At 35.8% G+C, this 1,153,433-nt stretch overlaps 2 protein-coding genes and 1 long non-coding RNA gene across 5 annotated transcripts; 2 read left to right on the top strand and 1 right to left on the bottom strand.

Moving 5' to 3' along the window:
* Positions 1-290,550: 290,550 nt before the first annotated feature.
* Positions 290,551-891,153, bottom strand: LOC128776544 (uncharacterized). The gene is made up of 6 exons (XR_008421686.1): positions 890,880-891,153; positions 878,865-878,953; positions 707,714-707,792; positions 390,504-390,643; positions 352,584-352,655; positions 290,551-290,679 (listed from the first exon to the last, which is right to left on the bottom strand). It is a non-coding gene; the product is annotated as an uncharacterized LOC128776544 (long non-coding RNA).
* A 124,397-nt stretch (positions 891,154-1,015,550) lies between these two features.
* INTU (inturned planar cell polarity protein) lies at positions 1,015,551-1,111,966 on the top strand. 3 transcript variants are annotated; one of them, XM_053901261.1, is made up of 16 exons: positions 1,015,551-1,016,140; positions 1,038,311-1,038,849; positions 1,048,501-1,048,586; positions 1,058,556-1,058,759; positions 1,062,826-1,062,944; positions 1,068,648-1,068,737; positions 1,076,314-1,076,391; positions 1,083,431-1,083,635; positions 1,085,345-1,085,398; positions 1,086,048-1,086,110; positions 1,086,918-1,087,139; positions 1,087,741-1,088,226; positions 1,090,075-1,090,172; positions 1,094,453-1,094,642; positions 1,101,086-1,101,243; positions 1,110,884-1,111,966. In XM_053901261.1, the coding sequence occupies exons 1-16, from the start codon at positions 1,016,052-1,016,054 to the stop codon at positions 1,110,993-1,110,995; spliced, it is 2,793 nt and encodes a 930-aa protein (XP_053757236.1). In that variant the 5' UTR covers positions 1,015,551-1,016,051; the 3' UTR covers positions 1,110,996-1,111,966. The 3 variants fall into 3 exon arrangements, with proteins under 3 accessions (XP_053757236.1, XP_053757235.1, XP_019274743.2); XM_053901260.1 differs by lacking the exon at positions 1,015,551-1,016,140 and adding an exon at positions 1,024,211-1,024,457; XM_019419198.2 differs by lacking the exon at positions 1,015,551-1,016,140 and adding an exon at positions 1,024,212-1,024,457 and having other exon boundaries at positions 1,083,446-1,083,635.
* A 4,978-nt stretch (positions 1,111,967-1,116,944) lies between these two features.
* Positions 1,116,945-1,145,089, top strand: SLC25A31 (solute carrier family 25 member 31). The gene is made up of 6 exons (XM_019419208.2): positions 1,116,945-1,117,335; positions 1,126,609-1,126,736; positions 1,135,553-1,135,670; positions 1,138,240-1,138,394; positions 1,139,890-1,140,015; positions 1,144,185-1,145,089. The coding sequence occupies exons 1-6, from the start codon at positions 1,117,092-1,117,094 to the stop codon at positions 1,144,383-1,144,385; spliced, it is 972 nt and encodes a 323-aa protein (XP_019274753.1). The 5' UTR covers positions 1,116,945-1,117,091; the 3' UTR covers positions 1,144,386-1,145,089.
* Positions 1,145,090-1,153,433: the final 8,344 nt, after the last annotated feature.

The following is a 1,153,433-nucleotide window of genomic DNA, read 5'->3' as shown; positions in this document are numbered from 1 at the left end:
TCTATCATATTTCAAACTAAAGTCTGAATGGAATTTTCAATTTATAAAAAAAATTCTGAAGTTTATAAAGGGGTGTAAATAAGCAAAAATATTACATTTGATTCTGAAGATGAGTAAAATTGTTGGAGAAAATGAGAAGAAGCAAGACTTAACTCATATCATGATCTACTTCAAATATTTAAAACCATGTTATACCATATCAATAGACAAATAAAGATCAATGGAAAAAGGTTGTGAGATTATAAACAGACCCAACTTTTTGATGTTTACCAAGGGATGTGTAAATTTTGAGAAAAAAAAGAATAAGTAAATTCAGAAAAGAGTCAAAATTAATAAATTCAATAAAAAATCATGGTAGTGATATGAGGGGTAAAATATACATATTGAACTATAAATACTTGTAAAAAGGGAAAAAATTTTATTTATTTATTTTTATTTATGTATTTCTTAAGAGGGGAAAAATTTTTTTTAAAGTTAAAAACTCAAATGACAAAACATAGAAGTTATAATATTTCTTACCTTGCAGAAGAAACAAAATTTGTCTTATTTTATGAATCCAAGTAAAACAGTAACAATAATTGATTGAAGAATATCCGATGTGTTTTTGAACTTCCTTAAAACAAAAAAGAATGTTAACTAGACCATAGCCTTGGGAGGATATATATGTATATGTGTGAGGCATATATACTAATATATGTTGTATTATATATTAGTAAACCATTCAGGAAGAAGAAAGTAATAAATGCCTTATCGCATGATTTTCAAAAACAAGTAATTATTAAATATTAAGATAAAAAGTTAAAATAATATTAAAATTAAAAAATAAATATTAAAATAAAAATAAAAGTACTCTTCTTTTAAATAATTATTAACCATTTTTGAAATTTTAAAAACTTTTTAACAGAAAAACAGCTATGGCAAAGTCTTCTTTGAGATACACTGCTGAGATAATAATGAAAAGATAGTTTGATAAAGCTAGCCAAAGCTAAGTCTAAGTTAAATTCTATGTGCAAGCGAACTTTTATGTAATGATTACATGAATTGTGAGAAGTCCACACTGGAAGGCAACAAGAATCAGGAACATAATAATATGAGAACAAGACTGGTATAAGACCAGTGAAATCAATATGTCTCAGTATTTCCACTATTCTTTATAAAGCATAATCATTGTGAAATTGTGAAGTATATAAAATGTTGATTATACAATATACATTTAACTATACAAATGTACATACACTGTATAAATAGCTCTCTGTTAAGATATGTATTAAGGACTTTTGATTCTACATTTTTCTAATGTAGATAAATTAATCTTACTACAGGAATTTTAACTTTGGAATTTCCTGACTCTTGCATGCTTAATTTCTCAATGTTAACATTACAGTAGCAGATATGAATGGCTACACATCATAGATACTTCTATCCACTCAAGATGTTTCTATAATATAACATTTAATCTTAAAAAAAAAGATTTGAGAAAGAAGAAGCAAAATAGCAGAAACAGTGAGAATCTGTTCTGTTGATAAGCCACAGATCTCTTTATTAATAGTTGGATGAGAAAGTGAAAAGGAATAAACACCCACAGTAGTGACAGAAAGTGGAGAAATGATAGAAAATTAATGATTATATATGCAAAATGTGTGAAAAACTTCAGATTGGGGAGGGGGGGATGTCCAAATGATCCAGCCTAAAAATCAGTATCTGAGATAAAAATATAAAACTTTTTATTAATAAACTAACAAACAAAATAAAGCAAAAGCACCATTTGGGATAATTGATATGCACATAAAGATAAATGCCAAGTGAGGTATGGTGCTGACTGGTACTCAGGGAAACTTTTGGAATACAGTGTGCCTACCTCATGAAGGATTTGGCATAAAAACATGTGGAGGTGCTCTCATATATATACATTCTTTGCTTGTTTTCTGCCTGTTTAAACCAGGAAAGTGGTAGAAAGACTAAATCATTATGGTTTGTCGTAAGAGAACCTCATGTTTGGAGACAGTGCTGATTAATTGGAAACATTAAATTTTTAAAAACTGCAGCTCATAAGAGTTTACCTCCACCCTAATCAGGACCTTGGAGGAATCCTAGAATAGATGGAGATGAGAATGACACCAATTATACAGTTTGATAATGTCAGTGGGGGCTCCCTGACTCTCACTTGGCCAACTCCTTTTTTACTGGACACTATTCCTTTTTCTTTCCAGTCCTGTATGTTCAATATATACATGTAATTTCCATCTCTCTCTCTCCCAATCATCATTCAAATGATGTGGGAAAGTTGAATATGCATCTCAAAGCAAGGAACATGTGCATTAGGATTCAGTAAACCAAAGTTGTTGATGTGATGGGAAATAGTCTTAAAATTTTTTCATAGTTTTTAATATTTAAAATACCCTTTTTTTTTTTTTTTTCCGGGCACCTGGGTGGCTCAGTCAGTTAAGCATCTGACTCTTGATTTTGTCTCAGGTCATGATGTCATATTAATGAGAGTGAGCCCTGCCTCAGGCTTTGTGCTGATAGTGTGGAGCCTGTTTGGGGTTTTCTCTATCTCTCTCTGCCCCTCCCTGACTCATCCCCCCCCATATAAGTAAACCTTAAAATAAATACACAAATACATAAATGAAATAAAACACTTTTGTTCTTTTACTTTTCCTCTAGCCTATTTCTTGAAATTAATATGGGTAGAATATGTATTGAATTTTTAATTAAACAAAAAGAAAGAGAGGCTCCTGGGTGGCTCAGTCAGTTAAGTGTCCGACTTTGGCTCAGGTCATGATCTCACAGTCTGTGAGCTCGAGCCCAGCATCAGACTCTGTGCTGACAGCTCAGAGCCTGGAGCCTGCTTCGGATTCTGTGTCTCCCTCTCTCTCTGCCCCTCCCCTGTTCACGCTCTGTCTCTCTCTGCCTCAAAATAAATAAAAACATTAAACTTTTTTTTAAAAAAGGAAAGAAAAAAGTGTGTGTTTGTGGGTTGTGTATGATGCATTCCAGTAAATTAAAGTGAGTTTTTAAATGCTGAAAAACTTTTAGCAGGATGGAAGTTTAGAGTCTAATTTGTTCAAGTGGAAGAGATAACTGCTGGGTTTTATCACCAAATCTGTCCTAATCAACAAAAGAGAAGTGTCTTGATCATAAATTATATATTTGCATAATTGCCACCGTATAAATATTTATTGAAGAGCCACTGGATTCACAAAATATAAACAGAAATACAGGCTGACATTATTTGCCACTATAGACCTAAATCATCTAGGGAAAACTATAGAATGCATTAACGCATATTGGTAATTGAATGTCTATTTATTTTCGTCTAAATAAAATTGTGAAGTAGGTAATTAATGCTTGTTATGTCCCTACCCCACTCTTTTTGGATGTCATGTCTCTCTCAGATATGATGGACTCCTTGTTGTCTAGGACTTGTTCTTTCCCTCAGATGCTAAGCCTTCCCTATTTGCCTCCATAGCACTGCAGCACATGCCATTGGACTTTGCATTGCTCTCTTCTCCTGTAATTATATTCCAATTATCAAATATTAGTAAAATATTCCACTCTTTATTGCAATTATGGAGAAATATTTATAAATTCTAAAAAATCATAATCATTGCTCCCCAAAATTTAATTCCAGTAGAAGAGAAAATATATGTATGCAAATAACTATAACAAATTAAAAATAAGATCAAAAACATTATTGGAAAGTAAAGGACAAGGAGGTACAGACAAACCAGAGATGAGGAAAGATATGCTAAAAGCAGAAAAAGCAAAATAAATAATATGTAGGCAGAAAGATTCAAGATACACATGGAGAGTAAAAAATATGTTGGTCTAGATAAGTGGTTGAGGGGAATAGTCAAGTTATGCCTGATATTCTGGTTTTAAATCATAGTGTGTCCTGAGGGTGCCTGGGTGGCTCAGTCAGTTAAATATATGACTCTTGATTTCAGCTCAGGTCATGATCTCATGGTTCGTGGGATGGAGCCCTGCGTTGAGTTGTGCTCTGACAATGCAGAGCCTGCTTGGGATTTTCCCTCTCTCTGCCCCTCCCCTGCTCACACTCTGTCTCTCTTAAATAAACTTAAAATCTTAAGGATAAATGCCATTAGTAAATATTAAAAAATACATCATAAGTTCCATAGGCAGTCGGGGGTATTTAAATCATGTACACACAACTAAGTGTGTATCCTCCCACCTTTCCTAGGACACATTTCCCTAACAGAGATCATGAATCAAGTGTCTTCCCAAAATAAAACCTAAGGATTCATACTTATGAAACTGTTTTCTTCTTTATCATTTTTATTAAAGCTTTTACTTAAAACCTTGAGTGGTATAAGAAATTTAAGAGACATAAAATTTCAAAGCAATTATGAAATTGTTGCAAAACTTAATCTCTTGGATTACTTTGGAGAGCAGAAAAAAAGGCAGTGTAGTAAAACCCAGCTTCCATATCCCCTCATGAAGATCAGTGACAGATAACCATGAAAAAAACAGCTCCAAGGGACATCTACAAACAAAAACACTTAACAACACTGTGGAACAAAACAAAAGTAAAAAAAAAAAAAAAAAGCAAATAAAAAACAAAAAAAATAAAAAATAAAAACACCTGAGAATAATTCTACAAGAAGAGAAGGAATACAACTTCATTTTGCCCGCATCATCCCATCCCCTAAACTGACACTGTTCAGCACCAATAAGGAACTTCCCAGTTAGAAAAAGGAAAGGAGGAGCAGGGTGAGTGGCTAGCTCCTCTACCCTCATGGGGCACTGCACAAATGTCCTGTTTTGGTTTTACCCTACACTGACCAACAAAGCTAAGACATATTGAGGCATCTTAGCACAAGGGAAAAAAAGCAGAGGCTATTATTAGCAGACATACAGTGGGTTTGATCACAGTTCACAGAGACTTGTTCTGCAGACAAACTCAGCAGATTTTTCTACTCATAATGCTTACAGCATTTCCACTATGAGCCCCTATAAGTCTTGCCACCTTTTCCCTCACAAATATAAGCCATCACTGACATTAGCTGCCTGAGTCTCCCCCAACCACACCAGAGCCAAAGAGCTACACTTGCAGCCAGGTCAGCTTTCTGCCCCTGTGGAAATGCAAGACACCAGTCTGGGCCACCCTGGCTGACCCTGACTGACCACTGTGCCCATGCTTGAGCTGGTCCCACCTGTCATGCAACTGTATGCGATTGGCTTGACATGTGTTATCAGCCTTTACTGCAGCACACAGGCACAGGGGTCGAGAGTGCAACTGTGGGTGAACACATTAATAGCAAGGGCCTCCACAACTGCCTGCAGGCCAGGTCAGACTCTGCCTTCTACCATTGGCCAGCACCTTTGCACCAAACTGCAGCTAGCCTATCCACCACCAGTGCACCTGCATGCCCCCAATCCAACCCATTGCATTCCAGCCATAGGGAGCACACTGATGGCCAAGGGCTCTGCAACTGCCAGGGAGTCCATAGTTGGCCCTGGCCCTTACTACATGTCTTAACTCCATCACTGTGAGTGTATCTAAAACTGGCTCCTGATATAATCAAAGAGAAAAAGCAAAAAAAAAATAATAATAATAATAATAATAATGAAAAAGAATAAAGAAAGCCTATAGGACTTATAGGACACCATCAAAAAATATAATATATGTATCAGTGGAGTCCCAAAGAGAAAGAGAAAGGGATAGAATGCTTATTAAGATAAATAACGGCTGAGAACTTCCCAAACCTGGGGTGAGATTTTGATATCCAAGTTCATGAAGCTAACAGATCACCTCAAAATTTCATTCAAAATGATCTTCTCCAATACACATAATAATAAACTGTCTAAAAACAAAGACAAAGAGATCATTTTAAAAGCGGCAAGAGAAAAAAAATCTCTCATACAAGGGAATCCCATTAGAAGGCTTTCAGTGGATTTCTCTGCAGAGACTTTGTACCCCAGAAAAGAATGGGATTATATATTCAAAGGGCTAGAAGAAACTCTCAACCAAGAATACTTTACACAGCAAAGTTGTCCTTCACAATTGAAGATGAAATAAAGACTTTCCCTAATAAACAAAAGCTGAGGGAATTTATCACCACTAAATCTGCCTTTCGAGAAATATTGAAAGGAATTCTTCAAGATGAAACAAAAAGATACTAATTAGTAATGAAAACATATGAAAATATGCAACACACTGGTAAGGAAAACATAAAGCCAGATTCTAAATGTCCTAACATCTTAATATGGTTATGTGTTAAATACTTCACTCTAGTATAAAGGTTAAAAAACAAAATTTTTTAAATAGACATAGTTTTAATAATTTGTTAATGGATACATATTATAGAAAGATGTAAAATGGTGACATCAGAAATATAAAAGTGGTGGATTAAAAGAATAGAGTTTTGGTAAGTGATCATCATTAAATTGTTATCAACATAAAACAGACATACATATATTTATATAATGTTTTATGTAAGCCTCATGAGAACCATAAAGCAAAAATCTACAAGATACACAAAAGATAAAGGAAGAGAATCAAAGCATAACACTAGAGAAAAAATTAATTTACAAAGGAAGCCATAAAAAGAGGAAGGAAAGAAAATGGAACTATAAAACAGCTAGAAAACAATTAAGATAACATTAGTAAATCTTTACCTACCAATAATTACTCTAAATGCTAATGGATTGAATTCTTTAATCAAAAGTTAGAGAGTGACTGGATGAATAAAAAAAATAAGACCCAACTGTATGTTGCCTATAATGGATCCAATTTAGCTTTAAGTTACACACTTAAGACTCGAAGTGAAGGGATGACGAAATATTTCAAGTATGCAAGTAGACACTAAAAAAGACAGAAGTAGCTATATTTATATTTGACCAAATAGACTTTAAGCCAAAAAAAGTAACATGAGTAAAATGTGGTCATTATATAATGATAAGGTGATCGTTTCATCAAGAAGACGTAATAATCATAAATATATATGCATCCAACATTGGAGCACTTAAATATGTTAAGCAAATACTAAAAGATATGACAAGAGAAATAGACAACAACTTCAATGCCTCACTTTCAACAATGGATAGATCGTTTAGATAGAAAATCAACAAAGAAATGTGGAATTTGAACCATAATTTAGACTAAATGGAATTAAAATACATATACAGAACATTCCATTCAACAGCAGCAGAATACACATTCTTCTCAAGTTCACATGGAACATTCTCCAGGATAGATTACATGACAGGTCACAAAATAAGTCTTGTCAAATTTAAGAAAACTGAAATCATACCAAGTATTTTTTTTTTCTGATCACAATGGTATGAAAACTAGAGATCAATAACAAAATGAAAGCTGGGAAATTGAAAAAGAATACTAGAGATTAAATGACATTCTCCTAAACAATGAATGGGTCAAAGAAGAAACCAAAGGAAATTAAAAAATATCTTGAAACAAATAAAAATGGAAGCACAATATATCAAAGCCTTTGGGAAGCTGCAAAAGCATTTCTAACAGGAAAGTTTATAATGATAAAAGCCTAAGAAACAAGAAAGATCTCAAATAGACAACTTCACCTTGTAACTCAAGAAACAGAAAAAGAAAAGTAAAATAAGCCCAAAGTTATTATAAGTAAGGACTTAATTAAGATCAGAGAGAAAGAAATAGAAATGACATAGAGAATAGAAATACAATTAAAAAAAACAAAAAAAAGAGCTGTTTTTTAAAGAAACAAACAAAAATAAATAAACAAAATTGACAAACAACTAGACTAAGGGAAAAAAAGAACAAAAAACAAAATCAGAAATTAAAGAGGAGACATTACAACTGACACCACAGAAATACGAAGGATCATGAGGAACTACTGTGAACAATTATCTGCCAATAAATTAGATAATTTAGAAAATTGAATAAATTCATAGAAATATAAAACCTACCAAGACTGAATCATAAGGGCGCCTGGGTGGTTCACTCAGCTAAATGTCTGACATCACCTCAGGTCATGATCTCACCCTTTATGGGTTCATGCCCTGCATTGGGCTCTGTGCTGACAGCTCAGAGCCTGGAGCCTGCTTCAGATTCTGTGTCTTCCTCTCTCTCTGCCTCTCCCCTGTTCACACTCTGTCTCTCTCTTTCAAAAATAAATAAACATTTAAAAAGGTTAAAAAAAAAAGACTGAGTCATAAATAAATAGAAAATCTGAACAGACCAATAAAAAGTAGGGAGATTGAGTCAGTAATCAAAACCCTTCCAACACAGAAAAGCCAAGGACCAGAAGATTTCACTAGTGAATGCTACAACACTTCTAAATCAGAATTAATGCCAATACTTCTCAAACTCTTCCACAAAATGGAAGAGGAGCAAATACTCCCAAACTCACTTATGAGGCCAGAATTACCATAATACCAAAACTCAGATAAGGATGCTACAAGAAAAGAAAATTGCAGAAAAATATCCCTGATAAATATATGTACAAAAATTCTCAATAAAAAATTGGCAAGCCAAATTCAATAGCAGATTACAAGGATAATTTACTATCATCAATTGGGATTTGTTCCTGGGATGCAAAGATGGCTTAACATACACAAATCAATAAATGTGATATACCACATTAACGGAATGACAAATACAAATCATATGTTCATCTCAATAATTTTTTTAAAAATTGAGAAAATCCAGTATCCTTTCATGATAAAAATACTCAACAAATTGGATATATAAAGTACATGCCTTAACACAATAAAGGCCACATAGGACAAACTCACAGCCAACATCCTACTCAATTCCAAAAGATCAGGAACAAGAGAAGAATGCTCTCACCATTCCTACACAACATTATATTGAAAGTCCCAGCAAGAGCAAACAGGCAAGAAAAAAATAAAAGGCACCCAAATAAGAAAAGAAGTAAAATTGTCCTTGCTTGTAAGTGATATATGGAAAATAATATATGGAAAATAATAATAATAATAATAATAATAATAATAATAATAATAAATAAATAATAATAAAAACACCAAAAACACGCTAGAACTAATAAAAAAATTTGGTAAATTTCAGGATACAAAATCAACATATATAACACAATTGCATTTCTATATACTAACAACAAAACATCTGAAAAAGAAATAAAGAAAACTATCCCATTCACAATAACATCAAAAACAATAAAATACTAATAAATAAATTTAACAAAGGAGTTGAAATATCTATACACTGAAAAACTATAAGACATTCATGAAAGAAATTGAAAAAGACACAAATGAAAAGGTATACCATGATCATGGATCCAAAAAATTAATATTGTTAAATGCTCCTATTACCTGAAACCATTTAGATACAATCCTTATCAAAATTCCAACGGCATTTTTCACAGAGATGGAAAAAAGAATCCTAAAATTTGTATGGAGTTATAAAAGACCCTAAGCAGCCAGAACAATCCTGAGAAAGAAGAACAAAGCTAGAGGCATCACACTTTCTGATTCCAAACTATATTACAAGACTATAAAAATCAAAACACTATGGTACAGTAGGCATTAAAAAGAGACACAAAGACCAGTGCAACAGAACTAAGAGTCCAGAAATAAATCCTGCTTATATTGTCATCTAATATTTGACAAGGGAGCCAAGAAAACTCAGTGGGAAAGAAAGTTTCTCCAATAAATGGTATGGGAAAACTGGGTAACCACAAACAGAAGAATAAAATTGAACCCCTATCTTATACCACTGACAAAATTAACTTGAGATAATTGAAAGACTTAAAGACCTGAAACCATAAAACTAGAATAAAATGTAAAGAGAAATATCTTCAACATTGGTCTTTGCAGGGATTTCCTGGATATAACACTAAAAGCACAAAAAACAAAAGCAAAAATAAATAAGTGGCAGGATTACATCAAACTAAAAAACAAACACAGCAAAGGAAACAATCAACAAAATGAAAGGAAACCTAGGGGATGAAAGTAAATATTTGTAAATCATATATCTGATAAGGGGTTAGTATCCAAAATATATAAAGAATTCATACTATCTATCAGGGAAAAAAATCCAATTAAAATGGACAGAGGAACTGATAAGACAGTTCTCCAAAGAAGACACACAAATGGACACCAGGTACATTAAAAGGTTTTCAACATCACTAATCATCAGGGAAATCAAATCACAACCACAAGGGGATATTATTTCACACATTAGAATGGCTATCATCAAAAGACAAGAGATTGTTGGCAAGTGTGGGGGGAAAAAAGGAACTCTTGTGCACTGTTGGTAAGAATGTAAGTTGGTACAGCCACTACAGAAAACAGTATGGAAATTCCTCAAAAAATTAAAAATCGAACTACCATATGATACAAGGGTCCTGCCCTGGGTATATATTCAAGGAATTGACATCAGGATCTCATAGACATAACCACCACTTATATTCATTGCAGCATTGTTCACAAGAGCCAAGATGAAAACAGCATATGTGTCCATCAGTGGATAAATGGATAAAGAAGATTTGACATATATATATAATTGTTACTTTATGTATACATGGTATATATAAAATTTTTAAAAATGATAGATAGATGATAGAAATATTATTCAGCCATGAGAAATAAGGAAATCCTGTCATTTGCAACAACTTGGATGAAAAATAAGAACATTTTCTAAGTGAAATTAGTCAGAAAAACAGAAATACTGTATGATATCACTTATATGTAGAACTAAAATCAAACAAACTTAGAAAAACAGAAAGCAGACTGGTGGTTACCAGGAGCTGGGGTTGGGAAAATGGGGAGATATTGGTCAGAGGGTACAACTTCCAGTTATAAGCTTAACAAGTTCTGGGGATCTAGTATAGAGCATAGTGACTATGGCTAATAAAATTGTATTATATATTTGAAAGTTGCTAAGAGAATAGATCTTAAATATTATCGCCACATAAAAGAAATGGTATTATGTGACAGGATGGAAGTATTGGCTAATGCTATGGTGGTAATCATCTTGCAATATATAAATGTATCATTAACCTGTTATATACCTTAAACTTATGACCATGCTGTTTATCAACATATATCTCAACAAAGCTGGGGAAAAACATCCAGCTAGGGATGTTAAGACATTTTAGCTTATTTTTTTCTGTTTTTATGGTCAATTTCCCTGAAATATTGTGAGTATGATATTAAGAATCAAACCTACTTTTATTTAAAAAAAAATACTTAATCTCGTTTGTTTGATCTTTAATTCTTTGGTAAGTCATCATAAAAAAATCATATCATATTTTACAGTCTGGTAGTCTTATCATCAAAACCTGATAGAAATAATTGCTACTCAAGAATGCCTTTATGGCATTTGGATTATTTCAATTCAACAGAATACAAAGACTAGCTCATAAAACTTCAGTAGATGTACACCTTCCCAAAAATAATGTCTCCACTTAGTTGTAGCTGTGATGTCACGGTCTGTTCCTCCCTACATCCATCCATCTAACCCAAACACTCATTCACCATGTTTCAGGCGTGATAGGTGCTAAGGATATAGCGTTGAATAAAGCAGGATCCCTGCTTTCCAAGGAATTAGAGTTCAGGTCAAGGTAGTTTCCCCCTTCAGGTCAAGGTAGTTTCCCCCAAAGATCTTTCTATGTAACTTTAAACCCTAGTAAACATATAGATGTTCATAGTCAATATGATTTCAGAATTTCTCACAGCCAGTTTTATTAACATAAAGTGCAATCTTTCAGACTAGTCCATACTAAATAGAATAGCTGATTCCATGATGCTAAAATAGTGGTCCAAGAAGTTCTGCTACCTTCTGGAACTAAGATATTAAAGGAACATCTTAAAATGATAATTTGAGCAAATTTAAAAAAAAGAACAAACAATACAATCATCTAAAATTCCTTTAGCATGATTCCAGAACTGGAGTAACATTAAGTCCTTTATGTAGAATTAAGTATGAAATTATATAATACAGGAGATAACTAGATTACCAGTAGGTTCAAACTTTCTAGATTTGATCCAAGTTATTTTAAATCGACAAAAATAAAATTCAAAATTTGTCTGTTATAAAATTATTAAATAGTTTCATAACCATCATTAAAAGGGATATAATACATGTTATTTATGTGCATGCATATGTACCCATATATATGTGCAAACATATATATGTATCTTGATAAAATATAGACTTTTAAGAGAGTATCATAGGCAACATAAGAAATGATATATATTAAATCTAGTGTGTATTTTCCATAAGTAAATCATGAGGAATTTTATTCCACTGACAATCTGCTTTGCAATGTTTCTGGACTTTCTCAAAAGAACCCTTAGAAAACCTTACAACAATAACATTACGCAGTGAAGCAATTGCACAGATTTTTGTTGTTTCCAAAATACAAATTGACAAGTGTCTTGCTTGAGAACTTACCTAGCATATCTCTAGGTAACTACCTTCAATGTGCATGAAGAGCTAAACTTTAGAAATAGTTCCAAGTTTTATGGCAACAACAACAAAAAAATTCAGAAATACAAACAGGCAAAGCTTATAATACGTTTTGAAATCCAGTGAAAGATAGAATTTGCATTGACTGTAACCACTATCCAATCATTTTAAACACACATCCTCACAACCTCATCTACAAATGGCAACCTGCACATTTTTGACTATTACATCATTCTACAGTTATGTTTTATGTCTGGGTTCACTAAAAAAAATGATGCCTGAATTTACCTTTGAAGTTAGGAAATGTCCTGGACCCAATAGATTATTTGTTGAAATCCGGCAAAGGCCTGGAATATTTATATTTTTCCAGTAATATCAGACACTTAAACACCCCAGGCCCCCCCCCCCCTTATTTTGTGGTCTCAAGTGCAATTTCTGGAATTTCACCATACACATCACTAGCTACTAAGAAGCTGGTTTCCTTTTTTTTTTTTCTTAAAATTTCTCCTACACTTCAGCACTTGGTTTGCTTGCTATCCACAGCCTGATCACCACATGTGAACTGATATAGTGACTCCCCTCTCAGAAGAAGAATTAAATTCAGGAAGTTAGGACTGACAAGGGGGTGGAACAAAGCATTTGTGATGGCTTATTTTCCTCCGGCTAGGAAAACCTATAGGCGTGTTTTAAATTGTGTGTGGAAAAGAATTGTTCTGTGCAATAAGTTTACATGGTACTAAGAGAAGAAATATGATTTCAAATAGTTTCAGAAATGTGCAAATATTTAGATTTTAATTTAACATTTCTAACATTCCACAGGCAAAATTTAGTTGAATTGACTCGCTTTACACACATTTCAAGTCATTAAAAAAAACAATTGAAAACTACTAGCTTCGTATTAAAACTATGAAAATAAAGCTACATTGATGAAATGCTTAACTAAGTTTGGATCAAGTTTGACGAAAGCTTTCCAAACATTTGTGAAACTTTTTACAGTCTTCCTTACATGTGGGATTGGTAGTAAAACCTGATACCAGGGCAGGTTTTCAAGTAGATTTCAAAAATAATAAGACCTGTCAGTGTTCCATTTGAATCATTAACTGTACATAGTCCCTTCCCATATTTACCAATGGCTTCCTTGCACACTTGTGGCTACTCCATCACCTCCGACTGCTAAATGCATTCCCACCCCAATATACCCATCTGCCTATTGTAAAATACTTTGAGTTCCCTGGAAATAAATTTAAAAGAATCAAAGTGGATTAAGAACATTTTTTTTGCCTGTTGCTAGTATCCAATATTTCATTCACACATGATCATTTTTTCCAGGTATTGGAATAGAAAGAATACTGAATTCAGAGCCAGAAAACCTGTAGACTATTAATAATAAGTAAATTAATTATAAATAATACATGACTCTAAAGTTTTTGTGACATGGAAAAAGTCAAATTAGAGTCTTAGGTTTTCAGTATTGCCTTTTGCAAACAGGAAGAGATCAACAGGAACTCTGGGATGAAAAACAGTTTTCATTTGGAGTAGCAACTTCAGTCAATGGCTGTGGATGTCTGGGTGCTGGTCTAACAAATGTATTGGGCCCAGGAGCAGAGTCTCAAGACTCTCTATGGATGGATGTCACGGGCATAGGCTTGTGAGAGCTGTGGCAATAGCAACATACAGTTGCCATCACTGCTCAAGATAATATGCAAGTTTGCTTCCAGCTCTAACAGCCTATGATTCACTTATTCCTCTCTCCTAAATTATTTCTATCACCCGAGGAAATAATTTTATTCTTATTTTTACAGCTGGGGAAATACCGTCAAAGTATATTTTGAAAGTTATAAAGTACCCCTTGTTCCCCTGCTTAAATGGACTTTTAGTGATAATGTTTATACTCAAATAGAAGAGTGAACTGATTATAGAAAAGTAAAATAAAATAACAGAGGAATAAAAGGCTTTGCCAGTATATGAGCTCAGATAATACTTCCAATTTCCATAATAAAAGGAAAATCAGTTTCTTCCACAACAATATGGAAACATGGCCCTGCTAACCAAAATTACTTTCATCTTGCTCTAGCAGGTAGCTTTGCCTAAACAGGAAACTGGGATAAATTCCTAAAAATAACTCATTGTAAAAACTGCTGTATCTCTTATGAAAGTTTTGATTTTGACTGTTTTGTGGATATTTATTAAAAGAAAATCATTTTGGCAGACTCCTACTAACATGGAATCCTCAGAACACACTTTGGAAAAGGTTGGTATAAGAAGCAAAAATTTATTCCGTGAAAATAACAGTAATCCTCACATTAATTCTGTTACTAAGTCTAATACTGTGAAAGTAACACCAGCAAGAGCTCATATTTGCCATTTACTCTGTGCTACTGTGCAAAAGGGTTTATACGTGAGAATTAATTTAATCTTCACAATAGCCTTAATATATTTTAGCATTATCATATTTTGAGATGAAGAATAAGTAAATAATTTGTCTCAGACTATTCAGCTTGTTGAGTTCATGATTAAAATACAGAAAACTGACCTCTGTGAGGTCTTTGATTGGAAAGACACAGCAAAGTCACAGCAAAAGAAAGGCATTGTACTTTTATCTGACAAGATATTTATTAAATTAGCATTGGAATAAAAATACAAAATTGTAGAACTTGTGGATCTTGGTTTATTCTTTCATTCAAGAAATATTTTTTGAGTGCCTACATTTGCTAAACACTAAAATAGGTGCCACAAATAAAATGATGGGAAAAGATAGACTATTCCTCATTGCACAGAATCTAGAGTCCAGTCTACTTCTAGATGTAGATATTAAACTAGGATGCAGATAAGGAATAGCGTATTACCTATAATATGGTAAAATATGGTGAAGCAAACTGATATATGGTAAATTATACACAGTCTTACTTACACCACACAAAAATGACAGTTTAGTGAGCTTATAAGGAAAAAAAAAAAAAGACAAAACTCATGAGAGCTTCACGTGCACATCTGGCTAACATTTTCTAACTGTGAGACAAATCATGATCCTAGAAAGAAGCAACTGGGATTCCATTCAACACAGCATAAATGAAAGGCAGCCCAGAGACACAGACAGCAGATGAACAATCTAGGCTGTTTGCTGACCTCAGTCAATGCCCGAACTACGCAATGTTCCTCTTGTAACACTAAGACTGTCACAGAGTTGTTGAGTTCTTAACCTTTCTCTCCATTAAATTCTGTTGTAAACAATAACAGTAAAGAGACCTCAATGTGGTATTGATTTATTTGGCTCTCCAAAACCATCTCTAAGTAAGGTATTCTCTGTATATAATAACTCATTTAGGGACCACAATTACTTAGGATAAGAACATGGAGTGTCTGGTCCTGCAGCTTAAGTAACATTGCTTGGGAAGCATTAAAAAGAAATTCCTGTACTGAGAGTTTTGCAATTTTAGTTGTAATATTGTAGTACTTCTAGCACTTTACAAATAATCACTTCATCAATGCCACTCACATTGAAGTAGAAATGTCCGTGCAATTTCCCAAACAATGTGAGTCCCCATAGTTTTCATTAATGATACAGTTGTCATCTTTATTCAAGGTTTCCCTGTCCATGGTTTCAATTACCCACGGTCAACTGGGATCGGAAACAGATAATCCTCCTTCTGACATGTCATCAGGAGGCCAATAGCAGCCTAACACTGTCACAATTCCTATGTCACTCACCTCACTTCATCTCATCACGCAGGCATTTTATCATATCAGATCATCACAAGATGGCTGAGTGCCGTGCAATAAGACAGGTTGAGATACCATATTCACATAACTTGTATTAAAGTATGCTGTTATAATTGTTCTCTTTTGTTATTGTCATTGTCATTGTCAATCCCTTACTGCGCCTGATTTATAAATTAAATTTTATCATAGGTATGTATGTATAGAAAAACATATGGTATATACTTACCTCAGAGATACTTAGGGTTTGGTTCCAGATCACCATAATAAAGTGAAAAATGCAATAAAGTGAGTCAAATGAAATTTTTGTTACCTCAGTTCATATAAAAGTTATGTTTACATTATCCTGTACTCAATTAAGTGTGCAATAGCATGTATAAAAAACAATGTATATACCTTAATTAAAAATTAGAAAACAGTGAGGTGAATGGGTGGTTTATGACATTTAAGCATTCAAATCTTGATTTCGGCTCAGGTCATGATCTCACAATTGTGACATTGAGCCCCACGTTGGGCTCTGAACTGAGTGTGGAGCCTGCGTAGGATTCCCTCTCTCCTTCTCTCTCTGCTCTTCCCCTGATCATACTTTTTTTCTCTCTCTCAAAATAAATTAACATTAATTTTTTTGAAATTTAAAAAATAGCTTAAAAATGCTAATCATTACCTGAGCTTTCAGCCAGTCATAACCAGTAATCAGAGATCACCACAACAAATAGAATAATAAAAAGTTTGAAATATTGTAAAAATTAAAATGTGACACAGAGACATCAACTAAGCAAATGCTATTGGAAGCATGGTGCCAATAACCTTAGTGGACTCAGGGCTGCCATAAACCTTAAATTTGTAAAAAATGCAATGTCTGCAAAGTACAATAAAGTGAAACACACTAAACCAAGATATGCCTGTATAGGGCTCCATACTAGCTACAGTTTCAGGCATTCACAGGGGTCTTGGAACATATCCTCCACAGATAAGAGGGAGCTACTGTACATTTTTAGTGTGGGCCCTAAAAAAGGTGGTAATACAAATATGCTTCAGTGTTTCTCTCTTTGAAATAGAATTTGAGTTATAAAAATATATATAGCAATTATTAGAAACATGATTTTTTGATACATATTGATTGGACCATAACTTAGTGTTATTTTTTAGCTCTTTCATCATCACTCATGATGTGTCATTCACTGGCACAGTGTTACTTTGCCATCGTCAGTAGTCCACAATTAACCTTTCCCAAAGAAGCTTAGAAATCTCTATTTTTTTTTCCTTTCAGAAAATCAGAGGTCAGCTGAGAATTTGCTTTGGTAGAAAGGGTTAAAATTCCTTCAGCTGAATCTCCAGAGGGATTACATAATTCAAAACAAAGGAAGTTAAATGTTCAGTTTACTGAAGTGTGCAGAAAACAGAGAAAGCATTTGTCCAGAATGAACCCCATCTCCATGATTATAACCCACTTTCTTGTTGTTGACTGGTACACTGAATGCCTTACTGTAGGCTCTGACTTGCCAAGCTAAGGAGCAGCCTTGCTAAGAACCCGGACTGTACAAATATAACTTGTAAAGCTGGCTGAGACAGAGAGTGTAAATCTCTGCTTCAGCCCACCAAGATGACACCGTACCTTCTGCCAAGTCTTCGAAACCCAAGCAGACCTAGGAGATGAGTAGAAATATAAATTGAAGCTCTTTCATGCGTAAGCTCTTTCCTTTATGGTTCTTATTCCCACAGATGGATGAAATTTTTACTACTGGGAAGAACATTCTTTCTTAGAAACATACTCATGTAACAAAGTTCAAGTATCATTTCTCCATCATTTACTCTTCAGGGTCTCTATTTAATATCCACTGCCCTCTCTAAATGTGAATCTAGCAAATTTGTTCATTTGGGTAGGTTTGGTTCCAAGAACACCAGGGGGCTCTTTGGCCTTATGTTTACCTTTAAGGTCAAAGCTATGGAAAGCCTGTCACACAGCTTCTTCCTGAACATGTTGCCTCATTTATTTCAAGGGTTCCATATTCCCTGGGAAGTTGTTCTTTCCAAAGTCAATTTTAAGGTTAAGTAAATATTAGTGCATCTAGCAGTATGCCCCATGTGCTTCCTTCTTTGATTTCTTTTACATGCAAAATTCTAAGACAGTGTCATGAGTCCTTTTGAGAAAAGTGGCTCTGTACTTCTAATGAGCCAATTTTCCTTTTAGATATATTTGTCCCCATGCCAAGGTGAATGGATCCTAAAGATGCATTCAGAAAACTGTTAATTGATGAGAGTATATTCCTAGATCTGCTCTATTCCTAAAAAATATTAATATAAGGACTGGAAGTCCTAAATCCCTCATTTTCTGTTACACACACACACACACACACACACACACACACACACATCATACACAGATACACACATATGTGCATAGAATGTATAGATGCACATGTGTATATAATTATATCCACATGCACGTATCTATGTACAATTAAAGCACACATCTCTATAACTTTAATTTGTACTTTAAATATGTTTATATTGAGAGCTCCATTCTACTTGCTAGATGAGATGCTGCCCAATTCATGAATCATTTAATGAAGCTAATTAGTTCTTCGCAAAAAATGTTTATACCGTTAGATGCATTTATGCTAAATATTATCTTAAATATAAAAATATTTTTTCATCCTATATTTCACCAACACAAGCCTCTGTTTGAAGTATTTTTATTTAATATTTAAAGTTAGATGGCCTAGATTCAGGTCCTCATGCTGCAAATTATCAACTTTCCCTTGGCACTCCTGAGCCTCATTTACTAGTGCTGCATTTTGAAATGTTGTCACTATTACTCTCTTTTAGATTAAAAATGTCCCTTCCCTACATGTTTGCTGAAGTTCCCAAATTAGATACTACTTTGGAAAGAAATTAGTAAACCATCACGCTCAAAATGACCTTAAGTAATTTCATTAGTCATATAGAATATTTAGCAAACATGTTTAACTTAAAAATGATACATACTTATATTTTTCATTATTCCTTGAATCGTTTTCCCATGATATCAATTTCTAAAGCATTGAAAATTTGTAAAGCAGCACTTTTATTCATATTTTTATAGCTAAAATGTTACCCAAACATATTTTATACAAAGAAATAAAATTCATCTCTTAATACCAGTAACTAAAATGTACATGTTTTGAAGCTCTTGAAGGAAAATGAAACAAAATGGTAGAGTTTATTGATCTATTTAACTCAAGTAAATTATTTTAACTGAACCCTGTGGAAGAGAATGCTTCAGGGTCCTCATGAGTTTTTGGTTTTTTTTGTTTTTTTTTTAATGTTTGTTTATTATTGAGAGAGACTTAGTGCAAGCAGGGGCGGGGCAGAGAGAGAGAGGCAGACACAGAATCCAAAGCAGGCTCTAGGCTCTGAGCTATAAGCACAGAGCCCACTGTGGGGCTCGAATTCACAAACTATGAGATCATGACCTGAGCCAAAGTCAAATGCTTAACTGACTGAGTCACGCAGGCAGGCACCCCTTCATGAGCTTTTTCACTGAACAGAGAGGTGTTTCTTAGACAAAACCTCTCTTCTGACTATTGGTCTCAGTTTCCCCAAAAGTCACATAGCAGAAGTCAGGCATGGCCAGTCTGGAAGGTAGAATTGTTGCATAATTCATTTATGTTAGTACAGGAGTTTGGGGTATAAAATCAAGCTATACTTTTGTTATGCTATGTGAACTAATAGGAATGAAACTCCTCTGCTGCTGGTAGCAGTAAACCAGGAGTCAGCTTTCTTTACATTTTTCTCCAATATTCTTCAGGCCAGTCCATGTTTTCATCATTTCCTCTTTCAGTAAGTACTGCTAAGTACTGCTATATTATGCCTGAACATAAAAATGAGAATCACACTGATTAATTTGTTTACCTTTCCTCAAGTTTTCCCCCAAGTCAATGACTCAATTTAGTTTCACAATATGCAATCAATCACATGTCTCTTTGATATCATTTCTTTCTGTTGCATAACAACATATTAAATGTTAAGATTCTTACATTATTGTGATATTATTTTGATTTTTCATGAGACCATAAGTGAGGAAATTCAAATTTATGATTCCTTCAGTAAGCACAAACTGGCTCTATTTGGACAATTCATATGTACCAAAACAGTTTCCGTATAAAGAGGCTTCACAGACACTGTTTTATACTTTGGAAAATACCAGAATAAACCCTTGTGCTGAAATGGTAGACACATTTTTTGTTTGTTTTAATCATCATCATCAACAAAATATTATTAACTCTCTAAAATATTTGGAGTGTGATCCATTTCAGATTCAAGGTCAAGGTCTATTATGATGAAAAAAAAAGCTATTTATTGGTATTAGGTCATTTCATCTGGGGTGGTGATTAGTATGCTAACCCAGATCTGTCATTGCCTGAACAAATCTCAAAAACAGAGAGCATGAGGGCCTTGCTTATAAAGAATTGTTAACTTATGTTCCGGTCTTGGATTTATAGCCTCACAAAGTGTCTGCCTCTTAACAATTTTTGATGAGATACACAGAATAAATGATTTCTCAGATTCCTTCCTTCCTCCTCAAGTCAGTTGATTATTTGGGGGTTTGTATCCTGTATGAGAGTCTATTTCAACACTTCCTATTTTCAGTGCTGTTTGTTATACATGATGCTAAACTGTCCTCCTCTCTGCCATTTTTTCCCAGACTGGCAGCAGTGAATGGCTCCTATCCTAGTTAGGCTCACCTCAGTGTCTCTGTCACTATGAACAGTGACCTTATCACTCAGAGTAAGCACGTGAAGCTGAGACTGTCAAGAATTTGTGAAGCCTTTTCTAAGCCTTCTGAGCTAATCCCTTCCCACTTTCTTTTCTTGTGCTCATGCTCCTATCTCTGTTTAGCTTTCTGCCCTATCAAAACACATATTCATGAAAAGATCTGGTTATCTCATCACCCTGTGATTTATAAATCTTGGTGTGTTGTCATTCCCAGGTGCATTTGAATTTTAACCCTAGACAAGGAGCTTTAAATCAAAGGCATGACTCTGTAATTAACTTTAATAATTTATGGTCTCTGTGAGCAGGTGAGAGATGAATGTAAGCAGTTCAGGGATTTCTTTTTACCCCTGAAACCATATATTAATAAATGCTTATTCCAACTCTGCAATAATTGTGATAATTGCCATTTATACATCAAATCGTTCACATATTTCCAATCTCTGTTATGAACATATAGAAATCTTTGCCTAGGATTTCATTGACTATTTTATATAATGGTCAAATCAGAGTGAATGGAAGAGCTAACTCTCAAATTTGAATATATGCTTAATGTCTTGGAGTTTTAAAGTTCACATACTTTATCCCAAAAAGAAACCCTAGATGTCTACGTCTTATTTGCCAATTTCGCCAATAACAAGAAATAGAAAGACATAATGCTAAAGGTGAATGTCTTGATATCCATTCCCAGGGAAGTCTCCTGCTGGATCTGTTTTCTGCTTGAATGACTAAGTAGAATAACACAGAAGGGGTTCTCTTTAAATTGGATGTTAGGAGAGTTACAGAGTCTAAGTATTAATTTGTTGGTCTTCCAATGTGTCAGTCTTTGAGATATCTGAATAAAGAGATCATGGGGGCTGTACCACTAGGTAAAGACTGCCACAACCCTCTTTAGAAATCTTCTGGGACTGATGGTGCTTCTATAGATTGGACATCCTAGACCATCTTAGAGTAGTCTGTGGCAAACAAAACAAACAACAACGAAACAGGGCCTCACATCCTAGGAAGAACCCTGGAGATCTGATACAAGCCCATTCTTGCCATTCCAAAGGTGGAAGAAGTTTCTATAGAAGAAACTGACTTGTCTAATTAGGATAAGCCAAGTATTCTCAATATAGAGATGATGTCCAGTTCAGGGACTTTTGAATCAATAACACCTTATTCCCAAGTGAGCTATGTTAAAATCTGTCATCACTATTTACTGGCTCTGTGACCATGAGTTAGTAATGTTATGGTGTAAGGACTTAGCTTTTCTCTACTATAAAATGGTGATAAATGTGATTTTACCCACCTTACAGGATGGTGGTAAAAATTAAATGGATTAACATTTGGAAACTTTCTGACACATTTTAAATGTTTGACATTATTATTATTGTTGTTGTCATTTTGAAATCCCTCTCTCCAAAGCTAACAAATTAGCAAAACATCTTTTAAAGGAGATGAAGAGAAAGTAAAACATTTTTTTTTTCTGTTATCACAAGGGTAAACGTAATGCTATGTCATTAGTTCAAGTTTAAGCTAAGACTGCTCCAAATTTCTACAATGTTGAAACCATACTTGACTTTGGCATAAGGCAATGTCATTTAATATGTTCATATGGTCCTGCATGCCGTTAAGCATGCACTGTGTATTATTTTATGATGTTTGAGTTGGACTCACACTTTCTGGGTGCACGTATTTGTGTTTTTTTTTCAGATTCTGTGAAAAGCTGGAGGAACCTGTTTCCAATTTCATGACCGTTTATCACTAATTCAAAATGACTGCAGCATTACCTACAGACAGGAAGCTCTAAGAATTGGATACATCATATATTTGCCCAGAAACTCTGCTAAACCAGTTTTATGCTTACACAGATGAAGGTGACAGTCTGGTGGGAAAGTGGACAAAGTATTATACTGAACTACAGAATGGGAAAAAATACATTAATTTATTTAATGCAGTGGAAGATAAAGGAACATGACGTTGGTGCTTTCATTAGTTTCTTGATTGCTTGAACACTTACTGTCTCTTTAAGTTCCTAATATTCTCTTTCTAATCATCTTCAGCTGTAGTTTTCATTCACGAACAGATTTAATACAAAGAAAGCCAAACCATGGTTTTCACTTGGGATAGTTCTCTTAATCAGACATAAAGTGCACTTTCCTTGGAAAATCTTCAAATACATTTGGAAATATTGTAGCTGTGAAGTAATTAAGGTATTTGGAGTTGCTCAAGCAATTTGTGTGAATATAATCACAAATGTCATCATGTTAATGCTCAAAAGCAGCTTGTGACATCCTGAAAGATTCTTCCTTAAAAACAAATATGGAGTTTCAATGATGGAACCCTTCTTATTTCAATATTATCCTTCTCTTGGGCATTCGCAAAGATATTTGACATAAAGCTATATAAATGATCCTTTCTTGAAAGAAACTCAGTTTAAAAATTTACCTTAATTGCTCTTTGTTTAAATGTATTCTCCATTAATGTCATCTTATAAGCAACTTTATCTTTAAATTCTCAAGGTCTATGATAAGACAGCTTTAACAGTGTAGCTTTCTAAATGTAAGAAAAGCTTTTGTACAAAGATATTTATAGTAGCATTATGTGAATTGGCTAATAAAAAAGAATCACGTAGTAGTTTAGTAAATAGTTGGAAAAGGCTACAGCGCATACATTCATTGGCATACTATGTATCTGATAAAATGTTTATACAAATTAATTAGACAGGAAAATACTGATTCTATAATAACAACTGAAAACAATTTACAAAGCACACTGTCTTATGATAAATTTTTGCATTAAAAATTTAGAAGTGATGCATTCAAATGTTTTTTTGTGGCAGAACTACAAGACCGGCAAACTAATTCCCCTACTTAAAATCCTTCAATTAACAATTGAAAAACCCTTTATCACTAGCTCTTCTTGCCTCATTCTCTAAACTGATCACATTGACATTCTTTCTAATATTCATTCTTGCTTTAAGAATTCTATCCCAATCTTCCCTCTGCATGGAATACTTTTTTCACTCTAGCTGACCCTGACTTACTTGGGCAGTTAACTTGTAATAACTCTCAAATATTAATCTGTTTTCCCTCTGGAAGCCTATTCTAACTAATTTAACTCAGGAGATAAGGTTTCCCTGGAATATAAAGTCTCATGTACCCTTGTAATTCACTTTCATATCTCTTTTGACAATTTCAACTAATATTTGGGTATTTCTTTAATGTCTCTCTCCCACAGTACATGTATCCTGTTAGATCAGTTTGTTTGAATACAAGTTGTGTTTCCTAATGGTGGGGTAGCTCCAAACAGACAAACCTTCCCACAGAAAACAATGATCAACAGTGAACAAAATATAAATTTATAGACACACACACACACACCCCTGGAGGCAAATGAGAAGTGGGCAGAAACTGGTGACTAGTAAGCACATTGGCAGAAGAGAACAGCACTCATCAAGTTTTCCATGTTTATAGTTTTTCCCTTGAGGGAAGTTTAGTCACCACAGTGAAGGCCAAATCTTTGATAAAGTCTTGATCTCTTACTGGCTTGAAGAATCAGAAGAAAGACTTCTGGGATCCCTCAGAAGCTTCAGGGTGAAGGGGAAAATCCCAGGAGAGAGCAACAGAAGCTGAGCCCACATTTCTGGCTGGTCTCTGAACCAAGCATGCTCTGGAGATTCGAAACAGCCTAGTTAAGGTGAAAGAAGGGAGCATATATTTCAGCTGCTGCCCACTGCGGGAGAGCACAACTTGGAATTTATGTTTAGCCAAGTTTAGCTGCCTGCTAAAACAAAAAATCAACGCTGTCTTGGCCTGGGATTTATATTCACTACAAAAGTGTCTCTGAAGAAGCAGCATTTATGTTGATACATGGGGGATTGTAGGAGTCAGGAGGAGAGTAAAATAAGAATGTTTCTTTCAAAGAGAAGAAAAGCATGTGTGACTGTCCAATACTGGGAAAGTTTGGCATATTTTGAGACACAAAGAACCCCAATATAGCTGAGGCACAATAGGGACAGAGAGGGAGTGAGTGGCATGTGAAAATGTTCTAGTGTTAAGCAGAGGACAAATAATTTGGAGTCTTGCTTGTCAGGTTACTTATTATTCTTACTGTATTCTAAACACTTTAAAAGATGTGCAATTTAAGCAATATAATGGCATGATAATATTTCATTTTTAAAAAAATAAAATTTCTGGCTATAATATGGAAGAAACACTGTCTGAGAGTAGAGGTGAATAAAGAAAAACCAAATTCTATAATTGGAAGTGAGGTGGCAGTTAGTAGAATATAAAGATTGACACCCAGGTTTCTGGCCTGAACACTAGTAGTACTGATTATCAAGACACAGAAAATTGGAGGTAAAGAAAACTTAGGGAAAAGACTAAGAATTGAATATTCAACAGGTCGATGATGTCACTTGAATATATTGGCCTGGAAGTAGTAAGGGAATTATGGCTTAGCAATATAAATTTAGAGGTCATTGATGTAGTATTGGTATTTAAAGCCACGAAAGTAGAAAAGTAGAAGAGAGTATAATTAGAAAAGGGAAAGTGAGACCTAAAGAGGACAAGAAACAAAGAATCAGGAGCTGCCAGGGAGGAAAGAAGACACCACAGAATGTGGTGCCACAAAAGCCAGGGGAATACAGGGTTTCACAAAAGAGAGAAGAATGATGGTGGAGTACCTGGCTGAAACTCACCTTCCTGTAAGATGACAAGTAGAAATTATTGACAATATATTTTTTAAATTTGAAGGCACCAGGGAGCAGCCATATACAGGCATTCATTGGAAGAGTCTATCCATTAAAGGCAGGAACTGAACTAGTTGAAGGTGGGCAAGGGCCTCAAGGCAGTCGACTATACTCTGACTGCTTTTAGATATTCTAAATTTCTAGTACCGTGTATATTTGTGTGTATTTATGTATTCATTTAAAACATGGGCTCTTCTCACCATGTTTAAAAGCTGATTGAACCAATACCTAGAACATTAAGAGTTGAAGGTGCAGGAGAAATGGTGAAGAACGGACAATGGATGTTCCCAGGTTAGTAGGGGTGTTAGCCAATTGGATTTGATCATGTGATGATTATATAATACTTATTACTCAACTACGTTCCTGTTTACAGTAAATTTCCAAACTTTAAATTCAAGTGTGTCAGCCTAGTATCCAAAAAGAGACCATAAAATGAGGTTAAAAACAATAATGATAGCAAGAACACGGGAGAGCTTGATGTACAACGCAAATGACAAAATTTAAGAGATTTTTCACAATTCCTTCACAATAAATGTTTATGGAAGATCATCACAGTGCAATAAAGCACAGACTTCAGATCCAGAGATTAACATCCCTACCCTCTTAGGCACGTCACTTGGGCAAATTACTTAACCTAAGTCTCGGTTTATTTCTAAAACTATAATAATACTAGTGTTTACCACCTCCCAAGGCTTTTTCAATCTGAAATAATCTATCTCAACTCCTGACAATAGTGCTTAATAAACATTTCAGTGATGATGGTGATTGATAATGATAGCTCTCAGATAAAACTCAGCAAATAGAAGGAATAGATTTCAAAATGCACATTCACACACCCCCATGTACACACATATCAGACGCACAAGATTGGGGGTAGCAGTAAAAGTGGTAAGTAGCAATAAAATAATCTGTTAAAGAAGCAATAATTTCTGGGGCCCCTGGGCGGCTCAGTCACTTAAGCATCTGACTTCAGCCCAGGTCATGATCTCTCAGTTTGTGAGCTCAAGCCCCGCGTTGCACTCTGTGCTGACACCTCAAAGCCTGGAGCCTGCTTTGGATTCTGTGTCTCCCTCTCTCTCTGTCCCTCCCTGCTCGCACTCTGACTCTCTCTCTCTCTCTCAAAAATAAATAAGCGTTAAAAAAAATTTTAATGAAAAGAAACAATAATTTCCCTCTTGGGTTTGAAAAGCATAGATAACAATGTCTAGTAAATAAAAGTATTTTATGATTTAAGTGACATTTAATTTGAACTTCATGTTCACAATAATTAGAAATTCAAATTCTGGAGACAATTTTTATGGCTTTAATTCTCAGCTATGTCATTTATTTGTGTAAAACTTAGGATATATATGTAATTCTTTGTGCCTCAGTTTTCTCATCTGTGAAATGGGGGAATAATAGTGCCTTATTGTGAGAATTAAACAAATAGTAAAGTGGCACAGACTAGCTAGATGTTCACCAATCATATGCTTAACTTCCTAGGCTCTGAAGAAAAATGTATCTCCCAGCCTCCCTTTCATTTAGGTTAGGGTAACACCACCGTGTTCCTGCCAGAGGAGTGTGATTCAGTGTGATGTACGCCTCTTCCAGGACTTGCCATAAAATGCTTGGCATGTTCTTTGTTCTCTTACTTTCCTTGTTGGCCATTTCAAGCAGAGCTGGAAAGAGCAGGCATCTTTGATCACAATGTGGAAAGCTGCCTCCTGAAACCCAATTAAACTGTGACATGAATGATAAATACACCTTTATTGTCTTAGCCACCGAGACTTGGCAGTTGCTTTTTACAGTGTTAGCCATAATTTCCCTAAGGAGTATCACAGCACTTAAAGCAGTAGCTAGCTAGCACATAGTAAGTGTTCAATAACTGCTAGCATTTAAAATATTGCTGGACTTCCAAGAAGCCAAATATCAGAAGATATGCTGAATAGGAAATGATGCTCTAAATAACCAAAATAAGATTTCTTAGTTCTGGAAACAAAATTGGACCTTGAAACCAAACATGGAAAATATGCTCTGTGTTAACCTCTGATATCAATAGCAAACTGTATTTATTAAAACAAGGTTCCAACATTTAGAAAGGCAAGCTTACAAGTTATTATTGTTAGATAAATAATTGTATTGCCTCTAGGCATTTGATTCTAAGCTGTGTGCCATATTAATTATTGTACGGATTATCTTAAATCAGTAGCACTCCAGGCTCCACATTTCTTCCAGACATTATTACCAATTCACTCACCTATTTTTCACTCTCTCCAGGTAGAAAAGAATGTGGTTTCCATATATTTTTAGAAGCACTAAAAATGTATGGCATGCAGGTATAAGTTAGATATATATGAAAATATATCAAAACAGTACAAAATGTGCTTGTTTGTGTCATATTTAAAGAATATATATCATGGTAGAGCACTAGATATTTAAAAATAAAAATAATTACTCACTTGAAATCATCCAACATCTTCCAAAGCACCATATAAATTTTAAATAAACAGCTTGAGCAGAAACTCTCAACTAGAACAGGGCTACAAAAATATATTTTTTCCATATGGGAAGAAAGTATCTACATCACAGCCATTTTATTGTTCATTGCAGAGGATTATGTGAAGCAGATTGCACTGAATTTGTTTTCCTTAAGAAAACTTAGCCTGAAGTTTTATTTGGTTTTATTTTTTTATTTTGTTTTTCCTGCAGAAACCTCATATAGATTTAGCACATTCACTGAACGCTGTTACAGGTATTTTTTTAACCAGAGCCATAACTATAGACTTCTCTTACTCACTCACTAACCACTTGGTGTATGTTAACATGAGACTCACAGAAGCTTTAATGGAAATTGTCCGCCCCCCCGCATCCACGATCCTGACATTCACATGTCCAAGTTTCTATATTCTTTCCAAAAGCAAGGGTGCATGAGAAAGCTTCCAGTCCTCCTGTGTTTTTATTCTTTTGCATGGAAGTATCCAAACCAGTAACAGAATTTTGCAGTGATGTTCAGGTAATCACTAACTTCCTCATTTAAATGGATCCTTCCTAGTGTTATAAGTATTTCCATTCCATTTAAGGTCTTTTTCTCGCAGCTGAACATGTTGGAACTATTCTAAGTACACAGGAAAAATAATCCTGGGTAATTCTACTTCAAAATCTCTGAGTAATGCAATTTTTAATGACATCCCATTACCTCAATATGTTTTTCCCCAAATTCTAAAACCAAGGTTAATAACAATTGAAAAAGCAAACCCCAGGACCAGAAGTGAATTTCCTTTATCTTGTTACTAAATATATATCTGTGCCCTGGATAAAATTCCAAATGTCATTTATTTAACTTATTCCATTATTGAGTATGCGTGTACCTCACTCACACTTGGGGGACTATGTGAGCTACAAAAAATGCCAACATGCAAGACAGAACCCTGACCTTCATGGAGCTCACAATTGAATTAGGAAAAAACAGATGAGGAAATCAGTGATTATTAACTATAATTATTAATAATAAGTGATAAATAATGTTTGATGAGAACTATAATAATCATATACACACATGCATATATTTTCCTGTCTGGTAAGAGGAAACAAGAGGTCAGAAAACAGGGATTCTTGAGATCTTGTGATTAAGCTCCCAGAACAGAAGGCATTACAGCTAAGGATAGAACAGCAGGTGCGAATGCATGGCAACAGCAACAAGAAAAATAGTCAGAATCTTGACATCAGGATAGTTGGGTTAGAGTAAACATGAGTATAGCATATTGGATGGGAGATATGAAGGAGAATCTTACCTGACATAAGCATTCAAATTTAAATACAAAATTTTTCATGAATGATTCATATCCATCCTGCTTTTACATGAAACAAAACAAAACAAAAATACACCATATTTCTCTAGATAGAGTCTACACTAGAAAAAAACTGGGACACAACAGAAACAACAACTCTCTTTGATGGCATGATCCAAGGAGGGAATTTCAAACCAGCCATAAGGGGAATAGCATCCATTCCTGAGAACAGTGAAAGAAGAAACCAGTATGTTTGAAAAGTTTCCATATTCCTTTATATCTCTGTGACTGTGATAGCGTAAAGAGATCATTTGTATACAGTGCCTTTAATTCATTACAAGTGGGTAACAGGGCTAATTTTCATGTGTAACTTGTATTCCTTAGATTGCCATTGATAGGCTCTACCTGCTTGACACTGCAAAGGAACTGAAGCATTCCAGGTCCTTGTCCAAATCCCCCTTTGAAGTCCAAGGCACACAGAGAAATATGGCCACTGGAGCCTCCTCCCACATATTCAATTTATGAACTTTAGTCTTTGTAACATAAAACAACCTGGGGTAAAAGTCCTATTCTCAAATTAATTTTACTACACTTTCTAGAGGCTTAGATTAGTTTGGGTTTATTTTATAATAAGAAAAATGAAATAAAAACTTATTATGATCATAGTTAAATGTGGTCTCTGGGAAAGACACTGAAGTGTCCTTTCACATGTTGGCTTAGTAAACCTTCCCTAGCTGAGTTCACTTACAGTCACTTGGCAAGTTTCTCCAAACAGTCACGTCAAAAATCATGACGCTCAGTTGCTGTGACAAGTCCGTGGAACTAGTATAGTAAGCAGTACAGCTGCAGAAACCACAAAGTATGCTGATAAAAGGAGTTATTTGCTCAGTAATCTTTCAGAAGATAAATCTGGAACAGAAGAAATAATACTTCATAAATATTATTTCTTTTATCCCATTATATAGGGTGTCAGTCCTTTGAGAATTTTAAAGAGTTTTACCAAAGATGACTTATGAAATAGGTATTGTTGTATCAGTTTTAGGGAAGGGAACAGAGCATGTTTCTCAAATATGTACAGAATTATAGTGCTGGAAGCGATGTGAAATGTGTCATGTATATAGTCAGTGTTCTCTTCTACACGTGAAAAAATTGGTTGTTAAGAGTTGAAATGGTTTGTTCCAAGTCACAGAGCAAACAAGCAGGGACAGTCTTAGAACTCAGGTGTCCAGCTTCCTAGTTTCATCTCTTCACTATACCAGGTAGCTGCATTGTATCACTAAATATTCAGAAGAAAATACACACACACACACACACACACACACACACACACACACACACTGCAATTTCAAGAATGGAATTTGATTCTCTCCTAATTTGATTGGTAAATTAATCTCCCTAAATAATAAGTAGAAGATCAAAAAAAAAAAAAAAAACCCTAGAGTAGGACAGTGACTTATATTAACTTTCCTAAAATGTATTTAAAGAAACAAGATCCATTTATAATATTGATTACTTAAAATGTTCCTCAAAAAAAATTTGTGAGCAAATATGCTTCATATTATATCAACTGTCTTGGAAATCCACAATGAATTAGAATATCTGGGAATTCCCACATGGTAATAATGATGAGAAAAAAACGCTGTTGATTTTTTTTTTTAACTAACAGTTTCATTGAACTTATTTTATTACAAAATGCATAGCCATTGACATTTGAAATGGGTGTTGAATGGTAAAGTTCCAAATAAATAGGAGCTTCAGGTAGAGAGCTATTAGAAACAAGTCAATGTATATGGAATACAATTCCAAGAAAAATGGAAATATAAGATCTGTAGGAAATTTAGGTAACAAAGTGTCTGTGTGTGGCCGAAGTAGGTGGAATACCAGTGAATAAGGCTGCAAACACAGGGTGGAGTCAGAGAAGAGAGAACCTTACATGCTATGCTAATGAGATCTATATAAAGAAGCTAAGGGACATATCATTTATAACCAGTCAATTGTCTTTTCCTCATCATTAATTCAATGTTTCAGCGATCTATAAAGTTCAGAGATAGGTTGATGCTAATTTCCCAGTATCTCCTCCGTTCTTTCCCTCCAGACATTATCCAAAATCTATTCTAGATTGGATGGGATAGCATCACACCCTTTCTGTGCTTTTTAGTCAGGAGAAATGTCTTAATATCACTCTAAAAATATCGCTCTGAAAATCATTACTCGGCTTCTGCCTTCTCTAAAACATCAAATAATTAGATCCTTTTTTTTAAAGAAGCATAACTGCCACTGACGTTTAATATTTCAATGTTAATAGTTAAAAGCATGTAGAAAAAATAGACAATTCTTTCTAGAGAAGTAAAATGTTCTAAAACTATTTTCTTTAGATTTTATAATTCAATTCTTGAGTTTTGGGGATGGAAATAAGGATCTTGGAAAAGCTACAAAAGTTTTTAATCCCTCCTGAAAGCTTCTTACTTAGCTGCAATGATACAGAATCTTGGATTTTTACATTTTAACTATTGCCAGATCCCTGATCAATTCATCCCTGCTACTTTAAATTTTTCCAAATCTTTTGGGGCTAAATCTGGCTAGAGTCTTGTAAAATGTCTTTACATGTATTGCATTACTCTTTCATAGCTTTATATTAAGTTTTTTTTCCCTTTATGTCTGGGAAGGGAGACTGAATTCTGAGAAACATGGGGGCAACTGTATGAATCTGGCATGATATTAATAAGAGTATTGAGCCAGTCCCAATTCCTTAAGTGGCAATATCTCTTTGGCTTCATGGCACAGGGCCTAGGTCCTTGGCCTCAGAATCCTTTCCAATATGTCAATAACTCAGACATTCATATGTGTACTTATTTCAATAAGATAGCTAGAGACAAAAAATTAACAGCTTTTTTATGAGAGATCTTATAAAGCACCCTAATTATGGCATGCAATTTTTGATATTGACATGTATATTTTGTTTCATATGGTATCTGGTCTTACATATATCATGAAGCTCACATGTTGTGTTTATTCTTTACAAATATAGTGTACAATTACCTAATGGGCTTTGCTTATTTTGAATTAACTAGAGTTTTACAATTAATATTTAAACAGAAACTGAAAAATTCAAGGCAAATAAAACTCAAAGTTTTTGTACTTTCCTTTTAGATGTTCACAGTGATGGATGACTTGTGACTTATGAGATATATTCAAACACAAAACACTATAAGCCACCCTTGTGAAATGTATAATTCTTTGATTGTTTCTCAGATTACTATTCCTCTTCTATTAGTATGATGATAACTTAGAGTAATCTTTTAGAGAAACCTTCAGATATTAAAATACAATTACTCCAGGCACCTGGGTGGCTCTGTCTGACTCTTGGTTTCAGCTCAGATCATGATCTCACAGTTGTGAGATCAAGCCCCATGTTGGGCTCCACTCTGAGTGTAGAACTTACTTCTCCCCCTCCCCTTCCCCACTCATGCTAACTCTCTCTCTCTCAAAAATAATTAAAATACAATTACTTGATTTTGATAACTAATGTTAACATGCTGTAGGAATTGTGGCCCCATCAGAGTTGAAGTGAGACTTCAATATTTGCATATATTAATACATATGTGTGTATTAATTAATACATATGTGTGTATTAATTAATACATATGTGTGTACATGTCATATATATATCACATACAGATAAACACATATCATATATATATACATATATATCATACTCATACATACATATATATGAGAGCAACTATGTATAGATATCACACAGAGATTTACAATACTTATAAATTCTTAAGTTTGTTTTTCTGAGACTCTACTTTTTTGTTTTACAAAATTTGTTCACCTCCTATCACTGAGGATTGATAATATCCAGTGCAGTATCCATGGATATAGAAATGTGAGAGGGTTGGGGGGCCTGGGTGGCTCAGTCGGTTGAGCTTCCGACTTCGGCTCAGGTCATGATCTCACAGTTTGTGAGTTTGAGCGCGGCATCCGGCTCCGTGCTGACAGCTGGGAGCCTGGAGCCTGCTTCAGATTCTGTGTCTTCCTCTCTCTCTGCCCCTCCCCTGCTCATGCTCTGTCTCTCTCTGTCTCAAAAATAAATAAAAACATTAAGAAATGTGAGAGGGCTAAGGAAGGGACATGGCTGCTGCTTTCCTGCTTTCTCAGAATTACTGCAGTAGTAAGAGTCTTTCTGTAAATTCGTGAAGGGGCTTGATTTAAAGACTATAGAGATGTTTTTAATAGAGCCTGCTAGTCACATATTATATTGGTTTGATTACTGAAGTTTGGTACTATTTTCTGAGACAATAATTTCAGAGACAGCAAACTATCTTATCTTATAATTTTTAGTGAATCACCAAAAGCTAGAAATTCACCAAAAGTCCATGTTCTAAAATTTTTCAGACTATGAATTATGTATACGTATACAACTTAAGTCAAGTATAATAGATGGAGTTCAGTTTTCTGCTACTTGGTAGGCAATGTAATTGTGATTCAAGGGTTCTGGGTGGCCTTGTCTTACTCTATAGACTATTGTGTTAAACTATCTGGGAAGTCCAGTTGATGGACATTTATTGAGGATTTAATATAAACAGAACACTGACTTGAATTTGTACAAGCTGTACTATCATTCACTAGAGAAATTTATAGTATTTTAATAGAAAAATCCATACAAAGCTAGAAAAGGTAGCCTTTCATGCATTCATTTATTCAATTGTGTGTTCATAAAATGTTTCTTGAGGATATTTCATATATCAGGCACTTAAAAAATAAAAATGAGAAAGGTCTGTCCTTTCCTTGAGAACATGCAGTGGCAAAGGTAAACCAGAAGGTAATGTAAGAAAAGAAGAGGCATTTTTAAGGGAGTAGTCATTTAGGTAAAAATTGGACCTTCAAGGGCTCTTCCAATTCCAATGTATTTTACCATCCCTATTTTAATCATAGTTTTACACTTTTCCAAATTTATTTATCTAATTTCTAGTTGAAGTTTATGTTAAGCTGCAGTACTCCTTCATACTCTGCCCATATATAGAAGTAGCAAGGGGGCACCTGGGTGGCCCAGTCAGTTAAGCATCCAACTTTGGCTCCAGTCATGATCTTGTGCTTTGTGAGTTCGAGCCCCATGTCGAGCTCTGTGCTGACAGCTCAGAGCCCCGAGCCTACTTCAGATTCTATGTCTCCTTCTCTCTCTCCCTCCCTACTCTTGTGCTCTGTCTCCATCTCTCTCTCTTTCTATCAAAAAATAAAAAACAAACATAAAAAAATTTTAAAAATAAAAGGTAGCAAGAAAAAAGATGTTACTCTTAATTACCCTATGTTTCTTATTCCATCAAGTAATTAATCTAATTTTAAATTATGTTATTTTTCTGATTACAAAAGTAATACACATTATAAATACATTGAATAATGAAAATGTGTATAAAAACAAAACTATTTGTCACCCATGTCTCCAGTGTCTTGAAATAGCCACTGTACATATTTTGACACATATCCTTTCAGAGACTTCTGGGAAGAAGGCAGAGGAGAATCCTAGCCTCACCTCATTGCACAGACACACATAGATAGCAGTCAACCCAGAAAATGGCCCAAACACATAGAACAGACTTTCTACAGTTAATCCTAGAGAGGAGGCCTCATTGGAAAGGGTAGGAAGGAGGAGATGCAGCAGGGGACCAAACTCCTGGAGAAACTAAGCACAAATGGAAAGGGCACCACAAGTACAGAGAAGAGATAGGAACAGACCCCACACCACATAATTCAGGCACAGGGACCTGGACTAGGAAGATGTGTCTCCATAATATTTGGCTTTGAATACCAGTGGAGCTTAACACCAAGTACTTTAAAAATCAGCAGACTCATCTCTGCAAGGGCTAGAGGGAGAAAGGAATCTGAGCTCCCACCCTTACAGATACAGTATAACAAACAACCCCACCGAGATACAGTATAGAAGTAGCAGTTTGAACAGTATCTGGGATATACCTGAAGGTGATTCATTTATTAATCTCAGAACTTGTGCTGAAGGGACAGGGTCTTTAGGAGACTTCTCCAAGAACAAGAGAGCTCATGGGTGCCATTTCTCTCTCCCTCATCTCCCCAGCCTAGATAGTCTGACACTTGCAGGAACCAGCAAAAACACTCTCTGCCTACCTTGCTAACATCACATATCCTGCCTGTGTGTTTTCCTGCAGATCTGTCCCATTGAAACTGCCCCACTCAGAAGGAGTCCCTCCAAGGGAGCTCTTGCCATACTTCATCCTTCATGCAGCCCCAGCAGGGACCAGCACCACTCCAAAGTGATTTCTGCCTAGTAAGAGGATAAGATAACCATATACACCAGTCTGACTGCAGCACCAATAACTGAACCTTATAACCGGCAGTACAGAGAGAGTGCCCTGTTGATCAATATATTTGCAGCCCCAGGAGATGTACTGGGATCAGGCATCTGATCTGAATGCTTGGCACCACCCACCAACAAAAAGCATCCAGGAGACTGCACAGGGAGAGAGCCCTGCAGTTCAGAGTCACCGAACCCCAACAGATGGATTGGGGGAGGGCCTCTAGTCTGACTGCTGGCCTGTCCGCCAATGAAAGCCTCTCAGAGAAGGCAGGGAGAGTACCCTGCAGATGGGCACTACATTCTGAACAAATGGACTAAAGGAAGGCATCTGGTCTGACTACTGACACTGCCTAGCTACAAGTCCAGTGTGGATCCAGATGGGTCCCAATCCTGCCAGTGTGCCCACAACAAATTGGATTGAACCGGAGTGAACAGGTCTGACTGGACTGATGGCAAATGTAGCTCAACCACAATAGTAGGCCACACACAAACTACGTAGGTGACACTTCTGAAGCACCTAGTTCTGGTGAACAGAGGACATTTTTCTACAGGGCACCACAGGACCTGTTCTTCATAAGGCCACTACTTTCAAGATCAGGAGATGTAGTTGACTTTCCTAATACATAGAAACAAATACAGTGAGTTAGACAAAATAAGGAGTCAAAGGAATATGTCCCAAATAAAGTTTCTGGCAAAACTACAGCTTAAGAGCTAAATGAAATGGAGATAAGCAATATTCCATATAAAGAATCCAAAGTAATAGTCATGAAGGTGCTTATTGGATTTGAATAAAAGAGTGAAGAATTTCAGTAAGACCTTCGATGAGGGGAAGAATATATTGTTTTTAAAAAGGATAAATAAGAGACAAAGAACCATAACTGAAATTAAAACATACTAGAGGAAATCAATTGTAGATTTGAGGATGCAGAAGAATGAATCAGCAAACTGGAAGACAATATAATAGCAACCAAGCTGAAAAGAAAAAAAAGAAAACAAGAATAGTAAAAAATGAGAATAGGTTAAAGGAATTCAGCAACATCATGAAGCATGATACATTATGCATTACAGGAATCAAAGAAGAAAAAGAGAGAAAGAAGGAGGCAGAAAATATATTTGAATAAATAATAGCTTAAAACTTCCCTTATCTGGGGAAAAAAAAACAATATCCAGATCCAGGATGCACAGAGAGCCTTGAACAAAATCAACCCAAGGAAGTTCACTCGAAGATACATAATAACTCAAATGGGAAAAATGTAATGATAAAATGATAATTTTAAAAGCAGCAAGAGGAAACAAAATCGTTACATACAAAGAAACACCATAAGGCTAGCAGCTGATTTTTTGGCAGAAACTTTGCAGGCTAGCAGGGAGTGGCATGATATATTCAAAGGGCCAAAAGGAAAAAAAAACCTGCAACCAAGAGGACTCTGTCCAGTGAGACTGTCATTCCGAATAGAAGGAGAGATAAAGAGTGTCCCAGAAAAACGAAAGTTAAAGGAGTTTGTCACCACTAACTAGCCTTACAGGAAATGTTAAAGTGAATTTTTTGAGGAAAGGAAAGGTCATAATAGGAGTGAGAAAATTGCAAAAGGAAAAAAAAAATTCACAGGTAAATACAAACATAATAGAAGAAGTAGATTAATCATAATAGAAGAAGTATAAAACCAGTATGGAAGTTAAAGCCCAAAAGCAATAGAATCAAACGCATCTATAAAAATCAGTCAAGGGATTCAAAAAATGAAAGGATGTAAAGTATGACATTATAAACATAAAATATGGTGGGGGTAGTAAAAACTTAGTGCTTTGAGAATGGGTTCAAGCTTAAGTGACCATAAACATATGGACTGCCAAATGCATAAAATGTTATATATGAGCCTATTGATAACAAATCAAAAACCTGTATTAAACATACAAAAACTAAAGAGAAAGCAATCAATCATACCACTAAAGAATGTCATTAAACCACACGGGAAGAGACCAAGAGAAGGAAAGAATGGAGAACAACAAAAACAACTGTACAACTAGTAACAAAATGGCAGTAAGTACATACCTATAAATAATTACTTTGAATGAAAACTGGCCCAAAATCTCCAATGAAAGACACAGGGTGACCGAATAGATTAAAAAAAAAAAAAAACAACTAGATCTATCAATACCCTGCCTACCCGAGACCCACATCAGACCTAAGAACACATGCAGATTAAAAGTAAAAGAATGAAAAAAATATTTACTGTGCAAATAGAAGTGAAAAGCAAACTAGGGTAGCAATATTCATATCAGAAAAAAAATAGACTTTAAAATAAGAGCTATAACAAAGGAAAAAGAAGGACATTTCATAATGATAAAGAGAATAATCCAACAAGAAGGTATAACAATTATAAGCATTTATGTTCCTCACATGGAAATACCCAAATACATAAAGCAACTAATAACAAACAAACAAAAAATTGATGGTAATACAATACTAGTAGAAGACTTTAACATCTATTACATCAATGGACAGATCATCCAGACAGAAAATCAACAAGGAAATAGTGGCTTTGAATGGCACATTGGACCTAATGTATTTAACAGATATACTCAGAATATTCCATCCAAAAACAACAAAATACATATTCTTTTCATGTGCACATGGAAGATGCTTCAGAAGAGATAAACTGTTAGGCCACAGAATAAGTATTAACATTTTCAAAAAAAACTGAAGTCATTCCATGCATCTTTCCCAATGGGTCCAAAATCTTTGGGATACAGCAAAAGCTATTCTAAGAGGAAAGATTATAGCAATCAAGGCCTACCTCGAGAAGAAAAATTTCAAATAAAAAATCTCTCCTCACAATAAAAGGAGTTGGAAAAAAGAACAATCAAGCCCAAAGCCAGCAGAGGAAAGGAAATAATAAAGATTAGACCAAAAATAAGTGAAATAGAGACTAAAATCAATAGAACAGGTCAATGAAACTAGAACTGGTTCTTTGAAAAGATAAACAAAATTGATCAAACTTTAGCCAGACTCATCAAAAAAAGAAGAGAGATGGCTTACAATATAAAATCAGAAATGACGGAAGAGAAACAACAACTAACACCACAGAAACACAAAGGATTGTAAGGGAATATTATGAAAAACTACACACCAACAAATTGGACAACCTAGAAGAAATGGATACATTCCTAGAAATATATAACCTCCCAAGACTGAATCAGGAATAAATAGAATATTTGACGAATTACCAGCAAAGAAATTAAATCAGTGAAAACAACAACAAAAAAACAAAAAACAAAAAACAAAAAACAAAACAAAAAACTCCCAATGAACAAAAATTTCAGGAGCACATGGCTTCACAGGTGAATTCTACCAAACATTTAAGAAGAGCTAATAGTGGGGCACCTGGGTGGCTCAGTTGGTTGAGTATCCAACTCTTTATCTCAGCTGAGGTCTTAATCTCAGGGTTTTGATTTAAAGCACATGCATGGAGCCTACTTTAAAAAAAAATGTAAAGAAGATCTAATACCTATTATTCTCAAACAATTCCAAAAAATATAAGGGGAAGGAAAACTTTCAAATTCATTCTACAAAGCCAGCATTATTACCCTGATACCAAAACCATAAAAAGATGCTATGAGAGAGAGAAAGAACAAACTATAGGGCAATGTCTCTAAAGAATATAGATACAAAAACCCTCAATGAAATATTATCAATCTGAATCCAATAATACATTAGGAAAATTATTCATTGCAATCAAATGGTATTTATTCCAGGTATTCAAGGGTGGTTCACTATTCACAAGTCAATCAATGTGATACATCACATTAACAAGAGAAAGGTTAAAAACCATGTGATCATGTCCATAGATACAAAAAAAAAAAAAAAAGAGTATCTGACAAAGTACAACATCCATTCATGATAAAAATTCTCAACAAAGTAGGGTTACAGGGAATATACCTCAACATAATAAAGGCCATATAGGAAAACCCACAGTTAACATCATCTTCAATGGGGAAAATGAGAGATTTTCCTCTAAGATCAGGACAAGATAGGATGTCCACCCTCACCACTTTTATTCAACAGAGTAATGGAGGTCCTAGCCACAGCAATCAGACAACAAAAGGAAATAAAAAGCATCCAAATTAGTAAGAAAGAAGTAAAACTCACTATTTGCAGGTGGCATAATTCTATATATAGAAAATCCTAAAGACTGAATCAAAAAACTAGTAGAACTGATAAATGAATTTAAATACAAATGGAAAGATATTCCATTCTCATGGAGGAAGAACAAATATTGTTAAGATGTCTATACTACGCAAAGCCATCTACAGATTTAACGTAATCCCTATGAAAATACCAAGAGCATTTTGCACAGAACTAGAACAAAAACAATACTAAGATTTGTATGGAACCACAAAAGAACCCAAATAGCCAAAGCAGTCTTGAAAAAGAATAACAAAGCTGGAGGTATCACAATCTCAGATTTCAAAATATACTGCAAACCTGTAGTAGTCAAAATAGTATGGTACTGATCCCAAAATAGATACATAGACCAGTAGAATGGAATAGAGATTCCAGAAATAAGCCCATGCTTGTTTTTTTTAATGTTTATTTGTTATTGAGAGACAGAGAGACACAGTGTGAGAAGGGGATGGGCAGAGAGAGGGGGGAGACAGAATCTGAAGGAGGCTCCAGGCTCCAATTTGTCAGCACAGAGCCTGATGTGGGGCTCAAACTCACAAACCATGAGATCATGACCTGAGCCGAAGTCGGTCGCCCAACCAACAGAGCCACCCAGGTGCCCCAAACCCATGCTTTTATGGTCAATTAATCTTTGACAAAGCAGGCAAGAATATACATGGGGAAACAGTCTCTTCAAAAAATGGTGGTGGGGAAACTGGACAGCTACATGCAAAAGAATGAAACTGGACCAATACCTTACATCACACATAAAAATAAATTCAAAATGCCTTAAAGACCTAAATGCAAGACCGGAAACCATAAAATTCCTAGAAAAAAAACATAAGCAGTAATTTCTTTGACATCCATCATAGAGATAATTTTTCTAGATTTTTCTCCTCTGGCAAGGAAAATAAAAGCAAAATTAAACTATCGGGACTTACATCAAAATAAAAATTTCTTCACAGCAAAGGAAACAATCAACAATACAAAAAAAATAATGTACTGAATGTGAGAAGATATTTGCAAATGATATACCCTATAAAAGATTAGTGTGCAAAATATATAAAGAACTTATACACTCAAAACCAACATCAAGCAAACACATAAACACACACACAAAAATAATAATAATAATAATAATAATAATTTGATTTAAAAATGGGCAGAAGACATGAATAGACATTTTTCCAAAGAAGACATATAGATACACACATTGCCAACAGACACATGAAAAGAGATTCAAAGTCACTAATCATCAGGTGATAAGTGAGATATCACCTTACTCCTGTCAAAATGGCTAAAATAAAAAACACAAGAAATAAAAAGTACTGGCAAAGATGTTGAGAAAAATGAACTCTTATGCATTGTTGGTGGGAATGCAAGCTGGTACAATCACTATGGAAAACCGTATAGAGCTTCCTCAAAAATAGAATTACCCTACGATCCTATAATTCCACTACTGGGTATTTTCCTACAGAAAATTAAAACATTAATTTGAAAACACATATGTACCCTGTGTTTATTGCAGCATTATTTACAATAGCCAAGATATGGAAGCAACCCAAGTGTCCATCAATAAAGCATCAATAAAGAAGATAAAGAAGATATGGTGTGTGTGTGTGTGTGTGTGTGTGTGTGTGTGTGTGTGTGTGTAACCAATATATATATATGCATATATATATATATATATATATATATATATATATATATATATATGCTATAAAAAGGAATGAAATCTGGTCATTTGCAACAACATGATGGACCTAAAGATATAATGCTAGTGTCATACAGACAAAAACCATATTATTTGAAACAAAACAAAACACATGAGCAAAGGAACAAAACAATCAAAAAAAGAAAAACAAAAAAGAGACAAAAAAAACAGACTCTTAAATATAGAGAACAAACTGAAGTTTGCCAGAGGAGATATAGGTGGGATGGTGAGTGAAATAGATGAAGGGGATTAAAAGTACACTTATCTTGATGAGCACTGAGAAATGTATATAATTGCTGAATTACATTATATACCTAATGTAAATAATTAACAAAAATTTAAAAAAATAAGAAATACATGTATCCTTTCAATCACACACACACTCATACACACACATTGCTAAATTGGAATGTTGGAGTTACTAGACATAAGGTACACGAGGGAGGGCAGAACTACATGTTTATAACTAAGAGATTATATAGTAAAATGTCTCTGTCTTCCCTCTTCAAACATGATGATTAAAATTATATTTTAAAAGCTTACACGGGAAAAAATACCAATTTTTCTCTCACTCCCAACATATATAAAAGAGAAGGAGGCTTTAACACTAATTACTAAAGAACCACCCTTCACATAACATGGCCCCAGGTACTGGGCAGTTTATCATAATTTTAAGGCCCCTTTCTTATTTCAAATGTAGCAGAAATTAAAGACATTTCTGTCAGATATCTCTGGTGGTCAAGTTTACACAAAACCACTTGTTTTAGGATATGAAATACCCATATTTGTCACATTTATTAAGATATATAACCCCTTGCCTCTTTTGGAGAGTGTGGATTTAAACAAAAAAGCTCCAAGTAATCAGTGAAAAACATATATCCCACTGGCCAACCTCAATGAATAAAAGAGAGTTTCCACTAATTCCCCAAAGCTTGCCTGATTAATGATTGCATCCACTTATTTTAAAGGTCTATATGGAAATAATAAGGTTACAAATGGATCTACTGTTATTATTTGCTACTGACTCACAAGTCTAAAGGAGAAAAACAAATTAATGTTTTATAAAAACTGAACATAAAAAAATTCGGCAACATGCATTTAACTTGAACATCCTGGAGGTAAGTCAAATAGGAAAGAGAAGAGAAAATAAAGTGCTATTACTATCCAGATGCTTTTTCCAACCTCAGATAGGCTTTAAGGCATGTAGGACCTGGATTTTAATCCCTATGGGCCCTAAATTCAATGCAGTAAAGTTTTTCAAGTAAAACACATGAGGCACATTAAAAAGTACCAATTATTTTTTTGCAAGGGAAATTTTAATATGTTTATGGGAAATATATATACATGTATGTATGTATGTATATATATATATATATATATATAATACACACACACACATATATATATGTAACACATAAAAACAAGATAAATTATAATCCTTTCAAAATGTTCTCAAATTCACTGTCATATCAAAATAGACGTGGGAATAGAACCAAGTAGAAAAGTATAATTAGAATAATCAGGATTGGCACATTAGTAGGTAGAAGACTACACTATTAATAGGTAGGAGACTATATTAACCAATTTGTTGCCAATGTTAGTCTAGCTGAATCAACAGCAAAACCAGATTTTCTAATGCAATCATTGATTCAAAGACAAACTTCAATGTGGTGTCTGGAAATATGAAATTTATTGTAGAGGAACCTGAACAAAAGGGAAGTATTGCACTGAGAATACATGTGAACATAGCTAAAAGTACTTTAATCCCAGCATTGAATATTGTAATGTACTAAAATCAAGAGGCCAAGGAAATACAGCAGAGTAAGGAGAAAATAAGGAACAAAACTACCTTTTTGGTATGAATAAATTAATCTCTACTCAATTACGGAACACTAAGAAAATTCAAAGTTGGTTTGAAAACACACATTCTACAGTCAGGAATGGAATCAATTCAGGTCTTTAAAAGAGCCATTTGGAAGATGAGCATGAAACAACATCTCAGAAAAAGAACACACAACCAAACACATACCCAATAAAGCTGTCAAGTGTTGAGCCTATTAATATTAAGGGATTAAGGATTAACAATTCTATATCTTATTTCCTTGTATGTGTGCCTAAACTAATTGCTAAATATGCACATGCATGCACCCAAAGTGGTGGGGATTTTTAATGCTTTTTTTTTTTTTTTTTTTTTTTTTTTTGAGAGAGAGAGCCAGAGCATGAGCAGAGGAGGGGTCAGAGAGAGAAGAAGACACAAAATCTGAAGCAGGCTCCAGGCTCTGAGCTGTCAGCACAGGACCTGACGTGGGGCTCAAACCCAAGAACCATGAGATCACGACCTGAGCCGAAGTCGGATGCTTAACCAACTGAGCCACCCAGGCGCTCCAATTCTTAATTCAGCTTTTAAATCAAGGATGTTTGTAAGAAGTCGATTGATATTGTTAATTATGTGTTAATTACATGTGTCTAAACTATGCTTATAAAATGCCTCTGTAATTTTTTAAATCCCTCTGTAAATTAAAACCAACATGAAATCATAGTAAGAAAACACTGAATGCATACATGTTTACATAAAAAAAAAATACCTTGTGTAAGTTTTGTGTATTTTTTTCCCCTGTGTTCCATCTGCAGACCTCATCTTGACAACTTCTTGTTGAAACCCGTCTAAGGGACTAATTTTCTCTCTTATCACCTTTAATTTTTGAATTCTTACCAGACTTCTTCAGATCCCTAAAATTTACCATCAGGCATCCAGAAACGGACACACTACAGTGAACTGACCTCAGCCTCATTCTTCAGATACCATCCTGGTGTATTTCTAATCTATTTTGCTAGGGGAAAGTAGTCACAACACATAAAACTTTCAATTCTAAACCAGTTAGTTAGTAACTAACTTAGTTTGTTTCAAAAAGTTTCTCAAAATGTCCACAATTGGTAATAGTTTCCCTAAATTACTCCTCCTAAACATGGATTTTAAATTGAAATGGAATCTTATACAATAAAATGTCACAAAAATAAACTAAAAAGGGGAAGAAATAGTGCACAGCTTTGGAGATGTTAATACACTTATGTTCCTTTATCTCTGATTATGACATTATCCAGAAGTATCAAGGATTATACAGATTGCCAAATTTTTAGATGTTATGCCCTAGTGCAAAGGAAATGTGTTTTCCATACAAAACCACTACATACACTGAGCCATATTTCCAGATACCCTTTACCAGCACTCTACTTTGGCTTTGCATTAAAACAAAATTTACTTAGAGGCCCCACAAATAATAGCTCTCCAGTGTCCAATTATTGCTTCACAATTCAAGGAAACATCTACTTATGGAAAGGCATTGAGCCAATCACAAGTTCAAGTAATAGTCTTTGAAAATTCAGTCCTATATTTCATTAGTTTTCCTATAAAAACATTCAGCAGGACACCAAATAAAGGTTAAATAGTCACACTGTTGTATGCAAAATAACATAAGCCAGGATAGTATGTTATACACATAAAATGAATGTCATATTTCTAATACATGTGCATACACACACACACACACACACACACACACACACACACACACACAGATATAATTATAACTAACTAATTATGAGTTCTTGTGAGATGTGTAAAACTAAACCCATGGACCTGACTTCTAGTCCCTGACAAGAACTAGCTTGAGTTGCTGCCTCCCTCCTCACAAATCTAACATAGAGAAATACCAGTAACTCAAATGCATGAAGAATTTTTTTTATTCTCAAGTTAGTTAACATACACTGTAGTCTTGGCTTCAGGAATAGAACCTAGTGATTCATCTCTTACATATGACACCAAGTGCTCATCCTGAAAAGTGCCCTCCCTAATGCCTATCCCCCTTTTAACTCACCCCCTAACTCCCACCCCCATTAACCCTGTTTGTTCTATTTAAGAGTCTCATATTTTTAATAATAAAAAATATCAAGTGCAATTTTAAAAGAGCATGAAGAAGCATGAATTTCAGGAATAAAAAAAAAAAAACCTGTGAGAATTCACCTTAAAACAAAAGTCTAATTTTGAACTTGAGTGGAATAAATGCATTGCCCCAAAATAGTGTCAAAGAAGAAATAAGTAAATATGTAATCATGGACATTTAATAAGCCACTTATTAAATGGCAGAATAAGCAGGCAACAATGCAGTAAGTTTACAGAATAAATAGCATGATAAATATACTCAACCTAGCTAACAATCACATGAATGAAAAGTATATGTTTCTTTCAAATGCATGTAATATATGCATAATTGAATATATGCTGACCCACAACGTAATTCTTAAAAAAATTTATTATACTTAAATAACAGAGAATATGATAACAACTCTGAAATGTAATTAGGAAACAAGAACAAAAAATTAGAAAATTCTCTTATTTTTACTGAATTCTAATTGAATTCAGTTTTCTGCTATAAACATACTTTGTATCCTTCACTTTTTTAAATTTAAGATTTGTTTTATGGACCAGAATACAATCTCTCTTGGTGAAAATTCAACATGCATTTGAGAATAATGTGTTTTCTGTTTTTTGGGGTGTGTGTAGTGTTCTATAAATGTTAATTAGATTAATTGATTAGTAGTGTACTTCAAGTCTTCTATACGCTTACTAATTTTCTACATGTTTGTCCTATCAGCTAATGATGTTGGAGTGCCAAAGTCTCTAATTAGAACTGTCCATATTTCAATTCTATCTTTTCTTTTGATTATTTTGAAGTTCTACTGTTAGGTGTAAATCACAATTATCATGTCCTCTTGGAAAAATTGATTCCTTTATTATTATACAGTGACCCTATTTATCCCTGATAATATTCCTTATTTTGAAGTCTATTTTATCTGATATCAATATAGGTATCCCAGTTTTATTTTGTCTGGGGTTTGTATGGTATATATATTTTTTGCCATCCTGTTAACTTTTATCCTACCTATATCTTCATATTTGAAGATAGTTTCATATGGACATCATATAGTCTGATATCTTCTTATTTTAATACAATCTGGCAATCTCTTCCTTTAATTAATATGTTTAGGCCATTAACATTTAATATCATTTTGATATACTCAGCTAAAATTGATCATTTAAAAAAAATTTTAAGTGTTTATTTGTTTTTGAGAGACAGAGTGAGCATGGGAAGAGCAGAGAGAGGGAGACATAGAATCCAAAGCAGGCTCCAGGCTCTGAGCTGTCAGCACTGAGCCCAAATCAGGGCTTGAACTCACAAACTGAGATCATGACCTGAGCCAAAATTGGACACTTAACTGAACCATCCAGGCGCCCTTAAAATTGATCATTTTGATAGTTGTTTCCTACTTGTTCCATCTGTTACTTATTCTATTTTATCACCTCTATGGACTTATCATCCTTTAAGAAAATTTAGTGGTTGTCTTGGGTTTTATAATATATATTTATTGTATTATTGCATTATTATATGTTATATATATATTGTATTATTATATGTTATATATATATAACCATTGAATATATACATGCATATATGTATATATTTAATTAAAGTCAACCTGCAAATAATATTTACACTGCTTTACAAATAGTGCAAGAAATTTTAAATCTTTCTTACACAGTTTGCCTCTTGCAGTAAATTCCCTCAACATCTGTCTGAAAATGTCTTTACTCCACACTTACCCATTTCTAAAAGGTGTTTTCTCTGGACATAGAATTCTATGTTGATGATATACATTTTTTTTCTTTCACCACTTAAGAAATGTCACTTCATTGTCTACTAGCTTTCATGTTTTCTAGAATAAAAAAATTCATGGGTGTTGAGTAAGACATGGATCAATGGTCTAATGGCTGGGTATTTAATTGATGATGTATGAAAACTGGCCCACCATATGAAGAAAATATAACTGGATTTCTATTCCATTGCATGCAAAAAAGTTACACTCTTCCAAAGTGAAATATATAATGGTGAGAAATAATAAAGTTAATAGAAGTTAACAAAAGGTAACAGAGGTGAAAAGGTCATGAATTCTACAGCATCTAACGAAGGCTCTGTGTCAACAAAAATATATGATGAACAAAGTTAATAAACCAATTATTTAGTATTCACAGAAGATATCTGCAATATCTAAAACCAACAAAGGTCTAATATTTATAATACACAAAGAACTTTTGCAAATCATAATAAAAAACAGCAAGTCAAAATTAAAAAAAAAATGGACAGGGCACCTGGGTGGCTCAGTCAGTTAGGGTTAAGTGACTGACTTGATTTCAGCTCAGGTCATGATCTCATGATTCATGGGATTAAGCCCCGGGTTGGGACACACTGACAGCATGGATCCTGCTTAGGGTTTTCTCTCTCCCTCTCTCTCTCTGTTCCTCCCCTGCTTGTGTTTTCTTTCTCTTTCTCTCTCAAAATAAATAAATAAAATTTTTAAAAAAGAGAGAAATTGGCAAAAGATATAAACCAGCATTTCACAGAAGACTGAAAAGAAGGCCACTAAAACAAAGACATAATAATTTATACTTATTATAGTGGGAAAATATTAAAAAACTAGATAATGCAAGTGCTGCTGAGGAAGTGGAGATATGAAAAATCTCATTAACTGCTTGTGGGAGTTTAAATTGGCCCAGCCATTTCTTAAGAGTAAGGTGACAATTTTAAGTTAAGTTCAATGTAGGGATATGCTATGACCTAGATAAGGTCATATTCTGAATATATGACCCAAAGAAATTCTTGCACGAATATGAGAAAATATATATAAATGTTTATTCCAGTATTGTTTTTAACACAAGTAACTTGAATGCAATCCAGGTGTTCATTATTGGGAGGACTGGGGCAATAAAATGTGCTGCATGAACACTCCATAACACTGCAGCAGTTAGGAAAAAAGACTAGATCCAAATACAGAGACATAAATAGATCTTTAAAACATGGTACTGAATGGAAAAGAAAAAGAATGTGTTTATAACATAATAGCATTTATGTAAATTAAATATATATGCACATAAACAAAAGCATATGCAAATAAATAATTCATATCAAATTGTAAGAATGATTACTATGGCAGGAGAGGAATGGAAATAGAGCATTAAAAGAGAAAGAAGGAAAGGAAGAAAAAAATGAGCTGAAAGAAGGGGAAAAACAAAGGAGGGGATTCGCATAAATTTCTAATGACAGTGTCCTAAGAACTTGGGACTGTGATTAATCAAACACTCTATCACAAGTCCAAAATAAATTAATAGATGGAATAATAGGTATTTGTTTAATCAGGTCTATAGATAAATGAGAGGTAGATTAATACATGTATTGGTAGGTAAGTAGGTAGGTAGATGAGGGAGGGGTGGATGGATAGAAGGGTAGATAGATGATATAGATGATAGATCAGATAGCTACATTATAGAGACAGGCATAAATACAGGTAGATAGAAAACAAGACTTTTTTTGAAATTAATTGTTCAAGTTAGAGGTAGAATAGTAAAACAATGAATTATAATACTTCTTAATGATAAAATGTAAAATTTATTTTAAATATATATATCCATTCAGGGCCCCCATGGATTAATTCCTCTTCCAAAGGCCCATGGATGTGTTTTTCCAATAAGAATGTGAATTCTTTTTTCCTTTTATAACATTCTTGTATTTCATCCTATATCCACCATAAACTAGCTCTTGAACAACTGGCTAAAGATTTTATCTACAAGTTGTTAGCATAAACTCCTCCTGGGACAAATATCAATATTTTCAAAAAATAGCCTGAAAATGTACCTTTTGTAAACATAAAAAATGACTACTCTCTTATACTGCTTTTATTATTTTCTTTAAAATTCTAGTATGGTTAACATACAATGTTATATTAGTTTCAGGTATAAAATACAGTGATTCCACACTTCCATACATCACACACAGTGCTCATCACAAGTGCACTTTTAATCCCCATCACCTATTTCACCCATCTCCCACCCACCTACCTTTTGGTAACTATCAGTATGCTCTCTATAGTTAAGAGTCTGTTTCTTGATTTTCTCTCTTTTTTTTCCCTTTGCTTGTTTGTTTTCTTAAATTCCACATGAGTGAAATCATATGGTATTTTACTTTCTCTGACTTATTTCACTTAGCTATATACTCTAGCTCCATTCATGTTGCTGTGAATGGGATATTTCATTCTTTTTATGGCTGAATAATATTCCAGTGTGTTTGTATAGGTGTGTGTACACATTATATATAACATCTTCTTTAGACATTTATCTACCAATGGAAATGGGCTGAATCCAAAATTTGGCTATTGTAAATAATACTGCTATAAACATAGGAATATATTTATCCTTTGAATTAGTGTTTTTGTATTTTGGGGAGGGGGTAAATACCCAGTGATTTAATTACTGGACCATATAGGGTAGTTCTATTTTTAACCTTTGTGGAACCCCATACTGTTTTCCACAGTGGCTGTACCACTTTGCATTCCCTCCAACAGCTATAGGCTTTCTTTTTTCTCCACACCCTCGCCAACAATTTTTGTTGTTGTTTCTTGTGTTTTTGATTTTAGCCATTATTACAGGTATGAGGTGACATCTCATTGTGTTTTTGATTTGCATTTTCCTGATGATAGGTGATGAGCATGTTTTCATATGTGTGTTGGCCATCTGGATTTCTTCTTTGGAGAAATGTCTATTAATGTCTTCTGCCCATTTTTAAATTGGATTATCTGGTTTTGGGGTGTGGAGTTGCATAAGTTCTTTATATATTTTGCATACTGACCTTTTATTGGATAACTAATTTATAAATATATTCTCCCATTATGAAGAATGCCTTTTAGTTTTGTTGATTGTTTCCTTTGCTGTGCAGAAGGTTTTTATTTTGATGTAGTCCCAATAGTTTATTTTTGCTTCTATTTCCTTTGCCTCAGGAGCCATATCTACAAAAGTGTTGCTACAGCCAATGTCAGAGACATTTCTGCCTGTGATCTCTTCTAGGATTTTATGGTTCCAGGCCTCACATTTAAGTCTTTAATCCATTCTGAGGTTATTTTTGTGTATGGGGTAAGAAAATGGTTCAGATTCATTCTTTTGCATGTAGCTGACCAGTTTTCCCAGCACCATTTGTTGAAGAGACTTTTTCCCATTGCATATCCTTGCCTACTTTGTCCAAGATTAATTGACCATATTATTCTTTCTCTTTGCCATGTTGTACAAATATGCAATTATCAAATATAAACATTATGAATACCTTATAAAGTTTCATATATGAATGTAATGTCATCCATAGAGATGATGTAGAAAGTTCAAATTCACAAATAAAATTCCTTTCTTCTTAAAACCAGTCCCAAATTTAACTAAAAATGTTGGATTATTCTGTTGAGATTGTTTTCACAATGACTGTTTCAATTAAAGCTACTTGTACTTTATTTCAGTGTGTTTTGTTCCTATCTCTTCCTGTGCTGAACAAACAGAATGATCCAATTTGAGCTGCATGCTTGTTTAGCTAAATGAGATTATTCAGTGGTCTAGTTAATCTTGAGTCATCAGAAGACCTCAAATAGAATGAATTAATATATTCTATCCTCACTAGCTCAGCCCCTTTTATTTGTTTCCAAAGAAGAAAGGTTTATGTTGTGGGAGAAGCAGAAGGTCTTAGATCATAACCATGAAGCACTAGGATAACAGGGGAGATCAGCCCTTCTGTACGTGTGAATGTAAAATCCTATCTGTACAGGTCACTGCCAGCATTGAAGGAGACAAGGGCACTGAATTTGTGCAGGAACTTCACTTTTTACTTCATCCAAGTGGGGAAAAAAGGAATAGCGATTATAACCAATGCTACACATGAATCTTTGGTATTTTACTAATCTTTCCACTGCGCAGAGGCATTTTCTATGACCAGCCAACAGGCTTTCAATGGTCATGTCATTTCCCTTCAAATCTCTTTTAAACTGTTAAAGAAATAGGCAGCATCCTGCCTCCTATCATCCTCTCAGCCTTCTTCCCTTACCTTTATTCTTGGTAAAAGCTACTTTACGGCTCTCCTTAGTCAAAGGATAGTGCTTTCAGGGAGAACACATTGGGCTGTATATACATTTGATCAAAAAGATTTGAAATGTGCACAAAAGCAACAAAAGTTAGAAAAAGAAAAGGACAGCTGCATAAAGATTTCATAGCTATAAAAGATCTAGTTGTAAAAGCTGTGGCTAACCAAATGGCTAAGTTAAACAAAGCACAATTATGGGTATCCTGTCCTCTTTCCCATTTCTTTCTATCTATGCATATAAAACTCACTAATTAGCATTGCATTGTTGTCCTAAATTCTAACCTCGCTTCGTTTTCCTGACAATCCTCCTTTCATGTCTGCCAACATAAAAAAAGAAAACACCTCAATTTTCTAGATCTTCTACTTTTCAGGATATCTTACTCTTCTTCCAATGGTGTGCATTTTTACTATGACTAAATATTAAAAAATACGCATTATGAAACATAACACACTATTCTTTCTTAAAAAATTCATTGACTTTTTTTCAAAAAATGGAAAATATCCAAAGATACTCAGGGACTGCTCTGAATAACTTAATGGCAGGCTTTATAAATTACAATTTAGAAATAGGCCTAGGCAGAATTATTCCACATGCTATAGGATTAAAAAAGGAAAAGAACAAAACAAAAATGGTTTAGCTAGTTTGTCCAAGAAATGCCTTAAGGTTATGTTATGTTGCCTACCAGTACGTTCTTATCATTGCCTACACACTCAACAGAGTAGCACTGGGCTACATAGTCCCAAGGCAACAATGAAGCATAGAAGTCTGGGCAGAATACTAATGATTAAAATATAAGAAGGCATTGGGGTGCCTGGGTGGTTCAGTCGGTTAAGTGTCCTACTCTTGGTTTTGGCTCAGGTCATGATCTCATGGTTCAAGCCCCACACTGGGCTCTGTGCTGACAGTGAAGAGTCTGCTTGGGATTCTCTTTTTCCCTCTCTGACACTCCCCTGCTCATTCTCTCTCTGTCTCAAAATAAATAAAATAAACGTAAAAAAATAAAAGAAGGCAAACACCAATGTGCAAGGCAAGATATGACATAATAAGGTAATGAAACTTTCATCAACAAGGAAAAACCACAGACTGCTTATGATAGGAAACCAAAGCACAAAAGCAGCCATATGGGAATAACCTTGAGATTTAGTCAGGTAGGTCTCTAAATCTCAATTGCTGTTGACTCCTCTTCCTCCTGGTGAAAAACAATCCTGAATGACTATTGTCTTAAGCATCTTTGAGAATAAAGGTAGATGGGTTTGAACAGGTTTCTAGAAGGATTTCTCTAAAAAGATAAATTAATATTCTAGTCTGATTTCTAATATTGTAATTGAAGAAACCTAAATGCATAGAAATTTTATAATACTCAGAAATGAAGGACAACTTTATATAAAGTCTGGGAATAAAACAATTCTATACCCAAGATTATCTATCTATTTATCTAATCTAGCTACCTACCTATCTACCTATTAATCTATTATCTGTCTCTAAAGTGATCACTAATGCAGCTGTTTTTGTGAGAAAATCAACAAATTCATGGGGAAAAAGCTCAAGAATGAAAAATTACTTTTTATTTTGGGATGTTATTCAAATCATTAGCTCATGTCATTTAACACTTGAAAGAGACAGACTGATATGAGTATACAAAATACAGTTTCTATTCTCCTGGTTTTATTCATGAAGATTTGATAATGTCTCCAGTAAATCATCATGTGACATTTAAAATGGCATATTGCTTACAAAACCGTTTAAGAGTAAAATTGACAATATACTACATTGCTCTACTGATTAGTTATCTATCTCCCCAACTACACAATAAGCCTTGAAAGTATGGATGATACTCTATTCATCTTTCAATCCCTGGCAAGCAGTAACAATAGGAACACAGGAGTCACATATTAGAGAACTATTAAAGGAGTGAAAAAGTTAACTAAATGATATCTAATTCTCTTAAATTTATGTAGGGGCTCTAGAATTATTTTATAATTTCCTATTAATGAACTTATGAGAAATTGACCTCAGTTTGACTAATTAAGGGCATATTAACAAATTATACTATAACAGCTATGAAAGCAATAATGTATCTGCAAATGAATGTATCCTTGTTTTCTAAAAAGAAAATCTATCTATTTCTCACAAAAGTAATCAGTGAGGGTTGTAGAAATTCTAACAAAAATGAGATGCTAAAGTAAATGTTAATAATACCCACTCCAATTATACTTTTCTAAGGAAACTATTGTTAATAGTTGAGTATGTATGATTCCATACATATATAATACCTTCTTCTTTATTTGGTTATTGTACAATAGGATATATACATATAGTATATTTCATTATACTGTAGTTATATTTTCCAGAGAATAATTCACGTAGAGAGTGGTTACTGAGCAAGTATCACAGCTCCTTCAACCATTCCTCTTTGTTGAATAATTAAGTAAGCTGTTTTAAGTTATTTTGTTTTTTATATTTTGTTATGACGACTACCAAAAAATATTACAATGGCTCACTTGCATTTTGCTTTTGTTTCTACTAAATAGATTTCTAGAAATGAGTCTGATGTACCAAAGAATATGTGCACATTAACAATTCAACAGTTACTGACAGATTGTGGAAATTAACATGACCACTAAACCTGTATGACTTTGATTCCCAGAACTTGATAATTCCTGAATGCATTAATATTTTATGTGAGGAAGATTTTTTTTTCTATTGAATAAGCTTTTTAAATTTTAGAATAGTTTTGTATTCACAGAATTACTGCAAAGAGAGTAAAGACATTTATCCAGTTGTTCCTAATATTAACATTTCATATTAATATGGTATATTTGTGGAGGAGGAGCCAAGATAGCAGAACAGCATGGAAGTTTTTTGTGTGTCTCACATCCATGAAATACAGCCAGACCAACACTAAACCATCCTATACACCTAGAAAACTGGGGATTAACACAACAATCTGCACAACTTGAACCACAGAATTCAGCAGGTACGTGGCATGGAGAGGTGAATTTGGGGAGCAAGAAGCTGTGGAACATAGGGAACTGCTTTTGTGGGCGAGAGAGGAGGTATACTGGGGAGGGGGGAGATACGGGAAAAGCACCCCTCCCCAAAAGCAGTTGGAGAGAAAGAGGAAAATTGGAAACAGCCGCAGGGACTGAACTAAAAAGGGAGAAAGGAGAAAGGAGAGGGTTTAAATTCCATTAAGACTGTAAACAAGGGGAGCGCAAAGGCTGCAACTCCGCAGCTACATACCTGGTCGTGCTCTGGTGGGAAGAGCGAATCCCCAGAAACAGAGTGGGGTCTGGGAGGTCCTCAGGCCACATGGGGAAAAGTGGTTCCACTGCTGGAAGGACATTTGGTAGAGACTGTTGAAGCCACCTAGTTCCAGCAGACCCCGGAAGGCAGCTACATTTGCTGCTGCTGGGGCAAGGTAGTTAAAGGTGAAGCCTGGTGCTGGATGTGTGTTGTGATTTTCCATAATCTCTAAAACGCTGCTGCTACACTATCTCGCGAACTTTTTCTGGGGCGTCTGGCACCTGGCCGCAGTCTCAGGGTACCTGCAACAGCAGGGTCCAGCAGGCATTCCTGGGTGCAGCCGACATTTGGCCATTGCTCATTTGGCCATTCCTCAGTGAGACCCTCCTGCAGAAGGGCGGAACGGGCCAAAGCCGCAGTCCTTCAGAAGTAAGAGGACTGGGAAAACAGCCGCATGTGAGACAAAACTCGGAGAGAGGTACTGCCTGGGGCCTGGGCACAGAGAGTGAAAAAGCAGGGAGTGGATGACAGCTGATGACAGAGGACCCGTGCGCGATTGCTGATCTGGGAGAACAGACTGGGTGACTGGGTGACGCCATTTCCACCGCCCCAGCGCAAGCGCATACACACCTATGAGCAACTCAACAATCCACCCCAGTAGGCTAGCAGCGCCATCTAGTGGAGAGCGGAGCTGTTACACCAAACCCCGCCCAACTGAGCCAACTTCACTCTTCAAGAACACAAGCCTCACCGCCGGCTTAGTTTATGGACTATAAAGTGCTACATAACTGATTCTAGGGGAAAACGAAGCAATTTTAGTCCTACTTCAGTCTGTTAGCATGTTCATCTATTCAATTTTCTTTCTATTTTTTTTCTTTTTCTCTTTTACACTTTCCTTTTTCTTGAATACAGAAAGACAAAAAATTCATTTTTATTTTCAATTTTTATTAAAAACATTTTCTTTAATTTTTCTTAATATTTTTTACTTTTGTGTAAATTTTTTAAAATTCTATTTTACTTCCAGCATTTTATTTTAGTATACTTCAGTGTATTCACCTTTTCAAATTTTCAATTTCTTTTTTTCTTTCTTTTTCTTTTTTACTGTTTTCCATTTCTTTTCTTTTTCTTGAAAGCAGAAAGAGAAAAACTTCATTTTTATTTTCAATTTTTATTTAAAAATTTTTCATTTATTTTTTTACTATATTTTTTGGTGTTATGTAAATTTTTTTTCAAAATCAATTATTTCCATCATTTTTTTTTTATTTTTTTTATTTTTTTATTTTTTTTTATTTTTTATTTTTTAATATATGAAATTTACTGTCAAATTGGTTTCCATACAACACCCAGTGCTCATCCCAAAAGGTGCCCTCCTCAATACCCATCACCCACCCTGCCCTCCCTCCCACCCCCCATCAACCCTCAGTTTGTTTTCAGTTTTTAACAGTCTCTTATGCTTTGGCTCTCTCCCACTCTAACCTCTTTTTTTTTTTTTTTTTTTTTTTCCTTCCCCTCCCCCATGGGTTTCTGTTATGTTTCTCAGGATCCACATAAGAGTGAAACCATATGGTATCTGTCTTTCTCTGTATGGCTTATTTCACTTAGCATCACACTCTCCAGTTCCATCCATGTTGCTACAAAAGGCCATATTTCATTTTTTCTCATTGCCACGTAGTATTCCATTGTGTATATAAACCACAATTTCTTTATCCATTCATCAGTTGATGGACATTTAGGCTCTTTCCATAATTTGGCTATTGTTGAGAGTGCCGCTATAAACATTGGGGTACAGGTGCCCCTATGCATCAGTACTCCTGTATCCCTTGGATAAATTCCTAGCAGTGCTATTGCTGGGTCATAGGGTAGGTCTATTTTTAATTTTCTGAGGAACCTCCACACTGCTTTCCAGAGCGGCTGCACCAATTTGCATTCCCACCAACAGTGCAAGAGGGTTCCTGTTTCTCCACATCCTCTCCAGCATCTATAGTCTCCTGATTTGTTCATTTTGGCCACTCTGACTGGCGTGAGGTGGTATCTGAGTGTGGTTTTGATTTGTATTTCCCTGATAAGGAGCGACGTTGAACATCTTTTCATGTGCCTGTTGGCCATCCGGATGTCTTCTTTAGAGAAGTGTCTATTCATGTTTTCTGCCCATTTCTTCACTGGGTTATTTGTTTTTCGGGTGTGGAGTTTGATGAGCTCTTTATAGATTTTGGATACTAGCCCTTTGTCCGATGTGTCATTTGCAAATATCTTTTCCCATTCCGTTGGTTGCCTTTTAGTTTTGTTGGTTGTTTCCTTTGCTGTGCAGAAGCTTTTTATCTTCATAAGGTCCCAGTAATTCACTTTTGCTTTTAATTCCCTTGCCTTTGGGGATGTGCCGAGTAAGAGATTGCTACGGCTGAGGTCAGAGAGGTCTTTTCCTGCTTTCTCCTCTAAGGTTTTGATGGTTTCCTGTCTCACATTCAGGTCCTTTATCCATTTTGAGTTTATTTTTGTGAATGGTGTCAGAAAGTGGTCTAGTTTCAACCTTCTGCATGTTGCTGTCCAGTTCTCCCAGCACCATTTGTTAAAGAGACTGTCTTTTTTCCATTGGATGTTCTTTCCTGCTTTGTCAAAGATGAGTTGGCCATACGTTTGTGGGTCTAGTTCTGGGGTTTCTATTCTATTCCATTGGTCTATGTGTCTGTTTTTATGCCAATACCATGCTGTCTTGATGATGACAGCTTTGTAGTAGAGGCTAAAGTCTGGGATTGTGATGCCTCCTGCTTTGGTCTTCTTCTTCAAAATTACTTTGGCTATTCGGGGCCTTTTGTGGTTCCATATGAATTTTAGGATTGCTTGTTCTAGTTTCGAGAAGAATGCTGGTGCAATTTTGATTGGGATTGCATTGAATGTGTAGATAGCTTTGGGTAGTATTGACATTTTGACAATATTTATTCTTCCAATCCATGAGCAGGGAATGTCTTTCCATTTCTTTATATCTTCTTCAATTACCTGCATAAGCTTTCTATAGTTTTCAGCATACAGATCTTTTACATCTTTGGTTAGATTTATTCCTAGGTATTTTATGCTTCTTGGTGCAATTGTGAATGGGATCAGTTTCTTCATTTGTCTTTCTGTTGCTTCATTGTTAGTGTATAAGAATGCAACTGATTTCTGCACATTGATTTTGTATCCTGCAACTTTGCTGAATTCATGTATCAGTTCTAGCAGACTTTTGGTGGAGTCTATCGGATTTTCCATGTATAATAACATGTCATCTGCAAAAAGCGAAAGCTTGACTTCATCTTTGCCAATTTTGATGCCTTTGATTTCCTTTTGTTGTCTGATTGCTGATGCTAGAACTTCCAGCACTATATTAAACAGCAGCGGTGACAGTGGGCATCCCTGTCGTGTTCCTGATCTCAGGGAAAAAGCTCTCAGTTTTTCCCCGTTGAGGATGATGTTAGCTGTGGGCTTTTCATAAATGGCCTTTATGATCTTTAAGTATGTTCCTTCTATCCCGACTTTCTCAAGGGTTTTTATTAAGAAAGGGTGCTGGATTTTGTCAAAGGCCTTTTCTGCATCGATTGACAGGATCATATGGTTCTTCTCTTTTTTTTTGTTAATGTGATGTATCACGTTGATCGATTTGCGAATGTTGAACCAGCCCTGCATCCCAGGAATGAATCCCACTTGATCATGGTGAATAATTCTTTTTATATGCTGTTGAATTCGATTTGCTAGTATCTTATTAAGAATTTTTGCATCCATATTCATCAGGGATATTGGCCTGTAGTTCTCTTTTTTTACTGGGTCTCTGTCTGGTTTAGGAATCAAAGTAATACTGGCTTCATAGAATGAGTCTGGAAGTTTTCCTTCCCTTTCTATTTCTTGGAATAGCTTGAGAAGGATAGGTATTATCTCTGCTTTAAATGTCTGGTAGAACTCCCCTGGGAAGCCATCTGGTCCTGGACTCTTATTTGTTGGGAGATTTTTGATAACCGATTCAATTTCTTCGCTGGTTATGGGTCTGTTCAAGCTTTCTATTTCCTCCTGATTGAGTTTTGGAAGAGTGTGGGTGTTTAGAAATTTGTCCATTTCTTCCAGGTTGTCCAATTTGTTGGCATATAATTTTTCATAGTATTCCCTGATAATTGTTTGTATCTCTGAGGGATTGGTTGTAATCATTCCATTTTCATTCATGATTTTATCTATTTGGGTCATCTCCCTTTTCTTTTTGAGAAGCCTGGCTAGAGGTTTGTCAATTTTGTTTATTTTTTCAAAAAACCAACTCTTGGTTTCGTTGATCTGCTCTGCAGTTTTTTTAGATTCTATATTGTTTATTTCTGCTCTGATCTTTATGATTTCTCTTCTTCTGCTGGGTTTAGGCTGCCTTTGCTGTTCTGCTTCTATTTCCTTTAGGTGTGCTGTCAGATTTTGTATTTGGGATTTTTCTTGTTTCTTGAGATAGGCCTGGATTGCAATGTATTTTCCTCTCAGGACTGCCTTCGCTGCATCCCAGAGCGTTTGGATTGTTGTATTTTCATTTTCGTTTGTTTCCATATATGTTTTAATTTCTTCTCTAATTGCCTGGTTGACCCACTCATTCGTTAGTAGGGTGTTCTTTAACCTCCATGCTTTTGGAGGTTTTCCAGACTTTTTCCTGTGGTTGATTTCAAGCTTCATAGCATTGTGGTCTGAAAGTATGCATGGTATAATTTCAATTCTTGTAAATTTATGAAGGGCTGGTTTGTGACCCAGTATATGATCTATCTTGGAGAATGTTCCATGTGCACTCGAGAAGAAAGTATATTCTGTTGCTTTGGGATGCAGAGTTCTAAATATATCTGTCAAGTCCATCTGATCCAATGTATCATTCAGGGCCCTTGTTTCTTTATTGACTGTGTGTCTAGATGATCTATCCATTTCTGTAAGTGGGGTGTTAAAGTCCCCTGCAATGACCACATTCTTATCAATAAGGTTGCTTATGTTTATGAGTAATTGTTTTATATATCTGGGGGCTCGGGTATTTGGCGCATAGACATTTATAATAGTTAGCTCTTCCTGGTGGATAGACCCTGTGATTATTATATAATGCCCTTCTTCATCTCTTGTTACAGCCTTTAATTTAAAGTCTAGTTTGTCTGATATAAGTATGGCTACTCCAGCTTTCTTTTGGCTTCCAGGAGCATGATAAATAGTTCTCCATCCCCTCACTCTCAATCTAAAGGTGTCCTCAGATCTAAAATGAGTCTCTTGTAGACAGCAAATAGATGGGTCTTGTTTTTTTATCCATTCTGATACCCTATGTCTTTTAGTTGGCGCATTTAATCCATTTACATTCAGTGTTATTATAGAAAGATATGGGTTTAGAGTCATTGTGATGTCTGTATGTTTTATGCTTGTAGTGATGTCTCTGGTACTTTGTCTCACAGGATCCCCCTTAGGATCTCTTGTAGGGCTGGTTTCGTGGTGACAAATTCCTTCAGTTTTTGTTTGTTTGGGAAGACCTTTATCTCTCCTTCTATTCTAAATGACAGACTTGCTGGATAAAGGATTCTCGGCTGCATATTTTTTCTGTTTAGCACACTGTAGATATCGTGCCAAGCCTTTCTGGCCTGCCAAGTTTCAAAGGAGAGAACAGTCACGAGTCTTATAGGTCTCCCTTTATATGTGAGGGCACGTTTATCCCTTGCTGCTTTCAGAATTTTCTCTTTATCCTTGTATTTTGCCAGTTTCACTATGATATGTCGTGCAGAAGATCAATTCAAGTTACGTCTGAAGGGAGTTCTCTGTGCCTCTTGGATTTCAATGTCTTTTTCCTTCCCCAGTTCAGGGAAGTTCTCAGCTATAATTTGTTCAAGTACCCCTTCAGCACCCTTCCCTCTCTCTTCCTCCTCTGGGATACCAATTATGCGTATATTATTTTTTTTTAGTGTATCACTTAGTTCTCTAATTTTCCCCTCATACTCCTGGATTTTTTTATCTCTCTTTCTTTCAGCTTCCTCTTTCTCCATAACTTTATCTTCTAGTTCACCTATTCTCTCCTCTGCCTCTTCAAGCCGAGCCATCGTGGATTCCATTTTGTTTTGCAATTCGTTTAAAGCGTTTTTCAACTCCTCGTGACTGTTCCTTAGTCCCTCGATCTTTGTGGCAAGAGATTCTCTGCTGTCCTGTATACTGTTTTCAAGCCCAGCGATTAATTTTATGACTATTATTCTAAATTCACTTTCTGTTATATTATTTAAATCCTTTTTGATCAGTTCATTAGCTGTTGTTATTTCCTGGAGATTCTTCTGAGGGGAATTCTTCCGTTTGGTCATTTTGGAGAGTCCCTGGCATGGTGAGGACCTGCCGTGCACTTCCCCTGTGCTGTGGTGTATAACTGGAGTTAGTGGGCGGGGCCGCAGTCTGACCCGATGTCTGCCCCCAGCCCACTGCTGGGGCCACAGTCAGACTGGTGTGTGCCTTCTCTTCCCCTCTCCTAGGGGCGGAATTCACTGTGGGGTGGCGTGTCCCGTCTGGGCTACTTGCACACTGCCAGGCTTGTGTTGCTGGGGATCTGGCGTATTAGCTGGGGTGGGTAGGCAAGGTGCACGGGGGCTGGAGGGGCAGGCTTAGCTCGCTTCTCCTTAGGTGATCCACTTCAGGAGGAGCCCTGTGGCAGCGGGAGGGAGTCAGATCCGCTGCCGGAGGTTTGGCTCCGCAGAAGCACAGAGTTGGGTGTTTGCGTGGAGCGAGCAAGTTCCCTGGCAGGAACTGGTTCCCTTTGGGATTTTGGCTGGGGGATGGGCGGGGGAGATGGCGCTGGTGAGCGCCTTTGTTCCCCGCCAAGCTGAGCTCTGCCGTCCGGGGGCTCAGCAGCTCTCCCTCCCTTTGTCCTCCAGCCTTCCCGCTTTCCGAGCAGAGCTGTTAACTTCTGACCTCCCAGACGCTAAGTCGCGCTTGCTGTCGGAACACAGTCCGTCCGGCCCCTCCGCTTTTGCCAGCCAGACTCGGGGGCTCTGCTTGGCCGGCGAGCCGCCCCTCCGCCCCGGCTCCCTCCCGCCGGTCCGTGGAGCGCGCACCGCCTCGCCGCCCTTCCTACCCTCTTCCGTGGGCCTCTGGTCTGCGCTTGACTCCGGAGACTCCCTTCTGCTAATCCTCTGGCGGTTTTCTGGGTTCTTTAGGCAGGTGTAGGTGGAATCTAAGTGATCGGCAGGACGCGCTGTGAGCCCCGCGTCCTCCTATGCCGCCATCTTCCGGAACCCCCCCACATCAGTGAAGATTCTCAATTATTTCCATCATTTTATTTTAGGGTACTACATTGTATTCACTTTTTCAAATTTTCAAATGATTTCTTTTTTTTCCTTTTTTTCTATATTTTTTCTCTTTTTCATTTCTTTTCTTTTTCTTAAATACAGAAAAAGAAAAAATTCATATTTATTTTTAATTTTTATTAAAAATATTTTTCATTAATAGTTTTCTACTATATTCTTTACTTTTGTGTATATTTTTCCAAATTCTATTTTACCTCCATCATCTCATTTTAGTTACTTCAGTGTATTCTTTTTTCAAATTCTCAAACGATATCCTTTCCCCAACCCTTTTTTTCTCTAATCTGTCAAACCACTTTCAACACCAACACCAAAACACACCTAGGATCTAGCATCATCTATTTGATTTGTGTGTGTGTGTGTGTGTGTGTGTGTGTTTAATTTTCAATTTTAATATTTTTTTAATTTTAGTTTTTTTAATTTCAATTTTTCTACCTCTTCATTCCTTTTCTTCCTTCAAAATGACAAAATTAAGGAATGCACCCAAAAAGAGAGTGCACAAAAAATGACAGCCAGGGATTTAACCAATGAAGATACAAGCAAGATGTCTAAACCAGAATTTTAAATCACAATAATAAGAATACTAGCTGGAGTCGAAAATAGATTAGAATCCCTTTCTGTAGAGATAAAAGAAGTAAAAAAAATAGCCAGAATGAAATTTAAAATGCTATAATTGAGCTGCAATCACGATGGATCACATGATGATAAGGATGGATGAGGCAGACCAGAGAATCAGCAATATAGAGGACAAACATATAGAGAATAATGAAGCAGAAAAAAAGAGGGAGATTAAAGCAAAAGAGCACGAATTAAGATATAGAGAAATCAGTAACTCATTAATAAAGGAACAACATCATAATCATAGGAGTCCCAGAAGAGGAAGAGAGAGAAATAGGGTTAGAAGGGTTATGTGAGCAAATCATAGCGAAAAGCTTTCCTAACCTGGGTAAAGACACAGACATCAATATCCAGGAAGCACAGAGGACCCCCATTAGATTCAACAAAAACCGGCAATCAACAAGGCCTATCATAGTCAAATTCACAAAATACTCAGGCAAGGAGAGAATCATGAAAGCAGCAAGGGAAAAAAAAGTCCCTAACCTACAAGGGAAGACAGATCAGGTTTACAACAGACTTATCCACAGAAACTTGGAGGGCAGAAAGGAATGGCAGGATATATTCAGTGTGCAGAATCAGAAAAATATGCAGCCAAGAATTCTTTATCCAGCGAGGCTGTCATTCAAAATAGAAGGAGAGATAAAATGTTTCCCAGAAAAACAAAAATTAAAGGAGTTTGTGACCACTAAACCAGCCTTGAAAGAAATTTTAAGGGGAACTCTCTGAGGGGAGAAAAGATGAATATATATATATATATATATGTGTGTGTGTGTGTGTGTGTGTGTATGTGTATATGTATATATATATACAAAAGCAACAAATAATAGAAAGGACCAGAAAACACCACCAGAAACTCCAACTCTACAAGCATCATAATGGCATAAATTCATATCTTTCAGTATTCACTCTAAAAGTCAATAGACTCAATGCTCCAATCAAAACACATAGGGTAACAGAATGGATAAGAAAGCAAGATCTATCTATATATTGTTTACAAGAGACCCACTTTAGACCTAAAGACACCTTCAGATTGAAAATAAGGGGATGGAGAACCATATATCATGCTAATGGTCAACAAAAGAAAGCCGGAGTAGCCATACTTATATCAGACAATCTAGACTTTAAAGTAAAGATTGTATCAAGAGATGAAGAAGGCATTATATCATGATCAAGGGGTCTATCCACCAAGAAGACCTAAAAATTGTAAACATTTATGCGCCAAATATGGAAGCACCCAAACATATACATCAATTAATCACAAACATAAAGAAAATCATCAATAGTAAAACCATAATAGTAGGAGACTTCAACATCCCACTCATAGCAATGGACAGATCATCTATTCAAAAAATCAACAAGGAAACAATGGCTTTGAATGATACACTGGACCAGATGGACTTAACAGATATATTCAGAACATTTCATCCTAAAGCAGCAGAATATACATTCTTCTCCAGTGCACATGGAACGTTCTTCAGAATAGACCATATACTGGGACACAAATCAGTCCTTAGTAAGTACCAAAAAATCAGGATCATACTGTGCATATTTTCAGGCCACAATGCTATGAAACTTGAAATCAACCACAAGAAAAAATTTGGACAGGTAACAAATACTGGGAGACTTAAGAACATCCTACTAAAGAATGAATGGGCTAACCAAGAAGTTAAAGAGGAAATTAAAAAGTATATGGAAGTTAATGAAAATGATAACACCACAACCCAAAACCTCTGGGAGGCAGCAAAGGCAGTCATAAGAGGAAAGTATATAGCAATCCAGGCCTCCTAAAGAAGGAAGAAACATCTCAGATACACAACGAAACCTTATGCCTTAAGGAGCTGGAAAACGAACAGCAAATAAAACACAAAACCAGAAGAAGACAGGAAATGATAAAGATTAGAGCAGAAATTAATGCTATCGAAACCAAAAAAAAAAACCAGTAGAACAGATCAATGAAACCAGAAGCTGGTTCTTTGAAAGAATTAACAAAATTGATAAACCACTAGCCAGTTGGATCAAAAAGAAAAAGGGAAGGACCCAAATAAATAAAATCAAGCAGGAAAGAGGAGAGATCACAACCAACACAGCAGAAATAAAAACAATAATAGGAGAATAATATGAGCAATTATATGCCAATAAAATGGGTAATCTGGAAGAAATGGACAAATTCCTAGAAACATATACACTATGAAAACTGAAAAAGAGAGTAAAATAGAGAGTAAAATTTGAACAGACCCATAACCAGTAAGAAAATCGAATTAGTAATCAAACATCTGCCAAAAAACAAGAGTTCAAGGCCAGTTAAGGAAGTTAACACCTATTCTCTTGAAGCTGTTCCGAAAAATAGAAACGGAAGGAAAACTTCTGAACTCTTTCTCTGAAACCAGCATGACCTTGATTCCAAAACCAGACAGAGACCCCACTAAAAAAGAGAACTATAGTCCAATTTCCCTAATGAAGATGGATGCAAAAATCCTCAAGAAGATATTAGCCAACCGGATCCAACAATACATTAAAAAAATTATTCACTATGACCAAGCAGGATTTATACCTGGGATGTAGGGCTGATTCAATATCCGCAAAACAATTAACATGATTCATCTCATCAATAAAAGAAAGGACAAGAACCATATGATTCTCTCAATAGATGCAGACAAAGCATTTGACAAAATACAGCATCCTTTCTTGGTAAAAACCTTCAAGAAAGTAGGGTTAGAAGGAGCATACCTTGAGATCATAAAAGCCATATATGAACGACCCAACGCTAATATCATCCTCAGTGGGGAAAAACTGAGAGCTTTCCCCTAAGGTCAGGAACAAGACAGGGATGTCCATTCTCACCACTGTTATTCAACATAGTATTGGAAGTGTTAGCCTCTGAAATCAGACAGCACAAAGAAATAAAAGGCATCCAAATCAGCCAGGAGGAGGTCAAACTTTCATTCTTCACAGATGACATGATACTCTATATGGAAAGGCCAAAAGATTCCACCAAAGAACTGCAAGAATTGATTCATGAATTCAGCAAAGTTGCAAGATATAAAATCAACACACAGAAATCAGTTGCATTCCTATACACCAACAATGAAGAGACAGAAAGAGAAATCAAGGAATCGATCCCATTTACAGTTGCACAAAAAACCATAAATACCAAGGAATAAATCTAACCAAAGAGGTGAAAAATCTATACACTGAAAACTATAGAAAGCTTATGAAAGAAATTGAAGAAGACACATAAAAATGGAAAAAGATTCCATGATCCCGGATAGGAAGAAGAAATATTGTTAAAATGTCAATACTACCCAAAGCAATCGACGTTTTCAATGCAATCCCTATCAAAATAGCACCAACATTCTTCACAGAGCTAGAACAAACAATCCTAAAATTTGTGTGGAACCAGAAAATACCCCAAATAGCCAAAGCAATCTTGAAAAAGAAAACCAAAGCCGGAGGCATCACAATCCCAGACTCCAAGCTATATTACAAAGCTGTAATCATCGGGACAGTACAGTAGGGACACAAGAACAGACAATCAGATCAATGCAACAGAATAGAGAACCCAGAAATGGACCCAAAAACTTATGGCCAACTAATCTTTGACAAAGCAGGGAAGAATATCCAATGGAATAAAGACAGTCTCTTTAGCAAGTGGTGCTGGGAAAACTGGACAGTGACATGCAGAAGAATGAACCTGGACCACTTTCTTACACCATACACAAAAATAAACTCAAAATGGATGAAAGACCTCAATGGAGGACAGAAAGCCATCAAAATCCTTGAGGAGAAAGCAGGCAAAATCCTCTTTGATCTTGGCTGCAGCAACTTCTTACTCAACACGTTTCCAGAGGCAAGGGAAAGTAAAGCAAAAATGAACTCCTAGGACCTCATCAAAATAAAAAGCTTCTGCACAGTGAAAGAAACAATCAGCAAAACTAAAAGGCAACCGACAGAAGGGGAGAAGATATTTGCAAATGACACATCAGAGAAAGGGTTAGTATCCAAAATCTATAAAGAACTTATCACAAAACAAATAATCCAGTGAAGAAATGGGCAAAAGACAAGAATAGACACTTCTCCAAAGAAGACATCCAGATGGCCAACCGACACATGAAAAAATGCTCAACTTCACTCATCATCAGGGAAATACAAATCAAAACCAAAATGAGATACCACCTTACACCTGTCAGAATGGCTAACATTAACAACTCAGGCAACAACAGATGTTGGCGAGGATGCGTACAAAGAGGATCTCTTTTGCATTGTTGCTGGGAATGCAAACTGGTGCAGCCACTCTGGGAAATAGTATGGAGGTTCTTCAAAACACTAAAAATAGAACTACCCTATGACCCAGCAATTGTACTGCTAGGCATTTATCCAAGGGATACAGGTGTTCTGTTTCAAAGGGACACCTGCACCCCCATGTTTATAGCAGCACTATCAACAATAGCCAGAGTATGGAGAGAGCCCAAATGTCCATCGATGGATGAATGAATAAAGAAGATGTGGTGTATATATACAATGGAGTATTACTCAGCAATCAAAAAGAATGAAATCTTACATGGATGGAACTGAAAGGTATTATGCTAAGTGAAATTAGTCACTCAGAGAAAGACAAAAATCATAGGACTTCACTCATTTGAGGACTTTAAGAGACAAAACAGATGAACATAAGGGAAGGGAAATAAAAATAATATACAAACAGGGAGGGGGACAAACAGAAGAGACTCACAAATGTGGAGAACAAACTGAGGGTTACTGGAGGGGTTGTGGGAGGGGGGATGGGCTAAATGAGCAAGGGGCACTAAGGAATCTACTCCTGAAATCATTGTTGCACTATATGCTAACTAATTTGGATGTAAAATTTAAAAAATAAAAAATAAAATTAAAAAAATAAAAATAAATGAATAAATAAATAAATATGGTATATTTGTTATAATTAATGAACCAGTACTGATACCTTATCAATAATTAAAATCCACCCAAACTCTCCACAGTTTTTCTGTAATGTGCTTTTTCTTTTCCAGGATCACATCCAGGATACCACATTACATTTAGTTGTCGTGTCTCCTTAGGGTTCTATACACAGAATTTCTCAGACTTTCCTTGTCATTAATCCATAATGATATAAATAAGTTATTTAATAAATAAGAGAGAATAAATGAATCTCTCTTAATAAATAAATAAATTTATTTATTTATTAGATAATAAATAAATAAATAAATTTATTAAATAATAAATAAATAAATTCCCTAATAATTTATGTAGATATTCTGCCTCAAGTAGGAGGAGCATAATTCCTGATCCCTCCTAAAAGTGCTTTTTCCAAAAAGGACTATGAAAAGAGGAGAGAAAAAGACCAACTTTATGATGCCAACTTGACAAACACTACCTCAAGGTAGGTGATCAAAGTTAACATAGACAATGGTAAATCATATTAAGTGTATATTCTTGATATGATGTGTTGAAAATGGCACTACACCTCTGTAGTACCCCCCAAGCCAATACCCCAGTCTAATCATGAGAAAAACATGAGACAAATCCCAGTTGAAGGACATCCTACCAAAGACCTAACCAGCATTCTTCAACCTATCAAATATTTTTAATGTTTCTTAATCTTACTGTTGAATAACAATGATATTTTACTAGCTCTATTTCTTGGAGCACATAAGATCCAAAAATTGAATTACTGATTTTCACAGTATTTTATACATTGTAGGAGTTGAAAACTGTTGAATGGATGAATGAATAAGCTGTTGTTTAGTACTTCTTAAGGAGTCCGTATCTAAAGTCAATTTTTTATCTTTCTTTCCTTGTGTCACACCTGAAAATTTCTAGGTCCTTTAACAAGCAAACAACCATTAGGGGAGGGGTTCCTGCTATTCATCCTAAAGGTTGTAAATTTGATTCTTTTTTAAAGGTAGCGATAATATTTGGGATTATTTTTTGTAAACTTCAAACATTTTATATCTATTTGGATATTTACAGGCTGTTCTAAGTACCAGAATACAAAATACTTGCTTAAAATCATGCACACACATTAAAAATCACGTAAACAATATTTTCTAGTTTTAAACATACTAAGACACAAACAATATCACATATGGGATAACAAATGGAGAAAGCTTTTGCCAATGCCTGGGGCCTTTGGAAATATTAATGTTTGGTACAATCTTTTGAAGAATTCTAAAGCATGTGGCAAACTGTTCCCATGCACATGTTACAGCCAGGGACACAGCTGTACTGTAATGATGGGTCACTTGGAATACATGTAACTCTCCTCACTCCTCTTCTGATTTATTAAGCAAGCTGAATTCTCACTTCATGTCTCCACTCAAATATCCTCTTATGAAAGGGATATTATAAAGAATGAAATCTTCTCTGCAAAGTACTTGAAGTTTCTGAGCAAAAATACTGGGCAAATACAGTTCATTACTATGACCAAAGTCACCAGAAGTTCACTTTCCAGATCCCATTGTAATATTCATCAATTATATTTGACTTGACTGTTATACCACACTTCCCACCAGCATAAACATGCACTAGTCATTTTTTTAATATTATAAAGTCAAACTTAAGTTCTCTCTTTGTTGACAGTTTTTAAGAGTTGTAGGTGGCTTTCACTAGAACTTAATTGAAAACCAATTCTTTAATTATGTATTATTTGTGAAAAATAACAAAAACACCAAACAAAAAACAAATATTGAAATGTGCCAAGAGGAATTTAAAGAAAGAAAGTTATTTCTAACATTTTCAAGAGTTAAGATAAAAATGATCCCTTTTAATTTGATAAAATTATCATCAATGACTTTGTAGTTTCAGTAAAAATACAGCCTACATAATTCCTTCTTCCTTTTTTTTCTCCTTTAGTTTGAAGAAAGGCCAAAGAAAATCTAGAGGCAGAGACCTATCTTTGTTTTTCTTTTTTCTTTAAAAAAAGTATGTCTTTTAGTTTAATGTTCTGGAAGTTCCTGTGTCAGAGAATAAATATACTGTCCAGGTGGATGCTAACAAAAAAAAAGATAAAAGTTGTGCTGAGGTTTTGTCTCCCTGAAAGGCCAGGACAGGAGAGTATCAAAAAGAGCGGTAGAAGAGAAAGAACATAATTCCATTTGATCAGATGACCAGTGAGGACTTGAATGAAGATTTCACAAAATCAAACTAGACAAGAAGTATCTATATTTGGCCTCACAAGCCAATTGAGAATTTATAAAGTTGAGTCTGGGAAAAGCTCTGACCCTCATATTATGAACTCAGGACTTTAAAAATAATGATATAGTAAGCATATATATATATATACACACATCTATATATACACATACATATATATATATATATATATATACAAGTGTATATATACATATATATGTAATATATACTTATTGTAATAATCACTTCACTATGTATATATATTATACATATATATGTATAATATAAACTTATTGTGGTAATCACTTCACTGTGGAGAGTTTGGATGAATTTTAGTTATTGATAATGCATCAGTATTTGTTCATTAATTATAATAATACAACATATTAATATGAGATGTTAATTTTAGGGACAACTGGATAACTCTCTTTACTATCTTTGCAGGAATTCTGTAAATCTAAAACTATTCTAAAATTTTAAAACTTATTTACTGGTACCTCCAGCCAACCTCATGAGCCAGGTGCCCCAGGTAAGCAAAGTTTGGTGTAGGTTTTGGATGCACAACTTTGAGGGCAGCAGGACCCACCATCTTTTCTTGTCATAGGATGGCAGGATACCATCAAATACCTTGAGGTGGTGCAACATAGCCTGGCCTCCCTTGGTCTCACGGGGCAGCATGTTCCTCTGTTGTCTGACAAATGTTCAGCTGGGCATTCTAAAGTGGTAGGGGGCTACAGAATGGATTGATGTTCATCTACTTGTGGAAGAAGGTCAAGTACTTCAACTTGTTTCTGTAGAAATTGCCAGAAATATTGATGCCCTCATAGCCCATGACTATGACCTCCTGGCCCAGCAGCACTTGTTTGGCCATGATGGCTGCTGGGTGACCCAGGAGATGGCCTTGGCCATAGGGATCAACACCTTCCCCTCTGCCATCCTCAGCAGCCTCTTGAGAAAAGCTCTTTTTGTAATTTGGATATTAACTCTTTATTGAGTATATAGTTTGAAAATATTTCTTCCATTCTCTAGGTTGTCTTGTCAGTGTTGTTTCCTCTGCTGTGCAGAAGCTTTTTCATTTGTTTATTTTTCTTTTGTTGCTTGAGCTTTGGTAATATATCCATGAAATCATTGCCAAGACCAATGTCATAAACCTTTCCCTCTATGTTTTCTTCTATTTACATTTCAGGTCTTAAATTTAAATCATTATCCATTTTGAGTCAATTTTTGTTTATGGTATGAGATAACGGTCCTATTTCATTTTTTACATGTGGATATCCAATTTTCCCAGCACCATTTGTTGAAGACTTCTTTCCTCATTGTATATTCTTGGTACCCTTGTTGAAGATCACTTGACCATATGTGCATAGGTTTATTTCTGAACTGTCAGTTCTGTTCCTTTTGGTCTTTATGTCCATGATACCATACTGTGGCTTTTTAACATATATTGAAATTAGGAAGTGTGATTCCACCATCTTTGTTCTTTTTCCTCCGCCCCCCCCTCCCCCCCCCCCCCCCGCCAAGATTGCTGTAGCCATCTAATTCTTCTGGTGAAAATCCCATTGGAATGTTGATGGGAATAGCATCAAATCTATAGATTGCTTTGGGGATTATGACTGTCTTAGCAATATTAAGCTTTCCAGTGCATGAACACAGAATGTCTTTCTATTTGTGTCTTTAATTTATTTCATCAAAGTAGTTTTCAGCATACAAGTCTTTTACTCCTTGCTTATATTCATTCTTAAGTATTCTATTCTTTTTGATGTTACTCTAGATAGTATTGTTTTCTTTCCTTTTTTAATAGTTCATTGTGTATAGAAACACAAGTGATTTTCATACATCAGTTTATGTTCTGCAACTTTATTGAATTTATTTGTTCTAACAGATTTTCCGTTGAGTATTTAGAATTCTCTATAAATATGATTACGTTACCTATAAACAGTTAATTTTACTTCTTCCTTTCCAGTTTGGATGCATTATATTTCTTTGTCTTACCTCATTATTTTATTTCAGACTTACATTTGTTCTTTTGAAATACTAAAAACATATTTATGTGTTATATAAAATTTTACTCTAGAAGATTTTTAAAAAGAAGCTATATTAAATGACAATGCACTTTGATTTGGGGGGAAGGAATTAAAAAAAACAATATGAAAATATAGGTTTACCATTTCCATCATGTAAATTGATGCATAATGTGTTATATAAAATTTTTGGTCAAATGAATATGGTTTGAAACGAGTATCTGGAAATGAATTTGCAAGATACTTTTTGTTGTCTTCATTAGTTAGCAATCAACTATTAATGTTTCTTATATTTTCCATTTATAAACGCTTAAACAATAGATTACAATGGAATGAAATTTTATGCTACATACATGAGAATTATACAAATGAATGATGATAACAACTAACAGGGTGGCTAGAAGTATTCAGACTGAGTAAATGATCATGAACAAAATTACCTGATCATAAAACTAACACATGTCTGTTCTGAATCTTTTCATGTGCCCTCAAGTGATTCTTACATGAATCGAAATAACATTGAAAAATTTTGTTTTTAATTGTTACAAAAAATGTACTGAAAATTGAGAGCTATTCTATGTTCATAGCCAGACTTTGAATTCCAAACACTCTAGAAGAAGTGAAAAAAAAAATCCAATCACTCTAAAGATTCTACAGGACATGATTTTCTTTTATCTGTCAATGATGCTGGGTAGTCTTCACATGCACAGCATTGTGATGAACTTATTAACATGGATTGTATTACTCAGCATCTCATCTGTAATTTATTGGCTAAACAATCTTAGGTATTATTTTAAACTTAATTGTGACCCATGAAAACCTTTGATATTTATTTAGACTCCACACATCCTGTGATATTGGGTTTCCTCTGGGATGGTCTATGACAGCTGCAGTGCTTCAGGTTTTATTCTGCCTCATGCTTAGCATATCCCAGATCATCCTCTTCCGCCTTTCCAGGGGGCTCTGCACTTATACACACCCCTGCCATACACCTGAAGTCCTATAGTTCACTCTGCAGACTCCAGTTGCACCCTATTTATTTTGTTGGAAAACTCCATACTCTGCCTACCTGGACCAGTCCCTTTCCAGGCCCTCTGGGCATCTCTCATGATGAAAGAAAGAAAGAAAGAAAGAAAGAAAGAAAGAAAGAAAGAAGAAAGAAAGGAGAAAGAAAGAAAGAAAGAGAGAAAGAGAGAAAGAGAGAGAGAGAAAGAAAGAAAGAAAGAGAGAAAAGAAAGAGAGAAAGAAGAAGAAAGAAAGAAAGAAAGAAAGAAAGAAAGGAGAGAAGAAAGAAAGAAAGAAAGAAAGGGAGAGAGAAAGAAAGGGAGAAAGAAAGAAAGAAAGAGGGAGAAAGAGGAAGGAAGGAAGGAAGAAAATCCAACATTTAGTCAGATATGTCAAACAAACAATGTGGTAATCACTTCACTATATACATATACATAACTTTAGGGACACCTGGTGGCTCAGGCAGTTGAGCGCCCAACTTCAACACAGGTCATGGTCTCACAGTGTGTGAGTTTGAGCCCTGCATCAGGCTCTGCACTGACAGTGTGAGCCTGCTTCAGATCCTCTGTCTCCCTCTCACTCTGCCCCTCCCCTCTCATGCTCTCACTCGCTCTCTCTCAAAACTAAATAAACATTTAAAAATATACATATTGCTTTAGATGACATTGTGGAGAATTTGGAACCCTTTCACACTGGTGGTGGGAATGTAAAATGGTGCACCTTTCTCTGTTTTATTTATTCTTTTTTTGGAACTGCTACTCTAATGTTGGACTTACTGGGGAAAGTCCTCCAAAAAACGTGACCACCGATTGACCTGTGAACTGGATCCAGGTGTTCAGAAGCTCTTCACTCCCTCTCTTGTCCTTAGGATGTGGTTTCTGCTTGCTTTTCCCACTCCCAGGGGAAGTCTGGGAGAGCCTTGAGATAGTGATGTGGTGTTAACACCTGATGGTAGAGGAGACTGAACCTAGTTAAGGCCTCTTTATAAGATTCTAAATTTAACTTTTAAGATTTGGTGGGTGATTACAGTAATCCATTTGTCTTGCTGTCGCCCAAGATACACCTCATATGTAGGTTCCCTTTGCTCATTAAAACTGCCACCTACCAACCTGGAGTGGCCTGCCATTTTCTTTGGTCTCTTCCTGCCCTCTAGAGAGGCCAATTTAAGATTCCATCAGGGAGATTCCTGGAGGCTTGTGAACCAACAGACCTCTTGAATTAATCATATCCATGTTTTATACTTTCTCTTGTATTTACTACATTTGTCTTTTGCCCTACGTTTTGTAGACTCACTTGATCAAATTATTATTTTTTTAAATTGTTGTGGTTTATTTTTGTTCATAATAAAACATTCATGCATTTAATTTCCAGGAAACTTTCCTTATTCTCTGATCTTTTTTATAGCGTTCTGTTATTTTTAAAGGAAGAATTTCTCAGATTAATGAGACTAATTAGAGAAGGTTTTGTTTGTAAGAATTTTTGTCTTTGTTGTTTTTACTGTTATCTTACTAGTCTCTTCTCTCCCTAAAATATTTACTTCCTCCATGTCATGTTTTTCTATTATTAATCTTTTATCATTCTCTCTTATGTTCCTGATTTCTTAAAATGAATGGTTATCCTAGATTGTTCATTCTCATTTAATAATAAAGCAATAAAAATAAATGTGTATATAGGTGTGCTTTGTTTGCTGGTGAGCATTATTACTCCTGTGAGTGTTAAAAATCTTGCCTCAATTTTGCCAACTCCTAAATAAGAGAACACTGAACTTTTACTTTGGCTATTAAACAGTCACCTAGATTTCACCAAAGTATTTATTAGATTTAAATTAAGAAGCATTTCTGTTTGGACTCACCTTTTTTGGAGGGGAATTTAAAAAAAATATGTATATATATATATATATATATATATGCTTTTTAGTGTTTATTTTTGAGACAGAACATGAGTGGGGTAGGGGCAAAGAGAGGGAGACACAGAATCCAAAGCAAGTTCCAGACTGAGCTGTCAGCACAGAGCCCAACCTTGGGCTCGAACTCACGAACCTTGAGATCATGACCTGACCCAAAGTCAGATGTTTTACCAACTGAGCCACCCAAGTGCCCCAAATTTTTAAGTGAAGTATAGTTGACATGTAATATTAAATTCATTTTGGGTGTACAATATAGGGACTCAACAATTATATACATTACAAAATGCTCACCACATAAGTGTATTGCAATATTATTGAATATATCCCCTATGCTGTATACATTTCTTCCCCTTGACTTATTTATTTTATAGCTGGAAGTTTGTACTTCTTATTCCCCTTCACTCATTTCATCCATTCCACTCTCTCCTCCCCTTGGCAATTACCAATTTGTTCTTTTTTTAATTTTTTTTAATGTTTTATTTATTTTTAAGACAGAGAGAGACAGAGCATGAGTGGGGATGGGGCAGAGAGAGAAGGAGACACAGAATCTGAAGCAGGCTCCAGGCTCTGAGCTGTGAGCACAGAGACCAACACGGGGCTCAAACTCATGAACTGTGAGATCATGACCTGAGCCGAAGTCGGATGCTTAACCAACTGAGCCACCCAGGCGCCCCCTAATTTGCTCCTTATATTTACAACTTAGCACCAAAAAACCACAAATAATCCAATTACAAAATGGGCAAAAGCCCTGAATAGACTTTTTTTCCAGAGAAGACCTACAGATGGCCAAGAAACACATGAAAAGAAGTTCAGTATCATTAATTAGGGAAATGCAAATCAAAACCACAATGAGATATTGCCTCACATCTGTCAGAATGGCTAAAATAAGAGCACAAGGTAAAAAAAAAAGAAAAGAAAAGAAATAACAACTGTTGGCAAGGAAGCGAAGAAAAGAGAAAGCTCATGCGCTGTTGGTGAGAATGTATACTGGTGTAGCCACTATGAAAAACAGTATGAGATTCCTCAAGAAACTAAAACTAGAGGTACTATGTAATCCAGTAATTACAATTCCGGGTATTTACCTGAAGAAAACAACAACACTAACTCAGAAATCTATATGTACGCCTATCATTTATAGCAGCATTATTTACAATGGCCAAGATATGGATGCATCTAAGTGTCAATAGATGAATGAATAAGAAAGATGTGGCATATATACACAATGGAATATTATCCATAAAAACAGTGAAATCTTGCCATTCACAACAGCATGGATGGACGTGGAGGATGTTATGTGAGGGGAAATAAAACAAAGACAAATATCATAATATCACTTACATGTGGAATCTAAAAAAATAAAACAAAAAACAAACAGAGACTCTAGTTTATTTTTTATTTAATTTTTTGTTTGAGAGGCAGACTGCAGAGATTTATGTCAACTGTTCTTCATATAGATTTTCCAAATACTTAATGCCTGTCTCTTCAGTGTCAGGCATCATTTCCATTCTTCATCCTGATTGTTCTGACACTTTAAAGGCTCCTGTGTTCTTCAGGACATGTTACCTTCCTCCAAGACTGCTGCATCATGGCTGAGCCATCCCTCAGCTGTGGACTCACCTGTTCTGCTCCACCAATCAACACTCATGTATCCAGGTTTCTTTTCATCAGACAGTATCTACAATCTCTCTGGTATTTTGATTGTTATGGGTTTTACAACTCTAGATATTTTCATAGCTGCCAAATTAAAAAAAAAAAAAAAAACTTTCCCAAAGCCTAAGACTTTCAATCCCCTTTCATATGGTTGGAATGTATCTGAGAGGTGACTCAATGAAGTGCATTGTATCATTGTATATGCATTTGCCATAATTTCAGCTCTCTGAATCCAGATAGAATAGTCTTGGATGTACAAAGGGAAATGATCTCTATTAGTATGCTGCCTGGGTTCAGACCATTTGGTATAAGAGACCACCACTTCCCATTGAACACTCTAAAAAAAAATCAGTGCATATGCATTATGAGCATGTGTTATTCTACTTCATTTCCCAATGGATCACTTAGTTAGGCCGTGCAGATTTTCTTAATACATCACATTCTATACTGCTATTCTCACATTCTATATTGACATCTCTGGTTATTACTGCCCATTAAGGAAAATTGAGCCCATTTTGCTCAAGTATTTTTTCCCTTGCCTAAGATTTAAAAATCCCAGCTGCAATTGCTCTCAGAGCCCATTTTTAGTCATTAGCTATTTAATATTTTATTCTAACTCATGAATTAGAGCTAGTTTCTTTCATTCTTGTAGTAAACTCTTATGCTTTGGAAGAAAGCTTCATCTTCACTTTCATCAAGAATGTTTTTGTTCTCTCTCTCATAGTAGAATTAGATTCAGATACTCTGGGCTATCAGATACTTTTCCACTGTACCTTGTTGAGCAAAGATAAATACAGGGTTATATAATTCTTGGCTGCTATGGGTACAGCTTTGGAGATAGCTTCAATCTCTCAGTCCTATTATCTCCTTTCTTCCAGACAGTATGTGTGTATATATTTTATCCAACATGTCTAACACCAGCTCACTAGAAATGCCCGCATCTGGGAAGCTGGAATTTCCAAGAGACCATTTTAGATTCTTAACTGTAATTAATACTAAAACTTTAGTGACTAAAGAGACTTGTAAGTCTTCCCTTTGGTTTCTGTAGAGATATAGTGAGGAGGTTTATCATTTTATGCATTCCCCTTGAACTTCATTAATACCTCCTCAAATATGTACTGAGCTTCTACATGTAAGCAATTTTTTTTTAGTTTCTAGGGATCCAGTTGAAAATCAGATAGATCCCTGCACTTTCAGGCTTAGAGGCTTCTCATACAAACGGAAAATTGAAAACAATACCAAAAAAAAGTATCTAGTCATGTTATATGTAATAAAAAAACGAAAAGTGCAGCACAGGATAGAGAATGATGGGAGAAGTTATCACAATGGTTGATCAGTAAAAAAGGAACACTTAAGCAAAATCCTGGGTGAAATGGAATATGAACAGTGTTAAGATATGATGATAAAGCATGATAAACAAGAACAGGAAGAACAAAATCCTGAAGTGAGAACAAATGTGTAAGATGAGTAGAAAGGTAATTGTAACTACAATATAGTGATTGAGTTGAAAAGTCATGAGATAATTGTAGTGAGAAGGGCATGAATATCTCATTGGTCAGTCTGCATATTATTCTGAGATGCTAAGCTAATTGGAAGTGTGCAAACCAAGGTAGTGTGATATTTAGTGTATGATTTTAAAAATCAGTTTTTATTGCTTTGAGAAAAATTGTCTGTGGAGGGCAGGATTGGAGGCAGAAAAGTCATACATTTTCTTAGAAATTCAATAGAGAAATGATAATGACTTGGACTAGTGCCATCAGACATTGAAGACTTGAAGATAATCAATGTGGTCATCCTTTGAAGATCAACATATTTTGAAGATAGTTATAGAACTTGCATTTTATATGGTTACAATAAAATGAGAGGAAAAAAAGGATGGCTCCCAGGATTTTTTTCCAGAGCAACAGGTGGTACCACAATTTGCTAAAATATAGAAAAGGAGTAATAGGCCTGTCGATAGGTCATGCAGGACTCTGTTTTGGACGTACTAAATATTTATTAGACATCTAAATGGAGATGCACAATAAGGAAAATGTAAGTATGTAGCCCAGTGTAGTGGTCAAGACTATAAGATGAATTTGAGAATCATTAACATATAGATCTGATGTAAAGCCTTAACCACATTAAAATCACATGTGTAGAGAATAAAAGGCCAGTATCAAAACCCTGAAACACTTTAACATTTAGAGGTGAAGAAGGAAAAATACCAGAGATGACGACAGGGAAGGTACAACCAATAAACTTACCTATCAAAAGCCTACTTTCAAGAGACAATTCAGTTTTTCTTTTAGAAGGTGTCTATGGCTTATTTCTCAGATTTCTGATAACAAAGGCTATATTTCCAAGAGTTCTAGCAGAATGACATGGATCTAAAGTTTCCCTATTGGTGTCCATGAATAATTTAAAAGTTCATACAAATTTGCAAAGATTACCACAAGGGTAATCACCAGCTGGGCTCTAAGCTTCTAAAAAAATGTTTAGCTTGGGGCACCTGGGTGGCTTTGTCAGTTAGGCATCTGACTTCAGCTCAAGTCATGATCTAGTGGTTCATGAGTTCAAGCCCCGCATGGGGTTCTGAGCTGACAGCTCAGAGCGTGGAGCCTGCTTCGGATTCTATGTCTCTCTCTCTCTCTCTCTGCCCCTTGCCCACTCATACTCTGTCTCTCTCTCTCTCTCAAAAATAAACAAATATTTAAAAAAAATTAAAAAAAATTAGCTGAAGTATAATATACACACATTAAATACACAAAGTACATTGATTTTAAATGTACATCTCAATAATTTATTATTTATTGTATTTATACATATACATATGTCTCTTTTTTTTCCTGACACCACTTCTAACAGCAAATTGTGTGATTTTCTGACATCAACTTGGTATCCAACAATTCATTTCAATTCTGACATAAACTCCCAGAGTGAGCACAGACCTCACAGGTTAAAGGATCCATCCTGTAAGATTGCCCCTATGTCAGGCACTGGTCAAAAGTGATAAGGGAAAGGGGAGAGGCACCTGTACTTCTGACCAACTAGCTATAAACCAGGAGTTTCCACAATCTCTTCAAGTTCCATATTTCACTAGAGTGACTTACTGAACTCAGAACACTTCACTTACACGTACTCATTGATTATAAAGGATACAACACAGGAACAACCAGATTTGTTGGGCAAGGTGTGTACAGGGAGCAGTGCATAACTTTTATGTCTTATCAGAGCATGTCACCCTTGATATGTTCACCAACTCAGAAACTCCTTTAGTGCTTTTCTGGAGGTTTCATTTTATATGGACATGACCGATTAAATCAGTGTCCATTGGTTGTTAAGTTCAATTCCAGTCCCTCAAGGCAAATTGTTAACAAAATGAGACATTTTTTGTGTTTTTTTCCAAGTTCTGTAGACTATTTTCTAAATATACCAATATACCAAGATTTCAAAATACATCAGATTTCCAAACCACTGTCTCCATTAGTCCTTAGAAGAAAGTGGAGATCCAATAATGCCCTAAGGCACTCTTTTTCTCCAACAGGTCAAACCTGGAGAGAAAAATATTATTTTCTAGTCAGCTGTATTTGGTAATACTTTTCCCATAGACTCCACTGTGACTCTTAATGTTAGGAAATAGGAAACATTTGAGGATCCTAGAATTTGGAGCAATGTTTCTGCCAATCTTGATTTCTTTTGTTCTATCTTACTATAATACTTGTTCTTCATTTTCTCCTCTGATTCATTCTCCACCTCCACTCCTGTTTTTTTTTGTTTTGTTTTGTTTTGTTTTAACAAGGAGGGGAATTGCTGCTCTGTGACTTAAGAAGATGAGGAGGTGTGAACTCAAAGAATACTTCTTCCCAATTTCACTGCCTTCTGACTTCAAGTTGGGTTTAGCCAATGAAAGTTTTGGCAGAAGATAATAGAACAAGAGGTCAGAGATATCATAAGGGTTCCTTTCAATGGCTTGAAGTTTCATAGGCTATAGTAACCCTGTTTCTTTGTATTATTATTTTAATCTTAGTTGTAGTAATGGCTTTCCACTGTTATTATTTCCTTGATGTCTCAACATTCCTTATTGGTTTCCTTAGCCCTTCCCAAACCTCTTTAAATAAGACTAAATGTGCCTTCTCTTTCCTGTCAGGATCCTGACTAATAAAGTCCTCTAGCCTACATTTATTTTTTTTTAAATTTTATTTATTTGAGAGGAGAGAGAGAAAGAGAGAGAGAGAGGGAGGGAGGGAGGGAGGGAGGAGCAGAGAGAGAAGGAGAGAGAGAATCCCAAACAAGCTCTGCTCTGTCAGTGTGGAGCCTGAGGCAGGACTTGATCTCATGAACCATGACATCATGACCTGAGCCAAAAACAAGAGTCAGATGTTTCACAAACTGAGATTCCCAGGCACCCCAACATTTAATTTTTTTTCAAATTTCTTATATACCAACATAAGTAGAAATGTTAATGGATCCTAATATCAAGATAAAATGTCATTAACAGTTCCTTAATATGTCTCCTTTTATTATTGGCTATAGAGTATAGAGAATTATGCTCTATAGAATTATATCCAACGATTCATGGGCTTCATTAACTCAATCTACTCATTCTCAAAATCCACATCCCACTCAATCTTTTCTCCTTGCCTGTCACTTCTCTTTTAATTTATCTTACCTTAGTGTGCTGTATCCTCCCCTTTATGTCCCTAATTAGTGAGCAAAGTCTGTGACTGACTTCCTGGGCTTGTTGGATTCCATCCCACGGGAAGCATAAATACAGACAAAACTGATTTCAATTAGTGAAACAACTCTGGAAAAAATATCTTAGATCTAGCACACTCTTTCAACAACAACTATTACCTTTCTGATCCTGACAATTATCTTTAAAAACTTGTTTCCTGTGTTTAATTTACTGTTTGAAATTTTTTCTTCTCTCTCACAGGTTCCATGTGCTTGAATAAGATTTGAGTCCTTGGTATTGATAGGGTTCAGGGCAGGCTTCCCTAAAACATGCCAATTTGGTATATTGATTATTTTGAGTTACTTAAGAAACAGTCAGTGCAGGAAGAACACTATGACCCACTCCTTTGCCCCCTGAAAGCAAGAAATAAATTCCCCATGTGAAGAGGACCCTTCCTGTGCCTGGATGGTAGAAGGCATCTTTATCACCAGAGATAGGAAATTCAGGGCCAAGAAGATGGTATAAACAAACATTGTTACTTCTTCAAACTTATTTTGCCAATTTTTCACAAACTGTCTGAAAGCTATTAAAAGCTACCTGCTTCAATCATTTCTTTGAGTCTCATATTTTTATGAACTCTTGTACATACAAAATTAAATTTTTAATTTTCTCTTGTTAATCTCTTATGTCAATTTAATTATGTGTTCTTCAAAAAAAAAAAAAACCTGAAAGAAAAGAAAGGATAAGTTTTCCTTCCCTATAGTATGTTAACAACCAGCACAGGTTGACATCTTGTCCAATTAAATCATCACAACTTGTTATGGTACATTTGATTTTCATGTTGGCAAAGACTGTCCCATCAATTTGCAATATTACTCATAGACTTTCCAAAAACTGAAGCAAACCAACTTTATGTTAAAATTCCAGGTTATTCAGTGCAGAAAAACCTTTCTTCATAGGACTAGTCCCAGGATAAATTGAGCTAGATATTTACTGTGGGGTTTATCATAAATTCAAATAGTGAAGCATAGTCCAAACTCTCTGACTGAAACATGCATTTTTAAATTTAGCTCATATTCCCTTATCCTACCACTTCAAGGGCTCCAGTCTTTTTAGCATATCCATCTCCATGGTATTTTTCTCCTTATGAGCGGTTATTACTATTACCATACCTGTTTATCTTGGACTTACTCCTAGTCTTAGAAATCATTCCAATGACAGTTTGGTGATATGATGTAGGGTATCTAGCTTGTTTCTACAGTGTATGTTGATTTAGGCATGCCAGACAATCATACTAATGTCAAAATCCTGAAAGGTAACCCTCAAATACATTATGTGGTGTAAATTCTGAAAGGATATACAGGTACAGTTCCTACCCAGGAGGGGAAAAAAATAAGCAATCTTAACATGAGTGCATCACAACTACACATAGAGTCAGAAGAGGGTCCAACCTTTTCTGTATACAGTGGCTTGTCATTCATACATAAATGGAAGCCTCATGTTGATACACAGAAATATCTTCTCCCTTTGGTCTGTATTCTTCTTCTTGTGCAGAGTTCAAGTCCAGACAGACTTGAAACAGGGTTCATTCTGGGAAGGCCGTAGTAGAAAATTACAATGGATTAAGGAACACATATTTAGATATTCAGAAGGGAGGGCAAAGGACAAATACTTCTCTATACTATATTAAAAGTCCTTGTTCATTCAAAAAAGCAGAAAGTCTAAGGAGATTAAGAATAGAAAATAGAGCCCTGCCACATAGTGATGGGGCAGGAATAATCTGGCAAAGTAATTATATGATGGCTAGCTATTGTCCCACTGATGTTAATTGTTATTCTAAAACTGAATGTTTAGGATGTTGTTTATAGATCAAATAACTACTTTTATTTAAACTTAACAAATGAGGGGCTCCTGGGTGGCTCAGTCGGTTAAGCGTCTGACTTCGGCTCAGGTCACGATCTCACGGTCTGTGAGTTCGAGCCCCACGTCAGGCTCTGTGCTGACAGCTCGGAGCGTGGACCCTGTTTCAGATTCTGTGTCTCCCTCTCTCTGACCCTCCCCCGTTCATGCTCTGTCTCTCTCTGTCCCAAAAATAAATAAAAAACGTTGAAAAAAAAATGAACCATCAGTTATTATTAATTTTTAATTAATTTTTAATATTGCACCATATTTACATTTTAACATCAGTTTTGAAATTGATTAAGGGAATCTACATGAATTTATAGTCACATTACCTATGAATATATCATTATGTATAGCACTGAGAAAGGAAAATGTGAAGAATCAAAAAAGTTTACTAATACTGTTCTGTACTTAACATATATCTGTACTTTCATTTTGACTTTTGGAAAAGATGAACTAGCTATTCTTGGATGAACAGTTATTCTAAATAAAACCAGTAAAGCCAGAACAGTAGAGTTGTTTTAAAGGCATAGCACATGTATTTAGGCAGTAACATTTTTCAAGAGAAAGATCCAGAAAGAGAGGATGCACAAAGGGCTAAGTCCCACAACTGAAGCCACTTTCTCACTTGAAAAATTTGTTCTTTCTGAAAAAGAGTCTAATAATGTAAAAATAGCTTCTAGCAGACTCACAGAGCTGGAAAGATAAACATTAGAAGATCTGCCAAGGAAAGGCCCTGAAAAATACTTTAAGTTTTAGTTGAGATGCCAGAAAGCTCTATCAAAAGTAGCAGACAACTCTGATATCCCTTGTCACATCCTCTCAGACCACGTGATTTAGGGTCAGCTGTGGTGGTTGCTTCTGCACATGCAGACGACATCCCACATCAAGCTCTCCTTACTGATTCACGAGGTGGAAGTCAGTACAGCACATTGGCTTATACACAAGCACAGTCCACATATGGGGCAAATCAGTGTTTCAAGAGGGCTACCTCAGCTAAAGGGATATTGAAGCCACTAGATAAATGCTCATGTTTTCTGCAATTTAGCGAGTTTCTGGGAGATATTTGGACACTTTTCAGGAAGTCGCAGTGAAATTGAGGTCCCTTGCCACCAGAACAGAATTGATAATAAATTCTTACATTATCTTTTCTTCCTTCCTTTTCTTAATCTCCTGTTTCTCTTACTTCTGCTTTCTGGGATACCCTTCCAGATATACTACTTGCATCCAAATTATTTTTTGGGCTCTGCTTTGAGTACTGAAGTAGACATAGAAAATAGTTTCTTATAATGGAATGCTAGAAATACATTATTCAATGGGTAAAGAGGAACAAAGAACCCCCTGCTGGTAATAAATGGGATGGTGATAACTCCTGTCTGGTTGAAGCATTACAATAATTAGGACTAATTTTACCTTGTGGTAGATTGAGATGAAATACAGCTTAAAGTAAAAGCACTGGTTTATATAATAATTTTAGTATTTGAAAGGATAGGTACACATTTATTATAAGGATTTTGTAGAGTTGGCTGGCTTTGCTAACTGCCAGAGGCATTGAAGAAGGATAATGACCAGCTGAAGTTAGCCAACTACCAACTCAGAAAATGGATGGTTGACAATGCTGAAAATCTGGCCAAGGACTCAAGGGGAAAAAACTACGAAGGGAACTGAATGCACAACCTTGAATAATCTTCTATGTTAAAATCAGGGCCCTGAGACCCATAAAAAAGGCACATGTATGTGTGGACACGTGAAAACTCTGAGCCCTTATATTTACTCTTATTAATCCACCACAGGCAATCCCTCCTCCCTTGCTGGAGGACAATAGCCTGGTCTTGTCTAGAGACAATTCAATGACTTCATCTAAGCCAAACACATCACGAGGTGACTTTCTCCTTAAGATTCATACCTCATTGCCTCCAGACTAATTATGGGTAACATTGTCAGCATAGACAAAAGGGGAAATACAGTCTCTATTCTGGGAGTACATAGTTTTCTCACTGATAATAATTATAGGAACTCAATAATATATATACCTGTAGAGCTAAAAAAAAAATGACTAGAAATGAGTTTGTGGATATTTCACTAAAGAAGATGAAATATAAGGTGGATAGAAAAGAGTTTTGCCCAGGGTGCCTGGCTGACTAGTCAGTAGAGCATGTGACTCTTGATCTCGGGTTGTGAGTTTGAGCCCCATGTTGGGTGGAGAGATTACTTAAAAATAAAATCTTAAAAAAAAAAAAAAAGAGTTTATCCCATGATTCAATCCTCATATGCTGCTGGGACAGTCCTAGAATCTTGGACATGATAAAAGCCTTCAGAAAGTCAAATGACATAATTTGCCTTGGCAGAGGATTGAGCTCAAGTAAACAGGAATGTTAAAATAAATCTATTATATAAAATTGAAATACTTTGAAGACTATGCTCCTCCTCACTTTGCTATAGCTATAATGAATTCATTTTAATAAAGGCACTTTGGTCTTTGGTCACAATGGTTGCTGTCATTTCTAGATTAGGGTTGACACTAGGGAATATTTTCATAGAATTGGACTCATGGTGTTAATGGGATTATAGGATTCAGGAACAGTAGAAATCAGGCCATGGTATGTAACTGCCAGAAGAAAGGTAAAGTATTGGGAAGCAAAAGTGAAGTTACAACCAGAGTGCCTATAGACACAGGAATCTGTGACATTGGAAACTAGATAGTGAGAGCAAGATAGGCAGTTGACAAAAAAAAAAAAAGAAAAAGATGTTCAAGATCTGATGAGTTAAAGCTGAGATGAGCTGCAATGATGGAAAAACGAAATAGCTCATCCAGTCTCTAGATCTGGGACCCTTCTGAGACCCTAAGCCCTTCAAATGAAAAAGATCCCAGTTCTTTTTGAGAAAGAAGACTAAAATGCCATAATCCTTTTCCAAATGGAAGTAAAGCTGTTTGACTCAGGCAAAGGAGAATAGAAAGTTGATATAAAGTCCAAACTGAGTATCCAAAATACCTACATAGTACACTAGCTACAGCGGAGGCTTTTGGAGGCCAGCCTTGATTCAAGTCTATTTCATGAGTCCAGTTAGGCCATGGACTCGTCCCAGAATTATTTCTATAGTCCACAAGTACATAACTGTGTTATATATACTTACCAATGAGAAGGCACTAGATTGTTCCCCTGACCTATGGATTAAGAGACGCTGTGGTAAGAAGAGCAAAATGGAAGACCTGGAAACTGCCACCGCATTCACACAAGACAGTACATAGGAAGCAACAGCTCATGCTGTAATGGACTTACAGAATTTAGCAACATCTGAATCGATTCATGAAAAGTGGTTCCTATCATTTGCAGAAAGATTCTGAATTGACAATTGATATAAAACTAAAAATCCCTAGAAAACTGACATAAGAAGAAAAATAAATGTGAATGATCTAACATCTGTTTATTATGAAAGTATATGTCATCTCACAGGGCATGTAACAGGTCCATGTAACTTCACAGTAAATTATTGCACCCAAGAAAGGAACACTAGTCTTACACGACTTTTGCAGACTTATTTTTATGTGAAAGTTATCAAGATTTATTCATATTTTATTTTTGTGATTCAACTATAAGTGGTATTGATTTTAATTTTAAACTGTTGCTTACATATAAAAATTCAGTATTTCTGCACATTGGATTTATATCATTCACTTATTAATTCACTTATTAATTCTAATATATTATATGTAGATATCTATAGATTTTATAAATATACAATATTATTATATGTCAATATGTTTTATTTCTTCACATTCTTAAACCTTTATTTTTCTTATCTTATTGTACCAACTAGAAACTACGTAAGATGTCAAACAAATGCAGTAAAAATTGATGTCTTACATCTCTACTCTATCAAGGGAAATATTTAAAATATTTTACCAGTAAGAAAGAAATTTTATGGATTTTATTAATATTCTTCAACAGATTAATAAAGTTCTATTCCATGTCCACTTTAAGCTATGACTTTTTTTGTAAATAAGCTATGTATGGTGTTGAATTTGTCCAATGCTTCTCTGCATCAATTGAAATAGTTATATTATATTCTATATATTCTGTTAATTTGGTGATTGATATTGATTTCATATGTTAAACTAACGTATTCTGTAATTCACTTGTTACATATTAACATTTTAATATATTGCTAGATTTGCATTTACAAATTATTTAGAACTTTTAGATTTAACTTTATGAGAGTAATTTATTTTCAAACTAATTTCTATGTACGATCCTTGTCAAATTTTTGTACCAAGGTTACGCTGGCCACCTAAAATAAATTGACATCTATTCCCTCTGATTCTAGTCTTTTCAGTAGCTGAATAATTGGTGGTTGCCCCCTTTATTTCTGATACAATAGTAACATCTTTTACATAGGATTAGCACAATTTATTTTATAATTCCCTATGGATCTTTTTTAATTGTTTTATTGGGAGTTTGAGTTTTATTTTTCTTTTTTAATCTCCTGGCATACATAGTAATTATTTGTTTGCTAGCATTGTATCCAAAAAATAAAAATAAAAAACTACATAGATAATTTAAAGTTCAGTGTAATGGAATTTTCCTCTAAAAATGATTCATTTTGTACCTGGATGTCAGTTAAACTCAGGAAATATCACTTTCATCCAAGTAGAAATTGAGCTCATTCCAATGTTGGCTTCAGATTTTGTGAATTATTTTCTATTTCCATTTCACTCCTACTCTTAGGGTATGGCCTCTCAAGGAGGAAAAAAATATCAACATACGTCTTTTTCTTCCATGATACCCAAACTTCAATTTTTGTTCCTGAAGTCCAATAAGCTAACTAGAAGTTCTCCTTAGATTATCAGTCACTCACCTGCAACTTTCTGCTGATCATTTCAATCTCACCTATCAGCAAATGCTTGAAGTAGGATACCTTTGTCAAAGGTAGGGCTTACTTTTTATTCAGGATCATAGTACTTCAATCCTATTTTGGTAGCTTCTCAATAACTTCAAATAGGCCAATAGACAGATGAATGATAGATAATAAGACTTCAACCAGATCATGTGTGTGTGTGCGCACACACACATATTCAATGTTCTGAGTTTTAACCATGAACTCATTTTAAAAAATTTTTTTAAACATTTATTTATTTTTGAGAGAGACAGAGTGTGAACAAGGACAGGGACAGAGAGAGAAAGAGGGAGACACAGTATATGAAACAGGCGTCAGGCTCTGAGCTGTCAGCACTGAGCGTGACACAGGGCTTGAACCCGAGAACAGAGAGATCAAGACCTAGACCAAGTCAGACACTAAACCGACTGAGCCACCCAGGTGCCGCAAACGTGAACTCATTTTAATATACCAATTTAATGGTATACATTTTTCTTTGTGTATTAACTATATCAGCTGTATTCTCACAAGTTTTGACCTTTTATATTTTTATAATCACTAAGTTCAAACAAATTAACTTTTCTAATATTTCTGAGAATATTGACCTATATAACAAATCTACCAGCTATTATACATCATAATCCTAAGTTTCCAGTGCTTTTCATTCTAATTTTCCCTGAATCTAGACCTTTGGGTCTAGATAAATAAACATGGCTGGTAAAGGTAATATACGCTTTAAAATATTTCAATTTATTACCCGTATACCATCATCCACCACACACTTTCTACCTTACCTTCAAACTTAGTACATATCAAACATCATAATTATGTATAATAAGGGAATTCATATATGGTTAATATTTTTCAACAAATTCTCAAAAATAGTTCTTTTCAAATCTTCAGCTAATAATGTAACCTACCTACCATATTCAATATTTTATTTGTAATAATTTAGTAAGGGTTAAATTTTTAATGCCGGAATATATACCGAGGCTTTGAATAGAAAGTAATTATTATTTGTAAACACAGAAGAGAGATGCTATTTTCTATAATATGTGTCTAAGACTAAATTAAAAATAATATTCTTTATTATATTAATGTAATTTTAAAAACACATGATGAGAAAGTGGTCCCAGATATTTAGATATTTCTAGGTTAATTTCATATTTACATATAAACATTTTCAAGGCTATAAAAATATTTTTTGACTTTCAAATGGAATTTACACTTAATTTTTAACTTTATTTTTTAAAGTATACTATCATTCCTTTGATAACTTACATCTTCCTTTTTCTTAGATTAGTCCACCAACATCAAAGTATTTGTTTCTATTTATGTTGTAGTAGATTTAAAATTTTCAAATGGATAAGTACAAATTCTCATTTTGTCATCTTGTGACCAGTACGTCAAATTTGCTCTATGGCTATCTAGGTATAAAGATCAAGCACATTGTCCTACATGGAGATTTTTTCATTCTTACATAAAATCAACTAGTCCATTAAAAGTTTACTTTCCATGACTTTGGTCTCATTGGTACAATTTTCTAACCTTTCTAGTTTCATAATTTTAAAACTACCACTGTATTACAAAATCATATAGATGTGTTTGGTACAACAGAACATATTTTGTGTATTAGTTGTATATGTTAATTGGAGTAGGTTAAATGATGCTGTGATAACAAAAAAATCTCAAAATGTCAATAACAAAAATGTAAAAAGTTTATTTTTTGCTCACATCACTGGATACCCGTTGCTCTCTTTTTTATTATCCTAACTCAGGGACCCTAGAATGCAGACCAGCTTCTTCTGAAACAGCCAGTGCTTATGTTATAGGGGAAAAGAGTCATGATGAACTATGTGAACTATATGCTGACTCTTAAAGCTTCTACTCAGAATACACACATCTCTTCCATTCCCCATTTTTGACCATAGTGTCAATGGCTGAGACTTACTGCAATGTGGTGTGGAAAAGATTCCTCCTGCTGGAAGTATCATAGCATATACAATAAACTATAATACAACCTACAACAGGTAACCACCTTTAAGATATTTTTAATGAGTATCCCTTAAAAATATTATATTTGCTTATAATAGAAGTAATAAATTACCTATTTTTCTGTAAAATCAATGTATTAAGTTAGAAATTATTATTTTGTTAGCCTTAGAATGAGTGCATATTATATAAACTGTGGAGTTCTAAGTAGTTTTATCTCAGAATTTTTCATGATAAGTAAGAGAGATCAAAAGTTCTTTTGCTGTGCAAAATAAACTCAAAGTGTTTGTAAGATGTGGTGTGCCTGAACTGCCATATTATTTAGATAGTGATTTAATAGACACACTTGAAAGCTGAAGTTGCTTGGAATTGTGACGGACATAAAGGGATAGTGGGATAAGAATTGGGGCTGCTCTAATCTCTGCAGAAGCTAAGAATGACTCAATTTTTTTTCTGCATATTATTTCTAGACTTCATTTGAATGGTAAATATAAATGAGTGAAAAAATATATTTTCATTATAACCCCTAGGCTTTTTCCTCTCCCCATTAAAATTCAATTAGATGATTAGTAATGTACAAAAAACTCATGATGACATTTTCTTTCCTATTGTTTTTTACATTCTAAAACTAATTCCTGCTGAGTTAAAAAAAATGTGTTTCTTATAACTGAAACAGATATTTCTTCAGTATCCAAAAATGATAAGCCAGACCCAAAAGGGGATGGGGGGGTGGAGGGGAGCAGAGTTACAGTGTAACTGTAACTAACAAATGAGTAAAGCACTCACCAAAAACAAGGTCCATTAGATTTCTGTGTCAAAACTTTTCAAAATGTGTGTGCGCACAAGTTGAATCTTAATTTCCAGTTCGAAAGAGGTAGTACAGAAAGACTCTAACCCAGGCATCTGTGACCCAGATAAGTCAAAGATGGTGTTAGGCCAACACTGGGCTTAATTTCAATGATTCCATGAGTCAAGATTTTATCATTTCCAATATTCTTTTGATTATCTTTTTCCAGAGAAATCTCAAAGACAGCTGACTATGTTTATGAGATGGGTATGGATTGGCTCTTGCTAATCAGTGTAGCATTGCAACAGTATTCTATGTACACAGTACCCATCAGAGAGTGATATTAAAAAAACTTTTCATGAGAGCAAGAATTTTGCCTCAGAAACTGTACTTATAATTAATAAATCTCAACGGGGGTGATACACTTTTGTTTAAATAACATTTTTGTTTTTATACAAAGAATCAATGTCTTATGAGGTTGACAGATTTTAAGGACATAAATTGCCTTATATAGCTTAGAAAGATGTTATTATCACCACAGCAATCATGTTGAAACAAACCATTAATTTTTATTCACTCATTATTTCTCATTAGTTGTTTTCTCTTTTGGAATATTATTTCAGTGTTCTCCACATAATTCTACAGATTGTCTGAGAGCAAGGAGACCGTGAGGTAGTAAAGGACATCATGAAATTAAAACTCCATTCCCAAGTAGTCAGCCAACAATGCCATGGAGGGAGTCTTGGAATTATTTTAAGAAGTTGTATTTTAGAGCTCCTTTGGGAACCCTTTAAGCAACTTGACACTGAATTAGCTTTTATTTATTCATTCTTCAAGATCTTGTGGGTCTCGTTTTAACACAATACTTGCTGTAGTTAGAACAGGTAGCAGAACCAGAATTCTGGGTCTGTTCCAGGGCCTTTTGATCTCTGAATATGTGAAGAGATTATCTAACCAAGATTTTCCAGGGGTAAGCTTAGGTTTCATAATGTTAGCTAACATTCGTTGAGCACTCACTATGTGTCAGGCTCTGCTATAAATGCTTAATCCTCAAAACAACTTGAGATTACCACTATTACTATACATGTTGTATAGGTGAGAAAATTGAACATACAGAAAGAGTGCTAGCTAGTAAGTGTATAGCCAGGACTCACCATTAGGTAATTTGTTCAGGACTGGTAACCACTACCATGATTAATTACAGAAGATTATATACAAATAAAACCATTATAATACCTAAAATTTTCTGAGATATTCAAATAAAAATAATAAATATGAAGATAAGTTTTATCATTTATTTGTTATTTCTGACAAAGCATGAGTCATTTCATCTAGCCATCTCTTTGTGTTGCATAATCCCTGAAGGAAAAGTGTGTGTCACACTGTACCAACACATTCAGAAATACAGTAAGTACAATTATTTAACCATATTGTATTTAGAAAAGACTAAAGCACTTATGGGCCAAGAATTTCCCTTCATACAGCTTGGTCCATACTAGCTTTTGCAAACTGTCTAATCCATTGAAAACATATCTGTGAATAGTATATAATGAACAGAAAATATTTTTGCAGATGTTCAGTGGTATTCATAAGTTCCTGCAAACACCCGCAAACACCCACAAATTTTCCCCTGAGTCTTGGCTAATTTTCACTTCATAGATCTGTGAAATATTTTAAAATAAAAGAAACATGTCAGGAACTCTTTGATTGTCTGGTTCCTTCCTTCTTGGCTCCTGGTATTTTATCTCTTATTCTGTTTGGCCATATTTTTCTGTGCGAGAAGTATGTGTATATTCAATCAGTTTATTTAACATCTCCTTATGAAAAAATTTCCAACACACAAGAAAGTTAAAAGAATTTTAGAGGGAACATCCTTAAATTCATCACTTATGTTCTGTCATTAATATTTTACTACATTTTTTATCATATGTCTTTTCATCTGTCTATCCTTCCATCAATCTTATTTTTTGATGCAAATTAAATTGCAGATATCTGTAACTTGCCACTAAATGTTTAGCATGCATATTATTAATTATAATTCAATACTGTTTATAGTGTTTTCACTTCTGGTAAAATTTATGTAACAATAAATGCAGAAATCTGAGTTGTGCATTTGCTGAGTTTTGACAGTACACACATCTATGTATTCCAAACTCGAATCGAGAGATTGTTACCATCACCACATATTTTTAAAAAATAATTTTAATGTATATTCTTTTTTGTCTGCCTTCTATAGCTTATAGCTAATAACTCTTAAATAATCCATGGTCCTCTTTTGAATATTATACCTAACCAAATTGAGAATTACTTAAAGAATTCTATTGTTTCGCACGCAAAAAAACTATCCAAAGTAACAGTAAGCCTAAGTTTATTGCTTGGAGGAAGTTACTGGGTTACAAGACAGGAAAGGAGAATCCAAATGTGGCTCACTGGTTCCACTGATCAGAAGAAAGAGAGATCAGAGGTATGAAGGAAAAGGTGACTAGGATTTGTGTGGCAGGAGAGAGAGCCACAGAGACAGTGAGAGTTCCCTGCAGAGGAATCCAATTAAGCCTTTGGCAGAGTACTAATCTGCACATACATAAGAGAAAACTACCCAAGGTTAGGAAAAGAACCCCTGGAAAATAAGCTAAATAATGCTAGGATTTCAACAGAGTGGAGAATGACTTATTTTGACACGAAGCAGTATAGAAAGATCTTGGGGTGCCTGGCTGGCTCAGTCAGTGGAATATGTGACTCTTAACCTCATGGTTGTAAATTCAATCCCCACATTGGAAGTGGAGATTGCTTAAAAATAAAATCTTAAAAAAAAAGAATAGAAAGACCTCCAATTCATGGGGTATTAAGAAGGGTTCTCTTAAGGTTATATCTTAATAGCTTGGGTAAATTAGCCTCCAAGTAAGCGTGCTTTAGGTTCATTGTAATGAAGCTAAGAGACAAGTCATAATGGGGTCAAATTGATCTCAACTGCCTTTCAGGAAAAAATAATCTAAAATCATTTAAAGAAACAAATAAATCTAGTACCCAACATAACACATTTACAATGTTTTCCGTGCAATTAAAAATTACCATTCATGCATAGAAACGTAAGTCAGGAAAAAACTAATCAAAACAAAACCAGAAACGAGAAAGATAATAGAAATAGGAGAAAGTTATCTTAGAACAGCAATTATAAATACGTTCTATATGATGATGAACATTGAATAAATTATTAACATGACAAAAAAAGAAATATATTTTTAAAAGCCCATATGAAACTTATGGAAATGAAAAATAACTCATGTGAAAAATATACTGAATGTAATTAACATCAGATTAGATAATGCAGAAGGAAAGATCAGTGAACTTAAAGACATAGCCATAACAACAATTCAAAATAATGTTCATGAGGATAAAAAGGTTAAATTGAATATGAACAGTATTATCAGATACCTGTGAGCCAGTAACAACAGTAATGTAATTAATACCTATAACTAAACTTCTAGAATAAGAGTAGAACAGAAAAATATCTGAAGAAATGAAGACCAAAACTTTACTAATTAGAAGAAAAATTTAAAACTGCTGTTTCAAAAGCCACAACAAAATCCAAGCAAAATACACTTAAAGAAAACAACTCTAAGGCATGTCATAATCAACTTGCTGAGAGTCAATGATACAGACAAAAACCTGTAAAGCCACCACAGAATAAAGACGTATTATATAGAGAGGAAACATAAAAATTACAGTCTTCTTGGGTACCTAGGTGGCTCAGTCAGTTAGGCATCTGACTCCTGATTTTGGCTCAGGTCATGATCCCCAGTGTCATGGGATCAAGCCCCAGGTTGGACTCTGTGCTGAGGATGGAAACTGCCTGGGATTGTCTCTCTCTTTCCCTCTGCTCCTCTCCCCAGCTGATTCTCTCTCTCTCTCTTTAAAATAAAAAATAAGTAATAAATTAAAAAAATTACAGTCTTCCTGCCAGAAAAAAATAGTCACATCTTTAAATAATTGAAAGGATACATATCTCTGTATTCCTAATTTAGGTTTGGTATCAGTATTCAAGAAAGCTTTTATTGAATGAAAGAATAAAAGGATGAATCAATGAAAGGACAACACTATCAAATTAGAAATCTATAGTCAGCAAAAAGCTAAATTTAAGATTAAATACTTCAGACAAACAAAAGTTGAGAGAGCTCACTACAGTAGACTGCATTGTTTTAATTTTTTTCTAATGTTTATTTAGTTTTAAGAGAGAGACAGAGAGTGAGGTAGGGGGTTGGGAGCAGAGAGAGAGGGAGACACAGAATCTGAAGCAGGCTCCAGGCTCCAAGCTGTCAGCACAAAGCCCAACATGGGGCTTGAACTCAGTGAGATCATAACCTGAGCTGAAGTTGGAAGCTTAATGGACCGAGCCACCCAGGCGCCCCTACAGTAAACTATATTGAAAAGAGACATTAAGAAATCTATTTAGATATGTAATATCAGATGGAATGTAATACCACACAGAAATTTGGATTCATACAAAGGACTCTGAAGATTACTAGAAATGGTAAATATATGGGTATTTATAAAAGACACTCATATGTTTAAATCTCTATAATGTATAGTTTAGGGTAAAATTAAAAATCAATTGTGAATTTTTAACATATGAAGTGTAAAACGTCTGGCAACAATAATACAAAGGACAGAAAAGGATAAATGGAGGTGCATGGCTGCTTCTTACACCATATGTGAGGCAGTATATTATTTGAAAGTAAACTGTGATGAACTACAATGAATATTGTCTCTGACTAAAGGACATGTTCATTCCAATTATCTCTGAAACTATTATGAAATTTGAAATATTCAGACAGTAACAAGAAATTCACATAATATGTTTTGTTTGTATCCCTGTCTTTATGTTTAATAGAGGTAACAGCACCTAATAAATTATGACTTTGAATATGCATAAATAAGTTCATTGATGTCAGAAATAAGGTTTACAAAGTGATAAAAATGGAAGACTCAATATAGTTTAATATTTATCTCACATATTAAGTACAATAACTTCCATGAAGCATTTTTTTTAATTAAAGAAATTCTATAATTTATATGAAAATGGGGCACCTGGGTGGGTCAGTCGGTTCCGCGTCCAATTTAGGCTCAGGTCACAATCTCGCATTTCTAACTTCAAGCCCCTCATCGACTGTCTGCTGTCAGCACAGAGCCCGATTTGGATACTCTGCCTGTCTGTCTCTCTCTCTCTCTCTCTCTCTGCCCCTCCCCCATGTGCATGCACACACTCTCCCTCAAAAATTAACATATAAAAATTAAAAAAAAAAAGGAAATAGAAATAGCCAAGTCTAGCCAAAACAATTTTTTTTAAAGTAGAAAACTAGTGAACTTATACTACCTGGTTTTAATGCTTACTGTAGAGCTAGATAAAAAAGAAAAATATAGTACTGGCAAAAAGACAAAGACATACAGAACAGAATGTAGAGTCCAAAGCTATGAACACACTAATACAATTTTTAACAAAGCATCAAAGCAATTCAAAATGGGAAAGTCCCTTACCTCACACTTTACAAAAAATTAACTTGTAATGGATTAAAGAGCTGAATGTAAAAGCTGAAACCATAAAATTAGAAGAAAACACAGGGGAATATCTTTAAATCTGGACTAGACAAATATTTCTTAAATGAAGCAGCAGTCATGAAAAAGAAAAATCATAAATGAGACTCCATCAGTATTAAAACATCTGCTCTGCAAAAGTTTCCATTTAAGAAAATTAAGAGACACACTACACAGTGAGAAAAAATACTTGTAAAACATATCTGACAATAGAACTGAATATAAAATATAAAAACTGAGGCACTTAGGTGGCTCAGTCAGTTAAGTATCCGACTCGATCTGGGCCCAGGTTCTGATCTCCCGGTTTGTGAGTTTGAGCTCTGCATCTGATTCTGCACTGGTGTCACAGAACCTGATTGGAATTCTCTCTCTACCTCTCTCTGCCCCCTATCCAACTCATGCTCTTTCAAAATTAATTAATTAATTAATTAAAAAAAAAAGAACTGTATATAAAATATAAAGGAATCCCATAATTCAATAAGAAGACAACCTAATAAAATGAACAAAAGACTTCAAGTACACTTCACAAAGGAAGATCTATGAATGTGAATAAGTATATCAAAAATACTCAAAACTGGTGCAGGGCCAAGATGGCAGAACAGCAGGGAAGGTTTTGTTTTTTTTTTGTTTTTGTTTTTTTTTTTTTGCATCTCTCATCTCTGAAATGCAGCCAGATCAACACTAAACCATCTTGCACACCTAAAAAACTGATTTGAGTATTAACACAACAATTTGCACAACCTAAACCATAGAACTCGGCAGGTATGCAGCACAGAGAGGTGAAGTGGGGGAGACAGAAGCTGCCGAGGGAAGGGAGCTGTTTTTGCTTGCAGAGAGAGGATGGAGATAGGTGGAGAGTATGGGAAAAGCACCCCCACCCCCCAAAAAAAAGCAACTGGACAGAGTGGAAAAGTGGAAATAGCCACATGGACTGAACAAAAAAGGGAGAAAGGAGAAAGGAAAGGGTTTAAATTTCATTAAGACTCTATAACAGGGGGAGTTTAGAGGCTCAAACTCAACTGCTTGATACCTGGTGGTGCTCTGGTGGGAAGGGTGAATCCCCAGGAGCAGAGGGCAGGTCTGAGGGGTCCTCAGGCCACACAGGGAGAGGTGGCTCCACTGCTGGGATGACATTTGGTAGAGGCTGTGTGGTCATCCCACAGGCAAAGGTCCCAGTGGACCTGGGAGAACAACCACATTCACTGATGCAGGAAGAAGGATGTTGAGGGAAGCCTGGCGCCAGATGTGTGTTGTGATTCTCCATAAACCCTGAAACACTGCTGCTACAAGATCACATGAAGTTTTTCTGGGGCAGGCTGGAACCCAGCCGCAGTCTCTGCATCAACAGCAGCGCAGTCTCCCAAACGTTCCTGGGGGTGGGCTGGCACCCATCCATTGCTCAGCAAGACCCTCCCCCAGAGGATCTGAGCTGGTAAAAGCTTCAGTCCCTTAGAAGTGAGGGGTTGGGAAACAGCTTCATTTTAGATAACACTCAAAAGGGAGGTGCCGCCTGGCAGCCTGACGATTTGGTCAGAGACAGTGTAGAAGCGGGGAGTGGATGGAAGCTGGAGACAAAAGAGGGGTGCTTGATTGCCAGTCATGGAGAGCACAGAGACCTGATACTAGAGACTGAGTGGCTGGGTGAGGCCATTTTCACCCTTTCCACGCTTGTGCATACATGCCTCCCAGAAGATGGAGAGACAGAAAAAGGGGTAGAAAATTTATGTGAGCAAATCATAGCAGAAAACTTTCCTAACCTGGGGAAAGACACAAAAATCAAAATCCAGAAAGCACAGAGGACTCCCATTTTATTCAATAAAAACCAACCATCAACAAGGCATATCATAGTCAAATTCACAAAATACTCAGGCAAGGAAAGAATCATGAAAGCAGCAAAGGAAAAAAAGTGCTTAACATACAAGGGAAGGCAGCATAGGTTCTCAGCAGACCTATCCACAGAAACTTGGCAGGCCAGAAAGGAGTGGCAGGATACATTCAATGTGCTGAATCAGAAATATATGCAGCCAAGAATTCTTTATCTAGCAAGGCTGTCATTCAAAATAAGAGAGATAAAAAGTTACCCAAATAAAAACTAAAGAAGTTTGTGACCACTAAACCAGCCCTGCAAGAAATTTTAAGGGGGACTCTCTGAGGGGACAAAAGACAAAAAACAAAAACAAAAACAAAAATATCAAAAGCAACAAAGACTAGAAAGGACCAGAGAACATTACCAGAAACTCCAACTTTACAAGCGACATAATGGCAATAAATTCATATCTTTCAGTACTCACTCTAAACGTCAATGGACTCAATGCTCCAATCAAAAGACATAGGGTAACAGAATGGATAAGAAAATAAGATCCATCTGTATGCTTTGTTCAAGAAACCCATTTTAGACATAAAGACACTTTCAGATTGAAAATAAGGGGATAGAGAACCATCTATCATGCTAATAGTGGCCAAAAGAAAGATGGAGTAGCCATACTTATATCAGACACCTAGATTTTAAAATAAAGACTGTAACAAGAGATACAGAAGGGCATTATATCATAATTAATGGGCCTATCCACCAAGAAGACCTAACAATTATAAACATTTATGCTCCAAATGTGGCAACACCAAAATATATATAAATCAATTAATCAAACATAAATAAACTCATTAATAATAGTACCATAATAGTAAGGGACTTCAAAACCCCACTTACAGAAATGGACAGATCATCTAATCAGAAAATCAACAGGAAACAATGGCTTTGAATGACACACTGGACTGGATGGACTTAACAGATATATTCAAAACATTTCATCTTAAAGCAACAGAATACACATTCTTCTCGAATGCACATGGAACACTGTCCAGAATAGGTCACATACTGGGACACAAATCAGCCCCAAGTAAGTACAAAATGATCGAGATCATACCATATTGTGAGACCACAACACTTTGAAACTCAAAATCAGCCATAAGAAAAATTTTGGAAAGGTAACAAATACTTGTAGACTAAAGAACATCCAACTAAAGAACAATGGGCTAACTAAGAAATTAAGGAGGAAATTAAAAAGTATATGGAAACCAATGAAAATGATAACACCACAGGTCAAAACCTCTGGGATGTTGAAAAGGCAGCCCTAAAAGGGAAGTATATAGCAACCCAGGCCTTCCTAAATAAGAGAGAAAGGTCTCAGATACACAACCTAACCTTACAACTTAAAGAGCTGGAAAAAGAACAGCAAATAAAACCCCAAACCAGCAGAAGACAGGAAATAATAAAGATTAGAACAGAAATCAATGCTACAGAAACCAAAAAACAAACAAAACAAACAAACAAAAAAAAACAAAAAAACAGTAGAACAGATCAATGAAACCAGGAACTGGTTCTTCGAAAGAATTAACAAAATTGATAAACTCCTAGCCAGTCTGATCAAAAATAAAAAAGGACCCAAATAAATAAATAAAATCAAGAATGAAAGAGGAGAGATCACAACCAACACTGCAGAAGTACAAACAATAATAAGAGAATATTGTGAGCAATTATACACCAATAAAATGGGCAACTTGGAAGAAATGGACAAATTCCTAGAAACATATAAACAACCAAAACTGAAACAGGAAGAAATAGAAAATTTGAACAGACCCATAACCAGAAGAGAAATTGTATTAGTAATCAAAAATCTCCCAAAAAACAAGACAGGACCAGATGGGATTCCAGGGCGAATTCTGCTAAACATTTAAAGAAGAGTTAACACCTATTCTCTTGAAGCTATTTCAAAAAATAGAAATGGAAGGGAAACGTCCAAACTCTTTCTATGAAGCCAGCATTACCTTGATTCCAAAACCAGACAGAGACCCCACTTTCACTCTTCACAGATGACATGATACTCAATATGAAAAACCCAAAAGATTCCACCAAAAAGCTGCTAGAACTGATACATGAATTCAGCAAAGTCGTAGGATGTAAAATCAATGCACAGAAATCAGTTGCATTCCTGTACACCAACAATGAAGCAACAGAAAGAGAAATCAAGATCAATCCCATTTACAATTGTCCCCAAAACCATAAAATACCTAGAGATAAATATAACCAGAGGTGAAAAATCTATACATTGAAAACTATAGAAAGCTTATGAAAGAAATTGGAGAAGACACAAAAAATGGAAAATAATCCATCCTCCTGGATTAGAAGAACAAATATTGTTAAAATGTCGATACTACCCAAAGCAATGGACATATTCAATGCAATCCCTATCAAAATAACACCAGCATTCTTCACAGAGCCAGAACAAACAATCCTAAAATTTGTATGGAACCAGAAAAGACCCCGAATAGCCAAAGCAATCTTGAGAAAGAAAACCAAAGCAGGAGGCATCACAATCCCAGACTTCAAACTGTATTACAAAGCTGTAAGCATCAAGACAGTATGGTAGTGGCATAAGAACAGACACTCAGATGAATGGAACAGAATAGAGAACCCAGAAATGGACCCAAAAATGTATGGCCAAATAATCTTTGACAAAGCAGCAAAGAATATCCAATGGAATAAAGACAGTCTCCTCAGCAAATGGTGCTGGAAAAAGTGGACACCGACATGCAGAAAAATGAACCTGGGCCACTTTCTTATACAATACACAAAAATAAACTCAAAGTGGATGAAAGACCTAAATGTATGACAGGAAGCCATCAAAATCCTTGAGGAGAAAGCAGGAAAAAACCTCTTTGACCTCAGCTGCAACAATTTCTTACTCAACATGTCTCCAGAAGCAAGGGAAACAAAAGCAAAAATGAACTATTGGGACCTCATCAAAATTAGAAGCTTCTGCACAGCGAAGGAAACAATGAGCAAAAGTAGAAGACAACTGACGGAATAGGAGAAGATATTCACAAATAACATATCAGATAAAGGGTTAGTAAGCAAAATCTATAAAGAACTTATCAAACTCAATACCCAAAAAAACAAATAATCCAGTGAAGATACGAGCAAAAGACATGAATAGACACTTCTCCAAAGAAGACATCCAGATTGCTAACATGCCCATGAAAAAATGTTCAACATCAGTCATCATCAGGGAAATACAAATCAAAACCACAGTGAGATACCACCTCACACCTGTCAAAATGGCTAACATTAACAACTCAGGCAACAACAGATGTTGGTGAGGATGCAGAGAAAGAGGATCTCTTTTGCACTGCTGGCGGGAACGCAAACTGGTGCAGCCACTCTGGAAAACAGCATGAAGATTGCTCAAAAAATTAACAATAGAACTACCCTATGACCCAGCAATTGCACTACTAGGTATTTATCCAAGGGATAAAGGTATGTTGTTTCGAGGGGCACATATACCCCAATGTTTATAGCAGCACTATCAACAATAGCCAAAGTATGCAAAGAGCCCAAATGTCCATCGACGGATGAATGGATAAAGAAGATGTGGTGTATACATACAATGGAGTATTACTCGGCAATCAAAAAGAATGAAATCTTGCCATTTACAACTATGTGGATGGAACTATAGGGTATTATGCTAAGTGAAATTAGTCAGTCAGAGAAAGACAAATATCATGACTTCACTCAAATGAGGACTTTAAGATACAAAACATATGAACATAAGGGAAGGGAAGCAAAAATAATATAAAAACAGTGAGGAGGACAAAACATAAAATACTTAAATATGGAGAACAGAGGGGTTGTGGGAGGGAGGATGGGCTACATGGATAAGGGGCATTAAGGAATCTACTCCTGAAATCATTCTTGCACCATATGCTAACTAACTTGGATGTAAATTAAACAATGAATAAATTTTTAAAAAGTACTTCACATCCCCAGTAACCTGATATGTGAAAAATAAACTATAATGAGATAGTACTACACAGCCACTCAAATGGCCAAAATAAAATACAAAGAAAAACTGACAATACCAGTTGTTGATGAGGATGTAAGTGAAACTCTCATACATTACTAATGGGAATATAAAATAATACCACTTTTCATAAGTTTTGGCAGTTTCTTATAAAATTAAATATATGCCTAAATTTCATCTAAGAATTCAATGCCTAGCTATTTCCCCAAGAGATGTGAAAATATAAATCAACAGCAATAGCTTATATAATGTTCATACCAGATTTATTTATAGAAGTCAAAAACTAGAAACAATCTTGCTCTCAACAAGAAAATATATAAATAGTAAACTGTACTGTATTCACCTCATGGAATATTACTTAGCAAGATGTTATAGATGTTAACAGACTTTACTTAACTATACTGTATATATACTTGAAAATTACTAAGAGAGTAGATATTAAAAATTCTCATCACACACAGAAAAAGGCAGCTATGTGAGGTGATGGATGTGTTAACTAACCTTATTGTAGTAATCATTTTGAAAATCATCACATTGTGCATCTTCAGCTTATGTAAAGTTATATGTCAATTATGTCTCAAGAAATCTGGATATAATGGCACTAGAGAAGAAAAAAAAGATACTGGTAAAATTTGTAGACAATATGCCAGGAGAAAGAAATGAAAAACAAAAGAATACATTCTCTATGATCCCATTTATATGCAGTGTTACAGTGAGTACAGATATTCAAGGGAGAGAAATAATTACAAAAGCAGGGAAGAGAGAACACACTGGGAAAGGAGATGAAGAAAACTTCCAAGGTGAGGAAAATTTCTAGAGCTTGAAAAATTTGTGTGTAACAATGCAATGTATATACATATCACCTTAAAAACTATAAAAATAATAACCAAGTGGGTGGAGGATATAGATGAAACAAGAATGGTATAGTATCAATAGTTGTTGAAGTTGGGTAGATATATAGGGGTTCCTTACACCATTCTGATTTTTTTTGTTTAAAATTTCTGTTAGCCAAAGTGTTTTTTTTCTATTGTTTTCTTTGTATATATGTGTATCTTTCAAAGAAAGGCTGAAAATTTCCTTGAAGTTACAAATAAAATTTGTCCAATTTTGAGTAAGAATTTGAGTTTTTATGCATCTGAACTCCACTTAGATTATAATATTTTGTACATAAATTTTCCACTGCAATTAAATAGATAATATCATAATTCAAATTTATAAAGCATGACTGATGTTTAAGAATTTTTGACCCATTCACAAAACCATGAAAGAGCTCAAGTTTTTGAGTTAAGACTTGAATTTTTAATCCTAACTAGTGACCTTGGATAAAGCCACTTCATGACTCTGAGTATCAGTTTCCCTGTTTGTAAAATTGAGGTGGGACTATCATTAGTGCTCTCATTTAATATTCCCAATGTCTCTGCATAGAAAGTAAGTGAAATAAATATTCAACGTGTTGGGAACATTATAAATACTTAACAAATTTTGTTTTTTCAAAATTATCAGTGTTTCCATCATTAACTTATTTTCATTTTAACAATATACATTATGCTCAATTATATATATTGTATTATATATTTACAAAATATTATATTTTGAGATGGGAAGTTCTTGACATGACCCTGATTTTTATCAGTTATATTATATATTCCATTTCTCCAATTGGTAAAAGAAAATTTTCATGATTTACTTTTTCTGTACCTGATTAAAAATATATATCCATGTATCATTTACAGGTATTTTCCTTTTAATAAACAAGATCCTTGAATTTTAAATTATAAATATCTATTTTTATACTTTACTGTATTTACATATGCAGTTTATGAAAGATGTTGACCCGAAAATATAAACTCATTTTTCCAATTTAATAAGATAATTGATAAAGATAATTTGAGGAGATATATAAATGATAAAAGTAAGTGTTATTTGGGATATGTTAAAGAACTGCTTCTCTTTTAAACAAAATCTTATACTGTAGAATAAGAAATTTATTGTCTATAAAAATGTGGTCTATTTGAATATTAATAAAGTTAAATATTTAATTTAATTTGTAATAATTTAAAAAAATCTTTTAAATGGCATGAAAAAATTTCCCTAAGGTGTGGCAAATTTTGGAAAATATAAATCAGATCATGTTGATAGCTTAGAATTATTTTAATAATATATGTAAGTGATGAATATATTTCCAGTGTTTAATCTTCTGCAAAATCAACTATTTTCAAGTTTCTGTTACCATGAATATTTATCTTCATAAGTAAATGATGCACTGTCTATAATATCTGCTGAAATAATTTTATATGCACTTTTTCTTTTCCTTCTAATAATAACTTCATAAATCATTACCACCATATTATTTAACATTTCACTGTTTAATTTTTCTAACTTTATATTATTTTTATTTTTTATTTTTGAGTTCATCGCTATTACTGATCATTTTCTTCTTAAGGATATCTTTTTCAGAGGAAATGTACAGTTTATGATTTTGACAGCTGTGGCAAAATCAGTAAATAGTGGTAGAAAACTTCTGAAATGATGGCCAATGATCTCTGCCTTCTGGTAAGTAATGCTTTATGTAATATTTGTTATTTAAGTGTGGGCTAGACCTAGTGACTCTCTTCTAAGGAACACAATACAGCAAAAGTGATGTAATGCCACGTTTTAGATAGGGCTAAAAACAACCAGGACATCCATTTTGCTTGGTCATTTTGTATCAGTATATTTATGTCTTAGAATACAATCCATGGGGAAAGTTGCTATACTATAGATGGTCCTATAAAGATCATATAGATGTCTTTGGCCAATAACCAGTAAGGACCTGAGGACTGTCAATAGCCACATGAATGACTACAGCATCTGCAGACACCTGGATTACAGCCTCATGAAAGACTCTGAGACCGAGGCAGCCAGCTAAGTCACCACAGATATTTCGAGATAACAAAGTGTGATGTTTTCCTCAGCTGTGTCTTACAGTAATTTATTATGAGACTAAATAGATAACTGAGACAAAGGATAAGAAAGTTGTATTGACATGCAATGGTGATAAATCAAGTACTCTCAATCACTAGCTGGTGACTAACTTCTAACACTAGCCTCTAGTATCTCCCACTCAAAAGTAAGTGTGGAGAAACAAATTAAAGTTTGAGTAAATTTACAAACTACCTCAGTTATTAACTTTTAGAAAACATAAGAAAAACATTTAGTTAGGAGTACCTGGGTGGCTCAGGCGGTTAAATGTCCGACTTCTGCTCAGGTCATGATCTCATGGTTTGTGCTGACAACTCAGAGTCTGGAGCCTGCTTCAGATTCTGTGTCTCCCATTCTCTCTGCCCCTCCCCCACTTGCGATCTGTCCCTCTCTGTCTCAAAAAATGAATAAAAATTATTTTTTTTAATTTAAACCATTAAAATATTTAACTATCACATGTCTAGCTTATTCAAAAAAAGTATAAATCTTTTCTCATATTTGTTTTTAGAATACTAAATATAAATGATAAAAATGGAACTCAAATAACTTTCTCATATCCATAAATAGTTCCTCAACTTCAGCTATGATACATTTTAACTACAATGCCACATATTGGGATTAAAGTCTTTTTATCAAGATTTATTGGCTACTAAAAGTGAATTAGGATGTTCTGTTCAATCTCACTTGTCTGTGCTTCCTTCAGTCATGGATACTGGTTATCATTTACTGCAAGCATAATGCTCTGTGCTTCATGTGTTTCTGGTATGCTTGCCTTTAAAACAGAATAACCGCACTACAAGTAGTTGTATCATGGTGAACGAGGAAATTTCCTTCAGTGTTTGCTTTGCTCATGCATTCTCTATCCCTGGGAGTGTTACCACATGCAATAATTTCATGCAAATGACCTTAACCCAAAAGATATACTTTTTTTCCAGAAGGATTACAATATTATAATTGTCAAAACTAATTTAAAAATCAAAACAAAAACAAATTACAACAAATATTTGAAAGTAGAATGGTTTTGACATTAAAATACTTGAAGTTTTTTGTTATTGTAGAAAAACAACAGAACAGGTTTAGGCATTAATGCAATTTTTCCACCAAGCAAATTCCAAATTCTTCTCTGTGTGGTACTGCCATCTAGTGGGCATTTCGGTGGGGCTAGCTAATAAATCCTTAGTTTGGATTGGTATTGGTGAGCAGAACCAGTTCCTTCCACATTTATTGAGCATCTGCTATGGGCAAGACACTGTCTTATTAACTGTGGGAGTTTTCTTTAATGATTAAAATTAAAAACTTAGACCTTGAGTTCAAATATTCATTTACTATTTTATCTAGAATTTTATTTTTTTAATTTTTTTTAATGTTTATTTTTGAGAGACAGAGCACTAGCAGAGGAGGGACAGAGAGAGGAGATACAGAATTCAAAGCAGGCTCCAGGCTCTGAGCTGTCAGCACAGAGCCCAATGTGGGGCTCAAACTCACAAACCATGAGATCATGACCTGAGCTGAAGTCAAACGCTTAACCTACTGAGTCACCCAGATGTCCCATATGACTTTAAAACCACAAGTCAACACAGTTATGTTTTGTCTCAGGGAACTGATATTATTTTAAAGGGACTGTTATATTAAAAAAGCCTCTGTTGCCTTTCAAACCCTATTCCCTCCTTCTATCACCTAGTCTGTCATGAATTTAAAAGAAATGAGAGAAAACAAAGAGTTACTTTGAATCAAACCAGAGTTTTGGAGAATTAGTGTGTAATGTAAATGCTACTAACATTGTAATTTCTACTGATATCTTTCATCAATGATTAACAAATTTCCTCAAGCTAGTTTTTCCCTAAGCAAAAAATCAGACATGATATTTATTGTGTATGCTCAAGATTCATTTTTATCTACAGAGTTTAAATATATTAAAGAAAATTCAGACACCTGGGAAGATGGCACCATAGGAGGACTCTGGGCTCACCTCATCCTGCTGATCGCTTAGATTCCACCCACATTTGCCTAAATAACCAAGAAAAATGCCAGAAGACTAGCAGAACGGACTCTCCAGAGCCAGGCCCACAGAAGAGGGTAGGAAGGGCAGAGAGACGGTGCGTGCTACACGGACTGGTGGGAGGGAGTCAGGGCGGTGGATGGGCAGCCCGCTGGGCAAGGCAGAGCCCCCGAAGTCTGGCTTGCAAAAGCAGTGGGGCCGGACTCCATGAGTTCTGACAGCCAGCAGGACTTAACATCTGGAAAGTTAAAAGTCAACAGCTCTATGCTTGGAGAGCAGGGAGGGCAAGAGGACGCAGCGAGGGAGAGCTGTTGAGCCCCGGGAGACAGAGCTCAGCTCAGCAGCACTGGCAAGTACCGTCTCCCTCTCCCATTCCCCAGCCAAAATTCCAAAGGGAACCAGTTCCTGTCACCAAACTTGCACCATGAAAACACCCAATGCTTTGCTTCTGTGGATCCATCCCTCTAATGGGCCTGCCTCCCTCCTGGTGCTGCAGGAGCCCTCCTGCAGATGACCACCTATGGCAAAGCAAGTTAAGCCTGCCCATCTCACCACTGTGCACCTTGCGGATCCACCCTGGCTAATACGCCCTTGGCCAGATCCCAACAAAGCAGCACCACAAGCCTGGCAGTGTGTAAGCAGCCCAGACAGGGACCACACCACTCCACAATGAGTCCTGCTCCTGGGAGAGGGGAAGATAAGGTACACACCAGTCTGACTGTGGCCCCAGTGGTGGGCTGGGGGCAGACATCTGGTCTGACTGTGGCCCCGCCCACCAACACAAGTTACTCTGGACAGCACAGTGGAAGCGCCCTGCAGTTTGGAGCTACCACTAGGACTACCTAAAATGACAAAACGGAAGAATTCTCCTCAAAAGAAACTCAAGGACATAGCAACAGCTAATGAATTGATAAAAAACGATTTAAGCAATATAATGGAACAAGAATTTAGAATAATAGTCATAAAATTAATCGCTGGGCTTGAAAAAAGCATAGAGGAAAAGAGAGAATCTATTGCTACAGAGATGAGAGGACTAAAAAATAGTCATGAGGAGCTAAAAAATACTATAAATGAGGCAAAATAAATGGAGGCAGCCATAGCACGGATACAGAGGCAGAGGAAAGAATAGGTGAAATAGAAGATAACATTATGGAAAAAGAGGAAGCTGAGAAAAAGAGAGATAAAAAAAAAAATCCAGGAGTATGAGGGGAGAATTAGAGAACTAAGTGATGCAATCAAACGGAACAATATCCATATCATAGGAATTCCAGAAGAAGAAGAGGGAGAGAAAGGGGATGAAGGTGTACTTGAACAAATCATAGCTGAGAACTTGCCTGATCTAGAGAAGGAAAAAGGCATTGAAATCCAAGAGGAACAGAGAACTCCCATCAGACGTAACTTGAATGGATCTTCTGCAAAACATATCATAATGACACTGGCAAAATACAAGGATAAAGAGAAAATTCTGAAAGCAGCTAGGGATAAACACGCTCTAACATATAAAGGGAGACCAATAAGACTAGTGACGGATCTATCTACTGAAATTTGGCAGGCCGGAAAGGAATGGCAGGAAATCTTCAATGTGATGAAGAGGAAAAATATGCAGCCGAGAATCCTTTATCCAGCAAGTCTGTCATTCAGAATAGAAGGAGAGGTTAAGGTTTTCCCAAACAAACAAAAACTGAAGGAATTCATCACCACTAAACCAGCCTTACAAGAGGTCCTAAGGGGGACTCTGTGATTGAAATGTTGCAAGGACTACAAAGTACCAGAGACACCACTACAAGCATGAAACCCACAGATATCATAATGACTCTAAACCCATATCATTCAATGATAACACTGAATGTAAATGGACTAAATGTGCCAACCAAAAGACATAGGGTATCAGAATGGATACAAAAACAAGACCCATCTATTTGCTGTCTACAAGAGACTCATTTTAGACCTGACGACACCTTCACATTGAAAGTGAGGGGATGGAGAATGATTTATCATGCCACTGGAAGTCAAAAGAAAGCTGGAGTAGCCATACTTACATCAGACAAACTAGACTTTAAATTAAAGGCTGTAACAAGAGATGAAGAAGGGCATTATATAATAATTACAGGGTCTATCCATCAGGAAGAGCTAACAATTATAAATGTCTATGCGCCAAATACCGGAGCCCCCAAATATATAAAACAATTACTCATAAACATAAGCAACCTTATTGATAAGAATGTGGTCATTGCAGGGGACTTTAACACTCCACTTACAGAAATGGATAGATCATCTAGACACACGGTCAATAAAGAAACAAAGGCCCTTAATGATACATTGGATCAGATGGACTTGACAGATATATTTAGAACTCTGCTTCCCAAAGCAACAGAATATACTTTCTTCTCAAGTGCACATGGAACATTCTCCAAGATAGATCATATACTGTGTCACAAAACAGCCCTTCATAAGTATAAAAGAACTGAGATCATACCATGCACACTTTCAGACCACAATGTTATGAAACTTGAAATCAACCACAGAAAAAAGTTTGGAAAACCTTCAAAAGCATGGAGGTTAAAGAACACACTACTAAAGAATGAATGGGTCAACCAGGCAATTAGAGAAGAAATTAAAAAATATATGGAAACAAATGAAAATGAAAATACAACAATCCAAATGCTTTGCGATGCAGCAAAGGCAGTCTTGAGAGGAAAATGCATTGCAATCCAGGCCTATCTCCAGAAACAAGAAAATCCGAAATACAAAATCTGACAGCATACCTAAAGGAAATAGAAAGCAGAACAGCAAAGACACCCCAAACCCAGCAGAAGAAGAGAAATAATAAAGACCAGAGCAGAAATAAACAATATGGAATCAAAAACAAAACAAAACAAAACAAAACAAAACAAAACAAAACTGTAGAGCAGATCAATGAAGCCAAAAGTTGGTTTTTTGAAAAAATAAACAAAATTGACAAACCTCTAACCAGGCTTCTCAAAAAGAAAAGGGAGATGACTCAAATAGATAAAATCATGAATGAAAATGGAATTATTACAACAAATCCCTTGGAAATACAAGCAATTATCAGAGAATACTATAAAAAATTATATGCCAACAAACTGGACAACCTGGAAGAAATGAACAAATTCCTAAGCACCCACACACTTCCAAAACTCAAACAGGAAGAAATAGAAAACCTAAACAGACCCATAACCAGCAAAGAAATTGAATCAGTTATCAAAAATCTCCCAACAAATAAGAGTCCAGGACCAGATGGCTTCCCTGGGGAATTCTACCAGACATTTAAAGTAGAGATAATACCTATCCTTCTCAAGATGTTCCAAAAAATAAAAAGGGAAGGAAAACTTCCAGACTCATTCTATGAAGCCAGTATTACTTTGATTCCTAAACCAGATAGAGACCCGGCAAAAAAAGAGAACTACAGGCCAATATCCCTGATGAACATAGATGCGAAAATTCTCAACAAGATACTAGCAAATCAAATTCAACAGCATGTAAAAAGAATTATTCACCATGATCAAGTGGGATTCATACCTGGACTGCAGGACTGGTTCAACATTAGCAAATCAATCAATGTGATACATCACATTAATAAAAGAAAAGAACCATGTGATCCTGCCAATTGATGCATAAAAAGCATTTGACAAAATTCAGCATCCTTTCTTAAAAAACCCTCAAGAAAGTCGGGATAGAAGGAACATACTTAAAGATCATAAAAGCCATTTATGAACAGCCCACAGCTCATATCATCCTCAAAGGGGAAAAACTGAGGGCTTTCCCCCTGATATCAGGAACATGACAGGGATGTCCACTCATACCGCTGGTTTAACATAGTGTTGGAAGTGCTAGCATCAGCAATCAGACAACAAAAGGAAATCAAAGGCATCAAAATTGGCAAAGATGAAGTCAAGCTTTCACTTTTTGCAGATGACATGATACTATACATGGAAAACCAGACGGACTCCACCAAAAGTCTGCTAGAAGTGATACATGAATTTGGCAAGGTCGCAGGATACAAAATCAAAGTACAGAAATCAGTTGCATTCTTATACACTAGTAATGAAGCAACAGATAGACAAATAAAGAAACTGATTCCATTCACAATTGCACCAAGAATCATAAAATACCTATGAATAAACCTAAAGATGTAAAAGATCTGTATGCTGAAAACTGTAGAAAGCTTATGAAGGAAATTGAAGAAGATATAAAGAAATGGAAAAATATTCCATGCTCATGGATTGGAAGAATAAATATTGTTAAAATGTCAATGCTACCCAAAGCTATCTACACACTCAATGCAATCCCAATCAGAACTGCACCAGCATTCTTCTCGAAGCTAGAACAAGCAATCTTAATATCTGTATGGAACCACAAAAGATTCTGAATAGCCAAAGTAATATTGAAGAAGAAGACCAAAGCGAGAGTCATCACAATCCCAGACTTTAGCCTCTACTATAGCTGTAATTATCAAGACAGCATGGTATTGGCACAAATACAGACACATAGACCAAATACAATACAGACTCCAGAATACAATAGAGACTCCAGAATTGGACCCACAAATGTATGGCCAACTAATCTTTGACAAAGCAGGAAAGAATATCCAATGGAAAAAAGACAGTCTCTTTAACAAATGGTGCTGGGAGAACTGGACAGCCAACATGCAGAAAGATGAAACTAGACAATTTTCTTACACCATTCACAAAAATAAACTCAAAATGAATGAAGGACCTGAATGTGAGTCAGGAAACCATCAAAACCCTAGAGGAGAAACAGGAAAAAACCTCTCTGACCTCAGCCATAGCAATTTCTTACTTGACACATCTCCAAAGGCAAGGGAATTAAAAGTAAAAATGAACTTTTGGGACCTCATGAAGATAAAAAGTTTCTGCACTTCAAAGGAAACAATCAACAAAACTAAAAGGCAACCGATGGAATGGGAAAAGATATTTGCAAATGACATATCGGACAAAGGGCTAGTATCCAAAATCTATAAAGAACTCACCAAACTCCACACCCGAAAAACAAATAATCCAGTGAAGAAATGGGTAGAAAAACATGGATAGACACTTCTCTAAAGAAGACATCCGGATGGCCAACAGGCACATGAGAAGATGCTCAACATCACTCCTCATCAGGGAAATACAAATCAAAACCACACTCAGATATCACCTCACGCCAGTCAGAGTGGCCAAAATGAACAAATCAGGAGACTATAGATGCTGGCAAGGATGTGGAGAAACAGGAACCCTCTTGCACTGTTGGTGGGAATGCAAACTGGTGCAGCCACTCTGGAAAACAGTGTGGAGGTTCCTCAGAAAATTAAAACAGACCTACCTTATGACCCAGCAGTAGCACTGCTAGGAATTTACCCAAGGGGTACAGGAGTACTGATGCCTAGGGGCACTTGTACCCCAATGTTTATAGCAGCACTCTCAACAATAGCCAAATTATGGAAAGAGCCTAAATTCCATCAGCTGATGAATGGATAAAGAAATTGTGGTTTATATACCCAATGGAGTACTACATGGCAATGAGAAAGAATGAAATATGACCTTTTGTAGCAACATGGGTGGAACTGGAGAGTGTTATGCTAAGTGAAATAAGCCATACATATGTTTGTTGGCTTATACCATATGTTTTCACTCTTATGTGGATCCTGAGAAACTTAACAGAAGACCATGGGGGAGGGGAAGGAAAAAAAAAGTTAGGGAGGGGGCCAAATCATAAGAGACTCTTAAAAACTGAGAATAAACTGGGGGTGGGATTGGGGGTGGGAGGGAGGGGAAAATGTGTGATGAGCACTGAGGAGGGCACCTGTTGGGATGAGCACTGGGTGTTGTATGGAAACCAATTTGACAATAAATTTCATATTAAAAAAAAGGAAGAAAATTCTAACTAGACCACCTTATATGAAAACGTACATAAACCTTGCAAATGTAGTAAATGCTAAAAGATGAAATAAATGTATACGTGGGTTCAACATAGTGATAATGTTGAAGAACCATTAAAAAGCAGATATTTAAGCTAACATCTTAGGGAAAGCATTGTCCCTGGTGATTTTTGTAACAGCCTGCTAGATTACAAAAAATCATACATTTTTAAGACAGACATAGACACACATTTAAAATTAACATAATTATAAAAACAGTATGGCATACATTTCTTTAATTGTATTTGTTGCAGTTTTAAGACTGTCAGTGGCAGAAATAAAAACCTCCTAAAGACCAAAAATAAGAATACTTAATGGACTCAGAATGAATAACTAAAAATCATTGCATTTATTCATGAGATTATAATGATATATTTCTGAAGAGAACATTAGAAAAACTTAATTTCTAATATATCTCCATATCACAGCTAACTGAAAACAATAGCAATGGATATGTATAGTGCTTTGTGGGTCATAAAATGATTTTACAAACCTCATTTTATTGACGCATATGTGAACAGATATTTGTTTCTAATTTGACACAGGTGATATTTAGATTTTACAAAGCTGGCAGACCAGTACTTCTCTTTTGGTCAATCATAGGTTATTATCTGGAAAGCTGTTGCAAGATTTTCACTAAAAGATGTGATTAATCCTCTTTTTAGTATAATCAATGGCCTTATCCAAGAATCAGAGGGAAAATCTAAATCTAATTATAAGTACATCCTTCTTTATATTTGATAAAAAATCAAGCTTTACTGCCCGAAGCTGTATATATTGTATAGAAGAGAAAAGCTAGCTTTGGCAATTTACTTCTTATTGCAAATCCCTCTTTTCATCTATCCTTGTTTAGTTCATCGTGTGTGCTGGAAAATTTGTATAAATACATTTCACCTGAATTTCCTGAAATAGTTCTGTGATCTCAAACCCACCAAGTCTTGCCTTTGAAAGGCTTTATTTAGATTTTCATTCAAGTGCATGCACAGTTAAATTCAGCTCATCAATTAGTAGCAATTTGCTAACATAACTACATTGCGGTGTTTGCTTGTTTTGGTTTTGGTTCATTGGGCTTTTTGCTTCTTGGGTTTTAGTCCCATGCATGTTCCAACATGAATTTTAGGTGGCACATGACCTGGATTACTTTTCTACTGTACTATCAGCCAGTTTTTCTCCTCACTACCACTATCACTAGAAGCACTACAAGTTTTATGAAAACATCATAAAATATTGCAATCAAAGATCTTTCGAATACAAATATAGTAATAATAATGCAGCATTTTCTTTTTCATTGGCCCTGTTTATTTGTAAGTTTGGTGCCAGGAGACACACTCACTGTCTGTGTGGCCTCTTGTAAGTTATTTTCTCCTCTTCTACTCACAGGTTCCTCATTTACAAATAGAAGATGATAATAGAACATAGGACTTCTAGGAGAGAAAACTTAAATTATGTCTCAATGCTTAAAATGGTATACAAAACTTGGCCTAACAAAATAGTTGATATAAGGTGTATACCTTTCAGATTATTCATGTATAAGTTTTGGAAATATTTACCACACTTACATTGTGATTTGGGGGAAAATGGGGAGTTCCAAAGTATGCATAAGTACCTTTATTTTTCATTCTTTTGAATTATTCTTAAGGTATAATGTTTGCTTGTTAAGAGTCAAGCATTCCTTTCTTCTTGCTTAAAAATGATAGTCCACTTTGAAAGTAAAGATTTATACAACAGACTCTTCATTTAAACCTTATGTAAAGAAATAAAATCTTTATGTCCACACATTTTGAACTCCTACCTTCATGCATTTATAGTGTGTTACATTTCCCAGCTTTCTCATATTTAATGTTTTATGGCCTGTTCTCCAGATTCAGGTAGTAAAAGGTTAGAAGGTACATTTAAATAGACAGAAGGCCTACAGAAACATATTTTAATTAAAAATAGCTTGGAATAGAAATCTTTGCCTGGTTTCAAAATAGTTTGCACCAAAAGCTAATGAGCAAATAAGAAATCTGATCTGTTCTCCAATGAAACCCCAAGTGATATGCCTGTGCAGTCACATATTGACTTAAAAATGGCTGCCTGGAATTCAGCCAACTTCAACCAAGTTTGTCTAATCACTGATGAGCAGTTTTTCATTTGCACAGGTGGCAATAAGTTTGGGAAAATAAAGGCTGAACATTGGAAGAATAATATCTGAAAAATCTTTAGCAGAAGTTGTATACCAAACTAGGATATTTTCTCTCCTTTAATAAATCAAACTTCCTTTGTGCTCAGATATCTTGTGGCAAGTTTCAAAAGTGATTGTACAAATTAGAAGTATATCTCAGAGTGGGCATAGGGCTAGATAGTTTGCATGCCTTGGCCCACAGTGACCTGTATTAGATGCTTAAAGATCAAAATATTAGGTACTTAAATGTCCCAGCCCCATGCCCATATCCCTTTTCTCTACTTACAAAATAAGAAGGCTGCAACTTCCCAATAGCCAGTTAGAGCCAGCTAGCAAATGAAGAAAAGGCATTTCAATATGAAACTATATCACGCTTTGGGCAGTTAGTCCAAACTCTCCAAGACTATCTCCTGTCCTGAAAGATGGATTGGTGACTCACTCATGGGTGAGAGTAAGTTTAAGTTAGATAGCAAGTTTAAGCAGGATACTTACCAAGTTTATCTCCTGGATGGTGGCAATCTAAAAACTTAGGATTTGGGGGCAGCCATTTGCTGCCATGTAAACCAAGTAATAGAGAAAACTCATCTGCAGGGAGAAAATTAAGCAGCAATGAGAGAGAGAACATAGATGAGAATCAGGGGGTGTTCATTTTACATTCCACATGGTTTTTTCATTCCTGTTCCTAGTTCCACTTCCTGTCGGTAATGCCTACGTCTGTACTTGAGTTTCATGTAAGAACTTCACAAAAACTCAACATCCTTAAAGCAGATTTCTTTGTTGGTCTGTTGAAGCTGGCTTGAGTTGACCTCTGATATTTACAACTAGGAAACATTCATACAGCAAACCATGAGGTAGAATTGTAAAGGGCTGGGGAATGAAACAGCCTGTTCTACAATGTAAAGTTCCATTGTAAAAGTAAATCATCCATAACACAAGGTATTTAAAAAAACACAATATTTTCTCAGGAAATTGATATTTAAGAGATGCATCTTCCCACTATTGTATTTTTTAACCTATTTTGTGGAAGCTCTGCTTTCCTCTCATTCTCATTCCACCAAAACCCCATTGAACATTTCTACTTCATAAGTAGCACATTTTAAATTATTAAATAGTTGATGTAATATTAATTATTATTATAATATGTTAATTAGATTTGGGTTAAACAGAGAAAATCATTCACTTACATTACCAGTAATACTGGCAAAGTTTTTGGTATCTATGTGGCCTGTATAGTAACTAGATGTGATATAGGCTTTTTCAAACACAGGAACATGATTTGACAATACTGCATAATGCAATCTTTTGTAAAAGGACATTAAAAAGTAATGGGATTTGCTTGAACTTAATGCCCAAGGAGACCGAATACCCAGTGCTCCAAGGTTTGATATTTACATTTTGTTTTAATCTGAATATCAATTATGCATGTGTCTTATGCAGTGTCAAACTTAATTGAAGAATGTGCATAATTTATTAATATAACCTTTAGAATTTTCAAATGACCAATATTCTCAATAATATAATTCACTCTTTAAGAAATATAAAGCCTTCTTTTATTTAAAACATTACTACATCTACATCATCTGGCAAGGGAAGTTGAGTCCTGTTCTTTAAGTAGGACACTGGATTTTTTTTTTCAAATAATCAAGAATTCTAGAAACATTCTGAGAAATAATTATATTGCTTAAGTTTACTTTCTACTACATAACCATTTTTAATATTACCTTACTTATTTCAATTTTGTTTTCTATAATTGTCCCTTTTCAGATTTCAAAATATATGTTTAATAACACATTTTAGAATTTTTACAATGAGGTTTTCAGTAATGTGCTCCTACATACAGAAACACACACATAAATATTCTTTGTTATTGAAATAAATTTGAGGTAATATGAATATTTTGTTTTCACATTCATGAAAATATATTTCTGGAGAATTATTAATTCCAGAGTAATGTGTTCTATATTCAGTAATAAACGCATATTTCATATAAAAAATCAAATTTTTCATTCATGAAATGTCACTTGAAAATTGGTCTTATCCAGTGCTAAGAATTTTCTATTGTGATGGAAATTCTCCCTCTGTGCTGTCCAGTATATAGCCAGTAGCCACATTTAGCTATTAAGCATTTGAAATATACCTGGTGTGACTGACAAGCTGAATTTTAGTTTCATATAATTTTAAATAATTTAAATGTAAAGTTAGATAGCTACAATCTAATGAGAAGTGGGGACACAGAATGAATGCAGGACGTCTAATCAAGAATATTAGTTAATTTTGGGTGCCTGGGTGGCTCAGTCGGTTGAGCATCCCACTTTGGCTCAAATCATGATCTCATGGTTGGTGAGTTCAGCCCTGCATCGGGCTCTGTGCTGACAGCTCAGAGCCTGGAGCCTGCTTCAGATTCTGTGTCCCCCTCTCTCTCCGCCCCACCCCTGCTTGTGTTGTGTCTCTCTCTGTCTTTCAAAAATGAATAAAACATTTTAAAAAAAAGAATACTAGTTAATTCAAAAGAAAAAAGTTTGGAAAGAACTTTGGAAGGCAAAGCCCATGGTCTACAAAGAGTGTGTGTATGTGTGTGTGAGTGTGAAAGATGATCGTACTTGAAATATTCAGAGGAAGGAAGAATATGAAGACATTCATTGGAAAAAAATATTTTAGGTATAAAAATACACTCTTTTTTAAAAGATTGTTCTAACGTTTATTTATTTTTGAAAGCAAGAAAGTGCACAAGCAGGGGAGAGGCACAGAAAGAGGGGGACAGAAGATCTGAAGCGGGCTCTGTACTGACAGCTGAAAGGCAGATAGAGAGCTGGAACTCACAAACCATGAAATCATGACCTGAGCCAAAGGCAGACACTCACCCACATGCCCCAAAAAGACACTATTTCTGATGTGGCAAAAATCTAAAATCACTAGGGAGGAACAAAATCTATAGTAAAATAAATTATTTCCCTTGGAATTGTCTGAACTTTTCTTAATGCATCGAAGAGTTAGAATAATTAAGGCATGTGGTTTTGAAGATAGAGGGAAGGTCATGGAAGAGAACTAATGTTGGGTTCTTCTACCTTCTTATCTCCTAAAAGTAAGGAAACTAAGGCTAGCATTAAAGATTTAAGACTAGTATTCCATAGACATGTTGGTGCCTGTATTCTAGGAATTGCATATGAAGATGGATCATAAAGAAAACCTTTTTACTGCCCTTCAGGGACTTGTGGTCCAATGACGAGACAGATACCACACAGCAAAATACACTGGGAATCACAATAGGAAATCATATAGAGTGTGAGATGGGCAGAGAGGAAGATGAAATTTACTTTCTTTTGGGGAAGTAAGATTAGGTTAATAGTTAAAATTAAGAAGTTTAACAGAAGAGGAAACATAAACCTCCAGGAAAGACAAATCAAGAAAAGCAATTCTTACAGTATTAAATAATATGTACAAAGGCATGGTATAAAGGTTCTTAAATTTTGTATAATAATAAATATCTGTGAAGTTTGTAAAAACATGGGTATTCCCAAGCTTTGACGAGATTTAGTTTAGTATTTGTATAATTAAAACTGAATATAGCAATCACCATTGATATTTACTAAATAAGCCCTCACAATATTTTGACATGTACTGTTATTATATTCATTTTACAGATTCATAAATTTCTCCAATCCTGATTCAGTAGATCAAAGATGAGGCCTAGTCAGTGGTAGTTTTTTTAAAGCTCCCTGTGTAATTGTGCTATATATACCAATTGGGATTTTTTTTTTAATCAAAGGAAAAATTATAGCTGGCTGTTTCAGTAAAAAAATTAGGGAGCTGCTCTAAATTCAGGAAAATGAGTGGACCTCAGGAACCTCTAAATCATGCTATCATTGATTCATTCAATCATTCTTCCACTGACATACTATGTGCTTGTTCGGCTACAAAACTAGGCAAGACATTAGCAGAAAATCAAAAGAAATAAAATGCTATCTTTGGTTTCCATGCATGTATATTACACTTTAAAAGAAAACATTACAAAGTTTCCAAGAATTCGTCTGCCAATATGTGCCCAAGTGGGTACATGATACAACCCAGCATTTAAATTACAGAAAATAAGAGATGTCTGAATATTCATGATGGAGACAGTTGGACTTGGGGAAGACCTTAAAAAAAATCAATGGACTTTAAGCAAACTGATATATATGTGCAGGCCATTTCATTCATTGCAAGGAATGATAACAAGAGCCATGAAGAAACTGGTTTGGTAAAATAACGGATTACTTAAAATAAGAAATATATATACCTAAAAATGGGAGATAATTTTAGGTTGATAGATTGGGACCACATTGTGGGGTGCCTTGAGTGTGGGGCTGAAGAATTAGGATTTATCTTCTAGACGATCACACACAAACACATAGAACAGGATCACAGAACCATAGCTACAACACAATTTTTCAGAGTGTTGGTTTAGAGTTAACAAAATATTAAAAATATCATTGGAAGTATACACTTACTTTGGTACACTGCCCATATTCAACCTACAATCAGTCTACACTCTAAGTCTTCACCTTCCTAGGTGAAGAATTTGTGATTCTGAGGGTTTTTTTTCTAACAACCAATCTTTGCTAGCCTTTCACATGGAATAGGCCACAATGCCAAGGAGTCAATACCCAAGAGCAACTCTCAGCCAATTACAAAAAGTGGTAGATGAAAACCCCAGCTTCCACAATCCTCCAGAAGAACAATTTTGTGTCGCACTCAGTACAGTTTCAACAGAAGGCCCCAGAAAGACGGATGTTTTTAGTACTACTAGTAGTAACCCCCTCAATGATGTATCCTGTATTGGATTTCATCTCTAACCTGCTTCACTTCCCCCCCCACTACAGATGCCTTCTGGGACAAACTACAAAAAAAAAGCTATCTTTCACTCAAGCTCTTATCTCACGGGCAGTTTCTGGGACCAACGAGCCTACCATAATTATTACCAGAAGCATTTCCCAGAAGCAGATCGTGGAATGAGGGTGAGGAATTGAATTGCTTATCACTCATATGGCCACAAGTACCCGATTGCTGGTGATAAGTAGGGTAGAAAACACAGAGCCATTTTTTAACCATTTCTGTTAAGTCATAAAGTATTACATACCATAGATTTTTGTATGAAGTCTTATGTGTTAGGTTAGGCTAGATTTTGCTATGGTAACAATCTCAAATCACAGTGGCTTAAAAGAACAAAAGTTTGTTTTCCACTCATGCTACAGGTCTACAACTAGGTGTCTTCATTTTGGAAGTTAGATTAATAGTTAGAGCAATATAGGAAGTAGAGTAATAGAGCATTCAGCATCCCAAATGTTGCTGGTCACCATGACATAGGGAAAGGAAGAATGGAAAAATACTCAGTGGCTCTTAAAGCTTTCTCTCTAACAACAAATATTACTTGTATTCACATCTCATTGACCAAATTAATTCATCTGTCCATCACTAACTTCAAGAAGGTATGAAAATGCAATCGTACCTTGTGCCTTATGGAAAAGCCAAAACTATTTTTTTTCTATGACTCCAGTGACCATCACACCTCACTCCTGACTATATTATCTTTTCTTTTTGTTTAATCCCTCTCTGCCTCTATTTAATCATTCACTTATTTTTCCATCTTTAAAAGTTCTTTTTTTAATCTTTACTTTCAGACAGTTCCCAATTGAGATTTATTCCTTTCCAGAATGAGGCTTAGTAAAAAATATATATATTTAAAGAGAGACATCAAACGTATTACTTAGATATTCATCTAGTTTTTCCATCCATTAAAAATGATCAAAAATATTTAATTATTTTTTTTCCATATACATTTCAACATTCTTTTCCAAGTCCAGTCGTGAGCAGTAAATATAAGAGGTTCTTTTTCACTTAGGAATTGACCTTCTTTGTGAGCAAATGTCAAGCAGCAATGCCAGTACAGCGGTATTACCATTACAATAGGGTTTGCTCACATAATTTGACAATCTTTTGTCATAATATTGAGATCTATTAACTCGAGACTTTTTATTTCTTGACTTTGCTCAACCCCGGGAGAATAAGTTTAGATATAGGTTTCTGAAAGTAATAACACAATGGTTTGCATTTGTGTTACTAATAAATACATTGCTCAGAGGGGAAAAGAACAGGCACCCTCTTCATATTTATGCTTTGTTATGTTTTTTTGTTCACTTGGAATCCATTTTATTCATTTTTACTAAAGTAATTCAAATGAAAATTTCAAATTGCAGCTGGCTAGCTGTCTCTCTTAAAAGGTGGCTTTATTCCATGCCTAGGTGCATAAAGAACTTGAGGTGATAAAAATTTGGAGCACTTACTATGATGGGTATGAGTAGATGATCCCATTTTAGCCTTAAGACATATGAGGTGGACACTAATCAATGTTGGAATCACAACTCAAACCAATGTTATGACTCCTGCCTCTTCTCACATTCATATCACTTTCCTTCACCTGTTTCCAATGCATATGTTAATTCATTGGCTGCATACCAGTGGGGTATTATCATAATGCATTTTTGTATTTTTGGACAAAACATTTCTAAGAATAGGAAAGAAAAGGAAGCGATGGCTTGGTACAGGAAAGAACCATGCAAATTGCCATCACTATCCATAGCTTAAGATTTAAATGATAAAATAGAAATTGTCACTCTGCAGATGTTTGTAATGTCATTACTGCTATAAGCTAGAAGGATGATTGCAAAGACTGTAGTTATCATTCAAAGGATAAACACGCACAATAGGGTTGAATGTATATGGTGACAATTACAAAAAAATAAAAAGTGTGTGTTGAGTTGGGATGGAGCTGAGGAGCTAGAAATAAGCAATCAAGGAACGAATGCATTATGCTGACAGTAATGGCTACACTTTGAAGTTTAAAAAAAAACACATTTTTCCAGAACATAGAAATGCCCGTAAGGACTGCTGTTTACCGGTTGATTAAACAACAAGCACATGAAGACAAGTGATGGAGAAAGGCGAGCTCCCAAACTCTAAGAAGACTCTCACACATGAAAGGTAAAGCATTCCAGAAAATCATTTTGAAATCATATTTTAGTTTTTATCTGTAGTTCTGTTCTCTTGGGTACTTTTTGAAAATTGCATAGGGATTTTTAGGTCAACCATTACTTGATACAGTTACGTTCAGTTGGATCACAGTGAAACATAAATGAAAGTGGTTATTAGGATTTCACAGGCAAACTCAGGGTTCTAAGAGAGGCAGCTGTGTACCAGGAACTTTATATTCCTAAAAGAATGGAACTCCACCTGCTCCAATCAAGTGTCCAAGTAGTATGCACAAAAGAAATCCAAAAGAAAGCACATTAAGTTTAAATGTTTTGAATATTTTATTTTTGTTTGATGATCTCAAGTATCCATTCATGTCTTCAGAGTAATTCCGTATGCTGTTTCATCCCTGACTGAAATAAATCTTCAAAGGAACAAATTATTTGTAAAATCATACTTTTAGTTAATCTTATGGCTTTTACAGTATCCTACCTTTCCTGTGTGTGTGAACTAGACACATACAAGAAACTCCAATGCAAGTAATTATTTAAATAACAACACATAAACTATTTGCTATTGTCTTCTGGGTTAATATGCATAATATTCCTTTCTAAGCTGAGTATGCTTCTGCTTTTCTTTGAGATTCACACATACTTAATTTCTAGCAAAGATTTTTTTTTCACACATATGGCGATCTGTCCACTTTAGTTAGGGTCTTTCTAAGCCTCCAGAAAAAAATTTAATAATGGCATTTTAAAACTAAAATTTCTATCATAAAATTCTGCAATGTTTATAGAGAGACAGGATATCTGCTGAATTGATGAATACCCTTGTTAAGTATGATGAGGCAATTATATGAATTCTAACTAAGTCAAATGTCAAATACAAATATAGTTTTGTATCTGGTCAGTCAAGCCTGTGTGTGTGTGTGTGTGTGTGTGTGTGTGTGTGTGTGTATTCTTATGAAAGTTAATAGAGAACACTGAATGCATGCACTGAGGGCATTAACTCTGTTCTGACTTAGCTTGGGCTGGCTAACTACACCCCACGCTGTATTTCTTCAATAAATTCCCAGATGCTTACATTGTGTACTTTCAGACTTTTAAACACGGAGTGGTAACAAAGACTCTGCTATCCACTACGAAAACAGAAAAGATGTTCAGTTTGCTCCTCTCTGCCAAAAATAAATAAATAAATAAATAAATAAATAAATAAATAAATAAATAAAAATTTTTAAAAAAGAGTTCATGGACTAATAACTAAAAACCTCCTCTTATCTTTCAATTGCACACTGGTTTACATAGTTAAAAAATGTAAAGCACTTAAAAATGCTTGGTGCATAGTGAGCATTCAGTGTTTCTTAGCATTATTAAAGTAGCTGTACCTAGTTTATAGAAATAAATCCATCAGAAATTAAAATGGTGAATTCCTCCACAGTACACAACTATCTCTTCCGAGCCAAGGCTGTGTATTATCTATACTAGAGGTGTCTCTTCATCAGGGCCTGGCATAATTTCAACAAATCTTCAATGGATGGTAATGGAGATAATTCATAGTCATATTGTGTTTCTCTTTTTCCAACCTTCATCAGAGGGTGGTGAAAAGAAATTCCTGGTTGTGCTCCAGACTGTTCCAGGTATGCAAGGTGAAACTGGTGGGTATTTCCCTAGGCCTACCCCAAAGGGCATGGCAATGTCTACCAAAAGGACATCTTTATACTATTACATGATTCCACCTAGGAAATGTTCAAAACAGGCAAAGAAAAATAATACTTTAATGATGTATATGTAGATGTTAAAACTATTTTAAAAACAAAATGATTTTACAAGAGCCACTAGAAGGGTTGGGATCCTGGAGACTTTTGATATTCTTTATATATTTTTTTATTTAGTTTTTGTTGTTGTTTTGTTTTGTTTTTATCCTTGAGAGAGAGAGAGAGACATAGCGTGAGCCAGGGAGGGGCAGAGCGACAGAGGGACACAGAATCTTAAGCAGGATCCAGGCTCTGAGCTGTCAGCGCAGAGCCCGACTCAGGGCTCGAAGTCACAAGCTGTGAGATCATGACCTAAGCTGAAGTCAGATGTGTAACCAACTGAGCCACCCAGGCACCCCTTTTTAATGTAATATTTTTAATGTCAGTGGTAGTTAGATAGATATTTTCTCTATAATTATCTTTCAAGTATACATATATGTTTCATGCAATCTTCAATTTCTATGTTATATTTCACTGTAAAAAAAAAACAATGTGGAGATAAAAAACACATTACTTAAACATCAGTAATGTTTAAGTATTAAACATTTGCCTATTTGCCAGAAAGATTAGCCAGTTCTTCTAATGTGTAACCATAATCTTTGTCTATACCCCCACCACAAAGCCCTCACCTTGTAGTTTATTCTATGTCTTCTCCACTAGACTGTAAGCTTCTTCTAGGAAACAATTATATTTTGACACCTTTGTAACTCTGCAGGCTAAAGAATAGCATCTTGTAGCCATTAAATAAATGCTTCTTGTAAAGTGCATTAATCAATCAAGCAATCATTCAGTTTAAAGGAAAAACCGTGATAAAGGTTTAGTGGAAATATTATAGAGTCAATACTTCCACCACCCGTACTCCAATTTATAATAAATACCTTACAGCTTTTGGCAAGTTATTTATTGTCTATGAGTATTAATTTTCCCACAAGTAAAATATATGTAATATGTTTACCTCATTGCATCTAGCCATTTTAAATAAAAATATTTCCATATTTTATAAATATAAGATACTTTAAGAGTAAAATGAGACATTTTTAAAAAAATTAAATTATATACTTTTGAAATATTGATTTACAAGATATTTACTACATTGTTGGTGTTACACAATAGTCCCATTTTAAACTAATTCCAAATTAATGTTGCATGTAAATATGTACACTACAGTAAAAAATTTAAAAACCTATTTTAATTTTAACACAAAATAGAAGAAAAAGTTATCCCTTAAATGTATTTATGTATTTTAATAAGTTTCTTAGCCACCTGTCATTAATACTGTCACCAGTACTGTTTGGAAGAATGTATTACTTCCAGGCAACAATACACAATGGAGAAAAGATAGTCCCTTTAATAAATGGTGTTGGGAAAACTGGACAGCTATACACAAAAGTATGAAACTGAACCACTTTCTTACACTGTACACAAAAAATAAACTCAAAATGGATGAAAGACATAATATGAGACATGAAACCATAAAACTCCCAGAAGAAAACATAGGCAGTAACTTATTTGACAGGGGCCTTAGCAACATTTTTCTAGGTATGTCTCCTCAACCAAGGGAAATGAAAGCAAAAATAAACTATTGGGACTATACCAAATAAAAAGCTTTTGCCCAGAAAGAAGCCATCAACAAAACAAAAAGACAACCTACTGAATGGGAGAAGACATTTGCAAATGATATGTCCAATAGGGGGTTAATATACAACATATATATATATATATATATATATATATATATATATATACATATAACTTAACACCAAAACAACAACATTAAATCATGACCAAATATTCTGATTAAAAAATGGGCAGAGGACCTGAATAGACATTTTTCCAAAGACACACAGATAGCCAACAGACCCATGAAAAGATGCTCAACATCACTAGTCATAAGGAAAATACAAACCAAGACCACAATGAGCTATCACCTTACACCTGTCAGAATGGCTAGAATAAAGAAAAAAGGTATTAGCAAGGATGTGGAGAAAAATGAACACTCATGCACTATTGATGGGAGTGTAAGTTGGTACAACCACTGTGAACAACAGTATGGAGTTTCCTCAAAGAATTAAAAACAGAAATACCATTTGATTCAGTAATTCCACCACTGGGTATCTACCCAAGGAAAATGAAAACACATATTCAAAAAGATACTTGTACCCCTAAGTTTCTTGTAGCATTATTTAAAATAGCCAAAATATGAAAGCAACCCTAGTGTCCATTGATAGACGAATGGTAAAGAAGATGTGGTGTGCACACACACACACACACACACACACACACACACAAATATGGACTATTACTCACCCATAAAAAGGGATGAGCTCTTGCCATGTGCAACAACATGGGTGGACCTAGAGGGTATTATGCTAAGTGAAATACATCAGACTGAAAAAGACAAATACTATGTGATTTCACTTATATGCAGAATCTAAAAAATAAAACAACCAAATAAAAAAACAAAAGGCAGAAACAGACCCATAAATACACAGAATTAATGGTTGCCACAGAGGAAAAGGTTGGGCAAAGTAGGTGAAAGAGGTGGGGGAGATACAGGCTTCCAGTTATGGAGAAAAAAAGTCACAGGGAAAAACGTATGGCATACAAAATATATTTGATGATATTATGGCGGCGTCATATGGTAAAAGATGGTAGCTACACTTGTGTTAAGCTTCACATAATATACAGATTCGTTGAATCATTATGTATCAATTATAGTTCAATTTTTAAAAAGTGTATTACTTCCTTTTAGAAATGTCATTTTTTATCAAATGATGTGAATGTATTTTCATATAACACCTTTTTTTTTTTAATTTATGTTTATTTTATTTTTGAGAGAGAGACAGAGCGCAAGCAGGGGAGGGGCAGAGAGAGAGGGAGACACAGAATTTGAAGCAGGCTCCAGGCTCTGAACTGTCAGCACAGAGCCCAACGTGGGGCTCAAACTCACGAACTGTGAGATCATGACCTGAATCGAAGTTGGTGTTTAACCAACTGAGCCACTCAGGCATCCCTCATATAAACAGCATCTATTGAACATTTAATATTTTATTTTTATGTGCCAATATCAATTGTACATCCCAATACTGATACACACACACACACACACACACACACCATATGTAACCTCCTCCTCATCAAGATACAGAATATTCCCATCACCCACTTTGTCTGTTCCTACTCAACTGACCTTTCAACCCAGATGCAGATACTATTCTATTTATACCACCATAAATTAGTGCTATCTGATCTTGAGCTTCCTAACAAGGAAATCATACTCTTTTATGTCTGTCTGTATTGTTTTTATGTTTGGTTCCCTTCATTCAGAATTATGTGTGTGACATTCATTCATATTGTTACTTATACCATTCACTCATCTTTTTTTAATTGCAGGAAGGAATTTCTCTGTATGATGGATCACATTTTTCTTTTTACCCATTTTCTTGTTGACTGACATTTAAGTTGTTTGCAGTTTCAGCCTTTAAGAATAAAGCTGCTGTAAATGTTATTTTGAAAGTCTTTTAGGGAACATATTACATTCAATTATTTCTCTTAGATATACACTTAGAGTAGAATTACTGGGTCAGGGGGCAAGTGTTTAACATTATTAGAAACTGCAAACAAATTTTTACAATGTGATGGAATCATTTTATACTCCACACACAGTATATGGGAATGCCTGTTGTGCCACATTTTTAAAACAACTATGCTTAACAAAATCATATTTTGTCTAAATGTTTATATAATATTTATACAGTTTGAAAACTAGAGCCTTTTTCTGATTGGTAGAATATTACAACTTGTTTGACAATAATTACAAATTATGTATATACTGAAACTGATTCCAAGTCTTCCAGTTGAGTAAGAACATGATTATTTTACCACAACATCATGCTCTGCTATCAACGTACCTGCACTATCACTGCAAACACATGTCATTTGTCCTAATGTGAAATCTTTAACTAGATTTATGATAGCACATACAATAATGTGATATTTTACAAAAGTAAAGGCTTGATTCTATGATTTGGAATTGGAAAATTTTAATTATTGTTTTAATTAATGATCTGATTTCTACTGGAAGCATCTAACGATGCGGGTGTAAAACTTGGCAAGTTCTCCTGTTAATGAGTTCACAACTGTGGCATCAATTTATGTATATCCACACATAAAATCTTTAAATAGAAAATGAGTAAAATTAATTTAAAAAAGTTATTTTATCTACACCAAAAGTCATGCAGACAGAATGCTACTTAAATATACCTTCTGAAGCAGGCCATGTTAAATTGTTGCTATGATCTTCTCTAAATAATTACTAGCATTTAAAGGGCTGGCTCCTGCCTCTTAGGAAGCATCTAGATTTTTATGTTGTTCAGTATAGCCCCTCTATTGGTTGATTAGCATCAACAAATATTTTGTCAAGTTATACAAATAATTATCAACTTCCTTAAAAACCCGAATTTCATTATTGTGTTTTTCATTACATAGGCATTTAGATTTTGAGCATTTTATTGGGGAAAAGATTTATTGCAATATTAAAAAATGTTACTAAGTAATAAATACACACATATACATATATTACAAAGGGGGATGGGGAGTACTGGTCAGTTCACATATATTTATGTGTTAAAATAAGAAACCTGTTTATTGCCTATACATCTCACATTTTACCAGTTGAAATTATGACAGAAGCTCAAAGAACAATGTGGTAGTTACCAAGCCTATTCTTTTTAATGTTTATTTATTTTTGAGAGAGAGAGAGAGAATGAGCTAGAATGCACACATGTGGGGGAGGGGCAGAGAGGGAGACAGAGAATCTGAAGTGGGCTCTGCACTGACAGCAGAGAGCCCGACATGGGGCTTGAACTCACGAACCATGAGATCATGACCTGAGCTAAAGTCAGACACTTGACCAACTAAGCCACTCAGGCACCCCTACCAACCCCCACCAAGCCTACTTTAATACAAATTAATTCTTTGTTAAGACTGAAAAATCTAGGACAAATGATAAATACCAGGATAAAATAATTAGCAAAAATATGGAATACCAGAGCATACCCAGTTGTAAAGTTACTACGTGTGTGTACATATATGTGTGTGTGTGTGTGTATGTATGTATATATATATATATATATATATATATGTTTATGTATATATATGTACACACACTACTACAGGTTTACCTAATACAAAATATAAGCATATGACTACAGCAAGAATGTTCAAAATATTATTTGTGAGTTAGACAGCAGAACTGCTCAACCCCCATTTATCACACATATTCTTATATACTTAACCTGTAATTTCCCACACTTCCCTTCATTATGATTACTGGCAACTGATGCCTTCATGATTTCTCAGTCAATAGCACATGCTCATATTCTCAAGGGTTGCCTTTATATCATGTTCTTTAGAAATTAAATACTGAGTGTCTTGGCAGCCCAGGCCCTTTATCCTGGACCCTTCATTACTAGAGTGTCCTGGCTTTTCCTCCCCATACATCTGGATGGGACTATTTACCCCCCTGCTAGTGCTCTTCATCCCCACATACCCTCTCCATGTGATCCCAGCCTCAAGACTAGGGAGGCATTTTAATGACCACAACAGCCTCACCAGTGCTTTGACTCAGACACCATAACCCTGTGTTGGTGGGGGATTGAGGACTGTGACAGTATACAGGTGTCACTTTCTCACCTTGGGTTAGTTACCCTGGACTAAAAGGTGACCAGGACATCTAACAGTCTGGGTTCCAGTCTTCCTACAAGAGCACAAATCCCAAGTTACCTTGACCTGTCTTATTCCCTCTTCTCTTCAACCCACTTATGAGGGGCTGCCTACCTCCCTCCAACCCACCAACAGGTATACATATTTTTGTAGATATTAGAGAAGTTTTCCAGTCTCAATCACTGTGAAGGCGAAGGGACATTTGTTGTTTTCTCTTTATTTGTTTTTGTCTAACCAATGTCACATCTTGTTGACTGTAAATACTTTGTCTTTTTTTTTTTTTTTGGTAGCAAATGCTCCCTCCCCATACTTTATGGGTTCCTGCAGCAACAAGGAACTCCAGGTTCTCTGTATTTGGAGGTGTGTGGAAGGACTGTATATAAGAGCAAGTCCTGCTTAGCTGTCAATATAGGACACATTTTTGGTGATGTGCTAAAAATAAACAGTACAATAGGGTTTATTTTTGTGGTCTAAGGAGGAAGGAATCCACGTGGCAGTATTGGGTGTGATAAATGGATTTCTGGCATTTTTCCATCAGGAGTGCCTGTCAGGCAGCTGGGGTCCTCAGTTCTTTCCTTCCTAATAAAATAAAAACAGATCACCAACAAACAAAACACACCTCTCACAACCACCAGGAATCAGAAGGGTTAACTATCTCTAGCCACCTGCAGCTGAGCGCACTTAATTTTATCAGCAAATATTCAGCGTTTCCTTTGAAATAGGTCAGTTACTTTGTATCTACAAAGGGCTGGGGGAGGGGGAGTGAGACTGGTCAACTGCACAGTTAACTACACATTAAAACAAGAACTCTGTTTACTGCCAATGCATCTCAAAATTACCATTTGAAACTGTAACAGAAGCTCAAAGAATAATTTGGGAATTACTAAATCCATCCAAGCTAACCTTAATACAAATTAATACTTTGAGGTTGAAAAATATAGGAAAAATGATAAGCTAATAGGATACCAGGGTAAGGGACAAAAGTAGGGATCACCAGGGCAAACAAATACAGTTGTAAACTTACTCTATGCATATATCCTCTAGCTTCTGCCTGGTAAAAAGCTCATACTTTCTTTCCATTTTCTATAAAGACAAAAAATAGTCCTCATTAATGAAAGCCTATTTTGACTATCTCCTCTAATACCCCCAAGACAAATGTATGCTAAATAGCTTGTCTTAAAATACACAATTTGAGTTAAGGTAACTACTAAGTCAAAATAAGCCTAACTAGCCAGTTCAGTGTCTGACCACTACAATGGATTGCTTGGATGGACATTCTCAGAGACAGATTAAAAACTAATGATAAATAGATTGTTGCATGTTTTAAAATGACCTCGGTATAGAACATGAGGTCCATGAAGACTAGAGGTGGAATGATATCTGGCCATTTTCAACATTAGCTTGAATTGCGTAACCCTTTTTTGTTGAACAGAGCCACAAAGGAAAGTTTGCCATTTGCCAGAAGTTACACCAGTTAAGAAAATCATTTTGAATGTTCTAATGTTGCAAGGAATTTGTTACCCAGAAAAAAAAAGTTATTTTCGACTACTCCTTCCAACTAGCCAAGGAGCTCTGTGATGCATCAGCACTGCCCCATCATGTCTGGGATGTGCAGACAGCTCTCTGTAAGTCTTTGGCAGCAGGCTGCAAATCTGTGCTGAAGGGGGATTGTTTCAAAGTAGCTTTCTCTTTATTTTTGTTGTTGTTTCTCCAAATACTCAGTTTGCAGCAGCGTCTGCTATCTCAGCTTAGACAGTCCAAACAGATGTGCCATTACCTCATGTGATGAGCAAGCCCTCTGAACAAAAGCATTGCTCCTCCTTGGCAGGTAGTCCTGGATGCTCTGTTGAAACCCAGTTGTAAAAATAGCCTGAATCCACCAGGGAATGGGAACGAATGAGAGGCAATTTCTCTGCAAACTTGGTGAGGAGGATAATGGACTCCTTCTGAGTCCCTAGTTTTATTAGTATTTCCATTTCAACAAAATGTGCTTTCGACACAGCTTTCAAATTATCACTGAATTTATCAAGCCCGTTTTACTTGATGTGGATGCTCTTGGTGAAGCAGATCATGAGATGACTTCAATGGCTCTAAATACATAGTGAGTGTGAAGTGTGAGCCGTCAGACTGTGGTATCTTCAGTCTCTGTATCCTGTTGCATAAAGTAAGCAAGCAAGCAGGGCTCCAGACACATGCACTAGGTATAAGATGCAGCTCTACACCGAAGGTGCTGTATTGCCCATGGAATGTCACTTCTCCTGGAGAACAACGCTGTCAATGAGTGCAGTAAAAACCTTGGTTTGCGAGCAGGATTCATTCTGGAAACATGCTTGTAATCCAAAGCACTTGTATATCAAAGTGAATATCCCCATAAGAAATTATAGAAACTCAGATGATTAGCTCCATAACCCAAAAATATTCATATAAAAATGATTACAACACTGTAATAGAATACAAAGTAATAAAGAAAATACAAAATATAAATATGAAAAATACACAAATTAACCTGCACTTACCTTTGAAAAGGGAGACGAGAGGAGGGTTATTGTGTAGGACGACTTTCACTATCACTAACAGAATCACTGCTATCTATTGGCTTAACGGAAGCTTTTTCTGCATGGGGGCCATTGTATACGCTTGCACAGATGTTGACTACAGTACAGTATTGATAAACTCTTGTCATGTACTGTATTTAATGTAACTGGCAACAAGGCAGCAGAGGAAAGGGCCTATATCTGCAGGCAGCGTGACCTAGAATGAAGCAAAGCATTCTGAAGCTTACTCTTGTATGGAAAAACAAAGGGCTGTCCATAGGTGCTTTGCAGTGACAAAAACACACTAGCGCCAGTTGTGAGCACCTTCCAACATTCTGAAAAATACTGATTTCTGCAGAAAATTGTGGCCTGAGACCAAGTATCCAAGCATGGGAGAAAATTACCAACAATACCGCAGCAACAGAGAGAGAGAGAGAGAAGGAGAGAGAAAGAGAGAGAGAGGAAACACCAGTAGCTCGGTGGTGATCAGGTGACATTTGGGGCCATGTACTACTCATATTGCAAGACATCACTCATTTATCAAGTTAAAATTTATTAGAAATGTTTGCTCTTCTTGTGGGACACTCACAGACCACGTTACTCACAATCTAAGGTTTTACTGTACAATGATAACTTTCCACATAAACTAACTGTTGAGGAATTAATTTATTACCACCACTGTTCTATCCGGCTGTAAGCCTTTGCTACAAACGTCCTGAGTATACTGAGAAGATAAACTTATTTGCTCATCCTTTTGAAGGCAGAGTAGTTGGACTTGGGCAATGTGGGAAAAATGTTTACTCTCTGTAGGCAATGTACTATGTGATTTTATATAGATTTTGTCACTTAAATTTTATACAACCTAACCAAGTTATGTATTAAAAGTTTTACTAATGTGGAAACTGATATTAAGTGTCTTCTATAAGTTCATATTAGAAAATGGCAGAGAAATATTAAAATTCACTTATATCTAACTTCAAATTACATTTTTTTTCCTAACATGCCATCAGGTAGGCAAGGAAGTTCTGGCATAGTACTTACAAATTCTGTGTTCTATTTTTTTCCTCTATGAACTGGTTATTTATAGACAGAATGAAAATACAAACATTCACACAGACACATGTACACACAAATGCAAAAACACAGGCTCACACTCATGCATAAAACATATTGCTTAGCATAGAATCTGAGGCATAAGTGATCGATATATGGTAGCTAATTTCATGTTTATAGTATTTGTAAAGTGTTAATGACTACGAACCACCTAACATTTACCCATCCTAATGGTTATCTGAACTTAAAACAAGTGACCTAAAAAGAGAACTATTTATCTCCAAATAATAATACTACTTTAATGATGGTCTCTTTGGTCACTTGGTTATTGAGTACCCAAGATTTTTGGAATAAGGATGCTGACCTCTAGGGGGTCCACTGAATACTCACCACGACTGCCTTCACATTGGCACAGCACCAACAACGGACCTAAGCAGTGAGGCTCATTCCGGACAGATGAACTGAGGTTGCCTCCAGTTGATGGGATAGTGGAAAACTTTTTCGTTTTGTTTCTTTAGCATGGTGGTGTTGATCATGGACTCTAAAGCAATTTAGTTGCTGTATAATCTTGAAGAGGTTATTTAACAATGCTAAGCTAAAACTTCTCTTTTTTACATTGATAGCAGAAAACTACTTGTCCATATAAAATGTCTAACATAATAGTACCTCAAACATAACCAGTATTCAATAAATGTTACCTATTATTTTTGTTTACTAATACAATTATCACTATTACTAACAATGATGAAATGATTATTTTAATGATACTTGTTCCTGTTACAGCTGTGGAGATTTCAAAGTAGGTCAATATTTACAATAATTCAGTTTAAATTACCCACAAAAGACAGAAATAAGGATTTTTTTTTATGATAGCAGGCATAATTGAGACATAATTGTTTGTAATATTTTAAAAGTATATATCCTATGGCAAAAGGCCTAAACATTGCTGGAAGCAACAAAAATCATATAATAACACATATTCAATAATTGAGAGTTTTAAAAATTAAAGTTATTGAATGTGAAGATTTTTCCTTCACTTGGTCAATGAGAGTATGCTAGAATAAAAATAAGGAAGGAAGGAGGGAAGGAAGGAAGGAAGGAAGGAAAGAAGGAAGGAAGGAAATACAATTAACTTTTTTCTTCGGTTTCTTTGATGTCTTGACAATGTGTTTTGAATGATTTGAAGTTGTGTCTTCTAGAACTTCAGACACCTCTGGAAGGTATCTGAGTAATTATTCAGTTTAAGACCATCTTTTTATGAAATATGACATAACCGAAGCCCAAGGAATTAATTGATTTTCCCAAGATATTTGTTGAAGGGATGGGAAAGGCAAAGAGATTTAGCAGGGTGAAGAGATTTGGGCTAAATCTAATTTTTAAAATTATTTTCAAAATAATGTATTTTTTTTCTGTTTTCATTACCAAAGAATGACACACATACCCAGTTTAAATATACATTTATACCCACACTACTGAGATATTTTGAGTTAAATTGAGAAAATACAGTTTTTTTGATTGATATAATATGATACATATTTCACTATCAAGAATTTGATTTTGTGTAGAGAACAGTATGAAGCCAGTGTTTTAGGTTTTGTTTTATAACATGTCTGGGGCAAGTTTTCTTCCACATACAGTAAATAGAAGCATTGTCAAAATTTATCAGTAGCCAATAGACAATTTCACACTTCAAAAATATTTTTTAGCTAAAAAAGCCACCTACATTACATTTTCCTCCATTGAATATACCCATTTATTGTTTTGTTTCTTTGAGCCACAGTGTTGTGCTGAGTTATGGACATGGAATATAATCACAACTTTTTAAAAAAAAATTATTGTGTTTGGGCACTTGGGTGGCTCAGTGCATTAAGCATCCCACTTAGGTTCAGGACATGATCTCATGGTTCATGAGGTTGAGCCCTATGTGTGCTCTGTGCTGACAACTCAGAGCCTGGGGCTTGCTTCAGATTCTGCCCCTTTCCCGCTTGTGCTCTCTCTCAAAAATAAATAAGCATTAAAAAAATTATTGTGTGAAATGAATGAAATCTTACAAAGCACTTTTTTCCTTATTGTAATATGTGAAGAAAAAACTGCCACCCCCACCCCTCAGAAATAAGAGAAAAGTAGTCAATAAATAGTATGGTTTTTACAAAGAATCCTGACATAAACAGTTCCACCAATTATTATTTCATGATGAATTTTGTTTGACTTGATTTTTCCATTTTCCATTTAGTAGAGTTTTAAAGATGAAGAATTTGTCACCTTAGAAAATATGGCATTTTGTCCCTACATTTCAGTATGCAAGATTAACAGCCTCTATTTTGGCTCCTTATAAACTTTTTCCGTAATGCAATAACAAAAACATATTTAATATACGTATTCATATTTGTAAATGTAACACTTCTCTTCCTTTAAAGATCACACAGAATTCCAAAACCTGGTTTGGTCATGGGTCTCACTCATTATGAGCAAAAATAAAAAGGAAAAACTTGTACTCAATTCAGAACAAAAATAAAAACATTTAACATTAAATGATCTGTATCACTTTCTCCAAGAAATTTAAAAGGAAAATATGGGGTAAATAATTGTAATGGATAAACATGGTAGAAATGAAAAAAATAAATAAAAGAAGGAGAGATAAGGAAATTCAAGTCTTGGTCAAAGTTAAGAAAGGGAAAAGGCCTGGCCGAACTTGTAGCAGCAAATTCATGGATACAGGACAAGTTTTCTAAATAGTCTTTATTATGAGGAATAAAGCTTGAAAGAGATTTTTCCTTTCTGGTACTTGATGGTGGCAGAAAACTTTCCTTCTCCTTGAAGTTTGCTGGAATAGTCATGAAAATAATTTGTTTCCAGTCATCACACAGAGTATTTTCTTTCTAAAAAGAGCACAAGACTCTCTGCTCCATTTTGACCTGAATAGTTTGATTTTTTTCTTCTTTAACTGATCTTTCCTAGGGCTCTGCTTTGTCTTCCATAAATAAGTGCCCTCCTCCAACAAGCAAGGATCCCTTCCTGGCAATACACCATTTTCTATAACAGCTTCTAATAAGCTACCAAGATTTTCCTTTAGAGTAAATACAGGCTAGAACAAACTTATCATGATATAATGGGAAGTCAGCAAGACTTTTGTTGAAATTCCACTTCCAGACTTGTCATTTGTATGATTGTGGGCTAGCTATTTAAGCTGTTTCATTTTTCTCATCTGAAAGTTAAAAATTCTACATTAAAATATATATAAAGGCTAAGACCAGTGTACATCACACAGTGTGTATCATAATATAGCTCCCGAAAAGCAGTAATTGCTAGTAATAATGCATTACTACCACCATCACAAACATAGCAATTAAAAACAAAATTCTCTTGCCCATGCATTGAAAAAGAGAAATAATATTTTCCTGGTTAACTACAAGAATTAAGTGGTTTATACAACACACCTGAAATTATTCGTTGTCCCATAAGTTTTGTTTTTATTTTAAAGTATGTTATAGCTACTATTAGTATTACTTTCCAGTAATATTTCTCTAAAAAATTACTTTATTCTCCATGAAAACTTCTCCTAGGAGGGAGGAAAAAATGTAGGCAAAATCTTAGTCCTCCTCTTACTGAGCTCCCAACAGCAGATAGCCAGTGTTCCTTGCTTTCCTAGCTTCACTCATTAATAAAAATTAACCACATTCATACTTCACTTTAAGAACCAAAAATAATGTCTTTCTCATGCACCATGCTCTACGATTGTCTCAATAACTCAAAGGTAGTTATCTTAATTTTTTGAGACTGTTTTAACAACTTACCATAGACTTGGTAGTATAAAAACAAGAGAAATTTATTATCTTAAAGTTGTGAAGGCCAGAAATCTAAAGTCAAGGTGTTGGTAGGACCATGGTCCTTCTGGATACTCTAGGAGAGAATCTTTCCTTGCTTTCTTTCAGCTTCTAGTGATTCCAGGCATTCTTTGGTTTGTGACTACATAACTCTAATCTCTGTCCCCTTTTACACATGACCTTCTCCAGGTCTATATTTTCTCTTTTCTGTTTCTTATAAGGACACTCCTTATTGTATTTTAGACCCACTTGGGTAATCCAGGATGATCTTATCTCAAGATGCTTAACTCAATTATATCTGAAAAGATCCTATTTCCAAATAAGATCACATTCATAGATGCTGGGAGTATGGCATAGATACGTTAAAAAGCCACCATTCGACCCATTACTGCAGGTCAGGTAATATTGCAGAAGACAACTGATCACATAGAAGTTTCATAAATTTTCATAGTTTAAGGTAACATGGTTAGTAAAATGGTAGAAATTGAGTTATATACCTGTCAAAATGGCTAACATTAACAACTCAGGAAACAAAGATGTTGGTGAGGATGCAGAGAGAGGGGAACATTTTTTTCACTGTTGGTGGGAATGCAAACTGGTGCAGTCACTCTGGAGAAAGAACAGTATGGAGGTTCCTCAAAAAAATTAAAAATAAAGCTACTCTACAACCTAGCAATTGCACTACTAGATATTTGTCCTAAGGATAGAAAAAATGGTGATTCGAAGGGGCACATGCACCCCAATGTTTATAGCAGTGCTATCAACAATAGCCAAATTATGGAAAGAGCCCAAATGTCTATCAACTGATAAATGGATAAAGAGGGGATATATATATATATATATATATATATATATATATATATATAATGGAAGATTACTCGGCAAACAAAAAGAATGAAATCTTGCCATTTGCAACAACCTGGATGAAACAAAGTATATTATGCTAAGCAAAATAAGTCAGAGAAAGACAAATATCATATGAGTTCAGTTATATGTGGAATTTAAGCAACAGAACGATGAACATAGGGGAAGAGAAGGAAAAAGAAGATAAAAACAGAAAAGGAGACTTAAATACTGTGAACAGAATAGGTAATTAATAAATATTTGTTGCATTGTCTGTAGCGAGATCCTCTTCTCTCTTTTCTCACTGGGGACTTCTCTTTCCTACATGGCCTCAGTGAGGCCATAAGAGACTTAAATACTGAGAACAAATTGAGGATTGCTGGAGGGGTGTTGGGTAGGGGGATGGGCTAAATGGGTGATAGGCATTAAGGAGGGCATTTGTTGGGATGAGCACTGGGTGTCATATATATATGATGAATCACTAAACTCTACTCCTGAAAACATTATTACACTATATGTTAACTAACTTGGATTTAAATTAAAAAAAAAAAAAAAGAAATGGGATTAGTATCTAGATTGTGATTACTGGATACTTATGTGTGCTGATGGGAAAGATTCTGGATCCAAATAGGTAAATGATGTCGTTTAACTCAACCTTTCTCCAAAATGATGTTTTGTGACATAATTCTTCTGTAATATGTTACGAAGAACTCATGGAGAATGGGTTTTCAGTGTAATAAGCCTATAAAATGGTGGACTAAATGTTCAGTGGTTTTCTTTATTTCAGAATGTAGAGAGTTTGACAGCTTAAAGTACATTTTATATTAAAAAAAATTCTAGCTAATACGCAATGTTTTCCATACCTATTTAGCCCTGGAATTGTTTTTTCTTCCCAGAATATCTTTTAAGACTATTTTTGTAGTACATATTTTTTGGACAAGTTGGTCTAACCAAAACAAACAAACAAAACGAATTGTAGGATTGCAATGTCTGAAATTTTGGGCCACGTAGGAAACAGAAATCCTCAGTGAGAAAAGAGAGAAGAGCATCCCACTACAGACAATGCAACAAATGTTTATTGATCACCTACTCTGTTTGGTAAAGGGCCTTCTTGAGGCTTAAAATGTATAAAGAACAATCATCAAGCAATCAATTTAAAAGAAGTATGATGAACTTTATGCCAACAAAAATACATTGCAGTATGAGTATATATAACTGGGAACATTACCTACTTTGGGAATTAAAGAAGTGACATTTAGACTGATCACCTGAGTGGCTCAGTTGGTTAAGCATCCTACTTTTGCTCAGGTCATGATTTCACGGTTCGTGAGTTTGAGCCCCACATCAGGTTCTGTGCTGACAGTTCAGAGCTTGGAGCCTGGAGCCTGCTTTGGATTCTGTGTCTCCCTTTCTCTCTCTCTGCCCCTCCCCTGCTTGCGCTCTGACTCTCTCTCAAAAATAAATAAACATTAATTTTTTTTAATTAAATAAACAAATAAATTGATCCCCGGGGTGGGGGAAAGGACTTCTGGTCATGTCATGACCTTGGGGTTCATGAGTTCAAGCTCCACATTGGGCTCTGCTGACAGTGCAGAGCCTGCTTGGGATTCTCTCTCTCTCTCTCTCTCACTCACTCCCTCTTTCTCTCTGCCCCTCTTCTGCTTGCTCTCTCTTTCCTATGAGCAAATAAACTTTAAAAAATAAATAAACTGATCCCTGGAAAAGGATAGGATACAACAAAGTGAAAAGGAAAGAAAATCAAGTTCCTATTTGCCAAAATTCAAAGTTAAAATAGGCATTTATATTCTCAGCCAAACCCAGGAGAAAATAAAATTTAATTGTTACTCATTCGACTTGGGGGATGTTAATAAACCTTAAACTAAAACTTTAAATTCACTTTTACTGTAAGTAAGGAATGAAACACAATTTCACTCCAACTTTGGGCCATCACCCCTTCCTGACTGCCATGCCCTTGCTCCCCATTTCTGTGCTTCAGATTATCCTTCACCACATTCCTAAACCTTGTCCTTCCTTCCTCAACTCTCATTCCTCTATTACTATAGTGGAAGACGCCACTGTTTTGCTTAAGTAAAACAAAAGGTTTTTGTAAAAAATTACTAAGAATTTGCATTACAATTTACACTCAAAGTTGCCACTCCAATCTTTATGTCCACATAAATTGTTGTAAACAACAGAAATGGCTACATTTCTAAAAGAATGACATAGTTATAAGCATTTTGTTAGAATATTTTCCTTAGAGGTAGCCAGGGTGAAAAGATATAAGGCATAAAAGGTTTAGAACTCACAACTAAATAAGAATTTTAAATGACTTTTTTCTATGTCAGATTATAAATATGTAAGTCAACAATCAGATCTATATTAAATCTATCATAATTTCATGATTTTTTTTAAAAACTCTAAAATGGCCCAGTTTGCCTATTTCTCATTCTTTCACTGCACTCTGCTTACTCTATTCTCTATTATGCCATCATGGTTTACTGCCTACATATTTTTCTACCAGATTCATAAACAGTACTGCTGAGCAAATTAGACTTTCCTACCATTAGCATAAGCCAAGAATTAAAAACAATAAGAACAACTTTGGGCCAAAAGTATGATTCCCCGGTGAAAGTAATACCCAAATGATATTTTCCAAAAATTCTCAGCTTGGAAAACCAAGAAAAACGCAAAGTAATTTATGGAAAGAAGAATCTCTAGTACTTGACATTGAACATTTTAATTAGAAATGCACATGGGCCATATGTTAAAACTATATTTCAGTGTCTATCCAGAGAAACCACAGTATCTACTAGGATATAAGTTGAAAAGAGGGATAAATTGTCTTTGCATCTTTTAAAAATTCTTTAGGATCTCTAGAGAGGACATATACAATCCAAGCAGATTTGAGTTGATATAGTTAGACCCTTACATCTATATATTATCTCAAGCTTTCATGTTTCAAGTAAGGCTCTTCTATTCATATCTCCAAGAGGTTACTAAAGAATACATGCAGCAAGATTTTTTTCACATACAAAATTCTATGGAGACATGTAATGATATTTCTACCTATCAAAGTATCTCTTAGAAAATTAAGAATCTATGTTAATATGTTTATACCAACATAACCACACAGTAATTACAGATTTAAACCTTTTTAATGTTTATTTATTTTTGAGAGATAGAGTGCGCACGAGAGAGTGAGCAAGCAGGGGAGGGGCAGAGAGAGAGAGAGGGAGACACAGAATCCAAAGCAGGCTCCAGGCTCTGAGATGTCAGCATAACTCCTGACACTGGGCTCGAACACAGGAACTATGAGATCATGATCCAAGCTGAAGTTGGACATTTAACTGATGAAGCTACCCGGGCACCCCATAATCACACAATAATTAAGGTGAAAAGGATTCAAATTTTTCATCATCATCATAGTAAAACTTATGGAATTCAGCAAAGTTTTTGGATCTGAATTCTGTCAAACCAACCTTGCATCTATTTGATGACATGCTACTTACAAGGTGATTATGGAAAGAACGTTGGCTTGGGTCCTGGCAGTGACTTCAAGGGGAAGGACTTTGAGATTCTCATTTATCATCTTTGAGATTATGATGTTATACACAGTTGTTTGCCAAAATTCCTTTCTTCTAACAATATCAACCAACTTATGAACATAAAAGTTTTTTTGTCATAACTCTCTAAGTGATGACTGCTCACCACTTGCATCAAAATTATGTAGTGTGGTTTCTAAAAATACCAATTCTTGAACCCCACCCAATCCTACTGAATTGGAGTCTTGAGAAATAGGTTCAAAAAAATCTACATTATATAAACACTCCAGGGGATTCTTCCCTATAGTTCAATAACTACAAATATATGGCAGATTATTTTGATACTTATAGAGCATTCCATTAACAGTTTTATGTTTATTTTATAAATCTAAACAATAAGAAAAAAGAAACTTTCATTTATATAGAGATTTATAATTGTAACTTCATGGGTTTTTTTCGCCTCAATGCCAGGAACTCTTTTCTACTTCATACTAGAAGAGAAACTGAAAAGAAGAAACAGGCCACAGGACTCCTTGAAGTCCATCAGAAATATTTATATTAGGAAATTAGGAACAAATGTTTTTAGAATAATAGAAGCTCAGGTGAGAAAAATTCTGTTCTTGGCATCTAATGTTGAAGTAGTTATTGTCAGGGAAAATCAGTTTGTGTTGTTAGTATAAAATATTTGATCCATCAAATATTCATTGTGATGCAAACCAGCACAGTGTAAAAATGATAAGTGGACAGGAAAGAAGAGAGTGGATCACAACCAAGCACAGAACAGAGACTCTTCCATTCATCATGTTTGGTTAAAAGTTCTACCTGCATCATAGTGAAATGATAGATCTCCAAAATTTATTCTATATTAACAATAGGTTTTGCATTGTATCCATTTTATGGCTAGTGTATGGAAAGAGATGTAATATCCTAATCTTCAAAATCAGACAATAGTTCCCCCTAGTGTTTTTGTCATTGCTCTGGACAAAAAAAGCCTACTACATGTCAGAAAATCTTTAGGATTCATAACTGTCATGAAATATTGGAGAACACATAACTCAGGTATCTGGTCATGGTCTGTGATTTCAAACTGCCATAATAAAATTTAAAAAATAAACAAACACTAGGGGCACCTAGGTGGTTTAGTAGAGCATTCAACTCTTGATTTCAGTTCAAATCATGATCTCACAGTCATGAGATTGAGCCACACCTAGGGCTCCGTGAGGAGTGTGGAGCCTGCTTGGCATTCTCTTTCTCCCTCTGCCCTCTCCCCCAGACTCATGCTCGCTCACTACTCTCTCATAATAAATAAACATTTAAAACCACAAATAACAAACACTGAACCCACAAATGGAGGTTTAGTTCTCCTACAAACATGATAGAGTACATTGGTATATGTATATTTTGGAGAGATAGTAGGAGAGCAGTTTGCAAAACCAGACAACATATGAGCCAAATCTCCATCAGGGAGCCAGTGAGAGAAGCCAGACATATTTGGTTCAGCTGATAGAAGGGTTAAGCCAGGATGTCAAAATGAACTATGGTTGTTTGACACCTGCTTAACCTTCACACATAAGCGCACACACACACACACACACACACACACACACACAGGAACACATGCCCAACTACACAGGTGTATGCTAAAATGAAGCCTGTGTGCTCTGAGAATTAATGTGTTGAGAGGGCTATGGTACATGCTAAAAGCTCATGCCTAATGAAATCCAGTCATCTTCTTTATGTTCCTCCACTTTGAAAGTCCTGGGCTCTAGAGGGAAAGCTATTTCCTTTCTTGATAGAGAGAGAGGTTCAAGAATATTGAGGATTCAGTACAGAGATGAACATATTAAAAGATGTTGGTAGTGGTGTGAGCAATAGCTCAAGCCTCCAAAGTGCATACTTTATGAGAAAACAGAAACAAAACAAAAACAAACAAACTCCTAAGTAGAGAGTAGCGAGACCGCATGTCAGAAGATACCCATGGAATGATGAGGTGCATGAATCCATGGGATGTAGCCACTCGCCTCCCTTCATGCCTCTTCCTCAGGACAATTTCCACAGTTGAGTACCAGAGTGAACCCCAGACCAAAGAGGCCCTCTTCCTTGTATTGACTTCAGAAGGCCTAGCTTGTTGCAGCAAGAATTTCAGCAGCCACATAGCTGCAGCTACCTCAGTCAGTAGCCACACCAGCAGCGCTCACACTCTCATGGCTGCTCAGTTTTGGGAACCCTTGACAATGAATCCGTCTTGCCAGCCTCTTTGCCACATGGCTACCAAGCAGAGGCCTTCTCCCACCCACCTCACTACTGCCTTACTACTACTAGGAAGGTAAAGAAACACACAACTTGCTCTCCCAGCCTCCTGGACCCCAGGCCAAGTCGATCTGGGAGAGAACAGTATGGGGCTCTCACTGCAGAAGTCACATGGTAGAGCCTTCTGATCCTAGGAGGCCTCAAGTGAGGAGATGCCTAGTCTCTGGGTCTTGGACTTATTCTCAGAAATTTCCATGAGCATAAGAGACCACTCAGAGAACATCACATCACATCAGGATCAGAAGTGCTGGGTCATATGATCATGATCAAGGTGTGGTTACCCATGACTCAATACCTGTGCCAGTTGGGCACAGGTAAATCCTGAAGATTACAGAGTCATCCCTACTTTATGTTTTGTACTGATTGTTCATTAAAATGACCGATGTGAAGAGGGGGGGAAAAAACCTCTGGAATACTTATTGGTAACCTATGATAATGACAATAGTTTTGATGGACAAAAAGAAGGACTTTCAAAATCTCATTTCATGGACGAATTTGTTTCCCTGGCTGCAGGGACTGCTATCACAAGACATCCTTCATCTGTCAATCCTTTTAGGGATTGCCTCAGCTACAGAGAGCTGTCTTATCCAAGGTCACATCATTGTGAAGGTGAACTACATCCAGTGACTGCTGGAGCCAAGAGTAAAAATATCCAGCCATCTGAACTAATGAGTCATTAAAATGACTAATGTAAAGATCAAATAAATCTCTGCTTACCTAGGACGTATTCTGTGGTAGCCAATAGTAATCAATGATAGCTGCTTTGGTGGATACTCTAAATGGCCACTTGTATCTTCAGAGCTCCAGCTTGTCGGGCTGAGCTATCAGACTTTTGTTACTGCTCATCTTCTTCTGCCCAACACTGCTTCTTTTGCCTACCTTCCAAAAGTATTAATTTCTAGGACTGTTCCCTAGAAAATATCTGCACATTTCATTTCATCTCAGAGTCTAGTTCCTACAGTTCCAAACCCAGACCGTTGATAACAAGAGTGGTCCAAGTAAGCAGGCAGTCAGATGGGTTTCAGAGCTGGATCGTTTGTCACCAGTTGGCATCAAAGACCCATCACCTAAGATAGGTAAGCACAGGATATTCCTTGGCTCAAGGCATTGGTCCAAGTTGTTAAAAATTCACTGTGAATCAGAATTAAATGCCAAAAGAATGCACAATTTTTCAGTTGTTTGAAACATATGCAGAAAATAGTAAAATAAACAAAAATAGCACTGAGTTGGGCTAAACTCAATGTATCCTTTAAGGGAAAATAATAAAAAGCTGGAATCAACTAACAGTCACCTAAAAGCCAGTGACAGCATCAGAAACTGCCCAAATACACCCTCAGGCCATAGAGTATATCAAAAACAGTACTGCCTTAGAGGAGGAGGAGAGTGGTGGAAATTTGTGCTACCATTAAGGATTTTAAAAATTCAGGAGTGTAGGTTCCTACACATCTCTATTTCACCTATTTCCTACTTACATTAGGAAGATACTGTATAATAAAAATAGACCACTTCAAACTTAACCAGTAATAGCTACAATTACAGCCACCTAATCAAGTATATTTTCTAGACAGACAGAGTCTTCTGGAAATGGCATATAACCATTGATTTGGTGAATGTATTCTTTTCTATCTATAAATCTATCAGTAACAGAGCCTCACTAAAACTTCATAATACCAGGGAAGAGACAACAGACTACATTTAGAGTTCTGCCCCAGAGCAACATTAACTTCCCAGCAGTGTGCCGTAATCTAGTCCAAAGAGATCTGAACTACCTGGACAGTAGACTATTACATTGATCCACTAATAGGGGCTCTGTTGGGACACGTGTATTAACAGAGGTGAGACATATAAACATGATGACAATTCAGGGTCTGCCACATCAATAATATTTTTTTTAATATACATCCAAATTAGTTAGCATATGGTGCAACAATGATTTCAGGAGTAGATTCCTTAATGCCCCTTACCCATTTAGCCCATGTCCCCTCCCACAAACCCTCCAGTTACCCTCAGTTGGTTCTCCATATTTATGAGTCTCTTCTGTTTCATCCCCCTTCCTGTTTTTATATTGATTTTGTTTCCCTTCCCTTAAGTTCGTCTCTTTTATCTCTTAAAGTCCTCATATGAATGAAGTCATATGATTTTTGTCTTTCTCTGACTGACTGATTTCACATAGCATAATACCCACCAGTTCCATCCACATAGTTGCAAATGGCAAGATTTCATTCTTTATGATGGCCGAGTAATGCTCCATTGTATATTTATACCACATTTTCCTTATCTATTCATCCATCGATGGACATTTGGGCTCTTTCATACTTTGACTATTGTTGATAGTGCTGCTATAAACATGGGGGTGCACGTGTCCCTTCAAAACAACACACCTGTACATCGTGGATAAATGCCTAGTAGTGCAATAGCTGGGTCATAGGGTAGTTCTATTTTCAGTTTTTTGAGGAACCTCCATACTGTTCTCCAGAGTGGCGGCACCAGTTTGCATTCCCACCAACAATGCAAGAGATCTTCTTTCTCCACATCCTCACTAACATCTTCTGTTGCCTGAGTTGTTAATGTTAGCCATTCTGACAGGTGTAAACTGATATCTTATTGTGGTTTTGATTTTGTATTTCCCTGGTGTTGAGTGATGTTGAGCATATTTTCATGTGTCAGCTGGCCATCTGGATGTCTTCTTTGGAGAAGTGTCTATTCATGTCTTTTGCCCATTTCGTCACTGGATTATTTGTTTTTTGGGTGTTGACTTTGATAAGTTCTTTACAGACTTTGGATACTAACCCTTTATTTGATATGTCATTTGCAAATATCTTCTCCCCTTCTGTCAGTTGCCTTTTAGTTTTGCTGATTGTTTCCTTTGCTGTGCAGAAGCTTTTTATTTTGTTGAGGTCCCAATAGTTCATTTTTGCTTTTGTTTCCCTTGCCTCCGGAGACGTGTTGAGTAAGAAGTTGCTGCAGCCAAGATCAAAGAGGTTTTGGCTTGCTTTCTCCTTGAGGATTTTGATGTCTTCCTATTTTACATTTAGGTCTTTGATCCATTTTGAGTTTGTTTTTATGTATGGTGTAAGAAAGTGGTCCAGTTTTCCCAGCACCACTTGCTGAAGAGACTGTCTTTATTCCATTGGATATTCTTTCCTGCTTTGTCAAAGATTTTTTGGCCATACGTTTTTGGGTCCATTTCTGGGTTCTCTATTCTGTTCCATTCATCTGAGTGTCTGTTCTTATGCCACTACCATACTGTCTTGATGCTTACAGGTTTGTAATACAGCTTGAAGTCCAGGATTGTGATGCCTCCTGCTTTGGTTTTCTTTTTCAAGATTGCTTTGGCTATTCAGGGTCTTTTCTGTTTCCATACAAATTTTTGGATTATTTGTTCTAGCTCTGTGAAGAATGCTGGTGTTGTTTTGATAGGGATTGCATTGAATATGTAGATTGCTTTGGGTAGTATCGACACTTTAACAATATTTGTTCTTCCTATCCAGGAGCATGGAATCTTTTTTCCATTTTTTTGTGTCTTCTTCAATTTCTTTTATAAGCTTTCTATAGTTTTCAGTGTATAGATTTTTTACCTCTTTGGTTAGATTTATTCCTAGGTATTTTATAGTTATTGGTGCAACTATAAATGGGATTGATTCCTTGATTTCTCTGTCTCTTCATTGTTGATGTATAGGAATGCAACCGATTTCTGTGCATTGATTTTATATCCTGCAACTTTGCTGAATTCATGGATCAGTTCTAGAAGTTTTTTGGTGGAATCTTTTGGGTTTTCCATATAGAGTATCATGCCATCTGCGAAGAAAGTTTGACCTCCTCCTGGCCGATTTGGATGCCTTTTATTTCTTTGTGTTGTCTGATTGCAGAGGCTAAGACTTCCAATACTATGTTAAATAACAGTGGTGAGAATGGATATCCCTGTCTTGTTTCTGACCTTAGGGGGAAAGCTCTCAGTTTTTCCCCACTGAGGATGATATTAGCGTTGGGTCGTTCATATATGGCTTTTATGATCTTGAGGTATGCTCCTTCTATCCCTACTTCCTTGAGGGTTTTTATCAAGAAAGGATGCTGAATTTGGTCAAATGCTTTCTCTGCATCTGTTGAAAGGATCATATGGTCCTTGTCCTTTCTTTTATTGATGTGATGAATCACATTGTTGCGGATATTGAACCATTCTTGTATCCTTAGGTATAAATCCCACTTGGTCATAGTGAATAATTTTTTAATGTATAGTTGGATCCGGTTGGCTAATTTCTTTTTGAGGATTTTTGCCTCCATGTTCATCATGGAAATGGGTCTATAGTTCTCTTTTTTAGTGGGGTCTCTGTCTGGTTTTGGAATCAAGGTCATGCTGGCTTCAGAGAAAGAGTTTGGAAGTTTTCCTTCCATTTCTATTTTTTGGAACACCTTCAAGAGAATAGGTGTTAACTCTTCCTTAAATGTTTGGGAGAATTCCCCTGGACAACCATCTGGCCCTGGACTCTTGCTTTTTTGGCAGATTTTTGATTACTAATTCAATTTTCTTACTAGTTATGGGTCTGTTCAAATTGTCTTTTTCTTCCTGTTTCAGTTTTGGTAGTGTATATGTTTGTAGGAATTTGTCCATTTCTTCCAGATTGCCCATTTTATTAGCTTATAATTGCTCATAATATTCTCTTATTATTGTTTTTATTTCTGCTGTGCTGGTTGTGATCTCTCCTCCTTCATTCTTCATACTATTTATTTGGATGCTCTCCTTTTTCTTTTGATCCAACTGGCTAGTGGTTTATCAATGTTGTTAATTCTTTCAAAGAACCAGCTTCTGGTTTCATTGATCTGTTCTACTGTTTTGTTTTGTTTTTTTAACTTTTTTTTTTTTTTTTTTTTTTTTGAGACCGGGAGAGACAGAGCATGAACAGGGGAGGGTCAGAGAGAGGGAGACACAGAATCTGAAACAGGCTCCAGGCTCTGAACTGTCAGCACAGAGCCCAACACAGGGCTCGAACTCACGGACCGCGAGATCATGACCTGAGCCGAAGTGGGCCGCTTAACCGACTGAGCCACCCAGGCGCCCCAACAACTGGTTTTTGTTGTTGTTGTTGTTTTTGGTTTTGATAGCATTAATTTCTGCTCTAATCTTTATTATTTCCTGTCTTCTGCTGGTTTGGGGTTTTATTTGTTATTCGTTTTCCAGCTCCTTAAGGCATAAGGGTTGGTTGTATATCTGAAATATTTCTTCCTTCTTAAGGTAGGTCTGGATTGCTATATACTTTCTTCTTATGACTACCTTTGCTGTGTCCCAGAGGTTTTGGGTTGTGGTGTTATCATTTTCATTGACTTCCATATACTTTTTAATTTCCTCTTTAACTGCTTGGTTAGCCCATTCATTCTTTAGTAGGATGTTCCTCAGTCTCCAAGTATTTGTTACCTGTCCAAATTTTTTCTTGTGGTTGATTTCGAGTTTCATAGCGTTGTGGTCTGAAACTATGCATGGTATGATCTCAATCTTTTGGTACTTACTTAGGGCTGATTTGTGTCCCAGTATATAGTCTATTCTGGAGAACGTTCCATGTGCACTGGAGAAGAATGTATATTCTGCTTCTTTAGGATGAAATGTTCTGAATATATCTGTTAAGTCCATCTGGTCCAGTGTGTCATTCAAAGCCATTGTTTCCTTGTTGATTTTTTGAATAGATGATCTGTCCATTGCTGTGAGTGGGGTGTTGAAGTCTCCTACTATTATGTTTTTACTATTGATGAATTTCTTTATGTTTGTGATTAATTGATGTATATATTTGGGTGCTGCCACATTCGGCGCATAAATATTCACAATTGTTAGGTCTTCTTGATGGATAGACCCCTTGATTATGATATAATTCCCTTCTGCATCTCTTGATACAGTCTTTATTTTAAAGTCTAAATCGTCTAAGTATGGCTACTCCAGCTTTCTTTTGTTGACCATTAGCATGATAGATGGTTCTCCATCCCCTTATTTTCAACCTGAAGGTGTCTTTAGGTTCTAAAATGGGTCTCTTGTAAACAGCATATAGATGGATCTTCTTTTCTTATCCATTCTGTCTTTTGATTGGAGCATTGAGTCCTCTGATGTTTAGAGTGAGTACTGGAAGATATGAATTTATTGCCATTATGTTGCTTGGTTGCTTGTAGAGTTGGAGTTTCTGGTGGTGTTCTCTGGTCCTTTCTAATTTTTGTTGCTTTTGGTATATATATATATATATATATATACACACACACAAATATATGTATATATATATATATATATATATATATATATATATATTTCTATTTGGCATATAGATATATATACCACATATACCAAATATATATATTATATATATATTTATTACATATACAATATTTAAATATATTTAATTATATATAATGATATAAATTATATATAAATATATACAATAATTTTATATTTATATATATAAATTATATATTATTATATATTATTATATATAATAAATATTATAAATTATATATAAATATATAATAATTAATATATATTTAATATGTTTGTAATATAATACAATATACATATTTATATGTATATAAATATATTTAAATATATTTAATATATTTATATACATATATAATATTTAAATATATTATATTTATATACATTCATTATATATATATATATATATTCATTTTTTCTCCCCTCAGATATATATATATATATTCATCTTTTCTCCCCTCAGATAGTCCCCCTCAAAATTTCTTGCAGGGCTGGTCTAGTGGTCACAAACTCTTAATTTTTGTTTGTCTGGGAAACTTTTCATCTCTCCTTTCTATTTTGAATGACAGCCTTGCTGGATAAAGAATTCCTGGCTGCATATTTTTCTGATTCCGCACACTGAATATATCCTGCCGCTCCTTTCTGGCCTGCCAAGTTTCTGTGGATAGGTCTGTTGTAAACCTGATCTATCTTCCCTTGTAGATTAGGGACTTTTTTTTCCCTTGCTGCTTTCATGATTCTTTCCTTGCCTGAGTATTTTGTGAATTTGACTCTGATATGCCTTGTTGATAGTCGGTTTTTGTTGAATCTAATGGGGGTCCTCTGTGCTTCCTGGATTTTGATGTCTGTGTCTTTCCCCAGGTTAAGAAAGTTTTGTGCTATGATATGCTCACATAACCCTTCTATCCCTATTTCTCCCTCTTCCTCTTCTGGGACCCCTATGATTCTGATGTTCCTTCTTCATGTGTCACTGATTTCTCTAATTCTTAAATTGTGCTCTTTTCCCTTAATCTCCCTCTTTTTTTCTGCTTCATTATTCTCTATAGGTTTTCCTCTATATTGCTGATTCTCTATTCTGCCTCATCCATCCTTGTCACCACGTCATCCATTCAAGATTGCAGTTCAGTTATGGCATTTTTAATATCATTCTGACTACTTTTTACTTCTTTTATCTCTGCAGAAAGGGATTCTAATCTTTTTTGACTCCAGCTAGTATTCTTATTATGGTGATTCTAAATTCTGGTTCAGACATCTTGCTTGTATCTGTGTTGGTTAAATCCCTGGCTGTCGTTTCTTCATGCTCTTTCTTTTGGGGTGAATTCCTGCTGAATTCTGTGGCTCACTTTGTGCAGATTGTTGTGTTAATCCTCGAATTCTAGGTGTGTATGATGATTTAGTGCTGGTCTGGCTGTATTTCATGGACGGGAGACACACAAAAAACTTCCATGCTGTTCCGCCATCTTGGCCCCTCCCCCTCATCAGTAGTATTTTTAAGGATCCAGTGGTCATGGGCATACCAGCAAAAATATTTCATCTTGTACCTCTCAGTTTAAAATAATATTTTATCTTCTTCTAGCAATGAGAATAAAACCCAAACTCCTTCTTCTGATGTAAAAAACAAAACCAAAAACTACATGATCTAGAGCCTGCCTCTTCTCTGAATTTCTCTTAAAAACTTCTTGCTTCAGGAGACTATATTAGTGTAACAATTTACCACAAACTTAGGTGCTTAAAACAATACCCTTGTGTTACCTTACCATTTCAGTAGATCAGAAGTCTTGGCATGGCATAACTGGGCTCAAAGCTCAGGTCTTCACAAAGCTGAAATCATGGTGTCAGCTAGGGTTGTGTTCTCATCTGGAGCTTGAACCTTTTATCAAATTCATTCAAATTGTTGGCAGAATTTAGACTCTGGTTGTAGGACTCGGTTCCCCATTTGTTGCTGGTGTTGCTCTCAATTGCTAGAAGCCACTCTTAGCTCCTATCCATGGGACTCCTGCATAGGCAGTTCAAAACATGGCTGCTTGCTGGCTTTTGCTTGCTCACTCTCTTCCTTTCAATTTGGCAAGAAAACCTGTGTTGCTTGAAATCTTTCTAGATTCTTTTAAGAGGCCAATGAATTGGTTCAGGCTTTTCTAAGGTACTCCTCTTTAGAGTCAACTGATTAGGGAGTTCACAACATCACCTACTTTAGTGTTTGATTGAATAATTGACAGAAGGCGTGTGTACACCACGGGGTGTGAATCTTGGGAGATATCTTAGAATTCTGCCTATCACAGTGACCATGACCAAGGTTTGCCTGAGACTGTTCTCATTTTAAGGCCTGAAGAAAGTGCACGTTCCAAAAACCCTCTCACTCCTGAGCAAACCTTGTCCTACTAACTCCCATCATGTTGACCTTCTTGGATTCCTCAAAAACAGCTAGCCCATTTTCCTTAAGGATTTTACATTGGAATTTTTGCCTGTAATGCATTTTTTTCTTTTCATTCACGTTTCATATCAATGGTCATCTTCAGAGCTTATATTCTCTTCAGAGTGGGCAGCAAATAAATAATACTTGTAATCAATTAGTAAAGTGTATCATATGTTAGAAAATGAAAAGTCTTATGGGAAAAAGATGAAACAAGCTAATGCTGAGCATGTTGTTGCAATTCTAAATGGAGTGTCAGAATGTATCTTTATGAAAAGGTGACATTTGAACAAATATAGGAAGGGAATGAGGGGAGGATATTCCACATGGAGGGAACAGCTGGCGTTAATTCTTAAGGTAGATGCTTGACATAATCAGGAATATGCAAAGGAGAAAATGCAACAGAAGTAGCGTGAGGCAAGGCATACTAGGAGATTAGTTCAGAGGTGTAATGGGCCACCACATCATGGAAGTCCTTGCAGAGCATTGTAAGATTTTGGCTACTGAGATGGGAGACACTGGAGAACTTAGATCAGAAGAGTGCCATGATCTGACTCAAATTTTATAAGATTCCCTCTGTATTCTGTGTTGAGAATAGATTGAGGATGGTGGGAAGGAAGAAATAGGGAGAGCATTTAGGAGGCTTTGCAGCCATCTGAGTATTTATGGTGATTGAGTGTAGTCTGTTTACAATGTAAGCAATGAAAAGTGATGAATGCAGATATGGTAACAAATTGATGATGCAAGATAGATAAGATGCTGGAGTGCTATCTAAGGAGGAGAGAGGGGATAGAATCTAGACAAACTTAAGGATTGGCTTTACTTAGAAGCCCTTGGATGTTCCTATAGAGTAAAAAGTAGAAAGAGTATATGTATGCCATTGCTGATCATAGATATATAAAGGTTATGGGTAGGAACTTGGGAAAGCTCTTGATAAAACAGAAAGCAGGCAATAAGATGGGAATTTGGAACTGGCCCACTCGCCACTGAGCAGATAAGAGGATTCCATCCTGGTTGGCAGGTTAGGGCACAGATAGTCTCTAGCAAAATGGTGTCATCTCAGTGACTAAAGATTTTATGTAGAAAGGCAAATATAGCTGAGAAGGAGGCTAAATAATTATAACAGAATCCAAAGAGTTTTTGAATGTTCAGTGTGATGGTTAATTTTGTATGTTGACTAGATTGGCCACAGGGTGCCCAGATTATCCATTATTTCTAGGTGTCTCTGTGGGGATGTTTCTGAAAGAGGTTAGCATTTGAATTAGTAGATTGTCCTGCCAGTGTGGGTGGATATCATCCAATCTGTTGAGGTCCTGAATGGAACAAAAGGTCGAGGAAGGAGTATTTTGCCCTTTCCTGCCTGATTGCTTCAGCTGAGACATTGACTGCTTTCATCCAGCATCCTTGCTTGTCAGGCTTTCATACCTGTACTGGAACCTATATCATTGGCTCACCTGGTTCTCAGGACTCAAAACAAAGTAACTGGCTCTCCTATGTCTCCAGCCTGCAGACAGCAGATGCTGGGACTTCTCTTACTCCATAACTGCATGAATTGATTTGTCATAATAAATTTCTCTATTCATATAGATAGACATATATATCTAAACATATAGGTAGACATATTAGAACCCTTACTAATAGGCTCAAAGTGTTATGTAAAGGTCAAAATCTTGCTAGAAAAAAAATGTAGGATCCTGCAACATAAGATGGGAGGTCTGGATGTATGCACCTGGGGATGTTTGCAGACCCCTTCAAACCCCCTAGGTTTACAGAGGTGGCCCACCCTCATCCCATTAAGAGTTAGCATTTCTACCACACTGAATGATGTTTCAGGTCACCCTCCACCCCTTGCCATGTAACAGATGAACCCCTCAGGAGCTTCTCTTAATACCTTTTCTGGCTTCCTCCAGTGCCATAACCTTTCCTAACCTGTCTGGAGAGGTGCTGGGCCCATAAGTGATGAAACAGACTATGCAACCAAATAGTTTTAAGAATTTTTAGCTTGTACAAACAGGATCCAAGAAAACACTCAGGGTTGGAATTTGAGCATGGTTACTTAAGGGAGCTAGAATGTGAGACTGGACAAAAGAATTTATTCACTTGGGCTCATTGTCTTGGGGACAAAGAGTTTAACACCTGGAAAGAACCCTAGGGAATGGAGCAAACTCCCTACTAGGGTGATTTTCAGAGTCCTGGAAGAAATAATGCCTGTTCTCAGTGTCGTGAAAATGCCTGAGTTACCTAACAGATGACAGAGAAAGAAATAAAGGCGCCGAGGTCAGTGGATATGCTAGAATTGATGTATATGAAAGGCAAGGAGACCCACCTGAAGGCTAGGTTCCATAGGAGGGATGCAAAGACATACCATTCACCAAGGGCATTAGGCATGCTGTGCGGAGAGGTGAAATTCATCTCATTCTCATGAAGAAGCTCAGGATCTCAAAGAAGTTCACTGGCAGCTTTTCTCTCCAGGCTGGGGCTGAAGATAGTTGCACTGCCACAGAGCTGAGCTCATTAACTTCTATGGGGATGATACTCCCCACCAACAGAAGCCAGGTGGCACTATTTAATCACCAGAAGCCAGGAGGCTGCAATTATAATAATTGCAAGGCAAGGTCAGAAGAGAGGCCAAGGGGGTGTTATCTTCAGGGAGTTGTGGAGATGGTTAATAGAGCATAGCATCCCTAGGGACAAAACAGATAAGCTGTCAAGAAGGGTGCTGTTTAGCATCTATAACCAAAAAAGGCAAAAATGCAGGAGCAGAGGGATGAGGACAATTGTTTCAATAAAAAGTAACGAGCTCTTGGTTCATTTTCCTGAGGCAGTTTTCAAATCTGGAACCCATTGACTAACATAACAGCCTGGTCCCTAGAAAAAAGAACCTTGCAGCAATTACATACTGTAATGATTCCCTCAGTCCTTCTCTCAAAGGGAGCTCTGACCATTTACTCAGGTCACTGTACAGGGAGGTAGGAGGAATACGGAACATCTGGAGAACTGGAGTCTGAGTAGACATTAAGGCATCATCATGGCATAAGTGGGAGCTTACTGGAACCTTATAATAAATGGAGTCCTGGCTAAAGTCCAGATCACAGGGACAACTAGGACTAACCAAATGTTCCTTTCTCTGATACCTAAGTGTATAATTTGAATTCTTATATTTTGGAATTAGAATAATTCCCCACATCCTTAGCCTTTAGGGAAGAGTACTCACAGTAATTTAGGCCAAGGGGAAACCTAGCAAACTGCCCTCCTCCAACCAAGATAGTAAAGAAAATTTAATATTACATCTCAGGGATAGAGAAGGAGGTGGGATGGCAGAAGTTAACACCACTATTAATGAATTAAAGAAAGTAGAGAATTCAGAGGTGATGGTCCCAATCACACCTGCATTTAATTTGCCAGTCTGGCCCCTGGAAAAAATGGATATATCGTGGAGAATGATTTTGGACTACTGAAGGCTTAATCAAGGAACATCTCTGATTGCTGCTGTTGTACCAAATATAGCACATTTACAGTCTTCCTCAGAGCTGTGTTAATGCTCTGCCCTCCATCACAAAATAGTACAAAGAGATCTGAACCATCTGAATATTGCCAGAGTATTCACATTGATGACATCATACCAATTAAGCAGAACAAGCAAGAGATGGCTACTACATGTGAGACCTTGATAAGACATGTGTGCTTCATGAATTGAATGTTAAGACCTATAAATATTCAGAGGTAAGCCATTGTAGTTAAAATTATAAGTGCAATCGTCAGGGGCCTGCCCAGGTATCTCCTCCAAAATAAGAGGCAAATTATTGCATCTTACGCCTCCTAACACAAAGAAGAAAGCGGAGTGCCTAGTAGCCTTCTTTGGATCTTGAAGTTTCACACCTAGGAATACTGTTCCAGCTCATATACTAGGTAAAATGTGAGGTTGCCAAATTTAAGGCTGGTCCCAGAGTAGTAAAAAGCTCTGGAGCTGGTCCAGGATATAGAGCAAGGAGCCCTGCTTCTTAAGCCAAACAATTAAGCAGACCCTATTGTGTGGAGGAAACAGTGGTGGGAAAAGATGCAAGACAGTATAGAGCTTACAGCAAACAAGAGGATCACAAAGCAGGCCCTCGGGAAACTGGAGTGAGGCCATAGGAGAGAACTATAGACCTTGTGAGAAACAGCCCCAGGCACCCTATTGATCCTTAGTAGAGATGGGATACTTGACCATGGGAAAGCCTGCCCTGACAAACCTTATGTTCTGATGGGCCCAGCAATTCATCATAAAATGGAAATGGTACATCTGAGATTAAGCCCAAACTGTCAGATTTTGTTACAGTGTAAAAGCCTTAGTTGTTATTTTCTTCCACATGCAACAAATATTACAAATTCTTTATTGATAATGATCAGGTCATTATCTTTTAGAAGCAGTTGTTAAAACACAGCTATATTAATTAATCTAATGAAATTTTAATATTATCTCTAATATGTGGGACATTTTTGTAGTATTATTTGTCAAAATAAACTAGACACATTTTTCTAGGGTATTTGTCAATCAATACTTAAAAAATACACAATAGTTCTCAATGTATTGTTTTATATTGATAGATTATAAATCTGGTGCTTTGACCAATCTCATAATAGCTCTGTTAAGAGCTAAGTATTTGTGGGACACCTGGGTGGCTCAGTCGGTTAAGCGACCGACTTCTGCTTAGGTCATGATCTTGCGGTTTGTGGGTTCGAGCCCAGCATCAGGCTCTGTGCTGACAGCTCAGAGCCTGGACCCTCCTTCGGATTCTGTGTCTTCCTCTCTCTCTGCCCCTCCCCTACTCACACTCTGTCTCTCTCTCCTTCAAAAATAAATAAACATTAAAAAAAATTTAAAAAAAGAGCTAAGTTATTTGTTAAAAAAAAATCATTCTCCAAAATTCCAAGCTATTCGAGAGTAAAGAAATACTTTTACTTTAGTAGAGATTATATAATGAAATGTTATGTAACTATTTGAAAATATGTTTTTAAAGAAAATTAAATGGTATGAATAATTCTCATGGGATAATATCAAATTAAAATAATCTAGATATACAACTTACATAATTATACTTATTGTGTTTAAATATCTTTCTTTTTAATATATTCTAAAATGAATATTATTTTATAATATGAAAAACAAATATATATTATGTAAATATAAGATGAATGACTTTTTTCAAAGTTACTATGGAATTATTGAAGCTATATTATATCATCTCTTATATTCACATATCATAAGGTTTTATCTATCTAGAACCTGATAGCAAATGGCATCATAACTTTCTCCACAGTTTTATCAAGTATCCATTTTGCTCAAATTGTGTTCATTATAATAATGTATAATATATAATAATAACACTATGTATAGTTACTCAAACAGAAGCCCTGTGCTAAGAACACTCAAAACATTGTGATCAGACTGAGGACATCACCAAGAATCTATTGCTAAATGATATGTACTTCCTGCCCAAAAACAAAATGACAAAATGCCATAAATGAAGTCAATCTCCAGAGAATAAAATGTAAATATATTTTCATATATATATACTTTGCAACTCTCTGCTTAACATGTTCAATCTCCTAGGTTTTAGTACTTCTGTAATACAACTATAATGCCTATTTTAATATTCTTGTCTATTAATTCTAATATCTGTGGCAGTTCTGCATTGTTTCAAATGTTTAATTTTTCTCCTTGGTATGTTTCATATTTTCCTGCCCTTTTTTCATGCCTGGCAATTTTAACTGGATGCCAGACATTGTAAATTTAACCTTGTTTGGTGCTAGATGTTTTTTTATTTCCCTATAAATATTCTTGAGTTTTGTTCTGGGACACAGCTAAGTTACTGGAAACAGTTTGATTCTTTCTGACATTTCTTTTAAGATTTTTTTAAAGTAGAACTAGAGGTGCATTTCTTCTAAAGCTGATCATTCCCATTAACTGAGGTTTAATTGTGTCCCCTCTGGAAAAGAGATGTGGAAGTTCGTCAGAATGTGACATCATTTGGAAATATGGCCGTTGCAGCTGGAAACAAGTGAAAATGAAGTCACTTTTGTGGGCCCTAATATGACTGGTATCATTATAAAAAGGGGGACTTTGGAGGCAGACACACACAGGAATAAGATGGCCGTTTCAAAATATGGGCGGGGATGGGAACTATGCTGCTGACTCAACACCTGGGGCCAACAAAAGCTAGGAAAGTGATAAGGCACAGATTCTCTTTCAAACCTTCATAAGGAACCAACTCTGCCAACACCTTGATTTCAGACTTCTAACCTCCAGATCCAGGAGACAATGCATTTCTTTTGTTTAAACCATGCAATCTGTGGAAGTTTCTTGCTACTGTTCTAGGAAATTACTACAGGACACAAAACTTTCTGAGCACTCTACCCCATGTGAACAATGAGGTTTTCCAGTCTGACTGTGATAATAGGCACTGTTTTTTGTTTTTTTTTTTAACGTTTATTTATTTTTGAGACAGAGATAGACAGAGCATGAACGGGGGAGGGGCAGAGAGAGAGGGAGACACAGAATCCGAAGCAGCCTTCAGGCTCTGAGCCATCAGCCCAGAGCCTGACGTGGGGCTCGAACTCACGGACCGTGAGATCGTGACCTGAGCTGAAGTCCGACACTTAACCGACTGAGCCACCCAGGCGCCCCAGGCACTGTTTTTCTTTAACTATAGAGAACAAACACGGTTGCTGGAGGGGAGGTGGGTAAAATGTTAAATGTGTTAAATGGGTAATGGCCATTAAGGAGGGCACTTGCAATGAGCACTGCGTATTATATGTGATGAATCACTAAATTCTACTCCTGAAACTAATATTACAGTATATGTTAACTAACTAGAAGTTTAAATGAAAACTTGAAACAAACAAATAGGCATTATTTTTGGCTCTCCATGAGGGCTGGCTATTGTTATTTCAAATCCTTTGAGGTGATTCTTCCTATAGCCTTGAGTAGTTTCCTCTTTCTTATATACTGATTTGGGCTCTGCTGAATATTTGAGTGTACCCTCTGTAAACATCGAGAGTTTTCTCTCTGTCCACTTTTGTTTTCCTTTGCACTCTGTCCTGCTAGTTGTAATAAGCTTGTTCTTCCCATCTCAGCTCTCTCTCCTTAACCAGTGGAATCCACGGTGCCCCACCTGCTTTCTCTCTGCGCTGAAGCCTTCTCAAGACTGTAAACTTAGCATGAGCAATTATAGGGCTTACCCCGTTATCTCTCAGGGATGACTGCCCTTCATTACCTCATGTCCAATGTCTTGAAAACCATTGCTTCCTATATTTTGTCTGGTTTTTTCATTGTTCCAGTATGGATATGGTATGGGTAAATCCACTCTCTGTTACTCCGCCTTGAGCACAGAAGTATTCTCATATATGCATTATTTGTTTTTATTGTGGCATATTTTTATACAATTCTCCTCAATAATTTCTCCACAGTATCCAGAATGAAACTTTAAAGCTATACTTTAGGACATACCACCTCTCTACTTTTAGAGACTCTTAGAATAAAATCCAAAAACTATTCTATAGTATGTAAGCTCTCTTCCTTGGTCTGCTTCATGCCTATTGTTTTGACCTCATCTCCACGTCAGCTGCTATGCATCACCTATTGGCCTTCTTTGATTTCCTCACAGGCATAAGTTTATCCTGAGTGTTTACACTTGCCTGTAAACAACTTACACTTGCCTGTTCTCTGTGCCTGAAAATGCATTTTCCAGAGATTTTCTCAGAGTTGCCTATTATTCATCATTCAGAACTCAGCCCAAATATCTTTTTCTCAGAAAGTATTTCCCAATCCTATCTAAACTAATACACCTACCTACTGGCTCTATTGCCCAGTTTTATTTATACCATGTTTCTTTATCTGAAGTTAATTAGCTGCCCATATTCCCTTAGAAAATAAATTCCAAGAGATATATGAGTTCTACTTTCTTGTTCAAAGTTACATCTTCAGTGTTTAGATCAATGTCTATGGAATAGTAGTGCTCACTAAATGCTGTTGAGCACTGGATAAATTACTTTCATAAAAGAATGTAGACAGCTAAATATGTAGAAATAGCATTTTATATTGCATACCTCACACAAAAATAATATATTATTGTAAAATAATTATGTTTATGTTATCTGTTCATATTACAGTAAAAAGGAAATACAGTAACATGAATATTCTATAGGTATTTAAAATAGCATTTCCTTTTGCAGTGCCTAAAATACATTCCTGGCATTAAAGAGTGGAATATTCAGAAAGTTCATATTTGTATTAGAGTAAGTATTTATTATCCCCCATAATCTCTCATTCCCATAACTATAATATCTATAATTGCTCTGTGAACAAACTTATCTTCCAACATGACACCTAAGAAACGTAGCTATATTCTTTTGTTGATTTAAAAATGGTAATGATTGAAAAACTACAGGAAAATACTTAGAAAATGAAATCCTTAGTATTATATAAAAGACCTGTAAATACAGTATATCAGTCTTAGAAAAATATTATTGTTATCTCGTGGGAAATAAGGGAAATGTGAAACAAGAAAATAGAAAGAGCTATATATGTAAATATGTGCTTTTAGTCAGAGATTTGAGTTGAAAAGTCTCTCCTAATATAGAATAATGGTTTTTATATTGGGAGAGGGAAGCACTGTTCTATCCTTTTATGCAAATCAGGTTCTGTAATGCAGACAGGCGTCAATTGAATAAGCCTTCTTTCAACTCTTATTACAAAGCGACATTAGTGGGGTCATAAAAAAGTAACTTCAGACACTATAGGCTGGAAAAAGAATTCCATTACAACCAGCCCGGGTTATCTTTATCCTCCAGTTCTGTTAAGCATCAGCCTTGAATTTAATGTATGGTGCATAATTTTCTATATGTTGGATATTGCATGTTTCATGTTTAGTAAAAAGTATACATATGTTCACTGACAATTTCATTGTATATATTCACATTTGATTATTTTCTCAAAGGAACCATTTACTTTTCCAGAGGAGGAAAATGGTATAGATGGAAATATTTCTTGGTGTAGACAGATAATGATGTTCACACTTAACAAATGTTGCAACTGGAGTTTCAGAAAGGGGAAACCCACATACAAACATATTAAGTATATGGACAACCTAGTTATTTGAGGAAGAGGCTAATTGCTGTGGGCAAGTATTTCTAAATACTGAACTTCAGACTTATACATGCTTACATAAGCAAGGCTGAGAAACCACTGTCTTCCCTGGCTAACTGATTAGGACAAATTAGAATATTTTCTCTGTGGGTAAGCCCACTCCCAAGAAGGAAGAAGAGGAAGGAGCTATACTACTTAAAGATCTGAGATGGTGAACAGCTCAAGTAGAGAGGATAAAACCTTCTCCATTTAGGGACACAGGCATATTTCATCTGTGACTCCTAAATATCCTATGATATTTTCCTCATTGTCATAGTCAAAGATGGTTTACCAACACTGTGTCTTTATTCTAAACTATTGGAATGAGAAATGGTGGATAAGCAAGTTCCTTTTAATAGTATAATCCAGAATTTACATACATTATTTTGTTCACATTTCTTTTCATTACAGCTTAGTTGCATGGCCATAAATAGTCATAAAGGAGGCTTGGTGATTGTGATATTGTGAAACAGATATTTGGTCTTTGTCTCTTGTTCCTGGCACAGAGCACCTAAAACACTTGGAATTTCCTAAGTGTTGAGACAAACAAAGGTGTCTTTTGTTATGTTAATGAGGTGAATTTTGGACCCTGTATTAGGATAGGGGCTGGTTGCCAGGAGAACCAACAATGTGATTAGAGGGTTGGAACTTCCAATCCCATCCCCCTGACCTCTGCGGAGGGGAGGGGGCTAGAGGTTGAACCAGTTTCCTGTGGCCAATTATTTAAGCCTCCATAATAACCCAAAGGATGAGGTTTAGAGAGCTTTAGCACTGCTAAACATGTGGTGATTTGGGGAAAGTGGAGCACCGTGAGAGCACATGGATACCTCACACCATTTTCTCATACCTTGACCTGTGCATCTCTTCCATCTGGCTGTTCATGAGCTGTATCTTTTTATAATAAACTGGTACTCCAGTAGGTAAAATGTTTCTCTGAGTTCTGTGAACTGTTCTAGCAAATCAATGGAACCCAAAGAGGGGATCATTGGAATCTCCCTCCAGTCTATAGCCAGTTGGTCAGAAGCACAGGTGACAATCTGGACTTATAATTAACATTTGAAATTGGTGGGGGAAGGGGCAGATTCCTTTCCAGGTAGATAGTGTCAGAATTCTAGGACACCCTGCTGATGTCTGGAGAATTGCTTGTTTGGTGCAAGGAAATCTTTCCCTCACCTGCAAATGGAAATTAGGAGCAAAAACTTTTAGTGGGCTTTTAATTTTATTTTATGAAAATTTGAAAAATAAAATTTGGTTCCATGTGAATTTACAACTTATAATTTAGACTACCCACTATGGTATATTATACTTATTTATTTTGGGTATGTAATATGTATAATTTTGGGTATGTGACTAGTATAACCTACAAGTCTACAAAATCCCTATTTCAAGTTCAAATAGCAAATGATGTATGTTTACTTCCTCAGAATTAGTTGTCTTTCCTCAGAATGGGTTTTTGCATATCTCTATCATTTCTCTTACCAAACAATTTTAATTACATATAAATACTTTTTTTTCCTGCTTCTGTGATTGTGATCATCCCAAGTCAGAAATTATCTTTTTCTCTTCAGTTCAGCGCCTGGCATATAATAAGCACTCAATGAATGTTTAGTGACTTGGTAAAAACCAGAATGTCAATTTATTACTTGTTACTTAAAAATAATAATTAAAAGAGAAAGAGCCAAGTTTCCTGACAAGCTATATAGGAGGATATATTAGGATAAACTAGGCCTTTTTGCAGTGACCTGTAACTCAAATTTTATGGGTTAACACAGAAAAAGTTTATCATTCACACATCATTCACCATAGGTCTGGACTCCCCAGGGCAGCTTTCTGCTGTGAGTAACTCTAGGATCTAAGATGTTTTGATTCTATCCTAGTGGCTTTGCATCTCAATATGAAATCAACACTTTTGTTACAGTAGAGGAAGAAAGGAAACTACAAACTATATGGGGGGTTATATTGCCCTATTCAAGAAGTGCCTTATATCATGTTTGTTCATGTTTCATTGGCCTAAACTGGTCACACTGTCCACCTAACTATAAAGAGACCAGAAAGTATAGTCTTCATTTATATCCAAGAAGGAAAAGGAAACCAAATATTACTGTGTTTTGATTACTAGTAGTGTCTACAATAAAGAGTAAATGATAATAACTTAGACACACTGAAGCAAATTTTGAAATTAGGATTTTACAGTTTTCATAAAAAAAAGCCTTTACTCCACATTCATCAAAGAAATGAATGGCATTAAAAAGAGAGTATTTACTCACTACAGTTAACGTTCAGAGATTATAATTTCAACTGTTATGTTGATAAAAAATGATTATGGAGAACTGAAATTGAGACATTTTTCTAGAAATACAAACTTTCTACTTTTATGAGAATAAACTATCTGAGAAGAACATAAATGGACAAGATTGTTTCACATCTTTATACATTCATTCTCTTGTGTCTTACATCAACATTATTCTATGGACCTACATTGAGTCATGTCAGAAGAAAGCATCATATAAACTCACTCACCAGAATACGTACTTTAGGGATATTAAAAACCTGTAGTTTCCTCTTTATCATATTACATGAGGAAAATTGACTCCAGATCTTAGAAACAGAAAAACAAATAAAACAAAAACAGACTTCCAAACAACCAGTTTGCTTATTCTTTTGAGTGATATAAAATGATTGCACTTTGTTCTTTGTTTTGATCACATCCTCATGCCATGATGTTACATCCTCACTTCCGTCTGGTATATGGGCCATGTGGTTGCGTTTTTGTGCATTGATATATTTCTGGCTTTATCATTTGCCAGGCCATATTGTCTTTTCATGTGACTCTAAGAATTTTTTATCTTTTAGAATTTTACATTTTTATAATTCTCTGAAATAGTGAAAGATGGTAAATAGATAACCAAGTTACTCCTATATTCATTTTTAGGAACAAATAAAACTACTAAAAGAGTTGACCCTTATATCCTCTAGTTAACCATTTCTTTTCTTGTAGGCTTATGAGGAAAAACTTGTGTTTCTCCTCTATTACTCATTCAGAACACTTCTGTGACTAGATATGTTTTGTTTTGTTTTGCTTTTCCTATACTGACCAATTCTGATATTACCTGGGTGTCCTAAAATTCAATTAAGTTCTACACTATTATAGACGATACTATCTACTTGGAGTTAGTCACCAGATTCCATAGGTTAAGGGCTTAGCCCCATAAGACTGACCCCACTTCACACACCAGTTACAAATCCTAGGTGGTCACCTGTACTTCTGACCACCAGACTATCAGTTATGGTTCCCATGAGTCTTTCCTTGGGTTTGATAGTTTTCTAGAAAGGCTCAGAGAACTCAGGAAAATACATTCACTGGATTATTATATAGTAAAGAATATGATAAAGGATACAAATGAGTGGTCAGATAAAGAGCCACATAGGGCAAGGTCTGGAAGAGTCCCAAGCATAGGAGCTTATGGCCCCCTGGAGTTGGGATGCACCACCCTCCCAGTATGTGAATGTATTCAACAACCCAGAATCTCTCCAAATTCCATACCTTCAGGATTTTAAAGAGGCTTCATCATGTAGGCATGATTAACTCATTTTCCAACCCTTCTTCCTCTATGGAGGATGGCAGGGGACTAGGAGTGGGGTGGGTAGGACTGAAAGTTCCAAGCTTCTAATCTTGGTCTTTCTAGTGATCAGCCCTTATCCAGCAGCCTGCCAACAGTCACCTCATTACAACAAAACATGTTCCTATCACCCAGGAAATTGCAAGGGATTTAGGAGCTCTGTGTCAGACACTCCTATCACTCAGGAAATTACAGTGGTTTTGAAGCTCTGTGTCAGGAACCAGAGTCAAATACCAAATATTAATAGGAACTGGGGATATATATTTCTTATTATTTCAAAAAGGTACATAGGAAGCTAAATCAAAATCAAATGCTATTTGGTGATTGTAAAATGTGACTTGGAAAGATTGGTATATGATTTAAAATGTTAAAAGGCATCAGGTTAAAACAACCTAATGCCTAAGTCCTTCAGTTATGGACATAGACCATCAGGATGAACACATTTGGTTCTTGGGCTTCATCAGGCAAGCTTCTTCCTAGATAGGTTTAAGAAGGGATGGGGCACACCAATATTTATATCTGTAATAATTTTCCAAGGTTCTCTTCCTAAATAGATTTTAGATTTGTTTATTTGCTATATTCTTTCTTCAGTATGTTAGAATTCTTCACTCACATTATGATCTAGCATTCTGGTATGGAAACTACTTTTTCTCAAGTGGCTTAGAGATTATCTTTGTCTCTATTCTCTCCCAAGATGAATTGAATCTATGTTTTAACTCAGTGATGATAATCTTTTTGCTTATGTGAGCATTCCATTGATGTGTTTCCCTAAGAAAGTGGTCTTGATTCAAACATTGCTGGAAAATATTGTCAAATTCTTTCCCTATATAACCTTAAACTTTCTTTTTCATATTTCTTATGGAAAGCACAACTGAAAAAATTAATAATCATAACAGTTTCTTGAAAAATTGTAGTTTAATTTTCAGCTGACGTTTGGAAGGGGAATTTGATAAAGGCCTTTGTCATTTCCTAAGAAAACCACATATCATACATGTGTTAGCACATGATTTCAAAGGTATGCTCCCGTCATGATACTAAGTACTATATATCCAAAAGGCTTCTCAACTATATTTTCTCTAACAAAATCTCTTTTTTTGGCAATCTTTTATCTCTTACCTCTATGCAAATAGCTTCAAAATCTTAGTCTCAATTCTTCACCTTTTTGATTTGCTTGCAAACATCTCTTACATGATATCAGGTATCAATTCCTCTGTTTCCTCTGAATCCCTATAGTTTTATTCTTTACCTTCTTGTGGGGCACACCACATTCAACATTGTATTTGTGTCATCTCATCCAATAGACTTAGACTATCTGTGGGCAAATTTAAGGATGGGAATTTCCTGTTCAAGTTTACAAAGAAATTCCTAACTGGGGGTAAAAAAGGAAAAAAAAAGCCAGGGGGTGGGGGATGAAACCTCTTTTAAACTTATTTTTTTAGCCAGGAAAATGTATATTTCATAATCAAGCAAAACTTCCAACCAGGTTCCAGAACTGTAACTAAGACATCAGAAGGTAGCCCCACATTAGAATGTTAAATGCTTAAAACATTTCTTCCTGAGCATCAGTTAAGATGGTTTTGTATAGAGTAATGACCTTTCTTAGTACCAGCCACATCTGAGATGGACATTCCCACTTTTGACATTGGACATGCTTTTGAAAATGTCCACACATGACTCTAATAGTCTGTTGGTTGAATTTATTTATTTTATTTATTTTTAATTTTCTTAACATTTATTTATTACTGAGAGACAGAGAGACACAGAGCGTGAGCAGGGGAGGGGTAGAGAGAGGGGGAGACACAGAATCTGAAGTAGGCTCCAGGCTCTGAGCTGTCAGCACAGAGCCCAACGTGAGGCTCAAACTCAAAAACTGCAAGATCATGACCTGAGCCGAAGTCGGTCACTTAACCAATTTAGCCACCCAGGTGCCCTAGTCTATTGGCTGAATTTAGAATGTAACTCTAGAATTTATTCTTACACATAATTTTGTTAAATATATAGATAGATAGATAGATATAGATATAGATGATATAGATATAGATGATATATAGATATATAGATATATAGATATAGATACAGATAGATATAGATATAGATGTATTTGTGTGTGTGTGTGTGTGTGTGTGTGTGTATATATATATATAAATCACTTGGGAATAATAAATATTTTTCTCTATAGATATAGATATATTTGTGTGTGTGTGTATATATATATATATGTGTAAAATTTTGGTATTAAAAATAAAGAGGTATATCAGGGAAAAGGTTAAACAGGGAGAATTTCTGCTAACATTCTTTCAGTCACAGTTAATAGGAACTAACTTGAGGTAGTATAATTAAGAAAATTATTTAAAGAATATTGGGTAACCTCACAGAATCCAAGGATGAGCTGATCTACTAAGTCTCCAAAAGGGTAGGAATAAGAGTCATTTTAGAGATCTTGGCTGCAGAATGTCCCATATTTGCTTATCATAGAAGGATCATAGTCCTGTTTTAGCCACAAATCAGAACCCAGATATTGCTCTGCAGATCAAAACTCCAAACCTTTGGGATAAAGCATCTGATTGGCTCTTCTTGATTCAGGTGTGCTGCTGCTAGGCAAATCAACTTGGGCTGGGAAAAATCAGTAGATAAAGCTGGCTGCTTAGGGACCACCTATATGGGTCCATATGGGTAGTTCTTAGATTCAGGAGGTTTAGCATAACAATGCCAAAGCTTTTCTCTATTACCTGTATCTGATTCATTTATAAATGAATGGGTGTGGGGGATGGAATTTATTTTCCACTACTGAACCTAGCCTAAGTGCATGTACATAGTAGACATATGATGAATTCATATAATTTCCTTTGAGTCTACATTTTTTTCCCAAAGATCTGTGATATATCACACAATCACTACTCAAAGCACAGAACTTGAAAACATTTATTATGATGTTTTCATTTCAGAAAATCCCTAAATTCAATTTAAATTAAATTAATCCAATGCATTTTGATGCCAATGTTATTCAAAGAAAGTGTTGAGTTTATTTTTCAAGTTAAAGTAAGTTGAAGTCATTGGAGTAAGCTTCTTACAGAATTATTAAAATAATGCTATCGGACTGACAGGCAGTGAAATTTAGCTTAACTGCTATAAAAAGGTTTGTTCTTTGTTTTGTTTTGTTGTGTTTTGTGTATGAAAAGATTATAATTACACCCATTCAGTTCTCCTTGTCTGCTTCTTTACAGGAATTCCCTAAGTTGTATGAAATATGGATGAGGTCTATAACATCTGACTTAAAATACACAAATATTTTGAAAAATTCTCAAATATCTTTCTTTGGCTTTCATGGTTTTAAAATTCTAAATCTGTTGGGAAATATACTTTTTCTAAAAGCTGACGTGCTAATAAAGCATAGCTCAGATCAAATATAAAGTATAATCTGATTAGAAAACCTTTATTATAATATTTGCTAAAGAATATGCAAAATTATATAGCTTCATGAATAGCAACAGCAATATTATTACTAATGGCAAATTTGGAACTTTATTCCCGCCTTCCCTGTCTGTCTTCCCCAAACCACAACACTCTATATTTTCAAAGTGAAATGGTTTGATTTGAATTGCAAATCTTATCACATATATAGTTTTATTCTTTTCTATCTGGATGAGTGACAGTGGTATATAAGAGTTAACAAACCTTATCCAGTTTTAAATACATTTCTGGTATTGAAAACTAACAGAGCTGAAAGTTGAATGGGAGAAAGCTCAGCTCCTGTATTCATTCTTTTATTTGTGTTCTGAAAGGGCCTTATGGAGGAAACCTGATAGAAATGTCATGGCATTACTAAATAGATCGAAGTCCAAGGTGGGAAAATAAAAGGTTGGCTTTGCTGCTTCTTTTGTCATTGTATAAGGAGTGGATAGTGCTTTCAGAATGAGGGCCTGAGGCTATGCATGTCCTTTAATTTCTCAGACCCTGAGAAGAAGCGAATCCATCCCTCAATGGTCTACTGAAAGAAGCTTTTAAAGAAACTCCATGTCCCAAGAACACACATCGCTTGTAAAGATGACAACAAAATGGGGGGAAATCTAAATGAAGGAGGCATATATCCCTGCACACAGGGATAGACAACACCCACTTGAGTAGTGATCTGGGAGGATTATCAGCATGACTGCATTGGAACTTGTTTTCTGTGATTTGTTGTGCTCCGTTTCACTGGAATATGGGCTCATCTTTAAATTGTGTGTGAAGTAGAGTGATAATTTGGGCGTCACGCGTCACAGGAGCTTACAGCTAGCTACATTGTTAACATATGACAGCCAAACAAGTAAAAACACTACACTGAGAAATTCCTAGAAAACTTTGCAATTTGTTTCTCATCTGAAGCCACAAAGTATTGTGGAAAAGTAACGTCTTTGGAGTGATGCATTCTTGAGTTTATATACTCACTTTATTTCTTTCTGCCTTTTGGCAGATTACTTAAATTTTGGGCCTCTGTTTCTAGCATTCTTACATGAGGATAGTAATATAGACAATATTATGATCTCTGAAGGATTAGCTGAAATAACAATGGTAAAAACATCGGTACAAATTAAACTTATGGTAGGGGTTAATTTGCTTTCCCCCCACTGAAATTAATTTGGCTCTAAAGTGGATGGTTGTATTTACTCTTTTTTTAACTGATGACAAGAGTTACAGAAGAATATCAAGAATGATATAGAATCTCTGCCATTTAGAGTATAATTGTTAGTGATTATGTGAAAATAAAGATCTGGAACTCAACTCTTGGGCAGAATAAATGCATGCTACACCTCACCTTTCCTTAATCGGTGAAGCTTTAAACGGCAGAACATGCATAATACATATTTGTCCTGCAATATGATATCTGAAAATATAGCAAATTTTTGCCTAACAGTGTAGTACTGCCATTTATAAGAGAATTATCAAATATTTTAGTTGAGAAAGCAGAACAGCTATAGCTTTATCCTAAAGTTAAGTAAGAAAATAAAGTAAATGACATAGATGTTAGTTCTTTAGTTTAAACACGATAGTACCCATAAACAAGTAACTATATTTCCCTGTTTTCCTGGGACAGTCCTGAGTTACATTTGGAATGCCATCTGTATTATTAAAAGGGCCTATTCCACTTTCAAAGGAGCATTGTTAATATAAGTATTAGAAGAAAACACATTTTTTAAATAAACTGATTTTTGGAAAACCTTTCTAATTATGACTTAAAATCTAGATTCAATAAGAGAACATATTGGTAAATTCAACTACACTGAAAAGGAATAACAATCATATGGAAAAATACCATGAACAAAGTCAAAAGAAAACCAAAAAACTGGGAAAAAAATGTATGTAACATATATCACAGATAAAGGTCTAATATATAAGGGACTCTTAAAAACTGGAAAATAAAAAGACCAAATCCTCAATTTATTAAAAGGACAAAGTACTGATCAATAAAGCTGGTCAGACTCACCAAGAAAAAAAGAAGAGGATTCTAATAAATAACATCAGAAATGAAAAACTTACAACTGACACCACAGAAATATAAAGAATCAAAAGAGACTACTACACTATGCCAAAAAATTGGAAAACATAGAAGAAATGGATAAATTCCTAGAAAAATAAGACCTTCTAATACTGAATCACAAAGAAATACAAAATCTGAATAGATAGATTATAAGTAATGAAATTGAATCAGTAATTTAAAATTTCCCAAAACAACGATCCAGAACCCGGCAGCTTCACAGGTGTATTTTATGAAATATTTAAAGAAGGATTGGTACCTATCCTTTTCAAATTATTCCAAAATATTGAGGAGGTGATACTTCCAAACTCATTTTACAAGGCCAAACTTACCCTAATAACAAAACCATAAAGAAAGACACCATAAAGACACCATAAAGAAAAATTATAGGCCAATATCCCTGATGAACTTAGATGCAAAAATCCCCAATAAAACATTAGCAAATCAAATTAAACATTATGTTAAAAGAATTATACACCACAATTACGTGGGATTTATTCCAGGGATGCAAGAATGGTTCAACATCCATAAATCAATCAATGTGACATACCACATTAACAGAACAAAGGATAAAAAACATATAATTATCTCAATAGAGGCAGAAAGAGCGTTTGACTAAATTGAACCATGATTTATGATAAAAACTCAACAAAGTGGATATAGAAGAAATGTATCTCGACATAATGAAAGCTATATATAACAAACCCACAGCTTACATCATACTCAATGGTGAAGAACTGAAAGCTTTTCCTCTAAGATTAGAACAAGATAAAGATGAGCATCCTTGCCACTTTTATTCAACATAGTATTGGAAATCCTAGCCACAGCAATTAGAATAAGAAATAAAAGGCATCCAAATCAGAGAGAAATAAGTAAAACTGTCTCTATTTACAGATGACATGATAATATATATATAAAATTATAAAAACTCCTCTAAGTCTATTAAAACTAATAATTAAATTCAGTAAAGTTGCAGGACACAAAATAACATACAGAAATTCATTGTATTTCTATACACTAAAAGAGAGCTATCAGAAAGATAAATTAAGAAAATAATCTCATTTACATTTGCATCAAAAGAATAAAATAGCTAATATTATAACAAAAGAGGTGAAATACCCATACACTAAAAACTATGAGACATTAATGAAAGAAATTGAAGATAACACAAAAACTGTAAAGATATAGCATGCTCATGGATTAGAAGGATTAATACCATTAAAATGTCCATACCACCCAAAGTAATCTACAGATTAAATCCACCTTCCGTGAAAATACCAATGGCATTTTCCACAGAACTACAACAAAAAAATCATAAAATTTGTATGGAACCACAAAAAATTGTAAATAGCCAAAGCAATCTTGAGAAGGAATAAAGCAAGAGGTATTATCTCTCTGATTTCAAACTGTACTACAAAGCCATAGTAACCAAAACAATATGATACAAGCATTAAAACAGACTCAAAGAGAAGAGAGAGACCAGAAATAAACTCGAGCATATATGGTCAATTAAGCAATGACAAAGGAGGTAAGATTATATAGTGTGGAAAATACAGTCTCTTCAATAACTGGTGCTAGAAAAACTGCATGGCTACATGCAAAAGAATGAGACTAGATTACTATCTTACAACATATAGAAAAATAAATTCAAAATGGATTAAAGACTTGAATGTAAGACCTAAAGTCATAAAACTCCTAGAAATCATAGGCAGTAAATTCTCTGACGTGGGTCTTAATATTTTTTTTTCTGACCAGTCTCCTCAAGCAAGGGCAAAAAAAGCTAAAATTAAAAAAAAAAAAAAAAAAAAAAAAGGATTACATCAAATTGAACAGCTTTTTCACAGTGAAAGAAATCATTAACAAAACAAAAAGGCAACTTACTGAATGGGAGAAGATATTTGCAAATCTTTCATCTGATAAGAGTTTAATCTAAAATATATAAACCTGGGGCACCTAGGTGGCTCAGTTGGTTTAGCATCTGACTCTCGATTTGGCTCAGGTCATGATCCCAGGGTTGTGGGATTGAGCCCCAATCTGGGCTCTGCACTGAATATAGAACTTGCTTAAGATTCTCTCCCTCTCCCTATCTCTCTCCTCTCTCTCTCTCTCTCTCTCTCTCTCTCTCTCTCTCACCTACTGGTGCTCTCCCTCTCTAAAAAGAAAATAAATAATACATTAAAATATATATAGGAGGATCCAAGATGGCGGAACAGCATGGAAGTTTTTGTGTGTCTCACATCCATGAAATACAGCCAGACCAACACTAAACCATCCTGCACACCTAGAAAACTGATTTGAGGATTAACACAATCTGCACAACCTGAACCACAGAATTCAGCAGGTATGCGGCGCAGAGAGGTGAACTTGGGGAGAAAGAAGCCGCTGCGGGCAGAGGGCAGCTTTTGCAGGCGGAGAGAGGACAGAAACGGGGAGAATACAGGAAAAGCACTCCTCCCCATAAGCAGCTGGAGAGAAAGTGGAAAATTAAAAACAGCCGCAGGGACTAAACTAAAAAGGAAGAAAGGAGAAAGGAGAGGGCTTAAATTCCATTAAGACTGTAAACAAGGGGAGCGCAAAGGCTGCAACTCCACGGCTCAATACCTGGTGGTGCTCTGGTGGGAAGGGTGAATCCCCAGGAACAGAGTGGGGTCCGGGAGGTTCTCGAGCCATACGGAGAAAAGCGGTCCCACTGCTTTGGTAGAGACTGTTGAAGCCACCTGGTCCCAGCAGACCCCAGAGAATGGTCACATTTGCTGTGCTGGGGTAAGGTTGTTAAAGGTGAAGCCTGGTGCCAGATGTGTGTTGTGATTTTCCACAATCCCTGAAACACTGCTGCTATACTATCTTGCAGACTTTTTCTGGGGCAGGCTGGCACCTGGCCACAGTCTTGGGGCACCGACAGCAGCAGGGTCCAGAAAGGGTTCCTGGGTGCAGCCGACATTCGGCCACTGCTGGGTGAGACCCTCGCACAGAGGGACGGAATGGGTCAAAACCTCAGTTCTTCAGAAGTAAGGGGCTGGGGAAAACAGCCACATCAGAGACAAAACTCAGGAGAGAGGTACTGCCTGGGGCTTGGTCACGGGGAGTGACCAAGTGAAGGGGGGAGTGGACAAAAGCTGAAGACAGAGGACGGGTGCGCAATTGCTGATTGCTATTCAGAGAGAAAAGTTCCCATACTAGACACTGTGTAGGTGGGTGACACATTTTCACCCCTCCTGTGCATTCGCATACGCACCTATGAGCGCCACAACAACCCACTCAGGTAGGCTAGCAGCGTCATCTATCGGAGAACGGAGTCATTACACTGAGCCCCGCCCAGCTAGGCCATCCTCGCTCTTCAAGAACACAAGTCTCATTGCCTGCTTAGTTTATGGACCATAAAGTGCTTCACAGTCTGAATTCTGGGCCAAAACGAAGTAATTTCAGTCCTATTTCAATCTGTTAGCAAGTCCATCTATTGAATTTTCTTTCTTTCTTTTTTCTCTTTTTCACTTCTTGAATACAGAAAGAGGAAAAAAATTCATTTTTATTTTCAATTTTTATTAAAAATATTTTTCTTTAGTTTTTTAACTATATGTTTTTCTTTTGTGTAAATTTTCTCAAATTCTATTTTACTTCCATCATTTTACTTAAGTCTTCCTCAATGTATTCACTTTTTCAAATTTTCAAACAATTTCCTTTTTTTTCATTTTTCTCTTTTTCATTTCTTTACTTTTGTCTTGAATACAGAAATATATAAACCTCATTTTTATTTTCAACTTCTATTAAAAATATTTTTCTTTAATTTTTACTATATTTTTCCTTTTATGTAAATTTTTCCAAATTCTATTTTACTTCCATCATTTTATTTTAGTCTACTACAGTGTATTAACTTTTTCAAATTATCAAATGATTTTCTTTTTTTCTTTTTTCTCTTTTTCATTTCTTTTCTTTTTCTAGAATACAGAAAGAGAAAAAATTCATTTTTAGTTTCAATTTTTATTAAAAATATTTTTCATTACTTTTTTCTACTATATTCTTTACTTTTGTGTAAATTTTTTCAAATTTTATTTTACTCCTATCATTTCATTTTAGTCTACTTCAGTGTATTCATTTTTTCAAATTCTCAAACGATTTCATTTCCACCCCCCCCCTTGCTTTTTTTCTCTAATCTATCAAACCACTTTCAACACCCAGAACAAAACACACCTAGGATCTAGCATCCTGTATTCAATTTTTTTTTGTTTGTGTGTCCTTTTAATTTTTTAATTTTAACATTTTTTAAATTTTAATTTTAATTTTTCTACCTCATTAATTCCTTTTCTCCCTTCAAAATGATGAAACGAAAGAATTCACCACAAAAGAAAGAGCCGGAAGAAACAATAGCCAGGGAAGTAACCAACACAGAAACAAGCAAGATGTCTGAATCAGAATTTAGAATCACAATAATAAGAATACTAGCTAGAGTCAAAAATACATTAGAATCCCTTTCTGCGGAGATAAAAGAAGTAAAACTAGTCAGGATGAAATAAAAAAAATGCTGTAACTGAGCTGCAGTCTTGAATGGATGACACGGCGGCAAGGATAGAGAGGCAGAACAGAAAATCAGTGATATAGAGGACAAACTTATGGAGAAAAATGAAGCAGAAAATAAGAGGGAGATTAAGGGAAAAGAGCACGATCTAAGAATTAGAGAAATCAGTGACTCACTAAAAAGGAACAACATCAGAAGCATAGGGGTCCCAGAAGAGGAAGAGAGAGAAATAGAGATAGAAGGGTTATGTGAGCAAATCATAAAGAAAAACTTTCCTAACCCAGGTAAAGACACAGACATCAAAATCCAGGAAGCACAGAGGACCCCCATTAGATTCAACAAAAACCGACCATCAACAAGGCATATCATAGTCAAATTCACAAAGTACTCAGGCAAGGGGAGAATCGCGAAAGCAGCGAGGGACAAAAAAGTCCCTAATCTACAAGAGAAGACAGATCAGGTTCATAGTAGACCTATCCACAGAAACTTGGCAGGCCAGAAAGGAGTGGCAGGATATATTCAGTGTGCGGAATCAGAAAAATATGCAGCCAATAATTCTTTATCTAGCAAGGCTGTCATTCAAAATAGAAGGAGAGATAAAAAGTTTCCCAAACAAAAATTAAAGGAGTTTGTGACCACTAAAGAAGCCCTGCAAGAAATTTTAAGGGGGACTCTCTGAGGGGAGAAAAGATGAAAATATATATAAATAAATAAATAAATAAATAACAAAAGCAACAAAGATTAGAAAGGACCACCAGAAACTCCAACTCTACAAGCATCAAAATGGCAATACATTCATATCTTTCAGTACTCACTCTAAACGTCAATGGACTAGGGGCTCCTAGGTGGCTCAGTCGGTTGAGCGTCCGAATTCGGCTCAGGTCATGATCTCACAGTCTGTGAGTTCAAGCCCCATGGCATGCTCTGTGCTGACAGCTCAGAGCCTGGAGCTTCTTCAGATTATGTGTCTCCCTCTCTCTGCTCCTTCCCTGCTCATGCTCTGTCTCTCTCTGTCTCAAAAATAATAAAAACTTAAAAAAAAATTAAAAAAAATAAAAATAAACATCAATGGACTCAATGCTCCAATCAAAAGACATAGGGTAACAGAATGGATGAGAAAACAAGATCCATCTATATGCTGTTTACAAGATACCCACTTTAGAACCTAAGACACCTTCAGATTGAAAATAAGGGGATGGAGAAACCTCTGTCATGCTAATGGTCAACAAAAGAAAGCTGGAGTAGCCATACTTAGACGATTTAGACTTTAAAATAAAGACTGTATCAAGAGATGCAGAAGGGCATTATATCATAATCAAGGGGTCTATCCATCAAGAAGACCTAACAATTGTGAATATTTATGCGCCGAATGTGGCAGCACCCAAACATATACATCAATTAATCACAAACATAAAGAAATTCATCAATAGTAAAAACATAATAGTCGGAGACTTCAACACCCTACTCACAGCAATGGACAGATCATCTATTCAAAAAATCAACAAGGAAACAATGGCTTTGAATGACACACTGGACCAGATGGACTTAACAGATATATTCAGAACATTTCATCCTAAAGAAGCAGAATATACATTCTTCTCCAGTGTACATGGAACGTTCTCCAGAATAGACTATATACTGGGACACAAATCAGCCCTAAGTAAGTACAAAAAGACCAAGATCATACCGTGCATATTTTCAGACCACAACGCTATGAAACTCGAAATCAACCACAAGAAAAAATTTGGACAGGTAACAAATACTTGGAGACTGAGGAACATCCTACTAAAGAATGAATGGGCTAACCAAGCAGTTAAAGAGGAAATTAAAAAGTATATGGAAGTCAATGAAAATGATAACACCACAACCCAAAACCTCTGGGACACAGCAAAGGTAGTCATAAGAAGAAAGTATATAGCAATCCAGACCTACCTTAAGAAGGAAGAAATATTTCAGATATACAACCAACCCTTATGCCTTAAGGAGCTGGAAAACGAATAGCAAATAAAACCCCAAACCAGCAGAAGACAGGAAATAATAAAGATTAGAGCAGAAATTAATGCTATCAAAACCAAAAACAACAACAACAACAAAAACACAGTAGAACAGATCAATGAAACCAGAAGCTGGTTCTTTGAAAGAATTAACAACATTGATAAACCACTAGCCAGTCGGATCAAAAGAAAAAGGAAAGCATCCAAATAAATAGTATGAAGAATGAAGGAGGAGAGATCACAACCAGCACAGCAGAAATAAAAACAATAATAAGAGAATATTATGAGCAATTATAAGCTAATAAAATGGGCAATCTGGAAGAAATGGACAAATTCCTACAAACATATACACTACCAAAACTGAAACAGGAAGAAAAAGACAATTTGAACAGACCCATAACTAGTAAGAAAATTGAATTAGTAATCAAAAATCTGCCAAAAAAGCAAGAGTCCAGGGCCAGATGGTTGTCCAGGGGAATTCTCCCAAACATTTAAGGAAGAGTTAACACCTATTCTCTTGAAGGTGTTCCAAAAAATAGAAATGGAAGGAAAACTTCCAAACTCTTTCTCTGAAGCCAGCATGACCTTGATTCCAAAACCAGACAGAGACCCCACTAAAAAAGAGAACTATAGACCCATTTCCATGATGAACATGGAGGCAAAAATCCTCAAAAAGAAATTAGCCAACCGGATCCAACTATACATTAAAAAATTATTCACTATGACCAAGTGGGATTTATACCTAAGGATACAAGAATGGTTCAATATCCGCAACAATGTGATTCATCACATCAATAAAAGAAAGGACAAGGACCATATGATCCTTTCAACAGATGCAGAGAAAGCATTTGACCAAATTCAGCATCCTTTCTTGATAAAAACCCTCAAGGAAGTAGGGATAGAAGGAGCATACCTCAAGATCATAAAAGCCATATATGAACGACCCAACGCTAATATCATCCTCAGTGGGGAAAAACTGAGAGCTTTCCCCCTAAGGTCAGGAACAAGACAGGGATATCCATTCTCACCACTGTTATTTAACATAGTATTGGAAGTCTTAGCCTCTGCAATCAGACAACACAAAGAAATAAAAGGCATCCAAATCGGCCAGGAGGAGGTCAAACTTTCTTCACAGATGACATGATACTCTATATGGAAAACCCAAAAGATTCCACCAAAAAACTTCTAGAACTGATCCATGAATTCAGCAAAGTTGCAGGATATAAAATCAATGCACAGAAATCGGTTGCATTCCTATACATCAACAATGAAGAGACAGAGAAATCAAGGAATCAATCCCATTTATAGTTGCACCAAAAACTATAAAATACCTAGGAATAAATCTAACCAAAGAGGTAAAAAATCTATACACTGAAAACTATAGAAAGCTTATAAAAGAAATTGAAGAAGACACAAAAAAATGGAAAAAAGATTCCATGCTCCTGGATAGGAAGAACAAATATTGTTAAAGTGTCGATACTACCCAAAGCAATCTACATATTCAATGCAATCCCTATCAAAACAACACCAGCATTCTTCACAGAGCTAGAACAAATAATCCAAAAATTTGTATGGAAACAGAAAAGACCCTGAATAGCCAAAGCAACCTTGAAAAAGAAAACCAAAGCAGGAGGCATCACAATCCCGGAGTTCAAGCTATACTACAAAACTGTAAGTATCAAGACAGTATGGTAGTGGCACAAGAACACACTCAGATGAATGGAACCGAATAGAGAACCCATAAATGGACCCACAAACATATAGCCAAGCAATTGTTGACAAAGCAGGAAAGAATATCCAATGGAATAAAGACAGTCTCTTCAGCAAGTGGTGCTGGGAAAACTGGACAGCAACATGTAGAAGAATGATCCTGGACCACTTTCTTACACCACGCACAAAGACCTAAATGTAAAATAGGAAAACATCAAAATCCTCGAGGAGAAAGCAGGAAAAACCTCTTTGATCTTGGCCACAGCAACTTCTTACTCAACACATCTCCAGAGGCAAGGGAAACAAAAGCAAAAATGAACTACTAGGACCTCATCCAAATAAAAAGCTTCTGCACAGTGAAGGAAACAGTCAGCAAAACTAAAAGGCAACTGACAGAAGGGGAGAAGATATTTGCAAATGACATATCAGATAAAGGGTTAGTATCCAAAATCTATAAAGAACTTATCAAACTCAACACCCAAAAAACAAATAATCCAGTGACGAAATGGGCAAAAGACATGAATAGACACTTCTCCAAAGAAGACATCCAGATGGCCAACTGACACATGGAAAAATGCTCAACATCACTCATCATCAGGGAAATACAAATCAAAACCACCATGAGATAACACCTTACACTTGTCAGAATGGCTAACATTAACAACTCAGGCAACAACAGATGTTGGCGAGGATGGGGAGAAAGAGGATCTCTTTTGCATTGTTGGTGGCAATGCAGGCTGGTGCAGCCACCCTGGCAAACAGTATGGAGGTTCTTCAAAAAACTAAAAATAGAACTACCCTATGACCCAGAAATTGCACCACTTGGCATTTATCCAAGGGATACATGTGTGGTCTTTTGAAGGGACACATGCACCCCAATGTTTATAGCAGCACTATCAACAATAGCCAAAGTATGGATAGAGCCCAAAATGAATGGATAAAGAAGATGTAGTATACACACACACACACACACACACACACACAATGGAGTATTACTCGGCAATCAAAAAGAATGAAATCTTGCCATTTGCAATGACGTGGATGGAACTAGAGGTTATTGTGTTAAGTGAAATCAGTCAGTCAGAGAAAGACAAAAATCATATGACTTCACTCGTGTGAGGACTTTAAGATACAAAACAGATGAACATAAGGGAAGGGAAACAAAAATAATATAAAAACAGGGAGGGGACAAAGCAGAAGAGACTCATAAATATGGAGAAAAAACTGAGGGTTACTGGAGGGGCTGTGAGAGGGAGGATGGGCTAAATGGGAAGGGGCACTACGGAATCTGCTTTTGAAATCATTGTACTATATGCTAACTAATTTGTATGTAAATGTAAAAAAACTTTAAAAAATAAAAAATAAAATTAAAAAAATATATACATTAAACAAATTAATATTTTAAAAAAAGCAACCCAATTAAAAAAATTGGCAGAAGACTTCTTTTCTAAAGAAGACCTACGGATGGCAAACAGACACATGAAAAGATGCTCAACGTCACTCATCATCAGAGAAATGCAAATAAAAACCATAATTTCACACCTGTCAGAATGGCTATTACCAAAAACACAAGAAATAACAAGTGTTAGTAAGAATGTGGAGAAAAGGGAACCCTCATACAATGTCAGTGAGAATGTAAATTGGTGCAGCCCCTTGGGAAAACAGTACGGAAGGTCCTCAAAATATTAAAAATAGAACTACCATGGTGCATGTGTGTCTTTGGTGGTTGAGGTTCCAACTCTTGGTCTCGGCTCTGGTCATGACCTTACAGATAGTAGGATTGAGCCCCATGTCAGTACAGGGTCTGCTTGGAATTCTCTCTCTCCCTCTCCCTCTGTCCTTCCCCTATGCTCTCCCTCTTTCTTTCTCAAAATAAATAAATAAACATTTCTAAAAAAATAAAACTGCCATACAGTCCAGCAATTCCACTTATGGATATTTACCCAAAGGAAGTGAAACACCAATAGCACCCTATGTTTATTGAAGAATTGTTTACAATAGCCAAGATATGAAAGCACTACCTAAGTGTCTATTGCTAGATGAATGGGTAAAGAAGATGTGCTATTACTCAGTCCTAAAAAAAGAATGAAATCTTGTCATTTGTGACAACATGGAGAGATATGGATGGACTTAGAGGGCATTATGCTAAGTGAAATAAGCCAGAGAAAGTAAAAAACTGTATTATTTCATTTTTTGTGGAATCCGAAACCAATAAAACAAAACCAAATAGCAACGCACTCATAGATACAGGAAACAAACTTTTGGTTGGGGGACAGGCATAATAGGTGAAGAGGATTAAGAACTATAAACTTCCAGTTATAAAATACATAGGTCATAGGGATGTAGTATGCAGCATAGGTAATACAGTAATTATATTGTAATGACTTTGAATGGTGACAGAGGTAACTAGACTTACCATGGGGATCCTTTTGTAATGTACAAAAATGTCAAATCACTATGATGTACACCTGAAACTAATATGATATTGTATGTCAATTATACTTCAATATAAAAGTGCAAATTAATGAATGACACATAGAAAAAATGATCTGTAAAACATCTTAAACATTTTAAAATACGCTCATTTTCACTCTTATTAAGAGAAATGCAAGTTAAAACTACCACAAGATAGCACCTACAAAGTGTGTAAAAATTTAAAAGCCTGTTGCGACACTCTGTAGGTAAAACTGTGGGGAAACAGACCTCCTACACTGCTAGTGAGAGGGCCAAGTGGCACAATCCCATTTCTAGGGTTTAACTAAAGATACGATGACAAACATAAAATATCACATAAACAAATTTATTCACTGAGTTATTATTTGTGTGACAAAATATTGAAAGCAACCTAACATAATGTATTTGTATGGCAGCATAAACAAACAAGTGTATGGAATCTCTATAACCTGCTATGGAATGGTTTTTGAGACATAATAGGTGAAAAATATAAAGGGCAAATAATGCTTCATGCCCCATTGTTTTATAAGAAAGAAAAAGAAATCCTGAAGGCAATGTATGCACTTGTTATTTTTGTGGAAAGAAAGCTAGAAAAATAAGATAATAAAACTCATACTCAGAGAGAGTGGGAAGTAATGTCATTATTGGGATAGTGCTGGGAGTGAGAATTAACTGAGTTGAACTTTTTATATGGTTTGACTTTTGAACCATATTAATACTTCACATATTCAAAAATAAAATTATACAGGATAAAATAATCACTCCAATTGCATCTAAAGAAAAACAAACCAAACTTTATTTCAAATTAATACAATATATAAGAAATAGAATAAACTAAGGTAACTTTCAGACACAGTCCTCTGACAGAACACACTTAGTGGTAGATAGATATTCTAAGGACAAAAATAACCACAAAGGAATTATAGTTGACCCTTGAACAACATGAGAGGTTTGGGGAACTTACCCCCTGTACAGTTGAAAATCATAGGGGCGCCTGGGTGGCTCAGTCGGTTAAGCTTCAGACTCTTGGTTTCCTCTCAGGTCATGATTTGGAAGTTTTGTGAATTCAAGCCTCACATCGGGCTCTGTGCTGTGTGGAGTCTGCTTGGGATTCTCTCTCCTCTCTCTGCCCCTCCCACATGCACAGTCTCTGTCTCTCTCAAATAAAATTAAAAAAAAAAAAGAAAGAAAATCATATAACTATTGTGTCCCCCCAAAACTTAACTGCTATTGGCATACTGTTAACTGGAAGCCTTACCAATAACATAAACAATCAACACATATTTTGTATGATATATGCATTATATACTGTACTCTTACAATAAATAAGCTAGAGGAAAGAGATCATTATTAGGACAATCATAAGGAAGAGAAAATACATTTACAGTACTATAACTGTGTTGAGAAAAATCTTGTGTATGAGCGGACCTGCACACTTCAGACTGTGTTGTTCAAGGGTCATCTATATTTAGTTGGTTTATTGTTGTGGTATGAATGTAGTTAAATCTAAAACTTCTCTCTGTGTGGTATAGAATAGAGGACATATGTAAATATAGTGATATTCTCAGGAACTAGAAGGCTTAGTGTGGAATAAAGAAGACATGAATATCTAATGTGCAAAGTGAGGAACAACTCTGTGGAAGAGAATGTGTGTGTGTTCCATCTAGTTCTTTAGAAAGTACTGGAAGAGCCTGGAGAAGTCTAGAAGCAGGGAAACAACACTAGCAATGTGTACATCTTGAGCTCAGATCTTGATTTTTAAGTATCATTTCCCATTAAAGAGAACTAGGACTCTTTGAAGAAAGAGTCTTAAGTAAGGCTTTAAGTAATTAAGTATAGCCTATCAGCTTGAGTTTGTATTTAGGTACATACACATTTTCAGCATTATATAATATATCCCTGCCACATTTTCCTCCATTATAAAAATGAGAATCATTGCAATAGCTAATACTTAACTAGCCTTTACTACTTGCCAGGCACTAAGATCATTTCTGTTGTATTGGTTTCTTGTGAGAAAGTTGGTAACATGAAATGCAGGAACTATATATTTAAAATGATATATTTTACGTATATATTTAAGTATATTATAAAACTAATTTATGGAAAAATATAAAAATCATGACAGATAATATATTTACTTCCTCACACTTCAAAGAGATTTTTCAAATTAAGAAAATACTATTAATGTCACAGAAGGAAAATAGCAAAGAAGATGAAAAGACCTTTACATAAAATAAATAAAAATGACTGAAATAAGTAGGGGGAAAGTTTAAACTGACCAAAAATCAAAGGAATACAATGAAAAATGAGTTATAATGTATCATTTTCAATTTAACAAATATTAAAACAAAATAATTAAAATTAAAAGCTAGTCAGTGTTATTGAGGGTTCACGCTAACAGCATGTTAAATATTAGACAGAACTTTAAATTGGTACAGATTCTCAAGCAATTCATATAAGGACCACAAAAATATGCATAAGTTTTTGTTTCAGTAATTCCGTTTCTTAGAATTTATCCTAAGTAAATAATTGTGGTTTGTAGGAAGACATTGCCTTCCACAATGAAGGCAAATTAATTACTAAACATCCATATAGTGAAACACTATGCAAGCATCACCAACCACATTAAAGGAAATTACACTCATTGTACATTTTTACACTTTAAAATATTATATTGTTTTTAAAATATAATCCAATTTTTAAAATATGTGTTTTATAATAATACAAAAACACTAGAAATCTGTACATCACAAAGTCACAAGCACTTATCTCTAGCCTAGTTTTAGGATGACTTTTATTTTCTATCTAGGTGTGTGCATTTTTAAGGTTTTTATGGTATTCTTCTGTTATTATAATGGATATTAACATTTGACATAAAGAAAAGAAGATACAAAAATAGATTCAAATTATTACAAATTATTTTGGAAACAAGATCGTCTTCAGAAAAACACACGTGAGATTCTCACATTTCCTGTTCTTAATCATAATACAATTCATTTGCTCAATCAATTTTAAGTTGTATTAGCACATCCTTTCAGAGACCTGCCTTAATTAAAGAAAAGTAACCGGGTAATTTGAAACCAATTTTCAGGTATTCTAAGGAGAAATCTATTTGAGTGTTTTGAGCCAAACAAAACTGATCTTGAAGATTAGAGAAAGAATTTTGGGGTTGCTATTTTCTAAACCCTACAATCATGATATGCCATTAGTCTTGCATCCTTAGAAACTGCCTTTAATAAGAAATTTTATGAATAAGCAAATGATGAGTTTTAAGTGACAAATGAGCATAGAAAGTCAGACCACATTACTAGTTTTCTGAAAAACTGTGCTAATGACTGACGTATTTAGCTCAGCATAAAGAAAATTTATAATCCAGAATAAGAATTTGGGGTTTTTTTTTAGAAAAAATGAATTTGCATTGCTTAATTATGGAACTTATCAAAAGGATTGAATAACTGGAAAAACAAATATAAATAAAGATATGATAAATAGCAATGTAATAAACTGGGCTGGGCGAGATTATAGAGAGAGCCAGAAGTCTTATGGAAGATCTTAAGAGATTACTTAGTCTCTTCAGTAACTATATGAATCCAATAATAAATAGAGTATATCTGCAAGTTTCTAAGAATATTCAAGTGTTTTAAAATGTATCTATAGGGGCGCCTGGGTGGCTCAGTTGGTTGAGCAGCCGACTTCGGCTCAGGTCATGATCTCACGGTCCGTGAGTTCGAGCCCCGCGTCGGGCTCTGTGCTGACAGCTCAGAGCCTGGAGCCTGCTTCAGATTCTGTGTCTCCCTCTCTCTGACCCTCCCCCGTTCATGCTCTGTCTCTCTCTGTCTCAAAAATAAATAAACGTTAAAAAAAATTAAAAAAAATAAAATAAAATAAAATGTATCTATAAACATGTGTATATAAGGGTGTGTGTGTGTGTGTGTGTGTGTGTGTGTGCTGAGATATTAAGAAGAGGCTTTGAATTTTAAATGAAACAAAGTAGTTTTAAGGTATATGACTAAAGCCTCAATAAAAATGCCACATTGTAGGTGGGGAAGTTTGAACATTTAATCATCCTAATAAATGATATCTTATTATAACTTGAGGTTTGCTTTTAAATATCTTGTCTTAAGCTTTCTTTTGCTGCTTAAAGAGATAGCTGTCTTATTTGAGAAATTTTTCTCCTATTTTTTAAAAGTTTATTTATTTATTTTGAGATAGAAACAGAAAAAAAGTGAGTGAGCAGGGGAGGGGCAGAGAGAGAGGATGAGAGAGAGAATCCCAAGCAGGTCCCTCGGTGTCAGCACAGAACCCGATAAGGGACTGGAACTCACAAACTGTGAGATCAAGACGTGAGTCGAAACCAGGAGTTGGACACAACTGACTGAGCCACCCAGGCACCCCTTTCCTATTTTTATAAGGCAACATATCAGATGTCTTAGGTAACAGATTGTTTCACTGAGAAAATACCAAAGTTCATGGTCATCAATTCTAAATTCCTGATGTGATTCTTCCATTGAAATACTTAGGAATTCCAAGCAGGATTTTTTATATGTACCAGATTATTAGCTCCATGAGGGCAGAGTTTTTGGCTTTTGCTCACTGTTGTATACCTAGTGAAATTTAAAATCTACTTTATATATTATTTTATGGCATTAATTTTCTTCCAGATTGTTGTGTTATTCTCTTATCCTACAGCTTATATTTCTTTGTTGTTTTTGTTACAAAGTGAAAGAATCAAATATAAAAGAAGCAATTTAAATTTCAATGTTTTAATACCCTTTAGTCCTAAAATACTTCTAAACATGTAATAATTAAAGGCCACCTAATATTTTCACGGAGGATTTAATAGTTTTAATAATGCCTACAGGTTTCAAAATACCTGAATGATGAAAATAATGAGTAGCAGCATTTTGGGCAAGTTCAACAGATGATTACTGATGTTCCAAACTGTACCCCATTAGTGATACTTTTGATTAAAGAAATTACAGCTAGGGTGGACTTTTACATTATCTAGGGGGGGAAAAAGGCTATCACCTAGAAAACCAACATCTCTCAGTCTGTGAGAAAATGACAAACTTCATCATCAAGAATGATGATGTCAATAGGAATGCAAACCATAGCATCCATATATGGTGGTGCTTCTATGTTCTGGGCATTCCAAGACTCAGTGCTGGTACCATCCCTAGTCCCCCCAACAGTTCTGGAGCCTGGGGACAATTAATCGCATTTTTTAAAGATTTTATTTATTATTATCATTATTATTATTATTATTATTATTATTATTTAAAGATTTATTTTGTAAGACTCTCTACACCCAACATGGGGCTCGAACTCACAACCCCAAGACAAAGAAGCATGTTCTCCACCGATGGAGCCCACCAGGTGCCCTCAATTAATCCCATTTTGAATATGAGTAACCAAGTAGAGATTATGTAATTCACTCAGGTATGAAGTGGAGACAGGAATCAAATTTAGACACGTTTAATTCCAAATCCCATATCCTTCTCGCTCGTTTTCTCTTTAGCAAAATTAAGGACATTAGATGAGAAGTAGGGCGGTACTTCCAAGTTTGGCAAAATGTACAATAATAAAAATAATAGCTAAAAATAAATTAAGGGAAGCTTGTAGTTTTGTCGGATAAAGTTCTGCTGTATGCGTTCTGATTGTTTGGGTAGTGTTCTGTAATATTCTAGGAAGATAAACTAGACATTCAATATCGTGTAGAGAAATCACATATTTTTGATTTAGGAACTTCCTGACTTCAGAAACAATGATTACTCATATTTCAGTTTATTCACATAATCTTTATTTACTTTTAGTAATTAAATGAAAATTCCTTATAGAAAAACAAGTCTTAGTTTGAAATAATTCTTAAAGTTTCTCCATCTAGGCATATAGTCTCTAATCTTGACCTCATAATAGTTTATGTAGCTGCTGATCAATAATTATAATTAATATGGAGTAAATTATCTTTAAGACATCTGTATACTCTTTATTTTATACAAAGGACCTCTTCCACAATAAATAAAAATGTTTTATGACATTCATGATTAGTTTCTCTAACTATTGAATACTAGTTTTACAAAGCTGTAAAAAAAGATGTTAAGTGTATCTTGAAAAGTAGTTAAAATTTATGAAATATTTAAAAATATTGTTCTTTCAGGGTGCCTAGGTGGCTCAGTCAACTGAGTCTGACTTCGGCTCAGGTCATGATCTCATGGCTTGTGAGTTCGATCCCCGCATCCAGCTCTGTGCTGACAGCTCAGAGCCTGGAGCCTGCTTCCAATTCTGTGTCCCTCTCTCGCTCTGCCCCTCTCCCACTCATGCTCTCTCAATCTCTCAAGAATAAATAAAACATTTTAAAAAATTCACAATATTGTTCTTTCAAAATTCATTAAGTTTCTAATATCTTATACTTTCCCATAATATGAGCCTGAATTTATTATAATAAAAATATAATTTATTATTAATCAGATCAGAAAAACAAACCAAATAATCTGGTCTGAGTGTTTCTTTTTACTCTGTACTTTTGTGTCCATTTCAGTAAAATGCTGCTGGATAAAAACTCTAAAATCAGTCACACTATCATTTATACACACACACACACACACACACACACACACAGAGGAAATATAATAAATCTTTAAAGAACTAGCTGTTTGTAGAGGCACCTGGGTGGCTCAGTCAGTTAAGCGATCAGCTCATGTGGCTTGTGAGTTCGAGCCCCACGTCGGGCTCTGTGCTGACAGCTCAGTGCCTGGAACCTCTTCAGAATCTGTGACTTTCTCTCTCTCTCTCTCTGCCCCTCCCCCCCACTCACAGTCTGTCTCTCTCTGTCTCTCAAAAATAAATAAACATTAAAAAAAAGAACTAGCTGTTTGTTGAAAGTTTGATTTTAGGTTTTGGTGTACTCTCACCATTTGGCTCTAATTATAAACACTTATAATTTACTTTAGATTTCAAAATAACATTAAAAATTGATCACACACTATGATTAGTTGGTTTACAATGTCCCAGGCTTAGGAAATTTTGAGTAAAATCCCTTTCACAATAAATGAAGACCATCCAAGTGATGCTTCTGATACACCATAGGAAGAGTAGTCTTGTGGTTCTCTGTAAACACAGGTGTAGTGCATTGAGGAAGAGGACTCTCCAGAAAGTTCTGCCAACTTTTGATTAGCCTACAGTAACCAGATGTTGCCAGGATAAAATCTCCAGCTTCCTTTGCACATTTCTCTGGTGAATCACAAAGCGGCTCTAACTATACAGACATGAGATGTCACATCATAAGTATATAATTTTCCCTAGCTCCATTAGCTCTTAAGTGGCTCCATTACCTCTAGAGTAAATATAAACATTTACATCATTCTTAATGCAGTGAAAATTTGCAACCCCAGTAACTGATTAAACTTTAAAATGCACTTTACCTTGCTTTTATTGTTAATATTAATCAATTCCATAAAGAAAAAAATTGGCATCATTATAAACTGTTCCTGATTTATTATATGGTCATATTTTGGATTTCTGATTCTTCTGGTTTGGTCCTAGATATGAAAAATTACAATGACACAGGTTTCTATTTCTCTGCTTTCTGATGTCTTGGATGATAAGATTGGCTTGCTTTGTGCATTACATGTCTCACTTTAAAATGATGATGTGCCCAACCACATGCTCCAAGAAAATGATCTTATAAAGCAGACCACGTGCAATATTTTAAAAATAATGTTTGTTTCTTCTAACATAAAATGTAATGATATTTTGATCAATCTTTCAGATGAAAAGAAGTTGAAATACATTCCAACATTTCCTTTTCCAAGTTAAAATGTAAAATAATTTTTTACATTTTATATTTTACTTGTTTTAATAATGCTGTATAGTGGGTGAAAATAAGAATGGCTTCTTAGTAATATAGATCCACATTATGTGACAGGAAATAACCCTGGATGAGATTTTCCCAAGAGACACCAAAAAGCTCCCAAAAGTCTAAAGTAAGGTAAATCTAGTAGGAAGTATTTATAGCACAGAATCTACCACTTCCTAGCTTGTGATACTTTGGGAAAATTAATCTCTTGGTGCTTCAGCTTCTTTATTAACAAAATAGGAGTGCATACTCTATTAGTTTTGTATTGTTGTGAAGCAAATAACCACAAATTTAGCAGCTTAAAACAATACCCATTTTAGTATATTTAATCTGGCACATATTAAGTGATGCATAAATATAGATAGATACTATTTCTATTATTATTAAAGGTTTATATCAATTTACATAATGAATAAAGAAGAAAAATTATAATTAATCAGTCAGTGATTAAGTATGATTCATGTGATCAAAGATGTGGTGTGAGATTTATTTTCTAAAACAGGGGTTTGGAAACTTTTTCTCTAAAGCACCAGATAGTATAGTAAATATTTTTAAGCTTTGTAGGCCATATGGTCTTTATTGGGACTCCTTAACTCTGCTACAGTGGAAGCATGAAAACAGTCTTAGTAAATACATAAAAATGAATAGGGGTGGCTGTGCTCCAACAAAATTTTATTTACAAAAACAGGCAGCAGACCAGATTTGGCGCTATGACTGTAGTTTCCCCATCTCTCTTCTTGAATAAGAGATAACTGGGGAAAGTCTCCACTGCTTCCTAATTTTATCTGTACTAATTGATTTTTTCTTTTTTTTTTAAAGACTATCCTATTGGTACATCTTCACCACATAACCACTTAATTATATAAACAGTACAGGCTTTATAATTCATGTTTCTGTCATAATTAGTGTGGGGGAGGGGATAGTTTTTGACAAGAAAAAAAGAAAAGGGGAAGTTTAGAGATGTTGGTTTTTCTCCTTTTTCCGGACAGAAATAAATCCCTAAATTTCACTAAGGCATTTTTTTCCCACCTAGAAGCTGTATATAAAAAGTTACCTTTTATATTTCTTCCTGAGGTGTTCATTGTAACTGTTTGACATCTATACAAGAACAAAATTACACACACACACACACAGACCCAAAGCCATGCTTTCCTTAGAAATTAGAATCCTCTGTGGTTCCCAGGCCACTTCTTAAGTACTCTTGAATATTCTTGGTTATGAACTCTAATTGGATGATATTCAAAATCAAAATTAAAAATCCAAAATAGGATCACTCACTTATATTATTATCAGTTTATATTACTTTATTGACATATAGTATTTCTTGGTTTTATATATTTGACTAAAGCTATTTGATTAGTTTTTTTCCTGTTCCTTTCTTAGTATTTGGCGAACTCCAAGGCAGAGTGAGGATAATGAAAACTGAAGTGATCATTAAACTTAATTTAGTCAGATGTTTGCAACAGTTGTCTGTGTTTAGAATATGGAAAAAAAACCTGGGGCTAAAGTCCATCATGTTTAAAAATCACTAAATACAGTATACTGGTTTGTTCTGAAGGAATATGTAACTTTTAGTAGACAGGGTGTTAAAGTTAGCACTCTCTTACAATTCTTTATGTGTTTATTAATTGTAAAAAAAGGAACTTTTTCAGAAATCGATTTTTTCAAAACATGTTGATTGATACAAACTTGTTAGTATGTGTTTGCAGACATTTTAATCATAAACACAGTAGATTTTTATTTATGCGTTATATTTATTCTAAAGCTGTCCTTTTACTATAATTTGTGTAATTAAAATACTTATTTGTTAACCATATATAAAACGGTAGTGCCCTACATATCACAGGCTCTCAACATGGGAAACAGTTCTTTGGTACAAACACTGAAAAGTGCTAGAAAATGATAGTGAGGAGTGAAAAATAACCCTAGGAAGTGAGACCTGGAAGGCAAAGATCAAAGGGCTATTTTCATTTATTTTTCTAAGAAACACAAAGCAAGGATACACTGACAATGGCATTATATGGGACCAGGGATCAAGAGAACAAAGGGAAGACCCAGACCTGTTAGCAAAACAGCTAACAGCTACGTGCATTATTCTTAGGCACAATTCCTCTACTTTTTGCTTGTTTTGTTTTTATCTCTGACACTCAAATAAAATGCATCACATTCAATCCCTCTAACCCTTCAGCTACATACCCAAATGCTGTAGAGACACTTTGAAAAATGATATGAAGTGGCCTGTGCAACCCACCACTTGAAAGGACTGTTATTTCAAAATGTTTTCTTTTGTTCTAAGCTAAAAATAATAAAATAATGGGCTGAGCACAGTTTCAAACTGAACTGAAGTTCAGGAGACTGTTTCAAATTAAACATGAACCACTCCAAACGCAGCCGGCATGAAGAGATAAGAGTTCATGCATGTCTGTGAGAGCGTTCACACACAACAAACCCCTTCTTGTTTACATGCCTATTAAGAGTTCCCAGCAGCTGAAATTATTTCACTCAATTTGATTCCATCCTCATTCTCCATGGCTCATTTACCAATTCCCATACAGAGCTATTCATGTTCCTTGGGAGAGAGTGAAGGTGAATATTGTATTTACAAAGGCTAAAGCCAGACAAAAAAAGGATTTCAACAATTGCTGCTACAATTCAGATTCCACAGTTCCCCTTAAGACTATCTTCTCTATCTGGAGCTAAGCATTTGAGTTCCTTACTTCAAACTCCCAATGGCCAACGTCAACATAGGTTGAGGATAAAGTTTCAAACAGGGCACAGAGGCTAGATTCCCAGGCCTGAGGTTCTATTATCAAAAGTAAGGCCTATGAAGAATAGTATCAGTACTTTCAGTTACATGATAAGAATATTTAGCATTTTTAATATTTCTTCAAACTTTTATAATTTAGTTCTTACTTGCATCATTCATTGGCTTTAATTGATGAAGAAATTGCTTTATGACTAAAGAATAAGTCTATCTAAAACATAAATGTAGCTGCTTTTGGCAAAACAATAGATGGTATTAAAAGTCAAGGTAGTATGTAAACTTTGGGGTGAGAAGTACCTAGAAAGGAACACCAGGGAGACTTCTGAGGAGTTGGTTGTATTTTATTTCTTCTTTTTTAAATTTTTTTAAAAAATTTGACAGAGAGAGAGAGAGAGAGAATCCCAAACAGGTTTCATGCTCAGTGTGGAACCATAATGCAGGGTTCAATCCCGTGACCATGGGATCATGACTTGAGCCGAAAATCAAAAGTCAAACACTCAACTGACTGATCCACCCACGCGTCCAAGTAATATTTTCTTTCTTAAACAGAGTGCTGTCATCACAGGTATACTTTAAGAAAATCAGCATTCTGGACGCCCAGATTTGTGCATTTACTGCATTATATTTTACCTTGATAAAAATTTTACTTAAAAATTAATAACTCTTTTTGGCTTATGTCACAGCAGATTATGTGATATGCTGAGAAACTAAAACCATGACTGTATATTGTAACCCGCAGTCCACTGCTTAAGTTGTTATGGTGACAGCAGACATGCCTGTCTCTTCAGGGAAGTCCTTCTAATGCTTTGCCTTTAAGTAGGATGTAGACTTCTGCATTAAGACAGATTGTTTGACTGAAGAATTATTCTTTTATTATTATATTCAAAAAAGAGAGATAGGATGTTACAAATGAATCAAGATGGCTTATAGATGCCATGTATGTTATAGAAATTACATATTTTAAATTCGTATTTTTATATGTAACATATGTATATGTAACAATTTATATGTGACATATAAACATATGTATACAATGTATATGTATGCTATATATATATATATATATATATATATATAGTGTGTGTGTGTGTGTGTGTGTGTGTGTGTATATATATATATATATATAGAGAGAGAGAGAGAGAGAGAGATAAGTTCCTGTAATTCTGGTAAAATATTAACAGGTAGAAATGTAATATATTCTTGTCTGCTATACTTATTGACATCGCTATAACTACTGAGAAGAAACTATAAAGTAAAAACGTCAAAAGTTCACTGTTCTGATGTATGACATAAGTTGGCCCAGAGTTTAGCAAACCAGATAAAATATTCCCCAAATTATTCTCCTTGTTACTACTAGTACTGGAAAGTTCAGTCTTATGCAGAAACGAGAGACAAACAGAAAATTAACATTATTAATGCATGAATTAATCCTTGTTAAGTATAACATTCAAATTTTCTCCATGTTCTTATATATTTGATCTGATGAACACTGTCAAATGTTCAAATGATCAAGGTATGTAAAAATTTTCAACAATTGTTTTGTTTCTACCAATTTTGTGTATGTATTTTTGAAGCAGCATAGCACGCTATAAATGTTTATAATGGACATATCTTCATTAGGGATTATAACCTTCCTCAAAATAAAAATACCCATCTGTCCCAGTTAAAGCTAATTGCCTTCAATTTTGCTTAACTCTCACTCATTCTGGCATAGTTAGAAACTAAGATATTAAACAGAACAGAAGCAGAAATTAAGACTGAAGTCATTAGTGACCTGGGACAGCATTGAGAGACAGTTGATGTCTAGAAGCCCCTTGAAAGGGACTTCCCTGTAAACTTCAAGGGAATATGATAAAATATACAACTTTTCTCCCAGAAAAATAGTTATAGAAATATAATGATTTTCAAAGAATGTTTATCTCCTAAATAACAAAAAGTAGTCATACTGTTAATTGTGAATCCTTTGTATCCCTATGTTCTATTTAATTTCTCTAACATTTAAAATTTCTTTTAAAAATGGAATAAACTTGTTCGGATCTTATAAATCATTCTTTTCTGAAATTTAATTTCTCTAACATTTAAAATTTCTTTTAAAAATGTCATAAACTTGTTAAGATCTTATAACTCATTTTTTCTGAAATATAATAGAAGAAAATTTGTAAATCATGCCTTGCACAATGAAACAATTGCTTGAATTTAAATTTTTAAAAATGCCTTCTTTATTACTTGATTTATATTCCTTGAATGTAGAATATCCAGAATCACTGTGACAAAAATAATGCTGAAAATGTACTTGCTAATTGAATACATTTATTCATTTAATATGAGAATAAAACATAATGAAACCACCATGAAAGGAAATGTGAATGAAAAGTGAAATTATAGCTCTAAAATTGTATATATTTAATTTGGAAAAAAAGCTAATTCCTATTACTCCAACCTCTAACGAAGAGAGCTGTTGTACTGAATATTCTACAATAGAACTTTTTTCCCAAAATTCTCATTTGTATTGAAGGTTAATTTGGTATTTTCATGATGGTAAGGCTATGTATCCAATAAAGTCTAAAATGTACTGAGAAAGGTCCTTGGCTACTCAAAAGTAAAAAAAAAAAAAGTCCCAATGTGACCGACTTATGAATGGAAAAGCATCTCTAGGTTTTGCTTCTGTTAGGTAAAATAATGCACGCAGCAATGGGGGGGCAGAGGTAACAAATATTTAGAACCACTGAATTACTGAAACTCAATAAATGATGTCTTTTAAATCAATCTGTGAAGATGGTATGAATTTAATCACAACTTAAAGAAAACATCGAATAAATTTAAATATAAAAAACCCCAACATTTGCTGAGTGTTCACAAATTGTTAGATACCTTGTTGGTCATTTTGCATGGATCATGAATCTCCTCACAATGAACTGTGAGTTTGGCACTATTTCCTCCCATATTCTAAGTGAGGCCTCATTAACAGATAATCCTAAAAACTTGGTTAGTGTTTTACACATTTTATTCTGGCTTTTCATGATATATATAGCACAGGAAGAACTTTCTCAAATAATCAGCATGTTTCTTACCTATTTTCAAATTCATAAACTGATGAAAGTAAATTAAATATAGCTTGCGGCCTTTTTCAGAATTTCTAAATCTAGAGGAGGGCTTGAATTACATCAGAAAACTGAGGGTTACAAAGACTAGGAAATTTACTCATGTTTCCAGAGCCAGTAATTTTTAGTGTCTGGATTTGAACCTAGGTGGTCAGACCTTGCAACTTTTCCTTTCACCTCTATTTCAAGATGTATGTCGATTTCATTATGACAAGATCAGGTGTTCTTCAAAATAAGACAGTATTTACACACTTAGCGATAGAAATGCTCTAGAAAAATTTTGTCTGGTTTTATGATTTTGGTCCAATAAATATTTAATCGTGAGGAAACCTGGAGACATAGAATTCAGCACCTGTCCTATGTAAACTTTGTAAATTAATGCAACAAAATATTTATGTCCGTTTTATTTTTGAAAATGATGTAAGATTGTCCAGTCCTTTCTCTGTGGCATACACCGGGTCACCATTGCTTTATACATTTTCACTCAGCACAGTTATGCATGTAATAAAGCACAGTCTTATCCAAATAAAGTAAAATAAGAATAATGTACTGGAAAAGAAAAAAAATAATACTTGAAAGCACATATTTTCTAGCTTTTAATTCTGTGGAAAGAAAAATAAAGACAAATAAGCTAAACAGAAAAAAAAAGAGAGAGAGACAAACCAAGAAACAGACTCTTGACTATACAGAACAAATTGATGGTTACCAGAGGTGAGGTGGGGTGGGGGAATGGATGAAATAGGTGTTAGGGATGAAGCACTTGTGATGAGCGCCGGGTGATGTATGGAAGCGTTGAATCACTATATCATACACCTGAAACTAATACAACGCTGGCTGTTAACTGGAATTAAAATAAAAATTTTTTAAAAACACTGAAAAAATAAATAAAACTTCTTTCTTAGCATGAAAAAAAAGAGAAAATAAAGAATGAAGATATTTTAAAAACTCAAGTCATCCTATGATTCCATGAGAGCTGAATTAAGAATAACACATGGAAGAAATTGCTTCTTAGAAGAAAGAAGCTGATTCAAAAGGACTATTTATAAATGTTTCCAAATATCACCTAACATTTCAGTCAGTGAAAATCAATGTTTGCAGGGAAACACAATCAACAAAAAAACTCTGTGCATAATCTTTCAAGCTGTTTATCATTATTAATAAATAACGTAATGGAATATAATGAATAATAAAAATTTAATTAATATTTGAACTATTTCTTCTGATGTCTTATAAATGCAGCTTAAATGGAAACTGAATGAGAAAAAGAAAAATTGGAAGTATGAAAGAAAAATGATTTGAGACTTGAACCTATTAAGCAGCATTACATTCCTGCTTTACCTTATATGGTAAAATTCATGTATTTTTCTACGTCTATTTTTCTGTTCTGAAAAACATTTCTCAAATAAACCTGACCTCCATCACAGTCCACTCCCGTAAAATGAAGACTTAACTGTAATGAGCCAACCATATGATGGCAGAGTAATGCTAATCATGTAAGGGCAGGTGAATTGAATTTGATAAAGAATTAAGCATTCACATAATGATTTTTGTTCCTGTTAAACACTCCCTGACAGCTTTCAAAATTAAAACATTGTGAAGGGCAAAGCATGCTTTATTTCAAATCTAAGTATAGAAGCCAGACTCCAGCTCATCAGTAACACTTTCCAGATAATTTAATTGGTATTTTGTTTCGAGGGGTGGGGGTGGGGGACTGTACTGTGTACCTTTTTCACTTAGTATTAGCAGTACAATGGCTGAGGTATCAAATAGGGATTTTTTGGTCACATACTGGACACAGATGTGCCTGATTTAGTTTAATTAAAAAATAATGACTTACAAATGTAAACATCTTAGAAAAGAAGACTCCTTAACGAGGCCTCATTAACAGATAATCCTAAAAACTTGGTTAATGTTTTACACATTTTATTCTGGCTTTTCATGATATATATAGCACATTTAAGAACTTTCTCAAGTAATCAGCATGTTTCTTACCTATTTTCAAATTCATAAACTGATGAAAGTAAAATAAATATAGCTTGCTGCCTTTTTCAGAATTTCTAAATATAGAAGATGGCTTAAATTTATTTTCCAGTGAAGTAAAGAATAACCATATGGACTGACAGTTTTACAGGTTGATTAGGTACTTATTTTAATAAATTACATGGAAATTAATTTGGCACGGCTGATTTTTTTTATGAAATGAGTTCCTGAGAATTAACGGCTAAAAATATTAATATTTAGCAAAAGAGTACAACATAAGATAAATGATGTAAAACTTTTATATTTATCCAAATTGGCATGCACTGTTTAAACCCAAACCAAAACCTGTATAATTAACGAGAATCACAGAAAATGTTAAAATATGTCTCAAAATCATTTTTCATTTAGGAAAAGTTTATCTTCTTACACTAAAAAAAAGCGCGTATATGAAAGAGAATAAGAACATTTAAATGGTAGTTCTTCCTTTGTAAAACTCAAACACTGATTAAGAATTGGTAATTACCTAGTAAACTCAAACTGATAACTGAGCATCTCTGTTTTATATACATTTTTAGATTAAACGTTGTAAGTTGCAGCGGCTGTGAATAAATGTAAAACTGTTCATTTAAGTTTGCCTTTGGTGTAAATAAGTCTTAGCCTGTTATTCGAAGAGGACCTGAAGTGGGAATACAAAAGCAGGGTTCACTTGGTAAGAAGTGAGCTCTTTCAAGTAAATTTTCAATAAGGTAAAATTTTCAAATAATACTGCTCCTTAAAGAGTGGTACCAATCTAGTCTGCTCATTTAGGTACATGGCAGTAGCAACACTGAAATGTCACAGACTGCATTTGTCTTTGTATCCCTCAAAGAGAATGGAATGCCAGGGACCCATTCCTCAAGGAAAATATATTTTCAACTTACCCATATTAAAGATGCTCATTTAACTCAACATTTATAAAGATCATAAAATGGATTATTTTGAATATTCAACCTCCATAATATGAATTATGTGTGATTTGCTAGACTACTCCAAACACAGCAAACTGTAGTTTGTATACATTAGTACACAATGTAGATACGACACCAACTCCTAATTTGTTTTTAAGAAAAACATCGGTGTGGCCAAGGGAAATGTTTCTTCCTTCTTTCATTGTCTTCCTTTGTTCTCTCTTGTCTATACCATTCCCTTTCTACTCTATTAGCAGATTATTACTAGTTTGTTAGGGCTGCCAGAACAAAATACCACAGATGGGTGGCTGAAACGAAAGAAGCTAATGGTCTCACAGTTCTAGAGGTTAGAGGTCCAAAATCAAGATGTTTCCAGGGCTGTGAGAGAAGGATCTGTTCCAGGCCTCTACTTGGCTTGTAGGCAGTCTTCTTTCTGTGTCTCTTAACATACTCTTCCCTCTATGAGTATGTCTATGGCCAAATTCCTCCTTTTAAGAGGATGCCAGTCATATTGGATTAGAGCTCACCCTACTGAACTCATTTTCACTAGATTACTTCTTTACCTTCACTAGACTTTTTTTTTTTTTTTCCCCAAATAAGGTCACATTCTGAGTTATTGGGGATTAGGACTTCAACATATACATTTTGAGAACACACAATTCAACCCATGACACTAGCTGGCCATCTAATGCTTGAAAGAAACTTTTGTATGAGAAGGTTGTTCATGCTGATGCAAAAAAATTAAAAACTCTGTTCACAATTATTTTGTGTATAATAAATACAAAGTATGTACATATGTATGTATGTATTTTTATAGAGTTCCATCCCTGTTCTTCTCCCATGTTGAGCTCTCTCTGAAACCCAGGTCTCAGCTGCTTTCCAGAAATGGAAAAGTTCTAGCAGATCTTCCCACCTTTAGGTATAACTCTGTACTTCTTTCTTAGCTGTGCTGTGGGGAAGTACATGGTATTTCAGAGGCTGAAGTGTTTATATTGAGTATGACCTGCGTCAGACTCCATTACTGAAAATAAGTCATGGAACTTGTATATCCCATCACACTATTAAGAATTCTTCCTTGCTTAAATTGTTTGGTGATATATTGTTTTCATGCCAATGTTACAACATAAAATAAAAGTATTGTATCATCAAATCAACATTGGCCAGCTAAGAATTAATCGAATCTCATATACAATGTAGATCATGTACCATAAGTTTGGAAAATAGCCATTGATTTTGTAAATGTATATGTCAAGGGCTTAAAAATTTTCAAATAATTTCCAAATTTATATCAACCTTATTAACTTTAATAATAAAAATTGTGTTTTCTTTGAAATAAAGTGTGGTGGTTTTGTCCTTCCTCTCCGTTTCCTGCTTCACATTTTTATAATCAAATATTATAATCTCTATTGTTTTTGTATAATGAACAAAGTTTAAAATATATATTTTTTGTTTTTCTTAAGAATACTTTTTTGGTCTTCACCTGCTTGTAATCCCTCTTTTTCCTCAAATGACAACACTCTTGCTCTGTTAGAAGAACAACCTCTTCTATTCTCATTGCATATTGTTCTAGATAATCTCACCCATTCACATAGTTCTAAAGCTTTGGTCAAAGTATTCCATAGTACTTAAGTCAAGAATGAGCACACACCTCAAGGCAGTTCAATAATACCTAATTCTAGAATTTTTTTTAGAGTTTTTAGGGGAAAAACTTCTCTTTCTGATAAGGTTACTGCTTTAGGGATAAGACTTGAGGTAATGGTAGCCAATCATGTGGAGAAAGCCTGACTGAGAATCAAGCCAATATAACAGGAGCAGACTGGGGACATAATGATAGGGCAAATAAATTTTCAAAATATTTGTAGTGTACATAGATTCAGCCATGTCTGAAGTTTGTCTTATCGCTGGAATTTTCACTTGTATGAACCAATAAATTCATTTAACTATTTTTTTAATCTTTAATGGATTCAGTATTTAATGTTGTTCTTTGTGGTCCCATTATACTCATTTTTAAAAATTATTTATTTATTTTTTAATTTTCCAGAGACTTGGAATGTGTATTTAGATGACTTTTTCAGGAACACTACTGGATGTTATTGTTGTTGTTGATGTTGTTGTTCTGTTGTTGTTGTTTTGCCCTGACATTTCTTACCTGAGCTTGCTCTCTTTATTTGGAGATTTGCATGAGAAGTTTTGATGAGACTCTTAGATAAGAATTTATAACTACAATATGGCAATTCAGTAGTAAACAAAACAAACATAAAACTTACATTTGAATGAGTAAAACATAATAAATAAGCAAGTAGAGCAATTGACTTCTGGTAGTAAGAATTCACATGAAGAGAATAATATATGGCAGTACTCTGGAAAGTGACCGAGGGGCTGCTTTATATTTGAAAGTCTTAAGAATGCTCTCTGGAAAGGTGACAGACCTAAAGGAGAAAGTGGTCATGACAAAATCCAGGCAAGGAGTTTCTCAGGCCAAAGTAATAGCTAGTGCAAAGGGGCTAGGCAAGAAGTGTAAAGGGGAAGAAAGAGATCAACATATTTAAAGTTCAGAATGTACGTTAATGAGATAAAGTGTTCAAAGGTAGGAGCTAGGCTTTATTATTTAAACCATATTCTTTAAGTCATCTGAGTTTTTTTTTTGTAGTAAAATAACACAATCTCAACTTCACAAAGATCCTTCTTTGTGGAGAATATTAAAAGAGTAGCAAGAGGGGAAATAGGGAGACCAGATAGCAGGTTATTGACTCCATACTTTTTTCTTCATTCCTTCTGTCCTTCTTTTTTTCTTCTGTCCTGTGCATCTTTTTAGAGACAAAGTAAAAGGAAGGTCCCAAAGAAGAAAATCCTATCAAACAGTAATAAAAGCTTTTGAGAACAGGGACCTTACTTTTTCATTTCTCTATAGCTAAGACCTAGCACAGTACCTGGCATATAACTGATGTGGACGAGCTAATTTTAAATGATGAAACCAAGTTGAATGAGTGTCCAAGCATGAGTTAAGTCAAATATACAATTTTCTACAATTTCAGAGTTTATCATACTTTCTTTATATATTACTTATTAAAAATACAATGAGAAAAATTATGTAAAAGGGTTTCTACCCTGACTTGCCCTGGGTCACAGATAACAACTGAAAAGACCTTTTCTTTAGCCTCACCCCTAATCACTCTGCAGATACTCCAGCTCACATAATAACCCTTCAAAGCCTAAGGATGAGATCTGAGGACTATGCCTCAGCATCGTCTAATAGCATTGTTGAAGTCTGGGGATTTCCCCTTTCCGATGAGGGTAAGACCAATTGTGTCCCTAATATCTTTTGAGAAAGAGCTATTCTGTCGAGCTCCTAGCCCAGGACCAAGACTTGAATTCATGGAGACAGATTAGGTCACTACCACATCATACTGAGGACCACCTTTTTCTGCTTACCCTTGTGTAGTTTTCTGAACCTAATTTTTGTGCCTCAACCGTCTTTCCTGTTATATTTGCTAAATTCTTTCACAAGAGGCTATTTGGTTTTCTCCCAATTCTCTAGACATACCTGATTTGTAACATTCAAAATCTGTATGTCACGCTCCATTCTACTTTACATAAGCTACACCTCAGTTTCCTTCTACTGTTTGATGCATACTGAAAATAATTTATATCCAACTACTATGACTCGTTCACTCTTATTTTCCCTACTGTCTGGACAGCATTTTCTTCTCATCCAATGCTATATATACTTTTTATTGGATATAAAAATTTCAAGAATTTCACAGACAAATGAAAACATGGCCAATTAATTTGAGTAGTAAAAGAAAAAAAATCATCCTTAAGTATGCTATGAAGAATAGATTAACAATATTTTATGTTTATCCATTATAGTACCTTAAAACTTTAGAAATCCTTGAAACATCTTGAAAAATATTTTTCTCCTTTGTAACATTAAATAACAAAAATTTGATTGCTCCATTTTTAAATCAAGAAACATTCCATGGAAACAGATAAAAAGTATCACAGTTATCATTACTGTTCTTGTCTTAATTGGAAAATAAATGTGAGGTTGTGGTCAGATATTTTACAACCTCTTCTCCTCTTCTGTTCTGAAATATTCTTGGATACAGTTAAAAAGAAAATGGCAACATATGGTCCATTAGTTTAAATGAGGTGGGGGAAGAACAGGATGGATTATTAATGATAATAATTTATACTTCCCTTTGTATCTATATGCTATTGTCTTGATGAAAACTTGGCAGGCCTTGCAGTCAAATGACATAGAAGGTTAAAGGCTAAAATACGACAGAAGAATTTCAGGGGCAAAGGGAAAGCAACAACAACAAAAATCTACATTGGCTTTTTATGAATGTCCTATCTGTTCTTCTGCAATACAATTCATCTGCTTGCAAGTTAACATTTCTTGTATGACTGTGCAAATACTGAACTAAATTATTTTTTGGAATTTCTTCACTTTGCCTTATTTTAATTCAGTGGTTGCCCCAAGCTTTAGGAATTTAAGATGAAAATATGGTATTTTATTCTGGGTATTTGGAAGCAAATAGTCTTTCAGCTATAGGGAACACTTAAGTGCCATCTAGGTATTTGTACCTTTAGAACAACAATTCTTTTTTTTCTAATTTTTTTAAATGTTTTTATTTATTTATGAGACAGAGAGAGGCAGAGCATGAGCAGGGGAGGGGCAGAGAGAAAGAGGGAGACACAGAATCTGAAGTAGGCTCCAGGCTCTGCGCTGTCAGCACAGAGCCCCACGCGGGGCTCGAACTCACGGACTATGAGATCATGACCTGAGCCGAAGCCGGACGCTTAACCGACTGAGCCACCCAGGCGCCCCTAAACAACAATTCTTAAAAATAATGACCAACTGGGTGTTCATAGACTGCCCTGCAGAATAGAAATTCCAATGTACTTACACCCTCAAATTACATAAAATATATGAAATCATCTGTTCCTTTTATGAATTCTCGGCCTTATCATTTTCCTCAAAATTGTATTCCCTGTTAAAAATTCTTAAAGTCTATACTTAAGTCATTACACTTATTTTTAATATTGTTTCTGGACACGGTATACCCCAACAGCAATCCTTGAAAAACATTGTTGGACAAAATATCCTTGTAAAAACCTAGGGACCTTCAAATATGTTTTATTTTAGCAGAAGATTCCTTGTTTCCCTAATGATGAAGTAGAATATTATAAATAACCTCTACTCAGGTTCGGGGGTGGGGGGAGCAGAAAATGAATAATACCAAAACTTGTTACCTGCCCCCTCCAGTTCTATCCCTGCCCCCTGCAGTAGTCCGGAAGCATTTACCAACAACCCCAGAACCCTGGGAATTCATTTTAAATTTGCTGTTTTCATGAATGCAGCCATCCTTTAGAGAATCAATAACTATTTTCAACAATTAATTGAGAAAATAAAACATCACTAGATCTTATAGGGAGATTTTTTGTTGTTGTTTCTTTTAAAAAATTGCACTGTGAATGAAAATATGTGGAGGTGTTTTGTCAGTACAAAAACACAACAAAACAAAAACAAAAACAAACAAAAAACCTGGTCAATGACTTGGACTGTGTTCAGCAAGCCCTAACAATAGTTTAATTTGTCTGTTTACAAAGCTATGAAAAATTCCTAGTTGTGTACTGTAAAATAAAATGTATGTATTTCATACTGCCAGAAAATAGTGTTTATTATTCAGAAGGGCTGGTGACACAACCGAACATTTTCCTTGTTAGAACTATGAGTTCCTCCAAATATATTAAAGTGGATAAGAATGCTTAATCACTGAATTAATGCCATATTCAGAGGCAATTAATAATTTAAACAGTAGTAGAGAATACTGCTCTTAAACTATTTTTCTTAACTTTTTACTTATTTTGAGAGAGAGAGAATGCAGAGGGCAAGCAGAGAGAGAGGGAGAGAGAGAATCCCAAGCAGGTTCTGCACTGTCAGCACAGAGCCCAATGTGTGGGGCCCAATCCCTAAAACCATGAGATCTTGACTTGAGACATGATCAAGAACTCAACCCACTGAACCACCCAGGTGCCCCCAGAGTATACTGCTCCTAAAACATATAAAGCAGCTTAAGTTGTAAAAATAGACTTATTAACAAGTTTATAAAAATAAAATAAATGTTCCATAGCTCCTTCTGTAATTTAATAAATTCCTTATTCCATGCAATAATTACTTTCTTCATCAACTTCAAAATCTACCATAGCTGGATGCTAACTTGTAGAATGATGACAGTAGACACAGCAAAACATTTGGTAACAAAAGTAGACATAAAATGTAGAATATTATAAACTGTTGACAATAAAATGGTACTAGAAAATAAGAAGCAATTACCACGCACTACAGCTATGCATTAATTCTAATGTCATACTTGTAGAATCTTCAGTGATTCTATGTAGCGTTATAAATTTAAAATGAAGTGAGAATTGAGATAATCATATAGTAACTCAGTTTCCTTCAAAATATTCACCCTCATATCCCTTGGTATTATGAACATAAATGCTGATTAGAATTGCATTTTCTGTATAATACCATAATTTTATGAATGTTGATATCTTAAAGGTATATTACAATAAGAAAAACAAAAATATTATTAAAACATGGCTTTGCACAGAGCATGTTATATTCGCAGGTGAAAAGGAAAATAATTTTTAATTCTCATTTTTCTAAAAGAAAATGGGACACTGATTATACTACAACTTGAATTCATTAAAATCTGCTGAGATAGTACGTGATAGGTTACAATAACTATACTAAGAATCAGAAGGCATAAACTCAAGTTCTAGCACAGTTTAGTTACTGGTGATAATTTCACAATACAATGAAGTCCCTGTAAAACGAGAAAGGCAAAGTTTCCCCAATCTATCTTGGAGGATTGTGAAGATCAGAATAAAAAGTAGTGTTGGACATCAGTATAATGGCCTTATAGACCATTCTTGTAGAATATTGTTTGGAGAATTTACAAAGTCAGGGTATTATTCACTGATTATTCAAAGTGAAGATTTGAAATAAGGTAACTGATGGACACATATAATAAGTTATCTTCATTGTAGACAACTTATTTAATATTATACATTGAGCACTTAACTATGTTCCAGCCACTAATCAAAGAGTTTGCTGTTATTCAATTTATTAATGTGATAAAATCCTACTTTTATCTCCATACCACAAATGTGAGGACTAAGGCAGAGACTGGATAGGTGAGTTGCTCAAAGGCTTAGCCTCTAGTAAGTAAGGGAGTTAGCTTTCAAACACAGGCAGCTTGACTACAGAGTTTATGCCCAAAGCATCTCATATCTTCCCTGCATCACTAAAGAGGTAACTTCTAAGAGGACACCTAAAAATAAGAAGGGAATGGTGAAGAGAATTAGGGGAAAAGAGAAACCAGAAACAAATATCCTGAGATGAGAAGACATCTCTATACTATTCGTGAACTATAGGCACTTTAAAAACTTTCCTTAAACTTTTCTGATTGTTTTTTTTTAAAGGAGCAGGTTTTAGCTCTGATTTGTAAAGAGCTTGTGAATCATCACTCCTGTTTATACAACAACAACAACAACAACAACAACAAAGCTGGACAAACTAAAAATTAATGAGGACTGGACTCATTAAGAATGGACTCATCAAGAAATGAGGTTGTACAGCCAACTGTCACCCTGGAAAGTGGAGAGACAGGCTTACCCACAGAGACACAGCCAAGGATTAAGATTTTGAAATGTCCCAAACATTCTTCATCATAATTGCCTATTCTTCAAAGAAAAATACTTGGCTTCAGCCTTCTCCAAAGTGGAAAAAAAAAAGTCATCGTCCCACCCTTGCCCCCTCCAGCCTTTTTGTCTTACATAAGGGAAGAAGAAAAACAAAACATAGAGAGATGGAAACTCAAATAATTTATAATTGCTGGAAATCAAAAACACTGTAAAAGAAATGAAGAATTATTTTTTAAATTTACTTATTTTGAGAGAGAGAGAGAGCACCAGCAAGCGAGGGGCAAAAAGAGAAGGAAAGAGAGAATCCCTCGCAGTCTCTGTGCTGTCAGTGAGGAGACCAACATGGGGCTTGAACTCACGGATTATGAGATCATGACCTGAACAGAAACCAAAAGTTGGACGCTTAACTGACTGAGACACCCAGGTGCCCTGAACAATTCTTTTGATAGGCTCATCAGCAGACTTGACATGCCTGCAGAAGGAGTCAGTAGCTTGAAGATAGATCAGTAGAAATTTCCCAACTAAAATAAAAACAGAGGAAAATAATGGGGGAAAAAAACCAGAACAGAACATCTAAATTAGACAATTTCAAACAATGGAACATACACAAAATTGAATACTAACAAAAGAAGGGAACAAAATATATATATATATATAAAGTCATATAATGAAGAGTTTCAAATATTTTTTCAATTTAAAACTCAATTTTTTATGTTTGATTTTTGACATCTTTTCAGCTTCACCCCTCTGTCTGTCCCTTCTTTCCTGTATCTGAACAAGCCTAGGTTCTCCTTCTTTTGGAGCTGGTAGAAAGTTCAAACCATGCTCAGAAACTGTCATCCTGGACCTATTCCCTAACCACCATAAAAACTCCAAGGCAATCTCTTTCTCTACTCTTTCAAGGACATTTTAGCATTTACTTGGGAGATTCCTGCTCTTTGCAAAAAAAAAAAAAATTTAAACATTTATTTACTATTGAGAAACAGAGAGAGACAGAGCATGAGCATGGGACGGGCAGAGATAAGGGGAGACACAGAATCTGAAGCAGACTCCAGGCTCTGAGCTGTCAGCACCAAGCCCAACGCGGGGCTCAAACTCACAAACGTTGAGATCATGACCTGAGCCGAAGTTGGATGCTTAACTGACTGGAGCCACCAGGTGCCCCATTCCTGCTCTTTCTGGAAAGCCTCACTATGTGACTAATAAATTTTTCTTATTCTTTTGGTTGTGTGTATGTGACCATCAGGATCACATCCCATGTTTAATTTTCAGTTGGCTCCAATGCGGTCATTGAAAATTGATCACAACAAGTAATGATGGCTGAGAATTTTCTGCAATTAAGACAGACACTAAATAAAGTCCAGGAAGCCTTAAAGAATACCTAGTGGTACACATACCTAAAAAGCTACACCTAAGCATATCCTGCTCAAACTTATGAAAGACAAAGACAAAAAGAAAATCTTGAAAAAAGCCAAAGAGAGAAAAAAATATCTTACTCTATCAAGGAACAAGGATGAGAATCAGAGTAGTATTCTCATACCATAAAAGCAAGAGAGTAAAACAAAGTATTTAAAGTGTTGAAAGAAAATAAGCCATTAATCTAAAATGGCTCATAAGAGTTCTACATCCAGCAAAATTATCCTTCAAAGTGGAAGAATAAATAAAACTTCTCCCTACAAAAAAAAAAAAAAAAAAAAGGAATTCATGACCAGCATAATTGCCTTGCAATCTTGCAAGAAATGCTTTAAAAGAGAATGAAATGATACGGAAACTTAGACCTGTATAAAAAAATTAAAAGCATTAGAGAAGAATAAATGATGATAATCATACAAAATCGCTCATTTTTTATTCTTAATTGATCAAAAGTATAATTATTTATTTGAAGTAAAAATGGTAATGGTGTATTGGATGATTATACCATATGGATAAATGAGATGAGTAACAGTCTTATCACAAGGTATATGAAATGTGTAAACTCTTTCATAAGCAATCTGTAATACCTAGAAGTGGTAAAAGATTATCTGAAAATTGACTTAGATTAGTTTAAAATGTATATTTTAAAGTCTAGGGTCTCCCGCTGCCACAGGGCCCCTCCTGAAGTGGATCACCTAAGGAGAAGCGAGCTAAGCCTGCCCCTCCTGCCCCCGTGCACCTTGCCTACCCACCCCAGCTAATACGCCAGATCCCCAACACCACAAGCCTGGCAGTGTGCAAGTAGCCCAGATGGGCCAGACCACCCCACAGTAAATCCCGCCCCTAGGAGAGGGGAAGAGAAGGCACACACCAGTCTGACTGTGGCCCCAGCGGTGGGCTGGGGGCAGACATCAGGCCGGACTGCAGCCCCGCCCACCAACTCCAGTTATACACCACAGCACGGGGGAAGTGCCCTACAGGTCCCCACCACTCCAGGGACTATCCAAAATGACCAAAGGGAAGAATTCCCCTCAGAAGAATCTCCAGGAAATAACAACAGCTAATGAACTGATCAAAAAGGATTTAAATAATATAACAGAAAGTGAATTTAGAATAATAGTCATAAAATTAATCGCTGGGCTTGAAAACAGTATACAGGACAGCAGAGAATCTCTTGCTACAGAGATCAAGGGACTAAGGAACAGTCACGAGGAGCTGAAAAGCGCTTTAAACGAAATGCAAAGCAAAATGGAAACGACGACAGCTCAGATTGAAGAGGCAGAGTAGAGAATAGGTGAACTAGAAGATAAAGTTATGGAAAAAGAGGAAGCTGAGAAAAAGAGAGATAAAAAAATCCAGGAGTATGAGGGGAAAATTAGAGAACTAAGTGATACACTAAAAAGAAATAATATACCCATAATTGGTATCCCAGAGGAGGAAGAGAGAGGGAAAGGTGCTGAAGGGGTACTTGAAGAAGTAATAGCTGAGAACTTCCCTGAACTGGGGAAGGAAAAAGGCATTGAAATCCAAGAGGCACAGAGAACTCCCTTCAGACGTAACTTGAATCGATCTTCTGCACGACATATCATAGTGAAACTGGCAAAATACAAGGATAAAGAGAAAATTCTGAAAGCAGCAAAGCATAAACGTGCCCTCACATATAAAGGGAGACCTATAAGACTCGTGACTGATCTCTCTTTTGAAACTTGGCAGGACAGAAAGGATTGGCACGAGATCTTCAGTGTGCTAAACAGAAAAAATATGCAGCCAAGAATCCTTTATCCAGCAAGTCTGTCATTTAGAATAGAAGGAGAGATAAAGGTCTTCCCAAACAAACAAAAACTGAAGGAATTCGTCGCCACTAAACCAGCCCTACAAGAGATCCTAAGGGGGATCCTGTGAGACAAAGTATCAGAGACATCACTACAAGCATAATACATACAGACATCACAATGACTCTAAACCAGTATCTTTCTATAATAACACTGAATGTAAATGGATTAAATGCGGCAACCAAAAGACATAGGGTATCAGAATGGATAAAAAAACAAGACCCATCTATTTGCTGTCTACAAGAGACTCATTTTAGACCTGAGGACACCTTTAGATTGAGAGTGAGGGGATGGAGAACTATTTATCATGCTCCTGGAAGCCAAAAGAAAGCTGGAGTAGCCATACTTATATCAGACAAACTAGACTTTAAATTAAAGGCTGGAACAAGAGATGAAGAAGGGCATTATATAATAATTACAGGGTCTATCCATCAGGAAGAGCTAACAATTATAAATGTCTATGCGCCGAATACCAGAGCCCCCAAATATATAAAACAATTACTCATAAACATAAGCAACCTTATTGATAAGAATGTGGTCATTGCAGGGGACTTTAACACTCCACCTACAGAAATGGATAGATCATCTAGACACACGGTCAATAAAGAAACAAGGGCCCTGAATGATACATTGGATCAGATGGACTTGACAGATATAGTTAGAACTCTGCATCCCAAAGCAACAGAATATACTTTCTTCTCGAGTGCACATGGAACATTCTCCAAGATAGATCATATACTGGGTCACAAAACAGCCCTTCATAAGTATACAAGAATTGAAATTATACCATGCATACTTTCAGACCACAATGCTATCAAGCTTGAAATCAACCACAAGAAAAAGTCTGGAAAACCTCCAAAAGCATGGAGGTTAAAGAACACCCTACTAACGAATGAGTGGGTCAACCAGGCAATTAGAGAAGAAATTAAAAAATATATGAAAACAAACGAAAATGAAAATACAACAATCCGGATGCTTTGGGATGCAGCGAAGGCAGTCCTGAGAGGAAAATACATCGCAATCCAGGCCTATCTCAAGAAACAAGAAAAATCCCAAATACAAAATCTAACAGCACACCTAAAGGAAATAGAAGCAGAACAGCAAAGGCAGCCTAAACCCAGCAGAAGAAGAGAAATCATAAAGATCAGAGCAGAAATAAACAATATAGAATCTAAAAAAACGGTAGAGCAGATCAACGAAACCAAGAGTTGGTTTTTTGAAAAAATAAACAAAATTGACAAACCTCTAGCCAGGCTTCTCAAAAAGAAAAGGGAGATGACCCAAATAGATAAAATCATGAATGAAAATGGAATGATTACAACCAATCCCTCAGAGATACAAACAATTATCAGGGAATACTATGAAAAATTATATGCCAACAAATTGGACAACCTGGAAGAAATGGACAAATTCCTAAACACCCACACTCTTCCAAAACTCAATCAGGAGGAAATAGAAAGCTTGAACAGACCCATAACCAGCGAAGAAATTGAATCGGTTATCAAAAATCTCCCAATAAATAAGAGTCCAGGACCAGAGGGCTTCCCAGGGGAGTTCTACCAGATGTTTAAAGCAGAGATAATACCTATCTTTCTCAAGCTATTCCAAGAAATAGAAAGGGAAGGAAAACTTCCAGACTCATTCTATGAAGCCAGTATTACTTTGATTCCTAAACCAGACAGAGACCCAGTAAAAAAAGAGAACTACAGGCCAATATCCCTGATGAATATGGATGCAAAAATTCTCAATAAGATACTAGCAAATCGAATTCAACAGCATATAAAAAGAATTATCACCATGATCAAGTGGGATTCATTCCTGGGATGCAGGGCTGGTTCAACATTCGCAAATCAATTAACGTGATACATCACATTAATAAAAGAAAAGAGAAGAACCATATGATCCTGTCAATCGATGCAGAAAAGGCCTTTGACAAATTCAGCAACTTTTCTTAATAAAAACCCTTGAGAAAGTCGGGATAGAAGGAACATACTTAAACATCATAAAAGCCATTTATGAAAAGCCCACAGCTAACATCATCCTCAATGGGGAAAAACTGAGAGCTTTTTCCCTGAGATCAGGAACACGACAGGGACGCCCACTCTTACTGCTGTTGCTTAACATAGTGTTGGAAGTTTTAGCATCAGCAATCAGACAACAAAAGGAAATAAAAGGCATCAAAATTGGCAAAGATGAAGTCAAGCTTTCGCTTTTTGCAGATGACATGATATTATACATGGAAAATCCGATAGACTCCACCAAAAGTCTGCTAGAACTGATACATGAATTCAGCAAAGTTGCAGGATACAAAATCAATGTGCAGAAATCAGTTGCATTCTTATACTCTAACAATGAAGCAACAGAAAGACAAATAAAGAAACTGATCCCACTCACAATTGCACCAAGAAGCATAAAATACCTAGGAATAAATCTAACCAAAGACGTAAAAGATCTGTATGCTGAAAACTATAGAAAGCTTATGAAGGTAATTGAAGAAGATTTAAAGAAATGGAAAGACATTCCCTGCTCATGGATTGGAAGAATAAATATTGTCAAAATGTCAATACTACCCAAAGCTATCTACACATTCAATGCAATCCCAATCAAAATTGCACCAGCATTCTTCTCGAAACTAGAACAAGCAATCCTAAAATTCATATGGAACCACAAAAGGCCCCAAATAGCCAAAGTAATTTTGAAGAAGAAGACCAAAGCAGGAGGCATCACAATCCCAGACTTTAGCCTCTACTACAAAGCTGTCATCATCAAGACAGCATGGTATTGGCACAAAAACAGACACATAGACCAATGGAATAGAATAGAAACCCCAGAACTAGACCCACAAATGTACGGCCAACTCATCTTTGACAAAGCAGGAAAGAACATCCAATGGAAAAAAGACAGTCTCTTTAACAAATGGTGCTGGGAGAACTGGACAGCAACATGCAGAAGGTTGAAACTAGACCACTTTCTCACACCATTCACAAAAATAAACTCAAAATGGATAAAGGACCTGAATGTGAGACAGGAAACCATCAAAACCCTAGAGGAGAAAGCAGGAAATGACCTCTCTGACCTCAGCCGCAGCAATCTCTTACTTGACACATCCCCAAAGGCAAGGGAATTAAAAGCAAAAATGAATTACTGGGACCTTATGAAGATAAAAAGCTTCTGCACAGCAAAGGAAACAACCAACAAAACTAAAAGGCAACCAACGGAATGGGAAAAGATATTTGCAAATGACATATCAGACAAAGGGCTAGTATCCAAAATCTATAAAGAGCTCACCAAACTCCACACCCGAGAAACAAATAAACCCAGTGAAGAAATGGGCACAAAGCATGAATAGACACTTCTCTAAAGAAGACATCCGGATGGCCAACAGGCACATGAAAAGATGTTCAACGTCACTCCTTATCAGGGAAATACAAATCAAAACCACACTCAGATACCACCTCACGCCAGTCAGAGTGGCCAAAATGAACAAATCAGGAGACTATAGATGCTGGAGAGGATGTGGAGAAACGGGAACCCTCTTGCACTGTTGGTGGGAATGCAAATTGGTGCAGCCACTCTGGAAAACAGTGTGGAGGTTCCTCAAAAAATTAAAAATAGATCTACCCAATGACCCAGCAGTAGCACTGCTAGGAATTTACCCAAGGGATACAGGAGTACTGATGCATAGGGGCACTTGTACCCCAATGTTTATAGCAGCACTCTCAACAATAGCCAAATTATGGAAAGAGCCTAAATGTCCATCAACTGATGAATGGATAAAGAAATTGTGGTTTATATACACAATGGAGTACTACGCGGCAATGAGAAAGAATGAAATATGGCCCTTTGTAGCAACATGGATGGAACGGGAGAGTGTGATGCTAAGTGAAATAAGCCATACAGAGAAAGATAGATATCATATGGTTTCACTCTTATGTGGATCCTGAGAAACTAACAGAAACCCATGGGGGAGGGGAAGGAAAAAAAAAAAAAAGAGGTTAGAGTGGGAGAGAGCCAAAGCATGAGACTGTTAAAAACTGAGAACAAACTGAGGGTTGATGGGGGGTGGGACGGAGGGGAGGGTGGGTGATGGGTATTGAGGAGGACACATTTTGGGATGAGCACTGGGTGTTGTATGGAAACCAATTTGACAATAAACTTCATATATTGAAAAAAAAAAAAGTCTAGGGTCACCACCAAAAATTGTAGAAAGAGAAATATAATTTATATGTTCTGAGAAATCAAAAAATGAAATGGAATTATATAAAATGCTCAATTTAAAAAGCAAGAAAATAGTGAGGAGGGTAAAAATAAAGTACAAAGGTAATGAATAGAGAATGGCTACAAACAAGTTAGATATTAACCTAAATATTTCAAAAATCATTTTAAATGTGAAAAATCTTGCAAAAGCGACAAAATCAAAACTAGACATCTGGGACTCCATTGAACTAAAAAGCTTTCTCTGCACAGCAACAGAAGCCATCAACAAAAGACAACCTACAAAATGGGAAAAGAATTCTGCAAACCATATACCTGACAAGGGTTAATATTCAAAATATATGAAGAACTTATACAACCCAATAGAAAAGAAAAAAAACGGTAATTCAACTAAAAACTAGGCAAAGGATCTGAAAGACATTTTTCCAAAGAAGATACATAAATGGCCAAAGGTACATGAAAAGATGTTCAACATCACTAGGCATTAAAGAAATGTACATTAAGACTAAAATGAGATGTCACCTCACACCTGTTAGAATGGCCGTCATCAAAATGGTAAGTGCTAACAAAAGCCAGTGTGGATGTGGAGAAAAGGGAATCCTTGGACTCTGTTGGTAGCATCGTAAATTGGTCCAGCCACGTATGGAAAACAGTATGGATGATCTTCAAAAAGTTAAAAATAGAGCTACCATAGGGGCACCTGGGTGGCTCAGTCGGTTGAGCTTCCGACTTCGGCTCAGGTCATGATCTCATGGTCTGTGAGTTTGAGCCCCACGTAGGGCTCTGTGCTGACAGCTCAGAGCCAGGAGCCTGCTTCAGATTCTGTGTCTCCCTCTCTCTCGGATCCTCCCCCATTCATGCTCTGTCTCTCTCTGTCTAAACATTAAAAAAAATTAAAAAAAAATAGAGCTACCATATGATCCAGCAATTCCACTTTTGGAAATATATCCAAAGAAAACAAAAACATTCAGAAGATACCTGCACCTTCATGTTCACAGCAGCGTATTTTTTAATAGCCAAGACACGGAAACAATCTGTGTCCACAGATGGATGAATGGATAAAGAAGATGAGGTACATAATGGAATATCATTTAGCCACAAAAAATAAGGAAACCCTACCATTTTCAACAACACAAATGGACCTTCAAGGCATTATGCCAAGTGAAATAAGTCAGAGAATGACAAATACCATATGATCTCATTTATATGTGGAATATAAAACAAAACAAAAAGAAAATACACAGAACTCATAGAAAAAAAGATCAGATTTGTGATAACTGGAGGGGAGGGTGGGAGAAGGGGCAATTGAATGAAGGTCATCAAAAGATACAAACTTGCAGTTATAAAATAAGTAAGTACTAAGGATCTAATGTACTAGATGATGACTAGAGTTTAATACTGCTGTATAATGCACAGGAAAGCTATTAAGACAGTAGATCCTAAGAGTTCTCACTCACAAGGAGAATTTTCTTTTCTTTCCTTTTTATTGTATATGTATGAGATGATAGATGTTAACTAAACCTGCTGTGGTAATCGTTCTACAATATGTAAATCTAACCATCATGCTGTACATCTTAAAATTATACAGTGATGTATGTCAATTATTTCTCAATAAAATTGTAAAAAGGTGAATAATCTTTATATACCAATTAAACAATACAGATTGTCAGAGTGGATTAAAAGGCAAAACCCAATTATATGGGTTATTTTTGCATTTCTTTTTTTTTAAATTGGAGTATAATTGACATAATAACAATATATTAGTTTCAGGTATACAGCATAATGATTCAATATTTGTATATACTGGAAAATGGTCACCATAATAAGTCTAATTACTATGTCTCAACTATTTGTTACCTACAAGAAACTGACTTTATATAGGTTAAAAGTAGGGGCACCTGGATTTCTCAGTTAAGTGTCCAACTTTGGCTCAGGTCACGATCTTGCAGTTTATGGGTTCAAGCCCTGTGTCAGGCTCTGTGCTGACAGCTCAGAGCCTGGAGCCTGCTTCAGATTCTATGTCCCTCTCTCTCTCTGCCCCTCATCCCACTCACTCTCTCTCTCTCTCAAAATAAATAAACATTTAAATTTTTTAAATAGACTAAAAATGAACAGATGGAGAAAAATATACCATTGATAACATTAATCAAAAGAAAGTTGGAGTAACTATTTTAATTTCAGACAAAGCTGACTTCAACACAAGGAAGATAAAGTCAGGGATGATATAATGACAAAGTGGACAAAGACTTATCAACAAGCTGTAATAATTCTATACCTGCATGCATCTAATAAGTGAGCATCAAAGTACATGACTCAAAACCTTAAAGCACTAAAATGAGAACTACACTAATTCATGATTACAGTTGGGAGATTTCAACATCCCTCTGTCAGTAGTTGATAGATAAAGCAGTCAGGAAATCAGTTAAGAATGTAAATGATTTTAAACATCACTACCAATCAACCTGGTCTAATTGCCCAGGTCTAGCCAGTAACAGCAGAATATAAATTCTTCTCAAACTCACATGGGACTGTCACCAAGACAAACCACATTCTGGGCCAGAAAACATACCTTAACAAATTAAAAAAAAAAAAAAAAAGAAAGAAAAGAAAAGAAAAAAGAAAAGAAAAGAAAAGAAAAGAAAAGAAAAGAAAAGAAAAGAAAAGAAAGAAACCTTGCAAAATATGTTCTCATACCACAAAGGGAAATACCTCACAATCTCACAAAGTGTTTCTTCGAATTTTTGGATCATCCTAATTTTACACATATCATTTTTTAAATGAAAATCTGTTTCCCTGTGTATTTCCTTTATTCTTGGTTCCCTCAGCCTTTCAGAGCTGTAAACAGTAAGTCTAATCTTCACTTTAAATGGCAGCCCTCCATATATTTCAAGACATGTTTACTTCACAAGCAGTTTAATCAAAAGAAATGTGCCCATGTCCTTTGATCATTACATATAATCTAGTCTCTAAAGTCCTCAACCTCTTGGTTGTTCCTCATACATTTTCAAATTTGTTCATACTCTCTTAAAATATTATAAATGTTTAGCACACTTGATGGAGATTTCCTGTTAAGACGGCAACTGAAGCTGAGTCTACAACTCTGCTAACCAATAACAGAAATAGTTCAAAATAATAGTCCTATATTGTCCAAAGAGATTATTTTTGATAAATTTAAACTGAATACACCTATATGGCATCTCAGAAGGTGTATGATGATTTAATGCTAAAGCCAAAGGAAAGCATGTTCAGTACTTTATTCACCTAAGTACTCATCAAAAGTTTTCTTAATTATCACATGTAGTTTTCATAAAATTTCAAGATCCCATTTAAACATGAGGCACACAGTACGTTATCAGAACTTAATGCATAAAAAGGGAACCACAGTACTTGTTTATGGTATATCAATGTAGATTCATCAAGTGTAACAAATGTATCTTTTGGTAAGGAATATTGATAATGGGGGAGGCCATGCATGTGCGGGCAGGAGGTAGATGGGAAATCTCTGTACATTTTGCTCAATTTTGTTGTGAACCTAAAACCAATCTAAAATATAATAATAAATCTTAAAACATAGAAAAAAATCTGAACCACTCTAAGAACTCAGGTTTCATTTATACACACATGGTTTGAACATTTTGATAAAATTAGTAGACTATAATAAATAGCAAAAAAAAAAAAATCTGGAAAAAAACCCCTATTTTTCCTGATGAATATTCTCCCTTTTCATCTTGGGTTAATCCAGTGAATATGGCCTCATCAGCTATACATTTAGATACGTGCACACCTGATTCTTCTGTTCCAAATAAGAAAGGTAAAGCACAGAAAAGAAAAGTAAGGTGTCTAATGCAGATTTGATGACAAAGAAGATTTTGGCTGCTTTTCCAAATCATTTTTAAATTCCAAGCATGTAAGACTTTTCCTGGTAATTTAATCATAATATCTTCAGAGAAATTCCCAGTTACTTTGTAGTTACTGAAAATTTCATGCAGATGAAATTCTTAAGATAACTTTAAAAAATTAACTTGTGGATGGAAATGGAATGTGTTTTGCAGAACAGCAGATGAAAAAACAAAACCTAAGAATGTATGGGTGTTAAATTTTATTTTAAGACACACGTTTTCCCTTTCAAGGCCATATTTATCTGGAGCATAAAATAGAATTATAGAATTTAAGAAAGCCAAATTTAAATTAACAAAATAATCTGAATTTTTAGGCCCTCTAGTAATTGTCATTAATATCTGTGTGCAAAACTAAACATTTCTCTGAAATATATCTAGGTGCTAGAAAGACCCAAACAGAAGTTTTAGCTGTATAATTGAGCATTATGTGTTCTAGGAAATTTAACCAGAGTTTATATAAAATATCTGTGTGTGCATTTAAATTTCACACTGAGTGTAAAAATATTATTGTTTTGTTTATCCTAAGCAAAAGCGTTTTTAACCCTTTAGCCTGAAAACAAGTTTTTTAAAGGAAATCATCTCTGTGAGAGTGCTATAATAAAAAAGAAGACTAACCCAGAAAACTCACTGGCATAATTACTTTGAGCCCATTCATCCCTCATCACACTACATCCATCCACTTCTCTTTAAGGTTTGAGGATGTATTCAAACATGGCAAACCTACCCTCATTGTCTAAAGCTCAACCCCAAGGCACAGTGAGAATGTGTCTGAACCAGAATGTTATATCAGATTCCTGAAAAATTTAGTATTTCTACTCACTGTGAGGTAGTAATATGTTTCTCCACCTCACACAGAAGTTTCTCCCCTTTCCTTGCTTACCATGGACAGTGCAGATTTCACATTTTGCAGACTTCACATGACAGATCTAACACCTTTGACTGAATATTCTATAAACAATGATCATGGTGACTTGGACACTGGGTTAGGCAACAAATATTTAATGAGTTAATATTAGGTATTTAGAAGCAAATGAATACCTCATTTCTGACACATTTGAAATCAGTCATTGATAAGAACAATGTAAATGGAAATTAAACTGGAAATCATAAAAATAGTGATGTAGTCATAGCATAAACATTTATTTTTAACTTACAACATAGAAATGCTTGCTCATTCTTTACTAAGGGTATAAGGCCATTTCCTAAAGAATAGGTCTACAATTTTTAGGTTTTCATAATTTTTCTTGCATCAATTATATGCAAAATGTACCATCTACTATTGCCAGTTTGAGTTTAAGGAGAAATTAGAATTTATAAAAAGAGATGCAAAGCAATTTAAATGCAAAAGCCTCTCAGCACTTCATAATCCCCTCCCTCAACAATCTTATAAATATTCAGATCCACACTTAATTTTGCAACTAACCTGTATTTAATCTTCAAACCATGCCATTTAGTTTTCATAGAAATAATCATTTTTGTTTGATTTCATCTTTCACTGACTTATGAAATATTCAATAACATTACATTAATACAACAGATGTAACTGATACAAACAGTTTTGAAAAGACACTAATGATGCACACTCAGTATACAATTAAGGTAACAAGAGTAGAAATACAGAGGTTTCATGTGCTATGGGTCTAATCAATATGTTTACAGAGTAAATGGAGAGCTTCAGTTAATCTGGCAGTTGATTAAGATAAAGCCATGTAAGCCAATTTCTATTGCACTTATCAAAATCACCAGTTTATGTAAAGATGTGAAAAGGGCTTAAGTTGTTTGCAATATGATCAGATCTCCTAGGGTAGAATCTGATCTATTTTTCAACCTCTGGATTGAAGTAACTATTATTTTTTGAATTCTGAATTGAAGGAAAGGTAGTGAAGTGTAGCAGAAAGAAAACTAAAACAGAAAATAGGGAAAAAAAAGCCTATATCCATCCCTTACCAGCCTTGGGAATAATAAAATAAAAATAATGATCTAGCTCTCAATGTTGATGTGAAAATACAATATAATATATGCTAAAGTGCTTTTTAATCTACTAAATATTGTCCATACACATTTAAAAAATATTATTATCCTGCTAACTTGTGTGTTACTTAAGTTTGCTAGCAGAATATAGTAAATGGTCAATTTAAAAATACTTATTATAATATAGCTAACAAACAATTTGAAATATGGTATTCTCTACATATGAAAATTATTCCATAGTAGGGAAGAATTTGAAAACCAATTCTAAAAACATACTTAGTATAAACATTGTGAGAAATATTTTTAATGGATATTGTTATTACAGTCAAATATAAGAAATAAGCAAAACTTAGTAAGACATATTTCTGTCCAAGTGTCTGACTTTTGGTTATTTGGAATTTACAATTGTATTAACGATTATGTATTTCAGTCATAACATTTGCCTTACTTCTTTGCCAACAATGGATTTATACTCATTCACTATAAGGAGGAACATTCGCTTCCATTGCATTATACGTGTTGGTAAACTCTAAGGCACAAATATCAAGTTAACAGCACTTCCACTCTAAGTCTTTTATCACATATCTGTACATCAGATTTCAAAACCCAAAGACCCATGTTGAAATTGGCTAATAACCAAAACACTCACTGTCAAATTAACTGTTCCCATCTGAGGTGATAAATGGAGAATTCATAACTGTAAACCATGGCATATGAAAAATAATTCATTGACATCTGTTCTTAACATCTGGCTTTTTAATCAATGCACCAAAGCAAACAGGATGTAATTCTATTTTACTTCTCAAAAATTAGCCTTTGTGATCAGTAATGTCTGAATTAAATAGTCACATAGGTTTAGAAAATGAAAAGATTTAGTTTAGTGTTCTATTAATAAAGTCCAAGCATTCTGGACCAAGCACAATTTACCACTATCCTTTAGCTGGCAATTATATGTATGTATGTATGTATACTACCAGCAACATCGTAAGACAATGCTAATACAAGTCCTGTTTCCCAGGAAAAACAAAACAAACATCATAGTCTTTCTAGTCTCTCTACCCAGCACCTCAGGAGAAACACTACCTCAGTAATGAAAGAAGGTAAGAAAGAAAGAAAGAAAGAAAGAAAGAAAGAAAGAAAGAAAGAAAGAAAGAAAATGTACATGCGCATGCTTAGTTCCTCAAAGAGTTATTTATAGAGACAGCTTTAAACTAATTTGTATTTGTTTACAAAAACACTGAATGACTTTTCCATAAGGTTTTTCAAACTCACTTAATATAAAATAGGCATAAAATACAAATAAATGCATATTGGTTAGTTTTACCATAATACTTATTACAAATGCAACAACAAAGTGACATACAGACATATGAAAATAAAAGCAAATTAAAGAAAGTGCTGAAAATGATTATATTGGTGACTAACATGCATGAGCCAGGCAAACACTCAGAGTATGGGACAATGCTTAAAGAACCAAAAATAACACTTGGTTTATATGATTCACTAATAATGTAATTAATCCATCGAGAATAATTTATGTAAAATTTTGTAGAATGGTTTAATGAATCAAATTGTCTGAAGTTTGCAAAATTATGTATGTATCCCTGGGAAGCAGACTACAGAGGATTCAAACCATAACTTTTAGGTTTATAAGTATGAGTGAATGGTCAAAGTGGTTGATAGCTTGGGGTCTTTACTAGGCCTATTTAGACTAGTCTTATTTTACTAGTCTATTTCACTAGTGCCATTTTAGAGAGACTGATATAAGTTAAATGAAGTTATTCATTTAAGAAGTTGCATACACACAACTTGCCACAGTACACACAACTTGCCAGACCACCTGCACAAACATATGTAAAAATTCAGTAAGTGAATTTGCAGGGCACTCTATCTGATAGAGTTAAACAAACTAACAATCACTTACACTGTAATAACTGATAGTAAGAGGAAGTACTCTGTCCTAAATGAAGGAGGACCTAACTCAAACTAGGAGGTCATGGTAGGCTTCCCAAAGGAACTGATTTCTAAGCTGAAAATGGAAAAATACATAATAAATAGGCAAAAAATGGAGTGGTGTCTGTCCTGGGTGGAAGTGACAGTGTGCAGAAAGGCAAAGGGATCAGAAAGAGAGCACCTGGGAAGAAAGAAATGAAAGGACGTGTAGTATGGCGGAAGAATAGCATGCAGAAGAGGAAGAAGCAGGATAGAAAATAAAGCTGGGAAGTTAAGCTGGTTGTAGAAGATATGTGAGACCTTGTACACCATGTTAAGAATTGTAAACTGTATCCAAAGAGCAAATGAAATATTTTAGCAGGAAATTGACAAGATAAAATGAGTGGTTTAGAATGATTACTATGGCTCATGTATGGCTAGGGAATTGGAGAACGACAAGAAAAACTAGAAGCAATGATGATCTTTGAGAATTACAATACTGTCAACACTTGTATTACTGCATATATGTGGTACCAGTCATTTGCCTGGAATGAAACTAAATTTGGCAAACTTGGTGTTATATTGATTTGTTTTACATACATCACTAGTTTCTTTAGAGGAAAATAATGAGTTAGTATACAGAAAATTACTGTGTAAAGCTTATTTAACTGTAATCCTCATTTTGCCTTCTGAGATGGTCCTATGAGGAGTTTTCAAGACTTTTGTACCAATTAGCTATTGTTGATTAACAAACCACTCCAAAACTCAGGGACTGAATGCAATAATAATTTGCTAATTGCTCACATTTTTCCATTGGGATTATGGGCCTAACACGGGCATGTCTTCTCAATTCAACAGCAGGTATGCAAGCCCAATCAAAAAAGTATGTTTCAAGACTCTGCTTGTATCATATACATTAATATACAATTGGCCAAATAACATGGCTGAATCCAGAGGGGAGGAATAGCAAAGAATGTTAGCCCAGAATGAAAAGGCTCTATAAAGTTACTAGATAAAGAGCGTAGTTACAGGAACCATAAAGAATGAGGTGAAGAACTGGGGTTAAAGATGCAGTTCACTAATGATGCAATTTAACACCAGGAAACGTTTCTTGTCATGTGTGTATTATGAACATATTCACTATAATAACTATTTTATTTTCTTTGTTTTGGCCACTACAAGAAGCTGGCATGTATTTTTGTAGCCATCATTAGTAATTGTGTAAAATTTTATCACATTGTAATCATTGATTCCTAGCATAATATCTGGTATATAGATGATACTCAGCATATTTTTAATGTTGTTAAAGGTATTTGGGGGGATTTTTTGTACTTAATCAAGGTAAATGTAAGCTTAAAAATATATAAAAGTCCAGATCACTGCTGAAGTGTAAAGAAATAATTTCAATAAATGCAAAAGAAAAATATTAATTAAATTTACTGTCAAGCTTTAAAAAAAAAAAATACCCCCCACTGCACTGGATCATGATGAGGATGAAATGAGAAAGTCTCTAAAACATTTAGCATGGAGCCTGGCATGTGATCAAAAATAGGGGAATGTTACTCAACTTTATGATTTGGGTCCTTACTACCCTTCTCTTCTTTTAGAACAATGTTAGAGTTAGAAAGAAACTCAGAGGTAACAGAATGCTACCCAATGCAAAACAAATTATTTCTCCCTATGATTTTTACTGCTTGCAGCATAGAGCAACAGGCAACAAATATACAGTAGAGGATAGAGAAATTAGCTTTTTAATTTAATTTACAATTAGCTTATTTTTACTCTTCACACCCATATATGCCATTACCTTGGTTACAAAAATAGAAAAGCAGAATCTTATGAACATACTCTTTTTATTTGAAAACAATACTATAATAATTAAAGACAATTTTAGTATTTATTCATTTTATTATTAACTTTATTATTAGAAGAGGGAAATAAGGGAAGAGTATTGAAAACTGTAAGTAAAGAAAGAAAGAATGGCTATAGATTTGCTGTGAAGATTAATTATTTTGTACCTTTGCTACCATTTAATTGAATATGCAATGATAGTTATTTTATATTCTATTCTTTCTCAATATCTGTTCAGATGTGGATATAATGGAAAGAAAATTGGATTATGTTACAATTTTGAGAAACTATTTTTGAATTAGGTTTTCTAACATTAGTAACTGATATCCAAACCCATGAACAGACTTTGATAGGCATCTTCCCAAAATGAACTTTTGCCAGGAATTTTGTGCCTTCAGATATTGACAGAGACTTAATTTGGGTTGGAGACTAGTCAATAAGAAGTCTCTGTTGTGCACATTTTGGTGCAGTAGATTAGATCTACAATAAATAGTTTACCATTTACATTAATTTTTACTAAAATATAACTGTATAAATAATTTATAAACCACAAGCAGTGAAGAACCAAAAAAATAAATAAAAATAAAAAAGATATATTAAGGAGTAATTTCAAGGAGACAGAATCTTAAGCTCACTGGATGCTACTCTGACCACATTCTCACACACAAGCACTACTCTACATTATGCATGATGTGTTCTTGAGCTAGTCTGTTGAGAGTAGAAGAAAGCCAACCAATAGACTTACATGAAATAAGTGATTTTGCTATCAGAATAATAAATTTTGAACATAAATTAAAAAAAATTGTTTATTTATTTTTGAGTGAGAGACAGAGTACAAGCAGGGGAGGGGCAGAGAGAGAGGGAGACACAGAATCTAAAGCAGGCTACAGGTTCTCAGCTGGAGCAGAGCCTGATGAGAAGCTTGAATTCACAAACTGTGAGATCATGGCCTGAGCCGAAGTCAGACACTTAACCGACCAAGCCACCCAGGTGTCCCTATTTTGGACATAATTTTTAATAATATATTTATACTATCTCTTAATGCTCTAAATTTTGCTACTTTATTTTATATTCTTTTAGTTCAGTGTTCATCTCAACAAGGCTAACTATTCACCAAATAGGCTGAAACAGGGAATTGCTGTTTCTCAAAGTCAAAACCATTCCATAAGGTTTAGCCTACTTCATGTCCATTTTATCTTTAATCAGTATTTTATTCTTCTCCATACTTCACACTAAAACTCTTAATTAACCTTTAATGCTAATAGTTATCAGAACTTTAACCTCTATGACTTGCTCATTTGTATGTAAACTAGTAACAAAATTATATAATTAGTTATATAAATATGTGGGTTCTCTAGACAAAGATACTGAAACCATTACTTCTAAATAATTAGCTGGAAGGCATCACACAAGGCAATATTTTAAAACATTCCTTTATTAGCTGTTGTAAAAAGGGTGGGCCCAGTACAGGAAAAACGATTTAGGTGTAATACTTAATAATATGTAGGTACTATGGAAACGAACCATACATGACTCGATTATTTTTGAGAAATCACATTATTTCACACTCACACTGAAGTTCCCAGATTCTGGGACTCGGTCTCTGGCTTGGACCATACACAGCTGATCACGTAAGTATCGAGGAGTTTTGGCGTTAGAAGGCCTCAGGCTGCCTTGGATCTAGGTATTTGAAAGTGTCCAGGCTTTTATGCCAAAATGTCTCAGCCTTCTGTCTTTTTTTTAGCAGAATGTGTGAACATTAATGCCTAAGCCTGGTCCCTCATGCTTCAGGCATCAAACTTTTAACAAGGTGTTTCCTTGGGTGTCGTCCCACACGCACTTTCATATACTGCTTAGAAGAATGCAAGTGAAATCAACATTTTGGAAAGCAATTTGGCAATTTTTATTAACAACCTTAGGTATTTTCTTGAATTTTGACCTAAGTATATTCATTTGTAAGATTCTATTGGGGGTTGGGGGGGAAATATTTTATATTATGTAAGATATTATGGGTTCAGTTCCAGACTATCATAAAGTGGATATCACAACAAAGCAAGTCAAAGTAAAGTTTTGCTTTCCCTCTGCATATATAAGTTATGTTTACACTATACTCCAGTCTATTAAGTACACAATGGTATTATGTCTAAAAAAATGTATGTATCTTTTTTGTTTGTTTCAAGTTTTTATTTAAATTTTAGTTAAAATATGGTAATATGGTTTCAGTGTAATATTAGTTTCAGGAGTAGAATTTCATGATTCATCACTTACATATAACACCCAGTGTTCATCACAACACGTGCCCTCCTTAAAGCCCATCACCCATTTAGCCCATTACCCACCTACCTCCCTTCAAGCAACCTTCAGTTTTTTCTCTATAGTTAAGTGTCTCTTATGGTTTGCCTTCCTCCCTTTGTTTTTTCACTTCCTTCTCCTATGTTCATCTGTTTGTTTCTTAAATTCTACATATGAGTGAAATCAGGTGGTATTTGTCTTCTTATAACTGACTTATTTCACCTAGCATAAGACACTCTTGCTCCATCCATGTCATTGCAAATGGCAAGATTTAATTCTTTTTCATGGCTGAGTAATATTTCATTGTGTATGTGTTTGTGTGTTGGTTGTCTGCAGCAATTTTTAAAAATAAGACAACAATGAAGTTTGCTGAATCTGTTGCCTCTTCCATTCCTGAACAATTTCTCTGTAGCATTGATGCTGTTTGATAGTATTTTACCCACAGTAGAACTTCTTTCAAAATAGGGACCAATCCCCTCAAACTCTGCAGCTGTTTTATCAACTAAATTTATGTAATAATCTAAATCCTTGGTTGTAATTTCAATAATCTTCACAGCAACTTCATTAGGTACAGATTCATCTAAAGAAACCACTACCTTTGCTCATCTCTAAGAAGCAACTACTCATCCATTTAAGATTTACCATGAGATTTCAGCAATTCAGTCACATCTTAAAGCTCCACTTCTGATTCCAGTACTCTTGCTGTTTCTATCGTATCTGTGGTAACTTCCTCCACTGATGTCTTGCACCCCTCAAAGTCATCCATAAGGGTTGGAATCAACTTCTCCCAAACTCTTGTGAATCTTGATATTTTGACCTCTTCCCATGAATCAAAAATGTTTTTAATGGGATCTAGAATGATGAATCCTTTCCAGAAGGTTTTGATATACTTTGCCTAGATCCATCAGAGGAATCACTATCTATGGCAATGTATTTGAAATGTAATTTGTCAATAATAAGACTTGAAAGTCAAAATTCCTCCTTGAACCATGGGCTGCAGAAGGTATACTGTGTTAGCAGGCATGAAAACAACAATCTTATTTATTGACCACTAAATTATCTTCATAACGCAATAAAATGAAGTGTAATAAAATGGGGTATGCCTGTATATGCAAAGATTTCCTCACAACAATGCTTGTTAAAAGCATATTCATACTAAGAAAAAAGTAAAAAGTTAATCTAAATCCCTTAAAATAAAGAAAAGATTAAAATTAATCAAACATATATGTACTAGCGTATCATGCATGCAATCAAAATGAAAAATTATAAGGCTCATTAAAAAGTATATATTATAAACATAAAATAAAGAATAATTTCAACTACTTTAACCATATAAAGGAAAACATGCTGGAAGTAAATTACTTAAAAATATTATAAAAGATACATCCAGGCCATGGCAGTATGTTTGATGGCTTATTTATTTCTTTATGATTATTTATTTTACAAAGATATATAAAGAGTGACAAATGTGACCAGAGACCAGTCATATGTTATTAGATTTTCTCCCAATTCCTGTCATCAGAAGTAGGGGAAAAAAGGGTTGCCTTGTTATTCCCTGATCTATCTTGCCCACAGAGGATGCTTCTGAAGGTTGACAGTTGAACTCCATGTCTTATCTGCCCCTAAGGGTCACCTATTAGGTGACATGCAGAAGTGAATTAATATCAGCATATCTGATGTATCTTGCTCAGAGTAAAAAATTAGTGACACTCAGAACTGAATTACTCTTGTAATCAGCACTGATAGATCAGGGCAAAGTTGCTATTTATCCCCAGTACCACAACATTTGGGCTAAATCATCTTGATTTCTGTTCTCTTTCCAAGGAAATTTAGTTGCAGAAGTAATTTCAAGAAAACCTTCAGGTAATCATGTGTGAACATTATAAATACATAGATAATAGGACTTAAAAATTAAATAAATGCCTACTCAATCAGGACCTCATATGTCAGAGTTTCAGAAAGTTTCAAGAACATTTTCTGGAAAGTACAGGGCTGCTCTGCCTTCCACACCTTGGATTCTGTGAGTTGATTTTTCATGGTTGCTTCCAGTAGTAGAAAGTTTCTGCATACAGTACACTCATCTGGCCTCTTCCAGAGACTGAGGGCTCCTGCGGGCTCCAGCTCTGACTCCAACTTACACCCTCCAAAAGGACATTTCCCCTTGTATGGTTACTTCTTTACCTCAGGCATGTCATACATTTATATGTATATGAATTGTTTGTTTTTAAAGAAGCTGAATGTCTTTCTTTTAAAGAATATTTTAAAACTTCATTACACAACCTAACAAGCTGATTAATTTTCCTCCATGACAGATGTCATTAATAGAGTCAATTAAAAAGCACTTACAAACAGATAAAGGTAAAGCAGCCCTGACAGACATTTGTTATACCTTACTTCCCCTTTGTTCTGTGGTTATCATCTGCACTCTGTATCCTAGCCATCTTGCACATGTATGCTCCTCTTCACAATGAGAATTGGATGAAAGGGTGTGGATGAGTCAGTGTAAATCCATTACAATTATTGGAAAAACAACTAAAGACACATGGCTAACCGATGGTGGGTCAATAAAATCTTCTCCATATGTGCAGGGTATCCCACTTTTAACCTGATTTTTTTCTTTAGTAAAAACACATATTCATTTTAGGGCTCACATTTATTAATTACTAGGGAAACTTTAGTGGTAATACATTTAAACACCAATATCCAATGGTTAAAGATTGCAAAGGCAAAGTTTCACAATTACATTAAAGGTGTAAAAGGTAATATTATTATTCAGAAAGTCATGTGAGTAACTTTTTATATATAAAGTAAATTAAAACTGACATCTTTAACAAAGGAGGTTTTATTCCACATGAAAATTCACCATAGAATACATTAAAAATAGCCATTATAATTTTCATGTTCTGGTAAATCCATGTAACTAAAAATACCATTAAAGGGCATCATCATGGAAATGAATGACTGATGATCTTTTTTTGATGGCATAAAACTTTAGTAGTTTGAAGTATGTTTGATCTCATATACTAGTAAACTTAACAAGACCTTGAAACTTCAAAGATTAACTTTACAGGGAAAAAAACATGAAATAAAAGGAAAAATGAAATATATAAAGTATTTTATTTCAAGGCTGCAAAGAGTCATGGATTTTTGTTCTTGGGAAGGACAAACATAATACAACAGATGTTGTATTTCAAAATAAGATAAAATGATTTTGTTTCAGCATATGTCTAAAGTCACAAGGACTGATGAATATCTTGAATCCCCTAACTACCAAGAACATAAATAAAAGGAGCCCAGAGTAATTAACTTAAGTCCCTGCCTAATTTTCTTTTAAATTTAAATAATTGTAGTTCATGTACTTATTTGCATATTTATAATGAAGTTGAGGGTTAAAAACTCATGAGACCAATTTCTGTATTTTAGAAACAAACTTGTAATAACCAAGCTCTTATATACAAATAAATTATGTGCTATTAATCAATATTTTTATTCCACTATGTAGTATTACATATAGCATTTGCATATGACTTGTAGAATTGGAATTTTTAATTTTTTTTAATGTTTATTTTTTTTTTTTGAGAGAGACAGAGACAGAATGCGAGTGGGTTAGGGGCAGAGAGAGAGGGAGACACAGAATCCAAAGCAGGCTCCAGGCTCTGAGCTGTCAGCACAGAGCCCGCCGCGGGGCTCGAACTCACGAGCTGCAAGATCATGACCTGAGCCAAAGTCGGACACTCAACCAACTGAGCTACCCAGGAGCCCCTAAAATTGGAATGTTAATAATGCTGTTTTATGATGTCTTATGAAAAAACAGTGACAAACTTCATTTTATCAATGAAGGAATTAGTTATTCTAAAGAAAACAGATTAAATAGAAAAGTAAACAGGCATGATAAAAAATATTTGTAATTTATCTAGTCAATAAAAATTATTTCTATGTAGTGCTTATCAGTATCAAGTTTTATATTATTATGTACCTGTTTACTTTTTTTCTTTCTCCTTCCTTTATTCCTTCACACAAACATATATTCAGTGCAAGCTCCATGAGAGTATGCAAATACTCTGCTTACTGTGTTTTTGGTTTAATCTATAGTCTATGAACCTAAAAAGAGGGACAGGAATGTAACAGATATCAGTAGCTACCTCAAAAATTGCAAAAAAGGTTAAGATTTTTAAAAATACACATATAAAATACACATAAATGTTGACATAGAAGATATTTCTAGTCTTTATTTTATAATAATTGGCACTTTTGGGGCTTAATTTTGTAGATGAATCATTTTCCTCTTTAGATATAATGTGACATCAGTTGTAATCAAGAATATTATAGTGATTAAGAAAGAAGGTACCAATATAAAAAGGATAAATATTATCTAAATATTTAGACAAACAACATCTGTATATGTTTCAAACAATTTGAAGTATTTAAGATATTGATTCTTTTACTCCATGAATATATATATATTTATTTTTTAATAAAAATATATTTCTACTGTTAGCTAAATATACAAATGATGACAATCAAACTACCTTTACTGATAACTGTTAAGAAATCTCATAGTAGACTACTTTGGAATTATAGCATTAAATATAATCAAATTATAAATACGTAGAGAGTACGTAACATGCTCAAAGAAGGCAAATACCATAACACTGAAACATTTCACAGTCAACCCATTTAAAGATATATGTATTTAACTGTAATATCTTTGAAAATAAACATTTCAAATAAAATGAAATGATTTCAAGGCCAGTTATATCAGTATTGCCACCATCCTCCATCCACAGAAGTTATATTATTTAAAATGGAATTTAGGGGTTTCTGGGTGACTCAGTCAGTGGACCATCTGGCTCAGGTAATGATCTCATGGTTCATGGGTTCAGCCCCACGTCAGCTCAGAGCCTGAAGCCTCCTTCAGATTCTGTGTCTCCCTCTCTCTATGCCACTCCTCTACTCATACTCAGTCTCTCTTCCTCTCAAAAAGAAATAAACATTAAAAAAAATTAACTGTAATTTAATGTCATTCTTTAAAATGCCCTTGAAATTTAGAAGCTTCACTAGTTGCACATTTTAATGTTGCTGGTGAAATTTCACAAGAAAATCCCATAAATAAAAATTAGCAAATTGAAGGAAATTTGCAACACCAGGAGATGTACAGAATATTTGCATATCTTCCAGAGAAAATAAAATTAGCAAGATTTGGAAATACCAGCATTAACAATGAAGAAAACCTGGTCTTGAGCAAAATGAAAGTGTATTAAATGCTAAAATATAAAGTTGATTTTCTCTAAATTTCTCACTTCCTATACTTATTTAACATTTTAAACTAAAACAACAGTGTATCAACACAGCAAAGAAAAACTGCGAGATAAAAATTGCTTATAATCTAATCACCTTAATAATGCTTCAACTTCTTAAATATTCCAAATTGCCATTGTTAAATGCCATCTTATGTGTATTCTCTCTTCATTTCTCATATAAATATTACTTCCAAAAATAATATCTGTTTTCATAAAAGAAAACTGAGGGATTTTTACTTCTTTATGGATAATTTTTAAATTAAGTATTGTAATTTACACACATATACATATGTGTGTGTATACATATATCAGCACAACTAGTCTCCTCTGTAGCAATTTCCCTGAAGTCTTTCTTTTACCCCCAATTCTTGAAATTACTGTCCCATGTCTATTTGTCTTTGGACATTTTGACTCTCCTTCTTTCTTTGGAGTGAAGGAATTATCTGGTGTTTTATGTGGCCTAACACGTCTCACGTGTCTGTGATTTGGTAGGTCTGGGAAGTACTACTAATATTCACTTCACATTGTCTCATATCTCCGTTGGTTGTAATGGCTAGTGGTAAGGACAGCTAGGGCCTGACCAAGCATTAATTCTTCTTCACATCATGTCAGGGCTGCTTTGAATGTTCACTCGATAGGGTCTTTTCAACCTGGTGGCCTAAGGGTAGCCAAATGTCCTATGTCATCTAGAGTTCCAAGAGATAGTGTCCCTAAAGGCCTAGCAGAAAGCTGAAAATGTTCCAGTGACCTTGTTTATGAATTTCCAGAAAGTCATTTCTGCTTTAGCCTATTGATTATATGTCACTGATGTCATCCCAGGTTAAGGGGAGACACTAGCACAGTCCTCATCACAATTATAGACTCTGGTTTAATTTATTGAGCATTCCATCCAGAATATTCCAAAACTGACCAGTGCATCCATCTAGTATTTATTTATGTTTTTAAATTTTTTTAACGTTTATTTATTATTGAGAGACAGAGAAACAGAGCATGAGCGTGGGAGGGGCAGAGAGAGAGACACACACAGAAACTGAAGCAGGCTCCAGGCTCTGAGCTGTCAGCACAGAGCCTGATGTGGGGCTTGAAATCACAAACCGCGAGATCACGAACTGAGCTGAAGTCAGACGATAAACCGACTGAAGCCACCCAGGCGCCCCTCCATCTAGCATTTAAAACACATTATTTTATTTATTATATGATCTTCAGTGTTAGGGGCTTTTTCATTTTTCTTTATTGTCATAGTGTCTAGGAAAGAGTGGGCATTTCATAAATGTGTATTTATTGAATGAATGATATTAAAAGTAACTGCTTCAGACACAAAATTGATTTTGAAATTCTTCAGAATAAACAACACCATTAGGCTCATGTTGCACATAAAATGATTTTGAGACTCCATAACGCTCATGTTCCTTCATAATCAGGATCCTCATGTTTCCAGTATCAATATCCATAATCCCTTGACTTCTTCTCCTCCCTCATCACTTAGTGAGGCCAATCTACCCACAATTTTGCCCATACAATAATTGTCCCACCTCTGTTCCTTCATTTAACATATACTTGGGATTCCCTCTTTCTCTTTTCGTTAGGGAAATCTTTTAACCTCAAGCCCAAATATCACCTTTCTGGGAGGACTTTACCTAACTACTCAGATGATCACTCCTACTTTTGTTTCTACATGTCTTATTGATTATTATACCTCTGCATTTTAGTTGTTTACTTAATAACTGCCATAGAGTCATACTTCACTGCAGGTGTAATTCCAAGAAGTATTCACCAGAGGCCCAAAGGATGAACTGACTTGGCTGTGAAATCTGGCAGAAAAGCTAAGCTAATTGAGTTCCGTATCTAGCTCAGATTAGCTTTGGCTAAATTCCAAGCTACAATTCCTCTCTAATAAGGCCTGTGGATTGAAATGGGATGCTCCTGAAGTACAGTAGGTGCAAGTGGACTAAGACCTGACAGAAGGCTACATGGGTGCTGGTACATCAAGGATTATTTCCAGTTCACAGATCCCCAGTCACTTAAGCTGAAAACACATTATCATCAGAGATCCATTTGGAAGACTAATTCAGATAATCATTATCCTATATCACCCACTTCCTGGCTTTCCACTGTACTTTGGTCTTACTTGGTAGTAAATCCACACCCCTATTAATAGATCTTCTAGAAAACACTCCAATTCATTCATCTAATAATCTTATAGTAAGCTAGTTCTATATGCAGGAATTTCTCAGTGAATGATTTAAACAGATTTTCTGGTCAATAGCTTACACATCTCTTACATATTGAAATATAGGAGACAGAAAACAAGTAAACAAACATAGCATAAAAAAGTGCTAAGTGCTTTGAATAAAGCAAAATATAGAAAGTGATGGAATAGAAAGTATTTTAGAAAGGGTAAACAAGAGATCAAGATGAAGACATTCATGAAGAGATGAAGACATTACATTTGAAATGCATCCCAGCCAAGGGTAGGCCTGCCTGAGAAAAGAGCATTCTAGGCAGAGGTAATAGTGAGTAAAAAAAGACAAGAGATAGAAATGAGCTTAATATGTTCCATGAATACCAGTGTAATGGGATATTAGAAAGTATTAGAACATTAGAACATTAGAAACGTACAGTAGTAGATATTGTCAGTCCTTGTCAGTATGGCTGATTTTAGAAAATGTAATGGGCTAAACAAACAAAAAAATGACATGATCTAAATCATATTTTTAAAAGATCCCTTTGGCAACTATACACAAAATGGATCATAGGAAATGGATTATAGAGAAAGTATAAAAAATAAGTGTAGTATTTAAAGTCATGAACATGGGCAAATCCCTAGCAAAAGAACCTCCAGCCCACTTCTAATAAGTATAACTAAATTTTTGAGAAAATAATCAGCTAGGGTTTTGTTTGAAACCCAACTAAAAATCCATTCTATTTTGAGTTGTCAAATTTGAGTGACAACTGCTTTGTATCATTAAGATTTCCTATTACAGTGCACTCCAGGGTGGAAACAATGTCATAGAGTTATACTTACAGTGAACTCCACTTATTGCATACCACACTGTATAACTACACATAACTAGACATTCAAAGATCCTTAAATGATAAGTAATAATAATTAAGGAATATTTTCTTCTACAGAAGAATTCACTTCTACAGTGTTTTATGGGACAGAACTCTAGGGCCTTACACAAGTGCTTGTCTCTCATTTCAGTAAACACAGAGTCCACCTAATATTTTTGAGAAAAATATTTTTGCTCTTTCCACAGACATGGTACTTCCTTAGGCAGAAGTAGTATAAATCTTCTTCCAACATATAAAGTATCAGTCCAGATCCAGACACAAGCCCCTGATTAATGAACCAAACTTCCTGAATTAATTGTATATCATTTCTCTGCATCTCCAGCCATAAATCCAACTGACTACACTGTGGTTATGCCTCGGTATTATCTTTTGAGTTTTCTGTTTCTTACCACTAAAACCTAGAGTACTAAGCTATAATTATCATTGAGAGTTCTTGGCAGTTAGGAATAGATATTAATTCTGTTTATATCTCAAGCAAAAAAAAATAAATTTATTTGAAAAATATCAGGATTCACAGAAATAATAGAAACCTGGAATATCAGCTTTGGAAAACTGACAAAAACTAAGAACTTCTGAGAAGTTCATAGTTTGAGAACATAGTTCTGAGAACATAGCAAATGCTACACAGATGAAAGACGCTGGTCCAATACAGTTGCTGCTACTGAATAAAATATGACTTCCATCCATCTCCATGCCTTTCCCTGGTCATGAGGCCTGGAAGACCAAGCCTACACTAACTGTTTACCCTGGATTTATGGGAATGGAAAGAGAATCTGGCCCTTTTTGTTTCCAGGGGAATCACATATTACCTCTTACCAACGCGACACTCTAAATATAGTTTTCCTGATGTGAGAACAGAATACTAATGGAAAGAAAGGAAAAGTGGAGTGGTATACAGCCAAAATATGACAAATCCATCTATTCTTTCATATGTTAGTTCGTTTAACAGACATTTATTGAACCATGTACTGGGCAGTGTTCTAATCATAAGGAATAGCTCTGAAAAACACTGAGATATTAGTGCAAGACTAGGTAAGAATAGTAAATAAGAGGGTAAATATTGTTACAATATTTGTAAGTTCATTAGCCCTGGTATGGAGTTTGCATTTTATGCTCAGTGCAATTTTGAGTTTTTAATGAGAAGAATAATATCAATTAACCTTTTTAAAAGACTGCTCTGACTGCCAAGGGGAGGATAGAATGCAAATGGATCAAGGGTGTAAGCTGTTAAACTATTAACATTCTTGGCTGCAAGCATCAAAAGCAGACTTTAACTTGCACAAAAAAGGAACTATTTAGAAAAATATCAAGCAATCTACAGAATCATCCAGAAGACTGGAAGGAACAGATATTGAAGCCAAACAGAAAATAAGAATGGGTGGACAACAGAAAATATAGAGCAAAGAAGATAAAAACAAAATATGTGAATTGTCTTCACAAATGCCACTGTCATTGGTTACTCAACAATGTATGTGTTAAACTCTCAAAATCTCTTCTAGATTATTTCATGTTGTCATAAATATTTTCCTAATTCTTCCTCCTTCTGTACATCATTCTCTTCAAATTCAAACTCATGAGTAGTATCAATCAAAGATCTGAACTCTGTCATATGCCCACCTGGACCTTTTGGTTTCTGTAGTGAAAACCAAAGGAGTGACTCCAACCAATTCCCAATGGTAGAGAACTCTCTAAAACTAAGCAGGGATATTAAGGCAAAGCATATCCCTAGATAAGTGTTCAATACTAGGAAACTAGTATTGGTGCTTCAGTGAGACATGAAGGTGCCTTAGACCTGGACTTGGAAGAGATTATAATGGGATGTTTGAATGAGGTTATGGAAAGAGATAATCAAACCACTTCGCTGCCACTTACTCCTTGTGTGACATTGAGCAAGTTATTAGACCCTTCACTTCTCTAGATTCTTTACCATTTCAAAATTAGGGATAATAGGATGATTATAAGAACTAATTCATGAATGTGCTTAGTAATAAGCACAATATAAATTTTATCTATCATTTTTTAGAGTGGTAGCAGTGAGAATGGATAGACATAATGAATGGAATGATTAATATTGTAAAGAGAATCTATAGGATTTGCTTATTGTTTGATATGAGAGAAAGGGAAGGGGGTCATGGCTGACCTCTAAATTATGGCCTGACAAGTATGTAGGTTGTAGTACCATATACTAAGATGATGCAAATCTCTATTCCACCAGTTTTCTGAGTTTGATACACCCACTCCAGCATGTCCTTGAACTACTTTGTATAAAACCTTGCTTCTATCCAGTTCCAGGAATTCCCCAACTCATCATCCCAACCTTGAAGGCAGTTTCACACCTACCCTAAACACAGGACATAAAATTTTGATTTTATATTTGTTTGTCTAATATCCCTATCCATCTAGTATCAATAACAATGGCTACAAAATATTGGCATTTCAAGGACTTTCCAGAGCATTCTATGTTTAAATGGCTACCATCCAGCTCTTCCCAAAATATAAATAGGCTAAGTAGTACTTGATAGATATAATCTAATAGTCTATCTTAAGGTTTGAATTTGCCTGATTTTTGCCATGTAATGTCAAATAGTCACAGGTTCCATAAATTAGAATGTGGACATCTTTTGGAGACCATTCTACCTACCATGTCTTCTAAAGAGCACTGTAAGTAAAATATGATTAGAAAAGCCAAAAAATGCCCTAATAATATTTCAGAATGTTCTTTTAGTCTCTATAGTAATAACAAAGTGCCATATGCATGATCCATATAGCTTCAGTACTTCTGTAGTTTACCCATCACATTTCTTTATTCAAATGTTTACTTAGAGAAGGATAAAGTTCTCAAAAGTAAAAAGAATCTTTAAAAGTTAATCGAACAAAATCATAATGTGAGAAAAGATAAGAATCAAAATTCATCAGAAGAAATTTTCTTAGATTGTACCCTAGATAAATATGTCACAAATCTAGAAAAAAAAAAAGAACAACTTTCTTAAAAACTAGGTCACCCAGTAAAATTTAAAAAAAAATAATGTGGTCAACACAAATAGTTAATTGACAGAGAATTATTTTTTAATCACATGTGTAATCTAAACAAAGATAAAATAATTGCAAATTATTTAAAATTTAGGCTACAAAAATATGATTAAAATTTCAGGAAAGCCTCTCTTTCTCTTTCCTTTGGCTTTTAAAAGAAGACTTTTTTCTTCCCACAATGTGTATCTGCCAAATGAAAACAGGAAAAGCAATGGAAATAGCCCAAACTTTCCCAAGCTTCATGATAGTGAAGAGGGCTGATAAAAGTCACTGTAAAAACAAGTCCAACCTCGAAAACCAAGACTAAACAGGACTCTCTTTTATTTCTCCAAGTTACATTTTCTTTTCTGATTTAATATCTAATGAAGATTGCATGGAACAAAATTTTGGCATCTATTTATCACATGAGGACATTTTGTGAAAACCATATATTAAATGCTTAATTCTTCCACTGAAATAGTGAAGGAAACATTGGACCATCATTAATCATATCAAAGCAGTATATTATTCCAAAACAGAAAAGAATGTTCTTATAAAGGCAATATTAGAGTAGAAGCCAAACTAATTATAATATGCTTTGAAGTATAAAACCTGCAGCAGAGGACCTACATGACCTTGTTGGAGACAATTTCAAATACTAAGCTGCACTGTGAATAAATGAAAACTTTGTTTTGTGGATATGTGTGTGTATGTTTGATTGTGTGTGTATAAAGGTCATGAAGGAACAGAAAGTTCTAAACATAGTCAATTCAATTCATACTTTGTTGTTAAGGAGGGAGTTCTTCAAGTGACCCCACTATAAAATGTACTACTACTTTTGCTCCAGTAAGCAAGAACCAAAATAATAATATCTATTCACAAACTTGAATTCAAGAATGAGTGTGGCAATATTTGAATAGGATCCTTATAGCCGCAGTACCTAGTTCATCATCTTAAACCAATAGGTAGTCAGAAATACTTGTTGAAGAACAATGTAAGAAAAATTATTCATCAAAAATGACTCTGGGTGTTTCACAGTTAATTTATCACCTTTGTATTGCAATATAACTATCTGTATCATCACATTTGTATGTTTCACATAAATGTACTTGCTGTCATCTTAGTTTGGTATGCCCTTCCCCTGACGTTGCATGGCTAACACCTTGTCTTTCAGATAAATCGGCCAATGTCCCAGAAGGAGAGAGAGGCAAATTCAGAGCAAATGGGGAGACTTTAATGTGGGGATATTTGCAAAGATGGAGACTTTAATGAGAAGATTATTGACAAAGATTATTTGCAGGGCAAAGGGACACCAAAAACTGGAGCTAGCAACAATACGAGAGTCACAACCTCTAGGTTAGGTAGGGCAAGAGGGAAAGCAGCAGCTATTAGATCAAAGAGAGATTAGTTTAGCTACAGTTGTGAGAGAGGATCCCCATCAAAGCTGTGGCCACAGGTAGAGGAGCATATATCCAAACAACCAAATTCTCAATTTCCTCTTAGTATCACCTCTTGAAAGACACTTTCTTGAGCCACTAATCTGAAGTAGTAATCTAACATACTCATGATTTATCATGCCACACCAACAGAGTTTTCAATGTGCTCTACACATTACAAGAACCATCTTTCTTGTTTTAACTAAAATTTCTAGATTGTCCTGAAGAAGCATCTAAATATTATAATCATTACTATAGACAGTGTATTTTTCACACAAGGCGTTAAGACTAAAAACAGACATTCGGAAATCTAACAATGGGCTGTTATGTAAGCATCTGTTAGGGCTTTAGGGCTTCTAACACAATGAGGGTTAAGGTGGGCATCTACCCTGAAAAATAAAAAGGTTGTTCTTGGTGCTAGTTTTTTGGTAAGGATGTCATGAAGTTATTGCTGTAGTCTACTCTAAATGGCCATGGCATTCTCTATCACTGATGGAATTATTGCTGGTCTCCTCAACCCACAGAAATGAGTGAGATTTTGAGGAACTCCCTTCCTCAGCAAGATTCTAATTTTCTTCCCTGAGAACTACCATCCAGACCTCTGTAAATCATCTGACATCATATCAATGACTGCAGAGTCATTCATTGATAATCAGGGAGGGTTCTGAATGAATGTTCTTGCAGATGGAGACTCTGGATTTCAACACTGTTTCCAGGCCTCCTATTAAGCAATAGCAACAATGCAGGGCCTAAAATGACATTTATTAGGCAGGGCCCTTCTGGAAACTAGCAGCTGTCTATATAAGCATCAAAGAAAACATGGGAGTTCTTTCCCTACAGCAGGTAAACAAGACAATGGACTTCAGTTTTTAGTGTAACCCCCAAATCCTGAGGAAATTTGTCATGGGAGGTAGGGAAACAAACACACAGCTGGACTTCCTTCTCATGGGAATAGATGAGAGTTAGAATTGCAGAAATTTGCAGCTTAAAGTAGAATGAGGAGTCTGACTCCATTTCTTTGATGTTTGACTGCCAACAGCTTTGCAACCTTAAAGCCCCCTCTTCCCCTTCTGCTCTACATCTGGAAAGCTGATATGAAAGCCTGGCTTATCCCTCTTTTAGCACCTGATGCAAGTCCCCACCCATCATGGGAACTGTTAACTCTAGCCCCACCCCCAAACAACACCACAATTAAAACCCAAGCCAGGCTCCTCTCCTCATGTTCTCCCCAGGAACCTCAATTACGTAGGAAATAAATCTTTTCATACCTTGTTGGTATGTGTGCGTGTGGCATCATCAACATGAACCAAATTTGGGGTGGAGGTCTCCCCTGCTTTTGCAGCGAGACCATAACACAAATGAAACCTGCCCTCCTTTTCTATTTCCAACTAGTGAAGAAATCAGACTGGTTACCCACAATCCTCAATTTTCTTTTTCCTTAAATGGGTGTTACATTTTCTTCCCAATTCCTAATCTAGCCTACCTTCCATTCCTTGCCAGTTTATCAAACACCTTAAACTCTTTTCAATTATACCAGGTTTAAGGAGTCTTATGGTGGGCAGAGTGGTCATTACCAGAACCTAAACAAAACTGAAGTGAGGAAAATGAAGTCAGTGTGTCCAAAGTCAATGGATTTGACTCAATGTGTAGTTGCAGCATTAGTGAGATGTGAAGTTTTACTAGGTGAATTTGTACATGCAAATATCTTTCCAGGATTCTCTGCTCTAATTCCACCCATTTTAATTTCTCACCTCTTTCAAGATGTCTGTTATTAACTGGAAATTGCTTAAAACTTTATTCTATATGCTCAGTGATCTTATGTAACTCATTTGTTAATACTAGTTTGAATATATTAAGCTTGATGTTGAATTGAAAATTAAGAATGTTACATTTCATCAAATAGGATAGGGGTGCCTTGGTGGCTCAGTCAGGTAAGCATCTGACTTTGGCTCAGCTCATGATCTCATGGTTTGTGAGTTTGAGACCCACCTCGGGCTCTCTGCTGTCAGTGCAGAGCCTGCTTTGGATCCTCTATCCCCTTCTCTCTCTGCCCTTCTCCTACTCACTTGTGTGCACTCTTTCTCTTTCTCCCAAAAATAAATAATAGGATAATTTATTGTGGTGATTTATACTAGATAATTCTGTTCACTGAAAAACTTTCCAGATTAACTACAACTTATTTTAAATTTCTTGATGATTCTTCTACTTTCAAAGAAAATGGCAATTTAAAGAAATAATGGGCATTACAGCAACAAATTTTGCTTTTTATTTATTTTTCTTTAGAGGCTTTTATAAAAAATGGAGTAAAATTCTCCAATATTGGGTAAAGAAATTATTTTGGGCAAATTGATGTATTGGGACATATGTAAAATGAAGGAGAAAGAAAAAACCAGTGGTACGATGCAATTCATTTTTTTAAGCGAAAAGTTGGTTTTTATTTTCAGAGGCTACCTTTGTCAAACAGCAAATACAGTAAGCTACATACAAACCTCCTGGTTTCTCACTTCATCACTCCATAATAAGGCTTCATTGCAGATTCCTTTTAGGTACCAATGTTTTCAGTTCATTTGGCTCTAACCCATGGCCCTTATCTGACCCAAAAAGCCCTCAAGCACTTATGACTCAAAAAGAGGATCTATTTCTGCAGAGAGCCAGACCAGCCTAGAGCTAGTAACAGGTTGTTAACATTTAACAAGGAAAAATAAGGGACCCATTAGAAGGTTGAAATGGCTTGGCTGGAAGAGCATAGAGAGGAGACCTAATCCAAAGTCTGAACAGATTGAAAATATCCACGTTAAAAATCATTTTAACCATCGAGTTTAAAAATAGACCCTATTAAAACGTTTAATAAAGTGTAATGCAGAAGCAAAAATGAAAAATCCAAAATCATTCATTTAATACTGTGAAAGTGAAACATACAGAAGATAATTTTACACCACCCGGTTAATGCAGTCCCCTGTATTCAAGCATCTGTGTGCAAGTCTGTGTACATAGTCATGGAAAATAATTGCTTATTAATGTCACAGGAATAGAATATTTAAATAGCGTGTAAAATTTTTATGACAAAGATTTCCATTGTCATCTCATTTGCCTCTTTTTAAAAATGGAGGTGAAATACAGGTTTTTGGAGGAACACGAATAAAACTCAAGCAGTTACATCAAAACATTTCTATTTTGTGCTAAATTCATCTATTGTGTTATTTCATTTCAATTTAACTTTTTCCTATAGATGTTCTCGATCTCAGCATTAGCTGTAAGCATACTTCTTGTACTATTTAATTCAATAAATTATACAATTAATATGTTTTAGTAACAGTTAACTTCCGAGATGTTAAGAACAATCATCTCTCAGCAGTCTAAAATACGTAGAGCAATTTTCTTACCAAGGTTTAATTTACTAGAGTGAAATTCACCCATTTTAGAGTACAGTTTTGACAAATGCTATATAATGCTATGTAATCACAACCAAGATATAGAGCAATTCTATCACTCCCCAAATATTCCTATATGTGTAGCAATTTAATAGCAGCTACTTTTTAAAACCCTGATCCATGACAAAAATGCAGTATCTTCCTTTGTTTTCTTTGGCTCTGATTTATAGAGGGCATTAAACTATAGGATTATCAGACATAAAATCAAATATAATTAATTGAGCACCTCAACTTTTTTGTCCTTCAAAATACGTGACATGTATTATGCATCTGTCTCTCTACCTCTCTCTCTGTCTCTCCTTTTCCCTCCTTTTTAAACAGTTCCTCCAATATCCTTCTTTACTTCTTCCCAGTATTAATCAGGATGTTCTATTTTTATTTTTGTTTTTCTTTCCTTTATACATACAGCTAGCCTTCTGATTTGTATTAACAGGAAAGAAAATATCACCAAAATGACATTACCTCACAAGCAAGAATGTAGCACTACATTAGTTTTTCAAGATTGGATAAAGCACGTTTAGGTTAAATGTGGACATCAGCAGTTTTAAAACCCAAATCTGATGCATCTGGCACTCTTTATTGTCTTAGAGGTTTCATCAGTTGGATGCTTAAAATCTGTCTCCTGGCAGCAAAAGTCTCCAGTGAGGTTTTTATGTGATTTGCTAAGAAATGACTGCTTTCAGAAGTCATTCTTCCAATCCCCAGGGAAGCATGGCTGCTAGAGTAACTCTGCCCTTGAGCTACCTGCTAGATGGCTTTGGAAAATCTTATACAGAAGCAATATTTAAATTAAAAAAGACAGTTTGAAAACCTGTTTTTAATTTGTGTGTAAGAGTTCAAACTCCCTCAGTTTTGTTAGCTGATAACTGTTTCTTTTTTCTTTTCCTTTTTTTCTTTTTCTTTTACTTTGTTTTGTTTTAGTTATATTTTAAAATAAGAGTGGGGAAACAAAGGGACCCCTTTTGGGATGTAATAAAACACTCCCTTTACCATAATAGCTTTGGGGTGGTCACAAAACCTGTCACAACCCCATGCTCCTTCAGGGTAAGATGCTATTCATGAGTTGATAAAGGGTTAATGCAGGGAAACTAAGAATTGATCAAACACAACAGAAGCCACCCAAAGCTCTGCATTGTTGCTCAGGATGCATGAATTTTGAGGACTACCATGGAACTGGACTGACCATTTAGCTGGTTTGATCAGTGGCACACACTCATTCATTTTTACACAGCGTGTGTATAAAAATAACAATCATTTACACTGATTCCTTTTAATACATTTTTGTCATAAGTGCCAACTCATTTTGCAGTAACTCAGGCACAGACCTTCCCACTCTTACACTAATACTACGTCAAATACAAAATTCAGCTGCCTTGTTTACTTTTAATTTCTAGCCCTACCCAGATATTCTTGGACAGAATCTCAGTCATTTTAGCCTCTAATGAGAGTTTATAAAGCTTCAAGTATTCTTTTCAAGCTGCAAGCAGACTTTACCCTTCCTAGAATCAAAATAATACTCATGGGATATTCTTTTCAGAAACTCTACCAGTGGTTCTCAAAATTTAGTGTGTGCCAGAAATATCTGGTACACTTATTATTAAAACAAGGATTCCTAGGCCCCATCTCCAGACTTTCTGATTCAGTTTGTCTGGGGTAGCCCAAGATTTTGCATTTCTAAAAATTCTCAGGTGATGTTTCTGCTGAGCTGGGAACCATATTTTAAGAACCTTTGGTTTATATGATGCTTTCTGGTAACTGATTATCCCAAGTAGTGGGATAAGGAACACCATTGTTTCTTTGTAATTTTTTTGTCCTTTCTCTGAATACCATCCATTCACTACTCAATACAACTGCCTCTTTACAAAATTCTACTTGTTACCTGTACAATTCAGGTACACTAGACGTCTGTTGACACTCAGGTTTTATCTCTTCTAAGCTTGCTCTTAGATTTCAGACCCTTAAAGTCCACAGATATTTTACAGACTCACTTGCAGGTTTTTTTGGACTTGAGACACAGAATCCGAAACAGACTCCAGCTGTCAGCACAGAGCCCGACACGGGGCTCGAACTCACAAACCACGAGATCAGGACCTGAGCATAAGTTGGATGCTTAACCAACTGAGCCACACAGGTGCCCCTGATCCTGGAAGATTTTTAAGGAAGACAAGAAAACACCATTATCTTCTGGTAGCCAATGTGGAAAGGCATGCAAGCACTATAAGATGACGGATGTGGTGTTTTGCCCTCAGTTTGGGGAGTTTTCTCACATATACATTGGTGTCAGTAGTGGCTTCCTTGTGACCCTTACACTTCCAAAGGCCTTGAAGGCATCAGTCTTCCTAACATTTGCTCCCCCAGGATTCCTACCATGAATAAGCTGCTATTAATTTCATTCTAAATTTATCCCCCCTAGAATACCAGGGTGGCTGCTGCCTTACTGAGCAAAAAGAAAGTGACTCTGTAGAAGGTACCATACCTAGAGGAAAGATGCAAGTGTAAGAGAGACAGTTCCTGATTTGACTTCATTATGCCTTTCCATGATAGCAGGGATTCTAGAGTAATGAGACTTCATTATTTTTTCTCTCCACAAAACAAAGGGCAGACTTATCTGTGTAATGGAATTCCATTGTAAATACAATGGACCTTTGAAGAACTGTTTGGATTATTCCAGAATTGATGGTTGATATTGCCTGAGTATTTTGGAAGCTAGAAGGAAATACATTTACTATTCTTGTGTACATGAAATGTACCTTTTCAGGTTATTGAAGAAAAAAAGTGTTACCGGCATAACAATACTCTTCAGTTGAAAAATTTAAACACGAAAACAAAAAAGCAAAAAGACCTTCTGTAGTTAAATGGTCTGGGGAAATGCTCAATATTCTTTCTCATCTTAGAGTTTCCTCACATGTCAGTTTACCAAAATCTCTGAAGATTCTTTCAGTACCTATGCTGGAGCATTGACCCAACTTAGATCCCCAGAGAATCCTTCTTTTATATAATATTCACTAACATTGTCAGACATATTGTTCAACGAAGCCCCCTATGGAAAATTTTAGCCCTAAAAAAAAAGCGTTAGTGTTGCTAATGTCAGACAGGGAGACTAGCGCAATAAAGGAAGGTCCCTAATCTAATCAAAAGGAAGTCTGAAGACATATTGATTGAGATTCTTAATAACAAAGATGCGATCATTATGTGAAAACGATCAGAGCTCAGTTCTATTAATATATTCTAATAAGTAATAGCGAGAAACTTTATTAAAAATCTTTAACATTTTAGCATCTATATCTTCATGTTACTCTCAGGAAAAATTATTAGGTATCTGCAAAAGGCTCTGTACCAACTTTGTAATCACAAGTGTGTGAATGAAACTAGATTCTATCCCACAGGGAAATGGGGGGAGGGGCTTCAAAGGAAAATAATCAGCCTATTCCATGGAAACAAAGCAGGAATTCAATTCTCGAGACAAAATAAGGAAAGAGAAGATGTAGCCAAAAAAGCAGATTAAAAAAGAAATCCAAGGATTTTATAAGAAGGGGGATCTGGATATCCCAACAAATCCTCATTATGCCTCTACTTGCAGTGCCATGTGAATTCTCCATGGTTTTACCTTATCCCGTCTTCTCACCAGTACTGTCCCTGCTGGAATTTTACACCAACTATTATAGCTACCAGTAGTGACTTGGAGCAAAGAAAATATATAGGATTTCTATATACAAGTCAGAATGATCTTTTAACTTTTTATCCTAAATTAAGATATAGTTTCAACAAAATCTCTCTTAAAAATCAAAACTGATAAGTACTTAACTATTAATTAAATATCCTAAGCTTTAATTAATCTCATTTCTCATATTCCATCATTCTTTCTTTTTTGTCTAGATTTTCGAAATTGCCAATAAATTGCTTTTGAATTTTTAATTTATTTTTTATTTTATTTTTTAATATAATTTATTGTCAAATTGGCTAACATACAGTGTGTAAACTGTGTTCTTGGTTTTTGGGGTAGATTCCCATGGTTCATCGCTTACATACAACACCCAGTGCTCATCCCAACAAGTGCCCACCTCAATGCCCATCACCCATATTCCCCCTCCCCCACCCCCCAATTCACCCTCAGTTTGGTCTCTGTATTTAAGAGTCTCTTGCACCATAAGAGTGTCTTGCAGACACTTTGCCAACAGTTAAAGAAAAAGAAAATACCAAAACACTTTATGAAAGATCTGATTGACATTCCATGATAAAATGTATACTAAAAGAGAGCTTTTTTAATGTGGTGAATTTAGGGGCCCAAAACAAAGAGAATTAAGTTGTCCCCAAGTGGTTAGATGCTAGAAGCAATAGTCATATTACTATTCCTTAAAAACAAGAATCTTTCTGTTGAGATTTGTTCCTGCTTGAGGCTAATTAAATTTGGAGGCTATAATCAAAAGGAATGAAAACATGTTTCTTTAACAAATTGTTGGTCAGTTCATCTCTATTGAGACTCATCTAAGTACAAAATTAATATCATAAGTTAGAAAAGACAAAGTATGTGTTAGCGGTAATGAACGGTTTAGGCAGAAATGTCAAGATCAAGTGCATGTTTTTTCATATACTTATTCAATTAATTCGTCAGTGAGTACTCATTAGACACCTGCTAGGAACAGCCCTGTGCATTTGCTCAAGTCCATAAAGCAAGTGTTTAGAACTTGATGCTTCTTTGTTTACACTTTTGCATATTTTTCCCCAGTGCTAACCACTGAGGACCTAAATTACACAGCCTCTACCCCACCAAAAACTCCTGTACTGAAGAACTCTTTTTGTGTCACATGCCCCAGAATTGTCCTATCCCTAGCTCTAAAATACTCTGTCCATTGTTATTCTCTTCATTATTCACAGCCATCATTTAATAAACATTTACTGAGAAACTAAAATGTGCCAGATGCTGATTAAATAATTTTTAACAATAGGGGTGCCTGGGCAGCTTAGTAGATTAAGCATCTGACTTTGGTTCAGGTCATGATCTCACAGCTCATGAGTTCAAGCCTCACATCCAGCTGAATGCTGTCAGGGAGGAGCCCTCTTCAGATCCTCTGCCCCCCTCTCTCTTTGCCTCTCCCCTGTTTATGCTCTTTCTCTCTCTCTCAAAAATAAATAAACATTTAAAAATAATTAACATACAATTAGCAATAATAAAGACACTATTCCTGCCTTCATTGAGACAGAGAAGTTAAAAAGGAACTATAAAATATGTGGTAAGTACTTAGTACAGAATTATACATTGGTAGGAAAGTGAGTGTAGTCAGAGAATATTTCCTGAAGAGATGTTTCCTGGCCAAGCTCTTGAAACAGGTATTATTTACAGGAATAGGGTAAAAGACAACCAGACATTTCGATAATATTGTACAAACCCAATGCAAGTGTAAGCAAAGATCAGGTGGCTTCTGCTCTCCCACCAGTCCACTGCCACCACTGCCTCGTTTCCATAAAGGAGGTGGAGGTGACCAGACGTGAATGTGGAGCCCTGCCATCACACTCACCACCATATCCAACATTGCTTGTCAGTTGCCACTGCAGAAGAAAGATGGTCTCAGACTCACTCCTATGTTCAAAGTCTCGTGCTAGGATGTCTCTGGGTAATGAAAGTTTATTCCTTCAAATCTGAAATCCAGGAAATAAAGAACAGATTGGGGATCAACACCACATTCCTAGCAGGCTACACTGCCCAAAGTGGTATCTGTTAGCCACATGTGGCTACTGAACATTGGACTGTGGCTACTTTGAAATAAGAAATGTCTCAAGTGGAAATTATGTACCAGACTTTAAAGACTTAGTGTATAGAAGAGAATATGCAATATTTGACAAATTATTTTCATGCTGATCATATATTAAGTACTAAATATATAATCAATACACAATATAATCAGTCAATACATATTACATGGTAATATTTGCATATATTGCATTATATAAAATATCATTAACATTATTTTCACCTTTCTTTTAAACTTTTTTTAATGTAGCTACTAGGAAATCTTTAAGTGCATATGTGGTTTGCATTATATTTCTATTGGAGAGCTCTGCCATAGACCAATTTCAGCATAGTAGGAACTAAGCGTTAAATTAGAAGTAAAGAGGTACCGAATATTATGTGCGACTGATGTGGCAAAAAAAGTCGGAAGTCAAAGGCCTTACATTTTAGATACTGACTAATGAAAACAGGGATTAGGGACACATTAGATTTAGTCTTAACAGTGTTAGAGTAGGGTAAACTCTGGGCCTAGTGGCAGAGAACTTGATGCACTTGGTTTACTGATGAGAGTGATAGTTTTTCAAGCTGTACAAGCTGATCAGACCACAGGGATTGATTGATTCAGACCTTACCTGAAGGAGGGACACAGAATTGTTTTTTTCAAATCTAGGTTTCCTATACTATAAATGAAAACAAAAATATTGCATTCTGTTCAAGTAAACTTTGAATAATTTCCTTTGAAAAAGCACATTTTAATTTCTGTACATTTTTGAGTCTGAGTCTAAGCCCCATAGAAAGGCAAGATTTTAAAATGGCAAAACAGATGTCATGAGAAGATAAATGTACTTCATAATAGGAGGTGGAGTATCCAATCATAATACTAAAGATGAAATTAAGCCTGCCTCAGTTATTTGCATGGTGAATTTTTCTTCTGAGGAAAAAAAAATCCATAGTCAGAGCAAGCATATTTAAAAAAAATAAAATGTGTCACAAATTCATCTATTCTTAATCATAATCAGGAATCCAGAAATGTGTCAGTTATTCACATAGATATATTTCAATAATAACATTTCAATAATAATAAAATCAAATAATATCCATCTGATACCAGATTCACCCTGCTACATCATTCTACTGAAAAAAAGCAAAGTTGGGAATTATCAAAGTAGCTTTCATCAAGATTAACCATACAAGAAAAGATGGGTAAAAAAAAACTAAAATCTTGAGGGTGATTAAGATGAGATACATATTCCTTCTGGATTCTGAAAGAGCAATCAGTATGGCAACAAGGAATATGCCTAGAGATGAGTGGATTAATAGATTAGTGCTGACAAGATTGGAGGAGAGCTGAAGGTGATTCTGAGACTAATAGCCTAAGCAACAAGAAATTAGATTTTGAAAAATTCTCTATCTGTAATTAAGTCACTCTTAATCAATTGAATCCCCATACACTTTCTTGAATGATAGAAAAAACAGAATAGAGTTAAAAAGAAGGAATCACTTAGAATCTTGGGATTATACAAAGAAATTGTAATATTAGTTCTTTTTGATACAATAGTTATATGTGTGTAAAGAATCATAAGTGGGATTAATTAATTAGTTTAACTGAATTTCATCAGAAAACAGAACCCTAGTAATTTCTGTTTTATTGGTTGGAATTGATTTTGTCAATAAAGATCGCCAACTTGTAAATATTAAATAGGTACATAAATATAAAGCATATCATACATCTGCAAAATGTGCTATGTGATACATTTTATTCTACCTGTACTTTAATCAATTTCCTTATTGATTCTGTTGATGACTTGATCTGGCATACTAATAATAGTGTTCACGATATTCTAATTAAGTCTTTACTTATATAATTTCCTGTTGGTTGTTTAACAATACTTTTTCTGCTGTTTCTTTTTTTACCTAAAAGATGTAATAATAAATAGTAAACTTATATTTTAATATGTCATAATAAAATGGCTTTCTTTAATTTTAGACTTTACCCAACTTAAATTTTGTTTTAAAATTAATATGAAATCCACCTTTTTATTTGAGTTCAATTTATATGTGGTTTTTCTTTTTAGCACTTAAAGTAATTTGAATTTTTGCTGCCTCTTACAATTGGTAGATAAATATACTCTATTAAATACTATCATATTCTATTTAAAAGAGAATTACATTTTACATCATTGCCAAATTTACTAAACTTGATGAGTACATCTTTAGCTTATCCCCTCCACATCATATTTAATCTAGGTTTTATAATATTTTATGTTTTCAATGTTTTATCAATAATATTTATAAAAAGACTTATCTAATGATACCAATACAAAATTTAATAAAATATTTTTCCAAAAAAATATACATATATATTTTTCCACTATGATTAGTACAAAATAAATATTTAGCCTTTGCTTTCGACACTTTTCTGTCCCTCCCTTATGATTTTTGTTTCTTTAATCTTTTAAGCATCTTTTTTTTAAATTTGTTTATATTTTGTATTATTTTATTTTCATTCATCAATGCCATCCTCTTTCCTGCTAGGGGATAATATTTTTTTATTAACCAGTGATGGCAAACTTTTTCTAACATAACTTGCTACTTTGTACTTTAACTCTTGTTTGGAATAATGTTCTTTTTTTTAAGCAATGACTCCAGAAGTGTTACCTGAACAGTGCATTTTTTTTAAATGTTATAGATCTAAAAATTGTTTTTTAAATGTTTTTTCATATGTGTGTATCTTCATGGAACGACATATGAGTTTCTTTTCCTATTTTAAAGAATTATGTTGACCGATATGTTCCCACTGTCTTTAGTGATTTATTATTAAATATATTATTTTAAATTCTTTTATAAATAATATGCTTTCTTACTTTGAATTCTTGTATAATTAATTTCTTTTAGTAAAAGTTATTTTCTAGGACCTCTGTTAAAATCATCATCGTTCACTTTATTTGCTTGTAAATAATGACTCCTCTAAATCTTCCATCTCATGTTTATTTTTCAAGTTTGGTAAGTGTCTTTCTAGTACACTGTAATTTTTTTTCATTTTTTTAATTCATTTGAACTGTATTTTGGGCAAGTTATTACTATTTGTCAGTTGGAAACCTGTGGCTTGTCTTCAATGCCTGCTTTCTCTTTGTTTCTTTGATTTATATAAATTGAATTCTTGGAGCACTTCCCCACATCTATCCTATGTAAGTGATTCAGTTTTCTGTAGTGTCAAATCTGCTTTTGACCACTCTAGTAGAGCTTTAATTCTGTGCATTCATTTTTCAAATCACTGGTTTTCCTTTGTCAGCCATGTATGTTTTCATCTCAACTCAGACCATTCTTATTGTTGTACATAATATCTTTCTGTGGAGAAACAAATTTCCTTTAAAAACTTCTTGGTTTTTAGTAATAATAATAAACTAATCTATGAGGTTTTCTCTCTTTGCTCATATACTTTATTTTGCTCATAGACCAGATTATACTGTTTTTCTGTTTACTAATTTTTCACAATGATTTAACGTTCTTTTGCTGTCATCTTGATGTTTTGAGCCTCCCCCAGATTTTCCATATTCATTGTGAGAATGAAGACAAGAAAAGTGAAGATAATATTTTACTCTTAATTTTCCACTGTCTGCCTAAGTATTGGCAAATGGCTTCTTCCCAGACCTGAGGCAAAGTCATATTGTATTAAGCACCCCAGGCTCCAAATCATAGCTGGTATGCAACAAATGCCAAACCTACTTGTACATCCAGTTCTCATTCAAAAGCCCTTGGCATTTGATAAGAGACCCAAAACATGACAAGATCAAAGTTCAAAAAAAAAAAAGAAAGAAAGAAAGAAAGAAAGAAAGAAAAGTAGCTAGAGGAAATGTACATTGAAACCTGACTAGGATGCACCATCATTAAGCTAAATGGGCCAACAAGCATTTATTCATTGCATATCAGAAAGGTCAGTGTGACATTGACCCAGAGAGTGTTACAAAACCTTATCAATTACAAAAAAAAAGTACATTAAAAAAAAAGTAACATGGTTGGTTAATTATGGTACCTGAGACAGCAAAATAATAAGGTACTAAGCTTCTGAGATAAGTGGATAAGAAGACTGTATATATTTCTTTCAGAATCTGAACTATGTATGCCCTCTTTTCCTTTTCTGTTCAAGTAACACAAAGATCCTTTTCCTACAGACTTTTTTTCCCTCTTTTCCATGGTTTAACAAAGCTGAATGTCATACATGTAAAACCATATAAATTATGGTAGAGAAATGAGAAAGTAGAATTCAATTATCTATTTCTCAGAAATGAATTTTTTTAAATATATGACATGCAAGTGAGAAAAGAGAGAATTTAAAACGGAAACAAAAGATCCAAACCCTGTGCTTTAATTTCAACCTGAAAAAAAAGGGATATCACAGGCTACATTTTGGGCTGATAAGCAAAAGTATTGGAAAGGGAAAAGAAGTCTATATTTTTCATGTGTTCTTTGCTCAATTATTTGTGGAAATTCATGTTGATGTGTTATCTTTATCTTTAGGGTGGCCTAATCTTAAAACCCTCAGTTCTCTGTTTAATATTTCCTATTCATGGTTCACATGAAAAGCAGTCATGGGGAAAAAGAACATGTTTTCCATCATCTAGCTGTTGTCTGTGTCGACGTATAAAAACTGAAAACATCTTGAGTTTCATAAGGTAAGATAATCATGTAGGGCTGATGATAAAGTATTGTTTTAACTGCTAGTAATAAGTTACAAAATTAATAAACTATTATTAATCAATACCAAAAATAATTTTACTCCAAACATATACATTTTAACTGTACAATAAATAGATCTTGGACTACCTTATCTGTTTTAAAGTAAAATGTTTGCAGACGCGATGATTCAACTTGAAAGTATTTTAAGTATAGATGGCTAAAGACGTAAAGATTAGAAGATGGTCAGCTAATAGTATGCTATAATTGAGTTTCTATTGGCTATGCATAGAGCAGTTAATTCACTCCAGACTAAGTAGTGCTTAGATAAAGTGAAAGCAACTTTCATTTCAGTGTGGGCAACATAAATTCTTTTTGCCTTTTTGCCTCTAACTGAAGCTATTTTGGATTGCCTGCCACTTTGGAAATACCACTTTTACTCTATCACCCAAAATTATCAAACATAATACCTTAGATGTGTAATTTCTACATAGACAACTTTTTCTTAACATTTAAGCTTGCCAGCCCAAAGTAAAAGTAAGTGTTGAGAAAGAAGTTCTCCATACTATCACATCATTTGTCCACTAATAATATATAATTTTCTTCCACTCAACCAGTACCCCCCTAATGTACCATTGAGACCCCAGGCAAATCACTGTTGGTATAGTGAGATATCCAGTTAACCAGACATGCACGCAGGTTCAAAACTACAACCATAAAAATAATAAAGCTTTACCTCTTTAAGGTAAAGGTTAAAGGTAAACCTACCTCTGAGGTTAAAAATGTAAAATAATACAGAGATTTTTTTAATACATTAAAAATAATTTCCCTATTCACCTACCTAAAAATAAAATTCATTGCCAGTGAATTTCTGAAACTAATATAGTTTATAGGATGTTGATGAATTAGTATTTTAGAGACAGGAGGGTGGTGGGAACTCAAATTAAGATGTCAACTCTCTGACTCACCAACACAGCTCCAGAATGTATGCTTCCAGTATATAAATCTATATTAACCTAGTTTCCTTGGTGAGATCATGGTGGACTGCCTCAAGTCTGTAATCTATTATGGTAATTCATATAGACATCATAACGCTCTATTGTCATCTGACATCATCCCTTCTGTGACTAAAGGACACAAATAAACGCCAGTACAAAACATAAGTAAGTAAAAGACAGAAAGAGAGAAAAAAAATTATAGATTTAAAAAATGGTTTGGTGTAAAATTCATTTTTAAAATCTTAAACACTCTGCACCTCTAGATCTATAATGATGCCTTTAATTTCGCTTTCCTGCCACACATTCCAAATTTAGAGTCGACAATTACTAAAAAATATAGTGAAAGTTCAGATTAAAAGTCCACAAACAATAGCAACATTAACTTTCTTAATGAAATTTGGAAATAAGTACCAACCCAGATGCCAAGGATGATAAGGTAAATCTAATGAAGACCTGAGGAAAATCAGAGAGCAGCTCATGGGAAATGCAAAACTACCCTGCCTCTCTTCTATTACTCTTGTTTAATCTTCCTCAGAATTAAGTCCTTAGGGTAATATCAAGTATGTACTCTAAATTTAATTGCTCTTTATTTTTTTAGACTTCATGATTGGAGGGTAGTAAGAAAAATAGAAATTAAAAATGTGTAGAAAGTATTCAAATAATTCACATTTAAAGGTTGTTTTCATGCACACTTAATGGTTTTAGTAAAAGCACATTTGGATGATGAAGGTAATCTACTGAATTCAATTTTACTTCCAGAGCCATTATCCACTACCAAGATAACATCAGAGTTATAGTGTATGCTTCATTTTATGGAATGTTCTAAATTAATGCTTAATTTTATCCATGTTAATAATGCAAAGCTAGCGAAAGTCTTGGAGAATGTAATGTACACGGTAAAGACTAAAATTTCAATTCAATGAATAAATAATTTAATTGCACAATGACATACAATAATGTTATAGAGCAAGCTTAGTAGCTTGAAAGAATTTGCTGACCGAAAATTATAAGGACCAACTTCTATGTTTCTGAATATCTCCCCCACCAAAATAATTTAAATTAGAATTATCTCTAAATTATTTGAAAAAAGCTTAATTTAGAAACCATGCATGAAGCAATTTAGATAGATAAGGTCACTTATCGTAGTGAATTAGTAGAATGCAAACAAGTCTAGATCAGATTCAAATACTGGGTTCTAATGCTTTGGATAAATTTTGTAAGTGCCCTAAGACTCATCTTCCTCTTGAAAGTCAAGACTTGGGATAGATGGTTTTCAAGGTCCTTTCTAGCATTAGAAATGTTTAGATATTAAAGGAAAATTCCCATACCCCACTATCAGATTGAGGATAACAAAACTCCTGCCAAGTGTTTGGAGAAAATTTCATAAAATAGCTCTCATGCACTGCTTATAAAAATGTAAATTTGTAAGACCATGTTGGAGAGGAATTTCGTAATATCTACTATTCAAGTACTATATGTATATTATATATTAAATGAATAAATTTTATGTGTACATAATTATTATATATACACATAAATGTATTATATAATTATTAGACTAAATAGATGAATTTACTTATTAAAACTGATTCCTCTGGAAGAGCAGAATTTATTGTATTAACAATGAGAAAAAATTCATAATTTAAAACCATTTTCATAGTTATCTACCACTCAGTGACTCAGTTTCCTCATCTGTAAAACATGTATCTTTATACCTGATATAAAAGTTAGAACACATAAAGTGCCTAGCAAACTCGGCTCTATAAAGAGGGACAGCAACTTGGGGTGGGGGGAATAGACCTCCAAACTAACTCATTAAGGATGATCCATTCTTTATTTTTATTCTTACTTTTTGTCTTTATCTTTAAATATAGATGTTCCTCATTCTTGTCTTCAAAGTATGAATATCTTAGCTAATTTTCCACTAGCACACACCAATTCGGTTCAACCTGCCATTGAGCACTTGGCTACTGATCTCACAGGCCAGCCTACAGGACAGTAAGTGTCTGTTTTCATCAGCCAGTGCCTGAACCCTACTCCCTGTTGAGTACTTAGATATTCTTTATATCATCCATTCTTAATCAATATTGGTATAATTAACTTTTTATCATCTTGGGGTGGAAAAATAGTTTATGGATAAGTAAGGTTAAAAATAAAAAATAATAAACCATGCGAAGAAGTAAAAATTTCTATACGTCTGTGGAAACATTCACACATTTAAAGGAATTCACTTGGGGTGCCCATATAAATAAAGCATAGACATCACATATGGGGATGACTCTACCCTTGCCAAAGACCAGTGGACTAAAGGGACATCCTCCCCTCTCCCTCTGCAAACCACAAAACATCCCTCCCCCCTTCTTAGAAAAAGAGAAGAGGGGCTCATAAGACATGAAGCCCATTAGAGGAGGAAAAGGGAGAAGTCAGTTGCAGATGAAGTGGAAAAATACAGCTTGGAACAAACAAATATTTGTTGTTGTTATTAACTATTTTTCTCAGAAACAAAAACTTTTTACTCAAATTCAAATTTACATATAAGTTGCAAAAATTTTTAAAAATGACAAAATAAATAGTTACAAAAACTTTGCTTTAATTCACCTATAATTAGTACTTTCCCCCATTCACTTTTTCATTCTCTACCTAACTATACATGTTTATATTGTGCTATGTGTGTTTGTGTGAATCTGTACATACACACACAATTTTTTTCTGAACCACTTAAGAGTGATTTCCATATATCATTGTCCTTTACTCCTAAGAACTTCAATGTGTATTTCCTAAAATAAGGATATTCTATTTCATAGCCACAGTGCCAAAGTGAATTTATTTTCTCAATTTAAATTTTGTTTAACACCCATATAATACTTAGTCTGTATTAGGCACCACTTGAAATTTGGTTCCACTGAGTATTCACTATATAATCATGTACAGATGACAACTCTCTGTGCCTCAGTTTGCTCATATGTAAAATCAGGATAATTATAGTACCTACTTTGAGTGGTGCCTGAAGTATAGCATAATATAAATGTAGCTAAATACAATTTAAATTAAAAATATTTTAACATTTATTCATTTTTGAGAGACAGAGAAAGAGCACGAGTGGGGAAGGGGCTGAGAGAGAGAGAGAGAGAGAGAGAGAGAGAGACAGAATCTAAAGCAGGCTCTAGGCTCTGGGCTGTCAGTACAGAGCCTGATGCAGGGCCTGGACCCATGAACTGTGAGATCATGACCTGAGCCAAAGTTGGACCCTTAACTGACTGAGACCACTCAGGCGCCCTGATACAATTTAAACTTTAAGAATAGATACACTTTTTACTGTGCTTGGAATTAATAGTTATTTGGAGTTGTCCATGATCTCCTTCACCTGATTACCAAATTCCAAAGCTACTGTCTACTCTCAACCCCCAAGTCAGAAAGCATTACTGGAGAGGGGTGCCTGGGTGACTCAGTTGGTTAGGCACCTGACTCTTGATTTCAGCTCAGGTCATGATCTCAAGGTTTGTGAGTTTGAGCCCCATGTTGACCCCCACATTGGGCTCCAAGCTGACAGTGCAGAACCTGCTTGGGATTCTCTCTCTCTCTCTCTCTCTCTCTCTGCCCTTCCCCTGTTTATGCTCTCTCTAGCTCTCTCAAAATAAATAAGTAAAACTTTGAAAATAGAAAAAGAAAGCATTACTGGAGAAAATATCTAAAATCCAGTGTTCCAAGGCTCTTCCCACTCACTATGCTTCTGCCTGTAAATTGTGGGTTTATTTATACTCTTCTGGCATTCATCTCCATGTTTTTATAATGGCATGCAATGAATCACATGTCCCTTTTTAAGTAACTTTGGAACAAAACTAAATTTGTTAAATATGCATGTAATTATAGAGATTGAAATAGTAAAGGCAGCAAGATGTGAAGATTGAGGAAGTCATCTTACAACTTTGTTTTTGATCTTTAAAAACGTCTTTCGAGTGGTACCTGGTGGCTTAGTTAAGTGCCTGACTTTGGCTCAGGTCATGATCTCATGGTTCATGAGTTCATGCCCCATGTCAGTCTCTCTGCTGACAACTCAGAGCCTGGAGCCTGCTTCAGATTCTATGTCTCCCTCTCTCTCTGCCCCACCCCTGCTCACACTCTGTCTCTCTCTCTCAAAAATACATAGACCTTAAAAAAATATTTAAAAAGCTCTATCGAAATATCATTTGTCTCATTCAATAAATTAATCATTATTTGTTATTATTATTAGTTTATGTAATCTATAGACCCTATTAATTAGCAACTGTTCTGAAGAGAAGGAGGATGCCTTATTTATTGTTAAACCTAATAGAACCACCTTTGAACAATATCTGTCATACAAAGATAGAAAGGGATAGACATCCTGATGAACCCAAGCTAGGTGTCAATTCAAATAAAGGGACAGGCTTGAATTTGTGTAGAATTTGGTAAATCATAGGATAAGCTGGGAAGTAAGAGATGGAATGAAAAATTCTCATGTTATCTGGCAAGGGTTACTGATGATGCCATTGAAATCAAGAATACAAGCCAGATATGACCTTGATTAAATAGCTGCTGGCCCTTCCAAATGGGCAAGTACAACAAAGAGTTATATGTATGTACATGGAAAAGCCAAGGATAGGTATATAAGTTTAGGAACACTCAGCATGGAAGAATAATACAAACCCAGGAAAAAAAGAAATATATCAAACAAGTCTAAAAGAAAATGCCAGCTATATATGAACACAGGCTAATAAAGAAGAGAAATAGTTAGAAAAAGAAAACAAGAAAGAAAGGCAGATTGAAAAGGATAGTAAGTGCAAATGTAAGTGCAAATACCATTTAAGAAAAAAGTGAGCCAGGGAGACAATTTAGGGAGCTGTTAGGTCATGGGCCACAGTGTCAGGGCCATGGAGAAATAGGTCTACCCAGAGACTAATGCTCCATTGAAAAAGAAATGCCACACACGAAATGTGTTTGTGTTTTTATAGTTTAGGATGTTGTAAAACATTTCTCATTACATTAATTTCCAGTGGAAAAAGTAATATACCTTTCAAAACACTAGATTTGTAAGTGCTCAGGAAAGTCTAATTTTTGCCATCCTCATAATGTCCTGTAATAAAAGATGAAAAAGAGGTCTTTATAAGCTGTTTAGAAATAGAATAAGCAGTGAGGAGAAAATTTCCTTTTCCTTTTAGACAAATTTGAAAGTGGGCATGCTTCCAACTAATAAAAGGAATGTTTACTTCCAGCAGGCCTATCGAGAAGACCATGGTTGTTGCCCTTGGCAAGCCTGGCAAGCGATCCCTTGTCTCAGGAATACTTCTTGTCAATCCATGCCACTAGTAAGATACAGGAAAATATGCATGCAGATAAGCACACAACACTCAAAAATATGATCAAGTATTGGTATGTGCTCCACATCCATTATTATCCCAAGAAGAGCTACTTCTACTTACGAGAAGTGAATTCATCAAAAGCAGTCTCATTCGTATAGGTGATTTGTCCACAAATAAGAATTGAGGATATGGGGGAAAAAAGGGGACAGGGCTCATGCTTAATTCATAATAAATACACCTTAAGTCATCCACTATATCAGTTAGTATTAGCCATGAATTTTGGAAATTAAAAGAGATGGACTGAGTAAGCAAAAATGAGAAAGCATGCTTTCTATATTGCAGGCTAACACATTTTGTTAATTAAAAAAGCTGATACCCACATGCAATGATCATATGGTAGGAGTGCAGGGTGGAGTGTAAAGGATATGGGGTTAGAAAATAAGCCATCCAGGGTCACAGCCTGGTTTTACTTTAATCTGTGTAACCCTGAGCTAAGCCCTCTGTGGACACTGTGTTTTTAATGCTGAGAAAAACTAATTCATTCATTTTTCTTCTTCTTTAAAAAAAAGAATTTTTTCAACTAAATATTACATGCAGCCCTAATTACTAAGATAGAGATTCCCTCCTCTACCAAGCACACCATGTTGACCCCAAAAGCTCCTCCACAGAACATAAGAATTTCTGAAAAAGCAATTCTTTCATTTGCTCATTTATTCACGAAATCCTTATGAGGACATCACTTATTAATCACAAGGAACAAATGGCAGTGAGAAAACACACCTTGACCTTAGAAATCACTGGGTTATTCACTCTTATGTGGATCCTGAGAAACTTAACAGAAACCCATGGGGGAGGGGAAGGAAAAAAAAAAAAAAGAGGTTAGAGTGGAAGAGAGCCAAAGCATAAGAGACTCTTAAAAACTGAGAACAAACTGAGGGTTGATGGGGGGGGGGGGGGGGGTGGGAGGGAGTGGAGGGTGGGTGATGGGTATTGAGGAGGGCACCTTTTGGGATGAGCACTGGGTGTTGTATGGAAACAAATTTGACAATAAACTTCATATATTGAAAAAAAAGAAATAAAAAAAAAGAAATCACTGGGTTAAATGATTTCTGAGTTCTAACTGGCTGTTGACATTTTATTTATTTATTTATTTTTAATTTCATTTATTTATTTTTGAGAGACAGCACAAGCAGGGGAGGGGCAGAGAGAGAGAGAGGGAAACACAGAATCTCAAACAGGTTCCAGCTCTGAGCTGTCAGCACAGAGCCTGAGACTGGGCTTAAACCCACGAACTGTGAGATCATGACCTGAGCTGAAGTCAGATGCTTAACCAACTGAGCCACCCAGGTGCCCTGGCTATTGATTTCTGGATGTTACTCAGGTACCAAAGTAGTCAGAGGCTGGTGTAAGTTTAAGTGTGTGATAGGCCCAGAGCCTTGGTGCTTTCTTCTTCAAGGGGGCAAAATTGCTCTGCAGACAAGTAAGCAATGCTTCTGTAAACTTTTATTACAAAGCTCATCTCATCACAGCTAATTCTAAGGGATTGTCCAGATAGTTGTAATTGTGTTAACATTTTGTTGATTAAATTTGGACTTGAAACCAGTGTGCAATTAGCTGTTTCCAGATCAAAGTTTTTCCTTAATTGCTCTTTAATACACTTCTATTTTTTTTAATGTCTTTATTTATTTTTGAGAGGGGGAGAGAGAGAGAGAGAGAGAGAGAGAGAGAACTGGGGAGGGGCAGAGAGAGAGGGAGACAGAGGATCTTAAGCAGGCTCTGTGCTGACAGAGAGCCCCATGTGGGGCTCAAACTCATGAACCATGAGATCATGACCTGAAGCAAAGTTGGACACCTAACTGACTGAGTCACCTAGGCACCCCAATACACTTCTAAATTTTAAAAACCTGGTCCCCTCCTCCCATGCCCTGGTAGTGAGACTTCTATTATTGCTCTCAACTTCAGCCTGTCTTTTTGAAATCTCCAAGTTTCCTACACCTGCTTTTATCACATAGAATATATGTGTTCTGATTCTTGTTTCCTTTCAACCATGCTGTCTCTTAGACAACAGTCAAATAGGCTGACAGACTACTCCAGGCTAATGAAGTCATATGTTCGTATATAACTCTTTTAGGGAGATATGAGAGCATTTTAAAATGAGCTTCAAGAGTCATAAGTGACTAAAAAGTGAAAATTCCAGAAATCTTGGAAATCCAGTTGCACCGGTCTTTTGAGCCATCAACAACGTTGGAAACCTCCCTCAAATTTCATCACGTATGTAATCCTGGTTTCTTCTTAAGTACCCCGCTACCTTGGGGCTCGATGATGTTTATATGAAAATCTTTTTTCTTGGTATTTTTTGTAAGGGAATTCAAACAGTCCCACAGCTTTTCTGCTTTCTTGATATCCCAAAATACACAGGACTTGAACTTTCATCCTTAAATGGACTTTTGTATGTCTACATTCTCTCGTATCTTCTCTATGACAACTTACTATTAACTAGGTTTGCCTAATTGCTATTCATATTAAACTGAGAGAGGAATCAATTAAGAAGAGAAAACATATTGATACTGTCTATAGCAGTGATAAATCATCTATAGTGAAGTCAACCAGGAATTTTAAGTGATCTTCACTATCACATACTACATACATTTACAGGATAGAACAAGATCAGCCATACTTCTATCTAATTATTACAAACCTGTAGACTTCACCAAAAAAGATTCAGTACTGTTAGATATTAGTCACATGGTTTTAAATTTCTTGATGGCTATATTGTACTATGATTTCCATTCTCATCATTGTTGATCTCTTTGCCATATGCTCATATGTGACCATCACATTCTCCTACTTAAAACTCATTAACACAAGTTATGAGAGCCTTCATGATGTACACCTCACCTTTTTCTCCAGCTATATCACTTTCTACACCCTCCTTCTACTTCCTCTGGCCCTCAGATAAACGTCCTCTTCTGCTCTGCTTTGCTTTCTCAACTTCACCTTATCCCTCACTTCCTTTGTCTATCGAAGGACAATTCAGTTTTTCAGGTATCAGCGGATAGGCGCTTCCTCAAGGAAGTCTTCTGTACCTTCTCAAGTGATTTAGATTCCTCTTCTAATACTTTCTCCTTGCTCTATCAGTATTTTCACAGGCTATTGCAATGGCCTTTTTATTTGTCTGTAACTCCCCTATAGTGTAAATAACCTGAAAGGAAAGCCATATTTTAATAGGCCATTTTGTATCACAGCACTGAGTGCCATAACTACTGCGCATTAAGGAATTAAAAACAAATATTGCATAAGTTAATGAATGAGATGAATTACATCCTACTTAGTTTTCCCTGAATTTTAGACATTTCATGCATTATGTGTCTATATACAAATGTATATATTCACAAACACACACAAACATATATATACATACATACATATTGATATACAATATATATTCATAATTCATGGATACTTACATACTTATACATGCATATGCATTCAGTACACACATATAAATACTAATGAGTAATTTGTACATATACATATATGTATGTGTGGATATATATATATATGTGCGTGTGTGTGTGTGTGTGTGTAGATGTATGTGTGCATATATATATGTATATATATACACATACACATGCAAGAAATGTCACCTTCTTACCCTAGGTTTTACAAAAGTTTCTGTTTATTTTGCACATAGCTCTAGCCTTTGTGTTTTATAGCTTATATTATAACCAAAGCAAAATGAAACTATAAAACAGCCTTAGTTATATGTTTATAAGGGAAAAGTTTCAATTAAAAAACACAATTGGCCCCTGAAAGAATGGAAATACAATTTTGTTAAAGTTTGTCCCCTATGATGTCTTTTAAATTAAAACTCATCTGTATGCATTCATTTAAAAATGTTTAGATCATCCTAAAGAGATACCACAGAAACATCTAAAGGGCAGAGAAAATAATGAACCATGGCTTGCCCAGAGTGCCTTAGTTTGGAGCTCTTCATGAAGAAATCGAAGAAAGAGGCACTGCCTACAAAGCAGGCAGAGTGAAGTTTTCCACCATGTTACGTTGTTTCTGTGTGTAGGTCACTAGATCACAAGAAAGCCAGCTTCGGAAATTACTAATCAGTGCCAAAAGTACACTGTTCCAAAATTAATAATAAATTGCTTTAATATTTCTCCTTTGTATAAATTTATATTCATGCTGTAGATCTGAACCTATTTTTGAAACACTTCTGCAAAGGAAAGTTACCAACCCCACAAACTGTTTGTGAGAGTATTAGAAGTGCCAATTGAAACAGGAATGCAATAACTTTGTGAAATCGCATTATCTGTCAAGTTCTAAAGCTTATTCAGGTGCTTATTTAAACCCTTGGAACCCATAGGGAAATGAACATGGGATGACTTTTCATTCAGTTTGCCACAACATTTCAGTACTAAAACTCCATAGTGGTCTACCAGACACCAAAAATAAAGTTTCAGCAGTAAAACAAGTGTCAACAAACCTCATGCTTCTGTGCAGAAATAGCAGGTACTAATAAGGTAACATCAGTACATTATAAATAATCCCTGGGACAGTCTCAAAAGGGGTCTACAGTATCAAATGTGTGCAGCAGAAATAGAGTAAAGGCACCTTCGAGGCCCTCCAGAAATGGCAAAACAGAGTAGTTTATAGCACAGGTTGTCTGAAATATGCCCTTCAGCTCCAGGTGCCAACATCCACACTTTGGAGGAAATCACCAAGACCTTTCATTATTTGATGGAACAAGCAGACAACAGGAATGTCTCAGTGTCAGAGCTTTTAGTGAAAGAAATTAATATTCATCAACACATCTTAACTCAGTCGACAGTTTAAAAGTTGGAATGAAGCATGTCATTCAGGCTAGGAGGTCCTTGGTCCAAGTTAAACAAACTGAAGGAGAATGTCTGGTTTTAAGAATGCTTGTTCTATACCCTAATAGGACTATGCTTTCAACATTAGAAATACCCAGGTGTTAAATTAATCTTGTTATTTTATTTGAATGATTTAGTCAATGGGTAAATTTATTCAGATTAGAAAAATGTAATATCAATATTTAGTGGCAAAAATGTATAAATGATCATGCTATTTAGATACTTGCTTATCCCACTAGACTTTAGGTGACTTAACTGTATATCCTGTGTCTGGTAAGACATGTGCCTCACAGATAACATGCATTCAATTAATGTTTGGTGAATAAATAGAGGTTGGACAAACACATTTATAAATCTTATCAGAATAGCTAATTATACATGAGACTGTCAAAAAGAAAGTTTTCATCAGTTAACAAAAAAAATAAAAGAATATTATCAATTGTTAATCAAATACCCTTTATCAAAGGATAAAGACTCTTCTTTTAAAATTTTTAATGTTTATTTATTTTTGAAGGAGAGAGAGACAGAGTGTGAACAAGGGAGGGGCAGAAGAGAGGGAGACACAGAATCCGAAGCAGGTTCCAGGCTCTGGGCTGTCAGCCCAGAGCCCGATGTGGGGCTCGAACTCACAGACCATGAGATGATGACCTGAGCCAAAGTCAGATGCTCAACTGACTGAGCCACCCAGGCGTCCCAGGATAAAGACTCTTTTTAATAAGAATTAGTATATAGTGATGTCAGCACATCAACAGAAATGGCAGAGTAAGGAATTGAGAATTCTGCTTCTTCCTAAAGCAATTTTCAAAAATGGGCAGAAGCTGTCAGAATCAACTTTTGTTTGACACCTTGAAATTAACCAAAGTCTTGAAGTTCCCAGTACCAGAGAAAGCAAAATGGACCTCATTCACAAAGAATCATCATTATCTGTTCCAACCTGATGACTGCCTAGGACCAGCACAAATGTTTGTCGTTATTTCACTTATTGGAACTAACTAGCTTATTTCTAAAGCCTATTGGTACTTCTGAGGGAATTTGTCAAAAATATTTACAGCTGAGGTGATAAATAACACTTGAGGCAAACCATAGCCTAAACATAAAGCTCGGAGGAAAGACTGGGGAATGAGATGGCTGTAAGGGCTTTGAAAAGCTTCAACATTTTCCCGGAAATCTAGAAGTTCGTGCACAATCTCATGGCTGTGCATGTGCTCAGGAAAGACCTGAGAAGGACTTAGGTCGTCACATCATAATAACCTTAAAAAAAAAAAAAAAAAAGCAAAGAAGCAGGACGTGCAGGCTAAGGCACAATTTTAAATGGCCCAGATGAGCACTGATAGTGTGCCCAACACACACAGAGCCCCTGGTGAACTAATGGAAGATATTTTTGGTTCTAGATGTTTAAATAAATCTCAAAAATAAAATTAACCTAGGAAGAACAAGACTTGTACACTAAAACCACAAAACATTGAAAGAAATTAATTAGAAGTAATCTAGATAAGTGGAAAGAGCTTCCATGTTTATGAATTGGTAGAGTTTAATCTTGTTAAGATGGCAAGACTCCCCAAATAGCTGGCTTTGCAGATCCACAGTAATCCACATCAAAATTCCAAGTGATTCTTATTCAGAAATGCATGAGCTGATCCTAAATGCATAAGGAAAAGGACACAATATAGCCAAAACAATCTTTAAAAAGAAATCACTGTGAATGATGGTTATCCCTCACAGTGAGTGCTTTTTTATTTTTATTTTTTTAAATGTTCATCTTCTTTTAATTTGTTGAAACAGGTGATTCTTTTGCTATCGACTTAACTTTATTTTCATAAATTTGTATATTAGATAATTTTTTACATTACAGTTTTTCAATAAACACTTTAAAACAAAATATTCTTTGAATACATTTAACATTGGAAATGTTTCCTACAAACACTATAACTTCTACCCTGTTTTCATTTTCATTTGATTACATTAGAAATAAAAATCTCTTCTTTTTTTCCTTTGTTCTTTTGGTAAAATGTGTGATTTAAAACAATTTTCTGGAGGGGAGGAGCCAAGATGGCCAAATAGCATGGAAGTTTTTTTTGTGTCTCACATCCATGAAATACAGCCAGAACAAGACTAAACCATCCTGCACACCTAGAAAACTAATCTGAGGATTAACACAACAATCCGTACAACCGGAACCACAGAATTCAGCAGGTACGAGGCACAGAGAGGTGAACTGGGGGAGAGAGAAACCACGGAGGGCAGGGAGCTGCTTTTGCGTGTGGAAAGAGGACAGAGACAGGGGTGGGATGGGGTGGGGGGGTGGGGAGGGATAATATGGGAAAAGCACCCTCCCCCAAAAGCAGCTGGAGAGAAAGTGGAAAAGTGGAAACAGCTGCAGGGACTGAACTAAAAAGGGAGAAAGAAGAAATGAGAGGGTTTAAATTCCATTAAGACTCTATAAACAGAGGAAGTGGAGAGTCTGAAACTCTGCAGTTCGATACTTGGCAGTGCTCTGGTGAGAAGGGTGAATCTCCAGGAGCAGAGTGAAGTCGGAAGGTCTTTGAGCCACATGGGGAGGGCCAGTTCCCCTGCTGGGAGGACACCTGGTAGAGGCTGTGTGACTTCCCCAAGGGCAAAGGCCCCAGTGGACCCAGGAGATCAACCATATTCACTGGTGCTGGAGCAAGGTTGCTGGGGGTGAAGCCTGATGCCAGATGTGTGTTGTGATTTGCCATAATCTCTGATTTGCCATGAATCACTCTACATGATTGAGTGAACTTTTTCTGGGGCAGCCTGGCACCTGGCCACAGTCTCTGGGTGTCGGCAGCAGCACAGTCCCACAAGCGTTCCTGGGTGCAGCCAGCACCCAGCCATTGCTCAGTGAGACCCTCCCGCAGAGGGACAGAACAGGTCAAAGCCACAGTCCCTCAGAAATGATGGGTTGGGAAAAACAGCCATGTCTGAGATAAAACTCAGGTGGGAGGATCTGCCTGGTGCTTGGTCATGGACAATGTAAAAGTAGGGAGTGGACCGAAGCCAAAGACAAAGGAGGGGTGCATGATTGCTGACTGGGGAGAACAGTGTTCCATACTAGAGAATGGATAGCTGGGTGACGCCATTTTCCTGCTCCTGAGCATGCATATATGCACCTGTAAGCACCACAACAATCCACCCCCGTAAGCTAAGCAGTGCTATCTACTGAGTGGAGAACGGAGTCATTACACTAAGCCCTGCCCAACTAGGCCAACATTGCTCTTCAGGAACACAAGTCTCTCTGTCTGCTTAGTTTATGGACTATAAAGCACTTCATATTTTGCCTTCTAGGGGAAAAGGAAGTAATTTCAGTCGTATTTCAGTCTGTTTGCAGGTCCATCTATTCAAATTTCTTTCTTTTTTTTCCTTTTTTCTATTTTTCATTTCTTTTCTTTTTCTTGAATACAGAAAGAGAAAAAATTCATTTTTATTCTCAATTTTTAAAATATTTTTCTTAGTTTTTTCTACTATATTTTTTACTTTTGTGTAAATTTTTTCAAATTCTATTTTACTTCTATCATTTCATTTGAGTCTACTTCAGTGTATTCATTTTATCAAATTTTCAAACGATTTCCTTTTTTTTCTTTCCCCATTTTTTTAATCTATCAAGCCCCTTTCAACACCCAGACCAAAACACACCTAGGATCTAGCACCATTTATTCAATTTGTGTGTGTGTGTTTGTTTTTAATTTTTTTAATTTTATTTTTTTAACCTCATTAATTCCTTTTCTCCCTTCAAAATGATGAAATGAAGGAATTCACCCCAAAAGAAAGAGCATGAAGAAACGACAGCCAGGGACTTAACCAACACACATACAAGCAAGATGTCTGAACCAGAATTTAGAATCACGATAATAGGAGTACTAGCTAGAGTCAAAAATAGATTAGAATCCCTTTCTGCAGAGATAAAAGAAGTAAAAAATGGCCAGAATGAAATTAAAAATGCTATAACTGAGCTACAATCTCGAATGGATGACGCGGCGGCATGGATGGATGAGGCAGAACAGAGAATCAGTGACGTAGAGGACGAACTTATGGAGAATAATGAAGCAGAAAAAAAGATGGACATTATGGTAAAAGAGCATGATTTAAGAATTAGAGAAATCAGTGACTCATTAAAAAGGAACAACATCAGAATCATAGAGATCCCAGAAGAGGAAGAGAGAGAAATAGAGATAGAAGGGTTATGTGAGCAAATCATAGCAGAAAACTTTCCTAACCTGGGGAAATACACAGACAACAAAATCCAGGAAGCACAGAAGTCTCCCAGTAGATTCAACAAAAACCGACCATCAACAAGGCATATCACAGTCAAATTCACAAAATACTCAGGCAAGGAGAGAATCATGAAAGCAGCAAGGGAAAAAAAAGTCCCTAACCTACAAGGGAAGACAGATCAGGTTTGCAGCAGAACTATCCACAGAAATTTGGCAGGCCAGAAAGGAGTGGCAGGATGTATTCAGTGTGCAGAATCAGAAAAATATGCAGCCAAGAATTCTCTATCCAGCAGGGCTGTCATTCAAAATAGAAGGAGAGATAAAAAGTTTCCCAGACAAACCAAAATTAAAGGAGTTTGTGACTGCTAAACCAGACCTGCAAAAATTCTAAGGGGGCCTCTTCGAGGGGAGAAAAGACGGAAATAAATAAATAAATAAATAAATAAATAAATAAATATCAAAAGCAACAAAGATCAGAAAGGGCCAGAGAACACCACCAGAAATTCCAACTTTATAAGCAACATAATGACAATAAATTCACATCTTTCAGCACTCACCCTAAACGTCAATGGACTCAATGCTCCAATCAAAAGACATAGGGTAACAGGACGGATAAGAAAACAAGATTCATCTATATGCTATTTAAAAGATACCCACTTTAGACCTAAAGACACCTTCAGATTGAAAGTAAGGGGATGGAGAACTATCTATCATGCTAATGGTCAACAAAAGAAAGTCAGAGTAGCCATACTTATATAAGGCAATCTAGACTTTAAAATAAAGACTGTTATCAAGAGATGAAGCAGGGCATTATTTCATAATCAAGGGGTCTATCTACCTAAAGACCTAACAATTGTAAACATTTATGTGCCAAATGTGGAGGCACCCAAATATATACATCAATTAATCACAAACAGAAAGAAACTCATTGATAATAACACCATAATAGCAGGGGACTTCAACACCCAACTCACAGCAATGGACGGATCATCTAATCAAAAAATCAACAAGGAAACAATGTCTTTGAATGACACACTGGACCGGATGGACTTAACATATATATTCAGAACATTTCATCCTAAAGCAGTGGAATATACATCTTCTCCAGTGCACATGGAACATTCTCCAGAATAGACTACATACTGGGACACAAAGCCCTCAACAAGTACAAAAATATCGAGATAATATCGTGCATATTGTCAGACCACAATACTATGAAAATTGAAATCAACCACCAGAAAAAAATTTGGAAAGGTAACAAGTACTTGGAGACTAAAGAACATCCTATTAAAGAATGAAGGAGCTAACCAAGAAGTTAAAGAGGAAACTAAAAAGTTCATGGAAGCCAATGAAAATGGTAACACCACAACACAAAACCTCTGGGATGCAAGAATGGCAGTCATAAGAGGAAAGTATATAGCAATCCAGGCCTTCCTAAAGAAGGAATAAAGATCTCAGATACACAACCTAACCTTATGCCTTAAAGAGCTGGAAAAGAAGAGCAAATAAAACCTCAAACCAGCAGAAGACAGGAAATAATAAAGATTAGAGCAGAAATCAATGCTATCAAAACCAAAAGAAAAAAAAAAAACAACAGTAGAACAGATCAATGAAACCAGGAACTGGTTTTTGAAAGAATTAACAAAATTGATAAACTCCTAGCCAGTCTGATCAAAAGAAAAAAGGACCCAAATAAATAAATAAAATCAAGAATGAAAGAGGAGAGATCACAACCAACACAGCAGAAATAAAAACAATAAGAGAATATTATGAGCAATTATATGCCAATAAAATGGGGAATCTGGAAGAAATGGACAAATTCCTAGGAACATATATACTACTAAAACTGAAACACAAAGAAATAGCAAATTTGAACAGACCCATAGCCAGGAAGGAAATCAAATTAGTAATGAAAAATCTGCCAAAAAACAAAAGTACAGGGCCAGATGGCTTTCCACGAGAATTCTACCAAACGTTTAAGGAAGAGTTAACACCTATTCTCTTGAAGGTGTTCCAAAAAACAGAAATGGAAGGAAAACTTCCAAACTCTTTATCTGAAGGCAGCATTCCTTGATTCTAAAACCAGACAGAGACCCAACTAAAAAGGAGACCTCTAGACCAATTTCCCTGATGAACATGGATGCAAAAGTCCTCAACAAGATATTATCCAACGGGATCCAACATTGCATTAAAAAAAATTATTCACCACGACCAAGTGGGATTTATATCTGGGATGCAGGGCTGGTTCGATATCTGCAAAACAATTAACGTGATTCATCACATCATTAAAAGAAAGGACAAGAACCACATGATCCTCTCAATAGATGCAGAGAAAGCATTTGACAAAATACAGCATCCTTTCTTGATAAAAACACTCAAGAAAGTAGGGAGAGAAGGATCATATGTCAAGATCATAAAAGCCATATACGAAAGACCCAACGCTAATATCATCCTCAATGGGGAAAAACTGAGAGCTTTCCCCCTAAGGTCAGGAACAAGATAGGGATGTCCACTCTAGCCACTGCTATTCAACATAGTATTGGAAGTCTTAGCGTCTGCAATCAGATATAACACAATGGAATAAAAGGCATCCAAATCGGCCAGGAGGAGATCAAACTTCCACTCTTCACAGATGACATGATACTCTACATGGAAAACCCAAAAGATTCCACCAAAAAACTACTAGAACTGTTTCATAAATTCAGCAAAGTTACATGATATAAAAATCAATGCACAGAAATCAGTTGCATTCCTGTACATCAACAATGAAGCAACAGAAAGAGAAATCAAGGAATCAATCCCATTTACAATTGCACCAGAAACCATAAAATACCTAGGAATAAATCTAACCAAAGAGCTGAAAAATCTATACACTGAAAACTATAGAAAGCATATGAAAGAAATTGAAAAAGACACAAAAAAATGGAAAAAGATTCTATGCTCCCAGATAGGAAGAACAAATACTGTTAAAATGTCAATACTACCCAAAGCAATCTACATATTCAATGCAATCCCTATCAAAATAACACCAGCATTCTTCACAGAGCTAGAAGAAACAATCCTAAAATTTGTATGGAACCAGAAAAGTCCCCGAATAGCAAAGCGATCTTGAGAAAGAAAACCAAAGCAGGAGTTGCTGGAAGCCAAGCCACCCAGCCTGAGTGGCAGGGCCCGGGCTGTGGACGGATTGGTGACTGCAAGGCAGACCACTGACAGTGAAGCTTCTTGTACTGCCGCTTTTAGGTAATTTGGCCTTAAAAGTACCTGGGGTATTGTCTGTTGGGGAATTGTCCTCGGCAGACCCCCTGGGAAAAGAACAACTAGGGAAGAAAATAAGGTTCCGCAAGAAATTGTGCGGCCTTACGTTTAGCCCTTGCCATTCCCTATGGAGACTCCTCTACTTGCAGGAAGGATAGCCTCATGCATTTGCCAGCAAAAGCGGCCAACGAAGGAGAGACATATGGATCCGAAAGCCCCACTCCGGTAACTAAGGAGTGTATCTATGGACACAGGTCATTCTGACCCCTAGGCCCACCTGGCCCCGCGGAGGCATTCCAGATGATGATTGAACCTAGTCGGTTAAAGTACAGAATGGTTCATTGGTTCCTAGGTGCATTGTCTCTCTGAGAATGTATAAGGCGTGGATTTCTAAGGCCCTCTTGGTCCCCTTCCTGGCACCTTGGACCCAGGTGAACACTTTTGTTCTTCAAAGCCATGAATGGTTCAGGGAAACAACTAACAGGTCGTGTCCCTGTAACTGTTCCACTTAAGGTGTTGAGAGATAAATGACCTTTCGTGAGAACAGCAAATACTTTATAAATTATAGATAAACATAGATACATAATAAAAACAATAAAAGAAATTAATCAATAAGCAAAGGGCAGGAGGGAACGTTATGACAAAACAATCATGTCATTCCTAATTGGGTGATTATACAAAGAAACAATTTTAGAATTGGGTAATGTTAGAAAAACATAGATGATGTATGTTACAAGGAAATCACTAGCAAATATAATGCCACGCTTGCTACAATAAATCGGCCAGTTCAACACACTGCTGTTGTCTGCGTCCATTTTTATTTTAGCTTTAGTTTTATATTTTAGTTTTTTATTTTCCAGTTTTTTATTTTAGTTTTATTTTATTTTCACTGACACCGTTCTTCCTTCGGGAACCCCTGGACCTGCTGGAGCTGGACTCTGGCAAGGAGTCATCACAATCCCGGAATTCAAGCTGTACTACAAAGCTGTAATCATCAAGAGAATGTGGTAGTGGCACAAAAACAGACACTTAGATCAATGGAACAGAATACAGAACCCAGAAATGGACCCACAAACATATGGCCAACTAATCTTTGACAAAGCAGGAAAGAATATCCAATGGAATAAAGACAATCTCTTCAGCAAGTGGTACTGGGAAAACTGGACAGAGACATGCAAGAAAAGGAACCTGGACCACTTTCTTACACCATACACAAAAATAAACTCAAAATGGATCAAAGACCTAAATGTAAGACAGGAAGCCATCAAAATCCTCGAGGAGAAAGCAGGCAAAAAACCTTTGATCTCAGCTGCAGCAACTTTTTATTCAACAAGTCTCCGGAGGCAAGGGAAATAAAAGCAAAAATGAACTATTGGGGCCTCAACAAAATAAAAACCTTCTACACAGCAAAGGAAACAATCAGCAAAACTAAAAGGCAACCAATGGAATAAGCGAAGATATCTGCAAATGACATATCAGATAAAGGGTTAGTAACCAAAATCTATAAAGAACTTATCAAACCCAGAACTTATCCAACCCCAAAACCAAATAATCCAGTGAAGAAATGGGCAAAAGACATGAATAGACCCTTCTCCAAGGAAGACATTCAAATGGCCAACTGACACATGAAAAAATGTTCCACATCACTCATCACCAGGGAAATACAAATCAAAACCACAGTTAGATACCACCTCACACCTGTCAGAATAGCTAACATTAACAACTCAGGCAGCAACAGATGTTGGCAAGCATGTGGAGAAAGAGGATCTCTTTTGCATTATTGGTGGGAATGCAAGCTGGTGCAGCCGCTCTGGAAAACAGTATGGAGGTTCCTCAAAAAACTAAAAATAGAACTACCCTATGACCAAGTAATTGCACTACTAGGTATTTATCCAAGGGATACAGGTATGCTGTTTTGAAGGGGCACATGCACCCTAATGTTTATAGCAGCACTATCAACGATAGCCAAAGTATGGAAAGAGCCCAAATATCCATCGATGGATGAATCCATAAAGAAGATGTGGTGTATACATACAATGGAGTATTACTCGGCAATCAAAAAGAATGAAATCTTGCAATTTGTAACTACGTGGATGGAACTAGAGGGTATTATGCTAAGCGAAATTAGTCAGTCAGAGAAGGACAAATATATGACCTCACTCATATGAGGACTTTAAGACACAGAACAGATAAACATAAGGAAAGGGAAGCAAAAATAATATAAAAACAGGGAGGGGGAAAAATATAAGAGACTCTTAAATCTGGAGACAAACACAGGGTTACTGGAGGGGTTGTGGGAGGCTGGATGGGTAAATGGGTAAGGGTCATCAAGGAATCTACTCCTGAAATCGTTGTTGCACTATATGCTATCTAATTAGGATGCAAATTTTAAAAATAATAGTAATTTAAAAAAATTTTCTGTCCCAAGACTCTGGTCATTTTTTGTAATCTAATTGAATGTTTTTATTGATTATATGAATTTTCATTCTTACTTTCATTTCTTATTTGCATAGGTAATAAATTGAGGGTTGGTGGAGGGAGGTGGGTGGTGGATGAGTTAAACGGACAATGGGCATTAAGGAGGGCACTTTTCAGGATGAACATTGGGTGTAATATGTAAGAGATGAATCACTGGGTTCTACTCCTGAAGCCAAGACTACACTGTATGTTAACTAAAACTTGGATTTAAGTGAATGAAAGAAAGAAAGAAAGAAAGAAAGAAAGAAAGAAAGAAAGAAAGAGGAAGGAAGGAAGGAAGGAAGGAAGGAAGGAAGGAAGGAAGGAAGGGATAGAGAGAGAAAGAAAGGCAAAGAATAAAGATGGGAGAAGAGACTTTTCATTTCATTTATTTCTGTGCCATTTAATTCGACAAAGGGCACTTGTTACTGAGTAACGAAAAATATCAGCTATGCAAATAAGAAGTGAATGTAAACCTACAGTCAATGTTTAAAATATCTTACATAAGTCAGCAGGGAATAACAATAAGGTGCAATGGCTAAAACGATTACAGTACTGTCTTTTATATGTAGATTTTGCTTTCCGTTTTAAATGAAAAAGTGAAATTATAAACCAGTTCTATTATAGATATAAAGTTAATCTGTTCAAATACCCATTTATCCCCATTTTTCCTTCTGAAGATAGTACAGGTATTATTGCATATGGTACATATTCGTGCTCTGCATTTTGCTGATTGGTACTGATGTTTTCTTAATATTTCTTCATAAAAATACAAATAATCATAGATTCTCAAAATGAAAGTAGAGAGAATAGATAATTCCATTCAGTAGAATGGCAAAAATTAGTAGTGAGAACTTCATACATCTCTGTTTTCAGAATATGATTGTATAATTTTTTTTCCCCTGTGGGAACAAAGCAAAACGAAAATGTTGTATGGATGTTTACTATGGTAATAGGAAGGGCAGCTATGCCTATGAAATGTCTTCACTGTTTAAATATTGGTGTTTCACAATCAACTTAAAACAAAATTAGAGTTATTGTGAGGTTAATGTCTATTTATTATAATATTTAGGTCATATGAGCGATAACTTCTTATACTACAATGATGATGCCATAACATGTTTAAAGTGAAAGAAAGTTATAAATTAAATGCTTAAAAGTTGGGAACATCAATTATTAATTCAACGTACCTGTATATGTTTATTTTTCCCTTGGTCAGGGCCTTAAAGATCAGTTGCAAATGGATTTCAGTTTTCTACATCCCCACTTATCCAGGTTGATTTCTTATAAAACTGAGATTGCACCTTTCTTGGAACCATCCTGATCCCACTTTTGAGGGGTACATTTGGCAATATCTTTTGTACATTATATTCGTCTAAAGTAGCACACACTCTGTGAGCTGGTAACATTTCACTGGGTAGAGAGGGTATTTTTTATGCCTACCAACCTAAATTACCAAGAAATTATGGAATCAAGCAAAGGTGTGAGGTTGCGGAAATTTCCATTTTTAGTCACATCATCATCTAAAGGCTTTCAAAATTATCAACTTATATACCTCTATCTGAGTTCTACTTGTTCCCATACCCGCATCAGCATACGTCCTGTCAGGTAAGATGAAACACAAGTATGGAAAATTAAGTGATGAGAGTTGGAAAAATCTTATGAGAAATAAATCATGTTTTTCACAACTTTTTTTTTTTTTTTTTTCTGCTCTCCTTACCACTTCCCTGCATCCACTGTCCAGGGCCACTAGACTTTAATTTTATACAAACAGAAGTTTCTTCTGGAAGAGAAATCTGTTTTTTTGTTATGTTTGGTTCTGTGATAATATGAAGATTTTGTTGAAACCATGAAAAATAAGTAAAGGATAAATATTGTAATAAAAAAACCCAGAATGACTTTCAATAGTAGATTAAGAGAACAGAGGAAGTAAAGCTGTGTCATAACTTAAGAGAAAGAAAAATTAAGAAACATATTACATTTGCCATATTCAGAAGCTATTCTGACTTCTAGCAAACAAACAACTAGTTAAAAGGAAGAATATTTTCCAGCAAATTCTTAGTGCCTGGGCAAAAATTCTGAAAAAGAACTAAGAGTTATTTGCTTTAAGACTTGATTCTAATAGTCAGTAATAATAGCTACAATAATTGAGGAAAACTCAAAAACATATTGTGTTTATTTTTGAAATAAATTTTTCAGTCATTATTGAATCCTTTTAAATCATCTTTTGTTTTAAAACATCTGGTGAATACAGGCAAGTGTCCTGTAGATTTCAAATGAATTACCCATAGCAGATACATTTAAATGGGAAAGTCAATGTTCAATGTGCTGTTTTTCCTCTCAAAATGTGACTATAAGTTATGGTCATAGTGTAATGATTTAATTATTAGTTAACATACCAAAGCTTGCCAGCTTGTCTGTTCACAATTACTCATTGCCTGACTTGCTCTCCCCTGAGTCACAGGTCTGGACACCTTGGATACACATTTCCTAGGCAGCCTTGCTGGAAGAGAAATCGGATGTAGATTCAGCCAGTGACAAGAACGAAAGCCACCTCCTCACTTTCTGCCTGCAGTCCTTCTGGCATTCTCATGGTATTCAGCACACCTGGGGCTATGCAGTAGCCTCTGTTCTCCTAGAAATCATCTACCCACTGATTTGCTTCAGAAAGCTATGGGTAACAGCAGCTGTTACTTCTAGAGACAGACTGGGACAGCAACATTACAGTCCTGATTACCTGAAACCTGAGCAAACCTGAGAGCTACCTGTCGTGTTCATATACATTTGATTCTCTAGCCCTCCCATCAACTTTAGAAGTACCTAACTCTCTTTGTTAATTAATTACCTGTATTAAACATCTTCCTTCTTGAAAGTGTTTTTCTGTTAATATGACCAAACTTTGAGTAATAATAGTTACATGCAAATGAATACTCATCTTGAGAGATTTCTGCCCTTATTCTAATGAGATGGCATTGTTCAAAATAATTTTTAGAATGACAGTCTAAATAAGTATCTCAATCTTTGAATAACCTTGATTGGAGTTTTAAAATTCCATCATTTGAGGATAGATTTGATTTTTGGAAAAGCTATAAGCTGCTTGAATTTAAGTGTTAAGTAAGGTAAGTCCTTCTTCTGGATTGAATCATGTCCCCTCCAAATTCGTATGTTAAAGTCCTAACCCCTGGTATCTTGAAATGTAAGTGGATTTGGAGATAAAGTCTTTAAAGAGGTAATTAAAAATGGGATTATTTGGGTGGATCTAGTCCAATATGACTGGTGTCCTTGTAAGAAGAGATTTGGACACAGACAAATACAGAGGGAAGACCACATTAAGGTAGGAGACAGCCATCTGTAACCCAAAAGAGAGAAACCTCAGAACATACCTACCCTGCCATAACCCTGATCTCAGAGTTGTAGCCTCAGGAGCTGTGAGAAAATGAATTTCTGTTGTTAGTTACCCAATGTATGGTAGTTTGTTATGGCACCTCTAGCAAACTAATCCAGTTAGCAGCAGAATACTATTTTGGATGTGAAATATATGTGACTATAAGATGTTAAACCCCATTCTTAAGAGTCTCATAAGATGTCTCTAAGGATAATTCTAAGAGAAGGCTATAGGTATGCATTCAGGAAAGACCATAATATATATGTAAACCTCCCAAGGTGGAGTATTTTGGCAGGAATAACATTCATTTAAGTGCCATCACCCAAAATTTATTTTTAAAGTCCTATAAACTATACATTTAGGTGAAAAATATACATGTAAATAAGATTTACATACACATCTAGATAGATAGATAAATAGATAGATAGATAGATAGATAGATAGATATAATATAAATTATCATATCACCATTCATGGAATACAGGGATAAGGATTAAACCAACATGTTTAAATTAGTTAATCATATTAGGGAACTGGGAAAAAGATTAGACAGAATCCTGAGAGCTGCTCCATGATTGAAAAAATGTAATTCGAATGGTCATAGCTATCTTTGTTTTTCAACTGATGATGCAAAAAGTGTGTCATGCTGTCCTCCAGTATATCATTTGATACTACACTAAAGACAGAGCACTGAAAAATACAGTGTTCTGATCATGTATGTTCTTATGAAGAAAAAGCAGAGAACTTGATCTTTGTTAGGATTTGGTCAGCATTGCAATTTGTGAGATATGAATATATCTTGAAGACAAGATAGATAATCCATCAGATCCATCAAGTATGGAAGGGTGAAAAATAACTAATACTTTGGCACAACTCAAAATCAATCTAATCATTGTTGTTAGATTTCTTATAAATAAATTATAGTTGGTCTTTCCTCTGTGGCTGCAATTTAAATACTATTTTTGGAATAAGTACCATATTTGCATGATTAAAAAAGAAAGTATAAAAAAGTATGTAGAGCTTCTCTACCATCACTGTGCCACCATCACTCTTGTCCCCACCTTGGGAAGTCATTCTCCTGAATTTCTAATTCTCCATCAATAATTTCTCTATACATACAGATATGCATATGGAATTCTTAATATACATGAAGGAACATGTTATAAAGTTTAAGGATTACTTCTCAGTACATAATAATCACCCCTTTACAGATACGTCTTATATATATCATATTTAATCAATGAACTGTTGCTGGAAATTTGTACTTTATCTAGTAAATTTCTATCAATAAAGCTTCAGTGAATAACCTTTTACAATTGTCATTTTTAGAGTGGATAAGAATATCTGTAGGTTGTTTGAAAAAAATAAAATTGTTTAAAATATACATATGTGGGTGTATGCATGTATATGTATATTTTTTTAAATATAGTGAACTCCTATAATAATATATTAGGGTCCAAAAATTCAACTGTATAAAATATAGTGTTGTGTTTTTGTGAGTTAATGAAAACCAGTCGTTTTCATTCAGTCTTTCAGTTAGCATAAACAAAAACAAAAACAAAAAAGGTGTTTCTATGTAATTGTTTTGTATATGTGGAAAACAGAACAATTACCACAAAAAGCATGAAGTTATAAAGTAGTCCTCTTAGCCATGGTTTTAGTTACCCATGGTCATCTGTGGTCCAGAAGCAGATGATCCTCTTTCTGACACACTGTCAGAGGTCAATCAATAGTAGCCCCGTGCTACATCACAATGCCTAAGCATTCACCCTATTTCATCTAATCATGTAGGCATTTTATCATCTTACATTATCACAAGAAGGTGAGTACAATACAGTAAGATTTTTGGGGGGTGGGGAGGGAGAGAGGGACCACATTGACACAATTCTCATTACAGTATATTGTTATAACTGTTCTATTTTGTTATTAGTTATTGCTATTAATCTCTTACTATGCCTACCTTATAAATCAAACTTTATCATAGGTATTTATGTATAGGAAAAACCATACTATTTATAGGGTTTGGCATTATCTGCAGTTTCAGGCATCCACTGGGGGTCTTGGAACATATCCTCCCATGGATGTGAAGGGACTACTGATCTTCCCTGATAATCCCAAGTGACTATTAGACTTTTCATTCCTAATCTCACTCTATTTCTCATGCAGAAGATAACATTGTTCAGTCCACTCACATCTGAAAATAGAGCCAATGGTCAATAGGATTATGTTTCATTCCACATAACGTCCCAGATGTTATGGAGGGAGGTTACTTCATTGTCAAATTGCTATCTGTTGGGCTGTGCAACTTGATTCTTCAATCATCCAGGAAAGTTCCTATTTCCCCAGTTTTGCCAACTGAGTCACAACTGCATTTTGAAACACTCTTAGTATTGTACCAAAGAGAAGAATAGAGAATTTGATGAATTTATCTGTACCTAAGTTTTAATGTAATAGGTCTTCCTAGAGGTATATAGTGATTAGCCTTTATTTTAGATCATTGTTGGCCTACATGGCAACTCTCCTCCTCCTTCCCTTTGTAAAGCACTACTTGGTGAGGTAACTATGTGACCTTATACTTCACCAGACACAGGAATTTTCAATGAAGACAGCTATGTCTCTGCTCCAATGTAGTTAATCTAAAAGTCCCTCAAGTCGTAGGTGTTAGTGATGGCAAAACCCCATATTAGGTCATCCAGACCATCCCTTGGCAGGACTCATTTCAGCAGTATTTGATGTTTGCTTTTCTACTTGGTACAGTCCTATTGACTTCAACATTTTAAAATTTAAAAGGCACACTGGGGAATCTCAAAATTTTCTTCTCAAAGCAAATCAGCAGATTATAAAACCCTGAAAAATGTAAGAACCTTATTTTTCAAAATCTCAAGAGAAAAAATGTTCTGTTTCAAGGAAAGTAGAATGTTTATATTTCTCCTAGAGACTTCAATCTGATATGTCTAATTGCTGAATATTTGGGGTACTAATTATAATATCCATTACTTGTTATATGTATTATTTGACATCAATATTCTGGGAATTATTATGTTGACAAACCTATCTGAAATGGCCCTTTTGGTATCACCCGGAGAAAACAGTCAATACAGCTAGAATGCAACAATGAAACCAAGCTCTTGCATTTAAGGCAGAGCACTGAACTGCTGGAATAGCCAGCACGCAATAGCAGTCACACTCTCAGAGATCACAGACCCAACATCCCGTGGATGCTGTAAAACAATCAGACTGGATGGAAGTTGACTTGGAATCCCTGAGAAAGCCGAAAATCCTGACCACCCAGTTTTTATTAGTGCTGATATTATACAGAAGGCACATGTAAATTAAGTCAGAATTCAGAAACTCTGCATTTATATCTACAGACTTACAGCAGTGAAAGCTGCTTTATTTCTAACTACAACTTAATGATCCCAACTTGATGATTTAGGACTAGATATGTGAAACAACATACATAATATGACTTCAAGATTTTTGCTTCTGATAATGGCCGTGTGTTGCAGACTAATCCTCTGCCAAGAGTAACTAGAAAAACTGCAAAGTATCTAAATCTGTTTGGAAAGATTGGACCACTACTAATGCAGTAGCAATTTGAGGGACCATGATTATGGGGGGGGGGGGAAGGAAACCTCAGAGAAGTGAGGCTGACATTTTGGCCCATCCTAAACAGTTTTCATATGCCCTTTGGTAAAAATATATGTGTATTTCTCTCAAGTGTAGACCTAGGATTAGAATGATGTGCCACAGAGTATTTATATCTTTATTTTGGTAAAGTGTGCCAAAGTTTTCAAAAATGGTTGTATAAATTTATAGTCTCACCAGCAATGTGAGAGAGTTCTGTTTCCTCTATATTCAGCTAACATTTGGCATTCAGAATCTTGTATTTATCAAAAGAAACCATTAAGAGAGTAAAAACAAACAACAACAGAAGAACGGAAGAAGATAGTTGCAATGCATATATCTGATGAAAATCTCTCACACAGAATATATAAGGAATTCCTAAAACTCAAGAAAATAGTTGCAATGCATATATCTTATGAAAAACTTGCACACACAATATATAAGGAATTCCCTCAAATCAAAAAGGAAAAGTCAGATAACAATTTAAAAAGTACAAAAGGCGTGAATAGGCACGTCACAAAATAAAATACCCAAATGGGTATTTTTCATACTAAAAAGTGCTCAATTTCATTGTAAATTAAATGTAAATTAAATCCACAGTAAGAGATCTCGACACATGTATCAGAATCCTTAATATTACATAAATGCAAGAAATACCAAGTTTTTTTTTTTATCAAAATAGCAAGTATATCTTCAAAATGGGGATGTATAAACTCTAATCCATTATTTCACTAGCCATATATATGGGACATTTTTCAGCATTATAAAATACTGACGAAGTACATCACAACATTTTTTTAATTAAGTGACAGAGAAATGGTAAAAATGAATTGAATAAAGGATCATCAAACATGTGAATGCCATTCAATGAAAGTTTGTTGGGGAAGAGAGTATGTGGGGAACACAATTTCAATGTATCATTTTATAGATAACTTAATGAATTCCTTTTACAATTGAAAGAGCTGTCAAGCACTATTTTAACCAAGTAATCAAACTTAGCATCACCAAAAAGTGGAATAAAGGAATGTTCATGTAATGGAACAAGAAGTACACAGTATTACATATGCAAAATTCTTGACAAAACTCTTCAATCTGAATCTAATCATTAGGATACAATTCATCAAGTAAAAGTATAAGACTTTTTATAACACATCTAACTTTTTAAAATAACAAAGTCATGAAAGACATACAAAGGTAGATCACTGTTCCAAACTAAAGCAGGGACATGAAAAACAAATGCAATGTATCAACATTGGCTATATTCTAAAATGGAACGTTTTTGGGAAAAACCACAGATAATGTAGAATAGACCATATTTTAAACTATATTACTGAAACAATGATAAAATAATTAATATTCCTGGTTATATCAATGTTATAGTTACAAAGGAGAATGTTCTTGTTCTTCAGATATGCAAGATGAAATATTTAGAGTGAAATGTCATGATATCTGTAAATTACTTTCAAATGGTTCAGCAAGAAATGCAAAAGCATAGGTGGATAGAAAGACAAGCAGACAGGCAAACATCAGTACAGAAAGAAAGTAATTGCAGCGAAATGTTAAAAACAGGTCAACCTAGGTGAAAAATATATTTTGTTGGTACTATTTTTTTGAATTTTCTCTAGGTTTGAATATTTTCAAAATAAAGTTGGACAAGAAATGAAGAGGGAAAAGACATTTTATTTTACATAACAGCAACAGAAACTTGAGAGGATTCAGTACCACAAGATAAGCATTAAAGCAAATATTAAAAGGAGTTCTTCAATTAGAAGGAAAATGAATCACAATTGGAAGTACAGAGGTAAAGAAACAGATACAAAACAATAAAAAGGGTGAATATTTGGTAATTACAAATGAATACTGATAGTGAAAAACTATGACAGTAATAAGTTGTAGAATTCAAATTATTAGAGTTAAATACAAGAAAAAATAACACAAAAGGCAGGAGGTGAAAATGAACTTAAAGTGTTCTGAAGTCCTCACATTGTCCAAAAAATTTATATAAGTTGTGATGTGTTTTGTACACCCACTGGTAACCACAAAAAGAATACCTAGAGAATGTAAAATGTTCAGCCAAATAAAGAGAAAAAAATGGAATAACAACAACAACAACAACAATAATAAATAATCCAAACAGAAGGGGAAAAAAAAGAAAAAAAGAAAAAGATCAGATGGGACAAATAGAAAACAAATAGTTATATGGTAGCTTTAAACCTTTTAACTAAGAAAAGAAAAAATCTTTTCTTTTTCCTTCCCTTCCCTTCCCTTCCCTTCCCTTCCCTTCCCTTCCCTTCCCCTCCCCTCCCCTCCCCTCCCCTCCCCTCCCTTCCCTTCCCTTCCCTTCCCTTCCCTTCCCTTCCCTTCCCTTCCCTTCCCTTCTCTTCCCTTCCCTTTCAAAAGAACACATGTAATTAGGGGAGGGGCAGAAGGAGAGTGAGAGACTCTTAAGTAGGCTCCACATCCAGCATGGAGCCTGACACAGAGCTCTTGATCTCACAAGGCTGAGATGGTGACCTAAGTCAAATTAAAGAGTCAGATGTTTAACCTACTGAGCCATCCAGGTGCCCCTAAACCCTAATATTTAAAAATTTTAAAAATCTTTTTATTTATTTTTGAGAGAGACAGAGAGAGAGATGGAGAATGAGAGAGACAGCATGCTAGCAGGAGAGGGGCAGAGAGAGGGAAACACAGAATCTGAAGCAGGCTCTGGGCTCTGAGCTGTCAGCACAGAGCCCAATGTGGGGCTCAAACCCACGAACTGCGAGATCATGACTTGAGCCTAAGTCGGACGCTTAACCAACTGAGCCACCCAGGTGAACCCATAACTGAGCCAGCCCCATAAACCCAAATATTTTAAATGTAAACAGTTTAAGGACTCCAAATAAAAAGGCATGATTTTCAGTCTGGATAACATTAGTTTTAGGAAGTCCTATATAGAAAATCAAAGTCTAATTTACAGACCTTCCTTGTAGTACTCACAACAAGAATGAGAAAAAAGAGGTAGGATGGTCAGAAGAAAAAGAGATTGTGTTGTCTTTAATATTTCTTATAATAGATTTTCCAATGACATTTGTACAATTTTATAACTTTCTAGAATAATGAGTATGTCTGCTTAAAGGTCATCGGTTAAAATAAAAAACAGAAAGACAATTTATTTTAGTCTCTTGAATTTGGAAATCGCACATATTCTTCTGTAGAAAGTCTGAGGCCTTCAGATAGAAATCTTGGGAGACTTTTTAAAAATATGAAATAACAGGTTTCATATGAAATAACAGGTTTCGTATGAAATGCTCAACAGTTTTAATGTCTTTGAACTGATAACATTCCAGTTATATTTAAATAGTACAAAAGTGGTGACATTTAATAAAAAATACCCCTTAAAAATGCACTTTTTTTTAAAATAAATACCACAGCTAATTATGAAAGTTTTATAACTAATTAGTTAAGTCACAGATGATCATCTATACTTTATATTTATCACTAGAAAAAAATGAGATACTCTTAGCAATAACAAACTTTCCCCTATAAAAAATGTAGGGGCGCCTGGGTGGCTCAGTCAGTTAAGCATCTGACTTCGGCTCAGGTCATGATCTTGCGGTCCATGGGTTTGAGCCCCACATCGGGCTCTGTGCTGACAGCTCAGAACCTGGAGCCTGCTTCAGATTCTGTGTCTCCTCTCTCTCTGCCCCTCCCCTGCTCATGCTCTATCTCTCTCTGTCTCTCAAAAATAAATAAACGTTAAAAATTTTTTTCTTAATGTAATAATACTCCAGATGAACTGTTTTAAATTCCAACGTTACTATGTAGAGAAAATTTCAGTAATTTTCACTTAAACGTAGAAGCATAGAAAATTCTACCTTGTTAATCCAAAAAGACCAAACAAATTTAAAGAAATGCTTTCTTTTTAGTCAATAGTATCTTGAACCACATTTTCCATTTTCCTCCTATTTCCCTCAATTTCCTTGTTGCAACTTAGTATGTTTGGTGAGCACAACTCATCTAGAAAACTTCCCTCAAAATAGAATGGAAAATAATATAACCCAGAATTAAATTGCTATTGACCACAATTCCACATTTTCTGTTATTTACACATATATATCATATATATCATATTATATAATATATATGATATATCACATATATATCATATATATTACTATATAATATATATGATATATATATAGTGTAATGTGTGTATATGTATATATAAAGTGTTAAAACTATTTTTAGAAATGGTGACCTTTAAGATAAATAATGAAGAACTATTTTACCTCAAAGCTTCCAGACTTACTCTAAAATTCATGTTATAAAGTACATCTTTTATTTCAAATCATTTTTTTATAAAGTTTATTTTTAAGTTAACTCTACACCCAATGTGGGGCTTGTAGTCATGACCCCTAGAGCCAGCCAGACATCACCTACATTTTAAAACTTCACATTTAAGTCACTATAAAGTAAAAGGCATCAGGAGTTAAAATGTAATTTTTGGTCTTGTTTTCAAATTAAGCAGGCTATTACCCACTCAGTTACATATGGGCCTACAATGAGTAGAACTAAATTTCTTCCTTATAATTATGATAATGATAATAATTAGTTTCATATAATACTGGACACTTTTAAAAATATTTCTCACTATTGTATTTGATACTCACAAAAACCTTGTGACTAGGAAGTAACAAAAGACAATTGCCATAATTTTCTAGATTAAAAAACAAAGCTCTAAGAAATTTAAGTAAGCCCAAATTGGATGGTGATTGATGGATTAACTTGAAGTAAGACAGTAATTTATTTATTATCCAACATATATTAAGTATTTCCAGTGTTTAAGCTCTATTGATACATTGTTTGGAAATATTTCTTACAGCTTCATGTTTTGTTGTTGCTATTATTGATGGTGATAATGATGGTAGGGTATGGTATGTGCGTGCACATATGCCCACATAGGAAGACAAAGGAAGGAAATAGGAGTCAGATAAAGATGCTAAAACTAAATATTACAAAAAGGAATGAATTTCTAAGAAATCCAATTTTCATAGCCAAGAATAGATAGGTCTTCTTGAAGAAATAAAATCAGTTAACTGAAAATTCTAGAAACCAGAAAATTTATGTTTTTGCTAATAGAGTCCACTTTGCTAAACCATGAAAAAATAGTATTTGTAGAAACTGAGACAATTTTGTTACCAATAAAAATATTTTGTAGATAATCAGTTACTATTAATGGGAAATGCATAACCACGGATTTTAACCCTGGAATGTAAATGGAATGTTAGATGGAATTTTTGAAGTAGATGTAAGATATGAAAAGCAGTTATTAAAAAAAACACATGCTGAGACCAAGTTTGGAATATATTTCTACATTAACATACAATTTTTCATACAACCTATTTATTATCCAATGTAATGATAACATGAAGACTATTAAACAGGTTTACGTAAATAGATCTTAGCTATATAGATACATTTTTCAATCCAAATTCACTTACAGTCTTCCAGTCTCGTTAATATGTTTCAATTCCATGATAATCTCAAAACACAATTCAGGAAATTTTGACTAAATTTCTCTGTGAAATTATCCCTCATTTACCTTGCATATGGGCCAATGAAGTTGGGCCAAGAAAATATTACTGAGCCTACTGATGCTAATGCGTTTGGTCTCAGTTGCATAGGCTGTGACTGTTCAAGTGGATTGTCACCAGGAACTGAGTTCAATTTTGGAAGAGCTCGTTAATGGATTATATCATACAATAGAGGTTCAGAGAATCATTTTGCTGCAGTGGTAACATATAAAAGGACATGCTTCATTTGCAGAAAAATGCAAAGGGATGGATAAAAATAATGATGAGGATCATACTAAAAATAGCACCTAATTTCTTTCATTGATTTTAGGCCCTATCAGGTCATCCTAGCAACTCTGACAGTCTCTTAGCAAAAGGCTCAGGTAGCAAGCTACCCTCTCACATTTTACTTAATGTTCTTTATTTGGTTTCTCCATCTCATGGCCCTAGATATAACCAAGATTTTCACTGGTGGTAACTTCTTTTTCTATTATTACTAGACTCAAATAAACTATATTTTTCCAGACCACAAAGATCATATAATTATCAACACCGTTGAGCTAACTGTGCCTAAGCATTATGTCTATACTATATATCTTTCTAGATTTATATCTAAATTTAAAAAAAAATTAATGTTTATTTTTGAGAGAGAGAGACGGAGTGCAAGCAGGAGAGAGGCAAAGAGAGAGGGAGACACAGAAACTGAAGCATGCGTTAGGCTCTGAACTGTCAGCACAGAGTTGGACACGGGGCTCGAACCCATGTACTGTGAGATCATAACCTGAGCTGAAGTCGCACGCTTAACTGACTGAGCCACTCAGGCACCCCTATATCTAAATTTAGACTATAAGCAAATGTCAAGCTAATAAATGATTTCTAATCAGGTTAAGTTTTTCTCTTAAATGTGTGGTCTTTGTCCAAAAGAAAAAGCAAGAGTGTGGGGAGGGACACATACATTAAAGATGAGGGAAACACATTATATAGGGATTATCCAGATGAAAGAAAATAAGAAATAATGGAAACTTCATCTCTTAGAGTGTCAGATATAGGGTTTTACAATTTAATACCTTGAGCATCTGTTCTTTGTGTGTGAATATGTGTTAAATGAATATCAAATGGCATATCATATCAAGAAACAATAGTGACTACTATTGAAGAACCTGTGAGAAAGGGAAAATTGTATATTTATATATTCATATTATATACATATTCATTTATTTTACAGTATCATTAAGTTTATCTATGTCAATGATGAACACCTAACTTCAAAAATATCATAATTATATATATCATGACACATGTCAGATTAAAATACACATATTTCATCTGACTTACCACCAAAATATGCCCTTTATTGATATGCATGTAACATGATCTACAATTCATAAATTTTGTTATAGTTATGAACACTGCCAATGTCCGTATTTCATTTGTTGAACACTTGAGTTTTGGCTTTCTTTTTGTTTGGTGTTTTTGAGGATTTATTGATTATGTATCAGTTTTAAGCCACTGAAATTTAAGTAATTGTTTTGTTTTGTTTCCTTCTCAAGAATACTGTATAGTGGTGCCTGGGGTCAGTTAAGCATCTGACTTTACCTCAAGTCATGATGGTTCTTGAGTTCAAGCCCCACATCAGGCTCTGCACTAATAGTGCACAGCCTGCTTTGGATCCTCTGTCTCTACCTCTCTCTTCCCCTCCACTGCTCATGCCTGTGTTCTCTCTCTCTCAAAAATAAACATTAAAAAATATTCTATAAAATATGTGGTATAAAAATATAGCTGTTCCTTTTAATCATTGATTTCAAAAATTTTTAAATCATATTATCAATCCCTACTTTACAAGGGAGAAACATATTAATCACAGAATACAAGTAATAGTAGAGTTCTAACTAATCAATGTAGAAAGAATGAAAAAATAGATATTCATTATTTGGTAACCATCATAGTAGTAGCTGACCAACCTAATGGTTATCAATGGATGCTACAGCCAGTGGTTGAAAGTTTAATGAGGTATAGTATATTAGAAAATATTGGACAATCACCCCCCCAAAAATATTAGTCAAATATAAAAGGGAAAATTATGAATTTATACTGGAGTAAAAGATGGATTGTAACTAGTATAGTTAATAAAATTTAGTATCACAGGTTGTGGGACAAGCTGACATCATGTACCTCCATCATTTCTGTGATATTCCTGCCAAGAAAGTATGGCCTGAGAAAACATCTGGTCATGAGGAAACATTAGATGGACACAGGTTGAGGTCACCTGGTAGAATGAAATGACTGCATTCTTTAAGACTATGAAGGATATGAGAGGCAAGGAAAGACTAAGGAGCTATTCAAAAAAATTGATTAGACCAGACAGCTAATTGCAGCATGACTTTCTTTTTTTTTTTTTTTTTAACGTTTATTTATTTTTGAGACAGAGAGAGACAAAGCATGAACGGGGGAGGGTCAGAGAGAGGGAGACACAGAATCTGAAACAGGCTCCAGGCTCTGAGCTGTCAGCACAGAGCCCCACGCGGGGCTCGAACTCACGGACCGTGAGATCATGACCTGAGCCGAAGTCGGCCATTTAACAGACTGAGCCACCCAGGCGCCCCGCAGCATGACTTTCTGAGTAAGATCTTGGACAAGAAAGGAAAAAGAGACAGTGATGAAACATTTGGTGAAATCTGAATGACAATGTCACATCAATGTCAACTTCTTGATTGGGGGAATTGTATGATAAAAATGTAGGAAAATTTTATTTGTGGGGAAGAAAGAGTAAGAAGGAGAACAAGTGCAGTACTGTGTTAATCACAGACTCTAGAATGGGAGAGGTTGGAGCACTTTGTACTGTCTGGAAAACTGAATATAAATCTTAAACTATTTCAAAATATAAATAAAAATAAAGAAGCAAATTTAAAGTAATAAATGAGGGGTGCCTGGGTGGCTCACTTAGGTAAGCATCTGACTTTGGCTCAGATCATGATCTCGCAGTTCATGGGTTTGAGCCCTACGTCAGGCTCTGTGCTCAGAGCCTGGAGCCTGCTTCGGATTCTGTGTCTCCCTGTCTCTCTCTCTGCCCCTCCCCTATTCATGCTCTGTCTCTCTCTCTCAAAAATAAACAATAATTTTTTTTTTAAATATAATAAATGAATATAATAAAAAATTCAACCATATTTTTTGTCCTGTGAGACTCAGAGTATGATTACACCATTATTGATCAGGATATTTGGCAAACAGAATAATGTCTTTGAATTTTGTTTCATATTTTTACCTTCCCCACACAGATGAAAAGGACATAATTTCTGCCATATATGTAATGTTCTTCAGAATTTGGCTCCAGAATGGAGTGATTAGTTGGAAGGCCCTTTGGAACTTAAGGAAGAAGCAGGTCATCTCTCTCCTAAGATGGAACTCAGCAGAATGAGGCTGACTGAAGCTAGTAGCTGAGTTCATTTGTTTATCAAACATTGGCTGACTGATGGCTGACCTCTTGGAACTAGCTGAGTGCCCCTGGCTGACTGGTTGGCTGAACTCTTGGTCCCTCTTCCCTCAACCCTCCCCACCAACTCCTGTTTCTGCCTTTGCTCTTTTAACTGGTTGGCTGCCTTCCCTGAGGCTATGAGATGTTGCCAAAAGATTGAGAGTACTGGTAATGATAATAAAATTGACTCAATACAGGCAGAGACTTCAGATAAAAACAAGAAAAACTCAGAGTAAAAAAGCATTACTACACACTGAAATGTGTAGCAGTAAATCTTTTTGATTATTTGAACCAGTTGAACATGTGCCACTTACTATGAAGTAGGAGAGCAGTGGCATAATTTCATGTATAAATCTTTTTGGCCAATGGGATTATTACTTTCAATCTAGTAGTAAATTAACAAAATGGAGTAAGAGTAAAATATAGAGGTAAGAAAAGATTTAAATCTAATAAGTAGTTTCTAGGTCAAGGCACTATGCTATGCTTTTGAAATATTCTTAGCCTTAAATCTCATGTATGTAGTGAGGGAACAAAGGGCCAAAGGAGAAGAGCCCAAATTGTGCATAGGACATGTCACACTAAAAGCCTTCACCTAGCTTGGCAACTTGGCAAGTTTAACTCTCTTGAAAGAAGCAACTTATGATACCTTTCATCCAGGACAAAAATAATGCTACCACCAGTGAATCCTAGGCATGTTTACTTTCCAAGCTGAACAACCAATTAGTTATACTTTCCACTTCATTTCATGAGATTATCAATATTTTTTATACAACCTGTTAGTTTAGCCAATACCATATGACTACCCTTATTAATAGTACATATGTATGTGTGTTTGTAATGAGGAGAGAATCAGGGTCCTCCATAAAACTATTGACTTACTACCTCCCCTAAATAGATATTTCACATTTCCTTTTCCTTAAAACCTTATGTAGTTGTTTATCTGCTGAAGATAATAACTAGCAAAGTATTTGATCATCCTTTACTAATGGGACATTTGCATTTTAATAAGTCAATTGGAAAACTCAGATTGAAATCATTTTAAGCCTTTGGGTTAAAATGAAAAACAAAAATGTTCTTTTCAGATGGGGAGTCACATTTTTTTAAGTTTATTTATTTATTTTTAGAGAGAGAAGTGCATGAGTGGGAGAGGGACAGAGAGAGAGGAAGAGAGAACCCCAAGCAGGCCCTGAACTGTCAGCATTCAGCCCAACACACAGCTCAAACTCATGAACCCTGAGCTCATGACCTGAGCCGAAATCAAAGTTGGAGACTGAACTGACTGAGCCACCCAGGACCCCTTGATGTGGAGTCACTTTAAATCAAAATATGTCAGCCAGGGGTGCCTGGGTGGCTCAGTGAGTTGAGCATCTGGCTCTTGATTTCAGCTCAGGTCATGATCCCAGGGTCATGGGATAGAGCTCTGCATCAGATTCCATGTTGAGCACAGAGCCTGCTTAAGATTCTTTCTTTCTCTACTTCTGCCCCTCCCCCATTTATGCTCTCTCTCTCTCTCTCTCTCTCTCTCTCTTTCTGTCTCTCTGTATCTCTCTGTCTCTCTCTCTCTGTCAAAAATAAAAGCAAATGTCAACCATACCAGCTACTTTCAGTGGAGAATAATTCAGACATTTGCTTGGCAAACTGGTTCACTGAAGTGCCTGTAATGATAACAAAAGAGAGAAGTCTTCTGAGATGGACTGTGAAAGTCAGAAAATTTATTTGAAGTCATAAGTTTATATGTTAAGATTGCAATAAGTTTTGAATTATATCTATACACAAGTCAGTAGTTAAAACTAAACTTACTTTTTATAAAATTAACATTTTAGAAGACTGTCATGGTTACCTAGTGCTTCTCCTACCCTACCACACACTATACCATCAACCAAGTTTGTGATCTACTTTGAGGAGTTTTATACAACAACAGGAGAATTAAAATAATTAGTGAATATTTGAAAAGCTAATGTGATGTAGCACCTACCCAATGACATTATTTTGTTTCTGCATAAGGTTTTCCCTCTTATTATTTTCCCATGCAATTAAACTTTTAACAAGACTTGACTTTGTCAAACATAGAGAAATCTAGGCACTTTCTTGGGAAGATGGCAGCGTAGGAGGACGCTGGGCTCACCACATCCTGCTGATCACTTAGATTCCACCTACACCTGCCTAAATAACCCAGAAAACCGCCAGAGGATTAGCAGAACGGATTCTCTGGAGCCAAGTGCAGAGGAGAGGCCCACGGAAGAGGGTAGGAAGGGCAGACAGGGGGTGCGCACTGCACGGACTGGCGGGAGGGAGCCAGGGCGGAGGGGCAGGGGTGGCCCGCCAGCCAAGCAGAGGCCCCGAGTCTGGCTTGCAAAAGCGGAGGGGCCAGACGGAGTGTGTTCTGACAGCAAGTGGGACTTAACATCTGGAAGGTTATAAGTTAACAGCTCTGCTCAGAGAGCAGGAAGGCTGGAGGACAATGGGAGGGAGAGTTGTTGAGCCCCTGACACAGAGCTCAGCTTGGCAGGGAACAAAGGCACTCACCAGCACCATCTCACTCACCCATCCCACTCGCCCATCCCCCAGCTGAAATCCCAAAGGGAACCAGTTCCTGCCAGGGAACTTGCTTGCACCGCACAAACACCTAATGCTGTGCTTCTGGGATCCATCCCTCTGGCGGCGGGTCTGACTCCCCCTCCTGGTGCCGCAGGGCTCCTCCTGAAGCAGATCACCAAAGGATAAGCGAGCTGAGACTGCCCCTCACGCCCCTGTGCACCTTGCCGAACCACCCTGGCTAATACACCAGATCCCCAGCAACACAAGCCTGGCAGTGTGCAAGTAGCCAAGATGGGCCACGCCACCCCACACTGAATCCTGCCCCTAGGAGAGGGGAAGAGAAGGAACACACCAGTCGGACTGTGGCCCCAGTGGTGGGCTGGGGGCAGACATCAGGTCTGACTGCGGCCCCGCCCACCAATGCAAGTTATTCAAGACAGCACAGGGGAAGTGCCCTGCAGGTCCGCACCACTCCAGGGACTATCCAAAATGACCAAACAGAAGAATTCCCCTCAGAAAAACGTCCCGGAAATAACGACAACTAACGAACTGATCAAAAATGATTTAAACAATATAACAGAAAGTGAATTTAGAATAATAGTCATAAAATTGATCGCTGGGCTTGAAAACAGTATAAAGGACAGCAGAGAATCTATTGCTACAGAGATCAAGGGACTAAGGAACAGCCAGGAGGAGCTAAAAAATGCTATTAATGAGCTGCAAATTAAAATGGAGACAACCACGGCCCGGATTGAAGAGGCAGAGGACAGTTTGCTTTAACTAGAAGATAAAATTATGGAAAAAGAAGCTGAGAAAAAGAGAGATAAAAAAATCCAAGAGTATGAGGGGAAAATTAGAGAACTAAGTGATGCACTAAAGAGAAATAATCTACGCATAATTGGTATTCCAGAGGAGGAAGAGAGAGGGAAAGGTGCTGAAGGTGTACTTGAAGAAATAATAGCTAAGAACTTCCCTGAACTGGGGAAGGAAAAAAGGCATTGAAATCCAAGAGGCACAGAGAACTCCCTTCAGACGTAACTTGAATCGATCTTCTGCATGACATATCATAGTCAAACTGGCAAAACACAAGGAAAAAGAGAAAATTCTGAAAGCAGCTAGGGATAAACGTGCTCTAACATATAAAGGGAGACTGATAAGACTCATCATGGATCTCTCTACTGAAACTTGGCAGGCCAGAAAGGAATGGCAGGAAATCTTCAAAGTGATGAACAGAAAAAATATGCAGCCTAGAATCCTTTATCCAACAAGTCTGTCATTTAGAATAGAAGGAGAGATAAAGGTCTTCCCAAACAAACAAAAACTGAAGGAATTCATCAGCACTAAACCAGTCCTACAAGAGATCCTAAGGGGGATCCTGTGAGACAAAGTACCAGAGACATCGCTATAAGCATTAAACCTACAGACATCACAATGACTCTAAAACCATATCTTTCTATAATAACACTGAACATAAATGGACTAAATGTGCCAACCAAAAGACATAGGGTATCAGAATGGATAAAAAAACAAGACCCATCTATTTGCTGTCTACAAGAGACTCATTTTAGACCTGAGGACACCTTCAGATTGAAAGTGAGGGGATGGAAAGTTAGGGGGAACTATTTATCATGCTACTGGAAGTCAAAAGAAAGCTGGAGTAGCCATACTTTTATCAGACAAACTAGACTTTAAATTAAAGGCTGTAACAAGAGATGAAGAAGAGCATTATATAATAATTACAAGGTCTATCCATCAGGAAGAGCTAACAATTATAAATGTCTATGTGCTGAATACAGGTGCCCCCAAATATATAAAACAATTACTCACAAATATAGGCAACCTTATTGATAAGAATGTGGTAATTGCAGGGGACTTTAACACTCCACTTACAGAAATGGATAGATCATCTAGACACATGGTCAATAAAGAAACAAGGGCCCTGAATGATACATTGGATCAGATGGACTTGAGAGATATATTTAGAACTCTGCATCCCAAAGCAACAGAATATACTTTCTTCTCGAGTGCACATGGAACATTCTCCAAGATAGATCATATACTGGGTCACAAAACAGCCCTTCATAAGTATACAAGAATTGAAATTATACCATGCATACGTTCAGACCACAATGCTATGAAGCTTGAAATCAACCACAAGAAAAAGTCTGGAAAACCTCCAAAAGCATGGAGGTTAAAGAACACCCTACTAAAGAATGAATGGGTCAACCAGGCAATTAGAGAAGAAATTAAAAAATATATGAAAACAAATGAAAATGAAAATACAACAATCCAAACGCTTTGGGATGCAGCGAAGGCAGTCCTGGGGGGAAAATACATCGCAATCCAGGCCTATCTCAAGAAACAAGAAAAATCCCAAATACAAAATCTAACAGCACACCTAAAGGAAATAGAAGCAGAACAGCAAAGATGGCCTAAACCCAGAAGAAGAAGAGAAATAATAAAGATCAGAGCATAAATACACAATATAGAATCTAAAAAAACTGTAGAGCAGATCAATGAAACCAAGAGTTGGTTTTTTGAAAAAATAAACACAATTGATAAACCACTAGCCAGGCTTCTCAAAAGAAAAGGGAGATGACACAAATAGATAAAATCATGAATGAAAATGGAATGATTACAACCAATCCCTCAGAGATACAAGCAATTATCAGGGAATACTATGAAAAATTTTATGCCAACAAACTGGACAACCTGGAAGAAATGCACAAATTCCTAAACACCCACACACTTCCAAAACTCAATCAGGAGGAAATAGAAAGCTTGAACAGACCCATAACCAGCGAAGAAACTGAATCTGTTATCAAAAATCTCCCAACAAGTAAGAGTCCAGGACCAGATGGCTTCCCAGGGGAGTTCTACCAGACGTTTAAAGCAGAGATAATACCTATCTTTCTCAAGCTATTCCAAAAAATAGAAAGGGAAGGAAACCTTCCAGACTCATTCTATGAAGCCAGTATTACTTTGATTCCTAAACCAGACAGAGACCCAGTAAAAAAAGAGAACTACAGGCCAATATCCCTGATGAATATGGATGCAAAAATTCTCAATAAGATACTAGCAAATTGAATTCAACAGCATATAAAAAGAATTATTCACCATGATCAAGTGGGATTCATTCCTGGGATGCAGGGCTGGTTCAACATTCGCAAATCAATCAACGTGATACATCACATTAATAAAAGAAAAGATAAGAACCATATGATCCTGTCAATCGATGCAGAAAAGGTCTTTGACAAAATTCAGCGACTTTCTTAATAAAAACCCTTGAGAAAGTCGGGATAGAAGGAACATACTTAAACATCATAAAAGCCATTTATGAAAAGCCTACAGCTAACATCATCCTCAATGGGGAAAAACTGAGAGCTTTTTCCCTGAGATCAGGAAAACGACAGGGATGTCCACTCTCACTGCTGTAGTTTAAAATAGTGTTGGAAGTTCTAGCATCAGCAGACAACAAGAGGAAATCAAAGGCATCAAAATTGGCAAAGATGAAGTTAAGCTTAACTTTTTGCAGATGACATGATATTATACATGGAAAACCCGACAGACTCCACCAAAAGTCTGCTAGAACTGATACATGAATTCAGCAAAGTTGCAGGATACAAAATCAATGTACAGAAATCAGTTGCATTCTTATACACTAACAATGAAGCAACAGAAAGGCAAATAAAGAAACTGATCCCATTCACAATTGCACCAAGAAGCATAAAATACCTAGGAATAAATCTAACCAAAGATGTAAAAGATCTGTATGCTGAAAACTATAGAACGCTTATGAAGGTAATTGAAGAAGATATAAAGAAATGGAAAGACATTCCCTGCTCATGGATTGGAAGAATATTGTCAAAATGTCAATACTACCCAAAGCTATCTACACACTCAATGCAATCCCAATCAAAACTGCACCAGCATTCTTCTCGAAGCTAGAACAAGCAATCCTAAAATTAATATGGAACCACAAAAGGCCCCGAATAGCCAAAGTAATTTTGAAGAAGACCAAAGCAGGAGGCATCACAATCCCAGACTATAGCCTCTACTACAAAGCTGTAATCAACAAGACAGCATGGTATTGGCACAAAAACAGACACATAGACCCATGGAATAGAATAGAAACCCCAGAACTAGACCCACAAACGTATGGTCAACTAATCTTTGACAAAGCAGGAAAGAACATCTAACGGAAAAAAAACAGTCTCTTTAACAAATGGTGCTGGGAGAACTGGACAGTAACATGCAGAAGGTTGAAACTAGACCACTTTCTCACACCATTCACAAAAACAAACTCAAAATGGATAAAGGACCTGAATGTGAGACAGGAAACCATCAATACCCTAGATGAGAATGCAGAAAAGACCTTTCTTACCTCAGTCGTAGCAATTTCTTACTTGACACATCCCCAAAGGCAAGGGAATTAAAAGCAAAAATGAATTACTGGGACCTTATGAAGATAAAAAGCTTCTGCACAACAAAGGAAACAACCAACAAAACTAAAAGGCAACCAACAGAATGGGAAAAGATATTTGCAAATGACATATTGGACAAAGGGCTAGTATCCAAAATCTATAAAGAACTCACCAAACTCCACACCCGAAAAACAAATAACCCAGTGAAGAAATGGGCAGAAAGCATGAATAGACACTTCTCAAAAAAAGACATCCGGATGGCCAAGAGGCACATGAAAAGATGCTCAACGTCGCTCCTCATCAGGGAAATACAAATCAAAACCACACTCAGATATCACCTCACGCCAGTCAGAGTGGCTAAAATGAACAAATCAGGAGACTATAGATGCTGGAGAGGATGTGGAGAAACGGGAAGCCTCTTGCACTGTTGGTGGGAATGCAAATTGGTGCAGCCACTCTGGAAAACAGTGTGAAGTTCCTCAAAAATTAAAAATAGACCTACCCTATGACCCAGCAGTAGCACTGCTAGGAATTTACCCAAGGGATACAGGAGTACTGATGCATAGGGGCACTTGTACCCCAATGTTTATAGCAGCACTCTCAACAATAGCCAAATTATGGAAAGAGCCTAAATGTCCATCAACTGATGAATGGATAAAGAAATTGTGGTTTATATACACAATGGAGTACTACGTGGCAATGAGAAAGAATGAAATATGGCCCTTTGTAGCAACGTGGATGGAACTGGAGAGAGTTATGCTAAGTGAAATAAGCCATACAGAGAAAGACAGATACCATATGTTTTAACTCTTATGTGGATCCTGAGAAACTTAACAGGAACCCATGGGGGAGGGAAGTAAAAAAAAAGAGGTTAGAGTGGGAGACAGCCAAAGCATAAGAGACTCTTAAAAACTGAGAACAAACTGAGGGTTGATGAGTGGTGGGATGGAGGGGATGGTGGGTGATGGGTATTGAGGAGGGCACTTTTTGGGATGAGCACTGGGTGTTGTATGGAAACCAATCTGACAATAAATTTCATATATTGAAAAAACATAGAGAAATCTAAATAATTTAGTTTAGGCATGCATGGGTGGCTCAGTTGGTTAGCCATCCAACTCTTGATATCAGCTCAGGTCATTATCTCATGGTTTGTGAGACCAATATCTGCTTCGTGTTCCATGCTGACAATGTGGACCCTGTTTGGGATTCTCGCTCTACCTGTTTCTCTGCCCCTCCTGCTCTTGCTGCCTCTCTCAAAGTAAATAAACACATAAAAATAAAAATTCAGTTTAAATCATGAAACAGTAAAATAATCTATATATATATCAGTATTGAGAATAGTCTAACTACCTAATGCCCTTAGAATGAAGAATAGCTTACTTCTTCAACAATTTTGTAGAAATCTTGTCTTTTTCATATTATTATAAATAGTGGATAAAGGCATTGCTGAATTAAAAAAAAATCATTCAATAATCTCCGAATAGAAGTCTAAACCAAACATAGAAAATAGGTCAACCAAAATAACAAGTTCAGAATATTAAAGCAGTAGCATTCAGTGCTGCTTTTATATATGACTGAACTATACATATATAGCCATTTTCAACAACCAGTTGTAAAACTGTTAGCATAAGGAACTGAGCCAGGAGAAATAAATTAAAACTTTTATATAGTCCAAGAAGTTGAAAGATGCAAAATTCCACAAAAGCCATTTCCAGTGATGTCTTAATTGTTGGAAAACAAAGAAATGGCCTTCTTAAGTTAACTTGTGAGAAGGGTGGGAGACTCTCTTTATATCCTATTCAAGAAGGATGTACTACAGAATTCTTTAAATTAATCAAGACTATGAAAAGATAGTGGGGGGAAAGTCTCTGCTTCACAATGCTTTATAAAAATGTTATATAAGATGTATATTGGGTCATCACTCTAAAATGTCTCCAATAATTTATAGAGACATACTGGTGAGTGGAGTGTTTACAGAAAAGGTTGGCTCCAGATGAGGATGGAGAAGAGATGCTTGCTTGAATTGGAGAGATTTGGGAAGTTCCTGGCTGTACCCAAATCAGTTTGCAAATAGTCTCAGCAAGGATGAAAGAATGAACACAGTGGTAAGGGCAAGATGTTCACAGAAGAAGGGTTTTATTCCAGCCCAGGAAAAGAAATACAATGTCAGTGTTTGTCAGTAAATTAAATTGATTTTGCAAACTAAGCTCAAGTTTGATGTTTGATATATCCACTATATAGTATTTTGATTTCTTAATAGAATTCAATGTTGTCCCATATTTTAACTATTCCTAGGAATGCTATGAAAAGGAAATACATATTGGACACGACTTATGTTATTTCCTGCTTTCACACCTGGTTTGTTAGTATTGTTTTAAAAGGTACCATTCTTGAAGAGAATCAAAAGCCTACAACACTCTGAGTCTTATGTTTTTAAATTAGTGAAATGCTTACAAAGTCAAATGAATTTTCTTGTTATGTTGCCTACTTCAGCAAAGATATTCAGTAGTAGGAGAAGCCTGGATGTCCATGATCACAAAATATGAAGTGACACAAGGAAAAGAAAGAAAAGTACAATAGTATAAGTGTTCTGTCAGGTACAGAGTTCAATTTAAGCTAGTTTTCAGCAAAATGCAATGGACAGGATACATAATTTTAAAAAATATATTCCATAATTCATCTGGAATTTCTATGGCACTGGATCCAGGAGTTTGTAAGATGTCATTCACAGTTCAGTTTCTCTACCAATCAAGCCCATTTTCATCAGGCAATGGGCAAGTCATTGATTGAAACTCAAGATATATAAGACAGATATATACTTACAGCTTTGCAATATTTGTGATGAAAGTCAGTCTTATAAGCAAGACTTTCACAATGGCTAAAAAAAAAAAAAAAAAAAAAAAAAGGCCTCCCTGGATTCAGGAGCCCATACCTGAAACACTTTGTAGAAAATCAGCACCTTTATAAGAATGAGGAGTTTGTTTCTTAGCAGCAGGAAAATAAAAGAACTTAGACCCTGAGAATATTACCCTGGCCCACAAAAGGAATTTTTTCTGAACTTCATAAAGGAGGGGTCAGGTAGAACAGAGTTTTTTATCTGAGTGTAAAGAGGATTATAAGTGTTGTGGGATGGTAGGTGGTATTCCAAAAATGTAAATCAAGTGGCCAAGAATGTGTTTTAATATTTTTAATAGCCCTAGGCTTTATAATAAATTTTTGTAGGGTGAGAAGGGTTTTGTGTTGTTTTTTTTTTTAAATATATATGAGACTTTTCTCTTTAAAACCAGTCACTGTAATTTAATACTTAATGACTATGGGCTATAAGTAGTATGGTTTACAATTTAATTGATTATTTTTCATGTCCTTTGGGGAATGTATTTTCAATTATTAACAGTGTAAAATATTGCCTATTCTTCCTCTCATTAACACATTCCATCAAAAATGGAAAATGGAGACTCCTGTTAAAGTCCAATGTGATAAATTGACATTTTTCTTGCCAATTCTTTCCATAGTCGGGATACCAGAATTTTTAGAACCTGTTTAAAATGTAAATACTTAAATTAATAATTTTGAGATACAAAGAGTTAACATTTATATCTTCATGAAATCCAAATCATTCCAATGTTCTAAAAGAAATCTTTTGGAGAATTTCTATATTACCCATAATATTACACTTAGTAGATATACATGACTTTCAATAATCCACTAAAATTTTTACTCCTTATAATTCATATGAGAAATTAAAAGAGCATTACATAATCATCAAAGTGCTTTTCAAATATAAACCAATATGAAAATTAAATGTTTTTAAATTGTATTTTCAAGTCATTTTTCAGTTTTACAAATACATGTTGAGTCCAGCTAAGTTCAAAAGTCATAATCTTTGTTTAGTTCAAAGTTTTGCTAAATGTTCATGTTCTAACACATGAATTAATTCAAAATTCAAAATTAACACATACGTATTTAATGTTGATTTGTTTAAAGTTATGCATCTTTCCACAATTGCCTGATTTCAAATACCTAAGAAGTTAGATCGATTTATAAAATGAATGTTAAAATTAGATATTTTTTGATATGAGTTTACATGGTCCACCAGGGAAAAGAAGAATAAAGTATATTAATATTGTAGAGATTATGTCATCATGTCTCTACCAAGTCCTGTTGCTATGTAAAACTCTACAATAGTGTCCATAATTTCATTTGGCTCCCTTTTCAACTAAAATGGCAGTTCTTCCTCCTTGGTATATTTCCTTTGTCACAAATCTTTATATTTTTTCTTGAAAATAAAACTTCTTTTGGTTTGGCTTTGTGGAATTCAGGAAATCTAAAAGTCAGATTAAAAATGTTAACTAAAAACCAAAAAAATACCCTGTAACTTTAAGGGTACAGAATTTATTGTACCCATGATATTATTTGTCCATTAGAATTCATTTTCTCTGAAGCAATAAAAAGCTTTTCTGCTTTTTCTGAAGACACATGTCTAGAGATATATATGTTAACCAGAGAACTGTTTTCTCTAATTTTTTTTCTTTAAAATTAGTAGTCTAACTGATTATTTTTTCTAAATGAACTCAAAACTGTCTGACTTATGACTCCAATTGCAACCTGTTTTAAATAATTTCTTGACTACACAGGTTTATAGTTGAATCAGTGAAGGACATTGCATGTAAGATTCATGTTTGCTGGCGTGTTTCTCCTTAATGTTTTTGGATTTCACATTCAGCAAACTGAGAAGGACTACTAATACCATAATTTAGACTTGAGAACTGTGAAATATAATGCAGAGTTTTATTTTATTTTTTTGTTTTGATTTTGACCCCAGGTACTTAGCAGTCATAACCTTGAGTATAATGAAATATATAAAACAAAAATTCAAGTCTTGAGAGGGAAAAAGAAGAAGACAGAGCCTGAATAAAACGCTTGCTGTCATAGTTTAGATCAAATTTCAGAAAGCAATGTGAACACAGTCCTATGTACGTTTCATTCAAGGAACTTGAAAACAGAATCAGTCACTGCAGACTAAGTATAATTGATTCACTCATTCATCTATTCAATCATTCCTTTATTCAACAGGTAAATTATTCAGTGCTATGAAGTGCCTGGTTCTATGCTAGGCAATATATACAGCAGTGGGAAAGAGATGTGTCTGCTATCCAGGAGTTTAAAGTCTAATAAAAGAAATAGATATTAAACAAATAATGCTACAAATAAGTATACAATTACAATTGTGAGATATACTGTGAGGGGAAATGTTGACTGCTATTAAAGAACACAGACAGGAACATAAACAATTTGCTTATTCTTTGACTAACAGACCAAGGAAGGTCACCCCAAGGAAGCAGCATTTAAGCCAGGGCATGATAGGAAAGTAGAAGAGGAAAAATATAGTTGGTCACATATAGACCAACTCTTAAAAAAGCCCTACAGCATAAGAAGCTTAAAATCTTTAAACAACTTCAAAAAGTTAAGTGGAATACCAACATGCAGAGTACAGGGTATGGGAGGTTGAAGGTAATGCAAAAAACTAAACCTGGAGAGAAAGAGAAAAAGTGAAAGGGGGGGGCATCAAATTATGCACAACCTTACAGGACCTGTTAAAGATTTTGAGCATTATTCTAAGAGTCAAAAGTAACTATTGCCCTATTTTCACAGGGGATGAGGAGATTTGCATTTGAGCTAAATTATTCTGTTTGTTCTTCAGAGAATGGGTTATAGACAGGAATTGTGAAGAAGGAGAAGAAGGAGAAGAAGAAGAAGGAGAAGAAGAAGAAGAAGAAGAAGAAGAAGAAGAAGAAGAAGAAGAAGAGGAAGAAGAAGAAAGAAGAACAGAAGGAGAAGGATAAAGACTAATTAGAAAACTTCTGGGGGTGCCTCACTGGCTCAGAAGAGCATGTGACTCTTGATCTCAGCGTCATGAGTTTGAACCCCACATTGGGCGCAGATTACTTAAAAAGAAGGAAAGAAAGAAAGAAAGAAAGAAAGAAAGAAAGAAAGAAAGAAAGAAAGAAAGAAAGAAAAGAAAGAAATCTTCTGTAGTACTCAGGCAATAAATAACAATAGCCAAGACTAATAATATCAGCAGAAAGAAGAAATGTGAGACACATTATGGATGTAGACTTTTCAGGACTTGCTAACTTAGTAGACATGAGGAAAAAAGAAAATAAGTCCAAGATTGAAGCCATCCCAGTACAAACGAAGGCACAGAAAAACCTTGGATTGTGAGTTACTTGTTTTGCGAGTGTTCCCCAAAATGAGCAAACATTTCTAATAAATTTTAACTTGATAAACAAGCGATTTCTCAAGCCACCCAGGCTATGGTACTTTGCTACAGCAGTCTGAATTGTCCAAGGCAGAGATGCTTATGAGACAACCAATAAGAGAATTTGGGTAGGGGGTCAGTAGAATAAGGTGTATGGTAATCAAAAACAAGTTTGTGCTGCTGTTGTAAACATACAAGTTGTAAAAGCCACACCTGTGGATGTAATCATCTAGGATTCTCCAGGACCAGCAAAGGGAACAAATGTACTGTACCTGCTGTCACCTTGATTTGGGCCCAGTGAAACCCATTTTGGATTTCTGACTTCAAGATCTATAAGATAATACATTTGTGTTTTTGAGGCCACTATATTTGTAGTAATTTGTTACAGCAGCAGTAGGAAACTAATGCAATCCCAGTTACCATAAATACAACAGAAGTTTATCCCTCTCTTCACCCTATAAGCAGAGGGAGGATATAGGTGTGAGAAGATAGATAGTGTTGTGAATAACATAAACAACAACAAAAGATACGGTTTACTGACTATAAAACATAAAACAGTTTTGTATCTCACTATCTAACAGCAATTTTATAATGTTTATTACATCAACTATACACGCAAAAACATATATACACACATTTCTACCTTTCTAAAAAACATTCTGAACCAACTGTAACATCTTATTTGTTCTCTCATTAATTCATAAGTTGAATATTTGATGAGTATTCATTTTATATTTGTATTAGAGTTATATATATATTTTAACCATTTTGAAAGTATACTTTAACAGAAGAAAAGTCATTAAAGCAGTCTCAGGAAAAAAAGCTATAGAAATAATAGCAGAGAGAGAATGGTGTCATGCAAGCCAGAGGATAATAACTATAAGAAGTATAAGAAGTATGTGCAAAAACAGCAAGCAGGTTGAGGATTGGGATGACTGATTGGGATATAACTAGCAGGAAGAGGGAAGTATTAGTCAATAAGGCTTAAAATAATTAAATGAATTAAAAAATCAGTGGGAGATAAGAAAAGGAGACAGAAGAACCACAGATTCTTTTCTTTTCTTTTGTTTTAATGTTTATTTATTTTTGAGGGGGGGTGGGGACAGAGAGACAGGGAGACAGAGATCCCAAGAAGGCTCCACACTGTGAGCACAGCCCAATGTGGGGCTCAAACCTACTAACCATGAGATCATGACCTGAGTAGAATTAAAGAGTTGGTTGCTAAACTGACTGAGCCACCCAGGCGCCCCATACCAGTAATTCTTATACGGATTAGGGTAATGATGGGTAGCTAGTGAAGAAAACAGCACTGTGAGAAATAGTCTCTTCAGGGTAATAAGGAAGGAGCTAGCAAAGAGGAAAAAGATGACAGTTCAAATTACAGGAACTAGGAGAGGGAGGAAAATTGCTGAAGAAAAGTCCTAAGAACATGCTTAAAGCACAGCTGAAGAAACTTCCTTGTGAAAGAAAAAGAAACTGTCTTCCACGTCACTAGAAAGGAAAGAGAGAGATAAACTGGAGGTTTTAGAGTGATTTTACACTCAATAAAACTTGTTTCCTTATTGGCTTCTGAAACAAGATTTGACCTAGGACTGTGGTAATAAAAAGACTCAAGCTAGGAATGGGTGAGGATTTTAATAGAAAATATAAAAAATACAAAGAAAGGTCAGTAAAATAACCATTAACCATCACTGGGGAAGAAAACTGGGGTTGAAAATCTGTATTAAAATCAGACTAATCTGGTTCTCTCTCATATTCTCACATCTTCTCTTCAACATCTCATAAACATACAATGGTCTTCAGCATCTACTTATTTCTAATGTTTATTCAAGGTCAGATGTTCAATCTTTTAGTTTTTTGTTTGTTTTTAGAATTTATCTTTTAGAGAAGTTTTGGCTCATAGTATATTGAGCAGAAGGAGAGATTTCTCATACACTCCCTACCCTGACACATGCATAGCCTCCCTCATTATAACATGTATATACTCTGGTAGATATATGGCATTATAAATTTGTCCAAACGAATTGAATATAAACCAAGGGTGAAATTTAATGGAAACCATAGACTTTGGGAGATAATGATGTGTTAATGTGTAGGCTCATTAATTTTAACAAAGGCTTTAGCTTTTTAAAGGCAAATTATTTCTAAAATTCACCAACAGACCATGGGAATCTGTCACTGCTTCCTCACTCCAGACCTACTGAACCAGAAGCATCAAACCAGAGGGCCTGAGAAGTACCAGATAGGTCTTTGATAAGACAATTAAGAGAAACACATTCTGCCCCACCAGGATTTTGTAAGAGTCCCAAACTTCCTTGCAACATATCTTGAAATGTCTAAGAAGGTCAGAATTCTAAAACTGAAAATATTTCCCGCAGTTATAAATTCTCATATACCACAAAAGCCTAAAAGGAAAATTTGGTCATCTATAACAATGTCACTCCTAGAGGCAGTGCCTAAGGTTCTTTAGCAGTTAGTAAACAGAACAGCAGTCCTGGAGAGTCCTCACTCTCCATTTCCTTTTTCTTTATCATGGGCTGTGGCACAAACTCACAGAGTCCACCCCTGTGATCAGGTAGGTACTGTAGTCATAGCAATTGTGTTATACTAAGTGAGGTAAGCCAGGAAAAGATAAGTACTGTATAATATCACTTACATGTGGAATTCAAAAAGCCCAACTTATAAAAACAGAGAGTAAAATGGTGGTTATTAGGGGCTCTGGGAGGGAGGATAGTACAAATACTGTTTAAGGGCATGAACTTACAAGGAGTAGTGAATAAGTCAAGAGATCTAATGAACGGTATAGCAAATATACACAATATTGTATTATAATCATCAAACTTGTTAAGAGACTAGAACTTAACTAGTCCAACCATTAAAAAACAATAATTTTCTGACAAGATAGAAGTGCTAACTATTGCCACAATGGCAATCACATTACAGTATATAAATGAATCAAATCAGCATGTTGTACACTTAAAATTTATACAATGTTAAATCTCAAATATAGTTCAATATTATTTTAAAAAAGAAAATGTTGAGAAACACTTATAATTACAAACAATGTGTATGGATTTAAATATAACAGAGGATTTAAAATACATTTATTATATATATATTTTTCCTTTTAGCTTCTGAAATGCCCTTCTTTTGTATATTTGGATTTTGAAAAATGTATAGTAAGGACAAATGCATATACTTTCTCATGTGGTAATGTGAAACTCTACTTCCAGTCTATGATGTTTTATGATATTTTTTCAGCTGTCATGTGATTCACCTATGAAAATCATTGGCATCTGAAACAACTTACTGTCTATATTATTTTTCAGTATGACTTTGGGATACTGAATTAGTGTATAAGATAAATAAACCTACCTATGGTATCCATGTATACAAAACCTATCACCTACTTTAAAATTTTAAAAAAATACAACTTTATATGAACAATAGAAAATATGGATGAAAAGTATCTAGAAAGTACAAATATGAAAATAAGCAGAGTGGAAAAATAAAAGCAGGGTCGCCTTGAAGATCTTCTTTCATTTGGTCTTCAAATTCTGACTTCTTACAAAAATACCTGTAGCTATAAAATATAAATTAATGTAAAAAATGTAAACAAAACTCCTATTTTTAATTCAGATTGTGTTACTTGAAATTATGTTAATTCATTTTAAGTTACAACTACAGAAAATTAAATAATGTCCACATGTTTAGATAATTATCAGTAATAAACACCATTTCTTCAAGGATAGGAAATCCAGGGTTCTGTAATCTAAATTCCTAGCCTGTTTCTGTAGCCATAGCTCTCTATGTGATAAAGAAGTCACACACACATTTTAGAGGATACATCAACCCAATTCACAAATGTAACCAACTGGGTCTTTGGTCCCAAGCTTCTTTGCTCTCTTCTCCCCTGCTGAACTAGTATTAGCATATTGACTTGAAGAGAAGTCTCCATGTTTTCATATGTAATAATAAGATAGTAATAGCTAAACATTATAAGTATTGTCTGTGAGCCTGACCCTACATTAGCCACTTTTCATGAATTAATCTAAATTTCACAACAACCTTAATATACTCATTTTTTCAGATGATAAAACTAAGGCACAGAGGAGTATAGTAACTTGCCTAAAGTGACCTAGTGGGTGTGACACAGCTAGGATTTGGATCCAGACAGTTGAATTTCAGAGATTACATTCTTAACCATTGTACTCCACTGTTTCTCTCAAGGTAGTAACAAAGACTACAAGAGGGGAAGACACAAAGCAATTCAAAGGAAGAAGGGTCAAGAGTGCATTTCATAGAGAAAAGGGTACTGGGTACTTATACTTCCTTTCTCTGAAAAAACCCTAACTATCGCATATTAGACCTTCTTCTCTTTGGGAATCTAGTCTCTGCTAGATTACTCATGAGCATCAGATAAAAATAACAAAATGTTGCTAATAATGCAGTGTCGCCTCACTATGCTCATGATGTTTATACAATTTGGCACTAGTCAAAGTCAATACTCGAGGAGCTATGGAAATCAAAGTCCACATGTTACTGCCTTATCACATATTCAACCAAGTAGAGATTTAGATTTTTTTTTTACAGAAAAAATGTTCACAAGATTTTTATTTACAGTGTATAAATAGGGACTTGCAAAGGTAGCTATGTGAAGGTCTTAAAAACTTTTGTGTTCTCAATATTTAATAAAAATCAGTTTGGTTTTTCCTTTACAAAAAAATCACTGCCTTCACTTAATATGCATATCTTGCTAATCTAGTAAACATTTTTGTTTGATTTTTGTTCACTTATAATTCTCATTTAGTGAATTTACACTTGCTCTTTGCTCATTTTTACATTATCATGTTCATACTTTTCTTATTAATTAATAAGATCTCTAATTACTAATGTCATTAGCTCTATGTTCATTGATTAGCTTTTTAATTTTAATTATGGTAATTAGCCATACTAAGTTTTAACGTTTTTATGTACTCAAATTTATGAATGTTTTTTCTTTAGGTACTGGGTCTTAGAAAATCTCTGAGTATATAAATATTCAGTTATATTTTGTTCTAGTAGATTTATAAGTTCAGTTTTTCCATATAAATATTTTACTCATCTGGAATTCAGTTTGGTATAAGGTGTGAGGTTGTTTCCAATTGGCTTCAACACCATTTATTTAATTATCCATTCTTTCTTCACTAGTTTGAAATGTCATCTCTATCATATGCTAAAATTCCATATATAGTTGTTCTGCTTCTGCATTTGTCTTCTGTTTCACAGATCTTTTTGTCTAGTCTGGCTCAAACCTACTGCATATTATTTTTATAGTTTAATAGTATATTTTACAATCTGGTGGGTACACTGTTCTTCTTTAAAAATAAAAGTTCTGGCTATTCATTAACTTTTTTCCAGATAAACTTTAGAATCACTTGACAAGTTCCAAGAAAGTCCCACTGGGAGTTTGATTAGAAATGTGTTAAGTTTATAGCTTAACTTGGAAAGAGTGGACTTCTTCCTCTCCAGAAACATCTCTCTCACCATTTAGTCAAAAATTTGTCTATTCCCCTCAGTAAAATTGGGCCATTTTCTTCAAAGAGGCATGCATATTTCTTACTAAATTTATCCATATATAGTTCTATTCTTAAGTAACTATTTTCCTAATATATTTCCTAACTATTTGTATTGTATATTTTGTAACAGATGTGTTAAAATGGAAAGAATACAGATTCTCAGTAGTGCTTGTCTCCATTGTCTCCATATCTTCTTGTCTCCATTCTTTAACGGCCTCATGAACTTCAGCAAATTCTAAGTATTTCTGGCCTTTCATTTACTAAGGGGAAAGAACCTACCTTGCCCTTATTCCAGGTTTATTACAAGGTTCAAGTAAAATAATGCAATTAATACCATATTATTATATAATACTAAGCTATGTAAATGTCATGATATATTATGTATAAAGAAACACTAACTGTACCTCCAAAAAATAAAATTAAGAATCAAGATTTAAAACATCTAAATAATTGAGCTAAATTATTTGTATTGAGGTTAACCAGATGAAAGTTTGTGCATTCCACTTTCCTTTATATATATGTTCAATTCTTTTAAAATGAATAAGAACTATAGAATAATGAAAAATAATCTGATTTATATTTTACTCTAATATATTATATTTTGTATCCATATTAGGCTAAAATCCCATCACAAAAACATAAAACCTATGAATTCTTCAACTCTTCCAAAAATGGGACCAAAAACGGTATCAACAATACAAATACTTTTGTTTTTATTTAATTTGAAAATTCAGTTTGTTTTTTTTATTTAATTTGCATTATATATAGAATATATACACATAAAAGAAAAATGTTTCATCATTAAAAATGACATTTTGTCAGGGCACCTGGGTGACTCAGTCAGTTAAGCATCCGACTTTGGCTCAGGTCATGATCTTACAGTTCATGAGTTTGAACCCCGCATCTGGCTCTGTGCTGACAGCTCAGAGCCTGGTGCCTGCTTCGGATTCTGTCTCCCTCTGTCTCTCTGCCCCTCCCTTGCTTGCACTCTGTCTCTCTCTCAAAAATAAACATTAAAAAAATTTTTTTAAATGACATTTTGTCAAATGCACAGTGCCATAAAAAATTGTGTAATCATTTTAAATGGATATGATGAACCACACTTTCATATATCTAGGACAGTTACTACAATCATGTAAGTGGTATAAGCATTTAACTGCAAATACACACATTACCTATACATAAATAAAAATATCTTATAAAAATGCTAAACAACCATATGGTTAATTTATAAAATACACCGAGTACTAGTACCTCGCAGATACATTACAATGCTGCAAAATATGCAGAGGCTCTGAATTAAAACTAGTTTATAACCAACATAGAATTTACTAGAAAGACTAAGGGCCAATCTACATAGAAAGGAATTGGTCCAATAATCTGGAAAAAATAGCCTTGCATTTTATTCTTGTGAGCTTTAGCAATTTGTAAAAATTTTAATTTTTTTCTATCTCCTTGAGACTAAAAGTACCTAATATCTCTCTCAGTACACATGCAAATATAACAAAATTGTTTGTTAAAAAAATTTTTAAAAAGCCACCAAGCACATTTGAAGGCCATCAAAATACTGTGCATTTTAATTGGCAACTTCTTGACTATACAATATAGGCTGTTGCCATACTTTTCAAATAGTCATGAAACCCTTAGTAAAGATCATTGTTAGTTTTTCAAGGACACAATGATAAAAAGTTCTTTCCTCTTTGCTGTTCAACACAAACACAAGCAACAAATGATTTATCTGAGGAAGTTGAACAACGCACCATAAACATGAACTACAAGGGGAAAAAAGTAGGCTTGCAGAACACAGGGGCATCTTCAAAAAACTCTACTACCCAGTGATCCCAACTCCAACACACTATATCCAACCATATTACTGCTCTGAAGACTTTTCCATATTAAAATTTCCGATCTACCAATTAGATTGAGAGTAAGATCTTCCCATTTTTCACTTAATTGAATCGATGCCAAAAATTGTTTATATGAGGGAGGAAATTATTTTCTTTAAATACCTAATAAAATTTGTTATTATTATTTTGATTTAAATGTTTGAAGTGATCAAACTTATAATTTTATTTGATTTGCATAAACAGAAACATTTCAAATATCCAGACTTTTCCTTTCATCTGGCTATAGAAAAGTCTACATGTTAGTCATTACTAATCAGTGCTCTCTAAAGGTATAAAGAATTACTGAGTCTAACAATTTTACATAATTGAATCAATTCTACAGTATATTCCATTTTTCAGATAAACATGAATTGTCCCTATGTCTTACCACATAACTAAAAGTGTTTCTGACCCATGTAAATTTTTACTATGATGCCTTCACAGGAGTCATTAAGCTTGGTCTGATAATCAAAATATGTATTATATTCATTGTGGGCATTTCAGTGTAATTGTTCTCTGGAGAATGATTTTACTTACTGAATTTTTACTCTGAAAAATTTGTCAAAATTTCAGTGTCTCATGAATCATTCTTGTAAGTTTTAAGTCACTGAGAAATTTTAAGTGAAAAAAAAATATTTTAAGTTAAAATAAAAGCCTTTGCAAGCAAGATGCAACAATACATCTAATTTAAAAGGGATTAATCATTACCAATTTAGCATCAAAAGAACTGTCAAACAAAAGCAGTTCCACATGGGCTATGTCATGGAAGGCTAAAAAAGATGGGCCACTTACCTCCCCCCTTCTACCCAACTACAGAGGAAAAGAAATAAGCAAATAAATTAGAGTCTCAAAAGAACATGTGGATTTCTTTTATAACCATGCCTCTATAAGTAGAATCCACACTATCAGAGTCCCTGAAAAACATGGGGATTCATCTATAATCCATGTTTTCACCATGGAACATTGAGGAAGTCACTTTCAACATGTCCATTCTGCTATCCACATGTGCTTACTCTTTAGAATTTATTGGATTGATTTGATCTATTCCAGCAGTGACTCTGGCCATAGAGAAACTCTATTCCTCCTTCCTTCTGTCCCACTTTCCTCTCTAGTTTGCTCACAAAAAGCATTCTAGGGAAGACTAAAATTCTTTTTACACGCACGTGGGCAAGCACTGAGAGAAAAAGACAGAGGATGGGAGAATTATGGAACCTGAAAATGCAATGAGTAAATTAAGTGACTCTAGAGTCATATAGGTCTAGGTTATAAACACTCCTGAAGCTACTTAGTAACTGTGTAATATTGGGTATGAGGCTAGGTCTATCTGAATCCCAATTGTCTAATCTACAAAATGGGTTGGTATACCTACCTATTAGCAGAATTAGAAGGATTGAAACTGTAAGAAAATCTATGGCACATAGTAAGTCTTTAATTAATAATATTTTACCATGAAGTATTTTGGAGGAAGAGAGTAAGGATTTATCTACTTATAAAACAGACCAAAACCAAATATTCAAGAATAACTTAATTGCAGTGTTGACATAATAATGTATAATGAAACTATACCCCTCTATATTTTTCACCTAAGAGTACATACAGAATATCTGAAGTTCTTAATTATTATATTAGATACAAGGTAGAAAATAGCTAGTCTTGCATTTGTATAATATTTTCATGTCCAGGAGATATAAAATAATTATAATAAAGATAAATCAGAAGAATTATAGAAGCATATCATGGTAAATATTTTATTTTATTTATATTTATCTCATTTTATGCCTGAGCTCTATGCTGTAGAGCCCTTGGAAAATTTTAATCCATTAAAATAATTTATTTCACATATTAAACACATTGTCTAGATGTGACAGATAAAAGTAACCTATAAAATATGTGATCAGGAAAAGTGGAAAAAGAGAAGAACTGACAATGCAGGATCAAAGTAGATATACTGGAATTAATTCAATGACTTTTAAACAGGCTAAATCTTCCTTATTCACAATTATATTAATCTGTTTGAGTACTTTGAATTGCTGATAATAGAAAATGCAATTCAAAGTAATTTAACCCAATAAGAGAATTAATGTAGCATATTACCGAAACGTCCTGAGGTAGGTTTCATGTGGGATGAGATAAAGATTCTAGGTGCATATCTCTGATATTTCTCACCTCTGCCTTCATACGTGAGCCTTGCTTTTAGATCAGCTTCTCTTGGGGTCACAATATGATGTCATGAATAACTGGTGTCATACTTCCTCATTTACATTAAGGAAAAGGAGCAGGATATCATCCCATAATAATCTAAAAAAAGCTCTGGGTGTTGCACTGATTAGACTACCACTGTGCTGATTTCTATGGCCAAGGGGTATCATTTGTTGGTTGGATGAAGTCTTTCTTACTTGAACTAACCACTTAGGGTAAGATAGTCAAAATTCACCACTAGGGTTTGGGATGGGATCAATTGCTACCAAATTACATGGCTGCTACTAAGAACAAGTATAGTAAAAAGGACGTTGGAGAGGCAGCCACGATACAGTATCCACTATGTATATATACCACAGCTGAAGCTTTTTATGAAAACCAAAATTTCACGACAGAATGAAGAGACTGTTTATCACATGGTACACATGGTATAGTTCAAGTTTTATTGAGTGTGCCAGTTCCATAGCTGGCTATAATAATTAAAATTAGGCACACATAAGTGAAAAGTCTTACTGTGATGCCATAGTTGATTTAATATAAACGGGTAATATGAAAAATTATTTGTATCTTAGTAGTGATTGTGCCAAGGTTGTTTTGGGCAGAAAAGAGGGTGTGTCCAGAAAAACAGTATAAAAGTAGAGAAAATAATTTTATGGACTCAGAAATGTCAAATCTCAGAACTATTTTTTTTTTAAAGAGTGTAAGGAAACTCATGATTGGTTAAATAATAAGAAATCAAAGAGAATAAAGAAAACAGCCAATAGTGCTCTGCAGGCTAGCATATTTAGTCATTGTTGTATAAATTTATATTTTTAAAATGCATTTTCAGGGATGAGAGTAAGAACAGAGGTTGAATAGGTAAAGTACAGATAATTTTTCAGTTGGTGAAACTATCATATATGATACTGTAATGATGGATACCTAACACGAGCAGGACAGAGTGAAACTCCATGTATGAAACTTAAAAAAAAAAAATCACTTAGGAGGTCAGGGGATCCCAGGATAGAATGCAGAATGTGACAGAATAACCTTTATTATGAATGCATTAATTAACCTTCCTAAAGGGAGTGAGGAAGAAAGTTGCTGACCTAAGCAACTTTGGAAATGTGTGGAGTTTAGAAGACTAAAGGCAAAAGGACTGCACATAGCACTATAAAGCTGTTTCCTGTCCAGGTTTGGGTTATCAATTCAGAAGCCACTATAATGTATATTGGAAGTGAATAATTAAATAAGTGGATAGTAGATGGTGAGGGCAAGTCTCTCTCTTGGTTTCTAATACTATTTTCTAGTAAAAGGAACCAAGAATCATTGGAGGAAAAATGGCTGATTCTAGGAATGAGGAAGAAAATATACAAGATGAATCTGGAGCACTGTACAGTGCCAGAAAATTAGGAAGTAGTCAAACAAAACCACAATAATGGTATATGTCAAAGGGACACAAGAATCAAATAAAACAGTTCTCAATGGCCAAAGCTGGAACAATTTGAGCGGCAAAATAAAGTAGTATTGGATTATGATGCACGTATAAAGTAAATATCCATCATTCTATACTGATACAAATAAATGATTGAATGAATAAATATATGAGAGATAATAGGCAAATATCCCATGTAGAATTCTAAATAGTTTATGTAGATATTTTACCCTTGGGGAGGTAGAACACAACTCCTCACTCCAAGAGTGTGGCCTGTACAGAGAACATAGTGAGAAAAAGAATAGCATTCCTTCTTTTCAAAGAGTGTAGTAAGAGAGAAAAAGAATATCACAGTTCAGAAACCTTACAAACCTTCACTACATTATCAAGATTAACACTGTGATAAGTCAGGTTGATCGTATGGACCCTTGATATACTTTTTCTCTGTGGTATTCCTCCTCAAAACTCATAACCCCAGTCTAATCATAAGGGAACACTAACATAAAAATACCAATAGAGAGAATCCACAAAATACTGACTAGTACTGTCCCTCTCCACCATACACACACACACACACACACACACACACACACACACATAAAACCTATCAAGGTCATAGAAAAGGTTTGGAAAACTGTCACAGCCAAGTGTAGCTGAAGGCAACATGATGATGAATATAACATGGGATCCTGGATGGGATCCTGACACAGAAAAAAATATGTGAGATGAAAGTTAAATCTGAAAAAAGTATGGATTTTACTTAATAATAATGTATCAGTACTTGTATAGTAATTTCATGTGACAAATGTACCATACTAATGAAAAATGTTAATAACAAGGGAGAATGGATGTGGGATATATGTATTATTTTAACTTTTTTCTGTATATCTAACTATATTCTAAAATTAAAAGTTCATTAATTTTTGAAAAATCCTAGTAAAGTAGGAAAATAAAGGAACTTCATTAAGTTTATGAAAGTTACCAATAAAAAGCCTCCATAGATGTTAAAAGTGAAATGTCAGATTCACTGTATTTAAAATTAGGAATGAAACAAACAAACAAACAGAATTCCCATCCCTGTTCCAAGATTGCTGTGGAGGGTCTAGTGAGTATATTAGAATGAGACCAAAAAATAAAATATATATGAATCACAAAGAAAGAATAAAATCATTCTTATTCTCTTTAAAAAAAATGTTATCAGGAGCCATGTTCGATATTGGAAGGTGTAATGACTTACATCATGAACAGTGGCCAAAAGAATAATTTTGATATACAACATAAGCAAATAATCAGTTGAATTACCTATGTTCAGTTGCTGGAAAAGAGAGAAAGTTTTCATATTTAATTGTTCAAAAATGAATCAAAGTAGTCAGTAGTTTCATTTGATTGATTGATTGATTGATTGATTGATTGACTGATTTTTAAATGTTTGTTTATTTTTGAGAGACAGAGGGAGACACAGAATCTGAATCAGGCTCCAGCCTCTGAGCTGTCAGCACAGAGCCCTACACGAGGCTCGAACCCACAAACCGTGAGATCATGACCTGAGCCGAAGTTTGATGCTTAAACCGATTGAACCACCCAGGTGCTCCACTTTCATTCTCTTCAAATGACAAAACCATATGATAATAAAACTATTAAAGTAAACCCTGGGGGAAAAAATTCTCAACTATACTGTGATTTTAATTACTTTTCACTATTGGATAAGTTGTTTTCAATGCAACAGTCAACTTCAAATTTGTCTGAATATTTAAGACAAAATAACACTGTAGTAGTTACTGTGAGTTTAAATTAAGATATAAAAATACAGTAACACTTGGTTTATTAACATTGTTGGAATATATTTAACAAAGGAAAGCTTTCCAAAAAGAGAAGTTTCTTGCTTTGTACACTGACTCTTTTTATTCTAGTCATTTTTTGAATTTTCTAAAAGGTAAAAATTCTCCACATTTTTTAAAGTTCTGTTCATTTATTTATTTATTTTTTTTATTTATTTAGAGAGTGCATTCGCAAGCAGGTGAGGGGCAGAGAGAGAGAGGGAGAAAAAAAATCCCAAGCAGGCTCCATGCTGTCCCTGCAGAGCCTGAGGTGGGGCTCAAACTCAAACTCACACACTGTGAGATCATGACCTGAGCCAAAACATGAGTCAGACACTTAACCAACTAGCCACCCAGGGACCCCAAAAATTCTCTACATTTTATTATTTGCTATGATTTAAACGTTTCTATTTAGGATCTTCATTCAGAACATTATAGGTTATATATTGTTTCTATACACATGGCTACAGAAGTTCATTTCTGCCACCAACAATTTTGTTCTAAATGATTACCAATGGGTATGTTTTTATGTTAGTTGTTTCTGTAAGTTTTCTTCACACCTGGTTGTTATATCACTCAAAAACATTCAACAAATATTTATTATGCCCCCACAACTTGCCGGGAATATTCTAGAACCACAGATGTAGCAGTGAACAAAACAGACAAAATTCCTGTCCTCATAAAGTTTAGATCCAATCATTTCATAGCATCGTCAGGGTTTCTGTTTCTGCTGATTTCCCTCCTCTCCAACTGCAGTATTTGCTATCCATTGCAAATTCATAAGATTTCTTTTAAATGTGATAAGAAATTAAGGTCATTTATTTCATCAGATGCATATCACCTTAATCTGATGCACAAGAAATTCTAAATCTATGGCCTCTGAACAGCAAATAATTATGTATATTTCTTTAGAGCTAAATGCTTTCTCCACTAATTTCTGGCAGTGCCACTGTTTTTAAATATAAAAAGGAACTAGAACTCTGTAAGGAGGCTGGTATTAAATCTCAGCAAGTAGATAGAAAAATATGAAGCAACTCAATTTCCTGGTCAAGTAAAATACTTTTCTGAAATTTACACCTGCAAGCCTTCCCACATTCTGTTTACTCATCTGCAGGGTTCTCCCAACAACTTTCCCCAAACATTTTCTACTGGTTCTTTAAGATACAGCACAGATATTACTTTCTCTGGGATGCCTTCTCTACTTTCACCAGGCAAATGCACTGCTCCCTCTTCTGGCCTCCTGTGGACATTGGTATGTACATCTACTGTGATACACATCACAACGTTTGAATTATTTAGTTGGATATCTGGTTACACTTGTGACTATGAACTCCAAAAGAATGGGGTGATGTGATCCCTGCTTCTACTCTCTGGACATTTACAGCTTAAGACATGGAATGGGTTTCCAAAACTTTGTTAGAGCAGTGTAGTGTAGTGGTGAGGAATATGATCTCTTAAGACCAGGCTCTTGTCCTGACTCCACCACTCTGTCCAAAGTAAGTGCTGCCTGCAGGAGGACCTTAATACTCCCCTACCCCAGTCTTAGTGTTTATAAAGCTTAGTGAATGACTCCTATCTCTTAGAGTTATTATATAATAAAAGAAATAACTTATCTAAAATATCTAATAGAGTGTTTTGGAAAGCTTCATTAACATTAATAGTATTATCCTTAATTTTAACTAAACTTACCATATTTGGTATGTAGTTGGTAAGACAACAATATTTACTGAACCACCATTGTAGATGGAGAAATAAATTCCATTGAGAAAAACTTAAAACACCGAATTCCTGTCCAAGATGAGTTCATAAACCTATAATTAACTATATGTAATTGTTGTAAATGCTGTGTACATATCTCTTGGTAGTTATACAGACATATTAACTTAGGTAACATTGTATAGAATCTTAAAAAATTTTATTAACAATCTATATTATGTGCAAACATTTTTTGGAATGGGTTTAAATTAGACAGATGTGTTTTGACAGGCAGAATTAGAAAAAATCATTGTCTCCCAAATTTTACCACTTAGTAGATGAAATTTATATGTACTCTCAGGTGAAGATAGTAAAATAAATAGAAAAATTCCTCACATTAAGATCATATATATTTGCTAGAATAAAGGGAATAGCTAAGGACATTTAGCCCCTAGATAAAATAAAAGCACAAAGGATTAATGTAAACATGATTGTATTTGAATTATCAGAAAACAAATACACCTCTGAACTTTATTTTGCTTATGAATGACCTAATGAAAAGATAAGTTTTTTAGTATAGGGTAAACATGTCAGTTAGGGGAACAAATTTTAAAACCAAATTTTGGTTATGTGGCTAACGCTTAAATATTTGGTACTGAAATTTTAATATTCTTGTGCCAAACCTTTCTTATATATATTGTGAAACTGTGCAGTGGTGCTGAGAGCTCTTCCTTTTAAAATAATAAAATATGAAAGCTTTTAATTTATTGTTGAATTCAGTGTGCCAGCTAAATTTATCATAAACTCTTGAAAAAATGAAATAATGGTTTGCAGTTTCACTTTCCCAGATGATTAAGCAGGTTTATGGCAAGAACCAGAAGTTGATCTCCCATCAGTCCTGATCAGGCTAAATCAGCCAGGGATGAGCAAAGGCTGCCTGGAGCTCAGCTTTTAAAACAATGTGACAATGTAATAATTCCTTCCATCACAATGTTTCCTATCAAGAAAAAAAAAAGATGATTCCCAAATAATAATTGATCCCAGCATCCTGAGGCATAAACCAGCCAAAACTTGTCTGATCTTTTTAATACAAAAATCACTATATATCAAGAATTCAAGTCCAGGTGTCTAGGGCTTTAAAATAATGTGCAAAACATACTGAAGCCTCTGTGTTATGGTCTCATCTTTTGATTGGCTGGCCGAAGATTTGGAAATCCTTGGTCATGTTTATCTATTTCTGGTATCCCACTAGGAGTTCAATAATCTAGACCTCTCTGCAACTTGCCAGCCAATCAGTACTCAAGGACAGTCATGCATTTGATGAAATGGGTATGGAGAAAATCCCAGCCCCACAATCACCCCCTAAAATCTGGGGAGAGTACATACTTTTCAACACTTTCCATTTTCCCTCAACAGAGAGTTTGGGCAAAAGCAACAGTGATGAAGAGTAAGACAAGTAATGTCCTCAGTGGGGCCTGTACACCCAGGGAAAGTTATGGGACTCCCACAGACAGACAGTGATGGCAATTTTACTGCTCACTTACAGGAAAGCTTGAAGGATAATGAAGACAAAAAAACATATATCATGAGCATGAGCAGCAAAGAAAGGATGAAAGAGCAACTATGTTATTTTTCCCAGATAAAAAAAAAATTCTGCCATTTATAATTTAAAATTTTGGTATTATTCAATTGCACTGGAAGAATTTGTATTTATTTTTATTTTTTATCTTTTAAGTTTTTTATTTAAATTCTGGTTAGTTAACACATAGCATAATATTCGTTTCAGTAGTAGAATTTAGTGATTCATCACATACAACACCCACTGCTCATCACAACCAACACCCTCCTTAATGCTCATCACTCATTTAGCCCATCCCCCCAACCACCTCCCCTCCAGCAACCCTCAGTTTGTTCTCTATAGTTGGTAGTATCTTATGATTTACCATCCTCTCTGTTTTCTATCTTATTTCATTTTTCCTTCCCTTTCCCTATATTCATCTTTTTTGTTTCTTAAATTCCATATATGTGTGAAATCATATGGTATTTGTCTTTTTCTGACTTGTTTTGCTTAGCATACTACACTCTAGTTCCATCCACATCATTGCAAATGGCAAGATTTCATTCTTTTTGATGGCTGAACATATACATATACATATATATACATATACAGCACATTTTCTTTATCTATTCATCATTCAATGGACATTTGGGCTCTTTCCATAATTTGGCTATTTGATAATGCTGCTATAAACATTGGTGTGCATGTGCCCCATTCAAATCAGTATTTTTGTATCCTTTGGATAAATACTTAGTAGTGCAATTGCTAGATTATAAGGTAGTTATATTTTTAACTTTTTGAATAACCTCCACACTGTTTTTCACAGTGGCTGCATCAGTTTGCATTCCCACCAACAGTGTGAGAGGGTTCCCTTTTGCACTAGAAGAAACTTTAAAAGCTAAACACAGATAAAAGTATAGAGTGTGAAGTCAAGGAGAAAATTATCTAAGAGTTCTAATGCCCTTAAAGCGTCATCATTTCCCCATGAACAATAGAACTATTACAGCATATAAACCCCACTTGAATCCCTTATTTCTTTGTTTTTTTTTCAATAACATTCCAGCAGCTGAAAAACTACCTTCACTTTCTACACTGTACCAGAGTATATAGTAACCATCACAAATTATCTTAAACTGACAATAAATTCTAAGCACTAATATAAAGCATGGCTTCAAATACTAATTTTCGTTCAAAATGTACATCATATGTTCTTTACGGATCAAGAATGTCTCTTTCCCATGTTGCAATCTGTATTTTAAATAGAACATTTTTTTAAAGTTTTTTCTATTGCTATAATATTCCTGATAAAAGAGACTGGATGGTTTTATTCATGGGACTTAGAATATTATAATAAACTGATCAAGAGAAAATGTTTTTGAAAACACACATAATAAAACACAGGGGCACATATACAAAGTAAGGCATCTGAATTACATTAAAAGACAAATATGGAAACTCAATAGTCTAGAAGCTATAATTTTAAAAGAAAGCATGAATGACTGGAAAACTCAAGAAGGTGCAGACAAGAGCTTTGATTGTTTGGACATTTTCTGTAAACTTTCTAAAATGTTCTTAGATAGCATCACCACAAAATTTTCTTTAAATATCATTATAAATCTTATCCCTACAATTGTTCAGAAAAAAATATGAAAGCATAGAATTCTAACTTTAAAAATAATTCAGTATGTGTGCATTCATACTGATCCATATACTATAGTAATAAAATCAGACTGACAAATATTAATAGAGTTTCTTGCCTGTATGTGCAAGAAACAATACAAGTCCTCAGCTTCTGTGGGGATCTATCTGGTATGCCCCATAGTCTAATGGCCCAATGGAACCATCCCAGGCATTCAGTCTGGCACTATAGTCAAATCTGATATCAAGGCTTATCAGTGAAACGATTTGCATCACAATGAGAAAATATTTTACATTTATGCTGAATTCAGTACATTATACTTTTCCTAAAGCAGCATTCAAGGCATATTATTAAGCCAAACTTGAACATAAATACTTACTAGATTCATATTTCACACTATTCCAATGTAGGTTCATATTGCAATAATAATACTTGTTGTTCATTTATTTCCTTCAAGGAGTGTGAAAATCCAACTGAATTGATGAAGTAAACATCAATTTGAGTTTAGAGGCTGGGGAAATTATGTGCCCCAGTTACTTTGGGGCTAAGGCAATGAATAGGAAACATGGGCATTTCTTAGAAGATCAGCATCATAGAACTATAATTTTAGATAAATATTGTTCAGCTAAATGTCTCACTTCTGGGGTATAGTTGAAAGCCATTTCAAATGCCTCCTTTTTTTAAAATTTTTTAACGTTTTTATTTATTATTGAGAGAGCGTGAGCAGGGAAGGGGCAGAGAAAGAGGGATACATGGAAACCAAAGCAGGTTCCAGGCTCTGAGCTGTCAGCACAGAGCCCTATATGGGGCTCAAACTCACAAACCACGAGATCATAACCTGAGCTGAAGTCGGATGCTTAATCAACTGAGTCACCCAGCCTCCGCTCAAATGCCTGCTTCTTACCAGATACTCCTTTTCCTGCTAAAAGAGTGCATATGTAAGACAAGTCACCATCAGATATTGATAGCTTTCATTAGAAACTTAAACTATTTCCAGGTAATAAGGTATTAAATGGCTTAAATAGAACAGATAAAGTCCGTGGAATCTTTCAAGTTTAGGGATCCTGGTTTGCTGCTTATAGCTTCCATTTTGCTTCCTTGCTTTTGCTCTTATTTTAATTTGATCTATCATTATTAGTAATAATACCCAATGTATAATATTTCACAATATTCTTTGAAACAGTGCTGTACCAGAAGAACAAGGACATAAATTTAGAAAGTTCAAATGTATTAATTTTATAAATGTATAAATTATTGTGAGCTGAGCTCTGTCTTTGCATCATTCCAGTTAAATAAATACTAACACTGGAGAGAGCATGAGAGAAATCTATTTAACTTCACATATTCTAATGTTGCTTATGTTTTACTTTTCTTATTTTATTCTTCCTGGTGATTCTAGTGAATGTATACAAGAATAGTAAGTAGTCTTAATCAGAAATATCAAAAACATAAATTAAAGATTACAACTTAGGAATTTATAAGTTTAAACCAGGATGTTTTTTCTTATATAATGTAGAGTTGACCCTGAACAACATGGGTTTGAACTGTGCAGTCTGCTTGCATGTGGGCGGTTTTTTTCCCCTGAAATACAGTAGAGTACTGTAAATGTTTTTTTCTCTTCATTATGACTTTCTTAATACTTTCTTTTCTCTAGTTTACCTTACTGTGAGAATACAGCATATAATACACATAACATACAAAATATGTGTTAATCAAATGTTTAATGCATAAGGCTTCTAGTCATGCAGGAAATTATTAAGTTATTCCTACCAGAGTCTCAGTACATTATTAATCTATCAACCCTAAAAAACATAATTTCTGAAGTTGATGTACACCATGAAAGAAAACTTTAAAAATTAGACAATAAAATACCTTTATGTTTTACCTTGTATTTCACAACAGCATACAAATATAAAATATATAAACTAAATTTGTGATATGTCACAAACATATAGTATCATTAATGTTCCATATACTCTCTTAAATACTAAAATAATAACAATAAAAACATCACAATATATAATAATTATCAAGGCTTATTATCTGCTAGGTACTATACAAAGCTATGTATGTAGATTATGTCAAACAATTTCCATTACAACCCTTCAAGTTAAACTCTTAATATTCTCTTTATAAATGAAGAAACTGTGGCATAGAGAAGACAAGCAATTTGTTGGAGATAACAAATTACAAGGGTTAGAATCAAATTAAAGCTGAATTTTATTTTAAGGCATTTTTTAGCCTATTCATCACTACTTTAGGGAAAAAATAAAAGGATGAATATCCTTACAATTCACTTATGAAGAAGAACTTAAAAAGAAACATAGTAAGATGTGGTAAATTCTGCTAGAGAAGTTTACAGAAGTTGCCACTGAATACCTGGCCAGGTAGGTCACAAGAAGTTGCAAAGTTAAGAAAGACTTCACAGAGAATCCAATTCTCAAAACTTTCAAAAGATAAATCATGTGTACCAAAGAAACACCAAGGAGAAATGGAAAGTAGACTCCGTGATGTGAAAATATAGTAAGTCAAGAAACACTATTTATCATAAATAGATATTTCATGTTATAAAATGTTAGTACAAGTTCAAGCAGATGTGTCATAATACTCAAGTAATCACTTATTTAAAAAGTTTATACCAAGAAATTTGCAACAATATAGTTTATCTAATGTATCTAGAACTCACTTTCTGAAAACCAAACCCTGAAATATAACACAACTATATGGTCCCCTTATACACGTTTTCTAGTTTTAATCTCATAACAACTCTTTGAAGTATATATTATTATTATCCTATTTTATAGATAACAAAACTAAAAATCTAAAAATGTGTCATTTTCCCAAGACCACAGAGTTTATAGTTTGACTGTCACCAAGCCCATGCTATTCACCACGTTGTTATGCAGCAAAAAAAAAAAAAAAAAAAAAAAAAAAAGAAAGAAAGAAAAAAGAAAAGACAAAAAAGAAAAAAAGAAAAGAAAAAAGTGTGTTTATGTGAATACAAAGTCTGTGTTAGTCCTCCAACACAGAGATGGAGTTCTCACTCCATCTGAGTTCAAATGTTCAGCAAACTACAGTCCAAGGTCAAATCCAGCCAGTCACCAATTTTTGTAAAGAAAGGGTTGTTGTTGTTGTTGGTGGTGGTGGTGGTGGTGGTGGTGGGGTGTGTGTGTGTGTGTGTTTTGGAACATAGCTATTCTCATTCTTTCACATATGCATGGCTGCCTTCACAGGACAACAGCAATTAAGTAGTTGCAACAGACACCCTCTGTCCTGCAAAACCTAAAATACTATACGACTCTTTACAGAAAATATTAGCTGACCTCTAAATTACTTGACTGCCAAATATAGGGAAGTGGTGATATAAAACTGTTTTGACAGGTGGAGTGTCTTTGCCATATATTAGCTTGCAGATAGGAAGCATGTCAAGAAGAACAGGACTTATGCATAAAGCAAGGGAATTAGGAAGGATGGAAATTAAGGCAAAGGTAAACAATTCATTCACAGAGCACTCAGAAGAGCACCTTGATCAGGCCAAGAGGCCTGATGACTTTCAATCTACTGAATGAAATAGACACCCTGATGTGATTTTTTTTTTACCAGCTTGCGTATGCATGAAATCCTTCTGTTAGCAGCCTGTAGTTGTTGCTCTGCAAAGGTATTCATACTTTTTATGTAAACTGAAATTGTACAGGGTATCAGGAAAGAAAAGGTCCCTATGTTACTAGAAAGCTAATTATTATTTTTTTATTATTCTTTACTTTCTTAATGTTTATTTCTTTTTGAGGGAGTAGAGAGAACATGCGTGGAGGTGGGACAGAGAGACTGGGAGACAGAAGATCCGAAGCGGGCTTGGTGGGCGCAGAGAGAGCCCCATGCGGGGCTTGGACCCACAAACCATGAGATCATGACGTGAGCGAAGTGGGCCGCTTAACCGACTGGGCCACCCAGGCGCCGCTATTTTCCAATTTTAAATAATAAGTGTTCTTGCCTGAAAATTTTTCAGGTAGGTTTAGAATTAAGTCACTCTCCATTATTAATTCGATCACATGATTTTGATCATTAGCTCTAATGACTGACTTGCACAGCAGTCAGCCCCTAGAAGTAACTCTAAAAGTGAAAGTCCAATGGAATATTTATTTGCCCTAATAAGGTATATGCATTCAATGGAATTTAAACATTTCCAGCTTTAAAGGGGACTTGAGCTTAGATAATATGATCGTGTGTATGCGGATACACATCCTCCCCACACATATACACACCATCATACATACCAAGAAGCTTTCTGAAATTTTTAGCATCCTACATTATTGGCACATATCCGATGAATTTTAAAAAGCAGCAAAATTCCTAGTTGATGATACAGTTTCCCAAATCACATCCAAGCTGTTCCCTCAGCCACTAGTTCTTAAAACATGAAAGAAGAGGGCACTTTTAATTTGAAAAATGGGCTATAAAGTTCATATGGGAGGGAGAGAGAATTTGCCAAAGTGATTAAGTCCATGTGTGAAGGACTAAGCAAAACCTTCAGGCATTCCGTCGCACGTTATTTTCACTTTTTTTTTTTTAATTTACACAACCATGTGGGTGGCCACATGTCTATTTGTTTTCCTTGTTTTTCAACAAGTGAAACTAGAGGTTGAGAAGGGGAGGTTAGAGGGGCATGTTTTTTAACTCATAGAAGTCATGGTTTTATTATTTTCAGATTGAGCCAATGTGCAATTGAACAAAGTTCTCTCATTAGCTGAGCCCAAAAACATATGGTAATTGTGCCTATGAGGTTACTTATGTGCAGCTTATATATTTCAGACATTTCTACCTTTCATTTTACTTATACAATATTACACTTACACAGCTTACATTCTAAACCAACCAGAATAAGAATACCAATCTTTACATGAGAATTTCAGAGAGAAAAAACAGAATCTTTATCATGTTGATGATAAAAACTGTTGCTTCTAAAAGAGCATTCATATAACTTTCTTAATTTACATTATTCAAGATAAAGTAAATATTAAGTTGGCTTTTTGAATGGTCTTGCATGTTAAGTGTGGTTAACAATAAACAATGTGTAGAAGAAATTTTTGAGAATTTTGAGAATCCTTCTGTAATATACCTTGTTAAGCTCCTATGATGCACTTAGTAGAAAAACCTGGCCTGAGAATTTAGCAATTGGAACAAAATGTATGATAGGTTATTAACAAACTAGTATTCAGTATCAGTGTGTTTCTTATTTTAAACATCATATTTCGGTATAAGTTTTACATGACTTCAATAATTCATTCTGGCAAGAAACTCCAACCAAAAATTTCTACTATTTTACTCAGCTCAATTTCACTTTTACAAATCTATATGAAGAAGAATAAAGTGGTGTAAACCATCAGAAGATAAAAGCCTTACATCTCACAATGTAAAAATAGTGGCATGTGATCTATCTCAATGCAATTTTCCCTTTTGCAGATACGTGGTTTTATTTTGTCCTAATGTGTTTATCATAACTTCTCTGTTCATGGAACAGCATCATGATCAGTCCTGCCAAAAGCCTTCCTTTGTTTTATATTACTTTTTTCCTTCATTTATCCTCACAAATTTCACATCTCTCTCCCATATATACCTTTTAATATGCTTCATCAATTTTCTTGCATATTCAGCTACCCTCACAAAAGATAGATTTCCTGTGTATATGCTATGCATTTTAATATACAGGAATGATACTTTGATATAATTATACTGCCTTTTAATTTTTTATTGTTTATTTGAGGTGGGGGAGGGGCAGAGAGACAGAGAGGGAGACACAGAATCTGAAGGAGGCTCCAGGCTCTGAGCTGTTAACACAGAGCCTGATGCGGGGCTCGAACTCACAAACCATGAGATCATGACCTGAGCCGAAGTCCGATGCTCAGCCAACTGAGCCACCCAGGGGCCACTAATTACACCGGTTTTTAAATTCTTACTCAAAAACCAATGTTGAGCACCAAGTCATGTTTCTTGAGGATACTTATATTTCAATTGTTTTTAATGGTTCAAAACATTTTGTGTATATGCCCACTATATTTAATCTATGTGCTCCCATAATGATAAACACCTGGATTATCACTACATACTCACTACCATACACACAGAAAACTGCATTGACATCCTTCATGATTTTGACTTTATGGACCTGTGCAGATAATTCTCTGGCATATATGCTTAGGATTTCCATAGAAATGTATAATTTCACTGTTCTCTCAATTGCTCTACAGAATGACTATACTGCTTTACTCCTATAAGCAGATCATGAGGTTTGTTGCTTCCACACATCTATACATTCACTTGGTGTTATTTGACATGTTCATAGTTTCCAATCTGATAGATTTAAACTGTCAAACAAAACCTTCTTTTTCCTCCCTCTGGTTACTAGTGAGATTGAAAATCACCCATTTTTTGGTGACTATTAGCCAATTTATGTATTCTTTCTTGTCAATTATCTATTCACATACTTTGTCTATTTTTATTCAAGGTTTCTCACCTTTTTGTTATCGTAGATTTGCAGAAGTTCCCTTGTGCTTTCTAGATTTTAAACCTATATTAATTTTAAATATTCTCTAAATCCATCATTCATGTCTTTCAACATAGTTACATCCATAAATTTTAATTCAGAGTTGGAATTTTCTCTCTTAAGAAGTCTTTATCCACCTCAAGGTACAATATTTTGTCTGTATGTGTGTGTGTATACACACATATGTATTTCACTGTATTACTTTTCATATTTAAGCCTTAGTTATTTGGATTCTATCTTTATAAACACTCTGATGTATAGATTCAATTTTATTTTTATTTTTTTTATTTTGTATTCTTTATTTAGTAGGCTGGTTTCCCAAGACAATCACACAGGTCATCTTTGCTCAACTTTGCTTAATGATTTATGATGCTATCTTTGCCACAGATCAGTTTCTCCTATACCTATGACTCTGCATATCAACTCTGTAATTTTTTCCTTTGGTCTATTTAAATGTTACTATTTTTATACATATACTTTTTTTATTTATCCATTTTGAGAGTGAGAGAGAGAGAGAAGAGGGAGGGAGAGATGAAGAGGAGAATACCAAGCAGGCTCTGCACTGTCAGCATGGAGCCTGATGCCACACTTGAACCCATGAACTGTGAGATCATGACCTGAAGCAAAACGAAGAGTCAGAGAGATGCTTAACCAATTGAGCCACCCAGGTGCCCCTTACTTATACACATACTTTTATTTTTCATTTGAAGTTTGAGAATAGAAACTCTATTGATAAAATAACAAAAACTCTCCTGATCTTTAACACTATGATTATTTTGAAATGTTTTGGTTAATTATCAAACATGTGGTAAGTTTTGGTAACTACTTATTTATAGCTTAATTCTACTGTGGTAGAGAACATACTCTGTATGATATCATTCTTTTGAAATATGTTGACACATCTATTGTTCCCTGGCTGAAGGTTAATTTTTACAAATGTTTCATGTACACTTTTATATACTACAAAGCTAAAGTAATCACAACAGTATGTAATTGGCACAGATCAATAAAACACAGATCAAATGGACAAATGGATCAAATGCACAAAATACACACAGATCAATGGAATGGGATAGAGATCCCAGAAACAAACCCATGCTCATATTATCAATTAATCTACAACAAATGAGGCAAGAATATACAACAGGGAAAAGACAGTCTCTTCAGTAAATGGCGCTGGAAAAACTTCATAGCTGAATGAAAAAGAATGAAACTGGATGACTTTCTTACACCATATACAAAAATAAACTCAAAATAGGTTAAAAACCTAAATGTAAGACCTGAAACCATAAAACTCCAAAAAGAAAACATAGGCAGTAAACTCTCAGACATCAGTCTTAGCAATATCTTCTTTCGGGGATCTGTCTTCTCAGGCAAAAGCAACAAAAACAAAAATAAGCAATTGAAACCCATCAACTAAAAAGCTTTTGCACAACAAAGGAATTCATCAACAAAACCAAAAGACAACCTACTAAATGGGAGTAGGTATTTGCAAATGATATATTCAATAAGGGGTTAATATCCAAAATACAGAAAGAACTCCTCCAACTCAAGACCAAAAAAACAAATAATACAATTTAAATATGGGCAGAGAACATGGTAGACTTTTTTCCAAAAAAAGACATATAGATAGCCAATAGACACATGAAAAGTTGTTCAACATTGATAATCATCAGAGAAATGCAGATCAAAACCACAATGAGATACACCAGTCAGAATTGCTAGTATCAAAAAGACAAGAAATAACAAGTGTCAGTGAGGATGTGGAGAAAAGGCAACCCTCATGTGCTGCTGCTGGGAATGTAAATTGGTGCAGCAATAAGGGAAAACTGTATGGAGCTTCTTCCAAAAATTAAAACAATAAAAACCCATAAAATCCACCAATTCCACTTCTGGGTATTTATCCAGAAAACAAAAAAATGTGAAAAAATATATGCATCCCTATGCTTATTTGTAGCAATATTTATAGTAGCCAAGATACAGAAGCAACCATGTCCAATGGTAGATGAATGAATAAAGAAGATGTAGTGTGTGTGTGTGTGTGTGTGTGTGTGTGTATATATATATATATATATATATATATATATATATATGAATATTATCCATAAAAAAGATTAAACTCTTGTCCTTTGTGACAACATGGATGGACCTAGCGGGTATTATACCAAGCGAAGTAAGTCAGAGAAAAAAAAAAAGATAACTTCTATATGATTTCACTCCTATGTATAATCTAAAAAAACAAAACAAATGAACCAACAAAACAGAAATAGACTCATAGATTCAGGAAACCAACAGGTGGTTGCCAGAGGGAAGTGGGGATGGGGAGATGGGTGAAATAAGGGAAAGAGATTAAGAGGTACAAGCTCCCAATGATAAAATAAATAAGTCATGGGATATAAAATACAGCATAGGAAATAGTCAATAATATTGTAATAAATTTGTATGGCTACAGATGGTACCTATACTTATCATGGTGAGCATGTCATAATGTATATAAATGTTGAATCACTATGCTGTACACCTGAAAATGTAATTATTGTATGTCAACTCTACTTCAATTAAAAATATATTAAAATTGGGGCGCCTGGGTGGCTCAGTCGGTTAAGCATCTGAATTCAGCTCAGGTCATGATCGCGTGGTCTGTGAGTTTGAGCCCCACATTGGGCTCTGTGATGACAGCTCAGAGCCTGGAGCCTACTTCAGATTCTGTGTCTCCCTCTCTCTCTGCCCCTCCCCTGCTCACACAAACACTCTCCCTCTCTCTCTCTCAAAAATAAAACATTAAAATAAATAAATTAAAATTTTAAAATATAAAAAGGTGTCTATCTGCTATTTGTCTCTCTGCTTGCTCAATCTTCTATATGATTTTTTTGCTTATTTTATCAGTTTCCAATTATTAAAATTTCTCACTAAATGTGTGACATTGTCTTTTTTAATTTCAAATCCCCTTATTTTTGCATATTTTAAGAATAAGCTATTACATACATATGCATTTTGAATTCATACATCTTCTTGGTAAATTAGTCTTTAATTGTTATGAAATACTCATCTTTACTGCTAAACATTGATTTTGGTCTTCCATTTTACCATTTGCTTTCTGTTTGTAATTGCTATCTTATGTTTGCTTGTCTCTCATTTCATAGTTTATTTTGAATTGGATGTTTATTTTTGATTCAGTTATTCTATTATTAATCTCATATTTCCTTTATAGTTATCCTAGAGATTATAACATGCACCCAGGCATGCATTTATAGATGAATATCCATGACTACATAAATTAGCCCCTTATTTCCTCCAGAAAAATGCAAGGATTTTAAAATGTTTTAACTCTATTACTATCTTCCTCCTTCTTACTTTTGTACCTTTGTCATAATGTACTTTACCTTTGAAAATATTTTAAATTCATAAGTCATTAATGTTTCTAGAGAAGTCAAAATTCATTTAAATTTATCCATATATTTGCCTTTACTATTTGTTATCATTACTTCTTGATATTTGAGATTCTATCTAGAATTATTTTCTTTCTATTTGAAGGAACACATTCTATTATCTTCTTTGCTTTAGGTCTAATAATGATGAATCCTTACATTTTCTGTTTATTTAAAAATATCTTTAGAGAGGACTGAAAGAGAATGAATCCCACTCTAAAAATCCAGATCAGCTATAAAATAAGGTTTTTTGACCTCGTGAGAGAGGTAATTACACAGAAGCAAAAAGCATGAATTCCACAGAGGTCAGGTCCCTTTGAGAAAAGACAGAAAGCACAGATTAGCTCTTCTGTGGCAAAGCATAGAAGAGCTATAGTCGCCATACAACTGAGTAAGGAAAAATAAGTTGAAATTGTAATTTATTTCTAGAGTCTAGGTGTAGGACAACATATAGAACCCCAGGGTACCCCAGACATGGACTGAGGTCACACACACTCACAGCTTTCCATGGATCTCTACCATGTATGCATATGAAAATGGGAGAAAGTCTTGCTCAGTGGTCAAGCATGCAGTTACAGCATGATCACTGCCGTGAGAGAGGCAAAAGACATCACTGCTTACGCTCATTGCTCATAGGGAGCACAAGACCCAAATTGTTGGGGGGAAAAGCAGGAATCCCTGCTGTTCCCACAGCTTAGGTAAGAACTCATTGCTGGGGGGACAGTAGAGCAAAAATGTCTATTTCACATTCATTTTTGAAGGATGTATCTCAATGACCAAGTTGACAATTATTATTTCTTTAATTGTTTTTAAAATATAATTTTGTGATTTTTCTGGCTTCTACTATTTCTGTCAGTCTTATTTTTGCTCCTTTGATAGTAGTTTCTCTTATAAATTTTATTAATTTTTAATGTTTATTTATTTTTGAGACAGAGAGAGAGCATGAGCAGGGGAGGGGCAAAGAGAGAGGGAGACACAGAATCTGAAGCAGGCTCCAGGTTCCCAGCTGTCAGCACAGAGCCCGACATGGGGCTTGAATCCATGAACCAAGGCTCCAACCCACCATGAGATCATGACCTGAGCCAAAGTCAGATGCTTGACCGAGTGAGCCACCCAGGTGCCTCTCTCATAAATTTTTAAAGTTGTATTGCTATCTTTGGTGTTCAAAAGGTTTACTACATTTTTAATCATTCTATTTTCTCCTATTTCTTAAAAAATGATTTTTAAAGCTAAGTTTTCCATTAAGTACAGCTTTAAATGTAGTTCACAAGTTTTTATATATAGTATTTTTATTGACATTCCATTCAAAGTATATCAAAATATTATTTGTGGTACTCATTGTTTGTTTGTTTCCTAATCAGAGAGAATATTTTAGCTATTCTCTATTGTTTCATTGTTATTGTGATAAAATCAGATTTCATAATGCAAATACAATGTCAACACATCATAATGTAAATATCCACACATCATAAATTTTTCTTTTGCATACACATACTTTCAATTTGCAGAAATTAAGTAAAGTCTAGTTCTAGTCATTTATTCTTTCAGTCACTGACATCACAGATTCATTAACAGAAATATTAAAATAAAAAATTGCTAAATTAACAGATTGATTGATTTTGGCTGGTTTCCTTTCACTCTTTTATGTATAAATAATCCTGAAGAAGGATGAAGGTTTTGTTTTGTTTTGTTTTTTAAAGTAGTCTTCATGTCGAGGGCAGAGCAATTGTGATCTCACTACTGTGAGATCAAGACCTGAACTGAGATAAAGAATTGGATGCTTAACCAACTGAGTCACCCAGGCACCCTGAAGGATGAAGTCTTATTACTGGTATCCCAGTCTTCAGTCTCATTCAGTTCTTCCCACCACAGCCAGTGTTATAATTATAACATATAAATTAGTTCAAGTTATTTACATGCTCAAAACCCTTCAATATCATTCCATCGAACACAACCTAGAATCCAGATTTCTACAAGGCCCTATTATCTTCTTGCCTGGCCATTCTTCACTCACTTGTCACATATCCTCATTGCACAGGTCAAGATCATTTCTGTTTCAGTGATTTTACTATTTGTTGTTCTCTCTAGACAACTCTGTAAGACTTGCTGTGGGAAGGTCTTGAGATCTTCCAAGGCTGGCCTCTTCTTACTACTCAGGTTTCAGCTAAGCTGTCACCATCTCACAGTATCCTATTGTGCTCATTCATTCTAAAATATATATCCGTACCACTCACTACTCATTTATCAACTTTTAATTTTGTAGGTAGCATTTTTGGAAATGCTTTGGAAATACTTTGTAAAATATTATATTTTCCACCTCAACAATATAATATACCAAAGAATAAGCGTCATTTCTGTCTCATTCCATAACATATATACTTAATCCATCACAGAAAATTGTGCTTGATATATAATAAATGCTCAGCTAATATTTAACACTTGTGAATACACACAAATTTATTTTCTGCTATGTATTGAATATATTCTGTCTATATTAGACAGAACATAATCAAGGAATTATTATAGGCATTTCTTGAAAGTCCATATGTTTCTAGTTATTTTTGTCCTGTCACTTTTCCCAATTACCATCTGGAAATACTCTCTCATAGAATTCTTCCCCAGGATAATAAAAATGCCTGTGATTCTTCAATGCCTACATGATAAACTCTGAATCCCATTTCTACATTAACATTCTTCATAGCACTGATTGGATGTTTTATATTATGAAGGAATTACTATTATTTTTAGGTGTGATAATATGTTATGGTTTTTAAAAAGGATGAAAGCTAGTTATCTCTTAGAGAAACATACTGAATTATTTATATATAAAGTTATATGATGGCTCATATTTGCCTCAAAATAATCCAGGGATTATAGGTGGGGGAACAAGATGGGCCCTATGCTGATAATTAATCTCTTCACCCTACTTTTGTAAATGTCTAAAATTTTTAATAATGAAAAAAAAAAAGTCTTCAAAGCCTAACTCCATTTAACCGAACCAACTTTATTTTTGAATATTAATATGTGCTTTACTCCAGCATGTTAGCCTTCTCTGTGTTTTCTGAAGATACACATTCATTTCCCTTTCAACTGCAATATGTTATTTCAAGACCTACGTGCAGCATGAACCCTCTATTTTGGCTTAGGTGATGTGCAACTCCACTTTCCTACAGGATGCACTTGCACATCCATTTTGACAGTTAGTTAGCTAGTGTTCTAACACTTATTTAATTCTATTTCTTTAACAAGTCTCTTTTTTGTATGCTTATATACAATTCAATACAAAATAAACTGAATTTGAAACATCCCATATATCATCATCTGCTTATCAGTTGACCCAAATAAAATTTTATGAACACAAATAACTTTAGATGAGAATAAAATGTCTGTTAAATAAACAATATTCAAATTATATTAATTCTAAAGTATTTTAGATATAGAGGGTACATATCTATGGGCCATGGATTTTTGATAGTTTTACTGATGTATCATTGACTTATAAAAATTATGTATTTTTAAGGTGTATTATTGTAAAAACCATGTATATTTAAGGTATACTGTTTGATGTTTTAGTATACATATCCTTGTGAAACGAGCACCACAGTCAGGTGATTAATGTGTCTATCATCTCCATATCATTACCATGTGACAGTATGTGGGTGTGTGTGTTAAGAAGATTTAAATATAGCCTCTTAGCAAATGTCAAGTATACATAACAATATTGCTAACTATCATCACCATGTTGTACATTAGATCCAAAATTTTTTAATCCCACATAACTGAACTTTTGTTTTTTCCCATCCCCCAGCCTCTGTTAGCCACCATTTTACTTTCTGCTTTTATGAGTTCAACTTTTTTAGATTCCATATTTAAATGATATCATGTAGTATTTGTTTTTCTGTGTCTGGCTTATTCACTTAGTATAATGTCCTCCCTGTTTATCCATGTTGTCACAAATGGCAGGATTTCCTTCTTTTGTAATGCTGAATAATATTTAATTGCATGTATATAGCAACTTTTGCTTCTCATCCATCAAAGGACATTTAGGTTGTTTCCACATCTGGCTATGATGAATAATATGGCAGTTAACATAAAATGCACATATCCCTTTGTAATTTGGTTATCAGCTCCTTTGGTTATATCCAGAATTGGGATTCCTAGATCACATAGTTCTACACTAAATTTTTTTGAGGATGCTCCATCTATTTTCCATAACAGCAGTACTAATTTACTTTTCAATTAACACTGTACAGGGCTTACCCTTTCTTCACATCCTCACCAACACTTGTTATTTTTTGTCTTTTTGATAATAGCCATTCTAACAGCTTTGAAGTGATATTTCATTTTGGTTTCATTTGCATTCCCTTAAAGATTAGAAAAGTTGCATGGCTTTTCATGTACCAGCTGGCCACTTGGATTTCTTCTTTGAAAGTGTCTATTTAGGTCTTTAACTCATTTTTCAACTGGGTTATTTGTATTTTTGGGTATTGAGTTGTATGAGTTATTTATATAATTTGGATGGTTTGGAAATATTTTTCCCATTCCACAGGTTACCTTTCCATTCTATTGATTATTTTCTTTGCTGTGGAAAAGCTTTTTTGGTTGATGTAATCCCAGTTGTCTATTTTTGCTTTTGTTGCCCATGCACTTGGTGTCATAACCAAAAAATCATTACCAAGATCAATGTCTAGAAGGTTTTGCTCTGTTTTCTTCAGGAGTTTTATAGTTTAAAGTTTTATACATAAGTCTGTAATGTGTTTTAAGTTGTTTTTTTTGTGTGTATGGTGTAATATAGGGATCCAATTTCATTCTTTTTGCATGTGTATATCCATCTTTTTGAAATATCATTTATTAAACAGACTATCTTTTATGTGTTATTATATGTTATAGATTAGTTGACCATAAATGTGTGGGTTTATTTCTGGGTTCTCTGTTCCATTAGTCTACATGTCTTCTTTTACGCTGTTATCATGTTTTGATTACAATAGCTTTGTAACATAGGCGTACTCTGGAGATACTGCAAATTTGGTTCCAGATTGAGGCAATAAAATGACTCAATAATCTTTTTTGGTTTCCCAATGCACACAAAAATTATGTTTACACAATACTGTAGTCTATTAAGCATGCAACAGCATTATGTCAAAACACAATGTACACACCTTAGTTAAAAATACTTCATTGGCGGAGCGCCTGGGTGGCTAGTTGGTTAAGCATCCAACTCTGGATTTCCACTCAGGGCATGATCTCATGGTTTGTGGGACTGAGCCCTGCATTGGGCTCTGTGCTTAAAGTGTGAACTGCTTGGGATTTGCTCTCTGCCTCTCTCTGCCCCTTCCTAGCTCACACTATCTCTCTCAAAATAAATAAGCTTAAAAAAATACTTTAGTGGCTAAAATCATACTAACCATAATTTGAGCTTTCAGTGAGTCACAATCTTCTTGCAGGTGGAGGGTCTTTTCTCATTGTTGATGGCTGCTGACTGATAGGGTGGTAGTTGCTAAGGTTGGGGAGGCTGTAACAATTTCATAAAATAACAACAATGAAGTTTGCTGCATCAATTGACTTCCTTTCATGAATGATTTCTCTGTAACATGGACTACCTACCGTTGATACTATTTTACCCACAAACATTTTTTTTTTCAGAATTGGAGTCAACTCTCTCAAACCTTGCTGCTGCTTTATCAACTATGTAACATTATAAATTCTTTTCTGTCATTTCAACAATTTTCACAGCATCTTCATCAGGAATAGATGCCATCTCAAGAAATTACTTTCTCTGTTCGTCCATAAGAAGCAAGTCCTTATCTGTTACTGTCATCATGAGATTTTAACACTTCAGTCACATCTTCAGGCTCTACTTCTGATTTCTGTTACTATTTCTACCACATCTGCACTTCCACTGATGTCTTAAAATACTCAAAGTCATTTATGAAGGCTGGATCAACTTCTTCCAAACTCTTGTTAAAGTTGATATTTTGACCTCATGATTCACAAATGTTCTTAATGGGATCTAGAATGGTGAGACTTTTCCAGAAGGTTTGCAATTTACTGCCCAGATCCATCAGTAGAATCCTTATCTGTGGGCAACTATAGCCTTACAAATATTTCTTAAATAATAAGACTTGAAAGTCAAAATTACTTTTTGACTCATGGGCTACAGACTGGATGTTGTATTAGGAAGCATGAAAACAACAATCTCATTGTCCATCTTCATCAGAGCTCTTAGGTAACCAGGTACATTGTCAAGGAGCAATAATATTTTGAAAGGATTCTTTTTTTTTATGATCATTAGATCTCAACAGTGAGCTCAAAATATTCAGTAAACGATATTGTAAAGAGATACACTGTCATCCAGGCTTTGTTGCTCCATTATAGAACACAGGCAGAATAGATTTATCATAATTCTTAAGGGCCCTGGGATTTCTAGAATAATGAGCATTGGCTCTAGGTTAAAGTCACCAGCTTCATAAGCCCCTAACAAGAATCAGCCTTTCCTTTGAAGCTTTGAAGCCAGCTATTGACTTCTCTCAAGCTATGAAAGTCCAAGAAGGCATCTTATTCCAATATAAAGCTATGTCATCTACATTGAAAATCTGTTGTTTATTGTAGTCACCTTCATTAATTACCTTAGCTAGATCTTCTGGAGAACTTGCTGCCCCTTCTACATCAGTGCTTCCTGCTTCACCTTGTACATTTCTGTTATGAACACAGTTTCTTTTCTTAAACCTAATAAACCAACCTCTGCTAGCTTCTTCACCTTCCTCGCATCTCTCAACCTTCATAGAACTGAAGAGAGTTAGGGCCTTGTTCTGGATTAGGCTTCAGCCAAATGAAATGTTGTGGCTGGTTTTATCTTCTAATCAGACCACTAGAACTTTTTCTGTATCAGCAAGAAGGCTGTTTTGCTTTCCTAGCAATAGTGTATTCAATGAAGTAGCACTTTTAATTTCCTTCAAGAACTTTTCATTTGCATTCATAACTTGGCTATTTGCTACAATAGGCTCAGTTTTCAGCCTGTCTTGGCTTTTGACCTGCTTTCCTCACTAAGCTTCCATCTTTTCTAGGTTTTGATTTCAAGTTAGAGATGGGCAATTCTTCCTTTCACTTGAATACTTTGTTTCACTTGAGCCCATTATAGGGCTATTAATTGATTTAAGTTCAAATTTGTTTTGTCTTAGGTAGCAAGTAGGCTTGAGGAGAGGGATAAAGACAGGCAAAAAGCTGGTTGGTGGGGCAGTCAGATACACACATTTAAATTCACTGTCCTATAAGGCATGGCTCATGGAGCCCCCAAACAATTAAAACAGTAACATCAAAGATCACTGATCACCACAATAAATAACAAAGGAAAAGTTTGGAATATTGGGAGAACTACCTAAATGTGAAACAGAGACATGAACTGAGTAAATACTGTTGGAAAAAAAGGCACTGATAGACTTACTTGATGCAGGGTTTTCACAAATCTTCAATTTGTAAGAAACACAAATATCTGTGCTGCTTTTAAACTAAAGTGCAATAAAATGAGGTATGTCTATATAGTATTAAGTCAAGAAGTGTAATGACTCCATATTTGTCATATTTAGGTTTGTCATATTTAGCCAAGACTGCTCTGGCTCTTCAGGATCTTTTGTTGTTCTATATGAATTTTAGGATTTTTTTTCTCTATTTCTGTAAAAAATGTCATTGAGATTTTGGTAGGGATCAGATAGAATGTATAGAAGCTTTAATTAGTATGGCCATTTTAACTATGTTAATTATCCAATCCAGAACATGGAATGTCTTTCCATTTAATTGTCTTTTAAAATTACTTTCATCAGTGTTTTATGATTTTCAGTGTACAATTCTTTCACTTCTTTGGTTAATTCTTAAGTATTTTATTTTTTGTTATTGTTGTAAATGCAAATATAGCATTTAATTTTTTTGATTTCCTGTTCAGATAGTTCATTGTCAGTGTATAAAAATGCCCCTGATATTTGCATTTAGATTTAATATCCTGCAACTTGGCTGACTTTATCAGTTCTAATAGTTTTTTGTTGTTGTTGTCATTGAGTCCTTAGGGTTTTCTATATATAGGATCATGCCATTAACAGACATAACATTACCTCCTCCCTTTCAATTTGGGTGTCTTTCATTTCTTTTTCTTGCCTGACTGTGTGGCTAGGACTTCCAATACTATGTTGAATAGCAGTATCAAGAATGGGCATCTTTGCCTTCTTTTGCATCTTAAAGGAAAACCTTTGTTTTACCCATTGATAATAATGTTACCTACAGATATTCCATATATGGCCTTTATTGTGTTGAGATAAGTTCTTTTCATACCTATTTTATTGAGGGTTTTGAATCATAAAAAGTATTTTTAATTTAGTCAAACAATTTTCTACATCTATTGACATGATCACGTGGTTTTTGTATTTTATTCTGTCAACGTGGTTTATTATCACATTAATGATTTTCATATATTGAACCATCCTTGCAACCCAGGATAAATCCCTCTGTCATTTGTATGATCCTTTTTGTGTATCATTGAATTTGGTTTGTTCCTATTTTATCAAGGATTTTTTAATCTTTGTGCATCAGACATATTGGCATGTTGTGGGGGGTGATTTTTTGTTTCTGTTTTTTTGTTTTTGTCTGGCTTGGAATCAGCATTCTGACTTTGTAAAATGCATGTGGAAGTGTTCCTTCTTATTCTATTTTTTTGAAGAGTTTAAGAGTTTGTATTAATTGTTTGAATGTTTGATAGTATTTAGCTGTGAAGCAATCTAGTCCTGGGCTTTTCTTTGTTAGACGATTTTTGATAACTGATTCAATCTCTTGTTTTTTATTGGTCTGTTCAGGCTTTCTATTACTTCTTGATTCAGTTCTTAGTAGGTTGTATGTTTCGAGGCATTTATCTATTTCATTTAGGTTATCCAATTTGTTGGCATAGAATTGTTCATAATAGTAATATGATTTATTATCAGTTATCAGTTATATTATTTCCTATTTCATTTCTTACTTTTATTTACTAAAGTCTTCCCTCTTTTCTTCTTGGTCTAGCTAAAAGTTTGTCCATTTTGTTTATCTTTTCATAAAAATCAATTCCATTTTACTGATTTTTCTATTTTTTCTCTAATCTCTCTTTTTAATAAATAAATTAAATAACTAATTAATTAATTAATCTTTATTATTTTCTTATGGGTTAGTTTTTACTTCTTTTTCTAGTTCTTTGAATTATAAAGTTAGGTTGTTTAATTGATGATATTTTATCTTTTCTAATGTAGGTATTTAATACTATATACTTACCTGTCAATAGTTTTTGCTGCATCTCATAAGTTTTGGTAAGTTGTATTTTCATTTTAATTTGTCTCAAAGTATTTTTTAAATTCCCTTTTGATTTCCTCTGTTACCCAATTGTTGTTTAAGAGTGTGTTGCTTAGTTTCCATGTGTTTGTAAATTTTCCTGTTTCATTCTGTTACTGATTTCTAGTTTCATTTCACTGTGTTCTAAGAAGACACATAATATGATTTCAATCTTCTTAAATCTGTTAAGACTTATTTTGTGACCTAACGTGATGTATTTTTGAGGATTTTTTGTGTGTACTTGAGAAGAATGTATGTTCTGCTACTCTTGGGTGGGAAGTTCTGCATATGTCCATTAGGTTCATTTAGTTTATAGTGTTGCTCAAATAAGTGGTTACCTCATTGACTTTCTGACTGGGTGTTCTATTATTAGAAGTAGGATTATGAAGTCTCCTACTATTTTTTGTATTCTTGGCAATTTCTTCCTTCAGCTCTGAAAATATTTGTCCACATATTTAGATGCTGTAAACTTGAGTATATATATTTTTAAGTTGTTATTTCTTCTTACATGAATTAACCATTTATCTCTACAAAATGACTTTTGACTCTTGGAACAGTTTTGACTTAAAGTCTATTTCATTTTATATAATTATATCTAACTCTGCTCTTTTTTAGTTACCATTTGAATGGAATACTTTTTTTTTTAATCCCTTAACTTTCAGTCTCTGTTTATCCTTACATCTAAAGTGAGTTTCTTGTGGACAGCATTTCACTGGATCTTACCCACTCAGCTACTCAATGCCTTTTGATTGGGAAGTTTAATCCATTTGAAGTGATTTCTGATAAATGAGGATTTACTATTGCCATTTTGTTAACTGTTTTTGTCTGTTTGCAATTCCTTTATTCCTCTCTTGCTGTCTTATTTTGTTATTTGATTATTTTTAAACAGTTTGATTCCTCTCTCTTTATCTATTTATCTTTATTTATTTATCTTTATTTATTTATGTATTGTGATAGATAGATAGGAAAGAACTATAGTTCTTTCCTCTATGTTATTTGAGATGTGTATAGGTCTTCTTGCAAAATTATAACCATCTATTTTAATTTGATAACAACTTAAGTTTAATTGAATACAAAACCTCTGTACTTTTACCCCCCTCACACACACACACACTTTCTTGTGTCAGAGTTTACTTATGTATGCATCTGTTACCAAATTTTTGTGATTTTAGTTATTCTTAAACTTTTGTCTTTTAACTTTTATATCAGAGATACAAGTAATTTGCATACCACATTACAATATTAAATTATTCTGTATTTGACTATATATATTTACCTTTGCCAGTGAGATTTATATTTTCATATGTATTATGTGTCTTCTATCCCATTTAAAGAAGTTCTTTAGCTATTTCTTATAAGTAAGATAAGTCTAATGGTGACAAAGTCCCTAAGTTTTTATTCTGGGAAAACACTTTATGTCCCTTCATTTTTAAAGGATAGCTTTGCAGAGTAGAGTACTCTTTAGTTGATAATGTTTTTCTTTCAGTACTTTGAATATACCATCCCACTCTTGACTGGCCTGCAAGGTTTATATTGATATAATCCATTGGCAGTGTTATGAGGAGGATTTCCTTATATGTAACAAGTTGCTTTTCTTTTGCTGCTTTCAAATTTCTCTATCTTTGACTTTTGATAGTGTAGTTATAGTGTGTCTTGGGGTCAATCTCCTGAGTCTGGATATCTATTTTTGAGGGATTCTTGAGTCTGGGTATCTATTTTTTCCCCACATTAGGAAAGTTTTTTGTTACTATTTTTTTTTATGCTCCTTTATCTTTTGAGGGGAGGGGGGCAGAGAGAGAAGGATAAAGAGAATCCCAAGCTCAATGGGGCTCAATCCCATCACCATGACATAATGACCTGAGCCGAAGTCAAAAGTCGGAAGTTTCACTGACTGAGCCACACAGGTACCCTGGTAATTGTCCCTTCCTCTCTCTCTTCTCTTTCTAGGACCCCCATAATGTGTATATTGGTTCCTTTGATGGTGTCCCATTAATCGTGTAGTCATTCTTCACTATTTTTTAATTCTTTTTTTTTCTTTTCCTCCTGTGACTAGATAATTTCAAATGACCTACATTTGAGTTTACAGATTCTTCTTCTTAAGTCTGCTGTTGAAGCTCTCTAGTGCATTATTTAGTTCAGGGTTTGTATCCTTCAGCTCCAGGTTTTCTGTTTGATTTTTTTTTTTTTTAATGTTTTCTCTCTGTTGAATTTCTCATTTTGTTTTTAGGTTGTTTCCTGATTTTATTAAATTATCTGTGTTCCCTTGTAGCTTGCTGAGCTTCTCTAGAACAATCATTTTGAAATATTTGTCAGGCCCCTCACAGATCTCCATTTCTTTGGTGTCAGTTACTGAAAGTTTATTGTATTCTTTTGGTGGTATCACATCTCCTTGATTTACTGTGTTCCTTACATACTTACATTGGTACTTGCACATTTGGAGAAGGAATCACCACTTCCAGACTCTCTATACTATCTTCATTAAGGAAAGACCTTCACCTGAGGGGAGGGACTACAGAGACACTGACTAGGAGACTATACCGGAGCATGCTGTGGCACCATGTCTGGTGGAATGCAGGTTTCTAAATGTGAGGAGTGGTAGCTCTGGGTCTTGGGGTCACAGTGACTTGGTGGCTCAGATTGTTATGGTCTGCACTGTAAACAACTCTGTGGATCCTTTGTGGTATACAATGACTGTGTGGGTCCTCAGAAATCCTTCCAGGCCCATTATTGAGCACACCTAAATAGGCAACAAGATTTCAAGACTAGTGGCATAAATGTGTGTGGCTACTAAGGATAGCTGTGAGCATGTGTGCGGTAGTGGGGACCAACAGTAAGGATTGGGGCTACATGTGTGTGCATACATGACCACACTGGTTAGACATGGGCTTACACATAGCAGTAGGAGCCAGAGCTGGTGGCAGAGGCTCAGGCAAACTGAGTGCACACATGCTGGCCACACTGTTTCCTGGGGCCAGGGCTCCTGCAGTAGCATTAGGTGGACTGGCTCCAGGGGAGGTGGCATCTCAGGCAGCTGTAGTCTGTAAAGGCAAAAAACGTAGGATTTTCACTGGCGAAACTGCAGAAGGTCCATGGTGGCTGCAATCACTGTTCACTGGCATTGGCAAAGGCTCACTGGCAAAAGCTACTGGCATTCTCTATAGAGCAGGTTGGTGTGGTCCACAATACTCAACACTGCAGGGTCCTCAGTGGTGAAAGTTACTGGATGTCCATGGCAGTCACAAGGGCTGTGAGGTCCTCAGTGGCAAAGGCCAGTAAGATTATCTGCAGAGCAGGCCATTATGGATCCTGTTACACCCAACACATGGCTAAAGTGATGGTCCCCACCCTTCTTTGTTCCTAGCAGTCTCCAGACATCTCAGCTATGCCAATTTCCCCAGCAGCCTGGGTGGGATAAAATCAAAGCAGATTCTTCAGGCAATATCCCATAAGACTAGGGAAGGTGATCATTCATCCTGCTCTCCTTTTTCCCTATCAGAGGAACTCATGGTGTTGGAACTGTACCAGCATAGGGGATGGGATGATGCAGGCAAGATGAAATTGTCCCACCTACACTTTCTGTGTATTCTTAGGGTTTGGGGTTTTTTTGTTTTGTTTCCTCCACTGTGTTGCTGCAGCTCATTAACTGGACTCCTGAGCTTTCCCAGAGCTATTTTCATTCATGAATAAGCTATCTAACTGCTTTCTGTGAGGAGATGAAGGCTGGGATATGTACTCTTCTATCTTGCTGATGCCCATTTTTCTCTCTGAAATAGGTGTTTTGTTTTTTTAAAAAAGCAAGGTACCTGGGTGGCTCAGTCGGTTAGGTGTCTGACTTCTACTCAGGTCCTGATCTCATAGTTCATGGTTTGAGCCCCGCATCAGTCTCTGTGCTGACAGTGCAGAGCCTTGGAGTTCTGTGTCTCCCTCTCTATTGGCCCCTCCCCCACTCTCTCTCTCTCTCTCTCTCTCTCTGTCAAAAATAAATAAACATTTAAAAAACAATTAATTCAAGTGAAAGTAAAGTTTAGTGGCTATTTCCCATTCTGCTTGTACCCTTCTAACAAGAAATTATTTTTCACCAACTTCAATCACATTGAAATCTGTTTTGTTTGATTGACAGAATAAAGTTCAAATCCATGTGGCATTCCTAACATATTCTATACATATTCTATTAATAGAACAAATTAAAATGTCTATATTAAAAAATTATGGAGTTGGCTTCTGTGTATTTCAGCAAGAAAGACACATTTTCTATCAAATTTTAATGATATAAACAAAAAGAACTTTAATAACTCTTTAATGAAGAAAACAAGTTTTTATATTCTGTGCCTAAGGCAACATGGAATAAATCTAGATTAAAAAATAAATTAAAAAATCAGTAATCTTCCTAGTATTTCTAAATATCTCTATATTTTGTATTCTTCAGATGTTTGACTTTTTAAATAATGTGTTTTGTTCATATAACAAAATGACTAGGGATTTATTTCCTTGGAATTCTTTAGGCTTAAAGATAATTTTCTGTTACTTCCAGGTGCATTTTTTACTTCCACTATAAGAGTTACTACTACATAATACAGAGCCTTGACACTTGCAAAAATATTTTTAAAAAATAAAAACATCTTCAGTACTTTTGAATCATTAAATGTAAAATCTAGTAAAGAGATGGGAAAATTAAATTATTGAATGTCAATTAATAATAGTGCTATTTCCTAATACTTTTAATACTCAATTTCTCAAATGATTACATAGGAATGATTCTCTTTGTTTCAGCAAGTTAAAGTGCTCTAGAAGTCATTTAATGCACTGTCTGCCTCTCTGAACACTTTCATACGCTTTCAATTTCTTTAATAAAAACATACGGAATCTAGTATTCCTCTAAATTGACAAGGGAGAAGCAAGGAAGACAGTGAAATAGAAAGGCAACATGAAAGGAACTGGAATGAGACAAACTCTGACAGGAAGATGAAAGGAATAACATAGTTGAGTATATTTAGATGTAGGATCTTAGTATTTTTAAGTACCTACTGAATTTCTTGAATATTATTTTGACTTCTTCCTCTTTAGTTTTCTTATCAAAAGGTAATGTAGTGCTGTGTAGTACCTTTTTGTTAAAACTTTGTATTTCGTTTGGAAATTTGAGCTACTTAGTTTCACATATGCTAGATAGTACAGTTGGATACTACTCATGAAGTCATAGCAGTTTATTGACTCTGATTCCATGCACTATGTCTCTTTGCATGCCTGAAGATATGCTACACAACAAAGTAAATAACACACGCATGACAGTCTCAAGGACAGATGCTCAGTGGGAAAAACTGTTCAACATCCAAGCCCTCCACTGTGCCCTAAAGCACCGCTATATAAAAGAGAGTGACAAGTGGATGGTAAAAGAAAAGGATCAGTAGGACTCCATCAGCTGTGACATGCAGCATAAGGAGATGACTGTTTACCAGTGTTGTGCTGAACTCCTGACACTATTTTATGCTTTGGCTTGATAAATTTGATCTCTATAGCTCAGATTTTTCCAACTAGCAAGGGGTTTTCAAACACTGCCAGATATTTTTGTTGTGAGAAAATGCTGTGATTTCAAATGAAATTGTCCTTAAGGGAAAACTGACCTGAAGAAACCTTTTGTAAGTTATGTCATGGAAAGAAAATAAACCATTAGGGAAAGATGTGTTTCTTCACTATTTCTTGCGCTATTGTGAGAGTGATAGATTTTTCATGGTGGCATTACCTGCAGGTTAGATTCATAATTATCTTTGGAGAAAAATTTGAATTATAATTATTTTTGGGCAAGGTGGAACTGTTTACATATTTGATTTATATCTTACTGGGATTTGTAATTTCTTATCACTACAATATAAATAGGAATGATACCTTAGTAAGTGTATGTTTATAGTAATAAGCTGGATCTCTTATAGTTGGTCTATATTTAATACATTATGTGCTTCTTACTGCAATATTCCATTACTGGATTAAATAAAAAATAATAAATATGAAACAATTGTTTACATATAAGTTTCTACTAATAAAAAAAACTGCTTAATTTATAATTAATTCTTATTTTTGTAGTCAAGAAGTTGGTGAAACTGAATCAGATTCAAATTCAATATTCTCCTAAATTAAATAAGATATTTTATGAAGTTTCTAGTTACCATTTTTTCCAATATATCTTACATAATTTAATAAACTCTATGGAATCAAAATAGTTTCAAAGACCTAATAAATAACTTTAGTGAAAGAAGATGGGGTCTCATAAATTAAGAAAAGACATGTCAGAACATGGGAGGAAAATTTAGAAGTAAAAGTCAAACAAAAATAAACAAAAAATTCCAGATCCAAGATGCTGCATAGTTTCTATGTAGACTATAGATATCTCATAAAGGTTACAGTTAATAACATAAATATACACTATTCTTAAAACGTTATATTGAAACATTTTTAAATACCCTGTTTTTCTAATTAACTTTTTATTTCACCATGCGAGATGATACTTGACTCATGAAATCAATTTAATACTTTCAGTATGCATCACATAATAATATAAATGCTAGAATTCATGAAGATCAATAACTGTAATGAAAAATTTCATATAAATGAACAGGCAAGCACATACTTTTTAGCCTAATACAGACACATTCTTTTCAAAGATAATGGCAGTTAGAAAACATGTAGATAACATTAAGAAAAATGTATATTTAAACAATATGCTAAATAAATTTATTCAATAATTTATGTTTTCTGATAAACATTTATAATTAAACTAAAATTTGTCATTTATATCCAAAGTACCATAATGTGAGCTCAGAGCCCCAGTGTGGAAAAAAACTCATAGATTAATATACAAATTCTCCATTCAAATTAATTTTTGACAAAATTATAGCAACATCTATAATATCTTTCTTAGACCATATATTATTTTAGAAGTTAGGAAAACCCAAAAGATAAATGTATTATATCTTTTTATACATATATACATTTTTAGACATATGTATATATGTATATACAGTAAAATCTTGGATTGCGAGTAACTTGTTTTGCAAAGTGTTCTGCAAGGTGAGCAAACGTTTCTAATAGATTTTAACTTGATAAATGAACGATGCCTTGCAATATGAGTATTACACGACACTGAATGTCACATGATCACAACTGAGTCAATGGTCTTCTCTCTCTCTCGCTGTGGGATTATGGGTGATTAACAATGCGATATCACATTTCTGTGAAATCCTCAAAAGAAGGCAAAAGTAAGTGTCACTGAATAGGCCCCTTGTTAAAATTGCACAAAAAGAAAAGATTCCGTTGAGCCAACAGATAGCAGTGATTCAGTTAGTGATAGTGAAAGTCGTCCTACACAATAACCCTCCTCTCTCTTGTCTCTCACACACCAGCCAGAAGGTTTTCTAAGGTAAGTGCAGGTTAACTTGTTTATTTTTCTTTATATTTTGTATTTTATTTATTATTTTGTATTATATTACAGTATTGTAATCATTTTTATATGAACAATTTTGGTTTGTGGAACAAATCATCTGAGTTTCGATTATTTTTTTATGGGGAAATTCGCTTTTATACACAAGTGCTTTGGATTACAAGTATGCTTCCAGGATAAATTATGCTCACAAACCAAGGTTTTAATGTACATGAAAAGGGTTGCAAGAAAAAAAGTACTATTAGTTATGACATTTAACTAAGGCTTAATTCATATGTCTTTTCTTAATAAAATCTCAGACACTCAAAACACCAATAACATTTGTCAAGAATTAGAACAAATAATAGTAAACTGTGCATAGAACAATATAAGACTTCAGAGCAAAAGCAGTCTTGAAAAAGAAAAGCAAAACTGAAGGTATCACAATCCCAGATTCTAAGATACACTACAATGCTGTAGTAATCAATAAGCAGTGTTGAGAAACTAACAGCTACATGCAAAAAGATCAAACTGAACCACCTTCTTACACTATACACAAAAAATAAATTCAAAATAGATTAATGACCTAAATGTAAGACCTGAAACCATAAAATTCCTATAAAACAAAATAGGCAGTAATTCCTTTGACTTTGGACTTAGCAATATTTATTTAGATATGTCTCCTGAGGCAAGGGAAATAAAAGCAAACATAAACTATATGTTTATAACAAAATATAAACTATATGTTTATATTAAACTATATGTTTATAGTTTATATATAAACATATATATGTTTTATATATATGTTTATATATATATATTTATATATGTTTACATATAAACTATATGTTTATAACAAAATAAAAAGCTTCTTCACAGCAAAGTAATCAATCAACTAAACAAAAAAAAAAATAAAAACCTGTGGATGGGAAAAGATATTTCCAAATGATATATCTGATAAGTTGTTAATATCCAAAATATATCAAGAACTTATACAACTCAACACCCAAAAAACAAATAATCCAATTAAAAATGCACAGAAGACACAAACAGACTTTTCTCCAAAGAAGGCATACAGATGGCCAACAGACACATGAAAAGATGATTAACATCACTAATCATCAAAGAAATGTGAATCAAAACTCTAATGACATATTGCCTTACACCTGTCACAATGGCTAGAATCAAAAGGACAAGAAGTAACAAGTGTTGGCAAGGATACGGAGAAAAAGGAACCCTTGTGCACTATTGTTAAGAATTTAAATTGGTGCAGTCACTGTGCAAAACAGTATAGAAGTTCCTCAAAAGAGTAAAAATAGGAATGCCATATGATCCAGTAATTCCACTACTGGGTATTTACCCAAAGAAAATAAAAACATTATAATAAAAAAAAAATACATGCACTCTGTATTTATTGCAACATTATTTGCAATAGCAAGATATGGAAACAACCTAAGTGTCCATTGATAGATGAATGAATAAAAGTGTGGCATATATACACAAATGGATTATTACTCAGCCAAACAAAAGGTGAGATTTTGCTATTTGTGACAACAGTAAGTCAAACGGAGAAAGACAAATACCATATGATTTCACTTACATGTGGAATCTAAAAACAAAACAAATGAATAAACAAATAAAAAGCAGAAACAGACCCATAAATACAGAAAACAAATTGATGGTTGCCAGAAGGGAAGGGATGGAGGGATGGCTTGAAGGGGAGTGGGAGATACAGGCTTCCAGTAATGGAATGAATAAGTCAAAGAGATAAAAAGTACATCATACAGAATATAGTCAATGGTATTGTAATAGTATTGTATGATAAAACATGGCAGCTACACTGTATTGTGACAAACGGTGCCTACACCTACAGAGGAGTAGAAACAGTATGTTGTACATCTAAAATTAATGTAACATTGTATATCAACTATACAATTTTAAAAAAAGGTCCCTATTTGGAAGACCTTAGAGTCAGGAATAAATGGATCAAGTTGCATAATTTTTAAAAATGCATATTTAAATATATCTTGTGTTCCAAAATTAATTAATTTATTAATTAATTAAAATTAAAAAATGAAGACGGTCTGTTCTCAGATTGACAAAAGAAATAGAATTTCTTATAAAGTGAGGTAAATCCATGGAATGATGATTATATATCTAAGGTATACACTAATAAATCTGTTTTAGCTTTTTGTTGTTTTCAACATAACCATATTTTCAAAAATATGGTTACATAGATATATAAATACTGGGTATTTATGGTCTCCAATACATTCCTTCAATTTAATAAAGGATGGGAAAAAAAATAAAATCTCAGTTGCTAATATTGTGCTATATTCAACTAGATACAAATATACCAAAATAGAAATCTTCTAGCTTCATCCAACAGTTGGTTATTATATTTAACAACAACCAAAAAATCTGCATTGTGACAAGGTTTGTTTAAGATCTTTTTACGTAATTTTTCTTTGTTGAATTAATTAATCAAAGGAACATTTTATTGTTTATTATATGATTAGTCTGGTGTTCAGAGATCAACAATTAAAACGCTAGGATCCTTAAAAACCTACAACTACAACTGTATAATTCATACACAGAAGAAAACAAACTTCAATGAAATTCTGGGTTACAACATTTCTGTTCCTTGAGAATTTTTTTTAATGTTTATTCATTTTTGAGAGAGAGACAGAACGCGAGCAGGGGAGGAGCAGAGATGAGGAGACACAGAATCCCAAGCAGGCTCCAGGTTCCATGCTGTCACCACAGAGCTGGATGTGGGGCTCGAACCCTCCTACTGGGAGATCATGACCTAGCCAAAGTCAGACGCTTAACCGACTGAGCCACCCAGGTGCTCCACCTTGAGATTTTTTTTTTTTTTAATTTCCACAAACTCTTAAACTTAATGAAAATAATTAGTAAAACTCAGTGTGAAAAAAAACCTTTTTTAAAAATGATTATTCCTTATATATCAAGCACAGACGTATAATTACAAAAGTAATGGATTTAGTGTTAGAAAACCTGGAGTCAAATCCCACTTCCAACTCTTACAGAGAAATTTACTCAATTAGGCTAAAGCTAAATTTACCTACTTGTAAAGTAAGTATAATGGTATCTGTCATACCTCTTTTAGAACTTCAAAACTTTTCTAAAGATCAAATGAACTGCTTCTACAGAAGCACTATGTGAACTGCCAAATAATAAATATAAATTATTTGATTACCACATTCACTAATAATATAAATGCGTATATTAATATAAACTCTGGCATTTATACACATCAAATGCTAGTTTATTTCTGTATGTTTTCAGTTCCTAGAAGCATAGATCATAGAAATAATTTTCTTAATTACTAAAACATATTAGGACAACCCCTCTCAAAATTATACAGCACAACTTTTAGTTAAATATCCTAATTCAGCACTGTAAAGGAGTATTTATAATACTTTCATCACGTATAACTCTTCCCATGTTATCACTCAGAATTCTCAGATAACCCATACACTTTTTTAAAAGAAATAATATGCAAATTTTACAGTTTATCAGTGCAGTGTTCTTCTGCTGGGCCAATTTACTCTATGTCATAGAGCAGAGGATAAAGAGAAGTTTAGTCACAGATCTACCATGAAATATGATACATTTAAAAATATTTGTTGTTTGGATAGGGATCAATGCAAACAGAAAAATTAACAATAAAATGAGTCCCTGGTAGAAGTAAATCAAATAAATCCTCCCTCAGGCTTCCCAGGATTGCCATAGTAAAAGGTATGCTAAAAAGAAGCATTCTAATTACAATTCCAAAATTATAAAACACCATAAGCAAAAGTCAGCAGACATAACACCAACAGACCACCAGAGCTTCAAATAGTAATCCTCTCAGATAAAACTATACAATAAGTATATTTAAAATAATTAACAACATAAGGAAAAGAAACAAAACATAAAAAGATTGGTGATTTGGGAGTAAAATATAAGCATAGTTTAGAATACAGGAAGACAAAAAATAGAAAATAGGAGAAAAAAAAAAGCATCAAGGACAGAATGAGGAAACCCAAATAAGATTTCAAAATGAAAGACTAAGGGCTGGGTGGCTCAGTTGCTTAGTGTTCAACTCTTGATCTTGGCTCAGGTTGTGATCTCGCGGCTCCTGAGATGGACATAAGGTTGGCACACAGCCTGATTGGAATCTCTCTCCTTCTCTCTCTGCCCCTCACCCACTCACACATTCTCTCTCTTTCCATTTCTCTCAAAATAAATAAATAAACTTAAAAAAAAAAGACTAGACAGAATACAGAGGCAAAATTTGAAAAGATAACACATTTAAGAGATTGCTTCATAAAACAACACAAACTGAATGAAATAAATGAAAAAAATCCAAAGCTAAATTTAGAGCAGCAAAAACTACAGAACCCAAGATACAAAAGGACTTCAAAGCAACTAAAGAAAAAACACAAATTATTAGGAAAGAATTATAACAAATAAAATGACTCTGATAGCAGGCTTCTCAAAAGGACAGAGAAGCCAGAAAAAAAAGGAATAATACATTTGAAGTGCTAAAAAAAATATATTTTGACAATTAATACATACCCAGAAACGTAATCAATCAAGATGATAATGAAATTAAGGTACTTTCAAGTAAACAAAAATTGAGACAATTTGCCATTAATGTATTGTTACTCAAAAAACCACTAAAAATGTACATAGGAATAAAAAACAGAAAAAAAAAACAATATTAAGAAAGGAAAATTAAGGGGTGCCTGGGTGGCTCAGTTGGTTAAACATCAGACTCTTAATTTCGGGTCAGGTCATGAACTCACAATTCATGAGCTCAAGCCCCATGTCGAGCTCCCTGCTGACAGTGTGGAGCCTGCTTTGGATTTTCTGTCTTCCTCTCTCTCTCTCTCTGCCCCTATCCTGTTCATTCTCTCTCTCTCTCTCTCTGTCTCTCTCTCTCTCTCTCTCTCAATGAATAAATAAATAAACATCTAAAAAGGAAGGAAAATTAAAATCCATATTGCTCATTAATATAAATCTAAAAATTCAAAAAGGCAATTTAAATTCCACACTATATCTAAAAACAATAATTAAAAAATGACTACCTTTTCTTTGTTCTAGGAATTTAAAGATTGATTTTAGTTAGAAATTCTAGAAATACCCTTTATAACACTGGGATATTAAAAAAGGGAAATATGTTTATCCCATTAAATATACTTAAGACTGATAAAATTAAACACTCATACATGACAATAACTCTTAGTAAACTAATGATATAAAAAATACTTTAACTTAATAAATTTGATAAACCTAGGGTACCTGGATGGCTCAGTCAGTTAAGCATCTGACTCTTGATTTTGGCCCAAGTCATGATCTCACAGTTCAAGAGTTCAAGCCCCACATCAGGCTCTGTGCTCACAGTGTGCAGCCTGCTTGGGAACCTATCTCTCCTTCTCTCTTTGCCCCTCACCTCAAAAATAAATAAATAAAAATAAAGTTAAAAAATGAAAATAAGGGATGCTTGGGTGGCTCAGTCAGTTAAGTGTCTGACTTGGACTCAGGTCATGATCTCATGGTTCAAGCCCCGCAAAAGGCTCTGTGCTGATAGCTCAGAGCCTATGCTGATAGCTCTGTGCTGATAGCTCAGAGCCTGGAGCTGGCTTCAGTTTCTGTGTCTCTCTCTCTTTCTCTGCCCCTCCCCAGCTTGCACGCTGTTTTTCTCTCAAAAATAAACATTAAAATTTGTTAAAATATATATAAATAAAATAATAAACTTGATAAACCTATAATCATATTATTTAAAGTAAGAAACATTAGAAACTACCTTTTAAAATTAGGAATAAGAAAAGTGAACACACTCACCATTTCTAGTCAACACTGTAATACACTGAAGGGGCAACGGAATAAAACTTCACACCAGATGGAAATTCAAATCTGTAACAAAAAATAAAGCAATAAAAAAATGACAATTATGTAGACAAATATGAGTTATATGTTTTCCCCTTCTCTCTTTTTAAATTTTTAAAAAGACAAATGACTGAAGCAAAATTATAAAGCTTTCCTATTTAATTTTTAACACAGATAAAAATATATATATATTCTCAAATATATATGAGAACATGTCACAAAGGAGGGAAGGCACTGTTAGATGGAATTAAACTGTTATAAGCTTCTCACACTTTACATAAGTCCATTATGAACACTGATTGGACTGTGGTAACTTATAGATGCATTGTATAATTTCCAGAGAAAATACTTTAAAATAATGTAGAGTTGTAGGGGCACCTGGGTGGCTCAGTCAGTTGGGCGTCCTACCTCGGCTCATGCCATGATCTCATGGCTCATGAATTTGAGCCCCATATTGGGCTCTGTGCTGACAGCTCAGAGCCTGGAGCCTGCTTCGGATTCTGTGTGTCCCTCTCTCTCTGCCCCTCCCCCACTTGCACTCTGTCTCTCTCTCTCTCCCTCAAAAATAAATAAACATTAAAAAAATAATAATTAAAAAATAATGCAGAGTTGTAGCTAAAATAAAGAGAAGAGGAATATTAAAAATATTTAATTAACATAAATGAAAATAAAAAATGATCAGAGGTACCAAAAACAGAGAAGACAGCATAAAGAACAAATGATAAGATTAGACCTATATCTAATCATATCAGCAATTACATTAAATATAAATGGACTACGTTTCCCAATTAACATGCAAATTATCATGCTGAATTAAAAAAGCAAGACCCATATGCTATGTGTCTTTTGATATAAAGACACAAAGGGGGTCCTGGGTGGTTCAGTTGTTTAAGCTTCCAGCTTCAGCTCAGGTCATGATCTCATGGTTGGTGAATTCAAGACTTACGTCAGGCTCTGCTCTGATAGTACAGAGCCTGCTTGGGATTCTCTCTCTCTTTCTCTCTGTTACCCCAATTGTGGTCTCTCAAAATAAATAAACAACAACAAAAAAGAAGCAGTTGATATAGATGCACAAAAATGTTAAAAATAAAAAGATAGAAAAAAGATAAACTATGCAAAAAGTAAAGCTAAGAAGTCTGGAGTGGCAATATAAATTCAGGCAAAAACAAACTATCATAAGAAGTACTGCCAAAATTGTAAAAGGATATCTCATAATGACAAAAAGGCAAAGTACACACAATTAAACATGCAAACACACAAAACAATGTAACATTATTTCTAGATACATATATATGAATTAAAGTGCAAATAGTGTCACTGGTCATAACATCACCAAGAAGAACAGAAAGGATGACATGTGGAGGATTAAAAAAATAAAAGGCTTCCACTTTATTTGTAATTGATCAAAGAAGATCTGAGGCTAACAGAACTCCTTTTTCATCTTGGCTAAACTTCAAAAGCAATATTGGACTAAAAGAAATAAGCAAGTTTTGGGGTGCCTGGGTGGCTCAGTAGGTTGGGCGTCTGACTTCAGCTCAGCGAGTTCGAGCCCCACATCAGGCTCTGTGCTGACAGCTCAGGGCCTGGAGCCTACTTTGTTCATGAGATTGACCTCACAGTTCATGAGATTGAGTTCTACATCAGGCTCTGTGCTGTCAGAACTCTGTCCTTGGGATTCTCTTTCTACCTCTCTCTATGCACCCCCCCCAACTTGTGCTCTCTCTCTCCCTCCCTCTCTTTCTAAAAGTAAATAAATAAACTTTTTAAAAAGTTTGAAATATTTGTCAGATGATAAATACAAAATTCAAAAGAGATTCCCTCTGGACAGGATAAATTTTAGAATAGGAAAAGGTACAAAGGTAATTTCAATCATAAAAACAATTGTTTATTACTGAAAAATAATCCTAAAAAATGCAAATACTATATACCATTCAGATGTCACCAGCCTAGAAAAGTATGCATTAGTACTCAATGTATTATTCTTTATACTTTTCAATTTGCTTGAAGTATGTGTGTTTATTTATATTACATTACAAAGAGTAAAAATTAGCCCACCTTTCAGCTCTGTCAGGTCTTCACCAGGAATAGCGTAAGCTACATTAATCTATTTTCTAGTTTCCAGAACATTTTGCATTTCTGTTTTACCAGCCTCATAATCAAACAAAACATCATTAAGATTGAGAATAAAATATAAAAACTACCCTCCCAAGGCCCATCAATGTTCCAGATAAAAGTTTTCATCATCTAAAAATGCAAAACATCTGTTTGTGGTTCTACTTCCTCTAAGCATCAAAACCATTACTATGTCTAATGCAGTTATGATCTTTAAAGTAATCACCTCCTACAGGAAAGTACAAGCATGACTTCTCCAGCAAATAAGTTAAACAATTCTGTCCAATTGTTTCCAAAGCAAAATAGTTTGTTGGTCAGTTCATACTGCTAATTATTATCCTCATGATAATGAAATAATCACATCACAGGAGAGAGGAAATCCCAAAATCACCATCATCCTTTTTAAATAACTGAATTAGACGAAAATCAAATGTGCTGGCAAACCAAGGAAGACTTTGACTATATTATTAAATCAGTCTTTTTCAAAACAATACATATATGATCCTAATTTTGATATTTTACTATCTAGAATTAATGCTAATGCTCCAATCTGTGGCCAGTCACTAAGATAGGTGTATTATTCATGCATTCTTTCAACTCCATTATTACTCTGTCTCCCTTTTTATGCTAAATAAAAGAGAGTAGAATCACATATACCTGTATTATAAATTAGCTATTTCATGCTCTGTATCTTTGTGGGTGGTGGGTTCATGGATTAATACATAGGTCAAAAATCACCAGGCTGGACAAGTTGAATTCATGAAACAAAAAAAGTTCTCCCTGATTACCAACTGTCAACCCAAATTTCTCTCCAAGAAGTAACTATGGTTATCAATTTACCATGTATATTTCTAGATCATTTTATACACACATGGATATTGTTTCCTTCCTCTCCCTTTCTCTCCCTCTCTCTCAGTGTCTCTTCCTGTCCCCCCTCTCCTTCCCTTCCTCTCTCTCTCTCTAATTACCTAAGTGGCATGATGTTGTAGATATTAGCCTACAGTTTACAATTTCCACTATAATTTGAGGATATTTAACTGTTAGTAGTATTCCACATTTTATCTACCCATTCCTTTATTGACTATTTTGTTTACTCTTATGTTATATCAGGGCAAATAATATTTCAATAGTTTTTTTGTACATGGCTCCTTGGGAATATACAAAATGTTTCTCTAGAGTAAATATAAAAAAAAATATTATTGATTCTTGAGGTATGTGAATATTAAATTTGAATAGAAACTGCCAAACTATCCTCTAAAGTAACTATAATGAGTTATACCTCTACTAATAGTGTATGGAATTACATGCTTTCCTATGCTCTCAGAAACATTTATTTGGTTATCAAACTGAAAGATTAAAAACATAAAACATGAATTTTACTTCCAGTAAAATTAAGAACTTTTAAAATTTATTACTGGTATTTTATACTTCTTTTTTTTATTATTATTTTAGAGAAAGAGCGAGAGAGAGAGAGAGAGCGAGCACAATTGGGTTAAGAAGGAATGAGAGAGAGAATTCTAAGCAGACTTCATGCTCAGCATGGAGCCCAAGGCAGAGCTCAATCCCATGACCCTGGGATCATGACCTGAGCTGAAACCAAGAGTCAGACATTCAACCAACTGAGCCACACAGGCACCCCTATATTTTGTATTTCTTATGTAAATATCCTGACCATAACTTTTGCTCATACCATATTACCTTGTTTTGCTTTTTTTTTTTTTTTAATATTGCTTGGAGGAAACTTGTATATATCCTGGATAGTAGCCGTTGCCAGTTATTAGGGTATTGCCATACCATATTTTCAATAATACCATAATTTTCCAGTATTAATAATATATTTAATTTCTCCAATTCTGTTATTTATAATTTACTTTGTATTAAAATTCAAAAATTATTATGTAATTACATTTATAAATGTTTTCTTTCTTTTCTAAGAAAAGAACTTGTCACCTGTTTAGAAGAACTGCCTTACCATAAGGTCAAAACATTTCTGCTTTATTTTATTCAAAAACATTTACAATATCACTTACTCATTGCCTTATTTATTTAAACACTTTTATCTTTAACTGACCTGGTGATTATCTTCTACATGTATGAATGACTTGAGTAGGTATTGGGAGACAATTCTCTAAAGGTTTCTAATAGATGCATGTTATGTGAGAAAAGCATAACTGCCTTTTTTCCCAGACTAGCATCAAGGATGCTAGTATAGTGAACAGTCTTGACATATAAAGATAATGCTTCTGTCAAGAGTAAATGACAAGCATGCTTACTCCCCATTATTAAAGAATAATTTCCTTAAGAAGAGGATCTCTCTCTGTAATGTAACCCACTTTATGGCACATGGCCTCTGGCCCCAAACCTGTGAACATCTAGAAAACATGAAGAACAGAACGATGTCAAAAAAATAAGTGAGAGAAGGCTTAATAGTTCTATATTCAAATAAGATGCATATCTAAATAATATAATTTATATTGACTTTAAATTCATTTCTAGAAAAAATGGAAAACAGAATAGGTAAATTTCATTCTCAAAATATAATCTGCTACTCTGGTCACATCTTTTTCCCAGTATCTGCTTCTAATAGGAAATTGGTGAAAGGCTTTGGAAAATTAGAATGACTACATATTTCAATTACATCCCATTGTGCTTTGAATATATAGATGCTGCCTAATTTATTTTTATTTAAAGGGCATTAAATCTTTGTCTCTACCACACTCCAATATTTGTTTTGATTCTGCCTTTAAGGATTTGAATATGCTGAGATGAACAGTAATTGGATAATATCTGAGACCAAGCATTCAAAATTGCAACCCAAGAAAGAAAGTTCTGAGTAAAGACAGCATACAGTAATGGAAAAAAGAGTAATATCCTTAATTCTAGTGTGTGCTACCACAAATGCAGGAGTTCATGTGACATACATAACTAATCTTGTTTTTAAATAGAGAGAGCCAAAAGCATTTTAAATCATCAAATACTGATGGCCAGCCATGAACTATGAATCCAAGCAGAAAACATGGTAAAAACTGACCTGATTTTCTTCAAAGAAGAAATAAGATTTCTAGAGGTTTCTATTTAATCCTTTGATCACTGTCTTCCCGCACATCTTACTTCTTGGGAGTTGAGAAAGTTGAAACTTATTTTAACTGGGCAATGGAGTCAAGAGGGAAATTTTATAGGAAGCTAATTAAAATTATAAACTTACAGTAGAGTGCAGGGTATGACTGATTCTACACATCATAGCCAAACACAACAAGGAAAGCTAAAATCTTTTTTCTTTAATTTAAGAGTAGGGAATTAAGGAAGTTGAGACAAAAGACCTCATGGAGGCAAAAACAAGCATATGGAAAAAGTTACTTAAAACATAAATGCTAAACTATACCAGAATGTTCCACAAGCAACTTAGTTTTGCAGTCAAAGACATGAGAAAGGAGAATGTAAATGAAACAAGAAAAAAAAATGAAGATGATAAAAACAAAATCAAGTCAAATAAGCTTTGTGAATTCTTGTCTAACTCTTACATTTATGTAAAAGAAGAATTTTTTGACTTAGAAAAAGTAAACTATTTTCAATAATTTTAAAAACACTCTATCCATTATAAAATCCAGTGCACTAACTGATTTCATTTTGAAGTGTGACTGCAAACATAGTGTCTTAAAGATTTGCATAGCTTACTAGATGAATTAAAAATAAACACAGCTTTGATCCTTAAATCTTTTTAAAAGCTGGTAAGTATTTTAGTGAGCAAATTCTGTTTTTTTAAAATTCTTTAAGTATTTAAGTGAGCTATGATTTTGATGACAGCACTCTGCTACAAACACCTAGATATAAAGTGACTTTAAAAAAAAAAGAAAGAGTTAATATAATGCATACTAAAAGTTTTCATTTTGACCTGAATACAATGTAGCAGTATTTTTCACATAGATTGTTTATGGTTTCCAATTTGGTGTGCACATCCTGACTGATTTTTAAAACCTAAATGAATAAAATGAACTCTTTATGGATCATTTTATATAGTTCCATGGCCTTTGACAGATACATGGATTTGACTAACCACTACCACAGTCACAATGCCGAACATTTCCATTACTCCAAAATTCCTTTATGACGTCCTTTTATAATCAACCTGGGAATGTTTTTGAAACTCAATACCAATCCAGTTGTGTAGCTGGCCCTAATTTTAGATATTTTGGTTGTGTAAGAAAATAAATTCCTTTTTGGTTTTGTTTTTAGTTTGGGTCATGTTTTTTGTCAGTTGGATATTAAAAATCCCTAACTGATGTAAAACACTGAGAAGAATAATCAATAAAGTTAAGATTATCTAGCCTACAAAAGTGAGGTTTTAGAAAGTTAAATTTATCTTTGAGTACTAAAAGAACAAACATTTGATAGCTTAATATTCAAGAAAAAGTAGAATATAAATCCAGGATTTTGTGAAAATAATTAAAACATTCTTCGGACTAAAGTCTGTGCCTTCTAAGATTAATGACCTAGGATTTTATAAGTCTATGAAGGGATGATAATAGAAGTTATAAATGGAGAATTTAAAATACTGACTAAGAAGCTACTATACAAAGATCAAGTATCAAGGTGACTGAAAACTATGGAAAATATGAACAATATTAAAAAACAAAGTTAAGAAAAAGAATCATTGAGGAAAGAATGTGAGCACGGCATGGTTGAAGTAGTTCTGATTTTTGCAGTTACAAGACCTGGACTTCAATACCATTTTTCCTACAACCTGTTACCATGTTTTTACATGACAATGAAAAATATTTAAATCCTATGGTATCCCAACCAAAAAATGAATAATAATAATTAAAATTATTCCTTAATTCACGTTTCAAAATCAAACAAGATAATCTATTTGATAGAATATTTCTGAATTATGAAGCGTTTTTGAACATATTATTTTTCCTTACACTGTTATTATAATAAGTGGAATTTAAAGAATTGCTTATATATACAATATTGGAAGTAGAAACGTGCATCAAAGCTTAGAATAATTGGGGCGCCTGGGTGGCTCAGCCGGTTAAGCATCCGACTTAGGCTCAGGTCATGATCTCACAGTTTGAGAGTTTGAGCCCCACATTGAGCTCTGTGTTGATGGCTCAGAGCCTGGAGCCTGCTTTGGATTCTGTGTCTCCTTCTCTCTCTGCCCCTCCCCAACTTGTGCTCTCTCTGTGTCTCTCAATAAATAAATAAATGTAAAAAAAGTTATAGAATAACTATCAAAATAGAAGACAAAGTTTCGGGAGTTGTGTGTAGGAATAAGAGCACTTTTTTTAAAGCTAAAGTTATCCCTATGTATACTGGTCTTTTTGTATAACCCAGTCTTGAGTGAAATTACATCCTAGTGTTTAGTTCATCTTTCCTCTATTTTCCCCAAATCCCCATTAGTCTTAGGAGTAGTGAAATGGTGTCAAACATCTCAGGAGTTTTATTTACATCCATCTTCCCTTAAAGCCGGGGTAGATTTTCACATAATAGCAGAAAACTCTCCAGTTGGATGAGAATGTCCTTAGTAGTGAGAAGACTGCATGGATGACTGACAATCCCAGAGCTGTGCTCCAATGGCAGCTGTCTTACTCTTCTTAAGAGGCAAGGAAAACAAGACATTTGGAAGAAGAATCTCCCTTCATAGCTAGGGAGCTTAATTGTCCAAAAATATGTAAATAAAAGTCTATTAGCAAACCGGAGAGGAGGTTGGGTATTCTATAGCCGGGATCATTTCCTATTCAGTGGCAAAATTAATAGTGTGTTTTGTTTGGATTGGAGATACATGAAACATGAATATCAGGAAAATTCATTAAAACTCTAGGTCTGAGAATATATATATAATACTATAGCTGAGCAGCTAAAAGTTTTATATATCCAGGAAATGGTAAATTGAGACAGGACATGTGATTCAAAATATATGTGTATCCTAAATAGTTGTACATAGAACCACTAGCAAACACACACACACACACACACACACACACACACACACACACACACACACACAATCCAGGCTCCCCTGAAATATATTTATAAGAATGAGGATGTTATCGGGGCGCCTGGGTGGCGCAGTCGGTTAAGCGTCCGACTTCAGCCAGGTCACGATCTCGCGGTCTGTGAGTTCGAGCCCCGCGTCAGGCTCTGGGCTGATGGCTCGGAGCCTGGAGCCTGTTTCAGATTCTGTGTCTCCCTCTCTCTCTGCCCGTCCCCCGTTCATGCTCTGTCTGTCTCTCTCTGTCCCAAAAATAAATAAAAAACGTTGAAAAAAAAATTAAAAAAAAAAAAAAAAAGAATGAGGATGTTATAAAAGGCAACTCTCCAAAAGGTCTAAAAAACGAATTTTATAACCCACCCATCTCTCTAACATTGTGACACTGGGGTAAAAGACACACAGGTTTTGATGAAGAAAATATACGAAAAAATCTATCACTGAGTGGAATAGAAAACTCAAATGATGATGGGACACTAACAAAATCTAATTAAACAAATTAAAAAGATAAGTCAAACACTTAAATGCAGTCACCTCACACCTTTCTATCCAATGTTCCCAGCACCCTTCCCATATAATACACATGTGCCTATACATGCAGCTAGAGGTACAGGGGTCATCGTTCTTATTTTGAATGAGTAAAATAACAATGTGGTGGTGACATGTTGCAGAACACATTCAAAACCAAGCTGTATTTTGTTTTGTTTAGCTATAGAGGTTGTGTTGTAATACTTGTTTGCAATCACAATACATTCTGGTGACTTTACTGATTTGCTCAGATTTTACTTAAAAGTGTATTACCAGTCACTGTTTATTAAAACTCTACTAAGTAGGACAACTTAGCCTTGAGACCACAGAAAAGCAGCCACATCTGACTTTTGTGGATGTATAGGAGGAATGGGAAGAAGAGACCCTTGTTTCCTGGTCTCTCCGGCACCAAATGAACATCATCAAAATGGTTTCAAAAAAATGGCTACAACTCACATTGTCTCAATGTCAACAACCTGTGTGTACTCCAAAGGTTACTCTGGTTTATGTGACAAATGTGCTTATTACCAAGTTCTTCCCATCACTGCTTTTGCTGGCCATCTTTGCTAATGTTCCATCAGGAAGAACAAAGGAAAAGTTCTGGCTGCTGCTGGCATCATCTGGGAGTGCTGAAGGATTCGGATGGAGCCAAAGCCACAAATTTCTGCAAGAATGGCTGGTGTGAAATCAGGGTTAGTGTACCCTTACGTTTTATTCAGAGTAGGGAAATGCATCTTTTAAGTATTACTTCAACTCTCTCTCTTACCAGTATCTAAGCATAGACCCCAGCCAAGAAGAAAGTCTATTCACTGCCATTCTTCCCACTCAGCATATAAAGCTCTCTGCAGAAACAGTTTGTCATCATCTTCATCATTGTCACTTTTATTGTGTTGTTTTGCTGATAGATTCCTCAAAAGTACCTTCCTGCCACTTTGTCAGTTTGCCAGATATGGCCAAAGCACGAAGTCTTTTCTAAGAGATTCCTTAACCCAGTGAAATGATCTAGCTCCCACAAGTTCACCAAATATGCCGAGATGTGCCTGTGCCTCAGGATAGGCTAAAGGCTTGGACATAGGCTGAGATCCTTACTATGCATATTTATGTCTTGAAGCAGATGACTGGACTCAACTCTTACCAAGGTTAATCTTTTCATGTCCATCCATACTAAAAACACCTCTCGGCAACCAACTGCTTCCATTAGTGTTTAATAAATTATATTTCTTGGAACTTATGTCAACCAAAAGTTCCATGAAAAAAAGTCAGATAAAATTGAGAAAAGCTATATTCTATATTTCCCTACTGGACTGTTCAAGTTAGCATATTAAAACCTTTGCTCAGCTAGATAATTTTAATTTTTTCCAAAACCAATTAACTTATACCTTCCTTAATGAATCTTTCTCTGACAATAATTTGAACAAATTATTCCCACATGCAGTTGTGTTAATTTTGAATATATATATATATATATATATATATATATATATATATATATACACCACAATGTAAGCTTTGTTTTTTTGGATATTCATTTTGAAATCCTGTCAGACTTACAAATGGTTGCAAAAATAAAGCAAATAATTTCCAATTACTCTTCACTAAACTTCTCTAAAAGGTAAGATACTACACAATAGGAAAGTATCAGAATCAGAAAAGTAACAGATTAAATAATAAATAGATTCTATAGATTAAATAATCTAGAGAAACTACTTTTTTATGATCTGGGATACAAATGAGGATCTTATATTACATTTAAATGCTATGTCTCCTTAATTTTCTATAATCTGCTACAGTATTTCTTTCTTTGTTGAGGTTTCATCAAGACTCTGTCACTTTTGAAAAGAACAGCCAGTTATAGAAGAGCCCTAATTGTTAAGTTTCACTGTTTCCCCAAAAGCTGATCAAACTCAAATTTTGCATTTTTGGGGGTAAGAATTCCACATAAGTAACGCTATGTTCATTTCAGTGCATCAAATCAGGAGACAGGGCATGGCAATACATCTGTTACTGGTAATAACTTAAATCACTTGATCGAGATGGTATCCAGCAGGTGACTCCATTGTAAAATTATTAATTTTACTGTATAGTTAATAAGTATCTTTCAGGTATATATTTGGAGCCTACACAATAATCCTGTATGCCACACTTCCCCTAATTATAGCATCAATTGATGCTACAATTATAACTATAGTGTAGTGATTTCAATTTCCATCCTCCCTTCTCCATTTATTATTTAGAATTTTACTCCAAGAAAGAGCCCTTATTTTACTTATTTATTAATTTATCTACATCACTGTGAATTCACAGATTTTTATTTGGTTCTATAAATTACATTTATCACTGTACATATTTATTTTGTTCTTCTAATTGTCCCAGATTTGGCCATTAGGAGCTCCTTCAAGCTGGCTCCTGTGTCATTTCAACATGAAGGCTTATCTGTAACCAAGACCTGGATCAAACACTTCACCATATTGGTTCTATTCCTTTAACTGGAGAATGAGATTTAGAAACCAAAATGTGAAAGCTAGATGATCTCACTGCTACTGGGGTTTTATTGCTTTTCAGTGAGCAAAGATAGGAAACATTATGTATGTCCATATACAGACACTCCCCAATTACAATGATTTGACTTATGATTTTTCTTAATTTTATGATAGTGAAAGTGATATGTATTCAGTAGCAACCACACTTCAGATTTTGAATTTTGGTCTTTTCCCAGGCTAGCGACATGAGGTGGTATGATACTCTCTCTTATGATGCTGGGCAGTGGCAGCCAGTTGCAGCTCCCAGCCAGCCATGTGATCACAAGGGTAAACAACCAATACACTTACAACCATTATACATTCATAAAACCCAGTCTCTTTCATTTTCAATATTCAATGAATTAAATATTCAACGCCTTAATATAAAATAGGTTTTGTGTTAGATGATTTTGCTCAACTGTAGGCTAACATAAACATGCTGAGCACCTTTAAGGTAGGCTAGCTATGATGTTTGGTAGGTTAAGTGTATTAAATGAATTTTGACTTAGGATAATTTCAACTTATGATGGTTTTATCAGGATGTAACATCATCATCAGTTGAGGAATATCTGTATACATATGTCTGTCAGTATTTCTACATACACATATGTGACTCTAATCCAACACCACAAAGTTGATTCTAGTATTTCCCCTTTCCATTTGTAACACTTTTCTCTGATAGCATGGAACCTAGTTTTCATTATCCACAATATCTTTACACATAAAGTAGCCTCAGAATTGCAAACCCATAACCTTATGAAGAAAAATTTACCAACTATAGCACAATATTTGTATACATTCAACCGTGTCTTTGGCTTTAAAATATCAAGTCAAAATGCTATTTTCCAAAGTTAATTAGGTTAATTATTTTTCTTTCCTAATCCCTTAGTGTAATTGTCTGTAATACAGTTACGCTTATTACTTACTATTTTTATTCTAGTTTGGATTTGCCCCCATGTCCTGCTTGATTTTAGTTATTTATTTATATTTTAATTATGCAAAATATAACCAATGTACTAAAAGTCAAACTAAGCAAAAATGTATGCTCGGAGTATCACTACTTCATCATTCCTTCTATACCATTCCCTTCTTCCCATTCTTTCCAACTCTTTCAGTCATCTCTTGTAGCCAGCCAATCTCATCATTTTTGGTTTAAACTTATTGTATTTATTTTTTGTTCAAATAAGCATATATCTATATTTTTTCAAAACCTAGGATTTTTATTTAATGATTAGATCTACTGTTTTTTAATCTCTGGCTCATTAACTTCTAATTTCATCTATATTATTTTTGTGTGTTTTATTTTGATTTACATTATCTTTTAAATGCTTATTGAGAGAGAGAGAGAGAGAGAGAGAGAGAGAGAGAGAATGCACATGCACAAGCAAGCTACGGTCAAAAACAGAGGGAGAGAGAGAATCCCAAGCAGGCTCTGCACTAGAGCACAGATTCTGATGTGGGGCTCAGTCCAAAGAACAGTGAGATCATGACCTGAATCAAAATTAAGAAATGGGTGCTCCAACCGACTGAGCCACCCAGGCACCCCAGATTTATGTTATTATTATTCTAGTTTTTAATTGAGTAATTAATTCATTTTAAATACTTAATTTTATTACTAAAGTGTTTAGTGATAGGAATTTTTTAATGCACCCTACATATTCTGTACTTTAAAAACAATAATATCATTTGTAACTTTCCTTTAACCTAAAAGTTTACTAAGTGTTTTTAAATTTCAAGGTTAAAGCTTTGTTGGTTTATGATTTTATTAAAAATTTCTAGTTTTGTTGTATAGTGATTAAGCAGCATTGCTTATAATAGTTCTATTTTATGGGACTTACTGAAGTTTCTGTGTGTATATATGAGTGTGACCTAATAAATGTATATTTAGGCAATGTTACATAGACATATATAGACAAACATCGATGTATTCTCTTATAAGGGTATAAAGTTTGATGTATATTTATAGAATTTACCTTACTAATTATGTTTCTTAGTAACTCTACCTTCTTACTTACTTTGTGTGCATTTAGTCTAAAAAAGAGGAAAGCAGACCCTGATGACCAGAAACTAGGCCTCAGTGTTGTAGCTCATCTAGCATTCTCATCTAGGCCTGTTGTTCTCTTCTTGAACAAAACAACCTGATACTGACAAGGTCACTTTGTGACTATGATAAAGACAAAAACAAGACAATTACACATTTTTTTTCTAAGCACAAACTTAAAAACAAGCTCACTATTTAAACCATAAAATGGTAAATATTTCCCTATCAAGTTAATATGAGTGGCATCTGCCCTTTGACCATTTACCAGTTACTGCTGTAGCCTCACTCCTATTGCCCTCCTTCTGGATAAGACTTATTACTACAACAAAATACAATAAACTACAAATATAATTACCCCCACTTTCCAATAGTACTCTTCTATAAACTCTTCCCATATCTCCTAAATAAGCCCAACATTTAAAATAAGTCTTTTCTAAGACCCTCTTATTGGCTCACTCTATGTTTCTCCTGGTGTGCAGTTTTCCTCCATGCAATGAGCACTAATGTGACTTGTTCAGCTACAGGTGTTATGGTGGTCTTTGATTGGAGGACTTCATATGTGTTATACTGAGAGTGGTATGTTAAAGTCTCATACTGTCTGTTTCTATCTATGTATTTTGTTTCATAGAAATGGTTGCTATGTTATTGGGTGAATATTGGGTGAATTTATAAGTATTAATACATCATTATGATTTGTGATTTTTAGTACAAGTGCCCTTGATAACCTTAAATGATTTTTGGCTTGTATTCCATATTGGCTAATAAGAGGATTGCTATCCTTCGATCTTACGGTTTCCATTGCCCTGGTAGACTTTTTCTTTATTTTGAGCATTCCTAAACCATTTTATGAGAGATGAATCTCTATATACAGCATATAGTTGAGTCTTGCTTCATGAGCCAGATTGAAATCCGTTTTTTTCTTTTAACGTGTCAAGTATATATATATATGTAACTGATATAACTGATATATTCACCTTAACCTTTTCATAATGTTTTATAAACTATATGTCTTATGCTTGCTATATTTCTTTCTCTACCAGATAAATATATTCATACACACACACAATAAGACTATATACACACAGTATTTAGAAAGGTTTGACTTTTTTCTCTGGTGGACATATTTGTTTTTATTTTTTTCTATTTTTGTATATTTTATTTATTTTACTTATTTATTTTTTAATATGAAATTTATTGTCAAATTGGTTTCCATACAACACCCAGTGCTCATCCCAACAGGTTCCCTCCTCAATACCCATCACCCACCCTCCGCTCCCTCCCTCCGCCCATCAACCCTCAGTTTGTTCTCAGTTTTTAAGAGTCTCTTATGTTTTTGCTCCCTCCCTCTCTAACCTTTTTTTTCCTTCCCCTCTTCCATGGTCTTCTGTTAGGTTTCTCAGGATCCACATAAGAGTGAAAACATATGGTATCTATCTTTCTCTGTATGACTTATTTCACTTAGCATAACACTTTCCAGTTCCATCCACATTGTTACAAAAGGCCATATTTCATTCTTTCTCATTGCCACATAGTATTCCATTGTGTATATAAACCACAATTTCTTTATCCATTCATCAGTTGATGGACATTTAGGCTCTTTCCATAATTTGGCTATTGTTGAAGGTGCTGCTGTAAACATGGGGTACAAGTGCCCCTATGCATCAGCACTCCTGTATCCGTTGGGTAAATTCCTAGCAGTGCTATTGCTGGGTCATAGGGTAGATCTATTTTTAATTTTTTGAGGAACCTTCACACTGTTTTTCAGAGCAGCTGCACCCGTTTGCATTCCCACCAACAGTGCAAGAGGGTTCCCATTTCTCCACATCCTCTCCAGCATCTATAGTCTCCTGATTTGTTCATTTTAGCCACCCTGACTGGCGTGAGGTGGTATCTGAGTGTGGTTTTGATTTGTATTTCCCTGATGAGGAGCGACGTTGAGCATCTTCTCATGTGCCTGTTGGCCATCTGGATGTCTTCTTTAGAGAAGTGTCTATTCATGTTTTCTACCCATTTCTTCACTGGATTATTTGTTTTTCAGGCGTGGAGTTTGGTGAGCTCTTTATAGATTTTGGATACTAGCCCTTTGTCCGATATGTCATTTGCAAATACCTTTTCCCATTCTGTTGGCTGCCTTTTAGTTTTGTTGATTGTTTCCTTTGCTGTGCAGAAGCTTTTTATCTTCATGAGGTCCCAGTAATTCATTTTTGCTTTTAATTCCCTTGCCTTTGGGGATGTGTCAAGTAAGAAATTGCTGCGGCTGAGGTCAGAGAGGTTTTTTCCTGCTTTCACCTCTAGGGTTTTGATGGTTTCCTGTCTCACATTCAGGTCCTTTATCCATTTTGAGTTTATTTTTGTGAATGGTGTGAGAAAGTGGTCTAGTTTCATCCATCTGCATGTTGGCTGTCCAGTTCTCCCAGCACCATTTGTTAAAGAGACTGTCTTTTTTCCATTGGATATTCTTTCCTGCTTTGTCAAAGATTAGTTGGCCATACTTTTGTGGGTCTAATTCTGGGGTTTCTATTCAATCAGACAACAAAAGGAAATCAAAGGCATCAAAATTGGCAAAGATGAAGTCAAGCTTTCAGTTTTTTCAGATGACATGATATTATACATGGAAAACCCAACAGACTCCACCAAAAGTCTGCTAGAACTGATACATGAATTCAGCAAAGTCGCAGGATACAAAATCAATGTACAGAAATCAGTTGAATTCTTATACACTAATAATGAAGCAACAGAAAGACAAATAAAGAAACTGATCCCATCCACAATTGCACCAAGAAGCATAAAATACCTAGGAATAAACCTAACCAAAGGTGTAAAAGATCTGTATTCTGAAAACTATAGAAAGCTTATGAAGGAAACTGAAGAAGATATAAAGAAATGGAAAAACACTCCGTGCTAATGGATTGGAAGAATAAATATTATTAAAATGTCAATAATACCCGAAGCTATCTACACATTCAGTGCAATCTCAATCAAAACTGCACCAGCATTCTCGAAGCTAGAACAAGCAATCCTAAAATTTGTATGGAACCACAAAAGACCTCGAATTGCCAAAGTAATTTTGAAGAAGAAGACCAAAGTGGGAGGCATCACAATCCCAGACTTTAGCCTCTACTACAAAGCTGTAATCATCAAGACAGCATGGTATTGGCACAAAAACAGACACATAGACCAATGTAATAGAATAGAAACCCCAGAATTAGACTCTGGTGGACATATTTGTACACATACATTTTTGATGTCTGTAATCCAATGTTTCCTCATTTCATCTTTTACTATCTAGTTTGTCTAGCTTTTAATGGGATCCTTAATTACCAACGATTGCTTATACAACAATAAATGAGCTTATTCTATTTTTATTTTACCTTTCCCTAACTCCCCATTTTAAGCTATACTTTTCTGCTTTATTACAAATAGTATTTGGTCATTATTATTTAATACTCATTTCTTTGTTTTAAACTTCGATGTGTATGTACATACGTGTCTGTGTGTATGTGTATGCCTCACCATTAGTCCTTTTACTGTAGTATTCCAAGTCATCTCTTAAAGAATGAAACTCATCTGCTAGTAAATTTTAAAAGAAAAGTTCATGTATGTAGAATTTTCTAAGTTTTGTATGTTAACAGCTTATTTTAAAGCCTTGATGCTTGAAGGATAGTTAAGCTTGATAGAAAATCCTTGGTTAACATTTTTTTGAGTTTTATTTTAAAAACTGCTTCTTTACTGCTGTCTTGCTTTGTATGAAGCTTTTGGAAACCATGATGCCAATCTAATTATTTTGCCCTTTTTTAATATTTGATTTTTACTTTGTCTTTGAAATCTAATAGTTTTATAAGGATGTGTTGGCATTGAACATTCCAATTTACTTTTCTCATATACTTCATAGAAACTTATAATTTGTAGATTCGGGCTTATATTTATTTCCTGAAATTTTTCTTAGATTATACCTTTAATTATGAGGCCTGCTAAATTATTTTATTCTTCTTTTCATCAGAGATATCAATTTTATAAATTTTATCCTTCCTTTCTGTATCTTCCATTTCCAACACTTTTTCTCTTTTTTAAAAGTATTTCCTTTATTACATTTATATTCCTTTGATTGTTTTCTTCACTAACTTCAAAGTTCCTCATGAAATTTTTATTTGAGTCTATTCTCTCATGCACACTTTGTACCTTAATCTTCATACCCAGGAGAATTTTCCTAAATTAACTGTTCTTTTCACTTTTTCCACTTTTGTTTTTATTTGGCCTATAGTTTTTGAAGTTCTGATTCAAAATATTTCTTTATATACCTAAATGTTTATTCCAATATATTTACTTCAGTTTGGAATGCTGTCTTACAGGTTTTTTCTGTTTCATAATTTTAGGGTGGGGATAAAATTTTATTCAATCAAATGTGTGGGATCACATTTTATGATTTTTTGGTAACAGCTCTGTAAGGATCTAGTTATCAATATCTTATGGCACTGGGGAAACATTCCTAGTTCAGTAAGTCCTCTTCTATCAGTCCAAATATTTAAGTGGATTTTGTCTGGTGAAGAGTAAAGTTGCGTGTATTTCAATTACTTGCTTGCCTTTTATTTTGCAAGACCTAAGTTTCCCCTTGTGCTGCTCGTTCTCTTTGACACCCAGTTTCTAAAGGGTGCTTCCTCCCTCCTATTTGCCTTTTCTCTTCATCAAAAGCTATGCATCTCAATCTCCTACTTCATATCATGAATATTTTAAAGTCCCTTCTCTCTGTAGTTTTTCCCTCACCAAGACATCTTAAAAATATTTTCATACTGAGCACGGACTAATTTTTTTTTTTTTAGAATACAAATTTTATTAGTGGAATTACATAGCTACTTTTTGGTTTTCTTTATTATTTTCAATTTTTTATTTAAATTCTAGTCAGTTAACATACAGTATTGTACTGGGTTCAGGAGTAGAATTCAGTGATTCATCACTTACCAGTGATTCATCAATACCCAGTGCTCATCACATGTGCCCTCCTTAATAACAATCACCCAACCACACCATCCTCCACCCACATCCCTCCATCAGCTTGTTCTCTACTGATAAGAGCATCTTATGGTTTCTTTCCCTCTCTCTCTCTTTTTTTTCTTCCCATATGTTCATCTGTTTTGTTTCTTAAGTATCACATATGGGTGAAATTATACAATATTTGTCTTTCTCTGGCTGACTTATTTTGCTTAGCATAATACACCCTAACTCCATCCACATCATTGCTAATGGCAAGAGTTCATTCTGTCCAATATTCCATTCCAATATTCTGTGTAATATTCCATTAAAAATATATGCCATTTTGGGGTGCCTGGGTGGCTCAGTAGGTTAAGCGGCTGACTTCAGTTCGGGTCATGATCTCCTGGTTTGTGAGTTTGAGCCCTGCGTCAGGCTTTGTGTTGACAGCTCAGAGCCTGGAGCCTGCTTCAGATTCTGTGTCTCCCTCTCTCTCTGCCCCTTGCCTGTTCATGCTCTGTCTCTGTCTCAAAAAATCAGTAAACATTAAAAAAATTTTTTTTAAATATATACCATTTCTTCTTTTTCCATTCATCAGTCAGTGGACATTTGGGCTCTTTCCATAGTTTGGCTATTGTTGATAAGGTCGCTATAAACATCAAGGTGCATGTACCACTTCAAATCTGTATTTTTGCATCCTTTGTGTAAATACCTAGTAGTGCAATTGCTGGATCATAGGGTAGTTTTATTTCTCCCTATTGACTGTTTGAGATCAATTACAAGCTGTCTCTGGTACCCTGCTTCCCATCCCTTACAATTAATCTCATTCATTCTCATTGCTTGACTCCCCACCACCACTTCCACATGAAATCGTTAACTGGGATTTGGTTTTCTTTTATTTACAGTTATATTAAAGTTTGGGCACTCTGTCTTCCACTTATGCTGAAAGTACTGTTTTTGTGTAATTTTACTTTTTCCTAATGCTATTCTATATTATTTTTGGAAGAAATATTGAGAGATGCATAACTTGGCTGCCTCTATTTTCTTCAACTATTTACCTGTGTAATATAATCTTTTGCCAGCCTATGATGACTTGCATTCATAGAGGAATCTTCGAGAAAGTATAAAACATATTTATGAATTAGAAGTTACTAGTATTTTATAGCCATACTTAACTGTTTACAAATTAGAATGAAATACATTTCAATGGATTTTCTTAACGATTTTGGTTTAATATATGGAGGGATTATTATTTCTTCTTGTACCTGTTCTTATTCTTGTTCTTCTTCTTCTATAGGCTAATTGGCACATAAGTTGGTTCCCACCAGTGGTAAAGGTGGTAAGCTTCCTATTCAGTAATATTTTTCCTTTTCCATGTCTGCTATGTACTGATTTTTGTTCTGGTCTTCACCTTTCTCCCATTTGAACTGTGGGAAAAATGATGGCCTTAAGCCAAACAGGATTATCCCACTCCTTTTGATGGCCTACTGAAACTTGAAAAGAATTCTTCCAGAGAGATCTAGTGAAAATTTTATTTATTTATTTATTTATTTATTTATTTATTTATTTATTTAAATTTTTTTTAGTTTATTTATTTATTTTGAGAGAGAGAGAGTGTGAGTGGAGTAGGGACAGAGAGAGAGAGGAAAAGAGAGAGAATCCCAAGCAGACTCCACATTGTCAGCGTAGAGCCCAACATGGGGCTTAAACTTCTGAACCATGAGATCATGACATGAGCTGAAATCAAGTCCAATACTTTACTGACTGAACCAGCCAGATGCCCCTGGTGAAAAAAAAATTTTTTAATATAAATATTGATACAACAAAAATGTAATCTTTTTTTTTTTTGCCTTTGCATTTTAGAGTGTGAATATGACACATTTAGACCATGTGAGATAATATTGTAACTACCAGTCTTAATATTGAATGAAAAGAACCTGGACTGTTGATTGGGTGATAAGAATATTAACTTGGAATTTTAACCAACCTTGAGTCTGCCTTACCTCCAGACTTTTTATTATGTCAAGTAATAAATCCCTTAATGTTTGGGATAAGTTGAGCTAGTGTTTAGTATTATTTGAAACTGATATTGCTAATAAATTTAATTCACATTATAATTGGATTTTATTTTTTCAGACTTCTTTTACCAATGTAAGAGTAGAAGATCATCTATTGAAGCTTCTTTGGAGAAACATTACAAAAATCAAATCAAACTAAGGCCTAGATAAATGTTGGTTTTAAAAAGGAATATAAAGCAAATAGAAAACTATTTCAAGCTTCACTTAAACTACCTGGAATGATTCCATTAATCTCTATCAAAATGAATATTCTGCAAATTTTTACAACTCAGTATATTTAAAAAGACACCAAAAAATAAGCAGGAAGTAAAATAAGACCACTCTTTCTTTTAAAGTTCATCAAATAGAAACTAAAATTTAATATCTGGATTTTCATTAAACTTGCGTTAGTCATGATAACTTAATTTTATTGCAAATGTTTACAATTGAAGTCCACTAAAAATAGCAGTCCTTCATTTATTCAAAAGATTAAAGATGTACTATATGCAAAATTCTAAAATTATTTTCTTTCCATTTTTCTGAAAGTTTGATTAAGAAGGGTTGATCAGTGGGGTGCCTGGGTGGCTCAGTATGTTAAGTGTCCCACTCTTGATTTTGACTCAGGTCATGATCTCATGGTTCCTGAGACTGAGTTCTATGTCGGGCTCTGCACACCCAGCACTGTTTGAGATTCTCTCGCCTTCTCTCTCTGCCCTTCCCTTGCTCACACATGTGCTCTCTCTCTCAAAAATAAATAAAGACTTAAAAAAAATTTTTTTAAAGTGTTGACCAGTGAGCTAGGAGGGAAAACGGAAGGCAAAGGAAAATAGACTTTCAAAAGAAAAAGGAGCTCGCCTGTGTCCAATGCTGTGTCCAAAGTCAAAGGAAAGAGGACCATTGGGGAGAGTTGAGGAAGATGGCAGTGGAGTAGGAGGATCCTAGGCTCACCTTGTCCCACAAATATAACTAGATAGCTATCAAATCATCCTAAATACCTTAGAAATTGATCTGAAGACTGGCAAAACAAACTCCACAACTAATGGTAGAGAAGTGGCCACATGGAAGAAGGTAGAAAGTGTGCAGGTGCAAAGAGAAGCAAATCATGGCTGCTGCAGTGTGGAGGGAGCCGTGGTCAGGAAGAAGGATGAAAGACAAACTAGTACACAGGGGAACACATGGGGAAAACAAATCCCCTGGAAACAGTGCTCTGAAGGTCACCAGGGGCACACAATAGAGAGATTAGTTGCTCATCTTGGACTATATCCAGTAGAGGCAGTGTTCACAGAGAGACCCCTCCAGGAACAAAGGAACTGTCAGACACATTTCCTCTCACACCCCTCACCATAAGCACAGGGCCACTTGTGGGAACCATTACAGCACTGACACTTGTTACCTAACTTGCTTACCCCAATCCTCACCCCACACTCCACTCTAGAAAAACTGCCCCTTCCAGTCACACTTCCCTCAGTATAAGCAGTGGGCCTCCTTCTCCAGAAGACTGGCCCAAACCACTGCCAAAACCATGTCTCCTAACTTGAGAGTTTTGCAAGGCCTTGGTTCCAGTGGTAGCAGTGCCAGTGTCGTTTTAGAGGCAGACCAGAGAATAACTAGTTAAAATTCGTCACAGACAAAACACTGCTCACAACAGCCAAAGAGAGCCTCTGGACACAACTGACCTAAAGGATAAAGCATCCAGGACACAACATCAGAGTGCATACTGTACACATTGGAAATGTTCCTGGAAGCGCAAGGCCTTGGGGAAAAGGGAAGACTACTACAGAACACAACAGGACCTCTTCTTCATAAAGCCATTACCCTCAAGATTCAGATATGTAGCTGACTCTCCTAATGCAGAGAAATAGGCACCGAGACTTAGACAAAATGAGAAGACAGAAGAATTTTCCCAAAATGAAAGAATAGGACAAGGTGATGGCCTGGAGATCTAAGTGAAACAGATACAAGTAATGTACCCAATGGAGAATCGAAAGCAATGATCATAAGGAAACTCACTGGACTTCAGAAAAGAGTTGAGGACATCAGTGAGACCATTAACACACAGATAAGGAATGACATAGCAGAGATAAGGGGCTCAATAAATAAAATGAGAAACATGGTTAATGCAATGAACAGCAAGCTAGAAGAAGCAGAGGAAGGAATTAATGACCTAGAAGACAAACTAAGGGAAGGTAATAAAGCTGAACAAAGGAGAGAAAAAAAAAGAACTTTGTAAAATGAGAATAGACTTAGGGAACTCAGTGACTTCATCAAACATAATAACATTCATATTATAGGAATCAGAGAAGAAGGAGAGAGAAAAGGGGAAAGATAATTTATTTGAAGAAATAATAGCTGAAAATTTCCCTAATCTGGTGAAGAAAAAATATATCCAGATGCAGGAGGCACAGAGAACTCCCTACAAAATCAACAGAAGTATATCCACACCAAAATATGTTTTCTTAATGTTTATTTATTTTTGAGAGAGACAGAGATAGAATGTGAGTGGGTTGGGGCAGAGAGAGAGGGAGGCACAGAATCCAAAGCAGGCTCCAGGCTCTGAGCTGTCACCACAGAGCCTGATGTGGGGCTCAAATTCACATGCTGTGAGATCATGACCTGAGCCAAAGTTGGATGCTCAACCGACTGAGCTACCCAGGCACCCCTACACTAAAATATGTTTTAATTAAAATGGCAAAATATAATGATAAAGAAAATATTAAAAGTGGCAAGATGAAAGAAGACAGGTACATACAAAGGAAATCCCATAAGGCTATCAGCGTATTTTTCAACAGGAAATTTCAAGCCAGAAAGGAATGTCATTATATATTCAAATTGCTGAATGGGAAGAACCGACAGCCAAAAATACTCTATCCTGCAAAGCTATCATTCAGAATATAAGGAGAGATAAAGGATTTCCCAGATAAATAATACTAAAGAAGTTCATGACCACTAAACCAGGTGTGTAAGAAATATTAAGAAAGGGGAAAGAGAGACCAAAAATGACAGCACAGAGGTAGGAAAACACAAAAAAAGAGAACTACAGGTCAATATGTCTGATGAACATAAATCAAAAATCTTCAACAAAATATTAGCAAACTAAATCGAAAAATACATTAAGAATATCATTCAACATGATCAAGTAGGATTTAACCCTGGGTTGCAACAGTGGTTCAATATTCACAAAATCAATCAATGTGATGCACTGCATTGATAAGAGAAAGGACAAGAAGCATGTAATCATTTCAATAGATGCAGAAAAAACATACGACAAAGTCCAACATCCATTCATGATAAAAAACCCTCAACAAAGTAGGTTTAGATGGAAGATACATCAACATAATAAAGGCCATATATGAAACCCACAGTTAACATCATCCTCAATGGGGAAACACTGAGAGCCTTTCCCCTAACATCAAGAACAAGACAAAGATTTCCACTCTCACCACTTTTAAATTTTTTTTTTTTTAACGTTTATTTATTTTTGAGACAGAGAGAGACAGAGCATGAACGGGGGAGGGGCAGAGAGAGAGGGACACACAGAATCGGAAACAGGCTCCAGGCTCCGAGCCATCAGCCCAGAGCCTGACGCGGGGCTCGAACTCACAGACCGCGAGATCGTGACCTGAGCCGAAGTCGGACGCTTAACCGACTGAGCCACCCAGGCGCCCCTCACCACTTTTATTCAACATAGTCCTGAAAGTCCTGGCCACAGCAGTCAGACAACAAAAAGAAATAAAAGGGATCCAAATTGTAAGGAAGAAGTTAAACTCTCCCTTTTTGCAGATGACATGATACTATATTTAGAAAATGTGGGGGCACCTGAGTGGCCCAGTCGGTTAAATGTCCAACTTCCACTCAGGTCATGATCTCATGGTTCATGAGTTTGAGCCCCATGTCAGGCTTTGCGCTGACAGCTCAGAGCCTAGAGCTTGCTTCAGATTCTGTGTCCCTCTCTTGCCCCTGCCCTGCTCATGTTCTGTCTTTGTCTCTTTGTCTGTCTGTCTGTCTGTCTGTCCCTCTCTCTCTCTCAAGGGTAAATAAACATTAAGAAATTTTTATAAAATGTGAAAAACTCCACCAAAAAACTTCTAGAACTTATAAACAAATTAAATAAAGTCTCAGGATACAAAAAGGTGTAAAGAAATCTGTGGCATTCCTATACACTACTAATGAAACAACAGAAAGTGAAATTAAGAAAACTTTCCCATTTACAATTGCATCAAAAATAATAAGATACTTGGGTATAAACCTAATCAAAGAGATGAAAGATCTATACTCTGAAAACTATAAAACACTGATGAAAGAAATTGAAGACACAAAGAAATGGAAAGACATTCCATGCTCATGGATTAGAAGAACAAATATTGTTGGGGCGCCTGGGTGGCGCAGTCGGTTAAGCGTCCGACTTCAGCCAGGTCACGATCTCGCGGCCCGTGAGTTCGAGCCCCGCGTCAGGCTCTGGGCTGATGGCTCGGAGCCTGGAGCCTGTTTCCGATTCTGTGTCTCCCTCTCTCTCTGCCCCTCCCCCGTTCATGCTCTGTCTCTCTCTGTCCCAAAAATAAATAAAAAACGTTGAAAAAAAAATTTAAAAAAAATAAATAAATAAAAGAAGAACAAATATTGTTAAAATGTTTATACTACCCAAAGCAGTCTACACATTCAAGCAATCCCTATCAAAATACCAATAGCATTTTTCACAAAACTAAAAAAAAAAAAAAAGTAATCCTAAAATCTGTATGCAACTACAGAAGACCTTGAATAGCCAAAGCATTCTTGAAAAAGAAAAGCAAAGCTGGAGGCATCATAATTTTGCACTTCAAGTTACATTAAAAAGCTGCAGTAATCAAAACAAGATAGTACAGGCACAAAAATAGATGCATCAATCAATGGAACAGAATAGAAAATTCAGAAATAAATCCACAATTATATGGTCAATTAATATTCAACAAAGCAGGAAAGACTATCCAATGGGAAAAAGACAATGTCTTCAAGAAATGGTGTTGGGAAAGCTGGACAGCAATATGCAAAAGAAGGAAACTGGACCACTTGCTTACACCACACATAAAAATAAATTTAAAATGGGTTAAAGACCTAATGTGAAACCTGAAACCATAAAAATCCTAGAAGAGAGCATAGGCAGTAACTTCCCTGATATTGGCCATAGCAACTTTTTTTTAGATGACTCCTGAGGCAAGGAAAACAAAAGCAAAAAGAAACTATTGGGACATCATCAAAATAAAAAGCTTCTGCACAGCAAAGGAAACAACCAACAAAACCAAAAGGCAACCTATGGAATGGTTGAAGATATTTGCAAATGATATATCCAATAAAGGGTTAGTACACAAAATATATAAAGAACTTAAAAAAGTCAATACCCCAAAAACAAATAATCCAATTTAAAAATGTACAGAAGGAATGAATGAACAAACATTTCTCCAAATAAGACACACAGATGGCCAACAAATGCATGAAAAGATGTTCCATATCACTTATCATCAGAGAAATGTGAATCAAAATTACAGTGTGATACCACTTCACACCTGTCAGAATGGCTAAAATCAATAACACAAGAAATAAAAAGTGTTGGCAAGGATGTTGAAAAAAAGGAATCCTGTTACACTACTGGTGGGAATGCAAACTGGTGCAGCCACTCTGGAAAATAGTACGGAGGTTCCTCAAAAAGTTAAAAACAGAAGTACGCTATGATCCACTAATCACACTACTGGGTATTTATCCAAAGAATACAAAAACAGTAATCCAAAGGGATATATTCACCCTTGTTTATAGCAGCATTATTTATAGTAGCCAAGATAGGGAAGCAGTCAAAGTGTCCATCGACTGACAAATGGATAAAGAAGACATGGTATGTATGTACACACACACACACACACACACACACACACACACACACTGAAATATTATTCAGCCATAAAACAAAATGAAATCTTGCCATTTGCAATACCATGGATGGACCTAGAGAATATAATGCTAAGTAAGTTAAGTCAGTCAGAGAAAGACAAGTGCCATATGATTTCACTCATATGTAGAATTTAAGAAACAAAGCAATAGAACAAAGAAAAAAAACAAAAAACAGATTCTTAACTATAGAGAACTGATGGTTACCAGAAAAAAAAAATAGGTGGGTGGGGCAGATGGATAAAATAGGTGAAGGGGAATAAGAATAGACTTGTCAAGATGAGCTGAGTAACGTGTAGAATTGATGAGTCACAGTATGTACACCTGAAATTTATATATAGCTCTATATATTAACTGTACTGAAATTAAAATGTTAAAAATAAAATAAAATAGAACATGGAAATAGGACAGTAGCTAAAGGGAAATGGGGAGACTAGATCAAAGAATGTTTTGGTTGTTTTGTAATTTTCAATTGGAAGACATTATAATTTTGGGGGACATTAGGGGGTGTTATTTTTTGTAGGCTGATACCAATAATCCAATAATGAGAAGGAAGTGATGAAGCAAAAGAGGGCAGAATTGGTCAAATGTGGCTTTTCAGTAAACGACAGGAAAATCATGTGATGCAAAAGTACAAATATTGGCTTGGCTATGGAAAATACATCCACAGTAACAGGCAAAGGGGCAGAGAACATGGTTACAGAGGATGGGACACTAATGTGTAGGAAATTATAAGAGCTCTTTGATTTCCTCTTTTATTTCTGTGAAACTGAAAATAAATCAGGAAGTATTGAAAGTTTGTTCAAGGGGAGAAGTTATGAAAAATCACTCAAGAAAGAAAAGGTCTAGGGTAATATATGATTGGTGTGGAGCAGTAAGGACTTGTTTTTAGCATTCATGACAGTTGAATACAAGATACCTGAAACACAGCAAAGGAGGCAAACAATGTTTCCATATAACCTACAGTGGGTATATGGTTAATAATGTATTTTCTTGTTCTGAAGGAATAGTAATATAATATTAAAATACATTTTCTTAAACTTCTCACAAAAAGTGAGGATTCACAGAACAGATTTATTCTCTGATGTGGACATGTCATTATATATCCCAGCACCTATTACCAATTTACCTATAAATATACCCATGTCTCTTTTACCTTTCCTTTGCCATCCAACCTCTATATTAAACTTTTCAGATGAATCTCTCATTTAAATCATTTTTTCTAATCCCATAGTTATTCAGTTACCACAATTTCAGGCCACAAACTTGTTTACAAAAGAAAAAAATCTTATTTAAAATAGTACCATAATTCAACCCAATTTCTTGAGCTTACATTCTCTCAGACTGCCAGAAATTAATATCATTAGCTTAAACAACCCTCTCCCAGTTCCCCTGGTTTGTATCTACATTCTCCAGAGATGACCCAGTGTCAAGATGTCATTTACCAACTAACCACACTGGCATGAGGTATACCGTCATGCCGTGAATTTCTTGCCCAACCGTCCTTGAGGATGATGTTTAGTCACCCTTTTAACCACACAGTCCTTGAGGACTGGAACCTTGAGTCATCCTGGAGCAGGAGGGGTTGGGAGAAGAGGGAGGAGGAGATAGAAAGGGAGAGGGCAGGTGGAAATAAATGCTCTGCATTTTGCTTTTCTTCTCATTCCCCATCTCCCTCCCCAATCCTAAAGAATTCATCCAAACTCAAAAATCAAAAGAATTTTCTGCCTCAACATCCATTTTTTCTGAATCCATTTTGTATTCCTCAGTTTCCCTCAGGGGCTAAAATTTTGATACTCAAACCCAGAAGATTTTTTAATCGTTTTTGTTTGTTTGTTTGTTTGTTTGTTTTGTTTTTATGTGACTAATTCCAAAGTATCTCTTTACTCAGGCCCAGGCCCAGAATTGTCAAGCTGCTAACCACACCACCATTATTGTGACCCAATTTTAAATAGCAGACTGCCCAGGTGTTACAGAAAATAGGAGGAGAGAGGGAGAACATTCAAAGTTTCAAAACTATTTTCCTGCCTTATTAATGTGATAATGATGGCACTACATTGCTGAGCTAAGAGGTGAGAGTCAGAATGCTGGAGTACAAACAGAAATAATAACACTGGAGATGACTTCCCTGTGAAAACATTACGTAAGGAAGCAGCACAAATGCAGGGCATATTTACATTTGCAGCACTGTACTGCTTTGAAAGTGTTTCAATTGTATTGACAGAATACCAATAAAAAGAAGTGTCCTCAAAATACTAGAAATATATACGTATATATTTAATGTATACATTTATATTTAATCTGGCCACTTAATGAGGGTATCCTTCACAATAAAATCAAGTCAGGAAAAAAACTATAGCTTTCAGAATTTCAATCCCTGCTTTTACTTCCAGCACATCTGCAGGAAAAATAAGTTTTGTGATTTCTTGGAGGCTTGTGGTTAACCTCACAGCATGGAATAAATTATCTACAATTCCGTCCTTCATTAAAACGCCCTTTCCATGAAACGTGTCAATGAAGTCAGAACCTGGCTGGCCACAGATCAACTAGAGCACTGACCATCCACTTATTTTTTTTCCATTATATCCCTTAATTATAGCAAAATACAGTCATTAATTCTCAAGAGTCTTAACTTGTTTATATCGTGCTCTAAGTTAAGAATACCTGTAATGTTTTAATTAGAACAAAGTGAATATATACATGTATCAGAAAGTAAAATGCTATACAACACATATAAACACAAATATCTTTAACCTCAAATGAGACTGAATGGTTGATTTAATCATTTCTCAAACTGCACAAATATATTCCTTGAAGCATATATAATAATATTTAGAAAAGTCTTTATTAACCCTGCCCACAAAATCTATAGTATCTAAAGAGTGCTTAAGTTTGCGAGAAAACAAAGGAGAATGTCATTTCAAAAGTTGTTTTGGCGACATTCATTCCATATTTTCACTTCTGGGTATATGAAAATTATTCGTCTGGCATTTCCAATTCCTCCCTTTACCTTTGTTCTTCCTCAGCTTAGTAAAAAGGGGAGAATTTATATAAAGAACATTCATTCTTCCCTGTTTTATTTTTAAAGTCCATCTCTTTACTATTAGGACATAATCAACCATAAAGATCCCAAAATTAAAAACAGCATCCCTCAATTGAATACTTGGGGATATTTGTCATAGGCCATTGTTTAGACTTTAGCTGAAGACTATTCATTAGGAGTCATTACCTTCCAATAGCTATTTGAAATAAACAGATATATATTCAGTAGATAATAAAAATAACACCAGAATTTGCACCTAAATTAAAATAGAAACCCAAAATTGAACTGAGTATTTTTTATAAGAATTCCATTTTGGGTCAGTGACTGTATTATCCTTCAAAACCTTTAAAATTGTCCATAAACTAATGTAAGGACAAAATAAAAACAGTTACAAAAGGTATTTATATAACCTTTGAGTATTTGAAATATTCAAATCTCATTTCAAGAGAAATCATATAACCTAGTTACCCTTCCTCAAAAATATGACAGACTTTTTCAAGTTCTTTAATTAAAGTGAACAGCTATTAATAGCTATTAATAAATAACCCTATCCGGGGCGCCTGGGTGGCTCAGTCAGTTGTTGAGCATTTGACTTCGGCTTAGGTCGTGGTCTCACGGTTCATGGTTTGAGCCCCACATCAGGCTCCGTGCTGACAGCTCAGCGGAGCTTGGAGCCTGCTTCAGATTCTGTGTCTCCCTCTCTCTCAGCTCCTCCCCCCTTGCACTGTTTCTCTCTCAAAAATAAATAAACATTAAAAATTTTTTAAAAAATAAAAATAAAATAAAATAAATAACCCTATCCATTCTACATAAATGACATTAATAGAAAATGTATTTTTCAAGTTTGAATAATTCATTACTTTGAATAATTGTGTTGATACATGTGCCAGAAATAATTATTAGGGTGCCAAACCATATATAAAAATCATGTTTTATTTTTAACTTAATATATACTAGTCATCTCTTTTACTCTGTATATTATTCTACAATTTATTAATATGGAGTTTTATAATATTTATGATAAAATTTCTAGTCATTAAATGCAAATTTTTCTTAACTTGTTATGGTTTCTACAGCTGTCCTTGGAGGTGTAGCTTGATGAAGAAAAATAGTGGCTTTGTTGTAATAGCAACTAAGAACACTACTTAATAAGATTTACTACTATACTGGAAGAAGGATTTCTAACAGAAGCAAACAATCAAATTGTGTCACAAACTATTTTCAAACAGCTTTTAAAACTTTCTGGAATTGATTCTAGGGATTTTTATTTATTTATTTATTTATTTTTTTTATTTTTTTACTGAGAGGAATCTTGGCTATAGAATACCATAATTTCACTCCCTTCTATTCCATAAGCATTCTTGTCACTGATATATGAAAGAATCTTTGGATACACTCCTGTTGTTCACATTCTCTTCAGAGTGGGGATTATAAGTCATCTGCATTGATAACAGATTTATGCATTACATACAACTTTCTTTATTAAGATTTCTTTTTTTTTCCACCTCTTTAAATGATGCAAAACTTACAATAGTGTTTTTGGTTAATCGTCCTTATGCTCAAGTAAATTCTTACTCATAACTGCAGTATTTGTTCAAATAATGCCTCCCTTATGATTGTGGAACTGAAATTTATAAATGAGTTTTACCTTTACTGCAAATGAATTATAACTAGGTTCAGGGAGAAGAAAAAGATAAATTTTAGGGATGATGGCTAAAATGATAGGATTTTCTTACCACCATTCTTTAATTCCCTAGGTTCACCAAGGGTTTAGTACAAAAGTAGTGAAGATGCAGATTAGGAAGTTCTTTTTTCTTCTGTAATTATGGAGTTGCCAATCAGATAAAGGTTTCAGAGGACCACATTTGAGATTAATGGAGGCATACTGATGGAACTAGGGCTCCAGACCTTCAAGAGTACATCTCTCCTCGGTAATTCTGAATCAAAGATGAATCTACCCTTGCTCAAGTATCTTAACTAAGTCTTTGTTTTATTCCTAAAAGCCGTCAAAGACCTGTACTTTCAAGAATTTACTCTGATACACTGAGATATCCTTGTATTTGATCCTAGAAATGGTCTTACCATTTTACCTGGGCTCTATTACCATCAGAATCCTACACTATTCTTGGTCAGAGCAATAATTGAAGGCAGGGTCTATAGAGATATTTGCACACTCATGTTCATAATAATACCAGTCACAACACCCAAGAGATGGAAGCAACCCAAATGTTTGTCAACAGATCAATGGATATATAAAATGTGGCACATTTACAAAACGGAGTATTATTTAGCCTTAAAAAGGAAGGAAATCCTGTCACATGCTACAACATGCATAAAACCTAACTACATTATGCTAAGTGAAATAAGCCAGTCACAAAAAGACAAATATTCTGTGATTCTGCTTTTATGAGATATCTAAAATTCATAGAAACATAAAATAGAATGGTGGTTATCAGGACACGGGAGGAAAGAGAAGAGGAAAGTTATCATTTAATGAATTACAGGGTTTCAGCTTTGCAAGATGAAAAAGCTTCAGAGATCTATTCCACAACAATGTAAATATACTTAAGACCCCTGAATTGTACAATTAACAGTTGAGGTGGTAATTTTTATGTTATGTTTTTTTTTTTAATTTTTTTTCAACGTTTTTTTATTTATTTTTGGGACAGAGAGAGACAGAGCATGAACGGGGGAGGGGCAGAGAGAGAGGGAGACACAGAATCGGAAACAGGCTCAGCCTGACGCGGGGCTCGAACTCATGGACCACGAGATTGTGACCTGGCTGAAGTCGGACGCTTAACCGACTGCGCCACCCAGGCGCCCCTATGTTATGTTTTTTTTACCGCAAAAAAAAAGCTGTTTAAAAATTAGTGGACTCTGCAACAAGATCTATAAGCTTTTCACACTCTGTGGTCTATCATGCCTTTCTTTTTCTTTTTTTTTTTTTAATATGAAATTTACTGTCAAATTGGTTTCCATACAACACCCAGTGCTCATCCCAACAGTTGCCCTCCTCAATGCCCATCACCCACTTTCCCCTCCCTCCCACCCCCCCATCAACCGTCAGTTTATTCTCAGTTTTTAAGAGCCTTTTATGGTTTGCCTCCTTCCCTCTCTGTAACTTCTTTTGTTTTTATCATGCCTTTCAATGGATCTTTTTTCTATGCATGATTTAGTAGCAGCATGTACTGATAAGATAGGTCAGGGGCACCTGGGTGGCTCAGTAGGTTAACATCTGACTCTTGATTTTGGCTCAACTCATGATCTCACAGTTCTTGACTTTGAGCCCCATGTTGGGCTCTGCACTGACAGTGAGGAGCCTTCTTGGGATTCTCTCTCTCTACCCCTCTCTCTGTTCCTCCCCTGCTTGTGTGCAAGTTCTCTCTCCCTTAAAATAAATAATAAATTAAACTCCTCAAATAAATCTCACAAATTCTTTTCCCCAAAGTAATCACTACACTTTTGTATGTAGCAAAGGTTCTTTGCGCATACTTTCAATTTCATCCCATAGAATATTATAAAAAGTGAGCCAATGGGTCAAACACTAATAAAATTAATAATTTCTACCTCTTTTAAGTTTTTCTTAATGTTTATTTATTTTTGAGAGAGAGAGAGAGCAAGAGAGAGAGAGAGAGAGCACAAACAGGGGAGGGGCAGAGAGAGGGAAAAACAGAATCAGAAGAGAGCTCCATACTCCAAGGTGTCAGCATAGAGCCTGACATGGGGCTTGAACTCACAGACCATGAGGTCTTGACCTGAGCCAAAGTCGGACGCTTAACCAACTGAGCTACCCAGGTGCCCCAATAATTTCTACTTCTTTATCAAGGACATTCCTAGATGAAACTGGTATTTAATTCTTTTTAATTATTTTTTAATTTACATCCAAGTTTTTAGCATATATTGCAATAATGATTTCAGGAGTAGATTCCAGTGATTCATCCCCTATGTATAACACCCAGTGTTCATCCCAACAAGTGTTCTCCTTAATACCCCTTACCCATTTAGTTCATCCTCCCACACACAACCCCTCCAGGAACCCTCAGTTTGTTCTCTGTATTTAAGAGTCTCTTATGTTTTTGTCCCACTCCTTGTTTTTATGTTATTTTATTCTTCCCTTCCCTTATGTTCATCGGTTTTGTATCTTAAATTCCAAATATGAGTGAAGTCATATGATATCTGTCTATCTCTGACTGACTAATTTCGCTTAGCATAATACACTCTAGTTCTATCCATGTAGCTGCAAATGGCAAGATTTCATTCTTTTTGATTGCCGAGTAATACTCCATTGTATATATGTATATATACACACCACATCTTCTTTATCCATTCATCTGTCAATGGACATTTGGGCTCTTTCCATACTTTGGCTATTGTGATAGTGCTGCTATAAACATTGGGGTGCATGTGCCTCTTCAAAACAGCACACCTGTACCCTGTGGATAAATACCTAGTAGTGCAATTGCTGGATCATAGGGTAGTTCCATTTTTAATTTTTTGAGGAACCTCCATGCTGCTTTCCAGAGAGGCTGCACCACTTCGCATTCCCACCAGCAGTGCAAAAGAAATCTTCTTTCTCTATATCCTTGTCAACATCTGTCATTGCCTGATTTGTTCATTTTAGCCATTCTGACTGGTACAAGGTGGTATCTCATTGTGGTTTTAATTTGTATTTCCCTGATGATGAGTGATGTTGAGACTTTTTCATGGGTCTGTTCGTGATCTTGATGTCTTCTTTGGAAAAGTGTCTATTCATGTCTTTTGCTCATTTCTTCACTAGATTATTTATTTTTTTGGTGTTGAGTTTGATAAGTTCTTAATAGATTTTGGATATTTGCAAATCTAATACATCATTTGCAAATATCTTCTCCCCTTACATCACTTGCCTTTTAGTTTTCCTGATTGTTTCCTTCACTGTGCAGAAGCTTTTTATCTTGATGAGGTCCCAATATTCATTTTTGCTTTTGTTTCCCTTGCTTGTGGAGACATGTTGAGTAAGAACTTGCTGTGGCCAAGGTCGAAGAGTTTTTTGCCTACTTTCTCCTTGAGGATCTTGATGACTTCCTGTCTTATGTTTAGGTCTTTGATCGATTTTGAGTTTATTTATTTATTTAAAAAAATTTTTTTTGTTTAATGTTTATTTATTTTTGAGACAATGCAAGAGACAGAGTGCAAGCAGCGGAGGGGCAGACACAGGGAGACACAGAATCTGAAGTGGGCTCCAGGCTTCAAGCTGTCAGCCCAGAGCCCAATGCGGGGCTCAAACTCATGAACCGTGAGATCATGACCTGAGCTGTAGTTGGACATTTAATCACCTGAGCCACTCAGGCGCCCCTAGGAAATTTTTTACCTCTTCTTCTATTTTGAATGAAAGCCTTGCTGGATAAAGAATTCTTGGCTGCATATTTTTCCAGTTCAGCACATTGAATATATCCTGCCACTCCTTTTTAATGTGCCAAGTTTCTGTGGATAGGTCTGCTGTGAACCTGATCTGTCTTTGTAGGTTAAGGACTTTTTTGTCCCTTGCTGCTTTCACGATTCTTTCTTTGTCTGTGTATTTCGTGAATCTGACCATGACATGCCTTGTTGATGGTCAGTTTTTGTTGAATCTAATGGGAGTTCTCTGTGCTTCCTGGATTTTGACGTCTGTGTCTTTCCCCAGGTTCGGAAAGTTTTTGCTATGATTTGCTCACATAAACCTCTATCCCTTTTTCTCTCTATTCATCTTCTGGGACCCCTATGATTCAGATGTTATTCCTTTTTAATGAGTCACTGAGTTCTCTAATTCTTATATCATGTTCTTTTGCCTTATTTCCCCCCATTTTTTTTCTGATTCTTTATTCTCCATAAGTTTTCCCTCTATATCACTGATTCACTGCTTTGCTTTATCCATCCTTGCTGCCATGGCATCCATTCAAGATTGCATCTAAGTTATAGCATTCTTTATTTCATCCTGACTAGATTTTACTTCTTTTATCTCTGCAGAAAGGGATTCTATGTTTTTTTTGACTCCAGCTATTATTCTTATTATCATGATTTTAAATTCTGGTTCAGGGGGCGCCTGGGTGGCTCAGTCAGTTAAGCAGCCAACTTCGGCTCAGGTCATGATCTCACGGTCCGTGAGTTCGAGCCCCGCGTCGGGCTCTGTGCTGACAGCTCGGAGCCTGGAGCCTGTTTCAGATTCTGTGTCACCCTCTCTCTGACCCTCCCCCGTTCATGATCTGTCTCTCTCTGTCTCAAAAATAAATAAACGTTAAAAATAATTTAAAAAAAAAATTCTTGTTCAGATATCTTGCTTGTATATGTAGCTTGATAGAATAAAAAGGAAAAGAAAGGAAAAGAAAAAAAAGGAAAAGAAAGGGACATTTGAAATTTTTTTAAAGTGAATATAATAAAATAGAATAAAATGAAATGATGAAAGTAAAATAAAATTTAAATACTTACAAAGAAGTAAAAAATATAGCAGAGAAAAATTAAACAATTTTTTTATAGAAATGGAAAATAAAAACAATTTTTTTCTTTCTGTATTCAAGAATAAGAAAAAAGAAAAAAAAATTGAATAGATACACCAGCAAAAAGAATGAAATATTATTGAAATTACATCCAGTTTCACCTATAAATCAAACTATGAAGCACTTTAAAGTCCATAAACTAAGTAGGCAAAGAAACTTATGGTGTTCCTCTAGAGCCTAGCTGGGGCAGTTGGACAGGGCTTGGTGTAATGGCTCCATTCTCCACCAGATAGCACTGCTTAGTTTACTGGGGTGGATCATTGTGGCGTGTGTATGCATGTATGCCTATGTGTAGGAGGGGTGAAAATGGCATCATCCAGCTACCCAGTTTCTAGTATCAGAACTCTGTGGTCTTCCAGACCAGCAATCAAGCACCCCTCCTTTGTCTCCTGCTTCCATCCACTCCCCACTTCTACACTGTCTGCAACCAATCCGTGAGCCTACCAGGTGGCACCTCCCTCCTGAGCTTTATCTCAGATGGGGCTGTGTTTCCAAACCCCTCACTTCTGAGGGCCCTGCAGCTTTAACCCACTCTGACCTGCTGGGGTGGGTCTAGCCAAGCAATGGACGAATGCCGGCCCACCCCCGGGAATGTTTGCATGAGCACACTGTGGCAGATGCCCAGAGACTGTGGCCAGGTGCTGGCCTGCCCCAAAAAAGTTCGCACTATCATGTAGCTGCAGTGTTTTAGGGATTATGGTAAATCACAACATACATCTGGTATTAGGTTTCACCTTTAACGTCCTTGTTCCAACTCCAGCAAACATGGCTGTTCTCTGGGGTGCCTTGGGACCTTTACCTATGGAAGGCCAGACAATCTGTACCAAATGTCCTCTCAGCAGGGAAATAACTTCTCCCTGTGTGGCCCAAGGACCCCTCAGACTTTGTTTCTGCTCCTGGGGATTCGACTTTCCCACCAGAGCTCTGCCAAGTATCAAGCTGAAGAGTTTCAGACTCTGCACCTCCCTGTTTATACAGTCTTAAAGGTATTTAAACACTTCTCCTTTCTCCTTTCTCCCCATCTTATGGGTGTTTCCATTTTTCTCTTTATCTCCAGCTGCTTTCAGGGGGAGTGGCTTTCCTGTACTCTCCCCACTGTCTCCATAAGCAAACACAGCTCCCTACCTTCCGTGGCTTCTCTCTCCCCCAGTTCTCCTCTCCACGCCATGTACCTGCTGAGTTCTGTGGTTCAAGTTGTGCAGACTGTTGTGTTAATCCCAAGATCAGTTTTCTAGGTGTGCAAGATGGTTTGGTATTGATCTAGCTGCATTTCAGGGTGAGAGAGGCAAGCAGCTCCACCATCTTGGCCCCTTCTCTGGCATTTAATTTTAATGTGAGTGTATGACAGTAAAGAATAAAATGACTAGTATAATTTGGTGTCACTGTCTTTGTTCATACCAAGGTATCATCAGTCTCCTTCACTAATAACTTATTACCATCAGTGTAAGTTGTCTAAGGAAAATCATGAGTTGAAAAAGTTATTCAACAATTTAAATGATGTGCCTCATAATAACAATTACATTTAAAAAAATCCACCCTCAACTTAACACTGTAATGGGAAAGTTTCTCACTACTACCATTTTTAAGAAAAACATGTATCCAAGAAGCCCAGATTCCCTTTCTCCTACCACTACTGTCTGCCCAATACCAAAGCCACAAGACCAGTTAATACAAAAGAAATATTTCCAAAGAAACGAAGAACCATTTGATTAATAAACATGGGAGGTAGCATAAAACAAAAAGTAAATTTCAAAAGATTCAATCTCAGATGAATATTTAACCATCAATCCACAGAGAATATTATGGAGCCACGTTTCTATTTCAAGCAATTTTTTAGATCACTTTGTCCATTTTCTTTAGTTTGCTCTTTAGAGAAAAATATATATATACGTATACATATATATATATATATATACGTGTATATATATATATATATATATATATATATATTACTTAGAGACATATATATAACATTATTTAAGATTTCCCAATTAGAAGGCTATACACAGGAAAATGAGAGATATTGTAATTCTTAAATTACATTTTGCTAAATCTTTAAAAAACTGAATCATGAAATGGGAAGAAGTCAAAACATATACCAAGTCTGTTTGCTTACTAGCATGTTTCAGCACTCCTGTAATGCACAGTGGGTGTTTATTTCAGTGTTAATCAATTTGATAAAAAAAGGATTGTTCTTACCCTCATCTTTCCATTCCTTGTTACTAGCCCATCTGCCAATCTGAACACATACGCATTCATTTTGTATTCTCTTTCCCCATGAATGTTGAATGAAATTCTTTCACTTCTTTCTCCATGTCCACAGTGAAATAATCAAAATCCTTTGGGATTAGAGGGAAAGTTGGAATAAACAATTATTAAATATAAAAAAACAGAATATTTAAGTACCACTAGTGTTTGTTGCTAAGCATTCCCATAAAATACCTCCTTCATGACGAATTGGGATTAAAATCAACAGATAAAAGCAAAACAGCAAGTCCAGTGATGTCTATAGATATTTCCTTATAGAAACAAAAGTATAATCCTGAAGACAGGATATTAATTCAGTTTTTATATTTGTATAAATCATTGATATAATGAGTTATTATATTATTAGACTGTGGCGGTGTCATCATTTCTTTTACTTTTGTTATTTATTCAGAAAACGTTTAGCAAAGTCAAATGTTCAAGGTTTATTATTTTCTCAGCATTTACGCCTGACTTCCCAACGAATATAGTATAATATCTTAACCTACAAGATGCGTAAATGGGTTTTACATCAATAGTTGAAAATGCTATAAAAAATGAAGTATTTTTTCAAGAGTTCACCATGTCTACATTTCAAATACTCCATTCCTTTTCTTTCACTCTGAATGACTTGCCTCAAAGTGATGGCATTAGAGTGACAAAATTATCACACGTCATATAGCCTCTGGAAAACTCCACTGTATAATTTTGAGCAAATTAGAATGACAAGTGACATCAGTGAAAATGATGGAATAGGTAGCTCCAAGGTCTGTCTTTTCACAAACACATAAGAAACAAAACTGTCAGAACCAACTCTTTTAGAATTCTAGAGAATAGTCAAAGGTTTATAGCAACCAAGAAAATGCTAAGAAAAAGCAATGTAAAAATGGTGGGTATATATACCCATATACGTAGCAGCATTATTCACAATAGTTAAAACGTAAAAGCAACTCAAGTGTCCATCTATGGAAAAATAGATAAGTAAAATGTGGTGCATATATGCAAAAGAATATTATTCAGGCTTAAAAAGGAAAGACATCTGACACATGATACAATCTTAACAAACCTTAAAGACATTACGCTAAGTGAAATAATACAGTCGTAAATTCAGAGAAATAAGTTCATAGAGACAGAAAATAGAATGATGGTTGCCAGAGGCTGGAAGAAGGGGAAAATGGGGAGTTATTGTTTAATGGGTAAAGGAGTTTAGTTTTGCAAGATAAAAAATGTTTTGGTGATGGATAGTAGTGATGGTTGCACAACAATGTGGACATGCTCACTTAAAATGCACACTGAAATGTACACTTAAAAATTATGAAAATGATAAATATTTTATCTGTTATATCATAATTTTAAAAATAAAAAGACAATATTTTGAGAGCCATGTTAAAAATAGACTCAAGCAAAAAGCAAGGTATGCCTCAAAATGATAAAAGAATAATCAAATTTTTCAGTCATGGAATCAAGTTGCTAAAGATAGTAATAAAAAACATTAAAAATTATTTCAACAAGGAGTATTTAATTATAGTATATGTGGGCTGTATGAAAGGATTGTAGAATTTGTATAAGAAATTAAAGAAATACTAAAATATTATAAGTTTCTTTTTTAACTTTAAAAAAAATGTTTTATATTTATTTTGAGAGAGAAAGAGCATGAGTGGGAGAGGGACAGGGAGAGGGAGAGAGAGAATTCCAAGCAGGCTCTCATGTCAATGCAGAAAACAACACAGGGCTTGATCTCACAAACCATGAGATCATGACCTGAACTGAAGTCAAGAGTCAGACACTTAACAGACTGAGCCACCCAGGCGCCCCAATATTATAAGTTTCATAAGTATATTTTTACAAAAATGATATTTGTAAAAATACTGTTTCAAGTATAGAATCATCACATACTAAAGGTTACTGTCAGAAAAAAAAAAACACTAGGAATTCTTTGTGGCATTTTTTAAAGGTTTATTTATTTTGAGAGAGAGAGAAAAAGGGAGAGAGAGTGAGTGGGGGGAAGGAGAGAGAGGAAGAGAGAGAATCCCAAGCAGGTTCCATGCTGACAGTGTAGAGCCTGATGTGGGGCTTGAACTCACAAACCTTGAGATCATGACCTGAGCCAAAATCAAGAGTTCAATGCCTAACTGACTGAGCCACCCAGGCGCCCGTGGCATTTTTATTTGGCCTGAACTACTCCTTTTTCTGGCTTGGCCGCAGTCTTGAATATGGCAGACAACATTCCCATTCCTGGTTCCTGGTTCCAGAGAGAGTAGAGAAGACCTTATTCTTGAAGAATTGTATTTGTCATTCACAACGTAATTAAGGAATAACTGAAGGAATGACCTAAGGTACTTTGTCTTACCTAACTCAAAATCATTCAGTTTGGAAAAATAGTAAGAATTCCTCAAAAACACTGTAAGGCATATAACAATACACAGTAAAAAATAAATAAATATATATATATATATATATATATATATATATATATATATATAATAAATTATATGTGTGTGTGTGTGTGTGTGTGTGTGTGTGTATGTGTGTAGTTGAAGGAAATAACAGAGGATGGAATGCCTTCAAAAGAAAACCTGGAGAGTGATTTTTTTTTTTTTTTAGAAATTAGGACATTCAAAATCCCCCACATATAATGGCGGAATTTAGAAAGTCACATACACGCCAAAAGCAGAATGCATGCTGTTATGGATTGAATGTTGTGTCCTCCCCAAATTCTTATTTTGAAATCTTAACTCCCAATGTCATGGTATTAAGAGGTGGGAGCACTGGGAAATCATTAGGTCATGACAATGGGGCCCTTAGGCATGGGGTTAATATTCTTATAAAAGAGACCCCAGAGAGCTTGCAAGTCCTCTTTCCACCATGTAAGGACACAGTAAAAACAGAGCCTTCTATGAAGTAGGAGGTGGGCCCTCACTACACACTGAATCTATAGTGGTTTGGTCTTGGACTTCCCAGCCTAAAGAACTATGAGAAATAAATGTTTGTTGTTTAAATCATCCAGTCTATGATATTTAGGTTATGGTAGCCCAGGTGAACTAAGACACAAACTCAGAAATGACCTGAGAAGACCCTAAGCTTTCAGCTCTGACAGTTCTTTAGGCTCAGTGCAAGCAAGAAGTGCTGGTAAGGCATTAAAGGAATGTCTCTCTCTCTCTCTCTCTCTCTCTCTCTCTCACACACACACACACACACAGTCTGCAAAGAATGGACAAAGTTCACACAAATAGACTGAAAGTGAAAGAACAGATAAATATATTCTATGTAAATAATGACCAAGAGAACTGAGGTAGCTACATCAATATCAGAAAAATTCTACTTTAATTCAAAACCGGTTGCAGGAGACGAAGAAGGGCACTGTATATTGATAAAAGAGACAATTCACCATCAAGATAAAACAATTATAAAGCTATATGCAGCAAACAGCAGAGACACAAAATAAATGAAGGAAACAGGCAGAAATTAAGAGAGAAGTAGATAGTTCTACAATAGCTAGAAATGCCAAACCCTGCTTTCATAATGGATAAAATATTTATATAGAAAATCAGTAAGTAGGGGCGCCTGGGTGGCTCAGTCGGTTAAGTGTCCGACTTCGGCTCAGGTCATGATCTCACAGTCTGTGGGTTCGAGCCCCGCATCGGCCTCTGTTCTGACAGCTCAGAGCCTGGAGCCTGCTTCCGATTCTGTGTCTCCCTCTCTCTCTGCCCCTCCCCTGCTCATGCTCTGTCTCTCTCTGTGGCAAAAATAAATAAAAACAAAAAATAAAATAAAAAAAAGAAAATCAATAAGACTTGAAAAACACTGTAAACCAAATGGACTCAACAGATGTATATTGAACATTCCAGCCAACAACAGCAGAATGAACAGTCTTTTCAAGTACATATGGACTATTCTCCATGATAAATCATATGTTGGACCACAAACAAATCAATAAACTTTAAAATATTAAAATAATGCAAAACATCTTCTCCAGATACAATGGAATGAAGAAATCAATGATAGAAAGAAAACTGGAAAATCCCCAAATATCTGAAAATGTAAACAACACACTCTTAAACAACCACTGTATCAAAGAAGAAATCTCATGAAAAATTTAAAAGTTCTTAGAGAAAATTTTTTTAAAAAATAGAAAAACTTATGTTATGCAGCAAATGCAATACTCATAATAAGTTTATAGTAGTAAACACATCAAATAAGAGGAAAGATCTGAAATCACTAACAATATATCTTAAGGGACTAGAAAAATAACAAAAAAACCCTCAAAGATAGCATAAGGAAGAAAATAATAAAGATTACAGCTTAAATAAAGAAATACAGAGAAGAAAAACAAAGATTGACAAAGCTGAGTTAGTTTATTCAAAAGCCCACAAAATTGGCAAACCATTAGCTAGACTCACAAAGGTTAAAAGGGAAGATACAAATAACTAAAATCAGAAATGAAATTGGAGATATCACTACCAAACTTAGAGACTCAAAACAAGAATCAAATCAGTAACCAAAATCATTCCCTTCCCACCCCACCCCCCACACAAAGCCAATGATCAGAGGCTCCATTGGTGAATTTTACCAAACATTTAAATAATTAATATCAATCCTTCTCAAATTATTCAAAAAATATAAGGAACGTTCCTAATTCATCCTGTGAGGCCAGTATTGTCCTGATATCAAAATCAGAAAAAAAGACACCACAAGAAAACTACAAATATTCCTTCTAAACATTGTTGTAAAAGTTATCAACAAAATAGTGGCAAACTGAGTCCAACCAAATATTAAAAGTATTACACACTGTGACCAAGTGAGATTTATCCCAGGAACACAAGAGTGGCCCAACATAAGAACGTAATATACCACATTAACAGAAGAAAGCGGGGGAGAAAACCAAATGTCTATTTCAATGGAGAATAAAAAAAAATCATTTGACAAAATCTAACACCTTCTCATGATAAAAAAAAAAAAAAAAACTCAAAATTAGAATAAAAGGGAACTTTGTCAACGTGATAAAAGGCATCTGTGAAGATGTCATAGTTAATATCATACTCAATGGTGAAAAACTGAAAGCTTTTCTCCTAAGAGCAGGAAGAAGACAAGGATGCCCACTGTTACTATTGCTATTTAACACTATGCTAAAAATTTTAACCTGGGCAACCAGGCAAGACAAAATAAATAAATAAAAAGCATCCAGATTAAAAAGGAAGAAATAAATCTATCTCTATTCACAAATGGCATGATCTTACATATAGACAGTCCCAAAGAGAACACACACACACACACACACACACACACACAACTATTTCTTCTTGCATGCCTTCTGTCACTGACCACCAGGTCTCTTTAGTTCTGCTGTCACCCACTACCAACTCCCTGAATACATAGTAACATCACTAACCTTTGTGCTCTTCCATGTGGCACCTTGAAAAATGCTAGAGTTCTCTTCTGAACCCTCTGAGACTATAGACAACTTGCTTATAGTAGAGATGGTTTCTTCTCAGGCATCCCCATGACACTGTTCTTTCACCCCTGCTAATGGCTAATGTGGGCAACTGCTATCCTGATCTATAGATTCTCTAGAGTTGTAGAAATCTCTAGGCCCGATTCAAGAACAAGTATCTCATTTTGAAGACACCCCAAAATTTCCAGGGACACATATTATGCTCCCTTCTCATCTTCCCCATAGCAGGGATGCCACATCTCTAGACACCCAGAATACTCTCCCAAAAGCATTCTTTCCAACTCCCTTTCAGTAACACACAGCACCATTTTGGCCCTGTGGGTTCTGTAGCTCAGCAACAGTGCCACTGGACGTTTGGGGAATAAAATGCTAATCTCTTCTTGAGAATCTCTTTAATCTTTCAGTGATCTTCTAAGAGGCCTCATCACAGGCCGATGAAAGAGCAGATCACTCCCTTCCTTCCTCCCCATAGGAAAATAAGGGAAACAGCTTTTACTATAAGCATTCTTCTGTAAAAAACTGAACACTTGAACTTACAGTCCTCTAGTTATACTGATAGTGATATATTGATGGTGACATTGGTGGGGAAGTGGTGGTAGAACTGAGCCTATACTGGCATTTTCAGGGAAACAGCTGGCCTCATCTGCTACTGCATTTCTTAAGAATAAGTTACATTTGGGTTCCTCAGTGGCTCTATCGGGTGAGTGTCTGACTTGAGCTCAGCTCATGATCTCACAGGTTGTGAGCTCCATGTCTGGCTTTCTACTGTCAGTGTGGAGCCCACTTCAGATCCTCTGTCCCTGTCTCCCTCTGCCCCTCCCCCCTTGTTCCCTCTCTCTCTCTCTCTCAAAAATAAAATAAGAAACATTAAAAATAAAAAGAATAAGTTACATTTACAATCTTTTATCCTTAGTCAGAGTTGCAAGTCATGTACATAAAACAATACCTCCTGACATGATGCTACAACTATTTTATAGGTATGTGGAAAAAAGTGATAGCAACCTTAATAATTCTGCAGTGTGAATTTCAAAATATTTCTCTGATATTCGTTATTTAGAACTGGAAATTCCAAATTATAAGTTATCTTTTCTGTAAAACTTAACATATTTAATCTAATCAATATTTTATCCTTCCAAGTAAATTTTATATAACTTTTTATTTTTAAATTAAAATTATGCATTATTTTAAAACCTAAAATATGAACAAAAATTTGAAATGAAGTTATATGGCCCTTTTCTAAAATAAAATTCACTTTAAAAAACTTAGTTTATCCACAATGGTTTTAACTTATTACAGTCACTAAAATATGTATAATCTTTGAATATATCTAGCTTTTATTAAAAATAAAAATAGATTCAGTGACTTATATGCATAACAATGATATGTGGCCATGATTTCTAGGAAATAAAATGAAGCCTTCACATCATCATTTCGTGTTTATTCTTTACAGTTATATTATCTATCAAAGTATTCCAACTCATGAAATTGCTAAATGATGTTCTAATTATGGAAAATACATGTTAGTTATTAAATAAAGTTACAAATGAGAGAAATTTTCCCTAAATTCCACTGTCAAATGGAGAGAGTGCAGCACTATTAGGAAAACTAATAACAATAATAGTCAGGCTACTTTGTTTTTGTAGCTTGCAGTGATACTTGATATCAGTGCCCAGAGGCCCAAGTCCATGGGATACCATTCAAGTTGTATTCTATGTGAATGGAATTGTGCAACAAAGACTGTAATTCTCATAGACTCTATGAAACAGAGTACAATATGAATGGTATCCCTGAGTGTTGTGCAACTTGGCCACTGTGCTCAGAAAATCTTTTTTTGAAAATTAATTTTATTAAAGCCAACAACGATTTACAAAGAGATGGGAATTGAGTTTGAAAATAATAAATGTGAAGCCAGTAACAAGATTACTTGTCAATAATAAAGTTAGAGGGGCGTGAATTATTCATTCATTTCAGTATGATCATATGCCATTAAGCATATAATATGTAAACAGAATCAGACTGGAGTACTACTACAAAGGACCACCTCTGAATTACATCAAATTAGGCCCATCACAATTTCCATGCCTTCAGTGAGACTCTTCCACCAAGACTAGAAATGAAAAATAAAGACAAATAAATAAAGGGAGAAATATAAGCTTGGAACAAGAGCTTGTCATCTCTAGGCTAGGGGATTTGGAGTACAGTAGCAGAGGGCAGAGGTAAGTCTCATGACCAAATGAAACTTCAAAAAAAAGTATTTTCTGCTCTTCTGCACACAATCAGTTCTCACCAAAGTATCAGTTCTTGTTAATATGATAACAATAGCACAGTGGAAATTTCCCATGTGCCAGGTACTGAAAAGGTATTTATGTACCTGACATTTATCTATACCTTCATAAAAACTATGAAGGAGATATTTTTCTTGCCTTAAAGATGAAAAAGGCTAAGTTCTGTAAAGGTTTAAATATATGTTCTCAGTCATAGTCCTGGCAAGTGAACTCAAGAATCTATCTAACTGCAAAAGCTATAGACTCGTAACCACTATTTAATTCCACCTTCTGATACTATCCTTTTTCTCTTATTCCACATATGTATTCCATTCATTCACTGAACTTTTTTTAGCAATTTCTCAGTGTTACTAACCTGATTACTATGTAAAAGGGACACAAAATTGAATAAGGCATAGTTAGCTTCCATTCTAAAAGAATTCAGTCTAGAAGGAGAAAAAGCAATACATACCAGGATATAAAAGTATGGTGTTACAGGCAGAAAGAAATAAATGGGTAGATGAGGAAGCAACAGGAAACCTCAAGATACAAGGGCAATAAATGCTTCTCAAGGGATGAGATTTAAGTAGTTTTTGTAATACTCCTCAAAGCCTATTTATTTGTCATACTGTAACCTCTGTGTATAAAAGTTTAACCTTGGGGTGCCTGGGTGGCTAAGTCGGTTGAGCGTCCGACTTCAGCTCAGGTCACGATCTCGCGGTCCGTGAGTTCGAGCCCCGCGTCAGGCTCTTGGCTGATGGCTCAGAGCCTGGAGCCTGCTTCCGATTCTGTGTCTCCCTCTCTCTCTGCCCCTCCCCCGTTCATGCTCTGTCTCTCTCTGTCTCAAAAATAAATAAATGTTAAAAAAAAAAATTAAAAGTTTAACCTTGGTCATGTAGAATATCCAGATTAGCAAATCTATCCTATGCTGCTAGCCTTTAGTAAATAGGCTTCTTCAATGAGGGAAATTGTCATTATTTCTAGCTCGAGAGATAATAAAAAACAAATCTCAGTAAAATATAAAAATAGAGATTTTTTGTTTGTCCCAACTTTTGTTCCTTATCTCTTTGATATCTTCTTCATTCCTTATCTGTTTGTGATAACAACCAAGACTGTGATAGTGACAGGCCATCCCAGATTTTCATAGATGTCTTTATTGCAGCAAATAACCGACTACATCATTCTTTCTTCCCTTAAGAGTGATTTAATTGGTGGGGTGAATTGTATAACATACTCAAACTAAACAACATTCATTTTGAATGGCAGCCAACAATTAGAAGCATAAATACACCATACACAGACACACACACACACACACACACACACACACACACACACAAAACTGAGGTCAGGAACTGTATCTATTTACTAACTCACAAGTGGAATCAATTTCCTTTTCTTATGTTTTATATAAGAATATTCTATATTCTAGTGGCTGATGCTTGGCCCACAATCACTGAGGACCATCACGGACCATGCCTACGTTAAATACGAGAATATTCCTGTTGCACAAGTTTTATTTATTTTCTAAAAAAAATTTTTTTAACGTTTATTTATTTTTGAGACAGAGAGAGACAGAGCATGAACAGGGGAGGGGCAGAGAGAGAGGGAAACACAGAATCTGAAACAGGCTCCAGGCTCTGAGCTGTCAGCACAGAGCCTGACGCCGGGCTGGAACTCACCGACCGTGAGATCATGGCCTGAGCTGAAGTCGGCAGCTTAACCGACTGAGCCACCCAGGCGCCCCAAGTTCTATTTTTATTAAAAGTAATAATTCTGCTCTTACTTAAGAAAATAAGATGGCTGCTTCTATTTTTATAAAAATTCTAAAGAGGAAAAGTCAATCAGACCTGTATACAGAATATGGAAGAAATTGTAAGATTTAGAACCTGAGCTATTAACTGCACAGTAAGAATTAAAAGAAAAGTAGTATGAATTTATATAGTGACAAGTATGGATCTCCAAATGAATATAATATTAAGGAAAGAATAAAAATTCACCAAAAAGAAGTGGATAAAATTTCATTCCATGCAGAAGAAGCAATATATAAAAGGCACCAGGGTAAGAAAAACAGTGGCTTGTTCAGGGAACTTGTCTATTTGGTTGTAACTAAAGATTGGAGACTGTATGGTGAAAATGTAAAAGACAAGATTATAACAGAAGTAAAAAGAAAATATCGTAAAGTATGTTCTTTGAAAAAGTCTGTATATTATTTTCTAGAATTGTAGGGGCGCCTGGGTGGCTCAGTCGGTTAAGCGTCCAACTTCGGCTCAGGTCATGATCTCACGGTCTGTGAGTTCGAGCCCCGCGTCAGGCTCTGTGCTGACAGCTCAGAGCCTGGAGCCTGTTTCAGATTCTGTGTCTCCCCCTCTCTCTGCCCCTCCCCTGTTCACACTCTGTCTCTCTCTGTCTCAAAAATAAATAAACGTAAAAAAAAAAAATTATTAGAATTGTAATTCCCAAATACTATTCTGTAGATAAAACTTTTAATCTACAACAGCTGAATGTAAATTTCTATGAAGCAAATATATAATGCAGAATTTCCTAAATGCATTATGCATAATACATCTGATATTAGGCAATATCTTAAAATTAGTACATTTTATGTGATAGCATTTCTTTTTAACATTCTCCTCAGCAAATAAGTAAGTTATTGGTTTGTTTTTTTAATATATCATGTGTCATAAAATCTATGGAGCTGTGAAAAAAAAAGAATGTAATATTTGGCTATGCAATTCTTCCCCTACTAAACTTCTATTTAAGTTACTGAACTAGTGTTGTAGTTTAGAACAAAGTACTGTAAGCATTCATCAGTGTCAAGCTTTGTTTATTTTCAGGGGAAGGAGGGTTCAACTTTTACCTCCAAGAGCTAACTTCAATATGAACCTAGAGAGAAAGAAATGATGAGGTTGAGCAGTAGAGCCCCTAAGAATTTCTCTAGGGTCCAATACTCTTTTTGGGAAGACTCAATTAAACATCATCAGCTGATGAAATGTTATCCCACAAATGCAACCATATATAGAAATAGTACAAATAAAAAAAAACAAATTCCTGGTTTTCATCATATTTATATCTTATTGGAAGGAAATAATTTCTCCCAGGTAACACTTTTCTACTCCATACCCCACAGAAACTTTGAAAATAATGTATGCATTTATGTTGATAAGGGGTTAAGGAAAAGAATAAGGACTATTTGAATTGTTATTTGTATTATATTACTTTTAAGTTGAAAATAATTAAACTCAAACTCTTAAAAACTGAGAACAAACTGAGGGCTGATGGGGGGTGGGAGGGAGGGGAGGGTGGGTGATGGGTATTGAGGAGGGCACCTGTTGGGATGAGCACTGGGTGTTGTACGAAAACCAATTTGACAATAAATTTCATATGTTTAAAAAAAAGAAAATAATTAAACTTGACAAAATTTATTGTATAACTTTATAAATTAATTTCATAGATTGCATCACAGGTTATGCAGGAAGACAATAACCTTGAAGCTAAAAATACCCTAAAAATTTTCACATCACATGCTCTAAATGAATCTATAATCCTTCCTGTACTGACATTAATTATATGAAACCCAGGCAATGTGAAGAGGAAGGCGCCATGATTAGATGGCGTCCTTAGAGACTTTACGGTCTCATGAAAATAATCAATCTGGAATTGATTTTGGATGGTTCATCCAGTATTTATCATGGAAGATGAGAGTTATTAAATATAAAAATTGGGTTGTAGACTTTGGGAAGTAAGTTAAATTCATTATAATATTTGTCAATAAGGCAACAAAGTATGTTATGCTTTTATTCTAAAGGTCCTTTCAGTTTGAAAGTAATTTTTTTTCCTCAGTATTGATCTATATCATACTACATCAGGGAGTCACATTCTCTTCCACAATCTGAACATTTTGAATTGAGTACACAGACAAACCATAAGCATAGATAATCACAGAGTTAATGATATGACACATTTTGCTACCAATAATTTTAAAGCTATGTCTGACTTCTTTGTCTATTGTCCATTTCACACAATCCATGACGATATATTCAACAAGTTCACTGTGTATTTCACAAAGGAATATTGACATGAATAGTGATATGCTTCTGGAAGACCCTGAAGTCAGTTTAGGACTGACTCCTCCTAGCATCTTTCCTTCTGCTTATACCTTCAAACCACAGATGTGGGTGAAGAGGGCAGATGGCTGGAAAGTTCAACAGAATCTGAAAAGGTCAACAGATGAGATGACAAACATCTAAAATGTTTCAGATTGTTCACTGAAAAGCCCTATTAAAATATCATTGGGCTATCAGGGGTCATATTATGATTGCTTTATTTGACATATAAACAAATATCATTATCATGGTCCCTAAGAATTGTTTTACATATTGAATCATATTCATTCCCATAGTGCCGCGGTGCTTGGTACTTTATTAATCACAAAAGATAATTACAAAGAGTAGTTGAGATCCAATTCCTGACCGCAACCAATGAAGCCTGCAGCTAAACATGGACCTGCTAAAGCAAATTGATTATCAAAGTAAAGCGGCATATGAACTCATGTATCTTAGAAGAATGAGTATGGAGCAACAGTCATGTTGATTTGCTGAATATGAAGCAGATATAATTTGATAATGTGAACAGCAAAGAAGAAATATGAAGATTCCCATTTGCAATTGAAAAGAAGAAAAATGCAAGATTGACAAGTGGAAATGATGATAACATTGATAATAAGGGAACTGGAACAATATGATAGTTTGAAATTTACAATCAATGGGAGGGGAAATAATGAATTTCCCTTTGAATATGAAAAGGTAAAGCTAGTAGTTCTACTGTGAAAAAAAGTGGCACTGTCTTCCATACAAACTGAGGCATGGAATTAGAAGAAAACCTGGAAGCTCTTCACATTCAACTGCTATAAATACCCTGAAAGAGTGGCTAGTTACAAAGGGAGAAGAAAGGAGAAGTAATGTGATACCTAGTGGGTTATCTTTCAATAGATTTGGAATCTATGGAGAGTCTTTAAACTATTTGAAAATAAAATATAAACACAAAAAGGTATATGTACAAATGAATTATTGGCACTTTTTTTCTGGCATTATCTTAGAACCAATTTTTATCAGTAACCTACACACAAAAATCAGGTGTATTGTTTTTAAGTGACAGTCTAGAATAAAAACTGTATATTATCCAGCTTATATATGCTCCCTACTGATGAAATATGTAACCAAAGGACCTTAGGCCATTTAAAAAAATATAACAATCCACAAAAGACTAGTAATTGCCATCAACTGGAGCTATCCTACAAAGTATCCAATGGAATCTAAAAAGCAATGTAAAGGATCAGACTGTGTGATTAAGCTTATAGCACCCTACAGCATCTACTTTGAAGGTGAAAATACATTTAAACAAATTAATTTTGGCATGGTGATTTAAAAAATACCTCATTTCATATTTCTACCTTTTATTTCTAAAACAGAAAAAAATAGTTATTTACTCTTTGACTCAAATCCTTTGAAATGAGATGGGATGATAACCAAGTTTAATTTTTAAATTGTATCCTTTTTGGCAATTTCTGCAAGTTGATTCCTGTGATAAAAGTCTGCCTTCAACTTTTTTACTTTATATTTCTTTTTCTCCTGCCTTTCCTTAGTTTTACATGGTCAAGATCTGGTTTTCCTTGCAAGTAGCCTGAGAGATTTAAGTTTTGTCATGGTTCAAAAAACCAGAAAGCTAACATCAAAATCTTCTTACCCTAAACAGATTGCATACAGGTTAGGAACTTTAAACATAATAATCAGCAATATGTTTTCAATTCTGGAGGGGCTGCAATGAAGTCTGCAGTCAATGACACAGTCTGGTCTAGTCTGTCACTGTGGGTAATGGTGCAGAAAAAAACAATATATGATGCATGACAGATGAAGAGTGAGGACTGAAAATCAAAACAGACAGAGAGCTTTGTTCACAGAGCAACTGAGCTACAGTAATCAATTTACCTATGACCAAGTGAGTGTTAGGATGGTGAAAATTCCAGGGACCGATTGCATTCCCAACTTGAGAATCATAGGATCCTGCAGACAAATAAAAGCACAAAAACAGGAGAATGCCTATCACTTCCAGAGAGGAGGATCTAGAACTCTTCATCAGCAGGAGCCTGGGTCCCCTTAAATAAAAGGGGCTTTCTTTAGGCAAGAAAACATTTACTCTAAAAAAAAATTTACTTCATCGAGTGTCAGATTGCAATTATGCTCAACATTTCCAGACATGGGGATTGAGTTTAAATACACCCTCTCAAAGTGGCACCTTAGATAAAACACAGGGCTATATGGCATATACTCTCCCTAATAGAGTCTAATATGCTATCCTCCACCCTCACACTCTCATGCTGTGGAGAGAAAACAGATTTTCATTTTTTTTTCATTCATATCAACTTTCCGTATCATTTTTAGAAGCTTACTAGGTTGAGAATGTGAATTTTAAAAAAGGGTGTGCAAATAATACTCCAATTTAAGAACATAAGCCTCCAAAGAGTGACAAAATTATCAGAGACCTTTCAGTGGATAAACATATGAAGGGCTGTCTTCCACATTCCAAGACTCTAAGGAAGAGACTTTTTTTAAGGAGAAGGGGAGTAATTATGAGGTTGTAGAGAAATCCATATTTTGTTTGCAAATCTTAATCATCAAAGTCTCCCATTTGTTAAATTATTAACAATATTAGAAAAGATCTTTGGACTATGAAAGTGATTTTTAAATTCAATGGTCCTCACACTGGTCTATAAATGACCTGTGAAGAGTATAACCACAACGTCACCAACAAAATTTAAATAAATTTTACAAAAGATGAAAGTAAGAATATTTATGCATTAGATAAAACATTAGTTATCACAATACAGACTATTAAAAGATAGGCCATAAAATGGAAAAATACCAGGAGAGGAGCCAAGATGGCAGAACAGCATGGAAGGTTTTTTTTGCGTCTCACATCCATGAAATACAGCCAGATCAACACTAAACCATCCTGCACACCTAGAAAACTGATTTGAGGATTAACACAACAATATGCACAACCTGAACCACAGATCACAGCAGATACATGGCACAGAACTGGGGAGAGAGAAGCCACAGAGGACAGGGAGCTGTTTTTGTTTGCAGAGAGAGGACAGAGACATGGTGGGGGTAGAGTATGAGAAAAGCACCCCCCTCCAAAAGCAACTGGAGAGAAAGTGGAAAAGTGGAAACAACCACAGGGACTGAATTAAAAAAGCAGAAAGGAGAAAGGAGAGGGTTTAAATTCCATTAAGACTCTGTAAACAGGGGGAGGGCACAGTCTGAAACTCCACAGCTTCATACCTGGTGGTGCTCTGGTGGGAAGGGCAAATCCCCAGGAGCAGAGTGAGGTTCAGGAGCCCAAGGGCCACAGTGGAGAGGTGGTTCCCCTGCTGGGAGGACATTTGGTAGAGGCTGTGCACCCTGCCCCCATAGGCAAAGGTGCCAACAGACCCCAGAGAACAACCACATTCGCTGGTGCTGGAACAAGGTTGTTAAGGGTGAAGCCTCGTGCCAGATGTGTGTTGGGATTCTCCACAATCCCTGATATGCTGTTGCTACATGATCGCGGTGAACATTTTCTGGGGTAGGCTGGCACCCAGCCACAGTCTCTGGGCATCAGCAGCAGCATGGTCCCACAAACGTTCCTGGGTGCGGCCAGCACCCAGCCACTGTTTGGTGAGACCCCCCTCCCCAAGAAGGTCTGAGTGGGCCAAAGCCATAGTCCCTCAGAAGTGAGGGGTTGGGAAACACAGCTGCATATGAGATAAAACTCATGAGGAAGATGCCTCCTGGCGACATGACAGCTTGTTCACAGACAGTGTAAAAGCGGGGAGTGGACGGAAGCTGGAGACAAAGGACAGGTGCGCAATTGCTGATTGGGGAGAATAAAGTTTCGATACTAGAGACTGGGTAGCTGGGTGACGCCATATTCACCCCCCCTGAGCATGTACATACACACCTACAAATGCCACAACAATCCACTCCAGTAAGCTAAGCAACGCCATCTAGTGGAGAAGGGAGCCATTACACTAAGACCCTGGGCCAACCTTGCTTCTCAGGAACACCACAAGTCTCTCCAACTGCTTAGTTTGCAGACTATAAATTGCTTCACAGTTTGACTTCTAGGGGAAACAGATGTATTTAATCGTATTTAAGTCTGTTCACTGGTCCATCTATTCAATTTTCTTTTTTTTCTCTTTCTCTTTCATTTCTTTTCTTTTTCTTGAATATAGGAAGAGAAAAAATTATTTTTATTTTCAATTTTTATTAAAAATATTTTTCTTTTTTCTACTCTAGTTTTTACTTTTTTGTAAATTTTTCAAATTCTGCTTTACTTCGATCATTTCATTTTATTTCATTGTATTCATTTTTTCAAATTTTTCATTTTTCCCCCCTTTTCTCTAATCTCAATGGCTTTGAATGACACTCTGGACCAAATGGACTTAACAGATATGTTCAGAACATTTCATCCTAAAGCAGCAGAATATACATTCTTCTCCAGTGCACATGGAATGTTCTCCAAAACAGATCACATACTGGGACACAAATCAGTCCTCAACAAGTACAAAAAGATCGAGATCATGCCATGCATATTTTCAGACCACAACACTGTGAAACTCGAAATCAACCACAAGAAACAATTAGGAAAGATAACAAATACTTGGAGACTAAAGAACATCCTACTAAATAATGAGTGGGCTAACCAAGAAGTTAAAGGAGATCTTAAAAAGTACATGGAAGCCAATGAAAATGATAACATCACGGCCCAAGACCTCTGGGACACAGCAAAGGTGGTCCTAAGAGGGAAGTAGATAGCAATCCAGGCCTTCCTAAAGAAGGAAGAAAGGTCTCAGATACACAACCTAACTTTAAACCTTAAAGACATGGAAAAAGAAGAGCAAATAAAACCAAAAAACAGCAGAAGACAGGAAATAATAAAGATTAGAGCAGAAATCAATGCTATCGAAACCAAAACAACAGTAGAACGGATCAGTGAAACCAGAAGCTGATTCTTTGAAAGAATTACCAAAATTGATAAACCAAACTCTTTCTATGAAGCCAGCACTACCTTGATTCCAAAACCAGACAAAGACCCCACTGAAAAGGAGAACTATAGACCAATTTCCCTGATGAACATGGATGCAAAAACTCTCAACAAGATATTAGCCAACCGGATCCGACAATACATTTAAAAAATTATTCACCACGATCAAGTGGGATTTATACCTGGGATGTAGGGCTGGTTCAATATCCGAAAACAATCATGTGATTCATCACATCAATAAAAGAAAGGACAAGAACCACATGGTCCTCTCAATAGATACAGAGAAAGCATTTGTCAAAATATGGCATCCTTTCTTGATAAAAGCCCTCAAGAAATTAGGGAGAGAAGGATCATACCTCAATATCATAAAAGCCATATATGAAAGATCCAATGCTAATATCCTCAATGAGGAAAAACTGGGAGCTTTCCCACTAAAATCAGGAACAAGACAGAGATGTCCACTCTCACCATTGTTATTCAACATAGTATTTGAAGTCTTAGCTTCAGCAATCAGACAACAGAAAGAAATAAAAGGCATCCAACTCAGCCAGGAGGAGGTCAAACTTTCACCCATTGCAGATGACATGACACTCTATATGGAAAACCCAAAAGATTCCACCAAAAAACTTCTAGAACTGATCCATGAATTCAGCAAAGTTGCAGGATATAAAATCAATGCACAGAAATCAGTTGTATTCCTATGCACCAATATTGAAGCAACAGAAAGAGAAATCCAGGAATCGATCCCATTTACAATTTCACCAAAAGCCATAAAACACCTAGGAATAAATCTAACCAAAGAGGTGAAAAGTCTGTACACTGAAAACTATAGAAAGCTTATGGAAGAAATAGAAGAAGACACAAAACATTGGAAAAATATCCCATGCTCCTGGATAGGAAGAACAAATATTGTTCAAATGCCAATACTACCCAAAGCAATCTATATATTTAATGCAATACCTATCAAAATAACACCAGCATTCTTCACAGAGCCAGAACAAACAATCATAAAATTTGTATGGAACCAGAAAAGACCCCAAATAGCCAAAGAAATCTTGAAAAAGAAAACCAAAGCAGGAGGCATCACAATCCCGGACTTCAAGCTGTATTACAAAGCTGTAATCATCAAGACAGTATGGTAGTGGCACAAAAACAGACACTCAGATCAATGGAACAGAACAGAGAACCCAGAAATGGACCCACAAATGTATGGCCAACTAATCTTTGATTAAGCAGGAAAGAATATCCAATGGAATAAAGACAGTCTCTTCAGCAAGTGGTGCTGGGAAAACTGGACAGCAACATGCAGAAAAATGAACCTGGACCACTTTCTTACACCATACACAAAAATAAACTCAAAATGGATCAAAGACCTACACATAGACAGGAAGCCATCAAAATCCTTGAGGAGAAAGCAGGCAAAAACCTCTTCAGCCTTGGCCATAGCAAGTTGTTACTCAACACATCTCTGCAAGCAAGGGAAACAAAAGCAAAAATAAATATTGGGACCTCATCATGATATAAAGCTTCTACACAGCAAAGGAAAAAATCAGGAACACTAAAAGGTAACCAACAGAAGGGGAGAAGATATTTGCAAATCACATTTTAGATAAAGGGTTAGTAACCAAAATCTATAAAGAACTTATCAAACTCAACACCCAAAAAACAAATAATCCAGTGAAGAAATGGGCAAAAGACATGAATAGACACTTCTCCAAAGAAGACATCCAGATGGCCAACCGACACATGGAAAAATGCTTAACATGACTCATCGTCAGGGAAATACAAATCAATATCACAATGAGATACCACCTCACACCAGTCAGAATGGCTAAAATTAACAAATCAGGTAACAACAGATGTTGGTGAGGATGCAGAGAAAGAGGATCAATTTTGCACTGCTGGTGGGAATGAAAACTGGTGGAGCCACTCTGGAAAACATTATGGGGGTTCCTCAATAAACTAAAAATAGAACTACCCTATGACTCAGCAATTGCACTACTAGGTATTTATCCAAGGGATACAGGTATGCCTATTTTGAAGGGACACATGCACCCCAACATTTTAGCAGCACTATCAACAACAGCCAAAGTATGGAAAGAGCCTAAATGTCCATCGATGGATGAATGCATAAAGAAGATGTGGTATATACATACACACACACACACACACACACACACACACACACACACACACTGGAGTATTACTCGGCAATCAAAAAGAATGAAATCTTGCCATTTGTGGCTACATGGATGGAACTAGAGGGCATTATACTAAGCGAAATTAGTCAGATAAAGACAAATATCATATGACTTCACTTATATGAGGACTTTAAGATACAAAGCATATGAACATAAGGGAAGGGAAGCAAAAATAGTATAAAAACAGAGAGGGGACAAAAAAATAAGAGACTCAAATATGGAGAACAAACAGAGGGTTACTGTAGGGATTGTGGGAGGGGGGATGGGCTCAATGGGTAACGGGCATTAAGGAATCTACTCCAGAAATCATTGTTGCACTATATGCTAACTAACTTGAATGTAAATTTTAAAAAATAAATTAGGGGCGCCTGGGTGGCGCAGTTGGTTGAGCGTCCGACTTCAGCCAGGTCACGATCTTGCGGTCCGTGAGTTTGAGCCCCGCGTCGGGCTCTGGGCTGATGGCTCGGAGCCTGGAGCCTGGAGCCTGTTTCCGATTCTGTGTCTCCCTCTCTCTCTCTGCCCCTCCCCCGTTCATGCTCTGTCTCTCTCTGTCCCAAAAATAAATAAAAAACGTTGAAAAAAAAAAAAATTAAAAAAAAAATAAATTAAAAAAATATATATATATAACAAAAAAATGGAGAAAGACCAGTTGGTGATCATGAAATAACCATCTCCCCTTACTGAAAACATATTTATAAAACACCTACACTCTCTTAGGTCCTAAAGAAAATAAAGTGATTAAGATATTAATTATATGGTGTCTGCTTTCTTTTTCATTCTCTCACCCCATAACCACTTCAAGAACTTACCATACTACATGGGAGAGACTTAGATACATAAGCAGGCACATTCAGTAAAATACATTAAGTTTTATAATACAGATATGCATATACCATAGGAATTAAGAAAGTCTTTTAGGAGGTATCATTTGACATAAGTCATAAAGGCTAGAAGAGAACAAGGGATAGAAGACCAGGTGGCCTAGGGAAAATGTGATTCACAAAATTAATGTCCATGAGGCTGTTTGACTGCATGGCAAGTAATCACTTAAAACTTTGGTATAATGTTAAGCATAAGAGAATTAGAGGTAATATTCAATTTTCAGTGGCTAGAGAGTACTAGAAAGAGAGGAGTTATATGATTTCCCCTTCTCCACCTTATCATTTTATTCAAAATATACTTTATGAAAAGAAAGTAAACATCAGGTCATTGAATACTATTCTTCAAATTGGTAAACTATGATTTTCATGTACTCCTTTAGTGATCCCTTTAATCGCTAAGAGTTCAGTTTTCAAACTCTAATAGCTTATAAACTTTTCAGTCACATTAGTTTGAATGGTTAGTAGTTAATAGCAGACTAATGGCGCAAAACTGCTGCTTTGTTTATTTTTAATATCATATCTACATACATATGTGAAAGGAAGGACTAATTATTGCATTTATTAACATTATTTTTGGAGATGTAACTGATAGAGAAATATAGTAACAAATGTATTTGGGTAGGAAAAAAGTAAAATAGTGTTAAATTTGAACTACATGAGCAGGTACAGAAAAATATCTTACAGAAAATGCTCCTAGGGTGCCTGGGTTGCTCAGTCAGTTAAGCGTCTGAATGCAGATTTGGGATCAGGTCATGATCTTGTGGTTCCTGAGTTGGAGCCTCTGTCATGCCTTAGAATTCTCTCTCTCCCTGCCCCTCCCCTGCTTGTGCTCTCTCTCTCTCAAAATAAGTAAGTAAACTTCAAAAAAATAAAAAATAAAAAAGAAAAGAAAGGAAAAGAAAATTCTCTCACTTGATTTTGAAAAATATGTATATAAAACAGGGCAATTCTCTGTTGAATCTGTCTCTCTTTATATATCGTCCTACTCCTCTTCAGCATCTCCCTTTGTTATTCCTTTCTCCTCAGATCTTAACAATATATCCTACATGTGTGTCTATTTATTGTAAAGCCTGTTCACTTATAAATTATACTTCTCAGTGATCTTTTGTAAATTAACTAATAGCTAGATGAATTATAGGGTAAATACTGCTTCACACTAGAAGTTGTGAAGCTTTGTAAGAAACTTCAGAAAAAGTGTTTTCACACTACAAGAACATAGAGAACATCTCCCATGCAAATACACTAACAAAAAAACAAAAGAATATTCATACCTGTAAAACAAATTTGTGCTATACTAGAGGACCTTAATCTTTAGGGATTTTTACTTTTGGTAAAAAAAAATTACATATTTGGAGTTTTAAGGAGTAAACTTTACATTAAAAATTCATTAAAAATGTCATAGAACTTACTCATTTCCGTGAAGTCATTCTTTGAAGATTCATTAATCTTTCTAGTCACATGGGTCCATTTTATAAGTTTTTTTTTCTAAATTCAAATACCATTTCTCAGTTACTAAATAGAACTTTATTGCAAAAAGCAAAGCCCTTCTAAAAGGTGAGAAATTTGTCTCTATAGAAAACAAATGGGAAGTTCAAAATAATATATAACTATATGAGTCATAAATATGTCACAATATGAATGTATTATTAATTTTAAAAATCTTAAGATCACTCGAACATTTTAAGATATTATGAGAAGCTGAATTAGAACTAATATTTTATATGTATACATTCTTCCTCTTATTTTCATCTTATTTCCCAAACAAAGCATTAAATGCCTATAAGTAGAACTATTGCCCTCAGGGACCACCATGATCTCCATTATGCAGAGCACTAGGAAAATATCAGGAACATACAAGGTTCTCATAAGTGTTGTTTATTTGGAACATAGCTTATATATCATTGTTAGCTGCCTTACATAGTATCCTGTATAAAACATTTAAAATAAATATACCTTTACTGAAAACTTATTTTGCATGCATTTTGACATATTATGAACCATATCATTTAGAAATAGCTTAAGCAAACAGATTGAATTTGAGTCATTTAGTTGGTTGGGGACAATGACGTTTATTTTTAGTTTGACTCAGCCTTTAATTATTCAGACTGTTGTTTTGGTTTTGAGTTGATACAGCCTAAAAGGTTAATTCTGAATAAACACTATTTCTGGAAATGAAGATCTTCACTATGGGGGCATCTAGGTGGCTCAGTCAGTTAAGCCTCCAACTCTTGATTTCAGTTCAGGTCATGATCTCATGGTTCATAAGATCCAGTCCACAATCAGGGTCCACGCTGACAGTGTGAACCCTGTTTGGGATTCTCTCTCTCTCTCTCTGTTTCTCTCTCTCTCTCTCTCTCTCTCTCTCTCTCTCTCAAGACTAATAAACTTAAAAAAAAGGCGGTGGGGGCACCTGGGTGGTTCAGTCAGTTAAGCATCAGACTTCAGCTCAGGTCATGATCTCACAGTTTGTGGGTTCGAGCCCCACATCAGGCTCTGTGCCTACAGCTCAGAGCCTGGAGCCTGCTTTGGATTCTGTGTCTCCCTCTCTCTCTGCTCCTCCCCAACTCATGCTCTGTCTCTCTCTATCTCTCAGAAATGAATAAATGTTAAAAAAAATTTAAAAAACAAAGATCTTGACTATGAAGCCAGCAGGAATATTTTCTGATGTTTTATATTTTGGAGGAATTACACAGCTATATTTTTACAAGAATTACAAATCAGGTTGAGAGATAGTTATCAGAGCTCTTTAGAGATACACTTGTAAATAGTTAAGGTACTTTACAACACTAATTAGTTTATAATGACTGAAATAATATTTGTAGTTGAAGGTATAGATTTACTTTTCTTGTGGTGAAAAGAAACAATAGACCCTCTCCAAGTAATACACTCTTACAAGGATTGTAAAACTAAACTATAAGTTCCCTCAAAGTCCACATCCAATCCAGCAAATGTATAAAAACAAATTCTGAGATCTTTCTGTTTGAACCTTTGGTACTAAAAAAAAAGAAAAAAAACCCTGAAATATTTTCACTTAAAATTGAAATGACAGTGGTGCCTGGATGGCTCATTCAGTTAAGCATCCGACTCTTGATCTTGGCTCAGGTCATGATCTCACAGTTCGTGAGTTCGAGCCCCACAGCGGGTTCTGCACTGATGGTATGGAGCCTGCTTGGGATTCTGCCTCTCCTTCTCTCTGTCCCTCCCCTGCTTGTGTTCTCTATCTCCCCCTGTCTCTCAAAACAAATTAACTTTAAAAAATTAAAAAAATAAAATAAACTTGAAATGACATTCCTTATGCTAGTTTTAAATCCAACCTAGTAATAGTAAATTGGCATGTTTAAAAATTAGTATTTTTGTCTGAGAATAAACTAGACCATATAGATACAGACATTCCTAACACCCAGTTTGTCCCACATTTCTTAGAAGTCAAGATATCTAACCATAGGCTCAACTCATAACATTTAAATGCCTTGTGACTGTTCCAAAGACTTTTAATCTATCTGTGCCCCAACTTCTTCATCTTGGTAAGCAAAGGGTCTTTTTTTTTTTTTGGTAAGCAAAGGGTCTTGAGGAATAATACCAGTACATGAGGTGACTGCATATCAAATGACTTTCTACTTGTGAATAACTGCTGCAAGGGAGCGAGGCTGGGGTTCACATGTGAGAATCTGAGAATGATGACACTGAGAGGTTACAGAGCTGCAGCCGTAACTCCCATAGGCCGCTCAGAGGCAGAGGAGGGAGAGCATGTGAAGTGTGTCATGGAGGCATGGGCCAGCAGGGGCAGTGAGAGCAGTGAGAACATCTGGAGGGACAGGCCTGTGGGAGTTAGGGAAAACGCAACCTGAACTGTGTTCCCCTTGCTTCTGCCAAGGGTCTGGTGAGTCTCAGCTATCATCTATAATCAGGACCATTGAGGGGAGGAATTACAGAATAAAGATAAAGTGGAGCATGATGATAGAAACGAGGCATGAAGGAAGGGAGCAAAGTAAGGTGAAAAAGGAAAGAAATCATGTCTGTGGGTCTGTCTCCTTAGTCATTTGCAAAACTATGGGATGAAACTCACAAAAGAAAGAAGAGTGAAAGTAAGAACATCTAAGAGACTCTGGGAAGGAAAAGAAGACCATGAAGAGCACCTTTTGTAAGTTGTGCTTCAAAGGGATGAAAGTAGCTGTATAACAAAGGCTACATGATGGAAGCCATTAATATCGTGTGAATCCAAAGTAAATACAAGATTAATAGCAGGTGATAATAACAGTTTGCCAAGGACTGATAATTTGTTATAATTCAAATATGATAACACATGAACTTAAAACTGAAAAAGAAGTTAATTACAAAATAAGGATTAAGTGTCTAAGTCATATTGTTATCATTATGATGAGTTTATTAATCAGATCTCAGATAAGGAGCTTGTTTTCTTTAGGAACAATCAGTGAAGATAAAGAAATTACAACTTGATTAAAGAAACTGTACTATGAAAGTTAAGCAGAAGTGCAGGCAAGATTGAGACTTTTATTAAAAGGAAGACAAACTGCAGCCAGGGACTGATAGATTGAATCCACTGAAAACTACTACCTAGCATGATGACTGCTTCATGGTAGAAACACAGTGTTTATGGACTCACCTTATCAACATATAAAATTTAATATTTTATTGCACATAATTTGATACAGCTCTCATTCTGTCTCATTTCTGGAATCACCAGAAGACATGGTCCAGACAGAGAGCCAGAGGCTAAATTAGATGTGTAGTGGCAGTGGTCAGGCTCCAGAAGGCAGAGATTGAGCTGCACATCCTGAAAAGTAGAGAAAAAATACATTTGCAAGGCAGTTGGCATACAGAGGCCAGGATCAAAGAGTGCCCTGAGAGGAAAAAGATGGGTGCTAGTGTCTGGACACTGTACCAACAATTTATAGATCCCCAGGCTATGTAGTCAAGAATAAGAAAAGAGTATGATATGAGCTAGGCAAGGCTCCCATCCCATTAAGGTCCATATCTAGACAGAGATATGAGTATTAGAGAATGTCTGGTTGGCTAGGACAAGGCAAAATGGCAATAATGACAACTGTGCAAGTGCCAGAGGGCGACATTCTAACAGAGTGCTTATTCTAACAGAGTTGAGCTAAAACTACTTCACCTCTTCCTTTTAAAACCAGAATTTCCCCCTTACTACAGATGTAGAACTGAGCTTGCACATTACAATCAATTGGTACTGGCCCTGAAAAATGGAGGTTTAAAATCCTAGGAATTGACAGGTCCTGACAAACGGGATATTAATGCTTTGTGTCTTTAAAAATGACCCTCGGCAAGGGGGCAGTTGGCCTAGGTGGCACAGTCAGTTAAGCATCTGACTCTTGGTCTCGGCTCAGGCCATGATCTCACAGTTCATGAGCTGAAGCCCTGCACTGGGCTCTGTGCTGATAGTATAGGGCCTACTCTGTCACCAACCCCCCCCAACCCACCCCTTGTGCTCTCTCTAAATTAATTAATTAATTTAAAAAAATAAAAACAAAAATGATTCCTTGGAAGTACAAAGGATAGAACTCACCTTTGGCAGTAGACAAACACAGTATTATGAATGCAAAGTATTTTATGATTTTATTGAGTTTTAGACATGAGGGAAGACACAGATGGCTAGGGAAAGTCAGGCCTAAAATTAGCTTGCTAACACAGTAAGAGTACAAACCAAAGAAATATGAGGAAAATTTTTTAAAAAGAATATTGCTGATGTTACTAGAGCAGACATGTGGATGACTTGTACACAGTATGATGCAAAATGAGCTTGCATTATGGGAAGTATACACATGTTTATAACTCAAAACAGTTAAAGGAAGGACTCTTCTAGGAATTTAGTGGACATAATTTCACAGCAGCAGAAGCTATAGAAGAGGGATGACTGTGGAAGGATCAGATGGGGAAAGAACTGGGAGGAAAATTAGAGGACCCTGATGGGTGACAGCAGAGCATGAGACCAAGTTCTTGGTCAACAGGGCTCACCTCCAAGTGTCAAATGGCCAGGAATAGCACACTAAATACACTAATTACACTAAGTTACAAAGGGGTGATTTTGTAGGTGACTCTAAATGATGGTGGCTTTTCTACTTTGAAGCGTTTAAGGGTCAGCACCATGCTAACTTTAAGCTACCATTATAAACATGGGGAAAAACTATTCTGTACCTTGGCAATTTTTCCATGTGGCAACTCCACACACCTCTTCTCTTAGACAACTGAAGCTCAGATCTAATGCGATAACCACCCAGCTCTAGCAGAAGCTAGAGATAATGGTGGAACAAAAGTAAGGGCAGGGCAGTGGAACAAGGGAGAAGTCCCAAAGCAGATGCAATGATATTGATATGTTCAAAACCTTAAGTTGAATGTTGGATTCATGGTTTTCAAATTTTTGTGCTTCATCACTTACATGTTACATATGCTTTTTTTCATGTTTCAAATATTAAGTAAAAATTTGAAAATAAAAGAGAATAAAAAGGAGTAGAAAATAAAAGTGTGGATTTTAGAGTTAATGAAAGACAAAAACAAAGGAGAGGCACCTGAGTGGCTCAGTTGGTTAAGCGTCCAACTTTGGCTCAGGCCATGATCTCATGGTTTGTGAGTTTGAGCCCCACATCAGGCTCTCTGTTCTCAGCACAGAACCTACTTCAGATCTTCTGTCTCTCTCTCTCTCTCTTTCTCTCTGTTCCTCCCCTGCTGGCTCTCCCCCTCTCTCTCTCTCTGTCTCAAAAATAAATAAATAAGCTTAAAAATAAACAAAGGAAATAATTAAATACAAATACAACCATATTTTTCCCAAGACATCCCCAGTTTCTACCTATTGTTTCAGTTTAATCATTAATAAAGTAATGGTGGCAGGTGCCTGGGTGGCTCAGTCGGTTAAGTGTCCTACTTTGGCTCAGGTCATAATCTCATTGTTTGTGAGTTCAAGCCCTGCATCGGGCTTTGCGCTGACAGCTCAGAGCCTGGAGCCTGCTTCAGATTCTGTGTCTCATTCTCTCTCGCCCCTCCCCCACTTGTGCTCTGTCCTTCAAAAAATAAATGTTAAAAATAAATAAATAAATAAATAAATAAATAAAGTAATGGTGCCCCTTCACTTCAAAAGTGTCCCATTTTGCACGCTTTAACTCAAGATTTCTGCCTACCAGGAACTATGACTTTGTTAGATTTCACTGTTGTGATTAGGTTATGTTAATGTTACATGGCATATTTGGCTTTATGAAAGAGAGACTATCTGGGATAGACCCAACTTAATCAAGTGAATCCTTAAAAGAGACAGAGCTCTTCCTGAAGAAAGAAATTTAAAGTGTGACAGGAATATGATGTAAGAGAGATTTTCCATTCCTTGTAAAACAGATGGGGATCGTGACAAGGAATACAGTCAGACTCTAGGAGCTGAAAGTGATCCCTGGCTGACAGACAAAAGGAAATTGAAAACTCAGTCCTACAACCACAAGGAACTGAATCCTACCACGACCATATTATCTTGGAAGAGACCCCTGAGCTCCAGATGGATTATAGGTGGCCAACATCTTGATTTCAGCTTTGTAAGACCTGGCGGACACTATCTCCAAACTTCCAATCTGCAAAAAGTATGAACTAATAAAGCATCTAGGTCGTGGTAATTTGTTACACAGCAATTAAATGCTAATGCAGTTAACCCTAGGAATATTTGAGTATTCAAATTTTAATTTCAAGCTATATGGTATAAGAAAAGTTAGCAAAAAAGAAATCTTACAGGTTTTTTAAGTTAAAAAAATTTTCAAGTTTAAAAGAAAGCACAGATTTCAAACTTACAATCAATCAGGTGCTAAGGGTATATTAATTAATCTGGCTAAATAGAAGGATATACAAGGAGCATGTGGTCTTTGTGAACACTGAAAACTCTTAGACCACAGCTGGTAATAAACAACCACATGCTTTACTTGCAAAACTTGACAATTCAGGTTTGGGATTTGTGGTTCATATATTGAATAAGAAATATTTCCATTTGATCACAGAAAAATTCCAGGTTGGCCATACATTCAACCTATGATAATTTGAAAAAATAGTAATAAAGTGAAGTTAGAGTAGTGTTGTATAAGTATAATATATTAGTAAAAGTTCATGTTATAAAATATGGTTATTTTTATACTCTTGTTTATATTCCTAACTACAAGTATATAACTAAACAAAAAAGGGGGGGTGGGTAATCGCTTATAAAACAAAACTGATAAAATAACCCTGTGATTTTAAACACTTCTGTAGGTTTGCTGTTACAGTTACATGAAGAAGACAGTTATTCAAAAGAAGAAATAAAATACTATATGATAAGAACTTCAAAACAGACAAAGTGTCAGAAGAACAAAGATGAAATCACAGTTGAATTTACCTTTAGAACTGCAAGGATGTTATAAAGAACACATGAACTATTAAATGCTATAACTATTAAATGCTATAAAACAAACAACCAAGATAGAATCCAAATTCTTTGGCCTGGTATGACCTACAGTGTCATCACAGTTGTTTCCCAAGCTATTTTTGTAGTCTCTCTTTAGAGACTCTTGTTTATGTCTATGTCTCCTCTTGAACCTGAGTGAGGGACTTTGTGATTGCTTCAGCCAACATGAAATCCGAGGCTGAGTTGAGGAAAAACAAAAACAAAAACAAAAAAAACCGATACATATCTTCACCTGTTTTTCTTGAAACCTTAGCTCTTAGAACCTAGGTACCATGCTGAGTAATCCCAAACAAAAACAAACAAACAAAAAAAACCCGATACATATCTTCACCTGTTTTTCTTGAAACCTTAGCTCTTAGAACCTAGGTACCATGCTGAGTAATCCCAAACAGCCTGTGGAGAGGCTCATTTGTAAAAGGCCCAAGCACCTCTCAGTCAATAACCAGCACCAACAAGCCAGGCAGTGAGGGAGTCACCTTGAAAGGAGGTCTTCTAGTCACTATTTAAACTGCCGCGATAGAGCAAACATGATTCGTTTCTACCAAGCACTGCACAAAGTACAGATTGAATAAAAAAAATGATTGTTGTTTAAGTCACTAAGTTTTAGTGTTATTTTATAGTAATAAATAATTGGAACATCATCCTTAAAGATGCAGCTCAAAATTCGCCTGTTCTTTATAGCAGTGTAAATTCAGTTGTTTCTCTTTGCTCCCCTTCCATTTGGTTTATATCTCTTCTGCAATATCTAAAATAGTTTTTTATTTCGCCTTTTGAGTAACTGCCCTCCTCTTTGGACTATGAGATCCTCAAAGTAGTAACTGTTTCATATGTCTGTTGCCTAAATCAATGACAGGAACATATAAAATAGAAGATTAGTAAGTGCTTATGGTTTTCTGCATTAATGAAGGAATTACAGAAAAGACGGCAATGATAATTTGCTGTGTTGAAATGGTCATTCCCTTTGTTTGCCCAGAGGCTTCCCTCATGGGTCCTCCCTTTTGTTTGTAACAGATTCCATTGCTTTAAACACACACAAAAAAGCTAGTCAGTCCAGTTATAAACTGATGCCCTATCTGTGATCACAGGTCAGAGGATGGAAACTTGATCCAAGTTTAGTTGAGTTTATCAGATGCTTAAAATGAGTGGAGACATTACCACTGACGGGTATTAGAGACTCGTTTTAAGTCTATTCTCTAGTTCAGGGGTCAGCAAAATTGTCCTGTAAAGGCCCAGATGGTAAATATTTTCAGCTTTGCAAACAACAAGGTCTCTATCACTACAATTCTGTCTTTGTAGACAAAAGCAGCCATAGATAATACATAAATGAATAGGTGGGCTTATGTTTCAATAATACTTTATTTATGGACACTGAAATTTAAATTTTATATAGTTTTTCTGTGTTACAAAATAGTATTCTTTTTATTTTTTTCAGCCATTCAAAATTTTAAAATAAAACAAATCTTTTTTAGCTTGCAGTTTGCACAAAACAGGCCATCGTGTTTGGTGGTTGGTAATTGCCATGTGGACTATAGTTTTCAGACTACAGACCAAGAGAGAAGCTCTGCTAGACCCCTACTGCTGAGTCCCCCAAGCAGCCTGACCCTCCTCCAAGAGTTTTGTCCACCAGTAATCCCTTTGATTATGTGAGCACTTGAGTTACCTTTCAACTAATCTTATTTGCTTATTTATTTGAGCTGACCAGTTTTTGCATGTATGTTCAAAAGACACCAATGCACATTTAACAACTACAAGATGTTATAATTAATTTTTATGACTCAGTGGCAGGAAAAGAACTATAAATATACAGCAAGAAAATAACTCTCCTAGTTTAAAAGAAAACCATGTCTCAAAATATAGTGTGTGAAAATAGCTTGAGGAGTAGTACAATTCACTATTTTACTATTTCACTAGACTGTAAGAATACTAGGAGTAGCAACTGTGTCTAATAGTTTTTACCCATAAGTTCTCAAAAAATGATGAATGGATAAAATTTAGAAATAGAAAGTTTAATAAAAAATGAAACAAAAAGTCTCCTGAGAGAGGCCTTCAAATGAGACTGTCAGAGTAAGCCCTCAGGTATGAATAAATTGACTAGGTTCCTATGCTACTGTATGCAACTTAGTTGAAAAATAATTCTAGACAATAAATTTAAATATAACCTGAACCTAATACTGCCTCTATTACCACACTAAGTAACTAAGTAACTACATGAAAAGTTTTTTTAGTCAACTTGGTTTTTGTGGTGCATTAATGAAAACACATGAACAATTCAGTCGGCATGTGACTACCCTATCCCGTGATTCCACTATTTATATAGACTAGGAATAAGCTGTCCAGCTGCACATAAACGCTAGCTACTAGACAAATGGCACGAGAATAAATTGTGTTAATATGTTGTCTCCCAAAACAACTGTGCATATCCATACATACATACATACATACATACATTTTCTGCGTAGTAGATTGTTTCTTCACAATACCGCTCAAAATAATAATAAAAATGTGTTGAATATCTTTGGTAACTATGAACTGGTTATAATTATTAAAATTAATTTTAATGGTTTAATTTTGTAAAAACTCTCTACTGGTAACTGCATACTATCTACATGACAAGTATCAGGTTGCTGTTTAGCACTGACAAATGTCTGTCCTGTTTGCTATTCACTGTGAGTCACATGTGGGTGATGTGGTATTTTATTTAAACCTTTTTTATTTGCTGTCACTGATTTGAAGTCAAAGCCAAACAACAAAAGTCTATGAGAAACATGAGGGATACTTGAGTACACCCAACTCTTTTAGGTCAATCTTCTGCCCCTTCTAGAGTCTGGAATGTTCATGACTCATCTATTCTTATACTTTTACATAAATAGATTTTGTATCCCAGAGGCTATGAATTATGCCCCCTGCTTACATATTCCCAGGGACCCCTGAGTTGGTTTATTCTTTCCTTCACAACTATAGGATGACTGAATCTAAGACAATATTCTGAAGTCTTAATTTTAATTACAAAATGTATGTATGCCTAGGTACACACACACAGAACTTCCTTTAAGAAAAAATGAGATTGCGAGGCCCCCTTTAAGCTTCTCTGGAAGATCATTTAAATGGCTGTCACTTCTACTTTTTCAGTGTGTTCATAAAATTAGGAAAATATTCAAGTGAGAAAATTAAATCCTTATTTATCTTCATACTTTCAAAACTGCCACAGGCAGTATTAAATGACTTTACATTTCTCTTGAAAATATGTACATGAATATTTTCAGCTGTAGTTTTCTGTAGTTGTTTAAAAAATTCAAAATTGGACTATGTATATTTATTTAGACAAATTCTGATTTTATTCACATTAAATCATGTTAAAGGGACTGAAATAAAAACAGGCATAGCTGTGCTTAGCAATGCCCATATTATGAGTAATGCACACGTGAAAATCCTAAACTTACAAAACAACAATTCTCAAAATTCCTCTTCTTTTGTCATTCTAAAGTCACTCTGCTTCTACTCTTGCTATATTGAGGGACTCTTAAAACACAGTAATGTCACTTTCTTGGCCTATTCTGCAAATTCTCTGACCATTTAATTATTTTCCCCCTCTTCATCAAAGAAACACAAGGTGTACACAGCTTAATGGGTTTCCCATTCTGTCTATCATTATTCACAACTTAGTGTATGCTACCTCAGATACATATACTTACAACATGGACAAACAATATGTATGAGTTAATGTGATTTTTGCAGTGTATTAGTGAAAACACCTGCATGTTCAGTCACTGGATTATTCTACCCAGTGGTTCTATTAAGTATAAACCTGGGATAAGTTCTCTAGTTAGATATATTCTACTTATGACTATGTCAGATATAGATATTTATTATTTATATAAAGTCTATATACCATGAGAAATAAGTGGGTGGGATTCCAAGCAAAACTTCCAAAGTTTAGAACCCAATTCCACAAATTTCTTAAATGTGTGAAATTGAGAAAGTTATTTGCTTTATGCCTCATTGTACTCCTTAGTAAAATGAGATAATAACAGCAGCTACCTTACTGTATGAATATTAGTGTATTTCATATGTGGGAAACTCCTAGAACAGGATCTGGCATATGGTTTGTATGCTAATGAAAGTTGAGCTATTACTGTCCTCTTTAACTCCTTTATTTTTCACCCTAGGTTTTCCAATTCTCCCAATTACTTCAAGAAAACCTCATTATTCTATTTTTCAGATACATATATAGAAAAACACATAGATCTAGATATAAATATGAAGGAAAAAATGGTCTGCACTTCCCTAGGAAAAGTTTAAGAAAACCTCAAAGAAACTGGGCCATTTCCACTGAAAAGCCTTATAATGTAATGTGCCTTTTTAGAAACTTTGTCCTAGGATCCATCTACCTCCTTATCTTTCTATATTTTTTTTCAATTCAAAGTAGCAATGTTTCTTATTCATTTATATTTGTTTATACACATTAAAACAGTCTATTTTTCTACTTTTTAAAAATTTTTTTTAAAAAAATTTAATGTTTATTTTTGAGAGAGAAAGAGAGAGACAGAGCATGAGCAGGGGAGAGGCAGAGAGAGAGGGAGACACAGAATCAGAAGTAGGCTCCAGGCTCTGAGCTGTCAGAACAGAATCCAACACGGAGCTCAAACCTATGAACCGTGAGATCATGACCTGAGCCAAAGTCGGTTGCTTAACTGACCGAGCCACCCATACACCCCTATTTTTCTACTTTTTATAAAGCATTTTATTCACATTATGTGTTTAGTTAGAGTTGCCCAGATAATTTTCAATCTTTGATAAAAAAATAATAAAATATTTGATAAAATAATAATAATAAATTATTCCAGCTTTCCACATAAAGGGCAACCCAATGGCAATGGAACTGACCTCCCCACACTTTTTTTTAATAAGCTTTTCTTTCTCTTTAGTGCTGACTCTTGGTTTAGCTGGGTTCAACATGTCTGCAGTGAACAAATCATCAGCAACTGCACTTTCTCTGCACACCTACCCTTATTCCAGATTTCACTCTAGACTCAGATGGCACAGCCTGAGTGAGGATCATCTTTAAATCCTTCCTTCTCATTTCTCATATCCTAAAAATAATTAAGCTCCATTGAGTTTGCCCTTTAATATCTATCAAATCCTTCCAGTTGGTTGGCTTCATCACCACTGCCAAGTTCCTAGACTAGGGCTCCCACATGAACTTGCTGAAGTTTCCCTAACTGACCTCCTTATATCCAGGCTCTTTCCCTCCAACTCATTCTTCATGATGTCAGCAGTTTGAGTTTTCTAAAGTGCTTCTTGTTTCTCCACAGATTACAAACTTTCAAAAGCTTGCTATTACTCTTAGAATGACAGAACCTTTAACAAAATGACTACATCAGCATGGCCCTTTGCCTTTCTAGTCTTATGCACTCAAGGTCCTGGCCAACTAATTTTTTTCTACTTCTTCCGAAATGCAGTAAACTATCTTCTGCTTGCTGTTGGCACACTATAGTTCACCTTCTTTGCCACTGAATCCTATTTTAGCCTATTGTCTCTCAGTCATACATCCTTTCTTAATTTAAATGGCTTATGCTCTACACAGAGTCCCTTGCCCATACTGGGTAACTGTGAAGGATTTTGTATTTCCTCTTTCAGACCACTTGTTATTCCTTCTAGTAGTTTTTTGTTTAAAACAAAAAACTGCTTGTTGACCTCACCACCCACCACCCACTCCACCCATTGTAAGTAAGCTTTGTGAGGCTAAGACATATTTTAGACATAAACACATAGTTTACTTCAGTCCTTTGTATATGGAATAATGTTTGGCACAAGAATGAAGAACAATAATTACCTGTTGCACTCAGCGTACTTGTCAGCCTCACAAGGCTCCATAGACTGACAGTATACAACTGCAAAAAGTCAGACAGGAAATTGTAAAGGAGATTCATCAAGTAAATATGAAATCTCAATACATGTCTGGAAGAAAGCAAATAAGTAAGTGTACCCTCTAATGACAGAAAGAGGAGGAAAACTGTCCCAGGATATGCTGTGAAGGGCTATATCTAAGATGAGACTACATATCCATTGGAACCTAGAAGAAGATCTCATCTCACAGTCAATGAATATGTCAGAGGGATACAGAGGGTGGGATTGGCAGAACACATAAGGAACTGCTGGTTCAGTCCCATTTCATTATTCCAGCAGCAAGCAAAGCAGGGTTTACACCCAGGCATAAAAGCAAATATGTTTTCTTTTTTTTTTAATCTTTTTCTTAAAAATTTTTTTAAAAAAAAGGGGGGGCACCTGGGTGGCTCAGTCGGCTGAGTGTCTGACTTCAGCTCAGGTCATAATCTCAGGGTCTATGAGTTCGAGCCCCGTGTCAGGCTCTGTGCTGACAGCTCAGAGCCTGGATGGAGCCTGCTTTGGATTCTGTGTCTCCCTCTCCCTCCGCCCCTTCCTTACTCACGCTCTGTCTCTCTCTGTCTCTCAATAAACTTAAAAAAAATAAAATGAAAAAATTTTTAATGTTTATTTTTGAGAGAAAGAGACACACACACACAGAGCGTGAGTGGAAAATGGGAAGAGAGAGAAACACGCAGAATTTGAAGCAGGCTCCAAGCCCTGAGCTGTCAGCAAGAGCCAGTTGCAAGGCTCAAAACCACAAACTGTGTGAGACCATGACCAAAGCTGAAGTTGGACACTTAACTAACTGACTGAGTCACCCAGGTGCCCCAGCAAATATATTTTCTATAAGTTAATTTTTTTTAACATGAGGGGGGCTCTGGCTTTTAGAATTGGCATTTTGTTGCAGATTTATATGTAGGGCCCACAACCTGAAAGTTGTCATCCCACCCTCTCATTCAAAGTAGAACCTGACAGTGGACTTAATTCACCCAGAAACAGAAGATTCCTCATCAATCATTCCTCCTCATCAGGTATCCTATCAGGAAACAGAGCAGAGGAATTCCAGAAGTACCTAGAAAAATCAGTCTGGTTCTTCAACTTTCAATTTAAATGGACAACTAGGATCTTCAAACATGGGAACAGTTGGAAATAGGAAGTCAAAATAAACAGATGATTGGTCTCAAGAGAATCAGAATAATCCAGGGGGAAAAAAGAAAACATTTAAAAATTTCTAATAGATTTCTTAAAGCAGTGTAAAAAAAATGCATTTGTCATGCAAGATCAGGAAGTTTTGAAAAGGGAACAAAAAGAAAACAAAGAAAATTTTGTGGAAATTAAAATACATAACTGCTAAACAATTCAATAGAAAGTTTATGATATAAAAGTCTATGATGAAGAAAATGTCTCAAAATTTATTACCAAAGAGAATATGACACATATGAAAGAAAATATACAATGCAGAGGACCAGTTTAAAAGGTTCAATACCTAACTAAAAATAAATACATGAAAAGGAATTGGGTAAAGAGATGTTATAAAAATTCATATAAAAATATGAAACAGTACCAAAAGGGCACACTCAACTGAGTACCACATATGCTAAATTAATAAAATATCTAGACCTAGATACAGCCTTGTGAAATTTTAGAATTCTAAGGAAAAAGAAAAAAACCCTAAAAGTTTCCAGAGAAAGAAAAAAATACCACATACAAAGGAACCAAAATAAAACTAGAGCAACCAAGTCAAAATTTGCATAGTACAACTCAAATATAGGGGGAAAAAAAGAGGAACTTTGGATTCCCACTGACGTAAATTGGATGGAGGGCTTGGTAATATGAAAAATTACACTTGCACATAAAGGTCAATTGCTTTAAGTGAGTCATTTTGTGGACAATATTCCATCATTTTAGTTACAAATATCCGGTCAGGCTCTTTCTCAGTTCCCATGTGTTCTTTCTACTCACCCATCTTCTTTCCAATATATTATCTGGGTAGTGGAATCAACTGTGGGTCTCATATAAATAACCCTTTTCCCACTGGGGAGCAGCGCTGAATGGATTAATCCAAGACAACATGAGAAGAAGCTCTATATCATTCCCTATCAGCTTATGGCAACCCATTGGTTCAAGGACAGTATCAAAGATGAGCATATAAAATTTAGACGCATAAAAGTTAGGGAGAAACAACCTCTCCAGAGGTTCCTTATGAAAAGTAGCCTTGTTATTAGGAAAGAAACAGGAAAACAGTGGCTGCTCTCTTTCTCTGGCCTTTAGCCAACATAGATAGGAGGCCTGGAGCATCTATAGTCATCTAGATACTATCCTGGGAATGAAGTCAATACACAGAGAACAGAACCAGGGGCATCATGGTAAAAGAGACCAGAAACCACCCTGAAGTCTACCCTACATGGAGATTTCAAGTTGTCTTGAAGTTCTTTCATTATTTTAAGCCAATTTGAGCACAGTGTGCTGTTACTATCAATGAGCAGCCCCAGGATTCTCAGGTGGAAGAAGGGGGAAAATCTCTGCTCCATACTCTGTATTTTGGATCTCTGGCCTCTACTAGATATTCCTTGCCCCAGGCCATGGGCCCTCCTGTTGGTCTTTGCTGAGATAAAGCTTGATTGGTCAGCCATTATAAGTCCCATACTGGTATTTCTATTCAAGTCCATGGTTTCTGCTGTACTCTCATTTTCTGCAGGCCCCTTGTTACTGCTTCAGCCTTCTTCAAAAAAATTGGATTCTCTCAACACTTCTTTACCTGTTCCTGCTAAGTACACCAAAACTTTGTTATGCCCAACCAACAATACACAGGCCCTAAACAACTTGGAGTGATAGCTCAGGTCCTTCTATTAGGACACCTTTATCACTGAGGCTGCTCTATTGTTTCCATGCTATGTTGCAGAAAATATTCATAAAATTCATTATACAAAAATTTGATGCACCAAGATGTGATCAGGGCTCTTTCTCTCCTTTTCTCTCCATTATTTTATTTTTACTCTTTACCCAGGCTTCTGAAACTCAAATTAATTTACACTTCCAACCAAAGAGTATACTACCTTAAAGCACATTATTTTTAACTATAGTTTATCCTTAAGTTCTAAGTTCTAAAATAACAAAACTGGGTCACCTGGATGGCTCAGTCAGTTAAGTGTCTGTTGATCTCAATGGTCATGGGTTCAAGCCCTACACTGGGTTCCTCACTAGGTTTGAAGCCTAATTAAAAAAAAAAAAAAAAGAATTAAAATAATACAATCTTGCTCTGGTTATATTTAAAAAAACATATAATTTAGAAAGCTTTTTTTTTCACCAAGGTCAGGCTTAAAAAATAACTGTATTATAATGCATTGAGAAAGTATAATTTGAGACAACAAACTAAGCAAAGATCACTATTTTCTAGACTGAACTGCTCTCCCATTGAAATGGATGTCATTGATTATGGAGCCATGGGACAAAAAGGAACAAGGATTACCCAGAGTAGAGATACATTAGTTTAATAAATAACTTACAATATTATTCTGTTGCATCAGCATCAGTTTTCTCACCAGAAAACTACTAAAGACAATCAAGCAACAATTTCATTTTTTAAAGGAAAATTAGTTGAACCTAAAATTTTATACCCAACAAACTGATAATCTGGAAGACAGAATAAAGAAATGTGCATAAATTAATGGTCAAAAGAAGCTTATCTTCCATTTTTCTTGAATGATACTTAAAAACATATTTATCAAATTTATTTTTAAAAAAAGAATAAAAATCTAGGAAAATATAAATTTAAAACAGAAAAGCAATGTGAAAAAATTCTTAGGTGTTATAAAAGTAAAAATATAGTCAAAGGAGGTAGGATATAGAAAGGGTAGAAAATATATAGGAAAAGTTTTCCTCATCCTACACATAAAAGGACTGAGTTTCAGATGAGAGCCAACAGAATGAGGTGTAGTATATTATTTAAAGTTGCAATGATAAAAAACCCATAATTATTAGATTATCAAATTAGTATATTATGAGTTGCAAAGATAAGGAATATATCATCCTTCTAGATGGAGTCCTGCCTCTTCTCTTTCCTTAGTAACAGCAACTCAAAGCCAAAACAAGAGGCAATGGATAGATTACATCATAAGGTGAGATCATTAACCACCTAAACTTTAATATTATATAACCTCAGCTGCTGAGAAATTAGGCACCTGTCTCTTCAACTTGGACCACCTTCTTATCTGTCTCTCCATATCCACACTGAACTCATTCTTTCTGCTGCAAATCAACCTAGCTTCTACTTCTCCAGCCAGGTTTATAAAGGTCCACATCTTTCTGACAAAACAGCTCCATACATGCCCATTTTTATACTAAGACAGTTTTTCCCTGAGAGAAAGTCTCCCACTATTAAATTTCTCCTTTCTTCTCCTCTTTATCTCCAGGTAATATATAGGTAGCCGTATGTGAAACACAGGTGTGTTGTTATATCATTAAGATGTCTTTCATCTTTAAATAGCTGTTATTTATGAAATAAAAACTACCCTGAGGTTAAGAAGTAAATCACTTCATATATTTGTCATTAAAAAGAAAAATTATTATCTTGTAGATTTTGAATTTCTTTGTAAGTATGTTCACCAAATAACAAGTGATGAAGGCATACACAGAACCCAAAGAATCTGAGAAACATAATCCAATGCCATCTGGGAAGTCAAGGAGATGCTTAAGACATCTCCTTTGGTGGGAAAAAGGCATTGATTATATACCAAGGGTGAAGAAATTTACAAAGTAAAAGTTTTGAGCTTATGTCAAGTACCTTTTCTGTAACTTCCTCTTCAAGCACTAAAGGTTTGAGCACAGGCTCCTCCTAAATTATCTACTCCTTTCCAAGTATGATTATATTTCTCTACAATGACTAAAAATCTTGGGACTCAAACTTCAGAAATGTTTCCACCACAATAAAATGAAATATTTCCTTCTTGACTTTTAAAGTTTATTTATTTTGAGAAGAGAGGGAGAGAGGGAGGGAAGGGCAGAGAAAAGAGAGACAGAGAATCCCAAGCAGGTTCCATAATGTCAGTGTGGAGCCCATCATGAAGCTCTATCTCACAAACCCTGAGATCATGACCTGAGCCAAAATCAAGAGTCAGTCGCTTAACATACTGAGCCAACCAGTTACCCCAATGTAATATTTCCTTCTATCATGAGTTAATATCCAAATAAATGTTAATGGGTTACAATAAACTTTTTTAAAAGACCTTGATGGTCAGCCCATTAAGCATAAATTATTATAACAGACAAAGATTTAAGAGAACATGGAAGAAACTGTGGAACTGTGAAACTGTTATGTAAATAATGTGTATGATTAAAGCCGATATATTCTATCCCTAAACATCTTTTTTTCCCCCAATCCACTTTCAGAATTGCTTTACTAAAAGTATACCACAAACTTATTAAGATTGTATCTCTGTTACAAAGTTGGACAATCTTTAGGGTATGAGTTGTACAATGAAAGTGGGAAGGTATTGATGAGATTGAACAGCACTATGGCAAACGATTTCAACGGGAACCAAAGGAGAGAGATCAATCATTACAGAATTAATGGATCCAGTTTATACATAGGCTCTATAAATCACATTATGTGCCTTCACTCCTTTTTTATGTACAATAGTTTGACGTTGCAAAGCACTTCTGATAAAATTGTTTTATTGAATAAATACAGCTTAATGTTTTTTGGGTTTTCCCCCTCCTTTTATGAGAGCCATGAGTTTGTGAGTTTTACTTGAACCTGAACTGAGCTAATAAATATCAATTTTTTTTGTAAATTAAATTATAATCAAATACACTAGGAAGGTAGGCTACTGAAATTGCTCATATATAAAACAAAATGTTATTATAATACTGATATTGACTCCTAATGCACTGTTTCCCAAACTTTCACACTTCACTTATCTTTATCATTTTGCCACACCATCACACAATCTGTACCATCTATGACTTAGCATGTCTCCTTCTAATGGTCTACTTTTTTACAGATATCCTTCTAACTCTCCTGCAATCAAGATTTGAATGTAGTTTCCTAATTCACATAAAAATAATTAGCAATTTGCGGTGCCTGGGTGGCTCAGTCGGTTGAGCATCTGACTCCAGCTCAGGTCATGATCTCACAGTTTGTGAGTTCACGCCCTGCGTCAGGCTCTGTGCTGACAGCTCAGAACCTGGATCCTGGTTCAGATTCTGTCTCCTTCTCTCTGCCCCTTCCCCACTTATGCTCTGTCTCTTTCTGTCTCTCAAAAACGAATAAACGCTATTTTTTTAAGTTAGCAATTAAAATTAAAAAGATTGTTCATCTGCTTACCCCTAGTATTACTTTCAGATTCTATCAGTAATATATTTACCTCACCTTGGGAAATTCTATTTAAATGATATCTTTTTTATGCTGTACATTATTTAATATTGTATTTTTCCTCAAACAAATATGTGTATATTGACCAGTTCATATTAAAGAGAAGTCATGAATTAATACAAAAATATAGGTAAAGAGTGTGGTCAACAATATGTTTTGTCTTTAGATACAATTACATGGAAATAAATATATGTTAAAATATGTATGATATCCAAGATGTCCAAGAAAATAAGAAAAATGAACAGTACTTTTCCTCTTTTCTTCTTTATTTATCTTTCAGAGTTAGGCTTTTGTTGAATTTGCTGATTCTGTACAACTTTTAGATATATAAAGAATCTGTCCTTTCCAGTACATATTTTAAATAAGTCTATTCACATTTTTTCAATAAAGATATGATTTCAAAGTTTGGCTTATTCTTAAAGAAAAATGGTATTATTCTTTTAAGCTCCATTAGTTTATTAGACTGATACTTCTCCTAAATTGATAAATGAAATGATAAAAAACCACAATAAAAACATTTATGACATAAGGAATTTTCCAGGCTCTATTTATTGACTGAAATATTTTGTTAACAAAATTTAGTAAATTCCATAAGTTCGTTGTGTTTCAAACCTACAAAGATGCCAGGAAGAAACATCATATGCATGGCTTACAGATGGTCCTAATGTTTACAGTAGCCAGATTATTTAATAGTTTAAGCAAAGAGTACTTATGAATGTTTCAAAAGATAACAAAAAAAATGCTGAACTCATCCAATATATTTCAGGGTTTTATTTTCCCTTGAGGGTAACAGTTGTTAGAAAATGAATTTAAAAGAATAGTGCCAATCATAGTATACAAACATACTGCAATGAGATTAATGTATTATGTATTATAAAATATCTTAAGTTATATTATTTCACAATTGGTTGAACTTTCTTTCCCCCAATGATTGAACTTCCTTTCCCCAATGAAATAATTCAGTGAAAGCTTTCAAAAGAAGAAACAAAAAAATTGATTGCTTAATCTGATTTTAAGATTATTTAAATTAAAATGTTTAATTTCATTGTGCCATGATTAGAGAAATATTCCTATTGTATTTCAAGAAGAAATGGAAATACAGAAGAATAGCATAGGCAAAATACCTAACACAAAGAAAGGAGAAATGAAAGATAAAAGATGTCAAAAAGTAGTTTTAGAAATAATAAAATGTTACACTAAAAAATGAGCCCAATCTCAAATATATACAGTCTAAAAATTAAAAATGTCTTGTCTAGAAATATAACTAACAGTGTTAAGTATCACTCTTTTTTTCAGCAGTAATATATTATTAATGTTTGTAGGCCATTGGATCTTAATTTTTTTTTTAATAAAAAAGATACTGCTACCTCAGGTTTCCAGTCCACTATGTAAGGAGCTTAGAAGTCACCATTCCAAGCTAACAAGTAAAGAAGTTGAACTGAAAAAATTCTTCTTAGATCCATCAGAGAGTTAGACCACAGGGTGAAATGATGCCTCCAAAAATGGAGAGGCAAATAGGTAAGATTCAGAGACTTAGAACTTACAGAAGCAGAAACTTACTAGCAGAAGCTCCATGGGAACCAGCCCAGGGAGGAAAACCTAAACTATAATTGACAAATTGCTAAAGGCTCAGTGTGGACAAGTCTGTAAGTCAAAACTCCAAGGAGATGCAATCTTAAGGGAACTTCCCCACTTTGTAAGTTTTATTTCCAGGAGTTCTACCAGGACCTCACAGTGAGTATCAGAGAAAAATCCTCTTATTCTTCTGGCAGAGGCAGGAAAAAATTAATCATTTGAAATACACAAGAGGTTTCTATTGTAACTATTTTACCAGAAACTAACCTGTTGGGTTTTATCAGAACCTAACCCACCTGGGGAAAGGAAATACCCAACTTTAGCCTACTCTAACCATCCTGTCCAAACCAGGCTGATAAAAAATAAACTGAAAGACACTAGTAAATTTCCCAGTCCAGGGACACTGACTCAACCAAAAGACTCAAACCTAATCATAAAACTACAGATGATTCCTCTTCCGCTGCCCCTTATTACTATATTAATTATTCCTGCAATTCCTTCAACTCAGTACATCATGTCCACCTGTCAACCAAAAATTACAAAACATTCTAAAAGGCAAAAAACATAGTCTGAAGAGACTAAACATACATCAGAATCATAGATATGGCAGAAATGTTGCAATGATCAAGAATTTTTTAAAACTATGATTCACATACTAAAGGCTTTAAATGGAACAGTAAAATAACAACAAGAAATAACAGGGAGATAATACAAGCAGAGAAATGGAAATTTTAAGAAAAAATTTAAAAGTGTTAAGAGATCAAAAATGCATCAGAAATGAAGAATGTCTTTAATAGGCACATAAACTGATTGGACATGGCTGAGGAAAGATCTCTGAGCTTGAGGATATGACAATAGAATTTTTCAGAAAAATTCAAAAAATAGTAAAACAATAACAACAAAACCAGAATATCTAATAACTGTGGTACAATTCTAAAAGGTGTGCTTAATGGGAATATAAGAAGGAGAAAAGAGACAGGAACAAGAAATATTCAAAGCATAATGACTAAGAATTTCTCCACAAATTAATATCAGACACCAAACAACATATCAAGGAAACTCAGATAATACCAAGCAGGATTAATACCAAAAGCCAAAACAAAGGAAAAACAAAACAAAACAGAAAGAAAGAAAGAAAGAAAGAAAGAAAGAAAGAAAGAAAGAAGAAAAAAAATTCTTACCTACAGAGGAACAAAGATAAAAATTACACCTGACTTGCTCTCAGACACTATGCAAGCAAAAGGAGTGAAATAAAAAATTTTAAGTGTTGAGGAAAAAAAAAACCCTAGAATTCTGTACCCTGTGAAACTGTCCTTCAAAGTAAAGGAGAAACAGACATTCTCAGACAAATGAATACTTATGAAATTTGTTAAGAGTAGATCTGCCTTGCAGAAATGTTAAAATAAGTTCTTCAATGAGAAGGAAAATTGCATAGGTAAGAAAATCAGTTTTACATAAAGAAAGAAAGAAAAGGAATGAGCAAAGAGTAATAGAATACACACAATAGAAATTGTGTTTTTTTGTATTCTCTTTTTTTTAGTTTTTATTTTCATTCCTGTTGCTTAATAGTGTTTTATTACTTTCAGGTCTACAATATAGTGATTCAACACTTCCATACAACACTCAGTGCTTCATCATGACAAGTGCACTCCATAATCTCCATCACCTATTTAACCCATTTCCCCATTTCCCTCCCCTCTGGCAACCATCAGTTTGTTCTCTATAGTTAAGAGTCTGTTTCTTGGTTTGCCTCTCTCTTTTTTCCTCTTTTACTTATTCTGTTTCTTAAATTGCAAATATGAGTGAAATCATAAGGTATTTGTCTTTCTCTGGATGATTTATTTTGCTTGGCATTACACTCTCTAGTTTGATCCATGTCATTGCAAATGGCAAGATTTCATTCCTTTTTATGGCTGAATAATATTCCATGGTGTGTGTGTGTGTGTGTGTGTGTGTGTGTGTGTGTACACACATCTTCTTTATTCATTCATCAATCAATTGACACTTGGACTACTTCCATATCTTGGGTATTATAAATAGTACTGCTATAAACATAGGGGTGCATTATCCCTTTTAATTAGTATTTTTGTATTCCTTGGGCAAATAAACATAGTCTTATTACTGGATCATATGGTAGTTATGTTTTTAACTTTTTGAGGAACCTCCATACTGGTTTCCAGAGTGGCTGCACCAGTTTGCATTTCCACCAATAGGGCAAGAGGGTTCCCCTTTCTCTGCATCCTTGCCAACACCTATGTTTCCTGTGTTGTTGATTTTAGCCATTCTGACAGGCGTGAGGTGCTATCTCATTGTAGTTTTAATTTGCATTTCCCTGATGGTGAGTGATGATGAACATCTTTTCATGTGTCTTTTGGACATATGGATGCCTTCTTTGGAGAAATGTCTGTGCGTGTGTTCTGCCCATTTTTAACTGGATTATTTGTCTTTTGTGTGTTGAGTTGTGTAAGTTATTTATATATTTTGGATACTAATCTTTTACCAGATACGATATTTGAAAATATCTTCTCCCATTCTATAGGTTGCCTTTCAGTTTTGTTGATTTTTCCTTTGCTGTACAGAAGCTTTTTATTTTGATATAGTCCCAGTAAGTTATTTTTACTTTTGTTTCCCTTGCTTCAGGAGACATATCCAGAAAAAAAGGTGCTACAGCTGATGTCAAAGAGGTAACTGCCTGGGTTCTCTTCTAGGATTTTTACGGTTTCAGGTCTCACATTTAGGTCTTTAATCCATTTTGAATTTATTTTTGTGTATGGTGTAAGAAAGTGGTTCAGTTTATTTTCCTTTTTTTTTTTTTTTGCATGTTGCTGTCTGTTTTTTCCAATAACATTTGCTGAAGACACTGTCCTTTTCCCATTGGATATTCTTTCCTGCTTTGATGAATATTATTGACCTTATAACTAGGTTTATTTCTGGGTTTTCTATTATGTTCTATTGACCTATGTGTCTATTTTGTGCCATCACCTTACTGTTTTGGTTATTACAACTTCACAATGTAACTTGAAGTCTGCAATTGTGATGACTCTAGCTCTGTTTTTCTTTATCAAGATTGTTTTGGCTATTCAGGGTCTATTTTGGTTCCATATAAATTTTATAATTGCTTGTTTTAGTTCTGTGAAAAATGCTGTTAGCATTTTGGTAGGGATTGCATTAAATGTGCAGACTTCTTTGGGTAGTACAGACATTTTAACAATATTTGTTCTTCAATCCATGAGCATGGAATGTCTTTCCATTTCTTTGTGTCCTTGTCAATTTCTTTTATAGTTTTCAGAGTCTTTCACCTCTTTGGGTAGGTTTATTCCTAAGTATCTTATTATTTTTGGTATAGTTATAAATAGGATTGTTTTCTTAATTTCTCTTTCTGCTGCTTCATTATCGGTGTAGAGAAATACAACAGATTTCTGTACATTGATTTTGCATCCTAAGATTTTACTGAATTTGTTTATTAGTTCTAGCAGTTTTTTGATGGAGTCTTTTGGGATATATATATATATATATAGTATCATATAATCTGCAAAGACTGAAAGTTTGGCTTCTTCCTTACCAATTTGGATGCCTTTTATTTCCCTTTTGTTGTCTGAGTGTTGTCGCTAGGACTTCTAGGACTATGTAGAATAAAAGTGGTGATAGTGAACTTCCTTGCCTTGTTCCTGATCTTAGGGGAAAAGCTCTCAGTTTTTAACCATTGAGGATGATATTAGCTGTGGGTTTCATATATGGCCTTTATTATGTTGAGATATGTACCTCTAAACCTATTTTGTTGAGGTGGTTTTTTTTTTTTTTTTTTTTTGGTATCATGAATGGATGTTGTACTTTGTCAAATGCTTTTTCTGCATCTATTGAAATAATTATATAGTTCTTTATCTTTTCTTTTATTGATGTATCACACTTACTGATTTTTGAAGATTGAAACACCTTGAAAACCAGGAATAATTCCGCTTGATTGTGGTGAAAGTTTTTTAAATATTGTTTCATGTTTATTTATTTTAGAGAGAGACAGTGTGAGTGGGGGAAGGGTAGAGAGACACACAGAATCCGAAGCAGCCTCCAGGCTCTGAGCTGTCAGCACAGAGACCAATGTGGGACTCAAACCCACCAACTATGAGATCATGACCTGAACTGAAGTTGGATGCTTAACTCACTGAGCCACCCAGACGCCCCAGCAGATGGGTTTTTTTTTTGTTGTTTTGGGGGGGTTTTGTTTGTTTTCCTTTAACGTATTGCCAAATTTGGTTTGCTAGTATTTCATTGAGGATTTCTGCATCTGTGTTAATCGGGATACTTGCCCTGTAGTTCTCTTTTTTGGTGATGTTTTTATCTGGTTTAGGTATCAGGGTAATGCTGTCCTCATAAAATGAATTTTGAAGTTTTTCTTCCTTTTCTATTTATTGGAATACTTTGAGAATGATACATATTAACTCTTCTTTAAATATTTGGTAGAATTTCCCGTTAGAGCCATCTGCTTTTGGACTTGTTTCTTTGCTGGTAATAGAATGAAAATTTTCATTTCTGCCTGTTTCAGTTTTGTTAGTTTATATGTTTCTATAAATTAATCCATTTCTTCCAGATTGTCTAATTTGTTGGCATATACTTTTTCATAATATTCTCTTATGACTGTATTTCTGTGGTGTTGGCTATTATTTCTCTTCTCTCATTTGTGATTCTATTTATTTGAGGCCTGTCTCCTTTTTTTGTTTATAAGTCTGAATATAGGTTTATCAGTTCACTGATTTTAGAATTGTTGAATATCTATACTGTACACCTGAAACTAGCATAATATTTCTTGTAAACTATACCAGAATTTTAAAAATTAATAAAAAAGAAACCACACATACATATAAACAAACACATTACCATTTATATGAGCACCCCAAAAAATGAAACACTTAAATTTAAATCAAACAAAATATGTACAAGATATATATGAGGAAAACTATAAAACTTTGATGAAAAGAACCAAATAAGAACTATATAAATGGAGAAATATTACACATTTATGGACAGAAAACTCAGTAATGATAGCCAAGATGTCAGTTCTTCCCAATTTGGTCTACAGAGTCAATGCAATTCAAATCAAAATTTCAGCAAGTTGTTTTGTGGATATCAACAAATGAATTATTAAGTTTTATAGAGAAGCAATAGACCCAGATTAGCCAGCCTAATACTAAAAGAAGACAAAGTTGGAGGAATGACATTACCCAACTGTAACACTATCAATCTGGAGCAATCAAGACTGTGTAGTATTGGCAAAAGAATACACAAATAGAAAATTGGGACAGAATAGAGAGCCTATAAATAGACCTACATAAACACAGCCAAATGATCTTTGACAAAGGAAAAAATTCAGTACAATGGAGCAAACATACTCTTTCTTACAAAAAAACAAAACAAAACAAAACAAAAAACAGTGACTCTAGATACAGACCATACACCTTTCACAGAAATGAACTCAAATGGAGTAAACATAAATACAAAATCACAAAACTCCTGGGAGATCACATAGAAGAAAAACGATGTGATCTTGGGTATATCAATGACTTTTTAGATACAATACCAAAGTCATAATCAATGAAATAAATAACTGATAAGCTGGAATTCATTAAAATTAACAACTTATGCTCTATAAACTACATTGCAAAGAGAATGAGAGGATAAGACACAGACTAGGAGAAAATCTTTGCAAAAGAAACATCTGATAAAGTGCTGTTATGTAAAATGTACAAAGAACTCTTAAAATTCAACAACAGGGGGGCACTCAGGTGGCTCAGTTGGGTGAGAGTCCGACTTCAGCTCAGATTATGATCATGCTGTTCATGGGTTCAAGCCCCAAGCTGGCCTTTATGCTGATAGCTCAGAGCCTGGAGCCTGTTTCAGATTCTGTGTCTTCCTCTCTTCTCTCCCTCCCTCACTCACACTCTGTCTTTCTCTCTCAAAAATAAATAATAAAAACATTAAAAAAATTTTTTTAATTCAACAATAAGAAAGTAAACGACCCAAATGAATAATTGGCCAAAGACTTGAATGGACAACTCACCAAAGAAGATATACAGATGGAAAATCAAAATGAAAAAGAAAAGACATTTAAGCATATGAAAAGATGTTTAACATCATATGTCATTAGGAACAACAAATTAAAACAACAATTAGATACTCCTTCATACTTATTAGAATAGGAAAATCCAAAACACTGACAATACCAAATGCTATAGAGGATATAGAGCAACAGGAACTCTCATTTATTGCTGGTAGGAATGCAAAATGGTACATCCATTTTGGAATACAGTTTGGCAAACCTAAACATAATCTCACCATATGATCCAGCAATCATGCTCCTTGGTATTTACTCAAATAAATTGAAAACTTATGCCATGTTAAAATAGATGCACATAGATGTTTATAGCAGTCTTATTCTTAATTGCCAAAACTTGGAAGTAATCAAGATTTCCTTTAGTACGCAAATGAATAAATAAACTACAGTACAATTAAAAAATGGGCAGAAAACCTGAACTGACATTTTTCCAAAGAAGACATACAGATGGCCAACAGACACAAGAAAAGATGTTCATCATCACTCACCACCAGGGAAATGTAAATCAAAACTACAATGAGATATCCCCTCACACCTGTCAGAATGGCTAAAATCAACAACACAAGAAACAACAGGTGTTGGCAAGGATGCAGAGAAAGGGGAACCCTCTTGCCCTATTGGTGGAAATACAAACTGGTGCAGCCACTCTGGAAACCAGTATGGAGTTTCCTCAAAAAGTTAAAACAGAACTACCCTGCAATCCAGCAATTGCAGTATGAGATATTGACCCAAAGAATACAAAAATACTAATTCAAAGGAATACATGCACCCCACTGTTTATAGCAGCATTATCTACAACAGCCAAATTATGGAAACAGCCCTTGTCCATCGACTGATGAATGGATAAAGAAGATGTGGTATACGTACACAATAGAATATTACTCAGCCATAAAAATGAATGAAATCTTGCCGTTTGCAAGGACATGGATTGAGCTAGATAGTATAATGCTAAGTGACATAATTCAGTCAGAGAAAGACAAATATCATATGATTTCACTCATATGTGCCATTTAATTATCAAAACAAATGAGCAAAGGGAAAAAAGAGAGAGAAAGGCAAATCAAGTACTGAGAACAAACTGATAGTTATGAGAGAGAAGGTGGGTGGGGGGATGGGTTAAACAGGTGATGGCGATTATAATACTAAGTGACATAATTCAGTCAGAGAAAGACAAATATCATACGATTTCACTCATATATGCTATTTAATTATCAAAACAAATGAGCAAAGGGAAAAAAGAGAGAGAAAGGCAAATCAAGTACTGAGAACAAACTGATGGTTATGAGAGGGGAGGTGGGTGGGGGGGATGGGTTAAACAGGTGATGGCAATTAAGGTGTACTTGTCATGATGAGCACTGGGTGTTGTATGGAAGTATTGAATCACTGTATTGTACATTATATGTTACCTAACTAGAATTCAGATAAAGACTTTAAAAAATAAAAATTAAGTATAGTTTATACAGAGAATCAAATAATATTCAGTGCTAAAAAGAAATGAGCTATCAAACCATGAAAAGAAATAGAGGAAAATTAAATACATATACTGTGTTGCCTATGTCAAAGAAGCCAATCTGAGAAAGCTACATACTGTATAATGCCAACCATGTGACATTGTAGAAAAGTCACAACTACGGAAACAGTAAAAAGTTCAATGGTTGCAGGACATAGTGGGGATGGAGAGATAAAAATGCAGAGGTCACAGATTTTTAGGGCAGTGAAACTTTTCTATATGATATTACTAGGGTGGGTTATATGTCATTATACATTGTCAAAAATCCACAGAATGTACAAAACCAAGAGTGAACCATCATGTGAACTATGGACATTGGATGATAATGACGTGTCCACATGGGTTCATCAATTATAACTTACGTACCTCTGTGGCATGTAATGCTGTATTTTCTGCTCAATTCTGCTGTGAATTAAAATTGCCCTGAAAAATAAAATTTTTAAAAAGTTTAAAAGATTATTTTCAATGGTATGAAAATTAAACAGGCCTTGCCAATATGCATATAATTCCCTAATAGGAATCTAGGCAGTGAGAAAAATGTCTTTATTAAGAAGAAATTAAATAATTATTGGTAAAGTGCAGCATTTTCCAAGGTACTTGTCAAAAGAAATTTTCCTTTAGGAAATAATTTTGAGAAACATATTATATTCTCTCTTAGAAAGCAACAGTGCATGTTCACTAATAAGTCCTGAAGTAACCTATTTAACTTTGTTTAACACAGTACTTATTTATTCAGCAAACCCTTATATTACATTTCCTTTGCAGGAGGCATTTCTTTTTTCAAATGTTAACTCCTGATTAAAATCATAAGAATTGATTCAATTGAAATTCCCATAAGAACCATTTGAGGGCGCCACTATTATTATTATTCCCATTTTACAAATGAGAAAACGGAGTCACAAAGAAATTAAGTAAATTGTCCAAGTCAGCAGCTAGTAGTAATCTGTGGCTAGTATTCATCAAAGATGTGTAAACACGGAGTCAGTTTCTAACATAAAACCATAAAAATAAAATGTAACTCGTACTCTGATACACTTTAGTAATTAATGGTAAATCATGTAGTTTTCCAAAATGTTGCCTTTGGATTTTCTCAAATGGAAGCACCATCACCCTGGAGACAGGTGCCACAGAGATACAGTACTTCATAAACAGTAATTTTCCAAGATTTCAGAGGTAAGTGCTGAAGTTGAAATTTCAGTTTTGGTTTACTGAACTCTGAAGTCCATTCTCTTTGTAATACACTCTGCTAAAAAAAAGTGAGATTTTTCCACTTTACAAATGAAGATTACCAAGGAAGAGGGGAGGGGGTGATGTGCTTTAAGACTAGCAGGAATTTGAAGGTCAGTTGTAAAATTGTGTGAGACTCACTTCCAGGCTAAGACACTTGGACATGATTGAATAAAAGAAAATGGTGATTCAGTGAGGGTGGTTTTTGTTTGTTTTGTTTTGTTTTGTTTGATCAGGGAACAATCAAAGGAGTTCTCTGTAAAGGTAAATCTATACAATATGAACCATGCTTGGAATAAAGAAAGAATAGAATCTGGGAGAACTACAAAATTATTAAATTAGCAGTGTGGTCTAAAATAAAAGGATGTCTGATTAAAATAACTTGTATTTCATGCCCCTCAATTATATACAAGGTTCATATATGTAACATTAGAGTTAAACATATCCACATGAAAATTGAGTACTTTTCTATTTACTCTTTACACATCTCTATTATCCCATTTCCTCTATAGTCAGAGTGATGTTCCTTCTTAGCATCATTTCATGGAGAGAATAGTAATTGCTCTTTTGGACCAGAGAGATTATTGTTACCCAATTGCACAAAATGGAGAAGCATGTGCTATAAATCTACAAGGAATCCTTTGCTAACTTCTATTTGTCCTTTATCTACATCTTACAGTAAGTCCTTCTTGCTCTTAAAGCCATCTGTGCTCTTTTCAGCTTAAAGCCAACAAATACAAAAGAACATATCTTAAGGCAATTATATAGTGCTGTTTTCACATGATTAGGTCAACTTGACAAATACTCAAAACTGAAACAGAACTCCAATCCATGCTGCTCACAAGGGCATGCACGCAGCGTTAATGGACTTTTCAAGGCTGTGACAAGAACATGAAGCAAGAATCCCATGGAAAAAAAAAGAAAGGCAAATCTGAGGAATGGAAAGTCAATTTTGACCATGAAACATATATGCATAAACTTCTTAATGTGATTTTTAATACTGGATAACCAACCAAAAACAGCTACATATGTTCCCATCTTTGGGTACGAGTTCATTCAGTCTTAGAGAAAATGATCTCATGGGCCTACATACTCAGCCATGGACTTGAAGAACCCCTAGGACTGTTTTCAGGCAAGCTATCGTGCAAACAAGGTCAAGGCATTACAAGATCCCCATCCTGGCTTGGGGATAGGGCACACATTTTGAGCCCATTTCTGCTGGCTCTGACAGCCTCTTAAACTGCAGGCTGCATGAAGTTTCTATTCTCGTTTCCATTCTGTTGCTTTCAATGTTTTTGGAATCAGTTGAAGTCGAAACATCTTGGAAGTAAAGTTTGGTTTTTTGAACCCCCTGGTTTCAATTATTTTTAAATCTGACGCACAAACACTGCTTTTAAAGATATGTGACTAAAGTGCCAAATAAGGATCTTTTGATTTTTTGAAATACATGTGGTTGAAATTTGAGACCTGGCTGCTGCCAAGCTGCAGTTCAGGGAATAGAATACTGGCGCGAGAAAACGAGCTGTTGTTCAGAGGATAATCTTAGAAGGAACTGTCCTACAGAGGGAAAATGTAAATTTTCATGATTTAGCTTATGCTTGTGGGACAATTCCATAATCCTTTGTTAAACATGTAAAAGCTGAAATGCTGATTGTTGTTTTTGCAGGTTTTCAGTTTTCAGTTTCTCATATTTATAAGCTGGACTTAGATTGAATCCTTATAATAATTTTTAAAAATACATTTACAAGATACCAAGACACATTCATGCTAATTCAAACAGTCCCATATCTTTAAGTGTAACCTAAAGGTAATAGGTATTGATTTCTCTAAGAGAAAAGTACAGTAATTTAATAGACTCTTTCAGTGCAACTGGGACGGTGGTAAGATCATTTAGGCTAAAATGTTATTCAGAGGGAAAGTATCAAAGTATAATTTACCTGTTTGTGGCAAATATTATAAGCGAGTGTCTCCAATAACTTATACTAGAGCATTCACTGCAGAAGTCACTGTAGTTCATCATCTAGTATTTTAGTTAATGTTACACATAAAAAAGAAAAATCATCAGCACTATCATTTTTGACCAGCTAATGGTAGATGCCACATGTGGCAAAATAGACCAGAAACTCTTGTATCAACTGGAAAGATACAAAAGTTGAAACTATATTGTGCTGCCAAAGAGGACCATGAAGAAATAGCAAAATCATACAAGAAAATAACATGCAATAAAACCAAATAGGGGCAAAATTTAAGAATCATAACAGGAATGGAAAAAGTACTATTTAAATATTTCCAGAGTGTATTACCCAATTCTTAGAATTGGTTACCTCAGACAAATAGAAGAGCAAAGCAATACTTTTATTATTTTTTGTAATTCTGTATTGTTTGAATTACTTTTATAATAAGTTACTTTACAGTAACAAAAGAATATATGAAGAAAAATAACAAGTCTCTTTGGTAACTTATGTTAACTATGCAGTTATAGGACATCAAATTTACAGATTAAAGGCAAAGATTTAAGTCACCTAACCAAAAGCATATAAAGCCTAAGATTACAGAGCTGAGTATCCAGATAAATTAATGCAATTTTTACTATTTATCCAGATGATTTAATAGTATAAGGCACAACCACAAAGTCATTATCTACAAGTACTAAAGGACAAAACAGACACATAACATGACTTAAATTCGTAAGTATTCACTTAGTAATCACATGGGAAACAATTGGAGAAAATAGCTGAGGGTAATAAGAGCATTTTATGAATACTGTATGTTTATGAGAGAGTTTAGAATAGAAATTGTTATTTTAAGAACATTTTAAATGTTCTTAAGAGTGTTCCAGAAAAAAAAATACTATCTCAGAAATGTTTATTTAGAATAGATGAAGTTTGGTAAACTTAAAAGGATGACAGATTCAAATCAGATGTTTGGAAAGAGACAGGAAAGCAGACACTGATAAATGGTAAAAAAAAAAAAAAAAAACAAAAACAAAAACAAAAAAACCTGATAAATGAGGACTGAAAAAAATAACACCATGATTGAAGTCTAGGGCATTCATGCTATGGGAAAGCCCACTCTCCTCCAGATGCCTTATTTGGCATTTTTTTGAATACCAGTAGATGTATGAATCATGTTGAAAGTCATTATGTCCCTCTTCTTTTGACCTATTTTTACTCTCTCCCTAAACATGCAACTGGGCCAGGAAGAATATAGGTTTAAAAAGTTTAAAATCCTCAAAGCAGACCATGATGAATGTCTTACTTGACCTTCTAAAGTTTAAGGATTTGATACAGTAGTATAATCTGTGGCGATCAATCTTGTTAAGTCGCTATCCTGTAAGAGGAGCTATTATTCCATTATAAGAAACAGAATGTCTTTGTTTTGTAAGTTGGCGAGTTTTATCATCTAATAATGCATGCATATTGTGTTGTTTACCACCAGACTGTGCTACATCTTAAGTAGATCCACATGCAGGTGACATTCTCCCATTGAGAATCACAGTCTATGAGTAAAGATTTCTAAGCCCTCCTGCCTAAAGGGGTTCATGGTCAGTCTTATACCACCTCTTTTCATGAACTATATTTAAGGTTATAACTATTGCTCCTATTTACTACACAGATATATACAAATCCTGAAGTTTAAGCAGGTTTGCTGTCCTTCATGCAGATATTACAAATCCATGTACTATAACTCCACTGGATGCCTAGAACAGTATTTGCCCTCTTTTGGGGCTGAAATAGGGGGATTTATAAATAATTCTGGACTTTACAGGCAAAAACATACATATATTTCTTTTTCCTAGCTGAAGATAGAGAGTAAAACATGAAAATTTTCTGTTCTCAAAATACAGAAATGATAATGGCTTTGTTTTTGTTTACAATATGGAGACAAATAAACTGAACAGGTATATATCCATGAAGCAGAAAAATATAACTTAGAAAAAGAAAAAGAAAGAAAGCAATTGAAAATCTAGTAATACAGCCCATGAATATAGAGCCAAATTACAGGCTATGAGGTCACAGGTTAGACCTGCATAATCTGGAAGCCACATCTGTGCCTTCTTCCTATGAGAGGGAGCAGAAATAAACTACCAGACTATAGCCCTGCACAGATGCAAAGTTAGTGGTATGTGGCATAGATATGTGCTACTACACAGGCTGAGAGTTTTAAGCCAAACAGTTACCATGTTCAAGCCATGCACTTTATAAGCCTAGGGCAGAAACAAACATAAAACAATTATATAGACCACCAAAAACTCACATAGGATAGGTTTACAAATAATTATTTACAAAGAACAAAAGTACATGTATAACTGATGCAACAAATATTTATTGAGTACCTACTGTATGCTGGTCATTCTGCCAGTGCTAAGGAAACAACCGTGAAAAGAATCATGCCCTCATAGAGCATACATTATGCACAGCAGGAGTAAAAGCAAACACACAAAGCAAATAAATATGTAAGAGGGTTTACTGCCTCCAACAGGAGAGAATTTGAACCCAGGAAATCAAGCTAGTGAAGGAATATGAAAAGCTGTTAAGAGAACTAGGCTTAAATATCTCAGAGAGATTAAAAGAAAAATATTTTAAGAAAGGAAAATAAGTGATTAAACAGCAGACAGAAAAAAGAATAATTAGAAATCTTAAAATTAAAAAGATAGAGTCATTAGGGAAATTTTTAAAAACCTATAACTGTAGGCTTAAGAAAATTAAAGACCAGATTAATGAGTTGCAAGACAGGAATAATGGAATCTTTCTGAAACTAATGGAACAGGGGAGAAGGAGGAAGATCAAGAGACATGAGAAACTCTTTGAGAAGTATACATATCTGCCTAATTCCACAAAGAAAAGAAACAACAGAAAGACCACAAAGATGTAATAATAGTTGAAGATCTAAGGGCTGACATTTTCCCAGAACTAATGATGTCAATCTTCAGGTTAAACAACAACAACAACAAAAATCCACCAAATTTGTAATCTAAATCTCTATATGTCATAATTAAATTTGCTACTCTTGTCAGCAAAGAAAAATTTTTAAATTTTCCAGAAAAGGACTAATTTTCTATAAGGAAACTTCACCAGTTAGATTGATGGTAGACTTCTTACTCACAGAAATATGTCACAGAGGTCAGAAAATATATTTAGATGGCTCTGGGAAAATTACCTTATACTTCATTAAATGCCTGGCCAGATTATCATTCAAGAGAGTGAATTAAGGACATTTTTAGAAACCAAGGACACAGAAATTTTTGTGAGTCCTTCACTGAAAAAAAAAACTATAGAAGGCATAGTTCAGCAAAAAAAAACTGACATAGTAAGCCACAAAAATAAAGCTTTCATAAATTTCAAATAACTGATATTCCAAGACTCTCTTCTTTCATCACAGTCCTATGAAATTAAAAGACAGAAATCAATAGAGCTAAAACAACAACAACAAAAAGAGAAAAATACCACATTCTTGAAAACCATAAAAATCCTATCCAAGTAATCCAGTAATCTATGAATTAAGAAAAAAAAAAACCGCATTACACTGGCCAGGGCCTCCAAAATGATTAACAGTTTGAGCAGTAGTGATGATAGTAGGTATCACTTTTTTAAATGTTCTAAAGTTAAAAATTAAGTACAATGGTTTGCATTGAATTTTTGATAGATACTCACAAGCAGGTTTGGTGAAGTTCCCTGCTATTCTTAATAGGCACAGACACAAATACACATAGGCTTATGTATGTGGGTAAAATATTGAATGTTATTGAATGTCTTTTCTGAATCTATTTTGATGATCAACAGTTCTAATAGAGTAAGGAAGTATCAGTGATGAGTGGTAAAGTACTGATGTCAAATCTTCCTTGCATAAACACTATTAGTTTTGATGCAATTTTAAAATAACTTCACAAATACAACAAAATTAGACTATAAGACCTTTCAATGAGATGCCCAACATTAGTATTTGTAAAATTCCATTTATTCCTTTTACTAGATTTTTAATTTATCAAAAATGTTAATGAAAACTCATGGTAAATACTCAAACAATATAGTTAATACAGTGAAAAGTCTCTAGTCCCCATTTTCCTGTCCAGGTGCACTCTCTTTAACAGTTACTCTGCATCATTATAGAATTGCCCATATAACCTGTATATTTTTAATTTTAATGTAAATTCACATAAATTTTAATACTATCTTGGGAACTGGTTTTTCTACTTGGAAATATATTTGAGATCTTTTGCTGTAAACACATGGACCTACTCTTTATTCTTTTTAGTGGCTGCATAATATTCCATGATATAGGTATACCATAGTTAAATAAAAAACATTAATTTATAGTTTTGCTATCATAAACATGGCTATAGAAAATATCTTTGTAGAAATGTCCTTGCATACATGTGCAAGATATACATGATAAATGCCTAGAAGTGAAATTACTAGGTCAAATTAATGTACATTTATATTTTTATAGCTATGACAAGCTATTATTAAAAGAGATTAAAATAGGGGTCCCTGGGTGGCTTAGTCAGTTAAGCATCCAACTTTTGATGTCAGCTTAGGTTATAATCTCATAGTTTGTGGGATCAAGCCCCATGGTGGGCTCTGTGCTGACAGCACAGAGCCTGCTTGAGATTCTCTCTCTCTCTCTCTCTCTCTCTCTCTCTCTGCCCCTGCCTGTGCTCTCTCTCTCTCCCTCAAAATAAATAAACTTAAAAAAAAAACGAGGTTAAAATAATTGTGACTTCACCACCTTTGAATAAGAACTATTATTTCTCCATTCTATATATTTACATACTATACATCAACAGATCCTAGTTTTTAAGATAATAAATCAAGCTCTTATTATCTTAATTTTTATTTCTTTAAATATGAGCAATATTATGCAATTTAATGTGAAAGTAGTCCATTTGCATTTCTTTTGGGTAGATTGGTTATCCAATATTAAAAATCACATCAAAAGCTATATACATGATATGTCATGATCACAATTGATTTTCTGTTCCTCAGATGTGTCCTTTATGGGGTGGGGGTGTGTGGAGGGATTCTTGCATCATGTTCTTGTCACAACTTTGAAAGGCTATCCAGGCTGTTCTGTATCAGCATGGTGTGGAGTTCGGTTTCAGGTTCGGGTATTTCTCAAGTTGATCTAATCATGTGAAAACACCACCATTTCATTGCCTTAAGAGTTATTCTTTTGTGTTTGCTGGCTTTAAAATATTAAGCTGAAAAGAGCCCAGGTACATTTAAGAAAAAGGAGGCCTTATTATAAGATGCAGATATAGTACATATAGCAGTTGGCTAAGGATTCCTCGTAGATTTATAGCACATACTTCCCCAAATATTTAGTCCAATAGTGTAGCAACAGTTCTCTCTTCCCAAAGAGAAGCCAAGAAGGAATTTCACTGCCTGTTCATGTCTTTTACAAAATTTCCCAATATGTTATTGGTCTTTTTCTTATTGATTTGTTATGTGCATAACTAATAAATAAGAATACATATTACAAAAGATATATATTAAAATTTAAAAAAAAAGAGGAATAAGCAAGAAGTGAAGAGGAAGAAGGAAAAAGAAAAGGAGGAAAAGAAGATGAGGAAGCAGTCACCTCTTATAGGAAGTGACGTTTTTCCACTGACTCTCCTAAATACTGGATCCCTGATTCTTGCTGCTCTCTTTACCTACTCTTGGTAAAGTAGTATGCCTACTACTTTAGAATGGGCATAACATTTTATCTCTACCATCTTAACGGCGGGGCGGGGGGGGACTCCTTTATCACTTCCAAATTACAAACGAACAAGTTAGTTATCTGGGCCTGATTCTTTCAAGGTAGTGAATTTCTTTAAATATTTTGAACATAAATATTACTGACTTACTTATAAGTAAGTATAAGTTACTGACATAAAATAAAACTCGTGGGGCACCTAGGTGACTCAGTCGGTTAAGCTTCTGACTCCTGATTTCCATTAAGGCCATGATCTCAAGGTTTGTGGGTTTCAGCCCCAAATCCAGCTCTGTGCTGACAGTGAGGAGCCTGCTTGGAATTTTGTCTCCCTTTCTCTCTGTTCCTCCCATTTGCACACTCTCTCTCTTTCTCTCTCAAAAATAAATAAATAAATAAGCATTTTGAAATTAATACATAAATTAATTAAAATTCATAATTAATTACTATATTTTATTAACCTATTGAGTTCTGTCAGTATTCAGGTCTTCTCAGAGTTAAATTTTCCACAGAAAATACATAAAATGGCTTTTAGACATAAAACGGCTTTTTGGTTATACTTGTATTTCAAAGGGGAACAATGTACTGAAGTTTATCAGCTTTAGAACATTTTTGGTCCTACAACTGAGAGTATATATAAGCCAGCACCTAGGCCTTCACTTTTCTAAATAACACAACTAGATGACATCATGTTTTGTTTTGTTTTTAATTTCTCAAAGCTTTGAAAAAGTACACTGAATATATAGTCATATCCCTTTATTAGTTACAGATGCAATTATATAGTTTGAAGGCTTAAAATTGGTATTTCCTTTTTGTATTTTATTTAGTATAATAAACAAAATGGATAAACATGACTACACTAAAAAATAAGTATAAATGAAATATCATAACCAAGTAGACAGACTATGCTGCAAAATTTGCAGTCACTGCAGCATAAATTTTAAAATATCTATTGATAATTACCACAGAAGGAAGCAAAGACTATTCCATTAGGACACACATCCTCAGGAAGAATGAGAATGTGATCATCTACATGGCTAAAGCAAACAGTAGTACAAAAGGGATTTTCCTTACAAGTTATATTTCTGGTCTACTAAAATATGAAAGAGTTAATTTTTTTTTAATGTACAGAAACATTTTCTGAAGCCCTATAAAGTAATGCACTTTAAAGAAAAAGTCAAGGAAATTTAATTATATAATTAACAGATGTTTATTTAAATAAGTTTGGACAAAAGGGGAGAAATTATTTCAAAGACACAGCTTGTAAATATTTACATAGAAACAGTTTTCTGGTCATTAAACTATTTTTAATGAAAATAAAAGAGATAGGAAAACTATATCAAGGTCAGGGCACCTGGGTGGCTCAGTTGGTTAAGCGCTGGACAGCTCTTGCCCTTTGAGGGTTTTGAGCCCTACATTGGGCTGACAGTACAGAGCCTGCTTTGGATTCTCCCTCTCCTTCTCTCTGACCCTCACCCCACTCACATGTGTGCACTCCCTCTTTCTCTCTCTCTCTCTCTTTTAAAATAAATAAATAAACTTAAAAAAACTATCAAGGTCAAGATAATTGTCTTATATGTGTGCACATGTGTGCACTCCCTCTCTCTCTCTCTCTCTCTCTTAAAATAAATAAATAAACTTAAAAGAAAGAACTATCAAGGTCAAGTTGTTTGAAGAAATATAATTCCTCAAAGGTTTTGATTTAAATCTGTAGCTTGGATGATTTCCTCAAAAAAAGTAACAGATATTAAGACACATGAGACACATTTTCTGAACCACACTCAAATTAACCACATTTACCACTAAGAAAGTCAACATCTAAGATACATAGCACCTGGGAAATAAAATGGGGTAGTCTGTGTTTACTTTAATACAGTGTGCTAAGAGCAACACTCACATACACAATAGAATTTAGTCCCATTGTGGATGTACATGTTTAGAAATGGCATTGAAGCCTTTTCCTATTCTCTCTTACTCTCCCCAAAAATGGCTCACCTGGGATCATAGGGCATTTGGCCCCATAGGCTTAAGTTCTCAAATCTCTGCTCTTATGTTCTACACATACCTGCTGTTACTGTTAAGTTTTAATAAAATATATGCATGGTCCAAATTAGCCTGTGTTTACTATTTACCTTTAGTGAAAATAATATTCTATAGGCAGATTAATTTAGAAAACTCTGAGTGACCAGGTCATCTCTGACACACTCAAACTCAGTTATCCTTGCTGCCTTCCTTCATTTCAAGAGTAAATTCAAAATGGTTTAAGTAATTTGAGCTTAGTTTGGGCACAGTTCACAACTCCAATGACTATGGCTCAATATATTACTACATCTGTAAATTCAAACTAAACAATAATAGGGGCCCCTGGGTGACTCAGTTTAAGCATCTGACTTGGTTTCAGCTCAGGTCACGATCTCACAGTTTCATGAGTTTGAGCACAGAGGCTGCGTGGAATTCTCTCTCTCCCTCTCTGCCCCTCCCCCACTCATGCTGTTTTTGTCTGTCTCAAAAATAAATAAACTTGAAAAATAAATAAACAATGATAGCACAGTGATTATAAAGATGAAGGAATAGTCCTTAAGTTCCTTACTTTACCTTATTACCAATATTACCTTAATATTGTAATTCCACACACAAATCACTCTGAATCTTGAATTTATTTTCTTAAAGGCATTCTTCATTTATTTATTTTTCAAAAAAAGTACTTTTATGAAATTAAAAAGTATTAATCCATTAATTGCATTTTTTATTTTTTACTGGCATGATTATATATATATATATATATATATATATATATATATATATATATATATAAAATTCAGTATGAGGAAATTTCTGTCTGCATTTATTTTTCTGTTATTAGTATGTATTGCATTTCATATTTTTACTAAAAATAATTTATATAAGAAATATTATAAAGTGATCCACTTTAAGGGTCATTTACATTAGACACAGCACTGTTCCATGGTTTTATTAAGCAAGTATATGCACTTTAAGCAACTATTTACTTGGTAAATGTTTAAATGTTTTAAGTATGAAAAAAACTTAATAAAGTTTAAATTAATCTGAGAAATAAACAAAGTGCTAATAATATATTAGTGAAAGTTCAGAGAAAGTAAAGACTGAAATTTGACAGGGCTAACTGGATAAAATCACAGATGTAAAAAATAAGCAAGCTGCAATCATGATAAGGGATATAATATCAGAAATGTATGTTATAATGGGAAGGACATGATAAACTCGAAAACTGGCCTCATCACTAATTAGATCTAACATAAAAGTGATTTTCCTCAAAAGAAACTAAATTTATAGATTCCATAAATCTAGCCTTTTACAAATATCATCAGAAAGCCAGAGGGGAAACTTGTGTCAAAATCTTATACCCTTATTATCAATTATATATCAATCTTCCAAGAGATGAATTACTATACTCATTAAGTATTATACTTAAGAATAGGGTTACTAATTTGTTTGAAATTAAACCAATAATGAATAATTTAAATGCCTTTAATAACACATTCTTTAGTATTTAAACCTGTTATATGACTTCAGAGATGTTAATAACAAATAGTTTAATTATTTTAACAAAACTTTACTGAAAATTTATTAGGCATTAGTAAGATATATCAACAGTCTTTTCTAGTCCATTTTTCAACCAAAGTAAAAAGAATGGCAGATAAAATGATAACATGAGAAGATTAGAGTACATTACCAGATCTCAACTGCAAAGTAGGTGGTATGCAAAACTTAAGTTCCATTGTTTTCTCATCAGAGCAAAATGTCTCAACTTTTTATTTATTTATTTTTTTAGAATACCCTGGGTTTGCAAGTGTGCTGTCCTTAATAAATATATTGTTTCTGATCTTCTCAATGTTTGCTCTTTAACAAGATTTATAAACCTCTTCCACCATTACAAAGCGGTTGCCTTAAATATACCATTCAATGGTTGAACACAAACCCAAAGAACTGTCATAGCAAGATGTTTGGGTATCCCCAGGACTGGGCTAAGATATTAGAATAATTCCAGAGTTCTTTCAACATTAAAAAAATAAATTCTTAATCTATGTATTTCTTAAAAACATTTTAAAATTATGGGTTTTGGGGGCACCTGGGTGGCTCAGTTGGTTAAGCATCCAACTTCCACTCAAGTCATGATCTCATGGTTTGTGAATTCAAGAACTAACTGCATTGGGCTCTGTGCTGACAGCCGGGAGCCTGGAGCCTGCTTCAGATTCTATGTCTCCCTCTCTCTCTGCCCTTCCCCTGTTTGCACTCTGTCTCCTTCTGAAAAATAATACAACATTAAAAAAATTATGGACTTTGAATGATTTCAAAAACTCTCTATTATCAGGAATTTCTGGTGCAATGACTTGCTGGGCTGAAATTCGAACAAGTCACTTAACCTCATTAAACCAAAGTTGCTTAAAATTACCCATGCGGAAGGGGAAGGAAAAAAAAAAAGAGGTTAGAGTGGGAGAGAGCCAAAGCATAAGAGACTCTTAAAAACTGAGAACAAACTGAGGGTTGATGGGGGGTGGGAGGGAGGGGAGGGTGGGTGATGGGTATTGAGGAGGGCACCTTTTGGGATGAGCACTGGGTGTTGTATGGAAACCAATTTGACAATAAATTTCATATGTTGAAAAAAATATATATAAAAAAAATAAAAAAATAAAAGCCATTCCTAGAAAAAAAAATTAGCAAATGATATCTCTGTTCCTAGATTGTTATGATTGAGAAAATGAATCTAAAGACAAAGATAGATTGGGCAAAAAATTTCTTTTTTAAAGATAAAATCTCAAGATAAATAAAGACATTAGGTTCGCAAATCTCTAAACATAATTTAAGACAACAAAAGAACCTTCCATCTATAGTTGCTAAATTAGCGCTTAAATGCTCACCAGAGTGACCAACCTTCTTTACTCAAAATCATTACAAATTAAATATTGCTGCAATGCCTTAGATGAATCTCTTTAGAAAGATATTCCCTATATGAACCATATTAAATATGGAAGATGAAAAAGTTCTGGAGATAGAAAATTCTGGTGTTGATTGTGGACAATAATGTGATATATGTAATGCCACTGAACTGTACACTTAAAAATGCTTAAAATGGTAATTTTTATGTTATTTGTATTTTACCACAATTTTTAAAAAGCAATACAAAATGTAAATGCCTGGGGAGGAGGTTAAGGAGATAACATAAATAAAAAGGCAGTTTGAGTATAATACGTAAGTGGGTGGTGGATTGGTAGGGGTCATATTGGTGAACTCATGCCCTGTTCTTCAACAACTATTTACTAAGAGATTAGAGGTTAATTTATGTGATAATTTATTAAACATTTATAGCCAGACACTCTTCCAGGTACTCAGATTACTTCAACCCACAAACCAGTTCTTCATGGAACTTCATGGAACAGTTAATTCTTCGTGAGTCTTCATGGAATTTACATTCTAGCAAATGTGTATAGTGGGCAATTTTTGCAGTTCTCATCAATTTTGGCCATGTGGGAAGGTCTTCTCGATATTGCCAGATCTTTCATACTTTTCAAGAGAAGACAAAAATCTGGTAATTTAAATAAAATCTTCCAATTTTGAATGTTGGAAACTAATTCAATTGTTAAACACACACACACACACACACACACACACACACACACACACACACACACAAAACCATTGTATGGGCCAAACATCCAAAGAACAAAACCAGGTTTGGGGCTATCATTTGCAACTTCAAAGAGGAATGCTGTCTAATGTTCAGTTATTTCATTTAGATCTAACATGGTATGATTAGTTCAGAGTGTCTGTCTAACCCTTTAAGAGGGTTTTTCAGGTTAGCTCTTTCACTAATTTTGTAGTAGTATTTTTCTTACTTATGTTAAAGTAAAATTATACCCAAGAGTAGGGAGAATAAGGCTGAAATATCACAAAAAAATCTATCCTCAGCATATAATGTATCACATCTATAATTCTGGAAGAACACAACATACTGCTTTCCGACAGCACAATGACCAAGACCACCCCAGATATGCATTACACAACCCTAAGCTGTGTTTGTTCAGAAGAGAAACAGAAGAAAATTTATGAGCCTTACTTTAGCTCATATCAATTTATTCCATGCACCAGAATACTTTTTCATTTTGCAGGTGGTGCTTTAAAGCTTGTATTGTAGATTTTAAAATATCATTCCTAAGAATCCTAAGCCCCAAAGACCCATCAATTAACCCTGCATTATCAAACATTTTATAACCAATCATTTAGCTCTTCTGTGCATGCTTAAGCAAATGGTAACAAGCTTTTCCATAATAAATTAAGAGTTGTTTCAAAAGTTAAGATAGGTGTATGTTCAAGCTTTATTATGTATGTTGACAGGGTGATCTGGGTTATAAGAAATTCTTTATTGTGCATTTTAAAGAATTACCTTTCTGTGGGGAATCCATTAATTTCTTTCTGTCATCCTCCTCCCCCTCTCTAAGCCACCCACTAATCTAAGCATTCTTGAACACGAACCTTGTAAGTGTTTCTTCATGCATGTGCAGTATATTGGGTAACTAAATGAAATGCAGCTGGGAAATATGAAGTAGACATTGAAATGACTCATTAGGCAGCTGCATAGAATAGACAGAAGAAAGTGGCAGAAAAATCTACCATGAAGATGCCTGGGGTCATACATACCATTTCCAGTGGATAACTAGAGGCAACATTAAATAAAGCTCTGAGGAAGAATATGGAGCTTTAAGGTCCCAATGCTAGACAATATAGAAATTAAATTTACTAAAATTATTTATTTGTTGATAAATTTCATACCATAAACCACTGAATCTGAGACTGTAATTAACAGAAACAAAACTGGGGTACGAATGATTAAAACAAATGAGCTACTGATATTTTAGAGGTCACCGATTAACAGGGACCTTGGAATCCCAAATTATTTGTTATTTTACTATGTTTCTTAGCCCTAAAACCTGGGAAAGTTGATACAACATGTAAATCATGAAATCTGATGCCTTGAAATCTTGTTTATTTTTTAAATTCATTTATTTATTTAGAGAGAGAGAGACAGAAACAGAAAGAGTGAGCATGCACGCAAGCACATGAACAAGGAAGGGACAGAGACACAGGGAGAAGAGGAGAGAGAATCCCAAGCAGGTTCTGCACTGTCAGGGTGGAGCCTGATTCGGTGCTTGAACCGATGAACCATGAGATCATGACCTGAGCCTAAGTCAGGAGTTAGAGGCTTAACAGACTGAGCCACCCAGGCACCCTGAAACCCTGTATTTAATTTGAGTTTAGCCTTTTTCTACCTAGATGAATGAGCCTGTCCCCTAATAAAAAATTAAATTGGAATAATATAGACTGCATAAAGCTATTTTTTCAAGGATTCAATTATATTAATTGATGAAAAAGTAGCATTTATTGAAACTAGACCAATTTCATTACTTAATCATTCATTAGCTGCCTGACATTAGAAAAATATTTAATGTCTTTAAACCTCAAGTTATTCTTCTAAGAAAGTAGTAAGATAATATATACACTTCAGCAATTATGAAGTGGAATAATATATGTAATGTGTTAGCACAATGACTGTTTATTATATACTACAAAAGTTAATTATCACTAGTAAATGAAAGTACCTGGAGAATAGTTCATGTTCCAAAAGTCTTAGTCAAATCTGACTATGAATAATAAAAGGATAATTTATCTTAAGGGCAGTCATACATACTTTTTCTTTTCCAATTATGGCCTACACATATTTGGAGTTTCTAATGATAACCAGGATGAACAGCTATAGCAGCCAATGCTACACACACACACACACACACACGTGCACACAATCTTAACTAAGGATTTTAATATTAAAATAGTATTTTAATAAGGTCACTATAGTTAAATATCCTAAGAAAAAGAGGAAAGGTATTATGATATGAACTTAAGAGAGCATTAGCTAAAATAGGCTAAGAGAAAAAGTCTTGTAGAGTTGCCAGTAAACACTGGAAAGCTAGCCTATAAGAATTGAGAAAATAAAAATACTAATTTGAGAAACATAGCACAGACTGCGGCCACATGGCCTGGTTTGTGTCTTGTCTGTAACACTTCTGGCAGCCTCTCTTTCAGGTCTACAGATCACTTGGTGAACACTGCTATCCAATCAGCTCTCTAATGCCATGTCACCTCTCCAATTAGAACATGTTCAAGATGCGCACATGTCCTAACCATTTAAGTACAAATGTTGTCTAGGTTAAAATCTCTCTAAAATTAGAAGTCGACCCACTCCTCCAGGTTTAGTTCTCATTCCACCCTACAGAGCACTAATGCATCCGCATTTCCTTCTCTTCCACATTCAGTTCTTTCTCCCCCAAATGCCTGCTTTTCTGTCTTTACTCATTTGAATCCCCAGCTAATTGAAAGAATCTTGAGAACAAGTAGTATTTACATACCTTTATACATAACTTGCTTTAGCTAACAAAATGCTTTCATCTGCTCCCTCATCCCCCCAAAATCTAGTGTCAACTGAGTTTTGCAATAGGCACTCTGAGAGATGCTGTAGGTAAACTTCTAAAATATGTTTGCTGAATTCAATTAACTCTTCCGCTCTAAAGATAACATGCTTTAGCTATCATGTACTTAAAACAGTAGAATTCTGGTTTTATTTGGGTGTGTGCACTTGTTTTAAATGTACAAATGTATTTTCAAAAAGACCTATGATGCAGTAACTTCCTTATAGCAACAACTACTATCTAAATAGGAAAAAAAGGAATATTTTAAAATTCATCTATAAGGTGACAATAAAATTTCTACATTATTGTTACACTGGACTGCATTTTATAAAACAAAAGAAAATCATTCATTATTAAAAATACACCAAAAAATAAAAACAGGAATATAAAATCAAGCTGGCACAAACGGTGCTGTGTATAGAGAATGGAGTCAGGATAAATTGGGTAAAACTTCACTTTGCAACAAGTAAAAAAATCTTTTTGACTTCATGTAATTTTTTATACATTTCAATATAAATCAAGTATATGAAATCATCTTGATTACTGCCATCATGCTTAATCAACATTCCTTTGCAATGTAATCCTTTCCATTTCTCCATTTAAATTTTTCCAGGTCTAACCTGGAACTCCTCTATTATTAATAAAACATGAAGTGACTTAGTATATTTTAATTTTTCCCTAAATTTTCCCCCACTGGCAACCATCTATCATTTGCTTGATATGGGGCTCATAAATGTTTACATGTAACAAAAAGCAAGAAAAACTATGTAAAAATACGACAAATATACTACAGAGCATCTACAAATCTAGAAAAATGGGAAGCTAGCATATTTTTGTACTTTTCTTAGTTTAACAGTTGAACCCATTTTCTTAAGCTTAAAGATATTTGACCTGAAAAAGTGTCTAGAGGTTCGAACAAAAAATATATTAAGCATGTTAATGGGATTTTAACAAATATACTTTAAAGTAAGTTTATGCAATGTTTACTAATCAACTGGACAGTCTTTAAGTATACTCCACAAAAAAAAAAAAAAAACCTACCCACGAGTAACTGGACATTGTTTTTAAATTCTTGAGATAGATTATTCTCCAAATCTCATTTATTTTAGCTCCAGGAAACACTGTCACCAAAAGTAGCCACAAGTAAGTGATTGGTTACATATTATATACTTCTTTTAAAAATGACCTATTTTTTCATGACATGCAAATGTCCAACATACTGGCCTATATGTAGATTTTTCAAATATTCAAATGTTTAGCACTGACAGTTTAAAAAATATATGTTTCCATTTTCCATTATTAAATTATTTTTGCTTTTTAAATATATTTTTATACATTTATTATTTTAAAATCTGTATTCCATTATGATGCACTAAGGAAATGAAGAACACCAAAAATTTCTATATTTATTTTACAAAAATTACATATTTTTACCTAGGAGACAATAAAGAGTTACTGAAGTTACATTTAACTTAAAAGTTTAATGTGGGCTTATTTAAATAAAATTCTATTGTGTACAACTGACTTCATTTCTTTGACTCATCATTAACATAAAGTATAAGTAGTATCTACTTGACATCAACAAGCTGATAAGAAGATTAAGGAATCTTGTTTCATTTCCAATTCTTTTGTCTATAAGCAATCAAATGTTTTTATCATCATTTTTTTCTTTTATGGAAGCTTTTGATTTTATCATGAAGTTGGAATCTACTTGGCTATACTGGTTACAGTAGAACACTGAGTCCATTCACATTTAAGACATTTTTAAAAATATTCATAATATTTTTTAGGTCACTAAGTCTTAAAAATCACAGTCTTCCAAGAGCAGGAGTCAAGGCAAGAAAAAACATATCGAAAACATTTCTTCCCTCCTGGCCCCAAGAGACACAGTAAAATATGAAATGACCCCCTTACAGCAATGGTCCCATACATCTGCCAAGCTAGTAATGGGCCTCTGTAATGGGGTTTGAAAAAAACAAAAACTCTAGAGATGCCCAGTGCCAAGACGCAGCCCACTAGAGTGCATTTCCTGGACATTAGTTCCTCAGGATCTCTGTAGAAAAAAGGAGTTCTATAGTTAAAGATCTCTGGAAAATAGTGCCTACAATATACCCCACCCTCTTAAAGTTATACAATGCATATAAAAGCCAAAATTCTGCTATAAAAATACGAATATTTAAAATCCTTCTCTGGGTAGCTCAACATTTTTAAGACTGATTGGACTGTGAGGATTGCTATGGACTAAATGTGTCCCCACAAAATTCCTAAGTTCCAATTCCTATTCCCCAATGTGATGGTATTAGGAAGTAGGGCCTTTGGAAGGTAATTAGGTTTAGATGAGGTCATGAGAGTGGGACCCCCCTGATAGGATGAGTACAACTATGAGAAAAGGTAGAGACACAATGGCTTCCACTCTCCACTATGTGAGGTGTGCAAGAAGGCAATAGTCTGCAAGCCAGGAAGAGGGCCCTCATCAGAATGAACCCAACCATATTGACATCCTGATCTCAGACTTCTCAGCCTCCAGAACTTTGAAAAATAAATATTTTGTTCAAGCCACACAATCCATGATATTTTATCGAAGCAGCCCATGTGGTCTAAGGTAGGGCTTTCATTTCTTTTTTATATTATGTCTATTATATAGTTACAGAGAACATACTTTGGCAACACTGATACAGGCTATCAGAAGGTTTTACATAGGAAAGGAGAATGAATATGTTCACTTTGGAAATGTATCACTTCAGCTATATTTGTAGAGAACAGATGGAAGGAAGGAAATCCTAGAAGCAATGGAGGTAGAAAACACTAATAGAAAAGATGAAGGAGAAGTGATGGTTCCAGGCTTTCTGGGTTGAGCACCTTAGTAGATGACAGCTGTCATTGACTGAGATGGAAAGGACTAAAGGAGGAAAGAGTCGTGGGGGAAGATCAAGTCATCGCACAAAATGTGTACGTATTTCTTAAGCAACAGTACCAAATCCATCTCATCATTTTATTTATCTTAGGGTATTTTTTTTTTTTTTTTTACCATAGGAGGGGCCTGGGTGGCTCAGTCAGCTAAGCGTTGACTTTGGCTCAGGTCATGATCTCATAGTTTGTGAGTTTGAGCCCCGCACCGGGCTCTGTGCTGACAGCTCAGAGCCTGGAGCCTGCTTCGGATTCTGTGTCTCCCTCTCTCTCTATGCTCCTCTCCCACTTGTGCTGTGTCTCTCAAAAATAATAAATGTTAAAAAAAATTAAATATAGTCCTGAGACCTACACACATAGATTTTGTTTCAGTAGGTATGAAGTGGAGCCAGAGAATTCATATCCCTACTCAACTTCTCAGGTACTTGATCAGACTGGCTTGAGGGTCACAGCGAGATCTTTGGCCTAGCCAGATCTCTTACACTTAGCAAGTGCTTAATGACATTAATTCTAAGAAGAACCTTATAACCCAGGGCAGAACAGAATTAGAATCTTGAGTTTTGGGAACTGGGAAGTAGTGAAACTCTAGAGAGAAGAGGAAAACGAATACAGGCAGTTAGGATGCCTGAGGCCTAGTACCTGCTCAAACAGTAATTGGACTGATCGTCATTTGCTTCATCTATAAAATGGAGACATAATGACTATTCTGTCTCCAAAATTCTGTGTTTTCAAGATATCACATGGTGAGTGTCTGTAATGGGAAATTAGGAGGGCAATGATGTCTTATTTTATTAATGCAGATAGGACATAAAAGGCTTAGTCTTCAGTATAGGACGAATATTGTTGAGGGGCCGAAACTACTAGGATGCATTCTATAGAACATTGATGCACAGAGGTCAAGAGATTTCTCATGCAAGAGTGTTTTACTTGTTCTTGTTACCATTCTATTCCAAATGATCCATCATCACTGAAAAAACTATTTTTATGGCAAGAGTTTGTACCTCTATGAGAGAAGTAATTTTCTTGAACAGTTTGCTGGATCTACACTGAAAGCCACTTACACTACTTGGAAACCACTTGAGTTAATTTAAGAGGCCAGCTCCTTTGATTTTCAAGTTACTGTGAAGAATATCACAGAAAATCAGAGAAAGAGATAATGATTTCAGGTTTAGAGCACTTTTTCTATAAGGAAGGCAAAGAAGGGCATATGGATGTTCAATCAGGCCATGATAGTATGTTCACTTTGTCACTATAACCCTGCCTCAAGCAGCAATTAATTTTCAAGTTTATTTATTGAGTCACTATTGTGTGAATTTACTATATCAACAAGACTATATTAGTGTCTCTTACATCTTCCTTCTTCAAATATACCAATACCCAACCCTCTAAAAATCTATAGACTTTGCAAACAGGACAACAAAACAAGCCACTGAGCCAGAAGAATATGGTGTAAGTATATCATTCACTACTCCATTTTTAATTCGGCTTTCAAAGCACTGATTCTTTTATCCTTCTTAATTTGCTTTCGATAAGCTATGCTTAAGCTTTTTATCCATCCTGCAGAATAGAAATATTTACAGCAATGTATCCAGTCACTACAAACAATTTAGTTGCCTCATGAAATCCATTATAATGGGATTTTTACCTGCTCTTGACTATTCCATGGCCCCTCCCCCTCCCCCACTTCCCACTTTTTTTTTTCTTTGCCAACAGTCTGATGAATCCAACATGAGATGCCTGATACACAGCTGTGTAATGATTTATGCATAACAATATATCTCATTTGGCTCTTTCTGGTGAAAGTTTTTTCTCTTACCTGTGATATCACAGTGGACCCTGTCCCAGGTCCCAGATCTTCTTTCTGTTCTTTCTACCAGTACATTCCTAACATTCAGAGAGTTAAAATTTTTCATACTTCCAAATTGGCTTACCCACGCATAATTATTTAAAAATAGTCTGTTCTTTGAAACATGGCATTTTACTGAATTATGAACCTTACAAAACAGATGCTAAGAAAGCATCTAATATTAAAATACAGATTTTCCAATACTGGATTATGATCTTCTGGGAAACAAATTTATAAGGATCATCTGGTTGCAAAATGTGATTTTAGGATTAGAACATCACAAGCACTTAGCGTATTTTTTGGTATGTGCACTATAAAAATTAACATCAAGAGAGTTCTCAGGACTTCAGGATGTAGTGAGTGTCAGAAAATCAATGAGGGCTATACAGTGTCTGAAAAGCTACATTAAAAATACCCAAATTTCTCCTGATAATAAAAGTGGCACTGGAAAAAAAAGTCATATTGAAATAGCACACATTATTACAAACCACTGCTAATCATTGGCACATTCACTACAGCTCTTCAATCCCTACAATCTTACAAATCACTCAAACTGTTACAACTTTACCAGTTTCTATTACCTCCTCTGTATAGTGTTGCAGTTTACAGGTGTCTTCCCTTTTGATTCCTTTATTAAATACACCTTTACACACCTTCCAAAGGATTATCCAATGAAGTTTGATAGCACAAAGTTAATTTAACATCCTAACCTTTAAAAAATGGAGTTCATTTGGGCATTTTAAAACAACAAAATAAATGGGGGGTGGAGAGTTTTTCAAGTCCCAGGGGTGAGAATGAGAGGCTGTCTGGCAAAGAGAAATACGACTAAAACCAGTTTATAATAAGTAGTAATCCTAAGAAAAATGCTCTTAGATCATACAGCCACAATAAACTTTACAAGACCAAGCCAAAAGGTCACTATTTATACCTATTTTCTGTTATTGCTTTCTTTAAATAAAATCACATTATTACCATTGGTGAAGAGCTAATTCAGTGAAACGATCTCTGAAAATCCAAAGTAAATTCCACTTATAATTTTGTAAATGAAAAGAAGCTGGTGCAGGTATTAAAAATTATGCACAGTATACCAGCTTTTCAAACAAAATTAATTGTTCACAGAAAAAAAGACAAAAGGAAGGAAAGAAGGAGACATCTAGCTATCAAATCTTTCTGTAACATACACATACAGACACATTTTGAGATTCATCCACAATGCCAGGTTCATACTTGATCTTCTGCAGTGGTAAACATCTCCAAACCTCAGCTTTCTTTGCTATAAAATAGCTAATGTGCCAAAAATAATACCTTCATCTTATTTATAAACATTGCAAACATCTGACCAATATTTTCATCTAGCAAACTAAGAAGCCTCTACGATGTGAAAAAAAAAAAAAATAAGAGACAATTTATTATCTTTTTTTCATTTTTTGGGAATAAAGATGTATCCACTCCTGCAGTGCATATATAATTTTCATATAGAAAACCTAGCAAAAGTATAAAAATAAACCAACCAAATACAGGATTATTGCTCTTTTTGTCTATTTTTTTTTAAGTTTTTTATTTTTGAGAGAGAGAGAGAGAGAGAGACAGAGTGCGAGTCGGGGAGGCACAGAATCTGAAGCAGGCTCCAGGTTGAGCTGTCAGCACAGAGCCCAACACGGGGCTTGAACTCACGAACCGGGAGATCATGGCCTGAGCCGAAGTCTGCACTTAACCGACTGAGCCACCCAGATGCCCCGGTCTATTTTTAATACTAAAAAAATGCAGTTTTATTTTCTAGTTGACATTGACTACACATGCAGTCCCTAAACCAACATGTAATGTGTCATTTGAAAATACTTTTGTTGACAAGTTAATGCCTTTTTAAATTATAGGCATACCTCATTTTATTGCACTTTGCTTTATTGCACTTCACAGATACTGTGCTTTTTACAAGTTGAAGGTTTGTGGCAATGCGGTGTTGAGCAAATCTATTGGTGTCATTTTTCCAACAGCAATTGCTTACTTCATATCATTGTGTCATATTTTGGTAATTCTCACAATATTTCAAACTTTTTCATTAGAATTGTGCCATGGAATCTATGATCAGTGATTATGACTTTCTGAGAGCTGAGATGTGGTTAGCATTTTTTAGCAATACGTTTTTTTTTTATTAAGGCATGTACATTGTCTTTTTAAGACAATGCCATTGTACACTTAATAGACTACAGTATAATATAAACAACTTTTATATGTACCAAGAAACAAAAAATTCATTTGACTCACTTTATTGCAATATTTGCTTTTTTGAAGTAATCTGGAACCAAACCTGCAATGTCTCTGAGGTATGCCTATAATTTAGAGGTAAACAGTATGTGACACTTAGTAAGTGGGAAAATGAGAAGTTTTGCCTATATACCATATAAACTTTATATTAATACATTTATAGTATATGATCTAAAATAATTTTTCCTTTTCACACACAATTACATGTTATTATTAACATTCCAAAGCAGAGTTTGCCAGACATTGGCTGCTGTGGAACTGTTTTCCAGCCTGCTTCCACAATCAGTCATAGATATTGCCTTAGATAGTGACTGTTTTTCATGAAGTACTTCAAAAATTTTGAAATAATCTCAAATAATCTATATTTGAACTCATAATCTATATTAACTATCCCCAATAAATGGAAAGTAAAAAGAGTTATCTTCAATTTGTTGCATCTATGAAAACCATCACTACTCAAATGATTCTCCAGCCAACTAAGGGCCACTTTCACACACTGTTCATATTCACATGTTTCTTAGAATCTAGATTTCTAGGATTTGGCCTTAAGATACTTATATTTTATCAAAGTTCATATTCAGAAAATAGCAACCAGACTGAATGTTTTTTTTTTTAATTTTTAAATTATTTTGAGAAGCAACTACATAAATTACATAAATAACAAGTAGAAAAGTTAGATTCCCAGGAATATTTTTTTTAATGTAATATGCTAAGGTTGGAAGAGTTACTGAGATCAAGAAAACCCAACCAAGAAAGCCCAGGTACTTTATTGTGATAGCAGAAGGCAATAATACCACCCTGACCAGAGACATTGTTAATGGAAATATTTAATAGCCAGCCCCATCTTTCCACACTGTAGACTATCACTGTAAAGCCCACCTCTCCACAAATATCAATATATTTCTGTTACTTCCATCTAGAACAATGTCAAGGATTTAGTAGAAACTCAATAATTATTTGCTGAATGAAAAAAAAAAAAGAATAAACACAAAGAACAAAATTCAGACATCCATACTGTTCCTTCAGGAGTTGAGAACAGCTAATATTTTAATTGCAAAGACCTAGATTTAAGGCAAGAATTTCATGGCCTTAGAAACCACTATCCACGACAAAACATTGTGCTAAATACTGACTAGCCTATCATTATGCCTCTAGTAAAGAATCACTATCTTAGGCATGGTGCAGCTTGCCATTTCCACCTTGAGGTACGAGACAATGTTATGGGAATTTTTCCTGACTTCTGAATCTTGTCAGCAGTCTAGGAGGGCCCAGCCCTGTCTATAGGCTACATCCTATCTCATTTAGTAATACCTATTATTCATTGAGCAGCTGCCCCCAACCAAGGATTGATAGAGTATGTTATATACAGATTTAGTCATTATTACCCTGTACAACACAAAAAACAAACAAACAAAAAACCTGGCCCTAAAGGGATTGAGTAACATTGTCCAAGGTCACAGAATTATTAGTAAACAGTATAACATGGTTTCAAACTAAAAAGTCTGTTTTACTTCAAAGCTAGGGTTTATCCTACTTACATCACGCTACATTTTATTTATTTCCTAATTTAATGTATAAATGCAAAGAAAAAAATGTTCTGGCTTCCAAAGTATATTACATATAGAAAAGTGTACAGTTATGCAGTGTCAAAAACAAATGGAAAACATTTTTGAGTTATATTAATAATCAAATATTAGAACTATATACATGTATATATAAATCTGTGATGCTTAATTTTTGTGTAAAAGTGGCTAGAGTATAGTCCCCAGTTATCCAATAAACATGGACCTAGGCAGATTGCTATAAAGGTATTTGGTAGATGTGATTAAAGTCCATAATCAGTTGATTATAAGTGAGGAGATTATTCTAGATAATCTGGGTGGGCTTGATTCAACCAGTTGAAAGGCCTTTAGAGCAGGGCTGAGGATTCCATGAAGAGAAAGATATTCCACCTATGGACTTCAGGTTTATCTGAACCAGAGAGTTCCAGTCTGCCCTTCCTGATGGCTCTCAGGATTTCAGACTTGCCTAGCCAGCTCTCACATATTAAACCAGTTCTCTTAATAGAGATCTCCTACTGGTTCTGTTTCTCTGGTTGATCCCTTCTGATTCATATAATGTTCCCAAATATCTATTTGTAGCCATGATTCTTAACCTTGCTTTTGTAATAATTTAGTTAAAAATCACAAATAGCACTCTGGCAAAGGCAAGGTAGGTGGTCACCAAACCTACTTCTTCCTCCTACACACACAGATAGACAAGACTACCCAGCATCCTTTGCAGTTACATGAGGCCATATGGCTGAGCTATGGCCAACAGAATGTGGGTAAAAGTTTTAACTACTATTTCCAGGCTTTGCCCACACAACCTAACACCTGCAATCTCCCATGCTCTTTGCCCTTCGGTGGTAATTTTAGAAGTAAGGTGTTGAAGCTTACAGAGCCAACAGATAGAGGGAAACTGAGTTACTGAATCAATGCTTTGGGAAATTGGTCTGCATTCAGGTATGCCTGTTTAATACTTTTCATTAGCAAGAATTAAACTTCCATTGCATTCAGTTACTGAAATTATTGTATTTATATTTTACATAAGTTCTAGTACCTTAACTAACACAAGCGCATTCCATTTTTTCCATAATATAAGTATTCAAGTTTATTAACCACCAAAAGCTTAAAATATCTACCTCTACTGTATACATCTCTTGGCTGAACAGCACAGAGGTAAATTCACTGACCTATCTCATTAGTTACTGAAAATGCCAATAATTCCCAAAACCAGAACACTCTGAAATGTAGCAGAGACCAGGAATATTCAAATCCTCTGGATCATAGAAAAATATATTATTTTATTCTACAGAATTATTCCTATGGCATTTTTAATTAAAGTTAAGCTTATGTCATAACAAGCTAAGAAAAATAATGCAAAACTCACACTTCAGGTAAATAATTTACAATGTTAAGTGTGTGTGCTTGCTGTCCTTACGAAATTTCAACTTAGAAACCAAGATCTCTTGTACTCTCTGAAGGGATTAGTTAGTGATTTACTATTGGTAAAGAAAATAATACAGTATGTGAAATTCGAATTTTAAAGATGCACTTCCCAGAGAATTTAAAGCTTTTCATATCTCTGACCTACCCTATAGGTGTATTCTCACAATATCAGTGCTATTTCTGCTGTGGCCCTGCCACCTTGTGTTCTCTTCCTAAGCACACAAGTAATTTTAGCTTTTTTTTTTTTTTTAATTTTTAAAAAAATTTTTTTTAGTACAGGAGACATGTTATAAGAGCCCATGCATCAAGGATTTCAGGTATTTTGCTTTAATAAAAAGAAAACTCAAAATCACCTCTTGCCTTTGGCTGCAACTCTGTATGCACAAAGAAGGGGAAATTTAATGCAAGTGTCAAGACCCACATAATCCTGTTATTGTGGGGGGGAAATTAGAGATGAAATGATCCAGATTTGCCGTGCATATTGGTCACATTTTTCAGATAATTCCTCAACTCTCTACTTTTACTGGCTCTCATTGTTTTACTATGTAGTCTTTTATAAAGTGCCTAGAAACTCAGGAGATAAGTTAACTCAGCACTCTTAAGATCTCTGACTCCAGACAATGTACTTTGGTGGAAAGCCAGGTTTTAAGTCCTTAGGGGAGACTTTAGGGATAAAATGATACAAGAGGAGACAGAAAAAAAAAAGTAGGTTATAATCACGCATACAAAGAGAGAGAGAAAAAAAGAGATGAGGAGAAATATTGGCTCTGATGAAAAAAAGGTGGATTCAGTCAAGGGTATTCAAAACAATGGTGAGGGAAAATGAGTTCAATTAGAGAGAATACAATTGGTCCTATAGATGACAAGTGTTGATGTGAAGAAAATTTTCCTAAAATATATCATTTCTTAAGAAATAGTATATTGAAAATAGATAACAAGAAGAGACTCCATTGGGCAGAGTTTTGTAACTACTTGGTAGAGACAAATTCCAAAAATACAAAAGTAGCTAAAAAAAAGATCAATTGATTTTTTAAATATATAATTGATGGTGGAAGATTCATCATTCACTGATCTAAAACATATCCAACATACATCTCTGTAACGTAACTATAAACCTAATAGCAAATACAAATACTTTAACTGTCATATACAATTTAATCTCAGTAAAATAACATATTATTAACTCTGAAGAACTTATCTCTCTACAGAAAAATCTGAAAACTAGCTAAATGCCAAACTTAGATTAAAAACATATTTTTGTACCTTGTTAGTAAACCAGAGTAAATACGTTTCTCACAATCCATCAGTATTTCATTAACATATGATAACTGTCCTATTAAACCTAAATTAAATCCTTATTGGAAAGATAGTTTAAAGTGCAACTGTAGCTTCTTTTTATGTAAATTATACTATTCGCAAAGACCAAAATAAATCTCAAATGCAAACTATCTGAAGTGATTATGTAGTTTGATTTAGGAGAATGGAAACTTGGAAACCAAAAGAAAGCAAAACTTGGAGGCAAGGGGTTAACACGCGTTGATAATTTCTTTTTTCCTTAATTTTTTTATTTTATTTTACTTTTGCCATGAATTCAACTGGATTCACTCAGATATCCAAATAGAATTTAGGATCTAAAATTGTTTATATGATTTCCTCCTGCCTAGCAACCCAACTGCTTTTGACTGCCTCCCAGAAAACGTGCCATTTTTCCTTCTGTTTATTTCCCCAGTATATCAGCATTCATCTGTTTGAGTCTGCTTTAATGGAAGTCTTTCAGTATGCCATGCAACATTTTGCTGGGGGAAGGAAGGTTTCTGATTGACAATCATGTGTAGCAGACCAAGGCTGAGAGTTTGCAGAGAAAACCAAACGTTAGGACAGTCTGGGAGCTCTGAGGATGTTTATAGTATTTTCTGTGTTAGGAAATGTCTGCAGGAAGGAAAGTCCCCAGTAAAGTTTGTTTGGAATTAGTTGTAACCTCCCGGTTTGAGGATATTGAACGATTTGAGGATGACATCAGGTGGGAATAAAAGACAGAAATAAGACCAAGAATGTGTTTTACTTTCTTTTTAGGCAGCCAAGAATAACTTGCTTTGCATGATCATGGAACAACTTCAGTAAAATGTTTAAATCTCAGGATTTTATGCATAATAAACCCACAGGAGCATTTAAGCCCTGAACAACCTCCTTTTCTTAATCAAACCACATAAATCACTATTCTACAAAGCACAGATTATATGTACCTGATTTATGTTCAAATAGGTATTAACAGGTATGATATATTACATATCATTTATTCTTTTGAATGAGCTTGATAAGAATAACTTGAGTATTGGAAACCCTCATGTAATGGGGCACCTGGGTGGCTCAGTCGATTAAGCGTCTGACTTTGGCTCGGGTCATGATCTTGCAGTTTGTGAGTTCGAGCCCCGTGTTGGGCTCTGTGCTGACAGCTTGGAGCCTGGGACCTGCTTCAGATTCTGTGTCTCCTTCTCTCTCTGCCCCTCCCCCACTTGTGCTCTGTCTATCTCTATCAAAAATAAATAAATGTAAAAAAAATTTTTTTTAAAAGAAACCCTCATGTAATATCAGAACCCTATATTATTGACTAGCTCTGAAACTTGCATCAAACAAAACTGAATGGCTTATACAATATATATTCTATGATATTATTGTTGAAAATAGCTTTAAAACAGTAAAGTAACAAAAACTAATAAGAATTAATAAGCTATTCTAAAACTAATTAATTCATTGTTCATAAGGCTACTGCTCAGTAGTGAATAGAACCAACTATTTGATCAGTATAATGTGACACAGATGGTTAAGATGGTCGTACAACAGTAAAATTTGTACTTCTACATACTCATTACTCAAAGGATCTCATCAATTTTATTGAAGAAATATATCAGGCCAACATGTACCTGAGAATTAGACAGAATTCAATACACACTTGAATTGAAGCCAATTCATACCTTCCAAATAAATTTTAAATAAGAATAAGCTGAAGTATGACTTGACTATATCAGGAGATTTCATCATATAGCCCAGGCCCATGACACACAGAATATATAAGAATATTAAACCTAAATGTCCCAGGACTGACACCTCCTGCATGAGAAGGCACTATTTGGAAGAATAGTTATACCTTATTCCTCCAGTCTAACGCTGAGTTCCAGAGAAATGGAATAAATGAGACCAGGAACAGGAGAGATTCTCAAACACAGTAAGTTAGCTCTTAAGGAACCACAATAGAATTCTTTGGCCATCTAAAAGACTGCAGGAGGCTCTCTCCCACTCTTAAAAACTGAGAACAAACTGAGGGCTGATGGGGGGTGGGAGGGAGGGGAGGGTGGGTGATGGGTATTGAGGAGGGCACCTTTTGGGATGAGCACTCGGTGTTGTATGGAAACCAACTTGACAATAAATTTCATATATTAAAAAAAATAATAATAATAAATAAATAAATAATTTAAAAAAATAAATAAAAGACTGCAGGAGGACTCCAATTGCCTTGGAGGAGAAAATATTGAAGGAACAAAGGAAACTATGGGAAGGGCAAAGGTGCCCAAAGATAGCTTCTTCCCTCCTAATCTGGAATAGCCCCATCCTTTTCCTACTACTAAGTTATTTTTTAGGTTATTTCCCACCTCTTACATTATTCTTTAAATTATTTTTTTTCCAAAATTGCCTCAACCTTGCCCTGTCTCCTTTATAATGCTGAAGGAAAAATAGGTGTCAAGGCATTTTCAGCTACTTAGAATGAAGACTCTCAATAAACAGCATTATTTTTGTTGTTGCTATTACAATTCTACTAATTCTTTATGATTATCTTGAATTTATTCATCTAATTATGAATCACAGAAAAAAATGTGGCACAGCTTGGATAGTTTCTTCCTGCTTAAGTCAATCTTTTCAACTTTCAAAATCACATCTTTAAGCCAATCATAATAATATCATGGCTGGAAAGTCACAGACTAAGCCTGATTTATTCTCTTTTCAATACTAGAAAGCAATTTATTAATAAAAATACAACTGTCAGATACTCTAGTTAGCCTACCTAGTACATTCTCCTTTCTCCCTATAGTTCTGAGACTAAGTCTGATTTCTGAAGCTCTATGCTTTGCCCCTGAAAGTGACACCCATAAATAATTCTTCTCTCTGATTACAGTTTAACACAAAGACTTCCAGCCCTACTCTATGTTTGGGAGCCATCATACTTCCCTTAACAAATATTTGTTTGTATCCCCATTGTTCCCATAACACTTGACGATAAGCACACAAATATTTAAGAAAGACAACAGCCTTGACAACCACACATGTGCCATACTGAACTCCAGGATAGTCAAGACTCCACGCATACAGTCCCAGTTGCTCACTGTGCCCATTCTCAGAGAGAATTTCCACATAGTTAGAAGCCACCCCTCACTTCATTTATACCAACCCAAACTAACAAACTTCACAAGGCAATACTGAAAAGACTCATTTCAGTCCTTAGACTACTCCACTGTCTAAAATGCCCCACTCCACAAAACAAGTAAGAAATAGGAAAAATAATCAGACTGCATTCATCCACTTCACTCTAATTTTATTCCTGAAAATAGCTTCCTGAAAAGACTAGAGCAGAACATTCATGTCATTTATTACTCATGCACATTCACCATTTTTCCTTTCCTCTTTCTGCAGTTTACATATTTGGAGTCTTAAAACTGGCATTAGAAGACCTTTACAACTAATGGAAGTTGGTTTTTTTTTTTTTTTTTTAATTTGGATGTCCCATCCATCAACGTTTACTACCTCCTTAAGAGCAGCCACCGTAACTCCCAACAGGACAAAGACCGACCCCATCTCTTGAGTGCAGTGTTTTTTTTTAATTTTCTTAATTACTTGTTATCAAGTTGAGATGTCTGTTGTTGTTTTTAGATGAGGAGTCTTTATTATGCCTGTAGACAAATATCCTGATTCTTTACCCATTAGATATGACTCAAACATATATAAAAACAAGTGGAGAGACTCTAAGCTAAAGAAACATTTAAGCTTCCTTAGTTTTTACTTTTTAAAAAAATGAACAATATTGATTGCAAAAAAGTGAAAATGTGACGGTAGAATGGAAAGGAAGACAGAGTTGGAGATATTTTGGAAAGAAGTGTTAACAGACTTCACACAAAAGTGGTAAAATAATTTAAAAAAGGAAAAAAGAGAAGCATTTTATACAATTCTCATCCATCTCATGCACTGTCTAGTTGAAAACTGTTGATCATTATAACCAAAATACAGCAGTCTGAAACATTCCATTAAATAATTCTACTCTCTATATACAATGTGGATTCTGCCATTTAGACATAGTACATACTCTACCACTAATCTTAAATCAGTTAGTTAACACTAGAAAAACACTTAATTGGAGAAAGTATCTTGAGGGAAACATTTATTTAAAATGAGCATTATATTGTCTTACTCTCCTTTGTGCTAGCTCTGAAACTTGCACTCGTTTATATTATAGGGCTTATTATATCAAATTCAAATTATTCGTTTATATGGCTGACTGTAACCATGAAGAAAGATGTATTCATTTAACCAATTTCAAGATACTGTATATCTGCACTTCTATCATGAAAAAGAAATTCTGAACTTTATGGTTCACTTTAAAATATGCAGTACATTTAGAAATAAGTCAGGAATATGGTTGTGTTTATACTAAAATAACGCTTTTATACATTTGTGATGTTTCACAATTGTCAAGACTTTTTCATACACATTATCTCTTTTATACCTCATAATCTGTAAGAAAGCAAAAAACATGAGGAATCTGGCATTCAAAGGACTAGAGGGGCACCTGGATGACTCATTTAGTTAAGCATCTGACTTCAGCTCAGGTCTGATCTCATGGTTCATGAGTTCAAGCCCTACACTGGACCCTCTGCTGTCAGAACAGAGCCTGCTTCAGATCCTCTGTCCCCCTCTCTCTGCTCCTCCTCTCTCTTTCTCTCTCTCAAAGATAAATAAAAATTAAAAAAATTCAAAGGACCTAGAGATTTGGGCAAGGTCTCATGTTTAATGTGTGGAAAAGCCAGAATGAAGTTTTCAGAATCATCATGTAACACCCTACCTATTATCCCATAGCCCGTCTGAATTGGTAGCCAAAAAAGACCAATCCTAGAATAGAGACATTATATCTTCAATAAAGGATTTCCACAGACTCCAAAAACAAACTCAATAATTTATGTTAAGTTTGATCACTCCTCTAGCATACAATATGACCTCAGGAAACAATTTCCCATGGGGTGGGGAAGGGGAAGGGGAAGGGACTATTTTATAAGATTACATCCAAGAATGTTATACTATGTTATTTGATTTTAAAAGAACTTTATTCTATTATTTAAACAATATATAAGAGGAAAAAATTCAACATCTTATTTTAACATCTTAAGGAATGAAATAGGTTGATGGCCTTGTTTTAAATTTTTATGTCTGACTTCCCTTTCTGTGTTCAAATACTTCCTTTTCTCCCCTAGTGAAATGGAGCCTTATCTCATAATGTTAAAACTTAACAATGTCAAGGGTTGTATCTGAGGGATATGTTGAAGATTATTCAATCAATGCTTAGTCCATTCAGGCAAAATGATTTCAGCCTTAATCTTCATCGTGTCACTAGCACCTACCCAATGCCTAGAATTGGTTAGTTGCTCAATAAATATGGAAGAAAGACGAAAGAAAGGAAGAGGGAAGAAGAAAGGAAGGAAGGGAAGGAGGATAGGATGGAGGGTAGGAAATAAATAATTTGACCTAATAAAGAATTCAGCAACTCACTTATTTCAAGCTGTTTGGAGCATAAAGTAGAATGTGAATAAGATAAAATAAATTGAATAGAATAAAAGTACTTGACAAAGTACTGTTATCTTGGTTTAATATTAAACTATTCATATTTTCTCAAATAAGATTGTACTCATTTGTTTACATCTTGGTCATTAGATATTGAGTGGACATTAACTGTACTAAAAAATAACACCTGTGTAATTATTTTGAATGTTGTCTGTGGCAGATCCTTCATGTGATAATTCCAGTCTGCATCTTCTCTTCTAAACTTTTTGTATACATTAATAAAGTCACAACACACTAGTTGAGTATGACTTCTATTCATTAGAATAATTCAAATTTGTATTTGTAAATATGACTTCTTCATGTGGCCAAACCAAGGAAGTAATGTTCATGCAGCAGTAGCACCTAGAAACTGAAAGTCTTAATAAAAAATTTGCATAGTAAGTTCAGTTTCTTGTGATTCTGCTCTCTATTATTTTTTGTGTGCTGTACTGAAGATAAATTCTGGTGTAGAAAATGCGTGTTCTTTCCTTTTTTAATAGATTTTGAATTTACTGACCTGAAAAAATGTGAATAACTATGAAAAAACAGTTTACATGATAACATACCAATCTTCTAAACCATTAAACTCCTTTGGAACCCCAGAGATAAATCCAAATTATATTTTCAGGAAATCAATCTGATTTGTTTTAGATTTCCTTCTATTTATTGCTCTAACTACCACCATTCAAAATTCCATCAGATTCTTTGATTTCCCATTCTCTACCTTTTCACAATAGACAATTCTCCTTTTGTGAGACTGACCAGCAATAGCAAATCACCAAGTCACTTTCCCACAGTCACTTAGAGCTCCTTGCTTTTCACTAACAAACTAATTAACATGAGCCAGTATGTTACGTGCATTGTATTTAATGATGATACTTTGGCCTATCCAATCTTCTTTCATGTTAACACTAAATACTATTCCATAATCACAATTTATCCTTTTACAGAGACCTTCATCCAGAGCAGTTTGAGCCAATGAGAAAAACTCATTCTCCCAATCCTAAAGGCATTAGTGAAATGTCAGATCAATATTTCTCTTCCTTCAATATACTCAGTCAATGCAAAAGACCAACTGTATACTGAATATATTTATTCAACTCTTATAGTTATCAACCTAAGCCCTTATTATCATCTAAATAACCAGAACCTTGAGTTTCCTGGTGTTTTTTTGGTACTATCAACTGTCGAATCAATGCCAATTTTCTCTGTTGTTTGTAACTTCAATACAGGCAAAGCAGCAACATTTGTTCTGCTTTATCATGGACGGTAGTCCAACCAAAAAATAATTGGATATATCTGTTTCCTGTTTCACAAAGCTGGCATTTTGCTTTCAGCACTCTTCACTGCATTAACGCCTCTCTCAATTAGGCAGTGAGAAAAGAGGGAAAATATGCACATACTGTGCTCTGGCATTTCAACAGCAGTGACTCCAGTTAATTCCAGCAGAGCATCTTGCCTCCTGATTTAATCCCTCTTGTCAGTTGTTCATCATAAACTGTACAAGCATGTTGCATGTATTTTACAATTCACAATTCTTCAATAAGAAAGAGAGTGTATCTACCGATGTATAATATAAGAGTAAAGGTTGACCCACAGGAAAATGATTTGCATGTCTTTACACTTTTATTTGAAATCAGATGATATATGTTCACTCTAATTGCCAAGATATACTAATTGATTGAGAAAAGAGAGAAGAGAAATCAGTTATCTCTAAGTTTACTTTATAACTAAGTTTGTCACAAAATGAAAATATGAGTAACAGATTTGTAAACCCCACACTTAGGATTCCCCACAGTATCTCAAGAAAAATTAGACCTTGCCTAAACAAATGTAATTCAGCACTATGGAGCTGTACATGAAAAACTGCATAATTATTTCCCTATATGAAGTAATTTCTCCATCAGAGTAGCAATGAGACTAAAGAGTTGAGATAATTGCCCCTTAACATGTTATCTATTTTGAGTCTGCTACTCATTTGTTACAAAAATTAAAAATGAACAGAAACCTCAGATTCCTTGCACAAACTCATATTGAGGGCATATGCTTCCTGCCATCTAGTCCCCATTCTCACTCACTTTCTGCACCCTCCCCCTGCCCCTTACATCTCAATTCTATCGAAAACTGTAGCCCGTTGTTCTTTCACTTCCAACTGAAACCTTGTTCTTTCCCCTCCCACTAAAACTTCAACCCTCATTTCATTTTTCTCTGCCTTCCACACAAATGCATACATATAATGCAAGAAAAAAAAAACCCACTAGTTCATAGTGCTTTGCATTAGGAGACAAAGACTAAACCCTAGCTGTTGTTGTCTTAATACACTTACAGCAACTACAGGCCTTTTCATGTGCCCTAGTGAAAATAAAGTACTTTGGATATAAAAACCAAAGACGTAGGGGCACCTGGGTGGCTCAGTTGCTTAAGCGTCTGACTTCAGCTCAGGTCATGATCTCACAGTTTGTGGGTTCGAGCCCCATGTCAGGCTCTGGGCTGTCTGCCCAGAGCCTGGAGCCTGCTTCAGATTCTGTCTCCTTCTCTCTCTGCCCCTCCCCCACTCTCACTCTGTCTCTTTGTCTCTCAAAAAAAAAAACATTAAAAAAAACTTTTTTTTTAATTGCATTAAAAAATCCCCAAAGAGGTGGCATAGTCTTTGTCATCCAGGAGCCAATAATACAGTGAAGAGATGAAACACACAATCAGTATAAATAAAGACAATAACTGTGAAAAGAGACTTAGAATAAGAAATTACAAGATGAAATAGAGGGGAAAAAAAAGCCTATGCTATAATTGTGCTGACAGGTGATAGAAATAAGAAGAAAACATGCTATATATTCCTTTATTGTCCCCCAAGAAAGAGGTGTCAGGCAGAACTGGAGCCCTACCAAACCCAGAAAATGGAAAACTTCGTAAGTGCTCTTGTTTGCAGTCTGGTTAAACACCATAGTAGGTATACTACCTTTTCATCAATTGCACAGATGTTTGTGCTATCATACAGCAGGCACTGTCCTAGAAACAGGGAGCTAGCACAGTGCTTGCCCTCTAGTTACTTTCAGCCTGTTAGGGAAGATGGACCCCTAAAAAGACAATTATAATATAAATAGTTAGAAAGACACAGAGACTGTGTGGGAGAATATAGAAAAGTCCTCTAAATCTCCATGAAGGCTAAGGAACATTTCTCTGAAGAAGATGGGGAAGAAGAGGAACAATCGTGCCCAAACCAAAGATCTTCCAAAAAATCTGGGGCACTAGAACAGTTAAAAATAGCATCCCTCGTGCATGCCTGTCCTCTCTTCCCTCTACCTCCTCCCCATTTCCCTCTCTCCCCACCCTCCATATCCCAATCCATCTCTCTCATCCCTTCTAGTCTCTGATTACAATATAGTCTAGTCTCTGCACCAAAATAAGTGCAGAGATCCCAGCTTTGGCCTTAACTCTGTGTGTCAAGGATAGTGGTTATCTCAACAAGTCTCACGGACTCCTATCTGAGAAGATGAAAGGCTATAAGCCAAAACACAAGAAGCATTTTCCATAAAACCTTTGACACTCAAAGGCACATGGGAAGTGGTCCTTTGTACTCAGGAAGTACTCTGGTGCCTAGCTAACAACTGGAAGGCACTTCAACTCCTCATGAACAAAGATATAACCAATAAATACTTTCCAAATTCTTCAAATAAAACAAACATTTTAAAGGGTTATTTAAAGTATCATATTCTATCAGAATTTTGCAAAAGAAAGGCCATTGTACTACTTGTCAGACTCTCTCCCTTGACATTTCTACAACGGGGTTTCTCAAGTTCAGCATTATTAAACCAGATAATTTTTTGTTGTGAGGGCTATGCTGTGTACTGTAGGATATTACTAAACATCCTACAAACACCGCCACTACTACATGTGAGAAGCATCTCTTCTCTAGTTGTGACAATCAAAAGTGTCTCCAGGGGCACCTGGGTGGTTCAGTAGACTTAGCAACTGACTTTGGCTCAGGTCATGGTCTCTCGATTCATGAGATCGAGGCCCGCATTAGGGTCTGTGCTACAGCTCAGAGCCTGGAACCTGTTTTGGAGTCTGTGTCTCCCTCTCTCTCTGCCCCTCCCCAGCTTGCACTCTATCTCTGTCTCTCTCTCAAAAATAAATAAACATTAAAAAAAAATTATTTAAAGTGTCTCCAGACACTGCCAAATGCCTTTGCGGGGGGGGGGGGGGGTGGCAATATCACCCCAGCTGAGAACTACTGTTCCACAGTAATGTGTAGTCACCTGGTACATTAATATATGCTGTCCCGTGTTACTGCCTAATTTTTCCACATGTTTGTGTCCCTAATATGCTCCTACTCATGATGACCACATAGTAGGCACTCAAGAAATACTCACCTATTGAAATAAACCTGCACAGCAAAGCATGTTTTTACTTTTTCTAAATTCTTTAGAGTTGAGGCAACAGCATGCTTTCCCATGTGGACCTCCCTCTGTGAACACACAGAACAGGCCAACAAACCAAAAGCAAAATTTGGCTCCAAGAGAGAAAATGTGTAGAGTGGAGTTATTTATTTATTAAGAACAATCCAATCTGAGAAACATCTTTAAAGATAATTTATCTTCCCTTCAGTCACATCCATTTCGCTCCAGGGAAGCTTTATAACTGTGTATAAATGTTTGTAAACTCTTGCTTTCTCCATGGTTACAAACTATGAGATCCTATTTATTTATACTGAGAGGGCAAGACTGAGGCTATTACTGACCAGAGACACACTAAGATAATGGCACTCTACTGATATTATTTTGGGCAAATATTTGTCAGAAATATAAATTGAAGCTCCTTAAATGAGTCAAAATTTGTATTTCCTTCCCACAACTCTAAATTCTTAAAAATGTCTTAAAGGAGGAGAAAAACCACAAGCAGAATAACTATGACGATATGAAGCTGGGCAGAATGCGAAGTGAATCATGGGCAAAAAGGAGTACAAACATCAGGGAATGAGACAGTCTGAATGGCATGCAGCATCTAAGAAGAAAAGTCAAGCTTTGAAACTTTGTACTCTACAAATCAGGGTCTGATAAATGGCACAACAAAGGAGGCTGGTATCATGTCCCTTGACTAAGTCTATTGCCCAAATGTTTTACATTTGAAAGTCTTGAGGCATTTATGAGAAGTTGAATGAACTTTCATGGTCAGTGTCTTGAGGCCAGAATGCTTTCAACCTCATCATTTCCTAACTTGAAGACAGGAAACTGGAAAAGCTTCATGAAGTGTAAGGGAGACAGATTTCATGTTTAAATGTAACAGTATGTTTCTCAAAATATTTAAAAGAGCTAGGGAATAAATCTCTTAACTAGAAAGTTAATAAACCAAATGCATGTGTTTTATCCATCTCAGAATCTAGTCAAGTGTTTTCCTTAAATACTTTATGGCTTTAAATGGGGGGAAATAAAATAATAATAATAATAATAATAATAATAATAATAATAAATAATTTTCTCCTTTATTTCTTTCACTCAGATATGGTGGAAGTTTCCAGAGAGAGAGAGAGAGGGGAAAGAAGACCTCACATTTACTGAGGATTTGCTACATGACACCTACTGGATCCTTCAAAAGTAGCATTTCATTTACCCAAAATAATCATATGATGTGAGTACTCAACCATATCATAAAGATGAAAAAACTGATGCCCAACTCATACAGTTAACAAGTACCAGAATTTGAAACCAAAAAGTCTATATTACTACCCTCTCAATTATGAAAAAAAAAATGTAAAAAGTATTTTCATGGTTTTTTTCTTTTATATCTTTTTCCTCAGAGAAGTCCAAAATAAAAAACAAATAAACAACACACTGTGTCAGAACTCTTCAAAGATGCTAGAGTTTATTTCTCTCTTTAAACTCAGTCTAAGAAAAACAACCTTGTCAATATATTTACAGTCCCTCTATTCAATTAAATTCTGGTTACATTAACAAAATATATAATTTTAGATTAGAATGATCATTAAAAGTCAAATAGAAAATAAAACACCTAACTGATCTCAGATGGAACTAAATATAATAATTACATCTGGGTAAAGTATGCATAACATTTACCATGGTTTTAGAGGGTTTATTTTTAGTTTAATAACCATCGTTTAGGGAATGTTTCTGATGTACAAATCAAGATATATATTCTTTTCCTTTTTTAACCTAATTATTTTTGACTTTGAGGCTATCATGATGATACTGGAAAAGGAAAAAGATTGTACAAACTCTTCTGCGTTGAAATTTAAAGTGGTTGTACACAATTTTCCTATTAGATATCCCATGACTATCCATATTGACAGGTTGATAGGTCTACATAGCTGATGTAAAGTATATCTGACATGTGGGGAGAAAAAATGGCAAGTGGTCCCATTCCAGTAGGAATAGGAGTCAGCCAATATCATTACTCCAAAAACATTGGCCTATGCCCAGAATCTCTTTCCATATTCCAAGGTCTAAAAGAAAATTTCAAAAATGCTGTTTCCCATTCACTGAGTGCCACTGCAGGAGGCTCCACTGGTTGGTGCTCTGCAGTGCTGAAACTTTCATTTGTTCTAGGAAAAAAAAGGAAAGATGTGAAACATTTGCTACTGAAAGATTTTACTTAAAGTAAAATCATATGTTTCCCCCCATTGCTCATATTAATGTATGGTGTATTAAAATTTAGTCCCATAAGTCTTCATTATTCAAGCATTTAATCATATGGAAAATGTGGTAATTTAATTAAAACAAGCAACATAGGTTAGATATCCCTTGGGATACAAACCTAGGAAAATGATCTAATCCATCGGGTTTCCATTGTGAAAATGTATTAATATTAGACCACAAGACCACAGCAGAAAAAAATCCTGCTCATTTGCAAAGCAGTAATCTGATACAGAAACAACTTAAGTTTAGGAAGCCAAAGCGTACATCATTCTTTCTGAAATGAGCAGAGGGTTTGTAAAAGACTCTGCTGCCTCTGCTCTCATGGTGACTAGGAAAATGCTACAAGAGATGAATTTTCAGAGATAAGAACTCTGAATGTTTAATATACTTTCTGATAGTTCCATTATGAGAGTCTATTGAATAAACTTCTAAGACTTGCAATCATATTTTCAGAGAATGATATTTCATCTTTTAGAACATATTATATTTATGAGAAACAAATATTTACCAGTGTTCTATGAAACAAAATTATCTCATTTACACCTGAGTATCTAATTGCCCTGACTATTGCTGTTACTATAGAGGTTTCTCTTTTCTAATTCTAAAGTCAAGTTTATTTCCATAGACTAGCCAAATGCCATAATCCCCTTGGTTCTGGGAACCTAAAATAACAACAACAACAATAATAAAAAAGATGAATCTTAGATTCACAAGGCTCTATAATAAATGTTTTTAAAAAACATTAATCCCTCTATCAGTCTTGTCACAGTAAATGAAATTCTCACATCATTCATTCCTTGCTGCTAGACTTCCTTGCTGCTAAGCCCTGGAAGGATATTATAAAATTTACTTGTCTTTAATGTTAATGTGTTTAACCATAATCCAGGCTACAATATCTTAGGTTGAACTTTATTTTACCAAACTGTACAGTCCTTGAAAGCTAGCATTCATGATGATACCTTTTATTGAGGAAGGAGGACAAGAGAATTTGCCTGGCACATGGGGCACTGCTCTGAATAATATCACAAAAGTCCTAAGGTACATTTCATTTCCTAGGCCATATTCTATCCATCATACATAGTTCTGGAACGGAAACTTAGTAGGTCACCCAAGATTCCTCATAATTTCTGGAGCTTACTTGATATTGCAGGATTTCTACCCTAACTAGCCAAACCAATATAAGTGGGAGATAGCATTTGCAATATTAAAATTTTAGCATCTCAGAATTTCATTTGCTTTTGTGCCTTTTCTCATCCAATCTAACTTTACTCTATAACAGTAATGCCTCCAGCACTAGGAAGGGGTCTATCTTGTCCCAGATGGACACCATTCCAACATCTTCTGCACTTGGCCCACTACAGGCATACTTAAGTGATCAGAAGGAATTTTAGAAGGATAGCCAAAATAATAGATGGAAACTAGAAGAAATGGCATCCCAGAGTCCAAAGAAAGAAAAATTTTCAAGAAGGCTGTGTTGAACAAGAGTATCAAAGTTCAAGAAGCACAAAAACCAAACCAAAATCATGACCTTACTATGTTTGAGGAGCAACAAGTATTTCAGAATGGTAGGAGACAAGGATTCAAGAGAATAGTAGGAACCTTATCTCTAAGATTATCTCTATAATCTTGGGATTATGTACTCTTACAAGCAAAGTAGGTGTTATGGGAGTCCATCTACATTTTTGAAAGCACATTCTGCCTTCTCTGTGAAGAAAAGACTGTAAAGGGCAAGAGTGAAAACAAGACAACTTTTTAGGAGGCTATTACATGGGTCTAGTTGAAAGGGGGTACTGGGTTGGTACTAGGGTGATAGCAGAGAACAAAATGAGAAATCATCAAATTAAGGGAAATGTTTTTAAAGTAAAGCTGGAAAGACTAGATGTAGAGAGTGAGGAGAAGAGAAAAACTAAAAATGATTTGGAAATTTTTGGTCTTAACAACTGGATAAAATAATAGTGTCCTTTAATTGTGGGGAGCGATTTGGGGAATATCAGGTTTAAGGAAGTTGATAAAGAGTTCTTGTTGGATGGTTATGTTCGAAATGTCTATTAGACAATGAAAGTGAAGTGTCAAGTATGAAACTATATACAAGACTGGAGTTTAGAGGAGAGGTTAGAGCTAATTACATAAATATGGGTGTCATCAGGATATATATGATATTTAAACAATGGGAATTAGTGAGCTCATCTGTAGAGAGAGAGTAGATAGAAAAGGTGAGGACTAAGCAGGCTCTAGGATGCTCTAACTATAGAAATCAGAAAGAAAAGAAAAATGGAAAGGTCTAGCTCATGAAGAAATATAGGAGACTGCATATCCCTGACAAAAGGCAAAGAATTATTTCAAAAGCTGCATCAAATGTAGCTGAAAGGTTAATTAACACAATGTTTGAGAAATTATTGAACTTCATGACATGAATTCACAGGTTAAATTTACAAGAACTGATCTAATGACATGATGAGAATAAAATCTTGATTTGAGTGAATTGAAGCAATAATGGAAAGCAGGAGAGTTGATAAAATAAGTGTTGCGGTGCTTTTGTGCTGTGATGATTTGAGTAAACTAGAACTAAGTTTTATAAAATCCATTCTCCGTATGTCTCTAGATTAGAGTTGGACAAAAGAGAAATGTGAATGCAGAATGAAGCAGTAGCCATCACTCTCTGAAGACTATCAAAGTTGGATGTAGTGAGAGACAGAATTTGTCACCTTATACCAGCTTACCTTCTTTCTCCTCTCATTCCACATGTAGCTCTTCTTCCTTACTACCAGCCCTGCTGGCCAACAACAACCCCAACCCCACCACCAGGTCCAGAGGCAGAAGCCTTCTACAGACTTCTCCTTTAGTTCTGCTTTCTGGCCCAACTCTTGGAGCTGGATATGTCTGGTTTTCCAGAAGTCTCTGACCTGTTCATCCACACCAATGTTTCAAAAGAATGATCAGTGACTTTTCTATGGTCCCCCAATTCACCTTTTTGTGGCCTTACTTCCCAGCTTCTCACCCATAATTTGTATAGTTAGCCCCTTATTCTATAATATTTACTCAGTTTCTCTGAGTACAAGTATATAATTGGTACAAGGATAAAACTTTTCAAGAAGTTTTGTTCTAAAGGGAAGGAGAGAAATATGAAACAGCTGGATGCAGATGCAGAGTCAAGAACAGGTTTCTTTAATATTTATGATCAGAAATATGGCATTTTGCCATGCCAGTGGAATTGATTCAAAAGGAGAAATTGCTGATGCTGGACAGAAAGGAGATAATTCAGAAGTGAAATCCTTGAGTAAGCAAATGGGGACTCAACAAAGACTTGGTCTTAAATAGATTCTGAGGCAGTTCATCCAACACAATGGAAGGCTGAAAATGGAAGGCTGAGCACAATATGCCTGAGCACAATCAGGCATATACAGGAGAGTTGACAAATTAGAAGATACTACATTTTAATAAGGTTTGTGTCCTGATTGCTTTATCAGCTATAAGCAAAGAATAAGAATGGCTATTGAAAGTTTGAGAAGGAGAAACTGAAAAATAGATGAAGCAAAAGAGAAAAAAATGACTACAAAAATATAGTAGAACAACTGGACAGAGCTCAGGGAAAGCTTGAAATCTGTGAAAACCAGGACCAGTCCACTGAGTCAGTTGGTTGTTGGTTGGTTGTTTTTTCAGTATGTCCATCTGGTATTACAGATGTGGAGAAGACTTGGATTTAACCAGGATAGAGGTTTGGTAAATTTAGATGATGGAGAAATGTAGATGCATTCAAGGGAGTGATTTCGGTAATAGGTTCTAAGCATGGTAAAAGGAAAATCTGCATATGAAGGAGAGCATTATGGAGAAAATAACATTAAATTTCTCAGTTAGGTATAAGAATTCATCCAGTGGGGAAACTAGAAAGAGTAATAAGAGTGGGATTATTGACATGTATGTATTAGAATTGGGACAGTCTTTGGTAATAACAAAGTCTATGGTTTAGCCATTAAAAACGGGAGGGGGTTAAAAGAAAGATTACTGGAAGACATGTCTGTCAAATCAAGGAACTGAGATGCATTGGTACAGGATAAACCATCCTTAAAGAAGTTGATCCCATGGAATAGTGTCGTAATAGACAGAAAGAAGATCTGGGACTAATGTGAGGCAAGCAAGGCGCTCAGGGTATAAAACTTAATGAGGCATGCACTCTCAAGTGCTGATCTTACACTTGAATTACATCACTAATGTTAACCTGGACATTAAGAAGCATGAAAAACAATAGAAAATAAGTATGATCCATTGAAATAATAGAATCACATAATTTTTCATAATTAAAATTTATATTCTTTTATGGACATAGTTTTATCAGATCACAAAAGGCTCTATCTATAATAATCAATATGGTATTAATATAATACTCAATAAATCAGAGTTACTCCAACATAACATACCTACATTGTTGACACATGGACCTGAAACATAGTCTCACTCCTGTTAACTATGTCTCATGATTTTAGGAAGGTTGAGTGGTTAGCAGCTAGTTTTAGGAAGTAAAGCCATTGTCTCTTTTACACCATACAGACTTCTCATTTTGCAGTTTCTTATACCCTGACAATAAATTTAGGAATTGACTTTAGATAACTACAGAACTAAAACTGACTTCATGAATTCTTTCTGATCAATGGTCATTCTTTCTTGAACCTAATGAATCTCTCTGGACTTTCCTCACCTTACATGCCCTCAAATACCCATTTACCCTCTTGCTTAGATTTGTCACAGTATTTCTGACACATATATTTATCTGGTAAGAAAGGAAAAATGAGAATATTCCACTGACAATGAGGGAAATATAAGTATCAATCATGAGAAAAAAATTAGAACAGAGGATTTGATCTTAAGCATGCTCAAAATTTTCCTGAGAACTACAGACTAATGAAATTGCTTGAATTTCCCAGTTAAAGAGAAACTATTTTTATTTGTAAATAAACCTACCTCATTCTGGCTTTTGTTTCTAACTAAATCCACACTGATGGCTTCTGATATCCCACCAGATAAAGTGCTAACCTGCACTGCTTTGAGAAAAACAACGACGTCCTATAGCCCAATCTTCCATTTCAAAGCAATCATCGTAAAAACCTCCTAATACCCACAATGCAACTTAAAACTATGTAAACTAGAGTGTATGTAATGAATGGAGATAATGGCTTTAGCAACCAAAAAAGACACTGCCCCCTACTTTTAGGGAAAAAAATACCCAAAAAACCAGAATCCACTATACTGAGCCAAAACACGTAATCATAAGTGAGACTGCCATCCCAGGGATGTAATTAGATTTCTTTAGAGAATAAACAAAGGCTTAAAATCACCACCTGAAATAATTACTTTACGAGTCAAAGAAATTAAAAATACTCAAAAAGACCTTTATGAGATGACTCTAATCTTCCATTTCATTGAAAGAAGAGGAAATTAGTTCAGGTCCTCCTAGAAGCAGATCCAAGATAGGATTAAACATGTAAAGATTTTATTAAGGAAAATATTTGTGTGAGGAAATGGGGAGGGAACCAGAGAGGCTAGGAGAGCCACCAAGACCTGATACAAGCCTGACTCCAAGTGATGGGGAGTCAAAAGAAAGGTTTGGTGGAAGCATCCTAGAATTCCATGCAGTTCAAGGAAGATTCAATAAGACTGTCAGGATGTCTGAGTCATCATCACCCATCAGAGGAGTCTTGTATCTGGTAGGAACAAGCCTGTCTTACTGCCTCTGCTGTGCTGTTTCAGACTAGAAGCAGCCCATGGGAAGCATGGTCTCGGTGAAAATGCCTTGATAGATGTCATGGCAGGGCAGCTGAGTGTAGTATCTTATTTATTTGTAAAATAAATAATAAAATAAAGAAGGGAATAACTTCTACTGAAATAGAAGTAAATGCCAAATTATTGCAAATGGAATGGATCCCATTTGTGAGGTTTTTGTACAATTACTTTCTTACAGGATGACATGTGTGGTAGGTAGAAATCTAAATTCAACAATGACTCACACCCCTGTGTAATCTCTTCCCTGTGGGTGTGAATGAAACCTACAACTTACTACTCACCAGTGACATAGAAGAAAGGTGACAGAGTATCATTTACATGAGATGTGACAAGACAAAAGGCATTTTGTATATGTAATCGAGGTCCCTCTTCAGTTGGATTTGAGTTCATCTTGGGTGGGCCTGACCTAATCAGGCGAGGCCTTTAAAACAAATAGAGGTCAGAGGTCTTGAAGAAGCAAGTCTCTGTGAGTTCTGTGATTTGCAAGGAAATGAATTGTGCTAAAAACCACATGATTTTTAAGGGTCCCACTCCTTACGTGATAGCTTAACTCTCACCAACACTGACTGTAGTCTTGTCAGACACTGAGCAGAGTACCCATCTAACTTGTGCCTGGATTCCTGACCCACAGAACCTGTGGGACAATAAACTTATGTTTATTTAAGCCTCTAAGATTATTATGCAACAATAAGAAGGTCAACACAGCATAAGATCGTGTAGTCATTAAGAATCACAGAAAACGGTTTTTCCACAATTTGGCTACTGTTGAGAGTGCTGCTATAAACATTGGGGTACAAATGCCCCTGTGCATCAGTACTTCTGTATCCCTTGGGTAAATTCCTAGCAGTGCTACTGCTGGGTCATAGGGTAGGTCTATTTTTAATTTTTTGAGGAACCTCTACACTGTTTTCCAGAGTGGCTGCACCAGTTTGCATTCCCACCAACAGTGCAAGAGGGTTCCCGTTTCTCCACATCCTCTCCAGCATCTATAGTCTCCTGATTTGTTCATTTTGGCCACTCTGACTGGCGTGAGGTGATATCTGAGTGTGGTTTTGATTTGTATTTCCCTGATGAGGAGCGATATTGAGCATCTTTTCATGTGCCTGTTGGCCATCTGGATGTCCATCAACTGATGAATGGAAAAAGAAATTGTGGTTTATATACACAATGGAGTACTACGTGGCAATGAGAAAGAATGAAATATGGCCTTTTGTAGCAACGTGGGTGGAACTGGAGAGTGTGATGCTAAGTGAAATAAGCCATACAGAGAAAGACAGATACCATATGGTTTCACTCTTATGTGGATCCTGAGAAACTTAACAGAAACCCATGGGGGAGGGAAATGAGAAAAAAAAAAAGAGGTTAGAGTGGGAGAGAGCCAAAGCATAAGAGACTCTTAAAAACTGAGAACAAACTGAGGGTTGATGGGGGGTGGGAGGGAGGGGAGGTGATGGGCATTGAAGAGGGTATCTTTTGGGATGAGCACTGGGTGTTGTATGGAAACCAATTTGACAATAAATTTCATATATTAAAAAAATAAAAAGAATCACAGAAAATAGGAGTCTGCTTGGGATTCTCTCCCTCTCTCTCTCTCTCTCTCTTTATACCCCTGTCCTGCACATGCATGCATATTCTTGCTTGCTCTCCCTCTCAAAATAAAAAAAATAAATAAATAAAATAAACATTAAAAAAAATAATCACAGAAAACAAATCCTTATCTTGACATTTAACACAAATTCAGCATCTAGCATGCACTTCAAAAGACCTTGGAAGAATGCATCCTTCAACAAGTGATGGAGGCATAAAGAACGGATTGGGAAAAGAACCAGTAATAAAAAAGTATACAGTAAACCTCTGAGGACAGTATCAGAATAAGATTAAAAAATAGCTGGTAAGCCATTTTTAAACAAATTATTCTTATACCTAATTTTCATAACATAAATTTATCATTGTGCTATAAAAATAAATATATAAACTTAAAATAATATGAAATACTCAAAAAAACCTGCATTAATCCAGTGCAATGAAATCCTGGTGTCTCTACTTACTTAATATTTTATTTCAATCCTATTTTTTAAAAGATTCAAATATCCTCTTACACATTTCTAGTCATTATTTGGTAGGGAGTGTAATAAACAAAACAGAAAAATATCCTTCATTCTGTGGAGCTTATATTTCAGGAAGTAGAGAGAGAGAAAGTAAATATAAACAGTAAATAATATATAGTATCTTGTAGGGCAATAAATACACAGAGAAAATAACTATAAAGGATGAAAGAGAAGAGATTGTTGTAATAAAATAGGGTGGTATGGATAGGACTTCTTAACCAAAGACCTGATGGAGATAAGGGAGTAAGTTGAAGCTTTTCATATTGGATTTTATGACACTTTCTACAATTGAACGGTTATTGAATGCTTAACCTTAAATACATTTTTTTCCTAATAAAGCATTGAAGCAGTCAGCATTAAGTGAAAGCTGTAGAAGAAAACATGTTGATAAAATGGGAAGATATGTAAGATATTTCATTTATCAGTGGGTTAAAGACAATTCTTGGAATGTTTAAGAAAATCTTCTAATCAGAAGGATGAACTGTGTTTCTTATGAAACAGCTCCAAGAATTACAAAATGCTTTAACTGATACAACATAAGGGGAAAAATAACCTTTTTACAAATGACTGAAATCCAAATACAATAACCTTGTCTATTTCATTTATGAGTGATGTTTGAATAATATTGTCAAGATGTTGAAAAATGTTGAAATTTTATGTATGTAATGAAACTGTAGTCAAGTGAACTTTCATCCTGATAATGAAGTTTTAACTTCTGGCATATAAAAGGTTCATAAGGAGTGAAATAGTTAGTGTAAATGTTATTTTCAAAATTACTGACGATGGCTATACAGGGTTGTTAATATATAAAATATTTAAAAGTTATTTCACAGACAAAAATTCTTTTACTCAATGACTTTGCTTACACCACAAACCCTGCTCCTGGTCCAGGAATGCATAACCAGAAGGGAACTCACAAATCAGACTTTCTCCCTGAGGAGAAAAGAGTTTGATCTTCACATTAAGCACCCCAACACTTAAGACCTGCACCTGAGATATGAGACCCCAAAACATCTCGCTCTGAAAAGCAACAGGACTCACATCCACAAAACCCAAAGGGCTGTTGTACACCTGAAACTAATATAATGGTATATGTTAATTTTATACCTCAATAAAAAATAAATAGATAAGTAAACAAAAATAATGGCTATTTCATGATAAACAAATGTATATGCAGAAGTGTTTGTTAATGAATTCAATACCATAAATTGTAATGTGACTTCTAATACGATGAATAAGTTTTGAAAAATTCTTCACACAGAATATTATGCATATTCCATACCCATTTTTTTCAAATTTGATTTTTAGATTTTCAATTTACAAGAGTCCTGTTTGCATATTAAAAATATTGATCATCAGACTGTCACGGATGTTTTTCCTCCCAGACAACAATTTGCCTTTTGACTTTGATATAGTCTTGTCATTCAAATTTTTCACTCTTCCTTCTCAAATCAAATATATTTACTTTTTCTGAGCTTCCTATCTTGTTTAGAAAGATTTCCTTTATATTAGGCTAATACACATTTATTATTATTACACATATATAGGCTATTACACATATATTAGGCTATTACACATTTTTTATTATTAGATTTTTACCTTTGATTCTTTGAAATCTCAGCGTTGTTAAAGTCTTTGCCAGGTGGATAACCAATGAGGTCAGCATCTTTAATTAAATAACTTGTTCTTTTTCCACTAAACTGTAATATCACCTTCACATTATTTGAAATCTTTTTATGCACTTGATTTTATATCTGGGCTCCTATTGTGTTAAACTAATCTGCTTATCTATTCTGGTACCAATGCATTGATTTTTAATTACAATGGTTTGGTAGTAAGTTTGGGCACCTGGGTGGCGCAGTCAGTTAAGCATCCAACTTCAACTCATGTCATGATCTTGTGGGTCATGAGTTTGAGCCTGGTGTTGGGCTCTCTGCTGACAGCGTAGAGCTTGGAGCCTGATTCAGATTCTGCATCTCCCTCTTTCTCTGCCCCTCACCCACTAGTGCTCTGTCTCTCTCTCTCTCTCAAAAATAAATAAATCTTAAAAAAAATTTTTTAAGAAGAGGTCATATGCTGTCCAGGAACTGGCACTTCAGGAAGCTACGTGTGTTTTGATGCTGTGTTTTGGCTGCTCTTTCCTTCAGGTCAGTTCTCTGCAGAGCTTCTCTTTGTCTGCAGTGGGAAGTGTTTGGACCTTAGCCAAGTGTGGCAAATGTTAACTGGGTGTACTCTGGTCTGCTTGTTAAAAGAGACCTGATGTGGAGATCCTGGGTGGCTCAGTTGGTTAAGCATCCAACTTTTCATTTCGTCGCAGGTCATGATCTCACAGTTCATGAGACTGAACCCAGATCAGGCTCGGTGCTGACAGAATGGAGCTTGCTTAGGATTCTCTCTCTTCCTTTCTCTCTGCCCCTCCTAGACTCACATTCTCTCTCTCTCTCAAAATAAACAAACTTTAGCAATGAATGAATGAATGAAGAAAGAGAAAGAAAGGAAGAAAAGAAAAGAAAAGAAAAGAAAGGAAAGGAAAGGAAAGGAAAGAAAAGAAAAGAAAAGAAAAGAAAAGAAAAGAAAAGAAAAGAAAAGAAAAGAAAAGAAAAGAAAAGACCTGATGCTTTTTTCACTAGAGCTGAAACTCTGCAGAACTCTACGGTCAGTAGACACGGTGCATGCAGGAGGGTTTCTGCTGGTCTTCTGGGGAAGAAGCCCAATGCTCTGGTTCTCAGGCACACTTGCCTGAGAAGAGCAGCACCTGCAGAGCTCAGGTGGTTGGGACTTGGTGTAAGCAGTTAGGCTGCTACTTTTGGCACTGTGCTGCTTACTGAAGATAGTTTATGCTGAGGAGCAGGGGACAGAAATGATGCGAATGTCCAGGAAGCCCTCCCAGAAGAGCAAATATCTCCCCTCATGTGTCCCAGGCATCCCTCAGGTCCCTGCTTTCACCCTGTGTCCAGGCTGTCTGCATGTCCGACAGCACAGTGCACCCGTGTTCTAGCACCCTGGCTGAGTTTTAAAACTTCAAACTTTAGGGACCTGGTGTGGCACAGACCTAAGTTGCTCCTCTGAGGGAGGGTCTCATTGCACTGGGACTGATACAGAAGGGCAGTCACACCAAAGCACAGAGGCATGGAGTTTGGAGTAAAGCACAGCAAAGAGCCCTTGTCCAGGTTGGCAGCCCTCAGCAGATGTCTCTGCACCTACATTGAGGGGCGGGAGAGAGTAATGACACCCACCAGCTCCTTTGTCCCTGGAGAGGTAATGCCACCTCTCCCAGATGCACCCCAAGAAGGGTGAACCATCTCTCCCAGTGCATCCCAGGGGATCTTCAGATCATGCTGTATGCTCCCAGGCTATCTGCTCTCCTCCACAGGAGCACTGCAGCACCCTCAGGGATCCATACCAGCCAAGATGAGGACCTCTAAAACTCCAGTTTTTGAACCCTGCTGTTTATAGATACTCATGAAAATCAGCCCCTCTCATTTTTCCCCAATGGCTTTGGGGAAGTGTTTTCCTTGTGCAATCCCTTGTGTACTCATCTCTCTCTCTCTCTCTCTCTCTCTCTCTCTCTCTCTCTCTCTCTCTCTCTCTCTATGTAACCAGGGCTCCCACCCCTCCACAGCACACATGATCCAATTCTCCCCTAAATCAAATTTCCACACCTCCTACCTTCCACGGTGTGGCTTTTCTCTCCCTCTAGTTATACAGTTTGTTCTGTCAGTCCTCAGATCAATTTCTTGGGTGTTCAGAACGATTTGATATTTATCTAGCTGTGTTCAGGGATGAGGCAAGCCTGGGGTCCTCCTACTACTCTGCCATCTTAGCTCCTTCCCAATTACTCAGTAATAATACTGCTTAACTGCAGTCCCACATGATGCAAAAAAGTATGTTGGCATGTTTATGAATATAGAACTTGATATTAAAACTGAAAATATAACCCAAATAATTAGGCCAAACAGGTAAAAGTATCAGAAAAAGAGACAACTATTGAAATATAGTTTTTCTGGAATAATTCCGGTAATTAGCTCAATTATCTACTTCAGTTAACATATACAGATCCCAGCTAAACAGTTTCTTGAAATACCTTAACAGTTCTTTTTTTTTTTAATTTTTTTAATGTTTACTTATTTATGAGACAGAGAGAGACAGAGCATGAGTGGGGAAGGAGCAGAGAGAGAGGGAGACACAGAATCTGAAGCAGGCTTCAGGCTCTGAGCTGTCAGCACAGAGCCTGACGTGGGGCTCGAACCCACAAACTGTGACCTGAGCTGTAGTCGGACGCTGAACCGACTGAGCCACCCAGGCGCCCCTACCTTAACAGTTCTTGAAGCAAATGACATAAAATTGTTTTTTTTTAATTGCCTGTATGCCAATATACAACAACTACAGAAATTTACATAAATCAAAATCTAACGATCCCATTAGAGACATGTGTATAATAATCATTCTGACAGACATAAGCACTATGTTTAGATTTTTAAAAAAGGCACAGAATTCAAGAATATACATAACACTGCCCCCAAATACTTACATATAATTTATAATGTAATTTAGTTAAATATTGTATAGTGTTTATTTTCTAGTCTTCCTATGACAGAAATCTGGCTTTGAGTCCCTATAGAGATTCAAAGGCAATTTATATATGAAACAGTATTATATTTTTGTCTCCATCTGAAAAATCAGCTTGTCAATGGTGTGTATGTATGTGTGTGTGTTAAAAAGAGAGAGAGAGAGAGACAGAGACAGAGATAGAGAGGGATGGAAGGAGAGAAAGTCAAAACTAATAGATTATGGTAATTAGGGAAGTTAGGGTAATGGAAGAACCAGAATTTGGGACTTCAGCCATCTCAAAATCGCAAGTGAAGGAAAAGTTAAATAGAAAGCAACATATAAGTGGGGCACGTGGGTGGCTCAGTCAGTTGAGCATCTGACTTAAGCTCCAGTCATGATCTCACAATTCATGAGTTCAAGCCCCACATCGGGCTCTGTGCTGACAACTCAGAGCCTGGAGACTGCTTCAGATTCTGTGTCTCCCCCTCCCTCTCCCTGCCTCTCCCCCACTCATGCTCTGTCTCTGTCTCTCAAAAATAAATAAGCGTTAAAAATTTTTTTTAAAAAGAAACATATAATAAGGGCAAATAACATTTAGGAATCTTCCACATGAAAATGTTCTGATAACATAATCTCAGAACTGTAAAATTCCATTTAAATTTAGATAGATTTTTCTCATGAAAAGGACTAAAAATAAAGAGATGTGAAAATGTAAACAAAAATGTCATTAGTTCTATGCAGTCCTTTCACTGTATTTTCCTAGTCTGATTGAATTGATTTTGCACTTTTCAGCTCCTCCTTTTAACTCTTCATGCTCTTTCCCATAGATACAAAAGGCACAAAAGAATCCAATCCAATCCCAGGATGTTCTCAATGAGTGGGCCAGAAGAGGCTGGATCTGAGAGGGACACCTGGTATAATCAGTCCCAGATGTATCTGCCCTGAAGTAAAGTGAAATATTTCTTTTTATTTACAGCATCAGTACCTGACACATGATAGGTGCTCTGTAAACATTACTAATAAATGAATCATTAACACTGAAAACCACTTGTATTTTAATTACAAGTGTCTGAAAATCAGCATCACCTTGTGGATGTGAGGTGTGAACACAATTGGCCAATGAATTGTTTAGTGGTCAAAGACAAGGGCAAGGCAGACTGAAATTGATCCTGGCTCTGCCACCCACAACTTATGTAACTTTCACGGTTTACATAAACTTTCCATTCCTCAGTTTTGTCATCGATAATAAAGGTAGTATTAACATCTGTACCATGACCATTTGGTTTCAATTAAAAACAGTATTAGGCAAGTTTTTTAATGCTTAATTCTAACAATTATAATGAATGGTAACATGAATTTGGATGATGATCAAAGGGTAAATTTGTCCCCAAAATAGTTCCAAGTCCAAGATATAGATATGATTTAGGGTATGATCAATAAGTGACTTACCTAACCTAGCAACACTATGTTTATCAGTGTCCTATTAGGATTACCAAGCCTAATTAGGATGACTTAGGCCAATTTTGTAGTGAATGGAAGCAGGCATTTTAATAACAAAAAAGAACACATAATTTTAGTTTAATCAAAAGACTAGATAATTCCTTTCCACATGCTTATTACTGAACTATATAAAATTCATTGAAATGAAAATTATTTTTTAAATGAAAGTGATTTTACAGCATGTTAATTCTGTACATTATGTATCAGGATAAAAAATAAACATCAAAATGCTAAACTGAAAGAGGGAAATTAACCCATTGATACAGACACACATAAATGGACATATATTTCTATGTATGAAAGTTCTAATTGGCTATAATGCAATGATGACACAAATTAACTGGAGTTAAGTCAAATTTCACAAATGAAGGGCACAATCATCTCTAACAAGAAATCCCTCACTTCAGATACCAGCTACAAGCTCTGGAGTTCCGAGGCTACCAGTACTTCTCTGACCATTTGGCTATAAATTCAGGAGTTTCCACTACCTCATCAGGTTCAATAATTAACTTAGATGATTCACAGAACTTAGGAAAACACTATATTTATAGTGTTATTATAATTGATACAAATAAGGATCATCAAAATGAAAAGGTGCATAGGATGAGATCTGGGAGGGTCCTAAATGTAAAACTTCTGTGTCCTTAGGACACATCATCCTCCCTAGCACATTAATGTATATCACCAACCACAAAGTTCATCCAAGTTTCAGATGTCCATAATTTTATTGGAATTTTATTACACAGACATAATTGATTAAGTCATTGAATTCAATCTCTCATACTCAAGAATCCAGCTTTATAAGGTTCAAAGCTTCAACCATCTAATCAGCTGCCATGCTGAAAGTCTCTTGGGCCCACAGTGAGTCACCTTGTTAACATAAACTCAGGTGTGATCCCAGGGGTCCACAATTAATAACAAAGACAATCCTAGAGTTTGGAAAATTCTGGGACCAAAGGTCAACCAAATGTTTTATTTTATAACACTATCATTAAATAAAATTGTTCAACATACCTTTGAAAGGCATCAAAATAAAGTAAGTTATTAACATGTTACGTAATAGAATTTCCTAGCCATTAACAAATTTATACATGTATTTTATAAATAATGTCATATGTCTATGCACCAACTCTTAATGGAATTTAATCTCTATCAATTGTAAATCTATCCATTAACATGAGAGTAATGACACTCTACAGTTTTTAAGGTTCCTATTCCTCATGTCAATACAAAAGGAAGGCAGGTGCTTGTTTTGACTAAAATTAAGGTTCGATTTTAAAAGTTGCACACCATGATACCTTAAAGACAAAAACCACAGTTGCAAAGTACCACCGGGTCCTTAATCCTTAGTCTAGTGACACCATTTGATATAACTCCTGCAAGAAAACTAATCAGCTAAAACTAATACTGTTTGTGATACTAACCTATTTTCCAGCAATGCCAGCTTACTAACCCTATTGCTTGAATCTGACTAAGATCCTTGTTTATCAGATACAAACTTTGGTAAAGTTCATATGACAATGTTCCCAGGATTCTTTCCAAGAAATCAAATCTGTCTGGTCTTAATAAAACTGCTTTCAGCATGACTGCTGAGAGGGACCTAGGAAACAAAAGATGGAAGCTATTATAGCCACAGTGGAATCAGGAGGTCACTACTACAGTCCTTCAGCTGTCATGAAAATAGCAGTGAACCCAAATAATCCCAAATAAAGCAAATTTAAGTGTGTGAACAAAAACAAAGAAAAAGAACACAATATAGTTTTTGAAAACCAGTTTGTCAATGAACAAGATCAAAGCATCAGGATTTTCTTATAGACTAGCCCTTTTTATTGTAAAAAATAAACATGCAAATGAATTTTTCTACCACATTAAGTCTTCAAAAAGAAAATCCCAACCTTATCTAGGATATGAGTAGCATTACTCCCATTCCACATATTAAAAAAAAAAAAAAAGAAAAAGAAATAATAAAGTTCCTAATGCGCAATCATGAGTGGAAACTTTTATGTTCATCTAACAAATCAAGCCACACCATTTCTAAAGAAAACTTTAAGATAACAGCTCAAATGTGTGCTATTTCTCAGTTGTGGATAAAAGTATGCCAGCTGTATGATGCTTACTAATCTGAAAGAAAAGAGAGAAAAAATGAACTGGTTTTTGAACCCCAAAGGAGAGAAAGCATCCATACATATCTTTTTTTATTCTTAACTTTCCTTTAACAAGATCCTTCATTGCTCATGTATGGAACTCATGCAATTCTATTTATAATTTAAAATGTTCTATCTCTGTTTCTAATGTGTATTAGTTTCCTATTACTTCTGTAACAAAGTGCCATAACTTAGTGGCCTAAAAGAACACAGATTTAGTATTTTACTTACACTTCTGGAGGTCAGAGTTCTGAAATAGGCCTCACTGAGCTAAAATCAAGTTGTCTGCAGGGCTGCATTCTTTCTGAGGCTCTGGGGAGCATCTGTTTTCTCTGGGCTTTTCACCTTTTTAGAGGCTGCCTGCATTCCTTAACTCATGGCCCTGTTGGTCCATATTCAGGGCCAGCAATGGCATTAAATCTTTCTCATGTCACATCATCCTGATCCCAACCCTGACTCCTCTACCACCCTCTTCCACATTTAAGGACCCTTGTAATTACATAGGGCATACCCAGATAATACAAGAGATACTCCCTATTTTAAATTCAACTGATAACAAATTTAATTCCATCTGCAACCTTAATTCTCCGTTGCTATGTAATGTAACATATTCCAAGTTTCCATGGATGAGCATAAAATCATCTTGTGAGGAGAGGGGGGTTGCCAAAAGTTTGTTTACATTAAAATAGTATGGTCTAATTGAGTGTGAGAGCACAATACTGGGAGTACCTGAACCTCATTCTGGTTCTGGCCCTACAACAAATAAATTTTATGATCTTGATCAAATAGATCATACAGCCTCTCTGGGCCTCAACTTCTCCATCTAGTAACTTTTTAAATAGTCATTAATTCCGAAACAATTAATTACATTGAATTCATTTATTTGCACTATTAAATAAGTACAATTTTGAATTGAATAGTACAATTGTACTATTGAATAAGTACAAATTCAGAATCCTAAGATTATTTTAAAAGTAATTTATAAAGTCAGATTATATCAGATGCAAAAATACATTTTTGGAACCATTCTAGGAAGTTTCCCCACAGAACTGCTTTAGCAAATAAGAGTGATAATTGTTTTTTCTTCTAAACAGACCAATCACTTTCATACCTTTTCATTTACATTTGCTTATTAAACTCTTTTAGAGGGGTGCTTGGGTGGCTCAATAAGTTAAGCTTTTGACTTCAGCTCAGGTCATGATCTCACAGTTCATGAGTTCGAGTCCCGCGTGAGGTTCTGTGCTAACAACTCAGAGCCTGGAGCATAATTTGGATTCTGTGTCTCCCTCTCTCTCTGTCCCTCCCTCCATTCTCTCTCTTTCTCTCTCTCAAAAATAAATATTAAAATTTTTTTAATTAAAAACAAACCTCTTTTAGAAAAATACAAAGAATGGTAGCCAATGACTCAATTTAAAATTTGACAAAATCAAAAAATAATAAAATAAATGAGTAAATAAATAAATAAAATTGGACAAAATCTCACATATCTACTTTACACTCAACCAACTAAGCATTTTGTTTCATAAGTCTGGACAATCAGGCTTGCAGGCCCATGGACTAAAGCAATGGTGACCAGCTTCTACAAGGCCTGGTTTCCTCAAGACAGGTTCTTTTTCTGCCAGAAGAAATATTTGCAGAGCAAAAGCATATGGTAAGTGTTCAGCAGACATTAGTTCCCTTCAGTTGCCATTTTTTATTTAATGGAAAAATAATAATCTAATTCCTATTTGTAGATTCCAGAGGCATAGCCAAGGTTATAGCTAATGAGATCTAGCTTATGCCTGAATAAGAGCCATGGAGATAACAATGTAATGTGGCCTATTACTCAATTTCATTTCTAGCTGAGGTTTGGTTAATGAAGCCTATCCGCCAAGAATTCAACCACTTCTAAATGACTGCTTTAGTAGTTGTTCAGATGTGCCTTATGAAATGCCACTGGAAACCTGCAATGACTTCCTTTGGTCCAGTTTTAATTTCCTGATCATCAAGAACAACATAAATGAATAAAGACCCCTTATCTCAAACCACTTGTATTAAGTCCTCAGTTTTCTTAGCTCTTAATCGTTATCAATCTTCATGATAACATTTCAGATTTCTTTAATTTTTGTAACCTTATACTTTCTAAATAACTATGGAAGCTTTTACACATAAGAAAGCTTTTTTAATTCTACTTCAAAACACTGAAGATTCAAAGTAAACTACATATATGTTTTTTTTCACACAGACTATTAAATTAAGAAAGAAAAAAAAGATAAAATTTGAGTATACAAGACCTAATATTGAAAAGATGTAAATAAGGGGGGGCGCCTGGGTGGCTCTGTGGGTTGAGCGTCTGACTGGCTCAGGTCATGATCTCACAGTTTGTGGGTTCGAGCCGCGTCGGGCTCTGTACTGACAGCTCAGAGTCTGGAGCCTGCTTCGGATTCTGTGTCTCCCCCTCTCTCTGCCCCGCCCCTGCTCATGCTCTGTCTCTCTCTGTCTCTCAATAATAAATACACGTTTAAAAAAAAAAGATGTAAATTAGGTTAGAGAGCAGAATGTCAGTTTTCCCAACTATTTTGTAATAGAATTGTATTATTATTCAAGAACTCACTCACTCATATTCACCATATTTTACGAGGAAATGGGAGATGGAGGACTATGAACATTTAGGTTTGGCTGATATTCCATAGAATAGCAGTTTTTACCCTGAACATGCAAGCAGAAATAAAAATAGGATTTGATGGATTTAATCAAGAATTTTAAGATGAGACAAGTAAGGAAGTATCCCAGACTTCAGTTCTGAGTTACATTTTTCAGACTTCAGTATGACATAGGAACACCTTGTGATGCAAAAATACTAATTTAAAAGGCATCTAGGAGCTCCTGGGTGGCTCAGTCGGTTAAGCATCTGACTTTGGCTCAGGTCATGATCTCACAGTCTGTGAGTTCGAGCCCCGCATCGGGCTCTGTGTGGACAGCTCAGAGCCTGGAGCCTGCTTCGGAGTCTGTGTTTCCCTCTCTCTCTGCCACTTCCCTGCTCACGCTCTGTGTCTCTCTCTCTCTCTCTCTCTCTCTCTCAAAAATAAATAAACATTAGAAATTTTTTTTAATTAAAAAATAAAAGGCACCTATGTTTCTAAGAAGAAAATTTCTGACCCTGCTTCCCAACATAATCTACTGAAAGTTAAATTCCAGCTGGATATCTTTCTCTTTTTTTTCCAACTGCCACTCACTAGTATCAGACTAAACAGATAGAAATGACTTAAAATAATTAAAAATAGACTTTCTTCAGCGAAAAAAAAAAAAAAAAAACAACTCCAGTATATTCAAATCTAATACTCTCATGCATACTCTATTAGGGAAAAATTTGTGTTACAGAAAAGTATGGTTTATTTCTATATAATAAGGAACACTGTACCATTCTGTAAACATCTATTTCTCCTGTATTATTGTGAGAAACTGAGAAAATAGCTTAAAAGAGAATCTTAAAAAGCATTTTGAATAAAAAATATTAATTCAGTTTTGAAACTGAAGAGACTTAACAAGTTAAAACTATTTTGAGGAGCTCATAGATGAATCCATAAACATTTGCTACACTTCAGATTTAAATATTTGGGTCTATTCCAATACTCCAAATAACCAACTTATGAGCTAAATAAAAGTCATATAATTGGGAAGTAATTAATTTATTTAAATCTTAATTTTTTCATTCACAAAAAACAATTATTATTCCAGAGCAAACTAAACATAAAAGGTATTTTAATTTGAGAGATGTTTTACCCATCAACAAATACCTAAAATCAAAGCATGACACATAGCAGGCACTCAAGATGTTTTCCTAAGTTAATGAATAAACCAGACAAATATTTATGTGTATATATGTTCATTAACCTAATTTTCATAAAACTTGGTATATGATTATTTCCTTCAAAAAAATTTTCAAATCAGCACTCAAAAATGTATTACATCCCTCATTCACTATGTTGATGGAATTTGGGGTTGAAAACACTCCTGTAAAATAGATTTGTGATTTGCTAAAACATACTGTTAAAAGCTCAGATTTTGCTTTTTGGTGCCAATGGGGGGGGGGGGGGGTGGAATGTCACTAGTAGTTTTGAACTGAGTTTTATCTTGCACATCTGAATTAAATTATATTTTCCTTGGTTTCAGATGAAGAAACACATTTCCCCCATGGCATCATGCCAGTAGAATAATGCACCTGGAATATGTTAATTTTTTTAATGACCTCACAGTCTGTCATAATAAGCTAATCATATCCAGGCAAGATTAGCATGATCTGTACATTTAGAAAAAAAGTACTTAAATGCCAGCTTAATTATTATTGAAATTCATCTTCTCGTTTATAAATTTAAGGCCGAATTTTGTGTTTTTCTCCCAAACTTCTTTGTTCTCTGATACTATTTAATCATCAGATTGGTTTGACATATACTCTTAAAACAATGTTTAGAATTGTATGCCCTTATTTAAAATGCAAGAAAAGGGCCTATGTGCATGGTCAGTAATTCAAGTCAAGCTAATGGCACCACATATGTTTTCTGTTATGATATGGTTACAATTTTACATGTAGAATATGTTGGAATATATGTATTTTTTCAACTCTTTTTATCCACATCCTCTAAGGTTTATGCCCCACTGATGCAATCTTATGCTTAGCACTACCCAAAGAGTTGAGTCAAAACAATCCATTCTCTTATTTTTGTCCCTTCATGACCACCAGATTTCACTCCACAGTTGAACCCATAAATAGGTTAGAATTTGTTATACCTACAGAAAGCAGTAAACAAAGTATTTACTCCTTGATTTCTTTTCACCTAATGTGCTTCATATTAACCATAAATATATAAATATATTCCCTTAGCCATAATTATTTGACCTCTATATTCAAAAAAAAAAAAAGAAATATAATTAAAATAGTTCAGGGTTATAATTCACTAGATTCAGCCATTGTGAAACCTAAGCTGTATATATATGCAGACTTAATTTCATTTCAAATAGTTATAAACAGTTTTTAATTGCTTCAGGGTTTAATTCAGTCAGCCAAGTTAAAGCCATATTACACAGGGAAAACATCGATGACAAAAGTGACAATCCACAGATATGTCATCCCTGAAAATTTTGCAATTCTTAGAAAAGTTTATTTCATTTTCAGCTTGTTAAAGAGAGTCAGTGATTTGTCACAAAAGAACTAAAGTATTACAAATATTTCTACAAGTCTGGAGTTCTTGTGTAGCTACTAATTTCTCTCCAAATGAAGTTAGTGTCTATGAGAATAGAACAGGAACGCTAGCAGAAGTTTGCCATGATATATCCCTTGTTATACCAGGGCCTATAATAAGCTCAAAAATTTGTTTGTTCTGCTGGCTTACTACCATTCTTTGTTTTAAAAATAGTAGCCTTTGGAAAAGAGTGGCCTAGACAGAGCAAATTAGAAGAGAAATTAACATTTTCCACAAGTGCCAAAGGGACACAATGTATCTAGTCACTATTGAGAGTGCTTTTAGCCCCAGGCCCCCTTTTTCCTCTAAAACTTTGTGGGTTTCTTGAAGTGGGAATGATTTTGTTATCTTCCTTTCCCCTTATACAGAAGATACTACATTAGACCTGCTCAATACCTTCTTACCTAGTGAGTTAATAAGGTGTTGCAGGTAGTTAATAACTTTTGAGAAAGATCTTAGTGCTATTTTAAAAGGAGGGGTGTGTGTGTGCTGGATGGCTCAGTCAGTTAAGCATCCAACTCTTGATTTCAACTCAGTTGATGACCTCACAGTGTGTGGATTTGAGTGTCTTCTCAGGTTCTGTGCTGATAGCACGGAGCCTGTTTGGGATTCTCTCTTGTTCATGCTCTCTCATTCTCTCTCTCTCTCTCTCTCTCTCTCTCTCTCTCACTCAAAATAAATAAAAATTAAAATAAATAAACATTAAAATAAATAAACACTAAAATAAATAAACATTAAAATAAAATAAGATAAAATAAAATAACATAGGTGACATAAATCAAGTAGATTTTTTTGAAGACACCACATGTCCTGATATACAATATATACTGGGTAATGTGGTTTATCATAAGAAGCATGGGCTTTGGAAGCCTGTAGACCTTATATTCAAATGTCAACTCTGCCACTTTCTAATTTCAGTCAAACTATTTAACCACACTGAATTTAATTTTCTCATTGGTAAATGAGAATTGGGCGAAAGAGGATATGAGAAGCAAAATGTCTCCCTTGGAACCCAGCATGCCTTTTTTCTTTGTGTTGCTGATATTGTACTTCCTTGATTTTAAATGCCACCTGGGGACAGAAATTTAGCATAGAGTCTAGATTATAGGAGGTACTCAGCTGATTTTATTTCCCTTTCCTGAGAAGTCATTAAAATTAATGACTTAATTATATCATTATATCATTACCTACACTAAGAGTATCAAAATACTAAATCACTCAAGAGTAGGCCATCTTGTGACTCTTAAATATCGAGAACAAACAGAGGGTTGCTGGAGGGGTTGTGGGAGGGAAGATGGGCTAAATGGGTAAGGGGCTTGAGGAATCTACTCCTGAAATCATTGTTGCACCATGTACTAACTAACTTGGATGTAAATTATAAAAAATAAATAAATCGTAGAAAGAAAAAAATGTAATAAAGGAAAAATGTATCACATGTAAAAAAAAAAAAAAGAGTTGGCCATCTTGTCACAAAAAGCTATAATGAGTTTGAAATATACTCATTTATGTGAAATCAGTGACTTTGTAAATTATATTAGGAGATTATCATATGTCCTAGTTTGCCCAAGACAATTAAGGGTTTGGATCCTGTAAGAAAAATGAACTCTGACTTCACCATTTGCACTGGGCAGTGCATAGTGATAAATAGAGCCATTCTCAAAACCAGGGATCATCAAACTTTCTCTGCAAAGACCAGATGATAATTATGTTAGCCTTTGCTTTCCGTACAGCCTTTGCTGTAACAACTAGACTCTGCCTTCATAGTACAAAATTAGCTATAGATAACAGATAAATGGTGTGGCTGCACTACAATAAAACTTTATTTACAAAAATTGGCATTGGACCAGATTTGACTCACAGCCTATGGTTTTCAAACCCTTGTTCAATACTAATGACCTGTTAATATTCAATTCTCACTTACATTATTTCCTATATTCCTGATTATTTCCCATTAGCCAGCAAGATAGCCATGACTATATGTAAAGGTTTAGAGAACATATTAAAGGAACAATTGCATATTGAAAAAGAAATGTAAATTCTAATCATATTCTTCTTAACAAAAAAGAAAAACATAGAAAAGTGGACCAAGAAAAGAAGACGACTAAACTTATAACCAGTAGTATGATTCCTAACTAGCATAAAAAAACAATTTAATACATCTTCCAACCCCAAAGGTCATAGTTTAAGGCTCCAGTCAATCAAGAGAAAATTCCAAGTAATAATCTGTCCTTAACTGGTAGGCCAGTTACCATATGCCAATAACCAGGCAAGAACAACAGAAGATTGTCACCAGGTAACTACAGTAGCTGGAGTCAACATGAAAAACCAAAGCAAAATATTTTTCATTTGTCCACCTACTTGCAATAGGAATAAGCCAAAGCATTATAAATCACTGGTTCTACAAATGCAAAAGAATTTTTAGATGTTCGAACAAATGGAGAAAACAACAAAAATACTGCAAAACATTTGGTAATCCTCCTCCACAAAGCATGTTTCAAACCATAGAACTTGAAAACAAAGTTAAAAGAAGTAAAAGATTGTTGTGTGAAGATGGCTGAATAATTTTCTTCCACTGCACTAAAGGTCTCTCTAAAGATCAACATCAAAACAATTAATTCATGTTTTCTAATTGGTCAATAAGTTCTCTTATTAGATTGTAAACTCACTGTCATAAACAATGCACTATTCATCATCACTGTAAGTATACACCATGAGTAATATAGGCATACCGTAATGGCCAAAAATAAAAAATAGTAGGTATTAAACAAATTATTGTTCAAGTACATTTAATAGTCTAATAGCCCTAATGGAGTATAAAAGTCACACAGTTGCTCATTATGTTATTATCTCAAAACCCTCTCATCTAAATAGCAGGATATTCCCTGAAAGTGTAAAGGTCTGTCTTCTTTTTCTCAATAATGTACTGCAAAGACCAGAGTTCTTACTAGAAGACTAGAAAATTTAGAGCTGCACCATTTAGCGATTCAAAGCAGGCTCCTGTCCCTCTTAATTAAACAAATCCCTCAGCACTGCACGAGCAGGCTGCTTTCCAGGATAAAAGAGATGTCACACAGATGTTTCCAACAAAATTTCCAAAAGCTTCACCTTGCTGGGAAAGAATGACTCCATTCAAAGTAAGAATTTTACCAATCCTATAAGAATGAACACAAGGAGAAGGACTGGAATTTGCTTCTTTTTAAAGGAAAAACACACATATACAACGCACAATCAGACACTTATTCAGAATGTCCCAGATGTCTTCACGGTGTAGGGGAATGATTTTTAAAACTCCACAGAAATAAGAAAAGGCACTAAGAGAACGACGAGAAGGTGTTGCAAATCTGAGAAGTGAGAATACACAGACCTCTCTTGGATTGCCAACTTGATTAGAGATGTTCTCTACAGAAAGATGCTTTAGCCATTGACGTGCCAAAAGAAAAACCCAAAACTTTCCTGATTTCAGGTCAAAGGTGAAAGAAAGAAATGCCAAGAAGACAAATGCTTACAGAAGAGACCTGTGAAACAAGGCAGTAAAGATAGGTTTTATAGATCTGTAGTACAGAAGATGAAATCCAGCGTGGAATAGATCATGTCGGCTTGTGAATTTTAATGCAGAGAATGGAACAAGAGGGCATACATAAAAATTAGGGAGAATCTGATTTGAAACAGATGTCATGTAGCCCCTCATTGCAAAGAGTCATAAATGAAAGTATGATTTTCAAGCAGAAAAAAAAACTATCCAGGTAAAGAATACTGACTGTTAAAAAAAATAAAAAGAAAAATATTGCATATCATTCCAGGTTAGAAGAGATTACAAAATATTACGAGCCTTCACTGGATGACTAAAGTTAATTTCTTCAAATACGAATGCCAATTGATTTTATTTTTATCACTTCAGAACAACATGGAACAACAAAGTCATTCACTAGTAATAAATGATGATAATAGAGCCCAGAATTAACATGTGGATGAAATTCTGGGTTTCTGATTTGGACTTTGTCACTCTACTGTCTTGGCAACATAGCCTCACATAGCAAATTTGCAGATTTCCAAATAATAAAATATTAGACTATTTGAAGACTAGAGTTCTATAACATATTGTATTTTATGTTTAAAAAAAAGGTAAGGCTAGAGGATGATTCTTTCATTGCTGCTGTATTATAATCTAAAATTCTCCTGAGGAATTTATGTTTTATTTAAAAGACACTTGAAATTGAATAAACATTTCTTATTGGCTATTACAAATTTTAGAGCCACATTTAGCTATCACTCAAAACAACTGAGTAACTTCTCGCGTATTTCTGTCCTGTGCCAACTCCCTCTTCATCTTAAGTCATTTCCTTACAGTGGTTTTACTCTCTTTTTCAAATATTTTCATCAGATTTGTTCATAGTTTTTTTTCTATTGTCCATGATTTTTAAGTCACTTTACATGATCTAAAATAAAAGGGAGTACAATTATTTGTATCCTTCCTATAGAATTTCACCATAAAACATCATAGCCCTGATCACTTCCTTAGTTTATCTCAATTCAGTTCATATGGCCTTACACAAGACATCCAGAAAATATAATTTATAGGATAGCCAACACTGTCCTCTTGTGTCAGATAAGTAAGACTGACTATACAAAGAGTTTCAAATGAGACTATGATCAACAAAGCAAACATTAAATCCAAAGAATGAATACAGAAACTGAGAATTCTCTGAAACATCCCATTTTATAAAACATCCATGCATATATCCATGCTTCATAGGGATTCAGAAAGTGTTTCTTGCCCCTGCAGTTACCAGCCCAATATCTCCATAATGAATCCTGCTTTCAACATCATAGTGCCAAATACCCAATCATTGTCAGAATCCATATTTCATGACACTTACCTGATCACCAAAATTGACATAGGTACATTGTATACAATTTGTCATGAAATGAACAGAAAGGAGAAACCTCTTGTCCATTTTCCCATAGTGATACCATTTTTTTCTTCTTTACTTTTTATTCTTCTAGTCACAGAAGCACTTTTCTACAACACAAAATCACAACCTTTGTCCACACAGCTGTGGTGGTACCCTGTGAATTATCTGATTATACACCACTTGCTTTTTGATTGCCAAGTGTTTGGGGATGGAAGGAAATAACTAAGTTACATGAATTTCACAAATTCTGAACCTGTCATATACAATATCCTGCCAAAATCCACATTTTGTATATCTCCTCCTTAATAGTCTTTTTTAATAGCCCAGCATTAGTATTTCTCATCTTTGACCTCATTGCAGAAAAATTAAAACTACTTCTATTAAGTTCACTTCTATTATTAGAAGGAATATATTTGCCCACTGTCTATCTTTGTACAAAACCAAGATTCCAACAAATTTCAGTTTCTTAAATGTTTATCAAATATCTCATTTGTTTCTCACTAGAGAGAATGTCTTTATCTATGATACAAACTTATTTTTTGTAAACCTTTGAAATAGAAATATAGCCACAGAATAGAGGAAGAATAAAAAGGAGGAGAAGGGAAAATGACTTAACAAGAGGATCACCAGGACATCACAGGAGCTTTTTCAAAATATTTACACCTTTCCTCTCTATGCTACCTCCCCAATTGTGAACTACACACTTTTCACATGGACTAGGCTAAGAAAGAAAAAAAAGTGTTTCTAGTTTTATCATCTCTTGTCAAGAACCTATAAAAGACTACTTAGTGTTTTAACCACTGTTTACAAGGTCTCTGAGTGCACTTTATCCTTGATATTTGCAAAGCTCTAATCTGGCTATTATTTCAACTTACCAGAGGAACAATCATTTTCTGGGAATGTGGCATGAGAGCAGAGAAATACTGTCATAATGATCAAATGAAATTGGCTTGGATTTTTCCATTGTTAGGACTTGGTCCATATGAAGAAAAGAATATTCTCAGCATAACCCATCTGATCATAAAGTATTTCACATTACCAGAGTATTCAGTATTCTATGGTAGTTAAAAAAAAGTGCAGAAATTATTTTCTAGAGAATAGAAAAAAAAAGCTTTTTGCTGAATTAAACTAATAAACCATTCACTCACCGGAAACCAGTCAATCTTCAGACTGAAATTTCCAATTCCAATTAGTCTAATTAATATGAATTCAACACCAAGAACAGTAACTCCATATATTGCATAGCACTTCACAGCTCACAATACACTGCAAAGCAGATTATCTTAATTGATACCACAAAAATCCATTTTTTAATCTCAAATTACAAACAGGAAAAATGAAGTTCAGAGAGATTAAATTGTTTGCCCTGGTCAGTCAGTGACACTGCCAGGTCTCTGGTTCTTGGTCTAATCTCTTTTGCTCTATCTCCAGTAGGTTAATATTAATTTCATTAAATTAATACAATTTTAACAAGGTAACTCTGACAATATTCAGATGTTTTTCTATAGGCTAGGTTTTCTTCATCTGAACGTTATCTTCCTCCTGATATATTTTTGACAATAAATTACTAGAACTTCAATGTCACAGGCTATACAGCAAAATTTACAGGAGGGATATGGGACTCACAAAGCAGGTTCTGAAGATGATGTATGTTGGTCTCCTGAAAGCATCAGAAAGAAATGCTAGGGCTCTTGTTAACAAAGAGGAATTGACAGTTCTTATGGTTTGAATCTAAATTAGCACACACTAGGGGTACGTGGGTGGCTCAGTCCGTTGAGCAGCTGACTCTTGATTTCAGCTCAACCATGCTGCCTCCAGCTCTGCCCTGGGTGTGGAGCCTGCTTGAGACTCTCTCTCCCTCTGCCCCTCCCCCACTCATACTTCCTCTCTCAATAAATAAATAAATAAATAAATAAGCACAAATTATGCCTGTACTGCCAAAATGAAATTACTCTGTCCTTTTAGAATGATGTACAATTAAATATTTCTAAATATTGTTAAGGAACTAATTGTGATAGTGCAGCAAACAGAGACCCCGTTTTCAGGTGGATCCGATATAAGTTATGGAACTTGCCATATGGAGCCATGAAAGAAGGCATTCTCTTCATGAGTGCAACAATTCATTTTTATGAGCACTTATTCACCAGAGGGTCAGGTGCCATTACAGTCAATATAAAGCTTCAGAAAGGGGTTTCTGGCACATGCTATATTCCTCCTCAAGAATATAATGGTGATTTAAACAAACCTATAAAAGTCAATTTCAAAAAAAGTTACTTTAAATTAGCATAATCTCTTATAGAAGATAGGAATGTTTGTACTTACCTGTTAGTACTTTAGTATAAGCAAATGTTTCTGTTATTACAATTGCCTATGTACCTTGAGCTACACAACAAGTATCATCTTACTTTTGATGAAAACAGAGAATCAGTCATGAACAAGCTAAAATATTTGTTCAAAATTATGTTGTCAATAATAGGATCAAAATCAGAGATAGAACTTCACTAGCCCATGCCATTACAAAATCTAAAAAAGCTGTTCCTTAAGTATATACATTTTAATGAAGAAAAGGTGAGAGAAGAGAAGAACAGAAGGGGAAGAGGAGGAGGGGAAAGGAAGAAATGAAGAAGGACATCTGAAACTATAATTTGGTGAGCTACATTTCCCCTAAATATGTACTACTAGATATTATTCACATAATTAAAGGGAGCTTTAAGGGAAATAACTATAGCTCTTCACCCACAAAAGTATGTATCTCCAGACTACTTGTTTCTTAATAATTCAGCTTTTATCACCAAATATGCTTCATCATTTCAAGTGTGGAACTCATGAAATACCATTTCCATTCATTCTTAAATGTCATCTTGGCAGTCAGTGGAAGGAATTACAGGATTAAGAGCCTTGGCTATATATAAAATGAGGCAGAAACATAAAAATCTCTCCTTCAAATGCTAGACTGATGTAATGATTTTAATGACTTGCGTACTATTGTTCTTCATTCCTAGGAATGGATTATATTTCTGGAAACTGACTTGACTGATTAGGTTTCATCCAGTCTCTCTGGATTTTGCTGGTGAATGTGATCATTTCTATCACATGAACAGCAGGATCCAAGCATCTGCTTCTTTAGAGTAGCTTCCATGGTATTAATGTTGAATGTGTGAGCCAGTAGGAACTTGGTGAATGAAGTGCACAATTCAAATCATAAAAATTTTCATACACCAGAGAACACTTTGGAGGCAACCCAAAGGTGAAATACAATTTCTATCCCAATGAGCTATTTGCTATAGACCCACGAGACACAAAAGAAGTAAGCTTTAGGAGCAATGTTTCTCAAAGTGCAGTTTGTGATCAACTGCCTCAGAATTATCTACAGTGATGAAAAAGGGATGAAGATTCCTGGGCACCTCTTCAGATTTACACTACCATAATTTATAGATGTAAATCCCAAGTGTCTGCACAAGCTCACCTGATGATCTTAAAATTTTAATTTTTTAATTTTTTAAGATTGTATTTTTTTTATTTTGAGAGAGAGAGAGAGCGATCAAGGGAGGGGCAGAGAGAGAGAGAGAGAGGGAGACAGAATCCCAAGCAGGCTTCATGCTCTCAGCGCAAAGCCGACATGAGGTTCAAGGTCACAACCATGAGACCATGACCTAGGCAGAGATCAAGAATCAGACGCTTAACCAACTGAGCCACCCAGGTTCCCTAATCATAAAATTTTAAAAGCCACTGTTCTTGAACCTAAAACTTCCCTTAAAAAAAAAGTCTTAATAATTTAAAAAAGCCACTTTCCTATTGTTTTTCTCCCTATTTTGAAATCTTGAATCTACATAACTCTCAGTCTCCAATAATGTTCCCTTGAATAAAACTTACGAAGCATGTTTTTGACCTGGACCAGTTTCTTATTATATGTTGTCGTGAAACCCAATGGGTAGGGTATAGGAATGCTGGAAAAATGTCCCACTAGGTTGCCAAATCATAGAATAGAATTTTTCAAAGACATGTTATAACATAAAATATGAATTTAGCTTAAGATTTCTTATTGACATTTCTTTCCCAAACTAGATTACCGCTGATGACACAGTAGTAAGATATACACATATAGCACATGGGCAGTTGTACACGGCCAAAAAATGGCTGCTTTCTTTGCCATATCCATACTTGCCACATATCCTATAACTTATTAAAATTCTGTTGAAGTGGTCAGATTGTTCTTAGCATGCTTGTTTTTTCTTGGAGAAATCCAGTGCCCTTTCAATGAGGAAGCATTCAGTTACCAAGCTATTCCTGATTTAAAAATAATTTGCAAACTCTGCCTTGTAAACACTTACAGATATACCACAGAAGTCCCTGGAGCCACCTTGGAAGTAGCCCAAATTTATCTCAAACATATCTTGCTCATGTAAAATAAATATTGAAACCATTATTCCAAAGAAACTATTTTTCTAAACCAGTTGCTTTTCAAACTGAAAGTCAAAGGAGTCACCAGGGAGGCTGGAAATGCAAAGTCATGTGTTTAGTGAAACTTCTAGTATAGAAGAAGGATTGGAGGTATAACTGTGTCCCTCCTCTTCCCACTGACAGAAGCTCTGCTCTTTGTCTTCTCCTGTCCTTTATAAAAGAAGAAAAATGACCACAAATAAAGAGCTAAGCTCTAATCTTTCCCATAAGCTTTCTACCTCCCTTCAATATTTTCTCTAGAGCTGGGGTTAAAAACTATGTTGCATAGGCTGATACATCCTTCAACTGGTTTATGTAAACAAATTTTTATTGGAACACAGCCACACACACTTATTTACATAGCACCTATAACTGCTTTGCCACTACCAAGTCAGAGGTGAGTAGTTGCAGAGACACCATAGGGCCCACAGAGCTAAAAATATTTACTATCTTGTCCTTTACAAATAAAGTTTGCTTACTACTGATCTAGAGAATATTTACAGTTGCTTCAGTAGTGATTCTTATCAAGTGGGGTAGGTAGAAGCAGAAGTGGTGAGTGAGTGCCCAGCATGATATAGGAGAATTTTTACCTGACTACTATTGCAGCATGATCACCAAAACAATGTCTATTCTTCTTACCAAAATAATTTCTTTCAAAAGTGAGGATTTCACTGCGTTGCTATTTTGAAAAGGAGGCCATAAATGACCAAGACAAAACAATGACTAGGGAAGCAATATATCCCAAACCTTTCTCCATATACTATACCTGCCATTCTTTGTGTATGCTTGATTTTGATAAACATGTAATAGCCCTCCTAATTTCCCCAGATAAATATCAATACTTTATTATTTCTTCTTGCTCCCCTACATTCTCTCATTCATTCATTCGCCTAACAATTATTTAATAAGCACCTATTATGTGCCAAGCCCTGTGCCAGGCACTTGGTATACAGTGGTGAACAAATGGACATGGGTCAGCTTTCACAGAAAGGCTTGTTAGGTATAAGTATTAAAGTAGATGGTCTTATAGTTAAACTTACAAAAAAAGAGAAAAATATTAAACTCATAAACATATTTTCCCCAGATTAAGTATATTAGTATGTTATGATATGCAATCAGGCAATGCAACTTAGTGCAAAATATCAGTAATATAATAATATAGATTACCATCATTAAGTTTTCCACATCATGACTTTTTTTTTTACAGTAGTCAAAACCACTTTCTTATTATTTTTGTTAAAACCTTTGGTAATCCTACTCACAGAGCTTAATGAAAAGGAGATTCAGAAAAGTAAACCTGTAGATACAACAGAGTATAATGAGATCTAGGAGAGGGAAATTTAGAACATTGGGGAAACAATGTGGTAAAAAGTTGGGGGAGAAGTGTCGACTGATAGAGGTGGTAGGAAATTTTTAAAAAGAGCAAATGGGGAGAGTAGAGGATATCAAAGTGTACATGTCCATGTTGACTGTATAAAGAATTTGGATTGCTGTTTGTCTTTTTATTTGTTTAATTGACAAAATGGGAAGCAATCAAAAGTCTTAAAAAGGAGTAGCGTGATCTGATTTTTCTTTATAAAGATCACTCTGACTACACTAAAGACAATGAAGACTGAGGGAAGCTGGGAATCACTTGGGAATCAGATACTGAAATTCAAGGAAAAGATAACAGGCTGTTCTATGGTGATGTTAGTGGGAATGAAATTAAGTAGAGAGATCCAAAATGTATTAAAATCAACAGGAAATAATTATCAGATTTGAGGGGTAAAGAAAAGAAGAGAAGCAATCAAGAATTACTTTAGTTTTTTTTGCCTGAGACAACTGCCTGAGTTGTGGTGGCATTTTCTGATTGGGACTGCAGAAAGATGGCAGGATAGGAGGAAAAAATGGTTAAGTTCGACTTGGGACATTGAGTGTTTAGTCCCTGGGGAACATCCAGATGACATATAGAATATTCAGTAAGGTAGGCACATCTGAGGCTCAGGAGAATGGAAATGAGGATGAGCTGTCAATATCTATCAATAATAATTGAGAGAACAGAAATGAGATTACCCAGCCTGCATATTTAGAGTGAATAAAAAAGACCCCAGAACAGAATCCACTGAGTAGAGCATGAAAATTCTGGGGGGGGGGGGGGGGGGGGGGGGGGGGCAGGTAAGAAATTGTGGCTTAAGTAGGTAGGAGAAAATATGTTCAGTTTTGAATCAGAGTGAAAAGAGAGAATTTCATTAAGAAAAGAATGGTCATTCATATCATATATTCCTGAGAAAAAAATTACGATAAAACCTAAAATATGTTCATTAGATTTACTGTCATTGCCAACTATGATGACAGCAGTTAGGAGAAGGGCAGAAGCCATGCTGCAGACGGTTGAGACAACAAAGAAATGAAGTGGAGCAACAAATTTAGATAACACTTTTCATATGTTTAACTATGAAGGAGGAAAAAGAGATAAAAGAGTAGTTAGAGTGAAACATTAGGATGAAGTTATGATCAGGAAAGCACATAAACAAGGTTTCTAGAGAGCTTCCAATATTCCATTGTTTAACTGCTGGATGGTTCGTAATTCAAATAATTAAGCTTAACTTTATGTTTTGTGCACTTTTTGTTTATAGTATTTGCCAATTTAAAATATATATAAATATATTTTTAAAACCACAAAAGAAACATAAAAGAGTAAACCTTAGAAAGTCTGTGTGAAGAAAATTTTAAATCTCCATTTAAAGTTATTTCTTTTTAAAATCCTCTCTATTGGGAAGGCATATCATGTTTTTGACAGGGATACCAAGAATTGTTGAGATGAAAATTCTCCCAAATTGATTTATAGATTAAATGCAATTCCAGTCAAAATCCAAATAGAGTTGTTAATGAGATATAACAAATTAATTCTAAAATACATATCATTAAAAAGGCCTAGAAACAAAAAAAAACATGCCTGAAAAATAATAACTTGTCATATATCAAGATTTATTATATCATGTCATAAATATAACAGATATAAAGCATCAAGATAAAGAATATGAGTTAATAGAGATAGAAAAGAAATAAATCCACACATATGTAAATAACTTCTAACTAAGCTGACATTGTAGATTGGTGGGGAAAGATGTGACTCTTCAATAAAGATTCTGGGAGAATTATTATTCACTTGGAAAAAAAAAAACAAGAAGAAAAATAGGATCTTTCCTTCACACTACAGCCAAATCTGAAATTCCAAATACAAGTACTACCTTTTTATAAAATAAATCAAAAAAACCTTTAAGTTGACAATTAACAAGCTTGGGGTAGGAAAAGAATCATTAACGATACAAAAGATACAATCATAAGGAAAATGATAAATGCACTCCATTAAAAAGAATTCTGTTCCTTAAAATACTTCATAAAGAGAATAAACAGACAAACTATAATTTGGAAGAAAATATATGCAGCATCTGTAAACAAGGATTAGTCTTTAGGATATGCAAAAGTTTCATTAATCAAAAAGAAAAAGACAGCCTAAAGTAAAAATCACAATAGGCATACACAGGCATTTTACAAAAGAGGAAACCCATGGATCATAAACATGTGAAAACGTGCCCATCCTCATTTGTAATCAGGAAATATAATTTAAAACCACAAGGAAGTAAAATTTCATATAAAAATTTAAAAAGTGAGTCAATGTCAATTTTCGCCAGAATGTAGGATGAGAGGACTTGTCCACTTAGCACTGCTGGTACATATGTAAATTAGTACAAACACTTTGGAAAATATTTGGTATTTAAAGCTGAACATACGCAAATGCTACAGCCCTGTAATTCTACTCCTAAGAGAAAAATCTCACATCTACAGATCTGGAGCCTTCTATAAGAACATGCATAGTGTCATTGTTCCTAACAACAGCCATAGATGTTTATCAAAACAAATGTTCAACAAAATGTGTTAAGCTATTGTTGCTATGTTGTTATATGTGCTATGTGGAGTAGAGAAATGAAATGTGGTATATTCATATATTGAGATTCTCTACAGCAATGAAAATGAGTAATATAGTACTATGCAAAGCAACAAAAGTGAATCTTGAATAATGTTGAGCAAAAGATGTAAGGCATAGAAAACATACATCATACATTATGATTCCACTTTCACAAAGTTTAATACCAGTAATCTAAACATACTGTTAGGTTATACACATGTAGCTGAACACAAAATACAGAAAGGGAAAAGAATGTGATCTGGGAGAAGTACATAGGCATGTTTTATTTCTTAAGCTGGATGATGGATACATGGCTATTTTTTTTTTTATTTTTATAATTGTTTACGGTAGATATGAATTTATATACTTCTTTGTATAATGTATTTTCTAAATATTTCTAAGGAAAATACCATATGCCTTAAAAGATACGGAATCTTTGATGAGAAAAACTTTTAATGAGTAGACTTTATTTGCCCCTTTGAACATTTTGAGATTGGTTTTTGTTTTTTAAACCCATTAACATAAGATAAGGAAGTAGTAAATAGCTAAAAAATATAATAGTCTAACAAAAATTATCACGAGGGAAAAAAATTACCAAAAAACAAAAAGACTCTAAATGGACTAAATGGAAGGACGATACAGGGAGATTAAAAAATACTGAGCAAAGTGTTACCAAAAATTGGCACAATGTTTTCTGCATGTCACCTTATTTATGTCACCCCCCAAAATATAATGAATTAAAAATTCAAAACCCACAGGAAAAAATAAAATGACTATTTTTCTAGAAAAAACTGAGGCAAATTACTGGCTTCACTTTGTAAGTATTCATGAGGGAAAAAGTTTACCTTCTGTTTTCATCAGTCACATTTCATTAGGGTGAAAAATATAGGCAAGAAGAAAAGAATACTTCAACACGAATATACTTAAAAATTAACTCATCTTTTTAACTAATGTCATGTAACAAATACATACAAAGAGACTTGCCATACTAAAAGAATATTTATTCATGTGGCTGTGTACAATTATTAAGCTGCAAAAGAGCCAAAATCCTAAAGGGTGTAAGATTATATTTAGGTGGTATTATGTATTTTCTTCACAGGAGGTAGTTGGGTACTTGAAGGAACTAGAAATGAGTTTCCCCACTTTGAACCTAGTCCAAGTGGTGAATGAGTCATGACCAAATATTTTCACAACCTACTAGACATTCAGTGATCTTTGAGACACGAGCTGATGGTCTTCCATCATTCTTTGGTGGGCAGGTGTTACCACCACTAATTAGGCTTTTGCTTAAAATCTGGCTGGGGCAGGGGAGGGCAGAAATCAAGGAGGTCTTTCAACTGAACAGCCCATTCATGGCCTGTGGTGGTCCTAGCCAGGTTGGCACAGAGGCTCCTGGCCAAGGCTAGCTGGTAAATGTAGTATGTCTGGTGTAATAAAGACACGGTATTACCTGGTAGAGCAGTCAGTCTGGCTCCTTTACCAGCATTCAGCTGTCACTGCGAAATTTCAAAAATGTAGGTGCTTGCTGAATAAGCCTTTATCTAAATCAGCCATTTTGAAAATCTTAGTCCCATAAACTGACATCCCATAAACTTTACATCTGACATCTCACACAATCCACCATGGTACATTTTAGTAAAAATCTATCAGCCACAGATCAGAATAATCTTAGGATAGTAGATAAGCAGGTAAATGTGCTTCATAAACAGCAGGGTTATGCTATAGATGTAGTCTTAAAAAATAAGTCAGAAATAACATTCTCAAAATAATGATACTTTCCAGTTATACAGAATTTTACAATTTATCAAATGATTTCACGTATCACATCAGGTGAAAGATTTTAATTTTAGGGGTGAAAATTTTGCACACACTCAAGATAATATAGGGCTGAATCGGGACATATTCTGAGCATAAGTTAAAGTCCAGTGTTAGATCCACTAAACCACAGACGCCTAAAACTAGTAACAAGAATAGTGATAGCAGCTGCCATTTTTTAGTGAGCACCTACTAAGTGTGAGGCTTTGTGCTATGCACTTTATACTTCTGTGTCTAAATTTAAAATATGGACTTATATTTAAGTGTATAGCAAGACCTGCCTATGCTGAATCCTTTTACTACAATAAAGATTTCTTATCAGTTTTATTGAATATATTTATTTAAATATCCATGTTTTGCTCTCTTTGACTGGAGCATAATTGTACTGATGTTATTTATATAAAGTATATAATTATATCATTAATATATATTTCTATACAATATGTATTAAATATTATACTAATATTTATATTATTTTATATTTCTATAATTTATATTATAATTGTTATATATACATTCATATATATGAAATTGGCCATAAGTGAATTGATCATTTTACTAAACTGTAAAGGAAATTCTTGAAAGATCAATATCTGAAACTAAAATTTTTCTTGGTCATTATTTTAATTTTATTCTTCTGCCCTTAGTATAAGAAAAAAAAATGACTATTTGGTGCAAAAGTGAAAGGCAAAGCCCCTTCTAAATTAAAAGTGTTCATTTCATGAAAACCATCACAACTACCCTAAAGGGTTCTATTTAACAGATATTTATTGAAAGTCTACTGTGTTACGAGAGTAGGAGATATACAAAAGTGAGATCGGACAGTATGTATCTTTAAGAACTTTAGTAAGAATAAGAAACACAAGTAGAAGGTAATGAGAATTGAGCAGAATCAAATATTTAATGTCCTTAAGTTCCTCTAATAGAAAATACAGTATATTTTAAATTAACATAAAATATATTAAAATTAACATTTCAAGCAATAGTAATCCTCTGCATCATCTAATCTTCCTTAAAGAGTCAATTAAAAATCAATTCAGAGTCAGTTGAAATGGTATTATTTAGTCACGAAATTGACCACTAGGAATAAAGAAACATGAAGAACAGGTGGTGTCTCTCCATTCTCATTGATTTATTTCAGTACAATTCATTGCATTTGTCTGTGTAACCAGCATAAAACTTTTCATTCTAGTATTTTTCATTCAATACACAAGACTTCAAATGTACACTGAAAGGCAGAGGTAGTAATCTAATACCTCTGCTCCAAGTACGGTATCTAAGAAAGAGAATCTCAAAATCATTAGCCCACTTAAATATTCTTCCTCATTTCCCACCCCAACCTCCCTCCCTCCTCCTGACAACACACACACATACACACACAAACAACCAGAATCAGTCATTCTGATATACAAAATCCTGATTGTACATCTAATACTTTTAGGTTCACTTTAACCTAAACCAGGACACCGTTACTGATAAATAGAATTCATGGCAATTTAGTATGAATCCTTTAACATGGCCCCATATGCTAGAGAAACAGAGAAAATAATATGATACAGACTGCTGAATCTCCTTTTAGCTCAGAAATCTTATCATGCAATAATTAAAGGCACACTAAAAATCCAAATAAAGAGACCATTTGCTGTATAGATCTATAAACTGGATATTGGTGTTACAGATGCCAAAACACAGTTAGAAAGATTAGCTCTCAGCTCCATTCCCGCTGAGGAAGTTCCCTGAAGGATGAAAGAGCCCTGGAACAAAGTGAGATGGTTTAGCTGATCAAGCCCTATTTGGTCACTTTCATCTTTGCGATGCATGGAAAAGGAGCCCCTTTCCTGCCAGCTCTTGGCACTGTGACCAGCGAGAGAAATAAAGGGAGGCAAGGCAAGGCCAGCACAAAAGGGGAAGTGGTTAAAGGCAGCAGCCCATTCCAAAGAAACAAAGGTGCTGGCAGGAGATGTTAACAAGGAAGATGCTTGTGCCTCCATGGTAAATAGAATGGCAATGGCCTAATAATAAACCTGAAAGACACAAGTGAGGATGGCTGCATGCAAAGTGGGGGAAAACCTCCCAATTACTGCTTTAGACAGCCCTATTAATCCTTAGGAGCACTACCGACAAAAAGTCTATTCAATTTTCCCTCAATGTGTTCTGTCTAATGGGAGCGGTATTATGTCTGACACTGAGGGTAATTACCTCATGAGAATTTCACATACAGAGAAGTAAAGTGTTTAATTTTCTGCAGGTGTCTTGGACACATTCTGCATAATTCTTTGCCCCAAAATGAGGTGCACATTCCTCTTCTGCAGAGTTGCTTTCAGATTGGGATGGTTTGCATTTGAGGACTGAGTAATAGTCATTTATCTCAGCTATTATGGAAAACAGCACATAGTATATTCTCCCTTCATTACATCACAAGTGTCATTAATATCTTCAACAAAGCTTAAAATATATATATCTTTACATATAGTCTTTGTGTATACACAATGCATATATATATACATATATATATATATATATATATATATATATATATATATATATGTATATACATATAAATCTTATTAAAATACTCCTCTGGGTCACAACCATTAGCAGCAGATAGTAGTTAGGAACCTTGCTATACACATCAGTTTGAGAGTTCCAACAAGACCATAGCTCTGCAGGGAGGCCCTTAACTGTTTACTCTTGCCAGTTCATGAAACTTGGAAACAACAAATTGTACAGGAAGGAAGGTAAATGGAAAGAACAGGATTTAAGGCCACTTTGTTTCCTGAAATAATTACATATGTAGCATGTCTTGTTGATTTATTCTAAACTAAAGACTCTTCAGTCAAACATAAATGGATTACATTTTGCTGAATTATACAGAGCAGTTTTATTATTTTAGCATCACCTGACAGCACAGATATGACAAAGGAAAGGTTCAATATAACAGCCTAGAAAAATATGCACCAGGGAGAAAAAGACCTTTAAAAAAATTATTTTTCACTGATGGAGCAGTCAAGGGTATAGAAATAGGTTGTAATGTGGCAATCTTTACTCAACAGAAAAATGATTAAATATCTCTTGGAGTGGGTGACTTTCTAATGAGTCATCCTTATATAGCATAAGAACAAAGTTATTTTATATTCTTCTACTAATGCATAAACTGCATGAACAAGACCATACCATTTGGCATAATATATGTTCTTTATAATCTACTGTTTTCTTGAAAATCCATATAATTAACCAGGAAAAAAATGGCACTTAAGTCATCACAGTATGGTTCATGGAAACTGACATGGCTGAACTCTTTTATTTCTAAATTGCTCCCACCTCTAAAATGCAAGGATTTTATATTTCAGAATCTATGCCTGCATGGGGCATTCAGATTGTTGCCTAAAGTACCCCTTCCACCGGCACTCTCTGCTTTGTTCAAGGGCTCACAAATAGCCCAAACTGCTCAGATGCCTTTCTTATCCAGGGTCTTAAACATTGTGGAACATTTTGACTGTGTTCAGTTCCCAGAAAACCTGACCCAGGCTAATGAGAACTTTTTTATGAATGTTAATTTAGACAAAAATTAACATCTCCTGGAGAGTAAGTTACCTCTAATTTTCATTGTGAAAGTAGGATATGAAACTTTAATAAATTATCCCTAGGAAGAGCTGTCTTCTTTTCAAAAGCCCAAAGCATTCTTTCAGAGAGAAGACTAAAGGTGTGCTCATGTTCTTCCTGTTCTTTCACCCTGAGAACCCCAGGACATGCAGCCATCAGTGCTTCTGTTAATTACAAGGACATGCTGTCCTTGGCTTCCATTATTTCCCAATCTACCCAGGCAGAGCATCCATCAAAGATGTCTTGTCTACCCAAGACATCCATCAAGGCATCAAGTCTTAAATCTACCAGCATCTCTGAAAACTTCCCCAAAAATCTCCCAAGGCTGAACAGACTGTGAAAACTGACCTGGAAACTTCCATAACTAAACATATGTACAATACATACTTTATAACTCAATAAGACGTTGCTAATGCCCAGTTACCCCACATGTTCAGGGTTAACCACTAAGGCTGTGTTCATTTTTTAATGCAAATGTTACAGGCAAAGATGAGGAAGCTTCCGGTTACCTACTTATCTCTCTGCTTAGAAGATACCACTGCTGTTTCTCTTATAGAAAGGCTGAAGGAAAATCTTGGTTATCAGCTTATTTATATATAGCATGATTGTTTATGAAACCTTTATGCACAAGTTCCAAATTTCTATGAACTTCTTATCATGGCCATCAAATATTTCACTGTCTCATAATTCTCCCAGGTATTTTTAAAAGATACTGACTTCTCAGATAAAGTTAGTAAACACTAAGACTAGTTGAACCTAAATCTCAAAAATAATTCTGCATAAAACATTCAAAGTAGGATAATTTTCACTAATACTCATAATGTTCACCGTTTTTACATAAGAGGTTTTTCAAATACCCAAACCTTTGGCAATTCAGAACAGACACAGGAAAGAACATTACTTTTTGCTCAAGAATTAGTCCCAAACTAATACAGATGATGGAACAAGAAGGCATACATGGGAAATACAATGTGAAACAGATGGCAGGAAGCCCTATGTGTGGAATTATACATGCACAGATGATCTGACCAAAGAAATTCTGGTATAAACACTAGGTCCATTCAAAAGATGGTCAAGAAGAAAGACGAAGTGAAATATTCTAACCAATAAGTGGTCATCACCAGGCAAAAAATATATTTAAAGTTTACTTTTTGTCATATAATTCACATTAAGGTATTCTGGTCTCTCACAAGAAATGAAAACAGAACGTGCATTATTCATCCTAATTTGCATGCAATAATTCCCATAAAAATGAACTAGTGGGACATGTGTTCAAAGACTGTGTGGACTCCTATATGTCACAAGAAAAGGCTTTCCAGCAGAGTTATACTATTCATGGGTTTATGACAGTGATGTGAAAGGATGAATGAAGATTCAGAATATGTGAGCCGAATATAAAGAAGAATGGATTTACTAACACCTGGATTATTTTTCTATCTTTGAACTGATTTATTTTAGGTGTCTTTGAGTTCTAATGCATCCTGAAAATTGTAGTTAATCTCCTTTATTTTTACTTCAATCTTCCTTGTGGCAATTCTTTACATTTCATAAGCACTTAAAACAATAACATGGGTTAGGGTCTCCAAATTGAAATTATAAAATTTTAATAACAGCTTACAAAAATCATATTTAAGGGCTCATCAAAATGGATTTATGCAACACATCTTTGACACTTGCATTTCTCATTCTGGGCAATGTAGCACAATGATGACTTTCACAAAGTATATGGGGACTTTCAGAAAGTATATGGGGACTTCAGTTTTAGTCACACCTAAAAGATAATAAGACAAAATAACTCCTTCCCAACCTTTTTAAAAATTTTGATTTTGTGTTAAAAGCTACATGAAGATGAAAATACTGGAGAATCATTATTTTATTGAGTACTTATTATGTGCTAGCCACTACTCTATTGGCTTCACATATAGTAGTTCCTTTAATCCTCAGAATTCTCTAAAATTATTTACCATTACTTATCCTTATTTTATAGATGAGGAGGTTAAGTGAGCTTTCAATAGACTCAATTAACAGAGCTGGAATCCAAATCTAGCTCCAAAATTCGTTCACAAAACTGTTACACTGTTTTATTTTTCTATACTTAACACATCTATAAATATTCTACTTTAATTCCTAACAAATGTGACATGTTGCCAATTATCAGTAAAGGATCTATGCCTGTAGTTTCCTATTGCAATATTCTTTGTCTTTGATTAGTTTATTCTCCTGTTCATCAGAATCATCTAAAACTAAAGAATATCTCTTTTGAAACCATTTCCCTTACTAGACCTAAATGAGTGAAGTATCCTGATTACCCACTGAACTATTCTCTGTACATTTATACACACAATTAAGTGAATGCATGAATGAAGAAAGAAGGAATGAAGGAATGGATGAATATGTGCATGCATGTGTGTGTATGCGTGTATAGGTGTGTCTATGTGTGGTGATGTTTATCCCTCCAACTGGAATCAACAAGAATTGCTTTGAGACTTACATAATCTAACACTTAATTCCTTACCACAGCTATACTACAAATTTATAACATTTTATTTTATTTATTCATTTATTTTTATTTTTAACTAATCTCTACATCCTATGAGAGGCTCGAACTCACAACCCCGAGATCAAGAGTTACATGCTCTACGGATTGAGCCAGCCAGGTGTCCCTGTAAACATTTCATAGTAATCTTGCATAGTCATCTTATTTCCAGATACTATATTTAACACTCTAACATCCAATTCATAGTCTTCTTTTATATACATTTATAAAATTTAAAACCTGTATATATTACTCAGTTATAATATCAAATTGAAAAGTAGAAATTTTAGAACAAATAAAAAGTTCCAGGTATTCAATGGCCAGTATTTTCCAAAGTTCTTCATAATCCTTCCCATATCTGTACACTCAACTGTATACAGTCTACTAATGTAAATATTAATCACATACAAAAAATATTTGCACAGCAACACCTTGACTGGTGTTTAACCAAACAACCAGATACTGTAGCCTGGTCAAGTTAAGATATAAAGTTAACCATCATAGCTTTTCACATGTAAATTTCAAATTCTGGAAACTTTGAACATCACAGAAGACCATTTTTAGTGAAACTGGTTTTACTATTCTAAATTTTAAGTGGCATATCTTAAAGTTGCAATGATTCTGTAAATCTGAGCATGTCAAATCTTGAGTAACTATACAAAAATTCTTTCCACATAATGAACACAATTCTATTGAATTGTGCAAAGAAAAGACATTCAGAGCTTAAATTTGAATTTGTAGACCACACAAAATACTGCAGTGTCCTATACAAAATGCCATTTCAGCAACTGGAAAGAGAGCCTTGGTCTGACATCATAGTGTTGTTATGGCTTCCTTCCAACAGACCAAGGGACAGGGAAAATTGAGAGTCACTACTGTACCCAGAAGCAACATATTAATGTCAAGTATAAATCTGATAGTACTGCATACATTACATCAGTCATCACATTCACACCTAATTTCATTACAAAATTAAGACTGGAAACTCCTAGCATTCTGGCATGTAGTTTCAGGGCACCGTCAAAACCTCATGTCACCTGAGGCACTCCGGGCAAAATTCCAGACTGCCAAAAGCACTACCTAATTTGCCTATGCAGATGCATATTTTTGCTGCAAAGATAAAGAGTGTAGCGCTGATATTTTCTTGCATTTGCATGTTACCAGATAAGTGTCTTCAAAGGGCTTGTTTTTCCATCCCTCACACAATCAAATTCTGAAATCATCAGTTCTGTATTTGCTTTGTGAGGGTGAAGTTGACCTTGGCTTGTATTTAATTTAAATGTTCTGCCCACAGCAATTAAGGCTGATTGGTAGCATATCCTTTTCTTAAAATACTTTCTCTAGCACATTCATTCAAAATATTACCATTAAAATATTTAAAACAAATGTAACATAATATTGATTGTTGTATCTCTGCTGTTTAGTGGATTAAATACAAAATACTTATGATCAAACCTTTCAACAGTTATAAATTAAACAATATCAGATTTAATAACTATCCTTTAAATATTCTATGTGTTCAGACTTTTTCATGTATGCATAATACATTCAGTCAGCCATGCCATCATCCAGCAGAAATTAATGAGCATTACTTTGTTGTAGACATGGGCACACAGGAAATTTGTGGAAAAACTGGACACAGCCCCTCAAGAAGCTTACAAACTTCTAAGGGAGAAAGAGAAGTAACAAAATACAGCATAATAAGAGCTAGTGTTGTACACCATGGGAGTCTGGGAACTGCAAATCTCTTAGTATGACCAGGCCTCAGACTTAAGATGAAGAGGAATACACCTACCTATGAAGCAGTATAAGGATTAAGAGACGTTATTGAAAGCCCAATTCTTAAGCATAATTTTACAATGATAGAAATCTATATAATAAATACAGACTGTTCTTGTTTAATCTTACCACATCACGTCATTCTGATCATAACCATTCTGATTGTAATAAATGATATAAGTGGGGATCAGAGGCATTTATGAAGCCAATTTTGTTGAGCAGTATGGTAGACAGAATAATTACTCCCCAAAGATATCCACATCCTAATCCCTAGAATTTGTGAATATGTCGCCTTACAGGGTAAAAGGGAATTTGCAGATGTGATTAAGTTAAAGATGTGACATGGGGAGATTATCCTGGATTATCCTGGTAAACCCAACAAAAGGAAGCAGGAAAGTCAGACTTAGAGGAGATATGACAACAGAAGAGTTGGGAGGAAGAGGTCCAGAGGTGAGGAACATGGGTAGCCTCTAGAAGCTGGAAGAGCAAGGAAATGGATTCTCCCCTGGAACTTCTAAAAGAAAAACGGCCCTCTGGAACCTTGATCTCCCAACTGTAAGATAATAAATGTGCATTATTTTAAATGACTAATGTCCCTGGCATTATTGTAAGAGTTTTGCATGAATAAAGTTATTTCAGACTCACCTACCATGAGTCAGGTACTGCTAAGGAATTTGTATTGTATTTAATCAACACAACAATCCTGATAATGTAGGCATTAACTTTATTCCCATTTTACAAGCGTGGAAACCAGGGCACAAAGAATTAAAGAAATTTGCCTAAGGTCCAACAACTAGTCACTAAGAGGCCTTGAGCCTGAAATCAAGCAATCTAGGCTACCTCTTGATTTGAAGTGAGTTTTTTTGTTCCATGTCCACACACTTAGTAAATATCAAAACAGTGTCTTAAACTGTATTTATTTCCCAAAAAAAGCAGAACCTGAGACGAAGGTTTGTGTGCAGGTAATTTATTTTATGTATAGCTCCTCCTAAGAGACAGGAATAGAAAACTTGTAATAGTAGTGAAAGAGAGAAAAAGGCAAAAGCAAGTTCAAGGATGCCTTATAAAGCTGGTCTCAATGATAACAACAGGGGTCTCATCCCACTGATAGCCTCTGAGGAGTACAAAGCATCTCAGAATTGACTACTCAAGGGACAGCAGAAGGAAATATTTATCCACTAGCTCACATTCCCCATTGATCACAGGTTCCCACTTAGTTTTAACATCTCACATTTTGAGGACTGCACACCCACCACATTAGTTGAATGGGTCCCCATATCTCCCAAGTGTAGGCATCTGAGAAGCTGCATGGTGACAGATACTCAATGCAATCAGGTGAGGTTCTGTCAGGTTACTCCTGCCCCAGCTGGTTGCTATAGCAATGAAGGGGGGAGGGGTGCAGAATGTAGGCTGAAAGAACTAACTTTGGGCAGAATAGGAATTTGACACAGCTAGTCTTTCTGACTCCTAAATCCAGATTCTTCCTATTGTATTATCATACATCTCCTCAAGCAATCACTTGCTTTTGCATTGATATGATCGGATGTTTTGAAAGATTAGGTTTCTGTGAGAAGATCTGCCCAATAAAATGTATTCTTTTTTTTTAATGTTTATTTATTTCCTGAAAGAGAGAGAGAGACAGAGAGAGAGACAGAGAGAGAGACAGAGTGTGAGCAGGGGAGGGGCAGAGAAAGAGAGGGAGACACAGAATCAGAAGCAGGCTCCAGGCTCTGAGCTGTCAGCACAGAGCCCGACGCGGGGCTCGAACTCATAGACCGGGAGATCATGACCTGAGCTGAAGTCAGATGCCCAACCGACTGAGCCACTCAGGTGCCCCTAAAATGTATTCTTTTAACATAGTCCATAAAAGGTGAGGTTATGCTGTTTTAAATGGATTACCTTTGCCTCACTCAATGGATGTTAAAATCCTACAAGGCAGATGTAATAACGTATACCACTCTTGTTTTTTCCACAATGTCCAGTTCAATAGTACACTCGAAACAGGAACTAAAAAAACATGTACTAATTAATATTTACTTAAATTTCAACCTCTCAGATGATAGTTTTATTAATAATTACTGGGGCACCTGAGTGGCTTAGTCAGTTGAGAGTACAACTTCGGCTCAGGTCATGATCTAGCGGTTTGTGAGTTTGAGCCTCTGTGCTCTCATTAGCCTCTGTGCTAACAACTCAGATCCTGGAGCCTGCTTCAGATTCTGTGTCTCCTTCTCTCTCTGTCCCTCCCCTGCTCACACTCTGTCTCTCTCTCTCTCTCAAAAAATAAACATTAAAAAACTTTTAAAAATAATTACTGATAGAATTTAAATAACCCCACTAAGATTTTTATAAAATACTTTCTTCATGTTCTCATGATCCCTTCAAACCTGCTGCCATCCTTTCTTCTTCTAATTTTAAAACCTTAATGTTTTCACCCAAACTTAAGCACATAATTTGTTTTCTATCACTGGACAGCAGAATCACTAAGGACCAAGCCTGAAAACTCTGAAAAATGTTTCTTTCCAGATGGATCACAATCAGAGTTTAACAAAATAAAGCTTCAAATAATTCCCAAGTATAATGCTATTTTTATAAATTTGTCATTTTTATAAAGAACATTTCTTCTCAATTACACAAAATATACACCACAGCAGACCATTTCCACAATGACAGCATTAGACTGTGACTATCCGTTATTAATTTGAGTCCATTTAAATAGCTATAAAGGAAACTAACTAGTTGTGATATATTATTATATATCTGGCTTGTAAGTGAAAGACAGCCAAATGTTTTCTACATTAGCATCACAGGAACATTTCTTAGGATGTAGCACTCTCTCTTTCTCTCTTTTTTTGAAGCACTCTATATTTACCTCACTTCGAAGACAAAAATACTCCCATGAAGAAATACCCATATTAATATAATTAGAGAAATACAGAAAGTAGACTTAGTTACAAATAAACAAATTTTCTTGAGATTTTTCAATCTCTTTTTGGTTATTACACCATCAGAACAGTGTTTTAGGATAAAATAAAACAAAAATCTCTCACTGAAAATCAATGCCCATTGTGACCACAAAAACTTAAATGAAATTTTATATCAAAAACTTTTACCATTAGGAATACACTAATCTGCATAACTGCCTAAAGTTACTTTGAAATTTCATTCTTAAGTACAATTTAATTTAATGGATAGTTCCCTACAAATAATTTTCTATACATATACATCAGACATGAGTTATTTCTATATATTCATCATTTTTAAATCATTTATTCAAATAAAAGAAATATATCTTTAATTTTATCTACATGAGAGAAATGTTTTCTAGAACAAACTATATAAGTTTTAAAAATTATGTTTCATTAAATTTTTTAAAGTAATTAACACTTGTTAAGGATAAGCAGCATACTTAGGATTTTGGAGACTCTAGGAGTTTGTGAGGCTCATTAATCATGATCAAGTACACCTTGAAAAAAAATCTCATGCCAATGAAAAGAACTATTCAACTGTGGTAATAAATCATCAATTCACAAGGAAATGTGGGACCGCAGTTTTTATGGGTTCATCGGAAAGACCTGCACACCATAAACACATACACTTGGTATTTGGTGTTACTGCTTTTAAAACATGGGGAAAGGGAAAAAAGTCCTATCTTCCAAATACAAAAATCAATCCACAATTCCAAGGTTTTAGAACCATAGACCCACAGTTTCTTAAGAACAGGCATGTATCTTTAAGGAAGCTCTTTAGAAGCCTGATGTAATTGTTCAAATGGCAGTGAACAGAAATCTTAGGCCAATTTTTCCAAGTTAAAAACACAGTCTTTGAAGAGCAATTTTTAAAAAGTATTTTTTTTAATATTCATTTATTTTTGAGAGAGAAAGACAGAGTGCAAGCAGGGGAGGGGCAGAGAGAGAGGGAGACACAGAATCCAGAGCAGGCTCCAGGCTCTGAGCTGTCAACACAGAGCCTGACGTGGGGCTCCAACTCGTAAACTACAATATCATGGCCTGAGCCGAAGTTGAAAGCTTAACAAACTGAGCCACCCAGGTGCCCCCGAGCAATATATTTTTTAATTAAACAAAAATTTTCTCATGTTTCATTAGAAAAAAAAGAGGCTTCTCACACTTGCAGTTGCAAGTTGCAATTTTATATGAAGCTTTTTATTTATAATGATGTTATGTTTCTCCAATTACCTGTTAAGAGTCCCACATTTTTCCTGTTCTTACAGTGAGATTTCAGAGAATGGCTTCCAATTTCTGAACATATCAGTGAGCAAGAACTAGAGAGTAAGCGTCAGCAGAGCTTCTAGAATGCTGGGAACACCAGAGAAAAAGTATGAAACATAACATTTAGCAACATACCCTATCCCAGTCCACCTCTAGCTGGTTAAAACTGTTTCTGCTATATGTGTGAAATAATTCAATTGTCTAACAGTTCTAAAAGGTTTGCAAGTATTATCAGAAATGATACTAGACGCTGAAGTACCTAAGGTCTGCCGTACTGGAAAAATAGACCAATGGAGAAGACCAAAACCCAATGAAATGTAAAACAAAGTTTCACATAACATAAAGACTTAGGCATCCAATGTCCCATCCAATAATTAAAATACATAAAGTACCCATTTGTCATGGTATAGTGTCTGGTATCTTAGTGGAATAGTTTCCTACAGTGTTCTGAGAAATTAACTCTGTTCACTCACACTAAATAATCTAAAACCAGATGTATGATAATCAGCCAGGTTCAGGTGGAAGACACTTTATTCTCACTAACATGTTAACAGATAATTATGTCAATAATGGCATGTAGTACATTTGGCCTAAGAGAATAGAGTTCCTCCAGTTTCAATAATTTCCTAATACCTATTATTTGTTGTTCTTTCTTCCTACAACTTCTTTTCATTACAATACAAATATACTTTAACACATACTTTTCTTCCAGAATCTACTTGAGTTTTCTTCGTTTTTCGAACTTTCTATTATGTGTGTCTGCAGCTGAGTGGTATGCTAAAATGCCGAAAGGAAAAACAGTAGGAAAAAAGGACAAAACTAAGAATAAGGCCAAGGATAGGAGGTAAACTCTACTTCAATGCAGACTTATAATTTCAATAAAGAGATATGAATCAAATGAAATACAGGAAAAATACATTTTTTGCTAATTTTATATAAAATACTGACATTCAGATAATATAAAACATTCCAATGTTGTCACCAGTGATAAATTAATTATGAAGATTATGAAAGCAGAGGATTTATAATTATACACTACACCAGAAAAAAAGTTGTCATATTCTGAGAAAGCTTATACATGAAACTTGATAGAGGTTTTTCTCTCTTTGATAGAAATCTTAAAAACTGACCAAAGATTACCAACAATGATTTGTAAAGATGAAAGTTTTCCTATCAATAATATATATATATAATAAACCATGCTAGAGGAAAGATAGAATTATCCTTCTATTTCCCTCTGTGAAAAGTATTACAAAATTGTTTTCATCTGAAAAAGTGATCAAAGTGTATGTAGGTATAAAATGTAAGAAAACAGTATTACAGAAGTATGACAGACAATAAAATACTATATTTTAGAATTTGGTGATGATTTCACTATTTGTAAGTTTTCTTAAGTTAGCAATTTTTATGATTTTTTAATTGTAAATAAATAATCACTTTATACCTAATTCTTTATTTGTAATTTGCTATTCTTTTTCTTAGAATTCCCCAACTTGTACGCACTTTAGGTTACACAGACCCTGGAGCCATTCCTATTTTGAAATTGAACATCAATCAGCAACTTGGAAGGAACAGAAAATGGCACAGACACCAAGAAGAAACTGTCAAGAAAAGGAGGCAAGAGTAAGCAGACTTAGCCAATGGCTGATGCTTAGAATTCTAGAAAGCTACAGGGGGCCCAGGAACTAGGATACCTTCCTGATTCTCAGATTAGCCTCTAACTTGAGAAGAAACTGCAGAATTCTGTTGTGTCAAAGTCACCCTAGGCAAAAGATATCCCATTTTAGGGTAGTAAGACTACTTCCAAACCCCACCAGATGTCTTGAGAGGAGACTCTTAGGCCTGTAGAAGCTCTCTTCTTATCAGCAGGGTTAGGAATAGCAGTTCCATTTTAATGTGAACTGTCTAAGGATACATCCTTGACCAGTTGTTTGATATATGGTCAATGGGTTTCCTCTGATTATGTCACTGATTGGTATACCACATCTCTTCAAGAAACTATGCCCATACCACTGAGTCTATAATTTTCAGTTTCACTTTGTGTTAAGTAAAATTAAAACTGTAAGGCTCTCACAAAATAACTTGCTTGTGGACTGCTTCCATATTTCTAATATTCCCCAACCATTTATACTGGTTTATATTTTCCATAAGGAATTACCTATTTTTAACTATTTATAAACTATAAAAATGGTCATTTCATAAGGTTCATTTGTAACCTACAAAAATAGCAATATTTATATGCCTTAATTTTTAACACCTTGATTTTTTTATTCTTTAAAACACGATCAATTTAGTTTCCATAGAAAAAAATATGTTTTTCTGAATGTATCCTATGTAGACTTAAATAATGTTTAAATAAATGTGCTGGCAATGACTACAATCTCCATAAACAGGTGTAGTGGAATCTTTAACGTGTTGCTCAGACTTCCCTTAAGGACATAAGGACTTATTCCTCCAGTTTCTGGGAGTATTGTACAAATAGCCCTCAGCTGCCAGCCCTGTTTGGGAACTGCCTCTGTTAAAAAGAAAGCCACTTTCCAGGGCAGCCCACAGTGAATGACTGGTCAGTGTGAGAGCACTAAGGTCTGGCTGGGCCTGCTGGCCTCCAACTTGAGAAACCTCTAAAAGTCCATTCCAGATTCACCTTTTTGTGGAGGTGCCTTTTTGAGATTGCGTAGTAGCCCAATTTCTCACTCTACTTGAAGCCTGCTTCCTTCCCTCACATCCTACAGGTGTTAATTCAAGAGCACTCCCTAACAAACTTCCAGTGGGCTAATCTCCATCTCAAAGTTTGCTTCCCAGACACCTTAACTGTGAATAAAATAACTGACTCTTTATTTTAAGTAAGTAACTTAAACTTTATAGGAACAAAGGTACACAAGACTATCACAGAGGAGCCAGCTTGTGGGAAGCTGGCACATGCTTTGGGCCATGTTCAGTATGTTTTATAGAGAACACTGGGGAATTGACAAGCCAGTGAAAAGATCAGTGAAGAGATCTACTGTCCTCTACTGAGCTTGGTCAGGATTGTCTCTAACACTGGAGGAGAGGGAGTCTGGATGGCAAATGTTTTCCACTTATAATTCACCCTATGAACACAAAGGCCAAAAAATGGAACCAATTAATTTGACTCCTTAAATGAGTGAGTCAGATCATCCACACAGTAATCTAATTTACCACTGAGGTATGTCCATTATGTGAGCAGGAAACTCCCAAGTGGCTCAAGGTCAGCCTATCTCATTTTGATGTGACTCTCACCATAAACTGTCTGAGCAAAGAATGTTTCAAATTTATTATATCTTTGAACTTTTCATTTTCCATAGTATTTTTTCTATAAACAAAGAATTGAAAAGTATAAGGCATATTTTATAGTGGAAAACCAGTATGATTCAAAAAAGCGAGGAAGTTCAAGATGTTGACATTCAAGGAAAATGCATGTAATTTTTATGAATCGTCCATTTAATTATGCATGTATTCATTCCCCTTAGTAAGAAGAAACCAGGGTTAAGGCAGAGTTTTGCTATTTCCATATAGTTCTAGGCCTATCAGTTTAGTATATATTTTACTATAGGATCAAAGTAGGAAGTCACTGCCAACCACATTCTCAAACCAGTCTTTTCTCTTGTTGGCAGCATGTATACACCTCTGGATTCTATCTCCTCAGGTGTAGGCACATCATAATGTAAAAATATATCTGAATTTCTATTCTTCTGTAAGTTAAAAATAAACCCCAGAAACCAAATAAACATCCCCATAGTGTTGCATCATATCTTTGACCTTTGTGCCTACTGCAGGCATGACCAGCATTCTCTATGTCTATTAAATTAAATTAGGAGTCCTAAAGAAACCAGATAATCACCATATATATTTATTTAGCTGAACAAGACAGCCTGCATAGGCAAAATAATAAGACGCATAAGGACTCGTATGCATTTTGGAAAGAAATTCCCAGAGGATTCAGCTAATCACTACTTTAAAACAACTGCCTATATTCAGATGCCAATTGAAAGATTAAAACAGCAGCTATGACCATATCATTTGCCTCTTAACACCATAGACAATGTGTCTACAGTGAGTGAGCTCACGGCAAGGCACCAAGCATCCTGTCCAGCATTCTACAGAGGATGATTTTAAGGGAATACAGTGGCTTTCAAGGGAGAAAACTGCAAAGTTAAATTTCAGAATTTTTTTTTGTACTTATGAATGAAAAACTCACTCTTTTATGCCCTCCCTCTACACACACACACACACACACACACACTTCATACTGATGAAATTATTACCAAACCATGATGATTGTGGTTTGTGAAAGTCAGATGTTGTCTTGACTCGTGACTAATTCAGAAGACTAAAATAAATTCAGACACTTTACACTATAAAATGAAAAAAAAAAAAGCTTTATATATGTTCCCCTACCATACACAATAAAAGTGCATGTGTGGAATATGCAGTCAGGAGAGAACATTTTCCACATAGTAGCCTTTAATTTTCACTTTATTTCAAAATAAGAGTGAGACTTTCTCATGTAGGAAAGAGAAGGACATTTGAAGCAGATGGAACAGGGAATGTATTGCACAGAAACACAAAAGAGCAATGGACATACAGAGCCACACATCGGCTCCCTCAAAGGCTATAGCTCTGATCCAACAATCACATGCATTCTCCTTCATCACCTCTAGTCCACAACATAGGCACCCCTGTGCTCAGCATGTGCCCATAGAAGCACCCAGGACAACCTTTCACCAAGAGCAACCTATCATGCATAGCAGCTGAAACCTGATGCTGAACTCCAAAGACACATTCTCAGAGGGAACTTTTAAAGATGGGTTAAGAAAAATATATCAAACATTCTACATTAATGAGAAGTATAGGCCATAACAAAATCAAAAAGCATTTCTATATTTTGTTTCCTTTTTTTAAGTTTATTTATTTTGAGAGAGAGAGAGAGAGAGAGAGAGAGAGAGAGAGAGAGAGAGAGCATGCATGTGCACACAGGAAAGAGGGAAGGAGAGAGAGAGATAGAGAGAGAGAGAGAGAGAGAGAGAGAGAGAGAGAGAGAGAGAGAATCCCAAGCAGGCTCTGTGCTGTCAGTACAGAGCCCAACATGGGACTATATCTCATGAACTGTGAGATCATGACCTGAACCAAAATCAAGAGTCAGATGCTTAACTAACTGAGCCACTCAGGCACTCCTGTATTTTGTTTTCTAATCGCAGAGTTCCCCAACATCACCATGCTTTGTCATACCTTGATGCCTTTCTGTACCATGTTCCCTTTGGGGAAGTGTTCCTCTCCATGCTTCTACCCAGACAAGTACAATTTTCTTTGTGTGCCTAGCTTAAACTGTTCTTTAATGTCTTAACAACCTAGATATCACTTTATATGTTTATTGTAATTCGAAATACTGGTTTTCAAATTTCCCTTCATCCTGCCGCCCCTTCCTTCCTCTGCCCCAGATTATGAGATCCTAAGAACAGAGTGTGATTTATTCTTTTTTTATCTCTTATACTTAGTACAGTATTTGACAAACAGAAGGTTCCCAATAGATATATGACAGATGAATAAATAACTTATTATTTACTCTAGGCCTGTACTTGTTGCTCACGGTTTCTTCTATTTAGAGTTAGAAAAACAGGTATTTCACTTGATGAGAATGATAATACTCCCTGACATATAACATCTTCACCTCCTGCTCCAACAAGTGTTGATTTATAAATGATTGGGCTTAATTCTCCAGTGCACGGCTGGCAGAAGTCTCTAAAATTCTACCACAAGGAGTGTCCTTAGAATCACATTTTTGTACTGCGGACATGGAGTCAAAGCTTGCTCCCACCTGTAATTCTTATCATCCCTCTGGATGACAAGAGAGAGAGGTGTAGCCTTAATTTCACCATATATTACTTCAGAAAATACATCTATAGTCTAAATGGTTTCTATAACCTCAAAATGACATACGAACACACACACACACACACACACACACACACACACACACTTAAAGAAAAAACACCTCTTTGTTCTTCAGGTTATTTAAAGAAGACCCTACTTAAATAGTAATTCAGTCCCAGAACATAAGTTTGGCTCCATAAATAAGTACCAGAATGAAGAAGAATCTTTTCCTTCTCAATTAAGAAATCTTTCCCTATAACATGAAGAGAAACAAGTCCAGGGATTGATTTCTTTACATTATATATTTTCCCAGAAGTTTTATATGTTCCTTCTTTTAGCTTTATAAAACATTTATATATATATATATATATATATATATATATATATATATATATATATAATCCCATCTTCATGCATCCATTGCATAATTTAACAAATAATTCATAGAAAGAAATGGTGGTTAAAAGGAATCCTAATCAAGCTGCCTGACCTATTGGCCTTCATTTATGTTTTAATTAGTACTGCATTCACACTAACTTTTAAAGTTTCCAGCCATCTTATGTTCAAATTTTGACTACAATATGATACCATATTTATTTAGAGTGAACCTCACTATCCAATTCAAATCCATTCCTGAGTTTGCTGTGATGAGTATTAAGATATCAAATAAAAGACTTGTCAGAAACATTCTCAGAAGCTCTGGTCCCTGAGTTTGGAGAGTGAGGAACACCATACAAAGGAAAGGGTGATAGTGCAGGGAAACCCAATGGCAGCAGAAGAAGCAGAATAGAATAGTGGTTAAAAGCACAGACTCCAGAGCCAGCCCGCTAAGGTCTAAATTCTATAACTGCAGGCAAGCTACTTAACGCTCAGTTTCCTTTTCTATAAAATAGTGATAACAATACTACTTACTTCATAGCATCATTGTGAGGATTTAACAAGATTATACATACTTAGCATGCTGATACTGAACACAAGTTAACTTCTAAGTATTTGCTATTATATTATTATTATCAATAATATACCCCCACACACACACGCACGCACACAAAACATGTGAGTAGGTATCAAATCTCTGAGTTAAAAATGATTTTAACTGAAATGCACAGATTGGCCATCCTGGGATTGATGGCATTACTGAGTAGCCGACTAATCAAAAGCAGGCCATGTTTTATCTTTAAGGCAAGGTGCCATGAATTTTCAAGTTAGAAGAAAAACAATCGTGGATAGATTTATCTCTCATATAAATATATTCTTCTTCGTTTCATGATTCTTAAATGGCAGCTAGTCCATCTAAGAATTGTATATTATGTATCTGCTATTATATCAAGATCTATGGATAAAGAGCAATGCAGCACAATATATGGTCATTCTCTTCCATAAACTTTGGTGGGAAAAAAGCTCATAGAAAAAACTGGTAAGTGATAGATACTAATTCAAAATTCTTTGGGAATTCCGAAAAAAGAATTATCAGCCTAGAGGAAAAGACTCTAAGGATGATAGACCAGGGCTTGAGTTAAGCTTTGAAAGGTACAGAAAGTTTAAGTAAGAATGGAAGAGGGGCAGGCCTCCCAGGCAGAGCAGATAATTTGGGCAAGAAGCAAGCACACACAGATATGTTCTTATTGGCTAGGAATGAGTGACAAAGTTATAAATGACATTGAGGGGACTGATGGTGTGAGTATAAACCCAGGCCCTATGATTGAGGTTAGATTTTATGTTCCTCCATGTTTCCCTTCCAAATGGAAATGTGTTTTCACTTTATATGAAAGGGAAAGAAATGCTTTGATAGATGACACTCTTAAAGAGATGTCAAGGCTTCACAGCACAACCTCGAATACCATCTAGTTCTCTTGATATCTTGTACCCTGGTTTCTTTTCTTCCTTCATGTTAAATTACTATGGACATTTGCATGAAAAGGGAATCTTTGTTTCTCAGAGTTCATCTGCTCCAGTAGCCATTTACTCCTCACTTCATTGTCACTCATCTTCTCAGCAAAAAGAGGGTGACAACTCAAAGTAGAGAACAGTGGCAAGGGCAGACATACTCCCAAGGACCAGAGACTCTGTTGTCATGTAAATCAGCTCATAAATAAAAGGGAAGAGAAGTACAGAGAATAGATTTTAGAAGCAACTAAATAAAATGGTTTCCATGGGGGCAAGAGTGGTTCTTTAATATTTATCAGTGTCACTGAGTCCTTTTTGCAACAGTAATTCATCATCACAAAGCCTATTTCCACATACTTTCCTGGGTATTGCATCACAGTGAGGGTACTCCCCTAAAAAAAAGTCACTACTAATGGCTCTCCTGGTTTCAAAATGCTAGATTTGTGCTAATGGAGAAGATGAGCAAAACAAAAGACAATAGATGCAAACAGAAACATTACATTTTTCACAAGTAAAACTTAACTTGAGCTGTGGAACTGAACAAGGACCTTAAATCTTTAAAATAGAAAATTACAATCACACTAACCCTATATGTCATGGATTTATAGGAAACCATACACATATGGTAAAGAATGATATTTGATCCATTTCACTGAAATTCTCTGTGCACAACATGAATTCCATTATCCTGAAATGTGCAGCAAGGAAACATGCACAACAGACTGTGAGAAAACGTTTGCTTATCTCTTTTCAAAGTGTTTAATGTGTTATGGATAAGAGAAAAGAGTCTTAAAAAGTTGCTGTCAGCAGCTACTCATTGACTGACAGATCCTTTAGCAAAAGCTAAAGGAGTGAGTAACCCTGGAAGCAGTTCATGCATGCATGCAGCATCAGTTTTAAGTGAGCCCTGGGTGAATTTCACCCAATGAACTCCTTCTAATAGTAAACAATTTCACCATTGTACAATAAAAGAACCACTAAGGGAACCTAAAAACCATTGAGGGGACAAAGAAAGCTGAGAAGACAAGAGTAAGCGCTTGAAAGTTATATAAGGCACCCTTTCCTTCAGAAACCCTTCTGTCGGAGTCAAAGAATCTAGACAAGATGGAAAATACAGACCATTATCCCACCTTTAGAGTCAGTGAGAAAGCAACAAGAGGAAATTAAAAACCAAGAGAAGGTTTTGTTCGCTGTTTTTTTTCAGTTCCTCCCCGCCCCTCACTCTCGCCCACCATTGTATGGACTTGCACAGTGTTATGATGGCATTCTCTAGGGAGATGTAGCTTGAAACGAGTATGCCCCAACCAACTGCTTCCCAGAATCACCTTGAAAGCAAAAAACTACAAAATTAGAAATCCTTTGAGAGACTCTCTCTCACTACTGTAAGTTTATGCTGAGAGAGCCCCATAATTAAAGAATGGTAATTAAGAAAATGTAGGGCAATGCCAGATTCATTTGGAAGCTAGAATAATTTGTTTCTGTATCATCTTGCTTGATATAGGTTCTTCCATCATTAGTTTAGACCTCATAATCAAAAGATGATAATGCATTTGTGTACCTCAAATCCAAAAGAACTAAAACTGGATTTATTATCTTCTTCCATAAAATTTGTTTCTATTCTATGTTCTCTTGATCAAGAAACCATTACTTTGATCTGCCCAATCACCCAGACCAGAAACCCTGGTTCCTTCTCCCCCAATCAGTTACCAATTTTTATTCATTCTACTGCTTTAGAATCTCTTTTATAATTACCCCCCCACACACACACACACACACAGAGTTTCTGCCCTATTCAAAGTCCTCATAGCTCATCTAGACCATTGAAACAGCCCACTAACTTACTTTTACCCCCCAGATTTATTCCTATCTACTAAATCTTCCACATTCTACCAAGGTGCTTGTTTGGAAATTCTCACATTCACTTCTCACTACCTACAGCATAAAATGCAATATTTGATCCTTATTTGACAGTCCATGCTCATATCCTACCCCCACAGCTCCTCAACACCAGCCATGCTAAATTACTACTTGTTCCTTGAACTTAACTTGTTCTCCTTTGCATCCCTGTACTTGCACAATTGGTCTCCCACCTTCCCCTTAGCCCTTCTATGTGCCCATCAAGTTTCATATGAAACACATTATCCTCTATGATGTCCTTCTTGATGCAGAGTCAGGACTCTCTCTTTGATCATCTCTTGGTACCTTTATATCCCGCATTTCACATTGCTAAAAACAGACTCACTCAGACTACAAATACATGGACACTTTTAAAGACAGGAATATAAATGAGAAAGAGAGGCCCCAAGGGAATGTTACAATACCCACCCAGCAGGCCTCAGGGAGACAGAACATTTGCTATTCAGGAAATAGAACAGCTCTGAGGACCCAGGGAAGCTCTATGACTTGTCATCTTATCATCCTCAGAAGCAAGAATATGTTAAGTCCTTTTTCTCATATCCTGTCTTTATTTATACCACGTGTATTCCAGCTTCTGTCCCCATTATCAACTGCCTCACTTCTATATACTGAGTTCAAACTATTTGAAAGAGAAGACCTTACCAATGCAATTAAGCACCATGATCTCTACTGAGGTCTTTCCTACTGTCCTGCCCCCACAGAACACTGTGCAGCTTGTAAATATGCTGTGTGAGGGGAGGTCAAGTCAGCTGAGGCCAGAGTGGTAAATCCAATGGGCAGCAGCATGTGGTCAAGGGTGAAGGAATCTCATAAAGGTGCTATGGGTGCCCAGTGTTCTGAGACTTGGCATATCCAATATGACCTTGTATATCACTTACAAGGAACTTATTACACCATGACTTATTACACTTACTATACTCGCTCATCTGACTGCATGACTATCTTCCTAAAAGACTGTGAGTTCTTTGTGAAAACTTTTATTCTCTATGCTCCAGACCTATTGTAAGAATATAGCAGGTACACAGTAAACGTTTGCCAAGTAAGTGAATAAGTTAAGATTAAATACACCTATGTTAAACAAGTTTATTTTGGCATATAAAAGTTTATATCATGTTTATATCATTAATAAAATTATTATAAGTATCTATTTTTATATCCCATTAGCTGAAGCATGTTATCCAAATCTGCGTTGTAAGTTTCCTGGAGAACTATGAAGTAGAAACTCCCTTAAATTATAGGCACAGAAACCCTACACCAAAAATAGCAGTTCCGGTGCACCTAAAAGATCATGAAATCATAGGCTATCAGGGCTGGAAGAGATCTGAGAACCATGGCCTCAACCTTCTATCCATAGGTATCCATATCCAACCTACCTCTCCATAGGTAGAGAGGACCACAAGTTCTCCTCAGTTCATTGAATGCACAATGCAAGTCCACTTCTCCCTTTCCCATGGATCCATTTCACTGTTGAGACACCTGATAACACCTGAGATCAGGAAACAGAAGCCTTTAGAAGATATACTGCTTAGTCAAGGTCACACAGCTCCCTAACAGCAAAGCCAGATTCCAGACGTCCTCATCAGCCCAATGTTCTTTTCTAGTTCTCTGTTTAGCATTCCTCAGTGCCAAAAGCCCAAACTAATGTTTTAGCCCAATATTTTAATGTAAATGTTCAATTTAGCCATTTGCCACCAGAGGCAAGAGCAAATATAAGCGCACATAGAGAATTCAGCAAATTGCATTTAGGGAAAACACCAATTTGCATATAATGTAGGGACAAGGGCAAGAGCAGGGACACAGGCAAAAGTACAAGTCTAAGAAATTCTTCTTATAATTCAGTGAATTGGTCTTTCAGTAAATTGATTTCTGGCAAACTGCTTCTGGCAAATTGACCTACAATCACTACCTAAATACACAGCTGTCAAACATAGTTGTGAGCTAACTCAGAAGTCTCATGTAAGCCATTATCTGTTCATATAAAATAACGCATGATATAAAGCACAATAATTGTTCTTTCCCAACCTAGTTAACATTCAGTTGTTTTATAATTTAAAAAATACCAGATACCCAATTAATGTAAGCCCATTGTTTTCCAGGCTTTTAAGTTACAAATTAGCAAGTTTCTGCTATACATACACTCAGCATATCTGTGGTAATTGAGAACAGAATTTGGAGGCTTACTAATAGCAAGCACATGAAGAGGAATATGAAATGCTGGTTACATTCATGAATTAAAACGAGAATCTGTGGTGTGTGAAGTATTTGGTATTTAAACTAAGAGCTGAAGAAGATCAACATCAAAAGGAAATTTAAATTAATTACTATGAATTATACGTTTGCAGAACTCAGAGTAAAAGAACAAGGAAATGCAACTAAGAAATAAAAAGGACCAAAATATTGGCCTACACTCAATTTAAAATGCATACTATAGGGGCCCCTGGGTGGCTCAGTCAGTTGAGCGTCTGACTTCGGCTCAGATCATGATCTCACAGTTCGTGAGTTCAAGCCCCACATCAGCCTCTGTGCTGACAGCTCAGAGCCTGGAGCCTGCTTCGGATTCTGTGTCTCCCTCTCACTCTGCCCCTCCCCTGATCATGCTCTGTGTCTGTCTCTCAAAAATAAATAAACATTAAATTAAAAAAAATGCATACTACATTTTTCACTAATCTTATAGTTATTACTTAAATCGCCAAGCTAAAAGCTGCATTTATGCTACTTTTCACTATGTGAATACACATGTGTATTAAGTATAAATAAACATCAATGCAAAGAAAATAATTGAGAAGAAAGAAACCCCAGACTCTCCCCCATTCACTTTCATTTTCAGAGTTTTGGGAAGTCCAGTCCCATCCAAATCTCCCCCTTTTTTCCTCCAGGAAAGCACATAGAAGAGAGAGCTAAGAGGGGGATTCAATAACAACCAAAGTAGGCATTTTCACTATTTTTGCTTCATTCTTCACATCAGGTTATCTATCACTCTCAAAACTCTTTACCTTTTGGTTGTTGTTGTTGTTGTTGTTGTTTCCATTCTAAAATGGTCATTTCTAAGAACCAGCCCCTACTGACTTATTTCTCTCTCAAGAGAATCCAGAGAAATTCCTCCAAACCAGCAAATACTAGGATAGTAGGCCTCACCCACCTCTCCAGGATGCAGGATTTTCTTGAATTTGTCCTAAGAGTATTACACTATTTCTGGATCCTGCATCTGACTTCTCAGAAAAAGCCACTTCTCCTCTACCCTCCAAGAGGAAATAATCCACAAACCATGCCTATTTTGTACTATAGTTTCCAGATAAAATACAGGTTTCCATCAAATCTGAATTTCAAATAAACAATTATTACTTTTTTATTATAGCCATGTTCAATGTAGTGTTTGGGACATACTTATATTTTTAAAATATATATTATTTATCTGTAACACAAATTTAGCTGTATCTTTTATTTGGTAAATCTAACAATACTAACTTGTAGCCTTCCCTCCTTTTGAAAGCTTCTACTTCATTTTTCCTTAGGTTTTTCTCACTCTTGAGTAATAGTTCAATCCTATGTTCCTTACTGTTTTATACTTCTTTGGGTGATTTCATATGACAGATACAAATGTATATTTGTACATTGAGTACATATGAGCAAACACATGTAGTCAGAACAATTTGATGTCAATAACCATAATAACATAGGGCCAAAGAGTAAGTCACTTTCAAGCATCCCTCAAAATTTTCAATAATATTCCAAGTTGTCCAACAGAATGGGGTACTTTACTGTCTAATTTATATCACCATAACTCTTGAGAAGGTGATGCTAGGGAGAAGGGCTCCTTTGTAAGGCTTACTGTGCAATCTGAATTGGTAGCCAGATTCAGGAATATATGGTCAACTGGCAAATAGAAATTGCCCAGATTTTGACTTGGCATGGAAAAGTCCTAAACTAAACACTCTGTTATAACATTTTGACCTATCTAAAACTGTATACATTTTGTCAGCACTCTAAGTGTAGAAAAGATCCCTGTCTCCCTCAATTCAATTTTTATTTTTCCCTTGTGCTTTCTCCATTTGCATTAAAGCTAAAAGAACAGAGAAGAGCCAGAAAGAAAATTCCATGCCATACACATACACATTTCAACTTTAGAGAAAAAAATATTGGAAAATATACATTGAAATGTCAGTGTTGACCAAAAGATAAGCTTCAGGAATACACAAGAATAGGATGTCTATATACTTTTCATAGGCTGAGGATATTGATCTGTAAAAGACTAGTATATAAAACTATAGTCTTTCATAATTAGCCAAAATTAAGGGTAGAATTGCCTGTTGTTATAGGTACTAATGAGCAGAAATGACATTTTCTTTTCTGTTAAGGATAGAAATGATGGCCAACATGAAAGCTGTACCTCATTCTTTACATTTTGGCAGATTTTCAAACCAATAAACATCACACTAATGTTCTCTTTAGTGCACATGAACTGGTAAGTTTTTATTCCAAGAGATATATCTCTTTTGAATATAATACAGAAGTTATCCAAGCAAATCAAGTTAGGAAGGATGAAGCTATAGATTTTTGAAGTGTATGGTGTTTTACACTTACCTAAAAATAGATAAATGGACCCTATTTTATAAATAGCTGTATTTTGGCTCCCCATGGCAGAACATCTTTCCAAAGAGTAGTTCCAGGGGATGCCTTTGCAGAGGGAAGAATGTGACTGAGGAGTCTTGCCGTGGGTGTGTGAGTGAACAGGAGGGACACAGAAGGCTTCTGAGTAGCTCAGAAGGACTACTTAGTAGAATATACTGTCCAATGGACAAGATTATATGACCACCTAGCAAATGGAACATTTCAAAGGCAAACCCCCTTGACATGCTTCGCTAAAAATTAGTGATAGCTTGTTTCTGCCTAAGCCTCAGACATGCCAAAATATTAAAGTATTAGATTAAGTTCTATGTAAGGAGTATGAAAAAGAAAACTGAAAAGGAAAAGGCACAAAAGAATAAAGAATGAAAAAAAAAGTTTCATAAACTTCATTTAGAATAAAGAGAGACTCTAAAAGAAGGGAAGAGCTATTTAACACAGGCTGTTTAAATCTCAACCAGGCCAGGAGGTTAAAGCTCTTTCCTCAGGATCACTGCAACCATGGCACAAAATGCTCAAAAATGACCTAATGGGCCTCTTGAATTACTCCATGATTCGAAAGTCATGTGTGTCTGCTGTGTGTCCACCAAGGCTGTGGCACACAAGATGGAACCATTCATCAGGGCACTGCATGGTACCACATGTGAGTATGACAAAGCATGTTTGAAGATAATGAGTCTCTAATTTTAAAATGTGAAATTTACTATGACTCGTAATCATACTTTGGAAGTCTGCTTCTTTATTCATACCAGCAGGTTTATTTTAATTTCTGTTATATTTTAGAAACATGACATTATTCCAAATAAATCTTTATTTCCTGAAGATTCTGAATATTGATTCAGAAGACTTTCTTATCATTTGGTAAAGCTTCTGGAGAGGGGAAAAGAGACACAATGATTGGTGTAAGCACATATTACCTAATTGGAATAAAAGTGTTTTTGCTTTTTCCAACGCTGTCAAGATGCCTTTTATACTGAACTATGCCATAGAAAATTGTGATATTTATTGCCTTAGTGGCCTGCCGGTTAATTCGTACTCTCTTTGGTCACAAAGGAAAGTGGGATCAAGTAGGTGTTGCACTCTGCCTTTCTGGGTAAGTTCCCTACATACCTCTAGTGGCATTCCAACCATTCTTCCTACATCCAGTTTTATCTCCCTCCCAACTTTTCTTCACATTGCAACCAGAATGCCTTTTCAAAATGCAAGCCTAATAAACACCAAAAACATGATCATGAAAGAAATAATTGATAAGCAGGACTTTCTTAAAATTAAAAACTGCTGCTCTGCAAAAGACACCATCAAAAACATGAGAAGACAAGACACAGACCAGGAGAAAATTGTTTGCAAGACACATTTTATAAAGGCCTGTTATCCAAAATGTACAAAAAAAAAACAAAAAAAACAAAAAAAAAAAAAAAAAAAAACTCTTAAAGCTCAACAATAAAAAACAAACAACATGATTCAAAAATGGGCCAAGGACCTGAACAAATACTCACCAAAGAAGATATACATATAACCAATAAACATATGGAAACATGTTCCACACAATTTGTCAGCAGGGAAACTCAAATTAAAACAAGAAGATCCACTACACACCTATCAGAAGAGCCAAAATCCAAACCACTAACACCACCAAATTCTGGGGGACGTAAGGAACAATAAGAACTCTCATTCACTGCTGGTGGGAATGAAAAATAGAATGAACGCTGGAAATCAGGTTAGTGATTTCTTACAAAATTAAACGTACTCTTCTTACCATACAATCCAGATCCTTGGTATATGCCCAAAGGAGCTGATAATGTATGTCCACACAAAAATCTGCACATGAATGTTCATAACAGCTTTTTTTATAATTGCCAAAATCTAGAAGCAATCAAGATGTCCTTCAGTAGGCAAATGAATAAACTGTGGCATATCCAGACAATGGAATGTTATTCAGCGATAAAATGAAATGAGTTATCAAGCCATGAAATGATATGGAGAAACTTTAAATGCATATCACTAAGTGAAGGAAGCCAATCTGAGAAGGCTACACACAGTATGATTCCAACTATGTGACATTCTGGAAAAAGGGAATTATGGAGACAGTAAAAATATCAGTGGTTGCCAGTGATTGGGGGTTGGGGGAAAGGGATGAATAGGAGAGCACATAGGATTTATAGAATAGTGAAAATATTCTGTATAATACTATAATGATGAAGATACACGTCATTATAAATTTGTCCAAACCCATAGAATATACAATGCCAAGAGCAAATTTTTAATGTGAACTATGAATTTGGGGTGATTATGATGTGGCAATGCAGGTCCTTCAATTGTTAACAGATGTCTCACTCTAGTTGGGGGGTGTTGATAATGGGGGAGGCTAGGCCTGTGTAGGGGCAGGAAGTATATGGGAAATCTCCATACCTTCTGCTCAATTTTGCTATGAACCTAAAACTTCTCTAATAAAAGAGTTTTAACAAAAATGACAAAATGCAAACCTAAACAGATTACCCATTGCTAGTGGAAGAAAATGTCTTTTCCATGACTCTTAGAATGAAAGCTGCTATTTGTAACACGATTCTGGCCCAAGGCCTACCTTTTCAGCCTCATGCTGCCCTTCTCAGCTCATTGTGCTTCAAACTCACCTTCTTTTTGTCCATCAGACTTTATCATAATTTTAAATATGTAATTATCTGAGAATGTATTCTTTTATTACATGTGTTTGCCACCAGTCTTGAGATCCACGACAATAAAGATCCTATATTCTTAATCATTAAACTACTTAAAGGCAAAACAAAAATTGAATCCTAGGTTTCCCGCCTTCAACATCATTGCAATTTCAGTCCATCTTCTCTCCTCTTTATGTATCTCTAAATCAATTCTGAAACCTTATGTGACTCTCAAGATATACTATCCAGATGAAGTTCCCTAGGTTCCCAGCCCTCTAGCTACTCTGATCTTCTCACTTTTTTACAAAGCAGGCTCTTCCCCACCTCCCTATCATTACCCATGATCTTCCCATAATTTGAAACATTTTGGATTGTTCAAGGCTAAATTGATACTCCATATCTCTTCCAAGTCTTCATTGTACTCTTCTGTGAAATTTTATAACACATTTGTTTAATCTGACACAGAATTACATCAGAGTTCTGCATAAGTATTTATTATTCTAACTTCTAGTATCTATCAAAAGCTACTTAATGATGGAGTCCGTGAAATCTCATGGTTCTGTACACCCCACAGTTCCCAGTACAGTGTTGAATAGGACATGATTGGTTGATTTCATGAAAAGTCTTTCCAGAGGTAACCCAGCTCTTATCACATCTTATGACAAAGGGGAAAGCTTCATAAATCTTGGGAAAATCTTCTGCCTTCCTAAAAAAAAAAGATATCTCTTCTCACATTGCATTATCCATGTGAATCTTCCCGAGTTCAAAGAAGATACATTCACCATGCTGGGCTGCTAAGGGTTCCTTTTGAGCAAAAACATTCTGGATTTTGAATTCAATAGTATATATTGCCTAGCGTTCAAATAATAGAAAAAAAAGAAGAAACAACATTGTTAAGGAATCTGACAAAATTTTACATATGCCAGCTGTGAAAACAGTACATGCTGCCTTCTGAAGGATATATATCTGAGTACACTCCTTGGAATGATGCTGGATAATTAAGATAATATAATTTCATGACTGATCCAAATATATCTGAATCTTTATATATATTAAATATATATTAAAAATCTATGGATTTTTAAAAATGAAGATGCAAGTTCCTATAGTTCTCATTAACAATGATAATGTAGTTTCCAAATTATCATCTCCATAAAATTATTTTTATTGAAAAGTATTTTAAATTTCTTTCATTTTAGGGGCACCTGGGTGGCTCAGTCGGTTGAGCGTCCGACTTCGGCTCAGATCGTGATCTCATGGTCCATGAGTTCGAGCCCCGCGTCGGGCTCTGTGCTGACAGCTCAGAGCCTGGAGCCTGCTTCTGCTTCTGTGTCTCCCTCTCTCTCTGCCCCTAACCCACTCACATTCTGTCTCTGTCTCTCTCAAAAATAAATAAACATTAAAAAATTTTTTTTTAATTTCTTTCATTTTACCAACAATAATAAATGGTTGACTGTTCAAAACTTCTGTTTCTGGTGTCCATTATTTGGGCTTTGGGTACTACTATACTAAAAAAGACTCATGTTACTGTCATATATTTGAATAGTACATATAGAATACATGTAGAGAATAACCAAGTATTAATCTGCAAAGGGCTGCTTAAGAAATTTTCTGTATAGGAACACCACCACCAAGAAAAGGAATAACATTAGCACTTATGATTTATTGAGCACCCCAGTCATCAGACATTTTAAAGTATGCCTTTTTAAATTCTCAGAGATATGCAAAGAAGTATAGATATTATTCTCCCCCATTTTACTGTTAAGAAAACAGATTCAAAGAGTTCAAACAACTTAGCAGGAAAAAAGCAGTCTGAATTTGAATACTTAAAAACCAGAATTCTTTCTATCATAAAAAGCAAGCAACTGATACATATTAAGAATTCAGAAAGAGTTTAAAGGCTAAATGGGCATACTGAGGGTTTTACTTTCAATCCCCAATATTCAACAAAATATGGAGTATGCCACAAAATATGCTGCAAGTACATATATTGAAGTTACTTCACTATAAAAAATGTTTTGTATTTTAATAACAATAATAAGCAATATTTTTATACCAACTGAATCTATGCAGAAGTAACACAGACTGCATTTAGCACAACAACAATATAGTCTTCTTTTCTTTTCTTTTTCTTTTTTTACTTGTTATTAACCTGTTATGGCTGATCTTTCCTATGAGAATATTATACATTTCTTCACTAGTGACTTTGAGAGGCCATGTGATTTCTTATAATAATGAAATATGAACAGAGTTGTCACTGGTTACTTTAGGCTGAAAGTTTTGAGAATTAGCATATACTCTGCCATACTCATTTTCCCCCTTAGCCATGAGACTACTGATGCTCTAGACTGAAGTTGACTTTATCAACACGGGTTCAAAAATGAAGCCACAGCCAACCTTCAATGGACAGGCAGCATGAGTAAAATATAAACCTTGGTGGCCATAAGCCACTGAGATACTGTTATTGTTTGTTGTCACAGCATAACTTGGCCCATCTCAACAGATACGTCTGTTAACTACTTGTTCTAACCAATCCCCATTGTATTTGATTTCTATTGCAATAATGTTGCACAATACTCAACCCCAAAACTTTCAACAACAAGCTCTTGTTTCTCATTCATGGTTCTGAAGGTTTGCTGTAGATCTCTGTTCTTGGCTGGGATATTCTCAACCCATAAGATTATGGTTTGGGCTCAAAGATCATTCTGCGTGTCTCATTCTAGGACCAGTACCTGCCTAAGGCACTTTCCTCTCATGGCAGATGGAAGAAATATAAGAAGCCATTAAAACAATACAAGTACATACAACACCCAGTGCTCATCCCAAAAGGTGCCCTCCTCAATACCCATCACCCACCCTTTTAAACCCTCTATTTTCACTACCCTACTAACAAAGCACTAAGTCTGTGACTGAGTCTGAAGTCAATGACTACTCCTCAGGGTGGTACTGCAAAGTGGCATGATACAGAGAAGGAGTGAAAATTGAGGGCAATTATCCAACGTACGACAGCCCACCCGGTTGGTTATAAATGTTCACTCTCTCACACAGAAAAACTTATCCCTCTAAGACATCCCAGCAAGTCTCAATAACAGCATTAGGCATAAAGTCCTTGATCTCATGATCTACACTGGATCCACATGTAGTTGCTCTTGATCTAAAAAACCTATGAAACTATAAAGACAATATATCTACTCCCCTACTCCACACACCCAACATAAATGGTGGGAATGGGACAAGATAACTGCAATAAGCATTACCATTTCAAAAGGGAAAGAATTGAGGGCAAATACCAGTCACTGGTCTATAGCTATTCTAAACCACTCTGGACAGATCTCCCTACTCTGGAACAGAAAATGTCTCTGAATTAGGCCTTACTGCTTATTAGGAGAAACTTCCAAATCCATTATTTTCCTTGGTGATGGGGTCCATTCTCTGGAAAGTCCTTCCTTTCCCTTGGACATATCTGAAGAAGGTATTGGGGAATATACCATCATCAGCTTGTAAGCAGTTTTCTCAGCCCGCTTCCTGGTTGTAGAAAGTTGGAGGATCAAGAGGTCCTTTTTAAAATCTTGAAGTGTCACTGTCTCTTTTAATCCATGTTGATGATACTTTGTAGGTCTCTCAAAAACTTTCTTGGTCTCTCTATCTATCTCTGTGTATTGGACTACACTCAATTCCATCCGGCAAAAGCCATAGTACAATTCTTTTTGAGACATCCCTTTTTTTCTGGACTCCACAAAGGCAGTAGTAGTGAGTTAGTACAGAGGTGAGTGGTGTATTCAGAGGGAAGGAAGCATCTGAGAAACTCTGAGGAAGAATACAAGGTTGGGTCAGGTATATCAAATAATCCAACCTCTTTTTTTTAGCCAAATACCTTTAAATGGGAGAATTTAATGTTTTAAAATGATGATAACTTTAATGTGATTATGACTATATATTTAATACATCTATACTCATTCCTTCCATCTTCTTTTTTGTTGTTGTTTTTAATAAATCATGCCTCTGATGCTTCTCGTGTACCTTTTTTGCCATTGCTGGATTGATTAAAGCTTCTCATTTTATTATTTTCCTTTGGTGATTTGGGAGATATACATATTAATGTGAGTAAACCAATATTCCTCCTTATATTTGTAACATGAATGTTTAAACATGCTATCAACTATTAGTTCTAAAACAGCACCTGAAAAATAGCATGTGCTAAATAAATCTTTAAGTAATTATGACTACAATTTTAACACTATTTAAATAGTTTATTATTGGGGCCCCTGGGTGCCTCAGTAGGTTAAGCATCCAACTTCGGCTCAGATCATGATCTCTCAGTTCATGAGTTCAAGCCCTACGTCAGGTTCTGTGCCGACAGCTCAGAGCCTGGAACCTGCTTCAGATTCTGTATGTCCCTCTCTCTCTCTCTCTCTCAAAAATAAATGTTTAAAAAAATAGTTTATTATTCATTATCATTATTTCTTATACCCTACCTATTTCTCTTGTATTTGTGTTTTTCTTTCACTTTGCTTAAACAATGTTTTAGTACTTCTTTTAGAATGTATCTGTGGTTAGTGAATATTCTGTGCCTTTGCAAATCTGAAAAATAAATAATAACTCCTTACCCCCATAAATTGTAAGGTAGCTTAGGAATGTATAGAATTCTGGATCTGTAATTATTTCCTCTATTAACTCTGAAGGTATTTCTTCATTTCCTGCTAGTTTCCAATGTTGCCAATGAGAAGACTATCATTATTCTTATTTCCATTTATCATAAGAAATATATTTTTTACTTTCTAAATCTGTATAATTTTATCTTTTTCCTTAATTTTGAGATTTCAACACATTATATTTATTTGCATGTGGGTCTTTTTTTCATACACTTAGATTAGCACTTACAAGCCTTCGGAAAATTCATAGTTATCTTCATCTGAAAATTTCTTTCTATCATTTCTTTGTTTCTCAATTTCAGAAACATCTATAATATATTTAAATGTATTCTTATCTCAACCTTTTTAAATAATTCCTCTTTGTCTCTTTATGCTATCTTCTGGAATTAGTTTGCTTAATAATCTCACAACTCATTAATTTATGCTTGAGTCATGTAGAACTGCTATTAAATCTATCTATTCAATTCTTTATCAATTATACTATTTTTAATCTCCAAGATTTCTTATTTCATGGATGAGATATAGTTTCTCATCTTATTTCCAAGCATGTCTCACTGGCTTTCTTTTTTCAGGTATTGTGTTTATTCAGTTCCCTGCCACTAATTCATGAAGATTCTTAGATGTATGCTTATTATTGTATTTGATGATCCCTGTTCACCTGTTTATAAATATTATTTCTATTTACTGTGATCTGTATCAGCCACCATAGTAAAGGAGTAGGACAATCTACCCAGTAAGGAAGTACCAGCAAACCATTTTATAGGAGTGAAGGTTTCTTATCCTATCTGGATATCATAAGCCGCCAATGAACAGATCTCATCTGTGACCCAAATCCTCATACTCACTATTACAGGAAAAAATACCAGTGGTTTAGAACCCTGGATTGGTTGTGGAATGATTCATCTGCTTGTCCCAGTATGATATCCCAATTAACTGCTTTGACTTTTCTTCAGGGATTCCTCTGTCCATTAAATCAAAAGTTCTTAAATGTAGGGTACCCCCAGGAATCCCCCCATATATTTTGCACTATCCTATTGTGTAGTTTGGGGGTTATACTTTCCTCAGTCAACTGATTTCATGTTTTATTATAGTCATTCTCTTTGTTTGATAGTGTTACAATGGACTTATTATTTTAAAATATCTAAATATTTTCTCTAATCTAGGAACTTGACACGGAGAAGAAAATAAAATCATGTGCTCATTTCTCCATCTTGATCCAATCTCTTCCACAGTCTCATTTAGTTTATGAAATTAGCATACTAATTTTATTAATTGTCTTTAACATATTATACTAACATAAACTTTAGATCCACCCAAGTCAAAATAACACAAATTGTGAATCAGTAGAGCTTAAATGGATGAGGTTTTACTGCTGATAAATGAGGCTTTGTCTATACAGCACCAAAACAAACTTGTCAACTCAAGGGAAAGACAGAATCACTCAAACTCATTTTAAGAGACAATCCTTTGATTTCAAATAGTTGCAATGGTGCCATGTAGACACAGATTGAGTTGTACTTGACCTATGAAGTAAGTGAAGCAATTAGAGATTATATGATGTTCTTCAGATAATATAGCCAAGGAGCCATTTGGTCAAGGATATAGCCCCCAGTAAGTACTTCTGAAAATTCTTTTGGATTTCTTTTTCAGCTCATTCAATCAATTTATGACTTTGTGGGGAGAGCCAAGAAAATGTATCATGCACCACCCTGTGAACTAAGGAACATTTAGTTCACATACCCTCCAGCTCTTGCTTTAACAAGCAGCAGTAACACCATAGCAGAAATTATCTCCAATCGCATTAATTCTCTTAATATGTAACATGTGGCCAGGCAATGTGACCCTTCCAAAGCTGTGTTTTCTAGAACACTGTGCTTATTAAACTCTTCTCTAAGAACATATTATGAATAATCAATGACAATCTGCTTCTCATATCCCCTAAAAATGCTCAAAATGTAGAATACCATCTTTGCCAGAAATGCCTCTCCATTTTCAAACCATTCTATGAAGAAGAGTTCTTATTATTTGTGATCACATCTTCAATTTTGATGCTAGAAAGTAAGAAACTATTTGAAAAATAATGATTCTGGTCTGGTGTAGTGGACATCTGTGGTTTCAACATCTGTGCTGGAGGCAGAATCTCAGCATGGACAGAAAGGGAATATCCTCAGAGTCAATTAGATACATCAGGATCTTTGATGAAAAGAAGCAATTCCTTCAATAACAAAGGCTGTTATTCTTCTTTCAAATAACAGCATGAAAGCAATTCTTTCACAGAGAATCTAGCCATATTGCTGAAATACCCACAAAATCTATTATTATCCAGTATCCAAAGAAGAGCGTTCCTTCCCCACCAAATAGTAAAACAATATATGGATTCCATGTACAAAGTTTTCTAAATTAGAAATGATTTCTTCAGAGGAAATATAGGAAGGACTTTGGAATGCAAGAGAATACATTTCAGAGAAATGAGACAGATCTATACCACATGGGAAGAGCCCTGTGGCACTAATAGCATCAAGCTTGTTTGTTATAGAGAGAACATGTTGCTACCCAAAAGGATAGCGAAGCCAGGGGAAAATGTCAGAATGTTGCTTCATGGGCACTGTTTTTTTTTTAATGCTCATATAATACAGTATATAATGAGACTTTAATCAAGACTTATAGCCTAATTTTCTCATTTGAATCCCTATGTGGCAATAAAAAATATGTAATATATACATATATATGTATATATACAAATTTTGCACAGACACATGCTCCTACTTCATTCCTTTTATGAATGAACAGCACCACACTGTGATTGGAAATCTAGTTATTTTTAGTGTTAAACCCACTGGGGAGGGACTGTATCCAATTGAGTGGTGAACCATACCCTCTATATTGATATACAATATAGGAACAAGAGGGGAAAATGTGAACCAGATTCTCTCAGCCCCTAAGTTACTTCCTCATGTAAGTTAAACAGTCTTGTAAGTTTAGTCCTTAAGAGATATTTTCCATTATCTACCAGACCTACTAGAAAAACCAAGTATTAGGAATATTTATATCTTTATAAGTGTTAAGGCTACATCTATAGGTATCTAAATTATCCACTGACTAGGACAGTACCAAAAGAATCCATGTCACCAAATAATATTCAACATTCAGATGTCCAGAAATTCTAACTCCAAATTTTTATTTTTTTAACATCTCTTAATGATCCCTTATGGAAAATGAAATGGTGGTGTATTATTGTTCCTTCTTAAATTCAGCCTTCTCCAGTCCACCATTTTTCTATTCACTCAAATTGCCTGTTCACATAAAAGCTTCCTTTGAAGTTCATTTTTCTTCCTATGAATAGGCAGTTGAAACCTAATAGCGTGACTTCTGAATCTAAAAGTGCATGCAGTTTATATCACTTAAAACTTTACAGAGTCTAAAAATATTCTCAACTAAAGTCAATGAACCAAAATAAGCTCCAGAAAAAAAGTGTTTTGTCACTCTCCACTGACAAATAAATACATATATTAGATCTATATTTTGATACAAAATTAATATGTCAGGTTCCATAACATTTTCTTCAATACTTAATATAGTAAATAGGTCATTTTTAGCTTTAAGCTATTTATTGATAAAAACTCTTATGACTACTATGACCACTCCTAGACAGGGGAAATTTGGTGCTAAGGAGTTTCAAGAAAAATACCCTAATTGATACCTTAATATCCTAAATTCACTCAGCCATAAAAATACTATTAAAATAAATACCTAAAATGGACAAATAAACATATCAAGTACTATTGACACCTACAGCTTATTTCTCAAAAGAATTCTATATGACAGGAGATAAAATCACTACTATTTTGTCAGAAAAGAGGGAATGAGAGTTAAATATTAGTCTAAATGAAAAAATATGTACAGAGGTACACTGAGAGACTAGAGATTAAGAATAACAACAGAAACAAAAGGAATAGAAAGAGGGAATTCATGATAAAACCTAGTCTACAGGTACAGGTGAGCTTTTCTGCCAACTGGCTAAGTCCACCATGGTGTCTGAATATCACTTGACACAGCAGGCACCTGAAGTCCTCTTTTCAATTATTAAAACATACTGTATTGACAACAGATTTTAATACACAGCTAAAGACACTATTTTCACTGTATACTTCTCTTTTTTTTTTTTTTTTTTTTTTTTTTAAGAGAGAGCATGTGTGAGCAGAGGAGAGGGGCAGAAGGAGAGAGAGAGAATCCCAAGCAGGTTTCATGCCCAGTGTGGAGCCTGATGTGGGGCTCAATCCCAAGACCCTGGGATCATGACCTGAACCAAAATCAAGTCAGACACTCAACTGATTCAGTCACCTAGGCACTATTATTATTCACTAAATTGTATGAGCAAATACAAGGGAGAGGACTGACTTTTGTTCTGATGGGAAATATCCTACTGATTATCTGAAACTACTAGCTCCTAGCTAGGGCACTTCCAATGTCATTCTTTGTACATTCTTTAGCAGTGAAGGGAAGCAATTAGATTTAGCTCCATGACTCCTTTAGATTCTGGTGTTCACATATTCCTATCTAACAGGTACATTTACATTATTGACTAACCACATTTTTCACTACCTGTTACATGCTACAGGACTTCATTCTAAAAATATAGAACAGAGACATGGTTTCCCCAAGCCAAATCTAAGCAACATACTGGTGGGAGTCAGATCAGTCCTCAGGGTATACAGTGCTGACAAAGCTGGCAACTGTAATGAAGGGTCTTTTAGAAGTGTGTGCTTTCCAGGCTAATTGAAAAATAATACAAGATACATGAAAAACTCCTTCATTGTGCGTGAATGTATCTCAAAGCACAGGGACTTATGAGGCAAAATGAATAAATTGCAGCAAGGCTCTGCTCTGGGGCATTACTAGAGTTCTGTAATTCCAAATTCTAGGCAGGAAATTCCATGCATCAGACAGCAAAGCTAATGCTCAGAAAACTGGCAGAGGGTCACAATCATTCTCACAGGCAATCCAACTTTAAGCTCTACAAAGTCTGAGTAGAACAGAGCAAGGAGGGAACACTTATACTGCTGAATATATGTTTGTCTCTCACATGAAGAAGCAAGGTTGGAAAAGCACCAAATTTAATTCTTCAGCAAAAATAAACACAGTTATGTCCACACTTTGTCTCTTATGTTTGCAAGTCAATGAAGACTTTGAAAACTCATCCTCTAGCTCTACTAGAGAAGTAAGAAAAATGAAACTCAGCCTCATAAGAGGTCCTAGATTCAAAGTTGGAAATACTCCAGGGACAGCCAGTTCATGACTGCTCACAGAGTACTTCAAATGACACATAAAAGCGCAGATCATACAAAACATCTTCACTGTTTTTATCTATCAAGTCAGGAAGTTATTTCTTATTGAGCCTTGGAATTTAGAATATCTCTCTAGCACTCTCCCTCCTCCCCCTCCTACCATCCCATGAGGAAAGTATAAACCCCATCTCACATTTCAGCAAAAAATGGAAATTCTAATAAGTGATTGTTACATGATAGGTCCCTCTATATTGATATAGTAATATGCATATTTTCCAAATTGTTCCCCTAAAAGAAAAGTCACCTATGATACTGCCACAGAAGGTCTTCCTTGAAAGGTTCTTTCTCTTCTGTTTACTACGTTCAATTATATATTAATACTTGTACCTTCTCTCTAGCAGTGACTCTTGTTTTTTCCTTTCCATTTGCTCTATTACAAATTTAGATGATTCTCCTCATCTCAACAAACTACTGGAATAGCTTTCTAAACATTCTGTCCATCATTAGTACTTCCTCCTTTTCAATCTACTCCTTCCTATCCTAGATTTGCCATTCTACAGGTCACTTCATTACCCTGTTCACAAATCTTCAGAAGTTCCTTCTGCTTTTCAAATAAAGCTCAAACCTTGTTGCTCAGCACTAAATGTCACCATAACCTTGATCATTACTTTTCTAGTCTTCCTCACATTTCTTGTACCCTACATTCCAGTCACCCAGGCATGTACATATATCATGAACATGCATCATTTTTCCTATAATATTTTCATAGTGGTGAAAAAGATGAAGGGGTAAATTACCCACTACCTCTTAGACTTCTGCTTAGAAATTCTCTGGTGGCCAAAGCAAGTCATACCTTCAAGGAGGCAGTGAAAGACAACCATGACATAAGCCTAATAAAAGGAGAACTGGAGTACCGGTGAACATACCTAATGACCACCACACTTTAAAATCATGAGGTATTTATTAAATGGGAATAGTTTATGAGAAATACTTAGAGATTAATCTAACAAAATAAGTATGAGGTTTATATGCTGAATACTATAAAAAAAATTCCAAGAGAAATTTTAAAAGGCCTAAATAAATGGAGAGACATACTGTGTTCATTCATTGGAAAACCCAATCTTGTTAAGAGATCAGTTTTCTCCAAATTTATCAACAGATATATCATATTCCCAAGAAAAACTGCAACAGGCTTTTTTTGTAAAAATTACAAGCTGATTCCAAACTTATACAACAGCAAAGGACACGGCATCAATAAAAAAAAATTTTTTTTTTGAAAAACAAAACCAAAGTTGGAGAATCCACATAACCTGATTTTAATAGTTACATAAGGCTACAGAAATCAAGGTAGTGTGATAGTGTCATAAAGAACAGACATACAGATCAACAAAATGGAATAGAGAACCTAAATATAGACTCACATAGCTATGGCCACTTTATTTTTGACAAATGGTGCCAAGATAATTCAATGAGGATAGGATACTCTTTGTAAAAACTGTCCCATAACAATTGGACATTTATATACCAAAGGGGGGGGGGAACTTCATGTTTATCTTGTACCTTATATAAAAATTGACTCCCATGAATTAAATACCTAAATTTAAAACCCTGAACATAAAAGAAAAAAATTGATAAATTAGACCTCACAATGAGTGTGGAGCCTATTTGGGATTCTCTCCCTCCTCTCTTCTCCCTCCCTCTCTTTCCATCTAAAATAAATAATTTTTTTAAAAAAAATTAAGACAATTAAAAAATTAAAACATAACCAACAGTCAGGAAGAAAATATTTCTAATACCCACATATGATAAAAGAACTAAATCTAGAATATATTTAAAAACTTTTGAATGATGCCACCAAGATGGTGACACAGGTTGTTCCTGACTTCAATCCCCCTCACAAGACCAACTAACAACTATTAAAGAATAGGACACTACTGAGATAATACTAGAATATAGGGATGATGCTAAAGTACCCCCCTGTACCACATAGACCAATACAGACTGGATTAGAGTAAGAGAAGCAGCTACATATTGACCATCTGCTCCTCCTCTAGGCCAGTGCAGCACCACACAGAGAGGTCTCCTCTGAGCTTCTGGTTCCTCCAGTGGAAAAAAATAACCCAGTGTATACAATAAGCCCACCTCCCACCACTGTGTATAACTTTTCCAGGGCCCCTATTCTGATCTTGCATTACAGGGATTATAAAGGAATTTGTAGTGCTCAATTGCTGGAAATCTATGATGGAGAAGGGGAGAGGCACCTGAGACAACCAACACATGGATCTTGTAAAACCAAATTTATGCTGCAGTACCCAAGTAGTAATCCCAATCAGCAACTTTGCTGATATGCAGAACCAGGTCAATGGCATACTCCAAATAGAGAATATGGCCAGGTACAGATCTGCCGGATTCAGATCTTCAAACAGCGAGTTTTGTAGCCCATACAGCCTTGTTTGCCCAAGAAGCTGAAACAAACAGTCTCATCCACTGTGGAGAGTGTCTTCTAGCCCCATATGACTAGAAGGGATGACAACAATTTCTGGAATCCGTGCTGGGCCAGCAATGCCTAAAATAAGAAGCAGGCAAGCAGAGATGATCACCCTCAGAGAAAATCCAGTACAAGGCATGGAGTGATACCATGCTACGTACAGACAAGGGGATAAATTCACAGCCAAGGTTGAGGCTACTCTCTGCTGCTCCTAAATGGAGAGCCTGTTTGGGAAATTAAGAGTAACCTAATGGAGGCTCTCCTCTGCCCACCCAGGCAAGGGAGCTGAGACTCATCCCCACTCACTGTGGAGAGTGTCTTCTGGCCCCATCTGACCAGAAAAGCAGGAGATAACTCCTAGAAACTGTGCAGTACAGTGGCACTGGAGCCAAGAGGCAGACAGAATCAAAAGTTTGCAAAGCAAAGCCAGTGGCCCTGTTTCATCAGGAAACTTGGGGTGCATGTTGGCTTGGGTTAAGACAACAAAGAGCTTTATTGACTTTAGAGCTATTCTTCCCACTGCATCCAGGCAAGGAATCTAATTCATAGTCCTTCTCATTGGTAAATACAACCTTCAGCCTGTCAAACCAGCGACCCTAACCAGAGAACATGGGAAGCTACATAGCTTATTCAACAGTCCTATTCAGGGGCACTTGGATAGACAGCATAGCTCGTGACTTCCCCAATCTGCAGAGAAAAATTGGTGACCTCACCTGACCAGGGAATCCAGTGACCACTGTGGACTGATTTAGGTCCCCAAACAATGAGCCATATGGGCCTTGGGTCCCATCTTGCTTCCCTTCCAGAGAAGGGAAACTAATTCATACCTCCATCTACTAGTTAATATAGTGCCCAGTCCCTAACAGCTAGTAAGCCTTACCAGAGAACTCAAGCAACTATGAAGCCCATCCTACAGTCTAACATGGGCAGAGAACCAAGCCAGCAGTCCTACCCAACTGTTCTCAGCTACTAACACAACCCCCATCCTTGTCCTCTGAGCTTGAACAATTACCTCACCCCAAAAAGAGACCATAATAGCAGACACATCCAGAAACCCAAACTGAGCTGACCGGTGAAAAACTGTCTCTGGCAAAGCAAATCTCTAAAGTCTGAAAGAGGATTCCAATTATTCAAATGCACAGATACCAATGTAAGGAATCAAGGATCATGAAAAATCAGGTAAATATGACACTACCAAAGGAAACTAATAAAACTCCAATATGACCTTAAAGAAATGGAGAGCTATGACGTGTGAGACAAAGAATTCAGAATATCCTCTTAAGGAAGTTTGGTGAGAGAGAGGAGCCAACATGGCAGAGAAGCAGGGGGATCCGAAGTTCCCTCCTCTCTCAAACAAAGCAGTGTTGAATCTAAAGGACTGTGAACTTCGAGAATCTGGGAGACAAAGAGACAGTCGCTTCAGGGACCCACCGGGACAACCTAACAGGCCAGGGGTGATTGATTTTGAATTGCCAGAGATAAAATGAATGAAGGGGAGGGACCCCCTTCCGAGGAGAGACAAAGGGAAGAGAAAGAGAGGCTGGGGAAGCATAGGACTGTAACTGGACAAGAGAAAAACCACAGACCAGGACGGAGAAAGATCCAATCTCTAACCGAGGGGCTTTCTCCAGACTGGGGCCAGCTGCCCTGATCACACACCTGGGGAGGAGGGGACCCAGCCCTGGGTTCAGTGGCTAGGTCAGAGGTACAGTCCACATTAGGAGAAAGTGATCCCCTTCCTGGAGTGTTGTGGGACAGGACAGAGCATGCCTGTGTCCATCAGCCAGGGGCCATATGTTGAGTGGCATGGAGTGGCACTCCCCCAATACCAGGGTGCACAGAGTGGGAGTCTGAATCCCAGCCAAGCGCTAGGGTACAGGAGTCAGCAGAGTGGGACAAACCACCTTGTTTGTACATGCAGCACAGTGAAGATGGCTGGAACAGAGTGGATTGGGACACCTGGTGCATGAAGGAGAGATTGGGGTATCCCCCACCACCACCAAGGTGGGACCTCAGGGACCAGATACAGAGCCATAGTGCAGGTGGGACTGCCTACACCAAACCACACCCCTTCTTGCCTGGTAACTGTATCTGTACCGGAGCAGGACTGATGCCGACAAACCAGACAGCCCCTCCTCCAGACGAGCAATGTGGCATTGCCTGGTTTAATTCTCAGATAATTCTTATTATATAGATATATTCTTCCTTCCTTTTCTCCTTATCTCTTCCTTCCTCTAGTCTGGTTACTCTAGTTGGTTTGTTTAAGCAGACATATTTAATCCATTCTCTTGATATATGTTACACACCTCTTTCTTTATTCTCCTTTCTCTCTCTCTGGATTAAGCCGTATGGTTTCTCTGTTCAGTCAATTTTTATTTTTTCTTTTTCCCTGCCCCTGTCATTTCTCTCTTTGTATGGGATAAGGCCTCTTCCATCAACACCACCTCCACCCTGTTGTTAACTTGTAGCTGGTGTTTCTGGTTTCTTGTTTTTGAGGTTTTTATTTGTTTATGTGTTTTATTTTCTGTTTGTTTTTTGTTTGTTTGTTTTCCTTTCCAAGGCTGCTTCAACAAACAAATCAAAGCACACTTGGTGGAGGGGCCAAAACATCACTGCAAGTAGGGAGATAAAGTAACCAAAGTCCACAACAACAGAGAGTAATAACACTCTCCAAAAAACACCTTCTGAAGGGCAAGGCCCTGGACAGTATATGACACCTCTTTAATATAGTAGTGCTCGCAGGTGCACGGCACATAGCAAGCTTTTAAAACACATAAGGGACAGAAAACTAGCCCAAATGAAAAAACAGAAGAATTCTCCTCAAAAGAAATTCCAGGAAGAAGTGACAGCTAAAAAATTGATCAAAACAGATATAAACAATATAACTGAACAAGAATTTAGAATAACAGTCATAAGATTAATCGCTGGACTTGAAAAAGCATAGAAGACAGCAAAGACTGAATTGCTGCACAGATTAAGGAACTAAAAAACAGTCATGATGAATTAAAAAATGCTGTAAATGAGGTGCAAAATAAACTAGAGATGGCGACAGAACTGAAGAGACAGAGGGGAGAATAGGGGAAATAGAAGATAAAATTATGGGAAAAGATGAAGCTGAGAAAAAGACAAAAAAAATTCTGGATCATGAGGGGAGAATTAGAGAACTAAGTGATTCAATGAAACAGAACAATATCCATATCATAGGCATTCCAGAAGAAGAGAGAGAGAAAGGGGCTGAAGGTGTGCTTGAACAAATCATAGCTGAGAACTTCCCCAATATGGAAAAGGAAACAGACATTGAAATCCAGGAGACACAGAGAACTCCCTTCAGACATAACTTGAATTGATCTTCTGCATGACATATCATAGTGAAACTGGCAAAATACAAACATAAAGAGAGAATTTGGAAAACAGCTAGGGATAAACAGGCTCTAACCTACAAGGATAGACACAAAAAGTTCGTAGCAGACCTACCAAAACATGGCAGGACAGAAAGAAATGACATTAAATTTTCAATGTGATGGATGAATAGGAAAAATATGCAGTCAAGAATCCTTTATCCAGCAAGCCTGTCATTCATAATAGAAGGAGAGATAAAAGTCTTCCCAAGCAAACAAAAATGGAAGGAATTCATCACCACTAAACCAGCCCTACAAGAGATCCTAAAGGGGACTCTGTGAGTGTTACAAAGACCAAAAAGGACAAGAGACACCACTACAAGCATGAAACATACAGATAACACAATGACTTTAAACCCATATCTTTCAATAATAACACTGAATGTGAATGGACTAAATGTTCCAATCAAAAGACATAGGGTATCAGAATGGATACAAAAACAAGACCCATCTATTTGCTGTGTACAAGAGACCCATTTTAGACCTGAGGACACTTCAGATTGAAAGTTAGGGGATGAAGAACAATCTATCATGCTACTAGAAGTCAAAAGAAAGCTGGAGTAGCCATACTTATATCAGACAAACTAGATTTTAAACTAAAGGCTGCAATAAGAGATGAAGAAGGGCATTATAATATAATTACGGAGTCTATCCATCAAGAAGAATGAACAATTATAAATGTTTATATACTGAATTTAGAGGCACCCAAATATATGAAACAATTAATCACAAACATAAGCAATCTTATCGGTAAGAATGTGGTAATTGCAGGGGACTTGAAAAGTCCACTTACAGCAAGGGGCAGATCATCTAGACAGAGAATCAATAAAGAAACAATGGCTCTGAATGATACACTGGACCAGATGAACTTGACAGACATATTCAGAACTTTCATCTTAAAGCAGCAGAATATACATTCTTCTGTAATGCACATGGAATATTCTCCAAGATAGATCACATACTGGGACACAACACAGCCCTCCATAAATATGAAAGAATTGAGATCATACCATGCACACTTTCAGATCACAATGCTATGAAACTTGAAATCAATCACAGGAAAAACTTTGAAAAACCTCCAAATGCATGGAAGTTAAAGAACATCCTACTAAGGAAGAGATAGGTCAACCAGGAAATTAAAGAAGAAATTTAAAAATATATGAAACAAATGAAAATAAAAACACAACAATCTAAACCATTTGGGATGCAGCAAAGGTAGTCCTAAGAGAAAAATACATTGCAATCCAGGCCTATCTCAAGAAACAAGAAAAATCCCAAATACAAAATCTAACAGTACACTTAAAGGAACTAGAAGCAGAACAGCAAAGAAACCCCAAACGTAGCAGAAGAAGAGAAATAATAAAGATCACAGCAGAAATATAGAATCCAAAAAAAAAAAACAAAAAAACAAAAAACAAAAAACACAGTAGGACAGATCAATGAAACTAAGAGTTGGTTTTTTGAAAAAGTAAACAAAATCGATAAACCCCTAGCCAGACTTCTCAACAAGAAAAGAGAGAGGACCGAAGTGAATGAAATCACAAATGAAAATGGATTTATCACAACCAATCCCTCAGAAATACAAACAATTATCAGAGAATAATATGAAAAATTATATGCCAACAAACAGGACAATCTGGAAGAAATGGACAAATTCCTAGACACCCACATACTACCAACACTCAACTGGGAAGAAAATTTGAACAGACCTATAACTAGTGAAGAAATTGAACCAGTTATCAAAAATCTCCCATCAAATAAGAGTCCCTGAGCAGAGGCTTCCATGGGGAATTCTACCAGACATTTAAAGCAGAGTTAATACCTATCCATCTCAAGCTGTTCCAAAAAATAGAAATGGAAGGAAAACTTCCACACTCATTCTATGAAGCCAGCATTACCTTGATTCCCAAATCAGACAGAGACCCCACAAAAAAGAAGAATTACAGGCCAATATCCCTGATGAACATGGATGCAAAAATTCTCAACAAGATACTAGCAAACTGAATTCAATGGCATAAAAGAGAATTACTCACAATGATCAAGTGGGATTCATCCCTGAGCTGCAGGGCTGGTTCAGTATTTGCAAATCAATCACTGTGATACATCACATTAAGAAAAGAAAGGATAGGAACCATATGATCCTGTCAATAGATATGGAAAAGCATTTGACAAAATACAGCATCCTTTCTTAACAAAAACCCTCAAAAAAATCGGGATAGAATGAGCATTCCTTAATATCATAAAAGCCATATATGAAAGGCCCACAGCTAATATCATCCTCAATGGGGAAAAACTGAAAGCTTTCCCCCTGAGATCAGGAACATGACAGGGATGTCCACTCTCACCCCTGTTGTTTAACATAGTGTTGGAAGTTCTAGCCTCAGCAGTCAGACAACAAAATGAAATAAAAAGCATCCAAATTGGCAAAGACGAAGTCAAACTTTCACTTTTCATAGACAACATAATACTTTACACGGAAAACTCTATAGATTCCATAAAAAGACTCTTAGAACTGATACATGAATTCAGCAAAGTCGCAGGATACAAAATTAATGTACATAAATCGGATGCATTTTTATATGTGAATAATGAACCAAGTGAAAGAGAAATAAACTGATTCCATTCACAATTGCACCAAGAACCATAAAATACCTAGGAATAAACCTAACCAAAGATGTAAAAGACCTGTATGCTGAAAACTATAGAAAGCTTATGAAGGACATTGAAGAAGACAAAGAAACGGAAAAACATTCCATGCTCATGGACTGGAAGAATAAATATTGTTAAAATGTCAATACTAAAAAAAATAAAAAAAATAAAGTAAAATGTCAATACTACCCAAAGCAATCTACACATTCAATGCAATCCCAATCAAAATTACACAAGCATTCTTCTCTTTTTTTTATTTAAATATATTAAATTTATTGTCAAATTGGGTTCCATACAACACCCAGTGCTCATCCCAAAAGATGCCCTCTTCAATACCCATCACCCACCCTTCCCTCCCTCCCACCCCCCATAAGCCCTCACTTTGTTCTCAGTTTCTCAGAGTCTCTTTTGCTTTGGCTCTCTCCTACTCTAACCTCTCTTTTTTCTTTTTTTTTTTTTTTTACTTCCCCTCCCCCATGGGTTCCTGTTAAGTTTCTCAGGATCCACATAAGAGTGAAAACATACAGTATCTGTCTTTCTCTGTATGGCTTATTTCACTTAGCATCACACTCTCCAGTTCCATCCACGTTGCTACAAAGGGCGCGGTATTTCATTCTTTCTCATACAAGCATTCTTCTCAAAGCTAGAACAAACAATTCTAAAATTTGTATGGAACCACAAAAGACCCTGAATAGCCAAAATAATATTGAAGAAGAAAACCAAAGCAGGAGGCATCACAACCCCAGACTTTAACCTCTACTACAAAGCTGTAATCATCAAGGCAATATGATATTAGCACAAAAACAGACATATAGACCAATGGAATAGAATAGAGTACCCAGAATTGGACCCACAAATGTATGGCTAACTAATCTTTGATAAAGCAGGAAAGAGCATCCAATGGAAAAAAGACAGTCTCTTTAACAAATGGTGCTGGGAGAACTGGACAGCAACATGCAGAAAAATGAAACTAGACCACCTTCTTACAACATACACAAAAATAAACTCAAAATGGATGAAATACCTAAATGTGAGACAGGAAACCATAAAAACCCTAAAGGAGAAAACAGGCAACAACCTCTTTGACCTCAATTGCAGCAATTTCTTACTCAACACATCTCCAAAGGCAAGGGAACTAAAAACAAAAATAAACTATTGGAACTTCATGAAGATAAAAAGCTTCTGCACTGCAAAGGAAACATTCAACAAAACTATAAGGCAACCAATGGAATGGGAAAAGATATTTGCAAATGACAAATCAGATAAAGGGCTAGTATCCAAAACCCATAAAGAATGTACCAAACTCAACTCCTGAAAACAAATAATCTAGTGAAAAAATGGACAGAAGACATGAATAGACACTTTTCCAAAGAAGACATCCAGCTGGCCAACAGACACATGAAAAGATGCTCAACGTCACTCATCATCAGGGAAATACAAATCAAAGCCACACTGAGATACCACCTCACACCAGTGAGAGTGGCTAAAATGAACAAATCAAGAAACTACAGATGCTGGCAAGGATGTGGATAAATGGGAACCCTCCTGCATTGTTGGTAGGAATGCAAACTGGTGTAGCCATTCTGGAAAACAGTGTGGAGGCTCCTCAAAAAATTAAAAATAGTACTACCTTATGATCCATCAATAGTACTACTAGGAATTTATCCAATGGATACAAGAGTGCTGATGCATAGGGGCACACATACCCCCATGTTTATAGCAGCTCTTTCAACAATAGCCAAATTATGGAAAGAACCTAAATGCCCATCAACTGATGAATGGATAAAGAAGATATGGTTTATATATATAATGGAATGCTACTGGGCAATGAGAAAGAATGAAATCATGCCATTTGCAGCAACGTGGATAGAACTAGAAGGTATTATGCTAGTGAAATAATTCAGTCAGAGGAGATATCAAATGTTTTCACTAATATGTGGATCTTGAGAAACTGAACAGAAGACCATGGGGGAAGAGAAGGGGAAAAAAAATAGTTACAGAGAGGGAGGGAGGCAAACCACAAGAGATCTTAAATACAGAGAACAAACTGAGGGTGGATGGGGGGATGAGGGAGAAGGGAAAATGGGTGATGGGCATTGAGGAGGGCACTTGTTGGGATGAGCACTAGGTGTTGTAGGTAAGCCAATTTGACAATAAATTATATTCATAAAAAAAGTAAATTTAGCAAACTATAAGAAAACGTAGACAGACAACCAAACAAAATTAGGAAAACAATACATGAACAAAATGCAAAGTTCAGCAAGGAAAGAGCAACCATAGAGAAAGAAAGAAATCCTAGAGGTGAAAAATACAGTAAATGAAGAATTCAACATAGTTTCAAAAATAGACTGAAGAAATAAGAGGCTGAAGAAATAATCAGTGACCTGGAGGATAGAATATCAAAAATTACCCAAAGGAGCAAAGAGGAAAACAGAATTAAAGAGAGTAAATAAAGGCTATGGAATTATATGACATGAAAAATAGCAAACAGAACTGAAAACTTCCCAAACCTAAAAATAAATGGATATCCAGATCCATGAGGCTAAAAAATGCCAGACAGAATAAACCTGAATAAGGGTACACCAAGATACATAATTTCATTGTCAAAAATAGACAATGAAAGAATTTAAAGGGTAGAAAGAGGAAAGACAGAAGTTACATACAAAAGAACACCCATAACTAAAGGTGGATTTATCAACAGAAACTTTTCAGGCCAGAAAAAGAAGGAATACCATATTTAAAATATTGAAAGAAAATAACTGCCAACTAAGAATTCTATACCTGGCAAAGCTGTCCTTTATAACTAAAACTAGGGATAAAGACTTTCCCAAACAAAAAAAGCTGAGGAATTCATTACTAGTATACCTGCCTTGCAAGAAATGTTAAAGGGTGTTCTTTAAGTGGAAGTAAAACTATGCTAATTAACATCAAAAAAACACAAAAATGTAGTGTATATCTCACTGGTAATGGTAAACATATAGTCATAGATTCTGCAATATGGTAATAGTGGTACAGAATTCATTTGAAACTCTAGTTTAAAATTTATAATTACTCTTTGACTCAATAGTTTGTTATATGAACTTTTCTGTAGAGTGGGACATAACTAATATTTCTGTAGGATGAAATCTGGCAATAGAAACTCTAAAGTCACTTCTAGATTTTGGATCATATTATTATGTTACTGAGAATATAAAGAATGGTACTGAAACAAACTCACAAAAATGTTCTCCAACTAAATGAAACCTACCATCAGTGGGTTTGCCAATAAAGATGTATTTGTAAAATAAATAAGCTATTTACCCCTACTCCCTCTTATCACAATAACCTATCATAATAACCTCCATTATATGCTTATACCTAGGTTTTTATGACACATTCATTAAAGGAAAATTATCTTCACTCCTATAAAAATGTGTTTTATTGATTCATAAAGCAAGAATAATAACTCCCATTTTTGAGTGTTTACTATGTGTTAGCCAAGCATTGTTCCAAGTACTTTAATTTATTCTTCACAAAAATCCATGAGGCAGATCATATTATCATCCTCATTTTACACAAATTTAGGAAATTGAAGCACAGAGAATTTAGATCATTTGCCCAAGATAACATAGCTGTTGAGTGAAGGAACCAGAATTTGAACCTGGATAGTAATGGCACCTGAACCATCATCCATAACTGTGATCCAATAGTACTTAATGAGAAAGCTGTTAATAAAACAAAAGCATTTGCTTAAAAGCAAATATTTAATGAACATATACCATGTATGGAATACCTTTCTAGGAACTGGGGAAAAGGTTATTATCATTTCTTCTAAATCATTAATTTCTAAATAATTTTTTTTTAATTTTTTTAATGTTTGTTTATTTTTGACAGAGAGAGACAGAGCATGAGGGGGGAGGGGCAGAGAGAGAGGGAGACACAGAATCCAAAGCAGGCTCCAGGTTCTGAGCTGCCAGCACAAAGCCCGACGCGGGACTTGAACTCACAGACCACAAGATCATGACCTGAGCTGAAGTCTGACGCTCAACTGACTGAGCCACCCAGGCGCCCCAATAAAATTTTTAAACAGTTGGGGGATAAGTGTGTATTCCCTGTAGATCTTCCAATAACTAGCTTCCTTATCCTTAAGTGGATTTATCAGAATTTTAGTTTTTTATATCTCTGAATGAGGCAGTTAGATAATTCTTAAGGGTTATATTTGTTTTATCCTATGATATTAAACATTAAACATTAGTTATGGATTTATTCCTCTATCAGTTTAAACTAGAAAACAAGCATCTTAAAAAGAAACCATGAATAGAGGGAGGGAAACATGAAGAGAGATAGGAAGAAAAAAATTAAAGAAGAAAGAAACTCAGAGCTACTTCTAATTTTTTATTTGTTTGTTTTGATTTTCACTGGGAAAGGAGGGTTTGGTCACAATGTGCAATCCTTCTCCCTAAAGCTTTACACAAAATTAAATAATCATTTCTTCTCTTTAAGTAGGAATGGCTCCTTCCCAGGAAGTGCCAACATCTGTTTAAAGACAACATCTGTTAGGCAAGTGGAAATATTGGGAGATAAGCTGCTTACTCAGACTGTTAGGACACAATGAAGAAATCAAAATACCTGGAAAATTAAGATTGGGATCTGGGCATAATTACAGTTCTCAAGGTGCCAATTGCTATATTTTTGAACACATAATGAGCTGGGATATTCCTAGTGATTGTCAGCAACCCCAGCTGATAGTAGCTCAACATTCTGTTCATAAATATTTACTAGATAGTGAGGAACAGGTTTACTTTAGGGTTAGTGCTTACAAGTGAGCACACACTAAAATTTCATCAGCATGTATAATTTCCAGGCACAATTTACCATAAGCCAGGTCACTGTGAGCAGAATATGAGGATTTTTATATTACTGACTCAAAGTATGAGATGACTACTTTAAATATACATAATCGTTTGTGTATCATAAACACAAAGACAATAATGATAACAAAAGGATTTTGTTATTTACATCTTTATCATTTTCTAAAGTTACACATGTATGATGTTCCCTCTTTCCAACAAACCGTGAGATAGATTAACCATTCAATCTGTCCATTTTAAAATGAGGAAACATCTCCCAAGTAAAATTATTTGAGTCAGCTATAGGGCTTAGAGTCATCCTAGAATTCAAATTTTAGTACTGGAAGGGAACTCAGAGACATTACCCAACATATTTCCCAATCATATTCCCACCAAGTATACACGTAGACACATACACACACTTACTTAAGGTTAAAGCTCTTTACTGTATTTTCTAGAAAACCTCAAGTTCTGTTATGTCAGCACTATAATTTCCTTCTTTCAGTCAACCTGAAAAGAGATCAATTTAATCTGTCATAAATTCTCCCTTTCAAATAATGTAGTTTTTAAGTTCCAAATTAGAAAAAAAGATACATTTTCTTAAAATACTAATAATTTAAGATTTTACATTGATAAAAGATATTAGTTTATAAAGAGAAATATGTAAATTCCAAGACAACAGATTATAAAGCTTATTAAGGCTAAAATTCTAGGTTTCAATAATTCCAAAACACTGCTCTTCTCATTCTTTCCAACGGAAAGCCTAAAGTACAGACAAGTTCAAACATCAGTTAGAAAATATTGGAGTTTCTGCCCTATAATGGGCCCAGTGTCAGTACAGGAGAATGGCCTAACTCCTACAGCTTCAGGCATTGCTTCTTGCATTATAATGATGTCACTGTGTAATTTAAATCCAGTGTTAACTGATTAGTCGTCCATCTAAAATGATAGTAAACATTTGCAAAAGGATTTTAATTAGTCAATAGGTTTATTAATAATTAATTACTTAAAAACTTAATTAGCAAGTTTATTCACCACTCAATTGCTATTCCAGGCTGTTAAAAATGTCAGGAAAACAAAAGAAGTATAAGATGTGGTAAGTGTTATATATGAAAGCTTCACTCTAGTTGAAAGAAAACTACCATATGTAAAACAAGACGTAGAGAATAATTAAATCCTAAACAGATTGGAAATAATCACAAATGCAATCTGAGTTCAAAGAAAGACATATCTGTGTAACAATCTTCACTGTCCCCAAACTATCAATCTGTTTATTGAACACCACATGTAAATTTTACATCAGTTTCTTCCTTAACATTGTTCCAGAGTATATCAGGGTTTAGAGACCAACATTTTATTTTATTTTTTTAAATTTTTTTTTAATGTTTATTTATTTTTGAGACAGAGAGAGACAGAACATGAACGGGGGAGGCGCAGAGAGAGAGGGAGACACAGAATCGGAAGCAGGCTCCAGGCTCTGAGCCATCAGCCCAGAACCTGACGCGGGGCTCGAACTCACGGATCGCGAGATCGTGACCTGAGCTGAAGTCGGACACTCAACTGACTGAACCACCCAGGCGCCCCAAGACCAACATTTTATAAGCAGTAGACTTCAAGCACAGCGGCTCCTCTCTTAACACTTATTATAATCTTATGTTTCTATTGGTAAGAAATTATATAGAGAATTTGAAAGCTTTATTGATTTCTCCTCAGCCTTGGATCATTTGTGGTATTTTCTGTATGACATAAGGATTTTTGGTTTATTGATGTTCATACAAACTTGCTCTTTCACACCACAAAGCAGAGCAGGTCAGGTCACAAATTCTGAAAAATCAGACACAATTTGGAAAATCACACATTTCTTAATAACTTTTGCGTAATTTAGATATTTGCCTTATACTACAGAAAATAAGATATTTTCCAAAATTCTGTCAATATTGTATAATTGTCATAAATCATAAATGATTTCAAAAGAAAACTGACTTTTTATAATGATAGTATTTTTTCTTTTTAGTGAAGGTGGGAAACTGCTTACAACTTCTTTGAAGTAACTTTGGAGATTTAAGCAAATCTTCATTAATTTTTGCAATACATTCATAAATATTTCTTAAGAAACATCCTTATTTAAATAAATAAATAAATAAACCGGGCATGATGCAGTGTATTTCTCTACCTCATGGACAAATGAATATATGCTGAGGCTTGTCTAGGGTGCTTAATTTTCACAAAGAAATGTCAACCTCATTGTATTTCCTGGATTCTGAAGTATTTGTAGACACGAATTCATTATGATTGTGTAAAGACAGATTTGACTCATAAAAACATATATCCTAAAAACATTAAAATGCAAATAAAAATAAATAAAATTTATAACACATATAACAAAAGATTAGCATATTGACTACATTAGGAATTTTTAAATACTGCATTAAGAATGTTTAATCTCCTCAGGCAAAGGCAACAAAACCAAAATAAACAAACTAAAACTACACCAAACTTGTTGTTTTACACAATGAAGGAAACAAAACAAAAAGGCACTTTACTGAATGAGAGAAGATATCTGCAAATGATATATCCAATAAAGAGTTAATATCCAACATATATAAAGAATGTATACAATTCAACGCCAAGGAAATAAACAGTACAGTTAAAAAATAGGCAAGAAGGCCTGAATAGACATTTTTCCAAAGAAGACATACACATGGCCAACAGACATATGAAAAGATGCTCCACATTACTAATCATCAGGAAGTGCAAATCAAAACCACAATGAGATATTACCTCATACCTGTAAGAATATCATCTCATACCTAATATCAAAAAATAAAAATGAGAGGGGTGCCTGGGTGGCTCAGGTTGGTTAAGTGTCTGACTCTGGACTTCAGCTCAGGTGATGATATCATGGTTTATGAGTGTGAGCCCCGTGTCAGGCTATGTGCTGACCACAGAGCCTGCTAGGGATTCTCGGCCTCCCTCTTTCTCTACCCTTCCCCTGCTCACACTCTACCTCTCTCTCTCAAAATAAATAAATAAACATTTAAAATATATATGTAAATATAAATTAAATAAGTAAATAAATATAAAAATAAGAAATAACAAGTGTTGGCAAGCATGTGGAGAAAAGGGAACTCATGAACTCTGGTGCAAATGAAAAGGAAACTCTTCTGTAATACTGGTGTAAATGTAAATTAGTGCAGCCTCTATAGAAAACAATACGAAATTTCCTTAAAAAATAAAAAAATAGAACTACCATATGATCCAGCAACTCTACCTGTTATTTTTCTGAAGAAAACAAAAACTATTAATTTGAAAAGATATAGGCACCCCTATGTTCACTGTAGCATTATTTATAATAGCCAAGATAAGGAAGCAACTTAAGTGTCTATCGATAGATGAATGGATAAGGAAGAAATGGCATATATATACATACATATATGTATATGTACGTATGTATATATATTCACAATGAAATATTACTCAGCCATAAAAAAGAATGAAATCTTGCTGTTTGCAATGGTATCAGTGGAGCTAGAGAGTATAATGCTAAGGGAAATAAGCCAGTCAGAGAAAGATGAATACTATTTGATTTCACTCACATGTGGAATTTAAGAAAGAAAACAAATTAGCAAAGGAAAAAAAAAAGGAGAAAGACAGACCAAGAAAGAGACTCTGAATTATAGAGGACAAAGTGATGGTTACCAGAGGGAAGGTGGATGGGGGATGGGTGAAATTGGTGATAGGAATTAAGGACTGCACTTGTGCTGAAATCGAGTGATATACAAAATTGCTGCATCACTATACTGTATACCTGAAACTAATACAACCTGTATATTAGCTGTATTGGAATTAAAATTAAAAACCTAATAAGAAGAGAAAATGATGGAATGGAATATCATTCAGCCAAAAAAGAATGAAATCTTGGCCATTCATGACAACATGGATGGACCTAGAGGGCACTGTGCTAAGTGAAACAAATCAGACAAATAGATAAATACCACGTGATTTCACTTATATGAGGAATCTAAAAAACAAAACAAATGAACAAACAAAACAGAAACAAACTCAAAAATACAGAGAACAAACTAGTGGTTGCCAGGGGGTAAGGCAGTGGTGGGTATTGGTAAAATAGGTGAAGGGGATTAAGAGGCACAAACTTCCGCTTATAAGATACATAAGTCATAGGGATGTTAAGTACAGCATAGGGAATACAGCCAATAATATTGTAATAACTATGTATGATGACAAATGGTAACTAGACATCATGGTGATGATTTTATAATGTATGTAAATGTCAAATCACTATGTTGTACACCTGAAACTAATGTAATATTGTATGTCAACTGTGTTTCAACAAAAAAAATTTTTTTAAATGTGTTCTACAAAATAAATGGTAAGAGTTTAAAGTGACACAACATTTCTAAAGGGCAATTTGGAAATATAGTAATTATAATAACCGCTAATATTCACTGAATGTCACAAATAGTTCTTAGTACTCTTATTTAATATCAAATGCAATCCTCACAGCAAACCTATAAGGAATGTGTCATTAGAATCTTTAATTTTCAGACCAAAAAAGTGAAGCACAAAAAACATTAAATAACTTATTTAAAGTCGCAGAGAGACATTAGATAGGAGAGCCTATTTTCAAATGCATGCAATTGGATCTCAGAGCCTTAAAATGAGCTGTGACCTGTAACCCAGTCAAAATTTCTACTGTCTTCCAGAAGTTTTTTCCAGTAAATTATTAAGGTTTGACATACAAGTATGTTGAGGGCCATTTATAATAGCAGAATCTCAGAGACAAAATTTATGTTTAGTACCAGCATACTGGTTGAGGAAATTATGGTTATCTTTGTAACAGTTATGTAGGCAAAAAAAAAGCATTTCTCAAGGAATTTTCAAGGGAATGGAAAATGTAAGATATAGTGCAGTGTGAAGAAAACAATATGTGAAATATGAGTCCAAATTTGTATATAAAAGATAGGTTTATATTGATAGAAAGCAAAATTGCTGAAATGATACATATCCTAATGTTAATAGTTACTTCTGGCTGAAAAAATTATAGGAGATTTTTATTTTTCATTTTATATTGTTTGCTTTCACATTTTCTATTAAGATACATGTATTACATTTACTTTATAACTTGGAAAACTGCCTAATAATTGTAGCATAACCAGGGGCACTTGGGTTGCTCAGTCAGTAAGCATCCAACTCTTGATTTCAGCTCAGGTCATGATCTCTCCATCTTGAGATGGAGCCCTGCATTGAGCTCCACATTGGGCGGGACATGGAGCCTGCTTAAGATTCTCTCTTTCCCTTTCCCTCTGCCCCTCCCCGCTTGCTCACACACACATGTGCACACAAGCATGTGCTCTCCTTCTCTCAAAAAAAAAAAAAAAAAAAGATAGATAGATGATAGAGAGATAGGTAGATAGGTAGATAGATATATAGATATAAATGATAGATGATAGATTAGATAGATGATAGATGATAGATTAGATAGATAGATGATAAAGATGATAGATAGATAGATAGATAGATAGATAGATAGATAGATAGACAGATAGACAGATACATAGATACATAGACACATAGATACATATGTAGATAGATGATAGGTAGGTAGGTAGGCAGGTAGGTAGATAGATAAATTGTGGCATAACCATAACAACTCTATAAGCCCTAACTATATTCATTCTATTTTCTCCTTAGATTTCTACTTTTTATTTAATTTTTTCTTGGACATGTTTTTCAACTTCTTATTTGTAGTTTACCATAAACTGGTTGTACTTTTATTGTAAAATGTCTGAAATTCTAATGGAATCCAGGATAAACATTCAAAATGTAAATAGTTTAGTAGCCTCTTCTGAAACTCCCTTTACATCCATTACCAGATCTAAAACACATGACTAAAATAACACACAATCTTGAATAAATGGTTCTTTTTAACCAAAAGCAAAACCACTATACTGTCCTTTCATGTTTAATCCTCCATCAGCTGAACATTTTACATAAATTTTCACAAAAACATCATTTGATCTAAGAACATCTGCCAGAGGCTGGAACACATTTTTTTAGTCCTTAACTTGAAGTTTAGTATAAATACTATATATATGCTCTCCCAGAGACTTATACACAACTTTCATTTGCGCTATTTATTTGCATAAAAATCTAATCATTCGAAAAGCACTTTCATATGCATTATTCCAATTAATCCTCACAACAAGCCTATAAAATAAGTATCACGGGATCAATTTAACAGATTAAAATGTCATGATATGCACGTATATCTATTCCTGAGGCTATTATATTTCTAACAATAGCTTGATGTTTTCCTTAGCAGCAGTAGCAGATTTGGAAATACTGACTCCACAACATATAGCACCCATCAGTGCTTTCAGAGAAGCATTTTGAGGACCACTAGAATTTTTGGTTCAGTCCAAGTCAATACTGTTTATTACAAACATGACCTAAGATTAAAAAAATTCCTGGGAGCACACATGACATTGTCTATTCATATGTATACATCTGTTATACCAGATAGAACACTGCCAAAACATGTGTGTTTAGTGTATACTAGGCATACAAAAGACACACAGAAAGAGGATTTTTCTGTGGAGAATAATTAGGTTGAAGATGTGTTCTTCCTTTAAGATGAAATGCAGACTTCTCATTAAAAGTAAAATCCTTCCTTTCAAAATACAGAATAAAATGTTCCTTTTTAAGAACCCCAGATGGCTAAATGTATGCTTTTCAAATCTTTCTGCTTGAGAGTATTCTGCCTAACAATTCCCCTGAGACTCCTCTATCTATGTTCTCATAACAGGCTCTTCTAAGACCTCAAACATTGCTGCCTTTAAGGAGGATGGCCATTTCCTTTTCTTTCAAAGTTCCTCTTCCACTGGTTCCTCAGTGACTTTCCCTTCTCTCTTACGACTCTCTTGATAGCTTGCATTCCAGAACATCAGCTGATTCAGCTCCTGTCTTCTCTCTGCATTTGCACTACCCACATATCTTTGAAGGCATTAGTGAGATAGATAGCTTCTAACAATATGTCTCAGTCATGACAATATTTTCCTGAGTCAGGTTTTAGCTTCTCTCTTAATTTTTCTACTCTTAGGTACAATCAGGAATTACAAACACAATGGTGAATCTTAACACCCTAGCCTTTGCCTACCACAAGAAAGTAGGTACCATTGCATTTTAACTGAGATAATTCATGAATAATGACAATAGAACCAGAGAGCTATTTTGGCAGCAGGATAATCAATATGTTAAAAAATGAAATGTTTGTGGAGAGGGAAAGATCCAGCCCTATGTAATACAACCAAGTTAAAAATCCTAAAACCTGCCACAAATGAGACTCCTCTACATACTGTCAGCCATTTTTCCTCCACAAATCATTTTATTATGGGATTTTTTGCTAAAGACATCAAGTGAACGATCCTTGAATATATAAGCACTAAGATGTTGGCATTATGGAAGTATTTAAGGCATCATATTTGAGCTCAGAGTTTCTGACACACATAAAAATGTCTAAGTATGCCTGTGTAAGTGTCTATCTTAAGAAAGTGGTCAGAAATGTTGATGCTCTCGACCATCACTTTGAATTTGTGCAAAGTATTAACCATTATATTGAAAGATCCATAGTTAAGCTTTCTTTGCTCTCACATGTGCTTAGCCTTGACTTTTGCCAAAAAAGTGGGCATTTTGCCTCCAAAAACAACAAGTGGTTGTATTCTGCATATTCTCATCTCCTCTTGATGACACCCCTGATTGCATCTAACCTGCCAGCAGAACAGGACTGAAAAACAAGAGCTTTCATTTGGCCACAAGAACAAAGAACAATTGTTTCTGTTAAGCAGTGAAGTTTCTAATGCAGCCAGAGGTTACAGAAAAGAATCCTCATAAGGGAAGGAGGAAAAAAATCCCCATCATGTCAGCACTGTCAGTGACCAAAGCCATACTCCAATGTATGACCTATGGCCCTCAAAGCAGAGGAATATTTCTTCCTCTATAAAGTGAGTGTTATTTGATTAAATGAATGTTTCTCTAATAAATAGCATACTAAAGGCCTTTTGAAAAGCTCTGAGCAATCCTCTCATCTGGAGCCAAATAAAAGATATATTGGCAAAAACAAAACTTTCATCCAAATTAATAATGTCTTTATATATCCCTGTCCAGATCTGCACTGGCTTAAGACTGGGAAGCATTTCTCCAGTAATCGTTCTCTAAACCATTGAGTTTTCAAGCAAAGCCAGCATCCTCTGTACTGAGGTTAATTTAACAGGTCCTATTTCTGAGGGTATCTTTGTCTTCCTGATCATTACCACTGTGTGATATTAATTAGTCACTCACAAAAGAACAGATTATTTCATATGTCAGTACAAAGGCATTTTGGGTCCCATTTAAAATTCAAAAATAAAATATGACCTAACTTCACTACAGGATATACATGGTCATTCCCCACTCCTTTTTTTTTATCTTTGTTATTGTTTCATATTTGAAATTGGATTTGTTAGCAGAGATAGAATATCTGCACATTTTGAAAATGGCATTAATAAGAAGAAAACCAGTGAGACTTTAGGAACTTGAATGAGTTTATCATTTTGGACCATCACCTTTTGGGCACCATTCCAGATATAAAGTCACTGCTCATCTGAGCACTAATTGGTATACTTCTTGGGGGATGGTGGAGCATTTAGTAAGCAGATCACTTTCTCAACTCCCTATGTAAGATTTACCCATATTTCAAGATTTCAGGCAAAGGACTAAATGAACACATGTACTCCTCCTCATAATACATACCACAACAAATTGAATGATGAATACAAAATAAAAAGCATAATCTTGGGGTGCTGGGTGGCTCAGTGGGTTAAATTTTCTGAGGTTTGGCCCCACATCAGGCTCCGCACTGTCATGGTTCAGGATTCTCTCTCTCCGTCTCTCTCTCTCTGTCCCTACCCCACTTGCACGCATGTGCTCACTCTCTCTCTCTCTCTCAAAATAAATAAATACACTTAAAAAAAAAAGTACAACCTTTTAGTCTTCAAAATTAACTAATTTCTCTCTGAGAGCAATATATAATGAGATGTGAATTCTAGTATCACATCTATAACTCCATAAATTTACTTCCTTACCAATTAGGACTCTGACTCAGATCAGGTTTCCCACATCTAGGATGATTTTAGAGTGGGGTACCCCTGGTCTATTGTTACTGGCATGGATAAAATGATTTACTGAGGAAAACACACAAACATCAACTTAGGAACCAAGGACCATGTTTGACTTGTCAATTACAAAAGGTATTCAGTAAAAATTAAAATAATAACAGCTATTATGTACTCATTTCTTACTCTATTCACCTGTTTTAATCTTACAGCAACTTCATGAGGGCTTATTCTTGGAGGTATATTAGCTAGGGTATAAGATAAGCAGCTATAACAAAGAGCCAAAGTACAATGATTCAAAGCAAAAGTCGATCTTTCTCTCATGTAAAATTCCAAGACAGGTGAAGTTTCTACTCTGGTACTGGGGCAGCTCTACCTATCTCAACTTCTGGGTTCGATCTCTGTGTCCAAAGTGACTCCTGAAGTTGTCACCATGATCGAGCAAGTGTAAAACAGGAAACAGAAAGTTTAGGGAAAATAGCAAGCCTCTGAAAAGTGTGCAGGAAGTTGCACACATCACTTCCTGCAAAGAAGCAAGATAGAAAGACTCACTGAGGTGTCTTTGATTGCAGAGAGTCCTTAGTAATAAGGCTACCCTGGATTTCTATGTATGGAAAATATATGGTTTTGATCATTGATGTTTGTGTGGGATCTTGGGTAAAACACCAACCCTCTCTGGACCTCCATTTCTTAATATGTAAAATTTTAAAGTTCAATAATATTTTCTTTTTTTTTTCTTTTTTTAAATTTATTAAAACTTGGGGCACCTGGGTGGCTCAGTCAGCTGAGCGTCCGACTTCAGCTCAGGTCATGAATGATCTCATGGCTTGTGACTTCTAGTCCCACATGGGGCTCTGTGCTGACAGCTCAGAGCCTGGAGCCTGCTTTGGATTCTGGGTCTCCCTCTCTCTCTGCCCCTCCCCTGATCTCATTCTGTCTCTCTCTCTCAAAAATAAACAAACATTAAAAAACTTATTATAACTTGAATTTAAAGAAATAAATTTTTTTTAAAAGAAAGAAGAAAATAAAAGTTCAGTAATATTTCCAAGGACCCTTGCAGCTCTGAAATTTTAGGACTATGTTTAAAAACATGGACATGTAAATATAAAACTGATAATGTGCTACAGATTAAGAATTTAGAGGAACCAGGGTTTTGTCCAATCTGTCACATGCTGCACCTTTTCTCTATAATTTTTATAATTTGATAGCTACATTATCCAAAGTGAGTTTTATGTAACATTAACCCTCTTATCATAAAACACTCTGGAAAAAAAAGAGCCCTCTGGCATTTTAACTGGAGTACAGTTGACCTTGAATAATGCAGGGGTTAGGGGCACCAACCCCCACACAGTTCAAAACCTGCATATAATTTTGGCTCCCCAAAAACATAACTCTTAAATAGCCTACTGTTGACTGGAAGCCTTACTGATAACATAAATAGTTGATTAACACATATTTTTTACTTTATATGTACTGTATTCTGACACTAAAATAAGCTAGAGGAAAGAAAATGTTATTAAGAAAATCCTAAGGAAGAGAAAATACATTTACATCATGGTACTGTAAAAAATCAGCAGATAAGGGTGCTTGGGTGGCTCAGTTGGTTAAGCATCCGACTTCAGCTCAGGTCATGATCTCATGGCTCTTGAGGTTGAGCCCCACTTGGGGCTCTGTGCTGACAGCTCAGAGCCTGGAGCCTGCTTCAGATTCTGTGTCTCCCTCTCTCTCTGCCCCTACCCCACTCATGCTCTCTCTCTCTCTCAAAAATAAATAAACATTAAAAAAATTTTTTTTAAGAAATCAGCAGATAAGTGAACCCAAGCAGTTCAAATCCCTGCTGTTGAAGGGTTAACTGTACTTTTGGTTGTAAGTAGGAAAAGAAAATGAACTAGATTAGGGAAAATAGATAATGTTTATAAGGAATATGAAATGCCACATGGAACCTAAGATCAGAAATGTGACTGGACTCATAAGCAGCTAGATCCAAGGACTCAAATGCTCTTAGAACACATTCTCTTTATCTCCTTCTTGCTTCATTCTTCTCTTCCTTAGTAAAGACCAGTTTCCTTTCACTTCTACATGGTGGGAAGGAAGGCTACCAACAGTTCCTGAGTATTATAATTTACCTGTAGTCCAAGAACCCAAGCAAGACTGGCTCCATTCTCTTTCAGTTCCAAATTCAGCAATCCTGGAACAAATACTCACTGGCCCTACAGAGTCAAGTCTTCCCTCAGGCAAAGCAACAGAAGGCAGAGTCACACTGTAACATAGCCACTTCTTTCTATGTAAGAATTCCTTGGGGGAGTTTTGGGCCAATAATCTCATAGGGGTGCACTACACAAATTTAGAAAATGCTGCCTTACTATAGACTCTTCTTAGAGAGTCACAAAGCATATTAGCAAAATTATATGTAAAAACCCTAAACTATTTAAATTCATGTTCTTCAACAAATTTTATGAAATTGAAAAAAAAATGTTTGTATCTGTGCATAATACATTTGAAAATTATTCCCTAGAAATTAATATGTCACTTATTCCAACTGATTTTACTTCATAATAGTTACTCGGTGGCTCATCAACATTATCAAATAGCCTGTATATCTCCATATTAACATTCTGGGTACCCTGGAAACCCAATAAGAGAGGAGTTAACCTTTTGAATATTTTGAAATCTGGAAGAAATAAGACAACACAAAGCACTTAGGTTTTTTAGAGTTTTTTTATAGTTTTTAGGTTTTTTATAGTTTTTAGGTTTTTTATAGTTATACGTGATAAATAACTAGTTCACAGAAGCAATAAAATTAGAGAAAGGTATGGTCTCTCCTCTGAATCTTGCTGAGAGAGGACAGTCTTTTTACACTGGCAATAGCATTAACTACCAAACCAAATCACAATAAAGCACTGCCTCCTCCCAAAATAACATGCAGTTTAGCACAGTGTGATAAATGATATATGAATGGTATTAACCAATTCTTTAGTAGTCTTGAAAGAGAAAGAAGTAATCATTCCTGGTTTTGGCAGGAAGGAAAGGCATTAGAAGATGAATAGGACTTTATTAGGCAAACATTGAAGGCACCTCTCTGGTAGAATTCTGAGATTAGGGAAAAGCATGTGCAAAGGTATATAAGTGAAAAACTCAGGACACATTCTGGCAGTGATAAATTATGTTTATAGGTCCATCAGAAGCTACAATATATGCCTGAAAGTAGTAGGAAGCAAGGAGTAAAAGGGATTGTGTCTGAATTTTGGAGGATTTTGAATGTTAACTTAAGGAATTTGGACTTCATTCAACAAGCAGCGAGGAGAATTTGATAGTTTTATGTTCCGTTTTGTTTTGTTTTTCAAGAAACTACTCTGTTCAAGATATTGTTTTAAGAAAATTAATATACCAAGGATGTGCTAAAAAAGGTAGAATGCACAGACCACAGAAGCAACTAGTCTTTTCCTTGACATGGCAGATTGTATTTTTCAAAGATGGCTACAACATCTCACATCCTCCATGGTCTTATTACAATATGTCACTGGTATTATTCCCATCAATTGGTGGGCTCCTTATCCTCTCTCTCTCTTGAAGCAGAGTGGACTTTTTTGACTTCCTTGACCACTAGAGTACAGCAGAATTGATGATATGTGACTTTTAAAACTAGATCACAAAATGTGAAGCACTTAAGCCTTATTTTCTTAGGATAGTAATTCTTGAAACCCATTTATCATGCTGTGAAGTTCAAACTAGAGAAATTTGACAGATTGATGGTGAGGCCACAGTGTAGATATTCCAGCTGACAGTATATCTAAGATATCAACCAACAACTAGCATCAACATCCATATAGGAGAGCAGATGCCGCCAAATGTCCCCAAATCCCAACCACAGAATCATCCCGAGAATTCACATCTTCCTAGCTGAGGCCCAAACAGTGTAAAGGAGAAACAAACCAAATCTTTTGTACAATAGCCTTGAACTAGGCAGTTCCCTGGGGTTCGGTAAATTTTCAGTGAGGGACAGAGCTGTGAATCATCAGCTTGGAAATCTGGGTGGAGAACTACAGAATCTACTACAGTCTACCACTTGCACTCCTCAGACTGATTTCCTTTCATTGTAAAGTCACTCCATCTGGAAAGAGTTTCCACCATGTTCTGACTGGTCTTGTTTTCTGAGAAAACTTACCAAAGAGGTGTTAGTGGGATTAACTACAGCCCCCACTGTTACATCTCTTAAAGCTGTAACTGTTAATCAGCATCCCTCTTTGCATCTCCTTTTCTAGATTCCCTTAATCAATGGCTACTAGCTCTAATTCATGCTAATTCTAGTGACATACAACTCTTTGCTTTCCAAAATGTGAATACACTAAATAAACAGTCTCTCCTCTTGCCTCTAAAATTTAGAATGAAATCAAATTTTTGCCTCCATAATCCCATAGCTATTTACATTGAGACACTAAGAGCATGGAATAGACAGACTGACTGCCTGGTAGAATGACTTTGCCTTTCATCTCTGTGCGTTTGAATTCCTAGTTACTGTGCTGTCCTCAGGCCATAACTCAGGGGCATGGAAACACCAAGAGATGACCAATTGGATCACCTAAATACCAAACATATTATTCCCTGCTCATGTTGTCTAGCAACCCTACCTCTTCCTGATGAATAGGGTCATTTACCACTGCCTATGTGATGACTCCATTCTTGCTTATTGCCTCCTTGCCACAGGAGCCAAAAGTGATCAAAGGATTAATGAAGCAATGTGCTTCATCCTTAGGGAAAAAGCAAGATGCAAATAATTTGTCCTCTACTTTGGAGGGAACGTTGCAACATGCCCCAGTCTGTTAGATTCCAAAAAACTTCACTAATGTTATGGGTTCTTGAATCTTCATAGGTTTCTTCCCCTTCCTTCTCCTATCAATCCTTCCAATGTACTTGCCTTTTCTGGCTCATTTGGTTCAATTTCTATGTTATCATCAGTATGGTAGACCAATAAAACATAGTTAGATGTTCTGTGTAATGCCCAGACACTCCAAATCCTTTGGACTATATCATGACAAAAGGCAGAAGAGTTAATACAGCCCTAGGGAAAAATTAGAAAAGTATGCTGTTGTCCATGAATACAAAATACCTCTGATCTTCCTTCTTAATAAGTATGACCTTAGAAAAGATTTCATGCTTCAGTTTTGTCCTCTATAAAAGAAGTACTAAATATAGTACCTAGGGGCGCCTGGGTGGCTCAGTCGGTTAGGTGTCCAACTTTGGCTCAGGCCATGATCTTGAGGTCCGTGAGCTCAAGCCCCACGTCAGGCTCTGTGCTGACAGCTCAGAGTCTGGAGCCTGTTTCAGATTCTGTGTCTCCCTCTCTCTGACCCTCCCCTGTTCATGCTCTGTCTCTCTCTGTCTCAAAAATAAATAAATGTTAAAAAAAAATTAAAAAAAAATAAATATAGTACCTACTTCCTAAGTTGTTAAAAGGATTTTTAAAAGTTAATAGAAAATGTCTTGCTAGCTTCTGATAAGGAGTAAGCACATAATAAAATTAACATTAACTTTTAAAATGAGCTAAAATCAGACATTGTCAATGTTCCTCATTGTCTTATACTCTTAAATATCCTTGCTTTTTTTTTTTTTTTTTAATTTTTTTTTTCAACGTTTATTTATTTTTGGGACAGAGAGAGACAGAGCATGAACGGGGGAGGGGCAGAGAGAGAGGGAGACACAGAATCGGAAACAGGCTCCAGGCTCCGAGCCATCAGCCCAGAGCCTGACGCGGGGCTCGAACTCACGGACCGCGAGATCGTGACCTGGCTGAAGTCGGACGTTTAACCGACTGCGCCACCCAGGCGCCCCTCCTTGCTTTTTTTAACTGCAGACAAATTCAAGAGGTTGATGTTAGTGTGAAGAGAGGTTTTCACTCTATTTTGAAGTAATCAAAACAACGAGCTCTGACCAGAGGGAAGCTATTCCTCTTAACAGCCCAAAAAGCCCAAAAGCATATCCTATGATCACTTCCACCTTAACTCTTGGACCTTTAGAAAAATAATTTTTAAAAGGCACTAATCATAACGTATTTCACATTCAGAGTCTATCAAGAGTTCTGTTGCTCAATAGGCAGAGTTATACAATCGGTCTCAATCCTGAAATGACTAGGATTAAGAGTTTACGGTAATCCTCCAACAACATTTACTAAATACATTTGATAAGTCAAGTTTCTACCTGATATATTACACATGCCATAGAAATTAAGTGACCAGCTTCTAGTACAAGAGCAGAGCATTCAGTCTTTTAGAGTCATCTGTTCTACATCTTCTGGAAAAACATAGAAAAAGTTCACAAAAATGTGTCCAGGTCAGAAAACAACACTATGTAAAAGGAAAGCAGTATTATGTGTGTTTGGTTAAGTCCCAAATCCACCAGTTAAGTATGAGATCTTGGAAGAGTCAATCACTATTACCTTCAGTTTCCTCAAATGTAAGTGAGAAGGACATTAATAGGCTTTCTTTGATTAAAAGAAATAACTCCTGTAAAATTACAAACAATAGCTAATCTATAGTAACTATAATCATAAATGTTAGCTATCATTATGGTAGTATATACTTTAAAGTTACTGTTTAATTTCATATCTATAGTTTTAAACTACCTGGATTTGGGGTCTTTAAATGTCTGCTTTGTTGAAGATCGGTTCTCCTTATTAGTTTACAGAATTTACCATAACCAACTTATGTATAAGGAGAAAAAACTTGTTTTTAAAAATCCCACTTTATAAACTTAGACACAATTATTATATTATATTCATTTAATGACTTATGTTTTAAAAAAACAGCAAATCAAAATTTAAAAAAAAAAAAAAAAAAGAAAAGGGGCGCCTGGGTGGCTCAGTCGGTTAAGCGGCCGACTTCGGCTCAGGTCATGATCTCGCGGTCCGTGAGTTCGAGCCCCGCGTCAGGCTCTGTGCTGACCGCTCAGAGCCTGGAGCCTGTTTCGGATTCTGTGTCTCCCTCTCTCTCAACCCTCCCCCATTCATGCTTGCTCTGTGTCTCAAAAATAAATAAACGTTAAAAAAAAAAAAAAAATTTAAAAAAAAAAAAATAAAAAAACAGCAAATCAATTCAATTTAAACAGAAAACCCGTCCAACTCTTATTATTTTCCCTCACTGTGTTTCCCACAGAGAATGTATCTCTGTGAATGCACATTGGCAGAGATGAAAAAAAGTCTCCCTCATTCTCATAGACTTTGCTGTTTCATCCCTGTTTACATTTTTCAAATGCTAGGTCTATAGCTCTTCTGAAATATTTACCCATTTTTCTTGGGACTCAGTTTGGCCCACCGTGCCTTTATATCATGAGGACTCCGATGGGAAGTAAGCAACATTAATTCATGTTAGTATTAATGACAAACAGACTATCCTCTGCTTTCCAAAGAGTGAACACATGGAACAAACATTCTCTCCTCCTGCTTCTAAAACTCAGAATGAAATCTCATTTCTCCTCCATATTCCCCTGGCCATTCTATTGAGATGCTGTTAGGTGAGCTGAACACATTTGTGGAAACTCTAAAACTGAGAAGCAATGTTTTTATCTTCCTTTATAGACTTCTTAATCTCACAAGGCTTATCTAAAATTGATACATACCCAGGAAAAAAAACAAGTATTTTCTCTGCATGCAAAGAAAGAAGAGGAGGAAGAGGAGGAGGAGGAAAGAAAGGAAAGGAAAGGAAAGGAAAGGAAAGGAAAGGAAAGGAAAGGAAAGGAAAGGAAAGAAAGCAAGCTAGCTCTTTAATCTCTTGCCTAGTTCCAATGAAACCTAGCCAAGAAAATACTTCAGTCAGTAAAAATTAGTATGTGAAAGTAGTGTACAGAAAAAAATAACCTTGTTTCCAATTATACTTTTCAAGGTCTGATCAACAATTAGTAGAAAAGTCAGGATTGCTTTTTGGAATTTCTAACTAAAAGGTAAGTTGATTTTTCTTTTCTTAATTGATCTAGAAAATTTTTTGGAATAAAAATCACTGTCAAGTGAGGAGTTCTATTAAAATAGTGGAATTTTTCAACTGTGGAAATATTGTGTTCAAAATAAAGTTTTACTGGATCTATTAAAAATAAAACCAAAGAAAATGTGGACGTAACACATGCATAATTCGCACACTAACGCATATTAAGGAAGTATTCATTATTCCATAAGTATCTTTTTAAGTTTATTCATAATTAATTAATTAATTCATAAATGCAGGTCCATTATAACAAAACAAGTACATAAATATACGTGAAGTTTGCATCATTCTAGGACCAATTCATATTTGACCAATATTTGAGTGTCTATCTAATGACAGATACCTTAACAGGTATTTCTCACATAAATTATCTTATTTAATCAGGAGAGTTGATGGAGGGCTGTGTTTAAGAGCATGGTCTCTAAAACCAGACTGCCTCAACTCAAAATCTCAGGCCTCTTACTTAATAACTGTGTAACCATGAAAACAAAAGCTACTTACCTCACTGTGCCTCAATGTTCTCATCCAAAAAAATGCCAATAATAATTTTAGCCATTTCATAGGTGATGTGAAGATTAAATGAAAATGTATGTACATAAATTCTCAGAGTAGTGTTTAGAAATATTAGCTATTATTACTCATGAAGTGAATATTATTTTTGACCTATTATACATGAAAATCACAGCTCAGCCATTGACTTATCAAAATTTTCTCAGGTATCCATGAAGGAATAAGTAATTTTACATCATCCCATTCAGAGGAATGAGTACAGATGGTTGCAAACTGACCTAATATGGTAATCCACACTTACTGCATTATTTTGGGTACATACTGGTGGCTTTAATAGGTATCCTCATTTGCAGACTTGATGTTGAATACAATAATGCCATAAACAAATAGTTTCAGGCCAAATCCTGCCACACACACAAAATTTTAACTGTAGGAAGCCACAAAAGCTACTGCAGCTAGTTCTCCAGCACTCTATAGTTTTAGGTATTCAACACTATCCTGCATAAAAGGGTAATACAAGGCAGAAAAGGCAATATCCTAGAGGCAGGATTCAGCTACACCAGTAGGAGTAGGCAAAAAAACAAACAAACAAAAACCCTTCAGATGAATGCACTTACACCAGATGGGTTTGGGATCCTAAACTGATCCCTAAACTACATCCCATTCTCAAGGGATGTAGCCCGTCAAGTACACTATATTCTGAAATCCTATCTATGCAGGAGTCCCAGCCCAGTATACCTAGTCAATTACAGATAAACATCTTGAACATAACTAATTTACCACTGAAAAAACATTTCTGCACCCAATGCACTAATCACCATACCATCTTGTATTGATCTAAGATGAAGAGAGCTTAAAGTTTGACTTAAACACCTCCAAAGTATGGGAATTTCAGTGAGGCCTTTCAAATGCTAGCTAGTACTACCCCCAAAGCATATACACTCCTCATTTGGTACTTTTTAAATTTTAACTAATCACATCCCACCCACCACCACTCACACATACCACACTGTTCTTAAGTGTTTTAAGTTATAGACAATAAACATATTATTAATTCTCTAGAAATTTATTTTCTAAACAGACATGTTGAGAGTTTACCAGCCTGTTTCATTTCAGTTTAGTAGTTCTACTACTACATAGACCTTCAAATTCCTGACTTCTGTTTTAGACAGTATCCATGTACCTGATACTAGTTTCAGTCAATAACCATTTGATCAGATATTAGTATTAGATATTATCAAAATGCATGGTCTTCTCTTCCTTCTGTCTCCTAATACCAGTATATTTATTATCTAACATCACTGAGACCTACAGTCTCTGACCCCATTTTCTACCTTCTGTAGGACAGTAGAATGTGATGGAGCATGTGGAAGCTACAAAAGGAATATTCCAACCTACACACATTCAAAATTAAAACTCTTGAAGAACACTATGCATATTTTGCCCCATAACCCACCCCCCCCACACACACACTCACTACTATGGATCTCTCATTCAAATTGCCCTAGCAAGCAGAAATGGTATCAGTTGAGTGGGCATCCTTCCCTTATATCCTTTGCTAACTTCTTCCTCCTTCTCAGTTCTCTGATTCTACTCTTTCATAGATATCTACTGTCTTCTATTACCATTCTTCTCAGTTTACTTTGGGGGTTCTGATTTCTCTACTGACCCTAAGGATTCATACTGCCCACGATTTGTCTTCAGTCTAAGTCTTGGTCTGCATTATTTTGATGAACTCATCCATTACTATCTACATCCTGAAAATTCCTATACTTACATCTCTAGACTGACTTCCTCCCTCATCTCTAAACTATGCCATCTATCAACTGATTGCATTATCCAGTCAGCTGTCCTACTGACAACTCGTGACCAAGGTTGACCTCAACATCTGTCTTCCTTCATACTCCTCCACCACTATAAATCTAGCATCTTCCCTTCTATTTCCCATTTTTGAAATTTAAATTACCATTCTCTAATCACCCAAATCAGAACCATAGCTGTCATTCTAAGTACAATATGTTTTCCTCTTTCCTCATTTATAGTTGATAAATAATCCTTCTCAAATTTATCTGCTAATGTAAATTAAATGAAGTCAAAGCTCAGCTTAGAGTGATTTAATGGATGAATTCCAAATTTCTCAAAATGTGTATGAATTATTTCATGAACTTACCACCTGACCCTTCAATCACATCTTTCACCTAAAACACTGATTTCCTTGAAGAAAGCAAAATACATCATATTCTCTACACCCTATTCACATGCTATTATACATACCTAATATCCATTCTTCCAACTTCCATCCTACATAATTCTATTCCACTTTCACTATTTAGCTCAGATTTCACCTTTTCCAAGAGGTTTTCTCTGATTTCATAATGGATTCAGAGACCCTCCAAAAAATGCAGTCCATGTTTCAGATCTTACTTAATTGTTGGTCTATATGTCTGTTTTTCCCACTAGACTCCTTAAGAAATGGCACTGATTTCTCACAGGGCTAAATGTAGAGCTTAAAATTAGAGTGCAATACACAGTTGCCCAGTGAGTGATTGCCATACATCCAAGAGAGATAAAGAGGACTTCTAAATTCCTTGCTGTTTAGCATCCTGTTGATGAACCCACAAAGAGATCTGATTAGTCGCTTTATTTAATTATGTCCTTTAAGGATTTGGTTCTATAAAAGTAACATTTACTATAATTTTGCCTCTACTGATTATTTAATACCATCTACATTTTGTAACTGATTTAAAGTATTATTGAATGGACTGACTCATATAGTTAACCCACAAGTATAAACCAGTAACTTTATGAAAATATCCTTATTGGGTTCCTATCTCAAACAAAGGTCCCAAATTAGATATCACTTAGGTAACTCTGGCAATTTCTGCCAAAGCTTATGATATTGCTCAGTAAAAATCAATTAATAGTTTTTATTACTTGAGTGTTTACTCAGTTTTATGCAAGGCGTATTACATACCATAGTTCTTAACGGGAGGGCAATTCTGCCTTCAAGGGGACATTTAGCAATGTCTAGAGACACTTTTGGTTGTCACAACTGTGGGAGAAGTGAAACTAGAATCTAGTGGGTAAATGCCAAGAATATTGCTGAACATCTTACAATGAATATAGGACAGTCCTTAGAATGAAGAATTATTCAACCCCAAATATTAATAGTGCTGAGGTGCTGAGGTTGAAAAATCCTGTTTAACACAGAGCAACCTTGTAGGATAAGATGGTATTAATCCCTTGTTACAAATGAGAAAATAAGACCTTGAGAATTAAGTATGCAAAATTACTTAGTTAATAAGTGGTTGAACCAGAATTTGAAACCATGTCTGCAGAACCCTAAACTCATACTTTCTTCAGTACACTATGATACCTCTACTAAAATATTTAGTAACTATCATTTTTTAAATACAATGAAACCTATCTCTCATGTGATTTATGATATACTGTACAATCATATCTTCTAAAATAAAATATAGATAAATTTAAAGCAGCTTCAGATCAATTCTTTACAGGTGACTATGAGAAATATGTGGTCTTATATCTTTTTTTAAATTATGATTGGAGATGATATGGTAGTTGTGTGTTTCTGATTAGTTTTGTTTATTTCTCAATTACCTAAGTCAGCAATAAAGTTGTTAATCTGTGAAGTCTAAGGTTATTTAAATCTATATACATTTACATGCATTACCACTAATCTTCAAAACAACCATTCAAGGTAGGTGTTATTTTCCCCATATTACAAATAAGAAAACAATCAACCAGTCTTTGGAAAGACTTGGGGAACAACATGTTAAAAACAGCTTCTATAGGTTTTAAGTTATCAATAACTGACAAAGAACTTTCTAAAAAACTCAAATAATCTCAATCTATTTTTAATGAGAATCTATTCACTCTTTGATACTCATATCAGCTTTCTCTATACAAGTATTTTTTTATTAAATTTTTTTTAACGTTTTATTTATTCTTGAGACAGAGACAGAGCATGAACGGGGGAGGGGCAGAGAGAGAGGGAGACACAGAATCGGAAGCAGGCTCCAGGCTCTGAGCTATCAGCCCAGAGCCCGACGCGGGGCTCAAACTCACGGACCGTGAGATCGTGACGTGAGCTGAAGTCGGCTGCTTAACCGACTGAGCCACCCAGGCGCCCCTACAAGTATTTTTTTTTTAGCATGACCAGCTATAAGCTTCCTTTTTATAGTTTTCCTCCACTAAATTTGAGAAATTGTTCGATGGCAAACCATTGATTATCTTATGGTTTTATATGGAAAATGTTCCCTATGAATCAGAATTTTTATAACTAAGGCTAAAAGTACTCTTGTAATCAGTACTAGCTTTGAATTCCAATACTGAGTATTTACTAAATACACTTTCCCATTCATCCTTATCATTTTCCACTAAAGGAAATGATATATTAACCTCATGTTTAATAAACACAATAATATGTATGGAACTTCCTGAGATACATGTATTTTCACTACAAACTGAGAAAAAAATAGAAATTATATAACGCTAATTTCTATGGTTAGATGTTTTTCTTAGAAAAGCATTTCTCATAATTTGACTCTATTTAGTCAGTCACATAATTAAAACAGTAAGTCGAATCACATGCATGTTTATACATACCATGGTGTGCATTATCTCTAAGTTTCCTGGAACAGCACATGTTTAATTCCTCATTAAGATAACATACACATATATAAACACACACATAAACAACCACATATATATTATTATACATATAGAATATATGTGTGTGCTTTCTATGATAAATTAAAGAAAAGAAATAAAAGCACTGCTCAACCAGTAATTTTTTTAAGTACTTTCTTTCAGGCTAGAAAGGAGAATTTACCTTACATCACCCAGTTCTGAAAATCCAAGGATAAAGCTCAAAACAACAATACAAAAGTTAATAGAAAAGAACATATAAGAAATCTTAAAATGTTGCTCTTTTTAACCCTAACAATTCTTTAAAAACACATAAAAGTTTGAGGGCTGGACTCTACTTGATCCATTTATATCTCTCCTGTGCCATCTAGCGTTTTTAGGCAATTACTATGAATCCAGAGTCTAGAATAACCTGTTAACACTTTAGCTGACCATTTAGCTTGTCTGTGCAGTCAGCCTCAGGCAAGCAAAAGGTAACTTAAATTTGGGCTGCAAAAGAGTGGTTTTATTGGGTTATGAAAAAATTGCAAATGAATAGGACTTTAATAGCAAAGGAGAAAGCTTTAAAGTTAAGTTCAGGAACTGTGGCTAACAGATGTTGAGAAACCATGCACAATGGAGCTATTGAGTCTCATTAGACTCATATACAGTATAATAGAAGCAGAATTTTGATCTGAGGCTGCACATCTGTATGTGAGAAAGTAATAGGAAAAGGATAGAACAAAACAGAACTATCCTTCCTTATTCATAGTCAAACATTTTTGCCTCTCTTGTGGTCTGGCTACTGTACCAGATTTGGTCATAATACCCACTATTAGAAGTGGCTGCCATGGATACTTCATCCTCTCAGAGTAAAATCCTACTTTACAACTTTTATCTAAACGTGCCATTAAAAACATAGGTTCTCTGCATGGAGCCAGGTAGGGATCTTTTCCTTCAAGTTCTTGGATTTTAATTCTTTTTCAGTGAGACAGTATAGCATCAGACATAAATTGCTTAATAAATCAATGTATAGAAATATTTCTCAATTTATGCCTAAAATTACTGATTTGAGAAACAACCCAAATTACTGAACCCTATTTAGATAATAGGCTGAATAATTAAAACCTAATGAGTTGACTGCATCTTGATCACTTTGGTAATATACACAAAAATAAACCCTGATCTGTATGTTCAACTCTAATTAAAACATACTTAACCAAAATTAATTGATTGGTTCCCCAAAAGGTGAATGTATACTGCTATTTCTCATCTGAATTATACTTCAGGTACTTTTTGAATTTTACAGAAATCTTTATTGTAGGAAAAGATGGGGAAAGTATACATATCTATTTTCTTCCCTGGCCTTCTGAGAATGTAGAGTGAAAGGTCATGACTAACCATTACTAGGAGGAAAGGGGGAGTTAGCTATTACAAGTCAGCAATGCAGTTTGTATAATAAAACTAGGCTTGATAGTGATTTTTAACCTTACCAACCTTGATGGTCAATCATTACATTGATAAATTATCAGTGTGATAACAGGTATTATTTGTAGAGCTTAAATGTGCCAAGTCCCATACGCACCTCTTTCTTTATATTTTCTCAGCCAATCCTCACGAGCACCAAGTTAGGAAACTAAAGCTTACCTAGATAAGTCCATGTAACTTGCCCAAGGTCACAATAGCCCATAAATGACAGAGCCAGATTCATTCCTTAGTTGTCTGGCACTAGGGTTCATACTCTAAACCACTCTCTCCCTAGTGACGGAGACTAGAACAAAGTCTGTCAGGGGGTCAAAACCTCTGATGTGCATTTCTTAGGCTGGTACCCTTCCAATATTACAAAAAATATCTCCATAAAAAAAATGTTACAATCACATCATCATTTAAAACCATTCTTTTGAGATGCAATGGAACATCTCACTTTGGATCATACCAGTGTGGTTTCTAGTCACCTACTACCTTGAGATCACTTTTTGTCAACAACTTCGTGATAATAAGTAACAAAGTTATCACAATGAGAGCATCCCAACTCAAACTCAGCTTTCTTTCTCAATAGCACGAACTCTCCCTGCTATCCATTTAGGTCCAAGATTCACACAAAGCAGTATAAGCAAACCCATTAAATAAGGCTAGAGGTAATTCTAAGGCACTAAGTATATCATGTTAGGACAAATTATAAGCAAATTTCATCTTGGTAGATAGATCTAAGTTTGAAATAGTAAACAAAACTTTTTAAGTATCACTTGTCTTTACTACTCTCTGTTAGTTAAGTAGCACTCTAGGCCAATGCTTGGAATTGCTCTCTTACCTTCACCCTAAATCCAAAACTGAGAAATTTACAAAAATAAAATACATCTTTCAGCTCCAGAGGAAAGGGGTCTTTCCCTGTTTAGGTCCCCAATCTGTCCACTTTGGATTTTTATAAAGATTATTCTTCAAACAGATATGAGTATCCAATAAAATTCTACCCCTAGAAATCCTGTTCTATTTCTTTGTTGTTTTCCTCTGATCTATGATTTTTATCTGCCCTCTTTTTCCCCACATTTGTAGGCTCAAGAGCCAAAGCTGGAGGACCAGTCTCCTTGAAGAGTTGGTCACTATATATATATATATATATATATATATATATATATATATATATATATGTCTTTCACTATATTCCTCTTTCAGAGATGCTGCTATGGACTGCATTGTGTCCCCCTAAAATTCATATGTTGGAACTCTAGCCCCCAAAGTGATGGTATTTGGAGAGGAGACCTTTGGGAGACAATTTGATTTAGATGAGGTGATGAGGGTGGGGTCCTCATGATGGGATTAGTTCCCTTAAAAGAAGAGACATCAAGAGCTTGCTGTCTCTTTCTGCCAAGTGAGGACACAGTAAGAAGGCAGGTGTGCAAGCCTATCTGAATCTTCACCAGAATTTGACCACACTGGCACTCTAATCTTGGAGTTCTAACCTCCAGAACTGTGGGAAATTAAGTTTATGTTGTTTAAGCCACCTAATCTGTGGTATTTTGTTATGACAGCCCATGTTGAGTAATACAGATGTATAATGGGAGTCACATTATCCACCAATGTACATTTTTAAATAATTAAAATCTAGTTTTATATATTATCAGATAAGCCACTGTTTCTATTTGGAGCCAACTGTTAGCCCACAGTAACTTTGGTGAGGAGGAAAGTTTTGCTGCAAACAGGAGTTACTGGAGAGATCAAAGATATCACATAAATACCAGTTCAGCAATGAAAACAGAACAGGTATGGGGAAAAGTCAAAATCTAAAACCAAAGATTCAAGAAAAAAAGGATGATCAAGTAAGTGATTATTGATATATTAGTACTGAAAATGAAGTTCACTGACTTTTGCTTCTTTTAAAAGTCAACTGACCTGTCATCCAACATTCTGAGTAAAGGATTACTGTTAACATCATAAACCTAGGCAAGCCATCAAGAAAGACTGAATTACAGGAAGGGAGCCAAGATGGCGGAACAGCATGGAAGCTTTTTGTGTGTCTCGCGTCCATGAAATACAGCCAAACCAACACTAAACCATCCTACACACCTAGAAAACTGATTGGAAGATTAACACAACAATCTGCACAACCTGAACCACAGAATTCATCAGGTACATGACACGAAGAGCTGAACGTGGGGAGCAAGAACCCCCAAAAGGTAGGGAACCCCTTTTGTGGGCAGAGAGAGGATGGAGACTGGGGAGGAGGGTAGCATACGAGAAAAGCACCCCTCCCTGAAAGCAGCTGGAGAGAAAGTGGAAAATTGGAAACATCCCCAGGGACTAAACTAAAAAGGGAGAAAGGAGAAGGGAGAGGGTTTAAATTCCTTAACACTGTAAACAAGGGGAGCACAAAGGCTACAACTCCACAGCTCAATACCTGGCGGTGCTCTGGTGGGAAAGGTGAATCCCCAGGAAGACAGTGGGGTCTGGGAGGTTCTCAGGCCACACGAGAAAAGTGGTTCCACTGCTGGGAGGACATTTGGTAGAGACTGTTGAAGCCACCTGGTCCCAGCAGACTCCAGAAGGCAGCCACATTCACTGGTGCTGGGGCAAGGTTGTTGAGGGTGAAGCCTGGTGCCAGATGTGTGTTGCAATTTTCCATGGTGCCTGAAACACTGATGCTACACTGTCTTGCAATCTTTTTGGGGGGAGGGCTGGCACCTGGCCGCAGTCTCAGGGCACTGACAACATCAGGGTCCAGCAGGCGTTCCTGGGTGCAGCTGACATTCGGCCATTGCTCACTCGGCCATTGCTCGGTGAGACCCTCCTGCAGAGGGGTGAAGTGGGTCAAAGCCACAATCCTTCAGAAATAAGGGGCTGAGAAAACAGCCGCATCTGAGACAAAATTTGGGAGAGAGGAACTGCCTGGGGCCTGGTCACAGAGAGTGGAAAAGCCGCGAGTGGACAAGAGCTGAAGACAGAGGACTGGTGCGCGATTGCTGATCCGGGAGAACAGACTGGGTGGCTGGGTGGCACCATTTTTCACCGCTCCCGCATATGCACATGCTCAGGTGCACTGATGAGCACCACAACAATACACCCCAGTAGGCTAGCAGCGCCATCTAGTGGAGAGCAGAGCTGTTACACCGAGCCCTGCCCAACTGGGCCAACTTCGCTCTCCAAGACCACAAACCTCACTGCCAGCTTAAATTATGGACTATAAAGAGCTACATAGACTGACGACTAGGGGAAAATGAAGCACTTTCAGTCCTACTGAATCTGTTAGCAGGCTCATCTATTTAATTATTTTTTCTCTTTTTCCTTTTTCACTTTTACAATTCTTTTCTTTTTCTTGAATACAGAAAGAGAAAAAACTCATTTTTATTTTCAATTGTTATTAAAAATATGTCTTTAATTTTTATTACTATATTTTTAATTTTGTATAAATTTTTTCAAATTCTACTTTACTTCCATCATTTTATTTTAGTCTACTTCAGTGTACTCACCTTTTCAAGTTTTCAAACAATTTCCTTTTCTTTCTTTCTTTTTCTTTTTTCTCTTTTTCATTTCTTTTTTCTTGAATGCAGAAAGAGAAAAACTTCATTTTTAGTTTAAATTTCTTTTAAAATATTTTTATTTAATTTTCATTAAATAAATTTTCATTTCTTTTTTGCTTTTATGTAAATTTTTTCAAATTCTATCTTACTCCCATCATTTTTCATCTTTCATTTTCATCATATTTCAGTCTACTACAGTGTATTCACTTTTTCAAATTTTCAAACAATTTATTTTTTCTCTTTTCTTTTGTTTTCTTTTTATCTTTTTTCTCTTTTTCATTTCTTTTTTCTTAAATACAGAAAATGAAAAAAATCATATATCTTTTTAATTTTTATTAAAAATATTTTTCTATAATTTTTTCTACTATATTCTCTACTTTTGTGTATTTTAGTCTACTTTAGTGTATTCATTTTTTCAAATTCTCAAACTATTTCCTTCCCCCCACCCCCCGTTTTTTATTTTTTGTTTCCTTTATCTTTCAAACCACTTTCCACACCCAGACCAAAACACACCTAGGATCTAGCATCATCTGTTTGAGTTGTGTGTGTGTGTGTTGTTAATTTTTACTTTTTAATTTTAATTTTTTTAATTTCAATTTTTCTACCTGATGAATTCCTTTTCTCCCTTCAAAATGACAAAACGAAGGAATTCACCCAAAAGAAAGAGCACGAAGAAACGACAGCCAGGGATTTAACCAACACAGATACAAGCAAGATGTCTGAACCAGAATTTAGAATCACAATAATAAGAATACTAGCTGCAGTTGAAAATAGATTAGAATCACTTTCGGCAGAGATAAAAGAAGCAAAAAATAGCCAGAATGAAATTAAAAACGCTATAACTGAGCTGCAATCACAGATGGATGCAGTGGCAGCAAGGATGGATGAGGCAGAACAGAGAATCAGCAATATAGAAGACAAACTTATAGAGAATAACGAAGCAGAAAAAAAAGAGGGAGATTAAGGCAAAAGAGCATGATTTAAGAATTAGAGAAATCAGTGACTCATTAAAAAGGAACAACATCAGAATCATAGGGGTCCCAGAAGAGGAAGACAGAAAAATAGGGGTAGAAGGGTTATGTAAGCAAATCATAGTGGAAAACTTGCCTAACCTGGGGAAAGACACAGACATCAAAATCCAGGAAGCACAGAGGACTCCCATTACATTCAACAAAAACCGACTATCAACAAGGCATATCATAGTCAAATTCACAAAATACTCAGGCAATGAGAGAATCATGAAAGCAACAAGGGAAAAAAAGTCCCTAACCTACAAGGGAAGACAGATCAGGTTTGCAGCAGACCTATCCACAGAAACTTGGCAGGCCAGGAAGGAGTGGCAGGATATGTTCAGTGTGCTGAATAAGAAAAATATGCAGCCAAGAATTCTTCATCCAGCAAGGCTGTCATTCAAATAGAAGGAAAAATAAAAAGTTTCCCAGACAAACAAAAATTAAAGGAGCTTGTGACCACTAAGCCAGCCCTGCAAGAAATTTTAAGGGGGACTCTCTGAGGGGAGAAAAGATGAAAAATATATATATAAATAAATAAATATCAAAAGCAACAAAAGGTTAGAAAGGACCAGAGAACACCACCAGAAACTCCAACTCTACAATCGTCATAATGGCAATAAATTCTTATCTTTCAGTACTCACTCTAAATGTCAATGGACTCAATGGTCCAATCAAAAGACATAGGGTAACAGAATGGATAAGAAAACAAGACCCATCTATATGCTGTTTACAAGAGACCCACTTTAGACCTAAAGACACCTTCAGATTGAAAATAAGGGGATGGAGAACTATCTATCATGCTAATGGTCAACAAAAGAAAGCCAGAGTAGCCATACTTATATCAGACGATCTAGACTTTAAAGACTGTATCAAGAGATGCAGAAGGGCATTGTGTCGTAATCAAGGGGTCTATCGACCAAGAAGACCTAACAATTGCAAACATTTATGCGCCAAATGTGGCAGCACCCAAATATATACATCAATTAATCACAAACATAAAGAAACTCATTGATAGTAGTACCATAATAGTAGGAGACTTCAACAGCAATGGACAGATCATCTATTCAAAAAATCAACAAGGAAACAATGGCTTTGAATGACACACTGGACTGGATGGACTTAACAGATATATTCAGAACATTTCATCCTAAAGCAGCAGAATATACATTCTTCTCCAGTGCACATGGAACGTTCTCCAGAATAGACCATATACTGGGACACAAATCAACCCTAAGTAAGTACCAAAAGATCGAGATCATACTGTGCATATTTTCAGACCACAACACTATGAAACTTGAAATCAACCACAAGAAAAAATTTGGACAGCTAACAAATACTTGGGAGACGGAGGAACATCCTACTAAAGAATGAATGGGCTAACCAAGAAGTTAAATTAAAAAGTGTACGGAAGTCAATGAAAATGACAGCAAAGGCAATCATAAGAAGAAAGTATATAGCAATCCAGGCCTACCTAAAGAAGGAAGAAAGATCTCAGATACACAACTTAACCCTACGCCTTAAGGAGCTGGAAAAAGAACAGCAAATAAAACCCAAAACCAGCAGAATACAGGAAATGATAAAGATTAGAACAGAAATTAATGCTATCAAAACCAAAAAAAACCAGTAGAAGAGATCAATGAAACCAGAAGCTGGTTCTTTGAAAGAATTAACAAAATTGATAAACCACTAGCCAGTTTGATCAAGAAGAAAAAGGAAAGTACACAAATAAGTAAAATCAAGAATGAAAGAGGAGAGATCACAACCAACACAACAGAAATAAAAACAATAATAAGAGAATATTATGAGCAATTATATGCCAATAAAATGGGCAATCTGGAAAAAAAGGACAAATTCCTGGAAACATATACACTACCAAAACTGAAACAGGAAGAAATAGAAAATTTAAACAGACCCATAACCAGTAAAGAAATTGAATTAGTAATAAAAAATCTCCCAAAAAACAAGAATCCAGGACCAGATGGCTTTCCAGGGGAATTCTACCAAACATTTAAGGAAGAGTTAACACCTATTCTCTTGAAACTGTTCCAAAAAATAGAAATGGAAGGAAAACTTCCAAACTCTTTCTATGAAGCCAGCATGACCTTGATTCCAAAACCAGACAGAGACCCCACTAAAAAGGAGAACTCTAGACTAATATCCTTGATGAACATGGATGCAAAAATCCTCAAGAAGATATTAGTCAACAGGATCCAACAATACATTAAAAAAATTATTCACCACGACCAAGTGGGATTTATACCTGGAATGCAGGGATGGTTCAATATCCACAAAACAATTAATGTGATTCATCACATCAATAAAAGAAAGGACAAGAACCATATGATCCTCTCAATAGATGCAGAGAAAGCATTTGACCAAATACAGCAGCCTTTCTTGATAAAAACCCTCAAGAAAGTAGGGATACAAGGATCATACCTTGAGATCATAAAAGCCATATATGAATGACCCAACGCTAATATCATCCTCAATGGGGAAAAACTGAGAGCTTTCCCCCTAAGGTCAGGAACAAGACAGGTATGTCCACTCTTGTCACTGTTATTCAACATAGTATTGGAAGTCTTAGCCTCTGCAATCAGACAACACAAAGAAATAAAAGGCATCCAAAACAGCCAGGAGAGGTCAAACTTTCACTCTTCGCAGATGACATGATATTTTATATGGACAACCCAAAAGATTCCACCAAAAAAACTGCTAGAATTGATTCACGAATTCAGCAAAGTTGCAGGATATAAAGTCAATGCACAGAAATCGGTTGCATTCCTATACACCAACAATGAAGCGACAGAAAGAGAAATCAAGGAATCGATCCCATTTACAGTTGCACAAAAAACTATAAAATACCTAGGAATAAATCTAACTAAAGAGGTAAAAAATCTATACACTGAAAACTATAGAATGCTTATTAAAGAAATTGAACAAGACACAAAGAAATGGAAAAAGATTCCATGTTCCTGGATAGGATGAACAAATATTGTTAAAATGCCAATACTACCCAAAGCAATCTACATATTCAACGCAATCCCTATCAAAGTCACACCAGTATTCTTCACAGAGCTAGAACAAATAATCCAAAAATTTGTATGGAACCAGAAAAGACCTTGAATAGCCAAAGCAATCTTGAAAAAGAAAACCAAAGCAGGAGGCATCACAATCCCAGACTTCAAGCTATACTACAAAGCTGTCATCATCAAGACAATATGGTACTGGCACAAGAACAGACACTCAGATCAATGGAATAGAATAGAGAACCCAGAAATGGACCCACAAACGTATGGCCAACTAATCTTTGACAAAGCAGGAAAGCATATCCAATGGAGTAAAGACAGTCTCTTCAGCAATTGGTGCTGGGAAAACTGGACGGCGACATGAAGAACAATGAACCTGGACCACTTTCTTACACCACACTCAAAAATAAACTCAAAATGGATGAAAGACCTCAATGTAAGACAGGAAGCCATCAAAATCCTCAAGGAGAAAGCAGGCACAAACCTCTTTGATCTTGGCTTCAGCAACTTCTTACTCAACATGTCTCTGGAGGCAAGGGAGACAAAAGCAAAAATGAACTACTGGGACCTCATCAAAATAAAAAGCTTCTGCACAGTGAAGGAAACAATCAGCAAAAATAACAGGCGACTGACAGAATGGGATAAGATATTTGCAAATGACATACCAGATAAAAGGTTAGTATCCAAAATCTATAAAAAACTTCTCAAACTCAACACCCAAAAAACAAATAATCCAGTTTAGAAATGGGCAAAAGACATGAATAGACACTTCTCCAAAGCAGACATCCAGATGGCCAACCGACACATGAAAAAATGCTCAACATCACTCATCATCAGGGAAATACAAATCAAAACCACAATGAGATTCCACCATACACCTGTCAGAATGGCTAACATTAACAACTCAGGCAACAACAGATGTTGGCAAGGATGCAGAGAAAGAGGATCTCTTTTGCATTACTGGTGGGAATGCAAGCTGGTGCAGCCACTCTGGGAAACAGTATGGAGTTTCCTTAAAAAACTAAAAATAGAACTACCCTATGATCCAGCAATTGCACTACTAGGCATTTATCCAAGGGATACAGGTGTGCTGTTTTGAAGGGACACATGCACCCCCATGCTTATAGCAGGACTATCAACAATAGCCAAAGTATGGAAAGAGCCCAAATTTCCATTGATGGATGAATGGATAAAGAAGAGGTGGTATATTATACAATGGAGTATTACCCGGCAATCAAAAAGAATGAAATCTTGCCATTTGCAACTATGTGGATGGAACTGGAGGATATTGTGCTATGTGAAATTAGTCAGTCAGAGAAAGACAAAAATTATATGACTTAACTCATATCAGGACTTTAAGAGACAAAACAGATGAACATAAGGGAAGGGAAACAAAAATAATATAAAAACAGGGAGGGGACAAAACAAAAGAGACTCATAAATATGGAGAACAAACAGAGGGTTGCTGGAGGGGTTGTGGGAGGGGAGATGGGCTAAATGGGAAAGGGGCATTGAGGAATCTACTCCTAAAATCTGCTTCACTATATATTAACTAATTTGGATGTAAATTTTAAAAAATAAAAAATAAAGTTAAATTACAAAAAAAAAAACGACTGAATTATAACCTCCTGAGAATCTAAATTTTTCACCTGAAGATTAATGTAATAAATTGAGGAATTACTGACTTGAGTTTCACAGACTGCTATGAGATCCATACATGGAATTCAAAGTGCTATTTTATTGAAATATTAATAAAAATGTTTTTTAATAAAAACTATATGTTTAGTAAAAACTGTATATGGATACATGTACTTTTCTACTGCACACAAAATTCCATATATATATATATATATGTGTGTGTGTGTGTGTGTGTGTGTGTGTATATATATATATATGATGAGTATATTCTTCTCTTACAAGAGAATTGGGGCTTTCATAAAATTCTCAAAAAAAAAAAATCTGTACACCTGAAACTAATATAACACTATGTTAACTAGACTGGAATTAAAATAAAAAACTTAGGGGTGCCTAGGTGGCTCAGTTGGTTGAGTATCTAACTCTTGATTTCAGCTCAGGTCATGATCCTAGGGTCCTGGGATGGAGTCCCAAGGTGGGCTCCATGCTGAGTATGGAGCCTGTTTAGAACTCTCTCTCTCCCTCCCTCCCTCCCTCCCTCCCTCTGCCCTGTTACCCTGCTCTCTCCAAAAAATATAATAAACAAAAAGACAAATAAATAAATAAATAATGAGGTAGAATTAACAACAGAAGTGAAACCTTAAAAGCCTGAACCTCAGGTTCTTGTGCTTCTGTTCTCCTAGCATTTTCTAAGGAAATAACATCCTACTTGGTGTATTTCAAGTTCATCCATCTTCCTAGACCTTTACCATTTAGATCCTGTAGTAAATTCCAGGCCTTGAAAGATAAACCTCAGTGCAGCTGATCAATAAGGAGATAAGTCTAAAAGTAGCTTAATTAGTAGTATGTCAGTCTTTTCCACCAATTAGTAAAAAGAACAGAATTTAATTATAACTAAACCATCATTCTTCTCCAAAGAAGAGGAATATCTTTAATTCCATCTTTAATTCCAAAAGGATAAAAAAAGGAAAAATATCCAGCATGCAGCTTTTATGATTGACCTCTCACAATTTTCTGCTATTAACAATTTCACTTAATAGATGGTCTTCATTACCCTAGACATAAAGGGTAGCAACAAAGAACACAAAGCTTTATTTTGAGTGTAGCCCAAAATCCATTAGTTTAAAAGTGTCAATGTTTTATGCTTTTGAGAAACTGTATAAATTGCACTTGTTTATGTAAGTTCATTTTCAAATGTGTGAACACAAATGTCTATTGTCTATGAGGAAAGTTCACGCTGAGCTTCAAGTGAATTGTACAATTGAGCTCTAAGCTAAGCAGCAGCCTCTGCCAAGCTAGCCATTTTGGTAAGTGGTCCTAAATTTCATACAGGGGCAAATAATATTTTATTGTTTTCCCAGGGGGAGAAAGCTCTGTTCAGAGGGCAGACCAGTAATGATTTTTTTTCTGCTGACTTTGCTTTTCTTCTTTTTTAAACAAAAGAATGAGGCTGTGATTTTTAACTTCTTTTGTTAAAACTGTGCAAAAGACCTAATAACCTGTGTCCTTAAAGCCCTGCCTTATTTTTGCTCCAGATACCATTAAGATCTCTCTCCACTCAGCAATTTCTCCTTGGTTTTGTTTGTTTGTTTGGGTTTTGAGTTTTTGTTTGTTTTTTCTTTTAAAGAGAGAAAGGGAACGAGTGGGGAAGAGGGGGTAGAGGGAGAGAATGAGAGAGGAGAAAAAAAAAAAAAGAGAGAGAATCTCAAGCAGGCTCCAAGCAGTACCACAGAGCCTGACGCAGGGCTCCATTCCACAACCCTGGGATCATGACCTAAGCTGAAATCAAGAGTCAGAGGCTCGATGGACTGAACCTACCCAGGTGCCCCAATTTCTCCTTTCTAATGCAGTAATGGTAATTCACTGTTTGTATTCCCAGAGAACTCTTTGGAATTAATGTGGCTAACTTCTTCTGTCTTTTTAGTAATTTAGTGTCTTTCAGAACTATATTAGATACAACATAGCCTCAGAGAAGTTATTCAAATTGGTGAATAAATCTTTTGAGTACATTCTCCATTAAAATTTAATAGCTAGCACTAGGGATTCTTATGATGGAACTATCCTGTATCTTGAGTGTGATGGTGGTCAGACAAATCTACACATGTAATAAAAGTGAATAAAACTAAATATAAACACATACACATACATACAAATGAATCCTTTTAAGACTTATTAATCTAAATAAGGCTTATGATCAATGTCAATTTTCTGGTTATGATATTATATTACAGTTATACAAGATGTTACCATTGGGGGAAACTGGGGGAAGGATATATGGATCTCTCTGTATTATTTCCTATAACTACATGCGAACATAATGTTATCTCAAAATAAAAAGTTTCAAAAAGTAATAAAAAAATTGTACATTTGGGGTATTTTTTATTTCATCACTTTAAAGAAAGGTTATTTCCAAAGTATTTTTAAAAACAATGAAAAAATCTGCAGTACAGCCAGTAACATTCACCTTTGTTCTGTCCCTTCCTAATGCATGATTGTGAACTGCCAGTACCAGTAAGAGGGGGCCAAAGTCCTCAGCAGAGCCAGTACATGTCAGTTTAATTTTCTGATTTAAAAAAAGATAACCTGGTTTTGGTTATGTGCCTGAGTTTGGCTGCAACAAGATCTCCAGTTAGCTTCTGAGTTTTCCAAGGTAGATTCATCAGTCATTCTAATTCTAGTTGTGTATTCAGACATGCCACATCACAGCCATGGTGGAAGGAGACCTTATGTTAGTGTCGCAGACTCTATTCACAAATACAAACTGTCAGAGTAAAACATCTTATAAGTGGGTATCTTCCTAAGATATTAAAAGACATATTTTCTTAAAGGTTTTCTCTTGTATTTTTCCAAAACTAATTCCTGCAACCTGTATCATATGAACAGGAGAAATGGAGGAGTTGAACTAGAAAAATAAAGTTGTCATTTAGATTTTCTAGCATTGCAGTTAGATTACAGTTTAATACTCTGAAATGACATTGCTTTAAGAAAATTTTTATATCCTACTTTCTGCTATCATTTCTCTACAGTATGCAAAGCTCTGCAATTTAACAGACACAATCTCACTTCATCTTCAAATTTGAAACATAAGGAAGCTTAGTTTCCTTAAAAGTAAAATCTCCCCTCCCACAGGTCTCAACACCTTTCAAAAGCAGGGTTGTGAAGGTTTGGTTTCAAACTTCTGAACTGATGTTAATCAGACCTACTCAATCAGAACTGTCTAGGACTTGAAAAAAAAATTGCAGGCTATGTCTAAATCTTTTACAAACTCATGCATGCCAGAAAACATCACAGAGTTACAAATCCAAGCAAAATAATCAGCACTTGCAGCTGCAAGAGAGCTAGCAATTTTTTCAAAAGCAGTTCCTAGATAATGTGATCCAAGCAGACACCTACACAGTTATCAATTCTGATATGAAAGAAAAAGATCAAACTGCAATATGGCTATTCATTTTCTTCAGTGGGGTCTATCTTCAAACACCATTTTCCTCCAATTGTTCAAAGTAGCCCTTATGATTCCAGAAATAATGATTAATAATACACTGAGTCTTCAGAACCAGAATCAGCCTTCTCTGGTGATAACCTGCAGGTAATGACCCTCTTACCCACCCACCTTGAAGCTGTGTGTAAAAGTAATAGCCACAACAGTACCTAAAACATTATAAATGTCTGGGATAAAAAGGATAAGCCTAATAAATCTTCTATAAAGTGAACTAATTAGAAGGAAAGTTACAAATTACTAGAAAGTCTAAAATACAGGCTACTTTGAATTATTATTACTTTTATTCATATAAAACTTACATTTTTGTGTACACTTGCATGTATCTGTACACATATGTTATAGGAAATTATATAATACAGACAATATGAAAACTCCTTAGCCAATTCCTAGCAACCTTTCTGTCATCATTCTAAATTGATTAGGCATTGTTATCAAATGCTTGGTTTAACACTGCAGAACATGCAAAAACTAAAAGCATAATCTGTTTATAACTGCATAGAGGTAATTTTACATTACCATAATTTTTTACTCTTTCCTGCACTGGAAAACTAGGGGACTATTTGCAAGAAAAACATGAAAACATGTTGTTCCTTTAAACAGCTTTAAAATTTCTCTCTGCAATTTTGTTTATACTAGTAGTTTGGGAAACTGTTTAACAGGACTTCCTCCCATACAGGAAGCCTATTTCCACTTCCAGTCCCTCCAAAATTTCCCATCATCATACAGTTTCAACAATGAGTTCTAATTATAGCCTAAACAAGACAATAATGCTGATTTTCCTTTAATTTTTATCACCTGGGGCATTAAAAGAAAGCACTCAGTTTCCTATCCCCATTTCCTGAAGAAGTTTAGTGGCTATGCATTCTAATACTAAGGCCCGAATCAGCAAAAACTGGCTCATCTCCAGGCTCTTCTACAAAGATGCGCAAGAAGGTGTGGTCAACATCTGCCTACAAGATGGCTCGTTTGGAAAGGGTTAAAGGCAGGCTATCAGTCTCCTGCCACTGTTCCCAGCATTTGTATCAGTCATGGGAAGTGATGTCACACACCTGCAATGCACATGCAAACTGTAAACACTTCACCAACATTGAATTTGAGTCTTCCATCCAAATTCATGCCCAGCTGCCTCACACTGAGCTCCTTGGCTGCCAAATTTGCTAGACTGCATAGCATTGAGAAAATGGATAGTCTTATTTTAACAACAGTTAAGTAGGTTCAAGTTTTATACTACCAAGCTGTGTAGAATGTTTTTTACTGACTACTTCATGCTGTTTCTACAATCACAGAGGTGGAATTGGAAGAAATATTAAAGATTATGCAACATAACACCATCATTTTAAAAATAATTAGGGGTGCCTAGGTGGCTCAGTTGAGCATTTGACTTCAGCTCAGACCATGATCTCACAGCTCTTGAGTTCGAGCCCTGCGTCAGACTCTGTGCTCTAGCTCAGAGCCTGGAGTCTGCTTCAGATTCTGTGTCTCTCTTTCTCTCTGCACAGCTCCCACTTGTGCTCTCTCTCTGTCTCTCAAAAATGAATAAATGTTAAAAAAGATTAAAAATAATTAAATCATACCATGACATAGCTTTTACTAATTGTCCCCATATCTTTCTTTCCCATCAGACTCAAGGGCAGGGACCAAGATTTTAAATGCTTTTCTATCCTTAGAGCTTAGTACCTAGCAAATATTGCTAGACCTTAATACCTAACAATCAGACGGACAGATAGATGGATGGGTGAATGGGTAGTTTCTTTCAAAACCATTTCACAGTGCTGTCTTAGTTGACTTGAAAACAGTAGATGGGTAATTCACTCAATTTTTGTAAAACTGGGTTAACTTATCCAGAAAATGGGACAATATATCTTCATAAAGGAATTGTTGCAAAGTTTCCCTGAGACAATGCTTTTCAAAAGTTCCATACAAAGACAGGCACATAATAAGGAGTTCATTAATAACAGCTTGCTGTTATTTTGATAGTGGTAATAGTATATCACCCCCCACATACACACTTATCATTGTTTTAATCATTAACCAACCTCTTGGTTCATCCTATATGGGTATCAAGGTGTCAAGAGCTTTACCCCCTGACCTGTGTTTCTCTCTTTCCTTAGATCTACCATCAGTCTGGGATGATATCAACATCCATGTGAACACATCAGCATGCCCTATCTTCACACTTCACTGGTCTTTTCATCTTTAATGACTTGAATATTTTTCTTTCAGTTATATATGTCCTATGACCATACACAAACATTTTCTCTGGAACCAGTATACTTGGATACAATGCTAGCCCCATCAGGAGTTACAGCTATGTAACAAGCTATACCCTTTTTTGGGCTCTCTAAAGACTTCAGTTACCTCATTTGCTAAATGGGATGATAAATGTACTTACCTCACAGAGCTTGGTATATAGCAATACTCAATTCTTGTTAGACATTGTCTTACCCAAACTTTACCATCTCTGAAATATTTAACCCCAACACTCATATAAAACGTCTGGACATTTAAGTTATTCCAACTCCTTTAATATTGTAGAAATCACAGCAGAAATCATAGACTGAAAATAAATTAGAAATAAGACCTTTAAAAAGTAGGAAAATAGATGGGGCACCTGGGTGGCTCAGTCGGTTGAGCATCCAACTTCAGCTGAGGTCATGATCTTGCAGTTTGTGAGTTTAAGCTCCGTGTCGGGCTCTGTACTGACAGCTCAGAGCCTGGAACCTGCTTTGGATTCTGTGTCTCCCCCTCTCTCTGTCCCTCCCCTGCTCATGCTCTGTCTCTCAATAAGAAATAAACGTTAAAAATTTTTTTAATAAAAAACGTAGAAAAATAGAAAAGTGCTTAAAGATTACAAGTTTCAAAATGTAATCATTGAGTATCCAAAAAAATAACTATGATGATAATAGTATATACTTATTGATAATATATATAATATACCTAGAGTAATATCTGGCTCAAAATATACCAAAATACATATATTATGTGAATTATGATTGCTTACAATGTATAGGCACAATTCTAAGTGCTTTCCATGATGTATTTTGCACATACAGATAAGACTTTACTCAGTAACTTGTAACAAGCTACAAGTTACAAGTCTAGTAATATTGCAGAGCTGGGATTCAAACCCACAGACTCAAGGCCATATTGACAGTTCATACATGGTAGAGCTGAGATTTAGTCAGTCAGTTCGATACCAGAGTCTGTGCTCTTAATTACTTTGTCTCTCCCTACCTTACTAATACCCCAGAATATAGCGATAATAGCTTAACATTAAAATATATATATACAAACATAAATTTGTTCAATAAAATTTTTATATCAAACTATTTCATTCCAACCAATTTGCTTTTTGGCTAAAGTTTATACCCTTTCCAGTCCCAGGATCCCTGTTCTTCAGGGCGAGGGTTAATCCTTCATATGTGGGGCCCTGCCAGGTTTTCCCTGGCTTGCACAGATGGAGACCTGGCCCACCATCTCAGCAGGTCTTTCCTGTCCTCCAGAACTCTTCGCTCTACTGATGGATGAAGACCTGTACCTAGATGTAATTGAGTGAATACAATGACAACAAGCATTTTTCTGGATGCCATTCTGCCTCGATTGAATCAGTTCATTTTCAATACAGAGGTTAGTCTGGTGATGACTATGGAAGAATAAATTTTCCTGCCACCATACAGTAGAGACCTGGGCTATACAAAGTCAAGCTTGTAGATGATCAACTTCAAAGGCATTCCTTCTGGAGTTTCTGGACAGCAGTGGACACCAGGTACATCTTTTCTATAGCCATCTGGCACTCATTTTTTAGGTTCGCCTCCTGAGTTCTCACCAGGGCCCCAAAGCAAAGGAAGTAATAATTCTTCTCTGGCCACCACATTTCTTAAAGTGGAGTCACCTGATAATTCTATACCCACTCTCAGAACAAAGTAACAGTTTCCTGCCCAGGGTTAAAAGTCTATTAGCTGAGGTGTATGTAAGGATCTGGAGTAAGAAGTCAGGCAATGTATGAAAGGGGAGGCAGAAATTCAGGAGTGCTATTTGTAGTCTTCTGATTTCCTGGAGTGGGAATTGGGGACATGGAATAAAGGTGAAAAATAACATTCTTAGCCTGTAATTCAGCAATAACCATCAATGACAATCTTATTGAACATATCATCACTTTATCAGCTTTTTCTTCTTATCTTATCACAGTTTCATTATAGAGGGGAAATGATTATTTAAACAAAACAGTTCTTTTTGTTTAAACTGCCTTCTTGAAGTTTTGACTGACAATTATCATTGTATATCATAAGAAAAATATACCTCTTTCTATAACAGAATACTATCACCTATGGATAAGTTAAAAGAAAAAAATGTTCTGTTTTAAATTTCTAAATGTGCTGCTGAACATGGCATCCAAGGGATGGAAGTTCTGGCATCAGCAATCAGACAATAAAAGGAAATCAAAGGCATCAAAATTGGCAAAGATGAAGTCAAGCTTTCACTTTTTGCAGATGACATGACACTATACATGGAAAACCCGACAGACTCCACCAAAAGTCTGCTAGAACTGATACATGAATTCAGCAAAGTCGCAGGATACAAAATCAATGTACAGAAATCAGTTGCATTCTTATACACTAATAATGAAGCAACAGAAAGACAAACAAAGAAACTGATCCCATTCACAACTGCACCAAGAAGCATAAAAGAAAACCTAACCAAAGATGTAAAAGATCTGGATGCTGAAAACTATGGAAAGCTTATGAAGGAAACTGAAGAAGATACAAAGAAATGGAAAAACATTCCGTGCTCATGGATTGGAAGAATAAATATTGTTAAAATGTCAATACTACCCAAAGCAATCTACACATCCAATGCAATCCCAATCAAAACTGCACCAGCATTCTTCTCGAAACTAGAACAAGCAATCCTAAAATTTGTATGGAACCACAAAAGATCCCGAATAGCCAAAGTAATATTGAAGAAGAACACCAAAGCGGGAGGCATCACAACTCAGACATTAGCCTCTACTACAAAGCTGTAATCATCAAGACAGCATGGTATTGGCACAAAAACAGACACATAGACCAATGGAACAGAAGAGAGACTCCAGAATTGGACCCACAAAAGTATGGCCAACTAATCTTTGACAAAGCAGGAAAGAGTATTCAATGGAAAAAGTCTCTTTAACAAACGGTGCTGGGAGAACTGGACAGCCAACATGCAGAAGGATGAAACTAGACCATTTTCTTACACCATTCACAAAAATAAACTCAAAATGGACGAAGGACCTGAATGTGAGACAGGAAACCATCAAAACCCTAGATGAGAAAGCAGGAAAAAAAACCTCTCTGACCTCAGCTGCAGCAATTTCTTACTTGACACATCTCCAAAGGCAAGGGAATCAAAAGCAAAATATGAACTATTGGGACTTCATGAAGATAAAAAGCTTCTGAACTGCAAAGGAAACAATCAACAAAACTAAAAGGCAACCGACAGAATGTGAAAAGATATTTGCAAATGACATATCAGACAAAGGGCTAGTATCCAAAATCTATAAAGAGCTCATCAAACTCCACACCCAAAAAACAAATAATCCAGTGAAGAAATGGGCAGAAGACATGAATAGACACTTTTCTGAAGAAGACATCCAGTGGGCCAACAGGCACATGAAAAGATGCTCAACGTCACTCCTCATCAGGGAAATACAAATCAAAACCACACTGAGATATCACTTCACACCAGTCAGAGTGGCTAAAATGAACGAATCAGGAGACTATAGATGCTGGAGAGGATGTGGAGAAGTGGGACCCTCTTGCACTGTTGGTGGGAATGCAAACTGGTGCAGTAACTCTGGAAAACAGTGTGGAGGTTCCTCAAAAAATTAAAAATAAATCTACCCTATGACCCAGCAATAGCACTGCTAGGAATTTACCCAAGGGATACAGGAGTGCTGATGCATAGGGGCACTTGTACCCCAATGTTTATAGCAGCACTCTCAACAATAGCCAAATTATGGAAAGAGACTAAATGTCCATCAACTGATGAATGGATAAAGAGGTTGTGGTTTATATATACAATGGAATACTACTTGGCAATGATAAAGAATGAAATATGACCTTTTGTAGCAATGTGGATGGAACTGGAGAGTGTTATGCTAAGTGAAATAGTCATACAGAGAAAGACAGATACCATATGTTTTCACTCATCTGTGGATCCTGAGAAACTGAACAGAAGACCATGGAAGAGGGGAAGGGGGAAAAAAAGTTACACAGAGGGAATGAGGCAAACCATAAGAGACTCTTAAAAACTGAGAATAAACTGAGGGTTGATGAGGGATGGGAGGGAGGGAAAAGTGGGTAACGGGCATTGAGGAGGGCACCTGTTGGGATGAGCACTGGGTGTTGTATGGAAACCAATTTGACAATAAATTTCATATTAAATAATAAATAAATAAATAAATAAATAAATAAATAAATAAATAAATAAATAAATAAATAAAAATATTTGCATGAATTACTAATGAATTTTGTCTTTATATATGTAAGGATGTGCCCTAGCCTCTTCACAAATGAAAAGAATTATCAACACAAATGTTTCATTAGCAACAAAATGTAATCAGAAACTAAATCACTTTATCAATGACACCCACATCTTCTACTTTCTTACCTCACCTCACTCTTGTTCTGTCTCCTATCACTCATATACATGTCTCTCTTTTGTGTTTCAGGCAGTTTGAGGTGCCAACCTGAAGTAGGACTCTAATGACAATGACAAGAGCAATAAAAGAGGAAAAGAAGACAGAAAGTAATAAAAGTATATATATATTACTATATATACTATATACTCCATGCTACCTTGAATATATTCAAGGTAGCATAGACCCAGCAAGTCTAGATATTTATTCCTTACCACAATAATGTATTGAACTATTGTTATAGTATATTTTTTCTTTATTAAAAGATGAGTTTTTGTCATTAACTAGCTCAGTATTTTAGAACAATTCTCCTAGCCTTTTGATTTTTGGTTCTTTCAGCTGCAAAACAAGACAACTGTTCCACCTGACCCTGAAAATCACCCAGATATCTGAGAGATCTTCAATAAATTTATCTTGATTTCACTTTAGTTTAACTTCATCCAAAACCTTTTTGGATTATTTAAAATCAAGTGGTAAATCAAACTGGTCAAAATTTTCATCACATTGCACAAAAGAGGAGACCAATAGGATATTAAAACATGAAATTCTTTTTTCAGAATAATTTTTGCTTCACGGAGAATGACTGCTAATAGTTAAAAAACAACAACAACAAAACTAGGATCCCATCCTTTCAATGTTTGAGGAAATACCCAGTCATCACTACTAAACCTGAAACTCAGCTACTCAGCTCCAATATTAAAGGCCTGCCCAGAGGCAGTTGAAAATATACACACACACACACACACACACACACACACACACACACACACACAGTCCTTCTGCCCTGTCCCTAAGCAAATAGAAATTTTTATTCTATTTTTACTTTTTTTATAACATCCTGCTTAACAGAGCATGGCACAAAACATCATGCATCAATGTCAACTCCTGACAATGCTTGTTATATGCCAACCCAAGGCACATATTCAGATAAAGAACATTTTACAAATTCCCTGAGTTAAATGTTCTCCTTTCGTCTCTTCTACCATAGTCACTATTCTTAATTCTTCTGGGTCTACAAATCTGCTAGAGTGCAATACAAAACCACAGAAATGTCAAAAACAAGTGTTGGAAATAAGGACTGTAAAGTCTCCAATGCACGTATGAAAGAAAAAACATGTGCATAAAATTGTTTCCAAGCATTTAAAATATATTTATCCTGAATTTATATTTGGATTCCAAAAGAATTAAAGGCTGTGAATTAAAATAATGCATCAACTAGAGACCAAAAATGCATCATTTTTGGTTCAGTCTGTCATCTGTAGTGAATCAGACTTTTATTTAGTTTAACCCAATTTAAGCATAAAAATAAAATAGCTCAAAAAGCAGAAGATAGTCTCCTGCTTAATCTCCTCCTGAATAATCTCCTGATTCCTTAACTACTATTAGGACACCCAGCCTCCTTTAAGTCTACACAATTGTCCTAAAATTTTTCAAAAAATTAACATTCTTACTCAACTTTTACATGTGAAAAGTTGTTTAAGTATCACAATTTCTAAAGCAGTATCTTCTAAACTACATTGACAAGAATTCAATTTATATAATATGCAACCAACAGCCAGATGCATGTAGTACTCTATATTTTTACTATATTATTAAGGAGTAAGAACTAACCTTCACCTGTTTAATATTTCATGATCTATGTACTTATTTACTCTCTCCACCTCACATCCTCTTTAATTTCATTTAATCTGCACAGCAAAAGAGCAAAGTAAGTATTGTTATTTTCAGTTTGTAACTGGAAAAAAAGCAACTGAGGATGAGGGAGGTTAAGCAACTCACCCAAAGTCTTACTTACTGCTATGTGACAGAATTAATAACCAAATATAGGCCAATACAACTACAACAGTAGATAACATTGACAATACAATAAGTCACCTAAGAATCCGCACTACCTAAAAATAAATAAGTATACAAAGCTGACCCAACTTCACCAGAACATATCCATTTAGATAGAACGCCCAGTCCCAACGCTTGTTATCATAGCATATGCTATTAAATGTCCCTTATGAAGTTTCAGACTGAAAACAAATCTAAGTAAAGAATAAAAGCCATCAACAACTTTGCCTTACAAAGGAATGTGTGGTGTACAGCAGATCTTAAAACTTTTATCCATAAGTATAACATTGGATGTCTCTCAAACTTTATTCTCACTATTTAAATATTTTTTCCAAAATCTTAAGTTTCACTCAATCTAAAGTTTGCAGATAGGATGACACACTTTTCTAAACATCCTACCCTTTGTTCCTTCCTCTTTTTTTCCCTATCTTTATAATACCTATTTTTACTTTGCTTTATATATACTAGCCATTTAATATTAAGATCTTACATAACAGAAAATATCCACCCTGAGTTTAAAGATTTCATTATATGACAAGGGTAGGGAAGCAAAGAAAAAAAAAAAAGAACTTCAGGAATAAATATATTTACATAATCCTTTGTAAGCAGCAGTATTAACTACTAATTATTGCCTATTATATGCCATGCACTATTATAAGTGCTTTAGGTTTCTGATCTCATTTTATTCCAGCTGCAAGCTTTGAAGCTATTATCATAAATAAATTTAAAGAAAAAATAACAGTGTCCAAAGAGTTAATAACTTGATCAACTGATGCAACTAGCTAGTGACAGGACAGGGTGTCTAACTCAAGTCTTTCTAACTTGTAGATTTTATTTATTTAGTCTACCAAAGTCAGACAAGCTTAGGTTCAAATCCCAGTTCTCTCACATAAACCACAGCTCAAACTGGAAAGGCAATAAATTAATTCAAAAAGGTTTGCTGTAGATGAGACTGAGTGTGGCCTGTTCAGAGACACCCTGAAAATATCTACCTGTTGAAGCAAAGGCTTCTTATTGGAAGGCACATATCCGTCCTAAGTTTGGGAGAAGATGGCACCAAATTGGATGAGTGCCAACTCTGGAAAACATATGTAGTAAATTACCCTTCAACATAGCAATTGTGTAATTTCCAGAAAGAGACAGTTAATGCACTCTGTGCAAACTCCACTAGTAAGAATTTCTGAAAGAATAGGCTACACATTTCATTCAGAGATTGGGCCTCTTCTTTTAATTCCCTGTAGTGTTTCTCCATCTAGCAGCTACAGCATCTTCCACAGAGTCACTGAATTGTCAAGAATCAATAAAACTATCATTATCAAGTAAAAATGATGAGTGCCTTGCCCTGAAACCCTGACTAATTAGAACTGTATGTGCAGAGGAACTATGTTTGTCCTAGTGGGTGACCACAGTGACCTTTCACGTCTGCATATTTGGTAATACATCTGGGGTTGGGCCATACTGGAAAGTATGTTCTATGTCCCCAGCCAAGAACTGATTTATTTGATTCATAATTTCAATACAGCCTCCTCTTCATAGAATTTTGCTACATTCTCATCCTAAGGTGTTATTAGTAAGTTACCAGCAATACATATGTGCCCATTTACCTTTTTCCAATGATCTGACCCAGCTCTTTGGAAGCATCTTCTCAATAGGGGTCTGGGAGTAGAATAACAGGGCACTGATGTCAGATTCCAAGTTCATAGGCAGTAACAGGTTGAAAAGTTTCCATAACACCTATACAGATGATGAGTCAAGCCAGTTATTATTCCTTTGCTTTCTAAAAATAAATGTATTCCATTTTTCACTTTGAATTTCATGGGTTTATTTAAAATTTTATGTATGAATGGTAGTTTCAGACAAAGAGATAAATCCTTGTTAGTATAAACCATTGCACTCTGTATTTCTCATTCTCAAACCCAGTCCTATTCATCTTATAATAGTCATTGCCTGTACTGAAGAAAGTGCCATTGGATCTACCTATACCTCCCTGCCCACATGGCAGCTTACTTCTAAGCTGAATTAAACAATTATTTTAAATAAGTTACCTTTATTTTTCAGGGATCCAAATGTTGCTCTCACCAAACAAACAAATGTAAGCATTATCACTGCATCAGGATAAATCCACAAATGGAAGAAAAAGGAAAAGGTGTCATTGGTGTCATTCTGAAAAAGGAAAAGGGACAAATAGACTTCCTCATCTAGCCTAGCCCAATACAGACATGTTTCAGAACCACCCTTTCAGGTTTATATGAGTAAAACTTTATTTATATGTCAAAACTTTATTTATATGTCAATTTTATGTGGCTACAAGAGATAAAGCCAAAGATGACTGTAAAGAATCAATTGGCTTAAGGTTGAAAAAGGGACCCAAAAAAGCTCCAGTCTATACGTGAGTGCCATAGGGCTTGTGTGTTCATTTTATTACTTAAAATGGAAGGGAAAATTAGATAGAAAGAGTTTAGTTGCATACTAATATTATGAGAATAAATGCTCAAGGAATATTCCACAGTGTGACTTTGAAAAGGTACCCAGACATTAATTCAAAGTAAAACTGGCAAAGAAGACTGGCTGATTACCTAAGTCTGTTTTAAGTTTTTAAGCTATGTCCTGTCCTGTCCCGTCAGTGGATTTTATAATTACACTAAAATCAAGGCCCAAAAGGTACCTGAACTATGAAAATGTCTATGGCACAACCTACTGTAATTTTGTGGCTTAATTAAGGAAGAAATATATCCCAGTCAAAACAAAACAAACAATAAACAGCTACCCCAACAGATTTCAAAAGATTTCTTGCCTGCCTCAGAATATCTCAATAGAATTTGGAAAAAGATTGTTTATACAAAACTGTGAACAAAAGTAGAATAACGAAGAGTGTGAGACCTCAGGTACTTGGGTGGTTCAGTTGGTTAGGCATCTGACTCTTGATTTTGGCTCAGGTCATGATCTCACAGTTCATGAAATCAAGCCTCCTGTCAGGCTCTGCGCTAAGAGCACAGAGCCTGGTTGGGATTCTCTCCTTCTCTCTCTGCCCCTTCCCTACTCTCTCCCTCAAAATAAATAAATAAACATTTTTTTATTAAAAAAAAGAACATGAGACTTACTCTGGTCTCTCATGAAAAACTTCAGATTCTGAAACATCAGCAGCTATTCTATTTACAAGTAAGTGTGCCTAATCAAGATACTAATACCACAGCTATTTGAGAGAATTTGGCAAAAGGTATTCACTAGGATTTAATCCTAACACTGGAATTCTCCCCAAGTCAGGAAGAGTTCTTCCAAATCAAAGATCTTACCCTGGGTCTATGAATAGGTTTCAGGGCACAGCCTAAAATTGTATGATACATTGTGTGAGAATATGGACTTTATTTATTTTCCTATGGAGAGAGTATATAGATTTTATTAGATCTGCAAAGGGGCTTTTGAATTTAAAAAAAAAAGGTAAGAACAACTATTCTTAGTCCTGAACAAATAAAACCATATTATTTGTTCTAGTTTTTCTGTTTTAAAGGTCTCCCTTTAATAAGCCTGACAAGGCCACATGAGATACATAAGACATTTGAATATTACCACTTAGGCACTAATGACCAATGACTTTCTCTTTAATTTATAAATGATCCTCAATATAGTACATTTCATAATATTCCATCCCATACTTGGTCAATGTTGGCTCTGACTACTTGTATCTATTACAACGATTGAATCTCAATATTTGATTAGGGTGGGTCATTCCACAATCCAGAATTCTCATTAATTTAGCATCCAACATACTGACTATAAAATATTTTTCTAAAAAAAAAAGTATGTTCTTCCCTATATTACTATCTCTATCTTCTTTTCAGATACAAGACAATCTCAAAAAACTCAAATAACATCTCATTGATATTTCTAGTAGAAAATGAGCATCAAGATGGAAAATCCAATTTTAATACCAATAGTTTTTCTTTACAGGAAAGCTTTCTTCCAAGTTGTTCCACATGCTCTCTCTTTTATTATTTCTTTTACATATCAACATATAATGTTTAAGATCTTAGGTTCTGGAGTTACTGGTTTTGAATCTCAAATTTCCCATTTACGACCTTGGAAATTTTTCTTAACCTCCGAGCCTTAGTTTTTTCATATGAAAACTGAGCCCAAGAATACTGTACCAATATCATAGGTTGTTGGGAAGACTAAATAAGAAAATGGGTATAAGCTCAGAGTCCGGTACATAGAAATGTTTAATGTTAGCTAAGTCTTGTTTTTTAAGATTAATACACCATGTGTGACATAACTAAAGAAATGTTTAATATGCAATACAACAAATCTCGTCAAGAAAGTCAGGCCCAAGAGACCAAATAGACAAGAAAAAACAAAAATAGGCCAGCATAACCAGAAGCTCAAATGAATAAGCAACGGTTAGCAACCCTGGAAGTGCAGTAGGTTAGATAACAAACAACAGACAGAGCTCCAAGACAGAAAAGATGCAGAGTTTCACCTCAGAGAGGGACAGCTTCAGGCAGTGGGGACCTAGCTTCATTAACCAGAGTTCAGGTTTAGCATCCATTCTGGCCACTCTTAAGTAAATTCATGAAATCTCAAGCAACTAATGTATTGTAGGGTTTTGTTTAAGAAAAGAAAGCAAAGCATCAGATTGAATCTGCCTTAAAAAAAGGACTTGATGCTACTTGACTTTAACAGACGCCTAAGAATCTCCTTGGCAAGGGCCATAATTGGCACAGAAATTGGAGATGCGGTTGGATCTGCAGGTGAGGTGTGAAGTAGTTACAGCTGCCAGAGGTAGAAGCCAAGTAGATCATTATTCCATAAACATTTACAATTGGATCCCCACTGCCAAAAAGTAACAATAATAAAATATCTACACCAGTGCCTTAGGGATTTTTACTAGTCTCCCCTCTCAAAATACTATCACTATCCTACCTGATCTCCACTATAGAACATACATTTCAGAGTTGATTCTTACTCTCTGTCTGCCCTTCTGGGCCTTATGTTTTGGGACTTTTTCTTGCTAACTTAGATCAACTGACTTAGAAGTTGGATCATGCTTCATCTTTGCACCAATCCCTCAGAGACTGCCCTCTTACTTTTTGGCTCTGACTCTCAAGACCTCAATTTGGCTAGAGGCCCAGATTCTAACTCATCTGGAAGGAAAGGTAAAAAGGTATCAAGGAAAGGGCATTGGATTTGGAGGCAGAAAAACTGGACTTGAGTCCAAGCTGTGCCATTAATGAGAGTGTAGCTCTGGGTAATAACAACTGATACCAACTGAGCTTTTAATAATTAAATAACAATTAATTCTGACAAAATTCTGAATTAAATGATATTATTATCTCCACTTTACAATTAAAGAGACTGAGGCACAGAGACATCAAATATGTTGCCCAAGGTAACAAGGCTAGGATGTTAGCAGAATTATTACTCAATCTCACGCAGTTCTGACTCCTAACCAATATGCTGCATTGTTTCACCATTACTTAACTTCTTTTAGAAGCCCACCTTTGTGAGGTGAACAATTGTAAGCCTAAAACACCATAAAGGATTAAAAGTGAAAATATGATATGGACTCTGTGTGTTATGCAAATATAAAGCATTCCTCCATATGACTGTGCTCTCTTTATCAGTTTTAACTTTTTCAGTATTTTTTGCTACCAGAAATCATTGCTCTCATTCTTCCTTTTCCTACCTTTAAAGAAATACATCCTTTGCAATTGAAATTTATCTATGTTCCTAAATCACTTGCTGTATCTGATTCTTCCTACACCTTCTGCTGCAGGAATATTCTTTCCTGACTCATAACTTTATGGTCATTTGAAACAGCAATTTGTTATAATAGAACAACCCATGCAACATCTCTGCTTTATCCTATTCTTTCATTTTTCTAGATAAAGCTTTCTTTTAATGTATTAAGCCTTATGTTAACAATTGTCCTTTTTGTGTAACCTTTCAATCTCCTTTGGCATTTCTCTGGCTGTACATTCCTGCTTTCCAGCATTAGGTCTTTACCTACTTCACTGCTTTATTTTCCTCATTCCATTCTTCCTACCGGTTGACTTTTTTTCTGTTTTTGAAACTCTTTTCTCTTCAGTGAATCATTCCCTTCCCATTTGTTTTTAAAAGTAGAACAGAATTGAAAATTACTACTGTAGACAGATTCCCTAAAGGCACTATCCCTGTTGAGATGAGTTCTATGCTATTTTATGGTTCTCAAAATTGCAAATTAGCCATTAGTGACTAATGGGTCCCAAAATGCAGTGACAATACTCCTGGGAAAAGAAATATCAGAGAACACAGGTCCAAACAGTTTACAAGGGAAAGGATTCCAGGGGAAAAGAGATGTTCAGAGGAATAAATTGGGCTAACAGTCATAAATTACACCACTGTCAGCAGAAGCCAAATAAAGAAAAAAAAAAGGCCCAAAGACAGAAACACTTACTCTGTGGTTAGGCTCCTACATAACCAAAGTAAATCAATAAGAACCGGCACTAGGTCAATCTTCTTAACCTTCTCCCTTGAAAGAGTATACCAAATACTCTTAACTACCCTAACTTCCACTTTGTGTTTTTAATATTGTTGCGTTCTTCTCTTTCTGATATATTTAGGAGCTTTTTGTTAACAACTGCTATAGTTTTATCTGACCCTTTTTTTGTATATGTCTTCTTTGTGAAGTCCTTATTCATTATTTTGCCCATTTTTCTACTCAATTGTCTGATTTTCTTTACGATTCATGAGAGTTCTTTATATTCCTTGCCAGCTATATGTATAACAAATATTTAACCCTTTGTCAGTTACATGTATAACAAACTTTGTCAAATGTATAGCAACTATCTTCTCCCACTCTGAACTTGCCTTTTAACTTCTTACTAGTATTTTTAATGAAATGACATTCTTAATTTAATGCAACCCAATTTACCAATCTTGTCCTTTATAATTAGAGTTTTTGTTTCCTGTTTAAGAAATGTTTGCCTAAAGTATGACCTATACTATTTTCTTGTGGCTTCATTATTTTACTTTTTTAGATAAACAATCAAACAGCAATTGATAGTACATATAGTTTGATGTAAGAGTCAAGTTTGTTTTATTTTCCATATAAGTATTCAACTGACCCAATCTCACTTAATGAAAAATTATCCTTTCCCTACTCCTCTGCAGTGACAGCTTTGTCATGAATGAGGTATGGTCTGTTTCTGGTCTCTCAATTCTACCACTGAATTATTAGTCTATCCTAGCACCAATATCACAAACTTTTGTGATATTATCTTATAGAGTAAATCCAAAACATTTTTTCTCTTCTTTGAAATTTCTTAATTCTTCATAGCTCTTTTTGGAGCCAAACTGTCAATGTTTACCCAATTGTGGTAAACTAATTACATTGATTTGTAAGGTTTTTGTTTTTCAGCAGGTAATCACGCACATAATTCCTTCATGGCATGTCTCAACAAAAGTTTTTTTATGATAAACAACCAAACATCCATCCAGGCCCTTTCTGTTGAGCACAGCTCACTGAGCAACCATTTGTAACTCTTTAGGTCACAGAGCACTTATTGGCACATCCCTTTCTGAGGGTTCCCATGTTGCTCTTTCTCTGGTTATCTCTAAAACCAGATCCCTAGAGAAATCAGGATTGGCATTTAATGATGCCATTGTCTTCTTATTCTCTCCTTTTTTCCTTTTTAAAAATATATTTGGTTGAAAATCTTGACTTCATTTTGTTGATTATTTCAACTTTCTCCCATATGTCAGCAAAAACAGCAGCCAAAAAATTGTTTACACAAGACTCGAAAGTCTTTCTGAACTCAGAAATGAGAACATCAGACCCAGAATCATTTCCCCTCTTCAACATGATTGTGCTACTAATTTCTTGAACTAAGATGCCTGCTGTTAAATCACTTTTATCTTTAGCCTTTGACTGAAAATTTAGCCTAAGTCCTTATTCTTTCTCTAAGAGAAGGGGAGAAAAAGATTAGCGTTGGAGTAAGAACAACTTGGGTTCAAATCCAGGTTTGACAGTTAGTAGTTGTGCTTAGGGCAAATAGTTTGATGAAAAGACCACATGAAATAATATATTTTAAGTTATTAAAACAATTCCCGATGCTTAGGAGTTTCTTGTCAACTGCTGCCTTTTCATTCTCCTGTTTCAGTACAATTCTCCTTTTCAAAACATGTTTTATAGAAATTATAATCTTTGTTTATGGGTGCTATAATTAATGTTCTGTCTTCATTCTTAATCCTGCCATCACTCTTGCTTCTTTTTTACTGACACACTATAAATCTCAATACATAATGTTTTTATTCTTGTATAACAATCTTGCTCTTCTCTAATACTCTTAGCTCTAATTATGCCTGCTTTTATCATTTGTTTATAAATCTTCCGTGTCTTTATTTTAACCTTTGTTATTTCAGTTCGTAACTTGTTACTTTTCTTGCAGCTGGATATCTTTGTTGATTCTTACGTTTGAGGCATTTTATGCAACTGGTAGGTATCCTAGGTCAGTCAACTCCCTCTGGCACTGCCACTTTATTTATCAGTCACCTCCATTACTGCCCCTTTTAGACTTCCGACTAGCCACCTCTGCATTTGCTTGTCACCTCTACAATGCTATGACATCTTCACCATCTGCCACCTCACCCACTGAAGCCACAGGTTAGCAGGAGTTACTTATTCTATTTGAAGCTAATTTAGGGAGAATGGGTCTCTTCATCTTTAGTGTAACATCTATCAGTGCAACCTACTTAATGCTTCATTAAACATTCATATCATAAACAGACTTTAGTGAAAACAGTTCTTTTCATTTTTATTCTGCACCTAGAAATATATCCCTGTAATAGGAACCAAAACACATAAAAGAACCACCACCACCCCACACTCCAATGACTGGGCTGTGGTTGGGTCAGCTCATCTGGTTGACTTCTTCCCTTAGGAGGGGTCCTTTCCAAAAAGAATCCTAAATTCCCCTTGAAAAGAAGCACCTGGCAGGCAAATTCCACCAGGTTCCCAGAGAGGCTCAGACATGTCTAAATTAGCTACCATCAAGAATGAACTCCAGCTAGGACCCCTACTGCACTGTCAAGTGTACCAAAAAAAACCCCGCCGTCCTACACTGTATTTATACACACTCAGTCTAAGAATGTGGCTTCTTGGTTTTTTCTACTAAAATACAGTTGGATTCCCCTCCCAATACTGCCCTTATTCTAATATATGGGGAAGGTGACTCGACCTTTAATAATTTTTTCCTTTCACATTTCATTTGGAGTCATACACATGTACTTATCTGATCTTCTCTCTTCACCAGAATATAAATCTTCCAAACATGATTGCATTTTTAAGACATCCATATTGTGGTTTGAATAAAGAAAATTCCTACCCTGTAAGAATTTCCTCCCTTACTGACCAGCAAAAATAGCCACAAATCCAGGTCTTTCATGCACAATATATTTCCCTTTTGGTACTCAGTCTTATTCCTTGTACCAAGTCACACCCTCATGTCTCTCGCCTCAGCTCCCCAAGGTCTCTTAAAGTGTTCTGTGTTCTTAAAGCACAGAATCACAGCATGCTCAGATCAGAGTACTACAGAGATGAGGAAGTTCAAAAGCTTCAGAATACACATAAAGAAATTGAGACAAAAAGTTTAAGAGATTTGCCCAAAATCATACAGGTGGAAACACCTTCACCAGAACCATTTTATTTATTTTATCTTTTGATGAGTAGGAACAATATCATATCCTTTAAAAAAAATTGGTGCTATCACATCAGAGTTAATTCTGGGGGGCAAAATTTTGCATTTCTCTTACTATCATTTGGTTTTTATTCAAGACATGGTTAAATTGAACACTTTAATATGGCAAACCTGATGTACCCAATATATGTAAGCCATTACAAAGCCAAAGATCAAGGAGCCTTAAGGAACCTTGGGGAACACACAAATTTTCTTCCACCTGGCCCCATCCTATATGGCTAGGATTCTAAGGCAGTGATAAAGGAAGTGGGTCTTCTTGTCCTTCTGTTAGTCTGGGACCAGAGATACAGGCTGATGGATGAAAGATACAAAATGCTTCTCATCCCTCCCTATCACTCAAGGAGGACCACTCAAATCCACAATCCCTTTTAATTATCTTAATTCTCTCACTTTATTGTTCCACTAAAAATTATTTAGAATTATCTCTATTACTATTTTCTCCCTTTATTCACATGGCCACAGATATAGTTATAATAAGACTTGGTTGTTTTAATTATACTATACATTTGTCAGATAATTTCTTAAATATATTTATTACAGTGAGAGTAACACTCATTCTTCTCCTTTAATTTATAGTTAGGAACTTGATCAAAGCAGGGTCATGGTGTCACCTTGATGGTTAGTGATTGAACTGAGACAAGGAAAAGGAACCCAAATGTATATCCTAGTACCTCATTTTATTAGAACCAACTATTTCAATTTATCCATTTACCTCAAGTATATCTATTGCCAATAAACCTATGTTGTCAAGGATTCCATGAAAATTCATGGGGCTGAAAGGGATTTTTCCATTCTTTTCAAACCAAGGCCTGTGTTGAGTTTCTGAATCAAGAATCACTGTATGGCATTTTTGACTTGTTAGAGTTATTAAGTCATTGTTACATATTCTGCCAAGTATCACCTACCTCACTCTTGGTTACAAAGGTATTAAAAACATAATAACACTAAAATATTTAGAGCAAGCCAAAATACAAAGATTGGATCATTCCTCTCTAACATTTAAGAAAAAGCACCGAGGGTAAAGGAAAGAGCAGTACCATGCACTCAAATACTAAATGAGCAGTTTGTTCAAGGCCAAACCTCAGATAGGGACTGAATAAGCTAAACTTTTTGGTTTATTCTAACAGTATGAGGAAGTAAATATTTTTATGTATTTAGTGCCACCAAGACTTTATTTTACATTGTACAGCTACAATCACTGCCATTGAATCATGAGTCTCCAGAATAAGATATGGATTCATTTTAAAGGCCATTTTAATCATATAAAGACTAAACACCTCAATTTCATGCAAGTGAACACAGTTCTCCAATTTTCTCTGAATTCGGTTTCTTTGGAAAATTGCTTACATAAGGTAATACACATACAGCTAGGCTCTCATAACAATGCATGGAGCAATTCTTAGTTCATAAAGTTTAGCTTTTAAAAAATTAAATACCTAAATATCCTCAAAATCTAGACATTATCAAATATAAGCAAAGAGGAACAAAGGCTTAACTCATATTAACTACCCCTTGGACCAGAAAGATGGCATTTTCTAGTGGAATAAACTAAAAGTCCAATGTTTAAAACCGATCTCCACTGTAATTGCTTTCTCATTATGAGCAATTTGCCTAACTTCAGAAATTGGTTGAGAACTCCAGAATTAGTCAATACTAAATAACTGGCAGTGACTTAATTGTACTCAACTGATAGATGTAATTAGTGAAAATACCTATAAAATAATTTGAGAAATAGTGACATAAATAGTAGCTCAGAGTCCAGGAGATTGAAGCACAGGAATACACAAGCAAAAATCTCTACTAACAGGTTGAGAGTAATAAAAGATGAGTGGTTCCCTAAATGCCCTTGAGCTTTTGCTATTTGCCATGTGGTTCATAACTAATGGATATCATATTCTCCAGGCCCAAATGGCTGCAGTAGTGAATTCTATCAAACTTCTAAGAAAGAAATAATAGCAATTCTGCACAGATTCTTCCAGAAAAAAAAAAAGATTTTTCAACTCATTTTAAACGTCAGTATCACCCTGACCAAAACCAGGTAAAGATATTATAATAAAAGTATTTACCATTATCCATCATGATCATAGATACAAAAAAAATCACAACAAAGTACTAGCAAATCAAATCCAGCAACATATAACACTGATTATATCATAACCAAATAGAGTTTATGCTGGTACTGCAAGGTTGGTTCAACATTAGAAATTCAATGTTATTCATCATACAAACAGATTAAATAATAAAAAATAAATAAAAGTCTCAATAGAGGAAGAAAAGGCATTTTTACAAAATACATCATCCACTTGTAATAAAATAACTCTAAGAAAACTAGGAATAAAGAGAAGTTTCTCAACTTGATAAAGGCATCTACATAAAACTTAGAGCTAATATCATACTTAATGGGAAAAACTGAATGTTTATCCTTAAGGTCAAAAAAAAAAAAATAGTGCTTGAAAAACGGAACAGACCTATACAAAAAAAAATTTATTTTCTTCGGCCCACCCCTTGCATCATGTACAAAGACCCGAAAACAAAACAAAACAAACAAACAAACAAAAACCCTAGAGTTAGCATTGGAGAAAATCTATACAACCTAGGATTATGTAAAACTTCTTAGAACACAAGAGGTTTAAATTACAAAAGAAAAACTCAATATATTGGACTTCATCAAAATTGAAAGCTTCTATTCATCAAAACATCGCCAAGGGAATGAAAAGACAAGCCACCGGCTATGAAGAAATATTTGAAAAATATATATCCCACCAGACCAGTATACAGAATTTTTTTCAAATCTCACAGCTCAGTAACAAGAAAGGACACAATACAATATACAATACAATAACAAGAAATCAGTAAATAATAGGCAAAAGATTTTAGCAGATACATCACCAAAGAATATATACAGATGGCAAAGAAACACATGAAAAGATATTTTATATCATTAGTCATTAGAGAACTGAAAACTAAAAGAATATGGTATCACTATCTATTAAAATGGCTACCTTTTTAAAATGACTGTATCAGATGCTGGCAAGGGTAAAGAGAAATGGATCTCTTATACTTTGCTGGTATAAATGCAAAATGATACCGTTACTTTACAAAAGTTTGCCAGTTTCTTATAAAATTAGTCACACACTTACTGTATAAACAGAAATCCTGGATATTTAGCCAAGAGCAGTACAAATACAGGTCCACAGAAAAATCTATATACAAATGTTTACAATTGCTTTATTTATAATTTCCAAAAACTGGAAACAACTCAAATGTCCATCATCTGGTACTGTGGTGTTTTTACATAATGAAATACCATACTACTCATCAATCAAAACAATGAAATATTGATACATGCAACAACATGGATAATTCAATATGTGGAGTGAAAGAAGATAAACTCAAAATGTTGTGTACTGTATCGTTCCATTATATGATATTCTGGAAAAGAAAAAAACATAGTGACAAAACAGATCAGTGGTGGCCAAGTTGCAGGGTGCAGTGAGGGTGGCTGACTACAAATGAACAAGAGACAACTTTCAAGAGTGACAGAAAAGCTCTATAACTTGATTGTGGTAGTGCTTACATGACTACAGTATTAAAATAAATAACAGAATCATAGTCCATTGATTAAAATACAAATGTAAAGTTCATATAGGTGAAAGAAAGAAAAGAGAAAAAGAGAGAGAGAAGGATGGAGAAGAGAGAGTATTCCAGCTAATAATTATAGAAGAACTAATAAAATTATTGTTGTTTTGGCAACCATCTTATAATTGATTCAGACAAAAATCAGCAAAAGATACTAAAACTAATAAAAGTTTAATAAATACTTACACAGATTCAAAATAACTCCCACAAAATGCTTATTAACTAATTGTTATTAAGTATAAAATGCTGACAAATGAAATGCAGAGTAACCAGGTAGACACTAAGCTAACATTACCAGTAATGGCACAAATTTATACTACGTGTTTCCTGATATAAAGCACACTGAAGAAAACGACATCGCTTCTGTAACATTCCTGCCAAAAATGTACGTATATTCTGATTCTAATATGGGGAGACATTAAACAAATCCAAACTGAGAGATACTCTACAAAATAATTGGCTTGTAAACTTCTAAATATCTAAGTCCAGAAACAAAGAGTCTGAAGAGCTACTCCAGACTGAAGGAAAATAAGAGACATGACAATTAAACAAAACTCTTAATCCTGAACTGGTTCCTCGATCAGTGTTTTGTTTTAACTGGGTTTCTTTTGGGGGGTTGTAAAGTATTCTGATATATATATATATATATATATATATATATATATATATATACACACACACACATATCACACACTGTTTTATGTAAGAACAAGAAATAGGTATTCCTGAGGAATCTAGGAATAACAGCATCATATCTGCAACATATTCTCAAATAGAAAGAAAAGAAATGATATAGATTATAGATGCATACATACATACATACATTTATAAATGGATACACTGAATTAATAGACAGATACATAGATAAAAGAGGCAAATGGGCTAAAATGTTAACAAATGGGGAATTAGGATGAGGGCTAAACAAGATTTCTGTGCACTATCTGTGCAACTTTTCCCAGAGTTTGAAAGTATTTCAAAATAAAAAGTTTAAAACCAAAAGCAGTATTCCTTGTCCTCTCTACTCTTTTTTGTTTTAAATTCCAAAAGGATATAAATGACCAGTTAGAAAAACTCATTATTGTATTTTTTTCCTTACATTTTCCTATAGTTATTCAAATTTTTAAAAAAGGGATAAAAGCAGCAATATTAGGAATAAACACTTTTATTAAGATCATGAAGATTGTACAATTGTGTTTTTTCATTTATATGATAGTTACAGGCTTTTTCCTTTAACTTGGTCACAGTTCAGAGTTGTAAATACATCCGGCTTTGTGACTTTCTCATAAAATCTATTTATTAAGGTTTCCCTTAAATAAAATGCACTCCTACAGAAAGTCTTTTGACCTGACACAATGCAGCATTGGAATAAAAAATACTTTTCTAGTGAAATATTTGAAAACCCACAGTCATTTAGTGATACATAAGTGCATGCTTGAACTAAAAGTATGAGCCTAGTTTGATGAGGTTTGTGGGTATATAATTACCAGTATTAAATTATGTATTCAACACTGACATACTGCCATATTTATTATTGCTATTAAAAATGCTGACTGCAACATGTGACATGTCCTTCTTATGATAATATGTAGCTCTTATCTAAAATAAAGCAGTCTATTTTCTCTTTGCATGACCCTTGTGAATGAGGTCTAATAAACTTCATAGACTTTTTAGTGGTGAAACATTCTGGAAAGAAAACTATAGTACTGATTACTTCTAAAATTAACATAAGAACATAAGGTTGAAATGTTGTTATTTAAAATCCACAGAAGCTAATTAAAGACAAAAAAATGGCTTTCACTATAAAACCCAGAGTATGTTTCATTCTAAATAACTGGATATTCCCATAACACAACACAATAACTCCAACCAAAAATAGAAGAAATTGGGAGTTGTTGTTTTAATTTTTTTGTTTCATTTTCCTATTGTTGTTTAGTTTACCTAACCTATTCAAACATGAAATATTTCACACACAGGCAACAAATACAATAAGTAAATAATAACAATTTCTTATGTTCACAATGTCAGAAAGAAATGAACTATGCTTGCTGAATGCCCTCCTTTAAATGCAGTCCCAGTCTCCCAGACAAATACTGGATAGATGTGAGGGCTGGAAAGAGTTGTAGATCATATGAAGCATTTCCTGATGCCAGTCAGGCCTGTATCAGGCCTTCTCCCACTGCAAGCACCACATTGCCATTGCTAAAAAGCCTTTGACATGCTGTTACAGAAAAAGCCTGGGTACTTACTTTTGCAGGGGTGGGGGGTACCTTTTAAAATACACTAATTTTGTTTTAGTTGCCTAACTATATATGTAAAGGAACAGGGCTGTGGCCTTCACCTCTTCTCTGCTCTTCATTAAAATATGTTAAAAGACAAAAGAGGCAACATGTATTTGAGAAGGAATCAACAACCAACAGGTAGAACAACCCCTGGCGGTTTTGTAGAATGAGGAATTGCACATTTTCACAATAAGATTAGAAGATTTGAGTCAATAGAATGTTCCTTAATGGCCAAAAAACATAATCTTTTTTTTTTTTATTTCCAGTCTAGCCTGAAGCAGGCCTCTATGAGTCCCCAGGCTATACTTCTCCATAAAGAAGGTTTTGCCATCTCACTGCAAACTGAGTTTTCATTCATTTGGAAAATATGTCTACATTCTAACTGCAAATCAAAAGAAAAGCACAGTCATAACAGACAGGAACAAAATGTGGCTTGCACACAATTTTTTAAAAATTAAAACTAATGCCCCATCTCTCAGGATCCCTGTCAGACCATCACTCAATCAATGTTACTGGGAAATAATTGGCCTCTTATGCACAAGGTTTTAAATCAAATCTTGCTTTAAAGGCTGAGGTTTAAGAGTCCTGCCTAATCTATAAACTTATCCTTTCAAAAATCGTGTGCTCTCTTCAAAAACACAATCCAAATCATTGTTTCCAGTTGAACTGTCTACAAAGATACGGTGTTGAGGAATAAGATGAAAATTATAGCTTTTAGCAAAGTAAGTAAAACAATAATTAATTTTTATAATCTGATTTTATTTGGTTTTCTGATAGCATAAGAACACTATATGAGGTGTTTTGTTTCTCCATGCTATGAGGAGCTAGCTATGTAGCCCCTGAAACCTAGATGACACTGTTGTGTATTGAACTAAGCCAACTGGGCCTATACATTCTTCTGTTCTTTTGAGTAGAAAATAACAGTTAGTGAAGAAGAGCGTTAGCTACTCCCCACAACTTCATTGGTTCTAACTGAAGCAAATTTTCAACTAGATTCTGCCTCACATACAGATATTCATTACATAAGCAGACATAAGAGTTCCTTCAAAATGTTGTGTAAACTTGATGAAGTCCCAGCTCTGTCCTTTCAGGTGTCCTTGCAGGAAAGGTAGATTCAGCCAGGACCAGCTAAATGATTTAGGGAGCCCCTTGCAAAATAAAAATGAGGAATCCTCTCTTTAAAAATTATAATAATTTCACAGTAGAAACAGAAGAGCATTAAACCCTCTTCTGTTGGAAGTGTGAATGCCTTCCAAGCACACAGCCTTACGTTAACTACACAAGTCGCATTACCCTGCAACCAATCATGCACTCAACATGGGCACAAGATTCCAGAGAAAAGATTCTGTTACTTCACAGTCAGATCAAGAAATCAGAGATTTTCCTAAATCAACGACTAGATATTCATTTGAAATCAAACCTGAGGTACACTTCCTATCAAATCTTCAAATCTCACTGGTTTATTATATCCTATTATATCCTATTAATATTAGGTATGGGAAGTATCTATAAGACATTTAAGCCAACCCACATATACTCAACACTTAAAGACATTAAACTTTATCTTTTCTGACAGGGCCAACTAGCCATGTCTTCTGTGTCTTTTTTTTTTTTTTAACATACAGTGTTATATTAGTTTCAGGTATACAATGTAGTGATTCAACAATTCCATACATCACCTGGTTCTCATCGTGACAAGTGCACTCCTTAATCCCTGTCATCTATTTAATCCATTCCCCCACCCTTCACCCTCTGGTAACTGTCAGTTTGTTCCCTATAATTAAGAGCTTATTTCTTGATTTTTCTTTCTTTTTTCCCATTGCTCATTTATTTTCTTTCCTAAATTCCACATACGAGTGAAATTGTATGGTGTTTATTGGACTTATTTCACTTAGCATTATACTCTCTAGTCCACCCATGTTATTGTAAATGGCGAGATTTCATTCTCTTTTATGGCTGAATAATATTCCATGGTGCATGCATATATGCGTGTGTATAATATATATACATATATATGTACATATGTGTGTGTGTGTGTGTGTGTGTGTGTGTGTGTGTGTGTGTGTGTGTGTATAAAACATCTTCTTATCCATTCGCCAATCAATGGACACTTGGGCTGCTTCTATATCTTGACTACTATAAATAACCCTGCTATAAACATAGGGGTGCATGTATCCTTTTGAATTAGTGCTTTGTATTCTTTGGGTAAAATACCCAGTAGTGCAATTGCTGAATCATAGGGTAGTTCTATTTTTAACTTCTTGAGAAACCTCCATGCTGTTTTCCAGAATGGCTGCATCAGTTTGCATTCCCACCAACAGTGCAGGAGGTTTCTTTTTCTCCACAGCCTTGCCAATACTTTTTGTTTCTCGTGTTGTTGATTTTAGCCATTCTGCCAGGTGTGAACTGACATCTCATGGTAGTTTTGATTTGCATTTACCTGATGGTAAGCAATGATGAGCATCTTCTCATGTGTCTGTTTTCCTTCTGTATATCTTCTTTGGAGAAATGTCTGTTCATGTCTCCTGCCCATTTTTTAATTGGGTTATATGTTTTTTGGGTGTTGAGTTGTATAAGTTCTTTATATATTTTGGATACTAACTCTTTATCAGATATGTTATTTGCAAATATATTATCACATTCCATAGGTTGTCTTTTAGTTTCCTTGATTGTTTCCTTCTCTGTGCATAAGCTTTTTATTTTTATCCCAATAGTTTATTTTTTCCTTTTCTTTCCCTTGCCTCAAGAAAAAAGTTGCTTTGGCTGATGTCAAAAAAGTTATTGCCTGTGTTCTCTTCTACAATTTTTAGAGTTTCAGGTCTCATATTTATGTCTTTAATCCTTCTTGAATTTATTTTCTGCATGATGTAAGAAAGTGGTTGAATTTCATTCTTTTGCATGTCACTATCCAGTGTTCCCAACATCATTTGTTGAAGAGACTATCCTTTTTCACACAGGAAATTCTTTCCTACTTCGTCAAAGATAAATTGAGCATATAGTGGAGGGTTTATTTCTGGATTTTCTATTCTGTTCATTTGATATATGTACCTATTTTTGTGCTAGTACCATACTATTTTGATTACTACAGCTTTCTAATATAACTTGAAGTCCTGAATTGTGACGCATTCAGCTTTGCTTTTCTTTTTCAAGGTTGCTTTGGCTATTTTGGGTCTTTTGCGGTTTCATACAAATTTTAAGATTGTTTGTTCTAGCTCTGTGAAAAATACTGTTGGTATTTTCATAGAGATTGAGTTAAATGCATAAATTTCTTTGGATAATATATACATTTTAGCAAGATTTTTTCTTCCAATCCATAAGCATGGAGTATTTTTCCAATTCTTTGTGTCATCTTAGTATCTGTCATCAGTATTTTACAGTTTTCAGAGTACAGGTCTTTCACCTCTTTGGTTAGGTTTATTCTTAGATCTCTTACTGTTTTTGGTGCAGTTGTAAATAGGATTGTTTTCTTAATTTCTCTTTCTGCTGCTTCATTATTGGTGTAAAGAAATGCAACAGATTTCTGTACATTGATTTCATATCCTGAGACTTTACTGAATTTGCTTATCAGTTCTAGCAATTTTTTGATGGATTCTTATATATATATATATATATATATATATATATATATATATATACACACATATATATATATACATATACAACATACACATATATATATGTTATATAATACGTTACACATGTTGTTATCTTTTACATCCTTTTATTTTGTGAATTCTTTGATTTTTTACAGAAATATTCTGCTTTTGTTTTTACCTTTCTACTGTCACTTTAAGTCTCTCCTTTACATTCAAAGAGTCCCCTTTAATATTTCTTGCAGGGATGGTTTAGGGGTTATGAATTCCTTTAGTTTTGGTCTGGGAAACTGTCTCTCTTTCTACTCTGAACAATAGCCTTACTGGATAGATATTCTTGGCTGCAGGTTCTTCCCATTCAGCACTTTGAATATTCATGCCAGTCGCTTCTGGCTTGCAAAGTTTCTGCTGAAAAAAAAAATCTCCTATTAGCCTTATGGGTTTTCCCTCATAAGTTACTGTGTTCTTTCATCTTGCTGCTATTAAATTTTTTTCTTTAGTGCTACATTTTTCCAACTTAATTAAAATATGTCTTTGTGTGTGCTTTTGTTGATTTTGATGGGAGTTCTTTGTATATCCTGGACCTGGATATATTTCCTTCCCCAGATTAGGAAAGTTTTCAGCTATTATTTCTTGAAATAAATTTTTCTCCCCTTTTTTCTCTCCCTTCTTCTTCTAGGAATCCTATAATATGAATGTTATTATGTTTGATGGAATCACTGAGTTAAGTCTATTCTCATTTTGCATAATTCTTTTTTTCTCTATTTTGTTCAACTTGATTACTTTCCATTTTTCTGTCTTCTAGGTCACTAATTTGTTCAAGTGTGTTTTTCATTTAATATACCCTTCATCTCTACTATATTATTCTTTATCTCTGTATTAAGGATCTCATTCATATCTTCCACTGTTTTCTCAAGTCCAGTGAGTATCATTATATCATTACTTTAAATTCTGTATTAGGGCACCTGAGTGGCTCAGTCAGTTAAGTGTCCGACTTTGGTTCAGGTCATGATCTCATGGTTTGTGGGTTCGAGCCCCACATCAGGCTCTGTGCTGACAGCTCAGATCCCGGAGTCTGCTTTGGATTCTGTGTCTCCTTCTTCTCCCTGCTCCTCCCCCACTCACACTCTTGTTCTCTTTCTCTCAAAAATAAATAAATAAACAAACAAAATTTAAATTCTCTATCAAGCGTGTTACTTATATACATTTTGCTTAGCTCTCTGGCTGTGTCCTTCCTTGTCTTGTTCTTTCATTTGGGATAAAAGTCTCTGTCTTCTTAGTCTTAGTCTCTGTGCCTATTTCTGTGCATTAGGTAAGTCATATATGTCTCCTATTTTTGACATTAATGGCTTTATGAATAAGAGGTCCTGTAGTGTCCTGCTGTGTGGTATTTCCTGTTCCCAGGGCCTGGCACTTGTGGGAGTTTCTCCAATGTGTGCTGCATGTGCCATGCTGTTGTATCCTGGCCACTTTATCCATCAGGCCAGTAATCTTCAGAGGCACTCTTTGCCTGTTGTGGCCAGTGTTTTCCTGTTGGTCTGAATGTGGCTAATTTAACTAGGTATGCTTTGGTCTGTTTGTGGAATGAGACCTGTCACCACTACCACCAGAACTGGGTTCTGCAAAAACTCCCACATCAGAAGCTGCATTGTTGGCAAGGGCCTGGAATAGTCATCTTCTGGGGGAGGGGACCCACAAATCTGGGACTGAGGCTAGCATGACTGGGAGGGGTAGTTCCACTGGAATGCAAGGGGGTGGCCTTTGATGTAAGCAAGTTAGGTAGTGAGTGTCAGAGATACATTGGTTCCCACAGCTGTTCCTCTTTTCTAAAATGAGAAGACTGAGAGATTAACTTATCTACCTATGATAACATAGAACATAAATGGCAGCCCTTAGTTAAAACTCTGGTTTAATTCCATAACCTCTACTCTTAACAATCTTCTATAATGCCTCATGTTGATTGGAAATGAAAGCAGTTACAGGAGACGGAACAGGAATGGGACACTGACTGCCACTATAAATAGAGACTGCAGGAATGGATTTTTAATATGTAGACAGATATAGATAGATAGATTGATAGATAGATAGTCAGTCACATATTACTGGCTTCTGATCTTAATTGAATTCTTGATCTTAAAGTAACATAAAGGTAACTGTGTCCCCTCAGTTGACAGCATGATAAAAAAGCCAACCTAATAGTTATGGATGCAGGAAATATGAATGTGTCAGCAAGTCAAGGTTGAGGTTTTTTCATGATACTTAGAACCAGGAACAATAGAAACTTAATTCTGTTGTCACAGCCTATTAAAATTTACAAAGTTCTTTATGTAAAATTCAATCATTCTTTCTGAAGAGCCCATAAAATACTTCACAATTCTTTGTCATATGGTTACGTCTTTCATAATTTGAGAGAAATAAACAGGAATATGTCACAGGACAAAGGAATTAGAGTATAATAAAATTCAGTCAGTATCTCCCAGTTGCCATTTTAAAGGAAACCATGATACAAAGAAACTGAAAACTGTAAGGACTCTTTCTATGCTTTAATCACCCTTTTTAAAATGTGCATTTGGTTAGAAATTCAAAATAGAACAATTTAAAATTAGTACTATTAAATACACAATAAGAATGGTGAAATATCATAAATGTCTTTTAGAGAAATAAACAATTTACAAATTAGCAGAAGAAGCATGTAAAGTGATTATACAGATGATGTTTTCATTCTGAGCAAATGGCTTAACTGAGGTAAAAAGTGGTTGTCTTGCAGATGAAAGAAAAACAGAAAAGGGAACTCTGTGTCTCTTGCTGTACATTGTGATCCAAAGTGCATATGACTCTACAGAGAGGAATTACTTGATGTTGTTGCTTAACCAAATAATCCTTGCAGAGATGTCCAGAGGCTACACCACAGCTTCCCGTTTTCCTGTTATGAGATTTTTTGATCTGTAAATTCTCCCCAAACTAATTTTGCCTGAGTTGACATTGCGTGAGCACTCCTGTTTTGTTTTATTTTTACATTCTAAACTGTACATCTGTCTTTGGATTTTTTAAGGTTTCTTCTTAACCTGCTGGTCTCACACTAAATGCCCCACTGTAGGACAGGAATAGAATGTTTCCACTGTGCAGTTTTTCCACTTACTCAATCAGAAGTCATATGAGGCATAAATCTTAGAAGAGTTCAGTGGATTCCACATAAACTCTAAAATTGTATCTCAAATAAAAATATATATATCTATCCTGTAGAATCCTTATTATCCATTGCATGACATAATAGCAGTTGACCTTAGAAATAAAAAGAGCCTGAAATGAAGTGGTATAGAATTTGTAATTGAGATGATGATAATAATAATAATAATAATAATGATAATAATAATAATAATATTTATTGTGTACTACTATGCTAAGTACTCTGCTAGGGACATATCATACATTATCTTTTAATCTTCAAAAGAATCCAGTTAGATACATGCTAAAAATATTACCATCCCCAATTTACAAATGAGGAAACTGAGGCACAGAGAACTTAAGAAAACTGCTCACATCACAGAGCTAGTTTGTGGAAAAGCCCTAATTTGAACTGAGTAGTCTGCATTTACAGACCATGCCCCAACAACTCTGCACATTGCCTCTCAATCTGGGTAGAAAGACCAAGAATCCTAATTAGACAAAATATACCCAATGGCAAGTACCTAGATAAAGGAAAATGGAGAAAGGCCATACGACTTGAAAATTAGTAACAACAGTGCTGTCATCAAAGAAAATAAAGAAAGTTTGGGGAATGTTGAGTTTAAGTGCCAGCAGAACTACCAGGTAGAGATGTTCAGTAAACATTTATAAATACAGGTCCAGAGCTCCAAGGGAGAGAACTTAAATAGATATTTGGAAGTCATCTTCACATAGATGAGGTTTAGAAAATTGGAAGCAGGTAATTCAAAGAAAAAAACAGAAAAAGAAGAGGGGTCAGAAGATGTACAACCTTAGTGAATGCTACCATCTAGGTGATAGAAATAACGTTAGAAAACTAGGAAAGGTAGACAAGCGGTGCTCAGGTAGAAAGAAAATTTTAGGAGACAGGAGTGCCTGGATGGCTCAGTCAGTTAAGCCTCTGACTTCAGCTCAGGCCATGATCTCATGGCTGGTGGGTTTAAGCCCTGTGTGAGGCTCTGTGGTGACAGTTCATAGCCTAGAGCCTGCTTCAAATTCTGTCTCCCTCTCTCTCTCTGCCCCTCCCACACTCACCCTCTATCTCTCTCTCTCAAAAATAATAAATAAATGTTAAATTTTTTTTTTAATTTTAGGAGACAGAGATCAATACTCCATAATATAGGAAAATGAGACCTGAGATTAATCTACTATATTTGATATTTAAAAGGTATATAAAGAACTTCAGGACAGTGGTTTCATTTTAATGTTTATTTATTTTTGAGAGAGAAAGACAGAGCATGAGTCGGGGAGTGTGGGGGGAGGCAGAGAGAGACTGAGACAGAATCCGAAACAGGCTGCAGGCTCCAGGCTCTGAGCTGTCAGCACAGATCCTGACACAGGGCTCGAACTCACAAGCTGTGAGATCATGACCTGAGCCAAAGTCGGATGCTTAACCAACTGAGCCACCTAGGCACCCTGACAGTGGTTTCATTCTAGTGGTAAGTATTTTTATAAACAACTTGGATAAAAAAAATAGAAAATGTGTTGATCAAATCTATAAATGTCATAAGGACAAAAGTTAGTATCATCAAGTGATTCACCATTGAAACGAATATTTAATATACTATAAGGATAGGCCAAAATTAGTATTATGCAATTTAGTTGAGGCAAGTAAAATATTATATATTATCCCAAAAATAAAGGTGAATTAATTATCAGTAATTCATATAAAAATTACATTAGTGGTGTATTTTTTAATTTAAAATTTCCTTTTATTAAAAAATGAATATAATCACATTATGAAAGATTTATTCAAATACATTTTTTTCAAAAATATGTAATCTTACTGTACTAACAAGATCAGTGTTAGCATTGAGTGTTTATTTATAATCCTTTTGTCTCCTCTATCTGTTTCATACAAGGAAGCAATACAGGGTGGATACAATTTTATACCCTGATGTTTTTCACTCAACCTTGTACAATTAGCAATTTATATACTGTATGGCTATATTAATATTTATATGTTTTAGTGACCATGTAACAATTTCCCAACTAATTAATGCAACATAGTTTATCTACCCAATCCTCTAATTTTAAAGATTAAGTTGTTTTCAATTTTTTATTTTGGACACAGGATTATACTCACTTTATTAAACAAACTGGGATAATTTTAATATTTTATATTTACCAGCATAATTCATATTTTATATTTATCTTTACATATGTTACATTTTTGTGTTTTATAGCAGGAAGGCTATCTGATTCATGAAATGTTAAATGGAGTCACCTGTAAAACAATATCAATCCAGAGTCTTATTTAGAAAACATGTCTTTTCTTTTTAAATGTTTTACTTATTTATTTGGAGAGAGAAAGAGAGCAAGAGCAGGGAAGGGGCAGGGGCAAGGAGAGAGAGAAAATCCCAAGCCTGATATGGGGCTCCATCCCACAAACTGTGAGATCATGACTTGAGCTGAAACCAAGAGTCAGACACTTAACTGAGTCAGACCCGGTGCCTCTAGACAATATTTCTTGACAATATTTCTCAATTTCTCCTATATTTTTGGTCTTATATTTGAAGTCTCAGATTTCTTATTTAATTTTTTATGTTTCATATTTTTCTAGAACTTTTTTCATATTCCATTTTGATTTCCCAGACTTATTAGAGTTGTGTATTGCAGAAGGTACCAAATTTTTTCTATACAAGGCCAAAAAATAAATATTGTGTGAGTATATCATCTCTTTCATCAACAATCAAGTCTTCTGTTTCCATATGGAAGCAGCCATAGAGATTACATAAACAAATGGATGTGGCTATGTTCCAATGAAACTACTTATGGAAACAAATTTGCATTTTATATAAGTTTCACATCATTAAATATTATTCTTTTTATTTTTTCAATCATTTAAAACTACAAAGATCAGTTCTTAGCTCATATTCCTTCCAATTGAAGATCAAATTGCTTTATCTGACACTCCTTTCACTCAGAAAGAAGCTCATGCCCAATGGGCATCTTTAGGTTATGGAGAAAACATATATCTTATTTGGGCATGCTTCTCTGATCCATTTCCCTATAAGCCAAGTTTTAAATGGCACCAAGAACAAGATAAGGTACTGCAACTTTTCCAAAATGATACAGTAGCTGTTCTGACTTGGTCAGATGGTCCAATGGTCCTTAGAGTGCTCCTTAGAGTGGTCCTCTGGCAGATAGGAATGCTCTGTGAAGCTTTAATCAGGCCCATATAGGTAAATCACAGTATAGAGCTATTGGATTTTAAGCAAATCTATATTGTCCTCTGGAGATAACTATTCTCCTTTTGGAGGGGGAAAAAAAACCACTTTGGGCATAGTATTGGACTTTAACAGAGACTTACTGTTTGGCCACAGCCTGCAAAGTTATCAGGTGATCTGACATTCCCATCATGAAATGGATATTCCTTCAATCATCACACCTTAAATTTGGCCTACACAGCAACATTCACCATCAAATGAAAGCAGAATATACAAAATTCAGTTTGAGCAAGTCTTAAATGTACAGTAAGTTGCATGAGCAATTGGCCGAGTCCACAGATCCTAGTCCTACTACATTATCACTTTTCCCCTTTCTCTAAAACTATACTGTTCTCATGGTGACTTCCCCATGACCAAGTGACTGAGGAAAATTGGGGCCAGATTTAGAGATAGTTCTACAGGATATGCTGGCCAATACCCAAAGTAGACAACTACATCTTACAGGTCCACTCTGGAGAGGTCATGAAGGAAAATTATAAAGTTATCTCTTCTCAGTAGGCATGACTTCAATCAGACATAATTATTTGCCTTGCCTGGAAGGAGAGATTGCCAGAATGATCTCTATAGTTTCATGGATGGAGGCTGATAGTTTTGCTAGATACTCAGAGTTTTTCTGTAACCCCAAAAATACAGAACACTGTTCCTCACTCTCTTCTTTTCTATGATGGATTATGCCTTTCAGATTACTGTACCCTGCTTCCTCTCATCTTCACCACTGCACATCTTTCATTAATAGAAAGTCATAGAATGGACATAGATAAGGATGCATATTATAGACATAGAAAAAAAGTTTGTAGGGATGAACAGAGAAGAACTGAACTTGTTCATCTTATAAAAGTTTTCATAGTATAGAGCATTTGCTACTATCTTTCCAATTAATGGAAGTTTATATCTCTGAATAGGTAAGTAGTGGAAAAAGTAGAAAGCTACCCTTTTTATGGCTGAACTTCCTATTTTATCTCAATTCTCATCTACTTTTTAGCTAGTCAAAACTTCTATAGTCTAAAACTGATAAATTTTTTATATCTATGAATTTTCAAAATTATTTTGATTTTAAATATGGGAAAAAACAAATCAAGTTATTCTAGCCAAACTGCATTTTAGCCCAGAAGTCAGGGTCAATTCTTCAATACCAGGGGCTTTGATTACATAATTTAGCTAACTAGCTCTTTTATAGATAATAATGTACTTAGTACATTACAGAAGCTGAAAGAAATGAAGGCCATGTGGATGAACAGCAGTCTAGGTAAAGGGACTTTATATCTAAGGAAGAGAAGACATAAGAGTATGAAACCATGGTGGAATGGCTGCCTTCAAATATTTAAAAATCATCATAAGAGGTATATCAAAGTATCAAAAGGTAGAAAATTTATTTATTAATAAGTTTGATAAAATTGGAATGTAGGTTGTGATTCAACATTAAAAAAATTGAGTTGCCAAAAGAAATATTCAAGCAGAAGCTGGATAATCAACTATCATAGGTTTTTTTGAAAGGGATCCTGCATCAAAGACAAGGTTGATCTATTCTTTATAATAACCTAAAATCTTACCAATGTTTTAATTTCAGGAGAAAGACAGTTCCTCTGAACTATAAAAGGGAGTTTCTTTTCCAATCTGTAACACCGTATTTTAAAATGACAGTTACTGAAAGAAAAGATTTTGTGAATAAAAATAATGTCAAATGAAAGTTAGAAGGTTTTTGTTGTTACTATAAGTGATGAATCACTGGCTTCTACTCCTGAAACCAATACTGCACTGTATGGTAACTAATGTGAATTTAAATAAATACGTTTTTTTTAAAAAAAAGGAAAAAAGAAGCAGTGTAAAAAAAGGCATTCCCAGAAATTCCTCTAGGTCAAATGATGTGTAGAGAATTTTTTCTGTAATACCCCCTAAGCCAACTAATATATAACAAAGCTCAGACTCATACGGTAGAAGTCAGTCTCACGTGGCAAAGAAAGTCAACACAAAAGGTTTAACCATATTTCATATTAAAGATTTCTCTTAAAACTTGTTAAACCTGCCCTCTCTCTTCCTCTAGTCTTCTAAACACTCAGGTTTTTTAACCCATTCCTTAATCCTCGTTGAAGTAGTTTTCATTTTCTGATTGGAATATTTGAGGCTCAGTTCTTTCCACTTCCTTTCAATGGGACTCAGAAGGCAAAAATTTGTTTCTCCTCTTTTGCAGTAGGTTTCACAAAAGCAGGTTTCCATTTGTGGTGGCCTACAGCTATTGAGTGCTGGCCATAACTGGGTAGGTCTGCTTAATTCTAAGCTTCAGTAATAGGAAGGCCACTATTGCTACACATCCATGTCACTTTCTCCTTTGTGAGTTTTATTACTAAGAAAGTAGATATTTGGTTCTACTGACCCCACTGCATCACTCAACTGATTTTTATAACTCAAGCTGGAAAAACAAGGTTGTCATTTACAGGCCCCCTCAAAGTCCAAGACACTTCATATCTCTTATTCTGTCCACTTCTTGGCATCATCCTGCCACTCTTTACAAGCATTCTATATAGTTGCCATGCAACTTGTAATTTCCCAGATGTACCTTCTTGTTTTCACCACGAGAATTGTCAATATGCCATCTCCCCCTGTTTGTGGAACCCTCCCAAACTCCTATCCTTTATTAAAAAGCTTAAAGACAATTTGAAATTCATTACCTCTTGAAAAATCATCCTTGATATATCCAGAAACAAATCTGATTTTGGTACAAGTGAGCCCTAATAAAGAGGCTGACCAAGTCTTAAAAAGTGTACATATCATATATTAATATGTCAAATCCTATAGGAATGACCCAAATTCCACTGAAAAGCTATCATCTAAAAACACTTTACATTGTCTAGTTTCAATTTTCCTATAATTACCCTCAAAAAGTATATCAATGACCAAGTCAAACAGTTAAAAGTTGAAATAAAATTTACTAGATTTAATAAGATGTTTTTAGTCAAAAAACCCAGAAATACCTGAATCTTGCTCCAGACCACAGTTGTCCCTTGCCATAAGGTTCCCAAGGAAACAGACCACAAGGAATATTGGCAAAGGAGAAAAAAAGAGAAAAAACAAAAAACTTTATTATTAGCTGGGCATTGGTTCCTAAACTCAAGTGAAGACTATACTAAGCTAGAATTTGCTGTGTATTATGCTAGAGACGTAAAGGGACTCTGAGCCTAAGCTGGAACCTGAAGCCTTTCTCTCTGGCCAGCCACAAAGAGAAAGAGAACAAAAAAAAAAAAAGTGTTAAGTCTGGAGAAGGACTTGAGTCTGGTAAAGACTAGGCTGGAGATACATATGAGGAGCCATTTGCCTAGAGATGGTATTGCAGGTTTTGAAACTAGAAGAAATGACCCAGTCAATGAGTGAAATAGGAAAGAAAAGATCAAGATTGAGCCCTAGGGGGATAAGAATGTACCACCTGTGACTGTAGCAGTGTCCAGAAGGAGGAAATTATATGCTATCTTTGAAGCTGAGACAGAAAAATTATACTTCAAGGGAGTATATATGCTATTTTTTAATGTTTATTTATTTATTTTGAGAAATAGAGTGTATGTGAGCACAAGCTGGGGAGGCATAGAGAGAGGGAAGGAGAGAGAGAATCCCAGGCAACTCCATGCTGTCAGTGCAGAGCCCTATGCAGTGCTTGAGCCCACCAACCATGGGATCATGTCCTGAGCTGAAATCAGGAGTCAGATGCCTAACCAACTGAGCTACCCAGACGTCCGAAGGAGTATGGATGCTATTATTCAAATTCTACTGTTGGGCAAAATAAGATATGGACTGAAAAAAGCCCACTGGGTTTAGTAACATGAGGATCATTGATGACTTTGAATACAAAATACAAATAGAAGTACCAGTCTCACCACTGACTAGCAATGTGACTGTGGGCAATCTGACTTTTGGTCCCTCAAACCTTCAGTCTGGAGGTGACAATGGTAACAATAATTCCTAATTCAAAGTGTCATAATGCAGGTTAAATGAAATAACATACATTAAATGTTCAACACAGGGCCTGCCACATTGCAAGCTTTCAAATATTAGCTGGCTGTTAGTTCTAGAAGAATAAAGACAGGTCAAAGGCAAACCAATATCCCTTGCTCTTTTTTCTCATACAGGCACTATGAGATTCCATAGTTGTTTCTCCGTATACATCTAGCTAGATCAGTTTCCCAATTCTTCTGTTCTCTTCTCTCTAAATCCTAAAAGTTATCTTCTCCAATATAGTTATTTATTTATAAAATTAAAGTTCATAATTTCCATGAGGCAAAGCAGCATAATGTTTTATAAGTAGCTCCAGTTGCTTTTTAAGCAAATACATTTTGGTAAAAGAAAGAAGCAGCCAAACATCTCTTTTTCATCTGAAACTCAAACCCCAAGGTACTACTGTCATCCTAAGCAGTTTTCAGTTAGTGCTGAATACATATGCACACAGTAAATATGCATATACAGTAACAGCAGAGTATGCAGCTTCCAAATTTATTGTACCTAATAAAATTATGTGCTGAAATGGTCCTATCTGCCCACAATATGTCTATGGCAGAATGCTGGTGACCTAATAAAAAACTTTAATTCCCATTTGACATTCTTCATAGTAGTAATCTCTGTGCTGACAGGTGGCTAGTAATTTCAAAAGTAATTATGGGGATACTATCTGCAGATGTTTGGGAATATACTACAAATTCTTATAAATGGGTGTCATAGGAATATGTGGAAAATGATGGCTAATATAACTTTTATTATAAAGAGACACATTCTCCTTAAGAACATCTGGAAGACCTTGTGTGTGAAAGAGTTAGAAGTGGGTAACAGGGATTGTGCATAGAACCCTGGCATTTCACGAGTATACACAACTTCATAATGTCAACAAGACATTGATTTGGTGCAAGGATTCTAAGTCTTCACCCTGCATCACCTCCCTCCTGGGCTCAACTTCAGGACAGGAGCCAGATGGATAATTCCCCCTTTTCTTTTTCCAACAAAAGGAACAAACCAGGACAGTATATCAAGTATATAACTGCTAACAAAAGTCAATGGGTGTGCATGGATGTATTTTCTTCCTGAAAGTGTTCTTTAAGTGAAACGTTCTGCATGTAGCTGGAATGTAACTGTTGGTTGTTTAGTTTCTCAAATGATGACAGTCTCAAAAATCAAAAAAAAAGTATTATTTGCCAGCAGATGCATTTTGCTAAAAAACTAAAATAATGCCTATTTACACAAGCGCAGGGTCTTGTCCAAAGGCAGCTCTCCACTAGATCTAATTCTATTTGACATTATTTCCTAAATTACGGAATATATCAGAATATACCCCTATTATGGTTAAATCTTTCATTAATAATAAAAACATGATCTACATAAGATGTATGAACCAATGCATTATACGCATAATTTGTCCTCCAGTGATCTCATGTTTCTTGAACCTCCCCCTCTTTAAAGTTCATACACTTTACTTTTGTAGAGTAAAAGGGCTTTATCTATAAAATTCACTGCAGTTTATTTCTAGGAATCATATATCTGAAATAAAATATTTAAATATGTATCCTCTGCAGTATACCACCAAATTTTATTTGAAATAGTCATGGTAAAAACATTCTTTACAATTTCAAGTTAAAAATTACTAACTCAAATAGTTTGATCACTCATAAACTGTCAGTTCTTTTCCAGATATCAAATATATAAGTTATATTTGTATAGAACTTTGTGAAGCAGTTTTACAAACCTTTTATTTACGTTTCACTACAATGTAGCGAAATATGCAGGACTGATTACTCTGGTTTTATCATTCATGAAACGGAAGCTCAGGAAAATAAAATAGTTTGGATTACATGCCTAATACACACACAACACAGGAAAGATAAACTGAGATCTTCTTGTTCCTAGCTGGTCACTTTTAATTACTCAAGAAGCTTCTGTAGCAAAAAAAAAAAAAAAAAAAAAAAAAAAAGCCACATTCTAAAGACAAATTTCACCTTCAAAATCTTCAATCTTCAGCTCTCATATTATTATTCATATTCATTCTGCATATTAAAGATTAACCTTACTTAAAGAGAAGTCTGCTTTTGCCCTCTTTGACTACAAGATAATCTCTAGGAAGAATGTCTTTGTTTACTTGGGGCTCTGGCTGCCTAACAGTTTCACAATGTGAATTATGATGGGTGCTTTGGGCCATATAGTAACTGCACTACCTCCAAGAGGGATGGAGACTAAAGATCAGCCATGTGGGCAGTCAACCATGGAGCCCCAATGGCTCATGACCATTCCCTGTGTGTATTATGATGTATTATCACACATCATTGTTGGGAAGATAATGCTGCTCATAACTCCAGGGGAAAGGACAACTGAAAGCTCTGTATTTGGAGCCCTCCTGGACTCTGTACGAGGCCCTTTTTTCTGTGGCTGATTTTCATCTGTCTCCTTTCGCTATAATAAATTACAACTGTTGAGTATAACAGTCTTCAGTGAATTCTGAGAATCCTAGCCAATCATCAAATCTGAGGGAGGTCTTGGGAATCCCCAAACTTGCGATTGATGTCAGAAGTGAGGACTACATTCTCTGACTTCACAGTTGGCTGACTTCTCACCTTCATATGAAAGTAATATTTCCTTGTAAGATCAATTGGTTAGTCCTTACTTTGAAAAGAAACCCATTTTAATTTCATCAGGACAATCTGGTTTCTTATAAAACAGTTTTGTGAGAATTACCAAGATTTTGACTCTACACATATGAAATAGAATCCTTCAGATATAGTATGTAGTATTTTCTCTCTCAATACTAATCTACTTTCTGTGCTATAGTAGGAGACACCGAAACTACAATATAATGCCTAATGTTATATGTATAACCATTCTTTTCTCTCCATTACAATAAATAAAGCCAACAAGGCCATGTGTCACTCCTACTTGCAAAGCATTAAATTGGGCATTAAATTCAGAAAACTTGGGGCAGTACAAGTCAACCAAATTAAGAAAAAAATATCCATCCTGTATTTAATCCCCTTAAACACTGAGAAAATGAAGAAACTGATACCCATATGTACAACAAATCCAACTTGGAAAGTGCATAAGCCAGTTCATAAAGTTTTACATATTTTAAGCACAAAACTCTGGGGTCAACATGGCAAATGCATCACTTGATTCTTCTTTTTCCAAAAAGAGGTGAAATAAGATTCTTAATCCCATATGAACCTGGGTGCTCTAAAAATCTTTGTAAATAGAGTTTCTTGTTACAGTGACCACTGAATATCCTTCTAAGCCTTAGAGTGTGCCAGAAATATAAGCTTTTCTACTGGAAGGAAATCTAAAATGAAAACGCTGGGAGATATTTAAATCTCCTAAAAGATACCACTGAGCTTCCTAAATTTTCCTCAATGAGATTTCAATTACAGGAAAAACCTTAAAAAAAAGAATCTCTTTTTCCAACATCCCAAAATAATAATGACAAAGGTAAAATAGCTCTATTTATTATTGGTCTCAAAAAAAGATTAATTTGAGGCCTAAAATACATCAAAGTTACTAGGGACAGTACACTCATCCAAACAGTATTATTTCATTTAAGTTTCCCTTGTCACCAGAGAACATGTATATTCCTACGGATGTTCTGATATCGAGTAAACAATTGTATTATATCCTAACTGCCTTTTTAAGTAATGTGATTTTTTCTTTAAGGTACATAGAGTTGATAATATTGTACAACAAATTATAAAGCAGTAGTACCTAAAAAGGAAATACCAAAGTTATATAATAATCTAAAAGAACCCAGAGGCATCAGAAAAAAATAAGCCAACATCTAAAAATTGCCCAACCTGATTAACTGTGTCTTCAGTATCACCTGAAGCAAATACAAAAGGACCAACAGGTGACACTCCTTGACTGAAAAAAGGAGGTCTACATGGGTAACATTTATACTCCCTTATTGCATAGAGGTTCAAGTCAACCTGCTATAATCATAGCAGAGGGTATGAGATTTTACATTCATGAGCACAAATGTTTCTCTTTATAGGCCTTTTGCTTTACAGGCTCATGAATCTGTGAGAAACAACAGACTTTATGAGGGCTTTCCATGGATAACATTCATGAATCTTAGTAATGGCCCAGTTATCATTTCATCAACATCACACTGAATTTCATTGTAAGGACAAGGTTAGTGACTTCCTATCAGAAATGCAGATAAAGAAATTGGCCCAAAAGTCCTTAATGTCTTTGATTAGAAAATCACTTCTCCCAAATTCTTTCCTCACAAGCTTTTCATCCTCTGCTCTCCTCTTTTCCCATTTATTTTTTTCACGTAGCAAATCCCAGCTCTTTGTACAAGCTCAGGTAAAATATTATATCCTCTTTGAAGCTTTCCCTGACAAAGTCCTGCCTCCCTCCATGAGGTCATCACACCATCGTTACCATCATTTAGTACCTGGTACCTAGCCCCATTAGCATTTACATCTGTATATTATAAGTTTTTGCTGTACCTTTTCAATTGTATCCTTAGCATTTAGTAGAGCCACTAGTAGGCACGCAGTCAATATTTGTGGAATCCACAGATTAACAGATGAAAGAAAGAAAAAAGTCTCCCTGATATTATGGTTTTATTTAATACCCAGAAAACACTGGTAGACATGAACATTAAAATGAATTACAAAATTTTTCATGAATCTAAATAAAAAGTAAATAGAGGGGCATCTGGGTGGCTCAGTTGGTTGAGCATCCAAGTTTGGTTCTCACCATGATCTCACAGTTTATGAATTTGGGCCCTACATCGGGCTCTGTGCTGACAGCTCAGAGCCTCCTTCAGATTCTCTCTCTCTCTCTCTCTCTCTCTCTCTCTCTCTCTCTCTCTCTGCCCCTCCCCTCTTTGTGCTCTCTCTCTCTCTCTCTCTCTCTCTGTCTCGCTCAAAAATAAATAAATAAACATTTTTTAAAAAGGTAAATAGAATTTCAAGTAGTTTCTGCCATGGCAAAAGTGAATAGAAGTATTGAATTCCTATTTATAAGAACAAAACTGACCACATAACAGAGATGTATTTCTTATATCCTCAAGTTGTTTAATATCCATCATCATTTTAGTAATCCTGATTGTAATCTAAATGGTACATCTAACTTAATCATCAAGAAACAACATGGCCTGCATGTGAGGAAGAAAAAGTAGGTAAAATATTCAGTGAGAATGATCACCTCACACAATAATTCTTACTGAACTCAAGTTTTTAGATCCTTAGATTATGTGAATATTGAAACCACATCAAAACCAGTCTGGTTTCACAGACTCATAGAATCACTCAACTGTTGGCTTTTATTGAGAGAGGAGACTAGAAAACAAGGATTAAAAATGCATACAAATACTTACAAAGAAATTTAAGCCTCCTTTATTTTATAGATAAAGAAACTGAAGCCTAGAAACATTAAATGGCCTATAGAAGAGCACCCTGTTCAATATAGTTCACATTAATGAAAGGCAACCAACATGGCTTGAAAGCTACACTTAATATTTTTATTTTGCCATCTCCCATCAAAGCTCTGAGCATGCGGCATTATGGCTACCACTTGTATATCCATACAAGAAGGGCTGAGATCCTTTACACTCGATATAGCAGCTCCCACATAACAGAAACCTAACAGGTTCTAATAGGAGTAGCTTTCCTCAGAAGGATTTGAAGAGTAATTGAGCTTCCAGGATAATAAGGCAAAGTTTGGGTGCTGGTAATTATTCTAGTTTTTTTTTCCTAAGCCAGTTCTACTCTTACACTCATATTCACATGTTTATTAAGCATGATTCTGAATCATAACTACAGACTACACTGTTTGCACTAACCAGTCATCTCACAAATATGGGCTCTATTATCATGTTTACTAAACAAGAGTTTTCACTTAGTCAAAACCCTCCTATTGAAAAAGCCATTTCAAAAACCAAGCCCTACTGAGAGTGGGTCAGATACAGTACTGAGTTCTTGGGCTGGCGGGGGGGGGGGGGGGGGGATATTTGTTAATGACTGCTTAATTTCCTAAAGATTACCCCTCAGTATCTAGCGTTGTGTTTCTTCTTTTTGAATATTAATGGAAATTATCTATGAAATTGTCAAAGAAAAATTGCACAAAACAAGTTAATCAACTAAAGAAGACTTTCCTCAAGACTACTGCAATAGGGGAGAGAGATGAAAGGCAACTCTGTTGAAACAAAAGACAAGACATTTAAGCCCTGTGATAAGCTAATGGATAAGCACTGAAGGACATTAGGAGAAGGCTGGTCAATGTGATTAGACAATTTTATGTTACTAATAAGTATTAAATAGAGTAACATTCCCACCCTCCCACACAGTCTGAGAAGTAGGGGGTCCTCTCTTTCTTGATGCTTACATTTAAAAGGATGGTTCTCAGTCCCTCTAAGAAAGACATTCCTGGACTGTAAAACTGACAAGAGGCTGATAGAAGATTTTCATCTTGAAAGGGTAGACAAAGAATATAATCACAAATTTTCTAAAGTAAATGTTCCAAGAAAAGGGAGATCAGGGGCCTTTATTTGAACGAAACAAGTCTGGAATTTAAGCAGGCTGAAAACCATTATAGTGGTCTTGGTCAATACCAGCTAAACTACAAATTCCTTACTCTAGCCATTCTTACTCAACAGGTCCTGGTGTGAGCACAGGAAATATCAATTTTTAAAACACTCCAATTCTCATGTAAGAGTTCCATGGAATGGCTAACAGGTTTCAACTCATATCAATTGGTTGGCTTCTTTAAACCCTGTGTCAATACAGAGAAAATATTCAAGCTCAGAAAGAGGGCCATGATCAATTGGAGACATTCTGGAATAAGCAAAAAATGGGAATGAATAGAGCCTATAGGCATGCTGTGCTATTGCTATCAGCAATAGGTGTTTCCCTGATGGCATAATTCCCATCAGTAGCCACATAACTATTCCGTCCAAAAACAAAAACAAAACAAAACAAAAAAGTGAAATCCTCTGAAGTCTCTTTCCTGAGTGAGTCACTATTTTAAGTTTCCCTTGAAACACTACAACTTTAAAGATGCTAAATGGCTTAAAATCATTTTCACGGCACAAAGAATATCCCATTTGTAAACAAAAATTCAAGAACCTATTACCTTATAGCCATTTCAGGAGGTACACTGGTCTAGAATATATTAGTACATTTCCTCCAAATGCAAGACAAATTATTGAACCCTGAACCCACCCAGGATTTAAAGAGGTATAATACTTGGTGGATCTCTTTGGCTTTTGGCTAATATATACCATATTTGAACACACTGCTCAGACCCATTTATCAAGTAACCCCAAAGGCTGTCAGTTCTAAGTGGAACCTAGAGCAATTAAAGGCTTTGCAGCAGGACCAAGTTATAATACAAATGTTCATTTGGTCTTTATGATCCAACAGATCCAATAAAGTATCTGTGGCAAATAGGGATACTGAATAGAGCCTCTAGCAAGATCCTAAATGAGAATTAGAGCACAGAACCCCCAGATTTTAGAGCAAAATCATGCCTTCTTCTATAGATAACTATTTTCCCTTAAAAAAAAAAAAACAAAACAAAACAGCTCCTGGCTTATTCCTGAGCTCAGATAGACTATATTCCTAACTACGGGATGTCAATGGACCATGTGACCTGAGATGCCCATTTTGAACTGGTGCTATGACACCCCCCCACACACCAAGCCACAATTTTAGGTGAGGTAACAAACCATCATCAAGTCTGTAAAGCAGAAATTAGTTGCATGAGCAGGTGACTCAGACTCAGACTCCTACATAATCTACTACTGCTTCACTGTATCTTCTCCCCTAACCCACACTCACCACTTAAAAGGGAATTACTTTTGATCACTTGAGTGAGGAAAAAAAAAACCTGGTTTACAGGAGCACTGGGTGGTTTAGTCAGTTAAGTGTCTGACTTTGGCTCAGGTCATGATCTTGCGGTTCGTGGGTTTGAGCCCCACGTCAGGCTCTGTGCTGACAGCTTGCTCAGAGCCTGGAGCCTGCTTTGGATTCTGTGTCTCCTCTCTCTGGCCCTACCCTGCTCATGCTCTGTCTCTCTCTGTCTCTCAAAAACAAATAAATGTAAAAAAAAAGAAATTAAAAAAAATTGTTTTACAAATAGCTCTGCATAATATGCTGTCACAACCTGCAAGTGGAATGCTGAAATTACATACCCATCCAGAAAGGCTCTAAAAGAAAGTGGTGAGATAATCCTCCCTAATGGATAACACTTTAATTCACCTGGTTGTCCACTTTGTATGGAATGAGAATGCAGAAAAACAGATCGAAAATGATCAGTAGCTAGCTGTTTAGTTGAATCGTCAGGGGATTTGAAAAATCATCACTGGAATATTAATGAAAAGAAAGTATAGAGAAAGAGCAGTTGGAAGGATCTCTCTGAATGGGCCAGAGTGAGGATATTTGTATCTCATGTGTGGGCTCACCAAAAAGCATCACAGGCAGAGGAGGCTCTAAAAATCAGGTAGATAGATAATTTGTTTTATGGATGTTATTCAGCCTCTTTATCCAACCATCTGTGTGCTTGCTCAAAAGACCCATGTAGACTGACACTCAGTGGCAAAAATGGAGGCTATAAATGGGCTCAACACCATGAAGTTTCACTCTCTAAGGTTCATCTATCTACTAACTTTGAGCATCTAAACTTGCCAATAGCAGAGATGAATGCTGAGTCCCTGAGACATCACTATTCCCTAAGGGACCCAGGAAGTCCATGGGGACAAGTTTAAATATTGGAGCCTTTGCATCAGTAGTAGTATGTGGTTTGTTCTAACTAGCACAGACACATATTCTAGACATGAATTTGACCCACTAGCACCAACATCGTTAGACATATTGAATACCTTATTCACTATCATGGTACTCTGCACAACACTGCTACTGACATGGACTCCTTCAACCACAAGGAAGTATGAATTCACTGGTCTTAATACCTCATTACCCAGAAGCATCTAGCATGGTAGAATGATGGAATAGTCCACTGAAGCCAGTATTAAGGCACCAACTGGCAAACAACCCTCTCATAGAAATGGGTTCTATCCCACAGGATTCATTATATTCTTTGAGTTAGCCATTTCTCCCACAGTAAGAATATATGGGTCTGAGAATCAAGGAGAAGTGAGAGTAACTCCTTTCTCTACTAACAAATAACTTATCAGGAGAATTTTTACTTCTGGACTCAGAAATTTTGAGTTCTACTAGTTTGTAAGTCTTCATTTCCAAAATAGAAATGATTCTACCAGGAGAAGCAACACTGGTTCTGTTGAATTAAAAGTTGAGACTTCTACCGGTTAACTTGGGCTCCTCATGACACTGAACCAAAAGGCAAATATAAGGATTACTTTACTGGCTGAGGTGATAGATTCTGATTATCGAGAAAAATTAGGTTTATAATGGGAACAGGGAAGACTAAACTCAGAAACTAGAGAATTCTCTGGAACACCTATTAGAAGTTCCATGTCCAACAGTAAAAGTTTGTGGAAAATCACAATAAAACAAAACAAAACTGGGTAACTGAGGATTCAGACACTTCATGGAATAAAAATTTAGGTCACTCTACAAGGTAAAGAACATTGACCAGTACATAGAGGCACTGGTTAAAAAGAGTTTTTTTACAAAGAAAGGATGTAAGAGTAGTGGAAGAAGGACAAAAAGAGAAATTTTAAAACACCTTGAGACAAATGAAAATGGAAATTTGTAAAACCAAAACTTCTGGGATACAGCAAAACAATTTTAAGAGGAAAGTTCATAGTGATAAATATCTACATGAAGAAAAAAATATCTCAGCCTCAATTTATACCTCTAGGAACTAGAAAACAAAATATGCCCAAAGATAGCAAAAGGAAGGAAATAACAAAGATCAAAGTGAAAATAAATGAAATAGAGTGCAAAATGAAGTAGAAAAAAATGAATAAAACTAAGAGGTTATTTTTCAAAAAGAGAAATATAATTGACAAACCTTTAACTAGACTGCCAATAAAAAAGAGAATATAAATAAAATTATAAAAGAAAGCAGAGACATTAAACTGATACCACAGAAATACAAAGGTTCATAATAGACTGCCATGAATAATTATACACTAACAAACTGGACAACCTACAAGAAATAGCTAAATTCCCAGAACATATAATGTTCTAAGACTGAATAAAGAAGAAATAAAAAATCTGAACAGACTGATTACTAGTATGCAGATTGAGTCAGTAATCAAAAACCTCTCAACAAAAGTCCAGGACCAGATAACTTCACTGGTGAATTCGACTAAACATTGAAAGAAAGAAACTAGTATAGCCCCTATGGAAAACAATATGGCAGTTCCTCAATAAATTAAAAATAGAACTACCATATGATCTAGCAATCCCACTTCTGAGTATATATCCAAAGAAAACAAAATGATTATAGCATCATTCCTCTCATTAGCCAAGGTATGGAAACAATCCAATTATCTGTCAACAGATGAATGGATAAAGACAATTTTATATAATGCCTTTTAAAAAAAGAAGGAAGTTCTATTATTTGCAATGACATGAATGAACCTGGAGGACATTATGCTTACTGAAATAAGCCAGACAGAGAAAGACTATACTGAATGGTATCATTTATATGCAAAATCTAAAAAAAAAAAAAAAACATCAAATTCACAGAAACAGAATAGAAAAGTGGTTGCCAGGGTCTGGGGGTGTGGAGAGTGGAGAATATGGAGAGATTGGTAAGAGAGTATAAAACTTCCATTTATAAGATAAATAAGGTCTGAGGATATGATACATAACATAGTGACTACAGTTGATAATACCATATTTTATAATTCAAATTTGCTAAAAGAATAAAACGTAAATGTTCTCTCTCTCACACACACACACAACAGAAAAGGTAAACATGTAAGGTGATGGATATGCAAAAAAAAAAAAAAAGCCAAAACAACAGAACAGACACTGAATAAATTCTTATTGTGACTAAATGAATGAATTCTGTTTCAATCTATCTGTTATTGACAGATAAATGAAGTATTCCAGTCAACATTCCTTTTAATCCTTCCATTGCATGAATTGTTTCTTTTTATTTTTTTAAATATATGTATTTAAGTTTATTTATTTATTTTCAGAGAGAGAGAACAAGAGAGCATGCAAGCAAGGAAGAAGCAGAGAGACAGAGAAAGAGAATCTCAAGCAGGCTCCACACTGTCAGCGCAGAGCCCAACGCGGGATTCAAACTCACCAGCCATGAGATTATGACCTGAGCTGAAACCAGGAGTCAGACGCTTAACCAACTGAGCCACCCAGGCTCCCCTGATTTGTTTCTTTTTAATAATTCAATTTAACAAATATATATATTCACACCATCTCAACTATTACCATCAGAAATGATTCTACAACAGTATGTTGGAGAATGTGTAAATAAGTCACATCCTGTAGAATATGTAAGTATGTCAGTGTTTAATATACATAAGCTAGAGGAAACAAAAAACATAACATATTAAATCTTAAAATCCAGCAGTGTGTATAAATTAATTTCCATAGGTGTTAAAAAAAACATCAATCTTACTTTTTTTGTTCTAGATTGAATCTAGCAATTTTTTGCATTTAATGAATATGTTGACCTGTTAATATGAGAGAGAATTAACTCCCCTGCTGAAGATCAATGAAATCCTTAAAAGCAACCTAATACTGTGAAAGAGCACTTGACTTTTTCTGTCCTAGCTCCACACTTCCTTATAATGTGACCTGGAACGAAACTCTAGCCCTTGTGTTCTCTCAATTTGCTTATTAACTGAGATAAGTAAATAAAATATTTCTAAGTATGTTCCTCATCCCCAAAAGCTTACAATTTTAAGATGAATTTAGTTTCCAGCATAATCCACAGTTCATGGTTTTGTTTATATTTTTTAAAAAGTTAAGTTCTGATTCTATATTTTTATCACTCTTTATTTTCATAGGTAGCTATTTATCTTTGAATACTTGCAAAGTATTTGCAAAATACTTGCAACAAGGAAAAACTGCAAAAAGACTTTAAACTTAAGGTCCAGGGATATATTGGAACTTTCTTGCACCAGCTCACAAAACGGATTATTACATTTTCAAAAACTGTATAAGCTTTATTAGAAATAACTAATAGCAAAATTATAGTAAATAGTAAATTATATACTTATAACTAAAAGGGTCATATATTTGTTAAAAGATATTACATTAGGGGCACCTGGGTGGCTCAGTCAGTTAAGCAGCCAACTTCAGCTCAGGTCATGATCTAGCGGTCCATGAGTTCGAGCCCCACATCGGGCTCTGCGCTGACATCTCAGAACCTGAACCCTGCTTCGGATTCTGTGTCTTCCTCTCTCTCTGCTCCTCCCCACTCATGCTCTGTCTCTCTCATTCTCAAAAATAAATAAACATAAAAAAAAGTTTTAAAGAAGATAAAATTCAAAACTCATAACTATATAATTACTTTACATATTTTATCAGTATGAGGAATGGTTAACTACTATACATCTCTTCCCAAATCCACATTCAGTGACAACATGTTAGTAGCTTGAAATCAGCCATGGTGGGAACAGTCACACTATAGAAACAGGCAAATGTCATAAATTGGGGTTTTTTTAGGAGAAAACCTGTTGTTAAACATTTGCCAGCACATGACCATTTATGTCATGGACTCACTCTTAGTCCACTGCTCTATAAGTTAGAAATTAAACCATATGAGACAATATTTTTAAAACTTAAAGACAAACATTCAATTTTTATTATTGGAAGCCATTCCTAACCTTGAGGAACCGATAGTCAATCTTTTCTTCTGAGGCAATGAAAGAAAATAGCACATCTGGCTGAGACTGACTGGTGGTTCAACCAATCAGCCTTTTCATTTCAAAAAGAAAATCATTCTCATACTATTTCACCCAAGTGATTGCTAAGAAGTAAATTCATTTTAGAATCTGGAATATTTGTACAATAACAATTGTATAACAACTGTTATATTCCAAGATTCTAGATCAGAAGTAGGTAATTTTTTTCTGTGAAGAGTCAGATAATAAATATTTTAGGCTTTTTAGGCCATACAATCTCTGTTTTAATTAATCAACTATACCACTGTAGCATGAAAGCAGCTATGGGCAATACATAAAGGAATGACATGGTTTTATTCTAATAAAACTTGAATTACAAAAATAGGCAGCTGGCCCAATTTGGCCCATGATTTTCAGTTTGCTGGCTACTGCCAAAGGCAGTTCCTATAACACTGTAAACACTCAATAATATTAAGAGAACTTGTATTAGTCTGCTTGGGCTACCATAACAAAATACCACAGACTAAGTGGCTTAAACAACAGAAATTTATTTTCTCATAGTCCTGGGGGCTACAAGTCCAAAATCAATGGTCTGGCCAATTGAATTGTGAGTAAAAGCTCTCTTTTTTGCTTACAGAGAGCTGCCTTCTCACATAGTTTTTCCTCAGAGAGCTCCACTCTTATGACCTTATTCAAACTTTATCGCTTCCTCATTGGCCCTATATCCAAATATGGTCACATTGGAGGTAAGAGTTTCAATATATGAATTTGAGAGAGAGACACAATTCAATAATAGCATTCTACCTCAGCCCCTCAAAATTCAAGTCTTCTCACATGTAACATACATTCATTCAATCCCAACAGCCCCAAAAGTCTTAACTCATTCCAACATCAACCCAAAGTCCAAAGTTTCATCTAAATACCATCTAAATCACCCATGGGTGAGACTCAAGGTATGATTCATCCCAAGGTAAAATACCACTCCATATGTGAGCCTGTGAAACCAGTTAAGTTATCCGCTTCCAAAATACAATGTTGCAAAAAGCAAAGGACAGATATTATCATTCCAAAAGGGAAAAATTGGAAAGAAGGAAGGAGTGATGGGTCCCAACCAAGTCCAAAACCCAGCAATGCAAATGCCATTAGATTTTAAGGCTTGAGAATAATCTTCTTTGGCTCAAAACTCTACCCTCCGGGCCCATGGGGGTGACAGCATCAAATTCAGGGCTCCAAAGGAAAGCTCCCTCCTTTAGCTCCCTGCAAGGCACTAGCTAGAACATCCCAGTCTGTCAAAACAGAAGAGGAAACAGAGGAGGATCCAGCCTTGTCCAACAGGCATGTAGTAGGAATGGCAGCCCTGATGATCTCCAAATCATCTTCTAGGTCATTCTTCCCTTTTCTTGATTGATAAAACACATTTGCATGTAGAATCTAAGAGTTCTCCAACCTTCATTTTGTCCTTCCTCTATCCCTTTTCAATTCAAACTAGCAGGTTTTCTGTTTGTATAATCTCCTAATCTCTTTATCAAATAATATTCCAGCTAAGCCCTTGGTGTTCTCTTCCAAACACACTGTCTCAATTTTTTGCAATACATGTAAGCTAAGAATTTTCCAAAAATTTACCAAATCTATGAGTTCTGGTTCCTTTTTACCAAACAATTCCTTCTTCAGTTCCTCTCTCTCTTCTCTCCTGTTTTACTGCATGCATTCAGAAGAAACAAGACCACACATTCAACATTCTGCTTTGATACACTTTCAGCTAAATAAATATCCAATTTCATGGCTTCAAAGTTCTGCTTTCCTTGAAATACTAGAACAGTTCATCCAACTTGTATGTCACTTTATTACAAGGACTGTCTTTCCTACAGTTTCCAAGAATCTGTTCATTTCTATCTAAGACCTCATCAGAATGACTTTCAATGGCTATATTTTTACCAACATTCTGCTCACAGAAATTTACGCTTTTTCTAGCATGCACCTCAAAACTCCTCTAGCCTCTACCCATTACCAAAGTCACTTCTACATATTTAGGTATTTGTTAACAGCAGCACCCCACTTCATAGTGCCAGATTCTTTATTAGACAGCTCAAGATGCCATAAATATATACCATAAATAAACACCAACTGGCTTAACCAACAGAAATTTATCTTTCATTGTTGTAGAAGCTACAAGTCTAAAATCAAGGTTCCAGTTTCTGGTGCAAGTTCTGTTCCTGGCTTGCAGATGGATGGCTTCTGTGTACTTATGCAGTCTGTCTTTGGTGTGCACAGAAAGAGCGCTGGTGTTTCCTCCTTTTCTTGTACAGGAAACACAGCTCTATTAGATTAGACAGTCTACCCTTATGACCTCTTTAAACCTTTATCACCTCCTCACAGCTAATTCCAAACACACACTGGAGGGTAGGGCTTCAAAATATGAATTTTACAAATTCACAATGCAGTCTATAGCAGAACTGAATATGGGACCCAGGAATCTGCTTTAATTATTACTTTTAACTTATACTTGCAGAACACTTTATAGTTTACATATCTTTTTCCTGGGCCTTACCACACTTAATACAATTTATACAAAGACTTGGATCATAAAAAAGAGAAAACTGTCTAGAACACTATAACAAAGAAATCTCTCCCTATTCCGTTCCCCTCATGGACTTAGCTTTCGAATATAAGCATGAATAGGATAAAAAAGTGATTTATCTGATGGATTACTTTATCTGTCTGTCCCATGCAACTGCTTCATTATGGTGTCTTAAACTTGTCAAAGAAAAGCCTAATACATTGCAGCAAGCACATTCTTTGTTGACAGTGAAGTAAAGTTTAGCTCCACAGGTCTTGCTATTAATAATTGTGGTATTGTTGATGTTAGATGCAGGTCCAAGTGATATCTAAACTTCTATTCATCAGCATAAAACTTGGCTGGGCTTTTTTTTTGCGTGTGTGTGAGAGACTTACAATTCCACTGCTTTATCAAACAGATCATTAGAAAGGTTTTTGAATTGGGATTTTCTTTTTTTGAACTATTTCAGTACAGATAGCCAGCTGGAATCTATTGATGGTTTCTGTGTAAGTTAGAGAGGGAAAGAAGCTTGAAAAGGGAGATGGAGCATCAGGGCCCCAACTTCCATATGTGTTCCACCAAATATAATTGTTTTATTCTGGAGTAACATTTGCAAATGAATGTAAAATTGCCTATAAGACAGATCAGGTCACAGAAAGCAATTTCATTGTTCTTATTTTCATTGGCATCTATAAATATAAAACCATTAGATTTTTTTTTATGTTTCCATCCCAAATTTGTTCGCATAAACAAGGTTTTTTCACTACTTTAGAAGATACACCTTAAGGCAATTAATGGTGCAGTATTCCATCCTTTGCAAAATTAGTACTATATATCAAGCAATACTTGCATCAACCTATACCAGATCTATCTACCTTAGATAAAACTAATTATATCTAAGAGTTTTGAAATGTATACTTTGAAGAAGAAAAAAATATATTGTGACCTCAATTATTACCCCCCCTCTAAAGGAAATTGATCCATGTTGGTTTTCTCCTTTTTTTAAACATCTCAATCATTTTCTATGCCATAGCCAGGGAGCATTACAAGACTTGTTGTGATCCTCCATACCAGATCAGCTGGAAAGAAGAGGAGATCTGGAGAGTGGGACCAGAGTTTTGAACCCACTAGGCTGTGGGGCTGACCTCAAGGAAGACAATCAAAAGTCCAAACAAAATGGCCAATGATATATCATAGCAAATTGGTCTCCATGAAAGCCAGTATCTTTATACACTGGGGTCCAGTGTAGCAATTGAGCTTTGAAAACAAGAATTTCCAGGCAGTGGCAATACTCTGGGTCAAGTCAATGGGTGGTAGCGTTTTAATTCCAGGTGATCCCTTTAGTTTCTAACAAGCCTTTACCATCACTTGGGAGTCATGGGAGTTGGGAATCAGGGCTAAGGCAGAGGACTTTCAAGACAGGGTTTTAGAATTTGATAATTAAGTTCTAGTAATTAAGATCCTTATTCTATTTGTCAAAAAATGTCCTAACTGGCCCAGCTCACAAAATGTAAAGTCACTTTTACATTTAAAACTTTGTTCCTTGGTTAAGCTTCCAACTTCGGCTCAGGTCATGATCTCAGGGTTCGTGGGTTTGAGTCCTGTGTCCGGCTCTGTGCTGACAGCTTAGAGCCTGGGAGCCTGCTTCAGATTCTGGGTCTCCCTCTGTCTCTGCCCCTCCCCCACTCATACTCTGTCTCTCTCTCAAAAATAAATCAACATTAAAACTTTTTTTTTAATTTGTTCCTTGATAATACTCAACACATATATAGTGCTTTGCAACTTTCAAAGAACTTGCACATATATAATTTATTCTTCACAGCACACCTGAAATAGGAGTGTAACATATTTTCACACCCACTTTATCAAAGAGGAGATGCAGAATTGTGTAGCAGCAGGGCCAGGACCCATATGAGCCTCTCTAGTGCTTTTCCAGTGTGTTGTACCATGATGCCTTTAAGGAAGCAGATGATGTAAAGCTCCTCCTTCCTGATCTTTTCCATATGTATGTAAGAGAATGTGGATGGAAGCAACCCACTGTCTTGGCTGTACACTGGCCCTTGTCATCACCCAGTTCCTCCTTGAAAACCTTAAATATCAGTATTTTTTTTTATTCAGAAGAAAATCTCTCATCTTTTTGTTGTTTCATTCCCACTAAACTTACTTGAAATTCACTGAGATCTCAGTCCCTTGAATCCTCTCTTTTGTCTTCCCAATTTAACTCCCTCCAAACCTTACACCCTTTATTATTCTCATCCTCATTTTATCTCTTTGTCCTCCTGCCACAACTATTCAAGATCCCTGTCATAGATCAATCCAATTCTCTATCTCTAAGCCAAGTTTTAGAGAGGCCCATAGTTGACAATACAAAAGTTTGGGCTTTTTCTCTGGCTACTTTCTCATTTATGTAGTAAGTGTCCTAAACTTTCACTGCCATCCTAATGCCCTTACCCCACTTCTACGCTGTTTATATTCTTAGTTGATGTTTTCTACTTCATCAAGCTGCTCAAATGCAAATTCCCCTTCTCCCAAACTTTGTCTTTATAGCACCATTTGTTCATCTTTGCTTTTCTCTCCCTTTTGTCTTGAATCTCATTCTCTGCTATATCCCCTTGGTTACCTATGCAATCTCCTTCATTTCCACTATCCTCAATCTAACCTTTAGTGTCAACTACTTCCCTATGTTTAAAAAAAGAGCAATACTTTTTTTTAAACAAAACAAACGTTTTTGGCTTAAAACAAACCCTAGATATTTCATCCAAAAAAAAAAAAAACTTCACAAATTTCTTGAGAAAGCACTCTACACTTTCCATCTCTGTTTCACCTCTTTCCATCCTATAGAGTCCATCCACTTCACATAAATTTCTCATCTATAATGTAACAGATCACAGAGTAGTCATAGAAGTAAAATGTGTCCACTCAAATACTGTCTACGTTTGCTTAACTCTGTCAAAAATCATCTGTAATATAAAACATGCGATTTTTCAAAGTTTTGTTATATATATGATCATGGTGGGGGGAGACTTTGAAAAAATATATTACTCCCATATTTAATTTGGTCATTTGTAAATATATTCTCCACTATTCCAATTATATATGAAGCTATTATATTTTCAAAGAATAGTCAATGAAATAGAACCATATGGATTAATCAGGCATTTTTATTGAAGATAGTTTGTGTTCTATTAAAATTTCACCAAAAAAATGTCTTTCATAACCTGAGTATCTTTCTCATGGTTCATTTTTTAACAAGAAAGTCAGCCTTTAATGGAAATATATAGTTGCTGGTTTTTTTTAATGTGTGTGAATGTGTTTTTCCTTATAAACCTTAAAAAAATTAGCCCTTTATTCAAGGGTTTGGTAATCCTTCCACTCAAGTCTCCAGAGTATTGATTTTACATTGAATGACTGTGAAGCAGTTTCAATATTCAGATTTTACTCTTCCATGTCATGAGTGTCTCTGTCTCTTACTTGCTTGGAGTCTGAGTTCATTTAGACATGGTCTAGCTTCTATCAGGCTGTAGGCCAAAGACCTGAGATAATTGCATGACTGCTTCAGGAATGTTTTTATAGTTCCTCATCCAGTTTAAGGCATAAAAAACAGGAGGGTATGTCAGAGGGTTCCATGGGGATATTACTGGTGTGTTCACCAATAATGGATATATTATGCGGGAATGGGGCATTTACATTTAATTACAGAGCAATTGTTTGAATGGGAAAAAATGTTTATTTGAATGTACATAGATTATGCAGTACTGCCCTTATCCTTAAATGCAAAACATGGCTTTCTCTCTGTGGTATTTTGGAATTTTACCCTGTTTTGAGGCAAAAAACAGTATTTAACTGCCTTTATACATGCATAGGAAAGGCTTTCAGGCGCCAGTTGTTTCCCAATAAAGAATCCCTTCACAGTAAATTGGATCACTTATTCTCATTGTGGTGACGGTGGGGTATCAAAACCAAACCAAACCAGCCATGATGTGGGCTGTTAACACAGGAAGGTGCAGAACTCAAGTGCAGCAAACTCCAAAGAGTAAGCTGTTATTCAAATTAACCATGATACTACATAAGATATATTTCTAGTTTCCAGCCCATTGGGATATAGAATACATGTTTCTATAATTAAAAGATTCTGAGGAGAGGGCAGATATTTTTTAACAATCAAGAATCACAAACGAACTGATCTCTCTCTTCCTAAGGGACACACAGTTAACTCTATATTATTCTGAAGCTGATTATCCAATTGTGGACTCTACTAGCCACTGATTTCTCTGCATGTTCTCTCTGGCTCCTGGTCTTTTGGACAACACATTGCTCATTGGCAACCCCACCCAAACTTGAGCAGAAGAAATAAAATCTTCAGAAACACAAATGGGTATATTCTGCCTCTTGTTAGTTCTTGTAGAAAAGGATATGGAAACTGTTCATTAAACCAAGGCTTTTGGATTATAAATAGATAATTATCTATGTACCTGCAGCTCTCCTTACTATGGATAATTAAGAGTTGATCACACTACAAGACACTTAGACCACAACATTCTATTTCTTGTTCAGTTTTATCTCTGCTCTCCCCACTTCCTTAGACTACAATACTATTTCCCAAATGTCAGGTTTTGCAATCATCAAGTCTGAAACCTTACTTAAAATTATTTCAAAGGTAGTAGTCATCTCCCTCAGCAACTGAAGTAGCGACAAAATACTAGACATCTCCCCATCATACTACATTTGTTCTGCAAGTAAGAAAATAAATAAAATCCTCAAGTTCTGCATTTAAAGTAGACTCCATTTGTCACTTATTTTCTTCACACAAAACACAGAGTGATAGAGTCTCAAAGAGAGGGAAAAAAAAAGTTAAGCCTGGCAGATCTTTAAATTTAATAGGTTTTAAGCACTCTGAATTTGATGTGGATGTTTTGAGACTATTAAATTGGATTATTTTCTTCTTTGTTACATATGAGATATATTGGGTTTTAATTTTAATTTTAAACATGAGTTATTCAAAGTAAGTGAACTAAAACTGAAATCTTATCTGTGGACCAGGCTGGAGTTTTATACACACACATATATTAGACCATTATGCTTCATCATGATGTTTTAATTAAGTAGAATAAAAGAGATTTGAGAGGAATCTAGAAATGGTATATAAAGAGAGCAAAAGTTCAATTGTGGAAAAAAATCAAAAGAAAAGATGTTTATATGGACATGAAAGGCATGAATCTAGAAATTTACTGTATTGCTAAAAGTCAATAGTAATGAACTGACATTATAAGATTAGCATGACTCAGACTCAGACACAACCTCTGTTGTCATCCTAGATAACACTGAAGGAAAAAGGACATAAGGATTAAAATGAATAAAGAGCAAAATGATTATTTGTTCATTCCTTCAACAACCATCAATTTAAAATCTAAACATTGCAAAAGCTCCAGAAAAATAATTTAAAAATGCAATGTAGATGATACTGAAATGCAAAATGTACACCAACAATCCCTAAGCTAGAAGGTGACAACTAGAGATCATCAAAACTACTTAATTTACCCCAGAGATTCAAGTATTCCTTTCAAGACCAATCATGGCAAATCTTTATGCAATAAAATTCACTTTTTATTTGTTTTATGCCCACTGTAACTTAATCACTAAAGACACAGTCATATTAGAAAATAGAACTTGTAGGGGTACCTGAGTGGCTCAGTTGGTTGAGCGCCTGGCTTCAGCTCAGGTCATGATCTCGTGGTTAATGAGTTCAAGCCCCACATCAGGCTCTGGGCTGACAGCTCAGAGTCTGGAGCCTACCTCAGATTCTGTATCTCTCTCTCTCACTGCCCCTCTCCATCTTGTGCATGCTTTCTCTCTCTCAAAAGTAAATAAACAGTTAAAAAAAATTGTTTTATAAGACAACAGAATTTGTTTAATGTCCAAGGCTTTACTGCAACAAGGATAGAGAGCTAAAACTCAGGATGATTAATCTTAAATCCATTTGATTCCTTTCAATAACATTTTATTGAGCACCAGTTTAATCCCTTAACTGAAGTATTCCTTCTCAAACTACAGTGCTTATGCTCCTAAAAACCTTGTTGGAGAATTCACAGAATAGGAACCTAAGACCTCACAGGAAAATTAAATCAGGAACACCTACTCACAAGAGAACCTATGGTGATACTGTTTGGCCTAAAACTATCATGGTTCTTCCACTCTTGGCAAGATTTGCAGCAGCAGCATCCCCTACCTAGCCACTTAATTATAGTCTTGAAAATAAAGTATTTGTTAATTTAAAATATATTTTCACTGAATGGCACCTTAGTAGTATTTGACATAAAATACCAAGTGGCCATGTGCTTAGTGCAAAATAATAAATTTTCATGATTTGGGGGGACAAATATGACTGACAATATAGAGAATTAACTGTGGGCTGATCAATATAGCAGCCACTAGCCACAACATTATCAAGCACTTGAAATGAGGCTAATCCAGGTGTGCCTGGGTGGCTTAGTTGCTTAAGCATTAGACTTGATTTTGGCCCAGGTCATGATCCCACGGTTCATGGGATCAAGCCCCACATTAGGCTCTATGCTGACAGTATGGAGCCTGATTGGGATTCTCTCTCTATCCCTCTCTCTCTCTCTCTCTGCCCTTCCTCCACTCACACGCTGTCTCTCAAAATAAATAATCATTTTTTTAAAAAGAAATGAGGCTAATCCAAATTGACATATGCTTTAAGTGTAAAATACAGAGCACATTTCTCATACTTAGTATGAAAAAAATGAAAAAATAACATTAGTCATTTTTTGTTTATTCATGCTAAAGTAATATTTTTTATATATTGGGTTAAATAAAACATTATTAAAATTAATTTCACTTATTTCCTTTTAGCATTTTTAATGTGTATTTAAAATATTCATGTGACTTGCATTATTTTTCTATTGAATAGCACTTATACAGAAAACAGGCAAAAAATGAAATTCATCCATTAAGAGACACCCAAGCATTATCCATCCAAGTGACTACAACAATTGTGATTTTGAAACTTAGAGTTACTGCCAGTCCCATATCCTTAATCCAAAATTCTTCCATTTTTGGAAAATACTATAAAATATAAATTTTTTTTGAATATTCCCTAATTCATAGTAGAAGACAAGAATCTGATAAACCCCAGGACCCCTACATGAAAAATTAAAATTGGAAAAACAGAATGAGGAACCTACTCTGATTCAATCCCTTGGATTTAGGCAGCTGGCCATTAATAACTATTTTCATACCTAATTTTATTCATATTATATAGTATAATAATAGCTCATATTGATAGGAGAGGTTTAAGTCAACTCTTTCTTAAACCATATACCAAGGAGATAGGTAGCAATGATTCAATCTTTTCTCTCAGATATACATTATATAGACTAAGAATGCACAGTCAACTCTTACATACATTTCTAAGAGGCAGTTTCTACTGTGTCTTCCTTGCTTTGACAATCAGAATTAAACAATGTAAGAAGATGATTGTCGTTTCTGCATTAAATTAGATTATAAATTCTAAATTAAGTTATAATTTCAAAATAAAACTACAGAAAAGCTGAATCCATCCAAAATATATTGTCAGAATACCCACCCAATATCTTAAGACTAAGTGAGATTAGAGGTTGCAAACACATAATTTCCTAGGCAAAGGCCCACAAAAGACCTGTACCGAGATTTTTACAACTTGGAAATAATTGCCAACATTTAAAAATCACAAGATTTTACCAAAAAAAAAAAAGGGAGGGGCGGGGAAAGCTTTTTCATTTCTCTAGGAAAACAACATCAGAAGGACTGCAAACAATTGACATGTGCTCTCCAGCTCATCAGAATCCCTACTACTTTCCCATTGACTCAAACTTCATTTTCCTTACCTGACTGTTTTGTGTGCATTTGAGTTTTCAACCTCTGAACTAGGCAGTAAAATTTTGATAAGTGCACAGCAACTATTTATTTCAGTTAATACAGGACACCCAGAATTATCCAGGACACATGAACACATGGACTCTCACCAGGTCTTGCACACAAATAATCACACATAGAAAAAACTGAAGGCACATTTTCTTAGGGTGGCTGTTTATATCTAAAATGGGATTTGAGTACAAGTAATTTATTTGGTAGGTGTTCATTTGGTAGGTGTCACCTGGTAGCAAACAACAGTAGTAAATAAGGCAATAACACAGAGAAAGCTGCTAATACAAAGTGTGTTCATGAGCAGCTTAATACAACGGGTGGCTCAGTTGTGCTGAAGACCTCTGCAGTTCTCCCACTTCAGAGTTGTTCCACTGAGGGGCACAGAAGTAGTACATTTATATACCAACTCTTTTCCATAATAAGTTAAGTGCTTGTCCTAGAGGTGTTAGGTCTCCCATACCTCTCATCCCATTCCCACTGGCATGACCCAATCACATACCCATGACCAAGGAAAGATTCAGGAGGTGTTTACTTCATCTGTATATATGAAAACAATGAGTAAATACGGGCAGGGCAAGGACCGTATCTGCCATAGGCCACCCCTAAGGCTATGCACCCCGTAGGGTGCAATTTCTAAAAATAAGAAATGTGTAAATATTCTATGTTCATCTTAGCTCAGCTAGAACTTAGGCTCATCTAATTGCCCCTCTCAATGGAGTTACCTAGATCTTCACTCCTGAGAAGTATGAAATCACCAGTTATTAGGCCCTAGTCAGACCATGACTGTGCCATTGCATGGAAGTCATGGAAGCCCCAAGAGTACCACAGTGAACCTTCTATATTCCAGGCATATTTCTCTCTTCTCCTATTACATAGCAGCAATCCTATCTTCTCATGATAATAAGTCATTACCGCTTCCAGTATAATATCTTCTTTTTTTTTGCTTGATGGTCTACCAGCCTGAGAAGCCCCAAATTGCCAGTCAGCATTGTAGCTTTAGGTTTATGGAATCCTTACTGTGTCCCCTTAGTTGAAGCATACCTAATCAGGTACCAGAACCTCTAATTCAGCAGAGGCTAAATTAAATAGGCTAAATTCCAGGCTGCTGCAGCAGCTGGAATAATCTTGGTGAGAGGGAGTGCAGTGCTATTTGACTCTTGCATATCTTTCATTACTGGTCCTATACTCCACTAATGAGTCCATTGCACATGCAGCACTGGGGTTACAGAACAATCTAGCTAACCTCCACTGGAAAAAGTCATTCTATATTGGTGAGCACTGATGTAAAACACAAGGACCCACACACTTTGTGCCCAGTCCTATAGGTCTATCTGAATGTCTGTACTCTATATTTTTTTTTTATTTACTCTCCCATCTTGCTCCAGCTAGGACTCTTAGCAATGAGACAAGCCATTGGCCACTGCCCAGGAATTAGTGTATATCCTTACTTTATGTTGTTTCTCCCTCCTTAAAAAGTTAATGACCAGGTGTACTGCTCAAAGATACACACTCTTAGAAGATTTCCCCTCTTACCCTCTTTCAGGACCATCCCTGAAGAGACTGTCAGGTAATGGCAGTTCATTTTCAGGTTGTATCAACATGTCAAGTAAGTCTAACCATGAGGTAAGCTCAGGGTTTTTTCCTTCTTTTGATAGCTAAGGGATAGGCATTGGTACAAGAGCCAAAACAAAATGTAGGCCACCTGCTTGTATAACCTACTTGTGCCCTCCAGATACTTGTGGGCCTGTCCAACCTTATAATTTTGTGGGTCTGATAATACCCAGTTCACAATGTGTATCTCACGATAGTAACTTGGTCTCCCAAATCCAAGCATTTCATTTCTTTTTAAAAAGTGATAATTATCTGCTACAGGCATCATAGCTTTTTCAAGAACCCTAGGAGTCTGCACTACAATTTTCAGAGAATCCACATACCATTTTAATTTATGTAACATTTTATCATTTAAACATGATAGCTCTAGGGGTCCCTGGGTGGCTCAGTCGGTTAAACTTCCGACTTCGGCTCAGGTCATGATCTCATGGTCCGTGAGTTCAAGCCCTGCCTGGAGCTCTGTGCTGACAGCGCAGAGCCTGGAGCCTGCTTCAAATTCTGTGTCTCCCTCTCCCTCTGCCAACCCCGACTCTTTCTCTCAAAAATAAACATTAAAATTTTTTTTTTAATTTTTAATGTTTATTCTTGAGAGAGAGGAAGAGGGAGAGGGAAACGGAGAGGGAGGGAGGGAGGGAGAGAGAATGAGCGGGGGAGGGGCACAGCTAGAGAGGGCCACAGAATCCAAGCAGGCTCCTGGCTTTGAGCACAGAGCCCAACACAGGGCTCTAACTCACAAGCTGTGAGATCATGACCTGAGCCAAAGTCAGACGCTTAACTGACTCAGCCACCCAGGCACCCACCCCCCAAAAAACTTTTTAATAAAATAAACATGATACCTCTAACACTACTAAATCTGCTGAGTCATATATTCCAAACAGCAAGACTGCTTATACCATACCCTGAAGTTGCCTTAGAGTCCTCTTTCTCTGAGTACCAATCAAACTGGTAGCCTTCCAAGACAGCCAGCAATTATTTTGAGGCAGTATTTCCTATTATGACATACCACGCACTGGGCTTCTTTTTTAGTGGCACAAGGTATAATAACCTTTTTAGGAGATACAAGGTGTAATAACTTGCCTTTAACTTGGAAGGAATGTCCTAGTTTGCACAAGAACAATAGATGCAAAAAAATTTCATTGATGGTTTGGAATATTTGTAGTGTTAATAATCCACCATCTAGCACACATAGGTCTTACCAGACCATTCAGAGTACCTGCCACTTTGGGCTCTCCAAACCCATGTCAGGGAGCTGATGGGAAGATTTTACCAGCTGATAAGTGGATCCATCCTGGTGATGTTCTCAGGGACTAGATAAATAACCACAAATTGTTCTTTGTACCCATGTGGACAATCAGATGAACTTGGGCCAGGATTCTATAACCTGTCCTCCATATGTCCCCATTCTAACAAGGGGTATAATAATATTTTGAGCCTTTGGGTATTAGTGTTAGCTTGGCCCTATCCAACAGTCAGAAAATCTGGAAAATTTCTGTGTATTAAGAAAATATACTTTCTGTGCCCAAAGAGAAATCTAGACTTTGCCCTCATTTTCTATGAAATAATCTCTAAGCCTTTGAAATATTATGCCTGATAGGTTATCTTTGTTTTCTGGGAGTCTTGGAGCATAAGACTCTAACAATGTGATTTATACTGGGAGATGTGAGTCATGCTGTATCAATTCAACCTCCAGAGGGGCTAGAGACCAAGATCGGCCGTGTGGACAGTTACTCATGAAACCCCAACAAAGACTCTATATATCGGGTTCTGGTAAGCTTCCCTGGTTGGCAATATTCCTGCCAAGTTGTATTGTTATATAACTTTCCCAGGAAGAGTTAACAATGTCCACAACTATGGACACAAAGACAGGACACCTGCAACCTCCATGTTTGCAATGCTCCTGGATTCTGCCCCATGCATGTCTTCCCTTGGCTGATTTTAATCTGTGTCTTTTCCTTATAATAAACCTAACTTTATATTAAAACTCTGTATTTATTTACCAGTAATAAAACCATAACTGTGAGTATAACAGCTTTCACTGAGCTCTGTGAGTTCTAGCAAATCACTGAAACTGAAGGTTTGCAGACCCCCTGAACTGAAAACTAGTGTCTAAAGTAAGGGCAATCTTATGGACTGTATTCTCTCTAATTCTGCACTCCCCTTTCCCTGGTATACAATTAATCTAGTTAATGGCCACATCTCTTTGAGGGAAAATGTGGGAATATCTACTTTATATTCTTACTCTGACATTGCAGGACATTTCCTCAATGGCATTTAGCATCTCCTTCAACCAAACCACTCTGGGACCAGAACGTGAGTAAGGAACTCTATTTTTTTCCCACTGAAGGAGTTAACATTATTCCTATGCTAACCTGCAGTTTGCTTGTCTGTTTGTTTTATTATGTAAGTCAAGCAATAAATCCATCCAGAAAAGATCTAAGGAAAAAATCATCCCACTTTCAGATATCATGTAGGTTTTATGTTTTGTAATTTGCTGGGTATTTTTAATTTTAAATAATGGGTATAGGAAGCACAAGTCTTTTCAGTGCTTTTCAATGCTAAGATCTAAAAACATCTTAAGAGCCACCCTCTGATGCCACCCTCTGATGACACACTCATTGAAAGCAGCATGTCAGATCCCCTGCTGAGCCCCTAAACAATCTTCTTCTTCTCAACAATTTTTACACCAACTCTGAATCAATTCTTCATCTAAACTTCAATAAGCTCTGCTGTAAACACCATGACAGTTCCTCTTAGTCTGCTCCTAAGTGACCAAATCTAGGTTTGGGTCCAGTATGTATGCCTTCCTCCTTCCAGAGAAACTTTTCTCTTCCCTGACTTTATTTATTCCCCTACAATGGAAATTCCTGCTCCTATCTTCCTTTTAATGAAAGAGATTTATTACTAGAAACAAAACAAGTGAAGATGCACATATTTCCCAGAGAAAACCGCAGTCAAAAGAATTATAACATAACTCATTACCTTTCTTCTCCCTGCTCCCAATTTAGAAATCACTTCTAGGGGAAACCATACTTAAGACCAATAATAATTTCAGTTAATTATGCAATGGATTGCTTATATCTATATAGCATCATTGAAAAAATAAATAGGTGACATACTTATTAAGCACTTTCTATTTACCAGCCACTATACTAAGTGCTTAACAGGGATTATACCATTCAATCCTGTCACCATTTCTACAAATACTGTTTTTATCCCATTTTAGTGATGAAGAAACGGACATTGGATCTTCCCAATGGAAATACCTGATCTTGACTACTATGCTGAGTTTCATAGATTATACAAATATTTGTTGAGTGAAGTATGGTAGAAAAAAGTTAAAATGAGAAGGAAAAAAAGCTGGAGGGGTTCTCTAGAGTGGCTTACATAGATTTCATTCTCCACTTTGGAAAACTCTGTGGCAGCTTCCAAAAGAACTGCTAAAGTATAACCTCTTGCCACCTCAACCTCAAGTACCACTTGTGAACCTAGGGCTAGACACAAATGTGTGTACAGAAAAACATACACACATTTCACACTTGTAACAAATTACACCTGCATAAGTAAAACTCTGATTGACTCTATGAAATAGACCTGAAGCCATCATTGCCTTGCTCCACCAGTTTCTTTGCTGTCTCTCAGTTTGGAGACAATGCACCTTCAGGCCTTACCTCTGAGCCCAAAGCCCTGCCCTCTTAGACTAAACATGCTGATTGCCAGCCAAAACAAACATCTTCACTGACTACCAATTTCTGCCTGGATATTTTTCATTAAAAAAAAAAGAAAGAAAAAAACTACAAAGCATGATCTGTCCCCAAAGGAATTCTTTCCTACTCTGCTGTTTCCTCATGTTGAGGAAAGAATCTGATGATATGTGAAAATAGTTGTACTCTGACTCAAGTATTTCACAGGGATATCTGCATGGCTAAATTTAGGAAGAATAAAAATACTGAAATAAGTATAAAAATCAAAAGTTAAAATCCTATTTCAACACTATACTGATCAGTCTTTCAGAAAAACTTCTGGAGAACAAGTATGCTGTTACTCTCTAGTCATGTGAATCTAAGGCTACTAACAGATACGTAATTCCAGGCTTGATCTCATTTCTTGCCTGACTTTGCTTTTAACTCTGTTCATACAAGCTGAGATTCAAGCTGCTTCCCCAGCTCATAACAAGCTCTTTCAGAGACAGATCTCCCATCTTCCTGCTGCCTCATGAGGAGCATGAGTTTCAAATCAAACTTCAAAAGAACAGTTTTGTTTTTTTTTTGGAATATTATCTGTAGTGGGTTTCTAACACAACCTTCCTCAGGGGTATAATATCTCTATAGAAAGTAGTTAATCTAGTGAAAGAAAATCTAGAGTCCTGGAAAAAGGAGGCCAATGGAGCCTAAATTGGGGCTAGATTTGCTATTTCCTTTGGGTTGGGTGGTGGGGGAAGGGAGAACTGAATCTTGGTCATGATAATACACATATGGGTCTGATTCCAAAGGCAGAAGTTTAACCTAACTCACCTTTGGAAAACTAAGCTAGCGTCTTCAGACTTAGGTTCCCTGATGTATGAGGATATGACCCTGTTCAGTATGATCCCACATAACTCATGCAACATGAACCCCATGTAAATACTCCAAAACCACAATTGATTGGAATTCTCAGAGAAGGAGATGTTCTAGGTCACTGGATTTTCTGGGCAAACCAGAATTGAATAGAAAAACCTTTCCTATTTCAACCCTAAGGATCAAAAATGTTTATAAATGCATTAGTCTATTTTCATGATTTATTAAATACAGAAGGGGAATGTAATTCAATCTCTATTTCATTATTCAGATACTTATGGTCCCTAAGGTCATACTTCTGGGAATCAGTTACTTTGGTATTCTATGAAATCACAGGTTAAGAAATGGAAGCAGAGCTACCTTGACATTAGGTTACATTCTCCAAAGTTTAGTATAGAGTCATCACTGATAAGCAGTTGTCACCCTTTTATGTATTTCTCAAAAAATTACAGGGTTAAAATTTTTTGATTAATGGGTGATTCTGAATATTTAACAATTTGAATGTTTACACTAGCTCTGTGTAGCTTTTCCTGGGGGGAAAATCGTCCATCTTGATCTGAGAAAGAGCCCATTTCTAACTGGCTGCATGGTTCACATAGACTCATGAAACTTATTAAAAAAATAAAGTGACACAATACATAGTAAATTGAAAGCAACTGAAACTTATACATCCAGACCTAAGTTGCTGTTGTTATTATTGGAGTGATTGTTTTGCTGTGTGTTAGTAAAACAAAGCAGCTTTTATACAATGAGAGTACCGTTTAAATTCAAAAGCCATCAAAATTTATTTCTGCTTTAATTCAAGAGGAACAGTCCTTTCAGTAATCTTGGGAGAAAGTTTTCTACTCAAATCCTCCTGAACTGTGCAGCCCTGGAGTGATGAAAGACAAATCAGGCCAAGGTCACACACACTAAGACCAAGAATGAGCAGTAAGACTAACCACAGCAATGGTTACCTCAAGTGCCAGCAGGCACAGAAAGGCCTTACACCAACAGTTTATTATGCCCCTGTTCTTCAAAGGTTGTGTTTTTCCTGGCAAGAGAAGAGGCGAAGAGGTGCACTTCCACTTGTCAACGGCCTTATGCTTTCTGAGTAAGAACACTGGTGGACACACAGGATCTCTCTCCATTCCATAAGCTCCCTATTTGCCAGCAAGTGGTGTTTATGGTTTCTCATGTTTGCTAACAAACATCCTCACCATCAGCAATTCTAACTTGACCTGTCCCTCACTGATCCAGAGTTCTGTGTGACACAGAGCAGGGAAAGGAGGGGGCATGAAAAATTGCAGGGGAAGAAAGGGAAGGAGAAAAAGGGCACGAAGCAAAGAAAAGCCTGTCACACACAATCAAACGATTGATTCATGTCAACAATACTAAAATTATTCTCATTTATCTGCCTTTCCTACCTATTTTCAGTAGAGTTTTGCCAAGTCTAAGACCAAAAAGAAACTGTGTTTTCATTTGATTCTTCCCATATGCTACCCACAACATCTTTAAAAGTAATACCTGCCTTATTGTCTGTATGATACAAACATATGCAAGTAACAACCTTTCACTTAGGAGTAAGATGAACAGTAAATAAATTTAATTTTTGACCTAAGGCTGTAATCTGTTTAATTCTGGACCCACCAGGACCTAAACTTTCAGCAGGTCAACAAAATGACCCTTCTGTCTAAAAGTTGAAAGTCTTTTCGATTTCCATATCTCAACCAATTAATCAACTACTGAAGACTTTATAGACAGAACGTTGGAAAGACAGGGAACAAGGAGATGAAGCCAGGAGAGAAACTCTACAGTTTCAGACATGCTGTGTATACTAAGAGTGATACTTGAACCACTAATATTTCCATTCCATTGATACTAATTTATTTCAGACTGTTCCATGGTACTACTAATCAAAGCCAGCAAATATACCCCAAGACAAGCCAAAGGGGGACATGACATCCACATCAGTTGTCAAGAGGGTGGTAAAATAGTCAGAATGAATAAATACACAGTTGCTGATGCTTTAATTTTATGAATAGAAAAATATTCAGTTAAATACCAGACACAAATTTGTAGAGTATTTGTTAAATACTATCCTAAAATAAGTTTCAGATATAAAGTCAGATCCCTGAGTTCAGTGTACCAATGCCTCTGATCGTTTCTAAACATTTGTTTAGTCAGAAAGGGTTAAATGAAGGGCCTTGAACAGATTTCTTAAGAATAACTATTCTTCAATGATAAGCTTGAAATTAATAATGAGCACAAAATCAGCACAATTGAAAAGAGAAAATGATTGACACTACTACAAGCTATTACAAACTTTAATGACATTTATAATTATACTATAAACTTAAACTGCATTTAAAGAATAGATCCACCCTTTTGTCCTTTGTGAAAAAAAAGAGCATAATGGTTGTGGCTAAGTGAAAAGAAACTTTTTTTGAATTACTTTAAAAATAAAGTTTGAAGCAATGAACTACATTTACTCACAACAACCTGGATGACTCTTAAAAACATAGTCCTAAATATAATTTTTAAATGTAAGAAAGAGAGTAAGATCTATAGCAGAATGATATATAATGACATATATCATTTATATAAATGTAAAATACATGTATACAAAGCAAAATAAACATTTAATAAGAGTATACATCAAAAAAAATACACAATGAACCCACTGGAATATCTATCTGTGGGAATGAGGGAGGCAAGTAACAGTGGAGAATGGAGACAATATATTTTTAAAAAATAAACCTTGCATGGGGGTGCCTGGGTGGCTCAGTTGGTTAAGCCTCTGACTTTGGCTCAGGTCATAATCTCGTGGTTGGTGAATTTGAGCCCCAGGTCAGGCTGTGTGCTAACAGCTCAGAGCCTGGAACCTGCTTCAGATTCTGTCTATCCCTTGCTCTCAGCCCCTCTTCAACTCATGTGCTCTCTCTCAAACATAATAAATAAACATTAAAAATTTTTAATGAAAAATAAATAAACCTTGCATGAACCACTAATGGCACTGTACTATGAGTTAAGAAATATGATTATATCAACCTTATGTATCATAGTACAAAAAATTACAGTTAAAATCAATAAAGCTCATATGTAAATGGGAAAAGGTAAAACAACTTCAGGGATAGCAAGATAGAAAATGGTTAATGAGTTCAATATAAAATGCAGTCATTCAGCCCAATGATTACTATGCCTGTGGTTTAGGACCTTTAGAAATTTGTTGGGAAAAATCAGTAAGAAATGCTACCTAAAATCTGCTCCATTTTTCTTCCTTTCTTTCATTGATTTTAGTCCCAAAATGAGAAACTAAACTAGACTTTAATCTCTATTGCAAGACCATTTCCAGGTATATGTGGAAAGAAGGATAAAGATTTGAAATAGTATGAACAAGAAAACTTGGTGAGTAAAGGGTGAGGTTGAGGATTCTTTCGCAAGTGGGTAGATAAGGACTGATAAGAGGAACACTGGTGGAAGAGGGGGTGATGAGGATTAAACATCTCTGTGTTCAGTGCAGTAGTTACCTTTATATGGCCATTTCTCACAGCCTCCTCCAAGGCATACTAGTGGTTTAAAATCAAAAGTCAAGGCAGGTAAAGTATTTCTATAAGGATTCAAAGATTCTTCTGATGATCTGGTTTAATCCAAGGACAAAAGAAGGATACTTTTTATATCCTCCCTAGATATTTTTTCTCACACTGAAGTTTTGATGAGCACAGAGCAGCAGACTGATTCTTAAAAGTCAGGCATCCATGTTAGACAATCATCTAAGTACCAGGAGGCTTCATAGTTGTGACATGTCATATTTTCCAAAAATACACCAATATGCATTCTACCCAACATTCTCTCTCACAGTGTCATGCTTACACTTCTCCACCAAGAACTGAGATCTATGCTCTCTCACTCTGAACCTGGCAGACATATAAACTGCTTCAACCAATTGACTATTTTATAAGGGATACTGAATTCCCAGGCTTGGTCATGAAAGATGATATGGTCTCATCTCTCCCTCTCCCTCCCTTCCTCCTTCCCCACCCATCCTCCCTCCCTCCTTTCTCTCCTCCTCCCCCACCAGGACATACACCTTTGGAGCTCAGAGCCAACATTTAAGAAGTATGGCCATCCTGAAGACAGAACAATCTAAAAATCACATTAAAAGACTACATAGAGATGTCTGAGAAGACCCCACTATTACAGCTTAAAGTTGTTAAGAGTCCTTAGTCCTCATAACCTGACATAAGTGAAGAAGCCTTCAAGAGATCCTCAGCCTTAATTACAATCTTACCACAGTGGCAGAGAGACCCAAGCCAAAATTACCTGGCTCTACCACTCCTGAATTACCACAGAAGCATCTGAGATTTTTTTTTAAAGTAATGACTTTGGTAGTTTTAAACTATCAAAGCTTGGGTGATGTGTTATGTAGAAATAGATGACTGATAGGGCAGTCTTTTATAAAAGTTGAAGAACTTAACCAGGATATGCCCTTGAATGGATGGGTGCCTCAGCTACCTGCAGTGACAAAATCTGTGATTAAGCCTCAGAGCTGGATGATTAAGATTCTCATTTATTTGTCTGTGTTGTTGTTATTTGCTAGCATTCACTTACTAGTTCCTCTGAACCAGACACTGTCATTCCCAACAACATGTTGAAAATTACCATTTTATTGCCATTTTACATTTAAGGAAACTAAAGTAAGCTGAGTAACTGCTAAGAATCAAAAAACTATCCATTGAGGGAACATCTTCCAATGATTCAGTCTGTTTTCAGGCTCATGCTTCTATCATGTTCTACTGCCTTTAGTACTTTTCATGATTGAGCTAAATTATAAACTTTTGGGAGTTATGACAAAGCTGAAGTAGAACTATAAAACACAAACTTGGCTACATAAGACTACTGAAAATTGCTACCCTAATAATGTTACTTTGTGCTGTGTGTACCCAAGGAAAGCTACCTATAGTGCTCTAATCTTAGAGACCTATTCTAATAATCTACTTAGTGAGTGTAAAATGTTATACAATGAATCTAAGCAGATTAATATGTAAATCAGAACTATTACCTGGCTCATAGCTAAGGTCATTAAGGCCATTAAAAGGCATATGTGCAAATCGGGATCAGGAGCATTATGACAACTGTATTAGATTTTATTCTAAAACGAGGTAACAAATACTGACTGCTCAAGAAATGCTAACATTAACATAAACAATACTATTCTACCTAAAACAAAGGGAATGGAAGAAGAATAAACAAAAAAAATTTTGATTTTTGTCTCAATCCACAGAAAGTGCTATATTTAAATCAATCACTTTAGAATGAAAGCACTGGCAGGAATTCAATATAGCTCACTCACTATGTCTCCTGAAACATCATCACCATGTGTATTCTTTAAAAAAAATCATAAACACTCTCCTACAAACTGTTAAGAAGTGTCATTGTATTACTATTTCATGTTGATGATTACTATTTCATGGTCTCAGCATATGTGTGACTACCTGTGGGTGGGACTGTAGTGAGAAACCCTCATCAAAATATATACCATACCATGATCATCCAAAGAATTTCTCATAGGAACTTGATCTATGGCAACATGGTGGGCACCATATTTTGGGCACTCACATAATTTGCCCAAAGTCCATAAAGCATTATTCTAGTTCAGAAATCCAAGAGACTTTTTTCTTCTATTTGGCATGTCATTTAAATATGAATTCTAAATGCAGTATGAAATGTCTGAAGCATGTTTTCTTTGAAGCTAAATTTTAAATTGCATTTCCCTAAGGCTCAGTAATATTGCATGCAACACTACTGGCTGAGTCCTGGAATCATCTTTTAAAGATACAACACTAGAATCAAATTCCTGACTATAACCCTAAGCAATGCCAATAGAGAAAAATGGAGAAGGTCATTCCAGCAATAATGGGATTTGAGAAAAACCAAGCAAGAAGAAAGAACTAGACTGAGATTGAGTATAGTACATGCCTACCACCTTGAAAAAATGATGAAAATCACAAACAGAACATAATTCCCAATAATGTTACCCTTGAAATGGCTCTCTGAAATACCACCCCATGGTCATGTATCTCTTCCAATTTGAACTAACACTTCTGTGGGTAAAGTTTCCCAAATATATACTTCACAGCTCCTTTGCAGATTTCCTGAAAGCCCCCACCCTCATTCTACATCTTACTTTTCTCCCCTGTCCCCACCTTACTGGAGTTTCTGCCTTTAACTTATTTCCAAAGTTCCTCTTCTATATGTTTATATAGTCACCTAAAATTCATGTGGAATTGAAGCATGATGTAAACATATAAAAATATGCCTGGAACATAGCTGAATGCACTTCAAATTCAACATATCTAAAATAAATCCCACTTATTCTCTTTCTCATTGCCTTTCCCCAAAATATGCCTCTTGACTTTTCTGTCACTATTAATGACACACTCTTCTCCCAGTGTCTCAAACTAGAAAAATGCAAGTAAACTTCTCTTTCCATTCCTATGAGTAATAAAAACAAAGTAAAACCTATGTCATTAATTGTTCCTTTAAACTTCCTCTTGCATCTGCCCTTTCCTTTCCATTTTCATCCCCATCCCACTGGTTCAGACATTTATCTTTTCAGGCCTGAACTATTTCAGTAGCTACCTAAATAGCCACCTAAGATGAATTCCCAACCATCAGCCTTTTCTCACCCTAATCAACCTTGCACATACTTTAGGAGACTTACATCCCTCAATTACCTCACACACCTTGTCCTTATCCTATTCTAAAACTTTTAATGGGTCTTTGTTACCTCCAAATTAAAATCCAAATTCCTTAACTTGGCATTTGAGTCTCCATCTACCTTCCACCAATCCTTTCATTCACCAAGTGTTGGTGAGTAATGGGGAGAATTATGCAAACTAGACTTCTCACCAACTGCTGGTAGGAATGTAAAATTATACAGCCACTAAGGAAAATAGTTCAGTAGTTTCTAAAAATTTTAACATTCTCATACCATAATGATCCAGCCATTCCATTCCTAATGATTTATCCCCCCCAAAATTGAAGCAAAGGTCCACACAAAGATTTGTAAGTCAACGTCCATAGTAGCTTTATTTGTAACAGCCAAAAATTGGAAACAATCCAAATGCCCAACAAAAGGTCAATGCATAAACAAATGGTGCTAAACCCATCCAATGAAATACTGTTCAGCAATTAAATGATGAATTACAGATACATACAACATAGAAAAACCCATAATAATTATCCTCAGTGATAAAAGCCAGACAAAAACACTTCTATGAAGTTCTTAAAAATGCATAGTAATATATAGTAACAGAAAGCATATCAGTGGTTGCCTGAGAATCCAGAGGTAGGAAGTTAAGAGGACTGGAAGGAAGGAAATACAAAGGTGCTCTAAGAAACTTCAATATGATGGGTATGTTCATTATCTTGATCGCAGTGATAGTTTCAGTTATGTGCATATGCTTAAAACTCATCAAATTGTACATGTTAAGTATTCACTGTGTATTAAGTGTCAATTTTACCTCAAAAAAGCTGTTTAAAAGAAATTTTATCTCTAATTACTCATCTTCCAAAAGATATTCGTTGAGTCAAACTGTTCAACTAATTGATAAGAGAATGCCTTGTGAAACTTCACACATCTGTATTTTTCCTGCTACCATCCTTCCACCTGAAATACCCTATTTCCCCTTCAGAACACAGCTGACATCGCATCTCGTCCACTGAGACTTCCCAGACCACTCTAGCTTGTAGATTTCTTCTTTCCTTGAGTTTCCAACTCTCTAATACACTCCAGCCATCATTTGCCAAGCCTAAATACAGCACAGACTCAAACCTAAGTTTGAATCCCAATTCTCTAGTTTATATCTCCCTGATCCTAGTAATTATTCTCTGTGAGCCTGTTTTCTCATCTCTTAAACATTTATAACTACTATTTAATTTATAATTTACCCATTTGATAAAGTCACAGAATGTAAACTGGTTGGCCTAATACTTAGCACATAGTAAGTATCCAATCTTTGTTGTCTTAGATTTACTATATATTTCTTTATAATGTTTCTTATATGAAATGTTTTTAGAAGGGATGATTTTTAGAAGGGAATCATCTGGTTTTCCTGACGGTGAGTTCCAGAAATAATTCCATCCAAGCCCTTTATACAACAGACAATAACTAATTGGTTTTATTTTCCTTTACCTAATAATACCCTTTTTCTCCAATATGATGGGGGAGGAGGGGAGAGGAAGAGAGACTAGGAAGTTTTGGATTTAAAATACTACTGTTACAACAAATATTCAGCATCCAGGAAGAGAAAAGGCACGTGCACTCAGGGAATCAGAAAAGACTTTATTGCACACCAGTGCTGGCCCAGCAAAGTCACCTCCAAAGACTGAGCCCCAAACCTTGTCATTGGCCTTCTTTTATGGCTGGAATGGTAGGGGGTTGAGAGACAAAAGAAAAAGGGGAGGAGGCCCTTATCAGTGATACTGCCCGGGTAGCTGGTAGAGAAAGGAGGCAAACAAGATTATAGAAGCCAAGAGTATTCAAGAGGAGTATCCAGCCTCAGGCATCTGGCTGACCCCTTTTATCATGTTTTTACTAGCTTTTCTTTTCACTACTACCTTGATTATCCCAAATATTATGGTTTTGCAGGTACAGTAAGCTTAAACTGAGTCCAAACGTTATCTTTAAAAAATAAAAGGTACTTAGTCTTAGAATTTGACTTAACTCCAAATAATAAAATAATCACCACCAAGCATTTAATATCTACAAAACAAGTTTGTACAAAGCTCAAGGTCACAACTCTAAAAAGCTAAGATTTTATTTGAAGCAATATCTGTCTGATTATGCCATAATACTTCTAACAATTTTATCATTGTTTTTACTTACATCATCCATGTTTTGAATAACAAAATTCAGATTATAGCCTTTTAATAGCCATTCATTCATTTATATTAATTGACTTAGATAATGCTACATCTTACTTAATAAAGGGTACTTCTGGGAAGTGGGTATCAAGATGCTTTGGATTCTTAATATATTCATTGTCCAGTAGATTTGGCAAAATTTTCCCTTCAATGGGAATTCTTTGAGAAAAGTGAGAGAATACTAAGAGTCAGCTACTATTTTATGATTTCCCTTTGAAATTTAGAGTAACTAGTTTAGTAGCACTGACAATGCCCCTCATTGTTTACCTAATTCAATATCAAAAGTAACTAACTTTTCTCGCAATGGAGCCATTCATATTTAATTAAGAGAGATGGCCACTTCCCTTTCAGCAATAGATAAAGTAGAAGATATCACCAATAGATACCTAATTGATGTTTTGGAAGGTTATGCTTCAGGCAAAACTTTATTTCATCCAGCACTGGGTGAAATCCAGTACACCAAGGCCACTGTGACTACAAAATATAGTTTCAAGTGGAAATGTCAACATGCATGAACTATATATTGGTAATCTTATCATGTAGTTAGACCAATCACAGATGATATTTTCTAAGCATTATATAAAAAACTAAGCATGTAATGCCCTGAAGAGCAATCACTGATTTTTTAGCTAAATTGCACTTTAGCAATTAATTCAGAGGCTTATCACATGCTTGACCAATGGCATTTATAACATTACTCCCATATTGTTATGATTTGCAATAATAATAGTACTACAGACTTGTGGGTGGCTCAGTCGGTGGAGCATCAGACTCTTGATTTCGGCTCAGGTCATGATCCCAGGGTCCATGGGATTGAGCCCTAGTCAGGTTCCATGCTGAGCGTGGAGTCTAGTTAAGATTCTCTCCCTCTCTCTCTCCCTCTCTCTCTCTCTCTCTCTCTCTCTCTCTCTGCCCCTCCCCCACTTACATTCTCTGTCTCTCTCTAAAATAAATAATAATAATAATAATAATAATAATAATAATAGCACTGATGAAGCATTAATTATGTAACAAGCACTATTCTAAACACTTTACATGGGTTAGCTCATTTTCTCTATGAGATTACTCTATGAGATAGGTACCAATCATGGGAGATAAGGCACAAAAGTTAAAATAAGTAGGGGTATCAATATCATTATGATAAGTATTGTTAATAATATGCTCAAATGTGGACTTAGATTTCACAATAAAATTTAAAAATTGAATTTCAAACAACTACCTCATTTGCTACTCTATCCAAGTAAATAAGGTCTCACCACGTCTTTACGACATAGATGCATGTTTTAGTCAAAACAGAAAAATACTTTCATGAATTCAGAACATAGCTTCCTTCTTAAGAGAGTGCATAATTCAAACTTTGCAACAGTCAAGATATATATATATCCTTTGCACTACATAAATATGAGTAAGGTTTTCATATTAGAAAATACAATAAGAAACCAGGGCACCTAACCCTAGAAAGCATTAGAACAACCCACAAAGAAGAATAAAGCTTGGATTACTATGACTTTTTATGTGTTCTAAAGAATATTTGCACTTCAAATGCTTTCAAAATCATATTAACTTTATAAAACTCTATTTTCTCCACCCCCAAATCTTCCTTTCCCCACTTTAAACCAATCAACTCAAGTCTTTGGGGACTGCCAATTTGGAACATCCTCTGGCCTTGACAATTGGCAGCTGGGATCAATCAGTTCATAAAATCCAACTTGTCAGCTAAAACCAGTCATATTTTTTAAGCAAGACAATCTGTTAAACAGCTTAGGTCGTAAATCCATGAAAAACATTTCCAAAACACATTTTGTGCTTGCTCTTCCTAAGTTCTGAGGCTACAGATGTTACAGAAACCGCCACTCTGGAAACTCTCCCAACCATCTATTATCCTTCTCTGAAAATTTGAAGGTATCTTCTGGGCTCCACAGCTAACAGCAGAACAGCTTCTGATAGCCATGGGTGGGAATAGATAGCCTCAATGTGAGAGGAATCCTTGTTTCACCTTGGGCAGTTACATAGTAGCCTCTATCTGATGTGCTCTTGATCCAGTTTATCATAAGCCAATGTCGTCACTGTGCAGTTAGGCTAACTTCCAGTACTGGCTCTGTCCTAAGAGGAAAAATTTATTGTATAGATTTCAAAGCAATTGCAGAGCTTATAAAGCTAAGTGATCTTAGGCAAGGCACATCTTCTCAAGCTTCAATATCCCTCTCAGTAAAATAGGAGGGCTGGAATAACCAAACTCCAAATTTCTTTCCAATTCTGTAATTCCATGACTCTACTTCTTCCCATCGCTTTTACTCAGCAGGAAGCAACAATACTCCCTCACCACTGCCAGCTCTTGTGGGTCCAAGACCATAGTGCGTCAGTCCCCACAGAGCATCATGCCACAAATAATGATGGCTTAAATGAACGTTTTTTCAGACTTCATTTTACTCAACAATGTGTAAGCAGGTTTCAAAAGAGATAAGGATTATCAGTACCTCTCAGTATCATAACATCTTGACATTTCCTACCACTACTATCCTAAGTAGTCAAATACACATCAGGCAAATTATCATTCTCCTTGGCCTTACTCCAGATAAATATATCAATCACTGATGATGCCTCTTCCCCTCATCAAGCCAAGACCACTCTCAGAATCCTCAGCTTAACGTTCCAGACAGCCACCATCAATTATTCAGAATTGGTATGAGTGAAGAGTACATTTAAAATTGTGACCTACACATACAAAGGGATACCTGGGGGGCTCAGTCTGTTGAGCATCTGATTCTTGATTTCAGCTCAGGTCATGATCTCATGGTTCATGAGCTGGAGCCCTGCATCAGGCTCTGTGCTGACAGTGCAGAACCTGCTTGGGATTCTCTCACTCTCCCTCTCTCTGCCCCTCCCACACATGCGCTCTCTCACTCTCTCTCTCTCAAAAATAAATAAACTTTAAGAAAAAACATTGTGACCTACACATTAACTAGTACCAATCCAAACCCAAATGCTGCCTATATATCTCTAACTGCATATATCCAAAGACATACATACGCTCATTCTCTTCCAACAAAGCATCTCCTTCTCTCTCTACATTCCTATTTTTATAAATGGAAGTAACCCAACCTTCCAGATGAGGTAATATCTGCCTATCCTTACATCTAATCAACCAAGTCTTACAAATTTTACTTCCTAGGTAGTTTTCACATTAATAATCTCCATTCCAAACAACACTTTCCTAGCCCAAAACCTTATCATTTTTCTTCAAACATACTGCAATTAGCTATTTAAACTAAATTGCCTTGTCAATGGTGTTGTGAATACCATATTTCCCTACTTTAAACATTTAATAAACTTAATGCATATGAGCATGACAGCCTCAGGTTATTCAATCATATTACATGATAGCTCAGAGTTTCATAAGCATGTAAAAGCTGTGTAGCCTTTTATGACCTAGCCTTGGAAGTCAGATAGTATCACTTCTACTATACACTACTGGACAAAGCAGTCACAAGCCAACCCCGATTCAAAACACACTTGATGGGAGGAATGTCAAGGAATGTGCAACCATGTTTTAAAACCATGGTACCCACCTCAAATTGAACTAGTAGTTCCCCAACTATGCCATTGCACATGCTGTTTTCCCAGCATGGGATACTGTGACAGTTAATTATATGTGTCAGCTTGGACCACAAGATGCAGCTGGTTAAACATCATTTTTGGATGTGTCTATGAAGGTGTTCCCAGAAAAGATTAGCATTTGAATCAGTATACTGAGTAAAGCAGATGGCCCTTCCCATTGTGGATGGGCATCATTCAATCTGTTAAGAGCCTGAATAGAACAAAAAGGTAAAGGAAGGTTGAATTAATTCTGCCTAACAACTGAGCTGAGACACTGATCTCCTGCCCTTGGCAGTCTTGATTCTCAGGTTTTCAGACCCAGAATGGAACCTTCACTATCAGGTCTCCAACTCTCAGGCCTTCTAACTACACCACTGGCTTTCCTGGGTCTCCAGTTTGCAGATGGCAGGCTGTGGGAATTCCTACCCTCCAAAATCATGTGGGCCAACATCTTATACTAAATCCCTTCATATGTATCTCCTATTGGTTCTGTCTATCTAGGGAACCATGACCAATCTAATTCTCTCCTTCTCCTCCCTGGAAAATCCCAACTCATTCTCCTGGGATCATTAAAATACTACTTCCCTGTGAGAGCTTCACTGACAGCACCAAGGTAACTTGGTGCCCCAGTAAGTAAGTAAGTAAGTAAGTAACACCTCAATGCTCAAGTAATATCTCACCTCCTAGATCAGTGCTTCTCAAGGAAAGAGATTACCTGGGATCTTAGTAAGATTCAGACTGATTCAGTAGGTCTAGGATGGAGCCAAAGATTCTGTATTTCTTACAAGCTCCCATGTTGCTATACCAACCACACTTTGTGCAGCTAGAGGCCACTCGAAGAGCCTACTCAAATTGATACCTAAAGGTAGAATGCTCCATCCAAGGAGAGGACTGTGGCATGGGAGCAGGCCACAAAGCATTCACCCAGGAGAGGGCCAGAGTAGAATGGGAAAACCTGCCACAGGCCCATAAGAGCAAGCAGATTGCTAAGAGACAGGCAAGAAGAAAATTGTGGGTACCAGCCAAAAGAGGGAAATCAGAGAAACCAAGCCAAAAGCTAGCAAAGTTTTTGTTTGTTTGTTTCTTTTTAGAAGTCTGTTTATTTTAAGAGAGACAGAGACAGTGCAAGTCAGGAGGGGCAGAGAGGAGAAAGGATCCCAAACAGGCTCTGCGCTGCCAACACAGAGCCCAACATGGAACTGGAACCCACGAAACTACAAGGTCATGACCTGAGCCAAAACCAAGAGTCGGACACTTAACTAAGCCACCCAGGTGCCCCAAAAGCTAGCAAAGTTTTTAAGTGAAGGATGGGGACCAGAGAATTGGGTAACCCCAGAGCTAATGAAAGGGTAATCTATAAAAATTTTTTGTAGGTGAGAAATAGGGGGAGAGCTATTAGGGTCCGAGGCTAAAATTAACATTGTCCAAAATATTTGCCTACCCCTCCATTGAGCAACTGTGTTTATTTGGCTTTTTGAAATTTGCATTATCTATATCTAAACCATACTTACCGTTAGCTTCCTGAAAACATGAACTGTTCCTATTTATTAGAGAATGGCAAAAACTAAAAACAGAAAAAAAAAGAATGGTATTCAAGAGCATACATGTGCTTTCTGGGTTCACATCTTAACTCTGCCACCTGGAGATTAGGAGGTTTTTGTGGGTTTTGTTTTGTTGCTTTAGTTTCCTTAAGCATAAAATAAGAGATAATGTCAAAATAATAAGAACCCATAGGAATGTTGAGAGGATTAAAAGGGAATATATGTAAAAGTGTTTAGCCTGGAACATAATAAGCCTTAAAACAGTATTTGATATTATTATAGAGAGGAAGCATTATGCTGAAGAATGTGCAATGAGAATCAAACCACCAAATTAAAAATCCCTACCTCTCCTATTTATTAGTTGTGTAACTATGGACATGGTTCTTAACTCCTCTAAGCCTTAGTTATTTCAGCTATACTGAGATGCTAACAGTGCCTACTTAACAGTATTATTAAGAGAACTGGGATTACCCATCCCTGATATAGGCAATAAACTTTCACTCAATACTAGTTCTTATTGTTAGCAGCAGCAGCAGCATGAGACATGCAATCTGGCACAAAGCGGGCTTTCCATAAATATTTGTTGAATAACTAAATAAATTAATGAATGTAGAGATGTTGATCTCAGCAGTCTCACTCTCCTTCAAGAGTTTAAAATATTCTCATGTACTTATAGAAAAAAGTATAGGACTTTTTATTAGGACTTACACAAAGAGAAAGTGAAGTAGAGACAGTGGGCCTCTTCTATATTCACTTTCATCTTTTGTTATATATTAAGCTTCCATGTTAAGTTTCACTTACAAAATTGATTTCACCACTAAAGAATAAAAATTTTATCATATTTTCCAAAACTATGTCTTTTCCTACAAACCACAAGAGAATATAGCACAGCACAGCATACAATGTCTAGTTGTGTGTATGTTAATCAGTGTGAATATCTAAACAATAAAAATTAAGTGAAAGGCAGCTGTATCATCACACCATTCTTCATTCATCTACTGCCTGAGAATCTAAGAATGCAATTGGCTGGGAAAAAATATGACACTGACCAGCTTGTCAGAATTAGCACAGTGCTACTGTAACAGCAAAAGAATTAATAAGATTAACAGGCCTAATTCCAACACACATGATGGAAAACTTCTTGCTGACAGATACAGGATAGGATTTATCTCAGCATTCCACTGAACATTTAAATTAAAAACTACAACTCAGCTGCACCCCAAAGTATCTGAGAATTTGGAAGACTTTTGATTACCTCATTTTACAGTAAATGTCCGGACTAGAACCCTAGAAGGGTCACATCTTCTCCAAACTAGGGTTCATTAAAGAAAAGCATTTTGGGTGGTGTGAGGATGTCTTCTTTTACTTCATATTTATGTTGTCAGACAGGGGATAAATTTAAACACATTCTGCTTCATAAGTTCATATGATCTTTCTTCTATCTTCTGTTGAATTGGGACTGTCACAAAATTTCAATTTCTAAGAGGGAAATTTTCTACAATTTCTTTCACATGCAATTCAATTCTCTTTCTTCAGAGAATTAGCACCAGGGAGACCCTCTAGACACCTCAAGACAGGTTATGTACATTCCCCAGGCTATGTCTGCAGACATTACCATCTTAACAAAAATCCTCTCCGCTTTTTTTTCCTTATAGGTTCTTTATATACATAATGAACCCTATGGTCTATGCAGATGGAGATAAAGAAATCAAATGATGGAACCAACCATATTCTGCAGATGACTGAGCAAGAGAAAATAATAATCACTAAATTTTAGTCTTATTTTCCCAAATAATGATCTTGAAAAAATAAAAACCATCCACCCCACTCAGTAGTAGTTAAGGTTCACTATTTACACACCAATAGATGAGGATATGCAGGTTACATTAAGAGTTGGTACTTGACTAGGGGCTGTGGGATATCCCAATTCCGCCTTTTACTAGCTACCCCTTACCAAAACTCCCTCAAAAACTTGGCCTCAAAGGCCAAGAAACCCTTTATTACTAACAGGCACTTTGGTCCCCAAATCCCATTATAGAATTGCAGGGAGATGTCCCACACCTCATTTCCAAAGAGGATCTAAGTAACCAACTTTCAACACAAAGCCCAAACCCAAATCTCAAATCTTTCCATTTAAGGAAAGTAAAGGCCTTCCTTTGTGAAGAATAAAAAACCAAGAGAAAGAAATGTCTGAGAATGTTTTCCTAATATCCAGGGTTGGCTTTTCTATACAGTACACCCTAGGCCTTTCTATAGACTGAAGAAAGGGAAACATATGCCAAGGAAGATGCTTCCAGGCCTATGTTATCTAGACTCAAGGGAAAAGAGAGAGCACCCTTTTCCTACATGGGCTGTCATTTTGGTCAATCCAGAGCCACACTCCTTGAGTGTACAAAGTGGTGTTATTTGCAACTAAAGAAGTAATCCTTAAGGTGAGGACAGAAAAGGGCTCCAAGCTCCCTTAGAGGTCAAAAGGGCTGACAAAATCTATCTAATCAATTATTCCCAACTTCATATGGAGAAGAAGGAACAAGTTATCTTTATATTCCAATAAAAACCTAATACCAGCTGCTAAAAATCACAGAATTTGAGTAAGAGGTGTTACTGATACAAGTACACTGTGCATTTGATATGGAAACAAGAAAAAAATAGAACCACTACTAAATAAATAAGAATATATGAGTAAAAAGTAGAAATTTATGTAGTACTCATATAATTATAAATGCTTATTCAGTGAATAACTAGATAAGATCAATTTTCTCTCTTTTAACTAAATTATTTTGGAGTTATGTAATCAAAACCATAATTATTCAATTTTTTTTTTCCTCTTGACATATAATGCTGAAATAGGATCTTATACCTGGGTTCAAAACAAACCAAAAGACAAGTAACAAGGGCATAAATGCTGTGGTGAACACCTCCTCCCTCCCCTAATCTCCCCACAGATACTACTAGTTCAACCACAGACTAGGTCTGAGGACAGATTGATTTTCCATGAATTACTCCAAAGCTAAGAGGGCTCTTCTCAGTCAGATGTGTATCCCTGCAGACATAAAATGGAGCTACAGAGGAAATGTTGGGAATAGAAAAGACTGTATACTAGGCCCTCACCCAGTGATGCCTGCCTCAAAATAAAATAAGTGTTTCACAGGACAAAATAAATAACCTACAAAATTTCTAACTTATTACTATATTCCCCACAGACCTCAAATTATCTTTTTATGAAACTCATTCCTAGTGTGAGCAATTAATAGAATACTTTTCCTTATATATAATGTCGCTCTCTTATTGGGTAAATGGGGATGATGCAAAATGGCTTATGAGGGTGATCAGTATTACCCATATTGTGTGGTCAAGAGATTTTTTGTTCATGTGTTGTCAACACCGCTGTCAACAATGTGTTAAAATCCTCATGACAACGAGCTCAGTGTATGATGGGACCATAATGCGTTTCTCCAGAAACTTTCATTAATATTCATCAACCAGGGAAGACATTTCAATCATGGAAGCACATTACTTCTATATTAATGTGACTTTTAGGGTCCAAAAACTGGTCATGTAAGCCTCCTCCAAGGCAGAGAACCCTGTAATTATAAATTCCAAGAAAAACTACAACAAGCATTTATGGAGCTCTTTCTATGTGACATTCCTATTAGAGACACGTTGTACACATCCTCTTCCTGAATCTACACAATAATCTGTGAATTAGGTACAATTATAACCACATTTTGCAGATGAAAAACCTTAGAAAGATCTAATTTAAGTCAAAGCAAGATAACTCCAGTTTGTACATTTAACCATTATTCTATCTTGTATTCATGATAGCTTGAAGTCTGAAAAAAAAAAAAAGAAAAAAAGCAGAAGACATTGACTATGTAGGCTGCTCATGGCATTTGTAATCCAGCTTTCCTGGCTGCTTAATATGTAAATGAAGTACCATAAAATTTATTTTTTGCCTTCCTAGCTCTTTTTCAGGGGGATAAGGGACACAAAACCTTAGCTGTGTAGGTCAAGTAGTACATCCTTGTTATAGATTCCATCCACCTGACCAGCAAGAGAAAGATATTTTATACAGACTCATTTCCTCTCTTGGTATAATAACAATTTAAATTTCTCCTTTAAAGCCCAGTTGCATGGTTCATCTGTTCCAACTGGCTCTTCTCCTGATTCATGGTGAAGAGGGAGGTGAGGAAATCCACTTGCAGGGGAAAAAACCAAGCAATGTTGTATTAATTAAATTTGCATCACTGTTGTAAATATGCCCAGGGGCCAGGGTGATGAGTGCATTTTATAAATCAAATAAATGAATATTAACTTCTTGAGGTTGCTAAATGTAAAATGTTTGAAGAACAGAAACCAAATAAATCCAAACTGTGGCTGAGAGAGCTACCCTTGATAATTAAAACATACACTGAAAATATTAACTTGATTCAAAATCTTAAATGAAACTCCATTTCTAAAGACGGATTTCCATTTTATGAATTTTTTTATTACAACAGAAGGTAACCACATGAAAGTCATCCTTAATGAACTCAACATTTTCAACTTTCTGAAATAAAAAGACAACAAAAGAAGAGAGAAACATGAAAACTGCCATATTTATAATGATTCCCCTGCATGTACCTCATCTCCAATGGTAGGCTTTAGCTCTTGTCTTTAGGGACTGGGTTTAAAATTCAGAAATTCTTCCTGTGAAAAAGAAAAGGAAAAAAAAAGGGAGGAAGGAAAGAAGATCAGAAGGGACTGAGGGAACTAATGGAGTAAAGAAAGAAAAGAAATGGGAAAAAAATGAAAAAGGAGGATTTCAAATATCTGTAAGAACCATCACATTGGAATTAATATATTAAAATGCAAAGTTAAAGGTCACCTATACAAGAGTAAATTTTTTATGTGTATGATTCTAAATACCAAGAAATACAGCATCAATTAAAATTGGGGCAGGGGTACCTGGATGGTTCAGTTAGTTAAGCATCTGACTCTTGATATTGGCTCAGGTCTCAAGTCATGATCTCATCCTGAGATCTCAAGCCCTGAGCCATTCTCCACACAAAGCCTGGGGAAAAACCAAGAAAGGTTGTATTATAAAATAAATTTTTAAAAAACTGGGGCAAGTGAAGCCTAAATTTACTGCAAACCTTTCAGCACATTATTTTCATGCCCAACCTTTAGTTCGACTTTTTTTTAATGTTTATTTATTTATTTATTTTGAGAGAGAGAGAGAGAGAGAGCAAGCAGGAGAGGGGCAGAGGGAGAGGGAGAGAGAGAATCCCAAGCAGGTTCCACACTCACTGTGGAGCCCGATGCAGGGCTCGATCCCACAACCATGAGATCATGACCGTGAGATCACAGCTTGACCCAAAATCAAGAGTAGGACGCTTAACTGACTAAGCCACACAAGTGCCCTTAGTTTGACTTGTTTTTAACATCAGTTTCTATGGTGTAAATATTAATCATTCCAATGGTATTCTGTTAGGCACTGTGGGAACACCAGAGCATAGTTAGAATTGTTTTTAAAGAAATAAGCTCTATTTGTTTTCAAACTAACAGAATGCCTTTTAATTGAAACAGAAGGTCTAAAATTGAGAATAATTTGCTCTGAATTTATACTCCTTGAAATCACTGGGAAATCCAAGAATAAAACATGTATCTTCTTTTTCCTACTGATCTTCTGAAATATATTACAATAAGGAAAAAGAAGGGAAAGGAAAGAAAGAAATGTACATACAATCTAAAGACACACACAGCTATCAGTCCCCTCACCTCCTAGGGCAAACGAACAGCATACCTCAGTTTTTGATCTTAGTAGTGGCATAGTGGCAATATCATTTTATGTGGGTGCCATAACATGAAAAATGTAAGGAAACATTGATGCAAGGACCTATAAGTTTTGTTGCATGTATTAGCGTCTCAAATTTAATCATTTTGTGAATCCCTCTAAGAGAGAATTTTAGCTTCCCTTAAAATTTACATAGATTTGTAAAATATTTACTCTCTATTATAACTAAATTTTGTATGCATCCTCCTTTTTAGCCACAGTGTGATTAAATCCTTACAGAACCATTTGTCACTCAGCCTGATTTCATATTAATAAAAATGCACTATTAAGCATTTGGGAAAATATAGTATTTTAATTGATGAATGTCAATCATTCTGAAGTCACTCTCCATATTAAAAAAGACCTTCTCTTGGTTAAAAGGGACCTTTCTTAAAAAGGCGAAAGATTTATACGATCTGAAGAGAAACCAGAGTATGGGACCTTTCTTAAATCACATGCATTGGGGTAGGAGGTGGGGAAGAAGGTCTCAGTCTCCTTTGCATAACATAATATGGCCAGCTGACACAAATGTGTCCCGTGAACAAAGGCTCATGACATCTGCTATTCTGGCAACAAACATGAAGGCACCACACCCACCTTCATCCACATAATTGTCAGTATGCCATTGAACTCTAACTACATTACTGTTAGAAAGTTTCCCACAATAAATGTAGTCTCCCTACAGCACAGAGCACTATTAGAGACAGGACTTCCATAGAGTATTACAGATTTACTGGAATTCTACAAGAACATTCCATAAAAAAATAAATACTAACTCCAAACATAGAAGATTTTTAGTTTTTATGATGAGAATTATTATATTCAGGAAAAAAATAATTGTTAGAAAAGTTAAAATGTTTTGTCACATCCTCATTATCTAATACAAGAATTTACAGTATGAAACAAAGAAAAAAGAATCACTGATCTTTACATAAATGCAAGACATATTTCAGTTTCTACTACTATAATAGATTATTTTTCTCTTAAGAAAATAGTAGAATGTTGTTTAGGAGTACATTTGTACATGAAAGAAGACTATCACTATATCCAGAGTAATCAATCATCAACAAACCTTTAAAACTCATTCTCTGAGCCAAGTGACCACTAGAGAATTTGGTGTTTGTTAACTGGTAACTAGCTTTTATTGAACATACCAAGGCCACAGTTTCACAAATGATGCCCTCTGAATGGGAGAAAATACAGAGACCAGAAAATCTTTCTCACTGAAAATTCACAAATTTGTTCAGACAGGTCTGGGAAATTATAATGTAAATAAACTAAATGTATGTGACTGATAATAGACTCTGGCTTATGTATATGAGATGTGTGGTTTTGCCATGCAGATGTCTACAATGAGATCTTTTCACTCTTTAATTTTTTTTATCTCATCTATGTAGTACTCAGGTTGCTCCCTTAAAACCTCTCAGTCTCAGCCTAAGGTTTGATTTTCAAATCTAGCAATAAGTTAGTATGAGCCTAGTCTTTTCCTTTGATGTTGCATTGCACTGTGCACGTCTTCTGGCAGAATGGATGAAGGCTATTGATATAAGGTATCCAGGCAAAGACATGTGTTTACAATTATGGCCTTCAAAATAAAGAGAGGATACATAACCGTATCCCTGGGGGTATGGAAATTACACCATTAGAGAAGCATGGCCAGAGGCCAATGGTTTGTACTGGTATACCTAATGAACAGTGTATTTCCATCTCCAAATGTGCATTCTATTTATAATAATATAAAGCTATTTTTTTAGATGAACAGAAAAATTAGACATACCTGGCACAGCCACATAACTAAAGGCTTGAGAATATTAAATTGATAGAGCATAATAGTGTCTGGCACAAGGAAAGGCATGCTTAAATGAGGGCATGCTGGGAAAAGGTGCTTGCATATATACCACAAGCAAAATTACACCCTGCTGTGTAGGAGGGAGAACACAACACAGGATTTGGAAGATGAGGTCTCTACACCACACTTTGAATTGTTACCAAATAGCAGCTTCAGAATCAATAAGCAAACTCCTCCAATGAACTGGATAATAGGCAATTTCCAAGTTTCAAGGGCAGAGTGGTAGTGTAAATTCTATGATGTCAAGGCCAGTGAGAGAAGGGTGGACTCCACATTAGACTCTGAGCTCATAAAATTTGGAAGAAACTTAAGGGCTGCCACATGTCCTGGCTCTTGCTCAAACTCCCTTGCCTGCACTGAATCAAGAGAGAGGGATGTGAAAACTGCTCACCACGGGGGTCACCAGCCCAACACCTGATCTATAGGTGCCAATGTTGGTATCCACTGGTGTGTCTTTTCTACTTGTGAAACAGGATGAAGAATGTAAAAGTGACCACGCAGGAGACAGACAAACATGAAAATCTGGCAAGTCACCTCGGCTACGCTGAAACTCTAAAGCCAGAGGGAGGCTGATATTTGCCATATGTTACTCATTATACCAGAAAGAGAATGAGAAAATGGTATGAGGAGCAATCCTATAGTCCAGGAAGAGAAGGGGAAGAAGTAATGGGCAATGTAGTGGAAATAGGTATTTCACAGTGAAAGCTGCCTGTTGTAGTTCAGTGCATGTTTACAACTTTTCAAGGTATCACCTAACAAGCACATCAAAAGTATATTGTCCTTAATTTCACGGTAAAATTGTTATTTATAATTCTTGCCAATGTAAAATAGGGCTCACATGAATAAACAGAAAAATGCCATAGGCCTTCAGTCATACATGCTAATAAATTCCTTCTCATCTTTATTAATCTACCCATTCCTAAAAGCTGCCTTGGTTCTGAACTGACATCTAATTTCATATTTTGTCAAGGCCACAGGAGTTCAAAAAGAAATCAAAACAGAAAACTAAAATTTTAAAAAACAAAATGGAAGGTAAATATAGCTTCTATTCACTTAATAAATTAGTATAAAATGTTAAGATTCGGAGGCTCAACACTATATTTTAATTCTATGAAGCAAACTGGTATCTTAATACAGCATGCACAAGAATAACAAAAAAAATGATTTTCTATACTTTCTCAAAAGGGCTTTGGGGCTTTCAAAAAGTATAGGTAATGGCACTATGTTCAAAGGCACTTAACCTTGGTAATAAAGATGAGTTCCTTACCTTAAGATTTATAAGGAAATGGGGTATATTGACAGGAAGAGCTATGAAGCCTCCACTGACATACAATTTTATCAATTTTATCAATAGATACACAATTTTATCAAATAGCTCATGAGTCCAAGACAGTCTAGATAGCAACATACCCTGGGCCAAAAAGGAGATATCAGGTATAAAAATTACTTCAAGCTCTAAAATTCTACAAGTGTAAAGTGATAATAGTGTAGTTTGCATCACAGTTGTTTTACTTCTCTTATTCCTTCAAAGGTTAGAATTATAGGATTATAGCATCTTAAGCCCAAATCTTTAAAGATCCTTCTAGTCTCTCTCATTTTAAAGATATGCAATGCTATCTTATGCAATATGTAACTGAAATAATAAAAAGCTGTGAGCAGAGAAATCTAAATTTACTCCCTATTCCTACATTCCAAGTTAAATTGATTTGCAGATCTTTAATCATCTTCCATTTACATTTAATTTGACCCTGTCCCCATACTTTCAGATTTGATCTGTTCAGATATTACAGCTGCACAAGACAAGGGCTCAGCATCGCACTGTTGTCCTCCTTACCTTAATAGATTTACTGATGTGCTTATTAATAGAATTCCATGCTTCCTACCAAAACGAAAATGCAGAAGTTAACTTTTTCTCTTACTTGAGCCATGACAGGCATCAAAATAGATTTGGAAAGTATTTTTCCTTGTGGTAATCACCCTAAAAATCCTCAATGTAAAAATATTTAAGGGAAAGAAGCAAAAAGAAAACAAAAAACAAAAAAACAAAAAAACAAAAAACCTTTTTGCTTATTTACCATTAAAAGAAACAAAGAAACATAGTGATTCAAATTGTTGACAAATGGAATGAAGCAGTTTCTTACTTTTGCTCAAAGTAGGTAGAAGCACCTGAAAACAGGGCCTTAGTATCTGACCAGCTGTCTGGAAGATAGATAGGGTAAGAATCGCCCTCTGGTGATTAGGAGTTGACCAATATGCGATAGTACACAGAAGATCTATGTTGCTCCCTTTGCAATCAGAAGTTATGTGTTTTATAATGGTCTGAAAAAAAAAGAGTGGGATCCAATGTAGCTATGGCCCTGCAAGGACTCTGAGAAAGCCTGGCTGTGAAGGAGCAAGACCTTCCTGGTCACTACTCAGTGTGAATCCATTTTATGTACTGCAAGCCCTCAGCAGCAGCAGATTGCTGCTCGAGCATGGACACAAATGAAATGAGTGCCTATTCTTGGATCTCAAAGAAGTAACCCCAACTCTTCCTGGACAGCATCAAGAATAGTCACATGTTCATCTTTGCATAATGAAGGTTTAGGAAATTATATTCCTAATCCCACGCTTTAATAAAAAAAAAAGCAAGAGTAAACTAAAGAAAACTAAAATATGTGAGGAATTTTATTAACGGATATCATGATACCCTAAGTTTTTGTTATGTTAAAGACTATTCCAAGATTTCTTTAATATCCTGGCCCTCGGCACTTTACAGATTCTCAGGATTTGGATGAAATGGTGAAAAATGAAACACAAAAGGGATGACAGTGAGATCTCCAAGTTAGTGGACAAGAATGGAGCTTCTTCACAATCATTTCAATCCATCAAATTTCAGGAAATTTAGGAACTTTAGACAAGTTAGAAACTTTAGCGAAACTTTGGAAAGTTTGATTCTAAAACAGAAAAGAAAATAGAGGAATATAGAGAAAACATGGGTCATAGATACCCACTTCCACCAAGCCACATACATGCACATTTCCCCATCCTACACTAACATGGCACTATATTATAAAACTCACAATGCTGCGCTGAACCATGCTTAAACAGGTGAGCTTCTCAGGCAAGATACATTTCTTTTTCTTTTTTCTTTGATCTATCCAGAGCGCACATTAGACTTCAGCATAATGCCTGACAAACCATCTCAGTAGACACTGGTTAAACAGAACAATCTCCCTCCATGTCTTTCATTTACCCACAAGACAATAGGTTTAGGATAAGAAACAACAGCACTGAAATAACCTGTCAACCAATAGATGAATGGGTAAGGAAGATGTGGTGCGTGCACACGCATGCACACACACACACACACACATATACACACACACTGAAATATTACACAGCCACAAAAAAGAATTAGATCATGACATTACAACAATATGGATGGGTCTAGAGGGTATTATGCTAAGTGAAAGACAAATACCATATGATCTCATTCATATGCAGAATCTAAAAAAAACAAAAGGAATGAATAAACAAAAAACAAAAAAGCAGAATCAGACCTATAAATACAGAGAACAAACCAACAGTTACCACAAGGGAGGAAGGTGGCAGATCAGCAAAATATGTGAAAGGGATTGGGAAATTCAGGCTTCCAGTTATGGAATGAATAAGTCACAAGGGAAAAAGGGACATCATAAGGAATATAATCAATGATATTGTAACAGTGTTGTACAGTGACAGATGGTAGCTACCCTTGTGGTGAGCATAGTATAACAAGCATAACTTACAAAGAAGTTGAATCACTATGTTGTACACTCAAAACTAATATAAAATTGTACATCAACTATACTCAAATTTAAAAAAAATAGCACTGAATGTCACAGTGCATGAGAGGAATTAAACCACATCATCAAATGCATGATTAATATGTATCTTCTAAGGGGAATTAATGGTAAAACTTTTACAGGAAATTCTATTGTTTTCTATTGTATCTCTAATTCAGTGTATAGATTTTGTTTGCCACAGAGGCATAAGTCAGTAAGAGAAGATGAACTAGAAATGTGGTCAGTTGCATTCACAGTTAACCTATGTCATACTTACTTTTCACAGGAAGAACAGTGACCTCTGGAAAGAGTGCTTAGCCCATGGCAGAAATTTGCCTACCTAAACTCTACAGAAATAATCAAATCTTGGTTCACAAAACCTATCCTGACTGAAACCTTCCATCTTTACTTTACAATTTTCCTGTATGTCTTTGGAGTAACCTGACACTAAGTGCTTACCATGTGGCCGGCATTGTTCTGAGCATTTTATAACACTCATATATTTAGTCCTCACAAGTGAGAAAACTGAGGCACAAAGAAATAAATAGTCTTGTGCAAAGTTACATCATTAGTAAGGGGCAGATCTGGGACTTGGGCCCAGTCGAGTTGGCTCCAGAATCAAGATCTTAATCATTACACCATATAAGGCAGCCCCTTCACTTTTGGTTTGGTGTCCAGTTAATCCAGGATGTAAACTCAGCCAAGTCAAAGTTCAAATTCCCCCTCAAGGTTATGCTTCTTTTTTGTGGGTTCTCTCCTCACTTCTCCTCTTCCCTGGGATGGCATTTGGGTACAAAGGGAACACTACACAGCATCCCAGCAGTAGAAGAATTGATTTTCATTTTCTATATCTGTGTTGACTTCACCCTGGTCTTTCAGTGTTGGCTCCTTATCTGTTTTCCTCCTGAGATAACCAGGTTACCCATTTCCTTAGGATGAGTGCTAGCATCATAATGTCATCTTGCCATGCCCTCTAACTGTGATATCTACCACACTCTGTGCCCTTCAAACTTGAATCCAGGTCTCTTCCAGTCCACCAGAACTCAACTTTTTTGACTTCCACTAGAACATATGTGAATTTCCCTAATTCCTATTTGCCATTTTGGCCACAGAAAATTGTATTTCAGTTCCTTCATCTGCCCAAGCCCATCTTACTGCCATTCCTGTTCTACTATGGCTGCTCCATATGGTGCGAGTCCCTCTAGACACTTCCTCCTCCCAGAGTTCCATGCAAGAAGTCTTCAACTATTCCCTCTGCTTTAGGATTCAAATATGTTTGCTGATCCCTTTCCAACCTCTCAGGTTGTAACACCAAGAGGGGCAGGGCAGACTATCAGGGTGAGGAAAGTGCTAGGGCCTGTAGGCCCTTGGCATCCCATTTCTCTTGTTCTCCTCCCCTTTCCAGAATTCTTTTCCCCAGATCAAGAAGGTCTCTCCTTATTCCCAGATAGTAGAAAATTGCCATTGCATCCTCTCCTGTGTCTTCTTCATCATGAGTTAATAGTATTCCAAACCTCATTTTCCAGCTTTGGCTTCTTTTCTCTCAACACATTTTGGTCTTTTCAAATGAAATATTTGGGTTTCTTAATGCTTTTTCAATGGAATTGGCCTCACAAACCTATTTCATATGCCAAAAGCTGAAAATTGACTCCTTTGTCTTTGTATGGGTGTTTCCTTCCCTCCAAAGCCCTGGATGACTCAGTCTCAATAGGCAGAAGATGCATTAAGAAATACCAGGAATGAGAAATACCTCACATAATCATTTTAGTCAGTGAAGGACACTTTTGTTGGGTAGAGATCTTCCAACACCAGGCCATTTAATATGCTTTGACTAACATAAAAAATGACTTTTTTTAATTAGAATGAACTGCTCTAAATGTTAACTTGTTAGACTTTTCCCAACTTCTTCATTTCCTAGAGTTGTCTGAAAAACATTAGGAATTACAGGAGGTCTTTTTTTTTTTAAGTTTTTTCTTTTAATTCCAGTATAGTTAACATACAGTGCTATATTAGTTTCAGGTGTACAATATAGTGATTCAACAATTGTATATAATTTCAGTGTTCATCATAATAAGTGTACTCTGTAATCCCCATCACCTATTTCACCCACCCCCTGACCCACTTCCCCTTTGGCAACCATCAGTTTGTTCTCTATAGTTAAAAGTCTAGGTCTTGGTTTGCCTCTCTACCTCTCTCTCTCTTTTCTTTTTGTTCATTTGTTTTGCTTCTTAAATTCCACATGTGAGTTAAATCATATGGTATTTGTCTTTCTTTAACTGGGGAAGTCTTTTTCTTGGTATAATATCACTGAATAGAGAGGATTTAGTGAATTCAGATTTAAATAGGAATCATCTGCTAAGATTTAGGAATCTAAATATTTAATATTAAATCCTTTATTTAACAGATATTTATCACACTGTTGCTGTGTAGCAAGGGCTGTGTTAATGCTAAATATATAGTTATAAATAAAATAGACAAGGACACTGCTGTCATGGAGGGTACAATATGTCAGAGGGAAGACACTGAATAAACAGCATCATTAGAATTCTTCCCTGAGGATGAAACTTTCCCTACTGGAAGCAAAGCAAAGAGCAGTGGGCAGTTACCTTTCCAAGGAGGAAATAACACAGGTAAAAACCCAACAATGGTAAGGTACTTTGTGAGTATAAACCCTCAAGGCACTGAAAGAAAACGTGGCTTTATCATAAAGAGGGAAGAAGAGCACTGTAGAAGACAGAAGAAGAAAGATAATCAGTAACTAATGATGTTATAAGGACTATGTTTGAAGATTTTTACCATAATTGCAGCGGGGAAAGTGAATATAAGTGGGGTTAAAAATGGGTACAACAAATGACCCCTGGCCGGCTTGGTCAGTAGAGCATGTGACTCTTGATCTTTACAACTGTGAGTTCAAGCCCCATGTTGGGCATAGAGCTTACTTAAAAAAAAAAGGAATGTGTACAACAAAAATAACTTTATGGGGATGATGTGGCGGTTACCAGATAATGTTCACTTAGACTTGAGTAGTGGTGGTGGAAATGAAGAGAAGTTGGATGATTTGAAGTATGTCTTCCAGTAGAAAGACAGGACTTGGTAACAGATTAGATGTGAGGGGTAATGACAAGGAAAAGACAAAAAAATCAGTGAGGACAGCAACCATGACCTTATTATTTATTATTGCATTCCTGACATCAACCACAGTTCCTGACATATTAAAGATACATAGTAGAGACTTACTGAATGAGTAGGTATGCAAATGGATTGAGATGCAGTACTTATACTGACGTGGGAAACACTGAAGAGGCAGAAACACAGGTTAATGCTATGATTTCAGTTTTTGACAGAGAGATTTTGAGATCCCTTTCTCATTCAGGAAAAAGAACTGTAGGCAGTTAATATATATGCCTGCAACTGAAAAGAGAGATCTGGCCTGGAGATACCCATGTAGGCATTGGTGGCATATGAAAGGCAACAGAAGTAGAGGAATAGAGAAGACCACTTAAGAAAACCATATTAGAATGAGAAGGGAAGAGGGCCTAGAAATCCAGCACTGAATGTTACTAACATTTACAACTCAGGCAGAAAAATCTGTCTCCCATTTCCAGCAAATTTTTCTGATAGTGAATTAGTGTATCATATTGACCACATCAAAAACTTAAAACTGAAGAATACTTTTGTATGAATAAACATTTATTGAAAATCTTCCTTTTATCAGATAATCTCCTAGGTGCTTGGAGACACAGACTTAAGGAATATTCACTGTCCTTAAAGAGCTTAGTGACCCAACCAACAATGTAAATGTGTTCTGAATTGCTTTACATTTTATGATACCTAAGAGGAAGTGGCCAAGATTAACTATTTTCTGCATTCATCATAAAGAGTGCTCTTGGCTCAGCTACAGAAAAATAAAGTTATATTTCTGTATATCTGAGTCATAGTTTATACATTTTAAATCTGTTGTGCAGGTAATGAATGACTAATTAAGCCATTATATGCCCTTTCAGAGATACAGAGGAGACACAGTAGAATGATACAGAAAGAGGATTGGACGAAAAATGAGAGACCAGATCTGCAAAAGCAATTTCCTGAATGAGTCGTTCAAACAATGAATTGCTTTGTGTGAAATGCCTCACAAACCTCTCCCCCTCAGAGAGAAGTTAGCATGAGCCAGACATGATGTGCTCAGAGCAGGTCTCTGGGAATCATACAACTACTCCCTTTTTGAGAAGAAACTAATTGAGGCTTCTGGGTCCACAAACCTGATTCCTAAAAATGTATAGTGTTTAGGGCTTAGGAAGAGAACCTTCCCCCAAATCTCTCAAGTAAATTGCCCTTCTAGGCTATGATTTCCCAAAAAGTAATAATAGAATATGTGTGTGTGTTTATGTATGTATGGGCATATATTTATATATCTATATATCTATTTATATAAAATATGCCAAAATAGATACACAGATATATGCTCTTTCTCATGTATATCTCACATGATCCTAGACACACCACTACGAGTTATACAAAATTCTGCATGCTGGGCTAGATCCTGATAGTGGCTGCGTCCAGAGGTCATTTAGGAGAGATTAGGCATCCTCCATAATCTCCATTAATCCATCCCAAACAAATATATAACCTAAGTAAAAATAAATGTGTTTGCTCTGTCAATGCAGTCCCAAGATAAGCCCCATATGCCTCTCTTCGAACCAAATTTTGATCCCTGGTCTTTTCCTGTTTAGAAATTCTAGGGCAACCATTAGGCACTAAGATAATAAGATGGATACTTGCAGAGATTTAAGTAATTTGCTCATATCAGAAAGACAGTACATGACATAGCTAGTCCTTAAACACAGATCTGCTGATTCCAAAGTCATTTCTCTTTGTAAATATTTCCTGTTGCCATCCAAACCACAAAGTTAAACAAGTTAGAATAGTAGATATGAAAATCTGGGAGAATAAAGGTAGAACATTTTTATCTGAAAGTCTTCTAACTGTAATCATTTTATGCTTTGTTTACCACTATGCACTTAGCTCCTAGCAAAGTACTAAGTGATCAATTCTCCGTATGTAGTTGATGAACAAAAATGAGTTAACTAAGTAACTAATTAATTAATGTATTGATAATCATTCTCAATGATAGGATCTACTCTGCTAGTGAGTACATTTTAATGTTGGTTCTACAGAGTGTCTGACATTTTAGGTTAAGTTTTAAAACCATACTACAACAAATGTTTTAAGTAACACAGATTTTGCCAGAATGTGTTTTACTCAAAACACCCTTAATTTTAGTGTTCCGTGGCTTTGAAGTGTTAATACATGTCACTTGCCTAGAGCAGTATAACATTTGTTCCAGCTGAACACATTTATAAATGTGGTACCTTCTTTAAAAAAAAAATAGATGAGGGGGAAACAATCCCCTTATAAAAGTAAAGAATTATCTACTTCTACAAAAAAAAAGTAGCACAAAACCACAAATAAACATCAAATAATGCCACGTGTTTTTGAAACTCCATAGTCATTAAAAGTTATATGTCTAGTCATGTGAAATTATCATGAACTTTATAAAAAAATAACATAAATATTTACTGTCTTATAACATCATTACCCTTAGAAGTTACTCAGAAGGAAATTTTGCTTGATGAGGTTCAATCTCCTAGAAAGCTCTAAATCTAAATCTAAATAAAGTTCTTTTTGGTATGGTGTATAAAAGAGTAACAGAAAAAAATATTTTTTATTGCCTTAAAAATGAAAAATATGTACTCTTTACACATTCACATAACTGAAAACCAAGTAAATATTTTTTTCAAACACTTCCTAAAAAAAACTGCTAAAGTAAGACTATGCATCAATCATGAGTCCAATTATTTTTCAATTAGAACTAATTAAATATCCAAATAACAGCTTCTATAACCTTATCTTTATAATGCAGTATTTTTCCAATGAATGCTAGATTTCCCAATATCATTCATTCATCAATTTATTTTCTCTAAATCATATCAAAGTCCACTATATAAAACTTAAAAATGGGGCACCTGGATGGCTCAGTCAGTTAAGCATCTGACTTCAGCTCAGGTCACGATCTCTCAGTTTGTGAGTTCGAGCCCTATGTCAGGCTCTGTGCTGACAGCTTGCTCAGAGCCTGGAGCCTGCTTCAGATTCTGTGTCTGCCCTTCTCTCTGTCCCTCCCATGCTCATGCTCTGACTCTCTCTGTCTCTCAATAATAAATAAACGTTTAAAAAAAAATTTTTTTTAAACAAAAATAACAAAAGCAAGTATCTATTTTAAAATAAATGTCCCAAACTCAGTTTCCATTTGTCAAATTTAAAGCAACAGTTGTTTAATATCTAAGCAATAAAAACCAGCTACACAGCATAACTAATCACTATTATAATACTATTTTTAAATCTAGATTCATGTCTCTTTTTTCCTACTGTTATGCAAACCAGAAAACAACCTTTTTTAGGTTTTCATTTTTCCTTCATTTCCTGGCCATAACCTTTCTTCAACCCTGATTTTTTTTTCCTTTTTGTATGTCTTACACCTCCTAATATGTCATTTAAACTATCCATTACATTATCTACTAAGCAATAACACCAACAATTAGAAAATTCTTCTAAGATAGTAATATATAATATTATATTTCAGATATTTTGATTCTCCATATAAGACAAATCCTTTCCTGATTTCTTTTAGGAAAAAAGAAAAAAGAAAAAAACTACTAGCTCATATGAATTAAAGATTTCTGTGTTTCCAGAGGAAATGGAAATATTGCATGTATAGTCTTAAGCTCTTCTCAACATACAGGATCTTTAATAATTATTTGCTATGCTATACCATCCATGATGTACTAGCATGTAGTACATAGTTGTTACTTTAGAGCAAGAGCTATAAAGTGGTTGCTCCTACAAAAAGAGAACAGATCTCTATTATAGACAGACAATATACTAAAGTTCCAAGAGCTTTGCAAGAAAGAGGGTAATCTGCCCCTAGGTATGACTCCCCACTCAAAACCTCCAACAGACAACCCATTCAATTCAACAATCAAAGACATAAAGACAATAAACTCAAAACTGCTTTGAAGTTTCCAATCTCAAAGCCTATATGCTATATAGGAATACCCTTGATATTTTGAGGTAGGGAACCATAAAGTAAAATAACAACTTACTCTTTTCTAGGCAATTGCTCATGTCCTCATGGTACCATAAAACAGTATAGTTTAGGCCCTGTAATTAACATTTTTAAGTTATAAGAAGGCAAAATGGGTAATGATTATTCTCTAACTCAAGAAAATATTCAAAACCTTTTCTTGGGTACTCATAACTCAAAACCACTAGAGCTATAAAGCACATTCTTGGAATTATCAACTTCTATCAAGCCCAACTTAAGTAATATTTTTTTTCAAGTAGACGTATTTTAAAATCATGTGTCTGTGTTAAAGTAGTAGGAAATGTTTCTATTATTTAATTTATTTTAAATTTGCTTGCAATTGTTGCCATGAATCTTTGGTAACAACCAAAGATTTTATCCTCCATGCTCTGATGCCCTTAACCACTTCTTTCCAAAATTTGTTCTAACTTCCTAACACAGAATGTTTTTATATTTCACTCAAAAGTCAAAAAAGTCAACATCAGTATAAAGAATGCACTCAGTAAATCTATTATTTTCATTATGGAGATGTTTCTTTTGGCCATGATTTTCTCTGCACTCCACCCTAATATTCTTCTGTTCAGTGTCTGTCAAATAAGAACCAACCCTAGGATTTTGTAAACTCTGGCTGCTCCATATGGCTTTATCTATTCCTCCAGGACTCACAAGAGAGTGAGTGGTGGTGGTGGTCTTCTGGCCAACCCACTAAATAATAATCTCACACTTACAAAATTTCAAGAAAAGTATGATATTTAGCACATAAATGGATAATGTGAGATGTTAAAAGTTTGGGTGTAATTAATCACAGCTCTTGCCCTAGGGTTTCTACACAATTTGTGAGATAGACATAGAGTATTAACAGGAAATAAAAGATCACTCACCCAAATACGTGACTTCTGGTTGCTTAGTTCTCCCATAATGTTCCCCCAAATTGTGACCTTGGAGTCATTTGTTTGCCACCTGGATAGAGAGAGAGGCAATGCATGCATCTTAAAGGCACTATAACCAACAGCCAATGGAGGGACCATGTACACTGGACTTTCCCCAGAAAAAAATGTAACAGTGTAAGCTGGAAGGTTTACACCAATGCTATTCCCTCCTTAGAATTGGAATCAAAGTCCTTGTAGAGGACTTTGAGAGAGATATGTTCCCTCTCCCTTACAGAAGAGTAGAATAAATAGTAAGAAAATATTTTCATTTTCTCCAGTAACCTGGTTGAAGAGTTTGATACTAACATCAATTTCAGACTTAATTTTCTTCAGTACATTTTGTTGCCCCAAGATCCAGTCTGTTATATGTATAAATGTTTACCCAATGTAGCTTTTACCCAGTGTGAAACATAACTAGACACTGACATCTATTATATATCTTAGTTTCTCTTTCTAATACAGTGAAAAAACACATTTTCTATCCAAAGGTATGCAGTTATTTTTCAAAATGGAAAAGTGACTTGGTTGCTGACATATCTAGGAAATAATAAACAAAATTAGAAGACTGGTTAGGAATCCAGTGAAAGGACCTGGTTACAGATATTAATTCTAGACCTTATTTCCAGATGACTAACCCTTAGAGATTGTCTCCCACATAACATGTACTTGAAAGATTGGAACATCATGTCTGCTTTCAAACTATTCTTTACTCTGTTACATCCATATCACATATAACTTCAAATGTTAAAATCTCTAATGGGATTAAAATCATAAAAGACGAAACCATTCTTTTGTGCAGTGTTCTATGCTGTGACCTTGAGAAATAAAGATTCATCTGGGTTTTGATTTCTTTAACTATAAAAGAATTATCTCTAAGATCACTCCAATTTAAAACTCTGTAATTCTAAAATTGCTTCCTATAGCTAAATTTTATAGGATAGTACCTGTCTTGAATATATATAATAGCAGATACATTAATCAATTTTTCAGAGGAAGCCAATGTGGACCATTGTGTTTCATTTTATGACATAGCATGTAATTGTTTAGTTGACAATGGTACACACACATACATACACATACACAGTTCTTAGACTTCTGACTCCTTAAGTGATCTTATCTACTCCTATGTCTTTAAATGTTATCTATATATGAACAATCTCCATTTCAGACCTCTCCCCTGACCTCAAGACTCATCCCATTTTCTATTTGACATCTCCTGCAATATATAAGAATCTAAAGTATAATATGCATGTCCAAAACCAAATTTTTACTTTCCTTCCCCAACACCACAAATATCCTAATATAAATGTTTTCTTCATCCTAATAAATCACAAGTCTATTCTTTGAACTAATTAATTAGCACCTTTCCTTAAATGGTGAAATTATTTATTCCTGACACTCCTCTTACTCTTACACACCACATCCAAACCAATTCTTTCAGCTCTGTCTTTGAAATATATACAAAATCTGACCACTTTTTACCACCTTCACAGCTAATACCCAGAATCAGGATAATATCTCTTCTCCTACACTATTAAATAGCCTCCTAATAGTTTACCTATTTCTATCTTTGATTCCCCTGAAAATTTCTCCACACAGCAGCCAGAAGGATCCTTTTATACTGCAAGATGGATCACATGACTCCTGCTCAGAATCTTCCTGTGGCTTCCACTCTCCATTAATAACCAATTCTTGTCTTAGGCTCTAATTCATTTAGTTTGGTCTCCTGCTCCTCTTTGACCTCATCATCTTCCATTCTCCTCTTACTCACTGTACTCCAGCCAGATGGCCCCATATTCAGATTCATTTTTCTTTATATCATAATGTAACATGTTATCTATTCACTTTTAGCTTTTGTTCTCCCTGTCAGCTGGAATGTAAACTCTTCAGAGTCAGAGATTTTGTTCATTTCATGTATGGCTATATCCTCACAGACAACAATATTGTCCAGAAATAGTAAATCATCAAAAAGTATTATAAAATAAATAAATAAAATTACTCATGTTATGCACATCAGCCTTTTGACAAATTTAAAAGGACAGAAAAAGGGAAAATTGTGCAGCAGCTAGGATATAAATGCTTAACATATTTGCTATATGAAAAGTTCCTATAAATCAACAAGATAAACACAAAGACCAGAATAATATCTAAGCTACTGTATTCACAAACACTTGTTACCCATGTTTTATACACTTGTATGTACTGAATTCTCTTTCAGGAATATCCTTTCTCCCTTCTTCATCTTACAAAATCTAGATTAAATAATGTTCTTGTGATACTCTCAACAAAAGAAACAATACAAGTGACAAGCATACATGAATATCCTTGAACTTCCTAGTAATAAAAATGCAGAATTAAAGTGACAAATAATTTTCATTCATTAAATTAAAACTCAATTAAAATATGCTGATAAGAGTTATATTAAAACTGATAGTGTCATGTGTTATTTGCTAGTAGGACTAAAAATTGTAAAACACTTTTGGTAAGCAACTAGTAATATGTTTAAATATACTCATCAGATTTTTGAAAAGAATAAAATGTTAGAAATAAGAAAATGATATGCATTTATTAAATATTATGGTATGTATATAAAATAGATTATTCTGATATTTAAAATATGCTCATGAAGATAATGTTGTCAAGTGAAAACAAAATGTTAATATTTTAAGCAGAAAAAAATCGCTTCCTGGACTCAGACTCTATCTGGAGTTTGTAAATTATGCCGTCACTATCTCTGAATCCATAGTCTTGTGAGCTCCACCGACTGTCACCCTACAAAGTCTAACTCTTGCTGCAATAGGCCCCCAGAGCATTACAGCCTAAAAGAGTTAGGACAGCACAGCTGTGTCCTTCTGTAAAGGTAGATGACCTCAGGAATGCCTGGGTGCCTCAATCTGTTAAGTGTCTGACTTGATTTTAGCTCTGGTCATGATCCCAAGGTCATGAGATCGAACCCCTAGGTCAGGCTGTGCGCTGGGCATGGAGCCTACTTAAGATTCTCTCTCTCCCTCTTGCCTCTCCGCTCTTGCTGGCTCTCTCTCAAAAAAAAAAAAAAAATGTAGATACATCATGATGATCATCAGTGTGTGATAGCAGACACCCATCTTGAAGAAAGATGTTCATCCATATTTAATACCCTGGAATCTCGAGTCATAAAACAACTACTATTAGAGGCAGCATAGCATTTAAGGGAAAACACGTCCCAAAAGATTACTGTAGAGGATACTGAAAGTTTGTTTAGAAGCCAGAAAATTTTAGACTCAGTACACCAATCAGAATTCCTACTGGTTTTAAGACCTGTCAGTGAAGAATGATGAAAAAGGACTAATGAAAACCAATTTGCAACTATTGACACTGAAACTCCCACATTCAAAAGATGATCAGGAAATTCTGAGTAAATATGAAATATCTTTTAGTTTCACATACTTTACACAATATTTCTGAATCATGTGGTAGAAGATGTAGGAAATCAAGCTGTTCTACAGTTCTGCTCTTTATTAAACCCCTCTGCCCTTTGCTTTGGAAAACACGCTTTGAGTTATAGTTCCTGGGATGCTGAGGGGCCAAGGGGCCAGAGGACACCACATTAATTACAGTGTATTATTATTAAACGCATTATTTCAGAACCACATCTGTAGACAGATCTGTTTACACTGCGAAGACATGCCCAAACCTGTTCTGCCTGATTCCTTTATAGCCTGTGGAGTCACTTTCTCTTAATGTAAGTGAGCTGAAAAAAATCAATCATACCCTTTCTAAAAAGGAAAGTGTTAGCAGTTCTCTACTGAGGAACAAAATCATGAAGCAATATATTTTTTCAAGATGTAGAAAGATCAGTTGGAAGAGTAAATGTGAAGTGATAGCCAAGAAATTTTTGAAAAAGAAGAATATTTTTTAAAAATTTGCTCTACCATAAATCAGAACTACAGTAATGTACATTAAAACAGCATGATATTGGGTACAGAAACAGAAAACTAGAGCAATAAAACAAAACTGATAGCCTAAAAACAGAAATCCATGTACTTAGTGTGTGTGTATATGATGTATGATAAATATATAGATATTGATATATAGATACAGATATAAATGTTTGGATAGGGTGATATTTAAAATCAGAGGCAAAATTAGTCAACAAGTGGCAGGTAGTAACTGCATATACATTTAGAAGAAATAAAGTTTTAGAGTCTCACATCACAATACAGACAACTATGATTTCCAGAAAGATTGAAGAGAAACATTTTTTAAAACCATGTAAGCAAAGACTTAATGAGACCTTTCTAATTTTCTTCCTATACTTGGACAGTTTAAAAATATATATTTATCTCATTTCAGTGGAGCAGAATAGGGAGTCCTGAAATGCACCCACATCTCTATCTTATGGTCGATTTATTTTTGACAAATGCCAAGACAATTCAAAGGAGAAATGAGTCTTTTCAACAAATGTTAGTGGCACACCTATCAATATACAAAAAAAATGCACTTGGGGCGCCTGGGTGGCTCAGTCAGTTAAGCATCTGACTTCAGCTCAGGTCATGATCTCACAGTTCATGGGTTCAAGCCTCACTTCGGGCTCTGTGCTGACAGCTCGAAGCCTGGAGCCGGCTCCTGATTCTGTATCTCCCTCTCTCTCTGCCCCTCCCCTACTCACACTCTGTCTCTCAAAAATAAATAAATGTAAAAACATTTTTTTAATAAAAATAAAAATTTTAAAAATGCACTCAATCACACTACACACCATTTACAAAAATTAACTTGAAGTAGAATAAAACGTAAGTGTAACTAAAATTATAAAACTTCCAGAAGAAGACAGAGGGACAATCCTGGTGACTCTGGGTTAAATCAAAGATTTCTTATGTAGGATCAAAAAAGTACAAATTGTGTAATATTGATAAATTGGCTACACTAAAATTAAATTTCACAGACACTATTAAGATACTGTTAAGAAAATGCAAAAGCAAGCCATAGTCTGGGATAAAGTATCTGGAAAGCATACATTTGACAAAAGACTTGTAAATTAAACTATAAAAACATCTTACAATGCAATAATATGATTACAAATAATACCATTTTTTTAAATGAGCAATAGATTTAAAATAGGTAACGTTCCAAAGAAAATATGCACGTGACAAATAAACCATGAAAAGATACTCAACATCATTAGTCATTAGGGAAATGCAAATGAAACCACAATGAGATACCACTACATAACCATTAGAATGAAAAATTCAAACTGACAGACCATATTTTGGCAAGAGTATGGAACACCTGGAACTCAAAATACTGGAGGAAACGCAAAATGTACAACCATTTTGGAAAACCATTTAGCAGTATCTTGTAAAGTTAAACATACACTTACCATTTGACCCAGCAATTCTACTTTTAGGTATTTACTCAAGAGACAGGAGAATATATGTCCACATAAAGATTCCAATTTGAATCCTCATTGATGATTTGTTCATAAACACCAACTGGGAACAATTCAAACATCAATCTTCTTTGGATAAACAAATTGTAGTATGTCCATATAATGGAATATTAATCAGCAATAAAAAGGAACGATCTACTGATATACTCAATAACATGGAAATCTCAAAACATTGTATTAGGTGAAATAAGCCAGACACAAACACCACACATTGTATGTTCATTCATATGAAACTTTAGAAAAGTTAAAACTATAGTGTTAAAAAGATCAGTGGTTGCCAAGAGCTAGGGGCACAGAGAGGCAAAGAGGGATGAAAGATGTTGTGGGGGTTATGGAAATGTCCTATATCATGGTTAGAATGCTGATTATATAATGTATACATGTCAAAACTCATTAAAACTTTAAAACTGATCAACTTTAATGTAAGTCATATCTTAAGAAAGGTGATTTTTAAAATAATAGCAAAATGGAAAATTTGAAATAGTCATTATGTGTTTATTACACGTTTTTTTACATAGAAACCCCAACATAATTTGTCAAGAAGACATTTTAAAAAAGTCAAAACTGTTGTTGACAATTCCACAAGATGATCTGAAAAAATATAAAAACTTTATTATACTGTTACCCATTTGAAAGTAAAATAAAACAAAGGAATCTATAAGAAAAGGCTTTCAAAAAACATAAATACCTTCGTAAATTTAAGGCTAGAATTTATCTGACAAAAAAATTATAAATTAAATACTGATTTATTTCATCACACCGAAACTTAAAATTCCTATGACAAAAAATACTAATTATCTATTGATGCTTAACAAATTATCCCCAAAACTTTGCAGGTTAAGCCATAACCATTTATTATCTCACATAATTTCTCAGAATTAGGAATCTAGGATGGCTTAGCTCTGCACTGCTGGCTCAGGATTTCTCATAAGTTTGCAGTCAAGGTGTCAGCCAGGCTGTGGTCTCTGAAGACTACTTGGACTACTTCCAAGTTCATTCACACGGATGTTTGGCTAAAGGCTTCAATTCCTCACAATACAGGTCCCTGCATAGGACTCCTCATAACATGATTTCCACCAGAACAAGTAAAACATGCATGCGTGAGATAGAGTGGAAGAACCCAAGATGGAAGTCACAGTTGTTTTCTGACCTACTCTCAGAAGTGATATCCCATCACATTTTCCATGGTCTATTTATTAAAAGTGAATTAGTAAATCCAGCCCACACTCAAAGAGAAGAGATTACCCAAGGTCTGGAATACCAGAAGGTAGTGATCATTGGGAGTCACCTCAGAGGCTGCCTATAAAAGACACCATTAAAAAAATTAAAAGAAAAGACATTGACAAGGAGTAAATATTTGCAATATATGTAGCAAACAAAGAAACTGTAGCCAGGACATATAAAGAATTCCAAGAAAGCAAAAAGAAAAGGCCAAAAAACCCAAAGGAAAAATAAGCAAATTTAACTAGAAGATCCCAAATATTTTTTTAATGTTTATTTTTGAGAGAGAGAGAGAAAAAGAGACAGAGACAGAGAGAGAGACAGAGAGAGAGAGAAAGAGACAGAGAGAGAGGGAGACACAGAATCTGAAGCAGGCTCCAGGCTCCAAGCTGTCAGCACAGAACCCGATGTGGGACTCAAACTCACGAACCGGGAGATCATGACCTGAGCCAAAGTCAGACGCTTAACCAACTGAGCCACCCAGGCACCCCGAAGATCCCAAATTTAAATGGTAAATATTTACCTGGAAAGGTGCTTGACCTTACAATAACTGGAAATAATGTGAAATAAACCATATTACTTCATACCCATTACATTAGCAAAAACTTAAAAGCCTATCAATACTTGGCAAGGATGTGGGGCCATAAAGTGTCTCATATATTCAGACAGGAGTGTAAAATTACCTGGGAGAGCAGTCCTGCAATTTCTAGTAAAGTTGACAACAGAAATACCCTATGGCCTTGGCAATTCTAATCAGATACATACCCTAGAGAAACTCCTACACGTATGTCCCAGACAAAAGTCTTTTCCAGACAAGTAAAGAATGTTCACTGCAGCCTTGTTTGTTTTTACAAAATTCTAGAAACATCCTAAATCTTCATCAAGAGGGGAAAAAATAAATAAATTAGTTACAGAAATGAATACTATGTAACAAATAAAATGAATGAATTAAATCTAAGTATGTTCACATATACAGAACACAAAAACAACACTGAATCAAAAAGCAAACTATGAGGCATATTCACATCCACATAAATATTTCTAATATACACGAAGCATTGGTTACATTATTTACAGATGCATAAAAATAGTAGAAGTATAAAAACATAAATTATAAGGATTAAGTCTAACTTCATGACAGTAGTTGACTCTGGGGAAAAAATAAGGCATTATTTTAAAAAGAAAATTGCAAGAATAAAAACAATGTTAATTCTAGATGGCATTATATTGTTCTTGTCATTTTCTGTATTTATTAAATTTATCACACAATATGCTACTTGAGCACATGGGCACCTGACAACCTAAACATGAGTAAAACATACTTCTTGTTCTAAAGGAACTTTCACCCTCATATCATTGAGCTCTTATTACCTAAGGAGCCACATAAAAGCTCAGTGACTTTAAATAATGATCATTTATTCTCCTTCACCTGAGCTCAGCAGAAAAGCTGCGGATTAAAGCTGTACTTCTGAGGACAATCTACAGTGCTCTACAGTCATCTAGCAAGCAGCCCAGGCATGTCCTGCTCATGGTGATGGCAGAGTTCATAAAAAACAGAAACCCATGAGGGCATCTTGAAGCCTAGGCTTGTAACTGTCATGTAGTAAGTCTATCAGATTTTGTTGGACAAAGCAAGTCTCATGACCAAGCCCAGCTTCAAAGAGTGGGAAACATGGACTAGCACCCTAATTACTGTATCAGTAGTTCACTGTACTTCCACTATGTCCACCTATTCCTTCTCTTTTTGGTCTTAAACTTATTAACATATTTCTTCCTAATGCAGAATTAAAAGATCCTTCAGTATTAAAGTTTAGGCTTCTAAAAGTTATAAAGACATTGTTCACATGGTAGTTAATAAAGAATGTGCTCAAAAATAGCCACTTTTTTCCTAAGTAGATATTTCCAGAGGAAAATATATGAAAATAGCCATATGTCCTTTCATCTTATTCAGCTTTAAATGAAACAAAATTAATTTATTTTAAATCCCATTGTTCCTTTTAAATTATCATGCCAACATAAAATAAACAGTAAGGAGCAAATAAACATCACTCCACTAATTCTTGTTCTTGCTATAAAAAGTTTAAGGCAACACAAGAAAAAAGTCTATAAACAAAGAGGGGCAACTGGGTGACTCATTTGGTTAAGCATCCATCTCTTGACTTCAGCTCAGGTCATAATCTCACAGTTCATGAGATTGAGCCCCACATCAGGCTGTATGCTGACAGCACAGAGCCTGCTTGGGATTCTCTCCCTCCCTCTCTCTCTCTCTGACTCCCCCACCCTTCCCCTTCGCATGCTCTCTATCTCAAAATAAAAAAATAAACATTAAAAACAATAAGAAAAGAACACTACTGTCTTACGTTTGAATGACTTGCAGATGGGCAGTTATTAATTTATTGCCATTTTATAGATGAGAATTTGAGGTACAAAGAAATTAAAGAAATTTTTAGTGGAATTAAATTTTTTAAAAATTTTATGTGGAAACACCAAGCCACAGATTAGGATGCTTTGGCTTCTCTCCTAGGACTCTTTCCACAATATCAAGCTATGGCAATAGATGAATATTCATTTCCCCCCTGAGTCCAAGACAGTAGCTAAAGATGATGGCTATCTGTCTGAAAAGGCATGACTGAAGACACCAGAGTTCATTCCTCACATCTTATTAGCCCCACCTCCCAGTTTCATAATTTTCCAAAAGCCTTCTGCTTAAGAAGAGTTATTTTACACTTTATATAATTTTTTTCTACTTCACATTTATTTTTACCAAAAATTGGCATTTCATCCATACCAGGCTCTAATTTTTATTTAATCATCTTACTTCCATAAATATTCATGTTATCAGCTGCTGTTTTTCTCCGGAGCTATATACTGTTTCTGTTTTCTGGGGATATCACAATGTTTTTTCTGTATAGTCTGCTATACTATGATTTCTAATAACTTGGAAAAAAAGAAAACCAAAAACACCAGTTGTAGTCAGCTAATGAAGTAGATCATTTTAAAGAAACTTCTAACTTTTCGTTATGGATGAAACTTCCAGTCCTGTGATCCTGTGATGGTTAATTTTATGTGTCAACTTGACAGGACCACAGGATGCCCAGATATCTGGTTACACATTATCCTGCATGTAGGTCTATAAGGGTATTTCTAGATGAGATTAACATTTGAACTGGTAGACTGAGAGAAGCAGACTGCCCTCCCCAATGTGGGAAGGCCTCATCCAATCCACTGAAGGCCTGACTCGAATTAAAGGAGTAGCAAAAAAGAATTCTCTCTGCCTTACTGTCTTTGAGCTGGGACATTGGTCTTCTCTCGTCTTGGAACTCAGACTCTGACTAGAACTTAAACCATCAGCTCTCCTGGTTCGCAGGCCTTCAGACTTGACTGGAACTTTATCATAGGCTTTCCTGGGTCTAAACTACTCAACTTCCATAATCATATGAGCCAACTCCTTATAAATATATACAATAAAGCTGGCTTACTATAATGTATATAAATACATATATAATGTATATAAATATATATTTACATAAATCATACATATATATACATACATACATATATAATGTATATAAATATATATTTACATATATGGATATACATATACATATACATTTCTCCTGTTGGTTCTGTTTATCTAGAGAACCCTGACTTAATACAAGTACCAAAACAGAACCCAAAACAATTCCATAGCTAATTTCTTGAGTAACCAATAAGCCAATATTCTGGGCTACTAATTTACTTATGTAAGAATCTTAGTATTTAATTAAGTGGATGACATGACACCAATTAAATAAGTTTGGTAGTTAACAATATAGAATGATAGAATGCCACAACTAGAAGGGAGTTTAGAAGTTATCTGAACTCAAACCCCTCGATGCACACATGAGGAAAAAAATTATAGAGGTTAAGTGACTTCCTTAGCCAAAGCTAGTTTAAGACAAAAGTAGAAATCAAACATAGGTCTCCAGATTGTCTTTATCCAATCTTCTTTCTATTGTAATACATTGTTTTTATAGTTGTGGTTATAGTTTGACTTGAGGTCTCTGCACTTTCTCTATGGTCTCTCATTATGAACATATGAACACTAGTTGGAATAAAGTTTAACCGTATATCCTACCAAACAGCAGTCAGCCAGTAGCACATACTTACTAATCACAGATATTGACTGAAGTACATTCACAAGGCAAAAACTTCCCAATATAAAATTATGGTGATTATAAGAATTGAATATATTTTCCTGCCTCTACACTTATCTAACCTCAAAACATTTTTCCAAATATCCAGTGGACAAAGTCCTTGTTGTTGAGACAATTTCACAGTGTATCACAAGAGAAAATATTAAGAAATTTGATCAACTCCACAATTCAAAGTAAGAAGCAAAGACCTAGAATGGGTGACTAAGAGCCATGTACGTAGGACAAACTCCCTAAGAGAAAAAACATGCAGAAACTGAAAAAATATCAAGGAAAATGTTCAGACACTGGCCACCAAAGGACATTTAATGCTACTCAGAGAGGGCATTTGGATCTGAGAATAGAACCCAGATTATCTAACACCAACTGGATGCTGTCCACCTTAAAATCTAGGTTCAAATATTATACAGTAGAAGATCATCTATCTAAAATTTCCAGGATTTAAGATATTCAAAATTACCTGATCTCCTGGGTTTAGATATCAACAATGTTGAAAATATAATCCCTCTCTACAACTTTTAGATGCATTGTCTGATTTCTATTTCACTAAATGACTTAAATAAATGCACACACACATACATATACACATATATTTACACAATTATATTTCATCAGTCACTGGAATTATATCATCAGCACACACCTTGAATTGTTATTTCAACTATTACCATTATGAGTTGCCATTTAAAAATTCTTTTAAAACAACTCCTTTGCTTGCATGCTTCTGAAGTCTAGTCTCAATCAAAAAAGAAAAGAATCCCCACATCACTTCTCCACTGTTTATAAAGTAGTATTTTTCTCCTCTAAATTTGTATTCATCATACAGTTTTTGTATAAAAGCAGTGGCAATAATCAGTGATCAAAGAGAAATGGAGCTTTTTTCTGGAGAAATAGAATTAGTATCTCTTTTTCTCTCCTAACTCTGTAATGTTCCAATTCCTCCTAGGAATGCCAGGAATGAAACAGACCTCGGTTAGGTTGCCATGGCTTTTTCTTTTAGTAACCAAACCTAAACCTTACCTGAATCATAGCAACCATAAATGAATTAAACTAAAAGAATTCGCTGAAGAAGTCAATTTTCTGACAGTTCTAAATATAAGTATTGCTGATCCCAGAAAAAGCCTTCACATTGCACAGTCTTCAACTTGCATGGCATAGAAAGGAACACAAGTATTAAGTACTGGTAGAAAACAGTTGATCCAATATGGTTTACAACTTATTCTGAGCAAGTGAGTGTGGCCAGGGAGCATATGAAGCTCTGAGATCAATTACAACCAGAAGTGAAAAATTGACACAAATAATATCTAAGTGGAGTAATCCACTGATGAGCAATAGAGTTAACTGTCCTGATAATAATGTAAAGAGAACTTATTTTTCCAGTTTAATAACCCTTGTATTTAAAACCCAGTAGCAAGGGAAACATACATGTTGGGTACAACAGGAACAGGAACCATTCCATAAAAATGATGCCAACATTTTTTAAATCTGTCTTTAGTGTCCTATACTTATGGTATTCAACATATTTTCTCCAACCTCAAATTATCATTCACCAATGCCCTTCAGGTCACATGTATCCATCCTATCCATCCTTTATGTGGAATAGGCAATTCCTTCCTATAAAATATACTGAGGTGGTTTTTTGTTGCCTCATATTAAAGTTCTTTCGGTTAGATTCCAGTTGGGAAATATCAGTTAAACTGATATATTTATTTATTTTGACACTCAAAAATGATTTTACTTGCTACAGAGCAGAAGTATAATTTAAACATCTGCTGCTGAAACACCCATCTTTGATAAAAGGCATGCCCACTGGCAAAGAAGTAAGTATTCCCAAAAATAAATACATAATGCATACTCTAAACACATTTGTACCACACATTGAAAAATGAAAGGAACAGATTTCCTTTTGGATCATAGATAAATGTATCATTTCCCTGGAAAACAAGGCTCAGCCAATTTGTCAAAACTACTGGGCTCAAAGAAGGAAGTCTTCTTTATTCAATCTACTGGATTTAAGATATTTGGACTTCATATAACAGAGGGGATTTAAAAAGCTTTTGTGTGCATGCTGTCATTCTCAAAACAAGAACGATAAGCACCTGCTTTTAAATTGCTCCCCATATGCTCCCAAACCAGAGAGATCTAAACCAGGAGAGCTCAATTCACGTCTTCTATCTCATTCATAAATTTCTAGAGCTTCAACCAAAACTGAATGCTATTTATATTTGTAGTATTTATAGAGTTAAATTTCATGTTCAACCCAGACCCCCAAAAATGTTAAAGTTATGAAGGCATTATGAAATTACAATATTAGGCAAAGTCTGGCAGCTCTGTAACCTCCTTCCAGGTGGAATTCTTAAGTTAACAAAAGTTAAGAGTACTTGTTCTTTACCATATTAAAGATAACCAGATCCAAGCCCTAGAGTCTACCACTTCATCTATAGCTCTGTTATTCATCTTTGAAAATCAGCAAGCAATAAAAATTCCTTTCTTAACACTTAATAAACAGCAAGCATACATTCTCTTGATTTCTCATTTTTAAAAACTGACATGAAAGCATACGTAGAATAAATTCTATATTCCATTTAAAAGGACTCTTTCTATACACTATCCTGGTAAGTCTTTCTATCAAGAGAAAAGTGATTCCACAGATGTGTCTGAATAAATAAAAAAAATTTTAAGTTGTCTGAAAAAAATTCCTCTCTAGTCAATGAACCAGAAACAGTGATTGCTTGAAGAAACTTATAGCTTTTTTAGTTTAGTTAACTACTCCACTGAGCTCTGGTCTAGAATCAAAATCTTAAGTGTAGTTTCTTCCTGTCATATATTGTAGAGACAAAAATACTCATAAAAGCATTCTATTTTTTTAGGAAAGGACTAGAGTCATATGGGGTCCATATTTGCATTTAAACACACCCTTTTTGTCTAAATATTTATTGTCATTTTAACTTTTATGTTAATACATACATTTATACATTTGCTTATTATTATTGGCTTATATGTTCAGATTTTGTATGGGTGTCACATGACATTTTTTATTTACTATAATCAGAAACATCCAGTACTCCCCACCACAATCAATGTGTTTTTTACATGAACTTGTACATCTCTTTTATCAAACAACCAAGTCAAGTCAACAGGTATCAGCTTGAGAATCAGCCTTGGTTGTCCCATACTCCACTCCCTTATTTGCTTGATGCTCATAGTTGTACTCCTCCTTAGTTTTTTCCCAATTGTACTGTGAAACCTGGTCTTTAATCCTGCTATGTGGGTCTTGGCCACTGCCAAATAACTTAAAGATATCTTTTTATCTACCTTCTCCTCACTCCTGATTTAAAATTGTCCCTTCACTCCTTTTGTTGGCCAACCTCATCTTTGTTCCTCCACTTCCAATTTGAAGAGGTCTTGTTATATTCTATAATTTTGGATAATCCTGATGAGTAATAGTTATTTTTGTTCTTATAGAGATAGGCTTATTTTTAGCAAGCAGCAAAAAGACAAAAATTAAATTTTATTAGGTTGAACAAGCTCTCTATATATACACATATGGTGTTTTCCAAGCCTAAATTAGTTGAGTTATAATTGCCTACATTTCATATATAAACACATGGAAATGGTAAATAAAAATTTTTAATTATTTTCCTAAAATAACCTTTCTTACATGAATCAGCCTACAAAGCATGGAAAAAAAAAACCTACATTTAATATTACTCAGGACTTCAGAAAAAAAATTTTAAGGGACAGATTTCTGGCTTCATGGCAGCTACTTGCAAATTTCCTCAACTCTTATTAATCATTTCCCAAAATGTGGCTCTCAGTCTGACATTTTATGAGACAATGCCCAGTATAAACCTTAAACCCAAGGTTTACGTCAATCTTACTGCTATTTTTAAACAGATGGACTTATTTAACTTCAATAATGTGGTAATTACTACCTAATGCATAAAATAGCTAACTTAAACTATTTATATGATTTTTAATCAATTTAAAATTTAAGGCCCAATGATACCAGTTTATTTAATGCTTTTCTTAAGGCTTTTATTTCCATATTTAATTTTTTTATTGCTATCTAAAAGTAAACATTTTATACCACCATGGTCTGTTTTGACTTTTAGTCATTCTTTATTCTAAACCATACTCATGAGATACATAGTTGCTTAAACATTTTACATAAATTTACCCCAGAGATCCAGTTTTTTCTATTCTCTATTCTGGCACATCCTGGTATATAGGCAATCTACTTTATTCCAGGGATCCAGCCATCCCTGAAAGCAGTAAGTAGCTTTGGCATACACAGCAACCAGAACAACCCACCACATTACGGTCTAACTACGATCTGTTCTGATGGCAGTTAGGACCATTTCAGGAAACCTGGACCCTTGTGAAAGCATATATCTGCCCCACCTACCCCCCTGACACACACACACCAGACTGTCTTAAAGATTCTTGCCAAAATAAGCAACATGGGAATTAACTACCCTAAGGTAAGAACAAACTTTCCAAGAAGAGTCCAGATAGGAGTGAACTACGGGTCTAACTGGGTCAGGATTGAAAGCCACATCAGGCTCCAGAAATGGCCTAGGGTTCTGGGTTTGCGGCTATAGGAACACTTTAATAATTGCATACCAGACCTATGGCTTCCCAACATGGCTGATCATTAGAATTGACCATGGAGTTATTTTAAGATGCAGAAGCCTGGGCCTTAACTTCAGAGGTCCCAATTCAGTTCTGAGGTCGGCCCAGAAATATCACCCAGTACCACTGTTTATTCTAATTAAAATAACTATCTGCATGCCAGAATTAACTGGGAATAAAAAAATATAATCCCTTAGAACTGTCCTACAATAGTAGCATATTGGCAAATCTTCCAGCAACAATAACAACAGCAAAAGAGATCCTATACCCATATCTTCCTGTTGATCAGCTGTTAAGCACTTGCATGCACTAGGTATAAACAAGAGTTTTTCTACATGGAGAACAGTATATCAGCTGCTGTTTAAATACTGACATACATTCACTTGTTACTTTACAGTTTATGCCATATTACTTTAACCGAAAGCAAGACACATGAAATTATTATTAAATTTATAGATTCTGAAGTTATTACTAAACTTTGAAACATTAAGTATGATGTAATTACAGTTTAGACCAACCTATGAACATTTGGCAAGAACAGAAAAGAACTAATCAATTATCTACATATGAAGTGAAAAATATTCTTACTGTTATTCTACTGCTAACAGAGAACAGAAAGATTCAAACAGATTCTTTGGCAACAGATAAATCTTTTTTTTTTTTTATGTTTATTTATTTTGAGAGAGAGCACAAGCAGGGGAGGGGCAGAGAGAGGGGGAGAGAGAGAATCCAAAGCAGGCTTCATGCTCAGCACAGGTGCTCCAGCAACAGATAAATCTTAAAAAGTAGAATCCTCTTTAAAATATCCAACAAAGGTTACATTTTTTTAAAATGCTGGAGGGGCGTCTCGGTGGCTCAGTCTGTTGAGCATCCGACTTTGGCTCTGGTCATGATCTCACAGTTCACAGTTTGTGAGTTTCAGCCCCGCGTCAGACTCTGTGCTGACAGCTCAGAACCTGGAGCCTGCTTCAGATACTGTCACTGTCTCTGTCTCTGTCTCTGTCTCTCTCTCTCCTCTACCTCTCCCATGCTTGCACTCTATCTCTGTCTCTCTCAAAAATAAATAAACATTAAAAATTTTTTTCTTAATAAAATACTGGAAATACTTCATTCACGTCAACCCATGCTATTCTGAAGTGTTAGGTGAGGATGTTCCCTTGGCAGAAGGGGGTTGGGAGAGGCTGCATAACCAGGGAGAGGACAGTGTCCTAATGCCCAGAGTGGACCAGCAGACTGCTCCCTACCAAGCTGACAGACCAGGCATGTCATCCAGTGGAGTTTTCTAGGTCGTCATCTCTACTAATGTCAGACCAAACATAATTGGGGTCTTCAGTTTTCTTAGAAAGGGGGAAAAAAAGCAAGGTCTAATTTTCATACGTATAATTCACAAATGGCTATTTCCTTACTATCCATATAGTTAAATATAGATCATAAAACTAAAAAAAATATGAGCTGTTCATTGAGCAACTATTCATTGTATGGACTTAAATTTGCCTATACTTGAGTGTCAGGGGTCCTCAGTATTTGAAAAAGATTAAATTTTTATGAACACATCAATGGTAAGGTTCAAAAAAAACATTTCTATCCCCTTTTTAGATCTTATTCAGTAGTCTTCTCAAAAAGCATAAACTTGTTTCAGTAAACAACTTATATGAGTTTTATAACTCATATGGAATGACTTTCAGTTTCAACAGGAATTTAAACATTATTACTTTGGAGTTACCCCTTAAAATCTCAGCCATAGAATTATAGAGGTAAAATATATTTTTTTAATATAAATTTTAGTTAACATACAGTGCAATATTGGTCTCAGGAGTAGAATTTAGTGGTTCATCACCTACACTGGTTCATCACTTCATCACCTACAACACCCAGTGCTCATCATAACAAGTGCCCTTCTTAATACCTATCACCCATCTAGTCCATCTCCCAACCACCTCCCGCCATTAACCCTCAAGTTTGTTCTCTATACTTAAGAGTCTCTTCTAGTTTGTTTTCCCTCTCCTCTCTCTTCCCCCACCCTTCTCACATATTCATCTGTTTTGTATCTTAAATTCCACATATGAGTGAAATCATATGGTATTTATCTTTCTCTGATTGACTTATTTTGCTTAGCATAAAACATTCTAACTCCAACCATGTATGGTAAGATTTCATTCTTTTTTTATGGCTGCGTAACATTTTATTGTCTATATATACCACATCTTCTTTATCCATTCATCAGTTGATGGACATTGGGCTCTTTCCATAGTTTGGCTATTATTGTTGAAACGTTGCTATAAACATCAAGGTGCATGTGCCCCTTCAAATCTGTATTTTTATATCCTTTGGGTAAATACATAATGGTGCAATTGCTGGATCACAGGGTATTTCTATTTTTAGTTTTTTGAGGACCCTCCGTACTATTCTCCAGAGTGGCTGCACCAGTTTGCATTCACACCGACAGTGCAAGAGGGTTCCCCTTTCTCCACATCCTTTCCAACACCTGTTGTTTCTTGTGTCATTAATTCCAGCCATTCTGACAGGTGTGACATGGTATCTCATTGTGGTTTTGACTTGTATTTCCCTAATGCTGAGTGATGTTGAGCATCTTTTCATGTGTCTATTAGCCATATAGATGTCTTATTTGGAAAAGTGTCTATTCATGTCTTCTGCCCATTTCTTAACTGGGTTGTCTGTTTTTGGGGTATTGAGGCTGACAAGTTCTTTATATATTTTGGATACTAACCTTTCATCAGATATGTCTTTTGCAAATATCTTCTCCCATTACATAGGCTACCTTTTAGTTTTGTTGATTGTTTCCTTCACTGTGCAGCAGCTTTTTATCCTGATGGAATCCCAATAGTTCATGTTTGCTTTTGTTTCCCTTGACTTCAGCAACATGTCTAGTAAGAAAATGCACCATCCAAGGTCAAAGAGGTTGCTACCTGTGCTCTCCTCTAAGATATGGTGGTTTCCTGTCTCACATTTAGGTCTTTCATCTATTTTAAATTTATTTTCGTATATGATATAAGAAAGTGGCCCAGTTTCATTCTTCTGCATGTCATCATCCAGTTTTCCAACACCATTTGTTGAAGAGACTGTCTTTTCTCCATTGGATATTCTTTCATGCTTCATCAAAGATTAGTTGACCATATAATTGCGGGTTTTTTATTTGTCCATTTCTGGGTTTTTTATTCTGTTCCACTGTTCTATGTATCTGTTTCTGTGCCAGTACCATACTGTCTTAATGAGTACAGCTTTGTAGTATAGCTTGAAATCTGGAATCGTGATGCCTCAAGTTTTGTTTTTCTCTTTTCAGGACTGCTTTGGATATATATTCTAGTCACATTCATCATATTAAAGATGAAAAGGGAAAGCCTAAAGAAGAAAAATAACTTCCTTAATATTGTAAACCTAGTTATACATGTAAAATGTGGACTATTACCTAGAACTACTTACTAGATCCAGAAATAAACTGCAACCTTGCCTAAAACTCTTTAAGATCTCATATCTCTGCATTAAAAATATTTATTAGAGGGGCGCCTGGGTGGCTCAGTCGGTTGAGCGTCTGACTTTGGCTCAGGTCGTCATCTCACGGTTCATGAGTTTGAGCCCCGTGTCAGGCTCTGTGCTGACAGCTCAGAGCCTGGTGCCTGCTTCAGAATCTGTGTCCTCCTCTTTCTCCATCCCACCCCTGTTTGTGCTTTCTCTCTGTCTTTCAAAAATGAACATACAAAAATTTAAAAAAATATATTTATTAGAGAAAACAATCACATATGAAGTGAAATTCAATTCAAATGAAAAAATGCCTATCTACAAAAAGAGTAAAAGGATATGAGTTTGAGCTCCTTAAGACTCATCAAGTTAAATTTCTAAAGACTTCAAGCTCTTTATGGAATTATTCTTATTCCTCCATGAAATGGAACATAAGTTTATTACTAACTCTGTGATTAATCCCCAAATGTAAACTCAGTGACTCAACAAAATATTGTCACAAATATCTAAGGCTAAATAGCAATTTATATAAACTCTTCATTAAAACCTACCAAAACAGTTCCTGGTGGAGGGCAGAAGTTTGAAAAGGACTGAATTTAAGTCCGTGTACAAAAACAACATTTTTATTCTGAGTATAATAAGAACGTACTCTGTATGGCCCATACAATCAAAAGTTTGTTGAAGCAATAGTTACATGTGATTTTGAAAAAATAAATAACAAGATAATCTCATCATTCCACTAATCTGCATCAAAATATTTAACAGCAAATTACATAAGACACAAAATGGTTATCCTAGTATTCAAAGTCTTTCCTAACTTCCATCCCTGGAAAATGATATACCCGAAAATAAATTTACAATTTATTTGTAATTAGCAAATCAATTGACATGGGTCTTGAAGTTTGAGCCTAAAATCTGGAGACCAAACTCTGACTCTGAAGTGATACAACCAGGATAATATAGCACTCAAAAAACCAATTATCCTGCCACATACTTTTATCCTAATTTTTCCTCATACTCTCCAGCACAGACATGCAAACACCACCACCACAACTACAGTCACCACCACCACCATCACAAGTGATAAAGATTGAATAAACCCTACCTTTTGATGGGAACACCTGACATTTTACCTCTGGAGTCAATGGGATATTTCTATAGCAAATGGAAAATGAACCTTAACAGGACCACCCTTCAGATCACATGGCTGTGTCGCTCTAGAAGGAAACTTTGCCATATATTTTACCATCCTACAGGCCTTTGTGAAGATTCTATAAAATTGAGCCATCAAATTAACAAAAGCCTATTGTTCTAAATCTTGACATAGACCAAAGCAAGCTATTCCTTTCTTTTACATTTCTGTACTTTTTGTCTTTTGTCTCTAACTTCTTATTGTCTTCCTCATCTCCACATTTCCTTTCACTCTCCCCTCTAGTCAGTCACATATCTTCTCTAGGAAGCTTTAAACATACATATGGAACCACATACTCCTGAGTGTCCCAAAATACCTTACGTATATGAAAATAGTCAGACTTATAAAAGGACACTATAAAATGAAAAAAGCATATAATGGCATTGAAGCCTTCTAATAATTTCTGAAATTAATAAAATAAAGAAAATACTATAATACTGTTTTAATTTGCAAGTTCTGTTACAATTGGCTGTTGGTTGGTAGATTATGTTGAGCAGCAGCTCATAAGAAATGAGGGAGAATAAAAAGTTTGATAACAGGGGCACCTGGGTGGCTCAGTCAGTTGATCAACCGGCTCTTGATTTCAGCTGAGGTCATGATCTCGTAGTCATGAGATCAAGCCTCACATCAGACTTGGCACTGACAGCACAGAGCCTACTTGGGATTCTCTTTTACCTTCTCTCTCTGCCCCTCTCCTGCTCTCTCATTTTCTCTTTCTCTCTCAAAATAAACATTTTTTTGAAAAGTTTGATAAGCACTAATCTTAAATAATTAATATTAAGCTGTATGAAATCCTGGATAAAATATACAATGTCAAATTGTTGCTTCTGCGTATTCTCTCTTCCACCTAGGCCTAAACTCTCCAGTCTGACATACCAATTATGTATATTGTTAAATTTCATCTTTGCTATATGAATTGTTAATAAAAAGTTATAGAGATTATGTCTAAAAAGTAAAATATTTTTTGCTACATATCTAGGCAAGGAAGAAAGAACATAAGAGCTAACAGAAACACCACAAGATCGTATTTCAGAACATGAAGTCCACAAACCACCTGTATAAGGTGTTCATTAAAAACAAATAACTAAGTGCCACCTGAGACATACTGCAAACAAATCTCTGTTTGGACCTGAGAATTATCATTTTTAAAGCTCACAATGGATTCTAGGCAGAATAAAGTTTGAGAAACACTGCTCTAAAAGATACCACTAAATAGCTTATCAAACTCAAAAGCAATTTATCTTCTATCTTCCTCTAAAAATCAATATGACTTTCCTATTTTTTCCTGTCAAGTGCTAGACAATTCAAAGTAAATTTTCCTATTACAGTCAGTTTATCTAAATCACTGTTCCCAGTAATTGTGTATTACATTTCATTTCCAAAATATATAATCCAAATTTGTTTTCTCAGACTCATTAATCCGTACAGGTAGTGTAATCTGCCTTATACCACACTATTTGCACACAAGTGTTCAGATACTAAGCTTTAAGTCTGAATACTTCCTGAACTGATAACTGAATGATATTTGCTAACTCCTGTGAATATCAATTGAAGAAAATATATGTAACAATAAAATAATTGCAAAGTGGGAAGTTCTAAAACTAGATTACCCATTACAGCCTCTGAGTTTTTAATCATTTAATTATAGGTTATGATTATTTTCTTTTCATAATGTCCCAGAAATATAATCAATAACTTCAGAAAACAACACTGTCTATATACAGGGAGAGAGAGCACCAAAAGTAAAAGTTAAGGTATAATGATTAAATGTTTAATGGCAGTGACATGGTGGAGGATATAACATGCATGGAATAGACCACTCTTTAACAAACATTCTTTACTTCATATTAACCTTGAGCAACTGAAAAGATTCCCCTTCCAAATACAATGTATCAAAGAAGTAAAATAAGATGAAGGCATTGTTTTTAAAATATCTTAAAATTGTCCTAAGCCACTATTAATAATCAACAGATCACACAAGGAATAATCTTAGGGATTTTATGTGTTTGTGCATGTGTGTGTGTGTGTGTGTGTGTGTGTGTGTGTGTGTGTGTGTGTATCCTTGTCTTGTTCCTGATCATAAAGGAAAATTCACTGCTGAGTATGATGTTAGCTGTGGGCTTGTCATATACGGCCTTTACCATGTTGAGGTACATTACCTCTATAAGCACTTGTTGAGAATTCTTATAAATAGATGTTGAATTTTGTCAAATGTTGTTCCTACATCTATTGAGATGATCACATGATTTCTATCCTTCATTTTGTTAATGTGGTGTATCATATTGCAGATATTGAACCAGACTTGCATCCCTGGAATAAATCCCATTTGATGGTGGATGATCCTTTTAACATATTGTTGAATTTGGTAAGAGAATACTCTGTTGAGGATTTCTGCATCTATGTTCATCAGGGATGTTAGCCTGTAATTTTCTTTTCTTGTGGCATCCTGGCTTGTGATATCTTGTGATATCTTGTGATATCTGGCTTGATATCAGGATAATGCTGGCCTTGAAAAGTGAGTTTGGAAGTGTTCCATCCTCTTCTATTTTTTTGGAAGAGTTTGAAAAGGATTGATATAATTCTTCTTTGAATGTTTGGTAGAACTTACCAGTAAAGCCATCTGGTCCTGGACTTTGTTGGAAGGTTTTTGATTACTGCTTCAATCACCTTACCAGTAATCACTCTATTCAGAACTCCTGTTTCAAATAGAAAGACTATACGTTTCTAGGAATTACCTATCCCTTCTACCTTGTCTAATTTGATGGTGTATCAAGGTTCACAGTAATCTCTAATGATCCTTTGTATTTCTGTGGTATCACTTTTAACATCTCTTTCATTTATTATTTTTTTTGTCTTCTCTTTTCTTGGTGAATCTACCTAAACATCTGTCCCTTTTGCTTATCTTTCCAGAGAGCCATCTCTTTGGTCTTTCAATAGGCAGAGTAAGACACATTTCTAAAGTTCTGAATTAAACCCTCTAGATATAATAATCTGTACCTGAAATTGCTAGAAATATTCTGGTGCCCAGAATATATATATTATATAATAATAATAGATATTTTTGGTCTAAGAAAGCTTATTATTTTATAGAAGCAGGAGTCATTTGTATTAGAAGGTTACAGTGCATAAAATTTTGACTAATGTAAATTCAAGCATAAACTAAACTCTATCATATAGCGCCTAATTATATTAGTCTACAAAAAACTAGTTTATGTCTCTATTATACATATCTTGTAGAGTAGCTGGTCATTAGCAGCACAACACTGTAACCATTCTAAGAAGTAATGCACTAATTATCTTCCTGTGTTTTTCCATTTGTAGATTCTAATAACTATTAGTTTTTACAAATTTTAAAAACTTTTTGACAAGAAGCAACCAAGTAAATAAAATCACACAATGTCACAAACAGTATTTCAGAAGTTGTATCAATCTTACTTCAGAATCTTGCAAACTCAGAAATTTACCTGATCTTGCACACACAGAAACAATTCTCCAATAACCTAAATGAAATCAGGAAAACACCTAACGTAATCCTAGGTAGTATTCCTTAAAAGAAGAAAATCACAAGATCAAAATAAAACTAAAGGGTTATTTTAAACATAGCCTAAATTTTCTTATAGGTCACAAGAATTACAGATTTGGAGGAAGATCACTAATTCTGAATAGAAACGATAAGGTATCTCCTTCACAAAAAAATATGGAGGCGCTGGCTGTCAGTGAAGACATTTCCAAATTGACTTATTAGGGAAAACATTTACTTCTCTTTATTTTCTTCTTTCACTCACAGCCACTTCCATTTTTAGTTATTAATAGAAAACAAAATGGAGGCAAGGCAGAATTCTGGTATTGTATCTAGAAAGAAAGCCAGCTGTCACATTCAAGCATAGAACTAGGCTAAGCTAAGAAGCTGAAGCTGAAGCAAAACACTCCCTCAACCCCACTGTACAATATTTAGCATGCAGAGATGGTTGGTTTACAACTAAGCTACCTCAGCAATATACAATTAGTATTCACAAATTCACAAATAGTATTCACTATACATTGATTTATTTTACAGAATGTTTAGCTATAACTTACACATAGAGTATCTATGAAACATTGCTTATTAAAACCATGCCCTCAGTGAAAACTATACCAAAGGATCAGATAAGTAACAGATAAAATCAGTAACTTATTTCTTTTATCAGCGTTCAGCATGAATAAAACATAATATTCTGCACTTTTTGTGTATTAATATAGACAACAGTAAGAAAATATTTCTTCTAATAGGTTTGAGAAAGGGAAGTAAGTGTATGGTTGTGAGAGGGAGGGAAAGGGGAATTTATATTTTTTTAAATAATAAGATCAAACAGAAATAATGAGTCTCCAATATGGTTCAAAGTTTCTTTGGTTAATGATCTTGATTTTTTTTAATGGAGTTTACTTTTCAGAGCATCTCCAGGTTCACAGCAAAATTCAGTGAAAAATAGAGTTCCCATTATATAACCCTTACCTCTATGTACACACAAATCCTGCCCCCACTATCAACATCCCACAGCAGAGTGTATATTTGTTACAAGTCATTATTCAATGTTCACAGTTTGCATTAAGGTTAACCTAGGTGTTGCACATTCTACAGGTTTTCACAAATGTATAATGACATCTATTCACCATTATAGTATCATACAAAATACTTTCACTGCCCTAAAAATCCTCAGTGCTTTGCCTGCTCATTTTTCCCTATTCCCTAACCTCTAGCAAGCTCTGATCCTTTGTTTCCAAAGTTTTGTCTTTTCCAGAATGCCATAAAGTTAGAATCATACAATGTAAAGTCTGTTCAGATTGGGTTCTTTCACTTAGTAATATGTATTTGAGGTTCTGTCATGTCTTTTTTGGCTTGATAGCTCATTTCCTTTTAGCATTAATTAATATTCCATTCTCTAGATGTACCACAGTCTATTTATCCATTCACCTGCAGAAGACATATTAATTGCCTTCAAGTTTTGGGCAATAATGAATCAAGCTGTGACAAACATCTGTGTGCAAGTTTTGGTGTATATACAAGTTTTCAAATGATTGGGTTAATACCAAGGAGTATGATTGCTAGGCTGTATGGTAAAAGTATATTCACTTTTTAAAGAAACTATCAAACTGTTTTCCAAAGTAGCTATACTATTTTGCACTCTCATCAGCAATGAATGAGAACTCCTATTGTTCCACATCCTGGCCAGCATTTGGTGTTATTGCTCCAGATTTTGCATTATCACTGGTATCTTATTGTTGTTTTAATTTGCATTTCCCTGATGACATATGATATGGAGCATCACTTCATATGCTTATTTGCCATCTTTATGTCTTCTTTCTAAGGTGTCCAAGACTCCTGACCATCTTTTAATAGGATTGCCTGCATATACATTCATGAGAAATGTTGGTCTTCTGTTTTCATGTAATTTTTTGCCTGGTTTTGGTATCAGGGTGATGCTGGCCTCATAGGATGAGTAAGAAAGCATTTTCTCTGCTTCTATATTCTAAACATTTTCTTCTGAGCATGTCTTCCAAATATCTATCTTCTGCAACATTTGGAAGACTTCTGTTTCCAGCCAATATAAAATAGCAAGGACCAGAATTACTCTACCACCTAAAACAACCAAAAAACTAGACAAAATATGTGAAACAACAGTTTTCAATACACTGGAAAATAGGCAACAAAGGACAGTTTTCCCCAGGAGACAGAAAAAAAAATGAGATGTGTGCTGCAACTGTTGAAACTGTCTTGAGAGTTTCTAGTCAGAACCACAAGAAGGGGAAGCCCAGGTACAATGGTCTGAATGTTTATGCCCCTCTAAAATTCATATGTTCAAAACCTAATACCCAAAGAAAGGTATTAGAAGGCAGGACCTTTGGGAGGTGATTAGGTCATGAAAGCAGAGCCTTCGTGAATGAAATTATCACCTTAATAAAAGAAGCCACAGGAAAGTAGTTCACCCTTCCACCATGGGAAGATACAATGGGAAATCTACAGCCCAAAAGAGGGCCGTCACCTGACCAAGCTGACACACTGGTTTCAGAATTCCAGCCTCCAGAACCTTGAGAAATAAATTTCTGTGGTATTTTGTTAAAGTAGCCTAAATGGACTAAGATACCAGGAAAACCCTGGAAGATTTCCTGAGTTGAAATGACAAAATTGAGAGACTAAGGAGACCAAGGTGGCTAGAGTTCACAAAATGGAGTAAGAGAAAAAAAGAGAAGGAAGAGTTACACGTAGAGTTCCAAATTTTTATAGAGGGTTCTCCTTAAATAATGACATGAATACTAATCAGCACATGCATATGAAAAACCACTCAAGGCCAAGGAAATACCTAACCAATAGGATTAAAAGAAACAGCCCCCAGCACTTACACCAAACACAGAATGCTGTATTATAATAATGGTGTGTAAATCACTCTTAATTTTGGTGTACAAGTTAAAAGACAAAACTAAAAATGTAACTGCAAACATTGATTAATGGATACATAATACAAAAATATGAAATTGTGACATCAATAACATAAAGTGTGGATGAAGGGGAGAGTTAAAATGTAGATGTGACTGAGGTTAAGATCCTAACTATTTTTTTTAATGTTTATTTATCCTTGAGAGAGAGAGACAGAGTGTGAGCAGGGGAGGGGAAGACTGAGAGGGAGACACAGAATCCGAAGCAGCCTCCAGGCTTCAGGCTCTGAGGTGTCAGCACATTGTCCAACACAGGCTTGAACTCATGGACCTGAGCCAAAGTTGGCTGCTTAACCAACTGAGCCACCCAGGCACCCCACGATGTTAACACTTTAAATAAACCATTACAACTATACGAGTTTGATATAGCCTCATGGTAACCACAAAATTAATACCTACAGAAGATACACAAGAGAAAAACAGAAAGGAATCAATGAATATCACTACAAAGAAGTCAATGAAACACAAAGGAAAATAGCAATAAAGGAAAAGAACAAAAGTATTATAAGAAAACAATTAACAAAATTGCAATAGCAAGTCCTTACCAATCAATAATTACCTTAAATGTAAGTGGATTAAACTCCCCAATCAAAAGATGGAAAGTGGTTGAAGGATATGTGTATGTGCGTGTGTGTGTGTGTCTGTGTGTGTGTGTGTGTCTGTGTGTGTGTGTGTAAAACAAGCCTCCACTATATTCAATTTACAAGAGATTCACTTCAGAGTTAAAGACACGCATAGACTGAGTGTAAAGGGATAGAAACAGTAAACAAGGGGTGCCTGGGTAGCTCAGTCAGTCAAGCGTCCAACCTCAGCTCAGGTCATGATCTCCCAGTTCATGGGTTTAAGCCCTGCATAGGTTCCGTGCTCATAGCTCAGAGCCTGGAGCCTGCTTCAGATTCTGTGTCTTCCTCTCTCTCTGCCACTCCCGAACTCATGCTCTGCCTCTCTCTCAAAAAAAAAAAAAATAAACCTTAAAAAAATTTTTTAAAAAAAGAAAGAAACAGTGAAGAAAAGAGAGCAGGGATTAAATTTGTATCAAACAGAACAGACTAAATCAAAATGGTCACAAGAGCCAAAAATGATATTATATAATGATAAGAGGATCAATTCATTAAGATGATAAAACAATTACAGATACATTTGCACCCAATATCAAAATACTTAAAACATTTAATATTACAAATAAAGCAAATATATAAATATTGTGACAATGGTATCATGGGTGTATGGATAAATTCAGCCTCATCAAATTGTACATATTAAATATGTGCAGTTTTTTGTGTATCAATGATACCTCAACAAAGCTGCTTAAAAAAGAACAAAAGAGGGGCGCCTGGGTGGCTCAGTCGGTTGAGCGTCCGCCTTCAGCTCAGGTCAGGATCTCGCGGTCCGTGAGTTCGAGCCCCGCGTCAGGCTCTGGGCTGATGGCTCAGAGCCTGGAGCCTGCTTCCGATTCTGTGTCTCCCTCTCTCTCTGCCCCTCCCCCGTTCATGCTGTGTCTCTCTCTGTCTCAAAAATAAATAAACTTAAAAAAAAAATTTTTTTTAAAAAGAACAAAAGAACCAAAGAGGAAAAAAAAGCAAAAAAACAGACACTTAACTGTAGAGCACAAACTGATGGTTACCAGAAGGGAGGTGTATGGGGGATGGGTGAAATAAGTGAAGGGGATTAAGAATACACTTACCATGATGAGCACTAAGCAACACATGGATTTGCTGAATCACTGTATTATACACCTGAAACTAATATAACATTGTATGTTAACTATACTGGAATTAAATTTTTTTAATTAAAAAATAAAAAAATAAATGTTAATAGAAAAAAAAGAAATATATCCAGCACTCAATAAAGTAAAAGTTCACAATGGTTGACATCCAATAAAAAATTAACAGGCATGCCAAAAATCAGGACAACCCATAAGAGGAGAAAAAACAATCAACTGAAACCAAACCACTATTAACAGAGACACTGGAATTAACAGACAATAACACTGAAGTAGTTATAACATCATTCCATATGTTCAAAAAGTTCAGTGGAGACACAGAAGTTATTTTTTAAGACAATGCAAACTGAACTTATAGAGATGCCAACCACAAAGTCTGAGATGAAAATGCACTTAATGAGGTTAATTAAATATTAGATTTTGCCAAAGAAAAAAATAGTGAACTTCAAGACATAGCAATAGAAACTATGCAAATAAAACACAGAAAAAAAGAATCAAGTAAATAAATAAAACACAGTATCAGTGAGCCATGGGAGAGCTTCACATGTCCTAATAGAAGTATACCCAGAGTCTCTGTAAAGGAAGAGGACAGAAAACATATTTAAAGAAATAATGGTTGAAATTTTTCTAAATTTGAAGGGAAAAAAACTTGGCCTTGCAGCTGCAAATACATAATCTTACTCCAAGAGATAACAGTCTGATAAGAGAAATGCACATTTAAAACAAACACAATAAAATTTGATATCTGCAATAAGAGAAGTGCGTGCAAGGAGTTAAGATTTCACAGAGAAGGCTATGCTAAGTAGAATTTTTAAGGATAAACTGAAATGTGGCAGGAAAATAAGTCATGGAGATAGGGGAATGGCCAAAGGAAGGACACTCTAATCAAAATAAGTGGCATCAGCAAAAGCACTGAAATGCAAAGCTGGAAACTGTCTTAGGGAAGGGCAAGTCCAGCACTGTTGGAACTTGAATAATAAATATGGATAGTGATAGGGAGAGGGGAAACAGATTGGGGTTAATGACACTAGAGTAAAGATGAAGACTATGATGACTTTGAATTCTCTGCTAAGGTGCTTATACTGAAAGCCACAGGAAGCTATACAAGGTTTTAGTAGGAAGGGTGGCATAGTTATAATATTTGCATTTTGAATAGTATAAAGCCAAGCATGGAGGTACAGGGACCAGATAGAGGCTGCTACAATGGTCAAAACTAAAGACAACAAAGGTTTGAACTAAGGCAGGACAATGGGTCAGGTGATGTTTGAGGACACATCCTGGTTGATATTCAAGTGCTAAAATCAGTAAGCATGGGTTATTTGTTGATTGTGGGAGATAAAAAAGGAGTCAAGGAAGACTTGCAGATGCCATGTATGTACTACTTAGAAATATAGGGATGAACTGCAGACCCTCTGTTTATCTTCTAGGCTGAGGTTTCCTCCATTCCTTTTCCCTAATTGTCCCTCCTCTATCTGCTTTCTGCTTTCTAGATACTTGTTAAAATATTTGTTCAAGAAACACCTTTCGATTCTTCTGATTATGTATTTATTTCCTTACCTTTACCCAATTCTCATTTTAACATTTCCATGGGAGGGAGCTGTGTTCAAATGAATGGACTTCATCTGCCATATTGAACTGACGGGCTTCATAGCAGATAGTCAGGGAAAATTAACATGTGCCTAATCCAGTACTGAGCCTTGGTAAAGCACATTCATTTAATGATCAAAAAATTATGTTCGTTTCTCAGCAGGTATAGTTAGTTTAAAATACTTCAGTGTGTATTTTGTTCTTGGATTTAAATTTCAGTAGTATAATTATTATAGATATTATTGGTCAGATTAAGTATGAACTTCTAGAAGTGGAATATTTCATCCACATTTATTTTCTACCATTTATTTTGGTTTTTCTTCTCTTCATTTAAGCAAGAACAGCAGCCTGCTCACTTCCACTTCAGTCCAACATCAATGTCCACTTCAGAGCACTTCTCCTTTCCTCAGAACAAAGCCTTTTCTGAGCCCAGGGATCATGGCTAGTCCATATGGAATGGAAAGGGCAAGAGAAGCAGCCAAGTGGGGCAAGAAACAGCTGGAAACCATTGAATAAAGCTATAGAAACAAAAGCATGAGGAATAAAAGTAAGAATATGACTAATGCTTAATATCCAGTGTCACAAAATATTCTGGAAGTTCTGAGTTGTCTTTTCCTGAGTAACAACCTTAAAAATCTATGTCCACTGTCTACTTTAAATCTTTTCTGGAATGAGGAGGTGTCATGTGTACATATGAACTAAATCAAAACAGAACAGCACTCATCAGCAAAGACTAAAATCTTACTGTGCAAAGGACAAATGAAGGTTTCTTTTGACAATAAAATGGCTCTGGCTTGATATTTTGTTGATTTAGTGTTTTGACTTTTGACATCCAGTTTGAGAACTCTAGTGCAGACCAGTTGGAAATCATAATACCTTCTCCCAGATCCATGAGTTCAGGGATTCTTGAAGGTCAATTGCTCCTCAAATTCCCCACTATTTTATGAAATTGCCTCTCCAATTTCTTGGTACCTCCAACAACAACAAAACTGTATTGGCCAAGAAGCAGTAACTTCCTGTCAGATACCACCAAATGAAAATAATGGCACCACTAATATTCACATAGGAAAATATGAATTTTGCCTTCACGGATAATATTACTGTTCCAAGCACATCAGAAACCACGTCCTGTTCCTAATACTTACTACCAACCACCCTGAGTATCCTGCTGGCATCACGAGGCTTCCATCAATATACTAATGGAACACAACATGTCAGGTTGGACAAGAAGATGATGTTTTTCCACCAGATTTTCAGAACCCCCACTTTAATGAGAAAAGAAAGGACACTTCAAAGTTCTAATATAATTTTGACTTGATTCAGCAACTTCTGAAGCAGAGAAAAGACTTCTGGGGATAGAATGGGAATTTTGTTCTGTGTTATTATTTTGATCAAAGGGAAAATTGCACCTGCTGAATTTGTTGCCACCCTCCAGTCACAAAACCAAAATGTCTTATATTCATCCATGAAAAAAAGTATATTCTTCTCACAACCAAAATAATAGTAGAGAAGACAAATCCATATGCATGTGTGTGGCCTCTATGAGAAGAATGTTGAGATTCTATGGCTGTTGACTAAGACTTGTCTGTTACCCAAGACACCACCATCCCAACAGATATAATTAGTGATGAGGAAGCCTTGTCCATAATTCTCTAACTAATCACATTAACTCATATTCATTATAAAAATTACAGTCTTTTTATAAAAGAAAAAAATAGCATTTCTCTATTTCTCGGGTGTTTTAGCATGAATGATGGATTTTAATACTTAAGAGTATCTACTATGTTCCCAAAAACTACACATGCTATTTTGTGTTATTTCATTCACATATTATGGCAATCCTATGAGGTATTATTCCCATTTAACAAAGGTGCAAAAGTATGCTCAGACAGATAACTTACCAAAGTCCAACAACCAACAAAAGGCAGAGCTAGGGTTTGAACTCAGGTTGATTAGTTATCTATACAACATCACATTGCCTCCTCTGGGTTGTAATACACACAGTTCTTTTATTTTCTGGTGTTTTCTCCTCTTTTCACTCACAGATCTTTGTATGTTTCCTAATAATTCTTACCTAATTTCTCATTATTTCATAAATTTGTTGGTTCCAATGTTTGTTGCCTATATCATCCACCAGATTGGAATCTATTTGATGGCTGAAATCATGTCTGTTTTCTTCTTCTTTGTATCCAAAGCACCTGACACAGAATAGTCAGAACTCAATAAATACTTGATGAAATTAAAGAATTAGTAGATATTCCCCTTAGTGAAACTACCAATCTAGCCACACTAATTTACTCACACTTCCCTGATTGTTCCAGGCTCATTTTTCCTCTGCAGTTTGGCTCCCATTACTCCACAAAACCTCAAGTCTTCTCTCCCTGTCCAACCCTCACATCCAACCCTTGTGCAACACACAGCACAAGGTCTCCTGCTCTAAGAATCATTCCTGTCCATGGTGAAATGCTGACTCTCCTCTGTCTCTGCATTCACATAACTTATTTTCTATCCACTCATCTAACACTGCTTAGTGAACGCATTTTTTGTTGTATAATTTGTCTTATGAGTGTGTGGGGGGGGTTCACCTCTGAGTTAAAAGATACATAAATAAAAGTACTCTGTTATAATTACTTGTCCCCTCCCTCCAAAAAACTAGCAATTTTTATACAGAAATTAGGTCCTTTAATGTATGTTGAATGAACGAATAAATAAATGAGCACTTAAAAAGCAGGAAAAGGCCGGGGATCTGGATGGTTCAGTTGGTTGAGTATCATACTCTTGATTTGGGCTCAGGTCACGATCCCAGGGTAGTGGGACTGAGCCCCATGTCAGGCTCTGCACCAAGTGTGGAGCCTGCTTAAGATTCTCCCTCCCTACCCCCTCTTTCTTTCCCTCTGTCCCTCTCCCCTGTTTGCACTTTCTCTCTCTCTAAATTAAAAAAATAATAATGATAAAATAGTAAAAATAACAAAAGCAGGAAAGGCCCTGATAGAAATATTTTAAATGAACTGTAAATAATATCTGTGGTAAAATAGGCTGTGTGTATGAAATAAAGTCAGAGCACTTTAATACCAGAGAGACTGATTATTTAACTTCAGCCTTTCTTTTTACCTAGAGAAGGTAGACATATGAGATGAAAGTATACTGAATGAGAACAAGTGGCACCTGTCTCTCATGCTGGAGTTTACACTCTTCCCACAGACCCATGCTACTTGAAAGAGGAGAGGAATGTTTGCCAATGAATAGAAGACACTCCATATGTTCTCTCTTCCTCTTTCCCCTCAGGCTTTCAATGGCTGGCTACAAGTATAGATATAGAACAGAAGCAAAAAGAAATTACCAATGGGATTTCCAGACCACTCTAGCTATTACTGCACAAAGGACACACAAGTAAATCATTATTTCAACATTCTCATATGCCTGCAGACAAAACTCAACGTCTCTAACCTGTCTTAATTTAGGTTGCCAATAAACAAAATATGAATGCACTGGAGCTAAAAAAAATTGGAACACAGAAAAAGACACATGTGTTGTTTCAAACCAAATAAAGCTTGAAACGTTTAGTTTGGTGAGTATCTATTCATACAACTATCTAATGCTGACTATTCCATAAAGTAATAAACAGCCATTGAAACAGTTCTGTATTCAGAGATGTCTGCCTCAGCAGTCTGTGATTTAGCCTCTTAGGTAAGTTCAGGTTTGACATGGTTTAGAAAGATCAGGTCCTTAGGCTCTTATAGCAGCTAAAGTCTTTCCATGGTCCCAGCAGCTAGAAAGGACCTGGTGGTCCTCCAGCAGCCAGGTCCATCCATGCAGCTGGGCTTGTGTTGCTAACTTCTACTAAGAAAACAGAGTGAGGGGCCTCGAGACTCACAGACATAATATAAATTCAAAAAAATAATAATAATATATTCATGAGTCCAACTGTCTACACATTCTCAGTTAGGTCGCACCTATGTTGTATTACTCAGCATGTGGTTTCAATTGTAACAACAATGCACATTTGTTCAATAGCATGCTGGCTGTTAACTTGACTTCTCACTGTGTTTAAACATGCCATGGCCTGTGACTCCTTTTTAGGGGTCAAGTGTCTCGCATGTGCCTGCATGTTATGGTCGGTATAATCTTATAGATTATCCAACCAGCAGAACCAGAATCTTTGATGTCAAAAGCCCTCCGTATATGTAATAGGTATATAATGTATATATACTGAACAAAATGAAAGGTGTAAAGTGGAAAAAAAGACAACCCACCGGCATGAAACAGCCATTCCCTCACTGCTTCTGGACTGACAAACATGCAACAGTCTTAAGGCTTTGCTCCCTCTTTAAAATATAGAAGTCTTTAGTTGTTGTTCACCTGAAGACCTCTTTCCTTAACACTGAAAGATTATATTACACTTTGGAATTTCACAGCAGAATTTGACACCACTTGGTATTTATCGAAACATTTATGTTCACAGCTTTCAGTATTTCAACATCCATGATTTATGGTTCCCTTACCTCCACACTTTTAGCTATAGCCCCTTTAAAGAGACATAAAAAGTTAAAAGGAATTCATTGAAGTAACCCCAAAGAGCATCCCTTTATTTCCAGCTATTAAAGATTTTTATGTTGTGACAGAACATTGTAATGTGATTTCCCTAAATAACAAAGCCCTAGAAATCATATGAGAATTTTTGTTCTTCTACTGAAAAAAAAAAAAAAACAACTAATGATAGTTTCTGGCATTTCAAGAATCATTTTCTGATCACTGAAAATCCCTCTGGAATAGTGTCTCCCTTCCAGTATATCTTGTTATTCTCCACCTTTACTTCCACTATGTATAAAGGTAAAAGCAGTCAAGCAAAGAGTGCTAACCTCAAATCAAAAAATCTGAATGCAGATTCCAGCTCTATAACTCACTAGTCATGAGAGCTAATTCAACTCATTAAAACTTTCTTTTGGCTTGGATTCCTCAAATGTTAAATAAGACTAATGGGGTGAGTTTGAAGGTGCAATTAGAGAATGGAATAGTAAAGACATAAATGTGTTTGTTAAATCATGGACCAAAGATTCAAAAAGACCAGTTTGAGAAAACTAGTTTATTGTGGCTACCAGATGAAAGAGGAGCAACAAGATAAAAAATGCAGAGAAAGAAGAATATTTGAGAACACTAACCACAATAACCACCACCATTTATATTTAGAGATGTCCCTACTTTGCACCATAACAAAAAGCATACCTTCCAGCCCTCTCTCACTCTAAGGCACAAGAGCCATGCTACAGGCACAAGGTTGCCACACTGTGTTGCCATCCTTTGAGCTTCAGTGCACCAGAATAGGCAGTTCATACCAGCTATCTAGTCTCCAACTGGCCAATGACCTCTTCCGAAATTTAATCTCAAATCAAAGTTTCAAATAATAAAGAATACATTAAGTTTTCATTCACCACTCTTGTTCACCCCTCCCAAATGTTCTCAGTCCCCAATGACATTCTCTCTTAGTGATACACTTCTTCAAGTTTGCATTTGAGCATTACAACCCAAAAGAACTAACCCAGAGGAATCTGAACCAAAGTCCTATTTAATTCTTTTTTTTAATCCCACCAAGCCAATTCACCAAGAAATCTAGATTTATTTAGGATAGATCTTCCTCTGAGTTTGTATCAGTCAAATCCTATTTACATTTTGTAATTTAAATAGTGCCTTGGATACTGAACAGATAACTATCAAAAGATAAAAGGACGATGGCATTTATCTTTGTGTTCTAAAGACCTATGATCCTGACACAGGTCATATTTTGCAAGAAAAATAAGCAGTTAGGACTTATGGGAAGATGGCAGAGCAAGAGGGTCCTAAACTTAGCTCAATCCATGGACACACTGAGATAACAGCCACATCAGTGCAACTAACTCAGAAAATGACCTGAAGATTGGCAGAACAGACTTCCCACAGTTAATATCTAGAGAGAGGACCACGGTAAAAAGGGTAGGAGGGGCACAGACACAGTTGGGAAACTTTAAACCACCAACAAGACTAACCACAAATGGAAGGGACACCACAAGCACAGAGAAGCAAGAGGATCAGACCATACACCAGGCACCCAGGCACAGGAGAACTGCACAGGAGATGAGTCCCCACAACATCTAACTTTGAAAAACAGTGGGGCTAAACTTCGCAAGTTTTTACAATCAGTGAGACTTAACTCTGGGTACTTTAAAAATCAGTGGGCTTAGCTCTCTGAGAGCCAGAAGGTGATAAGGAACTGAGTCCCCACTCTTAAAGAGCCATCATAACACATAACCCTGTGCAGATACAGCATGCAAGCAGCACTCTGAAAAGTGCCTGGGGAAGGAGATTTATTTACTAATTTCAAACTTGTGCTGGAGGGACAGGGATATTTAGGAGACTTCTCCAAGAACAAAAGAGTTGGTGGGCATCATCTCTCCCCCAACCCCCCCACCACCACCACCACCAAGCCTAGATAGCCAGACACTTGTAGGAATAAGCATGAACACTCTCCACTTATTTTATTAACTCTACTCATGCATGCCGCCCTCCTCTCTGTCGTGCAAACTCACCCCATTCAACCCACTCTACTCAGCAGGCATCCTTCCAAAGAGACTCCTACCATGCAAACAGTCACAGCAAAAACCAGTACCACTCCAAAGCAGCTCTTGCCCTGGGGAGAGGGGAGGATAACCACACACACCAGTTTTCCCACAGCCCCAGCAGCCAAACCACATAGCTGACAGCACAGAGAGAGTGCCATGCTGATCTGTGCAACTGCAGCCCCAGCAGATGGACTGGGGGCAGCCACCTGGTCTGACTGGAGGGTGGCCACCAATAAATGCTTCTTATGAAACAAGGCCTAAAGAGTACCCTGCAAGTCAGTGTGCTGCAGCCCCAAGAAGGACTGGGGGCTGGCATCTGGAATGACTGCAGGCCCCACCCACCTATAAAAGCCTCTCAGAGGACAAGGCAGGGAAAACAGGGAAAATGCCCCACCAGAGCCCTGTACAGATGGCTGAGGGCACAAATCTTGTCTGACTGCTGACACTACCCAACTACAAGCCACTTAACAGCACAGGGACCAAACCCTGCCCATTGCATGCACAACAGGCAAAGTGGGCCAATGAAACTGACTGAACTGAAGGCAAATATAGCTCAACCACAATAGTAGGGCCCATGAAACCCACATAGGAGACACTGCTGAAGCACCTGGGTCTGATGAATAGGGAACATTATGCTACAAAAGCGCCACACAACCTGTTTTTCAAGGTCAGAAGAATTAGCTAACTTTCCTAATACACAGAAACAAACACCGAGTTAGACAAAATGAAGAGACAAAGGAATATGACCCCAAATTAAAGAATAGGACAAAACCACAGCAAAAGAGCTAAATGAAACAAAAATAAACAATAAGCCTAATAAAGAATTCAAAGTAATGCTCATAAAGATACTCACTGGAATTGAGAAAAGAGTAGAGAAACTTAATGAGACCTTCAACAAAGAGATAGGAAAAATACATATAAAAAAAACAGGATGAAAAACTAATAATTAAAACTTAAAAATACACTAGAATCAATAGATTAGAGGAGGAAGAAGAACAAATAAGCAACCTGGAAGACAGGGTGATGAAAAGCAACCAAACTGAACAGTAAAAAGAAAAAAGAATAATAAAAGAGTAATAAAAAAATAACAAAATGAGAATAGGTTAAGTGAACTTAGTGACATTATCAAGCATAATAAAATTTCCATTATGGGGATCTCAGAAGGTAAAGAGAGACAGAGGTGGCAGATAATTTATTTAAAGAAATAATAGCTGAAAATTCCCTTATCCGGGAAACAGACATTCAGATCTAAGAAGCATAGAGAAGCCCAATAAAAATTAACCCAAGGAGGTCCACAGCAAGATACATAATAATTAAAATGGGATAAAGTAGTAATAGAGATTTTTAAAGCAGCAAGAAAAAAGTTACACAAAGGAAATTTATAAGGCTATTACCTGATTTTTTAGAAGAAATGTCACAGGCAAGAAAGGAGTGACATGATATATTCAAAGTACTGAAAGAAAAAAACCTACAACCAAAAATACCCACAAGTTATCATTCAAAATAGAAGTAGAGAGAAAGAGTTTCCCAGACAAACAAAAGTTAAAGGAGATCATCACCACTAAACCAACTTTACAAGAAACATTAAAGGGAATTCTTTGGGTATAAATAAATGACCATAAACAGGAGTAAGAAAATTATGAAAGGAAAAAATTTCACAGGTAAATGAAAACATAATAATGAAAGTAGCACATTAATCACTTATAAAACCAGTACAAAAAAAACAGTACAAAGGTTAAAGCATAAAGTAGTAAAATCAATTATATCTATAAGAATCACTCAAGGAATTCACAAAATAAAAGAATATAAATATGACATCATATACAAAAAATGTAGGCAAGGGGGGAGTAAAAATTTAGTGCTTTTATAATGGGTTAAAACTCAAGCAACCATCAACTTAATATATAGACTGTCATTGGCATAAATGTTATATATTAACCTAATGATAACCACAAATCAAAAACCTATAAAAGATATACAAAAAAATAAGGAGAAAGGAATGCAAGCATATCACACACACAAAAAAAGTCATCACACTACAAAGAAAGATCAAGAGAAGAAGACCAGAATAGAGAAGAATTACAAAAACAACTATAAACCAAGTAACAAATTCACAATAAGTACATACCTATCAATAATTTCTTTGAGGGGCACCTAGGTGGCTCATTTGGTTAAGTTCCTGGCTTCTGCTCAGGTCATGATCTCACAGTTTGTTGAGTTCAAGCCCCATGTCGGGCTCTGCTGACAGCTCAGAGCTTGGAGCCTGCTTCAGATTCTGTGTCTCCCTTTCTCTCTCTGCCCCTCCCCTGCTTGCTCTCTGTCTCTCTCAAAAATAAACATTAAAAAAATTAATAATAATTTCTTTGAATGTAAATGGACTAAATGCTTCAATCAAAAGATACAGAGTGACTGAATGGATTAAAAAAAAAAAAGCGAGATCCATCCTTCAAACCTAAGACCTATGCAAACTGAAAGTGAAGGTATGTAAAAACATTTACTGTACAAATGGAAGTGAAAAGAAAGTTATATAGCAATACATGTATCAGACAAAATAAACTTTAAAACAAAGACAGCAACAAGAGACAAAAAAAGGACACTTACTTAATGATAAAGGGAACAATCCAACAAGAGGATATAACAACTATAAATATTTATGCACCCAACATGGAACACCTAAAAACATAAGGCAACTATTAACAAACATAAAGGAAGAAATTGACAGTCATACAATAGTAGGGGACATTAATACCCGACTTATGTCAATGGATAGATCATCCAGATGAAAAAGCAACAAGTAGCTGTGAATGACACACTGGAGCAGATGGACCTAATGTATATTCAGAAAATTCCATCCAAAACCAGTGGAATAAGTGCATCAACAAGTCTCAATAAATACAAAATATTGGAATCATATCATGCATCTTTTCTGAGCAATGGTATAAAACTAGGAATTGATCACAAGAAAAAATCTGGAAAGAACACAAATACATGGAGGCTAAATAACATGCTACTAAACAATGAATGAGTTAACCAAGAATTCAAAGAGGAAATAAAAAAATACATGAAGACAAATGAAAATGAAAACACGGCCCCATATCTTTGCAACGCAGTACAGCTGTTCTAAGAGGAAAGGTTATAGCAATACAGGCTTACCTCAGCAACCAAGAAAAATCTCAAATTAACAACCTAACCTTACACCTAAAGGAGCTAGAAAAAGAAGAACAAAATGAGAAGCCAGTAGAAGGAAGGAAATACAAAAAATTATAGCAGAAGAAAATTAGAGACTAAACAAACAATAGAACAAATCAAGAAAACCAGAAGCTTATTCTTTGAAAAGATCAACAATGATAAATCTTTAGCCAGACTCATCAAAAAAAAAAAAAAAAGAGAGAGCGAGAGAGAGAGAGACTCAAATAAACAAAATCAGAAATGAAGGAATAAAAATAACTGTTGACACCACAGAAATATAAAGAGTCATAAGAGCATATTATAAAAAATTATATGCCATCAAATTGGACAATTTAGAAGAAATGGATACATTCCTAGAAACATATAACCTTCCAAAATGAAATCAGGAAGAAATAGAAAATTTAAACATATTACAAGCAATGAAACTGAATCAGTAATTTAAACTCCCAACAAACAAAAGTCCAGGACGAGAGAGCTTCACAGGTTTATTCTACCAAACATTTAAACAACAGTTAATACTATTTTTCTCAAACGATTTCAAAAAATTTTCAGAAAAGGAAGGAAAACTTGCAAATTCATTCTATGAGACCAGCACTACCCTGATACCAAAACCAGATAAAGACACTACAAAAAAGAAAACTACAGGCCAGTATCTCTAAACATAAATGCAAAAATCCTCAACAAAATATTAGAAACAAAATCCAAAGATGCATTTAAAAAATTATTCACCATGATGATCAAGTGGGATTTATTCCAGGGATATAGAGATGGTGCAATATTTGCAAATCAATCAACTTAATACATCACATAAAAAGAGAAAGGATAGGGGCGCCTGGGTGGCTCAGTCGGTTGAGCATCAGACTTCAGCTCAGGTCATGATCTTGTGGTCTGTGAGTTCAAGCCCCACATCCAGCTCTGTGATGACAGCTGGGAGCCTGGAGCCTGCTTCAGATTCTGTGTCTCCCTCTCTCTCTCTCTCTCTCCCCCTCCCCCACTCATGCTCGCTCTCTCTCTCTCTCTCTCTCTCTCTGTCAAAAATAAATAAACATTAAAAAAAAGAGAGAGAAAGGATAAAAATCATATGATCATCTCAGTAGATGCAGAAAAAGCATTTAACAAAGTACAACATCTACTTATGATAAAAACTCAACAAAGTAGGTTTAGAGGGAACAAACCTCAGCATAATAAAGGCCATAGATGAGAAGCCCACAGCTAATATCATACTCCGTGGTGAAAAACAGAGAGCTTTTTCTCTAAGATCATGAACAAGACAAGGACATCCACTCTCACCACTTTTACTCAACATAATACTGAAAGTCCTAGCCACAGCAATAAAACAACAAAAAGAAATAAAAGGCACCCAAATTGGTAATAAAGAAGTAGAATTTTCACTATGTACAGATGACATGATACCACATATATAAAATTCTAAATAATCCCGCCAAAAAAATACTAGAACAAATGAATTAAGTAGAGTCACAGGATACAAAATAAGTATAGAGAAATCTGTTGCATTTCTATATACTAGTAATGAAATAGCAGAAAGAAAAATTAAGAAAATAGTCTCATTTACAACTGCCCCAAAAAGAATACCTTGGAATAAACTTAATCAAGGAGGTGAAAGACCTATACTCCAAAAACTATAAAATGCTGGTGAAAGAAGTTGAAGATGACACCAAAAAAATGGAAAGATATTTCATCCTCATGGAATGGAAGAACAAATCTTGTTAAAATGCCCCTACTACTGAAAGCAATCTAGAGACTTCATGTAATCTCTATCAAATACCGTTAACAATTTTCACAGAACTAGAACAAATAATACTAAAATTTGTATGGAACCACAAAAGACCCTGAATTGCCAAAGAAATCTTGAGAAAGAGGAACCAAGCTGAAGGTATCACAATGTCACATTTCAAGATATACTACAAAGCTGTAGTATTCAGAACAGTATGGTAGAGGCACAAAAACAGGCACATATATTAATGTGTGAAACAGAACAGAAACCCTTGAAATAAACCCACACTTGTACAGCCAATTAATCTACAACAAAGGAGGCAAAAATATATAACAGGGAAAAGATAGTCTCTTCAATAAACAGTTCTGGGAAAACTAGATCATAATATGCAAAAGAATGAAACTGGACCACTTTTTTAAACCATACACATAAATACAGACCTGATATGAGACCTGAAATCACACAACTCCTAGGAAAAAAAAAAACATAGGCAACAACTTTTTTCACATTGACCACAGAAACATTTTCTAGATATGTCTCCTAAGGTAAGGGAAACAAAAGCAAAATTAAATTATTAGAACTACACCAAAATAAAAAGCTTTTATACAGCAGAGAAAATCATCAAAACAAAAGGGCAACCTACACAATGGGGAAAGATATTTGCAAATGATGTATCTGATCATGGATTAATACCCAAAATTTTAAAATCTTATACTACTCAACACTAACGATACAAATAAACCAATTTAAAAATGGGCAGAGAATATAAGAAGACATTTTTCCAAAGAAGACATAAAGATGTCCAACAGACACATGAAAAGATGCTCAACATCACTAAACATCAGGGAAATGCAAATTAAAAACACAATGAGATATCATCTTAAACCTGTCAGAATGGCTAAAATAAAAAACACAAGAAATTACCAGTTTTGGCGAAGATGTGGAGAAAAAGGAACCCTTGTGTACTATTAAGTAAGAATGCAAGCTGGTGCAGCCACTGTAGAAAATAGTATGGAAGTTCCTCAAAAAATTAAAAATAGAATTACCATATGATTCAGTAATTCTACTACTGGGTATTTACCCAAAGAAAATAGAAACGCTAAACCAAAAAGATATATTTTTTGGTTTATCAGCACTATTCACAATAGCCAAGATATGAAAATGTCCATTGATATATGAATGGATAAAGAAGAAGTGGAGTGTGCATATATATATACATATATATATAAATGTATATATATATATATATATGTGTGTGTGTGTGTGTGTGTGTATATATGTATATGTATATACACACACACAATGAAATTTTACTCGTCCATAAAAAAGAATGCAATGGTGTGATTTGTAACATGGATGGACCTGGCAGATACAATGTTAAGTGAAATAAGTCAGAGAAAGACAAATACCATATGATTTCACTCTTATGTGGAATTTAAGAAACTAAACAAATAAACCAAATAAAAAAGAGACAAGCTAAAAGACAACTCTTAAATATAGAGAACAAACTGGTAGTTTCCAGAGGGGAGGTATGTGGAGGGAAGAGTGCAATAGATAAACTGGATTAGGAGTACACTTATTTCGATGAGCACTGAGAAATGTATAAAATTATTAAATCGTTATATTGTATACCTGAAACAGTATGTTAATTATACTTCAATAAGTTCTTTAAAAAAATTAGCAGTTAGGCTGAGACCCTTGTTTCCACCATGGTTTGGCTTCTCACCATAAACAGACTTGAAAAGTCTCATAAGCATGCATAGCTGCAGCTATTAAGTCCAAAACCACACATCCAGTTCACACCTATTTCCTAGTCTCTAGAATAAGGTTTCCAACTAGATGTTCTCACTCAGATGTTCCACAGGTATTTCAAATTCAGTATGCTTAAAACCAAACTTGTCATTTCTAACAATCACCTCTTGACACTCAGACTTGCTTGGCTTCTTCTCCTGAATTTCCAATTTGAAGAGTAGACCTCAAATTCAGAATCCTTGGATCTTATATTGTGATTTATAATCAAAAATATATATTCGGTCTTTGTCTAATGTTACTGGCACAGAACTCCTAAAAGCCTTGGAACTTTCTAGTGATAAGAGCAACAAAAGTGTCTTTTTTTTATATTAGGGATGTAACTTTTGGACCATGCGTAAGGATGGCTGGCTGCCAGAAGAACCATCCATGTGATTAGAGGGTAACTTTCAGTCCCAACCCTCTGAACTTTGGAGAGGGTAGAGGGGCTAGAGGTTAAATTAATCACCAATAGCCAATGATTTAATCAATCATACCCATGTAATGAAGCCTCCATAAAACCAAAAGGATGTGGTTCAGAGAACTTCCAGGTTGGTGGACACACAGGTGGAGATTTGGGGAAAGTGGTTGCACTTGCAGTAGGCATGGAAGCTCTGCACACTTTTCCCATACCATGGTCTACGAATCTCTTTCATATGCCTATTGCTGATTATATCTTTTTATAATAAATCAGTAACCTTGTAAGTAAAATGTTTCTCTTAGTTTTGGGAGCTGCTCTAGCAAATTAATCAAGCCTAAAAAGAGTGTGTGGGATTCTGCAATCAAAAGTCCATCAGAAGCATAGGTGACAATCTAGACTTAACACTGGTGTCTAACGTGGGAAGAGGAACAGTCCTGTAGGACTGAACCCTTAACCTGTGGAATCAGATGCTATTTCTAGGTTGACAGTGTCAGAACTGAGTTGAATTGCGGGGAATCCAGCTGGTATAGGAGAATTGTTTGGTGGTGTGGAAAAAAAACCCTAAACACTGGAATTAGAATTAGAATTAGAATTACATTAATTTCTTATTCTTGTCTTTCTCTCATCTATATCTAACTATATCCTATCAAATCTACCTCTAAAATACTAACATTCTTTCTTCTCCAGCACTTTTGCCAATGCCTTGATGCAAGTCCTCAGCATCACTTATTTGAACTATTACAGTTTTCCTGCCAAGGCTATGACTTGCCACTGAAGCCAGAATACCATTCTAAAACACAAATCAGATCATTTGATCTTTTCAAGCCTAATTCTAGCCATAACTGTAACCTGATGCCATGTCAGAATCTGTGGGATGGAGTGTAAGCAGTTATCAGAGAAAAACTTACAGCATTATATACCTAACTCAATAAAAAGGGTAAAAATTAAATAGCCAACTCAAAATACTTGATTAAAAAGATAATAATAACAAAGTAAACTAAAATAAAGCAGAAGGAATGCATTAATAATAATAAAAGTAGAAACTAAGGAGTTAAAAACTGAGAATGACTATAACTAACAAATCTAAAATCTGGTTCTTCGAGAAGAATCAGTAAAATAGACAAAACACTACCTAACCTAATTAAGAAGGCATAAATACAACAAATTAGAAACAATTGGGGAGAAGGAAATAGCTACCAAAGGGAGGAAATTTTTAAATTATAAGGGATTGCTTTGCATGATTCTGTGCAAATAAATTAAAAAATCTAAATGAAATGAATGATTTTTAAGAAAAATATAAGCAAAAGTTACCCTAGTAGAGACAGATAATTTAATTATATCTAATGCCAGTAAAGAAATACACAAAGTAGTTCAGAAACTTCCCCACAAAAAAAGCATGAGACCCAAAAGGCTTCACAATAAAATTCTACTGAATCTTTAAAAAATTAGATAATTCTAATGCTACTTAATTGCTTCTAGAACATAAAAAAGACTGAAAACTTCAAATGTTTTGTGAAGCAATTATAATATTCCTCTCTAAACTTGATGATGTTTAGAGAAACACAAAAAAGAACACTATGAATACTTTCACTTATGAAAATAGATATAAAAATTTTACACAAAATTAACAAATATGAAAGATGACCAAGTGAGGCTTATTCTGGAAGGCAAAAATTGTTCAATATTAAGAAATCATTAATATAATTCATTAATATATATCCATTAATATAATCCATCTCATTAATAGAAAAGTCATGTGATTGTCTTCATAAATTTAGTAAAGACTTTGACAAAATCAAGTGCCCATTCATATTTTTTTTACAAAAAAAAATCAATAAATTAGGAATTAACAGACATTGTATGCCTTCATACAAAATTCACAATCTTACTTGGTGAGAAAATACTAGAGGCTATTCCACTAAGTTACAGACTAACACTTGCTAGTATCTCTACCAATGTTTAATGTTGTGATGGAGATACTACCCATGCTATCAGGCAAGAGAAAGCATTTAGAGGTATTTGATCTGTAAAGAAAGAAGTAATCCAAATAAAGGAATAAAAAAATTACTACAAAAAATAAGAGAACTGAATGAATTAGTTACCTGTAAAACCAACATCCTTCATATCAATAAACAAAAAAAATGATTACAAGATATAATGACAACAAAAAAGAAAAGGAAATACCTGGAAGCTCAAACTGTATCTAAGGAAAACCAAAAAACACTGCAGAAATACTCAAAAGTTCCCTTCAACAAATAGAAAGCCATACTTGGTTTTAGATAGGATGATTCAATATCATAAAGATGTCCTCTCTAAGCTAATTTATAAATTGAATACAATCCAAATTTTTATTTAAATGTCATCAGAGTATTATCCTGATTGATGAAAAATTCATTTTTAAAAATAAACAAGCAAAGAAAGTTTAAACATTGGAAAAGAAAAGCAATGAGGAAAAGCAAGCATTAACAGACTTTTAAAAAATGCTATTAAGATTTTATAATTAAAACAGTTTGATATTGTCCCAAAATTAGACAAGCTAGTGGAACAAAACAGAAAAATCCAGAAAATGATCAAATTCCATATGGATGTTTGGTTTATAATAAAGGCAGCATCTCCTATCATTCAGTGTTATAATCAAGGTTCAGTCAGGTGACAAACCACACTGTTATTTGAACAAGGAAATCTTAATACAAAGAATTATTAACTAAATAAAGAAATAATAAATAAGACAAAGGGATGAGAAGTACAGCATAGGGAATACAGTCAATAATAGCGTAATAATTTTGTATGGTGACAGACAGTAACTACATGTATCATGGTGAGGACGGTATAATGTACAGAACTGTTGAATCACTATGTTGTACACTTGAAACTAATATAACATTATATGTCAACTATACTTCAATTACAAAAATGTTTAGCATCATCACCATAACTTTTGAAGTAACCTCTAATTTAGCAGATTGAATTAATATCTTTCTTATTCATGAAGGCTTATATCATTTAAATATGATGCCCAAGAAATACTTTTATTTTTAAATTCTCTAAAGTTTTATATCTTAAAATATTAAGATACTTGAATTTTCTTAGAAAAAAATGAATAAAAGAATGAGAAAAGAAACATTTTTAAACATTTTTTAAAAGAATTATTAACTATAACAAGGAGTTGGTAGTACAAGATATCAGCTAGTAAGAAGTAGAGAACTCTGTAAAATACAACAGTAGCAGACATAAGAAGGAGTCACTACCTCTAGTGCTGAGATAAAAGTACCCAAGAAAGAGCCAACACACACACACACATACACACACGCACACACACACACACACACACACACACACCCCCCAGGACTGAGGTCCAGACCTTGATAGAGAGGGCATAGCTATGGAATACTGAATGAGAGACAAACTACTCTTCTGACACACCAGCAGGACTACTGCAACCCTCCCGCTGGGGTGCTGAAGGAAGTCATCCTCAGAAAGATTCCAGCACAACTGCTATAAAACCACAGAAGGGAGTTGCAGAGGAAGTTTCTAACCTCTAGACACTACTGACCTTTGTTCACAACAGGAGCTGGGTGCTAGAAAGCTTCCTGTTCTATAGGATCCAAGCCCTAGGGAAACGTTTCTCATCCAGTGTCCTTCCAGCACCTTCTTCTTTTTATTTTTTAAGTTTATTTGTTTATTTTGAAAGACAGTGTGTGCATGTGCGCATGCAATCAGGGGAGGGGCAGAGATTAGGAGAGACAAAATCCCAAGCAGGATCCACACTATCAGCGCAGAGACCGTTGAAGGGTTCAAACTCATGAAATGTGAGATCTTGAACTGAGCCGAGATCAAGAGTCAGAGGCTTAACCAACTGAACCACCCAAGTGCCCCTCTTCTAACAAAAGCACCCGCTTCTAACAAAACTTAACATCAAGCCAGCTAGCTAAGGAAAAAAATTTACAGCGTTCATCTCAATTATTACAGAGAAGCCACTGAAGGATGTGGATTGGGAGCTGAGCAGCAATAAATGGTTACAATGGTGGGGAACACGGATTAGTTATAAATGGTGTCAGGATAAAACTGGATCTTCTTCTTGAACCATATACACCAAGTAAATACCAAATGAACCAAAGACTTGAATTAAAAAAAAAAAATGAAGCCATATAAATACTATAAGGAAACAAAGGTGAATTCCTATAACTTGTGAGTAGGAAAACTTCCTATGATCTAAATCCAGAGGAAACAAAAGGAAGGATTAATAAACTTAATTCCATAAAAGATTTTAATTGCATACAAAAAAAAAAAAACAAAAGTAAACCAAAAAAAATAATAAATGAAAAGCAGAGAAATATATCTGCAATTTATATATCAAAGGCAAAGGACTGATACATTAAGAGCTGTTAAAATAAAGAAGAAAAAGGTCAACAACCAAAAACAAGCTAGAAATATGAAGAAACAGTTTACAGTAAAAGAAGTACAGAGTACTTTTAGCCATTTGAAAGAATGTTCAATCTAAGTCTTTGTAAGAGAAATGCAAATTAATTATACTAACTAAATTATCACATATGCTAATATGTACATAGGTACCATAGTATATATAGTATAGCATATATTTATTTATATGTATATATATGTATATATGTATATGTACATATATGTATATATGTATATATATTATTTATATGTATATATGTATATACTATATCCAGCATTTATATTTAAGTATTTAAGTACATTTATATTTATACAATAAATATATATACACACATATATATTTGCGTATATATGTATGTATATAAATACATGTATTTGCCTATATGGCCTCTAAACACCATATCCCGCTAAAAAGAATCAGGGCTCACTTGAGAAACTTAACAGAAGACCATGGGGGAAGAAAAGGAAAAAAATAGTTTCAAACAGAGAGGGAGGGAGGCAAACCCTAAGATATTCTTAAATACAGAGAACTAAAGGTTGATGGGGGTCAGAGGAAAGGGGAAAATGGGTGATTGGCACTCAGGAGAGCACTTACTGGGATGAGCACTGGGTGTTGTTGTATGTAATCGATGAATCATGGGAATCTACCCCCAAAATCAAGAGTATACTGTACACACTGTATGTTAGCTAACTTGACAATAAATTATATTTAAAAAATTAAAGAATCAGGGCTCTTTGAAGAAATGCCTGATTCCAGATCTGCCATGAGAAATGCACAAAATAAGCCTGGAACAACTTATCATTCCAGAAGAAAAGAAGCCATCAAAGAATACTGGAGTCATGTCAAAAGTCTTAGGAACTAACCTGCATAAGCTCCAATAGTGCACACTTGAAACAATATTTTGAAATGGACAAAATATATTTCAATTAATGTGTTCAAAATACGCCACCATGGAGCTGCCCCCCACCCCCACAAAAAATGTTCATCTTTGCAAAATTTTAGGGAGCCACAATTATTTTGAAAACTGGTATTTAAATGGAAAGAATCAAAGGGTTTTTGGTGCCCTTTTGCAATGGTCTCTACCTTAAGGTAATGATGGTTAATGAGGCAAAGTTCTTTACAGAAGTTTTCTGCAGCTAATAATGAAAAGAAGAAATGAGAGTATCACCATTTTGTAAATTGCAATGAAATAATAAACCTAGACAATGAACATCAATATTTATTGATTGAAAACAATGGTTGATAACTCACAGAAAGAAATGCCAAGACGTTGTGCACCTCCTGGAAAGAAGATAACAGCATGTAAGAAATAATATTAAAAATATATTAAAAATATATAAAAAAATATTTTTAAAAAATCAAACTTGAATCTGATCAGTTCTCTAAATCTATCAATTTACTGAAAACACAAAGGAGAGAGAATGTATAGAGCAGCCAATGGAGATGCAAAAAAAAAAAAGAAGAAAGAATCCTACAGACTAAAACAGACTTAAAAAACAAAATTAAACTATTACAATGTATGATGTTATGTAGATCCCCACTCAAACAAATAAACCTTTAAAAATACATGATAATTGAGAAAATGTGAATATTGACTGGGCATTTGATCATATAAGAAATTTTTTCTTAGGTGTAATAATTATGAAGAATCTCTACCTTTTTGAGATATTACTGAAATATTTACAGATATGCTATCTGAGATTTGCTTCAAATATTTCTGAGGTATAACAAGGGTGCTAGTGGGTGGACACAGATGACATAAGAATGGCCATGTGTTGAAGATAATGGAAACAAGGAGATGTACCCATCAGTTCATTTTTTTCATTTTTTCCTTTTCTTTCATAGATGTTCTTAAATGTCCATAATAAAGGTTTCATAAAATATAATGAATGGTAATAGTCATAATCAGATGTGATCCAATAGGCTAGGAGATAGGGGAATACATAGAGCAAGAGAGTCCAGATTAGAACAGGTATTAACTCCAAGCCAAATATTCTTACCACTAGATAGTACTGCAGCAGCCACTCATGCCCACCTCCAAAACCACTGATATGTAGAACAGAAGCCTATATAAATCTCATACATTAAAACAAAACAAAAACACACTATCTTATCTTTCACAAAATATCTAGCACGGTGCCTAAAGAAAAAAATTATATTCCCAAGAAAGATTTTCCTTGTTCAGAGGGACCTAACCCAAATCACCAAACAAATCTTGAACTATAAACTGCAACACTTGAAAAAAAATATGGTGTTAGGCAACATGAAGAAAAACAAACTCTGTTCTTAAATAAACCTCACAGACCGAATCTAGATGAGGCTTTGACTGTAGCCATATATTCAGAAACATTAAAGGACTTTCCACCCTACCATCCCATACTCCAAGAAACCAAACATAAAGCAATGTCATTCTTTAATGATAGAAATAAATCTAGTTACTGAATACAGTGCTTAGATGTATAAAATGTGCTACTGGCAATGAAAGAACTCTCTAAGTCACACGGTGATGCTTCAGAAGAAGCACTTGGTGGGTGAGTTAGAGCTGCAGACTCAGGTTTTGCTTTCCAGGAGATGCCCTTCATAGCTTCCATGCTGCACTTTCCACCCAGAATCTAGAACATGCTGTTCTGTCCCAGACTTTCAAAGGTCTACTTCATCCTGCAGGAAACTAAGTTCTGAAATTAAGTAACATTTCAAATCTATCAGTTATTTTGTTCTGCTATAAATCTTTTAGACTAGAGAAGTCACAAAAGAAATGTAGCTGGCCAGGCAGCCGCTCTCCAAGACTATGGATTCATATTTCAGTACAATGTCTTCAAGTACCTTGTAAATTTAGTTCTATTATTAATAATAGATACAATGTCCAATACTTACCCACCAAGACAGTAGCTCTCTGAAAATACTAACAAATTTAATTGTCTTAAATAAAGCCACCTGTTGAAATTTCCAGCTACACTAAAAACAAACCTACACCTTACTGTGCTGGATTATATTAGATCCAGGTTTAGGATTTTGATTCAGATTACATCAGATCACATGATTGGCTCAACTTCCTGTAACCTCTCCCATGCTCACTTTCCCTTATTTTTTTTTTAACTGTTTTTAACATTTATCTATTTTTGAGAGACTGAGAATGAGCACGGGAGGGACAGAGAGAGAGAGAGAAGGAGATACAGAATTTGAAGCAGGCTCCAGGCTCAGAGCTGTCAGCACAAAGCCTGAGGCGGGGCTCAAACCCAGGAACCATGAGATCATGACCTGAGCCAAAGTCGGATGCTTAACAGACTGAGACACCCAGGCACCCCTCACTTTCCCTTTTTTATTTAAAATATTTCTATCATGTCTACTGGTAAAGCAGAACATATGAGGCGGGGGGGACTATGGAAGAAACCTTTTCACATCGTGTACTTAATTTTGTTTATTATCATACAGAGCTCTTTATAACACTGTGGGTTTCTGATCTCCTAAAAGACAGAGAAGTCTCTGGGCATTTTATTGGCATAACTCTGAATGACTCACCTGAGCTCTTCTTCTCCCTTTCTTTCCTGTTTCTTCTGCCCCTAACATCACAATACCTGGAAGTGGTTCAGTAAACTATATAGTTAATAATAATACATCAACTGGATAGAATATTATATAATCTTAAAAGACTGTTCCCTGGGCGGCTCAGACGGTTAAGCATCTGACTTTGGCTCAGGTCATAATCTCAAGGTTCTTTAGTTTGAGCCCCACGTTGGGCTCTGTGCTGACAGCTCAGAGCTGGAACTTACTTCAGATTCTGTCTCCCTCATTTTCTGCCCCTCCCCTACGTGCTCCTGTGCTCGCACGTGCTCTCGCGCTCTCTCTCTCTCTCTCTCCCTAAGATAAACATTACCAAAAAAATTAATAAAAAAAATTTAAAACTATTGTTCCCCATGCTGTACTGGGGTAAAGACTGGATAAACTAAGTAAAAAAGGTAAAATACAAAACAATATGTAAGATTCATTTTTAAACATCCCTAGAAAATTACAGAAAGACAGTTTATCTAAATGCTAACTCTGCATAACAATGAATGAATTTTTCCCTGTCTTCTAAATGTAAAATGCACTGATTCATTAATAGAAAAAACATATATTGATAGTAAGTTTGATAAAAAAGAACACAGTCTTATTTAAGATTCATAACTACAGTCATTAACATAAAGCACAGATCACTTTAAAGGGGTGAAGGGTTCACATAATATAAACACAAATGCAGATGTGGAAGTACATCAGCAACTTCATAAGAGTATTGTCACAGGAATTAGGATACTATAATGAGGACCTTTCGGAATTCATAAATAATGCCCTCCTATAGGATGTCAACTCTATCGCCAGTTTGATTGATTGTTAAGGCATAAGGCTGAGCTAATCTAGAATATCTGAATTCCAAATATTTGACACTGGAATTAATCTCGAGCTCACTGTGGATCAATGCCTTTTAAACACTTGGCTAAAAGACATAATTTTTATGAAGGATCACATGAGAGTATGCAGACTATACACTCCTCTGATATAACCTTTCCTTGGATTAAGCCAGAAAAATCAGAAAACTTCATAACTGGAGAACATTATATGATCCACTCTTTCAACTCCATTTACCACTATAGTCAACCTCTCCCCTCTGTCCTGTGAGAATTGTGTTTACTGAATGGCTCTTGAATTAAATGTACTGAAGCCATCTGCCTAAAATAAAAGATAGAATGTGTTTCCAGTAAGTGTATAGGGCATCATGCATAAGGACCTACAAAAGAATTTTATCTCAGTCTCCATATCAGAAATTATGTTTTTCCTCAACAACTAGCCTTTTTTTGTGTGGGCCCTGAATCCTACCATTTCCCTTGTCCCTGGGGAAAAGTACACGGTGATTTGTGACCAGTAATTTGTTTCACAGACTCACTTAGCTCTATATACTTTTTTCACCTTCTTTTTCCATTACATCATACTCCTTGTTTATTTTTAATTATTTTCTTTTGCCATATTATTTGAATTCTTTCAAGCTGCCTTAGAATAAGGTAGCATATGATTAGCTCTTTGATTAATTAAAATGAAAAATTACATAAAAATTCACACTTCTAAAGAATCTAACATGCAGTCACCTTTCAGCAGACAAGAACCTCTGGACATAAAGAAAGTGTCCAATCAACGTCAGTTATTATCATTATCATTACATAATTCCACACTGTAATGTCACAGTCATGTTCACAAGCCAAACAAATGCATACACATGTGCAAACACAAGCAAACAAATAAATATTTAATGCAATAACCTTGACTACCCTCTTCATCATAGTATTTCTTCTTTTTTTTTTATAAACTTTTTTTTTAACATTTATTAATTTTTTGAGACAGAGAGAGACAGAGCATGAACGGGGGAGGGTCAGAGAGAGAGGGAGACACAGAATCGGAAACAGGCTCCAGGCTCTGAGCTGTCAGCACAGAGCCCGACGCGGGGCTCGAACTCACGGACCGCGAGATGGTGACCTGAGCCGAAGTCGGACACTTAACCGACAGAGCCACCCAGGCGCCCCTTCATCATAGTATTTCTAATGGCTGAAATATTGTCTGGACAATGTAGGCAATCCACAAATATTTTGTTAATAAATGTGTTACTGAATAGTGAATTCCTAGTATTATATTTAGTTAGTACATATTTTTTACTATACACAATGAGGAAAAGTTTGGTATAGTGAAATAACATGCACTTTTTAGACAGCTTGGGTACTACCCAATTGGTGATAATTAACAGAAACCAATACCAGATATATATATTTTTTTATTTTCTGCAGCATGCTTTCCTCACTAAAATTTCCTGGTCTTGTTAAGAAGATTCAATGAAACAGTCTAATAAGGCCTGACACTTAGAAGTAGTTCAACAAATGCTAATCCTCTTACTTTTCCTCTTCTCTCTAACAATGCATATTCCTTTAGCATCACAGATGTGTGTGTGTGTGTGTGTGTGTGTGTGTGTGTGTGTGTGTGTGTGTGAAAAGTCTAATCCATTCAAAAGACATTACTACCAAAGTACTGTCTGTATTTCTATCTACGACTCTCTTCACTATGGATGATCCTTCTCTTTTTCCCTTAGCTCACATACTGTCTGATTTTTAAAAGGGGTGTGGTGGGAAGAAAGGGATGGTGGATGAAAAGAAGGAAGGAACAAATGAAGAAAGAAAGGAAAGGAAGGAAGGAAGAGTGGGAAGACAGGGAAGGAGAACAGAGGAAGGAAGGAGAGTAAAGAATCTGGTTATCTCACTAGAAAAGATGAAAGTACACAATAACGATCAGCTATGAACAGAATATCCATTCATATTATTGTACATATTCAAATACATGTCACCCTTCTTTCTTAGAAATCATTGATTTCAAGATTGCTGAACCTGAGTAATTAGCAGCTTTTTAAATATACATTGTGCTTTTAGAAACATCCTATGTGGAAAATAAGGCAGATGAACTTCCTCAGAAAAAAACCCTTAATAAATCACTGGCTCCATAGCTAATAAAATAGATAACCTGATCACAGACATCTAGTGTGCAGGAAGCTAAATAATATGACTACCAATCATTCCCAGATGACTCCTAAACCCAGGCATTTATTCTTTTATGTATGGTGCACTTCATGATGAAGATTTCACTTTGGTGAGCTTTTCTCCATATCTGACACCAAGATTTTCAAAGTGTGATGAAGTCTGCTTTTTTCTCTTCATTCCAACTGCCCCCCCCCCAATTTATGGGGGAATAAAAAAGTAAGTATTGACCTCTAAGACTTTGTCCAAGGCAATCTGTCCTTGAACTTCTCTATTCATTTCATTCTTCATCTTATCAAATACCACCTCAGCCAGATTCCCGGGTCTCTGTCCCTGATAAAAGAAGCACGTTGTTGAGAAATGCTTTAGCATTTGCAGGCACTATGCTGGGATGAGGTATCAGATGACATACTTTCATCTGGATATAATTTATTTATTATATCAGTACTTTATATTAAAGAAAGTGCACCAGTGTGAAAATTGAAGGGAAAACATATTTTGGCTAAGGGATAACCTGGAAATTATTAAAGTTAAAGCTCATGGGTCAAAGGGTGGCAGCTTCATGTTATTAGAATAATATGTTAATGTTTAAGTCATGTAACCTCTATGGGTCTTTGAAACACCTGCAATGGAAATGGTTTTCACACTATGATAATGATAACAAATAGACTGAGGCTCACTGCTTTACTTTTGAATCTACTCATGTGACTGAATTTTATGAGCCAATAAAACATATCCTAACATAAATATAATAAAGACTCAGAAAAATACCACCCTAAGTCAATTTTCTTCACAACTCTGCTTTCTCTCTCTTTTCACTGCTACTCCCACCTCAAGCTCCACCCTCTCCAACTAGTCCCCTCTTTCTCTTCTCCTTTACTTAGGTTTCATTTGATACAGCTGCTGCTGGGGGACTAGTGAATGAGGCTGCCACTGGGATAAACTAGAAAGCATGTTAGTTGCCCTATGACATATTTTCTGTTATTAAATAAAGATGATACCATGGACTAGATTCTGCCCTTTGCCGAACAGTATTGCAAAAGGTGTATATTACCCATCAATAAACTAAGTATTTATGTCCACTTATTTCATTTTACTTGTATTTTTAGTATTAGTGTCTAAACACATGCACACATACACACACTATTCTCAAGATATGGATCTTTCCCAAGTATCCCAGAAGTCATATAATGCCAAGAAATCCTCTCAAGACAGGCCTAAGAGCCACTTTCATTTATGTAAGGTACATCAGGTTATAATAATTTGCGTTTATTATTTTAAATACAGATGTCAAATATCTGGAACTTTTTCATATGTAAAAAAGTAGAGCTTGTTGGAGGAAAAATGAAATGGTTCAGTTAGCTTCAAACTGGAAATTCCAAAACAGCAAAGAAATAAAATGAAATCTACATTAAATGTATGCCTTCCCTCAATAAGTCAGCCAATTGATTATCAAAGAACCATGGTATGGACTGAATAACATCTCCCAAAGTTCCAATGTTAAAGTGCTAACCCCCAATGTGAATGTATTTGAAGGGCCTTTAAGGAAATGATTAAGGTTAGTTAAATTTGGTCATAAGGGTGGAGACCTAAACTGGTAGGACAGGTGTCCTTATTAGAAGAGGAAAAAAGATCAGAGATCCCTCTCTTTCTCTACATCCACACAGAGGAAAGTCATGTGAAAAGGCAGCTGTCTGCAAGGCAGGAAGAAAGGCCTCACTAAAACCAACCCTGATGGTACCTTGATTATAGACTTCTAGCCTCCAGGACTGTGAGAAAATAAATTTCTGATGTTTAAGCCACCCAGTCTGTGATATTTTGTTATAAGCCCTAGTAGACTAATACAAACAAGAAGACTCTTTTCTTCCCAAAACATAAGTGATAATCATAGACATAGAAAGGATCTTAAGATCAATGAGACCCAATTGTAAAAAATAATATTCACTGAGGGCACCCTAGAGAACCTCCATTAAGAACATTCTTCTAGGGGCGCCTGGGTGGCTCAGTCGGTTGAGCATCCGACTTCGGCTCAGGTCATGATCTCACGATCCGTGAGTTCGAGCCCCACATCGGGCTCTGTGCTGACAGCTCAGAGCCTGGAGCCCGTTTCAGATTCTGTGTCTCCCTCTCTCTCTGCCCCTCCCCTGTTCATGCTCTGTCTCTCTCTGTCTCAAAAATAAATTTAAAAAAAAAAGTTAAAAAAAATTTTTTAAAGAACATTCTTCTAGAAAATAGTCTATACACTACCATTGAGACAAGTCAAATCAACAGCAGTGTATATTTAGGCATCATCGTTTTGGTCCCTATTTAGAGTTATGGCATCAATTTCCACTGAGGGATATGATAAGAAATCACTGTGAAAATTGTTTAACGTATCTACTGTACACTTTTGAAAATATGGTCTTCCACACATCATTATGATATCCAGAAGGATAACATTCTCTTAAGTCTCAGTAACAAAATAATTTGTTTCACCTGAACAACTATTTTCTTTTCCCAGTGGCTTGACTCCTATAATGATCATGTTTCCCTCACCAAACTTGAGGTCTATTTCTATAAGTTATATAGGTTCTCAAAGTTTTTTTTGTGAACCAGTTTTCCTTATCTATTCTCCCCACCTTGTATAGATTTCCTCAAATATTTATTTTGTGTTTTATTCATTTTGCATGCCACCTCAAATTCTTTGTGAAATGATGAGGGAAATAAGTGCATGAATAAGTACATTTCATCTCATACAACCATTTACTTTAAGGTGCAAAACAGACCCAGAATACTTCAGTGATTTGCTTCAGGTCATACAGAGTGCCATGCAGATAAGATTAGAATCCTCTCATTCACTCTAGTGTTCCTTCTCTTCCACCATAAAATTACTTCCTTGAACAGGGAAGGAAGAAGAAAATCCATTCAAAAGGAAAAATATCCCCTTGGTACATGTAGCTCAGTGTTTTCCCAGCAGGGGTAAGACAAGTTTTAACTGCTATGCCAAATGTCCCCACAATGAAGAATGGTCAGCATTTCTGAGCTCTGCCCACTAATGCCATTGGAGTCCCCAGTCATTACATTAACATAAAAAGTCCCCTTACATTTCCCAAAGCCCACTCCCACCACATTTTTCTTTTTTTTTTTAATTTTTAATTTAAATTCAGATTAGTTAACATACTGTATAGTTTCCAGAGTAGAACCCAGTGATTCATCTCTTACATATGATACCCAGTGAACATTTTTCTTTTTCTTTTTGTTTTTTTTATTGTTTCAGAAGAAAAACAAAAGAAGTAGAAAATACTTCCCTGACCTAACGAAAAGTTGAGTCATTAGGGGAAAGTAAGGATCAGAGTTTATAATATATGCATTTCAGACCTGAAGCTAATATAACATTGTATGTTAGCTATACTTCAATTAAAAAAAGATTTTAAAAAAGCTACTTTGTTCTGATTATATAATGTATAATATACATAATATATGTATATTCACTGTAAAAAGCTATAAAATGTTAAAAGTGATGAATGACAAAGTAAAAATAACTGTAACCTCTCAAAAAATGAAATGAAATTAAATGAAATACATGTATTTAGCAGCTGACATTAAAATTTCCCTTAGGAAGGCATGGTAAAGTATTCACAGTATTCACAAAATGACCATAGTATTTCCTTCATGCTCCTGGGCTGTCCCTTCTACATTCATTTGGTCTTGGCCATGTGAATAGTTTCGGCCAATGAGATATTTGCAAATGTAACATAAGCAGAGGCTTGAAAAGCCACCTATACATTGTGATTCTCTGGAACTCTGAAACCACCACATGAAGCACCCAGCTGCCTATAGGATAAGAGACTGAATAGAGCATATTCAAATTGTTCCAGCTGAACACCACTCAACCTACAAAACCAACCAGCCTACCTACTCTTGACATATGAATGAGGCCATCCCAGGTCATTTGGCACCATCCAACCTCCATTTGACCACAGGCACATAAGAGAGCCCAGCAGAAGTCAACCAAGCCAGATCTAACTTAGAACAACCCAGCTGACCCACTAAATAGTAAACTGAATAAAACATTTCTTCTTTTAAGCCACTCAATTGGGAGGTGATTTGTTACACAGCAAAAACTAACCAACACAGAATGGAACTGGCTTTATTTAGGAAAATAAGTTGAAAATCTCTAGGTTTGGGGACAATACATAAATTAAACTACTTTGGCACAAGCAAGAACTCAAAGTCAGAGGTTATCATGAGGTTACAAATGACTCTCTGTTCCCATAAAAAATTTTTCAGAAATCTTGGGAACTGGGAAATAAAAGGGAAAGAGAGGTTTAAGCCAATCTTATCTAGTTCTTATGAGGCAGTGAGTCTCTGAATGACATCTTGGAGGGATAAAGATAGATGTGGGAATGGGTAAAGACAGAGATATAGAGACAGAATTAGATATAGATGTATAAATACACAGAAAGAGACAGCTCCAAGTGATTTACTACAATCAGCAACATGAAATATTACTTAAAACCTCACAGACTATAATCAAAGCAACTTTTAGCAAATTCACACTCAGAATGAGATACTTTTTCTCTTATATAGATAATTTACTGAGGTTAGTCTTTATGCCAACTTGAGTGATGCTTGTGTCCAAAGCCATTCTGCTGCTTTAAAAACATATCTTCAAACTAACCCATAAGCTATGTTTATGACACTAGTTCCTGGTGTGACTGTTAACCCAATACTTATTTGGACACATCTTTGATGTCATCTTCACTTTTTTTGTTAGTATTTAGGACTTTCCTAATCAATTGTTCAGTCAGCATTCTTACCCCCGCTTCCTCATATCTCTAATTTTGACTAGCATCTTATCTCAGCCCTCCATGAGAGCCCCCTCTCCTATTATACTTCTGAACTGCTCTCCGGGGCAGCTCGACTGATAAGCCAGTTCCTGATCATCTATTCCCAAATCATCTTTAAAACATAAGAATAAATACTGGTCCCTACTACAAACTCCAACACCCAGTGCATAATTAATATACAGTAGTGAATTTTAAGTATATATCACCTCTTATTTAAAGGCAGTAATAGGGGCGCCTGGGTGGCTCAGTTGGTTCAGCGACCGACTTCAGCTCAGGTCATGATCTCACGGTGTGTGAGTTCGAGCCCCACATTAGACTCTGTGCTGACAGCTCAGAGCCTGGAGCCTGCTTTGGATTCTGTGTCTCCCTCTCTCTCTGCCCCTGCCCCCACTCATGCTCTTTCTCTCTGTCTCAGAAATAAACAGTAAAAAAAAATTTAAAAAAAAAATAAAATAAAATAAAAATAAATAAATAAATAAAGGCAGTAATAACCATCGCCATCAATCATATTTAAATATCTAAATTATTAGAACAGACAATACGTGAACATAATCTATAATGTTACACTACTATCCAAGCAAGAAGCCAAGTTTATTTTTTATCTGTGTTATGTTCTCAAATGCTGACTCTTAAGTATACATGTAGGCTATGGCAGACTGTATTTTCCAAAAATAGCTACAACAGTATCTCCTGTCTTACAAATTTTTCTAGAACTTTGCCACTTTCCACCAAAACACAGAATCTAACTCTCCTACCGTTGAATTAGGGAAGGTTTACGACTTACTTGCAACCAATAAAATGTTGTAGAAATGATGTTGCATAACCTCTGAGGTGAGGTCAATAAAGGCATTACAACTTACATCTTGCTAGAACAGTCACACTGGAGCACTAAGCCACCACATAAACAGTCCAACTACACTGAGACTATCATGCTGTGAGAAATGCCAAACCAGCCTAAGCAAAGACACTACATCTAGGAGACTCCTGAAGCTGTCAGAGAAAGTCATTGTCCACGAAATAATGACACTATTAACTCCAATAACGCATACTTTCAACTAGAATCTGCATTAACAAAGACAGGATCCAATCCCCAGGGAGGGAAACATCAAAATTATATAGATGCAAACACTAGAGTCTCTCCTAAGCTGAAGAACAAATATGGTACTGAGGCAAAAGAGCAGTCACTCAGACCAGGTAACTATGGTGCCTAAGAGCTCACCTTATTCAAATAAAATGCCAGACTCTGGGAAGCAGGAATAATTCTAGGTTCTACCTACAGAGATAAAAGATTTAATAACACAGTTTCTGTATTTTGGTCCAGGGTGCGTCAGACACTGAGTAATGTTGGGCTTTTAAGCTGAAGGTCTTCAGATATTGTGACTGAGCAGCAATAATAAAGGTGTGAGTGACAGCAAAAGACCATAGACTTTTTAAGTCAAGAGCAGCTGAGCCTCTCTGGATTTAGCAAAATCAAAAGGAGTTGTATGTAATTCAAGTGAAGAACATTCTAAGCAAGAAGAGCATGCAAAATAGAAAGATAGATGCTTTTCCCAAGTGGAAAAGCAGAGGCACACAAAAACAATGGGGGGTGAGGGCAACCAAGTGTTATACAGGAATAAGGAACAAAAATGATAGTAATAAGTGACCAAGTATTATAGGAATCAGACCATGGCATCAAGTACTTTGAATGTCAACTGAGGAGTTTACATTTGGTCCAATAATCAGGGAATTAGAGGAGCTTCCTAGATCCTAGATCCCCAGGATGGGAAGTAGGAAGGGGGTAAATCTGAGTAGGCAATATTCTAGGCCTCTTTCTTCCACTCCAACTTCAATGACTATAATTTCAACTGTTTTACAATTGCGTGTCTAAGTAATCTTTCATTTGAAAGATATATTTTAAAATGCTGGAAGAATTACTGTAATAGACAAAGATTTCCACTGTACACCACTGATTAGGAAACTAATGTGATAAAAATAGTGTTTAAGGATTGTTCCTCAGCTTTGTTCATTATATAAATAAGAAAGTAAATATAACAAAAAAAATTAAAGTGAAAGGATGAGAAAACAAGAGGGAAAGGAAAAGAGAAAGAGCTTTTTAAAGTTAAAAATAGCTGGACTAAAGACAGTGGCCCAGTCACTATTTCCTTTGTTATCCCCTGCAATCTTCAACCTTCACAGGCTTCTTTCAGTCTCTATTTGTTCATTGAATCCAGTCCATGATTTTCCTTTACCCTGTCTCTTTCATGCAACTTTTTAATTTTGCAGGTCCCAGGCACCCACCCATGATCACAGTGCTGCTTTTGACTGGCACTATAATTCTTTGTTACTCTCATTTGGCTTTACATTACACATTTAGTTCTCGTCTGTCCAAAGTAATAACTTCTTTTAAAAATATTTTATTTTTGGTGCTTAGCCTTCTCAAAATTCCTTACAGACATTATCTCATCTATTTCTCTTGAAAGTAGGTACTCTGATGACAGAGGGGCCCCAAAGGGTATTTGTGCAGATTTGGGGGTATATGTGTGCCTGCGACCTCAAAGTTGTCAATCCTGTCTATTTGGGATGAAAGATGGATGTTCTCAATTATCAATGAGTGCCAAAATCTCTTTCATTTAAAAGGAGGGAAAAAGTTCCATCACCCGCATGCAGGGAAAATGTCTTACCTTTAAGAAAAGCATTACTCTCCAGCAAAGAAAAGAAGCATAAGATAAGTTACCATGTTTCTTTTAAATTCCAAATTTTAACTTCTTCTAGAACTGAGAGAATTTTATCTCTGGGGACATCACTGTATTCTTATGTGTTCCTAAAAAATAAATAAAGAGTCAGCTTGCTCTTACTCAAAGTCTGTAAGATCCTTCTATTCACACACACACACACACACACACACACACACACACACATACACACACACACATTTCCCTATACCACACACCAATTTGTTATTCTATATAATGAGTAAAGCAGACATTCTGGAGAGGAGACTCTTAATTATGCAGCTGGAACTGCCTAGCCCAACCCAACGTGAGAAAGTGAGAATAGCAGAGATAAAAAGGAATCTTTGGGTGCCTCTCCTTCTTCCACACTCCTCACTCTGTTCATGTTGTTTCACTGAGTTTTAGTCACTGTGACTTTAGGACCACAGAAATGTCTGAATGCGTAACACTGGAAAACATTAACATTTTATTAACTTAGTAGAAAATTCCAGCCTAAATATATTTTTTTCTCTCTCCTGAACATATGTTTAAAAGATTATGGGGAAAAAAATTTCTAACTTGAGCCTTCAGTTCCAATAAAGAATGACTCACTTGTGTATTTTCCTAGGACTTAAAGATTATTTCACTTCAACTATGCTCAGCTTCTGAACTTTTACATGCTCCTAAGTAGGTACATGTAAGTAATCCTGCAACCCAAAATAAAAAGGAGATACTCACTAAAATGAGGCAGAAAATTATCATTTAAGAAGAAAGAAGACCGCTGAAAGTGCTGTCTTGCATTGACTAAATGACTGAAAGACCTTCCAAGGACATTTGATGGGAGTCGAACATCCCAAAGAACCGTGCCTCTTGTGAGCAGCAGGGTCCAGTTGTCACTTAGATATAGAAGTGCATGGTAACAACCAGTTGTTCCTGACCCTTTCTTTCAATACAAGTTTTGTTTTCTTTGTTAACAACAGTCATTCCCTGACAAAACAAAAACTGTCTACTGATTAACTGTAGCTTATGAAACACTTGCTTCTTTTTTCTTCTCTCTTTTTTTTTTAGAGTACATAATTTATTTATTTAAATTCAAGTTAGTTAACATACAGTGTAGTATTGGTTTCAGGAGTAAAACCCAGTGATTCATCACTTACATACAACACCCAGTGCTCATCCCAACAAGTACCCTCCTCAATGCCCATCACCCATTTTCCTCACTCCCATCAACCCTCAGTTTGTTCTCTGTATTTAAGAGTCTCTAATGATTTGCCTCCCTCTCTGCTTTTAACTTTATTTTTCCTTCCCTTCCCCTATGTTTATCTGTTTTGTTTCTTAAATTCCATGTATGAGTGAAATTATGTGGTATTTTTCTTTCTCTGACTGACTTATTTCACTTAGCATAATACCCTCTAGTTTGATCCATGTTGTTGCAAATGGCAAGATTTCACTTTTTTTGATTACTGAGTAATATTCCATTATATATATATACATCTTCTTTATCCATTCATCAGTCCATTGACATTTCAGCTGTTTCCATAATTTGGCTATTGCTGATAATGCTGCTATAAAGATTGCTAGAATGATACATGAATTCAGCAAAGTCAAAGGATATAAAATCAATGTACAGAAATTGGTTGATTTCTATACAACAATAATGAAGCAACAGAAAGAGAAATCAAGGAATCAGTCCCATTTACGACTGCACCAAAAACCATAAGTTACCTAGGAATAAACCCAAACAAAGAGGTAAAAGATTCATATGCTGAAAACTACAGAAAGTTTTTGAAGAACTTCAAAAGAAATGGAGAAACATTCCATGTTCATGGATTAGAAGAACAAATATTGTTAAAATGTCGATACGACCCAAAGCAATCTACATATTCAATGCAATCCCTATAAAAATAATACCAGCATTCTTCACAGAGCTAGAACAAGCAATTCTAAAATTTGTATGGAACCAGAAAAGACACTGAAAGCCAAAGTCATGTTGAAGAAAAAAACTAAAACTGGTGGCATCACAATTCCAGACTTCAAGCTGTATCAAAGCTATAATGATCAAGACAGTATGGTACTGGCACAAAAACAGACACATAGATCAATGGATTAGAATACAGAACTCAGAAAGGGACACACAAACATATGGCCAACTAATCTTCGATAAAGCAGGAAAGAATATCCAATGGAAAAAAGTCTCTTCAACAAATGGTGCTGGGAAAATGGACAGCAACATGCAGAAGAAGGAAACTGAACCACTATCCTATATCATACACAAAAATAAATTCAAAATGGATGAGACAAGAAACTATCAAAATCCTACAGGAGAAAACAGGCAGCAACCTCTTTGACATTGGCCACAGCAACTTCTTACTAGACAGGTCAATGGAGGCAAGGGAATTAAAAGCAAAAAATGAACTACTGGGACCTCCCCAAGATAAAAACCTTCTGCACAGTGAAGGAAACAATGAACAAAACTAAAAGGCAACCTATGGAATGGGTTTTATTGCAAATGACATATCAGGTAAAAGGTTAGTATCCAAAATCTATAAAGAACTTACCAAACACAACCCCTGAGAAACAAATAATCCAGTGAAGAAATGGGCAGAAGCCATGTATAGCCACTTTTCTAAAGAAGACATCCACATGGCTAACAGACACATGAAAAGATGCTCAACATCACTCATCATCACAGAGAAACACTTACTTCTTAATGCATAGAAAAAAAATTGCTCCTTTCTGAAGAGTAAATCTTATTGAAAATCCCCAAAGCACGGATTGGTTTAAACTGCTGATCAGTTTCCTAAAGTATTTCAAAAGAAACCACAGTGAATACCATGATAGTAACACAACAGCAACCTTGACAAGCTCTCCTTCTTTTCTTCCCTTCCCCAAGGAACACCTGCCACAGGTCCAACAAGGACATATACTGTAGACCCCAGAAACTGCTCTAACTATATAATTTATTTACTCTTAATTAAATACCTTGATATTTCATTGCTAAACATATGGACAGGAGATTTGCACAATAGGTGATCATTTTGACCAATATAATAATATTCACCTAAAATCTACTCACCTAACCATAGCAATAACCATGTTTTATTTAAATATTAATTCAAATGTTACAAATTAAGTTAGTGAAGAAAATTTCCTTTTTATTTTTAAATACATCTACTACTCTCCCTTTCCTACTACAACATTCTATTTTATACCCACCAATGGTTTACCTACATATTTATAAATGAAAGGGAAAAGGTAAATTGCAGTGCCCACAAAATGAGGAAAAAGTGCTGGCTAGGAAATATTAGCACTGAGAATGAGTTTCTCTCCTGAAATCACTTCTGGGATAGGTTAGGGGCATCAGACATGGTAGCTTTTACGTCTGTTGCATCTTTAACTGAAGTGGGACTCTCTGGACCCTTACTGCAGTTTTCAGTTTAACTAATTCATTCAGAGATCTTGAATCATATAATTAGCTACCTGTTCACCATAGTGTTTCCCCTATATTGAAAAGTAGGATGATAGCTATAGTTAATCCAGGTTGGTGGGATGTTCCAAACCAGATGTTTGCAGACATTATTCAAAGAGCCCAAATTCAAGCCATCAACAAAAATTAATGGAAGAAAGGCCCATTTCCATTAACCTTAAAAATATGTATAAATATGATTTTCATAGGACATGCTAACCTTTAGAGGCTCTCAAGGCCTCCTCTCTTCAATTCCAAAGTCAAGGGGGGAAATGGAGCCTTTCAGAACATGAAGTTGAAGATAGAACTTTCAGGTAAAGGAGTAAAGTGATTATAAATAGAATTGATATGGAAGAAAGGCTTTCTTCTCTTTGAACTCTTATCTCTGTTCTAAAGTTCTCTCTTGGCTCACTTTATTTCAGGCAGCTGGCATTGTGAAACAAGGCTAGGGAAGACTGCCGCTTACAGGGAGCCCCTTGGATGGCCAACCAGAAACACAGTAGGTCCTAGGAGAGGGAAAAGAATCTAACAGCCTAAGTACTGCTACCCCTAATCCAGGCTTTATGCTAATAGGTCAAAAGGCATCCTGAGACTCTCTCACAGCCCAGCCTACTTCACCAAAGACACCAGGCAGTGATTCAGGTACATATCCCTCTTTAGTAGTGGAATGATTATTGTTCTGGAATGTCCTTTAACAGATACAGCTATAATTACAGATGTAGTTGGAGATACAGCTATAGATATATCTGTAAAATCTCTCTTTTTATTTGATTAATTGACACTCTCTTTCCTCTCTACAAAAGATACTGACCAATGTTTACCACTAACTGAAGGCTTAGAATTAATACACCCCTCTCTAGGAAAACTGAATACTTCTGCTCTCACCTATTAAGTCATATACATATCAAAGACTATTTGTTCTCCAACCTATTTATACTTTGTGCAATGAATTTCACTAAACATAATCTAAACTAGATAAAAATGAGTGCAAAAAGAGTAGAAGTTGTTTCAAAAAAAATTAAGATTTGAAAAGTCTAAGTAAAGGTCTAAGTAAATCATTTTAAAACACCACTGAATTAAACTGGTACTATGAAATATGGTGAAAAAAATCATGAAAATTAAAGGAATCCTACACTCAGATTGTTGCACAGTATATAAAGTTGTGCTCTGCTTTGAAAACAAAATTGCAAATTCTAGACTATATTTTACTGGTATTCCCTATGCATGAAAGATAAAATGGATTCTAAACAGAAGACATGTACACAAAGAAAAGGCTTTGTCTCTACCAAAATACTGGAAGATAAAATAACATTAAGTTAACATGTTAAAAAATGTTTTGTTTATTTTTGAGAGAGAGAGAGAGCATGAGCAGGGCATCGGCAGAAAGAGAGGGAGACACAGATTCTGAAGCAGGCTCCAGAGTCTGAGCTGTCAGCACAGAGCCCATCGAGGGGCTCGAACCCACCAACTGCAAAATCACAAACTGAGCCAAAGTTGGACACTTAGCCAACTGAGCCACCTAGGTTCCCCCTTTCTTAAATTTTTTTTCTGTGTTTATTTATTTTGAGAGAGAGAGAGAGAGAGAGAGAGAGAGAGAGAGAGAGAGAGAGAGAACAAGCGCATGAGCAGGGCAGGAGCAGAGAGAGAGGGAGAAGTTAACATGTTTAAAATAGATACAAATTGGGAGTGCCTGGATGGCTCAGTCAGTTAAGCATCTGCCTCTTGATTTCAGCTCAGGTCATGATTTAACAGTTCCTGGAATTAAGCCCTGCATGGGGCTCTGCATTGACAGCATGGAAGCTGTTTTGGATTTTCTCTCCCCCTCTCTCTTTGACTCTCTCACCTGCACACGCTAAATAAATAAATAAATAAATAAACAAACAAACAAACAAACAAACTTTAAAAAACAGATACAAATTATTTTTAACATATTATTGTTTTCCACTTGACCTTTATTTTTATTAATAGACTACTGCAGAAAAGAAGGCTTTACTGTATCTCTAAATCTACTCATGTATGTATATATTTACATATATATATCTCTGGGGTACCACGTAGGTAAGGATGGCACAGTGAACAGCTGAAACAAGATTTGCCTTTAGCCACATGTAGCAGACATGGAGATGTGCTGCTCAAATCTCTCAGGAAAAAACTCAGTGCCAGGGGCAAAAAAATGAGGCTGGCTGACAGCCTTCAGCAGTTAGCTCTTCAGAGCTTGCCTCAGCTTTAGAACCAAGACCTCATTTTTCTCAAAGTGGTCCCTAGCTAATGACTGATCAAGGGTGTGGTCCAAGGGCCTAGACATTTCAGCCAGATGCAGAACTACTCCAGATGATGACTTTTGTGATAGAGCTCACCAAAGGGCTGGAAGACATTTTAGCAAGTCTATATCACAGTCTGATGACTTGTCCTGCCCATTCCCACTTCCTTTCCTTTCTTTTCACAGGTGTTAGACCCCAATAAACCTTTTGCACTCCTAACTCCATCTTGAAATGTACTTCCTGGAACACCAAACAGGCACATTATATAAGGGCACCACTAACACAGAACATTCCACACATACACATATTGGCTTATTTCATATTAGGTAATTTTCACCACTTACTAAACCCATCCCTGGAAAAAGGCACTAAGTGACAGTGAATACATGGCAATAAAGGAACAGTGTAACTGACTTTCCACAAAAGCAGAGTTTGGGGTCTAGCAAATATGCCTTGGATGCCTACCTTAATAGATTTCCAGGAGTCCATAGCTAATATTCAAACTTTATTAAATATTGTATACCATATCCTGCCAGACTTGTAGGAAACAAGCCAGATTTTCTATCCAAGTACAAAGGATCAATCTCATATATTCCATAAGAATGACCTTCAACAATTTCTTCCAAGTTGAGTTGAGAAATGCTGGTAGTCATAGCTGAACTGAGTGAGATCCTGATCAGTACTTAAAACCACAAATTTAGCCAAACTGTGCCAGCCAATTTGATACTAAGCTATTGTGTAACATAAATGGTATATGGTAGCTGCTCCATAGTACTTTTCTGTCAATTCTGGATATTAATGATTCAATAAAAGTTTAAATATATGCATCATGACCTCCAGAACAGAAAGAAGACTCAATCATGGGAAAGAGGGTACCGCAGCACTGCCAATGATAAAGTCAGACATGGATATTAAGAAGAAAAGACAGTATACACATTCTGATTTACTTTCCTCTCTCTCCTGGGCCTCTTCACACCTTGGCCAGGAAAGAGCCAAAAAGCAGAACTCAAAAATTTATGTAGCACTATGGAATTGATGGAAGGCAGGTATGATATATTAGTATAGGGCCTCCAGAATGAAGGAGAATCTGGCTTCTCTGGTACAAAGAATCATTTGGATTGCCAAAGAAATTAAATTTGAAGCTTAAAGAATGTACATGTAAACTACACACCAATGATACTAGACTCCTTAAGTGGTAAATCTCCTACTCTGTGAGAACTTGGGTGCATGGATTATGCCCAAGGGATGGCTTTTGGAAATGTCCTTTGGAACCAGATAATCAGTTATTTCCATCCAAACGTTTTACTTTAAAACCTCATACTGAGATTAAAATTTAAAACAAAAATTGAGACAAGGACTTCCTACTGTTACAGTAATCACTAAAGGGAAGATATTTACGAAATTGGATAAGGGTGTTTCATGATTTATGATTTTACTCAGTAACTGTATGACATTTTTAAAGTCCTAAAACAAATGGTCCTCTGTACATAATTTGAGTCAGCCATTGTAAAATCTATTTAAAAGAAACTAAAATGAGGTAGAGACTAATACTTACAACAAAGCTAAAACACAAGAGCAACAATTTGGGGGAGTACCCAAGACTCTGCCAGAATAATTAATAAAAAGTCCCTCCAACATCTGCTTATTTCCTGATTCCAAAGCCATATCCAGATTTTTATGTATTCAGTATAATAGCACCCCAAATTCATCACTAAAATAGTTATCTATTGCTGTGTAACAAATTACTCCATTACACAGTAGCTGAAACAACAAATATTTATGATCTCAGTCTCTGTGGAGAAGCAGCTTACCTGGGTGGATCCGGCTCAGGGTCTCTCATGAGGGTGCGCTCCAGGTACTGGCTGGGGATGCAGTAACCTGAATGTTTAACTGAGGCTGGAGGATCAACTTCTAAGATGGCTCATTCATGAGACAATGAGAGGCCTCAGTTCCATATTGGTTCTCAGAAATAGCCCTCAGCTCCTCCCTACAAGAAACCTCTCCATTGGGTTTCTTGAGTATCTTCACAACACAGGAGCTTACTGGTCCTCCCCAGAAGGAGTAATCTTAGAAAAAGGGAAGCAAGAAGGAAGCCGCATACTTTTTATTCTCCAAATTAATCAATTCCACTATATATATTAAAAGTAGGTCACTAAAGCCAGTAAATCTACTCTATGTGGGGGAAGGAGGAAATTAAGCTTTAACTCTTGAGGAGAGACATATCAAATAGTTTATGAAAATACTTTAAAACCACTCCAGGGGGGGTATAAGGTTTAAAACAGCAGCTTATAGATCATTGTTTAGTAATTTCATCCTTACCTTAACCAAGGGCCAATACCAGCTATAAAGATAAACCAGCAAATAAAGATAGAGCTCCTCCAGATCAGCTCCAAGTTCATCATTCCCTTACTCAAAACCACAATACACAATAAGATACTACTACATCCCAATTTACAATGACCAAATTATTTTAAAGGTTTAAATGAAATGTTGACAATACCAAGTGTTGGAAAGGATGCAGAGCAAAGGTTACTCTTATATATTGCTGCTGGGAATGTAAAATATTATAGCCATTTATGAAAACAGTCTATAAAATTTCTTACAAAGTTAAACATGCATTACCATATGACCCAGAATTGATACTCATAGGTACTTAGTCAAGTAAAAAGAAAAGTCATGTTCACACAAAAACCTGTATGTGGGTTATACTAGGGTTCTCCAGAGAAATAGAACCCCAATAGAATGTGTGTATATATAGGAAGAGATTTATTATAAGGAATTGGTTCACAGAATTATGGAAGCTAACAAGTCCAAAATCTACAGTATGGGCCAGCAGGTTGGAGACCCAGGAGAGATGATGTCCAGTCTGAGTCCAAAGGCCATTTAATGTAGAACCAGGACAAGCCAATGTTGCAGATGAAATCAAAAGGTACTCTATTGAAGAACTCTCTCTTGGTGGGGGTTGGGAGGAAGGGGGTTAGGGGGCCAGCCTTTTTGTCTCATTCTAGCCTTCAAGTGTTTGGATGAGGTCCACCTATATTATGGAGAGTTACCTGCTTTACTCAAAATCCACCAATTTTAAATGCTTATCTCATCCAAAATCACCCTCACAGAAACACCCAAAATGATGTCTGACCAAATATCTAAGCATTCTGTGGCCCACCCAAGTTGACACCTAAAATTAACCACAACATGGGTGTTTATAACAACCTATTCATAATCTCCAAAATCTAGAAATATCCTGTAACTGATGCAAATATCCTTTAACTGATGAATAAATAAACTGTGGTACATCTATATAATGAAATACTATTCAGGAATATAAATGGATTAGCCATGTGCAACATGAGTGAAGCTCAAAAGCATAATTCCAAGAAGCCAACTCAAAAATCTATATACTGTATGATTTAATCTATATGACATTCTGGAAAAGGCAAGACTATAGAAACAAACAAAAAAAAGAGACAAAGAGTTACCAAAAATAGAGAACAGAAGAATTTGCAGAGGCGATGGAACCATTCTGTAGTTGATTATGGTGGAGCTTAGCATGACTGTATTTGTCAAAACTCACAAAACTGCACACTCACTTTTAGGATGAATTTTACTATCTGAAAATTGTACCTAAAATAAATGAAAAATCTAATCATCTACTTTCCTCCTTACAAGGAACAGTGCCATGTACATTCTAAAACCCATATCCAAATCTATGGCAAGTCGCAGTTATGGACAAACAGTAAACATCAGCCAATTATTATCCATTCTTATCTCTGCATCTCACCCACATGGCCTCTTCCCAACCATTAATGTGAGAATCCCCATTGGTTAGGTGAAGTGTCAGCAAACGTCACTTAGGGCTCTGCTTAGCTTACACAAAATCCTAGCCTATCATGTCTAATCAGTTCTCAATTAAGAATACAGAAAAAAGCACACACCACAGCAACCAAAGAGTCAAAAACTTCATTCACCGCTCAAATAAAGGGAAAGATTCTCCTCCAAAATGGCTACTCATGGCTCCTGAAAATTAACCACAGCTGTTGATGAAAACTAGTCCAACTCCACAGCAAAGCCACAAAATTGGCAACCTAAGAGCAGCAATATGTCTTCCTGAACAACTTTTAATCATGATCCCTCAAGAACTCAAGGCCAAAGCTAACATACCATCCACCCTCAGCTAAAACCTCATCATGGTTTACATACACCACTCTGGCATCTTCCAGGGGCAATGGCCACACTTCTCTCTAATAAACCAGTAAACCACTAAGCAGTTCACATTGAGGGATAGAATCTAATAATCTAAAACTCAAAAATGCCAATGGAAAGGGGAAAATATATCCACACAAATAACTTGTAAGTAATTATACATCAGCAAAGAAAAATTAAGTTGCCAGCAATTGTTTTAGCCCAATAGAGTGTGGCTGGAAACTTGGATATAGCTGGTGGTGTGAAATAAAGAAAGATGACAGTTCTCTTTGTCATGACAGCTTTCTCTCCAGCTTCCTAAGATTTTTAAACTAAAGCTTGGTGTCAGATTTCCTTGTCAATCCATCTCAGGAATTTCCTCCAAAGACTAGGTGACCTACCCGTTTTGGGGTTTCATATCTTGTAGAGACTTGATGACCCTTGTCATGCTTGTCTCTTCTAGTATTTCATTGGGATTTGGCACAGATATTTTTAAAATGTCTCTGATTGTTGAAGCAAGAATTTTTTTCTAGTAGTCATATTTAAATATTAACCTATTGCCTCTCATTCGAGCTGATTCATAAAATGTCTTCATTTTGTCACTAGCCTCAAGTTTTCTCTGGCCTGGACCTCTGTGCTGCCAAAATAAAAGAATCTAGTTATTTAGATGTCACAGAGTCATGGTCATACAGACGTTATAGGAACCATATCACTGCCTTAACACAAATATACTTCTTAAAGTATAGTATAGTATAGTATAGTATAGTATAGTATAGTATAGTATAGTATAGTATAGTATAGTAAAGATTCCAACCTTTATACAGACAGGCATTTTACAACTCTTTAACATGTTTCCAAAACAGTGTCTCAAAGAAACATACTATGGAAATACCTTCTACTCATTATTTTTAATCAACTTTATCGAAGTTAATTTACCTACAGTAAAATTCACCAATTTTAAGAGCATAATTCAGTATTTTGACAAATGTGTAGTCATGTGATAGCCACCAAAATCAAGATACAGAACATTTTGATAAACTCAAAAATATTCCCTCATGCCTTTTTGCAGTCAGACCCCCTTCCCACAGGCTAGCAACCCCCAATTTTCTTTATGTCACCATAGCTTTACCTTTATAAAATGTCATATAAATAAAATTACACATTGCTTAGTCTTCTGTACCCGTCTTCTTTCACATAGCAGAATGTTTTTGACATTAACGTTGTTGTGTATCACTGAATTTGTTTCATTTTATTGTTGAGTGGTATTCCACTGTATGGATATACCACAATTTACATCTTCATTCACCAGCTGATAGATATTTAGATTATTTCCCGTTTAGAGCTATTATACATAAAGAAACTATAAATGTTCACAAAGGAGTTTTTGCACAGACATATTTCCATTTCTCTTGCATAAATATCTAGGAAAGAAATTAGCAGGTCCTATAATAACCATAGCTGCTTTAAATTTAGTCATCCTAGTGGGTAGGTAATGGCATTTAATTTTGTTCTCATATTTCTCTTCTACCAAATTATGTTGGGCATATTTCCATTGCTTTCTTATCACTAATATAGCTTTCTAGTAAAGTATCTGCCCAAATATCTGACCAGTCATTTATCAAAGTTTTTGTCTTCTTAAACTATAAAAGCTTTTACGTATTATATTTCAAGTCTTTTCTTAGATAGTATATCAAATATTTTTTCTCAATTCTATGACTTCCATTTTCATTTTCTTAACAGTGTCTTTTGAATAAGCAGCCTTTTGTTTTAATGAAGTACAATTTACCAAAGTTTTATTTCTTTGTATTTTTCACCTCATTAAAAAAATCCTTGCCTAACATTATGTCACACAGACTTTCTCTTATATTTTCTTCTAGAAAGTTTATGATTTCTTATATTTAGATATGTGACTCAGTTTGAGTACAATTTTTTATATTATTTGAGGTAAGGGTCATATAAAGTTCATACAGAGGTTTTGTGCAAATACATATCAAATCATTAATTAGCACCATTTGTTGGATAGAATATCCTTCTCCCTTTAAATTACCTTGGCATTTTTGTTGGAAACCAGTTGGCCATATATATAGTGGGTCTATTTCTGGACTCTCTATTCTGTTCCATTTATCCACAGATCTGTCCTTACACCAAGAAAACACTTTTAATTACCACAGTTTTAAATTAGGTAGTATAAGTTCTCTAACTTTGATCTTCTGTTCCATATTGTTTTGGTTACTCAAGATCCTTTGTATTTCCATATATATTCTAGAATTGTGTTGCCAGAGTCTATACACAAAAAATTATAAACCTTCTAGAATTTTTATTGGGATTGCACCAACTAATACATCAATTCGAGAAAAAATGACACATCATATTACCTTCTCATACATGAGCAGAGTATATACCATTTATGTGCTCTTCAATTGGCCCCAGTAATATTTTGCAATCTTCAATACACAGATATTACACATATTTTTATATACTTACTCTTATTTCATGCTTTTATTGTATCATGCTATTGTAAATGGCGCACTTGTTTAATTTCTAATTGTTCATTGCTAATACAGAAATACAACTGGGGGCACCTGGGCAGATCAGTCAGTTAAGTGTCTGACTTTGGCTCAGGTCATGATCTCATGGTTTGTGGGTTCAAGCCCCACGTCGGGCTCTGTGCTGACAGCTCAGAGCCTGGAGCCTGCTCGGGATTCTGTCTCCCTCTCTCCGCCCTCCCCTGCTCACTCTCAATCTCTCTCTCTCTCTCTCTCTCTCAAAATGAATAAACATTAAAAAAAAATTTTAAGAAATAGAACTGATTTTTTTATATTGACATTTTAACTTAAAATATTTTGGGGCACATTAGTTCTAGAAGCTTCTTTATAAATTCCATATGTTTTCTCCACAAACAACTGAATTTTCCCCAAAGAAAGATATTTTTATTTATTCCTTTTTACCCATTTGCCATTTATTTCCAATAATGTTTGGTAGCAATGGGGAGGGAATGGTAAGAAAAGATATACTTGCCTTGTTCCTAATCTTAAAGTGTGTTTGGTCTTTCAAAATCATACTAGCTATAATTTTTTGTAGATGACCTTTGTCAAGTTGATGAAATTTCCTTCTATTCTTACTTTGTTTGGAGTTCTTTTTATGAATAGGTATTTAGTTTTGCCAAATATTTTTTCAGCAGCTATTAAGATCATATTTTTTTACTCTGTTAATATGGTGAATTATATTTACTGATTCACCATGATAAACCACAATTGCTTTCTTGGAATAAAAGCCTCTTAGTCATGATTTTCTGTGTTTTTTATATTTTGTTGGATTCAATTTGCTAAAAATTAGTCATGGATTTTCACATCTGTCTTCATAAAGCATGTTCATCTATCATTTTATTTTCTTCTGATATCTTTGTCTGGTATTGTTACTAGAGTAATATTGCCCTCATAAAATAAACTGGGAAGTTCATTCATTTCTATTTGCTGGAAGATTTTCTGTAGATTAGGGCTTATATGTTCCTTGGAGGTTTTATAGAATTCACCAGAAAAGCCACCTGGGTCTGACATTTTCTTTGAAGGGAGGTTTTGACTACAAATTCAAATATATATATATATATATACAATGTATACATAATATATACATATTATAGATGTATAATATATACATATGTATATATACATACAATGTATACATAATATATGTATATTCATGTTAACTGTTTTATTCTTGAGTAAATTTGGCAGTTTGTAGGTTTCAAGAAATTTGTCTTTTTTATCTCTAAATTGTGGAATGGATGGCATAAAGTTGGTTGTTCATAGTATTACCTTATTATCCATTTAACACCTGTAATGTTGGTAAGGGTGTGTTCTCTTACATTCCTGATACTGGTAAGTTGTGTCCTCTTTCTTTTTTTTTAACTAATCATTCTGATTAGAGGATTATCAACTTTAATAATATTTCCCAAAAGCAGCATTTTGCTGTCTTAACATTCCCTAGTTTGTTTTATATTTGAGTTTTGCTCTTTTCACATTTTCACTCTTTATTTTGTGTTTGTTGTTTTTCTTTCTTTTTTTTTTTTTTTGATATGTAAGTTTAAATCTTTGATTTGAGTACTTCCTTTTTTTGTTAATAAAAGTAGTATAAAGTATAAGTTGCCCTCTGAGTAATGGTATAATGGCTTCCTGAAAATTGTGGTAAGCTATAATATTAACTACTTTCAAAACACTTGCTAATACATTTCCTTTCTTTCTTGAATAATAAATACTTAGAGATATTCCAGATACCTTTCTGATACTCACTTCTAGTTTAATTCTGTTATGATGAGAAAACATATTTAAAATTTATTGAGCCTCCCTTTATAGCACAGACTGTGATCAATCTTCATAAATATTCTGTGTATATTGAAGAGAATATGTATTCTGTTGTCATTTGGTTAGATTTTTATAATGTCAATTAAATCAAGTTGATTATTAGTATTTTTCATGTTTCCTATACACTTCCTGATTTTCTTCTTGTTCTATACAATAATGAGAGAGAATTAACAACTTATTTGACTATAATTGTGTATTTACTATTTTCTTTTTTAACCACTTATTTATTTCTTATTTCTTTCATGTATTTTCAGGCTTTATGATACGCTGTATAGACATTTATTCTGAAGTGTACCGTCTCTTGATCAGTTTATCTTTTTGCTACTATGGAATATTCTACATTATCTCTGGTAATACTCCTTACTCTGAGTCTATTTTAATATGACCACTCCACTATTTCCTCTTATTTTCAACATATCTGTGTCTTTATGTCTAAAGTGAGTTTCTTGTAGATAGCAGATAGTTGGGTATTGCTTTTTCATCCAATTTAATAATCTCTGACCTTTAATTGTAGTGTTTAGACCATTTACATTTAATGTAATTATCAATATAGTGGGATTAAAATCTACCATCTTCTTATTTGTTTTCCACATGTCTAATGTGCTAGATTTCTGCTTTTCCTGCTTTATTTTAAATAAAATTAGTGGTTCTTTAGGATCCCATTTTATTTTTTACTTATGGCTAATTAGCTGTATTTCTTTGATTTGTTATTGCTATTTTTAGTTGTTACTCTAGGGTTTAAAACATACTTGTTATCACAGTCTACCTTTAAATAATATCAGAATTATCTAAATAACAAATAACAAATTCCTTTCAAAGGTGGAAGAATCATACAATAGTATGCTTCCATATTCTTCCTCTTTTCTTTTTTGCTATTGTTGACACACATTTTATTTCTAGAGAATTTATAAATCGCATAATATATTGCTACCACTTTTGCTTTAAACAAATTATCTTTTAAAGAGATTTAAAAAGAAGAAAACAGATTTTTATACAAACTTACTTTTTACCAATTTTGGGGCTCTCCATTCCTTTATGTAGAGCTAAATTTCCATCTGACATAATTTGTTTTCTTCCTTAAAAACTTCTCTCAACATTTCTGTAGCTCAGGTCTATTAAAAAAATTATCGGGTGCCTGGGTGGCTCAATCAGTTAAGGGTCTGACTTCAGCTCAGGTCATGATCTCGTGGTTCATGAGTTCAATCCCCACATCAGGCTCTGTGCTGATAGCTTAGAGCCTGAAACCTGCTTCAGATTCTGTGTCTCCCTCTCTCTCTGCCCCTGTCCTGCTCACATTCTTTCTCTCTCTCAAAAATAAATATTTAAAAAAAGAAAAAAATTCTCTCAGCTTTCCTTTCTCCATAAACATCTTTATTTCAACTTTGTGTTTGAAAAGTATTTTTAATGGAGTATAGAATTTTAGGCTGATAGCTTCTTTATTTCAGGAGATGCAGCTGTTACTTTGTTTAAGTAACAACAACAAACTGAAGATATATAGATATGGCATATTAGCCAAGAATGAAGTCATTTTAGGGATGCCTACATGGCTCAGTTGGTTAAGCAACCAACAGTGGCTCAGGTCATGATCTCACAGTTTATGTTTGAGCCCGCATTGGCTCCCTCACTGGCAGTGCAGACTGGGATTCTCTCTCTCCCTCTTTTTCTCTGCCCTTCCCATACTTGCACTCTCTCTCTCTCAAAATAAAAAACTTTAAAACAAAAGTCATTTTATACAGGGGAGCATGGGCGACTCAGTCAGCTAGCTAAGCATTTGACTCTTGATTTTGGCTCAGGTCATGATCTCATGGTTTGTGAGTTTGAGCCCCACTGTCAGTGCAGAGCCTGCTTGGGATTCTCTGTCTCCCTCCCTCTCTCTGCCCCTCCCCTGCTCCCCCGCTCTCTGTCTCAAAATATAAATAAACATTTTTTAAAAAGATTGTTCTTTAAAAAAAGTCATTTTAGGGGCGCCTGGGTGGCTCAGTCAGTTGAGCATCCAACTTTGGCTCAGGTTATGATCTCACGGTCCATGAGTTCCACCCCCGCGTCAGGCTCTGTGTTGATAGCTTGGAGCCTGGAGCCTGATTCGGATTCTGTGTCTCCCTCTCTCTCTCTGCCCCTCCCCCGCTCATGCTCTCTCTCTCTCTTTCTCTCTCTCTCTCTAAGATAAACATTTAAAAAAAAAGTCATTTTATACAAATGAAAGCAGGAAAAGAGAAAAATGAATAAATAATATAAAATATCTGTAGCAAACATAGCAAGATAATAGGTCTCAACCCAATCATACTGATGATTACATTAACTGGTCTAAACATTACTTATTAAAGGGCACACATTATCAGATTGAATTTTAAAAAGCAAAACGTAATTGCATGCTGTCTGTAAGAAACTTATTCTAAATATAAAGATACAGATATACCTTTAGAAATGGATGGTAAAAGATATACCAATCAAGAAATGTAGTACTTTATTACTCCATTGTATTCTAGTTTTTATAGTTTTTATTGAGATGTCCCCATCATTTTTATATTTATCCTTTATATATATGTGCCTTTCTCTCTAGATGCTTTTAAGACTTTTCTCTTTATGACTAGTTTGTTATCAATTTGATTATAATGTGGTTTAATGTGACTTTATGTTTCTTCTGTTTAGGATTCATAAGTTTTGGATCTGGCAGTTTGTATTTTTCACCAAATTAAGAAATTTTAGGCCATTTTTTTTTAATATTCTTTGTGATTCTCCTCTCTCTTCTCTTTCTGGAACTCCAATTATACACATGTGGAACTCTTCAGTATTTTCTACAACTAACTGAAGCTCTGTACATTGTATGTCTCTGGTCTTCATTTTGGGTCATTTCCATAGTTATATATCCAAACTCACTAACCTTTATTCTCAAGGGAAGATAATTTAATGTATTTGGTAAAGAAATTATAGAATAGGAAAGTAATTCAGAGAAGGCATTTCTGTAAAAGATTAACATAACCAGAGTGTGCAGCACTTTTTAAGAAATTGTGACTCAAGAAAGACTCAAGAGATCAAAACAGAAATCTAGATACAAAGAGATCACAGAGGTATAAAACAGAACATGGCAGCATAGGAGGACACTGGGCTTACCGCGTCCTGCTGATCACTTAGATTCCACCCACATCAGCCTAAATAACCCAGAAAACTACCAGAAGACTCGCAGAAAAGATTCTCTGGAGCTAAGAGTAGACAAGAGGCCCACGGAAGAGGGTAGAAAGGGCGGAGAGGCGGTGTGCGCTACACAGACTGGAGGGAGGGAGCCGGGGCAGTGGAGGGGCAGCCTGCCCTGCAAGGCGGAGCCCCTGAGATTGACTTGTAAAAGCAGAGGGGCCAGACGGAGTGAGTTCTGACAGCCAGCAGGACTTAACATCTGGAATGTTATAAGTCAACAGCTCTGCTCAGAGAGCGGGAGGGCTAGAGGACAACAGGAGGGAGAGTTGTTGAGCCCCTGACGACAGAGCTCAGCTCAGTGGGGAACAAAGGTGCTGGGAAGCGCCATCTCCCTCACCCATCCCCCAGCCAAAATCCCAAGAGAACCAGTTCCCATCAGGAAACTTGCTTGCACAGCACAAACACCCAATGCTATGCTTCTGTGGATCCATCCCTCTGATGGGTCTGCCTCCCTGCCGGTGCCACAGGGCCCCTCCTAAAGCCGACCACTGAAGGCAAAGTGAGCTGAGTCTGCCCCTCCCGCCCCTGTGCACCTTGTGGATCCACCCCAGCTAATACGCCAGATCCCATAGAAGCAGCACCACAAGCCTGGCAGTGTGCAAGTAGCCCAAACAGAGGCCACACCACTCCAGAGTGAGTCCTGCCTCTGGGAGAGGGGAAGATAAGGTACACACCAGTCTGACTGTGGCCCCAGGGTGGGCTGGGGGCAGACATCAGGTCTGACTGTGGCCCCGCCCACCAATGCAAGTTACTCCAGACAGCACAGAGGAAAAGCCCTGCAGTTCCACACCACTCCAGGGACTATCCAAAATGACAAGACGGAAGAATTCTCCTCAAAAGAAACTCCAGAAAGTAGCGACAGCTAAAGAACTGATCAAAAATGATTTAAACAATATAACAGAAAATTAATTTAAATTAATAGTCAAAAAATTAATCACTGGGCTTGAAAAAAGTATAGAGGACAGCAGAGAATCTATTGCTACAGAGATCAAGGGACTAAGAAACAGTCAGGAGGAGCTAAAAAATGCTATAAATGAGCTGCAAAATAAAATGGAGGTGACCACAGCTTGGATTGAAGAGGCAGAGGAGAAAATAGGTGAATTAGAAGTAAATTATGGAAAAAGAAGCTGAGAAAAAGAGAGATAAAAAAATCCAGGAGTATGAGGGGATAATTAGAGAACTAAGTAATGCAATAAAACGAAATACTATACGCATAATTGGGATTCCAGAAGAGGGAGACAGAGAGAAAGGTGAGGAAGTTGTACTTGAACAAATCATAGCTGAGAACTTCCCTGATCTGGGGAAGGAAAGAGGCATTAAAATCCAAGAGGCACAGAGAACTCCCTTCAGACATAACTTGAATCAATCTTCTGCATGACATATCATAGTGAAACTGGCAAAATACAAAGATAAAGAGAAAATTCTGAAAGCAGCTAGGCATAAACGTGCTCTAACATATAAAGGGAGACCGATAAGACTCCTGATGGATCTCTCTATTGAAACTTGGCAGGCCAGAAAGGAATGGCAGGAAATCTTCAATGTGATGAACAGGAAAAAATGCAGCCGAGAATCCTTTTGCAGCAACTCTGTCATTTAGAATAGAAGGGGAGATAAAGGTCTTCCCAAACAAACAAAAACTGAAAAAATTCATCACCACTGAACCAGCCCTACAAGAGATCCTAAGGGGAATCCTGTGAGACAAAGTACCAGAGACATCGCTACAAGCATGAAACCTATGGACATCACAATGACTCTAAAACCATACCTTTCTATAATAACACTGAATGTAAATGGATTAAATGCGCCAACCAAAAGACATAGGGTATCAGAATGGATACAAAACAAGACCCCATCTATTTGCTGTCTGCAAGAGACTCATTTTAGACCTGAGAACACCTGCAGATTGAAAGTGAGGGGATGAAGAACTATCTATCACGCTACTGGAAGCCAAAAGAAAGCTGGAGTAGCCATACTTATATCAGACAAACTAGACTTTAAATTAAAGGCTGTAACAAGAGATGAAGAAGAGCATTATATAATAATTACAGGGTCCATCCATCAGGAAGAGCTAACAATTATAAATGTCTATGTACCAAATACGGGAGCCCCCAAATATATAAAACAATTATTCACAAACATAAGCAACCTTATTGTAAGAATGTGGTAACTGCAAAGGACTTTAATACTCCACTTACAACAATGGATAGATCATCTAGACACAAGATCAATAAAGAAATAAGGGCCCTGAATGATACATTTGATCAGATGGACTTGACATAAATTTAGAACTCTGCATCCCAAAGCAACAGAATATACTTTCTTCTCGAATGCACATGGAACCTTCTCCAAGGTAGATCACATACTGGGTCACAAAACAGCCCTTCATAAGTATACAAGAATTGAGATCATACCATGCATACTTTCAGAACACAACGCTATGAAGATTGAAATCAACCACAGGAAAAGTCTGGAAAGCCTCCAAAAGCATGGAGGTTAAAGAACACCCTACTAAAGAATGAATGGGTCAACCAGGCGATTAGAGAAGAAATTAAGAAATATGTGGAAACAAATGAAAATGAAAATACAACAATCCAAACGTTTTGGGATGCAGCAAAAGCAGTCCTGAGAGGAAAATACATTGCAATCCAGGCCTATCTCAAGAAACAAGAAAAATCCCAAATACAAAATCTAACGGCACACCTAAAGGAAATAGAAGGAGAACAGCAAAGACACCCCAAACCCAGCAGAAGAAGAGAAATAATAAAGACCAGAGCAGAAATAAACAATATAGAATCTAAAAAAACTGTAGGGCAGATCAATGAAACCAAGAGTTGGTTTTTTGAAAAAATAAACACAATTGATAAACCTCTAGCCAGGCTTCTCAAAAAGTAAAGGGAGATGACCCAAACAGATAAAATCATGAATGAAAATGGAATGATTACAACCAATCCTTCAGAAATACAAGTAATTATCAGGGAATACTATTAAAAATTATATGCCAACAAACTGGACAACCTGGAAGAAATGGACAAATTCCTAAACACCCACACACTTCTAAAACGCAAACAGGAAGAAATAGAAAGCTTGAACAGACCCATAACCAGCGAAGAAATTGAATCAGTTGTCAAAAATCTCCCAACAAATAAGAGTCCAGGACCAGATAGCTTCCCAGGGGAATTCTACCAGACATTTAAAGAAGAGATAATACCCATCCTTCTCAAGCTATTCTAAAAAATAGGCAAGGAAAACTTCCAGACTCATTCTATGAAGCCAGCATTACTTTGATTTCTAAACCAGACAGAGACCCAGCAGAAAAAAGAGAACTACAGGCCAATATCCCTGATGAATATGGATGCAAAAATTCTCAACAAGATACTAGCAAATCAAATTCAACAGCATATAAAAAGAATTATTCACCATGATCAAGTGGGATTCATTCCTGGGATGCAGGGCTGGTTCAACATTTGCAAATCCATCAATGTGCTACATCACATTAATAAAAGAAAAGAAAAGAACCATATGATCCTGTCAATCGATGCAGAAAAAGCATTTGACAAAATTCAGCATCCTTTCTTAATAAAAACCCTCGAGAAAGATGGGATAGAAGGAACATACTTAAACATCATAGAAGTCATTTATGAAAAGCCCACAGCTAATATCATCCTCAATGGGGAAAAACTGAGAGCTTTCTCCCTGAGATCAGGAACACGACAGGGATGTCCACTCTCACTGCTGTTGTTTAACATAGTGTTGGAAGTTCTAGCATCAGCAATCAGACAACAAAAGGAAATCAAAGGCATCAAAATTGGCAAAGATGAAGTTAAGCTTTCACTCTTTGCAGATGACATGATATTATACATGGAAAACTCAAGAGACTCCACCAAAAGTCTGCTAGAACTGATACATGAATTCAACAAAGTCGCAGGATACAAAATCAATGTACAGAAATCAGTTGCATTCTTATACACTAATAATGAAGCAACAGAAAGACAAATCAAGAAACTGATCCCATTCACAACTGCACCAAGAAGCACAAAATACCTAGGAATAAACCTAACCAAATATGTAAAAGATCTGTATGCTGACAACTATAGAAAGCTTATGAAGGAAATTGAAGAAGATATAAAGAAATGGAAAAACATTCCATGCTCATGGATTGGAAGAATAAATATTGTTAAAATGTCAATACTACCCAAAGCTATCTACATTCTATGCACATTCAATGCAATCCCAATCAATTGCACCAGCATTCTTCTCGAAACTAGAACAAGCAATGCTAAAATTTGTATGGAACAACAAAAGGCCCTGAATAGCCAAAGTAATTTTGAAGAAGACCAAGGCAGGAGGCATCACAATCCCAGACTTTAGCCTCTAGTACAAAGCTGTAATCATCAAGACAGCATGGTATTGGCACAAAAACAGACACATAGACCAATGGAATAGAATAGAAACCCCAGAACTAGACCCACCAAAGTATGGCCAACTAATCTTTGACAAAGCAGAAAAGAATATCCAATGGAAAAAAGACAGTCTCTTTAACAAATGGTGCTGGGAAACTGGACAGCAACATGCAGAAGGATGCAACTAGACCACTTTCTTACACCATTCACAAAAATAAACTCAAAATGGATAAAGGATCCGAATATGAGACAAGAAACCATCAAAACCCTAGAGGAGAAAGCAGGAAAAAACCTCTCTGACCTCAGCTGCAGCAATTTCTTATTTGACACATCCCCAAAGGCAAGGGAATTAAAAGCAAAAATGAACTATTGGGACCTCTTCAAAATGAAAAGCTTCTGCACAGCAAAAGAAATAATCAACAAAAGTAAAAGGCAACCAACGGAATGGGAAAAGATATTTGCAAATGACATATCAGACAAAGGGCTAGTATCCAAAACCTAAAAAAAGAGCTCACCAAACTCCACACCCGAAAAACAAATAATCCAGTGAAGAAATGGGCAGAAAACATGAATAGACACTTCTCTAAAGAAGACATCCAGATGGCCAACAGGCACATGAAAAGATGCTCAATGTCGCTCCTCATCAGGGAAATACAAATCAAAACCACACTCAGATATCACCTCACGCCAGTCAGAGTGGCCAAAATGTACAAATCAGGAGACTATAGATGCTGGAGAGGATGTGGAGAAACAGGTCCCCTCTTGCACTGTTGGTGGGAATGCAAACTGGTGTAGCCGCTCTGGAAAACAGTGTGGAGGTTCCTCAAAAAATTAAAAATAGACCTACCCTATGACCCAGCAGTAGCACTGCTAGGAATTTACCCAAGGGATACAGGAGTGCTGATGCATAGGGGCACTTGTACCCCAATGTTTATAGCAGCACCTTCAACAATAGCCAAATTATGGAAAGAGCCTAATGTCCATCAACTGATGAATGGATAAAGAAATTGTGGTTTATATACACAATGGAATACTACGTGGCAATGAGAAAGAATGAAATATGGTCTTTTGTAGCAACGTGGGTGGAACTGGAGAGTGTTATGCCAAGTGAAATAAGTCATACAGAGAAAGACAAATACCATATGTTTTCACTCTTATGTGGATCCTGAGAATCTTAACAGAAGTCCATGGGGGAGGGGAAGAAAAAAAAAAAGAGGTTAGAGAGGGAGAGAGCCAAAGCATAAGAGACTCTTAAAAACTGAGAATAAACTGAGGGTTGATGGGGGTGGGAGGGATGGGAGAGTGGGTGATGGGTAGTGAGGAGGGCACCTTTTGGGATGAGCACTGGGTGTTGTACGGAAACCAATTTGACAATAAATTTCATATTAAAAATAAGAAAGAAAGAAAGAAAGAAAGAAAGAAAGAAAGAAAGAAAGAAAGAAAAAGAAAAAGAAAAAAAAACAAAAGAGATCAAAGATTAAACTGGAACTGAGGCACAGAGAATTGAAATAAACAAAACTGTGAAGTAGATACTTTAAAAGGAAATGTATAAACTTTAGTAGAGTATATAAAGATACCAAGAAGAGGGATAAATCAAGATGAAATTCTTTCAAGTTTTAGCAACCAGGAAAATGATGGTACCAGGTAGGAGATAAACAGTTTAGATGAAGAGAGTAATGAAATTAATTTTAGACTGACTATAGAAGATTATACAAGTGTAAGCAGAAATCAGATACAAATAACTGAAGCTCAAATGAAAAGTCAACCCTAGAGAGATTTACAAATTTAGTCACAATTAGCACAGTTGAGCCAGAAAAAAAAAAAAAATATCAATTCTTTATTCGAAAAAAAAAAAATTCTATACTGAGAAAAATCACAGTAGGCCAGGGGACTAGATCTTTATAAATAAGCACAGGAATAAAAGGAGAGAGAAAAGTTTAAAAAAAAAAAAATGAAGAAAATTTCAAGAAACAAAAGGGAATGTGGAATAGCTTATACTCACAAAAGCTGATAGAAACGTGTTTAGGGGATGAGAGTGGAGTTTCAATATTATAAACATCTGCAGAATTTTTTCATTATTTTTTTAATGTTTAATTTGGGAGAGAAGCTGCATGCTCAAGAGTGAGGTAGGGACAGTGAGGGGACAGAGAATCCCAAGCAGGCTCCACACTGTCAGCACAGAGCCCAATGTGGGGCTTGATCTCACAAACTGTGAGATCATGACCTGAGCCAAAATCAAGTCAGACGCTTAACTGACTGAGCCACCCAGGCACCCTTAAACTTCTACAGACATTTAAAGAAAAAACAAGAACTGAAAAAAAGACATCTTCATGATACTCAAGAGGGACACAGTCACATTAACAGTAGAAATATTTATTTCTACTCTGACATATATATCAGATAATATACTCTGATAATATATCTCTGACAACCAAGTGTAGAAGAATAACAATTTCTAACCAGATACAAAGAACTTCAAACATGCAGACCTTTCCTAGATTAGGAAAAGGGGTTGCAGTGAAGTGCCATATAAGGTATACTTAAAATGAGAGTGCTTTAACATTCACATTTCCACTAAACAAATCGACCCTTAAAACATCACCATTGAGTATACAAAATTCTGACCCTAATCTTAGCTTGCGTTTCCACAAAAAAAAGTTTTTAAAAATGTTTTCAAAGACATGAAAGTAAAGTTACAAAAAAATAGAACTATAGATAGTCTCTAAATTCTAAGATCAAAATAACAGGGTATCCAAAAAGTAGAATTCACATTTGTCCTTCAACCATTTGTAAATGTATTTCAAATAAATCTAGCTACATAACTCTGTTCAGATCACTCTATGGTCTATTAAATCAAGCATAGAGAGTAATAGGAAGTAAAGTTATTTGGTAACTAGTAATCCACAATGTCACAGCTCATAGTTTTCTTCAACCATCTTCCCTCTACTATTATTGGCAAACCCTTATCCTAAATATATTTGGATTTTAAGAATCTAAAAAATGTATTCCCAAATCATTTTTTCAGGAATTTGGGGAATATTCTCTTTTAAAACTCTTGCACAATAATTGAGTTAACTGGTGTCCCAATTTTTTATTTAAAGGCAGATACTTTTAGTGGTAAACTGTTAATGAATGTCACAAACTTTTGAAATTATAGAACTGTTTTCACCACTGGAATCTGTTGTATGTTGACATGGGAATAATGACAAAACTCAAAAAATTTTATAATCTTGCATGAAATTAATTCCAGTTAGACAAACTTCAGACAGCCTTAATGTGGCCAATACAAAGAAACAGAAAAATCATTTTCAGTTCCTACTCCTTGGTTTCCTGTCCTGGTTACTCCTACAAACACCACCATATTTCATAATATATGGTATAATATATACAAACATTAAAAATTCAAGAGAATTTAAACTTATTAGAAATAATGAAATTTAAGGAGATTGCTAGATACAAGATCAGAAAACAATAATTAATTTGATTCCTAACAGCAACAAACAATGCACACATTTAGTACCAAAATAGCTACTATGTCAAAATTGGTTTGGTCTGAAAGAAACAGAAAACAAAATTATAGTGACTTAAACAAAGAAAGGTTTATTTTTTTTCACATGGCAAAAAATCTGGAGGTAAGCAGTCATGTGATTCAGATACTCTAAAATGTCAGTGAGTACCTGAGAGCTTTTTCCATCCGACTGCCATGTTTTATACTTATGTTTCATCATTTCTTATTCACAGAATAGATGAAGGCTCTCTAAGCACCATGAATTCATATCTGGATCACAAACTGGAAGAAAAGGGAAAGGATATAACCAGTAATATATTTTTTTCCAGGAAAAAAAAATCTTCCTAATAATCACTCCATTGGATTTAAGTGTCATTGGCCAGTACTAGGTCATATGGCCGCCTCAAGCTGCAGGGGAAGTTAAGAATTGCTACTAGATTAGCCAATACACAAAGTCTGCAACAGACTCTTCTTAAAAGTTCATCAAAAATTTATAAGGTGGGACACCTGGGTGGCTCAGTCTGTTAAACATCCGACTTCGGCTCAGGTCATGATCTCACAGTTTGTGAATCTGAGCCCTGCGCTGAGCTCTATGCTGACAGCTCAGAGCCTGGAGCCTGCTTCAGATTTTGTGCCTCCCTCTCTCTCTGCTCCTCCCCTGCTCACTTGCTCGCTCTCGCTCTCTCTCTCTCCTCTCTCTCTTTCTCTCAAAATAAATAAACATTAAAAAAAAAATTAAGGAATTTTCTGCTATACAGTGATTAACCCTGATAAATCATGAATTGGTAGAAAAGGGTAACATGCAATCACCACATGAAGTTAGACTGCATTCATGACTAATAAGTCAAGGATGTAAGATCTTATTGGAAGCAATATGGCCACAGAGAGCAGGACCCAATGCAGCATACTGGAGTTGAGTTCACCTTCCCTAGGGGTGGGATGAGGAACAGCAGTAGTAGCTGTTAGCAATAGTATGTGCACAGATTCTGAGAAACTGAGTGCTTGCTATACCATGGTTTTACCACTCCAAAAGAACTTACACTAATCACATTTCTTTACTCCTCCAATTATTTCCTCTGACCCTCCTCCACAAAAAAAATAATAGGATCTTTTCATTCTTAACATTAAATAGCTTCAGCAAGACCACATCCACATCTAGAGAAGAAAGCAGAGTCAGTACCAAGGGGTCCTTGATCTATATCTCTGCCTCTAGCTTTCTAGTAAAGTTCACTTATCTTCAGTCTACCCACTGACTCAGAACCTTAAATGGGTTGTTTTGATATGAATTTAGGAGATTCATTTTAGACTTAAAGACACCTGCAGATTGAAAGTGATGGGGTGGAGAACCATTTATCACCCAAATAGATGTCCAAAGAAAGCCAGAATAGCAATACTTATATTGGACAACCTAGACTCCTTTGTTCTTGTATTATTTTTATCCTGCTTTGATATTAGGGTAATACTAGCCTTATACAATGATTTTGAAACGTGTTCCCTCTATTCCATTATTTGTTTTTTTTAATTTTTTTAACATTTTATTTATTTTTGAGACAGAGAGAGATAGAACATGAACACGGGAGGGTCAGAGAGAGGAAGACACAGAATCTGAAACAGGCTCCAGGCTCTCAGTTGTCAGCACAGAGCCCGACGCGGGGCTCGAACTCACGGACTGCAAGATCATGACCTGAGCCGAAGTCGGCCGCTCAACTAACTGAGACACCCAGGAGCCCTGTTCTATTCCATTATTTGTAAAATGTTGATAAAGATAGTCATTTTTTCAAATGTTTGCTAGAATTCACCAATGAAACCATGCAGTCGTGGGCTTTTCTGTGCTGGAAGATTTTTGACTCCTAATTCAGCTTTCATTCTTGTTACTGTCTAAGATTTCCTATTTCTTGGATTCAAGATTCTTGATTCAGTCTTGGTAACTTGTGCATTTTAGGAATTATCTGGATTTTCCTAAGTTATCTGATTCATTAGTATATAATTGTTTATATTAATCTGTTACCACATTATGTATTTCTGTGATATCTATTGTATTGCTTTCTCTTCCATTTCTCATTTTGGTTTTTGAGTTTTCTTTTTTTTTTTTTTCTTAGTTAAAGTAGCTAAAGCATTGCCCAATTTATTTTTTGGAAAATCTTGTCATTACTTTCAATATTATGTTAGTGTTTATTCTGGTCTCTATTGTATTTATTTCTGATTTTTCTTTGTATTTCCCTCCCCTACTAAATCTTAGGTAAGTTTCTTCTTTCGCTAGTTCCTTGTGACATAATGCTAAGTTGTTTATTTGAACTTTTCTTAATACAAGCATTTATAGCAAAAAATAATTAAAAAAAAATTATCACATGATCTAGTAGTTCCACTACTGGGTATTTACACAATGAAAATGAAAACACTAATTCAAAAAGGTATATTCACCCCTATGTTTACTTAGGATTATTTACAATAGCCAAGATATGGAAGCAACCCAAGTGTTCATCAATGAATAAACGGATAAAGAAGATGTAGTTTTATATACACAATGGAATATTACTCAGCCATAAAGAAGAATGAAATCTTACCTTTTGCAACAACATGGAGGGATCTAGAACTTATAATGCTAAGTGCAATAAGTCAGTCAGAGAAAGACAAATACCTATGATTTCATTCATATGTGGAATTTAAGAAACAAAACAAATGAACAAATAATAAAAGAGACAAACAAAAAAACCAGACTCTTAAATATAGAGAACAAAGTGGTCGTTTTACCAGAGGGGAGATGGACAGGGGGAATGGGTGAAATAGGTGAAGGGGATTAAGAGTACATCTACCTTGATAAGCACTGAGTAATGTATAGAAACGCTGAATCACTATATTGTACATCTGAAACTAATATAAACACCTGAAACTAATATATTAGAATTAAAAAATAATAAAAAAATCATTTTGCTCACATTATGTTTAGAACATTCTTTAAGCTTTAGGTGATATAGTTGACTAGTGAAGCTGGTAAGAAAGAAAAATAAGCTTGGTGTGGAAAAAAATACCTATGAAACAAAGTAAGTAAAGCAAAAGCAAAGACTAGTATAGAATCAGATCATACGTCTCCTGTTAAGACCCAAGAAGAGCAAAGAGGCAACAAGCACAAAGAATAAAGTCCTGGTGGTAGATGATTCCTGGCAAGGAGCAAAGGAACACATGAGATGGTTTTGTGTGACTGAATTGCTTGACAAATCCTGTAATATACTGACTTCCACAGTAATCAAACCCATGAACACCTAAGCAATAATTATATTCCACTCCTCCTATCTAATACAATAATGAAAAAAGAGGTATACGTATTGTAGGTGAGGATGCAGAGAATGGACACTCTCACATACTGTGAGAGCATTCATTGGTGTAATCACTCTGGAATCAATTTTACTTTAAGGATCAAACTTTCAAATACTAATCTCATTTTCACCTAGAAATTCTATTTATATTAGTTTACCTTAAGGAAATAATAAGGCACAGATTCACTGCAAAATAATTTATAACAAGAAAAAACTATATACAGCCTAAATGAGCCAACAAGATGATATATTAAGTAAATCTTGAAATACCTATACAATACAATTCTCGAAACTAGTAAAAATATGTACTAAAAAACTATTGAAGAATGAGGATATGTCTATGATATTTTTATTAAGAAGTCAGGTTATAAACAGCTGGTATGATCTCAATTTTGTAAAACATAAATACGTACATATACATTCATATTCAAACACTCACACACACATTCATAAAGACAATAATATACACTTTTGCAAAAAGTCACCTATTTCTGGATCACAGGCACCTCAGTAGTTTTATTAGGCTTTTCTTTGAGTAGGACATACCAAGTTCCCAAGAACATGCTAGAGAAGTTCTTTGTCACTAGTCCTTATTTTGCTGAGTAAAGTACTCTAGCTTCTTCTAAGCTTGCTAAGGGCAACAAAGAAACACCCCATGGGGGGAGGTTACAGGGGTAGCTTGTGGAGAAAGAAAAGAGGATAAGAAAAATAGCAAGAGAGGGGTGTCTGGGTGGCTCAGTTGGTTAAGTGTCTAACTTCAGCCCAGGTCATGATCTCATGGTTAGTGGGTTCAAGTCCCACCTCAGGCTCTGTGCTGACAGTGCAGAACCTGGAGCCTGCCTCGGATTCTGTGTCTCCCTCTCTCTCCGCCCCTCCCCTACTCGCAATCTGTCTCTCTGTCTCTCAAAAGTAAACATTAAAAACATATTTTTAAATAACTTTTTTTAAAAAAGATAGCAAGAGAAACAAGGCAGAGAGAAAAAAGATTTTTTTAAGAAGTTTTACATTGTGGTATGTGATTGAACGGTTCTGTCATCTCATGAGAATTTCAGTAAATGCTACAGCACTTGACAATACTTTTAGAGTTGGCTTTGTTGAGGAAAATGTTGCTTGTGGGATTTGCCGATTTGTTTTAATGGAAGTTTTTGGAGATGCAACAAAATACTGAGCCTGGCTTCTGGAGGAATATTTTTATTTCGTATAGAAGACCAGGCCAGGGTGGCTCAGTGGGTTAAGCATCTGACTACTGATTTCAGTGTGGGTCATGATCTCACAGTGCGTGAGATCAAACCCAACATCAGGCTCTGTGCTGAGAGAATACTTGGGATTCTCTCTCTCCCTTTCTCTCTGCCTCTCTGCCTCTCTCTCTCTCTCTCAAAATGAATAAACTTTAAAAAAAAGAAGAAGACCAGGCCAGGCCCACATAGCAAGGCTAAGCTGTGGGCATCATCAATTCAAAGAGAAAAAGGAACAGATGGTGTATAAATATCACTAAGCAAAATACTGATCTTACTTTCCAAGCCATGGTGGATTGACCAGTGAAAGCTCACAGGAAAGGTGATAGAAAACAGACACACAAACAGGAAAGGCAGTTGTTGGCACTGGTGATGGCCAACAACATGTCAAGATCTAAGATACTGAAAGACTCAGGTTCAAGGTTAAAAATCTAACTCACTTCAGCATAAGGTAAAAACTTCCACACTAAAGAACTATAGTACTAATCAGCAGCCCATCTGGAGGGTAACAGAATAAATGGCAGAAGCCAAATATTTTTAGGGTGTAATTTTTAAAAGAAAACCAAATCATTTGGACACCAAGTGCAAATAATTGACATTTATTCAAACCTTAGCCAATTAATTATTTTTATAGCTGTTATTAAGATCCTCTGACTTATGTAAGTATTGTACCTAGGATGTAAACTAGCACTAAGCCTGAAACTGAACAGGGGATAAAGTAGTAGCAGATTTAGAAAAATGTGAGTTCTGAAAGCCAGGCGAACTATTACACTCCTCATTTATCATGAATTTCTAAAACCAAAAAACTTTACTCAAAGATAATACTCTATTTCAAAAATACTGAAATACTTAAAACAAATAAATTTCCTACGATTGCAAGATTTTAGGGTGCTCCTGCAATTTATGCTAACCAGAAAGGCATTTACAGCAAAATAACAAGACTTTGCTTGTGCCCCATCCTCAGCAACAGAGGAGGACCTGAGGAGTTAAACTGAGCCTCATATAAGATTCCAGATACAGTTATGGAATGCATCACAATAACTTTCTTTTGGACAAACAGAAAAAAAAATAATAATAAAGATTGGTTTAGCTATCAGCCTCAAATAGAACACTTCACCAATAATCTTACTCCTGTTTTATCTAAAAAGTACACCAAACAAAAACATGGAAGGAAGAAAAACACTACAGTGTCATGTTGACATGAATTCAAAATGTATTTATGACCTACATTGGGCAACTTCCAGTCTGAGCTCTGATTTCTTGGGAAACCCAGAACTGATAAAATGCATCTAAACCTACTAGGATGCCCTTCCAATTCTATGCCATGTAGCTTATGCACCAAAAGAGCAGCTCACAGGTCTTAGATTTCCCGTATTTGAGTAATAGTGTGGTTTTATGTGATACTATAATAAAATATAAAACTCTATATTCTGTGGCTAACCTCAACAACACAAGAAACAACAGGTGCTGGCAAGGATGTGGAGAAATGGAAACCCTCTTTCACTATTGTTGGTAGGAATGTAAACTGGTACAGACACTCTGGAAAACAGTATGGAAGCTCCTCAAAAAGTTAAAAATAGAACTACCCTATGATCCAGCAACTGCACTAATAGGTATTTACCCAAAAAATACAAAACTACTAATTCAAAGGGATACATGCACCCCAATGTTTAGAGAGAGCAGCATTATCTACATTAGCCAAATTATGGAAACAGCTCAAGTGTCCATCAAGTGATGAATGGATAAAGAAGAGGTGATTTATATATACAATGGAATATTACTCAACCATAAGAAGAATGAAATCTTGCCATTTGCAACAAAATGGGTGGAGCTAGAGAGTATTATACAAAGCAAAATAAGTCAAAGACAAATACCACATGATTTCACTCATATATGGAATTTAAGAAACAAAACAAATGAGAAAAGAAGAAAAAAGAAAGAGAGAGTGGCAAACCAAGAAACAGACTTCTTAACTATAGAGAACAAATTGATGGTTACCAGAGGGAGGTTGGGGCGGCGGGGGTGGGGGGGGGGGTGGGGGGGTGGTGATGCATGAAATACATGGTGAGAATTAAGGAGTGGACTTACTGTGATGAACATCAGGTGATGTATGGAAGTGCTGAATCACTATATTGTATGCCTGAAACTGATATTATACTGTATGTTAACTTAAAAATAAAAATAAAATAAAAGCAACACATATTTCAAAAAAAAGCCCTATATTCTGCAGTGGGATATTGGCTCTATAAGAAGATGCACTACATGCAAATGTAAACAGTGCAAGATTATAAGTTAAACCCTCTGAATTCATAGAGATTTTAACCTGGTAATTTAAAAAATTGATTAACACTGGCACTAGCCAAAAAGGTCACCATGTTGCTGTGCAGGTGCATTTTGATGCAATTCACTCAATGAATACAGTAGTCCCCACCTCTTATTTGTAGGGGATACATTCCAAGACCCCCAGTGGATTCCTGAACCTGTGGATAATACCAAACCCCATATGTACTATGTTTTTTCCCTATACATACATACCTATTATAAAGCTTAATTTATAAATTAGGTATAGTAAGACATTAACAACTACAATAATGAAATTGAATAATTATAAGAATATACTAAAAAGTTAGGTGAATATGGTCTCTTTCTCTCTCAAAATATTTTATTGTACTATACCCACTCTTCTTGTGATGATGTGTGATGATAAAATACACGATAAGATGAAATAAGGTGAATGATGTAAGCCTTGTGACAAAGTGTTAGGCTACCACTGACCTTCTGACTATACATCAGAAGGATCATCTGTTTTCAAACCATGAATGGATTCAGGTAACTGAAACAGTGGAAAGTAAAACCATGGAATGGGATTACTGTATGACCTCCATATTACCCAAAAAGAGAGCTTTAGCAAGCCTATCCTGCAACTCACCCATTCAGACACAAAATCCTCACTAACAGAAAAACACATCCTTCTGCCCAGAAAACTCAGCAGCACACACCTTAAGTATTTCAGTTCTGGCTCAGATTCCAGAAGAGCAATATGACTTATTTGGTCTGAGCTGGACACTGATAGAAGATGTGTGAAACTAGAATCAACCCAACAGAACAATGAGAGTAGCTATCATTTAGTGAATGCTTACCAAATGCCAGGTACTATAGTAATCACTTTCCAGGCTTTAGTCATTTATTTTTCACAAAATACTTTGAGCTGTGTATTGCTATTCTCATTTTACAGACTAGGAAGCTGAAACACATAGACTGGGGGCTACATATCCAACATCATATAGGTAATAAAAAATGAAACTAGGATTTTAACAAGGTCTCTCTAATCACAAAGACTTCTTTCTATTACAACACTGTCTGGAATGATAGAGTAGCTCCTAGTTTCCAGAGGTTCCAAGAGACTAATTACTTCCAATCCCTTCAAGTTAATCCCAACCCTCAAAACCAATGTGCTATATAGCATTATGGCCACCCTGGAACTGAATCCCCTGTGAAATCTCCACTTTGTCACCAAACATGTTTCACATGCATGGGATAATTTTTATAGCTAACTGACATCTTTTGTAATCACAAGAGAAATTGAATAGGAGGGAAAAAAAGGTGTTGCAGTGAGGAGAGTAGGTGGGGAAGGGAACTAAGAAAAATAATGAGAGGGGAAGGATACAAAGGGAAAGGGAGAACCAGAAGCTGAGACAGACACCAGATTATTATTTGAAAGCTGTTACTTTGTTAAATGAAACCTGGGACTCCAGGGTCTTTGAAAAGTAAGTGTGAAGAAATGAGAGACTTTTGCCAATAGACTCAGTAAAAATAAGCAGCTATAACAGTGTAGCCCATTGTTTTGGACCTTCTTTTAGCCTGCTTACTAAATTTAAACACGACAGCCAGTTTCTTAAATTCTTTCCACTGCTTTTTTATTTCTGTTCTTTTAATGCAGGTTGAAATCAGAACTTTCTCTATTCCTTTTCTCCATCTTTAAATTAAGTCCTAACAACAAATTTTCTTAGACTCTAGCATCACCAATACTGAAAATGCTTACACATGTCCAGCTATGTTTCTAAGGGTCATTGGGCTACTTTTTTTTCTGGTGATCTCTTTATAACTTTATTTTGCCTTATCATTACTACCTTTACTTTAAGCAAGCTATATTTAGGTAGTTCATCTAGTAGTACGTATGTTTTCTCCAGTAAGATTAAACAACTATGCCATTAACTTCAAAACCAAGACTTCAACATCATATTAATTTGATGTAGTTTCACTTTTGACTTCTAAATCACTTTAATAAACTGTTTCCCTATTCTACTTGGACCAAGTGGTTAGTCATGTCAATACTACTCTAGCTGGCATGCTAGATTTCCTCACCATCCATCCTCTGCCATAACCACTGGGGCACATCATACAGCACTAAAGTTGTATTTACCATTCACTAAGTGCCAGGCACTGGAAAGGTGCCATTCCACAATCATGGACAAGCTCCATAATCTCTTTTCTCATGTACCCAGGCTAAAGAGTATTCTCTGTAAGAGCTATGACACTGGGTCAATATTTTCCACCATACATTCATACTGCCCTATCTGAGCTAGGCTCTTAATTTTTTTCAGAAATTCTTCCCTTCATTCATATAAATCAGTATCTTTCCAACCCCTACCATGTGCCAAGCCTAATTCTATGTACTAGAAATACAAGAATAAATAAATTAGACAAAATCCCTGTCATCATGAAGCTTATGATTTATGAGAAAGATGAAAAGTATATAATATCAAGTAATGATAAGTGTTATGAAGAAGCAGGGATCCATCTAAATTTAGTTCTCTAATATATTCCCTTGAGTGGCCCTTTTCACTTTGTTCACACTATATAGTCACTAAACCTCTGTAGATTATCTATCCTTCAATTTTACAGATAAGAAAGATGCTAAACTCTAGGCTCCTCTACAGCACAAATAATCTGTACTTTCACCCAATGTCTCAGGGAGAATGCAAGTAAAAGTAAACTCAACCTAAGCTGATTTATATAATAAAGAAAATTTATTGGCTGAAATTCTAGAAGTAATTAGGCTATAGGCACATGGCAAATTTTTTAGTTCTTCTGATTTTCTCTTTTCTCCCCTTTTCCATGTTTAAGCTTCATTTTCAAGCTGGCTTCTCTCATTTGAAAGACAGCTTCCAACAGCATGCCTCCTCACTCACATCCTGAGAGCAAGAGTGGGTCACTTTTACAGCATCACAAAAAATCCTAGAACCCCTAAACTCTGGCTAAGCCACCACTGAATCAATTATCAGGAAATGCCTTGGGAAGACTGGATTTGAATGTAAACTTATCAGTGGAGCAAAGGAGGTGAGATAACACTGACTGGCTTAGACCAATCAGGATAAACTAAAAGCTGGGGTCAATTCCACTAACTTTCATGCCTGGCACATGGTAGAAGGATAATAAGAAAACCACAATGTTCTTTGATTTACTCTTTGCTCCACAGTATGTTTCTGAAGAAGCAATACAGTTCCTTAAGACAATTTGAATTTTAATTACAATTTTTTTTTAACGTTTATTTTTATTTTTGAGACAGGGACAGAGCATGAACGGGGGAGGGTCAGAGAGAGAGGGAGACACAGAATCTGAAACAGGCTCCAGGCTCTGAGCTGTCAGCACAGAGCCCAACGCGGGGCTCGAACTCACGGACCACGAGATCATGACCTGGGCCGAAGTTAGACGCCTAACCGACTGAACCACCCAGGCGCCCCGAGACAATTTGAATTTTAGAATGACCATTGTTCTTGAAAAAAACTTATACAAAATGATTTTGAAATTCTGAAATTAAGACATATATAAGAGCAATTCAAATAAATGTTTAAATTGCTGCTACATTGCATTGTGCTTACCTAACTGTATAACCATGTTACTTTCATAGTGCCTACTTTGCTTAATTGATGAGTATCATAGAGCTTTATCAGGTGTATTTATTTTGTATATGTCACATATCTTAATATATCTGTATTCTGTGACTGTTGCAGTAACCATAACTCAAGAAATGCAAAGTAAGGGTTCAGACCACTTAGGGATGAATATATAGGTCATCCTAGCAGGAAAATAATCCAGACCAGCTAAGGTTTGGGAAAAAGAGAAGGAAAATATAAACTGGATAAAGAAGGAGAGAAACTATAAATATCAGTTATGCCCTTGAGACTAGATTCAGTAGTAAGGGCTATAGATTGTCTCACCAATCATCTTGACTCAAGATTTTTAGATGACGGCAACTGGCCATTGCCTTGAAGAAGACCCTACAGTAATTGGGATTGTACCTCTCCTTATGAGGATAAATTAGAGTATCTTGTTCTTCCCAAAATGGAGGCCCAATATTATAATGTGGGAGCTAAATATCATGGAAGAGTACATGTAGATCTGTATCTGATCCAATTTACATAAAACTTCAGATATGTCCAATTTCAGAATTTGAGTTGGTTATTCAGTTATGTTTCTTGTACTTCCAGTAAGCTCTATTACCAAAAATAGGCAAGGCATATGGAATTTTTAATTAGTTGCTCTGTTTAATAGACATTTACCATCACATGACATAATAATAATCAAGGAGTTAGAACATAATAACTACTTAACTAGATTTAACTCCAATACTATGATGTGTACAATTCAATCATTATTATCACTATTATGAAGACAACTGGGAATATTTTACTGACTCTGATCATACCTATGAACATCATCTATCAAGGTCTTGGCAAAGCACAGGAATAACAGTTAAGAGATTAAATGCTTGATGTCAGAAATTTTCATAAATAAGCTTTCCTTTTTTATTTCAGGAACACAGTGAGAGACTGTATGCATATACTGCCTCAAAATTGATTGCTATTCTACAGCTCCTTAAACTCACATGGTAGTTCTTCATGTTCTCCTGTTAAATTTTACCCTGTATTCAGAAAGTAAATAATTATGACTTTCTAGGATTCATTCATCATGTTTTTCATTTCACTTAACCTAATTTTTAAAATTAGTTGCTAAAATTACTTTTTACCTTCAATCTACTTGAAACACTGCATTATTCTCTATCTACAACTTTTCTTCCTGTCTTCAAGAGAGTAGCCCTTTTATATTATCTATAATAAATTAAAATCTTTCTGCCTGTCAGCTTCTGTACACCATGATCATCAGTATCTGATAATTATTTTAGAAAAGAGTCACTGGAAATATTCTCCCAACACATTCAGTCTCTTTGACCTTCTTCCTATGACTATTCCCCAGCAAGAAGTCCAAGGTCCATCACCAGTCCATAATCTTCTCTGTATTCCAATCAACCACAGTGCTCATTGCAGAGTAAAGTGAACCCAGACTCCTGGGCAAGACAAATTGGCAGGCAGAAGTAGAATCTAGAGCTGACATCAAGACAGTGACATTGATAAATTCCTCACAGGTAGCTATAAATGTCCACCTCTTAAATTAATACAAATATCACAGTAAGGACTTGCTCTTTGGGAGGGGTGAGCCCAGGCAAAATTTTAGAATAGAGTTTTTTGTTTTTTGTTTTTTTTCTGGAGAACCCAAACCTCCCCTGTAGAGTCCTTCCAGAAAGGCCACAACACCTCATGTAAAGCAATCAATCCATAGGAAAGAATCTCTTGATTCTTATTTAAAACTTATGACTAAATGTATTGCTATTAGCTTTCTTACATGAATTTTCTTTTCAAATATAACCCAGATGTATAAAACTAAAAGCTTAGCTCCTATTAGAGGTATTATGAGTATCTAGAAGTAAGTTAGGAAGCAATAGTGGTTATATGTTCCTTTTCCCTGCACTATACTGATTTTGCCATGTGATATTACCCTTACTCTTAAATGAAGGTATGGTAAAACTAACACAATCACTTGTCTCCCCTAGATTTGCAGTGTGTTCAACAGAGTGTCTCAAAGGCTAACAATTTTTGGCTTCCTAAAGAAGCATCCTAAAAGGAATGTGCTTTCCTTCTTGTCCTAGATCATGGATTCTCTCTGGTTCCTGTACTTTAGTGTTTTTTAATTCTAAATCCACATCTGTCCAATAAATTTCATTTTTTTTACTGTTTTCCAGAGACTTTATTGCAACTAAAGAAGTTAAACTTAAAAGAAGGAAAAAAAATTGGATGCAGAATAACCCTTACAACTTGGCTAAAATCTCTATATGTGGATAACTGTCTGTGCCATCTATGCAGCAGGCTGCCTGTACTTCAAATTTTGAAAAAACAATAAGCATGAATCTTATACTTCATTTCCAGATAAAATTCTCTCTTACACATAGCATGAATTCTCTTTGGTGTTAATTTATTTCCAGCCTCTGACCTTAGCAAGATAGACACTGAGCTACATGAAAATAATTAGAATTTCTTTTTTCATTTTAATTGCATTGAGAATTAGTTTGTTAGGAAAATCACTGACTCTTCATGGTTCTATCCCAAATGTCCAATAGCAATATTAATAAAAACAAAAAGAGAGAAATAGTGACCAGAAGAGGTAAAATAGAAATCAAACCTGTCATTAAAAACTGGCTGAAAAAATTCCGTTTTTGGCAAAAGAACATTTAAGAATGCATGGTGTTTATCTTAAAATATGTTAAAAACTATCATGTAGAAAGCTAAAAGGTAAATTAGAATATAAGGTAAACAAATAAAGAATAGATTAGAATAGAAGGTAAATAAATAAAGAATAAATTATTCTAATAAATTAGAATGGAAGGTAAATAGAACAAAAGGTAAATTCAATAGTGTGCCATATTTAGTTCAATGTAAGAAATGCCTTTCAATGAGTTTCCCAAAAAGTAAAACAGCCACAGGGTTAGAAAGTTTTCCACCTCTGGAAATTTTAAGAAGAGGCATAAATGACATTTGTGGTGTGGAAAACTAGAAAATTCAATTATCAGATTCTGTATTTCTTAGTACCTCAAACTAAAAAATTTCAGTTACTCTGCTTCATGTTCACAGAATAGTGCTATCTAATATCTATCCAATTAAAATGTTTCATACGGAGGTAATCATATATAAAAAGAAACCAATTCCTGAAAGTTCCCCCCAAATGTTGTACAGTGTGCCTTTTGATTTCTAGAACTGTACTCCTTGGATTTATGCCTTGTAAATGAAATAAAATTAATTTTCATGTATTATTTACAAAGTCACCATTTTCAAACAGGAAAAAGTCATCTAGGAGAGAACAGTAGCAGATGTACTTGCTTATACTCTGGGTTGGCAAATCCAAGACGGCCTCATCTCAGAGTAACAGCAACTGTTTACTGGTTACAGTTTTCACATTAATCTGGACCAAATTTTTCCACCATCATTTCCATCATGGAAGCTTTTAGTTCAGCATTTATAGTATTTAAGAAGGGTGGTAGGCACATGTTTTATGCAGGTTTTCTAAGAAGGAGCTTCCAGATCAGTCACTGGTCAAATAATAAATATAGTCTCTGCATTCCAGGGGCAGGACAGGCATAGTAACAAATTGTTTTATAACTGCTTAACTTGTTAACAGTGTTATGATATTTTTCTATCCATACCACAAAAGGTTCTGATGATGTGACCTATGTATAGAATCAATGCTAGCTCTACAGAACACGTTACTGTAGCAAAGGAGGCATGGACTGGCACCTGCAATCAGATATACTTACAGACATGTGAGTCCTAAATTCACCATTTTGTTTCCTGCCTTTCCTACCAATTTTAACATTTTCAAAACTGAAAATATCCCTCACAATCAACTAACCATTAAGAAAGAAACTTTAGCATTATACCTACATATATACCAAATATGTCCCTTATCATACGCATGGATGGTCAAATTTTACAAAGATGTAAATTCAAATAAACTCATTACAAATATGCAAGAAAAATTTGCCTCCATGTTGTCTGTTTGAAGGGCCATATCCACAACTGACTTAGGGAATTTAACTCATTAACCTAAACAATTAGAAATTAATTGACTTGGGGAGTTGGAGGGTAGCCTGAAAGCATGAATACTATGCATCCTACCTTACATCAAGGATATTCAGATTCAATATTCAATATTCCAGCATGGGACCAAGCAGCCATTTAATAATTATTTATAACAATTACTTAGAAACCAAAACACACACATCATTCCTTTCCTTTGTCTTTATGCAGTATTTTTATTTTTATTTTTATTTTTTTAATGTTTGTTTATTTTTGAGAGAGAGACAGAGACAGACACAGAGTGTGAGCAGGGGAGGGGCAAAGAGAGGGAGACACAGATCAGAAGCAGGCTCGAGGCTCTGAGCTGTCTGCACAGAGCCTGACGTGGGGCTCAAACTCACAAGCTATGAGATCATGACCTGAGTCAAAGTCAGACGCTTAATTAACCAACTGAGCCACCAAGGTGCCCCTATGTAGTATTTTTATACATTACTTGGTCACTTAAAAGTGTATAAAATATGTTTACTAAGAAATCCTTCACTAATTTATCTTTAAGTTTTTTAAATATGTCTGCTGTTATGTTGCCCACATACCTTAAAACAATTGTTTTCAAAGACCTTGACAAAGAAAAGAATGAAAAGGTTGGAAAGTCATTTAACCTACTAAATGCTTCTCTACCTTTCAAGATAGATAAATTCTGGATAGACGAGGCCTACTGAGCCACCTAGTGTCTTCTAAAACAGAAACCACCCTCAGTGATTTCACCATCTTCCCTAAAAGGGAATTCCCACTGTTACTTTGGAGTATCTACTGAAAGCTTGGTAGAAAAGAGACTTGACTTAAAGTTAATGAAAAGTCATGGAAAAATAAAAACTGAAAGAGTGAAAGTGTTCCATAAAGATTAGTGTGCGTGTACACATGGATACCTGTGCACTCACACACACACAAATTCACTTCCAAGCCTACACTGGAATTAACAAACGTGCTTAATGGAAACAAAGAATTAACATACTAAATCTCAAATATAAATATTTGCTTTATAAAACACAAATGTGTGGTTAGCTAGCTCAAGACTGCAAGGTAGACATGACCAGACTGATGACTAGACACAGGATAGTGTTAACTAAAGGAGACCTAGAGTTTTCCCCAATTAAATTACATATCAAATGACCCCTAGAAATTTTCTGTATTATTTGACTTTTTCTACAATGAAAATAAGTATCAGAATAAAAACAAGGTTTTCAAGAAACCCATGGCAGTCTTAAAATATTCCTTCAAATTACTTGATAGCCTCCCATCCAGAGATGGGGGTCAACGTTCCCCCTCCCCTCAAATCTGGATTCTCACTGATGGACCAATAGAATAAATCAGAAGCAATGCTAGCACCAGTTTCCACACCCAGGTTTAAAAAAAACAATGGCAGCTTTCACTTCCTGACTCTGGGGATACTCTCTCTTGGAACTAAGCCCCCATTCTAGGAGGAAGTTCAAGTACCCAACAGAAAGGCCAACATGAAAAGGAATCCAGATGCCTGGTCTTAGGACCCAGCTGAGCTCCCCTCCAACTTAGTCAAAGATGTTAGTCATCTTGGAAGAGATCCTCCAGCACCCCATCAAGCTACCCCAGCTAACTTTGTAGAACAAATATAAGCCTTCCCAGTGACTCACGCAAAAATGAAGGCTGAATAAATAACAGTTGTTCATTTTAAGTACCTAAGTTTGGGGTGGTCTTTTATACAATAATTGATAACAAAAATCAAAATCAAAATGGGTACTGGCAACATACATCTTACTTTGAAATTTTCTTCTTTAGGCATCTATTGCTCTTATACTTAGAATACTGATTTCCCAACTTTGTCTAATGGATCTCTTTTATGGATCTTACATAGACAGAGTGTACTATAGGACATACTTTTCAAAAGATCTAAATAAGTTAATTATAATTTTTCAGAATTATATAGTACTCTTTTAGCTGATTAAAAACATTAGAAAATCAATCACAAAAATGAATATAGGAATCATCATACCTGGTGGGGGCAGGGAGGGGTATGAAAGTTAGGAAGCAGAGTATTTAATGATGTATCTACATCAAAATCATCCAGAATTCTTCTCCCCCTATTCCAGAAGAATGTTTTGAATTAGAAGGGATGTTATATATCACTTAGTCCATTCCATGACATTTAACTGTATATACAATAAATGAACAGCAGAAATAAGTCTCAAACATAGGCGTCATGACTTTTCCCTATGTGTGTTTTCACAAAACACAAATGCCCTTGAAAATCAAACTAAATAAAAATTAATGGATGTAAAATCTATAAAAATTTATTTAGTTACAAAAGCATTCTCAAGAATTTATACTTTTACTACAGCTAACTTCTCTTTGCTGAGCACTATAAATGATGGGAATAGAAAGTACATAGTCTCTGCTTCACAGAAGTTCATACTGGAAAGTATACATATCTTAAAACAATTAGGGAACTAAGATGGGCAGAGGCCGGGGTTGGGGTGGAGGGTGGTCTAAAGTAAGGAAAGACTCAGAATAGCATTAGGTTTGTCAAGAAAGTCCTCAACAACATATGGAATACATTAAGGAGGCCATGTCCCTTAGCTAAGGGACCACAGTAGGAAACAGGCAAAGTCAATAAAGGATATATATTTGCTGGGACTATTAGAAAGAATATTTTTACATCCCTTGTTTGTTGAAACAAATATAAATATAAATGAACTGAAGCAATTTAGATTTTGCAAGCTTCTTCTACTACAATCTCTTTAGTTCATGAAAACATCACCCTTTGATAAATCCAAGCTTATGAGCAAGCTATTCCCTCTGCATGAAATAAGGTTTCTCTTTTTTGCCCTGACAAACTCCTAGTCATCCTTCAATATCCACCTCAAAGCCATTTTCTTGGTAAAGGATTCCTCAACTCCAGGTCCTACCCACCTATCTAGAGGCTCTTTTTTTATATATTTTATCACACTTTATTATTATACCACTCTATGCTATATTTCTTCTGCTTAATGTTGTCTTCATACCCTCTGGTATATGAATTCTTTAGAATCATGTACTCTCTCTTACTCCCATCACAATGCCTGGCATAGTTCAGACACATCATAAAATTTATGATTAAAGATCATGTCTTATTTTCGTCTATGCTCAGAGCTAATAGTCAAAGTTTATGTAACATGTAGGAGAAAATTCATCTAATAAAACTACCTTCAAAACATTCAGGATGCTTAAATAACTGTCTCCTTCCTCAAGGGAAATGTACTACTCATTATGAGCCTGGCAGTTGCTAAATATTCCATGAATCAAGCAATAAAATTATTATATCATTATTTCTTCATAGGCATAAAATGCCCTGAACCCAACACTAGAAAAAATATAAACTGTAGTTAATCAAAGTATAGAAATTAGCATCTTAGAATAATCTCTAAGTATACTTAGTCATATTCAATTACTTTTCATCCTATCTTGCCATGAAGAGTTAAGTTATAGTTATTATTGTCAGTACCATGCCCCATCTTTACAACCCACTTCCGTTTCAATGCCAAATGTAAGGAAGATGACTCAAGATTTCCATGGGCTCACAAGACTCATGGAGCTTCAGACATATTGAATCATAGGGGACTTATTCAAAAATCATGGTCAGTGCTAAATCAAGAAACAAAAGTAAAGAACCTCTTTAAATGATGCTTTTAAACAGCACAAAGGGAAAAGTCATGAAACTAACCATATATAATGTCTGAGGTAGAATTTCATCTCATGGTGGGCTTCTGAAAACTGACATAAATTTTTATAAAGCTCTAAAAAAGTTTTATTTGGTCAGCTTTTGTCTTATGTTAAACTGTAGATTTTATCGTGAAATAATGAACGAATGAATGAAAGATAGAAGAAAAGGAAATAAAAGAGAATCCAAAACCCCACATTCTTTAAGAGAAAAAAAAATCCAACTACACCACATTTCTTTGGGTAGAAATCTATTAAACTATCATTCCCTTGAATCTGTATTTTCATTTATTTTTCATAAAATGTATGAGATAAAAATAATAGTTCTCTCATAAACTAAACAATAGAAAAATGGCAAAGAATTCATTATTCCCTCCATAATTAAATGAATCATTATTTTTCATATACTTAAATAGATACTGATTCAAAATTGATTTATGTCTTATCCTTCAGGAATGATCAAACAGTTATTATTCAATGGGGTAAGTGCCACAACATTAGTAAGCACTCAGGCCAAACGCACAAATATAGAGAGCAATTAATTGCCTGGGAAAGTTGGGTAAAGCATTAGAAGAAATGATATTTCATCTTGAAGTATTCAGAACAGTTTAGACAGCAAGAATAGCATATGCAAAAAAAAACTGGAGGCACAATAGAGAAACATATATTACAAAAAAAATAATCATCGCTTAAAATAACCAGAGGCTATAGATTAGGCAGGGAAGTGGCAGGAAATGGGCTGGAAAGGTAAGAAGAGCCTGACTGCTTAGCGTTTTGTACACTGCAAAGCAATTTGAACTGTACCTTTTGGGCAATAAGAACCATAAAGGTTTGGAGTGTATGGAAGAAGAGATAATAAGATTTCTGTTATGAAAAATAACTGGACTCAGCATGAAGTATAGGTTGGAAGGAGTAAAACTAGAACCAGGAAAAATTAGGTAGGCCAATGCAAAGTGAAGATAAAAATGATCAAGTCATAACTATGACAGAAGATGGACAGTAGGTAGCAGATATTAGAGTCCCAAGGCAAAATCTACAGGGGTGAGACAGAGAGGAGCCTACAACTCTAGGATTTCCAACTAAGGAATATATACATAGTGGTGATATTAATTAAAACAGGGAATTCAAGAGCTAGAGCAGGTTTTCTGGAGACAAGATAATAAGTTCAATTTTATTTGTGATAAGCTTGATTTCAACCCTTGACATCCAGGAAATATGGACCTGCAGCTCAGTCTGGACTGAAATTACAAGATGTGGAAGGCAACACAGAAACAGGAAGTGAAATGAAATTGTGTTCATAGTGAAAAAGGAGCTAAGGTAAACTGAGAATCAAAGACTACAGAACCAGGAGAAAAAAATGATCAGTGTACAAGAGTGGTGCAGGAGGCAAGACACAACAACACTTTTAACCAAGAAGTGTCTGAAGTGTTTGCTCAAAGTAATATAAAAATCTGAGTATTAAGAGAACTTATAGGGTAGACTGATGAGAAATTTATACAGAGGAGGAGCTGAGAAACCTCCTGGATTGGAATACCCTCATCCTTAAGAAAGAGACTAGAGGTACAAAAGTCTGGTTAAGAATAATGGATTAGGGGTGCCTTGGTGGCTCAGTCAGTTGAGGTAAAGCATCTGACTCTTGATTTCAACTCAGGTCATGATCTCACAGTGGTGGGATTGAGCCCCATGTTGGGCTCTATACTGAGCATGGAGCCTGCTTAGGATTTTCTCTCTCCCTGTCTCTCTGCCCCTCCCCTGTTTGCACTCTGTCTCTTAAAATAAATAAATAAACATTTTTTTAACCTATTTAAAAAAAGAATAATGGATTGGTAATTTTCAACAAAGATGCCAAGGCATTTCAATGTCTTTTTAATAAATGGTACTAGAACAATTAGACATATATATATGCAAAAGAATAAAGTTGAACGAACTCCTTCCTTATACCATACACACAAATTAACTCAAAATGTACCATAGACCTAAACATAAGATCTAAAACTATTAAACTCTTAAAAGAAAATATAGAGGTAAATCTTTGTGACCCTGGGTTAGGCAAAGCCTTCTTGCATATCACACCAAAAGCGCTCTGGTCTTACAGAAAAATTACATAAGTTGGACACTATAAAAAATTTTTAAACTTTTGTGCTTTAAAAGATACCATCAAGAAAATGAAAAGGCAACCCACAGACAGGAGAAAATATCTGCAAACCATATATCTGATAAAATATTTGCATTTAGAATAAGGAACTCTTAAAACTCAATAACAGACAAAAAACCCAATTAAGAATTAAAGAAAGGTTCTAAATAGATATTTCTCCAAAACAGATATAAAAATGGCCAAATGAAAAGATGCTCAACATCATTATCCATTGGTGAAATTCAAATCAAAACCACAGTGAAATATTACCTCCTATCTACTTTTAAAAAGATAATAATAAGTATTAAAAGAAAATGATAATAACAAGTGTCGATGAGAATGTGGAATGAGTGAAACCTTCATACATTGCTACTGGGAATGTAAAATCATGCAGCCACTTTGGAAAACCATCTAGAAGTTCCTCAAAATGTTAAACACAGACCTACCACATGATCCAGCAATTCCATCCCTAGGTATATTTCCAAGAGAATTTAAAATATATGTCCCCACAAAAAAAATTGCACACAAACGTTTATAGCAACATTATTCATAATAACCAAAAAGTGAAAACAACCAAAATGTCCATCAACTTATGGATGAATAAATGAAATGTGGTATATCCATACAAGGAATATTATTTAGCAATAAAAAGGGGTGAAGTACTAATCCATCCTACAACACAGACAAATCTTGGAAGCATTATTCTAAATGAAAAACACCAGTACAATAGAAAACATATTGTTATTACTCCATTTATATGAAATGTCCAAAACAGGCTAATTACAGAGACAAAAAGTAATTTAGTGGTTGTGTAGGACTGGGAATTGAGGATAAATGGGAAGTAATGGCTAATAGGTACAGGGTTTCATTCTGGCATGCTGAAATGATCTAAAATTGATTGTGGTAATAGTTGTATAACTCTGAAAATACTAAAAACTACTGAATGGTACATTTTAAATGAAAGAAACGTGTGGTATGTGAATTATATCTCAATAAAAATGTTATTTTTTTAAATGATTCAGGATTGCTCCCAGATTCAATCCCCCAGCATGCCGTTTCACAGTTTCTATTCTCCTCCAGCACCTGTAACATAAATGCCCATTTCTGAGCTGTAGCAGGAAAGGAGCAAAATTGCAGATACCACAGGCAATCAAGAATTGTTCAACAGAGCACACAGAAAGAACTACTCCCAAAATTATTTTGATGAAATTCTAGATGTTCTTGGGTTCCCTAAGAGTAGGCAGAGATGTGAGAGTAATTCTCACATCTACACAGTCTTGGGCCAAATTAGACTGCATCAACACAGGCTACAAAGAGAGCAAGTAAAATGAGAAGGAAAAGCAACACTTTAGGCTCAGAGATTAAGAATTCATTGTTAAACACAGCAACGTCACTTTTAAATGAGTGATGAGCACAAAGCCACCAATATATATATCAAAACAGTAAATACTGGGCAAGTAATAGACATAGACAAGTTTGATAGCACCCCACTCTCCACTGTTCAGTCCTCCTACTTAATCCTCATTTTCACACCAGCCTTACTGTATAGGGGATGGCAAATGGGTTCATTTAGAATATGTTCATATGTGACTTGAATTTTCAACTGTCTTTCTAATCCCTTTAAAAAATGGACTCACAGTTACAGGCCTCAAAATTAATAGGCTAGATAATCAACAGGAATAAAAATAAATACATATTATTTTTAAAGATACTGGATAAATGCTATATAGTTATAAATCTTGCTTATTTTTTATTGTATCTCCAGGCCTGTACTTATGTATATATAAGTATATATAATACTTACCCATCAGTGTCTAAGAACTTTCCACCTTTCTCTTAGCTCATATTTTTCCTATTCAGCATTCTTTTCATCTATTTTCTATCCCAACTGTACGAATGGAAGATAGGTGCCCTGATCAAATTTTACAGACTATCAGGATAGAACACTGACTTACTTTATATTATCCCAGCTCTCATCCTAATGAAAATGATGCCTTGGCTTGAGAAAGTCTGAAAGATCTCTCTCCAGCAAGGCTTGAGTACTATTCAGATTGATTATAACTTTACTGTCAGATGCAATATACCATGTAAGATGCTGGTTTTCAAAATGTCTTAGACAAAGTTCTACACCAAAAGATACTTTTAAATTAATTTTGAGTGAAAGGTGGTAGAGAGAAACTGACTTATCATGGATAGGGAACTGAAGGGAAGAAGAAGATAAAGGATTACCTTTCTTGTTTTGGCTAAAGACAGGAGTATTTCTTTAGATAGAAAAAAAAAGCATAAACAATAGGGTCTGCAAGAATGAATCCTGGAATGGTTTTATTTTATAAATAATTTCAAAAGAGTGTGTACAAAGGAATCTCTAGGATTTCTGATGACACTAAACTACTTTGAAACTTATAAAAATAAGAAGCCAAATTGAAACTATATTTAAAAGATGGCACACTGTGAGATAAAAGTATCAGTCCCAGGAAAGATCCTGAAAGCAAACCCAATATTTCTCTTTATAAAAAAAAAGACATCAAAGTTCAATATATAATCAAAGAGGAGCATTTGAAATAAAACAGAACACATAATGCTCTCCTATACAAACACACACACACACACACACACACAAGTAAAATGTACTGTGCATGTCTATTGACACCATACTTCAAAAAATAGCAACAGGGAGAAAGTCCAACTAAAGGTAACTGAAATGACTGAAGAGATGAAGAGGCTGATAAAAGACTTGAAACCTGAATTCCAGTCAGGAAAGGTAACATCTGAAGGGAGATTTGAGTTAAATATGTTCTCAGGATGAAGGAAATTATCTGGGCAAGAGGAAAGGGTGTAACTCAACTGCATCTTGAGAGAAGAATTAGTATACTGTGCTGAGATGAAAGCATTTATTTCTAACATTGTCAGAAGCACATTTTAGGCAAATCCAGGCCTGACTTTTCCATGAGTCCTTCTTTTTCTACCTAATCCACCATGATTTCTCTCTTCCTGAATTCATTACAATAATTCTCTGTACCATGTGTTAGTTCTCAGTATACAATGCCTTGATAGCATTTTATTAATAGATGTTGTCTCCCTAATTGTGAGGGTAGCCTCCTAAACTGAGGATTCCATGTTTTCTTTATTGTCTACATATCAATAAGCATAATACTTTATCAACTTGTTAATATTACCAACAATATAGTAAAGTTGAATGTAGATCCATTACACTGAACACTAAAACCAAGAAGTTTACCTTTGGCACAGAACTAAGTAATTTGGGGATAAATCAGATAAAATTTCACTTGGTAAGTAATAAATATCACAGGAGTTGATAAAAACCAAAAACAGTTAATTTTGAGGAAGGTTTCAATCAATTAACAAATGATAATGTTAAAACTGAAAATTTTATAGATGTTTACAATGTATCTCTACCTTTTAAAAAATGACGTCAGAAAAACTTGGAGTCACACTATCTGACATGGGCTAATGGAACTATCCTAGACAAGATATATAAAAGAGTAAAAATTAATGAATAATTAGCCTGAGACAAAATCATGATTAAGACAGTTTGTCATTGTTCCTTGTTCAAGTCCCTCATCTTTGGTGACTACAACAGCTATGAGTGCCTTAGCCTGTCCCCAGGTATAGACATCGCACCTGCACCAGGCAACCCTCTGTGTCTCTCTTTTTTTCATCAACTTGCATGTCCTTGAACTAGTCTAATGAATAATTCTAAATAAATGTAACAAATATCCATTCTCATGGAAACACTGCAATACCCCAAAGTGGTCTGAGACCAAAAAAAACGGCTCTTAGGTTTTCCCAAGAGTGTAATCTTTCTAAGATTAGATCAAGTAATGGAAATGGTCAAAATTTTCAATTTTGTTGTAAAGTTGGAGCAGCACCTCTGCTTTTTGAGTGGGCAAATAGCACATTTTAATATATATGCCTGTCTATATTTATAATAAACCCTGATAGTGAAGCAAAATGATAAAACATTAATTCTAACAAAAAATAGCTTAACTTTTCCTTTCACCTTCCCTTCATTCTTTAATTTTCTTTCACCTTAGTCCCCAAGACACTTAGAAGAAATTCATGTACCTCCTTCTTATAAACACCACCATTTTGCTTACAGGAATTTTATGTGGTTTTGGTTGCTTTAACTTACAACTGTATTCATAATAAGCTGGAGAAAATTATATTTAAATTAGGATTCAGAACATTAAGAACAAAAGAGGAATAATGGGCATCCACACCACAAATCAATGTCTTACACATGCATAACAAAAAAAAATCCACTGAACAAAACAAAAACATGCCATCCCCATAAACACTGACTCACTACCCCTAAGAAAATACAACAGTGTAAGAAGACTGTGAGTATGAATCCTTATTTTTGTCCTTCCTCTTCTCTCAAAATAATTTGCATAAAATAAAATAAACAAAAGACAGTGAATCAAAACAAAATACACTAAAAAGAGATGCTTTAAAACAGTTCTATATTAGAGTACTCAATGAGAGGCATTAAAAAATTAATAATGAATTTGGACACTTCACAGATTTCAGAGTCTGGGCAAAGGAATGGGAATTATTATAAAAACATTTTTGCTAAGAATTCAACATTTTGGAACAAGCCTGGTGGCCAAGTTTGGCGACATGACATTAGCATCATAAAATTGTAGAGTACTTGGAAAGCAGTATGTTACGCTGGAGATCACTACATTGGTTTGGCAGACTTGAATATTTTTGTTAGGAAATATTTCCATCGCAACAGCAAATAGGATATTAAAAAGATCAGATCCAATTTTTAGGATGTTTATGATTAATATGTTGCATGACATTTCCTATGACAGGGGACTGTGAACCATGTCTCTGTGTACAATGTGTATACACGGATATGTGAAATAAAGTGTATTTCTGCTAGCCAAGTGCCCATCTGTATGCACAGCACCAGCTCTGTAGAACTGCAGAACAGCATGAGGAAGGACAAAGCCAAAACCTCATTAAGCCTAATAGTAGTGATGATCACATCAATTCTTCATATTTACTCACTAAATTTCTTCCAGAAGGATGGCTGCAAGAGAAGGGAGAAAGGGACGGAAAGGGGGGGTGGATAAAATACTGAGGATATTATGTAATCAATCTATTTTTTTTCAGGTACACACACACACACAAAATGTGCATATGGACAGACTCAGAGACTGAGAGAAAATGCCCGAAAGCAACCTAGTCTAACAACTGTATATGATACATCATTTTTTGTGTATACATGTCTAAGGTCACGGCAAAGCACACAGCATTTATTTGGAGTCACCACTAAGCATGCTAGCTGACATGTTACGTGGAAATAAAATGACTTTATAAAACGAATTCTTAACGAGTAAAACTCCTAATATTGTTTAATTAGTTTATTTGATATTAATCATAAGAGAAACCTTGTATATTATAAAGATTTCTCATGAACTAGGTATTTTAAATGTCTATTTGAGGCCTCTATATCTATCATATTAGCCTTCCTACTTTTAGAGATTACCATGTGGGTTTATGCTTAAACATAGGCTTAGTTTCTCAGCATATACACCTTTCCTGCTTGGTAAAGAAATGGAGTCAGAATGCCAAATCTGTGACTCTGAATTCATTTCCATGGCAACAGAAGATGTTGCCTTAAATACAGTGTAGTGAAGTAATATTATGATGAGACAAAAACATAGCAAGGAACAAAGTTTAACTTAGATGCAAATCTTTCAACAACATACCTAGGATAAAGGAAAAAAAGGGCTGAACTAAAAATTGTTTCTCAGTCTTTGTTTTCCTGGAACTATCTTGATAGCACCTTGAACAGAAAAAAAAAATGGTTCTAAATTCTGCTAACAAAATAACCAAGAGTGGCTCCAGAAAATATAAATGAATCAAACTACTGTATAAAATGGGAAGAAAATGAAACATCTTTCAGAAAACATAAATATGCTGAATTGTTCACAATGACAATATATAATTTTATCTGTTTAAAAAGGTACAAGTCATTACACATAACCATTCATCACTTTTGAATGTGAAGGAAAGTGTTATTCACCAAAGGCTTTTCTCTCCAGAAAAAAAAAAAAAAAAAAAAAACAAAAATAGAGATCTAGACAGTATGGTAGGCCACTTGGAAATCTATAAGTGATGCATCCTTAGAAGGGGGAAAATCCATCAGAACCAGTCAAGATGCTTTGTCTCATTACCTCAAACTTGAACTAAGTACACTAATTCAATGCACACATTTTAGATATCTTAAGTTTTGGAAATTAAGTTTCAATTACTTAAAGAGGCAAATTAATTTTTCCCACTTGGGAAAGATGTATTTACTTTGCCTGGTTTATATCAAAGCTTATTTGCATAATTATAAATGTCAGTAAATGTACTCATAGTTTTAATGCATTTTTATTAGACTTTCCTCAAATAATTGTGTTTATGGAATTTGGCAGGTTGGCATATTTCCCTTTCCAACCCTCTTCTACCTCCATTATGTTGAAAAAATCTGAAATACAAAAACCAAGTACTTCAAGCACACAGTTTCATTAATTCAGTTCTTGCACTGCCATATAAAGCTAGAAAATATTTTTCCCTTCATTCAACTAAATATTTGACATTATAAGTGTCAGTCCCAGCTTAGGACTAGCATATAGTGGTGTCTTTCCATCCTACTTTTTCAGTTCAGGGTCATACCCTGCTGGCCAACCTTCTAAATTACAAAATTTATTATCTTAGTCAAAAGTAGCCTCAGATGAAGCAGACCCATCCTGTTCAACACAGAACACTTGAAATTCCTATGAGAGGGAGGAGAAAACATAGAGGAGACGGTATTTTTTTCCTAACATTTGCTTTCTACCACCATGTCTCTCTCTCTCAAAGACCTTTTATTTATTGAGGTAAATATTATATACAATGAAATGCTCAGATCTCAAGTACACAATTCAAAAAAAAAATATTTTTTTAATGTATATAGGGGTGCCTGGGAGGCTCAGTAAGTTAAGCATGTGATTCTTGATTTCAGCTCCGGTCATGATCTCATAGTTTGTTAGATCAAGCCCTACATCAGCACAGAACCTGCCTGGGATTCTCTCTCTCCCTCTTCTCTCTCTTCCCCTATCCCGCTCATGCATACTCTCTCTCTCTCTCCAAATAAATAAATAAACATTTAAAAAGATTTAAAATGTATAGAACCATTAAACCAACACCCCAGTCAAAATATAGAACATGTTCACCAACTCCAGAAAGTTCCCAAGGAACTACTCAGGTCAATCCCCATGCCCCATAGGAAACCATTGCTCTGATTTCTACCACCTTCCATTAATTCTTCCCATTAAATAACTCCATATAATAAACAGAATCATACAGTATTTAGTTTTTTGTGTGTGTCTGGCTTCTTCTGTTCAAAACAATGTCTTTGAGATTCATGTCATACAGTTTTAAGTAATCATAGTTTGTTCCACCTTTTTGTCTGTTTGGTAGACATTCCACATTTGCTTGGTATTCTGCAGTTGTCGGGTAGAAAGAAAACACCCATGGAGATTTAGCATTAAAGAGAGTGGGAGAGAAGAGCAGAGACTAACACACTAATGTTAAAGTGGTAAACAGTAAGAGAAAGTTTACAAGGAGAATACGGCAGCATTCAGAGAAATAGAGATGAATCTAAAATAGGAAAGATTTTTAAAGAATGATCAATGTTGTAATATGCTAAAAATTGATCAAAGAAGGTAAGGACTAAAAAGTATCCATTATATTTAATAATTCAGCAGGTACTAGAAACTTGGTGCAAGCAATTTCAATGGTCAGATGAAGGTAAAAGTCAAACAATCATTGGTCCATGCAGTAATAAATGAGACATGACAAAGTTTAGATAACCTTTTCAGTAAGCTAGGATACGAAGAAAGGGAATTAGAGCAATAGTTAAAGGAAAAACCAAGGTAGAGAGAACGAATGAATTTATAGGTGAGACGTGGAACCCTCATCTCTAGGATAGATGGAACAAGACCCCAGAAGAGACAGGAGTCTGAGCTGGGAAGAGGTAAGAGGAGAGAAATGAAGTTGACATTTGTTGACTGTCTGCTAGATTCCAAGAATTGGGTATGTAAATGTATTCTTATTTAATCATCCTCATTTAATTAGTATTATCCCCAATCTGTAGATGAAGACACTTAGACAATAAATAATTCAACCACTAAGAAGTCACAGGGCTATGTTTCAAATTTTGTCTGCATATTGCCAAAACACAATGTCTATGCTGCACTGCCCCTTCCTCTAAAATAGGTGAAAAGCACCAAGATAGCATGTAAAAGTGTGATTATAGGTAGAAAGGAGCAGTGGTGAATGTGGGGGGTGTGAACATCTGATTATCACAATTTTCTATAAGAAAATTATGGATAGAGGTTGAAGTAGTGAGGGAATGAGCCCTTTATGGGACTCATGAAAGCTGGGAAGGTATCTCTAGCATTCTGAGTTCAGACCAGAAGCATGGCAGTTTGGAATGTAGCTAAGGAAAGAAAGGGAATTGGTAGTGATTCCAAACCACATCATTTCAAGATATTTTCCCCTTGCATTAAGAAACTAAGATGTGGGGGTGAAAAGGTGGAATAGCATATACTAAAAACTTCAGTCAAATTTGAAAATAAGTTGGCTATGATAAAAAGAAGACTGCTGCAGGCAAAGAAAGGTCTAGTGCCAGTCATGAAGTGTTAGTTGAGCAACAATTCAATAGGTAAATTGGGGATTTGCCCAGGTAATTGTGACGCATCTGAAAAAGCCCCATAACTATTTAAGAGTGAATCTCCTAGTTAAAAACAGAATAATTTGCGTGAAATACTCCTAGTGGTTCCCCTCTCTTTTACAAGCAGAAGTAATCTGTATATGGCCAGGGGAGCTAAGTAACTTATCTATTAGAGTTCAGCCTCCTGACTAATATTGTTAGGCTAATACAGACTGAAGGAAATACCTAATAGGGTCAGACTACCTCAAGGTTGAGGGATCTCACAGTGTATAGGGGATGTAGAAAGGAGGAAGGGGTAAAAGAAGGAAGAGGTGTTACCAATTCGGAGGAACTGGGAAAGGGAGAATACATAGCATAAGAGTGTGAAAGAGCATTAGAAGCTTATCAGTATAGATCTGTATCAAAGTTCCAAAACTTTCCTCAATGCTTTTTGACTTTCTTAATATCCTATTCCTATTCTTTCATAGTTTCTAGCACCCCAGGGTCTTCAGATTCCCCAATACTGAAAATGTACCCCAATTTTCCCTTGCATGTCCTTTTCCAAAACTGCCTAAGACAGAAATCTAACAGATATGGCAGCAGTCAAGAAAGATGAAATAGAAAAAAAAGGAGTATCCCTAAGAGGAGGGAGTATGGTCTTCAATGAGAGAATGGAAGAAAGTTATTGGAAGGACTATGAGGAGATGAAACTGAACGTGTTTCCATATTACACAACAAGTTTAAGTTGATAAACATGTGTCCCAGGACACATGTTAAAAATAAAATGAAGAAGAAACTTATAGCTATATACAAAGGGGCTGTAAGTGATGGGACGCCTACACAGAGTAAGACTTACAGGAAGAAGATTAAATATATATACTCAACAATCCCTGTATCTTGGACCTTTGTGCATGAATGTAACTCTGCTTTCATCAAATGACCAACTATGGAAAATACTATTAATAAGTGCATTAGATTCTAGCAAGCTTAGTACTGAAATTGTGGACTTAATATGTCAGAATGGCTATAAAGCAGGAAGTCTTGCTTTAAATGGGAAGGCTAACAACCAATTTGTGTTGCATAAATGCTCTATAAGCAGAAAATGCCCTATAATCACGACCAACTCAGTGCTCATTCATAATGACAATCTGGAAGAAAAGGGCCAGATTCCATATGGATAAATGCAGATGCCAAAACCCAACAAGCAGCAAAGTCTGAGCTATGTTAATACCTAATACCAACAGGCAAGTGATTGGACTGGAATAGTGGCAGCCCTAAGATTTTTATATACAAGGGCATTAAAAGACTCAATCCAGAATCTTGTAGTGGAGTTTATACAAATAAGCACACTGCACTTATGTGATATGTTTAGGTGATATGTGATATGACTTTGGGGGCTAATTATAATTAAGAAGACTTATAGCCTCTTTCTAAACCACTTTTTGATACAACCACAGAAATGTTAAAGTATTAGCAAAATACTATTATCTGAGCATCAACTTTTAATCATTAACATCTACTTTCCCTATTCAACAAAAGAAAGGTTTCAGGCCTCAAGTCAAATACTTACTGGCTTCATCACTTTTCTAAGATAGGATCTGGAAGATGCTTACATTATTGAGTATTAAATGGCCCATTGCATAATATGCTTGAAACTCACATTAGAGCTACAAACAATATGGGCCAATCTATGCAAATGGCTAATTGTCAAGCCTCCAGGGAAAGAGACTGCCACTTGAAGCCCCTTGAGAATGTCTCAACAACACTATTAGAAAGAACAATTATTTTGTAACCCCCATGTTTAACAGCAAATACATTTTTTCTGTGATGTTGCCTGAAACCTATTAACTGTCAGTGACACCACTAGGATTAATTCATCAGTGGCACTGAATTAAGAAGCATCTGTATCCAGTGTTTTGCTAACATCTTGTTATTACTCCACACAACTCTGGGAAGAGTAACTGTTAACAGAAATCTATATAACATGAAATTCAAAGATCCATACAATCAATGGTGGTTCCTAAAGCCCAAGTGAGTTAATGTTTCAGGGACCAGCATCAAATCACAGATGCTAACCATCCTTGAAGATTAGCATGGTAGCCAGCCCCCAAGATGGAGGCTGGTATTCACTTACTGGTATTCACATTGTGTTAGTCCCTTCCCACACTGTATCATGTCCCACCTGTGACACTGGTAAAATACTATAAAAGTGCAGGTAGCATTACTTCTGAGGTTGGGTCATAAAAGATATTAGAATTTCTGGCTTGGTCTCAGTTGGATCACTCTTTCTGGGGGAAGCCAGCCTCTATGTTATGGAAACACTCAAGGAGTCCTGCAGTAAGGCCACCACAGGAAGGAACTGAGGTCTTCCACCAACAAACACTATAGATGTATATGCCAGGTGAGTGAACCACCTTGAATGCATATCCTCCAGCTCCAGTCAAGTCTTCAAATGACAACATCCTGGGCTGGCATCTCAACTCCCACCTCATGAGAGATACCTGAGCAAGAACTGCCCAGCCAAATGCTCCAAAATTCCTGATCCAATGTGAAAAAAAATGCTTATTGCTGTTTTCAGCCATTTTTTATGGAAATTTGTTAAGCAGTAATAGATAACTAATACAAGTGGGATTTATCCTTTCCAGCTTAATGATCCTACAAGTCTGAGATAGTGATCCTCTTCTGTGTCTCTTCAATACCCAATGTTTATTACCTTGCGCCATTTATCATCCTCTATCATAAATGTTTACTTATCTGCCCCTTCGTTAGATTGCAGGGACCTTGAAGGTAGGCAGGCCCTGCATTTCCTTCAGGGTAAAGCCATTTCAGGTGCACTATAAATATTTGATGAATGTTTGTTGTCTAAAATAAGATGACTCTGTTGGATAGAGTATGGAAAAAATAATGAACAATGCATGGTTGCAAATCACCTATTGGATGCCAGGGAAGATATAAATAAACCAGCAGAACAAGGAAAATCAAATACTTCATGCTGGTCATGAGTTTCAGGAGCAGTCTCACTACAGCAATAACCTTTTCAGAGCGCAATTACAGATCCTAACCCAAAGACAAATTCATTGTGAATTCACTGGGAAAGTGAGTACTACTTTAAAATGGGCTCAAAATAAAGTTTAATTCAATGAATACTTATTGAATGGATAAAATAAGTTGATATTTTAGGTCCACCTCGGACTGCAATATTTGTTGAAACATAGCATTATAACATGAAGCCCAATATTAAAAATGTTTACATTTCACATGAACTGGGTTTATTAAAAAACAACAACAACAACAACAATTACTCAGCAGGGCAGATGTCTATGGCAGCAGCAGTATCTTTAAGCATTTGTCTTCTGAACCACCATATCCCCAAACCAGGCATAGTGCCTGGCACAAAGTAGGTGCACAGTAAAGATTTGTGGAATGACTCACAGAACCTGGAAATGTTTTCAGTTTCCTTCACTAAGCTTCTTCCACATGACTAAGATGAAATTGCATCCAGGCTTCCAAATAACCACCAGGTTAATTCCATGAGCAGTATAGGATCAGCCCTGGGTCTCAGGATTATCACACATTTCTGATCACAGCCTATTTGAATGTCCAATCTAACGTCAACCTAATATCATCCTACCATCATACCTCAAGTTGAGAATCTAAGAGATAAATTATTTACGATAGGCAAATAGAGATTTTTACACCTCTCAAAAATGATCATTTTTCCAAAGGGCTACATAAAACCGTCAGGCTCCTCTGCATCTGACTCTAGGCATCCAGTACGGATGAGTCTGATACTGTGAAGTTCTGGGCCACCTCAGTTCCATTCCCTGGCATTCATCCCAGAATCAGACACGTCCAAGGCAGGATGTATCCCCACAAAAGGAGACATTTTAAATGACAGTTTCTTTTTTTCTTTTACTATGTCTGAATCCCTCACTGGGGATACAAACTGATGTATTACCATATAAGTGATTCTTTTTTACTTAATTGGAAGACTGCTAAGAAGCCTTATTCATTTCTTTCTATGGCACCTTCTCTTTCCAGAACTCAAAAAAGTCTATAGAAAAAAATGAATGTTTTTCCATCATTCAGAACTGCTACAATGTTGAGAACCATAAATACTAAACATGCTTACTTAGTTCCAATATCCATAATAATACTATTGTGCCAAATTCTCATTCTATGTAATGCTCTCAAAATTTCCCCTGAGTACTGTCTACAATAAGAGTCTAGTCTGATACTGTTATAAACACAGGGACTTTTATCTAACTATTTTAAGGTGTGTTATAACAGGTTAAGTGATTTGTTGAAAGCTACTCAACAAATCAGGTTAGGTCTAAATTATCTAGCTGTAAATTCCACTTTTTTTCCAAAGGACAATTCTCTGGGATTTGTTACATCAGCACTAGAGGAATTATATGATATATATCACCAGTGAAAGATTCACTCTTATCCATTCTCATTTAAAAAAATGACCACACACTATTTCACCCCATTCGCCAAAAACAAAACATTCTTTCTTTTTAGCAAAAGGCAACAGATTAATCCACATGTACTATACAGCAAATACTATCTTGCTTCATACAAAACTGACAGGTACATGTTGCAATAGAAAAATAAAGTCTTTAACATGAAACTATATCTAAGTGGACCTGCCTCTTTCCATGCCAAAAGAGTTCCTATATTTGAGTCCATCATACTCATTGAGCATGGCTGTTTGGTCCTCTCAGTTGCCTTTATATACAGCAAAATGATTTAATTGGAAATTACTATTAATAAAATCAGAAGCCATATTTTTGACAAATGAAATTTTATGTTTTCTTATTTCTCATTTCTGAGAAAGAATTCTCTACTCATTCCATATTGTTTTCCCCAAAATAATGGCTTTTATTATGCAGATGTGTGGTCTTTGAAAATGCAAAGTTGTTACTAATCTGGATAGGTAATTCTTCCAGATTTAAATGGCAATTTCAAAATTGATTCTCTAACAGAGAACATTATAGAGTCAGTTGGTTACAAAGATCTGGATCATCTGGTAAAATTTGTGTCCAAAAGAACAGATTGCAACTGTGAACATCTTTGGACCCAAAAAAAAAAAAAAAAAAAGTCATCCTGGCCATCCCTGAAATTTGAGCTTTCAAATGAACCTATTCAAAAGAAACCAATCCACATACTTGATCAAAATGTCAAAACAAATTTGCAACAATTAGGTAGGTTAAAAAGCCATAGAATGAGTAACAATTTCTAAGCACTGTAATTTCTCGAATTGTCCAACAGTCTCACATTCCATCAGTAACCTATGTCAATCGGTTATACAAATAGAGGGCATTTATTCAGATACAAATGAATTTTTGTCATCTGACTACTCCCAAGTAGATGGAAGGAAGAGGTACTCTATACACACACCTGAGATATAATTCTTATTGACAGTAAATACAGAATTCCTTCTTGGACAGTTTTGAGGGTTTGGTACAAATTCCAATGGGAATGTGAAATATATATTAGTGCAAATATTGTTTGCATCAACAATGTGTCACCTTAAATTAGCAGTAACTAATGTGTTTGGTTCCCAAAAGTTCTCAAGCGTATATTTTTTCATAATGGTATAAAAACATTATGGCAAAATTGAAATGAAAAGACATAGAAAATATGATATATCTTGACAAAATTATTGCAACCAATTCTTACAAAGCTATCTAAAGCACCTAGAAATTCAAGAGAAATGTATAGTTTGAACTAGAATGACTCAAGTCATTGAGTCTGTATAGAGTGGTCTACCCAAGCACAGTGAGTTCATGAAAACTCAGTTAAAATGAAGTTTTCCACTGAAGCACCTTCTTCCAAAAAAAATATAAATGTAACAACAATAAAATGTTTAGGATAATATTTTAACCTAACAACAAATGTGTCATCTTTTATATCTGTATCAATTAGCTTTTGCTTACATACAAAATTACTCCAAAACTTAATGCTTGATATAACAAACATTTTTATTTTTTATGATTCTGTGGGTTGGCTGAGCAGACCTTCTGGTCTACACCAGCATGACTGGCACTGAGTAATCTATGATGGCTTACTCACATGTCTGAGGGCTGGCAGGCTTGTTGGTCTAAGAAGATAAGGGCTAGGATAACTTATCTCCAGCTCCATGTGGTATTTCTTCCTGCGGTAGGATGTTCAGGGTTTCATTTCACAGGAGTCTCAGGGTCCCAAACAACAGCAAGATAGGGTAGGTTCCAACATATATGCTCCTCATATCTCTGCTTGAATCAAATTTTCCAGTGTTCTGTTAACCAAAGTAAGTCCATCCAAAGATAGATACCATCGTTTGTATGTCTGTGACTTTTTTCAACCACAATGTCTTCAAATTTAAATATCAACAGCATTTTTTAGGCTTTGAGATATAGGGAAATTTTTTTTATTCCAATGTTAAGGTTGCTTCTCCACTTGTGAACTGATGCTGTAATCTTTCTTCTTGCTCTATAGTCTTCATTTCTTTTCATTCTCTACCAACCTTTGCCAGAATATAGATGCACTTAGGGGAATAAAGACAGCAGCTGACTGGGGTAATGGGAAATATCAATAATGATGAGAGAAAAGACAGCACCATTACAACCCCTTTATTTATATCTCAAGTCAAAAGAAAAAATGACCTATAAGTTTCTGATTTGCTTTAGGTCATATGTATGTGACCTAAGTACAGGTCTGATATTTGGGGGGGGGGAATCCTACCAGAAGTTGAAATTAGTAAGACAGAACAAATTTGGGATCTAAAGTCGGCAATTGATTTTTATCTCAAATAATGAAAAGTGGTTATATGTTATATTTAATATGGAAAACGAAGGTAATCCAATTTTTTAAAAATATGCTATTTAAAGGCAGTAATTCAATAGCTAATATAAACGTCATACAGATTGCTCTAACATTATTAGAGTAATGAAAACCTAGTTTTCAGAAAGAATGTCTAATATGATGGCAGCCATTTTGTTTAACACAATCTGATCAAGAACACTTCATCATGGATAAGTGACAAGAAAGAGTTTCATTGCCATCTTAATGGCAATTAAATAACCACTGACATCATTGGTAGGAAATGTCTTTCATCACCATTTCAGATTTCTTGAAATAGCAGGAAATGTGATTTTGTTATTGTAGTGTTAATGCAGTTAGGGTGTGTAACAGTCTCATAAAAGTAAAAACAGAGCTTGAGATTTAATGACAATCATCATCACTTTTTTAAGACAAACTATATGCATTTGATCAAACCCACAACCGCACTTGTAAGGCATCTTTTTCTTGTCAATGAAACCATTTTTATTCCATCATAGAATTAATTATTCCAACCTAATAATAAAGGCAGTCAGCAGTAGAATTTAAAGTAGAACTGTGCATGTGGAAGCAAGAATAATCCATACACTTTTCCACTAGTATCTGAAAATATCAAATTTCTTACATTTGCCTTTAAACCACTCCTAACCTTTTTCTTTTATTTGGTCAATACATAATAGAATCTTCATGAAAATGCTTTTACTTTAAAAACTCAAAATGCAAAATAACATATAATTTTGTGATATTTCATTTAATTCAATAATTGTTCCCATATTTTTTGGCTCTTTCTGGCTAGTGTCAAACTGTTTTGATTATTAGCTGGTGAAAATGAGGAAATTTTTTTTGCCTGTACACTGCTGTTCAGCTTTCACTTAATAGCAGTTATTTCCTCTGATATCATGGCTTGCAAGCACTGCTTAACCATTTAAATCATGTGCTTCAGATTTCTGACTTTACTGCAAAGTAATCCTATATGGAAGCCTATCTCTACTCCCAGAAGAAATTTTACCATTGGCAGGTACAGGATCCTTCAGAATTTAAAAAAAAGAGAGAAAGAGACCACCATGACTGCAAAAAATGGTGCTCTCATTCTCTTAAAAATGTGAAAATCCATGGACAAAGGATTTAAGACGTATTTACGAATGGTATATTGTAGTAAACTGTAGTTACTCTTCTTAAACTATGGCAGAGTAAAACAATTATTTGCCAGTCTTAAAAAAAAATTTCCTTACCCAAAGAATCAAGTAAGTTAAATATGACCAGAAATATATTATACCTTTATTTATTTATTAATTTATATTTGATTTTGTTCAAAAAGGTTAGAATGAGGCACCTGGCTGGCTCAGTCAGTGGAGCATGTGACTCTTGATCTCAGGGTCATGACTTCAGGCCCCATGTTGGACACAAAGATTACTTAATTTAAAAAATGTATTTTTAAAGTTTAGAGTAATAAGCACAGAAAATTTTATGTTATCTCAGGTAGCTTTCAAATGCTTTTGGTGAGGTTAATCAGAGTTGGAAATTTTTTCAAACTTCTACAAAAGCAAGATCCAGACTATAACTTTAAAAAGTCCTCAGTGCAAGAAGGAAAATGGCCAAAAATATATCTCAAATCTCATCTGGATCTAAATTTGACTCTCAGATGTTCTGTGACAAAACTGCCTTTGAATGTGTCTACTCCCAGCAATTAACCTTTTACTCCCTGTCTTCCTTCCCTCTCCTCAAAAGCTAATCACATTTAAAATCAATTTTAAACGAAGACTCAAAGGAAATCACTACCACAATCCCAGCTTATTGATTAAGTCATCCTTCTCACATATATACATACACTTTACTGAGAGTTGGGGCCACTACAGCTCAACTCTTAGAAAACTCCATGCCTATCATCCAAAGCTGATCGCATGAAGGCATGGCTGGCCAATTTATGCTTGCTCTGGCCTTAATCTGGAAGAGACAATATTTAGGTTCCTGGCTGCATGCTTCCAAAGTGATCTCTACATTTTTGACAAATCATTACTCCAGTTTTTTTTCCCCCTCACAGCAAATCTAGAATTCTGGAGTCAGTACTGCCTTGGCCTGAATTCTAGGGCCTCCTTTGAATGGGAAAGTCCCAGGGTCAAGTGTAGTCAGTCAATGAAAATGGAAGTCAAAAATCTACTGTTCACAATAGTTTGTGAGGAATTACAAACATTAGGGCAAATACCATGAAGCATCCATCTTAGGAGTACATTACATCAAGAGAAACCAAGGAAAAAGAATGGGAGAGAAAATTAAAGGTTCTAATTCTTAGTCTAACACCGCCTACTTGCACAGTTTCTAGGTGTCAATGTATATAATGTCAGTTAGATGTATGTGGCATGTTTCAATTCCATTTTGAGCTGTGTGTTGAGTGAATTCCACTATTATCACAAAGAACTATGATAAAATGGAATCATAAAAAGTTTCCTCCCTTTCCTCCTATCTTATTTCCAGTACAAAGGGGAAAATAAATATCATTGTGGGGAAAGAAATTATGAGAAAAACAAAATTTCTTTGATACGTAAAATACAAATACACTAAAGCACTGAGTGACCCCTAAAAAAGACTTGTCTGAAAGTAGAATCCACAAAGTCTGAGAAAACCAAGCCCTAATTGTTTCAAACATGGAACTTTTAAAATAATTTTTAAGTGAGGGTATCTTCATTCTTTCCTAATGTTTATGTGTACTCAAAAGGGAAGTTAAATATTGTCATTTTTCAATGTTGTTTTGCTAGTGTTTTGATCCAAAAAGTTCAACTTACTGAACTTCCCCTGAAAAGTATGCGTTGTCCCCACTTTCCTCAGCATAATTTGGTGTGTGTGAGGAACTGGAAGGGATTACAAGAAAACCACAAGACATAGTTCTCTTCTGGCTATTATTATTATTTGGCACCAGAATTTGAGCCTGAAAGGTTTATTTCCGTAAAGTTCAAAACACATCTTGTGTGCACTATGTAATTATCATATTATATGTTATATTTTTTTACCTCCTTGAGGGAAATTTGCTCTTCTAGTTTGGTTCCCAGATGGCATAATTCCGTAGGTCGTGTGTGTGTGTGTGTGTGTTTATAAATACATCTTAAAACACACATGTGATAGATGTGACAGTCCTCCAGACCAGCCCTCAGCTGGCTCAAAAGTGTGTAAGTCAAAAGTCCTATTGCTTGGCCCTCAGTAGTTTTGGTATTCATGTCCAAATTTCTGTCTTTAATATTCACATAATCTTCAGCCAGTTTCTTGCAGCTTGTCTTGTTGGGCAGCATGGCAATGCTACCACCTAGTGGAGCTTGCCTATCCTTTGGCAAACATGTTGCAATCTAACCCTATCAACAAAGTCTTCACTGGTGGGTGGGTAAGTAGGCTTCTTCCAAGAACCTCCTTCCCAAAAATATTCCTTCCGATGGCAACTGCCAACCTTTGATCTGTTCAGAAACTCTAACATTAGATTCACTTTGGGGAAAGCTAACCATCAAAGAACTTCCTTTGTTTCTAATAGAGTATGATCTTAAATATATGTAATAGCTAGAAGGAAAATTATAATTCCCATAATTTTCACAAATTAACAGAGCTTTAATCTAATTATCAACTAGGAAGTCATCTACATGTCAACGTACAGTATGCTCAGGATATAACCTGAAGAACATGTACCAAAATTGTGGCAGTGATTATCTCTGAAGGGTACAGATGAAAGTAAAAGGAGAAAGGTATAGTGTTTTCTTGGTTTTTCAGATTTTCTGCACTGAGCAAGTACTTTTTAAATTGTTAATTTAAATGTTAATGCTAAGTGTTAATCTATATTTATATACCAGCCATGCAGAATGAATTGGTAACCAAGTTTTCAAGCTGGTCAGGAACAGTATCCTTTTATTTTAGACAAAGCAGCCAAGGCTCAGAGAATTTAAGTGACTTATCTAAATTAACACTGATGGTAAATTTTATGTGTCAACTTGACTGAGCCATGCCCAGACAGCTGGTTAAACGTTATTTCTGAATGTGTCCATGAGGGTGTTTCTAGAAGAGATCAGCATTTGAATTGGTGGTCTATGTAAAGCACGTGGCCCTCTGCAAACCTGGTGGTCACCACCCAACCCTCTGAGGGCCTGGATAAAGCAAAAAGGCAGAGGAAGGTTGGTTTTGCTCTCCGCCTGACTGCTTGAGCTGGGACATGGATCTTCTGCCCTCAGTGCTCCTGGTTTCAGGCTTTCACCCCAAATTGGAACCTACACCATCAGCTCTCTAATTCTCAGCCCTTTGAACTACACCCCCCACCAGCTTCCCTGATTCTCCAGTTTGCAGACAGCAGATCACGGGACTTAGCCTTCACAATGACCTAAGCTTATGAGCAAACATGCTATAATACATATCTATCTAGATCTAGATATTAGATCTAGATCTAGATCTATACTGTTCATTCTGTTTCTCTGGACAACCCTAATGCAGTGACACAGCTAGACACTAGACACTAGAACAATCCCAGCTTCTCAACTTCAGCTCCAGTACTTAGGCCACTGTATCATGACACCTCTCCTCCACCTCCTCTCTGGTTGGATTTCTTATATAATCTCTTTCCACACTGCTCATCTAACACTATAATAATTTTTCCTATGAACAAAAATCTAAAGTCAAGTATTCTTGTATGAAAGTAGAACAATAAGATTAGTGACAGAGAAAGACAAATATCATACGACTTCACTCATATGAGGACTTCAAGATACAAAACAGATGAACATAAGGGAAGGGAAGCAAAAATGATATAAAAATATGGAGGGGGACAAAACAGAAGAGACTCATAAATATGGAGAACAAAATGAGGGTTACTGCAGGGGTTGTGGGAGGGGGGGTGGGCTAAATGGGTAAGGGGCACTAAGGAATCTACTCCTGAAATCATTGTTGCACTATATGCTAACTAATTTGGATATAAATTTTTAAAAATAAAATTTAAAAAAAACAGGGAGGGAGACAAAACATAAGAGACTCTTAAATATGGAGAACAACAGAGGGTTGCCGCAGGGGTTGTGGGAAGGGGGATAGGCTAAATGGGTAAAGGGCATTAAGGAATCCACTCCTGAAATCATTGTTGCACTATATGCTAAGTTGGATGTAAATTTAAAAAATGAATTAAATTTAAAAAAAGACTAGTGACAATTCATGTCTTTTGTGATAACATCCTACGTAAGTGATAAGAATGGAGTACAATCTCATTGTGTATAAAATAATCTCAATTGATCAAAATACTTCCAATATGCTAATAACGCTGAATACTGACAACTGTTTTCAGACTTTCTTAATAAAATATTCTCAAGGATAACATATCAGATGAAATGTTCTAACAAAAGCCTAAGAATCTTTCTGAAATACTGAATAAGCAATAATTCTACCCTAACATGGTAGGGTAAAACCCTTAACTTACCCTTAACTTGGAAAAACTCATGAGATGTTCTCTTCTGTTTCTCACATCACCCCTCCCTGGCCCACTTGCAAATAATCAGGATATAACACAAAAATACTACTGACAAAGTAAATATACTAATTATTTCTATTCATTTTCAGTTAAAAAAAATTCTAATCTAGCTTTTATCAGTACTCCTTGCCATCATCTATTGAGATGCTACATTCTAGCTTCTTTGTAAACATTTGTAATTCTTACAATAAACCTACAAGGTAAGTCGTGTTACCATTTGGCTTTACTGATAAAGAAAATGAGGCTCCAAGAGCTACTTGCCCAGTAACTCACAAGGAGACGCTACCAGTTCTGCCCTCATGAAGATTAAATATTATGTCGAGAGTTGTATTTAAGTTCTTTGTGTGCTAGATTCCAACAAGTTATATCTAGGATATCTTGTTCACAATTACCCAGGTCACATATCATTTCAGCAGTTGACCAGGTTGCCCACTTGACAAGCATCTTCCTTTGCAGACAAAAGTATAGACATAAAATTAATTAACTGTTCCTTCTTAAAAGAGCTCAGTCTATTCAAAGATGATGCAGAAAGGCTGTATGAGACTCCTCAGAAAAAGAAAACACTTAATCTAGTTCTTTCATAGAATTTCCTGAGGGGGAAGGAAACTGCCCAGTCTCCCAGAACATCAAAACTTTAGTTGAAAATGAGCTAATCTTTCAATCAGCTCCATTGGGCTCTTTGGCAGGAGGCAGAAGAAGCTTGGACAGTCACAGTCTTTTGTGAGACTATGGGATTTTCTTCCTCAGTGCTATTGTTTTGGCACCTTTCACAAGCAATAAATCCTTTAAAGCCTAACAAGTAATTGTAGAGATTGAAACTAAAGCTTCTATAGTTGCAAAGCTCTTAATGTGTCACTGAAATAAACCATCATGTTCACTGTTCTGAACAGAAATGTCCTTCAATACTAGGGGGTTATTTTTTTTTACCACCTGCTATATATCTGGCACTGTGTTTGAAACTACAAGGACTACACACACACGCATACCCAAAACAGTAATTCCTGTCTCACGAAATTTAATATAACAATGAAGAGGCAAAATGTTTACAAGTAATGACCATAATTTTTTAGTGAAATTTTCTTAGCACATTAACAAGGACAGATTCATAGCTAGGACATTCCAAAATTGTCAAATCCAAATATTAAGTTGTAGAATTTTGTATGGGTCCTATTAGAAAACAGAATTGTTCCTCAGGTGGTTAAAATGAAAACAAGCTGATGAAGGGACCAACAACAAAGGTGTGGGAAGAATGGAGCTAAAAACAAGGCATAATCAGGCATCCAGAGACCCAACCATGGGAAGGCATTACCAATCTAGGGCTGAAGGGGCAAGAGGAGAAAATGATGTTAAAAGAGCCCAGTAAAAACTAAAGCTGTGGAAGGGACTGCCCAACAGGAGCTGAATCATGGAGGAGTACATGTATTACAAGATAAATTGCTACATGAAACCAGGGAAGAAGCAAGGAAGAGATACCCACAGCTCTCTTTCCTTCTATCCATCCATGTCCTCCCAATACCTCCACTGAGTGAACCTAAATAAAAGTCAGCTAGAAAGGAGAACCCAGGTAATGCTGTTCACAGTCAGAAGTCAACTGTAAGGGCAGGAGGGAAGAGGACAAATTACAGAATATCAGCATTTATGCTAATGAATTACAGTAATAATAATAATAATTATTATTATTATTATTATTATAAATCTTAATAAGTATTAAACACAAAGAATTTACTATGCCAAATACTGGTCTCAGTGTTTTACGTATATTGAATCATTTAATTCTCACAATGACCTTATGAGTTAGAGCTGGTATTAACTCATTTACAGATGAAGAAACTGAAGCACGGGGAGATTAAGTAACTTGCCCAAGGTCACACAGCTAGCAGTAAGTGGTAAAGCCCAGATAGGAACCTAAGTGATCTTGCTCCAAAGCTCATGGCTTTAACCATTATGTGCCACTGCCTGTCCCAAGCCTAAAAACACACTCTCCATTACAGCACACCCCAAAGCAGCATCTCTGAATATTTAAAAGTAAAATCAAATTTGATGTCTCAGAATTTCAGTAAATATTTCTGTTGAACATGAACACGAAGATTAAGTGTTTGGGATGTGCACTCCTCTACCATACAAGGAAAGAAAATTAGGTATAATTTTGATTTTACCTTTAATTCCCAAAGATGCAGGAATTCTTGGAGGGGTAGTGGGAAAATAATCAGAAAACACTCCATTCCAAAGGAGAAAAACAGTGGCAAAAAAGACATGATTTAAAGCCCAAAGAGAGAAGTTATTTTAACAAAGAGCAACTACTGCCATTACTTTGCCTCTCCAGGCTTGAACCTAGAGAAATGTTGATGTTCTTGAACTAGTAAAATTGTAAAGCTCCTCAGAGACATTTCTTCTTGGAGGCAGAAGAAAACTGATTAGCCATTTAACCTGAGGTAGGTGTGCAACTTGAGTTTAAAAGAAAGCAGGCATAAAGAACAACTTATTCAAACAAGTCTGCAATAGTCACCAGATTGTTGTTGCAACTCATCACATCCTTCCTGGAAAATATGGGAGAAATGCTAAGCTTTCCCTGGCCCATAATAAATCACTCAGGAGCTGCCACTCCCAGGCTAAATCTTCCGGTCTGCTCTGTACCTCGCCCCCCTTTTTTCTTCATATTTTTCCTCTCCTATTTCTAGTCTCAGTTAAAGGGAATGAGAAGAGAATAGGAGTAAAAGTAGACCATTTTTACTCCTGTTGTTGCCCTAAGAAAACAGGAATATGATTTTCCTACTTCTGCTTAAAATTTCTGCATCAGAAATCATAGTTGACAAGTGTCCACCATAAGGGCATATTATTTTGGCTTTGTACTTAAAAAGCAGAGCTTATCTGGTCACTTGAAAAGATGGAAGTTTTAAAACGGATGAGAAGATCTGTCCAGAGTTTCTCTCCCACTATTCTGTGCCAAGTCACCAAATTTCTTGAAGAGTTATTTTTGAACTATCAGTAAAAATATTAGCTTATGTGCTGAACACATTTCAAAGCACATTAGAAGTGTTACTTGTATCATCTTCATAACAAACCTATGATTTATCCAACTTGCTTATCTCTGTTCAGGTCACCACCATTTATTATGGGGGTTAGTAAGGCGGGTATCTGACAATTTGAAGACTAAATGAGCAAAGAGTATAGTGTGGAAAGGGAAAAGAAGGAGTAACTTTGCAGTGGAGAAATCTGACAAATACTACTTAAGCCAGGTTAGAAAGGTTAACATCAAGAGTGATGAGACATGTTAATACAGTGTACTCCTGATTTTCTGAAAATGGCACTTCATCTCTGCAGTTTTCCTCCCTAAAGCCCATAAACCCAGTCTAATTATGAAGGAAAATATCAGACAAATCCCAAGTGAGAGACATTCTACAAAATCCCTGACCAGTACTCCTCAAAACTGTCAAGGTCATCAAAAATAAAGTCCATCACAGCCAAGATAAATTAAGATGTGATGATTAAATGTAATGTGGTATCCCATATGGAATCCTAGAAGAAAAAAAGAACATAAGGTAAAAAATAAGAAAATCAGAACAATTTTAATATAGTAATGTATCAATATTGCTTTATTAATTGCAACAAACTGCAGTTCTGTACTACTACATTAATAATAGGGGAAAGTAGGTGTGGAGTATAGGAACTCTCTGTACTATCTTCACAATTTTCCTGTAAATATAAAACCCTCCTAAAAAAATAAAGTTTATTATAAGCAGTGAAAAGAGAGAATGTATAGAGTTTTTTTTTTTAAACCATGGTATATTCTTAGGGTAATGATATTGGTAATGATTACAGCTGTGTTTTGGTGACAATCTGGCAGTAACTGGAAAGTAGATTAGTGCAGTATTCACAAGAGATTTACCATGGCTCAAATTTGTACAATATTCATGATTTCATTTTCTCGGAAAACAAAAATGTTCAGATATATATAACTTCAGAAAGTGGTTCTAGTTATCATCATCTGATATATCAAAAAATTTGATATATCTCAAAAATTATTCAACAGTCATTTTTTTTAGTACTCATCATGTGGCAGGTACTGTCCTAAGTCCTAAGTACTGAGAACACAAAGGCTCACATAGTTGACCTACACTCCCAAACCTCAAGGAATGAATCTACAGAAAAGAAAACTAAAAGAAACTAGTGTTTATTTAGGTCCTGTGATAGTACAAGAACTTTACCTACATTGCCTCATGTAATCTTCACGGAAAACTTCTGGGAAATCTTTCATTACTGCCTGAAGCGCATCCAGTTCTTATCCTTATTCTGGCATCTACCACACAGTAGAACAATAGCCAACATATTGCCCATACTGACAACTAAACTGTCAAGTCCTTGAGGACAAACACTTGTTCACTGTTGATGGCTCAAGCATAATAAAGCAAAATGCCTGCCCATAATTGGTGAAGTGGGTGAATGAGATCTAGCCAACCCTCCCAAAGCTTCCACTAATAAATCTCATCACCCTTATATATTATCTAGCTGAATAAGTAGTAGAAACTCTTAAGAAGATTCCAGATAATATTGGTGGAAGATAACTTACTGGACATCTTATCATTTAATATGCCACTCTTTGCTCTACAGTAAGATCATTCCTGTTGAATAATGGAGTAACATCTCACTGCTTTTCAAGACCAGCTCAGCTGGAAGTTATCTAAGACAAACTGGATCATATTTGGAAGACTGCTTGAAATCTACCTGTTATTTGTTTTTTTTACACTTTGTTAATGCTTGCTGGGAATTCTATACAATGGGTTGGAGATAAGAAGTGTATTTTTTTTCTAAATTTCAACTTACTCCCCACTCCATTTGGCAGCAGATAACTTAAACTCACAAATGCAGATTAAATTCAGTTAACTTAGTACTTTCTCAGTCAAATCACAGTAAACTCAATTTAGGGTTCTCTCCCCTCCCTCACTTAAGTTCTAGTTGGCTTAGTGTCATGGCATCAGGGAAAGACACCTGCTCCTTAGTCCATGCTGACTTCTGTTGATATGCACCTCATTCCATCTGACTCATGGAAGGCTCCATGCTGGCACCTGCTGAAAACATCTCCCTATCTGGGCTACTTTCCAGTGGTGGTCCCTTGTTACAGATGCAAAGCCCCTCCACAAATGCCTGCTCTCAGGTACACATCCATGCCACTGTTGGCTGTATAGGAAAAGATTTGGCTACTCCTCACACTACATATGAACAGAAAGAGACTCTCTATAAGACCATTCTCCAAGCAACACTATGCTGCCTCCAGCTATTTTGCTGCCCCATGCATAGGACTGTGGCAACCCTGGAAAACTAGGCAGGGAGTGGGACACATGCCCTCTCTGAGTTCACCCAGCCCTGGGCCAAAACCGTTGCTAGGGCAGGTATAAGGAAAAACACAGGGCCCCTTGCCAGAGACCTCCAAGAGTGTCTGATGCTATTCCTCTCCAGTTCTTTCTCCATGGCCCAAGGAATCTTTATCAAGTCTAGGAAAGAAAAAACATTCTCTTACATTATGATGAATTCTTGCCAATCTTCCAATCCTTTAACTATTGTTTCTACCAGGAGTTTTAAACTCTGAAGCTAGTTTGTTTTCAAATGTTCCTTCAGGCTTTCCTTCTCTGAAACAGTAACCTCAGACTGCCTGAAATGGAGATAAAGGTAATTTAAAGGTAATTTGTGGGAGGAATAAATTACTAAAAATGAAAGCACAGTTGTTAATGTCAAAATTTTCCCCATGATAGAATTTGATCCAAGTTGAATTTCTGTATTTGAGGTACTGAGACCTGGGTCCCAAAAGTATAGAATACAGATGGAAAAATACAACTTTCTCAAGTTGAATAGACTATGAATACTTGCTTTCAGAGTGACTTGACAAACTTCTTCACAGCCATTTCACAATAATTTCTGGGTTAGCATATAAGAAATGACCAGAGCAACCAACTGAAAAGACCTATGTACTCTTCGTTGGCTAAGCCCTTAAGTGTATGATAACTAAGATAAGAAGAGAGGACAAACCTCATGCTTAGCGGTCAGAGACTTTTGTAATGAACACCACAGCTTTATCATGGACTTTGTAACTCCAAACCACAGCAAATATCCAGAAGGCACTATCTGGACAGAGATTTCCAATTTCCCCCGGCCACCATGAAATCACTACCATACTCCATCCTGAAGAAAAACATGGAAAGTAGATACAAAACTAAAGGGCCATGAATTTAACACAAAAGACACTGCGCCATCAAAAAGACATCTGGTCAACGGTTACTATCCAAAATATATAAAGAACTTATAAAAACTCTATACCCAAAAAATGGATAATTCCAACTAAAAATGGGAAGAAGACATGAATAGACACTTTTCCAAACAAGACATATAGATGGCCAACAGACACATGAAGAGATGCTCAATATCACTCATCATCAGGGAAATGAAAATCAAACCACAGTGAGATATCACCTCACATCTGTCAGAATGGCTAAAATCAACAACATAAGAAATAACAGGTTTTGGTGAGGATGTACAGAAGGGAACCCTCTTGAAATTCCTGGTGGGAATGCAAACTGGTACAGCCACTCTGGAAAACAGTGTGGAGGTTTATTAAAGTTAAAAATAGAACTACTGTACAATCCAGCAATTTCACTGGTAGGTATTTTACCCAAAGAATATAAAAACACTAATTCAAAGGGATACATGCACCCTAAGGTTTACAGCAGCATTCTCTACAACAGCCAAATTATGGACATTATGGAAATAGCCCAAATACCATCAACTGATGAATGGATAAAAAAGATGTGGGGTGTATACACACACACACACACACACACACACACACACAATGGAACATTATTCAGCCATCAAAAAGAAATCTTGCCATTTCAAGGACGTGGATGGAGCTACAGAGTATTATGCTAAGCAAAACAAGTTAGAGAAAAATAAATACCATGTCATTTCACTCATATGTGGAATTTAAGGAACAAAACAAATGACCAAAGGAAAAAAGGAGAGAGGCAAACCAAGAAACAGACTCTTAACTATAGAGAACAAACTGATGATTACCAAAGGGAGGTGGATGGGGGGATGGGTGAAATTGGTGATGGGGATTACGGAGGGTACTTGCTGTGATGAGCACTGGGTGTTGTATTTAAGTGCTGAATCACTACATTGTACACCTGAAACTATTATTACACTGCAAACTAACTGGAATTGAAAACTGTTTAAAAAGAGGCTAAACCAGAAGAGTGTAAATGATTATAAATTGAACAGCACAAAGTGTATTTTTCCTTAACAATCAGGTGAGACTGCCAGCACTAGAAAAGATGCTATATTTTCCTTCAACTTCCAAGTGTAATGAGATTGAGTGCTGCTCTGCTAGCCAATCCTCCAAAATCAATCTTTCCAACAGGAGTACATAGCAAAATGGAATGAGGCAAGACAGTACGAACTGTTCCCAGGTAGCAAATCATAATATTCCAAATCAACTGTCACAGAAGTGTGTACTGAGTTCTGGATACCGAGGTAATTTGAAGAAAAAGGAAAATACACAGAACAAAGGAAGAAGGAAGGGAGAGAAGGGAAGGAGGAAGGGAAGAAAGGAGGCAGGGATACAAGGAAGGAAAGAAAAGGAGAGGGGGAAAAGCAACAAAAATGACTTGTGTTATACATAGTAACTCTATGGTAAAATCATTTCCTCAACAAGTCATGACTGAAATGAAAGCCAATGACAGTGCCAGATTGTTCAAATAAGTAATGCTTCAAAAAGCTCTTCAGTGTATCTCCAGTGAATTCAGAGCAACAATAACAACAAAGTAAGTTTTTCTTATCTACACCTATCCTCCTGGTTTGTCTCTTCTCCAAAAGAACTTGAAAACTCTCTATGCATCAGGTGTAAAATTACCAATTTATGAAATGTTGCAAAATGCTGTTTTTAAAATGAATGAATGAAACAAAGTGAATGAAGAGAGAGATCACAAGAGAGAGGGAGGGGGAGGGGAAGAAAAGAAGTATAAAGCAACCTAAAAGCTTTGAACATCTACACATTAATGATTTTTATTAGTGTCTCCATAGAATGTACAGGTAAGCTCTAAAACCCGCATCTACTTACCAAGTGACTTTCTGTGCTATTGCTTATAGCTAAAAAAGACACAATCCTCTCAGCAGAGTTGTAACCCATTTACCAGACTACACTGGTAAATGAGCCTTCTTTCCTCCCAAGCTCCCCAGAAAAGGTGTAATGGCAACTCCAGTCACTATAACTGTTCCACAACTGCCTTCAAGGAGATCTGAGAAAACCCAAAAGCCCACAAAGCTTATTGACTTATGTAAAGAATGCACAAAGGAATTTTATTTTCAATTCCAATTTATTAATTTTTTTTATTATTTTCCCCAGCACAAAGCAGTCTTTGTGCCTGTGGATCTCCCTAAATGTTTATGTCCCAAAGGACACAGAGGTGTGAAAAATGTGACTCAGGTTCTTGATAAATTCACATAATAAGACAGATGCTTGAAAATGAAAAGCAAATGAAATCCCTCTTTCCTCTAAATTTTCTTCCATGTCAAAGGTTAGTCTTGCTTATTCAACAACTTGGACCTCAGCACGTGAAAAATAAGAAGTCTATCCAAGTGGTATCAACAGCTAAGATTTTAGAAATGTGAACAGAAAGTCTTTAGAAAAATAACCCAGGGTTAGCAGTTGGAGAAGAGTTCACAGTTTTAATAGTCCAGAAATAAATTATTACAAACTGAGTAACTGATACAACATGTTCATTTGCTAACTTCTCCATAACCCACCCAGAAAATTTAAGAATGAGAACATTTGACATAAACTGCCTGACTCACTTAGAGCCCACTAAAATCTTGAGTATTCATCCTATAAAATAAAACTTTCAAGAATGTAACAATGAAAAAAATAAGTTCTTCTCTTTTCTAGGAAAAGTATAATAATTAGACCTATATTTTAAGACAACAACAAATCCTAACCATAGATTACCCACTGAACACAACATAAATTCTTGCAAAATATTTATTATTTGTTCATTCTTCTCCACCACCGGCAGGTTAATGAGAGCAAACCTCTGACAGGCCAGCAAAGAATTTAGCTTTAAATAGCAGATAAGATAGTTGCACATTGGTCATACTTCATTTTGTTCTGAAAAGAATTGGAACTTCTCTTTGTGTTCAGCTTACAAATGGAATGACTATGAAATTGTGAGTGAAAACAGAAAGGTCAAGGGGCACCTAGGTGGCTCCCTGAGTTAAGTGTCCGACTTCAGCTCAGGTCATGATCTCGCGATTACGTTCGTGAGTTCAAGCCCTGTGTTGGGCTCTGACAGCGTGGATGCTGGAGGCTGCTTCGGATTCTGTCTCCCTCTCTCTCTGCCCCTCCCCCACTGATGCTCTGTGTCTCTCTCAAACATAAATAAACATTAAAAAATTAAAAAAAAAAAAAAAGGAAGGTCACAAAATTTACCTGCCAAAATGCCCTTAAAACTATTAACACGGACCATCTTGTCTACTCTATAAATTCTTAGTATTAAGGTAAAAATAATAGCTAACATGTAGTGTGTGCTAACTATGTGCCAGGCACCGTTTAAAGCATTGACAAAAATTAATTCAAATAATATCACTTTTTGCATTCCTTGGAAGAAAAACTAAAACCATTAGGGAAAATGAAAACTGTCTGATTTGTCTGGATGGCTGGATCATGAGCTAATTTATTCTTTCATTTTGATTGCCATTAGCCTTGCTGTTGTTGTTGTTGTTGTTGTTGTTGTTGTTGTTTTCACACAGTAAATACAAATGTAAAGTTTTTGTAAACTTCTTCCAAACACTTTTTGCACCCTGGAAAACGGGATAACAATAGTACCTTCCTCACAGGGTTCGTGTATCAGTTTTACACACTGCAAAAGTCTTTCCAAAACACTTGTATTCATACAACATTCAAATGCTTGCTGGATGTAATCAAACTTCTTAACTAATGGAACTCACTCTTTTTTATCTCACTACTTCTCTGTACAACCCTTCATTCTCGTCAGGCCCAAATTCACACCTAACTTATTCCAGCTGACTATCTTTTTCTTTTTAATGTTTAATTCTTTATTTTGAGAAAGAGAGAGCGCGTGCGCACAAGGGGGGAGGAGCAGAGACAGAATCCCAAACAGGTTCTGTGCTGTCAGCGCAGAGCCCCACTTAGGCTTAATTTCACCATTCATAAGATCATGACCTGAGCCAAAATCAAGAGTCAGATGCTTAACAGACTAAGCCACCCAGGCACCCTGCCGCCCCGCTGCCTATCTTAACTTGCTCTCCCTTCCCGCATCCTTACAAATAAATTCATCACTCCTCTGTTAATTATGCCTTCCCCATCCTTCATCTTCCAATCAAATTTCCCTATCTCCTTGTAACTCTTCCCCATCCTACCTGAATCTAACTGTCAAGTACAGAGTACCAACAATGTGCTTGGCACTTTTTCTATGTTATTAATCCTATCAACAATTCTAGAGATAGTTAATAGTATTCCTATCACATACATGAGGATTAGAGAGCTTGTGATTTCTTCAGGGTAGTGGAGCCAGGGTTTACTCTCAGTTATGCTGATCCATCCTGCACTTAAGAGCTTGTACCACAAAGGCCTTAAATTTATATTGTCTTGGAATGTTCTCTAATTGCTTAATATATGTTAAATCCATATTTTTCCCTAAGTTCCTTGATGTCTATATCTCATTCAGGGCACACATAAGCACTTGGTTAATACTTCTGGCAGACAAGGAAAGCCTCAAAAGTGATATGAAGTTTCCACAAAAGGGTTAATCTGTAAATATCAGTCATCCCAAAATTCCCTACAAAGACTACAAACTAACAGAAGCTTCAAAAAACCTGGTAGAAGCTTCAGAAAAACACCATCATAAAAAAAACACTCAATAAGTGTTTGAAGATGATGATGAGAAACTCTTGAGGGAGCTGGACCTTTGACAGACTAGAGTAGAAGTGTCAGAGGAAGATCAGAGTTGCCCTGCAAAATGTAAGCACCCAAACATTTAACTTCCAAAAAGTTTATGTCTTCAAAAGAAGTGGGAAAGATAAATAGGGTGTTTCCTTCGATAACTTTCATGTTCCCAGGCATTTCTTTTTCTTTTGACTCAAGAGGTTCATGTCAGCTGAAGCAGATTTAGAAGACAACTAAATTGGGTTGTTTCACTACCACTAAGTAAATTCTGACATAATTCTTTATCTTCTATCCAGAGGCCCAGATCCAAATGGAAAGGAGGTAGAGCAATGCCTGAACATGTCTTAGCAACCACTCACCCAGCTCTTATTCTGGTACCACCAGGGAATATCCAGCCAAATAGCCTGAGTTGCTGTCTTGTATCCCTCCCACACCAGGCACTGTAACTGTATTAGAGAACGTCAAGCCCTGCCAAAGTGCCCTGAGGATGGAGCTAATGTCAATAAGCCCACAGCCAAAGAGATATCTGAGGAAAGCAAAACATTGATAGCACTAGATTTCAACATTAGCCAATGGCTAATGGCCATACCTCTAAAAGAAAACTCCTACCCAACACCTTTTCAAACAGTCTTCTTAGTAATTTTTAAATACTAATTATTTCCATCACGATGGCCCTTAAGTGCTTAATAATTAGCCCTTTGGAAACAGTGAACAAACCAGCAGTTAAAATCCCCTAGCTCCTCGCTGCAGTCCTGCTCAGTGATGTGTATGAGTCTCTTTGTGACTTTTATTCAAGGCATGTGGCAGCTGGAGCACAGTCAACCCCATCCTTCAACAGCCTCATTTGCCTGGTTTGCAGGGGTCAGAGACAACAACACTCCAGCTGCCAGTTCCATGCCCAATGACAAGGTGAAGGATCTTTTCCATAGAAAGGCAAGGTTAACAAACAGCCCAAATCACTGACTTCTTATTCTTTTTACTCTCCTTCCTTCTCCTGTGCTAAGAGACCTCCCTCAGCTTTGTAACACCTTCTGTCACCAACAAAATTAAGCCCACAATGCACCCACCCCAACACTCTGATTTGTAGAGAATACTAATATCACAAGACTTAGGCCAGCAGAGGAAAGAAGTATGATATCTTACTGGGAAAATATGTTCACTAAATCACTCATCCTCCCAAGAACTTATTTAAATACTCTTAAAATTTAACAAAGCATTATTATCTCCTCAAGCCCTAGGCACACTTACATAAAACACTATGTAAGAACGTACATATTTTTTTTTAAGGAACTACTACACTATTATAGGAAACATCCCCAAAATATAAATATGTATATTTATTTATTTTTTTTAAATATGAAATTTATTGTCAAATTGGTTTCCATACAACACCCAGTGCTAATCCCAAAAGGTGCCCTCCTCAATACCCATCACCCACCCTCCACTCCCTCCCACCCCCCATCAACCCTCAGTTTGTTCTCAGTTTTTAACAGTCTCTTATGCTTTGGCTCTCTCCCACTCTAACCTCTTTTTTTTTTTTTCCTTCCCCTCCCCCATGGGTTTCTGTTAAGTTTCTCAGGATCCACATAAGAGTGAAACCATATGGTATCTGTCTTTCTCTGTATGGCTTATTTCACTTAGCATCACACTCTCCAGTTCCATCCACGTTGCTACAAAGGGCCATATTTCATTCTTTCTCATTGCCACGTAGTATTCCATTGTATATATAAACCACAATTTCTTTATCCATTCATCAGTTGATGGACATTTAGGCTCTTTCCATAATTTGGCTATTGTTGAGAGTGCTGCTATAAACATTGGGGTACAAGTGCCCCTATGAATCAGTACTCCTGTATCCCTTGGGTAAATTCCTAGCAGTGCTACTGCTGGGTCATAGGGTAGGTCTATTTTTAATTTTCTGAGGAACCTCCACACTGCTTTCCAGAGCGGCTGCACCAGTTTGCATTCCCACCAACAGTGCAAGAGGGTTCCCGTTACTCCACATCCTCTCCAGCATCTATACTCTCCTGATTTGTTCATTTTGGCCACTCTGACTGACGTGAGGTGATATCTGAGTGTGGTTTTGATTTGTATTTCCCTGATAAGGAGCGACGTTGAACATCTTTTCATGTGCCTGTTGGCCATCCGGATGTCTTCTTTAGAGAAGTGTCTATTCATGTTTTCTGCCCATTTCTTCACTGGGTTATTTGTTTTTCGGGTGTGGAGTTTGATCAGCTCTTTATAGATTTTGGATACTAACCCTTTGTCCGATATGTCATTTGCAAATATCTTTTCCCACTCCGTTGGTTGCCTTTTAGTTTTGTTGGTTGTTTCCTTTGCTGTGCAGAAGCTTTTTATCTTCATAAGGTCCCAGTAATTCATTTTTGCTTTTAATTCCCTTGCCTTTGGAGATGTGTCAAGTAAGAGATTGCTACGGCTGAGGTCAGAGAGGTCTTTTCCTGCTTTCTCCTCTAAGGTTTTGATGGTTTCCTGTCTCACATTCAGGTCCTTTATCCATTTTGAGTTTATTTTTGTGAATGGTGTGAGAAAGTGGTCTAGTTTCAACCTTCTGCATGTTGCTGTCCAGTTCTCCAGCACCATTTGTTAAAGAGACTGTCTTTTTTCCATTGGATGTTCTTTCCTGCTTTGTCAAAGATGAGTTGGCCATACGTTTGTGGGTCTAGTTCTGGGGTTTCTATTCTATTCCATTGGTCTATGTGTCTGTTTTTGTGCCAATACCATGCTGTCTTGATGATGACAGCTTTGTAGTAGAGGCTAAAGTCTGGGATTGTGATGCCTCCTGCTTTGGTCTTCTTCTTCAAAATTACTTTGGCTATTCGGGGCCTTTTGTGGTTCCATATGAATCTTGGGATTGCTTGTTCTAGCTTCGAGAAGAATGCTGGTGCAATTTTGATTGGGATTGCATTGAATGTGTAGATAGCTTTGGGTAGTATTGACATTTTGACAATATTTATTCTTCCAATCCATGAGCAGGGAATGTCTTTCCATTTCTTTATATCTTCTTCAATTACCTTCATAAGCTTTCTATAGTTTTCAGCATACAGATCTTTTACATCTTTGGTTAGATTTATTCCTAGGTATTTTATGCTTCTTGGTGCAATTGTGAATGGGATCAGTTTCTTTATTTGTCTTTCTGTTGCTTCATTGTTAGTGTATAAGAATGCAACTGATTTCTGTACATTGATTTTGTATCCTGCAACTTTGCTGAATTCATGTATCAGTTCTAGCAGACTTTTGGTGGAGTCTATCGGATTTTCCATGTATAATATCATGTCATCTGCAAAAAGCGAAAGCTTGACTTCATCTTTGCCAATTTTGATGCCTTTGATTTCCTTTTGTTGTCTGATTGCTGATGCTAGAACTTCCAGCACTATGTTAAACAACAGCGGTTAGAGTGGACATCGCTGTCGTGTTCCTGATCTCAGGGAAAAAGCTCTCAGTTTTTCCCCATTGAGGATGATGTTAGCTGTGGGCTTTTCATAAATGGCTTTTATGATCTTTAAGTATGTTCCTTCTATCCCGACTTTCTCAAGGGTTTTTATTAAGAAAGGGTGCTGGATTTTGTCAAAGGACTTTTCTGCATCGATTGACAGGATCATATGGTTCTTCTGGGTTTTTTTGGTAATGTGATGTATCACGTTGATTGATTTGCGAATGTTGAACCAGCCCTGCATCCCAGGAATGAATCCCACTTGATCATGGTGAATAATTCTTTTTATATGCCGTTGAATTCGATTTGCTAGTATCTTATTGAGAATTTTTGCATCCATATTCATCAGGGATATTGGCCTGTAGTTCTCTTTTTTTTACTGGGTCTCTGTCTGGTTTAGGAATCAAAGTAATACTGGCTTCATAGAATGAGTCTGGAAGTTTTCCTTCCCTTTCTATTTCTTGGAATAGCTTGAGAAGGATAGGTATTATCTCTGCTTTAAACGTCTGGTAGAACTCCCCTGGGAAGCCATCTGGTCCTGGACTCTTATTTGTTGGGAGATTTTTGATAACCGATTCAATTTCTTCGCTGGTTATGGGTCTGTTCAAGCTTTCTATTTCCTCCTGATTGAGTTTTGGAAGAGTGTGGGTGTTTAGGAATTTGCCCATTTCTTCCAGGTTGTCCAATTTGTTGGCATATAATTTTTCATAGTATTCCCTGATAATTGTTTGTATCTCTGAGGGATTGGTTGTAATCATTCCATTTTCATTCATGATTTTATCTATTTGGGTCATCTCCCTTTTCTTTTTGAGAAGCCTGGCTAGAGGTTTGTCAATTTTGTTTATTTTTTCAAAAAACCAACTCTTGGTTTCGTTGATCTGCTCTAGGTTTTTTTTAGATTCTATATTGTTTATTTCTGCTCTGATCTTTATGATTTCTCTTCTTCTCCTGGGTTTAGGCTGCCTTTGCTGTTCTGCTTCTATTTCCTTTAGGTGTGCTGTTAGATTTTGTATTTGGGATTTTTCTTGTTTCTGGAGATAGGCCTGGATTGCAATGTATTTTCCTCTCAGGACTGCCTTCGCTGCATCCCAAAGCGTCAAGATCGTTGTATTTTCATTTTCGTTTGTTTCCATATATTTTTTAATTTCTTCTCTAATTGCCTGGTTGACCCACTCATTTGTTAGTAGGGTGTTCTTTAACCTCCATGCTTTTGGAGGTTTTCCAGACTTTTTCCTGTGGTTGATTTCAAGCTTCATAGCATTGTGGTCAGAAAGTATGCATGGTATAATTTCAATTCTTGTAAACTTATGAAGGGCTGTTTTGTGACCCAATATATGATCTATCTTGGAGAATGTTCCATGTGCACTCGAGAAGAAAGTATATTCTGTTGTTTTGGGATGCAGAGTTCTAAATATATCTGTCAAGTCCATCTGATCCAATGTATCATTCAGGACCCTTGTTTCTCTATTGACGGTGTGTCTAGATGATCCATTTCTGTAAGTGGGGTGTTAAAGTCCCCTGCAATTACCACATTCTTGTCAATAAGGTTGCTTATGTTTATGAGTAATTGTTTTATATATTTGGGGGCCCCGGTATTCGGCGCATAGACATTTATAATTGTTAGCTCTTCCTGATGGATAGACCCTGTAATTATTATATAATGCCCTTCTTCATCTGTTGTTACAGCCTTTAATTTAAAGTCTAGTTTGTCTGATATAAGTATGGCTACTCCAGCTTTCTTTTGGCTTCCAGTAGCATGATAAATACTTCTCCATCCCCTCACTCTCAATCTAAAGGTGTCCTCAGATCTAAAATGAGTCTCTTGTAGACAGCAAATAGATGGGTCTTGTTTTTTTATCCATTCTGATACCCTATGTCTTTTGGTTGGCGCATTTAATCCATTTACATTCAGTGTTATTATAGAAAGATACGGGTTTAGAGTCATTGTGATGTCTGTATGTTTTATGCTTGTAGTGATGTCTCTGGTACTTTGTCTCACAGGATCCCCCTTAGGATCTCTTGTAGGGCTGGTTTCGTGGTGACAAATTCCTTCAGTTTTTGTTTGTTTGGGAAGACCTTTATCTCTCCTTCTATTCTAAATGACAGACTTGCTGGATAAAGGATTCTCGGCTGCATATTTTTTCTGTTTAGCACACTGAAGATATCGTGCCAAGCCTTTCTGGCCTGCCAAGTTTCAAAAGAGAGATCAGTCACGAGTCTTATAGGTCTCCCTTTATATGTGAGGGCACGTTTATCCCTTGCTGCTTTCAGAATTTTCTCTTTATCCTTGTATTTTGCCAGTTTCACTATGATATGTCGTGCAGAAGATCGATTCAAGTTACGTCTGAAGGGAGTTCTCTGTGCCTCTTGGATTTCAATGCCTTTTTCCTTCCCCAGTTCAGGGGAGTTCTCAGCTATAATTTCTTCAAGTACCCCTTCAGCACCTTTCCCTCTCTCTTCCTCCTCTGGGATACCAATTATGTGTATATTATTTCTTTTTAGTGTATCACTTAGTTCTCTAATTTTCCCCTCATACTCCTGGATTTTTTTATCTTTCTCTCAGCTTCCTCTTTTTCCATAACTTTATCTTCTAGTTCACCTATTCTCTCCTCTGCCTCTTCAATCCGAGCTGTCATCGTTTCCATTTTGTTTTGCATTTCGGTTAAAGTGCTTTTCAGCTCCTCGTGACTGTTCCTTAGTCCCTTGATCTCTGTAGCAAGAGATTCTCTGCTGTCCTCTATACTGTTTTCAAGCCCAGCGATTAATTTTATGACTATTATTCTAAATTCACTTTCTGTTATATTGTTTAAATCATTTTTGATCAGTTCGTTAGCTGTTGTTATTTCCTGGATGTTTTTCTGAGGGGAATTCTTCCGTTTGGTCACTTTGGATAGTCCCTGGAGTGGTGAGGACCTGCAGGGCACTTCCCTGTGCTGTGGTGTATAACTGGAGTTGGTGGGCGGAGCCGCAGTCAGACGTGATGTCTGCCCCCAGCCCACAGTGGCTGGGGCCACAGTCAGACTGGTGTGTGCCTTCTCTTCCCCTCTCCGAGGGGCGGGATTCACGGTTGGGTGGCGTGGCCCGTCTGGGCTACTTGCACACTGCCAGGCTTGTGCTGGGGATCTGGCGTATTAGCTGGGGTGGGTAGGTAATGTGCACGGGGGCAGGAGGGGCCGGCTTAACTTGCTTCTCCTTAGGTGATCCACTTCAGGAGGGGCCCTGTGGCAGCGGGAGGGATTCAGATCTGCTGCCGGAGGTTTGGCTCCGCAGAAGCACAGAGTTGGGTGTTTGTGCGGAGCGAGCAAGTTCCCTGGCAGGAACTGGTTCCCTTTGGGATTTTGGCTGGGGGATGGGCGGGGGAGATGGCGCTGGGAAGCGCCTTTGTTCCCTACCAAACTGAGCTCTGTAGTCCGGGGGCTCAGCAGCTCTCCCTCCCTTTGTCCTCCAGCCTTCCGCTTTCCGAGCAGAGCTGTTAACTTATGACCTCCCAGACGCTAAGTCGCGCTTGCTGTCGGAACACACTCCGTCAGGCCCCTCCGCTTTTGCCAGCCAGACTCGGGGGCTCTGCTTGGCCGGCAGGCTGCCCCTCCACCCCGGCTCCCTCCCGCCAGTCCGTGGAGCGCGCACCGCCTAGCCGCCCTTCCTACCCTCTTCCATGGGCCTCTCGTCTGCGCTTGGCTCCGGAGACTCCGTTCTGCTAATCCTCTGGCGGTTTTCTGGGTTATTTAGACAGGTGTAGGTGGAATCTAAGTGATCAGCAGGACCCCGGTGAGCCCAGCGTCCTCCTACGCCGCCATCTTCCCTCTCCTAAATATGTATATTTATATTATACATAGTATTATATATAAATACATAACCACAAATATTTAGAAATATATATTTCCAGGGTGTCTCGGTGGCTCAGTCAGTTAAGCACCCAACTTCAGCTCAGGTCATGATCTCACAGTTCATGAGTTCAAGCCCCGCGTCAGGCTCTGTGCTGACAGCTTGAAGCCTGGAGCCTGCTTTGGATCTTATGTCTCCCTCTCTCTTTCTCTCTGCCTCTCCCCAGTTCGTGCTATGTCTCTCTCTCTCTCTCTCAAAAATGAATAAACATTTTTAAAAATTAAAAAAAAAGAAATATGTATTTACATAGAGCTATGTTATTTATACTTTGGATTTTTCCAATTATTTACATTTATATATCCATGTATGAATATATAAATATTATATATATTTTTTAATATATATAGATATTGCATAAAATATGTTAACATATACAGTAACATAAATATTTCAAGTAACATATATAAAATTGATTTTATATGTAAATATGATTTTTTCTAGAATATAAACATATATACCCTCACCCTGAACAAGACCTTGAGAGAGACATTCAAGTCCACGTGAAATTTCTTCTGCCACTTATTTTATCTTTTTATGTTTATTTAGGTTATGAATGGGGAAGGAGTGACAACCACAGAATCACCACTTCTAATGAAGTCTGGCTCTGCTAGCAGGTCAAATAAAAACATCAACAGTTCTACAACTCTGAGATGTCCTCATTATTTAAGAAGAACACTCTCATTTTCAAGAGGAAGATAAAGGCATTATAAATAGGCATTATAAATAAGAGTTTTACTCCTAACTACTGACTAAAATAACTATTCTTAAGGACTTCATAGGTCAATATAACCAATCCAAAGTCAAGACTAAACTGAAGAGAACAAAAACTTTTAAATAAAGCTAAGACAATGATAATATTTATCTCCAGATACACATGTAACTCTCATAAAATAATATAGTCAATTGTTGGAAAAAGGTTGTTCACCAGTTTCAAAAATGTGTATATGCGTATGTAAGTCACAAAGAATTGGTATCAAGGAAGGTACATTTCTTACTCATTTATTTTTTATTTATTTACTTTCCACTCAACAAATTTTGGAAAAGCATTTGAGGCAGAATTCCTTTCCGAACTATCAAATACTTTGCTAGTGAAAGGGTGTGGGCAGCAGTGGAAGTAGCATTAATATGGCTGCTGCTTTCCCCGCCCTTCCCCACACCAGGCTGTTTTACACCAGGTCAGCACTGTCCTCCCACATTCCCTTGATTCAAAGAAAAATAAATAAATAAACATTTAGCTATTTGGCAGTATGTCTGACTTTTTAAAAGCCATTCAATCAAACATTAAAAGTAAATAATTGTACAGTTTATGTATACAACTTGCATTGTTTATGGCAATTGTGAAGGGAAAGAGGCAAAGAAAGAGAAAATATTTTCTTCTGGCATTTCAAAGCTGCTTCTGACATAACAAGTTATTGCATTTTAGAAATACAAACTGCCTCAATAAATTCTATTCCCCTCAGGAAATGCCAAAATTGCATTCTACAAACACTAAAAAAAGAAGAACAAGAATTCTTCTGCCAAATGCAAACATGGTATCTATCAGTGAAAGAGTTAAGAAAATGACAGAGCTCTGTAATAGATTTCCTTTTCATTTAAAATGTTACAAAATATTTTAGCAGCTCAGATGGATACATTTAGCACCTCATACCTTGAAAGCAATTATTAATTTCACTTAAAAAGTTGATTATCGATGCCACAGCCCTTTTCCCAAACATTTTTTACCACAAAATTGTTTCATCACATATGTATTAACATCTTTTCGGGTGCTAATATTCTCAGAGCATAGCTGAGAAATCAGTTATACAGAATTTAATAATTTATTATTCAACAGTATGGATAACAGAAGTACATACATGTGCTTAAGAAGGAAAGAAAGGTATTTATAGATACATCAGACAATGCTCCTCAAATACTATGCTCAATAGTCCTGCCTCCCACTTTCCACTTCCAACCAGTATTACTCAGTTTCCATACCTTTTAGATAATTCCTTTATGTTATCCTAATTTTAGTTCTCAAAATAGTTCATGACTATTTAAATCAATCTTACTCAGATTTTTATTCACAGTTTTAAAAAAATCCAAATATAACTAAACAAAACTGTATTAAGCCTGTGTAAATAAAAATATAAATGTAGTACTGAATTGGCAAAAAAATATATAAATTAAGAAAGTATTCCCCTTTTCAAGAACACTAAAGTTTTAGCTAAAGTAGATATGATAGAGAAAGGCTAGAGTATATATAAAATAACTCTGAAAGGATGCACAGAAACTGATAATAATTGTTGTCTTTAGGGAATAAGACTAAAGGATTTTTTTACTATATATTCTTTTGTACTGTTGGAATTTGTCATATGTATGTATTCCTTTTTCCAAAAAATAAAAATAATACATTAAGAATTTTAAAACAAGGAAATAAAAATAAATAAATTTTAAAACAATAAAAATTTAAAATCCACATGGCGAACATAACATGGTGGGATTTGCCATCTACTTCATACATGAGAATTCCATATTTAGTAAAAAGTTAAGACTAAGTATGAAAATTATTTGTTGAAATCTTACAATTAGCAAGAAATACTAGGATCCCCAGACAAAAACAAACAGCTTTCCAAAACAAAAAATAAAGCGGATGTTTATAGATTATAGTTGGTTTAAACATCTCTTTATTCAACACCAGTATTCAAATAAATATCTAAAAATTTAAAATTATTGAATCCACAGTCAGGGGTTATTTAAAAAGCATTTCAGAACACAAGATATGGAAGAAGGAATATTAACCTTTCTGGGCACTGACACCATGACACAAACAGAAAATCCTTAGGGAAAGAGAAAAGGATTCAAATATAAAACTGTTTTTATTTGAATATAGTTGATATACAATGTTACATTAGTTTCAGGTGTACAAGTTAGTGATTTGACAAGTTTATACATTATGCTATGTTCACCACAAGTGTAACTACCATCTGTTCCATTACAATGCAATTACAGTATCACTATTTCTTACACTGTGCCTTTTATTCCAGTGACTTATCATTCCATCAGTGGAAGCCTGTATTTTCCTCTCCCCTTCACCCATTTTGCCCAACTCCCCCACCCCACCAACCCTAGCAACCATCAGTTTGTTCTCTGTATTTATAGGCCAAATTCTGGTGTTTGTTTATTCACTTGTTTTTTTTAGATTCCACTCATGAATGGAATCATATGGTAGTTGTCTTTCTCAGTCTGACTTACTTCACTTAGCATAATACTTTCTAGGTCCATCCATGTTGTTTCAAATGGCACAATCTCTTCCTTTTTTATGGCTGTGTGATAGTGCACATTTTCTTAACCATTTGTCTGCTGATGGACACTAGTTGCTTCCATATCTTGGCAATTGTAAATAATGCTGCCACAAACATAGGGGTGCATATATCTTTTTGAAGCAGTATTTTCATTTTATTTGAGTAAATACCCAACAATAAAGTTATTCAATCATAAATACTATTTGTATTTTTAAAGTTTTGAGGAACTTCCATACTGTTTTCCATAGTGGCTGTACCAATTTACATTCTGACCAACAGTGCACAAGAGTTCCTTTTTCTCCATATCCTCACCAATACTTTTTATTTATTGTCTTTTTTATCTTACCCATTCAAACCGGTGTAAGGTGATATTTCACTGTGGTTTTCATTTGCATTTCCCTGATAACTAGTGAAATTAAGCATCTTTCCTTGCGTCAGTTGGTCATCTATATGTCTTTGGAAAAAGACATATATTTTCAGGTCCTCTCCCAATTTTTTTAAATGGATTGTTTGTTTTTTTGTTATTGAGTTCAATAAGTTCTTTATATATTTTGGATATTAACTCCTTATTAGATATATTATTTGTAAATATCTTCTCCCATTCAGGAGATTGTCTTTTTGTTTTGTTGGTTTCTTTTACTGTGCAAAAGCCTCTTACTTTGTTGTTGTCCCAATAGTTTACTTTTGCTTTTGTTTCCCTTGCCTTAAGAGAAATATCTTGTGGGGTACCTGGGTGGCTCAGTTGGTTAAGCATCCAACTTCGGCTCAGGTCATGATTTCACGGTTCATGAGTTCAAGCCCCACATTGGGCTCTGTGCTGAGAGCTCAGAGCCTGGAGCCTGCTTTGGATTCCGTGTCTCCCTCTCCCTCTCTGCCTTTCCCCCACTCATGTTCTGTCTCTCTCTGTCAAAAACAAATATTTAGGAAATTTTAAAAAAAGAGAGACATATCTTGAAACATGTTGCATTGGTAGATGTCAGAGAAATTACTATGTTCTCTCCTAGGTTATTTTATCGTTTCAGGTCTTATATTTAGGTCTTTAACCCATTTTTAGTTTATTTTTATGTGGGTGGTTAGAAAGTGGTCCAGTTTCATTCTCTTACATACAGCTGTCCAGCTTTCCCAGCACCATTAATGGAAAAAAAACATCTTTTCCCCATTGTAAATTATTGCCTCCTCTGTCATATTAATTAAACATATAATTATGGGTTTATTTCTAGGATCTCTATTCTGTTCCAACAATCTACTTTTGTACCAGTAACATACTGCTTTGATTATTACAGTTTTGTAGTATATCCTGAAATCTAGTATTGTGATACCTCCAGATTTGTTCTTTCTCAGGACTGCCTTGGCTACTTGGGGTCTTCTGTTCCATACAAATTTTAGTAATATTCATTCTACTATTGTAAAAAATGCTGTTGATATTTTGATAGAGATTGAACTGAATCTGTAGATTGTCTTGGATAGTATGGACATTTTAACAATATTAGTTCTCCCAATCCATGAGCATGCAATATCTTCCCATTTGTTTGCATCACCTTCAATTTCTTCCTTCGGTGTTTTATAATTTTCCAAAATACAGGTCTTTTACCTCTTTGGTCAACTTTATTCCTAGGTATTTTATTCTTCTTGGTGCAACTGTAAATGGTGCTGTTTTTTAGGGGAATATGGTTACATAAGTACTGAAAAATAATCCATAAGCAGAAAAACCGTATGTATTAAGACATTTGTTACAGTTTTATTTTAAAATGAGGAAAAAAAGAGATAACCTAAACGCACAATAGAGAAATTATTCAAAGTTACAGAACATCCCATAAATCAGTATCATGAATTTTCATAATAAAAACTGGAAAAAATGAAAATTATTAACTAATGAAATTATAATATAAAACTGCATATATTCCATCACCAAAAATATGTTTCTATGCCATATGTGTAGTAATTCACTACTGCAGCTCCAAGACCATGGAGAGAAAAGAGCTCAAGGCCAAGACTCTTAATGTTCAACCACAGACGCGCGAGCGCGTGCGCGCGCGCGCACACACACACACACACACACACACACACACACTTCTGCCATCACTTTAGGGCTTGCCATGAGAACGGACACACATATATGCCACATGAAAAACACTTCCCAAAATATTGTCCCCTTCCTCAATCTTGAGGAAATTCCCCCAAATAACCCATTACCATCCAAGATTAGAATCCTTTTACTTATCTCAATACAAACCACACTTCTATCTCCGCCCTTTTTTGAAACATAATTCTAAGCTTCATCTTATTCACTGGAACTAAAACCCTGAGACACAAAAGATTTTGAAATCTTCTATGCCAGTTGATAAGGGATAATGTCGTGAAGGAAAAAGAAAAGTTAGGAAGAGTAGCCAGTTTAATTGAGGGAAATACAATTCATTTGTTCAACCGTCCAACACAAATGTACCTCATGAATAGGATGCACTGGCATGGAGAACACAGCAGTAAGCAACATAAACACAGCTCCCATTCCCATTGGGGGTAACGAACAAAGAGTTCTATTTGGATACGCTGAATTTGAGTTATTGCCAGGATAACCTAATGGATAAGCTTACAGACAGAAACATGGTTTTCAAAAAAGTGCAGGCAAGATTCCACAGAGTTACTTTTAGATGGAATAAATAAAACTGAATAAAGAGGTCTTAAAGAGGTTGAGTAATTGAGTGTTTTGCTGAGAATACAACCCAGGCTTGGTAGAATGGGCAATAAGCAAGATGTCAATTCCACAAAATTTGGAGACCTCAGAGAAGGAAGTCTGCTTGTTATGAATGATGAGGTCTACAGGAGAGTCACGCCAGGATCAGGGTTAAGATGGAGTGATGACAAGAGTCGCAGACCTCAAGGAGAGCCAGGCCTATGCAGCTCACAAAGTGAAATAGGATCATTTTCATTAGCCAAAGACTTTTTTAGCATATGAGCAATTTAAATCAACACAACAGAGCATGAGATAAATTTCAATAATATCTCCACAAATAATGATTCTCGGAAGAGAAGGAAACTTAAAAGAGGTCGACATGCCCTAAGAGACCTGGGGGTGGGGGGTGGGGGGGTAATTCCATAAATACAAACAATAAAATGGCCTGGAGATGAGCTGAAAGAAAAAATTTATAACAGTGTGTTTTTATACATACATATATATATTTTAAATATAGGACTCACAGAAAATACATTTTAGAAAAAAACAGGAAAATGTTTTTTAAAATTATATAGCTTCAAAGACCACTTGAAAACTTGGAAAGAAAAAAACGGGAGGTAACATTGGATAATACTGCTTCATCTAGAAAAAATGCAGCAATGAATGAGAATAAGCTACTCAAAAAAAAAAAAAAAAAAGCCTCCAAATTCCCTATACGGATAGAGAAGATGTTGGGTTAATGTTACTATGGTGTTTAGAGTAGCATAATTGGGCAGGGGGTACTTTTAAGCAAATCTGATGTTTTTAATAATATTTCACCATTTCATCTCTGACATCAGTTTTTAAAATTAGGAAATTCCAAAGTCAGTCAGAGAGAATTTAATAATTATGTAATTTATTAACTTGGGGGGCAGGTAGTTTAGTGTTTAATTTTAAAACTTAACCTTTTTTTAAGAGCTTCAATGGATTGAATCTGGTGAATTTTTCCATATTTTTATGAGGACAAAATGCTATTAAGACCTATAAACAAAATGTATTTTTATTAAAAATAACTAATGCTTAGTGAAAAGTTCAAAGGCTGGAAAAGAAGCACTAAAAGAGTTTTTAAAAGCAATAGTTCAGATCACTCAGTTACTGGAAAAGTCATTTTCATAGTTAACCTTCAGAGCTAGGCAGCAGCTGGAAAAGCAGCTTATTTTATTATACAGTTAATAAACGTCACGCACTTTTCTTGAAAGAGTCAAAATATGTTTCCTTAAATAATGCAAACAACTGTGTAAGAGCAAACAAGATATACAGTAGATTTAAAACACAATGCATACCATCATAAAATATACCTCTCAATCAGATGCAATGTATGATCACTGTCTCCTGTATCCAAAATATAAATAGAGAATATAAAAAAATTTACTAAAATTGAATAAATCTGAATGTAGAATCTACCTTAATATTACTGGCTTTAAGTTAAATTTTCTCAGTTTAATAATGTTTTAAATTATAAATGTCCTTGTTCCTTAAAGATTATGCTGAAGTAATGGGGATAAAATGTCTTCAATTTACTTTCATATATATTTATTAAGTGTGTGTATACAAGAGACACAAAAGCACATGTTTCAAAAAATTAAAAATTGGTAAATCTAAACACAGTATTATGGGCATTCACTGCACTATTATTCCAATATTTCTGTAGGTTTTTAATTTTTATAAATAAAAAGCTAGGGTGGGAGGGGACAAGATATCTCAATGCAACATTTTTAGAGAACAGAATCTTGGGGCACCAGGGTGGCAGAGTCGGTTAAGCGTCCAACTCTTGATCTCGGCTCAAGTCATGATCTCTCATGTCCTGCTTTGGGCTCTGCACTGATGCTACAGAGCCTGGTTGGGATTCTGTCTCTACTTCTCTCTGACCCTCCCCTGCTTATGCTCTCTCTTTCTTAAAATAAACTTTAAAAAATTTTATTTTTGCATGTACACACACTTTTTTTTAATATTAAATTTATTGTCAAATTGGTTACAACACCCAGTTCTCATCCCAACAGGTGCCCTCCTCAATACCCATCACCCGCTCTCCCCTCCCTCCCACCCCCCATCAACCTTCAGTTTATTCTCAGTTTTTGAGAGTCTCTTATGGTTTGGCTCCCTCCCTCTGTAACTTTTTTTTTTCCTTCCCCTCCCCCATGGTCTTCTGTTAAGTTTCTCAGGATCCACATAAGAGTGAAAACATACGGTATCTGTCTTTCTCTGTAGGACTTATTTCACTTAGCATAACACTCTCCAGTTCCATCCACATTACTACAAAGGGCCATATTTCATTCTTTCTCATTACCACATAGTATTCCATTGTGTATATAAACCACAATTTCTTTATCCATTCATCAGTTGATGGACATTTAGGCTCTTTCCATAATTTGGCTATTGCTGAAAATGCTGCTATAAACATTGGGTTAGAAGTGCTCCTATGCATCAGTACTCCTGTATCCCTTGGGTAAATTCCTAGCAGTGCTACTCCTGGGTCATAGGGTAGATCTATTTTTAATTTTTTGAGAAACCTCCACACTGGTTTCCAGAGCAGCTTCACCAGTTTGCATTCCCACCAACAGTGCAGGAGGGTTCCCCTTTCTCCACATCCTCTCCAGCATCTATAGTCTCCTGATTTGTTCATTTTAGCCACTCTCACTGGTGTGAGGTGATATCTCAGTGTGGTTTTGATTGGTATTTCCCTGATGAGGAGCAACGTTGAGCATCTTTTCATGTGCCTGTTAGCCATCTGGATGTCTTCTTTAGAGAAGTGTCTATTCATGTTTTCTGCCCATTTCTTCACTGGATTATTTGTTTTTCGGGTGTGGAGTTTGGTGAGTTCTTTATAGATTTTGGATACTAGCCCTTTGTCTGATATGTCATTTGCAAATATCTTTTCCCATTCCGTTGGTTGCCTTTTACTTTTGTTGATTATTTCTTTTGCTGTGCAGAAGCTTTTTATTTTGATGAGGTCCCAGTAGTTCATTTTTGCTTTTAATTCCCTTGCCTTTGGAGATGTGTCAAGTAAGAAATTGCTGCGGCTGAGGTCAGAGAGGTTTTTTCCTGCTTTCTCCTCTAGGGTTTTGATGGTTTCCTGTCTCACATTCAGGTCCTTTATCCATTTTGAGTTTATTTTTGTGAATGGTGTAAGAAAGTGGTCTAGTTTCATTCTGCTGCATGTTGCCGTCCAGTTCTCCCAGCACCATTTATTAAAGAGAATGTCTTTTTTCCATTGGATATTCTTTCCTGCTTTGTCAAAGATTAGTTGGCCATACATTTGTGGGTCCAATTCTGGAGTCTCTCTTCTATTCCATTGGTCTATGTGTCTGTTTTTGTGCCAATACCATGCTGTCTTGATGATTACATCTTTGTAGTAGAGGCTAATGTCTGGAATTGTGATGCCTCCTGCTTTGGTCTTCTTCTTCAAAATTACTTTGGCTATTCAGGGTCTTTTATGGTTCCATACAAAATTTAGGATTGCTTATTCTAGTTTTGAGAAGAATGCTGGTGCAATTTTGATTGGGATTGCATTGAATGTATAGATAGCTTTGGGTAGTATTGACATTTTAACAATATTTATTCTTCCAATCCATGAGCATGGAATGTTTTTCCATTTCTTTATATCTTCTTCAATTTCCTTCATAAGCTTTCTATAGTTGTCAGCATACAGATCTTTTACATATTTGGTTAGGTTTATTCCTAGGTATTTTATGCTTCTTGGTGCAGTTGTGAATGGGATCAGTTTCTTGATTTGTCTTTCTGTTGCTTCATTATTAGTGTATAAGAATGCAACTGATTTCTGTACATTGATTTTGTATCCTGCGACTTTGCTGAATTCATGTATCACTTCTAGCAGACTTTTGGTGGAGTCTATCAGGTCTTCCATGTAATAGTATCATGTCATCTGCAAAAAGTGAAAGCCTGACTTCATCTTTGCCAATTTTGATGCCTTTGATTTCCTTTTGTTGTCTGATGGCTGATGCTAGAACTTCCAACACTATGTTAAACTACAGCAGTGAGAGTGGACATCCCTGTCGTGTTCCTGATTTCAGGGGGAAAGCTCTCAGTTTTTCCCCACTGAGGATGATATTAGCTGTGGACTTTTCATAAATGGCTTTTATGATGTTTAAGTATGTTCCTTCTATCCCGACTTTCTTGGGGGTTTTTATAAGAAAGGATGCTGAATTTTGTCAAATGCTTTTTCTGCATTGATTGACAGGATCATATGGTTCTTTTCTTTTCTTTTATTAATGTGATGTATCCCATTGATTGATTTGTGAATGTTGAACCAGCCCTGCAGCCCAGAATGAATCCCACTTGATCATGGTGAATAATTCTTTTTATATGCTGTTGAATTCGATTTGCTAGTATCTTGTTGAGAATTTTTGCATCCATACTCATCAGGGATATTGACCTGTAGTTCTCTTTTTTTGCTGGGTCTCTGTCTGGTTTGGGAATCAAAGTAGTATTTTGTGTTTAATTTCAAATTTGCCCTCTTCCCAACCCCTGCTTTCCATCCTGAGTCAGTTCAAATGTTCTTTCTTAGAAGCATTTTCTGATTGCCCCAAGCTAAGTTAGATGTCTTTCCACGTTCTCTTAATTATCCCATAAGTGCTTGCAACATAAGAATGAATAAGATACTTTTAAAGCCATCAGCAAGCTCTTAGCCTGGTAGTGGGAGACATCAACCATGCAAAAAAAAATCATTATGTATATCATCTATTATCATGCCACCCACCAAGTAGTCAAAAACCTCAGATTCCTCTCTTGATTCTTCTCTTTTCTCAAATGACATCTAGGCCATTGGCAAGTTGACTGTATCATCAGACATATCCTGAATGCATCCATTTTTCTCTATTTCCACTATTATCCTGGTCCAGACACTACCTTCTCTCATCTGGATTGCTACTATGAAATACAACTGGTCTTCCCTCTTGCCTGCCTACAATCTATTTTCAACACAAGATCCAGAGTAATCTTTTAAAACATAAAGCAGATCATGTCAGTCCCCTCTTTAATCCTTCTAATGGTTTCCATTTGGAATAAAATCCAAATTTCTTGGCTGCCTACCAGGTTCTATGTAATCTGGACCTGTCCATATCTCTGGCTTAATCTCCATCTAATCTCCCTCTCACACAGTACACTTCAGCCACACTGGCCTTTCTTCTATTCCTCAAATGTACCAGATTGTTCCCTCTTACACTTTTACACTAGTGATTTCCTCTGCGTAAAATGCTATGGATACTTGTTTGGCTGGCCCATTACTACCATGCAGGTCTCAATTAAAATGTTACCAACAAGCAAAACCTAAATCCAGCAGAAGGAAGGAAATAATAAAGATTAGAGCAGAAATAATGATATAGAAACTAAAAGGAGCAATAGAACAGATCAATTAAACCAGGAGCTGGTTCTTTGAAAAAAATCAATAAAATTGATAAATCCCAGCCAGACTTATCAAAAAGAAAAAAGACCCAAATAAACAAAATCACAAGTGAAAGAGGAGAAATAACAACCGACACCACAGAATTACAAACAATTATAAGAGAATATTATGAAAAAGTATATGCCAACAAATTAGACAACCTAGAGGAAATGGATAAATTCCTAGAAACATAAAACTACCAAAACTGAAACAAGGAGGAATAGGAAACTTGAACAGACAAATAACTAGCAAATTGAATCAGTAATCAAAAAGTCCCAACAAACAAAAAATAGAAAAGGAAAACTTCCAAATTCATTCTATGAGGCCAGCATTACCCTGACACCCAAACCAGATAAAGACTCCACTAAAAAAGAGAACTACATATCGTTGATGAACATGGATGCAAAAATTCTCCATTCAATAGTAGTAAACCAAATACAATAAAACATCAAAAGAATCATACACTACAATTAAGTGAATTATTCTTGGGTTGCAAGGGTGGTTCAATACTCGCAAATCAATCAATGTGATATACCATATTAATTTTTAAAAAAAGGACAAGAACCGTATCATCATTTCAATAGATGCAGAAAAAGCATGTGACAAACTACAACAACCATTCATGGTAAAAACTCTCAACAAAGTAGGGTTAGAGAGAACATAGCTTAACATAAAAAAAAAGCCATATATAAAAAACCTACAGCTGATATCATCTTAAATGGGGAACAACTAAGAGCTTTTCCTCAATGGTCAGGAACAAGACAGGGATGTCCACTCTCACCACTGTTACTTAACATAATATTGGAAGTTCTAGCCTCAGCAATAAGACAACAAAAAGAAACAAAAGGAATCCAAATGAACAAGGAAGAAGTAAAACTTTTACTATTTGCAGATGAAATGATACCCTGTATAGAACACCCAAAACACTCCACCAAAAAAATGCCAGAACCAATAAACAAATTCAATAAAGTTGCAGGTACAAAATCAAAATACAGAAATCTGTTGCATTTCTGTACACCAATAATGAAGCAATAAAAAGAGAAATTAAGGAATCAATCCCATTTACAATTACACCAAAAACAATAAGATACCGAGGAATACACCTAACCAAAGAGGTGGGGAACCTGGGTGGCTCAGTCAGTTGAGCATCTGACTCTTGATTTCGGCTTGGGTCATGATCCCAAGATCTTGGGATCAAGACCCCACCAGGCTCTGTGTTGAGCATGGAGCCCACTTGGGATTCTCTCTTTCTCCCTCAACCCCTCCCTCTCTCTCAAAAGAAAAAAAAAGTAGCCAAAGAGAAGACCTTTACTCTGAAAACTATAAGACATTGATGACATAAGTTGAAGAAGACACAAAGAAATGGAAAGACATTCCATTCTCATGGATTGGAAGAACAAATCTTGTTAAAATGTCTATACTACCCAAAGCAATCTATACATTTAATGCAATCCCTATCAAAATATCAACTGTATTTTTCACAGAGCTAGAGCAAACAATCCTAAAATTTCTATGGAACCATGAAAGACCCAGAATAGCCAAAGCAACCCTGAAAAAGAAAAGCAAAGCTGGAGGCATCACAATTCTGGACTTCAGGTTATATTACAAAGCTGTAATACTAAAAACAGCATGGTACTGGCACAAAAACAGACACGGGAAATAGAGGGAAACAGACACAGGGAAATGTAAATCAAAATGATAGTTGTTTAAGTAACTTTGAGATATTACTTCACAGCCACTAGGACACCTAAAATCAAAAAGATATGTTAACAGGTGTTGATGAAGTTATTATGATGCCACTACCATTTGCAGGTCAGCTTATTGTTAAAGCTCTGTACTTGATTAAAATTATAAAATAAATATGAATCAGGCATTTTTCAGGATATATATTTTGAAATTTATTGTGTCAAACCTATAACAAACTCACTAGAGAAAAATTGTATCTACAGAAAGATTAGCTAAAGAAAATGCCAAGCATCCATTATTCTTGCTTATGCCAAGACTTTACCTAAAACCAAAGGAATCAGAAGTTTGAGGTATGGGCTCAAGCATCTGTGTTTTTCAGAAGCATGCAAAATGATTCTACTTTTGTAGTCAGGGTTTAGAAATACTCTATTCTAAAATTTACTCTTGAATTAAACAAGGCCACCATAAAACTAAGTATCCAAATGCATTACATTATACTCTACCATAGAATATCTTTTCCTGAATAGTGATTTGAAGTAATGTCAGTCTACATTGATGGATTTTATTTAAACCCTTATGAAGTCTCACTGTATTTATCATAAATATGATGCTAAAGACATTTGTTTTTACAATATCTCATAATGTCCTCTCTATGAAGTCTCATGGGAGATGTTTTACTCTGATCTCACTATCAAAAAATAAATAAACTCTCCTAAACTATTTTTATATCATGAATACTATGAATCGTGTAAAGGATCCTATTCTCTACTTTCGGTGGTTATCATACAGCTTGAAACAAAAATTTGGGAGCACAGGGAGAGAGTTAAGATGGCATAGTAGTATGGGAACCCTGACCTTGTCTCACCCTGAAACACAGCTAGACCAGGATCAAACCACGTTGAACACCTAGGAAATTGATCTGAAGATTAATGCAACAGTTTGCATAATTTGAACCAGAGAACTTGGCAGGTACATGGTGTGGAGAGGTAAATTGGGGGAGAGAAAAGTCACAGACCCACAGAGGGTAGGGAGCCATTTTCGTAGAGAGAGGACAGAGAGAGAAAGCGAAAGGGGGAGCGTGTGGTGCATTCGGATTGTGCTAGAAAGGCACCCCTCCCCCAAAAGTAGCTGGAGAGAAAGAAAGAAATAGTGAAAACACTCACAGGGGACTGGACAAGAAATCTGTTCCCCAAAACGACTGATGGGGAGAAAGGAGAGTGTTTCAATACTATCAGGATTCTACAATCAGTGGAGCACAAAGTCTGAAGTTTTGGAGCTCAGTGCCTGGTGGTGTTCCAGTGAGGAAGTAGGGCAAATACCCAAGAGCAGACACCGCAGTCTGATGGGTCTGTGTGCCACATGGGGAGAAGATGTTCCCCTGACTGGAGTGCATTTGGTAGAGGCCATACAGCCTTCCCACTGGCAAAAGTCCCAGCAGACCCCAGAGAGCTGCCATGTTTACTGATACCGAACAAAGACACCAGAGTGCAGCAAAACCGGGCAGAAGCTATGTATTGTGATTTACCATAAACTCTTGAGCCTCTGCTGCTCTGCAATCAAACGTTTTCTGGGACAAGCTGGCACCTGACCATTGCTTGGCAAGACCCTCCCCCAGAGAATCACATGGGCCCAAACCACAAGGGTCTCTGAAGTGTGGGGTTTTGAAACACAGCCCCATCTGAGATAAAACTCTGGAGGGAGGTGCCACCTTATAGACTGCTTGGACACATATAGAGTAAAGGCAGGGAATGGATGGAAGCCTGAGACAGAGGAGGGGTGGTGCTCAATCCCGTGTCTGTGAGGGCCATGCCAGAGACTAGAGAGCAGAGTAAGGCCATTTTCACCTCCAGTGTTACACAAACAAGAATGGACCCCAGTGACCTAAGCAGCGCCACCAAGTGGAGAATGGAGCTGTTACACCAAACCCCAGCCACCTACACCTTCCAGGCACATCCCCTAGACGACCAACACAAATCCCATCTACCTATTTAGTCTACCTACCATAGTGTGCTGCTATCCAGAGGAAACTGGATCTAACTTCATTCAGGTTTCATTCTGTGTGCTTGTTTATTCTCATTTTCTTTCCTTCTGTTTTTGCTTCTGTTGTTTTCCTTTTTCTTTCTTTTCTTTTGCTTTCTTGGATACAGGAAGAGCAAAGTTTTTTTATTCTATTCAACTTTTAGTTTATTCTATATTACTATTTAATATTTTAATTTTTAATTTTTGTTTTTCTCTTCTCTTTATTCTCTATCAAGCTTCTCTCAACAAGCAGACAAAAACACACCTAGAATCTAGCTTCCTTTATTTTATTTCTGTTGTTTTGTTTCAACTTTTTTTTATTTTTTATTTTTTATTTTTTTTTCTTCCTCCAAAATGACAAGATGGAGGAATTCACCCCAAAGAAAGAACAGGAAGAAATGATGGCCAGGGATTTAGTTAATACAGATATAAGTAAGATGTCTGAACTAGAATTTAAGACAATGATTATAAGGATACTAGATGGGCTTTCAAAAAGCATAGAAGATACAGGAGAAACCCTTTCTGCAGAGATAAAAGAACTAAAATCTAGTTAGGCTGAAATTAAAAATGCTATAACCAAGAGACAATCTCAAATGTAAGCCATTACGGTAAGGATGGACGAAACAGCAGCAAATCAGTGATACAAAAGATAAAATTATGGAAAATAATGAAGCAGAAAAAAAAGAGGGAAACAATGGCAAAAGATCACGATGAAAGATTTAGAGAACTCAGCAACAAATAATCCAGTGAAGAAATGGGCATAATACATGAACAGTCATCCAAAGAAGTCATCCATTTGGCTAACAGACATATAAAGATACTCAACATCACTCATCATCAGGGAAATACAAATCAAGCCACAGTGAAATACCTATCTCCTCATACCTGTCCAAATGGCTAAAATTAACAACTCAGGATACAACAGGTGTTGTATCAGCAAAGATGCAGAGAAAGGGGAACACTTTAGCAATGTTGGTGGGAATGCAAACTGGTACAGCCACTCTGGAAAGCAGTGTGGAGGTTCCTCAAAAAATTAAAAATAGAACTTCCCTACAACCCAGCAATTGCACTACTATGCATTTATCAAAGGATACAAAAATGCTGATTCAAAGGGACACATACACCCCAGTGTTTACAGCAGCACTATTGACAAAAGACAAAGTATGGAAAGAGCCCAAATGTCCATCAACTGAAGAATGGATAAAGAAGATGTGGAGGGTGTGTGTGTGTGTGTGTGTGTGCGTGTGTGTGTGAAATGGAATATTACTCAGTGAAGAAAAAGAACAAAATCTTGCCATTTGCAACAACATGAATGGAACTAGATTATATTCTGCTAAGCAAAATAAGTCAGAGAAAGACAAATATCATATGATTTCACTCATATGTGGAATATAAGAAACAAAACAGATGAACACAGGGGAACGGAAGGAAAAATAAGATAAAAACAGGGAGAAGGCAAACCATAAGACTCAAATTCAGAAAACAAACTGAAGGTTACCGGAAGGGAGCTGGGTGGGGGTATAGGCTAAATGGATGATGGGCATTGAGGAGGGTACTTGTTGGGATGAGCACTGGGTGTTACATGTAAGACAAATCATGTAAGATGAATCACTAAATTCTTCTCCTGAAACCATTACTACACTACATGTTACTTGGATTTAAATTTAAATAAATAAATAGATTTTTTTAATAATAATAATGTATCAATATTGTTTCATCAGTTGTTACAAATATATACACTAATGCAAGCTGCTAATGATAGCAGAAATTGGGTAGGGATGGGGAAGGTGAGGGCATATATAGGAACTCCCTGTACCTTCTGCTCAATTTTTCTGTAAACCAAAAATTTCTCTAAATAAATAAAGCTTAGTAATTTAAAAAACAAAACAAAACAAAACAAAATTAGGGGCACCTGGGTGACTCAGTTATTTGAGTGTGTGACTCTTGATTTTGGCTCAGGTCTTGATCTCACAGTCATGGGATCTAGCCCTGCATCAGGCTCCAAACTGAGCTCAGAGACTGCTTAAAATTTCTCTCTCATTCTCCCTCTGCTCTTCCTCTGCTCTCTTGCATGCACGTGCCCTTTCTCTAAAAAAAATGAATAAATAAAAATAAAGGTTGGATAAGCTTTTGGTAGAACCAGGGCTTTTTAGTAAGTGGCAGAGCATTTTGATGGCATATAGAGCATTTTTATGGCATACAGCAGCATATATTTGGCCACTGACTTGGGTTTCTTTGTTTTTATCAGTTATACAGTTGGCTTTTAACTATTGTGACTGTTCTGACACAAGCAGGTCACTTGAGGCCTCAGGTGCTGCCATATGGATTCCCATTGCAGCCCATGGTGCCCTGTCCATACTAAATGGCTGTTCATCAAGCAATTACTATATGGATGAGTGACTTTAGTCAAAGAGGCCATAGACCAATGGTGGGGACTCAGACAACAGGGTGTTTGTTGCAGCTTGATCATGAACTGCATAGGTATGGCATGAGGATGTTAGAGTGAGATAAGAACTTATTATAAATTTCCATCTCCCATTTTGGTGGATATTTGCTGCTTTTAACTGCAAGAATTCCAATTCAAAACATTGGTGAGTTCTAACTTTACATTATTAGAAACTTGGTATAAAAATAAGTATCTGGACCAGATATCCAACCAACACCAACGTGGGCTTGACCAGTAGACCCTCCCTAAAAGACAGACCTCAGGGCCCTGAACAATCCCACAGAACACAACTATAGCACAAGACTGAAAATGTCCCCTTTTAGGCACCTTAGAAGCTCCGTCACTAGATAGAACTTACACAAGATTCACCACATGATGTCAGGGAGATGGGACTCCAAGGGGATACAAAAATAAAAAGGTTTTGATAGTACATTAATAGGTTTTCACTGAGGTGAAGGAAAAATACCTCAGGTGAGACTTGGTAATTTTAATTAGGGCTACTAACATTACAAGGTTTAAACGTAGCAAGAAACAAAAAAAGTCTCTACAGCCACTTTGTGAGGGTGAGAAAGTATGCATAGGTATTTCTTTCCTCTGGATAGAGTTAATCCATGTTACAAAAATTAATCCCTTGGTAAGGGGTTTCTTTCCATCAAGTTTAAACTCATTGGTCATGTGTCCTGGATGTATGGCTCCACTGGCATCCAGATCAAAGTGAAAAAAGATTTTCTCTTTCTTCCTTTCACTCTTTCATTTTTCAGTTACTATGCCAGATATCTTCATTAATGGGGTCCTGTGCCCTCTGGATTCTGGCTAGTTCAGTCATTTGGGAGCAACAGAAGGGGACTGGAAGAAGGGAAGAGAGTGGCACTGGAATATATACTCCCCAGGTTCTCTCAATGCCATGGTCAGAAGGTCCTCTCCCACAACTCTCTCCCTTTCAGGGTTCCAAGTAATCTCTCATTTCCCCTATCAGGTCAAAGGGTGGTAACAGCATTCCACTTACCAGTCCCAGGGGTGTACACTATTTCCTGTGTCTTCTCACTACCCACCACCTTATTAAACTTCACTCGATTTATCTTAAGTAGAAGTGTGCCACCTATTTCCTACAGGGCCCCTGGCTAATAAAGATACCACTGAGTTTCTGGCATGGACTTTCAGAAACACTAAGTACAAGGTTTTAAGGAACATAACTTTGCCTGGGATAGCTGTTTTCAGGACTTAAGATCCACCTGAGCGAGGAATCAGTGGTGTGATAACGTTAGAAAGTCTGCTGGCCCTTTAGAATCTTTTTTAAAAATAAGATTTATGAGAGATTTGCTTAAGAATCAATAAAACCTCTGAGGCCTTGAAGAAACTTCATCAATTCCAGTGAAAAATAGTATAGGCTATAACCATGAAAACAAGAACAACTCTACTCAAGACATCAAGAACCTCTAGCTAAGAACTTGAGGTCAATATAAAACTTAAATGTCTGTGAATGTTAATTCACAAGTCTGAAAGAATTTGATATTTGACCTTAATTCCCCCAGACTCTTAACTTGAAAAGAGGTGAATCTTTGAACATCTATTTTTTTCCCCAAGAAATTTATAATGTGAGAATATTTGTTCTTCAAACTTAGGGCATTTTTTTACATTTTGTCTTAAGGAATATTCTAATGTAGTTTCATTTTATAATTTATTTTCATTTTATAATTTCTAAACTATGTTGGACAATATGGGGATCATAGTTTTGTTTTTGTTTTGTTTTTTTTATGGGAACTAGAGTATCAAGTTTCTACCTTGTGTACAGAGGTGTTTTGGAGTCCACTTAAATAATGTGCAGTTTTGACCCATTCACAGCTTGCGAGGAGCAAAATCTATATTGCCACCAATAGCTCAAAGAGGATCCAAAAGAAGCAATGAGTTACACCGAGGGAGTCAACTCAGGAAAGTGTAACAGGAATGCTCTTGACACAGTGCTAATCACTTCCTCACCCCACAGAGCAGACATAACCTAATAGGTTCAGTTCAGGGTGTTTCTAGGGAACTTTTGGGGGGAAAATCTTCATTATAAGGGACTGCTCAGTGCATTGCAGGATATTTAGCATCCTTGACCCATCCCTCCACCCCCAAACACCATCAGTATTCCCATAACCATTGTTACAACAAAAACTTCCCTAGGAAAAATAATCCTGGTTTAGAACCACTGGGTTAAAAGAACAAGAATCTCAAAAAGTTAACTTCTTTCCGGCTCCTGATGTTTCCTTCCAATGTGAAGGGAGTCCCATTAAAGTAACATTCTTGGGCTCTTGCCAAAACTTTACTCCCTCCTCCCCAAGAGAGGCACACAGACTTACTGATTGCAAATTTAAAAAAAATGTAATGGCACGTTCAACTCGTTTCCCTTTCCCTTTCTCTTTGAAACAATCTGACTACAGCAAGCAAACATTCAGTGCTACTCCCCAGGCTGAAGGTTGTATAGTGCAGCTCTGACCCTTCAGGGCACTGCCTGCCTAGTCCTGTGCTGTTTGAGACTATGTGGAGAAGGCTGCCTAGCCCTGAAGTCTGTTTTGAGGAAGCTCATTGTTGCTACAGCTAAACCACAACCACCAAAAATCAGCCTTATAAAAAATGAAGGTGATGTTTTCAACTCTCATCCTTCCTATATCATTTCTCAGTTCATTCAAAGCATTAAAAGAAATGAGGGACATTTTTTTACATGCCCTCCTCAAACCCAAATAGCTACCATACTTCTGCCCATCTACTTACTTAAATTTTCTACTAATCTAGATTTCTTTACCCATCACACAGATCCTTCTTCAACAAAACTTTTCACCATCTAAATAAAGCCCACATTTTTGAAAAATCTAGTCTTCTCACCCTCTCCCAGTCATATGCAGTCTATGGTAGCTAAGAAAATGTAGACACTTAGAGTTTGATATTAAAAGCTTAGGGAAGGACAATAACAACAAGAGCCATCTAGGAAAATCTTAATTCACAACCATTTTATTCTAAATATCTATTTGTTTTTTCCTGTCCCTAAAATTCCTGAATAAGGTTGACCTTCTAAAGAATCTTCAATAAAATCATTCTATCACTAAGATTGATCTTAGAAACCATACAGATTAAAAACTCACTGTTCAAAGTTTATTATCTCTCATTCTTTTATTAAAAGATCTTTCACTGTCAAAAATATATTCTACAAAGATATCCCAATTCAAGTCTTTTGAGCTACTCAATTATTCAACTATTTGGGGTTTTGAAGGAAAATAACAGACAGCATTTTTTCAGCTACTCTTTCCTCTTAATCGCTAACCATGTATATACTTTAAGAGAAATTTAATCTAGCTTATTCTGGTTGTTTCCATTTAAATCATTAAAATGTTATTTTTTAAAAGTCATTTGTTGTCCAAAAAGACTTTTTAAATTAGTTTCTTTGCTTAAAAATCCAAATTGGCCATAAGAACATGAGCTCTGATGCCAAAAAGATCAGGTTTGGAACAAAAGTGTGAGCCCCAAGTTGGAAATCAGTTTTAAAGGCAGGCTATGACATAAAGGGACCATGTGAATGCCTCCCCCAACTCAGTGAGATTTCTGGGGAAGCATTCATTACAGCTGAGGTTACCAAAAGGTCTTCAAAATAAATCCTATGATCTGTAATCAGTCAGAGCTTCTGAAAATTCTAATTTATGGCCTTAATTGTCTCACATTTGTGCTAATCTCATGTGACTTCTCCTTTACATTATTCAAGGAGGAAATGCTTTTGACTAACATTTAACTCAAAAAATAATGAAATGCATTAACTCCATTATTTTAAAGTTTAGTTCTTTTCATCTTCCTTAAGAATTAAGGAAATCCCTTCAATTAGAGGAGAAAGTAACGTCATTATCGGAGTTCATTTTCCCTCTTGCTATCCACTAGAAAAAAGTCTTTATGCTCCCCAAAAGTACCATTACAACTAGTGGTAGATTTCTGTACACTTCTGTCACTGTATCATAAACACAGAGAAAGCAAATACTTCCAAATATACAACAAGGTACCAAACTGCCATGTAACCATAAGGGAGTTAAAAAAAAAAAAAAAACTGGAAAAGTTGTCTGCTTTGCTTATTGGTTAGAAGAAAAAAGTTAAAAAAAAAAAAAAACTGGAAAAAGTTGTCTGCTTTGCTTATTGGTTAGAAGAAAAATTAAAGTTTAACTTCCTTTCTGCACAAGTTTCTTAGTCTTCTTAATAAGAAGAATGGGCTTTAACTACTTACATATCTATTACTGACTGTGTGTGTTAGAAAGATACATCATTCACACTTGCCTACCTTCTTCAAAACAATCTATCTGAAAATGTATTTCTATGAACTATAAAGATTAAAGAAATAAAAGCAACAGTTTTCAAAGATATTAAGGATATTTTCATGTTCATGTCTTAACACACAGGCAAACTAGAAGAGATGGCTCAAAGAAATAATACATGGAGAAGGAAGTTCACAAGTTGAGACTAAAGATACAGCTTATCTAAGGGACATATTACCAGTTTACAAAATGCTGGGTTTTGGTGAAATAAATAAAAGACATTCAAGAATAAATCTAATCTTCCACCTTGATTAGTTCCAACTTCACAATTTAAATTACGATGTCGGGGCACCTGGGTGGCTCAGTCAGTTAAATGGTCGACCGACTACAGCTCATGATCTCGCGGCTCCTGAGTTCAAGCCTCACATAGAGCTCACTGCTGTTACCGCAGAGCCTGCTTCGGATCCTCCCTCTCTCTCTCTCCCTCTCTCTCTCTCTCTCTCTCTCTCTGTCTCTCTCTCTCTCTCTCTCTCTCTCTCCCCCCACCCCGCTCACTCTCTCTCTCAAAAATAAACATTGAAAAAATTTTTAAATAAATAAAAATAATAAAATAAAACAAAAATGATGTCAAAATGTCCTTGAGTATGCTTAAATGACTTTTATGCACACCTATCTATTTCCTGAGGTACCAAAAATCATCAAACAATTCTGTAGCACTTTGTAGTACCTTATAAGTCCACTAAATCTATGAATTAAACTGCCAACCTATAAACCATTACCTATCAAATGATAATTTATATACCTATTATTCACTGGAGGTAAATTTATAATGATATCTTAATGAATTATGATCAGTGGTGGCACCAAATATGAAAGATGAATAAACTTGCCCAATTAAAAATTGCAGAGTAGCTTTACTTTGAAATTTTCATAATTCACTATTTGATAGTTTTTAACCAGTACAAAGTTAACCTTATTTACTGCTATAATTTAAATTGATCTTTTGTTGCTTCCCTTTAATTCTCCAAGACTCTAGAATACTAAATATAAATGACACAAGTTATGGGAAGACAATTATTGATGAATAATAATAAAAAGTAATAATTTTCATGGTTTCTCAAGTATTCATTAAGCTGTATGCAGAGGTCAATACTGACATTTGTAGAAAGGTAATACATTGTTCAATAAAGAAACAGTAAGTTTTTTCTTCTTTTACATGAGCCCCTTTTAAAGATAGGCAGACTACATTAATGAGCTTGATTTGTAAATCTGCTATAAAACAAATAATTTGACACCACTAGACAAGTGTATTTGTAGATTCTAAAAAAGTAAGCCATGTAAAAAAGACTTAAACTACTTTAGACATCACTCATGCAATGGATAATAAATTTTTAAGGTTTATATTTTAATATGATGACCTATAATTTGAAAGGTATCATTTTAATCTAAGAAGTTCTGGAATGTTTTAAACATTGGAATTTTAGAGAGGGTGAAAATATTTGTACATTCATAACACATCCTCACAGACTGAGTAAAAGGAAACAAAACCACTGGTAAAAGTCAGATACATCATAGGAAATATCATGTCTCAGCTATTCAATTTACTATAAAGCATGAATAGTATTACTTACTTAACTCACTTAATGTTTTCCTGAAAGTAAATTCTATTATTTTTAGGAGTCTTCTGTTCCTGTTAAACTTCATCCCTTTGCCTCATGGAAGGACCCAGAAATAATGATTATTTTCCCACTTGCATTTTTGTTCTTTTCTTACCAACACTTGTTTTCTCACAACCAAAATGCACAGAAATCTTACGTTGTACATGCAGGGTATTCAATAAATCCCACTCAACATTTGGCAGAGCTCACCCCAACCTATCTTTAATAAGGCAGTAATCCCTTACCTCAGAGGTGCTGTATCATTCTGACAATCATGGCACTGGTGTAATTTCCTTTGCCAACATGACAAAACAGAGAATATTCTATAATGCCTCATGAGCACCAGCCCAGAGAGACCATGAGCTCAGCTCTCTCATGGCAGAACACCATTGTAAGAAAATAAAAGGCTCCATGTAGTAATTTTTACGTTTTACAGATTCTCTAAATTTTAATACTAACAATCTCATTTGGAAGAAAATAAAAATTAATCCAAAAGAATAATGAATTACCTTTTCCTATTAGGCTCCTCATTTCACAACAGGCTACTCAAGAAAATCTCCTCAATAGGTTCTCCAAATCAGGATAAAAGTGACATCCACTGACAGGTCCAAGCAAAATTCATATTTCCAAGAAGCCAAGTAAGAGAATTATAAAGAGAAGTCACTTTTTTTGCTGGATGCAACTACGACAAGAAAGGCTGGTTAAAGCAACACTAAACTTGGCTCAATCATGCAATGGTCTCAGTTTGGGATAGAATTGAATTTATAACGTATGACAGAAGCAAAGTTGTAATGTACAATTATATAATTTACTTGAACAGTTGCTTTCCATATGGGAAGTAACAGATTGCCCAGTTGCATTTTGGCTAAGACTAAACCTACCATTATTCAGGGTAAAACAATTTTGTTGAAATCTGGAAATCCTGCAGATAGCATCTCTAAATCTCTCTGACGATTCTTGACAATGTTTCTCTTTTCATAGGAATAGTATACAGCTGTATCCTCCTTCCTAAATGCTCCTGACCCACATTTAGCACACAATATTTTCTGGAAAACATAACCAAAACTATGCCCAACAGATTTTACAGATGAGATAACCACTAAAGCCATTCATCCAAATGTCTATGGTGAAGCCAAAAATAAATAAATACATTAAGAGATGAATAAAGGATAGAAAACAACAAATCTTTCTGTGCACTTTCTTTTCTAAACATTTAGTATTATAAAGAAAACATACTTTGAAAGAAATAGGTCTTTTCCTCTCTCATTTAATATCTCCGTTGAATACCAGAGTAGAACTCCGACATAATAATATTCCCCCCGGTTAAGTTATACTCCAAGAAAAGTATTTTATGGGCTGTGGAACATTCTTATTCATGACCTTAACATTTTTAAACAGGTTGATGGATAAGCAATGCATTTTCTATAGTGGTGCATAAATGATCTGGATCCCAGAATATATCTTCAAAGTTTGAACACTTCCATTGTCCAGTGAAAATATGTCATTATCACCCTTTGAAAGGGTCTTGAAATTGCAACTATCTATGGCCAAATACTATTTTCTGAAATCTGTCCCCCTGTGCATGGATTTATGAGTCCCACGATTGGACAAAGGGAAATTATCCAAGGCAAAGTTGTCCAAATAGGCAATTATCCAACACAATGGAGCCAAGACAATCCCCTGGAGGTCATTGTACAGGTTCAACTGCAGCTGTGTGGGAAGTATGACCACCAATCAGCTCTCTGAAGAGTTTGGGTGTCTCCAGGAAGAACAAACTGGGAAGACTGTTTTTGTGTCCTAGGCTATTGGTTTATATTTTTTAAAAAAGCAGAGAGGAGGCTTAAAGCATTTGCTTACCCACAGTATTTACCTCTAGATACTTACGTTACACCATAGTATTCCTAGCTCTAAATAATTATATTACATTATGTTATATAATGTTACAATTATACCACTAAACTTTTTTACAACTCTGGAGTATTCAAACAGCAAACCAAATAGTAGAAATCTAAGACTGGAAAACACAATGCAACTATATCAGACACTTTCATGCAGTGCCTGCAAAGAATAATAGTCTTTCATGTGCAAAGTAGCTGCACATATTCAATCTCATTTGATCCTCTGGATAACCCAAGAGGTTCACAGGGAAGTTCTTATTATCCTTTTACAGATGCGGAATTTAGAGCTCAGAAAGTTTGGGATATATTCAAAGGCACCTACCTAGTAAGTAAAAAGTAAGGATTCAAAACAGATGTTATTTGATACCAGAGCTCTCTCCACACATGACTATTGGGCAAGCTCTGTATTTGAGAAAATAGAGCTGCTGTCCTACCATCTCTACCACCACTACTTCTACACTACTGATAAGTAAGCAATACACTCTACTAATAGTAGTCTTATTTTGTGATGAAAGCATTCCTGGGACTTTTTAACATTTTAAGTCAATACTACTCAATATGAATTACCTATTTTTATCAGATCTCTTTTTTATTCCTCAGATTAAGACACAGAATTAGCTATGTCTGCAAAATAAAGCAAAGAAACTGGGAAATGAAAAACAGAAAAGCCAAGGATGCTAAACATTGAAAATATTCCCTAAGGTTGACCCATTTTAAAACTATACAATGATGGGGGGAGGGGGTGTGGCTCAGTCAGTTAAGCATCCAACTCTTGATTTCAGCTCAGGTCACAATCTCACAGTTCATGAGATCAGGACCCACATCAGGCTCTGTACTGACAGCACAGAGCCTGCTTGGGATTCTCTTTCTCCCTCTGCTCTGCCCCTCCCCTACTCACTCTCTCTCTCTAAATATAAATAAACATTTAAAAAAATAAAATTGTACAATGGGAAGTACCTAACTACATTCCACTTTCCAGATGTCTTTGAAATCCAAGCATGATTTAGAAGAAATTTTTTACAGAATAAAGAGAAATCAGTTATTTATGCCTATGTTGCCATACATTTTAAGTCCATCGCTTGACCAAAGCAAATGCATTATGTTCGATTAACACCTGTTTATCGAATTCCACTTGGTATCAGATACTGGGATAAATCCTGGGATTAAAAGTACAAATAAGACAATATCCCTGCATTTAAGAAACTTGCAGTGAAGCAAGGTAGACAACACCTCCCACTACATCCTTTGTAGAAACTCAATTTGTCAAATGACAAAAAACTAAATCTGACACTGCCAATTATCTCTCCTTGAAACTCTCTCTTCCATTTGCTTACATGACACCAAGTTGGGTGCTTTCCCATAAGCTGTCAGGTTTCCCTCAGATACCTTTGTGGGTTCCTTGTTATTCTGCTCACCTCATAAATGCCAATGTTCCTAAATAATTGGTCTAGTTGCTCTCTTCTCTTCCCACTATACATCCCCTCCCTGGGCTCTCTCATACTCATAGACTGATGACCTCCAATCAATGTCTCTAGCTCATTTCCCACTCTTGAAACCAGTCCTATATATTTAGCTGCTCACCAGATAGCCCCACATAAACGTTTCAGCTATCTCACTCCCAAAATGGCTCTGCTTTCTGGGTTCCATTCCCCAATGATTGGCAACATCAGTCAATCTGGACCTCAAATCCATACGTTAGTGTGGGGTTTTTTTGTTTTTTTGTTTGTTTGTTTTTTGGTCCCAATCTTTCACTCATTCCATACATTTAATCAGTTAAAAGTTGCCCACTCATTTACTTACTCACTCTGTCATGTGTTAAGTGTCTACTTATTACCATGTCATGTGCCAGACCCTAGAGTGCCATGCTGACCTAGTCACAACTCCTACAGAGCTCACAGTCTAATCCATGATACAGAAAAAAAAAAAAAAAAAAACCCACACACACACTGTTATAAATGTCATGACATCATAGATGCAGGGGGCCCTAGGACCCTGGGAACAGACCTTCTAAAGAAAATGATATCTAAGATGAAATCTAGAAAATGAGTGAGAGTTAAACAAATTAAAATAGGAAGAAAAGAACACTGCCAAATTGTGAAAGAGAATATGACAATGAAAAATGAGTGAAAAGAACTTAAAAAAAAAATTTAACATCTATTTATTTTCAAGAGGCAGAGAGTGAGTGGGGGGAGGGGTGGAGAGAGAGGGAGACACAGAATCAAAGCAGACATCAGTCTCTGAGCTGTCAGTGCAGAGCCCGACACGGGGCTTGAACCCACCAACCGTGAGATCATGATCCGAGCTGAAGTCGGACGCCTAACTGACTGAGCCACCCAGGCGCCCCTGAATGGAGAGAACTTTAATATGTCTAGTGCTTAGAATAAAAAAGGTTAAATGGTTAGCGACAAGTATAAAGAAGTAGAACCTTAAAAGCCATCCTAAAAGTTTAGGCCAGAAGAGCAACTAGAAGTTCCTGAGGGATTTTAACCAGGTGAATAATAATAAGTGCATTTGAATAGATTTTTAAAAAAGGAAAGATTAAGGCTTGAAGATGAAATAGAAAGCTCTTGCATTTATCCAGATGACAGCTAAATGTCAACTTCAACTAGGAAAATAGCAACAGGAATAGAGAAAAGTTGGCAGATCAGAGAAATATTTAGAAGGTGGAACAAACAGGATCCAATTATGTTTAGATATGAAAAATAAGGGGAAAAGAGAAGTCAAAGGTGTTTTTCAAGTTTCTCCTTTGAATAACTAGATGATACCATTTAATGAGATTGGAAATAACAAAGGATAAGCAAGCTTGTGGGAAGAAATGATGTGTTGTTTTGAAATACCTGTATGATAGCCAAGTGAAAACATCTGATAGGCAATTGGATCTATTGGTTTGGAGTTAAAAACTGATTGTTGAGAAGGAATCAACCACTTGGGAATCATCAGCATCTGTTCTGTATTTTAAGTCATGGGAACAGATGATCTAGTAAAAGAACTACAGAATGAAACGAGAAGGCTGTCGGAGCCACTCCTCAAGGAATCCTGCAAATACAAATAGGAAAGAACACCCAGAAAAGCAAGGGAAACTTCTGCATAAAATATCATGGAGGTCAAAGGAAGAAAGTGTGTCAGGATAAAAAGTGTCAAATACAAGAAAGAGGCCAAATAACATAAGGATTGAGGCATGCCTCTTGGCTTTCACAAGGTTACTAGTGACTTTGGAGAGGCGTTTCAGTCAAGCTAAGGAACCAGCAGAGTGAAGGAATACAACTAGTTGAGGAAGTAATAGGTTAGAGTGGAAACAAAAAGCGTAGGCAAGTCTTTCCAAAGGTATGACTGAAAGGTAGCAGAAAGACAGCAAAGGGATCCAGAAAGGGATGAGAGATATATAAGTATATTTAAAATTTGGGAGCAACTTATGCCATGTTTAAATTCTAATACAACATATCAGGAGAAAGGAAATAATTTATAGAGCAAGGTTCCTGAGAAGATGGCAGCATACGAGATCCAGAGCTCATGTGCAGAGATTATACTTAAACAAAAGAAAGGATCCTTTCTGAATTATAACAGGAGGGAATGAGTAAAAGAAGGGTACAGTATAGTTTTCTTTGTGGCAGAATATATGTTTATCTGTTAAGAAAGGAATGGTTGGGGGAGGGGATAAATAGCTGGAGTCAAAGGAGAGTGGACAAGTTTTTAAAGAATGTCTGGGTAGAACTAAAGAAATAACATAAAAAGATTGCCAAGATATGTAAAATGTAAGGAAGTTTAAGGAACTGCTTAAGGGTGGTTAAAATGATGAACCATAGAAATTAAACTAGATAAGACAGAAAGATAGGAAGTGACCAATAAAGAATGCTGATGAGTCAAGGACTAAAGATCCCTATATGCAAAAAGAAAGATAGAAAGATAGAAAAGAGAAAAAAGAAAGAAAAGACTAGTGAAATAGGACTAATGCAAAAATAGGAAGGATGGCTGATTATTTCTAAGGAAGAAGTATTAGGTTATGACAAAGTCCAGGGTGTAGCCATAGAAAAGGGTGAAGAAACAGAATGGAAGTGAAGTTATCTGGAGCCAAGTTACTGAGAGGGTGACATGTTTAACTACAGACATGAACATTATAGTCCCTTTAAATGATGTCACAACTGAAAGGACACAATGAGCCAGAAATGTGAGTCTAAAGGAATGGTATATCCTCAAGCAAGAATTATCCAATGTTTTAATTTGTTCTAAACTGATACATACTGTATTAGATACCAAGTATGACACAGTTTATAATTCCAAGTAAAACAATTCTTCCTCTCAAAATCTATTTAAGTAGCTGCCGGAAGGGGGTGGGGGTGGGGAGATGGGCAAGATGGGCAAAAGGGATTAAGAGGTGTGAACTTCCAGCTGTGGAATGAATGAGTCATGGGGATGAAAGGTACAGCAAGGGAATATAGTCAATAATACTGTAACAACTTTGGTGACAGACAGTAACATCCTAGTGAGCATTTCATAATGTACAAGATTAAAATATAAATTACAAAGAGATAAAGAGGCCAGTGTGCTAAGATTCAGGCCCTTCAATCTTTCTACTCCACTACTCTTGGCATATTGGCTTGTTGCAAAATGGACTCTACAACTTTTGCTCTAGTCCCTCATGCAGGTCAGGAAGAAGAAAGACAGGAACATCAATACCTCCATCTGTCCTTTCAATTAAAAAAACAAAAAGCTCTCCCTGAAAACCTGCAACTGACTTCCCTTGGACCTCAAAACCCCAAAGAGGATCACATGGCTACAATTAGCTAGGAGGGAATCTGAGAGTAGGGGGCAGGAATACCATGATTAGCTTAGACCTGTGGTTCTCCCTCACCCCCAAGGGAATGTGTTAATATGTGTGAAGACATTTTGATCATCACAATGGTGGAGAGAAGCCAATGGCATGACTAGCATCTCATACCTCGAGGACAAAGGCCAGAAACACTGAAATGCGGAAAACAATCTCCTACAATGGAGATTTGTACTGTTCAGAACACCAAAACACCTCCATCAAGAAACACTGGCTTAGATCAGTTTGTGACCAGCCACTGGAGTAGGCATGTAGTTACCACACTACAAACAAAACCTACGTTCTGCTAGCAAAGAACCTAAAGGGAGGAGGTAGTAAGGAGAATGAAATGAATTTTGGGAGAGAAGTTTGTACCATGAGATGTAGTAAACAAGAAGTCAGAGAAGGGTTTTTAATTGACAAGTAATATTATCAGATCTTAGATTGGAGACATATGAACAAATGTAAGAGAAATCACTTAAAGTAGCCTAGTCCAAGTTGATGATGGACTGAACTACATTTGGAGCAGTGAGAACGGAGAATAGGGAGATTTACATCAGTGATGTTAACAAAGGAAAATCAGGGGCGCCTGGGTGGCTCAGTTGGTTAAGCGTCCAACTTCTGCTTAGGTCATGATCTCACAGTTTGTGAGTTCCAGCCCTGCATACGGCTCTGTGCTGACAGCTCAGGGCCTGGAGCCTGCTTCAGATTCTGTCTCCCTCTCTCTCTCTCTCTCTGCCCCTCCTCTGCTTGCACTCTGTCTCTGTCTCTCAAAAATGAATAAATGTTTAAAAAATTAAAAAAATAATAAAGGAAAATCAGCTTGTAGTCTTTATTAGTACATATGACCTTAGTTCAGACCTGCCTCTCCCACCCACTAGCTATGTGACTTTATATAATTTACAGAATTCTCAACTCAAATTTCTTGACTTTAAAATAAAAATAATAGTTCCTAACTCACAAAATTGTTATGAGAATTCAATGAGTTAATGAAGTACGTTAAATGCCTATTTTAGTGTTAGACCAGTTCTTTTTATAATTATCCCTTGTAACTTATGATATTTATATCAAATCACAAGACTTTTGTGGACATTACCATACCCTACACAAAACAGCATGTGCCAAGATTATAAGGAAAGAAAAAAATAACATAATCTTTATGAGGAAATTTCTCTTTTCCACTCCTTTTATTGTAATTTTCAGGAAAATATTTCTTAGTGAAGAAGCTCTATGGGGATATACCAGATACTTAAATATAATTAACACGTGATGGGTGAGAAGGAAGGACAATATTTCTCCTATGATAAAAAATTATAAGGGGAGAATGTGATTAAAAAAGTAAACATATATTTGGTCTTTGCCCACTGTTCCTTAAACAGAGCTCCTAAAACCTCTGTAATTTCCTGCATGGTAGGGATAAGATCATCTTCTGTTCTAATATTTGTTCTTTATCCCTGGTTCCTGACACAAAGCTCCTATGTCCCTTGAAATTTCCTGGGTAATAGGAGCATCTTTTCTTCAATTGAGGCCACTCTTGGTGGGCTGCTAGATAGTTTCAGGATGGGTGCCGGTCACCAGAAAGACCAGGGCAAGATTAGAGGACTGGAATTTTCAGCCCCACTCCTTAACCTCTAGGGAGTGGAGAAGGGCTAGAGATTGAGTTCATCACCAAGAGGTAATGATTTAATCAAACAATGAAACCTCCATGAAAACTCCTAATGATAAGATTCAGAAAGCATCTGGGTTAGTGAACACATCAAGGTGCTCAGAGGGTGACATGCAAGCTCCATGTGCCCCACTTATATCTTGCCCTATGCATTTTTATAATAAATCAGTAAGTAAAGTGTTTTTTGAGTTTTTGAGTTGTAGGAACCCCAAATATATAGCAGAGTGGTCATAATTATAGGTGGCAACCTGGGACTTGTGACTGTCATTTGAAGTGGGGCAGTCTTATGAAACTGAGCCCTTGACATGTGGGGTCTGCACCTAACTATGGCAGTGTCACTACTGAATTGACTTGTAGTACAACCAGTTGGTGTCAGAGAATCAGATAAATGGTTGTTGAGTGGAGGAAAAAGTTACTCATAATTGTTGTCAAGCAAAAAAGGTTTAAAAAGACTGATTGGGGCACCGGGGTGGCTCAGTCAATTATGCATCCGACTTCAGCTCAGGTCATGATCTCACGGTTTGGGGGTTCAAGCCCGTCAGGCTCTGTGCTAACAGCTCAAAGCCTGGAGCTGCATGGAGTACTGTGTCTCCCTCTCTCTCTCTCTGCCCCTCCCCCCACTCACACTCTGCCTCTCCCTCTCTCTCAAAAATAAACAAACATTAAAAAAATTTTAATGTTATATTCCACAAATATGACTCCTTTCACTTAATTTGTTTTTCAATCTTAACAGTATAAATAAAGAGAAAATTCTGTATATTGACTAGCCCTTGGTCAATCAGACTTTCATTATGCTGATGGGGTAACTATCTTCCACAAAGTGAGAGAGCGACCCAACAAGAGTGAGCACCTAAAAAATAATAATAGTAATTTGCATCACTTTTCCTCAGGCAAAACTTATACAAGACTGAATAAGCCTCATTATTATTTCCTTTTCTTCCCAATTTGCATTAAACTTATGTTCAATGTAGGCTCTGCTTATCAGCAAGGTTAATATGGAAAAACTGCACTAGCTGAAGCATGGCTCCATGCAGTAAAGTTTTTAAGAACAATTCTTTTTATGGAGAAGCTGAGAGGAAATCTCCAAAGATGCAACATAATGTTCTGGAGCAAAGAACAATGGATTATGTAACCCAGATCCAAACAACTCTCTTAAAATGCATGTACAGAAACCCAATGGTATAGAAGAAAAGGGACTGTGTTGGCCTCAGGGTGAAAGTTACTATTAACCTTAACTTTCCTTTTCAATCTTAACTTCCCTTCTCACATTATTATGATATAATTTTTTGCGCAGTTTTCTCTACATATGGTTTCTTTATATTTGCAATATATTGCAGGGTTTTTTCCATTTAATCCTGTATCAATATTATTTCTAGAACCGCCTCTTTATGTTACAATTTCTTCTCATAACCCAGCTAGCATCATAAAGTGAAAATTGCACCTTTGTATATGGGAGGGCCCCCCAGAAAAAGCATACCTTTATTCCATGTTTGACAGATGTGGCATTATATCTATTCTTTAACCAATCATGTTTAGTAATGAATTCAGGTAAAACACATATACTTTGCCCCTAATGCATAAAGCTTAAATTGGGATAGCCAGAGGCTGCTTATCCTAAGCATCTTCTCAGAATTCATTCTCTTTAGCTGAATTAATTCTCTTCCAGTTCTTTTTATCCAGTGCTCTCAGCCTGGGTACCATGGTTCCAAATTCCTAATTACTATAAAATAATTTTCCTTCCTTGAGCTAAGCCTGGTAATATGGCTCTAACAGATGACCTCTATAATGTAATTTATAATACTTAAAGCCTCAGTCTGAGAATAATTTTACCTATTTTACTGAACCTAATAGAAACCACAACACACCTCTACCTTTGCCAGGGAAGTTAAAAGGCAATAATACAATATATACTGTATTATATAATAATATGCCTAATATAATTATAACATAATATACATTATGTATATATTATATATATCATTATGCCTCAGCTTAAAATGTTTCTAAAATAAACCATTCCCTCTAGTTATTTCTAAAGTTATCTTTCTACTTTCATATATGCCCAGCAGGTAATCATGGCTCAAGATTTCAACCCCAAAATTATTTCCCTTTCATTTTAAAGAAATTGACAAATTTTGGATTCTGCTGGGTATGTTAAGGGATGAGTGAACTCTGAGATGGGTGGTAAGGGGAATGACACGTTTCCCTTTTCAGTGCCTGCTTTATTCTTCAAAAAGTGATTTCAAAAACTTTTTATAAACTCTTTGGTTATTTAAATAATCAAATCAAACCTAAAGCCAGGTATCTTCATTTTTTAAAACACAAAAATAACTAAACTGGAGCTCTTCTTACATTACCACTAAATGTGGCTAGTCATTCATTCATTCTAGACCCATTTCTTAACATAGATTAAGGTCAAGGTAGAAACTAAAGTTACCTTGGTTTAAAAAACAAACAAACAAACACACAAAACTTCCCAAGATTAGAAAATGCCAACTGATATAAATATATGCCAGTCATAGCTGAAGAGAATAAAGTTGCAGGTGTCTTAAGTGAAGGACAGAAGATGAAAACAGACCCACAATTTCCCAAAAACTAGTAATAATAAACTTCCCACACATAAAGGAAACTGCCTTCTGTATACAGGTGGGAAAAAGCAATTTTCAGAGGAGTATGTTCCTACAGTTGTGGGGGCATTTTCCATAATCATGATTTTTTTTTTAATGTTTACTTATTCATGACAGAGAGCACGTGTGAGAGGAGGGGCAGAGAGAGAGAGAGAGAGAGAGAGAGAGAGAGAGAGAGAGAGAGAAACAGAGGATCCCAAGCAGGCTCTGTGCTAACAGCAGAAAGCCCAATAAGGGTGCTCAAACTCACCAAAGGTGAGCCAAAGTTGGATACTTAACTGACTGAACCAGGTGGCCCATACTCATGATTTTTTTTAACGTTTATTTTTGAGAGACAGAGAGAGAGAGCGCACAAGTGTGCAGAGGAGGGGCAGAGGGAGAGTGAAGACACAGAATCCAAAGCAGGCTCCAGGCTGTCAGCACAGTGTCCAAAGCAGGACTCCAACCCACAAACCGAGAGATCATGACCTGAGCCCAAGTCAGACATTCAACCAACGGAGCCACCCCGGCACCCCATAGTCATGATTTTTTAATCCCCACAAGGCTAACCTCCCTATCAAGAATTAATTTATGACTTGGCTGGAAGATTACAGAATACAGTTTGTGATGATTATGGACATTTTTTCTGGTAAGATTCCTCATATTAGTTCTCAAATACATTCCCAATATATGGAACTAGGGGTCAGTCTGCCCATTGTTTCCTAATTCCAATTCAATTTATATATGAGGCACTAATTTATAAATGGAGCAGAGTATGTACAGGGCAACAAAGTCTCTGAGTACTTAAAGGTGCCTGCATTATTTAAAAAGCTCCCCAAAATACAGGCATGACTGGAAAAGAGGAAGCCTGATGCCCCCAAGAGGGATATAAAGGAGACAGTTGTGGCAGTAAAAGGGGCCAGGAGAAACATTTGAGAAAAAGGAAGAGGAAGGTGAAGAGTGCAGTCAAGTTATAGCCATTAAATACTTGAAGAACTGAGAAAACACTCAAAATAAAGCATTAAGTATAAAAATTGGGTCAGGGAATTGCATATACAGTATGACCCCAATTTTGTGATACCATTGTGTACTTTCTTGAAGAATGTATACCAAATATTGAGGGGTTCCCCCCTAGATTAAGCTTTTCTTTTTTTCTTTTTTTTTTACTTTTTCATTCTACTTTTCTATCTTTTTTAACACAAACTGCTTTGTAAGATTGAAAAAGTACACGCTACACTCGCCTTTAGTGAAAATGTGGCTTTCTTTTCCATTTCATTGCTGTAAGGTGGCGCTAGAGTCCCCACTCTGACTGGAGTTAGAAAGTAAACCTGTCGATCAAGGTTACTCCTCTCCCTCCGACTGTAGAACACAATTCCAGGGCAGAACAGTAACTTCCAGGTAGTCTTGGCCTCTTTGGGTAATGGCAGATTGTTAAAGGATTCTATTAGGCCCTGCTCTCCACAATGGAGGCCGCAGAGCTCAGCAAACTGCACCTTCCCCGCTATCCCCAGACTTCGGTCTCTGTCCTCCAGAACCCACCGAGGACATACCGGGCTCACCGGGCATCTGGACCCCACATGGGTCCCCAAAGTGCGACGGGTGACCCCCGGACGTCGTCTATCCAGTCTGGACTTGCCTACAGCGGATCCTGCCGTTCCCAGACTAGGCTGGTGCACTGCGCAGCTCAGCCGCGCAGCACTGCCTCCGCCACCGGCCTGCGCAGACCCCCGCCTTCCCTCTTGAGGCGCCGGCGAGGCTCGGGCCTGCGCAGTGCTACCCTGGTGCCTGAACCTAGGACGCACAGGCCGCGTGGCAGTCACTGCCTTTTGGGCGCCGTGAGGTATTTCCTGGTTCCCGTGGCTACCCTCAGGTTTCCTGGGAGAGAGCGCCAAGCTTCCCCCGCTTCTTATCACCCCCTCCCACCGTGGACTAAATTCCGACACGCCTCTCTGACCATTTGCTTCCTCAGCCCCCGCCTGATTTTGTGTTTACTTGCCCTGACTTAGACTTCCCTTCCATCCATCTTCTTCTTCCCAAGGCAGCAATTCTCCCTTACTCAACAACGGTAATAGTGAAATGACTGCAGGGAAACATTAATTTCGGAGGGTTGAAAAAACAAGAGTTTAATATGTACAAGATTCTTCGTCACATATTTTCAACTTATATACTATCTTCCCCAAAATATTTTTTAAAAAAAATTTTTTTTTAACATTTATTTATCTTTGAGACAGAGAGAGACAGAGCATGAACAGGGGAGGGGCAGAGAGAGAGGGAAACAGAATCTGAAACAGGCTCCAGGCTCTGAGCTGTCAGCACAGAGCCCGACGCGGGCCTCGAACTCACGGACTGTGAGATCATGACCTGAGCCGAAGTCGGAGGCTTAACCGACCAAGCCACCCAGGCGCCCCCAAAATATTTTTAAAGTGTAATTATGGGAGTCCTAGGGTCATCCTGAAGGTTGCAGACAGCTAGATAATTCTCAGTTACTGCCAGCAAGATAACCTCTCTGGAAATAGGTTCCATTTTGAATTCCAAAAGAACAGGTTGCCAATATTGCTTAGGCCAATAGAGGGTGATGAGACCTAGCCTGGATGCACCCTATACTGTGTATGTAGGGTTTTAGCCTGCCTGAAATACTGGTGTTAAATAATGTTAGCTGTGATTACCATGCTGTGGAAAGGAAGCAGAAACAGATTTGATCAGTGCCATGGCAGGGAAAAAAACTGATACTTAAATTAGTGAGCCCCAAATTTATATAGTCCTATAAAAAGCTAAACTGGCGACTAATTTCACTGCCAGTTTCTCGTGCTCTTCTAATCCAGGAAACAAAGAGCATAACACACACTCACTGTTGATCTCACTTTCAGTAAGGGAAACTATAATACTGATACTGGGGGGAAGACTTGTCACGACTGTTTAAAATGTTCTGCTTGACAGTAAAAGGAATGAACCATACGCAGAAAGGTGATTTGAACCCAAGGTAAGGTAACATGCTATATGACAAGGTTTGGCTATTTTTAGAAAGTGTTCTTCCAGAGCGCCTGGGTGGCTCAGTGGAGTAAGCCAGACTCTTGATTTCTGCCCAGTAATGGCCTCACAATTGGTGACAGCTATCACTGTCAGTGCAGAGGCTGCTTGAGATTCTCTCTGTCTGTCTCTCTCTCTCTCTCTCTGTCTCTCTCTTTCAATAAATAAGTAAATATATAAAAAAAGAAAATTTCACTCTAGAAATGAGGAAATAAATATATATACAATTGGACATAGAGTCCTGCAGCATGTTAGAGTGATTATTGAGAGAGGGAAAGAGAAAGAGAGGGAGGAAGGAAGGGAAAGAATTAAAGAATCTTCCCAACATAAATTCTGAATTGAGATGAGGGGAATGTGGAGGGGATGAGGGAGGTGAACTGTTTTGGAAGGTGAGTTTGGTTAGGAAACATAAGGAAATCAGTTTGAACAGATAACTTTTAATCTATTATTTTCCAGATAGGAGCAGGAACAGAAAGAGCCTTTCTTTTATTTTTTAAATATACTTTGAAGTATCTTATATTTTAAATATACTATTAAGGGTCTTTGTTTTATTGTATGTATGTATTTATTTATTGGAAAAAAGAAAGAACCCAGCATCTGATTGTTGAAGACTGTATAAAACCATTCTTTATTTAAACCATGTCCCTTTTATAAGGCCAGAACAAACTCAAACTTAATGATGTGTGGATTTTTTTTTCTAAACAACCTACTACACGATGACAAACATACAATAGAAAAAATTTGGTAAATCATTTGCGACTTTATCAAATTAACTTCAAATGTTCTTGGGTTTTTATGTTGTGTGAATGGAAACCATAGTTTAAATTGTTAACAAATATACTTCTTGATGCATTACTCAGTAGGAAGTCCTTCAGGAAAGTTACTTTGAAGGGCAAAGCAATGCTGCTAACCAATTTTGTTAACTTAATCCCAGGCTTTGCAATCGAGTGGAAAAATCAAGTGGAAGAAGAGCTTTCTCTTCAGCACAGGATTTAAAGAAGTAAAAATAAGGATGCCATTGAAGCTATTTCAGATGAATTCTAACGTACCTACTAAAGACCCAGGTCAGTTTGTGGGGGAAAATTGTTATATAATAACTAACATGCTTTAAAATCACTACAATATAAATTCATATTTCCTAAGTACTGGTTTATGCCATGTGGTGACACTCACAGCTACAACAGTAACATAAAATATTTCCAGAGGGGAAAAACAATGAGAAGTCTCAAGACCAGAACACTGTCGTGCAATGAAAGGAAGGTAGATCAAAACATACCATTTTCATATTTTAAAAGCTCCTAAAACTTGGATTTTCCTGTAACCAAAAAAGGTAACCTCCTGATCAGCTCATACACAGTCTTGTATCAATTTCTGTGTACCTCTCACACTCTTCATATTTGATTTCACTCTTTTGGATGCCAGCAAAAATCTTCCCTAAAATCAAAAACAGTGCAAAATTTCTTTTCCAAACAGTACAACTTGAAAACTTGAAGGGTCACAGTGCCCTCTAGTGACCCATTGATAAGACCAACTTTTATTTCAGTCTCCGAGAACAAAATGTTGGAGTCTTACACATTTTCAGCGAGTTTTTTTTTCCACACATATTTATAAATGCCATTTTCTACTTCTGATGGGGGAAAGTGTAAGTTACAATCAATTAGCTACACAGTACACTGGAGAATGACTCCCTTTCTTGTCCAGTGCTCCCACGGTTACATTGTATCTGGAGGGGAAAAAAAGGCTTAATTCTAATCAATCCTACAAATCAACATACTGTACATTAATATATACAAATGTAAAATTCTTAATTGAGACTTGTGATAAGGACAGGTTTGTGGCTCTCTAGAGCTGTATTACAGTCCCAAATCTGCCCATGCCTGACAATGAGACCAGTGCTAAGGAATTTGATCCCACTGAACCTCACTTTTCTTCCTCTATAAATGAAAAAAGGGTGGCAGTATTGGTGCGGATGCAGGGAAATGGACTATAAACATTTCTAGTGGGAGCACTGATTCTACAGCTTTTCTGGAGGGAAAAATATGGCAATAATTCTCTAACAATTTTGTAAGTACAGTGGCAATAACTCTCAAAAACCAGAAGATTCCCAATGTACTTCGCCTTAATGCCAGAATAATGGCCAATATTGAACTCCTGCTCAGTTCCATATACTGTCTGAAGTGCTCTAAGTAGATTTGCTCATTTAATGCTCACAAAAATTCTGTAAGGTTGTACTAATACTTAACCACATTTTACATATCAGGGAACCAAGACACTAAAATTTGCCCAACTTTACAAAATCAATAGTTGGATAAAAACCCAGGCTGTATGGTTCAGAGTCCATGCTGCAAACTATTACACTATACTTCTAGAACTTCATCTTCTGAGAAATTATCCTAAGAAAATTATCGAGGATTTACACAAAGAATTTTCAATCAGGGTGTTAATCTCAGCATCATTTCTAATAGGAAAAAAAATGGAAAATAACCTAACTGACCAAAAATAGGGCATTCATTGAAATGATTATGTTAAAGACAAGCCATTGACTCTGGGTTCTTTTTTTTTTTTTTTTAATTTTTTTATGTTTATTTATTTTTGAGAGAGAGTGTGAGCAGGGGAGGGACAGAAAGAGGGAGACACAGAATCCAAAGCAGACTCCAGACTTTGAGCTGTCGCACAGAGCCTGACACAGGGCTCAAACTCATGAGATCATGACCTGAGCCAAAGTCAGACAAGACCATGACCTGAGCCACCCAGGTGCCCCAAACTCTGTGATCCTAAAGAACCAATAACATGAAAAATGTTCCCAAATATATTAAGTGAAATAGCAGATTAGAGACATACTACATTCATATATGTATAGTGCACTCCCATTTTTTAAAGAAATATATATTTAAGAACAAGGAAGGAAAATTGCCAATGTATAAATAATAATTGTGAACATAGCATAACATACAGAGAAGATGAATCACTATGTTGCACAACTGACACTAATGTAAATTGTCAAAGATACTCAAATTTAAAAGTTATAATAATAATGTGTAGACAGTGGTGAGAATGGAGGTAACAATTTTTATTTTCTTATTTTTTCTTTTTTATGTCCATTTTCCAAATTTTCTATAATTAATTCTAAAAATATTGTATATTTTTAAGAAATTAAGGTTCACTTTTTTTTTAACTTTTGCAAAATTTTATTTTAAAGTTGGAAAGTTTTGGGCGCCTGAGTGGCTCAGTTGGTTAAGCATCCTACTCTTGATATCGGGTCAGGTCATGATCTCACCATCGTGGGATCAAGCCCCGTGTCAGGCTCCACACTGTGTGGAGCCTGCTTGAGATTCTCTCTCTCTCCCTCTGCCCCTCTCCCCTGCTTTCATGCTCTCTCTCTCTAAAGAAGAAAAAAGTTGGAAGTTTTTGAGTTTTAAGCTTTTGCTTTTGACCACTACTTTTCCATTTTTGCACTTGCTATTTTATTTTACTTCCAGTATAGTTAACATACAGTGTTATGTTAGTTTCAGGTGTGCAATAAAGTGATTCAACAATTCCATACATCATCCAGTGCTCACTGCAACAAGTGCACTCCTGGGTTGCATGTGTGGCTCAGTCGGTAGAGCATGCAACTCTTGGTCTCACGGTTATGAGTTCAAGCCCACATTGGGTGTTGAGCCTTCAAAAAAACAAGTGCACTCCTTAATCCCCATCACCTATTTCCCCCAACAGGGAAATGCAAATCAAAACTATAATAAGCTATCACCTCACACCTGTCAGAATGGCTAAAATTAACAATACAGGAAACAACAGGTGTTGGCAAGGATGTGGAGAAAAAGGAACCCTCTTGCACTGTTGGTGGGAATGCAAACTGGTGCAGCCACTGCAGAAAATAGTATGGAGATTCCTAAAAAAAAATTAAAAAGGAACTACTCTACAATCCAATAATCACACTACTGGGTATTTACCTAAAAAGTACAAAAACACTATGTCAGAGGGATAAGTGCACCCCTATGTTTATAGCAGCATTATTTACAATAGCTAAATTATGGAAGCAACCAAGTATCTATTGATAGATGAATGGATAAAGAAGATGTGGTACACAGACACACACATGCACACTGGAATATTACTCAGCCATAAAAAAAAAAAGAATGAAATCTTACCATTTGCAATGACATGAATGGAGCTGGAGAGTACCATGCTACATGAAACAAGTCAATCAGAGACAAATACCATATGATTTCACTCATATGTGGAGTTTAAGAAGCAAAACAAACAAGCAAGAGAAGAAAAGAGAGAAGCCAAAAAACAGACTCTTAACTATTGAGAACTGATGGTTACCAGAGGGAAGACTGGTGGCAGAATGAGTAAAAATATTTTATTTTTAATGAGAAGTTCAGGCCAAATGTGCTCTAAGATGCTTTCTAGCTCTAAATATTTATTATTTTGAAATAAGAAATAGAGAATAGTCATGAATTTTAGAACTAGAAGGAGAAAATATTTACCATCCCTCCAGAGGTTTCCATATCTGTTTGATTCTCAGAATCACCTGGACTAATCAAAGACAAACTTCTTGCCTCCCTCTTTTTCCAATCCAAATCACCTGAGGATGAGGCCCAGGTGATTCTTATGAGCTGACAGTGTGGGAAACTACTAATTTATTCCCATTGCATCATTTCAATCATCTGGCACATAAGCAACACTCTTAAAGCCAAATGCGAACCAGAGCCTTCATATACTGTTGGCTATTATAAGCAATCCAATTGCTATTGACAAATTTCAAGTTCAAGTTCAATTTTTTTTAATTTTCTTGAGAAAAAATGAATCTTAAACAATAAATTTACTAATAAAAAAATTTTAGCCATAAAATAATGTACTCAGACCTACCAACAATGAGCAGAGTGAAGGTATTATTACCTATATTCATTGCAAATAGCTTGTTCACATTTTTCGACTACATTCCTATTTAAAGGAATCAAAATTTCTTAGAGCTCACACAACACAAAATCAGATCCAAACATAGTATTTTTGATACTGTGGGCAGCAGGTTGGGGAGGATGGAGCTAATGCAACAAGAAGTTCTGTTTTAAGGAAAAGATTGTCCAAAGCCCTCTTGATAGTCCTTAGTTGCACAGAGTAAGGAAAAGCCACTCTGGACACAGTGAAAACATTTATAAATAGAGAAGGAGAGACTCTTGCAAAATCTTCCTTGAATTTCCAGAATTTTACTCTTAGAGCAGCAATTTTTATTTGTGGTACAGTAACCTGTCTCAAATTGATGGTACAAAGAATTAGTTACATTAACTCACAGGAGATTTGCATCACCAGAATCTATTTTATCCAAGCCACAGACCTGATTGCCTGGTATACCCATCTCACTTTGTGCATCAAGACATCTTCCAGGTGTCCCCCAGCAGGAAACAGGGAGATAACTACTAATCTAAAAAATTATAGGCAAATAAAAATGGAAAATAGGATGGCTCATATCTTATTCCTGCCATTTAAAGGAATAACTCCTGATGTACCAGTCTTGACAAAAAACATACATACACACCCTCACAAAACATTTAAAAATAAAAACCAAGACCAATGTTGAATTTAAAACTCGGTGAAAATAGTCCAGCAATAGTGAGTATTGAGGCAACATGAATTGTGGATACCATGTGCTGTTGCTTTGATTGCTTGGATGACTCATCAGAGAACACCCTCCCCCAAGCCTTAACTGCAAACTGCTTCAATTCCCTTACCTGAGCTTTCACTCTGCTTTCTTAGAGTTCTGGAAAATGTTCTACTCAAGGCAGCAAGTACACATATAGCCCAGATGAACTATAATTAAGGTGGCAAGAAACCAAGGAAAAGAGAAAGCAGTATTAGTTCAATTGTTTCCTTTGCACAGGGAGCAGATGGACTCCAAGGTCCAATAACCCTTTTGTACCTCAGCTAAGGCTGACAATACATCATTATACTCAGATGGGAGCAAGAAGAAGGTGCCTAGCAACTGGACTTGGAATGCTTGAGCTTTTGTCAATGTACGTCATAATCTTAATATTAAACAGGCTTGCTCTCATTTGCCAGTCATCACCTCATTTTATGTTTTTCAAACACAAGAAGATTAAACAGTCTTTCCTGAAAGTACTTTAGCCCCTTAGATATAGAACAGTAGTAGTATTTGAGTCTCCCCTTATAAATGTATATGTAAAACTGCCATGAGTCTCAGTGGAAATTATATAAGTTGGAGGGCCTACCATGGGTAACATTTTCATTAGCCACAGTATGCACATAACCCAGGGTCTTTTTGGAATTTGGATACCAAGAACTATTCCTTGGACCCCATTGTGTTTGTGTGCTTTATATACATAAGAAGTTATTAGAACTTCTATTTCTATTTAGATTTATCTTTTGCTTCTTTAATCTCTTTGTCTATATTATAAAATATAGACATATGTATGTATATATACATATATATATATAATCTTATAATGAAAATAAAATATGTGTTTGGGGTTGTGTGGTCAAAAATTTTAGATGTCTAGATAATGTTATGTGATCACATAGTTCATGAAGGGTAATAAGGAAAGAATTAAGAAAAGGAGGAGACCTGAGAATGAATCAAAATCATTAGACCATCAGTGGACCAACCACATGCCCTTCTCACAATGCAGCACTGGGTGAGAATTCTATAAGTAACATATGATCAGGGCACCTGGGTGGCTCAGTTGGTTAAGTGTCTGACTCTTGGTTTTCGCTCAGGTCAAAGTCTCATGGTTCACAGTATCAAGTCCCGCTTTGGGCTCTGTGCTGACATCATGGAGCCTGCCTAGGATTCCCTCTCTCCCTCTCTCTGTGCCCCTCCCTCATTCTCTCTCTCTCTCTCTGTCTCAAAATAAATAAACTTTAAAAAAACATATGGGCAAGAGGATGGCAATCATTTTTCTCCAATATCCTACTGTGATGTCTAATTATATCAATATAGGAGGAAGACAGAGCCTGTTCATCTTTCATTTTACTCGATAAAGAAAAAAATATTGGAGAAAATTAATTTCTGGCAGGAAACCCAGAAATATTGGTTGGAGATATAAATAACATACCCTATCCTTAGATCCCAGATAAAGAGCTTCACATACAACTCACATTCTCCTAGCTTTCTCACTGCAGATCCCAATGAAAAAATAAGGAAGATAGTTATATAAACAATAAATCTGAGTTATCACTGAACTCTTGCAAATCTTTTTGACAACAACAAAAAAGGAATAAAAATGCTTCCAGCAGAATTATCCTTAACTATGATAAAAAATATATAACCAAGTATGTTATTCTTAATAGGATTCATCCTCCCCAACATGGATAATTGGAGTCTAGAATAACTTCAAAGAGGAGAGAATTAGATTTTCTGGACCACATAGTTCTCATCAACTCAGAAGAGAGAGGAAATGTCCCAGTACAAATCTAACTTGGAAGAGAAATTTTTTCCCAACATTACATTGATGAATGTTGGTCTAATATAATATCTTCTCCATTCTTCTGACAATGCTATACTTTCCTACCATATAACAACCTCCAGTGAGAAAAGTTGTGAGTGTCCACCTCATCCTTATCTTCTCCCTATCCTTTGATATGTCATCATATACTTGGAAGATCTCGAATTAAATAAATGTTACCAGGGGCCATAAAATAGTGCAGAGAAAAAAATGTGATAAAAGCAGATGTACTATAAAACAATTAGTTGAGACAAAGAAGAAACAAAGAGAAAGTCATTTTAACCAGGCCATTCAAGGCTTCCCTCTTGAGTGGATAATGTCATATTCCTGCTTTAAACACAAAGAGAGGTTTGATTGTTTTCTGCCTAAACTTTCACAGTATATCATTACACTTTTTCAAGATTGATGTTAAACTTCTGCAAGATATAATATTGTAGAAATATTTTTTTGAGAGAGAGAGAAACTGCACATGCACACAAGTGGGGACGGTGCAAAGGGGGAAAGAGACACAGAGAGAAAGAATCTTAAGCAGACTCCACACTCAGCATGGAGCATAACACAGGGCTCAGTGTCACAACCTTGAGATCATGACCTGAGCCAAAATTAAGAATCAGGCACTTAACCAACTGAGCCTCCTAGGTGCCCCTAATATTTTAGAATTTTTTATGTAAAGGAATAAAAGTAGCCAAAGATCCTTCTCCAAGGTCCTAATTTCAGCTGGACAATTGACTTCCTGTGGAGCACTGAGAAAGTGGTTTAACCTTTCCAGGCCAAGGCCATGCCCTTCTTATTGGTAAAATAGAGCTAAATATCTTCCTATACTTTCCTCATAAATTGTTTTGAAATTCAAACATGGAACTGGGAAGTTTTGAACCATTTTATTATTTTTTTCACCCCAAAGATAAAAAGGAATCATCCCTCCAATGAAGGAAATACATGAAATCTACAGGATTAAGCCATTTTAGATGCTTAAATGTACAGCATTCTTAAAAAGTAACCTCAAACCTTCAGCTCTGGATAACCTCTCACAATTGAGCCACTGTTTTAATACATTCTTATAATGCCAAGGTTTTAGAAAAGAGAGTAAAAATACCTTCTTTGGGCAATTTGTGTGCAAATGAAACAGCCTATTAAAGATTGCCTCAATGAGAATGTGTAAACACTGGTCTTGGCCACAAAGAAACAATTTCCTGGGGCAAACTTCATGGTCTGATTTCCCAGAAATACCCTGGAAAATGAACAGAAGGAAACGCCTCATACTGCTTTGTCTGTAGCCACAAAATATACACAGAGGGTCCCACCCAGCCGAAATTTAACCCTGTGCCCCCCAAAAAGGACAAAAGTAATAACAAGTCACATAATGAGGCCATTGTGCATGTAAAAATAGTATCTACACTACCTACGCATGAAGGCCAATATAATTATGGTCTAAGAAACTAAGTTACTTCAGAGTGGAAATATGAACAGGTGCCCTATGATAATACTTTCTAGGTAAGAACCATTCAAGGATACCTCTTCTCCCATCAGCTCTACTTAGTTTAAATCCATCAGAGGGAGGAATAATAGGATAGTACTTGCTAATTTATTCAATTTAGAATGGACCTATGCGAACATTTGCAAGAACCTGTCTATCAAATATTAATTTTTTTAAAAAGCTGTCATTTTTTGTAACTGTCAATCTAATAGAAGAGGGTTTAGAACAAATCACTCAGGGAATAGTCTATTCTTGTATGTTTAACAATATCTCCACAACTATCTTATGTCTAAAATCAGGCCATCAATGTCTTTCTATTCTACTCCCATCCCATCAAACCAGATTACTGCCAAGATTAGTCACTTCTGTAAGCAGATTTGAAACTACAGACTGAACATAGACCTCTCTCTCCTTATTCTCAATTGATCAACATTCCTTTTAAATAGTTTAGAAATGCCTCTCCCGTTCCTCTGCCACTATCATGGTTCCAGCCTTTGGAATCTTTCTCTGATTGTTTCCAACCTTACCTTTCCACCACTAGTTCTCAACACTGGTTGCATTTTAGAATTATCTCAAAATATTTGAAAAATACCCATATCTTTTACACAAATATCTCTAGAGGGTAAGATCTCGTTGCTTCCCTTCTTCACTCAAAATAAAAAGAACTTTTAGTGTAGAGATATATGAAATTAATGTTATTATCTTTAAATGGGAATACTTTATAGTAATATTTATGTTCATATTATCAGAGGATTCACAAGTATTTATGGTCCCTGAGTAAATGCCTGTGCCATTTATTTTGTCCAAGAAATTTTTCTTCGCCCAAAATTACCCACAAGTTACAGATTGCTATAACTGAGTTAAGAATAGTTATTGTTATTATATGATGTAATTGAAAAAGCACATAACTAGGGGATTTGAAATTTAATTATGATTCTTGGTTAAGTTATTTACTCTGCTAAGCATACATTTCTTTTTTAAAAAATGGGAATAATGGGGCACCTGGATAGCTCAGTGGGTTAAGCATCCAACTTCACCTCAGGTCATGATCTCACAGTCTGTGAGTTCAAGCCCCTCATTGGGCTCTTCTGTCAGCTCAGAGCCTGGAGCCTGCTTCAGATTCTGTGTCTCCCTCTCTCTCTACCCCTCCTCCACTCACACTCTGTCTGTCTCTCTCTCAAAAAATAAATAAACATTAAAAACAATTCTAAAAGGGGCTCCTGGGTGGCTCAGTTGGTCAAGACTCTGATTTTGGCTCAGGTCATGATCTCGCAGTTCATGGGTTCAAGCCCCACGTCAGGTTCTGTGCTGACAGTTCAGAGCCTGGAGCCTGCTTCAGACTCTCTGTCGCCCTCTCTCTCTGCTCCTCCCCTGCTCGCTCATTCTCTCAATCTCTCTCTCTTTCTCTCTCTCTCTCTCTCTCTCTTCCTCCCTCCCTCCCTCACAAAAATAAATAAAAATTAAACATTTTTTTTAATTATAAACATTGTGAATAATAATATTGTCCCTACATACCTCAAAGAATTATTGTCAAGAGTAAATGAGACAATATATATGAAAACGTATGAATAGCTACAAATCCCAAATGCTCTCCTCTTGAGTATAAACTGAATAAACTATAAGCCCTTAGATTAATTCTAGTTTGTTATAAGTAAATATTGCAAGTTAAGCAATATTCTAAAAAAAAAAAGAAAATGTATTTTTCAAGAGAGTTATTGTCTCTGTTATCACTTATACTTACTGTATACTAGAGGCAGCCCTCTATTTAAAGAAACTATAAGTCAGAGTATGTGGAACCCCTCTCAGGCTGCCAGCACTTTCTCCGTCATCTGTAATCACTCCCTACTGTCCTTGGCAAGCCCTCCGTAAATCTGCAAATAATTCCCACTCCCTAATTTCAAAGACAAGAAAAAGCCGGCCAACCAACAGGTAAATTGCCAGCCATCTCTTGCTTCTACATTGGTTCTTCAGGCCTGGTTATCCCCTAAACTCTCTTGCAAAGTAGGCTGAGGGTAAATACAGGAGAAACTGCTGCTGAGGGTGAGGGTGCTCGTATCTGCCAAGAGTACATCCTCATGTGTTGGCTTGTAAGAAACAAGAGTGTGTCTAAATATAAATTCATATGATGGAATTGAATGAGTGCAAGGGGAAGACAGAGAGCCAAGACTAGTTTCAGTCCAAAGCCACACCATAGACACTCAGATAGATTTAAATCTGCCTTGGATCCTAGGTCTCCACTTGAAGATTAATGTAGACTACCACCTGATTCAGAGGCCATAAGAATAGTTCAAAGGACCCAAAGGGATTTCTAATAATATCCAAATATACCATATATATCCTAGTTAAGTTCAAATCCCACAAGATCTTAGTAAAACAAACAAACAGCAACAAGCTCTTTTTGTAAAACAGTATCCACTTGTATCAAACCTCTTTATCCTAGATATGTAGAAACATGGGCAAGTTTTAACAATAATCCAATACATGATCCTGAATACAAATTTAGAGGATTCTTCAATTAAACTGTATTTAAATGTAATATTCATTTAATTCTTACCCAGCTGATTATTTACTGAGAAATTATTTATTTGATTATGTTGAAGATATTGCACTAAACTTTCACTTGGCAAAATTCATCTTTTTTTATCAAAGAGTTTACAATATAGTATTATTTCTCAACCATTTGGAGTTGTTGAATCTTTTGAAAATCTGATTAAAGATACAGCTGCTTTTACCAGAAATACACAAATACACGTAAAATTTGCATCAGTTTTAAGGGCTGGAGTCTATCCAATGGTTACTAGGAGCACTTAACACTCAAGAAAAAATAAGAATGGAAGTAATACAAAGTAGCATAATATTACAGCAATAAGATCTACTATAAGAGCTTAGACCAACGAGCATTTATTTAGGTGTAAAATGCTCAGGTAAGTATTCATGATCGACACTTAGAGGTTTGACCTTGAAGGATAAGTAGGACTTTGCCAGACAGAAGTAGGGATGGGGAGACAACATTCAAGACCACAGGGATGGCATAAATGTACGAATCACATAAATGTATGAATGTTAGCCATGTCCAAACAAGAAAAATGTTAAAGTCCCACTAGAAAGTTTGGATTTAATCTTATAAGTAATACCAAGTCATTAATGTTTATTAAGCAGAGAGAGATGATCAGAATGGTGCATTAGAAAAATTACCCTACTGATGATAAAGTGGTGTTGATAAAGATTGAAGATAGAGAGAAGGTTATTGCAATGGTATAAGCAAGAAGTAATGAGTCAAGGGCAGTAAGGCTCATATAACGATACTTCAGAGGTAGAGCCAAGCAAAATTGGCCTTTCATTAAAATGTGGAGAATTTAGTAAGAGAAGGGATCAGAGGTGATTACAAAGGTATCTCTTTTTAAATGTTAGGAAATACAGGAAATGAAGCACATTTTGAGCGAAAGATCTTTTTATTTAGGGCAGATTGAGTTTAAGCTATTAATTATTCCTGAAAATAAAAGATTTTACCTATGAATCTATATCCATCAGAACACTAATAGTATTAATAACTACAATATTAAAAGAAAACAGACTAAACAAAATCCTGAGACTCTATCAGGAAATTGAACAACCGTCCAAGAGAATTTTCAACGTTTATTCAAACAGGTAGGAATCCAGTGATTGGTTTACAACTCATATCACATTTCCAAGTCCCAGCCTCTTTAATGTTATACTTTGCAACATAAAGAGATTAATCTACAGTGTGTAAAAACAGAAGGTGTGCCAATATTCAGCAAATAGCAGAAATAAGCAATGTTGCCAACCTCATCAAAACCATTGATTTTTTCCGAAGAGACAGAATCTCACCAAATGAGTTGGGCAACAGTTACTTGTCAACAGCAGGCAGCAGAACTTTGATCAGAAACCAGCTTCCTGCCACAGACTCAGCCCTGTCATAATAGATTAAGACCTAAATTGGACATTAAGACCTAAAAGAGACCATCTCGTGCAAACTTTCTTGAGTAAACAAACAAACAAACAAACAAAACTAATGCTTGTGGATATTAAGGAAGTCACTTTGGTAATAAACAACAGAACTAAAACTAGAATTTTTGTCTCCTGACTCCCATTTCAGGTGTGCTTTCCTCAGCCCCATATTTTCAAATGTTTCTTTGAGTCATGAATCCAGTGGACTTGGAGTTAACCTATGTCCCACAGAGCAGGCCTTGGGAGAATACTGAGCTGCCATACTGATGGATTATTGGGGCTGCTTCCAAAGCTATTTGGACAGAACCTCTCAAGCATCTGGCTGAGCTGAGTGATGAGTGGCTACACACATGTGTGCTTACTGAGGTAAGGTTAGAAAGGGGAAATGGCTTCTTCACAGTTGCCCTCCACTCTCCTTTTTCTGCATTTCTTTCCCAAGAGTGGTTGCTAAGAGATCTGATATCACGGGACTCCATGTCCTCTGCCCTCCAGCCTGCCCTTCTCTTGCACTGAGCCTCATGCCCCCAAATTATCTTTCCCTATTCTTTCCTTGAGAGATTTCTAGTACTTTAAAATTGTTACTCTAAGGAGTAAAGAAGCAATGTAATGAAAATTGTGTTTGAATTTCAGAGTTTGGGAAGCTATAATGAAAGAGCCCCTTCACCACACTGTTACAGGAGCAGAAACCAAATGCATTATCAATAATGGCCAGAAAATCAGACTCTGGGAGCAGCACACAAGAATCTGTTCAACAAACCCTACAGGGGATTCTAATGCTCCGAAAGATTAGAAAACCTCTAATATAATATTATGCAAATTGTTTTCCCTGAGATTACATTTTGGATGTCCATTTCAATAGCTGATCTAAAACTTTTAAATAGGAAAAAGGCAACACAAACTGCTGGAGACTGAATGTGACAAAGCAAGTACTGGAACTAAAAGGTTTTGGAGATTTAATCTAGCATCCTGTTTCTCATGCAGAAGAATGCCTCATGCATTGCAGAAATTTCCCAATGTTGCACATTCATGGAAAGAAATATTAAATATATTTTTTTATTTTTCCCATCTTTTTTCTTTAGATTGCAGACAGAGAGTAAAATTCCAAATTTATACATATAAGTGTGTGTGTGTGTGTGTGTGTGTATAAATAAATATATATATATATATATATATATATATATATATATATATATATACCAATTTCAACTTAATTCCTAAAGGAGAAAAAAGAGACTAAATGTAGACAAAATTTGATAACCAATTTACCCTTCATATGCTAAATCCTTAACTTGTTCTCTGCTTAGGTGCCAAACAAGGATTTATGTGTCCAAAAATATTCAACTCACTTGACACTTTACATTCAGAAAAAACAGCAGGCTTCTCATTCAGTGAGACTCTGCTCCATGGCTATTTATAAATGAAGTAGAATAACAAATCATTAGGACATGTTTGAGATTGGGGAGGGAAAGGCATGAATAACTACTGTTAGTATATTTCATGTGTCAGTCTACTATCTCAGCATTTATAAAGCCCACAGGAGGAAATTTTTTTGATATTTCTTTCCAGTTAAAACCAGCTGGTAAAATTTATAGCTTTTTTGGTTCATAGAAAACTATGGCCTTTGTAAAGGAAGGGTGTTAGGCTTCAAGTAAGTAAAAGAGTAAATGATATTATCAAAAAAAAATACTACTTTTCAACTTATTTTATATTGGCTCTATATCACAGTCTAATTTCAATGTTTCTCCAGAACCTGCTAAAATAGAAAAAGAAATCATATTGGAAAATTAGATTAGTCTTACAGAATGAATATCTCAAGAAGGAACAGTTTTTCTGTGTTAGATGCAGCTGTGTTTAGATGAAGTCAAGTTGTACCTGCACACAAATGTTCCTTAACAAAACATCGTACTTACTAAGATGAATCTTACTCAGCAAGATCTGTTATATCTTGCTCTATATCAACTCTGAATATTATCTATTACATGGAATGTTTTTTCCATACAATAGACACTAAGAAAATAGAAAAAGAAGCTAATTTGGGGTTACTTATCAAGTGACACATTTGGGAAACCACAGAATAAATTTCAGGATACTTATTGTGATGGGATGAAGATTCTTACAGCATGAGAGGATTCTAGTAGTCTGGCAATGCTCTATGTCTTAACCTGACTGGTTACTTTGTGAAAATCAGCAAACTATTGGTATACGTTCTATACACCAGCAAAATCTTGGTATACATTCTATACATTTGTTGCATTTCACAGTAAAAAAAAGAGAGAGAGAGAGAGAGAGAGAGAGAACATACCTCAACCATTCGTTAATTTCTGCTGTCTCCTGAGAATACATTAAAATTACATTGAAAGGATTTTTTAGTTCCAAACCCACGAAACAAAAAGAACTGAAGAGGGTAATAGAGAAAAGAGAAATGTGGAAGGTAGAAAGTACATGGACTTGTAATAACTGACTTAGAAGACAAGAGAAAACCAAATTCCTACTGAGAAATAAGATGCAAACCTTGAAAAACCATGAAAAGGCTCAAGAGTTGGGTGTAACAAGTACCCCTGAAGTTCAGGTACTAGTGGGACTAAAAATAGAAGGGTTGATTATCAATCTGTATAAGAAGCAGTTAGATACCTAAATGCCCTCCATCACTGCAGCAAAAGACTAAAAAAGTTGAAACTTAGAAACCTTGGACTAGGAGTCACTGGGCACAGCTGAAAACAGATGCCATATGGAATGAAATTCTATATACTAAATAGATAGTATATCTATTTACAATCATTGCAGCCTAACTCTTGGGGTGCTCCCAGTAACCCTTATAACCGCTAGCCAAGAAGGTAAAAGATTTCTACCTGGGAAAACTGAACATAGATAAAGAAAAGATCCACCTACTGAAAGTTCAGTCTGAACAGTGAAGCAGCACACTCTCCACCCAAATAACCTACAGAGAAGCCTGTCAGTCAACTCACGCACACACACACATAGATTTCAGTGAACTCTTAAATCTTCTTAAACTATGAACAGGCAAAACTTTACCAGGTATGTAAAGAGTAATCCCTGACATGAAAGATAGTGACAAAAATAAATAAAAAGAAAACAGTCAATACAAAAAACAAAATAAAACTTTTAAATACTGAAATTAATATCCTCAGAGAGATAAGAGAAGATATTAAATGCATCATGCAAAAATAGAATGTAGTGAAAAAGAACATTGAAAAATAGACAATCTCCTGAAAATTTTAAATGATTATTGCTGAAGTTAAATATAAATTTTAGATTTAAAAAGTTCTAAGTAATTGGTATCAATGACAAATTTTCTGACACTAAGGATAAAAAGAAAATCCTAAAAGCCTTCAAAGAGATAAACAGATTACATACAAAAGAATCAGAATAAAAAATGTCAATCTTCTTAAAAGCAATACTTACAGAGAGGAAATTCAAATTTCTGACATGAAGTTTAAGGACATTAGTGACAGCTACAAAGAAAACTAAGGGAACCAAAAAGGAGGAAAGGAAAAGTTCCAAAAGAAAGGGAAAAAATTACACAAGAGAACCTGGGCTTCCAAACAAGATGAATTAACAGGGCCTGAAGTTATTATATCACCTGAAACAAACAAACAAACAAACAAAAGACAATATTCATGAAACAATGGTTTTCAAGAACTGGACAGTAGGCAACAAAAGACAGTGATCTGTGGGAAATGTTCTATCCTATAGCATAATACATATTCTTTGCAGGTGCACACAAAATTCACCATGCTATAAGCCACGAAAGAAAAAGACTCAACAACAACAAAAAAAGACAAATATTGTAAGTATCACTTATATGTGGAATCTAGAAAAGTCATACTTATAGAAACTGAGATTACAAAGGTGGTTACCAGGAGCTTAGGAGTGGACTGAAAGGAAAGATTTTGGTCAAGGAGTATAAACTCCAGTTTTAAGATGAACAAATTCTGGGGATCTAATTGCAGCATGGTGATTATAGTTAACAATACTGTATTATATACTTGAAAGTTGCTAAGAGACCATATCTTAAATGTCTTCACCACACACACACAAAAATGTAATTATGTGACACAATGCAGGTATAATCTAACATTAGGGTGGTAATCATTTTGCAATATGTAAGCATATCAAATTAACACATTGTACACCTTAAATTTACTCAGTGCTATATGTCAGTTGTATCTCAATAAATCAGGGTGGGGGAGTGTCAGTGGCAAATAAGCATTGCCAACTTCATACAAGATTAGGAAATTACAAATTAAAACAACAATGAGATACCACTACAAACCTATTAGAATGGATAAAATCCAAAACACTGACAACACCATGTACTGATGAGAATATGGAGCAACAGGAGTGCTCATTCATTTGCTGGTGGGAATTGACGTACACATTTTTAAAATCCAATGAAAAATCCCAGCAGGGTTTTTCTAGAAAATGACAAGCTGATTCTAAAATTTACTGTAAATGCAAAGGATAGCTAAACAATTTTGTAAAAGAATAAACTTTAAGGTGGGGCGCCTCTCTGCCCCTCCCCTGCTCATGCTCTGTTTCTCTCTGTCTCAAAAATAAATAAAAACATCTTAAAACATTAAAAAAAAGAATAAACTTTAAGGTTTAATACTTCTTGACTTCAAGACTCATGCTACAACTACAGTAAAAGGCTGTAGAGGAACTACTTAGACCCCCAGAACTTTCAGAAAAATAAGACCAGACCCTCGGGGACAGTAGAGGGAACTAGGGCTTCAGCAGTGACTGCCTACCCTTCCCTCCTGCTCCCTGGAGTGCCTCCCTCCACCCCAGGGTTGGGCCGCATCTAGTAGGCTTTGTACACTGCCAAGCATAGCCAACAAAGACATGAAAGTGTAAGTGTTCGGCAAGCCTCTAGTGAACCTCCAGGTGAAGCTGGAGGGTTACACACCTAAAATCCCAGATACAGTGGCTAGCTACTCCCTGAGCCAAGCTGGCTTTGGGGCCTCAAATCCATCATCTCTCTAGATGCCCAGAAATTCATCTCAGATATTGCCAGTGATGTCCTGCAGTACTGCAAAATGAAGAGCACAGACTCTTGCCAAGAAAGGACCACAAGTACATGCTAACCATGAAGGTCTTGACCTCTGCCCTCAGCAAATATGACATCAATTTAAATATGCCACGATTTCACCTGAGCCATGCCATGTAAATGTATTTGTCTATCTCCATGTCTCCACACCAGTGTTTTTTCATAAACTTCACTGTGACAAGCTAAAAAGAAAAAAAGAAAACTACAGTAAAGACAATGTGATATTATAGGGCACCTGGGTGGCTCAATCAGTTCAACGTCCAACTCTTGGTTTCAGCTTAGGTCATGATCTCACAGTTCATGAGTTCAAGCCCCATATCCGGCTCTGTGCTAACAGCATGGAGCCTGCTTGGGGTTTCTCTCTCCCTCTCTCTCTGCCCCTCCCTGGCTTGCTTGCTTGCTCGCTCTCTCCCTCTCTCTCAAAAAATAAATAAACATAAAACTTTTTAAGCTTATTTAAAAAAAGGACAATGTGATATTAGAGTCAAGATACGTAAATAGATGAATGGAATGGAATGGAATGGAGAGCTAGAAATAGACCCACATATATATGAAAGCTGATTTCCATAAAGATGCAAAGGAAATTCAGTGAAGAAAAGTCCTTTCAACAAATGCTGCTATAACAATTGAAAAGTCACATGCATACACACACACAAAAAAAGAACTTTGACTTATACCTCATATCATACAGAGATAAATCCAAAATGGATCATAAGCCTAAATGTAAGACCTAAATTATAAAACTTCCAGAAGAAAACTCAGAAGAAAATTCTTGTGACCTTGAATTAGGAAAAGATTTCTTAGATACAACACCATAAACACAATCTATAAAGCAAAAAATTAATAAAACAGACTTCATCAAAATTTTAAGCTTTTGCCTTTTGGAAGCGTTTCAAAAGTTGAAAATGAAGAAAAGCCACAAACTGGTAGAAAACAATTTTTTCATGTTTATTTATTTTTGAGACAGAGACAGATCATGAGCAGGGGAGGGGCAGAGAGAGAGGGAGACAAAGAATCTGAAACAGGCTCCAGGCTCCGAGCTGTCAACATAGAGCACCACATGGGGCTTGAACTCACAAAACCATGAGATGATGACCTGAGCCGAAGTCAGAGGCTTAACAGACTGAACTACCCAGGCGCCCCTGGGAGAAAATATTTATAAATCAAAGATCTGATATATGATTTAAATAAGAATATATAAAGAAGAACTTAAAACTCAACAATAAAAAAATTTTTAAAAACTCAATTTTTAAAATGAGCAAGGGATTTCAAAATACCCTTCACTCAAAAAAATATACAAATGGCAAATAACATGAAGAGATGTTTAATATCATTAGTTACTGTGGCAACACTAATTAAAATCACAGTGAGATACAACTACATACATGTTAGAAGGGCTAAAATTCAAAAGACAAAAGAATGACAGTATTAAGTATTGGAGAAAATGTGGAAGAATTGGACCTCTCATACATTGCTAATATTAATGTAAAATGATACAACTGCTTTGGAAAATGTTTTGGCAGTTTCTTAAAAAGCTAAATATTGGCCTGCCATATGATACAACCATTCCACCCCTAGGTACTTAACTAAGAGAAATCAACATATTTCTATGCAAAGGTTTGTACATGAATGTTCATAATATTTTTATTTGTAATAGCAAAAAACTAGAAAGAATCCAAATGCCCATCAACTGGTGAATAGATAAACAAATGGTGGTACATCCATACAATGGAATAAATTCAGCAATAAAAATAAACTATTGTTATTTGCAACAACATGAAGGAATCTCAAAATAATTGTGAAATCTCAAGTGAAAACCAGACAAAATAGTGTAATGCTCAATTATTTGATTATGTAAAATTCTTGAAAATGAAAGATAATCTATACAACAAAAAGCATATGACTGGTTGCCTATCAGGTGATGGGCAGTACAGAGAGACTCCAAGGGGAAACATAGGAAACTTTTGAGGGTGATAGGCATGTCCATTATCTTGATTGTAGTTGATGGTTTTATGGGTGAAAAACATAGGTCAAATCTTATCCAATTTTCCATTTTAAATGTGTACCTTAAAGTATTGTGTATCATACCTTACTAAATCTGTTTTTTAAAGCCATAAATCAAATAAAATGTAATCATTGATATGAATAATATTCACTAATTATAACACAAGTACTGAGTATTAGTTTAACCAAAATTGTGACATGCTTTTTTTATTTTTTCTTTTATTTAAATCAAAGTTAACATATAGTGTAATAATGGTTTCAGTAGAATTTAGTGATTTATCACTTCCATATAACACCCAGTGTACATCCCAACAAGTGCCCTCCTTAATTCCCATCACCCATGTAGCCCATCCCCTTACCCACCTCCCTTCCAGCAACCTTCAATTTGTTCTCTGTATTTAAGAGTCTCTTGTGGTTTGCCTCCCTCTCTGTTTTTATCTGATTTTTCCTTCTCTTCCCCATTTTCATCTGTTTTGTTTCTTAAATTCCACATATGAGTGAAATCATATGGTATTTGTCTTTGACTGACTTATTTTGGTTAGCGTAATACACTCTAGTTTCATCCTTGTTGTTGCAAATGGCAAGATTTCATTCTTTTTGATTGCCAAGTAATATTCCAGTGTGTGTGTGTGTGTGTGTGTGTGTGTGTGTGTGTGTGTGTGTGTGTGCGTGTGCCACATTTTCTTTATCCATTCAACAGTCTATGGACATGTGGGCTCTTTCCATAATTTGGCTATTGCTGATAGCACTGCTATAAGCATGGAGATGCATGTGTCCCTTTGAATCAGCATTTTTGTATCCCTTGGATAAATACCTAGTAGTGAACTTACTGGGTTGTAGAGCATTTCTATTTTTAACTTTTTGAGGAACCTCCATACTGTTCTCCAAACTGGCTGCACTAGTTTGCATTCCCACCAGCAGTGCAAAAGTGTTCCCCTTTCTCCACATCCTCACCAACACCTGTTGTAGCCTGACTTGTTAATTTTAGCCATTCTGAAAGGTATGAAGTGGTATCTCATTGTGGGTTTGATTTGTATTTCCGATGATGAGCAATGTTGAGGATCTTTTCATGTGTCTGTTAGCCATCTGGATGTCTTCTTTGGAAAAGTATCTGTTCATGTCTTTTGCCCATTTCTTCACTGGATTATTTTTGTGTGTGTGTGTTGAGTTTGACAAGTTCTTTATAGATTTTGGATACTAACCCTTTATCAGATGTGTCATTTGAAAATATCTTCTCCCATTCCATAGGTCATCTTTTGGTTTGTTGATTGTTTCCTTCATTGTGCAGAAGCTTTTTATTTTAATAAGGTCCCAATATTTCATTTTGCTTTTGTTTCCCTTGCCTCCGAAGACACGTCTAGTAAGAAGTTGCTGTGGCTGAGGTCAAAGAGATTGTTGCTTGTTTTTTCCTCTGGGATTTTGATGCTTTCCTGTCTTACATTTAGGTCTTTCATCCATTTGGAGTTTATTTTTGTGTATGGTGTAAGAAATTGGTCCAGGTTCATTCTTCTGCATGTCGCTGTCCAGTTTCCCCAACACCATTTGCTGAAGAGACTTTTTTCCATTGGATATTCTTTCCTGCTTGGTCAAAGATTAGTTGGCCATATATTTGTGGGTCCATTTCTGGGTTCTCTATTCTGCTCCATTAATCTAAGTGTCTGTTTTTGTGCTAGTACCATACTGTCTTAATGATTACAACCTTATAATACAGCTTGAAGTGTCTGGAATTATGATGCCTCCAGCTTTGGTTTTCTCTTTCAACTTTACTTTGAGTATTCTAGGTCTTTTGTGATTCCATACAAATTTTAGAATTGTTTGTTCTAGCTATGTGAAGAATGCTGGTGTTATTTTGATAGGCATTGCATTGAAAGTGTAGATTGCTTGGGATAGTATCAACATTTTAACAATACTTGTTCTTCCAATTCATGAGCATGGAATGTTTTTCCATTTCTTTGTGTCTTCTTCAATTTCTTTCATAAGCTTTCTGTAGTTTTTAGGGTACAGATCTTTTACCTCTTTCATTAAATTGATTCCTAGGTATTTTATGGTGGTTGGTCAATTGGGATCAATTCCTTGATTTCTCTTTCTGATGCCTTATTATTGATGTATAGAAATGCAACTGATTTCTGTACGTTGATTTTATATCCTGTGACTGTGCTGAATTCATGTATCAGTTCTAGCAGTTTTTTGGTGGAGTCTTTCAGGTTTTCTATGTAGAATAACATGTTGTCTGTGAAGAGTGAAAGTTTTACTTCTTCCTTGCCAATTTGGATGCTTTTTATGTCTTTTTGTTGTCTGATTGCTGAGGCTAGGACTTACAGTACTATGTTGAACAAGAGTGGTGAGAGTAGACATCCCTGTTGTGTTCCTGACCTTCGTGGTAAAGCTCTCAGTTTTTCCCCATTGAGGCTGATATTAGCCGTGGATCTTTCATATATGGCCTTTTGTGATGTTGAGGTATGTTCTTCCTGTCCCTACATTCTTGAGGGTTTTTAGAGGATCATGTGGTTCTTGCCCTTTGTTTTATTAATATGATGTATCATGTTGATTGATTTGCAGATATTGAACCACCCCTGCAGCCCAGGAATATTTCCCACTTGATCATGGTAAATAATTCTTTTAATGTATTGTTGGATTCAATTTGCTAGTATCCTATTGAGAATTTTGGCATCCATGTTCATCAGGGAAATTGGTCTGTAATTCTCCTTTTTAGGTAAGGTCTTTGTCTGGTTTTGGAATCAAGGTAACGCTGGCCTCTTAGAATGAGTTTGGATGCTTCCCTTCCATTTCTATTTTTTGGAACAGCTTCAAAAGAGTCTGTATTAACACTTTTCTAAATATTTGGGAGAATTCCCCTGGGAAGCCATCCAGCCCTGAACTTTTGTTTATTGGGAGATTTTTGATTACTGTTTCAATTTCTTTGCTCGTTATCAGTCTTTTCAAATTTTCTATTTCTGCCTGTTTGTTTGGTAGTTTATATGTTTCTAGTAATTCATCCATTTCTTCCAGATTGCCCAGTTTGTTGGCATATAATTTTTCATAGTATTCTTTTTTTTTTTTTTAATTTTTTTTTCAACGTTTTTTATTTATTTTTGGGACAGAGAGACAGAGCATGAACGGGGGAGGGGCAGAGAGAGAGAGGGAGACACAGAATCGGAACCAGGCTCCAGGCTCCGAGCCATCAGCCCAGAGCCTGACGCGGGGCTCGAACTCACGGACCGCGAGATCGTGACCTGGCTGAAGTCCGACGCTTAACCGACTGCGCCACCCAGGCACCCCATCATAGTATTCTTTTATACATTTGTTTGTATTTCTGTGGTGCTGGTTGTGATCTCTCCTCTTTCACTCATGATTTTATCTACTTGGGTTCTCTCTCTCTCTCTCTCTCTCTCTCTCTTTCTGTCTTTAATATGTCTGGCTAGAGGTTAATCAATTTTGTTAATTCTTTCAAAGAACCAGCTCCTAGTTTCATTGATCTACTGGGTTTTTTTTTTAATATATTATTGGTTTCTGCTCTAATCTTTATTATTTTCCTTCTTCTGCTGGTTTTGGGCTTTATTCGCTGTTCTTTTTCCAGCTCCTTTAGGTGTAAAGTTAGGTTGTATATTGAGACTTGCTTCCTTTTTTGGGAAGGCTTAGATTGCTATACACATCCCTCTTATGACCACCTTTGCTGCATCCCAGAGGTTTTGGACTGTCATGTTTTCATTTTCATTGGCTTCCATGTACTTTTTTATTTCCCTTTAATTTCTTTGTTAACCCATTCATTTTTTAGTAGGATGTTCTGAAATTCCAGTATTTGTGGCCTATCCAAACTTTTTCTTGTGATTGATTTCAAGTTTCATAGTGTTGTGTTCTGAAAATATTTATAATATGATATCAATCTTTTTGTACTTGTTGAGGGCTGATTTGTGACCCAGTATGGAGAAGGTTCCATGTGCACTTGAGGAGAATATGTATTCTGCTGCTTTAGGATGAAATATTCTGAATATATCCATTAAGTCCATCTGGTCCAGTGTGTCATACAAAGCCATTGTTTCCTTGTTGATTTTCTGCTGAGATGATCTGTCCATTGTTGTAAGTGGGGTGTTAAAGTCCCCTACTATTACTGTATTATTATCAATGAGTTTCTTTATGTTTGTGAGTAATTGATTTATATATTTGGACACACTTCTTTGAGAGGCTGGAAACTGAGTTTTTTAATTTGCCTATTTTGGATTTCTAGTAAGGTTTTGCATCTCTTTACATACTCATTGGTCATTTGGGATTTTTCCTTCTGTGAATTGCTTATTTGTGCACTGTGCCCATTTAAATTGGTTTTCCTATGTTATCCTTGCTGATTTGCTGAAGTTTCTTATATATTCTAGGTATTAATCTCTTTCTGGTTATACATGCTACAGATGTCTTCTCTCAGTCTGTCCCTGTCAGTTGCCTTTGCCTAATACTTTCCCTTTCCTTGCAGTCCACCCAACTTTCCCAATCTAAAACATCGGGCAGGTCACAACTTCAACTGACTTTTATATGTTAGCTATTTCAATCTTATCACTGCTATCCTAGTATTTAATGTTCTGAATAAAATATCTTAATACAAAATACAAATACCTTAATACAAAATACCTTAAAGGCCATCAGATTCTATAATATTGAGGATTTACCAATGAATTTGCCCAGAGAATAAGTTTGCCCCAGCCAGAGGAATACATAATGTTAGAAAATAGCAGGCTATGTAAAGTGGTGAAAAGAAATACTGTGTTTTCTTAAACTTAGTCTACCGCCCCCCCCCCCCACACACACACACAACTTCCCCATATCTACTTATTTGCTTATGAGGAAGTAAAGTGCAGTGGTAAACCTTTCAGATGACAGACATGATTTAAAATCCCAGAGCCTCCATTTTCTATATAGAATCAAGTTAGTAATATCTACCTCACAGGACCTTTCAAGAAAAAACAATAGTGTATGTAAGTGTTTCCTTAGGAAGTGCCTGGGCTATAGTTAGTACCCAGGAAATAGTAGCCATGATTATCACCTAGATAGCCCTTCCTCAGTCCATTCTCCTTTGCAACCTGGCAAAAGCCCTTCTACTTATCTTTCAAAGCCCACTTCAAAAGACATTCCTTCCATAAAATTATCCCCGAATCAGTGCAAGCTAACTCTAGCACACCGCTGCTAAAACCTCACTTTCACTCCAAAATATTAATCACTCTCTTTTCTGTGGTCTCAAGCACATTATTCATTTGACTTGTATGTATCTGAGAATACTGTGATGAACTCAATACATGACTATTTACTATAATAAAATGTGAACTCCCTAAATTCAGGAATAATTACCGAGGTCACCAGTCTTTAACACAATGAAGGGTTTTCTTCTTTTTTTTTTTTTTTAAGTTTTTTTTTAATGTTTATTTTTGAGACAGAGAGAGACAGAGCATGAATGGGGGAGGAGCAGAGAGAGAGGGAGACACAGAATCGGAAGCAGGCTCCAGGCTCTGAGCCATCAGCCCAGAGCCTGATGCGGGGCTCGAACTCACGGACCGCGAGATCATGACCTGAGCTGAAGTCGGACGCTTAACCAACTGAGCCACCCAGGCGCCCCATGAAGGGTTTTCTTCTTAAATACAACAAGCAACTAGGCTAAACACATTATATAGATACAATGATAAAGGGACCAGAGACAAGAGAAACAATTTTGACCTATCATTTAAAAAATTATCTTTTAAAATCACAGAAGAAGGAGGAAGGAGAAGAAAGAGGAGGAAAGAAAAAGGAAGGTGGGGGAAGGCAGGGGAAGTGGAGGAGAAAAAGCTTGTGAAAAAGAAGCCTATAGAAGATTTGGAATATTATGATATCCTACAATATTAACCCCTTTGCAAAGTTCCACTATACACACTATATGAATTTCATCAGTAGAGTGTATTTAAATTGCTATTTTAAAATAAATATGTATCTACCATTGATTAAAGGCAAAGTGTCAGTCACCTTTCATTTTTAATTTTATGTAAAAGTTACAATCAGTTTTTTCAACAAGTCATTGTGAAAGCCCACAAGGTGAGAAACTTTACCTACATGTGGAAACTTTCACTTCTGGGTGAAAATTAAGTGCTTAATTAAAATGGTCTTTTATGGGCTCCCTGTCTGTAACACTCATCTTTCTGAAAACGGTGTCATATATCACAACACCCATAGTGTGAAAGCCAAATGCTAAAAATATTTCTATTCTGTTTTAATGATGAAAGAATAAAGAAAAGAACATATGATTCAACATTTAAATAAAATATAGTTTAATCTTAAAATACAAGGTTTTTATTTTTACTTTAATTTTTGACATCTGAGGTAAAATAAGACAAGTTACTTTTATTTAATAAACACATACTTGAATAATGTTTACCCTACTTCCTGGTGGTTAACTCATTTTTAAAATTAAAATTTTAAATCATAATTAAAAATGAGTACCAATTACTTGATATATAATTCTTATCTTTGAATATGTCCTGGTTATCTATTTTGACCAAAAAAATCACTCTAAATTGAAGTGGCTTAAAACAGCAATCATTTTATTATTTTCCATGGTTTCTATAGGCCAATTTAGGGAAGTCTCATCTGGGGGATTCTGGCTTTGGGCCTCTCATGTATAGCATGTATTTTATGATGCCTTAGAACTTTCTGAAGTCTTACAAATAATACTCTAGCCGTATCTATCCCTTAGATCTTTGTCCCTTTTCAAATCTGAAAATGATTTGCTATCTGAAAAGCCTGTTCTGAATCCTTTGCATTTTCTATGATTTCCATTCAAAATTAAATAATTTGTTCATTAGTTCATCACTCTATTTTCATTGTATTATAGGCAGCAAAGGAAGCCACATCACTGAGTTCATGAGGCCCACGGTCTATGTTCCACATTCACATAGGCAAGAATTTTGCTAAACTTACTGCCAGTACATAACAAGGGTTCCCTTTTCTGCAACTTCCAATTATGTTTTCCTCACTCTGCTTTAAGCCCTCACAGACAGACTTCTTGAAGCCCTGTAGGCTTCTACTAACACTCCTCAAGTTCCTTCCAGCTTTCAGTAACATCCTCCCTAGGTGCTTCAGGATTTCACTAACAGTCTCTTCCTAAAGGATTCTGTCCACATTAGGTTTTTCCAATGTCAGCACTCCATTTCTGCATCAAATTCTACTCCAATTATCTATTGCTGCATGATAAATCACCCCAAAATGTAGTTGCTTAATATAAGAATATTTTATTATCTTTAATGATAATAGGTCAGGAATTCAGAAAGGGCTCAACTTACGGTTCTGGCACAGTCACTCATTTGTAGTCACACAGTAGCTGGACTGGAACAATAAGGAGCTGGAGCATCTGAGATGGCTGGATTTATGTCTCTTTCCATGCAAATTCAATATTTCCCTCTGCTCTTTCCGTGTGGCTAATCTGGGCTTCCTCACAGCACATCAGTATCAGGGGATTTGGTCAGTTTACATGGTGTGACTTCCTCTAGAGCAGTCATCCCTTCAGAACCAAATAGAAGTTTATAGTCTGTTCTTAGCTAGTATCATGCAAAGTCACCTCAGCTACATTCTGTATGTGAAACAATTGCAATCCCACCCAAATTCAAGGCAAGAGAGTGAATTAGACACTTTATGGGTCAGTGGCAAGGTTCTAAAAGTACATACGCAGAGAGTTATTCTGCAACCATTTGTCAAAAATACAATCTGCTACTTAATATTACTTTTAGACTTTGGAAATATGGAAATATGGTTTCTTTCTCTGGTTTGTTTTTTTTTTTTAAGCAGGAAGTGAAACAAACCATTGGCCATTGAAATAGGATCCCAGTGGGGGCTAGAGGGTGGGGCCAACATTTAATACTTGGTAGCCACTTTTTTTGTTTTTTGTTATTTTTTTAACCATGACTTCAAAATTGTGGATCCGTAATCCTGACTGCTACATGAAATTAGGTTTTCAGCATATACTCAAAAGGAAAGCTTGTTTTTTCATGAAAATGTTTATATATAAATAAAAATAAATACAACTGTTTTGTTCTTATGTGAAATACTAGAATATATTTCTATTGTACACCTTAATTCCTATACAGTGAATGGTGTAAAATATCAAACCTTTATTTCTTCACTCATTTTCCATACATATAACACCATTTATAAAATTTTCTTCTAAATAACTTTATCAACACAGCAAATAATATCAAAAGTCGTATCTGGTTGGTGGTCTTAAAACTAATTTTTACCTTTTTTCAAAACATGTTTTACAGTGACCAAATCTTCCAGTGAAAGTTACTATTTCTGGGGCCCGTGAGTAGCTCAGTTGGTTAAGTGTCAGACTCTTGACTTTGTCTCAGGTAATGATCTCACAGTTTGTGAGATGGAGGTATGCACTGGCAGTGCAGAGCCTGCTTGGGATTCTCTCTCTCCCTCTCTCCCCTTGTGTCCTCTCTCTCTCTCTCTCTCTCTGAAAATAAACTTAAAAAATGAAAAAAAAGGAAAAGTATTATTTCTATTATTAGAAAAAAATCAAAATTATTTTCAATTTAACTTTATCCCCTCGTGTGGTGTGTTAATATGCTGGAAACTTAAGAAAGATTATATTTTCAGTGATTCCAACACCTCCAAATTTCAGTACATGTTGCCATAAGCACATAATTAGTAGAAAGACAAATATATGAAAATAAAGTATAATAAGCAGTTTAACACATTTAATACCATGTATACACATACAAAACTTTCTCTTGCTTTAAAGAAGTATTAATAAAATGATACCATACCCCCTAGAAAGAATGACCCATCCATTTGTGATTCTGTGGTAATTTGGGAAAGCAGGCCTTCTGGACCCATTCCCACTATCTATACAATGCCCCATGTGTCTTTATAGCTAAGGAAAACACATAATCAGACAGTGTAAATTCCTTGTCTCTATCTCTGAGTAAAGTGACTTTTACTTGAATTGAACATACTGTTGATTTCTTGGACAGCCCAATTCCAAAGGTTGTGTCTTATAAGTGTGTTTATATGTCTTAATTTTTGATGGAGAAAATCTAGGTCTTCCATCCTAACACCTCTAGAAAGTCCTATGCCAACACATAAGCATCAGTCCAGGTGCAAATATAACTTGGCATCACTGAAATGGAAAGTGCATGGATTTTGAAGTCATACAGACTTCATCAAGCCCTACTGGCTCACATATTGATTGAGCTTTGATTGTAGTGATGGTTTCACAGGTGTTTAGGTATGTTCAAACCCACTGAATTATATGCATTAAATATGTGCAGTTCTTTCATTATCAATCACACCCCAATTAAGCTGTTTGAAAAATAGTATATGGTATAATATCCCTACCTCAGAAAGTAGATTTGGGAGATATATGGAAGAATGTAAAGTATGGACCACATGAATAGTCTGAAAGCTATTTTTTGGTAGTAAAGGTTTGGCTTTTTTTACTTGGATTATTGCAAGGTTCTAAGAAATGCCAAGAGAAAAGAGGAAGTAGAAGTATAACTGGACTAGAGAGAGCGTCTTCCCTTAAAATAACTTTGCTTTTCTTCAAAAGCAATAGAATTCATTTCCCTGAGAAACAGAGCCTGCTAAATTAGGCTAAAGGAGCATTTTAGCTTTAACTCTATGAGAATGAGACCGTGATTCCAACTGCAATCTTCCTATGTTGACTAGTCAGGGTTCATACCCATTCTAATGCAAACACATGAAAATAATTAAACAGCTAAATTCCAGCCTGGTTTCTCAATACTATGGCTTATTTAGCTCTTAGCAGGGGATACTGCTGTGGCCAAAAAAACCTGGTTTACCACAGAGTGATTTCTGCAGAGAATGCAAAATCATATCAGCAGGTTTGTTACAAATCATATCTTGGCAGCAGAATAAAGCTTGAATATTTAGTTGGCAGTGTGTTTGTATACCTCCTGTATGACCATGTCTACCCTAGAAGATTAAAGTGGAAGATTAAAAATAGCCTAGATAATTTGGGGAAGAAGAACAATAATACAACCTGCTGTGTATTCATGGAGAAAAATGGTGATGGTTCCAATATATGAATTATATGAACTCAAATATTTGGAACATTTATACTTACAGATAATTTTATCATTATATTTACAGGGAATTAGCCATCTTTCCACTTTCTTTTATGTGTTTTGACACAGCTCAATATTATAGTATTAGCAGAATCAAGATCTTCTAAAGACATTAGTTTCCACCACCAGTCTCAAACCTTCACATTTAAATCCAGCTAAAAATATAAGTAGAATTATTTTAATTTCTGTAAACCAAGATAGAATCTTTTTTAAAAGATGCAACAACTGGAGGATCTCTAGATAATTGAGATGGCAACTCATTTTTAATCATATAAAAATTATGCATTTCACATCTAGCTACCATGGAGCAACTGAGACATTACTCGGAGATTAAGTTGAAGTCTGCAGAAATGATATGATAATATATACTAAAGCTTTACATCATATATGTGATTTTTCATTCATCTTAAAAATGTGTGATGTAAGCAAAGGTAGTTTATCTCCAGGTTATGAAAATAATTACTCAATAAAAACAGAAATGGAAGGAATAAAACATTACAAATGTTCAGGAAATCAGTAGGGACATATCCCAAAACTTTCATATTAAAAAAAAATTGGAAGAACCTTTCCTCTGGAAATCTCAGATTGTGACAGTTCAGCATATTCAAAACCATAAAGACCATATTGTTGATTCCTTATTTTTCATGTCATGGTATTTTCATGTAAGTTACTTTTCAAATGATTATATCCTTCATAATTTCCTAAATTAGAGGTAGCACTTGCTAAGGAGAAAAGAATGAATGAATAAGTGAATGAATTTCACAATATTTTTAAACACCAGAATCTTGAAAATGGAAATGAAGAAAAAGAAATTTAGTCTCTCTTTCCAAGTTAGTAACCTAAAAATCAGTCTTTGCTCATGAAATAGTAACACAGAATCCTTTTCCAGGAACTTTATATAAATCACTTTTTTCTTGTGAGTAGAGTCGTACTTCCTTCCTGTAATATATAAATCACTAATCCATTAACTTTCTAAAGCTTATCCAAGACGCTTGTATGAGGAGATGGGTCCTCTTTTTCATGGAATTCTTTTATGGTAAAACATACATATAACATAAAATTTGCCATTTTAACCAGTATTAAGTAGCATTAATTACATGTGCAATGTTTTGCAAACATCGCCACTGTTTGATAGGCTCCCTTTGCCCAGAGGAGAGCCAAAATTTTTCTTAGAAAACAATTCTGCAGAAATCAGCATTGAGTATTATTTTTCCTTCACTTTTCTAGACTCTCAAAACTCTGTTCTCTGAGTTAATGACTTACCTAAATATATGTTCATAGAGTGTGGGACATCATACTTTCCAAACATACAAAATGTCACTGCCAATTTCAATTAAAAAGTTATTTCAAGAATCTGGGGTATTGGGAAGTCTAAAGGCTATATGAGTCAGAGATCAGAACAGTCATCTCCAACAATCCCTCTTTCTCTGTAGCAAGAAAATGATGATGAAGATACAGAAAGTAGAATATTCCTTTTTCTCAAAAAAAAACAACAATTTTTAGGTTAGAAGACAAAGATTATGGTGATTATCTATTCAGACAAGAAAGGTGGTTGGATCATCTCATTTTTACAAGACAATTGCAAACCTATCTTTTGCTCTTTTTTTCCCCAAGTTGATTTCTAAGTATATGGATCTGCTCTTAAGAACACAGAACACATGAACTTAGGTTCCTTGCCAAAAAATGCAGCCTCATGTTGCCTATTAACCAATTTTTATCAAAGGCCTAGCTACAAAAAAAAAAAAAAATAGCATTACTGAAAGGATACACAATCCATTCATTCCATGAAAAGTTTAATTTTATTCCTGTATATAAAGATAATATTTAGAGATATCAAACCAAGGTTTCCATCATCCTACAACCAGTTTTCCAGCACTCTGCCTTCAACTCTGAGGCACTAGCAGTAGCTTTCCATATAAACTGTCCCTGGGCTAGAGCAGTTACACAAGAAAACAGTCAAATTCTTGGCTTTCAGGTTGGTCAGTGGACTTTTATAAACCTGTGGCATAGTCCTGGCTCTGAATTGCACTGCTAAGGTACAAGAAAGTAACAGAGTGTTTTGAATTTTTTTTAATGTTTTTGTTTATTTTTGAGAGAGACAGAACATGAGCAGGGAAGGGGCAGAGAGAGAGACAGACACACAGAATCCGAAGCAGGCTCTAGGCTCTGAGATGTCAACACAGAACCCAATGGGGGGCTCGAACTCATGAATCATGAGATCATGACCTGAGCCAAAGTCAGACACCAAGTCAGACACCAAACCGACTGTGCCACCCAGGCGCCCTTGAATTGTTTTTTAAGATTAACTTCCTTAAAAATATCAAAATTCAGGAGTGCCTGGGTGGCTCAGTTGGTTAAGCATCCAGCTCAGGTCATGATCTCATCGTTTGTGAGTTTGAGCCCTGCATTGGGCTCTATGCTGACAGCTCAGAGCCTGGAGCCTGCTTCTCTCTCTGCCCCTCCCCTACTCACTCTCTCTCTCTCTCTCTCTCTCTCAAAAATAAAATAAAAATTTTAATATATATATATATATATATATACATATATATATATATATATACATATATATATTCAAAACCTAGTATATATACTGTGAATATAGAGTAAGGAGGCATGTTTGATAGCATAAAATCAGATTTTTTGCCCCCAAAGTGATAAGAATTCAGTGAGAATGAGAGAGAAAAAGATCAGAGAATATATGGCCAGGTGTGAGATGCTAGTAGGTACATGAGAAAGGATTCCAGTACTCTGTTCCCAAATCATAGTTGGATCTAGAAGCTAGGCATTTTCAGATGGAGCAATGCTGTAAAGCAGGCTGCTCTATCTGCTATGGGAGATTGTTAACTCTTTGGGGCTCCTGTTCCTTGGAACTTACAGTAAAGCATCTGGTGGTAGGCCTGGGGATGCTGTTGGTCAGTAGGGCAGGCAGTCAGGAAGGAGAAATAAAAGCAGAGTGGAGAAGTACAAGTATGAACTGGAAACTGCTGGCATCTTGGCATCTGTCTTCACTGCCTCTAACTGACAACAACTTTCCAAATATAATGGCTGCTGCTTTAATTTCTGCCTCTCAAATCTCCTACAGCTTCACTTATGGTCAACTTTAACTTAGAATCTTACCATGAAACATAGTTCACAGCATGAGCAAATTTATAATAGAAGAATCTAGCACAAGAGATTAGACTACTGAGAGATGAAGTAAGAATTAGAGGACTTGTTAAGCAAGGATACACAGAAAGGAGGAAGAAGGCATTCCAGATGAAGCAACAGAGTGACCAAAGGCACAAAAGTGCAATAAACAAAGTTTAGATAGGAGTCCAAAACCTGTAGGAGAGCAAGAGGACACAGGTTGCTAGGTTAGTTAGGGAATCCATGGGATGGAAGGCACAAATGTCAATTAAAGTTTACAGATAGAGTAAGTTCTTGTGGAAATTACTAACATGATAGAAGATTAGCATAAGCTTAGCATGCACAGTGATTTAGAATGGAAAGAGACTCACAGGGGTCACTTAGGTGATTGCTCAATGTGAGATCATGAAAACATGGACGAGGGTAAGTGACAATGTGACAGAGAAGAAAAAAAAATCTAAAAGACATACTAATTGACAAATCAACAGAACTTAACACCAACCATAAGGCAGACCTTCCAGAGGATAAAACAATGGGTGGCAGTTTAACAAAAGAATGCTTTCATTGATTTATTCCACTGACATGATTTGGAACTATGACAACTGAGTTAAGATTTATGCACTAGAACTCTTTACCACCAATTCTACTGAAATATATAAAGCAACTGGGATAAAACAGCTTCCCCAATTGTGTAGACTGACCCCTTGCTCAGGATGGTGTTTATTACAGTTGACCACTAACTACCTTAGTTCAGCCTCCTATGGGCCATTTCATTTCCTGGTGTGGAAATATATGAAGATAACCCATATGAAAACAAATACAGGCTATTTATTCAGAGTTTGCTATATCAAGGGAGTCAGTCATCATCTCTTGTGTTTGGCAAAGATGCAAAAGCAGGTGGGGAGTGAGAAAGCTTTATAGTAAGAAAAAAATGGAAAGGCTTCAGGTATGCTCCAATTGGAAGTTGTTGACATAGGGAAGCTGGAGATGAGCTATATCATGTGATTGGTTTGGAGAACATATTTGGCTTTCTCTAATTGGTCCTGATTTGGAAGTAGTGGCAAAAATAGGAAAGTTGGTTGTCATTGACCAGCCCTGAGGTATGGTTTGGCTTCCTGGGCTTTTTCCCAGTGTCATATATGATCTGGCCATTGTTCATTTACATAATTAACACTTTCACTGGAAATATTTGGATGATAGTTCACTGGTTTTCATTAATTCAGTAGCTTCACAGATTTATATATCTGTGAGTTTTACTGCCCAAACTATGTAATTGTGTTTAAATACATGAAAAACACTAATTATAATGGAAATCTTCCAAGGGGAAGAAAAAAGGTAGTTGTTATCCTGGAAGAGGAGTGTATTTCTCACTACATCCATAATAGTAGTATAATCTTCCTATAACACAACTCTTATCATGTCATAATTCAATTCAGAAGTCTATAATGACTTCCTGTTTTTAGCCTCCTTTGCATAATATAAAATTTCACCATCCATTTATCTCTCAAACAGTTATTAAGTGCCTACAACTATTAGGCATTGTGTTGAATGTTGGGGACACAGTATCTGCCTGAATAAAAAAGCCAGTGATTAATATGTAATGTTATAAATACCAATACAGGACATTGTGAGAACATGGAGGAGGAACATTAAAAGCAAATAGGATACCTCCCAGCCCTCCACCCAGTGGCAGAAGGCAACCACCAAACCCAGGCTTTCACAGTCCTCCACACATCAGCAAGAGACTGCTGTTGTCTTCTGGTCCTCCACCCAGTGGCAAAGAGTAACACAGATACAATGTCTCTTGACCTTTCACCAGTGGCAGAAGGCAGCCACAGGAGGCACTTTCTTCCTGCAAAAGCAGAGACTGAGCAGGAAGCACACTGGCACTGTTTGACCAAAGAACAGGCCAAGTGAAATGCTTTCCATCCCAAAAAGTCCACCATCCCCCATTCACCATCTAGTAACATGGGAGGCCCAACGAAGATTTTCTGTCCCCACAAGTGCCACCAGCAGGGACCAAATGGGAGCCCAAGCAGTAGGAAGAACAAAGCAGACCAGAATGCATTGAAAGCATTCTGAAAATTAAAATGTCGTTAGAACGACATTCCACAAAAGTAAGCCAGAACCTACACACTAACACCTAAATAAGGTGACTGTGGCTAAAAGAGAAGATTTAAATAGAATCAAGATTCTTCTGGGGCACCTGGGTGGCTCAGTTGGTTGAGCATCTGACTGTTAATTTCCACTCAGGTCATGATCTCAGAGTCATGCATCGGGTTCTGCACTGAGCGTGAAGCCTGTTCTGTCCCTACCTCTCTCTCTCTCTCTCTCTCTCTCTCTCCCCCTTTCTCTCTCTCAAAAAAAAAAAATCAAGACTCTTCTAACATAATATCCAAAATTTCCAGGATACAATAAAAAAGCAGTCATCATTGCAGAAAACAAGAAAATCATAACTTGAATAAGAAAGGATACTTGTCTGACACCAAAACTGAGATGAATCAGAAGTTGGAATTTTCTAAGAGGGATTTAAAAACAACCATCATGGCAAAGATTCTTGAATAGGCAATTACAAAATCTCTAAAAACAAATGAAAAATAGAAAAATCTAAGCAAAGAGAATTTATTAAAAAAAAAGAACCAAATGGAAATTCTAGAGATGAAAAGTCTAATAACCAAAACAAAAAACAAAAAAACTTACTGGATGGGCTCAGTAGAATAGTAGAGATGACAGAGAATAGAATCAGTGAACTTGAGGACAAATCAATAGAATTTATTCAATCTGAACAGGAAAAAAACAGATTTAAAAAGATGAACAGAGCCTCAGAGATCTTTAAGACGTTAACAGAAGGTCTAACATTTGTATCACTGTAGTCCCAGAAGGAGAGGAGAAAAAATGTAGGGCTAAAAAAAGTGTTCAGAGAAGAAAAAATGGCTGAAAACTTCTCAATTGGCAAAAAGACAGAAATATACAGTTTCAAAAATCTGAGAAAACCCCAACTAATGTAAGTGCAAGTAAATCCATACCAAGACACCTCATAATTAAACTTCTGTAAACGAAAGACAAAGAAAAAAATCTTAAAAGCAACCAGAGAGAAACAACACATATGCCTATAGGGGAAACACCAGTTCTAATGATGGCAGGCAGCTTTTTTCATCTGAAACCGTGGAGGCCAGAAGGAAGTACAACATTTTCAAGCGCTGAAATAAAAAAACTGTTGACAGCAAGTTCTATATCTGGGAAAGTATCCGCCAGAAATAAAGAGGAAATAAAGACAAAGAAAAAAATTAAGAGAATTTATTACTAGCAGACATACCCTTAAAGAATGGCTGAAAAAGCTCTCCAAACAGGTAAGATACAACAGAAGAAGGCTTGGAATGTCAGAAAGGAAAGAAAATCAAAATGGTTGAAAATCTGGGTAAATATGGTAGACGATCCTATTCATTAATTTTTGTAATTATTTGATACTTAAAGCAAAAACTATGACACCATCTGATGTGGACCTCAATATTTAGAGAGGAAATACTTAAGACAATACACTTGTATTCAAAAAGTGAGGAAGGCAAAGAGACCTAAATGGAAATAAGGTTTCAGTACTTCACTTGAAGTGGTAATATAGTGTGGCATGCAGTAGGTTGTAGTTAATTATGTATACATATTGTAATAGCTAGAGCAATCACTAAGAAAACTATCTGAAGTAAAATACTCAAAAATACATTTAATAAGTTAAAAATGGAATTCTAAAATATGTCCAAGTAACCCAAAGAAGTCATACTGGTCAGGCCCCTTGCCGTGCTCTGACTTTCTGGAAAAAATGTGAGCAAGTTGATCAGAATCATCTTGGCTTGGTCCAGTCAACCTGTAATCTAGCAAGAAGTAATTTCAAAAATTCTGGTTTTTTAAAAAAAAAAAAAAAAAAGCTTTGCTTTTTTTACAATAGTTTTAGATTTACAACAAAATTGAGAGAAGGGTAGAGAGATTTCCCATAGACCCCCTACCCTCACACACACACACACACAGCCTCCCCCATTATCAACATCACTCACCAGAATGGTATATTTCTTTCTTACCAAGTATAACTTTACATTGACACATTATAATTACCCAAAGTCCACAGTTAAGTTTAGAGTTCACTCTTGGTATTGTACATTCTATGAGTTGGGACAAATGTATAAAGACATATATCTGCCATCATAATCTCATATGGAGTATTTTTACTGCCCTAAAAATCCTCTGTGCTCTGCCTGTTCCTCCCTTCCCCAACGCACACACACACACACACACACACACACACACACACACACACCCTGGCAGCAATTGACCTTTTTATTGTCTCCCTAGTTGTGCCTTTTCTAGAATGACATAGAATTGGAATCATACAATGTGTAAGTAACCTTTTCATATTGGCTTCTTTCACTTAGTAATATGCACTTAAGTTTCCTCCATGTCTTTTCATAGCTTGATACCTCATTTCTTTTTTTTTTTTTTTAACGTTTATTTATTTTTGAGACAGAGAGAGACAGAGCATGAACGGGGGAGGGTCAGAGAGAGAGAGGGAGACACAGAATCTGAAACAGGCTCCGGGCTCTGAGCTGTCAGCACAGAGCCCGACGCGGAGCTCGAACTCACGGACCACGCGATCATGACCTGAACCGAAGTCGGCCACCTAACGGACTGAGCCACCCAGGCGCCCCACCTCATTTCTTTTTAACACTGAATGATATTCCATTGTCTGGATATACTCCAGTTTATCCATTTACCAACTGGAGGACATCTTGATTGCTTCCAAGTTTTGACAATTATGAATAAAGCTGCCAGAAACAACCTTGTGCAGGTTTTCTGTTAGACATAAGTTTTCAAGTCCTTTGAGTTGAAATAGCAAGGAAGATGATTGCTGGATCTTATGGGTAAGAGTATTTTCAGTTTTATAAGAAACTGCCAAACTATGTTCCAAAGTGACTGTAGCATTTTGCATTCCCATGTGCGATGACTGAGAGTTCCTGTTGCTCCATATCCTTGTCAGCATTTGGTATTGTCAGTGTTCTGGATTTTGGCCATTCTAATAGGTGTGTAGTGATATCTCATTGCTTTTTTCATTTTCATTTTTCTGATGACACGAAATGGGGGAGCATCTTTTCATATGCTTATATGCCATCTGTATATTCTTTTTGGTGAGGAATCTGCTTCGGTCTTTAGCCCATTTTTTTTAACAGAATGTTTTCTTAGTGTTGAGCTTTAGTCATTCTTTGTATATTTTAGATAGCTGTCCTTTATCAGATGTGTCTTTCGCAAATATATTTTTCCAGTCTGTGGCTTGTCTTCTAATTGTCTTGTTATTGTCTCCCACAGAGCAGAAGTTTTTGATTTTAATGAGGTTCAGCTTCAATTCTTTCTTTCATAGATAACATCTTTGGTGTTGTATAACAAATGCTGTTTTAAGACACTACATTTTGTCAGTTATTTGTTATGCACAGTAGTTAACTGGTACTCACCTCAAAAGCCATGACTAAAAAAAACCTAAATTGATCAACTTCATTGCTGTGAAAAGTACGCTTTTCCTATTTAGTTTATCTAGTTAGCCTAAAATCTAGGTGTCCTCCTAGTGTCTTCCCGCTCCTTAATTTACTTTATTCTATAGACAAAAGAGAGCCTCTGAAAGATTTTAAGCAGGGGGAAACATGATCAGATTTATACTTAAAAAGGATCTATACCAGCAGTTCTTGAAAGGTGGTGTAAGAAGCTCTAGGGTCCCCAAGACTATTTTAGAAGGTTTGCAAAGTCAAAAATATTTTCATAATAATACTGTTTACTCTCATTCTTTTATGAGTGTACAGTGAAGACTTACAGAGACTACATAACATTTGACACCCCAGCAGATTGAAAGTAGCAATAGATATGTGAATCCATCTGTCTCCTATTAAATCAAACATTACAGAGACTTGCAAAAAAATTTTTTTTAATGCCACTCTTCTCACTAAATTTTATTTGGTTTTATAAAATATATTTTTAATAAAAATATTTATGTTAACATGAAATGAGATTTTTTTCATCTTAAAATTTTTAACTGAATTTTTAAATTTCTCAGTGTTAATTTCTAATGTGGTAAATATTTCTATCACTGTTATAAACAAAAGCTTTCTCAGGTTCTCAGTAATTTTTGAGGGTGTAAAACATTCTTGAGACAAAAAAAAATTTAAAAATACTTATCTAGACTATAGGCAATATGGTAGATATTTTTTAAAAATACCAGATTATAGGCAAGAAGCTAGGTTGGATACTTTCAGAGTGAAAGGTATGCCAACATACATAATAGCAATGTGGATGGCAAGAAGAGATAGATAAAAGAGACGTTAAGGAGATAGAATCAATCAACCATAAAGACTGAAGGCATTTGTAGAGAATAAAGGAATGGAAAGAATCTAGGAAGACTCTTCCATTTCTAGCTTAGAAAATTATCCACTTGAAAAACTACAACTTATCCTTAAAGCTCAGGTCTTCTCCTCTGTGAAGCCTTTATTGACCTAACCAAGTTTGGTGTCACCCATGACTGAAATGCAACTCCATTCATATGCCTGTGCCACTGATTACAATCATTTGTCTGATATGCTTGTATCCTCTCTTGAACTTGAGTTTCCTGATGTTGGAGATAATACCTTATTCACTTATGTCCTCAGTGCCTCCACAGCACCTGCCATATGTAATAGGCACTCAGTAGATGTCAGATGAATGTGTAATAGGTAGAATACTGATTGATCCCCACCTTTTCTGCTCACAGAATGGATCTTGTCTTGATCTGCTAGCTTCCCTGCCACTTTGGCCCATCCAGATGAGTTCAGTTTTTCAAGAAATTCTTAGATTTTGAGAGAGGGACAAACTGGAAAAGCAAAGAGAGAAGACAAAGAAAATTAAGAGACACAGAGCCAGGTTTGAGAGACAGGGACATGAGAGAAGCGGGAAGAAGACAAGAGCTTCTAGAAGTGTTACTAAGGGTTACAAACTCATTGTTCATTTCTTATTCTTAAGGAGGCCCAAATAAATGTGGGAATTACTTTTTAATTACTTTTGGTTGCTAGACTGTGTTTCTTTAATGTGGTACTGTGCCAAGACCGGGCCATATGGGGCTTAGGAATTTATTTGGATTATAAATGAAGCATGCATGCATGAACTAAGTTAATATGAGGCATTTTTTTGCTAACAGAGTTTGTGTGTCATAGTATTCTATGTGCATTTTTGTTAAGCATGTACAGGGGCTTTGGTTTCAGCTTAAGTTGTCACCTCTGCTGGGGTTCAGACACATCTGGGCATGTCTGATGAGGTAGTAGCAGCCCACAGGAGTCTGTACAAATTGATCTACCTACACTTGCACTGTGGCTGCAGAGAACAGGGTTTTTCAAGGCATATTATGGGAGACTGGGACTTGAAGGGAATAACATGGTGGCTATCCTACTCAAGACTCATAGACTCACATTTGAGCTCTAAGAAGAGAGAGGTACTACAGGGCACAAAACAAAAAAACTGTTTTCCTTAAGGAACTTAGGAGACGCTGTCTAAAACCCTCTTTGTGTGTCCTCTAACAAAATATATTCTGTGTGGAACACAGCTTGTGTCTGGGCCAGGGTCAATTGCAGGCCATGCAACTCTATCTCGTCTCTCAAATTTGTAGCTTGGGGGATGACAGCAGGCAACAACAGCACTGAGGTATTTTCTCAAACAAGGAACAGCATTGAGCAGAATGGCTTTATGGGTGCATTGGAGAAATAAAGATACCTAACAATATATTTGGCAGGGAATTTTCAGGAGGCTAATGCTCTCAAAGTCTAGTAAGATTTGAGTTGTTAGAGTTAATGTGAACTCGTTGGTGCCCACTGATTCCTAACACAAATGATGACACAAACCTAGCACCATGCTTTGAGGAAGCCTTGTTAAAATACAAATTACTGTTGCACTGATGAGTGGATCTCTTACTTTATTCAGTGAATAAATCTTACTGCATTTCAAAAGGGATTTGAGGCAGCTGGGTACTAATTTAATGGAGTTGCGACCTGAAGCTATTCAGTGAAAGAAACAGTTTTTCCCTAAAACCTAAGAGACATCATGATCAAAAACCCTATTTGTTAAGCATTTACTCACAAATAGTGTTACACTAAGGCTCTTCAAGAAGGCTTTACAAACATGACCCATGTCCTTCAGAATTCTGCAGTGTAAAGTAGGTTAAGAGCTCATTTTAGGAATGGAAGGATGAAATTAGAAGTTTCTATTTATAAAGAAAGAGAAAAAGGAAAAATTAGCATTCAGGTACAGAAGCAGGTGTCCTCTATACTGAATGTTGTATACAACACATGTTTTGTTTTCTTTTGTAACAAGACTGTATAGAAACCTTCTTTTCCCTTTACATCATCTATTACCACCATTTTGGATTTTCATAGCATATGCACCCAAAGGCCTCACAAATCTCCTCTCAAAAGATGTAATAAGGTAGAGGATATGTGCTATTTTGTTTTGTGATAGTGAATCTGTGATAGTCCTTCAAAGAATAGTTTACTCCCGCGCACGTGGTTTTGGTTTTCACTGATAACTGAGTGAGAATGTGCCCCAGAGGTGAGATGACCTGCAAAGATCTGAATGAAGAACAGGAAATGGATCAAAATTAGCCTTCAGGAGTCTAAAAATATGCAATATCATGGTTCTTCTTGTTTTTCCTTCCCTACAAGTTAGAAACTTTCTCCCAAGACACCATTCTTTTTCATTTCTAAAAACCTAACATAAAACAGGGAAAATCTTTTTTTAGATTGGTTTTACTTTTTCTTTAGAATTCCTGTATACTCTTAGAAAGGATTTATCCTGATTCTAATGCTAGCAAAAGGAATCTGAAATTTGATCTGCTTTTGGTAGTAAATTAAATAAAGATTTTTAGACACCAATCGAATCTCATACTACTTCACAGATGAGGCAATGAAAAAGTCAAAACCTGTTACAGTTTCCAATTAGTAAACTGCTCCTTTCCATTGCTGGGCTGGCAGATAAACACAGGTACTGTGATAAATGTGGAGATACAGAGGTTTGGGCCATGGTCAGACATTACACAGGTGTCCTTCATAAATGTCAGAGACAAAATCAACTATTCCTTGGAGACTGGAGTTTTCAGGGCTAAAGCTCTAGACACATTCATCACAGAAGCCGGCAAGATGCCATTGCCCTGAAGCAGAGCCAAGCCAAGCATGCTTAGTTACATTAAAATCTTGCAGCACATCTAGTAATCAGAGGCCCTAAAATGGAAACCCAAGCATTAGTGTAGAAAAGTCATCATGGGAAGTAAAATCACAGACATTCAGTTTCAACTTGTGAAGCTTATGAGAGAATTGCAGGCATTTTCTCTGGACGCTCTACAGCAAAAGGAAATCAAATTATTCCAGGAGGAAAATATGCTGTGGTTTTCTTTTCCGAGGAAAACACAATTTGCTCTCTCCTATTATGTTTGACTGAGGTCAGAATTGACATTGTTGCCAGTGTGTCTGCTATTAAAAGTCTTGAATAAGCCTCTAAATAATGACATGTTAAAATACTGAGCAGAAACAGAAAACCCCAAAGGTTTTCTTTTTGAAGATAATATGAATCATTCATTTATTTCAGTAGCTTGAGACATTTATGTATAAACACACTTAGAAGAATTAGTGATACTATACATAACATGAGTCATTTAAAACCTCATCTTCTTTCATTAGAAAGTCCAATAGTTAAACTTGCTCAGTTTGGGCAAATGTTTCGTGATTCAAGCATTCATTCTGTATTTTAGTGCTAGGTCTACAACTTAGCTTCATTCTAAATGTTATTTGACCTAAATTTTTAGGTTTGAGTTTCCTCTCAAGCAGTTAGGAATTTCTCATTAAAAAACATTTATTAAGAACAGCCAATAGAATTCAGGAAGTTTATACTAACCCAAGCATAAAATTCTTAGAGAATTCTAAGACAGTGATTAGTGACGGTTTAGATTAAACAGCTATAACAAAGACATCCAAAACAGAGTGGTTCAAACAAATGGAATTTTATTTTTCTTCCATGAAACAACTCAGATACAGATGGCTAGTCCACAAAACCACCCGGGACCCAGGTTCCTTGTATCTTTTTATTCTGCATCCCCTAAAGTGTTGTCCTGCACCATATGGTCAAAATTGAGTTACCAGCAATTGGGTGTTCCAGCCAGCAAGAATGGAGAAAGATACAAAGTAGAAGGCAAGCAACTTCCTTTTAAAGGAGTAATACAAGTTGCCCCCATCACTTTTGCTCACATTCTACTAGCAAAAACTTATTTGCAGGGCCACAACTGGTTATAAGGAAGCTGGAAAATATAGTGTTTAGCTGAAAGACTATGTGCCTACCTAAAATTCAGAGGTTCTCTTACTAAAAGAACAAAGAGAATAAGTACTGGGGGAAAATTGCAGCCTCTGCCATAGACAGTATATCCTGAAGTGGTTTAAGGAAACACTAGTTCTGTAAGATGTCCGCATCTTGCCAATAAATAAGTTCTTTATATCTGGATTTATCAGAGCCTTTAATACACTAACTTTTTTTTTCTAATTTTTATTTATTTTTGAGAGAGAGACAGAAAGAGAGGCAGAGAGAATCCCAAGCAGACTCCCCACTGTCGTGCAGAGCCCAACTTGGGGCTCGAACTCACGAACTGTGAGATCATGATCTGAGCAGAAACCAAGAGTTAGACACTTAACTGACTGAGCCACCCAGGCACCCCTGATACACTAACAGTTAAACTCAATGAGGGAGGAATAGATTTGCTACATTCCTCATATTTATTTGACCATGGATCCCATTTTTCAAAGGTCAACTCTTAGAACTAATATGTGGGGGAACACATTTTGGGAACCACTACTCTAGAATATACACTTAAAATTATTAACTCTGGGGGCACCTGCGTGGCTTAATCTATTAAGCATCCAACTCTTGATTTTGGCTCAGGTCATGATCTCACAGTTCGTGTGATCGAGCCCCGTGTCAGTCTCTGCACTGACAGCATGGAGCCTGCTTAGGATTCTCTCTCTCCCTCTTTCTGCCCCTCCCCAGCTCACACCTCTCTCTCTCTCTCTCTCTGCCTCTCTCTCAAAATAAATAATCTTAAAAAATAATAATAATAAAATAAATTTATTAACTCTGGCTACATATCAAAATCTATCCAAGTGAAAAATGAAAACATTGTCATATGTTCACATGCTATACATTTGTGAAAGCATCTTGCTTTTTCCTTAAAAAGTGGGGAAAGGGAATTTCTGGCAAAATAATGGTCTAGCCCAAGCTAAATTAGTAAGCCTCTAAAACCAGGATCATAGGGCCATAAGTCAAACAGCTTAACAAATGAAATATCAGTTACACAGTGTTTAAAGTGCCAGGTCACTGTCCTCTAACAAGCAAAGCTATAGGGCAGCGTCCAGTTAATTAGATCCCTTGTATCACCTTGCATACACATTGCTGGGGTACAGGATGAGGCAGTGGAAACTAAAGAGCATTATCTTTGCTACACAGGCCAAGAAAACAGTCTGAGACTAGTCCACAGGTCATATCAGCAGTCATCACTGGTGCTTATTTTTCTTATCTTCAAGGAAAGTCAAGAGTCTAAGACGCTCTTATGTCATCATACAAAAAATTACTACCAAGTCTTGCCATTTGGGAAATGGATTTTTATATCATTTGTATGATTTACGTTGCCTATATCAATGGGTGGTTTCCCTTACCCTGAATGAGCACTGCTAAAACTGTGGTAAAAAGATCTTTGGAACACGCCAGACTTGTGTTCGAATTCTGGCGTCAACACTTCCGTCCTGTGCTGCTGCAAACAAGCAATCTAACACGATCCTCAAGTTCCTCATCAATAATACAAAGACTATAGTATCTACCTCATAAAGATTTTGTGAGCATGAAATGGGAGGTAGTATATAAAGTACCTAGCACAGCGGCTGCCACATAATAGTGGTCCTAAAATGTTAGTTTTCTTCCATTCTTACCACTCTTCCCCAGCATAGTGATTAAGATCATGGGTGATAAAGACATATATACCTAAATTTCAGTCCTTGCTCTACCACTTAGTAGCTATGTGACCTTGAACCAGTTATTTAATCATTCTAATCCTCTGTTTCCTCATCTACAAACTTAGTATTTAATAGTACTTACCTCACGGGCTTATTGAGGATGAAATGTAATATTAAGGGGGTGCCTGGTGGCTCAGTCGGTTAAGCGTCCAACTTTGGCTCAGGTCATGATCTCAGGATTCATAGGTTCAAGCCCCACATAGGGCTCTGCTCTCAGAGTAGAGCCTGCTTTGGATCCTCTGTCTCCTTCTCTCTCTGTCCCTCTCCTCCTCTCAAAAGTAAACATTAAAAAAATAATACGAATAAATGTAATATTAAGAAAATAGTACAGTAGCTAGTATACATTGTACTCCATCAAAACTAAGACTTCATCAATTTTAAGATGCACCCTGATTTCATAGATGGTTAAACATGGAAGAAAAATATGTGCACCTTAGAATTGATAAAATATGGTAGGAAGCACTTCATAAATATTAGTTGTTGTTATCAAATATAATTTATTATTAAGGAGATTTATGGGGACACCTGGGGTAGAGCTTATAGAGATTGGAAAGATCAACAACTTTCATCCTAGAAAGTTAAATGAAACTAAGAGAGTTAGCATTACGGCCACAATATAGTGTGATTAATGTAATATAAAACTATATCTGTGGTGGGGAGATACCAGAGAAAAAGCTACAGTAAACTCTGGTTTAAGATTATGGGGCAGGAAAGTTGGAAAGGAAAGGCTTCACAAAAAATTGCTTCATAAAAAGGGTTTTAAACAATAAACAAAGTGTTTAGCAGCTAGGAAAGGACATCCCAGACAGAAGAGAAAGCAGCTGAGAAATCACCAGTGTTGGAGGAACACAAAATAGCTCAGCATTACTGGGATGTAAATTGCTTTCATCCTGGATGAGAGAGTTCACAGGAATCCACATGGCCAGCAAAGATAAGCTCTCTTCGTTCCCTAAAGGGACAGCTTCTAAGTAAAGGAATTTAAATCCATTCAGAGGAGAAAAAAAATAAATGTACCTAATCGCCTAACCCTGTAGGATAATACAAAAGAGATGAATAAAATCTCTCAGGCAATAAGAAAAATAGACTTGAAGATCCTATTTCCTAAAGAAAAGTATGTCCTAATCAAAGAACAAAAGATGACAAATTTGAGTGCCCTTCAGGTTTCCAAGAGACTAGTCCCAAACAAATCCATTAGCAAATAGATCATTCTTTAAAACAATAAAACACTAAGTCAAGCACATTTTATTTCCATTCTAAATTTTAAAATTTACTTTGCTACCAGTACAATGATCCCTACTTTTTAGTCTTAAAGCACATTCAATTTCATTCCAGTTCTTGTGCTAATATCAGTTTCTAAATAATGATCGCATTTTGTACATATTCTGAGTATTACATCTTTTACAAATGTGTAGAAAATACACTCTGACCACCAAATCATTTGGTATCAATAGACAGTCAATCTTTGATCCAAAAATTTGCAGCAGAAAGGTCAAAATAAGAAGAGCATGTTACTTTCTTTTTTTAATGTTTATTTATTTTTGAGGGAGAAAGACAGAGAGATGGAGTGAGAGCAGGAGAGGGGCAGACAGAGAGGGAGACACAAAATCCGAAGCAGGCTCCAAGCTCTGAGCTGTCAGCACAAGAGCCCAACGCTGGGCTCAAACTCATGGACCACGAGATCATGACCTAAGCCGAAGTCTGGCAGTTAACTGACTGAGCCACCCAGGCATCCTGACCATGTTATTCTTACATTAAGAAAACTAATAATCCTCATTCACAATATTTCATGGGTAGGACACGGAATGAATCTCAAGTTTCTACTTCACTCTTGATGTACTACACTTTCAGTCTTTCATATATGCCTATTTCTGACCACTTTGCATATATAATGAGAATTTTAAATGAAAGCAGAAAATGAAAAACACGAACCTTACACATCTTGACAAATCGTTTAGCTTTTGAATACCTTGTTTGGCACTGTATGAAAGAGGGTATACTGAGATTCTCCCTGCAGTATTACTGAGGACATCATCTAGGTATACACAGAATGGGCTACGATATGGCAGGGCTCCAGCAATGATCACGGCAAACATAAAACCCTGCTTTCGGGGGCGCCTGGGTGGCTCAGTCAGTTAAGTGTCCAACTCTTGATTTCAGTTCAGGTCATGATTTCATGGTTCATGGCATAGGGACCCCCATCAGGCTCCATGCTTTCAGTGTGGAGCCTGCTTGGGATTCTTTCTCTTTCTCTCTGCCCCTCCCTCACTTGCTCTCTCTCTCTCTCTCTCTCTCTCTCTCTCTGAAAATAAATAAATAAACATTTCTTAAAAATTTATAAAAAAAACTCTGTCAGGAAGCATATGTAGACTAAGTCAAACAATAGAAATGAAAAGCAAGAAAAAATGAGAATAAACCCCACATTAGAGGATTTATTCTCTACCTGGAGGTGGATTCTCTCTGTGAAGACAACATCTGAGAGGCTACCACTGGAGTCCCCTGACCTAAGGTACTGACACCAGTGGTGTTACACAACCAGTGTCAGGGTCTGGTTGCACGAATCTGTTCCTCTCACCCTCCTTCCCAACCTCCAAATATAAATACCCAAAGGCACCAACCCTATTTTAAACTGCTCTTGACGATCAAAATCTTAGCTGGGATTGTGTGACCAGCCACTGTGAAAAAGAGTGAGACTCAGAAGGATCAGAAAGGAAGAATAGGATACTCATAACAAAGAGGAGCATGTGCCCAGGGTCTGCTAATGCTCAAGTGCTTTCCACTCAAGACCCCTTTGGCTAGTGTTTGCAGGCTTTCTCAAAAAGCAGCATGTCCCCTTTGGTTCCCTAATCCCCAATCACTGGTTGAGGTTTCTCTGCTTTAGTTCTATTTCTTTTCCTTGTATGAAAGAATTTCCTTAAATTCCCATCACCCTCCTCCATTATGTTTAGGTTCCATAGCAATCAGTTGGGGGCAACATTTAATGATTTACAGCTTTGAGGCTTTTTTACAGACTATTTTAAGATAGAGAGGGAGATTTTCATGTCACAGAATTGAGCTGTTACAGAAATAGAACAAGGGAAAGAATTTCACACCTTTCATTACACCCTTACAGCTTTTGCTCTCTGTGCTTGGGGCCAAGGGTTGGTCTCTGTAGGGGCCCTCTCCTCAGGGTAATGACGGCCCTGAATCTGAGGCCAGGGAAGACTGACGATGCAAGAAAGTAGGGATGTGGGGCACCTGGGTAGCTCCCAATTCTTGATTTTGGCTCAGGTCATGATCCCAGGGTAGTAGGATCGAGCCCTGCTTTCAGACTCCACCTCTCTCCCCTGCTCATGCTCTCTCTCTCTCTTTTTCTCTCTGTAAAATAAATGTTAAAAAATAAAGAGAGAAATTAGGGATGCAACCAGGGCATGAGGAATTAACAGAGAATTAGTAATAACTAACTTCTCTTCTTCCAGCCATTCTTTGTCATCTCAGAGGACATATTTGGCTTTGAAAAACGTTTTCTAGAAACAGTGGTTGTTCTTTCAACACAGAAAAAAAAAAAATATCTTTTGAAAGCTTATTTTCCACAAAGTCGGAGGACAGAGGCAGGGGCAGTAGACTATGTGCACAAAAGAAGTAAACAGTTAATAAGCATAGAGAAGCAGAGACAGACGAGGGTGGCTAAAATGCAGTGAGGATGACTTTGCTAGAGTAGCTCTTGCAATTTGTGATCTACAGGCTGATCTCTTGATAGGCATTCTGTTTAAAAAATAAAAATCCCCAGGACACCTGGGTGGCTTGGTTAGCTGGGCGGCCAACTTCAGCTCAGGTCATGATATCACGGTTCATGAGTTCAAGCCCCGCGTTGGGCTCTGTGCTGACAGCTTAGAGCCTGGAGCCTGTTTCGGATTCTCCGTCTCCCTCTCTTTCTGCCCCTTCCCTGCTTATGCTCTGTCTCTCTCTCTCTCTCTCTCTTTCTCAAAAATAAGTATTAGGGGCGCCTGGGTGGCTCAGTTGGTTCAGTGACCGACTTCGGCTCAGGTCATGATCTCACAGTTTGTGAGTTTGAACCTCAAGTCAGCCTCTGTGCTGACAGCTCAGAGCCTGGAGCCTACTTCGGATTCTGTGTCTCCCCCCTCTCTGCCCCTCCCCTGCTCACGCTCTGTGTGTCTCTGTCTCTCAACAATAGATAAATGTTAAAAAAAATAAAAATAAAAATAAGTAAATAAACATTAAAAAAAAATTCCCTGGGAAAAAAATTATCTTCCTCATTATAAATGTCCTTTTCTTCCTTTCTGATGCCCTTTAAATAAAATCACTCTTGGGTACCTGGGTGGCTCAGTGGGTTAAGCCTCCAACTTCGGCTCAGGTCATGATCTCACGGTTGCTGGATTCAAGCCCCAAGTCAGGCTCTGTGCTAACAGCTCAGAGCCTGGAGCCTGCTTCAGATTCTGAGTCTCCCTCTGTCTCTGCCCCTCCCCTGCTCATGCTCTGTCTCTCTCTCAAAAATAAATTAACATTAAAAAAATTTTTTTAATAAATAAGTAAAAAAAAAAATAAAATCATTCTCTCATGATCTGAGCCTACATCTCAATCTTGGTCTCACTCACTGGCTGGTAAAATAATTCCGGCTAAGTTTTTAACTTGATAGTCAAGAGCAGTTTAAGTTGAAGAAACACATAATCAAGCAAATTTAAACTGTATTTGTATTTCTAGAATTCCTCTAATTTGCAGTGAAAGGGGTGGAGTAGAGGTGAATACACTGCAATGTTTCCTAAATTCATTTTTCCATAGAGCTCTTTTTCTTTTTTCTTTTTTTTTCTTTTCTTTTTTCCAAAATATACAAAGAGTTCACTATTTATTTGGGAATAAAACAGCAATCAACAATACCAACAGGACCTCTGGGAATCTTCTTGTTTTTTTAAGATCCAAGTAGTTAGGTTTAAAGCCTGGAGTCCCTCAAATGTTCTTTTCCACAGTGTGTGTGTATGTGTAAGCTCATGTTTTGATACTTGCAAAGAAAAGAGGGTGGGATCTGTTGAGATTTCAGGATAAATTCATATGGATCATAATCATTCTTTTCACTCTTAGGATGAGGGACTAGTACATGGTGGTTAAAATTTCTTACTGAGACTATGCTAATAATAACCTACACTCTGGGAATTAAAGGTTGGGTGTTGGTCTTTTTTCTCCCTGCAAGTCACTTAGTAAGAATGGCAAGTTAGTCTTTATGGCCTCTCCAGAGGTTCCATGTAAATCTTTCAGGTTGAAACTTCAGGCCCTCCCTTGTCTGTTCCTGTCTCTCATCTCTAACATGGCAGATGAGCATCTAAAAGGGTGCATGCTTCCTCCTTAGACTCCAAAACATTGCCAATGTTATTGATAACATTACTAACTCTACTTAGAAGGTGAAAACCCATGTTTCCCTTCTAAATTATAACCGTCTATAGCTCATTTAGAAGCATTACTTGTGGACACGTGGGAACTCACTTAGTTCTTCACTTCCAACCACATCTTGCTTTTGGACCTGTAATGTCTTTATTTTTTTTTTCCAAGGCAGACTGTGTTTTATTTTATTTTATTATTAAATTTATTGTTAAATTGGTTTCCATACAACACCCAGTGTTCATCCCAACAGGTGCCCTCCTCAATGCCCATCACCCACTTTCCCCTCCCTCCCACCCCCCATCAACCCTCAGTTTATTCTCAGTTTTTAAGAGTCTCTTATGATTTGGTAGAGCTCTTTTTCTAAGCACTTTATCTCCTCATGGAAGACAAATATGTATGAGGAAATATTGGGTTCTGTGCTAAAGCACAGTATTTTGGTCTCAGGACTCTTTTGCACTCTTAAAAATTATCAAAGACCCCAAAGGGCTTTTGTTTATTAATATTTGCCACATTGGAAATTAAAACTTAGAAAATTTAAAATTTGATTAATTCTTTTAAAAAGACAATAATAAACTTGTTACATGTTCACATAAATAACATTTTTTGTTAAAAAAAAAAAAAAAACCTATTTTCCAAAACAAAAATATTTTCTGAAGAGATTGGCATTTAGATTTTTGCAAATCTCTTTAAATGTCCGGATTAATAGGAGACAACTAGATTCTCATATCTGCTTCTGCATTACATCTATTGTGTAAGTCATGTAATCTCTGAAAAACTCTCCTGTACACTCATGAAAGAATAAATGTGAAAAAGGCCAATGTCATCTTAGTATTGTTATAAAAATAGTTTAAATCTCAAGGACTCCCTGGAAGAGTCTGAAAGATCCCCCACAGGACCCCATACTCCCATACTTTGAAAACTGTTGGACTAGGGCATGAATGGCCTGTAAAAAAAGGAATAGGAGAAAGGAAAGAACAAACCATTTATGAGTGTCTACCACATGCTAAGAAAGCTGCTAGGAATTTTCATTAACATTAATTCACTTCACCTAGAAACCATTTAAGGAGGTAGTCATTATTTCCTTTGTCTACACAGGTGAAGAAACAGATTCAGCAGGATTGTGTAATTTACCTAAGGTCAAACAGCTAGTAAAACACAGTGCTAGTTTGAGGCCGATTTATGGACACCAAGATATCTTAAAGAAGCAGTTTTCAATGCTATGTCACTGTACTAATTTTCTATCGCTGTATAACAAATTACCACAAATTTAGCAGCTTAAAACAACATCCATTTATTCTCACAGTTACATAAGTCAGAAGTCCTAGAGGTGCCCAAGTGGGTTGCCTGCTTTAGGTCTCACATTCAAACTGTTAGCCTCATCCAGAGGTTCTGAGGAAGAATGTGCTTCCAAGCTCATTAAAGCCATTGGCCAAATTCAATTCGTCACAGTTGTAGGACTGAGATTCCCATTTTCTTGCTGGCTGCTGGTCAGGGGTCACTCTCAGCATCTTTTTATTTTCAGGTCCCAGACTCTCAGCTCTCTCCATCTTCAAACCAGGAATGGGAAATCTCCCTTATGTGCTTAAGAATTTTTGCATCCACTTGCTTCTTCCATTTCCCAACTTTCCCAGAGCTGAAAAATATGTGCTAACCTCAGTGTGCATTCTGTTCCAGGATGAATGCATCCATCTGGGGTCAGTAGCCCAGTCCTGTCCCAGGGCCACCCTCAGTGCCCAGCAGACAAAACCTGTTTCAGGGCAACTGAGCTGTTACCTCCCTGCACCTTCTAGATTCAAATAGCCAGGCTTGGCTTCTCCCCCCAGACCCTGTGGTTCCATGTCTCCAACTTTAAAAATTTTTTTAACGTTTTATTTATTTTTGAGACAGAGAGAGACAGAGCATGAACGGGGTGGGGGGGGGGGGGGCGGCGCAGAGACAGAGGGAGACACAGAATCGGAAGCAGGCTCCAGGCTCCGAGCCATCAGCCCAGAGCCCGACACGGGGCTCGAACTCACGGACCGCGAGATCGTGACTTGAGCTGAAGTAGAACGCCCAACCGACTGAGCCACCCAGGCGCCCCTCATGTCTCCAACTTTAAATAAAGAGAGGGATTAACTTCCACGGGTCACACTGCCAGCCCTCTTTCACCTGCTCTCAAAATGTCTTTTCTCCTTTTTCCTTTCCTCCCCATAAAAATAGATTCAGACCTTCTTATATCACTCTGTTCAGATAGTACTAAATGTAGAGATCACCTCTATAGAACTTGCTACAAAACAGCTTCATTAAGTGCATAATACATGATTTTAGGATTAAAGGCTTTGGAGTTCTACAAATCCTAGTCAAAACATCATTAAATATTAAACAGAATTCATATTAATTTTGTTTAGAGAAATTTATAAGAATATTACAAAAGCATTTAACATAGCTGAAAATCAACTCCCTTTCCTCCTTTCCTGCTGGGTTGTTGTAAAATTAATGCCATCCAAAAAGCACAGCATGCTTTATAAGCAAACTTTTTTTTTTTTTGCTTTACTTTTATTTATATACATTTTCACTTCTAAATTTTAAAAAGAAAACATTCAGAGAATAACGTCACTAATCATCTTCCACATGTAGATACTCGTGATTCATGTGGAATACTAATTTAATTGGCACTGGTAGTGGAATTAGCTCAGGGATTTGTGAATTGGATTACAGCAGTCACAGAGCATGTAAAGGACAGGAATAAGAGAAAGAAAAGAAAGAAGGGGAAAGAGGAAAGGAGAGGGAAGAGGAGTTAGGAAGAGCCATGAAAAAGAAATACAAACAGAACATTAACATACCATTAAAAAAAAGCAAAGATTATCAGAATTATTATGCTTTAACTGACCAACTAATAATATTTGTTCGCTTAGGCACTTTTAGGATCTTCTATTTGTGTCTGGAGATACACACAAATAAATTTCATTGTAAATCTACCAGTCAGAACTTTAAAAAATTTGCATATTGGGGCACCTGGGTGGCTTGGTCAGTTAGGCATCCAACTCTTGGTTTTGGCACAGGTCATGATCTCACAGTTTATGGGTTTGTGGGTTTGAGCCCTGCGTCAGGCTCTGTCAGCCTAGAGCCTGTTTGGGATTTTCTCTCTCTCCCTCTCTCTCTGCCCCTCCCCTGCTCGCTCTCTTGGTCTCTCTCTCAAAATAAATAAATAAACATTAAAAAAAAAATTCACATATTAAGCCATGAGTCAGGTCTAAGTCCCAAGGTTTTGGCCTGGATATCCAAGTGTAAATGCAGTAAAAGAAAATTTTATAATCTCCAGTCAATGTGGAATTGCCTCTTTGGATGTATATTCATGCATAGGTAACAGTATTAATCTAAAAAGTAGCAAATCATACTTTTTTAATCAAAAAGAATCTGTGTGGTTTGCTCAAACGGTAATGCGATTATAGTCCCTGAAGAATGAAAATTATACCGGTCAGTACCATCCTTTTGACAGCACTTGTGTGTGTGTATCCAGATTATTTGCAGGTATAGACATTTTCTTTTTTTTTAATTTTATTTATTTATTTTTTAACCTTTTTTTTAACATTTATTCATTTTTGAGAGTGAGAGAGACACAGCATGAGCAGGGAAGGGGCAGAGAGAGAGAGGGAGACACAGAATCCGAAGCAGGCTCCAGGCTCTGAGCTGTCAGCACAGAGCCCAATGCGGGGCTTGAACTCACGGACCATGAGATCATGACCTGAGCTGAAGTCAGACATTTAACTGACTGAGCCAGCCACCCAGGCGCCCCTAGACATTTTCTTTAATATTTTTCCTCTCTTTTTCCAATCATTCACAGATAGACTCTCATTCTTTACAAGTCTCCTGTGTCATTTTGATATAGTTTTTTGTTGTTTGTTTGTTTGTTTGTTTAATGTAAGTTTGCTCTGGCTGCCATAACAAAGTACCCCAGACTGGGTGGCTTAAACCACAGAAATTTATTTCTTCACAGTTCTGGAGGCTAGAAGTCCAAGAGCAAAGTGCAGGCAGGGTTGGTTCCTTCTGAGGGTCTTTCTCTTCTGTTTGTCACGGCCATCTTCTCCCCATATCTTTATATAGCTTTTTGTGTGATCTGTCTCCTAACCTCCTCTTTTTGTGAGGACTAGGGCCCTCCCTAATGACTTCATTTTACCTTGGTTACCTCTTTGAAGACCTGATCTCCAAATACACATTCTGAGCTACTGGGAATTAGGACTTCAACATACAAATCGGGAGGCGGGGGTGGGGGTGGGGGGACATAATTCTGCCCATAACAGTGGTCCTTCGAGAAACTTTACTCTGATAAAATAGATTCTTATCTGTGGATATAAGTCATTTTAATCAACTGTTGCTGCCATGTTTAATGCAGATTTTTGCATTAAAAAGACAAAACCCACCAAGGTTTTCACAAATATAAACTCTGAAAGAAAAGTTTCAAAACAGGCAAAAGAACAAGCAAAACCTCATTTAATCCCTTGAGTTTTACATTCTACTAGTGACTTTCTCACATTAATTCTGACTCTACTACCATGCCATGCATGAAGGAAACATGCCCCTGTTTTCTTTTTGTTTGGTTATTTAAAATTTGCTTAATTTTATTGCCTTTAATAAAAGAGGGTTGTAAAACATTTTTTTAATGTGGAAATTATAGCTATAAATTCAGGTGAGCTCTAAAAAAGCCTAACCAATGAATAACTGAAAATAATATTTAAATCCTACCTCTGCAACTCACATAAAGCTAGGCTGCCTACTATTCATATTTTGTGCCTTAGTTTCTTTACCTGTATAATAGGAACAGTAATTCCCCTGTGGGCACAATGAAAGGAATCCCAAATCTGGTGGGTTTGGACAGCTAACATTGGCACACTTCTGCTCCCTGGTGGCAGTTTTTAGAAATATGTGGGCAAAGACAAGGGCAAAACTAAAATGTGGAAGCCATGAAACAAAAACCATGAGATGACTTCCACTAACGCTTCCAGTACTAACACTAATACTTCCAAGATGACTGCCAGCACACTTTTTAATTGTAATTTTCTTGCCTCCTCAATACATATTCCCTCCTACTACTATCAGTAGTCCAAAACAAACAGCACAGGAAATTTCAGAAGTCATTCCATTACCCCAGAGGAATTGTGGTATATATTTTTTATCTTTATTTTTCCTTCTCCTCTAAACCACAAGGATTCGTGACAAATATCCATCTTTTTGTCATTGATGAGTTTTTCTACAATTGTGATAAAATGCACATAACATGAAATTTACCATCCTAATCCTTTGTAAGCATATAGTTAAGTACATTCTCATTATGCTAACCTGAAAAAAATTTTATTGTGTTTTCCTAATTTAAAAAAAAATATTATAATCATTATAAATAGTTTAGAGGTATGTTAAAAACAGAAGTAAAATATTACCCCAAATTCCACCACCAGAAAAAAAAAATCATTTTTTATGTTGATGAACTTCTGTGAATATCTAACCCAAACATTAGCTACAGTCCCCGTGACTGGTGAGACTCATGTATATTTTGGCACTGACCCTAACTGCACTGTTTCCCCACCTCCATTCTGTGTTTCTATGCATAGTGACCCAGCTGGCCACTGCTGTACCTCTTCACTATGCAAAATACTTCCTAATGAAGGCTATACGTGTAGTATAAACCACAGATTCTTAAGACAACAGTAGGGAGAGCAGAGAAAAGTAATCAAGGTAGGGGTGCCTGGGCTCAGTAGTTGAGTATTCCACTCTTGATTTTGGCTCAGGTCATGATGCCAGGGTTGTGGGATCAAGCCCTGCTCAATGTGGAGCCTGCTTAAGATTCTCTCTCCCCCACCACTGTGTCTCTCTCCCTCCCTCTGCCCCTCTCCCGTGCTCACATGCACTCTCTAAAATAAAAAAGAAAACTAATCAATGTAAAATTTCATTTTATGCATCCTGTTCTTTTGAAGAAGTCCCTAAGCCATTTCTTCTCCAAGAAAATTTTTACCTACCACATATTCCATCTTCCCTGCTGCTGTATAACCTCCTTGTGTCTTCGCTCTCCACCCTCTCTGGCTAGCATCTAATCCCAAAATTCCTTTGAATTTCTTCCATAGAAGAGTTCAGCTTTCTCTTTTTCCCTTTCCTACCTGTAACAGCTGTGCCAACGGAGCCTCATCTTTATGAAGGAGCACACCCATCTAAAACAATCACTGTTTTCTCCCAGAGAATTCTGAGCGCATCATTTAAATACTAGTTTTTTCTCTCTACATATATATAAAATTTTAAACAACAACAACAAAAATAGTATCACACTATCAGGGCTACTACATTGCTCTATTCTGGGGGCACTATTCACATCCTAGTCTATGTGGATGGGCCTCCCTGAGGTTGGTGTCTCTGTATCTCTACACAAAGAGTCCCTCAATACTATACTTTTTAGTTTGTAACTCCACAGTGCCATGGACATTTTTCCCTGTGACTAATTATGGTTTCATATCATTATTTTTAATAGCTGTGTAGTATTCCATATTATATAATGTTCCATGGTCTATGACAGACACTCATAACTGACCCTTATTTCTCATTATTATGAAAAATGCTGTAATTAACTCTGCAAACACATACCTTTGTGAAGATATCAAATTATATCCTTAGAATAAATTCCAGATACAGAATGAAATATATATACATTATAAATTTTGCCATAATTCCAAACTGCCATCTTAAGAAGTGCTAGATTTTACTATATGGGAGTTCTTTTTCTTACACACAATTTCCAGTCATCGACATTATTATAATCTTTCTCCTTTTTTAATATGAAAGGTTAAAAAGGACATCTTAATAAGTTTTTTTTTTCTTTTCTCTGACTATAAGCAAAGTTGAATGTCTGTTATGTATATTTATTGGCTATTTGCACTTCTCCATTTGTGAATAATATCTTTATCATTTGGTCCACTTTTCAATCAGTGGATTTATTTTTTCCTATCAATGTTTAAAACCCATTTAAAAATTAACAACATACTTATCTAATGCTCATTTTTGTTTTCCATTTTGGAAATTCCCTTTCTCCTCAAAGCCCTCCCACAATTCAAACTAGATCGTGACAATGAGACATTGCTTCAATAGTGTGATAAACATGATGAAAAGAAAAAATTCAAATACTTGACTTTAAGTTCCAAGATAACCACTTCTGTAGTACAGAAGATAATCTCAAAAGTCAAAACCTTTGATAGAAAAAAAAATTATGTTCTAGTCCATATCTGTCATATATGTTGCCAATATTTTTATGGGTTGTTTTGGTTTAGTCTTTGTTTCTTTATTTGTTGCCTTACAGATCTTTGAATTTGTTCTTTTATTTTCTTGATTAGATTTGAAGTTTTCTTAACCCCCATATCATAAAAATATTCAACATTTTCTCTGTTAGTCTTATGGCTTCATTTCTTGTAATTAAAACTTTGATGCATCTAAATTCATTTAAGGGCAGAGACTAAGAGAAGAAATCCAGCTATTTTTTTCCAAATGATCATCAACTTTCCCAACATGATTCATTAAATAGTTTATATTTTCCTTGATAAGTTTAGGAATTGCAATTCATTATGAATTACACTTCTGTATATACAAGGGTCTATATCTGAATTTTACATCATTAATCCATATGGCTACTAATACACCAGACTATTTTGACTGGTAAAGCTTCATAATATATTTTAATATGTGACTGATCAAGTATCCCCTCATTAATATTTATTTTAAGAAATTTTCTAATATGTGATTAGATATCACATATTTCTTCTTTCAGATAAAATTTAATTTTGTCAGAGTTTACCCAAAATGTGTTTTCAACTTTTTATTTATATTCAATGAAATTATAGATTATTTTTGTACCACCGTGTCTTCCTATTCAAAATAATTTATGAATTAACATATGGAAATTAGTAGCCCTCCTCTACACAATCAATAACCAGTTAAAAGATGTAAATGAGGGGGAAAAAAAACCCGTTAACAATAGCAGCAAAGAAGTTAAAATTCTTGGGAAAAATTTGCAAGAAATATGCAAACCCTGTATTAGGAAAACTTTAAAACACTCCCGAAAGACATAAAGCTGAATAAATAGAAAGCGATCCCTTGTTCTAGGATAAAAATACTCAACATCTTAAAGATGGCAGTTGTTTCTAAGTTGATTTAGAAACCAACTAAAAATACCAACAAGCTCTTCAATGGAACTAGACTAGACAGTTGATACTGAACTTCGTGTGGAAAAATAAACATGTAAAAATAGTCAGAAAAACATAGAAAAGCTATGATGGAAGGAGTAGTGACTAACTCTACCAGGTATTAAAATACTATAGAGGGCCCCTGGGTGGCTTAGTTGGTTGAGCATCTAACTTCAGCTCACGTCATGATTTTGCAGTTAGTGAGTTCGAGTCCCGTATCGGGTAAGCTCAAGCCCCACTTTGGGTAAAAACACACGAGCCCCACTTCGGGTAAGCCCTGCTTCTCTCTCTCTCTCTTTCTCTCTCTCTCTCTCTCTCTCTCTCTCTCTCTCTCTCTCTCTCTCTCTGCCCCTTGCTCACTTGCACCCTCTGTCTCTTGTAAATAAATAAATACATACATACATACATACATACATACGTACTATAGAACCATGGTAATCAAAAAAATGTGGCATTGGTATTTAAACAGACCTGTCAAACTAAACAGAAATTCAAATAATAGATTGAGAAAATATTAAACTTTAGTATGTGATAAAAATGGCCTCTCAACTCACAACAGCAAAAATGGACTTTATCATCAATGGGACTGGAGCAACTGTTGAGCCATCTAAAGGAAAAAGAAAAGATAAAATTAGATCCATACACCAGAGTATATACACACACATATACACATATCCAAATAGAATAAAGAGCTTAATGTAAAAAATAAAGCTATCCAAGTACTAGAAAAAAAACATGGTTAAATTATTCATTAGCCTGGCATAGGAATTTTCTAACCATGACTAAAAACCCAGAAGCAATTTTTTTTAATATTTTTAATTTTTTTTTTAAATTTATTATTGAGACAGAGAAACACAGAGCATGAGCAGGGGAGGGGCAGAGAGAGGGAGACACAGAATCAGAAGCAGGTTCCAGGCTCTGAACTGTCAGCATAGAGCCTGATGCGGGGCTCAAACTCACCGACTGTGAGATCATGACCTGAGCCGAAGTTGGACGCTTAACCGACTGAGCCACCCAGGTGCCCCCTTTTTTAAAAAAAAAATTTTTTAATGTCCCAGAAGCAATTTTTAAAAGATTGATAAATTTAACTCCATAAAAGATAACAACTACATTGCAAAAAAAAAAAAAAAAAAAAGGCGGGGCGCCTGGGTGGCTCAGTCCGTTGGGTATCTGACTTCAGCTCAGGTCATGATCTTGCAGTTCGTGGGTTTGAGCCCCGCGTGGGGCTCTGTGCTGACAGCTCGGAGCCTGGAGCCTGCTTCACATTCTGTGTCTCCCTCTTTCTGCCCCTCCCCTGCTTCTACTCTCTCTCTCTCTCTCTCTCTCTCTCTCAGAAATGAACAAATATTAAAAATTTTTAAAAAAGTAAAATGATAACTGACAAAATGAGAAAAATATTTACAACATATATCACAGATGAAAAGCTAATATCCCTAATATATAAAGAATTCTTAAAAATTGAGATGTTCTGCGTTGAGTGTTCTGTGCTAAGTGTCTGAGAATTATGAGAGCAAAGAAGAGGGCATTCAACAGACTAGGAGGGGAGGGCTTCTTGGAAGAAGTGATGCCTAAACCAGTATGAGTGAGGCAGAAAAAGAAAAGGAAAGGGAAGGTCAAGAGATAAGAGCTTGCACTTCATCATATCCACAAGATAGAGTCATTGTGGTATCTTAAGGAAAGTGGTAGTGCTTAATTCCACAGGAGATATAATCGGGACCAGAATACCTAATGGCTAACAGGCCATTGCACTTTACAGTATGAACGGACTCTTTAACTCTGCTTTTTCTAGCTTCCATGACTGACTAGTGCTTTCTGTAAGTGAGAGGATACATTCAATCAGGTTACAGTGAAGTCTGGCTCACCTGGGGGCCATTTGGATTTTTACAGTCGGATCATTCTGTGCTAATATTAAACTTTCCCTCCCAAACGGTAATCTGATTCCCAAACTCTTGGGAAATACCTCAACACAGAGCCCATCTCAAGGTATAAATGGTCGGGTGCATATTTCAAATACATATATCATTCTTTCTGTAATGTACATAACAGATTGCAGACAGCAATGACTTCCCAATATGAAAACCAGGTAGTGGAATATAGAAATGGTCTAGCAGAGAAATGATGAGAATCCAACTAGGGTAATCAGGATGGGAATGAAGAGAAGGGGCCTGAAATCACAATCTTCCTCCCATGTATGCAGAAATTACTTTTCTCATTATAAAGCAGAAGCCTGAAAATATCTTAAGCTAGAATTAAATTAATATTATCAAGAATATCCCATACACAGTAAAGCAACTTTATAACTTCATTTTTATTTTTTAGTTCAGAATTTGATCTTTGGATTAGTATTTTTCTGGAAAGAAAGAAAGAAAGGGAAAGAAAGAAAGAAAGAAAGAAAGAAAGAAAGAAAGAAGAAAGAGAAAGAAAGAAAAAGAAAGAAAGAAAGAAAGAAAGAAAGAAAGAAAGAAAGAAAGAAAGAAAGAGAAAGGAAGAAAGAAAGAAAGAAAGAAAGAAAGAAAGAAAGAAAGAAAGAAAGAAAAAAGTGGTATTTGTGATGATGTTCATTGAGGTAGAATTTACCTGGCACCATAAATGGACAGACTTCATGTCAATCTTGTAAACATAATATGAAAATATAATCACAAAAGTGACAGAATTAAAATAATGATCAGATTTCTCGTTATGAATGAGCCTCAAGAAATGAATTAGCCACATCTCCAAAAATGGCACTTAGTGATTTTACAGAGGGTCTGGAAGAGTTACAGAGAAAATAGCACTTTTTTGTTTGGTTTCTGTTAACTTTGCTATTTTCCAAAAGGAATTCTCCTTCTTTTTCTTCTTACTCACTTCTTTTTCTTGGTTGTAATCTCTCAATATTATGTAGCCCAATAAACTTTAATTGCTTTATATTTAAACTACTTAAATTAGTTCCTTTATTTCTTTTTAGGTGAGATTCTTTTCTCTCTGCACCTATGCTTTTCTCAAACTACTCACAACTATGTGTGTGTGCGTGTGTGTGAACCTATGTATATGTACATATATATACATAAATATTACATACAATGTTTTGCAATGCAGCTTCACTTATCACATAACATAGGTACATCACAAAAAACAAGGACTTCTTTTTCTATGAATCTTTACCTAGTAGCTTAGGAAAGGGGTCTTTGTAAACTTTATCACTTGCTATTGAGTTACAGAATCAATAGTAAGGTTGAGATTGCGGTAGCATTTCCTAACTTCAACAGCAAAAAACTGTCTCACACAGGAGATGAGAGTCTGATTAAATCTGCAAAAGTTTTCCTTCAAGAAGTGATGAACATTTTTAAAATTTAGATATCTGGTATTTTATGACTTGCTTGAGAATTACTTAAAATCTTACACCACATAGGTCTTTAAGAGTATTTGCCTCTTACCTAATGCCATCTGTTGTAGATCAACTTATTATGTATAGCATCATCTCCAAAGAATTCTCTGCATTATTTATAAATATTATAATATGGGTTGTAATAAGTTATGAAAAAAATGCAAACACATCTGGAGGTCATTTAACAGAAATCAATAAATCCTTTATGAATTGAATTATTATTCAGATCTTAATCTGATTGGCTCACTAAACATTTCCATTGTTTCACTAAACATTGCCAGTTTGTCCAAACATGCCTCAAAACTCGATCAAAAGACTCAGTGACTACATAAAACACTAATTAAGTTTTTCATAACACTATCCCTTAGAAAGCTATAATCCTCTCACATTGGTGAATCTTTATTTGGTCAACAGAAATGTAAGCATGGAAATTTTGGCAATAGAATTGCAAACATTTAAAGCTACACAGGCAAAAGGAAGTATATTTGTAGAGGGCAGTCCATATAAGAGAAACTACTCATTAAAGATTACTTTGTCCAGTTTTTTAAATCATTACTTCAAACCTTAACACCCCTTTGTCTATGCCAATATAAGTATCACAGAGCCCCAGAAAAGGAGTCCTTTGTACATTTTCAAACCACCAAAACCACAGTTACACATATTTAGAATCCCAATGGACTTTCCCTTGCAAGATTCCCATTGATTTCAGCAGGACACACCCATTCCCCAGAATACAGTCAGCTTTTCTCATCTACTCTAATGAGAGAAAACATTCTATTAACAAAACAGATGGCAACCATTACAAATGTCTTATTAAATATTAAGTAGTGGGTGCTTTCTCTGAGCCAAGGAACAGTAATAGGCAATATCCATTATGTACACTGTACTGGCAAAGTCAGTCTTTTATAGACTCTCACCAGAATTGAGTGGTTTGACACCTCACCCTAAAAGACAGGAAGGTCACAGTTTCTGCCAGCCTACCTTGGACTAAGCACAGTGTTAGATACATTATATGCATTATTACTTTACAAATAACTGAGGTTCTTATAGGTCACAATAAATTACCTACTACAGAACATTATTTTAAAGGGTCAGGCAGACTCCAAAGCCCAACCCTTCCCACTTTACTATACCCTGCACAACCTAATCTGAGGTATAAAACAAAAAAATGTGAAAGCATTCTAAATTAACTCACATATCAGCCCAAGTGTTACAGAGATAACATGGCTTCTTCACTTTGAAGTTAATATGGTTTTTCTTCATCAGTCCCCACACTGTGTATGGTAGGCAGAAAAACTACTAATGTCAAGTCTGGTTTAAACCTTAGTGCAATCCAATAATTTTAACTGTCTCCACAGGTAGCATCTAGTGGTCCCTTTAGAGCATACTCTTCTTCTAGTATAGAGCAGCATGACTCATGTTCTGGATGGCCAGGCAAGTGGCACCCCCTCTACCCTAGAAAGGAGTGCTCCAAATTTGTTCCTTGTTAATGATAAAGGGGGGAAACATGATTTTGAAAAACGCTTTCTCATTGATAACCTGGCTTGCAATACTATGGTCTTGGAGCAAATTTGAATTCGGGAGCTACATTTCTTCCATACCTTCTCTCCATCCCCTCCCCAAGTAAATGGATTTCTAAACCAGCCAGAGCTAAGTTTATGTATTCAGAAAAGCAAAAGAGAAAATCATATTAATAAATTTCAAAATAAGTTCGTTTTACAATTCATTTTATAATCATACAAGCATGGGTACATGCAGCTAGTCCAATAGAACCACAATTTTATAAAATTATTTTTAATTTGAAAACAAACTTTTAATTATTAACACATAGCATATACTATATACACAGTGGATGATAAATTATTGCAGAACCCTTTTTAAAATTTGTTTTTGTTTATTTATTTTTGAGAGAGAGAGAGTGCAAGCAGGTGAATGGCAGAAAGAGAAGAAGACACAGAATCTGAAGCAGGTTCCAGGCTCTGAACTGTCAGCACAGAGCCCGGCATGGGGCTCGAACTCACGAACATGAGATCATGACCTAAGCTGAAGTCGGATGCTTAACTGACTGAGCCACCCAAGCACCCCTGTTGCATAATCTTTTAAAATGGTTTGCCTACTCAATTTCCTTTGTTAAAATATTTAAGTATTAAATTAAGAATCAATTCACAAAATAAAGCAAATATATGTATATATATTCATAATAATTTCCCTTGCACTTCACTTCCCAAGGTAACAAGAGTAATGTTAACATCCTTGTCTGTATTTTTCCACACCTACACCCACACTCATACAAGTAGAGACATGCAGACATATGAATAGGGATTTTTGTATCATTATATAAAAAATCTGTATATATTACTCTGCAACTTGCTTTTTTCATTTAACATTCATTAAAATTTAATTCTCAAACTGGTTAAAACAAAACCCCACACAAATAGTATGGGAACATGTTTAAATTTCATTTGACTCACTAATGAGGGAGTCAGCAGAATAACAACATTGATTCCATTTCAATACAAGAAACTTGGACTTAAATGAACAGTGAAAAAAGGAATGCTATAAATAAGACTGCTAGATTAAATATAAAATTGGTCATTGTCCTACGGGGAAATAAAATATAACCTTTGGGGTTATCTGCTTTACTATGCAGAAAAAAAAAATCATCACACCTTATTGGATTTCTACAAGTCAACCTTTAATTTTACCGAGTTGTAAAATGCCTGGGCCCTAATCAACTGTAAACACTAAGTCAAGTCAAATCTCTCTTCCTCAAGAAAGAGCTAGATGACCCTCAGACTGGCTTGTTAGAAAATGCTATAGCAAGATATTAAGAGCATGCAATCATCTTTGTTTTTTTTTTACCTTACTTCCAAGTTTTGGAAAATTTTCCTAAACATAACAGATCATGGATGTCCCTTTGGATTAATAGATATGTTACTTCCAATTCATTTTTTAATAACTGTATAATCAATCTGTAGTATAAATGCTCTACAAACAATCCAACAATCTCCCTACTGATAAACATACAGGCTTTTTGTTTGTTTGTTTGTTTGGTTGGTTGGTTGGTTGGTTGTTTTCAGGGATAGAATTTAGTGATTCATCCCTTACATATACTACCCAGCGCTCATCCCAACAATTGCCCTTCTTAATGCCCATCACTCATTTAGCCCAATCCCCTCCCACCCCCCCCCACCAGCAACCCTCAGTTTGTTCTCTATAGTTAAGAGTCTCCTAAGGTTTGCCTCCCCCTCTGTTTTTAACTTATTTTATATTTTTCCTTCCATTCCCCTATGTGCATCATTTTGTTTCTTAAATTCCACATATGAGTGAAATCATATGGTATTTGTCTTTCTCTGACTGACTTTTTTTGCTTAGCATAATACACTCTAGTTCCAGCCACGATGTTGCAAATGGCAAGATTTAATTCTTTATGATGGCTGAGTAATATTCCATTATAGATAGATAGATAGATAGATAGATAGATAGATATAGAGGTATAGATACCACATCTCTTTATCCATTCATCAGCCAATGGACATTTGGAGTCTTTCCATAATTTGGCTATTGTTTTTAGTGCTGCTATAAATATTGGGGTGCATGTGCTCCTTTGAATCAGTATGCTTCGGATAAGTACCTGGTAGTGCAGTTGATGGGTCATAGAGAAGTTCTATTTTAAACTCTTCGAGGAACCTCCATACTGTTTTCCAGAGTGGATGCACCAGTTTGCATTCCCACCAGCAGTGAAAGAAGGTTCTCCTTTCTCTGCATCCTTGCCAACATCTGTTGTTTCCTGATTATTCATTTTAGCCACTGTGACAGATGTGAGGTGGTATCTCATTGTGGTTTTGATTTGTATTTCCCTAATGATGAGTGATGTTGGGCATCTTTTTGTGTGTCTATTAGCCATCTGCATGTCTTCTTTGGAAAAGTATCTGTTCATGTCTTTTGCCTATTTCTTCACTGGATTATTTGGTTTTTTTGTGTGTTTGATAAGTTCTTTATAGTTTGATAAGTTCTTTATAGATTTTGGATACTAACCCTATATCAGATATGTCATTTACAACTATCTTCTCCCATTCCATAGGTTGCCTTTTAGTTTTTTGATTATTTCCTTAGCTGTGCAGAAGCTTTTTATCTCAATGAAGTTCCAATAGTTCATTTTTGCTTTTGTTTCCCTAGCTTCCAGAGACGTGTCTAGTAAGAAGTTGCTGCAGTTGAGGTCAAAGAGGTAGTTGCTTGTGTTCTCCTCTAGGATTTTGGTGGTTTCCTGTCTCACATGTATTTTTTTTCTAACCCCCTCCCACCACGCCCATCTCACATTTAGGTCTTTCATCCATTTTGAATTTATTTTTGTGGATGATGTAAGAAAGTGGTCCACTTTTCCCAACACGATTTGCTAAAGATTGTTAAAAATTGTCTTTTTTCCATTGGATATTCTTTCCTGCTGTATTAAACATTAGTTGACCATATAGTTGTGGGTCCATTTCTTAGTTTTGTTGATTGTTTCCTTCACTGTGCAGAAGCTTTATATCTTGATGAGGTCTCAATAGTTCATTTTGCTTTTGTTTCCCTTGCCTCCAGAGGCATATCTAGTAAGAAGTTGCTGCAGCTGAGGTTAAAGAGGTTGTTGCCTGTTTCCTGCTCTCGGATTTTGATGCTTTCTGTCTTACATTTAGGTATTTCATCAATTTTGACTTTATTTTTGTGTATGGTATAAGAAAGTGGTCCAGGTTCATTCTTCTACATGTTGCTGTCCAGTTTTCCAACACAATTTGCTGGAGAGACTCTTTTTTCCATTGGATATTCTTTCCTGCTTTGTTGAAGATTAGTTAGTCATACACCTGTGGGTCAGTTTCTGGGTTATTTATTCTGTTCCATTGATCTTTGTTTTTGTGCCAGTACCATACTGTCCTGACGATTATAGCTTTGTAATACAGCTTGAAGTCTGGAATTGTGATGCCTCCACTTTGCTTCTCTTTTTCAAGATTGCTTCAGCTATTCAAGTAATCTTTTCTGGTTCCATACAAATTTTAGAATTGTTTTTTTAGCTCTGTGAAAAATGTTGGTGTTATTTTGATAGGCATTGCATTGAATGTGTAGATTGCTTTGGGTAGTGTAGACATTTTAACAATATTTGTTCTTCCATCCATGAACATGGAATGTTTTTCCATTTCTTTGTTGTCTTCTTCAATTTCTATCATAAGTGTTCTATAGTTTTCATAGTACATATCTTTTACCTCTTTGGTTAAGTTTATTCCTAGGTGTCTTATGGTTTTTGGTGCAACAGGTTTTTTCCCAACATTTTGACCATGGCAAATAATGCTACTTTAGTATCTTTGTATATATGTTCTTTGATACTGATGCTTCTATTGCTAAAATAGAGTTCGAAAAGCAAAGGCGTCAAGATCAAAGAAAATACATATTTTAATTTAACACCTATTGTCATACTCTTTTATGAGTGTTGACAGTTTTGGATGTAGTCTTGTGTATATTTTTCTCCCAGTTAAGTCAAAATCCTAACAAGATTGAAAATGCTAATACCTACCAGGTGTGCCATCCCATGAAAAGATAACAAGTTTCATGCCATCAAACATAATGACAATGACTACTCAAACTCTGAATCAATAATAATAATAATAATGTATACATTTATATTGACTCAAAATAAAATGTTAACTTCTTTGTTATTTGCTTCCCTTGTTGATACTAAATCATTGCATTTGGTACTATTTGGCACTATTGATTTATTGATTAAATTTCCCTTTTACTAGTATATAATAACTAGTTTGTTTCTTGTCTAGTTCAAGAAATTGCTGAAGTAATCAGGTTGTGCTATTATTGTTTCCAAAACACTCGGATCCATGAACTTCCAATAGCAGGAATAATACCGTATTTTTAATTGAGCTTTTAAAGTTAATATCAAGTATTTGTTAATATAGAAAATGTATAAACAACTTGCATATCCCTCAATATGATCAAATATGTTATAAACTGATTAAATATATTATGCTACCTCCATATTCCATAATACTATGCAGTCTTTCCTTCAACCATAACTTCTTGTTTCTGCCTTTGTGCCAGGACTGTATCAGACACTGAGAATATAAAAGTGCTCCAAAAAATACCCCCACAATTATAGTTGGGAGGATGCCAGTAAGCACACTAATAAATTTATAATTACAAACAAACTAATAGTCTAAAAGAAATACAGTTGTGTAAAGGTCTATAACACAACGGGATTCATCTAGACTTGCCCTGATCTGGGATCAGTTAGCAAAAGGGAAAAAAGAATTTTTCAGAGGGACCAGCATGTGCAAAGAATCTAGAGAATGTAAATGTGATAAAATATATTATACTTCATTCTGCCTTGGCCTGAGAGATCCTTTTCTTACACCCAGCAAAGAATGAAAGAAGGATGAAACTCCAAGCTGGTATGGAGAACTGTATCTGGGTGCTTCACATTTCCTGCTGTGTACCCAAGCTGTATCAGTGCAGCCTTGAGTCTTCTTCTTCAATGGCCTGTGTCAATTGTTAAATAATTGTCTCAAAAAAAAAAATAATTGTCTCGGCTCCAAAACTACTCTTCTATGCTCTGATTTGTGATGCTAGGGCTGGCACTCTGCAAACCACACATCAGCTTTGCCAGCTAACTCCCTGTTTAGGCTTTTCCAATGGTGGTGGGTGGGGGAAGTTAGGGGAGGCTGAAAAGGTGAAGGAGGGAGAAGAGACATGGTCCTTCCTTATTGCTTCCTATAGGCTTCCCATCTTCTTGCTGTTCCCAACTCCACCTCTTCATCCCAGGAGCAGCAGCTCCTTCCCATTAACAGGCTTTGATTACAGTTGTCACTTTTCCAGTATATTCAGAACCAGCCTCAAGCATCCCTCAAAGGCTCCAGGACCAACCAAGCAATAGACCCTCCACAGAGGTCTGAGTTTCAACTCTGCAGGGCTCATGCAAGTTTCTAAGTTTTAATAATTCTAATATTTTTTAGTGTTTATTTATTTATTTTAATGTTTATTTCTGACAGAGAGAGAACATGAGCAGCGGGGGAGGCAGAGAGAGAGAGACACACAGAATCCAAAGTAGGCTCCAGGTTCTGAGCTGTCAGCACAGAGCCTGACACAGGTTAGACACCCAACCGACTGAGCCACCCAGGTGCCCCTAATGTTTATTTATTTTTGAAAGAGAGTGAGAGCACAAGCAGGGAAGAGGCAGAGAGAGAAGGGAGGCACAGAATCTGAAGCAGGCTCCAGGCTCTGAGCTGTCAGCACAGAGCCTGATGTGGGGCTCGAACCCACAAACCTCGAGATCATGACCTGAGCTGAAGTCGGTCGCTTAACTTGCAACTGAGCTACCCAGGTACTGCTAATAATTCTAATCTTTAATAATTCCAATCCCTTGGTTCCATATTGTACTAAATGCCCCTGAATTGTTCACTTTAATATGACTACTTTTATGTTATGACAATTTCACTTTAATAAAGACAAACAAACAAACAAACAAACAAGCAAATAGCTGGTGTGGTTTCCACCTCCACACTGGGCCCTGCCTGATAAGTGGGCCTTCATTACACAAATAGCAGCCTTTGAGTTTGCTTTTACTGTCTAAGCCACGTAGTCTCTCATCAGCCCATGTTCTTGTCCATTTCTCTAGTTCCTGCTGTTCAGAAGATGACTGACTGTCAGAGGAAAGCATTGTCTTGACCTGTGCTGTCCAGTACAGTAGTCACCAGCCACATATGGCTATTTAAATTTAAATTTAATTAAATAATTCTGTTCCACTTACACTTTTCAAGTGGTCATTACCCTCACTGACTAGTGACTACAGTAGTGCACAGAATATTTCCATCATCGCAAGAAAGTTCTACTGAATGGTTGTTGGTCCACACCTCTTCAAAGTTCTTTCCAAAGTATTTTGTGGCTGTTCATCAGCTGGTAGTTAACAGCCTCCCTTGGAGCCTAAATGAGAAAAATCAGGAAAGAGGAGGTTGGGTCAAGAACATGTGTCTTTGCAGCTTTCAACACCTCACTCTGTCTTTTCTTCAACCCATCAGCTCCATTCTTATTCGCCACTCTCCCTACATACACATCAGCAATTACTATCTGTGTAAGTCTACATTTATTTTGATTACATACTAGTTTGACTGTGAAATTATAAACCTCTCCAGACCAGTGTTTGGGTTTTTTTCATATACCCTCCCCACATTCATGGTATATTCCTTGAACACTCTTATTGAACATCCGAAGAGGCTAGCTCTGGTTTCAGGGGATTAATTCCAAACTGAAAAAGTAAAACCTCTGCCAGCACAGTGGTGACAACCTGCCTAAATAAACAGAAGTGATTTGAAATGCTCTACTCCTATGATTTCTTCTGGTTTTGATTTTTTTTTTTAATGAGCATACCACTTCAAAAACATTCCTAGTGTGGTTCAGCCCAGATAACTCTAGTAGGAGATGGTAGCTTTCCTTTGTGAAAATCAGCCCAGCCCTAAATCCTTTTTGTTCTTGGGTCACAGATCAGATCCAAGATCAACCCTGAGTGATACAAGACAAAGAGATATGCTGAATGCAATGCCCTTCCTTCAAGATTTTTCCCTGACCGTGCTTCCTACTTTTAAAAGATACACTGAGGCGTATTAAAACTTTTAAGGGTTGAACAAAAATTTGTTCGAATAAGGCAGTACCAAAGCAGAAGTGGTTAGGAGCACTCCACAGACAGGAGTTCAGGTAAAGACTTTCATAGAGAAAAGGCAGGAGCAAAGTAAGGAAATTATTCACTGACTATAGTTTAAAGCCTAGTTGGCTCTTTGTGATTGGTTCTCCTTCTGTTTCAGTTGCATAACCTTGAGTATTTACAGTCTTAGATTTTGGTTTGGTTACATAGGCCAACATGGCATTAGGGCCACCTCAGTCCAATGGCCTCATTGTTTAAGTAATTTACAATGTTTTGTTGTGTGGCTTTCAGGGAAGGCCCCTGAAAGTCTGAATGCAAGGTTCCAATCATAAGGTTAACTGATCAGTAGTAGTCTTGAATGACTTTTTGTAAGCTTTCATCAGGTTTTGAAATATTAGTCTGTAGGTTATGACAACTTTCTCAATATTTATGAAAACTGAATATGGGTTTGAGGAAAAATTTGTGCTTTGTGTAGTTTACAGACTATGTTTGCAGGCATAAATCTGTGTTGCATTGGTAAGGAGTATTTTCTTCCCTCTTTACTACACATATGATATTATCATTCTACATTGAAAGTGGGAATGATCAACATTCATGAATGCTTTGGCAAGTAGCTCAACCTTGCTAACTAAAGGAATAATAAAAGAAAATATTTAAAAAATAAAGTGGATAGGGGCACCTGGATGGCTCAGTCGATTGAGCGTCCAACTTCGGCTCAAGTCATGATCTCATGGTCTGTGAGTTCGAGCCCCGTGTCAGACTCTGCTGACAGCTCAGAGCCTGGAGCCTGCTTCGGATTCTGTGTCTCTCTCTCTTTCTGCCCCTCCCCCGCTCATGCTCTGTCTCTCTCTCTCTGTCAAAAATAAACATTAAAAAAATTTTTTTAATTAAGTGGATAAATAACAGAGTCCAACTGATATGAGGCCTTGAATATCCCATAAAGATATCCATGTGGTTATGTGAGCCAATTATCATTGGCACGGTCACATTCCCATCTCTTACTTCTACTTCCTCTACTACTTTCTCTCTCCACACTTACAGAAACGACTTCCCTCTCTCTCCAAGTTATATTTGGCCAGTTTTCAGAGTGGTTGACACAGACGGAAACCCACTTTAAAATCGTGAGCAGATGAATATAGAGTGGTAGAAGCCATCAGTGCCTTTCCCATATCGCCTGGGGCAGGGCTTTATGAGTCCTGTGCCCTTGGCCTGACCGCCAACTGATAACATCTGCATCTCTTTGCCTGAGGGCCGTCTCACACAACAGAAAGGAAGTATCAGGGAATTAACACCTCCCAGGAGAAGTCTTTACCCAATGATGGATGACAGTTGGTAAAAAATACCCAGTTCTCTTGTCCCTTGGGTGAGATCACTGTGAAATGTATGTTCCACATTGGCTCCCAGCATTTTCCAGTGGGATGAAGCCCTAGTTTTCCAGGGTGGTAACTTGCCTTTATTGGCTGCCTTCTCTTCTATTTCACATCCTCACTGACTTACTGATGTTTACTGGGATCATCTCCCAAATAAACTACTTGCACTCAGATCTTTGTTTCAAGAGCTGCCACTTGAAGACATATGGTAATGATAATAGTTATCATTTGTTCAGCATATGTCATATGAGAGACACTGTTTTAAGAGCTTTATATGTATTCCTTGGATAAGGCAAATACTATCATTATTAGGCCCAGTATACAGATGGGGGAGCTATAGCACAGTAAGATTAAATACTTATCATTTGAACCTAGCCAGCATTGTTCCAGAGCCTGTTCACCTAGACTATGCTATGTTGCTCACTGACTCAAATAGGCCTTTGAGAAATAAATAAAAGTGAGAAAGGAATAAAATAAAAAAGAATTAATTCATACATTTTAAGTGCCTGGCAAAGAAAGAACTAGCAGACTTGGGTACTTATTAAATAAGAAGTCAAGAGAGGGGAGCAAGTATGAATGCAATGATGAAAGGAGGTATGCCCCTAAATAAAAATTACATTGACTCTAGAAGATTAAAGATGGTGGCAAATGTTTTGCTACTCCTCCTATTGAGAGGTGGAGGTTAATTTCCCTCCTTCTTGAATCTGGACTGGCATCAGTGAATTGCTTGAACAGTGGAATGCACAGGAAGTAATATTCTGACCTCCAAAGTTAGATGCAAGAAGCCTTGCAGCTCTGCGTGGGTCTTTTAGGAAACTCTTCTCTGGAAACCCTGTACTACTATGTGAGAAGTCTGACTAGCCAGAGGCTGCCATGCTGGAGAGGCCACATGTAGGAGGTCCAGCTGATACTGTCAGCTGAGCATAACTTTTCAGCCATCCCTGAGAAGGCCCCAAACATCCGGGACACTCCAAACCTATAGTGTACCAATCTGTCTGAAATGCAGGCAATAAATGGATTTGTTATATGCACAGAATTTTAAAAGAATAATAAAACAAACAAAATGCTGGTCTGCTTTTTATTATCACCATGAACTAGCAATTCTTATCAATGTCAGTGATAAACTATTACTACCTAAAGACATCTTCTATTGCCCTAATTTATAAACAATTGCTATGGTTACTGTTTAGTTTTAATAATATGCATGTAAACTTCAAATTAGCATATTTGTGTTACTTACCCTTCAACAAACACTATATTCTACATGGAAGTCAATGTGGAGAATTCCCAGTTATACAGTCAACCCCCAACACATCCAATCTCAGCAAAGGTATAATCATTTCAAGCTCTCAAAAAAGGAAAAAATCTCCCATATTTTCATCTATGTAGGGAAAGACCCAGTTCTTCCCTACCAGGTGTTTCTTGTGTGTCTCCATTACTACTCACACAGAACACTTCACTTCTGACACTTCTGGTCACCAAATGTGTGGAGGTTTTTTCCCCTAAACAAGCAATTCTCTCTGACACCAGCTGAGTGCCCTACAAGGCAACTCATTATCTGACTCTAACTACCAGGAGAGAGCATCAGACCCCACAAGTTAAGGGCTCAGACCCACAAGACTGCCCTCCACATACACACGCTTCAGACACTAGTCACAAGTCCAGGTCATTCCCTGTGCTTCTAACCAGTTACAAATTGGAGGTACCAATGACCTCCTCCTTGAGTTCAATTAATTTGCTAGAGCAGCTTACAGAACTCAGGGAAAACACGTTTATTAAAGGATATGATAAAGGATATAGGTAAATAGCCACGTGAAGACATACATGAGGCAAGATCTGAGAGGGTCCCAACTACAGGAGCTTCTGTCCCTGTGGAGTTGGGGTGTATCATCCTCCTGGTGTAGATGTATTTCCAGCCTGGAAGCTCTCCAAACCCCTACTACTGGGATTTTATGAAGGCCTCCTCACCTAGGCACAATCAATGATTAAGTTCATTTTTAGCTCCTCTCCCCTCTCTGGAAGATGGGGGATGAGGCTGAAAGTTCCAAGCTTCTGTTCATGGCTTGGTCCTTATGGTCACCAGTCCCCATCCAAAAGCCATCCAGGAGCGCACACAGAGTGACCTCAATAGAACAAATGATGTGTCTAGTGCTCATATCACTTAAGATAAGTGTTTATAAGAGTTTTAGGAGCCCTGTGCCAGGAAGTGGGGCAGAAATAGATATAGATATAGATATAGATATAGATATAGATATAGATATAGATATAGATATAGATAAAGATTATAATTTCACACTCTCTATGTGGATATTGTGGTGGTGTGTGTTCTCCAGTCTCCGGAGGACTACATATTCCTGCATTTAGAGGATAGACTCCAATAAGCAATGATAGAACAGTAGTTGCAAAGACAAAGAAACAAAACTTCAATTTAATCATTCTATCTGAACACTTGGAGGTTTCTTTGTATTTTAAAAATCTAAAACACTGAAACAAAGTGCAAATTGCAAAGTGCAATATTAACGTTTGGTAAGTGAAAATTCATACATGAAAACTGGCTCAATTTAAATAATATTTCTACAAATTAAAATTTGTTCTTCTATTTTAATTTTAATTGTTTTAAACTTAAAGAACAAATAAAGAAAATACAATATTATATCAATAGTACAATTTAGTAATTGCCCAAACTGTACCAGTTGCAGACTTTTCAACTGTTATAAAATTCATTTATTACTGGTTGAACAATTATTTACTTAACATATTATTATATCACACTGTAACCAAAAGTTCAAACTATGTAGATTAGACAGAAAAACTACTGAATAAATAGTTGTGCATTTCCCTTTTTTATTGTACTGTATGTAGTATCTTTTTTTTTTTAACTGGTATGATTATTTATACAAAATTCAACGAAAATTTGTTTTCATTATCTCCATTTCTTTTGTGGGCATTGTTAGTTTCATTTCATGTTGTTATTGAGAATAGAAATGTTCTAAACAATTATCTGTTCTGTGTACCATGTACACAGATACACCAGACCAGTTCATCAGGCAGCTGAATACCAAGTGACCAACATAAACACCATGTAGAATCACCTAGCCAAGCCCTGCCTGAATCTCAGAGTCATGAAATATAACAAAATAATCATTGTTTCAAGCTGCCAAGCTCTAGGATGGCTTAAGATAATGGCAAAAGATAACTGGAACATTTCCAAAGCTGGAAAACTAGAATGTTTATAAGATTCTTCACTTTCTAAAATGGTTTAACATGAATTTGAGTTTTTTCATGCAAGGTTTGATTTATTTTTTTGTTATTTATAATTCTAATAATCAGTAGTTCTCAACTCATAAAGTTCCCTGGCTGATTCTGATAAACTCATTTCCCAAACCACTACATTTCAACATCTTTGAGAAGAAAAGCACTAATTAATGATAACTGGAAATATATCATAATCTGAGGGTTTCAGGGAGTCTGGATTTAATTACTTTAACAATATTTGTTGACCTATTATGTGCCAGGCATTCTTGTAGGCACTAAGACGTAACAGTGAGCAAGACAAGGTCCCTGCCTTCACAGAACTTATAGCCCAGTAAATGATGATAATGAGTTTACTTTCAGATATGTTTTATTTCAGAGACCACTGGAATATTCAACTGGCAGTATACAGTAGACACCTAGAAACAAAAGTAAGTGCTAGCAGACAGAACTGAAAACTCAGATTTTAAAATGATTAGAATTTGGCATGTGTTTTACTCAGTGATAAAGACTAAATGAAAATTTTAATTATATGGCTCCTCATTAACTGGAAGGCCAACATAAGCATCAGGCACACCTGGATCTGGATGCTCAAAGAAGACCACAAGGGTAGCTGCTCTTTTCTAGTCCTTCAAGCTGCTTTTTCTTGTGTTAACTTCATTCTTGGGTAAACCTTCCCCTCTCCTTGTGTCAGTACTGATGGCTATAGACAAGTCCCGGTTCATGTCATTCAGAGTCCATGCACAGTGCTCGGCACAGAGTATGCAGTCAATAAGTATTTGGTAAATGAATTTCATCTTATAATCCCAGATTTTAAAAAGTGGCCCTCCCTCCCCCAGCATCCATATAAAAATCCCAAATGGACTTTGATTAGTCCTGCTTTCACAATGTGTTCATACCTAGACCAATAACCATGTTCAAGAAAGACAAATTTTCTAATCTGGCTCAGGTGCCAACCATGAAAGTCCCACTTGTAATCCTTTGGCATGAGAAAGGGACAATTCTTAAAAAGAAAAGATACCTAACAGGCAAAGTGATGACAGGTATTTCCCACAAGTGTGAAAAAGAGAAAAACAGAGTGGCTACAAAAAAAGTTAAAACAATATTCACAATAAAAGGCTAATAAAAGAAAAGGTCAAAAAGTAGGGACTAAATCAGGAGTATGTAATACTCTAGGAAGTAAGGGATAGAGATGGTTTCGAATAGCACAGAGAACTCAACAAAACCTAATCCAGCACATGAAGGAGGAAATGAACCAAGAATGAATCCCCAAATAACATGACTTGCTAGAGATTTTAGAAATGTGTAATGAATGTCTACTATGTGCCAAGTCTGTGCTAAGGACTGGAAATATATTGGTATCTTCATGCAGTTTATAGTCTCTTTTGGAATACACAGAAGCAAACTGGCAAACGCAGAGCAAGAGCTTTGTCTATAGAAAGCACTTGTGGCAAGAAGCATAAAACCATTCCCACAGTGGCTACAGTGTATTCTTTCAGGTATTTACCCTTAAGTCTTTGTTGCATATTAATCAATCAGTAAATAGGGGAGCCTGGGTCGCTCAGTTGGTTAAGCATACGACTTCGGCTCAGGTCATGACCTCACTGTTCATGAATTCAAGCCCTGCATCGGGCTCTGTGCTGACAGCTCAGAGCCTGGAGATCGCTTTGGATTCTGTGCCTCCCTCTCTTTCACCTCCTCTCTCTCCCCCTCCCCTAATCACACTGTGTCTTTCTCTCAAAAATAAATAAAATTTTTTTTTATTTTATTTTTTTTATTTTTTTTTTAACGTTTATTTATTCTTGACACAGAGAGAGACAGAGCATGAACGGCGGAGGATCAGAGAGAGGGAGACACAGAATCTGAAACAGGCTCCAGGCTCTGAGCTGTCAGCACAGAGCCTGACGCAGGGCTCGAACTCATGGACTGCGAGATCATGACCTGAGCCGAAGTCGGCTGCTTAACCGACTGAGCCACCCAGGCGCCCCGAAAAAAATAAATAAATTTTTTTAAAAAATCAGTAAATAAATAAACAAGAGCAGATGAAAATAGAAATTTTAAAAATAAGTGTTACATTATATTTCTACTAGTGTAAAACTGTCCTTAATGCTACAGATGACCAAATGCCACAAACATGGAAAGTGGCTTGCAAACTGTTTTTATCAATTCCATGGTCCAAAGGATATATGTAGAGTCCATTTTATCCCAAAATGTAATAGAGTTGTCCTAAAAATGTTCTATAATATTTTAATTCTAATCAGTGTGACGTTCTCTGAGTATTAGAATTCACTTAGCATGGTTCATAAGTTACGTGTAAGATATCAAAGACCCAGGGGCACCTGGGTGGCTCAGTTGGTTAGGCGTCTGACTTTGGCTCAGGTCATGATCTCAAAGTTTGTGAGTTTGGGCCCTGCAACAGGTGGGCTCTGTGCTGACAGCTCAGAGCCTGCTTCAGAGCCTGCTTGAGATTCTGTGTCACCCTCTTTCTTTCTCTCTGTCTCTCAAAAGGTAAACTTAAAAAATTTTTTTTAATTAAAAAACATTTTAAGATATCAAAGACCTAAATAAATGGAGACATAGACTGTGTCCATGGATTAGAAGAATCAACAGAGTAAAAATATTAACTCTCCCCAAATTGATCTATAGATATAATGCAAATTCTATCAAAATCCCAGCACACATTTTTATACACATAAACAAGCTTATTGTAAAATTTCTATAGAAAGGCTCAGAGCACAGACTAGCTAAAACAATTTTGGAAAAAAAAGAGAATAAAGTCAAAAAAATCAGTGTACCCAGTATTAAAATTTTCTATGTAGCTATGGTCACTGTGGTATTGGTAGAGACAAAGATACATAAATCAATAGAATAGTGTAGAAAACCTAGAAATAGACCCACACAAACACACATAGCTGGTTTTTGACAAAGGTGCAAAGTTAACTCAGTAGAGAAAGGATAGCCTTTTAAAGAAACGTGCTGAAGCAATTGAACATCCACAGGCAAAAGAGCAAAGTTAGACCTAATCTAACCCCTTATACAAAAATTAACTCAAAATGGATCATATACTTACATGTAAAACCTAAAATTACAAGATTAGAAAATAAAAACATAGGAGAAAATCTTTGTGATCTAGGGTGAGGAAGAATTTTTAGACTTGACACCAAAATCACAATCCATGAGAAGATAAATGGATAAATTTGTCTTCATCAAACTGAAAACTTTTTATCTGTGAAAGACTGTGTGAAAAAGATGCAAAGACAAGCTACAAGCTGGGAGGAAATATTTGTAAACCACATATCTGAAAAAGAACTAGTATGTAGAATATATGAAGAATTCTCAGAATTCAATGATATAAAATAAAATCCAATTAGAAAATGGGCCAAAGATTTCACTGAAGAGGATATGCAGAAGAATAATAGGCACATGAGAAGATCAACATCATTAGCCGTTAAGGAAATGCAAATTAAAACCATAATAAGATGGTACTATACAGGGGCGTCTGGGTAGCTCAGTTGGTTAAGCATCTGACTTTGGCTCAGGTTATGATCTCGCAGTCCGGGACTTCAGGCCCTACGTTGGGCTCCATGCTGACAGCTCAGAGCCTGGAGCCTGCTTTGGATTCTGTGTCTCCCTCTCTCTCTCTCTGCTCCTCCCCCTGCTTGTTCTCTCTCTCTCTCTCTCTCAAAAATAAATAAACATTTTTTTTTAATTTTTAAATAACAATAAAAAACATTTTAAAAAAAGATGGTATTATACAGCTATCAGAAAGGCAAAAATAAAAAACAGTGACAACACTAAATGCTGGCAAGAATTCATAGAAACTAGACCACTCCTACAGCTCTGGGGGAATGTAAAATGGTATGGACACTCTGGAAAACAGTTTGGCAGTTTCTTATAAAACTAGACATGCAACTACCACATGACACAGCAACTGCACTCAGCAGTAAAAAAGAATGAAGTATTAATACATGCAGCAATAGATGAATCTCCAGGGAATTATGCTGAGTAAAAAGGCTAATCCCCAAAGATTACTTACTGTATGATCCAATTTATATAACTTTCTCAAAATAACAAAATTTTAGAAATGGAGAACAGATTTCTGGTTGCCAAAGATTAGGAATGAGGAAGGAGAATGTTGTAAAAGGGCAACACAGGGGATCCTTGTGGTAATGAAACTTTTTTTATCTTTCTTTTATCTCTGGTGTGGTTACACAACCCTACAGATGTGACAATAAATTGAAAAAAACTAAGTGCCAGTAAATATGAAAAAGATCTGTGTATTACCTGTAATATTATACTTTAGTTTTATAAGATGTTACCATTAGGAAAAACTGGGTAAAGGATAACATAGCATCTCTCTGTATTATTTCTTACTACTGTGTCTGAATCTATATTTATCTCAAAATGAGAAGCTTAATTTTAAAAAATTATCTCTGGATTTTAGTCATCAAAATAATGCAGTATACTGATACTAACCCTTAACCCATAACAGTTCTCATGAAGTTGGAACAAGGATCCCAGGTCTCATTAATTTTGCCCAGTCCTGGTTGCTGCATTATGCAGCATTATATGAGATGATTACAATCAAAAGAATTAGAATCACCTTGGTTGGATTGTATGCTGCTGGGTAAAAATCGTGAGGCACACAGGGGCAAAAAAAGGAAAGTGGCAGCTTCTTACAAGAGAAGCTGTGTTCACTGCCTTACAAATGGGTCCACAAAGCCGAAATTAAGTCAGAATAGGTCTTTGTAGATGGACAATAGCCGATTCACAGAAGACCCCAACACAGAAGAAAACAATCAGGTTGGGTGTATTGTTAAAGCCACCGCTAATTTGGAAACTGCCGCCGCCGTCTTTGCTGCCCACGTGGATTCAGAGGATGGAGAGCCCCACTGTCTCTAAAGAAAAGACTGCAATTCCCTCTTTAGAACAATGCCAGTAAAACTATTTCACAGATAAAGAAACCAAAGGGCAGACGTGGGAAGTGAATTGCCAACATCTCAGTTAGTAAATGACAAAGCCAGGATTCAAAACCCAGTTCTCTAATTCCAAGGTCCGTATTCCCTCCAAGGTCAGCTACCCCACGACTGCTGCAGCTTAGACAGACTTTGGCTAATAACCGTGCAGAACATTTCAACTGGCAGAAGAGGAGCTGCACGATTACATCGAACATTCTCACCTTTCATCATGTGGATTTTGAATATTACTTGGAGAGATAAACCTTTGAGTTCATATGTAGAAAAACTCTATTACATATGAATATTTCATTTCATTAATAACATATTAAATGCTTTCAAGTACACTTGATCCTCACACAATCCTATAAAATAGGTAGGCCTGGATTTCTTATAACCATTTATTAAAATGAGAAAAATGAGGCTCAGTGAGACTAAGTAACTTGCCAAGGATGACATAGTTTTATATTAGAGGTGGAATTGGAACAAGAACACATTCTCTATCCACAGTTTTTTACACGTCTTTTTCTATTTTATTAATTTTCTTTTACCTACAAAAGGATGATAAGAGAGAAAGCGTGCACACAAGTCGGGGAGAGGCAGAGAGAGAGGAAGAGAGAGAATACCAAGCAGGCTTCATGCCCAGCACGAAGCCCCGACTCAGAGCTTGATCCCACAACCCCGTGAGATCATGACCTGAGCTGAAATCAAGTGTTGGACATTTAACTGACTGAGTCTCTCAGGCGCCCCTAATTGTGCCTAATTTGTATAATTTTTAAACAGAATCATACTGTTCATAGTCTGCCACAACTTATTTCACTCCCTGTTTTGCGTGTGAGCTGTATTCATGTTGATGCAAGTAGCTGTACTTCATTTTCCGCTGCAGTATAGTATTCCACAATATGAATTTGCCACAATTTGTTTGTCTAGTCTCCTGACATTGAACTTTTGGGTTGTTTCCAGATTGGCACTATTGTAAACAATGCAGCTATAAATATTCTTGTACATGTCTCCTGATTCATATGTTTAAGAGTTTCACCTAGGCATAAAAGTAAGAGTGTAATTACTAGCTTGTAAGATTTATACATCTTCAACAAAACTAGATAATTTTTAATTATTTTCTAAGATTTTGTACAAATTTATATTTCTAACATCAGTGTGTAAGAATTTCTACTTTATTCACATTCTTAGCAACCACCGGAATTATACATTTTATTTTTTACCATTATAATGTATATAAAACAGTATTATATTGTATCTTATGTAGTTCTAATTTGTATCTCCCTGACTACTAATGGATTTAAGCATCTTTTCATAATTTTTTGGTTACCTAAGTCTCCTTCTGAGCAACGGCTGGTCATGTACTGGCTTTTTTCTGTTTAGTTGCTTACTTTTTTCTTATTGATCTTTTAAAAGGAATTTGTATATTTTAGGCAACATTTCTCTGTCAGTTATACATGTGGTAAATTCTCTCAAATTAAGTCTTGTGTTTCACTTAAGGTATCTTTTGATAAACGGATCTTGATTTTAATACAAGCATGTTGATGGAGTAATATTCCATGCCTCATGGTTTCTCTGTGGAAAGATGTATACCTACTAATTCAACTTCTTCAATGGTTATACAATAACTCATGTTTTTAAAACCTTCTTAAGTCAATTAGGGTAAACATTTTCCTAGGAATTTGTCCACTTTGTTTTTAAATTTATTGGCATAAAGTTGTTTGTGGTTTTCTTATGTCTTTTTTAATCTCCACTGTATCTGTACTTAGTCCTCTTTTTCATTCTTTGTGACCTTTCTCTTTTTGATACAAATCTTGCTGTGTACTTGATAATGTTACTAGTATTTCAAAGAATCAACTTTAGACTTTTTGATTACCTTTATTGTATCTTTTTTAAATTTTATTACTTTCTCACTTACCTTTATTGTTTTCTTACTTTTACTTTACTTATACCATTCTCCTGTGCTTTTCTAATTTCTAAAGAAACTTGATAAAGTCAATAATTTTTAATTTTTTTCTTTTATAATACAAAATATTTAAGGCTATAAGTTTCCTGCAAGTTCTTTCTTATTCCAGAACAAATTTTCCTCATTTCCTAACAAGATTTTTTCTTTGATCAAAGAACTATAGAAAGGTTTTTTTTATTTCCAAATATAAGGTGGTTATTTTGTTACCTTATTGTTTTATTATCTTATTGATTTCTAACAACTGTCTTGAAGTCAAAAAACATGAACTATATGATACTGACTCCTTAAATTCTTACTCTATGTCCCAGAATATAATCAGTTTTTATAAATGACCCATGAGCTTGAGAAGAATGTATATACACCAATTGTAGGGTTCATTTCTATGTATGTCCATTAGATTTAACTTGTTAATTATTATTTAAATCTTTTATATCTTCACTGAATTTTTTTTTGGCTTAATCTATGAATTACTGAAAGAATTATTAAAAATTTCCCCTAGTGTTCAGTGATATTTGCCAATTTTATAAATGATGGATACATAGTAAATATATCAGTTTCTAATTATAATTCTACTAATTTTTGCTTTAATACTTAAAGTTATGTTATTAAATACATCTAAGCTTGGAATGATAAATTAAACCTTTTAAAATTAATTATGTGCTGATCTTCTTTTCCACTCTTTGATATTAAAATCTATTCTGTCCAACATTAATATGGCTATGCCAGCTTTCATTTCATACATATTTCCTTATCTTCTGATACCCTTTTACTTTCAACGTTTGGTATCTTTATACCCTCAAGGATGTATGTGTGAGAGAGTGTGTGTATGTGTGTGTGTGTGTATTCCAGGCTGACAGTGTTTGCTTTTAACTGGAGAATTCAGCTAACTTATTTTTATTGAAAACACATATACTTATGGAAAACATATATATTTAGATTTATTGTTTATTTAGTACTTTCATTTTATCCTATATTTCTGTTCCTTTTTTTCCCTTGTCTTTTTTTTTTTTTTTTTGATTGATTTTTCCCCTCTTCTTTTTTCATTTCTCTCTAATGACTGGGAATATGTATATTCTATTTCTATTTTTCTTCCATTTCCCCAGAAACTTAAATACATATTAAATCTAACAAAATCTGAAATTAATCAATATATTTACTGTCAACTAAAGAATACATAAGATTTGGAATGCTTTAAATATGATGATTAACCACCACTGCATCCTCCACTTAAATAATAGCATGTTGCCTAATGGAAAAAATTAGACCAGAACAAGGGGGCTCAGGAATGCTGGGAAGAATGAGACAGGATGCAATTTTAAATATAGTGGGCAGGGGCACCTGGGTGGCTCAGTCGGTTAAGCATCTGACTCTTGGTCAGGTGATGATCTTGCAGTTTTGTGGATTCAAGCCCTGCATCAGGCTCTGCACTGATGGCTTAGAGACTTCTTGGGACTCTGTCTCTCCCTCTCTCTCTCTCTCTCTCTGTCCCTCTCCCACTCAGGCTGTCTCTCTCAAAATTTAAAAAAAAAAAAAAAGTTTTAAATACAGTGGTCAATTTGGACAACATTGAGAAGGTATTTGAGCAAAGATGTGGAAGAGATGGTGTTAGGCATACAGAATCTAGGGCAACAGCATTCCAATCAAAGGGATCAACAAGTGCAAAAGCCCTAAGGAAGGAACAAGGTTGGAGAGTTCTAGGAACAGCAAGGAGAACAGTGTGACTGGAGCAGAGTGAGTGACTTGGGGGATAGTACTAGAAAATGCAGTCAGAGGGGCGCCTGGGTGGCTCAGTCAGTTAAGCGGCCGACTTCGGCTCAGGTCATGATCTCGCAGTCCGTGAGTTCGAGCCCCGCGTCAGGCTCTGTGCTGACAGCTCAGAGCCTGGAGCATGTTTCAGATTCTGTGTCTCCCTCTCTCTGACCCTACCCCGTTTATGCTCTGTCTCTCTCTGTCTCAAAAATAAATAAACATTAAAAAAAGAAAAAAAGAAAATGCAGTCAGACAAGCAATGGAGGATGGGTTCAGGTGAGACTTTGTGAGCTATTTTGAAGATATGTAGCTTTTACTTGAAGTAACATGTGAAGATTTTAGAGGGTTTTGAGCTGAGAAATGACATGAATTGACTTTTACAATTCAAAGCTTCTCCCTTATTTAAATACTAGGATACTAGAGAGCTTTCCTCAAAACTGATATCTTATTTCTACAAATACATGCATGTACAAATGTGTTTTACTTGGACAAAGGATCTAAAGAAATCTCATGAAAGATGATTTTAAATATTTGCTTTTATGCTAACTAAGCCTTTCTTAATCTAAGTTTTGGGTAGAAAAAAGTTAAAAGCATAGATGATCAGAATGAAAATTATGCCCTTGTTACCCAACTACTCCATGTGTAAATATATAATATATAAAAATCTGCTGCCTAAAAGACACATGAAAAGATGCTCAGTATCACTAATTATCAGGGAAATATAAATTAAAACTACAATTAGATATCACCTTACATCTATCAAGATACCTAAAATTAACAACACAGTAAACAACAGATGTTGGTGAGGATGTGGAGAAAGGGGAACTCTCTTACACTGTTGGTGGGAATGCAAACTGATGCAGCCACTCTAGAAAACAGTATGGAGGTTCCACAAAAAGTTAATAGAATTACCCTATGATCCAGCTATTGCACTACTAAGCGTTTACCCAAAGAATACAACATTACTAATTCCTGATGTTTATAGCAGCATTATCAACAATAGCCAAATAATGAAAAAGGCCCAATGTTCATCTATCCATGAATGGATAAAGAAGTTGTAGTATATATATTCAAGGGAATATTACTCAGCCACCAAAAAGAATGAAATCTTGGGGTGCCTGGGTGGCTTAGTGGGTTAAGTCTCTAACTTCGTCTCAGTTCATGATCTCACAGTTCATGAGTTCAAGCCCTGCATCGGGCTCTGTACTGATAGCTCAGAGCCTGGAGCCTGCTTTGGATTCTGTGTCTCCCTCTCTCTCTGCCCGTCCCATGCTCACACACTCTCTCTCTCTCTCAAAAATAAAAAACATTTTTTTTTTTTAATTAAAACAGGGGTGCCTGGGTGGCTCAGTCAGTTGAGCATCCGACTTCAGCTCAGGTCATGATCTCATGGTTCGTGAGTTCCAGCCCCACGTTGGGCTCTGTGCTGATAGCTCAGAGCCTGGAGCCTGCTTCAGATTCTGTGTCCCCTCTCTCTCTGCCCCACCCCTGCTTGGGCTCTGTCTCTCTGTCTTTCAAAAAAGAATAAACATAAAATAAATTGTTTTTAAATAAAAATTTAAAAAAAGTTAAAACAAAAAAAAGAATGAAATCTTGGGCACCTGAGTGGCTCAGTCGGTTGAGCATCCAGCTCTTGGTTTCAGCTCAGGTCATGATCTCAGGTTCAGGAGTTCGAGCCCCACATTGGGCTCCACACTAGCAGTGCAGAGCCTACTTGGGATTCTCTTTCTCCCTCTCTCCCTGCCTCTCCCCTGCTTGCGTTCTCTCTCTCTCTCTCTCTCAAAAAAAATAAGTGAATAAAACATAAAAAAAATAAAAGAATGAAATCTTGCTATTTGCAATGATGTAAATGGAGCTAGGGTATTACGCTAAGCAAAATAAGTCAGAAAAAGACAAATACCATATGATTTCATTCTTACATGTAATTTAAGAAACAAAACAGATGAAAATAGGGGAGGAAAAAAAGAAAAAAGAGAGGAAAACAAGCCATAAGAGACTCTTAACTGTAGAAAACAAGGTGAGGGGTATTAGAGGGGAGGTGGGCAGCGAGATGGATTAAATAGGTGATGGGTATTAAGGAGGGCACTTGTTGTGATGAGCATTGGGTGTTGTATGTAAGTGATGAATCACTAAATTTTAAATTTTACACCTAAAACTAATATTACACTGTATGTTAATGAACTGAAATTTAAATAAAAACTTAGGAGGACAAAGGAATAAAAACAAAACAAAAACAAAAAATCTGCTTTCCACTTAATAATACACTACGAAATTTTCCATCCAAACAAATATATACCCAAATTTGTTTTTCATGGCTAGGTAATATTCCACTAAATACTTGGACCATAATTTACTTTTTCCAGCTTTATTGAGATATAGTTGATATATTATATAAGTTTAAGGGATACAATGTGTTGACTTGATACACATATATTGGAAAATGATTACCATTGTAGTGTTAGCTAACACTTTCATCACCTCTCACATAATTGCCATTTCCTTTTTGTGGTGAGAACACTTCAGATCTACTCTCTTAGCAATTTTCAAGTATATAATACAGTATTATTAACTATAATCGCCATATTGTACATCAGATCCCCAAACTTACTCATAACTTAAAGTTTGTGTACTTTGACCAACATTTCCCCATTACCCCCACCCCCCAGACCCTGGTAACAACCATTCTACACTCTGTTTCTATGAATTAAGCTATTTTAGATTCCACATATAAATGATAATATACTATATTTTCATACTGGCTTATTTCACTTAGGGTACCTTCAGGGTCCATCCATGTTGTTGCAAATGGCAGGATTTCTTTCCCATGCTGAATAATATTCAATTATATTATATATATATATATATATATATATATATATATATATACACATACATATTCCTGATTATATGATATTCTATAATATTCAATCCTGATTATATATGTGAATATTTATATCACATATATATATAATCCTGATATATATTATACATACGTATATAATCATACATTTCTATTCATTCATCTATTGACAGACATTTAAATTATTTCCATATCTTGTCTATTTATAAATACTGCTGCAGTGAACATGGAGGTACAGGTATCTCTTCAAGATCCTGATTTCAATTCCTTTGGATATATACACAGAAGTGAAAATACTGGCTCATATGGTGGTTCTGTTTTGTTTTTGTTTTTGTTTTTGTTTTGTTTTAGGTGCCTTCATATTATTTTCCACAGTGGCTGTTCCAATTTTAATTCCCACATATAGTGCATAAGGGTTACCTTTTTTCTTCATCACCACCACATTTGTAATCTCACCTTTTTGATGATAGTCATTGTATCACGTGTGAGGGATATCTCAATGTGATTTTTATTTGCATCTCCCTAATGACAAATGACATTGAGCTTCTTTTCATGTACCTTTTGGCTTTCTCTGTATATTCTTTGGGAAAACGTCTATATATAAAGATCCTCTGTCCATTTTTAAATGAGATTGTTGGGTTTTTTTGCTTTTGAGTTGTATGAGTTCTTTATATCTTTTAGATGTTAGCTCCTCATTAGATATATGACTGGCGAATATTTTCTATTTGGTAAGTTGCCTTTTCATTTTGTTGATAGTTTCCTTTGCTGTGCAGTAGCTTTTTTGTTTAATGTAGTACCACATACTAATTTTTGCTTTTGTTATTTGTGCTTTTAGTGTCATATCCAAAACAACATTGTCAAGACCAATGTCACGGAGCTTTTCCCCTGTGGGTTTTTTCTAGGAGTTTTATGGTTTCAGGTTTCATGTTTAAGTCTTTAATCCAATTTGGGTTGATTTTTGTGAGTGTTATAAGATAACAATCCTTTTTCATGCCTCTGCATGTGGTTTTCCAGTTTTCCCAATATCATTTATTGAAGGGACTATCCTTTTTCCATTAAGTATTCTGGCTTCTTTGTCAAATATTAGTTATCCATATAGGTTAGGGTTTATTTCTGTTATGTTCAATTATGTTCCATTGGTCTATGTGTCTGTTTTATGCTAGTACCATATTGATTTGATTACTATAGCTTTGTAGCATAGTTTGAAATCACAAAGTGCGATGCCTCCAGCTTTGTTCTTCTTTCTTGGGATTACTTACTCAGGATCTTTTGTGGCTCCATACAAATTTTAGGATTGTTTCATCTGTTTCTGTGGAAAATGCCACTGGAATTTTAATAGAGATTGTATTGAGTATACAAATGGCTTTGGGTAGTATGGACATTTTAACAACATTAATTCTCCCAATTCAAGAACACAGAATATATAAACAGAACAAACTATTGTTTGTGTCTTCTTCAATTTCTTTCATCAACATCTTAAAGTTTTTCTGTGTACGTATCTTTCACTTCCTTATTTAAATTTATTCCTAAGTATTTTATTGGTTTTGATGCTATTATGAATGGGACTATTTTCTTTATTTTTCTGATAGTTTATTGTTAGTGTCTAGAAATGAAACTAATTTCTGTGATTTTGTATTCTGCAACTTTACTGAATTAGTTGATTAGTTCTAACATTTTTTTGGTAGAGTCTTTAGGATTTTCTATATATAAGATCATATCATCTGCAAACAAATACAATTTTACTTCTTCCTTTCTAATTCATTTTATTCCTTCCTTTTTTTCCTGATTAATTGCTCTGGCTAAAACTTCCAATGCTATATTAATAGGGGTAGCGAGAGTGAGCACCCTTTTCTTGTTCCTGATCTTAAAGGAAAAGCTTTCAATCTCTCACTATACAGCATGATGTTTGCTATGGGTTTGTCACATATGGGCTTTATTATGTTGAGGGTTGTTTCTTCTATATCTAACTTGCTGAGAGTTTTTATCATGAAAGTATGTTATATTCTGTCAAATGTTTTTTTTCTGTATCTATTGAGATGATTATGTGATGTTGATCTCTCATTCTATTAATGCGGTGTGTCACATTTATTTTTTTTATTTTATTTTTTATTTTTTAAAATTTACATTCAAATTAGTTAGCATATAGTGCAACAATGATTTCAGGAGTAGATTCCTTAGTTCCCCTTACCCATTTAACCCATCCTCCCTCCCACAACCCCTCCAGTAACCCTCAGTTTGTGCTCCATATTTATGAGTCCCTTCTGTTTTGTCCCCCTCCCTGTTTTTACATTATTTTTTTCCCTTCCCTTATGTTCATCTGTTTTGTCTCTTAAAGTCCTCATATGAGTGAAGTAATATGATTTTTGTCTTTGTCTGACTGACTAATTTCACTTAGCATAATAGCCTCCAGTTCCATCCACACAGTTGCAAATGGCAAGATTTCATTGTTTTTGATTGCCGAGTAATACTCCATCGTGTATATATATATACCACCTTTTCTTTTTTTTTCCCAATATATGAAATTTATTGTCATATTGTTTTCCATACAACACCAAGTGCTCATCCCAAAAGGTGCCCTCCTCAATACGCATCACCCACCCTCCCCTCCCTCCCACCCCCCATCAACCCTCAGTTTGTTCTCAGTTTTTAACAGTCTCTTATGCTTTGGCTCTCTCCCACTCTAACCTCTTTTTTTTTTTTTTTCCTTCCCCTCCCCCATGGGTTTCTGTTAAGTTTCTCAGGATCCACATAAGAGTGAAACCATATGGTATCTGTCTTTCTCTGTATGGCTTATTTCACTTAGCATCACACTCTCCAGTTCCATCCACGTTGCTACAAAAGGCCATATTTCATTCTTTCTCATTGCCACGTAGTATTCCATTATACCACCTTTTCTTTATCCATTCATCCACTGATGAACATTTGGGCTTTTTCCATACTTTGGCTATTGTTGATAGTGCTGCTATAAACATGGGGGTACATGTGTCCCTTCAAAACAGCACCCCTGTATCCCTTGGATAAATGCCTAGTAGTGAAATTGCTGGGTCGTAGGGTAGTTCTATTTTTAGTTTTTTGAGGAAACTCCATACTGGTTTCCAGAGTGGCTGCACCAGCTTGCATTCCCATACATTTATTGATTTGCATATATTGAACCATCCTATTCCACTATGATGCTTACATCACTCCCATAATTAATTTTTAAAATATTTTTAAATCCCCTAAATATTTCCATATACATTTAAGCTGTTTCTTATTTTTGCTATTATAGACAACTCTTCAATGAGCAGCTTTGTATTTACAACTTTGTTTACCTGCTGCATTACTTCCTGACTATAAATGTCTAGATGTGGTATTGCTAAGTCATTTTTCCAATTTTCAAGATTCCTAACTCTTTGGAATCTTCTTGTTCATTTGACTTTCTGGAAAATGATTGAATGCATTATTTCAATACAGTCATCCCCACCCTGTTGGTCAATAAATCCAAGTATTACCCAAGCTGCATAGTGCCAAAGAGTATTTAGCCAGGTGTGGACAGAGAAAGAACAAGCCAGCTAATCTGAATCCTTTGGGATGTGTGCATGATGGTCTTCTCCCACAAGGAAAACAAAACAAAGACACGGCAAAATCTCAAAGAAAACTTTGGAAAGCTAAAACCTGCTATTCTTTGGTTTCAGCATTTCTGATGATTATTATGTCATTTGCAAATAATGGTCCAGGTTATTCTGCTCAGATAACACATATTTCTCTTCTCCAAAGATGTTAGCCTTTTATGTCTTCTTTCTAAATGTTCTACAAAATGTTGTCTCTGGAGAAAAGAAAAGAATTAAAAACAAGGAAGAATTTCTGGCAGAACAGTATGATCTGCCCCATTAAATGTGCTCTGTCTTTCCTCCAGTTTCTCCCCTACTTAATAACTCTCCAGAAAAAAAAAAAATTTTTTTTTTTACCGATAGAATTATTTTCCGTAATCTCTGTGTAGTTTTAATTTGGAAATAGTCCTAGACCAACATCCAAAATAATTTAGGACAAGTGGAAAAGGTGAATCAGACTTGACCAAAATTCAAGTAATCACTCTTGGTTGGTTCTGTCAGAGGAACTGGTGATTGGAAGGCAGAACTATGGCAGGAACTAACAGAGAAAGGTTTCAACCTTCACCTCCCTGAGTGGTCCAGAGCTTGCTGGTTGGAAGAGTTGGGCAAGAACGTGATCAAAGAGTGAAGTGGCATCCTGTAAAGAACACCAAACTGGGAATATAACAGCTTTGGTTTGTGGTTTAAGACCCAACTGCTCCAACTATCAACTTGGAACACATTGTCATTTAGAAGCAGTAGAGTATGGTGGTCAAAAGCCCAGCTTTCAAATCAAGCAAAGGAAAAATAGAAAGCCTTGTCCCAAAACTCAAGAAGCTTGGATACTGGAATTTTTTTAGTATCTAAACAAAAAACATTAATTGTCAGAAAGCTCTTTTTATAGCAATCTCGCTGCCAGTCAAGAGGAAAATTGCCTCTACCTCTGAATCCTGTGTCTGCTGTTTATTGAGACTCTGGTCTTGTCTAAGTTTCTTTAGTTCTCTTAGCCTCAGTGTCCTTATCTTCAAAATAGGGGGTAATAATGTCTACCCCACATGGTTGTCATGGGTATTAAATGTATAAAGCACTCAGTAGAGTGCTTGACACAGAATGCTATAGCTATGATTATATTATTATGATTATCCTTACTAAATCACAATTGACTCATCTGTGATATAGGATGTTACTTATTACTACAGCATCTCCTAATTCAATTTTTCAATTGTAATTCAAGTATCTTACATTTAAAATACTGTGCAAGTCGGGTGCCTGGGTGGCTCAGTCGGTTAAGGGTCTGACTCTTGATTTCAGCTCAGGTCATGATTTCACCATTCGTGAGTTCAAGCCCCACATCGGGCTCTGCACTTACAGCACTGAGTCTGCTTGGGACTCTGTCTCCCTCCCTCTCTGCCCCTCCCCTGCTCATGTGCACACACTCTCTGTCTCCAGATAAATAAATTTTTTATTAAAAAAAATTTTAATAAATAAATATTGTGCAAGTAGAAAAAATAAAGGTCAGCGGGGGGGCACCTGGGTGGCTTGGTTGAGCATCCAACTCAATTTCAGCTCAGGTCATGATCCCACGGTCATGGGATCAAGCCTTGAGTCAAGTTCCACGCTGAGCATGGAGCCTGCTTAAGACTCTCTCTCCCTCGGCTCCTCTCTCCCACTTGCATTCCCTCTTTTGTGCAAGTACAAAATCTGGCCCTACACTTGAGATTTAATCATAGTGCTTTAGCTTTAAAAATATATATGTTGTTCACTTGTAAACTATTCTCAGATAAACAGATCATCATGGTTAAATGCCTGTCACCATAACTAACAACTGAGTTCTCAACTTCCATTTAACCCAATGAGGTACAGAACATAAATATTCAAGAAAATTATTTTAATGTTTATTTATTTTTGAGAGAGAGAGACAGAGACAGAGCATGATCAGGGGACAGGCAGAGACAGAGGGAGGCACAAAATCTGAAGCAGGCTCTAGGCTCTGAGCTCTCAGCACAGAGCCCCACGCAGGGCTCAAACCCACGAACTGGGAGATCGTGACCTGAGCCGAAGTTGGACGCTTAACTGACTGAGCCACCCAGGCACCCTCAGAACATACACATTCAAACACCTGATCTCTTCCCCTATCTTCACCTCTCTGAGCTCATTTTCTGCAACACTCTCTCTCCTTAGCCCTCTCCAGCCTCAGTAGTCTCTTTTTTATTCCTCTGAATACGCAGTGCACAATCCCAACTCAGAGTGTTTATACTTGCTGTTCCCTCTTCCTAGAATATCCTTCCCCTAGATGTTCACAAGTCTTGCTGCCTCATTTCATACAAGTCTCCCATCAGAAAGGCTTTCCCTGACCACAACCCTCTATGTTATCAGTCTGTATCCCTATATCCTCAGTATTTATTGCTCCATATATTACATATGTTTCTGTTCATGCCCTTCATTACAAAGTATTTTCCATAATGGGAAAGATTTTATTCCTGTCCCTACCTGGATCCCCAGAGTCTGGAAGTATGCTTGGTATATAGTAGGAGCTCAGTAAACATTTGACAGTTGAATGAATAAATGAATAAATGGATGGATGGATGGATGAATGTATGAGAAAGAAAGGAAGGAAATAAAGAAATAAAGACCCATGAAGAATGGATAGAGGATTAAAAGGGTAATCTGTTATTCCTTTTCTGAAAAATGTGTATACAATCTATTAGGAGCCTTAATTACTTCCACTGATATGCACTTTTTTCCTTTCTTTCTTTTTTTTCCTTCTAGCTTTAGCAAGAAAGAACAGTGTTAATTCAAGCATATGTTTGGTTGTAGAGAGTTGAAGGAAAGAGTGTCTTAGACTGGGCCAGAATTTACTTAGCCAACTTTGTGAAGATGCTCAGCTATAGAAGTCCTGCTAAGTAAGTAAAGAGGAGAAAACTGTGAGTTGTGAGTCTTTAGGAAATATGGAAGCCCATCTCCACACTACCAGCTGGGAGATCTACTGTCTTTTTCTCTTTAAAGGGGTTGCTTGCTCCTCTTTGAACAGAAAGTTGGAGGAAAAATGGGTTTTGATGTTCTTTGTCTTCTTTACCTTGAGCTAAATGAAGACGGGAACTAACCCATAACATAGAAATACAATCACTTTTGTTTTTATTCATGATAAAATTTTCTGATTTTTTTCTTAATTTTAAGTTAACAACCAGGAATGAGTTTAATTTTGCTTCAATAGTCTAAGCAAGTGTTATAAATTTAATTCCAGGGGCACCTGGGTGGCTCAGTCAGTTGAACTTCTGACTCTTGGTTTCAGCTTGGGTAATGGTCTCACAGTTCATGGGATCAGGCGCCGCCAAAGGTTAAAGGTTCTGAGCTGGCAGTGCGGGGCCTGCTTGGGATTCTCTCTCTCCCTCTCTTTCTTTCTCTCAAAATAAATATTTTTAAAAAGTGTTACCAAAAAAATTAATTCCAGGCCCAAGGAAAATTTGTAAAGACAATTCTTTTCATATGTACTCCCAAATAGAAAATTGACTTTATTATGTTCCTGCTGGCATGAAGAGGGGACAAAATCTGTCAGAAAGACACCTTTTCAAAGAATTCCTAGTATTATGGTTTAGTCCTATGGGTCTTGCCTTTCTGCACTGTTCCTGCTAATACTCCAACAAACAAGAGTTCCTGATATTGAAAACAAACAAAAAAAGCAGTCATAAGGAAGAATGTTTATATTTATAGACGTTCTCTTATATGTACCATTTTATCAATGATAAATACAATGGCTTATTTCAGCAACCCTTTGCTGACTACCATATGCCCTAAGTTTGGGGCTACTTACCAGAAACAATGGATGTATCTGAAGCAGCTCCTGCCCATAAGAAGTTTTCAGCCTAGGAGGGGACACAGAGGAGTGTGATGATAGGAAGTGGTAAAGGGTAGTGCAGAATAATCAATAGGATTGGAAGGAGGTGGCATGTGACACAGGCAGGGGCATGTGGACATCATTCACTCACTGAACATTTATTGAATGCTTATCTACAAGCATTGTTGGGGCGCCTGGGTGGCTCAGTCGGTTAAGCGTCTGACTTCGGCTCAGGTCATGATCTCGCGGTCCGTGAGTTCGAGCCCCGCGTCAGGCTCTGTGCTAACCGCTCAGAGCCTGGAGCCCGTTTCAGATTCCGTGTCTCCCTCTCCCTCTGACCCTCCCCTGTTCATGCTCTGTCTCTCTGTCTCAAAAATAAATAAACGTTAAAAAAAATCTTTAAAAAAGCATTGTTATGACCAAATATTCTTAGTTCTTGCCACAAAATCCTTGAGTTCCACCTGTGTTATTTTCTGCATCCTATTTACAAAATACAAAAGCTCATTTTTTTACATAATACATTATAGATTCCTTTTACATACCGCATGCATACCAGAAAAGTTATGTGCACATTTTGAAAAGTTACATGAATTTTTAAAGACTATTTTTAAAGAATGCTTATATGATTATACCAGTAATGAACTGCAAAGAGTTTTGAAAAAATAGAAAGAAACAACAACAGTTTTACCATGCACACATAATCTCTGTTAATAATTTATTGTAGGGGCATCTGGGTGGCTCAGTCCATTAAGTGTCTGACTTTGGCTCAGGTCATGTTCTCAGTTCATGAGTTCGAGCCCCGCGTCGGGCTCTGTACTGACAGCTCAGAGTCTGGAGCCTGCTTCAGATTCTGGCTCTCCCTCTCTCTGCCCTTCCCCGCTCACCCTCTGTCTCTCTCTCTCTCTCTCTCTCTCTCTCTCAAAAATAAATAAACAATAATTTTTTTAATTTATTGTATTACACACACACACACATGCACACACACACACACACACATCCACACATGCACAGCACATACACACTTAGGCAAACATACACTTTACACATAGTTGGGATTATACAGGGCATACAGTTTTGTATTGTGCAGTTTTCACTTAAAATTAAATATGCAGTATCCTAAAGGGGGTATATACAACCTTCCCATGTGATCATATGTGCAATGACAATTCATTTCAAGGAATTTTTTGTCAATTCCAAAAAGCCTAATTTGCATTAAGGAACTCATCTGTTATAACTCTGAACTTTTCTCTTGAAGGTTTTATTAAAGCAGAATAAATTTATAGAAATAAATTAGCCTGAGAATTTCTTCTTTCCACCTATAATAAAGAGACACTAATCTGAGACCTTTATTTTTTTCTGCCTTTCATAAAAGAGTACCAAGTAAGTTGTATATTTCCACCTTATTATGATAGTGGCCATGCCATAAACATTTTAATGTCCTTAATAATAAATTTATAAATTTATTGGCAAAAAATTAGGAAATTAACTGGCTTGATAAAAATAAAATGTCCAGCATGATATTTTAAAAATTCAGAATGATCATTTTTAGAATGTTATTTTTTCCTATTATAAAAGTGATACAAGCTTCTTAAGGATAATCTGAAAAATGTAAATGTAGAAAATGCAATAGAAATACCACCCCAAGATATCTTTTCTAACATTTTGCTGAATATACATTTTTTCCATTTAAGTGATTTAAAAGTTATAATCACATTTTGTCTCATGATTTTTTAATTAACATTATAAAAATCATTAAATCCTCCTTATAATTTTCAAACATTGTTTTAATAACATAATATCCATCATGAATGGAGTGCCTGGGTGGCTTAGTGTTAGACCTTACCAAGTTGGAGGTGGCTGTGGGGCACACAAATAACACTATGTAACACTAAATTATCTAATTTAGAAATTTAGACCTGGACTGCAAAAGTGAGGTCAATAAAAACCTAATTACTTATAACGTGTTCACACCAAGTCAAGTGAATGTGTTTTAGTGTTTAAAGTACCTAATGTCATGATCTGCAAACATCAGTAAATGTGTTGAATGAATGTGTCCATGTTTTTTCCCTCTTATAAGCAGTTTGAGCTCCAAATAGCAGTTGGTATAGAAAGCCCTTTCCACCAACAGTGTTTTCCACAAAGTTCCCCCATTATGACATACTTTAGAGTCTACATGGATTCTGGAAAAAAAGAAATAGAGGAAAAGATTTTGGAAAAAAGTGTTCTACAAAATGATTAAAATCTTGATTAAAATCCAGAAGCTTCACAACCTCCCTACGGGTGAACTGACCCTGGACCTCTGGAAAGATGGGAATTTCATCTTATTCAAGTATATATCCTCATGGCAGGTGCTCAATAACTAATTACAGAAGGAAAGAAGGAAGGGAGGAAGAAAGGAAAGAATACAGGGAGGGAAAATGCCACATTTACCAATGGATAAGTACATTGTCATTAAATGTTATGCAAAATGGCTGTAACAAAGTGAGATGGTGGGAGAAAAAAAGGGAGAAATCGTTTCAGGACCAAGAAATATAGTTACTATCTAGGATTTGAAGTTCAGAATTATTTATTCAGATGTACTTAAAAAGTAAGAATCAATAGTGAAACCAGTTGTACTGCACTTAAGTTATTATATATTTTATAAATACCCACTTTATTGTATTGAACAGATGGTCAAAATCAAGTTTCAGGCAATAACCAAGTAATTTTGTGCGACATAAACCTATAACTCACTTTCAGAATAGTTGTACATTTGGAATGGAACCATAGAACACACATGACTAAACCCCATTCTCTGGTTAAGCAACTTTATACCATGCAAATAAGTGGACAGTCTGTAAGTGAGACCTAGGATTTATGCAATTTTCCAAGTTTTAAAAATAAGTAATGTATTTTAATGGTCTTAATATTTTTAAAATCTCAGATACTATTTTTATGATAAAAATGGATTCCAGATCATACAAGCATATATTATGTATATATTAGAAGGATTAACTTAATCAAAGTAATTCCCCTGATAGCTCTGATCTACATACAGATTTTTAGCTGAAAGGTGCATACAGCATGAAATACTTTTCAACCTTAAAGAATAATTCATTAAGTGTATGGATTTTGCATAATTAATAGTAATAAGTGAATAAACAGGAAAAAATCAAGTAACATATGATTAAGTACTCTGGCATCAATATACTTATTTCTGAAATAAATGAAATCTCATTTCTTTGCCAGTTATCTATTTCTGATTGGGGAACTACTTCTCTCTCTTAAAAAAAAATATTTTTTAGTGTTTTATTCCCTTTTACTGTCCAAATATGCCATTTACTTTATATATACTATGCTAAAAAAGATATTTTTCTATACATAGTCTCCAAATCCACTGGTTAAAAATAACTATAAGGATGCTTAGGTGGCTCAGTCAGCTGAGTGTCGAACTTGATTTTGGCTCAGATTGTGATCCCAGGGTCGTGGGATAGAGCCCCACATCAGGCTCCATACTGAGCATGGAGCCTGCTTGGTATCCTTTCTCTCTCTCTCTCTCTCTCTATCTCCTTGTGCCCCTCTTCCCCATTCATGCTCGCACTCTCTCTCTCTCTCTCTCAAATTAATTAATTAATTAACTAATTAAGTAATTAAAAAAGGAAGCACCTGGATGGCTCAGTTGGTTAAGCATCCAACTTTGGCTCAGGTCATGCATGATCTCATAGTTTGTGGGTTCAAGCCCTGCATGGGGTTCTGTGCTGACAACTCAGAGCCTGGAGCCTGCTTTGGATTCTGTATCTTCCTCTCTCTCTGCCCCTTCCCTACTTGTGCTCTGTCTCTCTCTCAAAAATAAATAACAAACATTAAAAATTTTTAAATTAAACATTAAATAAATAAAAATAAAAATAAAAAATTTTAAATTAAAAATAACTACAGAGGAAATAAAAAGCACAAATATTTTTAAAACATAAAAAATTAAAAGATCTATTAAGGGCACTTTGTAACACTTCAATGACAGCTAAAGTTTGAACATAATAGAAAGACATATGATAAGTTTTGAATAATAGTTTTTGTTCTTTGAAAAATTCTCAAAAGTCCCTAAGAACTTTTGTAAGTCTGATTCTTTATTCCCCAGATGACAAGATATTTGCTACAGATTTTAGCTTCAAAGCCTTTCTATTTTTAGGCTGCATTAAGATTTTTTTTTGAGAGAGAGAGAAGAGGGGAGAGCAAGTTGAGGGGAGGGCAGAGGAAGAGGGAGAGAGAAACTTCTTTTTTTTTTTTATGCTTATTTTTTGTGAGAGAGAGAGTCAGAGTGCAAGCAGGGGATGGGCAGAGAGAGAGGGAGACACAGAATCCAAAGCAGGCTCCAGGCTCTGAGCTGACAGTAGAGCCCAATGTGGGACTCAGATTCACAAACCATGAGATCATGACCTGAGCCACAGTTGAAAGCGTAGCCAACTGAGCCACCGAGGCACCCCAAGGGAGAGAGAGAATCTTAAGCAGGCTCCACACCCAGCGTGGAGTCCAATGCAGGCTCGGTCTCATGATCCTGAGATCATGACCTAAGCTGAAATCAAGAGTTGGTCGCTTAACCAATTGAACCACCTAGGCGACTCAAGATTTATATTTTTTATGTTGGCTCTGCTACTTATTGTTTAACTTTGGGGTAGTCAAGCCCTAGTTTTCTAATTTGTAAAATGGAAACAATAATATCTGCCTCATAGGTGTTTGTGAGGATTTGAAGAAATATCATAAAGTGCCTAGCACAGGACCTGGCCTGTTATACACAGCCAACACTTGGTGGCAATTGTGGTGGAGATAGAAGTGGTGGTGGTGGCTATTGATTGCCTACGCAAGAAAACAGAGAAGTGTTTCCTGGGCTTCACTATAGAGAACAAACTGGAAGGTGGATGGGAGATGGGTGAAATAGGTGATAGAGATTAAGGAGTGCACTTGTCTTGGTGAGCACTGAGTAATTAAAATAAAAACTTAAAATAAAAGAATACGTCAAAGTAATTATACAATTAAATATGCTTTTTAAAACCAAATATGCTGCTCTGGGGATGCCTGAGTCAGTTAAGTGCCTGACTCTTGATTTCAGCTCAGGTCATGATCTCACCATTTGTGAGACTGAGCCCCGTGTCAGGCTCTGTGCTGAGCATGGAGCTTGCTTGGGATTCTCTCTCCCCCCTCTCTCCATCTCCCCCACTCCTCTGCCACTCTCTCTCTCTCTCTCTCTCTCTAAAAATAAATAAATAAACTCTAAAAAAAAAAGAACTAAATATGATCTTCTGGATTTTGATGTCACCACCAGCTACTTTCCAGAATACACCTCACCCCCCTCCCACACCAGACACATCTACAATATTTGAACAAAAACACTGACTCTAAAACAGAGCCATTGTTTACAAAAACAGTGAGTGCTTTGCTCCCTCAGACCTAATTCCATACTCAAAGGACAGCAAATTTATTAGTCAAACTTTCTAATTATCTGCACTAAAAAGGGTAACTAAATTTAGGCAGAAATAAAAAATAACAGTGAATAATCCAAAAGTCATATTTCTTACTTTGGAATGCTAACTGATTTACTTTTCCAATTATGTTTAATCTATTGCTGCATTTCCTAACCCTACATTGATTTATAATATGGAGACAGACCAGAAACAGTGCTGATTGAAAGAAGCCAGTGGAAGTTCCAAACATGTTAGAATAATCCAAAAAACAGATAACCCAAATACAGAAATTTGAGACCCAAGATATTATAAGGTTAGTGACTTAAAAAATGGAAATAACTTTTTGCCATCTTTTTCTCATCCTGTAGGTTGGTAGCATTACAAGACAATTGAAAAATTCATTTTTATAGTTCTGTAATTTTCCCTCATTTGACATAATTTTCCCTTGTTTTTATCTTTGCCTTTCTCTTCCACCTTCTGATGTACCTAGAAACTATCCATCAACTAGATTGTCATTTCTCAGGAAAGCAGTGAAGCAAAAAGGAGGGAAGAAGTCATAAAATGAGTTATCATCCCTGTTTTTTACAGATAAAAACAGTTACCTAGTAAATATCAAAGTCAGAATTCAAACCCCAAAGTGGAAACGTTGTGCAGTTAAAGAGCACTTTATAATTTTAAAGGGACTTTCTACGTATTATTTCAATTTATTTAACTTTCAGTAGACTCCTCCTTGATCTGAAAAAAATGAGTTTCTAAAGGCAGGGGTGAGACATGTTACGATTCATGTTTATGACACTTGGAGTCAAAAAATTTTTCATATATATGCAAAATTTATGGCATAAATGTTAAGTTTATTAAATTAAATTAAACAATTTTATTAAATTAAATTTAATAAATTTTAATAAATAAATTAGATTTTATTAAATTAAAATGCATAATTTATGGCATAATCTAAAAATGTTAAGACAATGTTTGTTTCTTTGGATTCTTGTTAAACCATGTAGTTTTATAAAGTTACCTGTATATAAAATTGTTAGTGTGACTTTACCTATTGTGGTCTAAAATCAAGCAAATAAATATTTAATCATATGACTAGTCCAAAAAAATCGAGGCGAAAAGAAATCACTACTTTTTTCAGTCATTTCAAGGCAAAATCTGCGAGGATTTGTACTTATCCTCAAATTATTTGAACACATTTTGCTGTGACATACACACAATATTTGAGAATTGCGATACCCAACACAATGCCACAATACCTTGTGAATGCAGAATGTACCCTAAAAAATAGTTGCATTCATAAATGAACAAATTAAATGGTATAAGGCGCCAAGAATAGGAAGATAAAATAAGGAAGATTTAGGGGTGGCTGGGTGGCTCAATCGATTAAGCTTCTGACTTCGGCTGAGGTCATGATCTCGCATTTCGTGAGTTCGAGCCCCGGGACAGGCTCTGTGATTACAGCTCAGAGCCCAGAGCTGCTTCAGATTCTGTCTCCCTGTCTCTCTGCCCCTCATGCTCTGCCTCTCTCTCTCAAAAATAAATAATAAATCATTAAAAAAATATTTTTTAAATAAGAAGGATTTAGAATGTAAATAAAAGTGGGGCAACTTCAGTGATACTTTATATTAAAATGACAATTGAAGAGTGCATAAATTCATTTAACTCATTGATGTTACTTCTACATCATAATTTATGTTTATATTTTTAAATTCCATATGCATTTAAATAAAGGTAAGACAAATGTTATGTCAGGTTTGTTTTTCTATGCTGGCAATTCTGAAAATGATATTTTGCATTATTTGTTGATATATTTTAAGACAGACTGTCAAATTATTTAAGGCTTTGTTTCCATTATAAACTTCAGTATATATTGAGTATTCTTGTGCCCTATTGCCCACTCATCCATTTTTTATTTTTGCTTTTGTTTGTTTGTTTAGTATTCAGTGGTATGCTATTTCTGTAAACTCCTGGCTTTGCTGATTTTATATAAATCTAAACTATTTTAAAATACAAATTCAGTAACCAACATTTTTACATTTTCTAACACATATTATTTTTAAATTGCCCTGCTAGTAATTACTATCAATATTCCGTATGCTGACATATTTTAGAAAATGAAAATTTTCATATTCTATTTCTCAAGCGTATGAACAAATTGCATTGGAAAGTATAAAAATAAAGCATACAAATGTCTTTGAACAGAGCAATGAATGCCCCCTAGTGTTTCTTGTTAGAATATCAGTTTTGATAAGATAAATTGAATATGTATATGATATTTTTATAGCTACTTAAAAAGTAAACTCACAAACAATAGAATCTGAATGTGTATAATGCTTTAAATTTCACCAAAAATGGAGTGGCTAGACATTTAGTTAAAAGGTGTCTTAAGTAAATAATAGATCATTATATTGCATACAGAAGGGTGACAGAAATCACAGCTGTTCTGAGAGTTACTCAGATATGGGGCAGCTGACATTCCTGAAACATATATCCTGCCTTTCTTCTAATGCCTTTCTAGCTAACTCCAAACTAAAGTCATTACAGGACTTATTTTTTTAAACAGCAATATACAAGTAATTAGTCCCAAAAGCCACACTTGTGCCCTGTCCATGGGCATGCCTATACAGAGCTTCTAACCCTGGAGATGAAACACTATTTCCATGACCATCTTCTGCCTCTGCTCTTGTCCCCCTGTTGGTAATGGCCACGATGAAAATAGAAAGGAGCAAAGGAACACAATTTACTTGGGCATGTGTAAAACCTGCAATGTTTCAGTGTACATTGCCTTAACTTTACACAATGGCACTCATACTAAAAATTTAAAAAATGCCAATGCCTCAGCGGTCAAGAGCCAGGCTCTGATCTATCTAATGCAGTATTTGCTTAGAGAGAAGGAGCAAATGCACCAAAAAAGCATGTTGGTGGATACCTGAGTTCGTCACAACTCAACAGATTACTGCATTCTTATCTCTGTAACTAAGGAAAATGATTATTACTACCACAGACAAGCAAACAAACAAAAAAACATTAGGAAACATTTGAGTTGAACACATCAAGCACTGGTATTTGTTATTTTTTTCTTTCCCGGTATCTCTTTGCCTTCTGGGGGGCACCACCCCTCTCTGGTGCATGCATCTGATATTGCATGGAGGATATTTTACCTTCACAGGACTAAGAGGTGGGCACAGAATTCAACCTTTCCCAGACTTTAATTTGAGAAATATGAATCTTAGAACAAAAAGAGGATGCAAAATTGCTCCCTAGATCCCCAGAGCTGCCTGTTCCTGCACATCATAAGGCACAGATGGTCAAGTTTTCCTTGGAATCTGTGTGAGATACCTGTATCTTATTAATTTCTCATTTTCCTTATGTTAACCAGAATAAGGATTTCTAACCAAACTACTTCATAATAATAATGTTACACTTATCACATTTAGGTTGCAAAAAATATGAAGAATAAAGTGGTAGAACTGTATTTTAACTATAAATGAATAATTCATAGGCAATATTTTATTATCATAGAATAACATTATCAGCTACAGTTTAAAACAGAGTTTGTGAGGGGTGCCTGCGTGGCTCAGTTGGTTAAGCGACTGACTTTGGCTCAGGTCACGATCTCACAGTTTGTGAGTTTGAGCCCCGCGTCAGGCTCTGTGCTGACAGCTCAGAGCCTCGAGCCTACCTCAGATTCTATGTCTCCCCCTCTCTCTACCCCTCCCCTGCTCACGCTCTGTGTCTCTCTGTCTCTCAATAATAAATAAACTTTAAAAAAAATTAAAACAGAGTTTGTGGAGATAAGTTACACTATCAATATACTTTCATGAAAACCTCCCAAAAAACCACAATAAAAAAATATTAGAGCAAAAATATTTTTATGCTCACATTTGCAAATAAAAAAATGCCTTCTTTCATTCTTTGCTTTAGTTGTCAGGAGGTATAAATATGTCCTCCTTCTTCCATCACTACGATTCAAACTTTAAGGGAGAGAATTATTTCTCAATTTCATCCAAATCATTCACTCAGTTTAAATTTATACTCACTTTTGTTTACATTTTTAGCTTTTCAAAGGGTAGTTCCATGCTAAAATTTTTTCTTCATTACTAAATAATTCATATATTTTATGTGACAGAAGCAAAGCAAAATAAGGCCACTTTTGTTTATTTAAACTGTTTATGTGTGTCAATTATACTTTAATTAAAATTTTTTTATTTAAATAGTTAAGAACATTTTTATTTAAGAAATCTCTTAACATGGACTATAAAGTCCATATCTCCTATAAAAGGTCAGAATACCTACTGGCCTTCTTTAGCAGATATTTTCATCAGAAATACAATTCAAAGGGGGCACCCGGGTGGCTCAGCTGGTTAAGTGCTCAACTTCAGCTCAGGTCACAATCTCACAGTTCATGGGTTCAAGCCCCACGTCAGGCTGTGTACTGACAGCTCAGAGCCTGGAGACTGCTTCAATTTCTGTGTCTCCATCTCTCTCTGTCCCTCCCTGGCTTGCACTCTGTTTCTCTCTCTCAAAAATAAACATTGAAAATAAAAGAAAGACAGAAAAAGAAAAATACCATTTAACAGTGGTGCCCTGATGACTTAGTAAAGCATACGATTATTGATCTCTGGGTTGTGAGTTTGAGCCCCACGCTCAGTGTAGAGATTACTTAAAAATAAAATCTTTAGGGGCGCCTGGGTGGCTCAGTCGGTTAAGCGTCTGACTTCGGCTCAGGTCATGATCTCGCGGTCCGTGAGTTCAAGCCCTGCGTCAAGCTCTGTGCTGACTGCTCAGAGCCTGGAGTCTGTTTCAGATTCTGTGTCTCCCTCTCTCTCTGACCCTCCCCCATTCATGCTCTGTCTCTCTCTGTCTCAAAAATAAATAAACGTTAAAAAAAAAATTTTTTTTAAAAATAAAATCTTTAAAAAGAAAGAAAGAAAGAAACACAATAAACAACAATAGTATAACTTTAATATGGTGCTTTGGTTTCCCAAATGTTTCCGTGTGAATTATTTCATTTAGTCTAATGACTATGTGAGTCAAAGATTTGTACCACCATCTTACAGATAAGGAAACTGAGGCCAAAAGAAGGCAAGTGGCTTACCCAAACTTGAGAGTTATCATGTAGTGAAGCCAACTCAAATCCAGATATTCTATCTCTCAGGCTATGGTTCTTTCCATTATGCCACGCTACAAAGTAGTGTAAAGTTTTATTTTCCTAGAGTTGTATTACCTCTTAGTGATACTATCACTATACTTACCATCAGTAATACTTAGTTATCAGTGAGTCAGAAGTAAACCAAGGACATAGCCATGATACAAGACCCCTGGGCAGTTTCCAGGAGTTGTAAGTTACCAGTGCCCAGTGGCTTTCTATCAAAACTGCAATGTTTTTCACTCTATAACATTGACTATTCTCCAGAACATTCCAATAATGTATGCCCCCTTTCAATGATAAAGTGAAACAAATCTGAATCCACATTTGAATCATCACCAGCACTTAATATTAAATTGTAATACTGAATATAATTGATTGTGTGGGTACAAAGATGATGTTAAAGTCCCTCCCTCCATACATTAAAAAAAATTTTTTTGAAGGTATTTTTCTAGAAGAGGTGTTGGATTTGCCTGGATTAATCATCACTCTTGCCCAAATGCCATTTTGACTGATACAAACAATAAGACTGTTGGTTAACTTAGAAATCCAACATGTGGCCATGGAATCTCAAAGCTGAGTGTCCTCAAAGGACACATGCCCTTTTCCATACATACACTAATTAGCCAAGCTAGGAGAGACCCAGACCTGATTTTAAGATGTCAAAATCTAATTTAATACATAAGAACCAGATTTTAGACAACCCAGCCACTAGAATATTACATATTAGATAATATTATTATTAATATTAGATATAAATAGATATGGCTCCACTTGCACATTTTCCATAAAACTTCCAGGAGTGGTATTGTGTCAGTCCAGAATCTCTAAGAAGCAAGACCAAGACAGGGTTAAACATGCAAAGATAGGGGCAGCTGGGTGGCTCAGTCGGTTAAGCATTCGACTTCAGCTCAGATCATGATCTCATAGTTCGTGGGTTCGAGCCCCACATCGGGCTCTGTGCTGACAGCTCAGAGCCTGGAGCCTGCTTCAGATTCTGTGTCTCCCTCTCTCTTTGCCTCTCTTCCACTCCCAAAACAAACATTAAAAACAAACATTAAAACAAACATTAAAAACAATGCAAGGATAGACATTGATGAAAGTAACTAAAGACATCACAAACAAATGGAAACATATATCATGCTCATGGATTCAAAGAATTAATATTGTTTAAATGTCTCTCTCTCTCTCTCTCTCTCTCTCTCAAAAACAAACATTAAAAAACATGCAAGGATAGACATTGATGAAAGTAACTGAAGACATCACAAACAAATGGAAACATATCATGCTCATGGATTCAAAGAATTAATATTGTTTAAATGTCTCTCTCTCTCTCTCTCTCTCTCTCTCTCTCTCTCAAAAACAAACATTAAAAAACATGCAAGGATAGACATTGATGAAAGTAACTGAAGACATCACAAACAAGTGGAAAGACATATCATGCTCATGGATTCAAAGAATTAATATTGTTTAAGTGTCCATACTACCCAAAGACACATGTGCTAATAGACACATGAAAAGATGCTCAACATCATTCATCATCAGGGAAATGTACATTAAAACTGCAATGAGATATCACCTCATACCAGTCAAAATGGCTAAAATCAACAACACAGAAACAACAGGTGTTGGTGAGAATGTGGAGAAATGGGAATCCTCATGAACTATGGGTAGGAATGTAAATTGTTGCAATGATTGTGGAAAACAGTATGAAGTTTCCTCAAAAAATTAAAGATAGAAATAGTAGTATATGATCCACTAATTCCACTATGGGGCATTTACCCAAAGGAAACAAAAATAGTAATTCAAAGTGATATATGCCCTTCTATCTTTATTGCAGCATTGTTTATATGGAAGCAACTGAAGTATCTTCAAGGTATTTTTTGATAGATGAATAGATAAAGAAAATGTGGTACACACACACACACATACACACGGACAAAATGGAATATGACTCAGTCATAAAAAAAATAATAATATCTCACCATTCGTGACAACATGGATGGCCCTAGAGGGTATTATACTAAGTGAAATAAGGTAGAGAAAGAAGAATACCATATAAGTTCACTTTATGTGAAACATAAAAAAAAAAAAAAAAAAAAAACAAATGAAATAACAGACTCTTAAATACAGAGAACTGGTGGTTGCTAGATGGGAGGTGGGTAGGAGGATAGGCAAAATAGATGAAGAGGATTAAGAAGTACAAATTTCCAGGTATAAGGTAAATAAGTTACAGAGATAAGTTAACAGAGGAAACGTAGTCAATAATATTGTAATAGCATTGTATGGTGACAGATGGTGACTGACTATACTTACCGTGGTGAGCACTGAGTAATGCATAGAATTGTCTAATCAATATATTGCATATATTGATATATACTGAAGCTAATATAATGTATGTCAACTATACTTCAATAATAATTTTTTTTAAGTAGAACTCATAGAAGCAGATAGTAGAAGAGTGGTTATCAGGGGCTGAGGAAATAGGAAGACATTGGTCAAAGAGTACAAATTTGCAGTTATGTAAGATGAATAAGCCAGAGATCTAATGTACAGGCAGATGACTATATTTAATGTTACTGTACTGATTACCGGAAATACGCTAAGAGAACAGATTTCAGGGGCACTCACACACACAAAATAGTAGCTGTATGAGGACGAGGTGAAATGTTAATTAGCCTGACTCTGGTATTCATGCCACCATGCATATATGTATCAAACCATCATGTTGTATACCTTAAGTTATACACAATCTTTATTTAAAATGCATAAATAAATGAAAAAATGCAAGGATTTTATTAGAAGGAAATGCCTATGTGTAAAGAAATAAGGAGGGAGCTGGAGAAAGCTGGGAGAGCTGTCAGACTGTATGCAAGTTTAATCTGAAAGAATAAGATTGCGGGGGGTCGCCTATGTGGTTCAGTCGGATAAGTGTCCAACTTTGGCTCAGGTCATGGTCTGGCGGTTCGTGAGTTCAGGCACAACCTCCAGCTCTGTGCTGACAGTTCAGAGCCTGGAGCCTACTTCAGATTCTGTGTCTCCCTCTCTTTCTGTCCCTCCCCCACTCACACTCTGTCTCTCTCAAAAATAAACATTAAAAAAAAATTTTTTTAAGAATAAGATTGAGAGATGGTTGAATGGTTGAATGGACATATCTGAGGCTGTGCAGTCTAAGGAAGGTTTGGCAAAACCCTAGGGAAGTACTGGGGTCAAAGTGGGCCAATAAAGGAATCACACCTATCTTCCAGAACTGAGAATGGGCCTCAGTACATCACTGTATTCAGTCCTTGGATGGAGCAACCAATGGGAAGTATAGCCTGGAGCAAACCAAGGGGTGGATGGATCTCAAATAGTAGTTGCTGGGGCCCTCCCTCTGTGAGGGGCATTGTTACTGTTCTACCACAGATAGATATAAAGGACACGCTTAGGAGAGAAACTTTTCTAAAACTTTTTAAAACATTAGAGGGAAGGGGTGCCTGGGCTGCTCAGTTGGTTGAGCATCTGACTCTTGGTTTCAGCTAAAGTCATGATTTCATGGTTCATGGGTTCAAGCCCACATTGGGCTCTGTGCTGACAGCGTGCAGTCTGCTGGGGATTCTTTCTCTCCCTCTCTCTCTGCCCCTCCCCCACACACTTTCTCTCTCTCTCTCTCTCTCTCTCTCTCAAAATAAATAAATAAACTTAAAAAAAGAAACATTAGAGGAAGCCCAGTTTTGTAAGAAATGAATTAGTTTAGGAACAATATTTAGCATTACTATAAATAGAATAGAATACTGAGCAAAGCATTCTGAATTATAATTTGTAGAAAATGAAAAATTCTAAATCATCAAATAAAAATTGTTCAATGGTTTTGTTCAACACCAGGTGGAGCTCTTTTGCTTTTTAAAACAGTGAAAGAGAATTTTTTTTTTTCTTAATTTAATACAGGTTTAGGCTGATTATGCATAGCTCTGAAGTCATCTTTTAAAATCATGTGAGTGCTTTCACACCATATATGTCACCATCGTAAATCTGATCTTTTTTCTAAATACCACAGACTAGATCAAAATACAATGTTACTAAAATAAGGCCACTAAGGCTAAAAATACTGTTAAATCTCTAAAAGAAAGTTGTAAATAATACCACTTCAAATGTCTACATTCTTCTAAAAGAAAGTTAAGAACCTAATTTAAATCTCATAGTCAATCTTTAAACAAATAACAGCTACTGCAAATCCTCTCCCAAGTCTTCAAGTTGCTCCATAATCATTCTCTTTTTATGCAAAATACCTTCTCCATAGGACAGATACTAAGCAGGTTTTAGATTATAAAGATAAAGTATAATATTTTCACAACTTTCCTATGCCAATTCTCAGAAGAACCTAAAGGATTAAATTAGCTATGTTTATACTGTAGACATGCTGTTTCACCAGTAACTTGTGACACCTGGGAGGCATTACTTTGTGCCTGTGCTTCAGAGTTCTTTCATATTCATTGCAGGGCAACAAATACAGATACAAATAAATGAGTCTTTGCAATCAAAAAGTAATTTTTTAATGGTAAAGTTAACATACCTTTAAAGGAACATATTTACTGCAGTAGTTTATATATCTATTTATTCTCTCATCCATTCAGGAAATACTTATAGGGAGCTTGCCATATGCTGAAGAGATAGGAAGGAAAAAGACAAACAGTGCCTGCTGTCTTGGAGCATGAGAGTTCAGAAGACATACAATGAAGCAAGCAGTTATAATATAGGCTATTGTAATTAAGAAAAAAAAAAACAACAGAGTACTAGGGGATCACAGAGCAAGGGAACCTAATGGCTGACCTGATCTAAGAGACAGAGGAAGACCTTCCCAAATAAGTGAAATTTAAGCTGAGACTCCTCTGTAAGAGAAAATGAGGTGGAAAACCAAAGGTTTTAAGGATGTTTAAGGTGAAGAAACAGCTTTTACAAAGTCCTGGGGATGAGATAGAGCATTTCAGCATAGCTAAAACACAAGGTTCTTGGGGGAAGGGAGAAAAATAAAAGATTTGGAAAGATTTGTGAGAACTGGATTATAAGACCTGTTAAATGAATTAAGAAATGGGAATTTTATCCGAGAACAATTGGAAGTATAAATCAAGGTTCTAAGTTAAAACTTTAAAGGATGTGATAACCAGGCTAAGAAATGTTCAGTGTCTAAAGGAGCAGTATGTTGGATGAATGATCAATATCTCTAACAAAATAAACTACTTAGATGTGGTCATTTTCACGTTTCTAATCCATTAGGGCAATAACATTGAAATACAGACTCAATTCATATAATGACTGATGGTTTCAATGACTTTTTATCATAACAACTCTTAAAAAGTTATATTGCTTTTCAGACTCTTTTTTCTTGTTATAATTATATTTATTCCCAACCCATGCTAATTAAATTCACTGTAAATAGTGATATTTCAATATTTCAGTTTTAGAAAGACAGTCACTAGTTAACTCAATACATTTCTGGTTGGGACATTGCAAATGGAGTGCATTTGAATTGAGCTCCACGTCTGGAGGATCCAACATTTTGCTAAGCAGACCTCTGTATGCCAAAAGATCTGTGCTCTGTAGTTTGTCAGCTATTTCCATGTGTTTCAAAGCTCTCTAATGTTTTATCTTGCCCTGAAGTTGTTTTCAATTGATATAACTTTATTTTTAAGTGCAAAATAATCATGAAGCTTCTTCAGGTAAAACTGATGAAGATCGTGTAGAAAGAATGCACCTTTCTAAGAATGACTGTTTTGCACCCTCTTCCACCACCCACTATGGTATGTTTTATGATAGGGATTTCAGGAATGAAATAGTACCGCCAATGCTGAAGACATGTCAATAAATGTAACTAAGCTTCCACAAAATAAGAAATTATAACAGGGAAATAACCATTAAAACAGGTTAATTTTAAAGTTATAAGAGATAACTTTGTAAATGAATGTGAACTAGATGAACTGAATAATTTCCTGGGAAATTTACCTAGGCCAGTAAAGGAGAGACATATGGGTTTGAAAGCCCCACTCCTGTAACTAAGGAGTGTATCTCTGGTCACAGGTGACTTCAACCCCTAAGCCCACCTGGCCCCCCCGGAGGCATTCCTGATGATGAATGATGACTGAACCTAGTCGGTTAATGTACAGAATGGTTCATTGGTTCCTAGGTGCATTGTCTCTCTGAGAATGTGTGAAGCATGGGTTTCTAAGACTTTTTCGGCCCCTTCCTGGCACCTGGGACTGAGGCAAACACATTGTTCTTCTGGCCTCATGTGGTTAGGAGGTCATGTCCCTGTAACTGTTCCGCTTGAGGTGTTGAGAAATGGAGGGCCTTTCATGAGAACAGCAAACGCAGATTATAGATAAACGCAGATGCATAATGGAATATAATGTAAGAAATTAATCAATAATCAAAGAGTATGCAGGAAAATTAGGGGAAAATCGCCATGTTATTTCTTAAAGGTTGTTTACACATAGGAACATTTTCAAAATTAGGTAATGTTAGAAAAACATAGATGATGTATGCTGCAAGGAAATCGCTAGCATATAAAATGCCACATTTACTACAATAAATCGGCCAGTTGAACACACTGCTGTTGTCTGTGTCCATTATTATTTTAGTTTTAGTTTTTTACTTTAGTTTTTTATTTTTTAGGTTTTTTTAAATTTTAGTTTTATATTATTTTCACCGACACCGTTCTTCCTTCAGAAACCCCTGGTTGCTGGAGCTGGTCTCCAGCATCATGTGGAAAAATAAACATGGAAGAATATCTAGGAAATCCTGAAAAGTAACCACCATAAGAAGAGAATAGCTCTATCAGAAACTGAAATATAATAAAAAGTTTTAGAATGAAAAGAGCATGATGCTAATGAGAAGTAGACCAGTAGAAAAGAAGTGAAATTCCAGAAATGGACCCTTGTATATATGAAAGTTATTTTGTTACTGTAACATAGGTAGCATCTCAAATCACAAGGAAAGGATAAGATTTTTAATAAATGCTGTCCTGTATAATCATTTGGAAGAAGATAAAATTAGATACATACTTCTCACCATACACCATAATAAATTCCAAATGGATAAAATCAACTCATATATAAAAAGAAAAGGAAAAGAAACCATATAAGGAGTAAAAAAATAAGGGAAAATCTTATATAATCTGAGTGTGGGAAAAGCTGTCTAAAAGTGACCTGCAGGCACTTGGGTGGTTCAGTAGGTTAATTAAGCATCAGACTCTTGATTTCTGCTCAGGTCATGATCTCAGGCTTCATAAGCTCGGGTCCCGCATCAGGTTCCATGCTATCAGTGCAGAGCCTGCTTGGGATTCTGTCTCTCCCTCTGTCTCTGCCCCTTTCCACTCACACTATCTCTCCCTCTGTCTCTGTCTCTGTCTCTGTCTCTCTCAAAATAAAACAATATTTTTTAAGTTTATTTATTTATTTATTTTGAGAAAGAGAGGGAGAATGAGTGGGGGGAGGAGCACAGAGAGGGACAGAGGATTCAAAGTGGGCTCTGTGCTGACAGCAGAGAGCCTGATGCAGGGCTCAAACCTACGAATCTTGAGATCATGACCTGAGCGGAACTGACTGAGCCACCCAGGCACTCCTAAAAAGAACAAAATGTAAAGGTGATCTGAAACGCAGATGCAACAAAAGAAAATGTTAAATAAATTTGACTGCATTCAAAGAAAAAGCTTTTTCATGAAAAATAAACCACCGTAAACAAAGTCAAAGGATAAATGACAAACTAGGAGAAAATATTTGAACAGATAGCATATGTAAATGACTGGTCTCTCCAATATGTAAAAAATTCATAAAAATGAGGGAACCTTACGACCATAGCCATAATGGAGTAGCAGAGACTAGATTACTGTTATATCTGAAACAGCTGAAAATCAGACAAAACACATAAAAGAATGGTTTTCAGACACTGGACCACAAGCAGCATAAGGCATGATCCCTGAGAGAAGCAAAACAAATGAAGTCATGCCTTTGATGGCCCCAGCTTCTGCCTGAAGAGAGTTTCCAGGCCACAACAAAGAGAGGGGGAGCTCAAACAGAGCCAAGCTGTCTCTATTGAGTTGAGGAGACAGAGTTAGAATTTGGGGAGGTGAAGATGGGGCAGAGTACTGAAGGAGAAGATGCATGGAGAGGAGAGGGCTGTGTAGCTAGAGAAGTCCAGGGATCTAAAGAAGATTCCTCTTGAGTCTTAACTAAGTACTAGGAATAACATGCATGTGAGGGAAACTCCTGAGGCCAGAGAAAGAACCACTGGAAAGGAGCAGATGGAATATTACTCAGAGCTTTTACAGCCCTGGGAATAGCTTATGTCCCCACTAGCCAGAGCAAAGAAACCTCAAAGTAAGTGGGAAATCTGGTAGAATAAGAATCTGTAAGTTACAGAAGGGAGGTCAGTGCTTGCCCAGGGATGGGAATAAGGGATGAAAAAGAGATGGATTACAGAGACAAAACTTTTCAGGGTAATTAGACTATTCATTATACATATACATAGGTTAAAACTCAACAAGTTGGATATTGTTAAAAAATTTTTTCAGTGTTTATTTATTTTTGAGAGAGACAGAGACAGAATGCGAGTGGGTTAGGGGCAGAGAGAGAGGGAGACATAGAATCCGAAGCAGGCTCCAGGCTCTGAGCTGTCAGCACAGAGCCTGACTCAGGGCTCGAACCCACGAGCTGTGAGATCATGACCTGAGCTGAAGTTGGATGCTCAACCAACTGAGCCACCCAGGCCCCCAACGAATTGGATATTTTAAATGTGTGCAGTTTATTGTACATCAATTATACCTCAATAAGACCATAAGTCTTAAACAAATTTTTAAAAAATAAGAGGGAGAGAAAACCCAAAAGAAAAGAAAGAAAAATAAATACCCTTTTAAACGTATGTAAAAATGCATAATTTTCACCAATAATAAAAGAAATGCACAATACTGATGTCATTTTTACCTTTCATATTGGCAAACATTGAAGAGCTCTTCTTTTTCTTTATTTTTTAGAGTTTATTTATTTATTTTGAGAAAGAGAGAATGTGAGAGAGGAGGGTCAGAGAGAGACAGAAAGAGAGAATCCCAAGCAGTCTCCATGCCCAGTGTGGAGCCCCATGCAGGGTTCAACGTCATGAACCATGAGATCATCACCAGAGCCCAAATCAAGAATCAGACATTCAACTGACTGAGCCACCCAGATGCCCGAGGACCTTTTCAATACACACTTGAAATTACGAAGAAACAAGAATTCATAAATTTGCCAGGTGGTAGTACAAAATGGTATAATCCATTGGGTGGGGATTGGCACTGTCTGCCAAACCTGTATGTGCATTTATTTTTTGTTTCAGCATTCTCACTTCTAGGAATTACCCTGAAGATACACCCCTCACAAAAAAAAGTTTATTCAATGTGGCATTACTGGTAATAGCAAAATATTTGGAATGCTCTAAATGCCCATCCATAAGAGTCTGGTTGAATAAACTATTGAACATCCATACAACTGAGTAACTCTAAAGTTGTATTTCAATAAAAACAAATGAACCTAATTATACATTGAATTGATAACATAATCACAGAAAAAGAGAAGTAATTAGAGTATCTTTAAAATATAGTAATCTGGAGTGCCTGCATGCCTCAGTAGGTTGAACATCTAACTCTTGATTTTGGCTCAGGTCATGACACCAGGGTCGCAGGATCGAGCCACAGATTGGGCTCCATGCTGAGCGTGGAACTTTTTTGAGATTCTCTCTCTCTCTCTCTCTCTCTCTCTCTCTCTCTCCCCCTCTGCTCCTCTCTCATGCTTACATCTCTCTTCTAAAATAAAATTTAAAAAAATTTTAAAAATAAAATAAAATACAGTAATCTGAATGTATCCTTAGTTGACATACTCCAAGGACAAAAAGAACTGCTTAGAAGATTTAGTTTTAGTTGGCATAATAATTCTAATCTGAATTTATATCATATCCTAATTGTAGGAGAGAACAAAGGAGTGAATATATTGATATTTTGGGAACTGAAGTTCTCTCTCTGTGGAAGAAGAAAAATGTAAATATGGGTTAGAGGAAGGAGAGGAAGAGCCTTGTGGCACTGTTTTGGAATAGGAGGTATTAATATATCAACTTATTTTTTTAATATATTTCCTGTTCTCCCATTGAAAGGACATAGAAGCAATAGTGTCAGTGAATACACCTATTCCCCATCTCGAGAACTGTACAGGGTGTGAGATTTTGTCCTACTTACAACTTAATAAACTAGCCTGCCATAGTTTCACGAATGCTAGCAGAACACAAGGAACTCTTGGGTTAGCAACAGAGGATTTTTCACAGAAATAGCAATCACCAGAGTATCAGCATTTGTGCCAGCTCCCCAGCCCTAATTCCCACAGGACAACATGGAAAGAACCAGGCGATGTCTGTACATGCAATGGATTCTGTTGCAAAAGGACCCTGAACCTAAGGAATCCAAATATTATAGAATGAGAAGACTATCTTGCAGATATTTCCATTCCATTCTACATAATTCACCCCAGAGGACATTAGTTTTACTATATTGGACAGTAAGCAAACTAGTCTTTATCTCTACCTTCTAAGGCTGTTCACTACATAAACATCCTTGAAAAAAGAGTCTAGAACAAAAGGCAATTACAGCATCACTCACAAGATGTACAGAAACATGAGAGAACCATGGAGAATTGTCTCCCAACACCCAGATCTTGCTGTCTAAATGTCACTCCCCACTTAAAAAAAAAAAAAGACCACTTTGATAAATGGCTGATTATAAGTTTGGGGCAGGAAAAGCGCAGGTGAGTCTGGAATGTCTTAGTGTGTCAGAAAGTAAGGGAAGGCTGAAAAACTGATGAATACATTCAAAGGAACACAGGAGCTAAGACAATTTGAGCATCAAAAAGAGTAAGTACAGGGGCACCTGGGTGGCTCAGTCAGTTGATCATCCAACTTTGGCTCAGGTCATGATCTCACTGTCCATGAGTTCAAACCCCACGTGGGGCTCTGTGCTGACAGCTTGGAGCCTGGAGCCTTCTTCAGATTCTGTGTCTCCCTCTCTCTCTGCCCCTCCCCCACTCATTCCCTCTCTCTCTCTCTCTGTCAAAAATAAATTTTTTAAAAAATTAAAAAAAAAAAGAGTGAGTACAGGGGCACCTGGGTGGTTCAGTCAGTTGAGCATCCAATTCTTGATTTCGGCTCAGGTCATGATCCCAGGGTCATGGGATTAGGCCCTGTGCTGAACATAGAGCCTGCTTAAGATTCTCTTTCTCTCCCTCCACTTCTCTCTCTCTCTCCCCTGCTGACTCTCTCTCTCTACAACAAAAATTTTATTTAAAATTTTTTTAATCTTTATTTATTTTAGAGAAAGAGAGAGACAGAGTCCACAAGGACATAGTAATCCTTTGAAAATGTGGTGGAGGGAGCTCATTTTTACAGAAGAATGCCAGCTAATAAATGAATAAGCAATGAAAGAATGAGAAAATAAATATGAATCATCAATGAATACCTGCTGGTTTATAAACTGGCCCCTGTACACAGAGGGCAATGAGAGACTGCATTGGTAATAGCTGCACAGCCCTCTCCTCTCCAAGCATCTTTCTCTTCTCTGGTACTCCTGTCCCACCCTCACCTTCCCAAATTCTAACTCTGTCTCCTCAACTCAGTATATTGTTTTTATCTGTCTTCACTCATAAATGTGCCCCCAAAATAAACATGAGCTGGATGTGATAACTACCAGCTTTCTGTGTGGCCATTGCCTTCTTTCCCTTTAGATTTCATCTCATTTCCTTAATTCTCAGTTATGTGGACACATCATCTTAATTTTAACACTTTACCTTGTCATTATTTATATTTGGACCATGACTGACTAAAAGGTACTTCACAAAGGCACAGGGGTTTTGTAGCACTTCCCTGTCTATTCTTCCCACACAGGTTCTTACACATTCTTACGGCTAACCTCACCCTCATCTCTGTGGAGCCCTTAAAGGTAGAGTGAAGAGTGGTACAGTCCATTATTAAACAACATTACTGTCAGAGGCTCACACAAACACACAGAGAACCCACGAGCATGTTCAAAACCCTTTCCCATATTCCAAGACTGAGTTATATCTTCCAACTCAAGAAGGTAGGGGTATCACTAGCAGTTTTTCTACCACTCAAATGATCCCCAGCTCCTGAAGAGGGAAGTATACGCCAGACCCCAGGGAGAGGAGCAGGTGAGAGGAGTTCTTCCCACCTGTTTTGTTCTGAGGGCTTGCACACAAAAAGGATTTGGATCCAGGCAAATGAAGCTTTATCTACCTGCCTATCATTCTGTCTGTCTATCTCTCCACACATTTATTAAATGTGTTGGATGAGAAAGCCTAAATGTGGTTTCAGTGGTTTGGAGAATGGCAAGTGTGTATCAATAGAATGTCATATAGTGGAAGTATAGATAGATGTTCCTACTAGGAGTAGGAGAGCAGTGGGAACAGCCTGAGACAGGGCACAACATGGTAGGTTTGAGCATAGAGCCAATTCCTTAAAAAGCGGCCAGGATGCCTGCTGAGCATCAAACAAGATGCCTCCACTAGTTAAGAAGATGAAAAAGGAACCAAGTGATAGAAAGTTTTTAAGGGATCTTTAAATGACAACACAGTAATATTCATTTAGGAGTACTCATTAAATATTTGTTAAGTAAACGAAAAAAAGTCAGAAATGCTAAATTGTTATAACTTTGCCATTCTGCCCCCTTAATGTCTGGAAGAAATATAAACAGGTATCGGTCATTAGCAGAAAGAAGACAATCTTACAATTCAATCATAAACACACATAGAGTCCAAAGGGTACAAAACATTTTTTTACTATCTAACATAGGCTGGTGTGTACCCAGAAGCCTATTTTTCTTCCTTATTCCTACCCAGCCTCCCTGTCACTTCTCACCTATTGCATCCTTTCCCTACCAGGGACCCATCCTTCTGGTGTCTTTTGTGATCAGGACTTGCAAAGTTTTTTTTTTTTTGTTCCACTTTCTAGTGCAATAGTAGATTCTCAGGTTCTTCATAAAGAACTTATTAGTTGACTTATTAGTCAGCTATTAGTTATTAGTCAACAAATTAGTCAACAAATAAAACTGTCCTGATAATTGAAAATAATTTCAATCTATCTTTAAGCTAAAAGACTCCTCCTAAATGATAAGGTGTAAAAGAAAATAGAGGAACCTGTTCTGCCAATTAGAAAAGCCTAAGAAAGCTAATCTCTCCAGGTGAAGATCGAGATATTTCTATAATTTAAAAAATCTAAACATCTTATGTTCATAATGTCTGAGGGAGTCGAAGTAAGACTCCGCTTTATGCCTTCACCCATGTTATGTCTTTTTCCTAAGTCAGAGAGTACACAAATGGTCACCACCTCAAAGCTGCAAGGACCCTGCAGCCTCCGTTGATAACTCCTCCAGTGATGGAGGGCCCTGTCACTCTAGTGAGTGTGTTATATTGTATAAGATGCTGTGATACAACACCACAATCCTCTTTCCACACCCTCTCTGCCCCTTTTAGGAGGAAGGCATTCATTCTCCACCCTGCTGGGAATGCTGACTGGTGAGACTCTCAGCTGAGTCCCTCTTCAGAAACTGCCCTCAGCTGGAGAGTCACTTTTCTGAAATGATAAGATTTTAAAAAAGCCTATCCCTTTTGCCTAAACTCAGGGCAACTCTGCAGGATAATCCCATATCAAGCCCACAGGATTGACTGTGGCCCTTGTTGACGCTGCACTGAAGTTCAACTTCTTCCTCTGCCCAATCCTGCTCCCTTCACTCTCCCCACTGTTGATCCCAACAGCACTTTCCAGTAAACTTCCTACATGGAAATCTCCATCTCAGAGTCAGCTTCCCAAGAATCCCAGCTTGCAGTATATATTAAGTATAAATCCTCCTTCATATAAAAAATTCTCCATATCCTAATTCTAACCTCAGAAGCTGTACTGGATAAAACAATCACTGTTCCATATAATGGCCTTTCAGATATTTGAAGGCATTTATTGTATGTCTTGAGGGGAGCACTCCAACCTTTAGAGTTTGTGAGAAGGCAGAGGAACCTGATGATACAACAAGACGAAAGCCAGGAGAGTGTAGTGTCTGGGAGAGCATGCCTGCATCTGAGCTGCCAAGTACTGCTGGAGATATTTCCACCCACAGGACCCATGGGTTCCATAGACAATTTCTCATAACCAACCTTGAAAACACTTTGCATTAGTTTTCTATTATGCAAACAGTTCCTACATTAAAAAAATTACCATAAACTTGGTGTCCTTAAACAACACTCATTTATCAGCTCACCATGCTGTAGGTCAGAAGTCCAGGAGGGCTCAACCAGGTTCTCTGTTTGCGTTTCACAAAAGCAGAATCAGGGTTTCTTTTGGGTAAAATCTTAACAGGAGGGCCTGGGAAAACATCTTGTTCCAAGTTAATTCAGGTTATTGGCAGAGTTTAGTTGCTTGTATTGTAGGGCCAAGGTTCCCATTTCCTTGCTGGCAGTCAGCCAGGGCCACTTTGTGCTTCTAGAGGCCCCCACTTTCCTTCGTGAATAGTCCCTTCCGTCTCTAAATGAGCGATGTCTTGGACAGTTCTTCTCATGTGGAACTCTCTAACTTCCTCTTCTGCCATCAGTCAGAGAGAGCTTTTTGCTTTTAAGACCAAACAAGTAGCTATAGGTACATCTCACTTTAAGAGAGTATAACATATGTAAACCCAGATTTATTATGAAAACATAATTGAATAGTGATCTGTAACACTACAGACTTCTCGTAAAGGAGGAAGGGGCACCTGGGTGGCTCAGTCGGTTAAGCGGCCGACTTTGGCTCAGGTCATGATCTCACGGTCCGTGAGTTCAAGCACCGCATCGGGCTCTGTGCTGACAGCTCAGAGCCTGGAGCCTGTTTCAGATTCTGTGTCTCCCTCTCTCTCTGCCCCTCCCCTGTTCATGCTCTGTCTCTCTCTGTCTCAAAAATAAATAAACGTTAAAAAAAATTTTTTTTAAAAAAGGAGGGAGGAGTTATCTAATAATTACAAACAAAAGATAAATTACTAAAAACTTAAGATAAAGCAGTAATTATCCAGTATAGTTACACAATAATTATTCTTATATAAAAGATTTGTAATGGGCCTTTTAAAAAAACAGGTTATCCATGTATCCTTAAATAGTACAATATTCTGCCAAACCACTTATGTATATCTGAGAATGGAAATCTAAAAGAGATCACTGAAAATTCTCACCGGTAGAATTCAGTTACTAAATTTTCTTCAAATGATTCCTTTTACATATTTATATGGGACTACCTCCTGATTCTAAAAGTAATATATATTTACTGTATAAAACTTTGAAAAACACAGAAAAGCATTAAGGAGAAAATTAAAATCACTATTCTACTTCCAGATGCAATCATTTTTAAGATTTGGTGAATATCCATCCAATTTCCTAACTTTTACATAGTTAACAAAGTCTGAATATATGGTTTTGTCTCCAAAATATTTGCTAAAGTTTAAATCATAAATATTTTCTCACGCCATTAAGCATTCTATTTAAATTTCATTTAAAAAAATTTTTTAACGTTTTATTTATTTTTGAGACAGAGAGAGACAGAGCATGAACGGGGGAGGGGCAGAGAGAGAGGGAGACAGAGAATAGGAAGCAGGCTCCAGGCTCTGAGCCATCAGCCCAGAGCCCTACGCGGGGCTCGAACCCACGGACCGCGAGATCGTGACCTGAGCTGAAGTCGGCCGCTTAACCGACTGAGCCACCCAGGCGCCCCTAAATTTCATTTTAGTAAATACATATGTTTCATTGTATGAATGGACTTTAACCTATTTAAGTATTACACTAGTTTTGCATACTTATACCTTTTACATATTTGTTATGATGACATACAGTAATGAACATCATGATCTCCATTTTTTTATTATTTCTTTAAGGTTAACTTCTGAATCAGGGCACCTGGGCGTCTCAGTTGGTTGAGCATCCAACTTTGGCTCAGGTCATGATCTCGCAGTCATGAGTTCCAGCCCCACACTGGGCTTGCTGCTGTCAACACGCAGCCAGCTTCAGATCCTCTATCCTCCTCTCTTTCTGTCCCTCCCTTGCTCACATTTTCTGTCTCAAAAACAAATAAAATAAACCTTTAAAAGAAGATTAATTTCTGAATCAAAAGACATTTCTAGATTCTTGAAACTCTTGGACCAGGCAGAGTGTAGAGCAGAGGTGAAACAAGACAAAGGATGTACTTAAGACAGAAGGATTAAGTGAAAGTCTATATTCATTAAGAGATGAGATTGCCATCGCTCATCCTTTTTTATCCACTTGGTTCCCAGAACACTGGCAGCCAGGATTCAAGAACCTAATCCAAGAGAAAAGTCCTACATATAGTGACATTTGGAAATCCTACAACAAATAGCCAAGTCCTAACTAATAACCCTACATCTTAAAGTCTATCACTACTTAATAATTAATCTGCAATCTATAATCTATAACCAGTGATTTATCCACCATTATGGTATCAGACAGAATAATTTCACTGACCTAAAAATCCTCTGTGCTCTGCCTATTCATCTCCCCCCACTCTCCCTGGAAATCACTGATTCTCAGTTTTGGCAATCATGAATAAAACTCCTATAAACATCACATCTTTTTACTTTCATCATAGCTTTGCCTTTTCCGGAATGTCATACAGCTGCATCATTCAGTATGTTGCCTTTTCAAATTGGCTTTTTCACTTAATAATATGTATTTAAGATTCCTCCATGTCTTGGGGCTCCTGGGTGGCTCAGCAGATTGAGTGTCCAACTTTGGCTCAGGTCATGATATCGTGTTCATGGGTTCAAGCCCTGAGCCTGACAGCTGAAAGCCTGGAGCCTGCTTTGAATTCTGTGTCTCCCTCCCTCTCTGCCCCTCCCCTGCTTATGCTCTATCTCTCAAAAATTAAAATAAAACATTAACAAAATTTAAAAAAAAAACATTCCTCCATGTCTTTTCACAGCTTCATAGCTCATTTCCTTTTATCAATGAATTATATTCCATTGTCTGGATATACCACAGTTTATCCATTCACCTACTGAAGGACATTTTGGTTGATTCCCAGTTTCGGCAATTATCAATAAAGCTGCTATAAGCATCCACGCGCAGGCTTTTTTTGTGAACATAAGTTTTCAATTCATTTGGGTAAATACTGAAGAATGTGATTGCTGGATTATATGGTAAAACTATATTTAGTCTTGTAAGAAACTTCCAAACTCTCTTCCAGAGTGGCTATACCATCTTTTATTCCCACCACCAATGAGTGAACACTCCTGTTGCTACACATCCTCATCAGTATGGTGTTGCCAGTGTTTTGGACTTTAGCCATTCTAATAGGTGTATAGTGGTATCTCATTGTTGTGATAATTTGCAATTTCCTAATGACATACGCTGTGGCTCATCTTTTCATACATTTATTTAACATCTGTATATCTTCTTTGGCGAGGTGCACGTCAGGTCTTCTGCCATTTTTTAAATCAGGTTGTCCCTTTTCTTATTGTTGAATTTTAAGAGTTCTTTGTGTATTTTGGATAAGAGTCCTGTTTCTGATATGTCTGTAGCAAATATTTCCTCCCAGTCTGTGGCTGTCCTCTCATTATCTTGACAGCATATTTTGCAGAGTTTTTCATTTTATTGAAGTCCAATTTATCAATTTTTTTTCATGACTCATGCTTTTGGTGTTGCATTTAAAAATCGCCATATCCAAGGTCACCTACATTTTTCTCCTGTTATTTTCCAGGGTGAAGTGTATTTTTAAAGCTCACAGATCCCAAAAGAGAATATGGACATTAGATTGGACAGCAGCCACTTTTTATTCGTCCTTTTCTCTGAAGACTAGAACTCAGCCTGGCACATCACAGGTAACCAATATGTTTACCAAGATTTATGAACGTATGTCGCTTCTTTAGGCAGAATTTAAATTCCCACCAACAACTGAAACCTAACTCGCCTCTCTTTCCCACTCCCTTTCCACTCTTCCTTGGGCAGCCGGAGCCACGGGGAGCCTTTCATTGCCTCCTCCACTCCTCCTCTGCTCACGGTCCTCCAAGCTGCAGGTGGTAGCTTCCTTTTCTGGGGGCGGTGCCTGGACACCGGTGTCCCTCGCCCGGGACAGCCTTACTGTCCTGGAAGGGAGAGTGAAGAGCACTAGGCGGCGAAAGAGCTCAGCCTTGGACAGCCGGGCCGGAGGCACTGGCCGGCTCGTCGCGCGTGCAAGGGACCTCGAAGCGTGGTCCGACAAGTTGGAGGGGTGGAGGAACCAGGACGCGGAAGAGGGGGACCGAGGGCTTGGCCAGCCCCGGCGGAGGTGGCGGCCGACAGAGCACCCACCTGCCCCCGGGGCCTCCAGCGCCAGGGTGGCCGCGCAGCCCGCCTCGGGGCTCCAAGATCCGCGCGGGTTACCAAGAGGGCGAAGGACGGGGACAGCCGTCGCTGCACACCGCTGCCTTTCAGTCTCAGGTTTTTGAGTGTCCAAAGCTGACAGCCTTTTCTTTCAGCTCGGGGTTCCCCAGCCGCGGCCCCAGCTGTGCCCGAGGCAGGCGGCGCTGCGAGTGCCGCGGGAGAGCCCTCGCCTGTGACCTATTGTACGCTTTTTGCAGCGAGTCTCAAGTGGGCATGTTTCAGGTGGGCAGGTCCAGCATCCCCAAACCTGCCCCCCGGAACCTGGAGGACCTGGACTCTGTACAGCGCGTCCTCTTACACAGGTCAGTGCTGGGCCGGGGGGCCCGGGAAAGACCGCCCTCTGGTCCGGGGGATTATGGCGAGGGGAGGGGCAATTTTCCTGCGGGGGGGTGGGGGGGGCTGCGGGAAGAGTCTTGGGATTCTTCCTGCTGTGCTGCTAGTCGCGGGAGGCCGTTGGGACCTGCACCCCACCTTTTCCAGAATTGGATGCTCCGGATCCACCCGGTCTCGCCGCTGGGAGTCTGGCCCCGGTACCGGGTTATCCACCCTCCTCCAAAAAACACCACTTTCTAAAGAAGAGAAAAAACAAGCAAAGCTGTTCTTTAAACACCTCTACACTTTCTCCAGGAAAAAATAGCTGAGAGTTTCGTTTGGAATTTGGTTGTGATTGGAGTTAGAATGAGTCACTTTTTAACAAATCTAAATCGTTAGCACACACACACACGCACATACACACGCCACACACGCGCGCCCGCGCGTCTACACGCAAAACTACACAAAGGAAATTTAAGAGTTCCTCTAAGAAGGATAAGAACCCCAACTTTCCGTAAACTGCTAGTGTATTAACTTACTGCTGGTACCTTCGTCCAACCGTATACTTTATGCAAAATAGACCAAAGAATATTAAATTACATGGTAACTATGATGGGTTTATAGAGCAGAAAGAAGTAAGAATCCACATGGAGAGCAAATTTTCTTTCCATTTTAAGGTTAAGAAAGGATGGATGAAATGTCAGGCACTTAATGCTGCTTTAAGTCCAGGAAAGCCGGGCCTTCTTAAGACATAATATGGGGGAAACTTTTAGAAATATATCAAAAGTATCTCTTGAATACTTTTGTGGTGAGAAAGAGTAAGTGGCCCTTAGTACATATCTGTCAGGGGGAGGTTTATGTGAGTTCTCTCATCTGTAAACGTTTCATGTGACCCTTTTAAGTCTTTGTACAAAACCATATGAGCTGTAGAAATCCTGTTCTGTTGGAAGTGTGAGTAAAAAAAGAAAGACATTGTGCAAGAAAGAAATTGGGTCTCTTCGATTTAAAAACCGTCTTCTGAAATCTGCAATTTTCCACAGTTGATTTCCTTTATCCCTCCCCCAAGAGAGCCCCTGCCATATACTATAAAATATTGTTAAATGAGTAGCTAAAAGGGGTTTCTGCTAACTTCCCAAAGACAGATCCCCCCTACATTTGATAAAATTACAGTCCAGCAGTAATCCCCCAAAACATTAACTAGAACCTCATTCACAGCATGACTTTGATAAAGCAGGGACGGGTTTTTGTTTTAAATGCTTAAGACCCTGTTGCAACAGAATTTCATATTTTAAATGTCAGGTGCCAAAAAATTCCAAACTGATTAACACTACAGGGTGTCAGATCCAAAGCACAAATGCATCTGAATGAACCACTGTGAAAGAATATGTTTAAACTATAGTCATCAAGACTGAAATGATTATTTCAGAAGTAAATAGTGGAGTGTTTCTGGAATAAACCTGCTCAGTATATGAAAAACTACTCTACTACTCTATCTGAATTACAAATAACTGCTCCCACATGGTATAGGAACCCATGGAATCTGAAACTATAAACGTGTTTGTCAGTATCATGGCTAATGATGCTTTATTTTTAACATGGTGTGAAAGTCTTTTTGCTTTTGCAATGTGTCATTTTCATTAGTGGTTATTATTTAATGTTTTCAAACATACTTATTAAAAATATGAGACATCTGTAGAGGTTTCTCTTTCATTTAATGAAGCTATATTATCATACAAGTTCCTATTTCATCAAATGTCTTTTACTTGTATATATAAATTGAGACATAGTGTAATAGAACTTAGAGAAACCAGATAACTTTTAAATCATGTTCATCTACTCACTATAGCTCTCATTGACTAGTCCAGAGCATGGCCTATTTTTTTATATCAGTTTTATAAAGTTTTTATGTTTTTCCTTTAAAATGTCCCTTGTAAGATATCCACAAAATTCTGGCAATTGCATTAAAGAAAACAATAGCATTGAGCCATAAGAAATGTATAGACAAGAGAAAATAGCAAGATGATTCTATTTTGTTTTTACATCTTATTTTAAAGGATAAATCTTCTGAGTGTTTTTTTAATTACTTATGTATTTTCTGTTGTGAATATGGTTTTCAAAATGTAAAGCATTAAACTGCTGTGCTTTTTTTTTTAATGTTTATTTATTTTTGAGAGAGAGAGAGAGACAGAGCTTGAATGGGGGAGGGGCAGGGAGAGAGGGAGAAATAGAATCCAAAGCAGGCTCCAGGCTCTGAGCTGTCAGCACAGCATGCCAGACGCAGGGCTTGAACTCACAAATTGTGAGATCATGACCTGAGCCAAAGTCAGCCACCCAACTGACTGAGCCACCCAGGTGCCCTTAGATTGCTGTGCTTTTGAAAAAGATGCTCCAGCCAAACCCAAAGTGAAGCAAAGTTGCAAACTTTTCTCTGCATGAGTGAAGTGTTAGCTACAAAATATGGTCAAGACTAAAATAACAATAGCTGGGATAAAAGACCATAGTGCTTTTCGATTAAAAGTTACATATAGGTTGTCAGAGTCAGGAAAAAGCTTCAAGATTGTCTCTCAGTTACTTTTACTTAAGTAAATTAACACATATTTGTATCATCTTGATTATAAGAAGTACCCAAATGATTATATTAGGGTTCATTAGTATTTTTGCAGACTTAAAAAAAAAAAAAAACAACTAGGTACAAGGCTATTGCAGTTTAAACATTCCCTTGGAGTCCTATTTCTGTTGTGCACTAGTTGTGTGACTTACAAGACTTTTGACTTGTCTATGTTTTCCTGTTCTTCCTGTAATATAAAGGGATAATACCCACTTCATTGGGTGGTGGTGTGAATTTCAGATATGTAAGTGCTGTAAAAAACTAAAGATCTGTAAAATACAAAGGATTATGTTAACCAGTGTCCTAAAAAATTAAAACAAAGCACAGAACAATAGGTATTCTTAGAGACTCTGAGAAAATTCAGCTAAGTGAGTTTTGCCCAAAGCCTAATGGCTAATATATGGGGCTGGTCCAGGCCAGAGTGCTAGTGTGTTCTAACATCTAAGCCAGCAAAGAAAATGAGCAAGAGGTGAGTCTCTGAAAATGTTTGATAACCTAAACTTCATACTTTTGCCAATAGCAAAATAGCATATTTAAAATATCTCAAATATCCAGAAGCCTCAGGGGTAAAGATGTGCCCCATTAGATAATATTCCTGATGAATAAAATATCCTTTAATAAGTTCAAAAAGTAAAAACTAAAAAAAAATACTGAAATAAAAAACTTTTTTTTTTTTTTTTAAGTTTACTGAGAGAAAGAGAGACAGTGGCACACATGAGGCAGGAGGAGGGGCAGAGAAAGAGGGAGAGAGAATCCCAAGCAGACTCCTAGCTATCAGCACAGAGCCCAACACGGGGCTTGATCCCACGAACACCTCGAGATTGTGACCTTAGCTGAAATCAGGAGTTGGATGCTTAACCAACTGAGCCACCCAGGTGCCCCAAAATCAAAAACATTTAAATATAGCATATAACACACACTCCTCTATTTCTTAAAGTGTGGGACATTAGATTCCAAGGACATTTGGTTCTTAGCAACCCTGTACAGTACACAGGGATTATTATTGTCGTTTTCAGATGATGAAACTGACTTTGTCCATATTCACTTGGTTATTAGTGCCAAAATCAGGATGAGAATGTGGATTCTCTGACTGGAGGATGCATGGCACTTAGGGAATATCAAGCATTTTCACGATCTTATCAAATTACTGTAGGGTTCGACAATGCAGTAATTTTGTTTCTTTCTTTCTTCTTTTTTTATTTTAGATGCTATTGAGGGCACTTAGCACTCATTTATACGCTATGAGTTTGGGGGGGAGTTGGTTTTTTGTAATTCTTGTGTCTGCTTTTTGTTTCTGACTTTGCTCTTCATTGGCGGATTGTCAGCCATCAACAATTTCTGCTGCTATTGTATTCCCGTTTTAAGGAGGCCTCCCTTCCTTCTGGTTGGCAGCTACTGATCTATGGCGGTAGAACATTTCATCAACTTTTTACAATGTGTAAATGAAAGTATAAAATGAGAATAACTAGGAGTAAATGAAGGGTTTGGGGTTGAGCTTTGTGCCATCTACCTCAGATACTTTTATGTTTACCTCTGTGTTCTCATCTGTATTTCATTATTATTCAAATAGAGAATGCATGATTTCTATGGAACAAGTTCCAAACATTTTAACAGGCAATTCCATTTTTATAAAGGAAAATTAGAATCTTAGATCATAATCCAATTCTATAAACATTGGATTGCTGAAATGTTATTCATTTATGACTATCTCAAATTTTAAAAATCCTACATTACGATGCCTCAGTTTTTAAAATGCTGTTTTGCTGGTCTACCGAATTATTATTCATCATTTTTTAAATGATTGGGGTTGTCAGGATTACCACATCCCTCATGAATTATTTCCATGTTCATAGTTAAGATGGTATTAGTTTCTAACAATGCTAAGTTCTGTAAATTTTTACCTTGCAGTTTAAAATTTTTTAATGGACATGACCTCATGTAGCCCTGTTTTCATTTACTTCTCATTGCTAGCTTCCGTTACCACTAGGCAAAGAACTTGAACCTGCCAAAAATACTAAATATTTAATTATGTTCTTATCTGGTGTATTTTATGTCAGAGTTGTGTTGTTTGCCTAATTGAGGGAGTAAAATATGAAAATAAGGACTTTATGTCATATATATATATATATATATATGTATTAAACTAAACATACTTAGTTCTCAGAGATGGCTGGCCATCTGTGTAATGGAAAATAAAAATTGAGAATATACCCCAGTCTCTTTTAAGTCACCAGCAATTGCTAAGTATAAAACAAAGTCAGTATTTTTTAAAAGGCCCTGAAAATAGCAAGTTAATCTTTTCCATTCTTCATCCTCTCTAGTATATCTAAGGTTGTTAAATATTAATTTAGTACAAATATGACATATAAAGTTAGAAATCTGATAAGCATCACACCCTGAAGATTTAAATAAGAATATAAAATGATTGCTCTTATTTTTTCTTTTGTGAAAGATCAGGAAAGTGGTATCTTTCTGGGGGTGCAGATTTTGTCTTTTAATCTAACATATGGAAGTAGACTAGCCAAAGAAGTTAACTTAGAGACATATCTAGTGTGAAAAAGATTTCATAAAAGATACTTTTATGTGGCACCTCTTGCTCTTGTTCAAACTTATGTAAGATGAAAGACTGAAAACAACAACAAAAAAGACCCAGTTATAACTTCCAGAAATTTGTCATTTGGTAGCAAAGATTCCTAAATAATTTAGACATTAGGCAGACATACTCATTACAAAACTTTATTAGATATGAGGGGAAGGTGGAAAGAAGAATTGTCACTGAGATAGGAAAAGAGTGTGAGAAGTCTTCTTGAAAAAGGTACTATTAGAATTGGGTCTTGAAGGAAAATGTAGCATTTCACAATGAGAGAACTGCATGAGTAAAATAAATGATCTATAAAATAGTTTTAAGTTTTATTGATACTTTATGTGCTAGGGATCTTACATACATTGACTTATTAGACCTCCAAACAGTCCTATGAAGTACATATCAATATCTGAATTTACCAATAAAGAAAGTGAAGCTTGGAGAGGTTGATTTGCTCTGTCTGCCAGGCTCAAAATCAGGAGGTGGGAGTGGTTTCTAGCCTATTGTGGAAATGGTCAGTGGGCCTGCAGATATGAAGAATTAGAACTGGGGGTAGGCTTGGGGCAGTGTTTCCCAAGTTTACCTTAATCTAGGGATCATTGAGGGGTGAGAGCATTTGTTTAAAACAGAGATTTCTAGGGCAACTTCCCTGGAGATTCTGATCCTTTTGAGGTGGGACAGGTCTTAAAATCTCTATGTTTAACAAGAACCCCAGGGGTTCTTTTGATCTGGCAAGTTGGGCACACTTGATTAACTTGATTAATGCAGGAAATAAAGCATCTAATTCCTAATTGGTGCTCAATTGTTTGTAGAACTGGAATCTTTTTTTTTTTTTTTTTTTTTGAGGAGACTACCTAGTTTGGAATTTATTCTCTAATGGGGTGGCGTTGAAGGTTTTTGAGCAGCGCATGAAATCATTAGCTGTTTATAGAGAAAAAAAAGAGTGTCATTTATATGCAGAAAATGTGGGGTTTTTTGTTAATATTTAGAATGTCTTTTTTTTTTTTTTTACTTCCAATAAGATGCTTTTAAAATATTAAAATTTTTATCACTGGAGATTGTGGTGAGAATAAGTATGTATATTTTAACATGAAACAAGTATAACTATTATATTGATTCCAACTTTTTAAAAAATAATATTGTTTCTCTGATTTTAAAAGTAACTACAGTTTTGGACCTCAGTGCTGATGGAAATATTTGTTTCCCTTCCTTCGGGGATCTGTTCTCTTCAAACTCCATTGCCCTCCTTCATTTTCACCTGGCAAGGTTACCTTCTACTTACCTGAGAAAATAAACACCATTATGTATGGAGAGTGTCTCAACTTCCTGACTAAAACTGGCAAATCAGCATCCACACCTGCACCTTCGTTTAGGATCCAGTTTTAAAGAAGACATGTCTGCAAGGTCATGTCCTTCCACCTGTCTGGTAGACACCAGATTCTCCTGCCACCTCAAGGGCCTCTTTTGCCCCATTATCCTGTTATGAACTAGTCCCCTGTTCTCCAGTCTGAATGATAGATAGACCTCTTTTAAGGAAAAAAGAAAAATCTGTTGTGGACTTCCAGGAATGAATTAAACTTTTTAAAATTATAATTTAAATAAAAAGTTATAAGCTCTGTGCTCTATAGCTCTCATATAAGATAAAAACAATTTTATAAATTAATTCAAATTAAGACAAAACAATATTCAACAGCTGGTATACAACTATGAAAAAACACATTTAGAATTAATGTAATTTAAGTTGAATCTCCAGCACTCATCCATTGAGATCATAAAATATTATATCCTTTAACTTGTTATAACATGAATATTCCCCCTTGCATTATTCTTTGAAAATACTTCTATCATAATATTTATATTTCATATAGAAAAGTGTATTATTTAACTTTTCCCCTATTGTTGAATATTTAGATTGCTTTCAGCTTTCCACTTTCACAAACTTTATAATTGTTTTTACAACCTTTATTTTCTTAGAAAAGATCTGTAATAGTTGAATTACTAGATCCTGAGGACGAAATATAATCAAGTAGTTAATGACAGGTTCAATTTTTGTGTGGCTTGGCTGCCTTCTAGCCATGTGACCATTAAGATGAATAACCCAAGCTTCAGTTTCCTTATTTTAGTATAAGGATCTTTACTTCATAGTATGTGAATACGTAGTATAGTATATCAATAGAACAAGTAATTTGAGAAATGGCTGACTCTCAATAAAGGCTAGCTATTATTTTGTACTTAGAAAAAAATACTTGTAGGTATTCGTAAATTACCGATAAAATTTACCAGTTTACATTTCCAATTTCAGTGATAACACTTCATCAAATTATAAAATTACAAAATGAACGTGCAGTTGATTTCACATTGCCTCTTATTTTAAGCAATTTACATTTGCTAGGGAAAACTATACAAATGTTTGCAACTGTGAAACAGTAAGAAAACCAAAGAAACATTGGAGCGTATTTACATTTACACCTAGTGGACTTTGCTTAAAAGTTTCCCTTCCCAGCACAGATGCAGAGGCCCTGTGGAAATGTACGGAGGAGTTTCCTTTACTTCATGGGAACCCCAAGCTGAGTGCCTCTAAGGCTTTGGGCAGCTGTTCGGCTTAGAAACATAGGGCAAAGTGCAAACTAGAAAAAGGGAAGAAAAAAATGGGTCTCCGCTGTTAATAAATTATAGTACTCTAAAGGAGCGCGTTTAGGAGACTCTAAGTGGTGAAGTTTTAGCTACTTATATTCCTCCAACTGAGACGCCCTCCTGGAAGTTTCACCTCGTTGGCTTCTTTCAGTAGCTCCCTCTCTCTCTCGGGAAAGCTTCCTCGTCTCCCTGGCAACTCAAGCTGCCACCAATTGCAGCCAAAGATTGGCGGTCACGTGGCCTTTGCCCTTTCCCTAGCGGAGACAACATGGCGGCTACGGCGAGCCATTGCTGCGAGATTTGAATTAACACTACTAGTAACTACTGCATCCTTGATGATGGCGTCTCCGGTTTCGTATGGTTCCCGTCAGAGCCCAGATGAGCTCCCTGGAGACCATTCTTCACAAGAAGATGAGGATTGCGATTATGAAGATCGGGTCAGCGACTCGGGTTCATATTCCTCAACCAGTAGTGATTATGAGTAAGATTCTTGAAGAGGGACAATTAAGTCCATTCTTTCAATCCAGAGAGTGTACACTTGGGCGGGGGGCGGGGGGGGGGCGGCCTGCCAGAGTGTTGGAGTAGTTGGGATTGAGTGTTTGAGGTTCTATAATTAGTGGGATTTATTTGAGCCACATTCCAATTGTGAGGGACGTGAGCCGAAATGACGTGCCGTTCTTTGCTGTTGTAGGTTTTTTATGGTTATCAGATAAGGCTCTCCTCTTTGTGGAGTGTTCTATAATATTTAACTGTATATCTGTTAGAATGTTCACAAAACTCTTCGTTCCTACGTCAGTGTCTTCTTATCTGGTGTTATAATCTTTGTGACTTTAGTGGAGGGATACCCTACACGTTTTATAAGTCAACTATTTATTTAGATTTTTTTCCCTGTTATAAAAATGGATATATATAAAAGAACTAAAATCCACTGATAGTCTTCACCATCAAGGACAACCTCTCAGCATTTTGGGGTATTTCTGCTGTATTTTCCTACACGTTCTCATGGTTTTCTGGTTTTCTACTTAATGTCATAACATAATTTTTAAAATACAAAATATCTAAATATTATTTTCCACTTTTTAATCTTTAATAATAATGAAAAAATTATTTTGATTCATAAGACCCAGTGCCTCTTTAATTTTGAAGGAATCTATCCCTTACTGCTATGGATTAAGACCTTTTTAGAAAAGTAAATTAGTGGTAGTTTGAAATAAATGACTAATAGTGAAAAGGTTTAGGTGCCAAAACATCAAGCAATCCCATAATAGACTACCATGCACATTCAGTTTTAGGATGACATTTTAAGTGTATTTAGGAATAAATGGTTACAAGTATTTAATGTGTATTTAGGAGTAAAAGTTACTTGGCAATTATTTTCACCTATGGGTATGTAAAAAAATTTTACCATTATCGTTAAAAGCATAGGGGAAGAGCAGTCACTAATGGCTGCTTACCATACTCTAGAGGCTCAATGAGGACAGATTATATTCTTGAAGACTTGAACAGATTTTAGAGGATCAAGTATTTTGTGTAATCTGCTGTGGTCATTTAAAAAATAATTACAAAATTATGGTTATCAAGAGAGGCACTGGAAGGAAATATAGATTATGGGAAACCTTATTTGGTCTTGCTGTGGGAGTCATAGATCTTGTGAGACTCAAGCTCTTGATTTCTCTACATCTTAGAATCACACACTTTTAGCCCAGAGAGAATCTGTAATTTGCCCATGGTCACACAGCTAAATCAGTGTAGAGATTTAGGAGGCCTCATTTCGAATGTAGTACCTTGATTTTAATAGAATGAAGACAAATGAGCTAGTCCTCACTTAAATTCCTAGGAAATGAGTAATCTGGAGACCTTGTGTTAGGAAAGCTTGTTAATTCAAAGCATTTTGTAAATCAAAATACATGTGTGTATTTCATATATATATATTTAAATGGTCATTAAACTTTCTACATTAGTCATTCACTCATCACTCCAGATGTTCCAGTGTCTTTATCCTCCTAATAGTAAAAGTACAGTAAATCCCTTTTGTAAAATGTTTTGCTGGTCTATATTTCAAGTCCTATCAAGATTCAGATTTTATGTCTGCCCCTTCTTGATGTGTAGGTCATGGGAATTGATTTGCTGATCTGACCAGGTAGGCTTCTGTTCTGCTCCTATTTACCTATCTAATGTGCAGAGTCAGCAATGCAGAGGTGATCCTCCCAGTTTGGACAAGATCACTTCTTTTTTTTTTTTTTTTTTAATGTTTATTTATTTTGAGAGAGAGAGAGAGAGACAGAGCACAAGCAGGGGAGGGGCAGAGAGAAAGAGGGAGACAACAGAATCCAAAGCAGGCTCCAGGCTCTGAGCTGTCAGCACAGAGCCCAATGCGGAACTCACCTCACAAACCGCGAGATCATGACCTCAGCCAAAGTCAGACGCCTAACCAACTGAGCGACCCAGGGGTCCCAAGGACAAGATCACTTTTTTTTTTTTTTTTTTTTTTTTAAATTTTTTTTTTCAACGTTTTTTATTTATTTTTGGGACAGAGAGAGACAGAGCATGAACGGGGGAGGGGCAGAGAGAGAGGGAGACACAGAATCGGAATCAGGCTCCAGGCTCTGAGCCATCAGCCCAGAGCCTGACGCGGGGCTCGAACTCACGGACCGCGAGATCGTGACCTGGCTGAAGTCGGACGCTTAACCGACTGCGCCACCCAGGCGCCCCACAAGATCACTTTTTGATCAAAGGCATTGGGATGTGAACTTAATCTTTGTCATCTAAGCTAAGAGATCCGAATTGCCCATTGTTTTTCATTGCCTACATGGATGATATTGAACAAGTATGCTAGGGATGCCTGGGTGGCCCAGTTGGTTAAAACATCTGACTTCGGCTCAGGTAACCATCTCGCGGTTCCTGAGCTCGAGCCCTGCATCGGACTCTGAGCTGACAGCTCAGAGCCTGGAGCCTGCTTTGGATTCTGTGTCTCCCTCTCTCTCTGCCCCTCCCCTGCTCACGCTCCATCTCTCTGTCTCTCAAAAATAAATAATAAACATTAAAAATTTTTTTTCAAAGGAAGTTTATGCTAGTTGTTTATTCATATAAAATATTCTTAACTTTCAGTGTCCTAATAGTTAATTATTGCATATTCTTTCTGGTAATTATTATTTCATACATGCTTTCTAACCAAAAACCAGTTTGAGCTGCATGTGATTGTTAATAAAGAATAAGGTGATCATTTTGGGGATAAAATTACTTTAGGGTATGTTCTGGTGAAGTACTTTTAGTAAGTTTGTTTAAGACTTATATAAGAGGACAATTTTAGATTAGAAAACACATTGGCAAGTACCTGAGGATACTTCAGAGATAATACTGGTAGATGAGTTGAGGAAATCAATGACTAGTTTTGGTATTGAAACAATGGAAATCATACATTTACTTTTAATAATGCCAAGTTCCTTTCCTGTGGTTTTCTTCTCTTTTAACTGTTTTGATCTGTACACACCTATTTTCAGACTACAAATTCTGTTTCCTTCCTTCTTTTCATTTGGCTTATTTGTTTTGTTTCTTAAATTCCACATATGACTGAAATCTTATGGTATTTGTCTTTCCCTGACTTACTTCACTTAGAATAATACTCTCTAGTTCCATCCATGTCATTGGATTTCATTCTTTTTTATGGCTGAGTAATACTATTCCATTGTGGATGTGTATGTGTGTGTATATACCAACTCTTTTTTTCCCCCTCAGATCTAGGATTAGGGTTCAGTTTAGGGCTAGAATAAGGGTTAGGGTTAGGGCCAGGGTGAGGTTATGTGCCTGTTAATCCTGCAGGTCAGAGATCTCTCCAGAGGAATGTGGAGAGGGTTAGGGTAAGGGTTAGTGTTCAGGTTTGGGTTAGAATTAGGTTTAGAGCAGGGTTAGGATTAGGGTAAGAGTATATGCCTCATACCCTGCAGTTCAGAGACCTCTCCAGAGGTTAGATTTGGTGTTGCAGTTAGGATTAGGGTAGAATTTAGGGGTTACTAGTTAGGGGTAGCTTTAGATTTAGGGTCAGGGTTAAGGTTAGGGTTTAGGTTTGTGGTTGGCATCCTTTGCTGTGGTTTTCCAGTTATTCAACTTTTGAGGCAACATTGGTTAGTACAGATTGGTCAGAGTTCTCAATTTTATAACTTAGATTTTTGTTTTTTCAAAGTGAATTTTTTGTTGTTGCTAGATTTTTTAAAAGCTTGACTTATAGAAAGAGGGATAATTTAAAAAGAGAATTTAGCTATAAAAAGCTAAGGAACTTCCACTGAAAATAAGAATAACTGGAGAAGGAGGGAAATATGTCCTCTACAGTTTTTTTCTGAGATTTTTTACCATACAATAAACTTCATGTATTTAAAGTGTACAGGAGTGCCTGAGCGGCTCAGTTGGTTGAGTGTCCAACTCTTGACTTCCACTCAGGTCATGATCTGAGTGTCGTGTGATTGAGTCCCCTGTCAGGCTCTGTGCTAAGCCTGGAGCGTGCTTTAAGATTCTCTCTCTCTCTCTCTCTCTCTCTCTCTCTCTCTCTCTCTCTCTTTCTCTCTCTCTCTCTCTCTCTCCCACTCTCCCAGCAGGCTGTGCACTGTCAGTGTAGAACCCAATGTGGGGCTCAGTCTCACAACAGTGAGATCATGACCTGAGCCAACATCAAGAGTCAGATGCTCAACCAGCTGAGCCACCCAGGTGCTCCAGAGTTGCCTCTTGTAGCAAGTTTTCTCGTCTTCATCAGAGGTTTCCCAATGTCCTCCATATCTCCAGGATGGAAAATGCTATGTATTCTAGGGGGCAGTGTGGCTAAAGAGAAAGCTAAAGCCTGAATGTGCAAGCATTTCTCTGAAATCTTTGTATAGGTGACCTATTAAAGACGTGCTTTTCCTCCTTTTAATCAAACTTTTTTTTCCTGAAAATTTTCAAATATGCACAAAAGAAGAAAGAAGTCCCCTATGTGCTTTCCTTTAACATGAAAACTATCTTCCTGGTATTGAGAAGCTTTACGGGCCTTCATTTATTCTGGTTTTTATTTTAAAATTTAAAATACTAGGATAATTGTGTTAGGGTAGTGATACTACTCTGTATGATACTGTAGTGATGGATGATACATGTCATTATTCATTTCCCTAAGCCCATGGAATATACACCACCAAGAATGAACTTTAATGTAAACTGTGGATTTGGGGTAATTATAATGTATGAATATAGGTTTATCCGTTGTAACAAATGTATCCCTCTGGTGGGGGATGTTGATAATGGAGGAGGCTGTGCATGTAGGAAGAAGAAAGTATATTGGAAATCTCTGTACCATTAGCTCAATTTTGCTATGAACTTAAAATGGTTCTAAAAAAAGAGTATACTAAATCATTTTTCTATAGTACTCAAAAGCTTGGTGGCCTCCCAAATAAATTCCATATTTGCTTTTAAAGCTGTTTTAAATCTGTCCCAAGCCTCTCTGATCTCAGTTTTGATGATCTTCCTTCTTTAAAGCTACCTATATTCTTGCTTGTCTTACCTGGGGCTGCTATTTTAAAAAGAGCATAGACTGAGTAGCTTAAATTATTTTTTCAATGTTTATTTATTTTTGAGAGACAGAGAGAGACAGAGTATGAGTAGGGAAGGGGCAGAGAGAGGGAGACACAGAATTCAAAGCAGGCTCCAGGCTCTGAGCTGTCACCACAGAGCCCGACACAGGAGCTCGAACCCATGAACCGTGGACCTGAGCTGAAGTCAGACACTTAACTGACTGAACCACTCAGGTGCCCCTAGGCTGAGTAGATTATAAACAACAGAAATTTATTTCTCACAGTTCTGGAGGCTGGAAGTCCTAGATCACTGTTCCAGTACGGTCAGGTTCTGGTGAGAACCCTCCTCCAAGTTGTGGATTGATGACTTCTATTTGTACCCCCACATGGCAAAGAGCAGAGGGAATGAACAAGCTTTCTCAAGACTCTTAGGAGGTCATATCCCATTCACGAGGCTCCATCCTCATGGCTTCATCTACTCATCATTACTTCCCAAAGGTCCCATCTCTATACCATCACATTGAGTGGTGGGGTTTCAACATATATATTTTGAGGGGACACAAACATTCAGTACATAACATTACTACACGGAAATATACACCCTCTCTCATACATATTGTATGTACTTTCACACCTACACTTTTACCTACTTTGTTTTCTCTGAAAGACCTTTGCTTCCTATCTTGTCAAAATCATTCAGTGTCCCACTTAAGTGCTACCTTCTCCTACAGCCTTTTTTGATACCTCTTAGACTTAATTTCTCCAAACTTGACTTTCTTATAGCAGTTTTTGTTCCTCTGTTTTGGCACTTGCATTTAAGCTAGGTGATGAGCCTTCTGTCTGTCTGACATCTTTAAAAGTACAAAAATGCCCTATCAAAAAATGTTTTTGTTGGTCTATGATTTCAGGGTCAGATCTTATCTCTAAACTTAGTGATATGTAACATGCTCCATTAAGCTGAAAGAGTTGGAGGTAGGGAATGTGGTCCTGGGAACAGGGTCATTAGCATAGTTCCAATGAAGATGTGTTCATGATGTAAAAATTTATTTCGTGCAGTGAGTACACAGTGACTAGTTTACTGATTGATCCCCTCCTTTTCTCTAATATGCTTTACATTTGTAAATGGTGACTGTGGCTAGGCTAGAAAGAATACCAGCCCATCCCAGGTTCCCCACCCCTCAAGCTGCTATGACAGATTTTAACCATTAAAATTATGGCTTTCTTTTAGAAAACAATCAAAAGACTTCATAGGTGAAAATTAGATATTGCTGGTAGGCAGAGCACAGAAAAGCATGGATAGACCAGTACTGAACAAACACCAGAGAGAAATGGTATTCATTTGTCATGATGTTTTTATTGTGTGTGGTTTTTCTCTGTCCCTAGAATTGTCCTGCTGTGCATATTAGCACCATGTAACTATGTGTATTGGCCACTTTGGTGTGCTTTTGCCTACTAAAAAGGAAAAAAAAAAATTCTGTAACAGGTTTGGAGTAGTAGCAAAAGTCTGTTTTCCTTCAGGAAATGAACCAGTAGGTTTGACTGTTCATAACTTTTCTTGTGATGGCTAAGAAAATTCTAATATTACCAATTGATGAAAAATACTGACAATATAAAGACCTGAGAGATTCAATAATTTAGAATAAAAAAATTAGTATCAGTATAGAATTCTTGAATATGAATTGAGAAACTTATTTGCCTTATCTGAAGTTCATTTTCTTTAATATAGTTATGTTACAGTTTATGTAAGTGAACTTGCTTATTTGCAAATTAGCAAGTCTGTCTTTGGGAAGAAGGATTCTACTCATGTTTACTACATCCGAGCCTTGAAAACCAATTAAAGTGTTCTCAAACTTTATGAGCAGACTGAATATACAGTTATTTCTGTTTAGAAAACAAGTAGAATAAACAAAGTAATTTCACTGAAAGACACTTACACAATGACAACTTTGCAGCTTGTACCATTGGGTCTCAGAAAAGAGATTAAAGCATTCTTATATTATAAAAATCTGAATTAAAGCAGCTAGAGTTAATGCCTTTTTAAAAATAAACATTTTTTTGGAATAAATTTAAATTTTCAGAAAAGTTGCAAACATAGTACAGAGTTCCCATATATCCTTCACCCAGTTTCCCCTGATGTTAACATCTTACACAACTATGGTATATTTGCCAAAACTAAGAAATTAATTAACGTTAGTACGGTACTGTTAAATAAACTCCAGACTTTATTTGGATTTCACCATTTCTCTACTCATGTCCTTTTTCTGTTCTAGGATCTAATCCAGGGTAGCATATTGCATTTAGTTATTAAGTGTCCCTAGTTTCTTTTGGTCTGTGACAGTTTCTTAGTTGTTCCTTGTTTTTCATAACCTGCATCACTTGGTTAAGGTAATGTCTGCAAGGTTTCATCACTGTGAAGTTACTATTTCTCACTTTCCATACTCTCTTCTTTGGAAGCATGTCACTAAGTCCTGTTCACGTTAAAGGGGAGGAAAGATTAAGCTCCATCTCCTGGAGTAGGGAGTATAAACATATAACAATAATTTCTTTAATTTTGTTATGAATAATAGTTGCAGTGAAAGGTTGGGTTTTCCTTGTAGTTGTTTTTTTTGTTTGTTTTGTTTTGTTTTTTAATTTTTTTTTAAACGTTTTTATTTATTTTTGAGACAGAGAGAGACAGAGCATGAACGGGGGAGGGTCACAGAGAGAGGGAGACACAGAATCTGAAACAGGCTCCAGGCTCTGAGCTGTCAGCACAGAGCCCGACGCGGGGCTCGAACTCACGGACTGTGAGATCATGACCTGAGCCGAAGTCGGACACTCAACCGACCAAGCCACCCAGGCGCCCCATCCTTGTAGTTGTTTTTAATATACCCTCTCCTGTTAGAACTAGTTTGCAGTACAGTCTTTACAACTCTGTTAAGCTTTCTAGCACTTAATCAGTTATGCTCTTGATGCATCTAAATAGGAATTAATCATTCAGAGTAGGAATAAGGAGCTTTCCAGGAATACTGAACTATGGGAGCCATAGAGGCAGCATCTTTTGCTTTTTATGCCAACAGCACTTAGGCTGGAACCCAGCAAGTAGAGATCACTGGAGACATCTTCATTTATTGCCAGGGGTTGGAAGAGTGTAGAAGTATGAGTGCTGTATCTAATAAGGTTGTAAGTTTCTCTACATTTTTGATTCTGCCAAGCAAGAGGAAAGGAACTAACATTTTTTAATTTACTGTTAGTAACAGCCATGTGAAGTTGCTATAATCTGTTTTCTAGAAGAGATGAGGTAAAGCTTAGAAAAGTAAAAATGTCAATAGAACAGAATTTGAATCCAGGTCTTTGTGACTTCTCAGTTCATTTTCTTTTTACTATACATGTTGCCTTCTGTTTTCAGAGTCTCATACATTCATTTCCTTGTCTTTAGTCCTGTTCCACTTATCTCTCTTCTTTTAATTTCTTCTTCCTCTTAAAGTGAATTATTATTTAAATTTAGAGGTGAGGAAAAAGGATCTCATTCATTGCTGGTGGAAATGTGAATTGATATGGTCTTTGGGTAAAAACATATAAGTATAAATATAAGTATAATCATAAATATAAATATAAATATAAATATAAATATAAATATAAATAATATAAATATAAATATGTGGTTGCTGTATCATCATCCATAAGAGCAAAACAAAAACTGAACACAAAGCTAATCAGGAGGTGAATGACCAGAAGTGCTACATCCTTGATAGGGTTTAATGCAGCCATTAGGGGTTTCTAAACTGTAGTGTTCAGTGATAAATGATAAAGGTATGTATGTATATATACATATACATATGTATGTGCACTTTTGAAAAATATATGCAATTGCAATCACATATATAAAGAGTATATAATAATTCTGGTTTTTCAAAAACAATGACAGAATAATCCTCTTTATGTTTTTATATGATTTTATGATTTTAAGAACATGGGTATCATGGATATATTGTTTATGTCAGTAAAAAGTAGGTAGGGAAGATAACATGTATTATAGTTATGGTCACATTTATATAAAATGAGTCTGTGCATATGTATGTATAAAAAGATGCATGAAAATAAAGTCACCAACTAGAAATCTAGTCGACATTAATTCCTTCCTTCTCTCATCATCTCATGTAAACAGTCTCAAAGTCCAGTGATTTTTAAGCATTTCTCAAATGTTTTTCTTACTTTTCATGTTTTCTGCCATTGCTTTAGGTACCTTCTTGGCCTGGACTACTAAAACAGCTCCCTAACCATTCTCTTGACTTGAGTCTTATCTACCTAAATTCTTCTTCCATTCTCTTGTCAAAGTAGATCTATCCAGGGATATCTGACACCTAAATCTCTACCTAAAAGTCTTCATTGATGCCCTCTTACTTATGCTACAAAATCCAAACCCCTTGCCATGGTTTAAAAGGTCTTGCAAAATGAGGACTTGACTATTTTTCCTGTCACGCCCCACCTTTGGCAACCATTAACTAGCTTTGTTTTGTTTTGTGTACAAGATTTTACTAAAATTCTGGTTAGTTAACATACAGTATACGTAATAGTAGTTTCAGGAGTAAAATTTAGTGATTCATCACTTACATACAACACCCAGTGCTCATCACAAGTTCCCTCCTTAATACCCATCACCAATTTAGCCCACTCCCCACCCACCTTTCCTCCAGCAACCTTCAGTTTGTTCTCTATAGTTAAGAGTCTGTTTTATGATTTCCCTCTCTCTTCCTTTCCCCCTGTGTTTATCTGTTTTGTTTCTTAAATTCCACATATGAGTGAAATCATATGGTATTTGTCTTTTTCTGACTGATTTATTTTGCTTGGCATAATACCTAGCTCCATCCACATCATTGCAAATGGCAAGATTTCATTCTTTTTGATGGCTGAGTAATATTCCATTATATATATATACACACACACACATATATATGTATATATATATATATATATACACACACACACACACACACACACACACACACACACATATACATACATATACACCACATCTTCTTTATCCACTTATTGGTTGATGGACATTTGGACTCTACATAATTTGGCTATTGTTGATAATGCTGCTATAAACATTGGGGTGCATATATCCCTTCAAATCTGCATTTTTGTATCCTTTGGGTTAATACCTAGTAGTGCAGTTACTGGATTGTAGGGTAATTCTGTTTTTAACTTGAGGAACCTCCATACTGTTTTCCAGAGTGGATGTACCAATTTGCATCCACCAACCGTGTAAGAGGGTTCCCCTTTCTCCATATCCTCGCCAACATCTGTTATTTTCCTGTGTTGTTAATTTTAGCCATTCTAACAGGTGTGAAGAATATCTCATTGTAGTTTTGATTTGTATTTCCCTGATGATGAGTGATATCAAGCATCTTTTCATGTGTCTGTTGGTCATCTCTATGTCTTCCTTGGAAAAATGTCTATTCATGTCTTCTGCCCACTTTTAACTGGATTATTTGTTTTTTGGGTGTTGAGTTTGGTTAAGTTCTTTATAGATTTTGGATACTTTTACCTGATATGTCACTTACAAATATCTTCTCCCATTCAGAAGGGTGCCTTTTAGTTTTGTTGATTGTTTCCTTTGCTGTAAAGATTTTTTTATCTTGATGAAGTCTCAATAGTTCATTTTTGCTTTTGTTTCAGGAGAAAGTTGTTACGACACAGATCAAAGAGGTTGCTGCCTGTGTTCTCCTTTAGGATTTTGATGGTTTCCTGTCTCACATTGAGGTCTTTCAACCATTTTGAATTTATTTTTATGTATGGTGTGAGAAAATGGTCTGGTTTCATTCTTTTCCATGTTGCCGTCCAGTTATTCCAACACCATTTGTTGGAGAGGCTGTCTTTTTTCCATTGGATATTCTTTACTGCTTTGTCAAAAATTAGTTGACTGTATAATAGTGGGTCCATTTCTGGGTTCTCTGTTCTGTTCCATTAATCTCTGTGTCTGTTTTTATGCCAGTACCATACTGTCTTGATCACTACAGCTTTGTAATAAATCTTGAAGTCTGGAATTGTGGTGCCTCCCCCTTTGCTTTTCTTTTTCAAGATTGCTTTGGCTATTCGGGTAGTCTTGTGGTTCCATACAAATTTTAGGATTGTTTATTGTAGCTCTGTGAAAAATGCTGGTGGTATTTTGATAGGAATTGCATTATAGATTGCTTTGGGTAGTGCAGACATTTCAACAATATTTGTTCTTCCAATCCATGATCATGGAGTGTTTTTCCATTTCTTTGTGTCTTCTTCAATTTCTTTCATAAGCTTTCTATAGTTTTCAGCATACAGATCTCTTATCTCTTTGGTTAGGTTTAGTCCTAGGTATCTTACGGTTTTTGGTGCAGTTGTAAATAGAATCAATTCCTTGATTTCTCTTTTTGCTACTTCATTTGGTGTATAGAAATGCAAAAGATTTCTGTACAGTGGTTTTGTATCCTATGACTTTACTGTAATCAGTTCTAGCAATTTTTGGTGGTCTTTCGGGTTTTCTACATAGAGTATCATGTTGTCTATAAATAGTGAAAGTTTGACTTCTTCGCTGATTTGGATGCGTTTTATTTCTTTTTGTTGTCTGATTACTGAGGCTATAACTTCCACTACATTGTCAAATAACAATGGTGAGAGTGGGCATTCCCCTGTTTTGTCCCTGACTGTAGAGGGAAAGCTCTCAGTTTTTCCCCATTGAGGATGATATTAGCGTGGGTTTTTAATATAAGGCCTTTATGATGCTGAGGTATGTTCCCTCTATCCTTACTTTGGCAACCATCAACAAGCTTTAGTTGTCCACATAGGCCATGGAGACTGTCCCTCAAGGCTTCTGCTTATGCTGTTACTTCTGCTTGGAATTCTCTTTTCCTCTTCCCCTTAACCCCCACCATACCTCCTCCCAGCAACTTACTCTTTTAGGACTTAACTTCTGTGTTTCCTCTGCTAGAAATTCTCCCCAACCTCACCCCCCCTTCCCAGGCTAAACTAGGTGACCTCTATCTTGCATCTACCTTATGTATTGTTGTGAATTCTTTCTCACTTCCTCTTCCCCACAAGACAAGGGAAGGAACTGATGTTTTAATCATTATAATTCTAGTACTTTACAAGCGCCTGGCACTGTTAATTTGCTCATGATAAAATGCCCTGTGCCCCCTGTCCCCCACCTAAAAAGGTCTTTAAGTTATAGTCTAAAAATGGTTTCACATTCAAATTTTAGAGATTAAGATGAAACATCTTCATGTTTAGCATAGGGAGAAAAATATTTCTTTGGGGTCACATGTTCTAATATAAATAACATACCATATTAAAAGAGTGAGATTATAAAGCAAATAATTTCATTCATTTTTTTAAATTGATACATATCTTCATAAGTAATTGTATATAATCATGATATGTACATTGTGCCATTTTAAATTATGATACATGGTTATCTAAGTTTTTTATGGTTGGAGACATTTATTTAGAATCTTCAGAGTCGAATTGCAGAGTTATTAAATACTAATTTCTGTGGATGCAGATAGATGTGGTTAAACCAACTGATAAATGGTTAATACCTGGTGCTAAGTGGTGCCAAAATGATGCCACACATTTGATATTTGGGACTAGTTATGCCTTTTTTTAGCCATTAGTATATAGTTGAAAATTATGTATTAATGACCAACCACAAACGAGATCAGTGGTTAGTTTCAGAGTTGTGTAAGAGAAGAGTACATTTTTAGGAGGTTAATTTTCATAGTTTTTAGAGAGATAGCTAACTTTTAAAAGAACCAGAGTTGCTAATAAACACTGCAGAAACAGAAATGTCTGTTTGATGGAATGATTAGAACACAAATTATACCCTTTTACATCAGGATATTACAGCTGATGTTTCGGAAAGACTCTCTTTACATATTATATTTTTCACTGTAACCAGTTTTGCTTTTAAAAATAGCAGTTTGAAAGGTAGGGTGTTCATAACATTGAACAGGCAGGGTAGAGTTCATGATTAGGTTTGTTACCTTAAGATGAGCATTTTGTTTTTTAACGCTGTTTCAGTCATTTTAATAGCAATACTTTTGCTTTTTTCAGTGGCCTACTTCCCAGTTAAAAGGTTTTTTTTTAAGCAATCATGTGACAAATTATGTAATATGTGGTTTACTTTTCTTACTATAATTATTCACAAAAAGGAGTTTTACAGAAATTATAAGTTATGGAAGCAATCGTTACTAACTGTGATTATAAACTGGTCATTTTGAGCAAGGATTTTATGGTGAGGTGAATGTTTCTTTTTTTGGAAGTTTATTGTATAAACAAATCTTATTAATAGTGGTAGGCTTTAGCTTTCATTTAACATGACAGCCACGATGAATTATTTCTGTGCAAATACGATGTTTTTGTGTCCAGTTTCCAAATGGCTTATGTCTGGATATAATTGCATAATCAACTATTAATGTAAATTATTATCCAGTGAAATGTCTAAAGTGAACAATAACCATACAGAGGCTGAATTAAAATAATAATAAAAAATACCCTTAGATTCTAGAAGGAGGCCATTTCCTTTTTATTTGTTTTTTTCTTTTTTTCCTATCACTGGTGCCTTTTTGATCCCTGTCCTCCAACCCCACTTGAACTTCAAGACTCTACAAAAAGCATCCTAGGAAATAATGTTGATGTTTACAATAAATTAGAAATAGCAAGGAGACTTTGAAAGAATCAAAGAATTTTCACCACCTCCCACCTCTCTGTACCACCTGTGCCCAAAAGACGTAGCTATTTTTCTTATGTTGGCTGCTATTCAGATTATCTTTTCTCTTTTTCATAGTGATGTTGAACCTGAATGGCTGGACAGTGTGCGGAAAAATGGAGAATTATTTTATTTGGAATTGAGTGAGGATGAAGAAGAAAGCCTTCTTCCTGAGACTCCTACTGTGAACCATGTCAGGTTTAGTGAAAATGAGATTATAATTGAAGACGATGATTACAAAGAAGGAAAAAAGTATGAACCTAAACTCAAGCGGTTTACGAAAATTTTAAAAAGTAAAAGCCTTTTACCCAAGCGCTACAATAAAAAAAATAGCAATGACAATGAACCAGTGTCCATTCTAAAGCATCAGTCCAACCAGAAAACAGGAGTGGTTGTCCAACAGCGATACAAAGACGTGAATATTTATGTAAACCCCAAAAAGTTAACTGTGACCAAAGCCAAAGAGCAGCTGAAGCTTCTGGAAGTACTGGTTGGGATTATTCATCAGACCAAGTGGAGCTGGAAAAAAACTGGAAAACAGGGCAGTGGAGAGAGACTTGTGGTCCATGGCCTATTGCCAGGAGGATCTGCTATGAAGAGTGGTCAGATATTAATTGGTAAGTGCTGTTGGTGAACATCTGTTCTTGTTTGCAGAGATTCATGATTAGTAATGCCTTTTGAGACAAGTGATCAAAACAGAATTATATCCAAAGTCTCAACAGATTAAGGACTGCTTGATGATATTTGGGACAGTAGTGAAATTGTTTAAGCATTGGTGTACTGCAAGGCATAGTGTTCTTTAAATAAGTACTTTGTTGAGTTGAATGTGTGTGTGCCTTGTTTAGGCCAAGGAATAGCTTAACTAATTTTTGAGTTTTGAATTATATAATTTTATTTCATCTTGGTTATATTTCCTGACAAGAAAAAGAAAATAAGTTGATTTTACAGTGATAATTTAGATTTGAATGACCTATACCCAATAGCATAAAATAATATGTAATTTATGAATAAAAATACTTTTAAATTGTATGTTTGCACTTGAGTACACTAAGTTCTTGGAGTGGTTTTAAATTGTTTCATTTGGCATATTTAGCCACAGTGATGTTATACGTAAATTTCCTTTCAAGGGTGCTTGTCATAAAATATCTCATCAATTTCAAGGGAAAAAAATAAATCCCGAAGTTATTCTGAATATATATTAAAGTGAGCATTTTGTGTTGCTAATACATTTTTAGCTGTTGGATATAATGGTTGCATCAGTAGCAACTTTATTACTTAGGGAAAGCTATATTAGTCAGATGTGAGAATATATTCTTAATGAAACTTAAAAATTATTAATAAACCTAAAAGCTGACATTCTTTTAGGTTGACTCAGCCTATAAGATTTAGATAAAGGAACTTTTATAGATACTTTAGAAACATGTTTTTAAAATATTAAAAAAAAATTTAATGTTTATTTTTGAGAGAGACAGAGAGAGAGAGAGAGAGAAACAGCACAAGTAGGGGAGGAGCAAAAAGAGAGGGAGACACAGAATCCGAACACAGGCTCCAGGCTCCAAGCTGTCACCACAGAGGCCGATGCGGGATTTGAACCCACGAGCCACGAGATCATGACCTGAACTGAAGTAGGACGCTTAACTGACTGAGCCACCCAGGCGCACCTAAAAAATATTTCTTTAAGTCTGAGTTGCATTTGTTTGTTCATTGATTCATTAAATTTTTGAGCATCTGCTAAGTGTCAGGAATACAAAGATTACTCTAATGATCTAGTTACTCCTCTTAGGAAGCTCATACTATGGTGGAAGAGATGAGTCAGAAACAGGCAGACAGTTTCACATAGTATGAATAGTGCCATCATGGGGGTTTACGAGGATGAATCATGTAGGATGAGCATCTGTGCAGTGTGTGTTCCAAATGGTTGCAACAAGATCTCCACGTTCTCATCTTACAAAGTAATGTTGATACTCCTCCCATGGAGAGTTACAGTGTTTGTGTCACCGCCTCTACCCTCTGGCGCCTGTCATGGGCCTGTGACTACAGCTCAAATAGTATTATGTGATTTCAGAGGTAGGATCATAAAAGGTGATGCAGCCTCTGCCTTGTATTCTTGGAATCTAGTTGCCATTCTGTACAGGAGCAAGGCCGGTGTACACAAAGAGGCCATGAGTAGTACTCTGGCTGAGGCCTCAGCCACCCTGCAACATCAGCTACCACACATGAGTGAAGAAGTCTTCTGGATGACTCCAGCCCCAGCTGGCTGCAACTTTGTGAGGAACCCTGAGTGAGACCCTTGGCTAGTCAACCCCAGAACCAGGAAAGATAATAAATGGTGGTTGTTGTTTTAAACAACTTAGTTTTGGGGTCATTCATTATGCAGCAACGGATAGCTGGAAAAGAAGCTAATGCATGCTTACATTCTCTCAGGTCCTCAGCTTTCTTTTTTGTAAAATATGTCTAAGTTTTATTCTTTTCATTTATCAGAGGAGGCCAGGATTCATGCTTATGAAATCCTGCTTGGTCGTTGCCAACCACCGTAATTCTAGGTACCACGTGATGGGAAGCTCCAGCTAATGTACTGTCTGTATTTATCTGGGGCCTCTGCTCGGGACCTACTTGGACTGATTTATAGACAAATCTCTAAAATTCTTTTTACTCATTCCTCTTGAAACCTAGTAGAAAGGTGGTTATGGTCAGTGAGCATGTGCTTCCATGTTTTCTTTCCCCTGATCTTCACTCCTAATACCTAGGCCTTACCTCTAGGCCTGATCTTTCTGCACCAACTGTATGGGAAGAAAGAGAATGAACTATAGAGAGGAAGAAACTACTAGGTAGTCCTGTTGCTAATCTTTAAAATAATTAAAGATACCCAGGATGCTGGTAGTGTACTTTCTGACCTGAATGTGGTTACATGGATGTGTTCAGTTTTTGATCATTTATTGTTGTAACGCTACAATTTGTGCACTTTTATGCATGTGTATTGAATAACAATAAAAAGTTAGAAAAATGAGGTTCATGATTTCATTTCCATAATGGAAGCATTTATGATTTACTAATAGGTTAAAAAAAATTGTCAGAATAAAATGATTATTTCATCTTTGGTGCATAGCAAAACAGTTGGTTGATAAATAAGCCCTCAAAAACATTTATTGAATAAATGCATAAACTGTAAAAAATATGTGTAGGGAAAACAATTAGATGTAAATAGAAATACAGCAAAATGCTAATAGTGTTGGGTTAGTGTGGATACATTATGGTTGATTTGTTTCTCTATTTTTTCAGATTTTTAATTTTATGATTATGTTATATATTTTTAAAGTTACAAAAAAAATAAAGTTGATACTTTGGGAATAAATAATGGACTATTTTAATGTCATGGTCAGTTTGATAATCCCACAAAATGGAATTTCTCATTTGTTTCTTTCATACTTTCATTTCACACTGAAGTCTGTGGGTGAGCTCTGAGGTAACCCTATAGGCAGGAGGATCATGAAAACTTTGTCCTGGTAACGCAGTTTGCTGGGTGACTTCTGCTATTGTCTAGCTGGAGGATGACCCTCCTTTGCCTAAAGTCCATTAGCCAAGACAGTGAGACTGGTGACTCTTCATTCTGTCCTTTCAAGACAGCAGAACTCTATTCTATTCTGATTCTTCTGTACCTGGATTTGGGGGATTTTGCTGCATTTTTCAGTGCCATTTTTGCTCTTCTTACTACTGACTTGCATCTTTATTTATTTTATTTTTTTTTTAATTTTTTTTTTCAACGTTTTTTATTTATTTTCAGGACAGAGAGAGACAGAGCATGAACGGGGGAGGGGCAGAGAGAGAGGGAGACACAGAATCGGAAACAGGCTCCAGGCTCCGAGCCATCAGCCCAGAGCCCGACGCGGGGCTCGAACTCACGGACCGCGAGATCGTGACCTGGCTGAAGTCGGACGCTTAACCGACTGCGCCACCCAGGCGCCCCTATTTTTTATTTTTATTTCTGAGTTTTTCTTAAAGTTTGACAGCTGATTGCTTCTTGACTACCAGTACCAGCCTCCATCCCCAGACCAAAGCAAATCCTCTTTTTGCCTACACCCTAGAAACTGCATGTCACCTTGGTGACTTTTTCTTCTTCAAGATGACCCATTTTTGTTTAACTAGGTGTTTTTTTAAGGATTAGGAAGAATAGGGTTAGAGAAATCACACATTAATATTCTAGACACATACACCCCCGCAGATTGTTTCAGTTCAACAATAACACAAAGTTTTTATTTTTTTATTTCAAAGATTTTATTTTTAAATAATCTCTCTACCCAATATGAGACTCAAACTTACAACCCTGAGGGGTACCTGGGTGGCTCAGTTGGTTAGGTGTCCCAACATCGGCTCAGGTCATGATCTCACAAATTGTGAGTTTGAGCCCCGCTTCAGGCTCTGTGCTGAAAGCTCAGAGCCTGGAGCCTGCTTCTGATTCTGTGTCTCCCTCTGTCTCTGCCCCTCCCCCACTCATGCTCAGTCTCCCTCTCTCTCTCTCTCTCTCTCTCTCAAATAAATAAACATTGAAAAAAAGTTAGAAAAAAACAACTTACAACCCCAAGATCAAAGGTCACATGCTGTACTGACTGAGCCAGTCAGGTATCCCTAAAATTTTTATTTTAAGCTCTTATTATGTAACTTCTAATGTTCTCACCTGTGATCACTGAATAGCTTTTTTTGTATGACATATTGTGCTATTTCTCTTTTAAATTTTTTGAAGTTTTCTTTTTTGCTTTTTAAAAATCTTTTTGAGGTATAACATACATTCATAAGATGGACAAATCTTAAGTGTACATTTAGCAAATTTTGTCATATGTATATACCTGTGTAACTGCCACCCAGATCAAGATATAGAACATTTCCAGTACCCAGAAGTCTCCATGGTGCCTCCTCCCAGTTAATGCCCTCTCCCAAAGGTAATCTGAAAGTCAAGTTTTCTATCAATAGAGTTGATTTTGCCTCCTCCTCTTTTCTTATTGTTTTATTTTGCCTCTTCTTGAACTTCATATAAATAGAAATATATGGTATGCATTCCCGTGTGTTTATTTTCTTTATTATAATCTGTGAGAAATATCCAAGTTGTTGCTATATAGTATTCCATTGGAATGTACACTATTATATTTCCATTTCACTGTTGATGGACATTCTGGTTGTTTCCAGTTAAAACATTTGAAGTACTTTTTTTTTTTTTTTAAACCAAACGGGTTTTTTTAATGTTTATTTATTTATTTTGAGAGTGAGAGAAAGAGAGTATGTTAGTGCACATGAACAGGGGAGGAAAGGCAGAGAAGGAGAGAGAAATTCCCAAGCAGGCTCTGCATTGTCAGAGCCCCATGTGGAGCTCGATCTCATGAATCATGAGATCATGATCTGAGCCAAAATCAAAAGTCAGACACCTAGCCAACTGAGCTACCCAGGCACCCCTGATGTGCTTTTTTAAAAAGATGGATTTTTTTTTATGAGTATATAATGGATGGTTTTATTCTTTAATATTTTGCATGTTGTTATTTGATACACATTTTTATTTTCACCTTCTGTAATACTTGCAACATTTCAATTTTCTCATTGAAGGGAACTCTCCTGTGTTTGTCTCTCCTTCCTCACATTTCTTTCCCACATTTTGCCTGTGGTACTTGACTCAGCATAAAGGAAAGAAACTGAAGCAGTGAGTTCATTGGAAAGGTAGAATTTTAGAGTTTTTAGGCCTTCCTAGAGACCTTCTCATGCAGTTAATTCCTTCTACAGCTGAGTACCAAAGGGATTACATGATTTACCCAGGAACAATGGCAGTCAGTGATAAAGCTGTGACCTACAAGTTCTGATTTCCATTCACAAAGTTCTTTTACTTGCTGTGGTGTTCACTTGAAGGGGTGGGGAAGTGCCAAAGGATTTCTCTTTGAAGAAAAAGAAAAGAAATTATTTAATCCTTTCAAAGTGTAATTTGGAAATAAGGATTAAGCTACAACAATGTACTTTTTAAACCAATTAATCCATTTTGAGACACTTATCCAAAAGAACCTAAAACAGATCTGTAAACCATGGCCTGCATGTCATATCACGCCTACCACCCATTTTTGTACAGTCTGCAAACTAAGAATGGCTTTCACTTTTTCAATGATTAAAAAAAAAAAAACCAAAAGAACAATATTTTATTACATAAGAAAACTTTATGAAAGTCAGATATTAATGTTTATAAATAAAATTGTATTGGAACACAGCCACATTCGTTTATTGTTTATTGCTGCTTTCAAGCTACAGTTGCAAATTTGAGTAGTTGCTGCAACAAAACCATATGGCCTGCAGAACCTAAAGTATTTACTTATGTTGCCCTTTACAGAAGAAGTTTGCTGACCCCAAATGTAAAAGAAGGAAAAACTATGCGCATGAAAACATTTATTTAAGGGGCACCTGGGTGGCTAATTGGTTAAGCGTTCGACTTCAGCTCATGGTTTGTGGGTTCAAGTCCCGTGTCGGGCTCTGCTGACAGCTCAGAGCCTGGAGCCTGCTGCAGATTTTGTGTGTGTGTGTCTCTCTCTCTCTGCCCCTGCCCCGCTCACGCTCTCTGTCTCTGTCTCTGTCTCTCAAAATTAATAAACTTTAAAAAAGGTAAAAAACATTTATTTAAACATTTTTTAGTAATAAAAAATAAAAAAGCATGAAAATGTCAAACTGGAGTATGGTCATTTGAATTATAATTTAATAAATGTATGTGTTATTTGACTATTAAAATTATAATCTAAAAACAGTGTGGGGCACCTGGGTGGCTCAGTTGGTTAAGCGCCAACTTCAGCTCAGGTCATGATCTCACAGTTCATGGGTTTGAGCCCCGCATTGGGCACTATGCTGACAGCTCAGAGCCTGGAGCCTGCTTCGAATTGTGTGTCTCCCTCTCTCTCTGGTCCCCGCCCCTCCCCACCTCTCACCACTGGTGCTCTGTCTCTCTGTCTCTCAAAAATAAACAAACATTACAAATAAATTAAAAATAAATGAAAACAACGAACTAACATCAGAATTCTTACGACTTGAGAGGTTTAAAAGGATGAAATTCCTTTATATCTCATTTGTGCCAATATAGGTAAAGACTAAAAATAACTTGCAAAAATAATTATGGTTACAGTGCTGGGGTCATCAACGACTTTTCCAACATTTCTGTAGTATTATTTTCTGTTTTAATGAGAAATAAAAACCTTGCACTATTTCTTTTCCAGCCTCATCAGGTAATGTGATATTTTACTTAAACTTTTTGAATGATAGTTACAGTATATGAGTCACCATTATTTAAGGATTTCTAGAATGATAGGTTAGGAGGGACCTTAATTTTCTGCTTATGCCTGCATATTATAAATGAAGGATTGGTATTGAAGCTCAAAAAATACATAGTAAAGTTAATTCTCTCAAAACTTAAGAATTTTTCAATAAATACCTTGATGGCAAATACATTAACTTGAAAGTGTAAAATGGCAGTATGGTAACTATGTTTGAAAAGCCAGATTCTCTTCTCCCTGAAGTCAAATTCAGCCTAATTTAAATAACCAATTTAAATTCACAGTCTGGTCCCACACCACTGACACATACATATTTTCCAGTCTTTCTCCTCTAACAAGATTTATTGTTTTTCTCCAGCAACCTCTATGTACCTGTGTATCCAGATCTGTTCTTTATTATTTATAGTTCCTGATTCTCATTTGGTGCTTAGCCAAGACTGCTTTGTATTGTTAGGCAGGTGTATTCATTTTCATTTTGTATTGTTAAGCAGGTAATTTGTGCTGTGACAAATTACCACAAACTTAGTGGTTTAAAACAACACAAATTTATCGTCTTGCAGTTCTGGAAGTCAGAAGTCTAAGATGTGTCCTCTGGCACTAAAATCAAAGTATCCATAGGGCTACATTCCTCTGAATTCTCTAGAGTCCCTTTCCTTGGCCGGCATTCAGAGGCCACTGGAATTCCTTGCCTTGTGGTCCTTTCCTCCAACTTCAAAGCCAACAGTATAGTATCCTCAAGTCTCTCTCTGCCTCTGACCCTCCTGCCTCCTTTCTTATAAATACCCTCTGATTACATTGGCCCACTTAGATAATCTCCCAATGTCAACATCCTTAACTTGATTACATCTGCAAAGTCCCTTTTGCCATGTAAGGTAACATTCACAGATTTCAGTGATTAAGATGTGGACAACTTTGGGAGACCACTAATCTACCTACCACAGTGGGGATTTTTAGGTAAAATAATGAGTTTTAATTTTTTCTCTTTGTAATGGTAGTATTTGTTTAATGTAGACAGTTTAGAAAATATAATTAAGCAAAAAGAGAAAAAGCACATACACCCAAAGGCAAAATTTTTATATGTAGCTTTTCTTTTTCCTGTATTTATGTGTAATAGTTTTGTACTAAAAATAATTTCTTAACCTGTGTATTCATTTTGTATATAGTATAAATAGAACAGTAAACAAACTTTGGCATTTAGTTTTTCATGGGCCTTGGTACCCTTCAGTACACATTTGATATTAAGTAGGTGCTGAGAAATTGATGGATTTTCAAATGATTAATTTTACATTGAGGAACAAATTTAAGCACTGTGATAAACTGGTTTCACCTCTTTATATTTTATTTGACTTTGAATGTATCTCGATAAAATTTTCCACCAGCACAGACCATTTCTTACCTAACAATTCAAACTAATTCATGCAATTCATTTCCTTTTAGCCTTTGACAGTGCATACTAATGACTTCTGTGTCCTTGTTGAGAAAGAACTTTCCTGGAGTGTATACTGCCCACTGTAGTGATACGATGTCCAGGAAGCCTGCCATTTCTGAGTCACAGAGATACTGAGAAAAACTTGAGGAAAACAAATATCTGGGAGAGTGAGAAGTGGATATAACTCTTCTGTTATAGAAACACAAATTTTTTAGGGCGCCTTCATAGTTCAGTCAGTTAAGTGTCCAACTTTGGCTCAGGTCATTATCTTGCCATTCATGAGTTTGAGCCCTGCATTGGGCTCTGTGCGAACAGCTCAGAGCCTGGAGCCTGCTTCAGATTCTGTGTCTCCCTCTCTCCCTGCCCCTCCCCTGCTATCACTCTGTCTCTCTCTCTGTCTCAAAAATTAAAAAAAAAAAAAAAAAAAAGAAAGAAAGAAATTTTTCTACTAAACTTTTAAAAATATTTTGTATACTATACTCACTCTAAAATTAATTTTCATACCTGTTATGATGATATATGTATGGTTCCTACTTTGAGAGCTTTGTTAAACATGTTTTCAGATGATTACTCCCTGTAACATTATCTATGTTGTCCAAGGCTGTTCACTACATAAACATCCTTGAAAAAATAATTCAGAGCAAGGACTTTTAGTGCCTTAGCTTGCAAGATATACAAAAACATGAGAGATTGATGGAGAATTGTTTACCAACACTATTATCTATATACATGTTTATTATCTGTCTTCCCCAAAGCATATGAAGTTCCATGAGGGTAGAGATTTTTGTCTGTTTTATTCAATTCTCTATCTGTAGTGCCTAGAACAGTAAATGGTACATAGTAGGTGCTCAATAAATATCTGTTGGATGAATATTAATTATTTGGTCCATTTCCTAATGATATGATTGATTAGAAATGATAAAAAATAACCCTTGTATGTATATATTTCTATTAATAAAGCTCATTGGTATTTTGATATTACCTCTAATTATGTTGTAAAAGTAAATTTCCATTTTAACATTGATCTTTACTTTATGAAAGCCACCAAATTTAATAAACATACACATTTAAAGAAAAGCCATGGAGAAGGCGATTTTTACCAAAACGTGCTGTGCATTTTGTTATGATTGGGGCCTTTGAAACAAAGGCATAGATCAATAACAGCAAATACTGCAGCATACTGAGTTATGCCACATGGATTGAATTAAAATTTTAGCTAAATTTTTTCACTGTGGGTTTAAGTGAATAGATTCAGTTTTGCTAAGTGCAGTACTTGTCCTTTGAGTTTACATAATGCTCTCAAATTATATTCAAAATGAGAATATTCATCTCTTTAAATCTCCATAGGTTGTATTTAGTTATGGCACTGTGTTGGGCTGTGTTGTCAGAAAAGAGTGGAGTGGGAGCTTACCTCTGCTGCTAATGAAGTGTATAAAAATACATAATGAGTTCCATAGACTTTGAAGAGGTCAGAATAGATGCTTTTTAATGTTCTAATTCTAGATCTTTTTGGGTTTTGTATATTCATACAACCACCTTTGTTACTCTGTTTTCAGGTGATGTCCTTGTTGCTGTGAATGACGTGGATGTGACTTCTGAAAACATAGAAAGGGTTCTGTCTTGCATTCCTGGACCTATGCAGGTATGGACAATCTTTTTCTATATTCTTTGATGAATTAAAAATAAGGACATCTTGTACTGTTTTCTTTTTTTAAGATTCTGAAAATGACCATGTATAACGTGAATTACACTTACATACTTGACTGAGGGTTTTTGTTTTTTTTTATGTTTATTTTTGAGAGAGAGAGAGTGTGAGCAGGGGAGGGACAGACAGAGAGGGAGACACAGAATCTGAAGCATACTCCATGCTCTGAGCTGTTAGCACAGATCCCAACACAGGGCTTGAACTCATGAACCATGTGATGATGACCTGAGCTGAAGTCAGAAGCTCAACTGACTGAGTCACCCAGACGCCCCTACATACTTGACTATTTTAAAAAATTTGGCTCTTGTTAACATTTTTAGCTTTTGGAGATGATTCTAAATAGAGGAGAAATATCTACAAATAAAACTCCTCCTGGGGTGCCTGGGTGGCTCAATCAGTTAAGTGTCTGACCCTTGATTTCAACTCAGGTTATGATCTCATGGTTCATGGGTTCAAGCCCAACATTGGGCTCAGTGCTGAGCATTGAGCCAGCTTGGGATTCTCTCTTTCCCTCGCTCTCTGCCCCTCCCTGGCTCGTGCTTGCTCATTCTTTCTCAAAATAAATAAATAAACTTAAAAAAATTAAACAAAAAAACTTATCCTAAGTAAGCAGGAACAATGACAATAATAAAAAGATCTATAATGACTAACCTGTCATTATAACTACCATATATGTTGATGAAAATCCAGTTCCTAGAAAAGTCATTTTGAACAGTCATGGAATTTTCTTTTCTCTAATTTATTAAAATCACTATTAAGTTTTTTAAAATGTGGTTTTGTTTATTTTAAAAACTATACCATTTTGTTGATTTTTTTCTGTTATCTAGTTTAACCTTATTCCCAAGCTCTTATTTAGGTATTTAGTGAATTATTTTTCATTCCTTGTAGGTAAAAATAAATCTCTTTCATAATAGTTATTTTGATAGTCTAAGCATTGACATTTTGTATCATAGATGACATTTTTAGGTCCTTAGATGAATTTTTAAAGTGCTATACTTTCTATTTATGAATGCTTTGCTCTTGTTAGTATCAGGAATTAGCTGGGGTGCCTGGATGGCTCAGTCAGTTAAGTGTCCATCTCTTGGTTTCAGCTCAGGTCATGATCTCACAGTTTGTGAGTTCAAGCTCCACATTGGGCTCTATGCTGACAGTGTAGAGCCTGCTTGGGATTCTCATTCTCTCTCTCTCTCTCTCTCTCTCTCTCTCTGTCCCTCCCTGACTTGTGAGCTCATGTTCTCTCTCTCTCTCTGTCTCTCTCTCTGTGTTTCTCTCTCTCTGTCTCTCTGTCTCAAAAATAAATAAACTTTTTTTTTTTTAAAGTTAGACTGTGGGAGAATGAAGCAACTTTCTGGATTGATCAGGATGATTTGAGATTCTGAAATATTGGCACCTACGATGAAATTCTTTATTTTCTAAGAAATAACATTTCCCTTATTTCACTTTTTTCTCATAAAGCACACACACACCAAACATATACATGGATGCTCTGTAAAAGTAGCTATCTTTGGAAATGCAAAATGAAAGTGCTGGAATAAGTATGATAGCTAGTGACCAGCAGTGCTTAGGAATGAATAGAGAGATATCGATGGAGACAAGGTGGTGTTCGAAATATTAACAATCAGGCAGACACCAGCCATACTGCTGAAATAGTGTATACTATTGTCTCCTTTGGTTGCCAGATGTGGACAGGTCAGCCAAGGTACTATGGTTCCTCAGGGTGCTCAGATAGCAGCTACTTACCAATCAGTAATGAAGAATTATGTATTTTAGCAACTGAAACAGCTTCACCCAAGCAAACTGGCTGTATGTCAGCCCTGGGTAAGGGCTTCTCCTTTCTTGCCTCTGTCAGTTGCCAGTGTTTGCCAGTCTTGCCACAGTTCAACCATGTCTCTTCAGTCTTCCAAAAAAGAAAAATTATGTTTACAGTGGAGTCACATACTTACGTTTAGTTGTCATTTGCAAATTCAGCTATGTGCACTCAGAAGAAAAAGAAGAGGAAGAAGTAATGATTTAAATATTTTGGTCCAGTTCCACCCACCATTTACATGTCCTCGTTAAGTGTGAAGTAGGAGTCGTGTATCTGCTCTTTGCCCAGTTTGCGTTTTACAGCGTGAGCATCTTGCTGCATGAAGTGTGGTTCTGGATTTAAACACACACACACAACACACACACACACAGCTTTTATGTGCCAATATGTACATCTTGTACCTAAATGAAGAAATAGCAGTTTGTTTTGAAGATGGAAGAAAAACTGTTTTGAGTTGCTTGAATTTATCATATTGAGAGAATATGTTATGCTCCAATACTCTAGCACATTCTTGCCTTTCCTAATGTAAATTGAAAGTGATTTTGACACTATATAATTTGAAAATATAGTCCCGTATTAAGATGTGTATTATTAAAATCTTTTTATTATTTAAGGAAATAATTTTTTCTTATTGTAAAGGTAATACACGTTCATTGTAAAAAAAAGAAAACATAAGGGACAAAATATTTTAAAATCCTGCCACCTGAGGATATCTAGTATTAATATTTTGGAATACTTTATTCTAATTTAACCCCTTGAGTATAAACATGTATACATTTGTTCGCTTTACTAGAAGAATCGGTATTATACCTGTGTCATAGTCAAAAGCAGGCACCAGCATTTGGAACATGTCTTGAATAATGATTTAGAACATAGTTAAAATTCTTTTAACTAGAAATAATGTTTAATTGGTAAACCACGTTTTTCTTACATCATTAGTATTGAAAGTGGGGAAAACTATAAGCTTCTCTATACCAGCCATGTAAACTAGGAGGTTCAGGGAGGGTAAGAGTAGGCCTGGGAAGGGAACTAGTGTTTCTACGTGCCAGGCATATGTCGGTGTTTTGCTAATATTGTTTCCTTTAGTAGTTTCATTGATTCTTTATAACAGTCTGTAAGATGCCAGTAATTGTATTTCTATTTTACATGTGAAGAAAAAGAATCTAAGAGAGATTTAATGATTTCTCCTAGGTAGTAGAATTAATAACTCAAGGAACTGAAAGTGACTCCAGTGCACAATCCTTCCCTTTGTCACAAAGCCTGGGTGGGTCTTCACTCCTACTGGGTCAGAACTAACTGAGGTGAACTTATTCCAGAAAAAGTTGTTTTACCTGCTTTGTATCTATGGCATCTAAAACAGTTATTTAAGCAATAAGAGGAGAGGAATGCTAATTTATAAAGAATACCATAGGAGACTTTTTAGCATTTAAATTTGAAAATATCTAACAGCAACATTTTCAGCTTCTATTCAGGGTATAAAAATGGTCTGAAGGCTTCTTGTCATGTGACAGCATATGGCCTGGGAGATACCTACAATGTGGTAATATGGTAGGATGAGGTCAGATCTCCATTTTAAAACCTTGCTCTGAGCAATTTGCCAGATTCTTCAGGGCTTCAGTTTTCTCATCTATAATGAGAGTAGATTTGAGCAAATATATCTGAGCCCAGTTCCAACTCTGCAGTTCTGTGTTTGGTTTTTGAATAAGTTCTGTTACAAATAGATTCCAAATACCAGAATGAGATCCAGAGGTGAAGCCTATATGCTAGGTAAGATATAAAAAGCCCAAATCATTTTCTTTCAAAGCCAAGTTTTAACATTCTGCAAAAAAAGTTGTCTTAGAGTGTCCAAAAATTTAACTATCATGAAAGGAAAAAAAGGCTGGAGAACTATTCTAGACTAAGGCAGACTGAAGTGACATATAACTAAATACAGTGGCTAATCCTTAATTGATCCTGGATTGCAGTGGGAAATAGTCATATTGGGACAATTGGGAAAATTTGGACACAGACTTTGAGAACAATATTGTATTGAATATTCAGATTCCTAAATGTGATCATTATATTTGGTTGTGTAGGAGAATGCCTCAGTCCTTAGTACATACATGCTCAAGTATTTAGCAATGAAACATTAAAATGTCTGCAGATAATTCTGAAGTGATTCAGTCAATTTTTTTTTAATGTTTTATTTATTTTTGAGAGAGTGCCCAGAGGGGAGGAACAGAGAGAGGGGGACAGAGGATCTGAAGCAAGCCCTGCACCGATAGCATTAAGCCTGATGTGGGACTTGAACCCACAAACCGCGAGATCATAACCTGAGCCAAAGTTGAATGCTCAACTGACTGAGCCACCCAGGTGTTCCAGTCAATATTTTTTTAGTACATAGAGTGGGAGTAAGGATGGAAGGAGAGAGGAATATTACAGAGAAGAGAAGGAGAAAGGAAATGTAACAAAATGTTAAACATTGTTGAAACTGGATGAGGAATAATACACGGGTAATTATTATATTCTTGCAACTTTTCTGTAGGTTTGAAATGTTTTAAATTAAGAAGTTGTAGGTTTGAAAAAAAGAGGTTTTAGGTATTTAAAATGACAACAGAGGTGCAAGTACCCTTCTAATTACCTACTTTTGTGATTTTGATCTCCTGCCACAGCTCTGTGCACTTATTTATTCTACAAGCACATAATTGTGCAGGTAGTATACCACCCACTCCTGGCTTGATCAGGGTTTTTGTGTCCATATTTTGCAGTTGACCAGGGTTGATTGCATTAAGCACTGGGCCATAGTTCATTTTCCTGGAGATTTGGAGGGAGCCAACTCCTTTTAAGGAGATCAGCCTGTGGAACATTAGTCCCAGACTCTTACCTCTCAAGTACTTCTTAGGACCAAGAGAGGGGGGAAAAGTTTTCTTAAAGGAGATGATTATTTGGGTGGAATTTTTTAACTTTTATTATTTTCTTGTTACACAAAAGTGATATTCATATATGCTGTGGAAAGATTAAGAAATAGACTGGCAAAATTTTTAAAAATATGTATTTGGGGGCTCCTGTGGCTCAGTCGGTTAAGTGTCCAACTCTTGGTTTCGGCTCAGTTCATGATCTCACAGTTCATGAAATCGAGCCCTGAGTCACACTCTGCAGTGACAGCCCAGAACCTGCTTAGGATTCTCCTTCTCCTTCTCTATCCATCCCCAGCTAGCATGCTGGCTCTCTCTCTCTCTCTCTCTCTCTCTCTCTCTCTCTCACTCTCAGAATAAATAAATAAATTTTAAAAAAAAAGTGTAAACCTTCTCTGTTCTCAGAACCCAGAAGTAACCGTCTGTGTTGATATTTTATTTTTAAATTTGTTCATGTTTTTATTTATTTCTGAGAGAGAGAGAGAGAGTATGAACAGGGAGGGGCAGAGAGTGGGAGACAAATTATCTGAAGCAGGCTCTGCCCTGACAGCAGAGAGCCCTATGCGGGGTTTGATTTAACTCACAAACCGTGAGATCGTGACCTGAACTGAAGTCAGATGCTTAACCAACTGAGCTACCCAGTCTTGATATTTTTAAAGTGGAGGACTGACTTGGTCAGATTTGCATTTTAGGAATATTTCACTCTGAATGGGACTGGAGTTTAGGAAACCAGGTGACTGGCTTCACAGCAGTCAGAAGAGAGGTGATAAAGGCCTGAGCAAGGTTTTGGCTGTGGATATGGAGGAAGGAGTAGATTACATTTAAGATAATGTGAATTGAAGAGGATACTTCCTGCAGAATAAAAGGAAGTCCAAGGTGCCTTCCAGGTTTTGTCTTGAGTAACTCAGTGAGATTGTCCAAAAGAGAAGAGGATCAAGGGGAGAGAATTTGCTGACTCAGATAGACTCAATTCCTTCAGAATTTTGATGGAGGAACTTTCAAAGCTTCTGTCAGACAAAGGAGAAAGGATCAGACATGCAGATAGTAGCCAGGTGTTGTGAGAGAGACTGTGAGGGCCATAAGGCAGAAGTGAGAGACTGGTCAGCTCTTGGAGCTGCTTCAGATTCTGACAACCTCCCTCGTTCCCATCTCTGAAGAGGATGGCATGGAGAGAAAGAATTTGCTTGTTTGACAGAGGCTGAAGAGACATTGCTGGTTACATGGAAGGGTTAAAGTTAGAAGTAGAGAGGGGGTAATTAAGGAAACAAGATTTTGGAAGTGATGAGTTATAGAGAGCATGTCCTTAGACCCTGAGAAAAGGCACATCATCTCCTGAACTGGAAGGAGAGGAAGAAAGAAAGAATGGGCAAATTGCACACACACACAAAAATGTTTTGAGAGAGACCCACAACAAGGAATGATAAAACATGTCACAGGTTAACATCTAGGAAGGAACAACAGAAATGAAAACCCTTTAATAGGAAGTTTCATGTAAACTATTTTACATTAGATGTTTCTTAATAAAAGTATTTTTCTATAAAAAATTCTATGTATATCAACCCCTTTTTAAAAATAGCACTTACCTTTTAATTTAGTTGTCTCACCCATTTTCATTTTATCAAGGCAACCAGATATCCTGACATTTTAGAGCTACCTAGCATGTAAGCTTTTCAAAATGTCTGGCCAAAGTGTAATCATCTTTGCACTTGAAGCTAACTTTACTTAAATCAGAAGAATGGTGGCTAAAATAGTTCTTAAAAGAATTTTAATGGATGGTTCTGCGGTCTGTGTATTTGTTTGAGTTTGTGACATGGTGAGGGGAAAACGTCCTTACACCACCGAAAAGAAGTGCAGTTGTTTGCCAAGTATAACATTAGTTTTCAAGTATGTCATTTTTCACTAAGCATAGCAAACTAGTCTTAAATTTTAGGTTGTTGTTGCTGCCTCAAGTAAAATTAGTGAATTTTCATTTTGAGTTTACCACCTCATTTCCTTTTGTCATTTTTGGTTAGTTACACCTGGTTTTTTGACCTCTCCACCCACAAGAATCTCAGCTGGAAAAGATGCCCTCCCTGTGCTGAAGCATGTTTCTTTCTCTGAAGACCACCTTTCTCCTTGTTCACCACTGGTATGCATATCTCTTACAGACACTCCCAACACAGACCCAGCCTGTCTATCTGACACCTATTTCCCTAGGATGTCACTCATCATGTGCTCCCTGCAGTCAGATTTCTCCTCCCCCACTCCACTTATATATATGGCTCCTCGCCAAAGCCCACTGCTGAGGACAATCTCAAATCTCCCATCTATCCTGTCATGAGGTCTAGGTTCCGAATTTCCCCAAATTCTTAGGATTTCTCACATTTTCAAGGAACACCACCAAAGGCTCCCATATATTTTCTTTTGGACACACTTAAATTCTCATTCTCAGATAAAAGGACCCTCAACCACCAAGCCATTCACTTCATGAGATCCTTGTTCAAGGATTTTATATGTCTATGCTTATGTTTGTATTTCTGTTTATGCAGACATATGTTGAGCATTGCCCTCTACTACAGATGCAGCTCTCAGAACATAGTCTTTCACGCCATCTAATGCTTACCTGTTGCTTTTTTGGATCAAAACCTCACACCAAAGGGGTGCCTGGGTGGTTCAGTCGGTTGAGCGTCCGACTTTGGTTCAGGTCATGATCTCGTGGTTTGTGAGTTCGAGCCCCGTGTTGGGCTCTGTGCTGACAGCTCAGAGCTTGGAGCCTGCTTCAGATTCTGTGCACCTCCCTCTCTCCACCCCACCCCTGCTTGTGCTCTGTCTTTCTCTGTCTTTTAAAAATGAATAAACATTAAAAAAAAAAAAAAACCCTCACTCCAAATATTCTTTTTCACATCCTTCTAAGATCTTTTCTAAAGCAACATCTCTTCAGCTCTCACCGTCATCTTAAGTTTCATCAGATAATGCTTGATTGTTCCCATATAGGATCTCTAATTTTTTATATTTTTATTTAGTTTGCCTAATATTTCCCCCCCCACCCCCCGCCCCAAATATACCAATTTTCTATTCAGCCTTTTTTGGACACAGTGTTGTAATATCAAGAACCCATTTTTCAACATTAGGTTTATAGCAAACATGAAAAATTTAGTAAAGGTTTATCTTTTCTGTTTGGAATACAATTACATGTTTTGTAAAGAAAACCATGATTATCAGTCCTCAGGAAAATTTTATGAAGAATTTCTCCCCTCCTACTTTCAATACAGACTACTGCTGATCTTGACCTAGTTTCTGTTTACCTTAAATATATACATATTGATGAATTTAGACCTCATGTCTCTTTTCTACTTAATACCATAAATCTGAGATTTATTTTAGAAAAGATGTTTATTTAACTCAATCCACTTTAGGTAGACAGAGATAATTTGGTGCCCCTGAAATGCCACAGACAGACAATTACAGATAAGCAAAATGGAATACAATCATAAATAGTCCCTCCTTGCTAACAAAAAAGGACATTTTTCTTTTGGAAGGTTTTATTCATCAGGACAAATTTATTTTATAGTCTAATACTAACAATAATTAGATGGGCTGGTGTGATTATGAATGAATTTTTAAAAATAATATGCTTAATATTTTTTATGAAAACATATAAATATATAAAGCTCATTTTTAAAAAGAATGACTACATATGTTGGTATTCATCACATATTTAAAGTTGGCCTTAAAAATGGTAACTCATAATAAATTATTAAAAATTAGAGATTATTTATTACTATCTTGATAATAGCTTTTAAAGATTTCCCCTCAAAATATAACTTAATGTGTACAATTTTATCTGCTTTTAAATATTGGCTAGACATTCCCCCTGCTTTATTTGGGTTTGATTGACAAATTAAAATTGTATATATTTAGGTTGTGCATGATTTCTTTTAAAGGATGCAGTGTGATGATTTAATATACATATTAAAGTATGTTGAGCAGACTTCTTTATTCTTGATAAGCATGAATTTATCATCTGACTTCAAATTTAACCTAATTTTAAAAGAGTCATTACACTTTAATGTTTAAATGTGAAACTTTATGGATTATTACAGTTAGAATATCCTGTTTTACTCATCTATATTCTGATAAGATTTTAAACACAGGAATACTTTGTGGTTATATAGCTTATGATGATGTCCTTGCTATGCCAAATTAGCTATCTCTAGTGAAAACTTCTTTTAGTCAAGATACACACTGGTGCTTCTTTAAAATGAATGAGTTATCTTTGCCCAACTCATGGCCAAACTCAACTATCTACATCTCCTTTTTCAAGGAAAGGTAATTGAGAAGTGGAAGCTTCCTTTCAGCAACTGGAATGTGGATGGCCACATTCTGGCTCTTACCAATCTTGTCAACCATGAAAATAAAACTGTCTTGATAAAACTGATAATCTTCTCAAGGTCATGGTCCAAGAACCAGCACATTGATAGTTTTCCTTGGTCTTTATTTAAAAAAAAATTTTTTAACATTTATTTATTATTGAGAAACAGAGAGAAACAGAGCATGAGCATGGGAGGGGCAGAGAGAAGGAGAGACACAGAATCTAAAGCAGGCTCCCGGCTCTTAGCTATCAGCACAGAGCCCGACACTGGGCTCAAACCCATGAGATCATGACCTGAGCCGAAGTCGGACACTTAACCAACTGAGCCACCCAGGCGCCCCTCCTTGGTCTTTAATTTAAAGGACCTCAAAGAATGTCTAAGAAAAATGTTTGACTATCACCTCACTTGAAAGGAAAGCTAATCTGGTTTTATGAAGTTCCTTTTAATCCTAAATCTTCTTTTTCCCTTCTCCAGATGAATCAGTGCTGTCAGCATTCATAGTAATAGTGTTGCTGTTTTTGAAATTATGAGATCATATGAATTCTTGTTTTTCCATGGCATTTCCTTTTGTTGTCAGTAACTTAGAATACAGTGATTAAATAAATGAATTTTTGTACACATAATTATAAATTCTTATTCAATAAATATTTGTAATAATATGTGCTAGGCTAGGAGCTAGAGATAGAAATGTAAATAGACTACATAGTCTCTTCCATAAAGAGCTCATATTCTAGGATGATATTTAGATATACTGTGTGTACCTGAATATATATGCATGTACAGACCCTTTTTTGTGAAAACTGCAGCTGACTTTCCCTTGTTGAAAAATCAACACATTGTTTAATTGTTAAAGGTAAAACTGACATTTGAGAATGCATATGCTGTGAAAAAGGAAACAACTCAACCAAAACAGAAAAAGACACAGTCGAACACAAGTGATTTAGTCAAACTTCTGTGGGGAGAAGAGGTTGAAGGGATCCAGCAAAATATCCTAAACACTCCTCATATCGTTATGTATCTCACACTACAGCTTGACTCGGAAACATCAAAGGAAGAGGTGAGTGCCTTCTCAAAAGTGCAAAGGAAAAGAATAAGGATCTTTTATAGTCTTCCAGGTGAATAATAAGCACTTTTTTCAGTCATTCTGTGTCTTTATGGTTTTGGTATGTCTCTTACACAATCTTCTAATTGACAAACCTAATGAGTCCATTTATAGATTACTGAAATATTTGAATTTGTTTCTACCATCTTCTTTAAAAATTTCTATTTGAACTACTTTTTCCATAATATTTTTCTTACCTGTTATTGGTTGCTGTAGTCTTTATTTCTATTTTTTTAGTAATTGCTCTTAAAATTTTGTCATATTTATCTTAGCAGACTCTAAAGCAGTACCTTAACTCTTTTTTAAAATAATTCAAGGCCCTTGGTACACCTTAATTCCAATTTCCCCTCTTCACATACATGCTATTTTCCTCAGTATTTTCGTGCTATCACTTTTTTAAAAATTCCAGAAATTGGGTGTAATTATACTAGTGTTACTACTATTAATTATTGTGACATTTTATATATTATAAAATATGTAAGTAATACATTATAAAAATGCATATTTTATCCACTGTATTCCATACAAATGGGCCTTCTTTAAATTTACATAAATGCTTACCACTTTCTTTACTATCTTTCTTATGTCTCTAACTGTCCTTATTTGATCATTTTTCTTCTTCTTAAGACATATATTTTAGGTATTTCTTTTTAGTGAAAGTCTCTTGATGATAAATACTTTTTGTTGTTATTTATCTGATGATGTTGTTTCACCTCATCTTGAAAGGTGCTTTATAATTATTACTACAGTGTGTTAGTCAAAATAGGCCAATCGTTGTAACAACTCTGATGTCTTAGTGGCTTAACATAATAGTTTATTTCTTATTTCAATATAAATGTTCCTGCTCATGTTGCTCCGTGGTCAGAGCCCTTCATCTAGTGGTTCCATGATTTCCAAAGGCTTCAGAGCTGTAGATCATTTTGCATCTAGTTCACCAATGAAAGAAGAGAGAAAGCATTTAATATCTCATGGGATATTTCCCGAGTCCTAGCTTAAAAATTAGAACATCACTTCTGCCCATGTTCCAGTGTCTAGAACTAGTTATATGGTCTCTCCCAATGCAAGGAGGTAAGAAAATGTAGTTTTTCTGTGTGGCTGAGAAGAAGATGAAGTTAGAGCATACTATTGCTTATTTCATTCAGGTAGAAAGTTATTTTCTCTACTGGTAGTCTTGTCTTAGTGATTTTATACTTTATTTCTGTAAGTATTTCATGTATATTCTGTGTTCTTCTGTATCCTTTATCTGCCCATTCTACCAACTCTGAGTCCTCTACGTCCTAAGACTTGTGGTGGTTTGCCTTCTTGTGTCCTTGGTGATCACTGACTAAACTTAACTGCTTGATTTTTATCTTTGCGAGTCCTGTGGTTTAAAAGTGGGAATGCCTTCCTCCAGAGAGAATTTGCTGCTTCTGCTTCTGCCACTGACCTAGGGTACTTCAGCCTTACTCAAGAATCCGGGTTTAACACAACGGTGCTAAGTTCAGCTTACCTACCTAGCCACTAGCTCAATACTCAGTGTCCTGACTGACACTATTGTAGGCATCAACCCTCAAAGCAACCCTGCCTCTGTCCTTCGGCCCACCACTCACCACTCCCAGCTTGCTTTGCAGTTCTGGGAAGGGGCTTGAAAGGGTATGGAGAAGATGTCCTTCTTACATATCTAGCAGTTCAACAAGTTACGTTTGAGCCATAACTCTACTTGTTTTACAGCGTAAGGGTCTCTCAAAGCATCTAGTTTACCATAATGCTTCAAGCACAAGGGAGATCTAAAAAGTTTTTACCTAATTTACATTTCTTTGCTTTTGAAATCCTTGCAGCCTATATTCTCATTGCCAAAGCCATTTTATCCAAGGAGTGTGTTTCCTCGTCTTGCTGCTTCTTCTTTTTTTTAAAATTTTTTTCAAAAGTGTTGCTTCTTTGTATATCAAAATTTAGTCAATAATTGAAATGGAAAAGAAAGGATTTACTTATATGTATTTTTTATAATTTTCTGTGTTCTGAAAACAGAAAAACCTAAAGTTAATTATTCTGATTTCTTGCATGTATTACTAGTTAAATGAGAAATTTAACCATTTATTATATAAAAACACACAACAAAATCCTGGGTCATCCTGGAGTAGAATACTTTCTACTGAAACTTTCTAGGTCATCCTGGAGTAGAATACTGCTGAGGCCTTTTGTCATCTTTGCCTTTCTTTCCATGGGAAAGTGTGTAGATGTCTCTCAAATGAACAAGTTTCTGTCTGTTGACAGCCCTGTATCAACACTGTAATTAGGAGAGGCTTTTCATTCTTACTGAACAGAGTGGAAGCTGCTGCAAATGCATGCCACTAACAAGTGTCTAAAAAGACAGCTAATTAAACTGGTTAGAAACTGTTGAGTTTGCCAGGTCCTTAACAGTGAGGCTTTCTGGGCTGGTTGCTGCAGAGGTTGGAATAGAGACTTTTTCAAATGACTTTTTTTACTAATATGACTTAGCATACAATAAAATGTCATAGGGTCATTTAGTTTTCATGTGAGTTACATAGTTAATAACTTGTATTCTCCAAGTTATAAGATTTGAAAATTTCAAAAACTTAATCAAAGAGTATATGGTTATTTGTTTAAAGTGGTGTTTGGTATTTGACCAAATGCAAATAAGTGCATTTACTAGTCAAGGTTTAACTTTACTAAATAAGCATAACAGAAGATCTTAACTGATGTTTGGCTTAATTTTTAAAGATACGATTTTTGTAACTGATTTACAGTAGAAATATTGCAAGAAAATTTGAGGGTTAGGCAGAGTGTATTTGGCCAACATATTCTATAGCAATTTGCATATATTGAATGTGCTTCATAAGTATAAAAAAGGTGTGTCCAGTTTATTAATTATTTGTATTTGTCATGATGTAAAAGTTGCCAAGACATGGACTCTAAGTCACATAATTATTTCTTGTAACGAGAGATCAAAATAAGATGTAGAACACTCTTTAGAGAGAGAATCAAGGAAAAGATCCAAGTTAGGAGTTTGGCTTTTCAATAGTGACTGTATTAATATTTACAGATATTAAATATTAAATAGCATAACTGGGAGCTACTTTGAATTCTCTATGATTTCATATAGAAATTTTTATTTTGCCTGCTTTTAATTTAACCTGTGACGAAAATAGCATGTTGTTTTAACAACAAAAAAGTGAGGTACAGAATGATTCATCCTTTTGTGTAAAAGGTCTAGCACAATGCCTATCCTGATTTTGAAATTTATTTTATTTTATAAAAACTGTTTGTTTCTTGGGAACATGCTTTTCTTGAAAACAAAAAAATATATATTAAGCATTTTGTGAATTATCTTATAGATCTAGTTTTTTCCATAATTTAAAATGTGCTTTCTTTTAAAGTTTAATTTGTGGTGGGCAAACCCTTTTAAGTTTAAGACAGATAAGATATTATAATATCATAATACTGCTTTCTCTCTACTTGCACTACTTTCATTTTGTATTCTTACTTTGTAAATTTAATTGTAGTACCGTCTTATGTTTGAATAAGGATTTAATGATTTCACCAAAGATGATGATTATCTTTTAAATGTCAGTAATGAAAGTAATTAAAATTAAAGACTCTTACAAGTTACATGTGGTATCCATACAGATACACTACCACAGGAGATCAGAAAATTTGAGTAATTAAATATAATAATATATTATTAGAATTTATTGTAAAGGAGATTAAAGTTTAAAATATTGAAATTAATTGTAATTATTCTAATGAGTGTCCTACTCAGTATATATTTTCATATTATGAACAATTTTGACAGTTTGTAACTGACTTCCAAATGTAGTGTTTTAAATACTAGGTAATGTGTTAAAATTCCAGACATACTTCCTTTCTTGTGTTTGTTTGAATGAAACTTCCCCTGAAGCTGAAAGGATTCATTTTTTTGTTCTTTTCTTAATAGTACAAACCCTGAAGTTTCCATGACAAAAGTAATGGTTGGAAACTTTGGGGGGGGGGTTGATCACTTCTCTTTCTTTTCATTTAACAGCAGGAAATTCTTTATCATTATCCAGTTTCTGATGCATCTCAGAAACTGAAAAGTGTGAGAGGGATATTTCTCACACTCTGTGACATGTTGGAAAATGTAACTGGGACACAAGTTACTAGGTAAGAATTGATTTTTATTTAGCTTTTATTCTATTTCTTGCAAGTTCTGTACCTTGGTTCTGACAAAATACTAATACAAGTACTTATTATACAAATATATTTGTATCTATAATGTAGATATCTATATAGCAGATATGATGTCTGCAGATATTTTGTTTCTTACCTAACATTTCTACCGGTCACCTATAAGGTGTAAGTTCTCAATACAGCTGTAGATCTGGGTGTTTGGCATACTTTAAATAAAAAATTTGGACTAATGACATATATTGTAGCATTTATTCATGAAGGTGGTATTTCTTAAGCATGACATTATGTTGAGTCTGGGCTCTTTCATGTTTTTGTCTTGATTATTAATTTGCTAGGCAGTACTCCTGTGGTTGGTAAGAATGACTGAACACTGCATTTTTCATGTAGTTCAAAATAGTCTGTTCTACAACAATGACAGAAAAAAACACAATACACATACACTTTAAGAAGAGGAGCTAGAATGTTCCTTGTATCATCTGTGCAAGTTAACTTGATGAATAAACAACACTGATGTGAAATAATTTTTTTAAAAATAAAATATACCATATACTCAGTTATAGAGCCACACATCCCATTCAAAGTCGATTTAGTAAGCCCTGACTTTGAAATGCCACAGTTAACTTATGGGAGGAGGATGCTCAAAACTTGGTTGAGTTTTGTTTTTTGTTTTTTTAATAAAATAAATCTAGGGATTACAAACCATTTTTCTTTCTTAATATTTCAAAAGTTTTAGAAATATAAAGTTGGATTTTCTAAGGCTTTAACTTTTCCCATCTTTTGGTAAAAATGACACCTCTAAGATTCTAAAAGATAAGATCTGCAAGACAATAGCAAGAAGAATTTCCTTGTTTTCTAAATAAAAGTCATGTTTAATTCTGGGACTCATTTTCCAGACACTAGTAACTGAGGCTATATTTAATATATAAATTTGCATTCAAAAACACATGTTGAGTAAAATCATATGGTATTTGTCTTTCTCTGACTTATTTCACTTATCATAATACTCTAGCTCCATATATGTCATTGCAAATGGCAAGATTTCTTTTTTTTTTTATGGCTGAGTAATATTCCATTGTGTATATATATATATATATATATATATATATATATATATATATATATATCACCTCTTCTTTATCCATTCATCAGTCAGTGGACATTTAGGCTCTTTCCATAATTTAGTTGTTGTAGATAATGTTGCTTGTAGATAATGTTGCTATAAACATTGAGGTGTATATATCCCTTTGAATTAGTGTTTTAGTAATCTTTGGGAAAATACTTAGTGCAATTGCTAGATGGTAGGGTAGTTCTATTTTTAACTTTTTGAGGAACTTTCCTACTGTTTTCCAGAGCATCTGCACCAGTTTGCATTCCCCCCAACAATGCAAGAGGGTTCCCTTTTCTCTGCCAGCATCTATTGTGTCTTGTACTGTTGGTTTTAGCCATTCTGATAGGTATGAGGTCATACCTCATTATAGTATTGATTTGCATTTCCCTGGTAATGAGTGATGTTGAACATCTTTTCATGTGTCTGTTGACCATCTGTATGTCTTCTTTGGAAAAATGTCTATTCATGTCTTCTGCCCATTTTTTTAGTTGGATTATTTGTTTTTTGGGTGTTGAGTTTTATAAGTTCTTTATTTATTTTGGATACTAACCCTTTATCAGGTACGTAATTTGCAAATATCTCCTCCCATTCCATAGATTGCCTTTTAGTTTTGTTGACTGTTTCCTTCACTGTGCAGAAGCTTATTTTGATGATATCCCAGTAGTTTATTTTTGCTTTTGTTTTTGTTGCCTTAGGAGACATATCTAGAAGTAAGTTGCTACAGCCAATGTCAAAGAAGTTACTGCCTGTGTTCTCCTTTAGGATTTTAATGGTTTCCTGTCTCACATTTAGATCTTTCATCCATTTTGAGTTTATTTTTGTGTATGGTGTAAGAAAGTGGTCCAGTTTCATTCTTCTCCATGTTGCTGTCCAGTTTTCCCAACACCATTTGTTGAAGAAACAGTCTTTTTTCCCATTGGATATTCTTTTTTTCCTCTTTGTTGGAGATTAATTGACCATATAGGTATGGGTTTGTTTCTGGGTTTTCTATTCTGTGCCACTGATCTATGTGTCTGTTTTTGTGCCTATGCCAAACTGTCTTGATCGCTACAGCTTTGTAATAAAACTTAAAGTCTAGAATTGTGATGTCTCTATCTTTGCTTTTCTTTTTCAAGATTACTTTGGGGGTGCCTGGGTGGCTCAGTCAGTTAAGCGTCCAACTTCAGCTCAGGTCATGATCTCACGGTCCGTGAGTTTGAGCCCTGTGTCAGGATCTGTGCTGACAGCTCAGCAAGACCTTGTCTTGTTCCTGACCATAGAGGCAAATCTCTCAGTTTTTCCCCACTGAGGATGATATTAACTGCAGGTTTCTCATATAAGGCCTTTATTATGTTGAGATATGTTCTCTATAAACCTGCTTTGTTGAGGATTTTTATCATGAGTGAATGTTGTACTTTGTCAAATGCTTTTTCCTCCTCTATTGAAATGATATTTTTAAATTTTTATTAATGTGGTGTGTCACGTTGATTGATTTGCAAATATTGAACCTCCCTTGCAACTCAGGAATAAATCCCACTTGATTGTGGTGAATGATTTTTTTGTAATGTTTGTTTATTTTTGAGAGAGAGAGAGAGAGAGAGAAAGAAAGGGGGGGAGGGGCAGAGAGAGAGAGGGACAGACAGACGCTGACATCAGCGAGCCCAATGTGGTGCTTGAACCGATGAACTGGGAGATCATGATCTGAGCCAAAGTCAGACACTCGACCAACTGAGTTGAGGCAACTCGGGTGCCCCATGAATGATTTTTTTTAATGTGTTGTTGGATTCAGTTTGCTAGTAGCTTATTGAGAATTTTTGCATACACGTTCATCAGAGATATTGGCCTAATGTTCTCTTTTTTAGTGGAGTCTTTATCTTTGCAACGACACAGATAGAGCTAGAGAGTATTATGCTAAGCTAAATAAGTCAGAGAAAGACAAATACCAAACGATTTCACTCATATTTGGAATTTAAGAAACAAAACAAGTTAGCAAAGAGAAAATAAAATGAGAGAGGGAGGAAAACTAAGAAACAGACTTTTAACTATAGAGAACAAACTGCTGGTTACCAGGTGGGAAGTTGGTGGGAGGATAGGTAAAATAGGTGATCGGGATTAAGGAATGCACTTGCTGTGATGAGCGCTGGGTGATGTATGGAAGTGTTGAATCACTGTATTATACACCTGAAACTAATATTACACTGTATGTTCAATTGGAATTTAAAGGATTTTTAAAATTTATTTTATGTCTTTATAAATAGTTATTTAATTTTGAAAGAGACACAAAGCACAAGTGGAGGAGGGGCAGAGAGAGAGGGAGAGAGAGAATCCCAGCAGGCTCTGTGCTGTCAGTGAAGAACCTGACACATTGCTCGATCCCACGATCGACGAACAATGAGATCATGACCTGAGCTGAATCAAGAGGTGGACGCTTAACCATCTGAACCACCCAGGAGCCCCAACTAACTGGAATTTAAATAAAACTTAACAAAAATTTAAAAAATATAATGATAGTAATGCCTGAAGACGATGTTAAAAAGATTAAAAAATATAATGTCTAGCAAATAGTATGCACTTGATTATAATAAAAAATAATAACAATAACAATATGTATTAAACATTAGAGAAAATAATTAAAATAATGATATGAAAAAATATGTTGCAGGCCTCCTTTTATTTTTTATTTTTACTTTTTAAATGTTTATTTTTTTTGAGAGAGAGAGAAAGAGGATGCCCATAGGGAGGGGCAGAAAGAGAGAGGGAGAGAGAGAATCCCAAGCAGGCTCCATGTTCAGCATGGTGCCCAGCACAGGGCTTGATTTCACGACCATGAGATCACAACCTGAGCCGACATCAAGAGTCAGTTGCTTAACTGACTGCGTCACCCAGGTGCCCTCCTTTTATTTTTTTTAAACAGCTTTATTGAGACATCATTCATTTATCATACAATTTGCCCATTTAAAGCGTACAATTCGGCAACCATCACCACAGTCAATTTTAGAATATTTTCATGATACCCAAATAAAAACCTATACTGGACATTTCATGTGAATGAAATCATAATACATGCTTTTTTATGACTGGCTTCTTAGGATAATGTTTTCAAAGTTCAGGCCTCCTTTTTAATCTTATTGGAAAGAAATTTTGTTTTAAGTTTCTCCATGTGGATTTGATTTTTTCTTTTTACTCTGAAGGATAGATGTTATTTTACTTGATGTTTAGATCTTGTTATTAATGATAAGATATGGATTAAACATGTGGAAAACAGTAAATGTAGGTAGAAAAACTTTTTTGTAAAACAGTAAATATGAAAATGATTATTATTTCAGGGATTCCTTAGCAACATGTACGTCTTGTATACACAGTTTTAAAACTATAGTAATATTAATGTCTGAGTATAAAAAGAATCTAATATTTGTCAAAAAGCATATATATTTTTAAACTTTATTAAGACAAAAGTAATATTTCTTTTGAAAAAATCTATTTCAATTCATGTTTAAAATCCCACACACTTATCTCTATTGTAATATAGAATATACATTATATTCCAAGGACTCAACCAATGAAAACTGATGTGTGTATTCTCACTTAAAGAAAAAAAAACACTAAAGAAAAAAAAAGGAAGGGGTATATCTGGGTGACTTAGTTAAGTGTCTGACTCTTGATTTTGGCTAAGGTCATAACCTCATCGTTCATGAGATCAAACCCCCCATCGGGCTCTGTGCTGACAGCGCGGAGCCTGCTTGAGATTCTCTTTCTCCCTCTCTCTCTCTCTGCCCCTTCCCTGCTTGCACACATGCACATGCTCTCTCCCTCTCAAAAATAAATAAACTTTAAAGCAAAAACAAACACTGAATATGTTTTCTTCACACCATCTACCCGCATTACAAGAAGGATCATACTCTGTTTTCATAGTTCTTTATTATATCTCTTTTTAGAACACATTTAATATGTTTTCCAACTTGATTGAAGTAGAGTAAATTGCATATATGTAAAATATACAATTTGATCAGTTTTGACAGAGGTGTATGACCCTGAGACCATTACCACAATGAATATATACATTATCCCAAAAGTTTCCTTGAGTACATGTTTAAATCTGACTTATATTTTGGTTCTTTGTTTAAGTACATGTGCCCCATATTGAATTATCACTTGTGAGCTGGAACCATGTTGTCCTTTCTTTGTAATTTCTCTTAATAAATAGAAATTTCTCTTAATAAATTCTCTTAATAAATAGGCAATCAGAAAAGATTTGTTAAATTAGCACAGTCATGGAAGCTTTCTTTTGGGAAAAAAATAGTGTATAGTCACTTAATTTAGCAAAAGAATTTCAATACGTTTTACTGTAATGTGACTACTTTTGTTTGACCTGGAGCTTTTTATAGGTATTTAAAAGAATATTTCAGAATACATTATTGTTCTTATACAATTCCTTGCCTTTTCTGTGTGACAGATAAATGCCAAGAAACTTGTTTATTAAGCATGCGGTTCTTAAATCATACCATGTGTAATCTTTTATGAGTGACTGTTTATAATTTTATGACATTTAAAGATGTTCTGACTTTATTTTCAAATCTATTTTTTCTTAGCTCATCCCTTCTTTTAAATGGGAAACAAATCCATGTGGCTTATTGGAAAGAATCTGACAAGTTGTTGTTAATTGGCCTGCCTGCTGAAGAGTAAGTTGAGATCTTTGTTTACCTTAAAATCTTTTCTAATATATTGCTAACAAAATCTGTTTCATTAAAAGTATGACATTTTTGTCAAAAGGCAAACTCCTTTAAACAGTCTTATGTTGGGGCACCTAGGTGGCTCAGTCTGGTTAAACCTCCAACTTCAGCTCAGGTCATGATCTCATGGTTGGTGGGTTTGAGTCCTGCACCGGGCTCTGTGCTGTCAGCTCAGAGCCTGGAACCTGCTTCAGATTCTGTGTCTCCCTCTCTCTCAGACCCTCCCCTGCTTGTGGTCTGTCTCTCTCTCTCTCAAAAATGAATAAACATTAAAAAAATTTTTTTAATAAAAAAATAGTCTTATGTTTTAAATATCTGTTCCACCAGTGCAATTGCTACCTATGTTAATTTGATATTAAAAATATAAAAAGCGCTGGGAACACCCAGCTAGACCAATTAGTAAGAAGAAGGACTTTCAACACACTTTCTTATGAGATGTGGCCAGTGTGAAGGTGGCTGAGAGATGACCTTCTCTGCTCAAACTTTTGACAAGATTGTGGTTTGGATTTTGTGTGTTCGGTTTTTTACTGTTGGAGATTTTGGAAAATTAAAAGTCAAGGAAAAAGGTGTTTGGCCCTGATGTTGAGCACCTTTGACAAAATACAGTTGACCCTTAAACAACGTGGATTTGAATTGTGCTGATCCACTTATATGTGGGTTGTTTTCAATAAATATATTAGAAGGTTTTTTGGAGATTTGTGACAGTATGAAAAAGCTCACAGATGAACTACATAGTCTAGAAATATTGAAAATTTTGAGAAAAAGTTACATACATCATGAATGCATAAAATATGTGTAGATACAGTCTGTTTTATCATTTACTACCATAAAATATACACAGATCTATTATTAAAAGTTAAAATTTATCAAAACTTAAACAAATACTTACATGGAGCTATTCGCAATTGAGAGAAGTATAAACAAATGTAAAGATACATTATTAAATCATAACTGCATAAAATTAACCATAGCACATACTGTACTACTGGAATAATCTTATTGCTATCTCCTATTGCTGCTGTTGCAGTGACCTCAAGTGTTATCTACTTACAACCCCCCGTGACGTTAATCATCTCTGTGTGAGCAGTTTGTCTTTCCAGTAAATTGCAGTAAAAAGTGATTTCTTACAGTTCTTGCATATTTTTCTTCGTGCAATAGTGTAAACCTTGAATAACACCGGGGGACCCATATGAAGTGCTACTAGTAATGCTGGAAATGCTCCCAAGAAGCAGACAAAAGTTAGGACATTACAAGAAAAAGCTAAATTGCTTGATATGTACTATAGATTGAGATCTGCAGCTGCAATTGGCCACCATTTCAACATAAATAAATCCTGCATGAGGGCCATTGTAAAAAAGGAAAGGAAATTCCTGAAGCCATCACTACAGTTAGGCCAGCAGGTGCAAAAACATTGCACTTTTTGTGAAAGATCTTTTTATCTTGTATTGAAAAAGCAATTTTTATGTAGGTGCAGGATTGCTAGAAGGAAGGCATACCTACAGTCTAATATGATTTAAGAAAAAAGCGGTCATGATATGACAACTTAAGGCAAAGGGAAGGTTAAGGATCTAAAGCAGGAGAATTTAATGCCAGCACAAAGGATGGTCTGACAATTTTAGAAGCAGGTTTAGCTTTAAAAATGTCAAGATATCAGGAGAAGCAGATTCTGCTAAGAGACTGCAGATGACTTCCCAGATGTCATTAAAAAAATCAGTGAGGAGGAAGGATATCTGCCTCAAGGTTTTTTGTTTTTTGTTTTTTAATGTTTATTTATTTTTGAGAGAGTGCAAGTGGAAGAGGGGCAGAGAGAGGGGGACAGAGGATCCGAAGTGGGTCCTGCAATGACGTCAGCAAGCCCAATGTGGGGCTTGAACTCATGAACCCCAAGATCATGACCTGAGCTGAAGTCAGACACTCAACCAACTGAGCCATCCAGGTGCGCCTCAAGGTTTTTAATACAGACAAAAGTGCCCTATTCTGGGAGAAAGAAAAATGTTGCATAGGACATTAGTTAAGAAGAAAAGTGAGCACCAGAATTTAAGGTGGGAAGGAATAGGCTAACTCTGTTTTGTGAAGACACAGTCAGGTTTATGATTAGGACTGCCCTTATGTATAAAGCTGCTAAGCCCCAAACCTTGAAGGGAAAAGATAAACACCAGTTGCCAGTCTTTTGGTTGTACAACAAGAAGGCCTGGGCAATGAAAATCCTTTTTCTGGACTGGTTCTGTTGATGCTTTGTCCCTGAAGTCAGGAAGTACTTCACCAGTAAGGGACTGCCTTTGAAAGTTCTTTTGATATTGGACAATGCCCCTGGCCACCCAGAACCCCATGAGTTCAGTACCAAAGATGTCAGTCTACTTGCCCCCAAACAAAACATCTCCAATTTAACCTCTAGATCAAGGGGTCACAAGGGCCTTTAGACATCATTACACATGGTACTCTATGGAAAGGATTGTCAATGCCATGGAGGGGGACCCCAATAGAACATCATGAAAGTCTGGAAGGACTACACCACTGAAGATGCCATTGTTGTTATAGAAAAAGCCACAAAAGTCATCAATCCTGAAACAATAAATTCTTGCTGGAGAAAATTGTGTCCAGATGTTGTGCATGACGTCACAAGATTTATGACAGAGCCAATTAGGGAAATCATGAAAGAGATTGTGGATCTGGCAAAAAGGTGGCAGGGCAGGGAAGTGAAGGGTTTCAATATAAAGATCTTACAAAATTTCAAGAGCTAATAGACACCACACCTGAGGAATGAACAGAAGATGACTTAATGGAGATGTGCCATCTCCACACATGGCCACATCCAGTGCCAGCAAACAAATTGACACTAGACAATCCGGCCGTAACGTTCTAATTATTCAGGACTGCTTTTGACCTCTTTTACAACACAAACCCTTCTATGATATGGGCACTAATAATAAAGCAAATGGTGGAAGAAGTTTTGATAACATATAGGAATATTTTTAGAGAAACGAAAAAGCAGAAAAGTCAGAAAGAAATTACGATATATTTCTGTAAAGTTACACCAAGTGTGCATGCCTGTCCTACCTCCCCTTGCACCTCCACATCTGCTTATGCCACTCCTGAGACAGCAAGACCAACCCCTCCTCTTCCTCCTCTACTCAATATGAATACTTTCTCCGCCTACTCAATATGAAGATGAGGAGGATGAAGATCTTTATGATGATCCACTTCCACTTAATGAATAGTAGATAATTATTATGCCATACAGTTAATAAACTTATCTGTTGTGCATTTGTGTGTCTTCGTGCAAATCAATATTTGCGAAAATCTAATAATTGTACAGCAAGAACTGTGTCATCATCATCGTTGTATAAGTATTCATCTTGTAGAACATCACATGCAAGATTTCTGTGGAAGGGAATAGTCTATCCTTATAGAGGCATAAGATGATTGATATTTAATATAAAATTAATAATGTGTTAGTGTTCTTACTGCTTTATAACTTTGCTTTTTGCTTTTTTGCAGCAGTGTTTCCAGTATTGTGTTATGAATATAATACAGTGTGCCCTAAAAAATTTTAAATATTTACTCTCTATAAATATTTACAGAGTCTGTAGTCTAGGCTGTAGGCTAGGCTACCATGAAGTAATACTATCAATTATACTAGGCTACCATAAAGAAATCATATTGCTCTTTCTTCATTATCAACACATAAGTTTTCTGTAAATAAATATGAATTTCTTTTTAACATCTTTTCATTTTGGGTGTCTAGTGTTAGTAATATGTGTAAATCTACAGTGTTTTGTATCGTATAAGACAGTATTGATGTAGGTACTGACAGATGATTCATCTTGTAAACAGATGATACAAACTTATGGCATCAATTTCTCTTCTTATGATTTTCTTAATAACATTTTCTTTCCTCTAGCTTGCTTTATTGTAAGAATACAGTATATAATACATACAAGATATGTGTTAATTAACTGTTATCATAAGGCTTCCAGTCAACAGTAGACTATTATTATTTAAGTTTTGGGGAAGTTAAAATTTATACTTGGATTTTCAGTTGCCTGGGGTGTAGGGACTCCTAACCCCTGCATTGTTCAAAGGTCAACTGTAATGAATATTTAACTTTAAAGTGACTTCTCTAATGGTATGTTTTATATTATTATTTTCACCTTCTTAACTTTTAATTTTAATGTATATATTATTTTTATAGTTGGAGATAAGAGCTGGATTGATGTTTATGAGTAGAATGTGAACCCAGGGACTACGTTAGGTATTTTACATTCATTCATCTCATTTAATCTTCAAAATCAGCTCCAGATGTACGTCATGATCTCTGGCCCCATCTTATAAATGAGGAAAGTAAAACCAAGAGAAGATTAAATAACTTGCTAAAGATCACAAAACTAACAAGAAGCAGAATTGGAAGTTGAAGGAGAGTCTTTCTGAATTATTTCTGAAACTACATTGCTTCCCTAATGTCATAAGACATTAAAAGCTGGGGGGGGGGGGGGGGGGGATGGGGTAAGAATATGGAGAACTGCCCCCAAGGAGAGGTTTTTAATTATTGTTAGACTAGTCTTATGTCCCTGTTCAATGATTTTTTAAAACTTGTAATTTAGATTCTTCCCTGCTTTAAAAAAAAAAAATTGACAACTTCTATTAAACTATTAACACATTCTAGTTTTAACCTTTTGGTGCATAGAACTATCATATATTATCTACCAAATAGTGATCAAATATCAAAATAAACACTATATTATGTGACTGACACAACGTTAGAGAATACCAGTTTAGATAACTTTTCTTTTGGTGTTGCCTTATGCTTCCCAAGGAAGAAAAAAGTAGACCTCAAAAAAATGCATTATACAGCTACTCTAGACATGAATATGACTATTTTCTATTATTGATGATTTTGTTAACAAGATTTCTTTCATTATATAACAGTGTATTTGTTATCTATTCCTAGGTAACAAATTACACCAAAATTTAGGGACTTAAAACAGCAGACATTTATTATCTCATAGGTGTCTTTGTGAGTCAGGAATTCATGAACGACTTAGCTGGGTAGTTCTGACTCAGGATCTGTATTGAGGTTGCAGTCAAAATGTTGTCCAGGGATACAGTTATTTGAAGGCTTAACTGAAGCTAGAGCATCTGCTTCCAAGATGGCTTACACACATAGCCATTGTTGAGAGGCCTTAGTTCCTTGCCAAATGGGTCTCTCCTGTAGAGCTGTTGGAATGTCCTCACATGTCAGCTGGCTTCCCCCAAAGCAAGTTATGGAGAAATAGATTTCTCCGAAACAGAGAAAGAGGGGAAGCTGACTTAGTCTTATAAATGATGCAGTCATTTCCACTATATACTATTTGTTAGGAGTAAGTTGCTAAGTCCAGCCCACACTCAAGGGAAGGGCAATTAAGCTGTACCTCTAGAGAGGAAGAGTAGTGAACAATCTGTTGACATGTTTTCATACCACAAACAGGAACTCCAAAGGAGACTATAGTGAAAAATTATCCAAATGATTGTGCTTTAAAGATGTCTAATTTTGGACAAAAGGTTATATGATCTGTCATGAATGTATGGTTCAAAAATTTTTTTAATTTCATTTATTTCTGTTCTAATCTTTATTTTTTTTCCTTCTATTGACTTCGGGCTTTGTTCTTCTTTTTCTAGTTCCTTTAGGATGTAAGGTTAGGTTGTTTATTTGATACTTTTTTAGTTATCAAAGTAGGCCTGTATTGCTATAAATTTCCCTCCTAGAACAGCCTTTGCTGCATCCCCAAGATTTTGACCATTGTGTTTTCATTTTCATTTGTCTCCATGTATTTCCTGTGTGTTTCAAAATGTTTAACTTGAAGGATAATGGTGCTGTGACATATACTACATGGTGATTCCCTTAACCAGCTAATTTGTATTTTTCTGACTCAAAAAAGACTATGATGAACCCTGCTAGAATACTGCCTTATGTCAATGGGTCAGATTATGAAAAAACTGAGTTGTTTTGAAAGTATGGGTTTACAAGAATTGGAGGACACTCGTTATAAATTACTTTAGGATAAAATAATTATGCTTAGACTTTTATAGTGGCCCAAACAGCAAAAGAAAGAAAACAGAAAATACAATGGTAAGCTGAAGGTAGTGTAGACAGACACAGGGAAAAGGAAGGCCCTGCTAAGGAACTGAGCAGAGGCTGCTCAGCCACATTCTGATGCTATCAGCCAAATTAATTATGCAGATAGAGACAGTTTCCAGGCAAGGTTTTACCCTGAAGCCAAAAAAAAAAAAAAAAAAAAAGGCTGTCCCAGCTGAGCTGAGCTCTGAACTAAGGTTGTGCTGCATAGGGGATGCTCTAGCCAATTTCCCAGTCTTTATTACTGGGTGATGGGGATAGAAAGTGTCTACCCTAAATATTAGTCATTCCTATCCTGGGGAACTTGGTTTGATAAATTAGAATGAATTTGAAGATCCCCTTTATTCTACTCTGTACCAGATTCTTTTCCTCATCCCATCTTGTTTCACATAGCCATGAAAGATAGGAATTATTATTCTACTTTGTTCAAACTGAGAAATAGAGTATGAGAGATCATGCACAAGCACCTCCTCAGTGTCAATTAATAGGTCTTTGTATCTCTAACACTGTGCATGTGGTTTGTAATGGAAGTGGCAGGCCTGGGATTTTTCTCTTATTTGTCTTAAATGCCAGTCTATGCATTTCCTTCTTTGCCACTATGCCTTTTACGAGCAAAATGAGAAAAGTGCTACCCCACAGGAGATCAGGTCAGGTGTATAATCCAGGAACATGTGTTTTCAGAGGGGAGATCATCTTCCTGTGATGACTGCAGTGAATAGTGGGGACCCAACCAGGAAGTCATTGTGAGGTAGTAGAGAGAGTAACTTTAGAGCTAAGAAGATGGATGTCCACAGGCAGGTTCTACTCCCTTTAAGTCCTTGTACAAGTTACTTAACTTCTTGGACCTCAGTTTACCCATTGCTATAATAGCAATAATCAGACCTACTTTGTAGAATTTTTATCAGGCTACCAAGAAAACAGTTAATTCGATTTCTTTCCTCTACTTTCTTTCCCTTCTCCCATTTGTTTAGGGGTGTCTTTTGTCACAGAAGTTGGAGGTTCGGTTGAAATCTGGGTAATACTGGAAAGTGTCAAGAATTTAGCATTTTTTTCTGAGCTCGGATACTGCACTACTTTATATGCATTAATTTAATCCTCAAAATGAACCTGAGAAGGGCTTAGTGATTATTCCCCCATTTTACACATGAGGAAACTGAACCCTAAGGAGGTATAAATAATTTCCACGTAGGTAGTGATATAAAAGTCCTTACTTGACCCATGCTAGAACTCCAAGTCTAGATATCAGAGTCTTCAGTTGCTAATTCAGTGAACCATTTTACACAGCCATACTCGGAGTTGACACACAGACTTTTCACATTCCTTACATATAAAATGGAACGATGTTCTGCTTCTTTTAGATATGTATCACTTGGTTATGTTATAAATGAACAAATGTATTTTTCTTCTTTTTAGAGTTCCTCTCCCTCAGCTAAGGAGTATGATAAAAGATGTTGCCCAAACCTTAACATTTATGTATGGTTCTTTAGATAGGTAAGTATGAATTGAATCTCAAGTTTTTTGTTTGTTTGTTTAAAAAAAAAAAAAAAAAAAACTTTTAACCACAGAGAACAAACTGATGGTTATCAGAGGGAAGGGAGGTGGGAGGATGGGTAAAATAGATGACTGGGATTAAGGAGTGCACTTGCTGTGATAAGCACTGGGTGATGTAGGGAAGTGTCGTATCACTATATTGCATACCTGAAATTAATATAAAAGAGTGTTAACTATACTGGAATTAAAATAACTTAACAAAAAATAATACTAAAAATAATAAAGATACCAGTGCTCCTAAAAAAATGAACCTCAAGTTTTAAGCGCATGATTCCAAATCACCTTTTGCATTTAATACTTTTCCTTGTTTGGCAAGTTAGTTATTTGTTTTGTTTTTTTTCTTTCTTTCTCTGATTTTCTCATCTTTTATTACTGGCTTCATTTTACAGTTCTAGGCACTTTTTCACTTGATCTATTCATTGCTTTTTCATTTTTGGTCTCATGTTAGTTTAGCAAAATAAAGTAAAATAGTGATAAAACCATAATTATATTCTGACTTGATATATTTCTATAGAAGCAAATATAAGGGCATTCCTCAAAACAAATACAAAAAGGAGTAAGAAGATTTTAAGTTGTGTTGTTCTCTCATTATAAGACCAGTGTCAAATGCACTGTCCTAAAATGTGATTCTTCTTTCTTAAACCAATTTTTAAATTAAAAAAAAAAAAGCACTATTAAAATATATAAATGACACAGTAAAGATATTTAGTTTCATGTGTGTCATATGTTTCCTATACAATATGAATGCAGTATATATATTCCCTTTTAAAATATGTGTGGGCTCATGTTATGCCTATTTTCCTGCTTCTTGTTTTTTTAACATTACAGTAAAATATGATGCATCTTTCTTGATCTAAAGGAGGCAATTTGAGGTAACTTCAGGATTTGAACACATGAAATTATGGATGAAAAAAAAGATTTTTCTGTTTGTGGGATTTTTTCTAAGTTCCAGTACTTCAGAGAGCTAAAATGATACCTTTGCTTTCAAAGCCTTAAGAGTATATAAGTATAAAGATCCAAAACAGTTTATATGTCTTTCCAAACCACAGTGGTATTGGCTCCCTGTTTATCTCTTATGGATCTTTGTTACCACTGTTCTCAAAGCAGCCTGAAATAACTTTCTGTGACATTGGGACTGTGTAGTGTACAGAATTCTCCTCAACAAGCCTCTTAGAAGACACATCCCTCTCAAACCTAATTACTGGTGAGCCTTTTCCAAATATGTGAACTACAAAAGGCCAGGCAGCCACCAACATTGTTTTTAACTTTTACTAATAGGAAACTTTTAACCAATGAACAGTAAGGATATGGTTGTAAACTACTTCCTTAAATTTACACTGGGTGAGCAAACCTTGCCATGTTTTACCTTAACTGAAGCTTTATGTTTTCATAAAAACAGAGATAATTAAAGATTAAATTCCTGAGATGAATTCCATAACTTAAGACAATCATTTGGGGTTGTTCTGCAAATTCCAAATGGACGAGGTTATGAGCAGAGGGACTCTTCATTTCTGTGAATTTCATTTTGAAATTTAGCTTTCTTTTACTTGGAAGTATCACCAAATTGGAGGCAAGTTTTAGTTTCTTCTTGTTCTAGTGAGAATTGGAAAGGCAAACTAAGATAATGAATGTGAAGATCCACTGAGTTCTTACGACCAAGAAGCAGTATGGATCCAAGATGTTGTTAATAGTCATTTTGTAGTAATTTTTAATAAGGTTTTTTCTAATTATGAAAGATATTAAAGGCCCATTATGAAAAATTATGAAAAGATTAAGAAGTCCAAAGAGTTAATTTTTTTAAGTTGTGAGCTGTTTAGTTCCTGTGAGCCACAGAAAAGTGATTATGTATTAACAAGTTTAGGGGCATCTTTGTGGCTCAGTGGGTTAAATCTCTGACTCTTGATTTCTGCTTGGGTCATGATCTCATGGTCATGAGATCAAGCCCTGCATTGGACTCCGTGCTGGGTGTGGAGCCTGCTTAAGATTCTCTCTTTTCCTCTCCCTTTACCCCTCCCCTGCTCATGCTCTCTCTCCAAAAAAAAAAAAAAAAAAAAAAAAAAAGTTTAATATTGTGATCGTATTAAAGATAGATTTCCTCCACTATTCCTAGCAAAACTATCAGCAGACTCTAAACAGTCTGTCTCCAAAACATATCTCAAATCCATTCATTTCTCTCCATCCTCACTATCACCTTGTACAGCCACCACCATCTCTCACTGCTATAACAATCTCCATTCTTGCCACTTTAATAAATTTCCAGGGATATTGGCCTGTAGTTCTCTTTTTTTGCTTGGTCTCTGTCTGGTTTGGGAATCAAAGTAATGCTGGCTTCATAGAATAAGTCAGGAAGTTTTCCTTCCCTTTCTATTTTTTGGAGCAACTTGAGAAGGATAGGTATTATCTCTGCTTTAAATGTCTGGTAGAATTCCCCAGGGAAGCCATCTGGTCCTGGACTCTTATTTGTTGGGAGATTTTTGATAACTGATTCAATTTCTTCACTAGTTATGGGTCTGTTAAAATTTTGTTTCTTACCATTTGAGTTTTGGAAGTACTTGAGTTTTGGAAGTACCTCCCGTTTGAGTTTTGGAACTACAGGCCAATATCCCTGATGAAAATGGATGTAAAAATTCCCAACAAGATACTAGCAAATCTAATTCAACAGCATATAAAAAGAATTATTCACCATGATCAAGTGGGATTCGTTCCTGGGCTGCAGGGCTGGGTCAATATTCGCAAATCAATCAATTTGATACATCACATTAATAAAAGAAAAGATAAGAGCCATGTGATCCTGTCAATCAATGCAGAAAAAACATTTGAAAAATTCAGCATTCTTTCTTAATAAAGACCCTTGAGAAAGTCGGGATAGAAGGAACATACTTAAACATCATAAAAGCCATTTATGAAAAGTCCACAGCTAATATCGTCCTCAGTGGGGAAAAACTGAGAGCTTTCCCCCTGAGGTCAGGAACACAACAGGATGTCCACTCTCACTGCTGTTGTTTAACATAGTGTTGGAAGTTCTAGCATCAGCCATCAGACAACAAAAGGAAATGAAAGGCATCATAATTGACAAAGATGAAGTCAAGCCTTTCACTTTTTGCAGATGACATGATACTATACATGGAAAACCTGATAGACTCCACCAAAAGTCTGCTAGAACTGATACATGAATTCAGCAAAGTTGTAGGATACTAAATTAATGTACAAAATCAGTTGTATTTTTATACACCAATAATGAAGCAACAGAAAGACAAACAAAGAAGCTGATCCCATTCACAATTGCACCAAGAATCATAAAATACCTAGGAATAAACCTAACCAAAGATGTAAAAGATCTGTATGCTGAAAACTATAGAAAACGTATGAAGGAAATTGAAGAAGATACAAAGAAATGGAAAAACATTCCATGCTCATGGGTTGGAAGAATAAATATTGTTAAAATGTCAATACTACACTATCAACAATAGCCAAAGTATGGAAAGAGCCCAAATGTCCATCGATGGATGAATGGATAAAGAAGAGGTGGTATATCTATACAATGGAGTATTACTTGGCAATGAAAAAGAATGAACCCTTGCCATTTGCAACTATGTAGATGGAACTGGAGGGCATTATGCTAAGTGAAATTAGTCAGAGAAAGACAAAAATCATAGGACTTCACTCATATGAGGACTTTAAGAGACAAAACAGATGAACATAAGGGAAGGGAAACAAAAATAATATAAAAATTATATTATAATAATAGGGAGGGGGACAAAACAAAAGAGACTCATAAATATGGAGAACAAACTGAGGGTTACTGGAGGGTTGTGGGAGGGGGGATGGGCTAAATGGGTAAGGGGCACTAAGGAATCTACTCCTGAAATCATTGTTGCACCATATGCTAACTAATTTGGATGTGAATTTAAAAAAAATTTTTTTTTAAACGTCAATACTACCCAAAGCAATCTACACATTCAATGTAATCCCCATCAAAATTGCACCAGCATTCTTCTCGAAGCTAGAAACAAGCAATCCTAAAATTTGTATGGAACCACAAAAGACGCCAAATAGCCAAAGTAATATTGAAGAAGAAAACCAAAGCAGGAGGCATCACCATCCCAGACTTTAGCCTTTACTACAAAGCTGTAATCATCAAGACAGTATGGTATTGGCACAAAAACAGACGCATAGACCAATGGAATAGAATAGAGACTCCAGAATTGGACCCACAAATGTAGGGCCAACTCATCTTTGACAAAGCAGGAAAGAACATCCAATGGAAAAAAGACAGTCTCTTTAACAAATGGTGCTGGGAGAACTGGACATCAACATGCAGAAGAATGAAACTAGACCACTTTCTTACACCATTCACAAAAATAAAGTCAAAATGGATGAAGGACCTGAATGTGAGACAGGAAACCATCAAAACTCTAGAGGAGAAAGCAGGAAAAAACCTCTCTGACCTCAGCCGCAGCAATTTCTTACTCAACACATCTCCAAAGGCAAGGGAATTAAACGCAAAAATGAACTATTGGGACCTCTTCAAGGTAAAAAGCTTCTGCATAGCAAAGGAAACAATCAACAAAAGTAAAAGGCAACTGATGGAATGGGAAAAGATATTTGCAAATGACATATCAGACAAAGGGCTAGTATCCAAAATCTATAAAGAACTCTCCAAACTCCACACCCAAAAAACAAATAATCCAGTGAAGAAATGGGCAGAAAACACGAATAGACACTTTTCTAAAGAAGACATCCAGAGGACCAACAGGACATGAAAAGATGCTCAACATCACTCCTTATCAGGGAAATATAAATCAAAACCACACTGAGATACCACCTCACTCTGGTCAGAGTGGCTAAAATGAACAAATCAGGAGACTATGGATGCTGGAGAGGATGTGGAGAAACGAGAACCCTCTTGCACTGTTGGTGGGAATGCAAACTGGTGTAGCCGCTCTGGAAAAGAGTGTGGAGGTTCCTCAAAAAATTAAAAATAGACCTCCCCTATGACCCAGCAGTAGCACTGCTAGGAATTTACCCAAGGGATACAGGAGTGCTGATGCATAGGGGCACTTGTACCCCAATGTTTATAGCAGCACTTTCAGCAATAGCCAAATTATGGAAAGAGCCTAAATGTCCATCAGCTGACGAATTGATAAAAAAGTTGTGGTTTATATATACAATGGAATACTACTTGGCAATGAGAAAGAATGAAATCTGACCATTTGTAGCAATGTGGATGGAACTGGAAAGTATTATGCTAAGTGAAATAAGTCAGGCAGAGAAAGACAGATGTCATATGTTTTTACTCATATGTGGATCCTGAGAAACTTAACAGAAGACCAGGGGGGAGAGGAAGGGGGGAGGGGAGTTACAGAGAGGGAAGAAGGCAAACCATAAGAGACTCTTAAATACTGAGAATGAACTGAGGGTTGATGAGGAGTGGGGGAGAGGGGAAACTGGGTGATGGGCATTTAGGAGGGCACCTGTTGGGATGAGCACTAGGTGTTGTATGGAAACCAGTTTGACAATAAACTATGTTTATTAAAACAAAAAATTCCAAATGCGGTTAAAGCAGTCTTTTTACATTATAATCTAGCCCTACATACCTTTCTGATTTCAGATTTCAAACCACATTTCCTCTCTGGCTGGTCTGTGGACACCCTGGCCACACTTGTTCCACACTAGGGCTTTTGCGCTCTTTTCTCTCCCTAGGTCTTCTTGACATTGGGATCTCAGCTAAATGTCCATTCTCAAAGACTCTTCCCCAACTTTTGATCTAAAATAACCAACCAGTTACATCACCCATTCACATGATCTTGTTCTCTGTATATCTCTTTGTACAAGTTCATGTTTTTACTCTTTGTTCATTAGTTGTCTTTCTCCATTAGAACATGAGCTCCACAGAAGCAGAGACCTTGTCTTTTGTCTTGATATTTTTACTGCGGTACCTCCAGCAATGAGAATAGTGTCTAGAACATAGTTGGCACTCAAGCAATTTGTTGAATGAATCCATGAATATTATTCTGATGTATTAATGGTACATATACTAGCTATTGTGTTATCAAGCAGGCTATTCCAATGAATAGTTGCAGGCAATGCTCTATTATTTTTACATAACTAAAGTCAAGTGTTTAGTGTGTGTGTCTCTCTCTCTATCTCTTTTTCGGTTCTTCAGTAGTGTTGCCTACATTAGTGAAGAGGGGAAAAATAACTTAGGCTAATTATGTGCTTACTGTGTTCAGTAAGTAATAAGTATAATAAATAAATAAATAAAGTACTAAGTACTTTGCATGCAAGTCAGATTGTATTATCCCCATTTTTAGAGTTGGAAACAAAAGTTCAAAGAACTTTTCCTGAGATAACTACCTGGTAAAAGCAATGATAAGATTCAAAGACAAATATGTTCTATTACAAAGCTCAAAATTTCTTTATTATTCCATCTTGCCTGAAAGATATTGAGAGGTTAAATGGTTAAGAGATAAGGTAAAAGCAACTTACATTTTTTTACAAAAAGGTTACTTCAGTCCATTTTGTTGTAGATATACCGCTTGTGTTAGCCCTGTGGTTCTTCCATAATACCATCTACTCAGTGCATTTGAAAGTAGGTTTTCGGTGCAATAACATTATAGCAGTAATTCTTTTTTTTTTATTATTTTTTTTTTAACGTTTTTATTTATTTTTGAGACAGAGAGAGACAGAGCATGAACGGGGAGGGGCAGAGAGAGAGGGAGACACAGAATCGGAAGCAGGCTCCAGGCTCTGAGCCATCAGTCCAGAGCCCAACGCGGGGCTCGAACTCATGGACCGCGAGATCATGACCTGAGCTGAAGTCAGATGCTTAACCGACTGAGCCACCCAGGCGCCTCTAGCAGTAATTCTTCATAAGGGAGAGGAGGAAGGAAGAGAGCCTATGTATTTGGGAAAGATCCACTCTCCTAGGGACATACAAAAGATGACCACTATTTCCATATGTTTTTCTGACTTACAGCTGTTGTTTCTTCAGTGCCTTTTGCCAGGTTGAGAATGTTCCTCGTCTGGATCATTTTTTCATCTTGTTCTTTCAAAGAGCACTTCAGCCTACTAAACTACATTCTAGTGCCGGTTTGAACACACAACGATATGATGCTTCCAGTGCAGTGCTTTTAGACAGTCTCCCCGGAGTTCGGTGGCTCACACTTCCACAGGAAATCAAGGTAATCCTGGGTGTCGTAAATAAAAATCAGAACCAGTTGCCTTGTAATTTTTTATCTTCTCTCTTTTTTAGCCTTTTTGTATTTTCAGGATTGTGGGTAAGAGTTGAAGCCATTGATTGATGAAGTAGGTGATCCAGTACAGTGAACTTAGACAAATATTTCTTTCTAAACAGAAATTAGCTCTCTCATCTTAAGCATTTTCTCATTTAAGCATTTTCTAAATTTGTAATACTTCTCAGAAATCATAATTATATGGTGTGACTTGCTTTTGTTTATCAGATGTTCTTTTTTTTTTAAATTTTTTTTTTAACCTTTATTCATTTTTGAGAGACAGAGACAGAGCATGAGCAGGGAAGGGGCAGAGAGAGGGAGACACAGAATCTGAAACAGGCTCCAGGCTCTGAGCTGTCAGCACAGAGCCCAACGTGGGGCTCAAACTCATGAACTGCGAGATCATGACCTGAGCTGAAGTCAGACGCTCAACCGACTGAGCCACCCAGGCGCCCCAGATGTTTTTTTTTTAATGTCATTTTTCTTAAGGTACACTGGAATAATTAAGAGAGTAGATACTTTGTTCTCTTAAGGAATGTGAAGAAACAATTATTGTAACCTTGTACATTAGCCTACAGAGTTCAGTAGCAGGAATAGCAGCCTGTAAGCATTAATATTTGTGAGATCAGAATTAACAAGTGGGTACTTTTCTTGTTTTCTATTATTTTTTACAAGAGCACCAAAGCCACAAAAAGGAGTACATGAAATATTTGCTAGATACAGAAAAATGCAGGTCACAAATGAGTAATAAGTCATAGAGTGTGAAAAGTATTGAAAGGCATGACTAATGTTTCCAAAGCTTTTGTCATCTCAGTAAGACACAGTTTGTGAAATAGTCCTGCAGAGAGTGCCTTGGCCTTTAAAAAGAAAAGGAAAAGGAAAAAAAAGGATTCTTTTCCACAAATCGCATTTATGCCACAAGCTTTAACTGCCAATAGTTTTCAATTTATATATATGTATTACAGATTAAACTACAGATTAAATTTATTCTGTTTTTAAATTTTGAATGTTTCATGGAAGAACAAACACATGAAAGAGTTCGGGCAATCTCCATAGAAACAAAAGCTAAATCCTAAGTAAGATTTTTCTAATAACCCTGTAGGGAAGCTAAACTGTGCCAGGTTCCAGGGGAACACTTTTCTTCATGTTTTAATCCATAAATAAAGATTAAAAGTCCTTTTATATAGAACATAGGAAAGAGACAGGGAAGAATGTTTATTTTCCAGGGATCTAACTGTTGAGAAATATACAGCAATAGAGGGGGGAAAAAAAACCCTCAAAATAGATTGGGTACATTAAGATGGGTTATTTTCCTGTAAGAATTTTGATAGGTTCAAAAATTTCCTAATTCAAAACTAGAAAGCAATTTTTTAACCTCATAAGTTATTTTGCATTGAATACAGAGTGAAGTTCATTTTGTAATAATTGAGATTTAATTGAAAAATGACAATATGTTAAATAATTTTTTTCCATGTAATTGCAAAGCTTAAAACAACATGTTCTATTTTCGGACATTTCTTAAATATCACAAAGGAGAAAGATACTTATTCAATTCTTCAAGTAATTATTAAGCACTTTTATGAGGCCATTACTAAACAATAACCAAGTTAAATGGTTGTGGTTTTTTGTTTTTTGTTTTTTGTTTTTTTTCCACATAGATGGAACTAGACACAGCATTGAGTGACTTAGAGTCTGCAGATTTTGCTGAACTGGTAAGAAAGCTAGTGGATTTTAGGCTTAATGTTGATTTCATATATTGTAAATCAGCCATTATTCTAAATATTTTTCAAGTGGGCATGTAATAATCTTGAAATACGTAGCATTGGATCTCTATTTTGACATGAACAAAATTTATTTTCCTTGCCTTAAAAAAACTTCTTATTTATTTAATTTTTATGTATTTATTTATTTTGATGTTTATTTATTTTTGAGAGAGAGCAGGGGAGGGGCAGAGAGAAAGGGAGACACAGAATCCGAAGTAGGCTTCAGGCTCCGAGCTGTCAGCACAGAGCCTGACACGGGGCTCGAATCCATGGACCATGAGATCATGACCTGAGCTGAAATCAAGAGCTGAATGCTTAATCGACTGAGCCACCCAGGCGCCCCACTTATGTTCTGTTCTTAAATGTCTCTAATCAACAGTATCTTACAAGAATAAAAAATAAGATTTCTTTCAGCCAAAAATATATGCACATTATTTTTCACCCTAATACCCTAGTATGTTCATTTCTAAAGAAGGCACTATGAAAAGTTCAGTTACTAAAGAATATAATTGCCATTTTTAATTATTATAGCTTTACTAGGATTTTTTTAATCATGAAAAACAAAGAATATAAATCCACTGTGGTTTTGTTCCCCCAGTCTGAGGACTACTATGACATGAGGCGGCTGTATACAATTTTAGGATCTTCTCTATTTTACAAGGTAAGTTGAAGGCTGAAATTTTTATAAGTGTCCAACTGCCATATGAAGAGACCTAAAGTAAATTTTCTCAAACTTCTACAAACATGAAAAATACATTTATCTCTTTTCCTTTGAATGTAGTTACCATAAAATTAAGGTCTTCAAAAAAACCCAGTACCTACAGATTTACAAATACAATAAATATTTTTGATATTATTACATTCATTACATACATTGCATTTGCAGATGTATAAGCAGAAACAGTAATGGAGGAACCAAGTGCGTAGGAGAGAAGAGCAATACTCTCTCGGTTTCTTTTTGCAGCAGTGCACTTTTTTTCTTATCCTCAGACATAACCATGTATCTTTTTAGTAAATCTTCTAACATTTCATTGACTTCCATGCAAAGCAAATTAAGCATCAAATGAATTTAAGTGTTTTGGCACTTCAAGAAGATTTTTAAACATGATTTAAAACATATCTAAAAAAGAATCAGACAGTACAGAATGGTACACAGTGAAAAGTAAGTCTGTCCTCACTGTAACTTCTCTTCTCCACTTTCCATGCTCAAAATTCAGTTCTTTTCTAACTTTGCCAAATAGTCAGGTTTATACTACTCAGGCCATCTTGCTTTGTGCTAAAGTCTGTGGTAGACTTAACTTATCATAAATATTTGATCTCTAATTGACCTCAGAAAAAGAACATTTATTTTTGCTATGTCTTTATTCTATTTGAAACTGGAATATTTTAAGCTAACTGAAGTACCTGTAAAACTCTTAGAAATATATTATGACATAGTTGACTTCTGTTCTTTGCGGTTAAATTCAAGGGTTATTTGATCTGCAGTCATTTGCCTAAGGATGACCTTATTGATATTGCCGTATACTGTCGCCACTATTGCCTACTGCCGTTAGCAGCAAAACAAAGAATTGGTCAGTTGGTTATATGGAGAGAAGTGTTTCCTCAACATCACCTCCAACCTTCTAAGGACTCAAACACTGAAGTCTTTCAGGAACCTGAAGGAAGATATTTTTTGCTAATCGTTGGCTTGGTAAGTTTACTTTGGTTTCTGTGTGTGCGTTTTGGAGTGGCTTTTTTTTTTTGGCCATTTACTATCTTAAAATACACAAACAAATATGACAGTTTAAAATTATGAGCGTGCCAGATACCAGTATTCAAGAAAATGTTATATGTCCCTTATTCCTTTTCTTTTACATCCATTTAATACTCGTGAAGAAATATTAATGAAGCCCAGAATAAGATTTTATCAGGTTCTTAAGATCTTTTGTTCTCATTTCTGTAGTGATTTTACCCTCTGGTTTGTCTTGGGAAAGAGAGACATGAAAAGAATATAGAATCAGAAAAAACATGTGATTGTAGATAAAAGGACTTCTAATCACTGTGGCTCTTTGAAAGCTACCTTAGGGAATTCCATGTACCAGAAAGTAGTCTTTGATGGTATACCAAGAGAAGGCAATATGAGATTTGTTTTCAAGGATGATCAGGAAGCATTGAGAATAACTAAGAAACTGAGGCAGTTTTTAATAATCATATGATTATACCATGTTTTTCATACTTATGAATTTATGCATGCACACTACATATAAACATTTTCATGTAGCTAAATCTCTATTAATATTTTTGTCTTATAGAAGCATTATATGTTATGTGTACTATTAGAAGCTGGAGGCTGTGCATCCAAAGCTATTGGGAATCCTGGACCAGACTGTATATATGTGGATCAGGTCAAAACAACTCTTCACCAGCTGGAAGGAATAGATTGTCGCATAAATGAACGGCTAACATCTTCTCCAAGCCCCTGTTTGTCTTGTGCTGACTGGTTCCTTACTGGATCACATGAAAAATTAGATAGTTTGACAACCTCACCTATCCTCAGTAAGCTTCCAGGTACTTCCAAAGTAGCAACCTCTCCAACATGCAGAAGAATTCTTTTTGGTGACTATTCCTTAAAGACACGTAAGCCCAGTCCTTCCCAAAGCAGTGGAGGATCTGACAATGGTTGTGAAGGTGGAGAAGGTATTCACGTGAGTCCCCACTCTACACCAGATACAGTACGGAAACAACAAAGAGAACCTCAGGGCTCTGATGGTTCAGAAGAAAGTGGGGCCTTGCTTAAGGTGTGTGTTCATTTGAGTGTGTACATTTGGGAGCTACTGTCTTTCCAGTTCTTATTTTATAATTGCAAGAAAATTTTTAATGGCAAATCATTCTTCATTTGATCTAGTGGTTGTTTTGGTTATTGTTAGCAAACCAGTGATTTAGAACCAAAAAAGAGAGGGGCGCCTGGGTGGCTCAGTCGGTTAAGCAGCCGACTTCGGCTCAGATCATGATCTTGCGGTCCGTGGGTTCGAGCCCCGCGTCGGGCTCTGTGCTGACAGCTCAGAGCCTGGAGCCTGTTTCAGATTCTGTGTCTCCCTCTCTCTGACCCTCCCCTGTTCATGCTTTGTCTCTCCCTGTCTCAAAAATAAATAAAACATTAAAAAAAATTTTTTTTTAATAAAAAAATAAAAAAAAAAAAAGAAAGAAAGAACCAAAAAGAGAAAGAAATATCAAGTAATAAAATAGTAGCATCCAGGACAACTGCTTGACACTACTTACAAGTAAGAAAATTCTTTAATCCTTCCTGCTTTCCCTGTTCATCTTTCTTCTGTATTCACAAGGTTAACAGAGAACATCCTAGTTGTGTGGGATTTTAGATGCCTGATTTAAGTAAATAAGCAATAAAATATTCAGCAGAAACAGAGAATCAGAAACTTAAAAAAATATATTTATGTAAATATATGTGTGTATATGTGTTATTCTATAGGTTTTTATAGGGTTTTTTTTGTTTTATTTTGTTTTTATCTGAATCTATAAAGGCTGGTCTCCATTGTGAATAATTTAAAATGTGATTATAAAACAAAGAGAATGTTCATTTTTCAGATTGTTTATTTTTATCCTTTTTCCATGTTTTTGGATACAATAATGTATCCAAATGATCATCAAAGTAGTCACCCCGGGAGGTCTTCTACTATTCTAGTGATGCTCTACTTTCAGAACACTTTTGAAACTTGCTTGTCATTTGGATTGTTGGAAGTGATGTCAGACAAGACATGAAGAAGGTAGAATCTGAGAAGGGGCACCAATAAAATATGAGATTCTGAGTGTCATGGCATAAATAGCCATAGCTTCCATCTTCTAATTCCAAACAATACAGCAGTCTTGGAGTCTGAAGTGGATATATTTAGAAAATACCCGCATTCGTACTATATATTCATTATCCCAGTTGGTGAAATTGGTAGGAAACATAGTTTAAGAAGTAGTAGGCTTAAGAAGCCATGAATAACTCTGAAGAGAAATTAAATAATCTCTATAATCGAGCCATTCAACAAATTTGATTGAACACCTATTATGTGCCAAGGGCCATGCTATACAGAAGAAATACAAAGATGGGTAAGACATAGCCCCTGCCTTTGAGGAGTGCAAAGTCTAGAGAGGGAGACAAGCACATTTACACATAAAATATAACAAAACTTGGGGCACATGGGCAGCTCATTTGATTGGTTTTGGCACAAGTCATGACCCCAGGGTTGTGGAATCAAGCCCCACATTGGGCTCTGTACTGAACATGGATGAAGCCTACTTGAGATTTTCTTTCTCCCTCTGCCCCTCTTCCCCTCTCACACTCTCTTTCTCTCTCTCTAAGATAAAGAAAAGAAAAAAAAATGAAAAAAAAAAAGTGTAACAAAACTTGATAGTGGCTCTGGTAGATTTTCAGGAAGAACTATGACATCCTTCTATGACATGGCCCTAGGTCACTGTTAGCGAAGAATAAGCCAGGAGGTATAAGTTAGCCTCAAACATATTTAAAGGAAACATTGCAAAATACTAAATAGTTCTCTTAGAAAGTTTTCAGTTTTTACACTATTTCTGCTGTTTGATTCCATTCTTAGATGCAAACTGATCTACTTAACTGCATTTTTCAGGTCACTAAACGGAAGTCTGCTCTTCCAAATCCATTTCATTTGGGGAACTTGAAAAAGGACTTTTCAGATAAAGAACAGGAAATATATAACACAATGAAGTAAGAAGCATCCTTGTATTCTTTTTTTTTTTTAAACATTGTGTCTTCGAGCAAACTTTACAGTAAGAAAGTACAAATCCATAACATAGAGATTTAACTCAAAAATGTAATTGTGATATATCTTACATATTAAAGGTAATGTCTATGCTAATTCACTAATGTTTTTCATTATACAATAGGGAACCCGTACTCCTATTATAAGAGATAAAAAAACAGAGTGATGTTTCAAAATGTGAAAGTCCCCTCTTATCTCTTTTCCACAGGTAACCTCCCTTTTGTATGTCTAATTTTTTTATTATAGTATTTACTGTTTTTAGACTTTGGTGGATGCTGCAGTCTGCTGCACAGATATTCCATAGCCCAGGGTACTCCTTCCAGTGTTTAGGGATAATGGCTGCTAACTATTCACAGCTGAGTCTCTTGTTCTGCTTGGAAGTTTATTGACTCAGCCAAGATGACAATTTCTCCTTAGAAATAGCCCACATCTAAGGACTAATAGATAAGTTGAATACAAAGACTTGGCCTAAATTCGAGACAACTCTAAAAGGCCATCCAATCTCATAGTTCCAAGTGGTATCTGCTGAGATTTTGTTTCAACCGCAGTGTGGTTCAGCTTTTCCCTCTGCTCAATCCTGCTTCCTCCCACACTTGTGGGACTTCCTCCCACAAGTGTTGTTCCCCAGAGTTCTCCCTAGTAAACTTCCTTGCTGCATCTCCCGGACTCAGAAGTCTGGGGGTAGGAACTGAGCCTATAACACCCATTTTAGGAAAGAAATGAAACCTCAAACTTACATTAAGTAGGAATTCTGAAGTAAAAGGAACAGAGTGAGAAGAGCATGTGTATAATTATTAAAACATAAAATGTCTATAATTATTAAACTCTGTAATTATTAAAATGTAAAATGTTACGTATTCACTTCTTGTGCAACTATTATGTGGTGACGAGCTGTCTGAGCTTTGCCTGATGTTTAATTATGATGTCATGTGTGGGATCAGTTAGTATAACAAACTCCATTGCACACTTCTATTTGAATAAGCAGACACATAAATCACACAAAAAAAGTTCAGCACTATTACTTTCTTAATCATGAAACATCTTTTTAAAGATTATGAATGTTTATTTTTTTGTTAATGTTTATTTATTTTTTATGTTTATTGATTTATCTTTGAGAGAGAGAGAGAGGGAGAGACAGAAAGAGAGGGGGAGAAAGAGAATCCCAAGCAGGCTCTACACAGTCAACATAGAGCTGGACGTAGGGCTCAAACTCACAAACCATGAGATAATGACCTGAGCCGAAATCAAGAGTTGGACGCTTAATCAACTGAACCACCCAGGCACCCCAAAACATTTTATAATAAGTTCAAATATATATGTCACAGAGTTGTCAAAAACGGCTTTTTTTTCCTGGCGTTAGAGCAAAAACAAGGTAACTTGTCTGCATAAAATAATGTAATGGGAATCTAATGTGTTAAATTTAATGCCTTCAAAAACTATGGTTAGTTTTTTAATAGCTAAAAATGTTTTTTAAACAAATCTAAATCAAACCTTTTGTAGAGCTTTGAAATACTTTCCCAAACGCTCGTCTTCTATTTAACAACTACCACTCTGAAATTTTATTACCCCCACATCTTACTTTTTAAATGTGTGTGTTATTTTTACCTTATCTCTAGTAAAAGAAAATGTTTTACAAGTTCAGGCTTGAACATAAATTCATATACAATGTAAATCATAGGCTGTCTATTTAAAAAGATCCTACAGAGGTGCCTGGGTGGCTCAGTTGGTTAAGCGTCAGACTCTTGATATTGGCTTAGGTCATGATCTCCGGGTCATGAGATCGAGCCCTGCCTGGGGCTCTGTGCTGAGCATGGAGTCTGCTTGGGATTCTCTCTCTCCCTCTCCCCTTGCTCCTCTCCCACTCGTGCTCTCTCTCTCTCTCTCAAAATAAAAAAATGAGGGGCGCCTGGGTGGCTCAGTCGGTTGAGCGTCCGACTTTGGCTCAGGTCATGATCTCACAGTCTGTGGGTTCAAGCCCCGCGTCAGGCTCTGTGCTGACAGCTCAGAGCCTGGAGCCTGTTTCCAATCCTGTGTCTCCCTCTCTCTCTGCCCCTCCCCCAGTCTCACTTTGTCTCACTCTGTCTCTCAAAAATAAATAAATATTAAAAAAATAATAATAATAAAAAAATGAAACATTAAAAAAAAATTTTTTAAAGATGCTACAGATGCATATTTATTTTCTTTATTGACATGAAAAATGTTCATACTATGTAGTTAATTTTAAAAGTATGAAATAAGCCAGTGTAGATTGTCCTAATTTCTGTGTGTACACTTTTGTAAAATAAAAATATATAACATATTAAAAATAATATACACAAAACAGTTCACTTAATAACCAAGTCCTATACTCTACATTCTAATAATTATTTAATCCATTCAACCCCTATTGTTCCTACTGTAGATCAGGCTCCCATTGTTTTACCTGTTTTACTGCAACAGTCTCCCAACTCCCAGCCTACCATGAATCCATTTTCTGCTGCAGGAGTGACCTTTCTCAATAATAAATGACTTAATCTGTGCTTTCACAAATATTTTGTCTTCCCATTGGGCAATTGTTTGATGATTTTTAAACTTGCAGTGTATCCACTGAGTTAATATACTCTGAATGAGTTTATGATTTTCAAGAGCTAAATTTCCTCACTGTGTTGTGGATTTTTTTTTTTTTTTGAGAGAGAGAGAAAGTTAAAAAATACAACAAAAATGTTAATTCTAAACCTCCCTAAAAAGGAATCTTATTAATTTCTCTTTTTAAAGAATTGTTTCTGTTCTGTACCTTTTCTTAATTTTGAAGACCTCTAAAATAAAATGTATGTTTTAATTTATTTTCCTTTTTGAATAATCAAAATTCCTCTCTTCTTGATTATTTGAGTTACTAATTGAAAAAGATCAGCCACCAGTTGAGTTGTTAATGAGCCAGCCACCTTCTAGAAAAGTATGAGAAAAATTTGCAGATGATCTCCTTTCCGGTCTATCCCTGGTCTGAAAAAAGAACCAAAGCCATAAATCACTAATAGGAAGGAGAAATTATTCTGATCATGCCTCCTAATTAAGAGTTTAACAGGATTTTAACTAGCATGGATGATCAAAGGCAGTATCCAGGCTAAGAGATGTTACATGCCTTTTCTCTGCCTCTGTGCTTATGGCTGGAAAAAAAATCAACTGAGAGAATGTTTTAAAAATAGACATCAGAATTAGAATGGGGGCAGCTTGAGTGTTTGAAATGCAAATGGAGAATTGCTGTCCATATGTTTAAAGATTGCCCGTCAGAAGTCATCAGTAGAAAGGAAAAAGTAAGGGATAGTGGAGTAAGCTTCAGAGTTAGCTTAGCTCAGCCACTTAGCTGTGTGACCTCAGGCAAGTTAATCTGAGATCTCTGAACACTGATTTCCTCGTGGTTAAAATGAGGGGAGTAATACTATTTAATATCTCACAAGATCATTGTGAGAATTAAGACTAAGGTATTTTAAAGCCCCCCTCCCACCCCAGGCACAGAGAGGGCATTCAGTATGTGATACTATTAGTATTTTGTTGTTGCTATCATTGTTATTCTTTAGCTCTTCTTACCACTGGTAGAAATAAATATTTATAGATTCTACTGACTTGTCTGAGACCTAAATAGGGGAAGAAAGAATGGAGAAATGAAAATAGTAAGAGAACATGTAAGGGAAGGAAGACGGTGATGATGAATAGTAGAATACTACCAGTAATTGTCATAGTATTCTAGATTATTAACCCAGTTTTGCAGTCACTAATAATAATTTTATTTTTCTTCAGGATCATCAGTCTGACTGTTATGCTACAAACTTAAATGTGTTCATTTTGTTGGAAGGTGTTCTTGTATGTGGTCCACTCTGGACTGATACCTTATTTATGACTTGTAGGTATCTGGGCCAGACAGGGGCTGAGTTATTTATTACCAACCATGGAAAAAGAAGGGTTTAGCCAATTTGGGTTGTTTAGCAAAGGAATAATTAAGTGGTTTGCAATTGATGTTTATCCTCACATACCATGTAGTATTTGCCTGCATTAACGAATTGATAATAACCCTAGCTGTACTTTAGTTAAGGAGGAAATGGGAATTAAATATTTGTACTAGTTTCCCTGTCCTAATTACACTCCTAATATTATATTGTAGATAAAAACTTAGGAGTCTATAAACATTCAAAATGAAGGAATATTTTTAAGCTTACTTAAATATTTTTTTCTTTCTTTTGTTCTTTTCAAGATTGACATCTGGTCCTGAGAACACACTTTTCCACTATGTTGCCTTAGAAACTGTGCAAGGGATCTTTATTACTCCTACCCATGAAGAAGTGGCACAGCTAAGTGGCTCTATCCACCCTCAACTAATAAAGAATTTCCATCAGTGTTGTCTCTCCATTCGTGCAATTTTCCAACAGACATTGGTAGAAGAGGTAGGATACTGCCATAAGTATACTTTTCTGTTTTGTTCCCAGATCTCTAAATATTATCTCTAAAAGGACTTTAATCAGTATGCCCAATAATTACAGTTTTTATTTAAAAATTTTGTAACAATCACCCAATCTAACTAGAGCACCCAATCTAACTTGAGTGCCCAAAAGATTATACTCACCATATTTAACTTCAAAGTTTTGTTTCATAATACTGAGTTTGATGTCCTGGATTACTATTTCAGAAAATGGTGGACCTGTGTTCTTCTACAGCAAAGTAGAATATGGTAGTTTGTAATGTAAATTAGCCTCCATATTTGACATTTGTGAGTCAACCATTACTTGCGCAGTAGTATCTACCGATTGGTAACTCTGATAATTCTTTAAGTATTCCATCAGTAATATAAGGTATTTTGTAATATAATAGGGTAAAATATAGCAGTAGACACAAGACTGTTGTAAATGTTTCAGCCACTTGTTTCATTTCTTGCTTGCTTGCTTGCTTTTTAATCCAGGATGAAGTTTCATCTAATATTATACCTCTGGAAAGTAGTAATGTTGTATATAATTAAAAAATCAATTAGATTATCTTAATGGCAGGGAAAAGTATGTGTTGATTTCTGGAAAAGGATAAACATACAGAAATTCACTTGTCAGTGGTCAAATATCATACAGCCAAAAAAAAATTAAAAAATAAAAAACCACAAAACCCTCTCTGAAGATGCTAGTAATGTATATAGCAATATGTGTGTTAAGAATGCTAAGTTTGTGAAGAACTTGGGTTTAAAGTAGAACATTGGACTGGGAATAAGGAATCCTGGACTGAGCCTCAACTCTTCCTGTTTCCTTACTGTAAAGTAAGTGGGCTGAATTATGTCTTAGAACTTGTTCAGCAATAAATTCTGTGTCTGATAGGATTTCTTCTTTAAGCTATCAGAAATTAGTATTCAGCAAAATGTTATGTCTGACCATATATCTCTGTGTGCTTTGTGGTCTTACGATCCCACTTTCCTTGTAACATAACTGGTTGATTCTATAAAGGAATGTCTCATTAATTTATTCATGTAATACTCATGACGCAAAATAAATATTACTCATGTAGAGGTCTGTTGTCCCTGTCGGTCGATTGATGAGGTCTCTTTGAGCCAGTTAATTAAAGCTCCATAAGGGTCTTCTCATCTTATTGTTATATTCCCACCTCTTCACGGGAAGGTCAATTTCACGGATTAGAAGTAAGAGATGGTAAAGCCCTCCTGTGGCCATTCGTACAAGTCCCTATTTAGGGAACAAGTGATTATGCTACCTTTGCACGGTCAGGATACCGCAGCCATTTAACTAATGTCACCAGGCAGGCACTGCCTCTAATACAAGAAATGCTAGAGGTGATGTTTTTGGTAAACAGGCGGGGCTTGTGTTTGCCGAGTTCCTTTTACTTCTTTTAATCTTTCCTTATTTGCATACCTGTGTTGGGTTAACAATTGGTTTGATATTTGGTTTATGGTTAGGTTATATTTATCTTGTCGTTAACTATCAGTGGTTATCCGCTCTGATATAAGCTTATGCAAGGAGAAGTATTTCTTGTTACTTATATTAGCATTATTGCTTCTATTGTTGAATAGATTGACCCAGTATTGAGTTAGGAGTTGGTTACATTTTTTGACATTAAGGTGTTTTGATTGTTGAGCTTGAACACTTTCTTAATTGATGGCTGCTTTTAAGCCAACTATGGTTTATGTTTATGCTTACTCTCTAAGGAAGGCTGTATCCTAGTTCTAAAAAGCTGTACCTTTTTAGATTATATTTTAAACTTACATTAGAATTTTAGGAGGTTTTTGGGGTAAGTTTAAAGTTGAACTGAAATTCTGTTCTGGGTAACCAGCTATCACCAGGCTCATTAGGCTTTTCACCTCTACCCACAAATCTCACCATTTTGCAACATAGACGAGTTCATCCTGTAAAGATTGTTCATGGGTAGCTCGTCTGGTTTCGGGGGACCTAGCTAAAGTTCTCTTTGTTAGGTTGTTCTAGCTAATTCATTATGCAAAAGGTACAAGGGGTAATCTTTGCTGTATAGTGCTTTTAATTTTTCTTTCATCTTTCCCTTGCAGTACTCTCTCTATAGCGCCAAGTTAAATTTCTATCTCCTATACTTTTAAGGGTAACTTTTATTTTATTGTCTAATGTTAATTTAATTTATGGGTTTTTGGGCTAGCTTTGGCTCAAGATGGTCAGTTTAATATGAAATCTTCTGGGTGTAAGCCAGATGCTTTGTTAAGCTACATCTTGTTTATCCAAGCATACTTTCCAGTATGCTTACCTTGTTACGACTTGTCTCCTCTTGTGGGTTTAGTGGTTTGAATAGGTTTTTTTTAAGGGTTTTTGTCACTTGAGGAGGGTGACGGGCGGTGTGTGCGTGCTTCATGGCCCGATTCAATTGAGCTCTCTATTCTCAATTTACTACTAAATCCTCCTTTAGTCCTTAGTTTCATAAGGATTTTCGTGGGTATTCTAGTTACAGAAAATGTAGCCCATTGCTTCCCATCTCATGGGCTACACATTGACCTAACTTTTTTGTGTTAAGATAACTTGTGCTTACTTTTCTTCCTTTTTTAGGGTTTGCTGAAGATGGCGGTATATAGGCTGAATTAGCAAGAGATGGTGAGGTATATCGGGGTTTATCAATTGTAGAACAGGCTCCTCTAGAGGGATATAAAGCACCGCCAAGTCCTTTGAGTTTTAAGCTGTTGCTAGTAGTTCTCTGGAGGATAGTTTTGTTTAGTTAAACTATCTAGGTTTAGGGCTAAGCATAGTGGGGTATCTAATCCCAGTTTGGGTCTTAGCTATCGTGTGGTCGGAGATGTTAAAGTTATTTTCGTGCTGTATTTTTACGTTAACTGTAGCTTTTTACAGCCTAGTTAAGGCTAGTTAACTTTAGTATGAGTTTTTCTCTGTAACATGCTTTACGCCGTGGGTCTATTAGTTTGGGTTAGTCTTATGACTGCGGTGGCTGGCACGAAATTTACCAACCCTTGTTTAATATAGCTTAGTCGAACTTTCATTCATAGCTTAATTTTTATCACTGCTGTATCCCGTGGGGGTGTGGCTGAGCAAGGTCATGAGTTACAGTGGTTGTGTGCTTGATACCAGCTCCTTTAGGTCGCTGAGTGACCTCGAGGGCATTTTCACTGGGGTGCGGAGACTTGCATGTATAATCTTATTAATAACTAATGGAAAGGCCAGGACCAAACCTTTGTGTTTATGGAGTCTGACGACTCATCTAGGGATTTTCAGTGCCTTGCTTTGTATATTTAAGCTACATTAACGGGGAGGAAGTATTGTATTAAGTTGATTAGGTGTGGGAAAAATATTGCTCGATAGGGACGAATTAGAGCTTAGGTTAGTGTATCTATAGATAGCTGCGAACAGAGATATAAATTAGTATTAGTAGGTAGTAATAACAGGGATTTGGTGAATTTATAAATGTTGCTTCTTAGGCCTTATATTTAGGTACAGGTTTAGTCTTGTTTTTTGGGTTTGGTAGGACAGTAATAAACGCGTATTTTTATTAATAAGGTTAACGGGGGGTAAGGGGGATTTGGTTAAGCTAGTTATTTACTAAATTAAAGTGTTTGCATGTGTAATGCATATATGCGTATGTGTAAATGTGAGTGTACGTGTATACGTGTATGCGTGTGTGCGTATACGTGGGTGCGTGCGCGCCGTGTCCCGTGAGACGTTAGGAATTGAAGTATATGTCCTGTAACCATTGACTGAATTGCACCTTATTTGTATGCGTGTGGAGACCCCGCATAGAGAATAAGCCCAGCTACAAGATATTTGACTGCATCGAGACCTTTACGGTCATAGCTGAGTCATAGCAAGTTCCCCCCCTAAAAATTAAAAAATACCAAATGCATGACACCACAGTTACGTGTGATCATGGGCTGATTAGTCATTAGTCCATCGAGATGTCCCATTTGAGAGGGTTGAAGGATTGGAGTCAAGAATTTGATGGCCCTGAGGTAAGAACCAGATGCCAGGTATAGTTTCACGATAGAAACCCCCAGGTTAAGATGGGCCTGGTGCGAGAAGAGGTACAAGTTCAGGCAAGGGTTGCTGGTTTCTCAAGGCTTGGTGATTAAGCTCTTTCGGACAGTTGAGGTCCATAGAGGATTAGTCCTAGAACTAATATTATGTACGACTATACACTATTATGTCTTATGTAATATAAATATTACACATAAGCATTTGCGTAAGTATTACGCTTAGTAATGCAATGTATTACAATGCTTAGTAATGTAAATTAGCCTTTTCCATATTACTGAACTACTGAGGTATCTACTATGTACCAGACACTGTTCTGGTGCTGGGGATACAGCAGTGAACAAAGTCCCTTTCTTCAAGAAGCTATTACCAGTGGAAGAGTCTACATTGTGTGAAGGGAGGTCTGGGTTCTTGTATTCCAGAAAGATTTACATGAGGATCCGTGCTCAAATAAAGACAGCAAGGAGGAAGGTAGCAAGCATAAAACAGTTTGCTTATTTATTTATTTATTTATTTATTTATTTATTTATTTAAAACAGTTTATTAAGGACAGTACACTGGCAAGGTGGGAGAGTGGGCAGGCCCAGAGGTGGTAGCTGCACCTGGGTTAGGGGTCTCTTTTCTTTTTATGTTCATGTATGTTACGGGTCATAGCCGGGACAGTCTCTGGTTGGAAAGGGGAGTTTTGGGCTCTGCAGGGTTCTTGCCACAACTGTCATGGCCATCTTCCTCCTTGGTGGGGAGTGTAGGGGTTGAAACCACAATGTAAATATATTATAATGAAGCCGTAGGTTACCCTGGGGCAGAGGGAGGTGGAAGAGGAGAACTTTGGCTCTTGGTCTATCAGCTCCTGGGCATTGGATACCTTAATTTAAGGCCAGGATATTAGAAGCCAACAAGTCAGGATGTGATGCCCTTAGGCTTCTAATGTGTCACCTATTTATCACTGCCTTTGCCTCCTGCTCACGTTTAACTAACTGCCTATTCTACCAAAACCTTTATCTAATGGAGAAGACGAATTAATTGGCAAGTCGTATAATATGTCAGGTAGGATAAGTTTAACAGGAATAATAAGATAAGGTAATATTTGAACAAAGACCTGAATGAAGTGAGGAAACGATCTGAAGGCAGGGCTTCCAGACAGAGAAAACAAGTACAAGTGTAATTGCAAAGCCACAGAAGTAGGAGTGGCTGAGAATGCTGGAGCCATCGGGGAGGAGGGTGGTAGGAGTTGAGATGGCAAAGGTTAGCAGGGCCAAATCGCACATGTCCTGATATATTTAAGGACTTTGGGGTTGCTCTGAAGGAGATAGGAAGCTCTCAGTTCTGAGAAGAGGAAGGACATGATCCTAAATTTTTGAAAGGATCACTTGAGCTACTACTGTGCCAAGAACAAAGCTCTGTAGTGTAGCAAGGGTAGAGGCAGGGACCAGGAATTTCCATTAGGAGGCTATAGAAATTCTCAAAGCAAGATGATAGTGGCTTCTGGATTCTGGATGTATTTTGGAGGGTGAGCCAAAAGGATCTGTTGACAGATTAGGTAAGGATTTTCAGAGAAAGAGAAGAATCAAGGATCACTCCATGATTTTAGCCTGAGCCTTACAAAGATGTCTTTTTTTTTTTTTTTTTCCCAAATGAGTCATTCTTTTGCTAATGATTTAATCAATGGGAAATTTAGAGTATGCATGAAAGAAGAGACCACAGGCGCCTAGGTAGCTCTGTGGGTTAAGCAGCCATCTCTTGACTTGGGCTCAGGTCATGATCCTATAGTTTGTGTGATTGAGTCCCATGTTGGGTTCCATGCAGACAGCCTGCAGCCTGCTTGGGATTCTCTCTCTCTCTCTCTCTCTCTCTCTCTCTCTCTCTCTGTCTGCCCTTACCTGGCTCATGCATGCGTTCTTGCTTTCTCTCTAAAAAATAAATAAATAAACTTTAAGAAAGGAAGAGACAATACTGTTTTAAGTATATTACGAAATCATCTATTAATTTAGTAACCTATTCATTAGTAATCTATTTATTAAGCACCTACTATGTACCTGGCCCTGCTGCTTCAAAACATACAAATATGAATATCATATTGTCTCTGCCCTAGCAAAAAGCATATAGTCTACTGGAGAAGACAGATCCATAAACTGCTAATATAATTAATATAAATACTAATAATATAGGGCTGTGAGCAAAATGTTTTCTGAGAGATTTCAAGGACACTTTATCTATAAAGTCTTTTTTAGGAAATGGTATTTATACTAAGTATGAGGAAGAATAAAAATTTTCCCACCGATGAGAAGAGTGTCATTCTAGGCACTTAAGTATTAGGATCAGTCAGTTCAAATCTCTGTGTGAAAACATTTTAAAGTAACATTAATACCAGTGAATACTAATAATACTTATTTAATTTACAGAAAAAGAAAGCACTAAATGGTGAAGATCATTCAGGTTCTACAAATTCAGTATCTTCTCTTCACCCTGTGAAAGAACATGGTGTGTTGTTTGAATGCTCACCTGAAAAGTGGACAGATCAGAGAAAAACACCACCAGTTATGGCTTACTGGGTAGTAGGGTAAGTGGGGAAAAAAAGTATTTGAAAGTGAAGTAAAATGTTAGAAAAGCAGTAAAAGAGATAAGCATTTTAAGATGTAGGCGTGGAATTATTAATCCAACTATAATATTTTAATAGACTTTAGTATTTTGCTTTATTTACCATCTCCTTAAATTCCTCCCAAGAATTTCTCTTTTTACTCTCTTTTTTTTTTTAATGTATTTTTAAATTCAAGTATAATTAACACACAGTGTTATATTAGTTTTAGGCATACAATATAATGATTCAACAATTGTATACATTACTCAGTGTTCATCATGATAAGTGTACTCCTCATCCCCTTTACCTATCTCACCCATCTCCCACCCACCTCCCCTCTCTCAACCACCAATTTGTTCTCTGTATTTAAGAGACTGTTTTTCAGTTTGTCTCTTTTTCTTCTTTGTTTTGTTTCTTAAATTCTACATTTAAGTGAAATCATGTGGTATTTGTCTTTCTGACTGCTGTCTTTTTCTATTAAAAAAAAAAGCTGATTTTGTTATCTTATAAAATTATATTACTAATACACTAAAAGATAATGATTCCACAATTTTACTATTTCCTTCTATCCATCCCTACTTCTTTTCTTCCCTGTCTCCTCCTTTCTTTACCTCTTCTTTCTTCTTTCTCCCCACCCCACCCACCAACTACAAGACCCTGCCTGACCTAGCTCCTGCCCACTTGTTTCCATCTATCATTCCTTCTCCACCCACTGTGCACAGCCACACTGGCATCCGTTGAATCTCGTTCCTGCTAGTCCTTCTGTGTGAAATGTTCTATCTCTTAACCTTTGTATGTCTGGCTCCTTGATATTCAGATCAATGTTGGCCTCAAAAAGAGGATCCATGGGGGGCGCCTGGGTGGCGCAGTCGGTTAAGCCTCCGACTTCAGCCAGGTCACGATCTCGCGGTCCGTGAGTTCCAGCCCCGCGTCGGGCTCTGGGCTGATCGCTCGGAGCCTGGAGCCTGTTTCCGATTCTGTGTCTCCCTCTCTCTCTGCCCCTCCCCCGTTCATGCTCTGTCTCTCTCTGTCCCAAAAATAAATAAAAAACATTGAAAAAGAGGATCCATGGGTTTTATTCTCAAGTTAGTTAACATAAAGTGTAGTGTTAGTTTCAGGAGTAGAACCCAATGATTCGTCACTTACATATAACACCCAGTGCTCATCCCAACAAGTTCTCTCCTTGATGCCCATCACCCATTTACCCCACCCCCATCAACCCTCAGTTTGCTCTCTGTATGTTGAAGTCTCTTATGGTTTCCCTCCCTCTCAGTTATTGTTTATTTTCTTGTTTGTATATGGTCTTCCTCCCCCTCACTAGAAAATTAGCTTTATGAGGTCAGGAATTGTATCCGTCTTGTCCACTACTGGTGCCTGCAACAGCATCGTACATAGTCACTTGATAAATATGTAACAATTGAGTAAATGGAGCTGTGCTTGGCAAAATGTGGTAGTGGGAGGGTGGTATGGCAAACACGAAGATAAAGTCACAGCTATCAGCAGTCTTACATCTAGAAGAAGAAATACAAAATATGCTCAAACATATATATATATACACACATATATATATGTATATATATATATGTGTGTATATATATATGTATATATATATGTGTGTGTATATATATATATATGTATGTGTATATATATATTTATTTATTTATGGATATATAGATTTTTTTTTTAGATAGATAGAATGAATTAGTTGATACAACCAAACACTAGGAGTTCTGAGGAAGGGGTGAAAACCTATGTTGGGATTACAAAGAAAGGCTTATAGATTCCATTTGGCCTAGTTTGAAAATGAATTGGATTTGGATAGAACATTCTAGGAAAAGGATGGGATGAAGAAAGACCGAAACAAGGGAAATCATAAGGCATACAGTGAGTAGACTGATTTGCCAGGATGGTAAGGAATGATATATACAAAGATAAAATGAAAGATTGACTGGAAAGCTAAGTTAGGACCACTGCAAAGAGCCTCCAATTTCTGACCCAGGAATTCAGTTTTGAGCGAAATATTGAGCCACTAAACATTCTTTGAGTTGCAGTAAAGAATTGATGGAAGAGCTGGCTACTGGTGTGGTACCTGCACCTGGCCCCTGGGAGTAGGGGAGCCAGCCCTGACTAGGTAGTGAACTCAGAGGTGCATTGGGAGAGCAGTCCCCTCCTTCGAGTGCTGTGGGAAGAAGATATATTGCCACTCCAAGGACAAATGACCCTGCAGGCACCAGCCAGAGACCTTTCGTCAGCTGGGCAGAGTGGCACTATGGGGCACATGGAGCAGGATCCTTTCAGACATTGGAGTTTGAATCCCAGCCAAGTGCCTCAGAGGCATTGGAGACTGCAGAGTGGGACAAACAGGCTGCTCGAACCTGCACGAACCTGCACGAACCTTGAACCTATGAGGATTGTCTGAACAGTGTGGTTTGTGACACCCAGCAGGGGAGCGGAGATTGGGGTGTTACCATTTTTCTCCCCATCACCAACTTGGTGGGGCTTCAGGGAACAAGACAGCACCCACCGCCCCCCCAGTGGAGGCGGGACCTGTTTATACCAAATCCCACCCCTTCGTGCCTGGCAACTGCATATCTACCAGAGCGAGACTGACACTGACTGAACCAGAAGGCCCCTCCTCTAGACCAGCACAGCCGCCAGTTCCAAGGCACCATCAGACAACGACATTTTTAATCTATTCTTTTTATACCTCTTCTGTATCTCCTTCTTCTTTATTTTCCTCTCTCTCTCTCTCTCTGGATTAAGCCATGTAGTTTCTCAGAACCTCTGCCTGGTCATTTTTTTTCCCCACCCCTGTCATTTCTCTCTTTGTATGAAATAAGGCTTCTTTCACCACCACCCCCTTTCTTAATTTTTTCCACGTTATTTCAATGAACAAATCAAAGCACACCTGGTGGAAGGTCCAAACCACCACTACAAGTAGGAAGATAAAGCAGCCAGAGTCACAACAACAGACAACACTCAACACGCTCCAAAAACACCTCCTGAAGGGCCAGGCCCTGGACAGTGTATGACCCCTTTTTGATAGAGTAGTACTCACAGATGCAGGACACATAACAAACTATTAAAACATGTAAAAGACAGAAAACTAACCAAAATTATGAAACAGAAGGATTTTCCTTAAGAAAAATTCCAGGAAGAAGTGACAGCCAGAGAATTGCTCAAAACAGATATAAACAATATATCTGAGCAGAATTTAGAATAATAGTCATAAGATTAATAGCTGGGCTTGAAAAAAGCATAGAAGACAGCAGAGAATCTATTGCTGCAGAGATCAAGGAACTAATAGTCACAATTAATTAAGAAATGCTGTAAATGAGGTGCAAAATAAACTAGATATAGTGACAGCAAGGATGGAGAAAGGAGAGGAGAGAATAACTGAAATAGAAGATAAATTATGGAAAATGATGAAGCCAAGAAAAAGAGAATAAGAAAATAGTAGACCACGAGGAGAGAATTAGAGACCTAAATGATTCAATGAAATATAATAATATCTATCCATATCATAGGAGTTCCAGAGGAAAAAGATAGAGAGAAAGGGGCAGAAGGTTTATTTGAACAAATTATAGCTGAGAACTTCCCTAATCTGGGGAAGAAAGCAGACATCCAAGTTCAGGAGGCACAGAGAACTCCCTTCAGAATAAACAAGAACAGGTCTTCATCATGTAATATCATAGTGAAACTGGCAATATGCAAAGATAAAGAGAGAATTCTTTAAGCAGCTAGGGACAAATGGGTCTTAACCTACAAGGGTAGACACATAAGGGTAGTAGCAGACCTGTCCGCTGAAACTTGGCAGTCCAGAAGAGAGTGGCAGGAAATATTCAATGTGCTGAAATATAAAATATGCATCCAAGAATCCTTTATCCAGCAAGGCTGTCTTTCAGAACAGGAGAGATAAAGGCTTTCCCAGACAAACAAAAACTGAAGGAGTTAATGACCACTAAACCAGATCTGCAGGAGATCCTAAGGGGGACTCTGAGTAGAATGCTACAAAGACTACAAAGGACCAGAGACATCACCACAGGCATGAAACCTACAGATAACACAAAGACACTAAATCCATATTTTTCAGTAATCACTCTGAATGTAAATGGACTAAGTGCCCCAATCAAAAGACATAGGATATTATAATGGATAAAAAACCAAGATCCATCTATATACTGTCTACAAGAGACTCATTTTAGACCTGAGGCACCTTCAGATTGAAAGTGAGGGGATAGAGAGCCATCTATCATGCTACTGGAAGTCCAAAGAAAGCTGGAGCAGCCATATTTGTCTCAGACAAACTAGATTTTAAACTAAAGACTGTAAAAAGAGATGAAGAAGGGCATTCTATCATAATTAAGGGGTCTGTCCATCAAGAAGAGCTAACAGTTGTAAATGTTTGTGTCCTCTACTTGAGAGCACCTAAATATATATATCAGTTAATCACAAACATAAGCAATCTTATTGATAACAATATGGTAATCGTAGGTGATGTTAATACTCCCCTTACAGCAATGGACAGATCATATAGGCAGAAAAATCAATAAAGAAACAATGTCCTTGAATTATACACAGGACTAGATGGACTTGACAGATATATTCAGAACTTTTCATCCCAAAGTAGCAGTATACACATTCTTCTCAACTGCACATGGAACATTCTCCAAAATAGATCATATACTGGGTCACAAAACAGCCCTGAATAAATATAAAAGAATTGAGATCATACCATGCGTATTTTCAGACCACAATGCTATGAAACTTGAAATCAACCACAAGAAAAAATTTGGAAAGCCTCCAAATGCATGGAGGTTAAAGAATATTGTACTAAAGAATGAATGGGTCAACCAGCCAATTAAAGGAGAAATTTAAAAATATATGGAAGCAAATGAAAATGAAAACATGACAGTCCAAAGACTTTAGGATGCAGCAAAGATAGTCCTAAGAGGAAAATACCTTGCAATCCAGGACTATCTCAAGAAACAAGAAAAATCCCAAATACAAAACCTAACTTCACACTTAAAGGAACTAGAAGCAGAGCAGCAAAGAAACCCCAAAGCCAGCAGAAGAGAAATGATAAAGATTAAAGCAGAAATAAACAATATAGAATTAAAAAAAAAAAAACAAACAGTGAAAACAGATCAATGAATCTAAGAGCTGGTTTTTTGAAAGAGTAAACAAAATTGATAAAACCCTAGCCAGTCCTCTCCAAAAGAAAAGAGAGAACCCAAATAGATAAAATCATGAATGAAAGAGGAAAGATCACAACCAACACTACAGAAATACAGTTATTAGAGAATAGTGTGAAAAATTGTACACCAAGAAACTGGACAATCTGGAAGAAATGGACAAATTCCTAGACACCCAAAACTCAAACAGGAAGAAATAGAAAATTTAAACAGACCTATATCCAGCGAAGAAATTGAATAGGTTATCAAAAATCTCCCAGCAAATAAGAGTCCTGGGCCAGATGGCTTCCCAGGGGAATTCTACCAGACATTTAAGGCAGAATTAATACCTATTCTTTTCAAGTTTTTCCAAAAAATAGAAACAGAAGGAAAGCTTTCAGACTCATTCTATGAAGCCAGCATTCCTTTATTCCCAAACCAAAGATCCCACTAAAAAAGGAGAATTACAGGCCAATATTCCTGATGAACATGGATGCAAAAATTCTCAACAAGATACTAGCAAATCTAATTCAAGAGTATATTAAAAGAATGATTCACCATGATCAAGTGGGATTCATTCCTGGGCTGCAGGGCTGGTTCAATATTTGCAAATCAATCAATGTGATACATCATATTAATAGAAGAAAAGATAAGAACCATATGATCCTGTCAATAGATGTGGAAAAAGCATTTGACAAAATACAGCATCCTTTCTTAATAAAAACCCTCAAGAAAGTTGGGATAGAAGGAATATACCTTAACATAATAAAAGCCATATATGAAAGACCTACAGCTAATATCATCCTCAATGGAGAAAACCTAAAAGCTTTCCCCCTGAGATCAGGAACACAGTGGGGATGTCCATTCTCACCACTGTTGTTTAACATACTGTTGGAAGTCCTAGCCTCAGCAATCAGACCAAAAAAATGAAATAAAAGGCATCCAAATTGGCAAGGAAGAAGTCAAACTTTCATTTTTTGTAGATGACATGATACTCTACATGTAAAACCCAAAACACTCCACCAAAAAACTGCTAGAACTGATCCATGAATTCAGAAAAGTCACAGGATGTACAATCAATGTACAGATCAGTTGCATTTCTATACACCAATAATGAAGCAACAGAAAGAGAAATCAAGAAATCAGTCCCATTTACAGTTGCACCAACAATCATAAAATACCTAGGAATAAACCTAACCAAAGATGTAAAAGATCTGTATGCTAAAAACTATAGAAAACTTATGAAAGAAATTGAAGAAGACACAAAGAAATGGGAAAACATTCCATGCTCATGGAATGGAAGAACAAATATTGTTAAAATGTCTATACTACCCAAAGCAATCTACACGTTCAATTCAATTCCAGTTAAAATTGCACCAGCATTATTCTCAGAACTAGAATAAACAATCCTAAAATTTGTATGGAACCACAAAAGACCCTGAATAGCTAGAATAATGTTGAAAAAGAAAACCAAAGCTGGAGGCATCACCATCCCAGACTTTAGCCTGTGCTACAAAGCTGTAATCATTAAGACAGCATGGTATTGGAACAAAAATAGACACATAGAGCAATGGAATAGAATTGAGAACCCAGAATTGGACCCACAAATATATGGCTAGCTCATCTTCGACAAAGCAGGAAAGAGTATCCAATGGAAAAAAGACAGTCTCTTTAGCAAATGGTGCTGGTAGAACTGGACAGCAACATGCCGAAGAATGGACCTGGGCCACTTTCTTACACCATACACAAAAATAAACTCAAAATGGACGTAAGACCTAATGTGAGACAGGAGACTATCAATACCCTAGAGGAGGGCAACAACAGGCAACAACCTCTTTGACCTTTGCAACTGAGGTTGCAGCAACTTCTTACTCAGCACATCTCTGCAGGCAAGGGAAATAAAAGCAAAAATGAACTATTGGGACCTCTTCAAGATAAAAAGCTTCTGCATAGCAAAGGAAACAATCAACAAAACTAAAAGGCAAATGACGGAATAGGAGAAGATATTTGCTAATGACATACTAGATAAAGGTTATTATTCAAAATCTATAAAGAACTTACCAAACTCAATACTGGAAAAACAAATAATCAACTGAAGAATTGGGCAGAAGACATGACTAGACACTTTTACAAAGATGACATCCAGATGGCCAACAGACACATGAAAAAATGCTCAACATCACTCATCATCATGGAAATACAAATCAAAACCACACTGAGATACCACCTTACACCGGTCAGAATGGCTAAAATTAACAACTCAGGAAACAACAGATGTTGACAAGGATGTGGAGAATCAGGAACCCTCTTGTACTACTGGTGCAAATGCAATCTGGTACAGCCGTTCTAGAAACAGTGTAGAGTTTCCTCAAAAAATTAAAAACAGAATTACCCTACAACCCAGCAATAGCACCACTAGGAATTTATCCACAGGATACAGAGTGCTGATTCACAGGGGCACATGCATCCCGATGTTTATAACAGCACTATCAACAATAGCCAAATTATGGAAAGAGCCCAAATGTTCATCAACTGCTGAATGGATAAAGAAGATGTGGTATATATATACAATGGAATACTACTCAGCAATGAGAAAGAATGAAATTTTGCCATTTGCAACAATGTGGATGGAACTGGAGAGTATTATGCTAAGTGAAATAAGTCAGAGAAACATATCATGTGTTTTCACTCATATGTGGAATTTGAGAAACTTAATAGAAGACCATGGGGAAGGAAGGGGAAAAAAATAGTTACAAACAGAGAGGGAGGGAGGCAAACCACAAGAGACTCATAAATGCAGAGAACAAACTGAGGGTTGACAGGGGCGGGGGAGAGGGGAAAATGGGTGATGGGCATTGAGGAGGGCACTTGTTGGGATGAGCACTGGGTGTTGTATGTAAGCAATGAATCATGTGAATTTACTCCCGAAGCCAAGAGTACCCTGTATACACTGTATGTTAGCTAACTTAAACATAAATTATATTTAAATTAATAAATAATAAATAACAAACAAAATTTAACCTAAAAAAAATTGGTGGAAGAAGTAATCCTGTGTATTGGTCCATAAGATTTTGAATCACCTGAGTCACTTATTAAAATCAGAGATGCCTGTGGCCCACCCCAGACCCACTAACAGAATCTAGGATAGCGGGACTCTATATTTTTAGTAAACTCCTTGTGATTGTGATTGTGTAATCAACCAAAGTTAGGAGGAGCATCAGCATAAGCTCAACTCTGTGTAGTCTGATTAGAGATGTGCTACTGTAAGATTACACCAGGAGCAAGAAAGGGAGTAGTGTAGACACAGAGAACAGAGATAAGAACAGTTAGGCATACATGCACATGTGCAGTGGAGCCTTAACTACATTCACAACAATTGGAATAGAAAGAATCAAGAGGTATTGAATTATGATGATGCAGATATGTATATACTAGATAAATTTGGAGCACCTGGGTGGCTTAGTCAGTTAAGCGTCCAACTTGGGATCAGGTCAAGATTTCACGGTTCGTGAGTTCAAGCCCCACATAAGGCTCTGTGCTGACAGCTCAGAGCCTGGAGCCTGCTTCAGATTTTGTGTCTCTCTCTCTCTGCCCCTCCTTCGCTTGCACTCTGTCTCTCTCTCTCAAAAATAAATAAACATTAAAAAAAAAAAGAATAGAGAAATTTAAGGAAGTCAGGCAAACTATCTCTGATTTAAAAGTTTGATTTGTATATACTAGTGTCCACTAAATGTATCAAAAATTTTTTTTTAATTTTTTTTTAATGTTCATTTATTTTTGAGAGAGAGAGACAGCAACAGAGTGTGAGAGGGCTAGGGGCAGAGAGAGATAGAGACACAGAATCAGAAGGAGGCTCCAGGCCCCGAGCTGTCAGCACAGAGCCTGACGCAAGGCTTAAATTTACATGCCATGAGATCATGACCTTAGCTGAAGTCAGGCACTTAACCAACTGAGTCACCTAGGTGCCCCATAAATATATCAAAATTTTAACTCTCTAAAAAAATCAAAGTTTCAATGGTATTTCCAATTGAATACTATCTCCAAAAACAAATCATATATTTAAAATGTTTTAATAATAATTAACATTTAGAAAGTAAATGGCAGTGTTCAGTAACTATTGTACTTAATGATGTTAACATCAACTGGCTTTATTGTAATAATAATGACTACATTTAATATTTTAAAACTGAGGGATATGGTAATTACTTATTGATGAAATAGGCTTTTTACACTCTGGAAAAATAGAAATAATTGACCTAAGACATATATTATTTATTTAAAAATTAATCTAGCTATATTTCCCCCTACTATAGATTTAGACTAGTGGTTTTTAATTCACTACTAATTCTTTCAAAAACAAAAATAAGATATATTAAAAGATTGGAGTTTTTTCCCTTTGATTTTTGTTTTTTGAATTTCTGAAATGAGTGTGTTCTTTTCCTCTACAGGAGACTCTTTCTTCGTCCCAAACTTCAAGAACTTTACGTCTGTTTTCATGATTCAGTCACAGAAATTGCCATAGAAATGGCTTTTAAATTGTTCTTTGGATTAACCTTGTAGCTGTGTTTTCTTGATGCATAGCAACTATGCATGGAACATTGAACAGTGTTAGGATTGCTGAAAACATACACAAGAAGATAAGGTTTAGCTTCTTTTAACTGTTCAGTTTTGAACATAATAATGTTAAATATTGAGATGATATGCTCTTGGGTTTGATGCACTAAATCTTATGTAGTATTGTCAGACTTTTGAAAAGATACTTGATCAAAATAAGAAGGGATTTTTAACTTATTTCCATTTTTTGTATGTAATGTTAATTTATTGACTAGTTTGAAATAATGTGAAGTTTTATATAAAATTAATAGAGGAAATATTTATCTTGAGGAAATATTTATCTTGAAAAAATACACAGTTCATAAGTAAATTCACTTGTGTATTTTTCTCAAGACTAATGAGGATATCTGGTGAAAGAATCACAAAACTGGAGGATGTGACCAGGTCCTGTAACTAATTAGTGCTGTGACCGTGAACAAGTTTTTGTACCTCTCTGAGTTCAGAATCTTCATGTATAAATGAGATGACTGCATTGAGACTTCTAAAGTCCCTCTTAAGTAACATGTGCAATGTTTTTTCTTCTTGCCTACTCGTCAGTATCTAAATTTGTAATGTCCAAGTACTGACTCCTTATTAGATCAAATACTTTTCTTTAGTTTAAGTGCTTTAATAGATACCTCACTATGGGGTAGAAGAACTAAGGAATGAAAATTAAACTTTTTTCTCTATTTATTTGATTCTCTTTACTCTTTCAGATCAGCTCTGTTTTGTCCAGAGTATAGTTTTTAACTATTTAGTGTCCATAAACTTTTATTATTTTTCTTTTCGTTGAAATATATTCAGGTATGCACACACATTTTATATAGTTCATGAATTTCAAGACAGCTGTATGTAAATCTTTTTACGAACCTAATCAGGTTAAAAAACACTGAAAAACTTGGATTAAAGTAATCCTATGGTGACTTGTTAAGTACTAATTTTTGCCTTACAAATATGTCTCATTATGTGTTGGGTTTTCCCAGAGGGAAGTTCCTTAATGAGCAAAAGTTTACTTGACCTTTAGTAGAGAAAGAAAACTAATGAGATAAGAATTTTCTTTGACTGTGACAATTTGGTAGATTGAGAAGGAAGGAAAAACATAATAACTGCATTTTTTATTACCATTTACCTAATGGATCCTTCTGAAGTCTCAGATGCCCTTAAGACTACAATACTGGGTTTTTTCTTCTTCAGGACTTAAGCTTTGGAAGGAAAATTATGCCAACACATGTAAAATCAGTTTCTATTTCCTTCCCCTCAGACGCCTGGAACATGAGCCCTCCAGGTTAGAATTAACTGTAAAACATAGTGGGTGCACCATTTGAAATATTTGGCCTTTTTTTTTTAAATTTTTTTTTAACATTTATTTATTTTTGAGACAGAGAGAGACAGAGCATGAACGGGGGAGGGTCAGAGAGGGAGACACAGAATCTGAAACAGGCTCCAGGCTCTGAGCTGTCAGCACAGAGCCCGACGCGGGGCTCGAACTCACGGACCGCGAGATCATGACCTGAGCCGAAGTCAGCCGCTCAACCGATTGAGCCACCCAGGCGCCCCTGAAATATTTGGTCTTAAAAGAAACACTGTTACCTCTCTGTAATCAGTTTGAGAAATTTTCACCCAGGTATTTAAAATGCAAATGACTATATTTGTCCTATTAGTGACTTGTGGGCCTTAAATTTAACATTGAAATCAAGGCAAGAAACTTTGGTTCTTGAAATGTACAAAATGGCTTAAAATATCCTCCCCTTAAGATCACAGTATTGGTCAGAATGGTAGACTCTTTACCACTGCATTAGTTTAAGGAACTTTGTTTATAAGTATTTATTAAATGTCTTAAATTTCTTAATATGTCCCCCAAACACCATGTGCTATTTTCAATACTGAGATGTATTAATAAATGCAGCTATTAATCCCCTCAGCTTTTCAAACAGACTGAACTAAAATATCTCAGGTTTTATTATAAGGGACTTTTTAAAATTTCATTTAATGAAATTTTGGTCTTTTGAACTGCTTTAATGGTGTCAAAGAATCTTGAGACCACCACTCAATAACTAAAATAAAAAGACAAAGTAGTCTACTTACCTTAATAAGGGGAAAATCCTTTGCTACACTGTAGATGTATAGCGTAATGTTCATGTTGCAGAGACATTGCATTTTTAGGAAATAAAACCAAACATTGTGGTTGTCATCTCTAAATGGATATTGACGTAAGCATTGTAACTAAATCTAGCTGCCCATTTTCCAAATTTATTGAGATGCACATCTGAAAGATCAATCTGACTATTGGCCAATGACTGCCTATCTGCCACTTTATTTTAAAAAAAGGGACAAAGTAAAAGTGAAGATACCCCAGAGGTATGTTTTAGCAGATACAGAAACATTCTTAAGTTGGATTTTATTATTAGCATCCTGCAAATGTTCCCTTTTACTAGACTATGAATGCAAAAGACTATAGAACTATCAATTTTGGGAAATACCAGGTACTATTTTATCATCATATATCTTGTAGCCCCCCCAAAATTATGTTTTAGATTCTACACCTTCCACCCTTCACCCTCCTCCCCTTTCTTCCTTTGTTTTCTTTCTGTCGGGTTAGAGAACTGTACTTAGCAAAGGAGAGTTTCTTATTTGTGCCAAGAAACTGTTGATGATGATGCATACTGGCAAGATAGTAAATTTGCAGTGCCTGCTTTTTTATATTTCTGACACAAATGGGAAAAGTTGTGAAACCAATTTAGTAGGTTTGTCTGCTTTGAAAATTCTTGGAAATAATATTGTGAATAACTACTTGTTATCTGTGTAAGTTCCCCCTAAATAGTGCCTGCACAGTGCACACGCTGTAAAAGTGTTAGCTACTACTACTACCACCACCATCTATTATTATTATCCATTGGTTGAAAATCCAGGAGCCAGCTAAATCATACCTGCTACTGTACAAAGTGTTGGGGAAAATCTGAGAAAAAAATTCAGCACTGAACACTTTGAGAACAAGGATGTATACTTTGGATATTCTAAAATACATTATTAAATGTTATTAAAACTTTAATCTATACACTAAACTGTGTGAAAATGATTTAATTTTCTAGAGTTGTATTTCTCTATTCTATATAATGAAGCTATTTTTATATTGATAGTCTTTAATAAAGATGGTTTGGAGGTATGTTTGCAGTTGTGTTGTCCTTTCATGCATTCAGCCAACAAATATTTATTGACTTTCTACTCTGCCACGCACTGTTCTGGATGCCAGGGGTAAAGCGGTGAACAAAACAGCTAAAAACGGACCTTCACGGACCTGATGTTCCAGTGGAAGAGGAAGGCCACAAATAAGTAAAATATGTTGATAAAAGCAAGAGGGAAAAAAAAGTGAAGGAAGAAATTGGATAGGAAGTGTGAGAAATAGGGTAGCCAGAAAAAGGGTTACTGAGGTGACCCTAGACCTGAACTAAGAGGAAACTAACCATGCTGATTTCTAAGGAAAGCAGAGTGAACAGCTCAAAGGCCCTGAGATGCTGTACTTTTATATCAACATGTAAATCACCAGAACTTTTTTTGATCCCAAAATCAGTAAATAAAATGCAATGCAGCTGGTGAAACATTTTAAGCTCAGACTTTAGAAAAGAGCTGATCCACAGCTCTTAAGGTAATAAGCTACATTTCTAAGTATTTTCACTTTTGCTATCTTCTGTCAATGAATGTATGTCAGAAATAAGCTTGAGGATATGATAAATCAGTGTGCTATAAACATTGTCAACTATAGGGTCAAAAGTGGGGTTTCGGGGGAAAGGGAGTCAAGAAAGGAAGGAAGAGAAAATTTGCCTGGGGAACAACAGAACACTTGCTTTTCTGTCTGAGATATATATATATGTTCCTTGGGACCGGAGATCTTCCTTTGACCTTTCTTGGCACCTTAAGAACACAATCTTGCCTGGAATGTGATTCAAGCATTCCCTGTGCCCCCTTAAATTTCTCCCTGTGTGCTTGTTAATACTTTAATATCCTATAAAAGAGACCGAAACCTCTTTTATTATTCATATTTTTGCAGATAAAACATCAATCACGTCTTGAATTTGCATGGATTTCACAAAGGGTTTTGAAATCCGTGCAATGAGAAGACTAAATCTTTTAAGCCTAGGAATAATTAATGCAATTGCTTCAGAAAGCTTAATCTGGTAGCAGCATGTAAAATGGAGAGATTTGGCCGCAAAACCAGTTAAGGGTCGAATAAGCTGCCATGGAAAGGAAGGTAGCACCAAAATGGTACCAGCAGGACTTGCCACCTGCTTTTGTATGAGGTAATCAAAATATAAACAAAATTCCTGCTCTGGAACCCTGGCCTAAATATGGTTTTGTACTAGTGACAAGTAGTATTAAAAGTGTTATAACACACTTAAGATAATAAAAAACTAGAACCTCAAGTTCAAACAACTAACTCCTACAGAGTAAGAGATGATAAAATAGGGTCTCTTTATTAGAAACCATCAAATAAGCTATAAAAAAGAAATAAGTGTATATTAGATGCTACTACAGAAAGATTTCCAGGATGTACAAAGTGAAAAAAAGCAAGGTGAAAGAAAATACAGCAAGACCTCATGTCCAGGATAGATGTATATCTACTGCATATACTTGCCCAGAGTCAGACCTGAACCTGGTAACAGTCCAGATGAATTCTCAAAACTGTGGTATGCATATAGATGTCACCAGGACCTCCTCAGAGACACCATGAGATAAAAACTTTACTTAAAAAAAATTTTTTTTCATCATTTATTTATTTTTGGAGACAGAGAATGAGCGAGGGAGGGGCAGAGAAAGCGAGGGAAACACAGAATCAGAAACCGACTCCAAGCTCTGAGCTGTCAGCACAGAGCCCGACACCGGGCTCAAACTCATGAACCAGGAGTTCATGACCTAAGCCAAAGTCCGACGCTGAACGGACTGAGCCCCAGGCGCCCCTAAGAACTTTTCTTAATAATACTAAGACGTTACTTGTCTGTTTCACTCTGATTCTCTCAGTGCATAGTGGAGTTTTCCAACAGCCCCACAATGTGTGGTATTGCAGTAGACTGGGTACAAAAGCAGCCATGTAAATCCAGCTGTCGTTTATTACGGCAGGAATTGAAGAGATTTTCAAAAATAAAAAACAAGGCTATTCTCATTTGTTTTGAAAACTAGTTACTTTTTATTTAAAAATGTTATTTTTATATGGGCTATTTTAAGTGAATTAATATTTTTAAAGTTTCAGTTTCAGTTTCTGAATATAAATATATCAATATATAACAAAAACAGAAGCTTCCTAGTGGTCTTAGTTTTTTTAAAGTGAAAAGCGATCCTAAATTAAGTTTGTGAGGTACTGTTCTAGAATAGGTCTTTGGTTCTCAGCCTCCCCAAGCCCAAGCATTAGTTAAAACAGCATAGCCCTCTCTTCTTTCGGCTGTCTGGATTGAGAAACACTGCTCTAGATGAAATTACCAATTTAAATAAAATCCAAACGAAAGAGGAACATGTCGAATTAAGCTATTGGGGTGCAATCAGCAAAGCCAGACTGAAAATGTGACTAGATAAACAAGCCCTGCTAAATTCAAGGAGCAGAAATAAAGCAACTTTTAAGAGAAAATGAAAGGGTAACTCTGGGAACCAAAATTTAAAACTTGATTAACCCCACACGTTGGCTTACTCTACTATGTTCTAGTTTTGCCTACTAAATATCTTTATACAGGACTAGTTACGCACTCTCCCTTCCTGCACCTCCACAGTTCAGTACCCATCGCCTCCTAACACTGCGGGCAGTAAGGAAAACCCAGACCCGGGTTTATCAAAGGCAGCGCTCAGCGCTGAGGAGACACGTGTTGGGAGTCACGTGGCTGGTGCCAGAAGGCGGGAGGCGGTTGGAGGCGCCTGCGCAGCTCCGCGAACTCCCCCAGGCCCTGGCGCGCCGATCTCGCGGCAACCTGAGCGTCGCTTTCCCGCCAGGACGAAGCTGAAGCGGTTTTAGGCTTCCCTTCGTAGATTCTCTCAGGCTTTTTTCCTTGTGCTGCTGCCCATTTTTACCGCCGTCCTCCCACCATGCAGCGTGAACCTCCGAAGGGGAGGCAGGGGAAGAAGTCGGAAAAGCGGCTCTTTGACCCCGTGTCCTTCGGGAAGGACCTACTGGCCGGCGGGGTCGCAGCGGCTGTGTCCAAGACAGCCGTGGCGCCCATCGAGCGGGTGAAGCTGCTGCTGCAGGTGCAGGCGTCGTCCCGACAGATCAGCGCCGAGTCTCAGTACAAAGGCATGGTGGATTGCCTGGTGCGGATTCCCCGCGAGCAGGGTGCGTACCAGAGGCCACCATGCCAACCTTTCCCGGTCTGGGTCAGCTTGCCAGAAAAGGGGAGAGGGGCGGGAGTGGGTAACTGCACCACAGATGTGCCTGTCCGTGATGCGTTTGTTTCTATACCGTTGACAGTTCAGTTTCTTAGCCAACCTAAGAGGCTCCCCTTTCCAGAGCCAGGAAGGCCTGTAACGTGACCAGTCCTGGGTAGGAGAGGCCACCACATTCTCTTTTTTCGCCTAAGTTTCTCCTTCACATCGGGATTTACACCTTGCTGTAGTTGTGCCTGGGACAGAAGGAAAATGGTTGACCTCCCAGGATTGAGGGAGATGCCATTAGGCATGTTAACACGTGCTTTAAGTTGCTTAAATATTTGTTGAAATAATATTCTTAGAAGTACTCCAAGTATGGTAGTGTAGGAGCCTCCCAATACTCTGCTACCTATTGAGTGAAAAGAGGTTCTGTTCATTCTTCAGAACTACTGAAGACCAGGGCTGAAACTAAAGAGGCATTCACCCGTGCACAAATTGGAGGAGGGTACCCCAAAACTCAGTAAAGACAAATGATATTTTAGTGCAGTATTTTTAAAAATCAAAGTTAATTTGAAAAATCCAAAGTGAGCAAAATATCAAAATTTTAAATAAAGACGAGAATAACATTACCAGTTTTTTTCTTTTTGTATCAGCCCTGCCTTAATTAAAATTTTGATTTTTTTTTTCATTGTAAAGGTTTTTTTCCAGTGATACCGAAATGATTTCAAGGGATAAATAAAGCGTTTTGTTAACCATTAAATACCCTTCTGTTGCAGAATTGCTCTTAAGTTAGCTAAGTAGATAAGAGGATAAATTTATCAAAAATCTTCTATAAATCACCCATGTAGTTGTATTCAGTTGAAAACTCAACAAGAACTTTAAAAAGAGAATAGGCCTGTTTATTGTGTAGCCTGAACAAGAAGTGAGTGGCTTCAACTTCAGGGCCTGCCCTTTCTTCTACTCCTAAGTCTATGCCAGGTTACTCTTCCATGAGAAAACCATTCTCTCCCTAGAGATGTAGTTACAACTCCTCTAGGCCTGTTGGGTGTGGTATTTAGGGTGGAGTGTAACTGTTTTTTCTTTCTGTTTTTTTGTTTTTTGGGCTTTTTTGGTGTGTAACTCTTAAGGCATCATCTAAGCTGTAAATTTAGGATACTCACCTGGACAGCTGAGCTCAGATCTTTCATAGTGCTTCACATTTCTCCACTCCCATTTGTAAGTTTCCCATTTCCCCCAAGGTTTTTACAGGAAAGGTAGGAACCTATCTCCACTTGGTTTATATTCTAAGACTTCTTCACAGAAGTAGGGGACTCTTTATTATTAGCTAATCTGCTTTAAATATTTAGTCAGGTAAAGTTAAATATTCTAGTCAGGTTGTGTTGATCAGTGCTAATTTATTTTATATTTTAACTGTTTTAAATAATATTTAAACCTAAACATATTCAATATGGATCTTGTAAATTGAGATCATTCTAAATAGTATTCTAGTGCTTGCTTTCTTTACCCTCCGATGAGATGATCATAAGCAGAACTTTAAGATGTTTTATGTTCTTATAAACAAGGCCTTGTTATGAATACACACTCCATGGTACATCCTATGCTAAGAGACTAGTAATTCACAACAGGGATAATATTGCCATCTAGGGGCATTTTTACAAACTTGGAGGGAATTCTTTGTTTAGCACAAAGATAGAAGGGTATAATATATAATTGCAATGATATAAAAGGCAAAATCCAGGGATGCTAAACATTCTGCTGCTGTACATGGCCAGTCCTGTGCAACAAACACTTATTCTGCAACCTAAATGGCTCACTTCTCCCACTAGACATTCATGTAGTAGTAAAACCTGTTTATGATTTTCTAAGCTTAGAACCTAACTCTGATTTACTCATAAACACAAACTGTCTGGGACATAGTTTCCATATATACTGATTCAGTAATTCAACTACCTTGTGAGTAGAAGGACTGTTGTATTTTGTTTTGTTAAGAATTGTACTGAGAGGGGGTGCCTGGGTGACTCAGTCCATTGTCAACTTCAGCTCAGGTCATGAACTCATGGTTTGTGAGTTTGAGCCCCGAGTTGAGCTGTCAGCACAGAGCCTTGAGCCTGCTTTGGATTCTGTGTCTCCCTCTGTCTCTCCCTGCTTGCACTTGATCTCTCTCTCTCTCTATGTCTCTCAAAAACAAACAATAAAAAAAATTTTTTAAAGAATTGTACTGAAAGGTGTTCACCATTGTAAAAACTTATGTTACCAATTCTTGTGATATTTGATCACCACTTAAGCATCATCTTCATTTGTAACTACTGAATTCATGATCATTATACATACATATACACAAATATATTTATTAAGCCCTTTTAAAAGAAATGTTAATGGTATCTAAAGTATAACATTCATTATTAAGTGGAAGCAAGCATCTGACAATTTTGTGGTGTGTTCATGCCTCACCAACTTACTAATTAAAATGCCTATTTTAGGGGCGCCTGGGTGGCTTAGTCATTTAAGTGTCCGACACTTGATTTTGGTCCAGGTCATGATCTCATGGTGGTGGGATGGAGCCCCACGTCAGGAACTAAATGAGTGTGGAGCTTGCTTGGGCTTCTCTCTCTCCCTCTCTGCTCCTCCCCCACTCATGTGTAAGCATTCATGGTGACATGAGTTTTCACAATGGTGAACAGCTCTCAGTACAATTCTCTCTTTCAAAATAAGTAAACATTTAAAAAATAAAATATAATCCCTATTTTATTTAAAATGCGTTTATTTTCACTTCCTGTGTGGTAGAGAGGGCATTATATGGATTTTTAAAAAATTGTTGAAGAAGTCACAGTCTTTGAATTCTATTTCTAGATCCTAAAGGAAGTAATGTTAAATATTTATTCTATATAGAGGACTTGAGCCTGGTAAGGTTGAGAATCACTAGGGTAGATCATTCTGGAATTTTACTGGGCAATGAAGTTCTGAAATTGTTATTTTCTGGAATTTACCTCCTGTCCCTTTTTTGAAAGTCAAGGCACATCCTCATCTCAAATGCTCTGAAGTTTCTCTTGTGTTTCATGCTTCCTCTAATTTTACTGATAATTTTTCCTTTCTTTAGACAACATGAAACGAACTTGAGAGACATGAACCCATAAGGCACAAGTAGATGGTCTCTCACTATCTTCTTACTTATCTCTGCTTTCTTTCTACACCAAGGATAGATCTCTTCATTTTAAATCTCTGGACTTAGCTTTCAACATCTCTTTGGGTATCTTTCATACACCCTATAAGCTTTCCTTGGCTTGTAAAAGCTTCTGGATTTATCTTGACTGATGCTGTTCTTAAAGATTTACTGTATGCTTTAGTTGTTTGTGGGACCTTCAAACTTTGTATGCATACTCTTATTTAGTACTGTTTAAACCTTTATTACATGAAAAATTCATGTTATAGAAAATTAGAAAATACAAAGAATCAAAAAGTAAAACAACTCACCACTGAAATCCCCACAGGTAACATTTTGGTGTCTGTGCTATAATTTTTCACTGGGCACAATAGGCATATATGTAAGAATATTTTAAAGTAATTGTTTTTTAAAAAATAATTGTTTTATTTCATATATGGTAAACAAATATTTTAAAGATCTGATCTAGGCAGCTCATTTTTAAGCATCTACCAGATCTTTCTTTCCTCTTTTAGGAGTTTCTGGCTATGAGGTTTTTTATATCTTGAAGACAGTGGTTTGGGATATGGAAAGACATCATTTTAAATAAAATGGGAAAGTAAACATAAACATTACTAATATTTGGTATATGAATTGGGACTGGTATCTATGCTTGGGCCAAATGTCAGTTACAAATCCTAAGACACTAAGGCATTCTGAAAAAAAGAAAATGAATTGCATACTAAAGAGGGGCTGACAGGCACCCTTTCTCAATTATTATGTAATAAACATAGTTTCTGTTTGCTCAGTTGGATTTATAGAGACAAGAAGACTGTTTGAATATTTGAAAGTATCAAGAAGACTATTTGAAATATATATTCATGTACACTATTCTTTAACATTTTTTAAAATATTTTATTTTATTTTATTCTTAAGAATGAACCTCACCTCAAGGGTGCTTTGAGATAATAGCAAATAATGGTGTGAAAACATCATGATTAGCAAGATATCTAAATATATTGTTTAATTGTTCAAATGAATGCTAAGTTATTCTCTAATATCTCCTATCTAGAAGTTTTCTCCAACTGCCCTATGTAAATAGCCCTTCCTCAATCTCCATGTCCACATATTATTTTTGTTCTTAAAGCCACTTGACATATTATCTGTTATAGTCTGTCTCCCTGGTCTCTCTCCCTTAAAATATAAGCTCCGTAAACCCAAGAAATTTGGTCCTTAGTGCTATCCCTAGCAGGTCCACTATGTACTAGGTACCAAATAAAAGGTTTTTAAATGAAGAATCTTTACATCCTTTAATTTCTGTTTTGGGTATTTTTACAAATGTGCATAGCAGAGTAGTATAGTAGAAAATATATGTAATCTTTTTAATGTGTACATATTTGAGAGTCAGCCTTACATAGTTTTTACTGATAGGCATATTGTCAAAACATGTAGTAGCACACCAGTCTAGAATATATATACCCAAACATGTTTAGCATTATCATGGCTTGGCTAATAAGTTGACCAGTAACTTTTTCTCATTTTCCCATCAGGTCTATATTTTAATTCTTTTGTTTGTTTGTTTCAAGTATTTACTTAAATTCCAGTTTATTAACATGCAGTGTAGTCTTAGTTTCAGGTGTAGAATTACATACACTACCCAGTGTTCATCACAGCAAGGGCCCTCCTTAATACCCAACTCCCACTTAACCCATCCCCCCACCATGTCTAGCAACCCTGCTTTTTCTCGATAGTTGAATCTGTTTTATGGTTTGCCTCTCCTTCTCTTTTCCCCCAAGTTCATTTGTTTGTTCCATTTAAATTCTTTTATTTAAATGTGTTTTTTTAATGTTTATTTATTTTTGAAAGAGATTGACAGAGTGTGAGCAGAAGAGGGGCAGAGAGAGAGGGAGACACAGAATCTGAAACAGGCTCCAGGCTCTGAGCGATCAGCACAGAGCCTGATGCAGGGCTTGAACTCACAAACTGTGAGATCATGACCTGAACTGAAGTCAGGTGCCCCTGTTCCATTTTAATTCTTACTTATTTTCTCAGAATTAAGTTCATGATGGTTTTTTCTCAGCCTTAAATTTTTTTTTAAACATTTATTTATTTTGAGACAGAGAGAGACAGAGCATGAACGGGGGAGGGTCAGAGAGAGAGGGAGACACAGAATCTGAAACAGGCTCCAGGCTCTGAGCTGTCAGCACAGAGCCTCACACGGGGCTTGAACTCACAGACCGCGAGATCATGACCTGAGCTGAAGTCAGCCGCTTAACTGACTGAGCCACCCAGGTGCCCCTCTCAGCCTTAAATTTTGAAGAAATTATTTTTTTCTTAGCAATTAAGTAAAAAACTTAGATATTTTGTTATTAGCAAAGAAAGATACCACAATCACTATGTTTTTCCCTACCAATTTTGTGATTATATCTTAGGAAATTGCCCTTTTATTCTGTATGACTAGAGAATATCAAAATACTCCTACATTTGCATCATCCTTTTCTCTTGTTTTTTTCTGACCAAAAATACTGGTTTTTATCTAGAATGGATTATCTGACCAAAAAATACTATTTTTATCCAGAATGGATTTTTATAGAGAGGCAGTAGAATTTAATAGATCTAGGTTTGGAGTTGGATTCTGGAATCAAGTCCCAGCCTTTTCCTCACCTTGTGACCTTCAGCAGTTTTTATTTAACCTATCTCAGCCCCAATCACCCCAGTTATATACTGGGTATAATAATAGTACCTACCTGATATGATAGTTGTGAGAGTTAAACAAAATCATGGCTGTAAAATATTCAACCATGTGTCTGTTGCAGTTAGTGCTCAATAAGTTTTAACTCTTTAATCAGTATGTATACTTCCCTAAATTTACAAGCATGTATTCCTGATATTCATTTATAAATGAGTGTCTTTGATATAAACTTGCATTATACATAGAGTAGGTTTTTGTAATCTTTCTGAGGAAACTTACGTAGGTACCTAGTGTACTATAGATGAATAAAACCCTGAAACCTAGCCCCCAGAAATAACATTCCTATAGAAAATGCATTCAGAATTTCACTTTGAGGTTTCTCTCCCTTTGCACTCTTAGCAGGGACACTGAAGTTCCTAAAAGCATAGTACAGCAGTGAGATGCAAAGAAAGGAATAAGAATAAAGTTTTTAAGGGTGATCTATGGAAAAAGATTAAAACAGGAGTTCTTAACCTGACACTGTAGCTTCAAGGAATCCATGAGTTCTGTGAAATATATGCAAAAGTATTTTATGTATGTGAGATTATATTTTTTTCAGATATAACCCATTAAGAGCTGCCAGTTTTCCTGGTATACTTCTAGGGATTTATTTGTTTCTAGATTTTCATTGAGACATTGGCCTGTGTTTTGATGAATTTTCTAGGTTTTTTTCATGCAAATGCAATTTTGCTAAAAAGGATGCAAATTAAATCCAAATTAGTTAACATATAGTGTAATAATTAACATATAGTGTAATAATTTCAGGAATGGAATTTAGTGATCCATCACTTACATATAACACCCAGTGCTCATCCCAACAAGTGTCCTCCTTAATGATCCTCACCCCTTTAGCCCTTCCCCCCACCCAGCACCCTGCCAGCAACCCTCAGTTTGTTCTCTATCATTAAGAGACTCTATGGTTTGTCTCCCTCTCTGTTTTTGTATTATTTTTGCTTCCCTTTCCTTATGTTCATCTGTTTTGTATCTTAAGTTCCACATGAGTGAAATCATGATATTTGTCTTTCTCTGACTTATTTTGCTTAGCATAATACATTCTAGTTCCATCCACGTTATTGCAAATGGCAAGATTTCATTCTTTTTGATTGCCAAATAATATTCCATTGTATCTATATACCACATCTTCTTTATCCATTCATCAGTTGGTGGACATTTGGGCTCTGTCCATACTTTGACAATTGTTGATAGTGCTGCTGTAAACATTGGGGTGCATGTGCCCCTTCGAATCAGCACTCCTGTATCCTTTGGATAAATACCTAGTAGTGCAGTTCCTGGGTTGTAGGGTAGTTCTGTTTTTAATTTTTTTAGGAACCTCCATACTGTTTTCCAGAGTGGCTGTACCAGTTTGCATTCCTACCAGCAGTGCAAAAGGGTTCCTAAAAAGAATATATTCTTCAGCCAACTGTAACAAACCTTTTTAATCATAAATCCAGCGCTATGTTATGCTCTCATGTTAATTTCCAGATGTCTTTCCAAAATCTTCCATTTATATACAATTCATTAGCCAAAGTTACAATCCTTTATACTGCTCTTAAATATGACACTGTTTTGTGAGGTATTAATTCAGACTATAATCATAATTATAGAATTATGACTAATAACTTATAGTCTAAAACCCATAATATTTCAGTACCACTCAGCTGGGTCAACCACTTCCTAAAATTTTTTTTTTAATGTTTATTTATTTTTGACAGAGAGAGAGAGAGAGACAGAGCATGAGTGGGGGAGGGGCAGAGAGAGAGGGAGACACAGAATCTGAAGCAGGCTCCAGGCTCTGAGCTGTCAGTCCAGAGCCCGACGTGGGGCTCAAACCCACACACTGTGAGATCATGACCTGAGCCGAAGTCGGATGCTCAACCGACTGAGCCACTCAGGCGCCCATGGGTCAACCATTTTCAAAATGACTATTAATATTTAAGGGCCATGTATAAAATGGAAATTCTAATATCTTTTGATATATGACACTTTTTCTAAACTCAGGGTTTTTTTTTTAAACAAATAATTTTTTTTTTTTTTTTTTCAATTTAAATCCCAGAGAGAGAAGGAGAGAGAGAGAGAATCCCAACCAGGCTCCACACTATCAGCACAGAGCCCAGTGCAGTGCTCTTCCTCACGAACTGTGAGATCATGACCTGAGCCGAAATCAAGAGACGCTTAACCGACTGAGTCACCAGGCGCCCCCTTAGTTTTTAAACTTTTAAAGTTTCACTTTGTGCATGTATAAAATGGGTACTGTAGGAGAGCCTATATCATAAGCATAATGTGGTGATTAAATGAAATATACAGCCTTTGTCCTGTGCCAGCACATACTAAGTACTTAGGAAGCACTCAGTACCATTACATGTTAAATGTCCTAGTAGAGACTGAATCGGTTGTGAATACTCAGATTATTTCTTAGCTATTAAATATGTTTCTTAATTATCTTTGTGTAATTGCCTTATATGCAGTTTGGGACTCACCAAGATTCTTTTTTTTCCCCCACAAAGCAGACTTTCTTATTTAGCAAATAAATATAACTTTCAGTTTCTGAACATCAGCCCAGTCAACAGAGATTATTTTCATTTGAATCTTTATCTTTAGAAGACTGATTCTGAGTATTCTCCAAGTTTGGACTAGAGGTATCCTATTCAAAGTAGCAAGATCAAACCATTGGACAATTTGTAATCTAGTAGACATAACTATGGCTACTTAAGAGATAGCCTATTGTATTCTAGATCAGTTCTGGATTTTAAAGGTAGTTGCGAATTATAGGGGTAACACAATGACTGAATTTTAAGGATTGGTCAGTCCATGGAGATTTGAAGTGGGAAGATTATTGGCCTGGAAATTTTCCTCTAACCTCTCCATCAGGCCTCTGGAGACTGCGTTGAATTGTAAATTGATCCCTTTTCTGGCTAGGTTCTAGAACATAAAGGTGAGGATACTTTAGACTCTTAACAGCTTTCTCATTCTCATATGTATGTATACAAACCAATTCTGTTCTAATAATAGGAATTGTATGTCATGATTTGGAAATGAGGCTAAGGGTTACTAGCTTCTCTGACAAATACTGGTGAGCTCTGTTTTTCTATTAGGAGAATGCCCTGTATTCAACTGATAATACTTTCCATAGGTTTTGAGGTATTTAAGGCTTTTTATTGGAAATTAACAAAATTGGAATGGGGCACATGGAGTTAACACTGCCTGTTTTCTTCAGTGGATTCACACATAAACTTAATTTTTTTTCATGAGAAAGAGTATAAATTTTAGATAGTTCAAATAACTAAGTTTGTTAAAGCTATGGGAATTTTTTAATAATAATACAAGTTTATATTTAGTATGTTTTTTGTTTGTTTGTTTTTGTTTTTTGGTAGGTTTCTTCAGTTATTGGCGTGGCAATTTGGCAAATGTTATCCGGTATTTTCCAACACAAGCTCTAAACTTTGCTTTTAAGGACAAATACAAACAACTTTTCATGTCTGGAGTTAATAAAGAAAAACAGGTAAGTACATTTTTTTAGGTTTATTTATTTATTTTTGAGAGAAAGTGTGTGCACAAGAGTGTGAACAGGGGAGGGTAGAGGGAGAGAATCCCAAGCAGGCTTTGCACTGGAGCCTGATGCTGGGCTTAATGTCACAAATCTTGAGATCATGACCTGAGCCAAAATCAAGAATAAGATGCTTAGCCAGCTGAGCTACCCAGGCGCCCAGTAAGTACATTTTAATATCTATTATTTTCTAAGAAATAGTTGCATTTGTCTTAACCTGTGATGTTTTACTTGGGGAGGAGGTGCTAAAGTGGTAGAAGAAGTAGTAATTAAGACATAGGAACTTTTAACATATCGATATGTATTATGTTATAGAAACTATATTTGAGAAACATAGAATTACATTTTTTACAAGTTTCTCTAAATCTCTTAACACGATTTTAATAACTAAAGGATCTTTTGTCCCAAGATAATATTTGTCTGAATAAGTGTTAATTTTAATATAACTTACATGTTATAATCACTGTTCTACAGCAAAAAAAAAGTAGTCAACAGGGGTTCCTGGGTGGTTCAGTCAGTTGAGCATCCAACTCTTGATATTTGGGTCAGGTCGTGATCCCAGGGTCCTGGGATCAAGCCCCACATCAGGCTGTGCACTGAGCATGGAGCCTGCCTAAGGTTCTCTCTCTTTCTCCCTCTGCCCCTCTCCCCAGCTTGCATGCATGTGTGCCCTCTCCCTTTATCTCTCTCCCTCTAATAAAAGGGGTGCCTGGGTGGCTCAGTCAGTTAAACATCTGACTTTAGCTCAGATCATGATCTCTCAGTTTATGAGTTCAAGCCCCGTGTCAGGCTCTGTGCTGATAGCTTGGATCCTGGAGCCTGCTTCAGATTCTGTGTCTCCCTCTCTCTCTGCCCTTCCCCCATTCACAATCCATCTCTCTCTCTCTATCTCTCTCAAACAATGAATAAACATTAAAAAAAATTTTTTAAAGCAGTGGACAGGTATGTATTCCTACATATCTGAGGTATTTAATTTCTTAAAGAAGTACATTGTTTCTTTTTTCTTTTTTATGACTAAGTCTCTATTTAGTTGAGATTAAAGTGCATAGGAAGAAAATCAAACAAAAACAGGAAGCAATAAATTGAAGGTAGAAAATTCTTTTTTTTTCTTTTAGTTTTTGGTTTTTTGGGGTTTTTTTTTGAGAGAGCACATGAAATCTTGAGCTGGGGAGGGGTAGAGTAAGAAGGAGAGAGAGAATTTTAAGCAGGCTCCATGCCTAGCGCAGAACCCGATGCAGTGCTTGCTCTCACAACCATGAGATCATGACCTGAGCTGAAATCAAGTGTCAGACACTTACCGACTAAGTGACTTAGGCACCCTCCCCCTTTGTTTTTTGAATTGAAAAAGTGCTTTTTCTTTTCAAGGTAATCACTCCCTTGGTTATAAAATTTCAGTTTTAAAACTGCCTATTCATATGAGCTATATGTCATTTGTTTTGGTTTCTATTTGTTTTGTTGCCTCTAGGCAACAAAACAAATTTAGTTTATACTAGGACTCTGTATACACTAAACCACCTACATTACTCTTAAGGTCTCCCTTTTAAATACCTTACAAAGTCTTCCCCTTGCCCTTACACAGTCTCTCTTTGCCTTCATCCTTTCTCTTTTTCTTTTTCCCCCAACCAGCCAAAGCCAACCAACCAATCTAGCTGTCCTAGCAGATTCTTTTTATTTTTATTTATCTATTTATCTATCTATCTATCTATCTATCTATCTATCTATCTATTTGAGAGTAGGAGAAAGGGGCAGGGGGGAGAGGGAGAATCTTAAATTTTTTTTAATGTTTATTTATTTTTGAGAGAAAGAGAGAGAGACAGAGACAGAGCACAAGTGTGAGACTCAGAGTCTCAGAATCTGAAACAGGCTCCAGGCTCTGAGCTGTCAGCGCAGAGCCTGACGTGGGGCTCAAATCCACAAATGGTGGTATCATGACTTGAGCTGAAGTTGGATGCTTAATCTACTGAGCCACCTAGGCGCCCTCTAGTGGGTTCTTTATAAAAGCAACTGTTTGTGGAACATTTGTTTGTTGCTGTCTTCTTTAATTTCCTTGTATATCCTTTATTCCCCTTTTTTCACAGTCTATATTTCATTAAGAAATGTTTACGAAGTACTTTGCACCATCTAATATGTAGTGGGAAATATAAAGGTAATGAAGAAAATTCTTTAGACTTAGAATGTCTGGATTTGGATCCTGGCACTGTGTTATTTAGCTTTGTGGGTTTTTGAAAGTCACGTCTCTGATCCTTATTTTCCTCATCTAAAAATTGGACATAATAATACCTCCCTCGTAGTTGGTGAAGTTTAGATGACATTACTTATAAGGTGCTTATTATCATAGTACTGTGCTTGATGATAGGCACTCAGAAAAATATCCCTGTCTTTCTTAGCTCCTAGCTATAATAATTAGAACTTTTCTTGACTCAGAACCTGTATCAGAGGTCCCCAAGATCACCTTCACTTTAAGTGATTAACTAGGACTCAGAGAGCACAGAAAAGCTATTATGCTCATGAGTTGTTTTTTTTTGTTTGTTTGTTTGTTTTTTTTGTTTTTTTTACAGCAAAAAGGATATAGTTAAAATCAATAAAGGGAAAAGGCAGATAGAGTCTGGGAGAAACCAGATGCAAGCTTTTAGTGGTCTTCTCCTAGTAGAGTCACATGGATAGCACTTAATTCTCCCAGTAGCAATGTGTGACAATACACATGATGTGTTGCCAAATAGGATTGCTCACTTGAGCATTGGAGTCCAGGATTTTTTGGAGAGATCAGTTGCATAGGCAAGGAATGTGAGTGTCCTTAACTACTCAGACTCTAGCCACTACTCCCTAACCCAAGAGATCAAACTCATATAAGTTAGCCCAATGTTCCAAGCATACAAAACAGGTGTTCACCATAAATTCACATATTAGCATAAACTGTCTGGTGTGGCCCAAAGCCTAATAAGGCTTTCTTTCATACAAAGAAACTAATCAGTAGAATTTTCTAAGGGCTTAGATGTTATCTTGAAGAAACTGGTCAAGGATGGGTCCTGAAGATCTCAGTATATAAATGGTTTGGGCAGTGCAGGCCTGCTGAGTTAAGTCTTTACTGAACACTTCCCACCCCACCTCCCCCAAAAGATAATTTCTGTAAGACTAAGCCAAATGGAGAATTTAACTCCTGAGTTAACCAGAATATTTGTTACTAACGTCTATTCCTAGCAGTATAAATAACATCTCATTACAAGTTTTAAAGTTAACTTTGATCTTTGCTAAGTATTTATAATAAATTTCAAATTCTTAGAACTTGAGGTAAGAACATCTTTAGTATTTCTATAAAGACATCCTATCTTATTTATAATGTAAAGGTATTCAGTCACAAGTAAGAATGTAATATGTATTATTTACTAAATTTGGATATTAATGACCCTTTTACTTCTGACTTTGGACATCAAAATTTTATTTCATCTTTGCCCACCCCTCTAAAGTGAAGAATAATTAAAATAGAAAAATCAGTATTTTTGGGTTTTTTTTACCTGGTTTTAAAAGAAGTAAGGAAGATAGAAAAAACAAATATAGTATATGAGTTTAAAAGTGATTTTTGTGGGACGCCTGGGTGGCTCACTTGGTTGAGTGTCTTGACTTTGGCTCATGGCTTGTGGGCTCGATCCCCTTGTCGGGCTCTGCGCTGACAGCTCAGAGCCTGGAGCCTGCTTCAGATTCTGTGTCTCCCTCTCTCTCTGCCCCTCCCCCACTTGTTCTCTCTCTCTGCCCCTCCCCCACTCGTTCTCTTTCTCTCTGTCTCTCTCTCTCTCTCTCTTTCAAAAATAAATAAACGTTAAAGTGATCGATCTACCACAATGAGATAGCACTACACGCCTATCAGAATGGCTAAAATAGTGACAATGGCTAAAATAGTGACAACAATGTAGAGAAGCTAGATCATTCCTATATTGCTGGTGGGAATGTAAATGATAACTGCCACTCTGGAAAAGAGAACAATAGTTTCTTACAAACTAAACATGTGCTTATCATACGTCCCAGCAGTTATACCCTTGGGCATTATCCCAGAAAATAAAAACTTACATTCACACAAAAACTAGTGTGCACATGTTCACAGAAGCTTATTTCTTAATAGATCAAAATCTAGAATTAACCCAGATGTCCTTCAACAGGTGAATAGTTAAAACTATGGTACATCACACCATGGAATACTTCTCAGCAATAAAGAGAAACAAACTGTTGATAAAACATATATTGTATGATCCTACTTCGGTATCTAGAATAGGCAAATTAAATTCGTAGACAAGAAATAGAATTAAGGGGCCAGGAGGAAAGAAAATGGGGAGTTTTATCTAATGGGTACAGAGTTTCTATTTTGGGATGATGAAGTTCTGGAAGTAGAGAGTAGAAATATTTTTATGATATTGTGAATGTACTTAGTGTCACTGAATTATACTCTTAAAAATAGCTAAAATGGTAAATTTTATGTTACATATATTTTACAACAAATTTTTAAAAAAGAGTAAGCTTTTGATACATGCAGGAACTTTGGATGAAAGAAAACAATCTTGAGTTATTTGTTCTGTGATTCCATTTATATAAAATTCTTGAAATATCAAAATCATTGAGATGGAAAACATATTAGTGGTTGCCAGGATTGAGGTAGGTGGCTGTGGCTGTAAAAGGATAGCATTGAGGGATCTTTATCATGGAACTGTTAGTGATAGTCACAGGAAACTGGATATGTGATAACACTGAATAAAACACTGAATAAAACTAAGTACACACACAAATGAATGCATGCAAAATGGGTGAAATCTGAATAAGATCTAAGTTTTTATCAATGTTGATTTCCTCTACTGTAGTTATGCTGAATACTACCATTCGGGGAAATTAGTTGGAGAGTTTACAGATTCTCTCTGTATTATTTCTTAGGATTCATGTGAATCTGCTATTGTTTTAAAATAAAAAGTTTTTTAAAAATAACCATTGTGGGGAGCTATGCACCTATATTGAGCTCGGCTCTATATTGTTTCATTGAATGTTCCCCTCACCTTTTGAGGTATTTTTATCCTAACTGTACAGGTAAGGAAAGCAAGACTCAGAGCTGAGAGCACTTGACCAAGTCATTTGTTTAGGTCTTCCTCACTCCCAAATTCAGATTCTTCAATTGAACTCTACTCTTCTCTGAGCTAAGGTGACTAGACTTGGTGAACCTTAGCTGAACCTGGGTACAGAATGTTTCTCTGCCCCCTTTTAGCAGCTTCCAGCACAACCATCAACAGGGAAGATTAGAACTTCTCCCAGCTTTCCTTCATGCCCAGACAAGCTCTGTTAGAAAGAACTTTGGTTCTAGGGCATTTGTTCTTCAGTGCATCGAGTCTGGTCACACGATATCTATTTGTCAACAGTTGAAAATAAACAAGATTGGGGCACTGGGGTGGCTCAGTCAGTTGAGCATCCAACTCTTGATTTTGGTCATGATCTCAAGGTTCATTAGTTCAAGCCCCACATTGGGCTCTGCACTGACAGCACAGAGTCTACTTGGGATTCTCTCTCTCTCCCTCTCTCTCTCCACCCCTACTTGTGCTATCTCTCTAAATAAACTTGAGAGAGAGAAAAGAAACAAGATTATTTTCCTCCAAAACCCTCAGATTATTTCATCTTCTTGTCTATCCCTGATTCCTCTCCTTGCCCTCTCCTTTTACAATATAGTAATATCTGAATTTATTAATTTATAATAACTGAAACCCTCATTTAAATCAATAAATTACCTCCTCTGGGTCTATTTTATTTTTAAGCTTAACTGTGGAGGGATAGATTTTGTTACACAAACACTTGCAGGATTATCATTCAACATAGATACTTCTTTTCTCCTCCTTGCTTCTTTCATTCTTCCCTCCTTCTCTCTTTCTTTCTTCCATCAGAAGGTTGGCCACACTATTTATCCATGTTGTGCCTGTCTGTGTCGTTTTTTCAAAGGCCCTACTTCCACTGTCAGAAGTATCATGGTTTGGATAATAAATTATATGATCATCCACTCAGACATCAGTCTGCCTTCCTGAGATCCATGCATGTTTGACAAATACTTTAAACCACTAACAGTGTGTTTATACATAGGTGATTTTTATTGGAAGAGGATCTATAACTTGAAACAGTCTCAAAAAAGACAAAAAAAGAGCTATTTAATAACTTTTCCATTTTTTTCCTTACTGCTAACTGGCATGGAACTGTAAAGTCACATTCCCAAGAAATAGACTCTGGCCCTGTTCATCTTCTTCTACCAGGTTACAGATTATCTTCTAGATTATAGATTAGCTACCCTGGGGTCAAATGCAATCTTCCTGATCTGTCTCTGGGTCATTAGGAAATAGGGCTACCCATACAAAACTTAATAAGTTTTGCTGCAAAGGAGCCATAGGGGTCTGAGGACAGTATGTGGCATTCCTAGTACCTCATTAAACAAATATTTATTGAATATATTACTGTTATTCTGGGTAAGGTCCTATGACTTGTATTGTAAAATGAACAGGTAAATTCAGAATCCTGGCATCAGGGCACCTGGGTGGCTCAGTTGGGTGAGACTCAGACTCTTGATCTCGGTTCAGGTCATGATCTCATGGTTCCTGGGTTCAACCCCCACATCGGACTATGTGCGGGGAGGGGATTCTCTCCCTCTCCTTCTGTCTCTGCCCTGCCCCATGGACGTGCACATACACACTCTCTCAAAATAAATGAATAAACATTAAAAAAAAATTCTGGCCACAAAAAAATACAAACAACCAAAATGTCCATGAACTGAAGAATGGATAAATAAAATGTAAATCCATATACTGGAATATTATTTGTCAATAAAAAAGAATGAAGTGCTAATACTTGCTACCACATGGAAGAACCTTGAAAAACATTATGTTAAATGAAAGAAGCCAGTCATGAAAGACTATCTACTGTGTTATTCTTTGTGTAGGAAGTGTCTATAATAGACAAATCTATAGAGACAGAGAGTGGCTTAATGGTTACCTAGGACCCAGGGAGATGGGTTGGATGTGGAGTGACTGCTAATCGGTATAGCATTTGGGGTGATGAAAATGTTCTAAAGCTGCTGATGGTTGCACAGTTCTGAATGAATATACATATTATCAATCCATTGAATTGTATGGTGAATTTACATTGGTAAATTGTATTATATTTTAATAAAGCTGTTAAATAATAATCCTGACTTCAAGAAATTTATAGTCTGTAGGAGGTAAGATGAGTACAAATACTTACAAATAGAAGAAAGTGATTGTAAATACTATTTAAGTGAGAATCTGGAACATGTTGACATATTTTATATATTGGTCATAGGATTCACCTTTAATTCTCTGAGAGCTGAAGTATATGGAGAGAGAGAGATGATTACATACAGTTTTGAATGGGTTTGGAGATCAGAAGTTTCATGGAAGAAGTTGAATTTGAATTAGAGTATAAATCAATAACTTTTGTATTTAAAAAAATAGGAAAAAAATGATGGGAAGGTCCTTCTAGGCCAAGAGTTCCAAAGCTATCTGAGACTTAAAACTATTGTTAGAAATAAAAGCCAGAGAATAAAGCAAAAAACTGAACCTGACTAGAATATTATTCATTTTAATGTATTTAAAATGGTTACAGTGGCCTTGGACCCTAGGTTTTCTATAACCACTCCAATTCAAATATTCTTTTCTTCTCCAGTAAGCTCTAGATGTTAAAAAGCAGTTTACTGGACCTAAGCAGGGCACATTTTAAATGTTTATCAAAAAGAACCTCAATAGCTTAGGGCACCTGAGTGGCTCAGTGATCAAGTCATGATCTCACAGTTCATGAGTTTGGGCTTTGTGTTGGGCTCTGTGCTGACAGCATGGAGCCTGCTTGGGATTCTCTTTCTCCCTCTCTCTGACCCTCCCCTGCTTGCATATGCATGCCCATGTACTTTCTCTCCAAATAAGTAAAGTTTAAAAAAAAGAACCTCAATAGCCCAAGTGAACCAGATCAGTAAGGCCTAACTTACATGCCACTCAACTATATTATAATTGATTTCTGCCAGTTTTCATGTCAGCAGTTGAACATAATATATTTTTGAGCTGTTTAATATCAACTAAAATTACAAAGTGAAATTGTGGCATTATAAAGTATTATTGCCCCCCCAATACCAAAAAAAAATATAACTAAAGCCTCCATAGGTACCTGACATTTTAGCCATAGCTAACACTAATATTAATTGACTCATTGATTCATTGATTGATTCATTCATTCATTCACGTATGTATGTTAGAGCACCTGTGTGAGCAGGGGAGAAGGGCAGAGGGGGAGATTGAGAAAATCATAAGCAGGCTCAATGCTCAGCACAGAGCCCAACATAGGGCTCAATCCCCCAACCCTGGAATCATCATGTGAGCCAAAATCAAGCATCAGGTGCTCAACAAAGTGAACCACCCAGGCGCCCCCTAATACTGTTATTGACAAAAAAATTATATAGTCTAAAGAGATAATTATCTTATGTGGCCTCTTGTTAATTTGGACTACTTTTGCCGGAGGCCATTAAAATATCTTGGAATTTCTGTGTATCAGCATTTAAACTGTATCTCCCAGACTACCTGGAAAGAAACAGTCTTTGTGAACATGAAGGGAAATATTTTGCACAATATGATATGCATTATCATAGATGTTTACTTTATAAAAGCATTTTGAAAATCTGACTTTTTAACCTTCATAAAAATAACAATTTTAAACAGATTCTATAGTTTAATAACCACTTTTTAATTAATATGTTTCAGTTCTGGAGGTGGTTTTTGGCAAACCTGGCCTCTGGTGGAGCTGCTGGAGCAACATCCTTATGTGTAGTTTATCCATTAGACTTTGCCCGAACCCGATTAGGTGCTGATATTGGAAAAGGTATAGAATTTTTGAAAATACTACTCTTCCTTATTTGCGTTTTGAGTGAAGTATTATTTATTGTAGAGTTATACTATAGCAACGTGAAATACATTCTAAAAATCTTATCTCAACCAAATGGTAGAATAATAAGGCCTAAAGATTACTACTTTTTTCTTTTCCCTCAAAAGAAGGAATGAGAAGGCCATTACTGCAATAACAAAAGAGCAGATATGAAGATGGCTCGTAACTTCCAGTTTTTTCCTAGAGAGCCACCTCTTAGATCCCTCCCTGAATTTATTCCTGTTTCAACTATGGCTCCTCTCTAGGTTACATGTACAGTTCTAATCCCAGAGATTCCCTTTGCCTCTGTCCTTATTTATCATATCTTCCTCTGTTTTTGTTACACTCTTATTTTGGTAGATTATATTCTTATATAGTCTCCTGAGCTTTTTGAGCAGATAGGAGATATATTGGGATCTTGAATGTCTAAAAATATCTCTGTTTTTACCCTTTTACTTAATATTTGACCATATTTACAATTCTAGTTTAAAGTCACTTTCTTGGGGCACCTGGGTGGCTGAGTTGGTTAAGTGTCCGACTTTAGCTCATGATCTCGCGGGGTCATGACCATGAGGTCATGATCTCACGGTTTGTGGGTTCAAGCCCTGTGTCGGGTTCTGTGCTGACAGCTCAGAGCCTGGAGCCCGCTTCAGATTCTGTGTCCCCCTCTCTCTCTGCCCCTCCCCTGCTAGTGCCCTGTCTCAAAAATTTATTTACTTACTTAATGTTTATTTACATTAAAAAAATTAAAAAAAAATAAAAATAAAGTCACTTTCACAATTTTGAAAACATTTCTCTGGACTGTTGTTTCTAATATTGCTCTTAAGAAACCAATCTCTTAACTGCCGATCCTTTTGTATGCGACTTTTCTTTTTAATTACCTTTTGTCCCTAATGATCTTGACATTTCACAATGATACATCTTTGTGTGAGGCTTTTTTCTGCAGTTGTGGAAGAACTGGCCCCAGTAGGGGCTATCAATTGGCCCCATTCAGTCTGGAGCCTTGTGTTCAGTTCTGAGGATGGCAGAGGAGTAAGGCACTTGGCTTCTTGGGGGTGAGGTTTTGAGCATTCATATGTTACATTGCTTTCACCTCAAGAGCAATACTCTAATTTCTAAGTCTTTCTGAGGTTATTGGGGTAAAACAGCTTGCTTTTCTCTCTGCAAGAAAGTAAGTTTCAACTTTTTCTGCTCTACTGAGTGAGTTATCACTCTTCCATCTCCTTTCCATCTTGCTGATATTTGTGGATTTCATTCTGTGTCATGTACTGTTCTTGCCTATATACCTTTAAACCTGTTTTATTCTTTTATTACCATTTTCGTAGAATTTCTTAAAGCAAGAGATTCATTTGACAAATACTTATTGAGTACCTCTGCACTCAATCAAGGCCCTGCCTCAGATATGAGATTAGAGACACAAGGGGAAAGGGGAAGACACAAAGGTCAAGGGGAAAACACAAGTAAAAAAAAAAAAAAAAATGAATAAATGACTAAAATATACTGTCATTTAGCAATAAACGACATGAAAAAATATTGAGGGAGCAGGGAGTGACATCAGTTTTAGATAAGTGATCAGAGAAAATGTCTCAGAAGGGGTAGCAGTTTGAATAAAGATGAAAATATGAGTTCCAACTATCATGTTTAACTGGCAGTCCAGATTTTCTTGTTATTGCTAAGAAAGTGAAAAAAAACTCTTATTTTTAGTTCAGTTCTGTAATTTTTTTCTCTCAAAATTGGGAGAATTTAGTTTATTTTGAAAGATTATATTCTATATACAATTACTTTAAAATATTGTAAAGGAGTTCTAGGTGAAGGGAAAATAAAAATGAAACCAGCAAACACTAGAAAAATACGATAATTCATCTAAACTATTAATCCTTAAAATTGCTAGTTCTTGGCTTTGTCTTTTTGCTGTGTCTGTCTTTCTGCTTTTCAACTTAAGTAAATTGTGGGGTATTTTTATTTTATTTTTCTGAACCCTAGTTAGTAGCTTCTGGTAATTTTGTTGAAATGTTTTAGGCAAGTCAAATTGGTTGAAATATGTTGCTTTTATTTGCTTATTTTATTTTATTTTTTTTTTAGTTTATTTATTTTGAGAGAGATTGAGTGTGTGTGAGAAGGGGAGAGAGAGAGAGAGAGAGAGAGAAAGAGAGAGAGAGAAAGAGGGAATCCCAGGCAGGTTCCAAGCTGTCAGCACAGAGTCTAATGTGGTACTGGATCCTATGAACTGTGAGATTATGACCTGAACTGAAATCAAGAGCCCAATGCTTAACTAACTGAGCCACCCAGGCACCACTAGATTGCTTTTATAAGAGATTAGTATTTTCAGTTAAAATATGTTAAGATACTATTTGAAATCTTAATTCTCTGTAAACAAATGAGAGGATTTTCATTTGTGTCCTTTTTTATTAGAAAGATTTCTAAATGGCAGTTTCAGATCATTTAAGTCTGTAAGATTAATTATTTTGATTAAACTGTTTATCTGATATGTAAGGTTGCTAATACATTTTAAATGGTTTTATTTTAGGTCCTGAAGAGCGGCAATTCAAGGGTTTAGGTGACTGTATTATAAAAATAGCAAAATCGGATGGAATTGTTGGTTTGTACCAAGGGTTTGGTGTTTCAGTTCAAGGCATCATTGTGTACCGAGCCTCCTATTTTGGAGCATATGACACCGTTAAGGTAATTTGAGGCTTTAGCTGCTGTATATTAAATACCTGGTTTGTTTCTTTTTATTGTTTTAATGAGTAGTTTGTTCAGCAGATATGTTTACTGTTAATTATGGAAATGAAAATAAATGATGAAATAAGAGACATTATAGAATTTTGTTTAATCATGACTTTGCCATAACCTTATTAAATTATAACTCGATTATGGATCTCACTTTACATATAAAGCATAAACCCAAACATTAAGTTTTTGTGCTGTTTGCAACTGAACAACTCACTGTATATTGTGTTACAAATAGAAAACATGCTAATTAGGCTTACATCATAATCAAATCTTTAGCATATAAAAAGACACCTTCTAACAGGTTTTCTGATTTTACATTCACTTTATTATCACTTATCATAAAGTAGGAAAGAGGAAGATTGTAATTATAGCTACCATTTTTTGAGTTACTACTTAGTTCTAGGAACTTTGTTAAGTGTTTTCTTGCAATTTCCTAGGGTAGCTTTTAATATCCTCATATTGAAGATAAACAATCTAGAAATCATTAAGTAATTTATGTTAAGTGGCAAAAATCCCATGTTCTCAGTCACCTCCAAAAGGAAGCAATGAAATTAAGATCAGTATTACTTACTAAATAAGATGAAGACTTCAGAGAAATTTTGTTTTACATATTGTTTCTGCTTTCCTTCATTAGCATAAATATAATTGTTGAAGGTCATTTTTTTTTTTAAGTTTATTTTGAGAGCGAGCAAGTGTGAGTTAGGGAGGGGCAGAGAGGGAGAGAAAGAATCCCAAGCAGGCTTAGCACTGTCAGCATGGAGCCCAGAGCCTGACTCAGGGCTCCACTTCATGAATCATGAGATGGTGACCTGAGGCAAAGTCAAGAGTCATGACGCTTAACCGACTGAACCACCCAGCAGTTCTGAAGGTCATTTTTATTGTGGTCTAGACATGTTACTTTTAGTTTGGTGTGTATTTTTTAGACAGATTAAATTAATGGAAATTAACATGCTCTTATGTATGTTTATTTAGTAATGGAAAATTTTATGTGTGTTCTTCCTCTGCTTTTCTCTATCATCACCTGTAGTAGTTGTGAAATTTAGGAGTGTTTCTTCACTAGCTTAGAGTTTTAAAGCTGCTTATCAAATACTGTTGATGATAATATCAGGCATTCTTTAATTTTTAACTCTATGAGGAAGAGCCACGGAAGAATTTTTTTGGTCACTGGCTGCTATCTCTCCTAGTGTTTGCCATTAATAACAAATCTCTGATAATAGCAAATATGCTTTTTTCTTTCAGGTATGCTTTTAAAGTGAAGCCATGTACGGCATACTTCTTTCTTACTGATCTCCTAATATTAATCTTTCCACATTAAATCAAACTATGTTTTGTTGCATTTGAAGTATAATTGAACCCTCTTTCATTATAGGAGTTACTCTTTGACTTAAGAATTTAAGGTATTTTGGAAATTTAGATGGTTACTTGACATGTTTTTCTTTTCTAGGGCTTATTACCAAAACCAAAGGAAACCCCGTTTCTTGTCTCCTTTTTCATTGCTCAAGTTGTGACCACATGCTCTGGAATTCTCTCTTATCCCTTTGACACAGTTAGAAGACGCATGATGATGCAGGTATTATATTATTATTTGTGAACCTAATTGGATTTTCTAATATCTTTGATATTAAAATATAAACTTACTCAAATTTTAGAGAAATTGTGGCTGAAAGGCAGGACGTCTGTTTTATTTACTAAAAATAAATGTATGATGTGTTCTTGTATCCTTTCTTATCCCCAAACAAACTTCATCCAGCAAAAGTTTCTTCCTCTTTTGTTATCAAAGTAGAAATTCTTTCCGCTCCTATAACGTATCTGAAAGGTGGAGGGGGATGGCAGGGATTGGAGGGGGATGGCACAGACTGGATGAGTATGTCTATCTTAAATGAATATTAGGTTAAGTACAGTAAGCCCTGTCACAAGCCATTGACATGTTGTTATTTGTTGTAGTATATTTTAATAAAGGAAATAATTTTTAACTCTGAGGATGAAAACTTGTTTTAATGATCTATGTTCTAAATATAAATCTCCAAATCAAAATTTTGGTACATCCAGCTTATTGATGTTACTTGCTACATTCATTTGTTTAGCAAATATTTGAGTGCCTAATCTATGCTATGTTATGGTGACACAAAATAAGGTAGAATCTGCTTCCAAATTAATAGCATAGTATTAAATGCATACAGTTAATGGTATAAATCGAATGTGCATAGGTTCCAGGAATGCAACAGAGGGATGGATATCTAAATGTTTAAAGTGATCAGATGTGACCCCTTGGAGAGCTAAATGTCTGTAAATAGATTTTTTTTCTCTAGATAGAGAACATTCTAAACAGAGGAGGGGAAACATATGTAGAGGTATGGCTTGAGAAGTAGTTCAGTATACCTAGATGATAGGTTTCATGAGGGCAGTTAAAAATAATGAGCCCAGAAAGCTAGAATAGTAATAGAGTGCTTATTGTGTCCCAGATACTGTCCTAAGCATTTTGCACTTTAACTCATTTAATTGACAGAACAATGCCATGAGGTGTAGTTACTATCATTATCTTCATTTTATGTCTACAAATCCTTTAGGCCACCTGAAAAGGTAAAGCATACCTATTATTACTTCACTCACAGACTATTTTTAAAGTTACTCCTGTGTTTCCTCTGGATCTATATCTAGCTGTAGTTTAATACATTGAAAAACTTTTTTAAATGGAAAGTTAATTTGCATATAGACTGTGGATTAGGTAAATCGTACTGTATCAATGTTATATTTTCTGATTTTGATAACTGTACTTTGGATATGCAGGAAAATATTCTTATTCTTATAAAATACACATAGAAGTGTTTGAAGGTAAGGGACATGATAATCTGCCACTTACTCTCACAATAATTCAGAAAAAAATTGTGGGTGTATGAAGTTTTAAAGCTTTTTTTTTAAAATTTTTATTTATTTTTTGAAACAGAAAGAGGAGGCCGTGGAGGGGCATGGAAAGAGGGAGACAGAGGATCCAAAGCAGGCTCTGCACTGACAGCAGAGAGCCCAATGTGGGGTTTGAACTCATGAACGATGAGATCATGACCTGAGCCATATTCGGATGCTTAACCAACCGAGCCATCCAGGCACCCCTAGGGATTTTAGGTATATGTGTGTGTATTGCCAGAACTGCCATAACAAAGTACTAGAGACTGGGTAGCTTAAACGATAGAAATTTATTTTCTCACAGTTCTGGAGGCTAGAAGTCTGAATCAAAGAGTCTAGCAGGGCTGATTTCTTCTGATGACCTTTCTCCTTGGTTTATAGATGGCTGTCTTTTTCCTTGTGTCTTCCTATGGTCTTTTTTCTGTTTCTCTTCTGATAAGGATGGGCAAATTGGATTAGGCCCTACCCTAATAAGCTCATTTAATCTTAATTACCTTTATAAAGACTTCATATCCAAATTTAGTCACATTCTGAGGTACTGGGGATTAGGACTTCAGTATATTAATTTTGTGGGGACACAGCGCAGCCGATAATAGTACTCTTTAATTTTTGTATTTTCATTTATATTCTACAACTTTGTTAAACCCTATTACAAATACTACACTCTGAAGTTGTATTTTTTTAAACATAGGTGTATATCTGTGAATAATACTATGTTTCTTCCCCTTATCAATTCTTGCACTTTAAAAAAAATTTTTTTGATGTTTATTTATTTATTTTGAGAGAGAGAGACAGAATCCCAAGCAGCCTCCATGCCACCAGCACAGAGCCTGATGCAGGGCTCGATCCCACAAACTGTGAGATCATGACCTGAGCCGAAACCAAGAGTTAGCCACTTAACCAGCTGAGCCACCCAGGTGTCCCAGTTCTTGCACTTTTTATTTCCTTTTCTTGCCTTTCTGCACTGGCTGAGACTTCTGTTTTAGTGTTATACTAAAGAAGTAATAACTGTCAACCTTTTTTTGCTAATCTTATGCCTTTATTGAATTCTTCAGTGTTACATAAATTAATGTTAGCTGGGGGAACCTGCGTGGCTCAATCAGTTCAGCATCTGACTTTGGCTCAGGTTCGTGAGTTTGAGCCCCACATCAGGCTCTCTACTCTTAGTACAGAGCCTGCTTCGGATCCTCTGTCTTCCTCTCTCTCTGCCCCTCCCCCATTCATGTACGTGTGAATGCGCTCTCTCTCTCTCAGAAATAAACATTTAAAAAATAAAGTAAATCTGTTTAAAATTTTTAAAAATGTTACCTGTGGGATTTTGTAGTTATCCTTTATCATCTTATGGCTGTTCCTTTCTGTTTTGGGTTGTAGTAGTTTTTAATCATGAGTGGTGGTCATGTTTTTCTATATCTGTTAAGATGATTTCATTTTTTATATGTTAACCTATTATATTACATTAATCTGTTTTCCAGAGCTAAACAAATCTTATGTGCCTGGGATAAACCCAGCTTGGTCACTATGTATTATATTTCTAGCTGGGTTTGACTTGTTAGTTTTTGTTTAGGAGTTTTGCATTTTTTCAGTGATTTGGTCTTGTAATTTTTCCTTCCTGTACTGTCCTAGTCTAATTTTGGTACCAGGGTTATGCAGGCCTCATAAAACATGTGGAGGAGTCTTCCACTTGTTCTCTTCTCTAGAATAACTTCCGTAAGATTGGAATTAAATGTTCATTGAATATTTAGTAGGGATCACATTTGAAGCCATCTGGACACATGGTTTTCTCTAAGAGAGGATGTTAAGCAACTAATTGGATTACTTTAATGAATTTCATGTATTCCAATGTTTTATTTTTTTATTCTGTTGGTAAATTATGCTTTTTTAGGAGTTTGTCTATTTCTTCTGAGTTTTCAATTATCATGAAGTTGTTTGTAATATCATCTTGCTTTTTCTTAATCTCTGGATCATCTGCAGTGATGTTACATTTGATGTTTCTAAGAAATTTAGAGACTTTCTTGTTTTTCCTCAAATAGTGTTTCTAGAAATTTTTCAGTAAAATATTTCAAGTAAGTAATTTTGACTTTGTATACTTTGTTATATTTATTTCCTATTTCCTTTATTTCTGTGGGCTGTGTTCTTATTTCTACTTTCTCTAGGTTTATTTTCTAAAAATGTTTAGATTGTTCATTAATTTTCAGCCTTTCCTTTCTGATATTTCAAAGTCATTAATTTCCTTATAAGTTACTACCCAAGCTTAATTTTAGTTAAGGAGTTTGGTAGTTATTATGAGGCTTTAAATATTTTCTCAGATGTGTTTTTCTTAATAGCCAAACATTTGATATTTTTCTAGTTATCTTTTTTGCTATCGATTTCTCACTTAATTGCAAAGTAGTGAGAGGGTAAATCATAGTATGTGATGTCATCTTTTGAACTTTGTGAAGCCTAACATATGGTCAGTTTTCAAGATGAGAATTCTCCAACCACTGGGTATAGTATTCAATATATGCCCATTGACTCAACATACTTACTCAATACAGTGTTAATTTAATCTATCCTTCGTGCTGAAAAAAAATATGTCTTCAAATGAAAGATATTGGGGCACCTGGCTGGCTCGGTTGAGCAGCTGACTTTGGCTCAGGTCATGATCTCACAGTTCGTGGCTTCGAGCCCCACATCTGGCTCTGTGCTGACAGCTCACAGCCTGGAGCCTGCTTCCATTCTGTGTCTCCCTCTCTTTCTGCCTCTCCCCTGCTTGTGCTGTCTCTAACATAAATATTAAAAAAAAAATGTTTTAAGATGAAAGATATTAAAATGACAAATTATTTGTCTTTCTTTACATAGAGTGGTGAGGCTGAACGGCAATATAAAGGAACTTTAGACTGCTTTGTGAAGATATACCAACATGAAGGAATCAATGCATTTTTTCGTGGTGCCTTCTCCAATATCCTTCGTGGTACAGGGGGTGCTTTGGTGTTAGTACTATATGATAAAATTAAAGAACTCCTTAATATTGATATTGGAGGTAGTTCATCAGGAGATTAAATTAAGAAATGCATATATTTAAGTTGTTAAACATGCAAATTATATAGCTGCCATTTGTATACAATTTGATAGTGTGTTATTACTGTCAGTATTTTTTAGAGTACTAATTCTACAATAAAGCATATGCTTTTTCAAGGGTTTTAAATACTAAAAATCAGATAAATGTGGGTTTCCTTCCTACTTACTTAGACTCAAACTCAATGTGACATTTTACTTATAAGTAGTATGTTATTTCAATGTTTAAAATCCTTTTCTTTTATGATGAAAAATTAAAAAGTGTAATGCTAAAATCTAAGATATGCAAGTTTATTCTTTTTAAATGCTATTCTCTTAATATAACTGTCTTCCCATTTAAAATCATATGATATATTAAATATTTATTAAAAGCTTCTCAGGAGATGTCATCATATTTATGGGTATAAGTAAACTTCTACAACATCTCTATTAAGACAGCTCAGGTATTGTGTATATCTATGTTATCATATAGCTGTTATAAGTACACTTTCTAGATCTGATCATAAAAAATTGATGACTTTATGACTCTATAAACATGTAGTTGTAAAAGAAAAGATATAAAATGGCATGTCTGCTTTTGTCTTTAAATAAAATCTGGCTAATGTGAATATATCTTGGAACAAAATATATACTCTTGAAAATTAGTTTGTGTACTCTGTATTGATAATAAAGAAAGTTTAAAACTGTTACATATGAGCTTTTTTCCCCTTGATTCTAACTTTATTAATAAGCAAAGAGTAATAAAATTTTTGTCAGAATTTGGAACTGACTTAACGACAGAAGACAGGGTTTCCAAGGTTTTGTATAAGAGTCTGTCTTGTTTTTCAGAAATGTCGTAGAAGATAGCACATTTGAAATTCCCAGGATTTTAAAGTTTTAGTGGGTAAAGGAATGTTAAGCTAGAGGGGATAAACTGTAGAGAGATTTTTGAGGGGCTGTGAATGGGCAGAAATGGAGTAGGTGAACTTCCTCCTGCACAAAGGCAAAAAGTACATTTCTAGGAAAATAATCCAGACTATACTTTTTGAATATTTTGGTGTTACCACATGAGGAAAAAAAAAAAAAAAAAAAAACTCTTGAAAACTCTCAACATGATTTCTTGCAGTGGTCAACATAACATAGAAGGTTATAGAAACAAAGTAGAAAATATCTTCCTTTCCTTCTACACTTTTGCTAGTTGTGTTTGCCATAACAAAAGGAAGATAAAAGATGGCTCACAGAAAAACAACTAAAATAATCAAATATTAGGAATAGTCTTCCCTGTAAAAGTTTTCAGTTTGTACAGAGACATGCTTAGAGGAAAGAAGTCTTTTTTTTTTTTTTAATTTTTTTTTTAACGTTTATTTTATTTTTGAGACAGAGAGAGACAGAGCATGAACGGGGGAGGGGCAGAGAGAGAGGGAGACACAGAATTGGAAGCAGGCTCCAGGCTCTGAGCCATTAGCCCAGAGCCCGACGTGGGGCTCGAACTCACAGACCGTGAGATCGTGACCTGAGCTGAAGTCGGATGCTTAACCAACTGAGCCACCCAGGCGCCCCGAGGAAAGAAGTCTTTAAAATCCTGAATGGTTTGAATAGAGGGCAAACAGGAATTTAATTATTAGGGACACATGGGTGGCTCAGTCAATTAAGTGTCCAACTCTTGATTTCAGCTCAGATCATGATCTCATGGTTTGTGAGTTCAAGCCCCATGTCAGAATTCACACTGGCAGTGCAGAGCTTGCTTGGGATTCTCTCTCTCGGGATTCCCCTCCCCTGCTCATGTTCTCTCCCTCTCTCTCTCTCCATCTCCCTCTCTCTCTCTCTCTCAAAATAAATCAATAAAATTTAAAAAAATTTAATTATTAAATCACTAGACCAGAAAGTATGTTTTTTTTTAATGTTTATTTTTGAAAGAGAGAGAGAGGGAGACAGAGTGTGAGTATGGGTAGGGAAGAGAGAGAGGGAGACACAGAATCCGAAGCAGGCTCCAGGCTCTGAGCTGTCAGCACAGAGCCTGACGCGGGGCTCAAACCCACGAACCGCGAGATCATGACCTGAGCTGAAGCCATATGCTCAACCGATTGAGCTACCTAGGTGCCACAGAAAGTCTATTTTTTGAAGTCTGGAAGATGTATACTTAGGACAAAAGGAAGTTAAATGTTACTTATTCTGGACTGAATGAAAACCGTATATTACGTTAAGCTGTTAGTGATTTAAAGTAAGCAAAATCATAATGGAGATTTCATAAGGAAATAATTTTTACAATGTTAATGTAAATGTTGGAAAAGTACATAGCTAAAGTATATTTAAAACGTGTACAGGGGTGTCTGGGTGGCTCAGCTGGTTAGTGTCAGTCTTCCAACTCTTTTGATTTCAGCTCAGGTCATGATCTCACAGTCATGGGATGGAGCCCTACATGAGGCTCCACACTGGGCGTGGAGCCTGCTTAAGATTCTCTTTCCCTCTACTCCTGCCCCCCCTCAAAAAAATTTAAAACTTAAAAACCATTAAAAAAAATAAATACATAAATAAAATGTGTACGATTTTCCATCTTAAATTACTAGTGCTGCATCTCCTTGCATAGAGAGTCGTCTTTGGTAGGAGTTTTAATTTCCCACCCTGAAACTATGTCCAAATAATACTTAAAATTTCATCCTTAGAGCTACATTCTTTTAGTTCATCTTTACTTATTTCATTAAAATAACATCCTCCTTACAAAAGATAACCTTTTAAATTTGTAGTCCTTTATATTTAATGAAACATCTATTTTGGTGAATTTTACATTTTTTTCTCACAGCAAGTTTTGTTAGAGAAGGAAAAAAAAAAGACGAAATAAGCAACAAAAAATATGTACTAAGTAAGAATCATGAAGGCCCTGAAGAAATTTTTACTACTTTATATTCCTACTCTGGATTGATGCTTTTCATTAATAGAACTTTGGTATGCTTGAATAAAACTTCTGAAATAGTTCCTTTGTTTATAAATGAAAGTTGTGCTATGTAAATAAGAAGTAATACCTTTGTTCCTCTTTAGCTGATTGACTTAAATGTAAATTCAAAGGGGCTCCTTTTCTTCCACCATATCTTAAATGTTAGTATTCTCCAGGGGCCAGTCCAAAGCTCTTTTCTTACTTTATATGGGTTTCCTAGTTCATTTCTTCTGTGTCTTTAGTTTCAAAAACCATTTGTATGCCAGTTACAGTCAAGATTTTCCCTTTAGCCTGACCCAGATTCCTCTTTGGAGTTTCCAGATGCAATTCTGTCTGTTGTACCCCTTTCTCTCTGTACCACTGATTTCTCTAATCCAACATTTCTAAAACCTAACTCACTGCTTCAAATCACACTGACTTCTCTTTCCATAAGCCCTATCTTAACAGTACATACCAATTCTACTCAGTCTCCCACACTAGAAACCTGGTTACCACCTTCTACTTCAGTTCAAACACGAAATAGATCACTTGCTCTTATGAAATCTACTTACTAAAAATTGTACATTTTTATTTTCTTTCCATTTTGACTGTGATTTCCTTGAGGACTTATTGTCACTAATGCAAGATATTTTAATAAGCTTAGTGAGGGTAAAGGCAAAGATTCTGTAACAAAGAGACTCAAAAATATAGTGGTTTAAGCAAGACAAGTGTTTCTCTTAATAGTTTGGAGGGGAGCAGTGTAAGCTATCAGGGTATCTGGTCTATGAACTCCTTCAGAGACCCACCTTCCTTCAGACTTTTTGCTCTGATATCTTAGAACAGAGATTCTTAACCATTTTATGCTGTGGATACCTTTGGCAATCTAAAGCCTGTGGATCCCTTGTAATAGTGTTAAATGAATAAAATACAATACACAGAATTACAAAGGAAACAGTATTTGAAATATGGTTATTAAAATATATAAAAGTACAAATTTGTGATATAGAAATAGGTGCTTCTTTTTAACACATAACAAGGTACAGTGGTCTAATAATTACCATAATTTCATAGTATTGATGCCCATAAATGTTTGAAATTATATATCCAACAGTTATAATGTATGCAAATATCTGATTTCTATTGCTGGGAAAAATCACGTACTATTAATACTTCAGTGATTTGTGCCTATATTCATGATTGAAACAAATGTTAACTTTTAGTTAAAGGTTAATTTAAAACACTGCCCCCCCCCTTAATTCTGTCTGTGGATCCCTTGGGAACACGGGGACCGCCCCCCCCACCCCTGCAGGTAAAGAACCTCTGTCCTAGAGCTTTGTACTCATTTGCATAGTCAAAGTTGGGTCTCTGGGTAATCTGTGTTTCCATTTACAGGAAAAGGGAAAATTAAATCAGGGCAGGTGGAAGGGATTTTAACCAAGTAAGGTGCAAGCTGCTCATGTTACATATATACACACTGGTGACTTCAGTCACATGGCTTTAGTTACAAAGAAGATGAGAAATAATAGTCTGCAGTTGAGCAGCCATGTGTACAAAACAAAATAATAGTTTTTTAAAAATAACTAGTAGTCTACCACAGTCTTTTAAGTGACCATTGTGTATCCAGTCTCACCTTGCTCTAATCCATTCTTAACACTGCCACCAAAGTATTTTTTAAACTCTGAATCTGATCATGTCAGTCTCCATCTATTTCAGTGTTTCTAAATATCTTATAGTAGTACTTCCTGACTTGTGGGTCATCAGGATTGGGTGAGGTTGGGGGGCAGTTTTTGCAAGTAATTTAGGAGTCCATATTCCAATTGAAATTGAAAATTGAATTTTAAAGTCAGATTTTATGTATATGTAGCAGTTTTTTTGTTCATATATGTACAAGCTTTAGGGATTAGCAAAATACAAGTATATGTTGAAGTATCCTAGAACTCATGGTACATGAACATACTAGTCTAATAAATGCTAAAAAAAAAAAAAAGTTACTTTGGGAGGCATAATTTTTTGTACATTAAAAATATGTCTTTGGGGTGCCTGGTGGCTCAGTCAGTTGATTTCTACTCAGGTCATGATCTCATGGTTCTTGAGATCGAGCTCCACATCAGGCTCTGCGTTTACAGCTCGGAGCCTGCTTGGGATTCTGTCTCTCTACCCTTCCCTGCCCTCCCCGCCCCCCAGTTTCTCTGTGTCTCGCAAAATAAATAAACTTAAAAAAAACTGTCTTCATTCTTGAAAAGGTAAACACCTGGCCTACAGGGTAAACGAAAGACTTCTTATTCTTAGTGTGGCATAGAGTATCCTTTGTGATCTAGCTCTAGACTTCAGCTGTACATCATATCTGTCCTAGGCATTGTAGGCTTAACAGTAACCTCTGATTCCCCAAATATGGCATGCTGTTGATGCCTCTCTGCCACTGCACCTTATTTTTCAGTGTCATTTACCTTTTTTGTACTTTTTTCCCCCTCTGCCCATTATTTCCTTTTCATTATCCACCTTGAGAGTTACTCATTTTTTAAAGCACAATTCTAAAGTGGCCTCTGTGAAGATCTTCCTGCTTCCTGCCTTCAGACAAGTGTCCCATTTTTAGCCCTTCAAACACAGAAGCTTCTAGACTTCTAATGCAAATCTCTACTATAGCATTTATTGTTAGAGTGAATTTCCTACCTATTTTATAACTATTGTGCACTCTCTAGTTCAAGGCCTTGACTAGTTTTAAAGTATACAAAAACAAATACATTCCATACCCTCATAATCTTGTAAAGGTCATAATCTAGAAGTTATAATCTAGTAAAATGGACAAAACAACTGGTGGAGGACAGAATGTAAAAAAGGTCGTAAGAAAGAAAGGTACAAAGTGCTAGAAAAGGAAGGAAACAAAGTTAACTTGAGGCAGTCTTGGAGGCCTCATGATACCTTACACTGGATCTTAAACAATATTGAAGATTTTTTTTTAATTTTTATTGAAAAAAAATTTTTTTAATGTTTATTTATTTTTGAGAGAAAGAGACATAGTGCGAGCAGGGAAGGGGCAGAGAGACAGGGAGAAAGAGAATCCAAAGCAGCTCCAGTCTCTGAGCTGTCAGTACAGAGCCTGACATGGGGCTTGAACTTATGAACCATGAGATCATGACCTGAGCCGAAGTTGGTCACTTAACTGAGCTACCCAGGCCCCCCTTGAAGATTTTAATAAAGCATGTAAAATTTGAGCTATATTCCAGAGAAAGACAGTGGCACAAAAGCTTGGAGAAACTTGTCATACTTGAACAATAGTAAGTGGTCAAGCTGGCTGAGATAAAACAATAGATGTAGAAAAGTGATAGGAAATAGGGTTGGAAAAATAAATTGGTCAAACTGTGAAAGGCTTTCAATGCCAGAGTGAAGAATTTACACAGTGGAGAACCATCACTAATTTTTTGAAGAAGTAAATAACAAAGTCAAAGCAATACTTTAGGAAGATAGCTTGTTACTATTAATAGGAGAAAGACAATGTAAAAAAGAACAGGAAGCAAATTATTGCAATAATCCAGTTGAAGTAGAAATTCTGGATCAAAGGGGTGCGTGGGTGGCTCAGTCGGTTGAGCATCTGACTTCAGCTCTCAGGTCATGATCTCACATTTTGTGAGTTCAAGCCCCATGTCAGACTCTGTGCTGACAGCTCAGAGCCTGGTGCCTGCTTCAGATTCTGTCTCCCTCTCTTTCTGCCCCTCCCCTGCTCACACTCTGTCTCAGTCTATCTCAAAAATAAACATTAAAAATTTTTTTAATAAAAGAAATTCTGGATTAAATATTTATTGCAAGTATAAGAGCTAAATATCTAGCAATATGGCAAATTGAATTTACACAGATACCTTCCCTCACAAACATGAACATATTGGATAAAATCTATCCAAAAGAAATTTTTTTTTAATAAAAAGGGAAATACTATATGTCAGCAACAAAGATATGGCTAGGAACATTGCTGAGAGCTAACACTGCATAGCCTCTCACAGGATTCAGAAACATGTACAGACCTAAGGGTAGTTTTGACACCCACATGTAGATAGGAGTTATGAGCTTGGGCCCTAGTAAAGTAAGGGGACTGAAACTGAACTCATCATGCGTACTGAAAGATTGGAAGGAGTAGGGTTTTTTTTCTTTTTTTTGAAAGCGTTAAGCATATGACTATTTCCATATGTTTTTTATTTGTTTCAATTTTTATTTAAATTCTAGTTAACAGATAGTGTAATATTAATTTCAGGAGTAGAATTCAGTGATTCATTCATCCTCTATGTATAACACCCAGTGCCCAATCATAACTGCCCTCCTTAATAACCATCACCCATTTAACCCTTACCCTAGCCCCCTCCCTGGCAGCAACCCTCAGTTTGTGCTCTCTAGTAAAGAGTCTCTTTTATGGTTTGCCTCTTTTTCTTCCCTTATGTTCATCTGTTTTGTTTCTGAAATTCCATATATAAGTGAGAGAGATTAAGAAAATAGACCCCAGATATAGTAGACAAGAGGATTGACAACCATTTCAAAGCAGTGAGTAGGAAAAAAGTCATCTATGAGAAATCAAAACACCCAGGTTTGTGCCAGCACAAAGTACAGTTGACCTTTTAATGAATGTGGAAGCTAGTGGTGCCAATCCTCTGCATAGTTGAAAATCCATGTATAATTTTTGATTTCCCAAAAACTTAACTAATAGCCTATTATTGACTGGAATCTTCACTGATACATAGTTGATAAACATATTTTTCATGTTATATGTATTATATGCTGTATTCTGACAATAAAGCTGGAGAAAAAAATCTTACTGAGAAAATCTTAAGGGAAAATAAATTTACAGTATGATTCTGTAGTTAACCAAAAAATCCACATATAGTGGATCTGTGCAGTTCAAATCCATGTTGTTCAAGGGTCAACTGTATTATATACATAAACACTATCTGTATGATATATGAACTCCAAACTGAAAAATTAGAACTGTTCTGACACTAGTGAGACTCCTCAGGGTTCTGACAAAAAAAATACAAAAGCTTTCTAGGATACTTCTATGACCCAGGGTACACAAAAATTCCCACAGAAAAAGTAGCCTCAGTGAAGGTGAATTTATGGTCAAAATACAATTCATACCGAGGAAACAAGAAAGCACTATGTGGCAGAGTTGGCACATAAAAGAATTAGCACCCAAGAACTAAAAATGTGATAAAATATTCTAAAAGAGACTATAAAATTAGAATGTTTAAAGTGATTAGTAGATTTTTTGAAGGGAGAGAAATGATGAAAACAGTACCGTATGAAAGGACAAGTTTGAAAATTAACGTCTAAAAATGGTAGAGTGCTCGAAATTAAAAATAGATGACAAAGAAAGGCTAATAAGAGTCATAGAGGTTAGAATAGAGAGACCCTACACATTCTAATAGGAGATCCAAAAGAAACTGAAAAGAAGGGGTGAGAAGCAATTATCAAAGGGATAATGTCTGAGAGTTCTCCAGAACCTAAAAAATCCATTCATCCTCAGGTTAACAAAAATCTCTGAATAAACTTTTAGAAATCCATACCCAGACACATCGTAATTAAGCTGCCAAATATCAAAGAAAAAAAAAAAAGACAAACTCATGATTTTCAAAAGAACAATATTTAGGAGCACCTGGGTGGCTCAGTCGGTTAAGCGGCCGACTTTGGCTCAGGTCATGATCTCGCAGTCCGTGAATTCAAGCCCCGCGTCGGCTCAGGGCCTGGAGCCTGTTTCAGACCCTGTGTCTCCCACTCTCTCTGACCCTTCCCCATTCATGCTCTGTCTCTCTCTGTCTCAAAAAATAAATACACGTTAGAAAAAAATTAAAAACAATATTTAGTCTCTTCAATAATAATGGATGCCAAAAAAATAAGGGAAGGTAACTGTCAAGAATTCTATACACAGCTAAATTATTATTCAAAAATTAGATTAAGAAAAGATTTTTGAGAAGAACAAAAACATAAGTTCAATCAGAGACCTTTATTTAAAGAATTACTGAAAAACTGAACCCAGAAAAGAGTGGGATACAACAAACAACAAAGTAAACAAATTGGTAAATATATTGGTAAACCTAAATGAGCACTGGCTACAAAAGAGCTTTTCATGGGAAAAGTGACTTAACTTGATGAATTGGGGAGTA

The sequence above is a fragment of the Panthera pardus genome, unplaced genomic scaffold (assembly GCF_024362965.1).
Source record: "Panthera pardus isolate Hobbes unplaced genomic scaffold, ASM2436296v1 HiC_scaffold_13, whole genome shotgun sequence".
In the NCBI taxonomy this organism is placed as follows: domain Eukaryota; kingdom Metazoa; phylum Chordata; class Mammalia; order Carnivora; family Felidae; genus Panthera; species Panthera pardus.
The sequence above is the reverse complement of the archived record's forward strand: the minus strand, read 5'-3'. Positions and strand labels throughout refer to the sequence as shown.

Bases quoted from the DNA above. Each gene is read 5' to 3' on its own strand.
- INTU (XM_053901260.1), top strand. From the start codon at position 1,024,312: ATGATGGCGTCTCCGGTTTCGTATGGTTCCCGTCAGAGCCCAGATGAG. The intron at 1,024,458-1,038,310 runs GTAAGATTCTTG...TCTTTTTCATAG, and splicing joins TCAACCAGTAGTGATTATGA to TGATGTTGAACCTGAATGGC. The intron at 1,090,173-1,094,452 runs GTAAGAAGCATC...GTTCTTTTCAAG, and splicing joins GAAATATATAACACAATGAA to ATTGACATCTGGTCCTGAGA.
- SLC25A31 (XM_019419208.2), top strand. From the start codon at position 1,117,092: ATGCAGCGTGAACCTCCGAAGGGGAGGCAGGGGAAGAAGTCGGAAAAG. The intron at 1,117,336-1,126,608 runs GTGCGTACCAGA...GTTTTTTGGTAG, and splicing joins GCGGATTCCCCGCGAGCAGG to GTTTCTTCAGTTATTGGCGT. The intron at 1,138,395-1,139,889 runs GTAATTTGAGGC...TTTCTTTTCTAG, and splicing joins GAGCATATGACACCGTTAAG to GGCTTATTACCAAAACCAAA.